The sequence below is a fragment of the Narcine bancroftii genome, chromosome 3 (assembly GCF_036971445.1).
Source record: "Narcine bancroftii isolate sNarBan1 chromosome 3, sNarBan1.hap1, whole genome shotgun sequence".
In the NCBI taxonomy this organism is placed as follows: domain Eukaryota; kingdom Metazoa; phylum Chordata; class Chondrichthyes; order Torpediniformes; family Narcinidae; genus Narcine; species Narcine bancroftii.
In genome coordinates, this window is record NC_091471.1 from 96,820,967 (window position 1) to 97,835,966 (window position 1,015,000).

Here is a 1,015,000-nt window from a genome sequence, read left to right on the forward strand (position 1 = left end):
GTCTACTATTATTAACTGAAGACAAATTTGCAAATTCTTGTGTTTCATGCACAAAAATATGAAAATATTTAGGCTCAGTCACGAACAGTAAAGTCCACTGAGTCCTTTCCATGAATTTGATAGTGACTTTAAAAAGGTGAGACATATTATTGTTAAATCATTTGGCAATTTTTCACCAGTTTTTTCATTCAGAATTTTCAAGACTACTTGTGAATCTCTAACCAATTTTTCAGTGAGTGTAACAATTAAAATTAGTTTTCAGAATCTGAATCCTTATTTTTGTGGAAGGAAGAATGGAGATTATACTGAAAATAGTACAGTAGAACTCCTAAAATCCAGACTGCTTAGGCATTGATCTGACCGGAATATCAGATTTTCTGTATTCTTCGCCAGTACTTTTAAATTTCACATTTAAGGAGGAATAAAGAAGACCTGAACAGGTAAATTTTGATAGTTTAATAAAAGCAAACACAACATTCTTCATTTATCAAAACAAACTGCTTTAAAGAAAAATCAAGTAAACAATTGACAAAAATGTAAATAAAATGTTTTCACTACAAAAAAGCATGTAATGCTTCAAATCATGTTTAAAATGAATATTGTAAAAGAAAATAGAGTATACAAATGAATTTCTTTGTGAAGAGATTGTATCGGGGTGTAAATTGTTATCAACAATTCATGGCTTCTTTGAAAGTTTTTTTTGTTATTCTTTATATTCAGTTTTATTTATGAATTGTCAAATATACAATTTTACATGAATCAGTTCAGTTGCTGAGTGTTTTAGGGTGGTATTTAAGAAAAAAGAACTGGAATGAAAATATACAGTACTTTAATCAAGTGGTTATATGATACATTTATTAATGCCTTATTTATGATAAACTTTTATCACAAAAATAGCTCTGCTTTGATTCCATGTGAGTCATTATTGAGTTTCAAAATGTTCAAAAATTAGAAGCAGTTTATGTTAATATTGATACTTTTTTGTATTTTCAAACTATAGGATTTTCATTGTGTTTGGGGAAGATATGAAAAGCTGTTCTAAAAACTAATGATAATATGTTTTCTATTTTTGCAAAATTATCTTATCTCTAATTTAGAAAAAAACTACCATAATAACATACAATATGACAAAGCACCATCCTCCTGAATATATTCACAGACAGGATAAGGTTCTCTTTTTAAAATATTGAGAAGCAAAGGCTTAGAAATGAAACCATGATTTTTTTGTGTGAAGAAGCAAAAACTGCAGTTTCTATGTTTTCTGCAAAGTCAAGATTCCAGACTTTATAAATCATTCTGCCTTCATATTAGTCTTTATGTGCATGAATATAGCCATGGGAAGCCTTGAGGTTGAACTGATATTTCTCCAACAAGCTACTCTTTTTCTGTTGCAGTTTTATTGTTCCTTTTGCTGCATCTCATTCATCATCTTAAAGAAATGGCAGTGGAGAGCGGGCTTACTGCTCTCTGCCAAGAATGGCTTAATCACTGTGAGCAGGTGACTGAGAATAACTAGGATGACACATCCTTCTCCTCTCATTCATTTCCTGTTATTAAGCACTTGACGTCTGCTCTGTGCTTTCATCCAATCACCAAGCAAAGAATTTCAAGAAAATATGCAAATACAATTAGCCACACTAAATGGAGAGGATTAAAAATGACCAGTAGGTCTGTGTGTATTCAGCCAAGTCTAATCATGGTAATTTGTTAGAATTTAATATACAGTTTTATGTTTAGCTAAACAATATTCGGAGAAAGGTGCGAGTTGTCGGAGGGTAATATGAATGGTTTGTTGGATGGAAATGATAGAAGGTCACGCCTTCCGCTCATTAGAATAAAGTTAAATGTCCTATCAAGTTCAATTGTAAGTATTCAACAGAAGCCCTTAGACTAGATGCAGGACAATTCCAAATGAATTCTATCACTGTTTCACAGAAGTACTGTAATTTTTTTTAACAGTGTAATGTTTATACAAATTCCACATGCCGTCACAGGAGTAATTAATAGAAAGTTGCAATAGAAAATGATCCTGGGTTAGCATAGCTGTTAATACAAATACTATTACAGTGCCAGGGACTCAGGCTTGAATCTGACACTGTTTGTGAGGACTTGGTGCATTCTCCGCGGGGCTGTGTGGTTTTCCTCCAAGTCCTCTGGTTCTTCCCACCCTTCAAAAAATATGAGGTTTATACATTAATTAGTGTACTTGGAAGGGCCCAATGGTTATGATGAGTCTTAAATACTTCGGGGCCACCTTGACCAATTTTACAGTTGGCACTTACTGTTCGTTGAGGTGAGTATGCGGTGTTTAATCTAGTTTTGAATTGTATATGACTGTTAGGGAAGTCTTGTTGAGTTAACTGCTGCATCTGTTGCATTGCAATGCATTGCTCGGTATGAATCCAGGCTACAAAGTTAAACTTGCAGTATGTCAATCGTATTTACAGCACAGAGAATTAATACTCGTGCAATGCTCCTTTGTGAAATGCATCAACAACTTTCTGGGTATTTTCTGTACACCACTGATCAGGTATTTTTATGCCATGTAGCAATCTAACCAATCAAGGAAGGAATAATACTCCATGTGTCCACAGTAAAGCACCAGGCTCATTTTTTTCATGGACGCTGCCAACTTCCATTGATGAATGCAATATTTGTTGCTCTCGAGTTTCCTCCCAATTGGGTAAAGTCCAATTTCTAAGCCTATAAGCTTTCAGCTAAGTCAATGTTCTGTCTCTACCTTTACCGGGTAGAATGAGAGCATTTATTTGTAGACAAGTCTACGTCTGCACAGTAGGACACATACAAAGGAGAAATAATGAATTCAAGGCCAACATCTTCCTGAGTGTAGAAGCATGGAGCAACGCACAGAGAAGGCTAAGGGTCAAGGAATTTTTGAGGGGTGTTTCAAGAAAAAATGGAACCATGTGACAGGAATAGGCAGCTAATAATGGGGGGGGGGGGGTCCAGCAAAAGTATAAAAAATGTAGGGAGGTACATGAAAAGGAAATTAGGAAAATTAAGAGGTGTCATGAGAGACAGGATTAAGGTAAATCCAAAAGGATTTTCCAAGTATATCCAGGATAAAGGAATAATCAGAGAAAATGTAACGATCTTTAAGATGACATGGTAAACTATGCATGGAGCCATGGATGAGGTCATAATTGAATACTTTTCTTCAGTATTCACAAAGGAAATGGACTTGGAGAACTTGGCAAAGGGGAAGTTAAAACTCCAGTACAAATCTCCATAATTAAAGAGGACGCACTCAATGCCTAGACAGGCTAAAATGTGAGTAAATAACCTGGGCCAGAATGGATTTATCCCAGGCTGCATCAGAAGGAGAGGGAAGAGATTGCTAGAGTTCTGGATGAGTTTTTTAAAACCTTTGCTGCACACAAGTGAGAAGCAGGTTGACTGGACAGCACTAAATGTATTTGCCTTCTCTGAGAAAGGAAGGAGGTGAAAATTTACTAACTATCGGGCTGTGAACGTAATATTCCAAGTGATATTAATCCTCACATTATTTTCCAGTGTCTTCCCTCCCACTGATGGCTTTCTCAAGCACAGATTCTATCTGACATATTTGAATTTTTGAAGAGGTAATGAAGTGTAGTGATGTAGGCAATTTAATAGCTGTGGTTCACTTTAAAAAATCCTTTGTCCAGATCTCACATGAGAGATTGATTGAACAGGTTGGCATGGTAGATACAAAATGTTATGACAGAAGATGATGGTAGAGTTTGGATTCTTGTTGGATACTTGTTGTAGGTGTCCCACAAGAATTAGTGCTGGGAACCTTGCTATTTTTATTATGTGTGAATTATATGAATATGAATGCAGAAGGCAAGATCAGTAAGTTTGTGGCTGACACGAAGATTGGAAAAGTTATTAGTGTGGAAGATAGTCGTAGGCTGCAAATAAATATGAATGTATTGATGAAATTGGCTGAAACTGTCAGAGATTAATGAAGATAAATGAGAGGTGATGTGTGGTAGAGAACCAATAAAATAAGATTAGAACCTACATATGGATCGTAGGGCCATGGGGATTATTGAGGAGCAGGGGGACTTGGAGGTAGATAATGTGGTTAGGAAGACATTAACAAGGCTGGGCTTTACTAGTTACATTTAAAAAGATGTGATAAATCTAGAATGTGTGTGGAAAAGTTCAAAAATAAACAATATCTGGATTGGCGAACATGAATTATCAGAAAGGCTCTATCTTTTTTTTCCCCAAGTGCAAAGGACACTGAGAAGTGACATAAGGGAATATTATAGTATTATAAAAGGCATAGTGTTGATAGCTGTATCTATTTTCAGAGTAGGGTGTTGAAAACTATAGGACATTGGTATAAAATGAATGGAAGGAGATTTAAAGGAGAACTGAGGATTACATTTCTTGCACAAAGAGCAATTGGTATCTTGAATGAGTTGACAAAATAAATGATGAAGCAGGAACAGTAAAACATTTAGGAGGCATTTTGAATGGTAAATGAATAAATAGGGAATAGACGGATGCAGAATTAAACGAGGGAAGTGAGATTAGTGTAGATGAGTCTGACATTGGCTTGGATGAAGTGTACCGAAGGGCTTGTTTCTATGCTATACAACTCTATGAATCTAGTTGGGATATTTAATAGAGAGGTAGGAGGGTATGCTCAAGCTCTTAAATCCTTGGACGTACTTCAGCTAGGGTACTGCATGCAGTCTGGTCACAAAGATATAGAAATAATGTGAGAATGTTGGAAAGGATGAAGAAGAGCCTGGGATGGAGCAGTTTTATTCTAAGAGATAGGGGAAGCTGGATCTCACTGGAGTGGAGAAGATTAAGACAGGACATATCTGTGGTTTCTAAAATTATGAGGGTAGACTGCATGAAATTTCCCCCATATCAGAGGGGGATAAAACTAAAAGTGAGAGATTGAGTACAAGTTAAAGAGATCCAGTTAGTGGTGAGCACATGTTAATAAAGTCACAGCGTCATATCCCCAACTCAACCATGATGACCAAGTTGATATTCTGAGCTGGTCCTATTTGGTTGCACAAATCCTTCTGAGCCATTCCTGTCCACACAGCTGTCCACATGTCTTAAACATTGAAGGGTATGGAATAAATGGCGGGAGATGGGTAGCGTGCCAAAATGGATGAGTTGGGCTGAATCAATGCTGTTATTCTATACAAGGGATGCCCAGGTTTGTGCCTGAAACTAATGGCAGCCTCATTAAAATTTGAAAGCTGGCAACTAATAGCCAAAAAGGAGTTGTTTGTGGGAAACAATAAGGTTCAACACAACACTGTCTTAAACTTTTACCAGTCCCCCAAGCTCAAATTAATTTATAAACAATAGAAGAAGGGGCCACACAGAAATAAAAGAAAATAAATATTAAGAATAAGAATTACTGAACAATTCATGAATACAAGAAAAAGTAGGTCAGAGTTAGGACTCACTGTGGAAAACTAGCAAATGGAAAGAATTAATATTTTGACAAATCACATATGTGAACCTTGAATTCAGCAGGAGAAACTTTGCAATTAAAATGCATCAATGAATATTTAGTTTGCTGTTGTACCTGTATTAGATAATGTGCTTCCAAGACTCTTGTGATGCCTCTCTTGATCTGCTCAAAAAAGACACAAAAAAGCAGCCATGGGTGATTTCACTCTATTTCATTTACTCTTTGAACTCATACCATTTTTCCTTGATACAGTTACAGTATTGCTGTCTCTTTTTCCCTCCGACAAAGCATGCAATATCAGAAGCTCGATCTGTCTGATGAATTCAACTAATTGCAAGCTCTATGAACTGGGGATTCGTAATATTTCTCATGACGCTATCGTTACTTCTGTTCAATTAAAAGTATGAATACTGGTGAAAAGTTACAGAGCAACTCTGACCAAGAAGATACAAATCCAAGGAGATTAATTCAAAAGCAAAGGTGGTTTATCATTTCCTCTCCCTTGGTTTCCTTCCAGCTCTTTTGTACCCGATCTTCCATCTCAAATGAACTTTTGTACATTAACGCCATACCTTGCAAATGTCTCGAGCTTAATTGTATCCATTTCTATCTCCAGTGTATTTAATGGGCATTTTTCTCACAGTCTTTAGGAAAAGAGAACTTAAAATATTTGCCATCCTCCAAGGGAAATAATTTATTCTTATCCCATGGTTGGCCTGTATTGGAGATCTCTATTTATAAACTTCTGGTAATGCTCTCTTAGGATCTGCCTTGTGAAATTTTAGAACTTTTTAAATGTTTCACTTCAAATCATCTTTTGTTCTTGTAAACTTTGGGAGATATTGGTCATGCCTACACAATCACACATAATAGGTAATTCCCATTCCAGAAATCTTCATTACCCTCCCCCTATTGATAAGTATATTATCTTTAAATAGAAGGCTAAAACTGAATGAGACGGTGCAAATAGAACCTCTTGTATGCCTATGCTACTGTCCCTCTGACCAAAGAAAATGATTACACTATTTTCTTTTCCAATTGTTTCTTGTGTCTGCAATTTAATTTCTTGTGATTCATGCACAGTGGAACACCCATGTACAGCACTGTATATCTGAATTCTCACCTTCACCAGTCCATCATATTTTAAGAATTTTTTAAAAAATCTGTCAAAATAGACCATTTCACATTATATTCGATCAGTCACTGCTGGCTATTTATTAATGTATCCAAATCCCTTCACAGGACTTTTTGCACCATCTCATTCATCACAGGCTGACCCATTCACCCCCTTGAAATTGCAAGGGGTAATCCTTCATCCCCTGCTCTCCACACCAGCCTTGCATTATCACATGGGTGGGCTGGCCTGAAACTGCCAACCATCCACTAAATGGCTCTCCCAGGAATACTCAGTGACACACCTGGGTGCCTAAAATCTCCTCAGGTACAAATGAAACCTTTAACAAAACATTTATTGGTGTCCTGCTGCAGCTGCCATTTATATTTCTAGAAGGGTGCACTATTACTTCTAGGCACAGGTGTCTTGCTGTTTGTTAAAATATATCCACTCAACTTTATATAAGTTATAGGATTAGTGAAATAATGGTATAAAAATTTATTGCTATTCCAGCATGCAAAACTATTTTTTCACTGTATCTTGGTGCACATGAAAATAAGTAATAAAATCAAATATGATTGCATTTTCTAAATGCTGCTTATTGCAAAAATAATGACACCTTACAGAGCAATTATTTTCTTTTTTTGTCTGTTTCATTCCCTTTCTCTTTCTGCATGCTGTCCTACCTTACCCTTTCACTCTGACTCCAACTTGCATCTATTTCAATGTCTGACTGAAGAGGTTTACTTTGACCACTAGATTTGAATTTAGCCTTGTAGTGTTTTAGAATTGACAATATTTTCCAACAGGGAGCTTCTTCCTGCCTCAGGCTGGAAAGAATAGAGCTCTGTGCATTGATAATCTTGGATATTTTGTGTATTGAATAGAACATGCTCCAAGTTCAGCACAATACTTGCTCCCTTAAAATTGTAAGTTTAATTTAAGGATGGATTTCATGCCACTGTTATCCTGACACTGTTATATTTTTAAATGAAGCTATCACAGAAAAAGGTTAGAGGATATTCAATGTACCTGTACCTCAACAAGTAGAATTATAGTGTGTAGCTAACAGAAGTAGGATGAAATGAAGCAGAATTGTTGGGAGGATAGGTATTAAACATTAAGTAAAGACCCATTTGTTTATAACAGATCAATATACCATTTCTATTGCAAAATTTCCTTTTTTGAACTTAACTAAGACTGTACAAAATGACAACATTTAAAGCATCTTCCAACTTTATTTAAAAAAGTGCTGTGTTTAAAATTATTCTCAAGGGAGATGAAAATGCAAGAATTAATTAATGCTATACACACTCCTCATTCTGATCAGTTCCACGAAGCTCCAATAATATTGAGAATAATGAATGCTTTGAGTACCTTGTACTGACTGTTATGTATGTGACAATTTTATAGTGAAAAGAATGGTGTATGTTTTTCTGAGCAAATGCCTTGCCAAATATTAAGAGGATGTAGGTGCACATTAATCATATATGCTAATACTCATTAAAATGTTGATGATTTCAATGTAATTATTATAAATTTAATTCAGATATTTGTTTTGCAGCATTAAAGCTGGTCCTTCAGCCCAAGTTATTTTTTCCAAGCTAGCCACACTTGCCTCCAAAAGGACTGTATCCTTAAACTTTCCATCTCTGCACCTGCCTAAATCTCTTTGAAAATCTTAAATTGCCCCCACTTCTAAAAGTTTATCTTGCTGCTAGTTCCATATAGCCTCCACTCTCTTTGTTCAAAAAGTATCCATCTTATTCCTTTTAATATTTTTTTCCTCTCACCTTAAATCTCCAACCTCTGCTATTAAATTCCCCTACTTTATCTTAATATAAACAAATTACACTGACACTCAAGGAAAGATTGGACATTATTATTACAATGAAGGAGGCCACAGAGCAGTATGGGTATGGAAAATTAATGGGGGAGGCAACTGGAAGTTCAGATCTGCTCATGTGGACTAAATTGAGGACCTATCTGTCTCTGATTTCTCCATGGCAGAGTAGTCAACATCATGAGCCCCGTGCATTAAACCAAATTGTAAGATATGCATGTTAATTTCTGCCTCATTTGAAAGGATCACTTAGGGCCTGGACGAAAGATAGGAGGTTATCAGGGTCAGAAGTTGAATTATAGGGAAACATGAAACAGTGAGTGTGTGTGTTGGAAATAGAAGAGTGAAGCAGAGCACTCTTGCAGAAGGAGCATCTCATTTTCTTTGGATTGATGATAGGAGAGGGGAGGGTATGGTGTTCTTGGTGGCAGCATCACTGGAGGCTTTTGAAATAATGAGAGTTGATTTATTATATGTACAAGCAGCCAGGGGTAGAGGTGAGGGAAAGGAGAACTTGATCCCTATTCTGTATGGGATGTCAATGGCTGAGAGCAGTAGAAATGCAGGAAATGAAAGAGAGATAGTTGAAACCCCTGTCATAATGATAGATGGAATCTGTAGTTGAGAATAAAGGAAAACATCATGAGACACCAAAGTGAAAGTGGTGTTATTGAGATAGGCTTAATCCATTTTGATGAATTAAGATCTTCACGCTTGCCGATAAGTCTATTGTGCGGCATCCTACCAAATCCCTGTGTGACAGAGTATATAGATATGTTTTTGGGAGATAAATTTAGAAAGGTTTGTTAGAGTAGGCCACATACAAACACTTTAAAACAGATCTTATTTAAAATACTGGATCTCTGCCCCATGCTAGATATGGGGCCAACAGTCTTTGCAAAAGCTTTGGAGAATGCCCAAGAGACTTCACTAATGGATTGTTGTTTACAAAAAGGCAACAGATGAAAGAGCTTGTTGGAGCCGCATATTGTCTGGAAGGGAACTTGCTGTTCTAAGAGGGTCTTGTGGTTTTGCAAGCAGAGAGAGTCAAACAGGCTTTCTGTGTGTGTGTGTATGTGAGAGAGAGAGAGAGAGAGAGAGAGAGAGAGAGAGAGATCAATTTACAGTGTTACAGTCAGCAGCAGCAACTGGGACTGGAACAGGACAAGCTGGCAAGCTTGTGGAAAACCCCATTTGGAAGATAGGTTGTGAGTTCTTAGTTCAGCCTGGTCAAAGCCTTTGTGATTCATGCAAGAGGAGAGAAATGGCTGTCTAATGTTTCACTTGGAATAAGAGAAACAGGAAAGAACTCTGTGGTGACCTGAAATAAAGAGGTTATCATCTGGAGAACCCTGAGGCGGCAAGTTTTGTCAGCAAGACAGTGAAGTGGCTGTTTAAAAAGGAACAACAAATCTTTCTCTGAAAAGTGACAAGAACCTTCCTGAGCGGTAACTATTTACCTTTCAAGAATCAAAGCTGGTGAACTTTATAAATGTTAAATTCTGTGCACCGTATAAGAATTGCCTGCAACCAGTGAACCTGGAGGAATGAGAAGTGAGATTGGAATGTGAACCAAATAACTTTTCTGAACTTACACACATATTACATACACTTGTGCTTAGAATTAGAAGGGGCTAAATTAGGTTGGTTAAGTCAATAGTGATAAGCTAAAGTGTGATTCTGTTGTCATGTTTAAAGATAATTAAGAGTAACTTTTGTTTAAGTAACCATTTGTCTTGGTGAATATCTATTGCTGCTGGGTTTATGGGCCCTATGGGCTCGTAACACCTGGAAATCCAGATATGTCAATCAGCTACGTTTCTCTGATTGATCTCTGCTATTTCATAAATAACCACCCTTTTACCATATGTCTTTAATAAATTAACATTTAAAAAAAATACAAATAAATTCACTTGTTAAAAGCAATTGATAATTCTGTTGATGATTATGACCAGAATTCCCACCAACAAGGTTATAAAGACTCATCTGCTGTTTCTACGCTTATCCGTGTACATTTTTGTTTGAACAAGGATACATTTATAATTTTCTAATCATCAGGCAATACCTATTAGTCTACAGATATTTCCTTTACTTACCTGAATAACATAGGCTGCATACCCTTTGGACCAGATGATGTTTCACCAGTGCAACTCGCTTTCCAATACCTCTTCAAGAAACTTCTGCCTACCCAAATTTTACTTACATCTTCCTTTCTATAAAGCTATTTTTATTCAACCATATCACTGTTGAAAATACTCTGCTAGTCAAAAAGCATCTGTGGTGAGAGAATCGGGGGGAAAAAAAAGGTTAGTGACCTTTCTTCAATAACCTTTCAGTGCTGCTGGCTGATCTAATTAAATCATGCCTGAACTTCATTCTTTTTTTTTTGATGGGGAAAAATATCTCTTCTGTGTTTCATTTTTTGAAGTTTATTTTGAAGCTTAGTTTCAAAATCAGGTTGGTTTCTCAAGTCATGTTTTATTTAATTTCATTCTTGCTGCACCTCTGACAACAAAATCAAGTCAAATGCAGAGATGGCAGGAGAGTTCAATCAAAAAATGAGGTTGTGACAAATCTCTGATGAGTGGAAGACTGAAACCATGGAATCCCAAAGGTAATGCCAGAACAATGTGGAAACCTGTGATGATCCTTGCAAATAAAATTGGATGAGTAAATGAGGTTTGGACTGAAGAGAGCCATGACTTAGAGGATGATAGGACTCAAATTTAATTTAATTTGCTGCCAAAATTCATCCAAATTAACCTGCATGTTTTAAAGGTTTGGAGGAAACATGGGGAGAACATTTAAGCTCCTTTTGGATAGTGCCAGATTTCAACCTGAGCTGTTGGTGCTATAATAGCTTTGTCTAATGGCTTCACTAACTGTGCCACCCCTTGGGAGGAGTAAGACCAGGGAAGGTTAATTTATACAGATATAAAATATTAATATTGATTTACTGTCAGTTCAAAGGCTCAACATGTGGAGTTGGTTACAAGGGCATGAGGTAAATGGAGTGAGTTAGGATAGTCAGTAGAGTTTCCAATGCATTCAATTTTCTGTCATTAGTTGAAGGCAGATTAGTTAAGATAATACTGGAATAATCAAATCCCAAAGGGAAACACAAGTGATTCAGCAGCTTCATGTAGCAGGTATGTGGTCTTAGCATCACTGATTCTGACTGCAGGGAAATGAACACAAAAGTAAAAACAGGGATATGAATAGTCTGGCTTTGCCTCTGAGATGGCTAAGGAGGGAGAATAGAGTTTTCAGCTGAACTCCAAATTATTTTGGTCTTGCCACTGTTTATTTCCATGAAGAATATTGTAGCTCATAAGATCTCTTTATTCCATGACAAACCATATTCTTAAATCTCTGGCTACTGCTTTTCCCAATGGAAAAGGAAAAAGTCAGGATGTCACACCCTAATAGAAAGTGAACATTTAACTGTTACTAATCTATGCCCTGTGTCTGTCAACAAGCCAAATATCTTGGATTTGCTGCTTTAGTTCTGAATCCACTAATTCAATGAAACTCTCTTTCACAGAAACTCTTCTTTGATTTCCCCTAGTCTTACAATATAATACTCCACTTTGAAACTGTCTTTCCTCTTCAAGGAGGTTGATCATTGTATTTTTTGTTATTCACAGCTATATTTCCTAAGATGGTTTTCTTGACTCCCTCCCATTAAATTTTTGTCTTATAATCGAAGAGCATTGCCCTTCTCCATTGCACAATTTTTAGCAAGGTTCTATTCTTTCAGTTGGCTGCAGTCTTCCTTAACTAATATAGGGATTCAAGGTTCACTGCTGGAATGATATTCAGGAACACCCAAGGATTTATCCATCCTCTTTTCTTCATCCAAATGTTGTCAATAGCTGGATAATTCATTGCCTTGGAAGCCACTTCCTAAAGCAAGTTCAATTCACTGCCATGAGGTGCTCTAACATCACTCCTACTAACTTTTCCACTCCTTCCAAACAACATACTGTTTCTTTTTCATCCTGACTTAGAAGATCTACAGTTTGTTTTGGTTAAATATTAGATAGAACAACGTCATCTTCGTTAACCCCTATCATAAATATTTGGATCCCTTGTCCTTTGAAAAAAAAGTAGAATGAAGTGCTGGGAGTTGCATGTTGCCAATTTGATCAACTTACCATACAGTGAGCTTCAATATTTTTAATATAAATATGCTGTTAAACAAGTATTTATGCTGAATGGTGAGTAAAATGTCCAAAGCTGGGTAGAATGGAGAAGCCTATGATTTTATGACTTTCCTGAGCTTGTATCTTTTGTTCAGTGAGTTATCAGGGTAAAAAGAGGCTTCCAGTAGACTTTTCCCCTCCCTTTGCTGCAGGTGATCGAACTCTAGAATTTCAAGTGAGATTGCAAGATAAAACATCTTCCAATGTGTTCAAACCATGGAAGGCCAAACCTCATAAGAGCTAGAAAGTACCAATCCTCATGAGTTGGCACATTAATACTGCCAAAAATAACATCACACAACATGACTAAGACAATCTGATGAGTATCCATTTCTCACACAACATCATCACCATGTAAAACAATGTCTAATTGGTTGAGAAATGTGGACAAATTGTATCCATATCAAATACCAGCACATACATTTCTCTCAAAAAATATTTCCTGTTGAAATTAATTGGGAAATAAATTGGAAAAGGTATCTGGGACTTTTGCCATCATTTTCTCCTTGGAGTATTCTTGTGATTGACTTGAGTTGCATTTAAATTTATATTATAGGTATTACACATCTAATGTCAGAAGTGTTTAAATATATCTGCTGTGTTTCCATGTTGTTAACATTGTAAAGATTAGTGTGTTAATTTTATCAATTCATTATATCCTTATGTAATTGTTCCCTTTAATGATTTGCATTGATTGAAAGTAATTGGACATGGTCTGCAGATGAGAGATGTATTCAACTCCCACAATATTCAGCCTCCATATGGTATTTTTCACCTAAAAGTGTGCTTTCAGACTTTTTTACCAACACATTTCTAGAGAGCAAAAAAGAAATGTTTTCATTCTCCTCCACTGGATGAATTGATGTGTGGAATTTTTAAGTATTGTTTTTAAAAAATTTAAGTTATGTATTTGTGCGATAAGGAACAATTCGTACTGGGACGGGTTGGCAAGTTGTCAAGAGCATATCGGAGTTGAGTTGCACTGTAGTTCTCCCCTGAAGAGCAGTGTGGAATCTTGAAAGTAATTTAAATTGTTGTGGTAGCTAGGATAAAAGCAGAATCTACACCATGAATTTTTTAATGTTTGAATATTTTGAAAAGCAGCATAGCAATGCCTAGGTATTCATTTGTTTAAAGACTGCTGATTTAAAAAAAAAAATTGATCTTAGATCTGGTTGAAGAAGCTCAAAGACTAAAGTTAGTTGACATTTCATTTGTAAAAGCACTGGAGCTCATTAAAAAGTTAAATATAATCATTCATTTTGAGAGTAAGACTATAAAGTATAGGGACAAAGGTAGAGTATTCAGCCCATTGATACCTCTCTGCCATTCTATCATGAGCTGATCCATTTTCCCACTCAGCCTCCTCCCCATAACGTTTTATATCCTGATTATTCAAATACCTATCAATTTCTGCCTTGGCCTCCATTGCTGGCCATGTTAGCAAATTCCAGAAAATCCCTGCTCTCTGGCTGAAGTAATTCCTCTGCATCTCTGTTTTCAATGGGCATTCTTCAGTCTGGAAGTTGCCCCCTCTTATCTGAAACTCCCCTACCAACAGAAACACCTTGCCATGATTAATCAGTCCAGGCCTTTCAAATTTGAAATACTTCAATGAGGTCTGCTGAATTCCTAGGAATACAGACTAAGAGCCATCAAATGTTCTTCATAGGTTAATCCCTTCATTCCGATAATCATTTTTGTGCATTTTCTCTGAACCATCTCCAATGCAAGCACATTCCTTCTTAACCAGTTGGACTCCGTATCCTGGGTTTCCAAACTACCAACAAGTGCAGATACTGTACTCCATGTCCCAGTTTTCTGGGACTGGTTTTATACCCAACCATGTTCTGTAAAGGTTTACCCATAGACCCAATCTAGAGTATACATGATGAAAGTTTGGAAATAGCTGGAGTCCAAAAGGTTAAATAATGAGCTTAAAACTGTACCCCATATTCCAAGTAAAGCCTCAACATCACATCCCCTCTCTTATCTCCTGTTCTTTTAGATATGAATGCCAATATTGCATTTGCCTTCTTCACCACTGACTCAAACTGGAGGTTACCTTTTTTAGGAGTCGTGCACAAGGACTCCCAAGTCTCTTTGAAGCTCCAAATTTTCAAGTTACTCCTCATCCAAATAATAGTCTACCCTTTTATTCCTTCCCCTAAAGTGCAGGAGTGTACACTTGGCAACATTCCATCATGAGCCAATCCACACCCCTGCCCTTCAGTTCACTACATATTTTGCCCATGATCCTAATCTAAGTCTCTCGGCAGGCTCCCCACTCCCTTCTCACAACCTGCCCCTCTACCTATCTTTGTATCATCTTCAAACTGAGCCACAAAGCCATTTATTCCCCAATCCAAATCATTAACATGCAAAGTAAGTGGCCCCAACATCGACACCTTTGGAACACCAATGGTAACTTGTAGCCAACCAGAATAGGATTGTTTTATTCACACTCTCTGTTTCCTGGTGATCAATCCTGCTAGTATCTTTCCTCTAACTGCATGGGCTTTCATTTTAGTGAAACAGCCTCATGTCCTGTACTTTGTCAAAGGTTTTTTGAAAGTCCAAATATACAACATCTACTGGATGTCCTTCGTTTAGCCTGCTTGTGATTTCCTCAGAAAATTTCAGTGTGTTTGTTAGGCAAAATGTTCTCATAAGGAAGACATGCTGACTTTTGCCTCCATGTACCCCTTAACCCTTTTATTGACAACTGCCTCCAATAGCTTTCCAACCACTGATGTTAGGCTAACCAGTCTATAATTTCCTTTCGGCTGTCTCCCTCCCTTTTTAAATAGCTGAGTGATCTTTGCAATTTTCTGGTCCTCTGGAACCATGCCATAAAATATTGATTATTGGAAAATATTACTAAGGCCTCCACAATCTCTATAGCTACTTTTTTTTTCAGAACTCGAGGGTGCATTGCATCTCTCCTTAGATCTTTCAGCTTTCCAAGCACCTTCTTTCTGGAGATCGTGACTGCACTCACCACTCTTCCCTGACAGCATTGTCCAATAGACTGCTACTGTGAAGATTAATACAAAATATTCAGTTCCTCTGCTATTTCCTTGTGTCCCATTGCAATTTATTTAGGGTCTATATCTATTTTTACTTTTAATATATACAAAATAAACCTTTTGGTGTCCTTTTGATATTATTTTCCAACCTCCTTTCTATGTCCAGCTTTTCCTTCTTAGTTGCCTTCTGGATGATTTAAAAGCTTCCTTGACCTCCATCTTTCCTTTTTTTTTTGCTTCTTTGTATGCCCTTTCTTTTGCTTTTACATTGGCTTTGACTTCTCCTGTCAGCTACAGTTGTGTCATTTTTCCATTCAAATATTTTTTGGAATATACCTGTCTTGTACCTTCTTTATTTCCTACAGAAACTCCAGCCGTTGCTGCTCTGCTGTCCTCCCTGCTTGTATGTCCAGTGTGTCTTTCCAGTTAACACTTGCTAGTTCCTCTCTTGACCCTCTATAGTCCCCTTTAATCCACTGGTATACTGACATCTCTGATTTTAGTTTGAAACTGCAGGGTGAATTCAATCTATTATGCTAGTTGCTTCCTAAGGGTTCCCTTACCTTCAGCTCCCTTATCAACTCTTGTTCAATACACAATATCCAATCCAGAATTGCCATTTCCCTGGTCAAAACAAAACAAAAATGTCAATAAAGACAGTGCATTGGATGTCATCCTCATAGATTTTGGCAAAAAATGTTGATGAGTTCCCACAGAGCAGGCTGGTTAAAAGAATAAAAGCAAACCTACTGGAATCCAAGGGAGAGTAGTAAATTGGATCAAACAAAAGTGTTTCAGTGGCAGAAGGCACTATCATGGCTGATATGGTTTTGTGACTGGAATGCTGTTACCAGCGTGGTTCCAAAGGATTCAGGACATTTTCCCTTGCTTATGGCGATGTACACTACTAATTGAAACCTTACTGGAGGCTCCATGATAAAGCAGCTTGCAGTTGTTTCAAAATTTGTACATGTGGTCAACCAAGAAGAGGAAATATTTAACCTTCAACTTTTTCAAGCCCATGTAATGGTTCCTTCCCTCTGATGACCTTTTCTAGCATCCTTGTAATAAAAATATTTAATTTTTTGATTTATCTTCCTTTAGCTCTCTGAAACTTTATTAAAGATTGTAGATACGTGTAATAAAAGTTATCATTTCAAACTGTAAAACTGAATTCATGCACGTCACACAACATATTGGTGGAAACGTAGAAAGCTTTTAAACATGATAAATGATCCATCCATTATTTTCCCAGCAGGGAGAAATCATTTCTAAAACGAAAGAGAAATGATAACTTCAAGCAGAAGGTACCAAAAAACTGCTCACAGGTTTCAAGTTTGTCTTCCTCCTGAAATATCGTGCTACAGATTTACTTATATCTTTCAGAGGCAGATTTGTAGTGCCTGCCTTTGACGTCAAAGCAAAACTTGTCAAATTTGATATTAAGGAGCTACATTAAGATTGAAATCAAGAGATCAGGGTGAAATTCTCCACCAGCTACAGTTTATACTTATCAAAAAGGATTGTGAACTACAATCATCACAGCTTCATTATATCGAGGTCAGAACTTTTGAAGTCAGAAACTGAATCTCATCCTCTTTCTCATTCTTCAAGATCAAAAATTGCAGATCTGATGTTTAGTTCTATTTTTAACTCTGTATGATTCCTTGAATGTTACTCATTAATCATTGTGCACGACTATCAGTTTGTGTGTCAAGATGTGGAGTGTATATACCACTGATAATGCTTTTGAAAAGGATTTAGCAGGAGTCATCTCAGTGAAGCAACACTTCACCTGTACCTCCAAAGAACTCATTTACTGCATCCGGTGCACCCTCTGTGGCTTTCTCTGCATCGGAGAGACCGGTCACAGATTAGAAGATGGCTTTGCCCAGCACCTCCTCTCTGTCCGCAACAAAAGCGACCTCCCCATAGCCAACCAATTCATTTCTGAATCATACTCTCAACCTCAGGTCTGTCCATCGCCCTTCACACTACCCTATCCTGACCACCTGCAGATTGGAGGAACAATACTTCACTTTTCATCTGGGCACTCTCTAACCCCAGGGCATGAACACTGAGTTCCTTGCATTCCACTAAGCAGCTTGCCTTTATCCCTCCCTCCCCCCCTTAACTAGCTATTCCAGTTCCTACTTCCTTTCTCTCTCCACCTAGCCTAGACTCCTTCCCCCCACCCCACTGCGGTATTCCCCTTCTCCACCTATCATCTCCAACCCTCACCACCCCCCCTTCCCCCTTTTGTTCAGACACCTCTCATGCTCCCTCACACCTTGATGAAGGGCTGAAGCCTGAAAACGTTGGTGATGTATCTTCACCTTTGCTACATAAATGTTGAGTTTCTCCAACATTTGTGTGTTTTTTCAGTTTTTGGAATAAGTAACTGTGTGTGATCTGTCTGCAGTTAAGACGTTTTGATTAAATTCAACATGCACATCTCTAAAGTTTATGTACCCCCTTTGATTTTGTGCTTATTGAGCCTTTATGAGGCTGGATACATAGACATAGGCTGTTTAGTTTTTGAAGTGGAGCCACAATGGGTTGAGGGACAGGGAACATGAGCATCACAGAGAACCTTAATCCATCTTTAAAAATATAGAATTTCCCCGCAGGGGGTTATTGTCCAACGATCAGGGGCACCAGCAACAACTAAGGGTGGGTTTTCCCACACCATTTGGACACATATCTTCTCAGACTGGCCCCTAATTTGAAGAAATTTACTTTGTAAGGACTAGGAGAAAAGCTGAGGAATCCAAACTGAGTCATTTGCTGGTTTTTGTGCTTGAAAATCACATCAGACGGGGAAGGTATGTAACTGTGCCACCAAACCTAGCCACTACCTTACATTAAAGTATTCTTTATCAGTTGATGTATGATTATGAAATAAAGAAAATAAATTATGCGATAGATGGGATCATAGATGGATGATATAACTTTGAAATCTTCAGCAAAAATAAATTGATTCATCTTGTAATTGGCCACCATTATTGTGATTGAGCCAATTGAAAAAAAATCTGCCGATGCTGGTTGTGTAAAGTATAATAAGTGCTGGAATTAATGGAACATCACATCAGACATTGTAAATTGTCTGTATAATTATTTTAAAAATACATGAGTCTGAATTAGATACTCTCAGTCTTATTGAACCTTGAGATGAGCTTCAATCCTCAATCCTATTACCCTCTATATCTACCTGTTTCTAATTGCACTTGTCCATCATCCTTGAACTCTTTACTATTCATTGGGGTTTGATCCTTTCTCACAGAAGTGTCAGGTTAACATTTGTCACTCATGGGGTATATTATGTTCTAAACCCTGATAATCTACCCCTAAAGGTGGTAAATTAGTATTTGCACTGTTTCATTTTTGTCCCTTCTCTTGCTTAAGCTTTGCCTTTAGTCAGCTCTGTTAAAGACACAATATAAATGCACTGCAAGCCATTTAGAGAATTCATCGGTTAGATAAGGTCATTTTTATCAATTGTAAGTTCATTGATTTACAAATCTGTGGTAAACCACAGTAATGCTGTGATTGGCTACTGCCGGCCAGACACACCTCCTGAGATTGATCCTACCCACAACCCCTTGCATGCTCCCCATTCATTTTGCTAGGATCAATCAATGAGGCTGGCTGCTGCTCCAGTCTACAGTCAATAAAAGCCTATCGGTTTCACAACCTCAGTCTTTTGTAGTAATTGATGGTGCATCAATTTTGTTGACTATAATTTTTCAAGAAAGATGGAGCAATACCTGAAACCCGATAAAATCGACATAGACCCTCAATCGTCTGATGCTCTGAACAATTGCTGAGATGAGAGTGTGATTCTATCATGAGTAACTATAGAAATTGGATCTATGTTCTTCTGAGTGTATAAGTATGAGACAAATTCTTATTGTACCTGTGGGGGTACGACAGGATAGATGTTGCGATATTATCATTAGTGAGAGTACCTCAAATATGGGGACATTATTTAGAAGGTAAGGAGGTGATCATTCATAATTTGGGTGTGTAGGAAATTCTTCAAGAGGAAAGCAAACTAAATGGAATTCTCTACCCCACAAGATTGTGAAGATGGATTACTGGGACTTGAAGACAGTGGAAATTGGCAGTAAAGTGAGGTCTGGGGCAAATCAAAGTAAACAGGTTTTGAAAGCAGCTGAACAAATTATGAACTATTTTGTTTTAACAGGTGAATTTTAAAATTCCAGCGCAAGCAAATTTTGCATGCTACACTGCCACCAATATCATTTGAAAGAGTTTCATATCAGAAAAGAGCATTTGGAGATTGAAAGACTTGTTGGAAAACAGATTTCCTAGTAAGTACTAAGGTGATCAGAATTGCTCTGCTCTGGGTTTAATTTTTAAATGCATGGCACTATTTTTAGCGTGGATTTTCCACTGTTGGGTAAACCACACCCTAATCCTGACCCATTGTTTCCATCCATCGTTTATCTACTCCCATTCTTTCTTTCCCCTCCAACCCCATTTATCCCCTCCCCCACAAATGGTCTCTTTCCCATCTGTCTCTGCACCTTTCCCATCTTTGTATTCCTCCCCAGCCCTGCTTGCCTTGCTTATACATGTGATCTCTTCTGCCCACTTTAGTCTTGACTTGGAACATTGACTGACCACTTCTCTCCATGTTGTCTCACCCGCTGAGTCCCACCAGCTTCACGATGAACAAATGACCAGCCTATTCCCCCAATTTTTTTACTCTTGTATTTCAAATCCTTTTGCAATTGTTTTGAACAGCACTTATATATTTATTGAAGTGTTCAGCTGATTAACTTCCAAAATAAAGAGGAAAAATGAACCAAGATTTGGGTGTTGGAAAATCCATTCTCCAACATAAGTTGGAGAAGAGTCAGAATATTCAGAGCAGTAGGAGGACTGAGATAGCAAAACACTATAGATGTAGGAAATCTAAAATAATAAACAGAAAATGTAGGAAATATTCAGCAAAACAGACAACATAGGCAGAGAGAGAAGCGATTAATGTTGAAGCCAAGTTTATTGTCATCTGATTCTATAACAAAACAGCGTGCTCTGGTCCTCGGTGCAAAACCTGCAGATACACAACCAGACATAATGCACAAACAATGCTTATGCAGGACAAGTTTTCTTATATACAAATAAATGAATAAATTTTATTTTGTAAATATGAGAGTCTCGAATAGTTAGAACTGTTAGTGAGAGCAGTTGCTTTAGTCATTTTGCATTCTCACTGCCAGCGGGAAGAATCTACTTCTCAGCCTGATGGTGCTGGCTTTGATACTCTTGTGTCTCTTTTCCGATGGGAGCCAAGGTAAGATGCTATGTGCAGGGTGGAAGCTTTCCTCACTGATTTTGCGTGCCCTCTGGACAACGATCATGTCAATGGCTTGATGGGGCGTTGCAGGGAGTCTCCAGTGATCATCTCTACCACTCTTATGGTCCTGCACATTGACCTCCGATCCATTTCTCTGCAGCAACCATACCACACTGTGATGCTGCCAGCCAGGATGCTCTCGATAGAGCTCCTGTAGAAGGTTGACACAATCATGGATTGCCCTGCCTGCTTCGGTTTTCTGAGGAAGTGCAGTAACTATTGTTCCTTCCTGACGAATGAGGAGATGTTTTATGTCCATGAACCCAATGTTCAAATCAATCAGATGTTGAAGATGCTATACTTCGGTGATGTTAGACCACTAATTTATGAATGCTGGGCCTTTAGTTGATTGCAGAATAACAATCTGCAGGTATGTTAAGAATATAGTAGGAAGCATGGTTTGGAAAGTGGATGTGGTCACATTTTTGTCAGCAGTGAGTGGTCACTACTGGAAAAGATGTTATTATTACTAATCTCATTTAAAATCAGTCTTGAGTTTAAGGGGAGCACTTTCTTTGGGATCTACACCTGACTTTGCTCAAAACTGAACCCTGCTATTGATTCCACACCCCCCCCCCCAACTCTTGATCATCTGAACCCATTTCTCACAATGACATCCCATCTTCCGTGACCCCTCATCCCATTTCCCAACTCTTAATCACACCATTCCCAAATTCCCTATCATAAATACCCAATACTTCATCCTGCAATTCTTTGACCTCCAATCAACTGACCCTGAGCCTCACCCACATTCCCCTGCTCTGAAGCCTCAATTCCTTGTCCTGATCCATTCACAACCCTGACAAATCATCACCGTAAAGCCCCTGCTTGTTACAACCTCACCACCCCCTCATTCCCACCCCAACACCACTCCCCTCTGTTATCTGCTGCTGCCATTTACTTCAATGCTGACGCCAAACCCAATCTTCTGGAGGAATGTAGTCAAAAGAATGGTCAATGTTTTGAGCTAAAACTTGAACAGGAGTGAGGAAAGTTCACATAGAAACAGTGCAAAGAGGACAGGATGAGAGGGTTATGTCAGGGGCACCACATGGGATTGACAAAACCTGTAGGGATGAGACATGATGAACAAAAGAAGAGAAATGGCAGATTCCAAACAAATAAAGGAAGGGAGAGACAATAAAAAAATGATGGGTCTGATGGAGGAAGATGAGTGATATCGGATGGAGTGGCTGATTAGAACAAAGGTTGCCATGCTGGAATCTGATGAGTACAGATTGTAAGAAAAGTGGTGTAAAGAGAGAGACCAGATTTAATGAGAGAGAGGGGGTGGAGTGTTTAGAACTAAAGAGTGGGTATGCGAAAGGGTAGGGGTGGTTGGAAAGGGGGACAAAAAAAGGAAAAGAATGAAAAGAGCAGAAGGGGTACAGAAGAAGAGACTCACCACCGGAAATTAGAGAATTGGGTCAAAACATTGACCATTCTTTATCTCTTACTGACATTTCTCGACCCGTTAAATTCCTCCAGCAGATTATTTTTGGCTTCAGATTCCAGCATCTGTATTCTCCTACATAACACTATCGTAATATTGATATTAGCACTGCTTGTGTTAAAGATCTCCAGTGTCTAGACCGGCATAGCTTAAATTTCTAATGAAGAACTGAACATCAAAAGTTGCACTGCCTTTTCACTCTGCAGTATTCATACAGCATAAAATTATTTTGGGAGGTTTAATGTTTTTCAACAACTGAGGTGTCCAATATGCTTTACAGTTGATTAAGTTGGAACTAACTATTAGTTTGAGTGATCCATTTGAGGATATAAGAATACAAAAGAGTGGGCATGTTTATGCAGATCATTGCACTGCTTCATGTACATCTTTCAAGCAACCATTAACCCTCACCTTCAAATATATATCCTTTAGAGATAGATGCGCTGAAATGATCTTGCCATGGGGCGATTTGATGTGTAGCTAATCAAGATCATAGTGAGAGATTTGACCATTTACTGACAAATAATACCATATACTTAAATAATGTACCTTGCATTAATTGAAAGACAGATCCATTAATCTTATTTTACATGTCCCTGCATTACCTTTGAGCTTGATTCCTTTGGTTGGAAATGTGGAGGAGGAAGAGAGTTGAGCTGTGAGTTGATGCACGGTGAATTATAGATCAAGGAAAATGCAGAAGTGGATTCAATAGTCTAAATAGTTTTGCTTCAGTGACTGATAATTATCACTAGTTTGATACAGTTTATTTCATGAGTTACCTGTAACTTTGGGAGTTCGTGTGACTCTGTTATACTTCCACCCCTGCCAGAGGGTAAAAGGCAGATGACTGCAAAATGTTATTCCCTGATGCCTGAAGGGTGCATAATGTGGGTTCTGAATCAATCCCAAACCAGTGAGCTGTAATTCATGGATGGTTCACGAGATGTTTTCAATTTACTTCCTTGTCACTCAAATGAATGCAAAGGGGTAGTTTTCATATTCACCCGCAGGGAGTTAATCTGGACAGAAAAATTGTCTTCTCTTCATAAATCCAATTTAATTTCTATTCCATTGAAATAAGGCAGATTCTCTAACAGACAGCCAATATGTTTGTGTGATAAAGACGAACATCTACATCAATATCTTTGTGAATCTGTTGAGGTAAATTACTTTGCCAATGAAGTTTGAAAGAAAATGCATGTATTGTTTAATAATATTAAACCAACCAAGGGAGAAGTAGGAATTAAAAAAAATACAAGTAAGCACTGTATAACAGTGGAAATGTACAATCTACTTTCTATTCAATGCAACTTTTTAAAGCTGGGACTTATTTTCTGAAGATTGCTTCAGTGAATATGAGAAACAAAAACATCTCCTTCAATCATTTTTATTCCGATTATTTTTTTCTTGACTGCACTCTTCATTCTCCTGGTGAGAATTTTAAAGTGGTGACTGCTCCTTTATTGAATTTACAGTCTGAAGAATTCTAATTCATATATTCATTCCAGAAAAATCCTTCATAACGTAAGAATTTAAAGCACCACTAATTTTAGCCATCTCTCCTCCAGAATGAATAATCCCAATATTTCATATCTCATGTCATAAAATAGCTGTGCATCTTTAGTATCACATTGGTGAATCAGTTTGCAGTGGCTTAAATATCCTTCAAATATTACCTGTTGTAAATTTCCCCCCAAGTTTATAAAATAAAAAAAGTGCAATTTATCTTTTATTGGTGCATTTTAATTTTCCAAAAAAAAAGTCAAAATGGACTGAAGTGATTCAGGTGATTCCTGGTATTAACAACACGTTGGAAACATGCATTTAGCAGAGGAAAAAATATCACTCTTTCACCATCCCTTCAGGCCTGGACTGCTTAAGTGGATATTCCATGATTTAAAAGCTTGTTGAAAATTGAGTTGTAGTTAAGTTAGTTTAAGAGGGCTGCAGAAATTCATTTGTCTGAAGAGGTACCATTCTCCAAACTTATTAGTTAAGGTGAGATTAGATTCTTAAATTACACACATGCTTGCTTATTAGAAATAAAGTCTTTGGTGATCATTCATCAGGGCCTTCAATGTGATTGATCGGAAGAGAAGGATTGAAGAGATCTCAACCTGTCACAAGTGGCAGGAAGAGGAAGAAGGAAGGCCTTTGGACAAAACTCATTTACTTAGCAAGAGCCATGATACAATATTTTTTATATACTTTATTTAATAAAATTACAAAATAAACATTTACAATATTTCAAATTCAATCCTAATATGGTGTGTGTGTGTGTGTGTGTGTGTGTGTGTGTGTGTGTGTGTGTGTGTGTGTGTGTGTGTGTGTGTGTGTGTGTGTGTGTGTGTGTGTGTTTTATATATATAAGGAAAATAAAGTTAAATAGAAGAAACCCCCCACTGCCTCCCACCCACCCTCCTCCCTCTGACCTCTTACAAATGCAAGAAAAGATAAAAAAGGAAAGTAAGGACAAGAGAACGACAATAGGAATGTTTCACTTTTCGATATGGAGACCTATAAGAGAATGGTAATATTCAAGATTCATTTCAATATTAATACCCACTATTTTTAGATATGGGCACCCTATTTTCCAAAATATATGGTATTTATCGCTTAAATTATAAATATTTTTCTCAAGTGTAATACAACTCCAAACTTCTGCTTGTCATCTATCCATTCCCAAATCAATATCCAACATCCAAGTTATAACAATACAGTTTCTAGCTATTGCCAAAGGAGTTTTAACAAATTTTACTTGATAATTTTAATTTAGGTTTAACCTGTCTAATATCTTCCAGTAAAAATAGCATTGGATTCCTGTGGGTATTTTACCTCATTATTCATTCTAATAAACTACCATTTTCAAACCAAAAAGTTTTAACTGTGGAACACGGCCAAGTTGAATGCAAAAATATACCAACTTCTTGTCCATATCTAAAACATAAATCCGAATAAGTATGGTTCATTTTATGTAACTTTTGTGGTGTCAAATATAACTGATGATTAAAATTATACGGAAGTAGCCTATATTTCTCATTTATTGTACTTTTTATACTTTCTCTACATATATCAGTCCATTTATATTCATCTGTCTGCTTATTTAAATCTACTTCCCAGCTATGTCTTGATTTATAAACCCCTTCCTTCCAAGCTTTCTTTTGTAATAATTTATACATTCTTGAAATAAATTTCTTTATATTTCCAGTACATAACAATAACTCTACCTCCATTTCTGCTGGTAATACTAAATCTTGACCAAAACTTTCACATAAAAATCTCTTAATTTGAAATAATAAAATAGAGTATTTTCCCATACCTTAAACTTTTCCTTCATTCTACTAAAAGTAATAAATTTCCCAGCTTCTAAACAATCTTTAATTTTGTTAATACAATAATTTTGCCAAGTCTTTTAAAAATTGATTTCCCATAGAAATTGGAGTAAGTCTATTTTGAAATAAAGGTGTTCTTCTTGACATTTACCCAATCTCGTTATCAATTTTATTCCAAAGTCAATTAAATGTTTCAGTCTAGGTGTTTCTCTATTCGCTATTAACAATCTTGTATTCCAGTTATAAATATTTTTTTGTGGATATATTTTGCCTATGTTATTAAATTCTATTTTCACCCATGCTGTAACTTTGTTTAAATCTCAACTTGGCTGCTTTATAATAATTCATAAAATTACCATCCAACAAGCAGCAAAACTTCCAGAGATTCCACTACTCCAGCAAAAGAATGATGATGTTTTGCTAATTCTGTAACACCAGCGCTTTATGTAGACTGACTTATTAGTGACTATAAAGTTGACAATCGCTGTCAGTTTCGCTTAAACTTGTGATCCATATGCACAAGTTTAATCAATTCTATGCATAAAAACAATGTTGTACGTTGCAGTTTGGGAGCAATCATTCAACATTTACATTGCTTTCTAAAATTAATCAACATAGTTATTAATTTCTTTAGAAATTCTAATAATATTTTCAACACCCAATTATATCTTTAATGCCTTTACACTTGATCAAACACTCGTATATATGTATTAATGGTATCCCAATTTACGGATTTCATAAGTTTATAGAGATATTTCTACTTACGATGGGCTTATGGGAATGCAAATAATTCTCAAATAAGTTAGGTAGATGCAGAATAAAATTCCCTTTATTGCATCCTGTAATTGTGCGCCAGAACTTGTTGGTCATACCAAAGACCCTTTGACCCTCTACAAAAAGTATGGAGTTGTGTATTGTGCATCCTCCAATGTTATTGGTAAGTGCTGATCCAGAACTGAATGGTAAGACCCTGCAATTGGGAAAGCCAGGATTTAGAATGCAATATTCCAAGTCACAAAATAATAGACAAGAAACTAAAAGGGGTGGTATTTCATTGTTAATCAAAGAAGATTCAGCATATTGATGAATGGGGATCTACATGCAGTGGATAGTGATGAGAAATCATTTTGTTTGAATTAAAAGTAATGGCCAAAAGAAGATGTGGTAAACCACTGTTATGTTATGATTGGCTGTTGCCAGCTGGACACGTCTCCCGAGACTGATCCTACCCACAGCCATTTGCATGCTCCCCATGCCACTCTGCCCTGATCAGTCGATGAGGTTGACGGCTGTTCCACTCTATAGTTAATAAAAGCCTAACAGTTTCACAACTTCAGTCTTTTGTGATTATTGATGGGGCATGAATTTTATTAACTATAAATTTTCAAGAAAGATGGAGCAGAACCTGACACCAGAGAAACTCAACGTAGACCCTCGATTGTCTGACGTCCCAAACATTTTCAAACTTTGGCTACTCTGTTTAGAAGACTTCCTAATGGCAGCCATGCATGTTATCACCATGGATGCTATTCTTCTTGTGAGTTGGACTCCTGGTATCCCCAATGATTAATGATGCCAACTCGTACACAGAGGGCATGGGGATACTGAAGGCCCAGTATCTCAAGAGGGTAAATGAGGTCTATGCCAGGCACTCTCTGGCCAGCAGAAAGCAGTGACTCATTGAATCAAGCACAAAGTACCTGTGGGCCCTTGAAGTCTATGCAGAACTTGCAACTGCAAGGCCGTGATGGCTACCCAGAATGCCGAGGACCTCATCCATGATGCTTACATGGCCGGTATCTGCTCCAGGACTCTGAGAACAAAAAGTACTTAATCTACAGATGGTGGTTGAACTGACAGAGACACTGGAGGTGGCTCCCGAAAACTCGGATGACTATTCAGCTGCCTACCTCGGGAGCTGCTATCTTGGGATAGGGGATCATCCCATGCCATGAGTGATAAGTTGCTAACACCATCCCATGCTTCTAGTGACTTGACCTTGGCCACCGTTGCAGGTGATCACCTCAGATGCTACTTCTACATGCAGGGTAAGCACCCAAAGAAATGTTGCCCTACCAAGAAGATGATATGCACTAGGTGCAGAAAAGAAGGACATTATGCCAAAGTCAGCCAGTGCAAACCATCCGCGAAACCTTGTTAGGTTTGTCACTAGTCCAGACAGCACAATCGGTGCCATCTCTAGAAACCAGCAACGTCATATGCTAATCATGGGGGCCACCATTTTAGACTGGGTGGCCTACACCATCTTCTCAGGCCTATGCCACCTTGAGGGAACAGCAAGATGGTCATCTTGGGATGAAGGGCAGCCATCTTGGGATAATGAGCACCCATCAGACTCAGAAAGTGAGTCTATACTAGCCTCCATCACCCTGAACCGAGAGAGAGCACATGAACGTGCCAGGTCCATGATGGACGTCTAGGTAAACGGGTGTGTTACAAACTATTTATTTTATAGTGGGAGTGCAGAAAGTTTTATTCACCCTAATACTGCTAAGCACCTATCCCTCAAGGTATGGCTTACCAAAGACAAGATATCACTCATGTCCAAATCCCATATGGCAGCATCCATGGCTCCTGCATAGTTACCCTGACCATTGGAGGAATAGTTTACAATCATTTCAGGCTACTCATCATGCTACAACTCTGTGCTCCCTTGCAATGAAGAGTTTACAGATGGCCCCCTGTGTGTGACCTGTGGCCTCTTGCCTCTCAACAACAACATCACACTCAATGTTACCAAAACCAATGAGCTGATTGTTGACTTCAAGAAGGGAAAACAAGAGGTATACGATTCAGTGATAATTGGGGGTTCAGAAGTGGAGAGGATGAGAAAATTTAAGTTTTTGGAAGTCATTATCTCGAAGGAGCTTTCCTGGATCCAACACACTAAAGGCATCATGAAGAAAGTACATCAGCGCCTCTACTTCCTCAGGAGTTTGCGAAGGTTTGGTATGACATTGGAAACCCTGGAAAATTTCTACAGATGTGTGGCGGAATGTGTGCTGACCAATTACATCAAGGTCTATTATGTGGACACCAATATCCCTGAGAGGAAATCACTGCAAAAGGTAGTGAACACAGCCCAAGACATCACAGGCAAAACCCTCCCCACCATCGAGAGCATCCTTAGAGAATGGTGACATAAGAGAGCAGTAGCAATCATCAAGGATCCACATCATCCAGCACATGCTCTGTTCTTGCTGCTACCATCAGGAAAGAGGTATAGGTGCAACAAGACTCACATCACCAAGTGCAGGGACAAGTCCTACCCCTCCACCATCAGTCTCCTCAACAATAAATTAAATCAGGGACTCTTTTAATGGCTCTTACTTTTGCACATTAATGATTTTTTTTTCGGTATTGCAGTCAGTTCATTTACTTAGAGTACAATTTTATTTTCCCGCTACTGATAAGTAGTAATTCTGCCTTGCCCACAGGAAAAAATTCAGGATGTATGTGATGTCATGTATGTTATGTACTCTGACAATAAATCTTAATCTGAATCTGAAGTTTTGAAGGACTTGTAATGATTGTGATCATGCAGGGCAAGGTATTGGCAAAATTAATGGGACTGAATGCAGTCAAGTTAAGTCACCAGGTATTTATTGGTGGTCTGTAAAGTGGAGCTATTGGTTGAAGTTCTTTAAATGTCATTGAACTTTGGGAAATTATCAGTCGATTGGAAAACTGCAAATGTGACCCATTGATCAAGAAGGGAGGAGACAGTAAGCAGCTAATTACCTGTTGATGAGATGCTGAAGTTATAATCAAGGAATAATGAGTACAACTATAGTTTTATGAATGATGACAATATTTGACCATTTTGCTCGAGTTTTTAGAGGATGTAACAAGAAGAGCCAATAAAAATGGAAATAGTAGATGTGGTGTTCCTATTTGGGACATCAGACATTCCTTCCACGTGAGGTAGCACTTTACCTACAAATCTGCAGGGGTTATTTACTGCAATTGATGCTCAATGTGGCCTTCTGCATATCAGAGAGACTGAACGCAGACTGAGAGATGGTTTCATTGAACATCTCCTGCCTGATTGAACAGCAAGGGTCTCCCCAATGGCCATCTACTTTAATTCAACTTCCCAGTCCCATTATGACATCTGCACAGAGCCCAATGTACTGCGAGGTTGAGGTCACATATAAATTGAAGGACCAGCACCTTCTGATATTTTGTTTTGGCTCCCTTCCACCAAATTAACGTCAGCGTCCAATTTCCAATATCACCCACCCCCCACCTCCCCCTCATTTCCTTTATGTTTCTAGCTCCATTCCTTCTCCTTTCTTTCTACTCCCCCACCCTCCGTACCTACCTATCAACTCCAGCCCCAGCCTTCACTCCTTCCCTTCCTTCTATCAGAGTGCATCTTTCTCAGCCCTTTGTCCCTTCCCCATCACCTTTCAGCTCCTTTATTTCCCTCCTCACACCTGTATTCATCTATCACCTGCCAGTTTGTGGTCCTCCCCCTCCCCACTTTCTACCCCACTCTTTTTCTTGGTTGTTGACCTAGTTCCTACTATTCTGATGAAGGGTTTTCTACGTTGACTGCCTATTGCTTTGCATGGATGCTACCTGACCTGCCTAGCTCCTATTGAGTGTTATAATAAATTTAGTGCAGACTGGTGCCAGCATACTGGTGCACAAGATTTCATGGTACTCTGGAAATTATATTAGCATGAAATAAAAAGAGGATGGATGTATGGAGTGAAGTTCACCAAATAAAACAGTAAGAGACAACGCTTAAACCTTAGGATTACCAAAATCAACTGTCTGGAACATCATAAAGAAAAAAGAGTGTACTGGTGAGCTTTGTCATCACAAAGGGATTGGTAGGACAAGAAAGACCTCTACACTAATAGTAAAATCCTCTTCATATTGAAGAACAATCCATAAATGCCTGTCCAACAAATCAGAAGCACTCTTCAGAAGGCAGGTGTGGATGTGTCAATGACAACTGCCCATAGAAGACTTCATGAACAGAAATACAGAGGCTATACTGCAAGATCCAAACCACTAATTAGCCACAGTAACAGGATGGCCAGATTACAGTTTGCCAAATATTTAAAAGAGCCAACAGAATTCTAGAAAAAAATGTCCTCTTGGCAGATGAGACCAAGATTAACCTGTATCAGAGTGATGGGAAAAGCAAAGCATGGAGAAAAAAGAAACTGCTTAAGGTCCAAAGTATACCACCTCATCTATGAAACATGGTGGTGGAGGTGTTGCACGGTTGCCACAGGGACCTTTATTGACGATGTTATTGCTGATGGCAGTAGCAAAATGAATTCTGAGGAGTATAGAAACAACATATCTGCTCAAGTTCAAGCAAATACCTCCAAACTCATTGGACGGTGCATCATTCTACAACAAGACAATGATCCCACACATACTGCTATTGCAGCTGGAAAATACTTGAATGGCCACGTCAGTCAGCTGAACTAAATCTATTTGAGCAGGCATTCCATATGCTGAAGAGAAAACTTAAGGGGACAAGCCCCCTCAATCAAGCAGGAGCTGAGTATGGCTCCAGTAGAGGTCTGGCAGAGCATCACCAGAGAAGATACTCAGCATCTGGTGATGTCTATGAATCAAGACTTCAGGCAGTTATCGCATGCAAAGAATATGTAACAAAGTACTAAACATGACTACTTCAAAATGCATACCATTGCTATGTCTCCTTGAATGAGGAGACTATGTGTAAAAAGTACTGCAATTTCTACATGGTCAAACCAAAATGTACACAAATACCCTAAATAAAATCTGGGATGTGCACTTTAAACACATGTTAATTGTTTGATTACAAATTTACAACTATGGAGCACAGGGGCCAATAAAGGAAAAAAGTGTCTTTTCCCAAATATTATGGAGCACACTCTAAATGGATTTGGTGATGCTTGAGGAATAATTTTGACCAGGACATCAAAAACCTGTGTTCATAATAGTACCATGTTTTTTTTTTTGTCTGTCTTGGAAGGCTAATTGTCAGTGTAATTACTGCCTAATATTTTTGGCCAAGATGTCCTTGGGCTAACCCAAGCTCATTAAACACATATATGCAAACAACAATAAAGAAATATTGTTTAATACATTTTTTTCAAAACACTGTTGTAGAGTGATGTAATGACTTACTTAGATGCTTTATTTTTGCAGGCATTATTAAGAAGTTTTGGTCAGGCTATTATGGTACAAACAAATAAAGGGCACACCTTTTTCCTCCTAATTTAATGAAGATTTTAACTATCAAATAGTTAAATTATGCCGCCATTTAGGCAACATAAATAATAATCTTTTATCAGACTTTCATTCCTACTTTTTTTGTTCAATGCCAGTTGTAGCCCAGTAAAATAATTGTCAGTCTGCACAAGAACTTTGGTAGAAAAACACACAAACAGCAAAGCCAAATGATTTTAAGGCGTCTCTTTCTGCATAAATTAATTCAATATTCAAAACAATAGCAGGGAATCAAAAACTGAAATAAGAAAAATAATAATGATAGTGAAACTTTGATATTTTATTTCGAGCTTGTCACCAAAACAGATTGGTGGCAGGTCAGCAGGAAATTCATATCTTTGGCTTGGCTTCGCGGACGAAGATTTATGGAGGGGTAAATGTCCACGTCAGCTGCAGGCTCGTTTGTGGCTGACAAGTCCGATGCGGGACAGGCAGACACGGTTGCAGTGGTTGCAGGGTAAAATTGGTTGGTTGGGGTTGGGTATTGGGTTTTTCCTCCTTTGTCTTTTGTCAGCGAGGTGGACTCTGCAGTCTTCTTCAAAGGAGGTTGCTGCCCGCCGAACTGCGAGGTGCCAAGATTCACGGTTTGAGGCGATATCAGCCCACTGGTGGTGGTCAATGTGGTAGGCACCAAGAGATTTCTTTAGGCAGTCCTTGTAGCTCTTCTTTGGTGCACCTCTGACACGATGGCCAGTGGAGAGCTTGCCATATAACACGATCTTGGGAAGGTGATGGTCCTCCATTCTGGAGACGTGACCTACCCAGCGCAGTTGGATCTTCAAAAGCGTGGATTCGATGCTGTTGGCCTCTGCCATCTCGAGTACTTCGATGTTAGGGATGAAGTCGCTCCATTGAATGTTGAGGATGGAGTGGAGACAACGCTGGTGGAAGCGTTCTAGAGCCGTAGGTGATGCCGGTAGAGGACCCATGATTCGGAGCCGAACAGGAGTGTGGGTATGACAACGGCTCTGTATACGCTTATCTTTGTGCAGTTTTTCAGTTGGTTGTTTTTCCAGACTCTTTTGTGTAGTCTTCCAAAGGCGCTATTTGCCTTGGCGAGTCTGTTGTCTATCTCGTTGTCGATCCTTGCATCCGATGAAATGGTGCAGCGGAGATAGGTAAACTGGTTGACCGTTTTGAGTTTTGTGTGCCCGATGGAGATGTGGGGGGGGGGGCTGGTAGTCATGGTGGGGAGCTGGCTGATGGAGGACCTCAGTTTTCTTCAGGCTGACTTCCAGGCCAAACATTTTGGCAGTTTCCGCAAAACAGGACGTCAAGCGCTGAAGAGCTGGCTCTGAATGGGCAACTAAAGCGGCATCGTCTGCAAAGAGTAGTTCACGGACAAGTTTCTCTTGAGTCTTGGTGTGAGCTTGCAGGCGCCTCAGATTGAAGAGACTGCCATCCGTGCGGTACCAGATGTAAACAGCGTCTTCATTGTTGAGGTCTTTCATGGCTTGGTTCAGCATCATGCTGAAGAAGATTGAAAAGAGGGTTGGTGCGAGAACGCAGCCTTGCTTCATGCCATTGTTTATGGAGAAGGGTTCAGAGAGCTCATTGCTGTATCTGACCTGACCTTGTTGGTTTTCGTGCAGTTGGATAACCATGTTGAGGAACTTTGGGGGGCATCCGAGGCGCTCTAGTATTTGCCAAAGCCCTTTCCTGCTCACGGTGTCGAAGGCTTTGGTGAGGTCAACAAAGGTGATGTAGAGTCTTTTGTTTTGTTCTCTGCACTTTTCTTGGAGCTGTCTGAGGGCAAAGACCATGTCAGTAGTTCCTCAGTTTGCGCAAAAGCCGCACTGTGATTCTGGGAGAACATTCTCGGCGACACTAGGTATTATTCTATTTAGGAGAATAAAGTCATAGAGAAATATCTACTCATGGATTCAGCTGACAAATAATTCTTGAAAGTGCAACACAGTTGAATCTCTAATAATGTTAATCTTTGAAGGAAGGCAGTATTCAAAGATGATTTGAGCATTAAATGGGGCATACCAGTTCATGAATAGAAACTTCCTCCCTTGCAAAAGGACTTTTTTGCCCTTGATCTCTCTTTTGACTTCAGGAGCAATGTATAGAGGGATATAGCAGAGAAACAGGTCCTTCAGTCCATCAAGTCTGCACTACCACCCATTTACACTAATCTCACATAATCCTATTCTTTTCCTCCCCACATCCATGTCAATTACTCTTTCCTTTGTAAGAGGCAACTGACAGTGGCCAATTGACCTACTAACCCCTGCGATGTGGAAGGAAATTGGAGCAAACAGAGGGTAGTCTGAATCTGCAACAAGTTACCAGTAGAAGCTATAGAAGCAGGTATAACATTAAACAGCAATGTGGATAGGAACGGTTTAGAACAACATGAACTAAATTCAGACAAATAGGACCAGCCCAAAATGCCCACTTGATTGGCATGGACATGCTGCATGTATAAGGGTATTAAAGGTTACGGAGAGGAGGTGGGGATAGGGTACTGAACTCTAAGATCAGCCATGATCTCGTTAAATGGCGGAGCAGGCTCGAAGGGTCGAATGACCTACTCCTGCTCCTATCTTCTATGACTCAATGGCACTCAGGAAACTCATACAGTCACACGGAGACCATGCTAACTTAACAAAAGTATCACTCAAGATAAAGACTTTGAACCCATGAGTCAGTTGCTGAGCAAAGCAACCAGATATACCTCCAATCTAACCCCAAAGCTTTACACATCCAGTCATTTAAATTGAGCTTTTAATTTTCAATGTATTTTCAGGTATATTTTTGTTCATTTATTTTTATTTAAATAAATAAATGTCTTAATAATTAAATGACTATTTTAAATGTGTTTAACATGATTTAGTTGATATTATATATAATATATATATTTAAATTTCATAAGTCTGTTTCTTAATATGTCAGATATTTGAACACTGACAGAAGTTGTTGATGACTAAAGTTTCTGGTGTCTCTTAACCTTGTCACTGTTTGCAGTCTGCTGTACTTAGCACAAGGGTCATAGCACCAGCAAGAACTTACAAATTGTGCTACCAAACAATTTTATTCCACTGTGGAGTTAGTTCAGACAGTAGCTGTGTTGCACAGGCCAGGATTAGCAGTCTTCCCAATTCATTTTCTGTCAAATTATTTCTGAAAACATTACAATCTATATTCTAAGGCCAGCAGGTTTGCTGGACAATGATTGTGGCTTTAGCAAGCCAATAAAAATGGACTTGTATCTCAAACAATGACGTGCGGTACTTTCAAGTTAATTATAACAAGACTGATTTATGAATACCTAAGTATTCATTAGTTCAGTAACTCCAGAAATTTTCAAAATATGGGCAAATACTGAAGGAATAGGGATTTGTTGGCAACAACTGTGGTATTTTGTATACACAACTGGCATAAAGCTCAGATGAAATTGAAAGGGTATCTGGCCTTTTAAATCAATACAACTCAGTTTGACCACCAGATTCAGTGCCGAGTCCAGTGACCGAGTAAAACAGGTAGGCAATGCTCAGAAACTGAAAATGATCTGAACAGTCATGTATTGATAGGCAGTGATTCCACAGTGACCTGCGGCCTATATCAAAGCATCATCCAACTCCAAATTGTTTATTCTTATATCAAGAAATAGTGTGCTGCTTCCAATTGAAAATACCACATTGGAATTGCAATGTTATTTTGATCTTCTGGATAAAAGTCTAATAGTTATCACCACAGAAACCAGTGTCCTGAATATAGAATGGCATTTTGTTGAAGATCATGATTAAACAAAATTCTAAATGAGAAATATGTTGTTATAGTTGTTATAGTGGCAAGATGGCGTAGAGTCTAGACGTGCAATCTCAACCTCTCTGGCCAGACTTTTAAATACCAGTTTTTTAACCCTTTGTTTTCAAGTTTAAACTTTTTAAATTTTAGTTTAAAGTATTAAGGAATTATTATGGCCACTAATGGTAAAAAGACTAAACCTCAAGTTCAAAAGAAGATATATTTTCGAAGATCTGGGGCCTAGATGACTTGAAACAGCCCCAGGCTCAATTTCTTCATTGCCTACATCCCAAAGATCGCCTGTGGGGGCTGAAAAAAAACCCTATTACTCACCAAATGAAGGATGGCGCTGGAATTACCCATTCTCCGGAAGAAAGATTGATGAAAAAACAACAAGATGCGGGGGGGACCAGCGGCGACCCCCTGAGGAACTCAGGGTGCCGTCGCTGGGAGTCCAGACCCGCAGTTAAACTTTTAAAATGCCTTCTGTTGAATTGCAGCAGGAGCTGCAGTTACCTTGTTCTGCCACCATGTCAGAGAGAGCAGAGCTGAGATTTACAGATTCACAATGTATGCAATTGAATGCAGTTATTCAACCCTTGTTGACTTCTCTAATGAATGAAATGGCTCAAATGAATGCTAGTATAAGTTCAGAATTAAATATGGTTAAGGCACGTGTGGATGCATCTTATGAAGTTTTTAAAAAAATTCAGACTGCTTTTTTGGAATGTAAACAAGTGACTTCTAAAACAGAAAAAGTGTCGAAGGTGGAAAAATCAGTCATAGAATTAGGAGATCGTGAGAAGGAGCTAGAAAGAAAAATAGATTATTTGGAAAATCAATGCAGAAGGAATAAAGTGAAAATTGTTGGCTTGCCAGAAGGTTTTAAAGGACAAGATCCTCTTCGTTTTTTTAAAGACTGGATTCCGCAAATATTAGGGGGAAGAAATTTTCCCTGGGGGATTGGCACTGGAAAAAGCCCATAGAGCTTTAAGAAGAATACCCTCAGCTGGTCAATCCCCGAGACCGGTAATAATTCAATGTCTGAGTTATTTGGATAGAGAAGCAGTACGAAATGCGAGACAACGACAAACCCCATTATTGACTCAGAATAGCAGAGTCTTTTTTTATCCTGATCTGAGTCAAGATGTCATTCAACATCGACGTTGATTCAATCCAGTTGAGAAGTTTTGTGGTGTAAAGGTTATAAGTCTACTTTTCGTTACCCTGCAGTGTTGAAGGTGTTTTACGGAGACTATCAATTTTGATTTTTTGAAACTGATTGTGAAGCAATGATTTTTGCTGACTCATTGCTAGATATAAGAGGACAAAGACTTAGTCCACCATTATGTCCTAAAGAAAAATTTGGTAGCTCTGGAAACGGAAGAAATGGCAGAAATGGGAAAAATGGGAATGGAATGAGTCTACCTCCTTCCGAAATGGGATCTTCGAGATTGGAGTCTTTTGGATGACAAGAAGAATGTTCTTATTTTATTTTTTCTCTTGTTATTATGATACTTTGATGTTACTGATTATATGGCTGGGGAGGGGGAGATTTGCACTAAATTCTTTACTAGTCATCAGCCACTGGTGGGTGATCCACACCCAATTTTTGTTTAGGGGATTACTACCTTTGGTAGTTATTTTTTTGGGGGGGGATTTTTTTTCTTTATTATCTTTTTATTTATTTTTTTACTGTTTTCTTAGTTTTTAATTTGTGATTTTTTTTATTGGAGGGCCTATATATGTTGATTTGAGTTTGTATATAAAGATATTATTGGTATTTAGTAATTATAGTAGATATGTCAAAGTTGAGGTTTGCTACTTTTAATGTTCGAGGATTAAATAGTTCGATTAAATGTAAGCCAGTCTTGGTGTATATTAAGAAAATGAAAATTGATATTGCCTTTTTATAAGAAACACATCTGAATGTGAAGGACAGCGTGAAATTAAAAAGGGATTGGGTTGGGCATGTATATTCTTCTTCAATTAATTCTAGAGCTAAAGGTGTAGCAATTTTGATACATAAAAAAAATCTTTTGAATTACAATCAATGGAGGAAAAGGCAGGATGTATTCTTAAATTGAATTGTAAGATTTTTAGTGAATTTTGGACTTTACTTAATACTTATGTTCCAAATGCAGATGATGAAGTATTTATTTCAGATGCATTTTTATGTTTGGGTCAAGCTAATGATAATATTTTAGTTGGTGGTGATTTTAATTGTGTTTTGGAACCTTTATTAGATAAATCTCTGAAGAAAGTTAAAAAATCCAAGATGGCAATCCAGGTCCAAGCATTGATGAAAGATCTTAATTTAGTAGATATTTGGAGACGTCTTAATCCGACAGAGAAAGATTTTTCCTTTTATTCATCTAGACATGAATCGTTTTCAAGGATTGACTTCTTTTTAGTATCGGCACATTTACAAGAGAAAATACAACAAGCGGAATATAAAAGTAGGGTGATTTCAGATCATTCTCTGTTATATTTTACATATAAAACTTCTGAGAAAATTCAAATAGCTTATCATTGGAGATTTAATACAATGTTGTTAATATACAGAATTTATTGATTTTTTGAAAAAACAAATTAATTTTTTTTGAAAGAAAATTCTAAATCTGTTCAAAATATGTTTGTATTATGGGATGCTATATAAGCCTATTTGAGAGGACAAATAATTAGTTATACTTCTAAAATAAAAAAGAATCGATTAAATCAGAGTCTTGAATTAGAGAAACAGATTGATGAGTTAGAAAAGGAATTTCAGAAAGATGCTACAGAAGATCAGAAAATAGAATTATCTAGGTTGAAATTGGAATATAATACTTCACAATCTTATCAATTTGAATGTGTAATTAATAGGACTAAACAATGGTATTACAAATGGGGAGAGAAAGCACATAAGGTATTGGCATGGCAATTAAAGAAATAACAGATATTGAGGATTATTAATGCTGTTAGACTGAATTCTCTAATTACATAAACCTGGTGAGATTAATGATGAATTTTATAAAAAGTTATATACATCTGAAGGAAAACAGGAAACTGGATCGATTGATTTTTTTAATCACAGCTGAATATCCCGATATTAGAGGATGGAGATACACAGGAGTTAGAAAAACCATTTACTGATTCGGAAAATTTAAATGGCTATGCTGGAAATGCCAAATGGTAAATCGCCTGGTGATGATGGATTTTCAGTTGAATTTTATAAAGTTTTTTTATGATGATTTATCTCTAGTGTTTGGGAATGTATTATGTCAAGTTGGAGAACACTATGATTTACCTAAGTCTTGTTCGAGTGCTTTAACTACAGTAATTCCTAAAAAAGATAGAGATCCTTTGAAGGTATCTTCATATAGACCAATCTCGTTGTTAAATGTAGATTATAAAAGAATAGCTAAAATATTAGCGAATAGATTGGCTGAATTTTTACCAAAGTTGATTCATATTGATCAAACAGGTTTTATAAAGAATAGATATGCTTCAGATAATATTTTGCGAGTGATTAGTTTGATTAATAGATTTCAACAATCTTTCGATCATCCGATGGTGATATCCTTAGATGCAGAAAAAGTATTTGATAGAGTTGAATGGAGTTTTTTGTTGAAAGTTTTGAAGAAATTTAAGTTTGCTCCTTCTTTTATTGGTTGGATTAGGGCTCTATATAGTAAACTTGTAGCTAGAGTATTGACGAATGGTTTAATTTCAGAATCTTTAAAGTTAACTCAATCAACTCATCAAGGTTGTCCTTTATCACCAGCTTTGTTTGCGTTAGTGATTGAACCTTTAGCACAGTTGGTAAGACAAAATACACAGATACAAGGTATGAAAGTTTTAGATGAGGAGTATAAAATTAATTTATTTGCTGATGACATATTGGTGTATTTAATAAACCCAGCTCAGTCACTTTTGCATTTGAAGAAATGTTTAATACAATATGGATGTCTTTCTGGATATAAAGTTAATTGGGAAAAAAGTGAAATATTACCAGTAAGTGAAGGAGATTATTCAGTTCATAAGAATATTATTATTTTGAAGTAGACTGATCGAATTAAATATCTGGGTATAATTTTGAATGTTAATTATCAATCTTTATATAAATTAAATTATGCTCCATTAATTAAAAAAAACTGATTTGATTAAATGGAAAGATTTACCTATTAATTTAATTGGAAGAATAAATACAATTAAGATGAATATCTTTCCGTGTATACAATATTTGTTTCAATCTATTCTGTATTTACTTGATAAATTTTTTTCTCCAAGATTTAAATAAAATGGTTAGGGAGTTTTTATGGAGGGTAAATATTTGAGAGTAGCTTTGAATAAATTAACTTGGAAATATGAGTTAGGGGGATTACATTTACCACATTTTCAAAATTATTATGAGGCAGTCCAACTTAAATTTATTAGTTCATTGATGGATTTGGTATGGCCTCCTAGTTGGGCTAAAATTGAGATGGCAAGTATTTCTGAATTTGAAATACATCAATTTTTGTTTAGGTGGAATATAAATTTGTTACAACAATATAATGTGCCTATACTAAAACATTTAATGAAGTTATGGATAAAGAAAAATAAAATGATAGGTTATAGGGGTAAATTATTGGCTTTGACTCCGTTGTATAATAATCAACTTATTTCTTTTTCAATACATAATCAAAGTTTACTGCATTGGAGATTTAAAGGTGTGAAAAAATTTGGGAGATAGTTTTAAAGAGGGTAAGTTTTTATCTTTTAATCAGATGAGGGAAGATTTTGGTATTGATAAGAATCCTTTACTTCTTTATTATCAAATTCAATCTTTGGTAAAATGTATGTTTGATAGATGATTTTACCTAAAATGAATAAACTTGAAATTTTTCTTATGATAGTGTAACTAGATTGATAAATGCACATTATGCAATGATTAATTACAATTTTTTATATCAATTATATTTGACACCTGAAAAATTTTAAAAAATATGATTTTAATGATTCAGATTTGTGTTTTCGATGTGGTGATATGGTTGGAATTTTTTTTCATGCTGTTTGGTCATGTATAGATATACAATCTTTTTGGAAGAAAATTCAATCATTTTTAGAACATCTGTATAAGTTTAAAATAGTTTTAGATCCAACAGTATTTTTATTGGGTCGTTTGCAACCTCTGAAAGGCTTGGGATTAAATAAGTTTCAGCTTGCTTTTGTATATTTAGCTTTATCTGTAGCAAAAAAATGTATTGCTAGTACATGGAAAGATACAAATATGATTGATATTAATAGATGGCATAATGAGATCAAATATTGTTTAATAATGGAAAATATTACATATGTTTCACATGATAATTATAATTTTTTTATTAATAAGTGGCTGTTATATTCAGAATATTTATATTTCAATTTATATTGATTAGATTTTAATATGTATATTTAACTTTTTTTTAATATCCTTTATTTTTTATTTTTTATGGCTCTCCTTAGGAGAGTTGGCTGAAGAGGGGAGGGGGTTCTCTTTCTTCTTTTCTTTTTTTTATGTATATTAAAAAAATGTTCATGTTCATGTTTAATTGCTGTATATATCATATATTATTTGTTTTTTGAACGAATAAATAAAGTTAAAAAAAAATAGTTGGCCTTACTTCAGAAGCCATCTGTGACTTTTAAACAGCAAAACAGCTGCTTGACATCAGTGAAGGCCTCTGTTAGAAACTAGACTAAATGCAGAGATTTATTGAGATAGTCAAGCGAAGATAACATTTGACAGATTACTCTGCTGGGAAAAAAAATCTCTTTAGTTGTTTGGGGTCACACTGATAGGTCTTCAAAACAATTCTATATCATATCAAATTAATCCAAGGAAGAAGGTTTAAATCTTTTAAAGAAAGAATGAAAACAATCAGTTTTATAAATTTCTTACAAAATGCCTTTGTTTTAACTGTTTTAATAAAATTTAATATATGCAATAGACTTTGAATATAAACTAATTTCTGTATCATTAGGAATTGCTCACCTGCTAATTGAGAAACAGCCTTGCCCACAGAGCAGCATGCATAAATAATAATTTTCTGTGTATTTTCACCTCACTCAATGACTTCACATGAACAAGAGCAAAATATTTGTGGAATGCTCATTAGGCTTTGAATCATCAGTGGGAAGAACAGAAATAGAGAGCTCAATGTAATTGCATCACAAAATAATTTGGACATTGCAACAAATAATAAATCCTGCTTGTTGATTGCACTGCAGTCAGCACATCCGTCTGGGAGAAGCACCAAAAGTTAATTGGGAATCAGAATGCATTTATGGTGGGGAATGATATCCATTGGCAAGAGCGATATTATAGTTCCACCACTGAACTAGTTGAGTCTCGTGCAGTGGTTCTCAACCTTTTTTTTCCCCACTCACATATCACCTTAAATAATCCCTAACTACAGAGGATCTGTGGAATAGAATGTTTAATAAGGTCCTATGTGAGTGGAGAAAAAAGGTTGAGAACCACTGATCGAATGTCTATGAACCAAATGAGGTTAAAGAAGAAAATCTGCAGATGCTGGGGTTTAGTGCAGGACATAAAAGTGCTGAAAAACTCAAGGTCACACAGAAACATACATAGGAAAATGTATGTTGAAGTGCTCAAGATCAAATGTTGATTGTCTTTTACTTCCTATGGATGCTGTATGACTGGCTGGGCTTCTCCGGGACTTTTGTATTTCACTGGGTAAATCAATATAAGGAAAAAAACCTACTCGAGGAAGAGGGTTCTCACCCAGGATACGTTCTCTGCATCACTCTGCAAATGAACCAAGGGAATTTTTGACATATGGCCTTGAAACAGATGAGCCCTTCATCATCAATATCCTGGGGAAATCATTGATCAGGAGCTCCAATGGACCAGCCAAATAAATATTGTGTCCTTCACTACAAGTAAGAATCTTGGTATCATGCAACATGACTCACCTCCTGACACCACATATCCTTTCCATCATCTACATATCAGGAGTTCAATACTTAAAAAGTTCATCACCATCGAGGATAAAACAATCAGTTTGATTTGTACCTATCCACTATCCTAAACATTCACTCCCTCCACCATTGTTGTGTAGCTGCAGAGTATTCCACTTACAAAATTACCTCAGCTACGTTCATAGCATGTTCCCTGCAACCTTCACCTTTAAGAAGGACAGGGCTTCTGTGCAAGGAAAGGCAACATTTAAAGTCAAACACTGGGTAATCATTGCCGGATCTAAACCCGGTATCTCTCCCCTTCACCTGCATAATGAGAATAGCTTCATCAAAAAATCTGCAGTATTCAAGAATTTGGCTCACCACTAGATTTTCAAGATCAGTTGGTGATGGGCAATTAATCCTGGCCCTACCAGCAATGTCGGGTGCTAAAAATGAACATTCTTAACAAAAAAAAATTGTGCTTTCTTTTCAAACTAAGTAATTTTAGCATTCTGCCAGCACTCACTGAATGCATCAGCAGGGGTCCCATGTCACAAATAGCTGGGTGTCACAAATAGCTGGCAGTATTTTAACAATAAATGTGCTACTTAGAAAGAAGGTGGACTGTGGTTTGATGTAATCCTGGTGCTTATTGTCTCATTGGAACTAATTTGGGAAACATAAAGGGATAGCATAATATGAGAGACAGCAGGCTGCCTGATTTGGTTTTTAGATGATGTCCTGGAAGACTTTGTGGAGGATAAACAAAAGTAGGAGAGATGCCCTGTCTCCACAGGGAGGGCATGGAGACCCTCTGGTCACACACTCCAGATGCAGTTGAATCAACTAGCTGTGGAGTTCAAAGCCAGGAGTCAAGTCCTGTAGGCCGAGATGCAGTAATGCAAGAAGATCAATCATTTCACATGAATGGTGAAGGTCAGTGAATGCACCTTCAAATGCCATGTCACATCAACTGCACGACGAGCCACAAACATTGCTCAATTCACCACGCTCCCATCACTCCTTCCACCTGTCACTATCAGGATTCATACCAAATATTCCGATTCCTTTCATAGGCTCAACTTTATTTTAAGCTTCAATATGCATGCACCTCATAGCTCAGAGACAGAGTCAGGAATTAAGCATAAAAGGCTCGTCATCCAGAGCACATGATATATTTACCCACCCCCTCTTTTTGCTGAACTGGATGGCATGCAGCCAAAGTCCGAAAGCACTGGTAGGTGGAGTAAAGATCTGTTTGTTCTAACCCCCGTGGTGGAAACATTGGTGGCCTTTCCAGAAATGGCCTTTTAAAAGGCCAAACCTGACAACAGAAATGAATAAATCTATGGTATCTATCTTTGATCCTATTTGCATTTTGACCTTGCCCCACCCCTCAACCCACCCACCCAAACTTACATCAGGACATACAGGTTACAAATGGTGAATGTTTGTGGTGAACAGCTCGGCAAAGATGAGCTCTGCTCCAAAATTCAACAAGAACTTATGTTCCAGATTTCTCCCATTGATTGCCTGCAGCATTGCAGGCATCCAAAAAATTCAGTTAAATATTCACTCATTTTCTTTCCAAGTTATGTGAAAATGCTCAATTGGTGGTTTGCAATGCACATGAGAGAAGGGTAAAAGTTTTGAGTGAAATTACTGTTGCAACTTTTGAGGAAGGAGAACAATTTTCAGCATTAGTTGAAAAATACCATGCTTGGTTGTGCAGATCATGGAACTTTTTCAGAACACATTTCAAGAAGTCCTCACTTTTATTTTAATCTTTAGTCCAACAATTTTTCATTGAATTTGGGAGAACTTACGTTATCTCCAATATTACCTCATTCTTTTCATGAAATGGCACCTCAGTTTTTTTCCTCACTGTTCACGATCCATTGGATACCACCAGTTCATCTTTTCCTGCTGTGCAACTGAACTAAAATTATGTGTGACCTCAGAATACATTTTTTCCAACACTTGAATATTCTATAATTAGAACTGTCATCCAATTTCCTCCATCTTTATCTCTTCTGAACACCAGAACAGTTTAAATTCAAAATATTAAGTATCTGATCCTGTCCTTTCTGAGCCACATTTAAGGTATCATAGCCTAATAATCCAATGGGCTATTTAAAGTGGACCCAACATATTATCGTCTTTCTTGCATTTCCTGTATTTACAATATCAAATTTAAACCTGCGGTATTAAACCTTGCCGATGTATATTTGAGACAAATTATTCTGCATTCATCAGGACTTGGATGAAAATTTTGGTGTTCTGTATCATTAGTTTTCGTATGACATGAACATTTGTGGAGTGTAGATACTAAGGAAGTTTGTCAAACAAAACAGCAGGATACAGATCAATTGTTCATCTTCAAGTTTATTGTCACATTATAACTGATACAATGAGAAAGTCTCTCTCCTGAGCAGTCTAGCAAGTCAGCTGTACATGCATAAAAGGCTCCAAAGAAGAAGAGCAGAAGCAGAGTGACAGTGTTGTGTTACATTGGAAAGATCAATTAGTACAAAGAAAGGGTGGTATGATATCACTATTGTGAGATTTCTTCAGGGATCTGATGCGTGCAAGGAAGGAACTATCTTCAAGCCTCGTGCTGCACGATCTGACAATTTGAACTTTCTCACCAATAGGAAGAAGGAAAAGAGAGAGTATTCAGGGTGGGATGTTGGCTTGCTTTTCCCAGGTTTCTAAACTCTTAATCTCCTTCCTGTATTTTGTCTAATGATTATTTGATTATTCAGCCTATATTGAGTCATCTGCAAACTTAAAGATGGAGTTGGAGTAGACTTTGGTTGCACATTCAGGGGTATAGAGGGATTTTAGTCAGGGACTGAGTACATATCCTTTGGGTCAGTGATGTTGATCACGGAGTATATGCTGTTACCCATCTTCACTGACTGTGGTTAGTTAGAAAGTAAGTCAAATATTCAGTAACAGTTGGGGATAGGTTTGGCAGGGATTCTAGTATTGAAATTTTCTTATGAAGTCTTTATGTTTCATCTGATTTTTACATTTATTATACAGAGATAGAAAGATATCACCACTGAAATGACCAAGGGAAAAATAACTATGAATATGCACTTTTCTTCGATGAAATCACTGATCAAATTGATAAAGAATATTCCACAATGAGAAATATTGTAAATCAAAATTAGAATAATAATTTGGCTAAATCCATTGCAAGATTATAAGGCAGTTCGGAACATTTATTGGATTAAAAAGAACCCTCTATAGCTTTGTCATATTATACAAAACACAAAATGTTGGAGAAGCTCAGCAGGTCAAACAGGGTCCTTTATGTAGCAAAGGCAACGTTTCGGGATTGAGCCCTTCATCAATGTATGAGAAAATGCCAGCGTGTCCGATCAAAAGGGTAGGAGGAGGGAAGGGGGTGGGGATGGCAAGGGAGAAGATGATAGGTGGAGAAAGGAAGGAGAGGAGACCTGCAATGAGGGGGAGGGAGGGAATAGTAGAGCTGTGTGGGTGAAAGAACTGTAAAGACAGAAAAAGGGAGAGGAAAGAAAAGGCAAGCAGTTTTAATAGAAAGCAGTAAAGTCAATGCTCATGCCATGTGGCTGGAGGGTGCCCACCAAGGCATCTACAGAATTTTGTGTTTTACATATAACTTTCTGATGTGTGTGTAAAAGGCATGCATCAATTTGTAGCCTGCAGCTTATAACAGCAGCCAGATAAATAACACACAGTTGAGGTGACTGAAAAGCCATACAGTAGAGCATTGATCTCACAAATTACTGTTGGCCCTTCCAAATTAATTTGTTAAATTGCAGTTGCAATACAAAAGGAAAGGAAAAGCTGAGGACAATGACATAAATGTCCGGTGACAATTGAAAATCTAAAGTATTAAATAAATTGATGGAAATAATCAGAAGTTTGGGCAGTGTCTATGCCAATGGTTCACAACCTTTTTCTTTCCACTCACATACTACTTTAAGTAATCCCTATACCATCAGTGCTCTGTGATTAATAAGGGATTGCTTAAGGTGGGATGTGAGTGGGAAGGGAAGGTTGAAAATCACCCAATTTTTACTGAAATATTTTGCTTGAGAAAAATTGTCATTGGTCCATTTCCTTTGGAGTTATGAAACCGGGCACATAACGAGTCAATGAGGCACGATTAAAGCAGTGGTTTTCAAACTTTTTCTTTCCACCCACATGCCACCTTAATGATGACCTTTAGATGGAATTGGATAAAGTTAGAGATAAAATTAGCCTTTCAGATGCAAACAAAAGACGAAGTGAATGGGAGGAAAGAAATGATACAATGGTCTGGGATATAGTGGAAGGCAGGAACTCACTGTAAGTAAGGATGGTTCTGCAAAGTAAAGAAAAATAGTGTGCCAAGAAAGATGTGAGGACAGGACAGCAAAATCACTGCAACAGTGACCTTCCTAATTCACCTTGAACTGTGAAAAAATTGTGATCTTAACTAATGTGATCATCCTTGTAAGAACTGGTGGGAGATTCAGGTCTGTTCTTTGACAATGAAGGCATCATTTGCCGGAGCTCAGGATATAAAAGAAAGTCTATGAATGGTTTCCAAAGTAAATCCAGCTCTGAAGAAGGGAGAAAAGTAATTGACAGTTGGTTAAGGCATCACTACTATGTCTGAACCTGCCAATGGTTAAACACAATAAAACCCCTGTTGTCTGGAGTTCCTCAAGTAATCGGCAAAAAAAAATGAGAAAACTAACTAAATAAATAAGTAGACAGATAAATAACAAATATAAATAGATAAATAAATGCAAAGATAAATACTAGATTAGTAAATAAATAGAAAATAACTAAACAAATAAACAAATAGAAATAAATAAGAACTCAGAGATTTTTGAGGAGGTTATCAGGAAAGTTGACGAAGGAAGGCCGATGGATGCTGTCTACATGGACTTTAGTAAGGCTATGGAAAAGGTCTGACATGGAAGTTTAGTCAGGAAGGTTCACACACTAGGCATTCATGGTGAGGTAATGAACTGGATTTGACAATGGCTGGACAGAAGAGACTAGAGAATGGTGCTTCTCCTGAGGCTTGTGTCTAGTGGTGAGCCTCAGGGATCAGTGCTGGGACCATTGTTGTTGGTCATCTTTATCAATGATCTGGATGATAATGTGGTAAATTGGATCAGCAAGTTTGCAGATGGCATTGAGACTGGAAGTGTTGACAGTGAAGAAGGTTTTCAAAACTTGCAAAGGAATCAGGAGCAGTTGGTAAAATGGGCTGGAAAAAATGGCAGATTAAATTTAATGCAGACAAGTGTGAAGTTTTGCATTTTGGAAGGACAAACCAAGAAAGGACATACACAGTAAATGATAGGGCACTGAGGAGTGCAGTAGAACAGAGGGATCTGGGAATACAGATATATTATTATCTGAAAGTGGTGTCACAGGCAGATAGGGTTGTAAAGAGTGCTTTTAGCATATTGGCCGTCATAAATCAAAGTATTGAGTAGAGGAATTGGGATGTTATGGTAATGTTGTACAAGATATTGGTGAGGCCAAATTTGGAGTATTTTGTGCAGTTGTGGTCACCTAACTACAGGAACAATTTCATAAGATAGAAAGAGTGCAGAGAAGATTTACTAGGATGTTGCCCAGACTTCAGGAACTGAGTTACAGGGAAACGTTAAACAGGTTCGGACTTTATTCCTTGGATTGTAGAAGAATGAGGGAAGATTTGATATAGATGTTTAAAATCTATAGACAGGTAGGGTTTTTTCACCGAGGGTAGGTGAGATACAAACCAGAAGACATGGGTTAAAAGTGAAATGGGAAAAATTTACGGGGAACATGAGGGAGAACTTCTTTACACAGAGAGTGGTGAGAGTGTGGAACAAGCTGCCAGCTGAAATGGTGAATGCAGGCTCAATTTTAACATTTAAGAAGAATTTGGACAGGTGGATGAGAGATATGGAGGGCTATGGACTGGGTGCAGGTCAGTGGGATTAGGCAAAATGAAATGGTTCAGCACAGACTAGAAGTGCCGATGGGGTCTGTTCATGTGCTGTAATGTTCTATGGTTCTATGATAAATAAATGTTCAAATTATAAAAGTAAATGTTATTTGAATTTTTTTTAATTTAAATTTAAATTTTATATGTAAACATACAGTGCTGTAACAGCACCTTTAGGCTCACAACCCTGTGCCAGCCGATTACATCCAATTAACGTACAACCTCAATATTTTTTGAATGGTGGAAGGAAACAAGAGCACCCAGAGGAAACCCATACAGTCATGGGGAGTACGGGATTCAAACCTGGAAGCTCTCGCTGGCTCTATAATAGTGTTGTGCTAACCACTACACTAACCTTTCCACCCCAGTTAGAAGGGAACAAATATTCAGATAGTGGAGTGCCTTTGTTGTGCTTTGCTCATAGCTGCATTTTGAATAACATTTGAATAAAGTTGTGTTTGAATAAAATGGCATCTCAATGGATGAAATTCTGATTGATGCTGCTTGGCATTAGGGTGACTCTCTTAAAGTGTCTTTTCATCCCTGCTTAGTGGTCTTTATCTTTATTAGTATATTATTAAGTATATTAGTAAGATTATGTCTGCAAACTTGGGGGAAAGGATTAATCATGATTTCACTGGTCATCTTTTTGGTGGCTTCATGGAGGGGGGAGGAACCTGCAAATTCAATGATGGTTAAATATTTTCATAGAATGTGACTGGAAATAAAGTGCTTTAAGGTTTATATCTTTCTGCAAGTGAAGTTTGTTCAGTGTAAGTACAGTATTGTATTTTTGTCTTTTAAACTGTTCATTCTTCATTCAGGTGCATTAGGCCTGATAAGAAAGTTTTCTACCAAGGCATGCTGGATACCAGGGGTTTTCCTGTATTTTGAGTATTTCAGACATTAAAGACTAATAAAAATGATATAAGGACTTGCAAACACATTAAAAAAAACACAAAAATAACCAAATTACAAACACAGATTTCTTTGCAGCTGTTCACTTCTATTCAGATCAATAACAAATTTTTTCTAATATTAGTTGTAAATCGCTGCATGTTACCCCTCAGGGGATCAACTCCAGTTGAAGTCCCCATTCAACTGCCCATTGTTAACAGACGGCAGCATATTCAAAATCTAAGCATATGTATAAGATAAACAGGGAAGTTAAAGTCAGTTACTCAGGGAGAGCATCCATAAACTTTGATGTATTTGATGATGTTTTCTTGCAAAATTCAGCCTATTAGCCTATTGATTTCAAAGTTACATAGAAACATAGAAAAATAGGTGCAGGAGCAGGCCATTTGGCCCTTCAAGCCTATACCACCACTCAATATGATCATGGCTGATCAGTACCAGGTTCCTGTCTTCTCACAGTACCCCTTGATCCCCTTAGCCACAAGGGCCAAATCTAACCTACTCTTAAATATTGACAAGGAACCGGCCTCAACTACTTCCAATGGCAAAAAAAATTCACAGAGCTACTATCCTCTGAGAGAAGAATTTTTTCCTCATCTCAGTCCTAAAAAACATTCCCCTTAAACTGTGAACCCTGGTTCTGGTTTTTCCCAGCATTGGAAACAACCTACCTGTGTCTAGTCTGTCTAATCCCTTAAGAATTTTGTATGTTTGTATAAGATACCCCCTCAATCTTCTAAATTCCAGAGAATACAAGCCTATTCTATCCAACCTTTCTTCATATGCAAGTCCTTCCATCCCTGGTATCATTCTAGTGAATCATCTCTGCACCCCCTCCATGGCGAGGATGTCCTTCCTCAGTTAAGAGTATTATACATGCCTAATCAAAAGATAAAAGTGTAAGTCCTCAAGTTTAGATTTCACTTCATTGGAACAGTAAGGGAAGCCAGGAAAAGACAGGTTGGAAGCAGTTGCCAGGTGGTTTAAGGTAGCAGGTGTCCTGGGACCATTCTTCTGGTGGCCTAGCATCAATGAATGATGCAATAAAGAATAAGATTTCTTAATCACTGTAGGAACATGACTGGGCTGCAGTACAAATGTGAGGAATAGAGTTCTCAGTGCATACCTTATGTTGAAGGCACCACATGCTGGTATCAGTGGAAGCTGAGAAAGGCTGAATATTTAAAGTTACCACATTGGGTTTAGAAGATCTGAGCAGCAGGGGCATCTGATGATGGGCAGACATATGGTGAAGATAGATGAGAGTATGATGGGAAGCAGAATGATCATAATAACTGCATTTATTTATTGTTCTATCCTTTAAACTTCTGGTGTTTCTATAAGAGAATATAAACCAAACTAATGATATCTAAATTTTTTTAAAAAAGTTCCATGATCAGTCTTCCAGACCATAGAATCAATACATTTTATCAAAATATCTATAGTACCCGCCATAATGTTTGGGAGAAAGACATTTTTTTCCTTTATTTACCCTTGTGCTTCACAGTTTAAAAATTGTAATTAAACCATTCACATGATTAAAGTGCACATTCCAGATTTCATTAAAGTTTAGTTGTGACCATTTTGGTTTTTACCATGTAGAAATTAGAGCATTTTTTATACCTCGTCTCCTCATTTCAGGGCATCATAATATTTGGGAAATAGCGGTAGTCATGTAGTCATGTTTAGTACTTTGTTGCAAATCCTTTGCATGCATTAAATGCTTGATGTCTATAATTCATAGACATCACCAGGTGATAAGTATCTTCTCTGCTGATTTTCTGTCAAACCTCTACAGCAGCCATCTTCAACTACTTCTTGTTTCGGAGGCTTGTCTCCTTAAGTTTTCTCTTCAACATATGGAAAGCATGCTCACTTGTATTTTGATGAGCTGATTAGCTTGGCCATTCAAGAATTTTCTAGCTTTAAGGTTTGAAAAACTCTTTTGTTGCATTAGCAGATGTTTGGGATAATTACCGATGAGTTTGGAGGCATTTGCTCAAACTTGAGCAGACAAAATGTTTCAGAATTAAGTTTCCTACTGGCCAACAACAGTTGCATCATAATGAAGATAAGGGCAATAGTACCTGTGGGAGTCACACATGCCCAGGCCATAACACCCCAACCACCATGTTTCACAGATGAGGTGGTATGCTTTCAATTTTGAGAAGTTCCTTTAAACCTCTACACTTTGCTTTTGCCATCACTCTGATACAGGTTATTCTTAGTCTAATCTGTCCACAAAACCTTCTTCAAGAATTCTGCAGGCTCCTTTAATACTTTTTGGTCAACTGTAATTCTGTAGGTAACTAGTGGTTTGCATCTTGCAGTGTAGCCTCTGTATTTCTGTCCACAAAGCCTTCTGTGGATAGTAATCATTGCCACATCCACACCTGCCTTCTGAAGAGTGTTTCTGAAGTCTTGGACAGGCATTTGAGGATTTTTCTTCATTATGAGATGAATTCTTCTGTCAGCAGCAGTGGAGGTCTTCCTTGGAATACCAGTCCATTTGTGATTACTGAGATCCCATTACACTCTTTCTTGTTCCAAACAGATGATTTTGGAACTCTAAGATTTGGCCAATGTCTCTTACTGTTTTATTCTTGATTTTCAGACATAATGGCTTCTTTGACTTTCATTGGAAAATATTTGTTCCTCATGTTGAAAAAGGCAACTACAGATTCCAAAAGCTTAGAAGCAAGGCTAGCTCTCTTATATCGGCACAAATGAAGCAATGAAACATACCTGTGAACCCAAATGTCCCAAACATTATGGTGCCATGAAATGGGGAACTATGTATAAAATGTGCTATAATTTCTACATGGTCAAACCAAAATGTATACAAATAAACGTTAAATAAAATCTGGAATGTGCACTTTAATAGCATGCAAATAGAAGGTGTTCAGCTCATCTGGTAATGGAGCATCACAGCCACCTATGATATGCGTGGTCATTTTGCAGGCTGCAGCGGCCCAGTACAACTAATGCCAGTTTGAAACGGGCGTATACCACGTCCTGCTGGACTGAGATGTTCAAGCTATCCAGTAAAACATTGGTAAGTGGCTCATCACACATTTTTAATACTTGGCCGGATACTCCATCCGGATCGGATGCTTTCTCGGATTCCTGCTCCTGAATACAGCCCATATGTCATCCTTGGTTAGAGACAGGAGAGGATCATCAGGGAACATGGGGGATGTGCAGTTGTGGTTCTTTCTTGTTCTTGTGGTTGAATCAGGCATAAAAAGGTGTTGAGGTCATCTGGAAGTGAAGCTTTGCCATCTCAGTGAGGATTGGTAAGAAATCTCCTCAAATATTCTCTATCAGTACCAGAGCACCACAGGGCTATGTCTTAGCCCCCTGCTCTACTCACTTTACACCTATGAATGAGTGGCTCGGACCAACACCAACACCGTCTACAAATTTTCTGATGATGCCATGGTAGTGGGTGGTATAAACGGGGCCATGAGTCAGCATAAAGGAGGGAGGTTGAAAATATGGCTGAATGGTGTAGTATCAACAACCTTGTGCTCAATGTCACCAAAACCAAAGAGCTGATTGTGAACTTTAGGAGGGAAAAACAGAGGTGTATAATCCATTAATCTTTGGGGATCAGAAGTGTAGACAGTGAGCAAATTTTGATCCTTGTGAGTCACAATATTCAGTGGACTTTTCCTGGACCTATATCATGAAGAAAGGAAGTCAACGAATCTACCTCCTCAGGAACTCATGGAAGTTTGGTATGACATCAAAAACCTTGGCAAAATTCAATAGGTGCATCGTGGAAAGTGTGCCAACTGTCTGCGTCACAGCCCGGAATGGAGCACCACTATCTCTGAATGGAAGGCCCTGTGAAAGGTAGTGGGCACAGCCTAGTACATCACAGGCAAAAGTCTCCCCATCATTGAGAATATCTGCATGGAATGCTGTCATCAAGAGCTGCAGCAATCATCAGGCATCCACACCACCCAGGACATACTCTGTTCTCATTGCTGCCTTCAGGAAAGATGTATAGGTGCCACAAGACTCATACCACCAGGTTCATGATCAATTGCTACCCATCCACCACTGAACAACAAATCAATTGGAGATTTATTTAAGGACTCTTACTTTGTACATTTTTATTTAATGTTTTTCTGTATTTTGCACAGTTCGTTTACATTTCTTTGTTTTGCATATGTATTTTTTCTTGACTACAGTTTTTGTTTGCACTACTGTTATGTAGAAATTCTACCTGGTCTGCAGGAAAAAGAATCTCATATTATATATGTACTCTGACAATAAACCTGAAGTTTGAACTTTAATTGAAAGAGGTAATTTTTTTTAATTTTTTTTTTATTTTTCACACTATAAACCATACTGACCAAAATGCATACAGATGTTTTTCTCTTGAATATATACAGTGTCATTTTCTCCCCTTTTTCCCCCTCCCTTCCCTCCCTCCCTCTCCCCTTCCCATTTATTCAAAGTTCAATCTATAAGATACATTAAACCCGTTAAACAATGTCATCACTTAATAAAAATAAACAAGAAATTTTCTTTTACTTTTATATACTGAGTCAGTTCATTTCGTTGTCTTCTCCTTCTGTCATTTTAGGTGGTGGAGGTCCATGGTATGATTTCTCTATTATATTTCATGTATGGTTCCCATATTTGTTCAAATATTGTGATGTTATTTCTTAAATTATATGTTATTTTTTTCTAATGGAATACATTTATTTATTTCTATGTACCATTGTTGTATTCTCAAGTTGTTTTCTAATTTCCAGGTTGACATAATACATTTTTTTTGCTACAGCTAGGGCTATCATAATAAATCTTTTTTGTGCTCTATCCAAATCGAGTCCAAATTCTTTATTTCTTATATTACTTAGAAGGAAGATCTCTAGGTTTTTTGGTATATTGCTTTTTGTGATTTTATTTAATTGTTTTTCGGGAAATAAATTATTATCTTTTGAACAAATGAAGGACAAATATAATATAACTCATGATACAAGGTTTGCATACCACCAAATGAAAACCTACTTGAAGGACAAATTGGGAAACAGTCTGAGGTTACCAGAAGGAAGCAATTTTGAATCTGTGATTACAGACACAATGATAATTTAAAAAAATTTAACAAACATGTACATCAAACTGCAAGAAAAGGAGAACGAGGAAACAAACTGTAAACCTAAACAAAAATGGGAACAAGATCTAAACATAAAGATAAAGAATGAAACATGGGAAAAGCTATGCTCCGGAACTGAGAAATACAATAAATACACATGATACAATATAATTGGTTACACAGGCTATACACCACACCCCGAAAGTTAAATAAATGGGACCCAACAGTATCAGACCGATGTTTTCGCTGTAAAAAGGAAACGGGAACAACAATACATGCAATTTGGACATGTGAGAAAGTGAAAAAATTTTGGGAAGATCTAAAAAAGAAAGAGTTAATTATTTTGATGAATGGCTATGGATAAAATGAAGGCAAATGCATATCCTCCCCAGTGACTTTAATAATTATAATGGTGGATTGTATGTGCAAAAATGTTTCACGTTAGCCCAAAATCTAACTTCCAAACAATGCCTCTGATTATAGAGGTAACAGCATTTCAGATTATTTCCAGAGAATGATGCTATTAAATAAAAGGTACAAGGAATGAATGAAGAGACAATGGATTTTGTTATTTTCTTGTACCAGATGTCGATGGCGAAAATGTTTCTGGCATAAAAGAGGATTTAGAGTACAGATGTTAATAAATTTCCACACTCTTCATGCTTTTGCACTATAGACCATTGAAAGTTGCATTTGCAGTTTAATATTGTGGCATCAAGTTACAGCTTACTGGAGCCCATTCTTCAACTTCTGAGCCCAAATGGTTGGTTGCAGCTTCAAACGTACAAAAAAAAAGATTTATGTTGATATAGAAAACGTTGTTTCAGTATATCAACCTGAAGTTTGAACTTTAATTGAAAGAGGTAATGGGAAGATCTAAAAAAGAAAAAAAAAAGAAAGAAATATCAATCAATTAATATTGATTAATTTATATTCAGGGTTTTATAATTTATTAAAAATGAAGCTTAAAATATTTTAGCTTTAGACTTATAAAATACTTAATACAAATTGATTTTGAATCATTTGACCATTATTTGAAAGTGCTTTCAAAATTTACTTCACTTGGTACTTCTAGTGACAGAAAAATAAAATGGGTTTTCCACAAATGAGAACATTGTTTAACGGAAACATAATATACCACTTCAATGCCCGAGGTTCAATTTATAAGCACAGAAAATTGAATGAATAGGATCCATTGAATATTGGTTTTGAGTAAGTACATCATTAATGGCCAACAGATGCATTATGATGAATTGTACTCAAGGATACTGTGGAAAATCTTCCAGGAAATTGAACATGAGTATTCTGTACTCATTGACATTATACTCATTGCTGGTCAGTGCAGGTTTTTTTTTTTACCTTCAGGTTTATTTAATTGCAGCAGTACTTTGAAATTCAAGTTTGATTCCTTTTGTCTTTACTGAGCTGGAGCTGTGACCAGACTGAATAGGAACAGAGTGATCAGCTCCACAAAATGGAGAGTTGTAGATTTAACAAGAGTACAACTCAATCAAAAACTTATTGGAAGCATTGTTCTTGCATGAACTCTGATAAGTAGCCCAAAAATAGACCTCAAAGCAATGTTTAAATCCAATCTTTAATCTGCACCATTCATAGGTGTTGTATACATAGTGACGTAACAGACATCAATCAGCTATTTCATACCAGCTTCTTTGTATGTGTACATCATTTCTGCAAAGGAGCCAAATCAAAGAACTGGCGATCTGGTAGAGTACACCAATTATCTGTTCACACTTGAGTCAATTTTTTGATAAAATGCATTGGCATGGGCCATTAAAATGGAATGTTACACAATAGGATTTCAAGGCAATGGAATTACTATCAGGAAAACTCCCAGACCTTGTTATCTTTTCTCTTGTGCATATTTTATGTCATTTCCAATTAAAACTTCCAATCATAAAAACAGCATAAGACATAATTGGACTATTTATGCAGCGTGATGGAGATCCAAAGGTTGAAAAATACTTTTCTTGCAATGTTTATGTCTATTTTTCTATTTTATATTGCTATTTTCATTAGAGATCTGATTTATAGATTATGAAGTTCATTCTTATAATTTGGTTATACATGTTTGGAGGACGTTATTATTTATCTACTTTAAGATATCTAGGTACAATCTATTATTATTTATCCAATAAGATTTCACTGGTTCAAGGATGTATGATAAAGCAGATACATAAAATAGACTGTCTTTTAAATATTAGCACAGGAGATCAGTAGCCCAACTATTTAGTTGGAAGCTGCAGAGGTCTTTGACAGGCAGTAAGTGAGTGTAAAGTTTATGAAGAAGCATAAATATCACCAAAAGGTTTGTTTTTTTTTCCCATTTACTCCTACTCTACACCCATCTACATAATGCATTACGAAAGCCTTTTGCTTGCACTAATGTCTTAATTGTCATTTAATGCCTCATGCTTTCTGTCACACAATAGCTGATTCTTTTTGTACTCTTGTCTCCCTTCCTCACTTTTGTCATATCTTAAAACTATAAAAGTCCTCAATCTGAGGTGCTAACTCTGTTGTTCTATTTCAAAGACCCATAGAGCTCTACAGCACATAAAGCAGGCTATTCGACCTGCACCAAAATATTATTCTGCTAGTCTTATTGAGCTGCACACAGTCCATAACCCTCCAGAACTCACTCATCCATGTCTCTATTCAATTTATTTTCAAAGTTGAAGAGTGAGCCCACATTTACCAGGTCAGATGACAGCTCGTTCCACACTCCCACCATTCTCCAAGAGAAGAAGTTCCCTCTAATATTTCCCTAAACTTTCCTTTCACCCTAAAGTCATGTCCACTCAGATTTATCTCTCATCATCTCAGTGGAAAGAGACAGACATTTACTTTGTCTCTTCTGCTCATAATTTTGTAGACCTCTATCCAATCTCCCCTCATTCTTCTGCACTCCACATAGTCCTCAACTGTTTAATCTTTCCCTATAACTCAGCTCCTGAAGACCTGGCAACATCCTATGAAATCTTCTCTGCACTCTTTCAATCTTACTGATATCCTTCCTATAGTTAGGTGACTAAAACCTCACACAACACTCCAAATTTGCCCTCACTAATGTCTTATACAACCTTACCACACCATCCCAGCTCCTGTACTCAATACTTTGATTTATGAAGGCTAAGATGCCAAAAACATTTTTACAACCTTCTCTACCTGTGACACCACTTTTAATGAAATATGTATCTGTATTCTCAGATCCCTTTATCCTCTGCACTCCTCAATGCCCTACCATTTACTGTGTCTGTCCTTCTAAAACACAACACCACACACTTGTCTGCATTAAATTCAATCTGCCATTTTCTGACCCATTTTTCCATTTGGTCCTGATCCCTCTGCAAGCCTTGAAAGTCTTCCTTGCTGTCCAGAATGCAAACTTGCTGATCCCATTTACCTCTTTATCATCCAGATCATTGATATAGACAACACACAACAATGGTCCCAGTGCTAATCCCTCAGACATATCATTAATCACAGGCCTCCAGTCTGAGAAGCAATCATCCACACCACTCTTTGTCTTCTCCCATTCAGCCAATTTCTAATCCAATTTACAACCTTTCCATTGATACAGACAATGTCTGAACTGTCTGAACTAAGCTACAATGTGGGACCTTGTCAAAGGCCTTACTAAAGTCCATGGAGACACCATCTACAGCCTTCATCTACTATCTTGGTAACCTCCACAAAATATAAGATACTAATACAAACACAACTATATCACAAACACAACCTACTATGCACAAAACCATGCAGACTATCCTTAATTAGCCCTTGGCTGTCCAAATACTTGTATATCTGATCTCTCAGAATACTCTCCAATAATTTGCCTACTACTGATGTCAGGCTCATCAGCCTGTAATTTCCTGGTTTACTTTTGGAGTCTTTTTAAAACAATGAAACAATGTGAGTTACCCTCCAATACTTCGGCACCTCACCTGTGGCTAAGGACATTTTAAATATTTCTGCCATGATCCCTGCAATTTCTACATTAATCTTCCTCAAGGTCCGAGGGAATATCATGTCAGGCCCAAAGGATTGATCTTCCTTTATTCACTTTCAGGCAGCAAGCACCTTTTTAATCTCTATATGTTCCATGCCATTACAGCTTGTTTCCCTTCTTTCCATGTTCACTATGCCAGTTTCCTGAGTACATACTGATGCAAGAAAAACTGTTTAAGATCTACCCCATCTCATGAGGCTCCACCCCTAGTTGACCACGCTGATCCGCTAGGGGACCAATTTAGTCCATTACTATCCTTTAAATCCTAACATTTTTGTAGAAACCCATCAGGCTTACCTTCACATTATCTAACAAAGCAACTTCATGTTTCCTTTTTGCTTTCCTGATTTCTTTCTTAAGTATTTTCTTACATTTTATATACACTTCCAATACTTCCGTTGCTCCTTATAACCCTATTCCTATCATATACGTCTCTCTTCTTCTTAACCAGATCACCAATATCCCTTGAAAACCAAGGTTTCCTATGCCCATTAACTTTGCTTTTAATTCTGACAGGAACATGCAAACTCTGCACTCTCAAAATTTCACGTTTGAAGGCCTTCCACTTACTGAAAATATCCTTAACAGAAAATAACATATCCCAATCCACTCTTAATAGATCCTTTCTCAATTTGACAAAATTAGCCTTTCTCCAATTTAGAGGTTCAACTCTAGGACCAGACCTAGCTTTAAACTAATGACATTATGTTTACTGGACCCAAAATGTTTGCCTACATATTCTTCTGTAATCTGAACTGACTGGTTCCCTGATAGGAGATCAAGTATTGCACCCTCTTTCATTGCCTCCTCTAGATATTGATTCATTCTCTGCTATTTCCAGTATTTCTGAATCTACCACACACCAAATTGGATTGTTTTAAATGGGCTAAGATTTTCCACCACTGTCAGAGACCAATTTCACACACAGTATTTCTTGGTAGGCCATGCACATTCACATGGAATTATTATGATCAATAGAGCCAATCCTTGGCATCCAACAACTTAGCAGCCTCTACAAATATTGAGTTATCAAAAGACCAGTAACAAGCATTGTTATCTATTTCACTCATGCCTAAAATCAAATATCAGCCCAGATACACCATTGCTAATGGCACAAAATCAGAATTGCCCTAACGTAATGAAGCCTCCAATTCACTTACGATTCACACATTCTTTATGATATTGCATAATCAACTGCTGAAGGGGTAGGGGAATAGTGATTGAATTTGTGACCATCTAAGGTAGATTGGGTTGTCATCAGGGTTATGGCTGGCTGTGGTGATGGGAATTCCAAAGAGGAGCCTTGGTCATAAGAACTTTTCTCACTTAAATGTCACTGACCTGCATCAGCTTCTCAATGCTGGATCTTATGGACTAGGGCCAACTTTTCTAGCTTCCCTTTAAAGTTTTCCAAAGATTTCTTCTTGATGAAAGGTTACTGCCATGCATGGCCACATTTGTGAATGAATTTTGCAGAAGTATTCAGGCACAACTAAAATATTATAAAAGTGCTTTGGTTGGTAACAATAATGGAATATTAAATAACAGATCATGAAAAACATAAAGTCAATTTTATTCATCATTTTTTTTCTGAGAGTGCACATATGCATTGTGCTATGTGATAACATTGATAAGTTGCCGAATTTCCACGTTACCGCATTTGAGCACATTGCACAATAAGTTGCAAAGTGTTTTGGCCCTTCCTGAAAGAGGTGCGGAAAATGTATAAATAACCAAGTTTCCTCTTTTTTTTTCCAAAAGTACATGAGAAGTGAAGGCAGAAATCATGCCCTCTGGCCAGCATTTTTGGGTTCCTGATCCGCACCTGTATTCAACAACTTTCCCAGACATTGCAAAAGTGAAGCTAATTTTGGAATGAGATTATGCAATGGATGAAGTATTAAGGGGTGAAATTGCTTTCGTGGTTCTCCTAATTCACAACTTTTATGGGAAGTTTGTAGAAGTTCTGAGAAAAATTTGAGACCCTTTGTGGAAATTAAGCACTTAATATGTCATTGATTTAATTGCATATATGAATGTATGAAAAGTTAAAAGAACCATGTAGAAGTGAAGGAACATGAGCCTTTTTCTTTCCCTATTCCTATGGTGTTATTTGAGACAATTTTAACTGTGGAGAAATACAGCATGGAAACAGGCCCTTCATTTAAACTCACCCAGGACAGCCAAGATACCTAATCTGACCTACTTGTATTTGTCTGTGCTTGGCCTATATCCTTCTAACCCTTTCTTATCCATATACCTATCCAAATGTCTTAACTATGGCAATTCTACATCCCTCTACCACTTCATCTGGTAGCTCTTACCATAAGTACAAAGTTGTGACTCAGTTTCTCTAAACCTTTCACCTCTCACCTTAAAGCTATGCCCTTTAGTTTTGATTCTCCTGCCCTAGGGAGAAGACCATTACCTATTGGTATTAACTGTAATTCTGTTTCTAGTCATTTTGTTTTATGGGATGCAATGAAAGCTTTTTTGCGAGGCCAAATGATCAGTTATGCCTCTAAAGTAAAGAAGGAGAGAATTAAAGAGATTGAAGACTTAGAGAAAAAGATTACTGCTACTGAAAAATAATTTCAAAAACATGCTACTGAAACGCAAAAGAATCAGTTAACTAATTTAAAATTTAAATATAATGAATTACAAACATATTGGTTTGAATGTTTAATGAATCGAACTAAGCATAAGTTTTATGAATGGGGTGAGAAAGCTCATAAAGTTTTGTCATGGCAATTAAAAAAGGAACAATTATCTAGGATTATACCAGCGATTAGAAAGAAATCAGGTATTACTTTTAATCAAAAGGAGATGAATGAGGAGTTTTGTAATTTCTATAAACAATTGTATACTTCAGAATGTAAAGATGTAACTGGAGATACAATAGATTCTTTCTTGAAAAATATTAACTTGCCACAATTGAATCAAGAAGACAGACAAAAGTTTGATAAACCTTTTACAGAAGATGAAATAGAAAGGGCAATAAGAGACATGCCGAATGGAAAGGCACCTGGTAAAGATGGGTTTTCTATAGAGTTTTATAAAGATTTTATGCTGATGTATCTTCTATTTATAAGGATGTATTACAACAAACTTACAATACTTTTCAATTACCTGAGTCTTGTTCTAACGCAATAATTACGGTTATACCAAAAAAAGATAAAGACCCTTTACAGGTTTCTTCTTATGGACCAATATTGTTGTTAAATGTAGATTATAAAATTGTAGCTAAAATTATGGCTAATAGATTAGCTTACTATCTCCCTAAAATTATACATGGTGATCAAACAGGATTTATAAAAAATAGGTATGCATCAGATAATATTTTACGGTTAATAACCTTGATAAATAAATCTAAATTTCAGTTGAATTATCCAATAGTGGTTTAATTGGATGCAGAAAAGGCTTTTGACAGAGTGGAATGGAAGTTTCTGTTCAAAGTACATGAAAAATTTTGTTTTGTTTTTCATTTATTGGGTTGATAAAGGCTTTATATAATAGCCCGAAGGCTAGAATTGCTGTTAATGGCCAAATTTCAGAATCTTTTAGTTTGACAAGATCTACTAGACAAGGATGTCCATTGTCACCTGCTTTATTTGCTATAGTTATTGAACCTTTAGCACAATTAATACGTCAAAATGAAAATGTTAAAGGTATGAGAGTTTTGAATGAGGAATGCAAGATTAATTTATTTGCTGATGATGTTTTATTATATTTGGTGGATCCGGATATTTCTTTATCTGCAATTCAAGAATGTTTAGAAATTTATGGCCAATTATCTGGTTACAAAGTAAATTGGGCCAAAAGTGAAATTCTATCAATTTGTAAAGATGATTATTCAATATATAAAAGTATTACTAATTTGAAGTGGACTACACAAATTAAATATTTAGGAATTAATGTTAATACGGAATTTCAAGATTTATATTCAATTAATTATCTTCCTTTAATAAAAAGGATTAAATTATATCTGATTAGGTGGAAGGATTTACCTTTAGGTTTATTAGGGAGGATTAATACTATAAAAATGAATATCTTTCCTCGAATACAATATTTGTTTCAATCAATTCCTTATTTTTTTAAACAAAAGTTTTTTTAAGGACTTATATAAAGCAATTAGAGACTTCTTATGGAAGGGAAAATTTCCGAGGGTAGCAATGAGAAAGTTGATGTGGGATTTCCAATTTGGAGGTTTAAGGTTACCGAATTTTCAGCATTATTATGAAGCAGCTCAATTCAAATTTCTTAGTGCATTAATGAATATGGACGACCCACCTAGTTGGGTAAAGATAGAAATGGCGGTTATTTTAGAAAAATTTCCTCATGAGTTTTTGTTTCGATGGAATAAAAATTTATTACGTACTTATGATGTACCAATATTGAAACATTTATTGAATTTATGGACAAGTAAACTTAAAAAATTGGGACTTAAAAATATATATTCTGGAAGATTGCCATTATATAACAATCAACTTGTTCCTTTTACGGTCTCCAATGCCACTTTGAAACAATGGGAAAAGAAGGGAATTAAAAATTTATATGATTGTTTTTCTGAGGGTTGTTTTTGTACAAAGGAAATATGGTATTAGTGCAAATTCTATATTTGTATATTATCAATTAAGATCTTTTGTAATACAGTTATGTGGTCGACATATGATTTTATTGCCTGAATCTAGTTTTGAAGAATATGTACTTTCAATACCAAAAAATGGATATATATCTGATTTGTATTGTATTTTACAAGAAATTTATAGTAAAAAAGACTGGGATAAAGATAAGTTGACATGGGAAAAAGATTTAGGACATAAAATAGCTGAAGAAGCTTGGATGGAAATTTGTCAGAATAGTATTCGGAAATTAATTAATGTTAGACTAGCGATGATTAATTATAATTTTATTCATCAGCTATATTTATCGCCGGAGAAATTAAAAAAAATGTGGTCTTACTAAGTTGGATTCTTGTTTTCGATGTGATCAGACGGCCAATACTTTTTTGCATATTGTTTGGCTTTGTGATCGATTGCAACAGTTTTGGAAAGGTGTTCAATCTATTTTTAACAGTTTATATAATATTCATCTTGTATTAGATCCCGATATATTTTTATTAGGGAACATGCAATCATTAATTGATTTAGATTTAGAGGATTATCAGATTTCATTTATCTATTTAGCTTTAGTCGTGGCTAAGAAATGTATAGCACTTACTTGGAAAGATAGAAATATACTAACTTTAGATAAGTGGTATTTGGAAATGAAATTTTGTTTGACTATGGAAAGGATATCTTTTTCAATTCAGGATAAGATGTCTTTTTATAAGTTAAGTGGACTCCGTTTGCATTTAAGTTTGATTTAAATATATGTTTAAGTGTGATGTTTTAGTATTGACAATTTTTTTTTGTTGTTAGAATTTTTTTTAGGTTAAGTTTTATCTCTTTTTTGTAAGTGGGTATTTTTTTTCCATATATAATATTGTTAATTTTATTAACTCTTCACTCCGTATTTTGGGGGGGAGGGTTGGACTAATTTTAAGTTAGACTATTAATATTGTGTTACAATTAACGGGGGAGGGTTATTTTGTGTAGTTTTCTGATGTAATATTGTAATTATACTATTCTAATTTTTTTAAATTTTTCTTTAAATGTAATTCTCTATTGTATTCATGTTATAAAATTTTAAATAAAGTCTTCAAAAAAAAAGAGAAGATCAATACCATTCTTCTTATCCATTCCCCTCATGATTTTTATACCTCAATTAGGTCATGCCCTCATCCTCCAACTTTCTCAGAAAATATCCCAGCCTCATATTATAGCTCAAGCCCTCCAGTCCCAGTAAAATTCTTCTGAATCTTTCCAGTTTAACGATAACCTTCTTATTGCAAGGTGACCAGAACTGCACACAGTATTCTAAATATGGCCTTTTCAATGTCATGTATAGCTATAACATGAAGTCCCAACTCCTGTAAGTAATCTCTTGCCCATAGAAGGAAAGGGTGCCAAGCCCCTAGATCTCTTGGTTCTACAACACTATCCAGGGTGTTGCCGCCTTCAGAAGTTGAAGAGCTGGTATTTTGTGAATTAAATTATTCAGTTCCATCTATGCCTAGGATATTGTCTTATTTTGTGGCCATGGATTTAGTCCATTACATTAGCAATTACAAAAGTAGCTTATTGATTCTGAGGTCTTTTAGGATTTGTTGGGGGGTCACTCTATAAATGTAAGTCTTCTCAATAATCCTGAAACATTGTGAACAAATTGGAGAGGTTGCATAGTGCCAGACAAGCTGAAGCTGCCAGCTGTCTGCTAGCTGATTGTGTGAGGTCACTTACTTGTACGAGTACAGATGTGTATGGAGGTAGTAGAATGTTGCAGCCAAAATGAATGAACCATTATCATACATAGCCAGAAAAGTAAAATCCATGTGTGAGGTCACATCATCTCCAAACAGTAAATGTGAAACAGGTCTTTTGTAACAGGACTGGTGCAAATTAATGATTCTTCTGGTCCATCAATGAAATAAAATGGAAGATCCTGGAAACACTCAGCTGGTAAGGCTGCATCAGTGAAGAGGAAAATGCATTTCATTCCAATCAGAGGATTTCAGGTCAATTACATTAAATCAATCAGAACACCTTTTCATTAGAACTGCAACCAATTGAAGGCCATCCATTTAAAACACACTGGTGAAGGCCTGAAATGTTCTGATAAAAGATTAGCAACCTGATATCTGGTTTATTTTTCTCCCTTCAACAGTATTGCTTGATCAGTCCCTTATTAACAGCTTTTCTGCATTTATTTCTAAGTTTTTAACATCAACTGAATTTTGCCTTGTGTAAATGGATCTGTAAAATTGACATAATTTGGGCATTTGAGCTACATTGGGTTTTTTTCTGGATGGGGGGGGGGGCGATCCCTAGATAACAGCCTTATTGCAGCTAACTCATACAGCAATATATCTACATTGCAAAGAATTAAGTTATACTTCTGAGTACTGTACCATTCCACCTCCCAGCCCACACTCTATATGTTTAATGCCTCTATTTATTAGACCAGACACTGTGTTATCAGCTATTATTCATTAAATAAAACTAAATTTGTTAAGATTCAAGAAGTGAAAATGTTATTTATTCTTTCCAAAATTATATAATTTTACTTTTATGTATAGTTCCTCAACATTGAGTAGCCAGGTAGTTTCAACCTCAACATTTTATTCTGAAATGTTATGTTTTATCATTTCACAATAAATGAAACACGAGTACTTTGTGTGTTAATAGTGCACTCCTGTAAATTGTAGTACGATGGTCTGTGTATTTTCATGCATACGACTGAACATTCTCGAGAATGAGATCAATTGATGTGCGTTGAGGGATTAAAGATTCTTCTGCAATCTCTTTGACTATAAAAACTTGTTTGAGATGGTATGTGCCTCAAAAGGAGAATAAAATTTAACTACGGGATGAAGATTTGCTCAGTATAATCTCTGCCTTCCGTTTTTCCTTAAAACACAACCATGGTATTATAGGAAATGTACTAACATGGATTGAGCATTGGCTGATTTGCAGCAAGCAGAGAGTTAGAATACAATTGGCTGCGAGTTGCTAATAATATTCCACAGGGATCAACGCTGGAGCTACTTATTTTATATTGTATAGTAATGATTTGGATTAATGAATGGCTTTGTGGCCAAGTTTGCAGATGTTTTGAAGGCAGGTGGAGGAGCAAGTAGTGTAGAGGAAACACAGAGGCTGCAGAAAGATTTACACAGATTAGGAGAAAGGGCAGAGAAGTGGCAAATGAAATATAATGTTGAAAAGTGTCCAGTCATGCATTTTGATAGAAAAATTAAATGAGCAGTCTATTAAATGGGAAGAAAATTGAAAATATCTAAATGCAATGTGTCCTTGGTTAGCCTGAAGGTAAACGTGCATGGTGAGATAGTCATGAAGAAGGCATGGACAGATTAGATGTAGAAAGGTTGATTCCCATGGTGGGAGAGTCTAGGACAAGAGGGCATAACTTCAGCATTGAAGGACGTCCGATTAGAAAAGAGATACATGGGAATTTCTTCAGCCAAAGGGTAGTAAATCTGTGGAATTTGTTTCCGCAGGTGGTTGTGGAGGTCAAGTCATTGGGTGTATTTAAGATGGAGATCGATAGGTTCTTGGTTAGCCAGGCATCAAAGGTTATGGTGAGAAGGCCAGGCAGTGGAGTTGTGTGGGAAAATGGATCAGCTCATGAGTAAATGGTGAAACAGTCTCAAAGGGCTGAATAATCTATTTCTGCTACTATGTCTTATCATCTCATACACTCCTGTTTTTGAGGACCAAGTAGGAAATGTGAGGCTGCACCCCTAGTTCTGCTAAATGGGATTAGTATGGATGGGTGATGGACGGGCATAGGCATGGTAGGTTAAAGGGTCTGTTTCTGTGCTACATAAGTATGTGAGATACAGGATAAATAGTGGATGTTCAGAACTGATGAATGCATTGTTAAGTTGTCAAAGTTGTATCATGTCTACCGCTGTAGGAAGTGAAAGGTGCAGAGCGCTAAACATAGGATGGAGAATTGAAGTAAACTAGAATTATCTTTGATTGGTAAGCTTTATAAAACTAAAAGTCCTTGACCTTTAGCTCAAGTACATCTGTTCCGCTTTTTCATTTCTGTTCTTGCTCCTACTCCTCAACGAGTAATGATAGGGTTTCTTTGCTCTCACCCTCCACTCCATGAGCCTTCACATTGAACAAATGATTTCACATAATTTCAACTGCATGATGTCATTACCAGATGCATTTTCCCCTCCCATCTATATTCAATATTCTGAAAATACTGTGTCCTCTCCTTTGTCCTTCAACAATCTTCTTTCTCTCCCAATAGACTTTTAACAATATCCTCCCTTGCAACATATGCCTTTTTACCTCTTTCCTTCCCACCATTAATTTTTTTCCGGATGATGCATCAATTTACTGGACATCTCATGGTTTAGAATATTGCATAACATAATTTTCTCCACATGGGGGAAACCAACAGAACACTGGGTGACAATTTTGCAGAATTTTGCTACTTGGTCCTCAAGAATTTCCCTGAGTTTCCTTTTACTTTAACCTCATTTTATATGTTTCATCTCATGACCAGTCACAATACAACATGAGGATTATAATTAGTTACAACATAGTAAATAATCAGCTGTTCAGGTCCCTTGTCTGAAATTTCCAGTACCCATGTTTTCTTCCTTTCCCTTCTAGTATTTCACATTTCTTCCACCTATAGACACACTTGTACCACGATAATTTTGCCAGCACCATCACCACAGGTATCATTCAATCTCTCCTGGGCTCCAACCTACCACAAAAGTCCTCTCACCTCCCTTTGTTCTTAGAACCTGTTTCAATTCTCACTTACTCTCTTCTGCCATGGAATTGATCTGAAATGTTCATTGTTGCTTCTTTTCCAGATATAATGCCTAATCTGTTGATTATATATGTTTTTACTGTAAATTAAATGAATGTCTCGTGGTATCCAACTTTACTGCCGTTCTGCATTTTTTTCTGCATTTGTGTGCCTTTTTGAACATCTGACAATGGAGATTCTCTGCTGCAAAAATGTACACAAGACAAGATAATGAAGTACTGTTAATCCTTTTTCTTTTTTCTTTGGCTTGGCTTCACGGATGAAGATTTATGGAGAGGTAATGTCCACATCAGCTGCAGGGTCGTTTGTGGCTGACAAGTATGATGCGGGACAGGCAGACACAGTTGCAGCGGTTGCAGGGGAAAATTGGTTGGTTGGGGTTGGGTGTTGGGTTTTTCCTCCTTTGTCTTTTGTCAGTGAGGTGGGCTCTGTGGTCTTCTTCTAAGGAGGTTGCTGCCCGCTGAACTGTGAGGCACCAAGATGCACGGTTTGAGGCGATATCAGCCCACTGGCGGTGGTCAATGTGGCAGGCACCAAGAGATTTCTTTAAGCAGTCCTTGTACCTCTTCTTTGGTGCACCTCTGTCTCGGTGGCCAGTGGAGAGCTCGCCATATAACACGATCATGGGAAGGCGATGGTCCTCCATTCTGGAGATGTGACCTACCCAGCGCAGTTGGATCTTCAGCAGCGTGGATTCGATGCTGTTGGCCTCTGCCATCTCGAGTACTTCGATGTTGGTGATGAAGTTGCTCCAATGAATGTTGAGGATGGAGCGGAGACAATGCTGGTGGAAGCGTTCTAGGAGCCGTAGGTGATGCTGGTAGAGGACCCATGATTCGGAGCCGAACAGGAGTGTGGGTATGACAACGGCTCTGTATACACTAATCTTTGTGAGGTTTTTCAGTTGGTTGTTTTTCCAGACTCTTTTGTGTAGTCTTCCAAAAGTGCTATTTGCCTTGGTGAGTCTATTGTCTATCTCGTTGTCGATCCTTGCATCCGATGAAATGGTGCAGCCGACATAGGTAAACTGGTTGACCGTTTTGAGTTTTGTGTGCCCGATGGAGATGTGGGGGGGCTGGTAGTCATGGTGGGGAGCTGGCTGATGGAGGACCTCAGTTTTCTTCAGGCTGACTTCCAGGCTAAACATTTTGGCAGTTTCCGCAAAACAGGACGTCAAGCGCTGAAGAGCTGGCTCTCAATGGACAACCAAAGCAGCATCGTCTGCAAAGAGTAGTTCACGGACAAGTTGCTCTTGTGTCTTGGTGTGAGCTTGCAGGTGCCTCAGATTGAAGAGACTGCCATCCGTGCAGTACCGGATGTAAACAGTGTCTTCATTGTTGAGGTCTTTCATGGCTTGTTTCAGCATCATGCTGAAGAAGATTGAAAAGAGGGTTGGTGCGAGAACGCAGCCTTGCTTCACGCCATTGTTAATGGAGAAGGGTTCAGAGAGCTCATTGCTGTATCTGACCTGACCTTGTTGGTTTTCGTGCAGTTGGATAACCCCAAGTCCAAAGCCCGCTGCGCAGCTCAGACGGCAAAGTTCTCCTCAGCGACAAGATCTCCATCCTCAACCGATGGTCAGAACACTTCCAATCTCTTTTCAGTGCCAACCGCTCAGTCCAAGAATCCGCCCTGCTCCAGCTCCCTCAACAGCCCTTAAGGCTAGAGCTGGATGAGGTCCTCACCCGGGAAGAGACATATAAGGCAATTGAACAACTGAAAAGTGGCAAAGCAGCAGGTATGGATGGAATCCCCCCAGTGGTCTGGAAGGCTGGCGGCAAAACTCTGCATGGCAAACTGCATGAGTTTTTCAAGCTCTGCTGGGACCAAGGAAAGCTGCCTCAGGACCTTCGTGATGCCATCATCATCACCCTTTACAAAAACAAAGGTGAGAAATCAGACTGCTCAAACTACAGGGGAATCACGCTGCTCTCCATTGCAGGCAAAATCTTCGCTAGGATTCTCCTAAATAGAATAATACCTAGTGTCGCCGAGAATGTTCTCCCAGAATCACAGTGCGGCTTTCGCGCAAACAGAGGAACTACTGACATGGTCTTTGCCCTCAGACAGCTCCAAGAAAAGTGCAGAGGACAAAAAAGATTCTACATCACCTTTGTTGATCTCACCAAAGCCTTCAATACCGTGAGTAGGAAAGGACTTTGGCAAATACTAGATCGCCTCGGATGTCCCCCAAAGTTCCTCAACATGGTTATCCAACTGTTATTCCTACATTGCCAAGATATTACTACAGAGATAATTAATTAATGTGTATTTAACCCTTTTTTCTATATCACTGGAGACACAAACAAATACTCTTGATTCAAGCTCCAAAGTAAGAAATCAAAAAGTGTAATGGTGGACATTTCTAAACTGATGAAAAATTAAATGTTAACCCTGATTCTTTCAGTTAATTTCCTCTAGTATTTACTCCTTTTATTTTGAAATTCAAACATAGGCAGCATTTTCTGTTTGTATTAGAAAGCAGCAACATCTTAAGAAAATGTTCAATTAATTCCCAATCAACTTTTCTATTCAGAAAATGGTCATTATTTCTTTTAACAGGCATTACACAATTGGATTTTTCTCTCTCTATCCCTGAAAATGATTGGAACAACACCATCTGTGTGTCAATCAGTTTCATTGAACTCATCTTTAGTTTAGGTTTACTTGTCACATTGTGCCTGGTACACGTAAACTTGTTCTTCTGCAAGGAGTCTAACTGGTCAAATCTAACATTTAAAATAGAAGAGCAAGAGAACAATTACAGAATATAGAGTTGCAAAGAAAAGATCAATAAGAACCAAGCATAATGAATGAATACGATAGGTGCAGGAACGTAATTGTCTTTAAGCTTGTTAGTGCATGGTTTCACACTCTTGGGCGCCATGTGAGGATGGAGAAAAGAGTGTGGCTGAGGAATAAAAGGTTCTTCAAAATGTTGGTTCCCTATCCCAGGCAGCAGCAAGTTTAGATGGAGGGAATGTTCATGATGTTCTTGTGGTAAACCATTGTATATATGTTTGGATGTGCTAGGACATGGCCCTTGCTGACTGTGCCTGAAGCTCCTTCCACTGACCTCTGAATGTACCACAACCCCCTCCTCAGTCCAGGACAATAAAACCCTATCAGTTTCTCATCTTTGAAGTTACTGATGGTGCATCAGTTCTGAATTAACTTCACCACCTTCAGCAGCTTCTTCCTATGTTTTTGGTGATGTACCTGCAAACACGTTTGATGGACAAGGGGGACAGGCCGAACTTCCATTGTCTGCTCTGAATATAAAGCTGTTGATATGCTTTCTTGATCTTCACATCAGCATGGCTTGTACAAGTCAAATCATTGGGAATGTTTGCCTCTAAGAAGCTATCTTCTCACCCACCTCTACATTATTGCTGTGGACAAGGATGAGGTCTCTATTCCCCCCTCCTGCAGTCTTTGATCATCTCCTTTGTCTGATGACTTTGAGAGAGAGAGAGAGATTGTTATTTAGGCACCATGCCACTGGATTTTCAAACTTCTTTCTCTATTCTGTCTCATCATTATTTGATATTTAGCTGTAGCGCGATCAATAACCACAACAGACGCGAAGCGAGTGATTAAAGCCTTCAATAACCTGAAGCATCAGCACGTCTTTACATGCTGCTGGCCTAGATCCAAGGCTGGTATGTAGGGAGGAGACTAGAGGTATCAGACTTTATTGGGAATCATACGGGGAGGAGTTACAGAGTCCTGTACAATGTAGTTAGGTCATCTCCTGCACTACCATGTTCCACCACATTAGCCTTTGACTGTGAGGTCATCAATGAATTTGAAGATGGATTTGCAACATTATTTAGCTGTAGTCATAGGTACAGAGGAACTATACTAGAGGACTGAGTATAGTGGACTGCCTGTGTTGTGTGTGATTATGGAGGAGATTGTTTCTACCCTTCTGCAGTGATTATGGTCTGTTACACAAGAAATCAAGGATCTTGTTACACAAGAAATCAAGGATCTAGTTACACAGGGGTTGCGAAGTCCAAGATCCCAGAGTTTGGGGATGAGTTTACTGGGAACTATACTATTAAAGGCGGAGCTGCAGTCTATGATTAGTGGTCTGGGATGGATGTCCTTGGTGTCCTGGTGTTCCAAGGTGAAGTGGAGGGCCAGGGGCATGGCATCTTTCATGGAGCCAACTGGGCAATTGGCAAATTCTAATGGGTCAAGACTGTCTAGTAGGCTAGAGTTGAGGTGAGCTATGACCAGCCTCTCAAACACTAAGATGGTGGATGTGTCAGAGCTACTGGTGTATACGGGATTCAATGCCCGAATCAGCAAAGCATTCAGTAACACAATATAATGAATACACCTGTTCCTTATAATTATTTAAATACTCCAGAGTAATTTTCAATGAATAAACATTATTTACCCATTCATTATGTTATGAAGCGCTTGTTAGCTAGTATAATAGCAATTTTTTTATTGTATTATATTCTAACAATACATAACCTGGTATAATTATTTTTAAGGTCACCTACCTCTGTTATTTCCTGATACTGGCTTGATAATTAAGTTATCTTTCTCTATCTCCAGCTAGTTTCTACATTATGTAATGTGCATTGTGTATATGAAACACTTCACATGTTGATCATGTGGAATTTGCTATTCAGAAGAAATACTGAATTTCTGTTATTTCTTATCATGTCATGGATAACCTACAGATTTAGAAAAAACAAAAACCCAACCATGCAAAGCATTTTTCGAGATCCTAAATCATCAATAACAATTCAAAACAGTATGACTGTTTCAACCTAATTGTAAACTGTCATAGACAATCACCCAAAATTATGGTGCCAAAGGCCACAATGAATTTTGATACAAAAAATCTGAAATTTGAAGGTGAACAGATATCATTTGCCAGTTAATTTAATTTTTTAACATTAATTTTCTTGCAGCACTGTTGATCCCTTGTTTGAATAGGACATGCAATCTCAACCTTGGATTACTTAGGGCTTGAGCTTTTTTCTTCATCATTGTTTAAATTTGGGCTTTTTGCTTATTTGAATTAATTCATCATAAAATCTGTCAATTTCAGTTTTTGAAAATGTCTTTTCTCAAGAGGTATGAGAACTTTTAGAAACCACTAATATATGTGTTGTGAACTTTTCCAAGCAGTGATATGAGGGAGAAGGAATTGTACATTTGCAAAAAAGTATTCCTACTATCTTTATTCTCATTATTAAATGGCATAAACAGGATACTTACATTTCCATTGCCATTGTCTTTCATGAGAATAATGGTTAATTTGTAATTATGCTTGAACTGCATCACAAATAATTTTTAAAATGTCTGTAAAATGTTTCCTGTAAAGCATAGGAATGTGAGGTCTCCTTTGTGACATACAGATGCTCCCCAACTTACGATAGTCCGGCATGATTTTTCAAAGTACAATGGTTTAAATCTGTATTTTCAATTTCAAATTCCAATCTGTTCCTGTGCTTGTGATATGCAGTACGCTACTCTCTCGTGATGTTGGGTGATGGCAGCATCATGCAAGATATTGTACAGCATACTCGCTCGCGATGCTGACTCAAGTCAAACATTCTTCATGCCATTGTGTGTTTTCATCTGTGTATGTTAATGGTTTTTTTCAGTGGAGAATAAAGGTATCCTTTTTCATCTTACGATGGGTTTTCTAAGCCCCATCAGAAGTTGAGGAGCACCTGTAGTTCAATGATATTTGATTCAATGTTTCCAATTGCATCACTTGCCAAATGTTATCTTTTCATTTTAGGAACATAGGAACATATGAAGTAGGAACAGGAGTCGGCCAAAAATGGTCCATCGAGCCTGCTCCGCCATTCAATACGATCATGGCTGATCTAATTTATGACCTAACTCCACCTACCTGCCTTCTCCCCATATCCCCTAATGCCTCTATCATGTAAAAAACCATGTTTTTTTAGTTACATTTTCTGTTGGTACTCTCTCTGCACTGTCCCAAACGTTGAGAATGGATCTTCTAATTTTATGCGTGATGAACTGTGTAGGTGTTCTAAAATTTGACAGGCGATTTACTAGCAACCATAGAAGCTTTTAGCAGGTCAGGATTTCCCTTATTTCTTCCTTTGTCAAATTCATCCTTTCTTCTCGTAAAGTTACACTCACCACTATTTGTTTCCTGCCTCATTTCACCCACTTTCTTACCACCATCAGGTCACTTAATAGTAATTTCTACAAAGAAATAGGGTTGGCAAGCAGCCTCATGCACATCTTGAAAACAACATGCAGCATTATCAAAGTAAACTATAAATTCTCCATTGACATTTATTGCCCCAAGGAGTTTTATCAGAACATATGTACATTTGTAAATGGGCCTTTGGGGGTGTTTTATTTTCAATATTTATTGGTTAAAACTAAAAATGCAAGCATTGGGTATTTTTGGCAACTGAATCCCAGGCAAATATTTCAATTCTCTGAGGGAAGACATTTACATTTATCTTAATCCCAACTGCAATATATTAATTTAAAAATTATGCTCTCTATTTCATGATTCTCCTGGAAAGAGAAACAGTATTTCAGCATATATTCTGTTAAGCCTTCTTAGATCCCAGTCTTAGATAAAGTCTTGATGAAGGTTCTGACCGGAAACATAGGCAATTTTTTTCTCTCATTAATGTTACTCGAACCATTGAGTTCCTCAAGCAGATTGTTTTTTTGCTCCAGGATCAAGCATCTGAAGTCTCTTGTGTCTCCTCTTCATTCTCAGCTCCCTTTAATATGTTAATCTTTCCTTCTTTTAAACTCCAATGAATAAAGGCCAACATACTCTCTCTCCTCAGAAGACAACAACCTCAGGCAGAATGAAGGAGGGAAAAGAAGAGAACAGTAGTGATAGGAGATTCCATAGTTAGGGGGACAGATAAGAGGTTCTGTGATTGAGAATCACAGATGGTCTGGTGCCATGGTCCATGATATCTTGGATTGAGTTTTCTCAGGAGGGAGGGTGAGCAGCCAGATCTCATGGTCCATATAGGGAAAGAAGAGTGAGGAGGTCTTGCAAGGAGAGCTTAGGTAATTAGGTGCAAATTTGAAGGACAGGACCTCTAGGGTTGCAATCTCAGGATTTCTACTCATGCCACATGGTAGTGAGACTAGAAATAGGAAGATAATGCAACTGAATACATGGCTGGGAGATCATGTAGGAGCGAGGGCTTCCTGTTTCTGGACAATTGGGATCTGTTCCAAGGAAGGTGAGACTTGTTCCAACAGGAAAGTTTGCACCTGATCTGGAGGGGATGGGGTGGGGGGGGGGGGGGGGAAAGGAGGATTAAACTAGATTTGCACCTCCAGGGGTGGGGGAGGGAAAGGGGGATTAAATTAGATTTGCAGGGGGTGGGAACTAGAATTTTAGAGCAGATAGTGAGTGGAGGAGGATAAAGGTCATGTGAGGACAGAAATTAGAGGTTTATATGGGGAGCTGCATCTATTTCAATGCTAGGAATATTGTTAGTTAGGCAGATGAGTTTAGGGCATGGATTGGCATTATTGCTATATATGTGGTTGAAGGAGGGGCAGGACTGGCAGCTCAATATTCTGGGGTTCTGTTGTTTTAGATGTGATAGGAGGGGAGAAATGAAAAGGGGAGAAGTGGCATTGCCGGGCAGGGAAAATATCACAGCAGTGCATAGGCAGGACAGCACTGAGGACTCGTATACAGAGGCGATATGGGTGGTGCTGAGGAATGGGAAAGATGTGACCACACTGAGAGAGTTGTATTAAAGACTGCCCAATAGTCAAAGAGAATTAAAGGAGCAAATCTGAAGAGAGCTGGCAGACCGATGTAAGAAACGGAAAGTTGTTATAGTAGGAGATTTTAACTTTCCATATTGACTGGGACTCCCATACTGTAAAAGGACTGGATGGCTTGGGGTTTGTCAATATATAGAGGTACTATGAGAGAGAATGAATACTTGATGTTCTATTAGGGTACCAGGCAGGTCAGGTGACAGAAACATGTGTAGGCAAACATTTTGGATCCAGTGACTATCACATCATTAGTTTCAAGTTAATTATGGATAGGGATATGTCTGGTGCTCAAGTGGAGGTTCTAAAGTGGAGAAAGAACATATTTGTAGAAATGAGAAAGGATCGAGGAAGAGCAGACTGGAATAAGTTGTTTTTGGGCAAGGATGTGTCCATTAAGTGGAAGGTCTTCAAAGGCAAAAATTTTGAGAGGATTAAAGGCAAAGATAACAGGCATAGATAACTTTGGTTTTCAAGGGATATTGATTATCTGCTGAAGAAGGTGTATAACAGGTATAGGTAACAAGGAGCAAATGAGGTACTTGTTGAGTATAGAAAATGTAAGAAAATATGAAAGAAGGACATCAGGAAGGCAAAAAGGAGACATGAGGTTACTCTGGCTGATAATGTGAAGGGTTTCTACAAGTATAGAAGAGTAAAAGAATAGTAAAGGACAAAATTGATCTTCTGGATAATCAGCGTTGTCAACTATGTGTGGAACCTCAGGAGATGGGGGAGATGTTAACAGTTTATTTTTGCATCAGTATTTACTCAGGAAACTGGAATAGTGCATGAGGAAAGAAAGGAAACAAGCAGAAGTGTCATGGAACATATGGAGATTAAGGAGGAGGAGGTGCTTGCTTCATTACAGCAAATAAAGGTAGACAAATCCCCCAGGCCAGAAATGATATTTCCTTTGAACTTGAGGGAGACTTGTGTTGAAATTCAACATTCAAGATTCAATTAATTATCATAGTAATAAAATAAAATAGTAATAAAACCTCACCCCAAGTCCAAAGCCCACTGCGCAGCTCAGACGGCAAAATCCTCCTCAGCGACAAGATCTCCATCCTCAACCGATGGTCAGAACACTTCCAATCTCTTTTCAGTGCCAACCGCTCAGTCCAAGAATCCGCACTGCTCCAGCTCCCTCAACAGCCCCTAAGACTAGAGCTGGATAAGGTCCTCACCCGGGAAGAGACATATAAGGCAATTGAACAACTGAAAAGTGGCAAAGCAGCAGGTATGGATGGAATCCCCCCAGAGGTCTGGAAGGCTGGCGGCAAAACTCTGCATGCCAAACTGCATGAGTTTTTCAAGCTCTGCTGGGACCAAGGAAAGCTGCCTCAGGACCTTCGTGATGCCATCATCATCACCCTGTACAAAAACAAAGGTGAGAAATCAGACTGCTCAAACTACAGGGGAATCACGCTGCTCTCCATTACAGGCAAAATCTTTGCTAGGATTCTCCTAAATAGAATAATACCTAGTGTCGCTGAGAATGTTCTCCCAGAATCACAGTGCGGATTTTGCACAAACAGATGAACTACTGACATGGTCTTTGCCCTCAGACAGCTCCAAGAAAAGTGCAGAGAACAAAACAAAGGACTCTACATCACCTTTGTTGACCTCACCACAGCCTATGACACCATGAGCAGGAAAGGGCTTTGGCAAACACTAGAGCGCCTCGGATGCCCCCAAAGTTCCTCAACATGGTTATCCAACTGCACGAAAACCAACAAGGTCGGGTCAGATACAACAATGAGCTCTTTGAACCCTTATCCATTAACAATGGCGTGAAGCAAGGCTGCGTTAACACACCAACCCTCTTTTCAATCTTCTTCAGCATGATGCTGAAACAAGCCATGAAAGACCTCAACAATGAAGACGCTGTTTACATCCGGTACCGCACGGATGGCAGTCTCTTCAATCTGAGGCTCCTGCAAGCTCACACCAAGACACAAGAGCAACTTGTCCGTGAACTACTCTTTGCAGATGATGCCACTTTAGTTGCCCATTCAGAGCCAGCACTTCAACGCTTGATGTCCTATTTGTGGAAACTGCCAAAATGTTTAGCCTGGAAGTCAGCCTGAAGGAAACTGAGGTCCTCCATCAGCCAGCTCCCCACCATGACTACCAACCCCCTCACATCTCCATCGGGCACACAAAACTCAAAACGGTCAACCAGTTTACCTATCTCGGCTGCACCATTTCATCGGATGCAAGGATCGACAACGAGATAGACAATAGACTCGCCAAGGCAAATAGCACTTTTGGTAGACTACACAAAAGAGTCTGGAAAAACAACCAACTGAAAAACCTGACAAAGATTAGCGTATACAGAGCCGTTGTCATACCCACACTTCTGTTCGGCTCCGAATCATGGGTCCGCTACCGGCATCACCTACGGCTCCTAGAACGCTTCCACCAACGTTGTCTCTGCTCCATCCTCAAGATTCATTGGAGCGACTTCATCCCTAACATCGAAGTACTCGAGAGGGTAAAGGCCGACAGCATTGAATCCATGCTGCTAAAGATCCAACTGCGCTGGGTAGGTCACGTCTCCAGAATGGAGGACCATCGCCTTTCCAAGATCGTGTTATATGGCGAGCTCTCCAATGGCCACCGTGACAGAGGTGCACCAAAGAAGACGTACAAGGACTGCCTAAAGAAATCTCTTGGTGCCTGCCACATTGACCACCGCCAGTGGGCTGATATCGCCTCAAACCGTGCATCTTGGCACCTCACAGTTCGGCAGGCAGCAACCTCCTTTGAAGAAGACAGCAGAGCCCACCTCACTGACAAAAGACAAAGGAGGAAAAACCCAACACCCAACCCCAACCAACCAATTTTTCCCCTGCAACCGCTGCAACCGTGACTGCCTGTCCCGCATCGTACTTGTCAGCCATAAACGAGCCTGCAGCTGACATGGACATTTACCCCTCCATAAATCTTCGTCTGCGAAGCCAAGCCAAAGATTACATGAAATTTCTCTTTGCTTGCTGCAAGGCAGACAGATTTGCCACCATCAGGAATTGCCTAAGTGCCTCTTACACTCAGAGAATGAGAAGCAAAATAAAGTCCCCTTGAGTCACTGAGTGTACGTATATTAGTCTACAGTGCTTCAGCAGCCCCCGCAGCCACACCGAGTCCAGTCCAAATCATTTGATCTGAACCTCCGACATGGTCAGGGATCCTCCAGTGCCCTCAGCATCTCCTTGCATCCCAGTTCTGATACCTAGTACCCCTCCAGCCAGTTTGAGCCAGTCTCCACCCATCCGCAGCCTGGCACAATTCTCCCGACAGCAATCTCCAGCAGCCCACAGCTTCCATGAGTTTCTCGTCTTGAGTCACCAGCTGTCTGTCGAATGCACTGTTCCCTCATTTGCAGTGCCACCTCACTGGTTCACTGCCATGGTCACCATTCCTGTGGGTTGTCCCCTCCAATTCTCCCTCTCAGACGGTGCATGATATTCCATCAAAGGAATTGCAGGGGCCCTGGCAGATATATTCAAAATGTCCTTATCCTTGAGTAAGGTGCCAGGAGCTCATGTTGTCCTGTTGTTTAAAAAAAGCTACAAAAATAAACCAGGTAATTAAAGGGTGGCGAGCTTGACATCGTGGTAAGTAAATTATTGGATGGAGTTCTGAGAGATAGGATATATAAGTTTTTAGACAATTATAGGCTGATTATGGATAGTCAGCATGACTTTGTGTGTGTTAGGTCATGTTTAATGTACCTTGTGGAGTTTTTTGAGGAAGTTACCAAGTAGGTAGATGAAGGAAAGGCTGAGAATGTTGTTTACATGGACTTTAGTTAGGCCTTTGACAAGGTCCCACATGGAAGGTTAGTTCAATAGGTTAAGATACTAGGTATCTATGGCTGGGTGGGAGAAAACACAGGTGGTAGTGGATGGTTGCTTCTCAGACTGGAGGCCTGTGACTAGTGGTGTGCCTGAAGGATCTGTGTTGGGACCATTGTTGTTTGTTATCTATATCAATAATCTGGATGACAATGTGGAAAATTGGATTATCAAGTTTAAGAGATGTAGTGGACAGTGAGGAAGATTTTCAAAGCTTGCAGAGGGATCTGGACCAACTAGAAAAATGAGCCAGTAAATAACAGATGGAGTTTAATGCAGACAGGTGTGAGGTGTTGCATATTGGAAGAGCAAACCAAGGTAAGACATACACAGTAAATGGTAGGGCACTGAGGAGTGTGGAGGAGCAAAGAGATCTGAGAATACAGATACATTGTTCCCTGAATTTGGTGTCGCATTTGGAGAGGATTGTAAAGAAAGCTTTTGGCATCTTAGCTTTTATAAATCAAAGTATTGAATATAGGAATTAGGATGTTATGTTAAAGTTGTTTAAGGCATTGGTGAGGCCAAATTTGGAATATTATATGCATTTCTAGTCACCGAACTACAGGGATAATATCAATAAGATTGAAGGCGATCAGAGAAAGTTTACAAAGATGTTGCCAGGTTACAGATTACAGGAGTTGAGTTACAGGGAAAGATTAAACAGTTTAGGACTTAATTTCTTGCAATGAAGAAGAATGAGGGAGATTTGATAGAGGTTTACAAGATTATGGGAGGTATGAACAAAGTGGATGTGAGTAAGTTTTATTTTCACTTAGATTGGGGGGACATAGTGCATTTGGACATGGCTTTAGGTTGAAAGGGGAAAGGTTGGGATAGCTGAGGCAGTAGCTATGATCTTTGCATACTCTGATCACAACAGAGGTGCTGGAGGATTGGAGAATGGGAAATTGTTTAAACAAGTTAATAGGGAGAATCCTGGGAATTATAGACCGGTGAGTCTTATGTCAGTGGTGTGCAAACTAATGGAGAGGATTCTTAAGGATAGGATCTTTGAGCATTTGGAGAAGTGCAGTCTACTCAAGGATAGTCAGCATGGCTTTGTGAAGGGAAGGTCATGCTTCACGAGATTAATTGAGGTTTTTGAGCAGTTAATAAAATAAATTGATGAGGGTTGGGTGGTAGATGTAGTCTGTATGGATTCTAGCAAGGCATCTGACATTGTCATCCATTAGAGACTCATCCAGAAAGTCATGAGGCACAGGATCAGTGGAACATTGGGTGTTTGGATAAAAAATTGGCTTGTAGGAAGAAAGCAGAGAGTCGTAGTGGAAGCAAAGTATTCTACCTCAAGGTCAGTAACTTGTGTAGTCCTGGGATCCCTGCTCTTTATGATTTTCATAAATGACCTGAATGAAAAGGTGGAAGGATAGGTCAGTAAGTTTGCAGATGACATGAAGGTTGGAGGAGTTGTGGATGGAGCTGAAGGTTGTTTTCAGGTTACAAGATAACACAAATAGGATGCAGAGTTGGGCATAAAAGTGCCAGATGGCGTTCAATCCGGATAAGTGAGAGGAGAAGAATTTGGGAAGGACAAACCAGAAGGCTGAGTCCAGGGTTAATAGTCAGTTACTTAAGAGTGTGGATGAACAAACAGACCTTGGAGTTCAAATCCATAAATTCCTCAAGGTCGCTGCACAGGTTGATAGGATAGTTAAGAAGGTGTATGGGATGCTGGGCTTCATTAATAGGGGGATTGAGTTCAGGAGTAGAGAGGTCATGTTGCAACTCTACAAATCTTTGGTAAGACCACATTTATAGTATTGTGTTCAGTTCTGGTCACCTCATTATAGAGAAAATGTGGAAGCTATGGAGAGGGTGCGGGGGAGATTTACCACAATGTTTCTTGGATTGGGAAAGAAGTCTTGAGGCAAGGTTAGCAGAGCTGGGACTCTTCTTTGGAGTGTAGAAGGATGAGAGAAGACAAGGTTATGAGAGGAATACATAGGGTGGACAGCCAGCACATGTTTCCCAGGGCAGGATCAGCATACACCAGAGGAAATGTGTACAAAGTGAAGAGAGGGAAATTTAGGGGAGTCATCAGGTTTTTTTTTTCACACTGAGAGTTGTGAGTGCTTGGAATGTCTTGCTGGGGATGATAGTGGAGGCTGAAACATTGGGGTTTTAAAGAAACTCTTAGACAGATACATGGATTTTTTTTTAGGAAGGAATATATTGGTCAGCACAAGATCAAGGGCCGAAGGACCTGTACTGTGCTGTATTGTTCTATGTTCTATGTTTCGGGGAATTTCTTCACTCAGAGAGTGGTGAGAATGTGAAGTGAGCTGCCATCTGACATGGTGAATGTGGGGTTGGTCTTAAGTTTCAATAATAAATTGGATAGATACATGGATGGGTGAGGTCTGGAAGGCTATAGGATGTGAGCAGATCATTGGGTCTAGCTGAATAATGGCTGGCGCAGACTATAAGAGCCGAATGGTCTGTTTTTCTGTGCTGCAGCATTCTATGGTTTTATTGTTCATGCCAGAAATACATAGTCACTATCGTTTATTCCATTTCCAAATAATTTTTCATTCATTTCATTCATAATTAAAATTGTTCAATTGTTGATTTGTGTAACCAAAATTCATGTTGTTTGCGTTCTTAATAATAGAAACATTCAGATAACTGAGTATCCATTTATTGTTGCATGCTTTGACCACATCTATTATTTGATAATTTGAATATTGCTTTTTTGTTAAAATCAAGCTTGATGTTTTCACCTTCTGTTGACTGTGGATAGTTCTGCTGTGTTAAATGGTCAGAAGACTTCCAACAAATAAATCTATCCATCTAATCCATTAGTTGTGTCAGAAGATGTACTCTATTTGGAGGAGTTGTACTTTGTGTAATTTTGTTCTTTCAGAACCTCATCTGCACCTGGTACAAATTGTTGTTTTCGATGGTTAAACAACAAGAAGGATTTGAGAGGACTGTTACTTTGCTATGATGCAATAGTGAACCATTTGTACCTCATCATTTCTTGGTGCAGCTTTAATGACTTTTATTGAGCAGTCCACATTCTAGAAGCTGGCTCTTCTGCACATATCAGGGGCATATGTATGAGATCTGTCAGGCAAGTGCATTTCAGTCAGGGAACTTGCATTGCATATCTTGGAGTCACTTGTACAAAGATCTTTGAGCATTAAGGCCTATTAATTGTGTGGTCTGCAGCAATAACTGGAAAGCATATACATGCAATATTCATTCCCATTCACCATCCAACACTGATATTAGCTTTTGGGTACTTGATCATGTCTTATCTCTTGCCCAGAACCCAATTTCATCTCTAATTCCATGTGCACTTACACACATAGACACAACTATTTCTATGATCCGTTCCACTTTCCACCATCAACTCCAGATGTGATCCTCCCTAATATTCCTGGCTCTCTCTTTCTCTCTGCCCCTACAGTAGTACATGGCCCACCTGCAAAAGCCATCAGAGGAAAGGAATTTGTGCATATTTATATATGTTGGCCAATTTTATTCATTCCGTGAATAACATCAGAATTGGTAATATGGTGGATATTATCCAAGTTAACTACAAGATCCAGATCAACTAGGGAAACAGACCATGGGATGGCAGATGGAACTTAACACAGACATGTGTGAGGTGATGCATGTTGGTAAGTTCAAACCAAGACAGGACATTCACAATAAATTAAATGGTCCTGGTCAGTGTTCTAGAACAGAGAACCCTCATGGCACAAGCACATAATTCCCGGAAAGTGACAACAAAGGTAGACAGGGTGGTGAAGAAGTCATTTTGCATGTTTTCCTTCATTGATCAGGGCAATGAGCATAGGAGCTGGGATATCATGTTAAAGTTGAACAAGGCCTTGGTGAGACTACATTTGGAGTATTGTGTGCATTCCTGGACTCCTAATTATAGGAAGGATGTCATTCCACTGGAAAGAGTGCATTTGGGATATACAAAGATACTAGCAGAAATGGAAGGCTTGAGCTATTTTACTCTGAGGTGCAGAAGACTGAAAGGTGACCTCGTGAAGGTATATTAAATCATCATAAGATGAATGGTTGAAATTTTTTCCCCATGGCAGGGGTCCAGAATGAGAGGTGAAAGCATTAAAAAGGTCCTGTGGGGCAACATTTTCACACACAGTGAGGCTGGTGCATATATGGAACGGAAAGCTCTGAAATGAAGCTATAGAAGCTACAACTTTTGGATGGAAACTTTATAGGAAATATTTCAAGGGGCAGGGGACAAACACAGGTAAATTATATTTGTTCAGTTAAAAAATTATGGTTTGCTCAGCTAAGTTGGGCTGAAGGACCTGTTTCTGGCCTCTACAACTGTATAAGGCCTTGGAAAGGCCTGACTCCAAATTGACGCAAACACTCACACAGAGCTATTTTAGCACAACTTTTTAACAAGCATTTTGAGGCCTAAGCCTCCAAGGATGTGAATAATTATTCGGAGTGACTACTTGCACTGTACTTTTCTCATGTACAGCAGACAGAGGCTGATCCAATTTGAAGATCTGAGTGCATATTGGAACTGGTCAGAGTGAAATCTTTATGTATTATGTGAATTTCCATCTGAAAATGATAACTGATAGCTAACAAGGATAAAATAACATATGGAATAAGTTTTAAAAATAAATAATACTTGAATAAATAGAATATAAATTAAAAAGTAGGACCTCAAGTAGGAATAATGGTTAGGATGAATATGTGGCTTGAGCAGTGGTACAAGACAGAGAGTTTCAGATTCCTAGGGCATTGGAAATGGTTCAGGAGGACGTGGGTCCTGAATTAACTCAAAGTTCTACACGTGGGCATGACTAGAATCAATATCCTGGGGCTGTTGTTTGCTAGTGGTGTTTCAAGATTTTAAACTAACAAGGTAAGGGGATGGGAATCCACACAGAAAGACATAAGGAAGCAATTGGAGACCAAAACAAAAGTTAAAAAAGTGAAAAGCCAAGGAGTACAGAAGAGTCAAATGCAAAAGACACAGAGGTGATTACATTCTGATTCAGATTTCAGATGTATTGTCAGAAAACATACATGACATCACATACAACCCTGAAACTATTTTTTTCTGCAGGCAAGACAGAATTACCAGAGAAAAACTGTACGCAGTGGATACATGTAAACAAATAAAGAACTGTAAACAGATAATGAATGTAAAGAAACTGACTATGAAATACAGAGAATAAAATGATCGATAAAGTGCACAAGTAAGTGTCCGTAAATGAATCCCTGATTGAGTTTGTTGTTGAGGAGTCTGATGGTGGAGGGGTAGCAGCTGTTCTTGAACTTGGTGATGTGAGTCTTGTGGTATCTATTCCTCTATCCTGATGGCAGCAGTGAGAACAGACCATGTGCTGTGTGGTGTGGAGCCTTGATGATTGTTGCTGCTCTCTAAAAGAACAATGAGTTCAGGGCACTTTATCTGACTGCCAGTAGTATTTGAAACAAGGTCAATGATTGTTTGGCATATATCAATACAAATTGGTATGATTTGGTTGTCATAAGAGAAACTTGGCTGCAGGGTGGAGATAATTGGGAATTAAATATGCAGTGCATCAGGTAATTAAGAAACGTTCTGGGGTTTGTATGTCGATTGGATGTGATTGGGCATCACGGGTTCAAAAGAACATGTTACTATGCCAAATGACCTTAAAAAAAGGATGGGTGGAAAAGTAAAGAAGGTGGAGCAACTTTCTTAATAAAAATAAGGGAAAAAAATCACTGATGGGAGTTGTCTATAGGTCACCAAATAATAACATTCCAGTTGTACACACAATAAACCAAGAAATGTCTAGTGGATGTGAGAATAGAATGACAATTGTCATGGGTGATTTCAACTTGCACATAAATTGGGTGATTCAAACTCGCCAAAGCAGTCTTGAAGAGGATTTCATAGAATGCATCTGTGATAGGTATCAAAACCTACAAGGGAACATGCAATCTTTGATCTGGTTTGTGCAATGAGACAAGTAAAACGAATGATCTAGAAATTAGGGATCTGCTGGAAAAGAGTGATTACAGTATGATTAAATTTCTCATTCAAATGGAGGGTGAAATAGTTTGATTTAAGTCCTGTGTAGAAAGAAGGGAAACAACAATGGGATGAGGGAGGAGTTGGCGAGCATGTATTTAGAACTTAGGCTATGTGGTGGAATTGTTAAGACTTGAATAGTGGAAGACTTTCAAAAATATTTTTCACAATGCAAACTAAAGTACATTCCAGTTGAAAGCAAAGACACTAAAAGAGTGGGAGAGCCAACCTTAGATAGCTGAAGAAATAAAGGAAGGTTTCAGCTTAAAAGCTGATGCATATAAAGTTGCCGTCTGCAAAATGGAAGATTGGGAAGACTTTTAAAAGCATTAAAGAAAGAATTGATATGATAATAAACTTGCAGAAAATATAAAACCAGGTGGTATTTTTTTAATAGTTGCATAAATCAGAAAGGGTCACTAAAGTGAACATAGCTCACAGGGAAGATGAGAAAGGGAATTAATATTGGGTAATGCAAAAAATGGCCGAGGTCTTGAACAAAGGCTTTGTGTCGTTCTCACAATGGAAGATCCATCTAACATGCCAAAGAGAGATGTTAAGGATAAGATGGGAGTGAGGTTCTCAATACATTTGGAATTCCTAAAGAGGCAGTGCTAAAAAAACAAATGGGACTAAAGTTAGGTGAGTCCCCTTGGTCCTGATAAAGTACAACTCAGGAACCTGAAAGAAATTGTGCTTGCTATAATTTACCAAAGTTCTCTGGACACTGGGCAGATCTCAGTGGATTGAGAAGGCAGCAAATGCCATGCTGCTGTTTAAAAAAGAAGATAGATTTAAAAGGCAGGTTAGATTAATGTCTACGTGGAATGCTGCCATCAGAAAATGATTAAAGAAATAGGGAGACATCTAAATGTAAATTGTTCCATCACACAGACACAGCATAGATTCAAGAAGGGCATGTTACATTTCACAAACTTACTGGAGTTCTTTGAGGATATAATGGATACAGGTGGATGTGACATGCTTCATTTTCCAGAAGGTGTTCAATAAGGTGCCACATAAAAGGCTTTTGAATACGGTAAGGACCATAGAGTTAGGGGTAATGCATTGGGATGGTTAGTGGATTAATCAATAGAAAGAGAAAATTGGGGTATAAAGGTATTTCTCTGGTTGGCAATCAGTGGATAGTAGAGTGCCATAAGAATCAGTGCTGGGCTCACCACTGTTCTAAATATGGATAAATTATTTGGAGGAGGAGACGAAGTGTAGAGTATTGAAATTTGCTGATTACACTGAATTGAGTCGGAAAGCAAATTGTGTATGGGATGCAGAGATTGTGCAGAGAGTTATTGATAGGTTACATGAGTGTGCAAGGGTGCCACAAATGAAGTAATATATTGTAAATATGAGGTTTGGAAAGAAAAATGTATAATGGATAAATATTTTAATGGTGAGAAATTGCAGCATACTAATGTGCAGATGGACCTGGGAGTGGTTGTGCATGAATCATAAAAGGTTAGTTTGCAGGTGCAACAGGTAATTAAAAAGGCAAAACTGAATGTAAGAGCAGGGAGTTTCTGCTGCAATTGGATTACTGTGTGCTGTTCTACTCTCCAAAGTTGAGAAAGGATAAACTGGCTCTGGAGGTCGTATGGAGGAGATTCACCAGGTTTGAATTAGCCTGACGAGAGATTGAACCACCTGGCATGATACTCGCTTAAATGCCGAAGAATGAAAGGGGATCATCGAGAAACATAAAATTATGAAGGGGATATGTTACAGAGTCCAGAGGACCGTAAAAACCACCAGCAATAAATATGCACCACAACACAGGGTTACTTAAACAAAAGTAGTTTTTAATTATATTTGAACAAGAAAACAGAATTAAACTTTAACTTATTACTTAACCTACTTAATTCCCCCTCTAAGCGCAGGTGTGTGTAATGTGTATTTGATATTAGAAAAGTCCTTTGGATCACAGTTCAATCTCACTGGTTTCAGGCAATTCTTGTATTGTGCACAGAAGTTAGCATTAACAAAGTTCACCAGTCTTTGGTGCTTAACAGGCAAATGGTTATCACTCAGGAGGGTTCTTGTTGGTCTTCAGAGAGATATTCCTTTTGTTCCAGGTCATCCACACCTGATTCCTTTCCAATCAGTCCTGCTGATTGAACTTGCCCCCTTCAGGGTTCTCCAGATAATTTTCTTTCTTTCAGGTCACCTCAGACAGCTAGTCTTCTCTTTTGACCAGACAGTCTTCCAAATGTTTGCCAGCTTTGTCCTTCTGGAACTGATTTCTATGTCTCTCCTCTCTGCTTTACTCTCTCCCTCTCGGAGAGCAAAACTGTTCTGTCTGCCTGAAAAAAATCACATGCTCTCCCAGGCAAGCTGTATGTTGATATTTTGTTGCTCTTTTCCAAAAAGCACTCCGTAAAAGTCCTGCAAAAATTCTGTGTTTTAAAATGTGTGTGTGCAAGCTGCTCTAGCAATTGCTTCCAAGCCACTTCAAAATACAGATAGAAGCATGAAAAGCACAGATAGAAGCATGAAAATTGTTTCCAGTGGTAATTGAGACTTGGGGACATATACTCAAGATTCAGTGGCATACATTTAGGACAGAGATGAAGAGGAACTGTTCTTCCCAGAGTGTAGTGAATCTGTGGAATTCTCTGCTCAAGGAATATGCAGAGGCTACCTTATTAAATATAATTTTGACACAGCTAGATATATTTTTATATAGTCGGGGAATTATGGGTCATGAGGAAAAGATGGGCTGTGCTGAGTCCATGGCCAGATGAGCCATGATCTTAATAGATGGCAGAATAGGCCCAAGGTGCCAGACAGCCAATTCCTATTCCTATTTCTTGTTATGCTCTATGTTCTTGTGATTATCGAGATGCATTGCTGAAACAAACTGATAACCAATTGCAGAAATAAATCCTTGATAGAAAAAATGCTAAAATTGAATCTTGTTTTCTGCTTCTGAAATTTAGTTCTATTGACTTATGTGGAATAAAATTCATGATGTGGCATTAGAAACACACCTGCTACAAAATTTTTGCTTTGAAACCAAGTATGAGTATAACTGCATAGTTGTAGTGAATGAAAATCAAAACTATATAAATATGTTCTCCATAGTTCCTGAAAAGAATATAGCTATTGGTTCTTATCATTGAGTATGTCATAAAATTGTACTCATTGGCTCTTGCTTTCCATGCATAAACAACATTAAATGCTCAATTTCAAGGGATTGTGCCAAAAGATGTTAGAATTAGCATTTGTCATTGAATTGGTTGCAACACTTTTCTGTACGATTCACTCACAAAAATCGATTTGCAGACATGATTTGTGTCAGTAATTATGTCATCAATGTACCTGATTCTCTTCTCTGGCTTCACTGTCACAAGTGGAGATTCTTGATTACAACCTAACCATGTTTGAGATTCACTCATTGTTCAACAATGAGTTTGTAGCAGCTTTTGTGATTTGAAGGCACTCTTGCTGAGTTCTGAGCATCTGAGTGGCCAAGTTCAGACATGAGGTTAGATTACTGAAATTCCATCAACCCAGTGTTGTGCAAAACAGCAGAAATATTCAAGGATACAGTTTATTGCTGGAGGATGGATGGATGGATGGAGGGGGGGGGGGGGGGGGGAGGTGATTTAACCACACAAGATGGATTGAAGTCCTCATTTGTGGAGATACATGTCCAGCAATGAGGACCCTATTGTGAGAGATTTCTGAGAAGCATTATTTCCAGTCTCTTTGCAGCCTCAGCTTTTAAAAAGCATTCATGATCTAAACTTATGATCTGCTCAACAAAGAACTTATACCATGCTCTCCTGCACAACTGCTCATGCCATTGAGGTAAAGATCACATTGATAGTCACCATCCTTGTGACAGAATCATTACAAAAACCTTGCTTTACTGTTAACATTCTAACACGGAGGTAACACAGGTTCTTTACTTGAGGAAGGGTGATTCTATCTGATCCAATTTCAACAAAGAAGAGATGGCTTTCTGAAAGTATAGGTAGCCATTTACATCATTTTGAAATACTCCATTCCCAGCTTTTAAACAATGGGCAAACTGTTTACTCACTAAACCTGTAACTCATAGGAATATAGAAACATAGAAGATAGGAGCAGGAGTAGGTCATTCGACCTTTCGAGCCTGCTCCGCCATTCAACGAGATCATGGCTGATCTTAAAGTTCAGTACCCCGTCCCTGCCTTCTCTCCGTAACCTTTAATACCCTTATACTGAAGAAATATATCTAATTCCCTCTTAAATATATTTAATGAACCTGCCTCTACTGCCCTCTGCGGCAATGAATTCCACAAATTCACCACCCTCTGGGTAAAGAAATTACTCTTCATCTCGGTCCTAAATGGTTTGCCTATTATCCTCAAACCATGGCCCCGGGTTCTGGATTTTCCCATCATTGGAAACATCCCATCTGCATCCATTCTGTCCAGTCATGTCAGAATTTTATGTGTCTCTATGAGATCCCCTCTCAATCTTCTAAACTCCAGGGAGTACAATCCCAATTTGCGCAATCTTTCCTCATAAGTCATTCCTGCCATTCCAGGTATCAGTCTGGTGAATCGCCTCTGCACTCCCTCCATTGCAAGAACATCCTTCCTTAGATAAGGTGACCAAAACTGCACACAATACTCCAGGTGTGGTCTCACCAAGGCCCTGTACAGCTGCAGTAAGGTATCCTTGTTCCTATACTCAAACCCTCTTGATATGAAGGCCAACATACCATTTGCCTTTTTAACCGCCTGCTGTACCTGCATGCTCGCCTTCAGAGACTGGTGTACAAGTACCCCTAGGTCTCTCTGCACTACCCCATCTCTTAATCTATTGCCATTCAAATAGTAATCTGCCCTCCAGTTTGTATTACCAAAGTGGATAACCTCACATTTATCCACATTGTAGTGCATTTGCCATGTATCTGCCCAGTCCCTCAATTTATCCAAATCACACTGGAGCTTCCTGACCCCCTCTTCCGTCCACACAACCCCTCCTAGCTTAGTGTCATATGCAAATTTGGAGATATTACATCCAATCCCCTCATCCAGATCATTAATGTAAATTGTGAACAGCTGGGGTCCCAGTACAGATCCCTGTGGCACCCCACTGGTCACCGCCTGCCACTCAGAAAATGAGCCATTTATCCCAACTCTCTGTCTTCCACCTGCCAGCCAGTTCTCAATCCACATCAATACTTTGCCCCCAATCCCATGAGCCTTGATTTTGGAAGCCAGTCGTTTATGCGGGACCTTATCGAAGGCCTTTTGAAGTCCAGGTACACCACATCCACTGGCTCTCCCCCATCTATTTTACCTGTCACCATCTCAAAGAATTCCAATAGATTTACCTTTTGTAAATCCATGTTGACTCCGTCCCATCCCTTCTCTGCTAGTCATATGCTCTACTATTACATCCTTAATAATGGATTCCATCATTTTGCCCACTACTGATGTAAGGCTCACAGGCCGATAATTCCCCGCTTTTTCTCTAACCCCCTTTTTAAATAGTGGGGTAACATTAGCTACCCTCCAATCCATGGGTACTGATCCTGAGTCTATCGAGTTTTGGAAAATAATTCTTAAAGCATCTGCTATCTGAATGGCCACTTTCTTGAGTACCCTAGGATGTAGATTATCAGGCCCTTGGGATTTATCTGCCTTCAATCCCATCAATTTCCCCAAGACCATGTCCTTAGAGATACTGATTTCTTTCAGTTCTCCCTTGCATTAGTCTCTATGTTTCCCAACATCCTTGGGAGGTTATTTGTATCCTCTCTTGTAAAAACAGAACTAAAGTAAAAATTTAATTGGTCTGCCATTTCCTTATTCCCCATTATATATTCCCCTGATTCCGACTGCAAAGGACCTACTCTGGATTTCACCAATCTTTTCCTCTTGACATATTTATAAAAGCTTTAGCAGTCGGTTTTTATATTTGCCGCAAGCTTACTTTCGTAATTTATTTTTGCTCTCTTAATTAATCCCTTTGTCCTCCTTTGCTGCATCTTGAACTGCTCCCAGTCTTCGGTTGCGGTACTTTTTTTGGCCAATTGATATGCTCTCTCTTTGGACCCAATGCTGTCTCTAATTTCCCTTGTTCTCCACGGTTGAGTCACCTTTTTTGGTTTATTTTTATGCCATTCCGGTATAAACGATTTTTGCAATTTCTCAATTAGATCTGTGAAAGCTTTCCATTGTCTATCCACAGTCAACTCCCCATAAACACCATCCAATCAATCTTACTCAACTCCCGTCTCATACCATCATAATTCCCTTTATTTAAATTCAGGACCTTGGTCTCGGTTTTAATTTCATCACTCTCCATGTTAAGTGAGAATTCGATCATATTGTGATCGCTCCTACCCAAAGGGCCTCACACAACAAGATTGCTGATTAGCCCCTTATCATTGCATAATACCCAATCTAAAATGGCCTGCTCCCGAGTTGGTTCCTCGACATATTGGTCTAGATAACCGTCCCGTAAACATTCAAGGAATTTCTCCTCCTCTGTATTTTTACAAATTTGGCTAGTCCAATCTATATGCAAATTAAAGTCTCCCATGATGACAGCTGTTCCCTTATTGCACGCTTTTCTAATTTCTCTTTTAATGCCTTCCCTCACTTCTACACTACTATTTGGAGGCCTATATACCACCCCCACTAACTGCCCCTTGCTATTCCTCAGTTCTACCCATATAGATTCCGCATCTTCTGAGTTAATATCCTTCCTGTCAATCGTGTCGGTCCCTTCTCTCACCATCAATACTACCCCACCCCTTTTCTTTCTTGCCGATCCCTCCTAAATATCATATACTCCGGAATGTTAAGTTCCCAGGCTTGCCCACCCTGCAGCCATGTTTCTGTAATCCCAATCAAATCATATTTGTTTATCTCAATTTCCACAGCTAATTCATCTACCTTGTTCCGAATGCTTCTTGCATTAAGATATAAAGCCTTCAGATTTGCTTTTTTCACCCTCCTTGCTCTTTCTGATTTTTTACTTTCGCTGCCTAACATAACTTTTCCTGTTTTATCTTTTCTGTCCTTTGCCCTATCATACAGGTTCCCACCCCCCTGCCAAATTAGTTTAAACCGCACCCGACGGCTGTACCAAACTCGCTGCCAATATATTGACCCCTTTTGGGTTTAGGTATAACCCATCTTTCTTGTAGAGGTCATGCCTTCCCCAAAAGAGATCCCAATGATCCAAGAAGCCAAAACCCTGTCCTTTACACCAGCCCCTCAGCCACACATTCATTTTTCTTAACCTTCCATTTTTGTCCTCAGTTGCACTTGGCACAGGTAGCAAACCAGAGATCACCACTCTGGCTGTCCTATTTCTTAGTTTCTGTCCTAGCTCTCTGTAATCCTTTTTCAGTACTTCCTCCTTTTTATCTATGTCATTGGTACCCACATGTACCAAGACATCAGGCTGTTTGCCCTCCCCTTTTAGAATACCCTGGACCCGATTTGAGATATCCCGCACCCTTGCACCAGGGAGGCAGCACACCATGCGGGCATACCTATCTGGCTCACAGAATCTCCTGTCTATATTTCTGACAATGGAGTCCCCAGTGACCACTGCATTCCTCTTTACCTTTTGGTCCACCATGCCAGGCTCAGTGCCAGTGACCTGGTCACTGCTGCCAGCTTCTGTCAGGTCATCTCCCTCAACAGCATCCAACAAAATATAACTGTTACTGAGAGGGATATTCACAGGTGTGCTCTCCATTTTCCTGGTATTTTTCTTCCCACCCCTGACAGTTACCCACTTACCTGACACATCTGGTCTTGGGGTAACTATGTCCTTGAAAGTTGAATCTATCAACTCCTCACTCTCCCTTACCAGCTGTAGGTCCTCAAGTTGCAGCTCCAGTTCCCCACTCTGTCCTTAAGGAACTGCATCTCAGTGCACCTGACGCAGATGTGGCTAATTGGGAGGGTGGGACTCACCCATGGTTCCCACATCTGACATCCAGTACAAAACACTAACCCCATAGGCATGATTGGGCTAAAATAATGCCACTTACCTTTCTCCTCGCCTGTTTTTGCCTAAGCCTGTTGAGCCAAAGGCTGGAAGTCCCACTCCTTCAGTGCCCCACTCACTCAGTGCGCCGCTCCTCGCTGGCCGCTCCCTCCCCTTTTACTCCTTTTACTGGCCCCTTGACCAATTAACCTTGACCAATTAACCCAGTCACTCTCTCCAAGCTCCTACTCCTCTGACTCACAGCTCAAACTCCAGTTGCTGCCTCCTCAGACTCCCAGCCCGATTTGAGTAGGCCCAAGCCCCAGTAAGCCCTTGTATTTAACTGCTTACCTCCACGTCACTCTCTCCGAGCTTCTCCTCCTTCGACTCCCAGCTTGAATTTACATATAGATTGGACTCATTAAATTGCATCTATAAATGCTCCTCATGGGTCAAGTCATGAAGCAGGACAGTACCCATGATAATTCTATCCTGAGGAGGAACCAGCTGAGAAGTTGCCAGCATCTGAAACAATGGATTTTGAACAACATGGACAACCTTACTGCAGGAACATCTCTGAGCTTCCTTTCCCTGCCATTTTATTCCTTCCTCTCCAAATTTGATCTCCATCTGTGGCTTCCTGCATTGGTTCATTGTCACCCAATATAAACTTAGGATACAATATCCTATCTTCTGTCTGGGCACACTGTAGCTTTCCAAACTTATTGTCAAAGTCTAATGTAATGGAGGATAAATATTTGGGAGAATTTGGTAAAATTAGAGTAGGTTAGATACAGACACACATTTTAAAACAGATCTTATTTGAAATACTGAAGAATTCATATTCAGTAACATTGCAGGATCTTTGGAAACTTTTATACACATTTCACAAGTAGGTGCTAATTGAAATAATGTCATGAAATGAAAAGACCATTGTTCTGAATTGGAGACAGGCTGGATGGTTGGATAACTACAAAGCTTCTGACCTTTCTGCAAAGTGCTCACAGAAAGGTCACTCTTGGGTTCTCCAGCAGTTGGTTTTTCTCTCCTTATTCCAACGTCTGTGATCTCATCATGACCTGGAATAGAGGCACAAATACCTCTCAGTGGAAAGTCCTGCAAAATTTAATGGACTAAACTCACAGGCTAAACTCTTCCCCAACATTAAAAAAAACCTGCAACATTAAAAAAATGCTGCCGTCAGAATTCAGCCACCATCATCAAGGATCCACATCAACCAGGACATGCACTGCATTCACTGCTACCATCAGGAAAGAGGTACACAAGACTTGAACCACAAGGTTCAGGAACAATTGCTGCACCTCCACCATCAGATTCCTTAACATCAAACTCAATCTGAGACTCATTAATGGACTCTTATACATTATTTATTATTGATTTTTTTTTCTGTATTGCACAGTTTGTTTACATTTCTCTCTTTTGTATATGTATCTTTTTCACTACAGATTACACTATTGTTAAGTAGAAATTCTGTCTGGCCCAGAGGGAAAAAGAGTATCAGTGTTGTACATGATGTCATGTATATACTTTGACAATGACAGTGAACTTTGACAGAGTGCCATGCCAGATAAGAAACCACTCAAAACAATCCCAATCAAGACTATATTTTTCCAATGAACTGGTGACAAATCATAAACGGATATAACACGAATACTCACTTCACACTTTCTCCTCACAGAAGGACAGGCACTGTTCTGTTCACATCGATTAAGCAATGCGTTCCACTCTCATTGCAATAGGTTGCTGCAAAGAAAAATGCTTTCCCTTTGCATCTTTTCCTCTTTGAAGGTATAATTGTCATTTCATTGTTTGAGAGTAATGTACAAATGTAATCCCATTGGTATTTGGAGGATTTGGAGAAACACAGAAGGTCAACATTTCAAGACACTCAAGTTTCACCTCAACTCTCATTGACATAATGTGTGGGAGTAATCTAAACCCATTGCACAAGTTGATCATTTCATGGATTGGGGTTTGATTCAGACCCTTGCAAATATTGATTGTAATTGCTGGAAGCACATTGTTGCCCACAGCTCTCAGCAAAACTCTCAGATCAATGTGCTGTGAACTTTTCTCTACTATGTCACAATTTACACCAGAGTTCTTTCACCTGTGTATGTCTAGTTAATTCCCAACCAAGACAGGGGTCTACAACTGCAGGGGCAAATTACAGAAGATTTTACATCTGTGCAAAGAACTTAGTTAATTTTTCGTGGCCTTCTGCCTTGGGATCATCAACGATAACCATAGTGAATGCAGTATAAGATGTTTGAAATAACCAAGTGGGAAATAACCAGAAACAGGGGGTCAAATATCATCATAAGCAAATTAATGTGTAGCCCATGGCAAGAGTGTACACAATAAAAAAAGCAGCTGCCTTTCAACAACTATCCTCAGGAAGAACTTGAGAACCATCATATTGGAACATCCATTTAACACAGTTTGACGAGGAGATAAAGCTATTCCATGAAATTGCACTCACATATGCCACGATGTATACATGATGGGAATAAGTGCAATCAGACAAAGAAAATGTTCACTTTTTGTTGTGTTCTAGAATGTAGAATCAGAGTTTGAACATGTCATGAACATGTCCCATGAAATTTGTTGTTTTGTTGAGGCATTACAGGTGCAAAAACTGCTAGAAATTACATTTTTTAAATAAATAAATTAATGCAAAAGAAGAGAAAAAGTGAGTTAATATCTGTGTCCATTTAGAAATCTGATGGTGATGGGGAAGAAGCTGTTTTTGTTCCATTTGGTGCTTGTCCACAGGCTTCTGTAGCTCCTTCTTTGAAGTAGCAGTAAGAATAGGGCATGGCCAGGGTGATTAGGGAACTTGATAATAGAGTCAGCTTTCTTGAGACCCAGTCTCTTGTAGATGCCCTTCATGGAGCAAAGACTAATACACATGATGTTGAGTTGCTGAATTCACAATTCTATGTAACCTCTTCCTGTCCTGCTCATTGACACCTTTGTTCCAGACAGTGATGCAACCGGTTAGAAGGCACTTCCACAGTACATCTGTAGAAATTTGCAAGTCTTTGATACATAGTAATTCTCCTCAAATTCCTCTTATGATTGCATCAACATGAAGACCCCAGGATAGATCTTCAGAGATGTTGACACTTAGGAATTTGAAGTTCTTTACCCTCTCCACTTGTTTGAGTTCTCTGGTTTCCTCTTCCTGAAGTCCACAATCAGTTCCTTAGTTTTGCTAACATTTATAATGATAATCTTAGCCACTAGGGGGAGGTGGAGATGAGTTGTTGCAGCTAGGAATAGATTAAAAATGGATGCCATTAATGAGGACATTAGTAAATTAACAAATAAAATATGGTTGTTATAAAATAACCCAAATTTCTTTATTACAATAAAAGAAACATCACATCAGTTAGAAATATAAGAAACACCAGGAGTGTGCAGAGTGTGAATCAGTCAATAGCAGGAGAAAACATGGAAATTGTAAAGATTCCTGATGCTGTAAGTTGGACTGGAAATGTTGACCATGAGTGGAGCTTGTTCAAACAATGATTTATACTGTACCTTTAAGCAATTGGTCTTGATAGCAAAAATGATGCACGTAAGATTGCACTGCTTCTTACCGTGGCTGGACCTCAAGCACAAGATGTTTTCAACACATTTGTTTTTGCTGAGGCAGCTGACCAGGACAGGTTTAACAAGGTTATCGAGATTTTTGTTTTAAAATATTTTCTTTTAAAATATTTTATTAATTTTCAATAATAATAAATTTGTACAATATATTTATGGAATGTGCTACAGAAAAAAAACAAGATAACAAAAAGCACTATGAAAATAATCATACGTATGAATTCCTAAAGCACAACTATAATAATAAAGAATGGATACTGTAAAAGTAAAGGTTCCAATATTGTCACATAATACTACATTTAGAATGTAACATACATGAAATTCTTTGACTGTTGCCTACTGTAAGGCAGACAGAGAGTCACCACCTTGTCCAGTGCCCCTCACAGAAACATACAGCACCTGGTGTTCCAAGGCGGTATCCCCTCCAAGCATGCTTAGTTTCTAAGATCAGATGATTCCAGGCATATTCAAGCTATTAGGTGCTGTTATTTAAATTTTCCAAACACTTACCTCTAAACAAGGATGCAAGTTAATATTGATGGAACAATGTAGCTCACTCCTGAAGTGGGACAACACAGTGCCAAAGTTCTGTATTAACAGTGAACCTAAAAAAAATATAGTAGTAGTCCATGAACGGGCCCCATAACATTTGGAATCTAACGTTTGAATCATTAATTCCATAATTTTGTTTTACAAATTTAAACAGGATATATTGTGCATGAATAGGTGGGTGCATTATCTTTCCACTTATCGTAATCAAAACAGCACATCTGGCCAACTATGAAGTAAAAGATAAAATGTGACATTTAATTGGAGTTAGTAAGTGTTCCAAAAAGAGCATCTACAGGATTTGGTTCTTATTTTAAAATGACAATCATCAATACTGTTTGAAAACCTTCTTTCCAACATTTTTCTAAACTGGGGCATATCCAGAACATATGAATTAAAGAAGCATCGCCTATTTTGCATTTATCACAATGGGGATTTATATCTGATGAAAAATGAGATAATTTAGCATTAGACATGTTGGGGCTATTTACAACTTTGAATTGCAAAAGACAATGACGAGCACATTGAGCTGTAATGTTAATCAGTCCCAAACCTCATTGGATAGTGAAAGGTTCAAATCCTGCTCCCAGGCATTCATCTATTTGACTAAAGGGACAGTTGTTCAAAAGATGTAAAATTGTTATCAACAAAAAGGACTGTAGAACATTTAATACCCAATTTATATCAATCACTAAAGGCAGAACCTTGCAAAGATGGTTGAAAAAGTTGATTGGATATAATGGGGCTTGCAAGAGAAAAGCCCTGAAATCCAAAATGTCTTCTAAACTGAACCCATATTCTGAAACTGTATTTAACAATTGGATTGTCAGTTAATTTAGATAAAGAAAGAAAATGAGAGGATCCAAGAAGTGTCGAGATAGACACATTTTTGGTGGAATTTAATTCCACTTCTACCCTTGCAGGACGGTCAACACGATTATGAAATTGTAACAAGAACACAAGGTAACATACATTGACTGCCCAATAATAAAATCTAAAATTAGGAAAGTGCCAAACCACCAATCATTTTAGACTTTGGAAGATGAAATTTATTTAAGTGAGGGAGCTTTCTTTGCCATTTGTAAGATGATGGAAGTGAATCAAATGATATAAAAAAGGATTTAAGTATGAAAATTGGTGTAGACTGAAAGAGTTACAAACAAAAAGGTAGAATGTTTATTTTAATAGATTCAATACGACTAATCAAAGAAATAGATAAAGCCAGTTTCACCTGCTTTTTCCCTAAAAAGAATGCATATGATTCTTTGTCATTGTAATACCAAGTATTACAATTGATATTTCTAAATCTTAAGAGGAAAATTGGAAAACATTAGTACAGAAGCATTTAAAGGGAAAAGTTCACTCTTATGCAGATTTAGCACATCCTGAAAACTGACTAAATTGAGGAAGTAACCATAATATAGAAGGTAAAGCAGTATCAGGGTTTGATATAAAAAGCAAAAGGTCATCTGCATAAAGGGAAACTTTATGTTTAATTCCCTTACTATTGATCCCTGAAATATCTCTGCACTCATGAAATATAATTACTAATAGCTCTATGCCAAATTAAAATATAATGGACTTAAAGGACAGCCTTGATGGGTACCCTGCTGGAGATTGTTTTGATTGTTGTAAGTTATTAAGAATTGAAACAGTTGGACATAAATATAATAATTTAATCCATGTAACATAACATGGTTCAAAGTTAAAATTTTCCAAGATCGCAAATAGCTATCTCCAATCCACACAATCAAATGCTTTCTCTGCATCTAGCAAGAGAACATTTTCAGGGACTGCAGTGGGAGGTAAATATAAAATAGCCAATAAATAGTGTGTAATAGAATAAGGTTTGATACTTTTTTAACAAACCTGAAAATAAAAGCAACATCATGCAATTTTGGACTGCCGCAAGATTCAATGATCCGTGATCAAACTGTGTTTGGGATTAATGATTAAAAAAAAGTGAGAGAAGTTGCTGAGAGAGACAGAGCTTACCGTAGCTAGAGCTGTAAAGATATGCCACGCTAGTGAAATAGTTCCGCAACATGCGTAAAAGTTTGGTGCTAGTGCAAAAGCCAGTGAACATGAAGGCATAGTCACAGCCTTAGTGTCTGGACACATACACACTATAGAAGAAGCTCTTCTCAGCGATGCACTCGACATTGGCATGGTAGTGCAGAAAGATTCTAAACCAAAAGATACTGAACAGCCAAACATGAACAGATTTGAGCAGGGCAAGTGGACTGTGTCATTGCAACCAAATAGAGCAGATATTCCTTTCAAGCTGGAGGCAAAGGTCAGTTTGATCTGTGAGCATAACATCAGGGCCATAAAGATAAAGCCATATATCCATGCAAATCCTGTTCAGATTAAAGCCTACAATGGACAGCACATTGACACAAAAGGTAAACTCAATGTGAAAGTTAAAGAGAACTACCTCAGGTTCTCAGTCATCCCAGATGGACATGAATTACTGCTTGGTGACAAAGCATGAGAATGCTGGGAATGATCAATTTCATTGGATGGGAATGGCTGAAGACTATTCTAACAGAGCTTTTGACATTATTTGATGGATCCAGAAGGAAGAAAATATCTATGGATGCTTCAAAAGATGGAATAGGTGCCGTACTACTTCAGGCTGTGGAAGAAATTTAAAGCATCAAGGACAATGACATCATCTGACTGGCTATATGCGCAGATCGAGAAAAGAGTCTGTTCTATAGACTTGAGAAATTCCACAGATATACATATGATCTACCAACATTTGTGGCAGAGACAAACCACAAGCCATTAATAGTAATAATAAAAAAAACTCAGTGAAATGTTGCCACTAATCCAAAGAATGGTGATGAAGCTACAATGTTATGACTTTGAATTGGTGTACACACTAGATGATGTATTATCCAGGGCAGTGACACAGAGTGAAGCACACATTGAGAGTTTCACCGAGACAGATGTGAATCTCCATGTGAATCTGATCACTGTATCTCTTCCCGTATCTGACATGAAATCCAAGCAGGTCACAGCTGAAACAGAAAAGGACATAGAAGGAAACAAAAGGTCATCAAGAATCTGAATGAAGGATGGCCTAGAGGTGAATCTCAGCCATACTACAACATCAGAGCTGAGCTGAGTGTTGTCAATAGGCTTCTACTCAGACAGAGCAGAATTGTCATTCCTCAATCACAGTGATGAGATGCTGCAAAGGGTGCATGAGGGGAACCTGGGAATAGAAATTCAAGAAAAGGGCCAGAACTGCTGTTTATTGGCCAGGGAAAAACGCTGCCATTGTCAAGATGGTATCAAGTTGTTAGACCTGTTTTAAACATTATGCAAAGAAGACAAAAGAACCAATGATAAAAACTAACAACAGCAGAACCATGACAGAAAGTTGGGACTGAACTATTCCACATGCATGGAACAAATTACTTGCTGGTTACCGACCATCTACTGAACTATCCAGTGATTGTGCATGAAATCGTTCTTTAGAAGACATGGAATTCCCCAAATAGTCTACAGTGACAATGGACTATGCTACAGCTATAGAGAATTCCACAGAAGAGTATGATTTTTGACATGTGAATTGAAGTCCTCTGCATCCACAGTCAAACAGTAAAGCAGAGAAAGGAGGTCACATAGTTAAACAGTTGCTCAAGAAAGCACAAGACATTGGCTCAGATCCATATCTAGCTCTATTGAGTTACAGAGCTTCACCAGTTGAACATGGCTTGTCACCCACTGAGCTTCTGATAGGATATAGACTATGCATCACACTTCCCTACTTTGCAGGCCCAAACAAGAACCGAGATAACAAAGGGAAACAAAAGTTTCTGCAAGGGAGACAAAAGGCAAACTATGACAAGTCAATGAGATGCTTAGGGCCACTGGCACAGCATGACACTGAGACTCAGAGATTCCAACACCTGGGACAAAAAGGCCACTGGTCTGGAGGAAGTAAATCCATGATCCGACACTGTCAGAACAGAGAAGGGTCAAACACTGAGGAGGAATTGAAAGAGTTGCCGAAAATGCAAAAGCCACTGCAGGAACCGACAAATGCAGAGGATCCAGACTGCACAACAACAGAGGTAAATCATCAGTGCTAGACAGTAGTTGAACAGCAGAGCCAGCACAAGTATCTGTGTTCAGAGGATCCACATGTAATTAAAGCACCTGACAAGGTGTATCTCTAAAAAAAGAACCGCATCTTTAAAAAGTTTGTGCTGCTGATGTTTGCGTTGAATTTTAAATTGAAATGAATACTGCATTAGTATGTTGTTAGATTAAATGTCTCATGGAAAAGGACTGCAATGATAGAGTGCTAGTGATAATCCCGACCACTAGATGATGCTGGAGGTGAGTTGTTGCAGGTAGGAGTATATTCAAAATGGATGCCTCCATGAGGTCATGAGTACTGCAGCTAATAAAGTAGAGTTGTTATAAAAACACCTAAGTCTCTTTATTACAAAGAAAGAAACATCTCAATGCTGAGTTGCTTATGTTTAATTAACAGAAATTTGTAAGTTTAAACAGGAAAGTAAGTGGAATATTAAATGGAATATTAGTTACGTGATATCTTTGTGACCTTCACATTTCATGACCTTATACAATAGGTAGATCTTTAAAAACTAGCACTAGATTGCACTGTGTCTGCGTGGCTGCAGACTGCATTCTGAAAGGCCACTCCCTTTCAGATGGAGTTTGAAAAAAAGGCTCCATACCAAACTCTCGCCTTCAAGGAGCAGGCTTCAGTTGCATCCCACTGTTCACTGTGATGGTGGTTTGGCATTGCTGGTGGTGAGGTACATGGACATGGTGCCCTAGAGTTGGTTTTGTCACGTGATTTTGCGCTCATTTGAGGAGATCCGTGCTTTACACTTTACATCAGGCAGCATCTTGGCTGAGAATTTGAGCCATGGTGGGTTGGCTCTCAGACTGATCCACCACTGAGTTAGTACACAATAATACTAGAGAAACTCAGCAGGTCACACAGCATCTATAGGAAGTAAAAGGCAGTCGATGTTTCTGGCTTGAGCCTCATTTCTACATTGTGCAATTTAAAATTTTCTCTAATTACTTAAAATTCTATTTTATTGCATGGAGAACAGTTTCAGAAATTAAACCAAGACTTGAATGATCACGAAACTTGTCCATTTCTGGGTATCCCACTGTCATTGCAAAGATATGTAGTTGGGGATTGCAGCAGTTTTACCTTGTTTGGAAAGTCAAGGTCTCTTGAGCAACCGTATGCATTAATATCCTCTCAGTTTCTCTGCAATCTTTGTTTGAGTCATATTCTTAAATAATGTAAAGAGGACAGTGTCTATTAATATTACACACTTTCTTGTGTTGTCAAACATATTGGCTTGGTTTAACATTTTCAGAGCTACTTATGCTCTCATTTCACAGTCAGTTCAACATGCCTTTACACAAGTTTGGGCTTATGACTGCAAAATGCACAGCCCATACATCTTTCCATATACTTCTGCCTTTTAGCTGTCAACAATAATGAAACATATTAACCAGCAAGAATGTGTGGCTGACCTTTCTAATAGAATATTTGACATTCACTTGTAAATGTCAGATACTATAATGCTTATTATTTGAAAGCCCTTCAGAATTACTTTTGGCTGGCACACTATATTACATATAAACATTTTGAAAGTTCATTAACAAAAGTAACATTTGGAAAATTGCCATTTATTATTGCATTTCTCTGAAGACAGAAGTAACTTAAAATGTACAATGTAACAGTGTAAAATGAAACGAGTTCAGAAATAAAAGAACTAAAGAGTATTACAAAGAAAGTTGGCTCTGAGCAACATAAAATCTATCTGCCAAATACTCTGGAGAAATGTTTATGCTTTAACGATGGCACTCTGATTTGCTAGAATGTCCGGTCCCGGAGATTTATCCACCTTTACCTTTTCCAACACAGCCATCACTACCTCCTCGGTTATCCTTGTATGCTTCATGACCTCCCCACTATTTTTATTTACTTCAACTGGTTCAATATTTTTTTTCCTTAGTGAATACCGAGGCAAAGAAATCATTCAAAATTTCCCCCATTTCCTCTGACTTCTCACTCAGCCTACCCTCGCTATCTACAAGAGTTCCAATTTTATCCCTCACTAATCTTTTACTTTTAATGTACTTATAGAAACCCTTTGGATTTATTTTTACTCTGCCTGCCAAAGCATCTTTGTGCCTTTTTTTGGCCTTTCTAATTTCTTTCTTAAGGTTCCTTCCACACTCCTTGTAGTCCTCCTTCAAATTGTCAGCTTTCTGTTCTTTATACCTCTTGTACACCTCCCTTTTTCTCCTAACCAAATTTCCAATATTCCTCGAAAACCAAACCTCCCTATGACTTCCAGCCTTTCCTTTGATCCTCACTAAAGTACATTAAAAGTAAAAGATTAGTGAGGGATAAAATTGGACCCCTTGTAGATAGTGAGGGTAGGCTGAGTGAGAAGTCAGAGAAATGGGGGAAATTTTGAATGATTTCTTTGCCTCGGTATTCAGTAGGAAAAAAAAAATTGAACCAGTTGAGGAAAAGAAAAATAGTGGGGAGGTAATGAAGCATATAAGGATAACTGAGGAGGTAGTGATGGCTGTGTTGAAAAAGATAAAGGTGGATAAATCTCCGGGACCGGACAAAATATTCCCAAGGACACTCAGGGAGGTTAGTGGACAGATAGTGGGGCCATTAACAGAGATATTTGGGATGTCACTGACCACAGGGGTAGTGCCAAAGGATTGGAGGGTGGCGCATGTGGATCCGCTGTTTAAGAAAGGGTCTAAATGTAAACCTGGAAATTATAGGCCCGTGAGTTTGACGTCTGTGGTGGGCAAGTTGATGGAAAGTGTTCTGAGGGATGGTATTTACAATTGTTTGGCGGTACAAGGATTGCTAGGATCTAATCAGCATGGTTTTGTCAGGGGTAGATCATGCTTGACAAACCTGATTGAGTTTTTCGAGGGGGTTACAAAAAAGGTTGATGAAGGGAAAGCTGTGGATGTTGTCTATTTAGACTTTAGTAAAGCGTTTGAATAAGTTCCCCACAGGAGGTTAGGAAAAAAGGTGAAGGCATTAGGTATAAATGAGGAGGTAGTGAAATGGATTCAGCAATGGTTGGATGGGAGGTGTCAGAGAGTAGTGGTAGAAAATTGTTTGTCCAATTGGAGGCCAGTGACTAGTGGAGTTCCTCAGGGATCAGTCCTCGGTCCACTATTGTTTGTTATATATATTAACGAATTCGAAGTAGGGGTGGAGAATTGGATAAGCAAGTTTGCGGATGATACAAAGATTGGTGGTGTTGAGGACAGTGAGGAAGATTACCATAGATGAAAAGGTGATTTAGGAAGGCTGGAGGTGTGGGCTGTAAAATGGCTGATGAAATTTAATACAGATAAGTGTGAGGTGTTACATTTTGGAAAGGCAAATCTAAATAGGTCATATGCTTTAAATGGTAGGCTATTGAGATGTGCAGAGCAACAAAGGGATTTAGGAGTTGTGGTAAATAGTACCCTCAAGGCTGATACTCAGTAGATGGTGTGGTGAAGAAGGCATTTGGAATGTTGGCCTTCATAAATCGGAGTATTGAATTCAAGAGTAGGGAGGTTATGATGAAATTGTACAAGGCATTGGTGAGGCCAAATTTGGAGTACTGTGTACAGTTTTGGTCAGCAAATTGTAGGAAATATATAAACAAAATAGAGAGAGTGCAGAGAAGGTTCACGAGAATGTTGAGAGGATTTCAAGGATTGAGTTACAGGGAAAGGTTGTGCAGACTGGGGCTTTTTTCTCTGGAGCATAGAAGATTGAGAGGGGACTTGATAGAGGTGTTTAAGATTTTAAAAGGGACAGACAGAGTAAACATGGATAGGCTTTTTCAATTAAGAGTGGGGGAGATTCAAATTAGAGGGCATGGTTTAAGATTGAAGGGGGAAAATTATAAGGGGAACATGAGTGGAAATTTCTTGACGCAAAGGGTGGTGGGGATGTGGAATGAGCCTCCGACAGACGTGGTCGAGGCAGGATCATTGGTTACATTTAAGGAAAGACTAGATAGTTACATGGATAGGAAAGGACTGGAGGGGTATGGACTGGGCGCTGGTCAGAGGGACTAGGAGGGTGGGGATTTGTTACGGCATGGACTATTAGGGCCAAACTGGCCTGTTCTGTGCTGTAAGTGGTTATATGGTTATATGGTTAATGTGAAATTTATTTTGACACAGAAATAAAGAATAGTTTTAAACATTGAGAATCTGAAGTTGAAATGATATTGTAAATTTATGTCGATCGTCATTCAGTTGTGGTGCATGTTTACTCTCTTTGAGGTATTGATTATCTTACAATATACTTCCACCAATTTGCATTGGGAACACAAAGTATCCTAGCAGAAACGTACTTAATTTGACCCAATCATTTTACTGTCATTGAGAGTACCCTTGTTAAATTGAATTCAACAACAAAAATAAATCTGTTACAGGATCTCAGCAGGTCTAATAGAAGAAAGCAGATTCTTTGATGATTTGTATTGGGACCCCTACGTCCACCGGCTCTGTGCTGAAATATCAACAATTCTTTTTCTCCCACTGATGCTGCAAAACCTGCTGAGTTCCTCTGGCAGTAAGGTTTTTTTTTGCTTCATGCTCCAGCATGTGCAGCCCTGCTGTGTCTCTTGAGTTAAATTCAAGGCTGTTCTCAATTCATATTTTTTGACTGAGGGAATAATTCACTTAGAGGATTTGTATGTGCCGTAGGAAGAGACTGATGATGAAAGACAGTTACTCCAGAACAAATAAATTCATCTGTGAGAGCTTCTCACCTCCTGTGCAGTCCTTCCAGACTCCTTCCCCGTTTCACAAGTAAACAGTTTTTATTTTTCTGAACTGCAGATCAATTTTGCTGCTGGCCAACTTGGGTTCATGTATTCCATAATGAAAACTTTTTAAAAGGGCCACAAAAATAAGAAAGTAACGTATTTTACAAGATGAGGGAATTTTCTCTGGGCTAAACTTGATTGGCCCTGAAAGCAACAGACTTCGAATACACAGAAAGGAAGCACTTGAAGCATAAACTTTGGGAAAGGTGCCAAATTGAGTATTATTGGACACATTTAGAATTCTGACCCAAAGGGGACATTTTGTCTGTGCAATAAAGTATGCAGCCTGTAGAATGCGTAGGTCTCTGCACATCACGTTTGACTTGAGCTTGTCCACCAGCTCAGGGGTATGCTTTTGATTCTTTATTGAGCTGCAGCCATAAACTGCAATGCAATTTCGATCCAGGTTATGCCACCATGGGTCCAATTGTGTCACTTGTTGCTGACAAATGTCTTTTCAAAATTTATATCATATTACAATGTCATTGGTGAAAAATAGATATTTTTTATCCATGTATATCTACCAGTGGACTTGTTAACTAGTTTGAAGTCTGAGACCTCAGATATTTGTTTGAATTTTAAAAAAAAGACTGCAAATCCAGACTCTCCACATGCTTTAGTTGTACCCCTGAATACCAGTATAATGTGCACCTCACATAATAAGTAACAATTGTTACAAGGACCACTATATTAGTACAAAAAATAAAGATTCAGACTATCACATTCAAGAGATGATAATGAGAGTCTTGATTAAACGTTCTGACCCAAAATGTTGACCATTCTTTTTCTCCCACAGACATTGCTCAACCCATTGAGATTTTTTTTCCCATCAGATTGTTTTTTTTCCTCAAATCCCTGCATTTGCAGTCTCTCGTGCATCGCCTTAATTTTAATTTTATCTTTCTTGTTTTCAAATCCCTCCTTGGCTCTACAACTTCCTCCAACTCTATTGACCTCTGAGTTTCCTTCCTTTGAAAATTCTGGACTCCTGTACATCCCTGCTGAGTTCTGCCAACAATTTTTTTTTTAAATAAAGGTGATCTGAGATTGGCACAGACTAGCTCATTGGCAGGTTTGATTCACCTCAGCATACAAAGAATCAACTGAGGAAGATTGGCTAGGAATGCATTGGTGTAGTCAATTGCTGCTATAGCAAAGATGAAAACTGTGAATTTATTTCAAATTCCAGGCCAAAATTATTGTGATTAATTCACACTAGGTTACAAAGTTCAGCTTTTATAAAATAATACATGATCTGATACATTTCGAATAGCTCTGTGATAAAGTCTTAGGGTTGCAGGTTAGACAACAAACCTCAATATGTTAGGTCTTGAGTTGAATTAGGCATTGAACAGTGTTGAAGTGGATGGAGTGTTAACTCAGCTGTGGAAGGCCAGCACAAATCCTATCCTGCTCTGAAAGAGGCTGGACTTCTTAAAAGCTATGCACCACCTCAACAGGTAATCAAATTCACTTAGCATTTCTTTCATTTTTTTTGCATCTCCTTTTAGAAAATGATCTTTCTGATTTGGTTTGCTAATTAAATCTAATGTCCAATGATGTGGATGGCTCGGATTTAATTTAAAGTTGAAGGCTTTGTGTGATCAGTAGTTGCATCACCTTTTGGAAGCTACCAAGGGAAATAATGCAACAAAATAAACTTTTTAAGTACAGTACCAAACCAATGTTCAAATTGAAGTCAAATGAATTATGGATAATAATTGGGCAAGTTTGCTTTCAGAATACATGTATGTGAAAATGTAAGCTTTTAAGTTATTATGAAAATGTTTTAATATAGAACTTAGCTTAGGGAAAATGGTTTTGATTTTGCACAAGCAAAAATAAGGTGTTAAAAGGTATAAGCAATGTATATATTGCAGAAAATGAAATAAATCAATCTGAAAGCAAATAGAAGGGAAGTGATCAGATCAAGAATTTGATCCAAATATAGAATGTTTCAGAAAAGGAATAATAAAACAATAAAATATGAGGCATGCGGACTTTTTGGACAGAGTTGCAAGAGTTGGAATGCAAAGAAAACAGGTGATCAACCCAACAAGGATTGATTAAAAAAAAACTTTGACATGCCATCACATTTGACTTTCAAAGCTTTATTTTCAAAGCTTATTTTGGTAGCTCTCAAAATAAAGTTTTTTAAAATTTAAATTTAGACATACAGCACAGTGACAGGTGCTCTGGCCCACCAGTCCGTGCCGCCCAAAATATCCAAATGAACCTACAACCCCCAAATGTTTTGAAGGGCAGGGAAAACCAGAGCATCAGAAGCAAACCCATAGAAACAGGGAGAATGTACAATCTCCTAACAGAGCCAGATTCAAAGTTGGGTTAACTATGCTGCCATAGAATAGAAAACAGAAAATTAACTCTATTTACCACAGAGGTATAAATATTTCAGCCCATGACTGAGGCATTCTCGAATAGCAGGTCACTTTCCAAATACATATATGGCATTGAAGAATCAAGGCCATTGAGGGAGGAGATACATTGATGGAATAATACAATGCTTTTTTTCTCACTTGTCTTGTTTAATGCCTTATTTGTTTGAATCATGTCTGCTTTGTTCACCACATATTATGGAATTGCTGGTGTAATTAAAGAAACTATTTCTAAATCTTCTTAACAAGTGATATGCAATGATAATTATATTAATATCTCACAACCTGACCCCTTCCCATAACCTAACTCCTCTCAGCAGAATAGTGATGACTTAATATCTGATGTTCCAAATGAGACTACCTCTAAATGCCCCCTCTCACTCCAACCCTCTACAAACTAAAAAAATGACAAAAAAAAAAGAAAAAGAAGAAGAAATGGGACAAGAAAATCACAACAGGAGTATCTCACTTTCCAGTACTTTTAAACTTATAGAGACCGATAGTAGAAAGGAAATGTTAATAGCAACAGTTTGTAAATATGGACTCCATATTTCACAATATGTATGATATTTATCTCTTGAATTGTCAGTCATTTTCTTAAGTGGAATACGACTCCGAACTTCTGCATGCCATCTGTCCATTCCTAAATCAATATCCAACTTCCAAATTATTGATATTTGATTAGGCCACTAGCTTTTCATCTCTGCTGATTTTTCTCTCCTTTAAAATCCAATGGAAAAATAGGACAAGGGATCAAACAAGTTTAAACAAAGCCAGTTACAATTTAAATTCTTCCCATTGATTCAAATTCAAATCATTAAAATTGTCCCCATTACAGTTGCATCAATAAACAATAAAATTAGAAAATTAGAAAATAAGCAATTGACATTTGTTAGCAACTTGGTCTCAATGGAAACAGCATTGCATAAAATAATATTTTGGACTGCTGGAAGAGATGGCACCACCATAATCAGCTGATGTACTTAATTTTTGGTAAACATATTAAGTTATTATTAACATGGTCTTCAGCGAAAATAGTAACCAGGATTTTGAGTTAGGCTTCACATCTGTTTCCTCAAAGAAGGGTATTGTAGATAATATAGTATACAGTTTTGGAGACTTGGTTATTGATATGTGGACCTTGAAGTAAAATTAGCTGGCCAATTCATGACCATATACTTTATGCCTTGCAGCAACAACAGTTCACTCCACAATTCTTTTTGCTGGTGCAAAGCCAAAATTGCAATTATACTTGCTCAGTGTTTGTGTGAATTTGCTATAGTGGCATGAAGAAAGGCATGCACAGGAATTTTAAATACATTTTTTTAAAAATGGTGTTACTTGAATACTGAAGCAAAACTGAAGGTACTGGAAATATGAAATAAAAAGAGAAAGTGCTGGATATACTCAGCAGGTCAGGCAGCATCTGGAGAGAAAGAAACAAGAGATGATCTTTATCACAACGGCTTCTTGTTCTAGCATTTACTGTTTCATTTTGCAGAGGTGGTATTTTTCAGGTCTGATCTTTGCAACATTGTGTCTCCTTGCATCCTTCGCAACTTACTTTGTTTGGAACTCAGTGTCTGGTGATGTTCTTCTGTTATCCCACTCTCTACTATGACAGATTATGTTATATTTTTAATTGTATATAGATATGTTTTAAAGGAGGTAAATTGTGTGGGGTTTTTATTTATGTCACACACAGATACAAACACTTAAAAACAGATCTCATTTAAAATGGCAGAGCTCTGCTCAAGCCAGACATTCCACACTCCAAGTGCCTTTGCAAAAACTTTGAAGAATGCCTATAGGGACTTCACAAGTAGGTGTTAATTGGATATGCTGTGGAGTAATGGGTTATTGTTTTGGAAAACAACAGATAAACTCGGAAGATTGGGTCCTGTGCCACAGTCTGTCTGAGTGCAGGTCATGTGGTTTTCTATGAGAGAGAGAGAGAGAGAGAGAGACAGACAGACAGACAGAGACAGAGAGAGAGAGACAGAGAGACAGAGAGAGAGAGAGAGAGAGAGAGAGAGAGAGAGAGAGAGAATTCAGTTCTACAGTTCAGCAGCAGCAGCAGAGACTGGAACAGGACAAGCTGGCAAACTTGTGGAAAAACCCTAATTTGGAAGACAGTTATGAGTTCTGACTTCAGCCTATTCAAAACCCTTGTACATACAAGAGGAGATGGCTGGCTGTGTGGTGTTTCACCTGAGATAAGGGAAACAGGAAAAGAACTCTGTGATGACCTGAAAGAAAGAGGTTATCATCTGGAAAACCCTGATGGGGCAAATTACTTCAGCAAGACACTGAAGTGGCCGATCGGAAGGAATCAGTTTGTATCCAACGAGCAACAAATCACTCTCTAAATAGCATCAAGAACCTTCCTGAGCCATTCAAGTACAAAAGCCTGGTGAAATTAATACATGTTAAATTCTGTGCACAGTATAAAAATTGCCTGATACCAGTGAACTTGGAAGAGTGAGAAGTGAGTTTGGACTGTGAATAAACATGCATTATATACATGTGTATTTAGAATTAGAAGGGTGTTAAGTCAAGTTAATACTAATAATTTAAAGATTGATCCTGTTTTCATGTTTAAAGATCATTAAAAACAACTTTTGTTTAAGTAACCATTTGTCTTGATGAATTTCTATTGCTGTTGGGTTTTGAGGTTCTCTGAGCACATAACACTACCATTTAGTGATTTTTTTCTACAGAAAATGATGTAGTACCAGCTACTGATATTGCAGAGTTACAGTTTTTTAAAATAATTTCATTTAATATAAAACTACTTGGCAAACATATTGCAATATTTCAACCTTAATCTAAATACATGTGGTATTTCATATATAAAGAATGAAAAAGAAAGAAAAATAAAACTACCTCTAAATCTCCTCTCCCCCCAACCTTCTACAAACTAAAGAAAGGAAAAAAAAGATAAAGAAGAAGAAAAGGGACATGAAAACCACAGCAGGCATACTTCACTTTCTAATACTTTTAAACTTATAGAGACTGATAGGAGAGAGAAAATGTTTGTGATTCATCTAAATTTTTAATACAAACAGTTTGTAAATATGGGCTGCATATTTCACAAAACATATGATATTTATCTCTTAAATTGTCAGTCATTTTCTTAAGTGGAATACAACTCCGAACTTCTGCATGCCATCTGTCCATTCCTAAATCAATATCCAACTTCCAAATTGTTGATATCTGATTAGGCCACTAGCTTTTCATCTCTGCTGATTTTTCTCTCCTTTAAAATCCAGTGAGAAAATACGACGTGATAAAATAGAATGATTTAAACAAAGTCAGTTACAATTTAAGTTCTTCCCATTGATTCAAATTCAAATAATCAAAATTGTCCCATTACAGTTGCATTGATGAACAATTAAATTAGAAAATTAGAAATTAAGCAATTGTTAGCATCTTGGTCTCACTGGAAACAGCAATGCATAAAATAATATTCTGTACTGATAGAAGAGAGGGCACCACCATGATCAGCTGATTTACTTAAATTTTTGGAAACATGTTATTATTAACATCGACTTTAGCTAAAATAGTAACCAGTATTTGAGTTTGGCTTCACATATTAATAAGTTAAAGGAACACATTTATAACAATGACGTTTTTATTTACTCATCAACATGAAGAAGATATTCATCTGGAATGGGAATGTGGCTCTATTCTTAAATCAGTGCAGTCTAAAATTAACACACAGAATTTGTGATGATTGTTTTATTGTTCCTATGAATGTAAATACAAGGTAGCCCTGCATCCAGTGTAGTCTCTCCTTTTCTTTTTGGGTATTTTATCAGAATTGTGTTATTTTTTGTCCTACAAAGGATTGTAAAAATTCAATAATTTAAGAATTTCTTTCTATGAAACATTATGTCATACAAAAATAATATTCTTTCTGCTAGAAATTTATTAAAGTTTAGTATCCTGAGATTTTGCAAATACTTTCTTATAAGAAAAGTGTGAGCATTAATTTCTTATAATTCTTCTCACAACTCTATAGCATCCAGACGTGCAATGAAAACGATCACCCTTACATTTTTTTTTCGATAAAGCATGCAATTTCAGTCCATGGTTCTGTATTACTGAGAGGTGACCCACTGGCCTATTTAAAGCAAAGTATTTTTATGATACCATCTGATTTGGAAACAAGTTAACTACAAATGTGCCAGACTTGCTACAATGTATTGATATGGGGAATATCTTTGCTTCAATTAAACATGGCCTGTTTCCGCACCGTAAACTGTTAAATGGTTACATATGTTTAAGTGTGTAATATTGGAAGGATTATAGATATGTCTCATGCTATTCTATATATATTAAATGAATTGAGGGACTGAAATTAAATTTGCAAATTTGCTGTCAATGTTTGACTGCATGAAGGTCAATGTGATTCTTAGTCATGGGGCAAAGAAGTCTTGGGAGAAATTTACAATAGAAGCAATGACATTTTCGAAGGATTTAACAGAAAATAATTTTTAAAAACTGTTTCCACTGGCAGAGTATATATAATCAGAGAACACAAATTCAAGGTTCAGAGGGCAATTAGGAGGTTTTCTAAAAAAATGTAATATATCGTTATAATCCAATATTTAAAGAGTTATGGAAGAGGTTTCAACAATAAACTTGAATAATGATTAGGAAGGAACATTATCATTATCAGAACATTCTCTGAACATTATCAGAGAAAGAGAAGCAAGAGAGAGTTCCCTCAGAGTTTCTGAGTATCTGTGGATTAACCTCCAATGCTTCTGCAGCCCCCACAGCCACACAGAGTCTAGTCCAAACCATTAGCAACCAAGCTCCAGATTTGAAACTCCTACATGATCAGGAACTCTTCAGTGCCCTTGGCACCCTCTCACATCCCTGTTCCATTACCTGGTATGCCTTCAGCTAGTCTCCACCAGTCCGCAGCCCAGCCCAGAGTGAATCCCTCGACCACAGAACCCCTCATTGGTCCACCGCTGTGGTTACCATCCCATGGGTTATCTCCTCTGCTTTTTTTTTTTCAAATGGAGGTTAGTGTCTGTTTTCTGGTGCCCTCATGTTCCCCTCATCCTTTCATGCTCCATAAAGTCCTAACCTGTTCAACCACTTCCTGAAGTCCAGGAAACATCCTAGTAAATCTTCTCTGCACTCTTTCTATCTTATTGATATCTTTCCTGAAGTTAGGTGATCAAAACTGCATATGATACTTCAAATTTAGCCTCACAAATGTCTGATACAAGTTTACCATATAACATCCCATTTCAAATACTCAATAAAGTAAAAAAAAAGCAATATTCTAGAGAAGGTCAGCAGGGCTCAAGTCCAAAATGTTGGTGATGTATCTCTACTTTTGCTAGATATAGGACCTTGTTTGACCTGCTGAGCTTCTCCAGCATTTTGTTTTTTTACTTCAACCATGGTATCTACCAGAATTTTGTGATTTATTTCCAATAAACAATCCTTTGATTTATGAAGCCAATGTGCTAAAAGCTCTCTTTGTCTTTGTCTTTGGCTTGGCTTCGCGGACGAAGATTTATGGAGGGGGTAAATGTCCACGTCAGCTGCAGGCTCGTTTGTGGCTGACAAGTCCGATGCGGGACAGGCAGACACGGTTGCAGCGGTTGCAGGAGAAAATTGGTTGGTTGGGGTTGGGTGTTGGGTTTTTCCTCCTTTGCCTTTTGTCAGTGAGGTGGGCTCTGCGGTCTTCTCCAAAGGAGGTTGCTGCCCGCCGAACTGTGAGGCGCCAAGATGCACGGTTTGAGGCGATATCAGGGAATTATGTATTTGTGTTCTTTGTTTTACCACCCTCCTTAGTGCCCTACTGTATATATCCTACTTTGGTTTGTTCTTCCAAAATGCAACGCCTCACACTTGTCTGCATTACATTCCATCTGCAATTTGTCAGCCCATTTTTCCAGCTGGTCCAGATCCCTCTGCAAGATTTGAAAGCCTTCTCACTATCCATTACAGCTCCAGTATTTGTGTCATCATCAAACGTACTGATCTAATTTGCCACATTATTATCATTCTCAATCATTGGTATAAATGATAAACAACAACGGACCCAGTGTTGATCCTTGAAGTACACCACTAGTCACAGGCCTACTGTCAGAGAGGCATTCTTCCATTACCATTCCCTGGCTTCTCCCACAATGTTGAATCTAGCTTACTACCTCACCATGAATGCCGAGCAAATGAACCTTCCTGTGTGGGACCTTGACAATGGCCTTACTAAAGTCCATGTAGAAAACATCCATACTATTTCCTTCATCAGCTTTCCTGATATCCACTTGGAAAAAAACACTGAGAGATTTGTTAAACATGACCTACCACACACAAAGCCACATTGACTTACCCTAATCCATCCCTGTCTATCCAAATACTTGTATATTTGATCTCTTAGAACATCTACTACTGACGTCAGGCTCATGGTCTCTAATTTTCTGTGTTATTTTAGGAGCCATTTGTAAACAATAGAATAACATTAGCTGATCCTCTGGCACCTCATCCATGGCTAAGGATATTTTAAATATATTTGAGTAAAATCGAACAATTGCAGACATTGTGATTGTAGTAAAAACACCCCAAAATCCTGGAGGAGCTTAGTTGAACTTTTCATCATTTATAAGAAACAAATATATATTGCTAAGTTTCAGGCCTGAACCCTTCTTCAAGGAGTATGCAGAATCACCCAGATGCAGAAAATCTTGGAATTCAGACAATGTAGGCTATGGGAAGGTATCCAGACCAACAAAAGATGTTAATTGAGAGAGAGGTAAGAATTTATCATGTTTGTGCGAAAGAAGACAGAGCTGGGGGAAGGTGAAAGGGGGTGGGGGGGAGGGTAACAATAGCCAGAGAAGACAATATTAAAGCCATCTGGTTGGAGGGTGCTCAGTTGGATGATGAGGCTTTGTTCCTCCATTTTATGGGTGGTCTCAGTCTGGCAGGGCACAAGACCATGGACATACATGTCAGCAAGGGAATAGGAGGGGGAATTGAAATGGGTGGCCACTGGGAGATCCATGCAATTGCAGCGGACAGAGACGAGGTGCTCAACAAAGCAATCTTCCCATCTCCGTCCAGTCTTTTCAATGTCGAGGAGATGACAATGGGATCACTGGATGCAGTAAATGACCCTTGCAGATTCACACTTACTGAGATTTCCTGCTTCTGGTTTATTCTCCTTTATCCTTGAACTAGGGGTCAAGCCAAAAACGTCAGAAACATATCTTTGTCTCCTATAGATGCTGAAAAGACCATCCAAGTTCCTCCAGCATTTTGGTGTTTTTTATTAATATATTTGCCAGGGGCCCTATGATTTCTCCACTAGCCTCCCCCAAGTTCCAAGGGAATAACTTGCTAGGCTCTGGGGATTTAGCCACTTAAAGATTTATTTCCTTTAAGACAATAAGCAATTTAGATTTCAGATTTATTGACAGAGTACATACATGACATTACATATGGGAGAGGCAGAATTACCCCAGGCAGAAAAGTCCCCCAAAAAAAGTTCACTCAACATACACATGTAAACAAATAAAGAAATGTAAGCGATTGACTGTGCAACATAGAGAGAAAAAAAATTGTTAAAGTGCAAAAGTAAAAGTCCTTAAATGAGTTCCTGATTGAGTTTGTCATTGAGGAGTCTGATGCTGGAAGAGTAGCAACTGTTCTTGTACCTGGTGCTGTGAGTTTTGTGGCACCTTTACCTTTTTCCTGACAGTAAAGACAAGAACAGAGTAATAAAGATCCTTGATAATTGTTGCTGTTCTCTGATGGCAGCGTTCCCTGTAGATGTTCTCGATGATGGAGAGGGTTTTACCCGTGATGTCTTTGGTTGTGTCCACTATGTTTTGCAGGGCTTTATGCTCAGAGTATTGGTGTCCCCATACCAGACTGTGCTGCATCCAGTCAGCATTCTTTGCACCACACAGCTGTAGAAATTTGCCAGGGTTTTTGATGTCATACCAAACCTCTGTAAACTGCTGAACAAGTAGTCCAGTATTTTTCCTGAATTTTTATACTTCTCAAATTCCTCATTTGCTCCTTGTTGCCTATACCTGCTATACACTTCTCTCTTCTTCTTAACCAGCTCCTCATTCCCTCTAAAACTAAGGTTTCCACTGCCTCTTAACTTTGCTTTTAATCCTTACAATAATATATAAACTCTGTACTCTCAAAATTTCACCTTTGAAAGCCTCCTATTTACCAAGCACATCATTGTTCATTCCACACTTTATAGATCCTTGCACATTTCCTCAAAATTGTCCTTTCTTCAATTTAGAATCTCAACCCAATGACCCAACCTTTCCGTATCCAGAATTATCTTCAAACTAATGGCATTATAATCACTGGACTAAAATGTTCTCATGCACACTTCTGTCTCATGTCCCGTCTTGTTCCTTAATAGGAGATCCAATATTCCACTCTATCTAGATGGTAACACCATATATTAATTTAGAAAACTTTCATGAGCACATTTTATAAATTCTATGCCATCTGGCCCTTTTACATTATGGGAGTCCCAGTCAAATTGGAAATGTAAAATCACCTGCTCTCACAACATTCTGTTTCCTTCATCTGTCTGCTTTCTTTCTGCTGATTTTCTTTGTATTTTTTACCTTTATTTCCCCTTTGTTTTTAATTTTTTAAAAATTCTACAGCCACTTGGCCATCTCCAGCATCTTGATCTTTTTGACTTTGATATACTGTGACCAATTCTGGTTCAACTTGGCAACCCTCTTGATCTCCTTCCCAATCTTCTGCTGCTCCCACATCAGTTTTCTCACTTCCTTCTGTACCTTCAGCAACTCTTCCACCTTGTTCATGTTTATTTTTGTCAGATTTAGCTCTTACATTTTCTGATTAATTGATCCTTTTTTGTCTACACTCTGTCAATGTAAACTATTGATAAATATATAGATATTCATCCCCTCAATGGATCACCAAAACATGCCATTGTGTCAATTATATTTACCTGCCCTTGCTTCTTACTCTTTGATCTTCACCTCAAAAAACCTGATCTGTATTTCTAAACAACATTTGAGCCAGCATACACAGCTGGAGATATTCTTCAGATGTTCTTATCAAACTGGCCTTCTCTACATCGGAGAGACTGGGCACAAATTGGAAGATCGCTTCACTGAACACCTTTGCTCTGTCCGCACCAATAACAGAGACCTCCTAGTAGCCAACCATTTCAGTTCTGTGTCACACTCCCATACTCACATGTCTGTCCATGGCCTTATGTACTGTCCCACCAAGCTCCATGCAAATTGAAGGAACAACACCTGATTTTCTGTCTGGACACTCTCCAGCCAGGTGGCGTTACCATTGACTTTTCTGGTTTCTGCTAACTCGCTCTCTTCTTTCCCCTCCCCCTTCCCCCTTCCCTTCTGCTTTCCAGTTCTCCTCCCTCCCTTTCCCCTCCACTCACCCAGCCATCCTTCTCCCTTGATCTCTGTTGACTCCTCCCTCCATCTGCCACCTAACACCTCCTACTTTGCAACCATTCCCTTGGTTCTTTTGTTCGGATGTCTGCCGACATTTTCCCATACCTTGATGAAGGGTTGAAGGGCTCAAGCCTTAAATGTTGGTTTTGTATTATTACCTTTGCTATATAAAGGACACTTTGACCTGCTGAATTTCTCCAGCTTTGTGTTTTTACTTTAACCATGGTGTCTGCAGATTCTTGTATTTTACTTCCAGCCCTTGTCTTACTGGAGTTCACCTTTACAGACCCTCAGCCAGAATAACAGTTTGGTGGAGCTGAAGATGGATGCAGTCCCTTTAAAACCTGACCTCGTCATGTCCCCTTGACAACTGGCAATGACCTGAAAGTTTTCTGGTCAATTGGTTCAGCCTACAGCTCTACATATCATAACATATATCAGAAATAATAAGCAAATGCTGGACCCTTGTTTCAGATTGGAAACATCATTGCTAGATAACCCTGTCATGTTATGCCATGTTTAGGTGCTCTGCCCCATTAAATCTCTGGGGAAGGAAATCAGAAACCTAATGCTTGGTTTATAAAGTCTGGAAATGTATTGCTGGGTATTTTTAAATCTCTAGCTGTTGAACATGTGCTGTTCTGCCCAAGACATATCTGGACACCACACCTGTAATCTATACTCACATGTGCAAGGCCTGCAAATGATATGGGCCACTCATATGAAACCAACTTTTCATAGCACAATGAAGTCTGATTCAAAAGGACAACTGAACTGTGTGGTCCATCATTTGTGGTGCTAGAATCAACTCCAGGCAGGTCATGTTTAAGCTAAAGATTTATTCTTTGTCATGTGATTCCCTTAGGGCCCCCAACCAAGTTCCCTTCCTTATTTCACCCACCTAACCCAATCACACTTGACCCGACTTTCCAATCTGCTCATAGCACAAATGGCACCCACCACTCTCCCCTACACCTATCCTTATGCTGCATCACCTTCTAGAAGATAAGTACACAACCCCACCCTCTCATCCCAGGACCTGAACCTCTCCATTCACTACCACTCTTCAAAGCAATACACTGGTAGATTATATGAACAATAGGGCCTTATTGTAACTTAATGCAAGGCTAGGTCTGTAACATGGAATGTCGTTTCGCTAAATAGAATGGCCTTAGCTTTTGAGACCTATAGAATTTTGTAGTGGCAAACCTAAGGAAAAAAATATTTTTTGGCTTGATTGAGCATACCTTTTGGATGCCATCAATCAGAGAACTTATTAAACTCCACAGAGAACATATCAAAGTACGACCATGAGAATGTTTATTTAAAGCTTCACTTGGCTGCAGGAAAGGTCACAGTTCTTCAAGCACAAGAAATTGCTTGAGAAATGCAGGATCAAAGCAGCCTTTTGTGATCCCATGTTTGAAACTTTTCTCTGAAAGAAAAATCAATGGAAGGAATGGAATCATGTGATAGCAAATTTTCAATCAGAGAATCCCTTCATTTCTCCAGAACTGCTCTAATTCTGAAATGGGCCCAGATTAATCCAGAACTGCTCTAATTCTCCAGTTTTGATAACTTAGAATAAGATGTAATAATTGATGTCAGGATAAGATAATAATAGGAGTGGGATCATTTGCCTTTGTAAAAAAGAAAAGAACAAATTTGTCCATTCAAACAATGAAAGCTGAGAAAGGATTTAATTAAATCGTTTCTAAATTATGAACTGGTTTGAAAGTGAAAGAGTGTTTCCATTGGTCCAATAAACAAGGAATTTAGGCTCAAGGTTCATGGAACAAAAAATGATAGGTTGGATTTCATTTGAATTATTACACTGAGGAATGGAGAGGGCAAATGAATGTTGAGCTTAATTTGATCAAAGGATAAAAATAAAAAAAATAAATAAGGCAATAGCAAAGGTAAAAGTATCAGGTGTTACAAAAAATGGAAATAAGACCAATATGGGAGAGAATATTTTTAAAGCCATCAGCCCATAAGAAGAGACAAATATGAGAGAAATGTTTTCTTAAGTACTATAGATGCTACACTCTGTTAACTAAATGTTAAATATTATAGTTGTGAAGGTTTTCAGAAAAAAAAAGTAAGGAAATTGGAAGTCTTACTGATATTATCATATTTTAATGACAGAAAAAAGGTAACGGAAGGCCCTGGGTAAAGGAAGGAATCAATTGGACAAAGGCTTCAGCTCCAACGCATGCAGATGAAATAAGAAATCTGGTAGTTATTGTTTAGTACTGAGGAATAAAAGGAGACTTAAAACTGTTTGGAAACAGTGTAGCAGAGACCTCGAAACAAAAGTAGTGTCTGTCAGAAATTAAAGCTCATACCCAGGATATTTAGGATAAAGTTAAGAAATATTTTTTTAGGTGAGGTTAGTCTTATGTGTGTAACTCTCCTATATCAGATAATATGTTACCTCAGTTTATAATTTTATGCCTCAAACTGATAAATTCTTGCTAAATATATGTATTGAGGGATCTGGAGTCACAGAGGGTGTGGACAGAGAGTATGATATTAGTGATCCTTGGAACAGGAGTAAGGGGCTGAATGGCCTATTTACATTTCCTTCCAAGATGCTGCTATTTCTAGAAAGTGGCAACAAAATATCATCAGTTGTATTAGAAACTTTTTATGGTGTAATTGAAAAACAAAATGAACAGCGGTGATATCTCATCCCCTGACCATGACTTCCATGAATTTGTTGTATTACATATCAATTTAAAATTAATTTTTAACCACATAGAGTTCAATCTAACGTATAAAAGCAAGCTTTTCACAATGTGATAATAATGAATTGCTACCAATCTCTTTTAATGATACAATTAAAAACAAGATTCAGTCTTTATCCTGTAAGCTGTTTTTGAAAATTTAACTTCTACTCTTCATTAATTTCTTGCAATTTGTATGTTTCCTTTATTTTCTTTATTTGAGTTGACAATGAATTTGCTCACTTTAGTCCATGATTACTTCTCTGTTTATTTTGCAATTCTTAAGTTTTAATGACTTAGAAAATAAACTGTGTATACTGTTGTTTGTCAAGCTCCCAGATACACAACTGTCCTTGTCACATTTACTAGTTACACTTTGGGCAAAGTTTTTAAAACCTAATTTGCAAAGCATATCAGAAGAAGTCCTGCTCCAGCAGAATCTGGGTCTATATTAATCAACATTCATCACAATGCAACAGAAGTGTTTTGAAAATTAGATGCTATTATTGTTGTGTGAATTACTTACATCTGGTACTTGTAAATTGTTCAATTGCAGTGCTGGCTACAAATGACTCCTTTTTATTGAAATTAACCAAATTAAAGTAACAAATTATCTAAATTATTACTAGAAACAACCAGTTTTCAATTTATATATCAAGAACGAAAACATCAGCAGATCAGCCTCACAAAGCACCAAAAAAGGCTTTACAAAGAATTTCGATGTATTCACTGTTCAGATTTGGTTTTGACATCTTTAAAGTTGGGAAATGCACAAAATTGAAGATTTATGCAAGCTACCCATTCTGCATTTCTGTACATTCAAAAGTGTGACATAATCACTTCTTTCTTCCTGGTTCCCTGCTTTTCCCTACAATTAAAGGGAATGCAATGAAATTCCAATTTATCATGAGAAAAAAGATCTACAGTCACAAATAGGTCATTAAAGAGCAAATTATAATCATTAAGGCTCTAATTATTGAACTTTTGCAATTGTTTACTTATTGAAATAATTACATTGGAAGTTTAAGTTCAATTTGGTGATATGTAATTACCCCACTAGGTCACCAGGGGTCATCCCGGTGACCTTGTATATAAAGCAGTCCAGAGCTACAGTCTAGACTTCCAGATTCATCTTGCAGAGAGACAAGACCTCTTAGTGTACATATTAGTTTATTAAGCTGGTGAGGTTATTGTCAGTACAATTCAATAAACTAATATGTACGCTAAGAGGTCTTGTCTCTGTGCAAGACGAACCTGGAAGACTAGACTGTAGCTCTGGACTGCTTTATATACAAGGTCACCAGGATGACTCCTAGTGACCTAGTGGTATAATTACATATCACCACAAGTTCCACCAGTTTCACCAGTAGTACTGTAATGTCTGATTCAAAATGTTATGATTACAAGCATAGTTCCTTCTCCTTCTCCTGGCTGACACTTCTCCTTCTCCTTCTCCTGGCTGACACTTGAATGTATTATTGAGGGAGTGCTGCAATAACTGTACATTCCCAAGTCCATTCATGATGGATTTAAAAGATGCTAATCTTTTCAACATTATCCCCACAACCAAGATATTTAAATAAAACACTCTCTGTTAAAGGAACTCAGTGGGTCACGCAGCATAAGTGGAAGGAAAAGAATGGTCACCTTGAATCTGAACCCCTTTATTGAGGCAGTCTCAGTGAAGACTTTTGGTTCGGCTCGAAATATTGTTCATCGATTTTCTCCCAGTGATGCTGCTTGAATGCAGAGTTCATCCAACAGAGTACGTTTAGCTTCAGAATCGATCATCTGCAGTCTTCTGTGAACCTTTAAAAAAAAAATGCTATCTGGTCTTTTCTCAACAAAAGGTCCTGATCCAAAATATTGACTGACCATTTTCCTCCATGGATGTTTGCTGACCTGTTGAGTTCTTCCGGCAGTTCACTCAGGATGCTACCATCTGCAGTCCTTGTGTTTCTCTGGTCATGTGCTTCATTACTATTTGTGGGATCGTGCCAAGTACAAATTCCTGGAGGTTTCCTCTTCAAGCAAACACAACCACACATTAAAAGCAAATCTACTGATCGTGAACTCCTATACTAAAGTAAGTCCTGCTGTTTATCAGAAGGACAAGGCAAAAGAGCCCGGAGCTGGGTTTATTCAATTTGGATGAAGTTTGGGTTTTTATGAAGTAATGTGGACTGGCATGACTTTGAGCCAAATTTCAACCCTTTTAGTTCCAGATCAGGCTCACTGAAGCTTCCCTTGCTACTTAATGATATATGAAGGTGCTCTGACAATGAGGCATCTTTGCCTTGAGCTATATTTAGAACTCAAAGAGAATATTCCTTCAATCTATTACTTTCTTGGTTTAAAAATACAATTCTAGTGTGGAAAAAATAAACAGAAAACACATGAGAAGGGTTCATAAAGCACTTGCTCAAGCCAAAGTAATGGTGCTCAGAATAGCAAAGTACCTCAGGCATTTTTTTTTTGGTCATGGTGTCAGTTGTACAGTATGTCACTGCTTCTTACTGAGGGGGTTAATGATCACATCAAATATGTAATGAAAATGCAATGAGAAGCAAAAAAAAAATGCAAACTTGTTTTACAAAGTTTATTCCTAGTACAAAATAAGTTAAAAAATAAACAGATAATTCTAGTTGAACAAATCTACATCATTCAAAGCCTAGGTAAACTGAGATTTAAAAGATAGGCAGTAATCAGCTAAGGAAAAAAAGAAAAAACAGCAAAGAAATAATCAGAAAATAACAATTGCTTGGTTGCTATTCTTAATGGAAATATTTGCAATACAAAATTTAGTTGGACTATGGGTTAGTTGGGAACTTGGCTGAGAGACAAGCATTTTGATTGCAGCTGAACATTTTTTTTTAGTTTTGAAGCCTTGTCTTCTGAACTGCAGTGTTCTACTAGACCACTCTTCTAGATACATGTTGATGATCCAGGTATGGGTTCAAAGAGAACATTTAAAAGTTTTAAGGATACGAGCACAGCTGACTTGTAATGATGAGGTTGGTAAAAGAGTTCAGCAGAGCATGACTGGTGGAGATCTGATCATCAGAAAGATGTTAAACTGTAAAGCTGGTGCAGGAGAGCTTTTATGTCATAAACATAATGCATGTTAATTTTTTTGGCTATGAAGGTGGATGACAAGGTACCTCGAACCCATCTCCCCCACCAATGAGAGGAGCAGAAGCAAAAGAAAAGCTCTTCAGAGACACCAAGCGTCTGCATTCACCTCCTGTGCTCCCATAACCTCAGCAGCTGCACGGCCTCCTGTCCATTCCAATAGAGAACCCAACCCATGGTTTCAAACTAATAAGTGCTTGCCATCAGCACCTTCTCAAATCCCAGTCCTGATACCTGGATCCCACAAGCCCATCTCCAGAACTTTGCAGTCTGGAGTGAGTCCTTTGATCTCTGAGCCCCTCATTGGACAACTGCTGTGGTCACCTTCCCTGTAGGATCCTCTACTTCTCCTTCTACTTCGCCTGAGGTGCGGGGCAATGATTTCTTCCTTTGATGCCCTGCACCAGTCCACTTCTCCCTTGGAGCCCTCATGGACTGCTGCCAAATATTAGAACTTCCATCTTGGGCACAGACATTCATAGTTCCACCAATTAAAAAAACATTATTGCCAACCTCTTCTACCAGTTTAAAAACTGTATGGGGCTGTCATTTTAAAATTTGCAGCAATTTAGTCTTAAGTTTAACATTAGAGGCATTGTTCAGCTTTGTTTTTATTATGTCAGGAAAACTGATTTCAGATTTATTGTCAGAGCACATACATGGCACTGTTAGGAATTAAAGTACCTTTAAAGAAATTGCTCGAGACAAAAATTGAGAACAAAGAACATTTATTACTACAACAATGCAAAGTTGGGTGCTTCCCCTTACCCTGGGAATACACACACATACTGGGGCTCACCCAACTTTTATACAGTCAATTTCAGTATCAGAATGCCCTCCCCCTTACATTCTTCTGCCCCCCTGGATGGGTTTGGCATAGGTAATCCTTCCTGCCTACGTGCAGTTTCAGTACACTTGGAGGACCAGGGGGTATCCTGTGGGTGCCCCATCATGTCATTGTCCTTATTCACACCTTCCTGATTCTCTGGGCTACAGTCTCTTGATATGCAGAGTTGACTCATCCTGTCTAGGGTTGGCTAATTTCATATGTATAAATCTGTGTATGGTTAGCTAATTAGAAATGTATGACTTGGTACTTCTGTCCAGGGCTAGGAGACCCTTATCTGATCCAGACTACCTCAACTTCCTACATTCTATTGTACCTTACCATTCCTTATCTTAGTCCTATGGTCTTGTCACAAAGACTAGAAGATTCTTATGTTAATCGTGCTGACTCTGCTTTCCTGCATCCTAAGCTCCAAGCTTATCCTGTTTGAACTGGTTACAGCCATTTTACTGATGAACTTTAGTTTCTTCCATGTTCATAATTTTAGATCAATTTTCCCATCTCTCACAATCCTCACTTTTCTTTTAGATCAGTAATACTGATCTTTCACCATGATCAGTGTTACTGATCTTTGGTTACTAGTGTCAGTGTGACTGATCCCCCCCCCTTCCTCACTTTTCTTTTAGATCAGTAACACTGATTTTTCAAGTGTAAGGTGTAGTTTTACCCAGCTGGTCAATAACCGAATTGTAATGTCTGTGTAAAGTCTTTAGGTAGGGGAGCACCATGAAGGTCAGAGTAGCGAGTCCAGCTGCTTATTAGTGTTTCGAGTATCAGGCTCCAGTTCTCAGTAAAGAGTCTAGTCCATCCCACACGTTGAAATATTGAAGCAGTGTCTTTGAACCACCCGACTTTTGTAAGCGTTGTCCTGACGAAGTCTGTGAGAGACGCTGCCTTCAGCAGCGAACGAGTAGCAGTCTGTGAGAAGCGCTGCCTTCAGCAGCGAACGAGTAGCAGTCTGTGAGAAGCGCTGCCTTCAGCAGCGAACGAGTAGTCAGGCGGTTCCGTTGAATTGCGGCTAGTATCTGATGTCCTCTTCAGCCCCGAACCCTAGGGCCACCGATCTCCGAAGGCTGTTTGGAGCCTGATATTAAAGTGTCAAGCAGCTCACGTTGTTGGAAACTGGTGCTCCCCTTCACGGGGTGATGAAAAGTGACCAAGCTGGGGGGGGATTGTTTCTTGTGATTTAACTGTGTGTTGCAGCTTGTCTGTGTACATTAGCATATGTATTAACTCTCTCTCTCTCTCTGTTACATGTACAATCCTGACTACCATTCTGTCTGTCTTTGTCCCACCATGTCCTTTGTGCTATCGCTTCAAAACTCTTGTGTAGTCCACTAAAGCTGTTCAGTTCCCCTGGTCCGTATTGGAATCCCTTGTTAACCCATTATGACTATACACTAAATCTATGTCCTGTCTATATTCTAAAGGAGCACAATTGTAACCTCTGCTGCCCCTATTCCAGGGGGACTTAAAACATTAACGAACAATATTCCAAAAAAATGAGTAAACAACAATGAAAGTAAAACCCATTGTAAGCAGCAAAAAAAACAACAATAACTGAATAAACCACAATAAATGTAAAGCTCATTGAAAACAGCAATAAAATACAACAAGAACTGAATAAACCACCATAACTGTAAAGCTCATTGAAAACAGCATTAAAATACAACAAGAACTGAATAAACCACCATAAATGTAAAGCTCATTGAAAACAGCAATAAAATACAACAAGAACTGAATAAACCACCATAAATGTAAAGCTCATTGAAAACAGCAATAAAATACAACAAGAACTGAATAAACCACTGAATAAATGTAAAGCTCATTGAAAACAGCAATAAAATACACAAAAACTGAATAAACCACGATAAATGTAAAGCTCATTGAAAACAGCAATAAAATACACAAAAACTGAATAAACCACGATAAATGTAAAGCTCATTGAAAACAGCAATAAAATACACAAAAACTGAATAAACCACGATAAATGTAAAGCTCATTGAAAACAGCAATAAAATACACAAAACTGAATAAACCATTAAAAAAAACGAATAAAATTGTAACATTACGGCACTTTGTCATTAATTCTTTGAATGTGGGTCCAGCCTTTCTCTCTTGTTCTTACTGCGGTGTCTGTAATTAAAAGTACACAGAAGGGACCATCCCAGGCAGGTTTTAGTTGATCCTCTTGCCATGCTTTTACATATAACCAATCACTAAATTTTAATAAAATGAATAACAATCTGACTTTCCTTTGTGTTAGTATAAAAATTGTAAAATGAAACACAAACCATATTTGCATGGGTTTTGAATATGTTAGACCTTATTAAAATGCAGTTGGAGTTGCTTGTCTGTATGGGGCACAACTCTCCAATTTGTTAGAGTGAGTACATAACAGACATTGTAGCACAAGAGCCTCTGCAAGAGAACTTGAAACATATTCAACCTTTAGTTCTGCCTTAAGTAAAATGCCTTGTGCCACAGCTCACAACCATATTCCATATAATAACCATATAGCAATAACAGTACGGAAACAGGCCATATTGGCCCTTCTAGTCCGCACCGATTTACATGAAACTCCAACTAGTTCCACCTACCTACTCCCTGCCCATAACCCTCCAACCCCCTTACATCCATGTAACATAACCAAGGGCATTAAAAGGGTAAAAATCTGGCAATTTTCTCTCCACAGAGAGCATTGGGGAGCCTGGAACCGATTGTTGATTTTGTAAAATGAAGTTGAACAGGCTTGTACACATTTTCAGATTGCTTGTGCAGTGAGTGCCATACACCATGGTCTTCTGATTCATTGGTGAGGAGGTGATCAGTAAGATGCAGCAGTGGAAGTGCTTGCTCAAAGGCTGGAGGAAAATTAGATTTAGACCTGGATTTGTCAGAATGATAAGAGTTTATCTAAAGCTGGCTTTAGATAGAAGAAAATCACAGGTGCTCCTCAATTTACGATAGGGTTGCGTTCCAGCAGACCCAGCATAAGTTAAAAAAAATCTTAATTGGAGACGTACCTTGTCTAACATTGACAGCACTGTATCAGTCCTCATACTGATCCCACTACCTTGCTCTCTCCCAACAGTCCCTGTAAGCTTTCCGAAAATGTGATTAACCAACGAGGCTACAAAAAATTCACCTTAGAGGAATTATCAAAGTTTATTGGAAAAATCAACGATGCTTGTGATGACCTTTAACACATTATATGAAAGTAAATGACAGTCATGCTATTGTGTCATCGTAAAATCATAAGTAGGGGAGCACCTGTATTACCTTTCATATTTTTCCAATGTTGATTGCACACACAATCATTTAAGTACCGGCTAGTTTCTACAACATTGCACCCAAAGTTTAGCTGCATGAATCCTGGAGCTTGTGGAGTCACCAGCGAATCAAGAAATATTGGTGCCATGCCAACCTCTCTGTACCATGCCAATTTCCCAGTCCTAAAGCCGGGACGTAGTGAATAGTATCAGGTACAAGATCTGTGAGTAATTAATGCTATTATTCCTATGCGCCCAATTGTTCTGAACGATGCCACCAATTTAAATCATATTCCACCTATTGCAGTACTCACACACCACCATAGACCAGTTCGCAGGTTTATTTCTCCATTAAGCTGAATCCAGTCGCGCAGGGTTTACCTCCGTGATCATTTACAATGTAACTTCCGCACTACCGGATTTAAATATAAACCTGATGAATGGGGGAAAGTTATCATGAATTAAATAACAGCGGCAATACAGAGAAATTGTGCTGAGGCATTAATTTCACTCCGGAGGAAAATGCACCAGAGAAATGAATGATTAAACTTATAGGAATCCCCATAGGAATCCCCAGAGGTTTCTTTATTCTCCAGAGGTGGGTGATCTTTAAACTCACGGACCTTGACTGCTGAATGTGTAGAAGGAATGTACTAAATCTATTGATAGGGCTCCATACCTCTAACTGCAAGACAAGAGCCTGAAGCCTCAATTTCAAGTGCCACAGTGCACTTAAAGGGACATGCACACTCCTGCTTCAACTGGCTGAACCAGCCACTTTACACATCAGATCCTTTCTTTATCTTACATACACTTAAAATAAGACGTGTAGAACTCACCCTATTTGCGCAAACATTTCTCCCTGCAAATGTTATAACATCACAACTCTCAGGTACTCCCTGTGCAAAATCACATTTGAATACAATTTATTTCATAAATTGGAATTAACTGGTAGTTAAATTCGCTAATTCTACAGTATTGAAAAACGATCATTTATGACATTTAAATTTTAGCATGAATTTTAATCAATATTGGTCAGTGACTGAAGTGGGAAGTCGTGATTTATGAAATTATCTCTGGTCTCTACTCTCCCACTCCCTGCACTTCTCCCAACATTCAGGAGCTGGCACACAGTCCCTGCCTTTTCCATGTTACTCATCTACTATTACTTTAACTGCTTGCATCAAAATGTTAGCCTTTGCTTTCTGCTTATCCTCAGATGTCTGGACAAATGTTTTTTGTGTGATCTGTAGAAGCTGGGTTATTCCCTGCTCATGCCAATTTTCTGTCTTTTGTAATTTTCTCCTAATGTCTGGGGCTGAGTTGGTAACAAAACCTGTTAGTACCAATTGTTCCCCTGCTGGGGATTCTATGTCGAGACCCCCATATTGTATATATATATGGTCCCAAAAATTGGTCTAACTGTTCGGCACATCCCTGGGGATCTTCTATCAGGGAGGTCAGTTCTTTCTTAAAGTTACGCACTTCAGTACTGGTCAGGGGCACATTTACGAAACCGAGACCCTCTCCCATGGGAACTTCCCACAGTGGTCTCATCCAATTGGTTTCTAGCTTATTAGGTCTGGGTTCCTGCTCCCTGGGAAATGAATCAAAGGGTTCTGCCCTTTCTTCCTGAAGAGTCTCACGCTGTTCTGAATTAAAGTTACCTCTCTCTCCTGCCAACAGAGGTGGTAATCGAGTGCTTTGTGAGCAAGTTATCATACCACTCCTGCTCTCTTCTCTCTTCTCTAGTGGTGGGGGAGGTGGGGAAGGTGCAGAAGGGTAGGTCATAGGAGGGGAAGGAAAGATAGGAGCTGGCATAGGAGGAACATAAGGTGGAGGGAGGGAATGTAACACATCCCAACCCTGTGATTCAGGGACAAGAGGTTCCTCCTCTCTCTTATCCCTGAATTCTTTCTCATTCAAAACCAGCTGTTCAATGGATCCCTTGAGCCAGCAGGCTGCATATTCCCTGCTCTCAACATTGTCTTTCTGGTTTTGATAGAGCCATAGGTTCAAAGCTTTACACATCCATTCATCCTCGGATCCGAATTTTGGCCAGTACACGGAGCTCCCTTTAACCGGGTATTTAACCCATTCATTACAACAATACCTGACCATCGTCAGTTTGTCTTTACCACGGGTCTTTCCTGTGCCCCACTCAGATAACATCAACCCAAGCGGGCTGTACGTAGCTATCTGGTGGTCACGTCCTGTGTCAGGACTCTCCTCTTTACTGCCCGTTATTCCCATGCTTAGAAACAAGTAAAATACCTGACCGCCGTCAGTTTCTCTTTACCACGGGTCTTTCCTGTGCCCCACTCAGATAACATCAACCCAAGCGGGCTGTACGTAGCTATCTGGTGGTCACGTCCTGTGTCAGGACTCTCATCTTTACTGCCCGCTATTCCCATGCTTAGGAACAAGTAAAATACTCTTACCGAGTTCTAGCAGTACTGCTCTAGCGCGCGTCCTTCCGCCGTTTGTTCTCAATGCCTCTTCTCGGATATCACTCGCTTCTTCCACTGACCAGCCACCCGTCGCCCGTGAGTCCAGCTGAATCAGCCGGGGTGCACCTACTCTCGTCGTCGGGGTACTCTGTCAGTGGAGGGAGTGTGATCCCGGACGATCCCCCATTTGTTAGGAATTAAAGTACCTTTAAAGAAATTGCTCGAGACAAAAATTGAGAACAAAGAACATTTATTACTACAACAATGCAAAGTTGGGTGCTTCCCCTTACCCTGGGAATACACACACATACTGGGGCTCACCCAACTTTTATACAGTCAATTTCAGTATCAGAATGCCCTCCCCCTTACATTCTTCTGCCCCCCTGGATGGGTTTGGCATAGGTAATCCTTCCTGCCTACGTGCAGTTTCAGTACACTTGGAGGACAAGGGGGTATCCTGTGGGTGCCCCATCATGTCATTGTCCTTATTCACACCTTCCTGATTCTCTGGGCTACAGTCTCTTGATATGCAGAGTTGACTCATCCTGTCTAGGGTTGGCTAATTTCATATGTATAAATCTGTGTATGGTTAGCTAATTAGAAATGTATGACTTGGTACTTCTGTCCAGGGCTAGGAGACCCTTATCTGATCCAGACTACCTCAACTTCCTACATTCTATTGTACCTTACCATTCCTTATCTTAGTCCTATGGTCTTGTCACAAAGACTAGAAGATTCTTATGTTAATCGTGCTGACTCTGCTTTCCTGCATCCTAAGCTCCAAGCTTATCCTGTTTGAACTGGTTACAGCCATTTTACTGATGAACTTTAGTTTCTTCCATGTTCATAATTTTAGATCAATTTTCCCATCTCTCACAGCACTACATACCACCCTGAGATTATTTTTCCTACTGGCAAGGCAGAATTATCATTTATTGGTAATGCAAAAAGAAAACTGTAACCAATATACACAAGTAAACAAATAAAACATATAAACAACTGACTGCCATACAGGGAGAAAAAAAAACCAAACAAACAATAAAATGTAAAAGTAAGTGTCCTCAAATGAGTCTCTGATTGAGTTTGTTGTGGAGGAGTCTGATGGTGGAGGGGTGAATCTGGTGACGTGAATCTTGTGGCACCTATACCTCTTTCCAGATGATAGCAGTGAGAACAGAACACGTCACCTTGATGACTTCTCCGTCAACAGTGTTCCTTGTAGAAGTTGAGAGATGCTTTCAGAACAATCTTGGCAAATAATTGCAGTGCCTTTTGTAGCCAGCTATGCTATGAGGTGGTGGAGTAAATATTTATAGTGCTAATTAGGGCACCAATCATATAGGGTGGTTTGTCATGGTTCGTGTTGAACTTCTTGAGTGTACTTGAAACTATACTGATCGAGACACACTCCATCACACTTTTGAATTGTGCCCTGCAGATGGTGGGAAGGTTTTGTTAGAAATCAGGAGTCACTCACTGCAGGACACTCAGTCTCTGACTGCTGATATATTCAAAGTAATTATGTTCATCTTATGACCAAGGAAGGAGGGGAATGTAGCAATGATAATCTTATTAAATGTCAAGGGTAAGTGATTAGACATTCTGGAGAATGTCAATGCCTGGTACGTGCTGGGGGCAAATATTACTTACCATTAATTAGCTCCTGTCTGAATGTTGTCTGGGTCTTATTGCATGCATGGGCTGCTTCATACTTTAAGGAGTCACAAAATGAAATGAACATCAGTGTAAATGTTAATTTCTGAATTTATGACAGAAGCATCCAAATAATGTTAGTCCGGTAAATCCCAGGTATGCTGTAATCATATTTGGATCAAGTTAATAAGCTGTGTTTGGGCAACATTTAGGTAAGATTCATGAAAGTGATTAGTTTATGCCAGTGCTTCTCAACCTTTAGTTTTGATGTAAAAGTAATACTTTGCTACATTGGATGTCATAGCCGCTCTGTAGTTAGTAAGGGATTACACAACGTGGTATGTGACTGGCAAAAAATGCTTGAGAGCCACTGGATCAAGGTCAGACCTTGATTAGTGATGTTAGCTAGTTAGTTCAATTTATTGTCTTGCTTACAGAGATACAAAGAAAGGCTTACTAGTTGCATGCCATCGAGTGGGTAAGACCACAAGACACAAGGTGTAGGAGCACAAGTAGGCTATGCAGCCAATCAAGTCTGCCCCACCATTTAATCATGAGCTGATATATTTTCCCCACCCAGCCCCACCGTCTGGATTTCCATCCATGACCTTTGATGCACTGGCTAATCAGGAACCTATCAATATCTGGCTTAAATACATCAAATGACATGGCCTCCACAACTATGTGTGGTGACATATTCCACAGATTTACCACTCTCTGGACATGCTTCAATCCTGAAATTGTGCCATCTTGTCCAAGACTCACCCACCATAGGAACAACCTTTCTACATCTACTCTGATCATGTCAGTGAAATGTTTCATTGAGATCCTTCCCCCCGCCCCCCAATTCTTCTAAATTCCATTGAGTACAGGTCAAGCTGTTAGATGCTCCTCATACTAACAGTATGCCCTTTCATTCTTGGAATTATCTTTGTGAACCTTCTCTAAACCTTCTCCAATGTCACTACATCCTTTCTTAACTGAAAGCCTAAAAACTGCTCACAACACTCAAGTGAGTTTTCACAAGCGCCTCAGAAAGCCACAAGGTCCTGCCCCTGCTCTTGTATTACAATGCTCTTGAATACAAGCATTGCATTTGCCTTCTTCACCACCGACTCAACCTACAAGCTTACCTTCAGGCTATCCTGCATGAAGATTCCCAGGTCTCTTGGAATCTGGGCATTTTCTATTTTCTCCTAATTTAAACCATAGCAAAATGCTGGAGGACTTCAGCCTGTCTTTTCAACATCAATAAAAAGCAAAGATATATTGCCAACGTTTTGGGCCTGAGCCCTTTAAAGGATAAGCAGAATGAGCCACAAGCAGTAAATCTCAGAAATCAGTCAATGTTGGCTGGGGGAGGAATCCAGACCCACAAAGGGTGTTAATTGGATGGGATAAGGAAAGAGGTGAGAATTAATCATGTCTGTGTCAAAGGAGTCAGGGAAGGGAGAGATGGAGCTGGGGAAGCAGTGGGGGTGTTAACAAAAGCCAGTGAAATCAATGTTAGGGCCATCTGGTTGGAGGGGGCCCAGTCTGAAGATGAGGTGCTGTTCCTCTGATTTGTTGGTGGTCTCAGTCTGACAGTACATGAGACCATGGACAGACACATCAGCAAGGGAATGAGATGGGGAATTGAATTGGCATTAATATTAACTTATTAGGCTTTGCTAAACCCCCCTCCCCCACTTCTTTCTCTGTTGCCTTCCCCATCTCCTTTCCCAAAGAGATAATAATTTCTTACCTCTCCCATTATCTGATCCAATTAACTCCTCTTGTGGGTCTGGATTCCACCCCCCCCCCCCCCCCACCCCCTACCGGTCAGGATTGTCTGAGTTCTGAGATTGACTGAGATTTCCTGCTCTGGCTCATTCCTTGAAGAATCAGCAATGTATTTTTTTTTAGCTTTTTATAGTCACTGAAAAGACTGACTGAGTTCCTTCAGCATTTTGGTTTATTTTTACTGCAATCACAGTGTCTACATACTTTTGTGTTTCACTTCAGTTAATCCACTGTGAAATCTCTCCAAGGGGTGCTCACCCTGTGAAGTTCTCTGCCTCTTTAAAGGAAGTTCTGCAAGAGTCTCTTTCACTGCTCCCCATCTGTACTTGCCGCTGCTTTCAAGTTCTACAACCATGTTCTTACCCAGACTCACCTCAACAGCCACGTGTCTTTCCTAGCTATTGCCTCTGCCACTATCTGGTGCCATGCGAATTCCCTATCTGGTTCTAAACCTTCCAGTTTTGCCCCCACCAGGATCTCGGGTACCTGTGCTGCATTGAGTCCTACAGCCTTCCCTCAGGTCAATGCACAAGTACCAGCAGATCCTTACTCTCTTGCCACCAGCTCTGTACCTAACTTGCCATGATCTGCCATGGACCATTCTTACACTTCATCTGCTGGATCCACACATTCAACCACTGATCCATCAAGGATCAGAAGCTTGCATCCCTGAAAACTGCCACTTCAGTGATCTCCCATGTGGGTCTCCACTCTGGCTCTGATGGTTTACAGGACTCCACCTTGGCCTCAGCAACCTACATTATTGAGCCTCAGACATGGAATTTGACTCTGCACCCACCAGCCCACAGGACTAATCTTCAGTTGAGGAATCTGTCTCAGCCCTGATGACCTACAGGACTGAGCATGTCACAAACTCCCACCCTGACTCTGGGAGCACACAGGCCTCCCTCCACCCTCTGACTTTCCCAACCCTCCCCTCCCTCACCTGGACTCTTACTTCCCTCCACCTCCAGATTCACACCATCCTCCTCTGCTCCCCAACAACCTCCACCCCATTGAACCTCCCCAACCCTGGTCTCCCTGGTCTTCACCATCCCCTCCAACTTTCCCTATTGGGAATGCTCTGTCCTCAGTAGAGGTCTCACCTTTGTTCTCTTCACCCACACATCGAGTTCTGCACATGGCATGACGCTGAACTCTTCTTCTGTTCACTCCATCTCATGTTTACTTCCACAACCATGATTCTCCTCTCTCCAACCCCCCCCCCCCACCCCCCCTGCCTTAACAGATCCCTTCTCCTGCTTTAAACCTTCTTCCTCCTCCAGGACACCACTTTCCTGTCTTCTGCCTGCTCTGGACCTTTGTATTTTAAACTGCTGCTGTTACAAACTGTATTGACTTCCCTGCTCCCCTCACTCATTCCAATCTCACCCCCTCGGAACACCTTTCTCTCCATTCTCTCCACAACAATCCGAACCTCACCATCAAACCTACAGACAAGGGTGCCACTTTTGTGGTCTGGAACACTGACCTCTATCTGGCCGAAGCCAGACAAAAACTGTCAGAAATATCCTCTAACCCTTCCAACAGAACCCTTCCAAAACTCATCAAATCACAATATCATCCACTATCTCTGAACTCATCACTTCTGGTCACCTCCCTGGCACAGCCTCCAACTTTATTGTTTCCCAAACCCACACTGCCATTTCTACCTCCTACCCAAGATCCATAAACCCAATTACCGCTGCAGACCCACATATATGTCCACATACTCCTGCCCCTCCAAAATGGCCTCCACTTCCCTCGACTCTTGTCCCCTCTTGGTTCAGTCCCTCCCTACCTACCTATATGCAGGACACCACACACCCTCCATCACTTCAGCAACTTCCACTTCCCTGAACATGATCGCATATTTACCAAGGGAATCCAATCCCTATAAACCTACATCCCCCATAGTAAAGGTCTCAAAGCCCTTCATTTTTTTCTGGACAATAGACCTAGCAGTCTCCCTCCACAACTACTCTCCTCTAGCTAGCAGAACTTATCCTCACCATCAATAATTTCTCCTTTGATTCATCCTACTCTCTCCAAGTCAAAGGGGTAGACATGGGTGCCCTCAAGGGCATCCCTGGTTAGAGAATTCCAAACATTCACTACTCTCTGGGAAAAACTATTTTTCCTCATCTCTGTCCTAAATCTACTCCCACGAATCTTGAGACTGTGTCCTCTCATTTTAGTTTCCCCGGCCAGCACAACATGGTTCCAACCATGTTCCATGTAAGGATTCCATTCCATTCCATTCTCTCAACTCCTCTGTCTCCTTTGTATCTGCACCCAGGATGAGGATTTCCATGCCAGATCACCAGAGATGTCCTCCTTCTTCAAACAACATGGCTTTCCTTCCACCACCATCAACTCAGCACTCACCCACACATCTGTCCTTGTTCCCTCTGACCCCACATGCAACAAGGACAAGATTCTTCATCCTTACCTACCACCCCACCAGCCTCCACAATCAATATACTTTCATCCACCATTTACACCTCCTACTAAATGACTAGACATATTCCCCTCTCCGTCTTCCGGAAGGACCTCTCGTTCTGCGACTCCCTTGTCCATTCCTCCGTCATTACCAATCATCCCCTTGGGACATACCTCTGTGTCCACAGGAATTGCACCCTCACCATCATTTGTGTCTCCAATCACTCCTTTGAAGTGAATCATCATTTCACTTGTGAATTTGCTGAGGTCATCTGCTGCATCCATTGTGCTCTCCTCTACATCGGAGATACTGAACAATTGCTTTGTTGAGGACCTTGGCTCTGTCCACTGCAAAAGCATGGATCTCCCAGTGGCCACTCATTTCAATTCCCTATTCAATATCTGTTTATGGTCTCATGCACTGCAAGACTGAGATCACCCATAAATTGGAGGAATCTCATCTTCCAACTGGGCACTCTCCAACAAAATGGCATTAATGTTGACTACTCTGGCTTTCATGAAGCCCAAACCCCCCCCACTTCTTCTCCCCACTGGTTCCCCCCAGCTGTTTCTCCCTTCCCTGTCTCCTTTCACACAAACATGATAAATTCTTACCTCTCCCCTTATGATAGCCAATTAACATATTTTGTTAGTCTGGATACCTCCCCCTGCCAGTATTGTCTGAATTCAGATTTTCTGAGATTTCCTGCTTTTGGCTCATTCTGTTTATTCCTTGAAGAAAGTCTCAGGCCCAAAATATTGGCAATATATCAACTTTTCATGGATGCTGAAGAGACTGGCTGAATTCCTCCAGCATTTTGGTGTGTTTTTATTATAATCACAATGTTTGCAGGCTTTCATGTTTCGCTTCCAAAATAGTGTGCCTGTTTATTTAAAAAAAACCCAAAGTGCATGACTATACACTTTCTAACTTGTATTTCATTTGCCAGTTCTCTGCCTATTCTCCTAAGATGTACAAGTTCTTCTGCTGCCCCCCAGATTTGCTCCTCGACCTACTTTCATATTATCTGGAAACCTGGCCACATAATCAATCATTCCATTATCTAAATCATTGATAAGTAACAAAGAGAATTGGCCCAAACACTGACTTCTGTGGAACATCACTAGCAAATGGCAGTCAACCAGAATATGATCGTGTATTCAGGTTCTCTACTTACTGCCAATCAACCAATGCTCTACCCATGTTGGTAGGTTTTCTGTTATACCATTGACACAAGTAGCCACCTTGTCAAAGGCCTCCTGAAATCCAAATACACAACATCTACTGCTTCTCCTTTATCTAGCCTGCTTGTCACTTTTTAAATTAACTCCAATAGGTTTGTCAAGCAAGATTTCTCTTAAGGAAACCAGCTCTTCCCTACTAGACCCCCACTTCCAATGATCTTTGGATAGTTCCTCTCTCATGCCAGTGTAATCCCTTTATTCCACTGGAAAAATGATACTTCTGACTTTAGCTTCTCCTTGTTAAATCTCAAATTTAACTTAATCATACTGTGTGCACTGCCCTCTAAAGGTTCCTTTAAACTAAGCTCCATAATAATTTCTGATGCCTCATACAATTCCCAATCCAATACTGCCAATCTCCTATTTGCTATTGTAATTTGTTGTCCACATCCTGGATACTCTTTGGAGGTCTCGATATATCAGGGCGAGCAATATCTTTTTACCCTTACCATTGCTCATCTACAAGTTCACTTACTGCATGAATTTAAATACAAATCCTTCAGCCTTACATCTATTACTTCTTTGGACTCCATGTCCCTATTGCATGTCAACTCATCCTGCAATTATGTCCAATCTTCCTGCTCGTGTCAACTGATCCCACTGGCTGCCATTTTGCCCAATCTTCCTGCTCATGTCAACTCATCCCACTGCCTGCAATTTTGCCCAATCGGCCTATTCATCCAGAGAAACTCTCACCAACTGTCCCTACTTGCACACAAACCACCTCTTCAGTTTTGCTCCCACCCCTCTGCAAATCCATTTTAAATCCCTCACCAAACCTCCCTGCCAGGATATTAGTTCCCCTGGAGTTCAGGGGCAACACACCCACTTGAACAGGTCATCCCTTCCCCAGGAAAGGTTCCAACTACTCAAGAATTTTCAATCATGTCCCCTGCACCATCGCTTTAGCAACTCATTTATCTGCAGAATCTTCCTGTTTTGATCATTCCTGAGCTTATGGCACAGGGAGTAATCCACAGATTACCACCTTGGAGATCCTGTTCTTCAGCCTCTCCTAACTCTACCCAACTCCTGCTATGTCATTGGTACCAATATATACCACAAGCTCTGGCTGTTGACCCTGCCCTTTAAGAATAATCTGAATTCACTCAGGGGCATCCAGAAGGCAATAACTATCCAGAGTCTCATTTCTAGCCACAGAATCTCCTACTGGTTCCCTTGACTCTCACGTCCCCTGTGACTATAGCTCTACCTGACTTGACCCTCCTCTTCTGAGGCTCTGATGCAACCATAGTGTTATTTGTCTGGTTACTGCCTTCCCATGATTGGTCATATCCCCAACAGCATCCATAATTGTTGCAGAGGGGAATGGCTACAGGGGGTACCCTGCACTGCCTGTTTGTTCCCTTTCCTTCTCCTAACTGTCACTAACTCCTTCCTCCTACCTCCTGAGTGTGATTGTCTGCTGGTAATTCCTGTGTATCACCCCCTCAGCCTCCCAAATGTTCATCCATCTCTAGCTCCAGTTCCCTAACAGTCTGTAAGGAGCTGCAGTTAGATGTACTTTCCATAAAAAGAAAGAGTTAGAAAAACTTGTCCTCCCATCATCTCTTGTGTACTGACAATAACCACAACAGCAGTGTGAGTATAAGACAGCTTTAATAAACTAATATGTACATTAAGAGGTCTTGTCTCTCTGCAAGACAAACCTGGAAGGCTAGACTGCAGCTCTGGACTGCTTTATATACAAGGTCACCGGGATGATCCCTGGTGACCTAGTGGTGTAATTACATATCACCACATTCACCCCCCCTTAAAAAATTGTTATCCCCCCCCCCCCCCCCCGCCACCATCCTCCTTCCCTTGTTTGTAAGTTCATGTCCAAAATTTTTCATGGCTTCCGTTGCCTTCTGGACTTCCTTGGCAGTAGTGGTATAGGGGTGGGGAGTGCGGTATGCCTTTCGGCCTTTCTTGGTGGAGGTGTGGGAATGGGAAGTACTGGTTGGTCATGACTTGGTCCTGCCATCAAGAACCTATGGTGATATTTTGTGGGGCGGGCGTACCCAGGGTCCTGATTTCCGGGGTGGGTGGTATAGTCCTCTGGGGTGACTCGATGGACGACTGTTCTAGTGACTGCTGCTGCGCTCCTTGTTGATCCGTAGACATCTGTGTTTCCTCCGCGTTGTTCACACATCCGGCTGGCGCAAGATCCCTGCTGGCCACCGAGTCTTCTCTTCCATCTGGGAATGTGACAAAGGTGTACTGAGGGTTCGCGTGCCTCAACTCTACTTGATCCACCAGTGGATCTGCTTTTTGGGGTCTGCAGTGCTTCCGGAGAACAGGTCCCGGTGTCATCATCCATTTAGGCAGCTCTGTGCCCATTGTAGCTTTTCTTGTGGGGTCACGTTAGTGGCAGTACACACAAAGAACGTATAGCGTATAGGGCTTCTGGCAACACTTCTTGCCATCTAGTAACAGGCAGGTCTTTTGCTTTTAAAGTCAAGAGGACCTTTTGCCAGATAGTGGCATTTTCCCTTTCGACTTGTCCATTTCCCCTGAGATTGTAACTTGTAGTGCGACTGGTAGCAATCCCTCGCTCATGCAGGTACTGCTGTACTTCTGTGCTCATGAATACACCCCTGTCTGTGTGTATGTAGTTCGGGAACCCAAATATGCTGAAGATGGGTTGGAGACATTTTATAACAGTGACTGCTGATACATCAGAACACGGGATTGCGAAGGGGAAACGGGAATATTCATCTATTACGTTTAGGAAATAGAAATTTCTAATATTGGATGGGAGCAGGCCTTTAAAATTGAGACTGAGGCACTCAAAAGGTTTGGTAGCTTTTATCAGGGTGGCTTGGTCTGGCCGGTAAAATTGGTGATTGCATTCCACACAGATGGGGCAGCTCTTGTTCACTGACCTCACTTCCTCTACCAAAAATGGGAGGTTTTGGGTTTTAATGAAGTGAAACAGTCTAGCGACCCCCAGGTGGCTCAGCTCATTGTGCAAGCTCTGCAACTGGGACGTGAGGTTAAGGATGGCACAAGTGCCTCGGGACAGCGTGTCTGGGTGCTCGTTGAGTCTCCCGGGATGGTATAGAATGTCATAGTTAAATGTAAACATTCTATCAGCCAGCGCAGGATTTTGTCATTCTTAATTCTCCCCCTGTTCCGGTTATCGAACATAAAAGCCAAAGACCGTTGGTCTGTGACAAAGGTGAAGTGTTTGCACACCAGATAATGTCGCCAGTGCCTTACTGCTTCCACAATGGCTAGGGACTTCTTCTCTGCTGCTGAGCATCTTACTTCTGACCCCTGTAGGGTTTGTGAGAAAAAGGCCACCGGTCGTCCGTCTTGGTTTAGGGTGGCTGCCAGAGCCACATTGGATGCATCCGTTTCTACTTGAAACTCATCTATGGACTGCATGGTAGCTTTAGTGATATGGTCCCTAATGTCCCTGAATGCTCTGGTGGCTGCTGGGTACAGTGGGAAAACTAAAGCTTTTATAAGTGGGTGGGCCCTGTCGGTGTAGTTGTGGACCCATTGGGCATAGTAAGCAAACAACCCCAAACACCTTTTTAGGGCTTTCAGCGTGTGTGGCACTGGGAGGTCTAGGAGAGGGCACATACAGGCTGATTTCCCCATTCTGCACTATGTAGCCCAGGATTGGCAACTTCCTGGCGCTAAAGATGCATTTGTCCCTGTTGTACGTTAGGTTCCTTTCCTCTGCTGCCTGGAAGAAGCGTTTTAAATTCGTGTCATGATCCTACTGTGTGTGGCCACAGATTGTCACGTTGTCTAAATAGGGGAACACTGGTTTCAGTTGGAACTCATCTACTATTTGGTCCATTTCTCTCTGAAACAGGGACACTCCATTGGTGACATGAAGGGAAGTCGCAGAAATTGATACAGCCTGCCGTCTGCCTCAAATACCGTGTAAATGCGATCGCTGTTTCTAATAGGCAGTTGGTGGTATGCTGCCTTCAAGTCTATGGTGGAGAACATGTTATACTGCGCAATGTTGTTGACCATGTCTGCTATGTGTGGCAGGGGGTAGGCATCTAGTTGTGTAAATTTGTTGATTGTCTGGGTGTAATCCACTACCATGCACAATTTTTCTCTTGACTTTACTACAACCACCTGGGCTCTGCAGGGGCTCTATGATGCCCTCCTGTAGAAGCCTGCGGACCTCTGTCCTAATTAAGGCTCTATCCCTCGGGCTGTACCTCCTGCTCTTTGTGGCTATTGGTGTGCATTCTTGGGTCATGTGTGTGAACAGCGGAGTGGGTTCTATGTTCAGAACAGACAGGCTGCAGTGTTGTTTCTTTGTAAGGTGTAGTGGGGGGTGAGGCCCGTTCTGCACTATTGTAATGCTTTCTAACTGGCACTGAAAATCTAACCCCAATAGTACCGGGGCACAGAGGTGAGGGAGTACTATTAATTTGAACCTTCGTATTTTGTGCCCTGGATTTCTAGAGTAACACTGCAAAACTGTTTTATCTCAGCCGCAAGGCTGCTGGCTGCTAACAGGATCTGGTACTCACTCTGGCATGTGGGGAGGGCAAGGTGATTGACTAACCCCTGGTCAGTAAAACTTTCAGTGCTTCCACTATCTATTAAGCAATTTACCCGCACATCATTAATTTTGATGCACACAGTGGCGTCAGATAAATTGTGTGGACTTGCCTGATTCATGCGTAGGGAAGCAAGTCTGGCGTGTCCTTCGTGTCCTTCCATCCGATAGTACTCGGCATCATATTCAACTCCTGAAGACTGTGTCCTCTGCTCTGTAGCATTTTTCCAAGATGGCTGGCTGCACATGGCATTCTCCTTCTTCTGTTTGTGTGTGGAAAAAAAAGAGCTTTCCCGCCTCTCAATAGCATGAGAATGGGCCTTAGCTGTGGCCTTGGGGCTTCTGCAGAATTTTGCATAATGCCCATGTTTTCCACAGTTGGAACAGACATTTTCTCTGGCAGGGCAGAGGGCTCTGGGGTGTTTTCATTGTCCACAGAAAAAGCACTTGGGACCCTCAAGGTGCTGCTGCTGCTGTGAATTCCTGTGAGGCAGCATACTTTTCGTGGGGCTAGAGAGTCAGTCCAGCAGTGTGACGTTTGTCCAAGTCCTGTGAGTACTCCTCCAGTTCTTTCCTGGTGCTTTCTAAAGCTTCTGCAATAGTCTCTGCCTCATCTAGCCCCACCATTCCTTTCTCCAGTAATCAATGTCTCATCTCAGTGGACCGTATGCCCGCAACAATTCTGTCCCCAATAAGGTCCTCCGCATATTCCTGAGCTGACACTGCTTTAAAATTGCAGCCTCTCGCCAGGACTTTCAGAGAGAGTATAAAGTCTCTGGCAGACCCCCCTACTTGTTGTGACCTGGTCATGAGTCTGTACCGGGAGTGGAGTTCACTATGCCCCTTACTGTAATGCCTCTGTAAAATGCTCATTGCCTCTTGGTAGGACCTGACATCCTGTATAAAGGAGTAAGGGTGGTCTCCCAGCTGCGCTAACAGCAACATTAATAGCTCTTTATCAGATGCCTCAGCACCCTCCATGTAATTCAGAAAGCACCTCTGCCAGCGGCTGAAGTGCGTGCCAGCTCCGGGATTTCTGGGGTCGAGCTCCAGCCTATCTGGTCGCAGCACATAGCTAAGCCACAGTGTCTAGTCCCTTAGGTGTAGCAAAGGTGGATTCTGGGGTACTGGGAGCTGCTGGTGGAGCCTCTGTGGGGCTTGTGTCTGCTGGAGGAGTAACCTGGGTGCTTAGGGCTGTTGGCTGAGTCTCTGGCTTTGTGACATTTGCACCGGCCTTAGGGGCGATCCCAGCGGTAGCGTCAGGTCTCAGTGGTACTGGGGAAACTGCTGCTGGGGGAGTGATGGTAGCAGTGTCTGCTTTCCCCAACTCTGGAGTGGTTGGGAATTCTGCACATACGTGGTGATTGAGAGCACGACTTGTGGAGATCCTTCCACCCACACTTATAGTGGTCCCTTTCTGATCGGACCGGGGTTTAGTGTACCAGCGAATCCATGGGCAGGCAGGGCTCTTGGCTGTTTCTGACCCGCCCTTTACATTATTCAGCTCGATTGGGTCTATATCTGATTTATATGTTTACAGACATCTATGTGGTCTTCCCTGCATTCCACCATGATTCCAGTACAGCAGTTCCTCACCGTCTCTGTCCTTGGAAGCACATGCGTGCTGGTCATCCCCGGATCCATTCCTCAGGAAGAGTCTCCAGGTGGTCGGGAATGCGTGTTGGAGCAGAAGGAGTTTCTATCCTAGTAGCTATCATATTAGTTTATTAAATTGTACTGACAATAACCACAACAGCAGTGCGAGTATAAGACAGCTTTCATAAACTAATATGTACACTAAGAGGTCTTGTCTCTCTGCAAAACAAACCTGGAAGGCTAGACTGTAGCTCTGAACTACTTTATATACAAGGTCACCGTGATGACCCCTGGTGACCTAGTGGTGTAATTACATATCACCACATCTTGAACCAGTGCCTTGGTCTCTAACCTTCAAAGGCTCAGATTCCCCCTTCCATAGTGGTAGCTCTTCAAGCCACTCTGCTTGAGCTTCCCTTCCTTCCATTGGCTATAGCTAATGAGCCAATGGAGAGATTTAAACAAGCACCTACCTATCCCAGTGTTTTATTTTAAATGGTCCTACTCTCATTCCCAGTCCTATTTTCGCAGCCCCTGATGAGATTTGAAGAAGCACCTACTACTCCCAGTTTTTTAAACATTGACCTTACTTGAAACTTCATCTTCTTAGCTTGTATATAGTTATCACATTTTGTTCATCAAAAAAGTGGTTTTCAAATAAGTAGTGAGTCATACCGTGAGTTTTTAGGATTCACTCTTCCTGCTAATCTTCAATGGACAATCAGGAAACTATTAGGAAATGACATATCGATGTTTATCCTTAATTGTGTTGATTTAATTGATATTGGCTGTTGATGCCGATTACTCAGTTTAATGCCATATATCAAGTATGTATGGCTATAAATATTTTCTGTATAACAACTGCATGTAAGTGTTATTACAAATTTCTGTTAGGTAAATAGCTTACACATCATAGATGTCTGTAAACATATAAATCAGATATAGACCCAATCGAGCTGAATAATGTAAAGGCATCTATTATTTTCTCCCTTTTAAAAGTAATTTCAGATTCTGATGGAGGAAAGTTGTGTTATTCTTCTTATTCATGGTCTTTGAGGAATTTATTTGTTTTAATCAATTGAATAATATTTAAGTTGACATAGATTCTCATCTTAAAATGCTATTGTTTGATATGCAACAACATTAGATCTCAGTTTTATTTAAACCTGAGAAGAAATATTTGGAAGGTCAGTGCTGGGGATTATTGCTGAATTAATTTTTATGATGTATGAGAACTATTTTTACTTAAAATATTTAAAGTACTAAATAGATTGCGCAATTGTTAGTCTACCCAAGTTAATTGGATTCAGTAGAATTTCCTTTCCATATCTAAATCAGGTATAAATAAAAACACGTCCACTCCTGTGAAATGGCAATGCACATATTTATTTAGGCAGTTATCATTGCATTATGCAAGACTTTAAGATGGTTGTTATTCTACACCTCAGTGATGACTCCTAAGGTAATTAATTGGATGATAATCTTCTATTTCCCAAATGGAAAGTAGGACCCCAGAGTTACAATTTTGGGAAAAGCTTCTCTCTCAATATCAGCATTAAAGCTGTAAACTAGTGCCATGCTGCTTTGATTGCTTTTGAGATACAAGCTTCTTGAAAATTATAATTTTTTTCTTTTTTTATTTACAGTTTTAAATCATATGCCATTAGTTATAATATGTTGATGCAAACCTTAAATTATTAAATTAACCCCCCCCCCCAACCACCTTCCTCCCCTCCCCACCTACAAAGAGAGAAAGAAGGAGGTCATCACTAAAAACAGTCATAAACAATATTTTAGCCGTGGAAACTGAGATTCACACCGGAGCAGATTGGGAGATTACATTTTAATACCAAGAACTTTTAAATACTGGCTCCATACTTTTACAATTTATGAAATTTATCCCTCAAATTATACGTTATATTTTCTAGAGGAATACAAGATTTCATTTCAATATGCCATGTTTACATTTCTAAAACCAAATCAAATCAGATTTCCATGTAATAGGCAAACATTTTTTAGAAACAGCCAAAGCCAAACGTAAAAATTCGATTTGGTACATAGTCAATCTCATCCCTAAAGCAATCAACTTAATATCCCCTAATAAAAATAACATTGGATCAAACGGTAAACTCACTTTTAATACTCACTTCAAAAACAATTTAACTTGTGACCAAAAATTCTTAACCTTAGAACAAATCACAAAATGTACTGACACCCTAAATATAAATGAGAGAGAGAGGAACCTTTGTTTGATGGATTTGAAAAATCCTGAGATGTGATATGATAGAACACAACAGGACATTGGTTTGAAGTAAGGCACAAGAGATCCAAGGATAATTTTTCATGCAAGGGTGGTTGGAATTTGGAATGCATGGCCTGAGGAGGTGTTTGAAGCAGAGACACTCACAACAGTTCAGAAGTAGGTAGATAAGCCTTTGACTCAGCAAGGAATAGAAAGCTAAGGGTCCTGTGTTGGAGAAAGGAATTAGTATTAGTGACTAATTGATGATTGGCATAGAGATGGTGGGTGAAGAAGCAGTTTCTATTCTGTACGACATTGATATGCAATTCACTGTGTATAATTATGAGAATTGACTTATTCAGTGAGCAAAATCAAGCCAAATGTTGATATGCACAACAGAAGTGTGGGTGGATAGGGAAATCTTAGACATCAAATGTATAAGTCTTTAAAGATGAGTCACATTCTAATTTATCAAACTGTAATTTTATATGAAATCTTGTTTGACATCAAATATAGTAATAGAAAGAATCTCAAAACCATATATATAATTCCTATTCATCAGCATAGGTCTAAAAGATGAAAAAAAAAAGTCTTGAGAAATTGCATTTGAGAGGAAAGATGAAATCTGCAAGTTAAACTGTGGCTCATTAGTCTATATATTTGGAATGAATCATGGGAATAAAGCTTGGAGTAAAACCTTGTGGGTGCACCAAGTCATATTTTTCATTCTGATAACTATAGCCAATTTGCATGTGTATTTGAGTTGCTTCAAATGTTGGCAGCTTCACCTGCAGGTGGCCATAAATGGACCAGAATGATATCTTGAACCATAGAACATTATAGCGCAGAAGCAGGCCCATTAGCCCACCTAGCCTGTGCTGAATTGTTATTCTGTCTAATTCATTGGTCTGCACCAGGACATAGTAAAATAACACTCCAAAATGCTGGAAGAGCTCAGTAGTCTTTTCAGCATCCATGGGAGACAAAGATATATTACCAGTGTTTCGAGCCTTAGCCCTTCTTCAAGGAATAAGCAGAATAAGCCTGAAACAGAAAGTCTCAGAATTCAGAAGAGGCTGATGGAGCGACAAGTAAGAATTGGTCATGTTTGTGCAAAAGCAGATGGAATGGAGAGCTAGGGAAAGGTAATGGGGGAAGAAGTTGGGGGAGGGGGGGTTAATGAAAGCCAGAGAAGTCAATATTAATGTCATCCAGTTGGAGGATACCCAGTCGAAAGATGAGATGTGGTTCATCCAATCTATGGGTGGCCTTAGTCTGGCAGAGCATGTGACCATGGACAGGCATATCAGTAAGGGAATGGGATAGAAAAATGAAATGGGTGCTATTGCAGCGGACAGAGTCGAGGTGTTCAACAAAGCGATATCCAAGTCTGCGTCCAGACTCTCCATTAAAGAGGAGACCACAACGGGAGTATCAGATGCAGTAGATGATCCCTACATATACACAAGTGAAATGTTGCTTCACTTGGAAGGACTGTTTAGGGTCCTGAATGGTGGTGAGGGAGGAGGTGTGGGAGCAAGTGAAGCATCTCCTGCAGTAACAGGGGTAGGTCCTAAGGGGACAATTGGTGAGGAGTAGACAAGGGAGTCATGGAGGGATTGGTCTCTGTGGAAGGCAGAGAGGGGAATATGTGTCCAGGGTGTGATCATATCATAGGTGGTGGAAACGATGGAGGAGGATGTGTTGGATGCAGAGGCTGGTAGGTGATAGCAAGAGGAATCCTGTCCTCATTGTTCTAGTGGTGGAATCACATAGTAGATGGTCTTCCCTCACCACCATTCAGGGCCCCCATATTTCCCCCCCCCCCCCCTCACCATTATTTGGAGTTTTAAATATTCAGCAATATATCTTTGGCTCCTATAGGCACTGAAAAGTTCCTCCAGCATTTCAGTATATTTTTACTACAGTCACAGCATCTGCAATCTTTATTTCACTCTGTTCCAGGACATAGCCCTCTATCTCTTCCCATCCATGTACCTATCCAAATTGTCCTTAAATGTCACATTGAGCCTGTATTCACCACTTAAGTTGAAGCTCTTCCACACTCTAACCATTAACTCAAGGTCCAGTCTATCCATTGTGGTGTTTCTGATGGATCAGAGAGAACTAATTCTAATATGAGGAAGAGCAGTGCATTTTTTTTTCATGTGTTCAGGCCATCAATGCTGTTTAAGCACATAATTTTAACTCGCCATTTGCATCATTTATTCTCTGTCAATTCTGGATGTTACGACTGTGTTTTCCTTTGTCACAACTGAACTTAAAATTAATTATTGGCGAAGTATTGTAGACTTTTAGGTGACATGATATAAATAAATACTTGTTTGATTCTCTTTTTGAGCATTGCAATAAACTAAAGAGAAATGATTGTTGCCAAACCCTGTGTTCTCTTGTGATGACACAGTCTTGCCTTGTATTCAGTCTTTCTCTGAGGATACAATCACTTGGAAGAGATTTACTGGAGCATTAAAATTTTAACTATCTATACTCGAAATTAATATCTACTTCTTTGAGCTTGGTTACCTCTATTATCTTGATTAACTGTGGAAACAAGAATTTTTCACAGCCATGCAACTTTGTGTCAGTCTTAAATGAATTTCAGCAAAAATGGCGAATTCTCAGTAATTAACAGACTCAAATGGCCAAAAACACATTTGTCATACTATCCCACAAACTCCACCACAATCAAAATGAAATAAGAAGTGAATCAAAATCCCAGTTACTGTTAGTGGTTCAGCCAGACAGTTGCATGAATGATAATCCTATACTAATGAAGTGATGCAATTAGTTGTGGCCTCTCATTGGCTGCCTCCAGTTCATAATTGACACAAATAAGTCATGTCAGGGGGCTACTCCTATGTCTGATGGTAACTTCTAATCAAACATGCTGCTGCTAGTCAATATCACTGCACATACCTTGATTATTTCTTCCTCTCACTGAAGGGGAAAGGATGCTTTGAAAACATTCTAGAGACCCAAAGGAATTGTATCCAATTCTCAAAATAGAACTACAGTATATATTAACTTGATCATTTAAATTTAAATGCTTTGCAAAATAAAATTCAGAAACAAAAGAAAACATTGGATTCATAATCACCTAAGGATTTGTTTTCCAGTTGACATTGGGTATTGTGGTATGTTTACTTTGAGAGTTGGTGGCAATTTAAGGGTCCTTACAGCCTTTAGAACATCGAACAATACAGCACAGAACAGGCCCTTTGGCCCTCGATGTTGTGCCAGTCCACATATTCCTTCTTAAACAAAAGAGTACCGCAACCTCCCTACCCCATAACTCTCTATTTTTCTTTCATCCATGAGTCTTTCTAAACGTTTCTTAAATGACTCAGCTACCACCACCATCCCAGCAGGGCATTCCAGGCACCCACAACTCTTTAAAAAAATTTTACCCCGATGTCTCCCCTAAATTATTTCTCCCTTAACTTTGTACATATGTCCTCTGGTGTTTGCTGACCCTGGTCTGGGAAACAAGTGCTGGCTGTCTACCCTATCTATGCCTCTCATAACCTTTTCAAGTCTCTATCAAATCTCCTCTCAATCTTTTATGCTCTAAAGGGAAAAGTCCCAGCTCTGCTAACCTTGCCTCATCAGGTTTGTTTCCCAATCCAGGCAACATCCTGGTAAATCTCCTCTGTACCTTCTCCATAGCTTCTTCAATCTTCCTATAATGAGATGACCATAACAAACACAATACTCTAAGTGTGGTCCTACCAGAGATTTGTAGAGTTGCAACATGACCTCTCTACTCCTGAACTAAATCCCCCTATTAATGAACCCCAGCATCCCATAGGTCTTCTTAACTATCTTACCAACCTGTGTGGCAACCTTGAGGGATGTATGGATTTGAACCCCAAGGTCCTCTGTTCAGCCACACTCTTAAGTAAATGACTATTAACCTTGTACTCAGCCTTCTGGTTTGTCCTTCCTAAATGCATTACCTCACACTTATCCGGATTGAACGCCATATGGCACTTTTATGCCCAACTCTGTCTCTTGTCTATATCATCTTGTAACCTTCGACAACCTTCAGTTCCATCCACAACTCCTGCAATTTCACATCATCCACAAACTTCTGCCTCTTCATCCAGGTCACATAAAAATCACAAAGAGCAGGTGTCCCAGAACAGATCCTTGTGGCACTCCACTAGTCACTGACCACCAGGCAAAATACTTTCCTTCCACTTCTACTCTCTGCTTTCTTCCTACAAGTCAATTTTTTATTTACATCACTTTCTGGATGAGTCTCTTATGGGGGACCTTGTCAAATGCCTTGCTAAAATCCACGTAGACCACATCTACTGTCCCACTCTCATAAATTTCTTTTGTTACCTCCTAAAATAAAACCTCAATTAGACTCATAAGGCACGACCTTCCCTTCACAAAGCCATACTGACCATCTTTGAGCAAATGGTACTTATGCAAATGCTCAGAGATCCTATCCTTAAGAATCCTCTTCATTAGTTTCCATACTACAGACGTAAGACTCACGGTCTATAATTCTCAGGATTCTCTCTATTACCTTTTCTAAACAAGGGGACTAGATTTGCCATTCTCTATCCTCCGGCACCTCCATTGTGGCCAAAGAGGATTCAAATCTCATAGTTATGCCCCAGCTATCTATTCTTTTATTTCTGACAGAAGTCCATCCCCAGCGACATCTATCTGTGATGTCCTTAATCTCCACATTGTCCAGCATACAGGCCTGCTCCATTTCAACCTCATTATGATCAAGGTCTTTTTTCTCTTGTGAATACTGCAACATATTCATTTAAGAGCTCCCAACCTCCTTCACCTCCAGGCACATGCTGCTTCCTTTAATCCTTTAGCGACCCAACTTTCATTCTCATCATCCTTCGGTTCTTCACGTATGCAATAGAATGCCTTGGGGTTCCTCTTAATTTTACATGCCACGGCCATCTCATGCCCCCTTTGAGCTCTCCCATGTCCTTTCTCAAGATCCTTCCTGGCTACCATATATTTCTCATGAACCTTCCTGTTTCCTGCTTCCTATATCTTACATATGGTTCTTTCTTCCTTTTAACTAGTTGCCTGACCTGTTTTGTCAGCCACGGTTCCCTTTTCCTACCATCTTTTCCTTGTCCCAGTGGGACAAACCTATCCTGAACCCAGCACAAGTGGTCTCTAAACTTCTTCCGCATTACTTCTGTGCTTTCACACTTAAACATTTGTTTCTAATTATTCTTGCTAGTTCCTGCCTCATTCCTTTGTAATGAACCCTTCCCCAATTTTACTGTTTTTAAATCCTTTTCCATAGCTATGTTGAAGCAAAAGAAGTTACGGTCACTCTCACCATAATGCTCCTCCACTGAGAGGTCCCCCTCTTGACCAGGTTCATTCCCTAGAACTAGATCCAGTATGGTGTCTCCTCTAGTTGGCTCATCCACATACTGTGTAAAGGACATCTACATGAGGTGGTATCTTAAAAAAAGCATCCTCTATCCTTAAAGACCCCACCACCCAGGCCATACCCTCTTCATTCTGCTTCCATCAGAAAAAAGGTACAGGAGTCTAAAGACGAGCAATCAGCGACAGAAGGACAGCTTCTTCCCCTCTGCTATCAGATTCCTGAATAATCAATGAACCAGAGACACTGCCTTACTTTTCATGCACTATTATTTTATTTTTTTGTTATTTATGGTAATGTTGTAATATGGTTATAATATGAATGTTTGTACTTCAATGCTAATGAATTTCATATCTCCCCCCCTTACTATGACTGTGATATTATCCCTGATCAGTAATGCTACTGATGTGTTGCAACAAGGGTAAAACTAACCTGTCTCACGACGGTCTAATCCCAGCTCACATTCCCTATTAGTGGGTGAACAATCCAACGCTTTGTGAATTCTGCTTCACAATGATAGGAAGAGCCGACATCGAAGGATCAAAAAACCACCCCTCCCCCTTTTCTACCTCCTATCCTATTATTTTTTAAAACATCTAAACCTCAGTACCTGCATCAGCCAATCTTGCCCTTCCTCCAGCCAAGTTTCCATACCAGCCACAACATTGTAGTTCCATGTACTGAACCATGCTCTGAGTTCAACCCATTTATTCGTAAAACTCCTAGCATTGTAATAGACACATTTCAGGCCCTCTAACTGACTACCTTTATGTTTTGACCCTTGCCAACTCAGAGCACATAGCATTATACTTTTGTCCTTCTGATTCCTATACCTCCCATCACCCCGTCCCCCACCAAACTAATTTAAGCTCTAGCAAACCTGCCCACCAATATCCTTGGTCCCCTTCTAATTCAGATGTAACCTGTCAGACCTTCCCCATATGGGATCTCAATGATCCAGAAATCTGAACTTCCCCCCCCCCCCCCCACACACACACCAACTCTTTAGCCATGCATTAATCTGCCTCAATGTCCTGTTCCTACCCTCTCTGGTGCTTGGTACATACAGCAATCCTGAGATTACCACCCTTGAGGTTCTGCTTTTTAACTTCTTTCCTAACTCCTTATATTCCCTCTTCAGGTTAGGACCTCATCCCTACTCCGATTTATGTCATTGATCTCCACATGGTCCATGACATCTGACTGCTCCCCCCCACCCCACCTCTCCAGAATTGTATGAAATTGATCAGACATTCCTGACCCTGGCACCTGGGAGGCAACATACAATCCAGAAGCCTTAATCTCATTCACGGAACCTTCTATCTACTCTCCTAACCAATGAGTCTCTAATTACCAGATCTCCTCTCTTCTCCCCCCTTTCATTCTGAGTCAGGGAACCAGCCTCTGTGCCAGATTCATAACCACCTCAAGTTGCCCTGGTAGATTGCCCCTTCCAACAGTATCCTTGTTGAGGGAAACAGCCACAGGGGTGCTCTGCTCTTTCTCTTCTACTTCCCTCTTCTGACAGTCACCCAGTTACCTGTCTCCTGACTTTTAGGGGTCACTGGCTCCATGAAGCTCCTCTCTATCTTTACCTCTACTTCAGCCTCCAGTTCCCTAACTCAGTTTATCCCAGGTGTAGTCATCAGGAACAAACATGCTGTCCCTGACTTCCCACATCCTACAAATGGAGCAGTGGATTGCTTCCATTACCACTTGTAAGTCCATTAAATAATTAAAGAAAGTTACTGGCCTTTCTTCACTGGGAGCAAGTTCTTCCTCAGCCTCTGCTTGCCAAAGCCTCAAAGCTCTACTCATATGCTGTGCTACTCACTCAATGTCTGCACCTCTTTAGCTACCCCTTCTTTTATTTGTCCCTGCCAGTTATTTCAACACTCTGGTTAACCCTTCAGTGAGGTCAGGATCGTGAATGTGAAGGAGATGTAAAATTGGACAACAAGCAGCTTCTGTATGGTTAAAGTCACTGCTCAGGGAGTACCTGCTTATTCAATTGTGTTGTGAAACTTTTGAATTTACTTAGTGAGAAGCAAATTGACAGAAGATTGTTCCTTGGAAGTAGTCAGGATTCATAACCATTTTCAAAGGGGGTTATCCATCCCCAATGCATGATCTTCTATTCCCCATTTGTTTTTCTTCTTCTATTTTCCTGTTTCTGCAATGCTTTTGTTTATTTTTTTTTAATGATCTTGTGGGTGTCTTTGAATTCAAACACTCCTTCACTGTAGTTAATGAATTCAATAGATTTGAGATGAGAGAACTGTGAGAGATGGGAAAATTGATCTAAAATTATGAACATGGAAGAAACTAAAGTTCATCAGTAAAATGGCTGAAACCAGTTCAAACAGGATAAGTTTGGGGCTTAGGATGCAGGAAAGCAGAGTCAGCACGATTAACATAAGAATCTTCTATCCTTTGTGACAAGACCATAGAACTAAGATAAGGAATGGTAAGGTACAATAGAATGTAGGAAGTTGAGGTAGTCTGGATCAGATAAGGGTCTCCTAGCCCTGGACAGAAGTACCAAGTCATACATTTCTAATTAGCTAACCATACACAGATTTATACATATGAAATTAGCCAACCCTAGATAGAATGAGTCAACTCTGCATATCAAGAGACTGTAGCCCCGAGAATCAGGAAGGTGTGAATAAGGACAATGACATGAAGGGACACCGACAGGATAACCCCCCCTGGTTCTCCAAGTATACTGAAATTGCACGTAGGCAGGCAGGATTGCCTAATGCCAAACCTCTCCAGCAGGAGGCAGAAGAATGTAAGGGGGAGGGTATTCCTACACTGAAATCAACTGTATAAAAGTTGGGTGAGCCCCAGTGTGTGTGTGTATTCCCAGGGTAAGGGGAAGCACCCAACTTTGCATTGTTGTAGTAATAAATGTTCTTTGTTCTCAATTTTTGTCTCGAGCAATTTCTTTAAAGGTACTTTAATTCCTAACAAATGGGGGCTCGTCCGGGATCACACTCCCTCCACTGACAGAGTACCCCGACGACGAGAGTAGGTGCACCCCGGCTGATTCAGCTGGACTCACGGGCGACGGGTGGCTGGTCAGTGGAAGAAGCGAGTGATATCCGAGAAGAGGCATTGAGAACAAACGGCGGAAGGACGCGCGCTAGAGCAGTACTGCCAGAACTCGGTAAGAGTATTTTACTTGTTCCTAAGTATGGGAATAGCGGGCAGTAGAGATGAGAGTCCTGACACAGGACGTGACCACCAGATAGCTACGTACAGCCCGCTTGGGATGATGTTATCTGAGTGGGGCACAGGAAAGACCCGCGGTAAAGACAAACTGACGACGGTCAGGTATTGTTGTAATGAATGGGTGGGATACCCGGTTAAAGGGAGCTCCGTGTACTGGCCAAAATTCGGATCCGAGGATGAATGGATGTGTGAAGCTTTGAACTTATGGCTCTATCAAAACCAGAAAGACAATGTTGAGAGCAGGGAATATGCAGCCTGCTGGCTCAAGGGATCCATTGAACAGCTGGTTTTGAATGAGAGAGAGTCCAGGGATAAGAGAGAGGAGGAACCTCTTGTCCCTGAATCACAGGGTTGGGATGTGTTACATTCCCTCCCTGCACCCTATGTTCCTCCTATGCCGGCTCCTATCTTTCCTTCCCCTCCTATGACCTACCCTTCTGCACCTTCCCCACCTCCCCCACCACTAGAGAAGAGAGAAGAGAGCAGGAGTGGTATGATAACTTGCTCACAAAGCACTCGATTACCACCTCTGTTGGCAGGAGAGAGAGGTAACTTTAATTCAGAACAGCGTGAGACTCTTCAGGAAGAAAGGGCAGAACCCTTTGATTCATTTCCCAGGGAGCAGGAACCCAGACCTAATAAGCCAGAAACCAATTGGATGAGACCACTGCGGGAAGTTCCCATGAGAGAGGGTCTCGGTTTCGTAAATGTGCCCCTGACCAGTACTGAAGTGTGTAACTTTAAGAAAGAACTGACCTCCCTGATAGAAGATCCCCAGGGATGTGCCGAACAGTTAGACCAATTTTTGGGACCAAATATATATACAATATGGGGGTCTCGACATAGAATCCCCAGCAGGGGAACAATTGGTACTAACAGGTTTTGTTACCAACTCAGCCCCAGACATTAAGAGAAAATTACAAAAGACAGAAAATTGGCATGAGCAGGGAATAACCCAGCTTCTACAGATCACACAAAAAGCATTTGTCCAGACATCTGAGGATAAGCAGAAAGCAAAGGCTAACATTTTGATGCAAGCAGTTAAAGGAATAGTAGATGAGTAACATGAAAAAAAAAAGGCAGGGACTGTGTGCCAGCTCCTGAATGTTGGGAGAAGTGCAGGGAGTGGGAGAGTAGAGACCAGAGATAATTTCATAAATCACGACTTCCCACTTCAGTCACTGACCAATATTGATTAAAATTCATGCTAAAAATTAAATGTCATAAATGATTGTTTTTCAATACTGTAGAATTAGCGAATTTAACTACCAGTTAATTCCAATTTATGAAATAAATTGTATTTAAATGTGATTTTGCACAGGGAGTACCTGAGAGTTGAGTGATGTTATAACATTTGCAGGGAGAAATGTTTGCGCAAATAGGGTGAGTTCTATACATCTTAACTTTAAGTGTATGTGAGATAAAGAAAGGATCTGATGTGTAAAGTGGCTGGATCAGCCAGTTGAAGGGGGAGTGTGCATGTCCCTTTAAGTGCACTGTGGCACTTGAAAATGAGGCTTCAGGCTCTTGTCTTGCAGTTAGAGGTATGGAGCCCTATCAACACATTTAATACATTTCTTCTACACATTCAGCAGTCAAGGTCCGTGAGTTTAAAGATCACCCACCTCTGGAGAATAAAGATACCTCTGGGGATTCCTATGGGGATTCCTATAAGTTTAATCATTCATTTCTCTGGTGCATTTTCCTCTGGAGTGAAATTAATGCCTCAGCACAATTTCTCTGTATTGCCGCTGTTATTTAATTCATGATAACTTTCCCCATTCATCAGGTTTATATTTAAATCCGGTAGTGCAGAAGTTACATTGTAAATAATCACGGAGGTAAACCCTGCGCGACTGGATTCAGCTTAATGGAGAAATAAACCTGCGAACTGGTCTATGGTGCTGTGTGAGTATTGCAATAGGTGGAATATGATTTAAATTGGTGGCATAGTTCAGAACAATTGGGTGCATAAGAATAATAATATCATTGAGAACTCACAGATCTTGTACCAGATGCTATTCAGTACATCTTGACTTAAGGACTGGAGAAATTGGCATGTTAGAATGAGATTGGCATGGTACCAATATTTCTTGATTCAATAATGACTCCACAAGCTCCAGGATTCATGCAGCAGAACTTTTAAGTGGAATATAATAGAAACTAGCCTGTACTTAAATTATTGTGTGTGCAATCTTCATAAGAACATCTTTAACTTTTTTTGGTGCCTGTTTTACAGACTGTTTTAAATAAGGCCAGCTCCTGTGAGCTGTGGCACAAGGCATTTTACTTAAGGCAGAACTAAAGGTTGAATATGTTTCAAGTTCTCTTGCAGGGGCTCTTGTGCTGCAATGTCTGTTATGTACTCACTCTAACAAATTGGAGGGTTGTGCCCCATACAGACAAGCAGCTCCAACTGCATTTTAATAAGGTCTAACATATTCAAAACCCATGCAAATATGGTTTGTGTTTCATTTTACAATTTTTACACTAACACAAAGGAAAGTCAGATTGTTACAAAGTGCCGTAATTTAACATTTTTTTTCGTTTCTTTAATGGTTTATTCAGTTATTGTTGTATTTTACTTGTCTTTTGATTATTCAGTTATTGTTGTATTTTATTGCAGTTTTCAATGAGCTTTACATTTATTGTGTTTTATTCAGTTCTTATTGTATTTTATTGCAGTTTTCAATGAGCTTTACATTTATTGTGTTTTATTCAGTTCTTATTGTATTTTATTGCAGTTTTCAATGAGCTTTACATTTATTGTGCTTTATTCAGTTCTTATTGTATTTTAATGCTGTTTTTAATGAGCTTTACATGTATTGTTCATTGTTGTTTACTAATTTCTTTGGAATATTGTTCGTTAATGTTTTAAGCCCCCCTGGAATAGGGGCAGCAGAGGTTACAATTCAGCTCCTTTAGAATGTAGACAGGGCATAGATTTAATGTATAATCATAATGGGATATAAGGGATCCCAATACGGACCAGGGGAATTAAACAGCTTTAGTGGAGTACATCTAATTTGTATCTTAGCCTACACAGGTATTAAAGACAGGAGTTTTGAAGCGATAGCACAAAGGACATGGTGGGACAAAGACAGACAGAATGGTAGTCAGGATTGTACATGTAACAGAGAGAGAGAGAGAGTTAATACATATGCTAATGTACACAGACAGGCTGCAACTCACAAGTTCAATGATACATATGCTAATGTTAGCAGACAAGCTGCAACACACAGTTAAATCACAAGAAACAATCCCCCCTGCTTGGTCACTTTTCATCACCCCATGAAAGGGAGCACCAGTTTCCAACAACGTGAGCTGCTTGACACTTTAATATCAGGCTCCAAACAGCCTTCGGAGATCGGTGGCCCTAGGGTTCGGGGCTGAAGAGGACATCAGATACGAGCCACAATCAAACGGAACCGCCTGACTACTGCTACTCGTTCGCTGCTGAAGGCAGCGCTTCTCATAGACTGCTACTTGTTCGCTGCTGAAGGCAGCGCCTCTCACAGACTTCGTCGGGACAACACTTAACAAAGGTCGTGTGCTTCAAAGACACTGCTTCAATATTTCAACGTATGGGATGGACTAGACTCTTTACTGAGAACTGGAGCCTGATACTCCAAACCCTAATAAGCAGCTGGACTCACTCCCCTGACCTTCATGGTGCTCCCCTACCTAAAGACTTTACACAGACATTACAATTCGGTTATTGACCAGCTGGGTAAAACTACACCTTACACTTGAAAGATCAGTGTTACTGATCTAAAAGAAAAGTGAGGAGAGGGGGGGGGATCAGTCACACTGACACTAGTAACCAAAGATCAGTAACACTGATCATGGTGAAAGATCAGTATTACTGATCTAAAAGAAAAGTGAGGATTGTGAGAGATGGGAAAATTGATCTAAAATTATGAACATGGAAGAAACTAAAGTTCATCAGTAAAATGGCTGAAACCAGTTCAAACAGGATAAGTTTGGGGCTTAGGATGCAGGAAAGCAGAGTCAGCACGATTAACATAAGAATCTTCTATCCTTTGTGACAAGACCATAGGACTAAGATAAGGAATGGTAAGGTACAATAGAATGTAGGAAGTTGAGGTAGTCTGGATCAGATAAGGGTCTCCTAGCCCTGGACAGAAGTACCAAGTCATACATTTCTAATTAGCTAACCATACACAGATTTATACATATGAAATTAGCCAACCCTAGATAGAATGAGTCAACTCTGCATATCAAGAGACTGTAGCCCCGAGAATCAGGAAGGTGTGAATAAGGACAATGACATGAAGGGACACCGACAGGATAACCCCCCCTGGTTCTCCAAGTATACTGAAATTGCACGTAGGCAGGCAGGATTGCCTAATGCCAAACCTCTCCAGCAGGAGGCAGAAGAATGTAAGGGGGAGGGTATTCCTACACTGAAATCAACTGTATAAAAGTTGGGTGAGCCCCAGTGTGTGTGTGTATTCCCAGGGTAAGGGGAAGCACCCAACTTTGCATTGTTGTAGTAATAAATGTTCTTTGTTCTCAATTTTTGTCTCGAGCAATTTCTTTAAAGGTACTTTAATTCCTAACAGAACCAAGAATTTTAGTTGTAGAGTGCTGTCTCTTTCAGTGCTTCACATGGAAAATAATTCTTTATGGAATGAAGCATGATTGCAATTATTTCTGCATTGAATTGCTCTTCTATGAAATTTCAGGCATGCATATTACAATGTCTGAGCTAAATGCAGAGAAAATAATGTTATTTCTGATACAACACATCTTTAGAAGGTTGCCAGGAAAAATGGGTTACATTGCTTTAAGATATGCCTGTTGCCTGACATGCCTGTAACAGCCATATTTCCAAAATGACAGCATTGTGTTTGAAAGGGAGTTTCCTTGAGGTATGGGAATCCACCTGAGGAAGATTCCCTTTAATTTTCCTCATAGTCCCAGCCACACACCTCTCCTGTTTTACTGATCCACACCATTGCCGTCTCAAAGATGATGGACATTGACTGCCAACCCTACCCACTGATCACCTAATGCTACCTTTCCACTGTATAGTGCCTCTCACCAAGTTTCAATCCCTGCCTACCCTTTGGACCTAATCAGATCACTGTTCCTAATCCCATCTGACTTCCCCCCCACCAACTGCCAACTTATTCACTCAACCCCAACTTGCCAACCCATTCTGATGTCTGATATTCCTTAAACTCTGACTTTTTATGCATCTCCCCTCTTCAAGCCCCATTTGGACTTCCAAATATGCAACTCCATATCCCAAGTGTACCACTCAAAATCTCTAACATCCCCATCAAACCTCTGACCCCTGCCGGCTGCCTCTGGGACTGAACCCTGAGCCCCACTCTTGCGTTTGAGGGTCTGGCTGTCAGGATCTATCAGTTCCACCCATTATCTTGGGGTTTGAAGTTTGAGATGGATTGTCCATTATCAGGATTTGCACAAGGACTGTTTGCACAATTTCCTCTGTTTCAAACCTCCAAGACTGTTGCAGGAACTCATTTTGATTACCAGCAGTGTCATAAAACCTGTCATTCTTGCCCATGTTGACTTGAATGTGACTCCAGAACCACAGCAATGCTTTCTGAAATGGCTTGACTAACTACTGGGTTGTATCAAATTGCAACATGGGGTGAAACTGCTTTCTTAAGGGTAGCTGAAGATGGGAAATTGATGCTAATTTTGTTAGCAAAAGTCAAATCCCATGCTTAAAAATATCTTGCAGCTTCTCAAAGCTCCCTCTCTCATAATGTAAATGAACATTATTTGTCTTTGTTTAGCTAATACAAATGGTTAAATTTAAGTGGATGTTAAAAATTTGGGACACAAAGGTTTACAATGTCTTTAAGGCATACAATGAAAACAAGACCAGGTGAGCCAGATCTTGAACCACTGAGATTTGTCAACAACAGGATAGATGACAACTGGAGTTTTATTGTATCTCCACTACTGCTCCATCACTCCTCCTTCACAATTCTTCATTTCCCTAACGTTAAATAATTATGTGGTATATTGCTTATTAATCTGCTTTTGGACATTTCTCCTATTTTTCCTTCTATTACTTAACATTTACTCTCATTTCAACATTCATTGTTGTGGTCTGGATTGTTTTGAAGTAAGCTTGGGTACAAAAATGCTGCAAGTGTTAGGCAAGGGATCCAGCTCAATAAAAGAACTTTGATCTCTGCCTACTTCATGTATGTGCTATTTACGTGAACAAACATTCTGATATTAGGACATTCATCAGATACAGAAGTATGCTGCATTGTAGTGCAGAAGAATTACTCAGCTGAACCTTTCAACAAACAGAACTATTATTTGATAGCTCATTCACCTACAGTTGGAAGAGAAGCTTGGTCTCCTCATAGATTTGGTCACACACTCTTCCTGATTTTACAAAGCATGATAATTTTAATCTCAATTTGTGCCATCAATGTACAGAGATTCACTTCACATCTCTTAATCAGTCTGAAGCAAGAAGATGCCACTTCTCATGCTCATGTGACTTCTGCCCCAATCAAGATCTGAACCAACAAAACATCTCTAACTTAATCAATCAATGATTATTCTGTTCTTACAAAGATCATTTCTGATCAATAGACTTGTTATCAGCAGTTACTTCACCTCCAATGACCACCTGTGCTCAACAGACCAGTTGCCCTGCATTCCTGCAGCGGTTAATTGTTTTGAGCTTTCTTGAGGGCTATAACTTTTCAAGCTATTCTTCAAATTTATCACTCTCATGACTTGTCTAACTTAAGACAGCATGTGTCAATTCAATCTCTCCCATGAACCTCCATTTGTAGTGTCCTGTTTCATCATGTTCTTTGGCTGACCAAGGTCCTAATTCCTTTGGACAGCAGTGCCAAAGTCCTCTGGTAAAGAGACATCATATTCAAGGCTCCATTACAATGGACTATGTGTTCTTTATTTGCTGACCCTACACTTTAGCTGTAGAAACAGCATTGGATTTTGCCTGATAATATGCAGATTATACACATTATGCCACTCCACAGGCCACTTCTCTGTGGAGTGTAGTACACCACTACAATAGGATTAGATTCACAGATTATATGGCATACATTCAGCTCAACCTATCCATGTGAAAGTTATGTAGCACACAAACCTCCTTCCATCTTTCTTTATCTAAATCTTTCAATCAATGCAATAGGGAAAATTAAAAGAGGTAGACACATGGTAGTAAGTAAATAGAGTGTTATGGGGTGTGAGGGAGAGAAGGATAGAATGATCATGGAGTAGTGTTATAAAGATTGGCACAACATCATAGACCTATGAGCATGTACTGTGCTGGACTTTTCTATGCTATAATATTTTTCTCACTTGTGAGATTGTACAATCTCTCCTCAAAGGCAGCTGTGTGATTCCTTGTGGTGGCACATTCCACATTCTCAACTCTCTTAGGGTATCAAGTTATCTGTAGGATTTGAAGATGACTATGTCATGTGCAAATGTTTTCTCATCTGCACACACTAACAAAATGTTTGAGAACCTCTAATGGTTTACCATCAGCCTATTGTTCTCAGAAGAAGAGCAACCAATGTGATCTATGCTTTGCTTATTTGCATACATAAAATGATGATCCAAACTGTATGCAGTAAACTAATTGTAGTCTGATCAAAATTCAGCACATGTTCAGCATAACTTCTTTGCTTTTCAACTTAATAAGCAACAGCTTTATTCAAATGCTAACTTGGGGCATGACCTTCTTCATTCTGTTTCCTGATGTACTTCCAACCAGAACATTTCTAAATCTTCACCATTTGAAATGGGAAACTATTATCATGGAAGGGCATCCTTGTGTTGCTTTTTTTATTATTATTTCTAAAGCATTTTCTTTCTCCCTTCTATTTCAATTTTCAGAAATCTGTATTGAATGAGCACTAATATTGGCACTGAAAATTTTTAATTCACAGGCAACAAAATGTATCCCATTAAAAAAAACTCTCACTGAAATGCTGGAAATCTAAAATAGCTAAGTGAATGGTGGAAATACTCAGCAGGTCAGGCCTTATCTGTGGGAAGAGAATCAGTGTTATTGTTTCAGGTCAAAGACGTGTCTCCTGAAACATTACCTCTTTCCACATGTGCAGCCTGGCCTGCTGAGTGTTTCTGGTAGTTTACCGCATAAGATCTGTCTGATATCTCAGAGTTTACTTCTTCCCAACACAGGTGAGAATGTTTGCTTTGATTGATGATTAATGTATGAAAAGATCCTTCCTCACAGAAGAACCTGAGACAGCAGAGCCAAAGGTACTGCTGAACTTGTTTGAAGCATATTCATCCTTGGAAAACACTCTATCACAGACGGCATACACATCTGTTAAGAAGGGTGGTGTTGGAGAGTGCAAGTGTCAACAAAAAATAAGAGCAAATGAGAATCCCCAAATGATATTTAATAGGTACTGAATTGAAAGACCTTTGAGTGGAGAAGCTGGGTCTGTTCTCTTTGGAGGAATAAACATTAAGATAGACTTATAGTGTAACATGGTTAGTGCAACAGATAGCACAATGCTATTACACCGTCAGCAGCCCAGGTTTGAATCTGGCGCTGTCCGTAAGGAGTTTATACATTCTCCTTGTGTTTGTTGGGTTTTCTCCTGGTGCTCTGGTTGGCATATTCCAACGTTTCAAAGTGTACAGGGGTTGTAGGTTAATTGGGTGCAATTTGGCAGCATGGGGTCATGGGCTGGAAGGGCCTGTGTCTGTGCTGTATGTCTAAATTTTAAATTAAGACAAAAATAAAATTTACATTTAAGATGGTCAAAATCATGTATGATTTTGTGAGTAAATGAGGAGAAAATATTTCCAGCTGGTGCAATGTTGATAATCGCAGTGTGCAGGTTTTAACGTACTTGGCCACATGGTCAGTGTACCAAAGAGCTGGTGCGGATAAAATGAAACGAATGGTCTTCCTGTGTCCTGGAAAATTCTATGGTTCTGTGGCAATTTTTCATGACACAATGTGAAAGTCATGCTAAAGATCAAGTGATAATGACAGCAATCCCATTCTATATATATTCAGGTTCTGAATCACTCACATACAATAGCTGTGAGGAGCTTCACTATCAGTAAAACATCTGCTGCAAAAAAACATTTACATTTATCATAGAGAGTAGACGTTTGGCTTTTTATGTGTGCAGGTTTAATGGTGAACTGATCATAAAATTTTATTTGTTGAGTGGCACAGAACAAGTCTCTTAAGTGTCCTCTCCTCCTTCCATCGATGTTAGGGAAGGCAGTGGACTGTTTCCCAGCCCACCCCTTACAAGTAAACTTACACCCATAGTTTGTTTCTCCATCACATTCCCTGTCATTTCATGTTCCTTCATCCTCTGGCTTTGTCAGCAGATGTTAATAGTTTAGATACCATTTCATCATGTGCATAGATGTCCTGCTGTTTTTGCCATACTATTTTGACAATCCCTAGTAAATGTACCATTTAACTTTTGAGGATATTTCTATCTCTATTGCCAGTGTGCTCCTGCACAAGACCAAATTTGCTTATGCATGTATATATACTTGGGAGCTTCGATAAATGGGCACAAACTAAACTCGTTTTACATATGCCAGTGCAAAGCTTGTGTCTTACCATTCAGAAATCAACTCCACCCATTTCAGAAAATAAGTTTGGAATATTTAACCAATGATTCTTGTAACTTGATAGTAATTTCTTGTTGTAGAGGCTAGATCACAGGAGGAATTTAAAGAGGATAAAAGATCAGGAAACTAAAGGCTATATGAATTTGGCACAGAAGAGTAGGCAATTCCTGAAGATCTGTTATCAGCTTATTGATCATGAGGAGTTGGGGTGAAGTGAGGCATAAGGAGCCAAGTAACCTACTCCTTCTGTTTTTTTTTGATCTTGAGCTTTGCGGAACAGGTAGAAAGAGAAAAAAGAATATGATCAAAACCCTGAATTACTCAAGTATACACGGGTTACCATGAACTTGCATTGAAGTCCTGAGCTCTTGTTTTCTCTTTTCTAGTGGAATAGATCCAGGTAGTGAAATGCAAGTGACATTATTTTCCATTTTTCATTTTGTGGCATCAGAAAGTTCCCACCAGAAATCTTGGCTGACTAACTGTTGTTTACACTCAATGCATACAATAGGAAATCAAGTGGCTTCCCAGGGCCTCAGCCACCATTGAATGGGATTTGTGTACTCAATGGGTGATCAATATGGCATCTGAGTGATTAGTAGCAGGAGAGGGTCACAGGCTAGGGACCAAACAAGCCCTCAAGTGATAGGTGGGGGAGAAGGGGTGGAACTAATTAGTGGCAGGACAGAGATTGGCAGCTTATTTAATGATGGTTTGAAGAAAGCAGGATCTCAGTCAGGGTTGAGACTGAGGATTGCCAGCACGTGCCTGATTGTGTTTGAGAGTTTGCAATTTCAAGGAGAGTTAAAATATTAGGAGGGGGATGATGGTGGCATAGCTCAGGTCCCTAATTTTGTCGGGGTTAGATCTATGTGTAAGTGGTTATTACAGTGGACAGAGATATCTAAACAAGAGGACATAAAGAAGAACGGAGGTCATATCAGGAAAGATCAAGGTACATAAAATGAAGGGAGGGAATTAGCATCTGTTTATTACTGTAGATGGTATAAAGAGGATATGAGAGCAGTTGGTATCTGAAATGAGCTGCCGGATGATGTGGTGGAGGCAGGAGCAGTTACAACATTGATGAGGCACCATGGCCAGAACTTGAATGAAAAGAATATATCGAATTATTGCAGGCAAATGGGATTCATAGAGGCAGGCAAGATGGTTAGCATTGATGCAGAGGGTTGAAGGGATTGCTTCTATGCTGTACAACTCTATGCTTCTATTGTTTATGTCCTTTGTATGAATGGAATCTGAAGCTTGAATAGAGCTCTAAAATTATCGTTACTGTAGGAATGCACAAAGGCAGGCACACTAAAATTAACTACTTTTCAGAACAAAGCTAAAGAATTAATGCTGCAAAGCTAATTATATTTTATCGCTGAATCTCAGACAAAAGAAATTCTGAACTGGTGTGGAAATGTTCTAAAATATTTGTGAAAAAAAATATTTGCAGTGGTGGAAAAAAGTGATTTACATCCAAAAGTATGGCAGTGCAGAGCTGCAATATTACCATCAGTCTAAAGATGTCACATACACTGTTAATGTCACAATACAGAAACCCCAAACATCCACTGTATATGACTTGGATGCCAAGGAGACGTTCTGGTTCACTGGCAGTACTGTGAGGAAGAGGCACCGCACTGTGCCTGGATGTGTAAAACTCTCCGTGCTCCCGCTATCGAACAAACAATTCATCATGTAATCATTCACCTCGATGTCCATCATCGATCTGGTGAGTTGGTGCACACTGTCCTGGTTGACGGTGATGGAGGCTAGAGTTGGGTCGTTTCACCTCGCTGCAGTATAAGATGGCGGTGTCCAAGATGGTGGCCCCATGACCCGCACATGCTGTAGCCAGATCCGGAAGATGGTGCCCAAGATGGCGGCCTCCATGGCCTACACGTGGTGCAGCTAGGTCCTGATGATGGCATCCAAGATGGCTGTCCCCATGGATCGCACATGGCACTGCTGGGCCCGGGTGATGGTGGTGTTGTAGAAGACGGCCTTCATGATCCACACATGGCATTGCTAGGAAGGGGTTTGGACTTGCACACTTTGGCATAGTGGCCCTTCCTTCAACAGCTGGAGCAGATTGTATACTTCGCTGGGCAGTGTTTGCTCTGATGCTTGTGCAGGCCACAAAAGTAGCATTTTTTTTTCACACAATAAACCATACTGACCAAAATACAATGAGACATTTTCTCCCCTTTTTCCCCCCTCCCTTCCCTCCTTCCCTCTCCCCCCTTCCCATTTATTCAAAGTTCAATCTATAAGATACATTAAACCCATTATACAATGTCGTCACTTAATAAAAATAAACAGAAATTTTTGTCTTTTACTTTTATATACTGAGTCAGTTCATTTTGTTGTCTTCTCCTTCTGTCATTTTAGGTGGTGGAGGTTCATGGTAGGATTTCTCTATTGTATTTCATGTATGGTTCCCATATTTGTTTGAATATTGTGATGTTATTTCTTAAATTATATGTTATTTTTTCTAATGCAATACATTTATTTATTTCTTTGTACCATCGTTGTATTCTCAAGTTGTCTTGTAATTTCCAGGTTGACATAATACATTTTTTTGCTACAGCTAGGGCTATCATAATAAATCTTTTTTGTGCTCCATCCAAATCAAGTCCAAATACTTTATTTCTTATATTACTTAGAAGGAAGATCTCTGGTTTTTTTGGTATATTGCTTTTTGTGATTTTATTTAATATCTGGTTTAGATCTTTCCAAAATGTTTCTACTTTCTCACATGTCCAAATTCCATGTATTGTTGTTCCCGTTTCCTTTTTACAGCGAAAACATCTGTCTGATACTGTTGGGTCCCATTTATTTAACTTTTGGGGTGTGAGGTATAGCCTGTACAACTAATTATATTGTATCATGCGTAACCTCGTGTTTATTGTATTTCTCATGGTTCTGGAGCATAGCTTTTCCCATGTTTCATTCTTTATCTTTATGTTTAGATCTTGTTCCCATTTTTGTTTAGGTTTACAGTTTGTTTCCTCATTCTCCTTTTCTTGCAGTTTGATGTACATGTTTGTTATAATTTTTTAAATTATCATTGTGTCTGTAATCACATATTCAAAATTGCTTCCTTTTGGTAACCTCAGACTGTTTCCTAATTTATCCTTCAAGTAGGTTTTCAGTTGGTGGTATGCAATCATTGTACCATGAGTTATATTATATTTGTCCTTCATTTGTTCAAAAGATAATAATTTATTTCCCTAAAAACAATTTTCTATTCTTTTGCTCCCTTTTCTCTCCCATTCTCTGAAGGAAAGGTTATTTATTGTGAAAGGGATTAGTTGATTTTGTATCAATATTAATTTTGGTAGTTCATAATTTATTTTATTCCTTTCTACGTGAATCTTCTTCCAAATGTTGAACAGATGGTGCAATACTGGTGAATTCCTACGTTGAACCAATTTTTCATCTTAGTTATAGAGTATATGCTCAGGTATCTTCTCCCCTATTTTATCTAGCTCTAATCTGGTCCAATCTGGTTTTTCCCTTGTTTGATAAAAATCTGATAGGTATCTTAATTGTGCTGCTCTATAATAATTCTTAAAGTTTGGTAGTTGTAAGCCTCCTTGTTTGTAACATTCTGTTAATTTATCTAGTGCTATCCTCGGTTTCCCCCCTTTCCATAAGAATTTCCTTATTATTTTCTTTAACTCCTTGAAGAATTTTTCTGTTAGGTGAATTGGTAATGATTGAAATAGGTATTGTATCCTTGGGAAGATGTTCTTTTTAATACAGTTTATCCTTCCTATCAGTGTTAGTGGTAAGTATTTCCAGTGCTCTAAGTCATCTTGCAATTTTTTTCATTAATGGCTGATAATTTAGTTTATATAGATGGCCGAGATTATTATTTAGTTGTATACCTAGGTATCGAATTGCTTGTGTTTGCCATCTAAATGGTGATTCTATCTTAAACTTTGTGAAATCTGCATTATTCATTGGCATTGCTTCACTTTTATTTGCGTTGATCTTGTACCCCGATACTTCTCCACATTCCTTCGATTTCTTATGTAATTCTTTTACTGATATTTCTGGTTCTGTTAAGTATATTATAACGTCATTTGCAAATAGACTGATTTTATATTCCTTCTCTTTTATTTTTATCCCTCGTATTTTATTTTCTGTTCTTATCAGTTCTGCTAGTGGTTCTATAGCTAACGCGAACAGTGAGGGAGATAGTGGACATCCCTGCCTTGTTGATCTGCTTAATTTAAATTGGTTTGATATATATCCATTTACTGTCACTTATATAATGTTTTAATCCAATTAATATATTTCTCTGGTAGGTTGAATTTTTGTAGTACTTTGAATAAATAATTCCATTCTACTCTGTCAAAGGCTTTCTCTGCGTCTAAAGCAACCACAACTGTTGTAGTTTTGTTTCCTTGTACTGCATGGATTAAGTTAATGAATTTACAGATATTGTCCGTTGTTTGTCTTTTTTTAATAAATCCAGTTTTGTCTAATTTTACTATTTTTGGTACACAGTTGGCCAATCTGTTTCCTAATAGTTTAGCTATTATCTTATAATTTATGTTAAGTAAAGATATTGGTCTATATGATGCTGGTGTTAGTGGATCTTTCCCCATCTTTAGTATTACTGTAATTATTGCTGTTTTGCATGAATATGGTATGTTTTGTGTTTTTTCAATCTGGTTCATTACTTCCAGGAGAGGAAGAATTAATAAGTCTTTGAATGTTTTATAGAATTTTATTGGGAGTCCATCCTCTCTTGGTGTTTTATTGTTTGGTAGTTTTTTTTAATATCTCCTGTATTTCTTTTATTTCAAATGGTTTTATTAACTTAATTTGCTCCTCTGTTTGTAATTTCGGTAGTTAAATTTTAGTTAGAAATTCATCTATTTTGTCTTCTTTCCCTTCGTTTTCAGTTTGATATAGTTGTTCGTAGAATTCCCTGAAGTTTTCGCTGATCTCCGTTGGGTTATATGTAATTTGTTTGTCCTTTTTCCTTGATGCCAATACCAATGCCAAAAGTAGCATTTTGAGGGTTCTCGGAACACCACAGCTGTGGTCGGGTCATTACCAGAGCTGGTCGAGACTGTCGGGAGGTTTTCGCAGAGCACTGCTGCTGTAGTCTGGTCATTAGTGGAGTGAGGAGGTGCTGGCTCATCCCAGGATGGCTCCAATCAGGGTGACCACGAAGTGACCGGTTTGTTGGTCGAGTAGGCCTCCACATTTTGGAGTGCCACCTCCAGCGTACCTGCCAGCTTGACTGCTTTCCACAGACGGAGTTCCCCTTGCTCCAAAAGTCTCTGTTGTTTGTAATTCAATCGATCCCCATGACTTAAGTATCTGGATCAGGTACTCTGTATACTCTCCGGGGCCCAAAGATATTCGGCGTTTGACTCACTGGGTTGTTTTTCCGAGTCACTAGAAGGTATCTAGCATAGACATCATTGATTTTACACAGGTATTGCCCTTTGAGGATGTCCATGGCCTGCTGGTACGTTGTGGTGTCCCTGATCATGGAGTACACCAGGGTGCTGACCCGGGAGTGCAATACTTGCAGTTTGTTAGTCCCTGATCACACAATGGCAGAGGAGACCTGCGGAATGCCCCAGAACAGCACAACCAGAGTTCGAAGCTGGTTGATGCCTCTGGCAACTGAGGGTCGATTTCTAGTTTTTCTGGTTTGAGGATCTACTCCATTGTAGAAAAGTTCAAGTGAATTAAATGGATGTACCATCGATCACTCAGAAAGCTATTGTGGAGAAACTAAAAAACTTAATTCACTTGAGAACAGCATAGACCTACTGTTTGGCTGTCCTGCACTGAGCTGCAGGGGGATGTGGAGCAGTCAACTTTATACCCGGAGCCTGTGGGGCAGGGTCACAGTTACAACCATCCAATAGGTATGCTTGACCAGATAATTATACATTACAATGGTTTACCACAGTGATATCCCTTTAGAATCAGTATAAAAATGCACATTTTTAAAAAATCACAATATGGGCATATTATGTATTTTTTGAAGTCTCAAAATATGACTGCTATAAAGACTTCTTGATTATGTTTAAAAAGAAAGCAGAGATTATTGCACTCTGATTTGGTGTTCTCGCTGGATCAATTTTTCTTCCATCCTGATGTGCAGTAATATTTAGTGGTACACATTCACACAATGTATACAATGGAGGCACAGCACTGTCTTTTTTTTGTGAGATAAGTTAACACCATAAATAATGTAGTATTCCATGTTGTTTTTTCAAGTTCTCGTGAGACTATATATTCCATTCACCAGGATTTACCTACATCCTTTATTTTTATACCACTTTACTCAGTGTGCTGCTTTCAGGTTGATATTGGATTAACAGCACAGAAAATGGCATTCATCACATTAATTGTTCAGTAGAGCATTCCAATTAATCTAATTTCCTTGCTCCAGTTCCATAGTTGAAAAACTGCCTTCCTTTCAATCACTCCTCCAATTTTCCTTTGATTATTATTATTATCTCTGCTTCTTTTTGGAAGTACATTCCTGATTTCCGCAACTTGCTACTTCAATCTATTTACATTGAGAATAGCACAGCGTAGTTCACCCTGCCAGGTAAAAACAATCTCTTCCATTTCTTTGTTTCTGATGAGCCCTAAATGTACATCCGGAAGATTTAAGTAAAAATTTCCCATGATCGACAATATCCAAAATGAGAGTTAGAATAGGAGTTAGTGTCACTCTATTACAGCACCAGGGTCACGTCTCCAGAATGGAGGACCATCGCCTTCCCAAGATCGTGTTCTATGGCGAGCTCTCCACTGGCCACTGAGACAGAGGTGCACCAAAGAAGAAGTACAAGGACTGCTTAAAGAAATCTCTTGGTGCCTGCCACATTGACCACTGCCAGTGGGCTGATATCGCCTCCAACCGTGCATCTTGGCGCCTCACAGTTCGACGGGCATCAACCTCCTTTGAAGAAGACCGTAGAGCCCACCTTACTGACAAAAGACAAAGGAGGAAAAACCCAACACCCAACCCCAACCAACCAATTTTCCCTTGCAACCGCTGCAACCGTACCTGCCTTTCCCGCATCGGACTTGTCAGTCACCAACGAGCCTGCAGCAGACGTGGACATACCCTTCCATAAATCTTCATCCGCGAAGCCAAGCCAAAGAAAAAAAAATTGCAGCACCAGCGACCGGGTATCAAATTGGCACTGTCTGTATGTTCTCCCCGTGTCTATTAGGTTTACTCCAGGCACTCCAGTTTCCTTCAACTCTTCAATATGTAAGGGGTTGTAGGTTAATTGGGATATTTGGGTGGCACGAGCTTATGGACTGCAAGGGATTGATACCACACTCTGTCTAAATTTTAAAACAGAACTGATGGCAATTTGTTGACTCTCATGGATGAATGATGGTAGGAGATAGAACAAAGGAAGATGGCAATATCCTGGCATGGCAAGGAAGTGGTTCACAGTCAGCTACCACAGTCTGGGTTGACCCTTGGTACTTGATTTATTTGTTAGTCACAGTGAAGTACTCCAAATAGGCATATGCGCAGATTTTCAAAATTGATTGCTGGTAGAATAACTAGCAGGAATTCTAAAAATATGAAGATGCATTAATACATTATATAAACAGGGAAAACAATGAGAGATTTTTTTTTCAAAACAGGTTAATTAAATGTGACGACATCCACTTTAGATGGAGATCAATTTTATTTTTTTAGTGGCAGGAAATATGAAGGTCTAAAGAGAAGCATAAATGTTCATTGAACAATAGAGAAACACAAACTCTGCAGATGCTGGAACCTGGAGCAGTCGAAGAATAACTATAAGGACTCAGCAAGTCAGATGACCCATGGATGCTCTCTGACATGTTAAGTTCCTCCAGCAATTCTTTGCACAAGATTCCAGCATCTACAGTGTTGGTGTTTCACTCCATTGCAAATTATCAATTGGAGACAATTTATTCCTCTCGCCAAAAGGATTTCTGTGAAGCTCTCACACACTGCTCAGCTCCTGCACTTTCAATTGCCCTCCAAATTGATGACCCTATTTTCATCAAGACTCATGACCACATCCAGGTTATGTTCTTCTTGACATGTCTTCACCAATGTCTTGTTCCACATGGTTTCCAAGTCCATTTCAAGACCTTCCAGTTTGGCCCGACTGGGATCTCTGTTGTGCTTATTTTACCAGTTGCTGCACTCAGCGATTCTCTCTCTTGGCCCTACACTCTGCTCTCTCTGCAATGCTTTGCTCTCTTGGACCCCTCTCTTATTTTGTGCCTGAGCTCACATCCTCAATATTTAACTTGTGGCATAGACATGAATTTCACTTCATTCTCTTCTCTATCCTCTATTTCAATCAAAGATTTTTTTCTAGTTTCACCTATCTATCAAGAACCACAATCTTGCCAGCATCCAACCCTCGGGAGCCTGCCCCACAACAGAGCCCACGATACCACGCTGAACCTGGGAAGTCATGACATTTACCCTGGGCTCCATTGAAGAATCACCTATCACTATAATGACACCTGCACCATGGTCTGGGCCCAGCAAATAAGAATCTCTGCAAGCCAGGAAACCTTTGGGTGCACTGACTGTTTTGCATTGAATCAAGTGCCTGTCCATTACAGTAACAAATGTTTAAATTCATTGAGCTTCCTAGAGATGCACCTGCATCTTATTGACCCTCTTTTGTTATTTCTCCAGACTTGTTTTCTTAGAAAATTCCCAAATATTACCTCCACTCACTTCCATACTTCCTCTTACCCTTCTTCCCTCCTTTCCCCATTCCTCCACTGTCCTATGACCTCACACCTAACCCTGGCTCCAATTCCTACAATGTCTTTATCCTTTTGTCTGACCAGCCCCTTTCTGGCTCTAAACAATCTGTCCTCAGGAAAAGTCTCACCTTTGTTCTTCTTTGCACAAATCTCAATGCGGTCTCTTGACATTATACTGAACAATTCTTCTACTGCCCCCTCCTCTGTGTCTTTGATAAGGAATCACAACCCCCCACACCCCGCTCCAACATACGACTAATGATCCTTTACCCATAGAACCATAGAACATAACAGCACAGAAACAGGCCCTTGTAGTTCATACCGAATACTATCATGCCTAGTCCCACTAACATACCCCTCCCATCCATGTACCTGAACAAATTCTTCCTAAATATTAAAAATGAGCCTGCAGTCACCATTTCAGCTAGCAGCTCATAACAAACTCCTACCACTCTCTGTGTGAAGGAGTCCTCCCTAATTATCCCCTTAAACTTTTCCCCTTTCACCCTTACCCATGTCCTCTGGTTTGTTTGTCATCTACCATCAATGGAAAAAGCCTACATTTACTCTGTCTATACCCTCATAATTTTAAATACAGTATCTCCATCAAATATCCCCTCATTTTCTATATACCAGGAAATAAAGTCCTAACCTGTTTAATCTTTCCTTGTAACTCATTCCTGAACTCCTAGTCAATCTTCTCTGCACTCTTTCAATCTTATTGTTATCTTTCTTGTGGTTAGGTGACCAGACTACCTCATCAATGTCTTGTACAACTTTACCATAACATCCCAACTCTTATACTCAATACTTTGCTTTATGAAGACCAATATGGCAAATGCTCTCTTTACAACACTATCAGCCTATGTTGCCAAATTCGGGAAATTGTGTATCTGTATTTCTAGATCCCTCTGTTCTACCACACTCCTCAGTGCCCCACCATTTACTATGTATGTCCTTTCTTGCTTTCTCCTTCCAGAATGTAATGCCTTACACTTGTCTGCATTAAATTCCATCTGCCATTTTTCAGCCAATTTTTCCAGCTGATCCGGATACCTCTGTAAGCTTTAAAACTCATCTCAAATGTCCACAATGCTTCCAATCTTTGTGTCATTCACAAACTTGCTGATACAATTTATCACATTTTCATCCAGGTGACAAAAAGAAAATGGTGCCAGCACCAGTCCCTGCTACACACCACTAATTAAAGGTCTCCAGTCTGAGAAGCAATTATGAACTACTACACTCCACCTTCTTCCATATAGAAAATGTCGAATCCAGTTTACTACCTCACCATTAATACTGAGCATCTGATCCTTCCTGACTAACTTCCTATGTGGGACCTTGTCAAGCCTTATTAAAGTCCATGTAGACAACATCTAAAGCCTTTACTTCATCAACTTTCTTGGAAATCTCCTCAAAAATCTCTATAAGGTAGGTTAAACCTGACCTATCATGCACAAAGCCATGTTGACTATCCCTAATCAGTCCATGGCTATCCAAACTCTTAGAACACCTTCCAATAATTTACCTACTTCTAACTTCAGGCTCACTGGCCTATAATTTCCAGGTTTACTCTTGGAGCCTTCTTTTTAAAGAACATTTCCAACAGTCCACCTCCTCTTGCACACCGCCCTTTGTAACATTTCATACTCCTGACCTTTTCATTTCCAATTGCCAATGGGACACTAAATAATTAGATGTTTCCACTCATCTCACCCTCTCTAATCTCAGTTACCCACCCCCCCCCCCCCCCAAACATGCGGCTTTCGGCTCACTCTGCACCAATTCTGACCACTATCAAACTTGCAAGAGAAGGGAGGAATGGTTGTCGAGTGTACTGATATCATATTGCTGAGGCCAGACACCTTTCTTCTCCAAGATCAGGATATCATCACAGACCTCATCACTTCAGGTGATCTGCCTGACTCTGCCATCAATCTAATAGTTCCCCAACCCTGCACCACCCACTTCTATCTTCCACCCAAAATTCATGAATAGTATTGTCCCAGTATACCCATTCTTTCTGCCTGTTCCTACTAGACATTTATACTAAACATCATTATGTTCCCCCGTGTCCAATCCCTTCTTATCTCCATCTTGGATATACCACTCAGGCTCTTCACCTCTTTGAATAATTCAGATTCTCCAGCCCCCCTCCACCTCATCTTCACAGTGGATGTGTAATCCCAATATTCTATTCTCCATCATGAAAGTCTCAAGGCCCTCTGCATCTTTCTTGAGCTCAGTCATTCAGTCCCCATTGACAAACATTCTCCTCCGCTGGGCAGAACTTGCCCTCACCCTTAAAATCTTCTCAAATGATACCTGTCAATTTATCCAGATCAAAGGAGTAGCCATGTGTATTTGTGTGAGCCTGAGCTATACCTGTGTTTATGCTGGGTATGTGAATAGTCTCTGTTTCAATTGTACTCAGATGCATTCTCAAATATTTCCTCTGCGATATCTATGACTTCATTGATATATTCCGTCTGTCTCTTAAATTTACCTTGACTGTTTCTGACTTCTCCCTCCCCTTCCTTGACCTCTCTGTCTACATCTCAGAGAACAATTATCCACAGACATCTATTATAAGCTTACTGATTCTCACAGCTATTGGGATTACACCTTTTCCATCCTATCCCTTGAAAGGATGCCATACCCTTCTCACTATTCCTCTGCCTCCACTACACCCGTTCCCTTGAGGAGGCTTTCCTCTGATACATCATAAATATCATCTTTCTTTTGTAAATGTAGATTCCTCTTACTGTCATTGATAAATTCTGAAATTCCTTCATTTCTGAAACGTTCAACCCCATTCCCTCCAGGCAGAACATGGACAGAGTCCCTTTGATCCTCACTTTTCACCCCACCAGCCTCAACATCTGACACATCATTCTATGACACTTCGGGCAACTTCAATGCAATCCCTCTACCACCTGCATCTTCCCATCTCTACCCTTATCACCTTTTTGCAGGGATAAGTCTCTCTTGGACTCCCTAATCTCTTCTTCCCTTCCCATCCACCCTTCCATCCCCAAAAGTACTTCCTACTATAATGGCAAAAAGTGCAAATGTGTCTCTACATCTTTTCCTTCACCTCCATCCAGGGCCACAAACAGATCTTTCAGGTGAGGCAGAGCTACATATGGACGTCGTCCAACTTAATCTACTGCATTCAGTGTACCTGCTGTAGCTTCTTCATTAATGAGACCAAACACAGACTGGGTGACAACTTCACCAAGCATTTATGTTCTGTTTGTGGATCTAAGGCCGAGCTTCCTGTTGCCCACCATTTCCCCCAAGTATTCCTATGATACTTCTGTCCTCAGCCTCGGAGAGGCCGAACATAAACTTTAGGAACAACACAACATATTCCTTCTGGTCAAAATTAAACCTAATGGCACGAAGATTGATTTTCCTAATTTTAGAAACCCCCATCTGGTTCCTCTATTTGCTTCTCTTCCTTTCCTTTCTATTGTAAAAATGCTGCCATTAACCTCCATCTCCTAATAGCTGACGCACTGTTCCACACATTATCCCATTTGACACTGCAACTTTTAATCAGTCATGGCTTTTTTTCAGGTCAACCCTCCTTAATTTGCAAACACCACATCCCACCCCCATTCAATCAGAATAGTTCATTCTGATGTTGCATAGATAAATGCGGCAGAATGTGGGAGAATATACAAAATATTCTCCAATTCCCCACCCCACGCACCCCATGGTTTCGCCCTCAACCTATCTCTTCACACCTACTGTCTTATCACCTCTGTGTCTCTCCTCTAGCTTCTTTCCCCCTTATATGGGTAATATCACGCCTTTTCATCAGGTTGTTAAAGGATCCAAACACAAAACATTGACTGAGCATTTCTTTCTGTGAATGCTCTCTGATCTGCTGAGTTCTGCCAACAATTCTATGTCTGCTCAATTTTAATTGATTGTTAGGTCTTATGCCCTGAGGATTAGAATATAAAGTGGATAAAATTTTGCTGCGATCCCTTGTTGAAGCAAGTCTGGATCTTAATGAATGACTGTCCTTTAGTAAAGGTGTATTGGCACATGCTCACAAGTATACAGAGTTTTTATTAGTATGATTACATATGTGTTTGTCCTGAACATCCTTGCCTCCTTGTGCTAATTGGGGTCAGCATTAAAATAGGCACCCCCTGCCATTCCCATGTGTTTTCTTGTCATTGAGCACATTTTAACTTTTAAATGGAGTGAAATCCAACATGTAGAGGAGGGTTCTTCCCAAATAGCATTGGTCAAATATCACAGTGTTAACATCGAAAAGGGAAGGTAGGTGGACAGCTATTGAGTGGGAAACAACACTGGTATCAAAGGGTGAAAAGCTGCAGCAGCCACTGTGCTCAACACTAGCTTGGAATTCTGGCAGAGAGGTGACTCACTATTATAGGGTGTGTGTATGAGAATATATATAGCCAAGCGGTCCATGATGAATGGATTCTTTTTGACAGATCGGACACTTGCTGAATTTATGTGCTATCAACGTACAATCAGGATCCTGCCTCTAATTCAGACATTACAGAATCATCCAGACATTATCATGTCTATTTAACCACTTTGCAATGAAAACAAACTGAAAACATTGCTCCTTCACTTATCTGTTTTTAGCTGAATTTCAATTACCATTAGTTGCTACTGGCACCACTTTCCTTTTCAGGATTGTATGCAGGCTTTTCTCTTTTTTTGCAGTTCTGTGCTATTTCTTTTCTGCTTTGTTTTAGGATCTGAATCCTACTATTGTATTCTTACTTGAAGATGTGCGTTAAGAGAGCCCTAAAACCGTACAGATGACATTGACTTCCACCACCTAATAGCCGATGCACTGTTTCACACATTATCCTATTTGACGCTGCAACTTATAGTCACTCATGGCTTTTTTCAGGCCAACTCCTTAATTTGCCAACACCACATCCCACCACCGCACCCCCACCCCCACCCCCCATTCAATCTGATGTTGCACAGATATGTACTGCAGAATGTGTGAGAATATACCCAATATGTTGGCCCAGAATGCAAGCTGCAGTTATCAACGGGCTGATGCCTCACCATTGAATAAGATGGCAACCTAATATTGCCAGGGAGTTTTCAATGCTGCTGCTTTCGTCGTCACATCATTTGTGAATCTGGAGTCATGGTGTATCTGCTATAATTTATGTTTTCAAGACAAAATACTGTCTTTAATTTAATCTTAATTAAAGCTATATTGCTGTTTAATGGCACCAGTAGCACTTAGTGGTAATTGAAATTCAGCTAAAGCTCAGATAAGTGAACAAAACTGTTTTCATTTTGTCTTCATTGCAAGGTCATTGGAGGCTTGAGTATTTATGATGTCTAACTGAGTTATGGACAATATTCTACTTGTACATCGATGGTCATTAAATTTAGCAGTTGTTACATCTTCCAAAAAAATCCATTAACAGTGGATTGATTGACTATATATCTTCAAACACATTGATGACTAAATAATCAAAGCATAAATTGAAATCTGTTTTGAAGTGGCCAATAGCTGATCATTTCCCATATACTTTTCAAAATATGTGTGGGCTGTTTTGGATCTCGAGATAATAATGTCCAGATGGGCCATTGAAAATCTTGTGGTTACAGTTGATGTATTAGATGTTCATCATAGTACTGGTCGTACAGGGTTAGCTTGAAGCTGCCAGCAGGCAAATAAACTAACAAAAGAACTGGACTTTGTGCTTTCTTTTTTATGTTGTCATCCACTCTGAAGGAGTGTGGATAAGAAGCCTGGTGAACGGGTACTGACTTTGCAGAAAAGAACTAATGTTTCCATGAATGCTGTGTGTAGCAAATACTTTCCATTATAGTCACTTGGATTCTAAAATAATCTTGTTGTCCATGATTCATTCAAACAAATTTGTACTAGAGTTAAGTTGAGTTTTCCAAAGTTTATTAAACAATATTAAACATTGCTAACTGTAGTGATAGAGTGCTACCACCAGGAGGCAGAGTGGAATGTTGCATCTTGATTCAAGATGGTTGCCTCCACATGAGATCTGGCAAGTTTATGTTCTGTCCTCAATGCTGGTTGTTTAGTTAATAAATCTAGTTGTTTTAAAAATAACCCAAGTTTCTTTAGTGTAATAAAATAAATATGGCATGGTACCAGAAGTGGAAGAAACAGCCAAGTTCTGTTGTGTACAGGAATGAAAGAATAAATAAGAAACACACAGTGTGCATAGTGAGTAACAGTCGATATCAACAGTGAAAATATGAAAAGTTTAAAAATCCTGATGCTGTAAAATGGACTGGAAATTTCAACCTTGAGTGGAGGCTGTTTAAACAAAGCTTTATGCTGTACTTGCAACCCATTGGAATCCATAGTGAACCGAATACACAGAAGATTGCACTGGTACTTACCGTGGTGGGACCTAAAGCACTTGAGGTTTCCCATACATTTATTTTTGTCGAGGCAGAATGCCATGGCAAATTCGACAAGATTATCGAGATGTTGGATGAACATAGTTCACCAAAGAAAAATGAAACCATCAAGTAGTATGTGTTTTTCTCGTGCACACAGCTCGAGGGAGAGAGCTTTGATACTTTCTTAACAGACTTAAAAGCAAGAACATGCAATTTTGATTTGCTGCCAGGTTAAATGATCCGTGATCAAATTGTGTTCGGAACTAATACTAAGAAAGTGGAGGAAAGGTTGCTGCGAGAGACACAGTTTACCTTGAGCTGTGAAGATATGCCACACCAGTGAATTAGCTCGGCAGTACACTAAAAAATCAGTGTTAGTGCAAAAGCCAGTGAAAATGAAGGCATAATTGTAGCCACAGTGTCTGGACACACACACATACACACACACACACACAAACAAAAAATGAGATACAGGAACCAACAAAAAGATGGAGAAAAATTCAGTTGTAAAGGATGCAGCACTAAGTATGTGCCAAAGCAATGTCCAGCTTATGGAAAAGTCTGTAACAAGTGCAAAGGGCAGAATCACCATGCAAAGCAAAGTTTTTTTCAAAGGGAACTACATAGATATAAGTGCACACACTATAGAAGACACTGCACCAACTATAAAATAAACTGCTCTCAGTGATACACTTTTCCTGGGCAGGATAAATGGACTGTGTCATTGCATACAAAAGGAACAAATATTCTTTTCAAGTTAGACACAGGGGCAAAAGTCAATTTGATTTTTGAGCATGATATCAAAGGAATGAAGATAAAGCCTACATCCATGCAAATCCTGTACTGTCCAAAGCATACAATGGACAGAGCAACAACACGAAAGATACATATAAACTCAAGATTAAAGTTGAAAATAAAGGGCACCACCTCAGGTTCACAGTAGTCCCAGATGGACATTGTTCACTTCTTGGTGACAAAGCATGTGAAAACTTAAACCTAATTAAGGGGATGTACCACATTAACAGTGACCCTGTACAGAACAGTGTAGAGGAAATACTGGATTAATTTCCCAACATCTTCAAGGGATTTGGTGTTGTACCATTCATCTATAAGATACAATTGCAAGAGGATGCACAGCCAGTGCTACATGCCTCGAGGCGGGCTCCAGCTCCACTAAAAGAAAAGCTCAAGCAGGAACTCGACCGAATGATGGCACTAGGGGTCATAAAGAACATGGAGGAGCCCACAGAATGGGTGAATTCAATATTGTGTTCAAAAAGAAGAACATGGACCCGAAAGCCTTGAATGCCAATATAAAGAGGGAAATGAAGTGCCAGTTGATGAAGTAGACAAAGACGATGTAGTCAAATAATATTCATGGCTTTTATTAGCAGAAACTAATGGTACAATAATGAAAGACAATGGATGCATATACAGTTATATCCAAGGGGAGTATCTTTAACAGTAGAGATAATGCACAGCCAATGTTAGTACAGCAAGGCTAGCTGAAGGGAAGACTGACAGCTTAGCAGAGATTCACCACAGTCTCCACCCGGCAGAAGAAGGGTTAAAATTAAAAGGACAACTGCTAGGTAAAATTTAAGCAAGCAATACACGGATACCTTAATTGGCAAACATAACAGCCAAAACATGCCAGTATCTAGCAAAGCAATCAGAATACAATGAGATGTTTATGAATACTGGAGCCTCTCAGGTTGTTTATGGATATGAGTGGATTTTCAAATTGGAACAGGTGCCTGCTTTGCAGGCTTTGCAACCTTGGGAGCTGGCGATGTTGATACAATCCTGGATCTGTGGTGTGGGAAAGTCGGATTTCTGAACCCGTTCCAGAATCGTCAGCGTGAGGCAGTGGAGCCTCAGCGTGGCCATCTGAATGCTTACTAGGGGTCACAGGTTGGCGGGGGGGGGGGGTTTGAGTCCAACCTCTCAGGCTCACTCTGAGTAGGGGTGTGAGGAAGGGGTGAACCAGGTGGGGCCATATCTCTTAGGGGTATAGTTTCAGTGCTCCCGTCTGGGAATTTAACATGAGCATAATTGGGGTTAGTATGCAGTAGCTGAACTGGTTAGACTAGAGGGTCCATTTTACGTGTCCGAGCATGGCTCTTCAGCAGTACAGTTCCAGGCTCAGATAAACAGGCTGGCCAGTCCATCACAATTCCTGATTTCTTAGGAAAAGTAAACATATGTTCATGAGGTGTTTGATTTGTTGCAGTACACAATAAAAAATGAATAGAATGTAGTGCCTCAGGCAGCACCTCCTGCCACCGGGTAACAGGGTAATCATGTGTCTTTAACGCAAGGTTAACAGTCTTCCAGACTGTAGCGTTAGCCCTTTCAACCTGCCCATTGCCCTGTGGGTGGTAGTTTGTGGTATGGCTGGTGACAATCCCCTTTTGTAGCAGGGCTTGGCGCAGTTCAGCGCTCATGAATGTTGAGCCTCTGTCTGTATGAATGTAGATGGAAAAACCAAAAGCACTGAAAATTCTGTCAAGTGCCTTAATGACAGACGCTGACGAGACATCAGGGCAGGGTATTGTAAAGGGAAACCTTGAATATTCATCAATTACAGTGAAGAAATATACATTTTTGTTGTTGGAAGGTAACGGCCCTTTAAAATCTAAGCTAATCCTCTCAAAAGGTCGGGTTGTTTTGATGAGAGTGGTCTCCAGAACTTTAAAGTATTGCAGTTTCCATTCTGCGCAAACAGGACAGCTTTTATTCAGTTTCCTGACTTCTTCCAGGGAGTAAGGAAGGTAATTAGCCCTTACGTAGTGGAAGAATCTCGTGACCCCTGGGTGGCATCATCTGCTATGGATCTTCTTTAGTCCCTTAAGCTGAGCACCGGCAGCAGCTCGTGACAATGCATCAGAGGGATCATTTAACCTGCCAGGTCTGTACTGGATCTCATAATTGTAGGTTGAGAGTTCTATTCACCAGCATGCCATCTTATCATTTTTAATTTTTACTTTTATGTTTAGTACTAAACATGTAGGCTACAGATTTCTGATCAGAGATCAGGGTAAATTTTCTGCTGGCTAGAAAGTGTCTCCAGTAGTGAACAGCTTCCTTTCTTTTTCAATGGAAGGATGTTTTATTTCAAGTCCCCGTAATGTACTGGAGAAGAATGCCACCAGTCTGCCCTTTTGATTAAGGGTTCCTGCCAAAGCATAATCTGAGACATCAGTTTCCACTTGAAATGGGACATCCTCGTCAATGGACAAGAGTGCAGCTTTGGCAATATCAGCTTTAATTCTCTCGAAAGCCTTCAAGGCCATTGGAGAGAGAGGGAAAGATTTTGTGTCAAATAGAGGGCGTGCTTTCATAGCGTAGTCACGTACCCATTTGCAGTAGAAGGAAAAGAATCCCATACACTTTTAAAGAGCTTTTGCTGAGTCTGGGGGTGGTAACTTCTTAAGGGGAGCCATTCTTCCTGGATCGGGGCAGATTTCGCCCTTGCGAAAGGTGTAGCCCAGAATGGGTAGCTCTGTTGTGTTGAAAACATATTTGCCCTCGTTAAATGTAAGGTTGAGTTCTTTAGCCATTGCTAGGAATTTCTTCAAGTTGCTGTTGTTTTCTGTCTGGGTTTTCCCACAGATAGTGACATTATCCAGATAGGGAAATGTACCCTGTAACTCATATGTTCTAACAATCTTATCCATTTCCCTCTGAAACACTGACACACCATTAGTGACTCCAAAAGGTACCCTTTTAAACTAGTATAACCCCCCAACAGCCTCAAAGGATGTATAGGGTCATTCCCTTTTTTTTTTAATGGGGATTTGGTGGTAAGCTGCTTTGTGGTCAATAATCGAGTACAGTTTGTATTTTGGTATCTGATTAATAATTTCATTGATGTGGGGAAGGGGGTAGGCATTCAGGTTAGTGTAACGGTTGATTGTCTGGCTGTAGACAATAGCCAGTCATTTTTTGGTGTGATTTTTCACAACTACCACCTGGGCTCGCCATGGACTCTTACTAGGTTCAATTATTCCCTCTTTAAGCAATCTCTGGCTCTCAGCTTTGATAAACTCACGATCCTCTTTGCTGTAAGAACAGCTCTTAGAGGCAATTGGTTGACACTCGGGGGATAAATCACTGAACAGGGTGGGAGCTTTGATCTTTAATGTGGACAGACTGCAGTAACTAGCGCGGGGGATGATAAGTGTGGGGAGTGGCCCTTTGAAATTTAACCCTACACTTTTCATCTGAGATTGAATATCCAACTCCAGAAACACAGGAGCGCAAAGATCAGGCATTACAAAAAGCCAAACATCAGCAAGGCAATGTCCCTGCAAATTTAAAGTAACTTTACACTTGTCCCATACAGTTTTTGTAAGATCACTACAAGCCATCGATATCTTTTGGTTCGCTGGATATCTCCGCAAATTTAAGGCTTTGGTAACCTTCTCGTGGATGTAGCTGTCAGTACTCCCCAAGTCTATTAGGCAATCGAGAGTCTCATCATTCACCTCCCCCTTCATAGTTGACCGTTCCAGTCTGTAACATCCCCCAAGCTTTATAGTCAATTGAGCTATCACAGGGAAACTTTGTGTTGATCTCTCCTCACCATCACTTGAAGTCGATTCAGCCACCTCATCTGAAGATTCCTCCTTTTCACAGTTGTCTTCCATTCTTGCAGCTCCAGGATGGATTTCCTTGGCTCTTCTTTTCTTCTTCTTATCAGTGGGAGTACTTTTCATCCTACACGCTTTAGTGAAGTGGATGAGTTTCCCACAATAGGTGCAGGTAGCAAATCAAGTCAGGCACTTCTGTCTGGGGTGCCAGCTTTTATCACAGAAGTAGCATTTGCTAGGGGTTCACTCTTTTCTTTCCTTCAGGATTCCAGCACTCCTGGATGTTTCCCTTTTGGTTTCTAGCATTTCACTGGACTGCATAGCACTTCTCAGTGTTTTGGCTAGAGTGACTGCCCAGTTGTAGGTTAAGGGCTCTGTCTCCAGCAGCCTCTGACGGATGTAACTGGAGTCGATTCCTTTGACAAAAGCATCCAGCTTCAAGGCATTGTGGTGTTGTGCACATTGACTGCCCTGACATTACATTCATTTGCCAGTGAGTCGAGGGCTAGTGCATAGGCAGCATCACTTTCCCCAGGTTTCTGGCGTCTAGTCAGCAATTGGGGTCGAGCAAGCACCACGTTCCGTGGTGCCATGTAGTAAGCAGTCAGACATTCCCGGGCTATAGCCAGAGTGGTAGCTCCTTCCGTTATGGCAAAAGAGACCTCACCCAGCAGGGAATTCTGGTGGCCCCACTGTATCGCCTCATCGACCACGCTGTTTCATGCCATGTAGTAATCGAAACAAGCAATCCAGTGGTTGAAAATTTCTCTGGCCCTCAGGGCAGACTGGTCGATTGTCAGCCACTCTGGCTTGAGTGCTGCACCCATTTCTGCTAATAAAATTGAAGTGCCTGTTGATGAAGTAAACAAAGACGATGTGGTCAAACAATAATCATGGCTTTTATTAGCAGAAACTAATGGTACAATAATGAAAGACAATGGGTGCATATACAGTTATATCCAAGGGGAGTGTCCTTAACAGTAGAGATAATGCACAGCCAATGTTAGTAAGGCAAGGCTAGCTGAAGGGAAGACTGACAGCTCAGCAGAGATTCACCATAGGAACATTATTCGATTCCAACTAGGGATGAAATTATAAGTGAGATAGCTGATGCAAAGTTTTTTCACTAAACTGGATACTTCCCAGGGCTTCTAGCAAATAAAACTGCATGATGATAGCACCAAATACTATACATCTAATACTCCATTTGACCGATACTCCATACTCCTGTCTGAGGATGCCTTTTAGAATTTCCTCAGCTCCGGATGTGTTCCACAGGACAAGGGAGCATATTATAAAAGGCATAAGTGGGGTACATGTGCTACAATGCTTCCAGAAGTATCGATTAAAGCAGTGTTTCTCAACCTTTTTTCTTTCCACTCACATACCATTTTAAGTATTCTCTAAGTCATCGGTAAGGGATTACTTAAGGTGGTATGTGAGTGGGAAGGGAAGGTTGAGAGCCATGGCTCTAAACCCAATTGTTACTGAAATATTTTGCTTGAGAAAAATTGTTATTGGTCCATTTTCTTTGGATTTATGAAACCATGCACATAACAAGTCAATTAGGTTTTTCTTTCTATCCACATACCGCCTTAAGTAATTCCATACTAATCACAGAGCACCTATGGTATAGGGAATACTTAAAGTGGTATGTGAGTGGAAAGAAAAAGGTTAAGAACCACTGAATTAAAGTTAAACAAAGAAAAATGTCAGTTTGGTGTGAAGGAAATCACCTTTCTAGGAGATAAACTGTCAGAGGCAGGTGTGGAGCCAGACAAGAGCATGGTGAAATCAATTTTAGAGATGCCCAGACCCACTAACAAAAAAAGATGTGCTGGGAATGATCAACTTCATTGGTAAATTCATATCAAACCTGTCTTCCAAAACAATGTATCTAAGGAAGTTGTTACAGGACAAATGTGAATTCAAGTGGACAGACAACCACAAGGAAGAATGGGGATGACTGAAGACCAGTCCAACTACAGAACCAATAATTCTGACATTCTTTGACACATCCAGAAAAATGAAATATCCTAAAGATGGAATAGGTGCCATACTACTTCAGGCTATGTGGGAAGATTGGAGGCCAGTAGCATACACATCAAGGATGATGAAAATATCTGAATGTCGATATGCATGGATCGATAATAAGTGTCTAGGTCTGGTCTATGGACTAAATAAATTATGTGTATGGTCTACCAACATTTATGGCAGAGAAAGACCACAAGCCATTAATAGCATTAATCAAGAAAAACCTCAGAGAAATGTCACCAAGAATCCAAAGACTGATGATCACTTTGAAATGATGTACACACCAGGGAAACTGATTGTGTTATCTGATGCGTTATCCAAGCCAGCGATACAGAGAGAAGCACACAATGAGAGTTCCACAGAGACAGATATGAATATCCAAGTGACTCTGATCATTAAATCTCTTCCTGCATCTGACATGAAATCCAAGCAGATTGCAGATGAAACAGAAAAGGACACAGTTCTAAAGAATGTCATCAAGAATCTGAATGAAGAATGGCCAAGAGGTGAATGTCACCCATACTACAACATCAGAGCTGAGCTGAATGTTGTCAATGTGCTTCTCTCTCAGACAGAACAGAATTGTCATTCCTCAATCACAGTGACAAGATGCTGAAAAGGGTGTGTGAGGGGCACCTTGGAATTGAAAAACACTAGAGGAGGGACAGAATTGCAGTTTATTAGCCAGGAATAAATGCTGATATTGACAAGATAGTTTCCAGCTGTGGGACCTTTTTTGAAACATCATGCAAGGCAGACAAAGGAACCCAAGATAATAAATTACTTACCAGCAGAACCATGGTAGAAAGTTGGGGACTGATCTGTTCCACATGGAGGGAAAGAATTACCTGCTGGTTATGGATTATCTATCAAACAATCCATAAATCATGCCTGCTTCCTAGCGTGTCTGGTGCTTGTGTGATCCTATATATGAAATCGATCATTGCAAGACATGGAATTCATCAAATTGTCTGCAGTGACAATAGACCATGCTGCAGTTGTAGAGAACTCCAGAACTTTGCAGATGAGTATGATCTCCTCTGCATCTACAGTTAAACTACAAAGCAGAGAAAGGAGTTAACATAGTTAAACAGTTGCTCAAGAAAATACTGGACAGTGGCTCAGATCCGTATCTGGCTCTATTGAGTTACAGAGCTTCACTACTTCAACATGGCAGGTCGCCCACTGAGCATCTGATGGGGCAAAGACTATGCATTACACTTCCCTACTCTGCAGACTCAAACAAGAACTGAGATATCAAACGGAAACAAAAGTGTCTGTAAGGGAGACAAAAGGCAAACTATGACAAATCAGCAAGAAGCTTAGGGCCACTGACACAACATGCACAGTGAGACTCAGAAATTCCAACACTTTGGATAAAAAAGGCTACTGTTCTGGGAGAAGTAAATCCAAGATCCAACATTATCAGAACAGAGGAGGGGTTTATACTGAGGAGGAATGAAAGGTGTGGGCTTAAAACACCAGAGATACAGCAGGAACAGACAAATGAAGAGAATTCAGCCTGCATAGCAATAGAGAAAACATCAACCGTGCTAGACAGTAGTGGCCCAGCAGAGTCAACACAAGCACCTGCGTTAAGAAGATCCATGAGTTTTCAAAGCACTTGACAGTCTGGATCATTAAAAAGTAAAAGAACAGCACACTTAAAAGTTTGTGTTGCAGATGTTCATGATACATTTGTGTTGAACTTTAAATTGAAAGAATACTGTATTAATGTGTCATATTTGATTAAATGTCTCAAGGGGAGGGCTACCACCAGGAGGAGTTGGAGATGGACTGTGTAGCATCTGGGAAATGTTGCATCTTGGGAATGCTGTTGCATTTGGGCAGATTCAAGATGGATGCCTCCACATGAGGTCTGTCCTCAGTGCTGGTTGTTTAGTTAATAAATCTAGGTTTAAAAAGAACCCAAGTTTCATTATTGTAATAAAAGAAACATCACATTAACATTATTATAAGTTGTTACATGGTCAATAGAAAATGTCAGAAGAAGCTTTTCCATCCATTCCGCAGAACAAAAGAAACTAAAATTTATCTCCCAAGCAAGTGGAGAAAACTAGTTATGGCCCTAAAGCAAAGATGTTGCTAGGAGACTGTATTAATATATGTCAAACAAAAAGCCACAAACAAGTGCAAGCCACAAAACACATTTTAACCCTTAGAATACCAGCCCCTAATTATTATGTTCAAAATAATAATTACCATCATAAAGAAAAAAAATGAAGATAATATATAAATATAGTTTATAAATCCAATTGGAAATAAAAGTAAATTATCAAAACTTTCCACCTGTTGTAAAAGACAGATTTTGGTATTGGTCTGTCGAAGCCTTCATGATTAGTTGACTGTTGAGGATAGCTTTAACTTCACATAAAACTGTGGGAAGCCCCTCTTCATCAAGATTTTGCACCTTTATGGTGGAATTAAGAACCTTTTGTATTGATCTAATTAATCTTTCCCATACATCTCCATGGTGTGAGCCAGCAGCGGGTAGAATATCCAATTGATTCCTTTCTGGAGTAGTGTGTTATGGATTTGAAACTGATTCCAACTTTCAATTGTCTCTCTCAACTTACACTGAGCTCCCACAAAATTACTGCCATTGTCAGATCATAGTTCCTTTTCTTGACCATGTCTGACTATAAACAGCTGAAGGGCATTGATGAAAGAGTCTGTGTCAAGTGATGATGCCACTTTGATATGAATTTCTCTTACAGCTAAATATGAAAATAACATCATAGCGCTTCACAACACTCCTTGCACACTTCATTCCAAAGGGTTCAAAATAATCGACTCCAACATATGTGAATGGAGGTTCATCAGTAGAGACTCTGTCCTGGGGCAAATCTGCCATCTGCTGTTCTCCTTGAGGAGGATTTACATGCTGACAAACAGCACATACAACATTATTTTCAGATTGACATAGTGGCACCGGGAATCCAATATTTTTTTGTGTAGTTTGGATATCATATGGTTGCGACCACTAGGGCCCACCTCTTTGTGAATATGCTGAAGAATCAAATCAGAGATTTAAAGATTCTTGGCCAGTATGACAGGATGTTTAATCTCTTCTGGCATTTCTGCTTGGCTAAGTCACTCACCAACTCTTAATACACCATTCTCCAGAATGGGGTTGAATTTACGAATGTGGCTTGTCCTTTTAATATTCATTCCCTTTCTCAGACTTAAAATTTACTGTGCAAATCTCTTCATCTGGCCAAAGCAAATTATCTCCCTCTCAGCATTAACCAGTTCTTCAACTGTGAGACCACCGTTTTCTTGAGTCTCAAGATTTCCTGTCTCCTTTTGTGATAGATTTGCTTTGATGGATGCTATGGGATGAGGCTGAGCAAGAACAATGCTTATTTGTTTTATCTTTCTGTCCATCCATCCATCCATTCTTCCTTTTCCAAATGATTCCAGGATGAGAAGTAATGGATTAAGTGGCTAACTAGATCCAATTTTTCAGACATTATCGGAATAGCATTTGCAGTCATGCTCCTAATTTAAGGGTCTTCTAATATATCAGGATTTTGAGGGCATTCTTCCTGAGGCTGTAGAAGAAACCGAAGGCTGGACACCCACGTTTCTTTCTACAGAGAAGACTCGACTTTCAAACTTTGGGAAGCCAGGTCACCTGGATTGTTAACTGCGATAACATATCTCCACTGTATTAGATACGAGTCTTAATCAATTTCAGTGATTCTGTTAGCCACAAAAGTTTGAAACCTTGTGATTTTATTGTGGTTGCCTTTAATGTAACCACTCTGGACTTTCCCATTGCATATTCACAATGTACCTGATCCTGGTTATCATGCAGTAACAGGTAACTAACGTTTCCATAACCGTCTTCACATTCATCAGCAAAATGATGTAATTGAGCAGATGTTACAGTCCCAACATTTGTGGGTTTGAAGCATTTGTCAATCCTAAAGTCTTCTGGATTATGAAGATCCTAAACCCAACACACCCATTCTTGTACAATGGATTCTGGTACCATGTCATCCCAACCAATCCTTTTCCTACACATGTCCTGCAGGATCTTCTTGGCAATCAGGACTACTGATGTCAATATTGAGGATCAAATATCAAAGTGAGTGTTGTCAGAATCCCCCTCTTGTGAGAGGTCAGTCCTTCAAAATGATTTTGAACTTAAAAACGTCATGCTGAACAAACCACTGTCCACCTCACACCCTCTCCACAGGAAGGTAGTCATGGTCTAAGTCCAGGTTCTTCATTTGTTTTGTCCTCTCTGTTGCAGCTACGGCAGCCATCACATGATGACTGTTACTTATCCATTAGGTAAGTAGAAAGCCTTCCTTGAATCAGATCACTCGCGACTCATGATAAAGAGCTATTGCGCCTCTTTCTGAAGCTGCAGAAGTGAGACAGTCATCCACATAGAAGTTATTCCTGATTGTGCTTATACCTTGAGAGCTAAACTGTTCCCTATTGTCCTCAGCACACTTCCTCAGGACAAAATTTGCACAATTTGGAGATGAAGTTGCTCCAAACAGATGCCCTGTCATTCTGTATTTCACCATGTTCCAACTGTAGTCTCCATCAGGCCACCGAAGGAATGATCTTCTTTCATGGACTTCTTTCAGTACTTTTACCTGGTGGAACATTGCTTCAGTGTTTGCAGTGATGGGATCAGGTTCTTTACAGAATAGTTAAGACTGTAAGAGCTGAGAATTTAGTGAATCTCTCCAAAAGCTCACTCTATAGTCAAACACCACTCTATGTTTTTTCTTCTGTGGATGCAAAACCCCATGATGTGGTAAGTACCATTTTTTTTGCCATCACTACGTTCCAAAATATCATCTGGTATTTTCTCTTCATAACCTTTAAATATCATGTCAGACTTACATTTGGTATAGTCTGAATGAAAGGAAGAATCTTCTCTTTAAATTCAGTGTACATTGTTCAACAACACTTCTATAATCAGGCATACATATTTCCATTTTCTTTCTTTTTCAATATTTTTATTAAACATATTAAACAATACATGAGGAAAATAGAACATAGAATCAAATAGTAAAAGCAGAAACATCAATATATTGCAATACATGATACAACATATAACATTATAACATATTGAACAATATTGTCCCTTCCTCCTCAATTTGGAATATTCAAAAAAGAGAAAAAAATTTGGTAAACTCCTTCTAAGCTACCAAAATAAAAAAAAAAGGGCTGGGAAGCCTAAACTGAGAGTTCACTTCAACAAATCAATACAAAGTATTTATCTGGTCCTTGCCAATAAAATAAAACAACAGAAATCCAGAACAGTCTGGAAGATAAATTCAAAATACAAATTAACTCATACGAAAATAGTTTATAAAAGGACGCTAAGTCTCTTCAAACTTAATGGCGGCATCAAAAGTGCAAGTTCTAATTTGTTTCTAAACTTAAACCTGACATAACTTGAGAGAAACATTGTATCAAAGTATATAAATTATGATCTTTCAATTTAAATAAAATGGTTCTTCTGGCCAACAGTGAAATAAAGGCTATAACCTGATATGCAAAAGTGGGAACTTGACCCAACTCTGGAACTATAATTCCAAAAATAACAGTCAATGGAGTAGGTTACAATCTAATACCCAGTATAATTGACAAAGTCTTGAAAATATCTGTCCGAGGGCGTGGAAAGATGCTGTAGAGGACAGACGTGCGATCCCACCCTTCCACAGCTAGCTTTTTAAGTACCCGTTTTTAAAGTTTATAAAAGTGATTAAAAATTGTATTTTTATTTTTTTGAACATTAGTGGGTTATAATGGCTACTAATTTTAGAAAAAATAAAAACTCAATTGCAGAAAAAACTACCTCTTAAGAGTGCTGAAGAATTGAGGCCTATCTGCTTAACTGAAGCCACGGAGTCGATTTCGGGAATTCCTAAGGTACAGAGGACCCCCGCCCGGTTGAGTATGATGCCGGCGCTGATCCTGCCTTTGCAACATGGTGCCGGCTTGATGACGAGCTCGGTTGGTGCCGAACCGCGCGATGCCATGCGCGTGGATGACTCGGCCAAGAGAGGAGCCGGCATTGCCGTCGGTTGAGCCGGGGATACGCAGCGTGGCGTTGGAAGCCACACCTGCACAGTCCCTGGCCTTACCAGGCATGTGCGGTGCCTCTAGGGTTTGGGATTTGTTGGATCGGGTGTGGGCTGTGGGGGGGCCCGAGCGGCAGCGGCCCGACATGGTCGGGGAGCTGTCGTCGGGTGTTCAGACCCGCAGCCGCACCAGAAAGGGACCAATGACATTTGAAGAGGAAGAAGACTTACCTTTACTGGGCAACACACAGATGCAACTGGAAGTAGAGACTAGAGAAGGTAAGCCTCAAAAAGAGGCACTGGAATCTGGAATTAAGTCTATGTGTGCTGTTTTCGAAGGGATTGCTTATCAAATGGATAATATGTTTAAGCATGACTCAAGGATTTTTGGAAATGACAACTAAAATGAATACTATGTCTGAAGATATGACTGCAGTTAACTGATGTTAATAAATGTATCAAATCAGGGGATACAGAGCAAGAAAATTTTTAAAAAATTGAAACAGCTTTTTTTGAATGTAAAAATTGGGTTGAACGTAATAGGTAAAAAATGGAGAAAGTGGAAGATTTTTTTGTGGATTGGGGAATTCAGAAGAAGAAATTAATGAAAAAATTGATTCACTTGAAAATCAAAGTCGAAGAAATAATGTGAAGATTGTGGGTCTTCCAGAAGATATTGAAGGTTCCGGTCCAATAAAAAAATTTAAGAAATAGATTCGCGCGATGTTGGGCAAGGAGTTTTTTTCGGATGGCCTAGAGTTGGACCAGGCACATAGAGCATTGTGGTGGAATCCGCTTCTGGGACAACCGCCAAGGGCGGTCTTAATCTGTTGTCTGAAATATCAGGATAGAGAAATGATACTACGGTGGGCGGCGCAGACAGCGCGACAAAGTCAATCTCCAATGATGACTCAAAATAACAGAGTATTTTTAATGCAGATCGGAGTCAGGAGATCATTAGGCGACGTTGGGAATTCAATTCGGTTAAAGAAGTGTTGTGTCAGAAGGGTTACAAATTTGCTTTTCATTACCCTGAAGTGTTAAAAGTTTTTAATGGTAATTTTCAATCTCATTTTTTTGAAAATGACCATGATGCATTAATCTTTGCTAATTCACTACCAGAGTTGCAAGGAAATGGTCGATTTTCGCCGCTGTCGCCTAAAAGGAAGACAAATGGAAATGGAAATGGCAATGGGAAGAATGGGAGAAATGGGAAGAATGGAAAGAAAAAAGTGTTAACTCAAAGTCTTATTTGGAACAATCATTGGGATTGGAGTCAATGGGTTGAATATATTTATTATATTTGATTATGTTGATGTAAATAATGTATTTCTGGCTGGGGTGTGGTAGATGGCACTGAAATCTTTGATAGTCATCTGCCACTAGTGGGGTTTACCACACTTAGTTTTTTTAAGGCATTACTACCTTTGGGTAAATTTTTTTTGGTTAATAAAAAATTTTGTTTTGGAATTTAAAAAAAAAATTTAGGGGATGGATAATGATTTTAAGATTTTATAAGGGGAGTGATTTGTAGTGACTGATTATCCCTCACTACAATTGTTAATTCGTAAGGATGTCTAAATCTGAAATTTGCAACTTTTAATGTTCAGGTCTTAAATAACCCGATTAAGTGAAAACAAGTTTTGGGTTATAATAAGAAAATGAAAATTGATATTGCTTTTTTGCAAAAAAGACAATTACCTGAAAAATAACATCTCAAACTGAAGAGAGATTGGTTTGGTCATGTGTTTTTTTTCTTCATTTAATTCCAAAGCAAGAGGTGTAGCAATTTTAATTCATAAGGATTTGCCTTTTGAATTACAATCTATGGAAGGAAATGCTGCGAGGTTTTTAAGAGTGAATTGTAAATTTTTTGCTGAATCTTGGACTTTGCTTAACGCACCTAACATATATGACAAGCATTTTATTTCTGATGCTTTTTTGTTGTTAAATCAGGCTAATGAAAATATTTTAGTTGGGGGAGATTTCAATTGTGTTCTGGATCCTTTATTAGATAGATCTCCACAAAGTATAAAGAAATCAAAGATGGCGATACAAATTGGGGCCTTGATGAAAGACTTAAATTTGGTGGCTATTTGGAGAAGGGTCAATCCTACGGAGAAGGATTTTTTCTTTTATTCATCTCGACATGATTCATTTTCCAGAATAGATTTTATTTTAGTATTGGCACATTTACAAGGAAGAGTATTACGGGCAGAATATAAAAGGAGGGTTATATCGGACCATTCTTCATGAGTTTTTTCTTGTGTAAGTTCAGAAGTGGAGCATTCATCTTATAGATGGAAATTTAACACAATGGTTTTGAAAAAAAAATCAGAGTTTGTTATCTTTATTAAAGAACAGATCACTTTGTTCTTGACTGAGAATGATAATTCTGTAGATAGTCGTTTTGTGTTATGGGATGCATGAAAAGCTTATTTAAGAAGGCAGATTATTAGTTATACTACTAAAGTTAAGAAGCAGTATATGGCAGAGAATTTAGAACTGGAGAAGCAAATTGCTGAATTGGAGAAGGAATTTCAGAAAGATGTGACAGAAGATTAAAAAAAAGTGGTTTTGGCTAATTTGTAACTACGTTATAACACATTGTAAACATCAATTTGAGCATTTAATTAATCAATCTAAGCAGCGTTAATACGAATTGGGTGAGAGAGCAAGTAAGGTACTTGTATGGCAGTTAAAGACAGAACAGGTTTCATGGATGATTAATGCTGCGAAAAAGAATTCAATAGTTACCTATAAACCTCAGGAAATTAATGACCAGTTTTATTCATTTTATCAAAAATTATATACTTCTGAGGGAAAACGGGATAGTGATTTTATTGAATCTAATTTATCTAAATTAACATTACCAGCATTAAAGGAGGAAGATGTTTTGGAATTGAAAGCTCCATTTACAGAATTTGAGGTTAAGGAAGCTATAAAGGAGATGGCAAATGGAAAGTCATCAGGGGACGATGGATTTTCTGTGGAATTTTATAAATTTTTTAATGAAGATTTATCCTCTGTGTTTGAGGATGTATTACAACAAGTAACTGAAGAGCATGATTTACTGGAATCTTGGTCCAGTGCTTTAATTACTATAATTCCAAAATAAGATCGAGATCCGTTGCAAGTGATTTAATATAGACCAGGGGTCTCAAACTCAATTTACCCGGGGGCCGCTGGAGGTAGAGTGTGGGTGAGGCTGGGCCGCATCAGGTTTTCCACAAGAAAAGCTCTTACAAAAACATTCCAATGTTATCAAATGTCTTTATTTTTATTTTTTAAACACAAAATAAGATGAAAAAAATAAATAAATTAACAATTCATAAGAAAAAAAATAAAATCAATCAGTAATAAATAAATAAAATGAAAATAATAATAATACAGCAGATATAGAAAACTGAAGAAACCACATATAGTTGCTGACTGGAGAAATATAATTATTATTATTCAGATTCAAATGTCTGTATTAACAGTTCTTTAACCTTTAACTTTCTGAACATGAAAGGAACATTGAAAATAAACTGTTATGAACATGTCTTCTTCTGCCTACTTCTTACTGCTAGAGATCTGGCAACACTTTCTCTCGCATAGCCGAGCCACAACTTCCAGGTTCAGATTGGACGCTGAAGTGCGTGAAGCGGGAGCAGCCGCGGAAATTGTGCATGTGCCACGTGAATATAATGACAAGTAGAAAATGCACACAAATATGCTTATATTCACAATAAGCCCAGCCAATGTCCCGCCCCGGAGAGTAATATACCCCACCATGATTGGTAGGTTCGTTCAGCTCCGCACACAACAGTGAAAAGTGCCAATCATATCAAACTCGCGGGCCGCACTAACATTAAACTTTCATATTAAGGCGGGGCCACAAACTATCGTTCCGAGGGCCGCAGTTGGCCCGCGGGCCGCATGCTTGAGACCCCTGATATAGACCTATTTCTCTAGAATGTAGACTATAAAATTATAGCAAAAGTGTTACCAAATTGACTTGCCAAGTATTTACCTAAATTGATACATATTGACCAAACAGGTTTTATTAAGAATAGAAACACATCAGATAATATCTTTCGATTGATTACTTTGGTCAATGTGTATCAACAGAAGCCCAACCATCCAATGATGGGTGTGCTTGATGCGAATAAAGCCTTTGACAGGGTTGAATGGGAATTTTTATTTAAGGTGTTGGAGAAGTTTAAAATTTGGCCCTTTTTTAATTGGTTGGATTAAAGCTTTATATATAAACTCAATTGCCAGGGTGGTGATAAATGGTCAAATTTCATTACCGTTCAAATTGACGTGTTCAACTTGACAAGGGTGTCCATTGACACCAGCCTTGTTTGCATTGGCTATTGAATCATTAGTTCAAACAATAAGACAGAATGAACAGATAAGAGGGATGAGAGTTATGGACGAAGAATAAATGATTAACTTATTTGATCTATTTGACAGACCCAGAACAATCATTGCCGCATCTGCAGGAATGTTTATTGCAGTATAGAACATTATCTGGATATAAGGTTAATTGGGATAAGAGTGAAATGTTGCCATTTTGAGATGGAGATTATTTAGAATATAAAGATATTATAAAATTGAAATGGTCTGATAAAATTAAATATTTAGGAATAATTGTAAATTCTGATCATCAATCTTTATATAAGTTAAATTATGTTCCTTTACTATAAAAGATTAAAGCATATTTAATTAAATGGAAAGATCTCCCTTTAACTTTAATCAGGTGAGTTAATTGTATTAAGATGAATATTTTCCCTTTAGTTCAATATTTATTGAAATCAATACCGTGTTCTCTTTCAAAAGGATTTTTTCAGCATTTCAATAAAGCCATGAGAGAATTTTTATGGAAAGATAAATTATTGCAGGTAGCATTATATAAACTTACTTGGAAGTATGCATTAGGTGGGCTTCAATTACCTAATTTTCAAAATTATTATGAAGCAGCCCAGTTGAAATTTATTAGTAGATTGATGGATTTGGATCAACCCTCAAGTTGGGTGAAAGTTGAGATGGCTTGCATTTCTGAAATTGAGGTGCATCAATTTATATATCAGTGGAATATAAATTTGTTGCAGGAATATGATATGCTGATATTAAAGCATTTATTAAAGGTGTGAATTAAAAGAAATAAGGTTTTAGGATCAAAAAGTAAATTGTCAATTTTAACCCCATTATATAATAATCAGCTTATTCCTTTTTCAATATTTTATAATTATTTAAAGAGTTGGGATTTTAAGGGTATAAAGCTATTGCAGGATTGTTTTGTAGAAGGACAGTTTCTTTCCTTTAATCAATTGAGGGAACATTTTGATATTGCTGAAAATTCTTTGTTTATTATCAACTTCGAGCTTTGGTGAAAGATATGTATGGTTGAGAGATGATTTTACCTGTATTGATGGAATTTGAATCTTTGATTTCTTCTATATCAAAAAAAGGGATATATTTCTGTTATGTATCAAGTGTTACAAGACAATATTGATAAACTGGAATGGGAGAAGTCTAAGCTTAAATGGGAAAATGATTTAGCTTTTGTTTTTCCTGAAGATTATTGGGCAGATATGTGCTACGACAGTGTAACTAAATTGATGAATGTATGGTATGGAATGGTTAATTATAATTTTTTACATCAGTTATATTTAACTCCATAGAAATTGAAAAAAAATGGTTTTAGTAACTTGGAATCTTGTTTTAGATGTGGTGTATGTACTGGAAAAAGAAGAAAGAATGTACTGGTACTTTTTTTACATGCTGTTTGGTCTTGTGTTTATGTACAAACATTTTGGGAAGAAATTAGGTTAATTTTGGAAAAATTATATAACATTAAGTTACCATTAGATCTGTCTATTTGTTTAATGGGTTATATGGTTCCTTGAAAGGGATTAGGGCTGGATAAATTTCAAATTACATTTGTAGGTTTAGTACTGTCTGTAGCCCGAAAATGTGTAGCAAGTACATGGAAAGATAACACAGTGATTAGTTTAATGCAACGGCATAATGAATTGAAAGCTTGTATTGTTATAGAAAAAATACATATAATTTGCATGATAGTTATTCTTTTTTGCCAATAAGTGGTTACCGTATTTGGAATATATGCATTTAGATGTACTTTGATGTATTATATATATTTTCCCATTTTTTTTAGCTCTCCTTAAGATGGGGTGGGAGGGGTATATATTTTTTCTCTTTTTTTTTAGTTTATGTTTTTAATTATATATATATATATATATATATATATATATATATATATAATTATTTATATTGGATTGTATATTGTTTTTTAATGATTTTTTAAAATAAATAAAGTTTTCAAAAAAAATATCTGTCCAATATTTCTCCAATACAGAACAACACCAAAATATATCCATTAGTGTGGCCACTGTGATTTACATCTATCGGACATAGGACTAACATTAATAGTTTGCAGCTGTTCTCACCGGCCCCAGTAAGACCATTTGTCTGTACCAAGACTACAGCACTGTTTTCAGCTGCTTCTTTTGATTCTGCTTGTACCTTTTCCATATTTTTCTTTTCCTGAAGATCTGTAGCATTTTGAAATGCTTTTGACTGCATATGTTGCAGCTGAGTTGCTTTTTGCTGGTGTCCTTTAAGTAGACACCAAAACGGACTCCATTTTCCTTCAAAACAGCAATTTTCTTACGATGCATCTTCATTTCCAATTGTGCACACATTTCCAAAGGATGTATAACTTTACAGCACAAATATTTATTTACAGCAGGCACACTCTCCTTTTCCTTACTTTCTTTATCAATTTTCTTCCCTGCAACTTTTACACTGGCAGCAAATATACCCTGTACTTTTTTTTCAGTTTTGGATGAGGATGTAATTTGGACCTCTCTACATCTTCACTTACTGTCTGAGTGTATTTGATATTTCCATACACTGGATCTGTGATAATGTCCATTTCCCCTTCAATGAACTCCACCAAATCCTTTTGATCGTATTTTATTTTTGTTATTCAACAACTGGAGTTCTCCATAGTTCTCTCCTCTGGTAGGGTAAATTACTTAAAATGATTTGCCTATTAGTAAACATGGCAAGCTCTTGTAGACAGTTAATCTCAGCCATGCATTGCAACATCCTCTTAGAAAGAGGGTGTAAGCTCGTAGCACTTCTGTTTTTATTGACGACATGAAAGAGCCTTCTTTATACAAGATGTAGCAATTTTATGCTTGTTGCCAAAATGTTTCTTTTGTAAAAACTTAGCCCTTTCGAATACTTCATTCAAGGGCATATTATAGCAATTCCTTACTTATTCTGGTTGTTGTCCGCTTGAGAACTGTTCCAAATAATATAGTCAATCTTCCGAGTTTTGGCTCATACTGCATTCAAAGTTTCTCATGACCGCTTGGAACTGAAGTGGGTCACCATTAAAAACTTCAATCTCTTTCTTGGGCAGAGAAGAGAGAGACTTTAACTGCATTAATGATGCAGCCATTTAATCTTGCCTTCTCTTGCCTAAGCGTACGTTGCTTTATTCATCCAGATTTCTGATACTTCACTGGAGCATCAAGTAATCTGTGCTGACAGATTGTAATTTGCTCCTATCTCTATCGACTGTGGTTATTATTAGGGTTTGAGGATCAGCATCACTGTGGTTTTACATGGTTTGTTCGGGTACATACACATTTTGTAACCATGGCACAAAAGGTCCTGCCTTAGTATTAAATATTTTCTTTCCTGTTGTCCTTCCTCAAAACGTGACTCCATAACATTAGATTCTTTGGATAAATTACTTCAAATATCAGATCCCTTTGAGGTCGTTAGTATCTCTATTTTAACCTTAGCAGCAGCAAGGGTTTTTTTTCCAACTCTATTTCCTCTCTTTTCCTCCATATCTGATCCTCCTGCTCTTCAAAGTGACATCTATTTGGAAGCAATTGTTGCTCATTTTGCTTCTTTAGCTGCACGTCCTCCTCTTCTCAGGTGAATTCATTTCAAAGTAATTTTGTTGTTCTACAAGAGCAGCAACATCAATCTTAACCTTTAAATGTCCAGATACAGTACTTGAAGTGTGAGAAACTCTGGAGATTGATCTAGAAGAACTTCCTTTGCTTCTCCTGCTTCCAGCATTTGACATACTATCTTCTAGTTGTACTTTATCCTGCATGTCAGATGTTGCCTTAATATCTAACTTTGTTTCCAGTTTGTATTGCCCATCCTCCACATCACCATCTTGTGACACACCTTCATACTTTGCCAAGTGGCTGATCTGAGATTCTGTTGATGTCTTTTGCAATAATTCTGTGGGGTTTGTATTCCCAGCACCCTAAACCTTCTCTGCTTCTTTTGTCACTTTCAGTCTTGTAAAGAGAACAGCCTTGTACCTCGGTGCCACCATTTCAATTCTTCTCTAAGCTCTGTGACCTTCATCTCCTTGATACATTGCTCCTCAGAGGCAACAGCTTCAGTGCCAGTGGCCATTTCACTCTTATCCATCCAGCCATCTGCCATTTATAGGCACCAAGCCTGCACAGCAATAACTCCAAAACTAAACACAGTCCTCAAAGGACAAGTGGTAGTAACTCCAACTGTGTTCAAACTTGCAATAAAAACACAGAAGGATTTATTAAGTAAGGCTTACTGCTTCCAATAGCCTTGATGCTGCTGTTGACAATCATGCTTATATGAGTTCAAAATGCTCCAAACAGAGCTCAATTGATTCAATCCAAATCCAATTTCCGACTTTCCATTGACTTAATTGTAGTGACTACTTTCCATTATAGTTTCTTGGATTCTACAATAATCTTGTTGACTATGACTCATTCAAACAAATTCACACTAGAGTTAAGTTGAGATTTCCAAAGTTTATTAATATTTATATTAAACATTGTTAACATTATTATGAGTTGTTAAATGGTCAATAGAAAAAATTGGAAAAGGTTTTTTTTTAACCATCCATTCTGCAGAACAAAAGAAACTAAAATCTTATCTCCCAAGCAAGCAGAAAAACATAATCATGACCCTAAAACAAAGATGTTGCTCAGAAACTGCATTAAAATATATTAAACAAACAGACAAGTGATAAGCATGAAATACATTTTAACCCCTACACTGTGTGACCTGCTGCACTGCACTAGACTTCAGCATCTGAAATTTTCTTGTTTACCGGAATTTAATGCACCACAAGTTACTAAAAGTTTATAGACAAATGGGTGATTATACCAACATGTAAGCAAGTGTAAAGAAAGCTAAAACTAAATGAAAAACACCATAAAAACAGTAACCTGGACCCTCATCCAACACTTGCCAGACCACTGGAACTCTTCAACCTTCTTCCATTATGTATTGCAGCAAAAGATAAATGAATCAAATCCCAATGAACCTTTAATATTTATTTCCCAAGATCCAAGTTGGAATAATACACCATTCAGGAAAGATCATCAAGTAATTATATCTTACAAGTTCATAGAGCTTGTAATTTTCTTTTCAGTATGGCTTGACAAGCTCAGTGTTTTAAGCATTCAGCAATCAGTTCCCAGTCTGTCCCTGCAGATTTATTCTTCTGAATTTTAGAGGATTGTACACCTGATGACTGTGAAGTAAACAATTATGATAAATAAGGTGCAAGGTCAATCAATTTACTCAGCATATAAAATACATAATGCAGAGTTGTGCCATTGACAATGAAACCCAGGATCTCTGTGCAACAATGATGTAACAGGAAAAGGCAGGAGGATTCTTAAATTGTCATCCTGTTCTCAATTGTCAGTCAGTCCTTTTCTTTCCCCCCTCCCCCTTTTCTGTAATTTCTTCCAGGCCTAACAATAACCAGTAGTCCAGCCTGCAATCTCTGTGTTTCTCCATTGATGATTAGGAATTTGTGGCTGCACGTTCAACTTCCATGGCACTAAGATACACAATTCACTTTCTAAGCCATTCCAAATGTACTTCTACTTCCTTGTTCTAAAAACAATGGTTATTATTAAATGTTATTTGATAACACTTCAGTGAACTATCTTGGATAGTTTTGAACAACAATAGTTACATTGCATTCAATTAAAAAATGATTTCAAAAAGTTATACATGTGGTATATAAATCTCCTCCTCCCACCTCCCCTCCCCTCAAAACCCCTAGAAAGGGAAAAGAAAAGAAAAGAAAGAAAATAGAAACAGAAGGACTGGAGAATGCGAAGGGAATAGAGCATTTATACCATTAAGTTTAATATTGGAGATTACCCAGAAATGAGGTCTTCAGAGAGTCTATTAAACATACAAACCAGCATTTTGTAAATATGGGCACCATATTTTCCAAAATGCATGATTTTTATTTTGTAAACTGTAAGTAATCTTCTCAAGTGGTACACAGCCATGAAGTTCTGGTCACCATCTTTCCATGCCTAAATCTGTATCTGACTTCCATGATATTGCTATACATCTTCTATAAACTGCTAAGGCAATTTGTACAAATTCAATCTGATACAGAGTTGATTTTAATTTAGGTCCTATAACCTTAATATTACTCAATAAAAATGACATCAAATCCTGTGGAAAGAAAGCCTATAATTCATCCAAAAAGCTACCAACTTCCAAACAGAAATATTTAACTTGAGGATAAGTGATAAAGTCTCAAGATATGTGATGAGCTACAATGTTGGCATAATGCAAGCTATGAGGGATTGGCAAAATATTTTTGATACTTTTCTTTAATTGTTCCATTAAATACCATTTCTCCAAGAGATCAAGCAATCAGGAAGCTGTGCCACAGGCAGAAAAAGCACAATTTATTTCACATTCATTTTTATAGATGCCTCAAATAATTCAGATGCATGCCTGACTTCTGAGAACAATGCAATTTGAATCTTTGTATACCTTTACCAAATAAAACATCTGAGGCACAGAACATCAAAATTACTGGTAATGTGTCTGGAGCTAAATGTGTCAATGTTATCTTAGTTTGTCATCCAAGAAATTTCCAATTGAAATTAATTTTAATTTGAATGGGAGTTACATACAAATGGATTGAGCTAGCTGGGACAAACAAGAAGGGAACAAATCTCAACAGGTTTTACCAGCAGGATTTAATTAAAAGAAATCACTGAAAACTAGTGCAGGATACCCTTTTAAACATGAGACCTACCATTGTTAAATGACAACTATGTCAGATCATTTGCTTAGATTTTAAAGTGGGTCTTAACTATTTCAGTTTCATGATGATGGATGAGGATCTCCAGAATAGTCTTGGATTGTCCCCATTCAGGCCATCTTTATAACTCAGGACTGAATCATTTTCAACTGAGGCTGAAGAAAAATAGTTATCTTTTCTATTTGAGCATAGGGTTTGGGTGATCTCTCAAATGCAGAAGGGATCAGCCAGTTGAGATGTGACCAAGTTCTGCACCAGTAGCCTTGAAGGCTGACATTGACATTGTCTTTCGCATACAAGGAAATCTAGACCACCAGGCAGTCGTCAGCGTGGAACATCCTGCAGAATCTAAGGGTGAAGAATTTGATGGATACTGTGAGGTGGTTCCCCAAGCAAACTGTCCAGGTCATGTGATGAAATGCCTCATCATCTGAGCTCACTAATAAACACCAGGACTTATATTTTGACTGGAGGTGAGATGAGTCCTCCCAATTAGATCCTTCCTGTATGACAGGAATCTCACACATTACACTTGTTGCCTCAAAAATGACTGCGATGGAGTGGAGACATTTGCCCATCTCTTTGTAGACTGTGGATTTGCTAATAGTATGTGGAGAAGGATGGAATGGTTCTTGTCATGGTTCATCTCTGGCAGCAGCGTGACATAAAACTCTCTGAATTATGAGCTGTTCCCAGAAACGCACACAGAAACAAACATCCAGAGCTGCGAGAAGATCATCAACTTGGGGAAAAATGCCCTTTGGTCTGTCAAAAACTTTTGATCTTCCAGCACATGGATATTTCCATGAGGGAATGCTGGCAACTAGTGCATTCCAGGCTGCAGGAGTATGTGTTGAGGGACGTACTGAAGCTTGGTGCAGACCACGCAAGGGTACTTTGGGGAAGGACCACAGTCGGGTGTCCCACTGCTACTTGGCATTGTGGGGCTGGGACTGTAGGGGAAGCCCTCAAACAATAGAAGGAGGTTAACCTACAAGAGGCCACAGTGGGGGCAATAGGACTGTATAGCACATTAAAGAATGAATGTAACATTGTACACTGTTGGAATACATGAATATGACTAAGAATGGAAAAAAAAGATTTTGCACAGTTTTCCTTTGTTTATGGTTTTAATTTTGGAAATTAGTTTTTATTTTTATTAAGAAAACATCAGACAAGTAAACCCAGGAGTTTCTCTATTCCCAAAATTCTACTGTTGCACAGTGATTAATACTGAAGGCTGCACCTGGCAATTGGAGTCAGGCGACTCTAATTTTGAAAAGCTCAGATCATCAGGAAGCTGATTGGGCAATAGAGATCAAGTGATCCAGGGAACTTGTGACATGGGGTGTTATTAATTCACTTCAACTCAGCAGTCTAGGAGTTGATAATATTGACTGGAGTTCCACACAGTATATGCACCAGTGAGTAGGAAATTTACAATTATTTAGTTTTTTAAACTACACTACAATCTTTGTTCCATTTTAGTGGATGACTTCCTTTTTGGAGGTGGTCTTCCTAGAGGTGTGGAGATTTGCTAAATGAACATTTACATCTACATTGGTTTAACCCACCACTCCTTCAGTCACAAAATAAGAAGCTTAACATTTGAACAGAGGCTTGCACATAATATTACCAAAAATCTTTGTCCCCTCTGCTAGGAAGGATTGGGCAGATAAGTTCTGTAGGACCTAGATGTTAATATCCCTTATTACCCTCCTGTAACTTGCTGCCTAGACACTGTTGGGTAACCAAGTTCAGAGACTAGGCAGTAAGTCTCAGGAGGGCAGGTATGGTTATCGAGTAGGAATATATTTTGCAGTAAACACCTGTGTTGGTTTGATTGACGTGACCTGAATTCATTGATATTGCTGGTGTCATTGTACACTTAACCCTGATTGTCTGGCAAATGTTATGGAGACTTAAAATGGTTTCAGTGATACATAATCCTTTGGAGCTCTTCGTTACGTTTTAAATTTATACATGCAGCACAGTTACAGATCCTACATTTATCAGTTTATTGCAAATTAGATTGATACAAACTTTAATACAAATTTATTTTGTAATAACCAAATAGGTTCCAGAAAATTCAATTGCATAACATGTTTTTAGTGTTATGGAAGTAATAATAGTCTGTACTCATTTTCTGGTCACTTGCTTGCCATGGAGTCAGAGTACTTCACAGCAAGGGACAGGCCCTTTGGCCCTACCTGTCCATGCTGAATTTGGTCTATTTCCTTCTAAGCTCTTTCCATCCATATGTTTGTTCAAATGTATTTTGAATATTGCAATTATACCCACTTAACTATATAACCACTTACAGCACAGAACAGGCCAGTTCGGCCCTACTAGTCCATGCCAAAACAAATCCCCACCCTCCTAGTCCCACTGACCAGTGCCCGGTCCATACCGCTCCAGTCCTCTCCTATCCATGTAACTATCCAGTCTTTCCTTAAATGTAACCAATGATCCCGCCTCGACCACATCTGTCGGAAGCTCATTTCACATCCCTACCACCCTTTGCGTAAAGAAATTTCCCCTCATGTTCCCCTTATAATGTTCCCCCTTCAATCTTAAACCATGCCCTCTAGTTTGAATCTCACCCACTCTTAATTGAAAAAGCCTATCCACGTTTACTCTGTCTGTCCCTTTTAAAATCTTAAAGACCTCTATCAAGTCCCCTCTCAATCTTCTATGCTCCAGAGAAAAAAGCCCCAGTCTGCATAACCTTTCCCTGTAACTCAAACCTTGAAATCCTGTCAACTTTCTCGTGAACCTTCTCTGCACTCTCTCTATTTTGTTTATATTCTCCTACAATTTGGTTACCAAAACTGTACACAGTACTCCAAATTTGGCCGCACCAATGCCTCGTACAATTTCATCATAACCTCCCTACTCTTGAATTCAATACTCCGATTTATGAAGGCCAACATTCCAAATACCTTCTTCGCCACACCATCTACCTGAGTATCAGCCTTAAGGGTACTATTTACTACAACTCCTAAATCCCTTTGTTGCTCTGCACTTCTCAATAGCTTACCATTTAATGCATATGACCTATTTAGATTTGCCTTTCCAAAATGTAACACCTCACACTTATCTGTATTAAATTCCATCAGCCATTTCTCAGCCCACACCTCCAGCCTTCCTAAATCACCTTTTAATCTACGGTAATCTTCCTCACTGTCCACAACACCACCAATATTTGTGTCATCCGCAAAATTGCTTATCCAATTCTCCACCCCTACTTCCACATCGTTAATATATATAACAAACAATAATGGACCGAGGACCGATCCCTGAGGAACTCCACTAGTCACCGGCCTCCAATTGGACAAACAATTTTCTACCACTACTCTCTGACACCTCCCATCCAACCATTGCTGAATCCATTTCACTACCTCCTCATTTATACCTAATGCCTCCACCCTTTTTCCTAACCTCCTGTGGGGAACTTTGTCAAAAGCTTTACTAAAGTCTAAATAGACAACATCCACAGCTTTCCCTTCATCAAACTTCATTAGCTTCCTCTGGCAGCTCATTCCAGATATGAACCATCCTCAGAATAAAGAACTTGCCCTCAGGTCTTTCTTAAATTTCTTAAACCTGCACCCTGTAGTTCTCCAGTCCAGGTAACATCCTGGTAAACCTCCTTTTGACCCCTTCAAATATATTGATATTTTTTCAATAGCTGGGTGACCACACTGTATGCTGCACTCCAACTGTGGTCTCACCAACACCTTATACAGCAGGATCATCTAGCCCTGATGTTTGTACTTATAGCCCATCCAATGAAGGAAAGCATGTCAAATGCCTTATTACCACCGTGCCCATCTGATTCTCCACTTTAATGCATGTGAAATGATGTAATTTTCCATTCCATCCTCCTTTTAGCACAGGGGAACTTCAATCAAAATGTCTGAGGAGTGATCAATGCAACCTGAACCAATAACAAGACTGGTACAATGTTCCATTGTGAATCTTGTCAGTTATTTTCAATGCTCACCATTGATCCTTTGGCTTCACTATATCATATCACAATAATCATCTCTCTGATCTGCTTCCTTCACTCCTGATTCATAATCTTGAGATTCTACAGGGCCCCTTCAATGACGACCTTCCAAGGTTCCTCAGATGTTCCAACACTCTAATCCATTGAGATTCTGGCCTCCTCTATCAGCTATTCTCTCCCCTTCATTATACAATTGATGCAAGTCCTGATCTAGCAATACCCCAACATAATCATTAAAAGGTCCTGAACCCCATCCTAATTTTGTCTTCTTGCTTTGCTCTCCATGACCAGGAAGTATACATACTTTGATACAAATTGAATAGCTGATGACATTTGCATTGGGAAGCCTTATTAATCCCATTTTGGTCATCCAGTGCCTTCACTTTGTTTGTTGCACTAGAATTTTGGAGCTGAGTATCAATTGAAAAATATACTGTGCTTTAAAAGAGATTGCAGTATGGTTATCTAGTAGGAATATATTTTGCAGTAAACACCTGTGTTGGTGTGATTGACGTGACCTGAATTCATTGATATTGCTGGTATAATTGTACTATTTCAGTTTAACCCTGATTGTCTGGCAGATGTTATGGAGACTTAAAATGGCTTCAGTGATCCATAATCCTTTGGAGCTCTTCTTTAAATTTTAAATTTATACATACAGCACAGTAAAAGATCTTTTCAGCCCATGAGCCTGTGTCACCCAATTGCACCCAGTTAACCTACAACCCCTGGAATGTTTTGAATGGAGTGAGGAAACCAGAGCCCCCGATGAAAACCCATGTAGACATGCGGAGAATGTACAAACTCCTTACAGACAGCACAGGATTTGAACCCTGGTCACGTTCACTGGCTCTGTAATAGTGTTGCACTAACCATGCTTCCACTTAATGATCTTTCCACAGATGAGTGAGACACTTACTCCAAGGAGCCCAACTGCAGTTTTAAGCAATTTTGGAGAGGGGAAACCTAGCACTAGGTAGATGGTGGGTCATTAGAGTGGACAATTCTATCATTATGTTTTCTCTTTTGCCGAAGATGAACAGACTGTGGATTCTATGCAGAAACCCATACTTTCTCATCCCCATTTTTCCCACCCAATCTATGATGGTTTCCTAATCTTCCAAAACTCTTAGTGGTCTCAGTTCACATGCCCTTCTACCCAAAATCCCACACTCAACCAACAGAACACCAGGACATCTCAAATTGTATGCAATGCTGATGTTTACTCAAGGTCCTGTCCACATAGTTTCAATTGGGGTTGAAATAAGGCCATCCCATCTTTTTAAAACATTTTTTCTGCTGAATAAATATCAGTTGATTTGTCATGATTGTGGAATTGATTTTATGTTAAGATCATTGGCTGCAATCTTGAAAACTTCATGGAGTTGATGTAACCTTTGATATAATTCTATACCGCGCTACTGTTAGCCATCATTAGTTTATGGAGAGATTCTTCTGTTGACCTTGCCTGTGAAGGTTTATCTGAAATATTTACTGTCAATAAAGTCAATTTTTAAAATCAGATTAGTTTATTTCTCAGTATTCAATGTGAATTATTTTCTCTGCGCTGAATCAATGTAGTCTTAAAAGGTAACAGCAATCCCGTAGAATCTTTTCCTTGGTTTATTTTGTAAAACATGTAATATAGTAGCAGCAATGGAAGTACGTTTCAGACCAGAATACATATTAGTGTTTGAGAATAAATTTTAATGCTTATGCTTTAGATGGTTCAGTACATTTGGCTGGTTGGTTATTAAATGAGATATATTTTGGTGCCAGTCGAAGTTTACTATTAATCATTCTTAATTCCACAAATAATTTATGAGATTATTGATTACAAATCAATGTGCTGCTTCATCCATATTGTTTTGACCAGTCAGCCACATAGAACTTGGTCCTTTGGCCCTTGATGTTGAGCCAACCCGTATATGCCTTCCTAAATATCTGCCCCATAACCCTCTTTTTTTACATATGTAATTACGTATGCAATGCTGATTAATTATTTGTTCATTTCTAAGAAATAGCTATCTACCAATCCCATGTTCTTACTTGAGAACATTATGAAGTGGAGTCGGCACAAAGGCAGGACATGGCGCAACACACAATAGGCCACACAGAACAAATGTAGCCACAAACATTACATGAGCACACTCATTTATCTTTTGATTGGACTAATTTTTAGTGGTTTGAGGGAAAGAGAAGCAGGCGTTAATGTTTTTCACTTTTCCCAGGATGCTACAACTACAAATATATTCTTGATTTTTGTCTTCAGTGCAACTGTACTTCCTCCATGGATTGTTCTTCAATGTAGAAAATTAATCTACTCATACACTTAAGCATTCACTATAACATTAGTGTCATGGGTATATTATGATGTTGCAATTGCATTTTAAAACATGAAAATTTCATAAAACTGTATTCTTGGAAACAAACATCTGTTTTAAATACTGTCTGATTATATTTAATTATATTTGCATTCAGGTTAAAACTGTAAATAAAGTGGAATTTGTTAAGATGCTATTTGGCTTTGAACATTGATGTGTGGTACTCGTAACTCAATACATTAGGATGGTGGCCATTTTGAACAATGCTTATATTTCTTTATTGATGTTTTTCTTTAAGTAGAGAACATCCAAGTTCTTAAGTAACTGACCTTGAACTTTTTTAAATTCTCTTATATTCTTTGGCTACATACTAACTGAGAAGAAAAATCATTGTCGATAAATATGTCAGATTTATATTATTGCAGAAATCCTTGCACTTGTGCTTTTGTTCTCAAATGAGTCCTTTCTATTTACAATTTTATCATTTTCATTTTAAATTACATGTTGAGTTCTACAGGAACAAGCCTCTCAATGCTTGTTTTGATTGTGTACTTCATTAAATATGTCCGAAGCATTAAGTGATGAACATTGCAGGCACATCGGCATTTCATTTATGGGGCCTTTAAAAAGTTGTAATTCGGAGGTATTTGTTCCTGAAATGCTAATATAGGTTCATTTATTTCAGATAAACATTGAACTATCATCCATTTAGTGATTATTTTAAAGTACTTCCATGGAATTTGTAGACAAAGCTGTGAATTGCCATCATTGCTGTGTAAAACTGACTGTGACATCTCTTATTTGTACATATAAATGCAGAAATCTAGAAATGCTTATCAGTAACCTATTCCTCTTTTGTTTACATTCATAATTCCTTCCCAAATGCCAACAACAAAGAATCAGTATTTAACATGAACTTAAACTTTTGACGGATTATTTTCACTGGGGAAAAAAAAAACATTCAACATATTCACCCTACTTGAAAGAGATGCAGGTGAATTTTTAATACCATACTAAGTCACAATTACTGCTGAATTACTTAGCTAATGTGGAAAAAAAATAATTTTATATGTATGTATGACAGTCCTCCAGAACAATGTTTAAAAATTATTTATATTATTAACGTTATTTCAGTTTCTACTTTAATCTCATGATGATATCTTGTTCAGTGCTTATCATTCAGTTTCAATGCTGGCACTTTGTACTTGATTGTTTGTTGCACATAATAAGTCCTCTGACTGATTTCTCTGCCAGTCTGAGGAGTATTATCTCTACAGGTGCTCAACTGAGAACACAGATAGCAATACAAATAGATAAATCCATGCCACAGTTAATGTTTATGGTCACAATTTCTCAAGTGGCAACGAAATTCCAGCCAATTGGAAAAGGCATTTAAATTAGCAAAAGAAAGGCATTCAGGAAGGAAAATATTTCAGGATTTAAAAAAAACCAATTAATTTAAAGCTAATTCACAAACAAAATAACAGTGAAAATTGGATTAAAAAAATAAAATTTAAAGGAGATGTATGATATGTTAGGAGGAAGGTTCAGTTTAAAAATCTATTTTCTTTTTAATCATTCATCTCAGAATCAAAATTTGTTGTAATGGGCAAGTCACCAAATTAGTTGTTTTGCAGCAGTATCACACAGTGCAAATATTCATGAAAGCCACCTTACCCCAAAAAGAGTCTACAAAAAGTCAAAGTAAGGTAGTGTTTTTGGTTCATTGTTCATTCAGGAATCTGAGGGAAGAAACTGTCCTTGTGCTGCTGAGTGCTGATCTTTAAGCTCATATACCTTCCCCCCCCCCCCCCCCCAATGTTAGCAGAGTGAAGAGGGCATGGCCTAAGTGAAGGGGGTCCTTGAGAGATGCTGCTTTATTAAGATACCACCTCTTGAAGATGTCCTCGATGGAGAGAGGTCTGGTGCCCATGATGTCACAGGCTGAGTTAACCACCTTCTGGAGATTATTCTTGTCCTGAGCTTTGCCACCTACATACCAAACAGTGATATAATCAACCACAATGTTCTCCACTGCACACCTGTAGAAGTTTTCAAGATATACCAAATCTGCTCAGATACCTCACAAAGTATAGCTGCTGATTGAGCCTTCTTCATGATTGCTTCGACATGGATGATCCAGGACAGATTCTTGGAGATGTTGACATCCAGGAACTTGAAGTTCTTGAACCTATCCACTAGTGAGCCTCCTATGAGGACTGGATCATGTTCTCCAGACTTCCTCCTGAAGTCCACAATGATCTTCTTGGTTTGGCTAATGTTGAGTGCAAGGTTGTTGGTGTGATACCACTCAAAAAGCTGATCTATCTCCCTCCTGCACATTTCCACATTGCTGTTTGTAATTCTGCTGACAATCATGGTGTCATCAGAAAATTTGTAGATAGAATTGGAATTGTGCCTGGTCACATAGTCTTGGGCATATAGGGAGATTAGAGCAATGGGCTAAGCACTTATCCTTGATATGTACCTGTGTTGATAGTCAGTGAGGAGGAGATGTTGTCCCAATTCGTACTGACTGTGGATTTCTAATGACGAAGTTAAGAATGGGGGTGTGGGGTGTGGTGGGATGGCATAGCTGGGAAATGTGAGGAATACACCTCTCCCAACAGAATTATTTAAAACCTGATTTTAAAAAACAAACGGCATTAAAACTTTTTAAAATGAGTGATAACAGTAATTATGAGAAAAAATTAAGGCACAAACGGTGGAAAACCTTTGAAGCAAGCAACAAGAAAAGAGAAATTAGGGCCTACCTGGGAAATGGATCCTGGAGACTTCCTCTTCCTCCGAGATCGACTCATCAAGACCCGACAAAGATCCAGGTAACATCAGTGCAACCTCCCCTGGGAACCGAAGAAGATGGCGCTAGAGTTAGAAAATGACAACTTCAGCTCCTGGAGTTCCAGGATCAATTGCACATGCATGTGACACAGGTTGCAATTCTGCCGGGGGGGGGGGGGGGGCAGAACCCTCACAACCCAGTACTGCTGGACGGCTGATGGAGAGGCCTAGACTCTTCAGACGAGTCAAGCAAGTGCCTAAATTGACTGAGGAGGAAGAAGAAGAAAATGTTGGGACTGCAGACAAGGATACCTTACCAGTAATGGAGGAGGAGGAGGAGACAGTGCTATATCAGGATAGGCCCCTATCTAACATGGCTGTAGGTAAAGCTGAAGCTTCAACAATTCTTTACTATGTGGATCCATCAAGCCAATTAGATACATTATCTAAACTGATTCAAACATTATCAACCCAAATGAGTCAGGTGTTTGTCTATTAAAGATCAATTTGAAATAAGATCTAGAAGTATGAAAGAAGAAATGCATCTTATTAAGAATGACATTTTGAAATGTGCGAAGATGATGGATAAAATGCTGATTAAATTTCAGAAAAATGAAGTTTTCAAGATTGTCATGTTGATGTAGAGCAATGTAAAGGTACAGTTGTTAAACTCGAGGATTCTTTTACTGCCTGGGAAGTTCAGAGAAATTATTTGCTGAAAAAAAAATGATGTCATGGAAAATCAAAGTAGCAGAAATCATGTGAAAATTATGGGTTTGCCTGAAGATTTTGAAGGCTCAGATCAGGTACAGTTTTTTCAAAAGTGGATCCCTAAAATTTTGGGAAAGGAATATTTTCCAAATGGTTTGGAGTTGAATAGAGCTCATAGAGCTATTAGGAAGAAGCCTTTCCTGGGTAAACTGCCACACTCTATTCTAATTAGTTATGTACATTATCAAGATAAGGAAATTATTTTGAGAGTTGAAGTACAAAATGCAAGAAAACATCAGACCCCTTTGTTGTTTGGAAATAATACTCTTTTTGTGCAGCTCTGAGTCAAACATTGTAAGGAATTTAACCCTGCCAAGGTTGTGTTATGGAAAAAAAGTTATAAATTCACTTTTAGATACCCTGCGACACTCAAGGTCTTGTATGGAGAATTTCAATCACCATTCTTTGCTGATGAAGATGATGGTCTATTATTTGCTAATTCATTGCCTGATAATGAACAGAAGGGGAGTCAAGATCAATCTTTCCAACAAATGAAGTCAGCTCAATAAAAGAGAAAAAATGGTCCACAGAAGATGGAATGTCATGAACTGACTGAAATTGATATTGATGATGATCAAGTTAATAGAGACTTGGAGGAAGCTCATCATGCTTGAAACATTGCTGGTTACTGTTGCTTTTTTTAATTGTTCTGTTTGGGGGAGGTGGCTTTGTTCATTTCACCCTCCAAAGTCATTGGCCACTTGGTGGAGCTGATCACTTCCCATAAAACAGGGCGGGGGGGGGGGGGTGGACTGGATCCTGCTTAAGCAGGGTTTTTTCCTTCTTTTGGGATTTCTTTCTTTTCTATTGAGGAGTGTATTTTTGCTGTTCTGCAAAAATACACTCCAATCACTGTGGGCAGTGAGAATTTGATGATTACGGTATTAAATATGTTGATGGCTAATTTGAATTTTACAACATTTAATGTTAATGGGCTCACCAATACAATTAAGATAAAGAAAATGAAAGTAAATATTACTTTTTTACAAGAGGCTCATTTGACTGAGAAGGAACATGAAAAGTTAGAAAGAGATTGGGTTGGCCAAGTTATAGCTTCTTTTAATTCAAAAGTGAGAGGTGTTGCTATTTTGATTAATTAGACATTGTCTTTTAAATTAGAATGAGTTATTAGTGATTCAGCTGGTAAACTTCTTGTTGTAAATTGTCAAATTTATTCAGAATTTTGGACTCTCATAAATATTTATGCTCCAAATGTTCATGATGAGAAATTTATTCAAGATTTTTTTTTTTTAATTTGGTGCAAACATATGAAAATCTAAAGATTGGTGGAGATTTTAATTGTTGTTTAGATCCATTATTAGATAAATCTCCAAAAACAGTGACCAAAACTAAAATGCAAACCAAATTTTATCATTAATGAAATAAATAAATTTAGTTGATATTTGGAGAAGATTGAATCCTAAAGAGAAGGATTATTCATTTTATTTGTTTTGATATGATTCCTATTCTAGAATAGACTTTTTTAAATTATCAGCTCAATTGCAGTAACATATAGTCTCTGCTGAATATAAGTGTAGAATATTGTCAGATCATTTTCCTTTGAGTCGATGAGGCTTGCGTCTGAGTACTCTTCTCTATGGCTGTCAATCCTGGGTCACATACAGAAAGCAAGAACACCACCTTAATGCATTCCATTCCTGCTGCCTCAGAATCACAAACATCCAAATCCTGGAGAAGACTGAAAGTACGGACCTCTACTCAATCATCCGCGGTCGCCGCCTGTGAAAGGCTGGCCACATTGTCTGTATGGAGGATGGCCAATTGCCCAAAGGTGTCCCCTACAGTGGGATACCAGATGCTTCCCGGCCTTTTGGCTGCCCACGTCTTTGCTACAAATATGTAATTTTCACATATATGTGTGAAAATCATAGGGTAGTGATCATGGGAGATTTTAACTTCCCACACATTGATTAGGATACCCATACGGTTAGAGGGCTGGATGGGCTGGAGTTCATTAAATGTGTTCAGGATTGTTTTCTAAATCAGTTAGTAGAAGAACCGACTCGGGATGGTGTAATACTGGATCTCCTGTTAGGGAACGAGCTAGGTCAGGTAGCGGACATTAATGTTGGAGAACCAATTGGGTCTAGTGATCATAATTCTGTTAGTTTTAGGGTAGTTTTAAGGAAGAGCAAGGAGAGGCCTAAAATTGAGGTTCTGGATTGGAAAAAAGCAAATTTCGAAGGAATAAGAAGGGATTTGGGGAGTATTGAGTGGGACAGGATATTTTCAGGTAAGGATGTAAATGAAAAATGGAGGATATTCAAAAAAGAAATTTTGAGGGTACAGAGTAGTTATGTCCCAGTCTGGATCAAAGGAAAGGCTGGAAGTCATAGGGAGGCTTGGTTTTCAAGGAATATTGGAAATTTGGTTAGGAGAAAAAGGGAGGTGTACAAGAGGTATAAAGAGCAGGGAGCTGAGAAGTTGAAGGAGGACTACAAGGAGTGTAGAAGGAATCTTAAGAAAGAAATTAGAAAGGCCAAAAAAAGGCATGAAGAGGCTTTGGCTGACAGAGTAAAAATAAATCCAAAGGGTTTCTATAAGTACATTAAAAGTAAAAGATTAGTGAGAGATAAAATTGGACCCCTTGTAGATAGCGAGGGTAGGCTGAGTGAGAAGTCTGAGGAAATGGGGGAAATTTTGAATGATTTCTTTGCCTCGGTATTCACTAGGGAAAAAAAAATGTTGAACCAGTTGAAATAAATAAAAATAGTGGGGAGATCATGAAGCATATAAGGATAACTGAGGAGGTAGTGATGACTGTGTTAAAAAAGATAAAGGTGGATAAATCTCCCGGAACGGACAAAATATTCCCTAGGACACTCAGGGAGGCTAGTGGACAGTTAGTGGGGCCATTAACAGAGATATTTAGGATGATACTGGCCACGGGGATGGTACCAAACGATTGGAGGGTGGCACATGTGGTTCCTCTGTTTAAGAAAGGGTCCAAATGCAAACCTGGGAATTATAGGCCTGTAAGTCTGATGTCTGTGGTGGGCAAGTTGATGGAAAGTGTTCTGAGGGATGCTATTTACAAATTTTTGGAGGTACAGGGATTGATAGGGAGTAATCAGCATGGTTTTGTCAGGGGTAGATCATGCTTGACAAATCTGATTGAGTTCTTCGAGGGGGTTACAAAAAAGGTTGATGAAGGGAAAGCTGTGGATATTGTCTATTTGGACTTTAGTAAAGCTTTTGACAAAGTTCCCCACAGGAGGTTAGGAAAAAAGGTGGAGGCATCAGGTATAAATAAGGAGATAGTGAAATGGATTCAGCAATGGTTGGATGGAAGGTGTCAGAGAGTAGTGGTAGAAAATTGTTTGTCCAATTGGAGGCCGGTGACTAGTGGAGTTCCTCAGGGTTTGGTCCTGAGTCCACTATTATTTGTTATATATATTAACGATCTGGATGTAGGGGTGGAGAATTGGATAAGCAAATTTGCGGATGACACAAAGATTGGTCGTGTTGTGGACAGTGAGAAAGATTACCGTAGATTAAAAGGTGATTTAGGAAGGCTGGAGGTGTGGACTGAGAAATGGCTGATGGAATTTAATACAGATAAATGTGAGGTGCTACATTTTGGAAAGGCAAATTTAAATAGGTCATATACATTGAATGGTAGACAATTGAGGAGTGCGGAGCAACAAAGGGATTTAGGAGTTATGGTAAATAGTACCCTCAAGGCTGATACTCAGGTAGATGGTGTGGTGAAGAAGGCATTTGGAATGTTGGCCTTCATAAATCGGAGTATTGAATTCAAGAGTAGGGAGGTTATGATGAAATTGTACAAGGCATTGGTGAGGCCAAATTTGGAGTACTGTGTACAGTTTTGGTAACCAAATTATAGGAAAGATATAAACAAAATAGAGAGAGTGCAGAGAAGGTTCACGAGAATGTTGACAGGATTTCAGGGTCTGAGTTACAGGGAAAGGTTGTGCAGACTGGGGCTTTTTTCTCTGGAGTGTAGAAGATTGAGAGGGGACTTGATAGAGGTGTTTAAGATTTTAAAAGGGACAGAGAGTAAATGTGGATAGGCTTTTTCAATTAAGAAAGGATGAGATTCAAACTAGAGGACATGGTTTAAGATTGAAGGGGGAACATTATAAGGGGAACATGAGGGGAAATTTCTTGACACAGAGGGTGGTGGGGATGTGGAATGAGCTTCCGGCAGACGTGGTTGAGGCGGGATCATTGATTACATTTAAGGAAAGACTGGATCGTTACATGGATAGGAGGGGACTAGAGGGGTATGGACCGGGTGCTGGTCAGTGGGACTAGGAGGGTGGGGATTTGTTACGGCATGGACTAGTAGGGCTGAACTGGCCTGTTCTGTGCTTTAAGTGGTTATATCGTTATATGGTTAATCAAGCACGATCTCCAGTCATTCCATGTCAACCATACTGACTGGGAGGACCTTGCAAAAAAAATTGCACTGCATAGCATGCCTCAATTCACAGTGGCACATCACAATATGCCAACAATTACAAACTGTTCTGTGAGGGCAGAAGAGCTACAAGGCACCGTGTTCATCTTCGCTTGCGAAGGGATGGGCCATGATGATGATGATCTCGTTTGATAATATACAGGTTCTGAAAAATTAGATATTACATATCAATGGAGATTCAATTCTTTATTGTTAAGAAATCTTGAGTTTTGTAATTTTATAAGAGCAATTTTAAATACAGCAATATTTGAAAATAAACATAGATTCAGTTGATAGTAAATTTATTTTGTGGGATGCCCATTTCCTTATTAAATGTTGATTATAAAAAGATAGCTAACAACTTAACAAATAGATTTGTGAATTTTTTACCGTTTAATTCATTTCAGGTCAGGCTGGATTTATAAAAAAATGTTATTTTGCAGATAATAATGAAAAATTAATTAGTCTGATGCATATTTCTCAGAAGAAATCCAAATGGTTTTATCATTAGATGTTAAAAAGGCATTCGATAGGTTAGAATGGATTTTTTTAATTTAAAATATTGGAAAAAATTTAGGTTTGGACCAATCTTTATTAGTTGGATTAAATTTTAATATAAAAGTCCTTCTGCCAGTGTGGTAACAAATGGCCAAGTATCATCTTCATTTTTTATTAGAGATCTTCTAGACAAGCATGCCCTTTGTCCCCGGCACTGTTTATATTAGCTGTTGAACCTTTAATACAATTGATAAGACAGGATAGTAATATTAAGGGTATTCGAGTTAATTCTGAAGAAGATAAGATTAATTTGTTTGCTGATGATGTTTTGATTTATTTAACAGAACCACAAAATTCCTTAAAGTCTTATGAGAGATTGAAACAATATGGATAAATATCAGGTATTAAAATAAATTGGGATAAAAAACAGATTATTTAATTATTAATTATTGGTGACTATACTCAATGTAAGAAAATTGCTCAATTTAAAAGGTCAGATAAAATTAAATATTTTGGTATTAAAACTGATAATGATTTAGGTAATTTATATAAGTTAAATTATTTACCTTTATTTTATAAAATTAAAAATGACTTAAATAGATGAAAAGTTTTTCCTATAACATTAATAGGTAGGGTTAATTGTATTACGATGAATATTTTTCATAGATTTCATTATTTTTCCAATCTATTCCTTGGAAAGTCCCTCTTTTTTAAGATTTGAATTCTATAATTAAGTATTTTTTTGTGGAAAGGCAAAATGGTTGCGGTATCTTTACAAATATTAACTTGGAAATATGAATTGGGAGGTCTACAACTCCTGAATTTTCCAAATTATTATAAAGCAGCACAATTGAGGTTTGAATGTTTGATTTGGATAATTTATTAATATGGCAAATATTGAGTTATCTAGTATTGGTGAGAAGAGTATGATACAATTTATTTATAAATGGAATAACAAGTTGTTAATTATTAATAATAATCAACCTGTTTTGAAGCATTTAATTGAATTATGGAACAGGATAAATGATGAGATAGGTACACAGGGGAAAATTTCAGATAAATATCAGAATAAACATTTTCCTTTCACTCTTAATAATCAGTTTTTGAACATATGGAATCAGAAATAAATTAAGACTATTGAAGATTGTTATGAAGCTGGTCATTTTATTTCTTTTCAAACAATGAAAGAAAAATATGAAAATCCAAATAATATGTTTTTTTGTTATTATCAAGTTGGATATCAGGACTGTTCTCTTTATTGTTGGATTTTTTTTTAAGATTACCAAGACAATCAAAATTTGAAATTTTGCTTACGGAAGGTGATACAATAAAATTTAATTCTGAAATGTATAAATTATTGCAAAGTAAGATTCGAAAATCTTTTTGCCATTTATCTATTTTGGGTATAATAATTGATCAAGATTATTGGAGGTCTATATGTAAGGATGATATGATTATGGTTCCTCATCTTCGATATAGATTAATTCATTATAATTTTATACATAAATTGTATTTAGCTCCTCAAAAATTAAATTAATATAATTTAATTTCTTCAGATTTATGTTTTAAATGTTCTAAAGAAGTAGGTTATTTTTTTCATTCGAATTGGCTAAGTGATAAGGTTAAAAAAATTTTGCATACGACTTAAGAAATTTTTAGAGGAAGTTTTAAATATTCAATTACTATTAGATTCATCATTATTTTGATTAGGTAATGTTAAAATGCTGAGTTTAACTTTGAGGTTGACTAAGTATCAAATTTTGCATTTTTAAGGTTGGCAATGGGTGTGGCAAGAAAATGTGGCAAGCTATAACTTGGAAAAATGAGAATGATTTGGGGTTACAGAGATGGCATTTGGAATTGAGATCATGTACTGCTTTGCAAAAAAAAAACAACATATAATTTATGTAATAATTACCTTTTTCTCGAAAGTATGGAGACCTTATTTGGATTATATTTGTTTAAAATGTTGAATTCCCTGGAGCTCGTCGTGGTGGTGCTGCTTTGATCCATGGTGGTCTATTGTGTTTTTGATGGTTTAAATCTCCTGCTTCTTCCTTTTAGCTATTTTTGGGGTAGGAGGAGGATGGGTTATGGGGGGGAGGGTGTTTTCATTTGTATTGTACATTCAAATCTTAAATAAAGTATTCCAAAAAAAATGTCAAGGATCCAGTTACAGAGTCACATCCCACTCAAATGCCCGAGTAGCATTTTCAAACTCACTTCCTTGTCACTCCTCCCACAATGCCTCCAAACTATCATCAGAACTTAATAATGGGAGAAGGAAATAAGATTCATTGAAAAGAGGATTGGGATGTGTATTAGTGGTTGAGAGCTCAGATGAAATAGTGGCCAGTGAGTTGGGGGTTTGGATGAGCTGGCAACTGGAATGAAGATCCACCTCGGATGGGCTAGTGGCCAGCGAGAGGATCTCCAGCTGGGATTTCAGATGGATGGATGGCTGGGGCATCAAGAGCACCAGTGGATGGACGGCCAGGGCAAGGTTCTGTTGTTGGGGCATTGGAAGTTCTGATGGGCAGGTGGCCAAGGCAATGATCTGCTGTCAGAGTTTTGGGAGCACGGATGGGCATGCAGTTGGGGCCAAAAGATTGGGGGGTGGGGGGTAACCTTTTACATGGGTAATACAAAAATGCTTGATTTTTTGGAAGTATAAAGGGGGAGTCAATTATTATATGGTATTAATGATTACATGAGTATATGTGGTATTTTGTAATAAATATTGAGCTGTGCCTTGCCCTTAGATTGGGTTCCCAACAACAGGATCATTACCTTCTTCCTGTTCATCTTTGTATTTGAAAAATTATTATTCAGATACTGATGATTTTGAAAGTGTTGTTATAAATTTCAGACCAGAAGTAATTAAAGATTGGAAAATTGAGAATTCTCACTTTAAGAAATCCATACTTCTTTTAAGAAACAGTCAAACAGGCCTGGCATGTCCAAGAAGTTATAGCAAAGGAGGACATGTGGTAACACTTGGGAAATAGATCAGTGTTAAAGTGACCTTAAATGAGGTCAAATGAGGAGAAGGAAAAATGAAAACTAGTGAAGAAAGGGGAATATTGGATTGGCAATAAAAAGAAGAATGATTGTCAATCTGACAATAAGTTTGAAGATTGCCCCAAATTTGTAAAGTTGGGAGATGCTGTCAATGTTGTTTCTATAGTTCCAAATAAGCCTATGGGTGTGGAGAGATTTTCTGAATATCCACCTCGAAAATGCTTTGCTGTCCATGACATGAAACTGGCTGTGGGTGTGATCAAGGCAGATACTAAGAAAGACGTTGCCACTGAAGTATTAAAGGAGTGAATACCACCACTGGACAAGATTTAGCAAACCCTGAGATTGAATCCACAAAAATGACAAATGTGTAAAAAATTTTTAATTAATAATGGAATCTCAAAGAGTTTGTATGAGCAGTTCTCTTTGTTTCGGCTTAAATTTCAGAAGCTAAAAGGCAGCTTCCACAACTAGGTAGTTTTTCACACAATTTATAGCTCACTTCTTTTTGTGAGCTATGGCTTGAATATCATGTATAGTATTAGCATTCCCCCCACGCCCCCAGGTGCAATGTTGCAATTCATTTGGGATGCCTGAAAAAGAGATTTCTTAAGACATAGTTATGTGTAGATGAAAGTCAGTGTTTTGGTTTTATGAAATATCAACAGTGGCACAGAGGCAGCTTGGAAAATGAATCCAGAAGCCTTGAACATTTGAATTTCACTATGTTGGAATTTCTGACAACTACAAGCCTGCTTTGAATATGATTATAGTCAAATTAAATTCCACATTAAAATTCCTAATGTCAGGCGAGGCACTTTAATATCAATCATTTTGTAGAGGGTCAGAGGGTTGCCAATTTAAAGTGGTTTATCATCATTCAGGTTCCATGAATTGTGTTTGGTATTTTATGTTTCTACGAAGTGTTGCAAACCTAATCTCCAAGCAATATTTTGGGAATGTGACTTGGTACTGTTTGTGTTTCTGTCAAATTCAAGTCATGATAATGTAAAATATCTTTGCTGGTTCTTTTTTTTTGTAATATGTGGCTCAACTGAGGATTGACAGATCTAAATGCAATTGCAAAGGTACAGGAGACTGGGTGTTTGCCTATGTCTGCAGCTACAATGGTAGATCAATAAACTGTAACAATAGAGGAGCATCTGGTACTGAATCTCTTTGAAATTAATTGCTGATATTTTGTCGCCAGCATTGCCTTCATGTGAAATATGATGTGGCCCAATGAAGTGCATGTAAAATGTCACCAATTCAGTAAAATGATTAAAAAATAACAGCTGGATACTTTATGTTCCAATCTAGGCTAATGCAGTGCATGATTTTTATGTACATGCAGTATGTCAGTATATAAGTGCAGCACCATGAATACATTTTATCACTCTTGCTTCAAAAATAAGAACAAATTAAGTCTTTTATCCCCGTGGCAGTAAAAATATTACTTTTACACATTTGTTAATGACAATTCAACAGGATACTACCAACCTCCATGAAAAATTATTGTGAGATTTCTAAACCAGCTTTTAACTTTCAAATTTCAAGTTTAAAGTTTATTGCATTATACCTGGTCCAGAGAGAAGGGTTCTTCCTCAAGTAGTCTAGTATAATAGTTATTATTACGTGCATGAAGATGTACAAAGCCGAGAGGTAAGGGCACAATGGCAGAGTATGGAATTACAATGAAAAGATCAGTTTGTACATGGCATGGACAACATAAAACAACTGTTGTGAGATTCATTCAGGCCCATGATTACCCTGGGGAACAATACCCTTTTGGTGCAAAATGTCATTCTCTTGAACCACTTTCTTAATTGAAGGAGGTAAGTGTCCTGAGTAGCAGGGTCCTTCAGTGTGTTGTCTGCTTTTCCGAGACAGCAAGAGATGTAGATGGAGTGGTTGGAGAGGACGGAAGTTTTCATGATGTTCTGAGCTGCATTTACTACCTTTTGCCACTTCTTCCCACCTTGGGCAGACCAGCTCCTGTACTATGTTGTTATGCATCCAGCTGGAGTAATTTCAGTGGTGCACCTGTAGAAGTTGTTCAAGGACATGGGGGACATGCCCATCATCTTTAGAGTTCAAAGAAATTAGATCATCTGTACAGGTCAGTGGAAATGTTCACTCCAGAAATGAAGTGATCTACAATCTCCACTAGCATTACTGTATCTCCAAAAGTCTATGATCAGATCCTTTGTCTTGCAGCAGAAGCCCTGACAAATTTAGAAATCCTGGCAAATTTCTACAGATATGTGATGGAAAATGTGTTGACTGCTGCATCACAGTTTGGTATGGGGATACCAATACCCTGAGCATTAAGTACTGCAAAAGGTAGTGAACACACCCCAGGACATCTCAAGCAAAACCCTCCCCACTATTGAGAACATCTACAGTGACCCCTGTCACCGGAGAGCAACAACAATCATCCAGGATCCACATCATCCAGCACACGCTCTGTTCTCACTGCTACCATCAGGAAAGATACCACAAGACTCACACTACCAGGTTCAGAAACAGTTGCTACCCCTCCACCATCAGACTCCTCAACAACAAACTAAATCAGGGACTCATTTAAGGATTCTTAGTTTTGCACTTTATTTAAAAAAATATCTCTATATTGCACAATTTGTTTACATGTCTTAATTTGTCTGCGTATTCAATGAGTACAGTTTTTTTACACTACCAGTAAGTGGTAATTCTGTCTTGCCCACAGGAAAAAGAATCTCAGGGTTGTATGTGATGCCATGTTTATACTCTGTCAATAAATCTGACAAGAGCTAAAGGTTGCTACCTTGCACTTTGTCAGTTGGGTCTCAATCTTTTTTCTGCATTCTCCCTCATCAGTATTTGATGTTTGGCCTACAACAGTGGTGTAGTAAACTCATTTGGAGGTTTGGAACAGTATGTGTCCAGCTGTATGTGTAGATGAAGTATAGTAGAAGGATGAGTAACCATCTTTGTAAAACATTAGTATTGAGTGTGATGGAGATGTTGCTGCGCATCTTCACTGATTGCATACTCTTAGACTAGAAGTCCACAATCCAGTCCCAGAGGGGATTTTGTGGCTAAGATCCCAAAATTTGGGGATGAATTTGCCAGGGACTATGATATTGATGATTCAAGTTCAAGTTTATTTGTCATCTGATTGTACCAGTACCACCCGACAAAACAACCTTCTCCATTCCATGGGGCAAACAGTGCAAACGTATGTACAGACATAACACATGCAGACAAATGATACAAATGCATACTCCATATGAACATATTTTTAAAAAAATTCTTAATAAATAGTAGAGTTGTTTTTAAGCAGTCGCTCTGCAGTCTTACTGCCTGTGCAAGAAGCTGTTCCTTAGCTTACTGTTCCTGGCTCTGATAGTTCAGCATCTATTTTTCCCATCAGGAGTAACTGGAGATGCTGCATTCAGAGTGGTAGGGGGTCCTCCCTAATTTTGAAAGCCCTCTTTAAGCAACGATCCTGGTAAATTCCATTGATGGGTGGGGCTGGGAGTGCAAGCCCAGAGATCTTCTCTGCCGCTTTTATGGTCCTGTGGATTGGCCTCCCATCCGATGATCTGCAGCAGGGTTGGTCAAACTTGCTTAATGTATGAACCACATACAATAAACTTGAGATTTTGAGAGCTGCAAGATTTTTACTCTTAAATACACATTGATTACAAAACTTTTATATAAATATTAATCAATACATGTATGCAATAATATTTATTCTCATATGTAGATATTCAACTTCTAATTTGTATTCATTTCAATAATCAAAAGATACATAAATGCATACTAAATATTTTCAAAATCCTGAATAATCATTGTGAATCTCCTTCTTGGCCATGTATTGTTGAAAATCCAGCTGACGTGTCGTCAAGCTGAATGAATTAGCTCTGTCAGGTGTTGATTTGTAAGGATTGTACAATACTTGTTCTTCACAAACATCACTGGGTACAGTGTGAGGGTGGCCATGGCATTAAGAGCTTGGATGGGTGGGTGGCTGGGGCCTATAGGCAAGGTTCTGTGGCTGGGGCATCGGGAGCTAAGGTGGGTGGGTGGGACCGAGTGATAAATCTGCCTCTGGGGCGTCAAGAGCTTGGATGAGACGGGCGCCAGGCACTCCTGAGGGCAGATGGCCGGAACTGCAAGATAAGTCTGAGTTCAGGGTGTTGGGAGCTCGGGTGGGTGGCTGGGTTATCACGAGCTCAGATGGGCAGGCACCTTGGGCCTAGATGAGAGTCCATGGCTGGGGTGTTGGAAGATTCAGTGTGCAGCTAGGGCATAGGCAAGAGTCTCTGGTTGGGGCATCAGGAGCTCAGATGGGAGGGAAGTTCGAGTGTTGGGAGCTTTGCATCGTGAGTGGCTGGGGCCTAGATGACTGTCCACAGCTGGGGCTTTGGGAGTTCTGGTGGCAGGTGGCCAGGGCATAGGTGAGAGTCCATGGTTGGGATGTCAGGAGCTTGGATGGGAGGGTGGTTGGGCCATTGGGAGCTTGGATAGGGTAGCGGCCAGGTCCTAGGTGAGAATATACAGTTTGAGGTCGGGAGCTCCAGAGTGTGGGCAGCCTGGATCATACTTACACTCAAATAATTTCACTGACAGCCACACATGCTACTATCATGTGATTGCCAACCACATGCCCTAAAACTACCATCATGAGCACTGCTTGTATGATTCCTGTTGCCAACATAGTTCCGTGAGCCACACGTTATATGTGATAGAGCTGCGAGTGGCTCATGAACTGCAGTTTGCCCACCCCTGCTCTACAGCAACACTGTGATGCAGTGGGCCAGGATGCTCTCGATAGAGCTCCTGTGGAAAGTTGACCAAATAGTAGCCAGTAGCCTTGTCTGCCTTAGTCTTCTAAAAATGTGCAGTTATTGTTGCGCCTTCCTGACTAGTCAAGAGATGTTTTGAAACCAGGATAGGTCACCTCTGAAGTGGAATCTGAGGAGCTTGATGATTTCCACTCTCTCCACTACCAATCTATTAATGTGTAGTGGAGGGTGGTCATCCCTGGTCCACCTGAAGTCTGCAATCATCTCCTTTGTCTTCTCCACATTAAGAGTCAGGTTGTTATTCTTACACCATTTCATGAGATGGAGCTGTAATCAAAGACTAACCATCTAATATAGGTTCCAGGGCTGATTAGAGGCCTTGGGGACAATGTCTGCCATTGATCTTTTTGAATGGTAGTCATATTGAAGTGGGCAAAGGCTGGCTGTTAGGCTAAGGATATTGTGTGCCATGACAGCTGCTTAAAGCATATCAGGACAGTGGATGACAAGAGACACCATTTGGTAATTACCTGAATTTGTTATTGTTCTATTTTTTGTACTGGTATGATAGTAGCCTTCATGAAACCTAAGAAATAGGGACAGGAGTAGGCAATCTGGCTCAGCAAGCCTGCTGTGTCATTCAAGATCGCAGCTGATCTGGCCACGTACTTAGCTTAATTTACACGCCTGTTTCTCCCATTTAAAATGTTCTCAGTCTTCAGGTTTCTCGTTACTCTTGGCCACTTTGAATTAATTCACCTTCCTTTCCTTGTTATGCATGGCTGACTATTCCCACCTTTACTGCCTTGTTTTAAGATGGAATATACTTCTGTTGAACACTGGGGAAAAAAAATCTCCTTGACAATCCTCCACTGTTCCTCAATTGTCCCACCATGTAGCCTGTGCTCCCAGTCTCAGTTATCCAACTCCTCCCTCATCTCATTGAAGTGTCCTTTGTCTATGGATAATACAAAGGATTTGGATTTTGCTTTCTCATAGATCATAGAATATTACATCATAGTTCAGGCCCTTCAGCCCATGATGTTGTGCTGACCTATATACACCTAATCAACAATCTAAACCTTTTCTACTTCACCCCCATAATCCTCTTTTTCTTTTATCTATATGCCTGTCCCTATTGTCCAAGCCTCCACCACGAATGCATTCAAGGCATCCACTACTTTTTTTTTAAAGAAATGCTTACGTCTGACATTTCCCCTAAATTTTCCTCCCATCACCTTATACAGGCGTCCTCTAGTGTTTGCTTCTGTCGCCACTGGGAAAAGGTGCTGGCTGTCCACCTTATCTCTGCATCTCATAATGCATTTAAAGGCCACAACACAGTTAAAGGGGGCCATGGAGTGAAATTACAATTTAAAAAAAATGTAGTTGGTAGGGTAGAACTGTGAAAGAAACCAACTAAAACTGACTGCTTGATAGCAAAGGAACCCATAAACTTTACTCCAAGTCAGAGTCCTAAGTGGGCTCTAGCAAAAATAGATTGGCTGGTATAAACTGAGTTTTATAGAGCTGAAATATTATCTCATGACTCTTGAACTCAATTCCCCAACTAATGAAGGCCATCATTTTGAGAGATCTATACCTTTGGACCCCAAGGTCCCCCTGTTCTTCACACTGTTAATCATCCTATCATTAACCCTATACTCTGCTTTCATTTGACCTTCCAAAATGTATCACTTCATACTTATCTGGATTGAACTCCATCTGCCACTTTTCCATCCCACTTTGCATCCTGTCTCTATCCTATTGTAATCTATGACAACCTTCTACACTATCCACAACACTAACCTTTGTATGATCTGCAATCATTGATCCATCTACTACTACCCTATGCTCTCTGTAGGCAACCCTATTCTGAATCTATGCAGCCAAGGTTCCATGGAGCCCTTGCCTCATGATTTTCTGAATGAGTCTTCCATGGGGACCTGAACAATTACCTTAATAAAATCCATAAGCACCACATCTACCAGCCTACCTTCACATCAATTTCTTTTGTTACTTCCTCAAAATACAGAATTATGCCCGTGAAGTGTGAGCTGCCCTTCACAAAGGCCTACTGACTGTTCCTCTCTAAATGCTCATAAATCCTGTACCTAAGAATCCTCTCTAATATTTTGCCTACCACTTACTTGTCTATAATTCCCAGGATTATTGCCCGTATTAAACAAGGGGACTACATTTGCCATTTTCCAATCTTCCATTACCTCCCCTGTGGCCAAGGAGGATGAAAGGATTATTGGCAATGCCCCAGAAATCTCTTCCATCGCCTCCTGGAGTGACCTGGGTATATCTTGTCTGGTCCGAGGGACTCATCAATCCTAATGTTTTGAAGAAGTGCAATGCAAAGTGAAGCTTTGGTGCAATCTACATTGATTTATCCTATTCTCAAAACCCTTGAGTCATCGGAATACCAAGCGATGCCTCTGACTGAACTTATTCAGCCATAGCTGAGGATCTTATGAGACAGGGCTACATTTTCCTCTGCTTTAAAGAAAATTGGTGAATTTCTTATACACATCCTTTGGTTGAGTGGCTGAGGGTGTTGACTAATAATTCAAATAAATGTTTCTTGACATGAATTTTAGGGCCAATAATACTTGTATATTATGTACTACTCTATTTTAACAAAAGGTCCCATAAAATCAAAAGCAATTAAACTCAAGCACCATTATTTAAGGATTAAGGCACAGGTGCTGAAACTGCATTAACTTTATAAGGACTGGTATAATCTTACCACAGAGATTTGGAAAAAGCAAGGCACATTCATCTTGCTACACTTTTAATAGAAAAGGATAAGGTAATGCTGCATATGCTTATTGAGAGCTACTATCAGAACATTTAAAAAAAAATATTTCTAGCATCTAGCATTGTTTTTGTTATTTGTTTTTTTTGAATTCTTATTGTGTAGAGCTTCGGTTTCTATGAAATGCACAACATGGAAATGTTTAGGAGAAACATAAGAAGGAATTTCTTCAAACAGAAGGGTGGGAGTGTGGAATGAGCTGCCAGCTGAAGTGGTGAATGCAGGCTCAATTTTAACATTTAGGAAGAATATGGAAAGGTACATGGATGGGAAAGACATGGAGGGCTATAGACTGGGTGCAGGTCAATGGGACTTGGCAAAAAAAAAAGTTTGGCACAGACTAAAAGGGACCTGTTTCTGTGCTGTAATGTTCTTTGATTCTATAGTTCTCTGTTCTCACTACCCCTTTCCTTTTTCTATTATTCAACATAGAAATTTCTCCTTCTCCTGCTGAAAGATTAGCTACCCAAAACACTATATTTATCTGTCTGAAGATACTACCTGACCTGCTGATTGTTTCTTTGCTTTTGTTCTTAGATGTGTTAAAAATATACAAAATATAATGATAACATAACATAACAATTACAGCACGGAAACAGGCCATTAGGCCCTTCTAGTCCGCACCGAACCAAACACCCCTTTCTAGTCCCACCTCCCTGCACAATGCCCATAACCCTCCATCTTCTTCTCATCCATATACCTGTCCAACCTTTTCTTAAATAATACAATTGACTCCGCCGCCACTATTTCTCCCGGAAGATCATTCCACACGGCTACCACTCTCTGAGTAAAGAAGTTCCCCCTCATGTTACCTCTAAACCTCTGCCCCTTAATTCTTAACTCATGTCCTCTTGTTTTAATCTTTCCTCCTCTTAACGGAAATAGTCTATCCACATCCACTCTGTCTATCCCTTTCATAATCTTAAATACTTCTATCAAATCCCCTCTCAACCTTCTACGCTCCAAAGAATAAAGACCTAATCTGTCCAATCTCTCCCTATACTCTAGATGCTTAAACCCAGGTAACATTCTGGTAAACCTTCTCTGCACTCTCTCCACTCTGTTTATATCCATCCTATAATTAGGCGACCAGAACTGCACACAGAACTCCAAATTAGGCTGCACCAACGTCTTATACAATCTCAACATCACCTCCCAACTCCTATATTCCATGCAATGATTGATAAAGGCCAGCATACTAAAAGCCTTCTTCACCACCCTATTCACGTGAGTTTCTACCTTCAGCGAACGATGTACCATTACTCCTAAATCTTTCTGCTCTTCTGTATTCCTCAATGCTCTCCCATTTACCACATATGTCCTATTCTGATTCTTCTTACCAAAATGAAGCACCTCACACTTATCAGCATTAAATTCCATCTGCCATTTTTCAGCCCACTTTTCTAAGCAGCCCAAATCCCTCTGCAATCCTTGAAAACCTTCTTCATTATCCACTATTCCACCTATCTTAGTATCGTCTGCATATTTACTAATCCAATTTACCACCCCATCATCTAGATCATTAATGTATATAACGAACAACAATGGGCCCAATACAGATCCTTGAGGCACACCACTGGTCACCGGCCTCCAACCTGACAGACAATTATCCACTACCACTCTCTGGCCTCTCCCTTTCAGCGAATGTTCAATCCATTTGACAATCTTAAAATTTATACCTAAAGACTGCACCTTCCTAACTAACCTTCCATGTGGTACCTTATCGAAGGCCTTACTGAAGTCCATATAGACAACATCCACTGCGCTACCCTCATCAACATTCCTAGTCACCTCTTCAAAAAATTCAATCAGATTGGTCAAACATGACCTTCCTCCCACAAATCCATGTTGAGTGCTCCTGATCAGACCCTGTCTATCCAGATGTTTATAAGTACTATCTCTAAGAATTTTCTCCATTAATTTACCTACCACAGACGCCAAACTTATAGGCCGAAAGTTGCCAGGCTTCCTCCTTGAACCCTTTTTAAATAACGGAACCACATGCGCAATGCGCCAATCCTCCGGCACTATCCCCATATCTAATGACATTTGGAAAATTACCGCCAGAGCCTCTGCTATTTCCTCCTTCACTTCTCTCAATGTCCTGGGGAAGATCCCGTCTGGTCCCGGAGACTTATCCACCTTTATATTCTTCAAAAGCCTTAAAACTACACCTTTTGTAATCTCTATATTCCCCATATTTACCCAATTTGCTTTTTTTTATCTCACATCTCCCAATATCCTTCTCCTTAGTGAATACCGAAGAAAAGAAACTGTTCAATATCTTCCCCATTTCTCTAGGCTCCACACACAGTTTTCCGCTCTGATTTTCTAAGGGACCAATTTTGTCTCTAGCTTTCCTCTTACCATTAACATATTTGTAGAACTCTTTTGGATTAGTTTTCACCCTGCTTGCCATAGTTTTCTCGTACCTTCTTTTAGCTTTCCTAATTTCTCTCTTAAGATTCCTCTTACATTCAATGTATCTTTCAAACATCTCCTTAACTCCATGCTTCTTATATCTAATGTACGCCTCCTTTTTTCTTCGAACCAAGTTTCCAATATTCCTTGAAAACCACGGCTCCCTCAAACCTTTTGCCCCTCCTTTTAACCTAACAGGAACATAAAGCTTTTGCACTCTCAAAATCTGATCTTTAAAAGACTTCCATCTCTCTTTCCATAAATAATCTATGGATTTTGTTTTGACTGCCCTTGGATCTACCATTTAGTAGCCTACTCACTCTTCTTAAGAAGTTGTAGATAACATTTCAAAACATAAAATGACTCAAGTATTTAGAAATTCTTTACTTCTTATATTACTTAGAAGAAAGATCTCTGGATTTTTTGGACTCGATTTGGATGGGGCACAAAAAAGATTTATTACAATAGCCTTAGTTGTAGCAAAAAAATATATTATGTCAACCTGGAAATTAGAAGATAGCCTGAGAATACAGCAATGGTACATAGAAATGAATAAATGTATTCCATTGGAAAAAATAACATATAATTTAAGAAATAACATCACAGTATTCCAACAAATTTGGGAACCGTACATGGAACACAACAGAGAAGTCCTCCCGCGGACCTCCACCACCTAAAATGACAGAAGGAGAAGAAGACGAAATGAACTGACCTAGTATGTAAAAGTGGATGACACAAATTTCTTGTTTATTTTCATTATGTGATGACATTGTTTAATGGGTTTAATGTATCATGTATGTTGAACGTTTAGTGGTTGGGGAGGGGGATGAAGGAAGGAGGGAAGGGAGGGGGAAAAGGGGAGAAAATGACACTGTGTACATTCAAGAGGGAAATGTTTGTGTGTATTTTGGTCAGTATGGTTCATAGTGTGAAAAATAATTTTTTTTTTAAAAAGTATTTAGAAATTCTCGGAACAGTTTATAAACCTCCCATTTAGTTCCAATCTTTGACAACTGTAAGATTTGCTTTCACAACTCAAGCTGAATACTGCACTGTTCATAAAGCTTTAATCCATCATCTGAGCCTTGGATTACAATGTCCCTGCTGTCTCTTTACATGCGTGACTTGAGATTAGTGCTCCTTGTTACCCATCACTGGCACATCCATGTGTGATTGTCATAATTGTTTTCTGGCTCTACATATGAATAATCATGACCATTTCTGAAGTTTTATGTACGGTTCTTGTTCAGCAACCCAGGTTGTGTTGCAAGCTATTTACCAGTAGGGGATCTACAAGAAATTTAGAATTTTGCAAGATATACACGGGTTTACCCATATAAATGCTTCAGTGAAAGGATTTGTTTTGTGTAATGTTGCAAATATCAGAGATTGAAAAAAATACTAATTTTATTTTTAAATTAACACCGATCATAGAACATTAGGCCCTATGGCTCCCAATGTTGTACCAACTTTTGTAAACCACACCCTTAATTCTCTATTATTCATACATCCATGTACATATCTAGGAGTTTCTTAAATGTCTGTTCTACCAGCCTCCCCCAAGAATGCACTCCAGGCATTTTCCATCCCTATATAAAAGACTTACCTCTGATATCCCCTTTAACTTTTCCCCACTCATCTTAAACAGATGTCCTCTGGTTTTGGCTATTGTTGCCCCTGTAAAAAGGGTACAGGCTGTCCACCTTATCTATGCCACTCATAATCATATATATCTCCATTAAGTCATCTCTCATACTTATTTGCTCAAAAGAGGAAAAACCTTGGTTCTGTCAACCTTGCTTTATAAGAAATGTTCTCCAATCACCCAACATCTTAGTAAATCTCCACTACACCCTTGCTAAAACATCGACATCCTTCCTGTAATGAGGTGACCAGAACTGAATGCAATACTCCATTTGTTCTCACCAGAATTTTTACAGCTGCAACATTACCTTACAGCTCTTAAACTCAATTCCATGACTAATGAAAGCCAGCACACCATACAATGTAGTAACATTATCAAAATAGTAAATGCAAAGCATAGAAATATAGAAAATAGGTGTCGGATAGGCCATATGGCCCTTCAAGCCTACACCACCATTCATTTTGATCATGGCTGATCATCTACTCAGTACCTGCATTCTCCCCTGATCTCTTTAGCCACAAGGGCCAAATCTAGCTCCACCTTAAATGTAGATAAGGAACTGGCTTCAACCTCTTCCTGTGGAAAAGAATTCCACAGATTTACTACTCCCTGAGAGAAAAAAACAATTCTTATCTCAGTCCTAAAAGATTTCCTCCTTATCCTTAAACTGTGACCCCTTGTTCTGGTTTTCCCTAACATCAGGAACAACCTTCCTGCATCCTGCTTGTCCAATCCCTTAATTTTATGTGTTTCTATAAGATCCCCCTTCAATCTATTAATTTCCAGCAAATATAAGCCTAGTCGATCCAACCTTTCTTCATATGTAAGTCCTGCCATCCCTGGTATCAATCTAGTGAACCTTATTTGAACTCCCTCTATGATAAGGATGTCTTTCCTCAGATAAGAAGACCAAAACTGTACACAATATTCTGGGTATGCATTACAAAAGCAGAATTTTGCATATGAAAAAAAGTCTCAATGTTCAGCAAGTCAGACTTTTCCCTCTTCAGAGCAGAGTTCACAATTGCTGAAGTTCTATTTTCCAACTCTTTTGCTCTCAGCCCTTCTACTTTCAGCTACAGGAAGGATGCTGTTCCATTTGTACTTAGCTTCTACTGATTTGTAATTTCCAACATCTCTGTTGTGATACCACCATTAAATATTCCTTCTTCCTTCAGCATTCAAAAGGACTTGTTGACTCCATGATTCCCAGTATCATGTTCACATCACCACCAACATTCACTTCCCTTCGAACAACACTTCTCATGCAACCATCCAAGATCCAAAAATTTCCTTCCAGATGAGGCTGCAATTCAGTGTTCTGCAATCAGTTCTCTGGTTTTAGTTTCCTTTGCTTTGGGGAAACTTGGCGCAGATTGGATGATGACTTTTTGTAACCCTTCTATTCAATCTCCAAGGGTGACTGAATTTTCAATGGCCTGACCATTTGATTCTCCATCATCCTGCTCTTATGATCTTCCCAGTCTCTGGCCTCTCATACTTTTCCAGCAAAGCACAAACTGAAAGAGGAAGACTTCATCTTTTTACTTGGTACACAACAGCCTAATTTCCTCAACACTGAATTCAACAACTTCAGATAATTGACTGTTCTTTCTCTGTATTACTATTTGTAAGCATTCAATATTTTTCCTATCTGTCTTTGAGCTAGTTGATTCTACTCCTATTTACCCATCCTCCATCCTTTATCGCCCTCTTTCAGTTGGTATCACCATCACTTTTCTCAGTCAATGCCACTGTGGTCCCACTGTCACCATGACCTTTTGGTGTCTCGCACATTTCTCCCCTTTGTGACTCAAAGCTATTCATCTCTATTTTCCCCCAATTCTAATGAAGGCTCAACCTGAATTGTCAGTACCAATGCACTCTCTAGACTTGCTACCTGACCTTCTAATTATTATCAGCAAACCTGTATTTTTCTCCTTTATGTGTATTAACTGGCATTTAATTTTATCCACAGCAAGACTCCAATATGAAATGAACAATTAGAAATAAGCATTTGATCTATCGCACAATTTGGCTAAATTCTAAGACTGATAAAAAATTGACACTGCTGGTATTTCCTGAAAGTAACTGAAAATGGAGCTGTATTTCCTCCCACATACTGCAGTAGTGTGCAAAATGAACACATGCATATAGAATTTGTATATCCAAAAAGCTACAATATAAAAGGGAGGACATTTTGCTGCAACTACAAAGCAACTAGTAACAACAGCTCTTGCCTCTGCAGTTTATGAAGCACCCATTGTCCCTGAAAGGAGTACAGTGCAAATTGACACTACTGGAAACCTGGTTGCAAAAGTTATATACATATAAAATAATGTGGTCAATGGCTACTATTTTCTTAATATATAATAATCTCAATGCTTAACATTACTATTAACTTAATGTAACCCCTTTCTAATTCTAAGTGCATGTGTATTTAACATTGATCTATTCAGAAAAGTTTTTTACTGTCCAATCATTCACTTTTCATTTCTCCAAGTTCAGTGGTATCAGGCCATCTTCCATACTTTGCAGAAAACTGAACAGATATATTCACCAGGCTCTGGTGCTTTAAAGTAAGTTGTTACCACTTTGGAAGGTCTTTGTTGATTTCCGAGATATTTGTTGTTCATTGGAAACACAAACTGATGTCCTTCAATCTGCAAGAAACTTTGCTCTTTGTTTATTTTTCCAAAAGATAACCTTCTTCTAGGTTACCACAAAGAGTTCTTCTTTTTCCTCTATTTCTCAGCAGAAACACAATAACCAGCCACAACCTCTGCAATTGATACAGTGATTTAGAATAGGCTGGACTCAAAACTCAAAATCCATCTTGAAATGGGGTCTTCCAGCAGGTCTACCATCTGGCAGCCTTCACACAAACTCTCGCAGAATATTCTGACAAACAATGGGTATTTTCTCTCTGTTTGAAAAACCACATGGCCCCTCTTAGAACAACAAACTCCAACCAGACATTTAAAACTCTGGCACCAGTTTAAAAGCAGAAGAGTTCTCGGTTCTTGAGCCTGGACACTGTTCAAACATGCTGGTCCATTAACATCCACCTGTAAAAGGACTTCCCATTGTCTCTGCAAAGCCAATTGTAGACATGAAGTTTACTATCACATAGCTCTTGCAAGGCAAATGAGATGTTTGAGAAATGTGACTTGATAACTAAACCTCAAAATCTTACCCTTTTAAGATCAATGTTATCATAATGTTATTAACTTATTCTGTAACACAGGCTATTCACAAAAGAAGCTAAGGGCACTTCTATTCTTAAAGGATGGTTGGTGAGAAATTATGGACCATAAAAAAAGCAGTAGGTTTCGGACCAATGAATAAAGTTAAATATTGTTGATGGTTATATCAGTCAAAACATCCCACATAGACATGTCTGTCTGTGACCTAATCTGTTGTCAGGTGAGGCCAAATGTAAACTTGAAGAACAAAACAAAACATTTCTACTAGACAGGCTTAAACCAAATGGCATGAACATTGATTTTCCAAATTTATGTCACCACCCCCCCCCCAACCTGCTTCCATTGTTTGCATTTCTTCCTTACATACTCCCATTCTTGCTTTTCTCTCTAACTCTTTCCACCCTCCCCATGATCTCTCCCTCTACCCATCTCTTTCATCCAATACTTTCTAACAACTTAGCCCCCTCTCAGTTTCTTCCTCCCTTTGATTTCACCTCTTCCTAGTTTTGTCTTGGTAATAGGTCCTGACCTGAAATTTTGACTGACCATCTCTCACCATGGAGTCCTTCAGAAATCTGAAATATAATAGTTATGGGCTCTTTGAACCAAAGCTTAGCACAAACATGGCAATACCCTTTGCACTGCACTCATTGTAGGATCAAAGTTAATGATGCTGAAGGAGGAGTCCAGAATATATGCAGAAAGATTTAGCTGAAGGAGGAGTCCAGCATATATGCAGAAAGATTTAGCTGAAGGAGGAGTCCGGCATATATACAGAAAGATTTAGCTTTTTTGAGCACAATTAATACAGGATATTGCTTGAAAAGGTAGTGGACACAGCCCAGTATATTACAGGCAAACCTCTCCCACCACCACCATCATGAAATGTCATCAAAGAGCAGTAGTAATCATCAAGGATCCACTCAAATCAGGACATGCTCTGTTTGCGCTGCTGTCTTCAGGATGGAGGGACAGGAACCACAGGACTTGTACCTTCAGTTCAGGAATAGTTGCTCCCCATTAACCATCAGACTCCCGAAAAACAGACTCATTCATAGACTCTTTTAAGGACTCATACTTTGCTCATTATTTATTACTGAATATTTATATTTAGTGTATTTGGAGTCAGTTTGTTTACATTTTTCTTGTGTACAGTTACAGTTACCGATAAGTAAAAATTCTGCCTGGCCTGCAGGAAAAAGAATCTCAGGGTTGTAAGTGATAACATAAATGTACTCTGACAATCATTTGGAATTTGAATTTTGACTAGTTTACAAAATAGATTTGATGTTTGGAGATGTGTTAAAATTGGGGAAAAAAATTGCAGCATTAACTGAGCTAAACCATGCCCTAACTCTTGGTGCACTTTGATACCAATGGCCCTTCAGAAGGATCTAGTGATGATTCACCTCAGTCCAAATCTTATTTCATTTGATACCTTTTGTACACAAAAAATCTATTGATTGCTTCTTGATTACACTTGATCTCCTTTATCCTCTTTGGTAGATAATTCAAATGATTCAAAATCCGATGTGTGAAGAAATTTCTTGTCTCAGTCTTGACACCTTGACCCCTTGTTTTGACATTGTGACTCTTAGTAACTCCCAACTTAAGGAAAAACATCACCCTTTCACCTATCCTGTCAGATCTCCTAATTCTGCTTATTTAAATTAGATCATTCTTCTGAACTTTACAGTGTAGAGGCCTAGTCTGCTTAATCTTTCCTCAAAGGACCATTATTTAATCCTAGAAATAATTCCAGTGTAACATTCATTGAATTCCCTCCTTGACTAGAATATGTCCCTTTGCAAGGGTGCCCCAACTTATACCAGATAATAATCCTGGTATGGATTTACCGGGCCATACAATATAATTTTATTCCTTGCACATGCAATGAAATACTCTTGCAATAATGACCAGTGTACCATTTGCACCTCAATTTCTTGCTGTAGCTGCACATTGACTTTCATTTACAAAACACAATCTGCTGGAGGAACACAGTAGGTCAAGCAACATCAGAAGGAAAGAAAGTTTGCTCAACATTATAGGCCAGAATCCTTCACCATTTTTGGGCCAAAATGACAACTATTTTTTTTTTCATCCACTCATGCTGCTTGATCCACTGAATTCTTTCAGAAGAGTGTGCTTTAGCTTTAGATTCCAGCACCTGTGTTTCTCCTGTGTGTTTCCTGTTAGGTTGTAGTAATGCATGTACAGGAACATCTATGCCCTCTTCAGTTCTCCCCATTTACAAATGTATGTTTTAACATAGTGGGTGGCCTCATAATCTTACACATTATATTACCTTTGGTATAAGTCCTGAACCACTTACCATCTTAAGTAAAACACAAAAGTCTGCAGACACCATGGGTGAAGTAAAACCACAATTTGGGAGAAACTCAGCAGGTCAAATAGTGTCCTTTATAGAGCAAAGATAAAAGTACATATTCGACATTTCTTGATGAAGTGCTCAGCCAGAAACATTGGCTATGTAAAGGTTCCATTATTGTCAAATGATACTACATTTAAAATGTAGCATACATGAAATCTTTAACTTTTATCTACCAAAAGGCAGATCCTTATCTTTGCTCTATAAAGGACACTGTTTGACCTGCTGAGTTTCTCCAGCATTGTGCTTTTACTTTTACACTTACCATCTTGTCCACTTCCCTCCTAAACCTTTGTGTTCCTTCTCAAAACCTAAAATGGAACCTGGCTAGTATCTTCAAAAAATCTTATGAAGATTTATAACACTTCTAACAGATTCTCTCTTCCAGAACTTTGCTTTAAATTGTGAAAAGTTGAGGTCCCATCCCAATCCATCTGACATTTTGTCTGTATTTTTTACCAACAGAAAATCACACATATTTATTCCTTTTTGCTGTTCTATGTTATTAACTGATCTTCAATCCATGCCTGTATATGACACCAAAGAACATGTGCTCTAATTTTGTTTAATTTTGTGTGACATCTTGGGGAAAACTGTATTTTTATTATTCAGAAAGCACCAAAAATACAATGACTTCATCATGACTCAGGAAACAGAAAAAGACCAGACTGAATTAAGAGAACAGACTTCCATCAGTAAAGTACATTCAGGAAGTAAATGTGCCTTTCTGTTAATCTGGTTTCATTGAGTTACCGTAACTGTTTGTGTTGGCCTCTGGCGCATGAATTCAGAAATTGAACCATAATAATGTCATATTTAGAACTTCCTCAATGCAGCCTCTAAATAGGTTTCAAACAGGAGCTGTCACCTGTCAGAATAGAGAGGACTGAGACCGTAGCACAAGAGTGAGAGATAAAATTAATGAGGTGCAATAATGTAAACATTTTATGTTGAAGGCTTCTGTCACTTCAGGTTTGTGAGCTATTATAAAGGGGTGGGATAGCAGCTGAAGAGAATGTGAAAGTAGATTTCCCTCCCTATTTCCCATGTGTTCAAAAGCTGCCACATTCAATTTAGGCACAGAGTAGGTACTTTTTGAGCCTTTTTATTCCATTTGAACTTGTTGCAGCCTTTCATAAAAATCCGCCTAATTGATACACTGGGACACTTGTAAAAGTTTTAAAAGTATCCAAATAGTTTTCTAGTTAAAGCTTCATTACACAGTGCAAAATGAATCTTTCGGCCAAGCTGTTTTTGTTGAAAATACCTATTTAGTTAATGATCTGTACTTGCAACTAATTTTGCGCTGCAGTGATTTTATTCACCCAGCCTCATGGAAATGTAATGTTTCAATAAAGCAATTTGACATTAAAAACCTGTCATTAAATTAATATTTTTGTAAGTTTTTGACTCTGCCGACAGATCTGGAACACACGGCATCTTCCTCCCTGACTGTTGCTATTATTGTCACCTTCAATTAATAAAACCTCTGACTGTAACAGTAAATGATTTTTCACACCTTATTAAAACATACCATAAATCTATAAATAATATCCACTTCAAATTTCAATGAGACTGAAAGATCAACAAAACCAGTGCTGTCCTGATCCAAGAAAATTCTACTTTGACCTTCACTCAGTACAAAAAGAAAGGTGTGTGCATTGTGTATTAGTAATTTTCCTCATATTGCAGAATAATAATAGTTTATTATGATATTAAATGGCTTGGCATTTTACCACAGAGAGACAGAAAATAAAACTACTGTGTCAGCAGGACTAGTTCTAATCTCGTGTACCCTTTTCATTCAAATCACACCATGTGATATCAAGAAATAGCTGAGAGCACAGAATTGAGAAAAAGCTTTAGGGATCCCCATCACTGCTGTAGAGTGGAAGATTTGCACACAAGAGTTAAATGTGCCTCAAGCCAACATTTCTCACCACATCTTCTGGACAAGTTCCTCTGATGCTTCGGCAGGACAAGACGTACTTTTTAAAATCTCTGATAATTCCTTTACAATGCCCGTGAATGCATCTGTGATTAAAGAAAAGGTCGGTGGCAGAATGAGCTGACAGAAAACTAAATCCCTGTGGAGTGAAACCCAAAAGTCTACAGACGCTATGATTGTAGTAAAAATGCAAAGATGCTGGAGAAATTCAGCAGGTCTTGCAGCATCCAGAAGAGGTAAAGATATATAACCAACATTTCTGGCCTGAGCCATTCATCAAGGTATGAGCAAAAAGCAGGCAGGTGCATGAATAAAAAGGCCAGGGAGGAGCACTGATCAATGTTAAAGGCCATAATTGGACATAGATAAAAGGACGGAGAGGAATGGTGATCAGTTTTGGGGGGGTGGGGTGTAGGTCTGTGAATAGAGAGTTGAAAGAAAGGAAACAGAGGAAAGGAAAGACAGGGAGACAGAGATTGGGGAAGGGAGACATAATGATATAGGAAGAAGAGAGAAATGGGGGGGGCGATGGTGGGGTTGACTAACGGAAATTGGAGAAGTCAATGTTAATGCCATCTGGTAGGATGGTATGCAGATGGAAAATAAGGTGTTGTTTCTCTCATTTGCAGATGGTCTCAGTCTGCCAATGCATGAGACCATGGACAGTTAAGACAGCATGTGAATGGGACGGGGAATTAAACGTTTGCCACTGGGAGATCGTGCTACTGCAGTGGACAGAGCAAAGGTACTCAAAGAAGTGATCTCCCAGTCTCCGTAATGAAGTGGAGGCCAGAACAAGAGCACTGAATGCAGTAGATGATCCCTGCGGATACACAAGTGAAGTGTTCCATTTCTTGGAAGGACGGTTTGAGGCCTCAAATGGTGGTGAGAGCGGAGGTGTGAGTGCAAGGGCAGCCTTTCCTGAAATCACAGGAGTGGGTACTGTAGAGGTGGTTAGTGGGAAAGGAGGAGTGGATGAATGTGCCATGAAGGGAGCAGTCCCTGTAGATAGTGGAGACGGGTTGAGAGGTGTAATATGTGTCTGGTGGTGGCATTATGTAGCACGTGCAGAAATGGTGGAGGATGATGTGGTGGGGGGGTGGGGAGGGTGGAAGGGGAGGACAAGGCAAATCCTGTCCTTGTGTGTGGGGCAGATGAGTGGGTAATGAAGGATATGCAGGTGAGGGCTAAGACAATGGTTATAGAGAAGAAACCACATTTTTTTGAAAAAGGAGGACATTTCAAATAATGCATAGAAGACTTCATTCTGGAAGTAGATGTGACAGAGATGAAGGAATTGAGAGAAAGGAATGACATCCTTACAGGGGACAGAGTGTGAAGAGGAATAGATGAGGGATTTGATTTTGTAGAAAATGTTTGTAGAGAGTTTGTCTCCCAAGTTGAAGAGAGAAAGATTGCGAAAGGGGAAAGTGTTGCTAGAGATTGACCAAGTGAATTTGAAGTCACGATGAAAGTTGGTGGCAAAGTGTATAAAGTTCAGAATCAGAAATTATAGTCATGAACAACTCATGAAATTTGGTATTTTGAAGCAGCATCACAGTTGGACATACATTTTATACCATCTTACTGCATCACTGTAAGAAAAATAATAATAATTCATAATAACAGTGCACAAGAGTGAGGCAGTATCTTTGGTTCATAAAATTATTGATTATTCAGGAATCTGATGGGAGTGGGGAAGAAGCTGTCCTTGTGCAGTTGAGTGCTCATCCTAAGGCTCCTGTACCTTTCCCCAATCCTAGCAGAGTGAAGAGGCCATGGCCTGGGTGGTGTGGGTCTTTGAGGATAAATGCTGCTAAAACATCACGTATAGATATTCTCAATGGGGTGAAGTCTGGTGCCTCTGATGTCACAGGCCAAGTTAACGACCCTCTGCAGTTTACTTTTGTCTTGAGATTTGGCGTATCCATACCAGGCAGTGATGCAACTGACCAGAATTCTCTCCATGATACACCTGTATAAGTTTACAAATGTCTTCAGTGATATGTCGAATCTCCTCAAATGCCTAACAAAGTATAGCTGCTGCCATGTCTTCATTGTGATTGCATCAACGTGATGGCTCCAGGATAGATCATTGGAGATGTTCACACCCAGAAATTTGAAGCTCTTGACCCTCTCCACTACTGAGGCCTCGATGAGGACTGGGTCATGTTCCCTTGACTTCCTCCTGAAGTCCACAATCATCTCCTTGGTTTTGCTGACATTGAGTGCATGGTTGTTTTCATTGCACAATTCAACGAGCTGATCTATCTCACTCCTATATGCTTCCGCATCGCTGTCTGTGATTCTGCTTAAACTGGTGTCATCAGCGTACTTACAGATGGCATTGGAATAGCGACTGGCCATACAGTCATGGGTAAAGCAGTGGATTGAGCATGCATCCTTCGGGGGTGCCTGCGTTGATAATCAGTGAGGAGGAGATGTTGTTTTCAATTCGTACTGACGAGTTCATCTTGGGTGAATAAGCTAGCACCAATGTTATCATGAATGAAAAGCTGTGTAAGCTTGTACCTTGGATTATTCCATACAGCCAAAGAAAAGGTGGAGCCGATGTAGGTGTCCATGACAACACCCTTAAAGAAAATGGAATGAATAAAAAAGTTATTGAGGGTGAGGAAAAGTTCTGAAAACTGGAGAAGGGGAGTGGTGGAGGGGAACTGGTTACATCTATTGTCAAGGAAGCATCAAAGGGACTATGAGGCCTTCCATACGGGGGGATGTAATTGTCTGGCAATTGGATGTCCATGGTGAATATAGTGATTGTAAAAATATGTGAAGATATCTCAGTTGAATTTTGACTTGGTGCTGTTGAATATTTATAACTGAGTATTTATTAACTACTATCTTTTGCATGTATTATCTATTTTCATTTTTAATGTAAAATACTTTATTATTTTTCATGGAGTGACTATTCAGCTGCAGCAAGTAATAATTTTGATGCTATATATTGATGATACAATGTATCTGACAATAAACTCATTGTCAAACTGGCTCATACACAACACACCAGGGAAGTGGAGATTAGCACTGGATTATTCAGGCCATCATTTCAAGATGAGTTTTAAGCTTGTGTTTGGATTGTCAGGTTTTGATTGTCTGCACTCCACTCAAGGTTACAGGTGAAGATCTGACAAAAGTCCTAGGTAATTGTGAAAATGAACAAAAATTTCAATGTGATAGCAGATTTACTATTTTCATGAAACAGGACTGAATCAAACATGTTTAAATCGCTTTAGCATTTTTACCCATTACTATCCTTGCCAGCAGTTTGTAATTTAAAAAGAAGAAATTATTAGGGAGTCATAGATTAGTAGAGCGCAGAAACCAACCCTGGCTCACTGAATCCATGCTGACCATACAAGTTAATTTACCCACAAATGCTGTGGGTGTTTAAAATGAATAAAGTAAGATTGTGAAAGAGATTGAAAGGCTTGTTTTTTTTTGTTTTGTTTTGGCAGAGGCAGTTTCTATGACAGAGGCTTAATCCTGCAGCTAGAGAGGGTAGGACCAATGGAACACAGCCTCAAGGAAAGGGTTAAGCACTTTAGACTGAGATATTTTGTTACTCAGAGGTTTGTAAACCTTTGGAATTGTACATCCAGAGACCTCTTCATACCCAGACTATGATTAGATTCAAACCTGAGGTGGATAGTGGACATGACACTGAGAGATCAGGTTGGATAAAGGATGAAGAAGACAGGATTGGTTGTGAGTTTTGTGATGTTAGTGAAGGCATAAAGAGCCATGTGTTCTATTGTTTATTTCAATTCCTTTCATTTTTTAATTCCTTGTAAAATACTTGTGGGTCATTTAATTTGCTCAGTTGCTACTGTTCACAATATTCCCTATTGTATAAGATGCAGGGTCTAGCAAGTATGGATTTGGATATCATCCATCTAGCTGCAAATGCATTCACGTGAGAAAAGTTGTAAGGTAAATGAAGTTGCAGAAGATTGCTCCTCTGACCAGCATTTCCTCATACCTACCTCTTCAGAGAACAATTCCACCATAATGTTGACAGCCTTGTTGCAAATCAAATTCAAATGAGGTAGAAGGACCTATTGTCAAAGGCTTGCTGACAGCTCCAGACATAGTATAGCGTGGCCCCAGGAGTCCAATGCCACAAGAAGCCATCATGTTGCCATTGGTTACTGTGCTCTTTCGATTTATGCCACAGGCTTATTTACACCTTTCCTTTTGAAAGCAGAACTCCATTCCAAACATTGAAATGCCATTTTATTTATAACAGTCTGTTATTATAAATAAAATGTGTTTAATATCTCAGTTTCAGAATGATAAAAAGTTTTTCACTAAATTTCTTTTTATGTTAATATTATTCATGAATCCATGCAACCAGGCTAGTTGATTGACTGATTAGAGCTTAGCGCATCGATGACTACCCAATACACTTTCTAGACTGGAAAGAAGGGTGGGAAGCAATGATTACAGCTGAGCAGAAGTTCTTCAATCATCTTTAAAAAGTAAATGAGGTCACAGTGCTGATTGGATTCCTCTGTGAGTGCCTTGATCTTGACTGAAAGGGCTGTAAAAGAGAATTTGTGGCAAGGCCTCAACAGTCAATTTCAACCTTTAACAGTGGATGAGGAATGGACTGTCATAGAGAGCGACAAATTCAAATCCAAGTCACTGATGCTACAATAGCATCGTGCTAACTGTCCTTCCTTTCCAGGTATTGAAGATATTTCCAGATTATTTGAGCTATATTAAATGTCTGTAATAAACTTTGTAAATACTCTCCTGTGGCTGCATATTCTATTTGTGATATATTGGGCAAATCTTCACACAGTATTCTAAATGAGGATCATAGAAAATAGGTCCAGGAGTAGGCTATTCGGCCCTTCAGGTCTGCACTACAATTCAATATGATCATGGCTAATCATGTGACTTCAGTACTCTATTCCTGCTTTCTCTCTATAGCCCTTGATTCCTTTAGCCACAAGGGCCAATCCAATTCCATTTTGAATATATCCAATTAATTGGCCTCAACAACTTTCTGTGGTAAGGAGTTCCACAAGTTTACAATTTTTTAGAGTGAAAAGGTTTCTACTCAACTCAGTCTGAAAGGGCTTATCCCTTTTCCTGAGGCTGTGACCCCTTGTTCTGGTCTTCCCCTACATCAGAAAGATTCTTCCTGCATCTAACCTGTGTGGTCCTGTCATCATTTTATCTGTCTCAATTCTTCTAAATTCCAACAAGTATAATCCTAGTAGTTTGTAATCTTTCTTCATGTGTCAATCCTGCCATTCCAGGAATCAGTTTGTTAAACCTTTGCATCCCTTCGATAACAAGATTGTCCTTCTTCACATTAGGAGACCAAAACTGCACACAATACTCAAGAGTGTCTATAGAACTAGAATAAGAACTTCCTGCTTCTATGTTCAAAACCTCTTACTGTAAAGGCCAACACATTGTTTGATTTCTTCATCACCAACTGTACCTGCATTCAAATCTTTCTTAACTGATGCATTATAACACGCAGGCCTCATTGCACCTGTTTCTTTCCTAACTTATCACCATTCAGATAATAATATGCCTTCCTATTAGGGCATTAACATGGACAAATCCATATTTAGCCATATTATATTGCATCTGCCATGCATTTGCCCTGCTTCTAAATCTGGCTCTTGCCTGTGTTTACTTCATATTCCTTTTAAACTTTACTATTCATGCAAAAGTGGGTGGGAATCAGAATATGAATGCAGAGAGTAGGGTAGAAGGGAACCAGGATGTTAGAGATGAGAAAGAGGAAATTTTAAAAAAAGTCAAAAATACTATACAGCAAAGAAAACAAAGGACAAGTAGGTGAAAAAACAAGATAATTTGTTGTTCAAGATGGAAATGCAGCTGAATCGGTAACAGATTCTGGTCTAGGTGTACTATGCATAAATGTACGGAGCATTAGAAATAAAGTGGTTGACCTTGTTGTACAGCTACAGATTAAAAGCTGTGGCCATCACCGAGACATGGTTTAATGATGGATGTGATTGGAAGTTGAATGTCCAAGGGTACACAGTGTGTAGGAAAGATAGTAGGTAGAGGGGGTGGTGTGGCCCTGATGCTAAACAATGATATTAAATCACTAGAAAGAAGGGAAGTAGGGTCAGAAGAGGGGGAATCCTTATGGGTTGAGTTAAGAAATGGCAAGGGTAAAGGGATCCTAATAGCAGGTGTATAGCCCCAAACACCAGCCAGGAAGTTGCATACGAGGTACAGGTGGAAATAGATAAAGCACGTCAGAAGGAAAATGTCAAAATAATTATGTGGGATTTTAACAAGAAAGGGGATTGGGAAAGTCAGGAAGGTACTGGATCTCAGGAGAGAGTTCATAAAATGCATATGGCATGGCTTTTTGGGGAACAGCTTGTCAATAAACCCACGAGGAGATCGGCAGATTTAGATTGGGTATGTTTAATATTTAGATGTTTAATTAACTGGAGATGATTAGGGAATTAAAGGTAATGTGACCCTTAGGAAGTAGTGATCATATCAAGATTGAGTTCAGTTTCAAATTTGAAAAGGAAAAGCTGATATCAGATCTGTCAGTATTTCAGTGGAACAAAGGAAGTTAGTATGGGATGAGGGAAGAACTGGTCTAGGTTGTCTGAAAAAGTAAGCTAGATGGAGGGACGGCAGAGCAGAATTGGAAGATATTTCTACAAGAAATAAAGAAAGTGCATGATAGATATATCCAAGAAAAAAATAAAATTATGAATGGTAAAATGGCACAAATGTGGCTAAAAAGAAAGGTTAAGGCTAAAATAAAACCGAAAGCAAAAATTAGTGAAAAAACAGAGGACTGGGAAACTTTTAAAAAATTTACAGAAAGAGATAAAGAAAATTATTAGGAAAGAAAAGATGAATTATGAAAGGAAGTTGGCAAATAACATAAAAAGGATTCTAATAGTTTTAAAAAATATATAGAGTAAAAGAGAGACATGGGTCGATATAGGATCGATTGAAAATGATGCTGGAGAAATTATAATAGTAACAAAGAGATGGCAGAGGAACTAAATGAATATTTTGTGTCAGTCTTCATTGAGAAAGACCATGGAAAAATACCTGATAGTCAGAGGTCTTGGAATTGAATTAAGTACAGTCAGGATTACTAGAGAGAGAGTATTTAATACACGCTGAATGGACTAAAGGTAGATAAGTCTTCCAGACCGGTTGAGGTGCACCCATGTGTTCTGAAGATGGTGGATTTGGAGATTGTGGAGGCATTGAAAATGATTTTGCATAAATCAATAGACTATAGCATAGTTCTGGAGGATTGGAAGGTCACAAATAAGTTCTGCTATTTAAGAAAGGAGGGAAGCAGGAAAAAGGAAATAATAGGCCTATTAATCTGATGTTGGTAGTTGGAAAATTACGGAGTCAATCCTGAAGGATGAGGTTTTGAAATATCTCAAGGTGCATGTCATGATAGGTCCAAGCCAGCATGGTTTCATGAAGGGAAGACCCTTCCTGACCAATCTATTGGAATTTTTTGAGGAAATCTCAAGCAGAATGGACAAGAGAGAGGCTGTGGATGTTATGTATTTGGGTTTTCAAAAGGTCTTCAATAAGGTGCTGCATAAGAAGCTGCTTAATAAGATGAGAGCCCATGGAATTACAGGAAAGATATAAGAATGTGTGGAGCATTGGCTGATAGGCATAAAGCAAAAGCTGGCAATAAAAGGATTGTGTTCTGGTTGTTAAAAGTTAATAGTGGTGTTCCGCAGGGGTCGATGTTTGGGCTGCTTCTTTCTACAATATTTATTGATGATTTAGATTATGGACTGAATGTTTCATGGTAAATGCAGATGATGCCAAGATAAATGGTGGAGTAGTAAATGTTGAAGAAACTGAAAAGTTGCAGAGAGACTTGGAGAGTTAAGGAGAATGGGCAAAGAAATGGCAGAGGAGATACAACATTGAGAAATGTATGGTTGTACATTTTTGAAGAGGAAATAAACAGGCAGATTGTTATTTGGATGGGGAAAAAAAATCAAAGTTCAGAAGTACAAAGGGAATTGGGGGTCCTTGTGCAGGTTAACCTAAAGGTTAATCACCAGGTTGGATCAGCAAAAAAGAAAGCTATGTTGGCATTCATATCAAGAAGAATAGGTATAAGAGTAAAGAGGTGTTGATGAGGGTCTATGGGGCACTGGTGAGACCTCATTTGGAGTACTGAGCGCAGTTTTAGGCTCCTTATCTTAAAAGGGATGCAATGATGTTGGCGAGAGTACAGAGATTTACCAGGATGATTCCTGGAATGCAAGGGTTAATATTTAAGGAACTTTTAGCTGCTCTTGGACTGTATTCATTGAGCATAGAAGAATGAGAGGGGATTTCATAGAAACATTTTGAATGCTAAAAGGATTGGACAGAGTAGATGGACATAGATGTTTCCCTTGGTGGGTGAATCCAGGACAAGAGGGCATAGTCTTAGAATTAGAAGGTATTTATTTAAAACAGAGATGAGGAGAATAGCCAGAGGGTCATGGATTTGTGGAATTCATTGCCATGTACACCTGTGGAGGCCCGATCATTCATTTAAGGGGGAGCTTGATAGGTATATAATTAGTCAGGGTATCATGGGATATGGGGAAAAGGCCAGAACTTGGAACTAGATGTGAGAACAATTTAGCTCTGGGTGAATTTGAGGAGCAGACTCGATGAGCCAAATGGACTACTTCTGTTTCTTTATCTTGTGATTTTTGTAATTTACCTGTCAAAATATCTTTTAAACTTTGTGTTTGTCCTTCCCACTTCCTTCGGCAGCCAGTTCCATATTTTCACCTCCCTTTGTGTGGAAAAACTTTCTCTCAACTCCCTTTAATCTTTCTGCTCTCACCTTAAAACTAGACCCTCTTGTGCTGGGAAAATACATGTGATTATCTAACTATGACTTTATAAAACTTCTAAGCCTGCTTCACTCCAGGGAAAAAAAAACTCTGTCTATCCAATCCCTATTATAATTCAAGCCCATCAGGGAGTGGAGGCTACAACATTGGGGACATTTAAGAGACTCTTAGACACGTGGATGAAAGAAAAGTGGAGAGTTATGGGGTAGGGAGGGTTTAGTACTTTTTTAAGGAAGGAATATATGGGTTGGTTCAACTTTGAAGGCCAAAGGTACTGTGCTGCATTGTTCTATCTAGTTCTACTCCATTTAGAGCTTTGGTAACGTATATTATTGTATTCTGAGATTTTTGTGTTCCTCAGCCTTGCCATCTGATACCTATCAGATATTCTTCCTACCAAAATGTGTTTGGTATGTTGGCAATTCTACAAATTTATTAATGTGTTGGAACTGGTTGTGGGCTTGTTCATTGTAGACATCCCACCAATTAGGTACCACCTGCACATTTAGAAATTCAATGCAGATAGGATAAAAGTTTACTGTTTAAAAATGCTCTACTTTGAAGGTGTCATACCTTACCCTTGATTTCTCTCTTTTTATGTGGGACTCAACCTTCCTTATCTGAGGTTAATGGTCTGGAGTTCAGTCTAATGTAAACAACATTCTTTATCATCCTTTGTCATGTATTCAGGTGTTTTAAAAATCACTTCTGTTGAAAGTCTGATCAGGTTCATGCACTATTGATTTATAGGGGAGCAAAACTTCAAAGCAGTGGAAAGAAAAAAAAGATATAATTGCTTTGTGAAGCTACAAGAAACTGCAGCAAAATAGCAGGAAAAAAATGAATCTTGCTTATTTTGAAACTCTAAAGATTATTGGTTGAAATTGTTCTGTCAATTTACTCCGATAAAATGTGAGACAGGGTTTTCTTTTATAATGAACCAGGGGTATTAATCACTTTGTTTGTACTGTTATATTCCCTTACTATTTAACATGAATGTCTTCATGTCAAGCATTTATTTTGAACTTCTCTATAATTTGGTTTCTGTACATCACAAATCATGGTTGAGATAATACAAAGTGTTTCACTGTGAAATTTAGAGCCTGTCTTCTTCCCCTAACCATATATCAAAGTCAGAGGTCCTCTTCTTGTATGGTTACCATTTCTTAAAATTATTACAACTTTATGGTACAGAATGATGTTGTTTGACCTATTCTATCCATACTTTTTGAGAAATTACTGTCTAGCTTTGTCCATTTTTAACATTAGTCCTGCAGATAATTACATTTTGAGGACAATCTGAACTGTGCTATTATGACAAGGACAACAAAGTACTGTACAAGAAAGATAGCAGTCTCACTGATTGCACAAAATTCTCCAAATTCCTTCTCTGGCCAACATCCCCAGTACTAAGGCTTTAATTACACTCAATCAACTTTAATCGGCTGACCACAATGCTTACATGCCTTATCACTCTATTCAAAGGTCTATTGCAGTAGAGTTTCAGGTAGACAGAAGAAAGGGTACAAGAATGTTCTCAAAACTTCTTTGGAAAAAGTGCAACTTCCCCACCAACGTAATAATCCCTGGCTGAGGATAGAAGATTGAGAAGCATTTGGTATGACAATGAGAACCTTTGGACCATTTATTAAAGGAAAAACAGAAGGCTAACATAAACTGTAGAAGGGGTGAACCACATCCCAAACTACCCATCTGCAAACTCTATTAAGACTCTATTGCCACATCTGTAGTGGAGGTTTTTGGTTCCATAGGGGCATCAAACACTTCAGAACCCAGAGAATTGGGCACAGCAAGCCATCATTAATCCTGAAAATGTTAAAAAGAATACAAAGAGGCTTGTCTGAGTACTTTTACTTTACAACCTTCAGCAGTGAGTTCCAGGGACTTTTATCACCTGCAGAGTATAAATATATTTTTTTCTACTCATTTTCCCTCAAACTAATTAGTTAGACTTGTGTTTTTGACGCTTTAACTCCTCCAATAAAGGACATTATTTCTCCCTATCTATTTTATGTATGCTTCTCAGCCACCACTGTGCCTCTTCTGTTTCAAAGTTACAGCATATAAGACCCACTTTTATCCCCCCAAAAATTGGCTCAAAAATACCCCTGGATCTTGTATGTGAAGTTGAAATTGAGCAGGTCGCCATCTTCTCACCCTGCTTCAAGAAGCTCGTGGAGGTCCAGGAAGTGGACCTGCAGCTTCACAGCCCATCCTTTGGGTTGCCATGCTTTCCAGAGCTGCTGCTCAGTTCTCCCGGTGAGAAGGCTGAACACAGCAGTCCCCACCAGTAGCACAAGACCGTGTTTTCTGGAACCACTGCTCACTTCCCCCACTGAGGAGACCGACCATGGCCCCCCACCCAGCAGCACAATAGGTGCAGGAGAAACCCATTTGTCAACTTACCCGCACATACACATAATTCTTTCTGAATATTCCTTGCCGAAATAGGGGTTCTTATATACCCATGGGTCTTGTATGCCATCAAATACAGTAATAATCAAAGTCAATTCAATCTTTCTCTACAAGTTGCATTTTCTAGTCATGGGATATCCTCAGAAATCTCAGCTCCATTCCCATGCAATTACATAATTACTAGTAATTTTTGATGGTTGTATTATTAGACTACTTTAAGAATAATTTACTGTTGGATATGTTTTAACTATTAAGACATAAGAATTAGGGGAGAATTAGGAGAACAAAGAAAAATGGGTTTTATGATTGAAGGGATCTTCCACTGCCATCAAAAGATATGGTAATAATGCTTTTGGTCGATATTACTTTCAATAATTTAGGAAGATAATATTAGTTTGTAGCTAAAAATAACCCTTTTAACATTTTATTTGGAAATGTTACAATAGTAAATAAACAACAGAAATCAGGCAACTAAATTTCATATATTAAAGATATGAAATAAAGGGAAGTACTTAAAAGTCACTGAAAGTCAGTGTCTGACCTCAAAAGACTTTGGTCTAATATTCAGCATTATTTAAGTAGGTTAACAAGTTGTTATTGAATATAAATAATTTAACTTCCTCCCTTTCTTCATGTGGTTTATTTTACAATGTTGAAGTTTTTATATCTCTACTTTTTCAGTTGTATTTTGCAGATACATATTTATTTCTTCTTTTCAGGACAACCTTGATTTGTTGATGTGATCAGGCAGGGCAGTGTTCCAATGTGATTGGACCTCCACATGGTGATGGGGCCTCACAACATGTGCTCAGTCAGTGGTCCTTTGAAGTGTCAGGCTCTTTGGGTGGGTAGATATTGTACTGAGGGGAAAAAAAAGACATTGTGATACTAGAGGAATTCAGCGTCTGCAGGAGACAAAGACACATTGCCAACATTTTGGGCCTGATCCCTATTTTCAATAAGCCAGAAGCAGGAACTCTTTCTCCACTACATCGATGACTACTTTGGCGCTGCCTCATGTACCCATGATGAGCTCGTTGACTTCATCCACTTTGCTGCCAACTTCCACCTTGACCTCAAATTCACTTGGTCCATCTCTAGCAACACTCTCCCTTCCCTCGATCTCTCTGTCTCCTTCTCAGGAGACAAACTCTCAACAGACATCTTCTAAAAATCGACCAACTCCCACAGCTACCTTGACTACACCTCTTTCCGTTCTGTCTCGTGTAAAGATTCCATTCCATTCTCTCAATTCCATTGTCTCTGTCGCATCTGAACCCAGGGTGAGGACTTCCATGCCAGATCATCAGAGGTGTCCTCCTCCTTCAAACAATGTGGCTTTCCCTCTACCACATTAACTCAGCTTTCACTCGCATATCCTTCATTATCTGCATGTCTACCCTGGCCCCCTCCACCCCCATGCACAACAAGGACAGGATTCCTCTTGTCTTCACCTACCACCTCACCACCCTCCACCTGTCGTCACCTTCCATGTGACCCCACCATTAAATACATATTCCCCTCTTTGTCTTCTGCAGGGACCACAACCTCCATAAATCCCTTATTCACTCCTCCCTCCTTGCCAATCCTCTCCTTGGGATCTACCCCTGTGATGTTTCCCTTGTGCCCACACCTCCTCCCTCAGCACCATTCAGGGTCCCAACAGTCATTCCAAGTGAAGCAATATTGCACTTGTGAATGTGTAGGGATCATCTACTGCATCCTGAGCTCCTGTTGTGGTGCCCTTTACATTGAAGATACTGGGCACAGATTAGGAAATCACTTTATTGAGCACATCAACTCTGTCTGCAGCAATAGTGTGGATCTCTCAGTGGCAACCCAATTCAATTCCCTTGCTGACAGTCTGTCCAGGCACTGCCAGACTGAGACCACCTGCAAATTGGAGGAACAACACCTCATCTTCTGACTGGGCACCTGACAACCAGATGGCATTAATATCGACTTCTCAGGCTTTTTGTTAAATACATTTCTACCTTCTTCCCTCTCACCCTTCCCTATCCTTTCTCTCCATTCATCTCCTTTCACGCATACATGATAAATTCTTACCTTGTCCCTTATATCCAGTTAACACCTTTTGTTGTTCTGGATTCCTCCCCCAGCCAGCATTGTCTGAATTCTGAGATTTCCTGCTTCTGGCTGATTCCTTGAAGCAGGGTTTAGGCCCAAAACATCAGCAATATATTTTTGTCTCCTCTAGATGCTGAAAAGACAGCTATTTCTTCCAGCATTTTGGTGTATTTTTACTACAATCACAGTGTCTGCAGACTTCAGTGTTTCACTCAGATAGTGTACTGGATCTTGTGCTGTTTTGGCCAGTAGTGAGTGATCAATTTGTGTGTGGCAGGTTACTTTATTTCAAATCCCAAAACAAAAGAAAATTTCCATTTTTGATACTGAGGTAGTTTGCAAAAATCACCTTTAAGAACCATAGAGGTTCTCCCAATAATAGATTAATGAGCAATATGTGTGAATTTTAACCATTGGCACACATAGAATCAAAATAATGCAGTTGTGATGCAAAAGGTAGAGAAGCTAACTTGTGCACAGCAATGCCTACTATGTGACAGGCAAAGGGATGTATTAACATCTCTGTTCATCAGCATAAAACATATGATAGTGAAATGGTTACCCTGCATTTGAATTCAGTTCCATTAAAGTCAACAGAACTAGAGTTCAGAAATGGAATATGATGTGTAGTCTTTGCAATATTAATCAATTAGAATTGACACTATTCTTCTTAAAATACTGCTTATTTGCTGTGAATTATGCACTAATATTTATCCTTGAAACCGTGTACTGTTCCACCATATTTCATTTATTAAATATCGATTAACTATATCCATCATCAGACTTAAATGTTGAATTTGGAAGTTACAATTTACTGCTCGTGAGAACTGTAATTGGTACATTGAGTGCCACCATCCAATATAGCTAAAATCATTTCAGGGTTGACAAAATATAGTTTGGTATGTGTTCCTGAAGGGTGTGTATTGGTAAACAGCAATTTGAAATTTAGATCTTAACAAGCACACAATCCCTCTTTCGATGGTAATTTTAACCTAACTCATCCAGTCAAAAACTTGTATGATCAAATTGTTCAATTTTACTTTTCATTTACTAAGTAATCATCCTTGAATGAGGAAAATGGATTGGGATCCTGAAGGAAGGAGAAAAGTATAGGGAATAGTTTAAATAATTTGACAGGAATTCTGGTTAAAGAGAATTGATGACAACCTGTGGTCATGACACAAGCATGGAATGAATTATATATGAAAGACATTGTGAAAAGGCAATCCGGAGCCTTGTGGTATGGTCACGTGGAGTCTAAGCTTTGAGTTAAAATTCGTACCTGCCAGTCCCATCAAGGAAAGATAAAATACTGTTTAGAGATAATTGAATTCTCTGCTTGGTTGGAAAACATTGGAGGAAGAACAAAATTGAGTGTACAGTAAATAGGTATGAGTTTTAAAAATAATTGAAATGTTCATAGATCGTGCACTAAATAGACATGAGACGATTAAAATAAAAAGATTAAACACGAGTCAGAAAAAAAATATCTATGACTCTTTACCACGACTATTGGATCCTTTTCATTTTAATAAATAACCTGCAGATTTTCAATAGGCAACTACCTGATTTCCATTCCCAGTAATCTACCTGTGATGGATGTTCTTACTATTGTAGAGCATAATAGACTGCTTCTTCAGACAAATCTCCTTGACTCACTTAAATTGATCTCTGTTTGGACAATAGGCTCAACCACTGTGCCAGCTGAGACATATTGGGAATGGATCTAGAAGGTTAAAAATAGACATATATTTGTGTGTGTGAACTGTCAGACAGAGGAATTGTATTCCACTTCTTTTGACCTGACACATTCCTTGATCATCAACAAAGCATGACACTCATAGGAAAATGATGGTGAAAACTGATCATCTCAGCATGGAAATGGAGCAGAGAATTGAAATGGGTTGCTACTGAGAGATCCCGCTATTACAGTGGACAGCTCGAAGGTACTCGATGAAATGATCTCCCAGTCAACGTCCAGGCTCTCCAATGTAGAGGAGGCCATGAAGGGACCACTGGATGCAGTAGATGATCCCTGCAAATCACATGTGAAACGTTGTTTCTCTTGGAAGGATGGTGGTGAGGTGTATAAGTGTAGAATGTTCCCGTGGTATCAGGGGTACGTATCAAGGGGACAATTGGTGGGAAGACATGAATGGACAAGGGAGGCATGAAGGGAGCAGTCCCTGCAGAAGATGAGGGAGGAGAGGAGAAGATCATGTTATGTGTGGCAGAAATTGCAGAGGATGACACTTTGGATGCAGAGACTGATGGAGTGGTGGGTAAGGACAAGGGGAATCCTGTCATATGTACACCCTAGATGTCCTGTTCTTCAGAAAACATGGCTTTCCTCTTGGCCTTCACTCACATATCCTCCATTGCACTCTCCCTGATGCAACAAAGATACTTATGCCCACACTTCCTCCCTCACCACCAATGGGGTCCCCAAAGAGTCCTTCCAAGTGAAGCAACACTTCATTTATGAATCTGAGTGGTCATCTACTGCTTCTGATACTTCTGTTGTGGCATCTTCTACATCAGAGAGGCTAGATGCAAACTGGGAGATCACTTCGTTGAAGACCTTCACTCCGTTCATTGTAATAGAGGGGATCTCCCATTTCAATACCCTGCCCCATTCTTAGCCGACATATTTGTCCATAGTCTCATGCACTGCCACCTGCAAATTGGAGGAATAACATTTCATATTTTGTCTGGACACCCTCCAACCAGATGCCATTAACATTGACCCTCAGTTTCCATTAGGCCACACCTTGCCATCTCCCACTTTCCATATCCCCATGTCTCCTTTTTTCCGTAGGAGCATTCACAGAGCAATTCCCCTCTCCCCAATCAATTATCAGCTTTTCTCCACTGCCTTTTATCTATGACCACCTTTGGGCTCTTGGCTGTCGGTCTGTGTTCCTCTCCATTCCTTTTCTTGCCCCCTCTCCCTGCCTTTTTATTCGTGCACCTATCTGCTATTTTCACTTAACTTGATGAAGGACTCAGGCCTGAAATATTGGTTATATTTCTTTGCCTCCCTTTGAATGCTAAATGTGCTGCTGAGTTTCTCCAGTATTTTCATGTATCAAACTAAAGAAAAGTCTTAACTTTCATTGTAGATCCATGGTTAGGATGTCCAAAAACAGGTAGGTAAGCATGCTAATAGCTGAATATTTATCAGGTATTCCATGACTTACTACGTATACAACTTACAGCCATCTGTACATACGACCAAAATGTTTTCTTTTTCAAAAATAAAGAAAAAATATAAAAACTATTCATTTATGGGTGAAAGTTAGGCCTATCTATGGAAAATAAAGCCTCTCATGAGAGGTTAGCAGTGGTGGCCGACCTCTCGCTAGAGCTGACTGGTGGCCACCATATTGTATTTAATGAATGATAACATGGATAGAATGCATTTCCGACATGCATCCATTTCAAGATATGACCAGTCACTCAGATCAGAACATGGACGTAAGTTGAGGAGTACCTGTAATTAAAAACAATTGCCAATCAGTATCATCGAACATTACATAGAAATAATTCCAAAATTTGGTTCCATTGAAACCAATGCAACTACATTTCAGAAATGGAATACATTGTGCACCAACTACATTTTGTGCTTCTTAGTCCTGGTGTCCATATATGTAAAACATCAAGTAATTTTCTCCATGAGTGGTATTCCATGAAACCAAAAGAATAAATGTTACTGATGATGAAGTAAAAAATAATCAATCATGTCCATTATTTAAAGCAATCTCTGAATATGTAATTTGTGGGTTTTTTTAAATTTATGTGAAATATTTTAAGCTGCAAGTGAAATGGTGGAAGGTTTTCAAATCTACAACTATAATTTGCAAAATTATAGCAGAACTTTAATCCATTGAAAGAGTACCACAAAATGACTGAGTATGATCTATTTTGATTGTAATTCTGAGTTGGAAAGAATGTAATTTTATCATTTGTATAGTGGAGGAAACAACTGTGGACAACAAAGATTGGAGGTGTTGTGAACAGCAAGGAAGGCTTTCAATGCTTGCAGAGGGATCCAGGCTAGCTGGAAAAATGGGCTGAAAAATGGCAGATAGATTTTAATGCAGAGAAGTATGAGGTGTTGCATTTTGGAAGGACAAATGAAGGTAGTACATGGGAAATGGAAGGGCACTGAACAATGTGATCTAACAGAGTTATGTGAGAATACAGACTTATAATTCCCTGAAAGTGGCGTCACAGGTGGAGAGGGTTGTAAAGAGAGCTTCTGTCACATTGGCCTTCATAAATCAAAGTATTGAGAACAGGAGTTAGGATGTTATGGTAAAGTTGCTTAAGACATTGGTGAGGCCACATTTGGAGTATTGTGTGCAGTTTTGGTCACTTAACTATAGGAAAGATATCAATGAGATAGAAGGAGTGCATGGAAGATTTATCGCCCAGACTGGTAAATGTTAAACAGGTTAGGACTTTATTCCCTAGAGCTTTGCAGAATGAGGGGAGGTTTGATAGAGGTACACAAAATTATGATGACTATAGAGTAAATGCAAGTTGGCTTTTTCCACTGTGGGTAGGTGAGATATAAACCAGAGGACATGGGTCAAGGGTGAAAGGGGAAAAATTCAGGGGAAACATTAGGGAGAATTTTCTTTAAACATAGAGTGGTGGGAGTATGGAATGAGCTGCTTGCTGAAGTGATCAATGCGAACACAATTTTCACATTAAAGAAAGAATTGAACAGGTAGAGAGATGAATAATAGTTTGGCAGACTAGAAGGCCTGAAGAGCCTGTTTTCTGTGCTGTAATATTCAATGGTTCTATGAGCACATCATCTGTCCAAAGCATTGAGCTGAAAGGAATGTGAAGGGAAAGAATATGTTAAAGGGAGAAATCCCCCTTAAGACGATATAACCATTAAACATTACAGCACAAAAAGAGGCCCCTTCAGCCCTTCAAGTCTGTGCTGAACCATTTTTCTGCCTAGTCTCACTGACAGGCACCCAATCCATAGCCCTACATATCAACAACCTTGCGCTCATCCTTGGTTTAACCAAGGAGGTGATTGACACAGGTGCTGTCTCAAGTTCTCACTGATTATTGCCTGTGGGATAGAAAGTCATTGATCCAATTGCAGAGAGGGGTGCTGAAACCAATGTCATGTTGATTGGGGATTAGATTGGAACTATAGGCAGTCCCTGGGTTAAATATGAGTTCTGTTTCCTAGTTCTGTCTTTATCTCGAATTTGTATGCAAGTCGGAACCAGTACACACGGTCCTTATTTAGTGTTTGTTTGTCAAATTTTTATCTTAGTATATACTCACCTTTATATGCATATAAACACTTCCCAATACACTAAAATATCATAAACATAATACAGTACATAATAGTGTAGTACTGTACATAATACAGTACCATATGTGATAATAAAAGTAATTACATAATTACTCGGATCATGATAAAAGTTAACACTCACAGGAGAGATGGCTACAGTACAGGTACTTTCAATTTCAAATTCTGAATTTTGTACTTGGCTCCTTCAATCTCTCCTCACTTCCCCCCCCCCCCCCCACCCCACTCAGTGGCACAATCACAATTCAAGGCTGGGCGACAGCCATTTTGCAGGGCCAAGCGGTAGCCCCATGCTGAGCTGTGTCGATGGTGCACACTGCTGCTGCTTCTTCTCCCATCCTCCCTCTCCTCTGCCAGGCTGCTCATCCCCTCGTCTGCCTGCTTTGCCCAGGCCATATGTGTGTGTGGCATAGCACGTCACCGGCTACCAATGGAAAGCGAGCTCTGCTCGAACCAGAAGTAGACATTATTCTCCTTCTGGCTGGCTTGTCGGTTCGTAACTATGGGTTGTTCGTAAATTGGTTCATAAATTCAACTGGGAGGCTGCCTATATTGAGTTGAAATCAGAGCTGCAATAAATAAATCATAGCCTAATGTAGGTGTCCTTGTTGTCCAGGTGTTCCAGGGCTGAGTGTAGGCCCAGGGAGATGGAATCTGCTGTGGACCTGTTCGGCAGTATGCAAAATGGAGTGGGTCAAAACTGGCAAGAAGGCTGGTGTTAATGTGAGCTATGACCAACATCTTGAAGCATTTCTTGATGGTGGATGTCAGAGCGGCCAGCTGATAGTTATGTGGCCCCATGTCTATATTCTTTTTCAGCACCAGGCTGATGTTGCTAAAGAAGAAGAATCATGTCATGCAAAATTCAATTGGGTCTATTAAAATTGTAAATTTAAATGTAAAGTTTTATATTTTATAATTTAGAAATGCAGCATTGTAACAGGCCTTTCCAGCCCACAAGTCAGTGCAGCCCAAATACTCCAATTAATCTACATGTCCTGTATGTTTGGAAGGATGAGAGGAAACCGAAGCACCTAGAAGAAATCCACACAGACACAGGGAGAATATATAAACTCCTTACAGACAGTGCTGGATTTGAAACTGGGTCACTGGAGCAATAATTGTATTGCACCAACTTCTATGCTAAGCTCCCAGCCTATTATTTATGTTAATTTAAAAATATTTGATATTGGTGGGATTGAAACATTCACGGTCATTTTTCAGATTAAACTCTTTGAAATGATCTTTAACAAATCTTCCCTCATCAGTTTGTAAGTATTTACCCACTGCTATGAATTTCTGACATTGGTTCCAAATTGTATTTGTGGTTTATAACTGTGTTCTAATATTGGTACATACTGTGCCAAATTGTAGATTACCAAGAAATAATGTCCAGGGTTCCAGTTTTGCTTTAAATTTGTAAATATGTACTCATGTCACTTCTTCAATGGCTAACTCTAAATCCATTTAAAATCCAGGACACAGCTACTGGTTATCCAGAACTAATATATGGTAGCAATCTGACTAAAAGTCATTTTCATTATCTGAGGAATTGTTGATCAGTGATGTCTTCTTGTATTGTTTGCAGATGACAAGGGAACAATACATCTTGGCAACACAACACAACCTGGAGAGACCTGAAAATCAGCAAGTCTATCAAGTAGGAATTTATGGGTGGCGGAAGCGATGCCTGTACTTTTTTGTGCTCCTTTTGATGGTGACAATGATCATCAATCTTGCTTTGACAATATGGATATTGAAAGTAATGAAGTTCTCAGTGGTAAGTGCCTGTTGATTCAAGACCTGCTGAAATAGTTCAATTCACAGTACCCCACAAATTGAAATTGTAGCTTGTCTGATGAAATATTTTTGGAAGGGCAAGAATAAGATCTTTAAAGTCAGCCTATAATTTAGCAGCTCATGAAGGAGAAAGTTAAAATTTGTTGTTTGCCAGACAAAGTAATTAATATGCAAAGGTGAGTGTTGCTGTAAGAATTACGTTGTCATTTATTTATTTTGATGGCGCCAATTATTTCTATGGAGGTATCCATCTCAGGAGAGCAAGCTAACACCTTTTTCATGGACCACTTTGATTGCCTTGTGATTAATGATGCTGTGGAACTATGGCCATTTGCATGTTTCTGATGGTCCATAACATTTGGAAAGTTTAAAAATAAAGTTCTTATTTAAATTTTGTATTACATTTTAAGTAAACATTGTAATGCTATTGATTAAAAAATTATATACTCATAAAACCGCTAAATTGTTTGCATTTGAATTAATTAACTACACATAGATAAAATACATTAAAATAAATGAACTATACTGTAACCTTCTGTTTAATATGTGAAATGCACCAGCTGTAACTCGCTGAAAAGCTGAGTGTCCGGATATGAAGTGAATCCAACAACTTGGCTCAGCAACACACAGGAGAATTGTGAGCTCCCTGGTAGTTACGGGAATAGAGTGAGAGGTCAATACTTGTTCATCAGACTTCCAGTCCACTCCTTAAAGTGCACAAGCACCTATATCTGAAATGCACTACTGATTACACTGAAACGTGCCAGATGTTTGCTGTGGAACCATTTTGCTTCCTGCTGGCCTGATAAATCACAGTAATTTGAATGTTACCTTGAATCAAGTGAGATTTATTTATATCTCAAAAAGTAGGCAAATAAGCAATGTGCAATTCTGGCCATCGCTATACAGGAAGATGTAAAGGCTTTGGAAAGGTTACAGAAGAGATTTACCAGGATGCTGTTGGGATTAGAGGATATGAGCAACGGGGAGAGGTTGGGCAGTCATGGTATTTTTCTGAGCATTGGAGACTGTGGGGCGATATGATAAGTTTATAAATTATGAGAGGCACAGACACCCAGAATCTCTCTCCAAAAGTAACAATGCCACCCATTAGAGGGCATGGATTTAAGCAAAGTTGGAGGGGAGGGAGTTCAAAGAAGATATGCAGGGTAAAGTCTTTTAAACCCAGAGTGTGATGGACCATGGATAATAATGGAAACAAATACAATAGGAGCATTTAAGGGGCATCTTGGTAAACACTCAAATATGAAGGGAATAGTTTTAGTCTTAGTTTAATTTGGTCACTCTGTTCTCTGCAGACCTCATAAGGTCCTATATTTTAGCATTCTATGTTCTATTAATATAAAATGAACTGCTAAAAAATGGGCACATTCTGGATCCGATACTGTTGGATCTGGGATTTTTTTCATGTTCTTGGTGATGCAAGGTAAAAGCAACAGGATATGAATAATCTTTATGACTTAATGTGGGCCAATGAAAGGCCAGTCAGCTTCAGAGGAGAAATAAGTAGTGATCAAAAATGATTGGAGTGTAGAGAGAAAAAGAGAAAGAAGAAAGAACATTAAAAAAAATCTAAAATTTATTATTATATTCTCAGGATGTTAACTAACAACTACTTCAGTTGTTCCTTTTCTAAGCCAGAATGATAGATCAGCATTGAATGAACAATAATCAAATCACTAAATAAATTCCCATACTGATAAATGCCAACTCTAATATTCTGTTGTAATCTCAGTTTCATTTGGAAAATATGCAAGTTATAAAGTAAATTGCAAGGATGAATACATGCTTTGTTGGGTGGGTTAAAGTCAGAGAGTAGCTCCTCTCTTAACTCTTCTCCTTCTCTTCTATTAATGATGGTAAACATCAGAAAGTTATTGATGCTTTTCAAGCAAGTTTTTATTTTTGAGCCAATCCTGGAATGAAAATTTCATGGATATTTGTAGTTGAGTCCTCAAGAAATAACTCTTTATAAGGAAGTATTAAATAATTCACTAAACAATAAAAAAGTAAAATACGGAAGTCTGCAGACAGTGGTTGAAGTAAAAATGATGCTGGAGAAACTCGGCAGGTCCAACCGTGTACTTTATATAGCAAAGATAATGATACATAACCAACATTTCAGGCTTGAGCCCTTCATCAAGTTGACCTTATTTTGATGAAGGGCTCAAGCCCGAAATATTGGTTATGTAGCTTTACCTTTGCTATATAAAGTACATGGTTGGACCTTCTGAGTTTCTATAGCTTTTTTAAAACTTTTTTTTCATTTAACAATAAATGGTCGCTGTCACTGCTTACAGAAACAACAAAAGAAATTATTTTAAATACATACCTTTGGGCCAGTGGAAATAGCTTCCTGCCAACACCATCTGAGAAAGGGTCTTCATTCAGAAATGTTGATTCATTAGACCACAAGACAGAGGAGCACAATTAAGCCTTTCAGTCCACTAAGTTTGCGTGGCCATTCACATCCTGACTGATGTATTTTTCCTTTCAACCCCAGTTACCTGTCTTCTCCCTTACTAAGCAAGAACTTTATCACCTTTGGTTTAAATATACCCAATGACCTGGCCTCTACAGCTGCCTTTATATTCTAGTCCTCTCATAATGAATACAAACATTGCACTTGCTTTGTATACTACTGACTCAACCTGCAAGTTAAACTTTAGGGAATCCTGCACTAGGAACCCCAAGTCCCTTTGGACCTCTTCTTTCTGAATTTTCTCCCCATTAAGAAAGTAGTTTACTTCTTTATCCCTTCTAACAAAGTGCATGGCCTTTCACTTCCCTACCGTGCGAAGACTCTGCCACTTTGCCCATTCTTCCAACATGTCCAACTCCCTCTGTAGACTCCCTACTTCTTCAACCCTACTCACCATTCCACCTACCATTGTATCATCTGCAAACTTGGGCACAAATCCATCAATTCTGTCATCAAAATCATTCTTATGATTGTCCTGCACTGAGTTGCGGGGGACTGTGGAACAGCTACCTTTATACAGGAGCCTGTGGGGAGGGACCACAGGCATAACCGGCCGATAGGCATGCTTGACCAGATAATTATGCATTACAGTGGTTTACTTTTACAGTGGTGGACATTTGAAAATCTCCATTTCTTTAGATCTAGTCCTGATTGTATTGATTCCTGTGAGATCACTGCAAATGTGTTTATAATCTCTTCAGCTACCTCTTTCTGAACTCTGGGGTGTAGTCCATCTGATCTAGATGACCTATCTACCTTCAGCTTCCCAGTTACCTTCTCCCTACTAATAGTAACTACATTCACTTTTGCCCAGCATTATTTTGAATTTCTGGCACATCACTGGTATCTTCCATTGTGAAGACTGATGTGAAATACTTAATCAGTTCATCCACCATTTCTTTGATTCCAGCATCATTTTCCAGTGGTCCAATATCCACTTTTGCCTCTCTTTTATACCTTATGTATCTGGAAAAAAAAACTTTTGGCATCTCTTTTATGCTATTGGCTATTGCCTTCATACTTCATCTTTTCTTCCCTTATCAGATTTTTTGTTGCCTACTGTTGGTTTTTAAAAGCTCCCGAATCCTCCAGCTTCCATCTAATTTTGCAATAACATATATCCTCTGTTTCTCTTCCCAATAATTCCAGCACTTTTGTTTTCATTTTAGATTTCCAACATCTACAATTTATTTGTCATCTTAAACAATTAGGGATTAAACTAACATTTCCTTTCTCAGGTATGTTGGTTTGCAACTCAAATGATTTCCTGGGCTTCATCCGATAGATAAATGTGTTGTGGAGAAGCTGTGCTTGTCCTTCATGAGCAAAGGTTGAAAGATGGGGGTCTACAAATTCTCGACAAGTTTTGATAAATGTGCCCAATGGAAAGAACCTCCTCTGATTAGGAGATAATTCAATGACCAAGAGTGCACAGATTTAAAGTTACAGACGTAAGAATCAAAATGTTTGTAAGAAAAAGCTACATGTAATCCAGAAAATGTAATTCATTTTAAGAAGCAGGACTAGCTATAATTTTATAGCAAAAATAAACAGACACTTGTGGCAAACTAATTTGCAGGCAATTGGAAAAGAGGAGAGAACTGAAAAAACTGTTTTTTCCAAAACGATGCCATGGACCCGATGGGCTGAATGGCCTCATTCTGTCCAGTGATAGTTTTCTTCATTTAATACTTTATTTCTTAAAATTTGTTTTGATGGACTTGAGTTTATTTGGTGCTGTAAGTAATACCAACAATAAGCCATTTACCAGTGCAGAAAGATATTAAACCCTTTTGCTTTGTGGATTGATCGTTTTTGTTACTGGTTGAGAAGAACCACTATGACTGCAGTCTGTGTTGAACTGCTATTGCTTGTACACAGCACAACATATACCCTGTAATGCACTAATCGACTTACACAAGGTTAACGTCGTCCTTTTTCTTGAATCTGAGAGATATACCATTAGTTTCATTGGAGAGAACTTAAGGAAATTATAAACCTTACTTCCATCCATTTTATCAATACTGGGCAAAACATTCTAGATACAGTGGAAAAATTACTTCCTGTCATGCACAGTAGGAAAGTATTGAAGAATGCAAGATCATTTTTTTCCCCTGATGCATAGAAAACCAGTGACACTTTTCATGGCGACTTTCAACCAGTTTGCTCTTCAGAAGGATGAAACATAAAAAAAAGCAGTGTTCACTTTTTTAAATAAATAAACAATAGTTCATGGCAACTTTAAAAAAATGGCTATTACAACTTAATGAATTGTCTAATTATTTTCGTGGGGCTAGAACATGGTTTGATATATTTTACTATTAAAATTGTTTAAACCATGTAGAAATCGGCTGATTATCTACATCCCTACTGGACAGTTTTGAAAAATTACATAATCTAATGCATTACAAAATGTATTTATGATAAAACTGTGGTAATGCAAAATAAAGGCATCATGCAAAGGTAACATAAACATCTTTGATTGAATTAACTGCTGTACATTAATATTTGAATTTATTCATCAAGATATTTGTTCAAATCAACAAAGAATTTGACTAGATATATGAAGGAAGTTCTCATCAAGGATAGGCAGACACTGGTTAAAAAAAAAAATCACCCAATCATATTATTCAGCATTTCTCAAACACAGCCTTGTGCTTCAGAATTTTTGCCAACATCACAGAAATTATTCTAGTCCGATCCTATTTCAAGCAAGGTCTGAAAGAATTTAAGTAATTGCAGCATTGAGAATTCTTTGCAGTATTAAAGTAATTTTGTCAACCAATGCTACTCATATCGTCACTCATCTAGTACAAGTCGATATTTTGCTCTGAAAACAAATGCAAGCAGAGATCTTTCCCACTTATCTTCATTGGTATTGCACAATTTCAATGATCAAATTTCTATAAATTCATCTACCTAATGCACACTCATTCATCAACACCTTCAAAATGGAAGAACCCACACATGTAAAAAAAAAGCAATCTTTCAACAGCAAGTGTGATTGATTGGTGCTTATAACTGTTGGTATTTCATTGTTTTCTCTTCCAAGACTGCTAATTTATATTCTTAGTTCAACTAAAACATAAGAATTCATTGGCATAAAATTAATTTCCATAAAACTGAGATGTAATGGAAATTAACAAAGAGGACTGTGAAGGGTTCAAGAAACTAATTCTATTTTTGGATCATTCCCCAAAACAGAACAAATATCTAAAAGTACACTACTTGGAAGTGAAATCAAAATGTGCTTCTTCATGCAAAGAAAACATGGAAAATGTTCACCCAGATTGATTGGGATTGTTAAAATAGAGATTGTGATTTTGCCAGGTAAATAAGTCGAGGGTTGTGGAGCCTGGATAAACAAATGAAGATGAAGTACAGATCTGCTATGATCAAATTGAAATGTAGAAAATACTCTGTTTAAGCTCCCATTGATCTGATATATAAAAAAAACAAGAGTTGTATTGGTCTTTGTCCAATTTAATAAACAGAAATTACATAAAATAGGATAATGACGGGAAGTGGAGACAACTTGCTTCAATTTGTACAATGCACAAATCCGCTGGACAAACTGCAGATAATGAAACATCCATAGGAAGCAAAGGGTAATTTGATAATGGACCTAGGCTTGAAACATTGTTTACCCTTTACTAAGGATGGTGCTGGATCTGCTAAGTTTCTCCAGCACGTTTGTGCCCATGCAGACTTTCTTGGTTCAATTGTCTTAATTTGTATTCTATCTAACAGCAAGAACCAAGAGACAAAATCAGATTTTTTAAGGTAGTAAATAGAATGAATATATTAGTTTGAACCATTCCCACCTACCCCCCCCCCCCCACACTCCACTAAAATTATCTCCAAGAATCTTATTAAACCACACATCAAATCCCCTGGGTGTGATATTCGATTCCATCTTCAAGTTTGACAAACAAATCAATGCAGTCATAAAGGATAGTTTTTTTTCCAGCTGCACACTATGCCAAAACCAAATAATTCCTGTTATTGAAAGACATTAAGAAAGTTATCCATGGCCTCATTTTCTCCTATTTAGACTACTCTAACTGTCTTTACAGGGGAATTAGTCAGTCATCATTATCCTGGCTGGAAATGGTTCAGAATGCAGCAGCAAGGTTTCTGACAGTAGCCAAGAAAAGGGACTACGTCACCCCTATTCTATCTTTCCTTCACTGGCTACCAGTATGGCTCAGGATAGATTTTAAAGTTCTCCAGATTGTTTATAAAGCCCTTAATGGAATAGCGCCCTCCAATATCACCTATCTCCTAACACCCTACTCCACTTCAAGACCCTTTAGATTGGCCATTTTAGGGTGCTTGGTTGTACCATGCTCAAATCACAAACTCAGGGGAGATCACACCTTTGTGATATGGCTGTCCATCAAATCCACCCCTTTAACGCTTTTAAATCCAGGCTGAAGTTGTATTTTTACTTGCAAATGTTTTGAAGTGATTGCTAATTGTTACCATGTTGTATGTACAATTCTAACGTTGGGTACCCGTTTTATACTGCACTTTAATTAGCTGCTTAAGTTAAAATGTCATTTATGATCTGTACAGCACTTCGGTCAACATGAGTTGTTTTAAATATGTTATATCAATAAACTAAACTAAATGGGTTTTGGGCGCTAAAAGCTTCCTGATTGTACAAGAGGTTTGAATTTGGAGCCTGCCTGATATAAATGTTGGAAGATAATTAAGAGTCAGTCTAGAATCACATGTATATTAGATAAGATATGAAGAGCAAAGCATTGGTGAACCAGACAGATTTTTATAGAAATCTTATATTTCATAGGCATGCCAAGGAATTATTGATAATTTTTTTTAGCCAATTCAAAATCTGTTTATTTTCACTTCAAGATCTCAAAATTATTCATTCAGTCAGAGAACTGCTCCACCTTCCACTCCTTGTTAGCTGTCTTCCACTGTTCCTGTCATTCATTCCATGAAACCTTTCTGAATGTCACTGGAGGGCTGGACAAGTAATTTTAAAAAAAATGGGAAAATCAGCTGCATGACACTTTGAGACAACTTTGTCATTCAGTGATATTAGTAATAATGTTCCTTTCATTATAAAAATATTTTTATTGATAGTTTACAATATAACCGATAAAACAGTAAATTATACAATGTGCTACAAGATTTTTTTTAAATTAGAAATAAATCTCAAGATGAGGAAATAGAGTACAATCATGACACGAAAGTAAAAGTTCACAACAAAAAATAACCCCAAAAAAGGGAAAAGCAAAAAAATTTCAAAACCCCATCCTCTAAGCAAGGTTGAAAGTGACACCAACTTGGAGAGAAACAACACAGCACCGAAACTCCAGAACAACACTAATAATGTCATAAGTAATGATGTTCCTAAAATGCACATTCCCATCTGATCTGTATTTCCCTTGGTTTTCCCTAATCTATCACTTTTCATGGTAGTGGAGAAATATAATGCATTCTTCATTTTTTTACGAGAAGAAGAGCACAGGAAATGCTTTGGATACAAACTTGGGAATATTGATCCTCCCATGATGAATATTTCAGATTTCATTCTCTTAACCACCCACCAGTTCCCTCGAGAGTGAAGCACCAAATAGAGTGCTACAAGGTGCAATGTATTCTTTGTGTCACAAAAGAGCCCTCGAGAAGATTGGTAAGATCTCAGTGATGAATCTATTACTGCAGCACAGGTAAGGCCTCTCACATGCCATTGTTTATACTTCCTTTCTCAATAAATATCATTTATTTTTCTGTCTTGGCATATTATGGAAATTTAATGCATGCTATTGTAGATGGTACACCTTGTGTACCTGTTTGGATGCAGCAAGTAAGAATTTTGGTGGATCTGTACATTATAATTGTGTCTGTGACAATAAACTCTGACTACACATCCATCCAGAGCAGTAATCCATTCAGATAGTGTAGATGAATTAATACGAGAATGTTCAGAAAATATAGAGAAATGGATTCTGATTAAGTTGAGAAGAGATGTATGTGTTATCTGCAGAATAAAGGGATATTATTCTCAGGGCTCTGAATAGGATGCTGGTGATGTGTCAGACACATGGAGGTTTTGAATGTTCAGTCGATGTGGGCAAACTATTGGGATAGAAGCAGTATCCACTGTCTTGCTGTGTACCATGTTTTACAGGGTTTAAATAGCAAGATTGTAGTGCTATCAATTAGACCCAATAGACCAGAAGTCAAGATTGATAGGCTTTAATCACTATAAACTTACAGTCATAGCTTACATGCTGTTTGCATGATTCAAAGACAGTACTGAAGGAGGAGATTGGAGAGTACCACCTTTATTAGAAATCCTGGAGGGGGAGGAGATACAGTATCAGTGGCAGGCCAAGCAATACAATGACTATAATACAGTGTTCCACCACATTGGTAACTCAGAAGTTTCTGAATCTTCCTTGGGGTGTGAGATATCCATTTAAACCAATCAGCTGAATGGACTGTTACATCTTGGATCTTGCCTGCTGTTCCATTTTTCCCACAACTACATTTTCCTTCATGGAGCTTTGTACCATCCATGAAAACCTAGCCATCCACCAGCACTAACCAGATTACAGCTTGATAATCTTGAGACACTTGAGACATGTACAATCACTTCAAAAATATACTTTAAAAATTCTAAAAATAAAATGTGATCACAGAACTATTTAAAATGTTTGCATTTGACACAAACTGAAATGTTAAAATCACATTAAATAAATAAAATGAAATAATTAATTTACTGTAAATCTACAATAATTGTCAGGACTGGTGGAACAGGATTAGCAGATTTCCTTGCCTAATGGATGTTACTCCTGTTAGAACCCCAACAAAATGTTTATTTACAGTCCCTTTCTTTAGCTGTTGCACTGTCATTAAAATAAACATTTCAGTGAGCCGGTGAATTTAAAGGAAGTGCAGGTAATGGAGCCCCATTGAGTTTAAAGTGAACTTGATGAGCCAGATCACAAACCAGTAGGATTTTCAAACAATGGGATGTCAGTTTATTGGAGTTTTACTGTACCTTTCAGTGATCCAATTCAAGACTGCATCCTTGAAATGAAGTGCAGGGGCAGGATGGAAAATTTATCTGGCTCAACATTCATGATCTTTGGGCCCTAGGCTGGGTTCAGTAATGGAGTGGGAAGTCTGATTTCTCCAACTTGTTTCTAATGATCTTGCTGCAATGCAGAGGTAGAGAAGGTAGGAATAAGCTGTTCCCCCACACTACATCCAATTTACTGCTCTCCAATAACCTGCACATGATTGGTCAGCCTGATCCGGCATAATACAGAGTCACTGAACTGAATACAATAGATCTTGAAAGGCCAGTTGAGATGAGTACAAGGTATAAATTTTGCCATTCTTGCTGAATATCTCATTGTTTCTGATTCTATGAGATTTATTTTCTTATTGATTATCCAACTGCGCTGGGTAGGTCACGTCTCCAGAATGGAGGACCATCACCTCCCCAAGATCGTGTTATATGGCGAGCTCTCCACTGGCCATCATGTCAGAGGTGCACCAAAGAAGAGGTACAAGGACTGCCTAAAGAAATCTCTTGGTGCCTGCCACATTGACCACTACCATTGGGCTGATATCGCCTCAAACCATGCATCTTGGAGCCTCACAGTTTGGCGGGCAGCAACCTCCTTTGAAGAAGACCACAGAGCCCACCTCACTGACAAAAGACAAAGGAGGAAAAACCCAACACCCAACCCCAACCAATCAATTTTCCCCTGCAACCGCTGCAACCGTGTCTGCCTGTCCCGCATCAGACTTGTCAGCCACAAACGAGCCTGCAGCTGACGTGGACATTTACCCCTCCATAAATCTTCGTCCGCGAAGCCAAGCCAAAGAAGAAGAAAAAGATTGCTAGCAATAAGAATCCTACTCCCTGAGTTAGTGAAGAACCTAATGTTGCCTTACCTTTTGCTAACATCTTTGAACTGCAGACAATGAGTTCCTCCCAGAGTCATTTAATGTAGGTGGACCAGATGGACAAAAGCCGGGATATCCATTCAAGAATTTGAAGATGGTGAGAGAGAAACCTTAATCTACTCATTTAATCTTTTTTAAGATACTTAAGAGGCTTATAATATTTGGCAGCTGTAACTTCTTCCCAAACCTTTGGGAATTTGAGGTCAGAAAGAAGTAGAAAAATTGAGCAGAGAAGAAAATGAGCTTGTAGATTGTTACCATGGTATAGAATCCAAGCAAAGATTTTTTTTCATAATGGCAATAAATTATGAGGATATTTCTTAGGAGGACTATCTCTTTTTACAATATTTTTACCATAGCAGAGAAGTGGTAAAGTGCTGACACTGTGGATCAGGATTTGGATGTGATTGATTTCTCTGAGGGGCAAGTAGTTTGGTTGTCCATAGAGGATATGGAGGGGCAGGTCTCCTGGATAGAAATTAAATTTTATATCAGTCTCCCTATCAGTGAATAACTCTAAAATGAGTTTGCTTACAGCTGATGAGCAGCAATTGGTTTAACTGGCATTGAAGTCTTCATTGGCCTTTTCTTCAATATCCCTAACTCAAATACATTCCAGTTATTTACCATTGGCCCTTTCTTGTTTGTATATTGCAAAACGGACAAGTTGCTCTTGTGTCTTGGTGTGAGCTCACACCAAGACACAAGAGCAACTTGTCCGTGAACTACTCTTTGCAGATGGTGCCGCTTTAGTTGCCCATTCAGAGCCAGCTCTCCAGCGCATGATGTCCTGTTTTGCGGAAAATGCCAAAATGTTTGGCCTGGAAGTCAGCCTGAAGAAAACTGAGTTCCTCCATCAGCCAGCTCCCCACCATGACCACCAGCCCCCCCACATCTCTATTGGGCACACAGAACTCAAAACGGTCAATCAGTTTACCTACCTTGGCTGCACCATTTCATCTGATGCAAGTATCGACAAAGAGATAGACAACAGACTTGCCAAGGCAAATAGCGCCTTTGGAAGACTACACAAAAGAGTCTGGAAAAACAACCACTTGAAGAAACACACAAAGATCAGTGTGTACAGAGCCGTTGTCATACCCACGCTCCTGTTCGGCTCCGAATCATGGGTCTTCTACCGGCATCACCTACGGCTCCTAGAATGCTTTCACCAGCGTTGTCTCCGCTCCATCCTCAACATTCATTGGAATGACTTCATCACCAACATTGAAGTACTCAAGATGGTAGAGGCCGACAGCATCGAATCCACGCTGCTGAAGATCCAACTGTGCTGGGTAGGTCACGTCTCCAGAATGGAGGACCATCGCCTTCCCAAGATCGTGTTATATGGCGAGCTCTCCACTGGCCACTGAGACAGAGGTTCACCAAAGAAGAGGTACAAAGACTGCTTAAAGAAATCTCTTGGTGCCTGCCGCATTGACCACGGCCAGTGGGCTGATATCGCCTCAAACCGTGCATCTTGGCGCCTCACAGTTCGGCGGGCAGCAACCTCCTTTGAAGAAGACAGCAGAGCCCACCTCACTGACAAAAGACAAAGGAGGAAAAACCCAACCCCAACCAACCAATTTATCCTTGCAACCGTGCCTGTCTGTCCCGCATCGGACTTGTCAGTCACCAACGAGCCTACAGCAGACGTGGACATACCCCTCCATAAATCTTCGTCCGTGAAGCCAAGCCAAAGATTGCAAAGCACAGGGGTATAGATTGAATAAATCATGTACAGGCAGTCCCTGGTTTATTTGTGTGCGAGCATAAGTGTGCATAATGTTACCTCACAAGCATTAAACAAGAACTGTAAGTTCCTATTTGGCCTTGCATACAAATTTGGCTTATGGACTGAGCCAGGTAAGGAAACTCATTCGTAATTTGCGGATTGCCTGTAACTAGTGGTTCTCAACCTTTTCTTTCCACTCACATACCATTTTAAATAATCCCTGTGCCATCGATACTCTGTGATTAGTAAAGGATTGCTTAAGGTGGGATGTGAGTGGGAAGTGAAGGTTGAAAACCATGGCTCTAGACCCAATTGTTACTGAACTATTTTGCTTGAGAAAAATTGTCATTGGCCCATTTCCTGAAACCTTGCATATAGCAAATTATTTAGGTACAATTAAAACAGTGGTTTTCAACCTTTTACTTTTCAATCACATACCACCTTAAGTAATCCCTTACTAATCACAGAGAATCTACGGCACAGGGATTACCTAAAGTAGTATGTGAGCAGAAAGAAAAAAAAAGGTTAAGAACTGCTGCTGTATGCTTTTTCCACTGAGGTTTGGTGAGATACAAACCAGAGAATATCGATGGAGGATGAAAGGGAAAAGGTTTAGGTGAGACATTGGAGAAAATGTCTTCACACAGTAGTGTGAATGTGGATTTAGCTGCCAGTTGAAGTGAAAAATGTGGGTTTAATTTTTAAATTTAAGATAAATTTGAACAGCTCCATAGATGAGATGGGCACGGAGAGATATGGACTACATGCAGGTCAGTGAGATTAGGCATAATAATAGTTTGGAACAGACCAGAAGGGCTGAATGGCCTGTTTCTGTGCTGTAATATTCTATCGTTCTACTTGGAGTGTAGTTTGCATGGTTAGTAATTTTGCAGATGTTACCAAAATCAGTGGTATTGTAGATAATGAAGGTTATCTAAGGTTGAGTCCTTCATCAAGGTATGGAAAAATGGTGGTAGCCATTTGAAGAAAAAGTTAAGGTGAAGGGTGGGGGGAGGGATGGGGGAAGGATCCTGGCCCCAAAGGCAGGAGTTAATAGGTGGATAAGGGAGGGAGAGAATGGCTACAAAGGGATGGCTAGGTGAATAGAGAGGGAAGGGGGTGGAGAGCTGAGGGAAAGAGGATAGGGAAGGGGAGGAAGAGAGAATGAAGAGTAGTTTAACAGAAACCAGAGAAGTCGATGTTAATGCCATCTGGCTGGCGAGTGCCCAGACAGAAAAATCAAGTGTTGTTCCTCCAATTTATGGGTGGTCTTGGTGGGATAGTACATGAAATCATGGACAGGCGTGAGTATGGGAGTGGGACGCAGAACTGAAATGGCCACTGGGAGATCGCTGTTACTGATGTGGACAGAACGAATATGCTCTGTCTCCCTATCGGTGAAGAGCTCTAAAGTGTATCTGGCTTACAGGTGATGAATTGGTTGAACTGACAGAGATACGGGTGAGGGCTGAGTTGATGGGGGTGGAGAAGGCAGGGTGGGGGGGGGTGGAGAAGAGAGGTTAAGATGTGCCCGCAGATGCAACGAACAATATTCTCCTTTGGGACTGTGCTCTTCCACCCATCCATTCCCCTTTTTTGTTCAGATGTTTGCTGACACTTTTCCATATCTTAAAGGCCTGAAACATTGATTGTGTATCTTTATCTTTGCTGTTTGACCGGCTGAGTTTATCCAGCATTGTTTTTCACTTCAATCACGATATCTGCAGACTTTCATGTTTTACTCCAGGAGCAGGGATGTCATGTTGCAACTGTCATGGGTGAAACTGCACTTGGAGTATTGTGTACAGTTTTGTTCATCCAATTATCGGAAAGATATTCTGGAAAGGGTGTAGGGAATGTTCCCATCAATGTTACCAATATTAGTAAGCAGGAATTAAAGGAGAGGTTGGATAGGTTGAGATCTTTCTCTCTGGAGCATGGAAGACAAAAGGGGGACCTTATAGAGACAAAAGGGGGACCTTATAGAGGCTTATAAATTCATGAGCAGTGGAGATATGGTCATCATCCTTTGTCCCAAGGCTAAGAAAATCTAAAACTAGATGACATAGAGTTAAGGTGAGGAGGGAAATATTTCAAAGGGACTTAGGATCTCCTTCTTTATACAAAATGTGGTGGGTATGTGAAGTGAGCTGCACAATAAAGTATTGGAAGCTGGGACGATGGTATTGACCAAAACTGCACTTGGAGTATTGTGTACAGTTTTGTTCGTCCAACTATCGGAAAGATAGGCACATGGATAGGAAAGGTTCACAAACATATGGGCCAGATGCAAGGAAGTAGGACTTGGCTGGCATGGACAGGTTGAGACAGATGGCCTGTTTCCTTGTCTCTGAGATCGATGACTCTGTGACTCTTTAAAAAAAATGTAATATTTTGCAGTTCACTGAAAAATGGTCATCCCCAGCTCATTTTCTTTGAAGCCTTGCTCTTTGTGCAATGAGTTCTGAAATAATGTTTTAGACAGGAAAGCTAGTCCTTTGTATTTTTTTTATCAGATTTGTGCAAAAATTCCAACTGATTAATTTTGCTAATGACCTCCTGGAGGAGCTGGCAGGAGCTTATGGCATCATGTACATATGTAGAAGGAAGTGAAACATGATTAGTGAACCCCAATAAACCCTTGAATGGAAAATCTTGTCAGTTGAAAGAAAGTAACAAATTGTGGGCATAAAAATGCTGTTATCTGAACCCTGCAATCTGGTGATTCCAATTAGCTGAGCGCAATGACTTCGGGAATTATCAAGAAATCGAACTGAAGGGGCATCATACAGAGATAATGAGAAAATTTGTTGCAAGCACTTAAACGTATAAGTGCTATACAAAATGAATTTAATAATTTCCTTTCAACATCTTGTGTCTTTATTTTGAAAACTTAATTTGAATGCAAAATCATAATCTGAGTGGAAAACCCAAAATTAAAAAAAAATACAGAGAAAAAAATATATATTGAAAATTTAATTTGTTGTCCAGCTTTTGTTATTGGAAACTGTTGCCAAGTGCACAATTTTAATTCTCTTATGAATATAATAATTATTTTCTTTTTAGGTGATTGGTTTAATCCAACCTCCTTCAATGTGATTTGATGAAATTTGTGCTGACGAGTCTCTTGCATTTATTGAAAGCAGTACATTTGTAGTCCTTTTCTTGCTTACAGAAATGCAGTTGGCACATGAATCTAGAATCTCATGTTGATGAAACCGCACTGTGCGGGTTGATAATGATGCACAAAAATTATGTGAGAATGGTCCTCTGTCTTCATTTAAAAATGACGACCCTGGTTGGGTGTCAATCACACCCCAAGACACGCTCCACTTCTTGCGAAGAGGAAGGACATTTTTAACCAGTTTGCAGTCAGTTTCTGGAGAGAGAATTCAGGGTGTGGATGGGGAATGCAGATGCAAGTATGGAACAGCAATGTTGCACGGCTTCACTCTGAATCAAGAAGAAACAACTTTCTACCTCATATTTCCCATTCAGTTAACTCTATATTATTTGGCATTTGGATAGCAGCAGGAGGACAGACAAAGGATCACAAGAAGTTACACAAATATGCTTGATACTCATTTTGAATATTTATTTATTGGTAGTTTTTTTCTGCAGTATACCTGTGCAGATGCTATGTTGGTCAGTAGCAAAGAGATGGAGCGTGTGAATAAAGTTTCGTGGATACTATTACCAAACTATAGGAAGGAACTATTCAGAATGCATCTGTCCTTGTTTCTCTTTTCCTTCCTTCCTCTGCTTCTTAACCTCTCACAATATTAACATGATGCTTGGTACTCCAAGGTTTTGCCTTAGTTGGCCTGGTACTAAAACCATTGTTTTAATGTATTTTTTCTTTCTATTGTTTTCAGTTGGATTGCGTTAATTCCCCCCACATTGCCCATGCCTGTAAATTGTAAAGCAAAGTTTTTTGTGCATTGTTGGAGGATGACGCTTATTGCGCAGGTGGCTGAAATGTCCCTGGCTCATCAGAATGAAGGCATTGTGGATAGTAACTAGAATCATGGGAAATTCTGCACAATCCTCTGCCTTTGGTCTGACACTAACTGGATGTTGATACTTTGGCTGAGTTGAAATGGAAAAGTGTAAATGTGACCCTGTATCACAGGGAACTCTACAATTCTTACATCACTCTATGTTCTCTCTGACTGGTTATGTATATCCAGCAAGAAATTTATTGGAACTTCAGATGGAGAAACAAAATTAGGCCCCTTGGGCCACGTCTGCTTATCAATGACAGATCTGTGAAGTGGACGTTTCCCAATATATTTTAAGAACTATGGTTCACACAAATTTATTATGAAAAGCTGAATCAATTTGCATTTGCAGGAGTGTTATATATTTCAATTATCATTCTGCAGAGATATCTTTAAATGGGGTATCTTCTTTAAATTATATTTGAGAAACAACCTTGTAACATCAGCCTCGAAGCAGGCAGACACAGAAAAGCTTGATATCATAGTCATCTTAACATCCACCAACAGTGAAACCCATGACTTACCTGGAGGATGTTGCTGAGCCAGCGCAATATGACAGAGATAAAATTATAGAACATGGAATATAGCACACTACAGGCCCTTTGGCACTTGATATTATGCTGACCTACATATTCCTACCAAAAAAGGAAGTACTAAACCCTTCCTACCTCGTACTCCTCTATTTTTCTTTCATCCATGTGCCTGTCTAAGAGTCTCTTAAATGCCTCTCATGTTTCAACCTTCACCACCATCCATGGCAAGGCATTCCAGGCACTCAACACTTGGTGTGAAAAACTTACCCCTGATGTCTCCCCTGAACTTTTTCCCTTCACTTTGTACTGATGTCCTCTGGTGATGGCTGTTCCTGCCAGAGGAAAAGCATGCTGGCTGCCATTCAGAATCTTTTTTTTTTACATATTTTATTTTTAAACACTCATTCAAAGGCAAACAAACAATACAAAACATTTTCTTGACACACAATATAATTTAGAGTCCACTATTTTTTCCCTCCCCCTCCCTTGTTCCCTTTTCCCTCAACTTATGCAAACACTTAATTACTTAAGAAAAACTGCCTAGCACCAACGCGATACATGACCTTCCTCAAAGTTCAAGAACACCGGGTGTTAAATTAACAGTAATGTGCAAAGGATGAAAAAAACTAAAAATGAAAACATGTCATCTGTGCCACAACCCCAATTTACTCTCTTTAATTAGCTGGTGGGACGGCTTGTTTCTTATCTCACTACTCGACGGGGTGAGGGGGGATGATGGATGGATATAGATCATTATCTGCGCACCCATGTGCCTCAGACATGGTTGCCACACTTCAATGAATGTGTCATACTTCTTCCTCAAGTTATAAGTAATCTTCTCCAGGGCAATGCAACTCTGCATTTCCGTACTCCATCATATAATACCAAGTTGAAAGTTGGACTTCCATATAACAGCTATACATTTCCAACAAAGCAACTTTCACAAATTGAATTTGGTGCTTGGATAATCTAAACTGCACTTCACCAATATCTCCCAGAAGGAATAGTTCTTGATCCTGTGGAAAGTCCGCTTTTGTAATTTTTTTTTTAGAATGCCCCCTCGGTCTACGCAGAAGGATCTTACCTTCGTACATAGCCAGGTGGAGTAGACAAAGGTTCCTACCTCTGCACTACATCTAAAGCACATTTCTGAAATTTCTGACTTTGATTTATGTATTTTTTGCCTCTCAGAATCTTGTAGACCTCTATTAAATCTTCTCTCCTCCTTCTACACTCCAAAGAGATAAGTCCCAGCTCTGTAACCTTGTCTCATAAAACTTATTTTCCAGTGCAGGAAACATCCTGGTAAATCTCCTCTGCACACTCTCCATAGCTTCCACAGCCTTCCTATAATTAAGTGACTAGAACTGAACACAATACTCTTAAGTGTGATCTCACCAGAGATTTGTAGAGTTACAACATGACCACTCTACCCCTGAACTCAATCCCCCTATTAATGAAGCCCAAGAACCCATAGGGGTTCTTAACTATCCTATCAAACTGCATGGAAACTTGGAAAGATTCATGGATTTAGATTCATACATCCAGATTGAACTCGATCTGCCACTTTTCCGCTCAACTCTGCATCCTTTTATAACCTACAACAATGTTTAACACTGTCCACAATTCCTCCCACCTTTGTATCATTTGAAAACTTACTGACCCATCCTTCTGCTTCTTTTTCTAGGTCATTTATAAGAATCTCAAAGAGCAGGGGTCTCTTTGAAAACAGATCACTATGGAATTCCACAAGCCAATTTTTAATCCACACAGCCAGGGCTCCGTGGATCCCATGCCTCATGACTTTATGACTGACTCAGCCAAGTGCCTTACTAAAATCCATGTAGACCGCATCCACCACCTTACCTTCATCAATTTTATTTTGTTACCTCCTCAAAAACTCAACTAGGCTTATGAGGCATGACCTTCCATTCACAAAGCTCTGTTGACTATCCTTGAGTAGACTGCACTTCTCCAAATGATCATAGATCCTAATATCCATCACCTCCCCTGTATCCAAAAAGGAGTCAATGATCATAGCTACTGCCCCAGCTATCTCTTCCTTTCCTTCCCACAGCAACCTGGGGTATATCGCATCCGGCCTTGGGGCTTAACAATTTTAATGTTTTTTAAGAACTTCCTCTTCCTTAATTTCAACATTGTCCATCACACAAGCCTGTTCTATTCTGATCTATGGTAATTCATCAATTTCACACATTGTTCATTGCTGAGTTCTAGGTCATCGACCTTACTACCTTTGTGGATGTATTGATCCATAGAAAGCCCTTCTTCCCCATTACATGTTTTTTTTTAAAACAGTTTTCTCTGTTCTCTTTGCCTTTTGCTAATTTTCCTTTCACAATCTGTATTGCAGTTATGATGTATGATTGGATGCAAATGGTTCAGGAAGCTTGAAGTTACTACATCTTCAATCCTTGTCACATCAGTTAATACCTGCTTCTTAGAACAACTATAGAAAACACCATATTTTTCAACAGTCCCTTTGGACTGAAGATGACAAAACTAGTCAGACTGATGAGAACTGTAGAAGCTTTTACAGATGGAGCAGGAGACTGTGCTATTTCTGAATTGTGCACTCCTTCCACAGTCTTTGCAAGGGTTTCCTGCCCTCCCTGCATGTGTTTTCAAGGGTGGTACAAAAGCATAAAATTTTGTGTGTGTCTCTCTCCACATCACTTCCCAAACTGATGGTTTAGTCCTCCCCCACCCCCAGTCAATAGCAACTTATGATTATGACATGCTGAACGATGATTTCTCCTTGGAAAAAGGTAAATTGATAGCATTTATTTGCTGGTAAAATCCAAATTAAATGTTAGCCTGAACATTTTTCCCATGCCTTGTTGCCTTGTGTCCATACATGAGCATCATGCTAGAAAGGACTGCAATTGGGGTGATCTGAATTGGTGATCGAAGTGATAAAATTAAACTTTCTGATCTGCATCTCTGATCTGTGGAAATTCTTATTTAAAGAGAAAGAGATTGCCCATTATTTTGTTAACCACAAAAGTAATGAATAGAAACCTCAATTGACTTGAATGGCAGGTGATGCCTGATCATTCTTCTGATTCCTTATCTTCAGCCCTGATTGTTATCGATGGACTAGCCAACATGAAAATGTCATCTGAATTTGATTTTATTTTATGTGTTAATTAATTTTCGCCAAATATGCCTGACGTTTGCAATGCAATATTTTATTCCTTAGTCTCTTTCATTTATCAATGTAGTTGACATCTGCAATGCCTGAAAGATCAATGGAAATAGATTCAGGGTTCCCATAGTTTGATTCTTTTGCCACCAAAGTCATGTCTGAGAATGTTTTGTACAATGTCATTACTTTTCTTGCTTTAGATAAATAAGCTATGACTTTTAAATTTAGAGCAATTCTCCTCTTGTGTAACTCTTAAGTCCATTCAGTTGCACTCCAACAAATATAAATCTATTGACCCTTTCACTGAACAGTTACTCTTCAAATCATGGTCTTAAATCCATTATTGTTTTCAATTAAATACTGAAGTAACAGGCTTTTCAACTTTAATAGATGTATTCATCTCTCTGTTTCTTAATAAAAATACAGATGTAACAATACATGCTGCAGTTTTGTAATTGTTAAATACAATACTTTAGTACTTCGATGTTGGATATTTACTCTTGGAATGACACTCACTTGACTGTTCTAGTTGATAGAATTCACTCACTATTAACAATCATACTAAAGCATAGCAATTTATCTCTGCTTTAGTTCATTGCTTTTAATGGATGTGCGATCCATGTGCTTTTTAATAGTACATCATCTTCTAATGCAATTTTGACAATCTTTGGTGGGTTTTTTTTGCAGTAATCTAGACAATCGTATTTATTTGGAGCTTTCGTAGTTATATTTCAATGTAACTTATTGCACTTAAATATGAAATGCATCAAGTAAATTGCACCCCAAGAACACTTGAGAGAGAAAAAAAAATCTTTGAAGGATTTTGAGATGTTGATTGAGCATACTCGGATGTGATTTGACATCTTAAGCACCTCCATTGGACTAACAGTAATTCTTACATCTCATTAATCCCTCACCATCTTCAAAAGGTCTGGTTGATCAAATGAAAATAGATGGCATTTTAATATAAAATTGGGATCAGATTGGTCTTTTTCATCATAGCTCAATAAAGGAGATTTTTTTGACATGTGGACATCAAGCCAATGAAAGTATTTACTTAGAGTGGTAACATCAAGATGAGGCTGTGTTAAAAGGAGATGGAAGCGGAGAGATTTAATACCTCGAGGGAATTTCAGTTGTTGAATGTCAGAAGACACAGCCATCTTGGGTTATTCACAGAAGTCAATCTTCAGAGTATTGTAAGAATGTAAATTTGTAGCTGGATGTTGCACTTGAAAATCATAATGTCTTCAAGATCATGCAAAATATTGGCCCTTGGAGAAGGAAAAATAAATTTGAAGAAGGAAAGCTCGAACCCAAATGAGCAGACATAGATGCAGGAAAGAGCAACTGAGGTTAAGTGAGGAATAAATGGAACTCCAGATGAAAGAACCCTCCTTGATGGTGACTTGACTAACTGAAAAGGTCTAAATCCGGATCTAGCAATAGTCAAGACAGTAAAGGATTGTTGAAAACAAGGTTTACTTAGGACAGCAAAACATTGTGGGCCAAAGGGCCTGTACTGTGCTGTAATGTTCTATATTCTTAACTCTCATAATGTTTAGATGAAAACACGTTCATTTGATATCCTTTCCTGTGATCCTTTTCCATACTTTGGCTTTTTTTAAAAAAAATCCTGCGGCTACTGTAGGCAGCTATTTCAGATGAATCCGAAAAATTTCTTGAATAAACTTCAAATATTCATTGTATTCACAACAATATTTCCTTAGATATCAAGGCTTACTTCTTTATATCTTTGATGACTAAAACCTGCTAGATCTTAAGATGTTTACTTTTTAAGACAATTAATATTGCTACTGTAGCAAATTGACAAGAAATATGCTGTTCTCTGGATGGGATCAGAATGATACCTCAGGTTCGATGCTGTATGGAAACTTGCAGCTCATAATTTGGCTACTCTATTGCCAACACCACATAATTAACTGCAGTATTGGTTGTAAAGCATTTTGAGATGTACTTGGCTCTTGTAAGATTTTCTCTAAATTTATGTAATTGCTTCTGAAATTTCTAATAGCTTCAGACTCCACTTCTGATTTGACTAAGGGCAAACCCTTTCTACAATAAGAGTGTTAAAGTTTCTTCCAAACAATGGAGAGAGTCTAGGCACTGTTTCTAGTGAAATTATAGATATGCTATTTATGCATTCTTCATTATCTGAACATAATATGTCTCCTCTGGTGCTGTTTCTCAAATATAATTCCTCTTAAGCAATGTTTCATCCTCTTCCTAGATAACAACAGATCTACAATAATTATTTAAAAATGCTACTATTTCTTTGCATTCTGAAAGAAAATATTGAGAGTCCTTTTTATTCCAGAGTATATCTGGAAACTAATTTTAGTTTTCATCTTGCAGCCATTGACATGTAAATACTTTGCAATTCCTCCGTAAAGCTACTTCAGGAAGATCCTCTAACTTAGATATCATTGAATCTTTTCTTCCAAAAAAAATCCAGTAAAATTACCAATTAAATGATTGGGGTGGAATAATGTTATCTTCAGATACAGCTTCAACATTGCATAATCTCAGCCAGAGATTAGTTATTTGTATTTCTCCATTGCATAGTCCATATCCAAACTGATTTCTGAAGACGTCATCTGTCACCACAGCAATTCTTTTGATTTCACACACTTTTTTCTCACTGCTTTTTTTTTAAAGAATTTACTTCAATATTATTTAGATAGAAGTTTAATTAAATAAGATTAGAATTGTGAATTTGTAAAATCTTATCAACTGCTGCCAAGGTTTGATGGAGTGAGTTATGCAGTCCAGACTCTTCATTGTAAAAACTGTGACTTGTATAATGAAAGAAAAAACATTGTTTGAACTTATTTGATCTACTTGCCTGAAAATTTAATCCTGCACTTTTTTCAGTATAATATATTTGAAAACTTTTTTAATTAGATTTTGATTGTGGAATTCCCGGTCACCCTTGTAACCCTGATATGATTTCCTTATCATGAATTATTGTTAGGAATTTAGCCACATTGTCTTGGGGACAACATAATAAGTTACCCATAGGATCACGTGCTTCTACTAACAGAACTCCAAAACGGATGTCTACTGAGTCAAAATTTCCCTGTGACCAGGGCTATTCAGCCCATTGAGTTTTCTCAGATGTTTTTATCAGGGTTGATGTATTTTTCCTATCAGCCTCATTTTCCTGCCTTCTCTCCATATCCATTGACACCCTGAATAATCCATAACATTTCAATCTCTGCTTCACATATACCCAATGACTTGGCCTCCACAGGCATCTGTGCCATTGAATTCTACAGGCTTACCATCTATGCCTAATCCCTCAACAACACTGATCTCATCCAAAATCTCCATTAACCCCCAATTTACAGCCTGCTTTCAACCCATCACTTAAAGTTATACAGTCCTTGTGTTTTACTACTTGTAAAAGTTTAAATTTTGCTCAATATCTAGATTATGCTGTTGTTTCCAATCCCTCTCCCAGCACGATGTGCTGTTCTTCCATCTCAAAACATTAATTGCCAATCTGCACACTCAACCCCTAAAAACAAAAGTCTTCCACACCAGTCACAGGTATTTAATTCCTCCACCCCTCCCCTGCCTGATTCCAATATTCAATTTTTCACCGCCCAGTGAATAATGGTTCTCCTGATTACCTCAACCTTATTTTGCATTCCAATTTCAAATCTTCACCCCTCCACTCCCTCATCAGAATGCTGTCTTCAGCTGCCAATATCCCAAGCAAAGAATATGACCTCAGGCACCATTAATGTTTGAAACAGGTAACCCACAGTTATCCCCAGCAATTATTAAGGAGCGTCTACAATTTAGGACTAATGGTTCTATATTTAGGTACCCATTTCAAGAGAAAAAAATCATGTACTTTTGAGCAAGATGAAAAGAATTGCAAAGATAGAAAATGGCTGTCGATATTTTTTATGGCGATAGGCCTGATGGCTCTTAAATTCCAGTCAGAAAATTAAGACCAAGAATAGATTTGAGTAATAAATATAAGATTAATAACACATGGAATTTATTTTATTTACTTGTTTTCAAAATCTACAGTTAATTTGTCCTGTATTCATTGTCCATTTCTGGGTATCTTTAAAACAAAGTTTCTTTATAAATACTGTGGTAATGTGCAATGGCACTCAAAAATGTTAATATGAATTGAATTCAAGGATCTTGACTCAGCAGCATGGAATAAGATCAATAATATATCCAGGTCAGTTTACTCTGTGAGTGATGTTTGGAGGTGAAGGTTTTCTCATCCACCGATGGGTCTTATCATTCTTTGTATCACAATTCATTGGTTGGAAGATACTTTGGCGAGTTGATACAGTCAATTCTACACAGATTTCATAGCGAAATGATTACTTAGTCCAGTGAATTATATGATGTTCGAACTGACTGTTCTGGATAACAGTGAGCTACATGAGTGTTTTAAATTTTTTAAAATTTAGACCTATTGGACGGCAACAGCCATTTCAGTCCATGAGTCCATGCCACCAAATTTACACCCATTAACCTCCACCTGGTACATTTCGAATGATGGGAGGAAACTGAAGCCCCCAGACAAAACCATGCAGACGCGGGGAGAAGGTACAAACTCCTTACAGACAGCGTGGGACTCGATCACAGGCGCTGTAAAGGCATTGCACCAACCCTGTGTTGGAGCTGCACTGTTGTAGACTTGTTGCAGAATTATTGCAAATTAATATCTCTTCCAAACTCTTTATAATTTTTCATGGATTTAATTATTCAGCAAAACATTTCTTCCAGGAAGCAATCAGGTAATATTAAATATCCTTTCACCATATTCATTTTGGTGTTTTGTCATTAAAATTAATGCATTGCCACAGTATATCTGTCGAGTTCACTTTCATAATTTGATTGGGTGTAGGCTGTATTAAACAGAAGACAAGCAGAATGACATGGAAAATCAAAGGCTGAGACAAACTTTAATGTACGTGTCAAAATGAAGTCTCCTTCAGTTACCTTGGGGATGAGAGAAAACTTCATATGGTGTCTTTTCAATTGCTAGGTAGTTGCAAACCCCACTGAAATATTAAATACATTTTATAAAATATGAGTTCTGTAATCTGACACAATGTTCCCAAATTTGGTGAGTACCCTTGCCTTTAGATAGAGATTCCTGTTTGATCTTTTGCAAAGAAGAGTCTATTGACATGTTACATGGCTGTTGATGAAAGGACAGGTTGGTGGTGGGTGGGGGAGGGGGGGGGGAAATGTGAGAACTGACGTAAAGTCTGTATGCCAGCCAAAGTTCATCTGGTCTCACTGGAGCTATTTCCCTGACACTTTGTGAATGTAGTCTCCTGGCTGAGGAGGACTGTCAGAACTACCTACATGCATTTCCTAAATATGTGGTGTGCATTCAGGCAAGGTATAAAAGAATACCTTAGTGTCAACTCTTTCTCTCTGCACTAACAAGAATAACAATGGCACAGTTGCTGGAGGAGCCTGCTTTGCTATGAGTTTTTGTAAATAATTTGTTCTGAAGATGCAAACTTCACTGATAATGCAGTTGCTCACAGTCCAGAGATGGCTGCATTTCTTCTTCTGGTAAATAGACACAGGTATTTGATGCTCAGGAGGAGGCTAGGTATTTGTCATCTATGGTGTTGGTAATTGTTTCTCTTTGATTCCAAATGAGACATGCGATGAAACAAAACTTTAGAATAAACTCTAAACTTTATGCCCCTTCGACCATGAACAACACACAGACTGATGAAGGTACATTTCGCAAGTTGGTGTACTTTATTATGTGGAAGAGAAATTAACAATTTTGTTGTGCAATGCAGAAGCAAGTTCACTTTTGTATAAACACGACATAGCTCTGGGATCCTGATTTGATCCTGGCCTCCGTTGTTGTATGCCTGGAACATTATGTGGGTATTCTCGGGATGCTTCACATTCTACCCACAACCCAACAATGTAGGTGAGAAGTGAACTGATCCTGATACATTGCCCTTGAGTGGTAGAGAGGGTTGTTGTGAATATAGGAGAATAAAATGGAATTAATGAAGATGAGTTATTGATGGTTGGTGCAGATTAGATGGATTAAAGGGCCTGTTTCCATGCTACAGGATTCTATTAGCCCTTTTACACAAAGATCCCACTAAATTGGTGTGTCCACAACTCGTGTTTAAGGTCAGGTCAGATCACAGCATTCACACTGAATGAAGAAAAACTGGTTCAGTGCGGCCTGGCAAAGGGACCTGGCATCCTGGTGCAAAAGGAGTCAGGACCTGCCTTTTATACTGGAGCCAATGTGAAACACATCAGCTCAGATACTACCTACCCTGGCGGGTAAGTACCAGAATGAAAAGGACCCCCCATTTTGTGTTGGTCATGTCACAAGAGTGAGTGAAGTGTTAAAAAGGCTGTCAATTAGTGTCTTTCAAGGGCAGTTTAAAAAAGCCTATATGATGATTGCTGTGATCTTTAGAATCAGTGACAAATCATCAGTAATCAAGTGTTATCAAAAGGTCATCAGGACGATTTGTGGGTGAAGCCTTATGTTCATGACCTTTGCTTAGCTGACACTGAGAACCATAGAACACTACAGCACAGAAGCAGGCCCATTCAGTCATTCTAGTCTGTGCTAAACCTTTTATTTTTACCTAGTCCCATTAACCTGCACCCAGTCCATAGTCTTCCATACCTCTTCCATCCATGTACGTGTCCAAATTCTTCTTAAAATTGAGTCTGTCGTTAACACAGAGTTAGAATTTAGCATGAAGCTCGGTCACATTTCTGAATGGTGAGAATTGGACCATTAGCTGCTTTCAGTTCAGCTGATGATTTTGCTCATTATCTTAGACTTAAAAACCAAAATGAATCACATGCACCTGTATCTATTTCCAAGAAAAAGGGTCAATTTTTTCTTCTTAGAACCATTGAACATGACAGCACAGAAGCAGGCTCCTTGGCCCTTCTAGCTCATTCTGGACTATTATTCCCTCTTCTCCCACTGACCTGCACCCTGACCTTAGCCCTCCATACCTCTCTCATCCATGCACCTGTTCAAATTCTTACTGAATATTAAAAATGAGCCTGCAGCTCACTCCATACTCCCATCACTCTGTGTAGAAAATTCCCCATCACGTTACTCTTAAACTTTTTCCCTTTCAATCTCAACCCATGTCCTCTGGTTTGTATCTCACCTACCTTCATGGAAAAAGCTTATCTATATTTATTCTGTCTACCAACTTGATAATTTAAAATACCTCTATCAAATCTCCCCTCATTCTTCTACACACCAGGGAATAAAGTCCTAACCTGTTTAATCTTTCCCTGTAACACAGTTCTGAAGTCTGGGTAACATCCTAGTAAATCTTCTCTGCACTCTTTCTATCTTATTGATATCTTTCCTGTAGTTAGGAGACCAAAACTGCACACAAAACTCCAAATCTAGCCTCACCAATGTCTTATACAACTTTACTATAATATCCCAGCTCCTGTACACTGATTTATGAAGACCAATATTTCAAAAGCTCTCTTTATAAACCTATCCACCTGTCACACCACTTTCAGGGAATTACGTATCTGTATTCCCAGATACCTCTGTTCTACCACACTTCTCAGTGCCCTACCATTACCGTGTATGTCCTTTCATGGATTTTCCTTTGAAAATGCAGCACCTCACACTTGTCTGCATTAAATCCAATCTGCCATTTTTTTCCAGCTGGTCCAGATCCCTCTGCAAGGTTTGAAAACTTTCTTCACTGTTCACAATGCCTCCAATCTTAGTGTCATCTGCAAAGTCCATCACTAAGTAGCCAAGACAACCAACCTAGCAGAGCTTTACTAGCCGCACAGTACAGACGATGTCTGCTCAGGTTTCAGATTTATTGTCAGAATACATACATGACATCATATAAAACTTTGAGATTCTTCTTGTGCAGGTAAGGCAAAATTACCTGTGGAAGTGGGAAAAAAAACTGCACACAGTGTATACATGTAAACAAAGAAATGTAAACAGATAACGAATGTAAACTAACTGCAATACAGAGAAAACTTTAAAAAAAAACATAAAGTGCATAAGTAACAGCCCTTAAATGAGTCTCCGATTGAGTTTGTTGTGGGAGGAGTCTGATGGTGGAGGGGTAGTAGCTGTTCCTGAACCTGGTGGTGTGAGTCTTGTGGCACCTCTACCTCGTTCCTGATGGTAGCAGCAAGAACAGAGTGTGTGCTGGGTGATGAGGTTACTTGATGATCACTGCTGCTCTCTGATGGCAGCGTTCCCTGTAGGTGTACTCAATAGTGGGGAGGGTTTTGCCTGTGATGTCCTGGGCAGTGTCAGCACACTTTCCACCACCACACATCTGTATAGATTTGCCAGGGTTTCTGGTGTCATACCAATTCCTATATACCTCCATTCCCCATACTTGAAGGCATCAAAGCTCTTTGTTTATATCCAGAACCAATCAGTCCCCATCCTCCCCACCCTCCTCCAGCTGGCAGAACATATCATCAGCCTCAATCATTTCTCCTTTAACTCATCACACTTTCTCCAGGTTAAAGGGGTAGCCATGGTACCCGCATCGGCCCCAGCTATGCCTGCCTTTTTTGTTGGCTACATGGAAAAATCCATGCTTCAAGTCTACACAGGGAAGGCCCCTCAACTCTTCCTCTGTACATCGATGACTACTTTGGTGCTGGCTCATGTACCCATGATGAGCTCGTTGACTTCATCCACTTTGCTACCAACTTCCACCCTGACCTCAAATTCTCTTGGTCAATCTCTAGCAACACTCTCCCTTTCCTCGACCTTTCTGTCTCTATCTTAGGAGACAAACTCTCAACAGATAACTTCAATAAACCCACTAACTCCCACAGCTACCTGGATTATACCTCTTCCCACCCTGTCCCCTGTAAGGATTCCATTCCATCCTCTCAATTCCTCTGACTCTCTTGCATCTACACCCAGGATGAGGATTTCCATTCCAGATCATCAGAGATGTCCTCCTTCTTCAAACACTGTGGCTTTCCCTCTACCATTATCAACTTGGCCCTCACCCGCATATCCTTGATTACTCACACATCTGTTGATGTAAGTGTAACAGTCATTAAGGCAGGTTACTACACTCATCTTGGGTATTATTGATGACTTTTTGAAGCAGGTGGGTACCACATCCAGCTGCAGTGAGATATTGAAGATATCCATGAATACATTGGTAAGTTGGTCAACACAGATTTTTAATATTCAGCCAGTGCTCCCTCTGGGCCAGATGTTTTCCTCAGATTCACTCTCTTGAAGACAGCATGCACGTCGTCCTCAAATATGGACAGGATGGGATCATCATGGAACATAGGGGTGCGGAGGGGTGGTCCTTCGCTGTTACTGTCATCAAATCAGGTATAGGAGGTATTGAGTTCCTCTGGGAGTTAAACTTTGCCGTCACCAGATTTGGCTTGGTAGCAGATTACAGCATTTAGCTGTTGAGTGTACCCTGTTGTTTCAATTTTCAACCAGAATCTCCGCTTCACCCAGGAGATGCCTTTTCACAGGTCATCAGAATCAGAATTTATTGTCATGAAATTTGGTGTTTTGCAGCAATGTTACAACATTACCATAAATAAAAATAATAGTGCACGAAAAGTTAAAAAGTGCCTTTGGTTCATTGACTATTTAGGAATCCGATGGCAGTGTCTTTAGACTCCTGTACCTTTTACCCGAATGTAGCAGAATGAACAGGATGTGGCCTAGGTGGTGGGGGACTTTGAGAATAGAGGCTGCTTGTTTTAAGACACCGCTTCATGTAGATGTCCTTGGTGGAATGAAGTCTAGTGCCTGTGATGTCACAGGCCGAGTTAACAACCCTCTGGAGTTTATTCTTGTCCTAAGAGTTGGCACCTCCATACCAGGCTGTGATGCAACCAGCCAGAATGCTCTCCACAGTACACCTGTAGAAGTTTCCAAGAATCTTCAGTGACATACTGAATCTCCTCAGACACCTCAGAAAGTATAGCTGCTGCTGAGCCTTTGTTGTAACTGTATCAACATGGAGGGTCCAAGACAGATCCTCAGGGAAGTTAACAACCAGGAATTTGAAGTTTTTGACTCTCTCCACTACTGAGCCCTCGATGAGGACTGGGTCATACCTGTCTGTGATCTGGCTCTCAACATGTTCTGGATTTCATTTTGCATCCAGGACTTCTGGTTGGGGAAAACCATGAATGATTTGGGACACATTCATTTACAACTGTTTTGATAAAGTCTGTGACAGCCAAGATGTAATCAGTTGAATTCTTGAACACCACCCAGTCTGCTGCCTTGAGGAAGTCCTGTAACCACTCTTCAGTCTCCTGTGACCATCTTTGAGCTGTCCTGCTCTTAGGACCCTCTCTTTTTAGGCTCTGTCTGTGTGAAGGCAGAAAGAGCACAGCCAGGTAATTTGACTTCCTAAAATGCCATTTCGGGGAAGAACAGTAGGCCTTCTTTATCTTGGTAGAGCAGTGATTAACTGTCTTGAGACCTCTGGTATAGCAAGTTACATGCTGGTGGTAGTTGGGCTGGGTTTTCTTTATTTAATTTTTTTTAAATTTTTCACACTATGAACCATTTTAATCAAAATACACACAAAAATTTCCCTCTTGAATATAGTGTCATTTTCTCTCCTTTTTTCCCCCCTTCCCTCCCTCCATCCCTCCCTACCACCCCCCTCCAAACCCATTAAATGTTCAACATATACAATACAATAAACCCATTAAACAATGTCATCACACAATGAAAATAAACAAGAAAATTGTGTCATCTACTTTTATACACTGGGTCAGTTCATTTTGTCTTCTTCTCATTCTATCATTTTAGGGGGTGGAGGTCCGAGTAGGCCCTCTCTGTTGTGTTCAATGTATGGTTCCCAAATTTGTTCAAATAATTTAACTTTATTTTTTAAATTATATGTTATTTTTTTCCAATGGAATACACTTATTAATTTCCATGTACCATTGCTGTACTCTCAGGCTCTCTTCTGATTTCCAAGTTGACATTATACATTTTTTTGCTACAGCTAAGGCTATCATAATAAATATTTTTTGCATTTCATCCAGTTTAAGGCCTAATTCTTTACTTCTTATATTACTTAGAAGAAAGATCTCTGGATTTTTTGGTATGTGGCTTTTTGTGATTTTATTTAATATTTGATTTAAATCTTCCCAAAAATTTTTCACTTTCTCACATGCCCAAATTGCATGTACTGTTGTTCCCGTTTCCTTCTTACAGCGAAAACATCTATCTGATACCGTTGGGTCCCATTTATTTAACTTTTGGGGCGTAATATATAGCCTGTGTAACCAATTATATTGTATCATGCGTAACCTTGTATTTATTATATTTCTCATAGTTCCGGAGCATAGCTTTTCCCATATTTCATTTTTTATCTTTATGTTTAGATCTTTTACCCACTTTTGTTTGGCTTCATAGCTTATTTCATCGTTCTCTTTCTCTTGCAGTTTGATGTACATGTTTGTTATAAATCTTTTCATTATCATTCTGTCTGTAATCACAAATTCAAAGCTGCTTCCTTCTGGTAACCTCAGCCTGCTTCCCAATTTGTCCTTTAAGTAGGTTTTCAGCTGGTGGAATGCAAACATTGTATTATGAGCTATTCCATATTTGTACTTCATTTGTTCAAATGATAATAAATTATTTCCCAAAAAACAATTTTCTATTCTTTTAATTCCTTTTCTCTCCTACTCTCTAAAGGAAAGGTTATCTTCCATTGTGAAAGGGATTAGTTGATTTTGCGTCAATAATAATTTTGGTAATTGGTAATTTTTTTTTTCCTTGAAGCAGACCTGATTAAAGTCCCCAACTCAGAATTGTTATGCACTAGGCTTGGCCGTCTCTTGTTTACTGACTACATCATGTAATTCTGCAAGTGCCTATTTATAATCGGCATTGGGAGGGATATAAACTCCAATGAGAATCAGAGAACTAGTTCAAGGTGTCAAGAACTTCTTTTGCCAATGACTGCCCTGTATGTAATTGAATCTTGTCAAAAGTGAGTCCACAATCAGTGACAATTGGTAAGAACATCTCCACAATTTACATCAGTACTGGAGCACCACAGGGCTACGTTCATAGCCCCCTGCTCTTCTCACTTTACGCCTATTGCTGTGTGGCTCGGTTCAAGAGTAACACCATCTACAAATTTGCTGATAATAGCATGGTTGTGGGTTTTATTACTGTCTGGTATGGAGGTGCCAGATAGTGATGTGTCTGGAAACAAGAAAACCTATGGAGAGTTGTGAACTCCTCCAGTTCCATTACGGGCAACAGTCTCAGCAGCCTCTATCCTCAAAGACCCTCAGCACCCAGGCCATGCCCTTTTCACACTGCTACCATCAGGAGGAAAGTACAGGAGCCTGAAGATGAACATCCAACAGCACAAGCAAAGCTTGTTCCCCTCTTCCATCAGATTTCTGAACGGGCAATGAACTACAGACACTACCTCGTCTTCTTTTAATTTGGCACTAATTTTTTTTCTTTTTAATAATATTTTTATTAATATTTTAGTATAATCAATTGAACAATAAAATTATACAATGTGCTGCAAGATACGAGAAAAATATTGCTAATATTCTCGCAATTCTAGTGAGGAAATCCAGGAGACAATCAGGACAATGAAGTAAAATTTAACAAGAAACAACATCCCAAAAGAGGAAAAAAATTCAAAGTTCCATCCTCTAAGCAAGGTTGAAAATTGACATGTATGAATCAAGTGACACCAACTTGGAGAGGGACAAGGCAGCGCCAAACTCCAAAACAAAACTAAATCTTAAGATGATAATAATGGTCCATAAATGGGGCCCATATCTTTTGGAACTTAACACCTGAATCCTTGATAGCATATCTAATTTTTTCTAGAGTTAAACAACACATAATATCCCTTAGCCATTGTGTATGGGTAGGTGGAGTGTTATCTTTCCATTTAATCAAAATTGCACATCTGGCTATTAATGAAGTAAAAGATAAAATTTGGTTTTGAATTGAAGTTGGTAATACAGCAAAAACTTGAAGTGATCCAAAAAGAGCAATTAAAGTGCAAGGTTCCAATTTTAACTTAAGAATTATCGATAGTGCTTGGTAAAACAACTTACCAAAATTCTTCTAAGCTAGAGCAAGTCCAGAACATACGAACTAAAGAAGCATCACCTATTTTATATTTGTCACATAAGAGATTTATGTCTGAATATAAATGAGATTTATTTATTTTTTAAGTGTTCTTTTATAGCAATATTTGCACTTGTAAGGCTGACACAAAACAACAAATTTTGTACCGTGCATATGACAATAAGGCATCCAGGAGGGAGATTGAAAACTTGGCTGAATGGTGCACTAACAACAACCTCACACTCAATGTCACTAAGACTAAAGAGCTGATTATGAACTTTAGGAAGGTTACGGCCCAGTGGTGGAGAAGGTGAGCAAATTTAAATTCCTGGGAGTCACTATCTCAGAGGACCTTTCCTGGACCCAAAACACTAACGTCATCATGAAGAAAGTACGTCAGCACCTCTACTTCCTCAGGAGTTTGTGGTGCTTTGGTCTGATATTTAATGCTGTGGCAAACCTCTAGAGATGTATAGAGGAAAATGTGGTGACCAGCTGCATCACAGCCTGGTATGAGGGCACCAATAACTCTGAGCGTAAAGCCCTGCAAAATGTAATGGATAGTACATCGTAGGCAAAACCTTCCCCACCATCGAGAGCATTTACAAGGAACGCTGCCATCAGAGAACAGCAGCAATTATCAAGAATCCACACCACCCACTCTGTTCTCACTGGTGCCTCCATCCTGATGGCACCAGTGGCACCAGGGCCACAAGATTCATACCACCTGGTTCAGGAATAGTTGTTACCCTTCCACCATCAAACTCTTAAGCAATAAACTCAATCTGAGACTCATAAAAGGACACTTACTTTAGGCATTATTTATTATTCTTTATTTACAATTGTTTCTTTTGTCTATGTATCTTTTCTTGAATACAGTTTTTTTTTTGCACTGCCGTATAAATTCTGCTTGGCCCACAGGAAAAAGAATTCAGGATTTTAGGTGATGTCATGTATGCACTCTGATAATCAATCTGAACTTTGAGCATAATATCATTCTGTGATATAGTGCTCTGGTGTTGTACGTTCAGAAATTTGTCCAGGAACTTCCATGTACATGTCATGACCCTAACTCCAAGGCTTTGTGGAGGTTCTGTAAATGATGCCAAATATCAAAGTGCACGTTTGTTTGTGTCTCACAAGTGGCATTTTCCTGCCTGTATCAACCTGATATAAAGGAGGTGGGGGTGGGTTGGTAAGTACCAATATTACCTGCTACATGGTTTTCCAACCATGTCCTCTTTCAATTGGTTTTATTTATAGTCACTCCCATTGCCTTTCCACCATCTTTATCCCCGATTCCAAATTACACAGCCAATTGCAACTTCTTTTCTATCCCCAACAATGAGCATCCACCCCCTTCTCTAACCATCCCACGTTATTCCCCCTTAGGTTCGGATATTTATGCAACATTGAAACAGCCCTTTCATCTATGGCAACTACGATGCTTATTTAAGCAAACCCCATTGGCCTGTATTTGGCTGATGTTCTCAATCTAAATCTTCCCAATCCATGTACATGTCCAAATGTCCTATAAATATTATAATTATACTTACTCTATCAATTCCTCCGGCACCTCATTCCATATGTCCTCCACCAACTATGTGAAAAATTTACCCGTCAGATCCACATTAAATCTTTCCCCTCTCACCTTTAAACTTATGTTGCATAGCTTTCGATTTCACTAATACGGGAAAATAACTGTAACTACCTTTGCTGTCTGTGCCCCTCATAATTTTCTGTATGATTACCTCTTTGATCCAGCGAAAATTGACCCAGTCTTAATTGCTCCTTACAAGTTGAGCTCACCAGGGGAATCTTCTCTATGCCATCCATAGCTTCATTACATCCTTCCTTCAGAGTGGCAACAGGAACTACACACAACATTCCAAGTGCTGCTTGATCAACAGTGTGGAAAATTGTAACATGATCCCCAGTCTTATAGTCAATGCCTCAGCCAATGAAGGCAAACATACTCTGCGCATTCTTCACCATTCTACCTACTTCTGTTACTGCATTTAGGGAACAATGAACTCAAAATCCAAACTCTCATTATTCAACAACTCTCCCATGTCGACAACATCCACTATCCTGCCCTTGTCAATCTTTTTCATCACCTCCTCAAACAACTCATTCAAACTTGTAAGACCTGATCTCCCATGAACAAAGCCCTACTGACTCTCTTTAATCAGTAGGCACTTTCAGGTGCTCCAGGGAAGAGTTGCGGCTAGGGGAGTTCAGCTGGCATGTTTAGGTGGCCATGGAGTGGACTGATAGCCGTCTACCAGCGATAGCCAGCTCCTCAGGACTGTGGCCTAGTCCTGCCCATGCTGCCTTGATGTCATTTACAGCATGTCAAGGCATGACTGACAAACAACTCAGGCATGACTCCCGCCCGCCTGACACGTGCTGCCCGTTTCTCCCCCATCGCACTGCCTTCAGCGCGTTGAACACCTTAGGAACAAGATAAGATTTGCAAATCAAGTTTATATCAGCAGAAACTGCAAAAGCAACTTCCTTGCACTGCTCTTTGGTTAGAGGGAACAACCAGACGGACAGCCACAAGTGCAAGTTTTGGCAAAGCAATCGATTATTTATTTGTGTGAGGTTAAGGAATTGTTTGAATATTCGAGCACTCAATGGCACTACAAATGATATCTCTCTATTGGCTTCGGTGCTAAATTTGTGCACGGTACATGAAATTCAATATCTCGCCATTGTAGTGTGGTTATTTATATTAAATGACATGAAAACATTGAAGTAAATATTTCTGTAGCTTGTCATGAATATGCTGAAAGCTAAATTGCCCCAGTACAGAGGGAGTTTTATTTCTGTTATCCAGCTGGTGCTCATCAACTGGTCAATAAACAATATGTTTCAGGAGAAAAATAAAGAGTTCCACTGAAGCACAAGACCTCTTCTGTTTTCTCATTTGTGCCTTTTAAAATTTAAATGTATATATACAGCACAGTTTAAAAAAAAAGGGTCTTTTTGGCCCAAGATTTACACCCGAATGACCTCCACCATTGGCACTTTTTCTTTTCACTATTTGAACCGAGTCGATGACTGTCAACGTCACCGTGACGTCATCAGCCCGCCCCCTGGCAGCCCGGCTGCTTTCAGCTGCAACAGAAAATACTCCAAGCAGGATATTATACCTCCTGGAGAAAGGTTAGGTGAGTAGACCTCCTGGCCGGCTTCTCCCGTTTCAGATGGCCATAATACAGCTGCACAGGAGTATAATGTACGGCTTTACAGTCGGGTATTGTGGCGATGTGAGAGTGCTTACTCATTCCCTTATATTTATACAAATAAATTCTGTCCCTCATACTCACTTCCGGTAATTTTCCCACCACTGGTCTTCGGTTCCTCGACTTGCCTTTGATGCCTCTCTTGAATAATGGCACAACATGAGCTGTCCTCCAGTCTTCCAGTACCTCACCCTCTCCAGACACTTCCATCTCTCCTCAGCACCTCTACTGATCCCTTCACCAACTTCCCTCTGTCCTCCCTGATCCTTTCAATGAACCTATCGCTCAATTATCAGAACCATTGGAAGGGTGAGGGGTGTCTACAAAGTGGGTGAGACATCTTCTATTCTCCAAGAGTCTCCATCCTTATGCTGAAGAGAATTCTCCTACTAGAGCTATGGGCAATGCCAGGTTTGGGGAGGGATACTGAATGCACAATACTAGCATCTTATTTCCCCTTTTCAACAATTCTATTTCTAATTATACTGTAGCTGCTTTATTGTTATGAGGCTTAGATTGCTTTATGAGGCAATTTATATCAAGTTCATCTTTTGAATCCTGATGCAGTCTAATTTTACATATCAGAGATCCACTGAGTTTATCTGCCAACAGCTGTGTTAACTTATAAAGATGTATTTTGGGCAGAGATGCATCCATCCAAATCTTTGCACACTGCTGCTATGAACTCAAATAATTGGAATATACATGGAGATTCTGGAGCAAATTGAATGTGGTTCTGAGGAGGAACAGGGCTTTGTGGAGGCCTTCTCACTCCAGTGTAAAACTTAGCAAGACAAAAAGTCTGCGAATGCTGGAATCTTGAGCAAACAAAGAATTGCTGAAGGAACCCAACGAGTCAGACAGCATCCACGGGTCAAAATAGTCAGTCCATGTTTTGCGTCTGAGTAAAGGGTCCATAGCTGAAACAATGGTTGATCATTTCTACTCATGAATGCTATCTGAGTTCCTCCAGCAATTTATTGCTTGCATTATTTGTAAGTTGTTGATGACCACAATGCAGGTCAGACCTATTACTGATTTTTTTTAAGGCCCAAATTTCAGTGGTAATTGCACCTCTGAATACGTGACATTTTCTCTGCTGCTACAGCAGAGATTCCAGAGTTGATTACAGTGTTCAATTCTTTACCAGAAAGGTGAGTTATTATTGTTTGGCTATTGGAATTCTATCCCAGAGAAGAGAATTCCCATTAAGTTTGTTTATATGTCTCTCTTCACACAGCACAAAGCAAATCAGTTTGTACCATCCAGTACAGGCTAACTTCTTTAGCCTGTACAAATATTGATGAGCTCAAGTGATGGAGTTAGTTTACTTGCAAAGTAACATAAAATTAAGAGTCTGACCTGAGACCTTTTCCTCAACAACAATGAGGAATAAATTCAAGAATTGAAGACAATTTGCACCACCTCGTTCTTTATAAGTGTGCCTGTGTTTTTAACTGCCTATGCTTGGGTTGTGAGGTTCTACACTGTACACTTTCTAGAGACGAGCCTTCCAATCCAGACTATGAAGCCAAATGTTCTTTTGTGCATTAATGGTTTACACTATGCCAATAATGATGCTTTTTGGACACTCACCATGTAATAGGTGAGTAAGGTTGGAGCAGCTCTTGTGAGATCTTAAGGATGAGGTTGTCAAGGGTGAATGGTTTGGCTGTTATCATTAAAACTCAAAATGATTTATTTCAGAGAAGATCCCCATCACTTCACAACAGCTGTTTCCTTAATTGTTGCCAGGAATCCTTGGTTCTGAGGCGCTCCAGTGTTGAAGTGGGGACCATGCATGGGGGGTCAAAGGAACCAATGGCCTGGATTGTGGCCTTTGCTGTCAAAAAGGGAAACATGGCGTAATCCTGATGGAAATAGATCTGTCCCCAATTTCCTCTTCCAGTGACTCCAGGGAACAGGAATTTCAAACGGTTTCTTTAAGGAATTTTAGTCTTTAAAGTAGCAGAAATTTCTGAGTCTTCGATGAGTCATTTCAGAGTGCTCTTCATGCTCAAGTAATACCTACACAGAAAACTGAAGAGAACTTGTAATGGAATTCAGCACTGTGACCTGGTCTATTGGGAAATCCTAAAGGGTGCATGAAAAGTTATTAGAAAGTGAGAAAGAGCTAAAGTGGTCCATTTGACCCATTGAGCCTGCTCAGTAAAATCATGACGGATCTGATATCGGCCTCAATTCCCCTTTCCTCTACCCAAAAATAGGTTGTTATTTTGGCCGTGAATATGTTCAATTCCACAAATTTGGGGTCAAAGCATCACAAGCAAATAAAATCTTCTAAACTCCAGATTTACTAGTTGGAATCTTATTATAAAACTCTGCCTTTCACAAAGAAAACATCTTGTCATTACCCACCCTGTCAATCCTCCTGAATCTTATTTAATTCAACAAGATCACTGCTCATTTTTCAAAATGCCAGTGAGACTAACCCAGCTTATTCAACCTTTGCTCTCAGACAAGCCCTTCTTCCCAATAATCAACCAGGTGGATCCTCTGTAAACTACTTCCAATGGAAGTATATTCCTTTTTAAATAGAGACCAAAATTATGAACAGTGACCTGCTTTTATATCTATTTAAATAAAAATGTGTAAGATTTACAATGTAAAACATGTTTACGTTTCATTTGGGCACATTTTAATTTAAGATAATTCAACACTTAGATTTTTCAGGCAAGAGCAACAACTATCTCAATCAATCAGTTAATTTCCTCTTCATGTCTTTAATAATGATAATTGGCCTTTAAAATCACTGACTCATTTCCAACTCCCCATAACCTTTCACACAAAGAGGGTGATGTAATATTCTTCACCTTCCAGCTTTGATAACATTTGAACAGCATTAAGTCATATGGGTTAAATCCAGCATACCGATTAGCACCCCATCCATCACCTGTAAGGTTCTTGCCATTCTTTCTGGTTCACTGCTGCTGCCGAGTGTTTTATCTGCAAAGACTTCTTCATCATCATCTTCCAAGCCTGTAGCCTTGACCTTAATGGATGCTGGCACATAGAGTGCTGTTTACTGCAGGATTTTGTCCTGCACCATTCTGATTTGGAAATGTATTGTTGCTCCTTCATTGCCACTGAGTTAAAACCTGCAGCTCTGTAAGAGTACAACACTGATTGTAACAGTCAAGGTCATTGGAAATTAGCAATAAATGCTTTTCTTTCCAAAGATGATCACATTCTACATTGAGTAAAATAAAACCTTCATCTGATTGTTCCTCATCAAATGAACTGATGAGAGTAAAATACTTAAAAAAAAATAAAGTGTTGCATTTGGTTTGGAAAATGCACTTCATTGGAATTTTTGAATGAAAGTTGATTATTAGTTGAGACATTGTTCTAAAAACTAACTGAAGTATTATATAGAGAAAGACCAATACTCAACCAGAGCTGTTCAGTAATTTGCTCACTACAGGTATATAGGAAGCAGAACATATCAAAAATGACAGCTTGTTACTGTTTGCAGCTGAGATGTATATTAAATCATTAGGCAGATGTTGAGTATTGTAGATCAGTTACTTTAGTGCTCATAAAGACAGATGAAACAAAAATGGATAGTTTCATCATGATATTTCAAATGTCATTAGAGATGGGTAAAGTGCCGGAGAATTGGTTTATTGCACATGTGATTTCTTTGTTTTAAAAGGGTTCAAGAGGCAAGCCTTTCAATTATTGGCCTGTAAGTTTGATGTCTGTGGTAGGAAAATTAATGGAAGGCGTTCTTAGAGATGGTATATATAAGTATATGGAGGAACAGGATCTGATCAGGGGGACTCAAAATGGATTTGTGCGTGGAAGGTCCCGTTTGACCAAATCTTCTTGAATTTTTTGAAGAGGAGACTTGGAATGTTGATGAGGGTAGAGCAGTGGATGTTTTCTATATGGACTTCAGTAAGGCCTTCAATAAGCTTCCGCATGGAAAGTTAGTTACGAAGTTTCAGTTGTTAGGTATTAACTTTGAGATAGTCAAATGGATTCAACAGTGGCTGGAAAGGAGATGCCAAATAATCGTAGTGAATAACTCTTTGTCAGGCTGGAGGCCGGTGACAAGTGGTGTGCCTGTATTGGGTCCTTTGCTGTTTGTCATATACATTAATGATTTGGATGATGGGGTGGTAAATTGGATTAGTAAATTTGCAGATGATACTAAAATAGATGGAATTATGCATAATGAAGAAGGTTTTCAAAGATTGCAGAGGGATTTGGACTGCGTTGGAGACTGGGCTGAAAGATGGCAGATGGAGTTTAATGCTGATAAGTGTGAAGTGCTTCATTTTGGAAGGAATAATCAAAACAGGACATACATAGTAAATGGGAGGGCAGTGAAGAATGCAGAGGAGCAGAAAGATCTAGGAATAACAGTGCATCATTCCCTGAAGATAGAATCTCATGTGGATAGGGTGGTGAAGAATGCTTTTAGTATGCTGGCCTTTATAAATCAATGTATAGAATACAGGAGTTGGGAAGTGATGTTGAGACTGTTCAAGGCATTGGTGAGGCCAAATTTAGAGTACAGTGTGAAGTTCTGGTCACCAAATTATAGGAAGGATATCAACAGGGCAGTGTGCAGAGAAGAGTTACAAAAATGTTACCTGGGTTTAGCATCTAGATTACAAAGAAAGATTGAGCAAATTAGGTCTTTATTCTTTGGAGCATAGAAGGTTGAGAGGGGATTTGAGATGTATTTAAGATTATGAGAGTGACAGATAGAGTTGATGTGGATCGGCTTTTCCAATTGAGAGTAGGAGAGATTGAAATAAGAAGTCAAGAGTTAAGGGGAAAAAGTTTAGAAGTAACATGAGGGGGAACTTCTTCACTCAGAGAATGGTGGCTGTTTGGAATGATCTTCTGGGAGAAGTAGTGGCGGCAGGGTCAATTTTGTCACTTAAGGAAAAATTGGGTAGGTATATGGATGGGAGGGTGATGGGCTAGGTGCAGGTAGGTGGAACTAGAGGAGAGAACTTAGTTCAGTGTGGACTAGAAAGGCCAAATAGCCTGTTCCTGTGCTGTAATTATTATATGGTTATATCACAGGAGTTATTGATCAAGCTGTGTGATATAATCATGGGAACACAGTGAGTTTGATCCGAAGCCTTCCTCCATCATACACTCAGTTTCAAACCACAACCACTTCTTTCTGTGCATGTTAATATAACCAATTAATTAGTCTTGAAATATTTTAACTCCATTTGGGCCACCCATTTATCACCTTTCCAGGGTCTATAGGGTCAACAGGAGGGGAGTACATTTAATTGAGTCGGGTGCAGTTTCAGATTCACCCTGGACATATCTTCAGATTAACTTCACATGTCTGTCAGAACATCTGAAACCTACCCAAGTGAGAAATAAGAGTGTTCAGACCCACCACAATTCCACCAATAGTCCCTCTACAACAAGGGATCATTCTACAATACTGTATTATTTTTTAAAAAAATTATTTAGTTTGATCAACACCTTCATTTCCTTGATGTCACACTTTCTGATATTATGTACAGGCTCTTTCCAGGTCTAGAAGAGTAATCCCAAAGTCTGGAATCTCAACTTCTGTCTCCATTCATCGGTCACTACTTGCCTTGAAATGATTGGTGGAACTTCCACCATAAAAGTAAAGATCTGTGTTTTTCTAACACTTCTTATGACTTCAGAATTTCCTAAAGCATAGATATAGTTTTTAGGTTTTTTTCTCTATTTTCTCACTTTTTTTTCATTTGTTTCAACTCAGAAAACTGGTTTAACATAGTTTTATCGATCAATTCAAACAATTATTTCTTGTGTTTATTAAGGAATTCTTGACTTAGTTTATTTTTTTTTCTTTTCTGGCATGCTGACATGTATACAAATGATTTGTTATGTCCTTTTCTATAATTCCGTATGTAAGCTTATATGCTAAACTCAGTAAAAATATGTGAATAAGAAAGAATATCCTAAAGATTTTACAGACAATGATGGTGGTATTGTGGGAAATGTGCCAGCCAATTCAAATACATTAATCTTTTACTATATTATTGTCTAATAATACCTTTCTATGATGTTGATTGAAGGACAAATATTGGACAGAAGATTGGGATTGACTCCTTTGCTCTTCAGACAGTCCTCTGAGATTTTTCTCATCCACTGAGAGGGCAGGTGGAGATTAATTTTTACAGTTTAATTTGCAATTGCTGCATCTGTAACTGTTGCATTTTCTTAGTGCCAGCCAAAGATTTTGTGCTTAACCCTCTGGAGCAATACTTATAAGCACACATGAAATATCTATCCTCTTTGTCTTAGCAGATGCAGAGAAAACTCTAGAAATATACTTAATCCTAAAGGATCCACTGATTCCCTGTTTGCAAATATATTTTTTAAAGATCAGGGAAATAAGAGCCATGTGAAACTGGGACAAGCTTGAGGGCTTCACTGATTTATTTCAGCTCCTACTTTATGTTTACATGTTCTTATGACATCAGCACAATGACGGAATGCAATCCATGGATTTAAAATCCCCAATATGTATTATTCCATTCAATTTATTTCCTCAGGTTTGTTTGGTTCTGCCTCTTTTAACAAAAAAACTTTATTTTTCTGAGAATATATTATGATTTACAGAGCTGGTAAACATATGAAATTTTACAATATTGTATTGACAGGAATTCCTCTACACTCTTTTTATTGAAGTCTGGTGGGCAAAGCACAAGTTAAATGAAAGACTCAGTTTTCTTTAGTTTTCTTCCTCTAAAACTGCCTTAACTTAATCAGACAGAGAAGGAAGTTACTAAAAAAGACTGAATAGGTCTGCTAATCATGCAAAAGTCACTTGCTCATGTTTAACTAATGTGGAAGGGTTGCCCATCCAGAAACCTGCTGGGCTCCAAACCATCTTGCCAGTTGTCCTGCTGGCTTCCCACATGAGCATGTATTTTTCCCCCTCAGTGTTTTGACCATGATTTTTTCACCACTTGGATAAGTATTTATCTGATAATTTTAAATGATCTCTTCAATCAGCTAAATTTGCACGATTTGCATTCTGAGATGGCATTAAATATTATGCAAATAAAGGAACAGCAAAATATTGTTTTAACATTGTTTAATTGAAAGAAAATATAAGATAGGAATGAATGGGTCCTATTGGAGTTGATAGCTTGAATGTTTGCTTTCATTTGAGAATGATGCCAACATTAATACAAAGAAGGAAAAGTGTGAAATACTAGAGATAATAAATTTTGAGAGAGATGACACATTCAGGAGGACATCATCCATAAAGTTGAATAAATCACAAAGTTCAGATAAAAATGTATCAGTTTCTTTGAGAAACGAGAGAAAAAAATATATAAGCATCGACCTTGATTTTCCTGGAGACACACAGGTGACTGCAGATGTTGAAATCTGAAGCCAAACACAATCTGCTGGATGAACTTTTCCTATCCAGGTAGGGTGTCAGAAGATTGAAAAGTGATAAAGTGTGGTGGATGAATTATCTAGAATATTTGGAGGAACAGTATCAATCACATTTAGAGGGGGACAGTTAATTAAGAGCACTCAGCATGAATTTGATGAAGGAAGTCTGACTAATTTGAATGCGTTGTTTCTAGGATTTGAGGAACAGTGTTCAGGGAAACAAGTTCGGACTTTATTCCCTGGAGCGTGGACAAATATGGGGAGATTCGATAGAGGGATTATGAGGGACATAGGTAGATTAAATGCAAGCAGGCTTTTTCCACTGAGGTTAGGTGAAATAAGAACTAGAGGACATGGGTTAAGGATGAAAGGTGAAGTGTTCAAAGAAAACATTAGGGGGAACTTCATGCAGAGAGTGGTGGGAGTGTGGAATGAGCTGCCAGCTGAAGTGGTGAATGCAGGCTTGATTTTGACTTTTAAGAAAAATGTGGATAGGTACATGGATGGGAGAGGTATGAAGGGTTATGGTTCAGATGCTGGTTGTTGGGCACTACCAATATCCCCAATAATTACAAAGACAAAGACTGAGGGGAACGATAGACTTTATTTTACATAAGACTTGTGCTGGCCCGGATCCAAGCTGGGGAAGTGCAGGGAAGGGAGAGGTGGCTCGAACTTATGGCCTAGGCCACAGAGGAGGAGTCCAGGGGAGTGTGTCATCAGGGGCAGGCCAGCCCGTGCCTTAACTGGCCAATTCTTATATACAATCCATACCATTACATTCACCCCCTCTTTTTAAACAAAACCCGCTCCCTCTTTTCAAGGTGGAACCCACAGACAATACACAAAAAAAATTGTCTAACTAGAGGTTCAGTCGCACTGGCGACTTCCTCCTTCTGCGAGACCGATGGGGGGCAGGCGTGTCCGTGCTCTGCTGTTCGGGAGGGGAAGCAGTCCCAGGGAGGGGGACAGTCTGGGTCAGAGTGATGATTGAGGGCTCCCAGGAGGAAGGAGGGGTTTGATATCACCCAAAGGACCGACTCCTGGAGAGGAGAGCTGGGTGGCTCGGCATTTCGTATTGCGCTCCTGTGTGGGGTGATCTGTTCCATGGGATGGTTGGTGGTGGGCAGGGCAGTTTCGGCATCTCTGGCCCTCACCAGGTCTTGGATAGGCACAGTGTCCTCGTGGCCATCAAGGTATCTCACTAACGCGTATTGAGGGTTGGCGTGCACCACTTCCACTAGAGGATCTGTGTTATGGCCCCTTGCGTGTCTTTGCAGTAGGACCGTCCCTGGGTTTGCCAACCAAGGAGGAGTGGAAGAACCATTTGACCATCTCCTAGGGAAAGTAAACAAGCATTTATGTGGGGTGGTGTTAATGGTGGTGCACAGGAGCGATCGGATGGTGTGGAGTGCTTCGGACAAAACTTCCCGCTAGCTGGACACTGTCATGTTTTTTGACCTAAGGTCCAGGAGCACCGCCTTCCAGATGGTGGGGTTTTCCCTTTCCACCTGGCCATTACCCCTGGAGTTATAGCTGGTGGTCCTGCTGGTGGCTATGCCTCTGGCCAGGAAGTACTGTCACAGTTCCTCACTCATGAATGAGGACCCCCAATCACTGTGGATATAATCGGGGTACCCAAAAAGGTGAAGATGCGGCGCAGCGCCTTGATTACCATCACCGAGGTCAAACCCAGGCAGGGAATAGCAAAGGGGAACTTGCAGAACTCGTCCACCACCGTCAGGAAGTAGGCATTCCTGTTTGTGTTGGGTAGGGGACCCTTGAAATCGATACTGAGCCATTCAAAAGGGCACGTGGCCTTAATGAGATGTGCCTTTTCGGGTCAGTAGAACTGCGGCTTACATTCAACGCAGATCTGGCAACATCTGGTTGTGGACCAGACGTCCTCAATGGAGTACGGAAGGTTCTGAGTCTTGATGAAGTGGTATAATCTTGTGACTCCGGGGTGTCCAGACTATTGTGGAGGGTCTTGAGGTGATCGAGATGCGCGCTGGTGCACTCCCCCTGGGATAGGGCATCTGGGGGATCATTGAGTTTACCTGGTCGGTACAAGATGTAATTATAAGTGGAGAGCTCGATCCTCCACCTAAGAATCTTGTCATTTTTGATTTTACCCTGCTGTTTAGTATTAAACATGAAGGCCATGACCCTCTGGTCTGTCAGCAGGGTAAACTATTTACCAGCCAGGTAATGTCATCAGCAGCGCACCACCTCAACAATCGCTTGTGCTTCCACCTTGACCGAGGAGTGCTGTACCTCGGGACTTATGCAGGGTGTGGGAGAAAGATGCTACTGGCCTTCCTGCCTGGTTAAGAGTGGCAACCAGCGCAAAATCAGAGGCATCGCTCTCCAGCTGAAAGGGGATGGACTCGTCCACGGCCTGCATCGTGGCCTTTGCGATATCTTCTCGGATCTGATAGAATGCAGCTTGGGCTTCTGCCGATAATGGGAAGGTTGTGGACTTAATCAGGGTGTAGGCTTTATCGGCGTAATTGGGCACCCATTGTGCATAATAGGAAAACAGCCCCAGGTACCTCTTCAGCGCCTTTAGGGTGTTTGGGACTGGGAGCTCCATAAGAGGCCTCATGTGGTCGGGATCCTGGGCAATGACACCATGTGACATGACGCATCCGAGAAGGATGTACGTCAAGTTGAGAGACTTGGCCACACATAAGAACTTTGCGAGGTTCGCGTCGTGGTCCGGCTGGTCATGTCCGCAGATGGTGACATTGTCGAGATATGGGAATGTATGGGAGCTTGTGCTCCTCCACCACCCGATTCATAACCCTCTAAAAAGCAGAAACACCATTAGTAACACCAAAAGATCGCAGCAGGAAGTGAAAAAATTTGCTGTCGGCCTCAAAGCCCGTGTAGAGCCAGTCGCTCGGGCGAAGGGGTAGTCAATGGTAAGCCGACTTGAGGTCAGTGGTGGACAAGAATCTGTATTGTGCAACCTTGTTGACCAAGTCGGCTATTCGGAGTAGACGGTACGCATCCAACTAGGTGAAGCGGTTGATTGTTTGACTATAGTCAATCACCATCCGGGGCTTGCCTGCCCCTTTGACCACGAGGACCTGTACCTTTGAGGGGCTGGAGCTAGGGGTGATGATCCCCTCTGCCAAGAGTTGCTGAACCTTGGCTCGGATGAATGCCATGTTCTCAGTGCTGTAGCGCTTGCTCTTGGTGGCGATCGGTTAACTGTCAGGGATGAGGTTCGTGGATAGTGATGGAGTGGCCACCTGCTGGGTGGTGAGGATGCAGGTCAATGCCAGAGGCTGGGTCCTCGATTGGGGGAGGGGATCCATAAGCTGTGGGTTGCAAACAATGAGAGGCGGTTGGGGCCCCCAAAAGCCATCATCACACTCCTGAACTGGACATTGTGGCCCAGGAGGATCGGCGCGCAGAGCTGGGGCATGACCAACAACAAAAATTCATTATAACATTCTCTTTCCCCCCCCCCCCCCCCCCCCCACTGTCAGAGACACCACACAGTACCCCCGGATACAAGTCCACTAGTCTTTTGCCACCATCGGCACCGATCCGGTCATCGGCCAAATGGTTATTGAGAGTCTACGGGCCACCTCAGGGTGGATAAAAGTTTCAGTACTGCCACTATCAAAGAGGCAGTTCGACTTGTACCCATTCGCCTCAAACTGCATTATGGAATTCATGATCAGTTGAGGGCTGTCTTGGTTCAAGGTGATTGATGCCAGAATGGCTGTCTTGGTTCAAGGAGATTGATGCCAGAATGGGTGCATCATCTTCGTCGTCAGTGGGGAGGCCCAATTTCCAAGATGGCGGCCTCCATGTTGACCATGCTGCCAACGTCGATGAAGAAGACAGAAGTGGTGTCATCGGGGTTAGAAGTGATGTCATTGATGAGGGCTGCTGCTGCGTTGGGGATGGGGGTGGGAGCGAGTAAGTACCCATTACCATGCATGCAGCCAGCACTGGAAGCTCTGCGCCCATACACGCCATGCTGCTTTGGGATGGGGCTCTGGACCTGCAGACTCGTTGATAATGGCCCTTTTTCCCGCAGCCCAAGCAGGTATCTCCTTTTGTGAGGCAGAAACGTCGTAAATGTCTTGTCTTCCCATCAGAAGTGGCATCACAAGGATCCCAGTGCCACTGCAGCCATTGTCTGGTCGGCTATCCCCGACGCTGACTCCCAGGCTGGTGGCCCTCATGGCAGCACGTTCTGGATAGGCCCACTTCTGTTCACGATCGACTCTGCGTGGCGTTGGGCCGAGTCCAAAGTCCTGGCTTTTGGATCGCTCGTTTTAATGGGAGTTGATCCTCCTTGAAGAGACATTGTTGGATATAGTCCGATCTCAACCCCGACATGCAAGCGACTGGGACCAGGTCTTCCACGCACTGGGCCCCTGGCACAGGGACTACGGGGTTCCCCAAATGATCTTTTCTCAGTGTGATTAGGGCTCAGACAAACTATTCCACTGACTCACCAGGCTGCTGTTTTCTGGATGCCAGGAGGTAACGGAAGTAGACCTCATTGATTTTGGGCTTGTATAGCGCCCATAGCTCAGCCATCATTTTGGTGTAGGTCATGCAGCTTCTGATGGCCTGGAAAGCCCTTTGGCTAACTCTTGCCTGTATGATATTCAGCCTCTTCTCTTCCAAGTCGACCACTCCAGCAGCGGCCTCCAGAAAGTTGTTAAAACAACTGATCCACTGTTGAAAGATTTCCATTGCTCCTGGGACTTGGGGATCCACCTATAGCCGATCAGGGCCCAGCAACTTCTCCATTATCGGAGACCTTAAAATATTATGTACAATAAATTGTGGGCCCCAATAATTACAAAGACTGAGGGGAACAATAGGCTTTATTGTACATAAGACTTGTGCTGGGCACGATCCAAGCTAGGGAAGTGCAGGGAAGGGAGAGCTGGCTCGACCTTTATGGCCTAGGCCACAGGGGACGTGTCCAGGGGAGAGTGTCATCAGGGGGCGGGCCAGCCCCTGTCTTTACCGGCCAATGAGTATATACAATTCATACCATTACACACGTCAATAGGATGAGGCAGAATAATAGCAGCAAAAATGTAACAATGATAATAATAATGGACTAGATGAGTTGAAGGGCCTGTTTCAGTGATATAATGTTCTGTGGTTGCATGATTCGATGAATTGCGCTGATAGATGTTTTATATTAACTTGTTAACCTTCCACTTTTTAAACTTCTCCACCGCTTGGATTTCTGCACATGGGCTTCCAAATGAGGAGGCCTGAAACTTACTGAGTGGCAGACAGTAAGTGACAGATGGTGCAACATCTGTCCCTACTCTCTGCCACATGGAACTGGATTTCTCGAGTATTATGGAGTGCAACTTCCACACAGATCCCACACAGGTCATAGATGGTCCTAAATCTGAGACATCTCTAATTTCAGTGCATCTCTTGACCTCAAGCTCAGTAAACAAGGGGTATGTAACATTTTTTTCTGGATAATTTGACTTAAGATAAATGTTAACTGCTTTAATTATATTCCTTCAATTAAAAAAAAATAAAAAAATTCTAAAATTCTTTTACACAGTTTATAAGATTTAAATGTCAGTGATAGAGGACAAAAATCTGTCTCCAGCTTTGCCTTATATTGAAACCCATCTGGAAGGCTCTCGGGCACTATCTTTGAACTGGACCAGTCCAAGGCCAAGTCACCATCCATATTTCACTGACTGATTATAATCTGCAAACTTAATTTCTCCACAGCTTCCCCACGCATGCGCAGTTGTGTAAAGGAAGCACGTTGTCATTCTTGGTAGTGGAATGAAACACAAAAATCCGCAGATGCTCTGATTGTAGTAAAAGCATAGATATGGTGGAGAAACTCAGTAGATCTTGCAGCGTCCATAGGTAGTAAAGATACAGTGAAGAAGGGCTCAGGCCTGAAACATTGATTTTAGATCAACGGACACGACAAGACCTGATGAGTTCCTCCACCATTTCTGTATTCTTTGCAGTGGAACAGGTCTACCATGATCTGGCACATTGAAGTTCTTTAATTGTGGAGAAAACAAGGTTGGAACAGGGAATGTATTTCAGGTAGAATGCATGGATTTTATCAAGGCATGGGACAAAATCTCCCCAGGTCAGAAAGGAAAATAAATAAAATATTAAGGGATGCAGAGGAAAGTGGCTAGTTAGATTAACAACTGGGTGAGTGGCAGACAACAAAGAATAATAGCTGGTAGGAATCTTTAGTGGGTGAAGGGCTGCACACAGTTGGCCTCTGCTCCACTCAGAGCCGAGACGTGTGCCTCATGTCATATACAAAAAAGATATACAGTAGATCCAAATGTAGGAGCGTAAGTGACCAGTGTGCTGATCGTGGTGGGGGGCGGGGGGGGAAGGGGGGGAGAAAAAACTGATTCAAAGGACAAATCAGTTAAACAGAAACATATCAAATGGAATTCAATTCAGAGCTGTATTAACAGCATTCTCCAGTCCTCTGTGCAGAACCATGTAAACAGACAAGCAGGCATAACACACATACAAAAAAAGATACATATGGAGTACATACAGTGCCCTCCATAATGCTTGGGACAGAGACACTATTTTCCTTTATTTCCCCCTGTGCTCCATAGTTCTAAATTTGTAATCAAAGAATTCACATGTGATTAAAGTGCACAGTCCAGATTTTATGAAAGGTCATTTGTATACATTTTGGTTTGACCATGTAGAGATTACAGCACTCTTTATATATAGTTTCCCCCATTTCAGGGCTGACTGTGGTTTTCTGATGAGGAAGTCAAGGACCCAGTTGTGGAATGGGGTGCAGAAGCCTAGGTTTTGGAGCTTGTTGAGGTTATGATGGTTTTTAAAGGCTGAGTGGTATTCAATTAAAAGTACACTGAAGTACATGCTGCTGTTGACTGGGTGATCAATATCTGAGTGAAGAGCCAGTGAGAATGCACCTGCTGTGGAATAATTGTGGTGCCATGTGAATTGCAATGGATCCAGATCTTCACTTTGGTACAAGTTAAATCTGGCCATGACTAACCTCTCAAAGAATTTCATTACAGTAGATGTCAGTGTACTGGAGTGAGTCTTTAAGGCAGTTTGCTCTCCTTGGGCACCAGTATGATTAATGCTCTTTTGAAGCAGGTGGGCACCTTTGACTGCAGCAATGCGAGATTGAAAATGTCCATGAATGGGAGTTGGCTGATCACAAAGCCCTGGGGTGCTCCAGAGCTTAGCCTGATGGTTCTTGGCATACTGCTGCCGACCATTCAGACTGTGGTCTTTCCATTAGGAATTCCAGAATCCAGGTACAGAATGGGTCTTGAGTCCCAACAAGGACAACTTCTCCGCAGCCACTAGAGCACACATGTCAAACTCTGGCCCGTGGGCCAAATTTGGCCCGCGATATAATTCTATTTGGCCCGCAAGATCATATTAAATATATATTAGAGTTGGCCTGCTGGCCGCTGCGCCACTATAGCGCATGCACACTGAAGGTGAAAATGAAGACGCCGGAGGTGTGGAGGGATCTCAGAGTCCCGAATCCCGGGGATCGGAGCGCCGCACTCAGCCCGCCCGGCTCCCGGACACACAGACGCGGCTGGAGTTGGGGACCATCCTCGCTGGGTCTGCGCTTCAGCGGCGACACTGGACCGAACGTCTCGTTGGCGATGCCTTCCCCCTCGCTCCGTGCGCAGCGGACCCTGCCTCCCACTCCTTTTGTTGGAGACGAGCCCGGCACCGTGAGATCGCAGTTTAATCCCTCTCCAACCGTGGGAGGAGGGTGGGAGCAACGTGCTCTTCTCAGCCAATTCCTCCACTGCCCCAGACGCCGGCGTTTCAACGGGGGGTTCGGGTGCCTTCGTCAGGCGACCGACCTTTTGGTCCAAGACAAGGGGAGAGCGTACAAACTCCACACAGACAGCACCTGAACTCGGGTGAACGTGGAGCTGCGACCCCACATTCCACATCAGGACTGTGTGTAAGATTGGGAGCAGTGAGACGGAAGCTTATTTTGTTCCTGTGATTTAAGCCTTTCTTGGGGTGGGGGGGGGTCCTTCTCTGACCACTTGCCTAACAATTAACCTAATCAGATGTGGAGTTACCACAATACAACAGTTCTCAACCTTTTTCTTTCCACTCGCGTCCCTGTGCCATTGTTGCTCTGTGATTAGTAAGGGATTGCTTAAGGTGGTCTGTGGGTGGAAACAAAATAGATGATGGTGCATTTAACTGAGATGCTGAGGACCCTGAGGGTGCTAGAATGGAAGGAAGAGCAGGGGCCTATGTTTGTTATGAGACATGAGGGGTATGAATGAATTCGAGAATTCAAGAAAGGTCTGCAAAGCTTGTTAACAATTCAATAATAGGGGAGATCCACAACTCACTGAAATGCTGATGGAAGCAGAAACTTCTAAAACATTAAAAAATCGATTAAACACTTGAATTGTTAAAGTAACGGGCCAAGAAGTGACATGTGAAAGATGAACCTAGAAACAATGGACCTGATGTAAGGGGCAGAAACAGGAGTAGTGGCTAATGTCCCTCAAACAGCCATTCAGTGTGATCATAGCTGACCAGATTGCTGCCCTTCTCTTCCCCCATCACTTGATGTTCAAAAATTTATCTGAACCCTGACTGTATTTTATGACTCAGCATTCTCAGCTATCTTGCACAGATTCTAAGTATTCATGGTCTCCTTCAAGAGCAATATTTCCTCACCTTGATCTTAAGCAGTTGATCCCTTTGTAATGCGAAGGTGTCTCCTAATTTTACATACCCCATTGTGGAAGCAGCTTCATAGTTTCTACCCTGTTAAAATCTTATCCGTTTCAATTTGGTTATCTCTCAATGCACAAGAAGGAGAAACTGGAGGGATTCAGCATATCAGTCATTGTTCATGGAGAGAAATGGTCAGTCAACGTTTTGGGTCAGGATCTTTTCTAGAGTTTTTGTGCTAGGGTTCTTGCTCCTCTTCTATCTGGACATGTTCAAGATTCAAGATTCATTTATTGTCTTGTAATAGTTTGGAACATGTAACATTACACAAAATTGCCATCTGCCTGTCTGGCAGACAAAGGGTTGCCATTAGTGTCACCTGGTGCCTCTTAACGTGCAAGAAAAGAAATGGAAGCAAAAGAGAGTCCTTTTAGGATCACTGAGTGTCCATGGATTTTCCTCCAGTCCCCCCGCAGCCACACAGACTCCGGTTTGATCCATTGGCAACCCGAGTTCCAGTTCCAAACCTCCGACATGATCATGAAGCCTTCAGTGCCGGAGCCTTTTGGGAGCCCTTGACCTCAGCATCCTCTTGAATCCCGGTTCCAATATGGTTACCATGAGCCAGTCTCCAGCAACCCACAGCCCATGCAAGTCCACTGACTGCATCATCCACCGTCTATTGAGCCCCTCCCAGGTTTGCTGCCATGGTCACCACCTTGAAGAGTCATCTCTTCTGCTTAGGGTGGGGTGGGGTGTTCCCCCCATTTCTGATGCCCTGTGCCAGTCCATTGCTCCCCGGAGTCTGCAAGCCCTCATGCTGCCATCATCTTGGACTCAGACCTCGGCAGTTGCAGAATTTTAATACAAACACCATCAGATCCTTTAACAGGCATTTAGAAGCTTGTACAGAGCTATTAGCATCAGAACCTGGCACTTGAAGCCTTTGGAGCAGTCCTGTGCCTTCACCCTCCCGGGTCTGCACCAGCGGCAGCGGTGCTATTAAAGCAACTCTGGCAGTGCCCCCCTTTTTGCAGACTTCGAGACTGAATATTTAATTCCACAACTTCAGATAACTAGATAATTTGTTTTTGAGATACAGCATGGTAACAGGCCCTTCAGGCCACAAGCCCATGCCACCCATGTGACCAATTAACTGACTAACCCATCATCTTTGAATCAGAATTAGAATTTTTCATCATATAAAAGTCATGAAATTTGTTGTTTTGTGACAATGTCACAGTGCAAACATTCATGGAAATAAAAATAATGCTCGAAGAGTCAAGTTAAGGCAGTATCTTTGGTTCATTGATCATTCAGGGATCTGATGGCAGCAGGGAGGAAGTTGTCCTTGTGCCACTGAGTGCTCTTCCTGTACATATTTTCCCGATGGTAGCAGAGTGAAGAGGGCATGGCCTGGGTGGTGGTGGTGCTTGAGGATAGAGGCTGTTTTTTTAAGGCACTGCTTCTTGTAGGTGTCCTCGATGGAGTGGTGTATGGTGCCCGTGATGTCACAGGGAGGAACGTGGGAGGAAACCAGAGTGCCTAAATGAAACCCACATGGTCACAGGAGAATGTACCAACTCCTTAAAGACAGCAGCAGATTCAAAACTAAACAGTTCATTGACAAGATCTTGTATTATCCTATCAGAGACATTCCCAAGCCTGCACCCATACAGCATTAAAGTTAATTTGGTCTTTTGTTTCAGTAAGAAAAAAGAGTCTCTGACCTGAAATGTTGACTGTTACTCTTGCAACAACAACAAAAAATGTGGTCTGACCCAATGAATATTTCCTGCATTTTCCATTCTTCATAAGCCACTTGAATTAAACCAATATTTAGCACTTTAAGGTTCAGAAACATCTTCACTGAATAAGGAAAGATTAACAATGTTCCTATTTTTCTGTAATCATTCAGCATGAGTTTTTTAAGATGTTTTCTTTTTTCTCATCTTTATTCTTATCGTGATATCTCACTTAAAGTATCAAGATGATGATTTTCAAACAATTCTGGATGTTTTCACACAGGATGCCATTTCATTCCCCAGTATGATTGATAAGGGCATATACTTATTAAAGAAGTCACCTAACTTCTCAATCAAATTCTGGGTTCTGATTGAACCTTTTTTTTCCAGATATGCTCTAATTGATTCATTCCCAGTGATCTTAGAAACCTCAGCACAATGCTGATCGTCTATTTCTCAAATATCCGTGGAATTAAAAAATGGAACCTGCTGAAAAACGTCATTCAGCTCAGTGTCTGCCTGGAAACAGAACATGATAAAGTTTTCCTGCACTTCATTTGCGCTGAAAAAAAAATCTCAAGCCGAAAGTAAAGTTTAGCCTCACACATGCTCACACTGCCTATGATCAGGCTGTTAGTAGTATAAGTTCCGAGGGAATTCAGCTTCATGACATTCCGATTTATTTATATATTTATTTCAGATTTATTATCAGAGTACATACCCACAGATTCCTTTATTTCTGCAGGTGTGGCAGAATCACCATTAAATGATAATGCAAAACATAAACTGTGCACAGCATGAACATTTAAACAAATAAAAGAACTATAAACAGATAACGAATGTAAACTAACTGCAATGCAGAGAGAACAGAAGAAAATCAATACAGTAAGAGTCCTTATTGAGTTTGTTGTTGAGGAGTCTGATGGTGGAGGGGTGGTAATTGTTCCTGAACCTGGTGGGGGACGTCTTATGGCACCTATTTCCTGATGGCAGCAGTGTGTGCTGGGTAGTGTGGGTCTTTGATGATGGCCGCTGCCCTCCAACTGCAGTGTTTCCTGTAGATGTATGCAATAGTGGGGAGGGTTTTGCCTGTGATGTCCTGGGCCATTTCCACTCCCTTTTGGAAGGCTTTATGTTCAGGGGTCTTGGTATTCAGGGGTATACCAGATCGTGATGCAGCCGGTCAGCCCATTTACCGCCACACCTCTGTAGAAATTTACAAGGGTTTCTGGTGTCAGACCAAACCTCCATAAACTCCTGAGGAAGTAGTGGGATTGACGTGCTTTCTTCACGATGCCATTGGAGTGTTGGTTCCGAGATCGTGGCTCTGAAAAATCTAAATTTGCTCACGTTCAACTGCTTCATTGCTTGTAACCGGAAAAGTTTCAGTGAAATATCAATCAAAGAGGTCTTGTCAATGGACTGTTTAACTAAAAATACCAGAACTGATATTAGAGATATTTTGTAATTCAGCCAAATGAATCATGAGACCATTTTGCCTTGTTATAAGTGCATGTCTCTATTTGCCAGTTTTCAACAGGCTGGTTGAATTGAAAACCAACACCAATTCAGTTAAAATTACAGATGGAAAGTTTCCAGATGAAGCCAATCATTAAAGTTTATTTCACACCTATGCAGGTGATGTTTCTTCTTCAGAGTCATCTCATTTTGGTTTCCACCAATCAATCCGTAAGCATCAATCCAAAATCTAGTGCAGTTTTCAATCGTGTAAAGCCAAAAGCTTTCTAAAGTAATTGTACAATTGTGCTGTGAGATAAGGATAAACGGTTTATATATTGCATGATCAAGTCCCTGATTGTGATAAGAAAGGATAATTAGTTTTGAGAGAACATATCATACACTGTTACCAGAGTTCTGCACCAGAATTAAATTTCATTAAGCTGTGAATTAGTTCAGACTTGAGGCATGTTCAAAATTCTGTTTATGTACATGATTAAAGAGTGGACATATAGGTTATCGCGATAAAATTACAACACTAGAAAAGAACTGAGTTTTTTTTTATTGGGTTATTTCTATATCCTACGAGAAAATATATTGAGCCTTTAAAGTACTTACAGTTTATAAGTTATACATAATTAGAAGGAGAAAAGGACTACCGAAGCTCATTTCCTTGTCCATTTACACTACCTGCATTACAATTGATTTTATTTTATCAAATACTCTATCTAGGTCAGCCTCTTTGACATGGACTGATGTAATAGTTCAAACATTTATCTTTCCTTTAAGTCAGGATTCAGGGTTTCTTTGTCACCTCCGCAAGAGTCTGCTGTGACTTATTTTTAAAATGGCTGCTCCAAGTCCTCATTGATTCTGTAATGTTCTGGTCATCTAATAAGGAAAGGAAACTTTATCTTTTTACACAATATGACATAAGATCGTGCTGTCATATATGCAGATGTATTTCCAATATTAAAATAGTAACTACATTTCAGATGTGCTCAACTGATTATAACAGACCTCATGATGCTCAGAAATTAGTTGTTTATTACATTCCTAATGTGCCAGGAGGGGATTGGATAGAGATAAGGCTCCCTATTCAGGAAGTAGATTACATGATTTAAGTATCTATTCACTTGATTAATGATCAAAAGAACAATTAATTGTAAGGATGTGTATGCATCATGCTTGCTAGATGCTGCTGCTTCCCCAATTCATTTGCTATCTGGCTAAGAAGTGGAGGTTTATATGCTGAGTGAGCTGATTTGTACCAGTATCTAAATGAATATCTAGATTGTAGCCCAGGTTTGGGGAGACTGAACCCAGGGGTGAGGTAGGTGGCCACAAACCAAAAAACATAGTGCCCCATTTTAATGCACAAAATGTAGATGGAAGTTATGTTGCCTACGTTATAAGTTGACGGTGACCTTTTCCCGTGGAAGGTACATCCATAGCAATGATTGAACTGGCCCGTCCAGGTGCAATTCACATCAGAGCAGCTGACATTTGCCTGACCTCTTTCCCACATGTAATGAACTCATCAACACATACTATACTCATCTCTGCCTGATTGACAAAGATTGGAATGGTAATGTCTGGATTGTGACCTTTGTTTTTAACTCTCATCAAATCAAAGATCAAAACCCACAGCATTAAAAAAAGAGATGTAACGTAGAGAATCCCTGCTGGGATACTGATGTGCAGCTTTCCGCAGCTTCCTGCCTAAGTTTCTAAAGCTCTGCACATTCCTCACATTTTATTGCTGGATTTGTTAGTTCTTGCATCTATAGATGGTAGATGCATTTGCTGTAATCCTGCAAACGTGGGTTTGTGCTCAAGATGGTGATGCATATGTTTGCTAGTGGCCACGAGGGGTTATAGATTCTGGGGGACCGGATGACTGGCAAAGGGTATCAGAAATAAGGAGAATACCCCCTGTTGAGAAAGAGAAGCAGAAGAGATGACTCAACAGTACGGTGACCACGGTGGAGGAGCAGCGAGGGGCTCAGTAGCTGAGGGGCCCAAATAGCTTGTGGTTGTGGAACCTGCACTAGCTGCAGGCTGCTGGAGACTGTCTCATGAGAAACTTGCTCATGGGAACCAGGTATTGAAACTGGGATTTGAGAGATGCTGAGGGCAAGAAGATCTCCTGAAAGGGGCTCTGGCCTTGGGCATTGAAGGCTTCTTTATCTTTGGATCTGAAACTCAGGTTGCCATTGGATCAAGCAGAAGTCTGTATGGCTGCAGGAGTGCTGCAGACAAATCTACAGGCACTCAATGCTACATCACTCAATGGCTCTGATGGGACTCTCTTTTGCATCTCTTTCTGACTGTAAGGGGTGCTGGACAACATTAATGGCGACCCAAATCCTAACCCTAATGGCAGGCAAAAGGCAATTTGATGTCATATTACACGTGTCTTATTACATGTTCTGTATTATGTGACAATGACTCTTGAATCTTGAATAATCTCTGCAAAAGAAATGAGGATGTGCCTTACAATGACTTTGGGCCATTCAAGGCATGAGACTTTTCCCCTTTACTCAATGTTGCAGGAAGGGTGTGGCCTTGTATACTGAAAAGCGGTGTCCACCTTCCTGTGTTTTTTTTAAATTTCTATGGCAGACGTTTCTGTTTCAGTGCTGTGGCTGCCATAGAGTGAATTCCTTAAGGACTGAGACCAATTTCCCATGACACCCATGGCAGGGATAAATTTGGCGAGCAGCTTTTAAACACCACTATCAAAATGAAAGATACCTTGCTCATTTCTTTTTTTATATCTATGGCATTATGAATAACAAGTTTTAGTATGATTTTATAATGTCAGCAAAATAACCCTTCCTTCATCATGTGTTGGAATTTCACTCTGGTTCTTCCTGAGGCCCATCAGAAAGTGCATTGTATCCCTAACAAACCACACTCTGCAAGCATTCCATGTGTTTTCTTCACAGTCTTACAGCTTCATGAGAGTCTCTGTGGTTAGTCATACTTGAGCAGATATCTCATCACACTTCCAACTGCAAGAATTTACATTGAATTTACCACTCTGAAGCATTGTTTTCCTCATGCAGTATCCCATGCTGTTTGTCACTTGGATTTAAAAATCTTTTGTTCAGTTGTTGACTACTCTGGCATTTCTTAAAGATCAGCTGTCTGACTTGGTGAACCAAAAATCAAAACACTGCCACAAATCAGAAATAAAAAACAGATAAAGGTGAAAACACTTAGTAGGTCTGGGGACACCAAGGGAAAGAGAAATTATTTAATATTTTGGGTCAAAGGAATCTCGCAGAAGTCTTAACTCTTTGATCTGAAACTGCCAAACAAACAATTGCAGCCCTTGATCTTCCACCTTGACCTAAAATGAACTTGGTCCATCTCTGAAACTCTCTCCCCTTTCTCATTCCCTCTGTCTCCATTTTGGGAGACAAACTCCCTACAAATATATTTTTCTTTCTTTGGCTTGGCTTCGCGGACAAAGATTTATGGAGGGGTAATGTCCACGTAGCTGCAAGCTTGTTTGTGGCTGACAAGTCCGATGCGGGACAGGCAGACACGGTTGCAGTGGTTGCAAGGGAAAATTGGTTGGTTGGGGTTGGGTGTTGGGTATTTCCTCCTTTGTCTTTTGTCAGTGAGGTGGGCTCTGCGGTCTTCTTCAAAGGAGGTTGCTGCCCGCCGAAATGTGAGGTGGCAAGATGCATGGATTGAGGCGATAGAAACATAGAAACATAGAAGATAGGAGCAGGAGTAGGTCATTCGACCCTTCGAGCCTGCTCCGCCATTCAACGAGATCATGGCTAATCTTAAAGTTCAGTACCCCGTCCCCACCTTCTCTCCGTAACCTTTAATACCTTTATACTGAAGAAATATATCTAATTCCCTCTTAAATATATTTAATGAACCTGCCTCTACTGCCCTCTGTGGTAATGAATTCCACAGATTCACCACCCTCTGGGTAAAGAAATTCCTCCTCATCTCGGTCCTAAATGGTTTGCCTATTATCCTCAAACCATGGCCCCGGGTTCTGGATTTTCCCATCATTGGAAACATCCCATCTGCATCCATTCTGTCCAGTCCTGTCAGAATTTTATATGTCTCTATGAGATTCTCTCTCAATCTTCTAAACTCCAGCAAGTACAATTCCAATTTGCGCAATCTTTCCTCATAAGTCATTCCTGCCATTCCAGATATCAGCCTGGTGAATCGCCTCTGCACTCCCTCCATTGCAACAACATCCTTCCTTAGATAAGGTGACCAAAACTACACACAATACTCCAGGTGTGGTCTCACCAAGGCCCTGTACAGCTGCAGTAAGGTATCCTTGTTCCTATACTCAAACCCTCTTGATATGAAGGCCAACATACCATTTGCCTTTTTAACCGCCTGCTGTACCTGCATGCTCGCCTTCAGAGATTGATATACAAGTACCCCTAGGTCTCTCTACATTTCCCCATCTCTTAATCTATTGCCATTCAAATAGTAATCTGCCCTCCGGTTTGTATGACCAAAGTGGATAACCTCACATTTATCCACATTGTAGTGCATTTGCCATGTATCTGCCCAGTCCCTCAATTTATCCAAATCACACTGGAGCTTCCTGACCCCCTCTTCTGTGCACACAACCCCTCCTAGCTTAGTGTCGTCTGCAAATTTGGAGATATTATATCCAATCCCCTCATCCAGGTCATTAATGTAAATTGTGAACAGCTGGGGTCCCAGTACAGATCCCTGTGGCACCCCACTGGTCACTGCCTGCCACTCAGAAAAAAAGCCATTTATCCTAACTCTCTGTCTTCTACCTGCCAGCCAGTTCTCAATCCACATCAATACTTTTCCCCCAATCCCACGAGCCTTGATTTTGCATGCCAGTCATTTATATGGGACCTTATCGAAGGCCTTTTGGAAGTCCAGGTACACCATATCCACTGGGTCTCCCCCATCTATTTTACCTGTCACCATCTCAAAGAATTCCAATAGATTTGTCAAGCACGATTTGCCTTTTGTAAATCCATGTTGACTCTGTCCGATCCCTTCTCTGCTAGTCATATGCTCCGCTATTACATCCTTAATAATGGATTCCATCATTTTGCCCACTACTGATGTAAGGCTCACTGGCCTATAATTCCCCGCTTTTTCTCTACCCCACTTTTTAAATAGTGGGGTAACATTAGCTACCCTCCAATCCATGGGTACTGATCCTGAGTCTATCGAGTTCTGGAAAATAATTCTTAAAGCATCTGCTATCTGAATGGCCACTTCCTTTAGTACCCTAGGATGTAGATTATCAGGCCTTTGGGATTTATCTGCCTTCAATCCCATCAATTTCCCCAAAACCATGTCCTTAGAGATACTGATTTCTTTCAGTTCCTCCCTTGCATTAGTCTCTATGTTTCCCAACATCCTTGGGAGGATATCAGCCCACTGGCAGTGGTCAATGTGGCAGGCACCAAGAGATTTCTTTATGCAGTCCTTGTACCTCTTCTTTGGTGCACCTCTGTTACGGTGGCCAGTGAAGAGCTCGCCATATAACACGATCTTGGGAAGGCGATGGTCCTCCATTCTGGAGATGTGACTATAAACCAAGTAACTCCCACATATACTTTCAGCATACCTCTTTCCACCCATATAAGGATTTTATTCCTTTCTCTCTGTGGTACGCTGTTAGCCAGAATCAGACTCACACAAGGTAAAGACTGTACAACAGGCTTTAATCCACAAAGACTTCCACAGAGCCAGGCTGGCTGTAGCTGCGGTAACTCTGAGTGAGGCCTCGGGAGGCTGGCACAGGCTTATATCCCATTGGGTGATTGACACCCGACCGGGCGGGGCTTGATCCATTCAGGTCGACTGATTGACAGCCGGCCAGGTGTTGTCCTGTCCCTTTACACTCCTGCAGATACAGAGGTTGTCCCCTTTAGTAGGCCGGTGGTGTACCACCGCACTCTCAATTCCTCCTTCTCCACCATATCTGCTCCCAGGATGAGGACTTCAAAACATGGCTTCCCCCCTACTGCCACTAAATCAGCCCTCAGTGAATGTCCTCTATTTCCTGCACCTCCATTTTGGCCCCTTTGCCCCTTCAGACTAACCAAGGCCAGGTTTCTCCTTGTCTTCACCAACCATCTGATCAGCCTCAGAATCCAACATATTCTCCAACATATTCTTCTCCATAATTCTTGCCACCTACAATGGGATTCCACCACCAGACATGCCTTCTCCTCTCTCCACTTTCTTTTGAGATCACTCCTTCCATTACTCCCTTGTTGATTCATTCTTTCCCCAAAATTGACCCCCAGTGCATACCCCTATGTGCACAAGAAATATTGCACTTGTACCTACATCTCCACCCTCACCAATGTACAGGGCCCCAAAACAGTTCTTCCAAGTGAAACAACACATCATCTGCGAACCTGTATGGATAATCACTACATCCAGTGGTCCTAATGCAGCCTCCTCTACATCGGGGAGACTGGATGAACATTTTGTTGAGCACCAAGGCCTCCCATTGGCCTACAAACTTTAATTCTACAGACCATTGACATACTCACATGTCTATCCATGGCCTTATATACTTCCAAACTGAAGCCTCCCGTGAATCGGAGGAATAACACCTTATATTTCATCTCAGTAGTCTCTAAATAGTCTTCAGCAATATCAACCTCCAATTTCAATTAACTCCCTTCCTTGGCCTCTCACTTTCCCTCTGTCCTCTGTTTCTCTTTATTCTAGCTCCCACCCCTTCTCTTTCTTTTATCAGAGACCTACCCTTCTTAGCCCTTTGCCCTGTCACTTCTTGGATTCTTTCTCTTCTACTCTCCTACCTGTATTCATCTCTTACCTGTTACCCTGTGCTCCTCTCCCCTTACCCCATCTTTTGATTTGGGCAACTGCCTCATTTTTGACATTCCCAATGAAGGTCTGAAACATCGACTGCCATTCACTTCCTGGTGATGCTGCTGTTCTGCTGGGTTTCTCCAGTATTTTTGTGCACTGCACTAAACCCCAGCATCTACAGAATTTTTGTTTGCTTATCTTGATTCTCCTACAGTTTTCTTCATGCACTCTTTCAACAAATGCTAGCTGACCTGCCAGGTGTTTCCATATTCTGTTTTCATATTCTTGTGGACTTGGAGTTTCACCTAAGTTAGTTTGCTTGAACTTTTTTTTAACCAATTTGAAGGACTTTGTTTTTACAGGTATTAAGTTGTCAGCCATGTCTCATGTCATCTCTGAAGTATGCTTTCCCCTCTTAGAGATATTATTTCACAAATTCTCCACTTATTTTTTTCTGTACATGGATAGTTGCACCGTGACTCTGCATCCTGCACCCTGTGATCATTTCCTTCCAGTGTCTGCTCTCTGCAGACCATGGCTCCGTCAAAATCACTGGACTATTCTCAGCCCCAGCCAATTATCCTTTCAAAGGCCCAGGCTTATCTTGCCAATGACTCTAAAGATATCTGCCAAGAAGGCACATTGATCTGCTCCAATAATAAAAAAAAATGACTGAAATATTCCAAATGTTATTTATTTATAGTTGTTCCTTACTGAAAGTGAGAGATTTGCAAGTATAATATATCATCTTACAGTTTTTTTTTTCATATATTCAATACCACTAAGTATTCCTATTTCCATCGAGGACAGTGTGCTCATTTCATTGCCTTATCTCTCTGCCTTGGAAGTCTCACAGGAATTAACCTTCTTGGCTTTTGCACTTCTTTGTAATCTGCTTCATTTTTTGGCAAATGGAACATTGTGGTAAACCACAGTTATGCTACGATTGGCTGCTGCTGGCTGGACACACCTCCTGAGCTGATCCTACCCATAGCCCCTTGCATGCTTCCCATTCCACTCTGCCTCGATCAATCAATGAGATTGATGGGTTCCACTCTATAGTTAAGAAAAGCCTGATTGTTTCACAACTCCAGTCTTTTGTGATTATTGATGTGCATCAATTTTATTAACTACATTTTATAAAAGAAGAATGGACTAGTACCTGAAACCTGAGAGGCTCAACATGGACACTCGATTGCTGGACACCTCAAACACATTAGAAATGCCTCGGATTTGTTTCATATTATGCCTATGTTGTTTTGAAGACTTCCTGGCAGCAGCTGCAGACATTATCAGCATGGATGCTAACCGACTGATATTACTCTTCTCGTGAGTATTCCCAGTTATCAGCAACTCCAGCTCGTACCCAGTGGCTATTGAGATCCTGAAGGCCCTGTATTGTAAGTAAGTAAATGAGGTTTACGCCAGGCACCTCTTGGCCACCAGAAAGCAGCAACTTGGGGAATCAAGCTCCAAGTACCTGTGGGCCCTCCAGAGCGTGCAACTGTAAGGCTGTGACGGCCACTCAGAATGCTGAGGACCTCATCAGGAACACTTACATGGCTGGTATCCAATTCGGGTACATAAGACAGAGATTCCTTGAACAAAAGGTACTTGATCTACAGAGGATGGTTGAGCTGACAGAGACACTGCAAGTGGCCCTTAAAAATTCAAATGATTACGCGGCTGCCTCTTGGTCACCGCGGGTGCCACTATCCTGGGGCAGGGAATTGTCCTGCATCGTAAGTGACTGGTTTCCAATATTGTCCCACTCCTAAGAGACCTGACCTCAGCCGCTATTGTGGGTGATCTCCCCATTTGCTAATTCTGTGAGGCAGGGTAAGCACCTGAGGAAACATTACCCTGCCAAGGATTTGGTATGGGATCTGTGCAGGAAAAAGGGGTATTATGCCAAGGTTTGCTAGTTCAAACTGTCTTCAAAACCGATCAGCACCAAGTGCGGAGAGTCACCACTCCGGACAGGGAGATCAGCACTATCTCCTCTACAAACCAATGACACCATGCGTGAGTCATGGGGGCTGCCATTTTGGACCATGCAGCAAGTGCTATCTTCTCAGGCATACAACACCATGGGGTAACAGCAAAGGTGGCTGTATTGGGGTCGAGCGCATTCAACTTGGGATCCTGAGTGCCCATTGAACTCAAACAGTGAGTCTATACTGGAATCCATAACCCTGAAGCAAGAGGCACCACATGAATATGTCAGATCCATGATAGAGGTCAAGGTAAAAGGGCACAGTACCAACTGCTCATTCAATAGCGGGAGCACAGAAAGTTTTATCCTCCCCAGTACTGCTAACCACCTATCTCTTAAAGAATGGCCCACCAAACACAAGATATCATTTGCATCTAAATCACACACAGCAGCAATCCATGGGTCCTGTGTAGTGACCCTGACTATTGGAAGCATAGTTAACAAACATTTCAGGCTACTCATCATGCCATAACTCTGTGTCCCCTTGCTACTGGGGCTGGACTGGACTTCCAGTGCCACTTCAGAAAATGACATTGCGATTCAATGCACCCCATACCCCCTTACTATTTGCATTGAATAGTTCACAGCTCGCCCTCTGCATGCAACCTGTGGCTTCTCGATTCTCAAGGCCGACCATCACCCTCCCCCCCTCCACCGTTTGCCAACCTCACCCCCGACTACAAGCTGGTGGCCACCAGGAGCAAATGGTACTGTGCAGTGGACAAGGTGTTCATTAAGTTGGATGTTCAGATCTTGCTGGGCAAGGGCATCATCAAGGCCAGCAATAGCCCTTGGAGGGTCCAGGTGGTTGTGGTAAAGAATGGGGAAAAGAATAGTATGGTCATAGACTACATCCAGACCATTAACCGGTACACGCAGCTCAATGCATTCCCCTTTCCCCATATCAAATATGGTCAACCAAATTGCACAATATTGGATATTCTCCACGATTTACCTGAAGTTAGCATATCACCACCTCCCAATCCACCAGTTGACCACCTCTACTACTTCCTCCAGGTCCCTTTTGGCATCAAAAATGGGGTCTCCATCTTCCAATGGGAAATTGATCTCATAGTCGACTGCTATAAGCTGCAGGCCAATTTCCCATACCTTGATAATGTAATCATCCATGCCACAACTTGCAGGATCACAATGCAAATCTCTATAAATTCTTCCAGGAAGCAAATTGCGTGAATCTTACTCATAACAAGGGAAAATAGGTGTTCAGGACAGTACAACCAGCCATTCTTGGCTGCATAGTCGAGAATGGTGTCATTGGCCTCGACCCTGACCACATGTGTCCATTGCTGGAGCTACCACTCCCACGTACCCTCAAAGCACTGAAGAAATGCCTCGGATTTGTTTCATATTATGCCTATGGGTCCCTATTTATGTGGACAAGATTCACCCATTGGTTAAAGCCACCAGATTTCCCCTGCCGGCAGAGGCCCAAACTGCATTCATTCATATCAAAGATGACATTGCCAAGGCAACCATGCATGCCATTGAAGAGTCCACACCTTTCCAATTGGAAAGTGATATGTCTGACTTTGCCTTGGCTGCCGCACTCAACCAAGCAGGCAGACCCATCGCCTTCTTCACATGCACCTCCAGGGCCATGAAATCTACCACTCCTCCATTGAGAAGGACATCGTGGAGGCAGTATGCCACAGGAGGTACTACCTCATTGGAAAACAATTTGCTCTCCTCATGTATCAGCAAGTGGTCACATTCTTGTTTAACAATAAGCAGAGGGCAAAATCAAGAATGATAAGATCCTCAGGTGGAAATTGTTCTGTCCACTTACAACTACGACACCCTCTATCAGTATTGAACACTAATGAGCTCCCGGACATTCTATCTCATGGGATCTGTGCCAGTATCCAAGTGGACAGACTGCAGACCCTCCATAATAACCTTTGTCACCCCGGTGTAACTTGGCTTTTCCATTTTACCAAAACTCGGAACCTACTATACTCCACTGAGGAAGTCCGGACAATTACTAAGAACTGCCAGGTCTGTGCTGAAAGAAAACACAATTCTACTGACTGAACAAGGTGCACCTGATCAAAGTTACCTGCCCCTTCACGTGCCTAAGCATTGATTTCAAAGGGCCCCTCCCCTCCTCCAACCAGAATGCCAACATCCTTACAATCATCAAAGAATACTCACATTTCCCTTTCACCACCCCATGCCCAAACATAACCACAGCCATAGTTATCATGGCCCTCCGCAATATCTTCATCCTCTTTGGGTACCCTGTCTTCATCTGCAGCGACATGAGTGATGAGCTGCAGCAGTACCTGCTGTCCAGGTGTATCACCACGAGCGGGACCACCAGCTTCAGCTCTAGGGGAAATGGGCAAGTGGAAAGGGAGACTGCCACAGTCTGGAAAGCCATTCTCCTGGCACTGAGGTCACGGGGACTCCCTGTCTCTCAATGGCTTCCCAGATGCACTCCACTCCATCCAGTCACTGTTATGTATGGTCACCAACAACATGCTTCATGAATGGATGCTTGCTTTCCCAAGGAAGTCTGCATCAGGGGCTACACTGCTCATCTGACATCACCTGAGGACCAGACCTGTTTCAGAAGCATGGCAGGCCATCTAAGACTGATCCACTTGTCGAGAGGATCTACCTCCTCCACACTAATCCCCAGTATGCTTATGTTGTCTTCCCTGACAGGCACGAGGACACAATCTCAATCTAGCACCATCGGGGACCTCCCCAAATAACCAATGATCACCAACAGACACTTCACCCCACTTCTAACTTCGGGGTCCCTGAGCCTGCAGATGACCACCCTCCATCCCTGGCCACTGTTGTCACTAATGATGCATCAGTACGATACTCCCTTACCCCTTCACCTGTCCCCCCCTCAACAAACTAACCGGTGATGACAGGCCAACCCCACAAGCTGCTCAGGATACTGCCTTGACTATTACCATATCGTTCGCTGCGGCAGAGGAGACCCCCTGCCAGATTTAATCTGTAAAATGTATATATGGACATTTGCTTCATCTTTTTTTTCTCACCCTGCAGGACTCTTCTTAAAAAGGAGGGGTGAATGAACCACTGTTATGCTATGATTAGCTGGTGCTGGCTAGACACGCCGCATGAGACCTATCCTACCCATAGCTCCTTGCATGCTCCCATTCCACTCTGGCCCCATCAGTCAATGAGGTTGATGCTGTTTCTGTCTATAGTTAATAAAACCCTTATAGTTTCACAACTCCAGTCTTTTGTGATTATTGATAGTGCATCAGACATGTTGAATGGGCTTTCGGAAACTGGGTTTCCTCCAGAGCCACTGTTTATTGTTGCATCTGGCTCTGCTTTTCTTCCTTTGGCTATTGTGCTCTGTTAATTTCCCACTAAACATAGGCAGTGTTGATGTGACTCCGTACACGGTCATCATTTTTTTCCTGCCTGTACCTCAAAATATTGGCCTGGGTATGATTTTAAAATCCGATATCCTTTGTAGGTATTGTCTTTGACCAGATAAATTGAATCCACAGGGCATGCTCTATCCAATTTATAATGTACTGCGCAGCTCAGTTGTCAATTAAAAGTTGAATCCAGTTTAGTTCATTCAGAGGCTGTTCCTGTATTTTACACTGTTCCCAAGATGCTAGAACACCATATTGGTAACTGGTAAAGCAAGATATTATTCTTGAAGAAATCAGCACTTTGATGACCTGCAATGAAATGTGCCATGAGATTAGTTATCGAATGGCAACTCTACAAGTCAGAATATCAAATCCAGAAACTGAGATGTTTGCTTACAGATTTATTCCCAGTCAGTCATACTAACTCATGAGATAGTCTTTGTCTTCTCTTTGGCTTGGCTTCGCGGACGAAGATTTATGGAGGGGGTAAAAAGTCCACGTCAGCTGCAGGCTCGTTTGTGGCTGACCAGTCCGATGCGGGACAGGCAGACACGATTGCAGCGGTTGCAAGGGAAAATTGGTTGGTTGGGGTTGGGTGTTGGGTTTTTCCTCCTTTGCCTTTTGTCAGTGAGGTGGGCTCTGCGGTCTTCTTCAAAGGAGGCTGCTGCCCGCCAAACTGTGAGGCGCCAAGATGCACGGTTTGAGGCGTTATCAGCCCACTGGCGGTGGTCAATGTGGCAGGCACTAAGAGATTTCTTTAGGCAGTCCTTGTACCTTTTCTTTGGTGCACCTCTGTCACGGTGGCCAGTGGAGAGCTCGCCATATAATACGATCTTGGGAAGGCGATGGTCCTCCATTCTGGAGACGTGACCCATCCAGCGCAGCTGGATCTTCAGCAGCGTGGACTCGATGCTGTCGACCTCTGCCATCTCGAATACCTCGACGTTAGGGGTGTGAGCGCTCCAATGGATGTTGCCGTTGTCATACCCACACTCCTGTTCGGCTCCGAATCATGGGTCCTCTACCGGCACCACCTACGGCTCCTAGAACGCTTCCACCAGCGTTGTCTCCGCTCCATCAACATCATGAGATAGTAACTTCAAAAAATACTGTTCAATTGAACAAAACAGAACACATTACTGCAAAATGAGTATGAGCAAAGCTGGTGTAACGGAAGCATTACTTTCTCACTTTTATATTTCATCCCTATGGAGATAAAGGTGAACATTATATTGGCTTTATGATTAGTTTTTGTGCCAGTGTGCTACTTTTCAGCGATCTGTGTTCTTGGATAAGGTGCCTTTGCTCATTTTATCCATCACTGTTCCTTTCTGATTTGATGCACCCATCCACTGTAAATTACTGTTTCTCATGATTGAACCCCACAAAATTGGACACAACACAATATCTATTCTGAGGAAGCAAGGAAAATAATCTTACAAAGAAGGTGCAATAACAAATATACACATATTACAAAAAAAATCATATCCGTTTAAAAAATAGAATCCAAGAGAACTAGTGGAATAACGTTAATTCTGAAGTTCAAGTTTATTATGCTGTACAGCATATAGAAGATAAATTATACTTTTGTCTATTTTGTATTTTCTGAAGATATATGACCTGTCTGATCTTATGGTTTGCAACTAACACACTACACAACAATGCACCCTGGTAGGACACTTTGAACTGTGCTCCTGTAAAAAAGTCGTCAAGCTACAGGGCGGGGGGTGGGGCAGTAGCCTTGCCCTCCTCAATTTCCTTAGGAAGTGTAGGTGCCGCTGTGCCTTCCTGACTGATGAGGAGTGTTGCGAGTCCAAGAGAAATAGTCCTTCATATGCACACCAAGGAAATTTGTGCTCTACACCCTCGCCACAATGAAACCATTGATGTGTAATGGAGAATGGTGAAACGTCATCCTCCTGAAGCCAGCAATGATCTCCTTTGTGATGTCCACATTGAGACTCAGATTGCTGTTCTCACACCACTTTATGAGCCACCCAACCTCCTTCTGTAATGTGACTCATCATTGTTGCCAATGAGGCCAACTACCGTTGTCTCATCCACAAATGTAATGATTCTATTGGGGCTGAATCTGACAATGCAGTCGTGAGTCAGCAATGTCAACAGTAGTGGGCAGAACACACAAGCCTGAGGTGCACCAAGGCTCTGCGAGATGGGACTTTAGATTTTGCTACCAACTTGAACAGACTGTGGTCATTCAGTCAAGAAGTCCAGAATTCAGTAGCAGAGGGGGGTTCAGTTTATCCACCACACTTTACAATATAATAGTGTTAAATACTGAGCTGAAGGCAAATAACAACAGGCTGGCATATAAGGCATGCAATTAAAAAAAAGACAAAAGTGATTATCTTTACCATAGAATTGAATTATACTATAGGATAGTAACATTATTAAATAAATATATATTGTATGCATATGCATAAGATATTGCAGATAATTTCTGTTCTTTTATTCATTTTAACTTTGCAGACATTTTACAATCTATCAGTGAGCTTCAGGTACATATTTGTGCTCAGTGAGTATGCCAGTCTCCTGCATAGCCTTACCCTGCAGTGTGCTGCTTCCTGACAGCACATGTGGTTCTGGACTCTGAACACACATTGTTCTGTCTCCATACTTAAAACAGGACATCTGCTTGGGCTGTGCACTGCTGCACTGGGTCCCTGAAATAAATCCCTCCCCTCTGGGAATTGTTGCTATTGAGAGATATATGGACTGGGGGGCATTGGGCAGCCAAACGCAGGAGGGCAGACAACAGCTTCCAGCAGGAAGAGATGAGAGATTCATTCAGATCCAGACTACCTCTAATCACATGGAGCAGGCACTACCAGCAATGTCCAACACCAGCATACTGGCCTGGGTGAGTCCTGAGCCCCACCTCTTCATGCTGAGTAGCTGCACTGCTTATCCCAGATAGCTCAGGACAATCCCTCACAGGTCACCTCTTCATTTAGCTGAGTGGTATCAGTAGAGGCTGAAAATTTGCACCAGCCTCCCAATACCAGCAGAACAACGTCAGTAATCCATGTTTTTATAAACAATGCCATCCAATTATCCCTTCTTGCAGGGACTGCATTAGAATTCTCGCTTCAACAAATGCATCCTAAGCACTAGGCTAGGTACTGGTGCAAATAATTTCCTCAGTTTTTCATTATCAAGTGGGTCTCAAAGTGAAGGTTAACACACTGCACAACTGGTGTTTCTCTCCACTGAAGTGCAGAAACAATGAAAAGATTGTTGCATCGACTTTACAATCACAAAAATATTAGACCTGGTTCCTCATGCTGAATGTCAATTTTATCACTAAATTACCTCATTCACAATATTCCCAGTTTACTGACTGTTAAGATCAATAGACAGAAAATTGAAAGTGTGCTGATCCCAGAGCAGAGTCTCCCACACGACTTTTATGGATTCACCTGCTGATGAGTGTAAATGTTATCCTGCAAATCATCAAAAAAAAACTCAAACAGATTTTTATATCAAAATAATTGTTAATGTAATAAAAAATATATTGTCTCAAAAATTAACTGTACGGCTTTGTTTATTTCAGATGTAGGTCGTTGAAAATGTACTTTGAAATTGAGTGAAACATCGTGTGCCACTCAAAAGTTTTGACTGGGCCCTTTGGTGGTGATTCACATGATTTCAGCATTAGATGTGCAGCTTGGAAAAGTAGCCCACGAATCACTCCTGGGACAACATTATGCTGCCCAGGATTGGGGAACAGCCTTAGGTAAACCCTTGACTATCTTCCCCCAGCAGAAATTTCACCCCACACCTCCACACAAACTAACAGTATGAGTCCCAGCCTCTGAAGATTGATGGCCTCAATTTTTGTGAGTTTCAACCTTTTAATGTCCCTGATGCAGAACATTGATCTTCACTTAGATTTCCTGTCCTTAACACTTGTTTCGTTATTGCTAATTCAATCCCTGTCTTAATCCTCTGATGAAATAACCCAAAACCTGCCTTTTAATATGATGCTTCTATGATTTTTATTCTCAATCTTTCATTATAGTCACATGAATACTTTATCTCCTTTGGATCTTTATGTGGACAGAGTACATTCTTGATATCTTCTTCCTCTATTTGTATTTGTGTCAAGCACGTGGATGTTCCCTTCATTCAAAGGTGCCCGATTAATAGTTGAATGTGAACTTCTACCTGTCCTAATTCATCTACTTAATTGCATTGTGTCACCTGAGATAACTCTATCTGATCTCAGTCATTCTTTCCATTTTCTTCACCCTTCCTAACCACTGCAACTTAAATCAGGCATGTCTTCTACTTCTCCAGGTCCAATGAGAGGTTGTTGATCCAAAGCATTGACTTTGATTCTCTCCCACAGAAAGATTCCTGATTTTTTTCTGCACTTTGCTTATGTCAAGTTTATTGTCATCTGTTTGTATAAGTACAACCCAATGAAACAGTGTTCTCCAATCCTCAGTGCAAAATATACAGAAACACAAGCAGGCATAAGACACAAACAAACAAACAATACATCTGCAGGACAAGTATTTAATCTCTACATATAAATAAATAAATTTTGTTTCTGCTCTTCATTTCAGATTTCTAGCATCTTTTTTGTTTTCTGTAAATATCTGAGAGATATTCTACAATCCTTAATGTGACCTGACAAGTTAAAATGTTGTCAATGACCCAGCTTCAATAACTCACACTCAGTTCATGTACTGACCACTCTCTGAAGTGAAAAAAGGTTCCTCTCATTTCCCATCTGAATTGTGGGTAGTGTTCGAAGGATTGTATAATGTTTATTCAATAGCGTTACTCTAAGATCATATTTGATTTTTGGCAATATGCAAATTTTAGAAAAAAAACATGTAATTTTAGATATTGTCTGAAGTATTACGATCAAATGCCAAATTGACCACACTGACAGGTAATATTAATTTAAGTTTGAAATATCCTTTGATAGAAGCATATTTCATCGAAAAAGTATTTCCAATCCAAAGTCAAAGCAGAGATCTGAAAAATGCCTTTAAATATGTTATTTACTGTCTGGAATGTGACTTTTGTCATAATTTTTGTTTTTTTTTTCAATCTTAAGTATTGTGTCAATCAATTGGTTACTAAAGTTTGGTCTATCTGCAAATTATTCAACTATCTAATGCTTGAATTGATGCACTTTATTTCATTTCAACTGAATAGTTCCTTTGGATAGTGACGTCTATATTTTAACTAGGTTTGAATTTTGAATTTGATGAAAACTGTTCAGATAATCAACTTTTATTTTGTGTTTTCTGCTTACTTTTGAAACAAAACTACAATTTTTCTTTTTATGTTTGCACTCTATTTCCTTCTCCTTCAAAGTTTTCACTCTTGATGAGATATAATTTGATGTACATCAGGCTTCTCTGATGTCATAGTTGTTGGCTTATCATTATCTACATTTGAGTAGGGGATGAGTTGTTCTGCTTACACATGCTTACAGCTCCAGGAAAGTGGCTGAATAATGGGGGAAAATGGAATCCTCTTCCCAGTTTTTTGACCTAGAGCCTGGGAGCATTCATGCTGTTTGTAGCCTGCATTTCCTCAAGCCGAAGGTTGGTCATTTAATGGAATCATTAAATGATATATTCCTAGTTCAGATGGATTATCAGGTCAGCAGATAAAGTTTTAGTCACACAAGTAGTTCAAAATTTGGTTTCAATGATATTATCGTAAGATAATTATGAACAGAGCAATGTACAGTTTACTGATCAAGTGGTTGAAAGCTCCAGTTACTTGGGTTCCATGCTGACCTGAGTTGTCTGTCTGGAATTTGTTCTCCCTGTGACTGTATGGATTTCCAACAGGTGTTAGATATTCTTCCCTGCTCCTAGTGTTTAGATAATTGGTAGAATCTGGAGTGAGATCTGGAACTGCGGGGAGAATCAAATGGGAGACATGCAGCCCAAGTGTAAAGTTGGTGTTTTCAGGATGGCACAGACCCCCTGTGGATCAAAGTGTCTGATTGTGTGCTGTGTGACTGTACAGCTCTATTGCACAGATCTGCACAAATTGCAAATTATGAAATTCTACTGAGGTTTATTTGCCATATTGGTTTTTAAGGATCAATTAATTGTTCTATGCTGTCAAGCTAATTTCTCTGAAATCCAATTTTTCCATAGTTTTTTTCAACCAGGGTAAATTGCCATTTTATTGGAAAGACCTGCACAAATGATGTAATCTGATACATTTGACTTGGAATTTCTTAGTGTTAAAAATGGTGTCAAGCAGAGTGATTACATTAAACTTTCCTAAGATGTTAATTCACATTTTTTCCACCCAGTTCAGAAGGGAAATAAGGATAAGAATAGGATTCTTGTAGTTGGGGACTCATTAGTCATTAGTCAGAGGGACAGATAGGAGGTTTGTGGGAAGAGATAGGGGATCCAGGTTGGTCTGTTGCCTCCCTGGTGCCAGGGTCAGGGATATCTCTGATCGAATACATAGCATTCTGCAAGGGGAAGGAGAAAGGCCAGAAGTCATGGTCCATGTGGGGACCAATGACTTAGTTAGAAGTGGGGATAAGGTCCTGAAACAGGATTATGTAGAATTAGGTAGGAAGTTAAAAAACAGGACCTCCAAGGTAGTAATCTCTGGATTGCTGCCCGTGCCACGAGCTAGTGGGGGTAGAAATAGGAGGATGTGGAGGATGAATGCGTGGCTAAAGAGATGGTGCAGAGGGCAAGGGATAAGATTTCTGGATCATTGGGATCTCTTCTGGGGAAGGTCGGACCTGTAGAAAAAGGACGGACTCCACTTGAACTGGAGGGGGACCAATGTGGTGGAAAGTAGATTTGCTAGAGCTGTGGGGGTAGGTTTAAACTAGTTTGGCAGGGGGGTGGGGAACAGAGGGTGAGAGCAGTGTCCAGGGAGTATGGGCACCTAGCTAGGAATAAAAAAGATAACAAAGGTAGGATGGAGATAAGGGTAGAAGGTAAAAAAGAGAATATATGTGAGGGTCATTCTCTGAGATGCATATATTTTAATGCAAGAAGCATAGTGAACAAGGTAGTTGAGCTGAGAGCATGGATAGATACTTGGGGTCACGATATTGTGGCAATTAGTGAGACCTGGCTACAGGAGGGGCAGGACAGGCAACTTAATGTTCCGGGATACATTTGTTTTAGATGTGATAGATCAGGGGGTAAAAAAAGAAAAGGAGGAGTTGCTCTGCTTGTTAGGGAGGACATTACTGCCGTGAGGTGTCAGGATGGTATGGAGGGATCGACCAGTGAGGCTGTTTGGGTGGAATTGAGGGGTGGAGAAGGCAAGAGGGTGCTAATAGGGGTGTATTACAGACCACCAAATGGGCCAAGGGAATTAGAGGAACAAATTTGTAGGGAGATAACGTATATGTGTGAAAATCAGGGTAGTGATCATGGGAGATTTTAACTTCCCACACATTGATTGGGATACCCATACGGTTAGAGGGTTGGACGGGCTGGAGTTCGTTAAATGTGTTCAGGATTGTTTTCTAAATCAGTTAGTAGAAAAACCGACTCGGGATGGTGTAATACTGGATCTCCTGTTAGGGAACGAGCTAGATCAGGTAGCGGACATTAATGTTGGAGAACCAATTGGGTCTAGTGACCATAATTCTGTTAGTTTTAGGGTAGTTTTACGGAAGAGCAAGGAGAGGCCTAAAGTTGAGGTTCTGGATTGGAAAAGAGCAAATTTCGTAGGAATAAGAAGGGATTTGGGGAGTATTGAGTGGGACAGGATATTTTCAGGTAAGGATGTTAATGAAAAATGGAGGATATTCAAAAAAGAAATTTTGAGGGTACAGAGTAGTTATGTCCCAGTCTGGATCAAAGGAAAGGCTGGAAGTCATAGGGAGGCTTGGTTTTCGAGGAATATTGGAAATTTGGTTAGGAGAAAAAGGGAGGTGTACAAGAGGTATAAAGAGCAGGGAGCTGAGAAGTTGAAGGAGGACTACAAGGAGTGTAGAAGGAATCTTAAGAAAGAAATTAGAAAGGCCAAAAAAAGGCATGAAGAGGCTTTGGCTGACAGAGTAGAGATAAATCCAAAGGGTTTCTACAAGTACATTAAAAGTAAAAGATTAGTGAGAGATAAAATTGGACCCCTTGTAGATAGCAAGGGTAGGCTGAGTGAGAAGTCTGAGGAAATGGGGGAAATTTTGAATGATTTCTTTGCCTCGGTATTCACTAGGGAAAAAAATGTTGAACCAGTTGAAGTAAAGAAAAATAGTGGGGAGGTCATGAAGCATACAAGGATAACCGAGGCGGTAGTGATGGCTGTGTTAAAAAAGATAAAGGAAAATAAATCTCCCGGACCGCACAAAATATTCCCTAGGACACTCAGGGAGGCTAGTGGACAGTTAGTGGGGCCATTAACAGAGATATTTAGGATGTCACTGGCCACGGGGGTGGTACCAAAGGATTGGAGAGTGGCGCATGTGGTTCCTCTATTTAAGAAAGGGTCCAAATGCAAACCTGGGAATTATAGGCCTGTAAGTCTGACGTCTGTGGTGGGCAAGTTGATGGAAAGTGTTCTGAGGGATGCTATTTACAAATTTTTGGAGGTACAGGGATTGATAGGGAGTAATCAGCAAGGTTTTGTCAGGGGTAGATCATGCTTGAAAAACCTGATTGAGTTCTTCGAGGGGGTTACAAAAAAGGTTGATGAAGGGAAAGCTGTGGATGTTGTCTATTTGGACTTCAGTAAAGCTTTTGACAAAGTTCCCCACAGGAGGTTAGGAAAAAGGTGGAGGCATTAGGTATAAATAAGGAGGTAGTGAAATGGATTCAGCAGTGGTTGGATGGAAGGTGTCAGAGAGAAGTGGTAGACAATTGTTTGTCCAATTGGAGGCCGGTGACTAGTGGAGTTCCTCAGGGTTCGGTCCTGGGTCCACTATTATTTGTTATATATATTAACAATCTGGATGTAGGGGTAGAGAATTGGATGAGCAAGTTTGCGGATGACACAAAGATTGGTGGTGTTGTGGACAGTGAGGTAGATTACTGTAGATTAAAAGGTGATTTAGGAAGGCTGGAGGCGTGGGCTGAGAATTGGCTGATGGAATTTAATACAGATAAATGCATTTTGGAAAGGCAAATTTAAATAGGTCATATACATTGAATGGTAGACAATTGAGGAGTGCAGAGCAACAGAGGGATTTAGGATAGTAAATACTACCCTCAAGGCTGATACTCAGGTAGATGGTGTGGTGAAGAAGGCATTTGGAATGTTGGCCTTCATAAATCGGAGTATTGAATTCAAGAGTAGGGAGGTTATGATGAAATTGTACAAGACATTGGTGAGGCCAAATTTGGAGTACTGTGTACAGTTTTGGTCACCAAATTATAGGAAAGATATAAACAAAATAGAGAGAGTGCAGAGAAGGTTCACGAGAATGTTGACAGGATTTCAGGGTCTGAGTTACAGGGAAAGGTTGTGCAGACTGGGGATTTTTTCTCTGGAGCGTAGAAGATTGAGAGGGGACTTGATAGAGGTGTGTAAGATTTTAAAAGGGACAGACAGAGTAAATGTGGATAGGCTTTTTCAATTAAGAAAGGGGGAGATTCAAACTAGAGGACATGGTTTAAGATTGAAGGGGGAAAATTATAAGGGGAACATGAGGGGAAATTTCTTTACGCAGAGGGTGGTGGGGATGTGGAATGAGCTTCCAGCAGACGTGGTCGAGGCGGGATCATTGGTTACATTTAAGGAAAGACTGGATCGTTACATGGATAGGAGGGGACTAGAGGGGTATGGACCAGGTGCTGGTCAGTGGGACTAGGAGGGTGGGGATTTGCTACGGCATGGACTAGTAGGGCCGAACTGGCCTGTTCTGTGCTGTAAGTGGTTATATGGTTATATGGTTAGTTAAGATAAACATTTGGCTCAGAAACTAACTAAGTGACAGACCAGGCTCACTGAATTAGCAGAACCCAGTGTACCATGCAGAAAGTAGTCAACAACTGGTTTGGTTTGCAATTCGAATGAGGCCCTGAATTGACTTTGCACACTTATAGAGTCCTTCCAGATTTGGACCAATAGAGAAGAAGCCGGATATGCCCACTAATTACCACTTCTGTCTGAAAGCCTTCCACCAAACTAAGCAAAGGCATTAACCATGCTGAAAATGTACTAAGGCCACCCATATGTAGTAGTACTGAATCCTGTCTCCCTCAGATGTCTGGCAGAAGATACAAGATCTGTTTCTATTGTTTCAGGGTGGGGTTGATGTCAAACTAAATGCTTCCTGTTTTGTTCGAAAATGGGTAATGTGACATTTGTGAGATGTCTTAATAATATAATATTGTACAGGTGTCCTGTGATAGCCTGGAAGGAAGAACATCCATAATAAAATGACATGCTGGAAATGAAGCATGTTTATCCATCCACTCTTTTGCAAAACCCCTCCTCCAATGCACAACTGAAGAGCAAATCTCTTGCAGATCATGTCACATGTTGGTAGGATTGCAACCTAAGAATCCCATGTGACTGCAGGGAGTAATAATTAATAGGGTGATGGTAAATTATGGTACATCTATATACTTATATTTATAATAATAACCATCATGTTACTTCTGGCAGATTCCCATCATCAGACATCGAGATCAGACACAGAAATGCTACAGTTTCCACATCATTACAGAAGTATGGGAAAATATGTTATGGGAAGTAAAGGGAATTATAGAATGAGACAAAGTGCAGCTTATTAATCCTGAGAAGGCAGGGAGTGCTAGAAAAATGGGCCAGGTACCTGATTTGGTTCATCAGTATGCGCTTTCCTTCAATTTCCCAGCTCTACTCATACACTTGAGTAAAGATGCATTGATCGCGAGAAGACTTGAACACAAGAAAATAATAATACATATTTGACATTGCAATCTAAAATCTTAGCATGAGATAAAGGTACAGATTTCCTGGCTGCATATATGGAGAGCATTAGGTAAACAGTATACTTGTTCTGTTCTATATTTTTTAAATAAATATTTCGGCAATTTTTGATGGATGAGTTGAATGTATTTCCTTATCTGAATTTGAAAACTAGCTCAAAAGTAGGAGAAGGGGATGGAGTGATGCAAAACGGATTTGCTGCAAGACTTGACCACTTATAATATTTTAAATAGGGCATGATGGGCAGCGGGAATATATTTCCCTGCTATTAACTTGACTTACAACGATGAACTTGTTAACTTGAAATGTCTTTCACTTGTTTTGGTAGTGGCCAGAATGTATACTTGTTTTTTTTTTTGGTGAGAGTATGGTCTCGTAAAGCTTCACCTAGTTTCTAGCCTCTCTTCATCTATTCATTGGAAGTCTGAATTCAGCCAATGAGAATGTGGAAGATCCTATGCAGCTTCAAGTAAGCATTAATTCGAAGCAAAATACTATGGATGAAGAAAATCTGAAAACAAAATGGAAAATGTTACAATAACAGCTTTGCAGGGAGGGAAATGGAGCTACTTTCTAGTTGATGACTATAAGATGAAAGGGCAAAATCCTAAAACAATTATTTAAAATTTCTATTAAAAATGTTGTAATTCCCAATGAAACTTCCGAAACTGCAGCAAGTACACAATGCCCGCACAGTTTTGGACCTGGACTTCCTGCACCTCCGTGTCATTGATGATTCTTGCCAAGTTGGCTACTGATGATTTGAACATCATAATTTTAATTTTAATAGCAATGCAGTCCTTTAAAAATGTTTGTGAATGACAGTTCTTTGACAAATTAACAACTGGTTTAGCTGATTTAGAGTCTTTACTGGTTGCTGAAGCAGTTTTCACTAAAATAAAGTTTATTCACAATAACATTATGTGCAAAAGGAAAACCATGTAGTCATTTTGCATGGTTCATGTTCATATTCCCCATTAATGCACATTTTTACATTAAATCTTTGATTTGTTACATTGCACAGCTGGCCACTCCTGTGGCTTCTGTGAGGTTCACGATTGGAAGGCTCTGTGTTGCCCAAGGCTTCAGCTATCAGGTTGAAGTTGGCCTTTTTGAGGAACCTGCTGAAGGTTGTGGTAGATTTACCTGCTACGTGAGGGACAAGCACAGATGGTGATCCACTCTTGCCTAAGGCCCATTTTTCTCTTTTGATGGATGTTGCTTGATATTTCTTGCACTTTTTCTTCTCATAGTGTGTAAGCTTTGTAGTTTTATGCATACAGTTAATGGAAGATTTGGATAATATTTTTTTCTGGTAACATCATATCTGTTCCTTGTGGGGGATGTTGGAGAAGTGCAGTTTAGACTGACTAAGTCCCAAATTTTGTTTATGAAGGTTGCTTTGATGATAGCCAGGAAGTGTATAGCAGTTTCATGGAAGTCCAACTCCCAGCTAAACACCACACGATGGAATATAAAAATGCAGAGTTACATTCCCCTGGAGAAAATCACATATAACCTATGGAGGAAATGTGACACATTTGGTAGACTATGTCAACCTTACCATACAGATTGATTAATTTCCCCCTTTTTTAAATAGGGTTAGGATTCAATTATCCCAGTACGACCGGAGGTGTGATTACGGAAATAGGACTTGGTGCGAACAATGCACCTGCCCTTTTCTTTTCAGCTTCTTCGTTTTCATTTTCTTTTGAGTTTTTTTTTTTCTTTTTAGTGTTTTCTTTGAATGGCATTGCCATTGAGATTTCTTTGCATTACAGGTCTTGATAGGGGTTGTGTGCCCCATGATGAGTGGGATCAAGATAAGTTTTTGGAATGTATTCGCTGTGGTGGGTAGGGGGGATGTAGTGTTGGGACAATTACCCCCTTTGGACATGCATATGTACATGAATGGCTTTGTTTAATGGAATTTATAAGTGTGTGAAAACTAAAATAAAATACTTTTTAAAAAATCCTGTTTTCAAATGCACAATAGACTCAACCAAAGCATTGTTATGTGTCGATTGTTAATATGCCAACACTTCAGTCATTAGAATAAACTTTGTTTGATTTTGTTTTATCAATTTTCAAAGAAGGAAAAATGTAAAATATACAAAGCAAAGTGCAAAATATTTATTGGAAGAATTTTTTTAAACTTTATTGATTCCTTTCATCATTCAATGAAAGTGGACATGTGAACATTTATGGTGTAACATAAAAGTAAACAAAGTGGTATCCTGTAAAGGTGCAGTGCAATATTTCACTGTGTTTAAAAAAAAAGGTGTTGAGTTATTTTTTAGAATCATAATTTTTTTTAATGCCGTGTTTTCAAATCATTTAAATACAGTGCAATAACTTTCAAAGGGTTATAATTAATTAGTCTTCTTAACAATAAATAAAGTGATGAAAAAGGAGGAAATTCTTTAGAATATAATTCAGCTGGAAGTCAATATTAATAACAATACACAATTTTAAATCCCAGTTTAGTCTATGAAACGGAATAAAGCATGGAAAAAATGAACTATTGGACCAGTAGGATAACTCACCATTTCTTAATTTCTTGAAATATTTATCAGATTTGCAGAATATAGTGTTTGGATTTCCAGCCACGTTTTAGGACTCTTGAATCTGTTTCTGAGAAATGCTCTCATCCTTAAGAGTCAGTCTGGTCTCAAAGGAGAAATTATTGTGAACGTTGTTATTGCACATGCACTTAATCTCCTTGTTTTTTAGTTGCCTCTCATTTATTTCAGTTGAATGTTTACTGCATGTTTCTGAATTGAGCTTGATATTCCTCATATTTCTTGAGAGGTCAGTTGTTGTGTACTCAAGATACCAGTGACTATTTTGTTGCTAGGAGCATGAATACTGTAATGGCCATATCACACTCACGAGTGGAGCATGAGCATTGGCAATAAACATGACATTATTATGACAAGAAAATTCGCTGTAAATCGCATCTCCCGAGTGCTTTATTTTGTCCTCCCACTTACAAAATGAACACGACGTGGTGGCAGCAGCGGCTGATGTCAAAAACGGGGCTACACAGGTGATGTTGGATCACTACAAAGACTAGAAATTTACTTGAGAGAAAGAAATCATCACCAGCACGGAAAGAAATGGCTACCACCACGGCAGCAGCATGGTGCCTGGTACTGAAGAGGGAAGCTGACGATGTTGTAGAAACCTTCAAGAAATCTCGGCAGAAGTGCAACCTGGCCTTCAAAAGCTTCCTCAAAGGTGCCACACAGGAGGAATATTCTTTTCTGGATGGGGGAATGAGGACTGGACCTATTCAACAGCTGGCAACTTGCCAAGACAGAAGAGAGTGATCCAGAGAATTCATTTGAGAAATTGTCCTCTCATCTGGATCCTAGATCTAACCACAAAATCAAATAATATGAATTCCAGAGCCTAAAGTAAGAGCTTGATGAGACAGTAGATAATTTCCTCACTAGGCTGAAGGATGTTGCCACAAAATACAAATTCAAGGAAATTGAAGAAAGGCCTAGTCGACCAACTGATCTGGGGAAGCACCCATCCTGATATATAGAAAAGGATAGCTTAAATCTGGCAGATGCAGTAGACACATCTAGGGCCTTTGAGGCCACCAGAATGCAAATACAGTCCCTCTCCATACAGACTAACACACTACAAAGAGATGGAAGGGTCAATGATATAAAGCACACACCAAGAAAGCCACAAACCCCAGAGACCTACAGGAACTGCAGCAGACTACACCCCCTCGATGATCGCAAAAAATGTCCTGCATATGGTTCTAAATGTAGGACCTATGGGAAAGCCAATCACTGGGAAAAGATGTGCAGGTCGGGTACAAAGAAAAGAAAAATGCTCGCGAAGAAAGGATACAAGCAGAAAATGCATAATGTAGATGGAAGTGACAATGGTGACTCCGACACACTGACTCTAAACATGGAAACAATACACCTTCGTGAGATATCAAAGTATGAAAACTGAGAAAGAAATTAGTTGCACATTATGATCTAAGTAAAGAGAATAAATCAGAAACAGGTCTAAAACATTCAACCTGAAAGTAAAACTGGCTACTGGATCGCAAAGCAACGTCCTTCCACTCAGACTCTACTGCAAGATGGTCCCTGAAAACATATCGAACAGCTACCTGAAGGAAGGCAACGTCACACTCACAGCCTTTGGTGGACCCCTAATCAAACAGCTTGGTGAAACCAAAATCAGAGGCTCTCATAAAGAAAGAATATCACATGTATCTTCTTTGTGGCAGAAACTGACGCACCAGCAATTCCAGGCCTGAATATCTGTCAGGAGTTACAGTTAATCTCCATAAACCATGAAAATATAAAGTGCAAGAGAATCAACAGTGAAACCCGGCTTGAGCACTGCCCCCCCCCCCCCCCCCACCCCCCCACCGAACACAAACAAGTCCGAGCTCATGAACGTGCTTCAATAATACAGTTGGGTGCTTTGGAGACTTTGAGTTCCACATTACCCTAGACCCAGACTGTAAACCAGCACTGCATGCTCCAAGGAAAGCACCGATAGAGATTTTAAAAAAGCTAGAACAAGAACTGAAAGAAACGGAGGACAAGCAAGTGATAGGAAAAGTAATAGAGCTGACTGACTGGGTAAATTCCACAGTGATAAAGAAAAAAAATGAATGGCCACCTAGACACTAAAGACTTGAATCAAGCCATCAAGAGGATCACTACTCAACACTGACAATGGAAAATATCACACCAGAACTAGCAGGATCCAAAATCTCAGCCAGCAAGTTAGATGCTAAGAATGGATATTGGAACATGAAGCTGGGTGACCAATCAACACTGCTCATCTGACAAGTCTAAAAGACAGTAAATTCATGGTTTGTAATGAGGTGAAAATGTTGTATTAAGGGTAAAAATGTGTTTAAAAGGAAGGTTCTTAAAAAGTATTCATAAGATGTGTTCAAAAGGTACCTAAAACAGCAGAAACTCATGAGACAAAAAGATTAAAATGCCAAAATGTTTTTAATTCATTCAGTGTTTACTTTCTCCTTTATTGGTCAGAATGGAACCAAAATAGTATTATAGGTCTCCGCCCACATTACCCAGGGGGAATTCGAGTTAACGCTCCCACTGAGGAAACAATCACTCTTATGATTATTTCTCCCCATTTTCAGGAATGTTGCGGGTATTCCACGCTGGTAGAGTAGTCGCAATAATTCTCTAAGATATTTCGAGTGTCAAGAGAATGTTGATGTATCATTTTGAGTAAGTTAAAGTACAGTTTTGTTGAGTATGACCAAGTGTGTGTGTGTGTGTGTGAGAGCAAAGCCCCTGCGTATTAGCAATACATTCAATACTTAATTTGGTCGTTACAAGTTCCTGCGACTACCTTTTGGCTTCAATTGAGCCGGGAAGTATTTCAACAGAAGATGGATGCAAGGGCGATTTTAGCATCGCAAACGACATCCAGGACTATGGTAGAGATGTGAAAGCTCATGATCTTCATCTACACGAAGCCACAGAGAGAACAAGAGGGGCTGGCATCAAACTTAATGCAGACAAATACACAATCAAGGAGAAGGAGTGCCAATTCTTTGGAATGGTGTACACACCTGATGGGGTCAAGCCAAGCCCAGAGTAGGTCACAGCCATTGCCAAGAAGGAACACCCAAAGGACAAAAGGAGCTAAGAAGTTTCCTTGATTTGATCCAGTACGAGCTCCTTCATCTCACACGTCAGACCACTCAGACAACCTCAGAGAGCTATGGAAAGATGATGTGGAGTTTCAGTGGTCACCATCTCAGCAGAGAAGTTTTGACCAGCTCAAAGATGTAGTCTGCAGAGAAGTGGAACTGAGCTATTATGACAGGAAAATACCTGTCGCACTATAAGTATGCTCTTCTCCCAGAGGCCTCTGGGCAGTGTTGGTGCAGGAATGAAAACCAATTGCTTTCGCCTCAAAAGCCCTGACAGCACCAAAGACCAAATATGCCAATATCGAAAGGGAGCAGATGCTAAAAATTCCACAAATTTCTCTACGGGAGATAGTTGGTGGTGGAGAGTGATCAACGCCTGTTGGAAAACATCCAGAGAAAGAGCCTAAGGCACCAGCTAGACTGCAGAGGCTACTCCTCTGACTCCAATGCTATGACTTCACCTTGAAGTCCGAACCAGGAAAGGAAATATTGCTTGCCGAAGTCTTGTCATGCCTTTCTCCAAACGAAAAATACAAGATGAAGGACATGAGGATCAAGATGCACCACCTTGTCGATGTGACCAGCAGCAAATTAAGTCAGATCGGGAAAGAAACTACTAAAAATGATGAGCTGCAGCTGCTCTCTCAACAGGTGGTACAGGGATGGCAGAGAAGAGATAACAGGTGCAGTCTGCAATACATTAGTATTAGTCTGCCAGAGATGACAGATCGCTGGAGAAAGGTGTTCTGCTGGCAGGATCACGACTGATCTTACCCAAGACAATGCAAAAAGAAATTGTCAGGAAAATACATCAAGGCCACATGGAAATGGAGAAATGCAAAGTCACCAGTGTACTGGTCAGGCATTTACAATGATTGTGGCTGCATGTCAGATACACCAGAAGTGCAGGAACACACAACAGAAAGAGGAGATGGTTCCCGCTGAAATACCTACCAAGCCATGGCACACAGTGGGAGCAGACATTTTCACTGAGAACCAAGAATGGTATCTGATTGTAGCCTGTTACTACTCTAAATTCTCATTCATCAGGACAGTGAAGGTCATGAGAGCATCAATCATCATTTCAGTGGTACGAGCACTCTTTGCAGAACAGCGGATACCTGAGCAAGTGTTATGTGATAATGGGACCCAATTCTCATGACATGAATTCAGAGAGCTGGCTGCAGAATATGAGTTCACTATCACAACATCATCCCCACACTACCCCAAGGGCCATGGGTTCATTGAGAGACATGTTCAGACAGTCAAAAGCATACTCACCAAATGTTGAGAGTCAAAGGATGACCCTTACCTTGTTCTTCTGTCACTATGGGCAACACCCTTGAGGGCTGACATGAAATCCCCAGCAGAGGTTTTGAATGATAGGAAATACAAAACAACCCTGCCAAGCAAAATCCATTCTCCAGATGATCAGGTGAAAGCCAGAGTAGAGCTGGCTGATGTACAGGAGGGAGGATATTAGTACTACAGCAGATGTGCACAATCCTTACCAGAGCTCTTCAGAGGGTAGTGGGTGCATGTTCAAGAGCCGTTAATGAAAACCTGGAGCCCAGAAAGGGTTGTCAGTAAAGCTGAGACGCAAAAGTCCTACATCTTCGAGACAGAATCTGGCAGACAGCTGAGATGGAAAGGGGTCCACATCTGCCTGACACCAGATCTGGCAAAGCAGAGAGCTGCAACAGCAACAACACAAGCAGAAACATGAGTAACAGCTCAGGAAACACCAGAAACTTATGCAATGTCGTGGCAACACATGGCAAACCTCAACCACCAGCACTGCAACATCAGCACAGCAAGTACAGGTGAAATGTGGCAACACCACCACCTACACACATACCAGAGTCCAACAGTTGCAATATCCAACCACCTGTGCGATTTCACTAAAAATATGTGAAATTTGGAAATTTTATTTTTATAGTTAAAATGTTTAATTCACATTTAAAGAGGTAAAGAAGCAATAACTATTTTTTTCCGAAAAGGAGGCATAGCTGTGACTATTTTGTTGCTACGAGCATGAATACTGTAATGGCCATATCACACTTACGAGTGGAGCATGTCCACAGATGCATTAATCTATTGTTACACAAGGCAGGAAACATGGCATAATTACAACCAAAATGTTAGCTGTAAATTGTATATTTTGTCCTCCCACTTTACAAAAGGGACATGATATTTCATTTCAGGACATTATCTATTTCATATAGAAGAAAAAATATTGCAAACTTGGGAATTGACCTGCAAATCTCTTTTAGTAAATCTTGGCTATTATACGAGATGCAGTTTCATTAACATTACTTGATCTTTTCAGACAACAGAAAGGAATACTTCCATGTTTATGTATTTTGTGAAAAAAACAATGATTTTGCTAATGGGCATCAGACTGCTGGGTTTAAAGAATCCCTTAAAGTGGGATGTTTCACTCATTTTCTTGTGTCAAATCTGCATTCACTATTTCATGTAACATTTTAAGCAATTCAGTTTTAATATTTCTCTCAATTTCACACAGTATCTCTGCCATTTCTATTTTTACTCTGGGCCTTTTTATTGGATTCCTACTGCAGTTATGCCAAAGCACTAGGAGATCCCCTCTGGAATTTCAGCTTCTCAATTTGATTAAAGGTCACTCACATCAGCAAAATTATGATGCCTTTGCTCTAAACTAACTAATCTTTCCCTTTAACTGCAGATCTGCACAGTATTTTATATCAGATAAGTTTATATTTATTGTCGTGTAATAAAGGAGTTGGTTGTTTTTCCAGACTCTTTTGTGTAGTCTTCCAAAGGCGCTATTTGCCTTGGCGAGTCTGTTGTCTATCTCGTTGTCGATCCTTGCATCTGATGAAATGGTGCAGCCGAGATAGGTAAACTGGTTGACCGTTTTGAGTTTAGTGTGCCCGATGGAGATGTGGGGGGTGGGGGGGGGGGGGTGGCTGGTAGTCATGGTGGGGAGCTGGCTGATGGAGGACCTCAGTTTTCTTCAGGCTGACTTCCAGGCCAAACATTTTGGCAGTTTCCGCAAAACAGGACGTCAAGCGCTGAAGAGCTGGCTCTGAATGGGCAACTAAAGTGGCATCGTCTGCAAAGAGTAGTTCACGGACAAGTTGCTCTTGTGTCTTGGTGTGAGCTTGCAGGCGCCTCAGATTGAAGAGACTGCCATCCGTGCGGTACCGGATGTAAACAGCGTCTTCAATGTTGAGGTCTTTCAAGGCTTGGTTCAGCATCATGCTGAAGAAAATTGAAAAGAGGGTTGGTGCGAGAAAGCAGCCTTGCTTCATGCCATTGTTAATGGAGAAGGGTTCAGAGAGCTCATTGCTGTATCTGACCCGACCTTGTTGGTTTTCGTGCAGTTGGATAACCATGTTGAAGAACTTTGGGGGCATCCGATGTGCTCTAGTATTTGCCAAAGCCCTTTCTTGCTCATGGTGTCGAAGGCTTTGGTGAGGTCAACAAAGGTGATGTAGAGTCCTTTGTTTTGTTCTCTGCACTTTTCTTGGAGCTGCTAAGTGTATACAGAGCCGTTGTCATACCCACACTCCTGTTCGGCTCCGATTCTTGGGTCCTCTACCGGCATCACCTATGGCTCCTAGAACGCTTCCACCAGCGTTGTCTCCGCTCCATCCTCAACATTCATTGGAACGACTTCATCCCTAACATCGAAGTACTCGAGATGGCAGAGGCCGACAGCATCGAATCCACGCTGCTGAAGATCCAACTGCGCTGGGTAGGTCACGTCTCCAGAATGGAGGACCATCACCTTCCCAAGATCGTGTTATATGGTGAGCTCTCCACTGGCCATCGTGTCAGAGGTGCACCAAAGAAGAGGTACAAGGACTGCCTAAAGAAATCTCTTGGTGCCTGCCACATTGACCACCGCCAGTGGGCTGATCTCGCCTCAAAGCGTGCAGCTTGGCGCCTCACAGTTCGGCGGGCAGCAACCTCCTTTGAAGAAGACCTCAGAGCCCACCTCACTGACAAAAGACAAAGGAGGAAAAACCCAACATCCAACCCCAACCAACCAATTTTCCCCTGCAACCGCTGCAACCGTATCTGCCTGTCCCGCATCAGACTTGTCAGCCACAAACGAGCCTGCAGCTGACGTGGACTTTACCCCTCTATAAATCTTCATCCGTGAAGCCAAGCCAAAGAGAGGTGTAATGTAAAATGATACAATATTGCCTTTAGTCTGACATAAGGCAGACAAAGATTTGGCATTAGCATTATCAAGCACGATTTACAGTAGGAGAAAGAGAAGCAAAAATGCGCCCACATAGTCAACCAATGTCCGTGGCTTTGCCTCCATTGCTCCTGCAGCCTCTGTAGCCGTGTAAAGACACCAGTTCAGTTCAAATCATTGACAAACACGAGCCCAAATCCAAAACTTTGACAAGATGAAGTCTTCAAAACTTTCGGGAACCACTGAAATCCCAGTTCCAATACCTGGTTTTCATGTGCCAGTCTCCACCAGCAGACAGCCTGGCATGAGTCCTTTGACCTCTGATGCCAACAGTCCACAGCCTTTGGATTAGTTTTTTGCCCACAAGTCAACAAGAGCTCACTGCCTGTACGTGTCCTTCATCTGCAGAGCCCCTTCACAGGTCTGCTACTTTGGTCACTGTTCTTAGGTTTGTCTTCTCTGTTTCTCTTTGGGAGGTCTTCTCCCTGTTACTGGTGCCCTGTGCCAGTCTGCTGCACCCTGGAGACTGAAAACCCCTTGGGCCCAGACTGCTCGGTCACAGGATTTTAAATATAACACCATCAGCTCCATTAACAGGTCATGTAATGCCTGTATGGAGCCATTGGTGGGCAAACTGAGTGATATGACCCCATAGAGGAGCACTATGTCACTGCTCCCTGCTCTCACCTGGTCCGCACCAGCTGCCGTGAAGTAGAGTTTGCAAAGGATCTGCCATTATTTATACATATATGGTGTAAGGAATGTCTAGCAGGAATGCTCACATAACAAACTTTCCCACTGCACCTTTGTTCATGTGGCAGTATACTTGAACTTAATTTATTTTTCTCTACATTGATACTCTCTGATCTACTGATTATTTTGAACATTCCCTGTTCTTATTTTTCCACAAATTCCTACTTCTTCTGTAAAAAATAACACAGCAGAAGCTAGAAGTCCGAGATAAATACAGAAAATGGACGAACAATTCAGCAGGTCAGGCAGCATCTGTGGAAAGTGAAACAGTTAACATTTTGTGGAAGGAGGTAGAGGATAATAGGAGCATCTCCAATAGGGCACTCCTTCAATAAAGCTCATTTGTATGTTGAACATGCTAATAATGATGATGTCAGGGTAAAGTGTATGGGTTGACTTTCTGGGACATGTCTAGCAGGCCATAATGTACCAAGAAAAGATAAAGGGGTGACATGCAAAAATGTCAGACAATGTAAACAAAAGGGAAGAGCTAGAAAACTCAAGTGAGTTCTGCAGGCTGCAATGAGCCTAGTGGGAAAAAAATGAGTTATTGTTCCTCATGCTTGTGTGGGACCTCATTGTTACATAATAGGAGGTCAAAGGCAGAGGTCAGAATTGGTGAATTCAAGTGGCAGGCAATTGAAAGATCAGGGTCACTCCTGTCCACTCAAATTTCTCAGCCAATCTGAGTTGTTTTCCTTTTCCAGAGTAGAAAGGACTGAATTGTGCATACCATCTAGAGTATACGGATGGGAAGAAGAGCAAATGAATCACTGGTTCGCCTGAGAAAAGCAGTGATGGCCCTTAGATGGTGAGAAGGGAAGGTGTGAAGGAAAGGCTACTGCACTTAGCCCAGGTGTAATGTGAAAATATCCTCCAATAGGGAGTTCTACCATCCCTGCCAGCTAGCTTCCACTCATCCTCTACCCATCAACATTAACATTTAATTGACTTCTGATAAAGTTACGATGCAAAATATTAGACTAATTATATGACAATCAGGTATTATTTATTATCAGCTTCCAAATGTAAATATTTCTGGAACTACTTTTGTGCTTGATTGCGACTAAAACTCAGTTCTGTGACCTGCATAACACTATAATTCAGGCACCAGCCTCAAACTGATTACTGGAATTAACTATCCATTGAGAACCGATGAACCAAATAGAAGAAAAAGTAAAATGACTTCATCTCATTGCTGCAAAAATAAATTCAGCTGCAGGAGTACCAAGTGAATGTTACTGAGTCAATTCATTGCACAGGCGCCAAGGGCAAACTGAATTTTGGAATGAGAATGTTTTCAGGGTATAGCTCGGACGTGAGAAAGAAATTCCATGAGCAATCATATTTAAATATACTTTAAATATATTTGACTGGAGTTCAGTGTTTGGACTGCTCCTTTGTACACGAGGGATGAAGCTTGATGAATGTTTCACTGGATGTAATTTTTTATTCCTTTTACTTTTCTCCAGAGGGGGAAAATTCTCACAATTACATAAACAAATGTTATCAAAAAGAATTCCCCATATCCTTGTTACATGGAATCTATTCCACAACCTCTCAAATATCATTTAGCCTCACTGATTTGAATAACTTTTTAGAATATGAATTTACGATCATTTAAATTGATATCATTTTGCTATTTCCTGATGCTGATAGATCAATAATCCAAGACACGATTTTCACATTCATTCTTGTATAATTTCTATGTCAATTAAATGTAGGTTCGGACTATGCAGGTGTCTTTAATTTTGAGAAAGGTATGCAAGTATAAATTAGTAATGGTGCAACATATAATTTGGAATATGAATTATAAAATAGATTTTTTATCATGTGTAACTTTAACATAAATTCATTTTGAAACTATTTTTAGTTGTGTGGAAAATGAAGCTTCAAATGGTTTTGCATTTAGTTATTATAGAATTGTGAACAAATGTCCAATTTGACAAAAACAGTATCCAGATTTCACCAAGCAATATAACCATATTAAATAGAGTAATCAATGTATGCTGTTGTTTTTATTTTTGGACACATTAATCATTTAAATGTTTATAAATAATACTTGCCTAAAATAGTAATCAGTTAAGAAAACACATCTTTATTTGCCTTCATTCATTCATTATAACAATTATAGCAGCATTACCTTTGTAGGGATGCAAGAATAAAGAGAACAGATAAACAGATTTCCAATGTGGTGTTATTATTAATTGAGTTTTTAATTCCTTTTGATGGACTTGGCAAAATGGAGTTGTTATTTTACCATGAGGCTATGTATGGATGTAATTTGTTTCATATCATTTGCATGGGCATGGCTGTGCGTCATCTCAAAGAAGAGATAACACCTCTTGGTATTTCTGCATCAACAGAAATCTTTTAAAAAATCAGTAGAAACCACTAATAAAACATTATTTTAATAGTTGGATTATCATGTTTTGAAAATGGAGAATTCTTGCAGCCAGATGTAACTGTGAAAGGAGATGAGAGGAAAGTCTGAAATAAGTCAAGGCAAATAAGCAGAGAGCAAAAATTGGGATAACCTGAGAAGGAAAAACTGAGAATTCACAAGTGTTATATGATTCTTAAACCTGCGAGAAAGTGGATAAACGGCATGAAATTAATGAGTGAGAAACTGAAAAGGTGAGGTATTGTGTTCATGTTAAAACAGTTTAAAATTTACCATTATGAGGATGAGCATGAACCTTTTCTTTTGAGTTTTAAATTTAATTTACTAATGACAATCAGCTCATTATAAATTTTGCTTGGGAATAAAACTTAAGTCAATGTAGGTTGTGCAAATGGGTGGGTGTTGGTTTAGCTGGAGGTTAAAGGTCCGACTAGATTTTCCTTTCCATTAGCTCAATGGTAGCACTCTCCTTTGACCCTGAAGGAGTTGTGTCAGTTCAAGACTTATTACATTTTTATGAAGCATAGTCCAAGCTTTCGCTGAAGGAAGTCAACACAAAGTGGAAAAATGCTGAGGAAACTGCTTGGATACAAAATAGTATGTTTTGGACCTATAGCAATTAAAACATAAAAACAATTTAGCATGTATTAAAAGACAGATTTCCCTTTTAACAGTTCTCCTCTATTGCTGCAAATAAAGATTTTCAGCAGAAATCTCATCTGACAGCTCATTGCTGTCCTGCAGTTAATCTCATTACCCATGAAAAATATTAGCATTTTGAAAGGTCTTTAAACACTGCAGGGTTGCCTTGGTCACTGTTTTTGTCCTCCTCTTCTGTTCACTTCTACGGTTGTATCACACAACCTTATAATTATCAAACAATTACTTTCAGAGAAACACATGAAAGAATAGCTTTAGAGATGCTGATCTCTGGGTAAGAAAAAAAGTGGAATTAAATTCAGAAGCTGTGGAATTGAGCTCTGCCTGTTTCCTGCTGAGGTTATACTTGGAGGCAAGCAGAACACCTAAGGATGCACTAGACCAGATTGTGTTGTGAATTTTTATTTGTCAATGGTGATAATGATCACAGAATGGGCACAGTATGATAGGAGGCCATTCAGCCCATTGAGTCTCTACTGGCTCTGCATAAGATCAATCCAGGTGGGCTCACTCCTTTCTCCACAGCCCTGCATTCTTTCTTTTCCATTACATCTCCTATTTGAAAACTAGAATTGTATCTGCCTCCACTTCTGCCCCTGGCAGTACTTTTCAGACCTGTGTAAAAAAAAGCTTTCCCCAAGTCATTTTTGGTTCGATTACTTGTCATTTTCATTCTTTGTTCTTGATCTTTCCACCAAGGATAAGTGTTCCTCTCTGGTTAGTAGCTTGACACCTTCATGATTTGGAATACCTCGATCAGATCCTCTTCCAAATTCTTCAATTCCAAAAAGACAAATCCAGCTTTTTCACTCTATCCATGTAACTAAAGACATCGTCCATAGACCTGTTTCAGTAAATCTCTGCTGCTTCTCTGTGAAACATTTACATCTTTCCTCAAGTGTGACACCCAGAATTGGGACACATTCTGCCAGCTGTGATTAAATGAGCATTTTTAATGGTTTGTCTTGACTCTCTTGGCCTTCTCCTCTGCCAGTATTTATAAAGCTCAGGAATCCAAGTGTTTTTGAATCTTTTTCTCAACTTTCAATGTTTATTCATGAAACTATGGACATATACTCCCAGATCTCACTGCTCTTAGATACCTTTTAGATTGTGCTCTCTAGGTTACACTGTCTCACTCATTCTTCCTTCCATAATGTAACACCATCTTTCTCAGAATTTAACCTAACCTGTAAACGTTAATCTCTATCTATTCCACCAATCTGTTTTTATCTCCTTATTACAATGCTCTTTTAGAGTTTAATGTGCTTCCAATTTTGATGTCATTTGTCATATAATGACCTCAAAGTTTCTTACCAAGTGAAATATATTTGTTCTGCATGAAATGCAGAATAAAGGGAAGTAGAGGCAATAGATAGCTGGAGTCATTTAAAGCTGATTGGATGCCTGCCCTGATGAAGTTGACAGCAGCAACAGACCAGAAAGTGGCTCAGCAGCTGAAAGATCCACACACAGGCTCCAGGCTGCTGAAGACTTGATGTCAAAATTCCCCCACAGGCTGTGAACTGTTGGAGACTGGCTTGTGGGAATCAGGTATTGAAAATGGGGTTCGGGAGGGTGTTGAGGACTAGAAGCAATCCTGAAGGGCCTTGGGTGCTGAAATCCTCCTGACTGCATTGGAAAAAAGCACAAAAGTCTACAGTTGTTGTGATTGTAGTAAAAACACCAAAATGCTGGAAACATTTGGTGCTGCTGTGGTCTGGCACACTGGTTTCTTTCTGGCCAAAGCCAGATGACAACTCTTAGACACCTCCTCTTACTTATCCTTTCAACAGGATCCCACCAAAACTCATCAAACCACCATCACATGCACCAGCTCTGAACATCTCCTTTCAAAAGCCTCCAAGCCCTCAACTCATCCTCCGCTGCATCAATGACTACATTGGTGGAGCTTTATTCACACCTGATGAACTCATCAACTTTATCTACTTTGTTGCCCACTTCCACCTCAACCTTAAAGTCACTTAATTCATCTCTAGTAACTCTCTTCCCTTTCTCGATCTCTGTGTCTCCATTTTGGAAGGCAAACACTCTACAAATATTTTCTACAAACACAACTCCCACAGATTCCTCAACTGCACATTTTCACATCCTGTGCCCTGTATAGATTCTGTTCCTTCTCACTGTTCCTATTTTCGATGTGCCCATTCAAGATCATCCAAGATGTCCTCCTTCAAAAAACAAGGCTTTCCCTTTATTACCATCAACTCAGCCCTCACCCACATATCCTCCATTGTGAGCACATATTGTCGATTACAAATACATCTGGCCGGGCCCCTCCACCCCCATATGTAACAAAGACAGGATTCCCCTTGTCTTCACGAACACCCCAAATGCCTCTGCATGCAGCATATCATTCTCTGCCATTTGTACTAGCTAATACGTGATCCCAGACGCATCATCTCTTTCTGTTTTCTGCAGGGACTACTCCTTCCATGACTCTCTTTTCCACTCCTCCCTTCCCACTAATTACCCCCTTGGCACATGCTCCTGTTTCCACAGAAAGTGCTAGACATGCCCATACACCCTCCCTCACCACCATTCAGGGCCCAAAAAGCAACACACTTCTGAATTTGCAGGGGTAATTTACAGCATGCAGTGCTCCTGTTGTGGTCTGCTTTAGGTCAGAGAGACTGGAAGATCACTTTGTTGAACACCTTCATCCTATCCACTGTAATCACGAGGATCTGCCAGTGGCCACCCATTTCAATTCCTCCACCCTATTTCCATACATAGTCTCATGCACTGCCACACTGAGACCACCTACAAATTGGAAGAACAACACTTCATATTCTGTGTGGGCACTCTGCAACCAGATGGCATTAATATCAACTTCTCTACTTTCCTTTACCCCCATCCCCCGTCCTTCCCCCTTTCCCTATCTCTCATTCCCTATTCCTTTGACTTTATTTCTTTCAGCTTCGCATTCAGAGAGCTGCATCCTCCCCTGATCCCTTTTTACCTCTCCTCTTGTGTCCTCCTTTCCATGTCCAATCATGGTCATTTGCCTGTTGGCCTGTGCTCCCCCCACCTGCCCTTTCTTTCTCCCTTCACCAAACTTTTGATTCGGGTACTTGCCTGCCTTTTGGTCATACCTTGAAGAAGGTCCAGACTCAAAACGTCAGTTAGATATCTTGCTTTATCTCCTATGGATTTAGAGAGACCCGAGTTCTGCCATCATTTTGATCATTTCGGAGTTTTGGATTTTGAGCTCAGCTTGCCAATGGTTTAAGCAGGAGTCTGTTTGGCTGCAGAGGCTTTGGGAGTGATGGAGGTGAATCCACGGACACTCAGGGTCATTGAAAGGTTTCACTTTTGCTTCACTTTCTCTTATTAGGGATGCTAGTGAATGCTCATGGTGACTCTTTTCAAAGTTGAAGTATATCAGATATATATTTTTTTCTATTATTATGTGACAATAAAAGAAATCCTAGACCTTGGAAATTTACTCTCCTTCAGCTCTTTTTGAACAAGATGTCTGGTTGGTACAGGAAGAAAATAAAAAGTTTGGCTAATTGGCTACTCTAATCAATCTATAATATACATAGAGTTAAAGACAAATAACGAGAGGATTGGGTGAACTTGTGAGGGAGAGGTTGTTACAGGCAAATGTGGAAGGAATGGGAAATAAGATTCATGGAATTACTCTGCTGGGAGTCAATGTGACCTTGATAAGCTGGAAGACCTTATGTGTCCTCATCATTAAAAAAAATATACCCTCACTAATGCTATTTAAAGGAACCTTTCATTATTTGGAAAAACGTGGTGTGCTGAGCTGGAGAATACCTCATTTGTTAAAATGAAGTTAAGGAGTGAGAGGACTATTGTTCTGACTTGTGTTGCAAGCTCCTTGAAAGTTGTCACTCAAGTAGATAGAGTGGTAACAGAGATACTTGCCATCATCAGTCGGGGCGCTGAGTTTTGGTTAGTCTGCACAATATTGTGTGCAATTCTAGTTTCCCCAATTCAGAAAGGCTTTGGAAGAAGATTTAACGGGATGCTGCCTGTAAGGAGAGGTTGGATAAAGTTGGGTTGTTTTCTCTCTACTATTGAAGGCTGAGGGGAAAGCTTATTGAAGCTTACAAAATTATGAGAGATATTGACAGTGCAACCAGTATGAATCTTATTCTCAGGTAAAAATAATGTCAAGAGCTGAAGAGAGGTATGGTCAAGTCAAGCTTATTGTCATCTGATTATACAAGTAAAACCCAATGAAACAGCATTCTCCGGCCCTCGGTGCAAAAGATGCAGACCCACAACCAGACATCATGTTCATACTAATGATACACATACAGGAAATGTATTCACATATGCAAATAAATAAAAATTGGTTTATGAATATGAGAGTCTTGGATGGTTAGTGTGAGCAGTTCTTTTGGTTGTTCAGTATTCTCACTGTCTGTGGGAAGAAACTGTTCCTCAGCCTGATGGTGCTAGCTCTGATACTCCTGTATCTCTTTTAGGGTGGAGCAGCTGAAAGATGTTGTGTGCAGGGTGGAAGAGGCCCCTAATGATTTTCTGTGCCCTCTTCAGACAATGATCCCAGTAGATCATCTCAATGTGGGGGAAAGAGACTCCAGTGATCCTCTCTGCCTCTCTTATGGTCCTGTGAATTGACCTCCAGTCTATTTTTCTTCAGCCACCATACCATATTGTGATGCAGTTAGATAGGATACTCTCAATAGAGCTCCTATTAGAAGGTTGGTATAATGGTGGCCGATACCATTGCCTGCTTCAGTCTTCTCAGGAAGTGCAGTCATTGTTGCACCTTCCTGACAAGTGAGGATATGCTGTGTGTCAACAGTAGGTTACAAGTTAAGTGAACTCTAAGGAACTTGGTGATTTCCACTATCTCCAATACACAGTTATTGATATGTGGTGGAGAGTGGTTGTTCCTAGTCCTCCTGAAGTCCACGATCATTTTCTGTCTTCTTCATGTTGAGACTCAGATTGTTATTCTTGCACGACATCACAAGATTTTCCACCTCTTCCTTGAAGTGCGACTCTTCGTGGTTGCTGATGAGGCCAACGACTGTTGTGCCATCTGCAAACTTGATGACACTGTTGGAGCTGGATCTGCCATTGCAGTCGTGAGTCAGTAGTGTGATGGGGGAAGAAAGGTTAAAGGAATGTGTGGGGATATTTGTTTTATTCATAGAGTGGAGGTATCTGGAAAAGGATGCTCAAGATGGAAGCAGATACAATGGTTATGTTTCAAAGGCTTCCAGATGGACACATGAATATGTAGGAAATAGAGGGAGATATATCACCTGCAAGCATCAGTGATTTAGGGGAGGTGTGGCAAGATGGGGTAGGTGGGAGAGGTGGAAAGACACGTCTCCAGACAGAACTATTAAAAACTCAATTTTAAGGTTTAAAATTTTTTTTTAATATTGAGCATAAAGTTAGTGTGTTTTTCAAGGTAATCATGAGGAAGACAAAAGCAGAAACTGTCAAAAAAAATCCAAAACATCTTTCAAGTACTGAATGACTTGGGCCTATGTTTGAAGTAGAGACTGGAGAATTGATTTCTGCACATCCTAGACAGCAGTGGCTGGGTAAGTTACAGTTGACCCCGGCGCTGACATCATGCAGCGTTGGGGAAGATGGTGCAAGACTTCACGCATGTGCACTATACTGAGTTCAACCTTTGGAGCGGGGGGACCCACCCTCTCATAGCCCAGTGAACCTGGATCATCAGGAGGGGGGAACCAAGACCTGCGGGCAGGTTGAAATGCCATCAATATTGACGGAGGAGGAAGAAGGTGACATCATGGGAGGACTGGAAGAATAAGTAATCTATCCAGGTACAGAAGAGGAAGAAACTGTAATTTATAAGGGTAGGCCCTTATCTAAACAGATACAAGGGAAGTTTAAATCTGATACTTATTATTCTGGCTCACCAAATCAATTTGATATGTTGTCTAAATATGTTATCAAGGGAAATCAGATGAATCAAGTTTTTTTTGTCTCTGAAAGAACAGTTTACTAGTTTGAGAGAAGAAATTATGTCAATTAAGTCTGATATGGTAAAATGTGTAAAGATGGTAGATAAAGTGAAAGAGAAATTTAAGAAGATTGAAGAAGATTTTCATAATTGTCAGGATGATGTAGAGCAATATAAAGAAAAGATGGGGCAGATGGAGGATTCATTTATTGGATGGAAAATTCAGAGAAATTATTTATTGAAGAAGATTGATGTTTTGGAAAATCAACTCTAAAGAAATAATTTTAAAATTGTTGGTTTGCCAGAAGAATTTGAAGATCCAGACCCGGTTCAAATTTTTCAGAAATGGATTCCTCAAGTTTTGGGGGAAGAATATTTTCCAAATGGTTTGGAATTGGATAGAGTTCATAGAGCGATTTAAAAAAAAAAAGCCTCTTCCCAGACAGGGACCATGCTCTATTCTGATCAGGCATTTATGTTACCAAGTAAGGGAGATGATTTTACGTGTAGCAGTTCAAAAATGCAAGGAAACATCAGGGCCCGTTGGTGGTTAAGAATAGTAGAGTCTTTTTTTTTATGTAGCTTTGCGTCAATCTATTATTAAACGTCATAAAGACTTTAATTCTGCCAAAGCTGTATTGTGGTAGAAAGGTTATACATTTGCCTTTAGATTTCCTGTTGTTCTTAAAGTTTTTTATGGAGATTTTCAATCTTATTTTTTTAGAGATGATGCTGAAGCTCTTACATTTGTTAATTTCTTGCTGGATAATAAGCAGAAGAAAAGTCCAGAATAATCAAAATCAGCTAAAGAAGAGAAGAAAAATGGTTTGCAGGAAAAGGAACGTTTTCAATTAGTTGAAATTGATCTTGACGACGATCAAGTTAAAAGAGATTTGGAGGAAACTTATCATGCCTGAAATGTTTTGTTTTTGTTGATTCCTTTATTGTTCTGTTCGGGGTGGTGGTATTGTTCATTTCTCTTTCCAAACAAAGTCATTGGTCACATTGTGGTGTTGGTCTCTTCCCGCACAGTAGAGGGAGGTAGTACTGTTCTGTTTTAGGTTTTTTTTCTTTCTTTTTTATGATTTCCTTTCTTTGTTTTATTTCTTTAACTAAGGAGATGGAATATTTTCCTTTGTTTGACCTTGGATTGGAGCCGCACCATATTGAGTGTGGATGCTTAATGATATAGATTAAAATGCTGTCTAATTTGAAATTTTGCTACATTAAATGTTAATGGGCTCACTAATCCGATTAAGAGGAAGTGAGTTTTGGCTTATATTAAAAGGTTTAAGGTTGGTATTGGTTTTTTGAAAGAGACACATTTGACTGAAAGGGAGCATCAGAAATTAAAAAGAGATTGGGTTGATCAAGTTATAGTTTCCTTTCATTCCAAGGCAAGGGGGAGTGGCTATTTTGATTAATAAAAAAATACCATTTGAAATGGAATCAATTATTAAGTCAGTGGGTAGATTGTTGATTGTTAATTGTAAAATTTACTCAGTCTTGACCATTGATGAATATTTATGCTCCTAATATAGATGATAAGATATATTTGTGAGATTCCTTTCTTAATTTTTTGAAGGCATATGATAAAGTTATTATTGGAGGGGATGTTAATTGCTGTTTGGATCTTTTATAGATAAATCCACAAAAATGGTAGTTAAGATTAAGATGGAAAATCAATTTTTAATGTTAATGAAGGAAATGAATTTGATTGATATATGGAGGAGGTTAAATCTTAAGGAGAATGATTTTTAATTTTATTCATTCTGATATGATACTTATTCTAGAATAGATTTATTTTTAATATCAGCGCAATTGCAAGGTTGTGTAATATTTGCAGATTATCAAAGTAGAATGTTATCAGATCATTCTCTTTTGTTAATAACATGTGTAGGTTTGGAAAAGGTAGATATTGTATTTCGATGGAAGTTTATTTCTTTATTGTTAAAAAATGTTGTTTTGTAATTTTATGAAGGATCAGATACAGCAATTTTTGAAAATAAATATGGATTCAGTCAATAATAAGTTTGTTTTATGGGATGTCTCGATGGAGTATTTAAGAGGACAAATTATCAGTTTTTCATCAAAGATTAAGAAACAATATTCTTCTGAGTTTAATAAATTACTGGAGGAGATAGAATTATTAGAAAAAGATATACAGCAGAATCAAAATGAGATTAAAAAGACATGATTGAGTAATGCAACATTAAGATATAATTCATTACAAATTTATGTTTTAAAAAATTAGTATATAGAATTAATCAAAGTATTATGAATCAGGGGAAAGATCTCAAAAAGTTTTAGTTTGGTAGTTGAAGTTGGAACAGGTTTCTAGAATGATTAATGCAATTAGAAAAGATTCTAAAATTACGTGTAGACCCCCAAGAGATAAATGATGCATTTAAGGAATTTTATGCAAAATTGTTTATTTCTGGATCAGAGAAGGATGAAGTTAAAATTGATAATTTTTTTGTCGAATCTTAATTTACCTTCTCTGAATAATCGAGATATTAAGGATTTGGAAAATCCTTTTACTTGTAGAGAACTAATGGAACCGGTTCAATCTATGTCTAATGGGAAATCTCTGGGTAAAGACGGATTCACCGTTGAATTTTATTAAAAAATTCAAGATTTTTTAATACCTTTGTTAATGGAAGTATAGAAACAAGTGATGAAGGTTCATTCATTCCTGGACTCTTTTTCACAGGCAATAATTAGTTGTTCTTAAAAAAACATAGAGATCCTTTGAAAGTTGAATCTTATAGACCTATTTTGTTATTAAATGTAGATTATAAGATTGTAACAAAGGTTTTAGCAAATAGATTGCCAAAATGTTTACCAAATTTGATTCATTTAGATCAGGCTGGATTTATTAAGAATTGTTATTCTGAGGATAATATTGTTAAATTTACTTTTTTGATTCATATTTCTCAGGAGAAATCCAACCTACCCATGGTTGTATTATTGGATGCTGGAAAAAGCATATGATAGAGTAGAGTGGAGTTTTTTGGTTGTAGTTTTGGAAAAGTTTAAATTTGGTTCTGTGTATATTGGTTGGATTAAGGCTTTATATAAAAATTCTATTGGTGGAGTTGTAACAAATGGACAGATGTCCTTGCCATTTGAATTAGGAAGATCTACCAGACAAGGCTATCCATTGTCACCAGCTCTTTTTGCATTTGTTATTGAACCTTCAGCACAATTGATAAGGAAATATAATAATATTAAAGGCATTAAAGTGAGATCAGATGAGTTTCAAATTAATTTGATTGCTGATGATGTTTTGATATATTTAACAGAATCTCAGAAATCTTTTAAGCAGTTATATGATAGATTGGAACAATATGGAAAAATATTGGGTTATAAAATTAATATGGAAAACAGTGAAATTATGTCATTGTCTGAAGCAAATTATATTTCTTGTAAAGATAATTATCTACATTTACTTCATAAAATCAAAAATGATTTAAATCAATAGTAAGATTTACTGATAAAGTTAATAGACAGAGTTAATTGTATTAAGATGAATGTTTTTCCTAGATTACAATATGTTTTTTCAGTCTATTCTGTGCAAAGTTCCTAAAAAAATTTTTTAAGGATTTGAATTTTGCTAAAAGAAATTTTTTGTGGAAAGATAAAATGGCAAGTGTATCTTTACAAAAATTGACTTGGAAATATGTGTTAGGCGGTTTTCAGGTACCAATTTTTTTAAATTATTATAAGATTGCACAATTGATGTTTATTAATAGAATGTTTGATTTGGGAAATTCATTGGTATGGGCGAATATTAAATTTATCCTGGATTGGTGAGAAGAAGATGGATCAATTTATTTATAAATGGAATTTTAAATTGTTACATCTGTATTAGTGTCCTATTTTTATGCATTTGATGGAATTATGGACTGTGATAAATAAAGAAATAGGTACACAAGAGAAAATTTCAGGTAAAACACCTCTATCTCAGAATAAACTTTTCCCGTTTACATTTAATAGTCAGTTTTTGAAATTATGGGATCAAAAATTAATTAAAATAGCACAGGATTATTTTGAAGAGAGCTATTTTATTTCTTTTGAAAGAATGAAAGAGAAATATGAAATGCTGTCAAAATAGTCTTTTTTGTTATTATCAAGTTAGGCCTTTATTATTGGATAATTTTGGATATACTTTGAGGTTAACTCGACCATCTCAATTTGAAACTTTTCTATATCTGAAATGTATTTGTTATTGCAGAATAAAATGCTTAAACCAGACTTACATAAGTCTAGGTGAAAATGGGAAAAAGATTTAAGGATTGTGATCAATCAAGATGATTGGAGGACTTTGTGTAAAGATAGTATGACTAAGATAATTAATGTGAGATATAGATTAGTTTATTATAATTTTATACATCAATTAAAGAGATATAATTTATCTTCTTCAGATGTCAGATGGAGGTTGGTTCTTTCTTGCATTCTAGTTGGTCATGTGATTATGGTAAAGAGTTATTAGAGCATATTTTTAAGGTTAAAATACCATTGGATCCATTATTATTTTCGCTAGGTAGTATTAAAAAAATTGAGTTAGAATTGAGATTGACTAGATTTCATATAACATTTGTGAAATTGGCATTAGTTGTTGCTAGAAAATGTATAGCAATTACATGGAAAAATTAGAATGATTTGGGTTTACATAGATGGCATATGGAATTGAGATCATGTATCCCATTGGAAGAAATAACATATAGGAAGTTTGGAGCCCTTATGTGGAATATATGGGTTTTAAATTGTGAATTCTCTAGCCATGCTGTGGTGGTGGTGTTCTAATTCATGGTATTTAATTATGTTATTGTGGGTTACATCTCCTTTTTCTCTTTCTTTTCCTTTTTTTTAGGTAGATATGGGTGGAGGGTGTATGAGATTGATATGAGGGGAGATAGCGGATTGGGGTGGTAGAAATGGATTTATGAGCCCAACAGGAATAGATATTCACTAAGACAAATGCTTTTAATGATCTTTAAACTTGAAAATAGATTCAAACATGAACTTATCTCTATTGACTTACTTAACCTAACTTAATCCCCTTCTAATTCTAAGTGCACATGTGTTTGGAAGTTCAGAAAAAGTTCTTTGATTCACAGTGCAAACTCACTTCTCTTTCCTCCAAGTTTACTGGTTGCAGGCAATTCTAATACTGTGCACAGAATTTAACATTTATAAAGTTCAGCAGGCTTTGGTGCTTGAAAGGTAAATGATTGTTCCTCAGGAAATTTCTTGACAGTTTTCAGAGAGAGAGAATTGTTGTCTTTTTTAATCAGCCACCTCAGTGTATTGCTGATGAAACTTGCCCCTTCAGAGTCTCCAGATGATAACCTCTTTCTTTCAGGTCACCAGAGTTCCTTTTTTTTCTTATTCCAAGTCAGTCCTCTCCTCTTGCATGAACATAAAGTGCTTTGATCAGGCTGTCTTCCAAGTAGGGGGCTTTACATAATCTTGCCAGTTTGTCCTGTTCCAGTCCCAGCTGGCAGTAACACTGTAGAAGTGATATGTCTGTGTGTGTGTCTCTCTCTCTGCTTGCAAAACCACATGACCCTCTTGGAACAGAAATCTCTACTCCAGACAATCTGTGGCTCCAGCAAAATCTTTCATCTGTTGCCTTTTGTAAACAACAATCCATTAGTGAAGTAAAGTTCTGAGGCCCCAATATGTCTAGCATTGGGCGGAGCTCCAGTAGTTAAAATAAGATCTGTTTTAAACTATTTGTATGTGACCTACTCTAACAAACCTTTCACAATTTATCTCCCCAAAATATACGTCTCTATACTCTGTCACACCTTTCCCCTTTAAAGGAATTTTAACTTGAGTTAAAATTTAGTTATATATAAACTGTCTTTAAAATCACTAAAGAGATAACAATACACAATATATAACATGTTATAATAAAGCAACCTAAAGTTGAGAGTATTTCTATACATGATCAATTTTAATATCTTGACAAACAATTTGCTCTCACGTTATCTATACCTCTGATATGATAAATTTGCAGATTATATTCTTGCAATATTAAACTCCAGTTTAACAATCTTCTGTTTTTATTTTTCATTTTATTCAAAAACTCCAGAGGATTGTGGTCAGTAAATATCACAATTGGTTCATGAGAGGTACCAAGATATATATAAAAATTCTGCAGAGCAAATATGATAGACAACTGTTTTTTTTTCAATGTTCTTTTGATGAACATTGAATTTTTTTGAAAAGTGGGCAACTGGGTGGTCAATTTCATTATTTTTGCAAAAAAACTGTACCTGCTGGTCCTTCATTGGCATCCCCTGCTAAAGAAAATGGTTTGTCAAAATCAGGAGATTTTAAACACAGGGCAATGGTATAGCATCTCCTTTAAATTTTCTAAAGCTGTCTTACAAATTTTAGTCCACACAAATTTCTCCCTTTTCTTCAAAAGGTTGTTTAAAAGAAGAGCAACCTCAGCAAAATTTCCTATAATATCCTGCCATTCCTAAAAAAATACCTTCTCACTGCTTTCTTGCCATTGAGAATAGGAAACTCAGAAATTGCATTCACTTTAGCTTAAATAGGTGCAACTTTACCATGACCAACTACTCTTCTTTCTTCTCTTCTTTGGCTTGGCTTCGCGGACGAATATTGATGGAGGGGGTAAATGTCCACGTCAGCTGCAGGCTCGTTGGTGGCTGACAAGTCCGATGCGGGACAGGCAGACACGGTTGCAGCGGTTGCAAGGGAAAATTGGTTGGTTGGGGTTGGGTGTTGGGTTTTTCCTCCTTTGCCTTTTGTCAGTGAGGTGGGCTCTGCGGTCTTCTTCAAAGGAGGTTGCTGCCCGCCAAACTGTGAGGCGCCAAGATGCACGGTTTGAGGTGATATCAGCCCACTGGCGGTGGTCAATGTGGCAGGCACCAAGAGATTTCTTTAGGCAGTCCTTGTACCTTTTCTTTGGTGCACCTCTGTCACGGTGGCCAGTGGAGAGCTCGCCATATAACACAATCTTGGGAAGGCGATGGTCCTCCATTCGGGAGACGTGACCCACCCAGCGCAGCTGGATCTTCAGCAGCGTGGATTCGATGCTGTCGACCTCTGCCATCTCGAGTACTTCGACGTTAGGAATGAAAGCGCTCCAATGAATGTTGAGGATGGAGCGGAGACAACGCTGGTGGAAGCGTTCTAGGAGCCGTAGGTGATGCCGGTAGAGGACCCATGATTCGGAGCCGAACAGGAGTGTGGCTATGACAACGGCTCTGTATACGCTTAACTTTGTGAGGTTTTTCAGTTGGTTGTTTTTCCAGACTCTTTTGTGTAGTCTTCCAAAGGCGCTATTTGCCTTGGCGAGTCTGTTGTCTATCTCGTTGTCGATCCTTGCATCTGATGAAATGGTGCAGCCGAGATAGGTAAACTGGTTGACCGTTTTGAGTTTTGTGTGCCCGATGGAGATGTGGGGGGGCTGGTGGTCATGGTGGGGAGCTGGCTGATGGAGGACCTCAGTTTTCTTCAGGCTGACTTCCAGGCCAAACATTTTGGCAGTTTCCGCAAAACAGGTCGTCAAGCGCTGAAGAGCTGGCTCTGAATGGGCAACTAAAGCGGCATCGTCTGCAAAGAGTAGTTCACAGACAAGTTTCTCTTGTAAGACCAACTACATAACCCAAGTATTTTACAGCGGCATTTGCAAATTTTATTATGTCTGTAATATTTATTCTTTTTGATTATATGTACCATGGTCTCTATATTGTAACTAATATATTCATAAAAAAACATCAATGATTTAATTTATTTTAGCATCATGTGTGTCATAATCATTTTTGGCAATAGGGACTGTTCCTGTGCCATACAGTTCCACATGTTAAGAAATATTTCACAAACATTCAAGAGTCCTAAATGAAGTTCTGCTTGGCTCCAGTTTGGCTGGGAGCAGAGGAGGATGGCACAAAATGTTTTTTATTTACTGAACTTGGGACTGTGGGGATGGATGGTTTCCTACAGCAAAGATCAGGAAATTAGTTCCTTCATTTCAAAATTTATTATTTGAACAAGACACTTCTCTTTTCAATGATTAAAATTATTTTAATAAAATAACAAATTAAAAGCAATGTGTTCTATTTTGATCATCATAAGGGAGTGAATTCTCTTGTAGTTTCCCATACTGGTGCCACCTCATTAGCTTATTGCTAACAGACTGAAGCTCGTGACCTTCTGTTCATCTTTGACTTTCCTTTATAATCTGTAGAACTGTATACATCATTCATTCCAATAAATCACCACAGCATGCTGTACATTAGAGCAATTACACTGCATACTGAGCATTCCACTGTGAATCATAAAAAGTACATTGTACTGGAGAAGTAGATAGTTTTATTTGGTGACACAAGCTATCTGCCTTCGTTGACATGCCAAGCTCCCAAATCAGCTTTCATTATTCATTCATCAACTATCTGTGCCAATCTAAAGCACATTTCATTTGACACAAAGTGAACTGCAGAGAAACAAAACCCCAGTACTAAGTATCAACAGGAGCTGCAATTTGTGTTTGTGGAGAATTTGCAAGTGGTCCTGTTCTGAATTCTTCCTCCTGCTGTTAGTAATTCTCTACCTTTCTTTCAAAACCACGTGCATAGAATTTCAAATACATTCTCTGAGGCAACAAATAACCTGTCTCAAAAGAGTTATAATAGATATAACAACTTCCATTTTTAAACGTCCTTCAAAGGTCCATTCCCACAGATGAGTAAGCCAATAATTAATCCTGCAATTTCATTCCCTATTGCAGTTAACTTCCAAAATTAATTTGCCTTATTGTAAAAAAAAACTTAAAGCTGAATTTATAACTCTGGACCAGCAAAAAAAATCTGAATTGAGAAAAATATGGAGAAGTGCACACAAAATATTTGTAATTGTTTTTTCTCGCAAGCCCACCCAAAAAGGATAGCAGCTTTTGAAGATTAATAATGTTATTATCAACTTTAGGTTAAACAATAGGGTTGTACCTATGACAACAGGTAAATTGTTGTAGTTGAATTTTGTCAAAGCTCTTCAAGATTCCTTTTATTGCTACATAATTATGGATGAAAATATAATATACATGATATACTTTCACTTTTGTCTGCTGTAAGGCAAAGAGTTGCCATGAGCATTGCCCATCACCTCTAACAATAAGAGAAAGAGAACCAAAAGGGAGTCCCTTCAGAGAATGTGTCCATGGATTTGCCTGCAGCACAGACTCCTGTTTGAACCTGAGCTCCAGGTCCAAACCTCTGATATGATCAGGAAGCCTTCAGTACCTGCAGCACTTCAGAAGCCCTTCTTTTTCTCCTGAATCCCAGTTCCGATACCTGGTTGTCTTGAGCCAGTCTCCAGCAGCCCACAGCCTTTGTGGTCCTTTGACCATAATGGTCAACAGGCTGCAGCCTGTATGGGTCCTTCAGCTGCTGAACCCCTTGCTGGTCTAATGCTGTTGTCACCTTCCCTGTAGGGTCATTTTGCATGCTTATCCTTTTTAATGGAGGGAGGTAGGTGTTCTCCCCATTTCTGGTTCCCTGCTTCTAAAATCTGCAACCCCTCATGCTATGCTGTCCAGCATGGGTGCTGCTACTTTTGGGGCACAGACACTTGTGGTTGCAGGATTAAAAAAAACATGGTCAGTTCCTTTATCAGGCCATTCAAAGTCTATTCGGAATTGGGATCAGGACCAGATAGTAGAACCCTGCAGAGCAGTACTCTGTCTCCAGTCCCCACTCTCCCATGTCTTCAGCAGCGCTCCAGCATCACAGACACTTTTTCCAGCATTATGCAAGATTTGAGTAACCTGGGGAAAAAGCAAAGGTTTTAACATTAGTTTTGTGTTCACATTCCAAGCAGACTTCTGGAACTGTTTACCAGCAATAGACATCACTGGCAAGCTCAGAATTTACTGCCTCGTCTATGTTTATCCTTTATGAAATGGTGATGAGCTACTACCTTGAATTTAGGAGATTGAAGCTTCTATCCTCTGAATTGAAACTACAAGGCAGTTCCATTCTCATGTTTTTCAAATTAACCTCATTACCTTCAATGAGGCAATCAGCCATGATATTGATATTTGCTATCATTGATATTTCACTGAAACCATGTCAGATGATTGGCTGAACATTCCATATAAATCTGGTAACTGTTCAATCGAGTATCTCCAATCTGGAGATTGGATGTTCAAAGATGTGGATTCTTCAGCACTAAGAATACCAACAGTCAAAAGGATTGAACTTGTTTTATGAAGCATCTTTTACAACTTCACAAAGTCTCACAGAAACCAAAGAAGGGAATGGAGGTTTCAGGTTGAATTTTTAGACATGTTTCAATTCAGGACAGAAGTAGGTTTTCATCTGGAATGTCCATTTTTCTCCATAGCTGCCTGACTTGCTAAGTTATGACAGTATTTGATTTTTTTTTGCTCTAGATTCCGAAATCAGTGGCCTCTTGCGTCTCCCGTCTCCAAAATGCTTTTGAAATGTAAATACTGTTTTAATGTCCCTTAGGGATGAAAATCTTCAATCTTTATCTGGGAATTTGTTGGATTGGTGCTTGAGCAAGGAAACATTGTTATTTTAAGGTCCCAGAGAGCTGGAGGGTGCAAGCTATTATAGTCTGCATCCATCATCATGTTAGGAATGAGAGTGATGAGTCAGTGCCACATTGGAAGAGTGGGCAGGCATGAGGACCAAAGGTAAATGAGGGTGTTAACATATAATAGTTCACATCCAGTGAAACATGGTTACGTCCGGAGCAAGTAAGTTTACTTTTTCACTTGACAGCTTAGTTCAAGAGGAGCATTGGACAGGGATGTGATAGTCTTCTGTGCATTATCCCACAGCAACACATCAATCATGCAAGGGTCACTCACAATGGGAAGTGCCAAGGCAAATTTTCAGTTGTAAGTGGCCCAGAAATGTCCCTTGTCACATTTAAATCCAGGTAATATCAACTTTAAATTGCATAATCTGACAAACAGACATGCAGATGTCTTATAGGTCAATCTGTGTTAGCAATGCGCAGCGAGTTCTAAGCAACTGCCAGAACAGCAAACCCAGGTCACCGAGCATTTTGCATCTTCATCAGAAGATACAGAGTGTTTCAGTGTTATTTCCAATCTCAGAGATGTCATATGGATAATACAGCTATTAATAAAGTGTCAATGTAGATTATGTGCTCAAATCTATCCAGTAGAGTAGGGCATAACCATGAAACCTTTGTGCTTAGAGGTAAAAGTGCTGAAGTGTGGGTGAATCAGTTTAAATTTGAGAATATTCTTGTAATTTCATTCACACAAGGGAACCATAAACCAGGGAACATTATGGCACAGAAAAACAGGCCATTCAACACTTCTGGTCTGTGCCGACCAATAAAACTAGCTTGTCCCACTGACCTGCTCTCATTCCATAACCTTCCAGATCTCTCCCATCCATGCATTTATCTAATTTATTTTTAAAGCTCAAGACTGAATATGCATTCAGTCCATCAGATGGCAGCTCGTTCCACTCTCCTACCACACAGGGTGAAAAACATTCCCCTAGTGTTCTCCTTATTACCTTTCACCTTTCAGCCTAAAGCTATGACCTCTCATATTTATCTCCCCCAATCTAAGTGGAAACATCCTCCCTTACATCTATACCCCTCATTTCAAAAATCTCTATCATGTCTCCCCTCATCCTTCATTCCAAGGAACATAGTCCTAACCAGTTTAATCTTTCCCGGTAACTCAACTCCTGAGGACCTGGCAACATCTTAGTGAATCTTCTCTGCCCTCTTTCACTCTTATTGATATATTTCCTGCTGCTGGGCGACCAGAACTGTATAAAATATTCTAAGTGTGGTCTCACCAATGGCTTGAACAACTTCAACATCACATACCAACTTCTATACTCAATACTTTGATTTATAAAGGATAAGATGCCAAAAGCTTTTTTTTAAAAAAAAAACACACCCTGTCCACAGGCGATACCACCTTCAGGGAAAAAAATGTATATGCATTCCCAGATCTCTTTGCTCTTCTGCACTCCTCAGTGGTTTACCATTTACTGTGCAAGTCCTACCCGGATTTGCTCTTCTAAAGTGCAAAACCTCACACTTATCTGCATTAAATTCCATCTCCCATTTACTGGCCCAATTTCCCAGCTGGTCCAAATCACTCTGCAAACTTTGAAAATCTTCTTCTCAAGTCCATGATGCCTGAAAACTGAAGTTACCAAAACTGAAGGCTTTTATTTGCAAGAGATGGACAGCATCCCTGTGTTTGGTCGCACACACTGACCTGGACTCGAACTGGGGACAGGCTTGTGGCATCACATCCTTAATGGGGAAGAAAGGGGAGGAGTCATGAGTCAGCCAGTGATAGCAATGTCAACTAAGAAAGGTCATGAAATTTACATATGAAGAATATGTACAATAGTGGTTTCACCACAGTGTCATCAGCAAACTTGCTGATCCAATTCACCATGTTATTATCTAGGTCAATGATATAGATAACAATAATGGTCCCAACACAGATCCCTGAGCACTCCACTTGACACAGACCTCCAGCCTGAGAAGCAACCATCCACTACCTTTCTGTTTTCTTCCAATAAGCCAATTTTGAATCCAGTTTGCAATCTCACTAGGTTTGTGTCCTAACCTTCTGAACCAACCTCTCACATGGAACCTTGTCATAGGGATTACCAAAGTCCATATAGACAACAGCCTTTCCCTCATCAACATTCTTGGTAACTTCCTCAAAAAACTCTACAAGATTTGTTAAATGTGCTGACTGTCCTTAATCAGCTGATGATGTCCAAATAAATATATATCCTATCTCTCAGAAATCCTTAAAATAATTTACACAATACTGATGTCAGGCTCACTGGCCTGGTTTACTCTTGGAGCCCTTAAACAGCGGGACAACATGAGCCACCCTCCAATCCTCTGGCACCTCCCCCATGACTAAGGACATTTTGAATATATCTGCCAGGGACCCTACAATTTCAGCACTTGTCTCCCTCTGGGTGTGGGGGGACTATCCAGTCCAGCAGATTGGTCTACCTTTATTCATTGCAAGGCAGCAATCACCTCCTTCACCTTAAACTCCATATGCTCCATGACACTTCTATTTGTTTCCCTTCCATCTTTATTCACTACGCCAGTTTCCGCAGAAATACTGATGCAAAAAAAAATTGTTTAATATCTCCCCATTTCACAAGGCTCCATACATAGTTGACCACTGATATTCTAGGGGTCCAATTTTGTCCCTTACTATCCTTTTACTTTTAAAATACTTGTAGAAACCCTTTGGATTATTTGCCAAAGCACTGTCATATTTTTTCTTTCCTAATTTCCTTCTTAAGCATTCTCTTACATTTTCTATACTCTACAAGTAGCTCATTTCCTCCTTGTTGTCTACACCACATATATAGCCCACTCTTTTTCTTAACCAACTCGTCAATATCATTGAAAACCAAGGTTCCCTATGTCTGTTAACTTTGCCCTTATTCCTGGAAGGAATATACAATCTCTGCTCTCTCAAAATTTCATCCTTGAAGGTCTTCCACCTGTTGTATGAATCCTTACCAGAAAATTGGCCTTTCTCCAATTCAGAACCTCAACTCGAGCACCAGACCTATCCTTCTCCATAATTAACTTGAAACTAATGATATTATGGTCACTGGACCCAAAATGCTCACTGACACATACTTCTGTCACCTGACCTACCTAGTTATGTAAAAGGAGATCAAGTATTGCAGCTTCTTTTGTTGGTACCTCTATATATTGATGTAGAAAACTTTTCTATACACATTTGACAAACTCCAACCCATCCAGTCCTTTTAACATATGAAAGTCCCAGTCTATGTGCAGAAAGTTAAAATCTCCCACTATCACAACTTTCTGTTTCTTACACCAGTCTGCTATCTCCCTACAGATTTGCTGCTCCAATTCTCTTGGACTATTGGGTGGTCTTTAATACAGCCATATTAGCATGCTCATGCCCTTCCTATTCCTCAACTCTAACCATATATCTTCTGTAGACGAGTCCTCAGTGCCATCCTGTCTGTGCACAGCTGTGATATTTTCTCTGATTAGCAATGCCACACCTCCTCCTTTCCTTCATTGCCCTCTATCCGGTCTAAAAAACAGAACCATAGAACAATAAGCAGCCACTACTGCAACCAAGTCTCACTAATAGCAATAATGTCATAATCCCACATGGCAATCTCCTTCTAAGCTCATCCGCCTTACCGACAACACTTCTTGCATTGAAGTAGATGCATGTATGTAAGACCATTTCTTTCCCTGTCTTTACATGCAGTCCTTTCATGACTTTCATTGCCTTACACTTTACTATCTGCTCTAACAGTCTGGATCCCCTCCCCCTGCAAATCTAGTTTAAGCCCATCTAGTTTTGCACTAGCAAAACCACCCACAAAGATGTTAGTCCCCCCTCCAGTTCAGGTGCAAATCATCCCACTGGAACAGGTCCCACAAGGATGTTAGTCCCCCTCCAGTTCAGGTGCAAATAATCCCACTGGAACAGGTCCCACCTTCCCTGGAAGAGAGTCCAATTATCCAGAAACCTGAAGCTCTTCCTCCTGCTCCACCTCTTTAGCCGCACATTAAGCTGAATTATCTTTGTGTTTATTGCCTCACTAACACATGGAACAGTAGCAATCCTGAGATTGCCACCCAAGAGGTGCTTTCCTTCAACTTTGCTCCTAACGCCATGAACTCTCCTATCAGGACCTCTTCACCCTTTCTGCCCATGCCATTTGTCCCTACATAGATTATGACATGTGTTGCTCAACCTCCCTTCTGAGAATCTCAGACATGATCTGAGATATCACGGACCCTGGCACCTGGGAGGTAACAAATTATCTGGGATAATCAATCTCTCCCACAGAGCCTATTGTCTGTCCCCCTTACTATCATGACTGCATTCCTCTCTTCCCTCCTTCCCTTCTGAGTTGAGCATCCAGTCCCAGAGCAAGAGACTCAACAATTACAACTTGTCCCTCATAGGTCATCCCCACCAACATTATCCTAAATGGTACACCTATTGTTAACAGAAACAGCTACAGGGCTACCTTGCTCTCTCTGCCTCTTTCCCTTGCCACTTCTGACAGTTTCCCGACTGTCTTCCTCCCTACACTTTGGGGTGACTGGCTCCCTGAAGTCCCTATCTATCACAACCTCTGCTTCCTGAATGATCCTGAGTTCATCCAGCTCCAGCTCCAATTCCCTAACTCAGTCTCCCAGGAGCTACAGCTGGATGCACCTCTTGCAGGTGTAGTCATCAGGGACTCTTGTGCTGCCCCTGACTTGTCACTTTCTGCAATTGGAACATTGGATTGCCCAAACTTCTAGCTCCATAACTTAATTCTTGCAATAATCACAATTTATTAAAGAACTTATCATCCTTACCTTAAGAGAAGAAAGATCTTCCTCAGCTGCTGCTCAATGAGGCCACTGGGATACAAAGCCATAACATCAATGCCCCCACTCTGTCATTGAGCTACTCCTTCACTGGCAGCTCCAATAGCTGTCCCTCCTTTTATTCCTCTCTACCTTTTAACTCAATTGCTTTCTATTTTAATTGTCTGAAATGAACACATCACTAATCAACTAATCTCTCCCTGCCTCCTCACTCAGCAATTAAAGTGGAAAAGAGCTTACCTTTTCTAACCTGTCACCAAAACCCTGCTGACGTCTCTCGTGCCTGGGCAATCGGCCTTCTCTTCTCCCCGAGCTCACAGCCTGCAAGTTAGAATTACAATAAAAATGGCTGCCTTGCAAACCACTGGGTCCACTCCCTGCCTCCTCGCACAGCAATAGAGAAAAAAAAAATCCTCAAGAGTTAACTGGAAGAAAATATAACCATGAAACACATGCCCTAAATAAGTGATGAAAATGGTCAAAACAGCCTGTGGCTCGATTGCTTACAATTAGGAGTTTAAAAATTGAGAAAAAGTAGTTTTTATTCTTCTGTAATGTTGACAGATTGCAGCATTAGCATCAAAGCAATGGAGTGTAACACCTTACAGTTCGAATTGCTACAAGACCATTATCTTCTTGCCTTTTCCTCAAAATGTTTAGAAAACCTGATGAACAAGGTATTAAGAGTATCCATTAAGATTAAGTATGAATCTTTCTGTTTCCGACCTGGAGATGTAGGAATTGATTGTAATCAGCACACACAATACCCGAGGCAGTCATGGTCAAAAAAGACATTGGAATATTTCCCAATCCCTTCAAGTTGTTGCTCTGGCAGCCACTACATTTGTTTGTGGTAATAGGCGATTTTAATGTGGAAATGGAGGACACTAATTCAGATATGAAATATTGTGTAAGCTCCAGACATTCCATCCAGACTAATTTTAAATATCTGTCCAAGACCCAAAAGCTTATGGTTATTTCTAGGACAGGGCCTTGACCTGTCCATCATTTATTTCCTGATTTCTGCCTCCTCGCCTCCACCCTTCTACCAGCCACCTCTCCATTCAATCTTGAAGCAATTCCACCACACATTAACTGATTGGCTTATCTTTTATCTGCATTTAATTTCAAGTTTTAATCACTGCTTTCAGATTAGTTAATATATATTATGTGGTAAATGTACCTTTATCCACCTCCACAATATGTAACATGCCAATTCTTGGAAATGAAACAACACTAGGTTAAGCACAAAAATAGCATCAAACACAGCCTGGTAACTGGCTCAGTAGAAAATCTATTAAATTGAGTCTGAATGGTTCACTAATATATTCAGCTATTTTAACAATTTGATATTATTCTGAAGATTTTAGATAATTGCTCAGTCTTTCAAACTGTGTGTGGTGATATATTGGTTAAGTATCTCAGATTTGAGAAGGTTCCTGTATTCCCATCTATTCCTGAGAGGCACAATCCATTGTCATTAAAATAGATAGAAACTAAAAATCCATTCCACTTCTATGGTGTCAAATATCACGATAAGAATATGGAAACAATTTTGAAAAATATTTTTTTATTTCATTAGTATCCTGGAATGGTAATTAAAAAAAAATCCATCTGTTCAATTAATGATTTTAAAGAATCCAATCTCCTGAAAGTAACTGGATGGGTCTCCACTGTCACAGTGAACTAGAAAATGTAACGTAGGCAGCTAAGAAAAGGGAATAAATTTCAACCTTGCCACGATTATTTATGGATGCTAAGAGTGGAGGATAATTTATTCTTGAGGCTTCTCATCAAAATATAATTTATTCGCCTCCCAAAATTAGAATGTAACGAAAGTCACTAACATGTGGTGAAATCGGATAAAGATGAAAATTTGCCATTTACACAAGAACAATGTACAGATGCTCTGAAATTCTTTCTGGCTGTAGGCACAGAGGTGTGTAAAGCCCAGTTACAAACAATAAATATAAATTAGATTGACACAATGTGTCACAAGAGAGAAAAAAAAAATAAAGGATAAATATTCACAATTGCAGTGAAGCAAAGAAATATGCTTTTTCAATCGTGCAGATTGATCTTTGGTAGTCTTGGAGCGATGTTATGGTTAGGGTAGTGCCGGGAGGTTTAAGACTGTGATAGCTGTTGGAAATGAACTGTTCTGGAAACTAGAGGTGCCAGATTTTAGGCTTCTGTATCTTCTGCTGGAAGAGATTAAGTGAGAAGGGAGCATGACCAGGGTGATGAGGATCTTTATGACGTTGATTACCATAGTATTCTTTAATGGGCAGAAGTTAAGTCCGCATGATGGAGTTTTTTTTAAAACGTTTTCCACTTTCTGCATCCTGGGCAATTAAGGTTCCAAACCAGGCCGTGATACAGTCAGTGTAATTTGTACAATACATCTGTAGAAGTTCAATCGAGTATTAATTGACATGCCATATCTTCTCAATATCCTTATTAAGTACATGTGTTTGTGTGCCTTCTTCATGGATGCTTGCCACAGGAGAGGTCTTCGCTATGTACCCACAAACTTGTCTTATTGAGGTGAAGCACTTTTCTGCCATCTCTCTGAATTTTTACCAATGGTGACCTCCACCCCATATCCCTGTTCCACTAATGCTAACAATAAATACATTTCAACTCCTTGAAAATGATGGCTGTCATTCAATAGCTGCTGCCATCCAAATGGCAGCCCTCCATAATCCCTTACCAATCACTGGCAGAAATGGGCTGGATTTGAACTGAGGTACAGTAAGGCATTCGGATGGATGTACATCGGCAATTCCAGTTCTATTGTTGCTGAATATTACTAATATCACTAATATTAGTGAACTTCTGAATTAATTTAAAAAATACTTTGTGAGAAGTATGAGGAAAGGACAAATTCACAGAGATAAGCAACAGAATTATTAAGGCAGATTATTTATACCTTCCACCTTGCACACAGGTTATTTGCAGAAATCTTGCAAAAAATTTGAAGGAGATTAAACATTGATGAAGAATTTATGCAGTAGGCCATAGAAGTCAACAAGATGACAGGTTCTGCTTTGTTTTTAGTTGAAGTAAACAAGTTTTCAACCAGTTCAGCATTGGGAAAGGAAAGAATGAGACCATAATACAAAGTCACGGTTTCCTGAACAAAATATGAGCTGTAAAACAGATGTGATTTTCACATGTAGAACTTGGCCAAGATATTGTTTTTAATGGAATAAGTACCTTGTACTAAAAGCTTATGAATTCAGGGGATCCTGAGTAAACTAGGACAATTTGTGAGACTCCGATAACCCCATGAAATGTTGCTGAGGGAGTAAGATATGCCTTTGCGTAAATCAATACATGCAATGTGGCTTCAAAACTAACTAAGGAGTGCACAAAAACCATTCAGCCACCCATCATGTTAAGATAAAGAAACAGGTGGAGTAAAAATCTGATACATTATGGCTAAAGCTGCAGGAGATTTCGAAAAGCAAATCGTGTGCTGATTGTTTGCAATGGACTATTGGAAAACTGATCTATTCATGATATTAACTACTAAATATTACAGGTTATACAAACTAAATCAACTGCACATTCAGGAGGAAGGTTGCAGCTAAATTATTTTGACCAGCTATTGATAATAAGTAAAGCAATAATGCATGTTAAATAATATACAGGAATGCAATGAGATACAGCTGCTTGTGGCGAGACTCGAGGAGTGGAGCTGTGCATTATATCAGTGAGAACTGGTGCACAAATGTCTCTTTTGTAAAGAACTTCTGCTCAGCAGAGATAAAGTATCTGATGTTGAAATGTAGACCCTTCTACCTGCTCACTTGGCCACACTGCTTACCACAGTTTATGTTCCATCTTCAGCAAATCATATTTCAGATTTTTCAAATTTCAGATCAATTTTCAGGGTACATACATGATATCACTTACAACCCTGAGATTTTTCCTGCGAGCCAGGCTAATGAGGGTGAAGCAATGAAGAAGCTTTATCGCGCCATCTATGAAACCAAGATGTACCATCCTGATGGGCGCCATGATGGTAGCGGATGACTTCAAGCATGACAACCTGAAAACTGTTCTACCACGGTTTCAACAGCATATTAACTTCGCCAGCTAGGAGAGAACACGCTAGAGTGGGTGTACTCTAATGTCCCTGGTGCAAACAAAGCTGCCCCTCACCCCAAAATCACATAACTATCCTCCTAATCCTAGCATACAGACTACTGGCAAAACAAACAAAGTCAGTTTTCAAGAGATCAGGATGTGGCCGGGGTGGTCGAGGTGGGGGAGAGGGTTTAACAGCAACCTAACGCTGCAGCAACACTACAGGACTGCTTTGAGACCATAGTTTGGAGCTGTTCCAGGGAAGCGACCACCTACAATGACCATATAATCATCGCGGAGTATTATGTACTCTGTGTCTGGCTACATTAGCAAATGCATTGAATATATCATGGAGATCAAATGCTACACAGTCAAGGCTAACCATGGTTGGACACAGATGTCTGTGCATACCTCAGAACTTATGATGCTGACTTCAGGACAGAAGAGAAGATGGCATTAAGATCAGCCATGGTTGAACTCTCCTGTGCAATCTAGAAGGTAGAGTATGGGTAGGTACAGAAAATCCATAGTTAGCTGTGCAACACAGTGACATGAGATGCTCGTGGCAAGTAATCAAATGTATAATTGACCTCAAGGCAACCTTGTGAATCAAAAGCAATGTTGCCTTCCTTCCGGACAGAGTGAAAAATAATCTACACATGGCTTGACGAGAAGAACAGGCAGACACCAAATGATTAGGCTCCTTACATGACTGAGGTAAGGATAACCCTATCCAAAGTGAACCCACACAAGACAGCAGGTCCAAACAACATACCCAGTCAGGTACTGAAAGACTGTGCAGACCATCTGACAGGTGTCTTTATGGATCTGCAACAGGTCACTGCAGGAGTCTATGATCCCCATGGGTTTCAAGACAGCCACAAACATCCCAGTACCAAAGAAGGTAACAGTAACAGGCCTCAATGATGACTGCTCCATGGCACTGACTTCCAACATTATGAAAGGCTTCATAATGTGCCTGGTGCATTAAAGCACACCTTCCAGAGACACTGGACCCATTTCAATTCGCCTACAGATGGAATTGTTCCGCTGATGATACCCGTTCGACCAGTTCCACTCAGAGAATTGCGCCTAATGCACCAGGCTGCTATTCAAGGACCAGCACGGCATTTAATACAATCATACCTCAGAGGCTTGTGGAGAAGCTGTCCTTGCTAGCACTCAACACCCCTGTCTATAACTGGATTTTGGACTATCTAATGGAAAGATCACAGTCTGTATGGGTTGGCAGTAGATTGATGAGCACGATTATGCTGAGCACTCTTGCTTCTCAGGGCTTTGTGCTCAACCTGCTCTTGTTCACGTGACTGACACATGACTGCAATGCCAGATCCAGTTCTAAAAGAGTCATCAAGTTTGCAAATGCCACAACAGTAGTTGGCCTCATAAGCAGCAATGAGAATAACAACCGGAGTCTCAACGTGGACAAGATAAAGGAGATGATATGGACATCAAGAGGACCAGGGATGACCACCATCCACTACACATTAATACTCAGTAATGGAAAGACTAGAGAGTGCAAGTTCCTTGGAGACCACTTAAAAAGTGGCCTATACTTGACACGTAACTTCTCCTCATTTATCAGGAAGGCAGTTAAAATTCACATGGTTACTTACCTACTACTTGTCTGAGAAGAATGTTCTGAATTATAAGTTCTTCTGTTGAAAAGACAAGATTATACTCCTCAAAACCAATGTTTCTTTTTCACTGATATCATTAGGACTCAACAACAACATTCAATGACCAGAGATAGAAGTCACTGTTACTTTCTAAAGAAAAAAAACGTGGTATATTAGAGATCCAGACTGGTATATTGTTTGCACTGTCAGGCAAAAATGAATTATTCAGATCGCACAAGGGAATCTTGGGCATTCCTCAATGTGGACTGTTTCTTCAATACCCCACCTGTCCTCCAAGATAGCTTCTGAACCTGGTCCTTATTTAGTGTTTGTTAATTTGTAAACCCATTGCCATCATCACCAAGAAAAACAGCAGATGGACATATGGCAATACTACAACTTGAAATGTTCCCCACAATTATTGGGTCCATTTCTGGTTACCAGGATGTTGCCAGGATTGGAGAACTATCTCTATGGGGAGAGATTGGAGGCTGAAGGGTGAGCTGATAGAAGTTTATAAAATGATGAGAAACATAAACAAAGTAAGTCCTCAAAATTATTTCCTCCATGGTAGGGTTATCAGTTCAAAAGGGCATCGCTTTAAGGTAAAAGGAGTTTTTTTTTTTAAAGGGAATTTGAGGAAGGATTATTTTAAAATTGATTGGTTGATACCTGCAACTCACTGCCAGAGGAGCTGGTGGAATCTGACACAATTACTACAATTAAAAAACACGGACACTTAAATAGCCAAATGGGATCAGTGCAGATGGTCAGAAATGTTGGCATGGATGTGATGGGCTGAAGTCCTGTTTCTATGCTGAATGGCTTATGAAATTCCTGAGAGTGAAATGTGCCAGGGATGCGTCATCACTTAAACCAAAATCTCGATATTCCCTTCTCCATAATATTCTTGGAATCCATTCACTTGGGTGGCTTCAGTTCAAGAATCCAGCTCACCAAACCTTCTCATAGACAACTAGTAAAAAGTCAGCGATGCCCATGTCCAAAAATAATTTGCTGTGTAATCAGTTAAATGTGTTAGAGGATGCCTGATAATTTTAGGATCATAAGACCACAGACTTGGGATTAGAATTAGGTCATTCAGCCTATAGTGTTTACTCTGTCATTAGGGTCACGGCTAATGTATTTATCCTGGCCTCCCCATCCTCCTGCCTTCTCCCAATAACCTTTGATGCATTTGTTAATCAAGAACCTATCACCTTCCATTTTAATCTACCCGACAGCTTGGCCTCCACAGCAGTCTGTGGCAAATACATGCATAATAGATTCATCCGTCTCTGACTGAAGACATTTCTCCTCATTCATTTCTGTGACACAATTGAGTATCGGTGAGATATTTTCAAGGAGAAATTACAATAAAATTCTGATTATCCAAAATCCTCAGTTATCTGAAATATTTTCGGAGCTGAACTATTGTCAGAGGTCGCAAAAAAAATCTGGAAATTTGGAGTTTTTGGTGTTGGATTTATCTTATTTTGTTCAGGTTGTTTTCCGGTAAGAATTAATATTATTTCATGCATAAAAAGCCTTCCCTTTGTTTAAACACTGTAACAAATGATTTGCTGTTGCTACTGGGCTGTTTTAAAAAAAAATGAGCAGTTATCAAAAAAAAATTGTTTATCCAAAATAGGTCCATTCCCGATCATTTCAGCTAATCGGATTTGAACTGTACTTCCATGCTGGAATTAATTTCATGAAAATTATTGACCATCACTTATACTAACCTCAAAACATTTAGTTCTATTTGGAACTGATTGGGCATTGCTGAGTACAAACATCATGCCCACACACTACTTTAGTGTCAATGAGTATTTATGAATATCTTCCCTTAGAAATGTTCAAAATGTCCTCAACGCAGAATACAATGAATCATTTTAGGGACTGGGCACTGGCCAGAGACGCTGGATCTGGAATGATGAACAAACATGTTCAGATATCGATGCATTTGCAAATTGCACAGCAAAAAATAAATTCATGCAGCTTGATAGATTGCTCCATGGAGACATCATAAAGGAAATAGTTAAAGTGATGGAGTGGATAAATTCATTATTTGTTATTGACAAAATAAATGCTAACCTGGTTTATCTGGCAGGAACAGTTTGCTGTTTTGGAATAAAAATAGTGGTGGTGGTTAATCATTTTGGCACAAGTCAGACATTAAGAAAGGTTCCAATCATAACATCCCAGACTCGGGTATGATTCAATCTGTGATAAGAGCTATTTAGGGTGAGAGCTGATTCTGCCAGGTCTCCATTCCAATGAATGGAAGATTAAAAGCTGGGATTTGGGTTGGGCTTTGAGCTTTTCAGAACTGTACTGCAGTGTCATTATGAACCGTGATGGGGCACTTCTTGAGTGTATTTCTATCGTCCACCAGGAAATATATTTATTTCATACTATAGACTTGAGCTGCGTGTTAGTAGGTATTTTTGATAATTAAAATTGAATCTAAATTTAACAAGGCTGTTGATCCCAGAAGGTCACCTACATTTTCTGAATTATCTAATAAATAAGGATCTCAAAAAAAGGGAGTATTTCTTCTGACTGATTCAGGCTCCAAGTCCTGCCACCTCCCTCTCCCCCACACCACCCCCCTCCCCTCAGTTAATTGAGGTAGAGTGGAAAGTCATTGATGGAAGTCCCAACCACATTCCTGTCACTGCAAATTATAGTGAAAGCTTTCCAAATATTACCTCGTGATTCAGCTGCTCACTTTGAGGCTGGTTACATGTCATTTGGTTTTTACATGTTAATTCCTATTAACAAATATTGTTATAATATACATAATGCACTTTTATTGCAAAATGAGTGGAAACTAGTTAAAGTCTTGGATGATTTAAACATAAAATCAATTTAAATTAACATTGAACTGGACTTTTGCTTTATAGATGGGTAAAGCTTAATTTGACAATTTAAAAATAATCTATCTCTCTGCTAGCATAGCTGGAAAAATGTTGTCTTTACTGTGCAATGCATGGTATGAATGCCAAATAAAGGTGACTTGATTTGACAATATTCTGAATTATGAACTCACAGATCAGGAAATCACCCTTATGCCATTAAACACTATGAAGCATGTTTTACAGATATGTTCAAGTGATTCCATTCATTTGCTATTAAAAGACAACATTGCTGTTAAAGTTCAACGTCACATTATACTGCAAGAAGTGTTTTACATAACCAATCCAGTAAGTCCATTTAACATGCAGTATAGAGAAAGAGAATCATGTCACAGTGTTTCATGTTGCAGTAAAAGATCAGTTCATACTGATCAAGGGCAAGGGCATCATAAGTTCATTCAGGATCCTGATGGCTTGGTGGGGGGGGGGGGGGTGGGGGGAAGAAATTGTCTCTGAACTTGTTTGTGTGTGCTTTTTCACACTCTTGAATCTACTTCCTTTAAGAGGACAGAGAAGAGAATGTGTGCATGGTGGGATGGGTCTTTCAGTATGTTTTCTGCCGTTCTGAGGTAGTGGGAGGTGTAGATGGAGTTGGAGGGGAGGGAAATTTGCATGATGTTCTGAGCTACATTCATCACCTTCTGCACCTTCTTTCAATTTTGGGCAGAGCCACTCTTATGCCAATGTGCAATGCATCCAAGTAGGATGCATTCAATGGTGTACCTGTAGAAGTTGATAAGAGATATGGTGTGCCTGTTGAACTTCCTGCATCTTCTAGGGAAGTAGAGGAATTGGTGTGCTTTATTAACTATTGTGTTAATGTGACTGGTCCAGGTCAGATCATTGGAAATATTTATTCCCAAGAACTTGAAATGATCTACCATCTCTAATTAAGAGCCATTGAAGTAGACACAGGACTTGGTTCTACCACCTCTCCTGAAGTTTATGATCAGTTCCTTTGCCTTGCTGACTTTGAGAGCAAATGGTTGTTCGTTTGTTACGAGGCCATGAGATTCTTAATTTGCTTCCTGTATTTCTTCTCAACAGTATTTGATATCTGGTCTACCATCAGTGAACTTAAAGATGGAGTTGGAGTGGTATTTTACATATGCAATTGTGTGTGGAGAGGGATTTGAGTTGGGGCAGAATACCGATCCTTGAAAAGCACTGATTTCGATAATGATAATGAGTTTATTGGCATATACATGGTATAATGCATGTATGTACCAAAATTCTTACTTGCTGCAGGCCAAACAAGTTTTTCATTAAAATAAACAATTGTAAACATTAAAATACTTCAAAAAATGATAAATATTCACAATTACTATAGAGCGAAAACATTAAAAATTGGCAATACAATATTGCAGACAGCCCTTTTGGCGATATTATAATCAGTGCTGTAAGTGGAGGTTTTAACGGCCTGATTGTCAATGGAAATAAACTGTTTTCGAACCTAGAGGTGCTGGATTTTTGGTTTCTGTACCTTCTGCCTGAAGGTTGTAGTGAGAAGGGTTTCTGACAAGGGTAATGGTGGTGGAGGGGGGGGGGGTGCCTCCTTTATTAAGTTAGCTGCTGCTTGAGACAGCACTTCACATACATTTCTTCAATTGATGTGAGCTTGGAGCCTGTGATGGAGGTAGCTTTGTTTCATGTCTTCTGCACTTGAATTTCCAAACCAGGCTGTGTCGGAACCAGTTAGCATAGTTTCTGTCAATGTTTGATAGAGTATTTTCCAAATCTCCTCAGACTTCTTCGAAAGTAGTGGCATTGGTGTATCATCTTCTCAGCTGCTTGATGTGCCGACCCCAGGAACGTTCTGAAATTTGGACTCCTGGAACTTGAACTTGAAGGTTCTAATCTTCTTCAACTCTGTCCGATCAATGTGGACGTATGAGTGAGCTCTTGGCTTCCCCTTCCTAAAATCTACAATAAGTTCTTGGCCTTGATGTTGCTGAAAGCAAGATTATTGTTCTGGCACCATTCAATTAGATTGTTGATCTCTATTCTGACTCACTACTTGTTATGGTAACAACTGTCATGTAAACCAATAATTTGTAAATAGAATTGGCACTGAACTTGGCTTTGCAGTCATAAGTATTACAGAGAGTAGAGAAGGGGACTAAGCATACAGCCTTGAGGTGCCCGTGTTGATGGTGAAGGATGAGACGGTATTATCTTTCAGCTGATGAGGAAGTTGATCATCCATTTGTAAAGGGATGAATAGAGCCCCAGATCCTTTACCTCGGTCATAGGTTTTTTCTGGTATGTTGGTGGGCAATGCTGATCTGTAGTCATTGGGTGTTCTTGTGCTCCAGGTGATCTAATGCAAAGTGGAGGTCAGGAGGATGGTGTCTGCCATTGGCCTGTTGTGATGTTACAGAAAAATGTAATGAGTCCTTGTCCTTCTTAAGGCAAGAGTTCATCCACTCCATAACGAGCTTCTGAAAGCACTTCATTAGAGTAGGCACTTTCAACCAGCTCTTGTCAGGGATTGGTATAATAGAAGTCCTATTGAAGGAGGTGGGGACCTCTGACCATTGTAGCAAGAGCTTGAAAATGTCTTCTAAAACACCATCTGGTTGATCTTGGAGTAAATGTTGCTACTTATCTTCATTGATTGCTGGGCAGGAAATCAAGGATCCATTTGCAGATGGGGTGCTGAGGCCATGGTCTCTAAATTTTGGGATGATTTTTTTGAGAAACTATGGTACTGAAAGCAAAGCTGTTGTCAAAGAACAGTCGTCTAACATAGGTGTCCTTGGTGTTCAGGTGTCCCAGGGCTGAGTGGAATGCCATGGAGATGGTGCCTATTGTAGATCTGTTTGGATGCAAGGAAAATTGAAGTGGGTCAAGACTGGTTGGGAGATGAGATTAGTAAGGGATTGCTTAAGCTGATATGTGGGTGGAAAGAAAATGTTTGAAAACCACTGATTATAATATCACTCATAATAGTGAACGTCAGGGCCACTGGTCAACAGTCAGTTATGCTGCTATTGTGCTTTGTTTCAATACTTTTATGAAGCAGATGAGAACTATGGTCTGTCTTCAAGAGATATTACATATATCTGTGAACACATCTGCCAGCTGAACTGCACATGTTCTCAGAGCACATCAGGCCAGTTGTTTTCTGCAAGTTCACCCTGCAGAAGTCCAACTTGATGTCAGCTGCAGTGATCCGGGGTGCAGAAACCCATGAAGTAGTTGATGTGGCTGTTGTTGTCTCACAGACTCCCTGTTTGAAGTGAACAGAGAAGACATTAATCTCCTCAGGGACTGTTGTAGTCTTGCGTGCTGCGCTGCCCAGCTTTGCCATAGTCATTGGGTGTCCATAATGACCCCTTGGGTCCTGAGATGAATGTGGTATTGCCTCTTAGGTTTCTGATGACCTTGAAGATCATACTTGGATTTCTTATATAGCATTGAGTCTCCTGAATTAAATGCCTCTAATTTGGCATTTGGTAGCAACTTGATAGTGTGGTTCATTCATGGTTTCCAATGGAGAATACTCTTGTTGTCCTCCTGGTCACACAGTCTTTCATACCTATGGATGAACTCGGTGATGGAGGTGGTATTTTCATTGAAGTTGGTCTCAGAGTTCTTGAAACACAAAAATGCTGGATTAACTCAGCAGATCACATTGCATTTATAGGAAGTCTCTTTAGCTTGGCTTCGCGGACGAAGATTTATGGAGAGGTAATGTCCACGTCAGCTGCAGGCTTGTTTGTGGCTGACAAGTCCGATGCGGGACAGGCAGACACGGTTGCAGCGGTTGCAAGGGAAAATTGGTTGGTTGGGGTTGGGTGTTGGGTTTTTCCTCCTTTGTCTTTTGTCAGTGAGGTGGGCTCTGCGGTCTTCTTCAAAGGAGGTTGCTGCCCGCCGAACTGTGAAGTGCCAAGATACACGCTTTGAGGCAATATCAGCCCACTGCCAGTGGTCAATGTGGAGGTAAAGATGCAGTATATTACAAAACTACTTGCCTCCATCGACATCTAGAGCTATATGGTTTTTAGCTCCAATTCCAAATCTCCACGTTTATCCCCCACAAGGATCTTGGGTACCTGCACCGCTGGTGATATATCTTTACCTTCTTTGCACACTGCGTGACCTGCTGAGTTCCTCCAGCATTTTTGTGTCTTTACTACAATCACAGCTTCTACAGGAGCGGTTCTCAACCTTTTTCTTTCAACTCACATGCCACTTTAAGTAATCCTTATACCATCAGTGCTCTGTGATTAGCAAGGGATTGCTTAAGGTGGTATGTGGTTGGAAAGGGAAGGTTGAGCATCACTGCTCTAGACCCAATTTTTAACTGAAATATTTTGCATGAGAAAAATTGTCATTGGTCCATTTCCTTTGGAGTTAAGAAACTGTGCACATAATGAGTCAATTAGATACAATTAAAACAGTGGTTTTCAAACATTTTCTTTCCACCCACATACCAGCTTAAGCAATCCCTTACAAAGCACCTATGGCATAGGGAATCGGTGAATGGAAAGAAAAAAGTTGAGGACCACTGGTCTACAGACTTTCATCTTTTATTCCTAAGTTCTTGAATATGAATATTCACACAGGCTGAAGCACTTGAGTATGATAATAAGAGGTGTAATAAAGAACAGCAATGGATGGAGTTTCTTCAAGAAATGAGGAAGGTGCAGGATAAAAACATACAATAAAATATGAAATATTTGAATGGAAGAATGTGATAACTGTGACTGAGAAGGGAAGTCAAAGCCAATGTAAATGCATAAGAGAGGGCATACAATGAAGCAAAAACAAGTGGGAATGTAGAGGATTGGGAAGTTTTAAAAAACACAGAAGGTAATAAAAACTCATAAGGATGGAAAAATGATGTATGAAAGTAGTCTAGCAAATAATATCAAAGAGGAAACAAAAAACTTCTTTAAGTATATCAAGAGTAAAAAAGAGATGAGAGTAGATAAAGGATCATCATAAAATGATGCTAGAGAAATAATAATGGGAGGTGAGGAGATGGGAGAAGAACTGAATGAGCATTTTGCATCAGTCTTCATTGTGGAAGACATTAGCAGTGTGCCAGATGTCAAAGGCTATTAGGGAAGGAAAGTGAGTGCAGTTTTTATTTCAAGGGAGAAAATGCTCAGCAATCTGAATGGTCTAAGGCGGATACGTCTCCCAGATCAGATGGATTGCACCCTCAGGTTCCTAAAGAAGTTAGTGGTAGAGATTGTAGTGTTGTTGGTAATGATCTTTCAGGAATCAATAGATTCTGGTATGATCCTGTAGGATTGAAAAAAAACACAAATGCTATCCTTCAAGAAGGAAGGGAGGCAGCAGAAAGGTTAGCCTGATGTCACTGGTTGGGAAAATGTTAGAATCGATTGTGGAGGATGAGCTTACATATATGAGATTATGTTCTGGTTTGCTGTCTGTTGCTAGTGATGTTCCACAGGGGTCAGTGTTGAGTGCTTTTGTTAATGTATATTAATGATTTGTATTATGAAATAAATAGTTTTGTGGCTAAGTTTGCAGATGATACAAAGGTAATGGAGGAGCATAAAATGTTGAGGAAACAGGGAGATTGCATAAAGAGAGATTAGGAGAATGGGCAGAGAGGTGGCAAATGAAATAGAATGTCAGCAAGTCCATGCACTTTCATAGAAAAACTAAATGGGCAGACATTTTTTTTTAAATGGAGATAAAATTGAAAATACCAAGATGCAAAAGGACTTGGGAATATTTGTGCAGGAGAGCCTGAAGGTAAACTTGGAGGTTGAGTTTGTGGTGAAGAAGGCAAATGCAATTCTTTTCTTTCTTTTTAAAATATTTTTTATTGAGTTTAATGTATAAGCTTACATACAGTTTTAGAAATAAAACAGATAAAAAAAAATCATTTGTACACATGTAAGCACTCAGAAAATTTTAAAAAATGGATAAAACTGTTGATAATTTCTTAATAAACAGAAAAAACAATAATTTGAATTGATCCGTAAACCCTTTTGCTGAGTTCAGCCAAATAAAAAAAAATGAAAACCTACATCTAATCTACCCCCTCCCTCTAATGAAGGTCACCTTATATAATAATTAAAAATGAAAATGTGGACTTAATGGTGATCCCCAGACATCGGATAGTGAATCTCCAGAGCCCATGATAATTCTTAATTCTTCTAATTATAATAGAATTCTAAGAATGGGCCCCACAACTTTATAAATTAAAACCTTCTATCTTTAATGTTATATGTAATTTTCTCCAAACTTAAATAAGACATTACATCATGTAACCACTGTGTATGCGGAGGGGATGAATCATCTTTCCATTTCAGTAAGATTGCTCGTCTGGCTATCAACATGGTAAAAGCTAAAACTTTTTCCTGAGATGCAGATCTAGGCTTATCTGGGTCATGAGAAAAAAACAAACAGAGCAATTAACAGACAAGATTCTAAATTAATCTTAAGAATCATTGATAAAGTTTGGAAAATGTCCTTCCAGAATCTCTAAATTTGGGCACTTCCAAAATATATAGATCAGAGAAGCTTCAAAAATGTTACATTTCTCACATAATGGATCAATATCTGCATAAAAACAAGATAATTTAAGTTTGGACAAATGAGTTCTGTGTACAACCTTAAATTGTAATAAGCAGTGTCTTTCACAAAATGAAAAATCATTAATCAAACTGCGAGTAGAGTACCAATCTTCATCTGAACTTTTTATGTTCACATCTTGTCCCCAATTGTTCTTAATCCCACCCATGGAGACTAATTTTAAATCCAATAAATTATTATAAATACATGGTATTAATCCACCATGAAAATAAAACTGTAAGTTAAAAAATAGATCATGAATTGGAAATTCATGGGAAATCAGAAAGATAAGATGGAACAAAATATCTAATTTGTAAATATCTAAAAAAATGCTACAATGATCATCTTGAATAAAGAGATTATTAAAACTTTGGATGCCTAATCTATGCAATTCCTTGAAACTTGCATCCAACAAATTCGGGAAAAATATAATTTCCAATATTTATGAATTACAATTATGAAAAGTTATAAAAATTTAGTGAAAGAGAATTTTTTGCAAATACTCTATAAGATGAAACTACTATTTATCTGGTTGATCACCCTTATCTAATACAATGATGGGTCCTATTCATTCAATTAAAATGAACATTTTATCTAAATTTCTGTATCCACTTAGAACAGAGATGTGGAGGTACATCTTCACCCAGAGGGTGGTAAATCTGAGAAGTTTGTTGCCACAGGCATTTAACGAGACCAGGTCATTGGGTTTATTTAAGGCAGAGCTTGGGAGGTTCTTGATTAGCCAGGGCATCAAAGGTTATAGGGAGAAGATCAAGTTGTGAGATTGAGTGGGATAAAGGATCAGCTCATGATTAATTGATGGGGAAGACTCATGGTCTATTTCTGCTCCTATACCTTCTAGTTTTATCTGAATGAAGCAGCACAGATGTTGCAGCTGCCAAGTTTGGAGGTCTAACATTATAGACAGTGAAAGGTTTTCCTGGGATTTACAGTTCATTTTCCTCTGCATTTGTCCAAGAAACATCCAACCAAAAAGATTTCAAAATTGATCCTTATGGCCTTTACATATCAGAAGGTTCAGGATTCCAGGACCATCGAAAATTCAAGCTTCCTTAACCCTAAATTTCATATTTTTTTTCTAATTGTTGACTGCTTGCTCATCCATTCCACCTTCTCCACTTCAAAATGAATCCCTCCAGAATAACTTTCATACTTCAGAGCCTTTATGCTGCATTTGAAAGCCTGCAGGTTCTTTAGGACAGTAGCTGTGCACTTACATTCACCTCTGGCCCCAGCACTAAGTCAGATCATGAGTCCATGTGGTGGAAGTAAGGCAGGGCCAGAATAACTGGTCATACAATTGTCCTAGTAATCATAATGAATTCTGGCATCCAGCACTTGTTTAATGGCTGCCAATTTATGGTGAAAGGGAAATGAATGTTGTACCAGGAAGGACACATTGGGGACAGGAGGAAAAGTGAATACTGATGTTAACTGTACACCCCCTGGAAGTGTGCTTTGTGGCTTTTTATCTTGCAATTTCCACAAGCTGCACTTTTAACTTCTAACTTTAAATTCATTAAAATAAACCAATCTACAAAAAAACTGAAAGTGTTGCAATCATTAAACAACGTACCTGGGCAATTTGTAAACAAGGCAGGCAGGCACTCTTCCATTTCTATGGTTTAAATTCTTCCATATTAGCATATTTAGTTGCCTCAGCTAAATCACACAGATTTGCTACTTATTGGAGCTGTAAAAGGAGTTGACATCAGCATTGTTTGAGCTCCAGAATTTGCTGATCCTTCCATTGTCACTGTGGAGAGTCAAAACAAGATAAAGCAGTCTGCCAAGCAGGTCCCTCTGACACCATTATCAGTGTCAGTTTAAACATTATTTGAGCTGATGGATTGCTTTCCACTGATTGTGTGGCAGACAAAATTGATAGAATTTAATTAAAACATCATTTGTTAACTGAGTGGCAATGTTCAAAATTGAATGACTGTGCATGGGTGTGATTGGATTTGGTTAATTTGCACACGCCCACATAAACAAGTAGAATTCTATACAAATTACAATAGAGGAAGAGTCAATTTACCTGGCTAAATGACAAGGATATTTCTGCATTTAAACAGAAGGACTCATCACAGATTACACCTTTTGTCTTCTTAACCTAATATTTAATGTAAACATGTATCTGTTTTAATCACATAGTCTGGTAGTGCCATCCACCTCCAACTATATTCTGAAATAAAACTTCAGCTTCACAAAATTCTCTCCTTTGTAAAACTTCTTCCATTAACTTGCTGCATGAGGCAGCCTTCTTTAAAAAATTTTAGAGTGTTTCAAAGCCAATCTATTGATTGTAATAGTTGGTGACTGAGCCAATAATTGCATTCTCACTGCTGTTGGATTTCAGGCCTTTTACACTGTACATTATTTTCTCTTGCTCAGAAAAGAATTTCCTCACTGAACTGAGTGGGCTAAATGCTCTTTCTATTAGCAGTATGGTTCTTCATATAGCAGGGAGGTCTTGAATATTTTATTTTTATTTTTATTCTGGACTTCTTAATGGAAAGACCAAAGTCTATCCGGGTAGGCAACAGAATATAAAGCATCATCACATTGAACACTGATGCATCTCAGGGCTATGTGCTCAGCCTATTCTTGTTCATGCTACTGACCCACGAGTGCAATGCCAAATCCAGCTCCAACAAGATTGCTGATGGCACGACAGTAGTTGGCCTCATCAGCAATCACAATGATGAGTTGCTCAACAGAAAAGAGGTGGAAAATCTTGTGAAATTATGTGTGAATAACAACTTGAGTCTCAATGTGGACAAGATGAAGGAGATACAGTAATTCTGGATTTCAGGAGGACTGGAGATAACGACCCTCCACCATACATTAATAGCTCAGTAGTGGAGAGAGTAGAGAGCACCAAGTTCCTCAGAGTCCACTTAAAAAAATGAACTATACCAGACACACACACTCAACATCACCTCGTTTGTCAGGAAGGTGAGAGAGTGACTGCAATTCCTAACAAGAATGAGGTGGGCAAGACGACCAGCCACCATCCTGTCAACTTTCTACAGGAGATCTATCAAGAGTGTCCTGGCTGGCTGCATCACAGTGTGGTATGCTTTCTGTAGAGCATCAGATCAGAGATCAATCCATAGGACCGCAAGAGCAGCAAAAAGGATAATTGGTGTCTCCATTCCCCCATCAATGAGATTTACTGGGATCGTTGTCTATCGAAAGAGGGCTCTCAAAATCAGTGAGTTTCTGCCATTTTCTGGAGGGAGGGTGAGCAGCCAGATATTGTGGACTATTAGTGGACCAGTGACATGGGTAGGAAGGGTGATGAGATCCTGCAAATAGAGTTCAGGGAGTGAGGCACTAAGTTGAAGGACAGAACCTCCAGGGTTGTGATCTCAGGAATGCTTCCCGTGCCAAGTGCTAGTGAGAATAGAAACAGGAGGATAATCACCTTAACATGTGGCTAAAGAGGTGGTGTAGTAGTAGATGGTGGATCATTGGGTTCTCTTTGGGGGGGTGGGATGTGTTCCAATAGAATGGTTTGCATCTGAACTGGGGGGGGGGGAGGGGGCTAATATACTTGTAGGATGGTTTGCTAGTGCTGTTTCAGGGAGTTTAAACTCGATTTGTAGGTGGTTAGGAACCACAGTGCCAGAGCAAACAGTGGAGTGAAAGAGGAAAAAGATAATATGAAGACCTCATGTAAAGTCAAAAATCAACGGGTTGTGCATGGTGGAAATGTTTTCTTGTTTATGTGGGCGTGTTTCAATGCAAGGGGTATTGTAGAAAAGGCAGATAACCTTAAAGCATGGATTGGCATGTGGAATTATGACATTGTGGCTAATAGAGAAAATTGAGTGCAGGATGGGCAAGACTGGCAGTTCAATATTACAGCGTTCAGTTTTTCAGACCCTATAGAAACGGGGAGAATGAAACTGGGAGGAGTGTCATTGCTCGCCAGGGAAAATATCACAGCTGAGTCTCAGCCTGCCAAGTAGATGTTTCATACATCTGATAATTTCCAATATGATTGTTATCTCTTTTCCTGTTAAACAACTCTTATGAGTGTTAGGCCAGTTATTTCATGTAGCCAGTATAATCACTTTTCCTTATCCAGCTTTGGTGCGAAAACAATGTAAATGTTGGCTGGTCTATTGGTTGTTCTGTGCTCATACAGAATTGTGTGCATTATTTTTTATTAAGAGCTATCTATTAAAAAAAAATCCTATAGCACAACTTCATCTCTCTGCAGGACCTAATGAACATGAAGTGAAGCACAGGAAGGCACACCAGATGCAGCAGATATGTTTTATTAAGGCTCGGGATGTCAGAGCAAGGATGTAGCAATTCTGCGCTGTGATTATAAATGAGCCAAATTTAGTAACTGTTGATAACTGAATACTAGTTGAAACCAAATGACAACTTTAAATTATGGGGTCTATGGGAAAAGAACTGAGGACAAATTAATTAAGTATTTCAATAAGCTAACAAAGGTACAGTGGAATTAATGACCTCATTCTAAGTTATCTTTTGGGATCCACTCCATACTGCTTTATGACCAATTCTGAGACCAGAAAGAATACGCTGTGCCACAATAGCAAAACAATAAATTGCATGCTGAGCACATGCCTTTCAGACACAAAGGATCCACAGGTTGTTGGGAAACTGGGTCCACAATGTTATGGGTAAAAGATAACAGAGGGTAGTGATGTTTCTGTGACTGGGATTCTGAAAGAAGTAATGAGCCAAAGGGATTGATACTGGGACTTCTGTTTTCATGATGTCTTTGGCTTGGCTTCACGGATGAAGATTAATGGAGGAGTAATGTCCACGTCAGCTGCAGGCTTGTTTGTGGCTGACAAGTCCGATGCGGGACAGGCAGACACGGTTGCAGCAGTTGCAAGGGAAAATTGGTTGGTTGGGGTTGGTGTCATGATAATGAATATGTATGAGATGTACCGGAAGTCACGTGTTATGAGAGAGAGAGAGATAAGAGCACAAGCAGGAGAACAAAGGAAACTGGAAAATAAAGACACTGAGAAGTTTACCTGATAAAACTTGTGTTTGATGTTTTATTAACTTCACATTTCGGGCCACAAATGTGACATTGGCGACGAGGATGGGATAAGCTTGAAGAAAATTAAAGACTAAAGAAGATTACAGAGGATTACAGAAAACTTCAAGGTGATAAGAATTTTCTCTTTGACTCAGTACTTTTGGGGCTGGAATATTTCCTCATGGCTGGGGCAGACGGTGACTTTCTAACACATAGTGGAATTGCTCATTTTGACCCAACGGGTGATGCAAACACTGTAAGTGTGAAGTGGAAGGCATGGCTGGAAAAATTTGAATCCTACACCGACAGTTGTGGCCTATTTCTAGATACCGGTACAGTTGAACAAAAAGCGCAGAGGAGGGCGTTACTTCTTTTCACTGCTGGACCAGCTGTTCGGGAAACATTTAAGACACTTTTGGATACTGGAAGAAAGGATGAGTACCAGAAAGCGGTAGATGCATTAAATGCACACTATGTAGTGACACCGAATGCTACATTTCAACGCCATTTGTTTTGGAGAACGAGACAAGAAGATGGCCAGAAAACCACGCTATTCAAAGCATTATTACAATGCACTTTTACATAATATGCTCCAATCCTATAAAAGGAATATATAAAACTAATATTTATTGGCAATAAATAAACATTGTTTATTTAAGAAAATAATTGTCTAATGTAGATTTGTGTCAAATCGCTCACATGAGACTTTCACCAAAGTTAGATCGGTACCACCATGGTATAGTGTAGAGAGACCCATCACAGCAGGGACACCCATAACTTTGAACACACCCACTTAACTCTCTCTATTCCACATATAAGCTCAGCGCTTATATTTCATATATTTTAAAATGGAGCCTTGCAAAGTATTATGAGGTGGTTGAAATAGCAAGAACAATATAACTTTAACATTACAAATTTAAAACAGCGGTCAGAAATTTCCAACCGTGTTATATCAAACCCATGCTTTTCGAAACTGTGTTATACATGGTTTGCCTGTATATTCAGATATATCAATAACTTGGATGAGAGTATAGGTTGTTTGTTAATAATTTGAATATTAAATAAAAATTGAACTTTGAAATTAATAATTGAGAAGTTAGAAACAGAATCAGATAAACACCAGCTATGGCAGGACTTGGAGGCCATAATATCCTTCAAGCTGAAATCTAACATCATACGTGGCCGTGATGCTTCACTCCTTGATGAGCTTAATTGCTTTCCTGCTTTCTTTGAAAATGAGAATTAAACTGTACCTATTAGAATCCCTGCAGAGTTTGGCCACTCTGTGATATCTGTTTCAAAGGCCATATTTCAAGAGGGTGAACACTCACAAAGCCTCAGAACCTGATGGTGTAGTTGGCAGGGTACTGAAAATCTGTGACAACCAACTTGCTGGGGTGGGTGGGGGGGTCTTGGACATTTTCAATCTTTCATTGCTGCAGTCATAGGTTTCCACTCGTTTCAAAATTGTATCAATCATACTGATGCCTAAGAAGAGGAGAGTGAGCTGCCTTAATGACTAAAGCCCAGTAGCACTCATGTCTACTGTGATCTACTGCTTTGAGAGGTTGGAATTAACTCAACTTAAGTAAAAACCTCTGCAATTTGCCTACCACCAGATGCAATCTCACTGGCTTTCTACTCAACCCTGGATCACCTTGACAACAGCAACCCATACATGAGGCTGCTTTACTTAATTACAGTTCAGCTTTCAACACCATCATCCCCTCAGTACTGGTCAGCAAGCTTCAAAACTTGGGCATCTATACTTCCCTCTGCAACTGGATTGTTGACTTCATCATTGAAAGATGGACCAGTGCGGACCAGTGGTAACATCTCCTACTTATCCCTCTGCTCTACTATCTCTACACCCATGACTGTGGCTAAGCACAGTTTAAATCCTTCTCCAAATTTGCCAATGATCCCACTCTTGTTGGAAGAATCACAGATGGGAAAGAGGAAAAATACAGGAGTAAGATAGATCAACTAGCTGAGTGGTATAACAAAAATAACTTTGCACAAAGGAATTGATTGTGGACTTCAGAAAGGGGAAGCCAGGAGATCACATACCAGTTCTCACTGCGGGGGTCAGCAGTGGAGAGGGTAAGAAATATCAGATTCTTGGGTGCCAACATCTTTGAAGACCTCTCCTGGAACCATCATGTCAATGCAATAATGACGAAAGCATGCCAGCAGCTATATTTTGTAAGGAGATTAAAGAGATTTGGTATGTCACCAAAGGTTCTTGCAAATTTTTACAGGTGTACCATGGAGAGCATTCTTACTAGCTGCATTACTGTCTGGTATGGAGGTACTAATGCATTGGACAGGAATAGGCTACAGCTAGTGCCATCATGGGCATTAGTTTTTCCCTCCATTAATTACATATTGAAGAGGTGGTACCTCAAGAAAGCAGCATCTACCATCAAGGTCCCTCACCTCCCATGTCATGTTCTGATTGCTACCATGTGGAAGGAGGTACAAGAACCTAAAGACACAAACTCAACATCACAAAAACAGCTTCTTACCCTCTGCCATCAGATTCCTGAATGGACAATGAATCTATGGACACTATTTCACTCTTTCTCTTTTATGCACTATTTATTCTTTTAATCTTGCATTTACATAAATGTAATTTTTGGTAATTGTTGCACCTTGTTCTGCACCATGCTTCTGCCACAACACAACAAATTTCATGGCATGTGTTCATCACAATAAACCTGATTATGATTCTGAACATTGTTGGGGTCAGAACAAGTGATGATGTAATAATTGTGCCTCCTATTAAGGTACAAAAATACACAAAAGAACCACAAAATACAAGACACAGATTTTATTTGAGTCATGCCAACAGGAATGAGTAGTATTAATGTCAGGTAGCCAGTGCTCTATCAGAATCTCATTCGAAGGCTGAAGTAAAAACAGTACAATATTTAAGGCATATTCTTGGATTCAAATTTGATATACATCTCTCTGAACTCATTTCTTACATCTGTTGGGCTCTTGGATATGGCTTCTGTCTTGCCATGTTTTGGACAGGCCTCAGCCTGCTAATAGTCAGCAGTCCCCTCAACCTTTATTCCGGGGACCATTTGCTGATTTCATGTTAATCTTGAGATTCTTGCCCCCACCAACTAGCTTCCCACCACTGTCCACTGCTTTTTTTTCTGGTTGACTAAATCTCAAGTTTCCACATCCTATTTTTTGTCAGAGTCCCAAGGTCATGTCCATAAAGCTACCATGTTCATGAAGATCTATTTATACTGATCCCATAAACCAGCACAAAATCAACACTGTCTTGATGAACCAAGCACTTGCCTGCATACTGCTAAAATATTATGAGAGACTTTACACCCTGTCAAGCAGTGTGTTCTCATGTACTTGATCCTAATCATCCATGTGAAAAGATTCTTCCCCTTGACTAGAATATCAAATAAGGATCTAAAGTTGGACATATGATGACATTTTGGAGGACTGTTGGGCAACAATCCATAGTTTCAATATGGAAGTCAGAAAAAAACTCCTATTTCTTGTGGATCCATAGTTATACTGGTAATTATTTTTAATTACCTATCTTTGGTGGCCTATCTTCTGGGATCACTTTGAATAGTCTCCTTCAAATCTTCAAGCACCACGCACAATATTCAGTCTTTGGTTTGCTTCCAAAGCCATACTAGTTTGTGAGCCATGTAGATGTACGTCCATACATTTGCCAAAGGAAGAATCTGCTTGCCACAAGATAATGCAACAAAAGCTCCCATGAGTTGGGGTGAGGCAAATGTTTCATGAAGAAAACTGTACAGATCAGACCTACATTCCCTGGAGTCTCGTAGAATAAAAGGTAATTTGCTGAGTGGGTAGATGGTAATGCAATATTTTTACAGCTGGTGAGTCTGGATGAAGTGATTACAGATGATTTCTAAAACTTGGCCTCCTAACTGGAACTCATTACAACCATTCTCTGGAAGGTGGCCAGAATGATTCAATTTCTAGGTCCAATCTATATTTCTCTCTCAATATATATTCTGCTGGGAATGAGACATTTACAATATTTAAAGCAAAGTCTGCATTTTGATGAAAGTTTGCAAACTTTGGATTGCTTTAAAGCTTAGACACTGATACTGATAGGGGCTGTCTATATTAACAAAAACAACATGGTGACTTCAAAAGCTTAACTTTGATACATTGAATATCCAGCCATCTCCTCTACTATTTAGAAAATAATGATGCTTGGTCTGTGGATTTGTTCAATGTTTCTCTGATAGATTCTGTGTAAACTTTGATAATTATGAAACATTTGTGATCTTTGTCCATTTCTTCCTTCTCCCTAAAATGTTTCCAGAAAACGCTAGTAATATGGATGTTTTAACAGTGATGAATTTTGCTTAATTCTGTGACTGAACAAAAAGTCAAATTTGACAGGAGCAAAATAAAGAACATAAAAAGAAAGAGTTTCACATTAGATTCTTTATTCTCCAGCAAAATAAACAAAATTTCATCACATTACGTCAGTTTTTGTGGAAAAAATATCAAACAACCTTGGTTGAAAGAAGTTGAGAATATCTGTCATGTCAGGAATAATCATAATTCTCCGATCCCATCCTCAAAGACTTGGTGCCAAATAACCCTTGGGTACAGTTTTTGAAATCATTTATTTTCTTCATGTTTATTTGTAGCAACCTCAAGAAAAGTGATGAGACATTAAAATCAATGATATTGAAAGGATCATCATTTACTTGGTCCACCATCACGTGATCCCCAGTTCGAATTTTTTTGCCGGCTATTTTTATATTTCACATAGATCGCTTTTACATAGATATATTTTGAACAACTATTTTCGACTTTCTAGAAACCATTTTGCTTCATGGTACAATATTATAATAGGAATATGTGTGAGAAATTCATTTCCATCTGTCAGTGCTGAGGAAAGATCAGCAGCCATACAGGAGAGAGAATGATTTGACAAAAACTCTTTTGCAATGCATTTGAGAGTACCATTCACATCTGAGACCAGGTCCAGTGGTTGAGCAAAGTCCCTCTGCAAACATTTGACATTGGATCAGACTTTCGGGCGAAGTATAGGCACTCAACAAGGAACCAAGATTCCTATGCAAATGCATCCCAAAGGCAGCACCTTGCTGATCATTCCACAAGCATGCACTGACTTTGAACTTCCTTATTGCCTGAAGTCATGACGTTTCCACAGCACTGGTATCTCTGAGAATGGCCTGCACATGGGTGGACCTGCCACATGAGGTTTTGCTCTATTCATTTAAGTGAAGAATGGCAGCAAGGGATTAAGCTGCACAATGCATTTTTGTTATTTTGAATATGAATGTTTATCAGTATTCTAAATGTGTTAATTTTTTTTTACATTTTCTCTTCAACGTTTTAATGCAACTGTTGAAAATTTGTTTAAGATTTAATCACCTTGGAGTGATTTGACTATTCTTGAATATTTGTGAACATCAGAAACATTTAGTGCTGTTCCACAGGTTTAACAATTGGTTAGGAGGTCTGCTACAGAGTGAAGCACAAAGGTTTGTAGATGCTATGATTACAGTAACAACAACAAAATACTGGAGGAGCTGAGCATCCATGGGAAGTAAAGACATATAACCAATGTTTCGGGCCTGACCCCTTCATCGAGATATGAGATAAAGTAGTCCGGCTGAAGGAGAAGGGAAGAAAGGGCATGGGGAGGAACCCAGGCCAATAGCCAGAACTCATAATTGGAGATTGGTAGGAGGACAGGAGAGGAAAGTTGAGGATTAATTAGGGGAGGGATTACTCTGTGAATGCAGAGCTGAAGGAAAGAAGACCAAGGGATAGGGAAAGAGAGAGTCAGAGCTAGCAGAAAGGAGGTGCAGAGGGGAGAGGGTTGGGGGAGGGTGGGGGGCGGGGTTGATCAAATGGGAAGTAGAGAATTCATTGTTAATTTTAATCCCATCTGTTTGGAAGGTGCCAAAACAAAATATGAGCTGTTGTTCCTCCAATTCGTGAGTGGTTTCTGACAGACTTAAGAATGAAAGGCGAAAAGTTTAGAGGGAAGATTGGGGGGGCAATCTTCACACACAAAGTAGTGGGAGTGTGGAAAGAGCTGCCAGCTGAAGTGGTGAATGTGGGCTCAATTGTAACAGATACATGGGTGGAAAGGTTATGGAGGTCTATGGATGGTGCAGGTCAGTGGGATTAGGCAGGAAAATAGATTGATACAGACTTGTTTCTGAGCTATAATGTTCTATGGTTCTGAGGAAATGTACGAAACCATGGTCAGCTACATCGGCAGGGGAATGTGATGGGGAATTTAAATGGGTTGCCATTGGGAGATCGCTGCTATTGAGATTGACAGAACTAAGGATCTCTTAGTTTGTGTCCAGTCTCTCTGATGTAGAGGAGTCCACAATGGGAGTACCAGATTCCCTTTTCAGATTCACAAGTGAAATATTGCCTTACTTGGACGAACATTTTGGGACCTCAATAGGTGGTGAGGGAGGAGTGTGAGCACGAGTGCAGACACAGAGATAGAGCTTAAGGGGGCATTTAGTGGGAAAGGAGGAGTGGACGAGGGACTCATGGAGAAAGCAGTTGTTGCAAAGGGTGGTAAGGGAGGAGAAGGGAAGATATGTCTGGTGGTGGGATCACGTATTATCTGGTGGAAATCGTGGAGGGTGATATGTTGGATGCGGAGGCTGGTGAATCCTGTCCTTGTTGTGCAGGTATACAGGTAGATATACTGTGAATGAGGGCAAGTTGACAAAGGAAAGCCTGTTGAAGTGGAAAAGAAGTGGAACTTAACCTGAAGATCAGCAGACAGTCATTATTTTGCCACTAATTTCAAAATTCTGAATTAATTTGAACAATCTTGTTGCGGTCCCTGCTGCGGTTTGCCATGTTAATAAAAATCAGGAATGTGTTCTCAATGGAGTTCTTCCAATGTCTCTTGCAATTATAACAATTTCAACAGGATAATTGGTGATAACCTCATAGAAGCATTTTTTTTAAATTTAGAGTTGGAGCACGGTAACCGTCCCTTTCAGACCATGACCCTGTGCTGCCCCAAATACACCAATTGATCTACAAAGCCTGCATTATTTTGGAGGATAGGAGGCAACTGAAGCCCCTGGAGGAAACCCACTCAGGTCACTGGGTGAATGTACAAATTCCTTACAGAGAGTGCCAAATTCAAAACAGTTGCTGGCACAGTAATAGTGTTCCAATGCTTACCATGGCGCCCTCAAATTGTGTACATTAATCCCATTGCTCCACGCTTTCTGCGAGATTATGATAGGAATTCAGAAAACCCCACCAGAAAGTCTATTTATTTAAAAAATTTCAAGTCACATTTATGGAGAATGCGAGGCTTAAAGAGCTCTGGTCCTAATGGAATGCATGCCACGGTTCTGAAAGAAATGGCAAATGTTATAGGCAGATGTTATTGGAGATAATTTACCAAAATTCTCAGGACTCTGGGCAGGGGCCTGTGGATGGGAAGGCGGCAAATGTCACACCACTATTCAAAAAAGGATGTAGGCAAAAGGCAGGGAATTATAGGTAAGTTCATTTAACATCTGTAGTTAGGAAAATGTTTGAAGTTGTTATTAAAAAAGAAATAACGAGGTATCTGGAGCAAAATGGATCCATCAGGCAGACATAGAATGGACTCAGCAAAGGCTGGTCCTGTTTGACAAATTTACTGGAGTTCTTTGAAGATATACAGAGTGCAGTAGATAGAGGGGAGCAGATGGATGCTGCTTACCTGAATTGCCGCATAAAAGATTTGTACAGAAGATAAGGATACATAGAGTTAGGGATGATGTATTAGCATGGATAGAGGATTGGTTAACCAATAGAAAGCAAAGATTTGGGATACATGGGTGTTTTTCTAGTTGGCAATCAATGGTGAGTGGTGTGCAGCTGGGGTCGGTGCTAGGCCTCAGTTGTTCAGGATATACATTGATGATCTGGAAAAAGGGGCAGAGTGTAATGTATCTTAGTTTGCTATGGCACTAAAATGAGTGGAAAAGCAAATCGTGCAGAGGATGCAGAGAATCTGCAGAGAGATGGAGATAAGTGAGTGTGAAAGGGTTTGGCAGATGGAATACAATTTTTAAATTTTAAATTTAGACATACAGCAAGGTAACAGGCCATTTTGAAAGGTGGGAGGAAACCAGAGCACCCAGAGATAACCCACAAAGACACGGGGAGAACGTACAAACTCCTTACAGACAGCAAGGGATTTGAACCCAAGACCAATCCCAATCGTTGGCACTGTAAAGGCTATGCTAACCATGCAATGTTACAATGTTGGTAAATATGAGTTTATTCACTTTTGAAGGTAAAATTGAAGATCAGATTATTATCTAAATTTCAAATGATTACAGCATGCTGCCATGCAGAAGGATTTGGGTCTCCTTGTGCATGAATTGTAAAAGTTTGGTTTGCAGGTGGAGCAGACTATCAAGAAGGAAAATGGAATGTTGGCCTTCATTGCTAGTGGGATTGAATTTAGGAACAGGGAGGTTATGCTGCAACTGTACAAGGTAAGTGTAGTGTATACAGTTTGTGCCCCCTTATTTGAGGAAGGATGTTCTGGCTTTGGAGGCAGTCCAGAGGAGGTTCACCAAGTTGATCTCAGAGATGAGGGGATTAGTCTGTGAGAAAAGATCAAGTCATTTGGGACCGTGCTCACTGGAATTAAGAAAAATGAGAGCGGATGTTATAGATACATATAAAATTATGAAGGGCATATTTTAGATAGAAATAAGTAAGTGTTTTCCATTAGTGGGGAGACTAGAACTAGGGGAAATAGCCTCAAGATTCAGGGTAGCAGATTTAGGACAGAGATGAGGGGGAACTGCTTTTCTCAGAAGATGGTGAATCTATGGAATTTGCTCCTCTTTAAAGTAGTGGAGACTACCTCAGTAAATTTATTTAAGACAAAGTTGAAAAGGCAGGTAAATGGGTAAGAGCCTATTATCAGATCAGCCATGATCTCATTGAATGGTGGAGCAGGCTTGACAAACCAAATGGCCTGATCCTGCTCCTATTTTTTCATGTTCTTAATAAATATTGCTTTGATATTGGCAGAGGGAATCTTCTGAATTGGTTTGGAGACATAATATTGAAGTAGACCTCAGAGTTACTCTTGCCCATAAATTTAGCCTGGGGCATCTGGGCTGAAAGTATTAAGTTGTACTATTAGGTATTCAAAGGCAGGATACATTGAGCTGATGATCTTTAAATTCAACTTTAGCTCTACTAACTATGAATGAATTTCTCAATATTTGTACCAAACTGTGCCATATTTTATTTCATAGAAATATCAGGTCAGAAAATTAGATTTAGCAGGACGAAAGACTGGAAAGGTTTTATGAAATTTAACAATGAAGAAAATTTGTCAAAGGTCAAAATATTTTTCTCATTTTTCATGAACAATTGAGATTAAATTACAGTTCTAAAGTGTCATAACCTCTGTTGTCTACCTGTGTTGTCTCCATTTACGGACCAAATATAGACACCAATACAAAAGGATGACTTGAATTCTTAAATGTACCTTTTATATTATCAAACATTCAACTTTGGCAGCTGTGAAAATCTGCAGTGAAGCAAGTGCCATGTTTACTTTAGTTTTGCAGTCGTTGATAATAACATTCTTTTACCGAAGATCTACTGAAACAGTCTCTCAGGTTATTTTTTTGAAAGTAGTATCATCCAAATAAACACAAGAAAAACATAACTAACTCATTGATATAATCTGCAAACATTGGTGCCCTCGTGAGAATTTTAAAAAGGGGTAGATTTATTAATAACAATCATTTATTAAATCTTTGCAATTGTCTCAAACCAGAAGCCCACTAAAATTAATCACTTTTGTTGGTTCTCTGTCATAAATTGAGCAGATTGGGAAAAAAAAACTCCACTTCGATGTCTAAAAATTTTGCTGAGAATGCAGCACAGAAAGAAAGAAATCCATGTATCGGGTAATTTAAAAAAAAACTTTGACATACAGCACAGTAAAAGGCCATTTTGGCCCAAGAGCCTGTACCACCCAATTACATCCAATTGACTTCCAAACCCCAGAACATTTCAAAAGGTGGGAGGAAACTGGAGCCCTCAGGGAGAACCCACACAGACACGGGGATAATGTGCAAACTCCTTTCAGACAGTTTTTGATTCCAATCCCAGTCCCAATTGTTGACGCTTACAGTATTATGATAACTGCTACACTATCCCTGCCACCCTATGTAAATTTGACCTTACTACAATAATCTACACAATATCTGCTTTACAGGGGTGACCAAACAAATCATTCACAGTTAGGGAGCACGATTAGTGTAATGGTTAGTGCAATGCTATTATAGCACCAGCGACTGGATTTGAATCTGGCCCTGTCTGTAGAGTCTTTATGTGGGTTTTCTTGAAGTGCTCCAGTTTTATCACACCCTCCAAAATGTACAGGGATGTTATTTACATGGACTCTAGTAAGGCCTTGACAAGGTCCCAAATGGGTAGTTAGTCAGGAAGTTTCAGACGCTCACGCTCGATATTCACGGTGAAGAGTAAACTGGATTTGACATTGAATTCACTCTATGGGAGAAAACTGAGAGAGGTATTGGATGATTGCTTCTCATACTAGAGGCCCGTGAATAGTGGTGTGCCTCATGGATCACTGCAGAGTCCATTGTTGTTTGTCATCTATATATGACAAGCATGTGGTAAATTGGATAAGTAGGTTTGCAGACGACACTAAAGATTGGAGGTGCAGTGTACAGCAAAGAAGGCCTTTCAAGTTTGCAGAGGGATCTGGACCAGCTGGAAAAATGGGAATGGCGATTGGATTTTAATGCAGAGAAGCCTAAGTTGTTGTATTTTGGAAGGACAAACACAGTAAATGGTAAGGAACTGAAGAGAGTGGTAGAACAGAGGCCAAAAGAGCTCAAGCTTGAAATGTCGATTATGTACTGTACTTTTACCTTTTCTATATAGAGGACACTGTTTGACCTGATGAGTTTCTCCATTTTTGATTTTTACTTCAACCACGGTTGTGTCTTACTTCGGAAGAACGGAGAGATCTGGGAATACAGATACATAATTTCCTGAAAGTGGCACCACAGTAGGATAGGGTTGTAAAAAGAGCTTTGGGTATATTGGTCTTCAACGACCAAAGTATTGGGGTGATGTGTTAAAGTCATGGAAGATATTAGTGAGGCCAAATGTGGAGTATTGTGTGCAGTTTTGGTCACCTAACTACAAGAAATATAGCAATAAGATTAAAAGAGTACAGAGAAAATTTACTTGGATGATACTGAGTCTTTGGAAACTGAGTTACAGGGAAAGGTTAAACAGATTAGGACTTTATCCCCTGGAGCATAGAAGAATGAAGGGAGACTTTATAGAGACATACAAATTTATGTTGGGTATGGATAGAGTAAATGCAGGTAGGCATTTTTCACTGTTGTAAGGTGAGATACAAACTGGAGGACTTGGTTCAAACATGAAGGGGGAAAAGATTTGGGGAGGAACATTAGGGGGGAAACTCCTTCACACAGAGAGTAGTGGGAGTGTGGAATGAGCCACCAGCTGAAGTGGTGAATGCAGGCTCATTTTTAACATTTAATAAAAACTTGGACTGGTATATGGATGGGAGTGGTTTGGAAGGTTATGGACTGTGCAATTCAATGGAACTAGGTCGAATAATAATTTGGCACAAACTAGAAGGGCCAAATGTCCCTTATCGTGAAAATTAAATGAACATTCATGGCATAACTTTAATACTACTTCTACAGATGTTGCAATTTTGCGTGCAAGATCAAATATAAGATTCTGTGTGTTTCATTGTTTTAATTGAATGTGCTTATACATTTCTTTACGCAATAAACTTGCAACACAAGGAATGCAAAGATTTTAGATTTGCTTTGCCTTTCATGGAATCAATAAACTGGTATTATTTTTGGTTCTCAGTTTCAAATTTGTAGCTCTCCTTGATTTAATATAATTGTGTAACCTTTGCACTAGTTATTTGACTGCTCATATTTGCCATTAGCCCAATTGATTCATCAAAGGGCAAAATCCCTGAAAGCAATTACATGCTGACAAGTGTGGAACAAACAAGTCTTCTGTGCCCTAGTTACAGGTCTGTTTTTGCACGATTTTCTTTGGGCTAATATATTTTCAGGCCAGCTTTTAATTTAGAGATGTAGCACAGTAACAGGCCCTCTGGCTCATGAGCCCTTACTACTCTATGTGACCAATTAACCTTCTAACTCAGTATGTCTTTGGAAACTGGAGCACCCAGAGGAAACCCACAGGATTTCTCAAGATTTAACTTGCAGGTTGAGTTACTGGTAAGGAAGGCAAATGCAATGTTAGCATTTTTTTTTTGGAGGACTATAACCACAGCACTATAGAATATTGCAGGCCCTTCAACCATTGTGCCAAACTATTATTCTGCCTTCTCCCACTGATCTGCACCCAATCTATATCCCTCCATACCCCTCCCATCCAGGTACCTGTCCAATTTTTTTTTAATTAAAAAAATTGAAACTGCATTCACCACTTCAGCTAGCAGCTCATTCCACACGCTCCTTACTCTGTGTGAAGAAATTTGCTGTAATATTCCCCCTAAACTTTTCCCCTTTCTCCTTAATCCACATATTCTGGTTTGTATCTTACCTAATCTCATTGGAAAAAGTTTACTTGCATTTATTCTTGCAACATCCATCATAATTTTGTATACCTCAATCAAATCTCCACTCATTCTTATATGCTCTAAGGAATAAAGTCCTAACTTGTTTAACCTTTCACTGTAACTCAGTACCTCAAGTCCTGGCAACATCCTAGTAAGTTTTCTCCGCAGTCCCTCAAACTTAGTGATCTTTTTCCTGTGGTTAGGTGACCAAAGATGCACAAAATACTCCAAACTTGGCCTCACCAATATCTTATACTTTACCATAACATCCCAATGAGTATATTTGATTTTTGAAGGCCAATATGCCAAAACCAGAGAGCCATAAGTAATTTCAGCACAGAAACAGGCCACTCAGCTCCTTTAGTCTGTGCTGAACCATTTCTTCCCTAGTCCCACTGACCTGCACCTAGTCCATAGCCCTGCATACCCCTCCCATCCATGTACCTGTCCAAATTCCTGTTAGATGTTAAAATTTAGCCCACAATTATCATTTTAGCTGGAAGCATGTTCCACACTCCCACCACTCTCTGTGTGGGGAAAAAAGATCCCCTCTCATGCTCCTCCTAAACGTTTCCACTTTTCACTCTTAATCCATGTTCTCTAGTTTATACCTCTCCTACCCTCAGTGGAAAAAGCATATCTACATTTAGTTTGTCTATCCCCCTCATAATTTTAAATACCTCTATCAAATCTCCCCTCATTCTTCTACCCTCCAGGGAATAAAGTCCAAACCTGTTTAACCTTTCCCTATAACTGAGTTCCTGAAGTCTGGCCAACATCCTAGTAAATCTTCTATGTACTCTTTCAATCTTTTTGATACCTCTCCTGTAGTTAGGTGACCAAAATTGCACCCAATGCTCCAATTTGGCCTCACCAAAGTCTTATACACATTTAACATAACATCTCAACTCCTGCACTCAGCACTTTGATTTATGAAAGCCAATATGCCAAAAGTTCTCTTCACAACCCTATCCACCTGTGATGCCACTTTCAGGGAATTATGTATCTGTATTCCCATATCCCTCTGTTCTAATGCACTCCTCAGTGCCATACCTTCTACATCCTTTCTTGGTTTGTATTTCCAAACTACTACACCTTATACTGCAACTCATTTTTCCAGCTAGTCTTGATCTCTCTACAAGCTTTCAAAATGTTCTTTGCTGTCCACATCACCTCTAATCTTAATGTCATCTGCAAATTTGCTAATTCAATTTACCACATTATCATCCAGATCATTGATTCAGATGATAAATACTGATTTCCTGAGGCACACCACTAGCCACAGGCCTCCAATCAGAGAAGCAATTATCCATTACTATTCTCTGGCTTCTCCTGTCCAGCCATTTTCAAATCTAGTTCACTACTTCACCATGAATACCTAGCATTTGAACCTTCCTGACTAATCTCCCATGCTGGTCTTTGTCAAAATCCTTGTTAAAGCCCATGTAGACATCAACAGGCTTTCCTTTGTCAACTTTTCTGGTAAACTCAAAACACTAAGGTTGATTAAACATGACCAACCATGCACAAAGTCATGTTGACTATCTACAGCTACCCAAATAATTGTATATCTGATATCTTAGAATACCTTCCAATAATTTACCTTCTACTGATGTCAGGCTCACCAGCCTATAATTTTCTGTTACTTTTGAACCTTTTTTTAAACAACAGAACAATGTGAACTACTCTGGCACCACACCTATAACTAAGGGCATTTTAAATATTTCTGTCAGAGCCACGGAACTTTCTACACTAGCCTCCCTCAAGGTCTGAGGGAATATCTTGTCAGGCCCTGGGGATTTAACCACCCTTATTTGCTCTAATCTGTATAGATTCCATGACCTCACTGCCTGTTTTCCTTACTTCCCATGACTCTGTGCCCTTTTACTGAGTAAATACTAATGGGAAAAATGTTTAAGAATTCTCCCACCTCTTTTAGCTCCATAAAAAGCCAGCCACTCTGATGTTCAAGGGGATATATATATTTTTTTGCTTATTATCCTTCTGCTCTTTATATACTTCTAGAAATCCTTAGGAATTTCCTTCAGATTGTCTGCCAAAGCAACCTCATTTCTTCTTTTAGCCTTCCTGATTTCTTTCTTGAGGTTTTTCATGCATTTTTAATTCCTTAAATACCTCATTTGCTCCATGTTGCCTATACCTGTTACATACCTCTCTCTTCTTCTGAACCAGATCCAACCTATTCCATGAAAACAAGGTTCCCTATGCCTGTTAACATTGCCTTTAATCCTGACAGGAATATACAAACTCTGTTCTCTCAAAATTTCACCTTTGAGGTCTTCCACTTATCTCACATATCCTTTCCTGAAAACAACTTATCTCAATCCACGTATTCTAGATCCTTCCTCATTTCCTCAAAATTGGCCTTTCTGCCACTTAGAATCTCAACCTAAGGCCCAGATCTATCCTTCTCCATAATAAACTTGAAACTAATGGCATTATGATCACTGGTCCCAAAATGTTCCCTTACACCTACCTCTGTCACCTGCCCTGTCTCGTTCCCTAATAGGAGATCTAGTATGGAATTCCAAGGGGGTGTGGTGTGATAGCATAGGTGGGAGATGTGGGAAGACACCTCTCCCAACAGAACTATTAAAAACACGATTTTAAAGTTTCTGAAAACTTTTTTAAAAATACTGAGTATAAAACTAACATATTTTTAAGAGAATAATGAGGAAGACAAAAGCACAAACTGTAAAAAAAAAAAGACTCAGAAACAACTTTCAAGTACTGAAGAACTTGGGCCTACCTTCAAGATGGAGCCTGGGGGGTTCAATTTCTGTTCATCCAAAACGGCAAATTGCAGTCCCTGGGTAAGCCACAGCTGACCCCGGCGCTGACACTGCAGCGCATCGGGGAAGATGGTGCCAAAGCTCCTAAGATATCCTCCTCCTGAGTATGAAGAACAACCGCACATGTAGCAGGAGGACCTAGCCTCTCACGGCCCAGTGAACCTGGATCATTGGGAGGGGACACCAATTAATAGCAGGTTGAAATGCTGTCAATATCGATGGAGAAGGAAGGAGACATCATGGGGGGACTGGAAGAGGAAGGAATCTATCCAGGTACAGAAGAAGAAGAAACTGTAATATATAAAGGTAGACTTTTATCCAAGCAGGTGCAAGGGAAGTTTAAATTTGATCCTCATTATTCAGGTTCAACAAGTCAATATGATACGTTATCTAAACAGAGATTATGGCAAATCAGATGAATCAAGACTTTAATCTTTGAAAGAACAGTTTACTGGTATGAAAGAAGAAATGACATCAATTAAGTCTGATGTGATAAAGTGTGTGAGGCTGGTGGATAAAGTGCAAGACAAATTTAAGAGGATTTTCGAGATTGTCAGGATGATGTAGAACAATGTAAAGAAAAGATGGGACAAATGAAGGTTTCATTTACCAGCTGGGAAATTCAAAGAAATTATTTATTGAAGAAGATGGATGTCAAAGCCGAAGAAATAATGTCAAAATTGTTGAGTTACCAGAAGATTTTGAAGGTCCAGATCTGGCTTAATTTTTACAGAAATGGATTCCTGAAGTTTTAAGTAAAGAACATTTGCCAAATGGTTTGGAACTGGATAGAGCTCAATGAGGAAAAAGCCTCTTCCCAGACAGGTACCATGCTCTATACTGATCAGGTGTTTATTTTACCAAAATAGAAAGATGATTTTATGTGTAGCAGTTTAAAATGCAAGGAAACATCATGGCCCATTGGTGGTTAAGAATAGTAGTCTTTTTTTTAATGTAACTTTGAGTCAATCTATTATTAAACACCATAAAGACTTTATTTCTGCTAAAGCTGTATTGTGGAAGAAAGGTTATACATTTGCCTTTAGATTTCCTGCTGTTCTTTAAAGTTTTTTATGGATATTTTCAATCTCAGTTTTTTAGAGATGATGCTGAAGCTCTTATATTTAACAATTCTCTGCTGGATAATAAGCAGAAGAAAAGTCCAGAACATTCTTCTTGAAATCAGCTCAAGAAGAGAAGAAAAATGGTTTGCAAGAGAAGGAATGTTGTCAATTAGTTCAAATTGATATTGACGACGATCAAGTTAATAGAGATTTGGAGGAAGCTCATCATGCTTGAAATGTTTTGTTTTTGTTGATTCTTTTATTGTTCTGTTCAGGGGAGGTGGTATTGTTCATTTTTCCTTGCGAAGGTACTGTTCTGCAGTACTTTTTTTTCTTTTTTTGGTTTTTTTCTTTTATGATTTTTTTCCTTCCTTTTTAGGTTTATCTTTTTCTCCTTAGTAAGAAGATGGAATATTTATTTCAGATTGACCATGGATTGGAATCCCACCATGTCAGTCATGGAGGTTTAATGGTATAGATTAAAATGTTGTCTAATTTAAATTTTGCAACATTTAAGTTAATAGGCTCAATAACACAATTAAGAGGAAGAGGTTTTGACTTGTATTAAAAAAAATTGGAGGTTGATATTGCTTTTTTGCAAGAGACTCGCTTGACTGAAAAGGAACATCAGAAATTAAAAAGAGATTGGTTCGGCCTAATTATAGCTTCTTCTTTTAATTCTAAGACAAGAGGGGTAGCCATTTAGATTAATAAGAGGTTATCATTTAAATTGGAATCAGTAATTGAGTCAATGGGTAGATTGTTGGTTGTTAACTTTAAAATTTATTTAGAGTCTTGGGTACTGATAAATGTTTATGCCGCTAATATAGACAATGAGAAATTTTTGTTAGATTTCTTTTTTAACTTACTGAAGGTATATGAGAAAATTATGATTGGAGGTTTGAATCCATCATTAGATAAATCCCCAAAAACAGTAATTAAGACTAAAATGGCAAAACAACTGTCAATGTTAATGAAGGAAGTGAATTTAGTTGATATTTTTTTTTCTTTGGTTTGGCTTCGCGGATGAAGATTTATGAAAGGGTATGTCCACGTCTGCTGCAGGCTCATTGGTGACTGACAAGTCCGATGCAGGACAGGCAGGCACGGTTGCAGCGGTTGCAAGGGAAAATTGGTTGGTTGGGGTTGGGTGTTGGGTTTTTCCTCCTTTGTCTTTTGTCAGTGAGGTGGGCTCTGCGATCTTCTTCAAAGGAGGTTGCTGCCTGCCGAACTGTGAGGCGCCAAGATGCACGGTTGGAGGCGATATCAGCCCACTGGCGGTGGTCAATGTGGCAGGCACCAAGAGATTTCTTTAAGCTGTCCTTGTACCTCTTTTTTGGTGCACCTCTGTCTCAGTGGCCAGTGGAGAGCTCGCCATAGAACACGATTTATGCAGGAAATTAAACCCTAAGAAGAAAGACTTTTCATTTTATTTGTTTTGATATGATTCTTAGTCTAGAATAGATTTATTTTTAATATCAGCACAATCGTGAGGTTGTGTTGTATCTGCGGAATAGAAAAGCGGAACATTATCAGATCATTCTGTTTTGTTAATAACGTGTAGGTTTGGAAAATGTAGATACTGTATATTGATGGAAATTTATTTCTTTATTGTTAAAAATGTTGAATTTTCTAATTTTATGAGATCAAATACAGCAATTTTTGAAAATAAAAATTGGTTCAGTTAATAGTAGGTTTGTTTTATGGGATGCTTTGAAGGTGTATTTAAGAGGACAAATTATTAGTTTCTCATCAAAGATTAAGAATCAATATTCTTTTGAGGTTAATAAATTGGAGTAGAAGATAGAGTTATTAGAAAAAGATAACAGCAGAATTCAACTGAGATTAAAAAGATACAATTGTGGATTCAGGTTCTTTCGGTGGACAGTATGAAATGACATGACCAAAACTTTCATCTTGGTCAGATTTCCTTTATTCTGCAGAATTATGAGTTATCTGCACAGAGCTTCACAGAGATGCTCTCTCTGTGAAAGCTGGAAGAGATTGACCTTGTGTTTCACAGCTCTTTCCTTTGTCTTGCTCACAGATAGGTGGAGTTACATTTGGCCCAATCAAAAGTTCACACAATACATTCCTACCCAATGCAATTTCTACTAAGGTCAAATTCCATTGCTGCAAATGATTGACAGCCTCTTATCAGACCTGCTCGTTTGATTGGTTCAGAGTAAATTCCTACAGTTGGTCATCATACTAACTGGTCCTTTTGAATTGCCATGCTCGCCTTACTAGAAAGCTGCAAAAACTAGCTACACTATCACTAGCTGTTAACCCTTTCCTTTCTCATTCCCCCTTTTGTGATTTCATCACAACTTCCTAAGCAGTCGTGGTGGTTTATAAGTGGCATATCCTAACAAAGGGGATATTGCACACTCCTCCCTAACCCACCATGCCACTTCCTCACTGCCTATTTCCCATACTTATCTATATTTCCCAGTCTCCAACGCTCAGCTTCCCAATACTCCAACTGAGCCTGTATCACCTTCTCCTCCCACTGCTCAGTCTCAACCCTCACCAGTTCCATCCTTTGCAGCATCATAGAGGCGGCTGGGCTTAACCAAGTCAACAAAAAATTCTTAATCAATGGCATCAAGCAGCACCCGGTCAAGAGGAGAATTACTATTATGACTACGACAGTCATCACAATCTTAATAACTCATGAACCCCAAAGTCTAAAATTCGCATGTAACCAGTTAAAGAAACAGTGGCCATAACCAGCATTCTCCTTTAATTCTTGCCATAGATTCTTAAGTTTATTCATAGCCCGAGTAAAGGAACCATCTGGAGCTGTGCTGTTTGGAATAAAGGTACAACAGTGCTTGCCAAACATAACGCAGACACCTTCTTTAGCCATTAACCATCCCTTGGTCCCTTTTTTAAAACTGTCTAACTAATTATGTATATCTTGCATCACCTCTAAAGATTCATCTGTAACCTTTGTAATGCACTTATCCCCTATAATCGAATATACCCCACCCTGGGTTGAAAACTGATAATCCATCGCATATCTGATTTGTTGTGAGAAAAGCCTAGATTCTACCAATTCTGAATTAACAGCCTCCAACCCTGCCACTGTCCCATTGTCCAACGTTGTTAAGCCACAGATGAGATGATTGTGATTCTTGGCAGCCACTACCCCAGCTGATCTTCCAAGGGATATGGAGCTGAGGACTCAGCATCCAATGTCAGATCCTAGGATTGTTATGGTTCCTTGACATTCCTTGGCGATAATCTGTCTTCTGACTCTCGCATTTTCTGGGCATGGGAAGACAAGAGGTTCTAACGTCCCAATGGCAAACAGGGCAGGGAGGCTGTTTCCTGTAACACACAAGCTTTCTTTAACTGATAACATGCGGTGAGGTCTCAGTACATTTGTTGTACTAATGTCTGGGATCTCTCTCTCTCTCTCTCTCTCTCTCTCTCTCTCTCTCTCTCTCTAAGCAAATTCGAGGGTGATTTTTCCTACCCTTACTTTATTTTTCCCTTTTTTTTTCCCAGCAGCATCCCCACAAACTACCTGAGTTCCTCGAATTAAATTCAAACATTCCTTCCTTAAACAAGTGCATGAGAAGTATCCTTCCTTAATCTCATAATCGTGTTCCCAGCAGTGTTCTTCTATACAAGGCAAATCATCTTTCAATTTTACCATCCCACTTCCCTATCTCGGACCATCAAAACACATAGGGTAACTGTTATTTAAGAAATATGCTGGCTGTTTTACTTCAGAAGTGATTGCGTTGTAAAGTGAGTACCCTGGTAACTTCCTCTGGTCATACTGTCTATCTGATCAAATAAGTGTGGCTGGCTTGGAACCACTTTGCTGATTCATTAGCCAATAGCCCTAAGTTCTGATTGGCGCTATAAACATTCATCTTATCAACATATATAAGACACATTTTAAAGGGTATTATGCTATCACCAAAAATTCCTCTTTTCAGTCTTGACTCCAGTCTTCAGTTCAAATGTCAGGGCTACAAGAGGCATAACAATAAAGTTCTCATTTTGTATGTGGGTGTCTCTCTTTCAGTCTATTGTAATAAAAGTCTTAAAGTCTTAGCTGAGCCTTTTTTCTTTAAGTCTGTTTGATGTATCTAGTGATGCTGTCCTTCAAGCTTTACTGTAGACAGTGTTATTACCAGGACCTGGAATGGCCCTTTCAAGTGAGTTCCCAATTTCTTCCGATCCAATTCTTTAATGGAACGTAATTCTCAGGTTTGACATTAGGATGGTCACCACTTTGATCTGTTGGATCAGCCTCCTTTAGGTGTGTTTGCTTTTCTTGTGAATGCATCTCTCAAAAACAAATAGTTAAAATTCTCAAATATTTGTTTATGTCCTCACCTAATGATAATAAATCCATCCCTACTGGTGGTGCGGGCTTTGCTCCCCAAGATGTCTGTATTGGCTGTCCGTGGATCATCTCTGCAGCAGATAGCCCTGACTTAGCCTGTGGTATCATAGGCAATTTTAGCCCTGTTTCGTCAGTCAATTTGGCCAGTTTAGTTTTTTTTTATTTGCACATTCCACTATTCCTGCTGGCAGGGGTTAATGGGCAAACAATTCAAATTCCTGTGAAAACTGGATGATAGAAGGCAGCCATCTTCATTACTTCATTTCTGTATTTTTCACAAGACAGTTTTTTAATAATTCTTTCTTCTGTGTGATTTGCTTTTACTCCTATACAAGTTAGATCCAGGAAACACTGCAGAAGTGGAACACCATTTCTTCATTGTTACTTTTTAAAGTCCAACAATTTGCGAAATTGCTGCATGGTTGAAGCTTTCTGGAAGGCAGGTTTCAAATTACTGCAGATAGGTTTCAGTTCAAACTCTTTAACCCCTTCTTCCTCTCTCATGCACAGTCTTTCTACTGTCAATGAAAGTGCGAGGCAAGCTTTCAAGTTTTGTTTTCCAAAATAACCAACAATTTTACATCAGAGCTAAGTTTGAAACTTCTTTAACGTAACTAATGAGACACAGGTCTGGACACTGTGGGGTACATATTGGGGTGGCCTTACCCACAAGGAATCTTTTGGTTCCTCCTTATCATCATTCTGCAAGAATAGGGTCCTCCTGCCTGACATTGGGTCCCCGGTGTTTTATTTTTTCACCTTCTGCTTGTTAACCATTTGGTGCCTGAGGGAATGTGTCACCATTCTAATCGTAATTATCATATCTTTAATCTGAAATGCTAAATCAGTTTCACATCCTGTGGTTGGTCCTGGTCTGTTCCTTATTTAAATTTAATTTTTATTACTCACTGTTGTGGAAAAGAAAATTAAGCACAGAGGAATTACTGCTGAGGAAGCCTTTATTTTAAAAGCCTGCTACCAGGGAGAGACCAGTATCCTCTAAAAGCAATGATCCAAGTCTCTCTCTCTCTAGCTAGAAGAAGCTTGTACATTTATAATCAGAATACATGTGATAACAGGAACATTTTCAACTGAAAAAAAAAAGCTCTTTACAAATTGTGACAGAAATCCATCAACTTGAAGGTCGGTAAAGCTTATCAAAACAGAAAGAGAACTAAAAGAAACTTAAGGAAAAAAATTCAGTCCTCCCTGTTAGAGATAACACTGTGTAGTCCATCCATCTTCTAGCTTCACAGCAGACCAACAGAAGAGCCAGGGTGGCTGTTTAGAACAACAATTAGCCATTTGTTCATACCAGACGGCAAAGTTGTGTGTCAGCTATAATACTGTAAGAGACTAAGTAATAAAAGCAAATTGTGAAGCTTCAAATCATAAAATTTCCTCCATACACATCTTACATGGAGAAATGTTTCAATTCAGACTTACACTGCACAGACAGGGCGGGAGCGGCCAATCAGGATTAACTTTACTTTGATGACATGTAACTGAGATCCCCAACATTTCCTCCCCTGTGGCTCCCATTATCTCTCCAGATCTTGTACTTTTCTCCACATTAGTTGTCTTGCCATGGTTGTATTGCTACCATTATAAATTCTCTTCCTGCTTGTGTAATTGGAACACGAATGGGACCGGTCGCTTTTCTGATATATCATTACCTTTTTAACTCTACCATAAATTTACCTGGCCAACCCTTTTCTGGCCTCCTGCTCAATTCCATCCTTTTTCCAAGTTGTGCAACTCACTGTCTAATTTAATTTTTTACCATACTTCAGATAAAAATAATATATTGGCTGTCCCAGGGTCCCCACATCACTCATTTCCAACCTTTTACCCATAGGAATGTTTACTCCTGGCTTATCACACACTTGTCCCATGTTGTCCTTTTGTTCTTCTGCACCACTTCAGAGTCCTGACCTTTGTGTGGGGATTTCCCCTCTTAACAACCAGTCTAAGGCAGGGCATCAGAACTAGGATAACATGTTATGTTGGACAGTACTTTTATCTTTTCACCAAGCAAATCCTCAAGCCCTTATCATCTCTGTGCTCGGGATGCAACACTCATAGTTCATCTGGAGTCTGTCTTAGTTATGCTATAGGGAGGGAGGGTTCAATCGATCTAACACCCTTAGAGAAAAAAACCGGGAAGTGTCCCGTGGGCCCATTCTTTAATCTTTAGATGCTAGTTCAGCCAGTCACTGACACCATCCAATAAGGATTCCTCAATCTTGGACTCCTGCCTGGTTTGCCAAATGTATTGAAACTGCCACTTCCCGATGCAAAGAACACAGCACATAGAACAAATACAATTAATTCTTTATTAGTCACCAAGTTAACCTGAGAGAACCCTTACTGCTTTCAGCCTTGAAAGCAGTCTCCAGAGGTCTCTATTCAACAAATGGATGCATCCAATTTTATACACTCAAGAAAGCAAATTGAACTAAAAGATTCTATATACAAGATCACACCCCTTATTACTACTCACCCCACTGCATAGTCTTCCTGATCAATTCTCCAAACCTCCTGTTCTTTTCTGTGTGCACATTCCTTCTGGAGGACTTCCACAGATTTTAATGTCCCCCCTTCTGTAAATGGCATCCCCAATTTTACGGCGTTAGTCTGCAAGTTTATCTTTTTCTTTCTTTCTTGTGCCAGTAGGCTCCATTTCCCTATTACATTTCTAGCTTTCTCATTTAATATATGCTTCCAAATCAATTGTTGTGCCTCTTTCATTAATTCATTATCCCAATTTTACCTAATCTCTGATTCAAAGCCCCGGAAACCTAACGTATAACTTTCTCATCTTCCAGACATTTCTCACACATTGTCTGTATTGGTGAACCCCGTTCACTCACTGTATCCATATCATTACCTATAAGGTCACCGGCCTTATCCGAGTTCCCAGAGCTCCTTTTCAACAATGGTCCTGGACTGCCAAGTTCCCTGAATTCTTAACTCAAATCTGACCTTACACTGTCCACCTTTAAATTCCGTCCAGTCTCTCAGTCCCTGGCCACAGAATCACGCAGACCGTTTGATCAGAGAAGGAAAAATGGAGAAGATAAAAGATGTACCTGCTCTGCTGGCCAAATCCCTGGTGTGTACAAACTGACTCCACTTCGTTCCATCTGCCAAGGATTTGCAGTGTCTTTGGAATCCCGCTTCTGACACCAAATGTGGATTCCAATTCTTTCAGTGGACAGTACAAAATGATGTTATCAAAACTTTCATCTTAGTCAGATTTCCTTTATTCTGCAGAATTATGTTATCTGCATAGAGTCTCACAGAGATGCTCTCTCTGTGAAAGCTGGCAGAGATTGACCTCGTGTTTCACAGTTCTTTCCTTTGTCTTTCTCACACATGGGTGAAGTTACATTTGGCCCAATCAAAAGTTCACACAATACATTCTTACTCAATACAATTCCTACAAGTACAAATTCCATTGCTACAAATGATTGACAGCCTCTTATCAGACATAGTTGTTTGATTGGTTCAGAGTAAATTCCTACAGTTGGTTGTCGAGCTAATTGGTCTTTTTGAATTGCCATGCCTACCTTACTAGAATGCTGCAAAAACTAGCTACACTATCACTAGTTGTTAACCCTTTCCTTTCTCACTACTGATTAATAAAAAAATAGGGTATAATTCATTACAGAGTGAAAAATTATTACAGATAACTAGTCAAAGATATTATGAATTAAGGGATAGGGCACATAAGATTATTGCATGGCAGTTGAAGTTGGAACAGGCTTCCAAAGCAATTAATGTGGTTAGGAAAGATTCTAAGATTACGTATAAACCCCAAGAGATAAATGTTGCAATTTTATGCAAAATTGTATACTTCCAAATTGGAGAAGGATGAAGCTAAAATTAATAATTTTAAATCTAATCTTAATCTACCTTCTTTGAGTAATCAGGATATTAAAGATTTGGAAGCTTGTAGATAACTAATGGAAGCGCTTCAATCTATGCCTAATGGGAAAGATGGATTTTCTGTAGATTTTTTTTAATATTCAGGATTTGTTAATACCTTTGTTAATGGAAATATTGAAAAAGGTGATGGAGGTTCCTTAATTTCCATATTCTTTTTCAAAGGAAATTATTACAGTTATTCTTAAAAAAAGATAGAGATCCTTTGAAAGTTGAATCTTATAGACCTATTTCATTATTAAATGTTGACTATAAGATTGTAATGATCATTTTAGCAAATAGATTTGTGAAATATTTTCCAACTTTAATTCATTTAGATCAAGCTGGATTCATTAAAAATCGTTATTCTGAAGATAAAATTGTTAAATTGATTTCTTTGATTCATATTTCTCTGGATGAATCAATGTATCAATGGATGCTTAAAAAGCATTTGATTGTGCAGAATGGAGTTTTTTGTTTAAAATATTGGAAAAGTTTAAATTTGGACCTGTACTTATTGATTGGATTAAGGCATTATATAAAAATACTTTTTGTGAGAGTTGAGACAAATAGGCAGATGTCTTTTCCATTTGTAATGGAAAGATCAACCAGACAAGTCATCAGCTCTTTTTTCATTAGTTATTGAACCTTTGATAAGGCAAGATAATAATATTAAGTGTATTAAAGTGAAATCTGATGAGTTTAAAATTGATTTTTGCCGATGGTGTTTTGATATATTTAACAGAACCTCAGAAATCTTTAAAACAGTTATGTAATAGATTGGAACAATATGGAGAAATGTCGGGTTATAAAATTAAATTGGAAAAAAAGTAAGATTACATCATTGTCTGAGGCGGATTAAACTTCTTGTAAAGATATTGTTAAATTTAGATGGTCTGATCAAATTAAGTATTTAGGAGTTGAAGTAGATAAAAAGTTTAATAATTTGAATGAATTAAATAATTTACTTTTGTTTTATAAAATTAAAAATGTTTTAAATCGATAGAAAGATTTACTGATAACATTAATAGGTAGAGTAAATTGTATCAAGTTGAAAATTTTCCCTAGATTATGATTTTTTTTTTCCAGTCCATTCCTTGTAAATTTCCTAAAAATTTTTTTAAAGATTTGAATTCTATTATAAGGATTTTTTTGTGGAAAGATAAGATGGCAAAGGTGTCCTTACAAAAATTAACCTGGAAATATGAGTTAGGGGGATTTACAGCTTCCAGATTTTCAAAATTATTATTAAGTGGCACAATTAAAATTTATTAATAGAATGTTTGATTTGAAAAGATCATTGGTATGGGCAAATATTGAATTATCTCAGATTGTTGAGAAGATGGATCAATTTATTTATAAATGGAATTCTAAATAGCTACATCATTATAAATTACCTGTTTTAATGCACTTGATGGAATTATGGAATGTAATAAATGAAGAAATAGGTACACCCGGGAAATTTTCAGGTAAAGCACCTTTGTATCAGAATAAACTTTTTCTGTTTACGCTTAATAATCAGTTTTTGAAATTATGGGACCAAAAAGGAATTAGAAATCTACAAGATTGTTTGGAAGCAGGCTATTTTACTTCTTTCTAAAGAATGAAAGAGATATGAAATACCATCAAATACATTTTTTGGTATTATCAAGTTAGAGCTTTATTATTGGATAATTTTGGTTATACTTTGAGGTTATCTAGACAATCTCATTTTGAAACTTTACTTATAGAAGGTGGGAAGAAGAGATTTATATCTGAAATGTATTTGTTACTGCAGAATAAAATGCTTAAGTTAGATTTGCAAAAGTCTAGGTTAAAATGGGAAAAAGATTTGGGGATTGTGATAATCAAAAAGATTGGAGGACTTTGTGTAAAGATAGTATGAGTAAGATTATTAATGTGAGATATAGATTAGTTCATTATAATTTTATACATCAATTATATTTAACCCTGGAAAAATTAAAGAGATATAATTTATCTTCTTCAGATTTTATTTTTGTTAGGTTTTATGAAAAAAATTGAATTTGGAATTGAAGTTGACTAGATTTCAAATAGCATTTTTGAGATTGGCATTAGCTGTTGCTAGAAAATGTATAGCGATTTCATGGAAAAATAAGATTGATTTGAGTTTACCTCGATGGCATATGGAATTGAAATTTTGTATTCTGTTGGAAAAAGTAACGTATAATTTACATGATTTTTTTTAATAGAAAAGTTTGGAGCACTTATTTGGATTATATGGGTTGAAAATTGTGAATTCTCTGGCCATGTTGTGGTGATGTTGTTGTAATCCATGGTACCTACTTATGTTATTATGGTTTATATCTCCTTTTCTTTCTTTCTTTCTTTCTTTTTCTTTAGGGTTAGGTATGGATAGGAGGATATGGGATAGGTATGGGGGATGGGTTGGGGGCAGTAGGGGTTAGAAGGGTTAGGGTGGTAGGGAGGGATTTATGTTTATCTTTTTTGATTATATATATATCATGGTTTTCATATTTTAATTAAAATATTCAAAAATAAACTATGGAATTGCCTATCACTACAGCTTGCCTCTTCTCCTCCCTTCCCTTCTTTGCCACAGAAACAGCCTCTGTGCCAGAGACATGATCTCTGGGGCTTGTCCCTGCTAGGTTTTCCCACCAACAGTATCCAAAATGGTATACTTGTAAATGAGGTGAATGGCCTCAGGGATGCCCTGTACTGCCTGCTTGTTCCCTTTCTCTCTCCTGACTGTCACCCATCTACCCTCCTCTTTCCTCCTAGATGTGATAGTGTCCCTGTAACTCCTGTCAATCACCCCATCTTGCTCCTGAATGATCTGAAGTTCATCCAACTCCCGCTCCAATTACTTAACTCGTCCTGTCAGGAGCTGCAGCTGGATGCACTTCTCGCAGATGAATTTGTTAGGGATACTGCTGGCTTTGCTGATGACCCACATTTTGTAAGAGGAGCAGTCCTCTTCCTGGCTGCCATTCCCACTGTCCATGACAAGAGGAACAAAATACATGATATCTAAATACCTGCCCTTATCTGTGCCAACCTGCTGAATCCTTTTTGTTCCTCGAATAGGGTGGCCCTTTCTGACTTCAGCTCCTAGTATTCCTCACCTCTTACCTGTTTTTACTGAAGCCTGTTGAGCCAAAGCCTTAACATCATGACTCAGCCCACTCTGATCATGACCCCTCCCTCAATGATGACTCTACTACACAGTCCCTCACTTTTATAGGGATCCTTAGCTTCTTCCTCTCTTTATGCCCCTATCTACCCATGACACCACTTTCAGGATCCCAAATCTCTCTGTTCTCCCACATTCCTTAATGCCCTACCATTTATGGTATATGATCTTTCTTGTTTGTTTTACCAAAATGCAACACTTCACACTTGCTTACATTGAATTCCATCTGCCATTCTGCAGCCCACTTTTGCAACTGGTCCAGATCCCTCAGCAAGCTTTGAAGGCTTTCTTTGCTGTCCACTGGACTACCTATCTTTTGTGTAATCTGCAAATTTACTTATCCAATTTACCACATTATCATCCAGATCATTTTTATAGATTGACCCAACACCAACCCTTGAGGCATACCACTAATCACAGATTTCTCTTCAGAGTAGCAATCAACCATGACCACTCTCTAGTTTCTCCCATAAAACCAATGTCAAATCCAGTTTACCACCTCACCATGAATACTGGGTGACTCAACTTTCCTGACTAACCTTCCATGTGGATCCTTGCTAAATGCCTTACTAAAACCCTTACTGATGTCCATGTAGACAAGAATATAAAGGCAAATATGTCATTCTGAGGCTTTACAAGGTGTTGATCAGGCAACATTTGGAGTATTGCAAGCAGTTTTGAGTCCATATCTAAGGATATGTCAGTGTTGGAGAAGGTCCAGAGAAGGTTTACAAGAATAATGCCAGGGATAGAGGATGAATGTATGAGGAGCATTTTATGGCTCTGGACCTGCATTTTCTGGAGTTTAGAAGGATGAGGGGGGGATCTCATTGAAACATTCCCAATATTGCAGGGTTGGATAGAGTGAATATGGAGAAGATGTTTTCAGGAATATGACAGTCTCAGAGCAGAGGGAACAGCTTCAGAATAAGGGAGGTGTCCTTTTAATGCAGAGATGAGGAGAAATGTCTTCAGTCAGTGGGTTGTGAATCTGTGCAATTTGTTGCCACATACAGTTATGGAGACCAAGTAATTGGGTATATTTAAAGCAGAGATTGATAGGTTCTTGATTTGTAAGGATGTCTAAGGTGATGGGGAGAAGGTAAGAAAATGGGGTTGTAAGGAAAAACACATCAGTCATGATTTGTATGGTGGATCAAACTCAATGACCTAATTCTGCTCTGAAGTGTAATGGCCTTATGCAGGGAATAGAGGAATTTATATCTGGTGCATGCAGTAAAGGTTTGGTTTAAATTGGGCAGCATGTTCAGCATAGGTGTGTGACCAAAGGGCCTGTCTCTCTACTACCCTGCTCTATGTCCTATGGAATCTTGACTGGCACTTTGCAGATGATGGAACGATGCATCATATTGCAGGTGATATCCGCAAATGAAAGCATGGTTCAAAACAATTGCAAAAGGAATTTCTCAGTGTAAACACCAACATTCAGGATCCCTGTGCAAATCAAAAAGTGATGCATTTGCAGGCTGAACTCAGCCCACTTTTTCCCAAGTCTGGACTTCACAGTGGTCTCGCCCATGTGTCCAGTGTGGAGTATGAAGTTGGTACAAGTCCCAATCATCTGGCACGTCACATTGTTTGACACTGACAGAATCAGTGAACCCATTCTTTTGAATGGGGATTTTAAAGCAATGGATGATATAGCTAGGATATGATGAACCATTTATTTGTTTACTGTAATCAGTGTTTTGAAGTTTTTTTAAAAATATTTTTGAAATTATTTATTTGACATGAATGGTTAACTGGAACACTTCAAATACTTAACAGTTGTAACAGATGGCAAAGCTGGGATTTGGCATTGTCATGTGTCAAAGGTTTGTGTGCAAGACTTGTTCTAGGTTAACTTTAACAAAATTATTTTGCATGGCATTGGGCAGAATTTAATTGCCTGGGGTGTAGATGTTCTTGGCCTAATAGTTCATTCCCATGGGCGCAGATAAGCATAGGATAGTTACACATCTAAATGCAATTGTGAATGGAAGTGGCTCTTGGGAAGTTGTGGGTTGTTTACCTGAGGTTGCTGTGAAGGGCATGACCCTATCCAGTGTTCCTTAATCAGCCATCTCTGGATTTATCTCTTTTTTTTTATGGACCTCTCAGTGCACCGTCTGGTTGCTGCATGTGTCCACGTGACAACAATTATCAAAATACCATGTGGTGATTCTGGGAGTTTTGATTCTGAACTCCAGAACATTGTAGATGCAAGTTAAACTAAATTTGATTGCTACTTTGAATGCAAAAATTACTGAAAAAAAGGGAAAGTATATTATTAATGAGATACACTACAAATTATGATTTTTTTCTTGTACAAATTGCAGGTTCTCGTAGCTTAATATTAGTATCAGCTTCTGTTTATTCTCTCTCTTCATAGTGATGTCAGAAAATAAGAAATAGAAGATGAGGTAGGCCGTTTAGACTCGTGTACCTGCTCCCAATTCATTAAGATCATGGCAGATCTTTTATATTGGTGCTAATTACCTGTGCTAATTTTTAACTCTGTGGATATTTATTTATTAATTCCCAAAATGTTAAAGAAAGGGCAGGACGTTACTAGTTGGAACCATCACTGGCTGAGGAGCTGGTGCAGGAAGCAGGGATTTAGATTCTTAAACCACTGGGATCTGTTTTGGGGTAAGGATGAATTGTACAGGCAGGACGGGTGCATCTTAAAAGACAGGGGACCAGCATTCTGGCAGGCAGATTTCCCATAGCTACATGAGTGTGTTTAAACTGTGTAGTGGTGGGGGGAGGAGGAGATGAACTGGAAATAAAAGGATGGAGTTAAAGGGAAAGAGAGAATAATAAAAGTTAAGAAAGACAACAAAATTAATGGGGCAGAAAGCTCAGGAAGGGATCGGAGAGTATAGTCAAGTACAATAGAAATCGATGTGAAAGGGAAAGGGAATAATGTTTTAAAAGTATTCTATATGAATGCACAAAATGTAAGAAATAAAGTGGATGAGCTTGAGGCTCAAATGGAAATTGGCAAGTTTGATGTTGCAAGAATAGCAGAGACATGGCTGTAAGAGGGCCATGGCTGGGAAATGAATATTCAAGGATATACATCCTATTGAACGAACAGAAAGGTGGGCAGAGAAGATGGGGTGGCTCTGTTGGTGAGGAATGAAATTGAGTTCCCTTGCGAGGGATGATATAGAATCAGGAGATGTAGAATCAGTATGGTTAGAACTGAAAAATTGTATGGGTAAAAAAAACCTAAAAAGATTCTACAGGCCCCCAAACAGTAACCTGAATACGGGGTGCAAGTTGAATCAAGAGTTAAAATTGGCATGTTGCAAAGGTAATGCTATGGTTGTTAGAGGAATTTCAACATGCAGGTAGACTGGGAAAATCAGGTTGGTACTGGACCCCAAGAAAGGGAGTTCGTGAAGTGCCTCCGAGATGGATTCTTAGAGCAACTTGTACTAGAGCCTACCAGGGCAATTCTGGATTTAGAGTTATTTAATGAACCAGATTTGATAAGGGAACTCGAGGTAAAGGAGCCATTGGGAGGAAGTGACCATAATGTAATAAGTTTTAATCTACAATTTGAGAGCGAGAAGGTGAAATAAGAAGTGTCAATTTTACCATTGAACAAAGGGAACTATGGAGCCATGAGGGAGGAGCTGGCTGAAGTTGACTGAAAAGATACCCTAGCAGGGGTGACAGTATTTCTGCGAATAACACAGAAGGTACATGATCAGTTCATTCCAAAGAGGAAGAAAGATTCTAAGGGGAGTAAGGGGTGACCATGGCTGACAAGGGAAGTCAAAGAGTCTATAAAAATAAAAGAGAAGTATAACATAGTAAAGATAAGTGGGAAGCCAGAGGATTGGGAAACTTTTAAAGTGCCACAGAAAATAATTAAAAAGACAATATGGGGAGAAAAGATGAGGTATGAAGGTAAGCTGCCCAAGAATATAAAGGAGGGTAGTAAAAGCTTCTTTGGGTATGTGAAGAGGAAAAAAAATTAGTTAAAATCATAGTTGGGTCCTTGAAGACAGGAATGGGTGAAATTATTATGGGGATCAAGGAAATGGCAGGTGAGTTGGACAGGTACTTTGAATCTGTCTTCACTAGGGAAGACTTACCTGGCAGGGGAGAATCGGTGGTCAGGATGGCCGATCTCCCAGGACGAGGCTATCCCTTTGCACTTTGGGTGTGCTGACGCTTGCGATGTCCCAAAATGCGGGATACTCGACTGCAAAATTTGTGGTAGTGGGGGACTGCGTTCGTTTATTATTTTGGGCTGCTTAGAAAAGTGGGCTGAAAAATGGCAGATGGAATTTAATGCTGATAAGTGTGAGGTGCTTCATTTTGGTAAGAAGAATCAGAATAGGACATACGTGGTAAATGGGAGAGCATTGAGGAATACAGAAGAGCAGAAAGATTTAGGAGTAATGGTACATCGTTCGCTGAAGGTAGAAACTCACGTGAATAGGGTGGTGAAGAAGGCTTTTAGTATGCTGGCCTTTATCAATCATTGCATGGAATATAGGAGTTGGGAGGTGATGTTGAGATTGTATAAGACGTTGGTGCGGCCTAATTTGGAGTTCTGTGTGCAGTCTGGTCGCCTAATTATAGGAAGGATATAAACAGAGTGGAGAGAGTGCAGAGAAGGTTTACCAGAATGTTACCTGGGTTTAAGCATCTAGAGTATAGGGAGAGATTGGACAGATTAGGTCTTTATTCTTTGGAGCGTAGAAGGTTGAGAGGGGATTTGAGAGAAGTATTTAAGATTATGAAAGGGATAGACAGAGTGGATGTGGATAGACTATTTCTGTTAAGAGGAGGAAAGATTAAAACAAGAGGACATGAGTTAAGAATTAAGGGGCAGAGGTTTAGAGGTAACATGAGGGGGAACTTCTTTACTCAGAGAGTGGTAGCCGTGTGGAATGATCTTCCGGGAGAAATAGTGGCGGCGGAGTCAATTGTATTATTTAAGAAAAGGTTGGACAGGTATATGGATGAGAAGAAGATGGAGGGTTATGGGCATTGTGCAGGGAGGTGGGACTAGAAAGGGGTGTTTGGTTCAGTGTGGACTAGAAGGGCCTAATGGCCTGTTTCTGTGCTGTAATTGTTATGTTATTTATGTAATGTTAGATGTAATAGTGGACAGAGGACCAAGGGTAACAGAGGAATGGAAGGTAATTCATATTAGGCAGAAAATGGTATTGGGTTGACTGATGGGATTGAAGGTTGATAAATCCCCAGAGCCTAATGGACTGCGTCCTACGATACATAAGGAGGTGGCTCTAGAAATCATGAACATTGGTAATCATTTTCAAATGATCTATAGATTCAGGATCAGTTCCTGTGAATTCGAAGGTAGCTAATGTTATCCCACTTTTTAAGAAAGGAGGGAGAGATAACAGGGAATTGTAGACTGGTTAGCCTGGCATCAGTGGTGGGGAAGATGCTGGAGTCAATTATAAAAGATGAAATAGCAGCATATTTGGAGAGCAGTAACAGGATTTGTCTGAGTCAGCATGGATTTATGAAGGTAAAATCATGGAATTTTTTGAGGATGTAACTATGAAAATGGATAAGGGAAAGCCAGTGGATGTATTGTACTTGGAATTTCAGAAAACATTTGATAAGGTCCCATATAGGAGATCAGTGGGCAAAATTGGAGCACATAGTAATAAGGGTAGGTTACTGACATGGATGGAATATTGGTTGGCAGACAGGAAACAAAGAGTAGGGATTAATGGGTCCCTTTCAGAATGGCAGGCAATGACTAGGTGGGGTACTGCAAGGCTCAGTGCTGGGATCGCAGCTATTTACAATATATATGAATGATTTAGATGAAGGGATTAAAAGTAACATTAGTAAATTTGCAGATGACACAAAGCTGGGTAGCAGTGTGAAATGTGATGAGGATGTTACGAGAATGCAGGGTGACTTGGACAGGTTGGGTGACTGGGCAGATGCAGTTTAATGTGTATAAATGTGAGGTTATCAGTTTGGTGGCAAGAACAGGAAGGCAGATTACTATCTAAATGGTGTCACTTAGGAAAAAGGGAAGTACAACGAGACCTAAATGTCCTTGTTCATCAGTCACTGAACGTAAGCTTGCTGGTACAGCAGGCAGTGAAGAAAGCTAATGGCACATTGGCCTTCATAACAAGGGGAGTTGAGTATAGGAGCTGAGAGGAACTTCTGCAGTTGTACCGGACCCTGATGAGACCAAACCTGAAGTATTGTGTGCAGTTTTGGTCTCCAAGTATGAGGAAGGTCATTTTTGCTATTGAGGAAATGCTGCATAGGTTCACAAGTTTAATTCCCGGGATGGCAAGACTGTCTATGTTGAAAGATTGGAGCAACTGGAATTTTGAAGAATGAGAGGGGATCTGATTGAAACCTATAAGATTATTAAGGGAATGGACATACTAGAGGCAAGAAACATATTCTTGATGTTGGAGAAGTCTTGAACCAGAGGCCACAGTTTAAGAATAAGGGATCAGCCATTTAGAACTGAGATGAGGAAAAATGTTTTCACCCAGAGAGCTGTGGATCTATGGTATGCTCTGCCTCAGAAGGCAGTGGAGGCCAATTCTTCAGATGCTTTCAAGAAAGAATTAGATAGAGCTCTTAAAGGTAGTGGAGTCAAGGGATATGGGGAAAAGGCAGGAACAGGGTACTGATTGCCGATGATCAGCCATGATCACAGTGAATGGCAGTGCCAGCTCGAAGGACTGATTGGACTTCTCCTGCACCTATTGTCTATTGTCACTTACTATAGATTATCTAAGTCAGGTTTCTTCAAAAAGTAATTTTTTAATTGTTTGCATCTATTTAAATCACTGGGAATAGCTAATCTCATCCTTTGCATATGACATCATATGGTGAAAACTATAAATGGTTTTAAACCTGATTTAATCTTCATAGAATAAGGTTGCCAAACAATTGCTGAGAATATACTTTTTACTTGATTATTGTGCTTCTCAAATAATTAACAAATAATATCAGTTTAGATGGACGTAAAAAATAATCTTGGGTTCGTCTGGAAAATTTTCTACCACTCCCTGGATCACATAGGTTGGAACCTGAAAAAAAATCTGGTTGTCAATTCTCAGTTGTCTAGTTGGCATGACTACCTATTTCACTAATTACCACATGAAAATATTTTAACCCACACACCATTAATGGTATGGTCTACTTAACCACTTCGATTTGAATTGTCGACTACAGGACTTTATATTGGGAAGTGACCTGGGAGGTTTTGACTGGCAGGAAAGAAGAAAAAAAAATGGCGAATAGTTTCCTAAAAATGTTAAACACGCTTTCTAGTTAAAGGTTTTTTGTTTTTCATTTCATTGCATGGTCCCTCTTTGATGATCTCATAAATATTAGGACATCTTGCCATCTGTATTTTGTTTGCATTTTTTCAAAGGGGAACAGATGTCATGCTGCCAGAAGGACCACTGTTTCAAAAGTTGTCATTTGATGAACTTGTGTTTATTTACAGTGCTGTGCACAGCAACTCCTGCCGTGGACTTTTCTGGAGTTGCTGAGTTTCTGTTAGAATTTCATGGTGAGTTTCCTCAAAGATCTTCAAACCTTTTCAGAAGTATGTTATTCGTGGGAGAAATGTTGTTGGATATTTCTACAATTGCTTTGAGGAAGATCATTGTAATCTCATTGCAGCAAAAGGAAAAGATTCTTACAGAGTGGATTTAAGGATGAGGTGAAACATGAAATACGCACATGCTGTGATTGCAGTAAAACCCCAGAAATGCTGGAGGAACTCAGCAGGTGTCGCAGTGTCCATACGAGGTGAAGATATATTACCAAACATTCTGGCCTGAGCCCTTCCTGAAAACCAAAATGTCGCTAATATGTTAAATAATCTCTTAAATGATAAATTAGCTGAACAGGTTGTTCCTAGTTTTATTTCTGATGTTTCTATGTTCTTATAAGGGAGGATCATTGCAGAAGAGCAATCCAGCAGCTCATTTCACAACCCCCTTGCCCCCCCTCCACCCCACCTCCCCCCCCCCCTCAATTGCACTGAGTTTTTTTGTAAATGGTACTGGTTCATTCAAAAAAAATCGAAGGCATGCTGAAGCACTGTTGCATTTCCAAACGTCCACCTGCTGCTCACCCATTTTTGTTGTACAAATTAAATGGATGTAAGCAGAAGATCTGCCCCAGTGCAGTAGATCTACATTTACAGATAAACTCTGAAAATATCTCTTTAATAAAGAAATAAAGAAACTTTTCTTTATTTCACAAATGAAGTACAACTCTTCACACATTAGATGTGGTGAACATCAAAATCATCCTCCATACATATGCATTTTGATAATTTCTAATTGATTAGAAATTTATGCTAACCTAATTTTTGAACTGAAAGTTGCAGTTATGAAATATTCTTGGCGAAGTGCCTAGCACGAGATATTTTTAGAGTAAGGAGATTGAGTACAGTGTTGTGCTCTGATAAGCGGCTAATTTATTTTGCAGACGTGCACTGCAGGCATCCATATCCATGTGCTTACAGCTGAATTGTCCTCACAATCCATAACATGCCCAATAGAGGAAGAGGTAATAACCTCAATGAGTTCTTGCACTTGTGCTGCAATCTAATTTTGTTCTGAATTAATTTGTTATTAAGTAACAGATAAGCTCAGTTTAAGATTAGAGATATTTTGAAGGGGATATGTCACTTAAAAGTCAGGTGACTTATACCTGAAACGCTTACCCAAGCATTTGGCAGGTCTTCAAATGTAAACGTGGACTAAATCTTCCATCTTAGCAATAAGGTTTACTTGTTTTCTCATGATTTTTCCCATTAAAACTTTTCAAATTTCAGATTATTATGGGACTTAATGTGAATGCTTGCTGGCAGATGTTATACTGCACACTGCAGCTTGGAGTTGCTGTGCTTTTATTGTAATTGCGCCATGAAAAGTATAAAGGTCTGATTTATTGAAACAAGCTGCATCACAGTAAAGTGACATTCAGGTCAGCATTAGGTTCAAGGTCCAAATAGTACACATTTGCACCATGAAATCTGATCGTCGTGGGACTATGTTTCAAACGTGTTTGAATTCCAAGAGGTAGTCTAATGCCCTATGATTTTTTTTTGTTGCCATTTTGCAACTCAGCGGTGATAACAACAAGCACAAAGCCCGTATTCAGACCGATGCAGGTAGAGACACTTGCACATTCTGCAATGAAACACAAATAAGTCTTATCTTCACTTTCACCAAACGCGACTGGAAAATGCTGAAGTAAAGATCATGGGGTAGCACTGCTGAGATCGCTGTGTGCAGCAAAATTATAAACAATTTTTTTTACACAATTGGAATGTGGCAGAGATGAGGATAATTCATTGGTTGAGGTGATGCACAAATCTGTCGCAACCAACCGGACCCGCTTGTTACGCGCGATCGGCGGGGCTGTCACGGCAGAGATGGCGATTCATTCCCATCTCTTCCACTCCATGACAGAAGCTTGACGCAAGCGGCAGGGCCTATGTGGGGTCCGCATAGACAGCTGAAAAGCAAGTACATGAAGTTTAAATAAACATTCCTGCTGCGACCTCAGAGCTCACAGTCTATGTCTGCAGTCTGTTCACTCGCTTGCATCCAGCACGCCACATTTGTTGACCCCGACAAGTCTCCACGTTCTGAAGGTTCTTACCACATGGATCCTGGAGTAGTCAGCTCAAGCTACCCACATTTTGGACCAACCAACCCGCACCTGGTTCAGCCAGGCAAGGCCCCAGTTCTAAATCAGGCAAATCTCCTTGGACTCCACCAGGTATTTCTACATCATCAGTTCCCTCGACCCAGAGACCACTTCCCGCGTAGATGACCTCATCCAAGTGCCACTGGAGGAGGGTAAATACCTAGCCTTAAAAAACTCCTCATAACCACCTTCAGTTTCTCATGTCACAATAGGGCAGTCAGACTCTTGCAGCTCGATGATTGAGGGGACCGCATGCTGTCCATCTTGATGGATGAGATGCTCACATTGGCAGAAGGACATAAGCCCTGCCTTACGTTCGAACAGCCCTTCCTGAAGCAAATGCCCTAGGATATACGCCTCCTGCTCGCTTGCGTCAATTTCAGCGATCCTCGGAAGTTAACACCCAGGGCTGACATCCTCTACGACATGAAAATGTGAAAACCCAGAGGCCATTCACCAACTAATCAAACTGCTGCAGTAATTGCCCCATAAACCGAGCCCGCCGGCAGAGAGACACCCCTCCTGGCAGATTCAGAACCCCACAGAGCAGCATCTGTGTTTCTATCACCAGTGCTGGGGAGCAGAGGCTTGAAAATGCCATCAACCCTGCTTATTTTTGGGAAACGAGTGGGCCAGCCACCGTTAGTGCCCGCAGCTGGTCAAAAGAACAGCCTACTCCATGTGCAAGAAAGCATCCTGGGCTGCAGTTTCCTTGTTGACAGAGGAGCTGAGATCAGCATCATTCCACCAACTCCTCCTGAGATGCGCAAAAGACCGTACAGCCCCACCCTTAAAGCAGCCAGCAAATCCGCCATCTCCACCTTTGGGGACAAATGCATTCCCCTGCGTTTTGGAGATACAGATTTCCAGTGCCATTTCACCTTGGCCGCAGTCGACAAGCCCCTGCTGGGAGAAAACCTTCTCTGGACGCTGGTCCACGTGGAAATATTTTAAACTGGGAACTTCGAACAAGAAAGCCATTCATCTCACCACAGTGGAGACAGCTACAAACCACTTCTCATACCTCCTCACCGAGTTTCTAGCCACAGTTTTCAACCACTCAGCTACCCCATGGAGTGCAGCACCACATTTTGACCAAGGGATCACCCATTTGCTCTCAGGCCTACCGGCTGCCACCCGATAAGCTCAAACTTGCCAAGGAGGACTTTGCTCATATGGAAGAATTTGGCATTGTCCGCAGGTCAGATAATCCATGGTCCTCAACACTACACATGGTACCAAAGGCCAATGGCAGCTGGAGGCCCTGCAGCGACTACAGGAGATTAAATGATGCCACCATCCCTGACTAGTAAGCAGTCCCACACACACAGAACTTCATGGCCAACCTCAATGGCACCTGTATTTTCTTCAACGTCGACCTCATTAGGGGCGACCATCAAATACCAGTCCACCCAGATGACATACAAAAACGGTCATTATTACCCCTTTTGGCCTTTTCGAATTTCTATGGCCTGAAGCACACAGCCTAAATGTTCCAGCAATTAATGGATGCCATAGGGCATGACATGCCCTACCTCTTCATTTACCTATACAACATTCTTGTGGCAAGTGCCACGCCCAAGGAACACATTGTCCACCTCCACCAACTATTTACCTGCCTTCTACAGTTTAGCCTCATCATGAACCCGGCTAAATGTGAATTCAGCTACCAACAGGTAGATTTCTTGGGCCACCATATGACCAAGGACAGCGCAATGTCCCTCCCAGACAAGGTAGATGCCATTTGCCAGTTTCCACAGCCTACAACACTTAAAAGCCTGCAGAAATTTGTAGGAATAGTCCATTTCTACAACAAGTTTACTTCCCAGCTCACTGCTATTATGGAACCCCTCTTTGACCTCATCTCCACCTGCACAAAAGAACTCAATTGGACCACCAAGGCTACAGTGGCTTTTGAAAGGACAAAAGTTGCCCTCACTAGCTTGACCATGCTCATACACCCACAGATGGATGCCCCAACTGCCCTTACAGTCGATGTGTCTGCAACTGCAATAGGAGCAGTCCTCCAGCAGTTCATAAACAATACTTGGAAGCCACTTGCCTTTTTTAGTTGCCATTTGCGCTCACCTGAGTGCAAGTACAGCACCTTTGACAGGAAACTGCTGGCTCTGTACCTGGCCATTCGCCATTTCCATTATTTCCTCTAGGGCAGAAACTTCACGGTCTTCACTGACCACAGCTGCTGACCTTCACCTTCAGCAAAGTCTCTGACCCCTGGTCGGCCCTTCAGCAGTGACACCTGTCATGTATCTTCAAATTCACCACCGACATATGCCATCTTTTGGGCAAAGACAACTTTGCCGCGGACGCTCTCCCAGGCCGGTCATCTGCCCCTTGATGCAGAGTGTAGACTACTAGGAGTTGGCCCATGCACAGAAGATGGACCCAGACACAGCATGTTTTCACACAACACTTACTGGCCTTCAGCTAGTGGACCACTATCTGTGATGTCTCCACTGAGATCCCTCTGCCAGTGGTTACAGAGAAATGGGGAAAGGAGGTGTTCCACCTAATACATAGTTTTTGTCTCACTCCTCCATCTGCACCACAGTCCACATGATCTCCATCAGGTTCATCTGGCATGAATTATGCAAATATGTCACAGAGTGGGCATGTGCATGACCCGACTGCCCACTGGTAAAGGTCCAAACTCACACCCAGCCGCCAGTTCAGGATTTCAAACCCACTACCTGTCGTTTCTAGCATGTCCATGAGGACATCGTTGGGCCCCTCCCCATCTCTAGGGGGCAGTGATACCTCCTCACCATGGTGGACAAGTACACTAGGTGGCCAGAGGCAGTTCCCCTTCCTGATATAGCCACAGGCACCTACGCCAGTGTATTCATCTCTTCCTGGATTCCCCGTTTCCCCATTTTTGCATTCCATCACACATCACCATGGACCATGGGGCCCAATTTATATCCTACCTGTAGTCCAACCTGGCCAAACTCCTGGGCACTGACCAACACCACACCATGGCATACCACCCCCAATCCAATGGTCTGGTCGAGTGGTTCCATCGCCACCTCAAGGCTTCCCTGATGGCATGCTTCGATGGTCCAAACTGGGTAGGCGAGCTGCCCTGGGTCCTCCTGGGCATCTGCATGCCCCAAAGAGGACCTATGGGCCTCCACCACTGAACTGCTCTAGAGTGAGATCCTCTCAATGCAGGGTCAGTTCTTACCCCAGTCCTCACAACAGCCCCAGGACCCCTGTGTGAACTTGCAGTGTCTCCGTCAGAAACTGAGTACCCTGGACCCCACCCCAGCCCCATCCAGACACGACAGTCCCCCAACTCATCTACCCACAGATGTCTTGAAATTTTGTGTTTGTGCACAGGTGTGGCCACAGAGCACCTCTCTAATGTCCCTACGAAGAACCCTACAAAGTACTCCACTGCACCACCTCAACTTTCACTTTGCAGGTTAGCAACAGGACGAAGATTTTCAGGGTGAACTGTCTGAAGAGAGCACATCTGGACCTGTCGCAGCCGGTCCCTGTGCAGCGGCCACCAAGCAGAGGCAGGCCTCTCACATGCCAAGTCACCACCAGTGCCGGTTCTGGGGAGGGGTTATGTGGCAACACATAAATCAAACTGGCCCCACTTGTTATATGTGGTCAGCAGGGCAGTTGCGGCAGTGATAGTGATGCGTTCCCATCTCTTCTGCTTCATGACGGAATTTGGCGTGTGTGCTTGCGTCAGTGTGACGCTAGCGGCAGGTCCAACCGCACAACTGAAAGACAAGTGTGCAAAGTTTATATAAACATTCTTGCTGTAACTTCAGAGCTCACAGTCTGTGTCTCCAGTCTGTTCACTCACTCTCATCCAGCTAACTACATGGTGATGATATTTCAGACATTGACGTCAGAAGCAACAAAGATTAACTTCTTTTATCTTTGTTCATTGTAAAACTTTTATTTGAATTTTGCTTGGATAATGGCACTGACTTATCATTATAATGAAATCTGTGGGATCACTGGTATGGGGAAAATTTGCACCAGTATAGATACAAGTTGTTTATTCAAGAATGATGTAACTGTCTGAGTCAGGAGAAGAATGTGGAGCACTGTAACGGTAAGCACTTGTGCACCTCATGCTACTAACCCATGACTACATCGCCAAATCCAGCTCCAACAGTGTCATCAAGTTTGCAGATAGCCCAACAGTAAATGGCCTCATCAGAAACAGCGATGAGTCATATTAGAGAGAAGAGGCGGAAAATGTTGTGATTATGGCACGAGAATAGCAAGCTGAGTCTCAATGTGGACAAGATGAAGGAGATGATCGTGCACTTCAGGAGAACTGGGAATTGTTTTGCTCGTGTTGATTTTGCAACTATTTGAGGAAATACTGGTCCCAGCACAATAGTTGAGAAATAGGAAAGGCTATCATACTTCAGACTGATTATCCTTGAAATAGACTTCCAGGTACCGAAAGGAGTTTTACCTTTTAGCTGAATTTCTTGGCATGCATGAATTATTAGGGACATCAAAAAAAGTGAAGAATATTCATTGGAGAATTTCTTTATGGAACGATATCAAAATAAAATTAAAGCATAAAACAGAATAGGGTGACTAGAGTCAAAATAAGTCCCTTGGTAGATGAGAGAGGGAGGTTGATATTGAGTAATGTGGAAATAGCCGAAGAATTGACCAAATATTTTGTGTCAGTCTTCATAGTGGAAGACACATCCAGAATGCCAAAGAATGGTTATAGAGATGCAAAGGGAGGTGAGGGCCTCAATAAAATAATTGTTGCAAAAGAAATAGTGATAAGCAAACTAATGGAACTGGAAACAAACAAATCCCCTGGTCCTGATAAGATGCATCCCAGGGTACTGAAGGAAATGGCAGGAGTTATAGTCGATGCGCTGATAGTTATTTACCAAAATTCTGGGCAGGTACAAGCAGATTGGAAGACAGCAAATGTCAGGCTACTTTTTAAAAACGGCATGTAGGAAGAAGACAGGTAACTGTTGGCCAGTTAGCTTAACGCCTGTACTCGGGAAAATGCTTGAAGTTGTCATTAAGGATGAAATAGAGAGACATTTAGAATGAAGTGATTCCATCAGGTAGATGCAGCATGGAGAGAGAAAGGGCAGGTTGTTTGACAAACTTGTTGGAGTTCTTTGAGGATATAATGCGGTAGATAGAGGGGAACAGGTTGATGTTGTATATTTGGATTTCCAGAAGGCATTTGATAAAGTGCAGCTTAAGAGACTTATCAATAAGTTACAGTTGAATGGAGTCAAGGGAAGTGTATTGGCATGGATTGAGGTAACTGTTAGAAGGCAGAGAGTCGAGATAAATAGATGTTCTTCTGACTGGGAGACAGTGGTAAGTGGGGGGTTGCAGGGGTGGGTCCTGGTCCCGCAGCTGTTCACCATTTACATTGATGACTTGGAAGAGGGTAGTGTCGCCAAGTTTGTGGATGATACTAAATTGAGCGGAAAAGCAAATTGTGCAGAGGATGTGGAAAGGCTGCAGAAGGATATAGTTAAGTTAGGTGAGTGGGAAAATGTCTGGCAGATGGAGTACAATGTTAGTAAATGCAAGGTCATCTATTTTGGTAGGAAAACTAGAAGAGCAGCTAATTATTTAAATGGTGCAAACCTGCAGCATGCTGTCATGCAGAAGGACTTGGAAGTGGTTGTGCATGAATTGCAAAAGTTGGGTTGTAGGTACAGCAGGTTATTAAGAAGCCAAACAAAATGTTGGCCTTCATCGTTAGAGGAATTGAATTCAATAGCAGGGAGGTCATGCTGCAACTGTACAAGGTACTGGTGAAGCTGCACCTAGAGTACTGCATGCAGTTCTGGTCTTGGAGGAAGTCCAGAAGAGGTTCACCAGGTTGATCCCGGAGATAAGGGGGATGACCTATGAGGAGAGACTAAATTGCCTGGGATTAAACTCACTTGAATTCAGAAGAATGAGAGGAGATCTTATAGAAACATATAAAATTATGAAAGGGATAGACAGGATAGAGGCAGGAAAATTGTTTTCACTGGTAGGTGAGACCAGAACTAGGGGACACAGCTTCAAGATTCAGGGGAGTAGATTTAAGACGGAGATGAGGAAAAACTGTTTGGCCCAGAGAGTAGTGAATCTGTGGAATTCCCTGCCCAGGGAAGCAGTTGAGGCTACTTCATTAAACATACTTAAGATTCAGTTAGATAGATTTTTACTTAAAAAAGGAAAAGGTAGGTTCATGGAGTTGAGTTAATGATCAGATCAGCCATGATCTTATTGAATGGCGGAGCAGGTTCGACAGGCCAGATGGTGAACTCCTGCTCCTATTTCTTATGTTTTTATGCTCACAATTGTATCTTTTTATGAGAAAATCCTTAACTGTTGTAAATAAATTGAAACAAAAAAAATTAAGAACAATATAACCAGAATTTCATTCAGCTAGATCTGCTCCAAATTAAATTGCCTCTAGCTCTATGTCTTAAGGTTTGTTTCTGCACTGAGATCCCAAAATTTCAACATTAATTTGTGTCTTGAGAAGATGCTTGTTTGCAATATTACTTTGAATATTCATTTGCTGTGTATGTGGAACAGCTTTACAATAAAATTATGACCTGTACCATTCAGTGCAGAAGTAGGAGCAGCAGAGATTGATCAGGTTTGGGAGAGAAGATCTACTGTATGTACCATAATCTGATAAGTATGACCACCATATTATTTTAACAAACCATCAAGCCTTAGCCAAGTCATTCATCTTAATATGGTGCATAGGAAGAGGGAAAAAGGATTAAAAAGCATCTTCAAATTTGCCAAACTGTGAGCAGAGCAAAGCACAAGAATGGCATATTGAGGAATGAGAGTTTATTGTACAGATGCATTGAAATTCTTACTTACTGCAGCGAAATGTAAGAGGCACCAACTACAATAGTATGCATTAAATTGCCACAATATGCCAAGATAGATAAAAGAGATAATAAACGTGACATCATGCCCTGGCCCCCTTCCTGCTGTTGTTAAGATAGTGTTTGTTGCTGGTTCAAGCCAAAGTTCAGTCTACAGCTTTGATCTGCTCTCACCCCTTCCTTCCTCTTCTCCTGCTACTGTTGAGTGATATTGCAATTGTAAATTCCCTGTTTCTGCATCTTTCTGGCCACTTGCATCCAGTGATGAGGAAGAGGAGGAATTCTGCTGGCCAGAGTGATGAAGGGAGTCCTGAGTGATGAGGGGGCCAGGAAAGAAAGGTCCAATGAATCTCAAGCAAACAATTTAACTTTAACTTGGGGCCTCAGAACTGACAATGTTACTGTATTGACAAGCCAGGAGAGTTGCACGATGTGATTTGAGCCTCTTCCTATCTGACCATTGTCAGACAAGGGTGAACAAAGTGAGGATCTGAGGGTTAACAGGCTACATCATGAGGAATATAAAAGCTTAGCTTCACCCGGTACTTTTTAAAAAAACCACCAGTTGCACACAGGGATATCCTGAAGGTTGTGATAATTAGAGTAAAACTTAATTTTTTTTCTGTCTCAATCTGATGCTGATAAATTAACAAATAACTTGTATTTTCAAAGCTCTATTCTTGACTTTAGGACATTTCAAAATACCAATTAACTCTTCACAATTTATTGACATGTATGCTGTGCAATGTACATATTCACCAAAATTCTTGGTTCTCGAGGTGCTGGTTTATCAGATTTCTGGACTTTCAGCCTGAGGTAACAGTGGAAGAGATTGTGACCAGGGTGAAGTTGGTTGCCTCCTTGAGGTAGGGCCTCACATAGAAGTTTGACTGAATGTTAAATGACATGTCAAATCTTGTTAAACTTGGAAAGTCCAGGTGTTTTCTTCACAATTCTGATGTAGGGAATCTAATCATCAATCATCACAGAGCAAATTTCCAAAAACAATATCTATAAATAATCTGATAATCAACATTGGGAATGTTATCTGAACAGGAATAATTCATCTTCTGTTTTAAGTACCTCAATAAAATTTATTACAAGCTAAGAGAATAGACAAGCCTTCAATTTAATGTCACATCTCTTGGATGGCCATCTAAAAATGTCTCACTCTTTCAAGATGAAAAATTCATTTATTGTCAATACATAAATAAACAAAATCAGTTTACTTTTGTTTGCCCATAAATATTGCAAACCCCTGAAACCAACAGGAAACTGTCAATGCTTGAAGTCATTTGGGAGCCCTGCTCACCATCAGCGCCCTCATGAATCCTGGTCTCAATACCTGGTTCCCACAAACCAATAGCCCACATCCTGGTAAGAAGCAACGGATCATTTCAGTAATCCACTGCTGTGGTCTTCTACCCTTTAGGGCCTTCTCTCTGGCCTCTCCTTTTTGGCAGAGTTTGCAGGGTGTTCCGTTCGCTTGCGGACTGGGCTGCTGAGCATGTCGGTTATAGACCTCCGCAGATTCTCCAGCCATGTTCTACAGATGGTTTAAACCTGTATAGGCCATTTTTGTAGGGGTGTAGACCTCACGGATGAGCCCTGAAAGACATGTCTTGGCTCCCCTGCTCCTCCCAGGTCCACACTTCCAGCAGCGGCAACACTTGAATCATTCAGCACTACTTTGCAGTGTTCATCTTCAATATCTGAGCTGAAGTGAGGTCTTCCTCTAGGATTCTTTTGCTACAGGGAAATGAGGGGCTAAGACCCTCTTACAACTGAAGTGGTGCTGAGTTCAATGATGAGTGGCAACGCAAACAATTTACAGAATCAAAATGCACAGACTAAATGGCCATATGAATGTCAAGAGTATATGACACTAAATAAAAGTGGAAAGACTGCACTGTTTGCCTTTGTATGGATTTTTTTATTATGAAAAAAATCTATTTTTGAATATTAAAAACAATGTTTCTGCTAAGATATCCTAACCCTACTATGTGTAGAACTAATAATAATTTAAATGTATTGACTGATGGACAATATGAATGCGAAGGGCCATGCATTATATTTTTCTCTCATATATATTTGTTAGTGTAAATAAAGTTTAATTTTGAAATGACAGTTTCTGTCGTGGATGTTTAAGTGTGGACAGCTTTCTGGCTCAGAGACAAGGGAGCTGCCAACTGGAGCACATTTGATTTAGAAGAAAGCACTCTGCAGAACAATTACTCTTCAGTTTCAACACACAAATCTAAGTCAGAATATAATAAAATGAAAGGTTGTTTTTACGCCCAGGAATTTAAGAAGTTTTATTCTTTATAATTGAAAGGCTACATTTTAATATTTAGCTATACAGTTACGTCAACAATGAATTCACAGTGCTGACAATCATTATTCTGCATTAAATGAATATAGATAATATGATGTGGTGGCTCATCTATGCAACAGGGGAACTGGCTCACGGAGATGCAGGCAGATCTGACTATGAGAGCTCCAGGTGCAGGGCAAGTCCACAGCCTGGCGGCTGATGTCATAAAGTCCCAGGAGTCACAACCATCATCGGATTCTGAGGAATTAAACCAGCTGGTTCAACTCACTTCCGACTCTCTGTCGTTCTTTCACTTGCTGTATGCCTAGTGCAACTACATTGGTGACCCAATGGTCCAAACGGCATTTGGACCCAACGATGACCGACCTAGGTGACCGTGTACCATCGGCCTTAATGAACATGATGCTGGCACTAGCACATGGCCATAAGCCATGTTTACTGTTTGAACAAGTCTTTATTGAGTGATGCCAGAAAATATCTGCCACTTCATTGCTGACAACAATTTCAGTGACCCATGCAAAGAAGCAGCCTGCGCAGATATACTGTGGCACACCAAACAGCTTGGCGGGGCCTCCATCATCCAAGTTGCTGTGTCATGCCCTAAGGCCCAGGCTTTCCCCACATCACCAACAAAGCCAGTAATGCCCACAATATGGAATATCCCCAGTTTGGACTGTTATGAGGCCAGAGGACCCCAAAACCCAGCAGCAATAGAAATTCACCAAGACAAATGGTTACTTAAACGAAAGTTGCTTTTAATTATCTTCAAACATGAAATCCGGATCAAATTTTAACTTATTACAATTAACTTAACTAACCTAACTTAACCCCCTTCTAATTCTAAGTGCACATGTATGCAATGTGTGTGTGTAAGTTCAGAAAAATTCTTTTATTCACTGTTCTATCTCACTTCTCATTCCTCCAAGTTCACCTGTATCAGGCAATTCTTATACTGTACACAGAATTTAACATTTATGAATTTCACTAGGCTTTGGTGCTTGAAAGGTAAATGGTTACCACTCAGGAAGGTTCTTGTCAGTTTTCAGAGAGAGATTTGTTGCTCGTTGGACACCCACAATTGATTCCTTCTGATCAGCCACTTCAGTGTCTTGCCTAAGTAACCTGCCCCATCAGGGTTTTCCAGATGATAACCTCTTTCTTTCATATCATCACAGAGTTTGTTTTTGTTTCCCTTATTTCAAGTGAAACATTATGCAACCAGCCATCTCCTCTTATATGGACCACAAGGACTTTGACCAGGCTGAACTAAGAACTCACAACTTATCTTCAAAATGGGATTTTTCCACAAGCCTGCCAGCGTGTCATGTTCCAGTCCCAGTTGCTGCTGCTGAACTATAGAACTGAATTCTCACTCTCTCACTCAGAGAAAACCACATGACCCTCTTAGAACAGCCAACTGCACTAAGACAGACTGCAGCTCCAGACCTAATCTTCTGAGTTTGTTTGTCTGTTGTTTTCTAAAGCAATAATCTATTACTCCACAGCCTGCCCAATTAACACTTATTTGTGAAGACCTTATTGGCATTCTTTAAAGTTTTTGCAAATGCACTTGGAGCCTGGACTGTCTGGGTTGAGCAGAGCTCTGGCATTTTAAATGAGATCTGTTTTGAAGTGTTTGTATCTGTGTGTGATCTAACTAAATACCCCACACTTCTTTCAAACATATCTATATACAACATAAAATATAACATAATCTGTCACAGGATTATTGGTGTTTTTACCACCAAAAGTGGAGTTTAAGAGCCCACCATTGCTGCCCATGCTGTTCTTTACCAGGAAATGTCAGGGCCAGCCGTTGATAATGGCTATGGCAGCTGGCCACCGTGATAGACTCCTTTACTTATGGAACTGACACTCCGGGTGAATGTTCCTCGTAGACACGGGTGGAGGTTGTTGTCTTTCCCCCTCTGAGCCATGACACCTGTGCTGAGAAGTCAGGACTGGTGCTCACCGCTGTCAAAAACAACAGTATTCACACATACAGCATGCGAATCATCACTCTACATTCAGTTCCAGCCGCTTCACCTGGTCGTTTACATCGGCAGCCTGACAAATTCTACCTCGCCAAGGAGGAGTTCAGATAAATGGAGGAGATGGGGATCATCCAATGCTCAGACAGCTTGTGGGCCTCTCTGCTGCACGTGGTGCCTCTATCGGCTTTAGGATGGAGGACGTGCGGCAACTGCAAAAGACTCAATGATGCCGCCACAGCCGACTGCTACCCAATGCCCCACATTCAAGACTTTAAGGCCAATTTGCAATGGGCTCACATCTTCTCCATAGTTGACATAGTCTGCAGGTATCACCAGATTCCTGTCCACCCCAGCAATGTCCCTAAGACGGCCCTCATCACTCCATTCGTCCTATTCGAGTTCCTGCAGGTACCTTTCGGACTCACAAATGCGGCACAGACGTTCTAGCAGCTTATGGACTTCGTGGGGTGCAAGTTAGATGATATCCTGATCGCCAGCCACTTACACCTGCCCTAATTCTGCCTCCACCTGAGTGAATATGGCCTGGCCATTAACTCTGTGAAGTGCCAGTTCAGGCTATCAGCTATTGATTTCCTTGGGAACTGCATTGACCAGCATGGAGTGGTCCAAATCATGCGATCCCCTGTTCGGCCTGATGTCCAGCAAGGCCAAGGAAATCACCTGGGACATGGAGTCAGCAGTAGCTTTCAAGCAGGCCAAGAACGCCTTTGCAAATGCCACCCTCCTCTGTGCCACAGAGGAGACACCCAAGGAGGTGCTCACAAGGCTCCAAGAGAAGATAGGCACACTAGCTCCTGTTCCAACCTTGTGCTACGGCCTGACACCTTCCTTGTCCCCAGGGACCTCAGGGACTGTGACTATGACTTAATGCACAGGGGAATGCACCAGACTCCACTCCAATGACCATACCAGCGCTCATACAAGGTGGTGCATCAGAATGGAGCCACGTGCATATTCAATGTTAGTGGCCATGATGAGACCTTCACCATTGACTGCCTCAAGCCAGCGCACCTGGGCCTGTGCCACCCCCATGCTGACAAGGTTGGCCACCAAAATGGCTAAAGAGGAGTTGGCTGTGAACTTCACACCTCCTAATGCCTGTTCTGGGGGTGGGTGGGGCGGAAGTCATGTGGCGGCTCGTCCACGCAGCAGGCAAACCAGCTCACGAAGTCACGGCAAGTCCGCAACAGATCCAACTGTGAGACCTCCGGGTGCAGGGCAAGTGACTGATATCATAAAGGTCCCGGGAGTTGCAAGTTTCATTGGGTTCCAAAGGACTTAAACACGCCCAGAGGTCTATTAAATTCAGTTGGTTCAAGTCGCTTTGGACTCTGCATGGTTCTTTCGCTCACAGCGTGCCTAGTCCAACTACAATACTTTTTTTTTATTTTCTGAAATTATAATAACATTATAATTCATTGAGGTTAAGCATGTTTGAATGAAGGTTAATTACATGCTACCAACTGGATGAAGCAGGAAGCAAATTCAAATGGAGAGGAAGCTGGGAACTGAAGAGCCATACTTTGTAAGCAGGGCAATGCCCTTGCTCAATAACTATAAGATACACTGATTCATCCTCAAACAGCATAAAGGGAATCACAATGCCTCTTGAACAAGTATCTGAAATCAAAAAGAAAAAGGAGTTACAGTCTTGCTTTCTTTGAAAAAAACAGTGAATACTGGGCATTATCTAATGCTTACAACCCTTTTAATCACAATTAAAGCCTGGCATATCCCCATTAGATACAGTTTGTATTACAAGTAGCTCGAGACAGAAAAATAAATCAATTGTGTATGCACAGATTTAAACAAACACTCTACTTATTGAAGTTCAAAGTAAATATTGAAATTGAGATGTTGGTATAATACTTTAATGGTCCCTTTCTGGATTCTAAAATTTTCCATGGGGTTTGGAAGATACTTTTCTGTGGTAGCATGTTCAAGCTTGGTCTGTAGAGAATGATTTCTCAATGATCTTAGAAAAATTCTCATCACGTTGCTATTTGCAGTCTAAGGTTGGTGCCATTCGGGAGAGTGCCCAAAGCTGCTGAAAGACATGACTCCCCAATACCAGATTAACGAGCCAATGGAGAATGTTCATCAACTTTGTACCATCAATAATTTTGTAAACTGAATGATTGTGCAACGATTTATACAGTCGGAAGGAATTGTCTATTTTGGATGATGCAGCAAAGGTTTTATTTCTGCTGGCTCTTGGCCAGTTCCCTTAGTTTTATTTGACTTCTCTTGCATTTGACACTTTAACCTGTTGTTTTCTGTGCTCTTCTAAAATATAATAAATAATTACTGCAATTTTTCAAAGGTTTATTTTAAACTCAGCTCCGACAATTTCATTTTCAGCACAAAATCGATACGACCTGTAATAAGATTTACTTAAAAAATTTACCGGCTATTTTGTTACATCAAGAGAGGTTGCCATCCAACATTGAACAACATTCACAGGCAACAGAAAATTAAACAGAGCTTTGGAATTTCACTCATTTGGGGACTAGCCTAATGTGTTTATGCTGTCCAGATATCTTTATTGCTGGGTAATGTTCTGAGTGCACAAGATTGAACCAGACACCTACTCTCTCTTTTTTCCACATTACTCACAATACAAAAGAATTAACTAAAACAGCTGTGTGTTGCAAATGGGAAATCCCAAAAGAACAGATTTTCTTATTTAAGAATACCCTCCCCCCCCCCCCCCAAGTCCCCGTAATGCCAGTGAGTGGTGTGAAGGAGAGAGGGTGCCAGTCCTATATGGTGCATTTCAGACCTGACACATTTCAGAGAAATACTGGAGATGCAGCTGGAAGAAGCAAATAGGGTTAAAGCTGCAGCGACTCTGGGATAAGATTGAAGGGTTAAATGGAAGAAGATTGAAAATGAGGAAGAATCAGTGGGATGGGGCAGAGAAGGGATGCAATGTGATCTCTGTTGTTGGCATTATCTCAGCTATAGGTGTGAGGCAAGGGCATCTTGAGTGAGGAGAGGAAGTATCAGGTTGATTTCAGAAGGTGGAGAGAGTGAAGGTAAGCATTGAGGTAATGTATTTCACACTGAATGTTTTGGGTCGAATGGAGAGATGTTGTGAACCTGGAGTGGTTGTATCAGCAAATAATATATGTGGCAACCTTGGAGGACATGCTTTGTGTACAGCTAAATGCTGTAGATTTTTAATTAAAAGTAGAAAATAAACAAGAATGGATAATATTTCATTCAAACTAAGTTTTCCAGTCAAAATCATTCTGTCCCATGAGTAATTTCATTCTCCCCAGGCTTAAAGTCTTTATTCCATTATATATGAAGGAATATTTGTATGTCCATAACAGTAACTGCAACAGTAGCTCGAAATGGTTGTTTTCACATCATTCACCAAACTCAGTTTCTTGTGGCCAGCTTTCAGTTCAAGAAAATAAAAAAGATCAAATAAAAGAAACATATTCCATCTCCTCCTGAAAACTTAGCCATGAATTAGCATCCTGACACTAATAATTAAGCAGAGGTATTTGTGGTTCTCTGTTGAGCTCACCTTATTAATCTGGTAAATTCAGTAAATGATAAATGAAATATGGATGTTAGGTTTTAATTCAAATTACACAGGCCTAAAAAGAGGTTAAGGCTGGTAAAAAGTCACTTTGGGAAATGCTAATTTATTACACGGGCAAAGGTGTTATCTGTTGAGAGTTCAATTTTTTTTATATGATTCAATTTCTTTGCACAATACAACTGGTCAAAATCATCCATATAACACAAAGAGAGGAGGTTGAAATGAGATCTGAGAGGGGTAAATGTTTCTCACAAAGAGTAGTCGGTGTCCAGTGATAGAAGCAGGATGGTAACAACATTTAAGAGGCATCTTGACAGGTTGAATGAGCAGGATGTAAAAGAACGATGAATTAATGCAAGCAAGTAGGATCAGTATAGATAGGCGTGATAACTGGCATGGATGCAGTTGACCAAAGGGTCTGTTTCAATGCTGTATAACTCGAGAACACCATATTGAGAAGAATTGATTTGGTAACAATATCAAAACCTTGTCAGAAGACACTCAGAGACAAGAAATTCCATCATGAGAATGTTAACCTGAGAAATTATTCCTAAATTTAGCTGATCATTGCTCAGACATAAAATTATCTTATCTACTCAGACAGAACTTTGAGGTCAAGGATGATTTACTCCCACATTGATTTGTGGGTATTGATGTATCTAATAAAGCCACTGTGGGAACTCGTGCGCAAATAGAGTATGTCCAAGGGAATAGGTGATGTAGTTTATCCCTTCCATCACTTATGCAGGACCTCTGTATGATCCATACTTCCAATGTATCAGTGATGATGTTGCATTTCTGGGTCTAACTGGGAATCAGTTCCCACAACAAAGTTTGGAATAAAATGTCTGATTTAGATGTTTGGATTTGGCCTGTTCAATGTAGCTGGCCTCGATACTGGAGATACTGGCTTGATAAGAGTATAGAGCAAGAAGTTCATCTGTCCTGAAGTGAATCAGGATGATTTTGTGGAGATGTAATTAGTGGTGTTTTTCCAATGCTTCGTGATGCCTTCAGTAGGAAGACCACATCTCAGAAGCTCGGAAGAGAACAGAGGTCACTTCTGCCTGTACACCAGGAGTCCTGTATGAAGTCTGAGGTTTTATTTTTCAAACACTCCTTTTCTGCAATCAAACAAAAGTTGTGTTAGTGCATTAAAGATAGTGGTGAATTTTATCATTGATGTCTTTGAGAGATAGTCGTTCCTGAACTTTAGTAATATTTTCCAGGCAGTGATTGTGAATTTTTCAAAGGTTCTCTTTATTGTCACACAATTGTACATAAAATATCTCAATGGCGAATGCTCTCGCTAATCCTACTGCCTTGTGCTAATCTGCTGATTCTTGGAGCCTGCAATCCTTTGTGATACACTGCCCAGCAGAGATGCTGTCATCTTGGGCATAGACTTCTGTGGTTACAAGATTTAAAAACAAAACACCTTCCACGGAAGTCAACGTCAAGTTTCTCTGGTTTCAGATAATGTTCCATGTTCCTTTTGAAAATTTTAGCTATTAAAATTCATATACCATCAATAATTCATAAAACACAGGGTAGTGAAACAATCAGGCTTTTAATAGCTAAAGACTGGAATGCTATCCACCTCCTTGACTGATCAGAGCAAAAGAAAAGGGGTAGCCTGCAAGGGGCTATGGGTAGAATCAGTCTCAGGAGTCATGTCCAGTCAATAGCAGCCAATCACGGTATAACAGTGGTTTATCACAAACAGCCTTTTTAATGGCTTCAGGAGTGTGCAGTAGGACTCTGCAGAGCAGAACTGTGTAAAAAAAAAATGGTAGCACTGCTAAAGTTAAAGGAGTCAGCAGTGTTTTATTTAGAATCCTGCAGACTCCAGCGAGCAGCAGACAGGTGAAAACCATTAGTAACAGAGAGAACATGCCTCGTTGAGTAGGAAAAGCAAAGGGATAACCCCAAGGATGGTGACCACAGTGATGAACTAGTCAGGAGCATTATGGCTGAAGGACATACACAGGCAGCATATTGTTAGTGACTTGCGGGCAAGGATCCCACACAGGCCATGGGTTGCTGGTGACTTCTGGTCAAAGGACATACCTGGCTGCGGACGGCTGGAGATCTACTCATGAGAACCAGGAATCGGAACGGGGATTCGAGAGGGTGCTGAGGGCAAGAAGGGATCCTGAAGAGCCCTGGTTGCTGAAGGCTTCCTCATCATGTTGGAAGTGTGGATCTGTGCTCAGGTTTGAGCTAAACTGGAATTTTGTGGGGGTGAAAAGGCTGCAGGAAAGCTGGTGGGAAATCCACAGACAGTGAGTGACTCTGAGGAAGCTCTCTTTTGCTTCTCTTTTTCTGACTGTAAGGGGTGCCAGGCAATGCTCATGGTGAATCTTTCATGAAAATTCTGGTTTATTACACGACAATAAATAGTATCTAATCTGATCTGCTCTCCCAGGCCCACACCAGCAACATCGCTGCCATTGCAGCAGTTCCAGCAGCAGCATCTGTGGGTAGAAATGATTGTCAGAGGGCATTATTGGGCAGGTTGCCGGAGGCCCTTTTTCTGGCAGATGTTGAGTGGAAGGCCCATTCTCTCATGTACATCAATGATAATATCTACTCCGTATTTGGAGTTGTATTTCTGGAGTTAGTAAGTATTTCTGAGCATCTTCCAACAGTGGCAAATCTGGCAAATTGTGGCACAGAAATGTTTGAGAAACTCAGGTCACACAGCATCCGTAGAAAGCTTTCTTTGAATGCTGCATAACTGCCTGTGTTTCTCCAGCACATTTGCAGATTTTCTCATTTACCTCAACTTTTGAGGTTTGACTATCCTTCGGTGTGGCACATAAGCATTTACATAGGAACATAGGAAGTAGGAACAGGAGTAGGCCAAAAATGGCCCTTCGAGCCTGCTCCGCCATTCAATACGATCATGGCTGATCTAATTTATGAATAGATTACTTTAATTGTAATAAATACCTAACAGCTTCCCATTCATTCTGCAGAAGAGCTCCACACTCACAGGAAGTCTGTGAAGTCAAAATGCAACATTATGGCAGGAACGATTGAGAAACATGTTAGGACATTGATGCAGTCACAGTTTAATACAACTTTTCTGTGCAATTTGTTTTGTTAGTTAATGCAACTAATAGAGAAGTTGCACATAGGAACTTGCAGAGAAATGTTCAATGATGTATTTGACAGGTGAATTGATGAATGATATCTATAAATTCTGAGAAGTCATGCTGCACTTATATAAAATATGGGTCTGGCCTCAACTGGAATGTAGTGTTGAATTCTGGCATTTGAGATTCAGGGAAGATTTACGAGAACAGTTCTTAAGATAAGGGACAATAGATACAAGGATAAATGAGAGAGGCCAGGATTGCTTTCTTTGGAGAAAAGAAGACTGAGGAGAAATGTGATTGAAAACATAAAATGATGAGAGGTCTGGCAGGTGATTATTGCGAGAATGTTCCTTTGGTAGTCTAGAGGTCCCTGGCAATAAAAAACAAAGGAAAGAGAATTAAGAGTGGTATGAAGGAAAATCTTTTCATGCAGTGTGCTTTTCGAATCTGGAGTATTCTGTCTGTAGAGGTATTGGAGATATGTTTCATTTTGGCCTTCATCAAGGAATTGGATAAATAAAGTGAAGTCAATAAAAAGAATAAATTGAAGGACTCATCACAATCTGGGGATACTCTCTTCTCCCTCATCCCATCAGGGAGAAGGTTTAAGTGTGTGGAAGTGTGCAGCAACATGCTTAAAGACAGCTTCTTCCCTGTAGTCATCAGGCTCCTGAGTGAACCTCGCAATAGTACTACCATGCAGCTCTTTGTGCTAATTAGTTGTTTCATTGTAATCCCATACTCTGTAATCATGTGAATGTTAGTGATCACTGCATGAGGTATTCTGTAACAAATTAACCTTTTTGAGGCACGGAGAAAGGGCTGTGGAATGGAAATGAGGATACGCTCTGCTAAAGAGCTGGCCATGACATTATGCCTCCTTCTGTGCTGCAAACATTCGCTAATTTTCTGAATATGAGAATTTCCATGCCAATTGTAGCAAGCATATGACGGAATCATTTCTGTCGGCAGCTGAAATGTGTGGTGTGTTTTGCACAGTCCCTCCCAGTTCATGGAGTCAGAAGCCCTGGTGACAATGAAGAAGATTATCTGTTGTGGCTGGGGCTGGTGCCTGCAATTTCCCTGGACTTCTGTGAGGTGAAAAGTATGTCCATTGTGCCTCTGGATAGACAGAATCTACATGATGGTTCGGGGAGCATTTTCTTTGCCACTGAGAGGAAACAATGGAGAAAGACCTGAGCGATGACTTCCCTTTGACAGACAGCAGGGAGATCCATCTGTAATTACCACAGTAGAACCAGTCTCTTTCCTTGTTCATGGTTATGATTACAAGCATTCTGTGGTTTTATGGGATATCCTGGTCTCCCTAGATTGGGAAGATGCAGCTTGGAATTGTGACTGAAGATCTTCACCACTGAGTTTCAGGATTGCGGAGTTATCATTTCATCCCCAGGCCTCATTATATTCTTAGTCTTTTGGTAATGTTGAAACAACTTGGGGCAGATGAGCATGAATAGCCTAGATTGACTTTCTAGCAGGGTTTCCCTCCTGGCTGCATAAATGTAACAAACTCCAAGAGCAAATCTCATGACGGGCTGGATAACTGGAATGGAATTTGTTTGAAAACTACCCTCCAAGCAACTGCTGCAAAGATTTTCTTCACTTATAGTAGAAACATTTAAAGGATGTGGCAAGCTTTTCACTGAGATACACAAAGACCCAAATCAATCAATGCTTAGAGTTTGCTAATGTAATTTCATATTTAATTAAATGTATTAGAATAGGAAATTTCATCCTGGTTATAATCAAATCTAATTTCTCAAAATAAATTAATTGAAAGAATGGGCATAATTAATTTTTTTTTTAGAAAAATAGTTAGTTTCTGGCTATTATTATCCTCATTTCAATTAGCAGAATAACTCTGTGGTGCTGTTGTAATGGGCTGGCAGTGAGAAGATTGGTTCTGTCATATCTTTGCTGAGTAACTGATCCAAAAGCAGTTAATTCTTGTTTATGTGGTATTAGTGCTTCTAGAGTTCCTATGCAACCAACAAACATTTGTTTTTAATGAAAATAAGATGTTAAAAAATCACATTTTATGCAAAATAAAAACTTTTTTAGTTTATTCATGTTATTACACAAGAGTGGTGCAATTGTAGTCTGATTAACAGCAACATTCTCTTTGAATAATTTGCACTTCACGTGATTGTGATACAATTATTTGTTTGATTTGTTTTTGCTGTAGTTTACAAGAATATCTTTTCTTTGGCTTGGCTTCGCGGACGAAGATTTATGGAGGGGGTAAAAAGTCCACGTCAGCTGCAGGCTCGTTTGTGGCTGACAAGTCCGATGCGGGACAGGCAGACACGGTTGCAGCGGTTGCAGGGGAAAATTGGTTGGTTGGGGTTGGGTGTTGGGTTTTTCCTCCTTTGCCTTTTGTCAGTGAGGTGGGCTCTGCGGTCTTCTTCAAAGGAGGTTGCTGCCCGCCAAACTGTGAGGCGCCAAGATGCACGGTTTGAGGCGTTATCAGCCCACTGGCGGTGGTCAATGTGGCAGGCACCAAGAGATTTCTTTAGGCAGTCCTTGTACCTTTTCTTTCGTGCACCTCTGTCACGGTGGCCAGTGGAGAGCTCGCCATATAACACGATCTTGGGAAGGCGATGGTCCTCCATTCTGGAGACGTGACCCATCCAGCGCAGCTGGATCTTCAGCAGCGTGGACTCGATGCTGTCGACCTCTGCCATCTCAAGTACTTCGACGTTAGGGATGAAAGCGCTCCAATGGATGTTGAGGATGGAGCGGAGACAACGCTGGTGGAAGCGTTCTAGGAGCCGTAGGTGGTGCCGGTAGAGGACCCATGATTCGGAGCCGAACAGGAGTGTGGGTATGACAACGGCTCTGTATACGCTTATCTTTGTGAGGTTTTTCAGTTGGTTCTTTTTCCAGACTTTTTGTGTAGTCTTCCAAAGGCGCTATTTGCCTTGGCGAGTCTGTTTTCTATCTCATTGTTGATCCTTGCATCTGATGAAATGGTGCAGCTGAGATAGGTAAACTAGTTGACCGTTTTGAGCTTTGTGTGCCCGATGGAGATGTGGGGGGGCTGGTAGTCATGGTGGGGAGCTGGCTGATGGAGGACCTCAGTTTTCTTCAGGCTGACTTCCAGGCCAAACATTTTGGCAGTTTCCGCAAAGCAGGACGTCAAGCGCTGAAGAGCTGGCTCTGAATGGGCAACTAAAGCGGCATCGTCTGCAAAGAGTAGTTCACGGACAAGTTTCTCTTGTGTCTTGGTGTGAGCTTGCAAGCGCCTCAGATTGAAGAGACTGCCATCCGTGCGGTACCGGATGTAAACTGCGTCTTCATTGTTGGGGTCTTTCATGGCTTGGTTCAGCATCATGCTGAAGAAGATTGAAAAGAGGGTTGGTGCGAGAACACAGCCTTGCTTCACGCCATTGTTAATGGAGAAGGGTTCAGAGAGCTCATTGCTGTATCTGACCCGACCTTGTTGGTTTTCGTGCAGTTGGATAATCATGTTGAGGAACTTTGGGGGACATCCGATGCACTCTAGTATTTGCCAAAGCCCTTTCCTGCTCACGGTGTCGAAGGCTTTGGTGAGGTCAACAAAGGTGATGTAGAGTCCTTTGTTTTGTTCTCTGCACTTTTCTTGGAGCTGTCTGAGGGCAAAGACCATGTCAGTAGTTCCTCTGTTGGCTCCTAGAACGCTTCCACCAGCGTTGTCTCCGCTCCATCCTCAACATCCATTGGAGCGCTTTCATCCCTAACGTCGAAGTACTCGAGATGGCAGAGGTCGACAGCATCGAGTCCACGCTGCTGAAGATCCAGCTGCGCTGGATGGGTCACGTCTCCAGAATGGAGGACCATCGCCTTCCCAAGATCGTGTTATATGGCGAGCTCTCCACTGGCCACCGTGACAGAGGTGCACGAAAGAAAAGGTACAAGGACTGCCTAAAGAAATCTCTTGGTGCCTGCCACATTGACCACCGCCAGTGGGCTGATAACGCCTCAAACCGTGCATCTTGGCGCCTCACAGTTTGGCAGACAGCAACCTCCTTTGAAGAAGACCGCAGAGCCCACCTCACTGACAAAAGGCAAAGGAGGAAAAACCCAACACCTAACCCCAACCAACCAATTTTCCCCTGCAACCGCTGCAACCGTGTCTGCCTGTCCCGCATCAGACTTGTCAGCCACAAACGAGTCTGCAGCTGACGTGGACTTTTTACCCCCTCCATAAATCTTCATCCGCGAAGCCAAGCCAAAGAAAAGAAGAAGAATGATGTAGTATTCTAATTTTTATTATCAGAATATAATTTAGCCTTAAATATAGAATTGTGTGTAAACTTTGTTATTTAAAATGGGAAGGTGATCAGCAATTTATATAAAACTATATGTACAAAATACTAGTATGATAGTCGGTAATGTTGATTTTTTTGAGCATCTCATGCAACCAGTCTTCTAATTCCTCATGGATGAAAAGGCTGAGAGCATATCATAGACCACCTATGATCATTAGACAACTAGTTGTATGTAATATCAAAGGATCTTGCAAATAATCTGCTCTCCAGTGGTGGTTTTGGAATTTTCCATCTCCACACACCTCCAAACCACGTTCCAAAGATAGACAGAAGAGTTGAATTTCAGAGATTAAGATAGTATTTTGACAAATTGTGGCATGAAGTATCCCTGTTTAAACTTAAACCAAGGGAATTGTGGGGAAAACATATTTAACAAAAGGGTGGTTTCATTTCCACAAAGATAATTGCTTTAGATTCAGGTCTGCTTTTCAAGAAACCCTAAGCCCATTATAGGTATTTCACCAGTTGACCTTCCTTTCATCAATGGTGGAGAACTTTTCTGATGATTCCTAATTGGTTTATTTCATATCTTTTCTTTGGCTTGGCTTCGCGGACGAAGATTTATGGAGGGGGTAAAAAGTCCACGTCAGCTGCAGGCTCGTTTGTGGCTGACAAGTCCGATGCGGGACAGGCAGACATGGTTGCAGCGGTTGCAGGGGAAAATTGGTTGGTTGGGGTTGGGTGTTGGGTTTTTCCTCCTTTGCCTTTTGTCAGTGAGGTGGGCTCTGTGGTCTTATTCATAGGAGGTTGCTGCCCGCCAAACTGTGCGGCGCCAAGATGCACGGTTTGAGGCGTTATCAGCCAACTGGCGGTGGTCAATGTGGCAGGCACCAAGAGATTTCTTTAGGCAGTCCTTGTACCTTTTCTTTGGTGCACCTCTGTCACAGTGGCCAGTGGAGAGCTCGCCATATAACATGATCTTGGGAAGGCGATGGTCCTCCATTCAGGAGACGTGACCCATCCAGCGCAGCTGGATCTTCAGCAGCGTGGACTCGATGCTGTCGACCTCTGCCATCTCGAGTACTTCGACGTTAGGGATGAAAGCGCTCCAATGGATGTTGAGGATGGAGCGGAGACAACGCTGGTGGAAGCGTTCTAGGAGCCGTAGGTGGTGCCGGTAGAGGACCCATGATTCGGAGCCGAACAGGAGTGTGGGTATAACAACGGCTCTGTATACGCTTATCTTTGTGAGGTTTTTCAGTTGGTTGTTTTTCCAGACTCTTTTGTGTAGTCTTCCAAAGGCGCTATTTGCCTTGGCGAGTCTGTTGTCTATCTCATTGTCGATCCTTGCATCTGATGAAATGGTGCAGCCAAGATAGGTAAACTGGTTGACCGTTTTGAGTTTTGTGTTCCCGATGGAGATGTGGGGGGGCTGGTAGTCATGGTGGGGAGCTGGATGATGGAGGACCTCTGTTTTCTTCAGGCTGACTTCCAGGCCAAACATTTTGGCAGTTTCCGCAAAGCAGGACGTCAAGCGCTGAAGAGCTGGCTCTGAATGGGTTATATTTCATATAAACAGTAATGAATAGGCATGGTTAGATTCGAAATATTGGCTGCCCCCGGGAGATGATTGGCTTCCATTTTCACAGACCAGAAGATCATAAGATATGGAGTAGAAGTAGGGCATTCAGCCCATTGAGTCTGCACCTCCATTCCATCATGAGCTGATCCATTCTCCCACTCAGCCCCACTCCCCTGACTTCCCATAACCTTTGATACCCTAACTATTCAGATACATATCAGTCTCTGTCCTAAATACACCCAGTGACCAACACAATTGCCATGGTAGCAAATTCTAGAAGTTCACCACTCTCTGGCATCTCTGTTTAAAATGGGCAGCTTTCAAACCTGAAGTTATGCCCTTTTGTTCTAGAGTGCCCTGTATGGGAAACAACTTTGTCACATCTACTCTGTCCAAGCCTTTTAACATTCAAAATGCTTTTATAAAGTCCCCCTTCATTCTTCTGAACTCCAAGGTATATACTGGTAGTCCAAGAGCTGTCATACATTTCGCATCTGCTAATGCCTTCATTCCAGGACTTATTCTTGTGAATATTCTATGAACCCACTCCATTGCCAGCACCTTTCTTAAATAAAGAGCTAAAACTGTATCACGTACTCTGTAAAGCCTTGCCAATGCCTTATAAAACCTTAGCATCACATCACTGCTAAAATATCCAGCTATTCTAGATATGAATGGTAACATTGCATTTGGCTTCTTCACCACTGACTCAACCTGGAAGTTAACCTTTAGGATGTCCTGCACAATCAACACTAATTTCCTTTGCACCACTAAATTTTGAATTTTATCCCCATCCAAATAATTGTCTGTCCTCTTATTCCTTCTACCATAGTGCATGGCCAAACACTTTCCAACATTGTATTTCATTTACCACTTCTTTGCTCATTCTCATAATCTCTCTAAGTCTCTCTGCAGCCTCTCCATTTCCTCATCAGGGTATCATATGTAAACTTAGCCACAAAGCCATTTATTCTGTACATTCTATACAATGTAAAACAAGCAACCCCAACACTGACCTCTGCGAAACACCACTGGTAACCAGTAGCCAACCAGAACAGGATGCTTTTATTCCTACTCTTTTTTTCCTGCCAATAAGTCAATGTTCTACTCATGCTAGTTACTTTCCTGTAATTCTATGGCTCTCATCTTGTCAAACAGCCTCATGTGCAGCACCTTGTCAAAGGCCTTTTGAAAATCCAAATATACAACACTCATAGTATCTTTGTCTAGCCTGCTTGTGGTTTCCAAAAAAAAATTCATTTGGTTTGTCAGGCAAGATTCTACCCTGAATTTGGCTTGTCCAGGCACTCCATAAGCTCATCCTTGACAATGGACTCCAATAACTTCCCAACCACCAATGTTAGGCTAACAGATCTATAATTTCCTTTCTGCTGCCTTCCTCCCTTTTCAAATAGTGGTGGCCTTTGCAATTTTCCAGACCTCCAGAACTATGCTAGAATTTATTGAATCTTGGAAGATCATACTTATGCCTTCACAATCTCTATAGCTACTTCTTCAGAACCCAAGGGTTCTGGTCCAGGAGACTTTCTACCCATAGACTATTCAGCTTCCCAAGCACCTTATCTCTGGTGATCGTGACTGCAGTCATCTCTCTTCCCTGACACTGCAGAAAGTCAAGTATACTGATAATGTCTTCTACAGTGAAAAATGAAGCAAAATTCTCATTGAGTGCCTCTGCCATCTCCTTGTCTCCCATAACAATTTCTTTAGTCACATTTTCTTTCAGCCTTCTATCTACTCTCACCTCTTTTTTTAGTCTTAATATACAGTACCTTAAAAAGCTTTTGGTATCTTTATTGATATTATTTGCTAGCTTCCTTTCAAACTTCATCATTTCATTCCTAATGACCTTCCAGTAAACTTTTAAAATGTTCCAATCCTCAATTTCTTTCTAATTTTTGCTTCCTTGTATGCCCTTGTTTTGTTTTTTTTTTCTTTTGGCTTTGTATTGCCTTCTCACCCTCAGTTATGTAATTTTTCCATTCAAATATTTCTTTTTTTTTAATATACCTGTTCTGCACCTTCCTATTTCTCACAGAAATTACAGCATCTGCTGTTCTCACTGCTAATGTGCCTCACCAATCATCTTTGGCCAATTTCTCTATAATGCCTCTGTAGTCCCCTTTATTGCACTGGTTACTATCACATCTGATTTTAGGTTTTCATTCTTAAACTGCAGGGCAAATTCTGTCATGTTATGATCACTGCCTCCTAAGCGTTCCATGACCTTCAGCTCCCTTATCAACTCGGGCTCATTATGCATTAAAATATCCAGAATTGCCATTTCCCTGGTCAGATCAGCCACAAGTTGTTCTAGGAAGCCAACCTGAAGGTATTTGATAAATTCCTTCTCTTGAGATCCAGCATCAACATGGTTTTCCCAATCAACCTGCACATTAAAATCCCCTGGACTAATGTAACATTAACTTTTTTGCATGCCTGCTCTATCTTCCTCCATAGTTTGCATGCCAAATCTTGACTACTGTTTGGAGGCCTGTATACAACTCCCATCAGAGTGATTTCACCCTTGATTTTTAAACCCATGGGAATTTTTATCTTCTCTTCCAATGTCTCCTCTCTCCAAAGATTAATTCAATTTTTAATCAGTAGAACCACCCTCTGCCTACTTCCTGTCTTTCTGGTATACTGTGTATCCATGGATATTTAATTCCCACTGTGGTCATCTTTCAGCCATGATTCATTGATGACTACAATGTCATGTCAGCCAACTTTCAGCTGCATTTACTAGATCATCAACCTTATTTCTTAATGCGGGCATTTAAATACAAGACTTTCAGTGCTGAGTTTTTAGTTTAGTTTATCTTATTTATATATCACATTTAAAACAACTCACATTGACTAAAGTGCTGTTCAGATCATAAATTACATCTCATCTTCAGTAGCTATTTACAATCCAGTATAAAACAGGTATCTGAGGTTTAAAATTGTACATACAACATGGTAACAATCAACAGTCACCTTCAAACGCTTGTGAATAAAAATACTTTAACCTGGATTTAAAAGAGTTAAAGGAAGGGGTTGATTTGATGGTGGGAGGAATATTGTTTCACAGTTTGGGGGCTGCCATAGCGAAGGCGTGATCTCCCCTGAGTTTGCAATTTGAGGAGGGAACAACCAGGGGCTCTAAATTGGCCAATCTGAGGGGTCTTGAAGTGGAGAAAGGCATTAAGAGATCAGTGATCGGTCCATTAATGGATTTGTAAACAAAATAGAGAACTTTAAAATCTATTCTGAGCTGTACTGGAAGCCAGTGGAAGGAGGCCAGAATAGGAATGATATGGTCTTTCTTCTTACATATCCTTTCTCACACTTTTACTACACAGTGCATTAACAATACTCATGTATCTTCTGCCCTATTCATTGCCCTCTCATTTTTCTGGTTCCCATTCATATGTCAGTTTTGTCCATAAGTTGGAAAATGCACAACATCATTCTGTGCTCAACATAGTTCCATGAATGGCATCTAAAGTACATAAGACTGATAAGAAAGTGCAATTAATAAATGTGGAAAGAAAGAAAATTAATTCTGTCAATCATAAGAACAAATCTATGGATGTATGTCATATTTTTATTGTAATAATAATATTGAAGCTTAGGTATCTAGGGATGTCCATTGGTCAGCTATTTACTGTATAACCTGGGGATGACTTCTATGCAGTAATGGCCATGGTCATTAGTCAGCATCGTTGTAATCAGATGAAAAGCTTCTGAGGACCAATACTGGTATTCAATACTCGCTTGCGATCTTGCACCACTATTTATGAGTAAATCATCTGCTATGAAAGCTTGTTAAAAATATGATATTTGATTTTACCACCCAACATCAAAGCCACAGTTTTCTTGTTTCTCTGCACAAGAAGTAAAATGCTATATTTATCCCTGCTCTTTAAATACAAAATGGGCATTTCTTCCTTCAAACTGCTGCAACAAAGATGCAGAACTCTACACACCAGGTTGAGCAGATTGGTTAAATGAGTCATTGAACCACGTTTATGTGGATGCACTATCTTGCAGCTCAGATTTACAATTCATGAGTATTCTCTGATTCTATTTTTCTACATTTTAACTTGAGTAGCTGTTCCTTGTTAACGTGGGGGAGGTAACACCATATTCTCTGAAATATTTCACCTGAAGCTAAAAGACATGGTTCCATATGGTGAATATACAGTTGTGTGATTCACATAACCATTTTAATGAACCAATATTTTTAAATGATTATAAAATGATACTCTTAAGTATGATTTAGAAAATTAAAAAAAGTCACATCATATCTCAAGGGCAAAATGCTCTCCTTATTGTAATAAATAATTCATGTATTTCCTTCTTTCTGTTGAAGATTAAAGCACGGCTCATGCTGTTAGAGAGCTGAATCTCTTTTAATGTCTGCATTAAAGGCTGAATTACGCAACACAAGATTAATGAGCTGTAAAAAGCAAAAATTCATTTTCTCCAGTAGCATTTTAATTCTACTCTTTTAAAGCTTGTGAGATCAGCAGCATTGTGTGTATGGTTGGCTTTGTTTTAAAACTTGACACGATGTATGAACTGGCAGGATACCTCCATGGTTAGAACTATTACAATATATGTTTTGCACTGATCAAATCGAGTTCGGTGATATGGTCCCTATTGGTTTGCTCTCACACTGACTGAAGCACATCACAGTCAGGGATTTTCTTTTGCACGTAGAGGCATTTCCCTGTCTTAAAAAGTTAATTTACGCAAACATACATAACAAAACCAGGCTACAATATTCAAGTCTCCCAACTCATTTTTATATCAGAATGGATTTAGATATTTTGTCTATTGAACACTTGCTTCCATTCTGTTAGATTGTAGCTGCACTGTGCATATATTTACCTGTCTTTATCGATTTAAAAGTTATCATGAAATAATCTTACTAGCTGAAAGGCATTACTGAAACAGGTGGTTTGAAGAAACTGATGTAAGATAAGTCAATATATTGTCATTAACCTGGGATGTTTCTGCTTTAACGGTGTATGTTAATTTATTTAATTCTCCCTTCCGCCCAATAATTCATCTCTACCAGTTAATTCAGTGCTGTGTTAACCATATAACCATTTACGGAGCGGTAACAGGCCATGTTGGCCTTTCGAGTCCGCACCGGTTCACTGATTTTGTGCGCCCTCTTCAGGCATTGGTCCCGGTAGATCTTCATTCAATAACGATGGGCGAATTCAATGCAGGTATCCATTTTCTCTTAATATACATGTAGAAACCTTTAAGATTTTCCTACACATTGTCTGCCAAAGCAACCTCATTTCTTCTTTTAGCCTTCTTGATTTCTTTCTTTAGGATTTTCTTGCAATTTTGATACTTCAAGTACCTCATTATCAACACTTATTTGGCAAATAAATTTATGAAAAATATCTAAAGAGAAAAATAAAATCAATTTAATTATTTTATTTTTTTGCCAAGGTTTGATAAAAGAACATTGTGTAATCAATGGAAATAAGTCCTTATCCCTTGGGAATTGTATTTTCTGTTTCAATTCGATTTGTATTTTAACATGGTGTCTGTGAATATAAAATGGTTTGGTAACTTAATGATGTTCAGCCATTAAAAAGAATGGACTACCTTCTTTTCATTACCAGGAGCAAGTACTGCCAGTAGTCTGCTTGTATGCTTACTAGCAGTACTATTATAGTGAGGGGAAATATTATAGCATGAATATCAGCAGATAGTCTCTGCCATTGCATTCCAAGTGCTTGGATAGTTACACTGTCAAAAAAACTGTGTCCTCCATTATTTGTTCAATTGTAGCATAGCTTGCATTATTGCTCAAAGAATACTAATTTTCACTCACTGTGAGAATTAGTATCCTTTTAGTAGTAATGGAAGAATCTAAATTTTCAAAATTAGGTTCTGCCTAGCCAGAAGGCTGTATTTTAAAGTCTGACTAAAATACAGTCTGACTGTATTTTAAAGAAATGTTTTTTGAAAAACATTTTCTCCAGTTTCTTCATTCATCTCATGCCGATCAGTTACCATAGATTGTAGCCTGTTCTGAATATTTGACTCTCACAACCTTTGAAGCAGCTAGTAAAGGATAAGGGAGCATGAGAGAACAACCCATGATCCAGTTTGCTCCTGCCACACTTCCTGTTGAAGATTCTTCCCACCATTTTGCTGCTCCCCTTCTAAACATATTTTTAATGAGGAAAGCATTTGGCAAGCCTTTGAAGAGCACACAGCATCAAAAGCTGTAAACATGAGAAAGCAAACAGAATAAATCATCAAGTGGTGACTCCGAGACACCAACCCTGGGTTTTAATAGATGATGGATCTTAACAAGAAATGAAGAGCTTGTACACGTTTACAAAATTTCACAGAATAAATTAGAAAAAAATCTTACCAAATTAAACTTGAATATCATGAGATGCATATAAATGTGTACATATCTTGAGGACTGCAAGTAGAAAGATGACATATAATTAAAAAATTAAAAACAAAAGCAGAAATCAGCAATTTCAACCAACGAACATGCTCCTCCATTCAGTATGATCATGGCTGGTCATCTCAATTCAGTACCTTGCACCAGTTTCCTCCCTGTTCCTCGGTCCCTCTATTCCTTAGAACATTATTCAATCCTTTCTCGAATATAAACACAGTTTTGTGGAGGAACTCAATGGCTCAACTGCATCAATGAAAGAAAAAGAATGGTCAATGCTTCAAGCTGTTCTTTGTCTCCAACTTCATGCCATTTGATTTGCTGAGAGCTTCCAGCAAATTGTGTTGAGCTTCACATTCCAGCAAGTGTAATCTCCTGTGTGTCTTCTTCTAGAATATATTTGGTTTTACAAATGATTTGTCTTCAACTGTATTTTGTGGTAGAGAATTCCTCATGTTCAAATTTCACTCTGAATTGGCTTTCTACTTATCACAGACTGTAACCTCAGCCCTGGACTCCCAGCCATGCAAACATATCTTCCAGCATCTGATCTGTTAAAATCCTCTAAGTTTCCATGAGATCCATTCTCACTCTTAAATTTCAGTGAATATAAGCTTAGTTAATCCTATCTTCTATCACATATTAGCCTTGAAATTTACAATGCTTTCCCTGAAGTAAGAACTTCCTTCTTCAAATAAGGAAATCAAAGTTGCAGGTATTTGTGCCACATCAGTCTTATACAACTGCATTGAGACATCCCTGTTCCTCTATTTAAATCCTCTCATTCTGTTACCTTGAAGAAAGATTCAAGCTCAAAACATTGGTTATATACCTCCATTAGGTGCTGCAAGATCTGCTGTGTTTTACTACAATCACAGCATCTGTAGATTTGTGTGTTTTACTCCTCTCCAAATAAGCCTTGCATACTATTTACCTACTTCATTGCCTTGTTGTTGTAGTTAAGACCAACTGCCTGACTCAACTCTGATGTCTGTTTTTAAAACACCTGCGCTCCTGATGGCTGTCGCGACTCTCGGCCAGGAAATGACATATTGCTGATGGTTGGCAGTGACCCCAGTACTCCAGGGCTTCCTGTTCTTTCCGACTCAGACCTCTGTGAGCCAGTTCGTTGTTTAGTGCAATTCAGCCCGTTACAACATTCACAATTACAGTTGTACAAGCATCTCTAAGTTCCTTTTTAATGGCCTTCCCTATGTCACCACTTCTGTTTGAAGAATCTGTGTACAATACCTACTAACACAGTGCCATCCATAATGTTTGGGACAAGCACACTTTTTTCCTTAATTTTCCTCTGTGCTCCACATTTTTAAACTTGTAATCAAACAATTCACATGTCATTAAAGTGCACATTTCAGATTTTATTCACGGTTATTTGTATATACTTTGGTTTGACCATGTAGAAATTACAGGACTTTTTATACATAGTTCCCCCATCTTAGGGCACCATAATGTTTGAGACATTTGGCTTCACAGATGTTTGTGAGTACCTGCGCATGTTTAATTGTTTCATTGGTGCAAGAGAGTTAGGCTTGTTTCTAAGCTTTTGATCACCTTTGAAGTATGCAGTTGCCATTTTTTCAATACCAGGACTAGAGTTGAGCCAATGGAAGTCAAAGAAGCCATTATGAGGATGAAAAACAAGAATAAAACAGTAAGAGACATCGCCTAAACCTTAGGATTATCAAAAGTATGGAACATCATTAAGAAGAAAGAGTGTACTGGTGAGCTCAGTAATCACAAACGGACTGGTATTCCAAGGAAGACCTCCACTACTGATGACAGAAGAATTCTCACCATAATGAAGACAAATCCCCAAATGCTTATCCGTCAGATCAGGAGGCAAGTGTGGATATGTCAATGACTACTGTCCACAGAAGACTTCATGAAATGAAATACAGAGGCTACACTGCAAGGTGTAAACTACCAGGTAAAGGATGGTCAGATTACAGTTTACAAAGAAGTATTTAAAAGACTTTGCAAAATTCTGAAAAAGGTCTTATGGACAGATGAGACCAAGATTAACCTGTATCAGAGTGATGGCAAGAGCAAAATATGGAGATGTAAAGAAACTGCTCAAGATCCAAAGCATAGAGTAACACCTTTGCCATGCTTTGCATCTTGCAGTGCTGTAATTTCTACATGGTCAAACCAAAATGTATACAAATAACCTTGAATAAACTCTGGAATGTGCACTTTAATTGCATGTGAATTCTTTCATTACAAATTTTAAACTGTGGAGCACAGTTTGTGGAAAATAAAGGAAAATAAAAGTGTCTTTGTTGCAAACATAATGGAAGATATTGTATTTTCTGCCATTTGGTGTTCCTTTGGTATCCCTGTTGGGGAGGGTTTAAGCTAATTTGGCAGAGCAATGGGAAGTAGAAAGATAGGGCAGAGAAAGGAACAAACAGGTAAATGATGATGCAATATGTTGTGAGATGATGCAGAAGGAGCATAAATGCAACCATTTGGAAGGTTTGAATTGTGTTTATTTCAATGCTACAAGTATGAAGAATAAGGGAGATGAAGAATAAAGGAGATGAGCCTAGAGTATGGATCTGTATGTAAAATTATGATATTGTGGCCATTACAGAAACTTAGCTGACACAAGGACGTGATTAACTGATGCAAGTACCTGGGTTTAAATGTTTCAAAAGAGATTGGAAGGGAGGTGAAATGAGGTAAAGCATTACTAATCAGGGAGAGTATCATCGATATGGAAAGGTAGAACATTTTGGAGGTATTGTCTATTGAGTCAGAAGCAGGAAGGAAGCTATGTATCTATCAGGACTAGTCAATAGGCCCCCAAATAGCCCTCGACACATTGAAGAGCAGATAACTAGGCTGACTGTGGAATTGTGCAAAGATAGCAGGGTTATCGTTATGGGAGACTTCAACTTTCCTAATATTGACTCGGACCTCCTCACTGCAAGAGGGATAGATGGGGCAGAATGTCAGGGGAATCCAAGAAGGATTCCTGACACAGTGGTGGCAAGTGGACTAGAGGAGAGGCCATACTGGACCTAATACTTGGTTAATGATCTTGGTCAGGTGACAACTCTCAGTGGGAGAGCATTTTGGTGAAAGTGACCACAACTCCATAACCTTTAGCATAGCTCTGGACAAGGACAGGAGTGGATAAAATGTTTAATTGGAGAAGGCATAACCACCATGTGTTTAGGGAGAAACTGGGGGTGGGGGGTGGGGGGGTTGTAAATTGAAATGTTCTCAGGGAATAGCACAAAAGTAATGCGGAGAATGTTTGAGGATCACTTGCATGGGGTTCTGGATAGGTTTGTCCCACTGAGGTGGAAAAGGTGGTAGGATAATCGAACTGTAGTTGACAAAACCAGTTCCATTATGCTGGCAGTGAAACAACCAGCATTCTAGCTTGTATCACTGTCTGGTATGGAGGCACCAACCCTCCGGACAAGAATAAACTCCAGAGGGTTGTTACTCAGCCTGCGACATCACAGACACCAGATTTTACTCCATTGAGGCCATCAACATGAAGCTGTGTCTTAAAAAAAGCAGCCTCTATCTTCAAAGACCCCACCATCCAGGCCATGCCCTCTTCACCCAGCTATCATCAGGAAAAAGGTACAAGAGTCTAAAGATGAGCTCTGTGTGTGTGTGTGTGTGTGTCTGTGTGTGTGTGTGTGAGAGAGAGAGAGAGAGAGAGAGAGAGAGAGAGAGAGAGAGAGAGAGAGAGAAATTTAGGCACAATTCTGGAAAGTCATTCCAATGTGCATTCTTAGAAATCCATTGTTTAAACATAAGAGTTTTAAATTGATGCACAGAAGTAACCATGAAGAAGATGGGAGTGGCCAGACTGCCAAAAAGAATTCTTGTCGAGTTTCTTCTAGAGAAATATCTTTTCGTACAAATGGTTGTCACAACTCCCCTTTTTGTTGCATAAGGGCAACAAAATGCATGACTTCCACAATGTTTCCAAAACCCAGATATGGGTCAATCAGTACCTTTCCTTTAGTCACGGTGAGGTTCAATAATTCCCCTGACAAGAAGAATCAGCTGAATTGTCCATTATTACACAGAGTCATTCCTGATCTGTGTTCAATGAGATGTCCATTGGTCATTAATGTGCTGTTCCTTCAGTGTTCCACACACATGACTCTCTCACCACCTGTGTCCCTGGGAAAATCAACAAATGTTCTTTCTTCTCTTCAAAGTAGCGAATTTGGGTACAGCCAGTACTAGCTGTTGCCACCCAGTCTCTCCACAGCTGTGAATGGTGCAGCTTGTACTAGCCCTTAAAGTGATATTCACTCGAAATGAAAAAGTAGCTCATAATAGGTGAGACAACTATTTAAAAGAAATAAGGAATCATACATAAGGATTAGAAAGCAAAAGACAGGAAGGGTTCATGAGAATTATGTGGTAGCCAGGAAAGAACTGAAGGAAGGACTTCAGAAATCTAGAAGGGGGCATGAGATGGCCTCAGCAAATAGAATTAAGGAAAACCCAATGGTACACTATTAATATATAAAGAACAGAAGGATGACTAGTGTGAGGTTAGGGCTGCTTAAGGATAAAGGAGGCAACATGTGGCTGGAAATAGAGAAGGTAGAGGAGGTCCTGAATGAATAATTTGCTTCAGTATTCACTGGAGAAAGGGACCTTAGATGATGTGAGATCAGTATAGAACAAGCTTGTGTGCTGGAGAAAATTTAGGTTAAGAAAGAGGAGGTAAGGGGTCTTCTTAAAAACATTAGGATGGATAAGTCCACAGGGACAGATGAGATATACCCTAGAAAATGAGGCAAGAGATTGCTGGGGCGTTGACAATGATCTTTACGTCCTCCCTGGCCATACTGGAGGGTTGAAGAATGTCAAATGTCATTTTCTTGTTTCAAATAGGTAATAGGGAGAATTCTGGGATTTATAGACCAGTGAGTCTTTAGCCAATGATGTGAAAACTATTGAGAGGATTCTTAAGGATGGGATTTACGAGCATTTAGAGACGCATAGTCTTTGTTCTTTTATTTTTGAATATTTTTATTAACATTGATATATGTTAAAATTCAAAAAGATACATTACACTTAAATCATATCATTTCATCCCAGGTACTCCACATTTTAATCAAACAGATTGTATTTATATGTTATTATTTTTTAAAAAAGAAAAATCTAAACCCATGACCAAGAAAGAAGCTGTTTGGCCAAAAAAAAAAGACAGAATTCTAATCAGAGAGATAAATTACCTCATTAGTCAACATTTCTATCTTCATAACAAATCAAAGATGATAAAAGTAATTGAAAAAGGGTCCCCACATTGTTTGAAATTCAAATTGGAATTGAGCATCTAATCTTCTCTAAGTTTAAACATGACATAACATCACGTCGCCATTGAGCATGATGAGGCGGGGAATGTCCCTTCATCTGTGCAACACTGCCCGCTTAGCCATAAGAAAAATAAAAGCTAATACATATAGCTCAGATGTTGTTAACGTTACGTTACTCTCTCCAGCAATACCAAATAAAGCAGATAAGGGATTTGGTTTAAAATTAACTTTTAAAAAGTGCAGAGAAAGTTTGAAATACTTTTATCCAATATTTCTCAAGACTCTGGTATGTCCAAAACATTAGAATTAATGAAGCATCTCCATTGTTGCCTTTATCACAACGAGAAACCACATTCACATAAAAATGAGGTAGTTTGACTTTGGACATGTGAGCCCTATGGACTACTTTATATTTTTAAATTGTAGGAGAGAGTTGCAGGTACATAAAGAAATTTGAAATTTGAAAATTACATTCCAAGTTTCTTCAGAAATTAAAATCTGTAGGTCCTGTTCCCAGGCTTTTTTTCAAATTTTATCTCTTAATCCCAACAACATGTCATAAATATTAGATATTGAACCATTATAGAAAAGTTGTAAATTAAAAATTACATAAATTAAATTCTTATCAGTCTTAGGAAATGTTTGTAATTGAGATCATAAAAAAAATCTCAAATCTGTAGAAAATGAGAAAAATTAGTATTTGGTAGACAGAGTGTAATGGGTGTCTGGAAGGCATTGCCAGGGCTGGTGGTGGAGGCTGGTACAATAGGGACACTTATAAAAGTCTGAGACAGGTATATGGATGTAAGAAAAATAAAGGGTTATGGGGAGAGGTAGGGAAGGTTTAGATTGCTGAATAGGTTTGTATAAGTCAGCACCACATCATGGGCTGAAGGACTTGTACTGTGCTGTGTTCTATATTCACTCATGATTTCGGAGCCGAACAGGAGTGTGGGTATGACAACGGCTCTGTACACGCTAATCTTTGTGAGGTTTTTCAGTTGGTTGTTTTTCCAGACTCTTTTGTGTAGTCTTCCAAAGGCGCTATTTGCCTTGGCGAGTCTGTTGTCTATCTCGTTGTCGATCCTTGCATCCGATGAAATGGTGCAGCCGAGATAGGTAAACTCGTTGACCGTTTTGAGTTTTGTGTGCCCGATGGAGATGTGGGGGGGCTGGTAGTCATGGTGGAGAGCTGGCTGATGGAGGATCTCAGTTTTCTTCAGGCTGACTTTCAGGCCAAACATTTTGGCAGTTTCCGCAAAACTGGACGTCATGCACTGGAGAGCTGGCTCTGAATGGGCAACTAAAGCGGCATCGTCTGCAAAGAGTAGTTCACGGACGAGTTGCTCTTGTGCAATGAAGACGCTGTTTACATCCGGTACCGCACAGATGGCAGTCTCTTCAATCTGAGGTGCCTGCAAGCTTACACCAAGACACAAGTATATTCACTTAACCCATAATGATTCCACATCAGATTTCTCAGAGCAAATCTCTTTCCTCGTCATTGATTACTTCTTTCAGAACAGCACTATTCCATCTCTTTTTCCCTTTTGCCTCTCCTTGAATATTGACTCTGGCAGACCTGTTAACACTCCTGATCACACTTCAGCTATAGTTTAGTAATCTCAGCTATGTTTTAATCTACTTCAGTTTATTTGTGCAATTAGTTCATCCTCCTTAATTGGAATACTTTATGCACTGAGACCCAATGCCTTCAGGCTTGCTTCTTTAACATGCTTAAGCATTCCCAGCAGAATGTTGCCCTGATTGTTTTTCACCTAAATCTCTCTGTCCTCTATCCTTGCCTTTCATTTCTATCCTTTCCTCCTCAGTTTTCTCTACTCCTGTTTCAGTTTCTCATTTTCCCTTATTCCACCATTATTGGATAACTGAGTTTGGGGTAAGCCAAATCTCTCTGTCCACTATCCTTTCCTTTCATTTCTATCCTTTCCTCCTCAGTTTTCTCTACTCTTGTGGAAACTATTCAGTTTCTCATTTTCCCTTATTCCACCATTATTGGATAATGGTGGACTTTTTGAAAGTGTTTTTTGAGTTTGGGCTAAGCCACTTAACAGAAATGCTACTATTTAGTCTTCCAGTTCTTAAAAAAAATAAGGTATGATAGATCATGATCATTCAGTCTGCAGCCTGTATCTGACCTCCACCTCATCTCTGGAAATCAATGAGAAAACAGATTTGCTCCGAGAAACCTGATGTAGAACCTGTATGGGTAAAGTGAACATAGAAAAGGTCCTTCAGCTCATGATGTTGTGCTGACCTATAGAAACCTACCCAGCAATCTAAACCTACATTGAACCTTTTATTGTTCTTGCATCCATATGCCTGTCTAAGAGGCTTCAATGTACAGACACAAAAGTGTGAGATGAATAATCTGCAGGGAAGAGGCTAGCGTGGAACCATTGATTTGATATTATCCACGATACCTCCAGCAGTCAAAGCAGAAGTTCTCAACCATCAGCAATGTCTGCAGGTATCAATAATTAGGTTCTTAATTGAGAATTAGAAATACAGTTGCCCTGGTCTACGGTAAATGAATAGCAGTTTGACTGATTATTTCATTAACGACAATCTGAAAAAAAAATATTTATCAATTGTTGTTTGTGCATTTTACTGTTAGAGTTATCTTGATGTTTCTGTTACTTTATCCCTGCAGAGTCACTAAGTTCTTTTGTTTATTAACATACAGTACAAATATTTGAGGAATTTAAAATGTAATAGTACTTAATGAAGAAAAGTAGCAATATTTTTTTATGAATCTCACAAAGAGGATCACCAGGTTCTAGTTAAAGATTCCATAAAATAAATGCAATAAATTGTCTACAGAATAACAGCCATTCCTAGCTACAGAGCAACAACCAAACTTTCAAAAACTTGATCACAGTGGGAATCTTTCTTTTCCCTGCTCTTTATTTTTTTTAAAATTTGAAATGTGAAAGTTTGGAAATTAAATAGTAGCCATGTCATATTGCCATGTATATAAAATTATATTATTGAGAACAAAGTCGTTATTTTGTTAACAATACTTGAATATAGCTTGAGGCTGTTTTTTTTCTTAAAAATCAAAATCATTTTATTATGTTATACATTTGGAAAGTTGTAGTCTAGAAACAACTTATTTACATAAAACTTTACACCAACATAAATTTTGCAGGAAAAGGCAACAAAAAAAAACAAGTTAAATGCTCATTTATTGTAGATTTATAGGTGTAAGTAAAATTGCATTATTCCAAGAACCAAATGTGAGCACTAATATTCTGAAGAAGGGTAGTAAATCAATATTCAGTATTAATAGGGCAATATAAAACAGTTTAAAAATCGGAACAGATGAAGGCAATTTGGCATTTAAAGTCCGCTGGCTGAGTGTTGACGCCTGATCTTTTGCCTCAACATTATTTTTCTGCACTATGTGTTGGGTTTTTCCTCCTTTGTCTTTTGTCAGTGAGGTGGGCTCTGCGGTCTTCTTCAAAGGAGGTTGCTGCCCGCTGAACTGTGAGGCGCCAAGATGTACGGTTTGAGGCGATATCAGCCCACTGGCGGTGGTCAATGTGGCAGGCACCAAGAGATTTCTTTAGGCAGTCCTCTTGTTTGGTGCACCTCTGTCTCGGTGGCCAGTGGAGAGCTCGCCATATAACATGATCTTGGGAAGGCGATGGTCCTCCATTCTGGAGATGTGACCTACCCAGCGCAGTTGGATCTTCAGCAGCGTGGATTCGATGCTGTCGGCCTCTGTCATCTCGAGTACTTCAATGTTGGAGATGAAGTCGCTCCAATGAATGTTGAGGATGGAGCGGAGACAACGCTGGTGGAAGCGTTCTAGGAGCCGTAGGTGATGCCAGTAGAGGACCCATGATTCGGAGCCAAACAGGAGTGTGGGTATGACAACGGCTCTGTATACGCTAATCTTTGTGAGATTTTCCCTTGCAACCGCTGAAACCGTGTCTGCCTGTCCCACATCGGACTTGTCAGCCACAAACGAGCCTGCAGCAGACGTGGACATTACCCCTCCATAAATCTTCATCCGCGAAGCCAAGCCAAAGAGATTTATCCCTTGATTTTCTTAATAACCAGAAATCCACCAATCTCTGTTTTGATTATATCTTCACACCTTCCCAAAGTTAATAATTCTATAAGATTCATTAGCCATTGATAAGATTTCTCCTTGTCTCAATTGTAATGCCCTTCCCTTAATTTGGGGGTTGTGACTCCTGATTAAAGAGCAGATCTCCTTTAGGTAGATTTAGCTCCAAGACAATAATAGAGATTACAGAAGTGCTTGGGGAAACCAAGAGTCAACAGAGAGTATGTTACAGTAATATTTTCACTTATCCTTTCCTCAACATGTTAACCTTGCTGCAATATTCCTGGGATTAGTTTAGGAATCTAACAACATCATCCAATTATCTGGTCAGTTGTGTTAATAAGATGGTAAATCTAAAGGTCAACACTGCATTGGCAATGAATACAGGTGTTACTCTCTGCGCTGCTGTGAACGTAAATTTGAAAATACACAGTAAACAATTCCAACATTTGATATATAATAGTCTAACATATGTCAACCTTAAATGACCCCCATCGGCATGGTCATAACCTCTTTTCACTGGTACCTTCAGGAAGGACTTTCAGAACCTTGAAATGCAGCAGCTCTAGTTCAAGAGGCCTTTGAATCTCCCCTTACTACCTAATCATAAACTACTCCAGAAACACAAAAAGACCTATCTTCTCCATTGAAACACCACTTTATTTGTCTTGCATTAAAATTTAACTTTGAATATCTATTTAACATTTACATTCATTATCTCTTTCCATATTGGGATAATTTGATGTATATTATTATAGTTGATGTAACTTATGTACCCCTAGGCTGCAGCATGTGAGAATTTCAGTGCATAGGTACATTGTACTTATGTATATGACAATAAGCCCATTATAATGCATCAGGATAGTAATTGCTCGTGATCCTGATACTAGCCAACTCCACTTTGAACAACTCTACATTCCAAATGGAATATGCAGTTTTGGGAAAGAGACTGTGCTGCATCTGTTACCTGGGCCACCAACTCCCCTAATCTACCTCAAAATATGATCTTGAAGGAATTCTGTGGCTTAGGTTCCCAGCCATTCTGTCATTTCTACTCAAGTTAGTCAGCTAGTGCACCCAAGTACTTACATCCTTGTGATATGCAATCACCAGTACAGACTCAGTGAAGGCAACATCAGCTTCAACAGAAACTTTTATAATTCTTTAATGTAAGCTATTAAAATCTGTGACACTGTTATATTAAATGGAATGTGAAATGAATGGGAAGCTGATGTACAGGAGACCCAAGACTGCCTTATGCAGTCACAGTTTTTAATAACCATTCACCACAAGCGAGAGCAGCAGTCTTCTGGTGTACGGTGGGAAGAAGTATTAGACATTCTTGTTGCATCTTGAAGTAGTCAAATTAGATGGCAGCTTTTAGTGCACCTCTCTTAGGATCTGCAAAATTGCTTTCTGCAATGTGCTTGGCATCTCCGTCCTTGAAAGAGCCTTTGCATGTATTTCCCCTACCTAGAATTTAATGTCCTAATATATTACCTGAGTTGAATGTTCATTAGGAGGCAGCAATAAATTTGGTACCAACTTCGGCTGGCTCCCAAACCATCAAAAGTTGCATGAGTATTAAGGGCACAATTGTTAAAAAAAATATCCAACCTGCCTTTTCCTGTATTCTTACACTCATTTCCTGTATAAAATCTGTTATTCACTCAAATGTAGCAGTTAGTGCAACACGATTACAATGCCAGTAACCTGGATTGGAATCCAGTGCTATCTTTAAGGAGATGGTGAGTTCTCCCCGTAGCTGCATGGGGTTTCCTCCCAGTGTTATTTGAAGAAGCTAAGAATTGTTGCTACATTATGGATAGCTATATTGTCAAGTCAAGTTTATTGTCATCTGATTGCACAAGTACAACCCAATGAAACAATCTTCTCCGTTCCTCAGTGCAAAACTCGCAGACACATAGCTAGACATTACACACTTCCAGACAAACAACACAGATGCAAGATGCTGGGATTCCTGTAACTCTCAATGATATGCACGGCCATGGTCATAATGACTCAGTTCAGTGAGGCTTGTAAGCAAGTAATTCTGAAAGAATTGAGGTCAATTTTCCGATCCAGTATCTTGGAGAACTTATAGCATGGTGTATTACTCTCATAAAGTAAAACTTTATTTTTGTCACCATATAGCACTCATGGTACACCAGCTGAGCGAGCCAACCAGCCTTGTCTGTTTCAAGAGGCTAACAATGGAAATGTTCACAGTGTCACCCAGCCATAAGAGCTGAATGAATGAACATAGTGTCTCAACTCTGGAAATGTTGACTTGTGTTGCCAGTTAAATGGAGCACACAATAAAACACATCAGACAATGATTTTTCCTTACAACGATACGTCTTTATTGATCACAATTAGTTCAAACTACTCGAAGATACCTGAGCTTGTTTCAAACAATTACATTAAGGTGGCATGGTTGGCGTAGCGGTTAGCTCAATGGATTTACAGCGCCAGCGATCTGGACCAGACCTGGGTTTGAATTGCTCACTGTCTGTAAGGAGATTGTCTGTTCTCCCTCTGTCTGAGTGGGTTTTCTCTGGGGGCTCTGGTTTCCTCCCACTGTTAAAAATGTAATAGGGGTGCAGGTTAATGAAGTGTAAATTGGGCGGCACAGACTCATGGGCTGAAATGGCCTATTGATATGCTGCATGTCTAAATTTAATCTAAACAACTTTCAAAGCCCTCTACTTGTATTGAGCTTTACTCCTGGAGAACTTGACTAGAATTTTATCTTGGTTAGTTCTTCTCTGAGTCCCAGGCTCAGGACTAACTTCCATGATTGGTCTGCAATCTGAAATCTTCGCCTTTCTTCTTGGTTCCCAGCATCTCTTTCTCACCAGCAATGTGTCCTACCAAAGCCTGATGAGATACTGGAAACAATTTGGTTGAAGAAGATTTTTTGAAGATGGTGTTGATATCACTCCAGTGCTTTGAGTTGCCTGCTCTGGATTGTCCAAGTCTCAGGGGTAAACAGGAGGAAGAGAGCTTATGGGTTTTGTGTAGGTTTCCAAGCTTGATCTTTGAACACTGTTTCCCTCAGGTGCAAGGCAATGGTAAATTTCATATGGGAAGGATCTTTGTTTACAATGTTTACTGTACAGTTGTCCCTCATATACTTCAGTGAAATAGTCAACAAATGTTGGGTTTGGCCTTCTAGTGTATGCAGTGTAGGACACAGGTTCAGATCACCTTGGTCCTGGAGTGGAGGTGATTGAAGTTGAACAAGTTCCTTCGGATAATCTCCACTCCAATGTGAAGCTTAGAGGTTGAGGATGATATGAATTATTGTGGTGAAAAAGATTGTATCAATACAGTCTTACTTGAGTCTCTTCATCACTTAGAAACATGGCATCATTCCACAGAGGAAGAATGCAGACACATTTCTAGATGTGGCCAGATTTGAATAGGATTTTCTTCCTCCTCATCAAGAGTCAAAGATTAAAAGGGACCATGTGTGGTGGTGATTGCAGCTCCCTACATTTTTTTATTTGCGGTTGAAGGACTTGTAGCTTCTCATGTAAAATGCAGTGAGGTTGTTGTCAGTGATTTCAATCATCTTTGGATAGTATAATTAAACATCTGTAAATAATACACTTGAGGCTTGGAGTTTGTGGGAAATGCATGTGGTCTGAAATGGCACATAAATGTCTGTTCCAAACGTTGACCGATGGAGATGAATGCGAGGTGATTGATGGGCAGTGAACAAAGCAATGTGCAAGTTAATGCTTTAGCTGGTATATATTGATGGTGTGCACATAGACACTGATTGTTTGAATGAGATCATTGAAGTTTCATGGCCATAATCTGTGGCCTTGACGTTTGACTCCTCACATTGACCATGGTTGTTGCCTCCACCCGCACTATTGATTTACTATTAGACTTGAGGACACCGAGCACTCTCTATATCCTCTCTCAGTCTCCTCCACTTCATCAACCACAGGTACTAAAGCCCCAGATAAAACAAAAAAAAATTAAGCATCTACTCTGTTCTGACATCTCTTGCATGAATCTCCCATGTACTCTAAAAAGAACCCTTCCAATCCTGCAACCACAGAGCACCTTACATAAGAGATGTGGTCATTGCTTCAGCCAGCATGACTAAGTGTTGCTGGCTACTTATAAATTTGGGAAGGGTGGACCTCCAATAAGATAATAAGCAGTGTATTCACTGAAACCATTTACTATAACCTCATTAACAAGTTTAAGGTGCATGCTTCATTAAATCAAACAGGCACGAGTTAATTACGTATTGTGATCTAAACCCCCTTTTTCAACACTATCCAGTCTCACCCTCAATGTATGTGTGCTCTAGCATCTGGTGCTTTATAAATATTATCTGATTCCTTCTTGGTTCCCATTATGCACCAATTTAATTTTGATCCATTCAGGAGGAACCTGCACTCTCTGATGTGGAACACTCAGCTTTAACTGTTTCTACACACTAAGTCTAGCAGTATTTATTTTATAATTTCTTATGTAAAAATCCAAGAGTGCCTCAGATTAAAACATTGTTAAATCTAATTGTATTCCTTTGAAGAGAAACAGCTCACTTGCTTAGAATTTTCACATAACGTAGTCCTCAATCGAAGGATTCAAATTATGCCTTTTCTTGGCACCAATTCATTGATTTGAACATTTTTTTCTCCCCATTATCTGCCTGCAAAGCTATAAATTCAGTTTGATCACTACAGTCTTTGAATATGGTTCTTTGCATTCTACTCTGCAGGCACTGCAATATTGTTGAGTATTTTCCCTCCTTTAAATGCTGCTCCTCAGTAACTAGACAATATCCTAATTTGTTTAATTTGTATACATTATATGGTCAATGCACCTCAAAGCACAGGGCTGCAGTTCATAAATAATGAACAGTTTATTCTTACATTGCACAGCAGTTTCGCCGTACTGTACTTCCAAATTATTTGCCAAAGTACTAATTATATTGCATTAGACTGTGTGTAGCCAAGTTGCAAATTCCTCTGGGGATCCAATAATGACTTACTTTCTTTCATTATACATAATAATGCACTTTAAATTACTAAAATAAAGGTGTTTTACTTTTGTCCCTATTATATCTTAATATTTTTCTACATTGTTTACTGTGAGAAATTTATTTTCTGATTTTAATCCTGAATGTGTCCATTAGTAATTAGAATGTAGGACTACTGAATCCTTAATTATGTATAAATTGAAATCACACAACAACAATAAAACTAGCCCCAGATTCACCAAATTTTATGCTGGGATTAAAGTGAAATCTTAATTAAATAGAAGTGGTTATGGTTTGGAGATGTGATCATTATAAACAGAAATTATTTCCTTCAGTGAGTAATTTGGTAATGAGAGGTAACAATTGAAGATTATTAGTGAAATAATTGGAGCGAAGATGATATTTTCAGTATTTTCATACATTCAGTATATGTGATAGGACGGCCCTGTCTGAATAGTCAAGGTGGAAGATAATATAGAAAAGCACAAAAAATTGCAGATGCTAAAATCTTGGGCAAATCTTGAGCTGCTGGAGATTTAAAATAAATGTATAAAGATTGTAGGGTTAATTGGTGTTTTTAGAGGCCAAGTGCTCATACGCCAGAAAGGCTTCCTACTATGCTCTATGTCTAAATTTAATTTAGAAAAAAGAACTCAGGAAAATTCTTGGGCAGAAATGGTCTGTCACTGTATTGGATCTTGATAAAAGATTCCGACACGAAATAATGACTGACCATTTCTGCCCATGGACATTATCTGACCCTTTGAGTTCCTCCACAGCAGCTCATGGAGATTGGAAATGTACATGAAAAGAAAAAAAAAAGCCGAGCTTTATGAAAAAAATGAAAAAGAGAAGCTAGTTAAAAAATATTTCAAAATGCTAGCAAGAGTTTAAAGACCACCTACTATGGTTTCTGTCTTGGAATGAAAATGTATTCACTAATAGATTTGACTTGAAGGAAATGCTGAGGGAAAAAAAAACACAAAGAGTATTTCGTTTGGGGCCCCTTCACAGAGACTGGCTTTAGTAGGATCTCTCTGAAAACAGGGTTCAAGAGAGATACATTAAAATCCTAATACCCAACACCTATGGGGATTGGAAGAAGCTGGGTAAGTGTATTTTATACTTACTTGAGACTTAACTCCTAACTAATACAGCCGCATTAAGAATAAAGCGTTTAAAAGACAAAATACAAAAACTACTAAACAGTACTTACAATCAACAAGCTTCACTTCCATGAATATATAAACCTTAGAGCATTTTACGTTATTTTCAGTCACTTTCTTTGAAAGTTTAACTCTCCCTGCATCTGCAGGTTCCTTCCCCAAAGTTTTCAGATAAAGCTTCTGACTGGGGCAGGGTTAAGTAGGCACTTTAAAGAGTCAAACTAACTCAACCAGCTCTTCATCTTATTCAAACACAACTTTATTTGAACATTATTCAAACAGCTGCACGACCAAGACACTGCTTATTGAATATTTGGTTCCATCTTCACAAAAGGTTTATGTGTTACTTCAGAAAGTATTTACTTCCAGAATTTTATACGTATTTTTACCTATTATTTTATTTTATTTTTCTCAATTTGTTTTGCTGGTTGCTTGAATTCCAGATACCAGGTTTTATTCATATAATCCACTGAAAGGTAAAACCAAAAAAAAAATTGTTTTAAAATGAACAAAAGTGGATGGCTTCACATATTTTCCATTTTAGTTTCCACCTGCAACTTTGGCTGTCTATATCCTCTTCAAGCTTCTCTGCATCTGCCTCTGACACCCAGCTTTATATCATCAGTGAACCTGAATTTGTTATTCTAATTTGAAACTCTCCATGAAATGGATTATGATTTGCTAGGGTCTCAGCACCAATCCTGCAGCACCTCTCCAGTTACAGTCTTGCAATCCAAAAATCCATATACCATTCCCACACTAACATCAAACCATGACCTCACACACTGCCAAACTGAGGCTATCCATAAATTGGAGGACGGCGTCTTATATTCTATCTGGACACTCTCCAATCAGACAGCATTTGCATCGACCTCCAATTTCTGTTAAACCCCTCCCCTAAGTCTCTCTCTTTCGTTATCCTGTCTCCTTTCCTCCAACCTCCCATCCCCTTCTTTCCCTTCTCCTATTGGCGATCTACCCTCCCCTATCATCACTTCTCAACTTTTTTCTCTTCTACACTCCTACCTATGACTTCTTGCCTATTGGACTGTGCACCTCTCCCTGCTCCTTCTTCCCTCCTCTCCTCCTCCACCTTTTTATTTTGGTGCCGCCCTGTTTTTCGCTTGACCTTGACGAAGGTGCTCAAGCCTGAAATGTTGGTTACCCTTTAATTCCTATGCATGCTGAATGACCAGCTGGGAGTTTCTCTGCCACATTTGTGTTCTGCACTTGACCCCAGCATGTCAAACTCTCTTATTTATTTTAATATTCTCTTTAGTGCTCATTGACCAATTCTCAATCAACACAAGTAAATTATGCTCAATTTCATGTAACTTTGATTTTTATTTAATTTCCAGTGTGCCTCTCTTTCAAAAGCCTTCTGAAATTCTAAATCCACCACATCCACTTGTTACCCTTATCTATTTTGCTGCTTCCAGCATCAAAGACTTTCATCCATGATTTCCCATTCTTGCCTCTGTTGACTCTGTCCAATTCCATTATTATTTTCTCAGTAATCTGATACCACATAATAATAGTTCAGGACTTTCCAAACTATTGGTGGTCTATTATTCCCTATTCCCTACTTTCTTGACAGCTGGTGTTCCATTTGCTATTTCCCAGTCTCTGTGAACCATTCTAAAATCCATGGAATTTTGCAAGATGATAACCATTACGTTCATTCTCTCTTTCAAAACTGAGGCCCTGGTGATTTACCAACTTCCTGTGCCTTAGAAAGTTTTAAACCAGTGGTTCTCAACCTTTTTCTTTCTACTCACACACCACTTTAAGTATTCCCTATGCCATAGGTGCTCGTGATTAGTAAGGGATTGCTTAAGGTGGTATGTGAGTGGAAATAAAAAGTTTGAAAACCACTGTTTTAATGATACCCAATTGACTCATTATGTACACAGTTTCAGAACTCCAAAGGAAATGGGCCAATGACAATTTTTCTCAAGCAAATTATTTCATTAACAATTGGGTCTAGAGCCATAATTCTCAACATTTTTCTTTCCATTCACATACCACCTTAAGCAATCCCTTACTAATCACAGAGCACCAGATGGCATACAGAATACTTAAAGTGGTATGTGAGTGGAAATAAAAAGATTGAGAACCACTGTTTAAACGAGATGAGGCAAAAGAGCAAAGGGAATCAAGGACAGGAGTAAACCAATTATTTGATAATGTATCTCATATCGGTAAAGAAAATAAAATTAGTAACCAAACATTCTTATTTATTTTGATTCAGATTTTTTTCTTAAAATTGTTGGTGTTGAATTAAATGCACATCTTCTGGTCTAGTTGTACTTGAAATATTGTGCACAGTTCTGCTATCCATAGAATAGAACAACTGAAGAAGATTTTGTCAATATAGTTTGCCAAGGATAGCTTTAGGTGTGAGCCATTTCAGAAGCCAGATTTAACAATTTTAATTAATGCAGAGATGGCTCTGAGGTGACATGCTAAAGATCTTTACAATGTTGAATTGTTTGGTCAAGGCAAATGTGAAGAAAATGCTACAGCTCAGGAGAGAATCTAAAACAAATATAAATGTGTTCAAACTAGATTTATGGGAACCAAAGTGAATAGGTGGAGGAAGGGGTAGTTGGCACAGAAGTAGAGACAGTTGGTAGGGAGTTTGAAAGGACAGGAAGATACGGCAAAATTACAGATAATAGGGATGAATTTCCAGTAAAAAAAAACAAATATAGGGCTAAAGCATAAGAAATAAAGTGGATTACCTTGTAGTACAGCCACACATTAAAAAATGTTTTATGATGTTTTGGTCATCACAGGATGGATGTCATTCGGAGATGAATGTCCAAGGTTGCACAATGTATCAAAATGATAGCCAGATAAGTAAAGGGAGGATGATGTGGAACTGTTGGTAAAGAATAACATTAAATTATTAGAACTATGTGACATGGGATCGGAAGAGATAGAATTAATGTTGGTTGAGTCATGAAATGGCAAGGGAAAAATGACACATTGACAGATAAATATAGACCAAACAATAGGCAGGGTATGGACAGAAAATTACAGCAGCAATTAGAAAAGGCGTGTCAGAAGGGCAATGTTATAGTACTTGTAGGCGATTTTAACATGCAAGTAGATTGGGAGAACTAGGTTGGGACTAGATCTCAAAAGAGAATTTATAGAATCCCTCCAAAATGGCTTTTTAGAGCTGCTTGTTGATGAGCCCACCAGTGGAACAGCTATACTGGATTAAATGTCTGTTATGCACCAGAGGTAATTAAAGATCTTGGGAACCATTACCAGTGATCACAATATGATTGAATTCATTTTGAGATTTAACATATTTCAATCAGACAAATTCAGTTAAAAAGGCATCAGTCAAGAAAAGTGTAGTAACCTGCCTTAATGACTATTGACCAGTTGCATTTACATCAACAGTAGTGAAGTGTTTTCAAAGGCTTGTGTTGAAAAATATCTGCTCTTGTCTGATCTGTGACATGGATCCATTCCAGTTCGCCTATTGTAGTAACAGGTCTGGGGCAGATGCCATCTCACTGGATGTATACAAAGTCCTGGAACACCTGGACATTAAAAATGTATTCATTAAGATGTTCTTTATAGACTACAGTTCAGCATTTAACACCATCATCCACTCAAAACTGATTGGGAAACTCCAAGACCTGGCACATCCCACAGATATCCCACGGTGTAATTAGATTATGGATTTCCTCACCTCCAGACCACAATCAGTAAGGATTGCTAAAAACATCTCCTCCACAATCTCAATCAGCACCAGAGCACCACAGGGCTACACAGGCTACCCCTGCTCTACTCAGTTTACACCTATGACATGTGGCTCAGTACAATAACACCATTTACAAATTCACTGATGATACCACAGTAGAGGGTTTTATAAAGAAAGGTGATGAGTCAGCATACAGAATGGAGTTTGAAGATTTGGCTGAATGGTGCACCAACAACCTTGCACTCTGTAATGTGCGTCGAAAGAACCAAAGACTTGTTGATACAAACCAAAGTTTTTATTAACTAAAAGACCAGAGCATATCACAAGTAGGTCGACCAGTCCAGAATGACCTGGTCTGGCTAGGAGAAATCCTTTAAGACCTGCCAGTAGGTGTGGCTACACTCTCAGCCAATCACAGTCATCCTACACTACCATCTGTACATATGTACATACACACATTGGTGATAGAATCTGTACTATCATACACTCAATGTCACCAAAACTAAGGAGTTGATTGTTGACTTCAGGAAAGGAAAGCCATAGATATACAATCCAGTGATTGTTGAGGGATAAGGTGGAAAGGGTGAGCAAATTTAAGTTGTTGGGAGTCACTATGTAGGAGGATCTTTCCTGGACCCAACACATTAATAGCATTGCAAAGAAAACACACCAGTGCCTCTGCTTCCTCAGGAGTTTGCGGAGGTTTGGTTTGGCACCAGAAATCCTGGCAAATTTCTACAGATGTGTGGTGGAAAGTATGCTGAGCAGCTGCATCATGGTCTGGAATGGGGACACCAATGCCCCTGAATGTAAAGCCCAGCAAATGGTAGTGGACACAACCCATGATATCACAGGCAAAACCCTCCCCACAATGGAGAAATCTACAGGGAACACTATTGACAGAGAGCAGCAGCAATTATCATGAATCCACACCACCCAGCACACGCTCTGTTCTCGCTGCTGCCTATCAGTATAGGTGCCATCAGACTCACAGCACCAGGTTCAGGAACAGCTGCTACCCATGCATCATCAAACTTCTCAACAATAAACCCAATCTGGGACGCATTTAAGGACGTTTACTTGTGCACTTTATTTTTTTTTTTAATTCTCTTTGTATTGCACAGTTCCTTTACAGTTGTTATCTGTCGAAAGTTCTTTATCTGTTTTCATGTCACACTGTGTACAGTTTTGTTTTGCGCAACCAATAAATGGTAATTCCACCTTGCCCACAGCAAAAAAGAATCTCAGCATTGTATGTGAAGTCATGTTTGTATTCTGACAATAATTCTGCAATCTGAAAATCTCAAGGAGAAACAAAAGTCAGATGTATTGGTATTTCAGTAGAGTAAATACAATTACAGATCCATTGGAGAGGAACTGGCCAAAGTAGATTGGGGGGAGGGGCTCTGATAGGATGGACAGCAGAGCCGCGATGGATGTAGTTTCTGCAGGAAATTAGGAAGTTGCAGAACAGATACATGTGTTTAAAAAAAAAGAAATATTTAAATGGAAAAAAGTCACAACTTTGGCTGACAAGGGAAGTCAAAACCATTGTAAAAACGAAAGAGAGGGTATACATCGAAGCAAAAATTAATGGGAAGATAGAGGATTGAGAAGTTAAAAAATTAATGAGGGAAAAGTTGAAGGATGAAAGTAGGTTAGCAAATAATATCAAACAGGACTCATAAAGCTTCTTCAAGTACATAAAGAGCAAAGAGATGACAGTAGATATAGGACCACCGGAACATGATGCTGAAGCAATAACAATTGGAAAGAAAAGGATGGAGAGAAGCTAAATAAGTATTTTGCATCATTCTTCAATGTGGAAACCATTAGCAGTGTGCTAGTTATCCAAGGATATTAGGGAAGGCAAGTGAGTCGAATTACTCTTTCAAGGGAGAAGGTGCTTTTAATTTCAATGGTCTAAGGGTAGATAAGCCTCCTGGACCAGATGGATTGTACCCTCAGGATCTGAAGGAGTAGCTGTAAATATTGTGGAGACATGGGTAAGAACTTTTCAGGAATCAATAGATCCTGGCATGGCCTGAGAAGAATGAAAAATAACAAATGTCACTCCACTATTCAAGAAGGGTTGGAGGCAGCAGAAGTGAAATTATTGTCCAGTTAATCTGATGGCAGAGGTTGGTGTCTTGTCAAGAATAATGTTATTGAATATTTGGAGGCACATGACAGGATAGGCCAAAGCCAGAATGGTTTCCATGAAGGAAAACTTGCTAGACAAATCTAATGGAATTCTTTGAAGGCGTGACAAGCTAAAACAGAGGAAATGCAGTGAATGTTGTGTATTTGGATTTTCAGGGGTCTTTGAAGAGGTCCCACATATGAGGCTTTTTAAAAAGATAAGTGGCCATGGTATTATAGGAAACATAAGGTGGGTAGAGCATTGATTGATTGGCAGGAAGAAGAGAGTAGGAATGCAGGGATCATATTCTGGTTGATTCCGCAGGGGTTGGTGTTAGGGCCACTTGTTTTTTTATGTTGTGTGTATCAAAGATTTAAATTATGGAATGAATGACTTTGAGGCCAGGGTTGCAGATGATATGAAGGTAGGTGGAGGAGCAGGTAGTGTTGAGGAAACAGGGAAGTTGCAGAAGGATTTAGATAAGGAAAATGGGCAGAGAAGTGGTAAATGAAATTACAAGATCATGCACTTTAGTAGAACAAAAGCGGCATGGACAGAGTAAATCTTAAAAGGTTGTTTTTTCATTGTGGGAGAGTTTAGGACAAGAGGGCACAACTTCAGGATTAAAAGGTATTCATTTAGAACAGAATGTGCGTAGGAATTTCTTTAGCCACAAGGTGATGAATCTATGAAATTTGTTGCCACAGGTGGTTGTGGTGGACAAGCCATTGGCTATACTTAAGGCAAAGATTACTCCCTCCACCATGATTACTTTGAACTTCCAGTGTCATTATATTCACCTTCCTTCCCACTCCCACAGAGACCCATTCATCCTGGACCTTATCCATTGCCAGAATGCCCATTTCAAAATCTAGGAGGTACACCTCATATTCCACCTGGTCAGTCTATAACCCAATAATATGAACCTTGAATATTCCAATTCCAGGTAAAAAGCCCTTCTTTTTCCTTCCCCGCTTCTTCTGTTCTTTCTCCTTCCCTTCCCCCACCCATTTTTGACCACTTTCCCATTTTCCTTCCCTTTCCTCTCTGGTTCCATCCTCTTCTGACCACATTTCCTTTTCAGATTCCCTGGTTCCATTTGTCCTTCACCTCTCCCCTACCAGCTTTCATTGTACTACTATTGTCACCTTTCCTTTTGATTATCAGTTTCCACCAACGCAGCCTTTGTCTCCACTTATCACTCCCTCCACCTTGTGTTTCATCTTCCTCCATCCGACCCCCTTTTATTTTTATTTGTCTTGCACTCTCTCCCTTTTGCGCCTGCTTGTATGTGTCATCCTTCACCCCTGTCTGGTTCATCAATCTCCAACTGGCCCCTGTCCAACCCTTCCCACCCTGTCCTCTATTGCCCCTCTGAAATATCAGTCTTGATGAAGTGGTTCCGGCCTGAAAAGTTGACCTTTTTTTCCTGCTTGTGCTGCTCAACCCATTTAGGTCTTGTGGCAGATTCCAGAATCTGCAGTCTCTCATGTGTTCCCAGCAGTTTGCATATTTCTTTGCTCTGTGTTCACCCTCATTTTAGAGTTCAACAAGCAAGATTCATTTCTTTTTTCATAGTGAATTATTTTGGGGATCTCTAAACTTAAGATGTGAATCAATGATAACTTCATTCAGGATAGGAGGAAGTTTCATAGTCTAATGACTTTGTGCTAACTCCCTCGAATATAAATTTGATCAGTGCCTCTACTCTTTCCTTACATCCTTTTTTGTTAATCTATTTTTAATCTACTATTGAATTTATATTTCCCAGTCTATCCAGCTGTTCATTCCAAATCCACACCAGTCATTGTGAAAAATGTGTTTTTCTTCATGTTGCCTCTGTGTTCTTTTACAAATCACCTTAAATCTATTCCTTTTTGTAACTGGCTCCCCCACCCACTGCCCCCACTCCACCATTGGTGAGAATATTTTCTTCACACCCGCAGAAATTTCCACCAGATGAATGTTTCAAAAATCAAATCCATCATAGTCAGTCCCTGTAACAAATGGTTAACTAATCACCAAGCCTATTTCTTTTGTTTGCAACTGTCTGAAGCGGATCTTTTTACAGTCTCTGCATTTTATTTAACACTGGATTGGTATTTGGTCCGTACAACCAAATAATCTGCCTTTGCGCATTTACTGCTGAAATCCAGATCAATTACCTTGTTCATTGTTCACTTGATATTCATGTGCATTCCTGGCTGGTATCCATAAACTCTCTATAAACTTAAGACCATCCAAAACTCTATTGCCTAAGACAAAATTGTATCAATTTCCTGATCATGTCTGCTTGCTTTGACTCCTGGGTAAACAATTTTTAAAATGCTCAGCAATAAACAAACTGTTGATGAGCGACAACATGGATCCATTCCAATTTGCCTACTGCAGCAACTAATCTTTAGCAGATGCCAACTCACTGGATCTTTGCAAAACCCAGGAACACCTGGAGCACAAAGATGCATGCATCAGAATGCTCTTTATTGACTACAGTTCAATATTCAACATCATCACTCCCTGAAAACTAATCAACATGCTCCATAATCTGGGCTTCAATGCCCCATTGTGTAATTGGATCCTGGATTCTCTCAAATCTCCAGACCCCAATCAGTATGGATAGACAAGAGAGTCTCCTCCACAATCTGCATCAGCACTGGAGCACCACAGGGCTGTGTACTTCGCCCCGTGCTCTACTTAATCTACACTTATGATCAGTGCATATACAAATTTTAGAGGTGTACAATTGCGTGACAATTCAGGTATTAGACATGGAGAGGGAAAGCAAATTTAAATTCCTGGGAGTCACTTTCTCAGAGGACTTTCTCAGACCCATCAAACTAATGTAAACACAGTGCTTTTTCATCCTCAGAGGTTTGGTGCGTCATTGGAAACCTTGGCAAACTTCTACAGATGTGGTGGAAAGTACGCTGACTTGCTGCATCACAGCCTGATGGGGGGCATCAATACCTAGGTTTAGTAATGAAGATTTGTATAAACTGAAGTGCTCTTGGCGTGTGTGTCTGTTTTCTTTCGGTAGCTCAAACACTGTGACCAATCTAAAATGAGCAAAGTGAGAGGTACACGTTTACCCAGGACAGCCAGATGGGGGGCACCTCCAAGTGCAAAGCCTGGCAAAGGCAGTGGACACAGCCCAGTACATCACAGGAAACATTCTCCCCACTATTGAGAACATATAAATGGAATGATGCTGTCAGAAAGTGTGAAGAGAATAGGTTCAACGGGTTCAAAGAGTAATAAGTCCTGGAGAAGTGTTAGTAGAAAAAAAGTGAGTTTTATTAATATGTGAAGGAATTCATAATAGGGAACACAGTCAAAGCAACCACACAAATCATACATGTCAGATGCTGGTAATCTCTGATAATCGCATCTCCCAATAAACACTGATAATCACAACTCCTCATTTTGAAATGAAGGTTAAACAAGAGTAACCTTTCACTCGCAGGCATGGCACACTGAGTTACTAAAAGATACAAATCTGGTTAAGATCTACAATGGGAGTCATACTACAGTCTCCCCTGGGTGCATGTCAAAAATACCCTCCACCCTGTACGAGTATACACCTCCCAAACAGTTCTCCAGCACTTCCCATAGACCACAATCTGGATTGGGCCTCTCACAATTGGTCATCCAGCATCATGTGGTGGGGCTTTATGCTGCAGCTGACTAGAGGGGGCAGACCAGGTGGGTCCACATGACCTTTGAGTACCAATGGCACCAGGAGGAACCAGTCCAGCTGTGTCCGCATGGTCTAGGAAAACTGATTGCGTGACAGCCTCAGCTATGGGTGGATTAAACATGGGGGAGTGACTTTTGACCTGCCTCCTCCCTGGCTTGTCAGATGACCATCCATATTCCATTCTTCAAAAACGTTTGCTGTCCGACCTGTTTGAGAGCAGCAGCAATCATTAAGGATCTACACCTCCCAGCTCATGCTCTGTTCTTGATGGTGCCACCAGGAAAGAGATACAAGTGTCACAACCCCAGATTCAGGAATAACTTCCAACCCTCAAACATCACACTCCTGAACAAGTTACTTATTCAGAGACTCAATTTAGGATGCCTACTTTGGGGATTATTTACTACTGAATATTCATTTTTTTTTGTATTTGCACATAAGCTTGTTTATATTTATTTCTTTGATATACATTTTTTTCTTCTTGAGTACAGTTTACAGTCACCAGTAATTACAAATTTTGCTCGGCCCACAAGAAAAAGAATCTCAGGGTTGTATGTGATGTCATGTATGTACTTTGAACTTTGATGGAAATTACAGCATCTGTGCAGGCAGAGGGATGGTCATCATTTCTGGTCAAGCTCCTTTGTTGCTCATCATTCCATAGTCTCTGTAATAGAGGATTTAGACCAGCTTATGCAAGAATGTATGCATGTGAATCAGAAGAAATAATCTAATTTACACCATGAGGCCCAGAGATGCAGTTGTCTTTTGTTGGTCTCAGACTGTCAGGAGACCTTGAAGATAAGTAAACCATTTATTCAGGGTGATGAGCTATGAGTAAACAATTTTTGGGTAATATAAGCCATGGTCCCGCTGATGAAGTTTCAGACTCTCTGAGGGATGGAAACGTCTCTCAGCAAGAACTTCTAGAGTCTAACCAACGTCCCGGTCGGGGGAGGTGGAGAAGCTGCTACCGGCGCCCCGACAACCTACTACAAGTGTGCGGTCGTTGCCTCGCTTCAGCAGTTGGGACCAGTCCAGGCGTTGATAAGTATAATTGGGAAGGGCTTGCATATTGTAGTTTGAAATCAGCTTTAGGTTTAGTAATGAAGATTTGTATAAACTGAAGTGCTCTCGGCGTGTGTGTCTGTTTTCTTTCGGTAGCTCAAACACTGTGACCAATCTAAAATGAGCAAAGTGAGAGGTACAAGTTTACCCAGGACAGTCTCTTTCCTCCCTTCCACTGTAATGATGTCACGTGGTATTTCCAAAATATTTACGTTCCTCCAAAGCATCTTTAAATTTAATCCTTTCTCCAATAAGAGCTGTACATTCGATCTCTAAAATTATTTTGATGCACTTTAACCCACACCACTGACCAAGATTTTATTTTCTTATCTTAATTTTCTTTTATTTCAGAATTAAGAGTCAACAATGTTGATGAGTCAGAAGTCACGTATAGGCCAGAATAAGTAAAGTTTCCAGATTTCATTTGGTGACTGAACATTACTAAACCAGATGGAGTTTTGTAAACAGTCCTGTGGTTTCATAGACACTATTTACTGAGACACTTTTTTTTTAATTTCCAGATGTAAGTTAAATTCTCGCAGCTGTCATGGTGAGATTTAATAATAAAGATCTGGCTACTAGTGCAGTTACTTAAGAAGTTAAACACTAGGGAAGTTCTGCATGCTCCTCATCTCCCTCCACAACTTATGCAGTGCATCACCGAAAGCATTCTCTTTGAATGCATCACAGCGCGGTACGAGAACAGTTTTGTTTAAGATGGGCAGAAGCTACACAAAGAGCACAAGACATTACACTAATCTCCCTCTCCTCTATCAACTCCATCTATACCATGGAAAGGCAGCCCTCATGCTGAAAAACATATCCCACCCTGGGCATACTCTCAGTGGAAACAAGGTTCAAGAGTGTGACAACATGCACCAATGGGCTTTGAGTTTCTTTCCTCCAGCTATCAGACTCCTAGGTGAACCCATAACTGGGCTCTCATGCTGTTCTTTCTATGCTCTAACTGATCATTCTCATTATAACTCGAGGCTCTCAAACTGTGCTAATGTCCTGCTACTTTGTAAGGCTACAAGAATGTTAGGGTTGACTTATTAGACTGCTCATGGAAGAACCCTTCCTACTGTACTAAGTAGGATGTGATAATAAACTTGAAAGAGGTATTGTACTACAGATTGCAGAGGGTCATGTGACCTCTGTCTGGAACATGGTCAGAATGTGCATTGCAGAGGGTCACATGGTCTCTCTGGCTAGAACCTAGTCTGAAGTCACCTCACCTGCCAATCAAGGGTTACATCTGCCCACAGGTGAGGCTGAATGTGTGATTGGCCATTGTAAGTCTCATAGATGGACCTGCATTGAAAAAGCTGCTGCCTTGAGACCATCACTAGAGTTCAGGCTACTGGCCATGGGCAGACACCGGAAAGCCAATTGCTCTGAGCCCATTTTAGATCCTGAGCTGTGGTCGATGCTGGAAAACAGGTTCATTTGATATTCTTGTTCATTGTTTTACTGTTCATAATGTGCTGTGCCTCTGAGTGGATGGGCATTGTGTGCTTAACCCTTGCATTCCCAGTCAGTTGAGAATATTTAGCAGTGATTTATTTGCTCCTGATGTGTGGTTATTTGTGTATTATTCTGGGCTGGTCTGTGAGTGTGTGCCCTTTTGTGAATTCCCCTTTGCGTAAATAAAGACCACTGCTTGTTGATAACACGTGTCCAGACTTGATTCCCTTTGAACCCATCGAACCTATTCTGAACACAACATTTGGCGCTGCAACCAGGGCTTAAGGAGTCTCGCTGGACATATACAGTCACAATATTTGAAATGATACTAACCAGTATGTGTAGTCTCCTATTGAGTGTATGTGTTATGGCATAGTTCTTCGTGAACAGGACCAGCAGGTAGGGCACCACAGCTAGGAAGGCAGCCGCAGGGAATAAGTGTAGAATTCCTGGGTGGACTGATGATCATGTGGGTGTGATAGTATCATCAATGTATATATTTACAAATAGTAATAGTGATTGGCTGAGAGCCATAGCCCCACCTACTGGCCAGGTCATAAAGGGCTGCTCCTAACCAGACCCAGGTCAGTCTGGACTGGTTGACCACGATGTACTACACTCCAGTCTTTTGTTAATAAAAGCCTTGATTTGAGTCAACAAGTCTTTGAGTCCTTTGACGTGCTACAATGGATTGGGTAGGTAAACAGGTTTACTGGTTGACCACGGGAGACTGGTAGACTGGGCTGACAGTTTGAATCTGCGATGGGAGGGGGGTTGGGGGGGGGGGGGATAAGATTGGGCACCATGTGGTGTCCCTCCTTGAGGATTTCCTGAGATCGAGGGAAGTCATGGATGGGGCATTTTGGCTTATGGCTCCTGAGATAACACTGGGGAATTACAGCAGAGTTAGGTCAACAGGGTGCTCAGAAAAATATGGAATTAGAATTCCTCCAGCATCACTGTTCTGCCCTACAGTAGGCAGCTCAGACTGCCAAAGTTCAAGTCACTAACTTAGAAATCCGGAGTACAGAGGCAGCTTTACAGGCTAATTAAAATGCAACATTTGCAAGCAGCTCACCAGTCTGGCTGACAGATCGACCCAGTTAAGGTCTGAGCCATGGTCCAGTGGGGAGACAAGGTTGACATGTAATGTGATTGGAGGATAGCGATGTGTGGATGGACAGTGATGACTATTAGGAAGCTGAGCCTTATTACACATGCTAACCCCCCCAGTGTGTCTGAGCCTTTGCAAGCCCAACCAGTGACCATCTGGATCCAGACCCACCACAAAGGCACCCTGCTGACCCTCAAAAACAGGGAAATAGCTGAGAACGAAGGGTCCTCAGCTGGGCGCACAAACTGTGAAATCACAGTAGAAATTCGAGATGAATCTGCCAAGGAGGTAATGGGATTAGGGGAGCTATGCTGCCAGCACCGGGCAAAAGCATAGCTATGTTGCTGGTACAGTTGTGGGACAAGGGGGTCCTAATATTTACCTCTCTCACGTTGAAGTGAGCACCATAGGTAGACTCTCCGATCATCAGAACACCATTTCCCTGAGAACACGAAGGAGACTTTTGCCCACTGCATCCCCTGACTTTAGATGAGCAGTCTTGCCCCTCTTGGGAACAGCAACCAGGAAAACCATCTGCGAAGTCATTACCCTCCTGGAGGGGCTAGAGTACGTGGAGCAGGGAGCACACATTCAGGTTTGTAGGTCTGAGACAAAGCGCAGTTATGCCATCTTGCTGGTGACTTGCAAAGACATGTCCATAGATTTAATGTGTGCCGGCGTGGGATCGTGTCTATTTATAGAATTCCCAGGTTGCATCTTGTATGGTCTGTGGTAAGAGTATTATTAGTGGGGGGGGGAGGAAAGTTTTGTAAGTGTGGACTTCTAATTCAACGTCCACTCTGACATATACTACCCTCTCCTCCACTCCTTTCCCATCAGATGTGGCCCTTTACACCCTCAGGGCAGAAGAAATAGCAGTAGGAATATCACTCATGAGATGGCAGACCTCCAGTCCTCTCGCATAGGATGAAGGTCAGGGACCCTGGTAGTCCTGTCCTGCCTGAGCATCCCAAGGCCATATATCCCAGTGGCCATACATTGGTTACAAAAGGAATACCCAGCATTAGATGGCATTTGTAGGTACCAATGCTGTTGTTAGCAAGAAGCGCTGCAGATACATTCAGGGCCATTCAGGCAATACCACTCATTCGACGCACGAGAGTCAGTAAACAAATTAAATGAGACAAGGGGCAGTTCCTTGAACACAACACCCTATGGGGAAGCTGGTTAACTTGTGGGGCTGGGGGGAAGTTAGTGGGCCTTCAGTGGGTGTAGGCATTGAGTAATGTAAATATGTCATCAGGGTACTAGCCTGTAAAAGGATTGGCATGGTGTGGTGACTTCCAAATGGTGGAATGTAGTGTGAATTGCAGAGGATCATGTGGTTTCTCCAGCTGGAACCTAGTCAGAAGTCACCTCACCTGCCAATCAAATGTTTAGATTTTTCCACAGGTGAGGCTGGCACATGGTTGGTCCTCGCAGGTAATGTGGACAGGCCCTGTATTGCAAAAGCATAGCATGTGGAGTCTTTCTCTTTCTTTTTCTGCTGCCTGGAGATCAGCACTGGAATCCAGGCTGTCAGCCATAGGCATGCACTGGAGGGCTGACGGTGATGGGACCAACCAAGATCCTGAGCCATGGTCATTTTTGGAAACCAAGATCATTAGATATGCTTGTTAATTGTAATTAATTTGCTTCTCATTATGGTGCTGTGCCTATGGGTGGATGGACATTGTGTGTTTAATCCCCGTATTCACAATCGGGAGTTGAGAATGTTTAGTGGGGATTTATTTGCACAAGATATGAGGTTATTCGTGTATTATTCTGGACTAGTCTGCGAGTGTGTGCCTTTTTGTAAATTCCCTTGTGCTTGTTTGTCGATAATGCAGATCCTGCCTTGATTCTCTTTGAACCCATTGAACCTATTCAGAACACAACAGGTATAATCTCAGTATATTCTATGGTGCAAATGTTTTGTTTGTCTATACTCCCGTGAAGCACTGTGGAAATTTTTACAATGTTAAACATGCTATAAAAATGGAACTTGTGTGTATTAGAGCTTCCTCTCATGTTAAGGAGGAAAATAATCAGTTTCTCCAGTCTTCTACATACAGTATTAATCTCAGAATTGTTTTTCAATTTTTTTCTGTATCCTACCAAAACATCCTTTCTAAATTGTAGTTTCCTGAACTGGATACAATGTCCAAATGGGCCCAAAATTAAAGTTCTACCTGGTTTAACAGTTCCTGCTCCCACTCTCCCTCCAGAATCAGTTCTATATGGTTTAGCAGAGCCCCTGATCCCACTCTACCTCCAGAGTAAGTTCTACATGGATTAACAGAGCCTCTGCACTCTCTGTTTATAAAGCATGCAATGCAATCTTTTCTTTTTATTGATACTCAAAACTTGTCCAGCCTCTTTCAGAGAAATTCATGCATTTCATGTCCATAATTTAGAAAATGGTACAACTGAATACTCATGGCTTTTCATTCTTCGAGAGAAAATGTAACAATTTTATTAAGAGCTCCTGTTTTAGTAAAATGTGATTATCACTGTAAAGGATAGAATAGACAGGAGCGACTGAATGGTCACAGTTAACATTTAACATTTCACACAAGCACAACAGCAGACACAGGCCAGCGATAATACGATATGTTGAGAGAAATGAGGGGAGGTTTGTCACAGTCTGTTCCAGAATTCGATACCTTTTAAAAGACATTGTGATTTTGCAAAGGGAGAACCATTCTGACTGCTGAAGAGAAAAAGAGCTTTTTGAGGCAGCTCTTGTGGCCAGCCATTTTTGTGGAATTCAGAGCAAAGCACGCTCTGTGAATGACTGGGCCTTTTTGGTGGCTTGACCTGTGCCAGGAGGGACTTTTGGGAAGCAGAATGCTTCATTTTGATTTTGAGTAACAGTTAAGGTCACTTGGAGAGACTGCTTCATTTTAAGTGTGACTAGCAGTGAAGTTACTTGGAGAGACCGATGCCAGGGTCTTGGAAGCTTCATGGAGACCACCCAATTTATGTGGAGGGACATTTCTTCAAAGGGAATGGAAGAAGAATTCGTGAGTCTGTAGCAGCCATAACTCCAGACTTCCCATCAGTTCATCATTAATTCTGGACATCAAATTTCAAAGGCCTCTGCTTCAACACTGAATTTCAATGACTGAACTTCAAAGTGACTTTCTGGATTTTGGCCTGCACTGTAACAGTTTGGGTAAATGACACATGTACACACACACACACTAGACACCTGTGCATAGCTGGGAATATATTTAGTGTTAAGGATAGTTTAAATGTTAAGACTATAGTTTGAGTTAGAAATAAAATTAGTGCTTTAAACTTAAACACTGTTTGGTTCATTGTCTATTGCTACTTGTTACATGCAGTTCAAGACAGTTTACACATTTTTGCTCTAAATTCCATGTTTTTTTGTCCGCACTCACCATACCTCCATTCTATCTGTCTTTCTACATTCTTGCCAAGAATTTCACTTTTTAACTACACTTCCAAGTTTAATTCCACATGAAGATTTCAAATTTGTACTCTGCACTTTTTACATATATTTAATTCGAGGGCCAGGTTTTGTGAGCAATATGATGCTGTAGTTTCACATTCATGGGAACTTACTCTCATTAAAATTTCAATGAAAATTTTCACCCATAAATCCTATTTGTAACTTACAATTCAGCACATGTGACCTGTACAAGAGAAATGGGTTACGTTTGAACAGGAGGGGAGCAAATATCCTGATATGGAGACATGCTGATAGAATTTGGGAAGGTGTCATTTACATTGCTGGGGGGAGGTGGGGCCCAGAGTGGAGATGAGGCAGATGAGAAGTTAGCTGCAAAAAACTGTCATGAAAGTGAGCAAGTTTAGTACACTGGACAGCCGAGAATGGGAAAAAGAGAGGAAAGACCGACAGTTTAATTTGTACTATTTCAATGCAAGAGGTTTAACAGAAAAGGCAAATTAAATCTAGGTGTGTATTGGCTCAGGGGACTGGGGTATTATAGATTTAACAGAAATATGGCTGAGAGATAGGCATAACTGTGTGGTGAAGATGGCTGACCTTCATTGGTGGGTATTGAGTACAACAGTTGAGACCTCCTTATACAGCTGCACAAGGCATTGGTGAGACCATATTTGAAGTACTGTGTGCTGTTCTGGTTGCCGTTTTCAGATCAATATCAGTAAGTTGGAAGGAATGCAGAGGAGATTCACCAGGTGTATTGGAAAGGGTTGTGGGTGTCATGTGACAGTACTGCCCCCTACTTAGTCAGAAGACACACCAGCTGCCAATCAAGGTTTGGTTCCACCCCACCCATTAGTGCACACCTTGCTGTTGGCCACATGTAAATTACTTGGACTGCTTGTACTTGGTCTTGGGCCATTGGCTACTTTAATTAGATTAACCTTCCTGCCACTGAGCTATTGGCCCCAAGTAAATGATGTGGGCTTGTCCCTCCAGCACTATAAAGGTGTCATGTACTCTTTGTCAGCTTGGGACCACCCTGCTTCACTTCTGGCCTAGAAATATGGAAGGGTACTGGAGAAACTGTTGGTAAGATGTGCACTGTTAAAAGGGTTGAGAGTGTTTAATTAGTGTCCCTTGTAGCATAGAGCCGGTCCTGCACTGAGTCGAGGGGTGGTGGGACATCATAGTGATTTTTTTTCCCCTGATCATTGTGTGTGTGTGTGCGCTCTGCATCAGTTACCATTTTCCCACACTTGCCTTCTGTAAATTAAATCTTTCCCTACATCAAAACTGTGTTCAGAGTCTTTGCTTTTGAGACCTACCAAACCTGTTGCCTCACTCACAACACCAGGATATTGGAGCGTTTGAATTGTAGGATAGTTGGATATTTTGGGTCTTTATTTCCTACAGCATAAGAGGCTGAGGGTTTATAAATTAATGAGGGACATTGATAAAATGAAGGCTCACATCTTATTTCCCCAGGGTAGAAGAGGGTATGGTTTTAAGGTGAGAGATTAAAAAAGGAACTACGGGGCAACTTATTTCACACATGGGGTAGTCTGGATCTGGAATAGGCTGCCAGAGAAAACTATAGAAGTGGATATAATTATAACATTCAAAAGGCATTTAAACTGATATATGAATAGGAAAGGCTTAGAAGGCTATGGGCCAAATGCAGTCAAATGGAACTGGTCCAGAGTGCCTTCCTGGAGAAGGTGAATTGAGGGGCCTGTTCCTTGTTTATGACTTTGTCTTGAATCAATATTCTAGAGAATGGATATTTAGTTGGTGAATAATATCTTACAAATAGTAACATTATAGCTTGTCAAGGTGGTGAGGTTTTTTGATTCATTATATGTACTAATTGTGTTCTTTCCAGTGTCAGTTCTCTTTGTAGTTTATTCTCTGAGGAACCCTTTTATCAGTATTTTCCTTGTGAGGCTGGTTCTTGACATGTTGTTAATTGGTGTTCCTGCGTTCTTTATAATCTATTTAAAATACATTTTATTTTTTAATATTTTTTGCTTTATTATGCCTGTGATTTCTATGGCCCATTTATTCTGTATAACTCACCACCATTTTTATTTGTTTTCATCACAATATCTAAAAGCAATGATTTTCCACCCTACGTTGGAAGATGTGAACATCAAAAATCCTTTGATGCATAATATTTGGCATGTAAATAATTTAAATGTTGAGATTTTTACAAAATAATGTCTCTGCAAATTTAAAGGACAATACATTATTCTGTCTTATCTATTTTTTTTTAAATTGGATGGACTCAGATGTTGTGAATGAGAAAACTGATTCGATGGGTCTCAGACGCAAGGTCTCTGAACACAATCTTGTAGTAAATTATTTTATTTACAAAAGGCAAACATGGGAAAATCACACGGAATAAAACACACACTTTTTAGACAAAAGTGGGAAAATCGCAATGGGGAAAAAATACGCACGCACAACAAACTGGGTACATGCAACAATCCAGGAAAAAAGCAATATGATACCTCCATTCAGTCATGGCTCTATGCTATGAGGGACACTAATTACATTTCTCCCAACCCCATACATTTTACTAATGATTTCTCCAACACTGTTCCATGTTTCTTGGTTCCTTGAAGATGGCAAAGAACACATGTAGCATCCTTTATACTGCTGGAGGACTAAGGGTCTAGCCCAAGTAATTTACAGGGGACAAATGGTTTGATGCCGGCAAGATTAAGTCAATTACAATAACCAATAGCCCAAGTACAAAAGAATTTAAAGCAGCCAATAGTAAGGTGTGCATTAATGGGTGGGGCAGGGTAAAATCTTGATTGGCAGGTTGTGTGTCTTCTGATAAGGTAGTGGGAAGGGCAGTGCTCTCATGTGACAGCCACGACCCTTCACAATACAATCCACCCCTTGGAAGCCTCACCACTCAACAATCATGATGATCAATAACTCTTATGTGTCTATGATATGAGTAAAAATAAAAAGATGTGTTTTAAAAAAAAAACACTACTCAAGCAGATCAATATACATGCAAATACATTCCATATGGTGGACAAGGCACAATCAAATTCAATGACCAGTGACATCTCTTCCCCACCCCCCCCCCATCCCCGACCGAACAGTGTCGTTTTATTACCAATGGGGCAGACGGCTGTGGGAGCTGCTCCCCAGTATCAGAGGGGAGGGTAGAAAAAATAATTTGTTTGGTCACCAATTTATATGCCTGGATTCTCCAGCTTGGCTGGCAAATATGAGCACCCTTATTACCAATGTCTGTGAGAAGGCAGTGCAAAGTCATCCATCAGCTGCCACAAGATTCTCTTGCTTGTTCATTCTGTGCCTTGGTTTCACACTTGAGCTGGGGTGCCCTGTTTTTTCTGGGCTGGAGTTTGACACCAGGATGCCATTCCTGCTTGTGTTCTCTTTAAATGGGTGCCACAAGTGCCTGTGTTGGATCCCTGTAACGATAGCCAGGAAGAGTTGTGACTGGAAGTTAGCCAATACAGAGTTTTTAAGTAAAAGCTCCCAAAGCCCATGAGAAGTTTTTCTGTTAATGCGAGTTCTGATATGATGCTGTCATTGTCAAGTAAAACAAAATTGTGGTGTGCTGTTAGACAGAATCAGACACAAGGTAAAATCTGAATAATAGGCTTTAATCCACAAACACCTCCACAGAGCCAGGCTGGCTATGGCTGCAGCAACTCAGTGTGAGGCCTCGGGAGGCTGGCGCAGGCTTACATCCCGGAGGGTGATTGACACCCGACCGGGTGGGGGTTGATCCATTCAGGCCAACTGATTGGTAGCCGGCCAGGTGTTGTCCTGTCCCCTTACACTCCTGCAGGTACAGAGGTTGTCCCATGTAGTAGGGCGGTGGTGTACCACCACATTCACCCCCTTTAAAATTGTCCCGGGTTGTGGGGGGGGGGGGGCAGTTACAAGGAATTGCACCCACTATGTACATGCAATATTTATAGGTTGAGACGAATCGGCAGCCGCCGGGGTCTCTATGACCGTCATAGGACTGGCTCCTGGTCACTGGTCAGAGAGGAAGTGGGGGGGGGGGGGGGAGGGGCTGGTGGCAGGGGTGTGTGTGTGTAGCTGCTGTGGTGCTGTGCAGAGGGGTGGCCAGGGGGCAGGGGTCGACGTATATGGGTCATATTGGATGGGTGTGGGGGCGAGTTCATCTCCGAAGGCTGAAGCAGGTCCCTGGTGATCAAGGAGGCCCTGTGTGCCCCATAGCTGCATGGGGATGGGGATGTATGCCGGTCAGCATCGTCCTGGGTCGGAGGGTGGTGTGGTGGGTGCTCCTGCTGGTGCCAGGTCCCTGGTTGAAACGGTGTCATCCCTGCCACTACTGAACCTAACGTAAGTATAGTTATGGTTTGCATGAAGGAGGAAAACCTGCTCCACCAGGGCTTCAGCCTTGTTTGTCCTTACGTGCTTACGCAGAAGCACCGGTCCTGGGGATGTGAGCCATGATGGGAGTGACATTCCATTCGCCGACCTCTTGGGGAATGAGAAAAGACGTTTGTGAGGGGTCTTGTTGGTAGCTGTGCACAGCAGTGACCGAATGGCATGGAATGCCTCAGGCAGGGCGTCCTGCCAGAACTCAACGGCCCACCCTTTCGATCTGAGAGCCAGAAGGACTGCCTTCCAGACCATCCCATTTTCACGTTCCACTTGCCCATTGCCTCTTGAAACTAGAACACATGAAACTAGAACCCCGGTCACTGTGGATGAAGGCAGGGTAGCCAAACATGATGAAAATCTGCCCCAAGGCCCTGATGACGGTGGCCTTGGAGGTGTCCAGACAAGGGATGGTGAAAGGGAAGCATGAGTAGTCGTCCACTACCACGAGGAAGTAGACGTTTTGGTTCGTAGAAGCCAGGGCCCTTTGAAGTCCACTCCGAGACGCTCAAAAGGCCGGGTAGCCTTTACGGGGGGATGGAAGAAATGGGGTTTACACTCTGACAGGCCTCGGACATGTCCCTGATGTCACTGATGGTGTACGGCAGATTTCGGGATTCAACGAAATGGTACAACCAGGTGACGCCCAGATGGCAGAGGGACTCATGCAATGCCTGCAACCTGTCATCATGCATAGACGTTCAGGTGTAAGAGAGGGCATCAGGGGAGTCATTAAACATCCCGGGGCGGTACTGGATGTCATAGATGTAGGTTGCCAGCTCGACTCTCCAGCGCAGGATCTTGTTGTTCTTTATCTTGCTCTTGTGGGTAGTGTTAAACATAAACGCCACAGCCACTGGTCCATGAGGAGCATGAATCTCTTGCTGGCCAGGTAATGGCACCAGTGGTGGATCGCTTCCACAATCCCCTGGGCCTCCTTTTCAATGGTGGAGTGCCATAGCTTGGAGCCATGGAGGGTCCTGGAAAAGAAGGCAATGGGGCGCCCCCCCCCCCCTTGGTCGAGGGCCACCTCAGCGACATCGCTCTCCACCTGGAAGGGGGAGTCCTCATCCATAGCCTGCATCATGGCATCCATGATGTCTTCCCTGATGTGGGTGAAGGCTGCCTGCACCTCAGGTGGGAGGGGAAAAGTTGTGGCTTGGGCCAACGGGCGGACCTTGTCCAAGAAGTGAGGTTCCCACTGTGAGTAATAAGAGAACAGGCCCAGGCACCTGCGGAGGGCCTTTAGCGTGGGGGGGAGGGTTACCTCCATTAATGGGTGCATCCTTTCTGGATCTGGACCGACGACTCCATGGGCCACGATGTACCCCAGGATGGCGAGGCGGGTGGTGCAGAATATGTACTTCTCCTTGTTCAGCTCCGCGGCCATTTGGAGGAATTTTTCCAGGTTAGCATCGTGGTCCTGCTTGTCACACCCGCAGATAGTGACGTTATCCAGATATGGGACTGTTGCCTTCAGCTTGTGTCGGTCTACCACACGATCCATCTCCCACTAGAAGACAGACCATGTATGTGACCTCAAAAGGAACCTGGCGGAACTGGTACAGGTGCCCAACCCCCTCAAAGGGGGTGTAGGGCTTGTCCTTCAGGTGGATAGGGATTTGGTGATATGCCGACTTCAGGTCAATCGTGGAGAAAACCCAGTAGCGGCTATCTTATTGACCATGTCAGCCATCCTCAGCAGGGGGTAGGCATCCAGTTGGGTGTACCAATTAATGCTCTGGTTATAATCCACGACCATCCTCAGCTTACTTCCCACTTTGACCACCAGGACTTGGGCTCTCCAAGGGTTGTTACTGGGCTCTATAACACCTTCCACAAGGAGTCGCCGCACCTCTGCCTTGATGAAGTCCCTGTCTGCAGCGCAATAGTACCTACTTCTGGTGGTAATCGGCTTGCAGCCTAGCTCAAGATGGGGAAAGAGCGCCGGTGTGGTGATGCGCAGTGTGGAGAGGCCGCAGGTTGGCCGGGGCTGGTAGGTTGGGGGCCCCCCGAAGGCAAGGGTGACACTCTGCAAGTGGCACTGGAAATCCAAACCGAGGAGGAGTGGTGCACAGAGTTTGGGCATGACCCAGAGCCTGAATCCTGTGCAAGTCTCCCCTCCCACCATTATATCGAGCAAGCAGGTACTTTGTTACCTGCCCATTGACACTCACATCCATTATTGAGCACCCAAAATCGTGGGGAATATCCCTGGTCAGCGTGTGACGACCAGGACCATCTTGGAGTCTGAGTCATCCCTATCCGGAGGGATAGGGAGTGATAATAGGGCAGCCTGGTTATCACTCGTGTTGACCATGTCGACATCGGTCGTGAGGTGCAGCATGCAGTAGCCAATGGCCTTCTGAGGCATGAGGAGTGTCGGTAGGGTGACCTGGTCATCGCCCATGTTGACCACATTGCTGTTGGTTGCTGGGTGCAGTGTGTGGCAGCTGATAGCACCAGGAGGTGTCAGTAGGGCAGCCTGGTAATCGCTCGTGTTGACCATGTCATTCTCAACGTCATTGGAGGCCCTTTGTGTTGGGTGTTGCCTGGCCCAAGATGGCAGTGGCATGTGGGGAGCCGCTGCATGGCTGGCCTCCTTCCACAGCCATGTCCGCTGTGCTGGGGCAAGTGACGTCATCATGGCCAGTGGCAGTGACGTTGTTATGTCAGCCGGAAGTGACATCACACCATGAGCCAGAAGTGATGTTGATGTAGTTCTCAGCATGCAGTGAGGGCGAGGGCTGGTGCAGATGCTGGTGGGGGCCGGATGTTGCACGGTTGAAGTCGGGGAAGGTGGAAGTAATCGCGGGGACAATGGCGCTGCCCGGCACGTGCACGTGGGGGGGGGGGTGTCCATGGAGGAAATAGGGAGGTCATAGAGGGCCACTGAGCTCCCGGCAGGTTTAGAGAGGCACACTTTTGCAAAGTGGCCTTTTTTGCCACATCGGGAACTATTCTGGTTACTAGCTGGGCAATTTTGGCGCGATTGTCGATCTGACCCACACCAGGACCCATAGTAATTACAGAGGTTCCAGAGACTTGCCACAGCAATGTTCTCCTCCCCTGTTCGGCCTGGGGGTGCAGTGTGAGAGGGCCATGTGGTTGCCTGGGGGAACCTGGAATCAAAGGCTTCGACGTGCAGGGCTGCTGCTTCCAGGGTTTGGACCACTTCCACAGTCCTGGTTGGGGCATAGATGTTGTCTTCCAGCAGCTTCTGCCGGATGGCCCTCGAGCATAGTTCTCAGACGAAGGTATCCCGGATCAGCCTCTTGACCTCCTCTACACCTACCCCGGGTTCAGCCAGACACAGGCCAACTCTCGCAAGTGTCCCAGGTAAGACTCAGCCATCTCCCCAGTTTGCTGGGCTCAGGTGTTGAGGAGGTACTTTGCACAGTCCACATTCATGGGGGGCTTGTACAAGTTCTCGAGAGTGTCCATTGAGCTCTTGTACGTGGAGCAGCCTTTGGTTACCTGAAAGGTGCGGGGACCCAGCTTTGACCAGAGTAGAACTAATTTCTTATGATCGGAGTCCAGGATGTCACCTTTATGTGCCCCCATGATTGCATTGACCGTGTGCTGCCAGATCTTGAAGCGTGTCTGGGCTTCGGGTGGTGTGGGTCGACCTCGAGGCTCCCTGCACTCAGGAGTTTTTCCATGGCAGCCTTGGGAAAATATTGTGGATTAAATTGTGATGCACTGTTAGACAGAATCAGACACACAAAAGGTAAAGACTGAACAACAGGCTTTAATCCACAAAGACCTCCACAGAGCCAGGCTGGCTGTGGCTGCAGCAACTCAGTGTGAGGCCTCGGGAGGCCGGCGCAGGCTTAATTCCTGGAGGGTGATTGACACCCGGCTGGGTGGGGCTTGATCCATTCAGGCCGACTGATTGGCAGCCAGCCAGGTGTTGTCCTGTCCCCTTACACTTCAGCAGGTACAGAGGTTTCCCCCTGCAGTAGGCCGGTGGTGTACCACCACAAAAATATATGCAACATTTCTAACTATAGTTTGATCATTGATGGTTTACTTATAAACTGCAACTTTGTATCTACAGTTTGTAATTATGAATGTATAAATTGTAAGTATGAATTCATAAATTTTAACTTAAATTCTCAGATATTATGCAGAATAGATACAGTGTACATGTTACTAACTATTTCTCCAGTGTAGTTCCACCTTTCTTGGGCAAGAGTGAAGCAAAGTGATTCCTTGAAAATGGTAAAGAGAAAGAACCAAGCACATGTTGATGCCCTTTAGAGAGCTGGAGGTCATTTACAGGCTGAAATGACTAGGTGCCAGCTAGATTCAGTCGATTACAACAACCAATAGCCCATGGCTAATTACAAAGGAATTTAAATTAGCCAAAGGCAAGGTGTGCACTAATGGGTGGGGTGAGGCCAAACCTTGATTGGCAGGTGGTGTGTCTTCCGACCAGGTAGTGGGTAGTCTTTCTCAGTCATGTTTTTCTACAAAGATGCAGAGATTGTATGCTTGATAATTTTATAACAACAGATTATAGAAGCGTTTGAGGCATTCTTTATTTCTTTATTAGGTTACCACAGGAAAGAAAAACCCTTTGAAAACTTCTCATTAAATTGCAAATAATTGAATAATACCCACTGGAATACTAAGCAAGGAAGTATAGGAACAGAATAGACTCAATTATCACAAAAATGTGTCAAAATGATGGCCAAAAAATACCTCCATTTGTCTGTCTGCCTTTTTCTTTGTTTATCTATACATTAATCCTATTCCTGCTCTTTCTGCCTCTACACATTGCTATTTCAATCTTTTCTAGGATATTTGATTTAAAAATATTGTTTATCAGAATTAAAAAGGGTGCATAAAAGATTAATGAGGATGTAATTCACTGGACTGGAGGGCTGGGAATTTTACCTGGAGCATAGCAGTCTGAAGGGTAAAATTTCAGATGTACGGTATATAAATCATAAGGGGCAGAGATAAGTTGAATTCTCATCATCATCTTTTTGCCAAGGTAGTGGAGCCTCAAGCTAGTGGGAACATGTGAAGGGTAAAAGGAAAAAGATTAAAAAGGGGCCTGAGGGACAACTTTTTCATACAGTGGGTAGTGAGTCAATGGAACTGTTGTGGTGGGTACATTTACAGGATTTAAAAGATATTTGGGCAGGTGCATGGATGAGTAAAATTTGGAGAGACAGTGGAAAACACAAGTGTTTACCTATATCCCTCCAATGTGCCTCTTTTTTTTTCTTTTCTTTGGCTTGGCTTCGCGGACGAAGATTTAAGGAGGGGTAAAGTCCACGTCAGCTGCAGGCTCGTTTATGGCTGACCAGTCTGATGCGGGACAGGCAGACACGGTTGCAAGGGAAAATTGGTTGGTTGGGTGTTGGGTTTTTCCTCCTTTGTCTTTTGTCAGTGAGGTGGGCTCTGCGGTCTTCTTCAAAGGAGGTTGCTGCCCGCCGAACTGTGAGGCCCCAAGATGCACGGTTTGAGGCGATATCAGCCCACTGGCGGTGGTCAATGTGGCAGGCACCAAGAGATTTCTTTAGGCAGTCCTTGTACCTCTTCTTTGGTGCACCTCTGTCACGGTGGCCAATGGAGAGCTTACCATATAACACGATCTTGGGAAGGCGATGGTCCTCCATTCTGGAGACATGACCTACCCAGCGCAGTTGGATCTTTAGCAGCATGGATTCGATGCTGTCGGCCTCTGCCATCTCGAGTACTTTGATGTTAGGGATGAAGTCGCTCCAATGAATGTTGAGGATGGAGCGGAGTCAACGCTGGTGGAAGCGTTCTAGGAGCCGTAGGTGATGCCGGTAGAGGACCCATGATTCGGAGCCGAATAGGAGTGTGGGTATGACAACGGCTCTGTATACGCTTATCTTTGTGAGGTTTTTCAGTTGGTTGTTTTTCCAGACTCTTTTGTGTAGTCTTCCAAAGGCGCTATTTGCCTTGGAGAGTCTGTTGTCTATCTCGTTTTCGATCCTTGCATCCGATGAAATGGTGCAGCCGAGATAGGTAAACTGGTTGACCGTTTTGAGTTTTGTGAGCCTGATGGAGATGTGGGGGGGCTGGTAGTCATGGTGGGGAGCTGGCTGATGGAGGACCTCAGTTTTCTTCAGGCTGACTTCCAGGCCAAACATTTTGGCAGTTTCCGCAAAACAGGACGTCAAGCGCTGGAGAGCTGGCTCTGAATGGGCAACTAAAGCAATTATTACTCGTATATACTCTGGATTGGGGAACCATCTTTAACTTGAATTAATCCAGGAGAGAAGCTTCATGTCTCAGTGTACTTATACATTACTAAATCAAAAACAAATAACAGTGGCGATAAGAATCGAAACGGACCCCACACCTCCTGTACTCCATACAGTGAAGGGAAGATTTAAAAGTGAAACATTAGACTTTCAACACAGTGGACCCCTCAGCCTCAGCCACAGAGAACAAAGGACAGAAGTTTCAAAATGGCAGGAGATACGAAGATAAAGTTTGGAGAGTTCGTAGAGTCAGATGAAAACGGATTTACTATGTAGAAAAATTCGATCACTACTGTCTAGCCAATAATATTGATGAGACACCACCTATAAAATTGAAAGTGATCATGGCTTTTGAACCTAATGGGCAGTAAAACATTTGATCTACTCAAGTCCCTGCTAGCCTCTGAAAATCAGGGAACGAAATCGTACACAGAATTGTGTTCAACAATAGGGGCATGTCTAAGTCCCAAACCACCTTGTCTTCTTGAAAGACAGAGTTTTTATGAGAGAAAAAAAACAGGTGAAGCTAAATACTTGGCTGTATCATGTAAACTACCCAAACACTGTGATTTTGATCAATTACTAACCCAAGTGTTACAAGACCATTTAGTAATGGGTTTGGCTGACACTAATCCTTTCCTTTTAAAATATTTATAAATTTTAACTCATAACATTGATTATAACATATTCATACATCGGTTGAGGATGGAGATCTTGTCGCTGAGGAGGACTTTGCCATCTGAGCTGCGCAGTGGGCTTTGGACTTGGGATGAGGGGCCGTACACAGCCTTTTGAGCCTCGTAAAAACCCCTGAAGTCACAAATGTCCGCGCTGAGCTGGGTTCGTTTGGCGAGGATCATCCACCACTTATTTTGGATCTCCCGGATTTTGCGCTGAAGATGGCTGCATGCGTGACGGAAAGCTCGTTTCTTCTCTGGCCAGGACAGCTTTGTAAGGTGAGCCTGGTGGGCAGCTCACTTCTTTGCCAGCAGCTCCTGGATTTCCTGGTTGTTTTTGTCGAACCAGTCCTTGTTTTTCCTGGAGGAGAAGCCCAGTACCTCTTCAGTGGATTGCAATATGGCAGCCTTCAGCTGATTCCAGAGGGTTTCAGGGGACAAGTCCGTGAGGCAGATTGCATCCTCGAGCTTTGCTTTGAAGTTTGCCTGGAAGTTTCCTCTCACTTCGTCTGACTGCAAGTCTCCAACATTGAACCTCTTTCTGGGGGCTTTACTATTCCTGGACTTTGGCTTGAAGTGAAGGTTGAGCTTGCAGCGAACCAGCCAGTGGTCAGTGTGGCATTCTGCGCTGGGCATGACCTTGGTGTGGAGCACATCTCATTTGTCTCTTTCTCGCACCAGGACGTAGTCCAGGAGGTGCCAGTTTTTGGATTGGGGATGCATCCAGGTAGTTTTCAGGCTGTCCCTCTGCTGAAAAAGGGTGTTTGTAATGACAAGCCGCTGTTCTCCGCAGAGCTCCAACAGGAGGCACCCGTTGTCGTTGCACTTGCCGGCACCATGCTTGCCCAGGATTCCATATATAGTTGAGTAAAACACCCCCCAACCTCCCTCATCCACCCCACTAACCCTGTCCTTCCTCCACCTTCTGACTACAAAGAATGAAGAAAATAGATCATCACCTAAAAACAACAATAATCAACTTTTTAGCTGTGGAAACTAAGACACCCATCGGAGTGGGTCGAGAGATTATCGTTTCTAAAGGAATACAGGATTTCATTTCAGTATCCTACCTTTTCATTCCTAAAACTAAATCAGATTTCCAAGTGATCGCCAAACATGTTTTAGAAATGGCCAAAGTTAAACATAAAAATTCAATTTAGAAAACAGAAATATAGAAGATAGGAGCACCAATCACTGAAGGTGAGCATGCAGGTACTTCAGGCAGTTAAAAAGGCAAATGGTATGTTGCCCTTCATATCAAGAGGGTTTGAGTATAGGAATAAGGATACCTTACTGCAGCTGTACAGAGCCTTGGTGAGACCCCACCTGGAGTATTGTGTGCAGTTTTGGTTGCCTTATCTGAGGAAGGATGTTCTTGCAATGGAGGGAGTGCAAAGGCCCTTCGAGCCTGCTTTGCCATTCAATGAGATCACGGCTGATCTTAAAGTTCAGTACCCTTTCCCCGCCTTCTCTCCGTAACCCCTAATTCCCTTATACTGAAGAAATGCATCTAATTCCCTCTTAAATATATTCAATTAACCTGCCTCTACTGCTCTCTGTGGCAATGAATTCCACAGCTTTACCACCCTCTGGGTAAAGAAATTCCTCCTCATCACGGTCCTAAATGGTTTGCCTATTATCCTTGAACCATGGCCCCGGGTTCTGGACTCCCCCACCATTGGAAACATCCCTTCCACATCCATTCTGTCCAGTCCTGCCAGAATTTTATATGTCTCTATGAGATCCCCTCTCAATCTTCTAAACTCCAGCAAGTACAATCCCAATTTGCACAATCTTTCCTCATAAGTTATTCCTGCCATTCCAGATATCAGCCTGGTGAATCGCCTCTGCACTCCCTCCATTGCAAGAACATCCTTCCTTAGATAAGGTGACCAAAACTACACACAATACTCCAGGTGTGGTCTCACCAAGGCTCTGTACAACTGAAGTAAGATATCCTTATTCCTATACTCAAATCCTCTTGATATGAAGGCCAACATACCATTTACCTTTTTAACCACCTGCTGTACCTGAATGCTCACCTTCAGTGATTGGTGCACAAGAACCCCTAGGTCTCTCTGCACTTCCCCATCTCCCAATCTATTGCCATTCAAATAGTAGTCTGCCCTCCAGTTTGTATTACCAAAGTGGATAACCTCACATTTATCCACATTGTAGTGCATTTGCCATGTATCTGCCCAGTCCCCCAATTTATCCAAATCACACTGGAGCTTCCTGACCCCCTCTTCAGTGCACACAACCCCTCCTAGCTTAGTGTCGTCTGCAAATTTGGAGCTATTACATCCAATCCCCTCATCTAGATCATTAATGTAAATTGTGAACAGCTGGGGTCCCAGTTCAGATCCCTGTGGCTCCCCACTGGTTACCGCCTGCCTCTCAGAAAATGAGCTGTTTATCCCAACTCTGTCTTCTATCTGCTAGCCAGTTCTCAATCCAGATCAATACCTTTCCCCCAATCCCATGAGCCTTGATTTTGCATGCCAGTCATTTATGTGGAACCTTATCGAAGGCCTTTTGGAAATCCAGGTACACCACATCCACTAGCTCTCCCCCATCTATTTCACCTGTCACCATCTCAAAGAATTCCAATAGATTTGTCAAGCACGATTTACCTTTTGTAAATCCATGTTGACTCTGTCCGATCCCTTCTCTGCTAGTCATATGCTCCGCTATTACATCCTTACTAATGGATTCCATCATTTTGCCCACTACTGATGTAAGGCTCACTGGCCTATAATTCCCCACTTTTTCTCTACCCCCCCCCTTTTTAAATAGTGGGGTAACGTTAGCTACCCTCCAATCCATGGGTACTGATCCTGAGTGTATCGAGTTCTGGAAAATAATTCTTAAAGCATTTGCTATCTGAATGTCCACTTCTTTAAGTACCCTACGATGTAGATTATCAGGCCCTTGGGATTTATCGGCCTTCATCCCTTCAATTTCCCCAAGACCATGTCCTTAGAGTTGCTGATTTCTTTCAGATCCTCCCTTGCATTAGTCTCTGTTTCCCAACATCCTTGGGAGATTATTTGTATCCTCTCTTGTGCAAACAGAACTAAAGAAAGAATTTAATTGGTCTGCCATTTCCTTATTCCCCATTATATATTCCCCTGATTCTGACTGCAAAGGACCTACTCTGGATTTCACCATTCTTTTCCTCTTGACATATCTATAAAAGCTTTTTCAGTTGGTTTTTATGTTTGCCACAAGCAATTTGATACATAGTCAGTCTTAGTCCTAAAACAATCGACTTAATGTCCCCTAGTAAAAGTCTTTGGCTTGGCTTCGCGGACGAAGATTTATGGAGGGGGTAAAAAGTCCACGTCAGCTGCAGGCTCGTTTGTGGCTGACAAGTCCGATGCGGGACAGGCAGATACGATTGCAGCGGTTGCAAGGGAAAATTGGTTGGTTGGGGTTGGGTGTTGGGTTTTTCCTCCTTTGCCTTTTGTCAGTGAGGTGGGCTCTGCGGTCTTCTTCAAAGGAGGTTGCTGCCCGCCAAACTGTGAGGCGCCAAGATGCACGGTTTGAGGCGTTATCAGCCCACTGGCGGTGGTCAATGTGGCAGGCACCAAGAGATTTCTTTAGGCAGTCCTTGTACCTTTTCTTTGGTGCACCTCTGTCACGGTGGCCAGTGGAGAGCTCGCCATATAATACGATCTTGGGAAGGCGATGGTCCTCCATTCTGGAGACGTGACCCATCCAGCGCAGCTGGATCTTCAGCAGCGTGGACTCGATGCTGTCGCCTCTGCCATCTCGAGTACTTCGACGTTAGTAAAAGTAACATTAGATCAAATGGTAAACTCACTTTTAATGCTGCAAAAACAATTTAACGTATCCAAAAATTCTTAACTTTCAAACAAGTCCAAGTCAAATTGAAAAAAAGTACCTATCACTTGTCCACATCTAAAACACAAATCCAAGGAAATTGAATCAAAATTTTGAGGGGTTAAATACAATTGATGTTAAAAAAAATTGTACTAATCTATATCTTACATTTGTAACCTTAGTCATACTATCCCTACCCAAATTTATCCAAACATTTTCATCTATCTTCCTGTTTAGATCACGTTCCTATTTCATTCTTGATTTATGAACATTCAACTTGGGTATTTTATTTTGTAATAACTTAGACATCTCAGTAATAAACTTATTTGTTTCTTCCTTAGTAAGCAACAATTCCAAACTAGATTGTCTCGGTAATTTTAAACTATGAAAAAATATTCCCAATAAAAAAGATTTTGCCTAATAGAAGCAAAAAAAAAGTATTGCTAGGAACTTGAAATTTCTCCTTCATTTGATAAAAAAATACAAACTTCCCTCCTTTAAAACAATATTCTACTTTTTTTAAATCCCCAATTGATTCCATATCATTAAAAACAGATAATCAAAATAAATGTTTTCCTTTTATTGTTAATATTGGAGCATTTTCGCTGAAATCTTTCCTTGTCCACCTATCACATAATCTATTTTATTCCATGTTTCAATTAAATGTTTCAAAATTGGTGAATCCTTACCAATTAACAATTTTGAATTCTGTTTATAAATAAATTCTGACATCAACTTCTCATCAATTTTATCTAACTCTATATTTGCCCAAATAGAAGGTTTATTTAGGTCAAAACATTGCATTAATATATTTCAATTGTGCAGCTTTATAGTAATTCAGAAAATGTCAAAGTTGTTTTCCACCTAATTCAAATTTCCAAGTTAATTTCTCCAAAGGTACCCTATTCATTTTCCCTTTTCATAAAAAATTACCTTACAATTGAATTAAGATCTTAAATTTTTTTGAGGTACTGAACAAGAAATAAATAGAAAAAGATATTGAATCTTTGGAAAATATTCATTTTAATATACTCTGCCTGTTAAGGTAATAGATAATCATTCCATCTATTTAATAATCTTTAATGTTATTAAATAATTGAACTTAATTTAACTTATGCAAATTATCTAAATTTCTCTCAATTCTAATACCTAAATATTTAATCGGATTATATGTCCACTTAAATTGAGCTCCATGTTTACAATGATTATAATCTCCTTCTACTAATGGCATAATTTCACTTTTATTCCAATTAATTTTATAACCAGGTATTCTCCCATAATCTTGTAACTTTTTGTATAAAGAATTTTCAGGATCTGTTGTATAAATCAATACATCATCTGCAAACAAACTATACTCCACTTTATTCATTTTAATTCCTTTAAAAATATTCTTATTGGTTTCTATTATATTCTATTGTGCCAATAGTTCAATTGCTAAAACAAATAATGCAGGAGATAAAGGACAACCTTGTCTTGCTGATCTAGTTAATGAAAAAGAAAGTTGTCCAATGGATAACTACTCTATATAAAGCTTTAATCCATTTCATAAATATTGTCCCAAATTGAAATGTTTGCAAAACCTTAAATAAATAATTCCACTCTAATCTGTCAAAACCTTTTTCAATCTCTAGCAATAAAACTAATGCTAAATCTGATTGTTTCTGAGAACTATGAGCTAGATTAATTAATTTAGCTATATTATCAGCAGAATATCTTTTTTTTAATGAATCCTGATTGCTTTAAATGAATCAACTCAGGTAAATATTCATTCACTCTATTAGCCAAAACTTTAGCTACAATCTTATAATCAACATTTAGTAACAATATATGCCTATAAGACTCTAGTTTTAATAAACCTTTATCTTTCTTAGGTATTACTGTTATTAGGTCATTTGAAAAATATTCAGGTAATGAACAAATTACACTTGCTTGTTTTAATACGTCCTTTAATAAAGGCATCAATAAGTCTTTAAATGTTTTATATAAAATTCAGACATAAACCCATCTTCACCAGGAGATTTACCATTTTGCATACAATTTAAATCCTTAATATCTTCTTTCAATGTAAATGGAGAATCTAAATCCTTTTGAGTTTGGCAATTCAAAGATGGAATTTGAAGCTTCTGTAAAAAAATAATTAATTTCCTCTTCATCATTCAATGATTGAGATTACTATAACTTAGTATAATACTCTCTAAAAGAATTGTTTATATCCTGTGGTTTATAAGTAATTTTTGAATTCTTCTTGACAGCATTGATAATCCTTGATGCTTGCTCCATTTTCAATTATCAAACTTATACCTTATGTGGTCGTTCTCCTTGCTTTGTTCTATCAATTAATTTCTCAATCCTGTAAGTCTGAATTGAATGATATAATGCATTTTTTCATTTATAAATTCCAACCTCTTTTTTCAGATTTTTTTTTGTAAAATATGTTCCAAAATTACAATTTCCTTCTCTAATTAACATAATTTCTAAAGATAATTTTTTCTTAATTTTAGTTAAATAACTCATTATTTGGCCTCTTAAATAAGCTTTTAATGCATCACATAAAACAAATTTATTATCAACTGAATTAATATTTGTATCTAAATACATTATATTTGACTTTTCATAGTCACAAAATTCTACATTTTTTTTAATAGTGATGAATTAAATCTCCATCTATAAATTGAATTAATTCTTTCAGAATTCAAACATGACATCAATAAAGGTGAATGATCTGATACAATTCTATGTTTATACTGTACATATTTAATCCTTCCTTGTAAATGAGCTGAAATGTTTAAAAACATCTATTCTAGAATAAGAATCAAACCAATAAGAATAAAATGAATAACCTCTCTCTAGGATTCAATTTTCTCCAAAGAGCTACGAAATTTAAATCTTCCATTAACATTGATATTCTTTTAGCCATTTTTGTTTTCAGTAAAGATTTTGTAGATTTATCTAAAATTTGATCCAAACATCAATTAAAATTTCAACCAATTATTATATTTCCATTTGCTTCTACCTTAAGAAAAACATCTTGAATACATTTTTCATCATCTATATTAGGAGCATACACATTCATAAAAATCCAGGATTCTGAATAAATTTGACAATTTATCAACGCAAATCTACCAAAAGGGTCAATAACTTTTTATTAATTAAAATAGTCACTTATCATGTTTAGAATTAAAAGACAAAACTATAACTTACCGGGACTCAGCGTGAAATGGATCCTGGGAGAGGTACAGTGTTCAGATGCAGAGCTCTATGTAACATCGGTAGAGCCCCCTAAAGAGGGCGCCAAACAGCCTTTAGAACAAAGAGCTACTCAGGTTCGCACATGCGCAATAGCATCTGACGGCAATGTTATGAATGAACCGCTTGTAGTATCATCAGCTGAAGTATTACCAGCTGAAACACCGGCTGGGGAAAGGCATTTGTCAACTGTAGTGGTGGCGCTGCAAACTGCACCTCTTGAGATGGAAGAACCTATACAACTTGATGTACTGGGAGAACTTAATACATTATGGACTGGGGAAAACCCCAGACAGCGTCCTCCAGTCATTGCTGGAGAGGCTGTGGCTGGGGTTTCCACATGCAGTCATACTATAAGGAAAGCAACCAGAATGAAGGAAGGAACAGAAGATCCTTTGGTTATGCAGAAGAAGCAGGAATCTGTTGAGCCAGAATCTCTTCCAATTGAAAAGATTCTTGTGAATCTTGAATCTAAATTATCTTATACAATGCAGGGATTATCCAAGATTATGACTGAACTTGGTACTAGATTTAATACCCTGGTGAAAATACATTCTCAACAGATGGCTGAGTTTGGAGCTTTTAAGCTTGAAGTGAGAGATAAAATTAATTCGTGTGAAGAAGATATAGACGAAATACGGGATCAAGTTCTTGATGTGACCAAAATGGTTGAAGACTTAAAAACTCAAAATAAAAATTTGGTGAAAAAGATTGATTATTTGGAAAACCAATCCAGACAGAACAATATAAAGATTATTGGTTTGCCGGAAGGTATGGAGGGACCAGACCCAAGAAAATTTTTTACTGAATGGATTCTGCAGGTGCTGGGTCAAGAACATTTCCCAGAAGGTATAATACTGGAACGTGCTCACAGAGCTTTGCGTAGAAGACCTATTTCAGGTCAAAGTCCAAGACCTGTTTTAGTTCGTTGCTTAAATTATTATGACAGAGAAAATTTTACGAGTGGCTATTAGAAATGCACAACAGAGAAAATCACCCTTGATGATTCAAAATAATCCAGTTTTCTTCTATGCGGATTTGAGTCAAGAGGTTATGTTCCAATGACAGGAATTCAACCCTGCTAAAGAGTTTTTGTGGAAGAAAGGTTATAAGGCAACCGTTAGATATCCAGCTGTTTTGAAGGTTTTTCAAGATGGTTACCAACCAAAGTTCTTTGATTCTCCAAAGGAAGCTATAGCATTTGCTCAAGAGCTGCCAATCACTCAGTTTCAACAGAGATATAGTTCGCCGCGATCTCCAAGGAGACAAGAGATGGAAGAAAAGAGCCGTGCTCCAAGAAGGAATGGTCGTAATGGTGACTCGGCAGTTGGAGCTGATTAAAAGAAGAGTTGTCATTTTTTATCTAAAGCTTTTTTTCAAAAAAAAGGGATATTAAATATTGATGATGTTAGTTTAAGATGAAGTGAGAGTTGGGGGAGAGAACTGAATAGGCACTATTTTCTGAAAGTCATCTGCTACGTGTGAGTTATCTCACATCCATTTTTTTTGGGAGTTACCACATTGTGTGGTTTAACCTCCTACCCGTTTTTTTTATTTTTTTTGTATTATTAGATGAAAGAGTGAAGGGTTTTTTTTGTTTAAATAATAAAAAAAATATTTTTCCTTTTTTTCTCTTCTTTCTTTTTTTGATCGTATTAAGAGAGGGTAAGGGGGTAAGAGTTGGGTTTTTTTTCTAACTGTTGTAAGACATGTCGAAATTTAAATTTGCTTCTCTTAATGTTCAGGGTTTGAATAATCCTATAAAGCGTAAGAAAGTACTTGCTTATTTAAAAACTTAAAGTAGATGTGGCCTTTTTACAGGAAACTCATTTGACAGATAAAGAACATTTGAAACTTAAGCAGGACTGGGTTGGACAAGTCTTCTATTCTTCATTTAATTCAAAGGCAAAAGGAGTTGCGGTTTTGGTACATAAGAATTTACTGTTTCAATTGCAAGACGATGAGAAAAATGGAGGAAGACTACTTAAGTTGAATTGTATGATCTCTAATGAAGCCTGGACTTTGATTGATGTTTATGCTCCAAATGTTGAAGACACTGCTTTTATTACAGAAATATCTTTATTATTGGGACAAGCTAATTCCAATGTGATGATTGGGGGGGGATTAAAATATGGTATTAGAACCGTTATTGGATAAGTATCCAAAGGTAATTAAGAAATCTAAGATGGTGATACATATGGCTAATATGATGAAAGATTTGAATTTAGTTGATATTTGGCGTAGATTTAATCCTACGCAGAAAGACTTTTCTTTTTATTCTTCTCGACATAATTCTTTTTCAAGACTTGATTATTTTTTAATTTCGGCACACTTACAGGATAAGGTTAAATCTGTGGATTATAAGGCATGGTTAGTCTCGGACCATTCATTGTTATTACTGGAATATCAAAGTTCTCAAGTTACACAACATACTTTGAGATGGAGATTTAATACTATGTTACTACAAAAGCCAGAATTTATTGTTTATTTGAGAAAACAAATTGAGGATTTCATTGCTAATAATGTTCACTCTATTTCTGATCAGTTTGTTTTGTGGGACGCAATGACAGTTTTTTTACGAGGTCAAATTATCAGTTATGCATCCAAACTGAAGAAAGAGAGAGTTAGAGAAACTGAGGATTTGGAGAAGAAAATAACAATCTGTGAAAAAGAATTTCAAAAGAAAGCTACTGAATTCCAAAAGATCCAATTAACTAATTTAAAGTTGAAGTATAATAAGTTACAGTCATATCGATTTGAATGTTTGTTGAATCGTTCAAAAAATAAATTTTATGAATGGGGTGAGAAAGCTCATAAAGTATTAGCTTGGCAATTAAAAAAAGAACAGTTAACTAGGATTATACCAGCTATTAGACATAAATCGGGTATTACTTTTAGTCAAAAAGAAATTAACAATGGAATTTTGTAATGTTTACAAAAAAACTTTATTTGACTGAATGTAAAGAGATAAAAGAAGATGCAATAGATACTTTTTTGAAAAATATTAATTTACCACAGTTATCTCAAGAAGACAGACAAGAGTTAAATAAACCTTTTACGGATAATGAAATTGAAATGGCTATAAAAGATATGCCAAATGGAAAAGCGCCTGGTGGAGATGGTTTTTCTATTGAGTTTTACAAGACTTTTTATGTTGGTATATCTTCCTTATTTAAGAATGTAATACAACAACTTTATGATACTTTTCAATTACCCAAGTCCTGTTCTAATGCTACAATTACAGTTATACCAAAAAAAATAAAGATCCCTTACAGGTAGCTTCTTACCGTCCTATATCTTTGTTAAATGTAGACTATAGAATAGTGGCTAAAGTTATGGCTAATAGGTTGGCTCAGTATTTACCAAAGATAACACATCGTGATCAAACAGGTTTTATAAAAAATAGGTATGCTTCGGATAATATTCTACGATTAATTACTTTGATAAATAGATCTAAATCTCAGAAGAATTATCCAATGGTGGTTTCATTGGATGCAGAAAAGGCATTCAATAGAGTAGAATGGAAGTTTTTATTTAAAGTACTTGAAAAGTTTTTGTTTGGTCTCTCATTTATTGGTATGATTAGGGCTCTGTATAATGATCTGAAAGCTAGAGTTGTTACTAATGGTTTGCTTTCAGAATCCTTTAATTTAACATGATCTACTAGACAAGGATGTCCATTATCACCTGCCTTGTTTGCTTTAGTTATTGAACCTCTAGCACAATTAATACGTCATAATGATAGTATCAAAGGTATGAGAGTCTTGAATGAAGATGATAAAATAAATTTATTTGCAGATGACTTTTTGCTGTATTTGGTGGATCCTGATGTTTCTCTGCCAGTACTTCAAGATTCCTTAGAGATTTATGGTCAATTATCTGGTTATAAGGTTAATTGAACTAAAAGTGAAATTTTATCAATTAGTAAAGATGATTATTCAATGTTTAGAAATATTATGAATTTGAAGTGGACGAAACAAATTAAATATTTGGGAATTAATGTTAATACTGACTACCAAAATTTATATTCACTTAATTATCTTCCTTTAATGAAGGAGATTAAGGCAGATTTAGTTAAATGGAAAGATTTACCTTTGGGTTTATTAGGAAGAATTAATACTATAAAAATGAATATTTTTCCTCGTATACAATATTTATTTCAATCAATTCCTTGTTGTTTACAAAAAAGATTTTTTAAGGATTTATATAAAGTAATTAGGGATTTTTTGTGGAAAGGAAAATTTCCTAGGGTGGTGTTGAAAAAAATTGATGTGGGGTTTTCAATTTGGAGGGTTACAGCTACCTAACTTTCAATTTTATTATGAAGCAGCTCAATTTAGATTTCTTAGCACATTAATGGCCACACAAGATACGCCTAGTTGGGCACAGATAGAATTGGCAGTTATTTCTGAAAAATTTTTGAATTAATTTTCATTTCGATGGAATAAAAATTTGTTACGAACTTATGATGTACCAATATTGAAACATTTAATGAATTTATGGACAAGTAAATTACATAAAATGGGATTGAAAAATAAGTGGTCGGGAAGATTACCATTATATAATAATCAACTTGTTCCTTTCACGATATCTAATACTATTTTGAAACAATGGGAGGAGAAAGGAATACATAATTTATCTGACTATTTTTTTTAGAAGGTCATTTTTGTTCTTTTGTAGAATTGCAAAAGAGATTTGATATAAGTGGTTATTCTATATTTGTGTATTATCAGTTCAGATCTTTTGTAAAACAGGTATGCGGTCGTCAAATGAATTTTCTGTCTGAAACTGATTTTGAGAAATATGTGCTCTCATTTCCAAAAAAGGGTTATATATCAGGTTTGTATCGTATTTTGTTGGAAAGTGAAAGTAAAATAGATTGGGATAAAGATAAAATGAAATGGGAAAAAGATTTAAGTTTAATTGGTCTGAAATCTACCGTAATAGTGTTCGAAAATTGATTAATGCTAGATTGGCAATGATTAATTATAGTTTTATACATCAATTACATTTAACACCTGAAAAATTTAAAAAAATTTGGTTTTAGTAAGTCAGATCTTTGTTTTCATTGTGATCAGGTTTCTGGTATATTTTTACATGCTGTTTGGTTGTGTGATCGGTTACAACAATTTTGGAAAGGTATTCAATCTGTATTTAATAATCTATATAATCTTCATATTGTATTAGACCCTGATATATTTTTATTAGGGAATATGCAACTGTTGATTGATTTAGAATTAGATAATTACCAGATCTCTTTTATTTACTTAGCGCTGGCAGTGGCCAAGAAATGTATAGCGATTACTTGGAAGAATAGAAATGTATTGTCTTTAGATAGGTGGTATTCAGAGATGAAGTTTTGTTTGGTTATGGAAAGAATCTTTTTCTATACAAGATAAGATGTCTTTTTATGAGTTAAAGTCGACCCCATTCATTGATTATATACAATTTAAATAAGTTTGAATTAATCATTTTTTTTCTTTAAAAAAAACTTTTTTTATTATATATTTTTTCTATATGTTTTCTTTTTTTTCATTTTTTTTTCTACATTTAAGTTCTTTTTGTTTTTGTTTTTTCATATATATTATATAATAAAACAATTTTGGATTAATAATTAATACTTAATTTTTTTTTTTTTTGTTTTTTTTATATATATATATCTCGATTTTTTTTTAAAGATATATATTTCTTATTATACTAATAGTATTAATTCTTCACTCTTTACCGTGGGGAGGGGGGGTTTAGGGGTTAAAAATAGTTTTTTTTAGTCTTAGTTTTTAGTTGTTAGGGGGAGATGCCAAGATTGGTATTGTATTAACTATGTTACTTTGTACTTGTATTACTTTATTTTGTATTTTTTCTGTACATGAATTACTTACTTTCTTCATATGTTACAATTAATAAATAAAGTTTCGAAAAAAAAACAAAACTATAACTTGACCAACCCATTCACTCTTTAACTTTTGATGTTCTTTCTCAGTTAGATGAGTTTCCTGCAAAAAGCAATATCTACTTTCAACTTCTTAATAGGTTATTGAGCCTGTTCAGATTAAAAATTACATAATTCAAGCCATGTGTTGCCATCATTTAGAAAATACTCAGCTCTCTTCTCCAACCTGGGTCATCACAGCTCCACAGCCAAGTTTCAAAACATAACATCTCCAAAGATAGTAAGAAACCCCAAATAATAAAAAAATTTAAAAAAGAGAAAAACCCCCAAGAGCACTGACTAGGTTGGCGCTAACTCCCTAATTATGAGAAGTGACTCTCGCCGCTAGTACCACAAGGCCTCAGAAGAGGAAAGTGGAAAAAAGAAGAATTCGCCTCGCCGAGAAAAAATATCACAATTCAATTTCAATCAATCAGCATGATATGCTTCTTCAAGGTCTCTATTGACTTGATCATCATTGATTTCAATTTGAACCTCAGTCGGCTGTCTTCCTGGTAAAATCCCTCCCTTCGACTTTTCTTGATCCCTTCCATTTGAATAGCATTCTGCTTATTATTAGGTAATGAATTAGCAAACTCCAAAGCTTCATATTCATTAGCAAAAAATTGTGCTTGAAATTGTTCATAAAAAAAACTGCTGGATATCAAAAAGCAAATTTATATCCCTTCTTCCACAAAGCTAACTTTGCTGGGTTAAATTATTTTCTTCTTTTGACAATTTCATTACTCAAATCTCCATAGAAGAATACTCTATTATTCTGAATCATTAAAAGGGCTTTGTTGTTCCCTGGCTTTTTGAACTACCATTTTCAAAATCATTTCTCTAGGTAACGTAAACATTTAATCAAAATAGAGCGTGGTGGTTGTCCTGGATACGTTTTTTTTTCCTTTGAGCTCTATCAAGTTCCAAATCATTTGGAAAATTCTCTGATCCCAAAATTTCAGGCAGCCAATTTTGAAAAAAAAGTACTGGATTAGTACCCTCAAAGTCCTCAGGCAAAACCAACAATTTTTACATTATTTCTTATACTCTGATTTTCCAACATATCAACTTTTTTGCAATTAGTCTTTCTTCTGAATTCTGCATACCGTTTAAAAAAAACTTCTTGTCTTGTTAACTGTATCTTTACATTCTTTTACCTCCATATGACATTCTTGAAAGTCTTCTTCAAATTTTTGAACTATTATCTTAATTTTATCAACAGTTTTATTACACTTTGCCATATCTGTCTTCATTACAGTCATTTCTTCTTGAAAATCTCCCAATTGAATGGTGAAATCTGCTTTCACTTTAGCAAAGTTTGCATACATTTTTTCACTAATTGAATCCATTTTTTTCAAAAAATTTATCAAAAATCTATGGATCAATAGGTTTTGGGGTAACATAATATACACCCATTTTACCTTGAATATATTGATCTCTTCCTTCTTCTGATTCCTCCCCCTGTAAACGGGCTTTCTGATTAGCCCTCATTTGACCTGCAACCATTGAAGAAGTCGGGTCTACAGACTCAGACTTGGTCATTTCCACACATGTGCATTGATTCTACAGTCATTTCTGTAGTTTTCTTCTGTGCTCCAGTGCCATCTTCTTCAGCTTCCCAAGAAGGTGGCACTGAAGTTTGGATTCTTAGCCATGGAAGCTAGGATCAAGGCTGGAGAGGAACCAGGATTGAAGGCTGAGTTTTCAAGGTAGGCCCAGTTTCTTCCATCCCTGTAACTTCATTTATAACCTTTTTTTTTGCAGTTTGTGTTCTAGATTTTCTTGCAGCCATCTTTTAAAACCTCTAGAAGAATTTATAAATTATTCAATACTTTTATTTTTTTAAAAATTAAAAGTCGGGCATGGATTAATTCTGCCAGAAGAGGCGTTTTCCACGTCTTCTCCCTACACCATCATGCCACACCCTCCTGGCCAACATAATTCCAATACTATCTACATGTTTGCAGATGACACCACAGTTGTCAGCAGAATCACAAACAGCAACGAGGAAATGCACAGGAGGGAGATAGATCAGCTCGTTGAATGGTGTAATGACAAAAACCATGCGCTCAATGTCAGCAGAATCAAAGAGATAACTGTGGACTTCAGGAAGAAGTCAGGGGAACACGGCCCAGTCCTCATCGAGGGCTCAGTAGTGGAGAGGGTCAAGAACTCCTAATTCCTGGATGTTAACATCTCCAAGGGTCAGTCCTGGAGCCTTCATGTTGATGCAATCCCAAAGGAGGCTCACCAGTGGCCATACTTTGTGAAGTATCTGAGGTGGTTCGCTATATCACCGAAAACACTCAAACTTCTACAAGCGTAGCATGGTATACAGAGTATTCTGGCTGGCTACATCACTGCTTGGTATAGAGGCATCAACTTTCAGGACAAGAATAAACTCCAGAGGGTTGTTAACTTGGTCCATGAAATCACAGGCACCAGTCTTCACTCCACCGTGTATATCTACTAGAGGTGGTGTCTTAAAAAAGCAGCATCTATCCTCAAAGACCCCCACCACACAGGCCATGCCCTCTTCACTCTGCTACCATCGGGGAAAAGGTACTGGAACCTAAAGACAAGCACTCAGTGGCAAAAGGACAGCTTCTTCCCCACTGCCATCAGATTCCTGAATAATCAATGAACCAAAGACACTGCCTTACTTTTCGTACACTATTGTTGTTTCATTTATTTTATTTTTTATCGTAATGTCATGAGATGGTTATAATATGAATGTTTGCATTATGATGTTGCCGCAAAACATCAAATTTCATGACTTGTTAATGACAATAAATCCTGATTCTGTCTCACATTGGCAATTAATAGAACTACTACCTCACAACTTCAGTGATCTGGGTTTGGCCCTGTCTATGTGCAATGTGAATATTCTCCCTGTGAGCTTCCACTGGATGCTTCAAGTTCCTCTCGAATCTCAAAGATATGGACAGGTAGATTATTAGCCATTGCTAATAATTGTGTGTAGGTGAGTTGTAGAATTTGGGGGCTAAATGATAGAATTGTGAGAAAAAAGGGAATAGCATAGATTTGTAAAAATGGTTACGCAAAAGTCAGAGCCAATTCGATGGATCAAAGGTGCATTTTCATTCTTATGGAAAAAAAATGGAGACTGGAAGACTTAAAGGTGTGTGAAGTAAAAGTTTTGCCCTTGGCAGAGGTATGCATTCTACCAAGTGCCCTTTAGTTCAAAATGATTTTATCGCAAAATATTTTCTTTTGTATTTGAGAAAGATAATCAAAAATTGATGAGTTACTTATTCTTGCAATTTAAAATAAATTTAGCAGTTTCAAGTTTTGTGCTTTTCATTTTTTCTACAAAACATCTGTTTTTGAAAATCAAAGTTGTCATTTTTTTTGGGGGGTGGTACAAGTAGTTGGCCTTGCCTAGGGCACAAAATAATCTGGCCCTTGCTCTGGATGTCCTTGATGGAGTGAAGTCTGGCGCATGTGATGTCGCAGGTTGAGTTATCAACCCTCTGGATTTTATTCTTGTCCTGAGGGTTGGCACTTCCATTGCAGGCGATGGTGCAATCAGGAAGAATACTCTCCACGGTACACCTGAAGAAGTTATCTAGAATTATCAGTGGGTGACATGCTGCACCTTCTCAGACACCTTGCAAAGTAAAGCCTCTGATGACCCTTGTGATTGCAGTAAACTTTTTTTTTTTTTTTTAAATTCAGCATTGTAGTCTTTAATTCTGTAAAGTTCAATTTAATCAGGTAATTCCCATAAATTACAAAATTTAAATTCAAACACCAGTTGCTGGTGCAGTAACAGCATTGTGCTAGCCGCTATGCTAACTATGCTACCATCATAATTAACCCCCTACCCCAAATTAATAGATAAAGCCTTATTAATAATAAAGATTCTTACTAGGCAGGGATAGGTAGACTCTTTGGGAGAGTCATACTAGCGGCGAGTGGCATCAGCTGGCTCTTCATTCTGGGCTCCTCCATTTTATTCCAATGCAACTTTATTGAAATATTTCCAATTTCCTTGTGCTGACAATCCAGCTGACCTCCATACAAGTGGCGACAGTGAAATAAATGCACGCTCATTGAGGGGCATTGCTAGTCCAGTGGGGCAAACCTGTGTGTGTCCAACGAATTGTCAGTGCTCCCCCACGGCATCCATCTGAGCAGTCTTATTTAGTTGAAATTTTATTTATGTATTTACTTCCTCGATTTTTGTTTTTTCCAGTTTGAGTTTCTTGTTGATTGAATTCTGTATTCGTAAAATGCTGAAAATGTAATTTCATTTTCTTTTCAGCACTTTCTCTATGAATTGTGACCAATGGTTCCTTCAAATGGCAGTCCTGTATTTCTTTTCGAACCTCCACCTTTAGGTGGAAAAAAAATTCTTGTCATAGAACAAATCTGCAGGGGTCATGTGCAAGCACTACCAATATTATTGTGCAAGTGTTACTCTTGAACCAAAGTCAAATTAATTTCCTCCCCACCCCCTCCCCACTCCCCTCTTACCTAATATATTACATTTAAAAAGTAAGGAGTGTTCATTTTATAATCTACAGATAGCTTTTGAACAGATAGATATAATTTATTCTTCTTTGTATCCAGGTATTTTCTCCAAAATATCTACCCAGTACACTTGTTTTGAACCAGCTGTCTCAGGGAGTGTTGACGGCATGGTATGGATCACTTTTCCTGTAGTATGATTTCATCCTATGTCATTTCATGAAATGTTGGCACTGCATGATTTTCATTTTTACTCAGGAATTGCAACTTTTACCTTCAGTGAACTGCATTTTATCAACTTCACATCAACAATTTGCTTCCTCTGACACTAGCCTTTTATACGGAATCTCTCCACTCAATATTTCTCACTCAGCACCAACACTCAAGTAAAAATAATCAGCTCTTCATAAAACTCTTGTATTTTTAACGTTATAAACAATTTTTTGTCAGGAATAAGTAATAGTGAGATTTTCTCGGGCGAATATTTGAGCATGTTACCTCTGGCTGAAACATTTAGCAATGATAGAAATTTTACACATGAATGCATGAAGTATGTTGATAAGAAAGAGGATAAAAGCAATGTTAAAAAGGATGCGGTGCATGGGATGAAAGGTTTATATGATCACGTTCACAAATCTGAATGTAGCAGGTCAGGATGAGAGGGATGTTTTGTGGCATGGTTTCCTTTTTTTGAAAATGTTATTTAGAAGTTATACAAAATACATACAAAACAATATAACAAATAAAAACAACAAAACACAAGAAAGCCCTATTTACCTCCCTCCCCCCCCCCCCACCTACCTTCCACCTAACCCCCCTCTCGGAGCTAAAAATATAATTATGCTGGGTATTTTATGGTTGCTGCTTGGTGTGCCAACCCTGTACATCACAATTAAAAACATTTACTTAATATCTAAACCAATACATGCCAAATATAAGTTACGCATTTTAACAAAAAATAAATAATTATTTCACAAATTATAAGTTATCTTCTCCAAATAAAGACACAATTGTAATTCATCTTGCCATCTTTGTATATTCAATTCAACATGATTTTTTCACATACTAGCTATACATTTCCTAGCTACTGCCAGCCCTAAATGTATAAATGCAATCTGAGATTTGTCCCAATATCCTTCTCCTTGGTGAATACTGAAGAAAAGAAACTGTTCAATATCTCCCCCATTTCTCTAGGCTCCAAACACAGTTTTCCGCTCTGATTCTCTAAGGGACCAATTTTGTCTCTTGCTTTCCTTTTACCATTAACATATTTGTAGAACCCTTTTGGATTAATTTTCACCCTGCTTGCTATAGTCTCATCATACCTTCTTTTAGCTTTCCTACTTCCTCTCTTAAGATTCCTCTTACATTCAATGTATTTTTCAAACATCTCCTTAATTCCATGCTTCTTATACCTAATGTACGCCTCCCTTTTTCTTCGAACCAAGTTTCCAATATTCCTTGAAAACCACGGCTCTCTCAAACCTTTTTCCCCTCCTTTTAACCTAACAGGAACATAAAGCTTTTGCACTCTCAAAATCTGACCTTTAAAAGACTTCCATCTCTCTACTACATGCTGCCTATAAAACAAATTGTCCCAATGCACACCCTGTAAGTCCTTTCGCATCTCCTCAAATCTAGCTTTTCCCCAATCAAAAACCTCAACTCTTGGCCCTGACTTATCTCTTTCCATAATGACATTGAAGCTGATGGCATTATGATCACTGGACCCTAAGTGTTCGCCAACACTAACCTCAGTCACTTGACCCATCCAATTTGCCAACGGTAGATCTAACACTGCTCCTTCTCTGGTCGGCACCTCTACATATTGTTGTAAAAAACTATCTTGCATACATTTCACAAACTCTAACCCATCCAGCCCTTTCACAGAATGTGTTTCCCAATCTATATGTGGAAAATTAAAATCTCCCATAATTACAACCCTGTGCTTATCACAAATATCCACTATCTCCCTACAGATTTGCTCCTCTAGGTCTCAGTCCCCTCCGGGCGATCTATAATACACCCCTACAAGTGCAACCTCTCCTTTCCCACTCCTCAGTTCCACCCAAATAGCCTCCGTGGACGATCCCTCTAATCTATCCTGCCTAAGCACCGCTTTAATATTCTCCCTGACAAGCAATGCAACACCACCTCCTCTTGCCCCTCCGACTCTATCACACCTAAAGCAACGAAACCCAGAGATATTCAGCTGCCAATCACATCCCTCCTGCAACCATGTCTCACTAATTGCTACCACATCATACTTCCAAGTATCAATCCACACCTTCAGCTCATCCACCTTTTTTACAATACTCCTGGCATTAAAATATATGAATTTCAGAGATTTCCCAATTCTTAATCCCTGTTTTCCCTCATCTTTAATAACAACATTATTTCCTTTTCCTGCCAATTGCCCTTAATCTTCTTCCAGAGCATTTCTTTTCACTATCACCTGCCCATCCATATTCAAATACTTACTACAAACTTTCTTTGTTTGTATTCTACCCTTCTCCTTACTGCTCTGTACTATTTTGCTCCCTCCCCCCAACCATTCTAGTTTAAAGTATCCTGAGTAGCCCTAGCAAATACCCCTGCCAGGATTCTGGTCCCCCTGAGATTTAAGTGTAACCCATCCTTACTGTACAGGTCACATCTTCCCCAAAGGTCCCAGTGATCCAGAAACTTGAAACCCTGCCCCTTACTCCACCCTTTCAGCCACATGTTAATCCTCCACCTCATTCTATTTCTATTCTCACTGTCACGTGGCACAGGGAGTAATCCAGAGATTACTCCCTTTGCGGTCCTTCTTTTTAACTCCCTACCTAAATGCCTGTACTCACTTTTTAGGACCTCTTCTCTATTCCTCCCTATGTCATTAGTACCTACATGTACCACGACCTCTGGCTCCTGTCCCTCCCACTTTAGGATATCTGGGACACGAGCAGCAACATCCCGGACCCTGGCACCAGGGAGGCAAACCACCATCCGGTTCTCCTTGCTGCGTCCACAGAATCCCCTATCTGTCCTCTTAACTATGGAGTCCCCTACCACTATTGCCCTCCTCTTCCTTTCCCTACCTTTCTTAGCTACAGAGGCTGACCCCGTGCCAGAGGCACAGCCACTGCTGCTCCCCCCAACTGTCCTCCTCAACAGTACTCAAAGAGGCGTACTTATTGCTGAAGGTTACACTCATAGGGCTCCTCTCTGGCACCTTACGTTTTTCTGTCCCTCTCCTAACTGTTACCCACCTTTCCTCCTCCCGTGGCCCTGGCGTGACCACCTAGCTGTAACTCCTGTCTATGACTTCCTCTGTTTCCCTAACCAGCCTGAGGTCATCGAGCTGCAGCTCTAGTTCCCTAACACGGTCCCTAAGAATCTGCAGCTTGACACACCTAGTGCAGATATGGACATCCAGGAGTCTGGAAGACTCCAGGACCTCCCACATCTGGCACTCCCAACAACACACAGCCCTAACACTCATCCTTTACCCCAATGAAGTAGTAATAAAGACTATCTTACCTTAATGTGCAGTGACTCATCCTCAACCTGTGCTGCCGCTCCCAAAAACCTTTCCTTTACTTTAATACATTACTCAATGTGACCACTAGCACTGTCCAATCCTAACCAGTTTCCTTTAATTACTCCCACCTGCACTCCCTATTCAATTACTGTCTCTGCACTAAACGGCAATACCCACCTAAATTATTAACTCTTAATTAAGACTAAATGACCACTCTACTCACATCCGTTCAGCACAGCACACTCCCACCTCTTCGATCCTTGCCAACTGGACCTCAACTGAGGTAAGGTTTTCTTTGTTTTTAAAACTCCCTCCCTGCTGACATCACCACAAGCCTGCGCACTAGCCCCCTCCCCCTTTTAAATTTTAACTTAAAATTAAATTAACTACTTTAACTTTAAATTTACACCAACAAACCCTTCCCCTTACAATTTAAATAAATAAATAAATACACACCTGAATTTTTAAATAAATAGATAAATTAGGACCACTCTACTCACGTCTGTTCAGCACAGCACGCTCCCGCCTCTTCGCTCCTTGCCAACTGGACCTTTCCATAAAATCAAACAAATTACTTTATTTAATTCCTTAAAAATTTTCTTCGGTACAACAGTCGGAATAGACTGAAAAAGACATTGAATAAGGGGATATATTTTCATTTTGAATCAGTTTACTTGTCAAATCAAACTCAATGGTAAATCTTTCAGTCTATTTAAATCAAATTTAATCTTATTTAATAATGGTATATAATTTAAATTATATAAATTCTAATATTCTTTATCCACTATTACTCCTAAATACTTAATTTTATTAGGTCATCTAAACTTTGTAAATTGTTTACAATCTGAATAATTCTCATCCGATATTTTTAACTTTTATCCCAGTTAACTATAACCAGAAATCACTCCATATTGATTCAGCAAATTTTGTAACGGTTCTAAATAATTTTTAGCATAAGATAAATATATCAACACATCATGGGGTTATGGGGATAAGGCTGGAAAGGTGTACTGATGGTAGTGATCAGCCATGATCTGTAAAATGGTGGTGCTGGCTCGACGGGCTGAAGGGCCTACTCCAGCTCCTATTGTCTATCTGCAAACAGATTAATTTTATACGCTTGTTTATCTATTGTAATTCCCCTAATATTAATATCTTGCCTTATCGCTTGAGCTAAAGGTTCTATAACCAATGCATATAAGGCTGGTGACAATGGACAGCCCTGTCTAGTTGATCTGGACAAATTAAATGCAAGCGAAACCAGTCCATTTGTCACCACCCAGGCAGAAGAACTGGTATATAATGCCTTAACCCAACCAATTAAAAAGTGCTCCAAATTTAAATCTTTCTAACACCTTTAATAGAAAATTTCACTCAACACGTCAAAAGCTTTTTCTGCATCTAGCACTAATATCAATGGTTGATTAAGCTGCCATCTTGAAGCATTGATTATTGTAATCAATTTAGTAATATTATCAGCTGATTATCAATTATTGATAAAGCCTGCTTGGTCCATGTGTACTAATTTTGGTAAAAAATTAGCTAGTCTATTTGCTAATACCTGTGCTACAATCTTATAATCCACATTCAATAAAGATATTGGTCTACATAAAGCCACTTTTACTGGGTCTCTATCCTTCTTTTGAATAACTGTTATTAATGCCCTTAAAAATGACTCTAGAAATGAACTTGTTTCTTTTGTTTGTTTAATTACTTCTGCACATACAGGAAGTAACACATCATAAAATTCTTTATTAAACTCCATTTTAAATCCATCTTCTGAAGGAGATTTCCCACTAGGTATAGATTGCAATGCCTCAAGCTCAAATCAGTAATTCCCTAATATCTGTTTCATTTAACAAAGGTAAATTTAAATTAGCCAAAAAAGATTCAATCTGATCCATATCTTAAGTCCCTTCAGATATATACAGATCCTGATTGTAGAGCTTGTTGATCCAAACCAAGGCTTTTATTTGCAAAAGACAGGAGCTCTTCACAGGTGGCCGACCAGTCCGGAATGATCCGACCTGACTAGGGACACAACCTTTTAAGGCCCAGACAGTAGGCGTGGCTTAGCTCTCAGCCAATCGCTGTAAGCACAGTCTAGATACTGTAACTATGTACACTATATACATTGGTGATAGATCTGTACTATCACATACACGCCTTCTTGGAGAACTGACCCTGGAAAAAAAAACAAAAAAACAAGGGAGAGAATGAAAGGAAGGGGTAGGTTAAGGACTGTAGCGGTCAGGGGGTCTGACCATCCGCATGACCGCCGTGGTGCCGGGATTGGGGTCGCTGGAGTGGTGTCGCCAGCAGGCTCGTCGGTTGTGACCGCTCCTTTGCTCAATTCCCCAGTCGTTTTGTCGGCAGGGTGGCCCGGGTCCTTCTATTGCGGCACGGGGCCTGGGCAATAAAGAGTTGGGGAAGGTTGGGTTGGGAGGTTTGCTGGGTCTACCGCATCATGAGCTAGGTCCCGCACCGAAACAGTGTCCTCCCGCCCGTCTGGGAACTCATCGTAGGCGTAATGTGGGTTCATGTGGAGTAGAGTCACTTGGTCAACCAAGGGGTCGTTCTTTGAGTGCCGGACGTAGCGACGCAAAATGACAAGGCCAGGGACGGTGAGCCATGCCGGTACAGTGGTTCCTGATTCGGATTTCCTCGGGAAAAGGAACATCCTTTCGTGGGGAGTGGCATTTGTTGCGGTACATAGGAGGGAGCAGATGGAGTGTAAGGCACTAGTGTGAACCTCCTGCCAGTGAGAGGTGGGGAGACCTTTAGACCGGAGAGCCAGTGTAACCGCTCTCCATATGGTGGCATTCTCTCTCTCGACCTGGCCATTACTGCGGTGGCAGCGTCGGCCCTGGGGGTGGCTGTGGCGGCGGCAGCAGCAGCGGATGCCACAGTCGGGACCGAGGCCGGATTGAGTGTTCCGCACGGGGGCGAGAGGCGGGCCAACACCATGGTTGCGAGGGTGGGCTGCCCCTTCCGGGTTCGGCGTCTCCGTGACGTCAGGCGTTGCCGTGCAGGGGAGCCCTCGCTCTCTTTGAACGAGAGCTCTGGGGAAGAAGAGTTTGAATGGGATAGTGGAAATTGGGCTTCACACGAGGCACTGTGTTTGCTGGCGGCCATTTTAGACCTACAGACTGCAGCAAAGTTGCCATTTTTAAGGCACTTCTGGCACCAGGCTTTTCTTGCTGGGCACTGGGACCTGCTGTGCTTGTCCATCCCGCAGAAATAACATCTTGGGTTCGCAGGGGGCAGTGTAACAGCAGCCGACAGGCCGTCAGTATATCGGGGGGTGGTAGGGTAGAAGGGCACTCTACTCATATCAGAACATGGGGTCCAGTCCCTAGAGAACTCATTGGACTTTAAGGCTGCATCCTCCATTGTGATTGCAATCCGGGCCACGTCCTCTAGTTTGTCTACCCCTTGCTCAAGCAAGTTCAGCCTCACTTCGTTCGATCGGAGCCCGGCCACATAGGCATCCCGGATGAGATCATTTGTGATCTCGGCAGCAGTTTTGTCCACACAGTTACAGTCCTTGCCCAACGCCTTTAATACTTGTAAATATGCTCTGCTGGACTCGCCGGGCTGTTGCTTCCTCGACGCAAGCACGAGCCGGGCATGAACTCTATTCACCGGTTGATCATACAGTTCTCGTAGACTCTCAAGGACACCATAGACAGCAATGCTGTCAGACGCTGGTTATCCTCCTCTACCTCAATGAATCTCAGGAAGTTTTCAAAGTTCAGCAGCCAGAACTTAAAGGCTTTGAAGTGTAGCTGACTGTGGGTCGATATCAAGTTTTTCTGGCCGAGTTAAACAATCCATCCCTTTCAAAAAAAATTATTTTGCTAATAAAATTGTAGAGCTCGTTGAAAGAACCAAAGACTTGTTGATCCAAACCAAGGCTTTTATTAGCAAAAGACAGGAGCTCTTCACAGGTGACCGACCAGTCCGGAATGATCCGACCTGGCTAGGGACACAACCCTTTAAGGTCCAGACAGTAGGCGTGGCTTAGCTCTCAGCCAATCGCTGTAAGCACAGTCTAGATACAGTAACTATATACACTATATACATTGGTGATAGATCTGTACTATCATACTGATAAAATGTACGATGTGGCATGGTTTCCTTTGCAGATTCTCTTGGTTATCTGCCGAATGTCTCATCGTCAGTGGTCATTTATAAGCAAGGTGACTTGGCCTAGCTGGCAGTAACTTCTTGGTTAGTTCCTTCCAAAATATGACCCACAATGCATGTTCCTCCTAAGACAACTGCAGGGGAATGGAGAAATTCACCCACCTCTCTAAGACTGTAGATTTGCTAAGAGTCTGTGGAGAAGGATGCAAGGGTCCTTGTCACAGTTTAACCCAGCTGCAGCATGACAGGGGAAAGCTCTGATTTATGGGCTGTTCCCAGAGATGCACAGATGCATACAAAGCTGCTGGAAGATTATCAACTCGGTGAAAGAAGCCCTTTGGTCTGCCTGAAACCTGTTGGTATTCAAGCACAGTGATGGAGGCAAAGGGAGTGTGGACTGCTGGCACATTCTAGCTGCAGGAATACATGCTGAGGGATGCACTAAGGTTTAGTGCAAACAATGCTAGTGTCTGCAGGGAAGGTCCACAGCAGGAGTCTTTCTGCAATGGACATTAAATGGCTGAAACCAAAAGGGAAATGCCTCGAACAATGGAGGCAGGACTAACTACAAGGGGCCACAACGCTGGCAATGGTGCTATGTAGCAAATTAGAAAGGCTGGCATTGAAACTTATCAGCTCCTGCTTGAGCGGTGATATGGATCTATCCCAATTCGCCCACAGTAGGAACAGGTCCACAATGGATGCCATCTCACTGGCTCTATGCAAAGCTCTGGAATACCTGTAAAGCGAAGATGCATGCAATATAATGCTCTTTATCGATTACAGTTCATCATTCAACACCATCATGCCCTCAAAACTACACTTATTTATTTATTCAAGTAAACACTGTGTACAGTTTTTTAGCATTACCAATAAGTGGTAATTCTGCCTCGCCCACAGAAAAAAGAATCTCAAGGCTGTATGTGATGTCATCTATGTACTCTGACAATAAATCTAAAATCTAAGACCAGGGACTCGACACCCCATTGTGTAATTGGATCTTGGGCTTCTTCACCTCCAGACCACAATCAGAGAGGATTGGTAAAAATGTCTCCTTCATCCGTACTGGGCTGCATATTTAGCCTCCTGCTCTGCTCATGTTACACCTATGACTATGTGGCTCAGTCCATAGCAACACCATCTACAAATTCACTGACAACACCACAGTAGTGGGTGCATAAAAAGGAACAATGAGTCAGCATACAGGAGAGAGATTGAAAACTTGGCTGAATGGTGCACCAACAACAACCTTGCATCCAACGTCACCAAAACCAAGGAACTGATTATTGACACCAGGAGGAGAAAACCAGAGGTGATCATTAGGGGATCACAGGTAGAGAAAATTTATGTTCTTGGGGATCACCATGTCAGAGAATTTTTCTTGGACCCAACACATAAATGGTATCATGAATAAAGCATGTCAGCGCCTCTACTTCCTTAGGAATTTGCAGAGGTTTGGTATGACATTGGAAACCTTGGTAAATTTCTACTGATGTGTGGTGCAAAGTATGTTGATGGGTTGCATCATGGTGTGGAATGGTGACACCAATGTCACTGAGTGTCAAGCTCTGAAAAAAGTAATGGATACAACCCAGGACATCACAGGAAAAATCCTCTCCACCATCGAGAACCTCTGCCATCAGAGAGCAGCAGCAATAATCAAGGATCCACATCACTCAGCACACACTCTATTCTCACTGCTGCCATTAGGAAAGAGGTATAGGTGCCACAAAACTCACAGCAGCAGGTTCAGAAACCGTTGCTACCACTCCACCACCAGATTCCTCAACAACAAACTCAATCAGGGAAGCATTTAAGGACTCTTGCACTTCATTGATTTTCCTCTCTCTCTCTCTCTCTCTCTCTCTCTCTCTCTCTCTCTCTCTGGCCAAGGAAAAGAATCTCAGGGTTGTTTGTAATGTCATACCTGTATTCTGACAATAAATCTCAAATTTGAACTACAGTACATTCTAACTATGTACAGCAATGGAATGTATGAATTTGACGCTAAGGATACAAAAGGACCACATATTTTATTTTCTTTTGTACATAGTTATATTGATAATAAAGTTTATTTTTAGCACAAAAAATAGTGATGTCATTAACCAACATGCTTAACTTGGATCTAATTGTTGGTAATTGCTTCTAGTCCTGGACAGCTCAAGGCACTGGAAAATATTATCAACATTATCGCTGCAAAATCCTCAAATTTCCCTGGAAGGAAAAATGAAACAACATCTGTTTTCTGTAAGCAAGTATTCCCAGCATTGAGACCCTAGACACCTTCAGAACCAGTACATTTGTGAGACCATATTGTTTGCATGGCTGACTCCAGACTCCTGAAATGCATGTGCTCTACAATAGCAAGAGATTGCCAGGTAAACAGGAATAGATTCTGAGATGTGCATAAAACCCTTTGTGGTAAAATGTATGATCTCCATTGAATACTGGAAAACTGGGGCCACCCACCACTCAAAGTGGCTGTGTGATTGAGAACTCAAGGCCAGGCACTGGAAACACAAAGAATCCCTGGCAGAGGGAGTGACCAGCTCACCATTTCTGACACTCTCAAACAAAATGCTAAATAAACACAGCATGCCAGCTTTACTTTTCACTTCCTTTGAAAAGTTTTGAATCCCGATTCATTGGGCAGCTGCTGTGTCATTTGCACATTGAGTCAGAACTATTAAAGAAGTCTAAACCAGGCACAGGAAATTGGAAAGGAGGAGGGGCAGGAATGCAGGGGTACAACACACATTTTAGTCACCCTAGAACAGTAACAATGTTTATGAGTCCCTCAGCACCAACCTTGACTCTACTTCAGTGGTTCTCAACCTTTTTCTTTCCACTCACATATCACTTTAAGTATTCCCTATATCAAAGGTGTTCTGTGATTAATAAGGGATTGCTTAAGGTGGTACGTGAGTGGGAAGGGAAGGTTGACAATCACTGCTCTAGTCCCAATTTTTAACTGAAATATTTTGCTTGAGAAAAATTCTCATTCGCCCATTCCCTTTGGAGTTATGCACATAACGAGTCAATTAGGTACGATTAAAACAGTGGTTTTCAAACTCAGTGTTTGACAGCAGTATCAAAGTGCAAACATCTTATTACGTTACTATACTTAAAAAAAATAAAATAATAGTGCACAAAGAGTAAAGCAGAGTCTTTGTTTCAATGATTAATCTGGAATCTAATGGCAGTGGGGAAGAAGCTGTCCTTGTGCCTTTAAGACATTGCCTCATGTAGATATCCTTGATGGGTGATGTCTGGTGCCTATGTCATCACAGGCCAAGTTAAGCACACTCTGGAGTTTATTCTTTTCCTACAAGTTGGCATCTCCATACCAGGCAGTGATTCAACCATCCTGGTGCACTGTAGAAGTTTTTGAGAGTTTTCGGTGACATACCAAATCTCCTCAGATACCTAACAAAGTATAGCCACTGGTGAGCCTTCTTTGTGATTGCATTGATATGGAGGTTCCAGGACAAATCCTTGGAGATGTTGAAACCCAGGAATTCAAAGTTCTTGACCCTCTCCACTACTGAGCTCTCATTGAGGACTGATTACCTTCTGAAGTCCACAATCATCTCTTTGGTTTTGCTGACGTTGAGCGCAAGGTTGTTGTTGTTACATCATTCATTGAGCTGATCTATCTCCGTCCTGTATGCTTCCTCAATGCCGTTTGTGATTCTGCCGACAAACTGTGGTGTCATTGGCAAAGTTGTAAATAGCATTGGAATTGTGCCTGGCCACACAGTCATTGGCAGAAAGGATAGGGAAAGGGAAGAGACGGTGAGTTGAGGGGGTGTAGGGTGGGGGGGGGGCTAATGGAAATGAGAGAAGTTGATGTTAATGCCCTCTGGTTTGAGGGTGCCCAGTTGGAATATGGGGTGAGGTTCTGCCAATTGGCAGGTGTTCTGTTTGTCAGTGCGAGAGACCATAGCAGCATAAGAATGGGGAGAGGAATTAAAATGGGATGCCTTTGGGAGATCCCCACTATTATAGTGGACAGAGTGAAGCTGCTCAACGAAACAATCTCCAGCGCTGTGATATTCAGTCTCTCTAATGTAGAAGAGTCCACAAAAGAAGCACCAGATATAGCAGATGACCCCTGGAGATTCACATGAAGTGTTGCTTCACTTGGAAGAGCAGCTTAGGGCCCCAATTGGTAGTGAAGAGGGAGGTGTGGGTGTAAGTACAGTAGTTCTTGTGGTCACAGGGTGATTGGTGGGAAAGGAGGAGTGGATGAGAGAGTCATGGAGGGAGTAGTCCCTGCAGAAGGAGGAGTGGAGGAGAGGGGAATATGGGTCTGGCAGTAGGGTGATGCTGGATGCATTATGCATTGGATACGGAGATTGGCAGGCTGGTAGGTGAGGACAAAGGGAATCCTGTCCCTGATGCAGGTTGGGATAGAGTAATTTAGGACAGATTCACGGGAAATGGACACATGGGGGTGAGGGGAGAGATTATGATAGCAGAGGGGAAGCCACGTGTTTTGAAGAAGGAAGACATTTTAAATGATCTTGCATGAAAGACCCCATCGTGGGAGAAGATGTTATGGAGCAGCAGGAATTGCAAGAAAATAAGTAGAATCTTACAGGGCACAGGGTTTTCAGGTGTGGGAGTTGGTGGGTTTGTAGATGTCTGTAGAGAATTTGTCTCCCAAGATGGAGACCGAGAAATAGAAAAACGGGAGAGTGTTGCTAGAAATGGACCAATTTAATTTGAAGTTGGGATAGAAATTGGCAGCAACATGAATAAAGTTGACGAGCTCATTATGGGTGCATGTCCCACACCAATGTAGCATCAATGAAGCGGAGGAAGGATTGAGGAGCCTTGCTTGAATAGGCTTGCAGCATGGACTGCTCCACATTGCCAACAAAAAAGGCAGGCAGAGCTAGGTGTTTCATTTCTTCTGTATTTTATTGTTTTATGGGACTTTGGTGTCTTGGTAAGGGTATCATATTTTGCCCATCCTTGATTAATATGTCAGTTTCTTTTGCCATTTTGTCCATGTGATAAACTTACTTTCACACTATTCTTGCAAAGGGGATTTCAGGATTTTAATCTGGTTTTTGACATGGGAATTGTAACATATTTCCACGACAGGAGATGTGGAATTTGGAGGAGATTTTGCAGAGGTATATTTTCCATGAGACTGCTTCCTTTGTCGATCCATATCCTAATTCCACATGTTTGTTTCATGGTTTCAAAGAAGCCTTTATTTGCTGACTGCATTCTGTTTGCATTACATACTGCAGTCTCAGAGTGTTTGCATGAATGTACAGAATGTTTCATATGGTGCTGGCGAGTAGGCTGTTTTGTCTTGGATGAAGCTGAACATCGTTGAACGTACTTTGAGCTCGACCCAAAAGGGCAAATTGTGTGAATTTAATCACACTTGTGATGTGCCTTATAGCTGGTGAAAGTATTTTGGTGAGTTGGGAGTTTAATCAATTTCCAGCAACTAACTAGTCTCAAAAATATTTATTTATATCTCCATGGTTGGTCTAGCTAAGTTTTCAGTCAACAGATGTTCATGTGGAGGTTTTGCACTAATAATGGTAAAAACAGTAAGTGCACGGATCCCCTTGTTAGAGATTATTTGAAGTTATTAGCTGGCAAATCCTGACTATCAAGGTCTTAATTTAATTTAGTGATATAGCGAAATAACAGGCCCTACTGATCCACTTTCCAAATACACCCCTTCTGACCTGCTAACGCCTTTGCGTGGAAAAATTAGAGAAAACCAGGGGAATCCCTTGTGGACATGGGTAGAATGTATAAATTCCTTACAGACAGTGCCAGATTCAAACTGAGATTGCAGGTACTGTAATAAAATTGTGCAAATTACGACATCAACCTTAATCCCCCTAATGCTATGTGTTGAATGTATTTAATACGGTCTGCAATATTATGCAGGGGAAGATAATATTTGGGATTTCTGCAGATCGACATCAAAGATATTCATTTTGCAAAATGTGCTCTTTGAATCAACCTCCTCTTTTTAATTCTTGCCTCTGACATATGTAATTCCAACGTTGCACTTCCTGTTTGACTTGCAATAGTATCAGCACTGAATCTGAGCCCAAGATTACCTTCAGCACTGCCAAAATAGCAATAACTAAAAATGATTGCAAAGGGAAGTCTTGTTTACTTTTTTGAGAAGCTTACTTGACTTCCTATCTTGACCTGTAACATAAAAGTGGTGTTGTGAAGGTCAATTGTGGGATGCATTCAAATTAGAAAATCTACCACAAAAATAATTATTCCTACACACAAAAAATGTAATTTCACCAATAATAATTTCCATTATTTTCCCAAGCCAAATTTACCAAGTAATTTTAAGTTAGTCCAGGTGTCTGATAGACTGAGGGCAGGTGACATGCTTATAAATAGATGTAGAATGACAGTAATATGTGCCCTTATACTCTTTCACACTCGTCATTATCTACAATTTGCCTGCATTTCAAAAAGCATCAAGAATTAATAGCGATGTTTTTTCTTGTTTTTGTACATCTAGATGCCTTCAAAACCTTATTAACTTCATATTGAAAATTATGGCTGTTTTAATTCAAATTAACTGGTCTAGATTTTTTGCTTGACACTTCTGGTGGAATTCTGAATTGAAAATGTGACAAAGGAACTCAGGATTTCACAGTATATTGCAGTTAATTTCAAAATTATTACACTAGAAACTAGCCCTTCCAATAATACTAGTTATTCTCCAGAAATGATCGTCACCACAGGGAATTTCAGGGGCTGATTCATAGCTCTTTGAGGAACCTCCAAGGTCTAATCATAAGGAACTAATGGGTATTCTTTGAAAGGTATTGTAGGATATATTTTATTCAATTAAGGAGCAAGACATTCACTATACCCAAATAAAACTGGGGGGAAAAATGCTGAAGAGTATGGAATTAAAGTCTTTGATTTTTTTTTTAATGGGAGGTTTAGATGTATTCTGGATATTCAGATGAAATGAGCTGGGAATGCAGAACTGAGGATAAATTCGCATCAGCCATGGCCCAATTGGATCACAGAAGTTGGAGGTATTGAGTGGTTTCCAGTGTGCAGGCCAGCATCCATGGATAGAAATGGTCAGTCAAAGTTTCAGGTTGGGACCATGGCAACATGCCCTTTTGGCCTAGGAATTCATATCACCCAAATACGCCCATGTAACCAATTGTGCTGCCCTGAAATTAATTCCAGATAAAGATCAGACTTCTCAGTATATACTGGTAACATCTGCGGAGTGGACAACACAGTTCGTGTTTTGTGCCTATTACGTTTCCTCACAAGTTTGCTGATGAAAGGTGAATGATAGAAATGTTTCCCTGGTCTAATCATTTTCTGTTATTATCATCAGTCAGTGGAAAAGCTGAGTGTTTAAGTTCAGCACCTTGCATTTGCTGGAAATCCACCAGAAATCTGAGATATGACACCAACACTGGTGGTATAGACTGAAGAAAATCAAGAGGTTTATCTTAGATTACAACATGATCTAGATGAACTGGAAAAGTAGGCCAAGGAATGGTAGATGAAACTTAATCCAGACAAGTGTGAGGTTTGCACTCTGTAGGTTAAACCAGGCCAGGACTTACATTGTGAATGATAATGCCCTGAGAGACTTGGATGTATAAGAACATAGTTCCATGAAAGTTGCATCACAGGTAGACATGGTGATGAATTTTGCCTTGCTTGACTTAACCAGATAGGGCAGTGAATAGAGGACCAATTTAATTTGAAGTTGGGATAGAAATTGGCAGCAACATGAATAAAGTTGACGAGTTGTGTTGTGTTGTGATCACAAAGAGACAAGTCTGGACACAAGTGTCACTATCAAAGGTAACTTCATTGAACACATGGGAAACAATACTTAATAACTCTCACTACTCATTAACTATATAGGCATTCACATTGGATCCCTATCGAACTCTGATACCAGTAGCCGCCTATCCTCTGCATGGTACTAGACTAAAACTAGAACAGTGTAAGCAGGCTCATCGAGCGCAAGGGTCCTCGGTACCAGAAGCTGCTTACCCTACCACACTATCCCGCATGTGTGCACACTTCACAGGCAAGGATTTCCAAACACTTTGACAATTCCCAGTATCAACTGGGGTGCGGCTTCCTGCAAGCACTATGGCTTAGCTACATGTAGTGCATACCTTAGTCATGACTCCTCCAGTGATGTCCACAGAGAGAGAGAGAGAGAGGGAGAGAGAGAGGGAGAGAGAGAGGGAGAGAGAGAGGGAGAGAGAGAGGGAGAGAGAGAGGGAGAGAGAGAGGGAGAGAGAGAGGGAGAGAGAGAGGGAGAGAGAGAGGGAGAGAGAGGGAGAGAGAGAGGGAGAGAGAGAGGGAGAGAGAGAGGGAGAGAGAGAGGGAGAGAGAGAGGGAGAGAGAGAGGGAGAGAGAGAGGGAGAGAGAGAGGGAGAGGGGGGAGAGGGGGGAGAGGGGAGAGAGAGGAGGTCACAGCTGTGATGGATTATATCATTTTTTAAAATTGTATATCAATATGTTTTTGAATGAGTTAGATTGTGGGGGTAGTGTAGGTCACAAACAACTTCACAAAACAGATCTCATTTAAAATGCCAGAGCTCTGCTCAAGCGAGACAGTCCAGGCTCCGAGTGCCTTTGCAAAAACATTGAAGAATGCTTTATAGAGACTTCACAAGTAGGTGTTAATTGGACATGCTGTGGAGTAATGGATTATTGTTTTGAAAATAAGTGATGAATGGATTCAGAATATTATGTCTGGTACCACAGTCTGTCTGAATGCCGTTTGCTGCAAATTTTCCCAAGACCATGTCCTTAGAGATACTGATTTCTTTCAGCTCCTCCTCTATGTTTCCCAACATCCTTGGGAGATTATATGTATCCTCTCTTGTGCAAACAGAACTAAAGTAAGAATTGAATTGGTCTGCCATTTCCTTATTCCCCATTATATCCCCTGATTTTGACTGCCAGGGACCTACTCTGGATTTCACCAATCTTTTCCTCTTGACATATCTATAAAAGCTTTTGCAGTTGGTTTTTATGTTTGCCGCAAGCTTACTTTCGTAATTAATTTTTGCCCTCTTGCTTAATCGCTTTGTCCTCCTTTGTTGCATCTTGAACTGTTCCCAGTCTTCGGATTTGGTACTTTTTTTGGCCAGTTGATATGCTCTCTCTTTGGACTTAATGCTGTCTCTAATTTCCCTTGTTATCCACGGTTGAGTCACCTTTTTTGGTTTATTTTTATGCCAAACTGGTATAAACAATTTCTGCAATTCTTCTATTAGATCTTTGAATACTTTCCATTGTCTATCCACCATCAACCCCCCCATAAACACCACCCCATAAACACCACCCAATCAATCTTACTCAACTCCTGTCTCATACCATCATAATTCCTTTATTTAAATTCAGGACCTTAGTCTCGGTTTTAATTCCTTCACTCTCCATGACGAGTGAGAATTCGATCATATTGTGATCGCTCCTACCCAAAGGGCCTCGTACAACAAGATTGCTGATTAGCCCCTTTTCATTGCATAATACCCAATCTAAAATGGCCTGCTCCCGAGTTGGTTCCTTGACATATTGGTCTAGATAACCGTCCCGTAAACGTTCAAGAAATTCCTCCTCCTCAGTATTTTTACTAATTTGGCTAGTCCAATCTATATGTAAATTAAAGTCTCCCATGGTGACAGCTGTTCCCTTATTGCACGCTTCTATAATTTCTCTTTTTATGCCTTCCCTCACCTCTACATTACTATTTGGAGGCCTATATACCACCCCCACTAACGTTTTCCGCCCCACGCTATTCCTCAGTTCTACCCATATAGATTCCGCATCTTCCGAGTTAATATCCTTCCTGTCAGTCGTGCCGGTCCCTTCTCTCACCATCAATACTACCCCACCCCCTTTTCTTTCCTGCCGATCCCTCCTAAATATTATATACCCCGGGATGCTAAGTTCCCAGGCTTGCCCACCTTGCAGCCTTGTTTCTGTAATCCCAATCAAATCGTATTTGTTTGTCTCAATTTCCACAGCCAATTCATCTACCTTGTTCTGAATGCTTCTTGCATTAAGATATAAAGCCTTCAGATTTGCTTTTTTCACCCTCCTTGCTCTTTCTGATTTTTTTCTTTCACTGCCTAACCTAACTTTTCCTATTTTATCTTTCCTGTCCTTTGCCCTATCATACAGGTTCCCATCCCCATGCCAAATTAGTTTAAACCGCATCCGATGGCTGTACCAAACTCGCTGCCAATTTATTGACCCCTTTTGGGTTTCGGTGTAACCCATCCTTCTTGTAAAAGTCATGCCTTCCCCAGAAGAGATCCCAATGGTCCAAGAAGCCAAAACCCTGTCTTTTACACCAGCCCATCAGCCACACATTCATTTGTCTTAACCTTCCATTTTTGTCCTCAGTTGCACTTGGCACAGGTAGCAATCCAGAGATCATCACCCTGGCGGTCCTGTTTCTTAGCTTCTGTCCTAGCTCACTGTAATCCTTTTTTTAGTACCTCCTCCCTCTTTTTATCTATGTCATTGGTACCCACATGTACCAAGGCATCAGGCTGCTTGCCCTCTCCTTTCAGAATACTCTGGACCTGATTTAAGATTACCCGCACCCTTACACCAGGGAGGCAGCACACCATGCGGGTGTACCTATCTGGCTCACAGAATCTCTTGTCTGTACCTCTGACAGTGGAGTCTCCAATGACCACTCCATTCTTCCTTACCTTTTGTACCACCGTGCCAGGCTCAGTGCCAGTGACCTTGTCACTGCGGCCAGCTTCTGTCAGGTAATCTCCCTCAACAGCATCCAACACAATATACCTGTTGCTGAGTGGGGTAGTCACAGGTGTGCTCTCCCTTTTCCAGGCATTTTTCTTCCCTCCCCTGACAGTTACCCATTTACCTGACACGTATGGAGAGGAAAGGTTTAGAGAAATATGGGACGAAGGAAGACAAATGGGACAAGCTTGGTTGGCATGGATAAAATGGGCCAGTGTGTCTGATTTTCAGAATCATAATTGGAATTTATTGTCATGATCAATCCATGAAATTCTGTGTTTTGCAGGAGCATCATAGTGTAAACATTCATATTATGAACCATCATACAACAATAATATAAAAAAGAAAAAGAAAAATATTAGTGCACGAAAAGTACATCAGTGCCTTTTGTTCACTGATTATTCAGGAATCTGATGGCAATGGGGAAAAGAGGTCATCAGCAAACTTGTAGATAGCATTGGAATTATGCCTAACCACACAGTCATGGGTTTATAGTGGGTAGCTCAGTGGGCTAAGCATGCATCCTTGGGGTGCGCCTGTGTTGTTAGTCATTGCGGAGGATACGTTGGTTCTAATTTGAACTGACTGTTATCTTCTGATGAGAAAGTCAAGGATCCAGTTGCAGAGTGGGATACAGAGGCCCAGAGATTGTAGCTTCTTGACCAGCACTGGGGGAATAATGGTGTCGAAGGCTGAGCTGTCATGGATAAACAGCTGCCGTATGTATGAGCTGCTGTTTTTGAGGTGTTCTAGAGCTGAGTGGAGAGCCAGCGCTATTGAATCTGCTGTGGAGCTATTGAGACGATAGGGAAATTGCAGGTGGTCCAGATATTTGCCTAGGTATGTGTTAATTCTTTTTTTAATTGTTTTACATTTTTCACACTATGATCTATATTAATCAAAATACACAAACATTTCCCTCTTGAATATACACAGTGTCATTTTCTCCCCTTCTTCCCCCTCCTTCCTTCCCACCCCCCTCCAAACCCATTAAACGTTCAACATATACAATACAATAAACCCATTAAACAATGTCATCACACAATGAAAATAAACAAGAAAATTGTGTCATCTACTTTTACACACTGGGTCAGTTCATTTTGTCTTCTTCTCATTCTATCATTTTAGGGGGTGGAGGCCCACGGTAGGCCCTCTCTGTAGTGTTCCATGTACAGTTCCCAAATTTGTTCAAATAATGTGACTTTATTTTATTAATTATATGTTATTTTTTACAATGGAATGCATTTATTCATTTCTGTGTACCATTGCTGTACTCTCAAGCTCTCTTCTGATTTCCAAGTTGACATTACACAATTTTTTGCTCCAGCTAAGGCTATCATAATAAATCTTTTTTGTGCTTCATCCAGTTTGAGGCCTAATTCTTTACTTCTTATATTACTTAGAAGAAAGATCTCTGGATTTTTTGGCATGTTGCTTTTTGTGATTTTAATTAATACCTGATTTAGATCTTCCCCAAAGTTTTTCACTTTCTCACATGCCCAAATTGCATGTACTGTTGTTCTGTTCCCATTTCCTTCTTACAGCGAAAATTTCTATCTGATACTGTTGGGTCCCATTTTTTTTAACTTTTGGGGCGTGATATATAGCCTGTGTAACCAATTATATTGTATCATGCGTAACCTTGTGTTTATTATATTTCTCATAGTTCCGGAGCATAGCTTTTCCCATATTTCTTTTTTTATCTTTATGTTTAGATCTTTTTCCCACTTTTGTTTGGGTTTATAGCTTATTTCATCATTTTCTTTCTCTTGAAGCTTGATGTACATGTTTGTTATAAATCTTTTAATTATCATTGTGTCTGTAATCACATATTCAAAGCTGCTTTCTTCTGGTAATCTCAGTCTGCTTCCTAATTTGTCCTTCAAGTAGGTTTTCAGTTGCTGGTATGCAAACATTGTACCATGAGTTATTCCATATTTATACTTCATTTGTTCAAATGATAATAAATTATTTCCCATAAAAACAATTTTCTATTCTTTTAATCCCTTTTCTCTCTCATTCTCTAAAGGAAAGGTTATCTATTGTGAAAGGGATTAGTTGATTTTGGGTCAATAATAATTTTGGTAGTTAGTAATTTGTTTTTTTTTCCTTTCTACGTGAATCTTCTTACAAATGTTGAGCAGATGGTGCAGTACTGGTGAACTTCTATATTGCACCAGATTTTCATCCCACTTATAAAGTATATGTTCTGGTACCTTCTCCCCTTTTTTATCTAGCTCTATCCTGGTCCAATCTTTTTTTTTCCCCTTGTTTGATAAAAATCTGATAGATATCCTAATTGTGCTGCTCTATAATAATTTTTAAATTATGTTAAATGCAAACCACCTTGTTTGTACCATTCTGTTAATTTATCTAGCGCTATCCTCGGTTTCCGCCCCCCCCCCCCCACCCACACCTTTCCATAAGAATTTCCTTATTATTTCCTTTAGTTCATTGAAGAATTTCTCTGTTAAGGGAATTGATAATGATTGGAAAAAGGTATTGCATCCTTGGGAAGATATTCATTTTAATGCAATTTACCCTTCCTATCAGTATTAATGGTAAATCTTTCCAATATTCTAAGTCATCTAGTAATTTCTTCATTAATGGCTGATAATTTAATTTGTATAGATGGCCTAGATCTAGCCTAATACATCTAGCCTAATACCTAGGTATCGGATTGCTTGTGTTTGCCATTTAAATGGTGATTCTTTTTTAAACTTTGTGTACTCCACATTATTCAGTGGCATCACTTCACTTTTATTTGCATTGATCTTGTACCCCAATATTTCTCCATATTCCTTCAATTTATTATGTAATTCTTTTATTGATAATTCTGGTTCTGTTAAGTATACTATGATTTTATCTGCAAATAGACTGATTTTATATTCCTTTTCTTTTATTTTTATCCCTTTTATTTTATTTTCTATTCTTATCAGTTCTGCCAATGGTTCTATTGCTAAAGCGAACAGTGAGGGAGATAGTGGACATCACTGCCTAGTTGACCTGCTTAATTAAAATTGGTTTGAAATATATATCCATTTACTGTCACCTTCACCATTGGACCTTTATATAATGCTTTAATCCAATTAATATATTTCTCTGGTCGGTTGAACCTCTGTAATACTTTGAATAAATAATTCCATTCTACCCTGTCAAAGGCTTTCTCTGCGTTTTAAGCAACAGCCACTGTTGGCATCTTATTTCCTTGTATAGCATGGATTAAGTTAATGAACTTACAGAAATTGTCCGTTTTCATCTTTTCTTAATAAATTCAGTTTGATCTCGTTTTACTATTTTTGGTACACAGTCATGCAATCTGTTTGCTAATAGTTTTGCTATTATCTTATAATCTGAGTTAAGTAGAGATATTGGTCTATACAATGCTGGTGTTAGTGGATCTTACCCCATCTTTGGTATTACTGTAATTATTGCTGTTTTACATGAATCTGGCAAGTTTTGTGTTTCTTCTATCTGGTTCATTACTTCCAGGAGGAATTAGTAACTCTTTGAATGTTTTATAGAATTCTATTGGAAGTCTGTCCTCACCAGGCATTTTATTGCTCAGTAGCTTTTTTAATATATCTTGTATTTCCTCTATTTCAAATGGTTTTATCAGTTTGATTTGCTCCTCTTCTTGCAATTTCGGTAGTTCAATTTTAGCTTGAAACTCATCTATTTTGTCTTCTTTCCCTTCATTCTCAGTTCGGTATAATTGCTCGTAGAATTCCTTTTCATTGATCTCTGTTGGGTTATATGTAATTTGTGTGTCCTTTTTCCTTGATGCCAATACTGTTCTTTTAGCTTGTTCTGTTTTAAGCTGCCAAGCTCTCCTAGCTCATAATACTTCTGCTTTTCTTCATTACGTTCTTCTCCACCTTATACATTTGTAGTGTTTTGTGTTTTTTTTGTCCACCAATTCTCTTCTTTTTGTTGTATCTTCCCTTGTTACTAGTTCTTTTTCCTGTACTTACTATTTCCTGATTGTAGTCCTTTTTCATCTTAGTTACATAACTTATTATCTACACTCTGATGAAGGATTTCATTGCATCCCATAATATAAATTTGTCTTTCACTGATTCTGTACTTATTTCAAAGTGCATTTTAATTTAGCACTCAATAAATTCTCTAAAATCCTGTCTATTAAGTAGCATGGAGTTTAATCTCCATCTATATGTTCTTGGTGGGATGTCCTCCAGTTCTATTGCTAACAACAGGGGTGAGTGATCGGATAACAATCAAGCTTTCTATTCCATTTTCCTAACTCTCCCTTGGATGTGGGCTGACAACAGGAACAGGTCAATCCTTGAATATGTTTTATGTCTACTTGAATAATATGAGTATTCCTTCTCCTTTGGGTGTTATCTCCTCCATATATCCAAAAGTTGCATTTCCTGCATTGATTTAACCATACATTTGGTTACTTTGTTCTTTCTGCTAGTCTTTTGTCCAGTTTTATCCATCTTTGAATCTAAATTAAGGTTAAAGTCCCCTCCTATCAATATATTCCCCTGCGTATCTACAATCTTCAAAAAAATATCTTGCATAAACTTTTGATCCTCTTCATTCTTCTTCTTTGGCTTGGCTTCACGGACGAAGATTTATGGAGGGGTATGTCCACGTCTGCTGCAGGCTTGTTGGTGACTGACATGTCCGATGCGCGACAGGCAGGCACGGTTGCAGCGGTTGCAAGGGAAAATTGGTTGGTTGGGGTTGGGTTTTGGGATTTTCCTCCTTTGTCTTTTGTCAGTGAGGTGGGCTCTGCAGTCTTTTTCAAAGGAGGTTGCTGCCCACCGAACTGTGAGGCGCCAAGATGCATGGTTGGAGGCGATATCAGCCCACTGGCAGTGGTCAATGTGGCAGCACCAAGAGATTTATTAAAGCAGTCCTTGTACCTCTTCTTTGGTGCACCTTTGTCTCGGTGGCCAGTGGAGAGCTCACCATAGAACATGATCTTGGGAATGCAATGGTCCTCCATTCTGGAGACGTGACCCACCCAGCGCAGTTGGGTCTTCAGCAGCATGGATTCGATGGTTGCGGACTCTGCCAGCTCGAGTACTTCGATGTTGGTGATGAAGTCATTCTATTGAATGTTGAGGATGGAGCAGAGACAGCGCTGATGGAAGCATTCTAGGAGCCATTGGTGATGCTGGTAGAGGACCTATGATTCGGAGCCAAACAGGAGCGTGGGTATGACAACGGCTCTGTACACGCTGATCTTTGTGTGTTTCTTCAGGTGGTTGTTTTTCCAGTCTCTTTTGTGTAGTCTTCCAAAGGCGCTATTTGCCTTGGCGAGTCTGTTGTCTATCTCTTTGTTGATCCTTGCATCAGATGAAATGGTGCAGCCGAGGTAGGTAAACTGGTTGACCGTTTTGAGTTCAGTGTGCCCAATGGAGATGTGGGGGGGCTGGTAGTCATGGTGGGGAGCTGGCTGATGGAGGACCTCAGTTTTCTTCAGGCTGACTTCCAGGCCAAACACTTTGGCAGTTTCCGCAAAACAGGACATCATGTGCTGGAGAGCTGGCTCTGAATGGGCAACTAAAGTGGCATCGTCTGCAAAGAGTAATTCACGGACAAAATGTTTGGCCTGGAAGTCAGCCTGAAGAAAACTGAGGTCCTCCATCAGCTAGCTCCCCACCATGACCACCAGCCCCCCCCCCCCCCCACATCTCCATCGGGCACACCTCTTCATTAGGTGCATATATATTGACTAAATTCCAGAGTTTTGAGTATATCTGACATTTTAACATTACATATCTCCCTGCTGGATCTATTATTTCCTCCTCTATTTTGATTGGTACATTTTTATTGATTAATATAGCTACACCTCTGGCTTTTGAATTATATAATGCTGCTGTTTACGTTCCCTACCCAGTCTCTCCTTAATTTATTGTGTTACACTTCATTTAGATGTGTTTCCTGCATGAATGCTATATCAATATTTTCTTTTTTCAGTAAATTTAATAGCCTCTTCCTTTTGATTTGGTTATGTATTCGATTAATATTGAAAATGTCAATGAACACTCCAGCTAGTTGGTTGACACAGATTTTTAGTACTCTGCCAGCTATGCCATCAGGGGCCTGATACCTTGCGAGGGTTCACCCTCTTGAACGATGTTCTAACATCATCCTCAGAGACAGATATCATAGGGTCCGTGGCCTTTGCAGAGATTCTAGCAGGCACTGTTTAGTTCTTCTTCACAAAAGAGGCATAGAATGAGTTCAGCTCATCGAATTATGAAGCACCCCATCCCTCCATGCTGTTTTCCCTCACTTTGTAGGCTGTAATGGCCTCCACTCCCTGCCTTGGCTGGAATATATCTGTCTCTGTCTCTAGCTCCCTCTGGAACTGCCATTTTGCCTCAGTGATGGCCTTCCGCAGGTCTTTTTATAGAGATCTTGATCCCCAGCCTTACACGCCCTTGTTTCATCCTTAGCCAGGTGCAAAACCTCAGATTCATCCAGGGCTTCTGATTGGGGAACACCCAGTATTTGTGCACGCAAACACACTATTCCACACAAGTCTTCTGAAGTCAGCAACACCTGTTGCATATTAATTCAAGTCTTGAATATTTTCCAGTCCACTGTCTGAAGGCTGTTGAACTCAATAACTCAATAACAAGTATTTCAGGATGAATCTCTGAGAGTTACTCAATATCAAACTAACACAGTCATTGATTGTTGAATAACCTCTATGCCTGATGAGATTCCATTATTATTTGTTATTCACCAAGTTTTGCAACAGCGATTAATCTTTAAAAAAGGAATTGTACCATGATGTATGCATCCACTCCAGAGTTTCTGTTAGATCAAGTAAATTATTGCCCATTTGATTATGGAATTGTACATATACATGTTGTGTCTTCATGGTTGTACATGTCATTTCTTGATAGAACCATAGAACATTACAGCAGAGAAACAGGCCTCTAGTCTGTTCTGAATTGTTTTTTTTTTTTGCCTAGTCCCACTGACCTGCACCCAGTCCATAGCCCTCCATACCTCTCCCATCCATGCACTTTCAGAGAATTATACATCTGTATTCCCAGATCCCTCTGTTCTACCACACTCCTCAGTGCCCTACCATTTACTGAGTATGTCCTTCTTTGGTTTGTCCTTCCAAAATGCAACACTTCAAACTTGTCTGCATTAAATTCAAGCTCAATTTTCCAGCTGGTCAAAATCCCTCTGAAAGCTTTGAAAACCTTCTTCGCCATCCACAACACCTCCAATCCTAGTGTCATTTGAAAACTTGCTGATCCAATTTACCAGATCATTGATATAGATAACAAACAGCAATGGCCCAAGCACTAATTCTTGAGCGACACTAGTCACAGTCCTCCAGACTGAGAAGCAATCATCCACCACAGCTCACTAACATTTCCTGTCCAGCCATTGTTGAATCCAGTTTACTATTTCACCATGAATACCCAGTGTCTGAACTTTCCTGACTAACTTCCCATGTGGGATCATATCAAAGGCCTTACTAAAGTCCATGTAAACAACATCCAGGTAACATCCTCAAAAAACTCTATAAGATTGGTTAAATATGACCTACCAGGCATAAAGCCATTTTGACTATCTCTAATCAGTCCAAGGCTATACAAATAATTGTATACCCAATCTCTTAGTACACCTTCCAATAATTTATCTCCTACAGATGTCAAGCTCACTGGTCTATAATTTTCAGGGTTACTTTTGGAGCTTTTTTTAAAGAATGGAATAACATGAGCTACTTTCTAATCCTTTGCACTTTCTACAGTAGCCTCCCTCAAAGTTGGAGGGAATATTTTGTCAGGTCCTGGGAATTTATCCACCCTTATTTGCTTTAAGATATCAAGCATTTCCTCCTCTTTAATCTGTATACATTTCATGACCTCACTGCCTGTTTTCCTTACTTCCCATGACTCTGAGTAAAAAAATATTTAATACCTCTCCCATTTTATTTAGCTCCATACAAAGCCGACCTCACTGATCTTCAAGGGGACAAATGCTTTTAATATACTTGTAGAAACCCTTAGGATTTTCCCTCACATTGTCCGCCAAAGTAACCTCATTTCTTCTTTTAGCCTTTCTAATTTCTTTCTTTTAATACATCTTTATAATCCTTAAGTACCTCATTTGCTCCATGTTGCCTATTCCTGCTATACACCTCTCTCTTCTTCTGACTAGATCCCCAATATACCTTGAAAACCAAAGTTCCCTAAGCCTTCTGGGAATTTGTTACAATTAAATCAAAGACTTGGAGATTTTCACTAACCAAAGATATTGCAAATATTAGGCAATGTGGACGTATAAAGTTAGGTCACTGTCATGATAATGAATATGTATGAGATGTACCGGAAGTCACGTGGTATGAGAGAGATATAAGAACACAGGCAGGAGAACAAGGGAAACGGGAAAATAAAAAGACTACAGAGAAGTTTACCTGATAAAACTTGTGTTTAATGTTTCATTAACTTCACATTTCGGGCCACAAATGTGACATTGGTGATGAGGATGGAAGAATCATGAAGAAAATTAAAGACTAAACAAGATTACAGAGGTTTACAGACAACTTCAAGGTGATAAGAATTTTCTCTGTGACTCAGTACTTTTGGGGCTGGAATATTTCCTCATGGCTGGTGCAGACGGTGACTTTCTAACACATAGTGGAATTGCTCATTTTGACCCAACGGGTGATGCAAGCACTGTAAGTGTGAAATGGAAGGCATGGCTGGAAGAATTTGAATCCTATGCCGACAGTCATGGCCTATTTCTAGATACCGGTACAGTTAAACAAAAAGCGCAGAGAAGGGCGTTACTTCTTTTCACTGCGGGACCCTCAGTTCGGGAAACATTTAAGACACTTTTGAATACTGGAAGAAAGGATGAGTACCGGAAAGCGATAGATGCATTAAATGCACACTATGTAGTGACACCGAATGCTACATTTCAACGCCATTTGTTTCGGAGAACGAGACAAGAAGATGGCCAGACAATTGCTCAGTACGTGACGAGACTATGCCAGCTAGCTGTTGGATGCAATTACATGCCAGCTGATTTGGACAACCAATTACTGGATCAAGTCGTACAGCACTGCAGATCAGATAAACTCAGAAGATGTCTACTGGAAAGAGGGAGTGAGTTGGAACTCACTGATGCTTTAGCCATTGCTGCTGCATTAGAGGCTGTTGAAGGGCAATTTCATACCATGACCCTGAAAGACAACTCAAGTCAGCAAATTAAGAGGCTCTCACATCGCCATAATCAGCCAAGATATACGTCGACACAGGACATGGAGTGTTATCGATGTGGAAACCGAGCTCACTTTGGAAAAGACCCATATTGCCCGGCCAAAGGCAAAGTTTGCAGAAAGTGTGGAGGTAAGGACCATTTTGCAAAGAAGTGCAAAAGCAAGTCCAATGCAGACCAGAAGAGGAAGAATACAACTTCCAAAGGCAAAGCCTGGGGGAAAGGAAAGTATCCTGGAAAGAAAGACACCATTCGCCAGATAGACAGTGACGATGATGATACCCAGGAGGAACAGAGTTGTTACCAATTTACGTTGAATGAAGTACATCATGAGAAGGTCCCAGTGATCATTGGTGGAGTGACAGTGCAGGTCATTGTAGACTCAGGCAGTGACAGTAATGTGATTGATCGACATTTATGGGAGAAGTTGAAAAGGAAAAAGATCATCTGTACTTCAAAGAAGTGTTCCAAGAAACTGTATCCATACACAGCAACCAAGCCATTGCAGACCATTGCATGTTTTACTGCAACTGTTGAAGCTGGAGATAAGTACACCGAAGCAGAGTTTATGGTCAAAGAAGAGAGGGGAGAACCATTGCTGAGTAGAAGCACAGCGCAAAACCTGGCAATACTTCATATTGGAGTTTGTGTCAATTCAATTCAGTCATACGAGGATATGAAGCAAGAATTCCCCGCAGTCTTCCAAGGAGTAGGAAAGCTGAAAGGTCGACAATTGAAACTAGCGGTAGACGAAACGGTCAAACCCAAGGCACAACCAATGCGCCGAACTCCGTTTGGACTTCGTGGGAAAGTCGAAGCCAAAATTAAAGAATTGATCGAACAAGACATTATAGAACCGGTGGAACATTCGACACAATGGGTCAGCCCAGTAGTGATTGCGCCCAAACCAAAGGGTGACATAAGAATATGTGTTGACATGAGAATGGCCAATGAAGCTATAATTAGAAAACAACACCCTATACCAACAGTGGAGGAAATACTTCAAGAACTAACTACCAGCAAGATATTCTCAAAAATTGATCTGAAATGGGGCTATCATCAATTAGAGCTGGATCCAGGTTCCCGAGATGTGACAACATTTGTGACTCACTGTGGATTGTATCGTTACAAGAGACTATCATTTGGAATTAATGCAGCTTCGGAGATCTACCAGTATGAAATCCATCGAGTGATTCAAGGCATTCCTGGAGTTGCCAACATTTCTGACGAAATCATAGTCCATGCACCAACGAAGGAAGAGCATGACAAACGGTTGAGGCATGTACTATCTAGACTACAGGAGGCAAGCCTTACCGTGAATGGAAACAAGTGCCAGTTCGGTATGTCAGAAATGGACTTCATGGGACACAGACTTACACGGAAAGGACTAAATCCTGCAGAGGCCAAGGTGAAAGCTATTGCAGAGGCATGTGCACCTCAGAACGCAACAGAGGTGAGGAGTTTCCTAGGATTGGTCAATTTTTGTGCAAAGTTCATTCCTAATTTTGCTACAGTGGCAGAACTACTAAAAAAACTAACCAGGAAAGGTGTACAATTTCATTTTGGATCTGAGCAGAAGAAAGCGTTCACAGCGCTGAAGCAAAGCCTGACAGATGCAAAAACTCTTGGATATTACGATCTGGCGGCATCAACCAAAGTCATAGCGGATGCCAGCCCGGTTGGTTTAGGAGCCGTGTTGGTCCAGATGCATGATGGAGGACCAAGAATCATTGCCTATGCCAGCAGATCGTTATCAGATGTGGAAAGATAATACTCTCAGACAGAGAAAGAAGCACTCGGACTTGTATGGGCCTGTGAGAGGTTCCATGCATATTTATACGGCATTGAATTTGAACTCATTACAGATCATAAGCCATTAGAGGTGATCTATGCACGTAGATCCAAACCATGTGCCAGAATAGAGAGATGGGTACTCAGACTACAACCCTACAAATATAAAGTAATTCACATTGCAGGGAAAGCAAACATTGCAGATCCGCTGTCCAGATTGGTGAAGGATGGAGGTCCACATTCCAAGTCAGGATTGGGAACAGAAACAGAGAGCTTTGTACGCTTCGTAGCTATTCAAGCGACACCGAAAGCTGTGACTACAAAGGAAGTTGAGAGAGAATCCGAACATGATCCAGAACTCATGGAAGTAAGAGAATGCATACAGAGTGGACAATGGGACAAGTGTACTCACAAGGGTTACATTCCCATTAGAGACGAACTTTGTTGCATCGGACAGTGTGTATTAAGAGGTTGCAGATTGGTGATACCGCAAAGATTGAGACCGAAGATCATATCCTTAGCGCATGTAGGACACCTAGGTATTGTTGGTACCAAGCAAAACCTCAGGACCAAGGTATGGTGGCCAGGTTGTGATAAAGACGCAGAGAAATTTGTTAAAACTTGTCACGGATGTCAAATCACAAGTAGGAGTAATCCGCCAGAACCGATCCGGAGTACGCAACTCCCGACAGGACCATGGATCGACGTAGCTGTTGATTTTCTTGGACCTTTACCGACGGGTGAATCAATTATGGTAGTGATAGATTACTACAGCAGATACTATGAGTACGTGGTGTTGAAGTCCACAACCACTGAAAAAACAATACAAGCATTAGCAGAGATATTCGCAAGATATGGATTACCTGTTACATTATACTCTGACAATGGTCCACAATTCATTTCAGAGACATTTACGGAATACGTGAGGACCACAGGTATCCACCATCATAAAGTAACTCCGAAATGGCCGCAAGCCAATGGAGAAGTAGAGAGACAAAATCAGTCCGTTGAAAAACGATTGAGGATTGCACACGCAGAAGGACAAAATTGGCGAGAAGCATTGCTATCTTATGTGGCTGTCTATCCAGCAACGCCTCATGCAACCACTGGAAAAAGTCCTGCAGAAGCATTTTTTGGGGAAAAAATCTGCACAAAAATGCCATAAATAAAGGAAATCCAAGACGACCAGGAGATGAGGGACCACGATGCCGAAAAGAAAGGTGCAGCAAAGCTGTACACAGATTCGAAACGTGGAGCCAAGTACTCAGACATCATGCCAGGAGATAATGTTCTAGTGAGGCATGAAACTTGTGGTAAGCTAGATACACCTTATTACCATCAACCCTATACTGTCGTATCCAGAAGTGGCAGTATGGTGACAGTCAAGTCTCCGACTGGAGTCCTGTATAAGAGAAATGTATCAAATGTAAAAAGGTACCAGTCCAGAGATACATCGAGTGAAGAGATTGAAAGGCCAATACGAGATGCTGAAACTGAAAGACCTGATGATGTTCCAGAGACAGTTACCAGCACTCCTGATGAAGTGACTAGAGCGCCAGAAACACTCGAAGCCGTGGCGAGCAGTATTTCCGACGCCGAGAGTGAACAACCGAGAAGCGACGACAATATCGCAGGCAGGCCGAAACGAAACCGGAAAGCGCCCAAACGATACGAAGACTTTGTGCCATAGTTTTAATAAGAACTTTGGGACAGTATTTTAATCTTATATCATAAAGCGCATGTATGAGTGCTGTAGAAAGTAAATTTTATGTAGTTGAGTTATAGTATTACCATTAGTTACGATGTTTGTATGTTTCCAAGGGATATTGGTAAGTGAAGGTAAAGTTTATTTCTGATTAAAGGAGGGATGTCATGATAATGAATATGTATGAGATGTACCGGAAGTCACGTGGTATGAGAGAGAGATAAGAACACAGGCAGGAGAACAAAGGAAACGGGAAAATAAAAAGACTACAGAGAAGTTTACCTGATAAAACTTGTGTTTAATGTTTCATTAACTTCACATTTCAGGCCACAAATGTGACAGTCACCATTTCCAACCATAACCTCTAAGAAAAATGGAATAAGCTTTGGTATTGAATGGCTGTCTCCCATTTGCATTCAACGTATCTAAACAATGTTTCCTGTGCTCTGATCCCAAAAGGAACTCTCAAAATATCTCCTTTGAAAGTCCTCCATTCATCTTGCACATCCTTGCACGAAAACAACTTATCCCAATCCACACATTATAGATCCTTTCTCATTTCTTCAAAATTGTAATTTCTCCAATTTAGAATCTCAACCTGAGGGCCAGACCTATCCTTCTCCACAATTAACTTGAAGCTAATGGCAACATATTTCCCAATGCATACCTCTGTCACTAGTCCTGTAATCATTCCCTAAAAGGAGACCCAGTATTGCACTCTCTCTAGTTGGTATCTCTATATATTGATGTAGAAAACACCCCCGAATGCATTGACAAACTCTAAGCCATCCAGCCCTTTTACAGCATGGAAGCCCCAGTCAATATGTAGAAAGTTAAAATCTCCTACTATCACAACCTTATGTTTCCTCCAACTGTCTATAGATTTGTTCCTCCAATTCTCGCTGACTATTGGGTGATCTATAATACAACCCCTTGTGAGTGGTCATACGTTTCCCGTTCCTCAACTCCATACATACAGCTTCAGTAGACGACCCCTCTGGTCTTTCCTGCCAGAGCACAGCTCTGATGAGCAATGCCACTCCTCCCACATTCATCCCCCTGTTCTATTGTGTCTAAAGCAACAGAAGTCCGGAACATTGATCTGCCAGTCCTGCTCCTCTTGCAATCAAGTTTCACTAATAGTCACAATGTCATAAAGCCAAATTATATTCAAATGTCATAATTCCACATGCCAATTCAAGCTCTAATTTTGTCTGCCTTCTCTACAATATTCCTTGCATTGAAATAGATGCCTCTGAGAACATTTTCAACCAATTGACTTCTCAAGGTGCATGTATGCTTAACATAATCTTTTCCCTCCTCCTCTCCTCTATCTGCTCTGGCACCCTGGTTCACCTCCCCCTGCCTATCTAGTTTAAACCCACCAGATCAGCACTACCAAACCTTCCCACAAGGATATTAGTCCCCTTCCAGTTCAGATGCAAACTATCCAATCGGAACAGGTCCCACCTTCCTCGGAAGTGAGGCCAATGATCCAGAAACTTGAAGTCCTCACTCCAACACCATGTCTTTGGCCATGTGTTAAGCAGCAATATCCTCCTATTTCTAACCTCATTGGCACGTGGCATGGGTAACAATCCTGATGTCACTACCCTGGAGGTCCTGTCCTTCATCCTAGTGCATAATTCCCTGAACTCTCCTTGCAGCACCTCCTCACCCTTCCTACATATGTCATTAGTCCCTACATGGATCACAACATTTGGCACTCACTCTCTGTCCTGAAAATGATGTGAACTTGAATGAGGTATCTTCGACCCTGGAACCAGAAAGACAACATACCACCTGGAATACTCGATCTCCTCCACAGAACCTCTTATCTGTCCCCCTAACTATGGAATCCCGTATCACTACAGCTCACCTCTTCTCCTCCCTTCCTTTCTTAGCTACCAGAGCAGACCTGGAAGGACATTTCCCCCCCCCCCCCCCCACAAAGGTATCCAAATGGTATACTTTTTTTATTGAGGGGAACGCCCACAGGGACAAAGTACCTGTTCTCTTTCCCTCTCCAGACTGTCACACATCTACCCTCCTCCTGCCTTCTAGGTGTGATAGTGTCCCTGTAATCCCTGTCTGTTACCCCCTCTGCCTCCTGAATGATTTGAAGTTCATCCAAATCCAGCTCCAATTGCTTAACTTGGCTTGTCAGAAGCTGCAGCTGGATGCACTTCTCTCAGATGAAGTCATCAGGGATACTGCCGTCTTCTCTGACAACCGACATTTTGCAAGAGGAGCATTCCCGGCTTTGGCTGCCATTCCAACTGTCTATGACTAGCTGAACAAAATGTATGATACTAAAAACCTGCCCTTACCTGTGCCTTCCTGCTGAATCCTTTTTGTTCTTTGACCCTTTCGCCCTTTCTGACTTAAATTCCCGCCTCTTACCTATTCTCACCGAAGCTGTTGAGCCAAAGCCTTACCACTCTGACTCAGGGTATTTATGTTTTTGAAATTTGGATATTAGTGAAATAAATATGAGTACATCTTTAGATTAAATAGTTTCCTGTATTGCACAAATAATTGATATCAATTTTTGTTCTATGTGTTGATACTAATAAAGTAATAAGATAAACAGGGATGCAAGACAAAAAATAAAGAACTGATTAAAAATGAAGATAATTTAGATACAGAAGATTTCCCATGCTTAATTCTTTCTCTCTCTCTCTCTCTCTCTCTCTCTCTCTCTCTCCTCTGCACTCTAGCCCCATGATCATTGACTGTAAAATAATTTTTGCAATTTTCCTGATGATTCTCTGCCACCATAGCAAAATTATGGTGGTGAAACAGGGAATAGTCTTGCATATTGACCTTTATATTCTGACTGAATATGAACACAGGAAACATCATTTAGATACATTTAATCCAAATGGGAGTCAGCCATTCTATACCAAAGCTTGTTCCATTTTTCTTAGAGGTTATGGTTGGAAATGGTGACCTAACTTTATAACTTTTTATAAACTAACTTTATAAACTAACTTTATAAACTAACAAAGGTTGCAGCATAAATGTAATCCATTTGCAATAAAATCTTTGGAGTTTGATATAAAAGCAATCTAGTGGCATTCTGTGGCTAAATTGTTTTAAAAATCTTGACATTGCAAGGAATTTGTGGATATGCATTTCAACAAAGTACTTTCAGTTCTAATTTGGCTGTCCATTTAGGAGGTAGGAGTTCTTTATTTTCTTTTTTTATTTTTCACACTATGAACCATATTAATTAAAATACACACAAACATTTCCCTCTTGAATATACACAGTGTCATTTTCTCCCCATTTCCTCCCTTCCCCCACTCCTTCCCACCCCCCTCCAAACCCATTAAACATTCAACATATACAATAAACCCATTAAACAATGTCATCACACGAAAATAAAAAAAGAAAATAAAGAACTCCTACCTCCTAAATGGACAGCCAAATTAGAACTGAAAGTACTTTGTTGAAATGCATATCCACAAATTCCTTGCAATGTCAAGATTTTTAAAACAATTTAGCCACAGAATGCCACTAGATTGCTTTTATATCAAACTCCAAAGATTTTATTGCAAATGGATTACATTTATGCTGCAACCTTTGTTAGTTTATAAAGTTAGTTTATAAAGTTAGTTTATAAAAAGTTATAAAGTTAGGTCACCATTTCCAACCATAACCTCTAAGAAAAATGGAACAAGCTTTGGTATAGAATGGCTGACTCCCATTTGGATTAAATGTATCTAAATGATGTTTCCTGTGTTCATATTCAGTCAGAATATAAAGGTCAATATGCAAGACTATTCCCTGTTTCACCACCATAATTTTGCTATGGTGGCAGAGAATCATCAGGAAAATTGCAAAAATTATTTTACAGTCAATGATCATGGGGCTAGAGTGCAGAGGAGAGAGAGAGAGAGAGAGAGAGAGAGAGAGAGAGAGAAAGAATTAAGCATGGGAAATCTTCTGTATCTAAATTATCTTCATTTTTAATCAGTTCTTTATTTTTTGTCTTGCATCCCTGTTTATCTTATTACTTTATTAGTATCAACACATAGAACAAAAATTGATATCAATTATTTGTGCAATACAGGAAACTATTTAATCTAAAGATGTACTCATATTTATTTCACTAATATCCAAATTTCAAAAACATAAATACCCTGAGTCAGAGTGGTAAGGCTTTGGCTCAACAGCTTCGGTGAGAATAGGTAAGAGGCGGGAATTTAAGTCAGAAAGGGCGAAAGGGTCAAAGAACAAAAAGGATTCAGCAGGAAGGCACAGGTAAGGGCAGGTTTTTAGTATCATACATTTTGTTCAGCTAGTCATAGACAGTTGGAATGGCAGCCAAAGCCGGGAATGCTCCTCTTGCAAAATGTCGGTTGTCAGAGAAGACGGCAGTATCCCTGATGACTTCATCTGAGAGAAGTGCATCCAGCTGCAGCTTCTGACAAGCCAAGTTAAGCAATTGGAGCTGGATTTGGATGAACTTCAAATCATTCAGGAGGCAGAGGGGGTAACAGACAGGGATTACAGGGACACTATCACACCTAGAAGGCAGGAGGAGGGTAGATGTGTGACAGTCTGGAGAGGGAAAGAGAACAGGTACTTTGTCCCTGTGGGCGTTCCCCTCAATAAAAAAAGTATACCATTTGGATACCTTTGTGGGGGGGGGGGGGGGAAATGTCCTTCCAGGTCTGCTCTGGTAGCTAAGAAAGGAAGGGAGGAGAAGAGGTGAGCTGTAGTGATACGGGATTCCATAGTTAGGGGGACAGATAAGAGGTTCTGTGGAGGAGATCGAGTATTCCAGGTGGTATGTTGTCTTTCTGGTTCCAGGGTCGAAGATACCTCATTCAAGTTCACATCATTTTCAGGACAGAGAGTGAGTGCCAAATGTTGTGATCCATGTAGGGACTAATGACATATGTAGGAAGGGTGAGGAGGTGCTGCAAGGAGAGTTCAGGGAATTATGCACTAGGATGAAGGACAGGACCTCCAGGGTAGTGACATCAGGATTGTTACCCATGCCACGTGCCAATGAGGTTAGAAATAGGAGGATATTGCTGCTTAACACATGGCCAAAGACATGGTGTTGGAGTGAGGACTTCAAGTTTCTGGATCATTGGCCTCACTTCCGAGGAAGGTGGGACCTGTTCCGATTGGATAGTTTGCATCTGAACTGGAAGGGGACTAATATCCTTGTGGGAAGGTTTGGTAGTGCTGATCTGGTGGGTTTAAACTAGATAGGCAGGGGGAGGTGAACCAGGGTGCCAGAGCAGATAGAGGAGAGGAGGAGGGAAAAGATTATGTTAAGCATACATGCACCTTGAGAAGTCAATTGGTTGAAAATGTTCTCAGAGGCATCTATTTCAATGCAAGGAATATTGTAGAGAAGGCAGACAAAATTAGAGCTTGAATTGGCATGTGGAATTATGACATTTGAATATAATTTGGCTTTATGACATTGTGACTATTAGTGAAACTTGATTGCAAGAGGAGCAGGACTGGCAGATCAATGTTCCGGACTTCTGTTGCTTTAGACACAATAGAACAGGGGGATGAATGTGGGAGGAGTGGCATTGCTCATCAGAGCTGTGCTCTGGCAGGAAAGACCAGAGGGGTCGTCTACTGAAGCTGTATGTATGGAGTTGAGGAACGGGAAACGTATGACCACTCACAAGGGGTTGTATTATAGATCACCCAATAGTCAGCGAGAATTGGAGGAACAAATCTATAGACAGTTGGAGGAAACATAAGGTTGTGATAGTAGGAGATTTTAACTTTCTACATATTGACTGGGGCTTCCATGCTGTAAAAGGGCTGGATGGCTTAGAGTTTGTCAATGCATTCGGGGGTGTTTTCTACATCAATATATAGAGATACCAACTAGAGAGAGTGCAATACTGGGTCTCCTTTTAGGGAATGATTACAGGACTAGTGACAGAGGTATGCATTGGGAAATATGTTGCCATTAGCTTCAAGTTAATTGTGGAGAAGGATAGGTCTGGCCCTCAGGTTGAGATTCTAAATTGGAGAAATTACAATTTTGAAGAAATGAGAAAGGATCTATAATGTGTGGATTGGGATAAGTTGTTTTCGTGCAAGGATGTGCAAGATGAATGGAGGACTTTCAAAGGAGATATTTTGAGAGTTCCTTTTGGGATCAGAGCACAGGAAACATTGTTTAGATACGTTGAATGCAAATGGGAGACAGCCATTCAATACCAAAGCTTATTCCATTTTTCTTAGAGGTTATGGTTGGAAATGGTGACTGTCACATTTGTGGCCTGAAATGTGAAGTTAATGAAACATTAAACACAAGTTTTATCAGGTAAACTTCTCTGTAGTCTTTTTATTTTCCCGTTTCCTTTGTTCTCCTGCCTGTGTTCTTATCTCTCTCTCATACCACGTGACTTCCGGTACATCTCATACATATTCATTATCATGACATCCCTCCTTTAATCAGAAATAAACTTTACCTTCACTTACCAATATCCCTTGGAAACATACAAACATCGTAACTAATGGTAATACTATAACTCAACTACATAAAATTTACTTTCTACAGCACTCATACATGCGCTTTATGATATAAGATTAAAATACTGTCCCAAAGTTCTTATTAAAACTATGGCACAAAGTCTTCGTATCGTTTGGGCGCTTTCCGGTTTCGTTTCGGCCTGCCTGCGATATTGTCGTCGCTTCTCGGTTGTTCACTCTCGGCGTCGGAAATACTGCTCGCCACGGCTTCGAGTGTTTCTGGCGCTCTAGTCACTTCATCAGGAGTGCTGGTAACTGTCTCTGGAACATCATCAGGTCTTTCAGTTTCAGCATCTCGTATTGGCCTTTCAATCTCTTCACTCGATGTATCTCTGGACTGGTACCTTTTTACATTTGATACATTTCTCTTATACAGGACTCCAGTCGGAGACTTGACTGTCACCATACTGCCACTTCTGGATACGACAGTATAGGGTTGATGGTAATAAGGTGTATCTAGCTTACCACAAGTTTCATGCCTCACTAGAACATTATCTCCTGGCATGATGTCTGAGTACTTGGCTCCACGTTTCGAATCTGTGTACAGCTTTGCTGCACCTTTCTTTTCGGCATCGTGGTCCCTCATCTCCTGGTCGTCTTGGATTTCCTTTATTTATGGCATTTTTGTGCAGATTTTTTCCCCAAAAAATGCTTCTGCAGGACTTTTTCCAGTGGTTGCATGAGGCGTTGCTGGATAGACAGCCACATAAGATAGCAATGCTTCTCGCCAATTTTGTCCTTCTGCGTGTGCAATCCTCAATCGTTTTTCAACGGACTGATTTTGTCTCTCTACTTCTCCATTGGCTTGCGGCCATTTCGGAGTTACTTTATGATGGTGGATACCTGTGGTCCTCACGTATTCCGTAAATGTCTCTGAAATGAATTGTGGACCATTGTCAGAGTATAATGTAACAGGTAATCCATATCTTGCGAATATCTCTGCTAATGCTTGTATTGTTTTTTCAGTGGTTGTGGACTTCAACACCACGTACTCATAGTATCTGCTGTAGTAATCTATCACTACCATAATTGATTCACCCGTCGGTAAAGGTCCAAGAAAATCAACAGCTACGTCGATCCATGGTCCTGTCGGGAGTTGCGTACTCCGGATCGGTTCTGGCGGATTACTCCTACTTGTGATTTGACATCCGTGACAAGTTTTAACAAATTTCTCTGCGTCTTTATCACAACCTGGCCACCATACCTTGGTCCTGAGGTTTTGCTTGGTACCAACAATACCTAGGTGTCCTACATGCGCTAAGGATATGATCTTCGGTCTCAATCTTTGCGGTATCACCAATCTGCAACCTCTTAATACACACTGTCCGATGCAACAAAGTTCGTCTCTAATGGGAATGTAACCCTTGTGAGTACACTTGTCCCATTGTCCACTCTGTATGCATTCTCTTACTTCCATGAGTTCTGGATCATGTTCGGATTCTCTCTCAACTTCCTTTGTAGTCACAGCTTTCGGTGTCGCTTGAATAGCTACGAAGCGTACAAAGCTCTCTGTTTCTGTTCCCAATCCTGACTTGGAATGTGGACCTCCATCCTTCACCAATCTGGACAGCGGATCTGCAATGTTTGCTTTCCCTGCAATGTGAATTACTTTATATTTGTAGGGTTGTAGTCTGAGTACCCATCTCTCTATTCTGGCACATGGTTTGGATCTACGTGCATAGATCACCTCTAATGGCTTATGATCTGTAATGAGTTCAAATTCAATGCCGTATAAATATGCATGGAACCTCTCACAGGCCCATACAAGTCCGAGTGCTTCTTTCTCTGTCTGAGAGTATTATCTTTCCACATCTGATAACGATCTGCTGGCATAGGCAATGATTCTTGGTCCTCCATCATGCATCTGGACCAACACGGCTCCTAAACCAACCGGGCTGGCATCCGCTATGACTTTGGTTGATGCCGCCAGATCGTAATATCCAAGAGTTTTTGCATCTGTCAGGCTTTGCTTCAGCGCTGTGAACGCTTTCTTCTGCTCAGATCCAAAATGAAATTGTACACCTTTCCTGGTTAGTTTTTTTAGTAGTTCTGCCACTGTAGCAAAATTAGGAATGAACTTTGCACAAAAATTGACCAATCCTAGGAAACTCCTCACCTCTGTTGCGTTCTGAGGTGCACATGCCTCTGCAATAGCTTTCACCTTGGCCTCTGCAGGATTTAGTCCTTTCCGTGTAAGTCTGTGTCCCATGAAGTCCATTTCTGACATACCGAACTGGCACTTGTTTCCATTCACGGTAAGGCTTGCCTCCTGTAGTCTAGATAGTACATGCCTCAACCGTTTGTCATGCTCTTCCTTCGTTGGTGCATGGACTATGATTTCGTCAGAAATGTTGGCAACTCCAGGAATGCCTTGAATCACTCGATGGATTTCATACTGGTAGATCTCCGAAGCTGCATTAATTCCAAATGATAGTCTCTTGTAACGATACAATCCACAGTGAGTCACAAATGTTGTCACATCTCGGGAACCTGGATCCAGCTCTAATTGATGATAGCCCCATTTCAGATCAATTTTTGAGAATATCTTGCTGGTAGTTAGTTCTTGAAGTATTTCCTCCACTGTTGGTATAGGGTGTTGTTTTCTAATTATAGCTTCATTGGCCATTCTCATGTCAACACATATTCTTATGTCACCCTTTGGTTTGGGCGCAATCACTACTGGGCTGACCCATTGTGTCGAATGTTCCACCGGTTCTATAATGTCTTGTTCGATCAATTCTTTAATTTTGGCTTCGACTTTCCCACGAAGTCCAAACGGAGTTCGGCGCATTGGTTGTGCCTTGGGTTTGACCGTTTCGTCTACCGCTAGTTTCAATTGTCGACCTTTCAGCTTTCCTACTCCTTGGAAGACTGCGGGGAATTCTTGCTTCATATCCTCGTATGACTGAATTGAATTGACACAAACTCCAATATGAAGTATTGCCAGGTTTTGCGCTGTGCTTCTACTCAGCAATGGTTCTCCCCTCTCTTCTTTGACCATAAACTCTGCTTCGGTGTACTTATCTCCAGCTTCAACAGTTGCAGTAAAACATGCAATGGTCTGCAATGGCTTGGTTGCTGTGTATGGATACAGTTTCTTGGAACACTTCTTTGAAGTACAGATGATCTTTTTCCTTTTCAACTTCTCCCATAAATGTCGATCAATCACATTACTGTCACTGCCTGAGTCTACAATGACCTGCACTGTCACTCCACCAATGATCACTGGGACCTTCTCATGATGTACTTCATTCAACGTAAATTGGTAACAACTCTGTTCCTCCTGGGTATCATCATCGTCACTGTCTATCTGGCGAATGGTGTCTTTCTTTCCAGGATACTTTCCTTTCCCCCAGGCTTTGCCTTTGGAAGTTGTATTCTTCCTCTTCTGGTCTGCATTGGACTTGCTTTTGCACTTCTTTGCAAAATGGTCCTTACCTCCACACTTTCTGCAAACTTTGCCTTTGGCCGGGCAATATGGGTCTTTTCCAAAGTGAGCTCGGTTTCCACATCGATAACACTCCATGTCCTGTGTCGACGTATATCTTGGCTGATTATGGCGATGTGAGAGCCTCTTAATTTGCTGACTTGAGTTGTCTTTCAGGGTCATGGTATGAAATTGCCCTTCAACAGCCTCTAATGCAGCAGCAATGGCTAAAGCATCAGTGAGTTCCAACTCACTCCCTCTTTCCAGTAGACATCTTCTGAGTTTATCTGATCTGCAGTGCTGTACGACTTGATCCAGTAATTGGTTGTCCAAATCAGCTGGCATGTAATTGCATCCAACAGCTAGCTGGCATAGTCTCGTCACGTACTGAGCAATTGTCTGGCCATCTTCTTGTCTCGTTCTCCGAAACAAATGGCGTTGAAATGTAGCATTCGGTGTCACTACATAGTGTGCATTTAATGCATCTATCGCTTTCCGGTACTCATCCTTTCTTCCAGTATTCAAAAGTGTCTTAAATGTTTCCCGAACTGAGGGTCCCGCAGTGAAAAGAAGTAACGCCCTTCTCTGCGCTTTTTGTTTAACTGTACCGGTATCTAGAAATAGGCCATGACTGTCGGCATAGGATTCAAATTCTTCCAGCCATGCCTTCCATTTCACACTTACAGTGCTTGCATCACCCGTTGGGTCAAAATGAGCAATTCCACTATGTGTTAGAAAGTCACCGTCTGCACCAGCCATGAGGAAATATTCCAGCCCCAAAAGTACTGAGTCACAGAGAAAATTCTTATCACCTTGAAGTTGTCTGTAAACCTCTGTAATCTTGTTTAGTCTTTAATTTTCTTCATGATTCTTCCATCCTCATCACCAATGTCACATTTGTGGCCCGAAATGTGAAGTTAATGAAACATTAAACACAAGTTTTATCAGGTAAACTTCTCTGTAGTCTTTTTATTTTCCCGTTTCCCTTGTTCTCCTGCCTGTGTTCTTATATCTCTCTCATACCACGTGACTTCCGGTACATCTCATACATATTCATTATCATGACAGTGACCTAACTTTATACGTCCACATTGCCTAATATTTGCAATATCTTTGGTTAGTGAAAATCTCCAAGTCTTTGATTTAATTGTAACAAATTCCCAGAAGGCTTAGGGAACTTTGGTTTTCAAGGTATATTGGGGATCTAGTCAGAAGAAGAGAGAGGTGTATAACATTCAACATATACAATAAACCCATTAAACAATGTCATCACACGAAAATAAACAAGAAAATTGTGTCATCTACTTTTACACACTGGATCAGTTCATTTCGTCTTCTTCTCATTCTATCATTTTAGGGGGTGGGGGTAGGCCCTCTCTGTTGTGTTCCGTGTACGGTTCCCAAATTTGTTCAAATAATGTGACTTTATTTTTTAAATTATATGTTATTTTTTCCAATGGAATACATTTATTCATTTCCATGTTCCATTGCTGTATTCTCAGGCTCTCTTCTGATTTCCAAGTTGACATTATACAATTTTTTGCTACAGCTAAGGCTATCATAATAAATGTTTTTTGTGCTTCATCCAGTTTAAGGTCTAATTCTTTACTTCTTATATTACTCAGAAGAAAGATCTCTGGATTTTTTTAGTATGCTGCTTTATGTGATTTTATTTAATACCTGATTTAGATTCATTTGAACAAATGAAGTACAAATATGGAATAACTCATGGTACAATGTTTGTATACCATCAACTGAAAACCTACTTAAAAGACAAATTGGGAAGCAGACTGAGATAACCATATAACCATTTACAGCACAGAACAGGCCAGTTCGGCCTTACTAGTCCATGCCGTAACAAATCCCCACCCTCCTACTCCCACTGACCAGCACCCGGTCCATACCCCTCCAGTCCTCTCCTCTCCATGTAACTATCCAGTCTATCCTTAAATGTAACCAATGATCCCGCCTCAACCACATCTGCCGGAAGCTCATTCCACATCCCTTCCACTCTTTGCGTAAAGAAATTTCCCCTCATGTTCCCTTTATAATTTTCCCTCTTCAATCTTAAACCATGCCCTTTAGTTTGAATCTTCCCCACTCTTAATTGAAAAAGCCTATCCACATTTACTCTGTCTGTCCCTTTTAAAATCTTAAACACCTCTATCAAGTCCCCTCTCAATCTTCTACGCTCACTAGAAGAGATTACTAGAAGGAAGCAGCTTTGAGTATGTGATTACAGACACAATGATAATTAAAAGATTTATGACAAACATGTACATCAAGCTGCAAGAGAAATAAAATGATGAAATAAACTATAAACCCAAACAAAAGTGGGAACAAGAATAAACATAAAGATAAAAAATGAAATATGGGAAAAGTTATGCTCTGGAAATATGAGAAATAATAAATATGAGGTTATTCATGATACAATATAATTGGTTACACAGGTTATATATCACACCCCAAAAGTTAAATAAATGGGATCCAACATTATCAGATAGATGTTTTCGCTGTAAGAAGGAAACAGGAACAACAGTACATGCAATCTGGGCATGTGAGAAAGTGAAAAAGTTTTGAGGTAGGAGTTCTTGATGGGAAGAGATCAAATCGTCTGCACATGATAGTTTACAATTATTGATCCTGTACTACAGGCAGAGAAATCTTTTTAAAAATCAATGGGATTTTTAATAACTTATTTTTATAATCACAGTTTGATGAGCTATGATTGCAGATTGCTAAATTACAATTAAACAGCAGTTTGTGTAACCTTTCATCAAGGGTCACCCTATGAAACTTCCTTACAATGGTAATTGCTGGTATGATTTTATCGAAGAAACTATTCTGGTTCATCACGTTAAATGAAAGTTTTCTTTTTACTGATTTCAGAATGGAATGGGAAACCTAAAAATCACAAATAAAGGGATACGGCTGGAAGGCAAATCTGAATTCCTTCTTCCATTATATGTCAAAGAAGTTCATTCACGAAAGGTAAGTAGCAACAGTCCTAGCAATGATAAGAGAAATGAACATTATCAACTACGGATGTTAGATGAGTTGAATGCAGATAATATTAGTTTTGTCACAAATGCCTTTGTATGATATTTTTCTTCCTTTGTCCTTTAGAAAAGAGTTTCTCAACCTCTTTACACTAAAGATCACTATGAGAATTCTTTCACTTACCGTGGGCCACCTATAATGAACCATTGACCACCACCAGTTTAATGATGAGGTTGAGCCCCTTCCCAAACAACCTCTGGAATTTTTGTTTTGCTCAAATGTAGATTGGTTTTGAGAGTTTTCATTTTTTTTGTTCACTATATTGTTTTGCATATCACTCATTTGTTGTTTCAGTTTGTATTCCACTCTCCAACCAAATGGCATTAACATCAACTTCTCCAGTTTCCATTAAGCCCCTCCCCATCTCTCTCTCTTTCTCTATCCCTCTGCCTCCTTTCCCCAAGTTGCCCACCCCTTCCCTGTCTATTCAGAGAGCTACCACTTCCCCCCATCACTCCTCAACCTTTTATTTCTCCTGCTCTCCCATCCATATCCACCTATGAGCTCTTACCTATTGGTCTGTCCGCCCACCCCCACCTTTTTTTATTCAGTAACCTGCTTGATTTTTGCTCATACCAGGATGAAGGACTCAGGCCCAAAACGTTGGTATATCTCTTTTTGCTTCTTCTCAACATAGTGTGACCTTCTGAGTATTTCTAACACTTCTAGGTATTGCAAATTCAGTCACAGATTCTGCAGACTTTCCTGTTTAACCTCAAATTGCTCTTCCTTTCGAATTCCCCTTACTTGTAACATCATGGCACTTGCTTGGACTGTGGGGAATTATTGAACTAAAAACACTTGTCTGCTCCTCATGACACATCAGCACGGTTTTCAGTTATTATGAAAGATGCAGGCAAAATAATTAAGAAATAGTCTGCAACTCTTATAAAAGCTCCAATAATTCAAGTAAACATTGACTTTTTTTTCAAAATGTCATTAATTTTGACTGCTTTCTATTTTCAAATAGGTATAGAACAGAAGTTAATGATTATGCTCAGTTGCTGACCATTAGAAAATGCAAACATTCAAATTGCAAACAGCTGTCAGAGGGATACTCAAACAGTGCCTTTCCACGATTAATTTGATTTTTCCCATTAAAAGCAAATATGTTTTGAAAGCTGAAATGTATTGAAAAATTGTTATGATGATGTTTGTATTGCCTTATAATTGAGAGACCAGGCACAGGAATACAAAGAGGGTGAAATAAATATAAATGGATATTTACTGTGGATGAACAGATGCATAGGAATTAATCATTAAACTGTGAACATCAAGTTTAATTTTTGGAAAAACTCCATTGGAAAGGCCAAAGAAGATAGCAAGGTATTGAAAAAATGCCCCTGCCCTGTCTTTTGCTTCCTTGCTGTGGCCTGGACCTTATTAAATGGCCTTTTTTTCCTCAATGCTCAAGACACTCAAGGGTTAATTTTATCCTTTTTATCACTGAATGGCAAATTTGTGACATGCTCAAGGGAAAAGAAAAAAAAATCTGTACAACAGACCATTTTACTAGCTTCCATTTCAAGCCAGAAAATAAAAATTAAATCACAAGAGACAGGGGCAGGAGTAGGCCCATCGAGTCTCCTCTGCCATTCTAACCATGAGCTGAAACATCCATCCTCTCAGACCTACTCCCCAACTTTCTCTCTGTAATTCTTGATCCCCTGACTAATTAAATACCTGTCAATCTCTACCTTAAATACTACGTGTGGCACCAATTCCACAGATTCACGACACTCTAAGAATTTTTTTGCATCTCTTTTAAATTGACAGCCTTTTATCCTGAAGTTATTCTCTCTTGTCCTAGTGTCCATGACCATGGAAAATATCCTTGCTACATCTACCCTGTCCAGGCCTTTCAGTATTCAAAATGCCTCTATGAGTTCCTATGTCATAAGTGTTCTGTGGTTAGTGAGGGATTACTCAAGGTGGTATGTCAGTGGAAAAAAGGTTGAGAATCACTGCCTAATGGCATTTAGCTTCCCAAGTAACTTCTCTCTCATGATCTTGACTGCACTCTTCCAAGAGAGCCACGAGAGTCTAGTAAGCTACTAATGTCTTCCACCATGAAGACTGATCCAAAATATTCATTCATTTCCTCTGCCATCTCTTTGCATCCCATTATATCTCCAGCATCACTTTCTATCAGTCCTTTGTCTACTTTGCTCACTCTTTTACTCTTTATACATTAAAAAAAAGCTTTTAGTATCCTCTTTGATATTATTTGCTAATCTCCTTTCATAATTAATCTTTTCCTATCTTATCTCTTCTTTGTTGCCTTCTCTAAGTTTTTAAAAGATTTCCAGTCCTCTATCATCCAACTAATTTTTGATTCCTTGTTTGCCCTCTCTTTTGCTTTTACTTTAGCTTTAACTTCCCTCGGCAGCCACAATTGTCTCACTTTTCCATTCACAATTTTCTTTCTTTTTAGGATGTGCCTCTACTGCATTTTCTTCATTTCTCACAGAAACTCCAGCCATTGCTGATCTGCTGTCCTCCCTATTAGTGTGTTTTTCCAATCGACATGACACAAGTACTAATCCTGAGATTATGACCCTGGAGATCCTGCTTCTTAGCTTCCTTCCTAATTTCCTATATTCCCTGTTCAGGACCTCCTGTCTGATCTTACCCATGTCATTGATACCACCATGTACCAAGACTTCTAGCTGTTCACCCACTCTCCTCAGTATGTTCTGGACCCAATTTAAGAAATCTCATATTCTGACACCATTCAGGTGTCTTTATCACTCAGAGAATCTCATCATTTCTGCTCACAATGGATCTCCTATCTCCTATCTCCATGCCTCTTTATTCTCTTCACTATAGAGCTATGCTCAGTGCCAGAGACACATCATCTCAAACACTATCCAGAAAAATGAACCAGATTCTGAGGGGGATGGTCATAGAGACATTCTCTACATGCTCCTTGTAATACCAGTCTATCACTTCCTCACTCTCTCTAATGAGCTGTATGTCATCAAGCTACAGCTCCATTGCCTTAACATGGTCCCTTAGGAGCTGGCACAGATGTGGGCATCTGGGAGGCTCAGAGTCTCCCAAGGACCCCACATCTGACTCTCAACATAGAGCACCAACCTTAGTCATAGCACCTTATTTATTAGCACTAATAAATATTGAACAATATACTCACCCAGACTACACTCCATCCTCCTCCTCAGTTTGTCCCTCAGCACATACTCCTGTAGCCTGAAATATGCTATTTGGTAGCATTCCCTCACTGATATCTCCATGTGAAAAAAGAACAAAAGGTTTCAGACAGACCAAAGGGTGTCTTTCATCACATTCATGGTCCATCAGCAGCTTTTAATGCCTGTCTCTATATTCATCAAAGGGAATAGCTTGTAAATCTGTCACACTGCTGCTGGGGATGAACCATGACAAGACCCTTGCATCCTTCTTTGTACACTCTTAGGAAATAAACATTCTGCAAAGAGGTGGGCTACTGTCTCTACTCCACTTCAGCCATCTTGGGGACAATGTGCGTTGAGGATGACATTCCAGACATACTAGAAGGATCTAACTGGGAGGGCTCCTCTCGCTACCAGCCAAGCCAAGTCCTGATGCTTGTTCATGAACTGTGGAGATGAGACATTCTGCCAGATAACCTAGACAGTTGCTCAGGGACCTACCCACCATATCCGTTGATTCCTTATCCCTCAGTGCCAGTTTCTGCAGGACATTCTGTGCTGACCACTGCCTGATGGCCTTGTGGTCAAAGTTGTTTGTCTGGAAAAATATTCCATGAAGGGCAGGTAATATGGCAACGTCCACTGACCAGGATATTTTGCAGCAATGGGGATGGGCCCTTCCTTTGCAACACCTAAGGCAGGAAGAACCTTACCACCTGGTGGCACATGGTCCCCTTGTACTTTGTTTCCAGCACAACCTGATGCAGCCACACATTAAGGAGACCACATTGGATACACATTTGCCCTCGTTGTCTGGTGATTTCTAAATGGAAACCCATCATATTATTTCTATTTGGATGCCAAAATGGTCCTGAAGGCTGCTCTTTACCTCCAGGGCAGAGGCATGGGAAATGGGCCACACCTGCACAATGTACAGCAATACTGAAAGCAATACTGTGGTATTGCACTTTGATGACCAGGTTCTTTTGTTATTGAGAGGGTCTTTTTCGCCTACAGACACAATTTTTGATAGACTTTTTCAATCTGTTCTAATAATTCTTGTTACACACCTTGGCCCCTCCGAATCCGATCCCCAGCAATGTTAGGTATTCAGAAGTGACCGTGAAGGGGATGGCAGACTTGTCAGGGCCAGTTATCAAAGAGCATTGGTTTCTTCTTCTTCTGGTTAACCTGCTATCCAATTCCAAATTAAACTGGTTTCAGATGCTGGCCAGTCTGTGGACTGATTTTGTATCTGAAATTAAGATGGCGATGTCATCCATGTACAGGGAGGCTTTGACCTAAGTGTCTCTACTCCTGGCAATATTTCCCCTCTTGACCTTTAGTGAAGCTAAGGATAAGGATTGGAGCAGGTGACATGGGAAGCATAGGCGCATGACCTGGGGCTGGGAGGGGGTTGTAATTGCCCTCTCAAATTCTGACAAAACGGTTGGGAAAATTTGGGCAAAACAAGAAGAAAAATAATCAGACAGAGAAATTAAAAAGATAAACAAATTAACAATAATGGCACCCCTGCTCCACCACATCCTGGTTCTGGAGACCTCCATGCCCAGGGTGCAGCACATCTCACCTCCAGCCCAGAGTCTGGACATGGGCCACACACTTTTCTGGGGACCAGCTCATTGCTGGGGAAACAGCTCTTAGCATCACTATTCAGTCCCTGTGATGTTAGCGTGCATACACCAGGGTTGGCCATCACGTGTCTGGGTGTTCGCAGCCCAGGCGCAGGACTGATGCAGACAGATGGAAAGACTTGCTGTGAACTTTCTGAATCTCTGTGTAATGATGTCAGAGGGTCCGTGTAGCATCACGCAGCATCGTTCCCACAGCTACAGGCCTTCCCTGATGAAGCCTGCCCGGGCCTGGGGATGGATGCGAGTCATGGCCTCAGACAGAGCACGATCAGAGTGGTTGAGGACAGACCACCTGCCCCTGGTGCCTGCACCAGCAGCTGGTTCGCAGAAGAGGCAGTGGCCTGTGTCTGGGCCTTGCGGTGAGATGCTAAGCGGCCCAGGTGCAGTGCGGACCCTGTGTAAACTTTTGGCAAATCTACCCCTCTACCCCCTTTAACCATAGAGTCCCCATACGCACATGATGGGAAGGTATTTACATGGGGGAGGGCTAATGATGATAGTATTAGGTAGGAACATGTGAGTATTAATTTGGAATGATTCTTTCTGGGAAGTGCACAGCAGAAATGTAAAGATTATTTAGGGACCACTTTTATGGATTTCTGGATAGGTTTGTTCCACTGAGACAGGCAAAGAATAGTAGGGTAAAGGAACTATGCTTGTTAAGAGAAGTGGAGCATTTGGTCATGACAAAGAAAGAAGCATACATAAGGATTAGGAAGAAAAAAATCAGGAAGGATTGCAATAATTATAAAGTAGCCAGGAAGGAGCTTAAGAAGGAACATAAGAGAACTAGAAGGAGTCATGAGAAAGCTTTGGAAAGAAGAATTAAGCAAACCTGAAAGCATTCTGCATGTGTGATGAATAGAAGGATGACTAGAGTGAGGATAGGACCATTCAAGGATAAATAAGTAAACATTTGTCTGGAGATGAAGGAGGTAGCAGAGATCATTAATGATTTTCCTATTCAAGAAAGGGAATATTCACAATTGTGAGGCTAGTATAGAACAGGTTAATGTGGTGTAAAATGTTGAGATTAATAAAGAGATAGTGTTGTAGCTTCTAGTAAGTAGGAACATTTGGATAGATAAGTCCCAGGAAAATTGGGACATACCCCAGGGAGCAAGGAAAGAGATTGCTTGGACACTGATGATGCATTTCACCTAGCCACAGGTGTGATATTGGAGGATTGGAAGGTAGTTCCAATTGTTCAAGAAGGTAAGAGGGAGAATAATAGAATCTTACACTAGTGGCAGTCAAACTATTAAAGAGGATTCCTAAGGATTTACAAGCATTTGGAGAAGAATAGTCTTCTCAGGGCTGATTAGCATGTCTTTGTGAGGGGAAGGCCATGCCTCCGAGGCCTTAATTTGAGTTTTCCAAAGAGGTGACAAAACATATTAATGAAGGTAGAGTACCGAATGTAGTGTACATGGCTTTTAGTAAATTATTTGACAAGGTTCCCTATGGTAGCCTAATTCAGAAAGCCATGAGGGATGGGATCCATGGAAACTTGGCTGCAAGGATCTGGAATTAACTGGCTCACATAAGGCAGAGGGAAGTAGTAGATAGGTATTTTCTGTCTGGAGCTTAGTAACTTGTGATCTTCCACGGGGATATGTTCTGGGACACCTAATCTTTGTAATCTTTATAAATAACTTGAACAAACAAGTGGAGGGGTGGTTAGTAAGTTTGGCAATTACATGAAAATTGGAGGTGCTGTGGATAGTATAGAATGTTGTAGTTTACATAGGGAGTAGAGTTGGTTAGGAGAATGTGTCTTATGAGGAAAGGTTTTGCGTGCTAGACCTTTTTTCTTTGAAACAACAGGGGATGAGAGCTTACTTAATAAAAGTGCATATGATTTATGAGGACCACAGATATCGTTAGAGTGTTATCATTCCACTCAAAGGTACACTTTTCTCTTTCCTGTACAAGATGCTGTCACACATAAAAAGCTAGCACAAGAAAACTGATGAAGGACAAGTGCCCTTGCCTGATATGATGCCCACAGCAGGACAATAAAGTCTATCATACATAGGGCACTGTTGAAACCATGGCCTTTGCCAGGGTTAGTGGTATTTAGAGTCAAACCCTAAAGAAATCTCTTGGTGCCTGCCACATTGACCACCGCCAGTGGGCTGATAACGCCTCAAACCGTGCATCTTGGCGCCTCACAGTTTGGCGGGCAGCAACCTCCTTTGAAGAAGACCGCAGAGCCCACCTCACTGACAAAAGGCAAAGGAAGAAAAACCCAACCCCAACCCACCAATTTTCCCCTGCAGCCGCTGCAACCGTGTCTGCCTGTCCCGCATCGGACTTGTCAGCCACATCGAGCCTGCAGCTGACGTGGACTTATACCCCCTCCATAAATCTTCGTCCGCGAAGCCAAGCCAAAGAAAAAAAAACATGGTAACAGGTCCATTGGCTCATCAACCAAAGTGCATCAAGCATCAATTTATTATAATCCTGCACTAATATTTTATTCTCCCTATATATCCATTAACGCCCATGATTCACCTACGCATTAAGTCCATTTACTAAGGCTATTTAACCTACCAACCTGCACATCTTTGGACTTGAACGGAAACCAAAACAAAGCATCAAGAAGAAATCCATTTAATGTTAGGGAGAACATGCAAATTTTGCATGTTAAGTTTCAACCAATGTGAGGCAGCAGCTTCCAGGAACCTACTACTGGGCCACTCAAGACTCCATATCAAGACTACCTCAAGTTTTTTTCTCATGCTCCTGATCTACAGGGCCACTCCAAACTCCATGTTGAGGTGATCTGTTCACGTGTCCTAACTCTCCTGATCCACTAGGGGACCCTCTAAACTCCATGCTGAAGTTATCTAGACAGTTTCTTCACTCTCTTGAGCCACATCTTCTTTATCCCATAGTTTCTTTGTGCTCAATGTAGTATCAAGATTCAAGATTCTTTTATTGTCTTGTAATAATACAGAACATATAACATTGAACAAAATTGCCTTCTGCCTGGTGTAAGGCAGACAAGGAGTCACCATTAGTGTCACCTGGTGCCCCTTATAGTAAAAAATAAAGAGAAGCAAAAGAGAGTCCCTGAGTATCGATGGATTCTCCCCCAGCCCTCCCGCAGCCTCTATAGCTGCACAGACCCCTCTTCAATTAATTGGAAACCCGAGCTCCAGAACCAAATGATCAGGGAGCCTTCAGAGTCCAAGACCCTTCAGGAGCCCTTCTTACCCTCAACACCTTCTCAAATCCCAGCTCTGGCTCCCATAGGCCAATCTCCTGCAGCCCATACCCCTGACTGCAAGTCACCTGCACTCTGTGTAGGTTCCTCACTGGTTCATTGCCATGGTTACTGTCCTATAGGGTCATAAGCTATGCTTCTCTCAATGATCTCTCTGCTTTTGGTGCCCTGCATCAGCCTGCTGCTGCCTGGAGTCTACAATCCCTCAAGGCTGCCGCCAGCAAAGGCATCACCATCTTGGGCGCAGACATTGTGCTTGTAGGATAAAATTACAAACACTGTTGGCTCCTTTAACAGACTGTTTAAAGCCTGTATAGAACTGCCACCATTAGGTCAGGGTGGTTGTACCATTTGGAGCAGTGCTGTTTCTTTGCTCTCCCAGGCATTTGCAACAGCTCTGGCAGCTCTGCTATTTTTCTCTTTTTAGTACAGATTGTATTAGTGTTTGTTTCTTTTCCTTCTCTTCACAACCCAATTTTTGTTCCATTTTTTATTGAAGATACCTGATTATTGGAGGAAGAGATATAGAAAAGTAAAGTTGAATAAGCATCACCAAATCCACCTTATATTTGCTGTCACAATCTCAAGAGTCCATAAGTCACACCTTTTAAAAGCTGGAGTAGAGGAGTGGGCCATAAGTGGCCATTAGCCAGTGTGTGTGAAGTGTTGTGGAGGATATAAGATAATAGATGCCAATGTGGTGATGTATCAGGTGCACCTCAGTTCAGTCCTGAACTCCAATGCTATCTCTAAAGGCTTCCATGTGATCATGTTGTTTCTCCCAGATGCTCAAATTTTCTCCCACAATTCAATGACGTACAGGTTGGTGATATGTATATGTTTGAATCTGTAGAAGGATGAGTTAATATGTATGAATCTGTGACTGAGATGTGTAATAGTTAAGGCCTTAGAAGCACATTGGCAGCTTCAGGCAATGTTGTCTGGCTTCTACCTATCTGCAGTTGGAGCAGTCCAGCTTATTTTCTGAGCTTACTGAATAGAAGTCATGGCTTCTTGCTGAGCTTAATTCTTTCAGATTCCTATCAGATGGTAGCTTATCCTGCACTCTGCTACCATCCTTGGTCATGGTCAATTAACAAAAGAAGCCCCACAGGATCTCTGTGTCTGAAGCAAGGCAAGTCTAGGTAAAATTTTGACACCAAAGATGTATGTTCGAATTTAACAAAGAACATTTGAATGGAAATATGCATAGGAATAAAATGTCTAATTGCATGGAATGCAACATTGAAAATGGATGAACTGCAATGAATCTGTTTGGCTGCAGCAGGACAGGATAGATACTTATCTGAGTGTCTTCTCTATGTTGTGGATGTCATGTTCAATAGCAGAGCATCACTTAGCAGGGTCAGCAATTACCTGTACCAAAACTAGGAGGAAGTCCTGGTTTGAATCAAAGCCACTGTTTGATATGATGATCTTCACTATCTATTGGTGTGACCTGCAAGCATGGAGCTCATCACATATCAAATCTAGAAGTCATTCAGAAAATTAATTTGAACAGCATTTGATAGAGTTTAATCTCTTTTGTAAGAAAACAATTAAAATGGCAACATATGAAAATTTACCATGACAACACAAATCTTGGTTTTATTGTAAATGTTTCAATACTAGTAATTTGTAATATGTCTAAATAGAGTGCTGTAAGGTTTCTTATTAGTCATAAACTATTTTACAAGCTAAGATTTACAACTTTAAATTTCACATGAAGAGCTGAGAGAGTTCCATATGTCAGGAACACATTCTTTGTTTGCTATTTGATCATTTGTTAGATTGTTACAGTTCAGTACAACAAAGGTCTTGCCTGTTACAGAACTATTGTTTATAAAATAGAACATGGAACCGTACAACACAGTAAAGACCCTTTGACCCCTAATGCTTGGTCAATCAATTCTTCCCTGCCTCACAACCCAAAAAACTTTTTTTCTCAAATCAATGTGTCTTCTATCTAAGATTTTTTTTAAAAATATCCATATTGTATTAGTCTCGACCGCCACACCTGGCAATGTATTTCAGGCACTCACCAAAATCTATGTAAAAAAATCTTATCACTGATGTCTCCCCTCAACTTTCCACCACTTGTATTAAATGGATGTTCAGTAGCATGGTCATTGCTACCTTGGGGAAAAAGGTGTCCACCTTATCTGTCAAACACTAAAATCTGCAGAGGCTGTGATTGTATTAAAAACTCAGAAATGCTGGAGGAACCTAGCATGCTTCACAGTATCCATGGGAGGTAAAGATATAAAATCGATGTTTCAGTCCTGAGCGCTTCTTCAAGGAATGAGTAAAAAGCAAACAGGCACCTAAATTAAAAGGCTGAGAAGAAGAGGAATAGGCAGGGGGGAGGAGTACAGACCAGAGTACAGATGAAATATGTTAAATGGATATGGATGGGCCACAAGAGAGAGGAAACATGAGAATTGACTGGTGAAGTGTTTTTTTGGCTCTGTAGAAGCAGAATGGGGGGAAGGAGACAGAGGGAAAAGGAGGAAGAGAGAGGGAGGGAGAGAGAAATAGATAAAGCCAGGCAGACAGAGCAAGAGGAAAGAAGACACAGGGAAAGATTGAAGGCCGGGGAGGAGTACTAAAGGAAACCGGAGAAGTTGATATTAATGCCATCCTTTTGGAGGGTGCCTAATAGAATATGATGTGTTGTTCTGACAATTTGCTACCATGGACATCCAATCACTATACACCTCCATCCCCCAACCCTCATTTTATTCTTGACAAAAAACCCAACCAGTACCCTTCCACCACTACTCTCCTCCAGTTGGCAGAATTTTTCATCAACCTCAATAGCAACACTTTTCACTTAACTACTTTTTCAATTCAAAGGTGTAGCCATATGGGTACCCACAAAGGCCTGAGCTATGTCTGTCTTTTTGTTGGCTAGGTAGAGGAGTCCATGCCTCAATCCTACACAGGCAAAGCATCTCAACTCTTCCTCCACTACATCAATATCTTCTTTGGTGCTGACTCCTGAACCAATGATGATCAGGTCAACTTTATCCACTTTTATGCAAGCTTTCTCTTAGACCTCATATTCACTTGTTTCATTTCTAGAAAGCTGTCCCCCTTCTTGACCTCACTGTCTCTATCTTGGGAGAAAAACTCTGAAATGACATATTTTACAACCCACCAACCCACACAGCTAACTTGACTATATCTCTTCACAATCTGTTCCATGAAAGGATTTTATTCCTTTCTCTCAATTCCTCCATCTTTATCACATCTGCACCCAGGATGAGGTCTTCCATGCCAGATCATCAGAGATGTTCTCCTTCTTCAAATAATATGGCTTCCCCTCCACCACCATCAACTTGGTCCTCACCCTTGTATCCTCTATTACCCGCACATCTAGCTTGGCCCCATATGCCCCCATGAGCAACAAGGACAGGATTTCCCTTGTCCTCACCTACCATCCAAACAACTTCTGCATCCAACATAGATATCTGCTATTTCTACCACATACTACATGATCCCATCACCAGACACATCTTCCCTTCTCCTCCCCTCTCTGCCTTCTGCAGGGATCACTCCTTTCATGACTCCCTTGTCCATTTCTCCATTACCATCAATCACCCCCTTGGCACCAATCCTTGTGACCGTAGGAGGTGCTCCACTTGCACCCATACATTTTGCCTTGCCACCGCCATTCAGGGCCCCAAACATTCCTTCCAAATGAAGTGACACTTCACTTATGAATTTTCAGGGGTTATCTACTGTTGGGGTCACCTCTTTATCAGACTGGGAGATCACTTCTTGGAGTACGTCAGCTCTGCCTGCTGCAATAACGTGGATCTCTCAGTGGCCACCCATTTCAATTCCCAACCCCATTCCCCCACTGACATGACCATCCATGTCTCATGCACTGCCAGAATGAGACCACCCACAAATTGGAGGAACAACACCTCGTATTCCATTGGAGAAGCCTCCAACCAAATGGCACTAACATTGATCTCCTGATTCTTTTAGCCCCTGTGTGCATCTTTCCCTATGTTTCCTTTCCTCTCTGTCTGTCTCTCTCTCTTCCCTTTTCCATGTGTTTCCTTCCCCCCCCCCCCCCCAGCTCTGCTTCCATAGAGCTAAGAACAGCATTGCCCACAAATCAATTATCCTCTCTCCTGTGCCTACACACATCCATTTAACACTTTTTGACTAATGGTTTGTACTCATCCCCCTGTCCATTCTTCCCTTCTTCCCCAGCCATTTAATTTGGGTCCTTGCCTGCTTTTCACTCAGACTCAGGCCAAACTGTTGGTTATTCATCTTTACATCCTATGGAGGAGGTGAGACCTGCTGAGATCCTCCAGCACTCCTGTGTCCACCTTATCTATGTTTATCATAATCGTATGCACCTCTATTGTCGGCTCTCACCCTCTGTCACTCCAAAGAGAAAAACCCTTGTTGCTCTGCTTTTCTTTAGAAGATATATTTGTGATGTTTCTTTTATACTTTATTAACAATATTCATCACCATATGGAGGCATCCATCTTGAATCCAGCTGAACTCCAAAAAAATGGTCTCAGACTCCCACCAGTGGTTAGAAGGATCACGAGCACTCTATTATTACATCTTCTCTCCTAACAACAGGACACACAAATACAGTATTCATTTCAATTTAAAGTTCAACATCAAGGTAAACACATTAGCAGCACAAACTTTTTTAAAGTGCGCAGCTCTTTTTTTCTTTTAGAGGTTCAGTCTGTCAGGTGCTTTGATAATGTGAGTGGATCTTCTTAACACAGGAGCTTGTGTCGGCTCTGCTGGTCCGCTAGTGTCCAGCACTGGTGGTGTTTCCTCTATTGCTGTGCAGGCTGGTTCTTCTGCATTTGTCTGTTCTTGCATTATCTCTGGCATTTTCAGCAGGTTCTTCCAATTCGTCCTCAGTATTTGACCCTCCTCTGTTCTAACAGTGTAGGATCTTCTATTTACTTCCTCCAGAGCAGAAGAGTTTTGTCCCAAATGTTGGAATCTCTGAGTTGCGCTATGTCATGTTGCACCATTGACCCTAAGTTTCTTATTGACTTGGCATAGTTTGCTTTTAGTCTCCATTCAGATGACTTTGTTTCTGTTTGACATCTTCTATATCTCTGTTCTTATTTGGAAACAGAGTAGAGAAGTGTGGTGCATAGTCAATGTCCCATCAGAAGCTCAGCATGTGACATCCCATGTACAAGTGGTGAAGCTCTGTAGCTCAATAGAGCTAGATACGGATCTGAGCCACTGCCTATTGCTTGCTTGAGCAACTGTTTAATGATATGCATTCCTTTCTCTGCTTTATGGATGGAGAACACTTAAAGTCACATGATGAAAATCATACTCTTCTGCAAAGTTCTGGAATTCTATACAGCTGTAGCATGATCCATTGCCACTGTAGACAATTTGAGGAATTCCATGCCTTGCAAATATCAATTTCATATATTTGATCACACAAATAGTAGACATTTGTCCCTAGCTTGGCACAATCTACAGATAGTTCAATAGATAATCAAAAACCAGCAAGTCATTCTTTCTATCCATGTGGAACAGATCAGTCCCAACTTTCTGCCATGGTTCTGCAGGTACATCAATTATTATTACGGGTTCCTTTGTCTGCTTTCCATGATGTTTCAAACAATCTCATAGCTTGAAACTATCCTGTCAATGACAGCATTTGTTCCTGGCCAATAAAAAGCAGTTCTGGCCCTCCTCTTGCATTTTTCCATTCCAAGGTGCCCCTTATACACACTTTTCAGTGATTGAGGAATGATAATTCTGCTCTATCTGAGTAGAAGTCTATTGACAACACTCAGCTCAGCTCTGATCTTGTAGTATGGCTGACATTCACCTCTAGGCCATTCTTCATTCACATTCTTGATGACCTTCTGTAGAACTGTGTCCTTTTCTGTTTCAGCTGCTATCTGCTTGGATTTCATGTCAGATGTGGGAAGAGATTCAGTGATCAGTTTCACATGGAGATTCTTATTTGTCTCTGTGGAACTCTCATTATGTGCTTCACTCTGTGTTGTTGCCCTGGATAATGCATCAGGTAACAAAATAGGTTCCCTAGTATGTATACCCTCTTAATGAGGCTTAAGCTTTTACATGCTTAGTCACCAAACCATGATTCATGCCCATCTGGGACCACTATGAACCTGAAGTGGTGTTCTTTATCTTTAAATTTCATGTATTATTTCATGTAAATTTCATGAATTTACATGTATCTTTCATGTTGATACTCTGTCCATTGTAGGCTTTGAGCTGTTCAGTATTTGCATGGCTTTATCTTCATTGCTCTGAGATGACGCTCATAGATTAAATTGACTTTTGACCCTATGTCCAGCTTCCAAGGAATATTTGTTCTATTTATATGTAATAACACAGGCCACTTGACCTGCTTGACTCTGTTCATGCTTGGCAGTACAATGTTCATTGGTTTATATTCCTGCATTACCATGTCAATGAACAGTGTATCACTGAGGGCAATTTGTTTTATCATGTGCACAGTGGGCACACTTTCACTTCTGTTTTGTTTTCCTTGGGGAAAAAAAAACATTGTTTTGCAAAGTGATTCTGTCCTTTCCACTTATTACAAACTTTTCCATAGGCAGACCATTGTTTTGGTTCAAGTTGAGTGTCGCATCATTTGCATTTGAATGTCTCTCCATCTTTTTGTTGTTTCCTATGTCTCATTTTTTTTCTTTGTGTGTATGGTCATCACTGTGGCTATCGCTATGCCTTTATTTCCACTGGCTTTTGCACTCTTACTGAACTTTTTAGTGTGCTACAGAGCTAATTCACTGGTGTGGCATATCTTCGCAGCTCAAGGTAAGGTAAGCTCTGTCAATGGCAGCAATCTCTCTCTCATTTTCTTATCAATAATCTTGAAAACAATTTCATCACGAAACATTGAATCTTGCAGCAATCCAAAATTGTATGTTCTTGCTTTTAATTTCAAGTCCGTTAAAAAAGTATCAAAGCTCTCTCCCTGCAGCTGTGTGTGTGAATAAAACATGTACCTCTCAAACATTTCATTTTCCTTTGGTGAAGAGTTTATCAAACATCTCAATAACTTCTTAAACTTCATCTGGTCTTCTGCCAAGGCAAAAAACAAATATATTGAAAACCTCTAGTGCTTGAGGACCCACCATGCTAAGTAGCAGTACAATCTTCCATGCATCAGGTTTGCCATTGAGACCAATGGCTTGTAGGTACAGCATGAATCTTTGTTTGAATAACCTTCACTCGTGGTCGATATTTGCAGTCCATTTTTTAGCCTCAAGACCTTCATACTTTCCATTTCTCTGCTGCTATCAACTGATTTTCCCTCTGCACACTCCTGGTGTTTCTTCCACTGCTGGAGCCTTGCGCATTGCTGACCTCATGCTGACACACAGGTGAAATGTTGCTTCATTTTGAAAGGACTGTTTGTGCTTTGAATGTTGGTGAGAGAGGAGGTGTGGGCACAAGAGTAGCACTTTCTGTGGCCACAGGTGAAGGTGCTATGGGGGGGGGGGGGGTGAGAAGTCACGGAGGGAGTCATGGAGTAAGTGGTCACTATAGAAGGTGGAGAGTGAAGAGGGGGAGATGTAGGTGGTGGTAATTATTGAAAGACGTTGTGTTGGATGCAGAGGCTGGTGGATTAGTAGGTAAGGACAAGGGGAACCGTGTGCTTGGTATATCTAGGGGCAGAGGGCTCCAGAGCAGAAGAGCTGGAAATGGAGAAGATGCATGTAAGGGCCGATGCATTTGGGGACCAATGTTTAGCCTTTTTTGTCATCTGATGCTTTGATAATCTGTTAAAATTAATGTACGAAATGGTGAAAATAGGCAGCAGATCAAATACCATCAGCAAAGAGAGAAAACAGAGTTAATGTATTGGGTCAATGAGCATTCATCAAAGCATCTGTTAACCTTTCTTGCTTCTTTGAAGCAATTAAAGTTGTGTCAGACATGAATTTGCCTTCACTGAATTCAAATTAAATGTAATTTTCTCCTTACCTGTACTTTCTGATGCTATATTTTTAGCATTTTCTGTTTTTATTTTAGATTTTCAGCAATGTATTTGCTTAAAAATATATTTGGTAATGAATTTTATGCAAATTAAAGAATATTGGGAGAAGATCTAAAAATGTTCCCTTTGTTTACATAGAAACATAGAAGATAGGAGCAGGAGTAGGTCATTCGACCCTTCGAGCCTGCTCCGCCATTCAACGAGATCATGGCTGATCTTAAAGTTCAGTACCCCGTCCCCGCCTTCTCTCCGTAACCTTTAATACCCTTATACTGAAGAAATAGATCTAATTCCCTCTTAAATATATTTAATGAACCTGCCTCTACTGCCCTCTGTGGCAATTAATTCCACAGATTCACCACCCTCTGGGTAAAGAAATTCCTCCTCATCTCGGTCCTAAATGGTTTGCCTATTATCCTCAAACCATGGCCCCGGGTTCTGGATTTTCCCATCCTTGGAAACATCCCATCTGCATCCATTCTGTCCAGTCCTGCCAGAATTTTATAGGTCTCTATGAGATCCCCTCTCAATCTTCTAAACTCCAGCGAGTACAATCCCAATTTGTGCAATCTTTCCTCATAAGTCATTCCTGCCATTCCAGGTATCAGCCTGGTGAATCGCCTCTGCACTTCCTCCATTGCAAGAACATCCTTCCTTAGATCAGGTGACCAAAACTGCACACAATACTCCAGGTGGGGTCTCACCAAGGCCCTGTACAGCTGCAGTAAGGTATCCCTGTTCCTATACTCAAACCCTCTTGATATGAAGGCCAACATACCATTTGCCTTTTTAACCGCCTGCTGTACCTGCATGCTCGCCTTCAGAGACTGGTGTACAAGTTCCCCTGGGTCTCTCTGCACTTCCCCATCTCTTAATCTATTGCCATTCAAAAAGTAATCTGCCCTCCGGTTTGTATTACCAAAGTGGATAACCTCACATTTATCCACATTGTAGTGCATTTGCCATGTATCTGCCCAGTCCCTCAATTTATCCAAATCACACTGGAGCTTCCTGACCCCCTCTTCCGTGCACACAATCCCTCCTAGCTTAGTGTCATATGCAAATTTGGAGATATTACATCCAATCCCCTCATCCAGATCATTAATGTAAATTGTGAACAGCTGGGGTCCCAGTACAAATCCCTGTGGCACCCCACTGGTCACTGCCTGCACTCAGAAAACTAGCCATTTATCCCAACTCTCTGTCTTCTACCTGCCAGCCAGTTCTCAATCCACATCAATACTTTGTCCCCAATCCCATGAGCCTTGATTTTGGAAGCCAGTCGTTTATGCGGGACCTTATCGAAGGCCTTTTGGAAGTCCAGGTACACCACATCCACTGGCTCTCCCCCATCTATTTTACCTGTCACCATTTCAAAGAATTCCAATAGATTTGTCAAGCATGATTTAACTTTTGTAAATCTATGTTGATTCCGTCCGATCCCTTCTCTGCTAGTCATATGCTCCGCTATTACATCCTTAATAATGGATTTCATCATTTTGCCCACTACTAATGTAAGGCTCACTGGCCTATAATTCCCCGCTTTTTCTCTACACCCCTTTTTAAATAGTGGCGTAACATTAGCTACCCACCGATCCATGGGTACTGATCCTGAGTCTATCGAGTTCTGGAAAATAATTCTTAAAGCATTTGCTATCTGAATGGCCACTTCCTTAAGTACCCTAGGATGTAGATTATCAGGCCCTTGGGATTTATCTGCCTTCAATCCCATCAATTTGCCCAAGACCATGTCCTTAGAGATACTGATTTCTTTCAGTTCCTCCCTTGCATTAGTCTCTATGTTTCCCAACATCCTTGGGAGGTTATTTGTATCCTCTCTTGTAAAAACAGAACTAAAGTAAGAATTTAATTGGTCTGCCATTTCCTTATTCCCCATTATATATTCCCCTGATTCTGACTGCAAGGGACCTACTCTGGATTTCACCAATCTTTTCCTCTTGACATATTTATAAAGGCTTTTGCAGTCGGTTTTTATATTTGCCGCAAGCTTACTTTCGTAATTTATTTTTGCTCTCTTGATTAATCCCTTTGCCCTCCTTTGGTGCATCTTGAACTGCTCCCAGTCTTCAGTTGTGGTACTTTTTTTGGCCAATTGAAATGCTCTCTCTTTGGACCTAATGCTGTCTCTAATTTCCCTTGTCATCCATGGCTGAGACACCTGTTTTGGTTTATTTTTATGCCAAACTGGTATAAACGATTTTTGCAATTTCTCCATTAGATCTGTGAATACTTTCCATTGTCTATCCACAGTCAACTCCCCCATTGACTGGAATCAGGACTGAAATAACTTTACAGAATTTGCATATTATAGATTTTTCACAAGAATAACTCAGTTAGAAAAAAAAATGTACCTCGATAATAAAAGTGGAAGTTTTTCACGAGCTATTTCCTTGAAGGTTTTCTGTTAATCCTTTATTTAGTCTCTTAAATAGCCAGGATTCCAGTTTACTGAAGTAGATGGAGAACAATGCTTTAGCAAATAAACCGAACAAGTAGAAATCTTTTTATTCACAGTTTCCCTAGTGGTGACTACCAGTCTGTCCAAAAAGACCATATTACAGTTGTACAACAAAAATATAATTACATTGTCTGTTTGAACCATTTGAATGGAAGAGGATAAAGATATCTGTATACAAAATTAGTACAGCAAAAATGTTATTTATAATGATATGCTATTTTAGTCATGTTCCATTGAATAGCTTGACTAACATTGACACTTAAAAAGGATATCATATTAATCCCTACAGAGGAATCAAAAGGCAAGATTTCATTTGTATCAATTGACAATCCTTTTTCAACAGAATAATGATTATTAATAGCTATATAATGATACTACTGCACCATCACCATGTCAAATATTGAGTTATTAACTGTATAAGATCAAGATCTATCAAGATCTAACTCTCAATTAGTAAAACACATCATGATAACAGGTGATTTAATTAAACTACTATTTGCATACTGGTTTTTCACAAACATGAAGGAAGAAATATGAGGTCCTTAAGTTAAGAGAAAGGATTATTTGTAGAAGCACAAATTACAACTTAACATGATTTTGTTGAAAACTGAGTGTTAATAATTGTAGCAGATTTAAATGACCCCAATCCTATAATAATACTTAATGTATCCATGTAACTAATTTAAAAGAGCATCAGACTCTAATTGGGGTTGTGCTTTCCTACGGTTAAGCTATTGCTAGGTCATAGCCACTGGGATTTCTGATTGCTTTATTTAAGATTCTTGTAGTACCTCATTCTCACTATTTCCCTCATTTGCCTTACACAGCATGAGCACGTAAGACAATTCCTGTAACTGCCGTCCAGTAGTTCATCTCAAGGTGTCTTTTCTTTGGCTTGGCTTCGCGGACGAAGATTTATGGAGGGGGTAAAAAGTCCACGTCAGCTGCAGGCTCGTTTGTGGCTGACCAGTCCGATGTGGGACAGGCAGACACGATTGCAGCGGTTGCAAGGGAAAATTGGTTGGTTGGGGTTGGGTGTTGGGTTTTTCCTCCTTTGCCTTTTGTCAGTGAGGTGGGCTCTGCGGTCTTCTTCAAAGGAGGCTGCTGCCCGCCAAACTGTGAGGCGCCAAGATGCACGGTTTGAGGCGTTATCAGCCCACTGGCGGTGGTCAATGTGGCAGGCACCAAGAGATTTCTTTAGGCAGTCCTTGTACCTTTTCTTTGGTGCACCTCTGTCACGGTGGCCAGTGGAGAGCTCGCCATATAATACGATCTTGGGAAGGCGATGGTCCTCCATTCTGGAGACGTGACCCATCCAGCGCAGCTGGATCTTCAGCAGCGTGGACTCGATGCTGTCGACCTCTGCCATCTCGAGTACCTCGACGTTAGGGGTGTGAGCGCTCCAATGGATGTTGAGGATGGAGCGGAGACAACGCTGGTGGAAGCGTTCTAGGAGCCGTAGGTGGTGCCGGTAGAGGACCCATGATTCGGAGCCGAACAGGAGTGTGGGTATGACAACGGCTCTGTATACGCTTATCTTTGTGAGGTTTTTCAGTTGGTTGTTTTTCCAGACTCTTTTGTGTAGTCTTCCAAAGGCGCTATTTGCCTTGGCGAGTCTGTTGTCTATCTCATTGTCGATCCTTGCATCTGATGAAATGGTGCAGCCGAGATAGGTAAACTGGTTGACCGTTTTGAGTTTTGTGTGCCCGATGGAGATGTGGGGGGGCTGGTAGTCATGGTGGGGAGCTGGCTGATGGAGGACCTCAGTTTTCTTCAGGCTGACTTCCAGGCCAAACATTTTGGCAGTTTCCGCAAAGCAGGACGTCAAGCGCTGAAGAGCTGGCTCTGAATGGGCAACTAAAGCGGCATCATCTGCAAAGAGTAGTTCACGGACAAGTTTCTCTTGTGTCTCTTGTGTCTTGTGTCTTGTGTCTCAAGGTGTAAAGCTTTGTATTATATACAACTGGAATTGGTGACAAATTCTTCCAAAACACTGATTTTTGTCATTTTTGTTTTCTTAAACTCGGAACACATTTGAGCGCAGGTTAGAGATGGAAGTCTTCCTGAAAACCCCATTAGTCTGCCAGCCTGCACTGCTGGCTGCCTGGGAGAAAGGAACTCTCAAAGTGGTCCAAGCTATTTCAAAACTCTGGGTTTGTTCCCCTAGAAGACCTCTACATTTGGCCATCTTTATCACCATTCATGAGCATTTAGCAGTTATCGATCTTGTCTTTGTTGTACAAGAAATTTGAACATAAATGTGAGAGTTTATTGTTATTTACATGTACAATGCACCAAAATCCATAATTGATGCAGCCACATAATATTTACAAATATTGAAAGTGTAAATTACCTCATTGTCTCACTATTAATATTATGTAAAATGCTTTATTCAGTATCAAAATACATCATTGTTTCAACAAATAACTCTTTTTGGAGAGCTTTAATAAAGTTTTAGAAAAACACCAAAGTTATTGTATAATGGATAATCAGTCACATAACCATACTTTCCACATTCTTTGACAAGTTACCACACAAGACGGTGCTTAACAAGATGGTCTTATGGGAAAGTTACTTGCACCGACAGAAGGTTGACTAACTGGCAGAAGGCAAAGTGTGGGAAGATAGGGTATTTTTCTGGCTAGCTGCCATTGATCAGTACATTGCTTTTCATGTTGTACAAAGATGACTGAGAAAAGGGAATTGATGGGTTTGTGCCCAGTTTATGGATAGGAGGAGGGGTGGGTAGTGTTGAAGATGCATGGAGTCTGGGGAGGGATTTGGATAACGTGGAGAATGGGCAAAGAATTGGCAGATTGAAAATAGCAAAAAGAAGTGTATAGACTAGAACTTTAGTTGAAGGAATAAAGAAATAGACTATATATAGTTATTGTTTAGTAAATATTACAGTCTCGGATGGTTAGTTGGAGCAGTTCTTTTTGTCGTTCAGAATTCTCTCTGCCCTCGCGAAGAAGTAGTCCTATCTCTGATCCTCCTGCATCTCTTTCCTGAGAGGAATAGCTGAAACTCTGTGTAGGGGTCCTCAATGATTTTGGATGCCCTCTTTAGACAATGATCCTGGTAGATGATGCCAATGGGGGAAGGGAAGAGACCACAGTGATTCTGCAATTCTTATAGTCAGACAGATTAACCTCGAATCCAATTCTCTGCAGCAACTGTACCCTGCTGTGGTACAACTGGACATGTTGCTCTCAATAAAGCTCCTGTAGAACGTTGATATGATGGTGGCTGGTAGCCTTGTCCACTTCAGTCATCACTGAAGTGCAGTTCCTGACAAGTAAGGAGATGTTGTGTGTCCATGATAGGTCACTACTTAAGTAGACTCCAAAGAATTTGGTGCTCTCTTCTCTTTCCACTACCAAGTTATTAATGTGTAGTGAAGGGTGTTAATACTGGTCTTCCTGATGTCCATGATCATCTCCTTTGTCTTGCCCATGCTGAGACTCAGGTTATTACTCTCGCACCATATCATGAGATTTTCCACATCTTCTCTGAAGTGTGACTCATCATTGTTGCTGATGAAGTCAACTACTTTTGTGTCATCTGAAAACTTGATGACACTGCTAGAGCTGCATCCAGCGATGCAGACGTGGATCAATAGTGTTAACAGGAGTAGGCTGAGCACACAACCCTGATGTGCGCCAGTGCTCAGCGAGTCGATGCTCCATGTTCTGCTGCAGTCCTGGACAGACTGTGGTCTAAATCATTAATATACAACATAAAAAGTGATCCAACACCAACTCCTGTGGAACACCACTAGCAACTGGGAGCCAACCGGAATATGATCCATATATTCGACTCTCTGCTCCCTGCTAATCAGACAAATATTTTACCCATGCTAATATGTTTCCTGTTATACCATGTGCTCTTATCTTGTAAAATAGTATCATGTGCGACACCTTGTCTAAAGTCTTCTGAAAATCCAAATACACAACACCCCACTGCATCTCCTCCATCAAGCCTTTTTTTTCACTTCTTCAAAGAATTCCAATAGATTTGTCAAGCAAAATTTTCCCTTAAGGAAACCATGCTGTCATGTGCCTCCAAATACTTCACACCATCATCCTTGACAATCAACACCAAAATATTCCCAATCACTATCATCAGGTTAACTGGTCTATAAATAGACAATAGATGCATATACAGTTATATCCAAGGGGAGTGTCCTTAACAGTAGAGATAATGCACAGCCAATGTTAGTACAGCAAGGCTCACCAGAAGGGAGACAGGCAACTTGGCAGACATTCACCACAGTCTCCCCCCGGCAGAAGAAGGGTTAAAATCAAAAGGACAGCTGCTAGGAAAGAATGAAGCAAGCGATACATGGATACCATGTTTGGCCTTGAGATACTCTAACAGCCAAAATTTGCCAGTATCTAGCAAGCAATCAAAATATAGGAGATGTTTTAAGAATATGTCAGCTTATCAGGTTGTTTACAAATTCTGGTCCTTCCTATCAAATAGGTGGCTCCTTTGCAACCTTGGGAACTGGTAGAGGTCCTGAGTCAGTAGTGTGGGAAGGACTGACTTCTGGACCCCTCCAGAATCGCCAGCATGGCCATCTGAAAGCTGACTAGAGGTCACAGGCTTGGGGGGTGAGTCCAACCTCTCAGGCTCACTCTGAGTAGGGGTGCAAGCAAGGGGCAAACCAGGCAAGGCCAGATCTCTTAGGGGATCAGTACTCCCATCTGGGAATTGAACATGAGTGTAGTTGGGGTTAGTATGCAGTAGCTGAATTGGTTGGACTAGGGGGTCTGTTTTACGCACCCGAGCGTGGCTCTTCAGCAGCATGGTTCCAGGCTCAGATAAACAGGCTGGCTAGTCCATCACAGTTCCTGATTTCCTAGGAAAGGCAAACATATGTTCATGAGGTGTTTGATTTGTTGCAGTACACAATAAAGACCGAATAGAATGTAGTGCCTCAGGCACTGGGTAACAGGGTAACCATGTGTTTTTAAAGCAAGGTTAACAGTCTTCCAGGCTGTAGCATTAGCCCTTTCAACCTGTCCATTTCCCTGTGGGTTGTAGCTCGTGGTACGGCTGGTGGCAATCCCCTTTCATAGCAGGGCTCGCCACAGTTCAGCGCTCATGAATGCTGAGCCTCTATCGGTATGAATGTAATTGGGTAAACCAAAAATGCTGAAAATTCTGTCAGGTGACTTAATGACAGATGCTGACGAGACGTCAGGGTAGGGTATCGCAAAGGGAAACTTGGTATATTCATTAATTACAGTAAGGAAATATACATTTTTGTTGTTGGAAGGTAACAGCCCTTTAAAATCAAAGCTAACCCTCTCAAAAGGTCAGGTTGCCTTGATGAGAGTTGCCTCTGGAGCTTTGAAGTATTGCAGTTTGCATTCTGCGCAAACAGGACAGCTTTTAGTCAGTTTCCTGACTTCTTCCAGAGAGTAAGGAAGGTTGTTAGCCCTTATGTAGTGGAAGAATCTCATGACTCCTGGGTGGCACAGTCTGCTATGGATCTCTTTTAGACCCTCCAGCTGAGCACCAGCAGCAGATCGTGACAATGCGTCAGAGGGATCATTTAACCTGCCCGGTCTGTACTGGATCTCATAATTATAAGTTGAGAGTTCTATTCGCCAGCGTGCCATCTTATCGTTCTTGATTTTACTTTTCTGTTTAGTACTGAACATGTAGGCTACAGATTTCTGATCAGTGACAAGAGTAAATTTTCTGCTGGCTAGTAAATATCTCCAGTAGCAAACAGCTTCAATAATAGCCTGGACTTCTTTTTCAATGGCACGATGTTTAACTTCAGATCCCCTTAACGTGCGGGAGAAGAATGCCACAGGTCTCCCCTTTTGATTAAGGGTTCCTGCCAAGGCACAATCTGAGGCATCAGTTTCCACTTGGAATGGGATATCCTCGTCAATGGATGAGAGTGCTGCTTTGGCAATATCAGCTTTAATTCTCTCGAAAGCCTTCAAGGCCATTGGTGAGAGAGGAAAAGATTTAGTGTCAAACAGAGGACGTGCCTTCGTGGCATAGTCCCGAACCCATTTGCAGTAGTAGGAAAAGGGCTTTTGCTGAGTTTGGGGGTGATAACTTCATAAGGGGGGGCATTCTTTCCGGGTCAGGAGAGATTTTGCCCTTGCGGACAACATAGCCCAGAATGGGTAGCTCTGTCGCGTTGAACACACATTTGCCCTCGTTAAATGTAAGGTTGAGTTCTTTAGCTGTTGCTAAAAATTTCTTTAAGTTGTTGTCATGCTCAGTCTGTATCTTCCCACAAATAGTGACATTATCCAGATAGGGAAACATACCCTGTAAATCATATGTCCTAACAATCTTATCCATTTCCCTCTGAAACACTGACACACCATTAGTGACTCCAAAAGGTACCCTTTTAAACTGGTATAATCCCCTATCAGCCTTAAAGGCTGTATAAGGTCGTTCCTTTTTTTTAAATGGGGATTTGGTGGTAAGCTGCTTTGAGGTCGATAGTGGAGTACACTTTGTATTACGGTATCTGATTAATCATTTCATTGATGCGTGGCAGGGGGTAGGCATCCAGGTTAGTATAATGGTTGATTGTCTGGCTGTAGTCAATAGCCAGTTGTTTCTTAGTGTGATTTTTCACAACTACCACCTGGGCTCGCCACGTACTCTTACTGGGTTTAATTACTCCCTCTTTAAGCAATCTCTGGGTCTCAGCTTTGATAAACTCACGATCCTCTTTGCTGTAAGAATGGCTCTTAGTGGCAATCAGCCGACACTCGGGGGATAAATCACTGAAAAGGGAGGGAGCTTTGATCTTTAATGTGGACAGACCGCAGTAACTAGCGCAGGGGATGGTAAGCGTGGGCAGTGGCCCACCTAAATTTAATGCTACACTGTTCATCTGTGATTGAATATCTAACCCCAGTAACACAGGGGTGCAGAACTCTGGCATAATAAAGAGCCACATATCAACCAGACAATGTCCCTGCAAATTTAAAGTAACTTTACACTTGTCCCGTACAGTTTTTGTAAGTTCACTACAAGCCATCAATATCTTTCGGTTCACTGGATATCTCCGCAAATTTAAGGCTCTGGCAACTGTCTCGTGAATATAGCTGTCAGCACTCCCCGAGTCTATTAGACAATAAAGAGTCTCACTATTCACCTCCCCCTTCATAGTCGACTGTTCCATTCCATAACATCCCCCAAGCTTTGGAGTCAATTGAGCTATCACAGGGGATTTAACCTCGTTGTCACTTGAAGTCGATTCAGCCTGCTCGTCTGAAGATTTCCCCTTTTCACAGTTGTCTTCCATTCCTGCAGCTCCAGGATGCATTTTCTTGGTGCTTCTCTTCTTCTTATCAGTGGGAGTACTTTTCGCCTTACACGCTTTAGCAAAGTGGCCGAGTTTCCCACAATAGCTGCAGGTAGCAAATCGAGCCAGGCACTTCTGTCTGGGGTGCCAGCTCTTATCACAGAAGTAGCATTTTTCAGGAGTTCACCTTTTTCTTTCATTCAGAGTTCCAGCACTCCTGGATGTTTCCTTTTTGGTTTCTAGCATTGCACTGGACCGCATGGCACTTCTCAGTGTTTTGGCTAAAGTGACTGCCTGGTCATAGGTTAAGGGTTCCGTCTCCAGCAGCCTCTGTCAGATGTAACTGAAGTCAATCCCATTGACTAAACTATAGACAATAGGAGCTGGAGTAGGCCCTTCGGCCCGTCGAGCCAGCACCGCCATTTTACAGATCATGGCTGATCACTACCATCAGAACCCCTTTCCAGCCTTATCCCCATAACCCTTAACTCCTTTGCCCACTAGAGTCTTATCTAACTCTCTTTTGAACATAATCAGCGAATCTGCCTCTACCACCCTCTGTGGCAGAGCATTCCACAGATTCACACTTCTCTGGGTAAAAAAATGTTTTCTCATCTCCGTCCTAAAGGGCCTACACTGTATTCTTAAACTATGCCCTCTAGTCCTCGTCTCCCCCACCATTGGGAACAAGTAATCCGACTTCACCCTGTCTATCCCCCTGATAATTTTGTATACCTCAATCATGTCCCCCCTCATCCTTCTAAACTCCATCGGATACAAGTCCAGTTTTTCTAGCCTTTCAGCATATGTCAACCCCGCCATCCCTGGAACTAACCTTGTAAATCTGCGCTGCACACCCTCTATAGCTAGTATGTCCTTCCTCAAAATTGGAGACCAGAACTGGAAGCAATACTCCAGGTGGGGTCTCACCAGGGCCCTGTACAACTGCAGAAGGGCGTCTCTGTTCCTATACTCCAATCGCCTCTTTATGAAAGCCAACATTCCATTCAGGAATGTCAGGAAAATGCAGAGGGACTTGGACAGGTTGCGGGAGTGGGCAGCTGAATGGAAGATGACGTTCAATGTAAGCAAATGTGAGGTTATCCATTTTGGGGGCAATAATAGGAAAGCTGAGTATTATTTAAATGGAGACAAGCTAGCATCCAGCTTCAAGGCATTGCGGTGCTGTTCCACATTGAGTGCCCTAACATCACATTCATTTGCCAGTGAGTTGAGAGCCAGTGCTTAGGCAGCATCACTTTCCCTGGGTTTCTGGCATCTGTCATGATAATGAATATGCATGAGATATATGCAGATAGAGGTTGAGCTATTAACCTGACCAGAAGTAAAAGGGCATGTGAGCGTTGTATGCAGGCGCGAAATGGAGGAATAATAGAAGCAGAGAAATAAAGACACGCTGATGTTCAACTGATGACGAGATTGCGACATCTGTTGATGGTGTTATCAGTTTCACATTTCGGGCCACAAATGTGACATTGGCGACGAGGAGAAACATTTTGGATTTTGAATCTTTGGCTTTGAGCTGGAACGTTTCATCATGGCAGTCACTGGAGCTGAATTTCTAGCACTTCGCGGTGTTCCTCATTTTGCCCCGACGGGCGATGCAAGCACTGTAAGCGTGAAGTGGAAGGCATGGCTTGAAGAGTTCGAAGCTTATGCCGACAATCGTGGCCTATTTCTCGATGGGAGTACGCCGGAGCAGAAAGCGCAGCGGAGGGCGTTACTTCTTTTTACCACAGGACCTGCAGTTCGGGAAACCTTTAAGACGCTTTCGAATACTGGAAGGAAGGAGGAATACCAGAAAGCTGTAGATGCATTGAATGCACACTATGTAGTGGCACCGAATGCCACATTTCAATGCCATCTGTTTTGCAAAACGAAACAGGAAGATGGGGAATCGGTCGCCCAGTACGTGACGAGATTGCGACAACTGGCTGTTGAATGCAATTATGTGGCAGCTGATTTGGACAACCAGTTATTGGATCAAGTTGTGCAGCACTGCAGATCAGACAAACTCAGAAGGCGACTGCTGGAAAAAGGGGGGTGAGTTGGAACTCACTGATGCTTTAGCAATTGCTGCTGCATTAGAGGCTGTTGAGGGGCAATTTCATACCATGAAACTGAAAGACAACTCAAGCCAGCCCAGTAAAGACAAAGTTGGTCAACAAGTAAATAGGCTCTCGCATAGCCATAGCCAGCCAAGAAATATGCCGACACGTGACTTGGAGTATTACAGATGTGGAGACAGAGGTCATTTTGGAAAAGACCCATGCTGCCCAGCAAAAGGCAAAGTTTGTAGAAAGTGTGGACGTAAAGACCACTTTGCAAAGAAGTGCAAAAGCAAGTCAAATGTAAACCAGAATGGAAAGAGTACAGCTTCTAAGGGCAAAGCTTGGGGGAAAGGAAAGTCTCCTTGAAAGAAAGGCAATTATGGACAGAGAAAGCAAGGCACTATTCGCCATATAGAAGGTGACCCAGGAAGTGACGATGATGAAGACAACCAGGATGGGCAGAAATACTATCAGTTTACATTAAATGATGACCATCATGAGAAAGTCCCAGTGATAATTGGTGGTGTGACAGTTCCGGTCATTGTAGACTCAAGCAGTGACAGTAATGTAATTGACTGACACTTATGGGAGAAATTGAAAAAAAAAGATCATTTGTACGTCAAAGAAGTGTTCAAAGAAACTGTATCCATACACAATAACCAAGCCATTGCAGACCATTGGATGTTTCAATGCGACTGTTGAAGCTGGTGACAAGCACACCGAAGCAGAGTTTGTTGTCATAGACGAGAGGGGAGAACCATTGCTGAGTAGACGCATGGCGCAAGATCTGGCAATACTTCATATTGGAGCTCGTGTCAATTCAGTTCACTCATACGAGGATATGAAGCAAGAATTCCCCGCAGTTTTCCAGGGAGTAGGAAAGCTGAAAGGTTGACAACTAAAGCTAGCAGTGGTCAAAATGGTCAAACTCAAGGCGCAACCAATGTGCAGAACCCCATTTGGACTTCGTGGGAAAGTTGAGGCCAAAATCAAAGAGTTGATTGAGCAAGACATTATTGAACCTGTAGAACATTCAACACAATGGGTCAGCCCAGTAGTGATTGTGCCCAAACCAAATGGTGACATGAGACTGTGTGTTGATATGAGGATGGCCAATGAAGCTATAATTTGAGAATGACATCCCATACCAACAGTAGAAGAAGTACTCCAGGAGTTAACAACCAGTCAGGTGTTCTCAAAAATTGATTTAAAATGGGGCTATCATCAACTAGAGCTGGACCCAGAATCCAGGGACGTGACAACATTTGTGACTCACTATGGATTGTACCGGTACAAGAGGCTATCGTTCAGCATCAATGCAGCTCCTGAGATCTACCAGTACGAAATCCATCAGTGATTCAAGGCATTCCTGGAGTCGCCAACATTTCTGATGACATCATAGTCCATGTGGCTACACAGGAAGAGCATGACAGACGGTTGAGGATTGTGCTATCCAGACTACAGGGGGCAGGCCTTACTGTGAATGGAGACAAGTGCCAGTTCGGTGTCTCAGAGATGGACTTCATGAGACACAGGCTTACACGGGAAGGACTGAACCCAGCTGATGCCAAGGTGAAAGCTGTTGCTGATGCACGTGAACCCCAGAATGCAACGGAGATGAGGAGTTTCTTGGGATTGGTCAATTATTGTGCAAAGTTAATCCCTAACTTTGTTACACTGGCAAAACCACTGAGGAAACTAACCAGGAAAGGTGTACCATTCCACTTTGGCCCTGAGCAGAAGGAAGCATTCACAGCTCTGAAACAAAGTCTGATGAATCCCGATACTCTTGGGTATTATGATCCGGATGCACCAACCAAAGTCATAGCGGATGCTAGCCCTGTTGGTTTAGGAGCCATGTTGGTCCAGACACATGATGAGGGACCAAGAATCATTGCCTATGCCAGCAGATCTTTGACAGACATTGAAAGGAGATATTCTCAGACAGAGAAAGAAGCACTCGGACTTGTATGGGCCTGCGAGAGATTCCATGCATATTTGTATGGCATTGAATTTGAACTCATTACGGACCATAAACCATTGGAGGTGATCTACGCCACCAGGTCCAAACCGTGTGCCAGGATAGAATGATGGGTGCTCAGACTCCAACCGTACAAGTACAGAGTAGTCCACATTGCTGGAAAAGTGAACATTGCTGATCCGCTATCCAGATTGTTGAAAGATGGATGCCCACAATCCAAGTCAGAACTGGGGTCAGAAGCAGAGAGCTTTGTATGCTTTGTAGCTATCCAGTCGACACCGGGAGCTGTGACAATGAGGGAAGTCGAGAGAGAGTCCAAACATGACCCAGAACTGATGGAAGTTATAAAATGTAACCAAAGTGGACAATGGGACAAGTTCACTCACAAGGCATATGTTCCCATGAAAGACGAACTTTGTTGCATCAGGCAGTGTGTGTTGAGGGGTTGTAGATTGGTGATACCACAGAGGTTGAGACCAAAGATCATATCATTAGCTCATGAAGGACACCTAGGTATTGTTGGTACCAAGCAAAACCTCAGGAGTAAAGTTTGGTGGCCAGGTTGTGATAAAGATGTGGAGAAATTCATCAAAACCTGCCTTGGGTGTCAACTCACAAGTAGGAGTAATTCCCCCAGAGCCGATCCGGAGTATGCAACTCCCGACAGGACTGTGGATCGATGTAGCTGTTGATTTTCTCCGACCTTTACCAACTGGCGAGTAAATCATGGTAATGGTGGACTACTACAGCAGATACTATGAGTACTCTGTGATGAGGTCAACGACCACTGAAAAATCGATACAAGCATTGGCAGAGATCTTCGCGAGACATGGATTGCCTGTTACACTATACTCTGACAATGGTCCACAGTTCATCTCAGAGACATTTGCTGAATATATGAGGACCACAGGCATCCACCATCACAAAGTAACTCCTAAATGGCCGCAAGCCAATGGAGAAGTAGAGAGACAAAATCAGTCCATCGAAAAATGACTACGGATCGCTCATGCAGAAGGACAGAACTGGAGAGAAGCATTGCTATCCTACGTAGCTGTCTATCGGGCAACCCATCATGCAACCACAGGAAAAAGTCCAGCAGAAGTATTCTTCGGGAGGAAAATCCGCACAAAAATGCCTGAACTGAAGGAAATCAGGGATGACCAGGAGATGAGGGACCATGATGCTGAAAAGAAGGGAGCAGCAAAGCTGAATGCAGACTCGAGACATCATGCCTGGAGATCATTTTCTTGTGAGGCAAGAGAGTGGTGGTAAGCTAGATACACCTTATTACCATCAACCCTACACTGTTGTATCCAGAAGCGCCTGTATGGTGACAGTCAGGTCTACAGCTGGAGTCCTCTACAAAAGAAACGTGTCTGTTGTCAAAAAGTACCAATCCAAGCGGCACCGACTGAAGTGGTTGGAAATCCAGTACGAGTTGCTCAACCTGAGGGACCAGTCGACATTCCAGAGGTAGTTACCAGTTTTCCCGATGAAGTGGCCAGAGTACCAGAAACACCAGAGGCCGTAGCGAGCAGTGTTTCCGGTGCTGAGGGTGAGAAAACAAGTCGCGACAGTAGCATTGCAGGAAGGCTGAGACGGGACAGGAAACCACCTAAGCGATATGAAGATTTTGTGCCATATTTCTAATCGTGCCCGCATTATCATGAAAGTGAAAGTTTGTGATAGTTGGAATAAGTTTCGATGAAGAAAAAAAAAGTGCATTGATTCGGTGGAAGCACAGTAATGATACACGCCAAGGAAAAGTGGAAATGTGGGATGATTGTGAAAAAAAATGAGAAATAATGAAAAGGGTGTACGCCGAACGCTGCACTTGTGAAACACGCAGTGAATGTGTATATGTGGATGTCAGGAAGGAAACCATCTCAAACTCCGAGAAAGAGACCTTTGCGAAGTTTTGCTATGATTACCTGGATCATCGCTGTTTTGTTGTGTTTAGCGTTATTAGAAAAAGAAAACTGTGCGCCCAACATTTATTTTATACTTGACATGGTTTGACTTTGGACCATCAGTAACAGTAACCAACAATCAGAAGTATTTTGATGCAGGAAGAGGAATGATAAGGGGAACATTTGGACAGTGATTTTGAAAAATACATCATAAAGTACATGTATGAGTGCTGTAAGAATTGCATTTTTGTTTTGGTCGACTATTTGGTATTAAATGAAAAAAAATGTATAATTTTAAATGTGTACATTTTGCATATGAGGTGACCATTGTATTAGTATAACTACAGAAGGAATGTTGAGCCATTATATTACATTTGGTTATAACATGGTTACGTTACATTTTGAGGGAATTTGATGTTACTTTTGTTGGTTTGAAGGCAGAAAAATGCTATTGATAGTGTTAGTGTTTGCATTTAAACAAAAAGAAAGACAGCAATGTATTATGTTCGGTGATATTCATACGAGATATACACTTAGATTGAAAGGTTAAGACACATAAAGGTATAAAATTTATTTCCGGTGGAAGGAGGGATGTCATGATAATGAATATGCATGAGATGTATGCAGATAGAGGTTGAGCTATTAACCTGACTGGAAGTAAAAGGGCATGCAAGCGTTGTATGCAGGCGCGAAATGGAGGAATAATGGAAGCAGAGAAATAAAGACACGCTGATGTTCAACAGGTAAATCATGTGTTGATGGTGTTATCAATTTCACATTTCGGGCCACAAATGTGACAGCGTCTAGTCAGCAACTGGTGTCGAGCAAGCACCACATTCCGTGGCGCTGCATAGTACGCAGTCAGACATTCCCAGGCTATAGCCAGAGTGGTAGCTCCTTGCGTTATGGCAAAAGGGACCTCACCCAGCAAAGAGTTCAGGTGGCCCCACTGTATCACCTCATCGACCTCATCGACCACGTTTTTTCGAGCCATGTAGTAATCGAAACAAGCAATCCAGTGGTTGAAAATTTCTCTGGCCCTTGGGGCAGACTGGTCAATTATCAGCCGCTCTGGCTTGAATGCTCTGGCATCCATTTCTGCTAATAAAGTTGAAGTGCCAGTTGATGAAGTAGACGAAGACGATGTGGTCAAACAATAATCATGTTTTTTATTAGCAGAAACTCATGGTACAATAATGAAAGACAATAGATGCATATACAGTTATATCCAAGGGGAGTGTCCTTAACAGTAGAGATAATGCACAGCCAATTATACTACAGCAAGGCACGCCAGAGGGAAGACAGGCAGCTTGGCAGACATTCACCACATCTTGCACATCTGGTACTCTGCTAATGTCTTCCACTGTGAAGGCTGAGGTAAAATGCTCAATTAGCTCCTCTGCCAACTCCTTATTTACCATTATTATTTCTCCTGTGATCCTATACATATTCTCACCTCGATTTTACTCTTTCTATACTTGAAGATTTTTGTATCCTCTTTGATATTATTTGTATCCTATTTTGATAGTTCATCTTTTCCTTCTTTATAAATTTTAGTTGACTTCTGCAAGTTTAAAAACCTCTCACTCCTCTATCTTTGCATTATATTTTTTCTTCCTTGTATGGTCTCTCTTTTGCTTTTACATTGGCTTTGACTTCCCTTGTCAGCTACAGTTATGGCATGTTTCCATTTGAATATTTAGTTCCTCCTTTTTGGTACATATCTATCCTGCACCTTCCTCATTTCTTGCAGATACTCCATCCGTTGCTGCACTGCCATCCTCCCTACTAGTTCTCCCTTCCAATTTACTTTAGGCAGTTCTTCTCTCATTCCCTTTAATCTACTGAAATACTGGCACATCCATCTTCAGTTTCTCCTTGTTAAATTTCAAATTGAACTCAATTCTATTGTGAGCACTTCCCCACCCCCAATTTTTCCTTTACCCTGAGCTCTATAATCACCACTCATGCATTACACAACACCCAATCCAGTACAGCTGATCCCTGAGTGGGCTCATCAACAAGCCGCTCTAAAAAGACATCTTGTAGGCATTCTAAAATTCTCTCTCTTGGGTAGAAATGGAAATTTTTTTTTTTTCTGAAAACTCACCTATGTTGGCAATTTTAAGTTTCTTCTTATCCTTTTCCTTTTCTAAATTGACGGATAATCCGATAATGAGGATGTGGGAACAATTTAGGACATCTTTCGGATATCATATTTTTTCCCTTGCCATCCCTATTATATATAATCATCTTTTTCAACCTTCTTTGTTAGACACAAGTTTTAAGGAGTGGCATAGATTAGGTATTGAAAGTTTTAAAGATCTTTTTATTCGAACAATGGACAGCAAAAATTTTAACTTAATTTCATTTTTTTCAGATATATACAAATTAGGCATTGTGTTCAGTTCAAACTTTCTGATTTCCCTCAAATTCTTGAAATTTGATTTCAAGAATCCTTGATTTACTTTTTGATTTGCAATTTTCCCTTTATTATAAAATATTTGCAATTTTCCCTTCAGAATAGCCTCAGTGGCTGGGATTAAGAATGATTGGGAACAGGATTTGAATATATAATTTTCAAAGGACGACTGGGACACCACTCTTAATTTGATTAACGTGTCCTCATTTTGTGCACAACATTGTTTGTTACGATTTAAGGTGGTGCATGTCCAAAGTTAAATTAACTCGTTTTTATTCTGATATTGATCCACGGTGTAAAGTGTGAAATTTTTGAAGCTTCATTGATTCATTTGTTTTGGAAATGCTCTCATTTAGAAAAACATTGGAAAAATATTTTCCAAACTTCATCAGTGATTCTTAAGATCAATTTAGAACCATACAGTTTAATTGCTTTATTTGGTTTCTCTGGGAAAAAAAGGATATATCCTTGATTTCAACCCAAAAGATAACCTTAGCTTTTACTTCTCTGATTGCTGGATGAGCAAATCTGATGAAATGGAAAGATAACTCTTCACTCACTTATTCAATGGTTACAAGTATAAAACCCCTATTGTGATACAAGGGAATCTTAAATATATCTTATCTATTTTCTATTCAACATGGATATACTTCTGATTTGCAATTTACATGTGATATGTATATGACATGATTTCATTTATGTTATTAATTAGAAGGCCATGTATAAAGGGTTTTCTTTTAAACTATAAAATATTTTAAGAAGAAATCCAGTCCTAACCTAGTTTTCCCAATCTACTTGTATGTTAAAATCTCCCTATCTCCCATAACATTGCTCTTCTGACATTCTGTTGTAGTTTGTTGTTTGCATCCCCTCTACTGTTTGGAGGTCTGTATATAACTGCCAACTGAGTCCTTTTATCCTTGACATTTCTTAACTCAACCCACAATGATTCTATATCTTCTGATCCTATGTCACCTCTTTCTAATTTTAAAAACATATTTTAAGAAAATACAGAATATAGGACTCAATTAATATAATGACAATTACAGGGTAATACATTGAATATAAAATCATAGAAAAACATTTATAAGTTCCAAAAACAAAGGAAAGGAGAGTTCCCTTCTTCCCAGCACCCCCTCCCCAGATTTGAATGAAAATGGGACAGACAGCAGGGAATAGGGAGATAAAAAGAAAGAAAACAGGAAAAAAAAAGCAACAGGAGCAAGGTTCGACATCTCACATAATTTTAAAAGTATTAAATTTCTAAGAAGGAGTATACTCACTGATAAATATTAAAATAAATTATATAATCTGGGCACTTAAGTAATCTAAATAAGATTCCCAAATTTTGATGAACATACTATATCTATTCTTAAGGCTATAAGTGATCTTCTCAAGGGGAATACAACTTCCATGTTCCAATGATCAATGGGAAGTAGGGAATCAGATTTCCATGTTACTGCTATACATTTCCAGGCTATTGAGAATGCAATTTTAATGAATTTAGATTTACTTCTAGAGAAGTTAACTTTTATAACTGCCAAATTCCCCAGAAGAAACAATTCCGGGTCTGGAGAGAAGTTCACTTCACCTTTCTAATGATTTAATGTTATTCCTTACCATGAGACCCACACCGTCCTCTCTGTTTACCTGGCTATCCTTTTGATATATTGTGTATCGTCAGGTTATCCTTTAGCCACAACTCTGTGATGGCAACAACATCAGACCTGTCAAATGTACTTGTACTAAAAAGTTAAATACTTAATTTATTGTGCCTTGTGCATTTAAATATATAACTTATAGTCCTGTATTTGTTACTTTTTTTGACCCTGTGTCCCATTTGCATTACAAATCAACTCAATAGCTGCAATTTTGCCCTATCTGCCTGTCCTTCCACACAAACTCCTTATGAAGCTGTCTCGAATTGGGCATCAATTGTCTCTTCCTCTCCCTCTATATTTTGGTTCCCACCTCCCTGAAAACCTAGTTTAAATCCCTCCAACACATTAGCAAACCTTTCTGCCATGATATTGGTTCCTCAACCAAGTGCAACTGGTCCCATTTGTACAGCTCAACCCATCCTCAAAAAAGGTTCCAATGATCCAAGAACTTGAAAAACTGCCCCCTGCACCATCTTATCAGTCATTCTTTTGTCTGCGCTATCTTCCTGTTCTGATCTTCCCTAGCTCATGATGCTGGAAATAATCCAGAGATTGTCACCTTGGAGGTCTTGCTCTTCAGTCTCTTTCCTAACTCCCTAAACTTACTTTGCATGACCTCCACCCCACTCCTGCCTCTGCCACTCCTGCCAGTAGGTACCACAACTTCTGGCTGCTCATCGTCCCAAGTTGACTTGGTAGAAAGGATGGAAAATGCATTGTTGGCATTCATTTCAAGAGGATGAGAAGGTAAAAGCAAAGATGTAATGCTTAGGCTCTATAAGGCATTGGTAAAACCAAATTTGGAATTGGATGAGCAATTTTGGAGTCCATAGCTAAGGAAATGTGTGCTTGAATTGGAGTGAGTTCAGTGGAGGTTGATGAGGATGATCCCTGGGATGAGAGAGTTAATGCAGGCTCAAGGATGGGGGAAATCTCATTGAAACATACTACATATTGAAAGGACTATATAGAATAGAGATGGAGAAAATGTTTCCAATAATGGAGAATCCAAGACCAGCAAACACAGTCTCATAATAAAAGGAGTTCCCTTTAGAACAGAGATGAGGAGAAATGTCTCAGCCAGTAGATTGGGAATCTGTGGAATTTGTTGCTACAGATAGTTGTTGAGTCCAAGTCAATGGGAATATTAAAGCAGAGATTGATAGGTTCTTTTCTTAAAGATTTTATTTAAAATTTAAAATCACACAACATAACATTAATTACTATATATTGATGCAGATGCAGTGTGATTATTTATTTATATATAAAAAACCAACCAGCCCCCCAAACACTCTACTAATACCCTCCCTCCTCCCTTCCCTTCCTACAAAGAAAGAAAAAGGAGATCATCATCATCTAATACAATCATATTTAAACTTTTTGGCTGCAAGAACAGAGGTATCCATCGAAGCGGATCGAGAGATCAAATTTTAACATCAATCATTTTCAAATAAGGGCTCCAAACTTTGATAAATAAAAAATCATAATTTATTAAATCATATGTAATCTTTTCTAAAGGAATACAGGCTTTCATTTCATTACGCCATCATACTTAAAACTGAATCAGATTTCCATGTAATAGCTAAACACTTTGTTTTAGCAATTGAACCATTGGCACAATTGATAAGACAAGAAGCTGAAATGAAGGGGATTATAGTAAATAAAGAGGAATATAAAATTAGTATTTTTTGCAGATGATGTATTAATTTATATAACAGACCAACAAAATTTTTTAGCTTTGTTATATAAAAAATTGCAAGATTATGGAACAATATCGGGTTATAAAATTATTTGAGATAAAAGTGAAGTTATGCATTTGGGAGAAGGAAATAATGAATGATTTAAAAAGGTTGCTCAATTTAGATGGATAAATAATCTGATTAAGTATTTTTGTATTAAAATTAATAAAATTTTTGAAAATGTATCTGTTAAATTGTATTTCATTGTTTGGAAAAAAACTAAAGAAGATTGATAGGTCCTTAATTAATAAGAAAGTCAAAGGTTATGGGCAGAATCAGGTGAATGGTATTGAGATGAAAATGTGAATGGTGGAGCAGACATAATGGGCTCCACCATCCTATGGTCTATGGTCATATTCTGAATGCCTTCCATGTAGGCTTCTCCATCCAACCACTGCATCAGTAATTCTCCTGTGGCTGAAGATGCACAGCCAGATGGCTGACTCTTTCACAGTGTATGCCGGAGGACCCAAATATCTGTGCTGAAAACCCACGATGAGCTCTTGTCCTGAAAGTGCTGGTTTTTCACTGGGTGTAGCTGCAGTTGGGAAACCTAGCTTTGTGATATAAAAAATTGCAACATTATGGCACAATATCGAGTTATAAAATTATTTGGGATAAAAGTGAAGTTATGCATTTGGGAGAAGGAAATAATGAATGATTTAAAAAAGGTTGCTCAATTTAGATGGATAAATAATCAGATTAAGTACAAGCGCAGATATTACCTGAGAAATAATGGTGGCAGAGAAATCTTGACATCCTGAAGGAGGAGGGGACTTTCAAATCATAATGGGACTGGGACTCTCACAAGACTGGGCAGAACTTTCAGGTGTGTGGATCTGCTATGACCCATTGTACACTTCTTAAACTGACTAACAATCTCCATAAATATAAAAAAACTCAAACATGTTTGAATGAACAAATGCTGTTTCTTATAATATACACAATTACAGTGTATCAAAGCAACAAAAGTCTTAATTGATTGTCTCAGGTACATAAACATGCACGAACAGCAAAATAATTTATTTAACTGATTAAGACCATAAGACATGGAGGATGAAATAGCTATTCAGTCCATTAAGTCTGCCCCGCCATTCAATCATGAGTTGATCCATTTTCCTAATCAGCCCCACTGCCCAGCCTTCTCCCCATAACCTTTGATTCCCTGGTCAATCAAGAACCTATTAATTTCTGCCTTAAATGCACCCATTGACTCAGGTTACGAATGAGGTCCATTCCTAAGTCTGACTTTAAGTAGAATTTCTAGGAAAGTCGGAACAGGTACACACAGTTCTTATTTGGCATCAGTTAGTCAAATGTTTGTCTTAGTATTTAGTATATATTTTACCTTTCTATGCATATAAAGCTACTGGAGTCAATTTTTTTTTTGTACTTTTATTTAATTGTTTGCATCATTACTGGAAAAAAAATGAATAAAACATTAATCAAATATCCAAAGTCAATGATACAAATAAAAGTACTTCTATATTTTTCTCCCCATCCCCCTCCCACCCTAAAGTAAGAAAAGGAAAGAAAATAAAGAAACACTTATCATTTAATATACTATAATATTAACATAGACAATCATTAATTGTTATTAATAATTACTAATTTTAAGAGGAGTCGATAAGATAGAAGAGGTGGACAGAAAATTATCCATAAAACCCATATATGGTTTCCAAATACTATAAAAATGTTCAACTCAATTCCTTAAACGATACATAATTTTTTCCAAAGGAATACAATTTTGCAACTCATTATACCATCTGGAGTCCATTTCTTGAAGTGGGCATCGAGGGAAGTTTTCACAGAGCTTTTCATTTTCTTGTCATAAATGGCCTTGTCGCAGCTGAGGCCCTTGGTAACTGAATGGTAAACTTTGGTGAGTCACTCTGTATTCGGAGCTTGAACCTCCAACCTTGTCATCCTTGCTTCAATGAGACAAAAGGCTTCAGCTAACTCTTTAATCAAAAACTTTTTCAGTTCTGGAGTTTTTAGGTCCCAGTCTTCTTTTTCTTCTTCTTCTTCTTCATCTGCTGATCTAGCTTCAATGGCTTCATTGGTCAGTTATTCGGCACAGGAGTTGAGTAGCACTAAAACAACATTTTCACTGATGTCTACGTTGATATTACCAATGTCAACCACAGCTTGCCTGACTTCTGCAATGTCATCAGCTCTAAACCCCTGAAAAGCATACGTGAATTGAGGGGACAATTTGTTCCACACACTTTTCATACTTGACTGCTTAACTTCATCCCAATAATTATCAATATTTTTTGATGGCATCATAGATGTTATAGTTCATCCAGAACTCCCTCATCCTGGGTAGCCCTGACTGTTTGTGAGAAGGTCCACTGTAAATAATAGGCCTTAAAGAAGGCTATGACTCCCTGATCCATTGGCTGAAGTTGCAATGTGTTGTTGGGGTTGAAAAGTATGACTTATACATTAGGGTGAAGGTCATTTAAAATGAAATTGGATGTTCAGGTGCAAATGCTGAAATGAATTTTATTGACCAAACAATAAAGTTCAAAAAACAGGGACAATATTTTCAAAGATGGCAATTGTAACCAATTCTTTGTATTTGCATTCCAAATAAGGGAAAGATATGTATTTTTTTTATTTTATTTTTCACACTATGAACCATACTGACCAAAATACACACAATCATTTCCCTCTTGAATATACACAGTGTCATTTTCTTCCCCCTTTTCCCCCTCTCTTCCATCCCTCCCTCACCCCTCCCTCCCCACCCACCCAATGCCCAACACACATGATACATTAAACCCATTAAACAATGTCATCACACAATGAAAATAAACAATAAATTTGTGTCTTCTACTTTTACATACTGGGTCAGTTCATTTCGTCTTCTTCTCCTTCTGTCATTTTAGGTGGTGGAGGTCCACGGTAGGACTTCTCTACTGTGTTCCATGTACGGTTCCCAAATTTGTTGGACTACTGTGATGTTATTTCTTAAATTATGTGTTATTTTTTCCAATGGAATACATTTATTCATTTCTATGTACCATTTCTGTATTCTCAGGCTATCTTCTAATTTCCAGGTTGACATGATACATTTTTTTTCCACAGCTAAGGCAATCATAATAAATCTTTTTTGTGCTCCATCCAAATCAAGTCCAAATTCTTTACTTCTTATATTACTGAGAAGAAAGATCTCTGTGTTTTTTGGCATGTTGCTTTTTGTGATTTTATTTAATACCTGGTTTAGATCTTCCCAAAACTTTTCCACTTTCTCACATGCCAAAATTGCATGTACTGTTGTTCCCGTTTCCTTCTTACAGCGAAAACATCTGTCTGATACTGTTGGGTCCCATTTATTTAACTTTTGGGGTGTGGTGTATAGCCTATGTAACCAATTATATTGTATCATGCATAACCTCGTGTTTATTGTATTTCTCATAGTTCCAGAGCATAGCTTTTCCCATGTTTCATTCTTTATCTTTATGTTTAGATCTTATTCCCATTTTTGTTTAGGTTTACAGCTTGTTTCCTTGTTCTCTTTCTCTTGCATTTTGATGTACATGTTTGTTATAAATCTTTTAATTATCATTGTGTCTGTAATCACATATTCAAAATTTCTTCCTTCTGGTAACCTCAGTCTGATTCCCAATTTGTCCTTCAAGTAGGTTTTCAATTGGTGGTATGCAAACATTGAACCGCAAGTTATACCATATTTGTCCTTCATTTGTTCAAAAGATAATAATTTATTTCCCGAAAAACAATTTTGTATTCTTTTGATCCCTTTTCTCTCTCATTCTCTAAAGGAAAGGTTATCTATTGTGAAAGGGATTAGTTGATTTTGCATCATTATTAATTTTGGTAGTTGATAATTTGTTTTATTCCTTTCTACATGAATCTTCTTCCAAATGTTGAGCAGATGGTGCAGTACTGGTGAATTCCCATGTTGCACCAGCTTTTCATCCCACTTATATAGTCTATGTTCAGGTACCTTTTCCCCTATTTTATCTAGTTCTAATCTAGTCCAATCTGGTTTTCCCCTTGTTTGATAAATATCTGATAGGCATATTAATTGTGCTGCTCTATAATAAACCTTAAAGTTTGGTAGCTGTAAGCCCACTTGTTTGTAACATTCTGTTAATTTATCTAGCGCTATCTTCAGTTTCCCCCCTTTCCATAAGAATTTCCTTATTATTTTCTTTAGCTCTTGAAGAATTTCTCTGTTCGGTGAATTGGTAATGATTGAAATAGGTATTGTGTCCTTGGGAAGATATTCATTTTAATACAATTTACCCTTCCTATCAGTGTTAGTGGTAAGTCTTTCCAATGCTCTAAGTCGTCTTGTAATTTCTTCATTAATGGCTGATAATTTAATTTGTGTAGATGGCCTAGATTATTATCTAATTGTATACCTAGGTATCGAATTGCTTGTTTGCCATCTAAATGGTGATTCTTTTTAAACTTTGTGTACTCCACATTATTCATTGACATCACTTCACTTTTATTTACGTTGATCTTTTACCCCAATATTTCTCCATATTCCTTCAATTTCTTATGTAATTCTTTTATTGATATTTCTGGTTCTGTTAAGTATACTATGATGTCATCTGCAAATAAACTGATTTTATATTCCTTCTCTTTTATTTTTATCCCTCTTATTTTAGTTTCTGTTCTTATCAGTTCTGCCAGTGGTTCTATAGCTAATGTGAACAGTGAGGGAGATAGTGGACATCCCTGCCAAGTTGATCTGCTTAATTTAAATTGGTTAGATATATAGCCATTTACTGTCACTTTCGCCAATGGTCCCTTATATAATGCTTTAATCCAATTAATATATTTCTCTGGTAGGTTGAACCTCTGTAGTACTTTGAATAAATAATTCCATTCTACTCTGTCAAAGGCTTTCTCTGTGTCTAAGGCGACCGCCACTGTTGGCGTCTTGTTTCCTTTTACTGCATGGATTAAGTTAATGAACTTACAGATATTATCCGTTGTTCGTCTTTTCTTAATAAATCCAGTTTGATCTAGTTTTACTATTTTTGGTACACAATCGGCCAATCTGTTTGCTAATGGTTTAGCTATTATCTTATAATCTGTGTTGAGTAGAGATATTGGTCTATACGATGCTGGTGTTAGTGGATCTTTCCCTCTCTTTGGTATTACTGTAATTATTGCTGTTTTGCATGAATCTAGCATGTTTTGTGTTTCTTCAATCTGGTTCATTACTCCCAGGAGAGGAGGAATTAATAAGTTTTTAAATGTTTTATAGAATTTTATTTGGAGTCCATCCTCTCCCGGCATTTTATTGTTTGGTAGTTTTTTTTTTAATATATCCAGTATTTCCTCTGTTTCAAATGGTTTTATTAATTTATTTTGCTCCTCTTGCAATTTCGGTAATTCAATTTTAGCTATAAATTCATCTATTTTGTCTTCTTTCCCTTCATTCTCAGTTCAATATAGTTGCTCGTACAATTCCTTGAAGTTTTCATTGATCTCCGTTGGGTTATATGTAATTTGTTTGTCCTTTTTCCATGATGCCAATACCGTTCTTTTAGTTTGTTCTGTCTTAAGCTGCCAAGCTAGTATTTTGTGCATTTTTTTTCCTAGCTCATAATACTTCTGTTTTGTCTTCATTATGTTCTTCTCCACCTTATATGTTTGTAGTGTTTCATATTTTATTTTTTTGTCTGCCAATTCTCTTCTTTTTGTTGCATCTTCCCTTATTGCTAATTCTTTTTCTGTACTTGCTATTTTCCTTTTCAGCTGTTCTATTTCCCGATTGTAGTCGTTCTTCATCTTAGTTACATAACTTATTATCTGCTCTCTGATGAATGCTTTCATTGCATCCCATAGTATAAACTTATCTTTGATTGATTCTGTATTTATTTCAAAGTACATTTGAATTTGTCACTCAATGAATTCTCTAAAATCCTGACTTTTATGTAGCATGGAGTTTAATCTCCATCTATACATTCTCGGTGGGATGTCCTCCAGCTCTCTTGCCAATAACAGGGGTGAGTGATCCGATAACAATCTAGCTTTATATTCCATTTTCCTAACTCTCCCTTGAATGTGGGCTGACAACAGGAACAGGTCTATCCTTGAGTATGTTTTATGTCTACCTGAATAATATGAGTATTCCTTCTCCTTTGGGTGTTGTCTCCTCCATATATCCAAAAGTTGAATTTCCTGCATCGATTTAACCATAAATTTGGTTACTTTGTTCTTTCTGCTAGTCTTTTTTCCAATTTTATCCATCTTTGAGTCCAAATTAAGGTTAAAATCCCCTCCTATCAGTATATTCCCCTGTGTATCTGCAATCTTCAAAAAGATATCTTGCATAAATTTTTGATCTTCTTCATTAGGTAATAAACATTGAGCAAATTCCAAAATTCTGAATATATCTGACACTTTATCATTACATACCTCCCTGCTGGATCTATTATTTCCTCCTCTATTTTGATTGGTACATTTTTATTGATTAATATGGCTACACCTCTGGCTTTTGAATTATATGATGCTGCCATTACATGCCCTACCCAATCTCTCCTTAATTTCTTATGTTCCACTTCAGTTAGATGTGTTTCCTGCACGAATGCTATATCAATTTTTTTCTTTCTTCAATAAATTTAACAGCTTCTTCCTTTTGATTTGGTTATGTATTCCGTTAATATTTATAGTCATGTAGTTCAACATGGCCATTTCATACTTTGTTTACTTCTCATTTCCGCTTCCTCTTCACCACCTTATCCATTTCTGTTTTCTTTTTTTGAACACACTGTAAGACAACACTTCTAAAACATAAAATATTTCCTCTATTCCCACATCTAAAATTCCCTTAACCCCAAGTGTTCCCCTCCCCGCCTCTCTGAGTTGCCCCTTGTCGGGCAACCACATCTCCCCTCTCCATTTGGATTGTGAACCCACTCGCAAGCGTCAACTGATTTCGCAGTGACTGTTATTCTCTCCCACCCAGCCCCCTCCAGATAAAATATTTATCTTCACATATAACAAAGCTCACCCTCTTAATTCCCCCCTTACTTCCTTTCTTCCCTTCTTCCCCTTCTAAGTTCTTACTTATACTTTATTTTTCTTCTTTATATGAAGTTTGTCATCATTCTTGTTCTTGTTACATCTCTTCATCTCTCCGTCTGTTTTGCAGGCATCCTGCAAATTCTCGTGCTTTCTCCGGATTCGAGAAAAGTCTGCTTTGCTGCCCCAGGATAACTATTTTAAGCATCGCTGGATATCTTAATATAAATTTATAGCCTTTCTTCTATAGGATCGATTTTGCTGCATTAAACTCTTTCCTCTTCTTCAGGAGCTCAAAACTTATGTCTGGGTAGAAAAAAAAATTTTGACTTTTGTATTCCAGTGGCTTTATGTCTTCTCTTATTTTTTTCATTGCCTTCTCCAATATATTTTCTCTTGTTGTATATCTCAGGAATTTTACTAGAATGGATCTTGGTTTTTGTTGTGGCTGTGGTTTAGGGGCTAATGCTCTGTGTGCCCTTTTCCATTCCTTCCTGTAATTCTGGCATTCCTAGGACCCTGGGGATCCATTCTTTTATAAATTCTTTCATATCTTTGCCTTCTTCATCTTCCTTAAGGCCCACTATCTTTATATTGTTTCTCCTATTATAGTTTTCCATTATATCCATCTTCTGAGCTAACAACTCCTGTGTTTCTTTAATTTTTTTATCAGTTTCTTCCAATTTTCTTTTTAAGTCATTCACTTCCATTTCTATGGCTGTTTCTCGTTCTTCCACCTTGTCTACTCTTTTCCCTATTTCTGTCATGACCATCTCTAGTCTACTCACTTTTCCTTCTGTACCTTTTATTCTTCTTTTTATTTCATTAAATTCCCATGTCTGCCATTCTTTTACTGCTTCCATATATTCTTCAAAAAATTTCCTATCTATGTATAGTCCATTCCCTTTATCTTTTATTTCTCTGTGCAGAGCTTGATGTTCTCCCTCCTCTTCCCCCGAGTCCACTCCAGGACCTGTGTCCTCTACCTTTCTTCCTTGTATCTGTGTCTGTTCTGGCTTTCTTGTTGGGCTTTTTATCTCAGTTTGCTGGGTTTTTTTTAATGGTATCTTGATGTGGGTCCTCTTCCTCTGGGCTACTGAGTCTCTGATTTCCTTTTTTTCATTCTCCTCCCTCCCGTTCCCATTATTTTCTGTATCTTCCTGCTGGGAGCCCTGCTGTTTGGTCTTACTTGGCTGGACCCCCCTCCCATCGGTGTTGTCTTTGTCGTGCGCATCGCGATGACTACAAGCCGTCTTTGTAGTCCTGCGCTCGGTGGGTCTCGACCCTTTGGGGTTTCCACTGACCTTGGGGAGTGAGCTCCTCTCTCCACGGCGGGTCCCTGCTTCTTCGTACAGGTAAGGCCTTCACCTTTCTCTTCTGACGTCTTTCCTTCTTCTTTTCTTCCCGTTGTTTTTGGCTTTTCTTTCTTTGGTGCCATTTCCTCCACACCTTTATTTTTTATTTGTTGTGGTTTGTGTGTCTGTGGCTTTGCTTTTTCTTTACTTTTTTCCTTCTTTTCTGGAGAGGGCTGGTATTCTCCTACTGGCCACTACTCCATCACGTGACTCCTCCCCGTTGTGGTGAAGTGCTCTCAGATTTAGGGAGTAATACAGGCATAGTGATCATCTAACTAAATTATCAATAGCCTTTCCATTTCAATAATTAAACCACTGTGCTGCTTAATAATAGCTTTCATTGGAATAGGGCCTTTCACAAGCTCCATTAGTCTCACTTTATCCTTTAAAATTGTTCCAATCATTAACTGATTGTAGCCTAACACTATTCCAATGACTGATGGTGTTTTACCTCTTTGCAATCATTTTATTATTTCCACTTTATTTTCCATGGTGATCGTTTTCCTTTTCTTCACCAGCACTTGTATGGGATTTATGGTTTGTAGGCATGGTTACAGGAGAAAATTTAAAGACAAACACAAAGTTACACACTCAAGACAGAGTGAACAGAAATATGGTTTGCCTTAAAATGCCAGGCTGAAGCCATGCGTGGTCTATTCGTAAGTATGAGTTGTCCATAAGTCGGACGTTCTTAACCCGGGGACTTACTGTAGTGTTTTGTCCAGATGGTACGGGAAGGTTCATGAGTCTGGTCGCTGCTGAAAGAAAAAAAATCCATACTTCAATCAAAAGTGCTGGATTGCAGATTTTGTGAGAATAAAACACCATGAACATCAATAACAGAGGCTCAATTTTTTTAAAAATTGCGGCAAATCGTCCGATATGGCTGAAAGTATAGAGCTGAGCCAGAACTATCTGACCTCTCGAGATCCCAAAAGTTTTATTGTCCAACCCAATGTCATCACCCATATTGAAGGAGATGGGGTTAGAGGTGCTGACCTTACCCTAAAAATAATCTCCTCTGAGGCCTGAGTGCTAGTTTGTCCCTGACAACAGTCAGAATTGGCAGTGTCAAATTAGCAGTTCACCATCCTGGACAGGGGTGAGAAGACATTTCTTTACTTAGTGGGTCATGGATCTTTGAGATTCTTTACCCAAACATATATTCAAGGAAGAGATTGGTAGTTTATATCAGGGAGCTTATATCGGCTTGCTTCTGAACTGGAAGTTGAATAATATCCTTCCTAGTGTTGCTCCAAGGGGTTTAAACTAGAATTGCAAGGGGATGGGAACCAGAGTGGAGGAGGAAAAAGATGATTTGAAGACTGCATGTAAAATCAAAGGGCTGTATGTGGTGGAAATATTCACAGGTGCAACTATTTCAATGCAAGAAGTATTGTAGGAAAAGTAAAAGAGCTTAGACTGTGGGTTGGCAAGAGGAATTATGACATTGTGACCATTATTGAAACTTAATTGCTGGAGACGCAGGTCTGGAGGCTCATTATTCCGGACTTCCATTGTTCACACAAGATAGAATGGGAGGAATGAAAAGGGAGGAGTAGCATTACTCATCAGGGAAAATATCACAGCTGTGCTCAGACAGGACAAATCAGAGGGCTCATCTTCTGAGTGGAGTTGAGAAATAGGTAAGACATGATTACATGATTGGTGTTTTAATATTGACTGCCCAATAGGCAGCAAAAATTGGAGGGGCAAATCTGTAGAGAGATAGCAGGCAACTGCAGGAAACAAGGTTGTGATAGTAGGGGGATTTTAACTTTCTGATATTGACTGGGTCTCCCATACAGGGCTGGATGACTTGGAGTTTGTTAAATGTGCTCAAGAACGTTTTCTAATTTAATATATAATAGTGCCAATGAGAGAAAGTGCAATACTGGATTTGCTATTTAGGGAATGAGGTGGGATAGGCGACAGAACTATGTGTAGGGTAACATTTTTATCCAGTGATCATAATGCCATTAGTTTCAAGCTAATTATGGAGAAAGATAGTTGGTCTGGCAGACTAGACAATGTGTAAAACAAGTATCCACCCTTACAAACCTTCTCCTAATGCTCCCCTATTGATGTGCTCATCTGATTTTTATGGGAATGGATGGCTTGAGTGGAATCCACTCATGGCCAGCTGGTACTGTGAATTTACATTCTCTCTCGCCTGATCACAGTCCATTAGACCACCAAAAATAAAGCTCATCTTTATAAACCAACTCCACATCACTCTAACCTTTCCCAACCTCACTGAACATAACCCTCTTTTTTTTTAATTATATCTTTGTGCCTAACCTAGAGTCTTTGCATGTCCTTAAAGTACCAGCTTCCACCACCATCTCCAGCGATAAATTCCAGGCACCCACCACTCACTGTGTAAAAACATACCTCTAATATCTTCCCTAAAAACATTGCCACCTTGGGAACAAGGTGCTTCTAATAATCTTATAACAATACAAATGGAAACAATGTCAATCAACACAGGCGCGCCTTAAGGATGGGTGCTCTACTCACTAAACATCCATGACTGTGCAGCCAGGCTCAATTCCATTGCTATCTACAAGTTTGGCGATGACACCACAGTTGTCGGCAGTATCACAAACAGCAATAAGGAAGTATATAGGAGGGGGATAGATCAGCTCGTTGAGTGGTGTCACACCAACAACCTTGAACTCAGCATTATCAAAACCAAGGAGATGATTGTGGACTTCAGGAGGAAGTCAGGAGAACATGATCCAGTCCTCATCGAGGCTAAGTAGTGAAGAGGATCAAGAACTTCAAATTCTGGGTGTGAACATCAAGGATCCTTCATGTTAATGGAATCACAAAGAAGGCTCACCAGTGGCTATACTTTGTGAGGAGTTTGCGGAGATTCAGTATGTCACTGAAAACTCTTGAAAACTTCTACAAGTGTACCATGAAGAGCATTCTGGCAGGTTGCATCACTGTCTGGTATGAAGGTGCCAAAGCGCAGGGCAGAAAAAAATCTCCAGAGTTTGGTTAACTTGACCTATAACATAATGGGCATGTCTTCACTCCACCAAGGACATCTACAAGAGGCGGAATCTTTAGAAAACAACCTCTATCCTCAAGGATGCCCACCACCCAGATCATTCCCTCTTCACTCTACTACCTTTGGGGAAAAAGGTACAGGAGCCTTAAGACAGGCACTCAGCAGCACAAGGGCAGCTCCTCTCCCTCTGCCATCAGATTCCTAAATGATCAATGAACCACAGACACTGCTTTACTTTGCCTTTTTCTTGTACTACTTTTGAAATTTATTTTGTAAGGTGGTTTATATAAATTCTTGCACCGTGATGCTGCAAAACAAATTTTGTGGCATGTTCATGACAATAAATTTTAATTCTGATTCTGAACTTCTGTTAAATTGTCTCTCATCCTCCTTCATTCTACAGAGAAAAGTCCTGGATTGGTCAAATTTTCTTCATAAGACATGTTCTCCAATCCTGGCAACATCCTGGTAAATCTCCTCTGCATCCTTTCTAAAGCTTCCACCTCTTTCTTATAATGTGGTGACCAAAGTTGAATGCAATACTCATAAGTGTGCACTCACCAGGGATTCATAGACCACATTATCTCATGGCTCATGAACTCAATCCCTTGACTAATTAAAGCCATCACACCATCAGCTTTCTTCACTACCTCATCAAGGCACAGCAACCTTGAAAGATCTATGGACCTGGACCCCAGATCCCTCTGTTCCTCTGCACTGCTTAGAATTATGCCATTAATCACATACTCCATCTTTAAGCTACACATTCCAAATTGTGTGACTTCACTCTTTCCTGGTTTGAGCACCATCTGCCTCTCCTCAATGCATCCCTGCATCCTATCTATATCCCATTATAACATTCAACAACCATCTCCATTCTCTACCACATATCCTACCTTTGTTTAATCCACAAACATATTGAGCCATTTCTTCATCCAAATCATTTATTATAATCACAAAGAAAATGTGTTTCAGACCAGACCCCTTCAGAATACCACCAGTTCCCAATCTTCAGGTAGAATATGTTCCATCAAGTACCTCCCTCTGCCTTCTCTGGGCATGCCAATTATGAATCCATGCAGCCAAACTTTCATGGATCCAATGCCTCACGACTTTCTGAATGAGCCAACCATGGGAAACCTTGTCAAAAGCCTTACAAATTCATTTGCACCATATCCATTGCCCTACCTACACTAAGTTCTTTGTTGCCTTCTCAAATACTTAATGAGGTTCATGATACATGGTGTGCCCCTCACAAAGCCTTGTTGACTATTCCTAATAAGACTTTTCATCTCTAAATGCTCAAAAATCCTGTTCCAATGAATCCTCTCCATTAGGTTGCCCACCACTGACATAAGATTTTCCGAAATAACTTTCTTGAATAACAGAAGTCCATTTATTATCCCCTAATCCTTCAGTACCATTCCTGTGGTCACAGAGAATGCAAAGATCATCATCAATGCCCCAGCAATCCCTTCCCTCACTTCTGCAAGTAACCTAAGGTATATCCAGTCCTGTCCTCAGCACGCTTCTATCAGAATGCCTTTAAAAATAAACTCTAGCATTGCTTTTTGCCAAAGTTGCATGGCGACTCTTTGCATGCAGTTCCAACATACTCAGACGAATTATTACATACATGTTGTACCTCTCTTATCCGGCACTCTCTGGTCCGTCAACCCCCATGGTCTGGTACGTTCGAATCTGTCGCTATTAGTAGAAACTGCTTATAGACAGTGTGAAATTAAACCTTGTCCCGATTGCTGGCACTATGAAGATACTGTGCTAATTGATGTGCTAACTATTATTTCCTGTTACAAGTTTTTTTTCTACCATTGATATGTTTATATAGGGGGTTCCCTTAGGGATCCATTTTTTTTTCTCCGTCATTTTCTGTGGTCCAGCAATGGCCAGGTCCCAGTGTCACCAGAACTCTTACAACTCAAACCACAGCCACTTGAAACAATTTACCTGTGAATAATGGTGTACTGAGAACGCTAGGAAATCTTGTGATTTTCAGGAATGGCAAATTCCATTGACTGTGGGAGTTTCAAAGAGCCAGCATATGGGCAAATTTAAACACTACAGGAGTTGGGAGCAGCTGACGCACAAGGTAATTTAAATACCACAGGAGATTCAAACAGGCAGCGCACGGATCATTTCAACAGCTTGGGTGTTACGAGCAGCTGGCCCATGGGCCATTTAAAGAAAACCAGACCAAGAGGAAGCAGAAGGCCTATAGGCCAGGCTAAGATGTCAGCCCCTGAGGCCATCCTCCTGGCCAATTACAATCTTTGGAAAACAAACTAGATTAACTCAGAGCCAGATTACAGCATCAGAGGGGCATCACAAAGTGCTGTGTGATGTGCTTCATAGAAACTTGGCTAACTGAGGGGATTCCAGACACGGCACTAGAGTTCCTGAGCTTCACCCTTCACCTCGCTGACTGGGCACCGGTGTCAGGAAAATCTAGGGGAGGTGGTGTTTATGTCATCATTGATTCATCACAATGCACAAACATGATAGTCATGACCCAGTCCTACTTCCCAGATCTAGAACATCAGTGATCAACTGCCACCCATTCTATTTGCCAGAGGAGTTCGCCATCATCATCCCGGTCTCAGGGTACATTCCACCTCATCAGGCTGAGCATTGTGATCAGGAGCCAGAAGACAGGATGCCCTCTGGATATTATAGAGGATTTCAATCAAGCCAACCTGAAGAAGTCTCTAACGAACTACCACACTTGACCACCCCTGCACCACCATGAAGAACACCGACCGAGCCTTCTCATGACCACAGTTAGGCAAGTCCAATCACCTGGCTGCACTGCTACTCCTAGTGTATAAGCAGCGAATGAAAACTACAGGACCAATGATAAAGACGATGAAAGTATGGGCAAGGAGAAGGGCACCTGCAGGAATGCTTTGAATCGGTGGATTGGACCATATTCAAAGACTAACACTTAGACCTAAATGAATATACAACAAGTGTCAGCAACTTCATTAAGACCTACATGAAAGAGTATGTGCCCATATGCACATTCTGGGAGTTCCCCAACCAGAAGACTTGGATGAATCAGAATATTTGCAATCAGATAAGGGTGAGATCAAGGCCCTTTAAGGCTGATGATCCAGATCTCTACAAGAACACCATAAATGGTTGTGATGCTTCCCTACCTGATGAGCTGAAGTCCTTCTGTTATGTCTCTTGCATTACTTGGGAGGCTTCCTAAATTACTTAGAGATGCAAGATTCAAATAATAAAAGAGAGTTTACTTACTGATGCCTTCCACCATCTCAGGAAACTGTTCACACACCTCATATACCTATGCCCCACAGTGGTGCCCTACATTTACTATAGTGAAAAGGGTGTATTCTTAGACAGTTACAAAATGGTTCACGTTATCCTGACTATATAACATCCCTCCTTCTCAAGATAAAGAAAAATGTAGTGTTCTTTATCACTTACAACTTAAGTAACAGATCTTGTACACTAGATTTTTAAATAGTTCTTATCGATATCAAACTGGCGGCAGTATGTTCCTTCACCATCTTGTGGATTTGGCTGCGACCGTTGGGCTCTGTGTTGTTGTTCCATGTGTAGGTGATGTAGCTTGTTGTGCTTCACCTGACAACTGCTGTGTTAATGTTTCAGTATTAGTGGTTGTGGTCTCTTCACTTGATACTGATGCTGCAGGCTTTGCTGGTATTAAAGCTTTCTGCTTCATCACATCTTGTGTCAGCCGGATATGAATTCTGTTCCTCCTCAGCTGATTGCCAAAGTCTGTCTCGACAATGTATGATCTTGTTGTCTCAGCTTCTCTGATGACCTTTGCTGAGATCCATGTTTTCAACATCGGCTTTTGAATATGCACATGCTGCCCTTTGAAGAGTTCTGGCAATATTTGTACGTGTTTGTTATAATACTGGTGTCCTTCTTCTTGTGTGACAGCCAGTCTTCTTCTGTTTTTTCTCCTGGTCTTCTGGAGGGTGTATTTTGCTTGGGAGAGTTGTTTCATATCTCCTGCCATTTAGAAGTTCTGCCAGGAACCATGTCAGCCCTTAAAGGTGTTGCTCGTAATGATGGAAGAGCTAGGTATGGGTCTTCTTTTGTTTCGCGACACTTTTCTAATGTGCGTTTCACAGATTGCACTTGTCTTTCAATGAACCCATGACCTTTGGGGTAGTATGGGGATGATGTAGTGATAACAAACCCATACTCTGGAGCCAGCTTTCTGAATTCTTGTGACGTGAACTGTGTTCCATTGTCACATATTATTTACTCACATATTCCATGTTCAGCAAGGAGCGCTCTCCTTTCTGAGGTGATAGTTAATACTCTCAGGTCTTTCACCCTTTTGACAAATGGAAACTGAGTAGTAACAGGCTACTATTATAAATCACTCTTGCTTCTCAGTGAACAAGTCTGCTCCCATTGTGTGCCATGGCCTGACAGGTACTTCTGTGGAAATCATTTCCTCTTTTTTTTGTGTGTGTCTGTTGATCTTTTTGGATATCTTCTTCGTCTGGATCCCATAATTGACAGAGATCAACTGCAACTCCCGGCAGCTATCCAGACCTAGAATTGCTGGTCTGTCTGCATCTACCACATCAAACGCAAAAAAGATGTTCTTTCCCTTATCGCAGCCATTAATCCTAGCTCTCCCTAGCTGTTTGATCATGGGTCCACCATAGGTCATTAATGTGACATTTGCTGTTTCCAATTCACTGTCTTTTGCATACCCTTTTATTATGCTCTCTGAGTGGAAGGACATTGCTTTGTGATCCAGTATCCAGTATCCAGGTTAAATATCGTAGGCTTGTTCTGGATTGTGATCTGTATTTGGATCCTTGTGTGCAACTCGCTTCCTTCTTTCATCTCATCTGACATCTCGTGAAGGTGTATGGATTCCATGTCCAGTATCTGTGTGTTGGAGTTCTCATTGTTGTTTCCTTTTATGTGGTGCATCTTCTTTTTGTCTTTTTCCTTCACTGGTATAACTGTTTCCTTCATACCAGACCATCTTCTCCCAGTGGTTTGCTTTTCCACAGGCTCTACATTCAGACCCATATGTGGAGCATTTGTTTCAGTCATTGAAAGGGTGTTGTCTGCCACACTTCCTGCATGCCCGCAGAACCGCGCCGGTGCACTGTGCACCCGCTTGGCCCGCTACAAGCGTTTAATTCTACGATTAGATCTTGGTTCAAGATTAGAAGCAAACTTTGAAAATATCTGCTCTGGATCATTTTATCCACCTCTCTAAGCTCCCAGCTATTAAGTAAATCAAGGCCTTGCTCCCCTGTCCAGAGAAGTATATAACTGACCTTCTCCTTTGCTGTTGCATTTTTAAAATAGCTCTTGAATGCTAAATCGAACTTCTGCTGAAACTTTATAAACAATTCAATAATGTCTTCAGCCTTCCAGTCCATCACTGGGTGAACTGCCGTTACTCCAGCCAACTTCCAGTAACATTTTTTTCTCTTCTTCCCCTTCATATTTCAGTGATTTACAATCAATTATATGGCTTTATTCTTGTTCTTATACCGCTGCCACCATGTTATGTCTCTGTGTTACTTGGGAGGCTTCTTAAATAACTTAGAGATGCAAGATTCAAATAACAAAAGAGATTTTACTTATTGATGTCTTCCACCATCTCAGGAAACTGTTCACACACACTCATATGCCCCACAGTAATGCACTACAGTTACTACAGTGAGAAGGGTGTAATCTTATGCAGTTACAAAATAGTTCACATTATCCTGACTATATAACACCATCTTGCTCGTTTTGAGAAGGAGACTTCAACAGTGCCTCTGCAAAGGTTGATAACCCTGTGGTAATTGTCTCTCAGGCCAGTGTCAGAACTTCATTCAAGAGAGTGAGCATCAGGCCCTGAAGGTGTACCTGACAGGGTACTGAAAATCTGAGTCAATGAACCAGCCAGAGAGTTCACAGATATTTTCAATCTCTCACTGCTGCAGTCAAAGGTTCGTATTTGCTTCAAAAGGGCAGCCATCTTTCTGGTGCCCAAGAAGAACAGAGTGAGTTGCCTCAATGATTATTGCCCAAGTAGCACTCACATCTACTATATAAAATGCTTTGAAAGGTTGGTCATGGCCACAATTAACAGATACCTGAGTAAATGTCTGGACCCACTGCAAGTTGCCTACCTTCATCATCACTCCATAGCTGACACAATATCAGTGGCTCTCCACTCAGCTTGACAACAGCAACTCATACATCAGAACCATAATCTGTTGGAGAACTCAATGGGTTCAGCACGTCAGTGGGAGAAAAAGAATGATCGATATTTTGGGTCATAGCCCTTCATCTAGACATGATCACCAGCACTAGAGCTCCATACACAGGACAAGTAAGCAAAGGAATAAATAGGTAGCAGGGACCACATAACCACACTGACAGTATTTCTGCAATACTGATACAATGAGGGTAGGATATGAATATGGTTCTCCTTTTGCAAGAAATGAGATGACACACTTGGTATGAATTAAGGTGTATTTATGAGGCAGAATTGGGACAGCAAAAATTAGGGACAGATGTTCTCAGGAAAATGGGCATCAGACATGTGTAGGATGTTCAGGGGACACTTGCATCAGTTTTTTTTTGCCACTTTGGCCTGTTAAACAAAAAGTAACGTAGGTCAATATCACATTGCTTCACTTGAAATTATGACACTGTCTATGTCAAGGGGTGAAGGGAGGGATTGTGGTGATACAACCATTACACTGGCTGTACTCCTACCAGCCTACAGCAGGGGGCAACTACTGTACCTGCAGGTAGAAAACCTGGGAGGCTGGCCCCACCTGTCTCCTGACAATCACCGGCCCATATAAATACTCGAGTTGGCCCCTTTGGAGACAGTCAGACACGTGGAGCCAGGAATATACAGAAACCTGGTGTGTTCAAGTTTAAGCTAATTAAAGCCTGTTGTACAGTCTGTGGACTTTGCGTCAGAATTATTTGTGCAGCAGCGCTCACAGGGATGGAGGGAAGTTCTGGCTGTCTCTATAATTAAATTGGTGGTGAGTGACCTTAGTGTTGCAGCCTCAAGAAGTGCGTGCAATATCAAGTGTAGCCTATAGCAGACTCAGCTTTGCATATCTTCTGAGTCTATAATACTTTTTCCTGCATGGTTGCATTTTTAGTCCCAGAATCTGTCAGATAGTCATGGATGTTCTCCAAGACCTCTTCTATGTCCATCTTACACAAAAACCATTTGTTGCCCAGAAGTGGGCAGCGTCACTACTTCCTAGAGATTGAACTAAAACCTTAAAAAAAAGCTGAAAAGTTAGGTAATTTATAAATTAGGATTGTGAATAGGTGAGATTATAAAATAGGGAAAAATGGTTAACATAGCTATTAGTGCAATGGTTAGCAGGACAGTTAATGTAGAATTTAGCTCAATGCTACCACAGCATAAATTACCTCTGTAGCCGACTGCTACAAAGAAACACATACACTCGCAGTGTGGAAGGTTAAGTTCTGAGATTTATTGAAGCTGGAAAGGCTCCTTTTATACAGTTGGAGTTCCGGCCATTTGTTTGATGGCTGACATCAGCTGCATGAATAACAAAATAGCGGGTGGGAACATTCTTGTATGTGACTACCCTTCTTCCCCAGCCTGTTATTGATCTGTTAGCAAGGCAGCTTAGCCAGCGCCATTTTAGGGCTGCTGGTTTTGTACAGCTCCAGCTTTCAACCACACTAGTTTGCTGTGTTAAGGAACGTGTTACAGCGTGTTATGCTGTTGTTTACTACCGCGCGCCCCGTGCGATGTGCCGGCTCGATCTCCGTGGTGGTGGGCTGCCACACATGGTTCAAATACAGTGCAATCTGTAAGGCATTTGTGCATTCTCCCCGTGGCCTGTGTAAGTTTTCTCTGGGTGCTCCAGTATCCTCCCACCCTTTAAAATGTACGGGAGTTGATTGGTGAATTGGATGTAATTGGGTGTCACGGCTTTCCTGAGTCAGAGGGGCTTCTACTGTGCTGAATCATTACAAAAATTTATCAAAGTTGAATAAGAAGTCTCAAAATCTGCTTCAGCAACTTTCTTAACTCAAACTGCATGAACAAGAACTCAAACATAGTGTTTATCGACTTATTCACAGAAATACCTTCCGAGTGAGGCCAGAACCATTTAATTTGCATTCCAGTTCTTCTTGACTTTAACGACGTGCAATAAAAATTACATCCCGACTATTTCAGAATAAACCTTTTTCAAAGGGATGAATGCCAAAAATTGGATTTGGTGGGGGCCATTGATCATGCAGAATTGCACATGAAAGCAATTTAACCCAGGCTAGATTGTACTCCTGATCAGTTCTGGATGAAATTATGTCCATTGGGAAATTCACCCAAGCGCATTTGTGTGCAATTGACCCAGTGCATCTGATGTTTTCTAGCATTACTTGTGTTGCTAATGAAGTCACATGCCTTGCCTCTCCTCCCTTGTCAGCATGAATTGGAGTGCAGCTGGCTACCTTTGAACAGTTGAAGAAGCACAATACACTCAGATTGCCAATGAGATATAAACATCTTTCTAATATGGATGTCCTGTGCTCATCACCAGGTGACCTCAAATTTTGGGGTTCAGGTTGTTCCTTCAATGGATGAAGCCAGTGCTGTGAATGGCAGAGTTTTAAGCTGAGATGTTCATTCTACATTAACAGTGGCATCAGTGCCTGGACGATATTGAACTTTCTGAAGCCAGATGATCAAATGGTGTTGCACACCATTGGTATACACACCATGGCTATACACTGGTGCAAGTGGAGGTCATTAATGTATACTTCCCACCCCCAATGTTTTCTCTTATCCCCATGGTAGAATTTATGTACCTGGCATTCAAGACTATTTTGTTTGACATGTTATCCAGGGATCAGCATCCATTAGGAATTTCACAGGTCCTGCTTTAGCTCATGGTTCTGTCTGTAAATAACGATGGCACTATGTTTAATTAAATATTTTCCAGTTTTATGATTTGCTTGCAGAGTATCTGATTGGCTATTCATGCAATAATGCGACAAATTCATCGCATCAATGTGGAGTGATCTCCAGCTTTAGGCAACTGCACTCAGGATATATCCTTGTATTTGAACTAATGTTCAATCTAAACGTATATTTTGTGGATTATCAAATTTGTGCAACAATTAACCCTGCAGCTTATGGTTGTTGACATTTCAAAGAAAATCCTGAGGAAGTAATGTTTTATTCAAAAGTGATTTGATAATGTGCTAACATTTGTAGGAACATAAGAATTGCCAGATGGAATAAGACCTAAGTTTATTTGGATCACCTTCCATCATCCTGGTTTTGCTAATCCACTGTTAATAGAGTTGACCTTTCACTGCACTCAAGCCCTAACAATTATTTTATGCAGTAGGGAACAGAAGCATTCCAACGGACAATGTATGTAATGACTCACTAAGGAAAACCTTAAGGCGAAATGTTTTGTGAATCACTGGCCTAAAGCAACCTATTGCACCCTCGTATGGAATAATGACCATATACTGTACCCTAAACTATTATTTTCTGTAAGAAATCTATTGAATTTGCATTTGAATGCATCAGTACTTTCTGCTTCCACCTTCTCCCTAGGGAGGCTTCTACATAAATTTATCACTTGCTCACTGAAATATTCACTCAGATTTAGCTGTCAAACTAACTGTGAGGCTAATGGTGCTTGCCATTATTTCAGCATAACTGGTTACAGCAACTTCAGGTGAACAGGATGTATGGTGAACCTCAAACTTGTTATCCAAGTTGTGTAGCTCTATCATTAGCTCTACCATTGAAATGCATCAAGTCATGTGAAAGTCTTTCTTTCTTCTTTCTTCTTCTTTGGCTTGGCTTCGCGGACGAAGATTTATGGAGGGGGTAAAAGTCCACGTCAGCTGCAGGCTCGTTTGTGGCTGACAAGTCCGATGCGGGACAGGCAGACACAGTTGCAGCGGCTGCAGGGGAAAATTGGTTGGTTGGGGTTGGGTGTTGGGTTTTTCCTCCTTTGCCTTTTGTCAGTGAGGTGGGCTCTGCAGTCTTCTTCAAAGGAGGTTGCTGCCCGCCAAACTGTGAGGCGCCAAGATGCACGGTTTGAGGCGATATCAGCCCACTGGCGGTGGTCAGTGTGGCAGGCACCAAGAGATTTCTTTAGGCAGTCCTTGTACCTTTTCTTTGGTGCACCTCTGTCACGGTGGCCAGTGGAGAGCTCGCCATATAACACAATCTTGGGAAGGCGATGGTCCTCCATTCTGGAGACGTGACCCATCCAGCACAGCTGGATCTTCAGCAGCGTGGACTCGATGCTGTCGACCTCTGCCATCTCGAGTACTTCGACGTTAGGGATGAAAGCGCTCCAATGGATGTTGAGGATGGAGCGTATTGGACACAATTTAAATACCACAGGAAATTAATGTTTATCTATTTATATTCTGTTGTAAAAATGCAATAAATGTTAATTATTCATAACCAACCTTTCTGACAATGATATTAACTATTATAAGCATGATGCTTTATATTATTACTTACCATTTCAAAAAGATTTTTTTTATGTGGCTTTCTATCTCTCATATTTCTCTTTCTCTCTTAATCCAGTTGTTTGCACTTGTTATGTTTATGAAAGGCTGAGATACTGAAATTCTCATACGGATGGAATGAATAAATCAGGCAGAAAATTCATTGATCTTTTACTATAATTTTCAAATGCAATTCAACATGTAAAAGATCTATACAGTTTCATAATATTTCATTTAAAATTGCATTGTATCAACATTAAATATTGTAGTGATGTATTCATGGAGGATTTGTGCAGGTCTAGCATGCTCTACAGACAATAAACTTCAGTGGTTAGTTTCTCCAAAAAAAAACTTCAAGTTGCGTGACGCAACCAGAATTTCAAAGTGTCAGAATTGGTTATTGGCACAGTGACATTTGTAGCTATAAAAAAAAGTATTAAGCTGAGGGTATTTATTCTCAAGCCATCCGTGAACCTATATTTTCCTTGCTAGAACAGCTATTAAATGAAGTCAGACAAATCACAAAGTTCAGTCAAGCAGTCAAGAATGTTGAAATAGGTAATAGGAGATCCCAGAGTGCAGTTAGGCTCGAACACTCTATGTTTCTCTTCGTGTGATGGATTGCACTGGGCCCCTCTATTGTACTTCCTTTTCAGTCCTTGCACTGTGAATTTCGCAAACCTTCCTTCAGTTATTTGGCACTGGTTAAAACATGGATGAATCACCAAAGAGGCACCGTAATTGCCGTGGAGAAATCCAGTATAATGGCTGACCGAAAAACATTGTTATCTTCAATATTTTTTAAAATCTTGTCTTTACACAATTGTAATTTATACTTATTTTGAACCTTGATTTGTACAATACTGCGGTCGCAAAACATAAATTTCCATGAACATTTCACCATTTTGAATAAGTCATCAAACTCCGTTCTCAAGTTCATGAAGTGGTCACAGGAAAAAGATTGTGACCTGATTGAACTCTTCTGTTCTTAATCTCTGTCTCTCTCTACACAATTCCCTTTTCATTTTAACACATTTATTTTTTCATATATATATTCCCTAGAATGGAGCAAATCACACCAGGTTACAGCAGGACTTGTTCTGATCCTCTTTTTCTCTTCAGTTCACAGCATGGGGTAGGGTTATGGAAAACAGTGGCCCAGTTTATTTTTATGGGGCTTAAAATGATGATCACTTGTCCGAGGACCTTAATTAATTTAAGAAAATGGATCAAAAATGGGCGAACACTTTGGATTCCAAGTATTGCCTGCCTCTTTGTAGATATTAATGTTAAGACTGCCAAAAAAAAAACCAGGTACTTTACTTTATTTGTTGTCCATACCCATATGCCTCTTGAACCTTGATAGTATATGGGCTTTTACTCCATAATGGTTGTGTCTGCATTAAGAAGAGCAAGAAAGTGGATTCATTTTGTTCTTTGCTTTCAGTGCATTTCTGGATATAGGTGCTGTCATGTAGTCAATTGGAGCAGCAATTGTTTCCCATGGAGAAGGCTGGTATTTTCCTCTGAGTTGATGGAAGGATATCATTTATACCAATAGTTGAAATCTCCTCCATAACTGTTTTCTAATAAATGAAGATAAAGAGAAATGATGGCTGATGTGGATATATACATATACATTATATCTGAGTCCTAATGTGTACTGTATGCATGAGTAGTCTTGGTCATTCATTTTGTTCCTCAGCCTATCATTTTAGTACAAAAGTGACCTGGGCTAAACTTAGGTTAAAAACCTCTCTACACAGTGCTGCCTGAGCCGCAGTTAGAGATAGACAAGTATATTGCTTCACTCTGCCTTTTAAATTTGTGCATCTGTGGGATTTTAGTTTATTTTTGTAGAATTAAAATGCTAATTGATGCAAGATTATGGGAAATATTCTTCTATGACACATATTAAATAGGTTAGAACTGCTTAAATTCATTCCACTTAAATTCTCCACAACTGGGATTGACAAAAATTTATATCTCATCAATCTGGGCTAGATTGAAATTCAGTCCATCTGTCATTAATGAATCTGGTTAAAAGCACTCCTGGCAGAATGATAAAATTGCTCATTTTTCATCTCACCATTGTGAATTGGAATGTTGATGAGTAATTGAATGTTTTGTTCAGAAGGACTATAAGTCTCTGGATCCTGATTAATTGGGGCAAACCGCTTGATGATTCGGATAATAAAAAGGTACAATTTTCTTTGACCATTAAAGTTATCATCTTTCAAATGCACCAGTGAAGCCCAAGTGAATGGCAAATGGTAGAGAATATACATTTCTCTGGAAAACGACACGTTGCTGAGACAACTTTAATGACCAGATTTTGACTTACTGTCAAAACCCAAATCAGCCAAATGCAAACTAAGTCCAATGAGATGCTCATAGAGGTGATGGATTCCCAAGCATTCTAGGGCAATGAAGAAGACCTAACTGAAATGTCTCTGAAAATTCCTAAAGAATAGGGTCTATGAACAAACAGCAGGTCACTGGCTCACAGGACCCGAGATGCAAATACAATTCCATTACCCTTTATATAAAGAAATAGAAGCAGGAGTAGGCCATCCGGCCCATTGAGCCTGCTCTGCCATTCAGTAAGATCATGGCTGATCTTATATGATTACATGCAGAGCCTACCTGCTAACCTTTAGCATTTTGTGCATTGAGACCTCTAAACCTATGAAGGTTCTCAGTCTCCTCACAAGTTTCAAGCTCACCATTTTCAGCATTTGGCCACTGATTGCCGGTCCCAAAATTACCCATCTACCCACACTCTAATTTCAGTAAATTGACTAATCTTATTTTCATTCTATCATATTACCTGAACGATGTGCTCTTTGTGATCCTGTCCCATGACATTTTACTTTGCACCTTATTGTGCCTTCTAGAATGTTACATCTACTGGTGTGCTTCCATTTGTATTATATTCTCTAACAAATATATCAAACATTGAGTTTCTTTCAGAAAACCCTGTTAACTTTGCTTATCATTTCCTTTATGTCCACCTAGTAGCTCATTAATAATAGATTCTAGCCTGTTTCCAATGGAGAACAGAGACTAATTGGCCTGGGGAATTCTGCTTTGTGTTTCCCTTCATGAATAGTTTATTAAGGTATGTATAAAATGTGAGACAGAGGAGTGACATAATTAAACAACATATGAGAGCTTAAGACAGGAGAATATATGGTGACAGATAGAGCAGCAGAACATCAGACAAAATGAGAGAAAAACTTGAAGTGGTGTGACAGATAAAAACAAAGTCTGGATGAGCACAGGCAATTTATTATGTATTGAGTTTATTGCTCAGCACTTTGAGTGACAAGTTCATTTGGTGACATGCATTTCTATTCCAGTAAACAATTAAATAACTTGAAATCTAAAAAAAAATCCAAATGAGTTTCATCAGAAATAAACAGAGAATAACATGAAGTAAAGCAGGTGGTGTGTCTGAACTGCACTTTGTGCGGGTTTGTGGACTGGGAGATTAGCTCAAGTGAGCACAAATTGAGTAATAATTTCTTCATGAGTCCCTCTGCCTACATTCATTGAAAATGGATCAGAGTACTGTACAAACTAGAAATTGTGCATTAAACACTACAGCCAAAAGGAAAAAGTATAATCTGTGTAGTTAACATCAATTCAGATCAGTATATATATCTATCTATAGATAGATATATATATAGATAGATATATATCTATATATCTATCTATAGATAGATATATATCTATATATCTATCTATAGATAGATATATAGATATATATATATATAAGTAAAGCATCAGATTTTGCACCGTATCCTACTGACGGTATCCCCTTTTGATAGATCCACCGACACTTGCTGTATCTGCCTCCCACCCCCTCTCCATCTCCCACTCTTTGGTGAAATGCAGCCCACATATTGAGGTCACGGCTTTCGACCTAAATCAGAGGTTGTACTAAACAGTGTTACGCTAGCAGTGCCAAAGGTTCCAAGAAACCTCGATCAGATTTGCAGATAATTAAAGTGCCATAGAAAGACACAAACCATAATTAAATAGGTTAATAACATCATGACATTCCTTTATAAAGAACTAAATGAGATTAAAGCATTTGCCTTTAAGCAAATCCATGTTATATCACAACTAGAAGATAGCTAGTATTTTGAGCCCATATTTTAGGAAGGGTGCACTTTACACAAAAATGCCGGAGAAACTCAGGAGGATACGCAGTGTGCTTTATGAGCCAAAGATAAAGATGCATAAGAGATGTTTTGGGCCTTAGCCCTTCATCAAGATATGAGCAAAAAGCAGGCAGGTGCCTGAATAAAATGGTGGGTGGAGGGGCAGGGAAAGGGGTGCAGGCTCACAGGCAAGAGGTCATCGGTGGATATGGGTGGGAGGGCATAAGGGAAAAACCGAGAAATGATAGGGATAGCTCTGAATAGAGAGGGAAAAGGATGGAGAACTGGAAGAAAGGATACAGAGAGATGGAAAAGAGAGGGAGGCAATGGAGTGGTCTAATGGGAACTGCAGAAGTAGATGTTCATGTTCACGCCAGCTGATTGGATTTTAAATGTTTTATTCAGTATTCACTCAGGAAATGAGCACAGAATTGTGGAAAGTAAGGAAAACAAGCAGTGATGTCATGGAAACTCTTCATATTAAAGGGGAGGGGGTGCTTGTTGTTTTAAAGCAAATAAGGGTGGATAAATCCACAAGGCCTGACAAGATATTCCCTTAGACCTTGAGGGAGTCTAGTGTAGAAATTGCATGGACTCTGGCAGAAATATTTAAAATGTCCTTAGCAATCAGTGTGGTGCCTTAAAAAGGCTCCAGAAGTAACAGTGGTAATTATATAGTAGTAGGTAAATTATTGGAAGGTGTTCTTAGAGATTGGATATGGAATTATTTGGATATCCAGAAATTGTTTAGGGATAATCAACATAGCTTTATGTATTTTTCAAGGAAATTACCAGGAAAGTTGATGAAGCAAAGGCTGTGGATGTTCTCTGCATGGACATTAGTAAGGTCTTTGACAAGGTCCCACAAGGAGTTAGTCAGGAAGGTTCAGATGTGAGGAATTAATAGTTAATTAGTGAACCGGATTCGACAATGGCTGGATGGGAAAAGCCGGATATTAGTGATGGATGACTGCTTCTCAGATTGGAGGCCTGTAACTATGGTGTGCCTCTGGGATCAGTACTGGAACAATAGTTGTCGAGGTGTTGCATTTTGGAAGGACAAAGCAAGAAAGGTCATGCACTGTAAATGGTAGGACACTAAACATTAGAACAGAGGAATTTTGGAATACAGATACATAATTTCCTTAAAGTAGCAATCTAGGTGGATAGGGTTGTAAAGAGAACTTTTGGTATATTGGCCTTCATGAACTATTGATTGTAGGAGTTGGGATGCTATTTTCTTTTCTTTGGCTTGGCTTCGCGGATGAAGATTTATGGAGGGGTTTGTCCACGTCTGCTGCAGGCTCGTTGATGACTGACAAGTCCGATGCGGGACAGGCAGGCACGGTTGCAGCGGTTGCAAGGGAAAATTGGTTGGTTGGGGTTGGGTGTTGGGTTTTTCCTCCTTTGTCTTTTGTCAGTGAGGTGGGCTCTGCAGTCTTCTTCAAAGGAGGTTGCTGCCCGCCGAACTGTGAGGCGCCAAGATGCACGGTTGGAGGCGATATCAGCCAACTGGCGGTGGCCAATGTGGGAGGCACCAAGAGATTTCTTTAAGCAGTCCTTGTACATCTTCTTTGGTGCACCTCTGTCTCGGTGGCTAGTGGAGAGCACGCCATAGAACACGATCTTGGGAAGGCGATGGTCCTCCATTCTGGAGACGTGACCCACCCAACCCAGTTGGGTCTTCAGCAGCGTGGATTCGATGCTTGCGGACTCTGCCAGCTCGAGTACTTCGATGTTGGTGATGAAGTCATTCCAATGAATGTTGAGGATGGAGCAGAGACAGCGCTGATGGAAGCGTTCTAGGAGCCATAGGTGATGCCGGTAGAGGACCCATGTTTCGGAGCCGAACAGGAGCGTGGGTATGACAACGGCTCTGTACACACTGATCTTTGTGTGTTTCTTCAGGTGGTTTTTTTTCCAGACTGTTTTGTGTAGTTGTAAAGACATTGGTGAGGCCAAATTTGGAATATTGTGTGCAGTTTTGGTCACCTAACTACAGGAAAGATATCAATAAGATAGAAAGAGTGCAGAGAAGATTTACTAGGATTTTGCCTGGATTTCAGGAACTAAATTACAGGGAAACATTAAACTTTATTCCCTGGAGCATGGAAGAAAGAGGGAAGATTTGATATAGGTATTTGAAATGATGAGGGGAAAAGACATAATAAATGTAGTTGGGCTTTTTTCCACTGAAGGTAGGTGAGATACAAACCAGAGAATTTGGATTAAGGATGAAAGGGAAATGTTTAGAGGGAACATGAGGGAGAACATCTTCACACAGAATATACTTTAAGATGCCTTGAAGCTGGATGCTTTAACTCACTCTCCAATGGCCTTGAAGTCTTTCGAGAGAATTAAAGCATCCAGCTTCAAGGCACTGCGGTGTTGTGGCACATTGACTGCCCTGACATCACATTCGTTTGTCAGTGAGTCAAGGACCAGTGCATAGGCAGCATCACTTTCCCTGGGTTTCCCTTTACGATACCCTGCCCTGATGTCTCGTCAGCGTCTGTCATTAAGTCACTTGACAGAAATTTCAGCATTTTTGGTTTTCCCAATTACATTCATACCGATAGAGGCTCAGCATTCATGAGCGCTGAACTGTGGCAAGCCCTGCTACAAAAGGGGATTGGCACCAGCTGTACCACGAGTTACCACCCAGAGGGCAATGGGCAGGTTAAAAGGGACCTCACCCAGCAGAGAGTTCAGGTGGCCCCACTGAATCGCCTCATCGACCATGTTGTTTCGAGCCAAGTAGTAATCGAAACAAGCAATCCAGTGGTTGAAAATTTCTCTGGCCCTCGGGGCAGACTGGTCAATTGTCAGCCGCTCTGGCTTGAGTGCTGCACCCATTTCTGCTAATAAAATTGAAGTGCCTGTTGATGAAGTAGACAAAGACGATGTGGTCAAACAATAATCATGGCTTTTATTAGCAGAAACTCATGGTACAATAATGAAAGAGAATAGATGCGTATACAGTTATATCCGAGGGGAGTGTCCTTAACAGTAGAGATAATGCACAGCCAATGTTAGTACAGTAAGGCTTGCCAGAAGGGAGACAGACAGCTTGGCAGACATTCACCACAGGAGTGTGAAATGGGCTGTCAGCCAAAGCGGTGAATGCGAGCTCACTTTTAATATTTAACAGGAATTTGGACAGGTACATAGATGGGAGGGGTATGGAGGGCTATGGACTGCAGTGGGACTTAGCATAAAAATATTTTTGCACAGACTAGCAAGGCTGAAGGGGCCTATTTCTGTGTTGTAATGTTCTATATTTCTATGAAGAGTACCTTGACGGAATATTAGATTTTTCTCCTCCAAATTGTAGCTGGCCTTGATTTGGCAGGGCATCAGACAATGGAAAGACATGTCAGCATTGGAGTGGGGCATAGAATTGAAATGTTTGTCCATTGGAGATCCTCTCCATTGCAGTAGACAGAACAAAGGTGCTCAGTAAAGCATTCTCCCAGTCTGGGTCCAGTTTCTCTAATGTAGAGAAGGCCAGAATGGTCAAGTTGAGGACATTTTGATAGTGATGTTGTGATTGTTGAGGTGAGAATGGAGGACAGAAGGTTCCGAATGGGTGAGATTAGAATAAGTGAGGGGAGTTGAGATAGTTGAGGTCTCGGTGGCTGTTGGAAATATGAATATCAAGAGAGAGCAGATGTCCAGGACGAGGTGTCCAAGAGGAGGATATAGATTTAAGGTGGGAGAAGGAGTCATCTGTGGGGATGGAGAATCATGATGTAAGAAGTGGCCGTAGAGATGGAGAAGATAGAAGAAGAGTTCGGCATTTTTGCATCCGTGGACTCCTTGAGGTGCGGGCAAATTGGGATGAAGGTGAGGCCTCTACTAATGGCAGATCATTCTGTCTCTGAGAGCGAATGGTCAGAAGGGATAGTAAAGAACAGGCAGGGGTCAATGGGGAAGAGAGTACAGTGAACTTCATGGGTTAAATTGTGAGGAGAGTACTAAAATTATATTTGTATTTACTCGAATTTAGAAACTTTAAAGGATGTTTTAAAGAATTTTTGGAGAACTTAAGAGGTAGATATGTAAAAGCTATTTCTGCTCACTGAGAAACCTGGAGGGGAAGAGGCAATGGGGATCACCCTTTTTATTGTGAAACATTCTACATTAAGAATATGGTCATGATTGATGAAAGTCTCTGTGAACTGCAATAGTTAATCCCAAATGTATTTTTTAAAAATGAGATTAATATTGTTTTAAACTACACAACATGCATGAAAGCTGAATGTATGACATTAAATTTTGAATTAGCAATGATTCCACTGATGGATGGGATGGCTTGAAAGGTTGGAAGACATTCAATTTTTCCTATATTCTTCTGAAGGTACGCAGTGGTCTTATTTGAAAACACTAAAGGTCCTCTGCATATGCTGTCCGACCTTCTGTGTATTTCCAGAATTTTCTGTCTTTATTCCTGTTTACCTTGGTATTGAGAAACACCTTAACTCTTATTCCACTGCCATTGAGTTTTGCCAGAGCTGCTCCACTCATTTTACATTCTTCACCATTCCCTTAATCCGGGGTTGAATGTAAACAGGCATCTTTAGTTTCAATGACATCCTGGCAATGTCTGTTCAGAAACTACTTTTAATGCACACTGCAATCAAAATTCCAAAGAAAATAATGGTGATTAATTGAATTTGAACCATAATAAATTCCTTTTATTCCTTGATAAAGAACAAATACAGACCTTTGAGCATTTATCTATAGTAAGTTTCCAAACCCTATTTATACACCAGAACCAAAATTGCCAGTAATGACAAGACAGATAGTATCAATGGAGGAGGTTTCAACAGCTGGTCTCCTCAATAGCATTGATGGAAGTTTACTATTCTTTAGGTGGAGGCAGTGAGATGGGAATGGTTTGTGATACTTTTTGGGCCCATGGAACATAGAACATTACAGCACACTACTGGCCTTTCACCCCAGGATGTTGTGCTGACCTACTCCACAACAATCTAATTTTTCCCTACCTCACTACCATAACCCTCCATTTTTCTTACATCCATGTGCCTATCTAAAACACTTTTGAATGTTCCTATTGCACCAGCCTCCACCAATACATTCTGGGCACCACCACTCTCTGAATAAAAATATTATCTCTGACACTTCCCCTGAACTTTTCTTCACTCATTCTAAACCGATGTCCTTAGTATTTGCTACCGTCCCCCTAGGAAAAAGGCACTACCTGTCCATCCTGTCATCCCCTCATAATCTTATATACCTCTATTAAATTGCCTTTCATCCTTCATCACTGCAAAGGGAAAAGTCCTAGCTCCACCAACCAGATCGGTCTGTTCCTTCACACTGTTGAAAAACCTACTGTTAACCTAATTCCAGTTCCTACTTCCTTTCTCTCTCCACCTAGCCTACTACATTCATTCCCCCACTTCCTGCGGCCCTCCCACCCCCCCCACCTATCATCTCCCACCCTCACCACCCCCCTCCCCCTTCCGCTTTTCGTTCAGACATCTCTCATATTCCCCCATACCTTGATGAAGTGATCAGGCCCGAATCGTTGGAGATGTATCTTTACCTTTCTAACATATAGACACTGTTTGACCTGCTGAGTTTCTCTAACATTTGTGTGATTTTTTTCACTTAACCATGGTGTCAACAGAATCCTGTATTTTACCTCTATTAACCACATACTCAGCCTTCAAGTTTGACTTTCAAAACTGCTTCATTTCACGCTTATCTGGATTAAACTCTATCTGCCACTTCTCTCTCAACTTTGCATCCTACATTCAGCAACTTTCACCTTCAACTCAACTATTTCATATCTGCCCCAGCTGACATCCACAAATAGGTCCATGTCTCATATTGCATTACCTTAAACCTATGTCTCAGAACTTTCAGAGACCTGCATGAAAGCAGATTTTAGAAGATGACTGATCATTTGTGTAGCACTGCAGAGTTGCCAGGGCTGTGTTGTTTAGTTCAACTTTCCTTCCTTCTTCATTATCAATCCTAAACCAGAAACCATCATTTTCTATTTTCAAGTCAATTATGTGCCTTGAAAAAGCCCAACTTCAGATTTAATGAGCCATTAATCATGTAAAAGTTTGTCTTTTAAATGCATAATCTTTTAAACCAAAAAGCTTTAATTGCCACGTCTCTAATATGTAGGAGTGCTTGTTACAAGCTCACTGGCCCACCATATCAGTTAAGCAGACATAACAGAGAAGAGGGCTACTACTAATTTGAAGGCCACTGTTCAACTTTCTTTTCCTGTCAGATCAAGAGGTTGCAATTAAGAAAAATGGGATCAGTAAAAATATGGATTTGTTCATTGCTTCAAATCCAGAAAAATCTCCTGTCTTTCTTTTCTTTCTGAGCTCCCAAGTACTATGCAAAGCAGGCAGTTTTGCATATATTCCACATTTTCTTATGCCATAGATGGAATCCATACTGCTCATTGTGTCTATGCTAGGTTATGGAGCTATCACTTTCACCTACTATTTCTCCATGAACCATTCATCCCAAATTTCCACCCACCATCCCTACTGCGAAATTTGCCACACTTCTACACATTGGTGGGGGAGGGGGGTGGGGTTAATAGCTGTCCATTGGGAAACCAACCTGCACATCTTTGAGATGTAGGAACAAGCCAGGGCATCGAGAGGAAACTCACATTTTCACAGAGAGAACGTGCGAGCTCCATACAGATTTCACCTGATGTCAGTATCAAACCGGGGTTTCTGGTCCTGTGAGGAAGTAGAAGTGCTCACTGTGCCACAATTCCACTCCAAGGGTAACTGAAGCAAATCCATGCCACCTCCTATCAAATCTCTAATCAATCTCAGCTTTTGCAAGTTTATCATCAATATTTCAAGAACTTACTTCAAAATTTAGGTTCTGGTCGATGGATCCATTTCCAATCTGTCTTAAATACTCAAAGCTAAAGGCCACTTGCTGGAATTTAGGAGAATGATGGGGGATCTCATTGAAACAGTTTGAATGTTGCAAGTTCAAGTTCAAGTACCTTTATTTGTTGCTTTAAAACCATAGCCACAGTAAGAAAATGAGAGAGTGTGGTCCTAGACCAAAATGTTTCATAAAGAACATACAGGAACATACAGGATCTACAACACAGCAAGGTGCAATAGCACAAATTCAAAGAGGCTGCTGCAAGCAAAGCCGCGCCACCAACTTGAAACCACAGCTGCACAGGAATTAAACATCATAAATAACACTAGTTGTTTTACACTAACAAACCACTATTGCACAAACACCTTAGAATATATAGAAAAGTGTTACAATACATTAATATAGTTTAGGCAATGGATATAGTAAGACAGCTTGCAATATCAATTAGACCTGGATCTTAAAATATCCTTTAGCTCAGACTGTAGTTAATGAACGCCCAGGTCCGAAGAGGCCACTATGGCCTCCTGCCGCACCGCCATCTAAGCCAGGATTTCTGGCATCTACTAGACCTCAGATGTTAAAAGGAGTCCTCCAATTCACAGTCTCTTCATAATCCTTAAGCTTTCAGTACTGTCCACCCTTAGGCTAATGCGTTCACCATGGATCCCCAAACCGGCACATGACCCGCCGCTCCGGATGTCTCAGAATACCTCCTCTGACGTAATCTTCTCAACCACTAGCAGCCACTCTGACTCTGCAAGCCACCAGCAGCTGGACTGCCAATTCCAGCACCACAGTGCAGGCGACTGCACTTCTGACTCCGAGCTGAAAACTCCGATAGCCACACCGCCGACTCTGATGCTTGAAGACTGCAGGCCACGCTAAATCTGACACTGAAGGATGCAGGCATCACTGACTTCAACGCTGAAGACTGCAGGCTCACATCACCACACCAGTGGCTTGGTCTCTTTAGCCGTCTCGGCTACAATGGATGCTTTGTTCCCACAGCCACTGAGTCTGCCCAGCTTCTCAATGTCATCCGAAGGTTTGCTTCTTGTTTGGTAATCTCTGACTTGCTGCACCTATCTCACAGTGTCCCAGTGTCTGACCCCATCCCATCAATGGTTGTCAACGGCGCCTACTTACTGTAATACCAGGTCCGGAGAAGCTACTGCAAGCTGCTGCAAGCTGCTGCCAGGCTGAAATGATATTTCCCCTGGTAGTAGAGTCTAGGACAAGAGGGCACAACTTCAGGATTGAAGGGTGTCAGCTTATAACAGAGTTGAGGAGGAATTACTTGAGCCAGAGAGTGATAAATCTGTGGAATTTGTTGCCACAGGAGGCAGTGGAGGTCAGGTCATTGAATGTATTTAAGGCAAAGATTGGCAGATTCTTAATTAGCCTGGGGAATCAAAGGTTATGGGGAGAAGGCCAGCCAGTGGGGTTGTGGTAAAATGGATCAGGTCATGATTAAATGGTGGAGCAGACATGATGGACTGAATGACTTATGTCTACTCCTATGACTTATGGTCCTATGGACTAAAAGGAATGCCAAATTCACAATCATTTCTGGTAATGTTCATTAGAATATTTTCAAAGGCAAAATAATTTATACAAAAACCAGCAGCAACTGAAATTCTCCACGACAATAGTTACTTAAAACTTGTTTTATTTTTTTAATACTCAACAATAAGATGAATATTTAACCTAATGTAAACCCCTTCTAATTCTAAGTGCACATGTATGTACTGTGCATCTGTTCAGGAAAGTTATTTTCACTGTCCAATCATTCACTTCTCACTTCTCTAAGCTCACTGGTATCAGGCCATCTTCCATGCTGTGCACATAATTGAACAGATATTGTATTCACCAAGCTCTGGTGCTTTAACTTAAGTTGATACCACTTAGAAAGGCCTTTGTTGGTTTCAGAGAGATATGCATTGTTCATTTGACACACAAACTGATCTCCTTCTATCAGCCACTGAAGTTCCTTACCGAAGAAACTTGGCCCCCTCATGGGTTTTTTTTCAAAAGATAACCTCTTATTCCAGGTTACCACAGAGTTCTTCTTTTACCCCTGTTCCAGGAGAAACACAATAACCAGCCACAACCTCTTCAGTTGACTATAGAGATTTAGAATAGGCTGAACTCAGAACTCAAAACCTGTCTTGAAATGGATTCTTGCAGCAGGTCTTCTAACTTGCAGCCTTCACCACAAACTGTTGCAGAATACTCTGGCAAACAATAGATGTTTTCTCTTTGTTTGCAAAACCACATGGCCCCTCTGAGGACAACAAATATCAACCAGACATTTAAAACTCTGGCATCAGTTTAAAAGCAAAAGAGTTCTCAGTTCTTGAGCTTGGACACTGTTCAAGCATTCTGGTCCATTAACACCTACTTGTGAAACTCTCACAAGCACTTCCATTGTCTCTGCAAAATCAACTGTAGACATAAAGTTTACCCTTGCATGGAAAATGAGATGTTTGTGTGTGAAATGTAACCTGATAATTAAACCTCAAAATTTTACCCTTCTAAGACATTTTTATCATAATTTTATTAACTTATTCCATAACAACGTGAATACCTTTTTTTAACCTTGAGACAGGACTATTCCAATTCAATCCTGTGCTGATTACCATTGTTAATGTTCTATAAATTTTAGTTCATCAAATAATCTGCTGCATGTGCAGTTGTGCCATCCTGATCTCCTCATCGGACACTGACCCTCATTGGTGCCCATTCATCGACATTCAATTTTAAATCTCACATTTTCATTCAAGGCTCTTTCCACAGTTTTCCCCTCTCTGTATCTGTGTATCACTCAATTATGACAAGTCTCCACAACATCTTTCCCTCTTCATTTATCAACTCAGTGCCATCGTATTTTTCATCTTAAGTTGATCCACTCTTATAAGCCCTGGCTTCCACTACCAAAGTAATAAGCACTAAAATTTTTGCCCTTAATTTTGTAATCCTCTGCTTTTTCATTTTTCCTTAAAACCCACCACTATCTGCTCATCTGCTCCAATGTCACTCTATATGACAAGGTGTTAAGCTTTGCCTGATAATGGCCCTGTGAAGTGCTTGGATTACTGAATTAAGACTGCTACAGAAATAAAACTTGCTGCTTTTGTGCTTTCCTTTCCAATATTAAAGCATTTCAAATTTGTCTTTGGCTCTCTTAAGAACTATTTCAAGAAAGAGCTGAAACAAGCGAGTCTGCAAGCACTGCAATTGTGTTAAATACACAAAAGTTCTGGAGAAATTCAGTATGTCCTGCAGCATCCATAGGAGGCAAAAATATATCACCAGTCAATCAAGAAAGGGGATTATAAGTTATTTGGTATGTCATAAAATGATAAGCTGGTCAAGTTAACGCTCTTTAAATTGTTCATCGTTAGACAATTATCAGCTGAATTTGCAGACTATGATCCTTAAACTATTTCCAGCAGAGCACAAAAAAATCTGAAATAATCTAATGCATTTTGTTCTGTTTGCATGAATTGTAGATTTGTTTGACATTATACAAACATTTGTTGAATTTCCAGTTACTCTCTAAAATAACAGTGTCATTTTGTCTTTGTGCTGAACTTGACTACATATCAGCAAATGTCCCATTCCCCAGGATGTCGACCAACCGTCTTTCTCATAATTGGCTAGAAAGGAAGTGAATTGACCTCAATGGTCACATCAACTAATGGTCTCATCAGTTATATCAGTCTCCAATTGAAACCAATGCCTATTATTAATGCCTAGACTAATTTGGCAAGCGTGAACATTATTCGAAGTCTATCCAAGAATATTGGCATTTGTAGCCCGAGAGGCAAACCAAACTCCACCTTTCACCAGAATAAATCTAGTCAAGAAGTTTCCACCTAGTCAATCAAATATTAGCAGCTTGTCAAAACTTTTCTATTACTCAAAACAAGGAAATCAGATCATATAGCATATTTGCAGATTGAAATATATGGATTAATTCACTGTTACGTTTTTAATAATTTGTGATTTAGACCTAAACAAATAATTTAGATATTACTGCCAGTGGAAATATTGCCTTTTTTAAACTTTGACTCAGGGCAAGATACTGGAAATTGATTCTAATGAACATAGGACACACAAAATTTCAGCGCAGGAATAGAACCTTTGGCCCACCGTGTCTGTGCCGACCATGATGCTAATCTAACCAATCTCATCTGACTGCACATGTTCTATACCCTTCTGCCCCTGACTTGGCCATGTGTCCATTTAAATGCCTCTTCATAATTGAGGCTGTATCTGCTTCTATCATTCTTGCCTCGCAATGAAAAAATATTCCCTTTTCAACTTTCTTCCCCTCACATTAAAACTATGCCCCCAGTATCTGGTAATTTCCACCATTAGAGAAAAGACTCTCTATACCTCTAATTATTTAATATTCTTACATCAGGTTGCCCCTCAGTCTTTGAAGTTCCAAAGAGAATAATACATGTTTGACCAAACTCTCCCAATATCCAAAAGTACCTTTGTCAGCTGAAATAGTGTAAAGTGAAGAAACAATTACCATTAGTTTATATAGGAAATATTTTTGACCGTTCCCAGACCCCAAAAAATAACCTACCATATCATATCAAATAACATATAAAGCCTAATGTATTAAATTATTTAATATACAAAACCTAATCTTTCTCTCTGCATTTAAATACAGTATGAATGGTGGATGCAGGCAAATTCAATGCAGGCACAATGTCTTAATTTCATTCACCATGATCAAAATGTTTAATTATGTCCCGTTTTATTCCAAGAATAACACCCTTACAAGCTCTTTTAGGCTTTTCTGATTCCTTAGCACACATCTTGCTAACAGATGCACAAAATAACTTGAGATAAAATAAAGCACAGGTGCTCACAGACACCGTTCAAAGTGATGGCAGCTTGATGCTGAGTGTAGTTCACAGGGAAGGAGTTAGATGGTGCCACTCTCACTGCTCAGGGTGCACGCTACCTCTATAATGGCTCGCTGCAAAACAAACGCTGAATGTATTTTCACTTTTTGCCTTTTTTGTAAAGGTGAAAAGCCTCTTTGGATTTCTTTCGGTTAGCGATAAAGGTACTAATGTAGGTCTTTTGTAAAAGCAAATTTTGAAAAGCAGGGGACACCTATACTACCAAATAAAGGCAATACTCCACAGAATCTCTTCTGTACCTGTGTTTGAATCCAGCCTGTAACGAATTTATAAGTTCTTCCAGTGTTTGTGTCGGTTTCCTCCGGGTGCTCCAGTTTCTTCCTGCCCTTCAAAACATAGGAGTTTTAGGTTAATTATGTGTAATTGAGTGGCACAGGCTCATGGGCTAGAATGGCCTGTTGCCATATTTATTTTAAAAAACTGCTTCTCTGAAACCACCCCATACTTGAACTCAGTTGAATGTTTTAGACAAGTCCATTGTGAGGTCCCTGCTGCCAATAGAATTCAGAAACTAAATTTGTTAATTATTGTCTTTAAATAAGAGAAGTTGACAATCTGTTTGTACATCTACTTGTGGTCAACTCACTATTGTGCGTATTTGCCATATGTAAATGTTGTGACCTTTCCTGGTTGACCCTATTCTCACTGGCCAGCTCATGACTCCTCCCCCTTTCTTCCCCATAAAGGCTGTCATGCCAAAAGCCTGCCCACAGTTCGAGTCCAGGTCAGTGTAAGTGACCAACACAGGGATGCTGTCCATCTCTTGTAAATAAAAGCCTTCAGTCTCAGCAACTTCAGTCTTTGTGGATTTGATCGTGCATCACGACTGAAACCATTTTTTTTATTTAGCTGATCGAGGTCATTTGCAGTTGAGTTTTATGTCCAGTATTTTTTTCTCTGAGCCTCATATGTGTAAAGATGTCATAAGCACAACTTTTAAAATATCATTAAATTTGCTTTGGATCTAATCCTCATCATGGGATTTTGCACAAAATGAATCTTTGCAAAGTAACCAGGACTGTTTTCACCCCATTGTAGAATCAAGGAACAATGCAGCACAGATAGAGGCTTTTCAATTTATATCTGTGCTCTCTGATCATTGACTCAAACTAGAAAAATAATTTTCTTGGTATTTAACCAATCTGAACCTTTCATGATGTTGAAAGTCTTCTCTGGTCCAAAGAAAACAAGCCCAGTATCTGTAGTCTATCCTTCCAATTCCAGTCTTTCATGTTTGGAACAGTTCTCTTCTGTACACTTACAAAATGGCACAGAGGAGAGAGACGTATTCAATCCTGATTTGGGTGCTGATTTGTGAAGGGTCGCAAGTTCTCCCTGTCACTACATATGTTTTCCTCCAGGAGTTCTAGTTCCCCCCGCCCCCACCCCAAAAACACACTCAAAAGATATGCAAATTGCTAGGTTCATTGATCACCGTAAATTGCCCTGAGAGTGTTGGTGAGTGGTCGAATCTGGGGAGAGTTGATGAGAATGAAGAGAGAACAAAATGGGTGTAGTGTAGGATTAAGTGTAAATAGCTGGTGGGATGAAGAGACCATTTCTGTGCTGTAGCTCTTTGAATCTATGGTTCCAAATCCTGCATGAAATAGATGAATGTTGGGCCAGGTTTCATTGGTTCCAGGCTGCACCTTGCATATATTCTCTGAGCTAGTCTCCTGACTGTGTGGTTCCAGCCCATGGCCAGCATCGCTCCTCTGGTACTCCTCCAGAAAGGAGGATAATCTCATCTAGTAATGACACCTGTGTAACATATGGGTTTAACATATACTTTTGCATTTGCATTCCAATAGTCATAAAGTTCAAAATGCTATAACAGCTGGCTTCCTTCAATAATTAGTTCACAAGCATGTCTCCCTGTCCTTGCAGGCCTTGCAAAATTGTACCAATTAGCTTGTATGGTACTTTCTCGCCTTTCTAACTAAAATGTTCCACCTCTTGTAGATCCTTGTATTGCTTTGTTTGGCTATTCTCAACAGGAAAATATTTCCTTGAACCCAACTCAAAGAAGAGATGTAGCTTTTTACTTTGCTAATAGCCAGTGGAGCAATTTTAATTAAATGGCAAGATAGTCTAGACACGCATACTAGGTATCATGTCTTGTTTGAGTGTGGAGAAAATCTGGTATACTATTAAAGAAACTTGATTGAATTTGACAAATTAAGGAGTCCATTCATGGACTACGTTCATAATTTGATTATGTAGGCTTGAGTGCTCTGGGAGCAGAGGCTGAAACATAATCCCTGGCTTATCTTCCCTTTTTTTTATTTGCTGGTGACCATGTTTAGTGGGAGGGGTAGGATTAGTACAGTCCCTTATTGTTTTTCATTTTCTTTTCTTTTTGCTTTCTCTTTCTTAATACATAGAAGAGATTACTTTATATGGGTATCTTATCGGAATCATATTCTAATAATAGAATATGAACTGAAGCTCTTCTAATTAGTTTTTCTTTCTCATTATTAATATGATATATATATATATATATATTACACTGTATAATTAGATTATGATTCACATTCTGTATGTTAATGGATTAAGATGATGATTTTCTGTTCTATATATGACATGTGCACTCTCTTTTAAATTAATAAAATTATATTGAAAAGATGCTGTGATTGTGGTGAAAGAAAGGCTCAGGCCTAAAACATTGGTTATATGTATATCTTTACCTCCTATGGATGCTGCAACACCTGCTGAGTTCCTCCAGCATTTTAGTGTAGAAGAGATGACCAATTGTGCTAACAAATATATTGAGCAGATCATTGCACTCCTGCTTTCTGGTCACCGACTCTACTTACATCAATTATGTATACCATAAAAATAAGACATATGTTTTTGAATTATTTATTTTTTATGGAGTCTGTGATATACGATGGGAGGTTCTGGAAGCCTTACTGCAAAATCAGATAGAAGCACTTCACTTGTGAATCTGCAGGGGGTATCTCCTGTATCTAGTGCTCCTGCTGTGGGCTCATCTACATTGGAGAGACTGGATGCAGATTGAGAGATCACTTCATTGAGCACCTTCGCTCTGGGCGCAGAGTCTCCCTGTGGCAACTCATTTCAATTCCCTGACCCATTCCCATGTCAACATATCAGTCCATGGTCTCGTGTACTGCCAGGCTGAGACCACTGCAAATTGAAGGAGCAACACCATCCAACTGGATGGCATTGACATTGACTTCTCAGGTTTGTGTTAGCCAACACCTTCCCTCTTTCCCAATCCTTCTGACTCCTTTACTCCAGCTCTGCATTCACAGAGCTACCCCGTCCCCCAATCAATTCTCTGCTTTTCTCTCATGGCCTTCTATCCATGTCTACTTATGGCCTCTTGTGCTTCTCCCCCTGCCCCTTCTTCCCTCCTCACCCACCATTTTATTCAGGCCCCTGCCTGCTTTTTGCGCCTAATTTGACAAAGGGCTCAGACACAAAATGTTGGATATGTATCTTTGCCTCCTATAGATGCTCCGGACCTGCTATGTTTCTCCAGCACTTTTGGGTATCAACTACAATCCCAGCATCTTCAGACTTTCTTGTTTCACTATGGAGATCATGATATGCTTGGAGAAACTGAAAGCTATGCTGGAATCAGATAGAAACTGAAATGTGATCTGGAGTTCATGAGTTGTGTAAGGGACTGGCAAGGCAGAGGTATGTGCAGAAACTCCTGTGGTGGAAATCAAGGATCTTCAAGATCTAGGAGCAGATTTCTGTGCATTGTGGGAAATGGAGCCCAGCTATTTCCAAAAGAGGGAGGACAAGAGGTCAATTTGATCATTTATAGATAATTAGATTCACAGCCCACACTTTTCATTTCCATTAGTCAAGTCAGTTTGTCCTTCCATAATCCTTTTGGCAATTAAGATAAACATGCTTAATCAGTCACACCATCTTCATATCTTGTTGCAACCTCTATATTCCAGATGTAGGGTACATCAGGATGGATTACTATCAAATGATCATGGAGTTGATAAGAGAATATTGAGCAGAATATTGAGTACCATCATGTTGAGCACTGGTGCACCTCAGGGCTGTGTGCTCAGCCCGCTCCTATTCATGCTTCTGATGAATGTTTGCATCATCAGATCCAGCTCCAACAGTGTCATCAAGTTTGCAGATGACATCTATCCAATTTTAATTTTTTTTTCATTATATTGCTCCCAGCAAGAGTGCATATCTTGTATCAACTCCACAAAAAAATGGATCTTTTGGTATTTTGGTATTTTATTTTTTATTATTTGATTTAATATTAAATTCAATTCATCCCAGAAAAATTTAACTTTTTCACATGTCCAAGTTCAATGCAGTAATGTACCAATTACTTGTTTACAATAGAAACATTCATCTGATAATGTGGAATTGCATTCTTTTAATTTTTGAGGTGTAATATATAATCTATGTAGCAAAGTGTATTGTGTCATATTGTACCGAGTATTTATTGTATTTATCATAATATGATTACGTAGTTCAGACCACGTTTTGTTTTTTCATCTGTATATTTTAATCCTCTTCTCAATGTTATTTTGATTTGTACATTTCTTTATCATGTTTATTATTTTGTAATTTAATATATATATATTTGTAATAATTTTTAAAATATTAATGTATCTGTAATTATATATTCAGAACAACTTGATTCATGTAGCTTTAAATTTGTTCCTATCTTCTCTTTTAAATATGATTTTAATTGATAATGAGAAAATATTGTGCCATTTGATATTTCATATTTAGATTTTAATTGTTCAAATATCATTAAAATATTATCCCAAAAGTAATCTTTTATTCTTTTAATTCCTTTTCTTGTCCATTCATTAAAAAAATATTAAATGTAAAAGGAAATAATTGATTTTGCATTAACATATTTGGTTGTTAATAGTTTACCATCCCTCTTTCTAAACGTATATTACTCCATATTTTTAATATATGATATAATATTGTTGTATTTTTATTCCTTACCACTTTCTCATTCCACTTATAAATTAAATATTCAGAAACATTCTCTTCTAATTTATATAACTCTATATTGAGCCAAGCCAGTTTTTCTACTAACTGGTAAAAATTTTGATTGAGCTGCCTTATAGTAGTTTTTTTAAAATTTGGTAACTGCAAACCACCTTGTTCATATTACCATGTTAACTTGTCCAAAGCCACTCTTGATTTCTCACCTTTCCATAAAAATTCTCTTATTCATTTATTGAATTTTTGAAAAAAAATTCCTGTCAAGGGAATAGGTAATGACTGAAAAAAAATACTGCAATCTTGGAAATATACTCATTTTTATAGAGTTTACCCTCCCTATCAAAGTTATAGGTAAGTCCTTCTATTTTTCTAAATCATCTTGTATCTTTTTATTATAATAGTTGATAATTTAATTTGAACAAATGATTTAAATTATTGTCTTTTCTAATACCCAAATAATGTATTGCCTGCATCTGCTACTTAAAAGAAGATTCTTGTTTACAATGTGTATAATCAGTTGCATTCAATGGCATTACTTCACTTTTATCAGTGTTAACTTTATATCCTGATACCGCACAGTATTCATTCAATTTAGTATATCACATCTTTATTGACTTTCGGGTTGTATTAAATACACAATAATATAATCTGCAAATAGGCCAATATTAAATTCATCATCATTTATTTTTATTTCCTTTATAGTTTTATCTGATCATATCAGTTCTGCTAATGGTTTTATAGCTAAAACAAAAAGGGAAGGTGATAGTGGGCATCTTTGTCTAGTTGGCCTATTTAATATGAAAGAATCAAAAATATATCCATTGGTCAATTATCTTATTATTATTATATAATTATTATATAAGGCCTTAATCCAGTTAATGAATTGTTCTAGTAATTTAAATTTCTGATTGCTTTAGCAGAAGCAAAAAAATGTATAGCAACAACTTGGAAAATGGAAACATCTTTGAAAATGCAGCACTGGTTTATAGAAATATTCCTTTAGGAAAAAAAAGGCCTATAATTTAAGAGATAATTTTAGACAATTTCAACAAATTGGGAAACTATATATAAAGTTCATATGTGATTGCCAAATTCAAATTTCCAACTTTTAAAGGGATAGTATAATATGTGTAATTGAATCAAATATTATATATAATATGATTCATTGAGTCAAAAATTAGATGACACTATCTTTCTTTCCTTTTTTCCTCTTTCTTTTTTTCCTTCTTTTGGGTTTAATTTTGGGGGAGGAGAGGGAGGAGGGATAGGAGAAAATGGAAAATGTCATTATATATGTATATGAATTTATGTATGTATAATTTACTGTTTTGAATTATTGTGACTTATTAAATAAAAATAATTGTAAAAGTTTTCAGATGACACAATAGTAGTTGGTCTCATCAGCAAAAACGATGAGTCGCAATACCGAGAAGAGGTGGAAAATCTCATGAAATGGTACAAGAGTAACAATCTTGAGTCTCAACAGAGACAAGATGAAGGAGATGATCGTGGACTTCAGGAGGGCTAGGGATAACCACTCTCCACTACACATCAACAACTCTGCAGTGGAGAGAGTGAAGAGCACCAAGTGACCTATCTTGGGCACTCATCATCTCCTCATGTGTCAGAAAGGCACAACAGTGACTGCACTTCCTGAGAAGACTGAAGCAGGCAATGCTACCTGCCACCATCATGCCAACTTTCTTGAGGAGCTCTGTCAGTTGTATCACAGTGTGGTATGTTTGCTGCAGAGAAATGGATCAGAGCTCAATCCACAGGAATATAAGAGTGGAAGAGAGGATCACTGGAGTCTCCCTCCTCCCCATCCACATGATTTAACAGGATCATTGTCTTAAAAGAGCATGCAAAATCATTGAGGACCCCTTCCACCCTGCACATGGCATCTATCAGCTGCTCCCTATGATACAGGAGTCTCAGATCCAGCACCATCAGGTTCTTCCCACAGGCAGTGAGAATTCTGAATGACCAAAGCAACTGCTCACACTAAACATCCAAGACCCTCATTTGTACAAAACAATATTTGTCGGTATATGTGTTATGTCTGGTTGTCGGTCTGGATGTTTTTGGGCCGAGGACTGGAGAACACTGTTTTGTTGAGTTGTACTTGTACAATCAGATGACAATGAACTTGACGACTTTCAGAAAATGCGTTAGTTGTGAGCATTTTTTGATGTTTCATGGTATTCTAAAGAGAAAGTAATCATGAGAAGAAGGGTTAGTGAGCAAAGATTAATTAGACTGGTACTTGTGAAATATAATTCTGACTCTATTTAAAACCACTGGTGTCACTAGGTGGATGTGTGTGGATCACACCGGGTGAGACCATCAGTGGGGGTGAGATCAAAATGACTGCAACAAAAACATTTTTTGTAATCCCAGTTTACATGTATCAATAAATCTACAAGGCTAAAACGCTATATTAATTTACTTTTTGAACCGTTTAATGCACTCTGGTCAGAGCTGTCATTAATGCCCAATTACAATGATACCTCGAATCACGTAGTTTTGTCCACACGAGCTACAAGCACACGCTGTTGTTTTTGTTGCTGCTGGTGTTTTTATAGTTGCTGCTTTTTTCAATTTAAATTTAGACATACAGCACATTAGTAGCCATTTCGGCCTTTGAATCCATGCCGTAGAATTTACACCCCCCAGTACATTTTGAATGGTGGGGGGAGACCAAAGTTTCCAGGGAAAATCCACATAGACACAGTAAGAATGTACAAACTCCTTACAGACTGCGCGGGATTTGAACCCCGGTCCTAATCGCTGGCACTGTAAAACTGTTGTGCTCAGCTCTACACCAAACTCTTTTGTCAAATTTTCTGGTGTTTTAGCTACAATATCGTGGTAATTAGTATTTGTTAACCTATATCAATAACTTTTTTGAGAATAAAGTAGTAATTAAATGAAAAGAAGGAGAACAATTAAAAAGGGCTTCTGCTCCATAACAATAATGTTGTACTTAGTAATGCTGTAATTCAATGTAGAAACAAATTACAAAAATAGAAGAGCAAGGAGTGGAAATGGCAGAATTTGAAGCAGAAGAGATTGTTGAACATAACTCTAGGCATGATACTGTAAATGAGATTATTGACGTTAAGGAGAAACTACGTAAATGTAAATACATTTACGTTGTGTATATGATATTGTAATTTAAAGGTGTAATTTTAATTTTGATAGTTATTTATCTCACTACTATTGCCATTATATTCAGTGATGTGTGGGAATTATGATTTACAAGTAACATTGGGACAAAAAACATTACTGAGGATTCTGTTTAGTCTTGTACAGGAGGAGGTCCATGGGGGCGGGTGGTTGTGATACCATGAGTCACTGCACTGAGTGCCATCAATTCTGGTGATGCAACTGTTTAAAAATATCTCTTCTTTATGTATTTATATTGAAATCTCATAAGAATTATAGAATACGGTGCTGCAGTTAGTATAGCTGCTGTCTCTCAGCTCCACTGATGAGTTTAACCCTGACTCTGGTGTAGTGTGGAGTTTGCAAGTTCTACCTTTGACCATATGGATTCTCGCCCAATGGTCATTTAAAAAATTTCCATATCCCTAAGGTATGGGTTATTTAGTCAATTAAGTGCTGTAAATTTTCCTATTTGTGAGGGTAAGTTGTAGAATCTGTGATAATTGATATTAATGCAGAGAGAAAATAGATTAGGGTAAGATTTGGTTAAAAAGGAAGTTCATGGTTGACGTGGCTCACTAAGCCAAAGAGTCTGTTTCCAAGCTCTCTATGCTGTATCTCTCTCTGACTCCATGATTCATTTTGCTGTATCTATCTGTGACTATACAATATGTGATCTGGAGTTGACAAATTGTGTAAGGGACTAGCAATGCTCAATAATGCTTAATCTCTCTATGACTCTCAATGTTGACTCTCTAACTCCCCAAGTTGTATTTCTATGTGACACTCCATGTTATATCTTTCCAATTTAAGAAACTGAATTGGCCGAGTACAGTAAATTCTTTGATCAGGCTGAAAATTGAGAAAGATGAAGTAGTATTTTGTTGGAGGGATTTAATAATAATAACATGAGCAATTTGGATAATAAAATTCTTGAATATAACTTTAGAATAGAGAAAGCTGAAGTAGGATTGGAATGAAACATTGAAATAGGAAATATTGGCCTTGGTTTTGCTGAATTTATCTAAAGTTTCTCATGAATTTCCTATCTTAAATGCCAGTAAGCTTTGGGATTTTCAGGATAAAGGCAAAATCCTGAATTTATTGCCCAGGTTTCACAGATGATTTTGTAATTGTGCTTTGTCACTGGATGTACCTGAGATTTCTGAGAATCTCCTGTATTTACAGTGGGGAATCTGTTCTTGGATTTTTCACCTTGTTAGTACAAAGATTTATTCTCACCCTACCAAACAGCACAAATAGAATAATATAAATACAATAATGTACCACATAAAATTATCAGATATAATATAAAGTATGAGAAGCTCTCATTATCCAATATATTAGTGTATCTCAGTATATTATACCTTAAACCATCTTGATCATTAATTGTAATTTTTCTTTTTTCCTTCAAATGGTTAACTCCATTGTTGTTCCCTTGCATGCTACCTTTTAACTCTAAATATTATGTATTTTTTTAATTCTATATGATTTTAGACATAACTCATTATGGTTACCACTCAGGGTGTTCTGTTTATGAATTCTTGCTAGTTTATGCTTCCCTCTCTGAACTCTGTATTTATAATCAAAAAATCACATGGGCAACAATTTGATTGACAGCATGTTGCTTTTTTTCCTGGTAACATTGCCTGGATGGTGAGAAGGGTGAGTTTTGTACCTCCTGTGGTTGCATGGAACTTTTCCATATCTTCTGTTGCTTCAGCTGACAATCCATATTCGATTCTGATTCTAACAATTTCATTAACTCAATGGCTCCCACCCTATAAGAGGTATTTGATCTAGCTACCCCCATATTGTCTGCTACTTATAACAAATTTGTTTTCTTCTCACTTCTACTCAAGGACTTGGACCTGAAATGTTAAATGTGTGGCTTTCCACAGTGGCTGCTTGATAACATTAAGTGTCTCCAGCTTTTGTTGGTTTTCTTTTACATTTCCAGTATCTGTAGCTTTCTTCTACTTTCATTTGATGCTTAAATAGCATTAGTATCCAAAAATATATCAATCTCAGCAAGTACTGAATGCTTAAACATGCATGAATTTCTGGATTAGAGAATTCCAAATATTTACAAATCTTTGGATTATTGATCTTTCATTATATTATTCTTAACTTTTATTCATCATTTTAAAATATTTAACAATCAACAATCATACCAAATGTAAAACATCAAGAAACCTCCCCCCCACCACCCTTGTTCCCTCTATATAACTCCTATTAAGCAGAGAAAGAACAAAGAAAAAGAAAAAAAAGATCATCCCATTATCAGTCCTTTGAATAAAACATATGGAGACATGATAATTCAAAATCATTAAAATCCTTACAGAGGTCTACTGGCTCGCCAATAGCAATCATAACTCTATATTGGTGCTAGTTAGATACCTATATGGTCTAAATAAGGATACTATATTTTTAGGAAGGTGTAATATCCCTTCCTGAGATTGTATGTGACCCTTTTAAGTGGGATGCAACTATTCATCGCCGAAGACCATCTTTCCATGAGTAGATGGGAGTCAGACTTCCATGTTATTGCTATGCATTTCCTGGCCACATATAAATCAATTTCTGTGTATTTAATTTGAGAATTAGTTAATAACCCTACCAATCATGGTATAGATCCCCAGAAGACAAAACTCTGGGTCTACTCGGAAAGTGACTCCCATGATCTTAGTTAGGGTGTCACAGAGGTCATACCAAAAGGGCCTTACCTTCATACAAAACCAAGTAGAATGTAAAAAGGATAATTTTCTCCATCAACTATACCTCGCCCCACAGAAATTACACCAATATAAAACTGAATTTTCAAAGATATTCATCTTTTATGGCAGGGATTTTATGGAGTTTTGCAGACAGATGCTGTGTAAGGGATGACATGGGTTTACAATACCCTTTTCAGACAATGATTCCAGTAGATCATGTCAATGGGGGGAGGGGGAGTGGGGAGTGGGAGGCGGGAGTGGGAGGCAGACCCCAGTCATCCTCTCTGCCTCTCATGGTCCTATGGATTGACCTCTGATCTAATTCTGGACAGGAACCGTACCCAGTCTTGCCCACTTCAGTTTTTTCAGGAAGTGCAGTTGCTGTGTGCCTTCCTGACAAGTACGCAGATGTTGTGTTCCAAGATAGGTCACTTGTTAAATGGATTCCAATGAACTTGGTGCTCTCTGCTCTCTGCATGACTGAGTTATTGATGTGTAGTAGAGGTTAGTCATAAATATCAAATAAATATTTTTACTTCAGGCTCAGTATTTGGCCATGTTTCTGATTATTCTTTATTACAAAGATTTTTCTTTAAAGTAATTAATTATACATGGAAAATATTGGGATAATTGTTGAGAAGATTGACAATGTTGGGATAATTTTGAGGAGTGTGACAAGGTTCTAAATAAATTCAGATTGATTGTTTTGAAAACAATAGTCAATCCACATATAGCTTGCCTTTCCCAGCATCTGCTGGCTTTTTTATTTAACTCCATATACTCTACATGTTACTTCACAGCAAATTGAAAAACAGGGAATTATATCCTACAATGTTGAGCTGGGTATGATGGAAAAGAAATGAATTTGAATCTTCCTAAAACAATGTTTTTTTTTAAACAGCGATGGGAAGAACAATGTTGTTGAATACTTTAAGCAGGCCAAAATATTACGCAGACTTGAAGTGATGGTACTTGAGGTTAAATTCAAAAGTAGAAGAAACAGAGGATAGTCATGTGGATCATCAACTTTAAGCCTTGTAATTGTTAAAGATAACAGTCCAAGGAGGCAGTAGGACCCAATTCAGACAGTTTGCAAACCTGTGCATTCAAAATAAAGTGCATGAATCCTGAAGCTCTTTTGGTTAGAACTATTTGTAAAAGAAACCAAAGTTAAGAAGTTGAGGGCAAGGGTGAAAGTGTGTCGCTCAAAACAATGCCATCTGAGAGAACTTGTACTGTGATTATGTTGAAGAATCCATCATGACACTATATTTTGATGCCTTCTTGATAGGATCTCTGTGGAACAAGTGAATTAACAGATGTGGCAACACAATCTAAGTTTCTAACAACATGATCCAGCATGTAAAATCGATGAACATGGGTTCCAAAATGAGAATCGTTAACCAATACATAATGCCAACATTAATGCTGTAAAAGCACAAAATGCAAGCTCAAATATCAAAATTTAAACAAATATAAACAGTACAACCTGTAATATGAAATGGGTCAAGTAGCATCTATATTCATGGTTTTCAACCTTTTTCTTTCCACTCACATACCACTGTAAGTATTCCTTATGCCATAGGTGCCCTCTGATTAGTTAAGGCAGGAAGAAAAAGGTTGAGAACCACTGATCAGTATGATCTTTTGCAGGGTCATTGACATGAACCATTAACTTTGCTTCTCTCTTCACAAATATAGCATGTCCTGCTGAGTTAGTCTGGCATTTTCTGTTTTTATTTCATATATCCAGCATCTACAGGGTTTCTTTTGCACGTCAATATACTAGAGTCAGATAATAGTGCTTGGTTCAAAGGACAAGTATGCCAGGTGGGGCAGCTACCAATGAGATGGAGATAATCTATCATCACTCAAGCCAGTGTAGAGCAAGTTATGTGTCAGGCCAGACAAAAGATTACAAGGTAGAATAGCAACAGTCAAGCAGGCTTTCAAGGAAAGTGGAATAATTACAGTAGACATTTAAAAAGCAAAGGTTGTATAATCCTGCATTTAATGAGTATAGAGTAAAAAAAAAATAAAATGCCTTTGGAAACAATCATAATATTGCAGTAATCTTCAAATCAAACTAAATACAGATCAATATGAGGAGTATTACAGCCGCTGGCTACTTAATTATGGGCTTCATCTTTAGTTCAGGAAATTGCCATGAAAAAAGCGCACAAAATTCTTGGTGAGACATTGAGATTGCAAATATTAATTGATAAAAATGGTCAAAAATCAACATTTACCAATTAAGGTAGCTGTTGCTACAGACTACCCAACTTTATTTGGAAAATCAGACTCTGAGAACCCAGCAGTTTGGCAGACTACAGCTGGTGTCAGTGATATGTAACCGTATGCATGTAAACTCATGAATCAGCAGGCCCATGTGTTCAAAGTTACACATGTTGGTACTTGGGAGAACAAAGCTCACATGCTCATTGACTAATGCACGAAGCCAAACCAGGTTAGCCCCATATGTGCTGAAGTAGAAGAGTTGAACAAGGTCAAATGATGCTGAGGAAGTGAGGGTGGAATGGAGCGGAAAGAAGGATGAATGGAAAAAGGGAGAGATGAAAAGTTGGAAGTAAGGAGGGGAAAATGGATGGATAAAAGAAATGGGAGGGTAGAGGAGTGAAGGAGTGATTAGCTGGCCCACAGCAAACAAGACTGTCCTCTTATTTTCAAGCAATGAGAAGATCACTGCATTTGAACCATGGGCAATGGACAGAATGAAATATCTACAGTATATCACAGGGATCCTTACCAAACTGGACCTTTCACGTCTACACATTGGATCTGTCACATTCAATTCTATCTCAGAAACAACATATATAGAGGGCTTTATTTATGTAAAAAGCTGTCATATGCCATGAAGTCACAACCATGGACAAGATATTAAATAGAGCCCAAAACTCTCCTTGCAACTAAAATAATGCTAGAATCTTAACCAGCACAGAGGAAAAAAGTTTTTGCACACTGGAATCAGTATTCAGGGGCCTTGAGAATATGACATTGACATCCAGAAGAGTACCTTTGCAGAAAGGAATACTTAATTTGGGCTTGGAGGTGAATGCATCTATTTAAGATAAAGCCTAAAGCTATTGCCAAGGCTGGAATGTCATCACAATTCAACAGCCAAAACAGCAACCAACTCTGTAAGAGAAACTATAGTGGTGAGTCCCTTCTGATCCAGCACAATGCTATGTGTACATTCATGCTTCCAGTTGTGAAGTTGGCCAGCCTTGGTGCTCTGCAAACTGTTATATGTGGATTGTGGAGGAACAATGTGATTTGCGGAGGATTATATGACCTTCCTGTCTGAAACCTATTTGGAAGTTGAATCAGCTGCCAATCAAGGTTGGACTCCAGCCACCAATTAGTGCACGCCTTACCATGGGCTCATTTAAATGATTCAGTGTCATCATTGACCAGTCACCCAGCTCAGAACAGTATAAACTACTAGAGCAAACATTATAAATTAGTACAGTATAAAGGTTCCCCATTTCTCTCTCTCTCTATGCCTCTTGTTCCAAGTCCCGGACATGGCTCCACACTATTGTGGATATTGCTGGAGGAGTTGCAGGTAATCCGTGCATTGCACTTAGATGAGCCACAGTTCTGCAATAGATCAATGCTTGCAGAGAGGCACACCTTCATTGGTACAGGAATTCAGGAGTGTGTTTGAAAGATCCTGTCTGTGAAGTGTGTACTCCTGCAGGAGACTGCGGTAGGGTAAGCATCATTGGTATCAGTGTCCTTTGTGCCCGATGTGCCTGCTTATAGTTTTTATCTTGTACCTTGTAGAAGATAGGTGGTCACTAGTATCAGAGACCAATCTGGGTCCGATGTGAATGTCTATATAGTTATTTAATAGTAGAGTAATTAAGTATTGAAGTCGCTCATTCATTGGAGCGACTTCATCACCAACATCGAAGTACTCGAGATGGCAGAGGCCGACAGCATCGAATCCACGCTGCTGAAGATCCAACTGCGCTGGGTAGGTCACGTCTCCAGAATGGAGGACCATCGTCTTCCCAAGATCGTGTTATATGGCGAGCTCTCCACTGGCCACCGAGACAGAGGTGCACCAAAGAAGAGGTACAAGGACTGCCTAAAGAAATCTCTTGGTGCCTGCCACATTGACCACCGCCAGTGGGGTGATATCGCCTCAAACCGTGCATCTTGGCACCTCACAGTTCGGCGGGCAGCAACCTCCTTTGAAGAAGACCGCAGAGCCCACCTCACTGACAAAAGACAAAGGAGGAAAAACCCAACACCCAACCCCAACCAACCAATTTTCCCTTGCAACTGCTGCAACCATGTCTGCCTGTCCCGCATTGGACTTGTCAGCCACAAACGAGCTTGCAGCTGACATGGACATTACCCCTCCATAAATCTTCGTTCGCGAAGCCAAGCCAAAGAAGAAATTAAGTATTATTTGACATCTTCCCATGCTTGTCTCTCATGTGTTTAATGAAGTCACTTTTGATTGTAACACCTGTGTCCAGACTCATCTCTCTGTGAAACCACCGAAGCTGATAGTTTCCCAAACACAACACACATTGAGTGAGTAGAATCGCAACTAAACAAAGAAAGAAGCATGAGGAATTTTGTTTGGGATCACAAGGTTTTTACAATTCTTGTTAGCTTGACCATTCATGTAGGTTACTAACCTCAAACAGCTGCTGTGTATTCTTGGACCCAAACCAAGTATGGTCCCAAGAATGCAACAGTGAACCATCTTCCCATCTCAATGTGAAAATGACTTGGAGCATTGTATTCAAAGAGAATGTTATCGTTGGTGGAATACTAAAGAAGCTCACTGAAGGGACCAATTATAGTCATGGAGAATGCAATAATAAACTTAAATGAGGTAGTGGAGGTGATGGAAATAATGCAGAAAAATTCAATATTGAAGTAATAGATGACTGTCACCAGTCTGGAGAAGAACATAATGCCTTTCCATCACAGATGCTGTGAGTCATGCACAAATTATGACTGCTTCAAATGGAGTCACAAAGAATTAATAAAGAACTAAAAAGCAGAATAATAAAGGAATTAGCAAGTGCACAGTCTGCACTTTGTAGCCCTGGAGGCACTTCTCTCTATGCGAAATGGCTTGTAAGGCCATTGTAGCATATCCACATGGATGACTGCAAAATAAAGGTGGAGGTGGAGAACATTATTATAAAGCTGATTAATGTAAAGCATATGAGGTCATGTACCACCACTGAAACGATTATGGAAGGAATGAATCCCTCTTAGTGACACATGACATCCACAAAGAGACTGCCCCAAAGAGTAGCAATTTCGATCATTTAATTAAAACAGAGTGTAGAACAGAATACAATCAAAAGTGACTTTCTATCTCCTTATCATCCAACCAGTTTTGAGAAGCTGAGAGATCAATGCAGACAGTGAGTAAAGCAAATCATGCAAGACCAATGAGCTATTGCTATCAACTCCCATTTTATTTCACAGAAATTCCGCTGCATCAAAGATTCAGAACACATTTGAATATAACTTGTCCAAATATTTTGCAGGCAGAGGGGGTCATAGACAGGAGTTACAGGCACACAATTATACCTAGAAGGCAGGAGGAGGGTAGCTGGGTGGCAGTCAGGAGAGGGAAAGGGAACAGGCAGGGCAGTGCAGGGCACCCCTGTGGCTGTTCCCCTCAATAACAAGTATACCATTTTAGATACAGTTGTGGGGGTGAACTACATACCTGGGACAGACCACAGCGATCAGATCTCTGGCACTGAGAAGAGGCGAGCTGCAGTGATTGGGGATTTCATAGTTAGGGGGGCAGATAAGATGATCTGTGGAAGAGATCAAGTATCCCGGATGATATGTTGCCTCCCTGGTGCCAGGGTCCGTGATATCTCAGATTGAGGTCCCAACATTCACACAAGGGAGGGTGAGAAGTCGGATGTCATGGTTCATATAGGGCCCAATGACATGCGTAGGAAGATTGGGGAGGTCTCGCATGGAGAGTTCAGTGAGTTAAGCACTAGGTTGAAGGACAGGACCTCCAGGGTTGTGATCTCAGGATTTCTACCCATGCCATGCTTAGAAATAGGAGGCTAATATAGGTTAACATGTAGTGAAAGTCATAGTGTAAGAGGGAGGTCTTCAAGTGTTTGGATCATTGGACTCTCTTCCAGGGAAGATAAAACATGTTCCTATAGGACAGCTTGCATCTGACCTGGAAGAGGACTAATATCCTTGCAGGAAGGGTTGCTAGCGCTGCTCCAGTGGGTTTAAACTAGATTTTCAGAGAGAAGGGAACCAGAATGCCAGAACAGATGGAGGAGTGGAGGAAGGAAAAGATGATGCCAAAATTACAGCCCCATTAGAAATCAAAAGGTTGAATGAGGTGGAAATGTTCTCAGGTGCATCTCTTTCAATGCAAGGAGTATTGAAGGAAAGGCAGATGAGCTTAGAGCATATGGAATTATATATGACATTGCGGCCATTAGTGAATCTTGGTTGCAGGAGGGATGGGACTGGTAGCTCAATGTTCCAGCCTTCTGTTGCTTTAGGTGCGTTATAATGGGGGAGCAACAGACGAGGGTGGGGGGTAGGGAGGAAAGTGGTGAAAGGGAGGGAGAATGGCATTACTCAATAGGGAAAATATCACAGCTGTGCTCAGACAAGACAGACAAGAGGACTCATCTATTGAAGTTTATGGGTGGAGCTGAGTAACGGGAAACATATTACCATGCTTATTGTATTATAGACTGCCCGATAGTAAATGAGAATTGGAGAAGCAAATCTGTAGAGAGATAGCAGATAGCTGCGCGAAACACAAGGTTGTGATTGTAGGAGATTTTAATTTTCACATAATGACTGGGACTCCTATGCTATAAAAGGGCTTGATGATATGGAGTCTGTCAAATATATTCAGGAAAGTTTTCTGTATCAATATATAGAGGTACTCATTAAAGAGAGTGCAATACTGGATCTCCTGTTGGGAAATGAGACAAAACATGTGACAAAAATATGTGTAACTCAACATTTTGGGTGATCATAATGCCATTAGTTTCAAGTTAATTATCAAGAAGGATAGGTCTGGGCCTTGAATTGAGATTCTAAATTGGAGAAAGGCCAATTTTGAGAAAATGAGAAAGAGTCTACAATGAGTGGCTTGGTATAAGTTGTTTTCTGGCAAGGATGTGCGAGGCAACTGGAGGTCCTACCAAGGTAACATTTTGAGAATATATAGTATTCTCAAAATGATTCCTTTCAGGATTAAAGGCAAGGTTAGCAGGCATAGGAAACCTTGGTTTTTGAGATATATTGGGGATCTAGTTAGCAAGAAGAAAGAGGTTTACAACAGGTATAAGTAATATGGAGCAAATGAGGTTTTTGAGGAGAATTTTAAAAAAGCAAAGAAAAACCTCAAGAAAGAAATCAGGAGACAATGTGAATGAAAATTCAGACAATGAGAATGAAAATTCAGTGAGGGACAGAAATGATCCCCTTGAAGATCGAGTGGTCGGCTTTGTATGGAGCCAAAAGCAGAGAGATCTTAATTTTTTTTCTCATCAGTATTCACTCTGAAAATGGACACAGAATTATAAGAAGTAAGGAAAACAAGCAATGAAGTCATAGAACCTATGCCAATTAAAGAGGAGGAAATGCTTGCTGTCTTAAAGAAAATAGGGTTGATAAATCTCCAGGGCCTGAAAAGATTTTTCCTTGAACCTTTAGGGAGGCTAGTGTAGAAATAGCAGGGGCTCTGGCAGAAAAAAAGTTAAAATGCCCTTGGCGATCAGTGTGGTGCCAGATGATTGGAGGGTAGCACATGTTCTGTTTTTATTTAAAAGGCTACAAAAGTAACCCTGAAAACAATAGCCTGGTGAGTCTGATGTCAGTAGTAGGTAAATTATTGGAAGGTGTTCTAAGAGATCAAATATACAATTATTTGAATAGCCAGAAATTGATTTGGGATAGCCAACATGGGTTTGTGATTATGTGTAACCGATCTTATACAGGTTTTCGAGGAATTTACTAGGAAAGTAGATGAAGAAAACACTGTGGATGTTGTCTTTATGGACTTTATGGACTTTATGGACTTTGACAAAATGCCACAGGGGAGGTTAGTCAAGAAGATTCAGCTGCTAGGTATTCATGGTGAAGTAGTGAACTGGATTCGACAATGGCTGGAGAGGAGAAGCACGAGAGTAATGGTAGATGATTGGTTCTCAGACTGGAGGCCTGTGACTAGTGGTGTGCCTCAGGGATCAGTGCAGGGACCATTGTTGTTTGTCGTCTATATTAATGATCTGTTGTAGTGACTGCTACACAGGTTGAAACACACCACAACCACTTTAGAGGTTTCAACAAATGATTTATTCAAACTTCGTGCACGTCCCTTTAAGGACAGCGTGAGTTCCGCCCTCGTGTCGGTGGTGACATCACCATACTCGCCCGAGGTGCGTGCCTTGCACTAACCCACATGGCGCAGCGGTACAAGCGAGGCCAGTTCACCACGAAGACGTGCGCCACCATACAATCCCCCCAGAACCGCCTTATGCGTCTTGCCGCCTGGGCGGCCGACCTCGTCGTTTCTGCTGGCCCGTCACTACCAGCTTGCTAAGGTCCAGGTATGCCACCTTGAGTTGGTCGACTGTGAACAATTTCCTCTTGCCCCCAATGTCCAGGGTGAAAGTCTTTCCTGAGCATTGCTGGACTTGGTAGGGGCCTTCATAGGCCATATGTGGACCTCGCCAGATGAAAATTAAATCGACCGTGGCCATTTCTTTGGGATGCAGGACGGTCGGCTGCCGTGGTGGGTTGATGGTTGGAGAGCTAGTGAGGCGAGCTTACCCTGTAGGTCTGCCAGCAAGTTCTGACTCTCAGTCTTGGAGCCGATGCTCAGGCTGAAGAACTCCCCAGGTAGTGACAACGGCGTGCCGTAAACCAGCTCCGCAGATGATACCTGAAGGTCCTCTTTTGGAGCCGTTCTGATGCCGAGCAGGATCCAGGGATCATGTGCGCAGGGATCCCAAACCTGGAAATCCAGTGGGCTAGTGGGTTCCTGGTGAAGGTCTCGGCAGACGTGTCCCTCAGTGGGATGGCTTCTGGCCACCTTGTCGCGCAGTCGACCACTGTCAACAAAAAGCAGGCATCCCTGGACACTGGCAGGGGGCCCAGGATGTCGATGTGTTTGTGCTCGAACCTCTGGCCATGGAGTCAAACTGCTGTACCAGGGCCTTTATATGGTGCTGGACCTTGGAAGTCTGACACTGCATGCAGTTTCTCACCATCTGGGCAACCTACTTCTTGAGGCCATGCCACGTGAAGCCTTCCACCACCATACGAACTGAGGTCTTGACCAAGGGGTGGGCCAAATCGTGGACCATACTGAAGGCCTGCGGCCTCTATTGCGGTGGGACTAAAGTGCGCAGAAAGTCAGTGGAGATGTCATATAGCAGCGTGTCAGGGCTGTCCAGCAGTTTGAGGTCCTGGAGCCAGAGGCCCTTGATGGCGGTGCAGAAAGCTTGTGCGTCTGCATCCTCTTTCTGCACCTGTGCTAGCTGGGAGTAGTCCAGGCCGGGGGAAAAGCTGTGGATGGTGGGCCTTGAGAGTGTGTCTGCCACGACATTGTCCTTACCCGCTCAGTGTCAGCTGTCAGTGGTGAACTCCGATATGTAGGACAGATGCCACTGCTGGCACGCCGACCAGGGGTCCTTTGATATTGCAAGGGCCTAAGTGAGCGGTTTGTGGTCGGTGAACATGGTGAACGGCCTGCCCTCCAGGAAGTACCGGAAATGTCTAATGGCCATGTATAGGGCCAGGAGTTCCCTGTCGAAGGTGCTATATTTCAGTTCCGGGGGGGCACCGATGCCTGCTGAAAAAGACAAGTGGGTGCCACTGGCTGTTGACTGATTGCTCCAGGATGCCCCCGACGGCTGTGGCTGACACACCAACCAAGAGCGCGGTGTGGACATCTGGCTGCGGGTGGGCTAGTAGGGTGGTGCTCGCCAGGGTGTCTTTCGTTGCAACAAAAGCATTCTCTGCCTCTTCTGTCCATTCCAGGGTTTTGTTCTTGGTGGCGATCAGTGCAAACAACAGCCACATGATGCGAGTCGACCCCCAGTATGAACCGATGGAAAAAGTTGACCATGCAGGCGAATTCCTGTAGGCCTGTGTCTGGCTTCGGGAACTGGCGTACGGGTGCGACATTCTCGGGTGCCAGGGCGACTCTGTCCGCAGAGATGGTATGACCCAGGAACAGCAGGGACTGTTTACCGAATTGGCACTTGGCCACGTTGACCGTGAGGCCAAACTCTGCCAGGTGGGTGAATAGCGCAGGGAGATAGACCTTGTGTTCGTCGTGGTCCCGACTGGTGATGAGGATGTCATCGAGATAGATAAATACAAAGTCTAAGTCTCTGCCCACCGTGTCTATCAGGCATTGGAATGTCTGGGCCACATTTTTGAGGCTGAAGGGTATCTGCAGGAACTTGAAGAGGCCAAATGAGGTGATGATCATGGTCTTGCCGATGTCATCAGGGTGGACTGGGATATGGTGCTAACCCCGTGCCAGGTGGACTTTCGAGAAAACCCAGGCGCCGTGCAAGTTGGCCATGAACTCCTGTATGTGAGGGATTGGGTATCGGACTGGCGTGGTCGCATCGTTGAGGTGACGGTAGTCCCCACATGTGTGCCAACCCATGGAAGCCTTGGGGACCATGTGGAGGGGGGAGGCGCAAGGGCTATCCGATCTGTGCACGATCCTCAGCTCCTGGAGTTGGGAGAACTCCTCCTCTGCCAGTTGCAGCTCCTCGAGAGGCAACTGCCTGACTTTGGCATGGATCAGAGGGCCCTGGGTCGAGATGTGGTGGCAGACTCCATGTTGGGGCATGGCAGAAGTAAACTGCATCTGCAGGATGGAGGGGAACTAGTCGAGCAGTGAGAATACTCGTCCTACGGGGCGCTAATGGAAGCTATTCCCAGGCCACACGCGTCTGTGGTGTTGAGGTGGATGGATTGGAAGGTGTGGGTGTTGAACAAACGCTTGCCTTTGATGTCCACCAGCAAGCTGTGGGCCCAAAAGAAATTGGCTCCCAACAGTGCTGTGCCCACAGAGGCCAGTACGAACTTCCAGCGGAACTTGTCCTTGCCGATCTGAATCTGCACACTGCATGTGGCAAAGGTCTTTATAGAGGATCCATTGGCCACCCATAGGGTTGGGCCCCATGCACAGGTGCGGGTCTTGAGGGCGATTAAGGGGAACATGCTCAGTTCGGCTCTGGTGTCTACCAGGAAACGTCGACCATTGGACTTGTTGGTCACATGCAGGAGGCTGTTCATGCAGCTAGCCATCACAGCCATTAACAGTGACTGGCCAAGTTGTTTCCCTGGTACATACAGAGCTACCTGCACTTGTGGGCTTGGGCCCCCCAGCGTTGATGGTAGAAAAACCAGGTGGGGGTGGATGATGTTCTTCCGGTTTGTGCTTGGGAAGCACTTGGGGTCGATTGAGCCCTGGGTGGGTGAGCTGGCTGAAGGCGACTTCGTTTTCTCGCTTGGTCTGCCAGAGGACATCTGCACAGGCTGCGACTTGGCATGGATCTGAGAAATCCTCATCTCCCAGCAGGAATTGTATGTCCTCGGGCATCTGTTTGAAGAAAATCTGTTCGAAAAGAAAGCAGGGTCTGTGGCCCTCTGCTAGTGCCAGCATTTCATCCATGATGGCAGATGGGGTTCTGTCTCCAAGACCATCCAGGTGTAGGAGCCTGGAGGTGCACTGCTGCGGGGAGAGGCCGAAGGTGTCGTGGAGGAGTTTTTTGAGATCGAGTGATTTACCTTCCTCCGGTGGGTTGTGGATGAGGTTGTCCACCTTAGCTGCATTTTCTTCATCAAGCACGTGACACGTGATGTGTCAGAGGTGAAACTGCACTTCTGCCTACCCAAACCAACTGCGTGGGCGATGTGTCCAGAAGGGAGGGAGTTTCACCACGACTGCATTGATTGCTGCAGAATCCATATCGGGAGGCCAGAAAAACAGTCTGGACTCGCTGGGGTCACTAATGTAGCGACTGCTACACAGACTGAAACACACCACGACCACTTTGGAGATATGATTAAAACAGTGGTTTTCAACCTTTGTCTTTCCACCCACATACCACCTTAAACAATCCCTTACTAATCACAGAGCACCGATGGCATAGGGATTACTTAAAGTGGTATGAGAGTGGAAAGACAAAGGTTGAGAATCACTGTTTATAGTCAAATAGCAGAGGGAAAGGAACTCTCCTTGAATCTGATGGTGCATGACTTCACCTATGTGAATCTTCTTCCCGAAAGGAGGAGGGAAAAGAGAAGTGTGGCCAAAGCAGGAATAGTCTTTTCAATCATCAGTTTACATTCCACTGGCAGGTTGAAAATGAGTAAACACCATTTCCAATTCTGACAACCTCACTGTACGGTGTAAAGCTGTCTATAGACTGGGCATGCAAACACCAAATGTCACTAAGACTTTACCTGTCATTATGATGCATACTGTTGGTCTTTGCCACATCACCTGTAACTAGTTGAAAAGTTTCTGCAGAATAACCTTTTTCACCACAAGCCAATCAGGCAATGATTCACAGAGAATGTTGAGAAGCTCCCAGGGGCATGGCACTGTTGGTCTACCTGAAGTGTGCAGGTTTTCTAGTGTGGAGGATTGCGTACAACTGCATGTTGTAAACTGGCACACCCTGAGATGCAGGACGACATGCTAAAATAAGCTTGGTGCATAAATGGAATGGAGTCCTCCCACTACTAGATACATGGGAATTGGGCTCTAAGCAAGAATAATGGAAAACTGGCTGGTTGAATGTTTGCAAGTGCAAAAAAAAAGATGCATGTTGCCATTAAATAAATATTAAAAATACAGTACAACTCCATTATCCGAAATCGAATTATCCAAAATCCTCATTTATCTAAAAATTTTCAAAGCTGAATGACATCTTATTTTGTTCAGGTTGCTTTTTGGTGAGAATTAAACATTATTTCATGCTTTAAAAACCTTTGCTTGTTGTTTGTTGTTGTTTAAACACTGGTACAAGTGATTTGCTCTTGCTACTGGGTTGTTTTTAAAAAATGACCAGTTATTTAAAAAATTGTCTCTCTGAAATAGGCCCGGTCCCAACCATTTTGGATAATCGGAGTTGTACTGCTTGGTACAGTGAATAAACTCAATGCACTGTCCTGTCTGTATCATTATGAATAAAATATAGTTTGTTTGAAAAAAAAATGCTTGATGTTTTTCTTTCCATTTATATATTTACAACTTAATGATTTCTTAGTTTTTCTGGCTCCAGCAGTTTTTAATCTATTCTCACTCTGCAATATGGTGTCTTGAAAATAGTTGTTTAGGTGGACATCAGATCTAACTGTTTTGGCTGTTACAAACTTATCAATTGGATAAAAATTATGACACTTCATAGGTGAATTATTAATTGAGTAAGATAGTAACATGTTCTTGGACAAGATCGAATGCCACCATCAGTGCCTACACGAGGGACGAGAAAGGATACAGTGAAGATGAAATGGTTTAAAATACATGATTTATTTTCTTTGTCACTTGCTCTCAATTACTGTCACTCACTGTACCCTTTCCACCTTTTAAAATTAAAATTGCATGTGTAATATGGAGTTATTTTTCACCTCTCATAGTTGTGGCATGTTCATGTCACTACTGGGCAAACAGTTTGAATTATGAATGAAAGCCTCTGGGTAAATATTGTGACCAAGATGTTCCTCAAAGATTCTCCTCATCCTTTGCTGACAGAACTTCTTGGGAAACAACACACATGGTTGCAAACGTCTGCTACTCTGCATTACTCTTCTGAGTTTCTGCAATCTATATTTAAATGTGAGGCAGGAGAATCTTGAGAAATTTCAGCACCCTGCAAATTCAAGCTCATCTTAAAGCTAAGGTAGAATCTGGAAAAAGATGACATTTGCATTGTAAAACTTTTAGTCTGAAAGTTAGTAGATGTCACTCCTGATAGTGTGATCATATGAAATTCTGGTCTGATGATGCCATTGGTTTCTCCCAATGAGTTGGATTTAGTTTTCTATTTCCAAGTTTTCCATTTTTCCTCCCCAATGAAATAAACTTTTCACTATTTACCCATAGCAGAGTCTGAATAAGGCATTAAATATATTTTATATGTAAGATATTGATACAATCTATTCTTAACAATTTACTCATGTTGCATTAAAATATTGAATTACCCAATAGTTTAAATTGTGATATATATATTATTGCAATACCAAAACAACATATGAATTTAATACTAACAAAATAAAGGCACAAGATGATTTAAATGAAATGAATGTGAGTTTACTAGAAACCCTTTCTGGTAATTTTGCCTAGCTTTCTTAAAGCTCACCCCAGTGTCATTTTTATCCCTCCCCACCCCATTTTCCTTTCTTGTCATTATTTCTCAGGACAGCCCACTGATGTTGCAGTCTGACAGGAATGTAACCGTGAATGCTCGCAATAACCTTGGACACATTACTGGGCAGCTAACAGTTGGTGAGTTTGCTATTCTGTGATTGCATTTTTCAGCCACTTTATCTGTCAACTAATTGAGCGACAGGCTTCTAGATCAACTGTTTATAGATTAATGTCCGCACTTTCTCAAGTCTCATCAGATTTATATTAAAGCATGTCCAATGCTTGAGATCTAGCATTTCTCTTTTTTTTTAATAATGATATGATTTCTTTTAATTTGAGTTCTTTCCGCTTCTGATCACTTCTTTCAGTAGGATTATGATTGACTTCATTTCAAATGATTTCTGCTAGTTAATTAAAATATCTTTTTGTATCAGTCTGCACTTCATAAGCACCAATGTAATAGCTTTCACGACATGTTTATCCACTAGATTTATAATGTGATAGTCACTTTATCTTTAATTTCCTCTGTGAAATGATATTAAATTGAATGTCAAGCAATTTGTCGTTATCTGAGAGAAGATTGTGATTTCATTTTGCGTATGTTGTTGATGGTTTTTATAACTCAATTAATTATCTTTTTTTAAATAAGTCCTCTTTTTAATCTTCCACTAGCTTATGGCCTCAATGATAATTTGAACCAGTTCTTCTCTCTTCAGTTCCAGTGTGAATACACGGCCATGTTCAAAACAGGCTTAAATTAACAGGACATGGTCAGAATGTGGGCTGCAAAATCATGTCAAGAATTAAACATTTATCTAAGATTTTATGCAAAACTGGTTTCTGAGAAAAGCACAGAACAGCATGTTCACAATTGTGAACATGCCTCCCTTGGTAAAATGGTTGCCAAGTCAAGCAATCCATAAAGCTCCAGATTTTATTCATAGTTACATAAAAATGCGTGAGAAACTCACCAAAACAGAATGTTCTTTATGTAGCCAAGATAAAGGTACATAACCAATGTTCTGAGGCTGAGCCTCAATAAAATGGTTGGGGGAAGAGGCAGGGGAGGAGCACAGGCCCACAGGCAAGAAGTGGATATGGGTTGAGGGCCCAAGAGAAAAAAGCTGAGGAGTGATAGGAGAGGGATAGGTAAAGGAGTTGAGAGCTGGAGGAAAGGAGACAGAGGGATAGGGTGAGATGGAGACAGGGGAGTGGCCTAATGGAAATCAAAGAATTTGATATTGATGCCATCTGGCTGGAGAATTGCCCAGATGGAATATTAAGTGTTGCTCCTCCAAATTGCAGATGGTCTTTTTTTTGCAGTGCTTAAGACCATAGAGTGGGCTATGGAATTGAAGTTGTTGTCCTTTGGGAGATCCACGCCAATGCTGCAAATAGAGTGAAGGTCCTCAATGAAACAATCTCCCAGTCTTCATCCAGTTTCTCTGGTGTTGAGAAAGCCATAATGGGAATAAAGAATGTAGGAGATAACCCCCGCAGATTCACAAGTGAATTGTTGGTTCACTTGGAAGGACCGTTTGGGACCCCGAATGTTGATGAAGGAGTTGCTGTGGCATTTTTTGCAGTCAAAGAGAAGAGCGGGGGGCAGTGAAATGGGAAAGAATGAGTAGATAAGGAAGTCACAGAGGAAATGGTTCCTGCAGTAGGTGCGGAGGGGAAGAAAGGGGAAGATGTGTCTGGTGGTAAGATCACATTGTGGATGATGGAAATTTTGGAGGATAATATATTGGATGTGTAAGCTGGTGTTGTGGCAGGTGAGGACAAGGTGAATCCTGTCATTTTGCATCTAGGGGCAGAGGGGGCCAGGGCAGATGAGTGGGAAATGGAAGAGATGTAGATGAGGTCTGAGTTGATGTTGGAAGAGGGGAAGCCATGTTATTCCTGGACAATGCAAGTTGAATGACAGAGTACAATAATTGACCTGGAGTTTCCTTGGCTAAGGAGTGGAAGACCTGCTCATCTGTGTTTGGTAATTTGCTAGAAAGAACATGGGACATTGTAGAGCTCGTCGAAAGAACCAAAGACTTGTTGATCCAAACCAAGGCTTTTATTAGCAAAAGACCGGAGCTCTTCACAGGTGGCCGACCAGTCCGGAATGATCCGACCTGGCTAGGGACACAACCCTTTAAGGCCCAAACAATAGGTGTGGCTTAGCTCTCAGCCAATCGCTGTAAGCACAGTCTAGATACAGTAACTATATACACTATGTACATTGGTGATAGACCTGTACTATCACAGACATGATCTCAGGTGAGGTAGAAAAATACTTAGCATTAATTTCTTTGCAAATCCAAAAGAAACAGCAGCTAATCTCTGGAACAAAACATTTGAGGCCTTATTATTCAGTCTGACATTTTGACAGAGAGAGCACTGACAAGCATTTGCAAAAAGAACTTCAAGTGCCTATTGGCATTTTCATATTATCAACCAATTGTTATTTCACCAATCAGCCATATTGCAAAACTCACATTGAATACACATCATAAAGATTTGAACTATAGAATAGAAGAACAGAGATTTATCAGCCAACTTTTTTGTATGCAAATCTTGCAGGATCCAGTGAAATATTGTAACTGAATTCACTGTGATGAAGGTTTATTCAGATAATCATAATTGCATTATGACCAGTTACAGATTTGCCAGTTAAATTCAAGTTTGTCTTTCTTCCCCCTTTGAGGTGATAAAGCCATGTCATGCTCCAATCACATAACACAAGGTACCAATGAGCTTTAGTAATAAAGAATGAATGAAGCACCATGTCTTCATGTGCCAGTGTATTTCTATACCTAAAATACATAACAGGAGTCCTTAATGGAATGAAGCCTTGTGCCATTGATGTCACAGGCAGAGTTAACAACCCTCTGAAGTTTTTTCTTGGCCTGAGCATTGGCATCTCACTACCAGACACTGATGCAAACGGCCAGAATGCTCTCCACGCTACACCTGTAGAAATTTTTGCAAGTCTTCTGTGACATACCAAATCTCCACAAAAACTTCACAATGTATAGGTGTTGGAGATTCTTCTTCATGACTGCATCAACATGGAGGCTCCTAGGAGATGCTGACATCCATAAATTTGAAGTTCTTGATCCTCTCCACTACTGAGCACTCAACGAGAACTGGATCGTGTTCCCCTGACTTCCTCCTGAAGTCCACAATCATCTCCTTGGTTTCGCTAACATTGAGTGCAAGGTTGTTGGTGTGACACCACTCAACGAGCTGATTTATTTCCCTCTATACGTTTCCTCATTGCTCTTTGTGATTCTGATGACAACTGTGGTGCCATCAGCAAATTTGTAGATGGCATTGGAATTATATCAGTAAGAAGGAGAAATTTTTAACAATTTGTATTGACTGTGGTCTTTCGATGAGGAAGTTGAGGATCCAGTTGCAGAGAGGGGTGCAGGGACCCAGGGTTCGAAGCTTCTTGACCAGCACTGAGGGAATAATGGTGATGAAGGCTGCTCTGTAGTTTATGAATAGCAGCTGTATGTATGAGTGGCAGAATGTAAGTATGTAAGAGTACAAAATTATCATTGGGTTTGTTGCACAGAAATATGATGAATTAAGAGAAATCTCTCATTTGAAACTTCCTGTGTTACAGTAATTCAGGATCGAAGCAGGATCTTTGCTCACAACCAAACATTAGTAGTCTTTCATATTAATTCTACCCTGTTACTATTTTGATAGCATATAAGAACTGTGGATGCTGAAACCCTAAGGAAGCAATGAGAACTGTCTCAGCAGGTCAGCCAGCATTCTTGGAGAGAAATGGACCCTTAATGTATTGAGTTCGGACACTTTTCACAATTCTGGTCAATGTTTTGGATCTTTTTTTGAGAAAGAGTCCGAACCTAAAAGACTGAATGATCATGTCTCTTGGTGGATACTGCCTTACCCACACATGTCAAACTCTGGCCCGCGGGCCAAATTTGGCCCACAATATAATTATATTTGGCCCGCAAGATCATATCAAAAATGTATTAGAGGTGGCCCGCTGGCCGCTGCGCCAGTATAGTGCATGCACAGTAACTGCTGTGTCCCAGGGTGAGAGAGAGAGAGAAAAATCCTGGTCCTTGAAAAGTAGTGGTGGATGGTTTTATAAACACGCTGTCATGTCCCCCCGCCCACCCCCCCACCGCAGCGCGGCCTGGCCGGTGTCAGGGGAAGCCAAGGCCGTTTCCCAGCGCCCGGAACCCCAGTGGCACAGCGTTTCTTGGAGCTGCAGATGGAGTCGGGACGCCGGAGGGAAGATTGGGGCTTCCCGCCTGGCGATGGGGGCGGCGGCCGCTGGCCACCCTGCGCCTTCCCACCGGACCAGCGGCGGGTGCCCGGAGTACACGTGGAGAGCGAGGCTGGTCGGGCAGGTAGGGTGGAACCCCCCGCCAATCTCGGGAGTGGCATGGGCTGGATCGGGATTAGCCATGCTCACCTGCTCCTCCACCGCTGACCGGGATCCCAGCGCGGTCCTGAGCGCGGAGACTGCCCTGGAAAGGTCCTGGGACACCGGCACGGAAAGAAAAGGGGGTCCGGGAGAAACTCAGCAGGTCAAAGGGGGGTACGAGAGAAACTCAGCAGGTCAAGGGGGAGGGGTCCGGGAGAAACTCAGAAGGTCAAGGGGAGGGGGTCTGGGAGAAACTCAGCAGGTCAAGGGGGGTCCGGGAGAAACTCAGCAGGTCAAGGGAGGTCCGGGAGAAACTCAGCAGGTCAAGGGGGGTCCGGGAGAAACTCAGCAGGTCAAAGGGGGATCCGGGAGAAACTCAGCAGGTCAAGGGAGGTCCAGGAGAAACTCAGCAGGTCAAGGGGGGTCCGGAGAAACTCAACAGGTCAAGGGGGGTCTGGGAGAAACTCAGCAGATCAAAGGGGATCTGGGAGAAACTCAGCAGGTCAAGGGAGGTCCGGGAGAAACTCAGCAGGTCAAGGGGGGTCTGGGAGAAACTCAGCAGGTCAAGGGGGGTCCGGCAGAAACTCAGGGGGGGCCTGACCTCGCCAGGACCGTTGCCCACTCCCCCTCCCTGCCGCAGGCCGACCCGCGACTCACGGTGACGGGGCCGCTGATCCACCGAGATGCTACCCTGCAGCGAGAGCCAATGCCCCCGCACTGTCGTTGTCCAACCCGATCGTCCGCAAACCCCGCCCTCCCGCACACAGGCCTGAGTAAGTATTATGAACTTTAATCTCAGGATAAAACGAACTTCCAATAGTTTCATGTCACAGTGATAAATATATTCCTGGTTAAAAATGGTCCTGCACCTGGATACAAGCTCATTAGGCATAAAACTTGAAAAGTGTGTAAATCAAAGGATATCTGTACCAATGGAAAAATGGCATGGCAAATAACCCTGCTAGAGTTCATGCCCACAATCAGTCACCCATTTGATTGTTTCAGGAATCATGTTATTCTCGCAGTTTCTCAATAGCCCTCAGATTTTACTATTCGACAGCACACTAGCAACATTTGACAAATCCTCTATAGAGAAATATTATTTATTGAATATTTTATTTCTCATTTCTTAATCCTTCTGGAAAGAGTTTATCCAAAACTATTATTAAACATTTATTTTAATAAGAAAAAGTTTAACATTACATATGTTGAAAGAAGAGAAAACATGCAGATGTTGTTGAAAATTTTCAATAAATATTTAGTTCGGCCCTCGACTTAGTCCAAGTTTTTAATTTTGTCCCTCTGTGAATTTGAGTTTGACACCCCTGATCTTACCCATCAAGTCCACAAGCTTCTTCTTGTTTGTTCACTATTACCATTTTACTTTCCCATCTCCAGATTCTACTACTTACCTAGATACTAGGAGCAATTTACCATGGCTAATTGAACTACCAGGTGGAATACCTTTGGGGCTCGAAACAGAGCACTTGGAATATAGTTCAAGTCATGACCCAAACGTCCCTCTTGTCCACTGACTCTATTGCCAAGGAAAGGCAGACCATTGGGGAGAAGAATTAAGAGTGTGAAATCAGGCTTAAAGACAGTTTCTTCCCCACAGTCATCAGGTTCCTGAATGAACTACACAGGAGTGCTCTCATGCTGCTCCTGCTTAGTACAGTTCTTTTCACTGTAATTCTATATTCTGCAATTGTGCTTTTCAGCCTCTACTTTGAAAAATGTCTTAGTTGACTTCCTAGACTGCTTGCAGAATAACCCTTCCCACTGTACCAAGTATAATGTGACAATAAACCTAAACTGGAATTTGACATGCAAATTCCACAGAGGCAGCCGCAGGGGTTAGAATTAAACCTGATTATTGGATCTGTCGGGCACCACTTCCTCATGTTCACCGAGAGTGGCTAATGAACAAAAACGTTGGTATTGAACCTGCATCAGTCCGAAGAAATAGCATCCATTATCAGCAAGAGGTAAATTATGTGTTTTTTTGTAAACTGAGGAAAGTAAATGCTGAAGTTATGGAAAGTACGATATTTCAAGGTTAAAATGTAAAGAAGTCATTTCTTGTTTTCTACTTAATGTTTAGAGTGCTTTTCAATTTCTAAGGGGTCGGTAATGAAAGATACTGGGATACAGATTAATTCTAACTACAGGCAAATTATACTGTGATTATGTTAATTACCTCCCAATAGAAAAATGTAACAGAAAAACCAGACATCCAAAGAAATAATTACACAGCATCCTTTTACTGTCTGAGGGAAAGCTCGGGGCAAGGTCACTGGGAAAAATTCATGCATGATCTGGATCTGTTATAATGCAGAGTTCAATCGGATAACTGGCTATTCAACCTGGCAGCACTTTCTGCAAGAATTGGGACATAACACTGAGAAAGGACTTCTTCATCATATCTGGCTCATACCTTTGATTTAAGTTGGGGATAAGGGCACAAGCTTCACATCAGCTGATAGTCACATGCAATAGTGTGATGGGGAAATAAAGACAAGAGGTAGGAGTAGATCTGGGATTGTTTGAAAAAGTATGAAGCAGTTAAGTTGAATCCTTCCGGCGTTTGGACTTGAAATTGTCCAGCACAACCGAGACTTGTAAAACGATGCTGCCCTGTGGTCTCATGCCTTTTCCTTGTATAGGAGAGTGACTTCCTTGTGTGCACAGCTGGTAAGGGTACCTGTACATAAATTTCCAGATCTCTGAGCCTTCAACACAGTAATTTCACAAGACGTCCATGACATGGATGGGACATTGAGACCCAGTAGAGCTAAATTGGTGGCCTCTTTTAAGTATATCAAGGATGGGTTTCCTGATAGGCAGCTGTGAGTCATTTTAATGAATATTGAATGTGAAAAAAAAATTAGAACAAAAGTAGCTTAGAGTAGGATTAATTGCATGTAGAACAGTGGAATGAATTGGTTGTCCCAGGTGTGTTTAGACAGAGAAGAATTAGAAAATGCTGGAGGTTTAATCTATGATGTGCTACTCAGCAGATAAAAATTTGTAATCACATCTTTCTCACAGCCTGCTAATTGTATGCATGTGTCATTTGATTCTGCTCATAGAGAGGAAAATAATTCACAAAACCTGGAATTGCATAAGTACTCTTCTGATTTTAAAACTTTGACTGAACCCGGCAAAACTAACTTGGAAAACTTTAAGCAATGCAAATTGACATATGGCTATCAAAATTAATTAAGATTGCTATTTTAATTATTCACATTACATTGGGTTTAAGAGAAATTTTATGTTAAAGCTGTAATTTTAATAATTGAAAGCAATTTTAATAATTTTCCAACAGTCTTGTGTATGAGAGACATTGAAAAGATTATAATTTTATGGTTACAAATATCTATTTATTTAAACCTGAAAACAGTCTTACCATGGTTTCAACAGCAAGTTCGCTTCACCACCAGAGGATTGGATGTACACCAACATCCCCAGGGATACAAAGCTGCACGTTGCCCTCCTTCCCCCCCACCCCCCAGTTATTTGGATCACATATCTGTCCCACTAACCCCCTCCTACAGACTGCTGGGAAAGCAAACTGGATCAGTTCTCAGGGAGTTCAGGATGGGTCGGGTTGGGGGGGTTGGAACAGCAGCACTGTACACTGCTTTGAGACCACAGACTGGAGCTGTTTCAGGGAGGAGGCCACTTTCAATGGACAGGTAAACATAGATGAGCACACGTTCAGTCACTGGTTACATCAGCAAGTGCATTGAGGATGTAACTGAGATGAAATGCTTCACAACCAAGGCTAACCAGAAACCATGGTTGGATACAGAGGTCCGGGCCTTTCTCATAGCTTGAGATGCTGCCTTAGGATGGGGGATAGGATGACACTAAGATCAGCCAGGTTTGAACTCTCCTGTTCAATCTGAAAGCAAAGTGGAAGATCCGCAAACAGCTGTGCAACACCAGCGACACGAGGCACCACTATCCATTAAAAAATCCACTTGGAGGCTGAGTGGGATCTTTCCTTTGATGCATTCAAGGAATTCAGGATGAAGTCCAGATGAGTTTTAAAAATGGTTTATTAATTAACACAAAAGGACTTATAACATCCATGGTAACATTCTTAATAATACCTTAACATGCTCTCTAATGATTGCATATAATGACCAGTTTCTTCAGTAATGTAATATTAAATCCCCTCGGTAACGGTCAACAGAAAATATCGGAACCTCACTCATCCACTGTCTATTCTGCTATTACAGTCAATGCTGGCTGAGTAATTGCTCCAACTGCACTCAAACCCCATCAATGAGCCAACCTCCAGTCCATAGTACATGAGCACTGGAAAATACTGAACACATGCAGCCTCTGGATCTTGGAACATTGCCGATGCTTGCAGCCGAATCAACAATGGAAAACAAATGCCTTTGGCTCTTATTAATTATTATGTCTGAAATAATAATTGCACAATTATACATAACAATCAAATACAGTAAATTCCAAAATTATTTAGATCTTCTGTCTTCAATCTTCATAAGGCCAGAGCTTATCAACTCATAGCCTTGAAAGAGTGATCTTTACCACCACTCAGGTCCAGTGAGATTGGTAGTCATCTATCTTGTGCTGTTAACCAATGACTTGTTCTCTTTCAAAAGATGAATCTCCTCCTCCAACTGCATGCATCTTGATATGGCTGAATCCCTTTCCTCAATAACTGCATTAATTTCTTCAGCATTTTTTTCTTTTCTTCAACTCCCTGACTTTGTGAATTCTATCTCCAATTAAATCTCCATTCTTGTCAACTGCTCTTTAGCCTTTTCTCTTGGTCACTTTCAAAACTGAAGATTCATTAGGTTCATTCCCATTTTTCTGAAAATCAGTTTTGTTTCCAAGTGCAAAGTTAAAATATTTCTGATTACTGATTTTGTATTTATCCAATATTTCCAAGTCCCTTTTCAACATTTTGTTCTCTGAAGGTAGTTGCACCAGTTTTACCACCAAATGCTCCTTTATTTCATCAGTGCAATTTTATGTGTTCATCAGTTTTACTGCATTCTGCGAGATTTTTTTTAAAATTGATCTTGTCTATTCGAGCCTCTGGATTATAGAAGTTCCCTTCAGATTTGTTCTCAGTCATTTGTTTTAGTCCTGCCTTAAATTCAGTTTCATAAGAATAACCACCAGCAGTATTTGAGGCATGATTTTCATGTTGATCTGTTTTTTTTTCTTTAGAAGTGTCTTTCTTAGTTACAATCTTTTGCTGCAGTGTTGACTTTTCATTAACACGCTCTCTGAATATATGCTCCCCAGAAGAATCTGAATCAATCTCAGTGTAAAGAGAAGGATCATCTATTTTCGGCCTTTTATCTCCTTTTATTCTCTCTGTTTCAGGTATGCATATTTCTCTTTCCTTTAAAGGTAATCCAATACAATAATAACCATCGACTGGCTTGGAAGACTTTGAGACTAAATCCAAAAGCTGCTTGTCTTCTTTTAAACATACTTGGTTGTTACTTTGGCACTAAGGAAAGTCAGTCCTGAACTCCCACAGCCCTCAAGTTTCACAACAAATATCCTGTTGACACTTGTCGTTGAACTGCTCCTGAGTGATATCATTATTTCCTCCTAATGGACCATTAATCATCCAACCAGCATAAGGTCCGTCTCCCACACTTCATATTACATCTAATGGTCCCAGAGCCTTTGGTACATCTGAGACAATCAGCATCTCTATCTCAGAGCCAATTTCATGTAGGTGAACCTTCCTCAGATGAGACCATCGATCGATACAGTTTTGATGTGGGATGTTTCCTTTGTGCACAGGCATAACCTTCTGAGTGTATATACCTGGGAGATCACAAAAGTTGCTGCTGTCCAGTCCAGCCACCTCTAAGACTGAAACAATGCTGGTTTCAGTGACCTTTCTTTGACCCATAGTTATCAGTAGAATCCTTGTCCTTCATCCCTGAACATTAAGCTTATTCATTAGCCCCACAGTGCAAAACAATACAGTACTACCTGGGTCAGGAAATGTCTTGACTTGTACAGGCACTATTAGGAGTTTGCAGTTATTTCCACCAGCCCCAGTAAGACCATTTGTCTGAACCGAGGCTATTGCACTGTTTTTAGCTGCTTCCTTTGCTTCTGCTTGTTCATTTTCCATTTATTTATTTCTTTGGTGAATTTGTAACATTTTGCGATGCTTTAAATCACATATGTTGCAGCCGATGTGTCCTATAGACAGGCTGCAACTCCATTTTTCTTTAGAACAGCGATTTTCTCACTATGTGCCCCCTTTTCCAACTGTGGACACCGCTCCAAAACACCTCCACAGAACAAACAGTTTTTCACAGTCTGGACACACACATAAACAAAAAAATGAGATAGAGGAAACAAGAAAAAGATGGAGAGACATTCATTTGTAAACAATGTGGTACTAAATGTGCACCAAAGCAATGCCCAGCTTATGGAAGTCTGTAACAAGTGCAAAGGGCAGAATCACTATGCAGAGTGATGTTTTTTCAAAGGAAAACAAGACAGAAATAACAGTATGCATACTATAAACTTTTCTCAATTGTACACTTTTTGTGAGCATTGTTGGTGCAGGAAGTGAACAATGTCGAGCAGAATAAATGGACTGTGCCATTGCATATAAATGGAACAAATATTCCTTTCATGCTGAACACAGGGGCAAAGGTCAATTTGATCTCTGAGCATGACATCAGGTGAATGAAGATAAAGCCGTACAAATCCTGTACTGCTCAAAGCATGGACATGAAAGGTACATGTAAACTCAAGGTGAGAGTTAAAGATAAAGAACACCACCTCAGGATCGCAGTAGTCCCAGATGGACATTATTCACTGCTTGGTGACAAAGAATGTGAAAACTTGAACCTAGTTAAGAGGGTGTACCACATTAACAGTGCCAATGCACAGAACAGCAGAGACTAAATCTGGATCAATTTCCAGACATCTTCAGGGGGTTTGGAGTTCTACCATTCATCTATGAGGTAGAGTTAAAAGATGATGCACAACCAATAGTGCATGCCCCAAGGTGGGTTCCAGCACCACTAAAAGAAAAGCTCAAGCAGGAACTCAACCAAATGATGGCACTAGGGGTCATAAAGAATATGGAAGAGCCCATAGAAAGGATAAATTCAATGATGTGTTTCAAAAGGAAGAATGGTGAACTATGCATGTGCATGGACCCAAAAGACTTGAATACCAATATAAAGAGAGAACATTATCATATTCTGACTAGGAATGAAATAACAAGTGAGATGGTGGATGCAAAGTTTTTCACTAAATTGGATGCATCCCAGCACCTCTGACTAATAAAACTGGATGAAAATAGCACAAAATGCTGTTTGGTGGATACTCCTGTCTGAGGATGCCTTTTGGAATTTCCACAGGACAATGGAGTACATCATAAAAATGGGGTACATGTGTGCATGGATGACATGATCCTTTGGGGATTCACACAAAAATGACACAATGAGAGACTCATCAAAGTGCTACAATGCATGCAGAAGTATGGGTTAAAGTTAAAAGGAGAAAAACGTCATTTTGGTGTGAAGGAAATCATCCTTTGCAGGAGATAAACTGTTAGAGGTAGGTGTAGAGCCAGACAGGAGCAAGGTGAAAGCAATTTTAGAGATGAACAGACCCACTGACAAAAAAGACATATTGAGAGTGTTGGGAATTAACAATTTCATTGGAAAATTCATAGCAAAACTGTCTTCCAAAACAAGGTTCCTAAGGAAATTGTTACAGGACAAATGTAAATTCAAGTGGACAGACAACCATGAGGAAGAATGGGGATGACTGAAGACCATTCTAACTACAGAGCCAATACTTTTGACATTCTTTGACACATCCAGAAAGAGGGAAATATCCATGGACACTAAAAAAATATGGAATAGATGCCATACTACTTCAGTCTGTGGGAGAAGATTGGAGGCCAGTAACACACACATCAAGGACAATGACAACATCTGAATATCGATATGCACAGATTGAGAAAGAGTGTCTAGGTCTGGTCTATGGACTCAAGAAATTCCACAGTTAAGTGTATGGTCTACCAACATTCATGGCTGAGACTGACCACAAGCCATTAATAGTAATAATCAAGAAAAAAATCTCCATGAAATGTTGCCTCTAATCCAAAGACTGATGATGAAGTTAGAATGTTATGACTTTGAATTGGTGTACACACCAGGGAAACTTATTGTGTTACAGGGCCATGATGCAGAATGAAGCACACAATGAGAGTTCCACAGTGACAGATGTGAATCTCCACATGAACCTGATCACTGAATCTCATCCTGTATCTGACACAAAATCCAAGCAGATTGCAGATGAAACAGAAAAGGACAAAATTCTACAGAAGGTCATCAAGAATCTGAATGAAGAATGGCCAAGAGGTGAATGTCAGCCATACTACAACATCAGAGCTGAGCTGAGTATGGTCAATCGGCTTCTACTCAGGCTGAGCAGAATTGTTATTTTTCAATCACTGAGATCGAAAAAGCTGAAAGGGTGCATGAGGGGCACATTGGAATGGAAAAAGGCAAGAGGAGGGGCAGAACTACTGCTTATTGGCCAAGGTTAAATGTTGACATTGACAGGATGGTTTCAAGCTGTGAGACCTGTTTGAAACATTACACAAAGAAGACAAAGGATTCCATGATAATAACTGATGTACCAGCAGAAACATAGCAGAAAGTTGGGACTGATCTGTTCCACAAGAATAGAAAGAATTACCTGCTAGTTATTGATTATCTATCAAACTATCCAGAGACTATGCTGCTTCCTAGCACGTCTGCTGCTTATTTGATCAACTATATGAAATCAATTTTTGCAAGACATAAAATTCCTTAAATGGTTCACAGCGACATTGGACCACAGTACAGTTGTAGAGAAATCCAGAACTTTACAAACAAGTATGATTTCCGACATGTGACTTCAAGTCCTCGGCACCTACAGTCAAATGGCAAAGCAACTTTCTGCCATGGTTCTGCTGGTACGTTAGTTATTATCTTGGGTTCCTTTGATAATATAATATATTTAAGTTAATATAATTTTCAAATATAATTTTCTGTTGACTAACGACAGATAGCAACTACTATCCATAAAAAAAAGCCGCTTGGAGGCTACATGAGCTCTTTACTATGATGCGTTTGAGGAATTCATAATAAAATCCAGATGAGTTTTAAAAAGGAACTCATAATCTCTGAGGTAACATTCTGTATAATACCATAATGTTCTTTCCAATGATAACATATAACAACCAGTCTCTTCAAAAATGTAATGTTCAATCCACTCGGTAACGATCAACAGAAAATATTGGAGCCTCACTCACCCACCATCTATTCTGCCATTACAATCAATGCAGGCTGACTAACTGCTCCAAGCACACCTAACACCCGCATATGCACCAACCCCTAGTCCATAGTGCATGCACACTGGAAGATACTGAACATGCCCAGCCTCCGGGTCCCGTGATGCTGCCAACATGTGCAGCCGACCCGACAATGGTAAACCACAAGCCTTACAGAAGATCATGTAGCAGGGAATCAAGACTATAATGAATTACAAGTCAAGCATGCCAGTTCAGGACAATGTCACCTCCCTTTCAGACAGACTGAACACCTTCTGTGCATGGTTTAATGACAAGAACAGCTCCATGACTTCCTGATGAACTGGTCCCATGGTCGAGGTGAGGAGAACCCTATTCAAGGTGAACACACAAAAGGTGGCAGGACCAGACAGCATATCTGGTCAGGTTCTGAAGGACTCTACAGACCAGTTGTTGGTGGTCTTCCTGCACCTCACTGCAGCAGTCCATCATTCCCACAGGTTCATGAAAGCCGCCATCATCCTGGTAACCAAAAGGGCAACAATAACAGACCTCAAATGACTACAGCCCTGTGGCACTGACTTCCTTCTTTATGAAATGATTTTTATATCTGGAACCATCAAACAGCACACCTCCCAGAGATGCTGGACCCATTTCAATTTGCTTATAGAAGAAGCCATTTGACAGATGATGCTATACTCTTGTCCCTTCACTCTGTCCTGATCCACCTGCCTCATATGTCAGGTTTCTGTTATTGACTTCAGCTTGCCATTTAATATGATCATTCCCAGAGACTGGTGAAGAAGCTGCCCTGAGACTTCGGGTTAGCTATTTCATGGATTGACAACACCTGTTTTTTTTTTCAAAACTTTTTTCCATTTATGCACCGTTAAATTCAATCAAAGTGTTTTATTTTGCCCTGTTAATAATTAATATTGATGTGTACTTTGATGTGGGTGCTACAAGAAGTAACAAAAAAATAGCTAAGGAGGCAAAAAGGATAAAGATACAGCCATTTAAATTGTAGGCTTCTTTTCTGACCTCCTGAACAAACATACCCAGGATATAACTGCAGCAATTAAACAGACTTGACAGGAAAATGCATCGGCACTTGAATAGGTTCAACATTCAATTAACGCTCGTTTAAGAAGAGTGGAGGCTGGTTTGGAGTCAGTTAATGAATACGTTGATAATCTAGCGACTCTGTATTCTGAAATGTCGGCTATCACCAAGTTTGCTACAAAAGTGGTTGATTTACTTTTCGAGATTTTTGGAAGAGAGTTATTTTCTCCTAAGCCCGAGCTTGACACACCACATCGATCCTTAGCTCCCAAGCCAGCTTCTGGACAAAGACCGGGGTCAGCATCCTCCGGTTCCATCATTATCAAGTTAAGGATCATGTAATTCATGAGGCTCATCAGAAAAGAAATCTGAACTACCTGGGGCAACAAATTAAGCTTGTTGAAGATCTCTGTCCTGAAGTAATGAAAATGCAAAAAGAATACAAAGAATTCATGGCTGAGCTGTACAAGGAAGGTTTTAGCCTGCTTTATTATATCCGGGTCACCTGTGGATAACTTCTGAGGATGGTTGTAAGGAATTTCTTCAATTGATAGCAGAGGAACGAAAGAGTTTTGAATGATGCTTCTTTAACTTCAAGTCTAATAAAAATATGAACTATTGTTACTGTCTGAAGTTTTTAATGGTTGAGTTTTTTTGTTTTATTTTGAGCAGGTGAAGCCTGGCTTTTTTTTTGTTTAATTGAGGAGTGATGATTTTTGTGAATGGTTTTATTAAATTTACTTAATTAATTAATGTTGACAGTAATTATCCACTCTGCTGACTCATTTATTAACAGCACAATAGTCTAGTGCATTTAGATTATTATTTTGCCATGGAAAATAGGGTTGTGCGCTTACTTAATTATATGACCTTGGGAAAATAGGGTTAACATTAAAACAACGTATAAACATTTAGTTTATTCTTTGACCATGGGAAATAGGATCGAGTGCCTAATATCTTCAGCAGAAGTGTAAGGGTTTAGGATGCTTTTATCTTTAGCTTGTTGCTGCTTTGTTTAGCAATGTAGAGTCAGAGGAAGCTTGGGAGGGAGGGTGGATGTGAGGGTATAAAGAGCTGCAAGGTTGGTTTGACTTCATGTTCAATTCATGTCATGCTATCATGCAGATTCAAGGTTCTGCTTGGGAACTGATGGCACACAGTCCCTGGTTATATTCATAACACTAATTAAAACTCATGATTAACCTTACCAGACTTTTCTCTTGGAATGTGACAGGTTTAAATGGTCCAATTAAATACAATGGGTGTTTTCACTTATTAAGCAACTTAAGCCTGAAATTGTTTTTCTTCAAGAAACTCACATCAGAAATAGTAATAATGCCAGGCTTACGGTCAAAGTAGAAAGGACAACAATTCCATTCTTCTTCAGATGCTAAAATTAGGGGAGTATCTATTTTAATTAATGAATATTCCTTTTATTCAACATATTATATCAGATAAATATGGTTGTTATATTGTTTTTATACTAAAATGATAGTTTTTGCTAATGTATATTGATGATCTGGAATCTTTTTAAAAGATATTTTTATCAGCCCTACCAGATTTACATCATTACTCACTCGTGATGGGGGGATATTTTGATTGTTAGTTACATAATGTTCTGGATCGTTCATCCCCTAAACCGGACACTCTGAGTAAATATGCTGCTTTAATTGATTCCTTTCTAACATATTTTGGTGTTTCAGATGACTGGCATTTCTTTCCTCCTAACAGTAGAGAGTACTTTTTTTTTCACTAATGTTCATCATACTTATTTCTCAGATTGATTATTGTTAATAGATATTCAATTGATTTCATTGACCAAATCATGTTAAAATTAGGGAATAGTGATATCTAACTGTACCCTTTTAGTTTGTCTTTGAATTCTCCTAATTCCTCTTCTATAATGAGGCATTGGCATTTTGATACTACCTTACTTTCAGATAATGAATTTTTGAAAGATATGGAGACAAAATTAAATATTTATTTAATACAAATTCTTCTTCAATAGTTTCTAACTTGATTGTCTGGGTTACTATGAAAACACATCTTAGAGGACAAATTATTTCTTATACAGCTAATATTAAGAAGACTAATAGGGAAAAATTAGATCTAATTAATCAGATCAAACAAATCAATTTATAATATTCACAAGTTAAAACCCCTGAATTATATAAAAAGAGAATTGAACTGAAGACTAAATTGACCTTCTCTCTACTTATCCCATTGAACAGCAACTTTTGAAGAGTAAAAGTCAATTTTACATTCATGGTGAAAAATCCAGAAAGCTTTTGGCCAACCAATGGAAAGGAAAGTTTGCTAAGAGACAAAATACTAAGATTCAATGGATGACAGTGTGGTTACTACAGATCATTCTAAAATAAACAATACCTTAGAGAATTTTATTCCAGTCATTGGTGAGGCCACACTTAGAATATTGTGTGCAGTTCTGGTCACCCAGGAGCAGGAAAGATATCAATAACATTGAAAGAGTGCACAGAAGATTTACTAAGATGTTGCCAGGTCTAAAGGATTTGAGTTACTGGGAAAGATTAAACTATACTCTTTGGAATGAAGAAGAATGAGGCGATACTTGATAGAGGTTTATAATATTATGAGGGGTACAGACAGAGTAGACAAAAGAAGGATGTTTCCACTTAGATGGGGGGGGAGATAAATATGAGAGTTGTAGCTTTAGACTGAAAGGGGAGAGGTATAAGGGGAACAGTATGGGAATGTTTCTCACTCAGAGACTGGTAGGAGTGTGGAATGAGCTGCCATGTGATGTAGTGAATGCAGATTCAATCTTGAGTTTTAAAAATAAATTAGATAAATGTAATGATAGGAGTGGTCTGGAAGGTTATGGAATGAGAGTAGGTCAGTGGGACTAGCTAGTTTTATTGGTCGGCACAGACCAGAAGTGTCAAATGGACTGTTTTGCTGTTCTGTAACATTCTATGGTTCTATGGTTGTGAATCTTATAATGATAATAGCTTAATGATGGACTTTTTGGACCACCTAAATATTCCTGCACTTTCCCAGAATAAATGTACTGAAGAGGAAACGCTTTTTATGATTTCTTCTTTACAATCAGTTAAATCTCCAGGACTTAGTGGGTTCTCCATGAAATTTAAAAAATCTTTTTTCTAAATTCTTCATGCCTCAAGTAAGTTCTGTCCTTAATGATTAATTTAAACAAGGAAATCTTCCACCATCTTGCATTTCTCTCATTGTGAAAAAGGGGAAAGGTTCACTTGAATGTGCTTCTTATAGGCCTTTTTGTTTATTAAATGTGGACATGAAGAATTTAGCTAAAGTATTGGCCCACAGACTGGAGAATATTTTACCATGCATTATTCCTAAAGATCAAATTGGCTTAATTAAAAATCATTATTCTTATTGTAATATATACCATTTATTGAATTTTAAATATATATTTATTCCCCACTCCTGTCCCTGAATGTGTTCTTTCATTAGATGCTGAGAAAGCTTTTGACTGAGTGGAGTGGGGTTATATATTTGCAACCTTCGAAAAAGTTAAATGGATTCAATTATTATATTTATGTCCTACTGCTTCAGTTCTTACTAATCTTCAACAATCAAAGCTTTTTGATCTTCAATGTGATACTCATCAAGATTGCTCTTTAAGTCCATTGCTTTTTGATTTGATTTTGGAAACACCAGCAATTGCCCTTTGTGACTGTAGATATTTTTCAGGGATTTATGGGAAGGGCATTGAGCATAAAAGTTACTTATATCTAGATGATATTTTGCTCTTTGTATTTAATCCAGATATTTCCTTTCTAAGCATACTATCTTTATTATTACAGTTCAGTCAGTTTTTAGGGTATAAGTTGAATTTGCATAAGAGTGAACTTTTACCCTTAAATGGTCCTATGCCAAGGTATTCTGATTTTTTCTTTTAAAATTCTGAAGAATCAATTTTCTTATCATGGTATTACAATTATATGGAGTTTTAAGGATCTTTTTAAGGAAAATTGTTATATTTTACTTAGTCATGTAAAATTGCTGTTACTAAGATGGACACCCTATCTATGTTGTATTAATTCTATTAAAATAAATATTTAACCTAAATTTTTATATCTATATCAATTTTTAGTCCTAAATCTTTTTTCAATTCACTTGATTCACTTATATCTTCTTATATATGGCATGGAAAACTTCCCCATTTAAATAAAGTTCTTCTTCAGAAAGCCAAAAAGAATGGTGGTTTGGCATTTCCTAATTTTAGATTTTATTATTGGATGGTCAATAGACAATAGACCAATTGGCCCGTCGAGCCAGCACCGCCATTTATCGGATCATGGTTGACCTTTTTCTTTCAATAACTAATCCCAGCCTTATCCCCATAACCCTTAACTTCCCTGCCCACAAGAGTGTTATCCAACTCTCTCTTAAATCTATTCAGCGAATCCACTCCCACCACTCTCTGTGGCAATGCATTCCATAGATCCACAACTCTCTGAGTAAAATAAATTATCCTCATTTCTGTCTTAAATTGCCTTCCCTGTATTCTCTATGCCCTCTAGTCCTAGTCTCTCCCATCATTGGGAACATGAGCTCTGATTTCACCCTGTCAAGCCCTTTGATGATCCTAAATACCTCAATCATGTCTCCCCTCATCATTCTAAACTCCATCGCATATAATCTATCCCCGTATGTCAATCCTGCCATCCCGGGAACTAACCTTGTAAATCTGTGCTGCCCTCCCTCTATAGCAATTATGTCCTTTCTTAAATATGGAGACCAGAATTGGATGCAACACTCCAGGTGAGGTCTCACCAGGGCCCTGTACAACTGCAGGAGGGCTTCTCTACTCCTATACTCCAATCCCCTCTTTATGAAAGCCAACATACTATTCGCCTTCTTCACCGCTTGCTGAACCTGCATGCTAGCTTTCAATGACTGGTGAACAAGTACGCCCAGATCCCTTTGCATTATCCCACTCCCTAGCTATAACCATTTAAATAATACTCTGCTCTCTTATTTCTGCCTCCAAAATGGACAGCCTTTCATTTACTCCATTAAATATCATCTGCCATTTCTCCACCCACTCTCCTAAACTGTCCAAGTCCCTCTGCAATTTCCTGACATCCTCCTCGCACTTCACACAACCACCCAGTTTAGTGTCATCTGTGAATTTGCATATGTAGTTATTAATCCCCTCATCCAAATAATTTATATAAATGATAAACAACTGAGGACCCAACACCGATCCCTGCCGGACCCCACTCATCACATTCTGTCATCCAGAAAATGACCCGTTTATCCCAACCCTTTGTTTCCTATTTCTTAACTAGCCATCTATCCATGACAGCACCTGACCCCCGATACCATGCTCTTTGATTTTGCTAACTAGCCTCCTGTGTGGAACCTTATCAAAGGCTTTCCACTGGCTCTCACGAGTCCACCCTCCTTGTTACGTCCTCGAAAAATTCCAGGAGATTAGTCAAGTAGATTTTTCTTTAAGGAACCCATGCTGACCAGCACCGATACTATTATTCCTTCCTAAATGTTCTGCTATTTCTTCTTTAATGATGGATTCTAATATCTTCCCCACCACTGTGTTCTCTCTCCCTCCCTTCTTAAAAAGTGGTATTACATCAGCCACTCTCCAGTCTCCAGTCTCCACTCTCCAGTCTGCAGGCACTTCCCCAAATCGAAAGAACTTTGGAAAATGTCGACCAGTGCTTCCACAATTTCCAAAGCAACCTCTCTTAGCATGACTTGATCCCTTTGTTACCATTTGATAATCGAGTTGTCTTTGCTGCATGAGTAGAAATGGAACTAAATTTTGCTAAGAATACTTCCATATTGGCAATTCTAGGGCCTTCTTTATCCTCTTTTCTATATAAATTAACTGATAATCCAAAAATTAAACACAGTTTAGAATATGGGCACAATTTAGAAGTTTTTCTTTTGTCAGTCCTATTATATCTAATCACCTTTTCCAACCTTCTTTGCAAGACCCTGCCTTTTAATGACTGGCACAGATTGGGTATTAAATATTTAAAAAACCTTTTTATTGACAACAGTTTTGCTTCTTTTGAACAACGGTAGTGAAATTTAACTTCCTAAAATTCATTTTTTTAGCTATTTTACAAATTAGACACAGTTCAATCTCAGATTTCTGATTTTCCTGTAATCCCTGAAGTGAATATTCTTGATAGATATTTTGAACTACAACCTCCTTAGAAAGTCATAATATCTCTTATTTATGACAAAGTGGTTAATTTAAAATCAAGAGCGCCTGGGAGCAGGATTTGAACCTTACACTCTCCAATGTGGCTTGGGATTTTATTTTTAATTTGATTAGCACTACTTCCTTTTGTCCATGGCATTGTTTGCTGCAATTTAAAGTGGTCCACGGAGCACGTAAAGTTAAACTGTCTCATTTTAATTCAGGTATGAATCCTTCATGTGACAAATGTAAAAGAGGTGATGCTTCTTTTGTTTGTATGTTCTGGATCTGCCCAAGCCTGGAAAAATTTTGGAAGGTTGTTTTTCAAACACTATCGATGATTCTGAATTTAAAATTGGAAACTTTCCCTCTAATTGCTTACATGGTAGGATGAGATAGTGTTTCTCCTGGACCATGAAGCCTATTTACATAGCTGTAAGTTAGGAAAATAGTTAACATATTAAAATATGAAGGTACTAAGATGTATTCATTGAAACTCCACAGTGCACTACCTACATCTGTGATGGGAGTTTGGGAGCCTGATGGCTTGGGGGAAAACATTGTTTCCCACTCTGCACCTAAGAGCCGAAGTGCTACAGTACCTCCTGCCAGATGGCAGAAGGGAGAACAATTTATATGCAGGATGTGTGGAGACTTTCACAATGTTTGTTTGCTTTCTGCCTATACCTAGTGTTGTAGATATCCTTCATGCATAGGAAGAGGTTCCCCAATGGTCTGTTCCGTTGACTTCACTATCCTCTGCAAGGCCTTGTGGTCCGAGGTGGTACAGCTTCCAAACCAGGCAGTAATGTAGTTGCACAGGATGCTCTCAATACATCCTCCTCTGTAGCATGTAATGAGGATGGAGGGTGGGAGATGGACTTTCCTCAGCCTTCGCAGGAAGTTGAGGTGCTGCTGGGCATTCTTGACTATGGAGCTGGTGTTAAGGCACTCCGGGGAACTTGATACTCTTGATAACCTCAATGGTGGACCTGTCAATAGTCAGGGGAGCATGATCTCCCAGGCTCTCCTGAAGTCAACAACCATCTCTTTTTGGGTTTTTTTAATGTTCAGATGCAGGTTCTTTGCTCTGCACCATTTGTCTCTATATGATACCTTCTCCTTCTTACTGATAAGGCCACCACTGTCATGTCGTCAGTGAACTTGATGATGTGGTTCAAGCTAGATTTGGCTGCACAATCGTGGGTCAGCAGTGGACTGAGCACACAGCCCTAGGGGCCCCGTGCTCAGTGTGATGATCTTTGAGGTGATGTTTTAGAACCGGACTGCCTGAAGTCTCCCCATCAGGAATTTTCAAATCCAATTGCAGAAGGTGGTTGTTAGACCCTGCAGGCCCAACTTTCTTATCAGGTACTGAGGTATGATTGTGTTGAATACCGAAATGAATGTCAATAAACAGCATTTGAATATATGAGTCTTTATTTTCCAGGTGGGTGAGGGCTAGATGTAGGGCAGAGGTGATAGTATTGTCCGTGAAGCGGCTAAATCTATATGTGAACTTCAGGGAGTCTAGTGAGGGGGGCAGAAGGTGTTTAATGTGCCCCATGATGAGCCTCTCAAAGCACTTCATGACGATGGATGTGAGTGCGATAGGATATAGACACCTTCCTTGGCACAGGGACAGTGGTGGCGGCTTTCAATCCTTTGGGGACCACAGTGCTACTCATGGAGATATTAAAGATGTCAGTGAGAACATCTGCTAGCTGAGCCGTGCAACCCCTGAGCACTCTGCTCTTGCTTAAATCTTGAAAAACATGTCCTCCTTAAATCTAGGTAAAAAAATACATATGCTATCAAGGATTCAAATATTAAATTCCAAAAGACATGTGGCTCTTTTATGGACTACTATCATTATCTTAAGATTTAGTGTTGCTCAGGAATTTTGGCACTGTGTTGTCTCTCCCCAAGAAGATGTCATTTGATTCATCCATGTCAACTTCAACCTTGCTTAGAGGAAGTGGTTTTGAATTTTTTTTTAATTCCTTCTTTTTTTTTGTTGTTGTTATGTTTTTTTTTTCCCATTATTAAGAATGTGCTCTGGATTCCTTAATTATGATCATATTTGTAAACTATTTCCCTAACTTTGTAGCACATTGTATAATTGCACTGATCAATTGTTTCTACTTTAAATACCAATAAAAAAAATTTTAAAAACCCAAAGAGAAGCTGTCCTTTCTGGGACTTAGCACCCCTCTCTGCACCTATATTCTAGACTTCCTAATGGATAGACCACAGTCTATGTAGGTCAGTAGAAGAACATTGAGCATACCTCAGGGCTGCGTGCTCAGCCCTGTCAAACATCACATTTGTTAATTAAACCTCTGTCCAACTGACTTTTGCCACGATTGTAAAGTATAATTAAAATGCCATTCTAAAATCTGTATGACGTTGTGATTTTTAATTTTCCGAGATATAATGAGATTGTTTTCTGCTGAATTTTATTTGCATAAGCTCTCTAATGAACCATGCCATTTTTGCAACCTTGATTTGTTGCATGAAAAATAACAGGCAAAATGCCCTGCTGCTGTGTGCTATGGTGTCAGATTTACTTGAGGGCAGGGTGGAAGTAGGTGGCAAAGGTAATAAAGCTCCTCAAAAGTGGAGGAGGCTGCACCAATACAGTTGTTGATGCAACAGAGAAGGATGTTAGTGGGGGTATCAGAGCAGATTGGGAATAATCTATATATTCAAGAAAAAGACAGACATAGCTATGGCCCATGGAATTGAAAGATAACCTGCTGAGGGTAAGAAAAAATTAAACATGGAAGTCTGCAGATACTGTATTGTAGTAACAACACAGAAGTGCTGCAGGAACTCAGCAGGTCTCACGGCATCCATAGGAATTAAAGATTTTAGAACGGACTTTTCAGTCCTGAGCCCTTCCTTGAAGGTACGATCAAAAAGCATGAATTAAAAGCCTGAGGAAAAGGGAAGGATGAGCAGGGGAGGAGTATAGACCACCAAACAACAGGTGTTTATTGGATATGGATGCTGAGCATTAAATGGGAAGGGGGTTGTTTTTGGCTCTGTGGGGACAGAGCTGGGGAAGGAGACATAGGGGTGGGGGATAACAGAAACTGGAGAAGTAGATGTTAATGCCATCCAGTTGGAGGGTGCCCAGTCAGAATATGAGGTGTTGTTCCTCCAATTTGCAGGGAGTCTCAGTCTGTCAGTGCATGTGACCATGGACAGACATCTCAGCAAGGGGATGGGGCAGGAAATTGAAATGGATGGCTTCAATTTCTGATAGGTGAATGAAATGTTAACAGCGGGAAACTTGTTGGGTCTTTATCCCAAAAAGAAGCAGAGGGCCATAAGACCCGCCTGATGAGGGATGGAACTTTTCAGAGACTGGATGTTTATTTTTGACACCACTTCCTTTTGTGGATTTCTGTGTCTTCATCTCAGGACACCAACTACTATCTACTATGAATTACAGATTTCAATCCTACCTCAACTGCTTCTTCTCCCAATTTATCTCATATAATCCCTTTTCCCAGTTTATCTGTGTTAGCCACATTTGTTCCCTAGATGAGGCAATCCACCCTCGGACCTGAAATGCCCTCATTCTTCTGTATGACTTCCCCTCTACCATAGTTGATGGAGCCCTCGTATGTGTCTCATGCCACCATCACAGAAAGAACAGAGTTCCTCACCTTTCACTGCACTGTTCTCCACATCCCACATATCATCATTTACCATTTTTGCTAGCTCCACAAGATCCCACCCAGCTGTGTCCATCCCCTGACAGTTTCCTCTGCAACTGAAGGAGATGGCACCTGTCCTTTTACCTCCTCCCTCACCAACTGTCAAGAATCTAAACACCCCTTTCAAATGAGGCAGAGATCCAAGGGCACCTCCTCCAACTAGGTCTATTGCATTCAATGGTCACCTTGTGGTCTTCTCTATATTGATAAAACCAAGACTAGATTTGGAGACCATTTTTCAGTGTACCAGCACTGTAATTTCATATCCGACCTATCTGCCTTTGGCCTTCTCAATACCACAGTGAGACAGAAGGTAAACTCGAATAACAGCATCTCATTTGGGTAGGCTACAAGCAAATACAATGATGTGAACATTTTGTAGTTTCCCATTGCAGGTAATCCACACTCCATGTTCCTCTTCCACTCTCACCAGTCCACTCAGGTGCTCCCTCCATTTTCACCTTTTCTTCCTCATCCTCACCCCTGTCATTATCAAGACATGTTCCTTTCCTCCACCTCCATCATCCACATTCCCATTCACTTAGGTTTCTTCTTTCTTAATTAACCTGTCCTATCCCCTTCCCTACCTGATTCCCATCCATCCATCATCCACCCTTTATAGATAACATTTTCCAAGTTCTAGTATCTCTCAATTTCAAAATGTGTCATCTTCAAGGAAACATAAGCAACAATATTCTGAATTATTATCTTATTTATCTAATAAACCAAACTTTGTAGGTGAAGCTTTCAGCAGCTTTAATTTGTTGATAAAATGGATAAATATTTTGCATAATTTTGCCCTGAGATTTTTCACAACGATGAATAAACAAAGTATACTGTATAATGATATAACAATATTCAATTTCAAACCGATATAATAAGTAATAGGTAAAATTAAGACATAATAATATGAATTAAGATGAATTGAGATAAATTCAAAGAAAAGTATCTCAAGAAGAATAAAATGCAAGCTCTCGATCCACTTGGATATTACAACATATGACATCATAGTCACTATGGTAACATGACAAACTATTTTTTAGGGAATAGGCACAAAATTAACTACAAATCAAAAACACAAGGTTTTAACCTTTGTATCCTTTATCTGTTTCCCAACTTGTGTCTCTACCCTCAGACTTGCTTACTTTACTTGGTTCCATCTATCGGATCTTGCTTCTCCCAATCTGATTCCACATACCAGCATCTATCTCACGCCTTCTCAATTCTATAACTTCCCTCTTTATTTGCAGTTTTGATGCAGATTTCTAATTTAAAGCATTGACTATCTCTTTGCCTCTTGATGCCTCAAGATGATAATAGGGCCTCCAAGTTTTTCCAGCAGCTAAATGTTTGCTTTAGCCATGATAATTTAGTTGAGCAGAAGGAGCAATGTTGTCCCATTACCAGGCTAGAGATGAGGGGAGCTGCTCCTATAAAGCTTTGCCCACCAATAGAACATACAGGTCCAGAAAGAGGTTTCCAGATCCATCTACAGTGTATGTGAAGGTTAAAACCTTGTGTTTTTGAACTTGAGTTAATTTTGTGCCTGTCTCTTTAAGAGAACTATTGTTTGTAGTGTTACCATAGTGACTATAATGTAATATGTCATAATATTCACCCAGGCTAACTGCTTGCTCTTTCTACAAGATGTGAAGGAAGCGTGAACATAAGAACTTTTTTTTAATCTCTTTAAGCTATTGTGTATCTCTTTAAAAGTTTTTATATCATTTGTATCTTTATATACTTTTTATATCTCTATCATACAGTAAATGCTTTATTATTCATCATTATGAAAGTCTTGTTGCGAAGCTCTGCAGAATGTTTATCAGTTTTATCAACGAATTAAAACTATGTAAAGTAACAGCCACAGAGTTTGATTTGTTGGATTAAAGAGATCAAAATCTGGGATATTGCAGCTCACGCTATGGAAGTTGATACTTTGAAATTAGGATATATTAGAATAAGGAAAGTGTCATCTATAGAGTACAACACCATACTTTTCCACATAAGGGCTGATTACTGCCTTGCAAAAATCTCAGGAACCAACTAGAACAATAGAGGTTAAAGAATTTTGACTAGGGCCAATGAATCCTCTATGTGTAGAACAGCACAATCTCATCTTCATAAAATATCTAATCTCTGATCTCTGTATCCAACTCCTAAAGTATATACTGACTGATCAAAAACTGTGCATATGCAGCCATCAAAGAACCAGAAGCCAATAGACACGCCAGGAAGTTAATTGATAGGGAAGGAGTTAATTCCATTAATGTTGTAACCAATCCATAGCCACCGCAAAAGGAGCTTGGAGGTCTGTAAATGGGTTCCAGCACCCTAGTGTATTCCTTTTATCAACCAAACTATGCCTTCACATTTCTTCCTAATATATCCATAGCGATAAGGATCACCTACTCAATATTCAGCTGATAACATTTCCCTACCACCCAGCAAAATAGACAAATGGGATAGAATTGGAATAGTAAACCATCTAGATTATCATTGTGCAATTAAAGCGGCATTTTGGTGACAAGATAAGTGACAAGAGTAAACTGAATAAAACTGAAGCTCTGTGCAAAGTATGTTGACTGGTTGTATCGCACACGAGTTTGGTCATTTGAGTGACCCGAGACACAAACATTTGCAAATGACACAAGTATTGCCATGTCCATTGCAGGTTGTGACTCTCATTCACTGAAAACATTGATGTAAGTCAATGTCTCAAGAAGCAGCCAACATCGTAGAGCACACTCGCCACCCTGATCACAACCTCTTCTCACTGCTACCTTGGGGTACCAGGTTCAGAAGCCCAAAGACCATCACCTCTAGATTCAAGAACAGTTTCTTTCTAAGGGTATCAGACTCTGGAACCTCTGCTTCTTGCATTAATCATGAATGACTCCAACACTGCAAAAAGGATAGTCTGCACTCTTGTAATGCCTTTTTTTTCCACTATGGTAACTGTGAATATTTATCTACCTTTTGTTTGAATACTTTAGGAACGACCTGTTCAGCTGCCCCAAGTAAGAATTGTACAATGTATTTATATGACAAAAAGCTCATTATCAGTATCCCTACACCCCACACGATATGCACTGGTAAGTTATTCTTACTCCTATCTCTTAAACAATCCTGTTCTCTCCTTCATCAGTCCACAATAATGAATAATTATATCAAACAGTCTGTTGTCAAGACATTAGGTGATCTCTACATTCCAGGTGCAACTGGAATTCTTAAGTACTTCTTTGGTTGTAAAGTGCTTTAGGATAGCCTGGGAAGGGAGTGAAAGATGCTCTATAAATGTGCTTCATGCTTTGACAATCAACAATAATATAACTCAGACTTAAAGTTGCCATGGAATTTGTTGAAGACCGAGATAGGAAATGATGAAATCTTTCAAAGTACATGCAATGATTCCCATGAATTAATTTCTAATCCAAGTTTCAATATATGGAGCATTTCTGACATAGTTTTCTATTGACTTCACTATTTGAACGAAGTGCTCTCCAGTGGCTAAGCACAGATGGTTTATTTTTGTGAGAGGATTCTTAGATGCTTAATAATTGGCAACACATGGAAGCTTAAGTCTGAAAGGGTATGAATGCACATTGCAGCCGTGGGACCACCTGACCAAGATGGCTCAGGGGAGTAAGTGATTTGAGTAAGTAACTGATACATTGAGAAGTGACAGTGTATATCAATCCCATTACGCCACTACTATTTCCATGGTGTTACAGCTCATCAGTCTCATTGATTTGCAGGATATTAGACTGGAGGAAATGAGTGACTATCCATGTGGCCCATTAATCTAAAAAAAATGTAAGAAATTAATCTCCAGACAAATGACAGATGTTTGAAATGCAGCAGAACTGCATAAACTGGTGATACTGATTTCTGGTACATTCAAAACTGAAAAGGATAGGGATTGCTTTAAAGAGAATTTATGAAAAGTGCCAAATATGATTACAGAACTTAGGATTTACATTGAGCTCTTTATATGTTGGAAAACAGATTGAAGAGAAATTGTGTTCAGGTTGTTTTGATCTGTTGGAGGTGTTAGGCATTGGATGAGATATAAATACTACAGCTGAAATAGTACAGCAGCAAGGATAGCATTCTGCACGAATATCTCAAGGGCTTTTTCATCTGAACCTATGGTGCCATATTTTTCTGAATTACATAATTATTGCCAACATCACCTGAATTATAATTTTGTTTCATGTTAACTGATACAATTGCAGTTAAAATCTGCCTTGTTATCAGTCCTTGTCTGGATTTAGATATACAGCATAATACAGGCCATTTCAGCTCACGAGCCCAAGCCGCCCAATTTACACCACATTAACCTACACCCCCGGTACGGTTTGAACAACGGGAGGAAACCGGAGCCCCCAGAGAAAACCCACGCAGACAAAGGGAAAACATGCAAACTCCTTATAGACAGTGCGGGACTCAAACCCCGGTCTGGATCGCTGGCGCTGTAAAGATGGTGCGATAACCGCTATGCTAACTGTACTGCCCCTTGATGATTGACTGAGGGTATTTAGATTAATAACCTGGGAAAACTGTTATGTTACCTCTTGATAATAAAACAGTGTAGCCCAAAGCTTGAATGAAACCAATGCAATATATGTATATTGGAGTTTATTCTGTTACAAATAAATCTAATCACTGGTAGATGATATGCATAATCCAACCACTAAGACTAATTAGATACAATATCTATAATTTCATGAGACCTTCCAAATTCTAATTATACAGTGATCAAAGTTCAATCCAAATGACATCCTGAATCTCCAGTGAGTGCTATCTCTTATGAGTTGGAATTATTTTATGTTACGGTTACACCACGGTTAGCATAGTAGTTAGTCCAACACTATCACAGCACCAGTGAGCTGAGTTCAAACCTGCCACTGTTTGTAAGGAGTTTATGGGATCTCTCTGTGACTGTGTAGGTTTCTCCGGGTTTTCTGGTTTCCTTCCACCCTTCAATGTACAGGGGTTGTATTTGGATGGCCCAGGCTCAAGGGCTGGAATGGCATGTTACTTGTATGTCTAAATTTAAAAATAAAATAAATATTTACAAATTAAAGTTGATAGAGTTTTATCCCACCTTTTGAAATGTTAGCCAATTTAATATGTGATAGATTTTCACTGAAAACACCAAACTGTTCCAGCAGACTAGAAAGGTTGAATTTATGCAGAAATTCATTTAGCGTTGGAGTGAATTATGAAATCATTTTGAGTGTTGGTTCCAAAAATATATTATCATGAATTAGGCTTAGATAAATTCTTAATTCTATTGCTTCCTGCCTTTTGGCATTTTTACTTTGCTCTTTTTAACTGCTGTGGATTCTTTGATTTAACTGGTACCATCGGCTGCAATTCCTTTGTATTATTGAAAGCTATTAAAATATTTTTTTTATTTAAAGTTCTTGTCAGCAGAACATGCTCCTTCTAATTTTTCACAAAGAGTGCCAAACCAATACAACTGAAATGAAATGTAGTCAAGCAATCTTAGGAAAATCTCAAGACATGCTGATTGAAATTATTGAAAAATATATCAGTAAAAAATATTAGCATTCCTTGAAAAATAATATTGCCAGTCTTCATTCACATTTTTTTAAAAATTTGATAAGTAACTAAACACACATTCTCTGTAATTGCCATTCAAGACACAAAGATTTCACTGATCCTGCTGACAATATTGATGTCATGGCATTGCGTTATTTCATTTCAACTGAGATGGTTCTGCAAGTCCAGACGCCCTATCCAGTCTGCTTTAAAAAAAAGTGTTTGAGAGTAAAAACTGGACAATATGTAGCAAGAGCTGAATAACCACTTAATTTTAATGTGTTCTCAGGAAATCCTATTTGCCAAGATTAATTAATAAATCATGCAATTATGCAAAAATCATTTGATAAAATATTGTTGGCTTTTCGGAAAATAGAAGTCACCACTAGCCTCAGGTTTTACTTTGCCACAGGTCTCTTTCAGAGGGAAGATTATAGAAGAATCAGAATCATAATTTATTGCCATAAACATGTGTCACAAAATCCGTTGTTTTCCAGCGACATTACTTGTGCAAAAATTGCTATAAATTGCATTAAAGAAAATAAAAAATCTGAATCAGTGCAAAAAAGAGCAAAAGTGAGGTGGTGTTGATGGTTCATTGTCCATTCAGCTGTCCCCTGCCCCCATTCCATCTCTTTATCTTGTGCAATAATTTTTGATTTAGTATCTTATCAAAGCTTTCTGTAAATACAAGTTTGATACATCCAACATTCCCTTATTTCCATAGATACGTCTTCAGAGAATGCCAATGAATTTCATCCTCTTCACAAACCACATTGCTTTGTCAAAATTTGCTTGAGTGCATCACTATATTGTTTTTAACTATTCTGATGGTAAAATATCAGAGCTAGAAGCTAAATAGCCTAGAGTTTATTACTTCCTTCCTCCATATTTTTTTTTTTGAAATGAAAGTGTTACATTTTATATTTGCCAAGCAGTGGAATTTTCCCCAAAACTCTGGAATTTTGAAATATAAAATCTGACTTATCAGCTAATATGGTATCCAGTTACTTTCAGGGACTGGGGGAGATCCAGCAAGACTAAAAAACTTGTCAGCTGTTTGAACTATGTCTCCTCCACCTTAAAGTTTCCAGGCTGATAGCTGAATTTCCATCAACTATGTGAACATCCTAATAGATGATTATTAGTAAATGACCAAAAAAAAAGTTCTTATTCTGAAATCACAATCATCTAACATAACAGTTGACATGCTGTGAGCTGAGATCTGCATTCAATTCCTACCATCCTGGAGAATGAATTTCTAATTGTCCATATAAGTAACTAGTTTACCCTTCCTGAACATAATAACACTGTGTCTACCTTTTGAGGTGAAATTCACATTCCACAAACAATAGATATTGTTGCTTTCAGTTCTCTTCCCCTCTCATATCTGTTCGTTGTGTGAGTTATTTGAAACAGTCTTAATGTGACAAAGTCAATATTTTGTATTATATTTCAGATGATTAAACATGAATTCAATCGTTAGAATGCAATTACTTTACTTCAATAATATTTCAGGTGTGAAAAACCATTCAACAGAATAATATATTTGCAATTGGGTACATTACATGACAGGCAAAATAAAATTTTGAAATTTTCCAAACATTGCACAAATGATGTCTATTTGAAATCAAATGTAAATGATCATCTGAAAGGCTTGTTTTAACATCCCTGTGCCAGTTGTATATGTGCAACAACCACAGAGGCAAAGTTTGAGAAAAAGAGGTGGATCCATAAAAATCAAAATAACTAATGCCATCTCTATAGTCTCTTAACTGCTTTTTGCACTGAGTATACAAATCCTCCCCCCCACCCCCATTTCAAAGGACTTACTTAAAGGCAAGTGACCCTCATAGTCATCAGTTTGTAAGAGGCAAGTGACCTGCACAAATGCATCAAGAATTCGCAATGTTAATCAAGCCAAGTCACAACCTGAGGTTGTACTCACACCCTAGTTGCGATTGATTATGGGAAATTTCATGTCTAAAATAGACCTAAAGGAATATCATTTTACAACAACATTAACAATAAGTAAATAAAACACAACCTGTGCAAATGTCAAAAAGGATACATTTTCAGAGACAAAAGTCTATTTGTGCTTGTTTTTCTTTTTGAAGACCTAATCACAAGTTAAAACTATAAGACAATAAAGGCCCTTTATACTATATCACAAAACAAATACAAGTAGAGAATATTGATAGAATTACCAAGGACTATTGTCATTTTAACCACCAAAAAATGAATTCTTGAACAATGCAATATTGAGCAGCATTATCTTCTTCTTTTCTTTGGCTTGGCTTCGCGGATGAAGATTTATGGAGGGGTAAATGTCTATGTCAGCTGCAGGCTCGTTTGTGGCTGATAAGTCCGATGCGGGACAGGCAGACACGGTTGCAGCGGTTGCAAGGGAAAATTGGTTGGTTGGGGTTGGGTGTTGGGTTTTTCCTCATTTGTCTTTTGACAGTGAGGTGGGCTCTGCGGTCTTCTTCAAAGGAGGTTGCTGCCCGCCGAACTGTGAGATGCCAAGATGCACGGTTTGAGGCGATATCAGCCCACTGGCGGTGGTCAATGTGGCAGGCACCAAGAGATTTCTTGTACCTCTTCTTTGGTGCACCTCTGACACGATGGCCAGTGGAGAGCTCGCCATATAACACGATCTTGGGGATGCAATGGTCCTCCATTGTGGAGACGTGACCTACCCAGCGCAGTTGGATCTTCAACAGCGTGGATTCGATGCTGTCGGCCTCTGCCATCTCGAGTACTTCGATGTTAGGGATGAAGTTGCTCCAATGAATGTTGAGGATGGAGCGGAGACAACACTGGTGGAAGCGTTCTAGGAGCCGTAGGTGATGCCGGTAGAGGACCCATGATTTGGAGCCGAACAGGAGTGTGGGTATGACAACGGCTCTGTTTACGCTTATCTTTGTGAGGTTTTTCAGTTGGTTGTTCCTATCTTGAAGCTTTGAATTAAGAAAAGGAAGCTGGTGTTTTTCTGTTGTCAACTCAAGTGGAATGTTGTTCCATGTTGCCATGGAGTTAATCTGCAGTTGACCAGCTAGAAGAAAGTGAAACTGAGAAATGATATATAGACATTGTCTCAGTAGGCTGTGGCAATTTAAAAATGACAAACAGAAAAAAATTGTAGCATAATGGTTAAAATAGTTTATGATGTGGCCTCAATCATAAGCCCTTGAGATAGATGTTTAAGAGCAAAGAGCGTTCTCCAAATAGATATTATCAAATGAAAAATGGAGAAAGTGGGCATTTTGATTTTCTATTTTTATTACATCAACTGTTACATCAATGGATCTTCAAGCCTCCTGAAAATGCAAACATTAGAAGATTGACTGCACAAATTGATTTGGGAGAAAAAAAATGAAATAACACTGTAAGAAGCTGGAACAATAATGGACATAAGAAATATTCTCCTCATTTCCTCAAATTGTTGAGTTATTACAGCAAAGAAGGAAGTCATTTGGTGGACTAAGTCTGTGCCAGTTCCTCAGAGAGAATTCTTATTGGTTTCATTCCCCAACATTTTCCCATAATCCTGAACATCATTTTCTCTCAAATGCTCTGCTGATTCCCTTTTGAAAACTGTTTTAGACTACCCTTTTGGGAGTGAGTTGCACTTTGTAACTAATCTCAGCATTGAATGATGTTACTTCAAATTTGCCTTTGAATCCTTTCTCCTCAATTTTAAATGAGTGTTAATAAATATAGCACCTAGTCCTTGAAATAAATGCTCACTAACTAGCTTAATAGCGGTTAGGGTCGTAGTTAGTACAACACGATAACAGCACCAGCGGCCTGGTTTCAAATCCAGCACTGTCTGTCAAGAGTTTGTACATTTTCCCTGCGTCTATGTGTGTTTCCTCTGGGAGTTCCAATTTCCTCCAACCTTTCAAAACATATGACATTTGTAGGTTAATTGGGATATTTGGGTGACATGGGCTGTTACTGTGCCTTTGCTATATGTCTATTTAAAAAAAAACATTTAGGATTAACATTTTAATTGTGCACAACTTTAAATTGGAGTCTCTAACTATGAGCACTCAGTTCTGGAGCCACCTACTAATGAGAAAGTAATTAACACATCAATTGTTCTATAGCCTATTAATTTACTTTCTCCAAATTTAGTTCTAAGTTTTGCTTTTTTTCAGCTGAAATAGTATGTTTATCAGCATTCATGCTGTCACATATATAGAACTTGGGAACTGCATCCTCTTTTTTCATTATCAAATACAGTGAAAAAAAAAATATTGCCTATTTAAAGGAAGGTTTGTTGATGCCCATTCCAAGATAACATTGCTTCATTGTTGAAAATATATTCAATGAAAATATTCTTCAATTTACCATTGCTTGAAATTAAACATAAATCTTCATCTATAATTGTCCAATCGAACCCTGAACAGTGCAACTTTATTTATATTAGAATTCTATCAAAAGTTGAATATATTCAAAACTGACATTTATCATTTGGACGACGAAAGTTAGAAAAGCTGCTGGATTAAGGGCAACATAGAACATTGAACAGTGCAGCCCCTTCGGCCCTTGATGTTGTGCTGATTCATCTATCCCTTCCTTAAAAAAAGTACTAAATCTTCCCTAGCCATAACCCACTATTTTTCTTTCATCCATGTGTCTGTCTAAGAGACTCTTAAATGCTCCCAGTCTTTCAGTTTCCACCACCATCTCTGGCAAGGCATTCTAGGTCCCCACAACTCTCTGTGTAAAAAACTTACCCCTGATGTCTCCCCTAAATTTCCCTCCCTTCACTTTGTACATATGTCATCTGGTGTTTGCTGATCCTGTCCTAGGAAAAAAGGCAGGATCATGATGGTAGCATCAATTAACTTTCATTCAGATAGAATTGGTTACTCTAAGAATGATGTATCAAAGCAATTCTGTTCATGGAACCAGTGGTATTGAACTAAAAACATTATAGAACTGGTCACACGATCAACAAGACCATGTCCTTCAATTTGAGGTTTTCAAATGAAAAATAACTACTCAATTTGAATTACATTACATATTTTGGTATTCTGAAGAAATTGAACATTTATTTAGATTATGAGGTGATTACATTTCTTCTTTGGCTTGGCTTCGCGGATGAAGATTTATGGAGGGGTATGTCCACGTCTGCTGCAGGCTCGTTGGTGACTGACATGTCCGATGCGGGACAGGCAGGTACGGTTGCAGCAGTTGCAAGGGAAAATTGGTTGGTTGGGGTTGGGTGTTGGGTTTTTCCTCCTTTGTCTTTTGTCAGTGAGGTGGGCTCAGCAGTCTTCTTCAAAGAAGGTTGCTGCCCGCCGAACTGTGAGGCGCCAAGATGCACGGTTGGAGGTGATATCAGCCCACTGGTGGTGGTCAATGTGGCAGGCACCAAGAGATTTCTTTAAGCAGTCCTTGTACCTCTTCTTTGGTGCACCTCTGTCTCGGTGGCCAGTGGAGAGCTCGCCATATAACACGATCTTGGGAAGGCAATGGTCCTCCATTCTGGAGACGTGTAAACCATTTTCTAAATTCTGCCCAGGCAGTCTTGCTTTATTTAAAACAATATGCTGCTTGATATTACAATGCTATCTGAAATAATCAATTTTTATCCATCCTCCAGTCCATTGTCCCAAATTGTAAACCATTATTAAATAGCTTTTCATTCCCTGGTTTTGGTAAATGATGATGAACATGTTTATTCCACTCCTGTGAGCAGAATTGCTTCTAATAAAACAGTTATTTCTGTAAGCTATTACTTATGGATTTCCTGTGAGAAATCATTTAAGAGAAACTCAGCAGAAATGAATTATTAATTCGATTTTACACAGAAAAACAACAAAAAGACAGTTTGCGAGCTGTAGACCATTTCATTTTGCCATTTAATGAAGATCAAAAGTGTCTCTGTGTTGTGCAGCTCAATTTAATTTAAAGTGAAGGGTGAATTATAAGGAGAAGAAGACAGCTTCAATCAGTTGATGGAGTATCAGTAGCGAAGAGGCACAGTTCTAGCCCAGATTGTTATGCCAAGGCAAGTGGAGGAAGGATATTAACATCAAAATGATCTTGTGGTCACAAAAAGCCAAACCTAAAATTCACGTTCTCTTTAAGTTTTCGTATAAAACAAAAGAACACAAAGGGTTTAATTCTGTGAATGAAGCAATAAAGTAAGAAAGGTGATTCTCTCAGGTCTTTAAGTGACAAATAAGTTGGAGAACAGAATGACAAGACATAAAAATACTATTTGATTTTAGATGTCACATTATAAGTTCATAGTATGATACCTGATGCCAATTCTATTTGTTCTGGTAGTGAAGGCTTGGTCAGTCAGTGAAATCCTTCTTTATGAATTGAGTGCCTAAGTCCTGAACTATTTTTTTTTTCTAGATGTGAGTTATGGCATACTTTGTTGCATAGGTTACCACCTCCTTCAAAGCTCAATCCACCAAATAAAAACATCCAAAAGATACTCCACAGGTGAATGCAAATAAGAACCCTGGGAAAACAGCAAAGCAAAAGTGGGTACTTTGACCACATTGCTTGTTTTATTGCTGTAATCATTTTTACTCTTCAATGCATGATTGTAGTTCCCAGAAAAGTCAAGTCACATATTCTTTTGGCCTGCCTTCTCCTTTTTGTCCAATTTGCTTGCTCTTTAACATTTTTTTGTTCCTGTGATCTTATCTTCCTCCTACTTGTGTATGATAATGAGTTTATTGTCATGCACATAAGCACAATGTACAGGTACATATGCCAATGACATTCTTACTTGCTACAATGAAAGAGGTACTTTGAAACATTAAATTGCTATCTGGAAGAAATAATAAATATAAAAGATAGATGGATAATAAATATTCACAGTACAGTAGTGCAAGTAAATGTGATCTTCAGTGGTGCAGACAGATCTTTTGTGGTGCTGGAGTAGTTTATGATTAGGATAGTAAGGGGAGATTCAAGAGCCTGATAGCTGTTGGGGAAAAAAACTGTCCTTGAACTTGGAGGTTAAAAACTTCTGTACCTTCTGCCCAAAGGTAGCAGTGAGAAGAGGTTGTGACCAGTATGATGGAGTTCCTTTATAATGTTGGCTGTAGTCTTGAGGTAGCACATGGAGGTAGCAGCCTGTGGTGGACCTGGCTATGTATGCTAGCTTTTGCAGTCTTTTGGGTTCCACAGCAATCATATTAACAAATCAGGCTGTGATGCAAGCAGTCATTGTACTTTCCAGAGTGCACCTGTAGAGGTTTGTAGAGTATTCAAATCTCTCCAGGCATCAGTGTGCCTTCTTCAATGGACTAGCTCTGGAAGAGACTCTCCAATATATGGACTTTCAGAAATTTGAAGATAATGACCCTCTCCACCTCTGCCTCATCAATATGGATAATTGCATTGTCCCTCAGCGTCCCCTTCCTAAACTCTCAGTAAGCTCAAACATCAAGAAAGCCGGAACATCACGATGATGAACAGACATAATTAATTTCAACAATGATGCATCTCAGACATATAGAGGGAAAATAAATATGTTATAGGAATTTGAATTGAGAGAAAGATGGGAAGATAAATCTTCTTAATGAAGTATCCTCTTTGGATTCTAATTCTGGAGCAAACACCAAACTGCTGGAGGAAATCACCAGGGTGACTAGCATCCAATGGGGAAAATAAATTGCAAAGTCTCTGTTTGAGACTAATTTAGGAGTGGGAGGACAGAAAATAAAGGTGAAATGGTGGGCTGATGGAACTGGGGTGGAGCTGAGAAACAAAGCAGGTGGGTGAAAGGTGGAAGTAGACAAGGAGAAACTAAAGTTAGATGGGACCAGATTGGGGGAGGAGGGCGGGGTTGGGTTGTGGGGGGGGGGAGTATAAATATGGATTCAACTGTGAATCATCCTTCATCTACCTCAGCTCATTTATCTTCTACTGGCCCTTGGCTTGCTCCTCTCCTTTGTACCAGCTATCTTCCCTTTCCACCCTCAGTCCTGATGCAGGGTTTCAATGCAAACTGTCAACAATTGCTTTATCCTCACCACAGCTGCAGCTTGACCCATTGAGTTAATCCAATCTTTTTTTTTGCTCAAGATTCCAGCATCTGCAGTCTTTTATTTCCAGCTAAACAGGAGCCTTGTTGAAGAGATGTGAAACAGAATCCACAGCAATGTTGAGAAGTCAAGTTGATCTGTGATTTGATAGGGAACTGGAATATAATAGTTTTTCCACTCTTTTAATTCTTATGTCCTTGTTGCAATTGATGTTATATGACAGGGTGCTGGTGCTGAAGTAATCTTGTGATCTGCTGTACTTTATCCTATTGATTACACATACACGTTTCCAGAATGTGCTGACGATGAAAGGAGTAGATTCTGAGTCAGTGGGAGAAGTAGTACTGATTCACATGGCTCTTTATTTATAATGCAGTTTCTTGTCATTTCAAGCTATTGGCAAATTATGAATGTTTTAATCATGTCAGCATGGAGGGAGAACTATGATGGTTAAATAATTTATTTCCAAAGCATCACGAATCTCCATTGACCTTACAGCTACAATCTTAATCCAACTGGTTCACTATTGCTTCTAGTCAGTTGGACCTCAAAACTAAATCGTGGTGGGCAACTTTTTTAAAAAACTCACATTCCACCTTAAGTATTCCCTATGCCATAGGTGCTCTTGGAAAGTTGAGAACCACTGCTCTAGACCCAATTATTACTGAAATATTTTGTTTGAGAAAAATTGTCATTGGCCCATTTCCTTTGGAGTTATGAAACCGTGCACATAACGAGTCAAATAGGTACAATTAAAACAGTGGTTATCAAACCTTTTTCTTCCCACTCACATACCACCTTAAGCAATCCCTTACTATTCACAGAGCACTTACGGCATAGCGAATACTATAGGTGGAATCTGAGTTTTTAAAAAAAGGTTGCCCACCCCTAAATGAACTGAAATTGGTGCTGTTGATGAAAATCAGATGGAAATGGCAACTTTCTCCTTCATATTAATAGTAGTAATAATGATGACTTTTTTGTTATCCATATTTGGCGGTGAACATAATCTCCAAAATTCTTAATTGCTGCAGCCAAACACGAACATCATGATGAAAAATAAAAAGAGATGATATATAAAAAAGATAGATGGATAATGTTAAATAATAATAAATAAATATTTAATGAAACAGAAAGATGATAACTATATGTAGGAAAAACTTTATTTCTCGCATGATCTAAACCTGCATATTGTGCAAATCCTGTTCCATTATTAAAAGAGCTGTCAACAAAATTGAATATTGTGAAATTCCTCAAAAAAATGCCACTCTTGGTATTTAATGGAGAGAAGGTGACTGAAAAATCAGCTTGATATTTGCCTAGAATAATGATGTGTGCTTGAATTGTTTAACTGTCCAGTTTTGTGAAAAGAGAATGATTTATGGCAAGGAGATTAATTAGCATTTCTTAAAATCAATGCATTTTTTTCAGTTTTACATTTGCTGTTAGATAATCTGCTTAACCTTACTTCAGCTTTGGGCATCGTTGCAACAACAATATTTATTGGGTTTTTCTAATTGCCCTTGAGAGAAGGTTGTGGCTTTCATTTGGAACAGTGGTGTTCTGCATGGTCAATGTATTCTCATAATGAATTTGCTTTGCTACCTCTTTAATCATTCAACATAATCGCTTCTCCTTTTGCTGTTTTCTATCTGCGGAGTGCTTTGAGATTCCTTTCAGTGGTCTCAGTTCTGTATATTTGCAAGTTGCTGATTAGATATCAAAAGAAAATAATGTTGCTTTTATCTTGTATACATAATTTTATTAACGTATCAGAGTTATTTTCTGAGAGGAGTCCATACAACCTATACTGTAAGCCAGCTTCAAGTCAAACCTGTGTCCCATTCCATATTATTGCCCTGCAATTTATCAAATAATTAGGTCATTACCTCACCTCAATACTGGCAGAAACGTGGGAGTGAAAGACCTTTGATCTGCAGACAGCAGAAGGATATTAATTGGATTGTTAGATGGGGACACAAGTGTGACTGAGGTTATCTTCTATTTCCAATGGAGACAAATAAACTGGTTGCTCCATCTGCAAGTAGCTTGCAAATGGAATTCAATTCACTAAAGTGTGAGATTAAGCATCTGGGAGGTAAAAGGATAGGAAGACATGAGGAAGAGAAGAATACTAAGAGCATGTAGCAATAGAAAATATTGGATCCACAATTCACTGAAGTTATCAGGATAGTAGATAAGGTGGTGGAGAAGACGCATGAGGTTTTTATCTTTAGAGGCTGATAGCATAGAACTGTGAGGAGGAATGCTGGAACTGTAGGAAGATGTGTAGTAACATTAGAACATTTATAAGGAAATTGCTACATTTGAAGAATTATAAGGGGATGCTGGGAGGTAAGGTTTTATGTGGAACACAGGATTGTTCATAATATTAGATCAGACCTGGACAAAAACAGGGAGATGTTATTCCCCCTGCCCACCCCTCCCCCCCCCTCCACCCCCACCCCAGCAGTGAGCAGTTAACTTGCAACAGGATAATTGTATCTATTACAGTGCCCACCATAATGTTTGGAGAAAAAAAAGACACTTCTTTCATTTATTTGCCCCTGAGTTCCACAGATTTATATTTACAATCAAACAATTCACACATAATTAAAGTGCACATTCCTGATTTTATTCAAGGTTATTTGTATACATTTTGGTTTGCAATTACAGAACTTTTTACACCTACCTGTACTCCCCTCATTTCAGGGTACCTTAATGTTTGAGACATTTGGCTTCACGTGTTTGTGATTACTCAGGTATGTTTAATTGCTTCTTTGGTCCTGGTATAATTGAGCTAGGCTTACTTCTCAGCTTTTAATCACCTTTGGAGCCCGTAGTTGCTAATTTTTCAAATGAGGACAAGAGTTGTGTTAATTAAAGTTAAAGATGCCATTATGAGGCTGAAAAGACAAGAATGAAACAGTAAGAGACATTGCTCAATCTTAAGATTACCAAATTAACAGTTTGGAACATCATTAAGAAGAAAGAGTGTTCTGGTGAACTCAGTCATCGCAAACGGGCTAGTATTCCTAGGAAACATTATGGTGCCTTGAATTGAAGGGACTATGTATAAAAATTGTTGTAATTTCCACATGGTCAAACTAAAATGTATACTTCTAACCTTGAATAAAATCTGGAATATGCCTTTTAATTATATGTAAATTATTTGATTTCAAATGCAAAACTGTGCAGCACAGGGGCAAATAAAGGAAAAAAAAATGTCTTTGTCCCAGACTTTATGGATGGCACTGTATAAATTACATAATATTAAATTGAAGATGTTTTTACTGCAGAATGGAACAGGTGTCTGGAGTTAGCAGTAAGTAAATCTTAGTCAGCTACCTATACGCCACAGTGCCAACAGTCTCCTCAAACTGTGCCTTGAGACCAGCATGAAATTTATTTTTAATTTTCTATATTTAATTTACACATGACTTTTTTAAATTAAGGTTCGTTGAAATGATTGGCAATCAGGTGCTATGGACCCATGCCCACCAGAAACAGCCCCTTCATTTTACACATGACTTATTTGGTTGATGAAGAAAGGTTGGTTTTTTTCCCCTCAGTTTGTGTTGCTATCGAAAGCATGTTGCTGAGATGAAAGGACATTGTGATTGTTCACTGCACCAACCAGTTCAAATTTACAATATGCAGTTAAATGTTACATGCCCTTTAAAATCGTTCCTTTAAAATAATTCCATTAATAAAAACTGAAATAAATGTATTCAGAGTTTTTGCAATATTTTCAAAAGTAATGGAATATGACAAAGAAATTAAATGGGAAAATCAACTGGAGAATAATTATTTTAGTTAACAAATGAACAAGTATCTAGCTCCATTAGGTTAACAGCAATGCCAAGTAGGTAAAAAAGAAAATGAGAAAAGACAAGCCATCAAAGAGCGTTGCCTAAAAAATGTTAACTATTTTTTAATGTTGAGCCCTGGTCATGCATATCCTAAAATTGAATGTAGATCGCCTTTAAATATGTCCTCAAAAATCACATATGAGGACAAGCAGTGTGAAATTTCCCTTGTTTTTTTTTAGCGCAGATGAGTGAAACGTGAAAGTGCAGACTGTGATTGTAGTAAAAACCTCGAAATGCTGAAGGAACTCAGCAGGTCATGCAGCATCCATGGGAGGTAAAGATACATGACCAATGTTTTGGGCCTGAGCCCTTCTTCAAGGTATGAGAAAAAAGCAGACAGCACCTGAAAGAAGTGTCAGACTTAGTCTTTCTGGAATAGTCCCAACAACCCCCTCCACCACCACCTGCTCCAGTTGGCGTAACTTGTTCTCACCCTCAAAAACTTTTCCTTTGGCTCATCCCTTTTTGTAGCTCAAAGGGATAGCCATGGTTCCCAGCTATGCCTGCCTTTTTTTGTTGGCTTTGTGGAGCAATCCATTCTACAAGCCTACACTGGCAAGGTTCCTCAACTCTTCCTCCATTACATCAACGACTACTTTGGTGCTTTTTCATGCACCTATGATGAGTTTGTCGACTTCATCCACTTTGCTGCCAACTTCCACCCCGACCTCAAATTCACTTGGTCCATCTCAAGCAAGACTTTCCCTTTCCTCCATCTCTCTGTCTCTAAGTTGGGAGACAAGCATCTTCTGCAAATCCACCAGGTCCCTTAGCTACATCTACAGAACCTCTTCACATCCTGTCCACTTAAGGATTCCATTCCCCTTTGACAATGAATTTGTTTCCACGACATATGCGCCCAGAACAAGAACTTTCTTGCCAGATCATCAGAGTTGTCTTACTTCTTCAAACAATGTGGCTTTCCCACTACTGCCATCAACTCAGCCCTCACCTGCATATCCTCTATTATCTGCACATCTCCCCTGGCCCCCTCTGGCGCCATGCACAAGAAGGATAGGATTCCCTTGGTCTCACTTACTGTCCCACTAGCTTCCACAACATCAGTTATATACAGTATCTTTACAGCGTGATAAGCTGAGTTCCTCCAGCATTTCTGTGTGTTTTTACAACAATCACAGCATTCACAGACTTTATGTTTCACTCTGAACTCTGCCATTTATTTTATTAAGGCAATGGCACACCTTGAAGAAGGGTTGAGGCCCGAAACATCAGTAACGTATCTTTACCTTCAATGGATGCTACGAAACCTGCTGTGTTCCTCCAGAATTTTTGTATTTTTAGCACAGGTGAGTCCCACATTATATTGAAGCACGTTTTAATTGGAGTCCCTGCCTGGGCTGCCCCTGGAAAGTTTCTTTCTTTTCTGGGTCAATTCTTCTCTCACTATTAATATTCTTAGGCATTTGACCCAATCATTCCCAAAATCAAAGCATCTCCCTTATTGCCCTTCCTTTGTCTCTCCACATGTTGTCACATTCTTTCAACCCAATTCTAACAAGCTGCTCCCATAAGATCCTCCATTGCTGGTGACCTTCATTGCCACACCCAGTCCCTTGACTACTCTCTCCCCTGTCATGTCCAGTGCACCCCGATCCACTTCCAAACTCATACCTCCATCATCACAAAGTTGTGGCAATGATATAAGTTTCTCACTATGAAGTCTAACCAATCTCACACAGTGCCCTAAATCTCATACACAGTGAAGCACCCCCCCCCCCCACCCCACAGAGAGTCATAAACAGGTCCTTCAGCCCACCCTGTCCATGCCATCCATTGGACATCTATCCATACTCTCATTTACCAGTCCTTGGTCCATGGCCTACCATGCTATGGCAATTAAAGTGTTTATCCAGATGTTTCTTCAATGTTTAAAAAAAAATATCTGCCACCACCATCTTCTCAGTAACACAGATGCAAAGGAAGGAAAGTGCACCTAAAACTTAAGATCCCTGGATAACAAAAAATGAAAAGTTGACATGAAATGGAAAGAGAAATGTTAGGATAAATGTTAGTTTTCTAATAGCAGCAGCAATCATCAAGGACCATCCCCACCCAGCACATGCTGTTTTCTCGCTGCTGCCATCAGGAAAGAGGTATAGGTGTCATAAGACACTCACCACCAGGTTCAGGAACAGCTGCCACCCCTTCACCATCAGGCTCCTCAATAACAAACTCAATCAGAGACTCATTTAAGGACTTTGACTTATGCATTTTATTGATTTCTATTTTGTTTTCTTGGGATTGCAGAGTTAGGTTGTTTATAGTTCTTGTTCCTTTACATGTTTTATGCTGTGTACAGTTTATTTATTGCACTACCAAATTGTGGTAATTCTGCCACACCTACAGGAGAAAAAGAATCTCAGGGTTGTATGTGATGTCATGAATGTACTCTGACAATAAATCTGAAATCTGACATTAATAATGCAGTGATTTTGAAAGGGAATTGGTAGGGGAACTAAAATGCACAAATTGAATATGTGAGTAAAGACGACGAGAAATATCAATGGGAATGCTAAAATCTTAAAAGTATCGAGTGAAGGACATAAGAACGATGAAACGGAGATGCTAAAAGAATTCTTGGCCAATATTCTTGAATAGAGATACAATGTTATAATACTGAAGAAAATAGAAAACTAAAGTAAAAATAATGATGTAATGTAATTGAATGTACTTAAACTGGTGAAGTAACCAAATTCAAATTGGATATACTAAAGAAATGCCAAATGCCTCTGGAGACTGCCTTTCAGATCCTTATGGAGACAAAACTAATAATGGAGTATTGATGACTTGGAAAAATGTTATCTGCTGAAAATTTAGGGAAAAGGCTACCAAATAAGTACTGGTCAGCCTGTCCAATGCTAAAACCCTTGGAGACAATGGTCCAAGACAAATTAATTGTAACTTGGACAAACAGTGTTTAATATCTGACCGCCAGCAAGGATTTATTAAAGTTAAGTTGTGGCTAGTCAAAGGTTGAAGACCATTGCTTTATGCAGATGAAGAATTAGCAGGTATAAGGTTTGGACCACAAGGACCATGAGAATGTCGGACATTTCTGAACAATAATGATCAAAGAATTGAGACACAGAAAACTGTTCTTGGTGAGATGTGTTGAACATGCACAATATCTCTGTGGCACTAATTCCCAAATTTGATTCCATTGACTTCCACTGAATTGAATTTCAGAGTAGAATATTATATGCATGCATACACTACAAACCTGGGTCTCACAGAAATAGTTTTGTGGTTGGTGTGCGGTCATGTATTTGATTTTTTTTCCAAGCATTTTCACCAAATAAGAATCAAGCTATTCTAGATTTATGTTCATATTTGGATCTCTCATCACCATTTAGTTTACACCAACTCTCCTTATCTTTCACTCCAATAGACATTATCTCATCCTTCTTGACATTAAGCTTTTAATGTCATTGAAAAACTCAACAAACCAGCAAAAAGATTCATGAAGCCGGTGTTGTTGAATATCTCTGGAATTCCAAAGGAGTTTGATAAAGTACTAAGTAATAGCCTTTTAAGAACACTGAAACCTTAGATTTACTCTGGTCTAGGTAGTATAATTTTGAATTTGATAGATTTAAGACACAGAGAGATGAGTAAAATTACCAGACACTTAAAAGCTTAATGTCAAGAAGGATGAGATAATGTCTATTGGAGTGAAAGATAAGGAGAGTTGGTGTAAACTAAATGGTGATGAGAGATCCAAATATGAACATAAATCTAGAATAGCTTGATTCTTATTTGGTGAAAATGCTTGGAAAAAAAATCAAATACATGACTGCACACCAACCACAAACCATTTCTGTGAGACCCAGGTTTGTAGTGTATGCATGCATATAATATTCTACTCTGAAATTCAATTCAGTGGAAGTCAATGGAATCAAATTTGGGAATTAGTGCAACAGAGATTTTGTGCATGTTCAACACATCTCACCAAGAACAGTTTTCTGTGTCTCAATTCTTTAATCATTATTGTTCAGAAATGTCAGACATTCTCATGCTCCTTGTGGTCCAAACCTTATACCTGCTAATTCTTCATCTGCTTAATGCAATGGTCGTCAACCTTTTTCCTTCCACTCACATACCACTTTAAGTAATCCCATGCCATCGGTACTCTATGATGAGTAAGGGATTGCTTAAGGTAGTACGTGAGTGGGAAGGGAAGGTTGAGAATCACAGCTCTAGACCCAATTGTTACTGAAATATTTTGCTTGAGAAAAATTGTCATTGGCCCATTTCCTTTGGAGTTATGAAACCATGCACATAACAAATCAATCTGATATGATTAAAACAGTGGTCTTCAAACTTTTTCTTTCCACCCACATACCACCTTCAGCATCCCCTTACTAATCACAGAGCACCTTTGGCATAGAGAATACTTAAAGTGGTATGTGAATGGAAAAAAAAAGTTGTGAACCACTGGCTGAAAGAATATTTGGTGATCTTGAAAGAAAAAAAAATGTCAATTAAACAGGAAATGTGATCTGGGGGGTGGTCACCCAATTGAAGTGACGAGAAAGTATTTTTTTCCCCACCTGTAGAGTCAATCACACATTTTGGGGGATATCTATCCTGGAAAACTATGAAGGCTGAATCAATGAATATATTGACATCTGAAATTGACATTTTTTTTCTCTGTGTGGGAGAAAGAGTTAGGGAGAACAGAGTGATAATGAAGGTGATACCAAGATCAGATCAACAATTATTGATTAACAGAGCAAAGCTACATGACCCACTCCTAGTCCTATTTTTCTTTTAATACATTTTCATCGCTTAGCTTTTCTTTTTTTTCTACATTTGTCATGCCATGTTTGTTTGTGAGTCAAGTGAATGCAAGTTAAATATTTTCATCTAAGAATGACAGTAATACAATCTATCATGTTATAGGATGATTGCTGAAAAATGTAATCAATCAGTAATTAACTTTAAATTTATCATAACAGTTGAAAATAAAATACACTAATCAAGCACACTTGATTGAGCAATTTAATTTTGTTAACTTGTGCAAAGCTAATGTTCTCTTAACTGAATTCAGAGGCATTCAATATTAAAAAAAAAAGACTGGTGTATGTTGGTATGTTGGGTCAGAGTTTGGGGAAATTATAGGCTTTAGACTTTCAGACCTTGATGTCTTCATTGAAGCTCTTCAACTGTATTTTCTTTTTTACCTTACAATTTTTCTTTAATTTGATACGAATGTCCAGGATTTGAAATTGGTCATTACTTTAAAGCAAAGACCATTTTTGTAATTTAAGATCTCAATATGCACTTAATTTACTCTTCAGCTTGTAGACTTGTACATGATATTTTCCTATTCTTTCTATCTTTTTTCAGGTGATTAAAATGTTAAAATTTTTGTTAATGTTTTGTTAACATTACATCAGACATTAAATCATATTTTGGTTAAAAGCAGTATCCTTATCATCAATGTTTAATCATCGCTTTGAAAGAAAGCCTCAGAGATGAAGCTTTAGAAGATTGCCTTCATCAAAATTTAACTTCAGGGAGACTTCATTGTTCATTCTTGTGCTTCTGCAATGTGTTGTATAGTTATATGAGTTTTAAACCAATTAATTGGATCCTATCTTAATTGGCAGCGACATTCATTGGCACAGATGAAACTGCAAGGTCAAACAGCTGCACAGAATAAAGATTTAGCTCTTTTCACTGAATTGAAATTGCACAGCAGTTCTCTGCAATGAATTGCTGGATGCTGAAGAATGCATAGAGACATTCCAAAGTCAATTCAATTGGATATGGAAATTCCTTTAGCATGGTTGGCGTAGCAGTTAGTGCAACACCTTTATGGTGCCAGCGATCAGGACTGGGGTTCGAATCCTGCGCTGTTTGTAAGAGTTTGTCTGCATGGTTTTCCCCAGGGGGCTCTGGTTTCCTCCAACTATTTGAAACTGGAGGTGTATATTAATCTCAGTTGTGCAAAATTTCACCTCTGACTTTTTAGCAGGGAGTCCCTCGAGTAATGCCAACAATTGTCTCACATGCAAGTCAAGTCAAGTTTATTTTCATCTGATTGCACAAGTACAACCTGACGAAACAGCATTCTCTAGTCCTTGGTACAAAACACCCAGACACACAACCAGACATTGCACACACAGACAAACATACATGTGCAGGGCAAATATTCATATATTCAAATAAATAACTAGTGATTTATGAATATGAGAGTCTCGGATGGTTAGTGTGAGTAGTTCTTTTGGTCGTTTAGCATTCTCATTGCCCGTTAGAATTCATTATTCATCTTTTGTGTGATATTTTTAGCCTCACTGATCTAAAGAAAAATGACCTTTTGATTTTTTTTGCAGAACAACTAGCTTCTAATAATCCTTATTCCCCAATATTTTGCGATTTAAAGGACCAACACTCAAAAGGAATTAATTTCCAGACTGTTCTATATTGTTCTGCTGCCAAACAGTTTATTCTGTGCACTTTTCCAAAATAGATCTGAGCTTCCATTACACCTTCAGCGACTGTGTTGTACTCAGTACTGACATCCAGTGATGAACTTGGATAAATCCAGCAATTTTCTTGCTGCCTGGCATGTAACTAGACCATTGCATGAAAGACATCACAGGCAGCTACAGCAGGCATGTGTCACAAGGGAAGCATGGTTGGTGTAGTGTTAAGCGCAATGCTTTTATAGCACCAGCATTTGGGACCAGTGTTTGAATCACACGCTGTCTCTAAGGAGTTGGCACATTCTTCCCATGTCTGCGTGGGTTTTTCCAGGGGGCTCCAGTTTCCTCCCATCATTCAAAATGTACCGTGGGGTGTAGGTTAATTGGGTGGCATGGGTTCATGGGCCAAAATGTCCTGTTGCCGTGCTGTATATCTAAAAACAAAATGCCACATTTAAAATGTTTGCTGTGTATTATTCTTTTCGGGGCTTGCCAAATTGCTGCCAGGATCATGTGGTTATAACCCCAGAGAGTTTATTACCTGTCCCTCACCCCCTCCTCCTTTTACCTATAGACAACATTCTTCATCAGCCTTTTCATGATACCATGAGCACACTGTTCCTTCATGCATCACTTCAACATCCACTCTTGTACCAGCAGTGCACTACAAGAGCTGGATGAGTGTACATTTCTTTAAAGGTTAATTAATGCTCAAAGTGTCAACAGCAGGACTACGTATTGGCAGATAAAAGTCATACAATGTCCAAATAAAATAATGTGCGATAACTGACAAGGTTTGGCACTACTCAGGAAAGCCTTACAAGGTCGTTTTGGGAACATTCCACTGGCAGATGACAATCTTAATGAAACTGTTCAAAATAGTACAGTAAAATCCCCATTATCAGGTATTCAAGCAAACAAAAATCAGAAAATAAACAGGTAAAAAATATGAAATTTAAAATGGACTCCCCTAGTGGTTAGTTCATCAATCACACAACACAAAATCTCAAGCAACCGGAAAATTCACTTATCCGGCATTTAACAAATCTCCGTAGGTGCCAGATACTGGGGTTTGACTGTATTATGAAACGAGATAAAAATCTCTTTTAAAAATGTGCACTTAGTGAAGTACAATGAATATTACTTATGGTATCAGATTTGCTTTAAAAATAAAAATCTATTTTGAGATGCCTGATAAAAATTCTAAAAATCTTTTCAGTAAAATCCCAATGAAGGAAATGATCTATTATGATAATTTGGAGGATATTGTTGGAATATTTCTTTTGTTTTACTTAGAATAGAATGTTGGGTAAAATGTAAGTAATAAAGGATTAATTTTAAATTGAAGGCATAATGGAGCCAAAATCCATGATGACTTGAAATGACTGAATAAATAAAGGCAGGAATGCATTGCCTGAGCAACATTAAATTGGTCACAAACCAATGTTCAAAAGAATACAAAATAACAGTGACCATATTTGTCTTTTTGTTAAATACAGTGACATTAGGCTTCAGAATTTTAAAGAGAAAATTTAGAATGAAATAGAGGCTGTTGATATTTTTTTTAAACTATACCCATGCATCCAAGGAAAAGAGATGGGTCATGTCTCTGAGAAATCAAATAGCAGAAGATTGATAAGATAAAATAAGTGAAATCAATTATGAAATATATTCCTTGGATAGGGGAGTTAAGGAAGATAAGATTGAGATGGAAATGTACATCAGTTTTTTTGGATATTTTAAAGCACTTATATTTGCAAAAAAAATTCTATTAAGGTTTTACAATAGTAGATGGAATGTTAAATATGTTTGTAAAGAAACAAAGAACAGCTGGTTAATCCGGGATGCATTTAATTTACAATATCTGACAAATATATTGCAAAAGCAAAAATGTTCTGATATTGCTTTAACAATATAAACTGCTATGAAACTGACAGAAGTACCAGAAAAGCACATTGAATCTGAAGAACTCTTGATTAAAACCATTGTTAATTTTGGTTCAACACTGATAGTTCTAAGAAAAATCAAGGGAAAGAGGACGTCGTAACATCAGTCACAGATTTTCAGTAGGTTTAAAATTCCACAGGTATGAATGAAAAAAATAATTGTTTGAGAAGAGCATTTAATGTTACATTTATTTATCTTATTATTGACCAGTGAAGCATCCAATTTATAAAACATATTTTCTGCTCCTTACTTTATCCTAGGTTCTAATGCTGTGGAGGCTCAGTGCAGAAGATTTGAAGTAAAAACAGAAGATGGCAAAAAGGTGTTATTTTCTGCAGATGAAAATGAAATTGCTATTGGAGTTGATAAACTGCGGGTAACAGGTAACCTTCATCAAAACAGAACATTTTTTTTCATAATTCATCTTTTTGTCTTTCATCTATTCCACATTAAAAGTTAGAAGACCAATGCAATGTTAAATGCAGGATTAATATCACCCCAAAGAATGGTGACAGTCAATCAGAATACTAAAAGCGATGAGAGGAACATGCAAAACCTCAGCTGAAATAAACAAGATGTGGAGAAGAATTGATCCTGTCAAAGATCATGTCATTTAGTTTTTAAATGCAATTAGTCTGAAGTGATTTTTGCTCTACTTTCATGTTGAAGCAGTGAGCCATGTGATTTAAATTTAATAAGATGTTCCTGAAATAAACATTGGAGTCAATTTTGTATTGACTTTGCATTAGTATTGTTGGGAGATTAGTTATAATCTCCTCTGAAAATATGATACAATTCTCTGTCAATTACTGCAACAGAGTTTGTCTGATCACCTGTGTATATGTTTCGTCTCTAACTTAAATAAGAACAGAAATGTCTGGATATGAACAGCTGTTCATCTGTTGAAAATAGAACAGTTAATGTTCCATGTAAAAAGATTCTTGATTAAGAAAGGAATTAAGGGTTACGGGGAGAAGGAGGAAGAATGGGGTTGCAAAGGAGAGTAAAACAGGTATTGTGGAATGGCAGGGCAGCTTGTGTCCCATGTCTTATCATATTATGGTCATTGTTCATGGTCCTGTATAGGCTTTAAACAGTCAGTTAAAGGAGCTGATGGTGCTTTTTTTAATATCCTGCAACCTTGGGGTCTGTGCCCTTGTGGTGGGTAGCATATCGCAAGGAGTTGCAGACACTGGGGGAGCAGTCGACTGCAGGACGCCAGAAATGGGAGAACACTCCCTTCCCACTTTAAGGAAGCATTGGAGACAACCCAACAGGATGGTGATCATAGCAGCAGACCAGAGAGGAGCTCAGTGGCTGAAGGACGCACAAAGGCTCCGGGCTGCTGGTGACTTGCAATCGAAGGACTCACACATGCTGCAAGTTGCTGGAGATTGGCTCATAGGAATGAGGTATTAGAACTGTGATTTGATAGGGTACTGAGGGCAAGAAGGATTTCCAAAGGGCCTTAGTTGTTGAAAGCTTCCTGATTGGATCAGAATTTGGATCTGGAGCTTGGGATGCCAATGGTTTAATCCGGAATTTGTGTGGCTGCAGAGGCTGCAGGAGTGCAGTAGGCAGAAGAGACTCTCTTTTGCTTTTCTTTCTTCTTTATTTTGGGGGGTGTGGGTGCTGGGCAATGTTCATGGCAATCCTTTTGTTTGCTTTATGACAGATAAAAGTTGAAGTATATTATGTATATTACATTTTTAATGTGTGACAAAAAAGAAACCTTTGAACATTTGAATCTTTAATCAGAAGAGTTATGGTGAAAGGCCATCAATTGTTCCTCTTCCCGCAGGTTGCTGAGTATTTCCAGAATTTTCTGCTTTTATTTCAGATTTCCAGTATTTGACTGTTTAGTTTTTCTCTTTTTCTCTCTATAGTTTAGAGACTAAATAATGGGACACGGTCAACCTTCTAATTTATCTAAGTAGCTGGTTCAAAGGTGATTGGATGAGACCCCATTTAACTCAGTCCACCTATCTCATTCACTGCTCACAGGATGCTCATGCCTGCGCCCATCTTTGTTGCCATGTGGCACCCAGACTTCTGCAGGCCAGAACAATGTGACCTTCCTGCAAAGTGGAACAGGTCATGATTGGGTTTCAGCCGCAGGAGGAAGGATCAGTGGCTCCAGAAAGGCATGATCCTGAGGGCCTTTTGGGAGGAACTGCTGTCAGGTTGCAGCTTGATTCAGCACAGGAATAGACCCTTTTACTCCCCTAGTTTCCACTAACCACCAAATGCCTATCATTACACTAATCTTGTTCCAAGCCATTTTATTCTCCTCACATCCACATCAATTTCCCCACTGAGCATCAATTACAATTCCTCATCAGATCTCCATGTATGATAGCAATGTCAGAACGTCATATGTTGAAATATGCTTCATATGGATTTATAATTCAGGAAAAATGCTCATGAAGTTCTTCATTTGTCAAAGGTCAAGTTGAAGTTCAAATTTATTATCAGATTGTGCAAGTACTGTCTGTCAAAACGGTGTTCTCCGGTCAATGGTGCAAAAACACACAACTAGCTATGACAAGCAATACAAATGCAGTGCATGCCTAATATACATTATTGTATATAAAAATTAATAAATATCATAAATAGTAGAGTTTTGGAGGGTTTGTATGAGCAGTTCATTCAGTCATTCAACAGTCTCACTGTCCTTGCGAAGAAGCTGTTTCTCATCCTGGTGGTTCTGGCCCTGATACTCCTGTATCTCTTTCCTGACAGGAGTAGCTGAAAGGTGCTGAGTGCAGGGTGGTAGGTATTTTCAATGATTTTGTGTGTCCTCTTCAAACAATGATCCCGCTACTTCAAGTCAATGGGGGGGAGGTCAGGGGGAGACTCTCTTTGCCACTCTGATAGTCCTGTGGATTGATCTCTGATTGAATGTTCTTCAACAACCGTACCATACTGTGATGCAGTTGGCTAGGATGCGCTCGATAGAGTTCCTGCGGAAAGATGACAAGATGGTGGCCAGTAGCCTTGCATGCCTCAGTCTTCTCATAAAGTGCAGTCACTGTTGTACCTTCCTGACAAGTGAGGAGATGTTATGTGTCCAGGATAGGTCATTACTTAAGTGGACTCTGAGGAACTTGGTGTTCTCTACTCTCTCCACTACCAAATTATTAATGTGCATTGAAGGGTGGTTATTCCTTGTCCTCCTGCAGTCCACAATCATCTCCTTCACCTTGTCCAAGCTGAGACTCAGGCTGTTTTATCGCACCATTTCATGGGATTTTCCACGTTTTTTCTGTCTTGCGGCTCATGATTGTTACTGATGAGGCCAACTACTGTCGTGTCATCTGCAAATTTAAAATGGAAAAATATAAAACAAAATAAAGGAAGAGCAGGGGAAATATGACAGCAACTAGACACGACGGCAGGCACCCAGGTTCAGTCCCTACCTCCAAGTTTTCACATTCTGAATGAGTTTCCTCTGGGTGCTTCAGTTCCCTCTCACATCACAGAGATATGCAGGTCTGTCAGTTAATTGTAAAGTGCCATTTTGTGCAGAATGAGGGAGGTGTTGTCTTAAGGGGAGAATGACACAGAATGATTGATGGCTTGCACAGATTTGGTGGAACAGAGAGTAGTATGTCTTTAAGGATAGCTCAGGACTAAATGTTTACTCATTAGCTGAGATCTGAAACAATCTGTCTAACATCTCTGTTGTACATCTTGAAGGAGTCATTTGTACAACCCCCTGTCTATCAGGACAGTGATGGCAACCCAATCCAACATATATCATACATGCACCATAAACACACACACACACACACACACACACACACACACACACACACACACACACACACACACACACACACACACACACACACACACACACACACACACACAAGGGTTTTCTATACTATCTATGCATCGAACAAAATCTTCACTATATCATCCAAGTATGTGCTGTGTGCTTTTGGGTGCAGGTGTGCATGTTCAGGGACATTCAAGTGTCTGCTGTTGAACTAAATTAAAACCATGAATGGCACATTCAGTCTTTGATTTTTTTCCATGATTGTTTTATGAATAAAAATGATTTTAAAAAACTTTGCACTAAACATTCAAACACATGGCACAAGCTCGAGATATTTTATATGTATTCCCATAAGGTAGTATTTAGTTTCAGTCACCAACAGTTTCTGTCACTTTATGTTGAGTAGCACCTGAAATGAATTGTGGAGGTATGTATTCTGTGTTTTTTTTTTCCTTTAGTAAGGGATATCCATGGGTCAGACCTAGCTCAGCTATGGCTTATTCCATGCCGCTTCCACCTATTAACACAGTTTAATGGCAAAATAACTGAGTGCTTCCTCATAGACCCAGCGACACAGGTTCAGTCCCAACCTCTGGGCCTGTCTGTGTTGAGTTTGCACATACTCCCTCTAATAAAGTAAGTTTCCCCAATGTGCTTTGGCTTCCTCCCACATCCTAAAGGCGAATCAGTTGAAAGATTGAATGGTCACTGTAAATTTCCTTGAGTCGGTAAATGGGAGAATGTGGGGAGATTTGGTGGGAATATGGAAAGAATAACCCTGTTCTATGTTTGATTGTAAACATGGACTCATATGGACCAAAGGCCCTTGTCTTCCCTGAAGTGAAATCTGATTTAACAATTTTAGGGACATTTTCTGCAACTTGGAAAATTCAAAGAGTACTTTATGGCATCAATTGTCTTCAGATTCCAATATAATATCCAGATAAGAGATGCACAATTATTTCATTCCCTGTGCAATTTGTAATTTGGACCTGTACAGAGGAACTTGACCATGCAGTCATTTGCGAGCCTGACTTTGGACATGGGCATGCCTGATTTCTAACGTGTCACCTAATCTGGAGGCTTGGGAATAATTATAAGCTCCTCTTGCACTGGAAAGGATAACATCCAATGATCCCCAGCCTGGACTCAGCCCTGCTGCCATGATTTGATCCAAGCCCCACCCTCACAGTACCACCTCACCCAGTTGATCTCAATTTTCCCTCCAAGCCCTGACTTCTCCCCATGACAAATGCTGCTCATTATTACCCCAAGCCCTGACCCAACTGATGTTCTCTCACTTCTAATACTGTTGATATTGCCAACTCCTGTTTCCCACCCCCAATCAATGCTGCTCAGTGATCCCCCTCCCCCGCTTCCTCAAGCTGCAGCACCCATAGCTGATGGCATCCTGAGCTTGCCAAATACAAAGGGAGCCAGGCTATAGATTTTACCCAGCATTTGGGCCTGACATAAATCTTATCCTGTGGGTCAAAGGAGCAGCACACCAATTGCTACCTTGCTAACATACCATTCCAGTTTGTTCTAAAGTGTACACTAGGAATTCTGGAGAATTAATTGTGCTGTTGTGAATAAAATTATAATGATAACTTGCTCATGCTGCCAAAAATTAAAGTGACAAAATATGTGCAGAATGAAAGCAAATTGATTTAAGGTAATTGACTACAGTCCAGTAATTAAAAGAAAACAGGACACATGAATTTTCAGATGCAAACCTATCCCTGGCCGTTTAGTTTGTAAAAGCCCAGTAGCTGGTGAGAGTAGCTGAAACATTTAAAAATTGGCAGCAGCGAATTTACTTCTGCTGCTGTACCAAGAAACTCTCTCATTACAGGATCTGTTCATGACAGACCACAAGCTGGATTTTTCACATGCACAAGGTACAGGAAATTCTGACACAGAAGCTCAGAAATGAAGAATTCAGAATATGGGTGGGGGTTAAAACACAAGCTTCAGTTGACACCGTGATTAAGTGAAAAAACACAAATGCTAGAGAAACTCAACAGGTCAAACAGTGCCTTTATATAGCAAAAATAAAGATACATCTCCAACATTTCAGGCTTGAGCCCTTCATCAAGGTGTGGGGGAGCATGATAGATGTCTGAACAAAAGGGCAAAGGGGGGGAAGGAGGATGGTGAGGGTGGGAGATGAAAGGTGGAGGGGAGGGGAGGAGCACAGGAAGGGGGAGGGTGGAGTCTAGTCTAGGTGGAAGAGAAAGGAAGTAGGAATTAGAATAACTAGTTAAGGGGGGGGAGGGCCCTTCATGAAGGGCTCAAACCCAAAACGTTGGCGATGTACTTTTACCTTTGCTACATAACCTACTGAGTTTCTCCAGCAAAATTGATTGCAATCTATAAACAAATAAAGCAGAATAACATTTTGGACCAGATTAGATATATTTTAAACATTTTTTTTAATTTTAAAGAAATGCATTCATGTTATCAAAAATATAAAATAAAATGTTTAACTTTATTTTTATTTTCTGTAGATGTCATGGCTTACAGAGTATTTTCTTCTAGTACAAATAAATATCATGGGTTTTTAACTTTACTTCCCTCATTATGATGAGTGTATTTGTGTTCTGTGACCTGCTGATGGTTTGACTTTCACCATTTTGTTTTGCTTTCCCTTAATTCCAACCTGTATTGGCTGGTATTAAATAATAACTGTAGCTACAGATAATATTTCATGTTTTTATCCATTTTTTAAATTTTCTCTGTAAAGTTCTTATCTCAATTAATTTTTAGTCAACCATCCACAGCAGATAAAATGTCATTGGCGTAACTTCTCCGAATGCCTTGAAAAATATAGGGACTTCGGTGTTAACAATACAGAGTAAGAGGGAGCGCTGCTCAGGGAGCTGAAGAAGGAATTTATCCATCGTTATTGAATGAACATCTACCGGGACCAATGCCTGAAGAGGGCGCACAAAATCAGTCAACCGGTGTGGACTCGAATGTTTCCGCTCCGTAAATGGTTATATGGTTATATGGTTATATGCACTTTACGAAACTGACATACTTGAAGTAAAATAAATTGTAGAGGAAGTAAAGAGAGATCTTAATCTCAGATGAGGGGAAACTGCTGCTTGCTTTACGGAAGGCCATTGCAATTTCAACAGTAGCCCCATCTCTATGGCACATAAAAATATCAGATTAAAAAATATCCAAGAAAACATCCATTTTCCCAGCAGAACATTGGGTTCCATAAACAGGTTTAAGTCAATGGTTCTCAACCTTTTCTTACTACTGTGAGTCGCAAGGGAAGGTTGAGAATCACTGCACTAGACCAAATTGTTACTGAAATATTTTGCTTGAGAAAATTTGTCATTGGCCCATTTCCTTTGGAGTTATGAAACCATGCACATAACGAGTCAATTAGGTACGATTAAAACAGTGGTTTTCAAAGTTTTTCTTTCCATTCACATACCACCTTACACAATCCCTTACTAATCACAGTACACCTTTGGCATAGGGAATACTTAAAGTGGTATGTGAGTGGAAAGAAAAAGGTTGGGAACCACTGGTTTAAGGCAAAGAGTAAAAGCTTCAATGTGGTTAAAAGAGAATTCTTTCACCTAGAAAATATTTGGCATTTGGAATAGACTGCCTGCATGCAGATGTGCGCAAGATTCATCTAGCTGAGGACTTCGATCACCTATGCAGATAAGGCTACAGTCAAGTGCTGGTCAATTGGAGAGGTATCGATGACTACTTGATAGCGTGTGCCAAAGGGCACTTCTGTGCTGTATGATTCTGAAATTCTATGATTTTGTGGGTCTTAGAACTAGAGTTCTTAGTCATTGGCTAACACAGGGAATGTCCACTGCCTCCTGCAGCTGACGGTCCTTGTCACTTACATGAGAGCCTTCCAAAAACACAACCTGCAGTTGGACTGCAAGTTCTCGAGGTGAAAAGCCTAACCTCCAGAATCACAATCACAGCTTCGCATCTGCATATATTTCATGACAGAACCTGTATACTCTAGACTGCTGAGGCTAACAGTCAGTTAAACACTGCAGCTCCCAGCTATATCAGTCTTAACTTGCCAGGAGAAATTAATGGGCTAGTTTATCTCTATTGAGAAGAGCAGTCTATTTTGGACACTTTTAATAAGATTCTCCTCAACTCCAAGGAAAGCAAACCCAGCCTAATCCAGTTTCACCTCATAAATGAGCCACACCATCCCAGGCAACATCCTGGTGAATCCCCTTTGCACCCTTACTGGGGGAGCAATCTTGTTCTTTCTCAGAATGAGAATCAGAATTTATTGACACAAACAAGTCATGAAATTACGTATTTTGTGGCAGCATCATAGAGCAAACATTCATATTACAAAAATCTTACAACATTACTATGAATTAAAAAAAATTAATGCACGAAAGGTTCGGCAGTGTCTCATTCATTGATTATTCAGGAATCTGATGGCAGCAGGGAAGAAGCTGTCCTTAGAATGCTCATCTTTAGGCTCCAGTACATTTTTCCCGATGGTAACAGAATGAAGACATTGTGTCCTGGGTGGTGGGGGTGTTTGAGGATAGAGGTTCCTTTTTTAAGACACCGCCTCATGTAGATATCTCGATGTAGTGAAGTCTGGTGCCTGTGATACTGCAGACCCAGTTAACAACCATCTTGTAGCCACTGAAAATGCATTGGTGGCCGATGAATGCGAAATAATGACACACACATTTGCAGGTAAATCACGAATCGTTTACAAGAGTCCCGCGCATATTCTTTTAAAACACTGAACCACACGCGTCACATCATGACATTATGACGTCCTGTGCTGGTTTGCTGGACTTCTGGGATTTGAAGTCCATCAATAGCGCAGCTGCATGCCTCACCACCCCGCCTCTCCCGACCAGAACCGACTCTATCACCTGGTAGTTTTTTGGGAGGTCGACACCTGCGTCAGACTACTGGCTGTTGAATAGGGGAAGTTTTATCAACATGAACAGGTTTGAGCCTGTCAATTGTGAATGACAAGTAACCTGGCAATGTCCAAGATGCAGTTTGACCTCGTTTGTCTTATCACCCTGTATGGTCCCTCGTATGGCACCTGCAAAGGCTGTCCATGTGTTCCTCTATGTATGAACATGTATTCACAGTCTTTCAGTTTATATGGTACAAAAGAAACATGTTTGCCATGTGATGATGGTGGTACAGGGGATAATTTGCCAACAGTATCCCTTAATCTGCTCAGTAGCTCTTTGGGATCTTCATCTTTTCTGGATCCCTGTGGAATGAATTTCCCTGTGGCCACCAAAGGCACGTCGTATACAAGCTCTGCAGGCAAAGTGCAAGGATCATCTTTTGGAGTTGTCCTAATGCCGAGCAACACCAATGGTAATTAGTCTGTCCATTTGGGGCCATCCAAATGGGCCATTAAGGCTGATTTGTGCTGTCCATCCTGTTGGACAGTGGGTGATAAGCACCCGTATGATGAAACCTAGAGCCGAGCAGCCGTGATAAGGCCATCCATAACCTCTGTCAGAAGTTATGTGCATCGTTAGGCCGAAGTGAGCCACTTAGAAATTAAGGAATACTCTTGCACAAGAGTCCGTAGAAGCATCCGCCATGGGGACTGCCTCAGGCCATCTCATAAACCTATCGATCACCGTGAAGAGATAACAGTAGCCTTGTGAAACTGGAATTGGTCCCACAATGTCCATATAGCCATGGTCAAAGCAGCGAGTTACCAGTGGGAAGAGTTATAGTGGTGCTGTCGTATGCCAATGGATTTTGAGTTTTTGACAAGCTACATGAGATCTGGCCATTTGTGTGATGACTTTATTCAGACCATGCTAAACAAAGGTTGGAGACAAGGGTTCATGTCAGGGAGGAAAGCAAGAACAGAGTCCTTAGGCAAAGTAAAAAAGGCTTTTTCACACAATCTGGAGGTGCAAAAGCAGCAGGAAATAAATAGTGGCCATAGTAACAATTGTAGAGAAGATGAGAGGCAGAAAGTTAAATGTGGAAGATCTCTGAGATCCATTTATTTCAAAGCAAGGAGGGTGGTAAATAAAGTGGATGAACTAATGGTGTGGATTGACAGGTGGCATTATGATGTGATAGCAATTAGTGAGACTTGGTTGAAGGAAGGTTGTGACTGGCAGTTAAATATTCAGGGATTTTGCTGCTTTAGATGTGACAGAATTGGTGGGGTATGAGGGGGAGGTGTGGCGTTGCTTGTCAAGGAAGATATTACAATGGTGCTGAGGTAAGATAGACTGGAGGACTCATCACGGGAGGCTCTGTGGGTTGAACTAAAAAATAAGAAAGGTGAGGCTACAAATATAGGGGTATATTATAGGCCACCAAAAGAGGATAGGGAACTGGAAGAGCAAATGTGCAGAAAAATAGCTGAGATATGTAATAGAAATAGGGTTGTGATAGTTGGGGATTTCAATTTTCCTAACATTGATTGGGAAACACAATCAGTGAAAGGGCAGGATGGCTTAGACTTTGCACAATGTGTTCAGGATTGGTTTTTACAGCAGTATGTTGAGGTGCCTACTAGAGGTGAGGCAGTGTTAGGTCTATTGTTAGGGAATGGAATAGGGCAGGTGACGGATGTGTGCATTGGATGTGTGATAATGGGTCCATTAGCTTCAACTTAAATATGGAAAGGGATAGGTCAGGACTGAAGTTGAAGGTCTTCGGGTGGGGAAAGGCCAGATTTGAAGAAATGAAAAGGGATTTGCAGAAAATTGTATGGGCTGATCTTTTTTCTGGAAAGGATGTAGAGGAGATTTGGAGTGTATTTAAAGAGGAGATATTGAGACTCAGATCGAAAGGCAAGGCCAAAAGTTCAAGGGAACCATGGATTTCTGGAAAAATTAGGAAGTTGGTTTGGGATAAGAGGAGGGCATAACTAAATTTAAGAAGCAAAAAATGGATAAAATATATGATTATTATGTAGATTGCAGAAAAAAAATCTTAAGAAGGAAATTAGAGAGGCAAAAAGAAGGTTTGAGGTGTCAATAGCTGATAAGGTAAAAGTGAATCCTAAGGGTTTTTACAGATATTTGAATAGTAAAAGGAGGGTTAAGGATAGAATAGGACCACTGGAAAATGAGAGCGGTGAACTGTGCGAGGAACCGTATTAGATAGGAGAGATATTAAATGATTTTTTCTCATCTGTGTTCACAAAGAAAAAGGACATTGGACTATGTGAGATAAGTGAAGCAAATGGCTTAGTTATGGAAAAGATAGGGTTTTGGAGCTTCTAGGTCAGTAAAAGTGGATAAGTCTACTGGTCCAGGATTTTCCCCAGGACGTTAAGGGATGCCAGGGAGCAAATATCGGACCAAAGTCAGTGATTTTTCAGTGATCACTGGAGGAGGGTGTGGCGCTGTGGGATTGGAGGGTTGCTTACGCAGTTCCATTGTTTAAAAAAGGCATGAGGAGTTGACCAAGTAATTATAGGCCTATAAGTTTGACTTTGGTGGTAGGGAAAGTTATGGAGGGTATTCTTAAAGATGGTATGTATAAATATCTGGATAGGCAGGGATTGATCAGAAGCATGGGTTTGTGAAGTGGAAGTCATGTTTGACAAACTTGTTGAGTTTTTCAAAGAAGTGACAAGAAAGGTGGATGAAGGTAGGGGAGTTGATTTAGTCTATCTGGATTTAATCAAATCTTTTGATAAGATTAATAAAGTTTAGGTTCAGTCACTAGGGATTAATAGAGAAATAGTAAGATGGGTTCAGAGGTGGCTGGAGGAGAGATAGCAGAGGGTCATGGTGACCAACTGTCTGTCAGGATGGAGGCCTGTAATGAGCGATGTGTCTCAAGGATCGGTGCTGGGCCCCCTGTTGTTCATAATTTATATTAATGATTTGGATGATGGGGTGATTAACTGGGTAAGTAAATATGCAGATGATATGAAAATTGGGGGAGTGGTGGATAGCAAGGAAGGTTTTCAAGGATTAACAGAGGGATTTGGTTTGTCTGGAAAATTGGGCTGAAAGATGGCAGATGGAATTTAATGTAGAGAAGTGTGAGGTGCTTCATTTTGGAAAAAATAATCAAAATAGGACATATGTAGTGAAGGGGAGGACATTGGGGAATGCACAAGTACAAAGAGATCTTGGAGTTATGGTGCAGTGTTCCTTGAAGGTGGATTCTCATGTTGACATGGTGACTAAGAAGGCATTTGGTATGTTAGCCTTCAAAATCATAGCATAGAGTATAGGAGCTGGGAAGTGATGCTGCGACTATTTAAGGCGTTGGTGAGGCCAGGTTTGGAGTATTGTGTTCAGTTCTGGTCTCCAAATTATAGGAAGGATATAGATATGGTGGAGAGGATGCAGAGAAGATTTACCAGGATGTTGCCTGGCTTAAAATACCTAGAGTACAGAGAAAGACTGAAGAGGTGAGTACTTTATTCATCGGAACGTAGACAGTTGAGAGGGGATTTGATAGAGGTGTTTAAAATTATGAAGGGAATAGATAGACTAGATGCAAGTAGACTCTTCCCCCTTAGAGCAGGGGAAGATGAAACAAGAGGACACAAGATGAGGATAAGGGGACAAAAGTTTAGGAGAAACATTAGAGGATGCTTCTTCACTCAGAGAGTGATGGCTGGATAGAATAATCTTCCGGAGGAAATAGTTGAGGCAGAGTCAATTCTTTCATTTAAGATGAGACTGGATATATACATAGATAGGAGGGGGTTAGAGGGGGGTTATGGGCGGAGAATAGGTGGAGGGATCTAGCGGAATTGTTTGAGTTAACTGGCATAGACTTGAAGAGCCGAGATGGCCTATTTCCATGCCATAAGTTGTTATCCGGTTATATTGGTTATATGTTTATTATACAAATGTGTCTGAACCATCGATCTGATGGATGGATGAGAAAGACTATGGACAGAATCAATAATGTGATGTCTCCACAAAGCTGGAACCGCTGGCTGTGGATGTCCCGTTGACATGTTGCAAAAGAGCAACTTGTTGTTGGCATCGATTTGCACATCATTCCATTGTAGGTTGGTTGTCAAGGTCCAATAAGATTCCATCTCACCATCTTGTGCTTGGGCAGCAGCAAAAACTGCATAGTCAATACTGCGGTCCATAGTTGATACCTCAAATGCAACTAAGTGGCAAAGTGCATCAGCCACTACATTACCTTGTTCAGAAATATGCGTCATTCTGGTAGAGAATTCCAAAATGATGGATAATTGCTGCTGTTGTTGAGTTGACCAGGGATCCAACACCTTGGAAAATGCGAAAGTCAAGGATTTATGGTATTTGAATATGGTAAAGTTTCTGCCTTCCAAAAAGTATTGGAAGTGATGGATGGATAAAAAGGTGCTGTATTTTTTTGTGGGCCTCACAGAGGTGGCAGCTAAAGAATGCCAATAGCTTCCATTGTCCATCAGCGTACTGCTATAGATACATTAGTTGAAAGAGCTGTGGCTGAGTTTAGAACTGGATCACTAAGCATAGTTGCTTGAGCTAATAGTTCCTTTGTTTTTATGAAAACATTTCAACTTTCATCTGCCCACTAAATAGATTTGGCATTACCAGACAGCAGATTAAACAGAGGCTTCATAACGTGAGCTGCTGCTGGAAGGAATCGATGCTAAAAATTTACCATGCCCAAGAACCCTTGCAGACCTTTGACAGGGGTTGGTCATGGCATCTGATCTTGGATGGCAGCAGAATCATGTTCTTGTCAGTGATTGTATACCCCTGGATTTTGATGGACTGTTGTCCAAAAACACATTTTTCTGGATTGATGTTCAGTCCAAATTCTTGCGGACGTCTAAAGAATGTACGCAGATGTTCCATGTGCTCTGCTTTAGTTTTGCTGATGACTAGATAAATGAAAATGTTGGCCATGCCACACCCTACTGCATCCATAACCCGCTGAAAGGTCTGAGATACATTTTTTAAACCCAAAAGCCATACATGATAATTCGAACAATCCAAAAGGAGTAATTATTGCCATTTTCGGGATGTCATCTGATTCCACTGGTACCTGGTGATATCCGTGCATCAAGTCTACTTTAGAAAACATTTTCACTGGTTCACTGAAAAATCTTGAATACAGGGAATAGAGTAGCAATCCGGTATAGTGTCATCATTGAGCCATCTATAATCTCCACAAGGTCTTCACCCTCCAGTGCATTTTTGGACTAAATGTAGTGGAGATGCCCATGGGATGTCAGACCTGTGAATTATACCTAGCTCTTCCATTTTGTGTAATTCTTGTTTAGCTAATTGCCGTTTCTCCAGTAAGCAATATGTCTTAGCATGAATGGGAGAACCCTTGGTAGAGATATGGGGAGTTATTCCATGTTTTACAGTGGGGGTTTAAAACTGCAGAGTTGTAAATTTTGGAAACTCTTCTACAAGTCTGGAGAACTTATCACCAGTCTTACACAGGGCTTGAAGGCATAGAGCAGGAACATGCGATTCTACCAGACGAATAACTTGAAAGGTGGTACTATCCACCAGCCGAATCCCATTTAAATCCATCATGAACAAATGAGCTCGAATGAAATCGGCCCCGAGTAGCGGTCGTGACACTGTTGCTATTATAAAAGGCCATGTGTAAATGTTCCCCTCAAACTGAACATTCATTTTGTTGGTGCCATTCGTGGGTATGTTGGAACTATTGACTGCTTTGAGTTGGAGATTGTGGGTAGGATTACGTGTATTGAAACCAGTTGGTGGAAAAACACCAACCTCTGATTCTGTGTCTACCAAAAATTTATGTTGGGATACCTGATCACTAACATAGAGAAGGCTCATTGATCTTCAGCCAAATGTCACAGCCATCAATGATGGTTGGTCATGGCATTTCCTGACATTGCACCTATTATGTGCATTGACTCCCCAACGCCAGTGGTAAAAACACCAGGTGGAATTGTCGACAGGCTTTCTGCCTGACTTGAGACGTTGTCTCGTTACAGGAGCTGGTGTGTTGAGAACATTGGCTTGGGAAGAAGTGTCAACAATGGAATTGCTGGGTGCAAACAGCTATGATGCAGTGACATTGTCCGAAGAAATTTGGTGTAATTTTTTACCAGCAACAGGACGTCTGCCTCTGCAGCTACTGCCCTAGGGTCTACCAAAGAAGTCTACAATAATAAGAGTCTAATGTCTTCTATCATCTTCTCCAGGAAGAGTTGTTCGAATAACATATCTGGCCATTGGGCGGATGCCAGGTACAGCATGTCGTCTGTTACACTTCCATGTGCAATAGTGTGGTGGCCCTCCCTCTGCGGGACATGCCGTAAATTCGCAGCAGGAGCGCTTTTAGAATGCAATACTTGCAGTCTCCAGGCTCTGGTGGATCGCGCAGGATGTTACCAACTCGCTTGGCAGTGCTTGGTCCAGGGCACTAACGAGGTGATAATAACAAGTCATATCCACCTCAAACTCTGCTGATGTGAAATTGTGCCTCAGCCTGTCAAAGCCACAGCTCTGGTTGCACTGTCCAGAAGGGCAGTAGCATAACAGCAACAGCATATTTTGGACCCATCGGAGTCACCAATTGTTGCCACTGAAAAAGCAGTGGTGGCTGATGAATGCAAAATAATGACATACACAGTTACAGGTAAATAAGAACTCGTTTACTTGAGTCACGCACATATTCTTTTGAAATAATTAACCCCGCACGCCACATTATGATGGCATGACGTTATGACATCCTGTGCTGGTTCGCTAGACTTCTGGGAGTTATAGTCTATCTATAGCGCTGCTACACTCTGGAATCTTTTCTTGTCCTGAAAGTTGGAGCCTTCTATACTGATATGACTAAAAATGCACACAGTATTTAAGGTGTTGCCTCATCAATGTTTTGTAAACCAGTACAATAATTTCCCTGACATTATATTCTATGCCTCAGCTAATGAAGGTTAGCATCTTCAATGATTTTTTTCTCACATTTCTGGAGGACCGTTTTCCCCTTTCCATTTCAGCCTGAGGGCTAAACATTTTTATCTTTTGGTGCTGAGTCTACCACATCTTAAAAGCCAATAAAGTCCAATGAACATAACAGGACCATAAATGGTATAAATTCAGGAGACCTTGGTTAACTTTGATCTCCTGCAGGGACATAACTGAGAAGGCAAGACTGAATCAGGATCCAAGCAGGAAGTAAAACTGTTTATTTTGAACTGCTTTACTGATAGATAAACGAAGTTTGGCAATAATTTTTTTTTACAAGATGCAAAGTGATGCAGTTCAAAGAAATATGACTGAATGAAATTAGGAATTATTGAAACAGCTCAGAAATTCATTATGCATCTCTCAGAAAAAAAATGAAATTTTCCATGAACATTTGGACCATGGGAATAAAATAATTGCTGGAATGGTTACTTTACATTTTAAAATATCCTGTTATTTGTATTAATCTCAGGTTTCACTAAATCAAATTGACCCATTTAAGGCAGCGCTGTGAGTCCAGACTGGCCAATCTCAAGCCTCCAACTTCCACAATCAGTGTGCGGGAATGTAGTCTCCAACTAAAATCATGTTGTGATATTATCATTAAGCAGCACAGGAAAGTGCAACTTTCACACAACACTAATGATCAAGGGATGTGATTATTATCACCAGTTGGATACAGGCTGTATCAGCCCAGTTAATGACTACGATGCAGCAGCTCTTTTGCATTAAGTTTCCGATTCCATGTGGTGATAGTCTTAACCCCTGCATAGAACAGACTGCCAGCAATCATTCTGCTCTTCATGTATATTTGTCATTAAAAAATTTTATGCACATGCCGAAAGTTGGCATCGCTGACTTAATCAGATTCTTATAGAGATCCATTGTGAAATGTACCAAAGTAATACCACTGTCATTCACTTGTATGGAATTATTAACTCCATATTACTTATCATTTTTCTGTGCTGCAGTAATTTGTAACTTGGTCATTATTGGTGGCAGCTAACTGCAAAAACCATATGTTTGCTGAAAGCCTTAAGCTTGGAATACACATTAAAAATCTGTGCGTGTCAGACCTCAGTCAAATATCAATACCAATTCTGTTGACTTAACTGAAAATGTTTCCTTGGAGTTATGTTGGAATCCATGGTCAATTATAATGGTCATAGCAGGTCCATGGCACTGAAAAGAGATTGGAAGTGTACTGACCATCGGTTGAGGATGGAGATCTTGTCGCTGAGGAGGACTTTGCCGTCTGAGCTGCGCAGCGGGTTTTGGACTTGGGGTGAGGCGCCGTACACAGCCTTTAGAGCCTCGTAGAAACCCCCTGAAGTCGCCAATGTCTGCGCTGAGCTGGGTTCACTTGGCGAGGCTAGTCCACCACTCATTTTGGATCTCCCGGAGTTTGCGCTGAAGATGGCTGCATGCGCGACGGAAGGCTTGTTTCTTCTCTGGACAGGACGGCTTTGTAAGGTGAGCCTGGTGGGCTGCTCGCTTTTTTGCCAGCAGCTCCTGGATTTCCTGGCTGTTATCGTCGAACCAGTCCTTGTTTTTCCTGGAGGAGAAGCCCAGTACCTCTTCAGCTGATCCCAGAGGGTTTCAGGGGACGAGTCCGTGAGGCGGATTGCATTGTCGAGCTTTGCTTTGAGGTTTGCCTGGAAGTTTCCTCTCACTTCGTCTGACTGCAGGTTTCCAACATTGAACCTCTTTCTGGGGGCTTTACTGTTCCTGGACTTTGGCTTGAAGTGAAGGTTGAGCTTGCAGTGAACCAGCCAGTGGTCAGTGTGGCATTCCGCGCTGTGCATGACCCTGGTGTGGAGCACATCTCATTTGTCTCTTTCTCGCACCAGGATGTAGTCCAGGAGGTGCCAGTGTTTGGATCGGGGATGCATCCAGGTAGTCTTCAGGCTGTCCCTCTGCTGAAAAAGTGTGTTTGTAATGACAAGCCGCTGTTCTGCGCAGAGCTCCAACAATTCAATCTCTTTTCAGTGCCAACCGCTCAGTCAAAGATTCCGCCCTGCTCCAGCTCCCTCAACAGCCCCTAAGGCTAGAGCTGGATGAGGTCCTCATCCAGGATGAGACATATAAGGCAACTGAACAACTGAAAAGTGGCAAAGCAGCAGGTATGGATGGAATCCCCTCAGAGGTCTGGAAGGCTGGCGGCAAAACTCTACATATCAAACTGCATGAGTTTTTAAAGCTTTGTTGGGACCAAGGAAAACTGCCTCAGGACCTTCGTGATGCCATCATCATCACCCTGTACAAAAACAAAGGCGAGAAATCAGACTGCTCAAACTACAGGGGAATCACGCTGCTCTCCATTGCAGGCAAAATCTTCGCTAGGATTCTCCTAAATAGAATAATACCTAGTGTCGCCGAAAATGTTCTCCCAAAATCACAGTGCGGCTTTCACACATACAGAGGAACTACTGACATGGTCTTTGCCCTCAGACAGCTCCAAGAAAAGTGCGGAGAACAAAACAAAGGACTCTACATCACCTTTGTTGACCTCACCAAAGCCTTCGACACCGTGAGCAGGAAAGGGCTTTGGCAAATACTAGAGCGCATTGGATGCCCCCCAAAGTTCCTCAACATGGTTATCCAACTGCACGAAAACCAACAAGGTCGGGTCAGATACAGCAATGAGCTCTCTGAACCCTTCTCCATTAACAATGGCGTGAAGCAAGGCTGTGTTCTCGCACCAACCCTCTTTTCAATCTTCTTCAGCATGATGCTGAACCAAGCCATGAAAGACCTCAACAATAAAGACGCTGTTTACATCCGGTAACACACGGATGGCAGTCTCTTCAATCTGAGGCGCCTGCAAGCTCACACCAAGACAAAAGAGAAACTTGTCTGTGAACTACTCTTTGCAGACGATGCCGCCTTAGTTGCCCATTCAGAGCCAGCTCTTCAGCGCTTGACGTCCTGTTTTGCGGAAACTGCCAAAATGTTTGGCCTGGAAGTCAGCCTGAAGAAAACGGAGGTCCTCCATCAGCCAGCTCCCAACCATGACTACCAGACCCCGCACATCTCCATCAGGCACACAAAACTCAAAACGGTCAACCAGTTTACCTGTCTCGGCTGCACCATTTCATCAGATGCAAAGATCAACAACGAGATAGACAACAGACTCGCCAAGGCAAATAGCGCCTTTGGAAGACTACACAAAAGAGTCTGGAAAAACAACCAACTGAAAAACCTCACAAAGATAAGCGTATACAGAGCCGTTGTCATACCCACACTCCTGTTCGGCTCCGAATCTCTACCGGCATCACCTACGGCTCCTAGAACGCTTCCACCAGCATTGTCTCCGCTCCATCCTCAACATTCATTGGAGCGCCTTCATCCCTAACATCGAAGTACTCGAGATGGCAGAGGCCGACAGCATCGAGTCCACGCTGCTGAAGATCCAGCTGTGCTGGGTGTGTCACGTCTCCAGAATGGAGGACCATCGTCTTTCCAAGATCGTGTTATATGGCGAGCTCTCCACTGGCCACCGTGACAGAGGTGCACCAAAGAAGAGGTACAAGGACTGCCTAAAGAAATCTCTTGGTGCCTGCCACATTGACCACCGCCAGTGGGCTGATCTCGCCTCAAACCGTGCATCTTGGTGCCTCACAGTTCGGCGGGCAGCAACCTCCTTTGAAGAAGACCGCAGAGCCCACCTCACTGATAAAGGACAAAGGTGGAAAAACCCAACACCCAACCCCAACCAACCAATTTTCCCCTGCAACCGCTGCAACCGTGTCTGCCTGTCCCGCATCGGACTTGTCAGCCACAATCGAGCCTGCAGCTGACGTGGACATTTACCCCCTCCATAAATCTTCGTCCGCGAAGCCAAGCCAAAGAAAGAAAGAAAAGAGCAGGTCCATATAAAGAAAAATTTGGCCCATATCTCAATGGACCAGATATTTATGTTAGATCCAAATTAAGTCAGTACAGTAATGAATTTAATTTAAAAAAAGCTATTTCTGAAATTTCAGTTGTATTCCAGATTTTCAGTGCCTTCAATTTGTAGGAAAAAAAACGCAGATTGAACAGATTCCTCTGTGTTCTTTCAAGAAGTCCAATAGACATGATTCTGTTTCATTTTGCTTCAAATGCCTACAAACGTCAGAGGGTATTTATGCTTGTGTATCCCAATTATGATCTGCCTACAAGCAAACCATCGTCAGTAATATAACGTACTCCTGCAAGGTTTTGTTCCCATGTAAGCCTTGTATCCCAGTATCCTGATGGATACGTTAGACAATAGATAATAGACAATAGGAGCTGGAGTAGGCCCTTCGAGCCAGCACCGCCATTTTACAGATCATGGCTGATCACTACCATCAGAACCCCTTTCCAGCCTTATCCCCATAACCCTTAACTCCTTTGCCCACTAGAGTCTTATCTAACTCTCTTTTGAACATAATCAGCGAATCTGCCTCTACCACCCTCTGTGGCAGAGCATTCCACAGATTCACACTTCTCTGGGTAAAAAAATGTTTTCTCATCTCCGTCCTAAAGGGCCTACCCTGTATTCTTAAACTATGCCCTCTAGTCCTCGTCTCCCCCATCATTGGGAACAAGTAATCCGACTTCACCCTGTCTATCCCCCTGATAATTTTGTATACCTCAATCATGTCCCCCCTCATCCTTCTAAACTCCATCGGATACAAGTCCAGTTTTTCTAGCCTTTCAGCATATGTCAACCCCGCCATCCCTGGAACTAACCTTGTAAATCTGCGCTGCACACCCTCTATAGCTAGTATGTCCTTCCTCAAAATTGGAGACCAGAATGGGATGCAATACTGCAGGTGGGGTCTCACCAGGGCCCTGTACAACTGCAGAAGGGCGTCTCTGTTCCTATACTCCAATCCCCTCTTTATGAAAGCCAACATGCCATTTGCCTTCTTCACAGCTTTCTGAACCTGCATGCTAGTCTTCAGTGACCGGTGAACACAGCCTTGGATAAATTGCTCTTGATTTTCCCTCAAAACAAGATTTTACAAAGTTAATTTATGTCGCAGCTTGTGAAATTCAAGCTAGAGCTCTTGTTTCTAATAGAAGTTCATAACTTAAATGCAAAATGCGTATGTGTCCAGCATCCATCATGGGATATATTTTCATTGGCTGTTGTTTATGCACTTGCCAGGCGACATTTAATCAGAGTGCACCTGTCATACTGCTAGTCTGATGAACTTGATGAACCAAATAAACTGTTTGGACTTCTAATGAAGTGGAAATCATTAGATGAGTAGAAAAAGCCAGTGAAATTGAAGGCTAAACCAAGACAAGCAGAATATCTTCTTACATTCTCATTTACTGCCATGTGTATTCTCTTTGTCTATCACTGAGATCCATACACATAATTCTTGCTTCCAGCTATTAGGGACAGGGATTGACTTATCTCCATCGGAATTTAATTTATTTATTACATATTTCTATTTTTTGTGGGAGGAAAAAAATACAAAATTCCATCTTAAATGTGGTATCTGCCCTCCAGGAATCACATTTTTGGGTTTAGGTACAACTAAACTTTGGACGAAAAATTGCCCTCTTATTGGCTCTGATTTTAATAAGATATCACAAGATCTAAGAGCAGAAGTAGGGCAACTGACCCATCAAGTATGCTTCGCCATTCTATCATGAGCCAATCCATCCTTCCACTCAGCCCCACTCCTCAGCTTTCTCCCCATAACCTTCAATTCCTCTGTCTTAAATACACCCAATGTCTTCGATTCCACAGCTTCCTGTGGCAACAAGTTCCACAGACTCACGGTCCTCTGGCTAAAGAATTTTTCCACATTTTTGTTTTAAATTGACACCCTTTTTATCCTGAAGTTGTGCCCTTTTGTCCTACACTCCCCTACCATGAAAAACAACTTTACCACATCAACTCTGTCCAGGCCCTTCAGCATTTGAAATGTGTCCATGAGGTTCTCTATCATCCTTCTGTACTCCAACAGGTACAGACCAAGTGCTGACAAAAGTTCCTCATATGCTAACCATTTCAATCCTGGCATAATTCTAGTAAATATTCTCTAAACCCTCTCCAATACCAGCACACCTTTTCCCAAATAAGGTACCAGAATCTACATATTACTCCAAGTGACGTCTGACCAGTGCCCTATGGAGGCTCAACATTTACATCCCTCTCTTATTCGCTATTCCTCTTGCAGTGAATGCCAACATTGCATTTGCCTTCGTCATCACTAATCAAGTCGGGTTAAGTCAAGTCAAGCTTATTGTCATCTGATTGTACAAGTACAATCTGACAAAACAGTGTTCTCCAGACCTTGGTGCAGACACAACCAAATATATCACATATACAGACAAACAATACATATGCAGGAGAAGTATACAAATAAATAAATATAGTTTTGTACAAATGATAGTCTCAGGTGGTTAGTGTGAAGAGTTCCTTTAGTTATTCAGCATTTTCACTGCCCATGGGAAGAAGCTGTTCATCAGCCTGGTGGTGCTGGCTCTGATACTCCTGTATCTCTTCCCCAAAGGAAGCAGCTGAAAGATGTGTGCAGGGTGGTAGGGGTATCAATGATTATTATTGTTTCATGTTAACTTCATATAGAGAGAAATAAGATAAATTAGCTCTTTGCATATTATATCTTCTGATTTTTATCCTTTTTTAAACAGCTTTGTTATTTTGGGATGAATTGAACTGTTTTGAATATTCATGGCCCCCAGCAGCCTGTATTTTAATAATGATCAAGAACAAACGTACAAATTTGAAGGGTATTAAAACTAATGGATCAAAGTTATGATCTATCATCCCAGTACTCCCTCACTTACTTGCTAGGAGACGAGGGATGATTGGCGACTGTGCTTTCGAACATGTTCTAGAAAACAAATCTGGGGATGAGCTTTGCCTCTTGTCAAGGCCGTGGGCAGTTTGTCATTTCCTTAAAGTTGTCTGGAGGTTAAAGGCATTTGAAACAAAATAAAGTGATTTAAAAAAAAAACATAAAATGAATGAAAATGAAGTTAATTTAAAACACATCAAATCAGTCAGATATGATCAGAAATATTTACATAAACAGGGATTTGCCCACTATTGATCTTTTAGATTGTGATTGAGTCATTTTTGAACAAATGCCAATTTAAATAGGTCTTTTCTTTTCCTTCTCCGCTCTTTCCTGCATTCTTGTTCATGAATAAAATGTTCCAGAATGTCATTCGAGTCCGTGTTTATTTATGAAAATGATTATTTGCAAATTAAATGTAATAATCACTGCAGAGTTGTCCTCGGACATTGTACCTGAGGTTAGTGGATCATTTCCATTTCTCAAAACTCCTTATCAAGAAATGTAGAGGATCACTGGTGGCAATTGGCATCATCTTCATTAGCTGCACCACAATGTAGAGCTTGAATTAAATCATTAGGAGATGTCTCACTGACAAGTGGCTTTAACAGGGAATCTCCATATTTATCACACCGTGTATATTGTGTGAGCTCAAGTGACTTCAGTTGAAGGGTATAAACAGCAGATTCTCAAGCTCTTTTTCATGCTTAATTATTCTTGATCCAATCTCTCTTCTTGTTGATAAGATCATTCTCAAGTGAGTGCATAGTTACCTTTAAAATCTTCAAAAGAATACCTCAGATTTGTTATTTTTGTCTGATTAATCTGTGGTTGACAAATTTGCAGATGGTTAACTATTCCAGATATATTTAAAAGGGCACCTGCATAGTATTTGCACAGCAAGTGCATGCTTGAAAAGGCAAAGAAATCACAATACTAAAGGCTTATTAGCCCATCTAGTCCACACCAGCTTGTAGGAGAGCAATTCCATTTATTCCATTCTTCCCCTTCTCAAACTTATTCTTTCTCACACATTCAAAGTTCACATTTCAAATTTATTGCCAGAGTCTCATGCAACCTGGACATTCTTTATTTTTCCCAGTAGGCCAGGTAGAATGTCTGCTTGTCAGTAACTCTAAACTGTACTCAAGAAAAAATGATATGTGTACAAAGGAGAGAAATGTAATCAAAGGAAAAAAATGTAAAAGACCTGCCCATGCAAAATAGATGCCCATCCTATTAGTTTCTTTGTTCCATTACCCTATACTTTTTTCTTTGGCTTGGCTATACTAAGGGGTAATTTACTGTGCCATTTAACCTGCCAGCACATCTTCTTGATATGGGATAAAGCAGCAGAGGAAGTTAATACAGTCAGTTACAACAAGTATGTGCAAACTCCACAAAATCAGCATCTGAGGTCAAGAAGTGATGGCTACTGCATCATTGTGCAATCCATTATATAAAATAGCACACATCTTGTCTTGGCAGCAACCTCCCAGACAAGATAGATATTGGGGTGAAGTGAAGAAAAGGGTTCCTGAAAATCAAGACCTTGGAACCAGCAAAAAATACATGGGCTAATAGGCAACAATGATCCCTGCCCTCTGAGATATTTCTGAATCCCGGATTATCTACAGCAGTCACCTCAAGACACTAAAGATATACCACTCTGAAAAATCCTATAATCACACAGAATGCTTAAGTGAACCAATTTCAGTAACCTCTCCCTGACTGACATTGCCAGCATTAAGGCGCTATTGCAATAAATGTTGTGACTTGTTCATGACAATAAATTCTGATTCTGATACTTAGCAACATTGGGTAAGTTATTCCACTTGTGGGCTGAACACCAAACTTGTGAAACAAAGTCACAAGCTATGTCATAAGAAGGGATTATCAAGCAGACAGAGAGAAGGCTTAAAGCCTTATTGAAGAAGTGAACCATCCTCATTGCCTCCTTGGAATCTCTGGCCTATTACTGGTTCATTTGGAGGATGATATGATATTGAAAACTTCTAGACTGGGGGTGGACAACCTTTTACATTCCATGCGTAATTTTTTTCACACACAATTTTAAATGCATGTACAGGTATGCGCCGCTTAAAGTATACCCAAATTGATCCCATTGCCTTGTTCTCTCCCTACAGACCTGTTTCAGTCCCCACACTGATTCCAACTTAAAAATAAAAAGTTTGCAGGTACACTCTAGTACCACATACACTATATATGGGAGGCTGTAGTGTAAAAGGTTTTAACTGTTAATATGTTTTGCATAAGTAGGCTTACTTTTTAAAATATTATCACTGGGGTGCAATGTGTCACTTCTAATCATCCAATGTGCCACTTTTGGTGCATGCGCCACAGATTAGCCATCCCTGCTCTAGACCATGCTTCAGGAGTAACAGAAGCCTCTCCGTTGATGGCAGAAGGAACAGAGAATATAACAAATCCCCACTGCCCTTCCCACTTAGGGGTGGGAGTTACCTAAAATTAGGAAAAAAAAAACCAATGTTCATACCTTTGGGCTTAAGAGTGTCCAGAAGGCATTTAATGTATGGTTCCTCAACTCTATGCTTGGCCTCATCCTTGCAGTATGTGGGAATGTTGAAGGGGGTTGAAATAACTAGCTACTGGCAATCCAAGCTTAATCCCACAGAGTACAGTTATTTGGCAATGTTGTCAGCTGGTTGGGAGTTTATGTGAATTGCAAGACACTTAGCTTTTGGAACGATGTTGGAAAGTGTACAGAAAAGATCGACAATATATTGCCAGGGCTGGCAGCCTTGAATTTTAAGGAGACACTGGATAGTCCGAGACTTTTCTCCCAGGAGCATAGGAGACTGAGGGAGAATCTTCTGGGGGTGTATAAAATTATGAGAGGAATAAATAAAGTAAGTAGACAGTCTTTCCAAGGGTAGACCGGTCTAAAACTAAAGGGCATAGATTTAAGGTAAGAGGGAAAAGATTTAAAAGGGACCGCAGCAGCATCTTTTTTCTCTTTTTGAGGGTGGGGGGTAAATGCAACAAGCTGCCAAAAGAAGTGGTAGCGATGGGGACAATTTTACTGTTTACAAACATTTAGACCGATACATGAATTCTTCTTTGGCTTAGCTTCGCGGACGAAGATTTATGGAGGGGGTAAAAAGTCCACGTCAGCTGCAGGCTCGTTTGTGGCTGACAAGTCCGATGCGGGACAGGCAGACACGATTGCAGCGGTTGCAGGGGAAAATTGGTTGGTTGGGGTTGGGTGTTGGGTTTTTCCTCCTTTGCCTTTTGTCAGTGAGGTGGGCTCTGCGGTCTTCTTCAAAGGAGGTTGCTGCCCGCCAAACTGTGAGGCGCCAAGATGCACGGTTTGAGGCGTTATCAGCCCACTGGCGGTGGTCAATGTGGCAGGCACCAAGAGATTTCTTTAGGCAGTCCTTGTACCTTTTCTTTGGTGCACCTCTGTCACGGTGGCCAGTGGAGAGCTCGCCATATAACACGATCTTGGGAAGGCGATGGTCTTCCATTCTGGAGACGTGACATGTTTAAAGGGATATGAGCTGAACACAGGGAAATGGGAATAGCTTGTTTGGCATGGTCAAGTCTGGGCTGTAAAAGGACTCTATGATTCTCTGACCGCGTGATTCTCTCTTTACTTCAACTGTAGAGATCCGATAATTGCCGGAAATTCTGATACTTTATTGAGGACTCCAAACACTCAGTTGAGAAGGAGTGAATTGAACCAGCAAGGTGATGTTGAGAAGCAAAATCATTTCAGGAAAAACAAAATGTCTGCCTTCACAATTTTAATAATAAGCATACAAAATTTCATGTACGCACTTCTGCAGTCGCTACTGAAGCATGAGATAACATAAAGGTCCATACATGAATTTTTCAAATGTCACAAAAGAACAGTAGAGAATAACTGAAGGCCATTCAGCACATCACATCTATATCAACTCCAATTAACTTTACCTACTGCATCTTCCTCATATTGTTGGAGTTTTTTTCTCAGTCATATATCCCTTTTTAAGGTTTCCGATCTTGACGTTGTATTAAAATGCATCCTTTCTCACTGTGAGAAAGGATGTAGATTTACAGAACTGCGTTAGGGGTCCAAATATATCCAGTATAAGTATTTTCCTGACGAACAAAGAACACTGACAAGTTCTCCACTTTTTTCAGCTAAGTCCATCTAACTTGTAAAGTCTAGTGGTTTATCAATGTTAATGGGTATAGATAGAAGAATTTCAATCCTGGATAACACCTTCCTTCCCTAGAATTACATTCGGGAGCCTGTTCTGCTAGTTATTCATCAACAGAAAGTATTTTAGTTCAATGCAAGCTTGCTATGGCAGTCATTGGAATTTATTGGGTTCCAAATTTCCATGGCAGATGATTTATTTTGCACTCAACTCAATCCAAGAGATAAATCATTTCAAGTTCATCCTCTGAATTGAACAAGTACAACCTGACAAAACAGCCTTCTCCAGTCCTCGGTGCAAAACACAGCAAACACACATAACGTGCATATACACAAATGAGGCATATGCAAAATACATATAGAAAAATATTAAAATAAATAAATATTATTGTTAAATAAGTCCCAGAGTCCCAGAGGACTTGTATGAGCAGGTCATCAGTCATTCTGCAGTCTCACTGGACATGGGAAGATGTTATTCCTCAGCCTGGTAGTTTTGCTCCTAATTCTCTTTGTAAATCCTGGTTCTCTTGTATCTGGATCATGGGAGGAGATAGAGAAAACCAAGGATGCCAAGCTCTTGGGTGACCCCGCATCACCGCAGGAGAAGGGCTAAGCTTGAGTGCATCCAGTCACCCAGAGACCCCGAGAGCTGATTTTCCAAACCCTCTTTATGGTAAATTGCATCGATGGGGTGGAAGGAGGCTCCAGGTTCAAGAAAAATTGGCCTACGATAGTCATCTGGACCATTGAAAAGGAGAGGTTGAACAGTCAGACAGGGATGATCAGTTTCAGTTTTAACAGAGTGGACTGGTGAATATGAAGAATTATTTTCATCATCTTCCTAATTACAGCTCAGCCATACAGTAACTTCAGGACAGATTTTCTTCTTCAGGAGGATGTTGGAATATCTGGAGAATTACATAGATATAAATGAGAAGAAATGTGTAGGATGCTTCTGCCAATTTATTGGGCACAGATGCACGTGAATTTCTGGCAACTTAGACTTAAAAATTACGATTAAGTAATACTGATGGAAAGTACAAAATAACAGGGAAGAATAAATGTTTGCGAAAACAATCAAGAAGATCAATATCAAATATTTTTAGTATTTTACTACGTGTGGTAATACATTTATTTTTTTCATCGCATTTATACAAATAACATTGCACCAAACAAATTTAAATTACATTTCCCATATAATTCAAGAGATTTATAATTTATTCCTTAGTGGTTTCATAGCTTTTGCTTCATGAAATGGAAGCATCAAAATCAACTGTGGAGCCAATACTCAACCAGATCATACTCGATCAGGCCTGTTTCCCAAACCTACCCAACGTAGTGTCTGCCCAACCAAATACGTCAACCTTTTCCCAACACAGTGGGCCATCTGAGCTGGCCATTTCACTAGGAAGAGGAGGTTTTGTGCTGTGAACAGGGTTCAGTGTATGGATAATGAGGCCTGAATCCAAAGTGCCCTAGTTCCAAAGCCCATTGGAACTGCTTTGGAAAATTTCTATTGGTCAAAGACTTTTAAATAGTGTTCAATTAGATTTTTAAAATTTAATAACATAGACATTATGAAAATAAAATTAAACACTTTAAGATTAAAATAAGTAAACCAAGTACATTTACTTCCCTTTATCACAAGGTCAACAACCTCAAACAAATGAATGAAGTCATGGTTCTTTGGACAGCGTTGTCATAAAACTGAGAAAACAGATTCAAGCTGAATTTGTTAGTCTTGTGTCATATGACTCATTGTAGTCGTGTTTATTGTGAAGGTACAAAAATACACAGAAGAACCACAAAATACAAGACAGATTTTATTTGGGTCATGCCAGTGGGAATGAGTAGCATTAATATCAAGAAACCAGTGCCACCCTGGTTAATACCAGAATCTCATTCGAAGGTTCAAGTGAAAACAATACAATATTTAAGGCATATTTTTGTATACAAATTTGATAGGCATCTTTGAAATCCTTGTTACAACCTTGCATTTTACATATGGTATTGTTCCTTTCGAAAGACAAGGAAATGGTTTGACGTCAATCATTTATTCACATGTACAAATCAAAATTAAAAGATATCCTTCTTGCATACAAAGTTAAGAGTGGTCTAGAAGAGTTGCTTCCAATATACATTGACATCTGTTCTCTATCAGCCTGATATCTGGTCTTTAATTAACATATGCAAATGATTAGTTTGACATTAATATTAAGTCATTAAAGTTAACAATGGAGAGTGAAACTTCTGGGTAGGAACCATATTAAGTCGGGCTGGGCTGCCTGCTGCTAGAGTCACTGGCTCTAAACTAGTTACGTTCTACAGCCTTTAACAATTCAAATTGAATCGGACAGGTTGTGAAACTTGGACAGCTGTATTTGCTTGGGAAGCTTTTTACGAATGGAATTGCCTGTTGACGGATCATTGACTTGATTGGCAGTCAGTTACCGCCACTGTGTTCACAAGCTTGGTTGCTTGTTGCTCACCCAGGAAATGGCTGAAGATGGCTTTGGAGGATGAGCTGATTAGTTTTAATTATTTGTCTGGGATGTGCCTCTGCATGGTAAACATCTCTGGCCCCAACTCAAGGTTAATGACTGGTGTTTAAATATGAATAAATCTGTAATTTTTTTCATAATGTCTGTACATAATAAAAAAGCAAACTTTAACATTGTCACCTTGTTTCTATCTTCCATGCTTTAATGTACGGAATCAAGTTGATCAGAGTTGGTCATTGATTTTCCCGATGCAATCCCCAGCAGAACTATCTGATCTAGTTTATTGTGTCATTCAATAATAATAAGAGATTCAATAGTCTTCAATTATTAATCTTTGTTTTCATTCTATATTCATAAATACCAAACAATATTCTATTGAGAACTGAATAAATATATCTAAACTATTAAAGGAAATTGCATTCTGTTATTTTCTTTTATTGTTCAAATTGTGGCATATAGCCGTTTAGTTAAGACTGTGTGTAATTTATTTTTTTCCGGCACTTATTTTCTGACAACATTAGCTTGTTGCTGACAGTTTCACCATAAGGGAGAAGATATTTTATCGATTTATCATTGACTAAAGGCGTATGGTTCATTTGTACTTCTTGTCAGTTTACTCGTCTCAAATCAGTGCAAGGATTTCAGGATATTAATATTTTATTTGTGTCTGTTAATAGAGAAACTTATGTAATTCTCATATGACTAATATTTATGAGAGAAAATGCAATGATTTCATTAATCTTGACTAAAACTGAACATATATGCATTTGAATGCCTTAAATTAAAATTACTGAAAATATGTGGCTTAGAATTCAGTATTTTTGCTCTGAAATAAAAGTATGTCATAAAAGTTATCTTCAGTTCTGGTTGCCTAATTGTAGGAAGGATGTGGAAGCTTTGGAGAGCTTCCAAAGATTTAGAAGGATGGTACCTGGATTGGAGAACTTATCTTATGAAGAAAGGTTGACCGAGCTAGGAGTTTTTTTCCTTTGGAGCAATGGAAGATGAGAGGTGTCTTAATAGAGGTATATCGGATCATGAGAGACATAGATAGAATGGATAGCCTGCCTTTTTTTTCCAAGATGGCAATGGCCATTATCAGAGGACTTCAGCTTAAGGTGACTAGAGGAAAGTTGAGGGGAGATTGACAGAGAGAAAGTTTCTTATACAGAGAGGGGCAGGGTGGTGGTAGAGGCTGATACAACAGGAACATTCTTAGAGAGGAACATGGATATAAGAGAAATGGAGGGGTAGAGGCTGTGAGGGAGACAAGATTACTATGGAGTAGGTTTATATCGGTTGGCACAATATCTTGGCCTAAAAGGAAAATACTGAGCTGTAATGTTCTATGTTCTAATTGATATTTGATACAGTTCTGATTAATCAAGCATTGGAGTCTGCATTTGTAGCTTTGGCATTGATTGTCTCTGCACACTGGTGGTTTAACATTTTGTTTTTTGGTTTATTGTTGTTCCTGTTTGTCATTTATTCTCAAGTAAAATCATATCACCTAGACTTTAATATGGTGTTGTGTGTTGCTCAAAGAATCCCTTCACACAAGTGTTAAAGGAGTAGAGATGATGTCATACCCGTGATTTTGGTTTTTAAGAGTCTCTTTTCCTCTTTGCTTCCCCCATTGTAGATTCCCCACATGAATGAGCATTACTTTTTATGTGGCTCTGCCAAACAGATAATAGTTGTTTTACCTAGTGATGAGTTTCAATAGCCCCTTTCTCACTGGCACCTTATCCTAGTAATTAACAGCCAATATACCCGTTAAGGGGCCAATATGAACACTCGCAAATTGACACGCAGGTGTCAAATCACACAATGGATGGACAGCCTAGGCAAGTTGAATCATCCCCGGGGGGGGGGGGGGGGGGGTCATCTGATAACTGTGTGCCAATTAGCCCAGTGTGAAAGGGACATTGACTCTCAAGGGGGCACGTAGAGAAACATTGCTGATGTTCGTGCATGAGTGCGTTCGACCATGTAGTGAAATGGTTTTCTGGAGTCGTCATATAAGGTATAGGGTGGGTCAACCTCTTCCCAATTCATTGTGTATTTAAAATATAACTTTAAATTATGGTTGCCATCTTGGGGGCGGGGAAATAGGGAGGTGCAGGAGTTCCTCTCACTGAGTTTAGAGGAGGCTGAATACTTTGCATTAATGGATACCATTAAAGATGGCCCATTTTATGAACAGATTGCAGCCAGACTCAGGCATAGGTTTTCCAGCAACAAGTCATAAGTTATCAATAAACTGAAGACTCTTTAGATGAAGTTTCTGCAGGTTATGGAAGGGAGTGGCTGGACTGACCATATTACAACCTGGCATATGATATCTGGGGCACCAGCAAGTCAGCAGAGCCCCTGTCCCTGGTAGCCAAATGAATCCTTGTGAGAAGGGTCCTGTACCAGTTTGAGACCGTAGGAGGAGGAGATGGAGGTTATGAAAGCCCCCTGTACCTCATCTGCCCCAGATCCCCCATCCACCACCAGTCCCTCATCTGCCCCATATGCCTTATCTTCCCCCCAGTACTTCATCTACTCCTGCTAACTCATCTGCTCCCTGTACCTCAGCTACCCAGGCGACAGCATTGGTGCCCAAATGAAGGTTAATGAGGGAGTACATTAGTGTGTTGGGGGGGAAGACATGGTGTAACACTCAAAAATTCACTCAGTTGTGGGTTGGGGTGGGAGGGGGGCAGCTGATACCATCTTCTGCCTCTCCTATGTAGGTGCTGAGAGCTCTGCCTTTATAGCATGAAGCATCATTAGCCATTAGGGACGCTGGGCGCATGCTAGTGATGCATCCTGGGATGGGTGGAGAGTTGCAGCTTGCATCAAGTTAGATGCTTGTGATGTTTGACTGATGACGCTAGAAGGGTTGGGGCCAGGTCTGACAGCAAGCGATGGCCGCGACTGTATGGGGGTGTAGACACAGTACCTCACTTGAGGGGGAAATGCCCGCAGATGACATCCCCCTTGGCGCTGACCCTTCCAGAAGATCTCAACTACCCTGAAGTGGCCCCAGCACCTCATCTGCTCCTGCGCCAGAGGCAGGTAAGAATTGCTTTTCATCTGTTCAATATGTCTACTGTTTTTTTTTATGAGTCCTTTCCCAAAATGTGCCATCTTTATAATCTCCTGTGTGTTGCCCTGCTATCCAGGAACTAAAGGGAGAAAGAAGAGGAACAAGCCGACAAAGACACAGGAGGTGACATCAGAGATCCATGCTTTGCTGCATGAGATTGAGGAGGAGGACTAGGATCACGACCGCAATTGCTGACATAGGCAGGTGGAGATGGTGGAGGTGCTGATGTGAGCGCATCAGCAGGCGGAGAGACAGGAATGGGAAGCTAACCGGCAGGAGAACCAGGCAAATGCCAATGGTTTTTCGGCTGTTAGCAGAGATATGTCAGGAGAGTCAGGCCCAGAGAGACATGATGGGGGACCTCACTTCATCGAATGGCTTTCTTCCGTGCGCTCAGCCTCTGTCCTCCACCCTCCAGTCTCCTTCTTCCTTCGGCCAGCCTCCTTTCTCCTCCATCCACCATCAGCCTCCCTCCTTCCATTCTCCTCCAACCTGCATCCACCATCATCCTTCCTCCTTCCATATCCCTCCTTACACGATCAGCCTTCCATTCCCCTCCCTCCACTATCAGCCTTCCTCCTTCCATGCTCCTCTGTCCACCATCAGCCTTCACTCTCCACCATCAGACTTGCTCCCTCCATACTCCTCCCTCCTCCATCAACCATCAGCCTTCCCAACTCCATTCTCCTCCCTTCCACCTCCTCCAGCCTTTCCCCTTCCAGCCTCCTTGCTCCTCCCACTAACATCCACCCCAATGGACAACCCCCATTACATTCCTACCCCCATAATCCTCTCAACATCTGCAAACTTGTTACCGGGAAGTGGCAAGATGTCTGCAGATGACTCCTTGAAGCCTCCTTTCACCTCCTCTTACGTTCAGTTATTAGAAGAAGAGGAGGACTGAAAATGTCAAGTAAACAGCTTGTACATAGTTTAGGAAGATGAACAGAAGTTTATTGTGAATATTTGTTTTGCACCAATTGTACATAGTTTTATACATTAGTTTTGAACAGTTAAATGTTATACATGACTCTCAAAATGCTTATTCCAAAACATAAAAAAATTAAGATGCACTATTTTCTCTGATTTGCTATCAACCTATTGCCATTTAATTGATATGGCTCATTTGTCTGCTTAATGCTCACTCAAAATGGACATAATAGCCTCTTGTGTAGCCTGGTGACCCTGGGATGTTGCACCCTGATAAGGAACCTTACCTGGCAGAGGGAGATCTGCCTCCTCAATCATCCACTCTTCCCAGAAGTTCTCCTTGTTATGCAGGACACAACAGGCAACAAAAACCTCAGACACAAAAGTGGTACTAATATCCAGTCACTTAGCCAGGCACCTCCAGCAACCCTTAAGACATCCAAAAGCATACTCCACAACTATTCATGCAGAGCGCAGCTGATAGTTGAATTTGCACTTCCATAGATCAAGCACATGGTGTTGCGTGAACCCCTTCATCAACTAATTCCTGAGTGGGTAGGCAGGGTCCCGATCAAATGTGCAGGGATTTCCACTCTGTCATCAATCTTGGATACCTGTAGGCAAAGCAATATAGAAGTATAGGTGTCTCATCAAGCCAGGCAGCACAAACACCCAATGCTCCTATTACTCCTGCAGCTGTTGTGCAATGCAAGGGTCGGACCTGACCTGCAGTCATCCCATCCATATGCCTGTACATATATACACATGCATGGATAAACATGCATGTGAATATATAGACACACACACACACACACACACACACACACACACACACACCTACATATGTATATGCACATATCAAAAACCTTTCAAATATCAAATGTTTTTCTCCCACGCTAGAGATCTTTTCTAGTAAATGTTGCAAGCATCACTGTACAATGTGGCGCATTCACTTACTTCACATGGGAAGAGATAACCGCCTGTGTGAAACTGGAAACACAAAAGCACAATGCACTGATTGATATATGGAAAACATTAAAAAGTGAGGACAAAGAATAATGGAGTGACACCCTTTTCGATTGTAGTAGGCTGATGGGTCATCGTGTGGGGCAATGATGGGAATACGCGTGCCATGAATGGCACCAGCACACATTGAATAGCCACCCTTTTTTGCAAATGCATCAATTGTCTCCTGAAGATGAACTCTACTCAGTAGGTCAATGAAATGTTTCATGAGGATTTCCTTCCATGCGTCAGTCATTTGACACACCACCGTACATACAGTGGAGATACCCACACCAAACAGAACTCTGATGGATCGAAACTTATAAGGGGTAGAGTACCACCACAAAGCTATTGCAAGTCTGTGCCGAGGCTCCAAAAGCTTTTAGTATTTGGTATTCTTAAGCATAAGCTCTGGTTCGAGTATCCCCACAATAAATTCAAAAGTACTCCAAGACATTCTAAGATTCTCACGCTACTGTTGCTCGATTGAATTTATCAAGGACATCAGCCAAGAACACGGGTGCCTGTGGCCTTACCCTCCTCCACATTCCTCTGTTATTATACAGTCATTCAAAATACCCCAAGAAACCAGGAATTTTCTCTGACGGCTATTCAGCTCAGCCTCAAATTCCTCTTTGAGTTCTGCAATATTTCTATTAAATTAGTCCACCTAAGAGCATGTAAATAGACTCGATTAGGCTCTGTTATCAATTGTATCATCATGCAAATAATAATATTGATAAGACCTGTTCGTTTGGTGATAGAAGCAGACATTTTCAGGACACCCAAAGCGATCAAACTGACGTCTGCCATTGTAGAGAAGGAGAAGATGTCACTTCAGGACATCTCCAGAGGAGGATAGGCATCCCTATCCCTGGGGGCCATGTGATGAATGTGAAAGGACACAGAAAACGGGTTGACAGTGGTTCTGTATTCAAATCCCGCATTGCCTGTAAGGAGTTGCTACATTCTCCATGTATCTGTGTGCGTTTTCCCCATGGGTTCTGGTTTCCTCCCACCATTCAAAATGTACCGTAGATTGTAGGTAACTGGGTGCAATTGGGTGGCACGGGCTTGTGGGCCGAAAGGGCCAGTTACCATGCTGTATGTTTAAATTTAAATTTAAACACAAACCATTGAAACAGCATTTATACGGAGGAGCTGGAGTAGCAACTGCAATCATGTATGCCACTAAATTCAAGTTATACCCCTTAATATTTTGGCATATTATCATAGAGCAGTGAGACATATCTCTTACATTGGCTAACGACCAGCAATCCCCTGTAAAATGCCAAAGGTTGCAAGAGTAGCAGCCCATTTCGTCTATGAAGAAAATAAGCAAACTATTAACATTGATTTGGGCAAGTGCCAAATTCTCCAACAGCCCCTTATTATAAAGCAGATAATTTGAAAATTACAAAAGAAAAAAAAAGCTGCATTTTTTTTTTGCCGGGATTTTGCAGTGGAGATTCTGATGACGACAGCGCACCACCCATGTAGAAACAAGGCTGGGACCTGGCAAGAAATCTCACAATTGCATTGACAGGTGTCTGGCTGCTTGTCAATCATACAATGATTAAACTCTGTCCCAGTTCTCGGCCAATTGCATCTAAATCAATCCAAGGCAGCAGAAATGTTTATCTGCTGCTCTCAAGCACAAGTTTTTTTCCATTTTTTTCCATTTAGTATTTTGAAGAGCATCAAAATTAATTACATATTTTCATCAGGAGGAAAATAATTAAATGGGAAGCTAAGGTAACTTCTGTCACTTTTAATGCTAATATATTCACATTATCTTTTCTCAGTAACCAACTGGCAATGTCCATCTAATTATATTTTCAAAACCAGCTGTTTAACTCTAATCTTCATAGCTTTAGACTTCAATGACTTGTCTCAACACTTGCTGAGCATCAAAGTGATGTAATTCAAATTCAGCAATTTTCAATGAAAACAAATTTTAAAAAAATATGCTAATACATTATTTTTGGTACTGTATTAAAATGTAGCATGAAAGGACAGGTGAGACTGGAACTAGGGGACATAGCCTCAAGATTCAGGGGAGTAGATTTAAGGCCAAAGTAAGATGGAACTAGATAGAGGTGAATCTGTCGAATTCTCTGCCCAACTATAGTAGTAGAGGCTGCCTCATTTTATGCATTTGAGACACAGAAAGTTAGATTTTTGAATTGAGCATTTAAGGGTTTGGTGGAATGGGTGGCTCAGTGGAGCCAAGTCCACAAACTGGTTTGCCATAATTGATGGGCTAGATAGCCTAATTCATATCCCATTTCTTAAGTTCTTTCCTGATGTTGGTGCAGAAGTGAGAGATCAAGAACTATGGAGATGAGGAATTCAAATTCAGTATTAAACAATATAGTATTGATTTTTATGTTTTATTTTTGTAGTGGTAACTGCATGGGTACAAGATTATTTTTAAAAAGCCCACCTAGTTCAATAGTATCCTTCAAATGGAGGAATACTACTTTTTTTCAGATCTGGTCTATGTTTGAATGCAGACCTCCAGCAATGTGATTCTGAAATGGCCTAGATTCAATCACATCATCACCACCATTTGAAGAATCATTGGAATGGGCAATAAATGCTGCTCTTGCCTGAAATGTCCACATCCTGAAAAATGGAGGAAAATTAATCTTAATAATTTAAGTGATGTTCAGATGGACTGAAAAATATTTCTCACAAAAAATTAAGTTTGAACCAAACACATGTAGAATTTGATGGTGGCTGATGTTTGGCTTCCTTTGCATTTCTCTCACAGGTCCTGAAGGTGCCGTATTTGAACAATCAGTGGAAACACCTCATATCCGAGCTGAATCTGCACAAGAACTCAAGTAAGTGAATAACTTGGATAGTTTTAGTGATCTTTGTTGGATGAAATGTCAATTATTTGAATGTTCACTTCACATACAACCGAGCGACAGGCCAGTGACTATTTGGAAAAAAAATAGATAGTTTTCATTTGCAAGATTTAAACTTCAGAATTTCATGTTATGAAATTCAATCGTAAAATATTCTACTATTAAATTGGGTTGCTGTTGAGATAAAAATAGTAAAATATGGAAAAACCAAGAAAACAAGCTGTACACAAGGAGGGAAATAAATGTAACATTTCAGTGGAATGAGATTCCTTCAGAGCAGAGATTTTAATTGATCTAGCCATGACTCAATCAGCTCAATTGGATTAAAACAACAATGGAGTTTGCATATAAATAGCAGAAACAACTGAGAAGAAAGTAACAGTGAAATTACAAAATTTGCAAGTCAATTTGTCGTAATACATTAATAGTAAACTAAGAAATACATTAATATTTCTCTCCATTAGCTTTTTTTCCTAAAGACACCTGAAATTTCCCTGATTTTTTTTTGTTTTAACATTTTTTCATGAGCTACATTATTAAACATCTACGTCTGTACATTCCACACCAAATGTCTAGTAATTGCTAAGCTATCCAAATCCACTTTGAACTTCTGAATAAACAGTGAACTCACCTTGAACTGTCTGGAGTCCATCAATTTATTGGGAGTGAGCTGGCGCAATCCTTCATGGCAAGGCCATAACCAGTGAGAGTAACTTCATTTGCAAAATTGGATGAAAAAATTAATGGCAGACCAAGTGTTACCTATTTATATATCTCCAAGTGTGGATCACAAAATGTATCAGAATGTCTCAGATCCTCAAAGACTTTTGAAACAATGAGTTTATAATCACTTTTAAACCTAACAGGAAAAGATGGGCAATTCTTAAAATTTGAAACAATTAAAAACTTTAAAAACAAATACATTTAGACAATTTAACTATTCAAATCAATTATAAAAAAAATTGGCTAATGCCAAGTCCCTTGCAGATGTGCCTCTTAATCAATATGATTACAGAAACCTTCCATCTGCCAAGCTCTACACAGTGCATGATGTTTGCATGGTTCATCCAGCAAAGTGACAAGAATTTCTGCAACACTCTTCTCATGGGAAGTCCTGCATGTAAGTGTGGTTGGGAAAACGCCTGCAAAAAAAAGTGACTGTAACCTCTTTGTTTGCATGTATGCAGAAATGGAATCTCATACTAAATATTACAATCCAATACAAAAGTTGTTGACTGTTCACTGGGGAACTTTTGATTCAATCAAACGCATGGCAGAAATGTGGTAAATATTCAGTGAACATTTCCATTGAACTCATCACAAGTATATTCCATGGAGGCAGGGGAAAGGATGGTAAGGTGAAAGAACCATGGTGTACAAGAGATGTACAAAGTCTACTTAAGAAGATAAGAAAAGCTTATAAGTGGTCTAGGAAGATACCACTTTAAGTAATCCCTATGCCATTGGTGCTCTGTGATTAGTAAGGAATTTCTTAAGGTTGTATGTGTGTGGGAAGGGAAAGTTGAGAATCACTGCTCTAGACCCAATTGTTATTGAAATATTTTGCTTGTGAAAAATTGTCATTGGCCCATTTTCTTTGCAGTTATGAAACTGTGCCCATATCAAGACAATTAGATATGATTAAAACAGTGGTCTTCAAACATTTTCTTTCTACCTACATAGAACCTTAAGCAATCCCTTACTAATCACAGAGCACTTTTGGCATAGGGAATACTTAAAGTGGCATGTGTGTGGAAAATAAAAGATTGAGAACCACTGTAATAGAGCTTTAGAGAATTTCAAGAATGCCAGGTAAGAGCTGAAGAAAGTACTTAGGAGAGTTAAAAGGATCATTGATAAAGTTTGGAAAATGTTTTCCCAAAATCTTATTAATTTGCGGGACTCCAATGAAGCTTCAAAGATTTTGCACTTCTCACATAATGGAACAACATCTGAATAAAAGCAAGATAATTTAAGTTTGAATTTAAGTATTCTACGTATCACCTTAAATTGTAATAATCAATGCCTTACACAAAATCAGGAATCAAGCTAAGATAAAGTACCAATCTTCATCTGAAACTTTTATATTCAAATCACAATCCCTATCATTCTTAATCCCAGCCATTGAAGCTGATCTTAAATCCAATGAATCATTATAAATACATGATATTAATCAACTGTGAAAAAAAAATCAAGAATATTTAAATTTGAGATTCAAGGAAAATCAGTAAGTTTGGACTGAGCAAAATATCTAACTTGTAAATATCTAAAATATTGTCCATTATAAAGATTAAATTTAGCTGACAATAGTTCAAAGGAGGAAAAGTTATCTCAAACAGAAAGATCTTTATAACTTTTAATGCCTAATCTATATGATTCCTTAAAGCCTGCATCTAAGATGGTTTTTTATAATTGAACTAGCAAGAGAAAAATGATTATAACCAAAAAGGTTTATAAATTGAGCCCATATTCTCAACTTACTTCTCATTATCCGATTATGTGTCTATTGATCAAAAGGAAAAGGGTAAAAGAAACCTAAAATTGCCATCATAGATGGTATACTCAATAATTATTTTTTTAAAGTAAAGGAGAGCTAGAAGGGGCCATTAGAAGGCCTTCGTGAAAAGGATTAAGGGAAGACTGAAGAACAAAGGATGAGTCATGTGAGAATAGGACCCATGAAGGATGATAGTAGAAATATTTTCATGGAGTTGGTAGAGTAGCAGAAGTTCTTAATTAAGATTTTGCTTCATTATTTACCAGAAAAAATGATCTTTCCAATTGTGAAGATAATTTGGGTTGGACTGAAGAGCTAGAGCATGTTGACATTCAAAAAGAGGATGTTTTGAGTTTTTTAAAAGCATAAAGTAAGAAAAGCCTTCAGGACCAGATGATATTCCCAAAGCTACTGTAAGAAGGAAGAGGAAGGTTGCTGAGCCAGTGACAATGATCATTGTATTGTTATTGTGGACACAAGAAGTACCGGATGATTGGAATGTTGACTTGATAGAGGTGTACAAGATGATAAGAGCCTATGATCATGTGGATAGCCAGAGGTGTTTTTTTTTCCCCCAGAGCTGAAATGCCTAACATGAAGGGGCATAGTTTTAAGGTGCTTTGAAGTACAAACAGTTGGATGAAAAAGTAAGGTTTTCACATAGAAATTGGTGGGTACATAGAATGCACTGCCCACAATGGTGGTTGAAGCAGGCACAATTGGATCTTTTAAGAGTCTTTTAGATGCGTACATAGAACAGAGAAAATTGGAGAGTTATGCAATATGAAAATTCTAGACAGTTGATCAAGTAAGTTATTAGGTCGGCAAAAGACTGTGGGCAAAAGGGCTTGTATTGTACTGTAGATTTCTATGTTCTATGTATCTTGATACATGTGACAATAAAGACATAATTTCAAGTCAGAATATTACTGCTGTCATCAAACAGCTCAGTGCCATCCTATAAGTTAGCAATATTTTGGAATGTATAAGGGTGACACGGTTGGCATATTGGTTAGTGCAACTGTTATGAGCCCAAAAGACCCCAAAACCTAGCAGCAATAGATATTCACCAAGACAAATGGTTACTTAAACAAAAGTTGTTTTTAATTATCTTTAAACGTGAAAACAGAATCAAACTTTAACTTATCACTATTAAATTAACTAACCTAATTTAACCCCCTTCTAATTCTAAGTGCTCGTGTATGTAATGTGTGTGTAAATTTAAGAAAAAAATATTTGGTTTAGAGTTCAATCTCACTTCTCATTCTTCCAAGTTCTCTGGATGCAGGCAATTCTTATACTGTGCACAGAATTTAATATGCATAACGTTCACCAAGCTTTAGTGCTTGAAAGGTAAATGGTTACCGCTCAGGAAGGTTCTTGTAAGTTTGCAGAGAGTTGATGTGTTGTTCCAGGATTTCCACAACTGAGGTACCACCATTAGTCACCTCAATGTCTTGCTGATGAAACTTGCCCCATCAGGGTTCTCCAGATGATAACCTCTTTCTTTCAGGCTATCACAGAGTTCCTTTCTGTTCTACTTACTCAAAGAGAAACATCAGACAGGTAGCACTTCCAGCCATCTGCCACACTGGAGCTTCTGTTTCAGTTACAACAAGCTTCTCCTGGCTTGTTACTGCTTTCTGTGTCACACACAGTCAAAAACTCCCTTCTCTCTCTCTCTCTCTCTCTCTGAGACTCAAACTGCCAGGCAGCCTGTCCTCTCTCTTACTTGAAAAACCCCTGACCTTCTCCAGAAAACAATAGGAGTAGCCTTCTGGTCCATCTGTTGTGAACAAGAACTCTCAATGACCTCTGCATGAGCACTTTGCAGAGAGGTCAAAAGCCTTGCAAAAAGGTCCAAAACAGACAACCTGGCTCTGGCTGTTCTTCCAAGACAATAGTCCATTCATTTCATGACATCATTTCAATTAGCACCGACTTGTGAAATGTGCATAGCATTCTTCTCAGTTCCTCTTCAAAGTACTGTGGATATGAATTCTCCAATATTTTACATAAAATTTATTTTAAAGTGTGTGTATGTATGTGACCTATCTTTTATAATCACACAACGCTTTTACAGTTCCAGTGAATGGGACTGGTGTTCGAATCCTACACTTTCTGTGAATAGTTTATACATTCTCTCTGTGACCACGTGTGTTTTCACTGGAATCTCCAGTTTTTTTCCCCATAGTTTGAAACATTCCGGGGGGTGGGGGGGGGGGTATGTTAATTGGGTGTAAATTGGACAACACGGACTCGTGGGCCCAAAATGGCTTCTACCATACTGCATGTTTTAATTATTTTTAAAAATTCAATTTAAAATTTAAAGGCTGTCTTGTTTAATCTGCATAAAGCAATAGGTGTCAGGAAGAGAAATGTAGTCTAAGGATGACAATAACTTTTCTATCTTCACAATCTCTCCTATTTTCAGTTCATATTTTCTCAAGATAGTTTTTTTTTTACTTACTGCAGTATTGCTGCTGGTATACATCAAAATGTCACTAAATAAAAATTGTCTACAGTACAGCAAGATTCCTGTCGCTGACATCGTCTTTTGTCTGCATTACATTTAGAGACATCTAATTGCCTTAATTGTGAAGACAGACAATTCCCATTTCCCACTGTTGAAGTTATATTTTTGTTTATATGCAAGGTTGCAGAACTAACAATAAAAACAAAATCTTCTGAAAAAACCATTTTCATGTCCCCTGAAATAGAGGGTGAAATGGAAGAAGCTGCCAGAGGAGCTGGTAGAGTTGGGTGCAGTTTCAACATTTATAATTATATTTGTACTGGTTCATGGATAGGCAAGGCTTAGAGAAGAAGGAAAGGAATGCAAAAGAGACAAATAAAACATAGAACACAGTACAGGCCTTTTGGCCGTTAATGTTGTGTCGTCCCATATATTTCTTAAAAAAGTACTAAACCCACCCTAACCCGTAACCCTCTATTTTTCTTCCATCCATGTGTCTGTCTAAGAGTCTCTTCAATACCCCCAATGTTTCAACCTCCACCACCATCCCTGACAAGCCATTCCAGGCACTCACAATTCTCAGCAAAAAAAAACTTACCCCTGATGTCTCCCCTAAAATTTCCTTCTTTCACATTGTATATTTGTTCATTGGTGTATGCTATTCCTGCCCTGGGAAACATGCACTGGCTGTCCACCTTATTTATGCCTCTCATAATCTTGATCTCCTCTATCTTGTCTCCTCTCATCCTTCTATACTCCAAAGAGAAAAGTCCCAGTTCTGCTAACCTTCCCTCATAAGACTTGTATTCCAAACCAGGCCACATTTTGTTAAATCTCTTGTGCACCTTCATAGCTTCCATATCCTTTCTGAAATGAGGTGACCAGAACTGAACACAATATTCCAAATGTGATCTCAAAAGAGATTTTCAGAGTTGAAGCGTGATCTCTCAACTCTTAAACTCGACTCTTTATGAAGCCCAACATCCCATAGGCCTTCTTAATTATCCTATCAACCTGTGCAGAGACCCTGAGGGATATATGGATTTGGACCCCAAGATCCCTCTGTTCATCTACATTCCTAGGTAATCGAGCATTAAACCTGTGCCCAGCCTTCTGATTGTTCTTCCAAAATGCATCACCTCACACTTATCAGGATTGAACACCATCTGCCACTTTTCTGCCCAACTCTGCATCTTGTATAAATCCTCTTATAACCTTCGACAATTTTCAGCTCCATTCACAACTCCTCCACTCTTCATGTCATCTGCACAATTACTGACCCATCCTTCTGCCTCTTCATCCATGTCATTTATAAAAATCACAAAGAGCAGGTGTCCTAGAACAAATCCTTGTGGTACTCCACTAGTCACCGTCTTCCAGGAAGAAAACTTTCCGTCCATTACTACTCTCTGCTTTTTACCTGCAAGCCATTTTTTTTTATATGTATCTATCTGGCTCTTATCAATGATTTATGTCTGTGTGGTTACTGTAGTTATGTAGGCTAACACAGTGGATAACTTGTGCCTAGATAGATTCCACAAAAGACATGAAAATTTGACTACCCTTATGTTTTATTGATGGTCATGTTTGAAATTTTTACAGGTAATGTGATTCCCCTGACTTATGTGAAATGTGCTAAATCTTTGTTCAATATCATCTCAAAGTTAAGTTCATGATAAATGAACAATACTGAAAAATCTAATTGACCACTTAATCTATACAAATGATGTAATGCCTCCTGTGGGGTCTAACAGTTTATGCAAAGGCTCTGAATCTAATTCAAGAAGCATGCCTGTCAATTTTCATGGCAACATCAGCTCCATGTTCATCACAATAAATCCTTGGAATGAGGTTGCTTGGAACATTCTTTAATTAGATTTGAATAATTCCTTGTAGGTCAAATCCAAGTTTAGGTAATTAGGAACCAATCCAAAAACAACTATTATGTTTATACAATTAGGGTCTGTCAACATTCTTAAATCCAAGATAATCAGATGTTTCTTTTTATTTCGAGTCATAGCAAGGTAGCAGGCCCTTCTGGCCCATGAGCCCACACCACCCAAATATAGTCATGTTTCTAATTAACATACCAACCTTGTACATTATTGGAATCTGAGAGGAAACGAAGCATCCAGAGGAAATCCAACAGATACAGAGTAACTAATTACACAGTGCACAGGCCTTCACCTTTAACCTTTTTGCATTGGTTTTTGAGCAGGTTCCCTCAATTACATAACTGCTTGGAGTCATATACTTTGAGAACATAAAAACTCCTTAAAGACAGAGCTGGATTCGAACCAAGGTCACTGACACTGTAATGGCATTGAGCCAACAACTAAACAAACTGTGCTGCCTGTTATTTTCATTGGTATTGAATTTTGTTCTGTTCTTTAATGTCTTTTACAAGATCACAGTGATCATCTTCTGATCAATCCTTCTTTTTGATACAGATATACAAAATGATGAGTGGTTGAAATAAAATGCAAGCAGGGTTTTTTACTAATGTGAAGTGAAACAAGAGGACATGAGTTAAGGGTGAAAGGTGAAATGTTTAAAGTCAATATTAGGGGGAATTTCTTCATGCAGAGAGTGTTGAGAGTATGGAATGAGCTGCTCGCTAAAGTGGTGAATGTGGGCACAATTTTTATATTTTAAAAAATTGGGTAAGTGCATGGAGGGCTATGGTCTGGGTGCAAATGAAAGGCAGAATAATAGTTTGGCACAGACTAAATGGGCTGAAGGGCCTGCTTCAATGCTTTAATGTTCTATAGTTCAATGGAAATTAGCAATGCTTGCATGTGAGCAGGTTGTCCTCTGTTCAGGAATATTGTTATCACCCTACCATAACTCAAATATTGTCACAAGATTTGTAAATTTCAGATTTCTTGTAACTTAGTGCTTCTCAACGTTTTTTCTTTCCACTAACATACCACTTTAAGTAATCCCTATGCCACCAGAGCTCTGTGATTAAGAAGGGATTTCTTAAGGTGGTATGTGATATACCACCTTGGCAAAATAGCCACTGAGATAATTGAACTATCAATCAATTTATTCTGAAATATCTCGCCTGGAATTATAATGCAATAAAACTCTCCCTGACAGTAACGTCATAAAAATTAGTTAACATGAAATGTAAAGTCCTTTGCTCCTGTCACAGATGCATCTTTCCACACTGAATATTCTCAACATTTTTATTTAGTTTAGAGTTCAAACATCCACAATATGTTGATTTTCAGATGGCCTGATTGTTGGTATTCTGCTATCCTTTGTTACAGCTAAGCTCTGATACTTACAGATTATTTTATTGCTTAATGACTTTGATAACTGAATGACTTGGATAGAAAGCTGACTGCCAAATAAATAAATTATAACATCAATGTTGGAAAAAAATCAAGTAGTAGAAAGTTATAACAAGAATATAATAGCTGAGCAATAATGTATAAATTAAGAGGTATTCTTGTTATGCAGAACACCCTACTCAAGCAGCAAAATTCTTGGACAGATGTGGTGATTAAGGTGTTAGAAGAGAAAATAAAATGATATTTAAACTAAATTAATTGCCAATTAAAAAGTTTCCATGTGTAATATCATTCTGCATTAATCTAAATTGTGATTTAATCATTAAACCTCAAAGGCTCCCGATCAAATGCTTTGTGATTTCACAGACCCATTAAATTTTATCCTCAAAATGACAACAGAACTCGAAACAAAATCTCTTCCTGCAGTAGGAATAGTTATCATGGATTTGGATACAAAAATCAGTGGTCTAGAAATTTGAGGTTTTTTTTTAAACCTTCATTACGGAAAATTAATAAGGTATGGAGTGAACCACAGTAGTTTCCAAAGAGCCATAGACAATTATGGCACAGAAAACAGGCCATTTGGCCCTTCTAGTCTGTGCCGAATTATTATACTGCCTCGTATCAATGACCTGCACCTAGTCCTCTATACCCCTCCCATCCATGTACCTGTCCAAATGTTTCTTAAATGTGAAAATAGTGTGAAGTTCCCCTAATGTTCCCCTTTAACTTTTCCACTTTCACCCTTAACCCATATGCTCTGATTTGTATCTCACCTACCCTCTGTGGAAAAAGCACACTTGCATTTACTCTATCTATACCCCTCATTATATCTCTATACCCCTCATTATATCTATACCCCTCTATCTAAACCCCTCATTATATCTCTATACCCCTCATTATATCTATATCCTATCTATACCCCTCATTATATATCTATACCCCTCATTATATCTATATCCATTATATCTCTACCCCTCATTATATCTCTATACCCCTCATTATATCTATACCCCTCTATCTATACCCCTCATTGTATCTCTATACCCTTCATTATATCTATACTCCTCTATCTATACCCCTCATTATATCAAAACCCCTCATTATATCCCTATACCCCTCATTATATCTATACCCCTCTAACTATACCCTTCATTATATCTCTATCAAATCTCCTCTCATTCTTTGAAGTTCCAAGGAATAAAGTCCTTTGCCTGTAACTTAGTTCCTGAAGTCCTGGAAACATCCGAGTACAATGGTCCTCAGCCTTTTTCTCTCCACTCACATACCACTTTAAGCATTTCCTCTGCTCTGTGATTAGTAAGGAATTGCTTAAAGTGGTAGGTGGGTGGAAAGAAAAAGTTTGAAAACCACTGTTTTCATCGTCCAAAGGAAATGGCCCAGCGACAATTTTTCTCAAGCAAAATATTTCATCAACAATTGGGTCTAGAGCAGTGATTCTCAACCTTCCATTCCTACTCACATTAAGCAATCCCTTACTAATCACAGAGCATGAATGGCATAAAGAGAAGATCAGGAGTTTTACCTGGCATCGTTCACAGGCAACTTAATCGGGGAATGCGATTGCTCTGAATATTATTTCTATGTCAGTTGACCTTCTTATACATTGAAAAGAAATACAAATTTGATAAAAATTAATACAATGCATTTTAATTAAAAGAAAATTGCAAGCTTTATTGCACAGTTAATATCAAACCATAAAAGTGAAACTGAGGAATACATTTTGTGAAATCAGGAAAAATGGATCTCCATTTGATAGCTGAACCTGTCACTGCAACGTCTTCATTCTGATTGCAAATCTGGTGAGATTACAGAGATTTTGTTTTGTTTTCTATGATAATTCACATGGCTTTAATGCTTAATTGATTTTTTTATGTTTATCCGTAATACGTGAAATGATAATCCAGGTAAGACATCAGTGACTGTAAGGGAAAAGCTATTTTTGTTTAGTTTGAGATTCAGGGTGAATCTTAGAAGTATAACTTGCAAAATGAAGGATGTAGAAATTGCATAATGATCATTTTAAGATTTAGGAAAATTAATTAATCCTGATATAATTCTATGTAAATATGTGTACTATAAGTTTAACAATTTTACTGTTATATATCACAGGGTAAGGCTTGATAAGCAAGGCTGCTCAGCCTTATTTTTAGATTTTCTGTTACAGAATCCTACTACTCCTTTAAATAGAATTTAATTTAGGCTATTGTAAGGTGTTGCATTTTGGTAAGTTAAACCAGGGAAGGATTTATAGTGCAAGACCCTTAGGGGTGTTATAGAACAGTGAGATCTTAGAGTACGGGTACATAGTTCCCTGAAAGTAGCAACATAGGTAGAGCAATTGATAAAGATAATGTTTGTTATGCTTGCCTTCATCGTTCAAGGCATTGAGTACAGAAGTGGAGATGTAATTTTAAAGATAAACAAAAAGTTTTGTAGGTGACATGGCTAAGTGCAATACACTAAAATGCTGGAGAAACTCAACATATTCCTGATAGAGACTCAAATCTGAAATGTTGGTTATCTTTCATTCCTATGGATGCTGCATGAACTGGTAAATTTCTTCAGCACCTTTATTTATTGCTTGTGTTACGGGCCCAGAGGCCCCCAAAACCCAGCAGCAATAGAAATTCACCAAGAGAAATAGTTATTTAAATAAAAGTAGTTTTAAATTTTCTTTAAACATTAAAACAGGATCAAACTTTAAATTATTACTATTAACTTAACCTAACTTAACCCACTTCTAATTCTAAGCACACATGTGTATAATGTGTATAAGTTCAGAAAAGTTTTTGGATTCACAGTCCAATCTCACTTCTCACTCCTCCAAGTTCACCAGTATCAGGCAATTCTTATACTGCTCACAGAATTTAGCATTTATGAATTTTTCACCAACTCTGATGCTTAAATGGTTACTGCTCAAGAAGGTTCTTGTTGGTTTCAGAGAGAGATTTGTTGCTCGTTGGACACACACAAATTGATTTCCTCTGATCAGCCACTTCCATGTCTTCCCGAAGAAACTTGCCCCATCAGGGTTTAAATGATAACCTCTTCTTCTGCAGGTCACCATAGAGTACCTTTTGTTTTCCTTATTTCAGGTGAAATACTCTAGCCAACCATTTCCTCTTATATGGATCACAAGGGATTTCAACAGGCTGAACTCAGAACTCACAACCCGTCTTCAAAATGGGGTTTCAACAAGCTGCCAGCTTGCCATGACTGCAGAAATCAGTTCTCTCTCTCTTGTTGCAAAACCATATGACCTTCTTAAAACAACAAACTACAACCAGACAAATTGCGGCACCAGACCCAAACTAATGAGTCTGTTCATCTGTTGCTTTGAAAACAATAATCCATTTACACCTGCCTTTGAAATTCTTTAGCAACGCAGTCCCCTCGTTTTATTATCTTTGCAAAGGCCCTTGGTGCCTGCATGACTCACTTACAGCAAAGTTCTTGCATTTTAAATGAGATCTGTTTTGTGAAGTTTTTGTGTTTGGTTATGACCTACACTACCCCTACAATCTATCTCCTCCAAAAACATATCTATATACAATATGATATAATCTGTCACATTTGTCATCCACAGCTGAACAAGACATGGGTGAGGCCATGTTTGGAGTGTTCTGATCGCTGAGCTATAGGAAGGATAGCATTAAGCTGGAAAGGGTTCAAAAAAGATACAAACGATCGCTACCAGAACTACAGGAATTATAGGAGAGGTCTGATGGCTGTGGTCTTTTTTTCCCACAGGAGGCTGAGGGATGAATTTATATAGGCATACAAAATTATGAAGAGCACAGTCAATGGTTACTGTTTTCTCTCCAGGATCGATGATTACACCGGCAAAACTTTTGTTTCAAAAGGTTTGCTTCCTGACAAACAATGGGGTCATGATGGCAACTTCAAACTGAACACAAAGATAATGTTATATTCGCTGTATCACATAGAAAAATATTAAATTAACTTTTATTTAATTTAGCATGTCTAATTAATGAATAATAATAATCATTACTGTCGTATATTGCATTAGTTAAACTGACAGAAATATTTTGGACTGATTTTCATTTGTACTCAGCATCTGACACCTCTGGTGTCAGTGTCCGACAATGATCGACCAACATCGATGGATTCCAGTTGCCCTGATACTACTTTTCAATGGTCGCCATGTCCTTGTGAAACTTTTCACAAGTTCATCACCATCTGCATAAAGATCAGCAAAGGAAGCATCTGAGTGATGAATTTTCAATGACGCTGCAGTTCATGGTTTTGAATGCTTGAAGCATGTTGTCAATCAGCTGTACACATGTAGTTTGGTGCTCTGTAGTTGCCAAGAAAATTGTCAGCAGCGTCTTTTATTATCTTCATGCTATTTTCTCCATTCTTACTAGCAGATCTTTAAACCGCCCATCACTGATAATGACTATGATTTGTGATTCAACAAAAATGCTTTCCTTAATCTTGGGATCAGTTATTCTTGGAAATATCTCTCTCAAATAGCAAAATTTATCACCTATGCTTTCACAAGATTTTTCATCAATCCTAGTTTTATATGAAAAGGAGGCAAAAATATTTTTATTGGGTAAACAAATAGTTTATATGCCACACTTTTCTGACCTAGAACCAAATGCTTATGGAGTATCCAGTTCTTTTTAATGTTATATAAGTCTTTAACATGGCTATTCCATTCACAAATGAAACAACGGTACTTGGTATATCTGAGCTGCATTCCTAGTAGCAGTGTCAATTCTTTGAGGCCACCACAGATGTTCCAGTTGTACTTGTACTGTTTCACAACAGTTCCATGTTATCGTATGTATAACAAGATAACTTTTAGTCTTAACTGTCAATGTCAGTACAGAAACAAAGGTTGTTAACCTATGTAAAGAAGTATGTTAAATGTTCTTGATGGCTTGGAAAGTCAGAAATATCTGTACCTGGTAACAGCAAACCCCATCCTTGCAGTCTTGAACCAAATAGTTCTGCTTTTGCTTTTGAGAAATCGAAGTCCCCGACCACGTCATTCAGCACTGGTTGTGTTATCCAATGAGGATAACAAGGCAGGTATAGATCAACACCTTGATTGGTGTAATTTTCCACTTCTGGTTCATACATTGTGGCATCTTCATCTGCCTCATCTAGGCTCCATGTCTCTGGTGGCTTTGAAACTGGCAAAATGTCATCATGTGGCACTGGTTTCATGGCTGAAGGCAGATTGGGGTATTCAATAGATTTCTTATTTTTAACAGAGAAGCAAGGTACATCGGTCACATAGCAGTCACTGTCTCTCATGTGATCCTTCTGTTTAGATATACAGCACAGTAACAGGCCATTTCAGCCCACGAGCCAATGCCACCTAATTCACACCACATTAATATACACCCCTGGTATATTTTGAATGGTGGGAGGAAACTGGAGCCCCCAGAGAAAACCCACGCAGACACGGGGAGAACGTAAAAACACCTTACTGACAGCACAGGATTCAAACCCTGGTCTGGTACCGATCGCTAGTGCTGTAAAGGTGTTGCGCTAACTGCTACATCAACCATCCCTCCCCTATGATCTCCATATCATTAAGGCTGTGAGTGGCATTGACCTCTGAGTCAAGCTCTAAGGTGGACTGTTCATGTGTGCAAAAAAAATTGTGAGGAGTCCAAGATTTGTCTTGGATGCCAATTTTACAGATGAAGTAGAGCTCATAGGCTTTTTTAATAAATGTAGTCATGCTGCGTCTTTGAACCTTAAGCATATACTCACCACAAATGTAATGGAATGTATCACAGCGGTTGCAACATTGATGAGACATTTCTGCTGTATTGAATCTTCCTGAAGACAATAAATGCTATTGTTAAGTATGCTCTCTTAAGGAGAACATGTGCATCAACATGTGTTCCATGTATATCAATGTAATGCTCAGGATCTGTATATGTGAGTCTGTCTGCAAGTATCATGAGTAAGCATGCTCAGGCCTAAGAAAACATTTGTTTAGTATCTGAACTGAGGCCATGCCCAGGCATGCTTGGACTGACCAAAACTTCTAGCTTTGTGAGCAATACACTACTAGACTTAAAATATGACAGAGAATCACAAAAATAGGTTATATATAAATAACGACATAGTATAGGAATTTTCCAAGATTATTTTTGTGATAAGCAGCTCAAAATCTATAAAATGCACCCAAAAGTGTTCTGAAAGCAAAATCTACTTTGTCTAGTGTTATAGAGTTCTCAGGGTAGACAAGTCTCAATCTATGGAACCTAGTTTTAATGTGAGAGGGGAAAGATTTAAAAAAACCTAAGGGCACAGAAGATGATCCTTGTGTGATATGAGATGCAAGGGGAAGCTGTAGAGATAGGTACAATTATTGCATTTAAAAGATATTTGGGGATATGGTCCAAAAGCAAACAAATTGGACTAGTTCAGGGGACAATCTGGTCAGCATGGATAGGTTGGAATGAAGGACCTGATTCTAAATTATATAACTCCACAAAAGTACTTTCAATACTTCATGATCAGAGGTTCATTCCTCAGCCTTTGAATGAAGTTTGCCCTTTTCAGGTGAACATCTCTGCCCTTGTTCTCAACTATGTTCTATGATATCATTGCACTGTCTTTTTTTTTTGTTGATTGCATTTTTCTCTCTACCCTGCACTATTGTAACACAGCTCTCTACACTTGATATTTGCTTATTGATAAATTTGTTTGTTATAATTTCACTACCTGCTATATGAGTTGACTTGCCTGGATACCACACAAAACTAAACCTTTTAGTATATTTTGGTATAATAAAACAGTTCCATTCAATAATATATGTGCCCAGGCATATTTTCTTACTCCTACACCTTTTGCAACTTTTATATTTTAAGTGACTTTTCTGTGACACAAGGATGTAGACATGTTGATCAGAAAAGCTCACAATTAGTTCCAATAAGACATTCACTATTCATACCTGTTTCCAAGTAGCTTCAAAGTGGGGGAATTCACTCCTGCCACAGGGTCTTTATCAATGGGACTACACAGGAGAGAATCTACCACAAAGATCAGTCAGCCTGATATGGAAGATACCCAATTCTGGGGGTGTAGTTCATCTTTATTTTGCTGAGAGCCGTTCCACTGCAATTCATCATTTGCTCTGGTAATTAATGACCTGCTCAGTCATATTTAAGTCCAACTCTGTGACAATCATTTTGTTTCTGTTGCTAAAGAGTGATAAAATGAAAAGGAAGTTTAATCATAACATTTCATCATACTCACTCACAGCTGAAGGGTCTATTTCCATGTTGAAAAACTCTATGTCTCATTTGTATTGACTGCCAGGACATACAACCAGGAATCAAGATATAACCCCTTGAACCTATTTCATTGCTTTATTAATAATGATTGACCTGCACATCAATTCCATTTGCTCCGTGCTATGTGACTATCTTAGCAAATATAAATCTGTTAATCTCTGTTCATTTAATCTAATGGGTCTGATAGTTGGGAGATTTAAAACCATGTACAAAGTAGTACAAAAATACATAAAATTAGTAATGGTGGTCATGAAACTATCAGATTCTTGTGAAAATGCTTTCGTTTACTGATGTCTTTTGACAAAGAAAATTTCCATCTTTATCTGAATTGGCCAATATGTGTTTCCTGATTTAGAAATATAATTAGCTTTTATTTTTTTTTCTATGGGCTGGAGTAAATCAGCAATGAACAATAAATGTTGTCTTTGCCATATACTTGGCAGGATCATTTATTTTAAAGTGTAAAAGAAAATATTTTTCTAGCAAATGAGTCCCATTTTCACTCCTGAATGACCTTGATTTTATTTCAAGACTTGGTGCTGCCTCATTTTGTGGTCCCACATGAGAGCACCTGTTTTGAACTTATGCTGTCAAAGTGAAGGTTAAGAAGGAGTGGTTTGGCATAGGGAGAATTGATTGATTTCCTGTTATCATACATTCCAATTATTGGAAAGGATGCAGAATTGGCCAGGAATGCACTACCTGTAGTGACTGTTTTCCAAGGCGGCTGAAGATAAATATCAGAAACTAGATACATCAAAATAATGGAAGAAATAGTGAATTTAAAAGAAAGAAAGAAGAAATAGTTCATCATCACTGGGAGTTGCATTTTCACTTTCTATTCACGTGATTATAAAATGAAGGACACAAATCAGAGTCAATGCAGGTGTACTAGTCCAAGAAACAATCCCACTGACATTGCTCATCTAATCTTTAAAAGCAAAATTATCATTGAGGTTTTTAGTTCAGTTGATAAGTTCAGTTCAAAGACTGATGAAGTTTGCTTCAATCATATTCGTCCCATCATTTTGGCTGCCCAATTTGTTTGATGATGTAAAAAATGAATCCCATCTACTTGGATCTAGTCGCTATTTCTCATGTATCTGCCTAAATGTCTCTCAAATGCTGTTCTGTATCAGTCTTTACCAGCTCCTCTGGCAGTGCCTTTGAGGCACCTACCACTCTCTGTGGGGAAAGAAAACTTGCCTCACAAATATCCTTTAAAGTTCTATTTTCTCCAGAATTTGTCATTTCTACCCCAGGAAAAGGATTCTATCTATCTGATCTATGCTCCTTATCATTTTACACATATTTCTATCAGGATACCCCTCAGCTTCTGGCACAACAGTGAACATAACCCAAGTTTGTTTCATCTCCTCCTAGCAAATTAACCTAAATACAGACAACATCTTTGTGATCCTTTCCTGTGCCGTCCCCAAAGCCTCCATGGCCTTCTCATGGTTTGTTGACCAGAACTGTAGACAGTACTCCAAATGTGATGTGATCAAATTTCCATACAATTGAATTTGAATTGAATTGTTTATTGTCACAAATGAGAAACTTTGTTTTGTGTACTATCTAGTTCAGGCAAATTCTTGATTACATTAGGAAGGGCAAAATAAAGCCAAAATGCAATGTCAGGTTACAAAGTAAAATATTCAGGTGAAACAGTCCAAAGGCAGCTCATTCAAGAGTCCAATAACAGCTGCAACATGACTTACCAGCATTTATACTCAATGCTATGCCCTCACCCCGACATAGACTAGCGTGACATACACCTTCTTTACCACCTATTTGCTAGTGTTTCTACTTTGAGGGAGCAATGGAATTACACACCAAGATTCCTTTGTGCATCAATGCTTCTAAGGCCCTGCCACTTACTATCTGCTTTTTCACCTCCCAAAATACAACACCTCACACTTGTCCATATTAAGCTCCATCTGCTATTCCTTCACTCAGATTTCCAACTGATCTATCTCCTACTACAGTAAAACATCCAGCACCTATAAAGATTTGTAGATGTTGGTTAAGTGAATTTTCCAGTTGTTCGAGATTGTGTGTTACTTGATTAGCAAACTAACTGCTGGGGGTGCTAATTATAAACTTTATATTTTTTTTACCTATTTATTTTCCATGTTGATTTTTTTTACCGGTGGATTGAATTCTGGATACAAGGATTTCACTGTATATGCTTTGACAACTTTCCTCACAACCCACAACTCCACCAATTTCCAGATCATCAACAAATTTATGAATCAGACTGTCTACATTTTTATCTAGATTATTAATGTATATGACAAATGCAGTGGTCCCAACATTGATTCTTGCAGGATATCTCTGGTTCCAGTCCTTGAGTTAAAATTACCCCTTTAGCATTACTCTCTGTTTTCCGTGACCACCCAATTCTGCATTCAATTTATCAACTCACTGTGTCTGTACGTTCTGGTCCAATCAAAAATGAGGACCTCATGGAACAATCCATGAGGAAAAAAAAGTTTAAAAAAAATTGTAAAGTATCTTCTAAATATTTTTAACGAAATGATGAAAGTCTGCAGACACTGTGTTTGTAGTGAAAACGCAGAAATGCTGAAGGAACTCAGCAGGTCTCACAGTATCCATAGGTAAAGATATATCATGGATATTTTGAGCATGAGTCCTTCTATAGGATATGTGTAAAAAGTCTGAATAAAAAGGCTGTGGAAAAAGGGAGAAAAGGCAGGGACAAGTGTGGGGGAGGGGGAATGCATAGGCCAACAACAAAAGGCAAAATTTGATATGGATAGGACAGAAGTGGAAAGGTGAGAATTAATTGGGGGAGGGGCTAGCTCTGTGAACGTTGTGCTGGAAGAAAGGAGATAGAGGGATTAGGAAAGAGATGGATTCAGAGGAAATAGGGATAGGGTGAGAGAGAAATGGCGTGGGGTGGGAGGCTAATAGAAACCGAGGGTCAATGTTAATTCCGTCAAGTTTTGGGGGGGGAGGGCTAATGGAAATCGAGGGTCGATGTTCATGCCATCTGGTTGGAGGGTGCCCACATGAATGATGAGATGTCATTCCTCTATTTTGTGGGTGTTCTCAGTCTGGCAGGGTATGAGACCACGGATAGACATATCAACATGAACATGAGGCAAGGCAATGAAATGAGTGGCCACTGGGAGATGGGATAAAGCATCAAAGTCTGCAGATGCTGTGATTGTAGTGAAAACACAGAAATGCTGGAGGAGCTGAGCCGATCTCATAGAGTCCATAGGAGGTAAAGATACGTGTCTGACATTTCGGGTAGGAGCCCACTGGGAGATTCCAGTTCAGGAAGTTCCATGACAGAAGAAGTCAGATTCCACATCAGAAGTGTGACTATTGCTAATAATGACTCAGGGACTCAACAGGGTAAACCTGGAGGTCAAGATAAGCAAATACAAGCTCATTTGAACATGTCAATAAGGTCTGTGCTCTCAACCTGATATTAGTGTCAGTTTTAAGCTTTCCAGGTTGTTCATGAAATGAAGATTTGGAAAGTATTTTCTCAAGCAGTATTAAAAGGAATCTACAACATTTGGTGAAGACTTTTAGGCAACTGAGGTGATAGTCTTTACATCATAGAGCATGAATGGATAAATGGCTTCATCTTTGAATGTTTCTCTGACAGTGATGGCTTCCAAGCCTCCTATTTCACAGCATGGTTGCCGTAGTGGTTAGCGCATCGCCATTACAGTGCTAGCGATCTGGACCAAGGTTTGAATCCTGCGCTGTCTGTAAGAAATTGGTACATTCTCCTCATGTCTGCATAGGTTTTCCTGAGGCGCGCCGCTTTCCTCCCACCATTCAAAATGTACCAGGTGTTATAGGGTGTAATTGGGCATCACAGGTATGTGAGCCGAAATGGCCTGTTACCATACTGTAGGCCTAAATTTAAAAAATTATAAAATGTATGTTTATAAAAATAGGTACAAAAATTATTACTGTTAGAACAAAGAAATATACTGATCAGTACAGTGTTGTGCTAACTTAATAACCTAATTTAAAAATGGCTTAGAATTTTCCTACTGCAAAACCCTCCGTGTTCCAATAACATCAGCAATATCTTTTAGCAATTCCAACAGCACATTGTTTGCAACATTCACATTGCATTGAACTCATACAACAGAGCTCATCCTGCTTTCACTTGGAATTCAGTCCATTTATTAGGTTATTTTCATTCTGACTTCCTCCAAATATAGCCTGAACAGTTCCTCAATTATAATGGGTGAATATCTTTCCCAGGACAGCTCATTAACAGGAGGAAAGAGCAATTTCTTAAAGTGCTGCATCCCTGCATGGACACAGCTCCACAGATGGTCAGACTCCCACCCAGTCAGGGATCAGATGAACTTCTTAGCATGACAGGATTAATTTGTCCCAATATCCTGCTTGTCTGTAATGAAAAGTTTTAAATTCATCATAATTCATTGATAAAAAGTATGAGGCAAATGTAGGGTAGATAGTCGGAATATTTCTGCCAAAGTAAAAATGTCCAATATTAAGAGACATGCATTTAGGGTGAAAGGAAAACATTTAAAATTGTGCAGGGTGAGTTTTTTTATACACAGGAAGTGGAGGATGCCTGGAAGGAGCTGTCAGGGGTTGCAGTGGAAGCAGATACAACAGTAGTGTTTAAGAAGCTTTTAGAAAGTCACTTGAATATGCAGTGAATAGAGGGGAATAGATCATATGCAGGCAGAAGAGATTTATTATAACATGGCACTGAGTTCAGCGCACAGAAATGGTGGGCCGCAAGGCTAGTTCTTGTGCTGTTCAGCTCTATGTTCCATGATACTTTATAGTTTGACATTTTTTCTCTTGAACACTGATTGGTTAACACTGTGTCTTAAAGCCTATCCTTTTACAAAGTGTCTCCTAACTATTTAAGGCAACAAAAAACAAGGTCATGGACCATGTATGGCAAAGGTTCTGGTTGAGTAAATCACATATTCTGCAACAATCTGTCCACTATGTCAAGAAGAATCCTTTAGCACAGCTCAAAACAGTTATAGTTCAGAATTATTTGCAGTATTCACTTCCAATACAGAAGGGGTGGTGGGGGGTCATTTTCAAGGATGTAGTGGTACTTGAGAATGGTGAGAATTTTGATGCTGGATAGTAAGACCAGGAACAAGAAGTACCACCCCTGTAATCTTCCAAGGGGTTATCATATGAAGAGCATTTGATAAATCTGGGACTGTTATCACTGCAGTTTTGAAGAATGAGAGGAATCTCATTGAATACTGAGTTTGTATGAAGAGGATGCTTCTCATGCTGGGGCATCTGGGACCTGAGGCCACAGCCTCAGAATAAAAAAAGCACCCCTTTAAAACAGAGATGAAGAGGAATTTCTTTATGCAGAAGGTGGTGAATTTTGGAATTATTTGCTGTGTCTGAGGAGGTGAAGCCATTGGGTATATTTAAGACAGAGGAAGATAAATTCATGATTAGGAAGGAAATCAATAGGTATGTGGAGCAGGCAGGAGAATGAGCTTAAAAAGGATAGTAAATCAGCTATTATGTAATGGCCGTCCTCACTCATGGGCTGAATGGACTGATCCTGCTCTGCTTTCTTATTGTTTTATAGGTGTATATAAATAAAAATCACCCTATTGAGAAATAATTCTCCTAAATAATCCTTTCGTCCTTCTGAGCACCCTTCAAATTAACTAATTCCCAAAACAAACCCTATCAATGTTCTCAAATAGTGAATTTCCATTAGTCATTGTTACATAAACCAACATGATAAATTCCTGCAGGTTTAACAATGTAAAACATTTTAATTCACTGCTTTTTACTTGTTATTTCATAAATATGTCAGCTTTGATTTGGAATATTGTGTGCAATTCTGGTCACAGCATTGCAGGAAGGATGTGGGAGTTTTGGATAGGGTGCATAAAGATTCACCAGGATCTTGCCTAGTTTAGAGAGTATTAGCTATGAGGAGAGTTTGGACAAATTGAGATCTTTTGTTTCTGGACTGTCTGAGGATTGAGGAAACCTGATGAAAGTATATAAAATGATGTTGAAGGGTAGATTATCAGAGTTTTTTTTCCTGGGTGGTGATACACTTCTCTGAGGCATGCAAGGACATCAGCCTAAAGAAAACGAATGTTCTTGCCCAGAACATAGTGGAGACATGTCATTACCATCGACAACTATGATCTAGAAGTGGTCCATGAGTTCACATACTTGGGGTCAACCATTAGTGACACTTTGTCCCTTGATGCTGAAATCAATAGACATATCAGCAGAGCAGCATTGAACCTTACTTGACTCTCCTCATGGGTCTGGGAGAATTAGAAACTCGCTACAAAGACCAAAACTGCTGTGTATAATGCATGCATTAACAGCACACTCCTGAATGGAGGTGTAACTTAGATCACCTACTCAAACACAAAAAGAAAACTCAACAGTTTTCACCTGTACAGCCTTCGTCACATCCTCGGCATCACCTGGAGTGAACAAAGTCCCAAATTCTGAAGTCCTCTTCCACACTTGACTTCCCACAATGTTCATGCTTTTAGGACAAAGCAGACTGCAAAGGTTAGGCCACATCCATCGCATGAAGGATGGTAAACTGCCAAAGGACTTCCTCTATGGAGACCTAGCAATAGGCAAGATGAACATGATAGATCCAAGATGAACATTGGTAGATGCCAGCTTCACTTCAAGGGCCTCGAAAAGTGCGACAAGAAAGCATTAAAAATCAACACAGAATAGTGGGAGGATACAGCAGATGATCACAAAAAATGGCGAGGTACTCTACATCAACAGCTAGAGCAAGTCGAAAGAGTAATATTGAGACAGTTTGAGAAATGAAGAACTAAGTAAAGAGCATAGCAGACAGCAGACAACAATTTATTGATGCCCTATATTTGCAGCAACTGTGGCAGAGCCTGGTATTCCAGGATTGGCCTCCATAGTCACAGTTGACACTGCTAAACAAATCAGTGACTACCAGAGGTTCAATATCTGTCATCGATCATGACTGACGGAGGACAAGAAAGATATAAAATACTAGAAGGCATAGATTAAAAGTGAGAGAGGGGAGGTGATTTACAAGGGAAGTTTTTTTTTCACACAGAGAGTGGCAAGTGCCTAGAAACTGTGACCAAAGGAAGCTGGTATATGGCAACACTTATGAGCCATTTAGACAGATTCATGAACAAGCAAGGAATGGAGGACACATGCAGACATATCTTGACCAAAAGGCTTGTTCCTGTCTTATTTTCCTCCACGTTCTAAGTCATTGTATATTCATGTATTTTAAAGAATTACTTATGTGCGCTATTCCCAATTCTGTTGCTCTCAAACTTGAGAACAATAGAAAACTACAACATAAAAAAGGTCCTTCTAGTCTATGTTAAACTCATATTCTGCCTAGTCCTACAGACCTGCACCTGGACCATCTCTCTCCATATCTCTCCCATCCATGTACATGTCCAAATTTTTTTGAATGTCAAAATTGAGCCTGCATTTACTCATTCAACTGGCAGCTCATTCTACACTCCCATAAATCTCTATGTGAAGAAGTTCCCTCTCATGTTCTCTTTCAACTTTTCCCTTTTCCTCATTAAGCCATGTTCTAACTTTAGTGGAAAAAACCTGCTTGCATTTACTCGATCTATATCCATCATAATTTTGTATACCTCCAACAACTCTCTCCTCATTCTTCTGCGCTCCAGGGAATAAAGTCTTAACCTGTTTAGCCTTTCCCTGTAATCCAGTTCATCAATTCCAAGTAACATTCTTTTAAATCTTCTCTGCACTGTTTCAATCTTATTGCCATCCTTCTGATAGTTAGGTGATCAAAACTGCACACAAAACTCCAAATTTAGCCTCATCAATATCTTATACAATTTTACCATAAGATCCCAACTCCTGTACTGAGTACTCTGATTTATGAAAGCCAATGTGCCAAAAATTTTCTTTACAACCTTATTGATTTTTGATACCACTTTCAGGGAATTACATATCTGTATTCCCAGGTCCCTCTGTTCTACCATACTCCTTAGTGTCCAACTGTTTACTGTGTATGTACTACCTTGGTTTGTAATTAGATGTTTGCCAATTGATAGGGTAGGAGTTTCCAAATATTGATGGGATTCTGCTCTGGATCTTTGAGATTACCATACTGGATGAACTTAAGGAGCTGATGGTATTGAAGATACAGTTGCTAACAGATGGTTTCAGTTCCATCAGGGCAGTCTATCCAATCTGGAAAACACAAAATGGTGGAGAAACTCAGTTGGTTAAGCAATGACCTTTATGTAGCAAAGGTAAAAACATATATCAATTTAACCAAATATTTTAAATAAAATCAGGTCATAATCTTTGTTATTATATGATCTGTGAAGCATTCATTTGGTCAATGGGGAAAGAGTAAAATCATTTTAACTAATGCTAGAAATTTGTAAATTTGTTCGACAAATAAGTCCCTTAAAACAAGGAATAAAGCATCTGATCTCAGAAAAAAATAATTGAATGCATTAAACAATCATTTCTGAACCATTGTCTTTTCAATCTTTTCACACTAACATTTATATTTCTTTGGCTTGGCTTCGCGGACGAAGATTTATGGAGGGGGTAAAAAGTCCATGTCAGCTGCAGGCTCGTTTGTGGCTGACAAGTCCGATGCGGGACAGGCAGACACGATTGCAGCGGTTGCAGGGGAAAATTGGTTGGTTGGGGTTGGGTGTTGGGTTTTTCCTCCTTTGCCTTTTGTCAGTGAGGTGGGCTCTGCGGTCTTCTTCAAAGGAGGTTGCTGCCCGCCAAACTGTGAGGTGCCAAGATGCACGGTTTGAGGCGTTATCAGCCCACTGGCGGTGGTCAATGCGGCAGGCACCAAGAGATTTCTTTAGGCAGTCCTTGTACCTTTTCTTTGGTGCACCTCTGTCACGGTGGCCAGTGGAGAGCTCGCCATATAACACGATCTTGGGAAGGCGATGGTCCTCCATTCTGGAGACGTGACCCACCCAGCGCAGCTGGATCTTCAGCAGCGTGGACTCGATGCTGTCGACCTCTGCCATCTCGAGTACTTCGACGTTAGGGATGTAAGCGCTCCAATGGATGTTGAGGATGGAGCGGAGACAACGCTGGTGGAAGCGTTCTAGGAGCCGTAGGTGGTGCCGGTAGAGGACCCATGATTCGGAGCCGAACAGGAGTGTGGGTATGACAACGGCTCTGTATACGCTTATCTTTGTGAGGTTTTTCAGTTGGTTGTTTTTCCAGACTCTTTTGTGTAGTCTTCCAAAGGTGCTATTTGCCTTGGCGAGTCTGTTGTCTATCTCATTGTCGATCCTTGCATCTGATGAAATGGTGCAGCCGAGATAGGTAAACTGGTTGACCGTTTTGAGTTTTGTGTGCCCGATGGAGAGGTCCTCCATCAGCCAGCTCCCCACCATGACTACCAGCCCCCCCACATTTATATTTAATGCAAGAACAAATAACACAATGTCATTTTTGTACAAAATAGTAGAATGCATATTTTATCAGCCAGCTTCCTTCCCTGTTTTGTTCCTTAGATATTTCTTCATCATTACACGAAAGTAAAATATCTTTGAAATCTGATTGTAATGATCGACAAGTTAATTTCAATGAAGATTCATGAATTGGACATTAAATTAATCCTGGGATCACTGATGGAAAACAAATAAATGAATTCTGCAGCATTACATCTTCCGATCTCAGCACTTTATTGCCTTTGTTCAATTTTCCACCAGTTTCATTCAATAGGATGAAATTTTCAAAGCATCACTGCCAATAATAGAGTAGAAGATTTATTGGTAGGGATAACACCAATCTAGAAATTACTCCTTTAATAGCTAATATCTATTCAAAGATGGTACAGATAGACCCTGACTTATGATGTTCAGACTTACGATATTTCAAAGTTACAATGATCAGAATCCGCTTTGAATAAAGGTAAGTCGGGGTCTACCTGTATCAACGTGATTGTTTTTCCTTCTACGAAGAAAATCCTTCCGTCCATTCACCGTATTCAGATCGCTTCCCACTGCCACCACCCCTCTTAAATGACATCATTTTGGCTCTCCTCTTGTAGTGATGTCAAGGAAACGTGCTTTGTCTGTCCCAACACCATTTTTTTTTTAAAAGGTGATTTGGAACACATGCACTGATTGCCATCGCTGGGGAGGGGAAGAGAGAGTGATGGCAATCTGCGCACGCATTCCAAATCATCACATAGGTTGCAAAGTGGCACCGCTGCCCCAAGTTACCAGGCACCATCTTGGGTTCCTACCAGGAGTGAAGGTGTCGGCCTCCCGCTCCCGCCAGGTGGAAGATGTCTACTCTGCCATTGAGAGATTGATGTTCCCGCTGCTGCTAGGAGGCCAACATCCCCACTGCTGTCAGGTCAACCTCTTAGCAGGAGTGAGGACATTAGCCTCCCAGCAGGTGCAACTCAGAAAACTACCCATACAGGTAGACCTTGACTAACGATAAATTCACCTTACGATGCGAGTCGCAGAATCGAACCCCATTGTAAGTTGAGGTCTATCTGTACAATGCTGCTGAAGCCTACAATGCAATTAGTTGATCATAATACTTGTGGCCATCTATTTCAGAAGGGGAAAGTTATTTTGGTGAATCATTTTCTCTCTAAACCCTGAGGGAGGTTTAGAAGATCCATCTTAATAGCTTTTTTTTTGCTTCAGAAAAGAGGATCCTATGTTATTGGTATCTGACTAATCTTGCTATCTGGTAGTGAGTATAATAAGATGGAAATTGGTCGAGATGCTGGAAGCTAAATCATACCTGTGTAATTCCAACCTCGTCAGTAAATATTTCTTTACAGCAAGGATTTGTTATTACATGATTCCAACAGTCATCTTCAGATAGGCCTTTGGTAAAACTATAATATGACATTTCTAACTTTTGGTAAACTGAGCCAAGGTCTAAGTAATCCTTGGGATTTACTTAAAAGATTACAGGCACATCACTGTTCAGAGCTGTCTGTAAACTTTCTCTTACATGTTTCCTAATTCATTGGACACCAAGACAGCATGAATCATTTGCTTGCTTATTTCTCTCCTTACAATCTGAAAAAGTCATCTTAATTCATAAAAAGTTCTAGCAAAATACTGCAGGTGCTACAAATCCAAAGTAACAATATGGACCTTATGTGACCTCAACCGATGAGAAAGTGAAGTCAGATAAACATGTAATGCTGAACATAGATTATCTGCCTTGAACGTTATTTATGCCTTTCTTTATCAACAGACACTATCTGGTCTGCTGAGCATTTCAACTGTTTTCTGATTTAGTTTTATACCACCATTTTTTTGCACTGCTTTTGCTCAAGTTTTTGTGAAAAAAATAGGAATTCATTGTAACAGCTAAAAATGAGAACATTGTCAATTTAAAGATAAGAAATTATAACAATGAAGTTTAGCTAAGATTCATCAACATTTCAGAAACATTTGATTTAATAATGAAAAGAAACTGTTCTTGCTTTTCAAAATTTGATGGATCATGGGACCAAAGTGAGACTTGATTATTTTTAAAAAAAGGACAGGATCTATTCATAGTCTTCCCTTATAAATAAATAGTGATTCTGACTTAAAATCAACATCAAATGATAAGATTATGTTTCTTTTATGAAATCAATGTATTTCATGTTTTAATGCTGATTTGAAAATATAGAAAAAATAATAATAAAAAATAAAAAGAGATTAGGATGTTGTTCATTTGTTTACCAAATTGTTGGAATTATTTGATGCAATAGAACTGATTAAAGGTGTCAAGGATTATGGGGAGAAGGCAGGAGAAAGGGATTGAGAGGAGAAGCATATCGGCCACGATTTAAATGGCTGAGCAGACTCAGTGGACAAAATGGCCTAATACTGCTCCTATGTCTAAGATGCTAAAAGCATATATTGGTGGATAAATGTTGTGAGTTTAAATTATCTTTCAGACGGCAATGGAAATTTCAGTTTAACTTACCTGAACATGTCCTTTAATTATTCTTTTTCAGTTTGGTTGTTAATGTTGCCAGTCAATTAAGCAGCAATTGATGGAGACTGTATTAATAATATTTCTGCTTTTTTTTTTAAACACACCCTTTGATAATCATTCCCATAAAATAAATTGGAATTTGTTTAGAAAGAGTTGTGACAGAATATTAGCATGGAGTTGAGCAGGAAACATTGAAGGGATCCCTCATATGGTAAAGCATTCAATGGATCTGCTGCGTGAAGAAAGCAAAAATTGTAACAATTGGCAGTTAAAGTCAATGCAATAACATTCTCAGTTCTAAGGGATTCTAAATCATCCGTCCTCGACAGGGGCTCCACAGTCCCCCTGGGGGTGGGGGACAGCACATTTAAGGGAGGGGACACTGACTGAAATCCTAAATATTTTTATTGTTTTCTAAACCAATATAGAGGTACCAATGAGAGAGGATGTAATACTTGATCTCCTATTAGGGAACCAGGCAGGACAGATGACAGAAGTATGTGAGGTGAACATTTTGGATCCAGTGACCATAATGCCATTAGTTTCAAGTTGATAATGGATAAGGATAGGTCTGGTCATCACGTTGAGGTTCTGAATTTAAGAAAGGCCAATTTTGTGGAAATGACAAAGTATCTATAAAGAGTGGATTGAAATACATTGTTTTCTGGCAAGGATGAGTCCAGTAAGTGGAAGGCCTTCAAAGGCAACATTTTGAGAATTCAGAGTTTGCATGTTCCTACCAAGATTAAATTCAAAGATAACAGGCATAGGGACCCATCTTTTTCAAGGGATATTGGTGATCTGGTTAAGAAGAAGAGAGGTGTATAACAGGTATAGGCAATCAAGGAGTAAATGAGGTACTTGTTGAGTATAGAAAATGTATGAAAGAAGGAAATCAGGAAGGTAAAATGGAGACATAAGGTTGTGTTGGCTAATAATGTAAGGTAAATCCAAAGGGTGTCTGCAAGTAGATTAAGAAAGGTATAAAATTGGTCCCCTGGGTGATCAGAGTAGTCAACTATGAATAGGAGATCTTTAACAGTTTTTTTGCATCAGTATTTACTCAGGAAACTGGCCCAGAACATGTCTCAGTTCTCATCAAGGGCTCAGGAGTGGAGAGGGTAAAGAACTTCAAATACTTGCGGTTCAACATCTCAGAGGATCTGTCCTGGAGCCTCCATGTTGATGCAATCACAAGGAAGGCTCGCCAGTGGACATACTTGGTGAGATGTCTGATGAGATTTGGAATATCACTGAAGACTCTCATAAACTTCTATATGTGTACCGTGGAGAGCATTTTGGCTGGTTGCATCATTGGCTGGTATGGATGCTCCATCTCTTAGGACAAGAATAAACTTCAGCGGGTTGTTAACTCAGCCTGTGACATCACAGGCTTCAAACTTCACTTCATCAAGGACATCTACATGAGGTGGTGTCTTAAAAAAGCAGCCCCTATCTTCAAAGACCTCCCACCACCCAGGCCATGCCCTCTTCTCTCTGCTATCATCGAGGAAAAGGTACAGGACCCTAATGACAAGCACTCAGTGGAACAAGGACAGTTCCTTTCCCGCTGCCATCAGATTCCTGAATAAACAAACCAAAGACACTTCTTTACTTTTCGTGCTCAATTTTTTTATATAGTAATGTTGCTTGTTGCTTTGCGCTATGATGTTGCTGCAAAACACTGAATTTTATGTCTTGCTTATGACAATAAATCCTGATTCTGATTCTGAAGGAAGGCTCTGTCTTTGTGGACTTTAGTAAGGACTTCAACAAGGACCTATAAAGAAGGTTAGTTCAAAAGTTTAAGACACTAGATATCCATGGAGAGGTTGTAAACTGCATTCAATATTGGCAGTGGGGAGAAAGCAGAGAGTGGTAGTGGATTGTTGCTTCTCAGACTGGAGGCCTGTGGCTTGTGATGTGCCTCAGAGATCTTTGTTGGAGCCATTGTTCTTTGTTGTCTATATCAATGATCTGGATGATATTGTGGTGAATTGGATCAGCAAGTTTGCCAATGACACAAAGAAAGGAGGTATAGTTTACAGTGAGGAAGATTATAAAAACAGAGGAATATGGGCCAAAATACTGGTAAAATGTAAGACAGCAAATTTTCTGGCAAGTTTCTTTATAGTATCCATGTGAAAAATGTGGTGGGGGTTAAGCTGTCTGTTGTTTCCTTTTACCAATGGCCATAATGATTTGTATTGTTTGCCAGTGATTCAGAAATGTTTTTATCTGGAACCTGAACAGTGATGAAGACAATTCAAGACATCATGGTGAACTGGCAATTGAACTTAAACATGACTTGAGATGAAGTTAAGAAGGGGAAAATAATAGGGAAAAGCTATGATTTTTTAATTAATTGGTATCATGGAGCAGTGGTTCTGTCACTGAACTTTAATTTAATAAATCTTGTAGGTACCTTCATTAATAATGGTGACTTTGAAATTCTGAAAGTAGCACACAATTGAAGAAATGGTTTGTAGATTTTTGACCCTCGAAGAAGGAAGTAGAGAAGCAAATAGACCATTGTAACCAGTTCCATAAAATACCTCAGAAGAAGAGATAAAGATATCATAATCATTGTGCAGCAAATATGATAGGGAAATAGTGAGAAGGTGAAAAACTATGGGCCAAAAAGGTGGTATTGTGGAGGTGCACATCCTCATGGCGAACCAGCCCCGCTTATATCGCCACATGGCAGGGCAGCCATGGGGAAATGGCATCGTCAGAGGTTTCTCTCTGACTCCAGCATCCCTTCCAGCGCGCATTCTGGGCAGCGATTATGATGTCACAATCCACCAAGTGACTGAGCTCATGCTGCCCCAAAAACTGTCATTAACGACCCTCAACGTGGTGGCTATGTTTCTTCCACTGCTCACACCGCCTCAGCGGTGACCCTGACAAGCCCAAATGTTTTTCTGGACTCAAAACACCATGAATTCAGGTGAGGTTAACGCTGTCTCCATCATGCTTCCCCCTTTTGGACCCACTGACTGAGAACGTGGTTCGGGCTGCCGGAAGCACAATTTAATCTCCGCAACATCTCCTCAGACGCCACGATGTTCTATCATGTTGTGAACGCTCTGGACCAAGATACAGCAGTAAGGGTGGATGACATCATCCACCACCCCCCAGCTACGAGCAAGTAGACTGCCCTCAAAAGCCTGCTGTCTCTTTCTCTGGGGCCGTGGAGAAGGCGGCTGACTGAAGTCAAGGGTGCGCCATAATCTGCTTCCATTGGCCTCGAAAAAAAAAATTAAAAATAAAAATAAAAGCCTGCTGCTTGGAACTTTCGGGCCAACTCCCCAGCAATGGGGTTCCAGACTTAGATGGGCTTGGGGACTGTCGGAGCTGATGGACAAAATGCTGGCCCTGATGGAAGACCACAAGCCTTGTTTCCTCTTCCGCCAGATATTTCTGGAATAGATGCAGGAGGACATCCAGCTGCTCCTCACAGGTGAAGACTTCTCGAACCTAAGGAGAGCAGCAGCCCATGTGGATGCCCTCTGGCGCACAAAGAGGGAGACTGAGCAGCCCTCAACCAGGTGGCACGACCAGGAGCCAGCCGACTGCAAGCCACTCCCAACACCAAGCCAGTGGTGGGTCAGTCGACCTGGTGTTTCTACCACCAGCACTGAGGGGCGCAAGCCCGTAAGTGCCACCAGCCCTGCGGGTTTCAGGGAAACAACCAGGCTGTGATAGCTGGCCACACAAACAGCCTCCTTCATGTGACGGACAGATCCACTGGCCGCCGATTCCTGGTGGACACAGGGGCTGAGCTCAGCATCCTACCCCCAACTGCATTAGAGACTCACACCCAATCTTGAGGTCCAACACTGCGGGTGCCCAATGGCTCCACCATCAGGACCTACAGCATCCTCAAGGCAAAGATCCAGATCGGGAAGGAGAAGTTCCACTGGAGGTTCATCCTAGCTTCCCTGTTAAGGGTCGACTTCCTCAGAGCTCACGGCCTACTGGTTGACATGAAGGGCAAAAGGCTGGTCAATGCCCGAACATTCCACTCCACCCGACTGGACACAGTAGAAACCCGCAGGCCCGAAATTGCTTCCATAGCCGCCGCCAGGGACAAGTTTGATAAAATCCTCCATGAATTCCCCGCCCTCTTAGAGCCACGGTTCAACGTCACCCCAACATGGGGTCTTCCACCACATTGCCACACAGGGTTCCCAACTGCATGCTAGACCCAAACGGCTGCCACCCGAGAAGCTCCAGCAGGCAAAGGAGGAGTTCTCCAGGCTCCAGGAACTGTGAATCATCCAGCACACAGACAGCGCCTGGGCATCACCTCTCCATATGGTCCTGAAATTGTCTGAGGGCTGGAGACCATGCGGGGACTACCATCGGTTGAATGATGCAACCATCCCCAACAGGTACCCGGTGCCCCACATACAGGACTTCTCCCCCAACTTTCACGGCGCACAGGTCTTCTCCAAAGTGGACCTTGTGTGGGGATACCATCAGATCCCAGTGCATCCAGACGACGTGTGTAAGACGGCCATTATAACCCCTTTCGGCCTCTTCGAGTTCCTGCATATGGCCATTCAGTCTAAAGAACGTGGCCCAAATGTTCCAGCGCCTCATGGACGCGGTTGGAAAAGACCTGGACTTTGCGTTCATTTACCTGGACGATATTCTCATTCCCAGTTGCAACCGCGATAAACACAAAGCCCACCTGCGCACACGATCAACGCGGCCAAATGCCAATTCAGCAAGGAGTCCCTCCAGTTCCTGGGGCACACCATTTCGACGGCTGGGGCCACATTGGCACCGGAGAAGGTAGGGGCTCTTCGAAGATTCCCCAGACCCTCCACCCTGAAAGACCTCCAAGAGTTCATGGGGATGGTGAACTTTTACCATTGTTTCATCCCCGGAGCTGCGTACACCATGCGCCCATTGTTCGCACTCATGGTCAGAGGAGGTGGACAGGGCTTTCATCGTGACAAAGGAGGCTCTAGTCCGCTGGTGCACCCACAGCTGGAGTCACACATTGCATACAGCTACGGCAGTCGGGGTGGGGGGGAGTTCTGGAACAGTGGCTCGATGGATAATGGCGCCCACTGGCCTTTTTCAGCAAGCAGCTGTGTCCACCGGAGCTCAAATACAGCGCCTTCGAATGGGAGCTCCTGGCACTGTATTTGGCCATCCACTGTTTCCGCTACTTCCTCGAGGCCAAGCCATGCACAGCCTTCACGGATCACAAGCCCCTCACTCAAGCACTGCCGATGGCCAAGGATCTGTGGTCCGCCAGACATCAGCGCCACCTCTCGTACGTGTCTGAGTTCATGACCAACATCTGACACAGGGCCGGCAAGGACAATGTTGTGGCAGATGCGCTCTCCCATCCAGCCATCAACACTCTCGTGCCCAGCCTGGATTATGAGCAACTGGCTCAGGCACAAAGGAATGATGCGGAGATGCAGGCCTTGCGGACTGTCATCTCGGGCCTCAAACTCAAGGATGTCCAGGTGCCCAACAACCCAGACACATTGCTCTGCGACGTCCCAACAGGCTCGCCACGCCCGGTGGTCCCACCACACTGGAGGGTGAAGGTCTTCAGTCTGATCCACGACTTCACTTACCGAGCAGTAAAGACAACCGTACGGATGGTCACGGAGCGGTTTGTGTGGCACAGGCTGAAGAAGGAGGTGGAAGAACTGGCCAAAAACTGTACCAGGTGCCAACCCTCCAAGGTCCAGCGACACACGCGAGCTCCCATCCAGAACTTCGACCCGGCAGTTCGCAGATTCCAACACATTCACATTGATGTCGTCGGGCCCCTGCCAGTGTCTAAGGAGGCTCGTTACCTCCTCACGGTGATGGATCGGGCCACAAGTCATCCCAATTAAGGAGGCCTCCTCGGAGACAAGTGCCAGGACTCTGGTCAGCCAAAGAATCGCCCATTTTGGAGTCCCAGCGCACATCACTAGCAACAGAGGGGCTCAGTTCATTTCTGCCCTGTGGACTCATATGGTGAACCTCCTGGGGTTCAAGCTCCACCACACCACAGCATACCACCCACAGTCTAACGGGTTGATGGAGAGGTTCCATAGGCACCTGAAGGCATCATTTATGGCCAGGCTCTCCGGACCAGACTGGGCGAACGAACTACCCTGGGTCCTCCTCGGCACCCAAGGAGGATCTGCAGGCTTTGGCAGCGGAGATGGTCTTTGGCGCACTGTTTCCCTGCCGGTTCCCTGCCGGGTGAGTTTTTCAGCCCAGATACTGACACCACGGCCACAGACAAACATCTGCTGGCGGACCTACGCCGGCGACTGGCCTCCCTAGCTCCCCCACCCCTGGCACGCCACGGCACCCAGCCGTTTCATCTCCCCAAAGAGCTCGACTCAGCTCAGTTTATTTTTGTGCAGAGGGGACCACAAGGTGCACTGCTATAGCGATCGTTCAAGGGGCCATACAAAGTCTTGCACCGTTCCAGCGGAACCTTCACCCTGGACGTATGGGGGAGAGAAGAACTTTTTACGGTGGACCTCCTGAAGGCGGCCCATCAGGACATCACATCTGGTGCAGGAGGCCATGCACAAGCGCCGGGGCCAGCCGCCAAAGTGACAGGACACATAGCCGGTTCTAGGGGGGGAGGGGTTTGTATGGTAGTGCACATCCTCGTGGCGAACTGGCCCTGCTTGTATCGCCACATGGCAGGGCAGCCATTGGGAAATGGCATCATCAGGGGTTTCTCTCTGACTCCAGCACCCCTTCCAGCGCACACCCTGGGCAGCGATTATGATGTCACAATGCTCCTGGTGACTGAGCTCCTGCTGCCCTTAAAGGGGCGTGTTGAATTGGAATAAAAACAGTCGTTAACGACCCTCAATGTGGTGGCTGTGTTTCTTCCACTGCTCACACCGCCACAGTATCAAGGAAAATATAACATAGAACAATACAGCACAGTACAGGCTCTTCAGCCCTCCATGTTATGCTGACCCATATATTCCTTCCTAAAAAAAAGTACTAAACCCTCCCTAACCCATAACCCTCTAATTTTATTTCATCCATGTGTCTGTCTAAGAGTCTCTTAAATTCCCCCAATGTTTCAGCCTCCATCACCATCTAGAGTGGTCATTGCAAAGGAGGACATGGTCATAGGTTACCATATATACAAATGCAAACACACTGTGTAAGTAAATATGTGGTAACCTTTAGAATTACCACCTTCCACCATCCCCAGCAAGGCATTCTGGGCACCAATGACTCTATGTTTAAAAAAAAACACCCCTGATATCTCCCCTAAACTTCCCTCCTTTCACTTTCCACATAAGTCCTCTGCTGTTTGCTGATCCTGCCTTAGGAAGCAGGTGCAGTCTGTTTACCCTATCTATGCCTCCCTTAATCTTGTAGATCTCTATCAAATCTCCTCTCATCCTTCTATGCTCCCAAGAGAAAAGTCCCAGCTCTGCTAACCTTGCCTCATAAGACTTGTTTGCCAATCCAGGCAACATCCGTGTAAATCTCCTCTGCACCTTCTCCATAGCTTCCACATCCATCCTATAATGAGGTGACAAGAACTGAACACAATACTCTAACGGTGGACTCACCAGAGATTTGTTGAGTTGCAGCATGACCTCTGTACTCATGAGTTCAGTCCCCCTATTAATGAATCCCAGCATCCCATAGGCTTTTTTAACTAACCTATTAATCTGTGCAACATCCTTGAGGGATGTATGGATTTGAAACCCAAGGTCCCTCTGTTCATACACACTCTTAAGTATTTGACCATTAACCCTGTACTCAGCCTTCTGGTTACCTGGATTGAAATTCATCTGCCAGTTTTCTACCCAACTCTGCATCCTGTCTATATCCTCTTGTAACCTTCAACAACCATCTGCTCCATCTACAACTCCACCAACCTTCGTGTCATCTGCAAACTTACTGACCCATCCTTTCACTTCTTCATCTAGGTCATTTATAAAAATACTGTAAAGCCTTCCCTGGAACTGTGTTACTACATTGATTTCAAGGAGTTTTGTGGTGCGTAACTCTAGTAACAATGAATGTGGACAAACTGATTCCTGGCAGGACATTGGCTGTACAGAACTATATTGATGGGACTACCATGAATACAATGAACACCAATGGCATAAATGATTAAATCCTCTGCTTTGGTATTAAAGGTTTAGAGTTAACTTTTCAAATGACCTTAACACTCAGTTTTTTTTCACTTTGTAGTGCACTACCAGTAACCATTAAGACGAGGCAGAGGGAACGATAGGCTTTAATGAACAGAAGAACCATGCAGGCCCAGATCTAGATATAGAAATGGCGGGAATGGAGAGGTGGCTCGACCTTTATGGCCCAGGACCATGGGGGAGGAGTCATAGGGTATGAGTCATCAGTGGGCGGGCCAGCTCCATATAGACAGTAGTCAATAATAACAAGATAAAATGGAGGAAGCGAATCACCGCATACTTCCACCTGAAAAAAGCCATTGGAATCTGTGTAATATCTCGTTTGAAAAATAATGTGAGCACAGAAATGGGAGCAGGAGAAGGCTATCTGGTCCATTGGGCCTGATCAGAATATGGATTGAACTCCATCTACCTACCTTTTCTCCAAAATTCCCATTCTATGCAGAAATTAATCCACCGTATACAGCATTAAATACATTTAATGAGGCCACATCTACCGCTACCCTAGGCAGAGAAATCCTCGGGTTCACTACTCCCTGGAAAAGCAGTTTCTTCTCATCCCCCTCCTCAGTCTACTTCCCTGAATCTTGAAATTATATCTGCTAGTTCTTGTCTTGTGGAAACAGCTTTCATGCCTCTATCATATCTCGATTCAGAATGTTACATTTCTATAAGATCCCCTCATTCTTTTGCATTCCAACCAGTGTAGTCCCAGATGACTCAATCTCTCCTCATAGGTTAACCCTCTCATCTTTGGAATCAACCTGGTGAACCTTTTCTGCACCTTCTCCAAGCCAGTGTATCCTTTCTCAAGTAAGGAGATGAGAACTGCACAGAATACTTCCGGAGCAGTCTCAATAGTACCCTGTACATTTGCAGCAGAACTTCCTCCCCTTAATTTCACTTCCTCTGGCAATGAAAGCCAACATTCCATTTGCCTTCTTGATTACATAACATGAACGTGCACTGCTCCCTCAAGTGGCAGGTACACATTTAATGCTTTCATCCGATGTGGTGCTTGGACCCATGTCTTGAATCCCCTTTAGAAATGTCTAACTGATGATTACTATATACTTCGGCTGATAAAATGACCTTCAGATAAGATGGGGCCTAAATTTCATGGTTTTAGCTCATATCGGTCATATAAGGTGACCTGCCAATTTTCTCACCTCAGAGTGGCTGCATGGAACTTGCCTGAGACTGGTGTCCAGGCCTCCCAGCAACAACCCAAACCTTGTTACAACAGTCCAATCACCAAGTAACAAATCTGTAAATTTTTGCAAGCAGGTGATTACAATAACAGGTTAAAATAAACCCAGTCTTCAGCATAGGCTGCAGCCGGAGTTATTGACAGCAACTCCATCCTCATTATCGGGAGCTGTGCCGTCTGCATCAAAGAAATCGCCTCAGGCTCCCTGGCAGGAGCAGGGACCTCAGGCTCTCAGGCAGGAGTGGGGACCTTGAGCTCCATATTTTTTTTTTTACAATTTACCATTGTATAATGTCTTGGTGAGTTATGGTGGGAGGTGGTCGCGGTGGCAGTCGGGAGATGTTGGGACCAGCGGTGACAGTGGGGAGGTGGTTCGATCCAGTCCGCTTTTCAGGCCTAAATTTTAAGGTCACCTGCTTTTGTATCAGGCCTATAAGATTACCCTTTTTTTTTGAGGTGTTGTTTTGGGTGCTTCAAGCTTCGTCTTATCTGCCAAAATATACGGTAATTCAATATTATTTTACACCATCATACAAAGTGGAAATCATAGTTGTGACCCAGTTAAAATATATTCTGCTGTTGTTTTTATTTTATTTGATGCATCTGTTGATTATATGATCAAATTAAAAACATTTTCTCATATCCTAATGCAATCTGAAAGAAAGAAACAATCTTGTTTTTCTTCAATAAATTAAACAGAGGAATCATCCTTGAAACCATTACTTCAGGTTACTATCATCTTTTACAATTTATTTTATTGGTACATTGCTCATTCTGGCTGGAAGAAAAACTGATTGAACACAATTATATTTCAAATTTTACTTCGAGAATGCACAATAGGAATGAATCTATTTTCTTTAATATTTGTAGGCAAATCATTAAAAAGAAAGGACAAATGCCACACACCTTCTTGTGCAATTTAGTCACATTTTCAACGAAACAAACAATGAGGAAAAAAAAGGAAGAACTTTAATGAAAGCAAGTTCTATTGCAGTTCCTGAATGTAATTTCATTCAAGAAATATACAGTGAAACCCCAAATTTACATGCTCCGATTTAACACAAATTCAGATATAATGTGATGACTCAGTGGATTTGGGCATCAGGCTCCCGGCAGGAGTGGGAGCATCAGGCTCCCGGCAGGAACAAGGACGGCAAGTTCCCGGCAGGAGCAAGGATCTCGGGCTCCCGGCATAAGCAGGGACCTTGGGCTTCCAGCAGCAGCAGGGATGTTGGGCTCCCAGATTGATTTAAAATGCATATAGAATAACTGGGATGTTGCAAATAAAGGAGAAATGAAAATTATATCGTTATGCAAATTAAACACAAAAATACAGTGAAACCCCAATATAGCGTGACCCTCCTTTTCTCGCGCTGAGTTTTTATGGATCTCAATGAGATTTCACTGTAGAAAAAGAAACACAGAAACCTAGAATTGTACATTTCTACAATGGAATTAAATATGCAGTGAGTTCAATAATACAAATTGCTTCTGGCTAGAGTAGCATTCCATTAAATTCTCCCTTTGCTATTTAATTTTGCACCAAAATCCTCTTTCACATGATTTGTACTTCCTATTCAGTAAATTACTTTGTTCATCATTCATCACTGCTGCTGAGACATATTTTAGAGATAAAGTTTAAAGTGTAATTGTGTTCAATTAATTCCCAGCAAGAATTAGTGTTTCTCTTGCTAAATTCACGATAAAGAAGGTGGTGGGGTGCCATACAGTAATAACTTTCTCTTGATTGTAGCTACTTTATTTTGCATTGAAAGCAGAAAACTGCATCATTTAGGAAGAGCCACGTAACTGAAGTTGAAAACATTTTAAATTGTGACATATCAAGTTCAAGTTTATTATCTTTTGATTGTTCACATACAAGTCAACAGAACAGCTTGTCTCCAGACAATGATGCACGCACAAAATCACACAATATAATGATCACATAAATAAATATCTATACATATCCGGGATTATTTCCACATTTACAGAATACTTCCATTGATCACACAGAAGGAAGAAGCTATTACCCAGCCTCGCAGTCCTGATTTTGATGTTCCTGTGATGGTAATGGGTTAAAGATACTGTGTGCTGGATGGAAAAGGTTGTCAACAATTCTTTCAGATTACATCTTCAATAGAGGAAAGGGAGACCCCAGTGATGCTCTTGGGTTTTTTTAATTATCCTCTGTACAGACTTCCGGTCTGATGGCTTGCAATGACTATATGCGATGGGAAACAAGTTTGAAGAATGCAAAGAGTGACAATCTTGGATATGTGTTAATACCATACCATAAGCTTTATTTACATGCAGGGAGAATACACAAGACACACTCTCACACTCTCACAATAACAATAATGGAGCACAAAAAGAAAGGCAGTGTCTTTGGTTCATTGATTATTCAGGAATCTGATGGCAGAAGGGAAGAAGCTGTCCTTGTGCCATTACATGTGATTCTTTGGGCTCCTGTCTTTTCCCCTAATGGTAGTAGAGTGAAGTGGGCATGGCTTGGGTGGTGGTGGTGGTGGGTCTTTGAGGATAGAGGCTGCTTTTTTATGACACCACCTCATGAAAATGTCCTCATTGGAGTGAAGTCTGGTGCCTGTGATGTCGCAGATTGAGTTAACAACCCCCTGGAGTTTATTCTTATCCTGACACTTTGCACCTCCAGACCAGGCAATGATGCAACCAGCCAGAATTCTATCCCACGGTACACCTGTAGAAGTTTACGAGAGTCTTTGGTGACATACCGAACCGCCTCAAACATCTCACAAAATATAGCCGTTGGCAAGGCTTTTTTGTGATTTCATCAATCTGGCGGCTCCAGGGCAGATCCTAGGAGATGTGACACCAGGAATTTGAAGTTCATGACCCTCTCTACTACTGAGCCCTCAAAGAGGACTGGGATGTGTCCCCCTGACTTTCTCTTGAAGTCCACAATCCACTCCTTAGTTTTACTGATGTTGAGCTCAAGGTTGTTGTCGTTACACTATTCAACAAGCTGATCTATCTCCCTCCTGTTCGCTTCTTCATGGATGTTTGTAATTCTCCCAACTAATGTGGTGTTATCAGCATACTTGTAGATGGCATTGGAATTGTGCTGGACACACAGTCATGGGTGTATAACATGTAGAGCAGTGGGCTAACCACCCATTCTTGGGGTCTGTCCATGTTGATGATCAGTGAGGAGAAGACATTGTTTCCAATTCCTACTGATTGTGGTCTGCCAGTGAGAAAGTCAAGGATCCAGTTACAGAGGGGGCTACAGAAGCCTAGAGTTTGTAGCTTCTTAACCAGCACTGAGAGATAATAGTATTGAAGGCCAAGCTATAGTCGATGAAGAGCAGCTGTATGTATGAATTGCTGTTTTCAAGGTGATCCAGAACTGAGTTGAGAGCCAGCGAAATTGCATCTGCTGTGGAGCGATTGTGACAGTAGGTGAATTGCAGTGGGTTCAGATCTTTACTTGAGTATTTGTTAATTCTAGCCATGACCAGCCTCTCGAAGTATTTCAGCAAGTAGAAGTTTGTGCTACTGGGCAATAGTCTTGGTTAGCTACAAATGATTGCAACTCCTGATAGCACAGCAAGGCTAAAACTAAGAATATCAGCCACGCCTCTCCCAACAAACATGTTGAAACTCAGGTTGCTGTTCTCGCCCCATTGAAGAAGCCTCCCAATCTCCTCACTGTAAGCTGACTCATCATTACTGCTAATGTGGCCAATTACTGTTGTATCATCTGCTAATTTAATGATTCTGTTAGAAATGAATCTGGCAGAGCAGATGTGAGTCGGCAACATAACGGTTGTCAGCAAAGCACACAGCCTTGAGGTGTGCCAATGTTCAACATGATGGGAGATGAGGCTTTGCTGCCAACTTGGACAGACTGTTGTCTTTCCATCGAGAAGTCCAGACTCCAGTTGCAGGGAGGGGTGTTGAGTCCCATCAAAGAGAGCTTATAAATAAACAAATTATTAAGGTGAGACCAAAATTGAAAGGATATGACTTTAAGATTCAAGATTTGTTAATGTCATGTAATATGACCATGTACCATGAAGCAAAAATACCTCTGCCTGCCATAAGTCAGACAAAGAGTCACCATTAGTGTCACCCAGAATCCCTTATAGATCAAAAGAAATAGAAGCAAAAGAAAGTCCCTTCAGAGATGATAACGGTCCATGGATTTGTGCTCCAACAGCCTCTACAACCACACCGACTGCCGCTGGATTTATCAGCAAACCAAGCTTCAGATCCATATCTCCTATATAATTAGTGCCCAAGGCCCTTTGATAGCTCCTCTTGCTCTCATCACACTCTCGAACCCCAGCTCCAATACCTGGTTCCCATGAGCCACTCTCCAGCAGCCTGTGTGGGTCCCCCAACTAGAAGTTGCCCACAGCCTGTGTGGGTCCCTCACCCATTGAGCCCCTCGCTGGTCAGCCGCTGTGGCTCCCTTGCCTGAAGAGTCTTCTCCTCTGCTTCTCAACGGGGGTGGGGGGGGGGGTGCTCTTTCCATCTTTGGTGCCCTGCAGCCCCTCAGGTGCAGACCTCTGCGGTTACAGAATTTTGATTACAAACGCCATGAGTTCCTTTATAGACCGTTTAAAGCTTGAGATGCTGGGATTGAGACCGGGTGGTTGCAACATTCAGAGCAATGCTGTGTTTCCAATTTCCACTTTCCCTGGTCCACACTAGCACAGTGATCCTATCACAGCAGCTCCATAAGATCCACTTTTCTTTTCATTGAGCAAGCTGTGACTCTGTACAATTGAAAAGTGAAAGCTAATTCATAATCCAATGGATTTCTTTAGAATAATGATAATAGGAACCTAGAGAAAATGTTTCTAAGTGCAGAAAAAGCTGGCGTCAAAAATACAATCTAGAAGGCAAGGGATGTGTCCTTATTCAAAGACTAAATAGAATGTGAAATTCTTGGCCATGATGATAAATGGAAAAAAACTCAACTCCTCCTAATTACATCATGAAGGAAATTATCACAACCCAAGACTTCATAAATAACTCACAGAAAAATGAGGAATACATCGTGCTGCATACGTTGAGGGGTATGAATGCATAAATGAGAAAATCAGGCAAGCACGTTACAGGGAAAATGATAGATTGACATGTTGATGAGCAAGAAAAGAATCACTGGAGAAACTCGATGGGTCGCATAGCATCCATGGGTTGAAACTGTCAGTCACCATTTCTGGTCTGGACCTTTTATTGAGACAAAAGAGGGAGATGTTTTAAAGGGGAAAAAGAATCACAGGAGCAACTAAATGTAATAAGGCATAAGACAGAAAATGTGACAGGTGAAGAGACAAGTAAAGGAAGAGATGACTAGGATGTGGAGGGGGTCAGTTAGAGGGAAAAAAGGAAAGGAAAAACAGAAAAAAAATAGTTCAGGAATAGTTAAAGTGTATAAAGTGGAACCAGATAAGGGTGTGGGTCACCTAAATATGGAAAAATCAATCCTCATGCTATTAGATTAAAGGCGATTTAGGAGGGATGTGATGTGCTGTTCTTCAAGTTTACGTTCAACCTCACCTTGACAATGGATGAGGCTGAAGATCAAGATTGTTGTAGGAGTGATTGGGAAAGTTGAAATGGTTGACTATAGGAAGCTCTTTGCTCAAGAATCTAGCATCAGCAGTCTTTGCGTTTCTCTTATCTGTGGATGAATTTGTGTGTAGAAGAATTAGAAGAAGCTTAGAAAGAATATAAATTCTGGCTTAGTCCTTTTGGGCCAAACCACTCGATTCTCCACTGCAAATACTCTGTTGGCCTGATGATGTTGTTTAACTGTACTTTAAATACAACTCCTCTTCACTACTTCATGACAGAAAACAGATCAAAAGATTACAACCCAAGACTTCATAAACAACTTAAAGTAAAATGAAGAATACATCATGCTGAAAATAACAATCAATGTATGAATTATTGTGATCTCGTGGTGTGGTTTTGAAATTAAAAGAAAACATAGCTTTGTAACTTTTATTCAGAAACAAATAATTACCAGCTACCCCTGAAGATTGAGGGATAGGTGAGCTTCATTCATAGGTCAATGCTGCCCCTGAATCTCAAAGGCTTGAAGCCGTGTGGTACTATGGAGTCAAGAAGTGCTCCACATGAGATCGATCATCATTTTTCTTTTGCAATTTTCCCCACATTCACTTTGCCCACAGTCTTCTCCCTCATCTCTATGGAAGTCAGCGAGCAACTAACAGCAATGACTACTTTCAATAGGTCTGTGGGCAAATCATTCAGCAATTGGTTGTCCAGTGCTCAGTTGCCTTCTGTAAAGCATGCACATCAGGTTTTAAGGCTCTTGGTGATGCAAACCATTTTTTTTTAACTTCTTAAATCAATGATCAACATCTTTGGCAATACTTAAGGAACTTTGCATTTGGTTAGCAAAAACAAAAATGCTTGGAAGCTTATTTATAGACATGAACTTCTTTACTTCTTTGAAAACTCTTTTCCAGCTGAGTTTAATAAATTCTACACTGACCAGAAATGGAAACTTGCGCCTATGTAGCCTGCATTTCTCAGAAACACCTTTCTTAGTCAGTGATACATCTTGGTGTTTTTTTTTATTGTGGCATTCAAAGTGTATTTAATTTCTCTTGAATTTCAAATTGATTGATCATGTGATCAAATAGTGCAGAATATTTCATTACATGAATCCCTCCAGATAATCTGGTTGGATCTAGACTTCCCTGCCGCTGCTTTGTACTGAGAGAGTAAAACATCCAAGAGTATTTTTTTGAATATTTTATTTGAAGTATTCATCCATGTAATTATAATGATACAGTCAATACTTAATTAAATTTATGTTATAGTGATTATGTAGTATTCTCCCTTCCCCCTCACCCACCCTCCCCTCCCTCTTACCCCCTAACCACTGTAAAAGATAATAATAGATACAATATATAGTTATGTAAAATAATTATATAAAAAGAGAGAAAAAAGTGTAAAGAAAAAAATAATATCAATCTGGATTGTTCAAAGGGTTGACTCACTCAGTGGAATCTTACAGTATTTATACTAAACAACTTTAGGGAAGAAGATTTTTATAGTTCTTTAGAGGCCGGAAGTACATTCCAACATATTTAGTCCTAAACTTTGAATAGACAGGCTCCAGATTTGTACAAATTTTATGTAATTTTCTCCAAATGTATACAACTTTGAATTTTTGAATGCCATCTATCCATACCCAAATGCACATCTAATTTCCAAGTCACTGCAATATACTTCCTTGCCACTGCAAAAGCTATTTTAATAAATTTGACTGGATTAAATTATAGTTTTAATTTGGGTCTTGTTCTTTCTATATTCCTCAACAAAAATAAATCTGGATTTTGTGGAATCACAATGCCAATAATCTGTTCTAAAACCCTTCCTTAATCTATCCAAAAAAATCTTAATTTGGAATATGACCAAGTAGAAGACAAAAAAGTTCTTATTTCTTTACCACATCAAAAACATTTATCTGATAAATTTGATTTCATTTTATGCAATTTTAGTGGTGTTAAATATAATTCATGTAAATAATTATATTGAACTTAATTGTATCTAACATTTATATTTGTAATAGTCTTGACAGAGTTCTGCCCATCTTTTCTCATCACTTGTAACATTTAAATTAATCTCCTATTTCTGTCCAAATTTATATATTCCCTTTTTAATAATGCCTACTTGTAATCATTCCAGAAATAAATGTCTTAGTATAACCTCTCCTAATAAGAACATCCAACTAACTACAGGCTGGTAAATAATTTGTTGGACCTAATTTCCATGCAAATATCCCTTCAATTGAAGATGGAAAGAAGTCTATTTTGAGAAATTCCATATTTATTTCTTAATTGTTTTTAATACTTTATTTAAAATCAACACATACATAACAACAATTAATAAATCGTGAATCACAATAATAGAGTTTACAAATATATGCTGATTAATACATAATAAGAAAAGAAAAAAGAAAAAAACATTAAAAAAAACAAGTAATTCCACACCCCCCTCCCTAACCCTTACTAACCCTATTAAACTAAAACTAAAATCTAAAATACCTAACTACAACTATATATTAATTTGGGTTGCTTTGGAGGATGCTCTAGGATCTCAAAAAAAATTCTAATAATACCCTGACTTTTCATTTCAGGGAAAACTTCATCAGTTAGAGACTCAAATAAATTATTTATAATTTTAGTTCCATTATTCGAGCATACAGGCTCCAAACTTGTAAAAACACAGAATATTTACCCCTCAAATTATATGTAATTTTTTTTCTAAAGGGATACAACTTTGAATCTCTCTTTGCCATCTTTTTAATGTTAAAGAAATGTCTGATTTCCAGGTAACAGCAATGCATTTCCTTGCTATCACCAAAACTAATTTGGCAGATTTCGATTGAAAATCTGATAAAGATAATTTAGGAGTTATCTTCTCAAAACTTCCCATCAACAATAATTCAGGATTTAACAGAAAAACAACAACTGTAATTCGTTATAAGAATTTACTAATAGAAGTCCAAAAAGTTTTAACCTTTGAACAAGAGCATATAGAATGAAGCAACGTTCCAACATCATTTCCACATTTAAAACAATGATATGATGTATACGATTTCCATTTATTAAATTCCTGATGTGTAATATATAATTGATGTAAATAGTTAGATTAAAGAAGTATATATCTTACAGTAATTGTATTGGACATAACTTCTTTACATAAATCTTGCCAAACCTGCTGATCTATTGATATACTTAGATCTTGTTTCCCTCTTTCCTTTGACTTAAACCAACCTAATTTCTTAACTGTTGATACAAATCAATTGGCCTTATTCATAATAATCTTCTATATTTTTAATTCTGTTATGATATCAAATATTTAAAAGTGGGTTATCTTTAGTAAAAGATATAAAATTGTTTTGAATCAGAGGTGTTTTAATTGATATACTTTTGCTCCTATTTCATTATTCATCTTGTTACAAATAGTGATCAAATGTTTAAGCAAAGGTCACATCAGTTATTAACTTTGAATCCCATTTATAAATACATTCTTCTGCTGATTTCCTCACATTTCATCCATCTCTCTTTTGACCCAAGCTGGTTTTCCTGATTCCTCAAATAAAGAAGTAAGAAACCTTAATTGAGTTTCTTGATAATAATTCTTAAAGTTAGGAAGTTACAAACCTCCCAATTCATATTTCCATGTCAATTTTTCCAAATAAATTTTCTTATATGTTTATTTAATTCTTGAAAGAATTTTTGTGGTAACAAAATAGGTGAAGTATGAAAAATATATTGTATCCATGGAAAGATATTCATCTTAATACAGTTTACCCTACTATGAATGTTATTGGCAAAGTTGTCCATTTTTTGCAAATCTTCATTTTTTAAGCAATGGTAAATAATTCAATTTGTATAAATTATTTAAATTATTATCTATCTGAATCCCTAAATATTTAATGACTTCCTTTGGCTATTTAAATTAAGCATTTCTTCGACATAGAGTCTGATCTCCTTGTGTAAAGGGCATAACTTCACTTTTATGCCAATTTGCTTCGTAACTTGAAATCTTACCGTATTCTTCCAAATTTAAATATAATGTATGTAAGGAAGTCTCTGGTTCAGTCAAATGGATCAAAACATCATCTGCAAATAATATTTTCTACTTCTCATAACCAACCTTGAACCCCTTAATTTCTAAATCACTCCTAATTATTTCAGCCAGTGGTTCTTTTGCTAAAATAAAGAGAGCTGGGGTTAGAGGACAACCTTATCTACTAGATCTCACCAGATAGAATGGATCAGAGATTTGTCCATTAGGAATTACTTTCACCTTAGGAATTTTATATAATGCCCTGATCCAATTTATAAAAATTTGTCCAAACCCAAATTGATCTAATTGTGGCCACTGGAATCTCAGTGGACATGATGAAATAACCATACAAGGCATTTCTTCAGTGAATTAAATGGACTTACTGTTCATAATGCACACGACATTTTAAAAGTCCGAATCATGCACCCGACATGCTTTGATGTCATCACACACTGACATCACATAGCCAGTTTGATGCCTTCTGGGAGTTGTATTACCACTATAGTGCTGCAGAAAGGCCTGTCTGCCTTTTAAATGGTTGACCTCTGCGTTGGACTGTTGGCTGCTGCAGTGGGGTCTTTGAATGAACACTTGGATAACAAGAACCTAATATCATCTGGCATTCATTCTAAAAAGAGCTGCTCGAATAGCAGATTGAAACTTACACCAGATGCCAGGAACAGCAATTCATCCATTAGTTCTGAAGGGGTGCAGTCTCCCAACCCATTGATGTGTAGTAGTTTGACTCCTCTTTCCCTATGGGACCTGACTTACCCACAATTAAAGTGCTTTCAAAGTGTCATACTTGCTGGAGCGTGGTGAATGCCATAGGAAGTCGCTGACCCTCTTAGTGATGGCCTGGTTCAGGGTATAGACAAGATGGTCATAACAAGTGGTGTCCAACTTGACTTAGCGAAGGTGAAACTGCTGGAACCACAGTTCAAGTTCAGCTGTCCAGAAAGGTGGCAGTTTCATGGTGTTGGCTCCAAAGTCCATGTTTGTCCAGAAAAATGTTTTTGTGGCCACTGGAATCACAGTGGATGCAATAAAATAACCATACAAGGTGTTTCTTCAGTGAATCAAACAGATTTACTGTTCAGAATGCATGCAACCTTTTAAAATCCCAAATCACACGCCCTACACACATTGACTTCATCATGCACTGATGTCACATAGCTGTTTTGATGTCTTCTGGGAATTCCAGTGCACTGTTACATAATAATATAAACAAAAAATCCCATTCTAATCTATTGAAAGCTTTTTCTGCATCCAATCCCACTGCTACACTTAAATGTTTCCTCTTTTGTGCTAAATGTATAATACAAATTAAGCTGGCTATATTGTCTGCAGACTGTCTCTTCTTAATAAATCCTGTCAGATCCATATTTATTAATTAAGGCAATAATTTAGTGATTCTGTTTGCCAGTATTTTATAATCTGCATTCAGTAATGAAATATGTCTGTAAGAAAAGGTTTTGAAAGGATCTATTTTTTTTTCGGTATACCCATAATTATCGCTGTTGAAAAATAATCTGTAAGAGAATAGGTTCTTGATGGTTAATCAAGCATTCCATAAAAATAGGAATCAATTCGTCTTTGAATTCTTTATAAAATTTAGGTGGAAAACAATCCTCCCCGGAGATTTAATATTTTCTAATGAACTTATTGTTTCCTTTATTCTAATTATGTAATTTGTGCACTTATTTTTATTTGTTCTTCCAAGTCTAGTGTGGGTAAAGTTATTCTTGATAAATATCTATTTTATCATTGCCTTTTAAAGACCCCGAGCGATATAGTTTAGCATAATTTTTTTTTTAAATTTCATTCATTACTTGAAGTTTATTATTAACAGCATTCAAATTGTTTTTAACTGCATTAATTGATCTTGAGGGTTGCTCAGATTTCAATTACTATGCAAGTAGTTCGTGTGCTTATTCACCCAATTTATAATATCTGTTTTTTAATAATTAATAGCCTGCACTTATTTTCCAAACTTTGCTTCTGAAGATATTCTTTTTAAATTTCATACACGTATCAATGTCAAAATTCGGAAATGTCCTTCAGTTTTATATGAACTATCATAATACATAATATTCCCCTCAAACTACCCAGACCCTCCACTAAATAATAAACCCATAGCATAGAAAAAAAGGAAATAATAAAAGTTAAAGAAAGGAAAGAATATATGATCACAACAACTTAACCTCTATGTATATATATATATATATATATACACACACATACACACGCACGCACGCACGCACGCACGCACGCACACGCACGCACGCACACACACACACACACACACACACACACACACACACACACACACACACACCACACACACACACACACACACACACACACATATATATAATAGCAAGAATTTGAGAAGGTTCAAGGCTCAGGAAATCTTTCATAATGGAATACCTACTATAGGTAAATATGGGCACCAATTTTTAAAAATTCATCATATCTATTTCTGAAATTATATGTAATTTTAAAGAGGTATGCAACTATGTATTTCAGAATGCCATTTATCTCTTCCCAAATTTGAATCTAGTTTCCATAAGACTGCTATATTTTTCCTTGCAACTGCTAAAGCAATTTTCACAAATTGCATTTGATATTTATTAAGATTTAATTTTGGTCTAATTCCAGAAAGAGGACCTATCAAAAAGTCATTTGATCTTGAGGAAATTTAACTTCCATTAGCCTTTCTAAAAATATTGCTAATTCTATCCAAAAAGGTCTCAATTTTGAACATGACCAAGTAGAGTATAAAAAAAAGTACCTATCTCCTGATTACACCTAAAATATTTATCAGATTTTTAACCTATTTAATTTTTGTGGGGTAAGCTATAATTGATGCAAAAAAATTATATTGAGCCATTCTATATCTAACATTCATTCTATTTGTCATGCTATCATGGCACAATTCTGACCAGTTTTTCTGTCCAGTAGTGATATTTAAATAATTTTCCCACCTTTGTTGAGATCTATGAATTCTTCGTTTCTGCTCCTTTTTGTAATAAAGAATAGATTGCTAATATAAACTTCTTAGTAAATTTATTAGAAATCAAACATTTTATTTCACTCCTTTCAGATAATAAAACTGTCGGACCCAATTTATCACATAAATACACCTTCATTTGATAATAACAAAATATTGTATTATTTTGATAACCATATTTATGTTTAAAATGATCAAATATCATTAATTTCCTCCCTTCAAAACAATCAATTTTCTTGTAATTCATTTATTAGAACATTTTTTTTAATTATTATTTATTGTGAAAGGGATAAGTTCATTTTGAGATAATATTATTTTAGGTATTTGACAATTATTATTTCCTATTTCAACATTTATCTTATTTCATATATTTATCAAATGTTTCCAATTAATAATGTATTATCCCATTTGTATATAAAATCTTCTGGTATTATCTCACCTATTTTATCCATCTCTATCTTAATCCATGCTGGTTTTTCTCCCTCCTCAAAAAAAAAGAGAAATATTAATTGTGCTGTATTACAAGTACACAATCCTTCATCTGGACGTCTAAAATCTGGAAAGCTCCAAAATCTGAAAAGTGGGGAGAGAGACAGCAGCGTGAGTGGGGCGGGCAAGGGGGAGGAGACCAGCAGTGCGAGTTGGGCTGTGGATAGGGAGAGACCAGCATTGCGAATCAGATGGGTGAGGGGGGAGACCGGCAACAAGAGGCGGGTGGGCAAGGAGGGGAGACTGGCAGAGTGGGGCGGGCAGGTGAGAGTGGAGACTGACAGTGCGAATCAGATGGGTGAGGGGGGAGACTGGCAGAGCAAGTTAGGTGGCTGATGGGGGGGTGACAGCAGTGTGACTGGAAGGGTGTGGGGGTGGATATGGCAGCACAATTTGGGTGGGCTTAAATCTGGCTTTCTGAAATCCATAAAAATCCAAAATTCAGAACACACTGTCCCCTAAGGGTTCCAGATAAAGGATGTGTATTTGTATAATATATACTTTATAATTTGTAAGCTGCAAACCTCCTAATTCAAATTTCCATTTCAATTTTTTATAATTAATCTCTAGTTATTTTACCCTTCCAAAGGAATTTTATTACATATCTATTTAATTATTGAAAAAAAATTCTGTGGAATAGGTACAGGCAATATTCCTATCTAGGAAAAATATTCATTTTGATACAATTAACTCTACCCAGTAAAGTTAGGTAATTCCATCCATCCCTTTAAATCTTCATCTATTTTCATAAGTATAGGGTGATAATTTAATTTAAATATATTTTTCAAATTATTATCTATTTTTATTCTTAAATATTTTACTCCACTTAAAGGTATCTTAAATTGAGTATCTCTTTTACATTGTGCATAATCACCTGAAGTAAGAGGCATAATCTCATTTTTGTCCCAATTTACTTTGTAACTAGATACTGATCCATATTCTCTCAATCTTAAAATAATTTATGTAATGAAGTTTTTGGTTGTGTCAAATATATTATCACATCATCTGGAAATAAACTAATTCTCTATCAACTCTAAATCCTTTTATTTCCAAATCAGATCTAATAAATTCCAGCAAATATTCAATTGCCAAAATAAAATAAAGTTGGTGATAATGGACATCCTTGTCTACTAGATCTAGTTAATTGAAAAAAAAAATCAGAAACTTTCCCATTTGTCACTACTTTAGCCCTTGGTCCATTATAGAATGTTTTATCCAATTAATAAACATCTGTCCGAGTAAAAATTTAGAAAGTATTTTAAATTAAAAATCCCTTTCTAATCTATCAAAAGCTTTTTTCACGCCTAGTGCAACCGCTATACTCAAATCATCTCTTTTCTGTGCGAAGTGAATTATACTCATTAATTTCATCACATTATCAGCAGGATTTATATTTTTAACAAATTCAGTTTGGTCCATATTAATTTTGGTAAAAATTTTGATAATCTATTTGCTATAATTTTTGCAACTATTTTATAATCCGCATTTAACAAAAATATAGGTCTATATGAAGATGGACTTAAAGGATCTCTGTATTTTTTTTTAAAAGATTCCAGCAATACATGTTTTTTTCTGCCTGAGTTAGTACTTCCATAAACTGAGGAATTGATAAAACTTTAAACTCTGTAAATTTCAGGTTGAAATCCATCTTCCCCTGGACAGTTCTTACTCTATAAATAACTTAATGCTTCTTTAACATCTGCCACTGTAAAATATGTATTTAAGTCTCTTAAATTAGGTAAATTAACTTGAGATTAAAAATGTCTATTTTGTTATCATCTTTCAAATATTCAGATTTACATAAATTTGAGTAAAATTGTTTAAAATTATTGTTAGTTTCTTGCTGTTTATAAGAAATTAAATTTAAATCATTTTTAGTTGTTATAATCTTTCTCAAAGCTTGCTCTGTCTGTAGTTGCCATGCTAAAACTTTATGAGTTCCTTCACCTAACTCATGATACTTCTGTTTAGTTCTCATTATAATTTTTTCCCATTTTATATGTCTGCAGAGAATGTTTTCATTATGAGATCTTTGTTTATCTTCATTTGATTGTCTTTGCAAATCCTTTTCTAAATTCATTATTTCATTCTCTATCAGTTCTAATTCTTTCATATAATCTTTTTTTTAATTTTTGAAGTATAACTGGTTATCTAATATGATATAAACGCTTTCATTACTGCCTATAAAATAAATGTATTAGTTATTGAATTAGAATTAGTTTCAAATAAAAATTCTATAACTTCTAATAAATTCACAAAAATTCTTCTTTTTTAATAACATAGTATTAAATCTCCATCTCTAAACTGAACTTTGCCTATCTATCATCGTCAACACCAAAGGAAAATGATCTGTTAAATTCTGCTTGTTATATTCTACTTTGAAGTTGTTCTGATAAATTAATTCTGGACCTCATATATGCATTTTGAATGTTGAAAAACCTGAACAGAGTGGATGTAGCAAAGTTGTTTTCCATTATAGGGTAGTCAAGGACAGGAGAGCAGTACTTCAGGATTTCCCTTTTAAAATAGAGATGTGGAGGAATTTCTTTAGCCAGAGAGTGGTAAATCCCTGGAATTTGCTACTTCAAGTGTTCAAGTGGCTGTAGTGGCCAGGTTATTGGGTGTATTTAAGGCACAGATGGACAGATATCTTAAGTTCTAAGGTTATGGGGAGAAGATACAGGAGTGGGACTGAATGGGAAAATGGATCAATTCACGATGGAATGGTGGACCTGCAAGAATGTTTTCCTGACAAATATCTGGAGTACATTTTCAACTTGATGATCTCTTAGCAAGCCTAAACCTTCAATTAATGTGCTTGTGCTAGAAATCTAATCGGTTTTCTGCATTTTGTGACAACATTCTTTCCATTCCATCAGACTGTTGATCATGTGCTTATATCAGTGTTTGTGCTTTGCCAATTGTTTTAACTGTTGCAGGTTCAATCTGTGGATTGTTGCCGATTATCAGAAAACATGATGTTCAAAATCATGTAGCTATCACTTAAGTTTCAATGAATGGAATGACACAATAACAGAAATAGGGTTGGCTACTTTGATATTGTCATGGTCCCAAACAATGGCAGGTTATGCTCAGGGAGTACCACTGGGGAGAGAAGCCATTGTGGAATTGCCAAAGCAGCAATGTAAGGGTCTAATTCTAAAAGTCATTGCACTTGAAAGGAAGGCAGCATTTGACTGCAAAGACAAGAAGTTCCACTAATATTGAAGTCAGTGTTGTAGTCAGGAAAATCTTGCCATTGCCTCGAGCCAGCAAGAAGGAATATAAATATGTAATACTGGAAAATGGAAAACAATCAGCAGACAGATTGCACCTTTATCATTTTAATTTGGAGAAGTTGGTAGGGTGACAACAATGGTTTGGAAGGTGCTATTGCATTCAATGATCTTCCTTGATGACAAGGGTCAGAAGTTAAAAAAAGACTTGCTGCTCAACAAGTGTGCTTTTGAATATTTTATTTTGAGAATTTTCAATCAACATGCAGTCAAAACGAAGAATAATCAAAAAGTCAAGCATCAATATCCATAATAACAAATTAATACAAACATTGATCCATAGGTCAATATTAAAGAAAGTGAGAAAAAAAGAAGTCAACATGTGATTCAATTATTATGAAGAAAGAAAAATTACAATAATACTACAAAAATGCAAAATCATTGTTTATGTTGAACCCAAATGAGAAAAAGATAATAGAAAGCAGAACAAAATAAGAAGAAGCCTCCCACCCCCTCACCCCCAAGAAACAAGCAGAAAGAAGAAAAGAATAAAAAGTAAGAAAATAATAAGAAAAAGGAAAGATTGGCTTCACTTCAGATAAACCCACTCCCATCAAGGCACAAATAACCTGACTTATCTACTAGGGTCCTCGGCACTGCGAGCACGGGGGTGGGGGGGGGGTGTTAGGGGAAGAGACAGGAGGAGGAATCATTAAAGATTAGGTATGAATTCTATAATCTATAAAATACATACCTGTTTCTGCAGTTATGGCTGATCTTCTCCAGGGGAATACAATTATGCATTTTTATCTTCCAGCAAGCTGAACCTGCTTGGGAATCAGATTTTCAAGTAACTACTATGCATTTCCTGGCCACGGCTTAAGCAAGCTTAACAAATGTTAATTGCTATTTCAACAGCCTCATTTTAGGTCTTATGACTTCTAAATTCCCCAATAAAATAATTCAGCTACCTGAAGGTATTGAATTCCAATAATTTATGCAAATCTTCCGAGAAAGGCCTCACTTTAGGACATGGCCAGATGTTACATGCCCAGAGGACCCCAAAACCCAGCAGCAATAGAAATTCACTTAAAAAAGTTGCTTTTAATTATCTTTAAACATGAAAATAGAATCAAACTTTAACTTATCACTAGTGACTTACTTAACCTAAATTAACCCCCTTCTAATTCTAAATACACATATAGGTAATGTGTGCGTAAGTTTAGAACAGTTCTTTGATTCGCAGTCCAATCTCACTTCTCATTTCTCCAAGTTCACTCGTATCAGACAATTCTTATACTGTGCACAGAATTTAACATTTATGAATTTCACCAGGCTTTGGTGCTTGAAAGGTAAATGGTTACCACTCAGGAAGGTTCTTGTTGGTTTTCAGAGAGAAACCTTTTGCTCGTTAGACACCCACAACAGATTCCTTCCAATTAGCCACAGTGTCTTGTCGAAGAAACTTGCCCTATCAGGGTTTTCTAGATGATAATCTTTCTTTCAGTTCATCACAGAGTTCTTTTTTGTTTCCCTTATTTCAAGTGAAACATTATACAACCAGCCATCAAGGGCTTTGACAAGGCTGAACTAAGAACTCAAAATGGGGTTTTTCCACAAACCTGCCAGCTTGTCATGTTCCAGTCTCAGCTGCTGCTGCTGAACTCTAGCACTGAATTTTCTCTCTCTCTCTTTTCTCTCTCTCTCTCTCTCTCTCTCACACACACACACACACACACACACACACACACACACACACACACACACACACACACACACACACACACACACACACACACACACACACACACACACACACACACACACACACACACACACACACACACTCTCTCTCTCTCTCCCAGAGAAAACCACTTGACCCTCTTAGAATAGCACTCTGCACTCAAACAGACTGTGGCACCAGACCTAATCTTCTGAGTTTGTTCATCTGTTGCTTTCCAAAACATTGATCCATTACTCCACAGCATGTCCCATTGGCACCAACTTTTGAAGTCATTATAGGAATTCTTCAAAGTTTTTGCAAATGCATCTGGTCTGTCTGGCTTGAGCAAAGCTCTGGCATTTTAAATAAGTTCTGTTTTGTTTGTGACCTACACTGAAAGAGACCTGCCACAATTATTTCCTTTAAAGCATATCTATATATAATGTAAAATGTAACATGATCTGTCACACAGGGAGCTCAACATTTCTGTATTATTTTTAAATTTACAGCTCCTTGCATGAAAAAAAATCAATTTCTACACTCTATGTCCTGAAAGGCATTTAATGTGGAAATCAATCTTGAGAACGAGGCATTTCTTCTTGACTGACGACGGGTTTACCAATACAAAATCTTCTATCAAAAATATTGTAATGTCATTTGTCACCAGAAATATAAGCAAACTAGCTGCTTGAAGGTTATGGCTATGAGGTCAGGGACTGCATATTCCAGGACAACTGATTCTCTTCTGACTTTCCTAATTCCTTTTCACCATGTACACAATACTGCTCAGACAAAGTGACTAATTTGATTAGTTTTCAATCCACCATATTAAGCTTTCAGTGTCTCCAGCATATTGTACAAATGCACAAAATGCCATACAACAACACATTTACATTTCTTTAAAAGGAATTCCCTAATCTACATCCTTTATCATGTACAAAGGCAGGGCATTGGCTGCATGTTATCCATCTACATCACACCATCCCGATTCTGAAACATTTTCAAAATTCAGAGTTCAGATTTATTGTCATGTTTATTGTCATGTCACTTGACATGCAGGCCGTGGCAGAATTTACTGTAAACTTTACTCAAAGAAAGAAAGAACTGTAAACAAACTGTGCAAATGCAGATGTATAAATTTTAAGTAACATACAATGAACTAAATACAAGTCTGAACAATAGACTAATTCAGAAGAGGATAGTTGAGGGGTAACAACCATTCCTGAACCTGGTGGTAAGGGAAGTCCTGTGGCACCTGTATCTCCTTCCTAATGGCAGCAGAAAGAACAGAGCATGTTCTGGATGGTGTGAATCCTTGATAATTGATGCTGCTCTCAGACAGCAACATTCCATGCAGATTTTCTCGATGGTGGGGAGACTTTTGCCTTTATGTATGGGCTGAGTCCACTATGTTTTGCACTCAGAGGCATTAGTGCTACCATACCAGGCCGTGATACAGCAGGTCAGCATTCTTTCCACAACACAGCTGCAGAAATTTACCGTGATTTCCAATGTCATGCCAAACCTCCGCAAACTCCCGAAGAAGTAGAGGTGCTGTGATTTCTTCACTATTATGTTTTTTAGACTGCAATGACGGGAAAATCATGGGATAAAATAACATAATTACTCATTTTGTGTACATTTACTCTCCACGCCTTCTTAGACTGCAAGTTCCTGTGTACATTAATCCCAGTGCTTGTACGAGGAGCAGCATGGAATGCATCTGTAACTAACGTCTGTTGTGTGACATCTAATGTGGGCGCATCCTTAGATGTGCCATGCGGGTATCGATTAATTTCATCCTCAGCACAGATGCTGAGGAGGTAATTAATTTCTGCAGCGGTCTAATGCTTTGTTCCAGACATCATGGCTGATTGACTGCTGGTATTGGTATTGAGAATAGTTAAATGATATATTATATTTCATATTAATATATCTTTAAAAGAGATAGATTGTGTCGATTTTGTGTTGGTCACTTCATAAACAGAGTAATACCTCACACCTCATTTAAAATGCAAGAACTTGATCATTCTCCCCAATCTCAATCAATTTCTGCTCTTCCAAAGTCTTCCTTCCATTTCCATTCCCCTTCTTCTTCGAGGATACCTGAGATTTCAACTGTTTCTGCAACTCAGAACTGGTTGGATTATTTGGTAGAGAATTAGCAAACGTTAAAGCGTCATTCTCATCTTCAAAAAACTGGGCCTGAAAATTACCATAAAACACTTTCAGTACAGCTGGATATCTGAAAACAAATCTATATCCCTTCTTCCATAAAACTGCCTTCACTGGATTAAATTCCTTAGGTCTCTTTATGACATCCTGACTCAAATCAGCATAAAAAAAAGCCCACTCTATTGCCTTGGACCACCAAAGGTCCCTGATTTTGGCGAGCTTCTGCACTGCAAGACGTAAAATCATCTCACAATCTTGATACAGCAAACATCAATTAAGAAATGCTCTAGGGGGTTGGTCTGGGTGGGAAAGGTTTTCACCTTATTGCCCTGTGTGCTCAGTCTAACTCCAACCTGTCCAGAAACGCATCTTCTCCCAACATTTTGGGTATCCATTTAAGAAAAAATCTTCACTGGATCTGTTCCTTCTATATCTTCTGGCAGTCCTACCATCTTAATATTATTGCGCCGACTCTGATTTTCTAATGAGTCAATGTTCTTCAAAAGCTCTCGTTTTTGTACATCCCAACTAGTAATACAGATAAATTGCGGTGCAGGAATTGACTGAAAATTCCTGCGCATTCCTTTTTAGACTGCCTGTGTCGTGGCAAAATTTGTTGATTGTGCAGTTATATGTCTGAAGTCTAAAAACCATAACTTGAGCTTCACTGTGGTAGTGCCAGAGTTTTATTCTCTCTAACTCGTCATTTGATAGATGAGACTATAGTTTAAAAATGTTCATAGAAAGATGATGTACTGCCTTTTCCCCTTGATATTGTGTAAATTAACTTCCTTCACCTATACGATTTACTCTATCTTGAATAATGAGCAGGAAGTTATGTATTTGCCTTGACACACATTAAAACACTATTAAAAATATTTCACCCACTACCTAAATTTGCAGAGGTCATTCATCACATCTCTCAGTGGTTTGCCCTGCGCTGATAGCCCTGCTGGCTATCATGTGACAGCTCTGCCAGCTACCCTTTGACCGCCCCATCGGCCACCTGCTGACAGCCCCACTGGCCGCCCTGTGACACCCCCACCGGCCACCCTATGACAGCCCCACCGGCCACCTGCTGACAGCCCCACCAGCCACCCAGTGACAGCCCCACCAGCCACCTGCTGACAGCCCCACCAGCCACCCTGTGACAGCCCCACCGGCCACCTGCTGACAGCCCCACCAGCCACCCTGTGACAGCCCCACCGGCCACCTGCTGACAGCCCCACCAGCCAACCTGTGACAGCCCCACCAGCCACCTGCTGACAGCCCCACCAGCCACCCTGTGACAGCCCCACCAGCCACCTGCTGACAGCCCCACCAACCACCCTGTGACAGCCCCACCAGCCACCTGCTGACAGCCCCACCAGCCACTCTGTGACAGCCCCACTGGCCACCTGCTGACAGCCCCTCCAGCCACCCTGTGACAGCCCCACCCGCCACCTGCTGACAGCCCCACCAGCCACCCTGTGACAGCCCCACCGGCCACCTGCTGACAGCCCCACCAGCCACCCTGTGACTGCCCCACTGGCCACCTGCTGACAGCCCCACCAGCCACCCTGTGACAGCCCCATCAGGGAGAGAGCAAGAGAGGCTGTTAGCAGGCAAGAAACTAGCTGCCTTTAAAAAAAACCATGTCCCAGTGTGCCTTGGCATAATGAAAGGGCTGTATTCACAGAGCACTCATGGAGAGATTTCTTTACTGCATGGAATTCTGGAAAGGCAGGTCAGCCATTGGTCGATGTGACCCCGAGCACCAGAGATCTCCCCTTGGCAACTTCTAACCAGGGGATCATTTCTTGACATTGATTTACAACATAGCACAGATCCTTGCTTGCTGAAAGGAATAAGTTATGTGAGGAAGGGAGGAGGAGAGGTAAGATCAGTGAGGCCGACATGTTCAGGCATTGGAAGTTAGATGGGGGGGGGGCAATGGATGGCCAGGACAAAGTGGTCAGGTGTTGCAACAGGCTCAAGGCTTAGATGTCAGGCTTACTCGGGCAGCACTGCAGCGGGGGAAGGATCAGCAGTTGGGTCTGCAGGCGATGAGCACAAAGCAAAGGAATCAGGAGTTTGATATTGGGCGGGCGAAGCGAGGACAGTGGCACTATCCCTTTCAATTGGCACCCAGGGCACGTGTCCTGGCTGCCATACCATAGATGCACCTATGCCTCTAGTTTTCCTTTCCTAAAATCAGCTCCTTGGTCTTAGCAACATTGAGTGAGAGGTTGTTGTTATTAGAGCATTCAGCAATATTTTATCTGCCTCCTGTAAGCTGATTCATCACCCCCTTTTATACAGCCCGCTACAGTGACATCACAGCAAACTTGTATATTGCGTTGTTGTTGTACCAAGCCATAAATGTAAAGAGAGTGGATCACAGAACTAAGTAGGCATCCCTACGGTGCTCTGCTCCTGTTGGAAATTGTGGAAGAGATGCTTTTGCCAATCTGTAGTCTCGAGGTGAGAAAATCCAGGATCTAATTGCACAATAGGGTATTGACCATATTGCTCATCCTTCACCATTACTGGTCAAAATCCTGAAGCTCCCTACTCAACAGAATTTAAATTTTCCTTAAATAAGCTACTCTTTGTGAGAGGGGGAGGGGTGGCAGGTGGTTGAAGCATGATGTTATATGGCTTTAGCACCGACATGGAGAAGCTAAAGAAAGACAACTGACATGCATTCAAATTACTGCCAAACTGTTTAATCTCAAGCTGCACAGCCTCTTTAAGTCACTTCTGGTTCAGACAGCCCAAACCGGAAGTAACATCATCGCATCACCCAACGCTCCCCACAGTTCATGGGCTTTCACTTGGAGAAGAAGGTGGCCCAGCACCATCTTTGAGTTGGTCAAAAATGTCCCCAGAGACCCAGCATGACAGGTGGTGATTCTGTCTTAAGCTCCGCCCCCTTCTGTTTCTACAATAGCTAAAAGATAATAGATATATTTGTGGAAAATAAAATGTTATTTTTGGATATTTTTTGTTCAAAAAACATACATTGAAACAGCTTAATTTTTAAAAAACCATCAATTTGAAATAACCACCCACCTTGTCTAAATGTGGATTCCCATTGAATCCTATTTCAGCCACCTAAGTTTTTTAATATGTAACCTCCATGGCACTAATACAAATGAACAGCAGGAGAGATCTCCCTTACATCCTGGCAAAAACTTACTGTATATTTTGGGGGATAAGTTGACCTTCAGATAAGACAAACCCCAATTTCAGTCTGTATTTCATGGTTTTAACTCATGTCAGTGGAATAAGGTGACCCCCCCCCCCCCCAAATGTATTATTAAATTATTATCATGGACCCACCAGCAAAACAAAGAAAGTATGAAGCAAGTTTTAAGTTAAAAGTCTGTAGTGCAATAGATGGGACGGAAGATGATTTATTGTGGGACACTGAAGACGAAGCTGAAGCCGATTCACCACATTCAGATCCAAATGATGTCAGTGTAAACAGAGAGACTCCAGATGTGCTTGCTGAGTTTTTTTGCCTCAGACAATGAAACTAGTGATTTTCAAGGATTTTAAGTGTGTGTGGTGAGTACACTACAGCAGCTATTTTTTTTAATACACCGGTATCTTAAAAATTTGTCATAGGGTGGTGTCTGGGTGGGTTATGGAACCAATCAAGAGGTGTGTGAATACAATTTTAAGGTCACTGTTTTTGTTTCTGGCCTATAAGAAAACCAGTTCTTTGGGGTGCTTTTTGAGTGCTTCGTGTCGTCTTATCCGCCGAAATATATAGTATTCTTCATTTGAATCCCTACAACATATTATATGCTGTTTTTTTTCTGATGTTACTGTCCATAAAACAATTGACACTTTGCCTGCACTGCAAGAAAGGATGAACTGCAAACTATGTCATCATTAATAATGTTTTTGCATATCCTGAGGTTGCAAAATATACAATATGTGATAAAAGCTTTTTTTTTTTAAACTGCAGAATTTGCAGCAAATTGTTATATTACTCCTGAGATCTAATGTTTCTCATAACAAGTATAGTAGAGCTGGATTTGCATGCCATTCTGGTAATCTGTCAGTGTCCAGATGGAAATCCACTGAAAATAAGGCCCTGAATATACTCAAATATATTTGTTGCACAGCTGGGCTATAGTCTGCCCTAAACATGCTCCAGCAGAGAAGACTAATGAGAATTGAAGCCAAAAAATGGTGGCTTCTGATGAAAAAAACATCTTTGAAGAAGCTTAGTGTGCTTCCACTGAACACTGATTCTACAGCCACTCCCAATAAATGTTTCTTTGAATGAGACCCAATTGATTTTCTAAGTAGCTGTAAATGTTTTCAAATCTTCATCTTGCCTGAAAGTCAGTTCTCTAGCAGCAAAGGACTGGTAACTATACAAGATCTGGCCAGTGTGAAGCAGGTATTAAAGAAACTCCCCCAGATGTATTGCCTTCATCCTTATTCATCACCAGAGTCAGTGATGTGTGAGGTGGGATTAAAGCGTTGTGGTGCTGCTATCGCTGAGTAAGTTTATGAGAGTTTATTAGAGCTGGCACTCTAATTGTTAATATTTTATACATCAATGATTAAGTCTCAATTGATTTGTGTTCAATTTAAGGTATCAAAGATTACAGTACCATTCATGCCAAAGTAAAGTATTGTGAGCATAAATTTTACTCTGGAGCGTTGATTACTGCAAAGATGCTCAAATGACAGAAGTGCTGTTTTTCGGTTGAGATATTAAACTGAGGTAGTATCTGTTCTTTTAGGTGAATGTAAAATATCTCCACGGACTGTTATGAAGAGCAGAGTGAGCCTGGTATGCTGAACATTAGTTATTTTCAATCAACATTACCTAAACAGTCATTAATAAATTGTGTAGGAGCTTGCTGTGCCTGTAGGCGATTGGATTACCACATTTCCTACATCACAATTATCTTTACATTTCTAATAGTACTTCTGTTTGCAAAGAACTCCAGGCCATATTGAAATGAATGTGAACGGCTCTATAGAAACCAAAGTGTTTTCTTATTCTTACTGATGAAAGACCACCATTATGTGAAGTAGCTGGATAAACCAGGCTTGTTCACCTGAGAGCATATTAGGTTTAGGGAAGAGTGTTCAAAATCATGAAGAATTCTGATGGATTCCTGGGTGTCAACATTTCCAAGGATCTGTCCTTCCTGGTGCCTCCATGTTGATACAATCACAAAGAAGGTTCGTCACCGGCTCGATGAAGGGAAGGGTGTGGATGTTGTCTATTTAGACTTTAGTAAAGCTTTTGACAAAGTTCCCCACAGGAGGTTAGGAAAAAATGTGGAGGCATTAGGTATAAATAAGGAGGTCGTGAAATGGATTCAGCAATGGTTGGATGGGAGGTGTCAGAGAGTACTGATAGAAAATTGTTTGTCAAATTGGAGGCCGGTGACTAGTGGAGTTCCTCAGGGATCGGTTCTGGGTCCACTATTGTTTGTTATATATATTAACGATCTGGAAGAAGTGGTGGTGAATTGGAGAAGTAAGTTTGCAGATGATACAAAGATTGGTGGTATTGTGGACAGTGAAGAAGATTACTGAGGAGATATGGGAAAGCTAGAGGAGTGGGCTGAGCAATGGCTGATGGAATTTAATACGGATAAGTGTGAAGTGTTGCATTTGGGAAAGGCAAATCTAAATAGGTCATATACATTGAATGGTAGACAATTGAGGAGTGCAGAGCAACAAAGGGATTTAGGAATTATGGTAAATAGTACCCTCAAAGTTGATTCTCAGGTAGATAGAGTGGTGAAGAAGGCATTTGGAATGTTGGCCTTCATAAATCGGAGAATTGAATTTAAGAGTTGGAATGTTATGATGAAATTGTACAAAGCATTGGTGAGGCCAAGTTTGGAATACTGTGTGCAGTTTTGGACACCAAATTATAGGAAGGATATAAACAAAATAGAGAGAGTGTAGAGAAGGTTCATGAGAATGTTGACAGGATGTAAGGGTTTAAGTTACAGAGAAAGGTTGGAGCTTTTTTCTCTGGAGTGTAGAAGATTGAGGGGGGATATGATGGTGTTCAAGATTTTAAAAGGGACAGAGAGAGTCAATGTGGATAGGCTTTTTCAATTAAGAGTGGGGGATATTCAAACCAGAGGCCATGGTTTGAGATTGCAAGGGGAAAATTATAAGGGAAACATGAGGGGAAATTTCTTCACGCAAAAGGTGGTTGGGATGTGGAATAAGCTTCCGGCAGAGGTGGTTGAAGCAAGGATTTTATTTACATTTAAGGAAAGACTGGATAATTACATGGAGGGGAGAGGATTGGAGGGGTATGGACCAGGTGCTGGTCAGTGGGACTAGGAGGGTGGGGATTTGTTCCGACATGGACTAGTAGGACCAAACTGGCCTGTTCTGTGCTGCATATGGTTATATGGTTATATGGTTACTTTGTGCAGAGTTTGAGGATACTTGGTATGATATTGAAGTCTCTCAAAAACTTCTACCTGTGTACCACGGAGAGCATTCTGGCTGGTTGCATCACTGTCTGGCACAGAGGTGCCAATGCGCTGGGTAAGAAAAATACTCCAGAGGGTTGTTAACTCGGCCAGCGACATCATGGGCACCAGACTTCACACCAGTAAGGACATCTACAAGAGATGGTGTCTTAAGAAAGCAGCCTCTATCTTTAAGGACCCCCACCACCCAGGCCATGCCCTCTTCACTCTGCTACCAATGTGGAAAAAGGTACAGGAGCCTGAAGAGCAACACAACGATACCTTCTCCTACCACCCCCCCCACCCCCACCATCAGATTCCTGAATGACAATGAACCACAGACACTACCCTACCTCGTCTTACACTATTTTTATTTATTTAGTAAGGTGGTTTACATAATTGTTTGCACTGAGATACTGCCACAAACCACAAATTTTGTGACATGTTTGTGACAACAAAGTCTGAATCTGATACTGGAATAAATAAAGAATGACACGAATTTAAAGCAAATGTGTAAAGAAACTGGAAGAGAGATACTTTTTTTCTCTGCAATAATTGTGATTTAATTGCTATTGCCTGAAGGACTGATGAGGACAGATTTACTAGTAAGCTCCTTACTTACCTGTGTGTATCCTCCCAGTTTGTAGTTATTACATTCTCTGCTGCTTGGTGCAGGATCCAACACATTTGTGCTGAGGAGCCAGAATGATCAGGCCAAATAAATGTAAGGCAAAACAAAACATAACTTTGGTTAGTAATATAGGCTGACCGTTAGTCTCACTATGCTAAATAATTGATGTTAAATAAGTGCCTGGTGTCTAGGTTATTATTACAGATCAAAGCAATATATAACATGGACGCTGACTGGCCCGGGAACGTCTAAGGTAATAATTTTTGTGCCCATCCACCAGCGCCTCAGCACCCAGCACTCTCTGCATCAGGTAGTTGGAGACATACAGCCGCTCACCTTTCTTGGCCTGACAGAAGCGCCCATTGCCATGCTTGTACATCTGCAAGTCCATCCCTGCCACCGCATCCGAGTGCATGAATGTGTCCTGCATGGTGCAGATGCGCAATCAGGTGCTGCTGTTGCAGCTCTCTATCACCAGGTAAGAGTGCACGCCAAACTCTGTCTGGAGCACCCAGCTGCTCGGCATGAAGCTCCGCGTGGTGCTGGCAAATAGCCACTGCTGCGCCTTGCTGCGGCAGAACTACAGGGAGGCGATGTTCGCCTCCGCCTCATCTCTCTCCTGAAAGGGACCCACCAGGTGATCCTTTCCCTTCGCCAGGCCATGCTGCCACTGGGTCTGGCTCATCACACCCTCCAGAAACGCGGGAGTACCAAATCAAATCACGAGCACGCGGTCCAACAATGCCATTCTCGACCAGTAAACAGTGGTAGAAGAAAAGAAGCAACTTACAGAGTGGGATCCACAGGCATGTCGAGAAGAGGCAGCGATGCCCACGCTGTGTCGCTCTCCACCAACACATGAGATGCAGTGTGCCAACCGCCAGGACGCCAGATGCCTTTTCAAAATCCCGGGCCAGCAGTTCTCGACGTTCTCTGCTGAAACTCCCTTCCAGCCTCTGTCAGCCGGGTGCACCAAGTATCTGATTTATCATTTCAATTGGTTCCCTTTGTCATCTTGATCAAAGAAACAGATTTTGAGGGCAAAAGGCATATCAATAATTTGTCAAACCCACCCTTTTTTTCATCTATCTTTCAAAATTTGACTATTTTGTGGTCAACAGACACCCATGCTATAAGCGATTCCGCAGATTAGCGAATCACGTTCTAACGAGGTTTCAGTGTACTTAGATTCTTAGTGCTTGCCCAGTGACATTAAATAGACTCTACCCATGAAGGTCAGCACAGCCAAAACATTGATTTTATCCTCTTAGAGCATCCTCTCAAAATATCACTAGATAATTATAAGGAATGGTTGAACTCCCAAAATACACCCTCAAGTCGTGGGAGAAGTGACAATGGATTGTTGCTCAGGCTAAGATTCTCTGGCACATTGCAGATCACAAATTGTCTTAATGTGAATTACTCAGCACTGTCCCTGTGCTTTTTTATAACTAAGCTACCAGGAATACTAACATTCAAGACATTGATGCAAGATCATTAACCTAAAGCACTGACTCCACAGATATTCCCTAACCAGCGAAGTATTTCCTGATATTTTGTAGCTCAAATAGAATGATTTCAGAAACCTCATACAAGCCTCATGGGGACAGTGCTGTACACTAATCTTTTTCTTTCTTTGGCTTGGCTTCACAGACGAAGATTTATGGAGGGGTAAAGTCCACGTCAGCTGCAGGCTCGTTTGTGGCTGACAAGTCCGATGTGGGACAGGGAGACACGGTTGCAGCGGTGGCAAGAGAAAATTGGTTGGTCAGGGTTGGGTGTTGGGTTTTTTCTCCTTTGTCTTTTGACAGTGAGGTGGGCTCTGCAGTCTTCTTCAAAGGAGGTTGCTGCCCGCCGAACTGTGAGGCGCCAAGATGCACGGTTTGAGGCGATATCAGCCCACTGGTGGTGGTCAATGTGGCAGGCACCAAGAACTTTCTTTAGGCAGTCTTTGTACCTCTTCTTTGGTGCACCTCTATCTCGGTGGCCAGTGGAGAGCTCGCCATATTACACGATCTTGGGAAGGCAATGGTCCTCCATTCTGGAGACGTGACCTACTCAGCGCAGTTTGATCTTCAGCAGCGTGGATTTGATGCTATCAGCCTCTGCAATCTCGAGTACTTCGATGTTGGAGATGAAGTCGCTCGAATGAATGTTGAGGATGGAGCGGAGACACACTAATAGTGAAAATAGAAAATACTTTGTAACTGTTCTCTTTTATCTTTATCATCCAACCCTCTAAATTGGGTCATCTGATTTTGTGGCATTCTAAGTGGAATGGTCTGTGTTAAAGAACACAGTATGCAATTCTATGTTCTGTTAAATAATTATCTCAAAGTAGAAACAAAAGCTGTTGCTGTGGTCTTTAGTAAATACAGCTAATCCACAATAACAATAGTACTTAAAGGAATTGAGAATTATAGGAAGGAAACAAGCAGATAAGTGAAATTGAATCCATCATTGGAGCAGACTCGAAAACATGCAAAGCATATTCCAGTTCCCATTTCTTCAGTTCTAATGTTCTTATTTATTCTTAGGTTGAAAGAAAATCTCTTAAAATCAAATTGTGAAATATATTTTTAATTGCTTGAGTTTGCCCTGATGTACTCTGAATATAAATCATTTATAAAAATTCTTCTTGAGACATTTCCGTATGAAGTTCATTTAAAACTTGCCCAAAATGAATCCTGGTGAGATTTTGATTACAGCGTCATTAAAATGTGCACTACTTCCTGAAATAATGCAACAGAATTTCTCTTTTACAGTCTCAGTTATGATCTACATAATTTGAAAATTTAATCCATTTTCTCATAGTTCTGGAGTAGTGAAGGAAAAGCAATGACATTAGCAAACATCTTGCTCCTCACAATTTGATTTTCCAAATGGAATTTTCAGGCTGGAATCTCCGACGCGGACTCTGACATTGGAAGCCCCAAAGGGAGTACATATCTCTGCAGCTGAAGGGGAACTTAAGGCTACCTGCCGAAGAGAACTGGAGCTTCAGTCTACAGATGGGGAGGTAAGCTCATCAGAGGGAGACTTGAACATTTGAGTTTTGTTCCCTATACATTCTGTTCCCTTTTATCAAGATAGTGATTGAACACAAATTAAATGTAAAAAGAATGCTGTAATGTTGTTGATTTACAGAGGAGATGAACACACAAGCCAAGTCAATAATTACATTTATATGGATGGATTGTACTGAAATGATAGTGAACCACTAGAGAAAGTTTATAAATGATAACGAGGTTGGTAGCAGCCGCCAGGCAAGATTCCTTCTTGGAGAATATAAACCTAAGTAGATGCCATGTCATTGTAAGGTGTGTTACTGGCCAGCATAACGCAGATGATTTGAATTTTGATAAGATCCAAATCTGAACTCTTGCTGTGGAAGATGAGAAAGAGTTGAGGGGTTAAATGTGCATTGGCAGCTGGTATGGCAGCATTGGTGTATGCTGTAGTGAGTTTGGATGTTTGTCTGCTGAGGGAAGGTTATCGAGTTTGGGGCTATTTTTGATCTACATTCAAACATCCAGTGGATGATCACCAACAGAGTGAGCATCAGAAAAAGTCGAATTGGGGGGCATTAAGGTAACCATGAGGGGATAAAAACTCACATTCAAAAACTCATTCAGTAGGGGAGGGGGTAAGCAGGTGACATACCTCCCATGAACTTCCTCCGTGGCCCGCCATCACACTCCTCCCCCCACCTTGATGATATGTTGCAGTACATCACTCGGCCAACAGGAGGCCTAGAGACACGGCACCCGGTCTAATGACATCTGACCACCAGCTGGGCCCAGAGGGCCCATGGTATAAAGCAGAGGTCCAGCCGTGTGCTCTCTCTTTCTCCCCAGGATCACACTGTGAGCACAGCTAGCAGCCAATTAGATATTTATGTGAGTGGAATAAAGCTGTGTTGCCCCAAACTGTATTGTGCCTGTGTTTTTCTTTGGTGCAGCCTGCCACACCCTGCTCTGAGATAACAGATAGACACACGTGGTTATGGCACGTGGAGATAAAGCCTTGTGACGTTAGTGATGCTAGGGCTGTAGGTGGGCATAATAACTAATTTGGAGGGGGCATGGCCAACGAATGCCCTGCTTCATGATGCCAAATTTGGTCACCAAAGCCTTGCAGATGAACATATTCATTTGATACTGCACTATTGCCTGCTGGATTTCATATTGTGCATTTGTTCCTTGCTTTCCTTTGACCAACCTGCTCAAATTTTGGCCTTAAAAAAAAACTAGAAAGAAAACTTGGTGTTCAAATTTAATTTTAGTCATCGCACTAACCATCTTGGAAGTCTTCATTTCTCATAATATACTGATTAATGCATTCCTCACTGAGATGTGGTAAATAATTGAACTTACAGAAAATAAATCAGATGAAAATGTCACCAGTTGGCCCATTGATAGATCAGTGCTATATTTATACCGAACAGACCTATTGGAAAACCCCAGTCCATTCATCATTCTACTGGAGATGCTTATCAGAGCGAATGCTTTTGTTCCATTTTCTTAATCCCCATCACCAAATACAAATCATAAGCCATTTCAAGGAGACCAAAAGTCTAGTTATAAAGGCGGAGAAACTCCGCCAAAACACATAATTACCTACCTTTCTGAATGTGCGGAGGTGGTCTCCAAGCAGCGTCTCTGAGAGGAATAATCTCCACAGCGCAGCCCTCTGCTGATCAATCTGAATGTACAGCTGCACTCAGCGGCTGTTTAAGGGCGGGCTGATAGTGCCATCAGCCCGCGACCCATTTCTGCACTAACCCCTCTCCCTCCAAGTCAGGGACGGTGGAGCAGTGGGAGCCCTTGGGGAGTGGTCAGCGGGAGCTGGTGGAAGCTGTCAGCGGGGGCCGTTGGGACAGTGGGGGCCATTGGGGCAGCATGAGCTATCAGTGGGAGCTAGTGGGAGCAGGGCAGTGGGGGCAGTGGGAGCAGTTGGGCAGCAGAGATCGTCGGGACAGTGGGGGCCAATGTGGCAGCAGGGGCCATCAGGGGATGGTCTATGTGGGCTGGGACAGCCAAATAGGGCTGCTTCAGCCTTCAGGGCCTCTCTCTGCAGCTCAAAACACGATAGAGTGATGGCCGTCTTCACTACCCATAGTCCCTCATGCATCTTGAACTGTTCTCGGAACCATAGAGAGGTTCCACCTGTATGGGGGGTTATGGGAAGGGAAGACATCTATTGATCTGCCACATATTTATGAAGGGTGGTGCTGCGGCACCAGTTGCCCCGCTTCCGTCAGATCTGAGGGCGCTACAAGGTGCCTCTGAATATTAATGGGATGCTAGAGCAGCCTTTTAGGGCTGCTATCTGAAAGGTAAGCTCCCATTTTTCCATCTGCTCAGTAGCCAGCCTCAAAGCGGAGACCAAAGTGAAACCAGTTCCCTCTGTTAGATAAGGAGCCCAGAGGAATTTATTTTGCCAGAGGATAGTAAATCTATGGAATTTGTTGCCACAGGCAGTTTTAAAGGTCAGGTCATTGGGAGTATTTAAGGCAGAGATTGATAGGTTCTTCATTAGCCAGGACATCAAGGGTTAGGGGAGAAGGCCAGGTAGTGGTGCTGAGTTAGAAAATGGATCAGTTCATGATTAAATGGCTGGGCAGTCTCGATGGGATGAATAGCCTATTCCTGCTCTTGTCTTATGGTCTAATGGTGTTAAAAAAATTTGCAGATATTACAGATGTGCAGACCACAATATTTAATGATTAAGCCTCCAACAGCAATGTCAGAGAAAAAAAAAATACAATCCTAATGCACCAATGACTTGATTGAAATTTGGAAGAGAACTTATAGCTCTGACGATACTAATCAGTTTCCTTACACTAATTATAAGTGTATTTTCAAAATGTTTGTAAATCTTTAGTGAACTAATAACCTCAAATTGGATATTTGCCAAGAGTAGTGACATAGAATAAGACTGCTGGGGGTGCCGACATCCTCAAGATTCACTGCATAGTATTTTTTAGAAATCAATAAACAGTTTGTCAATATGCTGTTTGTCAATGGTGCTCTATTGATTGATTTTAATTCAAATTATTATTTGATTGATACAACTATAGCCACAAAAAATGCAGTAACTGCTGGTTTAGGTACATTTCAAAAGTACAGGCCTCCATTTCCAAGATTACAAAATAACAATTTTAGCTGCTTCCTCAATGAACTTACTCCCATCGCAAGATCAGAAATAGACCATGTTGAAATCCATCTGCCAATTTTCTCCACCTAGTCCATAGCTCACCATACTCCTCCAATCCGTGTATCTGTCCAAATTCCTCTTAAATATTACAAATGAGTTTGCAGTGAGAATGCTGAAAGACAAAAGGAACTGCTCACACTAATCATTTGAGACTCTCATATTCGTGAAACAACATTTATTTATCATATGGATGAAATCCTTGTCCTACATATGTATTACTTGTTATGTCTGGTTATGTGTCTGCATGTTTTTTGCATCGAGAACTAGAAAACACTGTTTCCCCCGGTTGTACTTGTACAGTTACATGACAATAAAATTGACTTGGCATTCACCACTTCAGCTGGCAGATTTTCATGTGAAGAAGTTCACCCTAAATTTTTCCCCTTGAAAATTTTTTTGAGAATTCCTAAATTCTTGAGTCATATTCTCTTGTGAAATGTAATCTACAACCGTATAAGTAGAGTAGGCTAACAAGATGATAGATCCAAGGACTTTCAAAATAAAAATCCATAGATTTATTGAGATCTCATTTTTTTGAGGTATTTTTTGACCGAAAGTCAAGTGAATATTATGTATTTTTAATTGACTACTTTTAATGAATTTGAAATGTGAGTTTTCTTTCCCCCAAAATCACTTTGTGTTCACAAATTTGTTGTCAATGGTCCAAATATACATTTTAAAGCATGATGTCAATAATGAAATATGCATAATACATATATCCCAATATGTTTTTTACAATATTAATAGCTGATTATTGTAAAAGCCATGTCATATATTTCAACAAGCTCTCTCTTATTTTAATATTGGTTTAATCACATTTACATATATTTTTGTGCCAAATGACGTTTGCAATCATTTGGAATCACAAGCTAAATTTAACTATTTCAATGAGCATTGTAGTTTGTATATGCTTAACACATCTAAGATGAACAAGGGCAAAGAAACACTCAGCAGGTTGGGCAGAATCTGAAAGAAAGAAAAGTTAAGATGTTGAATTATGGAGAGGGTAAAGGCGTAATGAGAATAGAGAACTATAGAATCATAGAACACTGCAGCACAGAAACAGGCCCTTTGGCTCTTCTCGGCTGTGCCAAACCCTTGTTTTTTTTTTGCCAAGTCCCACAGACTTGCACCCAGTCCATAGCCCTCCATACCTCTGCTGCATTTACCACTTCAGCTGGCAGCTCATTCCACACTCCCACCACTTTCTGTGTGAACAATTTCTCCCTCATATTCCTCATAAACTTTTACGCTTTCACTCTTATCCCATGTCCTCTAGTTTGTATCTTACCTCCCCTCAGTGGAAAAAAAAATCTATCTATATTTACTCTGTCTATACTTTCATAATTTTAAACACTTCTATCAAATCTCTCCTCATTCTTCTGTGCTGCAGGGAATAAAGTCCTAACCTGTTAAACCTTTCCCAGTAACTCAGTTCCTGAAGTCCAGGCAGCATCCTAGTAAACCTTTGCTGCACTCTTTCTATCTTATTGATATCTTTCCTGGAGTTAGGAGACCAAAACTGCACACAATACTCCAAATTTGGCCTCACCAATATCTTGTATAACTTTACCATAACATTCCAACTCCTGTACTCAGTACTTTGACTTATAAAGGCCAATATGTCAAAAGGTCTCTTTACAGCCCTATCCTCCTGTGAAGCCACTTTCAGGGAATTATGTATATGTATTCCCAGATCCCTCTGTTATATTGCACACTGCAGGGCTCTACCGTTTATGTCCTTTCTTGGTTTGTCCTTCCAAATGAAAAACAAAATCACACTTGTCTGCATTAAATTCCTTTTTTTAAATTTTTTTATTGAGTTTTATCAGAAAAACAAAAAAAAACAGTAAATCAATTGCAATGAAACTTTTGCAGATTTACAAACAATAACATATGGTACAGTAGCAATACTATTTAATTCTTAATCAAATAAATGGTAAAACATAAAATCTTATAGTTAAGTAAGAAAAAATGAAAAGTAAAAAGTAAAAATTCAAACCCACAACAATCAAAATTAAAACTCATTGTGTGCAGTGTTAAATCCGAACATGCAGCTTCAGGGGATCCAAACAAGCACACCTAGCGACATTCATCATTGCACCCAATTAGTCAGATTATGAAAGTGAGCTATAAGTAGGCTCTAAGTCTTATCAAATCTTGATTTTCATGATATTATGCCAAATGTTCTCCAGATTTAAAAAGGACATATCTAATAGCCATTGATTATGTGTAGATGGGAACTCATATTTCCATTTTAACAGAATTGCTCTTCTTGCTAATAAAGAGGAGAATGCTATAAACCTATCTTTGATTCAAAGATAAAATAACATTATATCTGTAGAAAAACCAAATAGTGCAATTATCGGATATAAAGTAACCCTAAATATGGTTGAAAAAGTTCTAAAAACGTTGGTCCAATATTTTTTGAAAATTACAGCAAGCTCAATATATATATACATAAAAAAGATGCATTGAATATTTTACATTTGTCACAAAGTGAAGTAATATCAGGTTAAATTCAAGCAGGTTTGACTTTGGAGAAATATACGCACTTTGAATTGGATAAGACTATTCCTATCGAACAATGATGAATTTTAAATCAGGCCCAAAATTGAAATCCTTTCTTGTTCTGAGAAAGAGATATTCAGCTTAGAGCGAACAAAATGTTGAACTTGATAATATCTGAAATAATGTCTATGTGGTATGTTAAATTTCATCCCCAATTGTTGAAGAGATATAAAATGTTGCTGTTTAAAAAGATCTTTAAAACTATTAATACCTGAAAATTCTATTCTTGAAATGGGCATCTAAAATAATTGGTTGAAATAAATATTTACATTTTTTTGGACTTGTAATTATTGTTCATTTCTAACCCTAAGTTATCCATACTGAAAATACTGTCATTACTTTCTTGTTTTACCAGATTTGCTGGTTATAAGATCAATCTTCATAAGACCAAATTTTCTATAACTGAAGGTACACTTGAAATTTATTCTAAATATCCATTCAAAATAGTGAATGAACAATTTATATACTCAGACATTATTACAAATCTTTTTTAAAGAAAACTTTTTAAGATCACCAAAAAAATTCTAAATTGATCCCAGATCTTCAATCTATGTGTCATTATTAAGTTCTTTGTCAACTTTTGAATAGAGAGGTAGGGAGGTATTTCTGTGGAATTTCAACTCCATCTTAACCCAATTAGGATATTCATTTGTCTTTTCACATTGCAACAATAGTTACATATTTCTTAGGTTTATAGGACAGAAGTAAAAATGGAAATTGGGTAGGGCTAATCCCCCATTGTTTCAAGTGTTCTGAAGATACCTTTTATTCAATCTTGGTTTTTTGTTTTGCCATATATATTTGACATAATAATTGATTCAAAATTGTCAGAAAAGGACAGGAAGTGATTGAAAGAGGTATAAAAATTTGAGTAGAATATAATTTTAATCGAATTAATATGACCAATCATAGTCGATGAGAGTGGTGACCATGTGTAAGAATTTATTTGGTTTGGTTGACTAAAAGTGCAAAGTTTTCTTTAAAAAAGATTTGTAATAATGTCTGAGTATATAAATTGTTCATTCACTATTTTGAATGGATATTTAAAATAAAGTTCAAATGTACCCTTCAGTTATAGAAAATTTGGTCTTATGAAGATTGATCTTATAACCAGCAAATCTGGTAAAACAAGAAAGTAATGACAGTATTTTCAGTATTGATAACTTAGGGTTGGAAATGAACAATAAAAGGTCATCCGCATAAAGAGATAACCAGCAAAATCAGCATTTACCCACAGAGCGATAGCAAGGGGATCCGGTACTAAGTCAAAAAGCAATGAGCTCAGAGGACAGCCTCAGCTCATGCTTCAATGTAGTTTGAAAAGCTTGGATTGCTGGGAATTTGTACGTTTTATCTAATGTATTAAACTTGGGCCAAAATTAAATTTTACTAGGGTGGAAAATAAATATTCCCATTCTACTCTGTTGAACGCTTTTTCAGTGTCTCAGGTTAAAATACATTCATTGTTATGAGTAGAAGGTGTATACATGATATTCAGTAATCTATGGATATTATTATAAGAATGTTTGTTTTTGATAAAACCTGTTTGATCCATGTTTATTATACCTGGTAAGACATTCTCCAATCGATACACTCTTTAGATAATATCTTAACATCACATTTAGTAAGGAGATTGGTCTATAAGATGCACAATCCTCTGAGACTTGGTCTCTTTTTAAGATCACCAAAATTGCTGCTTCATTAAAAGAAGGAGACAATTTTCCTTCTTGGAATGAGTCGTTTAATACTAAGATTAAATGTGGGACTAGTTGTTTAGAAAAAGTTTTGTAGAACTCAACTAGATAACCATCTGGCCCCGGAGCTTTACTCGATTATAATTAAAATGCTGCTTTATGCAGTTCTTCTTGTGAAATTGGAGCTTCTAGGTATTCTTTACTTTCCTGAGAAATTATCGGTATATTTAAATGGTCTAAAAAATACATTCATTAAATCATGCTCGTTATTTAATTCAGAGGATTATAAATTAGAAAAGAAATATTTTAAAAATATTATTAATTTTGGTTTGATCAGTAGTAGTAGTACCATCAGGTATTAATTTGCTTATTAGCTGACATGTCTTTCAATTGGTTAGCCAACACTTTACCGGACTTCTCTCCATAAATATAAAATTAGCCTTTAGTTCTGAAAATCTGTGTTCAATTGGGTGTGTAGAATGAATGTCAAATTTAGATTTGAGTTCAGTTCTTCTTCTGAATAGCTCCAAGTCTCTGTTTTAGGCAAGATTTAAATCAATTTGCTTAACCTGATTAATCAAATTTAATCGTTCTTCCCAAGCCCTTTTGGTTTTATTGGCAGTATAAAAAATGATTTGGCCTCATAGGTAGGCTTTCGTAGTGTCCCAAACCACTAAATTTGAAACATTTGTGGTTGAGTTGACATCAAAGAAAAATTGAATTTGGTTCTCTAAAAAAAGTCATTAACTCTATTATTAAGTGATAAGGTATTAAGCTGTCATTGGTTTTTTTTAATACTCAGAGTATTTGGGAATTCCGAACTTAAAGAGGCAGGAGTGTGATCTAAGATGGCTGTACTTTGATACTCATGAGTTTTAACCATTAATTAGCAAGTTGTCAATTAGAAAATAAACAATCTTGGTAAACAGTTTTATGAATGGTTAAGAAAAAAAGAATAATCCCTAAAGATAGGATTCAAAAATCTCCATACCTCAGACATTCCCATATTAAATAAAAAAAGAGTGTATTAAATTAATAATTAAGGTTAAAGAGACACCATTATTGAAAAACTTGGTTACTGTTTGGGATAAGATAAAAGACAAAATTGGAATAAAAGGAAATATACTGCCTAAGATGCCCTTGATTTAAAATAAATTGATTTTAAGTTATCTGGTTTAGTAAGGGTATTAAAAATATTGATAATTGTTATGAACAAGGTCAATTGATGTCATTTGAACAATTAAGGAATACACATGGCATACCTAGCAACACTTTGTTCTGTTATTTTTAATTGACAGCATATTTAAAGGAAAAGTTAGGTTTTGAAATGTGGCTGTCTGTTTGTAGTGAGGTGAAAATTCTTATTGGGAGAGGACATACTTAAAAAATACTTCTGCTATATATTATCTATTGTAAAAAGGAACTACTAAATAAGGAGTGCATAAATCTGGACAGAAATGAGAGTCGGATCTGAATATTTCAATAGATGATCAAAGATAGTTAGGCCTATGTGAAGATAGTATGACAAATATTATTAATGAAAGCTATAGATCACTTCAGTATAATTGTTTATATCAGCTATATTTAACACCAGAAAAATGGAATAGATTTAAATTCAATATATCTGATCCATGTTTGAGGTGCAATGAAGAGATAGGTAGTTTCTTGCATTCAATTTTGTCATGCTCTAAGGTAAAACCTTTTTGGTGAATCTAAGGAACTTTTTAGAACAAGTAACAGGAACAGTATTTCCATTAAACTCAGATTTATTCCTACTGGGAAATATAGGAATAAGACCAAAACTGAAATTGTCAATATATCAAATGAAATTTGTTAGAATTTGTGGTGGGAAGGAAATTGTTGCAGTGACTTGGAAATCAGACTCATAAAAATATGGGAAAATGGAATGCAAAAATTCAAACTTGTATTCCCTCAGATAAAATTACATATTATTTGAGAAATAAATATTCTATATCTTTACGAATTTGGAGCCACTATATACAAATCTTAGCTATAAATATGTAGAAATGTTCTTCCAGCCCCTTAAGACCTGTGTTAACCTTCTTCCTTGAAATGAAAATTATCTCATAAAATCTATTGAATTTCAGTGTATTGGGTGCTGATGCTTGGGAAAATCCAAGGTACTATACTATTTCTTTCTCTTTTCCTTCTTTTTAATACCATATATCATTATTTACATACATATATATTATTCTTTATGAGGGGCAGGGGGTGAGGGGTTGTGAGGGGTAGGAAGGGGAGGAGTTATAAAAAATGATTAAAAAAAGTATTATTAAAGCCAATTTCAATAGATCAGTCTTTTTTTCCAAAAAATGATTAAAAATTTTGCTAAAACCTTTAAAATCTCCACCTAAAATTAGTGAATATTGGGAAAGGTTTGTAAAAGGTTAAAAACTTTTTCAAAAAATGTGGGTCATCTACATTTGGAGCATAAATATTGGCTAAAACCATTAGTTTATTCTGTAGTGTCCTAGAAAGAATAATACAACACCCTATTATATGCATTATACTATTTTGCAGTATAAATGGTACATTTGGTTGCATTAAAATGGAGACAGCCCTAATTTTGGCTTCAAAGGTTGAGTGATAACATTAACCCTTGCATTTAAACATTGATATTTTGGATATGTATTTCTTGGAAATACATAATATCTGCCTTTAAATGTTTATTGCACACTAAAATGCTTCTATGCTTTATGGGTCTATTAGGCCCTTTCACTTTCCATGAGATAATTACAATAGGTGCCATCTTTTACAAAGTATTTTAAGATGTATCAAACTAGGTGAAAGCACTGGGGCATGCTTCCTCTTAACCCTCAGGCAGCAGTCCAAAACCTTCATCACACTACAAAACAGAAGAGAGTAAATTATTGTGGTGGTACACCACCGGCCTACTGCAGGGGGAAACCTCTGTACCTGCAGGAGTGTAAGGGGACAGGACAACACCTGGCCGGCTGTCAATCAGTCAGCCTGAATGGATCAAGCCCCACCCAGTCTTGTGTCAATCACCCTCCAGGATATAAGCTTGCGCCGGCCCCCCGAGGCCTCACACAGAGTTGCTGCAGCCACAGTCAGCCTGGCTCTGTGAAAGTCTTTGTGGATTAAAGCCTGTTGTACAGTCTTTATCTTTGTGTGTGTCTGATTCTGGCTAACAGTGCACCACAATTATTGAATGTGGCCTTGATCCATACAAACCCAAATGAACCACCCAACCCTTGCATGAAGGTCAGACAAAAAATAGTGACCAGCTCAAACAAATATAATGAAACCCTCTTTGACACCATTGTTGATTTTCCTACTCTTAATTAATCAAATGGTATCATATAGTTCACCCCAATGATAAGGATAAAAAGTTAGCCAAATTACTGATAGCATTCAAGTGACATCTAAATAGCATTCATGTCTTCCAATGTGCATGATCTTTACAATTGCAACATATGCCATAAATTATCCTGTTTAACTTCAGTTTAAAAGGTAAAATTTATATACATAATTGGTAAAGTGAAAAAATTATCATTAGTCATCTTTTCCAACAGTCCCCTTTACTATAGTTATAAACCAGTAAAGCTTAACCCATGCCCTCTGGTTAGTATCTCACCTACTTTCAGGAGAAAAAGCCTATTCTCATTTACTCTGTCTCCTAATTTTAAATACTATCAAATCACCCCTCATTCTTCTTCGCTCCAGGGAATAAAGTCCTACCCTGTTTACCCTTTCCCTGTAACTCAGTTCCTGAAGTCCAGGCAACATCCTAGTAAATCTTCTCTGCACTCTTTCTATCTTATCGATATATTTCCTGTAGTTAGGAGACCAAAACTGCAAACAATACTCCAAAGTTGGTCTCACCAATGTATTATAAAACTTTACCATTAATATCCCAACTCCCATACTCAATACCTTGATTTATGAAGGCTTATATGTCAAAAGGTTTCTTTACAGCCCTATCCTCCTGTGAACCCCCTTTCAGGGAATTATGCATTTGTCTTCCCAGTTCCCTCCATGCTCTACCATTTACCATGTATGTCCTTTCTTATTTTGTCCTTCCAAAATGCAAAACCTCACACTTGTCTGCATTAAATTCCATCTGCTATTTTTCAGCCCATTTTTTAAGCTGGTCCAGATCTGTCTGCAAATTTGAAAACCTATCTAGCTGTCCACAACTTCTCCAATCTTAGTGTCATCTGCAAACGTGTTGATCCAATTTACCACATTATCATCCAGTTCATTGATATATATGATGAACAACAATGGTCCCAGCACAGTTCCCCGAGGCACACCAATAGTCACAGGCTCCAGTCTGAGAAGCTATCATCCACTACTACTCTCAGGCTTCTCCCGTCCAACCATTACTTCACCATGACTAATGAGCGTCTGAACTTTCCTGACTAATCTCCTATCTGTAAACTTGTCAAAAAAAAACATCCATAGCTTTTCCTTTGTTAACTTTCCTGGCAACCACCTTTGAAATACTCAAAGATTGGTTAAACATGACTTACCACACACAAAGACATGTTGACTCTCCCTAATCAGTTTCTGCCAACCAAATCATTGAATATCCGATCTCTTAGAACACCTTCCAGAAATTTACCTGCTACTAAAATCAGGCTTACTGGCCTATAATTTCCATTGTTAATTTTGGAGCCTTTTTTAAACAACAGAACAATTTGAGCTACTCTTCAATCCTCCGGCACCATACCTAAGGACATTTTAAATATTTCTGTCAGAGCCCCTGCAATTTCTACACTAGCCTTCATCATGGTCCAATAGAAAACTTGTCAGGCCCTGGGGATTTATCCAGACTTATTTGCTTTAAGTCAGCAAGTAGTTCCTCCTCTTTAATCCGTATAGGTTCCATGATTTCACTGACTCTGTGCTCTTTTCCTGAGTGAATACTGATGAAAAACATTTAAGATCTCTCCCATCTCTTTTGGCTCCATATAAACCTGACCACTCTGATTTCAAGGGGACCACATTTGTCCTTTACTATCCTTTTGCTCTTAATATATCTGTAGAAATCCTTAGGATTTACCTTCACATTGTCTGCCAGAGTAGCCTCGTGGCTTCTTTTAGCCTTCCTCATTTTTTTTCTTGCAATTGTTTGTCCTTTTTTCTTTTTTTCTTGGAATCTTTACACTCCTCAAGAACCTCATTTCCTTCATGTTGCCTAAACCTGTACACAACTATCTCTTCCTATGAACCAGATCCCAATATCTCTTGAAAACCAAGGTACCTTATGGCTTCTAATCTTGCCTTTAACCCTGACAGGAACATACAAACACTGTACTCTCAAAATATCATCTTTGAATGTCCCCCACTTACTGTGTACATCCTTTCCCAAAACACCTATCCCAATCCACACATTCACAGTAACAGGCTTTTTGATCAAACATGTTCATGCTGAGTGTCAAACACCAGTCTATTCTAAACCCATTTACTAGCACTTGGTCAGAAGACCTAAGACATAAGAAGCTTTAAATATTGTGGAAGTACCTGCCTTTACCACCTTCTCAGACAGCGTGGTCTAGATTTCAAACGCCGTCAAGGAGGAAAATATTCCTCAAATCCCTCCCAACTCTTTTAGTCCTCATCTCTGGTCATAGATGTGTCTGTGTTATATCTCAAACCAGTGACAACAGAAGATGCAATTCAAAAGGGTTAAATTTTAACTCTATATTTATTAATGACTATTAACAATATAATGTCGTAACACAACTAACCCCATTATAAGTATCTATATCAAATATACAGATTTCATATTTATAAACAGTGTGCATGTGAAAAACCCAGACTATTACAATATTCAAAAATGAAAAAAACCAGGTCAGTCAGTCAACTAAGTCAATCCAAAAAAACAGTCTACAGAATTCAATCTCAAAGCTCAATGTTCAAAGTCAGTTCTTTAACTGATAACAAAAGATGTCAAATTGAACATTGGAGAAAGAAATAACTGATGTTATGCTGCAGTAAATTTATCAATCCTCACTTATGAGGTATGTGCATTTCACACAGCTCTCCAGCTGCCCTCTGCCACTCCAACTGCTGCTCCAATTGCTGTTCTGCTGTTTCTACTGTCGCTCTCTGCTTCACAACTGGATTCTCCCTTTGTTCTCAAAAGTTCCAAGCAATTGATAAGTCAGCACTCAGCTGTACCACAAGTTGCACAGAGTTCATAGCAGAAATCCATCCTTTATAATGACAGCCCACTGTCTAAAATATCAGTCCATGGTCCATAACACCTCCCAAAATGCTAGCAATTAATTAAGGTGTCACAATATAAAGCAAAACACTATGGTCATCTACAATAACACACAGTAACTAATTTCATTTACAAAGTTTAGCATCCAGAAAGACAATCTGAAATCACATTATCCTTTCCCTTAATTGGTGTTATCATCAAATAATACTTTTGTCAAATCAAACTCTAATTTTATCAAGTGTCTATTCTTATTCTTCATTTGACTCAAAAAAAAGGATTATGATCAGTATACATCATGAGTGGTTTTTGAGCTATACAAATGTAAATGTCAAAATGTTTTAGAGCCAACACAACAGCTAACAACTCTCTATGGTGGACTAATTCTTCTGATGATCATTAAACATCTTTGAGAAATAGGATGCAGGATGGTCAATATCATAATCATTCTTCTTCTGTAACATACACAGTTCTATCACTGGCATCCACAGCTAAAGAAAATGTTTTTTCTAAGTCAGGTGACTTAAGCACAGGTTGGTGCATAAAATGGCCTTCAATTTTACCATTTCTTCTTGGCAACATGTCAACCAGACAGATTTTTCTCCCTTCTTAAGCAGTTTTGTTAGAGGGAGTGTAATATCTGCAAAGATTTTACAAAACTTGCGATAGTACCCAATGAATCCCAAGAATATTCAAATTTTCTTTCCAATTGGAACAGGGAACTCAGAGATAGTCAAAATCTTTGCCTCAACTAGCACCAACTGCCTCTGTCCTAAGACATAACCCAGATAAGTAACAGACACATGACAAACTTACTTTTACTTAAATTAATCATTCTTTGAAATGTCCTCGGACCATTCTATTTTTAATTTTTTTTTCAATTTTCAAGAGACTTTTTCTTATAAAACATAACAAAGCACAGCAACCCCTGCAACCCACCCCTTCACAGTATAAATCCATATACCATCAGGGATTACAGTTGAATTTTATAAAAGAAAAACTTTATTGGTGAGATCATTTATAATGTAATAATAGTAGCACTTTTTACTATTTATATTTGGGCCCCTATTTAGTCCAAATATGGTGCTATATTTTTAAAATTATGTCATATTTGTTCTTTAGATTGTATGTGATTTTTTTTCCATAGGTATACAACTGTTCATCTCTGTCTTCTACTGTGCAATCAGTAGAGGGGAGTCAGAGTTCCAAGTAATTGCAATAAATAGCTAAAGCTATTTTAACAAATAAAATTTGGAATTTAGTTAGTTTGTTACTTATTTCAATAAAAGTGCCCAAAAGATAAAGCTCCCGGTTGTCCATGAAAGCCACCCCTGTTATCTTTGTGAGTATCTCAGTAATATCTTGCCAGAAAGTTCTCAATTTTACACACGATCACATAGCATGTAAAAACATTCCACATTCAAAACACATTTCTGATTTTTCTGATTTTGATTTATATAATTTCTGTAGAGTGAGATACAAAAGTGTAGAAAATTATATTGTACTAATCCATATAATTGACATCATGCCATCCAAGCACCAATTAGACCAGCACCTTTCCATTATTAGAACTCCTAAATCTGACTCCCATCTCTCTCTCTCAATCTGTGTAATCCTGATTTTGCACTTTCATTTGGAGAGCAAAGTACATCATGGATTTAAATTTAGGTGTGTTCCCCAGTCAAACCATTTACCAATTTCAGGGGGGGAGCAAATTTGGACCCCATCTTTCTCTTAAGAATAATCTTAACTGGAGAAAGCAAAACAATGTCCCATTAACTACTCCAAACTTATTTCTTAATTGTTCAAAAGACTTAAGAGATCCTTCCATATAACAATCATTAATATATCTTATTCCTTTGTCATATCATATGTTCAATATTTTGTTATCCAGATTCATAGACACACACACACACACACACACACACACACACACACACACACACACACACACACACACACCTACCTACATACGTATATGCACATATCAAAACCTTTCAAATATCAAATGCATATTAATGCTTTTCTTCCCCAGCCTGTTTCTGCTGAGTTAGCCAGGCAGCTTGACCAACACCATTTTAGGGTTCTTGGTCTGATGCTACCCCAGCTTCTACCCCTGCCGGTTTGTTGTCCTGGGAGTTGCTTTAGTGATCTCTGTCCACACCTGCTGCTGCGCAATGTGCCGGCCCGATCTCCGCAATTGCGCGCTGCCACATAAGATCCCCCCAGAACCGCCATTACAGTCTATAGTATTCAAAGGTATAGTCCCCAAAGTTTTTTGTGGTCTGCCTCTGTGTCGAGGCGTAGGTGTCTCCACAGGTTCTGCTGGGTCTCTATGGGCAGGCTTGAGTCTATCTGTAGTGAAGACCTTAGATTTACCACCGATGTCCAGCTTGAAAGTGGCTCCATTGTTCCGGATTACTTGAAAGGGACCTTTGTATTGCTTCTGCAGTGGTGAATGGTGAGGTCCTCTGCATACAAATACATACTCACAGTCCTTGAGTTCTTTGGGGATGTTTGAAGATAGGAGCAGGAGTAGGTCATTTGACCCTTCGAGCCTGCTCCGCCATTCAACGAGATCATGGCTGATCTTAAAGTTCAGTACCCCGTCCCCGCCTTCTCTTTGTAACCTTTAATACCTTTATACTTGTCCATGACTGGAGAGTGGGATCAGAGCCAGGTTACCAACCTTTTCACAAAGCCTATCCAGGAAGGTGGTTGTCTCCTCCTGCTGTCCTCTGGCCTGAGGAATGAAATCCCTGGGAACCATGAGTGGGACTCCATAGACTAGTTCAGTGGAGGATGTGTGGAGGTCATCTTTCAGCGCTGTTCAGATGCCCAGTAGTGCCCATGGTAGCTCGTCCACCCAGTTGGGGCCCTTGAATCTGGTAATGAGGGCAGTGTTGAGGTGCCTGTGAAAACGCTCCACCATGCCGTTGGCTTGCGGGTGGTAAGCCGTCACATGGTGTAGATGAGCAGCCCACAAGTTGGCAATGTCAGTCCACAATCTGGAGATGAACTCTGCTCCTTGGACAGAAGTGATGTGCTGTGGCAGTCTGAATCTTGCAATACAGGACAAGAGGAGAGCTTTGGCACAGGACCTGGTCGATGTGTCAGCTAGGGGGATTGCTTCTGGCCACCGGGTGAAGCGTTCATCCACTGTGAAAAGGTAGCAGAAACCCTGAAAGACTGGCAAGGGTCCCACTATGTCCATGTGAATGTGGTCAAACCTGCATTCCATTGGCTTGAAAGGTTGTGGGGGACCTTGGTGTGTCACTGCACTTTGGCTGCTTGGCACAGCGTACACGCCTTGGCTCATCCCCAGACTTGTTTCTAAAATCCATGCCACATGTACTTGCTGGCCACCAGCTGGACCATAGTCCTGATGATGGGTGTGCCTGCCATTGGATGGAGTCAAAATTTTGTCGCCTCCATGCTGTTGGGTTCACCAATTGTAGCCAACCACAACAAAGAAACACACACACACAGTGTGGCAGGTTAAACACTCCTTTATTGGGGCTGGAAAGGCTGCTTTTATACTGTTCAAGTTCCAACCATTTTAGCTGATTGACTGAGTCAGCCATATGAATAACTATAACGGGCGGGAACGTCCATGCATAATAATGCCCTTCTTCCCCAGCCTGTTTCTGCTGAGTTAGCTGGGCAGCTTGACCAACATCATTTTAGGATTGTTGGTCTGATGCTGCCCCAGCTTCTACCCCCACCATTATCCTGGGAGTCGCTTTAGCGATCTCTTTGTGCATCTGCTACCGTGCAATGTGCCAGCTTAATCTCTGCAATTGCAGGGCGCCACACCATATTCTAATCATGAATATTAATATTAATATAGGATTATCCATTTTTTTGTTATTGACTTAACCTTCCACTTATAAAGTCCTTCATTGTTTCCTCTTTTATTAACTTCAGTCCCACTTGAATCCATGAAGGGGACTCATTTCATCAAAGATTATAGAAATCGTACTTGTGCTGATAGATAATACTTAAAATCTGTGAGTCTTCCCAGTTTATAGTCCATTGTTAACTTTTCCCATGCAATTTTTTGGTAATAATTTAAAGAATTTTTAGTTAGTGCAATAGGCAATGATTGAAAGACATACTGTAATCTTGGCATTCCCTTCATTTTTACACAATTTACCCTTCCTATTAATGTAATCAGCAGATCTTTCCATTTCTGTAAATCTTTTACTAGTTTTTTTTTCAAATAGAGGGGTATAATTAAGTCTGTTTAAATTCTGAATATTATTATTTGTCTTTATTCCTCAGAATTTAAAACCCTTTTTGGTATCGTTCATGAATCAAAGTTTTGCTATGGCATTATTTCACTTTTGTCCATATTTATTTTATATCCCGATATCCTTCCACATTTTTCTAATATTGTTTGTAACCTTACCAGTGCTTCCACTGGGTCAGACATATATAATAGCATCAGCAAAGAAACTAATTTTATGTTCTTCCTGTCCAAATTTGAATCCCTTCATATCTGGATCTCTTCTTATAATGTTTGCCAGAAGTTCAATAGCTTGGGTGAATAATGCTGGAGATAGGGGACACCCCTGACTACTCGATCCACTCAAGGGGAAAATATATGATATTTGGTTATTAGATATAATTTTAGCTTATGGCTTATGATAAACTGTTTTATTCCAATTATAAATTTTCTACCTATACCAAAATTTCCAACATTTTGTATAAGAAAGAGCATTCTAGTTGGTCAAATGCCTTTTCTGCATATGGCTAAACCAAGGTTGAATCCAAACATATTTAATAATCTACCTAGACCTTTGAAGAATGCCTTCCTTTAACAAATCCCACCTGATCTGGATGTATTAATTTTGGTAAATACTTACCCAGTCTGATGGCCAGTGCCTTTCTAGAATTTTATAGTCTGCATTCAGAAGTGATCTTGGTCCATATGAGGTTTTTAATGGGTCTCTACCATTTTTTTCGGTAGCTCTGTAATTATGGCAGTTGAAAATGTTTCCGGGAGGGTTTGGGTCTCCGCCACCTGGTCCAACACATCCATCAACAAATTTTTTAATTGTTTATAGAATCAGGAGGCAACCCATCTTTCCTTGGGGACTTATTAGCTTGTAAAGTACCCCGAGCTTTCTCTATTTCTTCCCTTGTAGAAGGAGCATCTAAGTCATCCCTTTCTCTCTTTTCCATTTTAGGAACTTCAACATTTGTTAAAAATTCTTCCATCTCATTTTCATCTCCTACTAATTCTGATTTATATAATTTTATATAGTATTGTCCAAACATATTATTTATTTCTTTATGATTATATGTTATAGTATCTCTTTCTGTTTCTATTGCATTTATCATTCTGGATGACTCCTCTGCTTTAACCTGTCAAGATGGCACTTTATGCGCCAGTTCTTCTAATTCACAATATTTTTGTTTATTTTTAATATTTTTTTTCCATTCTATATGATTGTAGACTTTTCTCTAATATTCTGTATTTTTCTTGTGTTCCTGATATCTGATTTTCTTTTTTTCCAATTTTGTTATATCCTTCTCCAGACCTTCTAAGTCTCTTGCATATTCTCTTTTAAGATTTTTAGTATAAGAAATAATTTGTACCCTCAGATAAATTTTAAGTCCATTCCACATTATAAAACTGTTGTCAGTGGCAGGAAGATTGTTTTCACAAAATATTTCTATCTGTCTCCTATTAAATTCACAAAATCTGTCCTCTTTAATAAATTAGCATTAAGATGCCATCTATATATACTTTCTTGGTTTTCCATTATCGTACTAGAATATCAGAGGATTGGAGGGTAGCTCATATTGTTCTGCTGTTTAAAAAAAAAGGCTCCAAAAGTAAACCTGGAAATTATAGGCCTGTGAGTTTGACGTTGGTGATGGATGAATCAATGGAGAGTGTTCTTAGAGATGGTTTGGAAAGACAGGGATTGATTAGGAGTAGTCAGCATGGTTTTGTATGTGGTAGATCATGTTTAACAAATCATAAAGAGTTTTTTGAAGAGGTTACTAAGAAGGTTGATGAAGGGAAAGCTGTGAATGTTGTCTTTGTGGACTTTAGTAAAGTTTTGACAAGGTTCCACATAAGAGGTTATTTACGAAGGTTCAAGCATTAGGTATTAATATTGAAGTAGTGAAATGGACTCAACAATGTTTGGATGGAAGATGCCAGAGGGTAGAGGTGGAAAAATATTTGTCAAATTTGAAGCCGTTGTCTAGTGGAGTGCCTCAGGGATTGGTACTGGGTCCATTGTTGTTTGTCATATATATTAATGATGTAGATGATAGGATGGTAAATTGGATAAGTAAGTATTCAGTTGATACTAAGATTAGTGGTACTATGGACAGTGAAGAAGGTTATTAAACATTGCAGTGTTAGAAGAGAGTTAGAAGAGTGGTCTGAAAGATGGAAGATGAACTTTAGTACTGATAAATGTGAGGTGCTATATTTTCTTAGGACTAATCAAAACAGGTCGTACACATTAAATGGTTGACATTTGAGGAGTGCAGTGGAACAAAGGGATTTAGGAGTTATGGTACATAATTCCCTGAAAGTTGAGTCACATGTAGATAAGGTGGTGAAGAAAGCTTTTGTATGTTGGCTTTCATAAATCTGAGCATTGAATATAGGAGTTGGGATGTCAACTTGAAGTTATATAAGGCATTGATGAGGCCAAATTTGAAATATTGTTTGTAATTTTGGTCGTCAAATTATAGGAAGGATATAAAAAGAATAGAGAGAGTGCAGAGGATATTTACAAATATCTTGCCTGGGTTTCAGGGTTTGAGTTACAGGGAAAGGTTGAGTTGGCTGGGACTTTATTCCCTGCAGTGTAGAAAATTGAAGGGTGATTTGATAGAGGTATTTAAAATCATGAGGGAGACAGATAGAGTCAATGTGAACAGACTTTTTCCATTAAGAGTGGGGGAAATTCAAACAAGAGGACATGGATTGAGATTGAAGGGGGAAAAGTATAGTGGAAGCATGAGGGGGAATTTCTTCATTCAGGCTGTGATGGGAGTGTGGAATGCGCTTCCGGCCTAAGTGGAACATGCGGGCTTGATTTTAATATTTAAGGAAAAGTTGGATAGGTATATGGACGAGAGAGGTGTGGAGGGTTATTGGCTAGGTACGGGTCAATGGGACTAGGTGGTTGAAGGTGTTCAGCATGGACTATAAGAGCCAAACTGGCCTGTTTCTATGCTGTAATTGTTATATACTTATATGGTTAATGTTAACAGCGAATGATCTGATGAAAGTCTTGCCAAGTACTCAATTTTTACCACTCTACTTTGTAGCTGGGCAGACATTAAAATTAATCAGTCCTTCTTTGTGAATCATGTACCCTTGAATAGAATGAGTAGTCACTTTCTAAGGGATTGAGCCACCTCCATATATCAATTAAATTTAAATCCTTCATAAATGACAATGTCATTTTTGCAGCTTTCACCATTGTTACTGTTCTCACTGATTTGTCCAATATTGGATCTATACAAAATATATTTTGTCTTCCCCCCGGATTTTAAAAATATAGCCTTCATAAAGACTTCATCATTATAATTTGGGAAATAAATATTCATAAATGTGCATAATTCTGCATAAGATATACCATGTGCCAATGCAAATCTTCCATCTTGGTCAGTTAAATTCTCTTTGATTATTATTGGTATATTTTTATTAATTAAAATCACTACACCTCTTGCTTTTGATCCAAATGAAGAAGATATTACTTGCCCCATCTATTCTCTCTTTAATTTTGCATGTGTTTCTTGTAAAAAGATTAAATCTGCCTTTAATTTTTTTAGGTATGCCAAGACCCAATTTCTCTTCCCCCTACCATTAATTCTATTAACATTAAGACTAATAAATTTTAATATCCTATCCATATTCTTGTTTAAAACAATATTTTTTAACCAGTAAAATCTCTTTAATTCTTTAAATAATAAAGCAATCCTTCCCCTTTAAGAAAAAAAACACCTAATGTCTCTTCCCCATTGGTAGAGCCCTGAAAGCCCATGAAAAATGCCTGTGGAAGCTCTCATAAAAGAAGAACCCTTCCCTTTGGCACCAATGTTTTTGCTACTCCTTTCTAGGTGCCATTCTCCCCCTTAGACCAGATTCTCCACTCTGCTATTACTTTTCCCAGCGTTTTTTCTTTTACTGAGCTGTCCATGAATATTTCTATACATTTCACTATAAATAAAAAAGTACAACTTTAGCTACTTTTACTTAGTTTTATTATAAATATTTTCACAATCTTTTTCATCGGCAACCTTGATCTTTTTCATTTTTATAAACTTTTCACAAAATCTTCCACCTCACTCTTGGTCTTGAAAAATTGTCGGTCCCCTTCCACTACTTTGACCTTCAAAGTCACAGCATTTATCATTGAGTATTTCAAGTTTTTAACATGTAGTTGTCTTTTCACATCTTCAAATTCTTTTCCTTGTTTAATCAGGTCAGGCTAAAGTCTTAAAAAATAGTACCTTTCCATGATCAACCTTGGGCAGACCATTATTCTGCTTAGAGAAATCATATGCCGCTTCTGTTCTTGGTAGCTTAAAAGTCTCATCAGAACTGACATTGGTCACTGATCGCCGGCTCCTCTCAGTCCAAGTGTTCGGTGAGCTCTCTTGATATGCAGTTTTTCTCCAAATTTGTCTTCTCCTAACACTTGTGGGATGCATTTTTGAAAAAGGATCACCTGGTCTCTTCCCTCAATTCCTTCCTTTAGTCCAATAATTTGAACGTTATTTTGTCGACTAAAGTTCTCCATATGGTCAATTTTGTCAAGCACACCTTGTTTTTCTGACTTCCATTCTTTGGCTTTGTTTTCCAAAGCCTTGAGTTTTTTCACATATTTTTGTCAGTTCACTCTCTACTCACTCTCTATCAGATCTTCAGCAATCTCTTTCATTTCAGTAATTTTCTCCATCATATCTCTCATCACCATTTTAATATTTATGAATCAGTTACTCATTTCTCCATTTTTTTCCAGGATGATGCTCAATTCTTGACCCAACTCCCCAGTTTTACCTAGTTCTGCTGTTCCTGCTGCCATTTTTGCACCCCTCCCTTTCGGATTTTCACCTGATGTTCCTGGTTGAATAAGAGCTTCTTTAATCTTTGTTCTTGGCTTAATTGGCTTCTTCATGCTAGTTTTATCCATTTTTGATGCAATAAATCTTGATTTTTCAAGTTTTGACTGTCTATTTAGTACTCTTCACAGAGCGCACAACCAAAACACATCTGTCTAAGTCTTAACATGGCCATGCCTCCTCCCTGGAGCATTCATCATTCCAAAGGACATGACAGTGTACTCATACAGTCCAGAAGATTTTACAAATGAAGAAATTTATTTATCACTATCTGTTAAAGGAACACACCAGTAACCTTTCAATAAGTCTATTTTAGTAAGAAATTTTGCCTTCCACTCCTTGTCAATACAATCATCCACTCTAGGAATAGGATAAGCATCGGTCTTTGTCACATCATTTACCATCCTGTAGTCAGTGCAAAACCTAACAGTTCCATCTGGTTTAGGTACTAAAAAACAAGGTCAACTCCATCATGTTGTCAATTTCCTGATTTCCTTATCTGCACTTTTCCATAATTATTCAATAGAGATGTTGTTTAATAGGTCAAGCATCACCTACATCAATATCATGATAAGCTATCGAATGTCTCTGAGGTGCATCTGGAAATAAATTCTCAAATTTTAAAAGTAACTCTCTCATGCTTTTTCCTTTCTGAAGTTTGGAAATGAGTCAATTTTGTTTCCAGGTCCTGCAAAACTATGGAATTTTTCAACCTCAGGCTTATCAATTTTTGTGTCCCACTTCCTTCTCTGAAACTTGTTTTATTTGTCACTGGGTTTAATACATATAATCTTTGCCTTGCCATCATTTCAAACCTTCATCTTCTGTTGAGTGGCCTCTAAATTCTCCTTTGCCATTTCACAAGCTTTACAAAACTGATCCTTAAATTTAAAGACATAATCCAACAAATTTAAATGCACATCATTATTAACCCACTGTTCATTTAATAACATTAAAGGATTTCTCACCTCACGTTCAAAAAATAACTCGAATGGACTAAAACCAAAAGATTCTTGGACATACTCCCTCACTGCAAATAAAAGCAAATAAACCCCTTCATCCCAATCCTTTTCATTCTCTAAACAACAAGTTTTCATCATGATTGGTCGAATGGAACCTCTCCAAGATCCCTTGACTCTCTGGATGGTATGCAGAAGATATAATCTGCTTAACTCTGAATTCATAAACCACTTGATGGAATATGCCTGACAAAAAATTACTTCCTTGATCTGACTGAATTTCTCTAGGTAGGCCAACCAAGGTGAAGAACTTAAACAAAGCCTTCAGAATTGCCTTTCTTTAATATTTCTCAGAGGAATGCCCTCTGGAAACCTTGTGGCTGCACACATAATTGTCAACAAATATGGATTCCCAGCTTTGGTTTGGGGCAATTGGCCAACACAGTCCTTTTCTTTTAGCCATGATGGGGTTCAACAATTTCCTTCAGAAGTGACTTCTCCTTTGCCATGATGGGATTTAATGTCCCCTTTGGCAACAATGGGATTCAACAAATCTATTGAGCTTTCTCTTTAATTACTCTCTGTAACATAAGAGACCATTGGTTTTGTGGCCGATTTAAAATCACAGCCACTTTCTCAAAATGATAAAAATATGTAGCTTCCTCAAATGGAGGAACTAACTTAATCTCTCTACTGGCCATAAACCCCTCACCATGACCAAGAATTTGATCTTAGCTCTTTTCTCCCATAATTTTCCACTCTAATCTTTTCCTGCTCATGTAGCCTGTTTATCTCCTCTGCCTCTAGTTCTAACATCTTCAGTTCCATTTCCAATCACTTTTGTCTCTCAGCGGCTTCTATTTCTAATCTCTTCTGTTCCGTTTCTATGTCCAATTTCTTTTGTCTCCCAGCTGCCTCCAATTCTAATCTCTTTAATTCCAACTGTATTTGGTCAGAAGTTTTACTCTAAGGAAATTGCTCTAATACTTTTTCAAACTTTCCTGCTTCTATGTAGTATTTTGCAGTTTTCCTCTGAATCTCCACCTTTTTTTCTACTGAAGCAATTGCCAACTTGTTGGCATTAGTCACCAACTCATGCTTGTTAGCATTTTTTCAAATTCTCAAGAGAGGGTAATGCCAAAATGTCCCTCAACATCCATGGCTGCTGGTTTGTAGCTTTTAATTATTTTTACCAAAGGGATTTCCCAGATCAGACTGGAATTCTATCAATCACCAAGCTCCAGCTTGATTCAAACACAGATGATTCATCACTAATCTATCAATTTCTAAATTCCAAATTTGTTTGAATCCCAGATGAGCCCCCACTTTGCTACATCTCAAACCAGCAACAACAAAAGATGCAATTCAAAAGGGTTAAATTTTAACTATATGTTTATTAATGACTATTAACAATATAATGTCTTAACATAATGAACCCCACTATATCTTCTTCTTCTTCTTTGACTTGGCTTCGCGGATTAAGCTTTATGTAGGGGTATGTCCACGTCTGCTGCAGGCTCGTTGGTGACTGACAAGTCCGATGCGGAATAGGCAGGCACAGTTGCAGCGGTTGCAAGGGAAAATTGGTTGGATGGGGTTGGGTGTTGGGTTTTTCCTCCTTTGTCTTTTGTCAGTGAGGTGGGCTTTGCAGTCTTCTTCAAAGGAGGTTGCTGCCCGCCGAACTGTGAGGCGCCAAGATACACGGTTGGAGGCGATATTAGCCCACTGGCGGTGGTCAATATGGCAGGCACCAAGAGATTTCTTTAAGCAGTCCTTGTACCTCTTCTTTGGTGCACTTCTGTCTCGGTGGCTAGTGGAGAGCTCGCCATATAACACAATCTTGGGAAGGTGATGGTCCTCCATTCTGGAGACGTGACCCATCCAGCGCAGTTGGGTCTTCAGCAGCGTGGATTCGATGCTTGCGGACTCTGCCAGCTCGAGTACTTCGATGTTGGTGATGAAGTCACTCCAATGAATGTTGAGGATGGAGCAGTGACAGCGCTGATGGAAGCCTATGGCTCCTAGAACGCTTTCACCCCACTATATATATATCTATAGAAAATATGCAGATATCATATATTTATAAACAGTGTGCATATGAAAAGCCCAGACCATTACAATCTGTGCCCAATCGTCAAAATCCCCAAGTCCGTCAATCCAAAAAACACAGTCCACAGAATTCAGTCTTAAAGTTCAGTGTCTATGTTCTGTTCTTTAAACTGATAAAGGACATGGTATTGCACACTGAAAAGAGAAATGACTGATGTTGCATTGCAGTAAACTTCTAAATCCTCACTTTTGAGGCACATTAATTTCACACAGCTCTCCATCTGTCCTCTGTCACTCAAACTGTGGCTTCTACTGCCATTCCAACTGCTATTCTGCCACTCTCTGCTTCATGGCTGGACTCTCCCTTTGCTCTTGAAAGTTCTAAGCAATTGGCAAGTCAGCACTCAGAATTCATAGCAGAAATCTATCCTTTATAATGACAGTCCACAGTCCAAAAGGTCAGTTCATGGTCCATAACAATCTGTTATTGGGATAAATTCTCACTACCCTCATGATGCCTCTCCTAATTTTTTATACCTCTATAAGACTTTTCCATCAGCTTCCTGCACTCCAATGGAAACAAATTTGGCCTATTCAATCTTACCTCCAACTGCAATGTTGTATCCTAGATATAGAGAACCAACTGTACACATGTGATAGTACAGATCTATCACCAATGTACATAGTGTATATAGTTACTGTATCTAGACTGTGCTTACAGCGATTGGCTGAGAGCTAAGCCACACCTATTGTCTGGGCCTTAAAGGGTTGTGTCCCTAGCCAGGTCGGATCATTCCGGACTGGTCGGCCACCTGTGAAGAGCTCCGGTCTTTTGCTAATAAAAGCCTTGGTTTGGATCAACAAGTCTTTGGTTCTTTCGACGAGCTCTACAACACAACAATCCAACTGTGGCCTAATCAGCAGTTTTTATGATCCCTATGCTTTTACATTCCATGCCCTGTTTAATGAAGGTCAATATTCCCATATGTCTAATAGATATATAGATCTTCAGGGATGCATAGATTTGACACAAATGTCACTGCTTCTCAATGCTACCATTCATGGCAGATATCTTTGCACTATTAGACCATCCAGATTTCAGATTTATTGTCAGGGAACATACATGACATCAGATACAACCCTGAGATCCTTTTTTTCTGTGTGTTAGGCAGAATTACCACTTATTGGTATGGCAAAAAAAAATGTACACAGTGTATACACGAAAACAAATAAAGATCTGTAAACAAATAATGAATGTAAACAAACTGTAATACAGAGAGAATTTAAAAAAATAAAGGCAAAGGAGAATTTAAAGGCCACTCAACCGAGGATGAAGGTTTGAAATGATGGCAAGGCAAAAATTATATATATTAAACCTGGTGACAAAGTGTTGGTTCTGTTTCCTACACATTGAAATCCTCTTAGGGGTAGGTTTTCAGGACCATATGAAGTTAATTCTAAAATTAATATTATTGAAACACCAAATCACAGATGAGAAACTCAGGTCTGTCCTGTAAATATGATTAAGCCATATTTTGAGCAGGTGGCTCACAATGAGACTAAACTTTTGCCAGAGGTGATGGTTATCGACCAGGATAATGAGGAGACAAATAAAGCAAGTTTCAGAGAAGGTCATGGGACACAAAAATTGATAAGCTTGAGGTTGAAAAATTCCAAGGTTTTTCTGTTTGAGTTTGTTGTTGTTGAGTCTGATGGTGGAGGGGTATCGGCTGTGAGGCTTGTGCCACCTGTAACTTTTTCCTGATGGCAGCAGTGAGAATAGAGCACATACTGGGTGGTGTGGATCCTTGATGATTGCTGCTGCTTTCCAACGGCACGGTTCCCTGTAAATGTTCTTAATAGTGGGGAGGGCTTTGCCTGTGATGTATTGGGCTGTATTCCCTACCTTTAAGATGGCATTATGCTCAGGGGTTTTGGTGTCCCCCTACCAAACCGTGATGCCACTGGTCAGTACACTTTCCACCACACATCGTAGAAATTCACCAGAGTTTCTGGTGTCATAACAAACCTCTGCAAACTCCTGAGGACGGAGAAGCACTGATGTGCTTTCTTCATGATACCATTAGTGTGTTGGGTCCAGGAAAGATTCTTAAAGATAGTGACTCCAAAAAACTTAAATGTTCTCATCCTCTCCACCTCTAATCCCCCAATGATCACTGGATTGTGTATCTCCGGTTTTCCCTTCCTGAAGTCAACAATCAACTCCTTAGTTTTGGTGACACTGAGTGTAAGGTTGTTGTTAGTGCACCATTTAGCCAAGTTTTCACTCTCCCACCTGTATACTGACTCATCACCTTTCCTTGTACAGCCCATGACCATGGTATTGTCAGAAAATTTGTAGATTGTGCTATTGTTGTACCAAGCCACACAGTCGTAGGTATAAAATAAGTAGAGGAGGGGGCTCTACTCACTTTGCACCTAAGTGCATCATCTGGTATTTACTCAATTCCAGCTCCCATTATTGCTCCTCTTCATTAAGTGGCTGATCAACTATTGTCCTCACTATCCACAATGATACCATTTTTCTTATCTTCTGTAAATATATTGATCACACTTTCAGCATTCATATCAAAATCAGTCATGTATGTTGCCCATAACAAATAGCAACAGTCTGAGCTCTAATTTCTAATCCCTGGGGTGCACTACTGGTCATAAACTTCCTATCATGAAAGCAGTGACACACTCTTCTGCTAATTCAATTTGCCAACTTGTCTTGTATTCTATGAGTTCCAGCCTTTTGGACCAGCATTCCATGTGGGACCTTGTGGGACCTTACTGAAATCCATGTACTATATATCAATCAAACTGCTCTCACAATATATCATGTTATTTCTTCAGTGTCAACGTCAATGTAAGTTTATTATCCTACACATTTTACAATGTACAAATGGAGTACCATTTTTACTTACTCCAGCCAGACATGTACATATGATATCCCAACTACAATAATCAAAATGAAATTAGCACAAGACAGAAACAAAGATAATGAATATTTAAGGATAGATAAATAAATATTCACAGTTGTACATACTGTAAGAAAAGAGAACCTGACATTTTTGTCATGGAAGTAGATCTTTTGGAGGTTCCAGAGTAGTATATGGTTAGGGTTAGGTAGTATGGGGAGATTAAAGAGCCTGATAGCTATTACATAAAAATTATTCTTGGCCTGGAGGTATTGATCTTTAGGCTTCCCTACTTTTTGCCTGAAAGAAGCAGTGAGAAGAGATTGTGAGCAGGGTGGTAGGGGTTCTTTATGATAGCTGCCGTTTTGAGACAGCGACTCACATGAATATCTCCCATGGAAGGGAAGTCAGTGCCTTATGATGATGGACTTGGCTAGATTTGCCACTTTCTGCCCCTTCTGTGTTTCTGTGCACTTGAGCTTCTAATCCAAGTCATAATGCAACCTGTCAGTGCACTTTCCAGAGTCCACCGGAAGTATTTAATAGATTTGTCAACATGTCAAACTTCCTAAAATCTCTTAGAAAGTAGAGGCCTTGGTGTCCTTTCTTCAATATTGGCTTGATGTGTTAACTCAGACAGATCCTTTGATAGATGAACTCGCTGAAACTTGAAAACTTGAAGATACTAACCATCTCCACCAATGTATCGTCTGTTAAGTCAGGCAGTGCCAGATTAGAGTATTAGTATGGTGCCTGTAGCCTTTATTTCAAAGGGGCCCTAAATTGTTCCAGCTGACACATGCGTGGTTCTCAATAGTGCTGAGTGGCACATGTGCGGTGAGGGGCAAGTGTGACGACAGTGCACAAAGTGCCAACTGGGGCAGGCGCATTGAGGGGTAGGTGTGATTGTGGAATCCCTTGAGAGAGAGTTTCTGGCACTGACCCTGCATATTCTTCATTTTGGTAAGTTTGAAGTAGTATTAATTATTCTTAACAAAATGATACTAGCTTTCTCAAATCACTATATATTCAATGATTACCAGTGGAGATTCTAGAGAACCCTGCACCCATGGCAAGCACTGAAATTTCACCCCCCTCCACTGTAAAAACTTACTTACATATTGTGCACTTACACTGAAATTACACTTACATTTACATTGTAATTGCACCCCTCCCCTGTTAAAGCTTACCTACATATTTTGCTAAAACAAAACTGCCTTACAGTGGCTGTGGCGGCAGCTAGTGGCTGACTCAATGTGGGATTAATGGCCATCTGCATTACCCATAATTCCCCCCTGCAGCTGGAACTGCTCTGCATATATGCAGCAGGCAGCTCCCCCGACATGTAAATACATGAAACCAGCCAGTTGACTGAGGGGCTGTGAGGATTTTTTTTTTGTTCTGCTATGGTGCATTTTCATTTACATTTTCATTTTCATCTTTGTACAGATACTAATTAAAGGTGATAATTGGCCAAAATCGCGAACAGAAAGTGCAGTAATTAAAGAGGTGGGACTTAAAATGCATGTCATCGATATTCATGTTCATGGACTAGGGGTCTAGACTTTAGACTGGGGTCTAGGTGGTAAAATATGGCACCCTCATTCCTGTTCGGACATTTTTACACAGCGTGCATTCCAGGAAAATGACAATAATTTCCTGGAATGCAGTGGTTGTGTAAAAAATCCTAAGAGAGAAATGGATGACTCATAATGATTAAGACTAATGATTATTACCTGAATAGGGGTAAGCAGACTGCACTTTTAATACAGCGGACTGGATCAGCAGAATCAGACACTAACCATTAGTGTCACACCTAACTTGAAGAATATTCGCCTATGGAACAATTTCTTCCATATTTAAGGAAACTCAGTAGTGTTACCTTCTTGAGCATCTCTTCAATTGTTTGATGCTAGCAGCATGTTGGTTATACCCAGAGATTGCAGATGCTGGAATCTGGTGCAAAAGAAAATCAGTGGAAGAAAAAGAATGGTCAACGTTTTGAGGAAGAATCCTTCAAGACTGAGTTCAGAGGGGATTAACCAGTAAAATATGGACAGGATGGGAATGGTTAGACAGGGACCAGTAGGAGATTGTTGAACTAGAGGATGATGAAAGATGACAGATAGTTGAGGGGGGGTGGAAGCAGTTGAAAGAGAGAGAGAGAGAGAGAGAGAGAAGAAAAATAGAATGTTTGTTATAGTTGTAGCACTTTATGTAACATTGTCAAGAGTCAATATATAACACACTTGAAGTGGGGGTTTACAGATTACAGTTGAAAATTCCATGATCTTTTTCTGGTGGGATAGAAGAAATTTTAAAATCCCTGTATCATCTAACAAAGATTTATTCACATGTCTGGTTTTCTCTCAATCTCTTTTTAAGAGAGAGAACCAATCCTGCTTAGGTTTAGACCCAGATCCTGTCCACAACTCATGTAATGAAACCCTTGGTCCTCACTCTGCACCTCATTCACTTCCCTGCCTTAGATGAAGCTTTGACTCAATCTGCAGAAAATATGTGTTGACTGTTCAGCATAATTTTTCCCTTGTTTTAACAGTGAAATATATTTTAAAAATAATCTCACAATTTACATCTGGTGAAGACTAAAGCAGAAAAAAATTGTTAGACTGCAGTTTATTTTATTAGATAATGAGAAGAAGAACCATTTGTGTGCCTTCCCACAGCTCAAAAGGAAGATTAGACATAATGGAGCAGACGGCTTCTCCTCTCCAACTCTTCTTCCCTCCTTCCGCTTGCAATAACCATTTGTCATTCTGCACCTGCAGGCATTCAGTCCAAAATCAGTTTAATTTCATGGAACAACTGCTGCAGCCAAAGAAACGGATTTTAACTCGTTGATGCCTATTTTCTTTAAATACCTTCCTACACCTTCAGAAATTAGTTGCAGTCTGGGCTAAAAGTCAGGATATTATCTGAACCCTGCTTTATCTTGATCTATTATCCAAGCTGAAATTGAGAGATCTAAAAAAAGTAAGTTCACCAATTGTTGCCCAGTCTTGCACTCGTGCTGTGCAGTAATAAAAGAGACCATCTGGAAACCATGGGAATTATTTCCTCTGGCTGCTCTCTCAGAAAGTATGGTCCACTTTCCTCAATCGAACCATTAACACATGGATCTGAAAGTTATGTGGCTTTTCTAGACAAGGAATCTGGCCCCTGTGAAATTCAGGGATGCATGTTTTATGAAAGACTAAGAGGCTATAATGAACGTGGGAATATTCAATGTAAGAATATGATTTGGGCAACAAAATAAGTGAAAGGAATGAAACCGATCTGGTGGAAGGTATGAAATACATTTGATTCATCAGCATTTCAAGATACACGGTTCCAGATTCAATTTATTAACATCTGTGATAGTACAGATCTATCACCAATGTACATAGTGTATATAGTTACTGTATCTAGACTGTGCTTACAGCGATTGGCTGAGAGCTAAGCCACGTCTATTGTCTGGGCCTTAAAGGGTTGTGTCCCTAGCCAGGTCAGATCATTCCGGACTGGTCGGCCACCTGTGAAGAGCTCCTGTCTTTTGCTAATAAAAGCCTTGGTTTGGATCAACAAGTCTTTGATTCTTTCGACGAGCTCTACATCATCGTATAACAGTGTCATATTACATGACATTTCTATTTGCCTGCTGCAAGGCAGACAGATTAGTTGCTGGCAGGAATTGTCTAAGCACCTCTTACAGTTCCTACAGTCAAACTTACAGTCAGAGAGAGTGAGAAGCAAAAGAGTGCCCCCTCCCCCCCTCCCAGAGTCACCAAGTGTCACCGAATTGCACATTTCTGGAATGTGTCTTGATCATAATGGATCCCTGAATATAAGATGTCCCACTCTAAAACTCCATGCGCTATTTCAAATGGTTCCACATTGGGTTTGTGTTGTAAACAAAATGTTAATGATATTTAATTACAGTATTTAATAAACAGCCTATGTCCAGCCAATGCTGCCTGGACCATGCCTGCATCACAGAACAAGTAATTTAGATAAAATTTATTTTCTTTTACTCTTACAGATATTTTTAAATGCAAAATCAATCCGATTGGGAAACATCCCCCAGGGCTTAGCTTCTTCATCTTCAACCAGTTCTTCGAATTTGCATCAGACTGTCTATGAAGTATGTGTGTGTCCCAGTGGAAAACTCTTCCTGTCGCCAGCATCAATGGGTTCCACCTGCCAGTCCAGCAGCAGTATCTGTTTGCGGATTTAAATCTACTGATGTTGTTGCAATTCTGCCACCGTAAAAGCCTTTTTGGCACTGTCCTTTGGCTCTGTTTAACTCTAACGGTGAATTGGGAACAATTATGAAGCTTCAAAGCCTCTGCTGGGACAGAGCAGGACATGGCTGCCTTTCAAATGGTAATAGACCAGCCAGTGCATTAACTGTCTGTGAAGAGATAAGCCTGCACCAGGACAAACTGGATAACACCCTTTTTCCAGAAAAGGGTGAAATACATCGGTGCCTTTGCTAACCCAAGTAAAGCACAGTTATTTTTTATTGTTAGCAGGACCTGGTTATGAAAGGAATGAGCATTTAATACAAAATATGATAATGTCATTTCTCAGAACTTTAGTTTCTTTTTTCACATTTAACTGGACTTTGGTTTTGCCATAAAGGAGAATCCAAAAGATTCCTGAATAGGTTTGACTGAACATTTAAATGAAGTGTGATATTAGCATGTCAGTCATTTGAAAAGAGGAACGAGCAGATCACTCATTTGTGTCTCGTTTAGTTTTTCCAATTTGTAAAGAAATCATTTCAGTTGTAACTTCCAAATTCTTTCTTGGCCATGTTGGTGAAACTATAGCTTTGTGATATTGATACTTCTGTGATGTGGTATCAACCAAAGAATGGAACATGTGATGTAAATTCCAAACACTGAACAATGCAGCTGGTACTAACACAGTGTGACACCATCAAGAACATTATGGAGTCTTGGGGAAGACAAAACATTCATTTTAAAAAAAAATTCTGAAAAAAAACCTACAAAATCTGGCTGATTCATACCCAATAAATCACTATTTATCCCAAGCCTCAGCTTCATATATCTTTGATTCAAGAACAAATTGAAATATGTGGTGCTCCCTCAACCTAGCAAAGCTTGGTTTTGGTCTGGTTCGACTGAACCACTCAATTTAAATTTGTACTCATCCTGAAAGATATCACATCTCATCACTTATGTGTTACACCAGGCCTGCTAGTTATTTCCTTTCTTTACTAATCTCATTAAAGAACATTTTCTTTATGTATGAAAAATTTAATCTGAATGATAAAGGAAACTATTTTCTTACACATTCTATGCAAATGTTTGTAAAATTGCAATATTGCCAAATGACAAAAGCTGTGCTTTTGTACTCTTTACGTCTCTTGCTTTATGTAAAATGAAAACATTTTTTTCTACTTATGTCTTGTTAACTGTAGCTAAAGATTATAAGACCTCTTGTCAGACTCACCGTATTGTTATGGATTAAAAACCAGGTTTGAAAAGTTGTCAGTTAAATTATGTTTGACTTCCAAAGGAAAGTCGACAGAAGAGGAAAAGCAACTAGTTTCTGACAAACCTGTACCAGTTTTTTGAGAACAAAGCACGATAAGAACTGTTTAGAGAAGTCTATGTTAATCGGCCATAAATATTTTCAAAATTTTAGAATAGTAATTTCATCATTTTATTCTCATGGATTGTGAAGAATGGATAAATGAATGAGTCTAAGGTTGTATCTCATGCAGTGTTAATATATATAACATGGATAAGTACATCATCCCTTGTTTTAAAACTAAAATAAGACAGTTCAGAAAAGTTAACAGAGAAACAAATTAAGTTACAATATCAGTGAATATTCATATTGAATAGTTTTTCAAATTAAGTGAGTTTCAAAATTAATTGTCTTGTTTTAACCCAGTGTTGTCAGGTCAGTTTGTTGTTAGAAAGCTGGATATCAAGAAGGATTTATACAGAAAATATAGCAGGGGACCAATTCTCAATTTTGAGCAACTGACCAGTTTTCAATCTGATTGGTTTATCTAAACAAAATGAACACACCTGATCAAAATATGAGCCTGACTGATAAGAATGCTGTTAGCTTTGAATGCAGCCTTTGTAATTAATTACCTGACTTATCTTTACAGCTTTCACACTGTAAAAATGCAATTAGGTATTGAAGTTCAGTAACTACAAGTATAATTAGATCACCTAAATCATCAGATTTATCTCAGTAACTCATGCACTGCGTGTCTTAAAATTTAGCATTCTTTTAAAATCAGTGTATTGCAGATAGAAATGTTGTTCAGAATGTCCTGCCCAACTTTTCAAACTTGGTGTTTAATCCATTTCTTATTTCAGTGTTTTGCTATTTTACTTTGTGACTGTGCAGATATATTTTTTTTCGTGAAATTAAGGATGATATAGCTGAATGTAATGAGGATTATATTCTTAAATATATTGGCTGCTGTAGATTTGGAGCTCTCCAGTTGGCCTCCAGTGGTGTCAGTGGTGCTTAGGCACAATTGGAGTGTGATAAGGATTTTGTCACACCAGGTCACCTTTGCTTTTAGGTTGCCCAAGGGATTAAAAAAAACCCCAGATTTTTACAGGACAAATTTTATTGGGAGAAGGTCTGATGGAATCTGAACAAGAACATGAAACTGATCTTAGGAAATCCTCGGTAAAACAAGAGTACTGGAGGCAAGGACACTGATGCAAAATTAGCCACATTATTAAGATTCAAATTGCCTCCAGCATAGAGAAGGGAGTGAAGCCTTGTTCCCAAACAAGAGGGAGTTTTGCTGAGATTATGATTGGGGAAGAGATGAAAATTTGGTTAGGGATGGGCAGTAGGTTAACATAACACCACCTGAATCCTCCCACCCCCCATAAAGCCAAGTGCATGATTTTCTGGCTACAGGAGTGCAGGTGCTGGAGGTATGGCACCTGCTCCCTAATGCACCAATCCCATATAAATGATAGGGGTTCCAGTTAACTTTGCAAACTGAAGAGGGCCACCCGGAGTTTTACTGGGAATTCCTTCTGAAAAACGAACCTAACATAGAATCTTTGCACAGTTGGTAAAAAAATAAACTGAGGTGGAAAAAGAAATCAGAATAGTTGTGAGATTAAACTTTTTTTTGGTTAATGGAAAATTATTTTTGTTGATTCATTATTCGGCTACTTAATTAAAGCAACTACTGTGTATATATTAACTATTTTATATCTACTCCTGTAAATTTGTAACATTTTGTATAAAAACTACAGTAAAATTTTCAAAAATATATGTACAGTATACATTGTATCTAATAGAATTATCTTTATCTGCTGGTGATAACAAACAAAAAGGCATATGGCTGTCATATTATAAATATGAGCACTTTCTGACATGGAATTGTATAGATAGAAATTTTGGAAAATTAGATTGAAGATTATAGAAATGCACAAAAGCCTTGTACCTTTTTTGTTTGTCACTGCCCTTAGATTCAGTCAACCTGGTTAATTGATTACTGAAAAATAAAAACAAATATAGTGTTTGAAAATTTTGTTTTAAATATGTAGATTTTATGAAATTCTAGTTCTTTCCACCTGTCTCACGTACATGCCTGCTGTCTTTTGAGTAAATTTACAAATAAACCGAGGAACTTGCCAGGAAAAAAAAATCCCAAAACATTGTTTTTTTTTTTTGCAAAAATGCTCAAAGCACAGTTCATCGCAAATATGGTCAACACAAGATTTCACAATTGACTGCAGTAACAAGAAGAATCTTCCTAAAGCAATGTAATAAAGAAGCTGAAAATATGATATAAAGACAGAAGATGCTGAAAATAGTCGACAGGTCAGGCAGCATCCATGGTGTGAGAAACAGATTTAACATTTCATATCAATGGCCTGTTATAGTTTTTTTTTGGTTCCTTTCTAGTATTTTCAATTTTCAATAGTATCTTCCATTCTGATATCCCAGTCGATTATAGGAGTCAGAAAGGTTTGATGTTGCTGTCCTAATATTTCATCCAAAATGGTTCATTTGTACCATTGTTGATATGAAGATCATACTGTGTACTCATGAAGTGACATCAGGTTATGAATTTTCATACTGAGATGGGCTACCCAAAGTATCTTGACCACACCACTGGACTTATGAAAGCCATGTGATGGATACCTTGGAATCTAATGGTGGATTTGTTTTTGTTTTCCATGTTTATTATTTGATAGTATTTTTGAAGATATCAATCAGATGAATTAGTCTTGTTCTGAGCCAGTCCTCAGGATTGAGAATGATTTCCTCCATTCCATTTCTATAAGTTCTAAGCTGGCATAAGAACACTTTGTAGGGGCTGCAGACTCTGTTACAGGTGGGGTAGGTTTCACACTCCTATGCCTTCTTGGAGATGGAAGGCAGAAGAGAGTTTTTCTCGTGTATGTTGGCTTCCTATCTAGGGAGCGAGAGATATAAATGGAGTCCAGCAGGGGAGGGAAGCGTACATGAAGGGGAGAGAGGTTTGCTAAGATGCAAGGTGCTCCTTGCCTTCCCAGCTGCTCTTTATTCATTTAAAATGGTGATAGGCCATTTGGTGAGTCCATGAAATACCTTGTAATTATGAAGATGCAAAGAGATAGTTCTGAAAATTTGCTGTTGGCAGTCAGAGCTGATTAAATCTAGGGTTGTCAACCTGGAAAAGGTACCAATATTGATTCAACAATCCTGCTAAATGATTGAGGAATTTGTGAAACCAACATAAATGCATTTCTTCAGTGACTTGAGGTGCCTCCTGTCGATTTTTCAAAGTCCTTTTTTGAACCACATGAGAGGATGAGCTAGGCACTAAACATCCAATAGGCAAATGTCCTCCGCAAATGTTCTGCCATCATACATCACCAACCCCATCAATCCAATCCAAGTATGCAATGAAACACCTGAAAATGTGGTAAATATTCTATTCCATAAGAGGTACTTCTCAATGAAATTCACCACTTCCTTTGCTGTACGTTCACAGCCCTGGGTCAAACGAGAAATGAGTGAAAGACCAAGACCTTATATCTGGCACCATACTAATGCTCCATAGAGCAGCTCTTCAACATGCTTCAGAGATAATGACAACACAAATTAGGTATTTCAAAGCGCTGCTTTGAATGGGTAAAGTATCAGTGGAAAGACACAAATAATAATATTTCTCTTGCTAGTACCCGTGGTGTTCCAGCCTCTGAAGGTTATTGCATCTCTAGAATACTGAATAAATAGCAAAGCTCAATCAGTGAAGTGGTGACATTGTGTAAAAGGTGTTCACCTAGATATAAACATAACAAAAAATCAAAGTAAGTCTTTATTGGCAGAGGCTGTTAAACAACCTCAGCAGCTGGGCATGTTTGCCAATACGTCAGTGATGAAAAAGCTACAAAAGCAAAAAACATTGCTGAAAATTCTCTAAAGTCAGGCAGCATCTGTGATGCATGGAGAGATAAAGAGTTATGATACACAAAGACTGAAGTTGCCAAGACTGAAGGCTTGTATTTACAAGAGATGGACAGGATCCCTGTGTTGGTCACTCACACTGACCTGGACTCGAACTGGGGGAAGGCTTGTGGCATGACAGCCTTTATAGGGAAGAAAGGGGAGGAGTCACAAGCCAGCCAGTGAGAGCAGGGTCAACCAGGAAAGGTCATGACATTTACATATGGCAAATATATACACAATAGTGTTTTCAACACATTCAGCCCCTCTTTTTAAACGGAAGTCCCAAGGCAGGGGAAGGGGAGGCACGTGGTGTGCTTAACCTCTCCTCATAAATTCAGTTTGTCCAGCAGTCTTCTTTGGTGTTTCGACCGGCGAGTCCCCGTCCGGGGGTCTGTGGTAGTCTCTGTCGGTTTTAGCTGGTCCATCCTGATTGGCCTGGCCCAAGTGCTTGGCTGGGTCAGGGGGTTGGGGTTGTGGCTGGGGTGGTGAGCATTGGGAAGGTGGGCCCTGGAGAGCTACGGAGTGGCATACCTGTTAGCTTGTGGTGGGGTGGTCCAGATGCTCCCGCTTGTGCCAGGTCCCAAATAAACCTGTGACCTCGAGTCCATCCGAGAATGCCACATAGGGATATTGTGGGTTCACGTGGAGCAGTTGGACTCTCTTGACCAGAGTATCAGGCTTACGTGTCCTCATGTGCCTATGGAGTAGGACCGACCTCCTTAAGAATGTGAACAGTCTCTCATGAGGTGTCTCATTAGTGGCCATACATAGGAGGGACTAGATAGCATGGAGCGCCCCTGGGAGAACCTCTTGCCAGTGGGGATGGGGAGGCCCTTGGACTTTTAAGGCCGTTCTCCCACTCTACCTGGGCATTCCTTTTAGGGTTATAGCTGGTGGTCTGGCTAGAGGCAATGCCCTTTGACAGCAAATATTGATGCAGCTCGTCCCTCATGAAGGATGAACCCCTGTCGCTGTGGACGTTACAGGGGTATCCAAAAATGTTGAACAGATTGTTCCTGGCCTTTATGACGGTAGCTGCAGTCATGTCCGGGCAGGGGAGGGCGATGAAGTTGATGAAGTACACATTATGGTTCGTGGAGGGCAAGGGTCCTTTGAAATCCATGCTTAGGCATTCAAAGGGATGTGTGGCCTTGATCAGGTGTGACCAGTCAGGCTGGTAGAAGTGGGATTTGCACCCCATGCAGACCTAGCAATTTTTGGTCAGCATCCTGATGTCCTCAGTGGACTAGGGGAGATTACAGGCTTTGATGAAGTGAAAATATGGGTGATCCTGGGGTGGCGGAGGAAATTTTGCAGTGCCTGCAGCAGGTCTATCTGCACACTGGCATGGGTGATCTTGGGGTGGCAGAGGTCATTGTGCAGTGCCTACAGGAGGTCCATCTGCACACTGGCACAAGTCCCCAGAGACAGGGCATCCGAGAGCTTTCCGGGTCAGTACAGTATGTCATAATTGTAGGTAGAGAGCTCAATTCTCCACTTCAGAATTTTATCATATTTATTTTACGCAACTGCTGATTGTTAAACATCAAGGTGATAGCCCGTTGCTCAGTCAGCAGGGTAAAATGCTTACTGGCGAGGTAATGCCTCCAATGCTGTACTGCCTCTTTCTCAATGGAGGAGTGCAGGATCTCGGGGCCCTGGAAGGTGCGTGTAAAAAACACTACAAGGCTGCCCACCTGGTTAAGTGTGGCAGCCAGGGCAAAATCAGATGCGTCACTCTCCACCTGGAATGGGATGGATTTGTCCACTGAGTGTATCGTGGCCTTTGCGATGTTGGCTTTGATACAGTCGAATGCCTCGTGGGCTTCTGCCAACATGGGGAGAATGGTGGCCCTGATGAGGGGTCAGGCCTTCTCTGCATAGCTGGAGACTCACTGAGCACAATAAGAACTAAAACCCAGGCACCTTGTCACTGTCTTGAGGCTGCGGGGGAAATCTGAGTTCTAAAAGGGGACACCTGTGGTTGGAGTCAGGGATGACGACTCCATTCTCCACAACGCAGCCTAGTATAGTGAGGCGACATGCTGAAAACTCATTTCCCTGTGTTATACATCAGATTTAGGCATTTTGCAGTGTGGAGGAATTTCTGGAGGTTCCTATTATGGTCGTTCTGGTCATGACCGCAGATGAACAATGTCGAGGTATGGAAAAGTGATCCACAGCTCGTGTTCATCCACTATCCGATGCATTTCCCTCTGAAAGACTGAAACTCTGTTCATGACTGATGGGCACTACCAGTTGCCCCAATAACCACAAGGGAAAAGACTGAGGGGAACAATGGGCTTTATTGTACAGAAGATTTGAGCTGGCCCAGATCCAAGCTAGAGAAGTGCAGGGAAGGAAGAGGTGACTCGACCTTTATGGCCTAGGCCACAGGGGAGGAGACCAGGGGAGAGTGTCATCAGGGGTTGGGCCAACCCCGTGCCTTTACCAGCTAATGACTATATACAATCCATATACAATCCATATCATTACATTCACCTCTTCATTTTAAACAGAACCCCTCCCCCCTTTTCCAGAGGTGGAAGCCACAAACAAAAAAAAATTATCTGTCTGACTAGAGGTTCAGTCGCACTGGCAACTTCCTCCTTCTACGGGACCGACAGGGGACAGGTGTGTCCGTGGTCTGCTGTTCTGGAGGGGAAGCTGGGACAGTGAGGGAACTGTCTGGGTTGGGGTGATGACTGAGGGCTCTCGGGGGGGTGGGTTTGATGTCCCCCAGGGGACCGATTTCTGGAGAGGAGAGCCGGGTGGATCGGCCTCTAGTATTGCACTCCCGTATGGGATGGTCTGCTCTGTGGGATGGTCGGTGGCGGGCAGGGCAGTTTCGGGATCTCTGGCCCTTGGCAGGTCTTGGATAGGCACAATGATCTCGTGGCCATCGGGGTATATCACAAACACGTATCAAGGTTTGACTTGTATGAGGTGGACCACTTCCACCAGTGGATCCATCTTATGGCCCCTTGTGTGTCCCCGTAGTAGGACTGACCCTGGGGTTGCCAGCCAAGGAGGAATGGAGGAACCATTTGCCGATCTCCTAGGGAAAGCAAACAAGCGTTCATGCGGGGTGGTGTTAGTTGTGGTGCACAGGAGCGATTGGATGGCATGGAGCGCTTTGGGCAGAATGTCCTGCCAACGGGACACTGGCATGTTTTTGGACCTAAGGGCCAGGAGCACTGCCTTCCAGATTGTGGCATTCTCCCTTTCCACCTGGCCATTACCCCTGGGGGTCCTGCTGGTGGCTATACCTCTGGTCAGGAAGTATTGTCACAGCTCCTCACTCATAAATGAGGTCCTCCGGTCAAAATAAACATAATCGGGGTACCCGAACAGAGTGAAGATGCTGCGCAGGGCCTTGATTACTATCGCAGAGGTCATATCCAGGCAGGGAATAGCAAAGGGGAAACTGGAGAACTCGTCCACCACCATCAGGAAGTAGGTATTCCTATTTACGGTGGGTAGGGGGCCCTTGAAATCGACACTGAGCCATTCAAAAGGGTGTATGGCCTTAATAAGATGTCCTTTTCAGGTCGGTATAACGGTAGCTTACATTCAGTGTAGACCTGGCTCATCTGGCAATGGACCTGACGTCCTCAACAGAGTACCGAAGGTTCTGAATCTTGATAAAGTGATACAACCTTGTGACTCCAGAGTGGAACATCACAGCACTGTACTCCACTTCTACTGGGGTTTCCAGTAAAACTGTTTATTTGAATTTCGCGCGCGCCCCTTTAAGGCCAACGGGAATTCCACCCTGTGCAGTGGTGACGTTATCACATGGCCCGGGGCATGAGCTGTGGCCTAAGCCACTGGGCAATGAGCAAGCCCCGATGGCATCATTTTCTACAGCTGCCCCACCAACACGGCAGTACAAACAGGGCCAGTTCGCTCACATAGATGTATGCCGCCATACTTTATTACAACTATTTATTCTTTCAGTCATTTGCAATCTTTCCATATATTTTCCGCTCTATTTCCTGCTGATTATTGAGTGGCTGTGATACAAGCACGTCAAAGTGGTCATTCCCTTATTTCTCAGTTCCACCCATGTAGCCCCACTAGATGATCTCCAGGAATATCCTCTCTAAGTACTGCTGTGATGTTCTCCCCATCAAAAACCCCATCCCTCTTTGAGCTCCACATTTATCATGCCTATAGCCTCTGTACCACAAAGCATTGAACTGCTAGTCCTATCCATTCTTCAGCCTTGTTTCATGAATAGAAATAATATCTCAGTGCACGTAATCACGCCCTGAGTCAACTGCCTTACTTGTCAGTCTCCTTGCATTAATGCTTTAAATAAATGCTGTTTAGCCTATCAGAAATACCTTGCTCACTCTACTATCCTCGCTGTTTAACCTCCTGAACTTGCTCATTTTAACTTCTATTTTGCCAGTGTTATATTTGCCACATTTGTGTTTTGGATCCCACCTCACTGCCAGGCAAGTTTAAGCCCTCCTGCGTTTAAGTCATAGTTAATTTCAAAGCCATTGAAGTGAAGGAGAGTTAAAGATGTGTGCATAGCCCAAATTGCAACTGTAAACATTTGTTTTGAATCTTTCTTAGGATATAGCTATTCACCGAGATCACATATGAAGCAAGATCACCAAATGCTGTTCTGAATTTGTGGTGGTGGTGGATTTAGGCTGAAATAATATAATTCCTGAGATCCCACTGCTTGCAGTATTGTCTTCTGAACCCCCTTACAAAACCCACTCCTAAGCTTTCAGTTCTACCTCACTCTCTGTTAATAGTGAGAAGATGAACCAAGTTCAAAACTTTGTGTCATATTTAGCCCTAAGCTATCCATACCGTCCTGACTACTGGTTCCTTTTTGACAATATCCTTAACTTTAACATCTTCCATAAATCTCTCTGAATCCCTCTTCTCCTTCCTCATTCACATACTGCTTAAAATCTATCTCTTTCAACAATGCTTTGTCAATCTCTCCTTCAAGACAGAAGGTCAAATTACAGAGGCCTGAGCTTTACAACATAGGTTCCGAATTGCCAGTGGTACAAAGACAGCATTGCTTGACCCAAACATTATGGAGAACACTGTATACAAATTGTGGACCTAAGAAATATCATGTCACTACTACTACTAAAGAGACTCGTGTATGCATCTCTGGTCTAATAGCAAAATTGTGGTGGCTATGGATCGAACTGATACGATGCAACAACTGGGCTAAAATCCAATGGGAAGGATCGTACTCCTTTACCTATCTTTGACTGCAGACTAATGATTGATAGTCAGGCAGCATTAAAAGGAAGATCTAGGTTTTCTGTCCTGATATTCTGTGAATGACATACATTGAATCCGCCTTAGTTGTTAATAATATACAAGTGTTTTTACAACACTGATGCTCATGGCCAAATGTGTTAGTTCCTCAGGGAACTAATAAATGAGTTCAAGAGCAGATGGCATCCCTTGCTTTTCTAATTTACTGCTCAACAAACCAAAAGGATTTGTCATCATGTTCAGAGCTCATGCAGCAGACAAATTAGATTGATGGTATCAGAGTCATGTGACTAGTCATAGGAGTGTGAGAAGGCCAAAGTTGATATTTAGATGTTGGCACACAAATTCAAACTTTGTTTCCATTCATGCTAATAAATAATCTACTGTTGACCAGCACAGTTGGCGTAGTGGTTAGTGCAACGCCTTTACAACGCTAGTGATCAGGACCGGACCTGGATTTATATCCCGCACTGTTTGTAAGGAGTTTGTACTGTTACAGAGTTCTGTGTTGTCTATTGGCCTATGTGTTGTGTGGTTTTATGTTAAAAAGTGACAGTTTGCCTTAGAGTACCAAGGTGAAGGTGGACTGCTGAGAGAGTGGGAGACGGACTGAGCATGTGCGAAAATGAAAAAAAATTTCTGGACTTGGATGATAAACCACCACTGGGTGGTGCTGTGGAGTGGAAGAAGGCCCAGAGCATGAGTCATGGTCTGGGGGACAGTTTAGAATGTTGGGATTTCAAAAAGGATGAACATTCTGAAGGTAGCCAGAAGGATCTGGACCAAGCCAGTTTTCTGCAAGCAACACAAGAAGGCAACTTCAAATTTTGCACTCTCTCTCTCTCAAAGATCTTTTGGCTTCAGTTTACCAAAAAAACTGAATTTTGTTTATGATCTTTGCTTCAGTTGAGATCAAAGTTTTTTGAGTCTTGTGTGTTTTGTGTTTGTTTTGTGTCTAAGTTTTTCTGTGGGCTGGTTGGAAATATAACTTAGACTTTAATTACATATGTTATATTTAGGCTGGGGAATTTATTAGTTTTACACTGTTATAGAAATTTGCATAGTAACCAGTGGGTATTGTTATAAAAGGGGGGATTTTGAATTAAAGTTTGAAGGTGAATTTTTGTTAATAAAGTAATTGTTCATCTTTACCCCTGTGTGATATGCCTTCTTTGTGGTTGCTGGTTTGATCTTGTAACTCAGTGGACCAGCTAAACCCGGCAAACTTGGACTTAAACCAGCCTGTGCAGACAGCCCAACCTAAACAGAGGCCACACAAATTGCGGGACACATAAGCCGGTTCAGGTGGGGGTTGTGTGGCGGTGCACATCTCTGTGAGCAAACCGGCCCCTCTTGTACTGCTGCGCTGGTGGGGCAGCTGCAGAAGGTGGTGCTGTCGGGTCTCGCTTATTGCCTCATGGCTTAGGCCACAGATTGTGCCCCAGGCCATGTGATGACATCACCGCTGCATGGGGCAGAACTCCCGTTGGCCTTAAAGGGGTGCACAGGAATTTAAATAAACAGTTCTACTGGAAAATCCACCGAGTTCAGTGATATTTTTTCTGTGTTGTAGCAGCCGCTACAAAAGTGAGTCTAACTCGTTTAATATTGGTTGGGATTGCTTTATTGGTAAGGGCTTTGATGGGGAAGAATTTTTTAAGTGTGTCCAGGAAAGTCAGATGTAGATGGCCCTAATGGTGGCCCCGCCCTTCCCCATTTTTGGGAGATGACTGAAGTATCAGTGAGGGAGCACTTTAGGACTAGTGACCAGAATTCAGATAGTTTTAAATTAGTTATAAAATGTATCAGGCTGAGCCTAAATAGGGGAAAAGCTAATTTAGATGGCATTCAACAGAAATTTGCAAGGGTTAATTAGTGTTTGAGCTAAAAGGAAAAGCTGGATAAGCTAGAACTTTATTCTTTGTAGATAAGAGGCTGAGGAGTGGCCTTACAAAGTTTATAAAATCATGAGAGGGAGAGAGAAGATAAATAATTGTAGCTTTTTTTCCTCAGGGTTGAGGAGTCCAGAACTAGAGAGCATAGGATTAAAGTGAAGGGGGAAGGATTTGAGGAGACCTGAGATGTAGCTTTATTAACACAAAGGACGATGGGAAAGTGCACTGAGCTACCAGCGGAAATGGTGGAGGTGGGTAAAAGTTACTGAGACAAGTGCATGGATAAGGAAGGGTTAGAGCAGTGGTTTTCAAACTGCCCCCCTACACTCACATTCCATTTTAAGTAATCCCTATGCCACAAGTGCTCTGTGATTGATAAGAGCACTGTGTTCCACCAATGATTGTTCCCTGAGAAGGTCTGGAATCGGCTCCTCGGAGCTGGTCATGGCACATTCAGAAAGGTAACATGCCAAATGCCTTCCTAACCACCCTGTCAACATAGGAATTCACCTTCAAGGAACACTGCAGCATAATTCCAAGATCTCTTTGTTCTTGTGCATTTCACAATGTCCTCCCCTTCACTACATATGTCCTATTTTGATTTTTTTTTTCCAAAATGAAGCACCTCACACTTCTCTTCATTAAATTCCATCTGTCATCTTTCAGCCCAATTTTCCAGACAAACCAAATCCCTCTGTAATCCCTGAAAACTTTCCTTGCTATCCATCACTCCCCCAATTTTCGTATCATCTGCGTATTTACTTATTCAGTTAACAACCCCATCACCCAATTCATTAATATAAATTATGAACAACAGGGGACTTAGCACCGATCCTTGAGGCACGCCACACATCACAGGCTTCCATCCTGACAGACAGTGGTCCACCATGACCCTCTGCTGTCTCTCCTCCAGCTACCTCTGAACCCATCTTACTATTTCTCTATTAATCCGTAGTGACTAAACCTTCCTTACTAATCTTTCATGTGGAACCTTATTAAAAGCTTTGCTAAAATCCAGATAGACTACATCAACTCCCCTATCTTCATCCACCTTTCTTGTCACTCAACAGGGTTCGTCAAACATGACTTCACCTTCACAAACCCATGCTGGATGGTCCTGATCAATTCCTGCCTATCCAGAAATTTATACACACCATCTCTATGAATACCCTCCATAACTTTTCCTATCACCGGTCAAGCTTATAGGCCTATAATTACTTGGATGACACCTCGTGTCAATGGAACTACATTAGCAACCCTCCAATCCAGCGGCACCACACTTTCCTCCAGTGATCATTGAAAAATCACTGACTGTGCCTCTGCTATTTGCTCCCTGACCTCCCTTAATGTCCTGGGGAAAATCCCATCAGGACCAGGAGACTTATCCACTTTTACTGACCCTAGAAGCTCCAAAACCCTCTCTTTACTAATCCCTATCTTTTCCATAACTAAGCCATTTGCCTCACTTATCTCACATAGTCCAATGTCCTTTTCCTTCGTGAACACAGATGAGATATTAAACTTATAATAAATTGGATTCCACGAATTGAACTGCTTTCATCAGATATTAATTGAAACTCAACTGAGATAATAATATACTTTCCAGGTTACATGTTGCGGATTGATTGCTTTGTGTGTTAATAACTTGGATAATTGTGAAGAGACCTATAATGAAAATCTTTTGTATTAATGTCTGAAGATAACATATGTGAAAATATTCAATAAAACAGACCATGAAAAACAGGTGCAATTACTTTGCTAATTTGTAGGAAGACTGAATAAAATACGTACTATGCTCTTTAACAAAGAGTAGCTTCAGCATCTTTGCCTTTATGCAGTGTCGTCTTTCTTTAATTCGGCAGAATATAATCAAAAGTTGTTGCTCAAAAAATGTGCAGTCAATAATAAGTCTCATAATTAAGTTCTGAACTTTTCCAACCTTGTTTATTTGCATTGTGCTATATTAGTTGTTGTTGGCAAAACCCTATTAAAATCATCCAACAGAGCATGGAAGATTTAAGCTTCATGTGTGAGGATCAGTAATGAAGCAATCACAGAATAATGCTTTCAGTGGATATTAAAGCGCATTGTGATAAATAGAATTTAGATCTGTAGTAGAAAGATGACTCTGGAAAATGGAGGGTAGGGTATCAGAAACCTACATCCTTATTAAAAGAACTTTCCTGTTAGCCTCATGCCCCAATTCTTTCCTCCAATTTGTAATTGTGTCCGGTTCTGGTACTTATTCTCTTTTTAAAGTTGTTGTTGAATTTATTTCTCATATTATTTGTAGAACATTTTGGGGTCATAAACACTCTCAGCGTTTCATAAATGTCCTTGAGTTGCCTTTTTTTAAGTTAATTTGATATTTACATCCACCCAGAGGCTACCTATGATCCTGTGAACATGCTTCCAATGCATTTTATTGGCTGTGGTTTGTCTTAGAGTGTCTCTAGCTTGAATGCAAGTTCCATTCTGTCCTTAAGCATATGAAAACTCTTCTGAATTCTGAACATTCCATTAAATCTATTGCCAACCTTCATTGAAAAAAATACCTGAGATATTGGAAATATGGAACAAGAGAGGAAATGACCAGATCGAGTTTAATATGAGATTATCCATTCCAGAAGATAAAAAAAATGAAAAGTGCAAATAATTATTTAAATAAAATGACACTGTTCACAGAGTCATGAAATCACTGATCCAGAGAATGCTAGATTAAGCCCTTTCACCCACTGAGTTACTATCTCTCATCAAACACCCGCTTTCTCCAATTTTACAATCATCACATTTTATTCTCACCGCATTCCCAACTATTCAGCCTGAATTTACCACCTATCTACACCAGGGGAAATTTCCAAAGGCCATTTAACTGACCAAACCATATATTTATGTAATATGGGCTGAAAATTGAGCCCCTGGAGAAAACTCACATTATCTCAGAGATAACATGCAAACTCCACACAGACATAGCCTAAGGTCATGATTGAACAGGAATTTAGTGGAGTTGTAAGGAATTAGCACAACTAACTGTGTTCTTGTGTTCTCCCATTTGCAAAAGAGCACAAATGACAGAAATGCCAAAATACAGACCGTCAGTCAATCATGCCTGCGTTTGTTGAAAAGAGCATCCTGACATAATAATAACTTCCAGCACAAGATCCATGGCATTGACTGAAGTCAGAATTGGGCAGTTTCTAATGCTGCTATACACAAATGTTCTAAAGAAACTCAACAGGTCATTCAATGTCTGTAGGAAAGTAAAGGGTAACCAACGTTTCAGGCCTGGGGCTTTTGTCAAGTATGGGGAAGGGGCAAAGCCTGAAATGTTGGTTTTACCCTTTACTTTCCTACAGATGCTGAGCATTCAATTAAATCTATTGCCAGCACATTTGTGTATGGTTCTCAACCCCAGCATCTGCAGATGTCCTTGTTTAACTGAGTTTCTAATGCCAATCATTCAGAGGGAAGCCTGCTCAAAGTCTTTGCCAAGAGTCATGTGAAAAGTGATCATTTAATTGAAGGCCACAACTGAAGATGGTGGCCCTAATTGTGCAGAGATCTGGCCTCCTTTCAAAGGCAGGATATATTTGTGATAGGAGTGCAGCAAACATTTACCAGACTAATTCCCAAGATGGTTAGTTTGGCATATGAGGAATGAATAAGTTGGCTAAGAATATGTTCTCTTGAGTAAAAATGTGTGAGAACCAGTGTCACCAAAACATGTAGCTTTCATGAGGGGCTTCCTTGGGTAAATGAAGAAGTGATGCTTTGTTTGACTGGATAGATTGATTTTGAGGTTAAAATAAGCCCTCGGCTATTCAACAGAGGAAGCGAAGAAGTTTCTTAACCTGGAGCTGGTGACTGGAAGTCCAAAGACTCTCTTCATCCTAGGGTGAACAAATATCTTCCACAATGGGCTATGCAAGCTTAGTTGTTGATTGTGTTCAAGACCATAATAGATGGATTTGTGATTATTAAGGGAAAAAAAAGAAATGCTGAAGTAACTATGGAAAAATACAGCACAGAACAGGCCCTTCAGTACTCGATATTGTGCCAACATATATATTCCTTCCAAAAAAAAGTACTAAACCCTCCTTACCTCATAAGCCTCTATTTTTCTTTCATCCTAGTGTATGCCTAAGAAGCTCTTAAATGCCCAATGTTTCAGCCTCCACCACCATCCCCAGCAAGACATTTCAGGCACCCACAGCTCTGTTAAAAAAAAACTTACCCTGATGTCTCCCCTAAACTTCCCTCCCTTAACTTTGTACTTATGTCCTCTGGTGTATGGTGATCCTGCCCCGGGAAACAGGTGCTGGCTGTCCACCCTATCTGTGCCTCTGATAATCTTTTTTTAATTTATTTTTCACACTGTGAACCATATCAACCAAAATACATACAAATGTTTCCCTCTTAAATATACACAGTGGCATTTTCTCCCCTTTTCTTCCCCCCTACCTTCCCTGCCCCCTTCCCACCCCCCTCCAAAACTAATAAACATTCAACATATACAATAGAATAAAACCATTAAACAATGTCATGACACAATGAAAAATAAATATGAAAAATGTGTCATCTACTTTTACACACTGGATCAAGTCATTTTGTATTATTATCATTTTAGGGGGTGGACGTCCGAGGCAAGCCCTCTCTGTTAAGTTCCATGTACGGTTCCCAAATTTCTTCAAATAATGTGACTGTATTTTTTAAATGATATGTTATTTTTTCCAATGGAAATCATTTATTCATTTCCATGTAACATTGCTGTACTCTTAGGCACTCTTCTGATTTCCAAGTTGACATTATACATTATTTTGCTACAGCTAAGGCTATCATAATAAATCGTTTTTGTGCTTCATCCAATGTGAGGCCTAATTCCTTACTTCTTATATTACATAGAAGAAAGATCTCTGGATATTTTGGTATGTTGTTTTTTGTGATTTTATGAGTTAGATCTTCCCAAAACTTTTTCACTTTCTCACATGCCCAAATTGCATGTACTGTTGTTCCCATTTCCTTCTTACAGTGAAAACATCTATCTGATTCTGTTGGATCCCATTTTTTTTTAACTTTTGGGGCGTGATATATAACCTGTGTAACCAATTATACTGTATCATGTGTAACCTTGTGTTTATTATATTCTTCATAGTTCCAGAACATAACTTTTCCCATGTTTCATTTTGTATCTTTATGTTTAAATCCTTTTCCCACTTTTGTTTGGGTTTATAGCTTATTTCATCATTTTCCTTCTCTTGCAGCTTGATTGATGTACATGTTCATTATAAATCTTTTTATTATCATTGTTTCTGTAATCACATATTCAAAGCTGCTTCCTTCTGATAATCTCAGTCTGTTTCCCAATTTATCCTTTAAGTAGGCTTTCAGTTGATGGTATGCAAATATTGTACCATGAGTTATTCCATATTTGTACTTCATTTGTTCACATGTTAATAAATTATTTCCCAAAAAACAATTTTCTATTCTTTTAATTCCTTTTCTGTTCCATTCTTTAAAGGAAAGGTTATCTATTGTAACAGGGATTAGCTGATTTTGCGTCAATAATAATTTTGGTATTTGGTAATTTGTATTTTTTTTCCTTTCTTAGTGAATCCTCTTCCATATATTGAGTAAATGATGCAATACTGGTGAGCTTTTATATCGTACCAGCTTTTCATCCCACTTATAAAGTATATGTTCCGGTACCTTCTCCCCTATTTTATCTAGCTCTATCTTAGTCCAATCTGGTTTTTCCTTTGTCTGATAAAAATCTGATAAATACCTTAATTGTGCTGCTCTATAATAATAATAATAAGTTTGGTAACTGCAAACCACCCTGATTGTACCTCTCTAATAATTTATCTAATGCTATCCTCGGTTTCCCCCCTTTCCATAAAAATTTCCTTATTATTGTCTTTAGTTCATTAAAGAATTTCTCTGTTAAGGGAATTGGTAACAATTGAAATAAGTATTGTATCCTTGGGAAGACATTCATTTTAATGCAATTGACCCTCCCTATCAACGTTAGCGGTAATTCTTTCCAATGTTCTAAGTCTTCCTGCAATTTCTTTATTAAAAACTGATAATTTAATTTGTACAAGTGGTTTAAATTATTATCTAACCTAATACCTAGGTATCAGATTGCTTGTGTTTGTCATTCAAATGGTGATTCTTTTTAAAATTCTGTATAATCCGCATTACTCAGCGGCATCATTTCACTTTTATTTGTGTTGATCTTGTACCCCGATATTTCTCCATATTCCTTCAATGTCTTATGTAGTTCTTTTATTCATAATCTTGTAGACCTCTATCAAGTCTCTTCTCATCCTTCTGTGGTCCAAAGAGAAAAGTCCCAGATCTGCTAACCTTGCCTCATAAGACTTGTTTCCAAATCCAGGCAAAATCTCCATAGCTTCTACATTATCCTATAATGAGATGATCAAAACTGAACAAAAAACTCTAAGTGTGGTCTGACCAGAGATTTGTAGAGTTGAAACATGACCTCTCTACTCCTGAATTCAATGCCCCTATTAATGAATCCCAGCATCCCATAGGCCTTCTTAAATATCCTATCAACCTGTGCGGCGATCTTGAGGGATGTATGGATTTGAACTCCAAGGTCCTTCTGATCATCCACACTCTTAAGTAACTAACTATTAACCCTGTACTTAGCCTTCTGGTTTGTCCTTCCCAAATGCATCACCTCACACTTATCCAGATGGAAATCCATCTGCCATTTTTCTGCCCAACTCTACATTCTGACTATATCCTTTTGTAACCTTTGACAGCATGCAGCTCCATCCACAACTCCTCCAACCTTTGTGTTATCTGCAAACTTTCTGACCCATCCTTCCATCTCTTCATCCCCCCCCCCAACCTACCTCCGAGCATTTATAAAAATCACAAAGAGCAGGGGTCCCAGAACAGATCCTTACGACACTCCACTAGTCACCGACCTCCAGGCAGAATATTTTCAATCCTCTATTATTCCCTGCTTTCTTCCTACAAGCCAATTTTTTTATCTACACAGCCAAGGTTCCACTGATCCTATGACTCATGATTTTCTGGATGAGTCTCTCATGGGGAACTTTGTCAAATGCATTGCTAAAATCCATGTAGACCACATCTAGTGCCCAATCCTCATCAATGTATTTTATTACCTCTTCAAAAACCTTAATTAGTCTCATGAGGCATGACCTTCCCTTCACTAAGCGATGTTGACTATCCTTGAGTAGACTGTAATTCTCCAAATGCTCATAGATCCTAACCTTAAGAATCCTCTCCATAAATTTGCACAGCACTGACATAAGACCCAGGATTCTCCCTATTACCTTTTTTAAACAACATTTGCCATTCTCCAATTTTCTGTCACCTCCTCTGTGGCAAAGAGGATTCAAAGATCATAATTACTGCCCAAGCTATCTCTTCTCTGACTTCTCACAGCAGCCTGGGATATATCACATCCAGTAGTGGAGACTTAACAAAATTAATGTTTTTAAGAAGATCCAATACTTCTACTTCCTTAATCTCCACATTGTCTAGAACAAAGGCCTGTTCAATTTCGACCTCACCGTGATCAAGATCCATTTCTCTTGTGAATACTGATGGAAATTATTCACTTAGAACCTCCCCAACCTCCTCTGCCTCCAAGCACACTTTAACTTATTACTATTAACTTAACTAACCTAACTTAACTCCTTTCTAATTCTAAGCGCACGTCTATGTAATGTGTGTGTGTAAGTTCAGAAAAATTATTTTATTCACAGTCCAATCTCACTTCTCATTCCTCCAAGTTCACTGGTTACAGGTAATTCTTATACTGTAAACTGAATTTAACATTTATGATGTTCACCAGGCTTTGGTGCTATAAAGGTAAATGGTTATCGCTCAGGAAGGTTCTTGTTGGTTTTCAGAGAGATTTTTGTTGTTCACTGGACACCCGCAACTGATTCCTTGTAACCAGCTACTTCAGTGTCTTGCTGAAGAAATTTGCCCCTTCAGGGTTTTCCAGATGATAACTCTTTCTTTCAGGTCACCACAGAGTTCCTTTCTGTTTCACTTATTTCAAGTGAAATATTACGCAGCCAATCCTCTCCTCTTGTATGAACCACAAGGGCTTTGAGCAGCTGAACTAAGTACTCACAACCTGTCTTCCAATTGGGGGTTTTCCACAAGCTTTCCAGCTTGTCCTGTTCCAGTCCCAGCTGATCTCCCCACCTCTCTCTCTCTCTCTCTCAGAGAAAAATTAAAATATTTTTCTCTCTCTGCTTGCAAAACTACATGATCCTCTTAGAATAGCAAGTTCCACTCCAGACAGCCTGCGGCTCCAACAAGTTTGTTCATCTGTTGCCTTTTGGTAAACAACAATCCATTAGTGAAGTCTCTTGGGCACTCTCCAAAGCTTTTGCAAAGGCTCTTGGAGCCAGCCTATCTAACATGAGCAGAGCTCCAGTATTTTACATGAGATCTGTTTTGAAGTGTTTGTATGCGACCTACTCTAAAAAACCTACCGAAGTTTATCTCCCCAAAACATATCTATATACAATACAAACACAACATAATTGGTCACACAAGTAGCATGTACTGATTTATGCTCCTGATATGCACTTTGTAGAAAAAAAGGCTGTGGGATGTCAGGGGAAGAATCATTACTTCATCTTGAAGAGGGACACACTGAACTTGGTGAAACCATCCTTTCATAATGCCTGACCCTCTTTCCTCAAGCACTTTGATTAAGTTAGTCATCACCTTTTCTTGTCTGGCAGACTGCAAGGTTTTCTTCAGTGGAAATTGCTGTTGGAAATTTATATATACTGGCTACTTTAGATTTGTAGTAATACTTGGAATAAAGGGACATATAAAATTATATATTTACTTAAGTCAATCTTGCACATGATCAACTTTAATTATCTCATGTGTTTGTGTCTCCTTTATTAACATCCGCAAATAGAGGAAAGTTGTCCTCTAAACTGTACACAAATGCTGCAGGGATGTTTCCAAGTTAGATTTGATGGATTATCTTAATCCTTTGCCCACATTAGCTTTTCAAGTGAGAGATTGATTGCATTGCTCTGGGCATCTTTTGTTTGCCATCTCTGAGAGTGAAGGTAATTGTCGTCAAAGAAGAATAATTATCTTGTAAACTTTGCTTTTTGCTCTTCAGTGCTGGAAAGTAAGTGGTTTTTTTTTGATAAAAGGAGTTGCTTTATTGTTCTGCCAAAAATAACTGTTAATCAGGATATGTTTTTTTTTCAGGAAAAATTTTGTCAAAATACCTGCAAAACTATTAAGCCCAATCCTTAAATCTATGCAGTCATTACTCATCAACAAATATGTCCATGGAAACTTTGTATTGTAAATTATTGTATATTCATGCCCAGTGCCTGGTAGCTACAGATGTACAAGAGAAGTGCACATAAATGTCCTCTTCATCCCAGTTATCATTGTATTCAATACATGCCATTAAACATTAATTCTGTATAGTGCTGGTGCACAACTGAAGTGTGTGCCCTCTTTAAAATATAATGCCATTATTCATCCTGACCATGAAAATCTCAATCACCAAGAAAGACAAGGACATTAACTACATGGGAATCCCATCACCTGAAGTTTCCCCTCTAATTTGCACCATGCCTTGACCAAGAACAACTGCTGTTCCTTCTTTATTAGTGTGACTAAATCCTGGAATAGCCTATCTTCATCAGAAGGTCTTTATCATCAAGAAGTTGGGTCACAACCATCTTCTCAAGATGATCAGGAATGGGCAAATATAATAGATTTTTTAAAAAATAGACAAAATTCAATCATTAGGTAAGTGAATACGACACTGAATTTGACAATGTTGCGATTCAAAGGGTAATTTTTGAGCTGAGCAAAAACGGATTCAATGCCTTTCTTCCATTCACAGTTTCCCGATCTAACATAAACAATTATTGGCACAAAAAACACCAGAGTTACAGTAGAAGATCTACCCACATCTGACACCACTCGCCACCCACCCCCCCCCCCCCCACCTACCTCCGAGCATTAGAAAGAATCCTTTCCATTTTTATTGACACAACTATTTTAACAGTTGTTTAATCTTTAGTCGTTATGGCTGCTCCATTCACATCAAACAATTTTCTAAAACTTGAAAAGCTTGCAAAGCATTTTTCTAACTTTTCTACTTAAGAAGAAATAATTAGAAATTGACAGAGAGACAACATTTGTTTATTGTTCAATATTTAATGCATTACTTTAATTAATCTTTTTATTTATATCACAAATAAATGTTTCGGTCATCCTAAAATGAAAAAGCTGCATTCTGCAAAATTCAAAGTGAATGGTAAAACCAGTGTTCAGCTTAAAATAAATAATTCACAATTGCAAAGGGAGATAATCAGTAAGTGGTTACAGCTTCCAGAGCACCAAGGCAAGACCTGAGGCCTTCAGCATATTTTGGGAGATAGAAATCCAGTGGAATGATCTTACTTTTGTTTACATCAAGAGAGGAGAGGTAGGCATGCGGAGATTAACAGTCGAGGGACATTCTTTCGAGGGAGTCACCTGTATGTACAGGAGTGATACATTGATTATAATGGATATTTTATAAAACAGAAATATTTGTTGACATGGGCACATACTGTGAAGGCAGTGGCAAAATTTTCCTCCAAGGTTCCAGGCAATGCACAGGCCTGCAGAGAATATTGAAAATGGTTGACCGTGAGCTTGCTTGAGTGTGGCTGTTTTAATGCCTCTTTAATGTAATAAATGTACTGTATCGGGTCCTCTGGCAGTGTATTCCACATATCAATCATTCTCAGTGTAAAACCCTTTACCCCTTGAGCTCCCTTTAAAATCCTTCCTCTCACCTTAAACATAGACTAGCCATAACATTATGATCAACAAAAGCAGCAAAAACGTTTCATTTTCTAATTTGTGGTTGCCCTCAATTCTCTCATCTCTCCTCTCATACACCCTTATTCTAAACCATTCCATCAGTCCCCTGTCACCTAATTTATCTCCCCCTTCCCACCTGGCTCCAACAGCCCATCACCCACACACTCCTATCCCTGCCCCGTACTATGCTTAACTGCTCACTGTCCTTCTGTTAACTGGTTCCATTTATCACCTTTCTTTGTTATGATATCTCATAACCCTTTGTTGTCCCACTTAACATCTCCTAACCTCTCTCATTATCTCTACCTTTACCTTTCCCTTCCCCACCTGGCTCCATCTGCCTACCAAACTCCTCATCTGCATTCACCTGTCACTTGCCCACCCCCTCATCTTTTGATACTGGCTTTGCACTCTCAGCCTTGATGCAGGATCTTTACCTAAAAGTCAACTGTTTCTTTATACCCACAGGAGCTGAATATCCTCTGAGTTCCTCCAGCAGTTTATTTTTGGTCCAGATTCCAGAGATGCATTCTCTTGTGTCTTCGTTAAACTTATACCTTCTTGTTTTTTAAACTCCTAACATTGAAGAAAACTTTTGACAATCTATCCAATGTATGCCTCTCTTAATCTTATAAATTTTCTCAGGTCATCTCTTACCTTCCTCTCTTCATATAGTTTGAATCAAGAACATCACCCGATACCTTATTGCACATGGAAACTAAACATAATATATATTTTATCATTAATAACATTTAAATAGCAACAAGACCATAATTATATAAATCTTACAATATTGCTATAACAATTACAATAATAATCAAAAATGTCCAAAAATAAAATGAATATATCCATAAGAAAAAGATATTAAATGTTCCATTTAAGGCCATTTAGGTTTGCTGAGCAGAAAAGTCTTCAAATCATAGATCCTAACCCAATCTTAATTCATCCCATAACTAAAGTCCTGCAAAGTAGATAAAACCATGGTTAATTTCCTCTGTACTATAGCCACAAACGAGCCTGCAGCTGACGTGGACATTTACCCCTCCATAAATCTTCGTCCGTGAAGCCAAGCCAAAGATAGCCAGTGCAGTTGCATCCTTTCTCTAGTGTGGTAACTGATACTTCAAGTGTGGCCTAACCAGTGTCTTGTACCATTACAATTTATTGTCACAACATTTATACTCCATGCCTTTACCTATGAGGAAAGCATGCCACATAACTTCCATCACTACCCCATCAACTTGTGTTTTGCCAGTTTCCGGGACTGATAGACTTTAATCTCTGTATTCTTCAACATTCCTCAGAATTTACTATGCACTGCATTTGTCCTACCTCTTTTTGAGTTCCTAAAATACATCACCTCATTGTTGGTGGGATTAAGCTCTATCTGCTAATGCTCTGTCCAATTTTACATCTGATTTATATCTTACCCTATCTTTACGCTACCTTCCCTATGACTAACTTAACATTGAATCTCATTATGTAATTTGATGAAACAGATAGAGAGACAATGGATATTCATCAGCCTGAGACCAATCTTCCAGGGAAAGTCCACCCAGTGGCTTATTTTTATCACAATTTTAATTGACTCCCTCGCTTGCTGGAAAACCTAAAGTACTATATCTTTTAAAGCAAAGAAAAAAAATCTCAGGTCAGACAATCTCCCCAGCAAGTTCCAGCTTCATTCCTGATGCACAATCATTTTTTTTTATCTACAACAAAGTAATGGTATCTGAACAATGTAAAACCACATGTTGGCAGAATATTAAGCTGAAAATATAAGAGATTTCAATAAACTGATTGAATCAGTGTTTCTAAGAAATAAGATACGAAAATAACAAAAAATTCAAGATTTTAGTTCCATTGAAAAACCTTCATATTTGATGTTTGGGCCACAACAGAAATATTTCTGCTACATTACAGTATTCCTTCGAGCTAGATAAAATCTTTAAACCAGGTCATGTCGTTGCAGATTAAAATTCCAAAGAGCTGTTGGAGTGAGATGGAAAAGACAGAAAAAAACTGTTCAGTCAGGGTAGTCCATTAGAGTTCCAACAAAATTCAATAACTGCTGTTGAATAGTCTTTATATTAGTAGTACATGGCTTTCCAGTACTTTCTTAAGATGTCATTAAATATTTTATGACAATTTAATTATTTTTGTCAGAACCTTGGTCAAAATCTATAAGAAAACCATCTGAAACATTGAGTTATTCAATTTAGTGACAGAATTAATGGACAAATTATTTTCATTTATAATTTCTCTAAATAAAATGAAAAATTTGTTTTTACAGCATCTAAATATTTTTGAATATTTGTTAATCCCAAGGTAATTATAAACTTTTAACTTAAATTACCCTTTGAGAGCAGTGAGCTTGAGAAATTACATAGAAACATAAACATAGAAAAGAGAAGCAGAAGAAGGCCATTCAGCCTTTTGAACTTACTCCACATTCGATATGATCTTGGCTGATCAGATGTCTTCAATACGCTATTCCTCATTTCTTTGGTTTCTGTTAGCCTACTCTCTGTTCTCCCTCCCTTCCTTTTCCCTTGCTTCAGCTCTTTACCCCCTTTCCTCTCCATTAACAGGGTCTTCCCTCCTTCCCCTGCTTGCTTATCCACTGATTACTTCCTGCCTTTGGGACTATGCTCCTCCCCCTGCCCTCTACCCTCCCCATCATTTTGTTCGGGCACATGCCTACATTTTTTCATACCTTGATGAAGGGGTCAAGCCCAAAACCTAGGTTATGTATTTTTTGCTGCATAAAGTAACTGTTGACCTATTGAGTTTCTCCAGCATTGTGTTTTTAATAAGACCATTGAGTCTACCCAGCTATTAATCATAAGTTGATCCATTTTCCCACTCAGCCACACTGCCTGGCCTTCTCCCCATAACTTTTGATGCCCTGGCTAATCCAGAACCTATTAATCTTTTCCTTAAATACACCCAATGACTTGGCCTCCACAACCAACTATGGAAACAAATTCCACAGATTTACCACCCACTGGCTTAAAGCAATTCCTCCACAAACGGTATTGTGAGTGAGAAAACAGGAACAGGTTTGGTAGGTTTCAAAGGCAAGGAATCTGAACACAGTTTTGATAGGGAAGGATTTTATTTACAGAAGGAAAGTATGGGAAATGGTAATTGATGCAGAACACACACACACACACACACACACACACACACACACATTCAAACACACACACACACACTTTACAACTGTCGTGGGAAATAGACAATTAATAATGAATGTGGGGAAAATAGTGTGGGAATAAAATACACACACATACAATGAAATGGTATATAAAATGATCAAGGAAAAATCACTACGATGCCCCACCAGCCCTTGACTCAGTGCAGACACGGCTCTATGCTACAAGGGACACTAATTAAATGCTCCCATCCCTTTTAACAGTGCACATCTTAACAACAGTTTCTCCAGCACCCTTCCATATTCCTAGGCCTGGAGTGAACCAGGGTGGTCCCAAGCTGGCAAAAAGAGAGAATAAATGGCACATGGGACTATTATAGTGCTGGAGAGTCCAACCCAGATAATTTACAGGGTTGCAATGGCTCGGTGCCAGGAGGGTTAAACCAATTACAAAAGCCAATGGCCCAAGGCCAAGTACAGGGAGGCTGGATAGTGCAGTTCAGGAAATACACATGGATCAACAACAAGGTATGCACTAATGGGTAGAGCAGAGCCAAACTTTGGCAACTGGGGTGTCCTCTGACAAGGTAGGGGGAAGAGCCGTAGGTGATGCCGGTAGAGGACCCATGATTCAGAGCCGAACAGGAGTGTGGGTATGACAACGGCTCTGTATATGCTTATCTTTGTGAGGTTTTTCAGTTGGTTGTTTTTCCAGACTCTTTTGTGTAGTCTTCAAAAGGCACTATTTGCCTTGACAGCTACAACCCATCCCAATACAGATTGGAAACAACCTTTCTACATCTGCTCTGTCCATGCTTTTCAATGTTGAAAATGTTTGAATGAGACTCCCCTCATTATCCTATATTCCAAAATATTGGGAAGAAAAAGTTTGAAAACCACTGTTTTAATCGTACCTAATTGACTCGTTACATGTACGGTTTCACAGCTCCAAAGGGAATGAGCCAATGACAATTTTTCTCAAGCAAAATATTTCAGTAACAATTGGGTCTAGAGCTGTAATTCTCAACCTTCCTTTCCCACTCACATACCAACTTAAGCAATCCCTTACTAATCATAGAGCACCGATGGCATAGGGATTATGTGAGTGAAAAGAAAAAGGTTGAGAGCCACTGTGTCAAATGCTCCTCATATGGTAACCCTTTTATTCCCAGAATCATCTTTGTGAACCACTTCTAAACCCTCTCCAATGTAAGCACACATTTTTGTAAAATTAGAACCCCAAAACTGCTCACAATACTCCATATGAGGTCTCACCAGGGCCTTTAAAGCCATTCACATCATGTCACTGCGCTTATATTCTATATCTCTTGAAATTAATTCCAGCATTGTATTGACCTTCTTCATCATTTTCTTAATATGCAAGCTTACTTTCAAGCTAACTTGCAGGTGGACTCCCAGGTCCCTTTGAATCTGGGCATTTTCAATTTTCTCCCCTTTTAGAAAATAGTCTACCTGGTTTTTTTTTAAATCAATGTGCATTAATGTATACTTTCTGACATGTGGCCTGACCTTTTGAGCTTTTCCAGTGTAAAAAAAAACAGTTGCTGAAATTGAGTGAATAAAAAGAAGCTGGAGGAACTGAATGGGTCAGGCAGTGTCCATGGAGAAAAATGGTCATTCACCATTATGGGTGGAGTTTCCTTTTGAGACAAAAGTAACAAGAATAGACAACAACTATATAAAGGAGGAAAAGAAAGGGGAAGGACTGGGGACATACCAAAGTGGTAGGATGTTGGACAGAAGTTGGTGGGAGAGATCGGTACAGGAAACGTCTACTAGGGAGATAAAATGGATTGGAGAAAAATGTGAGAATTGAAGTAGGTTAAGAAGAAGTGGATACAGTGGAATCAGATGGAGGTGGGGGTTACCTAAATTTGGAAAAAATATCATTGGGTCTAAGACTTTCTTTGGCTTGGCTTCGCGGACGAAGATTTATGGAGGGGGTAAATGTCCACGTCAGCTGCAGGCTCGTTTGTGGCTGACAAGTCCGATGCGGGACAGGCAGACACGGTTGCAGCGGTTGCAGGGGAAAATTGGTTGGTTGGGGTTGGGTGTTGGGTTTTTCCTCCTTTGTCTTTTGTCAGTGAGGTGGGCTCTGCGGTCTCCTTCATAGGAGGTTGCTGCCCGTTGAACTGTGAGGCGCCAAGATGCACGGTTTGAGGCGATATCAGCCCACTGGCGGTGGTCAATGTGGCAGGCACCAAGAGATTTCTTTAGGCAGTCCTTGTACCTCTTCTTTGGTGCACCTCTGTCACGGTGGCCAGTGGAGCGCTCGCCATATAACACGATCTTGGGAAGGCGATGGTCCTCCATTCTGGAGACGTGACCCACCCAGCGCAGCTGGATCTTCAGCAGCGTGAACTCGATGCTGTCGGCCTCTGGCATCTTGAGTACTTCGATGTTAGGGATGAAGGTGCTCCAATGAATGTTGAGGATGGAGCGGAGAAAACGCTGGTGGAAGCGTTCTAGGAGCCGTAGGTGATGCCGGTAGAGGACCCATGATTCAGAGCCGAACAGGAGTGTGGGTATGACAACGGCTCTGTATATGCTTATCTTTGTGAGGTTTTTCAGTTGGTTGTTTTTCCAGACTCTTTTGTGTAGTCTTCAAAAGGCACTATTTGCCTTGGCGAGTCTGTTGTCTATCTCGTTGTCGATCCTTGCATCTGATGAAATGGTGCAGACGAGATAGGTAAACTGGTTGACCGTTTTGAGTTTTGTGTGCCCGATGGAGATGTGGGGGGGCTGGTAGTCATGGTGGGGAGCTGGCAGATGGAGGACCTCAGTTTTCTTCAGGCTGACTTTCAGGCCAAACATTTTGGCAATTTCCGCAAAACAGGACGTCAAGCGCTGAAGAGCTGGCTCTGAATGGGCAGCTAAAGCGGCATCGTCTACAAAGAGTAGTTCACGGACAAGTTGCTCTGTGTCTTGGTGTGAGCTTGCAGGCGCCTCAGATTGAAGAGACTGCCATCCGTGCGGTACCGGATATAAACAGCGTCTTCATTGTTGAGGTCTTTCATGGCTTGGTTCAGCATCATGCTGAAGAAGATTGAAAAGAGGGTTGGTGTGAGAACACAGCCTTGCTTCACGCCATTGTTAATGGAGAAGTGTTCAGAGAGCTCATTGCTCTATCTGACTCGACCTTGTTGGTTTTCGTGCAGTTGGATAGCCATGTTGAGGAACTTTGGGGGGCATCCGATGTGCTCTAGTATTTGCCAAAGCCCTTTCCTGCTCACGGTGTCGAAGGCTTTGGTGAGGTCAACAAAGGTGATGTAGAGTCCTTTGTTTTGTTCTCTGCACTTTTCTTGGAGCTGTCTGAGGGCAAAGACCATGTCAGTAGTTCCTCTGTTTGCGCGAAAGCCGCACTGTGATTCTGGGAGAATATTCTCGGCGACACTAGGTATTATTCTATTTAGGAGAATCCTAGCGAAGATTTTGCCTGCAATGGAGAGCAGCGTGATTCCCCTGTAGTTTGTACCCAGGAGGAATATTACGTGATGTTCCAGTATTTTTTAATGAAAAAAATCAGACTTACCAAAGAAGGGTATAAGATAATCGAGACCAATTTGAATAAATGCAGCATGAGCTCCTGGGAATGATAGAAAATTTCTTCTGCATCTGAGGGATTGGTGGGGCGGGGGGGGGGGGTGTGGGGGTGCGGGGGGAAGGGTGCAGAGACTGGAAATCCAGCAAAGGCTTAAATTTACATAACAATAATTGTTCTTCTATTGTGTTGGTTTGAAACTCAGTTGCTAAATAGTTTTAGCTGGTTCATCTTTAATGTCTGGCTGTTTAAATTTATTAATTCCTGGTCTTTAAAGAAAGTACTTGAAATTATTTTGTTGGTAGCTTTATTATTCTCTCAAAGAGCCACTGGTGTCCAAGGGAAAACAGGTACCCACTATTGCAATAAGTAAGCAAGCTATTATTTTGGAATCACTGAAATGATTTTAATCATTAGGCAGGCAAAAGACTGCACACATGGGATAAGCACCCAGATTTCACCCCTCACTCCAATCGACCACTTCTCTTTCCCAGGAGGGCTGGTCATAGTACCATATCACAGTGCAAAGTGAAGCAATTTGGCCCATTGAACACATGCTGTCTCTCTGCCTGATCTATTGAGATTGTCTCATTTTTTAACTCCTTTCCCAGAGCCTACAATTTTTTTCCAGCTTGATGTATTTATCCATCCCTATCTTGGAAGCATTGGTTGAATTTCTTTTTTAGGAGGCTAACTTTTGGGTAGAACTTTCAATGAGGTGAAGAAAGTATTCTTACAAAGCTTGTCATTTATTGTAAAAGGGTTGGGGTTTAGAAATGGGGAAGTATTGTGACAATTGTACAGGATACTGCTGAAGCCATACCCTGCATACTGAGCACATTTTTGGCATCCTTATTTAAAGAAAGGATCATAGTAATTTTGTGTGTAGTTCAAAAAAGATTCATGTGTGAATCCCTGTGATAACAGAGTTGTCCATCATTAACAGCTAAATCTATATATTTTTGAGTTCAGAAGAATGGGAGCTGATCCTATTAAAACATAAGATCTACAAGAGGTGTGGCAGAAGAAATATAGTGGGTGAACCTTGGATGAAGATTAATAGTTATGAGATTAGGGATAGTCGTTTAATACTGAAAAGCATTGGAACATCTTTCAGAAAATGCTGGATCTCTGGAATTCTCTCTCCCAAATGGGTGTGAATGTTAGATGATTGGGAATATTTAGAGAGGGAATGGACTTTTTTTGATAAAATTGGCAGATGCCAGGGTCTAGTGAAATACACAAACATGCTAGTGGGCAGCAATGCTTAGTGAAGCGGTTAGTGCAATGTCAGCGATCAGGACCAGGGTTAAAATTGTGTGGTGTCTGTAAAGTGTTTGTATTTATTCCCCATGTCTGCGTGGATTTTCCCCGGGGGTTCTGGTTTCCTTCCACTGCTCAAAACGTGCTGGGGTTGTACGTTAATTGGGCGGCACGAGCTCGTGGTCCGAAAGGGCCTGCTACAATGCTGTATGTCTAAATAAATTAAATACAGCAGGTCAATTTATGCAGCATCCATAGAAAGTTAAAGGCCATCGACTTTTAGGGCCTGAAATTTTTGATGGAATGTGGAAAAGCAGGTCGATACCTAGATAAAAAGGTGGGGGGAGGAGGAGAGGAGCAGAGGGTGACGGGGAAGGGGAAGGAGGTGGAGCACAGGTAAACAAGTAACTGAAAACAATAGCGAACTGATGCAGGAAAGGTGCTAAGGCCTGGAGCAGGTTAACCATAATCATGATGAATGGCAGCACTGACTTGAGGGACCAAGTTGTCTACTCCTGGCACTGTTTTTTATATTTCTGTGATTTGAAGACTAACCTCCAAATAAATGTACTTTAAAATAGATCAAATCTGTTGCATTGATATATTTTAACATTTTTAATTTAGCTTTCTGAGCTACTGGTCACAAATCTAAATATCCTTATACCTTTTTAAACTACAAGATGTAAATATAACCAGTGGATAAAATTATACTATTAATATTCTTGAATGTGGTGACATCATTTCAAAATGCTATTTTTCTTCACTGTCCCATGCATCTTATCTTCCTCATTCAAGGTCACCAGATCCACTTCATTAAGTTGCAAACAGTTCTATGGATGGCCTCTTCTACACTGGATAAGATAAGGTGCTTATCTACACTTGGGACTTGGTTTTTATGTTATGCCAGGGGATGCAAGAGATTTTAAACTCTAATAGTGTCTCCTAATATATGTTGCTCCAGAAGACCCTGAGAATTATTCAATTAATTTCAGATTAATGAGACCTGGGGACTGGGGTAGGGTTGCTTGGACTGATCATCTTTTGGAAACAAGCTGAAACATCAGACACCTTTAATTTAACAATCACTCCATTTCTGCCAGATGTATCGATTTTAAAAAAAAACATAACATTCATTCCATCCACTAAACCATCTTTGCCTTTCAAATTTTTGTTTTTGTAACTTCTGAGGATAGATTTTTTCACTTTTATTTCCAATAGTATATTTGTATTTTTTTTCAAAGAAAATTGCATTCTTGATCATGTTGTGAACCATTTCTGTGGTGGGGGAAAAATTTCTATCTGATTTTAGCCTGCTCTCTCTCCAGGCTATTTCGCTTGGTATGCTGATGGATTTTCCTGCTGGCTGTTATATTCTACACTGCCAGAATGTCTGAAATGTGAAGCTGATCATAGAACAATGCAGTTTTAAAAATATATTCTCCAGTTTCTTTAGGTTGAATTATTAATTTCTATAGCACTAGTATACAAAACTCTGAAAAACAGAACTTTTGTTTTAAGAAAGTTTGTTCTTTGTGTTTTTTTTCCTTGTGTAGAGTTGAGAGAATGATCATGCAACAAATTAATGGGAAAACATGGGTAAATCCATTGTTTCCAAACATTGCCATTAACCTGGCTTGTCAGATCACTGACATTATGGGGCACACCCTATCTTCATTTCATTGGAGCTCTCCCACTCATTTGTATGAATGGACAACATTGTGCTTATAGGTGGCCATTACCTGTTCTAGCTCACCTGCCTGTCATCTTTCTGCCATTCCTTCTCCACTTCTCTTTTAGGCAAAATAGAATTCGCACTGAATTCTCAGACCATGCTGCGAACAGTACTTGGACATTCATCTTCTGAGTCACTGAGCAATATAAACATAACTTAAAAAAGACAAAAAGATACAAAATAACTGAAATAATTGTTGTATCGTATTTTCACGTGCATTTCCATCAAAACAAGGGTGAATTGCAAAACAAAAACTGTTAATTTTAATTTAATTTTACTTTTGTGACAGAGTATATAGATATGTTTTTGGGAGATAAATTGGGAAAAGTATTGTTAGTGTAGGTCACATACAAACACTTAAAAACATCTTATTTAAAATACTGGAGCTCTGCTAATGCTAGACATATCGGCATCATAGCCTTTGCAAGAGCTTTGGATAGTGCCCAAGAGACTTCACTAATGGATTGTTATTTACAAAAAGGCAACAAATGAAAGAACTTGTTGGAGCCACCTTCTGTCTGAAGTGAATCTTGCTGTTCTAGGAGGGTCATGTGGTTTTGCAAGCAGAGAGAATCAAACAGGCTTTCTTCCAGAGAGAGAGAGAGAGAGAGAGAGAGAGAGAGAGAGAGAGAGAGAGAAGAGAGAGAGAGAGAGAGAGAGCTCACTTCTACAGTGTTGCAGCCAGCAACAGCAGAGCTGGGACTGGAAAAGGACAAACTGGTGAACTTGTGGAAAAGCCATTTGGAAGATGGGTTGTAAATGCTTAGTTCAGCCTCGTCAAACCCCATGTGGTTCATGCAAGAGAAGAGGACTGGCTGTCTAATGTTTCATTTGGATTAAGAGGAACAAGAAGGAATTCTCTGGTGTCCCTGATGGGGCAAGTTTTGTCAGCAAGACACTGAAGTGGCTGTTGGAAGCACATCAGTTGTGGCTGTCCTGGAACAACAAATCTCTCTCTGAAAACCAACAAGAACCTTCCTGAGCGGTTTCCATTTACCTTTTGAGCACCAAAGCCTGGTGAACTTTATAAATGTTAAATTCTGTGTACACTATAAGAATTGCCTGCAACTAGTGAACTTGAAGGAATGAGAAGTGAGATTAGACTGTGAATCAAAGAACTTTTCTGAACTTACACACACACATTACATAAACAAGCACTTCGAATTAGAAGGTGGTTAAGTTAGATTAATTAAGTCAACAGTGATAAGTTAAAGTGTGATTCTGTTTTTCATGTTTAAAGATAATTAAAAGCAACTTTTGTTTAAATAACTATTTGTCTTGGTGAATATCTATTGCTGCTGGGTTTGGGGTCCACTGGTCTCGTAACACTTTGGAAAACTGTTGAAATAATGCCAGTCCAACTTAGCTCCTTGGAAATTGTGCTGACATCCAAATATAAGTTGCATCACTGGTAAAACACAAACATCTGTAGACACTCTAGTTGAAGTAAAATCACAAAGCTGGAGAAACTCAACAGGTCAAACAGTGTCCTTTATGTAGCATCGATAAAAATACAAAGCTGCATCACTGTTCTGATAGAAACATACCTTTTTTTTTCCCTGCTTGGCATGTGCTTCACAGCGTACATGACCTTCTCCAACACTTCTGTGATGTACATTGTGAAAATTGACACCAAAGCTTCTCTTGGTTTGTTCTGAGTTCAAAGTTGCTTTACTCCCCAACATCTCATGTTCCACTGCACCAGCAGAATATTGTCAGGTTTACGACACCATGTAACTTGGAGTTCCAGACTTGAAAGAGAATTGGGAACACAAGCTGTTTGTAACATTACAGAAAGGCAGCTGCAGTCTATTTCTTGAAGATAAACAATGACCATAGGATATGATCATAATCTAACAAAAGTTGGGTCTGTGTCAAGAGTAATCATCAGTAGCAAATAATATTTTGAAAGATTCATTTGTGGGGTATCAAGGCAAACTCCATAAAAATACAGCCAGAAGCTGAAACACACCATCATTTCCATCCTTGCCATCTGTTGGGAAGACCGTGTCTCCAATCTGGAGGTCTTGGGTTGCGCAAAGTCCAGCAGCATTGAGTCCCTGATCTTCAGAGCCCAGATGCAATAGGTGGGACATGTTATCAGAATGGATGACCACTGTATGCCTCACCAACTTCTCTATAGAGAATTGAAGACTGGAAGGAGACGTTAACGTTGCCCATGCAAGCGCTATAAAGACGCTGTAAAAGAAACCCTACGCTACTGTAACATCCAGCCAAGAGAACTGGAATCTTCAGCTGCGGACAGATACTATTGGTGAGCCGTGTGTTATGAAGTCTACTCCAATTTCAAGGACAAGTGTTGCCAGAAACTGATCGAAAACTGTGAATGGCATCATAAAGCGGCAGTTACGGTTATTACAAAAACAGACTTGCAGTACCCCAATTGTGCTAGATTTTGTGCTTCCTAACAATTGCCTCTATTTTCAAAGGTATCTAAGGCGATTTGGCATGACATCAAATACTCTATCAAACTTCTACAGGTCATTAATGGAGAGTATACTGATTGGCTATTTGGTTTGTGAATTAGAATATCCAAAAATACAAAAAAAGTTCTCCAGAAGGTAACAAACGTCGCCAGGTCCATCACAGGTTAAGATCTTCCATCCATTGAAGTCATTTATATGAACTGCTGCCTCAAAAAGGCAACCAGCATCATAATCGACCTCTATTACCCTGGTGTCTGCTACCTACAGGCAATGAGATCTGGATGAGGGGACTGTATGTAGTGTTTCTAAGTTTGCTGATGACACTAAATTGAGTGGAAAAGCAAATTGTACAGAGGATACGGAGAGTCTGCAAAGTGATATAGATAGGTTAGGTGAGTGGGCAAGGGTCTGGCAAATGAGATACCATGTGGGGTTATTCACTTTGGATAGAAAAATAGAAGATCAGATTAATGGTAAACAATTGCAGCATGCCTTCATTGCTTGAGGGATTGAGTTCAGGTGCAGGGAGGTTGCAACTGTACAGGGCACTGGTGAGATCACATCTGGAGTACTGTGTACAGTTCTAGTCTCCCTACTTGAGGAAGGATATACTGGCATTGGAGGCAGTTCACTTGATTGATTCCAGAGGCGGTTAGCCTATGAGGAGAGATTGAACCATCTGGGACTCTACTCACTGGAATTCAGAAGAATGAGAGGGAATCTTATAGAAAAGTATGCAATTATTAAAGGAATAGATGATAGAGGTAGGTAAGTTTTTTCCACTGGTAGATGAGATGAAAACTAAGATTCAGGGTAGTAGATTTAGGACGGAGATGAGGAGGAACTGCTTTTCCCAGAGAGTGATGATATTCTCTGCAGATGGAACTAGTGGAGGCTACCTCAGTAAACATATTGAAGAAAAGATTGGATAGATTTTTACATAGCAGAGGAATTAAGGAATATGGAGAAAAGGCAGATAGCTGGAGATGAGCTTATGATCAGATCACCTTATTGCTTGGCAAAGCAGGCTCGACAGGCTAAATGCTCCTATCTCTTATTTTCCTATGGTTTTTGTTTATGTACAGAAACATGAAGACCAGTTTCTTTTCAACAGCAAACAGCCTCTTGAAACTCCCCTTGTTACACTAATCAGAGACTGCCACTGCACTGACACCACAAAAAGATTGCCTATACATTTGCAAGGTCACTTTTTAACACTAGGATAACTGAATATTTATTACCTTTTATTTTCTCTCTTTTAAATCCAATTAAGCATATCATTATAGTTGTTTTTTTTTTAAAGTAAATCTAGTGGTTTTTGTAATGTTTTAATTAAATTACCTGTTTGGCTACAACAGGTGAGAATCTTAGTTCAATGTATATTGCACAATGTATATGACAATAAATTCATTGCCATCATTCTTGAGTGAAATCCCTACCAACATTCCATGCCCAGATTAAACCTATGAGTTATGGATAAAGGAACCTCAGCAGAATTGTTTGTTTTGAAATGTCACAACAATCTCCATCAGTACCAGAGCACCATTCTTAGCCTCCTGCAGTACTTTTTTTGCATATACAACTGTGTGGCTCGGTATGACAACAACATTATCTACAAATTTGCCGATGATACCATGGTGGTGGGTTGTATTTAAAAAATGATGAGTCAGCATATAGGAGGGAGATTGAAAATAACAACAACCTTGAACTCAATATCACCAAAACTAAGGAGCTGATTGTTGACTTCAGAAAGGGAAAGCCAGAAGTACACAACCAGAGGTGGAGAGGGTGAGCAAATTTCAATTCTTGGGAGTCACCATCTCAGAGGATCTTTCCTGGACCCAACGCACTAATGGCATCATGAAGAAAACACGTCAGTGCTTCTACTTCCTCAAGAGTTTTCAAAGGTTTGGCATGACACCAGAAACCATGGAAAATTTCTACAGATGTGTGGTGGAAAGTGTGCTCACTAGCTGCATTCACAGTCTGGCATGGCAACACCAATACTCCTAAGTGTAAAGCCTACAAAAGTTAATGGACACAGCCTAGACATTGCAGGCAAAACGCTTCCCACTATCGAGAATATTTACAGGGAACGTTGCCATCAGAGCAGCAGCAATCACCAGAGATCCACATCACCCAGCACATGCTTTGTTCTCTCTGCTGCCATCAAGAAAGAGGTGTAGGTGCCAAGAATCATCAGGTTCAGGACAGCTGCTACCCCTGCACCATCAGAATCCTCAACAACAAACTCAATCAGGGACTCATTTAAGGACTCTTACCTGTGCACTTTATTGATTTTTTTTAAAGTTGCTCAGTATTGCACTGTCAATTTGTTTGCATTCATAAATGTTTGCAGTTCTTTATTTGTATAAATTTATATGCTGTGTACAGTTTTTTTTGCACTACCAATAAGTAATAATTCTTCTAGAAGAAGAATCTCAGGGTTATATGTGATGTCATGTATGTACACTGACAATAAATCTGAAATCTGAAATAAGTGCAGTGACCCAAGAAGCTCTGAAGGAAGTCAGTAGGAAGATCATTGATGCTACAAAATGCAAAAGGGAAAACATCATAAAATTATGATTCATCAATCAGCCTTTTTTTTTTCTTGAAAAATAACCCAAAATATGTTGCAAAATTCTAAGTCTTTGTGAGGAATGTAAAGAGAGTGTGGAAAAAAATGTGCAGAAAATTTTGTGTGATCTCAAGCATTGGTATATTTTAGCTGTCTGAATTGCTGCAATAACACAAGTATGTGTAGAGATTGTCATTGTAAATATTGCAAAAGCAGAACCATAATTCTGAAATCCAACAGGCACATCACAGGGAGCCGCCTGGACCATTATCTGGCCAGTCAGTTTCTTCTGCACCTACTTAGGCAGGTCACCAATGTCCTCTTTAGTAGGACATAGAGCCTGACAAGTCTCCTACACAGTAAGGAGCAAGGTTCATTAAATTTTCAGACTGCTTGGATTCCTCAGGGCTTCCTTGGAAATCAATTGTGAATATGTATCATGTGCACCATGAATATAAAGCCATATAATATTTCTGTTCCATTGAAGTGCAGTTCACTTTTGATCACGGGAACTGTTTTTGTAAAATATTGGCATGCTGGGAGCAATGATGATGCGTTTATACTATCAGCCTACTCAATATTTCAGTTACATAACCAAGGATACTAACTTCTCCTATGGCTTATGACATAATTTTATAACTAACTAGTGAATTTATCTCCAAAATATCAGCTACAGACATTGAATTGGGCAGTGAAGGAAACCAGACAATATGCCAAGTGTCAATCAGCATCCAAAGCTGATGTTAGCAGCCACTTTAGCATTCAGAGCTCCAGCTAATGGGCTATCTTAACAGTACATGGTTGTAAACATGAAGAACCTCCCCTATCGAAGCTTTTTAAATATTTTCAGAACAGCTAACATTTGATAATTTTTCTTGGCTATTCTAATTCCATTGTACATTTTTTTGTGCTTGCCATAATTATTTCCAATTAAAGAGTCTGCAGAGATCATTGTGGTATCTGCTGAAGGACTATTGACTGATTTCAAGGCTTCTCCATCATTCTTACTGCAGCATAGAATCTATGCAATATGATGTGCACCATGGCAGGAGAAATGAACAGAGGGCCAGAGAGCAAGCAGGTAAAGATATTGAAGAGGGAGAAAAGGAAGAAGATTGGTGTAGCAGTTAGCGGATTTCCTTTGTAGCACCAGCGATCAGGACCGGACCTGGGTTTGAATCCCACACTGAGTGTAAGGAGTTTGTACGTACTCCCCATGTCTGCGTGGGTGTTCTCTGGGGGCTCTGGTTTCCTCCCACCCTTTAAAAATGTACCGGGGTGTCGGTTACATGGCTCATAGGGCCAAATTAACATTTTACAGTGCTGTCTGTCTAAATCTAAAAAAAAATTAAAATGTCTTGGATGGAGTTGTGCTCTGAGTCTCATTGGAGATGCATTAATGGAACATAGAACAGTCCTGCCTGGAATAGGCCCTTCAGCTCACATGTCTGCACCAAAATGAAGCCCAAACCAAATTATAACTTAATACATTTCCCTGCTTATTCATGTGTCTCATTACCTGTGAGAAGTTTATAAAATGATGAAAGCCAAAGATAAATTAGATATTCTTGATCACTTTTCCATGATGAAACACCACATACTGGATGACTTATGCTTAAGAAAAGTGGGGGGGGGGGAAATTTTAAGGAGATGCATGGCCTAGGTTTTCTATATAGAGTGTGGAAGGCACCTGGAATGCACTCCCATGGGCAGTGATAGAAACAAATATAACAAGAGTATTTGAGGGGTTTCGGGATAGACATGTGAAAATGCAGAGGATGGAGAGATATGTATCTTGTGCAAACAGCAGAGTTTGGGTTTAATTTAGGCATCATGTACAATACAGACATTGTGAACTAAAGGGCCAATTCTTGCACTGTATTGCTCTATGTTCATTTCCTAGTTTCTCACTCACTCGGAGAGGCATCAAATGTGTTACACCATGTCTTGCAATTGAGCTCCTTTGACCACCTCCCTCCCCTTTTCTACTCCACATCAATATCCTGACTGGGTTTTCACTCAATCAGAGGCCTCCCTGTTTGAGTAATCCAAATGTCATGAGGAGTCCCAGCTAAACCTAAATTGCTGCCAAGGCAGCCTGCACATGACACAAAGGTTGGCAGATTGGTTACTCACAGTTGTGCGGTGAAAAGTCAGCTCCATTTCTCCACTGATGGAAGGCCACCAGCTCAGTACTCAGGCAGAACTTCCAGCTGCATCATATCCCTTCCTGAAGAGAAAGTAATTCCATCTATGCCCATCCACCAGTAGGCTGGGCAGTTCCGCAGATTAGACACATTCCAATTTACCATAAACAGTACCATGTGCAATCTGTTAACAGACATTTGAATACTTAGCTATGCTTTTTTGGTATTTTACTTCTCCACATGTTAAATATCCTGTTGTTTGAATTATTTTGCTTGGAATTAATTGAAACACAACTAAAACAATCTCTGGGACTCAGCAGAGAGGCTTAAAAAATTGGTGCTCAATCTCCTCTGTGAAACCATACCTTAAGTAAATGAGGTAAACTTCTTCAAGCATATTCTACAGGTGGTGCCATTTGTTAGCTCAGTGAACAAGTGCTCAAAATTATTTTTCCTTTCATTTAGTGCCAATGGTTCAGGTTTGAATTTTATGACTAGGCTACTGCTATTGGCTTTCCACATGTTGATATCAAGTTCAAGTTTATTGTTGCGTGTACAGAGTGATAGTGGGAAAATTTGTTTTGTGTGCAATCCACCAAGTCAACCCAGAAGACAGCATCTAGAAAATAGTATAGAATTACAACGCAAAGGCACCATTACTTTAGTTTGTGAGGTTCATTCTGAAGTCAGATAATTGAGAGACAGAAACTGCCCTTGAATTTGATGGTACACAAATCTTCTTCCTGATGGGAGGAGAGAGAAAAGAGTATGACGGTGATGGGATGAGTCTTTTAGTGTGTTGCTTGTTTTCCTCAGGCAATGAGGAAATGGAAGGAGGGGGATCTGTGTGATGGTTTGACCGACATTCACAACTCTCTGCAATTCTGGTTGTCCTGGGCAGAGCTATTTCTTGACAACACCACTAAGAATATTTGTCTTTTAATATTGAAACTGAAGATCCCACAACATGTCCTATAATCTCAACATGTCCTATAACTTTCAAAGATTTTCACCCAGATCCCTTTTGAAATTCTTTGCCTAATTCATTCTGCCTATCTATCAGCTTATGTTCCTCTATATTAAATTTCATCTGCAATTATTCCAACCAAATTCCACTTGTAGTTTTTTTTAAATCTTCATCCACATTATTTTCCCACACCTCAAACTTAGGCAATTTCAGCAAATTGTGAAAAGTCGCATCCTGCATAACTTTCCAAAGATATTAACACATCAGGAAAATAAACGATGCACTAATCTCGAGGGAATACCACCATGTCTATTTTACTTTGCTAAACTTACTTTCTCTTTATCATTGCTGAGCTGCCTCTCTTTTCTTATATAAAAACTGGACCTCAGCTTTTCTAATACACAAAAATGCTGGGGCATCTCAGCAGAAATCGTAGCAAAAGGTAATGAATGTTTCAGGCCTGAACCCTTTATCAGGAATCAGGAGAAACAGGTAGACACCTGAATAAAAAGTGTGGGGAGGTGGGAGGAAAGAAGGAAGAAGGGAACTTGGAAGAATCACCGGCTAACAGCTAAGAAGTAATATTCCTTTAATTGTCATTTAATGGTTCTCCCAAGACATTGAGACTTCTGGACAGAAATTATGAATGGATGGTTGATTTACATGATGGCATGAGGTGTTTTTACCATGCCGTCTTGCATCCTTGGGTAGAATAGTTCATGTACCAGGTTGTGATGGACGGAATAGTTGGATCAAATCGGATACTTTCTATTGGGTGTTATAAAAGTTGGTAAGTGACCTGTCAAATTTCCTCAAAGGAAGTAACATTACTATGGTTACACACTGGCCATTGGTGATATGTAGTAAAAACACATGGTAAATGTTTGAGGAACTCAGCCGGTCTCGCAGAGTCAATAGGAGTAAAGAAATATTACCAAAATTTCGGGCCTGAGCCTTTCTTCAATGTAGAAGCAAATAGCAGGCAGGGAACTCAGTAAAGACAGAGAGATAAAGGTGGAAGAGTTGGAAGGGGAGGAGTCCAGACCAACACACAAAAGCTGTTAATTGGATATGATAAGAGAAAAGGTGAGAATTGATTATGGCTGTGTGAAAGGAGACAGTGAAAAGGGAGGAGAGAGAGAGATGGAACTAGAAGAAAGCCAAATGAGAGAAGAAGGGAAGAAGAAGGCAACAGAAACCACAGTAGTCGATGTTAACGCCATATGGTTTGAGGGTGCCCAGATGGAAGATGAGGTGCTATTTCTCCAATTTGTGGGTGATCCTAGTCTGGCAGTGCATGAGACTATGAGTGTCTAAGTGCATAAGATATGTACTCTAAAGAACTTGAAGTTTCTATCATCCCACCTCAGCAATGTTGAAATACATACAGGGACATGTATTGCTCTTCATTTCCTGAAATCAAAGACCAGTTCCCTTATTTGCTGACAACGAATGTGAGGTTGTTATCCTGACACCATGCCACCAAATTCACTATCTCCTTCCTATGCTCTGTCTTGTCATTGCTAGATAACCAGCTTTTGACTTGGATGTTATCTGAAAACTCATGGACTGGGTGAAATTATGTAGTGTGATTCATGATCAATTGGACGAATGCACATTTTGATTATCAAGAATTGTAGGGGTGGTATGTGAATTATGAGCTAATTTGTACAAAACCCTTCATTATTGGAGCTTTACAGACAGGAGATTCTGTGAGCCAGATAGGTATGCCCACATGGTGTGCTGCCTCCCTGGTGCAAGGGTGCGAGATATCTCAAATCGGGTCCAGGGTATTCTAAAAGGGGAAGGCGAACAGCCTGATGTCTTGGTACATGTGGATACCAATGACATAGATAAAAATAAGGAGGAAGTACTAAAAAAGGATTACAGAGAGCTAGGACAGAAAGTAAGAAATAGGACAGCCAGGGTGGTGGTCTCTGGTTTGCTACCTGTGCCAAGTGCAACTGAGGACAAAAATGGAAGATTAAGAAAAATGAATGTGTGGCTGAGGGGCTGGTGTAAAGGACAGGGTTTTGGCTTCTTGGATCATTCGGATCTCTTTTGGGGAAGGCATGACCTCTACAAGAAGGATGGGTTACACCTAAACCCAAAAGGGGTCAATATATTGGCAGCTAGGTTTGGTATAGCCGTCGGGTGCGGTTTAAACTAATGTGGCAGGGGGGTGGGAACCTGTATGATAGGGCAAAGGACAGAAAAGATAAAACAGGAAAAGTTAGGTTAGGCAGCGAAAGTAAAAAATCAGAAAGAGCAAGGAGGGTGAAAAAAGCAAATCTGAAGGCTTAATATCTTAATGCAAGAAGCATTCGGAACAAGGTAGATGAATTAGCTGTGGAAATTGAGATAAACAAATATGATTTGATTGAGATTACAGAAACATGGCGGCAGGGTGGGCAAGCCTGGGAACTTAACATCCCGAGGTATACGATATTTAGGAGGGATCGGCAAGAAAAAAAAGGGGTGGGGTAGTATTGATGGTGAGAGAAGGGACCGACACGATTGACAGAAAGGATATCAACTCGGAAGATGCGGAATCTATATGGGTAGAATTGAGGAATAGCAAGGGGCGGAAAACGTTAGTGGGGGTGGTATATAGGCCTCCAAATAGTAGTGTAGAGGTGAGGGAAGGCATTAAAAGAGAAATTAGAAAAGCGTGCAATAAGTGAACAGCTGTCATCATGGGAGACTTTAATTTGCATATAGATTGGACTAGCCAAATTAGTAAAAATACTGAGGAAGAGGAATTCCTTCAATGTTTACGGGGCGGTTATCTAGATCAATATGTCCAGGAACCAACTCGGGAGCAGGCCATTTTAGATTGGGTATTATGCAATGATAAGGGGCTAATCAACAATCTTATTGTACGAGGCCCTTTGGGTAGGAGCGATCACAATATGATCGAATTCTCACTCGACATGGAGAGTGATGAAATTAAAACTGAGACTAAGGTCCTCAATTTAAATAAAGGGAATTATGATGGTATGAGACGGGAGTTGAGTAAGATTGATTGGGTGGTGTTTATGGGGGAGTTGACTGTGGATAGACAATGGAAAGCATTCACAGATCTAATGGAGAAATTGCAAAAATCGTTTATACCGGTTTGGCATAAAAATAAACCAAAAAAGGTGACTCAACCGTGGATAACAAGGGAAATTAGAGACAGCATTAGGTCCAAAGAGAGAGCATATCAATTGGCCAAAAAAAGTATCACAACCGAAGACTGGGAGCTGTTCAAGATGCACCAAAGGAGGACAAAGGGATTAATCAAGAGAGCAAAAATAAATTACAAAAGTAAGCTTGCGGCAAATATAAAAACCGACTGCAAAAGCTTTTATAAATATGTCAAGAGGAAAAGATTGGTGAAATCCAGAGTAGGTCCTTTGCAGTCGGAATCAGGGGAATATATAATGGGGAATAAGGAAATGGCAGACCAATTAAATTCTTACTTTAGTTCTGTTTTTACAAGAGAGGATACAAATAACCTCCCAAGGATGTTGGGAAAAATAGAGACTAATGCAAGGGAGGAACTGAAAGAAATCAATATCTCTAAGGACATGGTCTTGGGGAAATTGATGGGATTGAAGGCAGATAAATCCCAAGGGCCTGATAATCTACATCCTAGGGTACTTAAGGAAGTGGCCATTCAGATAGCAGATGCTTTAAGAATTATTTTCCAGAACTCGATAGTCTCAGGATCAGTACCCATGGATTGGAGGGCAGCTAATGTTACCCAACTATTTAAAAAGGGGGGTAGAGAAAAAGCGGGGAATTATAGGCCGTTGAGCCTTACATCAGTAGTGGGCAAAATGATGGAATCCATTATTAAAGATGTAATAGCGGAGCATACGACTAGCAGAGAAGGGATCGGACGGAGTCAACATGGATTTACAAAAGGTAAATCGTGCTTGACAAATCTATTGGAACTCTTTGAGATGGTGACAGGTAAAATAGATGGGGTAGAGCCAGTGGATGTGGTGTACCTGGACTTCCAAAAGGCCTTCAATAAGGTCCCACATAAACGACTGGCTTACAAAATCAAAGCTCATGGGATTGGGGGCAAAGTATTGATGTGGATTGAGAACTGGCTGGCAGGTAGAAGACAGAGATTTGGGATAAATGGCTCGTTTTCTGAATGGCAGGCGGTGACTAGTGGGGTGCCACAGGGATCTGTACTGGGACCCCAGCTGTTCACAGTTTACATTAATGATCTGGATGAGGGGATTGGATGTAATATCTCCAAATTTGCATATGACACTAAGCTAGGAGGGGTTGTGTGCACGGAAGAGGGGGTCAGGAAGCTCCAGTGTGATTTGGATAAATTGAGGGACTGGGCAGATACATGGCAAATGCACTACAATGTGGATAAATGTGAGGTTATCCACTTTGGTAATACAAACCGGAGGGCAGATTACTTTTTGAATGGCAATAGATTAAGAGATGGGGAAGTGCAGAGAGACCTAGGGGTACTTGTACACCAGTCTCTGAAGGCGAGCATGCAGGTACATCAGGCGGTTAAAAAGGCAAATGATATGTTGGCCTTCATATCAAGAGGGTTTGAATATAGGAACAAGGATACCTTACTGCAGCTGTACAGGGCCTTGGTGAGACCACACCTGGAGTATTGTGTGCAGTTTTGGTCACCTTATCTAAGGAAGGATGTTCTTGCAATGGAGGGACTGCAGAGGCAATTTACCAGGCTGATACGTGGAATAGCAGGAATGACTTATGAGGAAAGATTGCGCAAATTGGGATTGTACTCGCTGGAGTTTAGAAGATTGAGAGGGGATCTCATAGAGACCTATAAAATTCTGGCAGGACTGGACAGAATGGATGCAGATGGGATGTTTCCAATGATGGGAAAATCCAGAACCCGGGGCCATGGTTTCAGGATAATAGGCAAACCATTTAGGACCGAGATGAGGAGGAATTTCTTGACCCAGAGGGTGGTGAATCTGTGGAATTCATTGCCACAGAGGGCAGTAGAGGCAGGTTCATTAAATATATTTAAGAGGGAATTAGATCTATTTCTTCAGTATAAGGGTATTAAAGGTTACGGAGAGAAGGCGGGGATGGGGTACTGAACTTTAAGATCAGCCATGATCTCGTTGAATGGCGGAGCAGGCTCGAAGGGTCGAATGACCTACTCCTGCTCCTATCTTCTATGTTTCTATGTTTCTATGTTTCTTTCAAAAGAAGATTTCTCCACTGCAACAGGAGATAATGAGGTGAGAAAAAAATGACCAGGTCAACATGGTTTTACCACCACAGCATTTTATGGTGTAGTCCATTTTGTCCCTCCACTTTATACCAGAGAAGGATTTGCAATCATGGTGCACCACAGTGTTGTGTGGCCAGCCTGCTACTGTTCATGCTGCTGACCCATGGCAGCACTGTCAGATTCAGATCAAACAAAATCATTGTTTATCGATGATACAACAATGACGAGTTGGCCTACAGAGAGGAAGTTAGAAGGCTGGTCAAATGGTACAAGGACAACAACCTGAGTTTCAACATGGACAAGACAAAGGAGATGTTTAAGGACTTCAGGAGAATGAAGGCCAACTACTCTCCACTGCACATCAATGGCTCTGTCATGGAGAGATTTGAGAGCAGAAAGTTCCTTGGTGTGCATGTAAAGAATAACCTATCCTGAACGCAAAAAACATTTTTTATTAGTCAGGAAGGCTCAACAGCTCCTACACTTTCAAAGGGGGTTGAGAAAGGCGAGGCTATTAGTCCCCATCTGTGCCAACATCTTTTAGGAGCATTGAAAAAGGAATAATCAATCTCTATTTACATTGAACTTCCTCCTCCAGTCTCTCTCTTCCAGCATCCCTCTTTCTCCAACTTCCCACCCCCTTCCCTTCCTTTCTCTATCAGGGAGTATCTTTCTGAGCCCACGGCCCTCTTGCCCATCATCTTGCAGTGCATTTCTCTTCTTCTCCTCCCCCACCTGTATCCATCTATCACCTGCTAGCCTATGGCCATTCCCTTTCATCTCTCCACAATCCATCTTAGTATTTGGGTGTCTGCCTTATTTTTGGCATTCCAGACCGAGAGTTCTGTCTGAAACATCGAATTGCCCTTTGTCTTCCATGGTTGCTGCATGACCAGCACTTTCACGTCCTGCCCCAGGCACCCAGCTGTCTGATCTTCTGGCTCCAAAAAAAAGACATTACAGTCGTAGTTTTGGATGAGATGCTACAGATACCAAGTCTTCATCCTCAACCATCCTTATCTTTCCTAACCCATCAGCATCAATTTACTGTACATCTCACATGATTCTCTCAGGGAAATGCAGATTCAGTCAATGACTCCTTGCACCATTAGAAGATCCCTACAATTGTTGAGAATCCATTCATACATACTTTCTGTTGCCTTTGCCCAGAGAACCAGAGATAACTTCAGTTTTTTCTTCAGGGAATGACTCTTTGTGGTCTTCCACTGGAGTGGTATTCTGGAAATTATGGAATGAGATTAGTTTCCTTTTTACATTCTGAGGTGATTCAGAGATGAAGAAATTAATTGAGAACATTCTTTTCAGTAACACTACCAGGCAACATTCATAGGAAGTGAAGGGTAACCAATGTTTCTGGCCTAGGCCCTTCATCAGGAACAAGAAAGGGTCAGGTCCTGCTCTCTTGATGCATTTGTGACTAGAGCAAATGATTGATTTCAATGACCATCTCATTGCAGAGGGAAGACTGTTCAATTATTCTTTGTTGAAAGGACTTTGAGAAGTTGCAGCAAATTTGGCCAGACACTGCATTCTCCCAAGACATTGGGTTTTCAACCCTATTTCAACAACAAATACCTTTGGATCACCAGAACTGGCTGGCCTTCTACTCAATCAGCAAGAAATCTGCAAATCAATTGGTGCTGTTCTTGGTTCAAATAAATGCATGGTTTCTCAGGTAAATTGAATACACAGTAATAATTGAATCAGTGCTATCACATAGTATAGTGTTCAATCAGCATTAAACAAAGATGGATAATATGAACTACTTATTTTGCCCATCTGGATACATTGAACTGTAGATACACACTTAAATTATGTGGAAAATATACAAACACGTTACATCACAGCCTGGATTACAGCCTGATTTGGGAATATGAATGCCCAGGAATGCACAAGGCAACAAGAGCAAATATAGGCAAGATATACAGGTTCAACCTCCCATCTATTGAATGTATCGATGTGCTGCACTACCTCAGGAGGGCAGACAATATCATACAGAACATCCATCACAGTAGTCACAACCTCTGATCACTGCTACCTTCAAGCAGAAGATACAGACAGAGAGATGAAGAGATGTAACAAGAACAAAAATGACAACAAACTATATATATAAATAGAGTATAAGTAAGAACTAAGAAGGGAAAGAAAGGGAAGAAAGGAAGTAAGGAGGGAATTAAGAGAGTGACCTTTGTTATATATGAAGATTAAAATCTTTTCTGGGGGGTCTGGGTGGGGAAGAATAACAGTCACTGTGAAATCAGTTGACGCTTGTGAGCGGATTCGCAAATCCAAATGGAGAGGGGAGATGTGGTTGCCCGACAAGGGACAAAGGGCAACTCAGAAAGGGGAGGGACTATTGGGGTTAAAGGAATTTTAGATATGAAAATAGTGGAAATATTTTATGTTTTAGAAATGTTGTCTTATAATGTGTTCAAAAAAAGAAAGCAGAAATGGACAAGAAGGGAAGGTGGTGATGAGGAAACAGAAAGGAAAGATAAACAAAGTATGAAATGACTATGTTGAACTATATGACTTTAAATATTAATGGAATACATAACCAAATCAAAAGGAAGAAACTGTTAAATTTACTGAAAAAAGAAAAAAAATTGATATAGCATTCGTACAAGAAACACATCTAACTGAAGTGGAACACAAGAAATTAAAGAGAGATTGGTAGGACATGTAACAGCAGCATCATATAATTCAAAAGCCAGAGGAGTAGCTATAGTAATCAATCTCTGTTAAGGGCATTCTAGCAGATTGCTAGGTTCATTAAATAGTTAGGAGGCTGGTGCAGATGTTAATGAAATAGATGATGTTATTTTGAAAGCTCTACCAATGATAATGATTTTCAGAGTGAGAATACTGACTTGCACACTAAAGGACTTTGAATTCTAATGGGGTTTGTCATCATCTTGGCTGAATGAGACAGATGGATCATGAATACCATCAAGACAGACTGTGCCCAAGTAAAGCTGTGGATTCTCAGGACATATCACTGAGAAAGGCTGATTTAAATAATTGGAAATATATGGAAATTTTCTCCTCTAATCAAATACTAGTCGATCCAGACATTAGAATAGAGACAGAAGAACTGTGTTTTATATAATAGGCAAAAAGTTGGAAGTTCAGTAACATATAACATAACAATTACAGCACGGAAACAGGCCATTAGGCCCTTCTAGTCCGCACCGAACCAAACACCCCTCTCTAGTCCCACCTCCCTGCACAATGCCCATAACCCTCCATCTTCTTCTCATCCATATACCTGTCCAACCTTTTCTTAAATAATACAATTGACTCCGCCGCCACTATTTCTCCCGGAAGCTCATTCCACACGGCTACCACTCTCTGAGTAAAGAAGTTCCCCCTCATGTTACCTCTAAACCTTTGCCCCTTAATTCTTAACTCATGTCCTCTTGTTTTAATCTTTCCTCCTCTTAACGGAAATAGTCTATCCACATCCACTCTGTCTATCCCTTTCATAATCTTAAATACTTCTATCAAATCCCCTCTCAACCTTCTACGCTCCAAAGAATAAAGACCTAATCTGTCCAATCTCTCCCTATACTCTAGATGCTTAAACCCAGGTAACATTCTGGTAAACCTTCTCTGCACTCTCTCCACTCTGTTTATATCCTTCCTATAATTAGGCGACCAGAACTGCACACAGAACTCCAAATTAGGCCGCACCAACGTCTTATACAATCTCAACATCACCTCCCAACTCCTATATTCCATGCAATGATTGATAAAGGCCAGCATACTAAAAGCCTTCTTCACCACCCTATTCACGTGAGTTTCTACCTTCAGGGAACGATGTACCATTACTCCTAAATCTTTCTGCTCTTCTGTATTCATCAATGCTCTCCCATTTACCACGTATGTCCTGTTCTGATTCTTCTTACCAAAATGAAGCGCCTCACACTTATCAGGATTAAATTCCATCTGCCATTTTTCAGCCCACTTTTCTAAGCAGCCCAAATCCCTCTGCAATCCTTAAAAACCTTCTTCATTATCCACTATTCCACTTATCTTAGTATCGTCTGCATATTTACTAATCCAATTCACCACCCCATCATCAAGATCAGTGCTATTCAGCTGTGGGAAAAGAATATACACATTTGACAAAATTGCTCCACCTGCATTGAATTCGCCCATCGTTATTGAATGAAGATCTACCGGGACCAATGCCTGAAGAAGGCGCACAAAATCAGTGAACCGGTGGGGACTCGAAAAGCCAACATGGCCTGTTTCCGCTCCGTAAATGGTTATATGGTTATATGGTTATCAGTAGCTGTAAGTTCAAGGTTTGTACGTGTTAGGAATGTTCACAGGTGTATTTATTTCAATGCAAGGAGTATTGTCAGAAAGCTTCGGGCTTGGATTGGCATGTGGGATTATTATATTATTACTATTAGTGAGACTTGGTTGCAGGATGGGCAGAACTTGGAGCTCATTGTTCTGAGGTTCCATTGTTTCAGACGTGATAGAGATGGAGGAATGAAAAGGGGAGGAGTGGCATTGCTATTCAGGGAAAATATCACAGGTGCTTTGACAGGACAGACCCAAGGGCTCATCTACAGAGGCCATATGGTTGGAGCTGAGGAATGGGTATTATTATAGACCACCCAATAGTCAGAGAAAATTGGAGGAGCAAATCTATAGAGAGATCACAGACCGATGTAAGAAATAGAAAGTTGTGATAGTAGGAGATTTTATCTTTCCACATATTAATTGGCATTCCCATACTGTAAAAGGGCTGGGTGACTTGGAGTTTGTCAAATGTGTGCAGGAAAGTTTTCTAGATCAATATATAGAGGTACCAACGAAAGAGGATGCAATACTTGATCTCCTATTAGAGAATCGACGTTAGGGATCCCTAACGTCGAAGTACTCGAGATGGCAGAGGTCGACAGCATCGAGTCCACGCTGCTGAAGATCCAGCTGCGCTGGATGGGTCACCTCTCCAGAATGGAGGACCATCGCCTTCCCAAGATCGTGTTATATGGCGAGCTCTCCACTGGCCACCGTGACAGAGGTGCACCAAAGAAAAGGTACAAGGACTGCCTAAAGAAATCTCTTGGTGCCTGCCACATTGACCACCGCCAGTGGGCTGATAACGCCTCAAACCGTGCATCTTGGCGCCTCACAGTTTGGCGGGCAGCAACCTCCTTTGAAGAAGACCGCAGAGCCCACCTCACTGACAAAAGGCAAAGGAGGAAAAACCCAACACCCAACCCCAACCAACCAATTTTCCCCTGCAACCGCTGCAATCGTGTCTGCCTGTCCCGCATCGGACTTGTCAGCCACAAACGAGCCTGCAGCTGATGTGGACTTTTTACCCCCTCCATAAATCTTCGTCCGCGAAGCCAAGCCAAAGAAAAAATTAGAGAACCAAACAGGCCAGGTGACAGATGTATGTGTAGGTGCACATTTTGGGTCCAGTGACCGTAATGTTATTAGCTTCAAGTTCATAATGGATAGCGACTTCGAATTGAGATTCTAAATTGAAGGAAAGCCAATATTGTGGAAATGAGAGAGGAACTAGGAAGAGTGAATTGAGATAAGTTGTTTTTCGGCAAGGATGTGTTCAGTAAGTGGAAGTCTTTCAAAGGCAAAATTTTGAGAGTGCAGAGTGTATGTTGCTGTCAGGATTAAAAGCATAGGGAACCTTGGTTTTCAAGGGATATTGGTGATTGGGTTAAGAAGAAAAAGGTGTATAGGCAACAAGGAGCAAACGGGGCACTAGAAGAGTATAGAAAATGTAAGAAAATACTTAAGAAGGAAATAAGGAAATCAAAAATCACGAGGTTGCTTTGGCAAATAACGTGAAGGTAAACCCGAAGGGTTTGTACAAGTATGTTAAGAGTAAAGGGATTGTAAGGGACAAAATTGGTCCCCTATAAGATCAGAGTGGTTGTCTATGTGTGGAGCCCCATGAGATGGGGGAGAGGTTAAACAGTTTTTTTTTACATCTATATTTACTCAAGAAACTGGCATAATGTATAAGGAAGGAAGGAAAAAAGCACCAGTGACATGGAACATATAGAGATTAAAGAGGCAGAGGTGCTTGTTTCCTTAGAGCGAATAAAGGTAGATCAATCCTCCAGGCCTGACATGATCTATCCTCGGTCCTTGAGGGAGACTAGTGTAGAAATTGCAGGGGTCCTGGCAGAAATATTTAAAATGTCCTTAGCCATGGGTGAAGTGCCATAGGATTTGACGGGAGCTAATGTTATTCTGTTGTTTAAAAAAAGCTCTAAAAGTAAACCAGGAAATTACAGGCCGGTGAGCCTGACATCAGTAGTCAGTAATTCAGAAGGTTCAGATACTAGGTATCCATGGAGAAGTTGCAAAATGGATTCGAAATTAGCTGAATGGGAGAAGACGAGAATGATAGCGATGATTGCTTCTCAGACTGGAAGCCTGCTATTAGTGGTTGGACCATTGTTGTTTGTTGTCTATATCAATGATCTGGATAATAATGTAGGAAATTGGATCAGCAAGTTTGTTGATGACACTAAAATTGGAGGTGTTGTGGACAGTGAGGAAGGCTTTCAAATCTTGCAGAGGGATCTGGAACAACTGGAAATATGAGCCAGAAAATGGCAGATGGAATTTAATGCAGTCAAGAGTGAGGTGTTTCATTTTAGAAGGACAAACAAAGGTAGGACATACATGGTAAATTGTAGGGCACTGCGAAATGCAGAGGCACAAAGGGATCTGGGAATACAGATACATAATTCCCTGAAAGTGGTGTCACAGATAGACAAGTTTGTAAAGCAAACTTTTGGCATTGTGGACTTCATAAATCAAAGTATTGAGTACAGGAGTTGTGGTGTCGTAGCGAGGTTGTATAAAACATTGGTGAGGCCAAATTTGGAGTATTGTGTGCAGTTCTGGTCACCTAACTACAGGAAGGATATCAATAAGATTGAAAGAGTGCAGAGAGGAATTTCTAGGATGTTGGCAGGTGTTCAGGAGTTGAGTTACAGGGTAAGATTAAACAGGTTAGTACTTTATTCCTTGGAGCATAGAAGAATGATGGGAGATTTGATAGATGCTTACAAAATTATGAGAGGTATGGACAGAGTAAATGTAGGTAGGCTCTTTCCACTTAGATCAGAAGAGATACATACGAGAGGATATAGCTTTAGGGTGAAAGGGGAAAGGTTTAGGGGGAACATTAGGAGGAACTTCTTCACTCAGAGAGGTTGGAGTGTGTAATGAGCTGTCGTCTGACTTGGTAAATCAGTGTTCACTCTTAAGTTTTAAGAGATCTGGAGGGTTATGGAATAGGTGCAGGTCAGTGGGACTAGCGGAATGATGTTTAGGCACAGACTAGAAGGGATGAATGGCCTGTTTTCTGTGCTGTTCTATGGTTAACATAACATAACATAACAATTAACATAACAATTACAGCACGGAAACAGGCCATTAGGCCCTTCTAGTCCGCACCGAACCAAACACCCCTTTCTAGTCCCACCTCCCTGCACAATGCCCATAACCCTCCATCTTCTTCTCATCCATATATCTGTCCAACCTTTTCTTAAATAATACAATTGACTCCGCCGCCACTATTTCTCCCGGAAGATCATTCCACACAGCTACCACTCTCTGAGTAAAGAAGTTCCCCCTCATGTTACCTCTAAACCTCTGCCCCTTAATTCTTAACTCATGTCCTCTTGTTTTAATCTTTCCTCCTCTTAACGGAAATAGTCTATCCACATCCACTCTGTCTATCCCTTTCATAATCTTAAATACTTCTATCAAATCCCCTCTCAACCTTCTACGCTCCAAAGAATAAAGACCCAATCTGTCCAATCTCTCCCCATACTCCAGATGCTTAAACCCAGGTAACATTCTGGTAAACCTTCTCTGCACTCTCTCCACTCTGTTTATATCCTTCCTATAATTAGGCGACCAGAACTGCACACAGAACTCCAAATTAGGCCACACCAACGTCTTATACAATCTCAACATCACCTCCCAACTCCTATATTCCATGCAATGATTGATAAAGGCCAGCATACTAAAAGCCTTCTTCACCACCCTATTCACGTGAGTTTCTACCTTCAGGGAACGATGTACCGTTACTCCTAAATCTTTCTGCTCTTCTGTATTCCTCAATGCTCTCCCATTTACCACATATGTCCTATTCTGATTCTTCTTACCAAAATGAAGCACCTCACACTTATCAGGATTATATTCCATCTGCCATTTTTCAGCCCACTTTTCTAAGCAGCCCAAATCCCTCTGCAATCCTTAAAAACCTTCTTCATTATCCACTATTCCACCTATCTTAGTATCGTCTGCATATTTACTAATCCAATTCACCACCCCATCATCTAGATCATTAATGTATATAACGAACAACAATGGGCCCAATACAGATCCTTGAGGCACACCACTGGTCACCGGCCTCCAACCTGACAGACAATTATCCACTACCACTCTCTGGCCTCTCCCTTTCAGCCAATGTTCAATCCATTTGACTATCTTAAAATTTATACCTAAAGACTGCACCTTCCTAACTAACCTTCCATGCGGTACCTTATCGAAGGCCTTACTGAAGTTCATATAGACAACATCCACTGCGCTACCCTCATCCACATTCCTAGTCACCTCTTCAAAAAATTCAATCAGATTGGTCAAACATGACCTTCCTCCCACAAATCCATGTTGAGTGCTCCTGATCAGACCCTGTCTATCCAGATGTTTATAAGTACTATCTCTAAGAATTTTCTCCATTAATTTACCTACCACAGACGTCAAACTTAGTTTTCCAGGCTTCCTCCTTGAACCCTTTTTAAATAACAGAACCACATGCGCAATGCGCCAATCCTCCGGCACTATCCCCATATCTAATGACATTTGGAAAATTACCGCCAGAGCCTCTGCTATTTCCTCCTTCACTTCTCTCAATGTTCTGGGGAAGATCCCGTCTGGTCCCGAAGACTTATCCACCTTTATATTCTTCAAAAGCCTTAAAACTACACCTTTTGTAATCTCTATATTTCTAACAGTTTATTTCCAAAAGCTATTGGTCTCTTGTTACACAAATTGGGAATTGCTCCAATAGCACAATAGGGCTTGTTTACACTACAGCAAAGTCATTTTTTGAATGAGGATAACTGAATATTTTTTTAATCTACCTGCTGAGTATTTATTGTCTCTTTTCAACTCAATGAAGTATAAGATTGTTCTTTTTGGTTGTTTTTGCTTTTTTTTACAAATTACTTGTTCAGCTGCAGCAAGTAAGAATTTTAGTGCAAATATACATTGAACAATGCTTAATACAATAAACTCATTATCATTATTATGCAAAATTCCAGTAAAACAGGTTGACAGAGGTCCTAAACAGAAGACATGATGGAAGCCAAGTTGGCAACTCAATAATTTAAAGTTATGTTTTGTAATTCATTAATTGGGTTGTATCGAAAGGAAAATAATCTATACATGACCTAAACATATGTTTGGTCTGAGCGGTCTAAATGTTCATCCGAAATTGCAAATAATTGTGAGAGCAAATTCTGGGATACTGGCCAATACAGCTGTGTGAGACATATTAACTTGAATGTTAACAAGATAAGGAACAGGTGCAGTCTTGTCATCTTATATGTATTATGCAGGAGCTTCATGCCATTTTATTTTCATGAAAATATGTAGTTTTATGTTCTGGCAAATTCATCTGTTCACATCATGAAATAAAATCAGTGTGCAATTTTTCTGAGTATCTAAATCCCACTCAAACATGAACGGCAAATATATGAAAGAAGAATAAAACAGAATTAAACCTTATTCGTAAATCATAGCGTTAGCAGATTATACAATATCCAACAAGATCATGATACATCAATATTTTTCCCAGTATTTCAAATGCAATAACTGAGAAAAGCACCATGATCACCATTTGATTATGCATCAAATTTCACTCTAATGATGGGAGGTTTCCATGATCATTCAGTCAGCTTTATGGGTTGAACTGGGATCAGTGAAGATGAAGAAGATTTCCAACTGTCCATCATCACTTCAGATTGCATCAAAATTCCAGCTTTGGGAAGAAGATTATGGTAAATCCATCTAAAAATAATGGATTGTGGCAGCTCACCCACGCAGACAGCGAATCAGCTCCAGCAATCAAGGGCGAGTCTGCAGCCAGCTATGACTAGGAGGACTCTGAGTTCAGGGCAGACCTCAGCCCGGAAGCCAATGTCACTTCTCCCTTGCAAAGTGCTGGGGTTGCTGGGAGCAGGTTCTTAAGTGTGTACTGATTCAAACAATGAACAGTTCAACCAGTGTGTTGCTTTCACTCGCTGCGATCAGCGCGGCTACATTGGTGACCCTGAAGGTCCAAAGGCATTTGGACCCAGTATGAATGACTCAGCTTTACAGAATGCAGTTTCCCTTAAGTTGCCAGCATTCTGGACCATGCAACCACTGGTCTGGTTTGAGCAAGCAGAGGCCCAATTCCATGTCAGGCAAATTGTCTCAGACGCCGACAGGTATTACTATATGGAGGGCACCCTCGACCAGGAAACAATGGGCCACGTTATCAACTTTCTGCATCAGTCCCCGGCGACAAACAGGTTTGTGACATATTGACGGCCTGGGTGACCGTGTACCATCACCCCTGATGAGCAACTTGGTAGCACTTTCAGGTGGCCATAAGCCTTGCCTAGTTTTTGAACAGATCTTCTTGAAGCAAATGCCAGAAGACGTTTGCCTCCTGCTAGAAGATGAAGACTTCAGAGACTGGGCAGGGTGGCTGCCCACGTGGACGTACTGTAGTGCGCCAAACAAAATAGGAGAACCACCATTGAAATTAGTGCTGCGACACGGCCAAAAACTCAGCCCTCTCACATCCCGGCAGCAAAGCCCATATCACCCACACTAAGGGAAGACACCACTACTTCTGAGTCTTGATGTTTTATCATCAAAGATCTTGTCCTGAGGCCTGCCACTGCTGACTGCCATGATCATTTCAGGGAAACTTCAGGACCAGCCGTTGCTGATGGCTACAGCGTCTAGTCTCCATGATAGCCTCTCTACATTTAAGACAAACACTCCATGTATAGATTCCTGGCAGACATGGGGTCGGAAATCAATGACCTACCCTCCTTGAGCCATGTTACCTGAACTAGAAGAACAGGACTGGAACTTGTGGTGGCCAACAGCAGCACCATCTGCACCTATGGCACAAGAACCACCTCCTTGTAGTTTTGTTCCAGTGCTCTACATGGACATTTACATTGGCTGCAGTATCACAGCTAATGCTGGGTGTGGACCTCCTCCGCGCACACTGCCTGCTCATGGATCTGAAGGGATGATGAATGGTCGATGCAAAGACATTCCAGAATTTCTCTCTCGGTGAGACCAGGTTACCAGCCCCACACCTGGACTCTGTCATTTATTCTGATGAGTTCGCCAGAGTGTTATCAGAGTTCCCATCTATCATCACGCCGAAGTTTTCCTCAACAGACCCCAAGCACGGGGTAATGCACCACATCCCCACACAAGGACCTCCCCTTCTTGCCCAGGCCTGCAGGCTACCACCAAACAAGCTCCATCTTATGAAAGAGGAATTCAACGAAATGGAGGTGAATGGAATTGTGTGGCATTCTGAGAGCCCGTGGGTCTCCCCACTGCATATGGTGACCAAGACCGTGTGAGGGTGGAGACCATGAGGCAACTATAGGAGTCTGAACAATGCCACCATGTGCGATTGCTATCCGGTACCGTACATCCAGGACTTTATGGTCAAACTGCACAAGGCATGCATCTTTTTGAATATTATCCTTTTCCGAGGGTATCATCAGATCCAAGTCCACCCAGATGGCCCTCATTACCCCCTTGGCCTCTTTGAGTTCCTCAGGATGCCATAAAGTTCAAAAACGTGGCACAGACATTCCAGTGCCTGATGGACGCAGTAGGTCATGATCTGGACTTTCTGTTCATCTACCTGGATGACATACCTATTGCCTGCTGCTCCCACCAGGAATATCTAGCACATCTATGCCTGTTCTGCCACTGCCTAAGCAACTGCGGCCTGGCAATCAGCCCTGCCAAGTGCCAGTTCAGCCTAACCACCATCGACTGATATGCAGCTGTTCCTCTACCAGCATAAATTGAAACCATGGCCAATTTGCCAAGCCCAGCCCTGTTAAAGGCCTGCAGGAATTTTGCCACTGTTTCCTACCCTCAGCAGCCCAGATCATGCAGCCTCTTTTCTACTTGATGGTCAAAGAGGTCACCTGGACAGAGGAGGCAGCAGCAGCTTTTGAACAAGCCAAGAATGCACTAGCAAACGCCATGCTCCTGCTCCACTCCTGGGTCGACGTCACCCCTGCTCTCACTGTCGATGCCTCCAATACGGCAGTTGGCGGCATGCTCAAGCAGCTCATCAAAGGTCATTCATTTTCTTCAGACGGCACATGCGACCCCCAGAACTTAGTCCTTTCAACAGGGAGCTGCTGGCCCTGTACCTTGCCATCTAGCACTTGAGATATTTCCTGGAAGGAGGGAGTTCGTGGTCTTCAGAGACCACAAGCCCCAAAGTGTTGGACCCAGGATTAGCATGCCAACATCACCACCTGTCGTACATTTCAAAGTTTACCACCACAATCAAGCACTTCTCCGGGAAGAACAACATGGAGGCCAATTTGCTATTGAGCATCTCTGTCCAATCATTGTCTCCCGGGGTGGATTATGCAGTGGTAACTGAGGTACAACAACTGAACAGCGAGATGTTAGTGTACAGAACCACAGTCTCAGGACCCTGCCTTGAAGACATACCCATTGGTATGTCCTTTGCAATGTGTCCACCGAGCAACTTCAGCCCATTGTCCCAACCGTTTGGAAGTGTCGACCCTTCCATCCAAGCAACTCTCTAGCTGATTGCAGATATGTTCATGTGGCCTGGCCTGCACAAGGCCAGCACATAGGAGGTTTGAACATGTCCTTGTGCCGGTTTCAAGAAGAGCAAGATACCTGTTCACCATAGTGGACATGTTCATGAGGAGGCCAGAAGCTGTCCCAATCACTGACACAGCCACAGAGACATGTGCCAGAGCCCTGATTACCACCTGAGTAGGACGGTTCAGATTCCCAGCCCTTGTTACTTCAGACAAAGGTGCGCACTTCACATTGGTTTTGTGGTTTGCATTAGCACAACTCCTCGGAACCCAGCTCCACCAAACGACTGCTTACCACCCGCAGTTCAATGACCTGGTGGAACATTTTCACAGGTACTTGAAGTCAGCACTGATCACATGCCTCTGAGTGGACAAAGCCCCTGGGTACTGCTTGGCATCCACATGACACCCAAGGAGGACCTGCCCGTATCATGAGTCAAATTGGTTTATGGCGCTCTGCTCACAGTTCATGGTGAGTTTGTGCCAGCACCCTGTGGCCAGGAGAACATACCTATGGTGGTCCTAATTAAAATCCTGGAGTGGCTTGGCCATTTTCTTTAGTCCCGACATCCTACCATGGAACAACTCCCTCTTTTGTGCCTAAGGACCTACAACAGAGCAAGTATGTTTTGGTTTGCTGAGGCGTGCACAGACCACCCCTGCAGTGACCATACAAAGGACCCTACAAGGTAATGCACCATAATGGGACAACCTGCATTCTCAACATCGACGGTCATGAAGGGACTTTTACCTTTGACTGTCTCAAACTGGCACAACTATGTCTTGGATGCCCAATTGTGGTGCCACCTCCACGTCGATGAGGCCAGCCACCTAAAGGAACTGACAGTGTGCAGCTTGTGGACTCTGAGTCTCCTATCGTTGGTTGTGGGGGAGGGGTCACTTGGTGGCTTGCCCACACATCAAGTGAATCGGCTCCAGCAGTCATGGCCAAGTCCGCTCCAAGCGAGCGACTGGGAGGACTTCTGAGTGCAGGGCAGTCCTCTGCCCAGAAGCCGATGTCTCCTCCACCTCGTAAGGCATGGGGGTTGCTGGGAGCATGTTCTTAAGCATATACTGATTCAAACAGTAAACAGTTCAACCGGACCCTGCTCGACTCAATGTGTTGCTTTCACTCACTGTGATCAACATAACTACGGGATAAAATAAATCTGGCTTTTTGTTCCCTAAAAGTAGTTAATGAAAAATCCATTGACTTTGTGTCTCAAACATCAAGAGGGACCAGAGCATTGTTTCAAAGTTGAAGGAAAGATTCCTGCCAATGAAGTACTGTACAACCAAATGAATGGAATTGGCACAGTTGGCATAGTGCTTACCGCAATGCTGTTACAGCACCAGTGAACGGCACAAGGGTTTGAATCGCATGCTGTCTGTAAGAAGTTTGTACATTCCCCCCATGTTTGTATGGGTGTTTCCCAGAGGGTCTGGTTTCCTCCCACCTTTCAAAAAATACAGGGGGTGTAGCTAAATTAGGTGTAATTGGGTGGCATGAGCTTGTGGGCCGAAAATAAAATAGTGGGAAGAATATCCTTGAGATATCAAAGATAGTTTGATTTTTTTTTTAGGAAGTGATTTTATTTTTTTTAAATATTTTATTTATAATAAACACATAAAAATACAGTTTTCATATATCACAATGTTACAAAAATTAAGTAGACACATGTTGATTTTATATAAAAAAAGGAAAAGAAAAAAATCATCCATCACCCTCCCAGCCTCCTTTCCCCTAACCACTCATCAGCCCAGAAAAAAAAAACTAAACTGCAGAAAAACTGAAAATACTTAAAAAAAATATTTGGAAAAAAATAGAATGTATGCAATGATTTTAGAGGGTTAAAAGTTGTGATGTTTCTTTTAAGTAATAAAGAAACGGGTTCTTTTATGTTAACAATATTTTATTAACAACTCACGACCTCATTGTGCAGCGATTTTTTTGTATCTAATCCGAGGTGCATCATTCATCTCTGAGTCCCTCTAATGGTTAGGAGTATCACTAGCATCCTATCACCACATCCACTTTCCTTAATATGTTCAATCTAGTAACAACACACACTAATATAGTATTCATTCCAATTTAAAGTTAAACACTAAAACAAACACAACATCAGCAGCACAAACTTTTTTTAATATGCAGTTCTTTTTCTTTTAGAAATTCAGGTGTTTTGATAACAGATGTGGATCTTTTCAACACAGGTGCATGTGTCGGCTCTGCTGGTCCACTACTGTCTAGCACTAGTGTTGTTTCCTCTGTTGCTGTGCAGGCATTCTTTCTTTATCTGCATATATCGACATTCAGATGTGGTCATTGTCTTTGATGTGTATGCTACTGGCCTCCAATCTTCTCCCACAGCCTGAAGCAGTATAGCATCTATTCCATGCTTTGAAGTGTCTGTAGATATTTTTGTCCTTCTGTATGGATCAAAGAATGCCATAAGTTCTGTAGTTAGAATGGTCTTCAGTCATCCCCATTCTTCCTTCTTGTTGTCTGTCCACTTGAATTCACATTTGTCCTGTAAGAACTTCCTTAAGTCATTGTTCTAGAAGCCAGGTTTGGAATGAATTCACCAGTGAAATTGATCATTCCCCATTCCCAGCACTCTCAAAATGTCTTTATTGTCAGTGGATCTTTATAATTGCTTTCACCTTGCTGTTGTCTGGCTCCTGCCTCCAACAGCTTATCTCCCAGAAAGGTGATTTCCTTTCCACCAAACTGACATTTGGTCTGTTTAGCCTTAATCCATACTCTGGATGTGTTGTAGCACTTTGTTGTGTTGTTCCTGAATGATTCCACAAAGGGTCATGTCATCCATGTACATACATACCCCATTTATGCCTTCTATGATGTGCTCCATTGCCCTATTGAACACTTCCAGAGCTGAGGAAATTCCAAAGGTATCCTTAGACAGGAGTATCAGCCAAACGCTGTGTTGAATGTCCAGTATTTTGTGATATTGTCATGCAGTTTGAATTGCCAGAAGTCCTATGATGCATCCAATTTAGTGAAAAACTTTGTGCACCAGCCATCTCACTTGTAATTTCATCCCTGGTTGGAATTTGATAATGTTCCCTCTTTATATTGACATTCAAGGCTTTTGGGTCCATGCACACACGTAGGTCACCATTCTTCTTTTGACACACACCATTGAATTTTGTGGGCGCTTCCACAGTCTTTATGACCCCTAGTGATGTCATTCAGTGGAGTTCCTGCTTAAGCTTGTCTTTTAGTGGCACTGGAACCCGCCTAATGGGACATGCATTACGAGCTGTGCATCTTCCTTTAACTGTATCTTACAGGTGAATGGTAGAACACAAACCCTTGAAAATGTCTGGAAATTGATTCCATATTTGCTCTAAGCTATTCTGACCATTGCACTGTTAATGTAATACACCCTCTTGACTAGGCTTGTTTTCCTATACTTACTCACCAAGCAGTCTTGCACTTAATACAAGACTTTTCCATAGGCTGGGCATTGATTTGGTGCATGTTGAGTGCGATATCATTTACAATTGAATGTCTCTCCATCTTTTTTGTTGTTTCCCATGTCTCATTCTGTTTATGTGTGCATTTAGTCAATGTGACTACAACTATGTCTTCATTTTCACTAGTTTTTGCACTCCCACTGAACTTTTACATATGCTGCAGAGCTAATTTACTGGTGTGGCTTATCTTCACAGTTCCATCTAAGGTAAGCTCTGTCTCTCAAACCAATCTATCTCCCACTTTCTTATCAATAATTCTGAACACAATTTGACCAGCGATCCAAAATTGCATGTTCTTGCTTAAGGTTTCAAGTCAGTCAAGAAAGTATTGAAGCTCACTGCCTGCAGCTGATTGCATGCATGAAACATTTACCTCTCAAATGCTTCATTTTTCTTTGGTGAGCAGTGTTCATTAAACATCTCAATAATCTTGTTGAACTTGCCCTGGTCATCTGCCTGGACAAAAACAAATGTGTTGAAAACCTCTAGTGCTTGAGGTCCTGCCATGGTATGTAGCAGTGCAATCTTCCATGCATCCAGTTTGCTATCAAGCCCAATGGCTTGCAGATACAGTGTGAATTATTATTTGAACAACCGCCACTTGTGGTTGACGTTCCCAGTCCAATTCCCAGCAATAGGAGTTTTCACACTCTTCACATTTCCTGCTGATGCACACTCCTGGTACCATGTGATGCTTCTTTTAAGTAATAAAGTTGGGTTATTTTATATTAATTATTTTTATTAACAGCTCACAACCTCATGCTGCAGCCATTTTTGGTATCTAACCCAAGGTGCAGCATTCATCTCTGACTCCTTCTAGTGTGCAGGAGTATCATAAGGACTCTATCACCACAAAAGTTATAGTGGATGAATAAACACTTAGGTCAGCCATATAATCTGATGAAACAACAAAAGGTTGGTTGAACAGTATCTGCGTAGCCTAATGATGACTTGGACAAGGTTGACACATTCCAAATTACCAATGAGGAAATCAATGTCAAGTCGATATCAATCCTCCCTGCCCTCCTTGGACACCATCTATATCTCCTGCTGCTTAGCAAAGATAGCCAAAATACTGTAAGACCTATCACATCCAGGATACACTCTTTTCTCCCTCTTCCCATCTGGGAGAATGCTTAACAGTTTAAAAACATGCATCAGCAGGCTTAAAGACAATTTCTTTAAATTGGTTTTAAAAGCAGTTTAAAAGCAACAGGAGGGGAAGGTGCTCATTTAAATTTTGTAGGGGACTAAATGAGAAGAGAAGCAGTTTAAAAGCACTGGAAGAGGGAGATGCTCATTTAAATCTCATCGAAGACTGTGGGAGAAGGACTGCAAACGAGAAGAGGAGAAGTTTAAAAGCCACAGGAGAGGTAGGTGCTCGTTTAAATCTCACCATTGGCCAATTAGCTGTAGTCAATAAAAATAAATTCAAGCGGAGCAGTCAGCGTTGGAGTGGGAAGTCAAAGACTTTGGCTTAAGTGGCTCAAGGGGCTGAGGATGTACAATGGATAAATTCTTTCATAGTAACAAGGAGTAGGAAGTGCAGATAGCAGCTACTTGCATGATGTGGGAAATATGGGAGGGTCTAATTGTACTCTCTGGGAGAGCACAAGAGTCCCTGATGACTGCACCAGCACGAAGTGCACCCAACTGCAGCTCTTTACAGACCGTGTTCGTGTTAGGGTACTGGAGCTGGAGGTGGATGAAATCTGGACATTCAGGAAGCAGAGGGGAGTGATAGACAGAAGCTTTAGAGAGACAGTCACTCCCAAGAGGCAAGAGGCAAGTAACTGAGTGACTGTTAAAAGAGAGAAGGGGAATAAGCAGTGAGGGCAGAGCACCCCTGCAGCTGACCCCTCAACAATAAGTAGTCCATTTTGGATACTGTTGTGGGGTATGATCTACCAGGAACAAGCGGTAATGGCCATATCACTGGCACAGAATCTGGTCCTTTGGTTAAGGGGTGAGAAGAGGAGAGCTATAGTGAGGAGAGCTGCATGATATGCTTTATTGAAACAAGGCTAAATGCAGACACTCCGGACAGCACTACAGCCCAAGGGCTACACCCTCCATCACGCTGACCGAACATCAGCATCTGGAAAAAAACAGGGCAGGTGATGTTTGCGTCAGCATCAATTCATTGTGGTGCACAGACATAATGGTCATGTCCTAGTCCTGCTCCTACAACCTAAAACATCTGCTGATCAAGTGTCCATTCTACCTGCTGAGGGAATGCACCATCATCATCCTGGTTGCAGTGTACATTCTGCCCCAGACTAACATCAGGCTGGCACTGGAGGGGCTGAGCACTGTGATAAATAGCCATGAGATAGCACACTTGGATACCTTCCCGATCATTGTGGGAGACTTCACTTAGGCCTACCTGAAGAAGTCTCTGACAAACTACCACCATTTGTCACATGAAAGACACCAGGGGAACCAACAAACCTGACCATTGTTACACCACAATGAAAAATGCATACCAATCTATACCACTTCGGTCAGTCTGCTCACATGGCTGTACTTCAACTCCCAGCAGACAAGCCGAGACCAAAGACCACAGCACCAGTGGTGAAGACAGCGAAGGTGTGGTCGAAGGAGGAGGAGGAGTGTCTGCAGGACTGTTTTGACTCGGTGGACTGGAACATATTCAAGAATTCCTCCATTGTGGTGAATGTCTGCCAAGCTGCCTGTCTCTCCACTGGCAAGCCTTGCTGAACTAACATTGGCTGTGCATTATCTCTACTGTTAAGGACATACCCCTTGGATATAACTGTATATGCACCTATTTTCTTTCATTATTGTACCATGAGTTTCTGCCAATAAAAGCCATGATTATTGTTTGACCACATCGTCTTTGTCTACTTCATCAACTGGCAATTCATCCATAGACTTGAATGAATACGAAACAGGTGTCACTGACTTCATCAAGACCTGCGTGGATGAGTGTGTGCCCATGCACAAATACCAGCTGTTCTCCAACCAGAAACCTTGGATGAATCAGAGAATACACAACCTGTTGAGGGTGAGAACAAGAGCATTTAAGGCCGGGGATCAAAATCTTTACTAGAAATCCAGGAATAACCTGCAGAAGGCCGTCTCTGAAGCAAAGTGGCAATTCCAGAGAAAACTAGAGACAGACATGGATTTCAAATGAGCAGTTACAGCAGGGAGTACAGGCCATTACAGCTTACAAACCAAAGGTGAAGACTATGGATGGTTGTGATGCTCACTACCCGATGAGATGAACACCTTCTATGCCTACTTTGAGAAGAAGAACCAAACAATGCCTACTAGAATCCATGAAAAGGCTGAGGACCCTGTGATATCTATGTCTGAGGGAGATGTCAGAACATCATTCAAGAGGGTGAACCGTTGCAAGGTGACAGGCTCTGATGACATAACTGGCAAGAAATTGAAAATCTGTGTCAACCAACTAGCCGGAGTGTTCCTGGACATTTTCAACCTCTCATTGCTGCAGTCAAGGACAGCTTCTTCTCCACTGCCATCAGATTCCTGAATAATCAATGAATCAAAGACACTCCCTTACATTTCATCCACTACTATTGTTATTTATATTTTAATTTTTATATTAATGCCATAAAATGGTTATAATACGTTCGTTGGTGGTATGATGCTTCCACAAAACACCGAATTTCATAACTTGTTCATTCAATAAATTTTGATTCTGATTGGGGATTCAATAGTTTGGTAAATAGATAGGTGCTTCTGTGAACAAGATCAAGATTCCTGGATAGTTTGTTGGTGCCCAGATGTCGTGCTCCACATTGGTAGAAATGACATAGATAGGAGAAGCAATGAAATCCTCAGGAGGGAATATGGGAATATAAGGAGTTAGGAAGGAAGCTGAAAAACAGGACCTAGAGGGTGATAATCTCATGGTTTCTGCCAGTGCTACACACCATTGAGGGTAGAAACAGGAGATTGTGGCACAGATGTGTGCCACGTGGCTGAAGAGTTGGTGCAGGGGGCAGGGGCACAGATTTGGTGATCAATTTAAGGCAGGATAAATATAATCTGCTGGAGAACTTGAAATGTGTCTATTTCAATGCAATGAGTATTAGAAATAAAGGAGATGAACTTTGAGCATGGATCAGTAGGTGGAATTAAGATATGGCCAGTATAAAGACTTGGCTGATGCAGGTACCAGGGTTTAGGTACTTTAAAAGAGATAGGGTAGGAGGTAAAAGACAGGGAGGAGTAACATTACTGGTCAGGGATATTACTGCAGCTGCAGAAAGAAAGACACTGTGGAGGGAGTGTCTACTGAGTTAATGTGAGAATAAGTCGGAAATAGGAAGGAAGCAATCATGGCATTGGGAGTAGTCTTTAGGCCTTCAAGTAGCTCTCAGGACACCTAGGAATAGAAAAGTGGGCAGATTTTAAAAAGGTGCAATAATTATAGGGTCATTATTATGGGACATTCAGTTTCTCAAATATCAACTGGCATCTCCTTACTGCAAGAGGGATGGATGGAATACATTTTTCAGATGTGTCTAAGAAGGTTTCTTGGGATAGTTTGTGGATCAGCAGACTAGGTGAGAGGCTATACCTACCTGGTAATAAACTTGGTCATGTCCGTGACAGACCTCTTGGTGGGGGGACATTTTGGTGATAGTAACAGACCTCATGGTGGGGGCACACTTGGGTGATGGTGACCACAACTAGCAGACAAAATAGTAAAGTGTTTAATTAGGGAAGGGTGAACTACAAAGGGATGAGGCAGGCACTAGGAAGAGTAAATTGGAAACAAATGTTCTTGGGAGGAAGCACAGAAATAATGTGGAGGAAGTTTAAGGACAAGTAAAATGAAGTTCTGGATAGGTTTGTCCCACTGAGAGAGGGAAAGAAATGGTAGGAAAAAAGAGCCATGATTGACAAAACAGTTGAAGCAGCTAGTTAAGAGGAAGGAGGAAGAAGACATAGAGTTGAGAAGAAAAGACAGGAAGAGTTCTTGAACATTACATGGTAGACAAGAAAGAACTTACAAAAGAATTTACAAAATCTAGAAGGGGGCTTGAGAAAGTCTTAGCAAGTAGGATTAAGGAAATGACTAAGGTGTTCTTTGCAGTAGGAAGAAAAAAAACCTTTTCTTTTCTTTTAACAAGGGTTTTAGTAGGGGGAGTGGAGAGAGGTGGGAGTGGGGTGGATGGGGGATTTTCTCTATTTTTCATATATATATATATAATTTTTATATGTATATAATTTTCAAACCTTATGCAATGTAATTCATACTGTGGTTAAAAAAATAATAAATAAAATATTCAAAAAAGACGGAAGACAAGAGTGAAGGTGAGATGCTTAAGGATAGAAGAGGCAGCATGTGCCTGGAGGCAAAAGAGGTTTGGAAGGTCCTAAATTATTACTTTGCTTCAGTTTCACCATAGTTGGGAGGTGATGTTGAGATTGTATAAGACGTTGGTGCGGCCTAATTTGGAGTTCTGTGTGCAGTTCTGGTCGCCTAATTATAGGAAGGATATAAACAGAGTGGAGAGAGTGCAGAGAAGGTTTACCAGAATGTTACCTGGGTTTAAGCATCTAGAGTATAGGGAGAGATTGGACAGATTAGGTCTTTATTCTTTGGAGCGTAGAAGGTTGAGAGGGGATTTGAGAGAAGTATTTAAGATTATGAAAGGGATAGACAGAGTGGATGTAGATAGACTATTTCCGTTAAGAGGAGGAAAGATTAAAACAAGAGGACATGAGTTAAGAATTAAGGGGCAAAGGTTTAGAGGTAACATGAGGGGGAACTTCTTTACTCAGAGAGTGGTAGCCGTGTGGAATGAGCTTCCGGGAGAAATAGTGGCGGCGGAGTCAATTGTGTTATTTAAGAAAAGGTTGGACAGATATATGGATGAGAAGAAGATGGAGGGTTATGGGCATTGTGCAGGGAGGTGGGACTAGAAAGGGGTGTTTGGTTTGGTGCGGACTAGAAGGGCCTAATGGCCTGTTTCCGTGCTGTAATTGTTATGTTATGTTATGTTATGTTAAAAGGACCTTGGTCAAGGAGATGTCAGAATTGAACAAGCTTATCTGCTGAACCATGTTGAGATTAAGAGGAAGTACTGGATCTACTTCAAAACATTAGGATTGATAACTCTCTGGGACCAGATGAGATATACACCTGGGTGCTATTGGAAGGGAGGGAAAAGATTGCTGGGGTTCTGATCTTTGCATTTTCCTTGGAGGATTGGAGAATGGCTAATGTGGTCCCTTCATTTTATAAAGTTAATAGAAAGAATTCTAGGAATTATAAATCAGTGTGTTTTACATTAGGAGAAACTATTGAAGTAAATTATTTAAGGACAGGATTTGGAGAATTACAGTCTTCTCAGGGATAGTCAGCATGGCTTTATTAAGGGAAGGTTGTGTCTCATGAGCCTAATTGAGTTTTTTTGAAGAGTTGCCAAAAATGATTGACAAAGGTAGGTTGGAAGATATGGTGTATATGGATTTTAGTAACGCATTTGACAAGATGCCATGAGAAACTCATTCAGAAAGGCATGAGACGTGGAATTCATGGAACATTGGTTCTGGATTCAGAATGAGCTTGCCTATAGAGAGCAGAGAGTAGTAGTGAATGGAAAATATTCTGCCTGGAGGTCAATAACTGCTGGAGTTCCACAGGGATCTGTTCTGGGATCCCTGTTATCATGAATTTTTTTTTTTTTTAAATATCTCCTGGACAAAAATGTAGAAGGATGGGACAGTAAGTTTGCAGATGATACGAAGGTTGGAGGAGTTGTGAATAGTGTTGATGGTTGTTGTAGTTTACAGCAGGATTATAGACAGGACACAGAGCTGGGAAGAAAAGGGGCAGATAGAGTTCAATCTGGATAAGTATGAGGTGATGCATTTTGGAGTGCATGGTCAACAGTGTGGAAAAACAGGGACCTTGACGTCCAAATTCACAGACCTCTCAATTTTGCTGTGCAACATAGTAAGAATGCTTATGGTATTCTGGGCTTCATTAGTTTTGAGATTGATTTCAGAAATCATGAGGTGATGTTGCAGCTCTATAAATCTCTGGTGAGACCACACAGAACATTGTGTTCAGTTCTTGTCACCTGATTACAGGAAGGATGTGGAAGGTATGGAGAGGATGCAGAGGATATTGCCTGGATTGGAAAATGTGGCTGGTGAAGAAGGATTAGAGGTGCTTTAATAGAGATCTACAAGATTATGAGAGGCATAGATAAAGTAGACAATGACCTTTTTCCCAGGGTGGGAATGGCAAACACCAGAGGAAATCAGTACAAAGTGAGGGGACAAAGGTTTAAAGGAGGTATCAGTGGTAAGTTTTTTTTTTACACAGAGTTGTGGGCGGCTAGAATGGATTGCCAGGGGTGGTGATGGAGGTTGGAATAATAGGGGCATTTAAGAGACCCTTAGACAGTATGAAAGAAAAATAGAGGGTTTATGAGGTAGGGAGGGTTTAGTTATTTTTAGCTATTTATCAGTTAGCACAACATCATGAGTTGAAAGGCCTGTCCTGTACTGTGATATTCTATATTCTATGTTCTTTCCTGCAGCCATCTCGCTCCTGAATGAATCTTACAACAGTGTTATCCTTACTTGGTGCTAATTGATTTTCCTTCTCATGGTAATGCTACTCTGTAGAGCTCGTCGAAAGAACCAAAGACTTGTTGATCCAAACCAAGGCTTTTATTAGCAAAAGACAGGAGCTCTTCACAGGTGGCTGACCAGTCCGGAATGATCCGACCTGGCTAGGAACACAACCCTTTAAGGCCCAGACAGTAGGCGTGGCTTAGCTCTCAGCTATTCGCTGTAAGCACAGTCTAGATACAGTAATTATATACACTATATACATTGGTGATAGATCTGTACTTTCACACACTCTTAACATGGCTTATATGAAATGCTAGAGATAACTTGTTAATCTGTTTGCATAAGAACCCTTCTCACCATATTAGGTACTTTGTAACAATTAAATTTAAATTTAATGTCATCGGTCTACCAAAGAGATCATAAAGGGCTGAAGCAAAGCAACTGGTAGATCTTATTGCAGTTGTATTGCCATTCATATTTTATGCTAGTGAGTATTTGATTGCTGTCATGTATAAAAAAAACTCTCATGGATTAATTGAATGTCTTCATTTTGTCACATCACCAGGGAATAACAATACCTGATACTGTTGAGATAATGTAGAAAACACAAGAACATGGGGGTGCAAGATACAATAAAGACGAGACGATTCTTCCATGATATTTTGCAAAGTAAGCAGAAGTCCCTTTTTATTTTTGCTATGAAGATGAATGGGGAAGAGAAAACTGAATATAAAAAATGAGTTTTCTTAATAACAGGGCAGAAAACATCACCTTTTCTTCATCTGAAGATGGTTGAATCTGTCACAAGCGGGCTGCTGTTTTTATTGCAAAATGAGTAATGCAGAATGCCAAAAATGAACAACCAGATTGTCACTTGTAACCAACCAGATGAGGTAACCTGTTCAATACATGGTGTAGCTCAGCAATCTCATCATACAAAGGCAATTATCCAGAGATTTTGCTTTTCACAAGAGAGACAGATCCCAAAACATGCCATTGCTTTGATGGGGCAATTGTAAAAATTTGGTACCTTAGGTTATTTGTGAAGATGTGGGCTTTTTTGTATTCCTTGTGTGCAGTAACACATTAGGCACCAAAATGGATCCATCTGTTGCAATGATGCTCTTCCCCTAATGTTTGGGCCAGAAGTAATAATGCAAGCTGATACTAGCTGGATGGATTAGAACTGTGTTTTCTAGTCCTATACGTCCACCCAAGCCCTGTTGTAGGCAGAATTCTAAATAACCCACAGTGTCTGTTTTAGATAAGGATGAATTTAATAATCCTAACTTGTCATCTTTTTGACATCAATATTACTTTAATTTGCTTGTTTCATATCATTTTTTAATAAATACATTAGTAACAGCAGATGGGATCCAGTTTCCTGGATTTTGAGAATTCAAAATAATCTTTTACTTTCTATTTTGTTCTGTAGCATTTGGTTTATATTTCTGAGGTTACCATTTAAGAAAACAGGCTTGAATATTATTTGAAACAAATTTTTAAATCAAGTAGTACAAATTTTTTTAAAATCTCTATCATTAGAGATGTTTATATGGATTATCTACAGTTTTGGTTTCAAATGATCGCATTATTAGAATGCATGAAAAAAGATACCTTGAAAGAAAATTATATTCACAACATGCACCTGCTTTTAGAATTACCTTCTATAAAATGACATTCTCCAATGTATTTGTGGATCCAATTATGATCTGATATAGTCTTATTTCAGATATTAAAACATTGAATCAAAGTTCAAAGTTTTCAAAGTTCAGCTTAAAAGCAATAGTACATAACCTGTGATTCTTTTTCTTGTGGGCGAGGCAGAATGATCACTTTTTGGCAGTACAAAAAGCTGTATTCAAGATGATATGTGTACATGTAAATAAATAAAGAAATGTAAACAAACTGACTATGCAGTACAGAGAGAAAACAAAATCAATAAAGTGCACAAGTAAGAGTCCTTAAATGAGCATCTGATTGAGTTTGTTGTTGAGGAGACTGATGGTGGAGGGGTAGCAGGTGTTCCTGAACCTGGTGGTGTGAGTCTCGGGGCACCGAAACCTCTATCCTGATGGAAACAGTGAGAACTGAGCATGTGCTGGGTGGTGTGGATTGTTGATGATTGATGTTGCTCTCTAACAGGAGTATTCCATGTAAGGTTCTCAATGGTGGGGGAGAATATTGCCTGTGATGTGGGCTGTGTCTGGGATGTCCTGGACCTTACCTCCAGACCACAGTCAATGAAGATTGGCAAGAACATCTCCACAATTTCTATCAGTATCAGAGCACCACAGGGCTGCATTCTTGGCCCCCTGCTCTACTCACTTTACACCTATGATTGTATGGTTTGGTACGACAATAACACCCTCTACAAATTGATGATACCACTGTGGTGGGTTGTAGAAAAAAGATCATACATAAAGTCAATATACAGCAGCGAGATTGAAAACTTGGCTGAATGGTGCACCAAAGGCAACCTTTCACTTAATGCTACCAAAAATAAAGAGTTGATTGTTGACTGTAGGAAGAGAAAGCCAGAGGTATACAATCCAGTGATCACTAGAGGAATCAAAAGAGGAGAGGGTGAGCAAATTTAAGGAGGATCTTTCCTGGACCCAACACAGTAATGGTATCATGAAGAAAGCATATCCACAACTCTACTTCCTCAAGAGTATGACGTCAGAATGCCTGACAAATTTCTGCAGATATGTGGTGGAAAGTGTACTGACCAAATACATCATGGTCTGGTATGGGGACACCAATACCCCCGAGTGTAAAACCCTCCAAAATGTAATGAACACAGTGTGATAGTACAGACCTATCACCGATCTATATAGTTACAGTATCTAGAGTGTAATGACTGTGCTTACAGCGATTGGCTGAGAGCTTAGCCACGCCTACTGTCTGGGCCTTAAAGGGTTGTGTCCCTAGCCAGGTCAGATCATTCCGGACTGGTCGGCCACCTGTGAAGAGCTCCTGTGTTTTGCTAATAAAAGCCTTGGTTTGCATCAACAAGTCTTTGGTTCTTTCGACGAGCTCTACACACAGCCCAGAACATCATAGGCAAAACCCTCTCCACTCTCGAGAACATCTACAGGGAACACTGTTGTCAGAGAGCAGCAGCGATCATCAAGTAACCTCACCAACCAGCACATGCTCTGTTCTCTCTACTGCCATCAGAAAAGAGGTCCAGGTTCAGGAACAGCTGCTACCCCTACACCATCAAACTCCTCAACAACAAACTCAATCAGGGAATCATTTAACGACTCTTACTCGTGCACTTTATGGATTTTTTTATTCTCTCTGCCTTGCACAGACAATTCATTTACATTTGTTACCTGACATGTATACACTGTGTACAGTTTTATTTTTGAACTATCAATGAGTGGTAATTTTGGCTCTCCAGCAGGAAAAAAATCTCAGAGTGCTATGCAATGTCATGTATTTATTCTGACAATAAATCTACATTCTGAATTCTGTGTTCACTACCTTCTGCAGGACTTTTCAGTCAGGGGTTTAGTGTCTCTATACATCTGTAGAAATTTGTCAGGGTTTCTGTTGTCATACCAAACTTCCAAAATAGAGGCAATGAAGTGCTTTCTTCACAATGCCATTAATGTGTTGGGTGCAAGAAAAATCCTCCAGGATAGTGATTCCCAAGAACAGTGAATGGATTCATTGTTGATAGTCTACCTCCTAAATACAAAAAAATCAAGATATTGAAGAGATTAGCATAACTTTATTTCAACTAAGTTTCAACATAAAATTGTCCTGCTATATCAGAGAGAAAAAAATGTGAATGAACTACTTAATAAACAGACAATAGAGGTATTATGGTCTTGAACAACACAATAGACCACGTACAATAAATCAGATCACAAACTAGCATTCCTTTGGTTGAATTTACTTGTGTAAGAGACAATGTACTAGAGCAATTACCCGAATATTATTGAAGAAAAATATACTTCATTAAATTAAGCTTATGAAATATACTAATTGCCATTCAATTAGAGCTAGAGGATATTGGATAGAAATTTATTTTAAAACAGTGGTTCTCAACCTGTTTCTTTCCATTCGCATACCACTTGAAATAATCTCTATGCCATTGGTGCTCTGTGGTTAGTAAAGGATGTGGGTGTGAAGGGAAGGTTGAGAATCACTGTTCTGGAAATATTTTGCTTGAGAAAAATTGTCATTGGCCCATTTCCTTTGGAGTGATGACACTGTGCACATAACGAGTCAGTTAGGATGACATGATGTACAATAGTTTGCAAATTGAAGAAATTCCACACCCTAGAAAGTCATGTAATCTGATGGAAGTTTGGTCAAGATGAATGATAATGATAAATCTGGTTGTTAGCACGACTGTGCTATATGCAAGTGTCTTTTCATTTATATGATTATTTTTAATTTTCAATTTTCTCTACGTTGACCAGAAAATTGTCCTCCATTTCTACAAATAAAAATATTGTTCAGCTGGAAAATGTCACCTGGCCCTTCAATCACAGATATAAATGTCACTGATTTCAATTTTTTATTTGTCAGATAATAAATGTGTTAATAAAATTGCATAAATAACAAGTGCTAATAGTAAATATTATGCTACTTTTCTTTAAAGGGCAATCTAGTTAATTGGTCAGTTAAATGAAATGAAAATTGCAAAAAATCTTTTATTTGCATCTCACACTTCACATTTGTTTCTAATTTGAATAGCTGCAGTGTGGTTAATTAAGATTCATAAGATACAGAGAGAGAGAGACAGACATACAGAAACAATTCTGCAGCTAAATGTTCACTTGAAATGCCTTTACTCTTTATCGTTCATCTAGTGGAGGACAAGAACACAAAGGCAATCATTTCTCGCACATTAATCATTAATTCTATGGTGCAAATAAGAATATAATTTGATTTTTTTTCAATTTGATGTTATTAAGTTGAATAATAAACTGTTTTTTTGGGAGCCTTGATTGCTTGAAGTTAGTTCCAAATCTCAACCGATGATTTGTATTTATCATCAACGAAATGCATTAAAAAAACATGGTTACCCTGCATTCCCTTCAGTGCAAAACTGACAAAATGCCTCACTAATAGAGGTGCTGTCAGAAAAAAAAATCCTTTCTGACAGATGTAAAATGATTTCTTTGCATCCATCAAAAAGAACTGAAAGACTGCTGTCTGCTCTGCATTACTGAAGCATAGCTCACACTTGTCTCATCTGATTGTGCTTCACAACCAGAGGGTTTCTCAATTTACCAGCTGAAAGGGTAAGTGGTGGAGGGGTTTGTTTTGATACATGGACCTTCTGTTTCTCGGATCTGACACATGTGAGGCTGGGATACATGGAGCTTCTACTTCCTTGACCTGGAACATCCAGGTGATCCCACCAAATTTGGATCCAAATCCAAATTTGCCTCAGCTATCTTGAGATCAGTTTTCTTCTTTCCCCATGCAGATATGACACTTGCACTTGATGAACTATACACCACTACCAGTCGTCTCAAAGTGGAGTTTCCTGAAGCTTTGTTCATCATAGCTGGTGACATCAACAATTTCAAGAGCATACTCCCTTAAAAATGACAAACATGCCTAATATCCCACCAGATTCCAAGAGCCCCTTGACTTCTGCTGTATAAATGTCAATTCCCCAAATGCATTGTGGGAAATAAGATCATTCAGCAATGCTCCTTCTCTCTTCTTATAGGCAGAAACTAAAGTGTGAGGATTGATTCAGAAAGTCATGCAATGCTGGTCTGAAGAAATGGATGATACCCTAGCAAATACATTGGGTCAGCGGACTAGTCCAGATTCAACACAGCAGTTAACCTAAATGAAAATGCCACTGCTATCACAGGTTTCATCAGAATGTGTGAAAAATATTGTGTTTCCTCAACTGGAAATTATGGCTGAACCAGGAGATCCAATCCCTACTGAAGTGCAGGTCTAAGACATTGAAATTAGGTGACCCTGATGAATACAGGATATCCAGGTAAGACCTCTGTTAGACCATCATGGATGCCAAAAGACAAGCAAGATCCCCAGACCAACCTCACTGACATCTGCTGATTATACATCATCACAGGCTACAAAGTAAAGTTGGACAGAATCACAGGTAAAAATGACTCCATGCTTCATTTGAACAGTAGGTCAGTGAATTGATGTCGCCTACTCCAACAGTCTTAGGCACACCTATAACCATCATCACAAATATCAGATCAGATAAAACTCACAGAAAATAACTACACACAATGGAGTCCTTGACCATATCTTCAGAACCTGTGGACCAGGTGGTGTGAGTACTCATCTGGACAGATTCAACTTCTCCCTTTTATAGTCTAAAGTTCACACACATTTAAGAAGACCCACTCTCTTTCTGGTGCGAGAGATAAACAAGACAATGTTTCTTAATGGCTACTGCACATTAGCTCTGACATCATCATAATGAAGTGGTTAGAGAGACTAGACACGGTTCATGTTAAATCCACTCTCCCATACAGTTTCAACCCACTTTAATTATCTTACCACCACAATAGGTCCATTGAACATTTAAATTACAAGGGTATCTTTATCACACTCTGTGCCTCACTGAGGAAGCAGCAAGCAAGCATAAACCCATAAGACTGTACAACAGGGTTTATTCCAGTAAAGGTCAGAACACCAGTTCAAGCCTTGGTGGCCCCTGTGTGACTGGCTTAGGAGGGGCCGGCTCAGGTTTATATTCAGGTCGGCTGATTGACAGCCGATCAGCTGGAGTCAGCTCCTTAGGTGTTCTTCCTGCAGGTACAGAGATCGTCCCCTGCAGTAGGCTGGTGATCATATCACCACATTCACCCCCTTCTTAAAATTAAGTCCTGGGGGGGGGGGGGGTGTAAAACAGGTGGTATTTACAGATTCAGGTGGTCTGATGGGCCATTGGAGTTTCTGGGACCGTCACAGGATTGGCTCCTGGTCAAAGGTTGGTGAGGGCGTCATTGCCTTAGGGTTGGGTGGGTCCAGCATAGCCATGGCGTGCATTGGTGTGGCCAACGTGGTGTCTATCTGAATGTCTGTTCACAGGAGTGTGGCCAGGCAGGTGAGAGTGGTCCGCTAGGAGTGGGGCTCTCTGGAGGGGCGGAGGGCGGCCCCTGAATCCTGGGTAGGCCAAGGTACCCATGGTGGGGAGGTTGGGCTGGGTAGTAGTCATGATGCTGTGGCTATGGGGCCTCTGCTGTTGCCAGATCCCTGGTCGAGACGGTGTCCTCACGGCCACTGGGGTACCTGACATTGGTGTTGTTCTGGTTGGCGTGGAGGAGGAGCACCTGCTTGACCAGAGGGTCGGACTTATGGGCCCGCACATGTTTGTGGAGGAGCACCAGTCCCGGAGATGTGAGCCAAGCTGGGAGGGAGGCCACAGTCACTGATTTCCTGACGAACAAGAAGAAGGTGCTCATGAGGGATCTGATTAGTAGTTGTGCACAAGAGCAACCTAATGGCATGGAGTGCCTTTGGGAGGGCTTCTTGCCAGTAGTCCCCTCAGTTCTGGTCAGCAAGCTTCAAAATCAGCTTCAAATCCAGGGCCTCTGTACCTCCCTCTGCAACTAGATCATTGACTTCTTCATCAGAAGACCACAGTCAGTACAAATTGGTAACATCATCTCCTCACTGACAATCAACACAGGCACTCCTCAAGGAAGGCCTATTGCACCCATGACTGTGTAGCTAGGCACAAATTTGCAAATGACACCATGGTTGTTGACAAAATCACAGATGGCAATGAGGAAGCGTACAGGAATAAGTCTGATTGGCTTGTTGAGTGGTGTCACAACAACAACCTTTCATTCAATGTCAGAAAAACTAAGGAACTGATTGTAGTCTTCAGGAAGGGAAAACCAGAAGAACACAAATCCATCCTCTTCTATGGGTCAGTAGAGAAGAGGGTAAGAGACTTCAAATTTCTGGGAGTCAAAATCTCTGACGACCTATCCAGGGCTTATCATGTTGATGCAATCATGAAGAAGGCATGCTGGTGGGTATATTTCATTAGGATTTTGAGGAGAAGTGAAATGTCACAAACATTCTTGTAAATTTCTACAGGTGTACCTCGGAGAACATTCTGATTGGTTGCATCACTGCCTGATATAGAGGTCCCATTGGACAGTGTGATGTTTCTTTTTTTGTAAAATAGAAACTTGGGTTCTTTTAAAACTACTATATTTATTAGATAGAACACACACAGACAAGACCTTGTGGAGGCATCCATTTTGAATCTACCCAAGATGCACTAGCTCGTCTCTCAATTCCCACTCATGGTTAGGAGTAGTACTAGCACTTGCACTAACACTCTATCAGTTCATATGGAACAGGAAAAGGATAGAGAGGATTGTAAATTCAGCCTGTGCCATTGTGGGCATTAGTCAGGGAAGGTGCCTAAAGAAAGCAGTTTCTGTCATCAAAGACCCTCACTACCCAAACCATGATCTTTTCTTAGTGCTACCATAAGGAAGGAGGTACAGATGCCCCAAGACACACACTCAGTTTTACAAAAACAGCTTCTTACCCTCTTCTGTCAGTTTTCTTAACCGGCAATGAACTTTTAGACACTACCTCACTCTTTCTTTTTTGCAATAATTTATTTATATTTTTAAATCTTGTATTTATGGACTTGTAATTTACCATAAATGTCACCTTGTTCTGAACAATACTGCAACCATAAAACAACAAATTTCATGACACATATTCATGACAATTTACCTGATTCTAATACAATTGTTGTAAATTGAAAATATTCTTCAACTATATGAAAAGGTCTTGAAGAATCCTGATCAAGTATTTGAATTTTAAATGGAAAAAGTGCTTTCACACTATCCCAATGTTATGTTGAATTTAAAACAATTGGATTTAAGAAAATGTTGTTTGTGGAAGACGTGTGACCTCCCTGCAATACATACATTGCAGAGAGGTCACATGTCTTCCCTGTCTGGAATTTATTTGGAAGTCACATCACCTGTCAAGTCAAGGTTGGACTCCAGCCATTAATTAGTGCATACCTTGCCATTGGCTAAATCAACTCTCTCAGCATCACTAATGGCTAGAACACAGATTAACACCAGCACAGAGCACATTTCATTCTCTCTGCCTTGCAGTAATAGTTCTCAACGCTGTTCTATGCCAGGTTGCTACTGTGGACATCGCTTGAAAGGGTTATGGGTAAAGTGTGTACTGCACTGCACTGAAGCTGAGCCATAGTATTGCTATAGATCAATACTTACAGTAGAGCTGCACCTCCCGATGATCAGGGGTCTGTCAGTATGTGTGTACAGTGAGTACTAAAGCTGTTGCCTGACAATTAGGGGTCTGGTACAATGAATAGAACCTCTACTTATAGTGTGTAAATGTTGGAAATGCCTGTGCGAATTAGCAATTGTGTACTGTTTAACATTTTCCCATGCTCTTTTATAATTGTGCATGTGTGTGTTTTATTCCCATTACAATTTGTGTACTAAGAAGTTACATTTGATTGCAAAAGGTTTGTGTCCAGACTTGTCTTTCTGTGAACCACTGAACCTGATACTCTTTCTCAACACAACAAATATTAACTGAGAATTTCTTAGCAACAGCAAACCCATCCACCACTTTTAACACCTATAGCTCACCTGTAACTTTAGCAAATCATTTGGTTGCAATTTCTTCATCAAAGCAAACTCCAGTCTTGTTAGTAAAGTTTAAAGAAATGTGGACCCTATATAAAATGCCAGAACAATCCCACTTATTGAAATTGTCTAAATCAATATATAAAATAAAATCCCTGTTATCTGGAATTCAAGCAACTGGCAACGTCAAACATCTGGCAAAAATGTGGAAAATAAATGGGTAAAAAAAAATACAGAAGTTTAAAATGCTTGTGTCTCCCCATTAGTACTCCTTAGTACTCCATTATCTCAATATACATTCTCAAGCAACTGGAAAATTCACTTAGCTGGCATCTACTAATCCCCTTAGGTGCCAGATACCAGGGGTCTGAATGTCTGTAACTTTCAAAAATTATTTACAAAAGTAAATATTTGAAATACAGAATTATTTCAATGTATGGAGTATTTAAGTGAGATGACTGACAGAAATCTAAATGACCTGGAACATAACTTTGTCCTCTATAGATGTTTCTTGACAGCTACAGTGGAGAATGTGGGCTCAATTTTAGCATTTAAGAAGAATTTGGACAAGTACAAGGAAGATAGAGATATGGAGAGCTATGGACTGGTTGCAGGTCAGTGGGACTAAGCCAAACAAAAATGGTTCGGCACAGACTAAAGGGTCGAAGGGATGTGTTTTTGTGCTGTAATGTTCTATGGTACCGTTCCTAAGTCAGTTTTAGTTTGGCTAACGTGGTGCATGCACAGTGCGTTTTCTGGAGTGTAGCAGGATGCTTGCTATCCATACTAGACCATATGAAGATCATGACACAATTAATGTTTGACAGGAGGTATGGGATCTTTACATTACAATTGGACTCTGAATGTTTGACATTTCTCATGGTAATACCAATAATTGTTTGCAAATTTGCAAGTCTCCTATTGTAAATCCAAGGTTTTTGTTAATATATTGGTATCTTTTTCTACCATACCAAAGAGAAGAGGAATGTCAATTCATTGTTATACTAAAATCAGTTATACACAAGCAGCAAATTTGTTGAGATTACCACTGTGAAGCTTAATGGTTTGATACAAATATCCAATCTCTTGCCAGAAGAACTAACTGGGTTTCGTGGATTTAATCTTAAAAGCACAGAAGTCACTGATGTCAGGCAACAACCAACCCTCCTCTCAGATCGAACAGGCTCTAAGAGTGTTTAAGATGTACATCAATTGCTTTCCTGATAGAGAAATGTTGATCGATCATCCAACCAGCTACTGCCAATCCTCTGAGATAACAGCTCAGAAATCCTCGCAATCTTTTGGAAGAAATTGTGGAAGTGACATGATGGTCTCAGCACATATGGAAATTGATGTTCATGCTATTTAGCAGCAGCCTGAAATTACAAACCAAGCTTGCAAGCCAGAAGTCCATGCTTCCACTGCAGTACCAACTGCCTTCTGCTGGAAACCAAGATGCTGGCTGTCAGATGTTGCATTAAAATGGTGACATAGATCTCACCTCCACGGTGATAAAGCTGGCTCTAACATCAGCAAAGCTGTCAATTATACTCCACACCTCAGTAGGGCTACCAATGAATCAGTTATATTCAAACATCTCCCACATCAATAGCCTCATTCAAGCACTACCAATGGCCTCATTTGAATCCATCAATGTTTTTTTGAAATACCTTGTAAAGAATACATTGATGGTCTCATCCTCTGGGGAGCTGGCACATTGGGCTGCAAGAACAGAGCTATTATATTAGTTGGAAGTGGCCTTTTTCAGTAAGCTAGAGCACATAGGTGCCAAACCATAAAAAAACAATTCATTGAATGAGTTTTCTGCTGGCCTTCCAATGTTCCTCACAATTAACAAATATTATTATGTTTCAGTTAATAGAATAATCACTGATGAATTATTATTTGAAAGTAGCATGAGTTAACACTCAAGCATCTTGAATGTAAATATCTCATCCTGCTATAATTTTTCTCTTATTTTGTTTACTGTTTTTTTTTCATGTTTCACTTTTATTTTAGCTTAATTTTCTTTGAATGCTTAATGTGGGATTCTCACCGCTGAGTTAAGAGACCAGAAATTCATGCAGGACGCTTACATCTGGGAGTATAAAGTAACAGTTATGTGGATGCCCAAGAACAGTCGGTGCACATATTTGTAAATAATTCCATGGCAATCTGAACAATCAAGGAGGTGATATTAGACAAAATGTCACTAGTGCCCTGAAAGTAGAAACACAAGGGAGTTCCAGACTGGGACTGGGAGTCATGCTGAGAAACCACAATGAATCAAGCACCAGGTCTTTCATGTGACCTGAACTCCTTACTCACAAGTGTGTTCAAATTGATAAAGACAATTGTTACTCAGATTAATGTGATTCCTGCAAAGAAGAAATTCATTATGGAATAACAAATAAAAATAGCACAACATTGAACTAAGGAAGTAGATACAGGGAGAGAAAGGGATGGGTTTAAAGCAGAGTCAGTGATTGAAGAGATCTAATCGGGGGGAATTGGGGTAACCACAGGTGGGGACACAAACTGCCATTCGAGAACTAAATTAGCGAGTGGGGGAAGGGGAGGAGCAGGTGTCATATCTGCCATGGTCATCTCCGTCTGCTGTTCCCCCCGCCCTCTGGCACGGCAGACAAACGTGCATGCTTGGAGCGCATGGAGATGAAAACAAGTGATTCATTTTGGTGACACCTGGTGCAGTCCGCAACCCCCAAGTGATGCTAGTGAGGCCACAATGAGCATAGGCCGTGAATATCCCCCCCTCCCCCACCCATGAAGCCAACCCTGGTGTAAAGAGAGCCCAGAAAGTAGAGAAGTGAGATTGAATATTTTAGGGAATGAATTCTAGAGATAAAGGTTTGTCTGTCGAATGATGATGTTTACTGTCATATACATCATGCAAGTACATATGCATTGGAGCAGACCTGGCTATGCAGTCATGACTGTACATAGAACAAAATAAACTAAACTTTCTTTTCACCTCAAAATTATTAGCAACCTTGCCAGCATATTTTCTCAGATTCTTCCAGCTTGAAAACTGTTTCAGTGCAACTTTAACAAAGTATATCAATGCCACTGAGATTCAAAACCTGCTATGGGAAGTTACAAGAGCATTCGCTTAGCTTGTAATTTTTTGAAAGACAAACAGTTGTGATTTGATTAGAATGATGATTTTTTTTTAAATATGGATTGAAATGACTGCCCATCAAATATTTAGCAGAGTAAGATTTTCTTGTATGTAATTGGTAAGAGAAGATTTCATTATCCCTAAAATTGGTCTACCATCATACACTAATCATGATAGTATTTCCATCATTTCTAAGTAACTAATTTGCTGTTCAATTGATATGAAGAAACAGAGTTCTTCAATTTTCCTTGAATGGGAATAGGTTCTGATTTTGGAAAAAATCAAGAATTTCTAGGACCTGATTACAGCTTTGCTTTTGTAAGATTAGTGACAGGGTAAAACCAATCTTGTGGACAACCTCACGAGTTTCCCAATGGTCAAAGCAAATTCATATTGCCTCAAAAATATCTACATTTATTTTATTTAATCGGATTTGGGAGTTAGATCAATTGCTTTGATAAATTGGTAAATGCAGGCTCAATTTTGACATTTAAGAAATATTTGGAGAAGTACATGGATGGGAGGGGTATGTAGGGATAGGTCCAGGTGCAGGTCAGTGAGACTAGGCAGAATAATTGTTCAGCACAGACTAGAAGGGAAGTTTGAATTGTTTCTGTACTGTAGTGTTTTATGGTTCCATAAAAAGAAAATCACCCAGACTGAAGGTGGAGTGTTAACAACCAAAGATTGTGGCTATATTGATACCAACGCCATAGGCAATAAGGGAGATGAAGTCATGCAAATTGAGTTTACGGACCTTTGTAGTAAGTTAAAAAGCATAACTTCATTGATTACAATCTTAAGATTATTATGCATGGCATGCACTAGTATCTGTAATGCAAAAAGTAGGGACATAGTGGAGTTCAAACATGGCTAAGGTGCTGCTGCAGAGAGGAGGGCTCTGGATATATGGATCATTAGGCTCTCCCAGACAAGTGAGACCTGTATCGAGAGAAGGTTATGCATGAGCTGAAGAGAAATCAGCTTCCTCACAGGGAGGTTCCCTAGTGCTACTCAGGAGAGTTTAAGCTAGTGGGGATGGTGGGGTTGGGACCAGATTAGCAGGGATGTAAGCGGAGGGGTTGATGAGACAGTAGATGCTATGACAAATAAATCTGAAAGGAAAGACAGGAAAAGAGGGAGTTAAAAAAAGTGGAAGGATTGCATTACTAGTCAGGGATAATATCACAGCTGCACTCAGAGAGGACAAAGTGGAGGATTCATGCGCTTGAATTATTATGGGCAGACTCAAAAATAAGAGAGGAGCAATCAATCTGATGGAGTTATGTTGTTGGCCTCCTAATAACCACTAGGAGACAAAGGGACAGAAATGTACACAGATTATTGAAAGATGCAAAAACAGCAGGATTGTTGTAGAGGAAGACTTTAACTTCCTTACCATTGACTAAGATTTCCTTAGGGCATGAGGCTAAAATAGAGCAAGATTTATATGTTTCACCCAAAGCAGTTTCTTGAAACAACATGTGAATAGTTCAGCTAGAGGAGGACCATACTTAATATTGTTTTGAGGAATTATCCTGGTCAGGTGACTGGTCTTTCAGTGGGAGAACATTTTAGGAACAGTGAACGCAAATTTTTAGATAATTTGAAAAAAGGATGAATTGGGACCTTGTTGCAAAGTACTAAATTGGGGAAGAGCAAATTCCAATTTTATTAGCCAGGACCTGCAATGATAGATAATGAGTGATAATCCTGACCACTAGAGAGAGTCAGAGATGAGTTGTTGGACCAAGGAGTACCCACAATGTTGTGAGTAATGTACCTAATAAATTATAGTTGTTATAAAAGAACCCAAGTTTCTTTATTTCAATAAAAGAAACATCACATGGTACCAGGAGTGGAAGAAACACCTGGAGTGTGTAGAGTGACAATCAGTTGATAGCAGCAGAAAGCATGGAGAGTGTAAAGACTCCTGACACTAAATTGGAGTGGAAATCTTGACCATGAGTGGAGATTGTTCAAACAATGCTTTGTGCTCTACCTGCAAGCCATTGGACTCGTTAGCAAACCTGATACATGGAAGATTTCACTACTACTTACTCTGGCAGGACCTCAAGCACTAGAGTTTTTCAACACATTTATTTTCGCCCAGGCAAATGACCAGGACAAATTTGACAAGGTTATCAAGATGTTTGATGAACACTGTTCACCAAAAAACAACGAAACATTCAAGAGGTACATTTCTGCACAGGCATGCAGCTGCAGGGAGAGAGCTTTGATACTTTTTTGATGGACTTGAAATTAAAAGGAAGAGCATGAAATTTTGGACTGCTGCAAGATTTAATGATCTGTGATCAAATTGTGTTCAAGGTTATTGATAAGAAAGTGAGATGTGTTGCTGTGAGAGATAGAGCTCAGTTAGCTGGAGCTGCAAAGATATGCCATGCCAGTGAAATAGCTCAGCGGGACACAAAAAAAGTTTAGAACAAAAGCCAGTGAAAATGAAGGCATTGTCGTAGCAATAGTGTCTGGAGATAACGACTATGCCTTCAAAAAAACAAGATATAGGAAACCACAAAAAGGTGAAGAGACATGCAATTGTAAACAATATGGCACTCAACATGACCAAAACAATGCCCATCCTATGGAAAAGTCTGTAATAAGTGCAAAGGGCAGAATCATTATGCAAAGCAATATTTTTCCAAAGGGAACCAACAGAATTGAAAGTGTGAACACTATACACACTATTGAAGAAATGACTCTCAGTGATGCACTCTTTGTTGGCATGGTAGTGCAGAAAGACTATAAACCAACAGACACTGAGCAGCCAAGCATGAACAGAGTTCAGTAGGACTAGTGGACTGTGCCATTGCATAAAAATAGAAAAAATATTCCTTTCAAGCTGGACACAGGGGCAAAGATCAATTTGATATGTGAGCACGACATCAAGGACAATTAAGATCAAGCCATACATCCATGCAAATCCTGTACAGCTCCAAGCCTACAGCGGAGAGTGCATTGACATGAAAGGTACATGTAAACTCAAGGTGAAAGTTAAAGATAAAGAGCACCACCTCAGGATCACAGTAGTCCCAGATGGACATTGCTTGGTGACAAAGCATGTGAAAATTTAAACCAGGTCAAGAGGGTGTACCACATTAACAGCATAGAGGAAATACTGGATCAATTTCCAGACATCTTAAAGGGGTTTGTTCTACCATTCACCTATAGGATACAGTAACAAGAGGTTGCACCACCAGTAGTGCATGCCTCAATGTGGGATCCAGCATCAATAAAAGAAAAGTCTGAATCATGGCACTAGGTGTCATAAAGAAAGTTGAGGTGAATTCAATGTTGTGTGTCAAAAAGAAGAATGGTGACTTGTGCGTGTGCATGGACCCAAAAGCCTTGAATGTCAGTATAAAGAGAGGACATTCAGATTCCAACCAGGGTTGAAATTATCAGTGAGATGGCTGGTCCAAAATTTTTCACTAAATTGGATGCATCCCTGTGCCTCTGGCCAATAAAACTGCCTGAAGATAGCATAAAATACTAAATATTTAATACAGCATTTGAACAATACTCCTGTCTGAGGATACCTTTTGGAATTTCCTCAGCTCTGGAAGTGTTCCACAGGACATTGGAGCACATCATAGAAGCTATAAATGGGGTATGTGTGTACATGGATGATATGATCCTATGGGGATCCCACAAGGACAACACAACGAGAGGCTCATCAAAGTGGTACAACACATCCAGAAGAATGGATTAAAGATTAACAGGAAAAAAAGTCAGTTTGGTGTGAAGGAAATCACCTTTCTGGGAGATAAACTGTCAGAGGCAGGTGTGGAGGCAGACAAAAGCAAGGTGAAAAAACTCTAGAGATGCCCAGAACCACTGACAAAAAAGGCATATTGAGAGTGCTGGGAATTATCATTTAAATTGGTAAATTCATACCAAACCTGTCTTCCAAAACAATGTACCTAAAGAGGTTGCTACAGGACAAATATGAATTCAAGTAGACAAACAACCACTAGAAAGAATGGGGATGACTGAAGACCATTCTAACTACAGAACCAGTACTTTTGACATTCTTTGATACATCCAGAAAATGAAAATAATCCATGTATGCTTCAAAAGACGGAATATGTGCCATACTACTTCATATTATAGGAGAAGATTGGCGGCCACATCAAGAACGATGACAACATCTGAATGTCAATATGCACAAATCAAGAAAGTGTATCTAGGTCTGGTCTGTTGACTTGAGAAATTCCATAGTTATGTGTACGGTCTACCAACATTCATAGCAGATACAGACTACAAGCCATTAAAATCGATAATCAAGAAAAATATCTACAATGTTATGGCTTTGAATTGATGTACACACCAGAGAAACTGATTGTGTTAGCTGATGCATTAGCCAGAGCAATGATGTGGTGTGGAGCACACAATGAGATTTCCACAGAGACAGATGTGAATCTCTAGGTGAATCTGATCACTGAATCTCTTCCCATATCTGACATGAAATCCAAACAGATCACAGCTGAAACAGAAAAGGATACAGTCCTACAGAAGGACATCAAGAATTTGAATGAAGGATGGCCTAGAGGTAAATGTTAACCATATTACAATATCAGAGCAGAGTTGAGTGTTGTCTATGGGCTTCAACTCAAATAGAGCAGAATTGTCATTTTCTCAATCAGTGAAAAGGGTACATGAGGGGCACATTGGAATGAAAAATGCAAGAGGAGGGCCAGAACTGCTGTTTATTGGCCAGAGATAAATGCTGACATCGACAAGATGGTTTCAAGTTGTGAGATCTGTTTGAAACATCACACAAATTAGACAAAGGAACCCATGATCATAACTGACTTACCAGAGGAACTATCTATCAAACTGTCCAGAGATTTTGTTGCTTCCTAATATGTCTACTGCTTGTGTGAACAAATATATGAAATCAATATTTGCAAGACATGGAATTCTTCAAATTGTCTACAGTGACAATGGACCATGCTACAGCTGTGGAGAATTCCAGAATTTGAGGAAGAGCATGATTTTTACATGTGACTTCAAGTCCTCTGCATCCACAGTCAAAAGGTAAAGTAGGGAAAGGAGGTCACATCATTAAACAGTTACTCAAGAAAATACAAGACAGTGGCTCAGATCTGTATCCAGCTTTATTGAGTTAAAGAGCTTCAACACTTGAACATGGCCTGTCACCCATTGAGCATCTGATGGGATATAGGCTATGCACCACACTTCCCTACTTTTCAGACACAAACAACAGTTGAACAGTAACAAAAGCATTTGCAATGGAGACAAAAAGCAAACTATGACAAGTCAGTGAGATGTTTAGGTTTACTGGCACAGCATGACACAGTGACACTCAGAGATTCCAACACTTGGGACAAAAAGGCTACTAATTTGAAGGAAGTAAATCCAAGATCCTACACTGTCAGAACAGGAGATGATCAAATATTGAGGAGGAATTGAAAGAGCCTGCTGAAAACGCCAGAGACACTGCAGGAACAGACAAATGCAGAAGATCCAGCCTCCATAGCAACAGAGGAAACATACCAGTGCTGGACAGTAGTCGACCAGCAGAGCTGACGCAAGCATCTGCCTTAAGAATATCCGTACATTATCAAAGCACCTGACAGACCAAATCTCTAAAAGAAAAAGAACTGCACACTTAAAGTTTGTGTGACTAACATTTGTATTGAACTTTAAATTTAAATGAATACTATATTAGTGTATCCTGTTGGTGAATTAAACATCTCCAGGAAAGAGGATGTAATGACAGAGTGCTAGTGATCTTCCTGATCACTAGAGGGAGTCAGAGATGAGTTGTTGGAGCTAGGCGTAGATTCTAAATGGATGCTTCCACAAGTCATGAGTACTGTAGCGAATAAAGTTGTTGTGAGAATGAAAACCTTGGTGGCTGCTTTCCAAGTTTTACTCATCTTAATTATATAGTTACAGTCTAAAATGAGAAATAAAAATGACTTAGCTCATACAACTCATTCTACATAAGTGGATTAAAACTAATTCTTCTTTACCATATACAATCTAAATAGCATGAAAATGAAGCTAATAGTATTGGAGCGATTAGAATTTTAAAAGACATGAGGCAGCAGTTAAAAGCTGATTGGAGAATGAAGCTGATAGGAGCAAGAGAGGTCAGGTGACCTGAGGAGCAGTAACAGGTAGGAGCAACTATATATGAAATGCAAGCTCATTAACAATTAAAGGATAACTTTATAATATTTCATTTTACCTTCTAAAAGTAATTAAAACACTAGCAGTATCAAGCAACACTTTACGGCACTACTCCCATCTATATTGATTGGGAGGTTTTGGTGCACGACCGGATCTCCTTAGTTTTTGTAGTGCAACAGTTTCATAATCCCAACACTATGGCATGTCATATCTTCTTCCACTTCTAGTATTGTACAACCAGATTTCTTTTACCTTGACCCACAATTGGAGATGTAGGGATTGCCTAGGCTTCTGGACAAGGTGCCAAGTCATGAACAGTCACTGAAGACTCCCATCCATCTGGGTACCTGATGTTTGCATATATTGGACTACTATCAAGGAGTTCAATTTGATCAACAAGTGGTTCATTCTTCTAAATCCTCACAAACCTTCTTAGTAGTTTGGGTCCAGGGTTCATTACCCAGGAGGGCAGTGAATTTCCATGGGATGAGTGGCATTGGAATGCAAAAAACATTCATGGGATGTAGTATTTGTTGCTGAACACAACAGCAATCTTTGGGAGTGTACTACCTCTGGAAGCACCAATTTCCAATGCTTCTTTGGCATTGTGATCCAAAGGCCAAACAGACTGCATTCCATATGATGCCATAGAATGTCTCTACCTGCCCATTCCTGATTGGGTGGTATGGAGTAGTATGACTTGCGGCAACCCCCTTCTGGGAGAGATAATCTTTCAGATCCTTAGACATGAAGGTGGTGCCTTGATCAGAGTGTATAATTTGGCATTATGCATAGGCTAAATGCCAGATCCAGGCTACTATTGTAGTATGTATACTGGGAAATGGAAAGACAAAGGGGAAACGCGAGTATTCATCAACTTCTGTCAGTAGATATGGGTTATGCGAAGCTGTAGGCAAAGGTGCCTTGAAATCAAGACTAAGCTCTTCCATAGATTTTGTTGCTTTGATAAGAATCTCTTCTAGTGGGTGGTAGTTCACCCACTGAGGCTTTAGTTCTCTACAGACCCTGCATGAAGCATAAGTTTTCTTTGCTCTAACATTATGCAGCAGCCAAATTATTCCTGGATGACAATGTCCACTGTGAATGTCAGTGAGTGGGGAGGTAGTAAAGGCTGAACAAGTGTATGCCCAATTAAATGTGTCAGGGACCACATTCTCTTTTCCAGGATGGTACTTTATTGTGTAACTAAATGCTGCAAGTTCCAAGTTTGCAGCATTGAATCTTTGTTTTTAAAAAAATCTTTGCATGCTTTTAACTGTCAAATATAAAGGTCACTGACCTCTGATAAATATTCAAGCTAAAGTGGTGCCGTGCCAAGTAGAGGCTCCATTTGCACACTGTCTCAATGATGGCAGTCGCTTCTTTCTCCACAATGTGTTAGTGCAAATCTGTAGTGTCTGTGATATGAATGCAACAGGTCATCCTCCTTGGTTAAGGACAGCAGAAATACCCATATCAGATACATCACACTCTACCTCAAAGTTAAGTTTTCATCCTTGAGTGCAGGGTGGCTTCCTCCAACTCTCTCTTTAGTAAGTTAAAGGCGTTCAGGACCTTTTCCTCCATTGGAAACTTCTCTGTATTTACCATCAGTTGAATCTTGTTAGAAAACCTATGAACCCATTTGGCATAATAAGCAAACATCTCAATTACCCTTTTTAAGGATCACAAATTTTCTGATGGAGAAAGCTCTTGCAGTGGGTGAAGTCTCTTAGGATCTGGCTTAATGATACCATTCCCCACAGAGTATCAAGGACACTAATGGAATTCTCAGACTCCACAGTCTTTGAATCATTAAGTGTTAGGTGCCACTGACTGATGACCTTTAGGAATTTCTTTACATTTTGACCATATCCCTCTTGAATACATCCAGCAAAAGTGGTAAGGTAAGGGAAGGCACCTTACAATTTTTCTTTTTTTAACTATAACTTGTCCATAGCTCGCTGGAAAGTGGCTACCCATTTCAGAAGAAATCATCTAATGATTCTCCTGACTCTGGTATCTGGGAGCCAGTAAATGTTTGGCAAAAACCTCCTTGGGAGTCTTCACATATAAACTGTCCAACTTAGAGATAACTGCGTCAAATTTTTCAGATTCTTCTATGTATTCAAATACATTGGAGCTCACGCAGCCTAATAGTGTTCTGTGCTTGTTCAGTATCTTGCCCCTAACACCTGTGATGCCACTCATTGGCAGCTGTCGGTGAGTTGGGGTCGATGTCTAAGTACTTGGGCCTCCACATTATCTCCATGCTTGACAGTTAAGTTGAGTAAATTATTGTGAGAATGAAAACCTTGGTGGCTGCTTTCCAAGCTTTACTCAACTTAATTATATAGTTATGGTCGAAAATAAGAAATAAAAACTGCTCAGCTCATACAATACATTCCACATAAGTGGATTTAAACTAATTCTTCTATACTGTATACAATCTAAATAGCTTGAAATAAAACTATTTAGAATTTTAAAAGACACAAAGCAGCAACTAAAAGCTGATTGGGGAAGAAGCTGATTGGAGCAAGAGAGGTCAGGTGACCTGAGGAGTGGCCATAGCCAGGATCAATTATGTATGAAATGCAAGCTCATTAACAATTAGAGAATAACTTTGTAATATTACAAAAAAAATTAGTTGTTATAAAAGATACATCACAGAAGATAGGAGGAGCTCATTGGGAATAACTGTTAGTGGGCAAATCAACATCTGAGACGTGGGAGTTATTTATGTGCTCACTGATAAAGTTCAGGACCAGCACATTTCAGTAAGGAGGACGAACTAGGATGTCAAGGTCAGAGAACCTGGAATGATGAAAGATTATGGAAATAAATAAAATAAAAGCAAATAAAAAGTTTAGGAAACAAAATCAGACAGGGCAATTGAGAAATACAAATTTGCAGGAAAGCGCTCAAGCAGTGGATTAGAAATGTTAAAAAGGGTCGTGAAATGTTCTTGGAAAGAAGGATAAAGGAGTATTCTGAGGCATTTCATATTTACATTAAAAATAAGAGGACGTCTAGCTAGAGGGGCACACCATTCAAGAATAAAGGAACAAAATTATGCTTAGAGTCACAGGAAGAAGGTGAAGTATTTGGAGAGGACATGGATGATGGTGTGAACAGAGTGGGGATGCAAATGTCCTGGGACATTATGAGATCAAGAAGGAGATGGTTGTGGTAAAACAACTGTACATGTATTTAACTGTCTGGACACGCCCCTTTGGCTGACTGTACCTGTGGTCCCTCCCACAGACTCCTGAATAAATGAGACTGTCACACAGCTCCCTCCCCAGATCATAACAGTCGACCTGCATAGATGAGCCTCCATTCAATTGCTAATAAAAGCCTATCAGTTTGACATAACTTCTAGTCTTTTGGAGTTACTGATGGTGCATCAATTTTATTAGCAATAAATGTTGATAATGGAGCAGATTCTAAAACCAGAGGAGTTAGAAATTGACCAACAATAGCCTGAAGCCTCCAACCACTTTAAACTCTGGCTGCGCTGCTTCAAAGCATTTTTGCAGGCATCATTTACCGTTGTTCGATCAGAGAACGATGAGCTGGAGGTATTATATTCTCGGGTCGGGCCCCTGGTATATTCAATGATCAGGGATGCTGAGTCATACCAAGAGGTGATGGACATCCTGAAAGCCCAGTACCTGAGGAAGGTGAATGAAGTCTATGCAAGACACCACCAGGCTACCCAAAAACACTGCCACCAGGAATCGAGCCCTGAGTACCTTCGGACCCTGCGAGCTCTTGGATGGGCCTGCGACTGCAAGGCCTTGATGGCTGTGGTGAACATGGAGGACATGATCAGAAATGCTTATGTCATAGACATCAGGTCCAACTATATCTGGCAGAGACTGTTGGAGCAAGGTGAGCTCAACATGTGGAGGGCAGTTGAACTGGCAGGCATGTTAGAGGTGGCCCTCCAAAATATGAAAGCCTACCCAGCTGACAAATCGGCCACCTCATGCTTACCCTGGGTGCTGCCATCTTGGGACATAGGAGGGCCACAACCCTGCGGAATGCCACCACTGCCAAGTTCCGCCAACAATCCGGCCACAGCCTCTGTTCTCCATGAGCACCTAGCACCACTACCGCCATGTCCTGCCAGGAACCATGGCCACTGTACTCTGCAAGTAACCAAAGTGTACTTCTGCAGTCTGAAAAGCACTCAAGGAAACACTGCCCAGTGAAAGACGTGGTTTGTTGTAACTTCAGAAAGAAACGACATGAAGCAAAAGTGTGTAAGTCTAAGTCACCCCAATCCAGCCATGGAGGCCACCATATTGGATGCTGCCATCCTCTAAATCCAGTAGTACCACATACGAACCATGGGAGCCGCAATCTTGGGCATTGCTGTCTTGGGACTACTGCATCTACAGACAGCAATCCAATACTGGCCTCCAAAATGCTGGATCAAGGTAGCCCACACCAACTCACCAGATTGATGATGGACATCCAGGTAAACAGCCATGTGACAAGCTTCCTGTTTGATAGAGGAGCACGGAGAGCTTCATCCACCCTGACAGGGATCAGTATTACTCCCTCACGGTAAGGCCAGTAAGCCACAAAATCTCTTTGGCCTCGAAGTCCCGTAAGGATGATGTCTGGAGTTACTTTGTAGGGACTATGACTATGTGGGCGCACATTACAAACTCCATGGGATGCTGCAGCTTTGCGCTGCCGTGCTACTGGGGATAAACTTTTGATGCCACCTTAAAAGTGTGACAATGGAGTACGATGGGCCTCATCCCCCACCATTTCCAGCCAGCAACCCAAAGAATGCCCACTGCGCATTACCTGCGGGCTCCCATTTCCTGAAGGTTTCCCTTCGTAACCAATGGGGTCTTGGACTTCCAATGGGAGATGGGCCAAATGGTTGACCAGTATGAGCTGCAGGCCACATTTCCATATCTGGACAATGTCGCCATTTGTGCCCAAGGCCTGAAGGATCATGGCACCAAGCTCCAGACTGCCAAATTCCTTAACATTACATGCACTAAGGCTAAATGTGTATTTCACACAACCCATTGGCTATCATTTGGCTGTGACGTGGAGAATGGAATCATTGACCCCAACCACAATGGTGTGTGCCCTCTTTTGGAACTCCCCCTTCTCCACAGCCTCAAAGGCCTGAAAATGTGCCTGGGTTTCTTCTACTATGCCTAGTGGGTCCCCAATTATGTGGACAAGGCCTGTGCCCCTTGTCAAATCCACCTCCTTTCTCCTGCCTGTGTGACCATCAGCCTAATCAAGGTAGACATTGCCAAGGCCATGATGCACCCTGTGGTGCATCCAACTTCGCTCTGGCTTCCACCTTTAACCAGATGGGCAGATCCATAGCCTTTTTTTCCCGCATGCTACAGGGCTATGAAATTCGATACTCCTCTCTCAAGAAAGAGGCACAAGCCTTTGTCAGGGCGGTACAGCACAGAAGCTGACAGAGTTTAGAGGGAGCATATGTATCCATTACTAGCTACACACTATAATGTATTAGCTTTGTAACGGCGGCCCCGATCCGGACAAGACCTAAGGGGAGGCAGCGGTCCCGGCCTCGGTCAAGTGAGGCTGGCGGAGGCCCCGGTCTGGGCAGAAAGTAGGAGGCGGCAGCCCCGGTCCGGACACAGGGAAAGCAGCAGCAGCCCCGGCCCCGGTCCGGGCAGAGGGTAGGCGGCGGCGGCCCCGATCCGGGCAAGAGCTAAGGGGAGGTGGCGGCCCCGGCCTCAGTCGAGTGAGGCTGGCGGAGGCCCCGGTCCAGGCAGAAAATAGGAGGCGGCGGCCCCAGTCTGGGCACAGGGAAAGCAGCGGCAGACTCGGCCATGGTCCGGGCAGTATGGACTGACCTAGGAGGGGAGGCAGACCCCTCCAGCCCGAGTAAGAAACTTGCATAGGAGAAGGCCACTCCGATATAAAACCTACAACCCAAGGACCTCGCTGCCACGTCCCAGCTTGCTTGGCCACAGCACACGATCCATGGGTGTAAAGGGTGGGGCCAGTACTGCGCGTACTGCACTCCACCTAAAAGCTCCTTTGCGCAGGCCCGAGGACAGGTCCACATCCTCCCCCTCCATGTCCTCCCCCTCAAAAGATGCTCACAAACTCAAGCTAGCTTGCTGGAACATCAGAACCATGCTAGACAAGGCTGACCGACCTGAACGTCGGTCTGCCCTCATTGCACATGAACTCCTCAGACTTGACATCGACATAGCCGCTCTCAGTGAAGTCTGCCTTGCAAATGTAGGCAGCCTCCAAGAACGCGGCGCAGGCTACACACTCTACTGGTCTGGCAAGCCTATGGATGAACGACGCCTATCTGGTGTAGGCTAAATGGTCAAGAACTCCATTGCCTCCAAACTCGAAAACCTCCCGACAGGCCACTTGGACCGGATCATGTCCATGCGACTCCCCCTTCAAAACAAGTGTCGCATCACCCTCATCAGTGTCTATGCTCCAACCCTCCAGGCGGAACCAGCAGAAAAGGACAAGTTCTACACTGACCTGTGCAACCTCATTCAACACACCCCTACAGCCGACAAGGTTGTCATCCTTGGCGACTTCAACGCTCGCGTCGGCAAAGACTCAGAAACCTGGCCAGGAATCCTGGGCAAGCATGGTGTTGGCAAGTGCAATGACAATGGCCGCCTCCTGTTGGAGCTCTGCGCAGAACAGCGGCTTGTCATTACAAACACCCTTTTTCAGCAGAGGGACAGCCTGAAGACTACCTGGATGCATCCCCGATCCAAACACTGGCAACTCCTGGACTACGTCCTGGTGCGAGAAAGAGAGAAACAAGATGTGCTCCACCCCAGGGTCATGCCCAGTGCGGAATGCCACACTGACCACCGGCTGGTTCGCTGCAAGCTCAACCTTCACTTCAAGCCAAAGCCCAGGAACAGTAAAGCCCCCAGAAAGAGGTTCAATGTTGGAAACCTCAAAGCAAAGCTCGAGGATGCAATCCGCCTCACGGACTCGTCCCCTGAAACCCTCTGGGATCAGCTGAAGACTACCATACTGCAATCCACTGAAGAGGTATTGGGCTTCTACTCCAGGAAAAACAAGGACTGGTTCAACGAAAACAGCCAGGAAATCCAGGAGCTGCTGACAAGGAAGCGAGCTGCCCACCAGGCTCACCTTACAAAGCCATCCTGGCCAGAGAAGAAACAAGCCTTCCGTCGAGCATGCAGCCATCTTCAGCGCAAACTCCGGGAGATCAAAAATGAGTGGTAGACTAGCCTCGCCAAGCGAACCCAGCTCAGTGCGGACATTGGCGACTTCAGGGGTTTTTACGAGGCTCTAAAGGCTGTGTATGGCCCCTCACTCCAAGTCCAAAGCCCGCTGCGCAGCTCAGATGGCAAAGTCCTCCTCAGCGACAAGATCTCCATCCTCAACCGATGGTCAGAACACTTCCAATCTCTTTCCAGTGCCAACCGCTCAGTCCAAGAATCCGCCCTGCTCCAGCTCCCTCAACAGCCCCTAAGGCTAGAGCTGGATGAGGTCCTCACCCGGGAAGAGACATATAAGGCAATTGAACAACTGAAAAGTGGCAAAGCAGCAGGTATGGATGGAATCCCCCCCAGAGGTCTGGAAGGCTGGCGGCAAAACTCTGCATGTCAAACTGCATGAGTTTTTCAAGCTTTGTTCGGACCAAGGAAAACTGCCTCAGGACCATCGTGATGCCATCATCATCACCCTGTACAAAAACAAAGGCGAGAAATCAGACTGTTCAAACTACAGGGTAATCACGCTGCTCTCCATTGCAGGCAAAATCTTCGCTAGGATTCTCCTAAATAGAATAATACCTAGTGTCTCAGAGAATGTTCTCCCAGAATCTCAGTGCAGCTTTCGCGCAAACAGAGGAACTACTGACATGGTCTTTGCCCTCAAACAGCTCCAAGAAAAGTGCAGAGAACAAAACAAAGGACTCTACATCACCTTTGTTGATCTCACCAAAGCCTTCGATACCGTAAGCAGGAAAGGGCTTTGGCAAATACTAGAGCGCATCGGATGCCCCCCAAAGTTCCTCAACATGGTTATTGTAAGGTAAAACATCATGAGATGGGAATGTGTAGGGAGTTACCCTGTACAGGGCAGTAACAAGAAGGGGAGGTGTCCTTGTACTCCTGTTAGGTAAAACATCATGAGATGGGAATGTACAGGGCTGTAACAAGATGTGAATGCATCCTTGTACTTACAAGATAAGAGAGACATTGATGGATTGAGAGGCAGGAAGCTAGCAGGGAAAGGATAGCAACAGTTTTAGTCATTGGACAAGTAATGATATGATGATGTTCTAAGCACATATCCAAGGGTATAAAAAATCACCATTTTGCTGATAACGGCAGAATGCATTCTCCGACTAACATGGTTAGTCGCAAGTGTTACAATCCGGTAATAAAGAACAAAGAACCCTGATTTCGACTCAGTCTGGTGTTTGTCTCACTCATTCATGAACAAAGCAGACCTAACATTATCCAACTGCACGAAAACCAACAAGGTCGGGTCAGATACAGCAATGAGCTCTCTGAACCCTTCTCCATTAACAATGGCGTGAAGCAAGGCTGTGTTCTCACACCAACCCTCTTTTCAATCTTCTTCAGCATGATGCTGAACCAAGCCATGAAAGACTTCAACAATGAAGACGCTGTTTACATCTGGTACCGCACGGATGGCAGTCTCTTCAATCTGAGGCGCCTGCAAGCTCACACCAAGACACAAGAGCAACTTGTCCGTGAACTACTCTTTGCAGACGATGCTGCTTTAGTTGCCCATTCAAAGCCAGCTCTTTAGCGCTTGACGTCCTGTTTTGCGGAAACTGCCAAAATGTTTGGCCTGGAAGTCAGCCTGAAGAAAACTGAGGTCATCCATCATCCAGCTCCCCACCATGACTACCAGCCCCCCCACATCTCCATCGGGCACACAAAACTCAAAACGGTCAACCAGTTTACCTATCTCGGCTGCACCATTTCATCAGATGCGAGGATCGACAACGAGATAGACAACAGACTCGCCAAGGCAAATAGCGCTTTTGGAAGACTACACAAAAGAGTCTGGAAAAACAACCAACTGAAAAACCTCACAAAGATTAGCGTATACAGAGCCGTTGTCATACCCACACTCCTGTTCTGCTCCGAATCATGGGTCCTCTACCGGCATCACCTACGGCTCCTAGAACACTTCCACCAGCGTTGTCTCTGCTCCATCCTCAACATTCATTGGAGCGACTTCATCCCTAACATCGAAGTACTCGAGATGGCAGAGGCCGACAGCATCGAATCCACGCTGCTGAAGATCCAACTGCGCTGGGTAGGTCATGTCTCCACAATGGAGGACCATCGCCTTCCCAAGATCGTGTTATATGGCGAGCTCTCCGCTGGCCACCATGACAGAGGTGCACCAAAGAAGAGGTACAAGGACTGCCTAAAGAAATCTCTTTGTGCCAGCCACATTGACCACCGCCAGTGAACTGATATTGCCTCAAACTGTGCATCTTGGCTCCTCACAGTTCGGCAGGCAGCAACCTCCTTTGAAGAAGACCGCAGAGCCCACCTCACTGACAAAAGACAAAGGAGAAAAAACCCAACACCCAACCCCAACCAACCAATTTTCCCCTGCAACCGCTGCAACCACGTCTGCCTGTCCCGCATCGGACTTGTCAGCCACAAACGGGCCTGCAGCTGACGTGGACATTTTACCCCCTCCATAAATCTTTGTCCACGAAGCCAAGCGAAAGAGAGACAGCACTAGAGACACTACATCACTGGTAAAATATTTACTTTGCTGACTGACCAATGTGCAGTTGCTTTCATGTTCAACAACCAGCAGTGAGGTAAAATGAAAAACCACAAGATATTGAGATGGAAAGTTCAACTTTCCACCTTCAATTATGATATCTTGTACCAGCTCAGAAAACTCAATGATCCTCCAGATGCCCTATCTCGCAGAACATGTGCCAATGTACAAATAGACCGATTTAAAGCCCTCCACAATGACCTCGGCCATCCCAGAGTCACCAGGTTCTTTCACTCTATCAAAGCCTGCAATCTGCCACACTTCATTGAGGAGATCAGGACAATGATCAGAAATTGCCAGGTCTACTTGAAATGCAAACCTCATTTCTATCGACCAGACAGAATGCACCTGATAAAGGCTACCCGCCTCTTTGAATGTCTGAGGATTGATTTCAAAGGACCTCTACCCTCCTCTGACTCCAAGGTGTACTTCCTCAGCAACTCTGATGAATGAGTACTTACATTTCCCATTTGCCATCTCTTGCTTGGACATCACAACAGCCACAGTCCTCAAGGCCCTGCACAATCTTGTCATCCTGTTTAGGTACTCCTGCTATATCCTTAGTGACCGGGAGTCCTCTTTTATGAGTGATGAGCAGTGCTAATATCTACAGGCCAGAAGCATTGTCACGAGCAAGAATCCCCATTACCTCCCACAAGGGAATGGACAGGTTGAAAAGGAGAATGCTACCATCTGATAGGCCACCCTCCTAGTGCTGCAATCTAGAGGCCTTCCAGTCTCCTGTTGGCAGAGGTGATCCACTCAATCAGTACTCTCCTATATACAGGCAGCAATGCCACTCCACATGAAAGAATTTTTTCCTTCTCTAGGAAGTCCATGGACCACGCTGCGAGCATGGTTGACATCCCCAGGGCCACTCCTACTCTGGAAGCACAAGAGGAGCGATGAGTCTGACCCACTGATTGAAAGGGTCCATATCCTCCATGCCAATCCCCAATACTCTGATGGGCATGAGGACCCAGTCTCTGTTAGGGATCTGGCACTATCAGGTGTTCCTGAGACCATTATCGATCACCCTGCACCCCATTCACCTATTGTTACCCATGATGCACCGGAGCCATGGCATGTTACCCCCACCCCAGCAAATGGCATGCCAGACTCGTCGCCACGCATCCACCAAACTGACGCCAATGAATACATACAGGTGTTCCAGTCTGTCCAGGACTAAAAGCTGTACCACAGCCAGTATGATGGTTGCGGTGGCAAACCAGACCTCCTGAAAGACTTTATTTGTAATAACACCTAATTCACTTCACCCCACTGAATGTATATTTAATTATCTGGACATGCCCCTTAGCTGACTGTACCTATGGCTTCTCCCACAGTTTCCAGAATAAAGGTGAGTGTCCCACAGCCCCCTCCCATGCTGGTTGACCTGCCTCCATTGTGTTTTACATAACTTCTAGTCTTTTTGGAGTTATTGATGGTGCATCAACTGAAGAGTATTAAGGAGAATTAGCCCAATGGCTTAATAGGATAAATCTATGATTATTAAAAGAGGCAAATGAGGAAGATTACTGTTTCCTGGTGAAAATCATTATATCCTCACTAGCAAGAGACAGGAGGACAAGAGAGTAGACAATATTTTTACTTTACTCAAGAAATTATAATTAAAAGATTTATAACAAACATGTACATCAAGCTGCAAGAGAAAGAAAATGATGAAATAAGTTATAAACCCAAACAAAATTGGGAACAAGATCTAAACATAAAGATAAAAAATGAAATATGGGAAAAAGCTATGCTCCAGAACTATGATAAATATAATAAACACAAGGTTATGCATGATACAATATAATTGGTTATGCAGGCTATATATCACGCCCCAAAAGTTAAATAAATGGGACCCAACAGTATCAGATAGATGTTTTGGCTGTAAGAAGGAAACAGGAACAGTACCTGCTATTTGGGCATGTGAGAAAGTGAAAAAGTTTTGGGAAGATCTAAATCAGGTATTAAATAAAATCACAAAAAGCAACATACCAAAAAATCCAGAGATCTTTCTTCTAAGTAATATAAGAAGTAAAGAATTAGGCCTCAAACTGAATGAAGCGCATAAAAATATTTATAGGCTTAGCTGTTGCAAAAAATGTATAATGTCAACTTGGAAATCAGAAGAGAGCCTGAGAGTACAGCAATGGTACATGGAAATGAATAAATGTATTCCATTGGAAAAAATAACATATAATGTAAAAAATAAAGTCACATTATTTGAACAAATTTGGAAACCATACATGGAACACAACAGAGAGGGCCTACTGCGGACCTCCACCCCCTAAAATGATAAAATGAGAAGAAGACGAAATGACCTGATCCAGTGTGTAAAAGTAGATGACATAATTTTCTTGTTTATTTTCATCGTGTGATGACATTGTTTAATCGGTTTATTGAATTGTATATGTTGAATGTTTAATGGGTTTGGAGGGGGGTGGGAAGGAAGGAGGGAGGGAAGGGAGGAGGAAAAGGGGAGAAAATGACATATGTATATTCAAGAGGGAAATGTTTGTGTGTATTTTGATTAATATGGTTCATAGTGTGAAAAATTTTAAAACTTTAAAATAAAAGAAAGGGAATAGGGATAAAATCAGGAAATTGTAGGCTGGTGAGCCTTATATCAGTGGAGGGGATGTTATTGGTGAGGATACTTAGGGATAGGATTTAAACATATTTGAGAAAGGATGCCCTGCTTAGAAACAGTCAACATGGCTCTGTGTGAGCCAGGTCATTTCTTACAAATATGGCAAAGGTGGTTGATGAGTGTAAAGCAATTGACTTTAGTAAGGCATTTGACAAGGATCCCTCATAAAAGGCTGATGATATTAAAAAATGCTTTTCTGCTCATATTAAATACATATAGTTTCGTTTGTCTTAGTCAGGGGTGTCAAACTCAAATTCACGGAGGGCCAAAATTAAAAACTTGGACTAAGTCGAGGGCTGAACTAAATATTTATTGAAAATTTTCAACAACATCTGCATGTTTTCTCTTCTTACAACATATGTAACGTTAAACTTTTTCTTATTAAAATAAATGTTTAATAATAGTTTTGGATAAACTCTTTCCAGAAGCATTAACAAATGAGAAATAAAATATTCAATAAATAATATTTCTCTATAGAGGATTTGTCAAATGTTGCTAGTGTGCTGTCGAATAGTAAAATCTGAGGGCTATTGAGAATGTGGGAGAATAACATGATTCCTGAAACAATCAAATGGGTGAAAGATTGTGGGCATGAACTCTAGCAGGGTTAATTGCCATGCCATTTTTCCATTGGTACAGATATCCTTTGATTTACACACTTTTCAAGTTTTATGCCTTATGAGCTTGTATCCAGGTGCAGGACCATTTTTAACTGGGAATATATTTATCACTGTGACATGAAACTATTGGAAGATCGTTTTATCCTGAGATTAAAGTTCATAATACTTATTCAGGCCTGTGTGCGGGACGGCGGGGTTTGCGGGCGATGGGGTTGGACAACGACAGTGCGGGGGCATCGGCTCTCGCTGCAGGGCGGCATCTCGGCGGATCAGCTGCCCCGTCACCATGAGTCGCGGGTCAGCCTGCAGCAGGGAGGGGGAGTGGGCAACAGTCCTGGCGAGGTCAGGCCCCCCCTGAGTTTCTGCCGGACCCCCCCTTGACCTGCTGAGTTTCTCCCGGACCTCCCTTGACCTGCTGAGTTTCTCCCGGATCCCCCTTTGATCTGCTGAGTTTCTCCTGGACCCCCCTTGATCTGCTGAGTTTCTCCCGGACTCCCTTGACCTGCTGAATTTCTCCCAGACCCCCCTTGACCTGCTGAGTTTCTCCCAGACCCCCTCCCCTTGACCTTCTGAGTTTCTCCCGGATTCCTCCCCCTTGACCTGCTGAGTTTCTCTCGGACCCCCCTTTGATCTGCTGAGTTTCTCCCGGACCCCTCTTTGACCTGCTGAGTTTCTCCCAGAACCCCTCCCCTTGACCTTCTGAGTTTCTCCCAGATTCCTCCCCCTTGACCTGCTGAGTTTCTCTCGGACCCCCCTTTGACCTGCTGAGTTTCTCCCGGACCCCTCTTTGACCTGCTGAGTTTCTCCCAGACTCCTCCCCCTTGACCTGCTGAGTTTCTCTCGGACCCCCCTTTGACCTGCTGAGTTTCTCCCGGATCACCCTTTGACCTGCTGAGTTTCTCCCGGATCCCCCTTTGACTGCTGAGTTTCTCCCGGACCCCCCTTGACCTGCTGAGTTTCTCCCGAACCTCCCTTGAACTGCTGAGTTTCTCCCGGACCCCCCTTGACCTGCTGAGTTTCTCCCGGACCCCCTTTTCTTTCCGTGCCGGTGTCCCAGGACCTTTCCAGGGCAGTCTCCACACTCAGGACCACGCTGGGATCCCGGTCAGCGGTGGAGGAGCAGGTGAGCACGGCTAATCCCGATCCAGCCCACGCCACTCCCGAGATTGGCGGGGGATTCCACCCTAACTGCTCGACCAGCCTCGCTCTCCACGTGTACTCCGGGCACCCGCTGCTGGTCCGGTGGGAAGGCTCAGGGCGGCCGGCGGCCGGCACCCCCATCGCCCGGCGGGGAGCCCCAATCTTCTCTCCGGCATCCCGACTCCATCTGCAGCTCCAAGAAACGCTGTGCCACTGGGGTTCCAGGCGCTGGGAAGCGGCCTTGGCTTCCCCTGACACCGGCCAGGCCGCGCTGCGGTGGGGGGGTGGTGGGCAGGGGGACACGACAGCGTGTTTATAAAACCACCCACCACTGCTTTTCAAGGACCAGAATTTTTCTTTCTATCTCTCACCCTGGGACACAGCGGTTACTGTGCATGCGCTATACTGGCGCGGCGGCCAGCGGGCCACCTCTAATACATTTTTGATATGATCTTGCGGGCCAAATATAATTATATCGCGGGCCGGCCAGAATTTGACATGTGTGGTCTTAGTCATCAATATGTAACTAAAATTCAACAGTCAAACACATTTTCACAAAATTCCCTGGCTTTCCAATTTAATTTATTTTGCATCAAATATTTTACAAAACATTGATGTACAAACACTATATTGATGCAGTTATTGCACTGTTTCTGAAACTTCTAACATTGGTAAGAAAGTATTTAACATGAAATGCTCACGAACATCATGGATGAAAGGTGTATTTTCCAGTTGTACTGTAGTTAATGCCTGATCATGCAAACAAAACCCTTAGCTAAATTTGAGATGGACCTCAGCAATGTGTACATACAATGTATTACCACTATTTATCTGCATGACAAGGTGGTACAAATAGCAATGGGAACTATATATTTTTTCTAAGAATAACTTATTTATGACTCTCTCTGGAATCCTGAGAATATGAAACCTTTTTTGAAAGTACAAGGGCTCTTTATTTTAAACCTATGAGGGCACATGCATAATTCCATACATAAGCTGTGTTTGAATTTTGTTCTTGTCTTGCCATTAAATATCTAAGGTTGGAACAGGAAGACACACTTTATGTTTCATATTTTCCTTACTAATATCTGCAAACAATACTGCAACTGCTTAAATTCTTTTAGAGACCTTGAAAACATGGTAACATTTGCAAGAGTGGTAATGGGTAGTCAAAGAAGAAGAGAAGGAACCAGATGAACAAATGCTTTCATTTAATAATGCAATCGTTAAATGATGTCTGACAGATTTGTGAGCAGCTTGATGGCTACTTCTTCAGATGGAAGGAGAGTCAGAACAGAATATTGAAAGATGATTGCATCTTGACTGGCATTTGCACAATCTTTCTTACAGATGAGGTTGCCTGAAGCAGATGGTAAACTTCAGTTCCAGGCCACCTGTTGCTTCAACTCCTGTGATGATATTTCCAGAAGTGAATGGTAAATTGACGTGATGCACAAATATGTTTAGTAGCCTAATGCAAAATGCCACAAGACTGCTGGTCTCCTTCGTTTGCTTCCTGCCAACTTTTATTGTTCAATACTATAATTAAAAGTTTAAACAATGCATTGTTGTTAAATTAACATACTGATTACTTTCAGAAATAAAAGATGGGGAACTATACCTTTCATACTAGAATCTAAATAATCCTAGACAATCCTCTGGACAGCACAAGTGAAGCAGAAAAAAGAGTGGAAAGGGTGTGTGGGTGGGTGTTTATGTGGGTGGGTGTTATATAATACACACAGACATACAGATTTGGTTAGCTTGCCTTTTGGTTCAGCACAGGTAATCATGTCTCTCCATAAGTCATGACTTCTAACCCTCTGAATTGGAATTGTTGCCTCTTCTCCTTCAGTGAAGACTCCATCTTTTTGCTGAGCCAAAGTGTGACTTGTAGACTATCGGATGGAAAGAGTGCCTTACACCTCCTTTTGCTGAATAATTGAGCTGCACCAACACCAATATTTGGTGTATATGTTTTGAGGTGAAATCCTAAAAAAAATTCTCATAAAGGAGGGGTCGAATTGTATGCTGGATATACTTTTGAGACCTTAATTAACCAAATAAAACTAAATTGACATCAATTCGGCGTATGTAGATGCTGGAAAAACCTCCCCACTGCCGCCACCTCTGCTCCCTGACACCTCCCACTGGGTGCCACCATAACTGCTCCTACCTGGGACCTTGAGGTCACCATTGCCACTCCTGCCTGGTAAGCAGAGGTTCCTGCTCCCTCTGGGAGCACAATGTCGTCGCTCCAGTCTGGTATGCCAAGGTTTCTTTTAATTAATTTACAGCTTTGTTACTGGTGACTGGGATGTTATTAAAAATTTTCTGTTGTTCCTAGGAGGCCTGGACAGCCCGAATAATGGGGGTCAGCTGATATGCCAAATATAACATTAAACCATTAAAATGAGGCTAAAAAAGGGGGTTGACCTATCTGATTATAACTGACCAGTGTGATATGTGATCAATATATCAGCCTCAAGAATCACAGATCTGGAAATTCAATCAGAAATTCATTTATCAATGCCAAGCAATTGCTTTACAATTTAACATTCACCATAAAATAGAATCATGACCCTAAAGCATTTAAACCATGTAACATTGCATTTGTTTATTGATTTTCAATTGTTGATGTACACATCGAATGCATATACAGAATGTGTGAGGTCCAACCTTCCACACAACCCTGTCAACAGTGACTCTAATATGGATTCACAAAAATGGAATTGATATCATCAAGCCCTGAAGCTGTTACTTGCAGATTTGCTTTGTCCATCTTTGAAGTAGAGCTCATTGCAGTTATTAGGCAAAAGACTGCAGTTGGAAACCTTGGATCCAGTACAGATAGGCATAAAGTTCAAACTTGGATTTGCTTGTTGATTACCATAGTCAACATCCAGCAGGAGGAAAATGATCAAAGGCATGGCTGCAAGGAGGACTGGAAGAAGGCCCCGTCTCTGACAATCTATTTCGCAATAGTCCTCTGAGAAATGTCCTCTTAGTGTGTGAGGAGCAATGCAGCCAGAGTTTAAGATCTAAGTCATTGCTGACAGATGCATCAATGCATACAGGCAAATCTCCAGCCACGTGGCCCCATCTTGTCTGACTGTAGAGAGGAAGGTCACCATCACCATGACCTTCTGGGCTACTCCTGGCAACACTGGCTGAAAAATGACATTGTGCAGCATGTTGAATGTCACAGATGCTGTTTGCTTAGGCAGGAGTTGGGGGGGGGGGGGCAAAATTTAATCTCCTGCTTCATGCCTCAACACCCGCAGGAGGAAATGCAGATGTTCCAGAATCAAAATATTCCTAAAGGTTGAGGGAGTGAAAAATTGCACCTCCTGTGGCATTCTAAGCACCACTTTCCTAGATGGTGCTTATCATGAACTATAAGGCCATTAATCTTTGAATGTACTCTTCGTGCATGAGCTGCAACAACAAAAAAATCATTTCAATCACTGCCATGGGGCTGGGATGAACAGGCGACATGTCCATTTGATGTAGTTCACCTCAATCATAAATTTCAATAATCCTGCCTCATGAGCCACTGACTCTTGTGCATCTATACCTGCACTCTATCCTTGCTTCTTCACCATAATCCATGCCCTTGGTTGTGATGAAGAGTACATTCATTGGGCTATAGCAGTGCTTAACATTGGGATTAGGGGAATTCTCTATAGTGCCCTCCAGATATGGTCTCATTTTTATTATCATCTTCTGAATGGTCCTTAAACTAATAATTATGGATGTGGCTCGTTCATGTTGTAATGTGATATCTTCTTTCTCCTCTAATGCTTTAAGTTCAAGTTCAAGTTTATTATCCTCTGGTTGTATATATTCAACTCAATAACACAGCATCTCTCCAGACCATGGAGCACACACAAAAATACACAGTTCATAGTAATAATAAAAATAGATATACATAAATATTTGAGATGATTTACACAGTTACAGGATACTATTCATCAATCTCACAGCATACGGGAAGAAGCTATTACCCAGCCTGGCAGTCTTGATTTTGCTGGTCTTGTACCACCTCCTGTAGCGGGTTGAAGATACTGTGGACTGGGTGAAAAGGGTCTTCTATAATTCCTTGACACCATTTTATTCAATGCTCCCACTAAATGTCATTGATAATGGAAAAGGGAAAGGGACATCATGCTCTGACAACACTGAGATGAAATGGCTGCTGAGCATCTTCAGACAAAAGAAAGGAGAAAGTATACTGAAAATCATATAGTTTTAAAACTCACTGGATAATCAGTTATTTGCCACTTTTGCAATTGTTGTATGAAAAATGGCTGTGATGTTTCACTCCCTGATGAGCTGAATACCTTTTATGCTCTCTTTGAAAAGGAGAATTCAGCTAGACTCCATGTAAAAGTTGGCGACCCTATGATATCTGTTTCAGAGATGGACATCAGAAAATCTTTCAAGAGGTTAAACTCTCACAAGGTGTAAGGGCCTGATAAGTACCTGGCAGGGTACAGAAAATCAGTGCTAACCAACTATTAGGAGTGTTCACAGACATTTTCAAACTCTCACTGCTGCAGTTGGAGGTTCCTACTTGTTTCAAAAGGACATTGATCAAACCAGAATCAAAGAAGAGCTGGGTGAGCTGCTTCAATGACTGTTGTCAATAGCGCTCTCAACTACTGTAATGAAATACTTTGAGTGGTTGGTCAAAGCCAGAATTAAATCATACTTAAGCAAAGATGTGGACCCACTGCAATTTGCCTAACACCACCATCGTTCCATAGCAGATACAATCTCACTGGCTCTCCACTGAGCCCTGGATCACCTGGACAACAGCAAAACGATCCTTGACTTCCTCATCAGAAGACTATAGTCAATGTGGATTGGTAACAACATCTTCTCCTCACTGACAATCAACAGAAGCACACCTCAAAGATGCATGCTTAGCCTACTGCTCTAATCTCTCTACACCCATGACTGCGTGGCTAGACACAATTCAAATGCCATCCACAAATTTGCCGATGACTCCACTTTTGGCAGAATCACAGATGGAAATGAGACAGTGTACAGGAGTGAGATAGATCAGGTGTGGTGTTACAATAGCAACCTTACATTCAACCTCAGTTAAACAAAAAAAAATTGATTGTGGACTTCAGGAAGGGGAAGCCAGGATAACACAAACCAGTCCTCATTGATGGGTCAACAGTGGAAAGGGTAAGAAACTTCAGATTCCTGGGTGTCAACTTCTCTGAAGTCCTATCCTGCGACTATTATGTTGATGAAATTATGAAGAAAACACGCCAAAGCACAGCTATTCTTCGTGAGGAGTCTAAGGAGATTTGGTATGTTACCAAAGACTGAAAATTTCTACAGATGTACCGTGGAGAGCCATCTAACTTGTTGCATCAATAACTGGTATAAAGATGCCAATGTGCAGGACAAGAAGAGGCAACAAGGGGTTGTAAATTCAGTCGTTGGCACTGGTCTTCTCTCCATTAATGGCATTTTTAAAAGGCAGTGCATCAAGCAGGTAGCATCTATCATCGAGGACCCACACCATCCAGGTCCTGCCCTTTTCTCATTGCCAGCATCAGGGAAGAGGTACAAGAGCCTCAAGACACAGACACATTCCCCTCCATTATCAAATTTCAGAATGGGAAATGACCCTGTGCACATTACATCAGTTTTTCTGTATTTTGCACAACTTATTTATTGATTTTTAAATCTTATATTTGTGCAATTGTTTATATAGTAATTTTTGAACCTTGTTCTGCACCATATGCTGCTATAAACAATAAATTTCATGGGCAAGCTTCATGACAATAAACCTGATTCTAATACATTCATGAAATGATACTTGAGTATGTTCAATCATGTATCACAGCACTTTTTATTGATATTATTTTAATGATAATGCTTTGTTAGATTATAATAAGTTATGAGTTGTGATGCCCTTTAAGCCTTGTCTAAGGACTGCCTAAAGAAAGCTCTTGGTGCCTGCCACATTGACCATCGCCAGTGGGCTGATATCGCCTCAAACCATGCATCTTGGCACCTCACAGATCGGCAGGCAGCAACCTCCTTTGAAGAAGACCGCAGAGCCCACCTCACTGTCAAAAGACAAAGGAGGAAAAACCCAGCACCCAACCCCAACCAACCAATTTTCCCTTGCAACCGCTGCAACCGTGTCTGCCTGTCCCGCATCGGACTTGTCAGCCACAAACGAGCCTGCAGCTGACGTGGACATTACCCCTCCATAAATCTTCATCCGCGAAGCCAAGCCAAAGAAGAATCTTCCCCAAAGACTAACAGCGTCTACAGCATTTTATGGATTTCATCTTTTCTTTGTCTCTTTGATGTTAATGTCAGTGACAATGTGGAGAAGGTAGGACTTTATTCTAACACTCATCATTGTAATTATTATCAATAACCACAAGTTTAGTTAGTAAAATAGTGGTGACAATTTTTCTTTCTGAATGCCAGAACATGCTGAAGTATCAGATGCTTTCAGAATCAAACAAACAGCAAGGTGTGCTTTGGAAGAATTCTCTTTGACTAATATTTAAAATATTTGGAAGTGCTTTTAACAATTGTAAATTCTTCAAAAGTACAATATATTTGACGAACTTGGGTACTTAGAAACAGCAGAATTTTGAAAAGACAAAGTTGTAGATTTTTTTAAGAAAATGTAGACATACAGACCATTTCGGCCCATGAGTCCGTGCCACCAATTTACACCCAATTAACCGACACTCCCGGTACGATTTGAATGGTGGGAGGAAACTGGAGCCCCGGGGAAAACCAAGTTGACACGGGGAGAAAGTACAAACTCATTACAGACTGCATATCCAGGTCCTGATCGCTGGTTCTGTGAAGCTGTTGTGCTATCGATCGAAACATTTTGTTTCAGCAATGCTAATGAAAAGTTGCTTAGGATTGTATGGTAATTACCATAATTTACAACTTCCCCACAATATTGCACAAAACACTTCTCAGGGCTGGTTTTTAGAGTCACTGCGATAGGACAGACCTATCACCAATGTATATAGTTACTGTATCTAGACTGTGCTTACAGCGATTGGCTGAGAGCTAAGCCACACCTACTGTCTGGGCCTTAAAGGGTTGTGTCCCTAGCCAGGTCGCATCATTCTGGACTGGTCGGCCACCTGTGAAGAGCTCCTGTCTTTTGCTAATAAAAGCCTTGATTTGCATCAACAAGTCTTTGGTTCTTTCGACGAGCTCTACAGTCACTTTAGCATGTCCAAGAAAATTTTGAGCACATTCTTGAAGCTGCTTCCTCTGATCATCTGGTAATCTCTTCCCACCACTGTGTTCAAAGTGGAGGGTCTGTATAGGGCATTTTGCAATGGGCACTTGAACTATTTGGTCTGCTCAATGTAACTAATTGAGTATAATGAGCGGATCAGTACTGGGGTTTTGGCTTGAGAAAAGTCACTGACACTGGTTCACTTGTTATTTTAGTTAATTTAGAGATCACATTGGTTGTATTATTCCAAGGTCATATGACACATGCTGTATGCAGTCCCAGTCTCAGATGTGTGTCAGAAAGCTGGACCCACTACTACCAGGCACACCATCAGGAAGGAGGTTCAGGACATTCAAAATTAGGACTTCCAGGCAAGGAAATAACTTTTCTGCTGCTGTGAGATTTGATAAATGGTACCCTGTAATTTGTTCTCTATGTATGAAGCAAGTAAATTATTTAAAATTTTTATACATATTTATTTTATATTATATCTTTATGTATCTCTGTGATATTTATGTGTAAGTGTGTGCACTGTAGTCCAGGGAAACACTATTTCATCTGGTTGTATATTATTAGAGTTCTGTGTTGTGTATTGGTCTATGTGTTGTGTGATTTTATGTTAAAAAGTGACAGTTTGCCTTAGAGAGCCAAGGTGAAGGTGGACTGCTGAGAGAGTGGGAGACGGACTTAGCATGTGCAGAAAATGATCTAAAAATTTCTGGTCTTGGACGATAAACCACCACTGGGGGTGCTGTGGAGTGGAAGAAGGCCTAGAGCATCATTCATGGTCTGAAGGACAGTTTAGAATGTTGGGATTTCAAAAAAGATGAACATTTTGAAGGAAACCAGAAGGATCCGGTCCAAGCCAGTGGTTCCTCTCTCTCCAAGCAACACAAGACAACTTTGAATTTTGTGCTCTCTCTCAAAGATCTTTAGGATTTTGTTTACCAAAAAATCTGAATTTTATTTATGAACTTTGCTTCGGTTGAGATCAAAGTTTTGTGAGTCTTGTGCATTTTGTGTTTGTTTTGTGTCTAAGTTTTTCTGTGTGCTGGTTGGAACTGTAGCTTAGACTTTGATTACATCTGTTATATTTAGGCTGGGAATTTATTAGTTTTACACTGTTATAGAGATTTGCATAGTAACCAGTGGGCATTGTTATAAAAGGGGGGTTTTGAATTAAAGTTTGAAAGTGAATTTTTGTTAATAAAGTAATTTTCCATCTTTACCCCTGTGTGATATGTCTCCTTTGTGGTTGCTGGTTTGATCTTGTAACATAATTTGGGGGGTGATCGTTCGGGATCAAACCAATTTGGAAGCTTTAGGGGCGATTAACTTGTGCTTAGTTATTAGTCATCTGAGTTTGACTCGACCTCCAGCTTGAAATTTAAAATAAATGGTGAGTCAATAAATCACCAGCAGAAAAACCAGCAACTATGAATATTGACCAGTTCATAGCGAACCCTTCAGTGGTTAATTTAAAAATGGCTAAAAAGTCAGAACTGATGGTTATAGTTGGCAAGTTAAAACTTCTTACAGTAAGAACTGGGATGAAAAAAAAAAGGAAATTGCCCAAAAGATTGTTAAGCACTGTGTAGGAATTAGGGTATTTGAAGAAGATGCATTAGAACAGTTTCCAAAGGAGAAAACTTCAGAGGAAGTAAAGTTGGCTTTGAGAAAACTAGAGTTGGAGGAAAAAAGAGAGGCAGAAAGGAAAGCCGAATGGGAGCCATAAGGCAGGCAGAAATTGAGGAAAGAGCAGCCACAAGGGAGGAGAGAAAGAATAGAAACATGAGCGAGAACTAGCTAAATTGAGGCAGACCCTAACCCAAGGAGAGGGAGAAGCCCAAAACCCACGTGCTGGTCAGGAGGAGAGGTTTCTGGTCAGTAGAGGTGAGGTTAGTTCCTCCATTTGAGGAAGCTGAAATAGACCAGTATTTTCAGCATTTTGAGAAAGTAGCTGTAAATTTAAAATGGCCACTAGACCAGCGGTCAGTCCTGCTACAAACTGTTCTTAAAGGGAAAGCCCAACAGGTGTATCATGTCTCACTGTACAACAAGCAGCTGATTATGAATTTGTAAAGCAGGCTATACTCCGATCTTATGATCTAGTCCCAGAGATTTATTGACAAAAGTTTAGGAGTTTAAAAAAAGCAGCAACCCAATCTTACTTGGATTTTGCTTATAAGAAGTTTGTGTGTTTTCATCGATGTGCCCCAGTGAAAGTAGAAAATAACTTTGATTTATTGAGGGAAATCATTCTGATTGAGGAGATTAAAAATTGTGTTCCTGATGATATTCAAGTGTACTTGGCAGAGAAAAATATAAAAATGGCAAGAATTGGCTAAATTCGCATAGGATTATGCTTTAACCCACAATTCTAAGTGGACACCAGCGAAAACCTTGCAAAGGAATACTTCTGATAATCCAAGTAGAGTAGAAAGAAAATCTAGAAATTAGGTTAAAGGAAGAGAGGAAGAGAAATGGGTGAAGGAAAAGTTTTTGAGTGTTATTTGCCACTATTTTAAGAAGCCAGGGCATGGAATAGCAAATTGTCCTGTACTGAAAAGGAAGAAAGAGAAAGGGGTGGTACCAACTGCCTGTATTCAGAGTGAGAAAGTTAGGGATATTTTTAAACCATTCATGACTGAAGATTTAATTTTGGGTAAAGAAGGATCCAATCAAGTGCCAGTTAAAATCCTGCGGGATACTGGAGCAACCCAATCACTTGTATTAAGCAATGTTTTGAATTTTGGTGAGGAGACCGATACTGGAGATGTGAACTTAATTAAAGGGATTGGTGGTGAAGCAGAGCCTCTACCTTTGCATAGAATAGTGATGAAATCAGACAGTAAATGGCCCGGTTACGATAGGGATAAGATCAAGTCTGCCAGTGGATGGAGTTTCTCTTTTGTTCGGGAATGATTTAGTAGAGGGTAAAGTCATACCTGCGGTGAAACTCACAAGTAAGCCATTGGTTTATGAGTCTGAAAAGGATTTGGAAATCTACTCTGCGTGTGCCATTACTAGAGCCATGTCTAGAAAAAAAGGTAGAGATAGAGAAAGTCTGTGATGATCCTGTAGAGGAGGCAAGCATTGAGGACAAACCTAAAGATCCAGCTTTGCTGTTGTCAAGAGAAGAATTAATAGCTGGACAAAAGCATGATCCTGATCTTGCTGGGATAAGAGAAGATTCTATCTAACCAGGAAATTGAAACTGTGCCAGTAGGTTACTTTGTTCAAGATGGAATATTGATGAGAAAGTGAAGACCACAAGTGATACCTGCCAGAGAAAACTGGGTGGCAATAAAGCAAGTTGTAATTCCCAAAACTTACAGGACTGAAATATTAAAATTGGCTAATAGTACATCTTTAGGAGGTCATCTTGGAGTGAAGAAGATGGTAGAAAAGATAAGGAAACAGTTTTATTGGTTGAAATTAAGAAAGGATGTTGTGAACTTTTGTACAACCTGTCACACTTGTCAACTGGTGGGCAAGTCTAATCAAGGACAACCAGTGGCACCTTTGCAACCCATCCCTGCTTTCGGGGAGCCCTTTTCAAAAGTGATAATGGATTGTGTTGGCCCATTACCAAAAACCAAACCAGGAAATGAATATTTGTTAACACTCATGTGCACAGCTTCAGGGTTTCCAGAGGCTATTTGCCTGAGAAGCAAAGACAATTGTGAAGGCTTTGCTAAAATTTTTCACACTGTTTGAGAGTAATTTTATGACTAGAATATTTCAACAGGTAGTGTATGAAATGGGAGCCCATCAAATTGCATCATCTGCCTATCATCCTGAAAGTCAAAGGGCCTTGGAAAGATTCCATTTAACTCTGAAAAATATGATGAGGGCTTACTGCGTGGAAAATAATAAGTTTGGGATGAAGGAATCCATTTGCAATTGTTTGCTGTTAGAGAGGCAACTCAGGAGTCTCTTGGCTTTAGTCCATTTGAGTTGGTATTTGGTCATGAAGACAGGGGTCCATTACTACTGTTGAAGGAACAGTGGATACATAATGATATACAATCAAATCTGTTCGATTATGTTTACAAATTTAAAAATAGATTACATCAGACTTGCGAGATGGCAAGGAAAAATTTAAAAGCTGCTCAGGGAAAAATGAAAATTTGGTATGATCAAAAAGCAAAAATTAGGGGCATTAAACCTGGCAACATAATATTGGTTTTGTTTCCAATGCAGTCAAATCCTTTGAGAACTCAGTTTTCAGGACCATATAAGGTGAAATCAAAAATTAACCAGGTCATCTATGTCAATGAGATGCCTGATCATTGAAGAGAGTCAGGTCTGTCACGTGAACATGCTTAAACCTTACTTTGAGAAAATGACTGAGGAGGAGACTAGGATTCCAACCAAGGTGCAAGTTATAGAGGAAAGTAAGGAGGAGATAAGTTTTGTGAAAAGTCATGGAGCACAGAAAGTGATAAGCCCCAGGTTTGAAAACACCATGTTAATGCATTTAACTAAATCAGAAATGGAAGAAATTATGATATTACTTATGAAATTTAAGGATATATTCCCAGGCATTCCAAGAAGAACTACTGTGGCTTGTCATGATGTGGAGGTCAGTGATGCTAAGCCTATTAAGCAGCATCCTTACCGAGTTAATCAGGAAAAGAGCAAATTGTTGGATGAAGAGGTAGATTATTTGCTCAAAAATGACAACATCCGAAAATCAAGTTCAAATTGGAGTTCACCCTGTGTTCTGGTGCCTAAGCCAGATGGCTCAATTAGCTTTTGTACAGATTATTGAAAGGTAAACATGGTGACAAAGACTGATGCATTCCCTATTCCCAGAATAGATGATTGTATAGATAAGGTGGGGAAAGCTAAGTTTCTTACAAAGATTGATCTCTTAAAAAGATATTGGTGTGTTCCTTTGACAGAGAAAGGCAGGGAGATTTCTGCATTTGTTACACCTTCAGGATTGTATAAGTATAATGTTATGCCTTTCGGGGTGAAAAATGCACCTGGCACATTTCAGAGAATGATTAATGGAGTAATTCAGAGTTTAGAGCACACAGGAACCTATATCGATGATTTAGTAATTAGTACAGATACATGGGAAGAACACATGCTTGAATTAGAGCAGTTATTTCAGAGACTGATGGAAGCACACCTCACAGTGAGTTTGGACATGCCACTGTAATTTATCTGGGTTATGTGGTAGGACAGGGACAGATGACACCGGTTAGAGTGAAAGTATTGGCTATCACTGCATTCCTTATCCCCGGTAATAAGAAAGCTCTTTGGAAATTTCTAGGTATGATTGGCTACTATTGTAGATTTTGTAAAAACTTTGCAGAAATTGCAATCCCATTAACTACTTGGAAAGAAAGAAAGATTTATCTGGTCAGATGCATGTCAGGAAGTGTTTCTGAAGTTAAAGGCCATTTTATGCCATCAACCTCTACTTTTGTCCCCTAACTTTGAAAAGCCATTTTTTTGTTAGCCATGGACGCCAGTGACAAAACAGTTGGTGCTTTACTGTTACTGAAGAAGGATGATAATGGACTAGAACATCCTATTTCGTACTTCTCAAAAAAGATTAACGACCATCAACAAAATTACTCGACCATTGAGAAGGAGTTATTAGCACTTATTTTAGCATTGCAACATTTTGATGTGTATATTTGTACTGCTCAAAAACCATTAATAATATATACTGATCATAATCCATTAGTTTTTCTGTCTAAAATGAAAATAAGAACAGACAGTTATTGATGGAGCTTACTATTAAAAGAGTATGATTTAATTATTACACACATAAAGGGGATGGATGATTTAATAGCAGATTGTTTGTCAAGATGTTAATCTGGGTAGATATGAATCTAATCACATACTTATTGTAAAAAAATAGAGTTTCTATTTTATTTTATTTATGTAATACTTCCATTAATTGTTAAAAATTTGCTCTTGTGGACCAATTTTTTTTTAGCATTGGAGTTGTTACAGAGTTCTGTGTTGTGTATTGGCCTATGTGTTGTGTGGTTTTATGTTAAAAAGTGACAGTTTGCCTTAGAGAACCAAGGTGAAGGTGGATTGCTGAGAGAGTAAGAGATGGACTGAGCATGTGCAGAAAATGAAAAAAAAAAATTTGGACTTGGACAATAAACCACCACTGGGTGGTGCTGTGGAGTGGAAGAAGGTGCAGAGCATGAGACATGGTCTGGTGGACAGTTTAGAATGGTGGGATTTCAAAAAAGATGAACATTCCGAAGGCAGCCAGAAGGATCCGGACCAAGCCAATTGTTTCTCTCTCTGCAACACAAGAAGACAACTTCAAATTTGGTGCTCTCTCTCTCTCAAAGATCTTTTGGCTTCAGTTTACCCAAACAAATTGAACTTTGTTTATGATCTTTGCTTCAGTTGAGATCAAAGTTTTATGAGTCTGGTGTGTTTTGTGTTTGTTTTGTGTTTAAGTTTATCTGTGGGCTGGTTGGAAGTGTAGCTTAGACTTTAATTACATATGTTATATTTAGGTTGAGGAATTTACTAGTTATAGAAATGGGGATTTTGAATTAAAGTTTGGTGAATTTTTGTTAATAAAGTAATTGTTAATCTTTACCCCTGTGTGATATGCCTTCTTTGTGGTTGCTGGTTTAATCTTGTAACAATATGTACAGTCACATGATAATAAACTTGAACTTGACCATGTAGCCACAGTACAATTACTGTACAGAACCAAGCCATCACTAGTCCGTACCGATTTAAGTGATTTCCTCTAGTCCCATTTACCTGCACCCTGCCCATAACCCTCCAATCCCCTCACATCCATGCACCTATCCAACCTTTTCTTAAATAACAAAATTGACCTGGCTTCAACCACCTGTGCTAGAAGGCCATTCCACACAGCCACCACTCTCTGAGTGAAGAAGTTTCCTTTCATGTTACTTTTAAATTTTGCCCCCTAACCCTTAACTCATGACCTCTTGTTTCAATCACACCTACCCTAAAGGTAAAGAGCCTGTTCACATCTACTCAATCTATCCCCCTCATAATTTTAAATACCTCTATCAAATCCCCCCTTAACCTTCTACGCTCCAATGAATAAAGACCCAGTCTACTCAATCTTTATTTGTATTCTAGATACTGCAAACAATGCAACATTTTAGTAAATCTTCTCTACACCCTCTCTACATTATTGATATTCTTCCTATAATTTGATGACCAGAAATGCACAAAATATTCCAAATTTGGCCTCACAATCCTTGAATAATCTCATAATCACTTCCCATCTCCTATATTCTATGCTTTGCTTTATAAAAGCCAGCATACAAAAAACCTTCTTCACCACTCTATCCACATGAGATTCCACTTTCAAAGAACGATGAATCATTATTTCTAGATCTCTCTGTTCCTCTGCATTCCTCAATGCCCTCCCCTTCATTGCATATGTCCTGTTTTGATTATTCTTCCCAAAATGAACCACTTTACACTTATCAGTATTAAACTCCATTTGCCATCTTTCAGCCCACTCTTCTAAGCAGTCCAAATCCTTCTGCAGTCTCCGAAAAACATCTTCACTATCTACAACTCCCCCTATTTTTGTATCATCTGCATATTTACTAACCCAATTTACCATTCCACCATCTAAATCATTAATGTAAATGATAAATAACAAGGGACCCTTTATCAATCCCTGAGGCACACGTCTTGTCACCAGCCTCCATCCTGACAGACAGTTATCCACCATGACTCTCTGGCATCTACCTTCTAGCCACCATTGATCCCATTTGACTATCTCAACATTAACACCCTAGCTCATGAACCTTCCTTACCAACCTTCCATGTGGAACCTTATTGAAGGCCTTACTGAAATCCATATAGACAACATCTACTATTCTACCCTTATCAACCTTCCTAGTCTCCTCAAAAAATTCAACAAGATTTGTCAAACATGATCTTTCCCATACAAACCCATGTTGAGTGTTCCTGATCAGTCCCTACCCCACTAGATACTTCTATCTTTCTTTCTTTGGCTTGGCTTCGTGGACAAAGATTTATGGAGGGGGTAAATGTCCACGTCAGCTGCAGGCTCGTTTGTGGCTGACAAGTCCGATGCGGGACAGACAGACACGGTTGCAGCGGTTGCAGGGGAAAATTGGTTGGTTTGGGTTGGGTGTTGGGTTTTTCCTCCTTTGCCTTTTGTCAGTGAGGTGGGCTCTGCGGTCTTCTTCAAAGGAGGTTGCTGCCCGCCAAGCTGTGAGGCGCCAAGATGCATGGTTTGAGGCGATATCAGCCCACTGGCGGTGGTCAATGTGGCAGGCACCAAGAGATTTCTTTAGGCAGTCCTTGTACCTTTTCTTTGGTGCACCTCTGTCACGGTGGCCAGTGGAGAGCTCGCCATATAACACGATCTTGGGAAGGCGATGGTCCTCTATTCTGGAGACGTGACCCACCCAGCGCAGCTGGATCTTCAGCAGCGTGGACTCGATGCTGTCGACCTCTGCCATCTCGAGTACTTCGACGTTAGGGATGAAAGCGCTCCAATGAATGTTGAGGATGGAGCGGAGACAACGCTGGTGGAAGATACTTCTATATATTATCGCTAAAAATACTTTCCATTTGTTTACCAACCACCAATGTAAAATCTACAGGCCTATAATTGCTAGTATGGAAGGATCCCACACAAATTGAAAGTGTGTGAATAAGATTCACAAGAATGTTCTTGGAACAAGAAGATGAGCTAAAAGGAGGGATGGATTGGATGGGATGTTTTTTTTTCCTGCAAGGCTAAAAGGTTATGTTATGGTTTTTAAATTCATGAGAGTAACAGAAAAAGTGAATAGACGGTCTTTTCCCCAGGGTAGGAGAGTGTAAGATTCGAGGGCATGGATTTAAAATAAAGGGAGAAGATTTTAAAGGGCCATAGAGTTAAATTTTCATAATGAGGCTGGTGTTTATATGGAATAAGCTGCCTGACAACGTGATATAAGTGAGCACAATAGCAACATTTAAAAGACATTTAGGTAGATACATGGATATGGAAGACTCAGAGGGACATGGGACAAATGGGAATAGTCAGATAGGCATCTTGGTCAGCATAGATGAGTTGGGCCATAGGGTGTTTTACATTCTGTATGTCCCTATGATTCTCTGAGAGGGAGTTTCATACCAGGTCTGAGAACTTGACATTCTAACTCCCTTTCCTTAATTGACCAATGACAACAGTGATAAATTCAACAAGAGATGCCTCCCATTATACAAGAAGTGGCCTACACCTCTCTGAGTTTCACCCTAAAACTATTTTTCCACAGGCAGTGCAGAATGATACTGAGAATGTGTAAACTTGCTATGAAGAGCAGTTGCTTCAGCTTAAACAGCTTCCCAATAGCTCTGAATCTCAGATGCTGTTGGAATTTTGTTGGAGGTGGATTGCTACATTGTGACAGGAAAGATTGAGAAAAGAGTCAGATCATTGATGCGGCCTTGTTTGTTAAACTTGATGGGATTATACAAAATTATGAGAGATATCGATAGGGTAGATAGTCAAAATCTATTTTTTCCATTGCAGGAATATTAAAAAAACAGAGGACATTGTTTTAAGGTACAAGATTGGTTGGTTGGGGTTGGGTGTTGGGTTTTTCCTCCTTTGTCTTTTGTCAGTGAGGTGGGCTCTGCAGTCTTCTTCAAAGGAGGTTGCTGCCCGCCGAACTGTGAGGTGCCAAGATGCATGGTTTGAGGCAATATCAGCCCACTGGCAGTGGTCAATGTGGCAGGCACCAAGAGATTTCTTTAGGCAATCCTTGTACCTCTTCTTTGGTGCACCTCTGTCACGGTGGCCAGTGGAGAGCTCGCCATATAACACGATCTTGGGAAGGCGATGGTCCTCCATTCTGGAGACGTGACATACCCAGCGCAGTTGGATCTTCAGCAGCGTGGATTCGATGCTGTCAGTCTCTGCCATCTCGAGTACTTCGATGTTAGGGATGAAGTCACTCCAATGAATGTTGAGGATAGAGCGGAGACAACGCTGGTGGAAGCGTTCTAGGAGCCGTAGGTGATGCCGGTAGAGGACCCATGATTCGGAGCCGAACAGGAGTGTGGGTATGACAACGGCTCTGTATACGCTAATCTTTATGAGGTTTTTCAGTTGGTTGTTTTTCCAGACTCTTTTGTGTAGTCTTCCAAAAGCGCTATTTGCCTTGGCGAGTCTGTTGTCTATCTCGTTGTCGATCCTCGCATCTGATGAAATGGTGCAGCCGAGATAGGTAAACTGGTTGACCGTTTTGAGTTTTGTGTGCCCGATGGAGATGTGGGGGGGCTGGTAGTCATGGTGGGGAGCTGGATGATGGATGACCTCAGTTTTCTTCAGGCTGACTTCCAGGCCAAACATTTTGGCAGTTTCCGCAAAACAGGACGTCAAGCGCTGAAGAGCTGGCTCTGAATGGGCAACTAAAGCGGCATCGCCTGCAAAGAGTAGTTCACGGACAAGTTGCTCTTGTGCTTTGGTGTGAGCTTGCAGGCGCCTCAGATTGAAGAGACTGCCATCCGTGCGGTACCGGATGTAAACAGCGTCTTCATTGTTGAGGTCTTTCATGGCTTGTTTCAGCATCATGCTGAAGAAAATTGAAAAGAGTGTTGGTGCGAGAACGCAGCCTTGCTTCACGCCATTGTTAATGGAGAAGGGTTCAGAGAGCTCATTGCTGTATCTGACCCGACCTTGTTGGTTTTCGTGTAGTTGGATAACCATGTTGAGGAACTTTGGGGGGCATCCGAGGCGCTCTAGTATTTGCCAAAGCCCTTTCCTGCTCACAGTGTCGAAGGCTTTGGTGAGGTCAACAAAGGTGATGTAGAGTCCTTTGTTTTGTTCTCTTCACTTTTCTTGGAGCTGTCTGAAATATAAAGGCGATATTAAAGTACATTTTTTTGCACAGTGAGTCTGGCTGCCAGAAGAAGTGATGGAATCATATTTAATTACAATGTTTCAGAGGCATTTAGACATTGGCAAGGTATGTATAACCCTGATGCAGGCAAATAATATGGGGTTCAGTGTAAATGGACCTAAAAGCTCAGTATAGATGTGGTGACCCCCAAGGACTTGATTCTATACTGCACAGGTCTGTGACTATATGGCACAATTCTTCACTGAGTTTAGTTCTGTTTTATACCAGTTGGTTAATACCGTAGTTCACCTGCTAACCTGGAGTAAGACAAAGAAAGAAATGTAAGCAGTGGGATTTGAAGTTAGTGTTCTTCAGTCACTCCTGGAATCAAAGGTATGGGTGAGATTGATGAAATTTATATGTAGTGGCTGGTGCTGTTCCTTGCATTTTTACCAGAGTTATCACGGAGTGAATATAATTTTCCACCGTGCCTCTGCATGAACGGAATTCTTATTATGATTCAGATAACAGCTCCAGTGAACAGGAGACAGTTGAGAAAAACCCTTGTGGTGACTTTCCATGTGGCAGACAGCACCTACATCAATTAAGCTTGTGTCCTTTTTTTTCTGGAGTTTGTCATAGTTACACCATCTCTGAGATACCTGAAATATCATCCTTGTCCCAGATCTCAGTGATTTTAAACTCCAGATTTGTGACTGAAAGTATTCATCATCAGGTTTTAGGGCATCAGTAAGGATGCCTTCTAATTCAGAGATTTTATTATGTTTGAGACATTCCAGAACTTCCAGAATCATTGTTTCCAAGATATTTCAAAATTTTAAGATTAATGACAAAGCTGTTGAATGGACTCCAGGGCATTCAGATCAAGGACAGAGTTACAGATGAGGAGGCCTTTGTCTTCCTTCCATTGGATGTTGACACTAGCTTATTGTGGGTGCTACCACTATGTGTATAGATGTATGTTTGTACTGTATGGGCTGGCCTGCCCTGAACTTGTGACTCCTCCCTCCCAGATATCCCCATAAAGGCTATTACACTCAAACCCCTCCCCCAGTACCTGCCTTGCAACTGTGCCAGAAACATGCAAGCTCTGCTGACATCTTAAGATGATTAAAATGTATTAATCATGATTCTGTGTTTGAAGATGGTTGATTGGTAGTACACTAAAGTTAATAAAGTTACTAAGACACACAATGATAGAAAAAAAAATTAGAGTGGGCAAAGGATAAAGTAAAAGAAAATAAACAACCACTGGTGTATAAAAGACAAAAAATATTTTTCTATTCAGACATCAGCTTCGAGCTCTTAAAGAAACTGAAAAAATTTAACTTGACAAAGCAGACACTGTGGAAGAAAGGATATAATTTTAATCTACGACATCCACCAATATTAAAAGTATTTATTCCATGGGAAAGAAATAGACTGTTCTCAGATCCAAAAGATGCCCAACACTTTGCAGAACAACAGCCAAACAGACAACGAAATGAGAAGCATTAAAAAAAAGACTATCAAAACAACATATAGAAATAAATTGTAAAGATAATAATGCAAATATAAAGTTGAAGTTTGAAAAAGATAAAGAGGAAAAAAGATAAGAAAAAAGGGGCAAAAAAGCTTTGTTACATTTTGAAAAATATATAGTGTTTCTCTGGGGGGTGCTAGGGAGAGAAAAAGAACTGCTACTGCAAAATCTATTGATACTTGTGGTTCTTACTGCAATCCAAATAGATAAGGGAATTATGGTTATCTGGCAAGGAGTCAAAGACAACCCAATACAGGGGAGATCTTACATTATTTTTTAGTAGGAATATTTTATGTGTTAATTTTAGTAGGGGTTTCTAGAATAATTTGTTTTTTAACAGTGTCATCGTGAATTGAGATGTGCAAAAATATTTTTTTTAAATTGAAAAAAAATTGAAGAGCTTAGGAGACGAGAGAGAATTGAAAAAAGACATATAAGATGGGTACATTAAATGTCATGACTGTAAATATTTAAAGTGCTACAGAAAATTAAAAGGAAGAGGTTACTGACATTACTAAAAAAAGAAAAATTTGACATTGCTTTTGTGCAAGAAACACACTTAACCAAGATAGAACACAGTAATTTGAAGAGAGACTGGGTAGGGCATGTAGTGACATCAATATACAATTCAAATTCCAGGGGAGCAGCTATGTTAGTCAGCAAAAAATCTACCAATCAACATAAAATAAATAATAACTGATCCAGCAGGAAGATATGTAATGACAAAGTGCCAGATTTATTCTGAATTTGGGAATTTACTAAACATCTATGCACCTAACAGTGAAGACCAGCTATTTATGCAAAACATCTTCCTAAAGATAACAGATACACAGGAACATATCTTGCTCGGAGGGGATTTCAACTTCAACCTGGACCCAATGATGAACAAAACTGGGAAGACAATTAACAATAAGCATAAAGTAGCTAAATTTACACGAAAAGCAATAGAGGATATGAAACTAATCAATATATGGAGGAAACAACACCAAAAAGAGAGATAATATTCACACTACTCAAATAGACATAAGACCTACTCAAGAATAGACATGTTTTTGTTATCGGCACAGATCCAAGTGAGAGTTTAAAAAATGGCATATAAAGCAAGATTATTATCAGATCACTCTCCCCTGTTATTAACAATTGAATGAGAAGATGCCCTACCAAAGACAAATAGATAGAGACTAAATCCTACACTGTTAAAAGACAAGTTGCAAATAATATATTGAGCAACAAATTAAAATATACTTTGAGATAAATATGGAATCAGTATAAGATAAATTCATTTTATGGGATGAAATGAAGGCCTTTATTAGAGGACAAATAATTAGCTATACAACTAAAATCAAACAGGAATATAATCGTGAAGTAGAACAGTTGGCAAAAGAGATAACAATCATGGAAAAGGAATTAGCGGAAAGAGAAGAAACAGAGAAAAAGAGAGAACTGACAGAGAAAAAAATTAAAATATGAAAATTACAAACATATAAAGTAGAAAAAATATAATGAAAACAAATCAAAAATATTATGAACTGGGAGAAAAAACACACAAAATATTGGCCTGGCAACTTAAGACAGAACAAGCTTAAAGAACCAGTCTAGCGACAAGAAAAGTTGATAATCATTGGAGATTAATGAAAATTTCAAAAGATTCTATGAACAATTATACCAAACTGAAAATATAAGAAAAGATGACAAAAATGATGAATTTTTATCTAATATTGAACTACCAGATCTACAAATAGAACAAAATAAATTGACCGAACCTTTTAAGATGGAAGAAATACAAGATATATTAATGAAACTACCAAACAATAAAACATCAGGTGAAGATGGATTCCCTGTAGAGTTTAATAAAGTTTTTAGGGATCTATTAATCCCTCCCCTCTTAGAGGTAATAACTCAAGTAGAAGAGACCCAAAACTTACCAGAATCATGTAAAACAGCGATAATGACAGTAATTTCAAAAGAGGGAAAAGACCTGCTTTTGCCAACATCATAGAGACCAATATCATTATTAAATACAGATTATAAATTAATAGCAAAATTATTAGCAAACAGACTGAATGACTGTGTACCAAAACTAGTAAGGCAAGACCAAACTGGATTTGTTTAAAGACATGCAGCTGATAATGTTTATAAACTTATTAATTTAATTCATGCAGCACAAATAAATAAAATACCAATGGTAGCTGTTATGTTATATGCAGAGAAAGCTTTTGATAGGATAGAGTGGAACTATTTGTTTAAAGTGCTACAGAAATTTAAACTACCGGAAAAATTTATTAGCTGGATTAGAGCATTATATAATGGATCATTAGCAAAGGTAGTAATAAATGGATATGTATCAGATCACTTTAAATTAAGCAGGTCAACAAGACAGGACTGCCCATTATTCCATTCACTCTTCACTTTGGTTATTGAACCACTAGCGGAGTTGATAAGGAAGGCAACTATGATAAAAGGAATAAAAATAAAAGAGAAAGAATCAGCCTACTTGCAGATGACATCATAATATATTTAACAGGACCAGATAAGTCAATAAAAAGACTACATATGAAACTGAAAGAATATGGAGAAATATCAGGGTACAAGATTAACACCAATACAAGCAAAGTGATGCCAATGTACAAAATTGATTATTCAGAATTTTAAAAATAAACTCTTTTTAAATGGCAATCACAGGCAATACATTACCTTGGTATCAGAATAGATAACAACCTAAAACATTTATACAAATTAAACTATGAACAATTAATTTAAAAAATACAGCAAGATTTAGAGAATTGGAAAGAACTACCGTTAACTATAATAGGAAAAGTAAACTGTATTAAGATGAATGTGTTCAGATGAGTGCAATGTCTATTTCAAACTTTACCAATTCCTCTGACAGAGACATTTTTTGTAAAACTGAAGAAGTTGGTAAGGAAATTTTTATGGAAAGGTAAGAAATCAAGAATGGTGCTAGAAAAATTATCATGGAGTTACAAACAAGGAGCTACCAAACTTCAAAAATTACTACAACGCCGCACAGTTAAGGTACTTATCAGATTTTCATCAGAGAGGAGAAAAACCAGACTGGACTAAGATAGAATTAGACAAATTAGGAGAAAATATCCTGGAACACATACTTTATAAATGAGATGAAAAATTGGTGCAATATAACAATTCACCTGTACTACATCACATTCTTAAATTATGGAAAAGAATAGACCTGGAAGGAAAAAAGATAAATTATTAAATACCAAAAATGATATTAACACAAAACCCATTAATCCCCTTTACAATAGACAATTTATTTTTCAAGAAATGGGATAGAAAAGGAATCAAGAAAATAGAAGATTTCTTTTTTTTTGGGAAATAATTTATTAACATTTGAACAATTAAAAGATAAATATAGGATAACACCAGGTACAATAAAAGTTTACATATTACCAATTGAAAACTTATTTAAAAGATAAACTGGGAAATAGCTTGAGATTACCAAAAAGTAGCAACTATGAATAGTTAATCACAGACACAATGATAATTTAAAAAAATTATTACAAACATGTACATCAAATTACAATATACAGAAGAGGATCAAATAAAGTATAAACTGAAACAAAGTTGCAAAAAAGATTTAAACACAGATAAAGAACGAAACATGGGAGAAATTACGTATAGGAACAATGAGGAACACGATAAATAGTAGATTATGTATGATTCAATGTAACTGGCTACACAGATTATATATTACTCCACAAAAATTAAAAGAGTGGTACCCAACAACTTTGGATAGATGCTTTCATTGTAATCAAGAGACTGGATCAACATTACATTAAATTTGGACATGTTCAAAAGTAAAAACTTTCTGGAAAGATCTAAACCTAATATTAAACAAAATCACAAAAAATAATATACCATAAGATCCAAAAAAAATTCTGTTAAATAATATAAAAGACAAAAAATTAGGACTAAAATTAGACAATCATTTACTATGATAGCACTTGTAGTCGCCAAAACATGTATTAGTTCAACCTGGAAAATGGAAACATACCTTAAAATACAACAGTGGTTGAGAAATAAACAAGCGTATTCCATTAGAAAAAGTTACATACAATCTGAAAGACAAGTGTATAATATTCAAACAAATTTGGGAACCGTACATAAAATATGTCGGAGAATGTCGACCACAAACCTCCATCTCGTAAAACAACATAATTATGAGCACAATAAGATTTAAATGTGTGAAAGTAGACGATACGACTTTTTTGGGGTTTTTTTGTTATTTCTTTGTTTTATGTGTTTTATTATTTTTTTGATTTTTGAAGCGGGTGGGGAAGGTGAGAGGGAGGAAAGGGGGGGGCAAAAGAAGAAATGTCACTATGTATATATTGATGATGATCATTTGTGGATGTTGTTATTGATATGACTACTAGTGCAAGAAATTTAAAAAAAAAGAAGCTCAACAGCACCCAGGAGAAAGCAGCTCACTGGATTGATGTACCATCCTAATCATTCAATCACCTCCCTCACCAGTGCACAAAGCAACAAAATGCACTGCTTTGGGAAAACCTGACAAGCAATGACCTCTGTCACCCTGCAGGCCAAAGGCTGCAGCTGTATGGAATCTACCACCACCTGTCAGCTGCCTGGTTTTTTAAAAATACATTGCCACTACATCATAGTTCTGGAATCTAAATGCTGGAACTCCATGCTCAACATTAACCTGAGAAGTCTTTCACCACATGGACAACAGCAATTCAAGAAAACAAATTGCTGCCTCATTCTCAAAGGCAATAAAACAATTGCCAATGAACATAGGACCAATCAGTGATGGCAAGACTCCTGAAAATGAATTTGCAGAAACCAATGCATTATGTTGTAGATACAGAGGAGAAATCAAGAGAGTTGGTGGAGAGGCAGAGTTTTGTGCACATAACATGCATGAGAAAGCTGCCCTCATCTCTGGCAATGATGCTACAAAGTGACAGGCAAACTTTGAAGTGGAAGGAACTAAGGACCATAGTGATAACATTCTGAAGTTAGTCCAGGTGATGTTTTCACTATGGTAGGACAATTGGATAAGAACTCAACCATCAATCCAGACAACGGAATAAAGTATGGATCATCAATAAGTGAGTGGGAGTTGAATGGAGATTGTTAAAAATAGATACATGGAGATACATAGTGTCAGCCTCTTTCCATAAAGGACAGTTCACTTCAATAACAAATTAATGTGCAACTGGTAGTGTAACTAATTAAATGACCTTGAGAGTTTCCCAATGATCAGAAAACCCAGCTGTGAAAGGAAGATTGGTTAATGCTCTGTTCCCTATCTACTGTGCACCAAGAATTTAATGAGTGCTCTTATGAGCCCAGTGGACCCCAAAACCCAGCAGCAACAGAAATTCACCAAGACAAATTGTTACTTAAACAAAAATTTCTTTTAATTATCTTTAAACATGAAAACAGGTTCAAATTTTAACATTATTATTAACTTAACCTAACTTAATCCCCTTCTAATTCTAAGCACATATGTAAGTAATGTGTGTGTAAGTTCAGAAAAGTTATTTGATTCACAGTCCAATCTCACTTCTCATTCTTCCAAGTTCACTGGTATCAGGCAATTCTTATACTGTGCAAAAAATTTAACATTTATGAATTTCACCACGCTTTGGTGCTTGAAATATAAATGGTTACCGTGGTGCTTGTCAGTTTTTAGAGAGAGATTTGTTGCTCATTGGACACCCACAACTGAACCCTTTCGATCAGCCACTTCAGTGTCTTACTGAAGAAACATGCCCCATCAGGGTTTCCAAATGATAACCTCTTTCTTTCAGATCACCACAGAGTTTCTTTTTGTTTCCCTTATTTCAAGTGAAACATTATGCAGCCAGTCCTCTCCTCTTTTATGGACCACAAGGGCTTTGACCAGGCTGAATTAAGAACTCACAACCTGTCTTCAAAATGGGGTTTTTCCACAAGCTTGCTAGCTTGTCCTGTTCCAGTCCAGCTGCTGCTGCTGCTGAACTGTAGAACTGAATTCTCTCTCTCTTTCTCTCTCCCTCTCTCTCACTCAGAGAAAACCACATGACCCTTTTAGAACAGCCAATTACATTCAGACAAAATGCAGCTCCGGACCTGAATGCAGCTCCGAACCTAATCTTCTGAGTTTGTTCATCTTTTGCTTTCCAAAACAAATAATCCATTACGCCATAGCACATAATAATTAACACCTACTTGTGAAGTCCTTATGGGCATTCTTCAAAGCTTGTGCAAAGGCACTTGGAGCCTGAACTGCCTAGCTTGAACAGAGCTCCAACATTTTAAATGAAATCTGTTTTGAAGTTTTGTATCTGTATGTGGCCTAACAAAAAACATGCCACAATTTATCTCCTTTAAAACATATCTGTATACAATATACAATATAAAATATAACATAATCTGTCACTGTTCTCACAACTGTATCCATCAATCTTACATCAATATTTACTTTTCAGATTATTTATGTGCAATTTTCAAAAAAAATGAAAAATGTTCTTTGTAAGCATTTCAACATGAATCATGAAATTGCCTAGTTAGAAACATATTCATGCCTCATTTGTACTGTTGAGTCAACAAAGCACCGAGTTCTGGAAAAAAACTTTGCTGGATTTTTGAAGAAACAATTTCATAAACTTTTCAACCTTGACAAATACACTTTATTTTAGTTCCCAAAAGTTTCATTTCAATGAGCATGCTCAATATTCCATTATTCATCATTTTCATCTCATTTATCATAACTTTTTGCCAATTTTTGTGAATTTCATTCAGATGTGCTGTTGGGTCAAGTGGTGGTCAGGGGGAAGGGGTTGGGATCTCAGTTCCAACTCTAAAATTGATTTAATTATTTTTTTAAATCAGTCAAGATAGAGCAAATAACATAAGCTTTTCAAATTAAAGGGTCTAAAATGGTTTAATGTTAATTTGACCCAAAGCAATATTTTAACATACTGAGACTGTAGAATACCTTAGGAGGTTGAAATCATATAAAATTCTGCCAGTCAGCAGCAGTGTCTTAAACTATCATGGTCTTATTTCATTACATTTTATCTATGTATGCAAAATGTTTATTGACTGTGGATTTAACCTAACCCTTTCAGAAGGCTGGAAAGGAACGTAATGCAATTTCCAACTTATTTTGAAATGATGACATGCAGCGTTGGTGGTGGATTTGCCACAGAATGAATTTACTTACACTCCCCTGAGAGCTCAGTGAGTTTATCCTGTAAGTTTGTAAACTGTAGAGAAAGGGAAGGAATTAACCCCAGTGGCTTTTGATGGCAGCAACATGAAGTGTTATATGGCTCCTGATGACAACACAATAGTTCCTGCTGGGGATGCAAATATATAATTCTCCATTAAGGACAAGATCATATTTCTTGTGTTTTGTGACACCGTTAAATGAATTACCAGTGTTTATTGTTGAAATCCACACATAAAAAAAATAGCAATTTTAATAAAATATTAGTGGGTGGCTAGAATTTGCAGAAGTACTTCTGCATAGCCTGTAGAAACTTATGCACATTAAATCCTAGATCAAACAGCCAAATCTTGCTTCTGCAGTGAACTGGTCCATGCTATTTAGATTCCAGCAGAAAGGAGACACCCATAGATGATAACATCTATGCTTGTGCTAGATGGCTAAAATCATGCACATATTTCAATCTCATTTTCAGGTTGAAGCCAGTTTAGCTGAATCCCCCCCTGTTGTGGCTTGGTCTGCACCAGTCCTTCCAAAGGAAGTCAAAATGAGTGATCCCATGCCAGAAACAATAGAAACCATGTTTAATGATCAAAACATTCCATGAAAACTCCATTGTCCCAACAATAAAAGCTGGGTTTACAGGTCTTAAACTGGTTCCAGGTAGATGTGCAGTATTTTAATCATTTCTTCGAAGTAGAGCTAAAAGTGTAAGAGGGGTGGTTGCAGGTTGCATATAATTCTTTGATTTCTCTAGTCGTTATGTAATACAGTTTGTTTTTGGGTTGACATAGGTGAGAAAACTTGCTGTCTTAGCAAGCCTTCTGATGATCTTTGGTAGCTGGATATATGTGGGGGGGGAGGGGTTCTGGAGTCGCACAAATGTGAATCAATGTGTGCACCCCTAAGTGTTGAAATAAATGTAGACAACTGTAGAGATCTGTAATAAAATACAAACATTCTGCATTTAAGTTAATGTTACAGATGTGAGACCACTCTGGCACATAATCTTCAGCCTCAGAATGTACCAAGGATATTGTTTGCTCTGAGCATTCATGGATAAGATTCCTATGACATTCCATTTTGTTCCTTGCTGAGACATTAAGGATTGGCTTCATGAATAATGTTTTCACTACAGAAATTCACCTCAAGTCTGATATTAGCCATGCCACATGTCAAGTATAATTAGGTCAACATGTGTATTTTAGCTGGCGCGCAGTTAATGGAACATAATTGGTAATTTAGCAAGGGCAATGTCAACCATATTTATGAATGTCCTTGATATATATTGTTTGAATATCCAGGATGTTGCATACAAAGTGTAAAAGCACGGCAGAGCCATGTGGAATTCCTAGATTAAGAGATTCATGAATGCTGCTCTGGTTATTAAGGGACACTATTCAATCACTGATCGCTGACACAGGGAAACCAAATTACTCAATAGTCAATGACAAATGAGAACTTGATGAGGAAATTGCAGAGATGGAGTGGTACCACCAGATGAAGTCAGAGACGGAGTGTGTAGCAGCTGGGGAATGTTGTATCTTGCAGATTTTGCTGCATCTTTAGTAGATTCTAGATGGATGCCCTCCCATAAGGTCTGCATGTGTAGTGCTGGTTGCTTAGCTAATAGATCCAGTTGCTTTCAAAAGAACCCAAATTTTATTATTGTAATAGAACAAACATCAACATGGTAGCAGGAGTGTGGGAAACAACCAGCAGTGGAAGAAACAGCCAAGAGTTATGCTGTGCACAGGAGTGAAAGAAGAAAAAAAAAACACAGTGAGTAGCAGTCGATTTCAGTAGAGAAAATATGGATAATTAAAAGCACCTAATGCCATAAATTGGACTGGAAATATGTGTTACCTGCAAGCGATTGGAATCAACAGTCAAATGGATACACAGAAGATTGCACTGCTACTTACCGTGGTGGGACCTAAAGCTCTAGAGGTTTTCAACACATTTGCTTATGCAGAGGCAGAAGACCAGAGCAACTTTGACAAGGTTATCAAGATGTTTGATGAACACTGTTCACCCAAGAAAAAGGAAACCTTGGAGAGGTATGTGTTTTGTTCACTCACACAGCTGCAGGGAGAGAGTCTTGATTCTTTTTTAACAGAGTTAAAACTAAAAGCAAAAACATGCAATTTTCAACTGCTGTGATATTCAATGATTTGTGATCAATTTGTGTTTGGGATTATGCATAAGAAAGTGAGAGGGAGAGAGAGGTTGCTGTGAGAGACAGAACTTACCTTGGTGGGAAATGTGAAGATATGTCATGCCATTGAATTAGCTCTGCAGCACATGAAAAAGTTTTGCAATAGTGTAAAAACCAGTGAAAATGAAGGCATACTTATAGCCACAGTGCCTGGACAGACACACACAAACAAAAATTGAGATACAGGCACCAACAAAAAAATGGAAAGACATTCAATTGTGGCACTAAGTATGCGCCAAACCAATGCCCTGGTTATGGAAAAGACTGTAACAAGTGCAAAGTGCAGAATCACTATGCAAAGCAATGTATTTCCAAAGTGAGACTGAAAAGAAGTAAAGGTGTACCCACTATAGAAGACACTGTACACGCAATACAAGAAACTGTTCTCAGTGATACACTCTTTGTGGGCATGGTGGTACAGGAAGTGAACAGTGTCGAGCAGGATAAATGGACTGTGTCATTGCATAAAAATGGAACAAATATTCCTTTCAAGTTAGACACAGGAGAAAAGGTCAATTTGATTAGTGAGCATGACATCTGGGCAATGAAGATAAAGCCATACATCCATGAAAATCCTGTACTGCTCAAATCATACAATGGACAGAACATCAACACAAAAGGTGAAAGTTAAAGATAAAGATCACCACATCAGGTTCACTGTAGATGCAGATGGACATGAATCACTGCTTGGTGACAAAGCATGTGAAAACTTAAACCTAGTCAAGAGGGTGCATTACATTAACAGTGACCATGCACAGAACAGTGTAGAGGAAATCCTGGATCAATTTCTTGACATCTTCAGTGGGTCTGAAGTTCAATCGTTCACCTATAAGATATAATTAAAAGAGGATGCACTGCCAGTACTGTATGCCCTGAGGAGGGTTCCAGCACCACAAAAAGAAAAGGTCAAGCGGGAACTTGACCAAATAATGGCAATAGGGGTTACGAAGAAAGTGGAAGAGCCCAAAGAATAGATGAATTCAATGATGTGTGTCAAAAAGGAGAAAGGTGATGTATCCATGTCCATTGATCCAAAACACTTGAATGCCAAAATAAAGAGAGAACATTATCAGATTCCAACCAGGGATGAAATTACTAGTGAGATTGCTGATGCAAGGCTTTTCACAAAATTGGATGCATCCCAAGGTTTCTGGCAAATAAAACTGCATGAAAATAGCAATAAATATTATATATTTAATACATGTCTGGTCAATATTCCTGTCTGGGGATGCCTTTTGGAATTTCCTCCGCTCCAGAAGGACCATGGAGAACATCAGAGAAGGCATAAATGGGGTACGTGTGTACTTGGATGAAAATATCCTGTGGGGATCCACACAAGAACAACACAATGAGAGGCTCATCAAAGTAATACAGCACATCCAGAAATATGGATTAAAGTTAAACAGAGAAAAATGTCAGTTGGTGTGGAGGAAGTCACTTTTTGAAGATAAATTGTCAGAGGTAGGTGTAGAGCCAGACAAGAGCATGGAGAAAGCAGTTAAGAGATTCCCAGACCCACTGACAAAAAATACATTGGGAGTGCTAGGAATAATCAACTTCATTGTTAAATTCATATCAAATCTGTCTTCCGAAACAATGTGCCTAATGAAGTTGTTACAGGAGAAATGTGAATTTAAGTGAACAGACAACCACAAGGAGGAATGGGGATGACTGAAGACCATTCTAACTACAGAACCAGTACTTTTGACATTTTTTGACGCATCCAGAAAGATGAAAATATCTGCGGATGCTTCAAAAGTTGGAATAGGTGCTGTACTACTTCAGACTGTAGGAGAAGACTGTAGGCCAGTAGCACACACATCAAGAATGATGATAGCATCTGAACATCGATATGCATGGATCAAGAAAGAATGTCTAGGTCTGGTCTATGAACTTGAGAAATTCCACATTTATGTGTATGGTCTACCAACATTCATGGCAGAGACAGACCACAAGCCATTAATAGTGATATTCAAGAAAAATCTCAGTGAAATGTCACCATGAATCCAAAGACTGATGATGAAGCTACAACATTATGAGTTTGAATTGGTGTACACACCGGGGAAATGATTCGTGTTAGCTGATGTGTTATCTAGGGCAATGATGCAGAGTGAAGCACACAATGAGAGTTCCACAGAGAATGATACGAATAACCATGTGAACCTGATCACTGAATCTCTTCCTGTATCTAATATGAAATACAAGTATATCGCAGCTGAAACAGAAAAGGACACAGTTCTACATAAGGTCATTAAGAATCTGAATGAATAATGGTCTAGAGGTGAACGTCAGTCATACTACAATGTCAGAGCTGAGCTGAGTGTTGTCAATGTTCTACTCAGACACAACAGCATTGTTATTCCTCAATCACTGTTACAAGAGATGCTGAAAAGGGTGCATGAGCAGAACCTTGGAATGGAAAAATATAAGAGGAGGATAAGAACTGCTGTTTATTGGCCAGGGATAAATGCTAATATTGACAAGATGGTTTCAAGCTGTGAGACGTTTTTGAAACATCACACAAAGTAAACAAAGGAACCCATGATCATAACTGACATACCAGCAGAAGCATGGCAGAAATTTGGAACTGATCTGTTCCACAAGGATAGAAAGAATTACTTGCTGGTTATTGATTATCTATTGAACTATCCGGAGATTGCACTGCTTCCTAGCATGTCTGCTGTTTGTTTGATTTAATATATGAAATCAATCTTTGTAACATGACACATCAAGATTCAGGCATCCCAACACTTGGGACAAAATGGCTAATGTTCTGAAAGAAGTAAATCCAAGATATAACACTGTTACATCAAATACTGAGGAAAAATTGAAGGAGCCTGCTAAAAATGCCAGAGATACTGCAGAAATTGATAAATGCAGAAGATTCTGTCTGCACAGAAACAGTGGAACACCACTCGTGTTAGACATTTGTGGACCAACTGAACCAACACAAACACCCATGTTAAGAAGATTCACGAGTTATCAAAGCACCTGACAGACTGAACCTCTCAAAGAAAAAGAACTGCACACTTAAAAGTTTGTGCTGCTGATGTTTGTGTTACATTTGTTACAGATGAAAGAATACTGCATTAATGTGTCATGTTTGATTAAACATCTCAAGGAAAGGGGATGTAGTAATAAAGTTTTACCACCAGAAAGAGTCAGAAATGGAGTATGTAGCTTCTAGGGAGTGTTTCATTTTGGGAATGTTGTTGCATCTTGAGTAGATTAAGGATGGATGCCTTCCCATGAGGTCTGCATGTATGTGTATTGATTTTAGTGCTGGTTGCTTAGTTAATATATCCAGTTGTTTTAAAAAGAACCAAAATTTCTTTACTTTAATAGAAGAAACATCACAGAGATTATTGCCTTGAAATTCTTCACAGCTTAGCAATGGCAGCAGTTTATGCTCTGCACCTGAAATTTAGTTCCATTTGGATTCAGAACACTGCCCTCCATCAAATACATGGTCTACTTAGTGCTAACAATAGTGCTAAAGCTTCCTTCTCAAGCAGAGTATTTAAGCAAAACTATTGATCGCTTGAGACAGAGAGTCATAAAGCAGAGAATAGGATTTTCTGTCCAACTTGTCCATGCTGACCAATTTGGCATTCTTGTTTACATTGAATTCTTGATAAATTCCAGAAGTAACAAATGTGGAAAAAAGAAGAGAAAATGTTGCTGAAAATTTTCCGGGTATGAATCAAGCCAGTTGTCTGCAATAGAGAAACACAAAAGCAGTAGATGGTGCAACCTTGATCCAATTATAAGAAGCTGGACTTGGAAGGACTTGGTAGTCAATGAGTGTCCGTGCATAAAGTGGTCAGTGAAAGCTTCAGATCAGGACCATTTTTTGAGACTAAAGTAGGAGAAGGTGATACGCAGGAGGGGTGGCGAACAGTGAGGGAAATATCTGTGGAAGGACGATAAAGTATTGGGCAGAAAGTGGGAGGGGCAGAGAGACAGTTAGAGGGTGTGAATGCTGGGAGGTTTTCATGAGAAAAGAAGTAGATTTTTAATAAAATGAAATGGAAACAGTCAAACCAAATAGAGTTGGGGTTATCTGAAAATGAAGAGCACAATATTCATGTCCTGGCCTCATCCATTGCCAGAGAGAGAGACCAAACATAAATTTGAGGAACAATACATCACATTCTTCCTGAACATTGCAGACTCTCCAACTTCTCATTGTTTGCTCTGTATTGTACAATCCAATTCAATTGGTTAACTGGGATGAGCAGTTCAATGGCATGAAGGAGGTGAAACATGAAAGTCTGAAAATGCTGAGATTGTAGTAAAAGCACACATAAATGCTGGAGGATCTCAGTTGTTCTCACAGCATCCATAGGAAGTAGGGATATATTATTGACATTTCAGGCCTGGTCCCTTCTTCAAGGAATAAACAAAAAAACAGGAAGGATTTGAAATAAAGACTGAAGACTGATAGGGGAGGAGTCCAGACCAGCAAAAGGTGTTAAATGAATATTATAAAAGAACAGATGAAAATTGATTTTGTCTCAGTTAAAGGAGCCAAAGGGAAAGGGAAGAGAGAAAGCATGCACAAGCTGGGGAAAAAAAAGAAGGAGGAGGAGGAAGGGAATGGGTTTAATGAAAGCCAGAGAAGTCAATGTTAATGCCTACCGGTTGGAGGGTGCCAAATGGAAGATGAGGTAATGTTCCTACAGTTTTTTGAATGATCTCAGTCTGGCACTGCATGAGACCATGGACAGACATTGCAGCAAAGGAATGGGATGGAAAATTTAAATGGTGGCCATTGGGAGATCCACGCTATTGTGGCAACAGAACTAAGGTGCTCAACAAAGTGATCTCCCAGACTACACTCAGTCTATCTGATATATAGGAGTCTACAACAGGAGAATTGAATGCAGTAGATGGCCCCTGAAGATTTGCAAGTGAAATGTTGCTTCACTTGGAAGGACTGTTTGGGGTCTCAAAGAGTGGTGAGGGAGGACTTCTGGATGCAAATGGAGCATCTCCTACAATCACAGGGGTAAGTGCCAAGGGAATGCTTGGTGGGGAGGGAGATGTAACCCCTCAACAACTGGATCCTTGACTTCCTCATTGGAAGACCACAATCAGTATGAATTGGAAACAATGTCTCCTCCTCACTGATTATCATAACACAGGCACACCCCAAGGATGCATGCTCTGCCCACTGCTCTACTCATTATACATCCATGACAGTGTGGCTAGGCACAATTCCAATGCTATCTACAAATTTACCAATGACACCACAGTTGTTGGCAGAATCACAAACGGCAATGAGGAAACTTACAGGAGGGAAATAGATCAGCTCTTCGAGTGTTGTCACACCAACAACATTGCGCTTAATGTTAGCAAAACCAAGAAGATGATTGTGGACTTTAGGAGGAAGTCAGGAGAACATAACCATACCCCATCGAGGGCTCAGTAGTGGAGAGGGTCAAGAACTCCAAATTCCTGGGTGTCAACATCTCCGAGCATCTGTCCTGGAGCTTCCTTGTTGAAACAATCTTGAAGAAGGCTCGCCAGTAGCAGATTTAGTATATCACTGAAGGCACTCAAAAACGTTGCCTTACTTTTCATGCCCTTTTAAATATTTTTATTGTAGTAGGATGGTTTATATATATATAAATCTTTGTACTACGAGGCTGCTGCAAAACACTGAATTTCGTGACTTGGTCATGACATTAAATTCTGATTCTGAATCTAATTCTGAAGTAAATCATGGAGAGAACAGTCCCTGTGGAAGGTGGAGAGTGGAGAAGAAGGATATATGTTTCTAGTGGTGGGATCACATAATAGGTGGCGGAAATGGGGGAGGAGGATAATGATGGTAATAGGGGGAGAGTGGCAGAGCAGATCAATGGGTAATGTTGAATATGCGGGTGGCAGCCAAGTTGATGGTGGTAGAGGGAAAGCCACTAGTTTAATAAAGGAGGGTATCTTTGATGATTTGCAATGGAAGACCTTGTCCTGGGAGTAGATGCGATGGAGATGGAGGAATTGAGAAAAGGGAATGAAATTCCATCCCTTTCCAGCCTCTCACTTCCCAAACTTTCCCTTCCCTCACTTGGACCCTTCCTAATGTCCACCTCCTGATCTCCCAAATCCATCCCCTATATCTTCCAACCCATTGACCCTCCACAAAGCCACGTCTGGTCTTCACAATCCCTCTGACCCTCACTCAGAGACAGAACACTCTGTCCTCAGTAGAGGCCAAACCTTTGTCCCACCTCACACACACTCAACAAGTTATATGCACACCATGATGCTGAACTCTTCTTTTGTTGGCTCTGTCTCCATGCCCTCTACCACAATCAAGATTCTCCAACCCTCACCACTGACCCTTCTTCCCATTTTAAACCTTCTTCCTCCTTCTGGGGGCCTCGATCCATTATTCTGCCTGATCTGGACCTCTATATTTCCAACTGCTGATATTCATCAACTGTATCGACTTCACTACTCCCCTCATTCATTCCAATCTACCCCTACAGAATGCCAGGCCCTCCACTCCCTCCACACTAATCTTAATCTCACCATCAAACCCATAAGACAAGGGTGGTGCTATTGTGATCCGGCATACTAACCTCTATCTGGTTGAAGTCAGATGACAACTCTCAGACTCCTCCTCTTAATTACTCCTCCAACAGGATCCCCACCAAAGCTCATTGCATACCATCTAAGAATGTATTACTTTCAGTCATCTGCCTAGCACGACCTCAAGCCTTATTTTGTCCCAGCCCCACACTGCCTGTTTCTACCATCTACCTAAGATCCACAAACCCAGTAGTCCAGGCAGACCCATCATGTCCGCATGCTCCTACCCCACCAAATTGGAATACATTTATTTTGACTCCATTTTGTCCCCACTGGTCTAGTCCCTCCTCTCTTACATCTGGGACAATTCATATACCCTCCATCAGTTCAACAACTTCCAGTTCCATGAACTTGATTGCCTCATGTTTACCATAGGCATCCAATCCCACTACACCTCATCTCCCTCAATGGCTTTCATTTCTTACTGGACAATAGAGCCAACCAGTACCCATCCATCTCCACCCTCCTCCGGCTGGCAGCATTTGTCCTCACAGTCAATAACTTCTCCTTTGACTCCTCTCACTTTCTCTAGGTCAAAGGTGTAGCTTTGGGTACCCTCATCGACCTCTGTTATGCCTGCCTTTTTGTTAGCTATGAAGAGCAATCAATGCTGCAAGGCTACACAGGCAAGGCCCCTAAAATATTCCTCCACTACATCAATGACTATATTAGTGTTGCCTCAAGCACCCATGATGAGCTCATTGAATTCATCCACTTTTCTGCCAACTTCCACCTCTTCCTTAAATTCACTTGGTCCCTCTCTTGCAACCCTCTCCATTTTTTCAATCTTTCTATCTCCATCTTGGGAGATAAACTCTCAATGTTCATCTTCTACAAACCCACCAACTCCCACAGCTACCTCGACTACACCTCTTCACACCCTGTTCCCTTTAGGAATTTAATTCTCTTGGCATTTCTCCATCTCATCTGCTCCCAGGATGAGAGCTTCCATGCCAGATCATCAGACCTTCATCATACGATGTAGCTTCCCCTCTACCACCATCAAATTGGCCTTTACGCGCATATCCTCCATTACCCACCCATCTACCATGGCCCCCTCTACCCCCACATACAAGGACAGGATTCTATGACCTCACCTCCTACCCCACCAGCCTCTGTGCCCAACATATCTTCTCTGCAATTTCTGCCATCTACTACGTGATGCCACCTCAAGGCACATATTTCCCTCTCCTCTCCTGCTTCTGCAGGGACTACTCCCTTCTTGACTCTCTTGTTCATTCCTCCCTCCCCACCAAACATCCCCTTGGCTCCTCCTCCTGTGACCACAGGAGATGCTCCACTGTGCCCACACCTCCTCCTTCACCATCAATTTGGGGCCTCAAACAGTCCTTTAAGGAGAACCAACATTGCTCTTGTGCATCTAAAATGGTCATCAACTACATCCAGTGCTCCTGTTGAAGCCTCTTCCACATTGAAGAGACCAGGCGCAGATTGGGAGATCACTTTGTTGAGTACCTTAGCTCTGACAACTACAATAGCGTGGATCTACCAGTGGCCACCCATTTCAATTCCCCATCCCATTTCCTTGCTGTTAAGTCTGTCCATGGTCTCATACACTGCCAGACTGAGACTACCCGCAAAATGGAGGAACAGCACCTCACCTTCCATCTGGGCACCATCCAACTGGATGACATTAACATTAACTTCTCCAATTTCCATTAAACCCACCCCTCCTTCTTCTTCTTCCCCTATGGCCTTTCCCCCAGCTCTGTCTGTCTGTCTGTCTGTCTGTCTGTCTCTCTCTCTCTCTCTCTCTCTCTCTCCCTCTCTCTCTATCTCTTCCTTTTTCCCTCTGTCTCCTTTTACTAAGCCAAAATCAATTCTCATTTATCCTCTTAACATATCCAATTAACATCTTTTGATGGTCTGGACTCCTCCTCCTGACAGTCTTCAGTCTTTATTCTGATGACTTTCTGTTCTTTGCTTATTCGAGCCTGAAACCTCGGTAAAATATCTTTACCTCCTATGAAAGCTGCAAGACTGGCTGAGTTCCTCCAGTATTTCTCTGTGTTTTTAGTCAAATGGAAGAGTGGTGCCATGATTTCCCAGTTCTTAAATTGGTCAATGAAAATGAGGATCAATAATTCATGATTTTTAGATCGGAAATCACTGGACTCATAGCCTCCGGAGATGCGAAGTCTCCCAAACTCCCCTATAAATCAAGCTCAGATGTATGAGGTAATTTCTAAAATGCTTTGGGTAATTATTAATTGAAATCTTATAAAAATTTTAATTACTGTAAATTCATGGAGGTGTTGAACTTTTTCTTCATAATTTATCTGCTGATAAGTGGCCATTACAATTATTCTGAGGTCAATGGTAATATAGGTGACACTTTGCTGAGTGCACATAATTATTTGCTATACAGAATAACTGTGCCTTGTGCAGCACCATTCCCATGGGCGATACTTGAAGTCAATGAATTTTCTATTGAGCAATAAAGAAGCTGTGATGTCAGCTAAACGAATGTTTTTACAACCCTTTTGTGTCGTGTTTTTTAACATTATTCTGTATATGGTACTACAAAGTGACCTTTTGTGGTTCACTTTGCTTGTCTTTACTAAATGTTGAAAGTATACTAATAAAAAAGTTTTAATTAAAATAAAATTTTACAATGGTGCTCTAGTTGCGAATGCATGTGTTGCTTTCATCAAAAACAACACAGAAATTAACTGTCAAGTTTACACTGTGTATGTGACCTTACTTGACTATACAGACTGGCCCACTTCCATCTCTGTAACTCCTCCCCATGAGATCTCCTAATAAAGGCTGATAGTCCTAGTCTCCTCCCTCCATACCAGCCTTGGACCAGAGCCAGCAGCATGCCTGATGTTTCTGGATATTAAAGCCTTTAACTACTAGCTTTGTGTCTGCTTGTGGTTATTGATCGAGCCACAATTTAATATCTAGAATTACTTGCCATGGACAAGGTGAACTGAGTGGAGAAGCTGGAGACTGACCCCAAGGAACCAAAGGACTCTGTCAGGTTTGATATGTGGCTATATTGCTTAAAAGCCTACATAAGGCACCATGAGATCACCGAAGACGGCGACAAGTATGATCTGCTCTTTCCATCAACGGGCCATCAAGTTTACCAAAGAATACAGGACTGCGAGAAGTACAACATTGCAATGGCCCTAATGCAACAGCAATATGGTGCCCCAATGATCGCCATGTATATCCGCTACCTACCAGGGCCATTACGATTTTTTAAGGGCCATGAAGGAGCTGGGGTGACCCTATAGGTGACGAGATGTGATTGCAGCGGCTTATCAAGAGGAGCACATCCACAACAGGTTAGTGGCTGGCTTCCGTTCCAACCACATCTCAGAGTGACTGGAGAAGGGTGACTGGACCCTTCAGGAAGTCATGCAACTGGCTCGACTGCTTTAGATTGCCAAGAAGAAGGTGAAGGCCTACTTGGCAAGCCACGTGGCTGCAAGGTTGGAAGTACTGACCCTTTGAACTTCCAAAAAGGTTAGCTATAGTGTTTAAGGCCCAGATGGTTTGATTGATGCACATTCATGTTTCTATTTTGAATTTCTAGGTAATTCTTGGGGACCCTAACAGCCACTGCTGCCACTGAGCATGTGACATGCAACTACGGTGACCAAGTCAAAAACCTGCAGAACTACTGCATGACCCATAGCATGACCTTCTCAAACTGCCAGATGAAGAGGCTCGACGCGAAGGTATGCCACTCTAAACCCCCTTCCAGCAGCACCACATGCGGACCACAATCCATATTGCCATCTTGGGTTAACCCACTTCTAGCATCACTTCCGGTAGCCGAGAATCGAATGGCAGGAACAGAAGGACAACCACACAGGATGACATCACATCCAGCTTCTCTTCCAGACTCAACTGCAAGTGATCCATGGGGCAGCCATCTTTGGGATCTCCAGGGCAGCCATCTTGGTCAAAGGATGTGTTTCCATGCTGTTGAGATGAACCAGTAACGCTATATACAGAGGGATGGTTTGGATAGAGATGAGCACTTAATGTCTTCGATCGACACTAAGGCAATGCACTAATGGAGGTGGGCATTCAGAGAAATCATCAAAACAAGTGAAAATTAAAACACTACGTACTCTAGAAAACTGAAATAAAATAAAATGTGCTGGAAAAACACGCAGAATTTGTGGAGAGGGAAACAGAGATAACATTTCATGTTGAAGGGCCCTTTTCAGAACAATTTTAAAAATGTACAATCAGCTTCTTCCCATTTACCAATTAGTTCAAATCTAATATCATCTGTCTCTACATGTACAACTATAAGAATAAATAAGATCCAGCCATAAATTTTGGAGGTGCCTGCAATGGAGGAAAATGGCTTAGGTAAGGATTGACCCTTTGAACTTCCAAAAAGGTTAGCTATAGTGTTTAAGGCCCAGATGGTTTGATTGATGCACATTCTTGTTTCTATTTTGAATTTCTAGGTAATTCTTGTCTTTTGCAAAATTTGCACTTGACTGTTGGGAGATCTCTCAGCTCAGCAAATGTACCCAAGCAATCACTGTACAACAATCAGTGTGAATCAACAGATAATGAGAAAAGTGTAGGCAATCACATAATAAATGGATTAATATTGCTCCCTTGATGAAGAGCATTTGATTTGGATTCTACTAGTTCTGTAATTGAGCACAACTGGCATTTTAATTGAATGAAATCCATAAAAACAAATGTAACTTAATGCTTATGAAGAAATCAAAAAATAATCACCAGGTGCTGTAAATTGAAAATACAAACAGAAAATGCTGAATGAGTCAGCAGGTCAGACCACATCTATGGGAAGAGAAAACATTAACATTTTAGATCAAAGGCCCTTCATCAGAATTGGTTCATCTACAGCAGCTTCTTCAACCTGAGGCATTCTCTCAGTTTCTCTTCTATTGCTTGACCTGCAGAGTATTTCCTGAATTTCTCGTCAATTCTCACACTATGCCATCAGTTATTTCTTTATTCTTGAAAATTTTGCCCCCTGGTGAAAATTCTAAAATTTCTCCACCTGAAATTTTAGCATTTTCAACAAAATGATGACCATGTTCTGCCGAGAAGCACAATGGTCATTTTTTTTTTGTGGAGTCTCTATCGATTACACATTGGCTGAGCTGGCAGACAATTCCCCTTGTGGCTTGAAAGGAAATAAATATCAGATCAGCCAGCATGTGGATGTCACACACATATATGGAGCATTGTAAAGCTATGGTATGATTCACAGAAACAGAAAGAACTGTTTTATTTTTGAGAAATTATCTACAGTTCTACATGCAATTGATGGGATGATTCTGCAATACTCATGGAGTGAAAGTGGTGCACAGTTGCATCTTTATTTGCCAAGCAATCATGTCTTTAACTATGGATAAAGTCTTTTTGGAAATGTAAGTACAGATAAATGTCTTCAGTGTTTACTACATGTGACCCTTGTAAATTTTGTCATTTAAGTAATGGAAGCACCAATGGAATGTTGAAAGGAATTCCAAATTTCAGCACTCTTTCTTTGGCTTGGCTTCACGGACGAAGATTTATGGAGGGGTATGTCCACATCTGCTGCAGGCTCGTTGGTGACTGACAAGTCCGATGCGGGACAGGGAGGCACGGTTGCAGCGGTTGCAAGGGAAAATTGGTTGGTTGGGGTTGGGTGTTGGGTTTTTCCTCCTTTGTCTTTTGTCAGTGAGGTGGGCTCTGCAGTCTTCTTCAAAGGAGGTTGCTACCCGCCGAACTGTGAGGCACCAAGATGCACGGTTGGAGGCGATATCAGCCCACTGGCAGTGGTCAATGTGGCAGGCACCAAGAGATTTCTTTAAGCAGTCCTTGTACCTCTTCTTTGGTGCACCTCTGTCTCGGTGGCTAGTGGAGACCTCGCCATATAACACGATCTTGGGAAGCCAATGGTCCTCCATTCTGGAGACGTGACCCACCCAGCGCAGTTGGGTCTTCAGCAGCGTGGATTCGATGCTTGTGGACTCTGCCAGCTTGAGTACTTCGATGTTGGTGATGAAGTCATTCCAATGAATGTTGAGGATGGAGCAGAGACAGCGCTGATGGAAGCGTTCTAAGAGCCGTAGGTGATGCCAGTAGAGGACCCATGATTCGGAGCCAAACAGGAGCATGGGTATGACAATGGCTCTGTACATGCTGATCTTTGTGTGTTTCTTCAGGTGGTTGTTTTTCAAGACTCTTTTGTGTAGTTTTCCAAAGGCGCTATTTGCCTTGGCGAGTCTGTTGTCTATCTCTTTGTCGATCCTTCAATCCAATGAAATGGTGCAGCCGAGGTAGGTAAACTGGCTGACTGTTTTGAGTTTTGTGTGCTCGATGGAGATGTGGGGGGCCTGGTAGTCATGGTGGGGAGCTGGCTGACGGAGGACCTCAGTTTTCTTCAGGCTGACTTCCAGGCCAAACATTTTGGCAGTTTCCGCAAAACAGGACGTCATGCGCTGGAGAGCTGGCTCTGAATGGGCAACTAAAGCGGCATCGTCGGCAAAGAGTAGTTCACGGACAAGTTGCTCTTGTGTCTTGGTGTGAGCTTGCAAGCGCCTCAGATTGAAGAGACTGCCATCCTTGAGACAAATATAAAGAAGCATTCTTCAAGGAAGTTATAATTCAGTTAGATGCCAAGGTGAAACTTTCCTCAGCAAAATAAGGCATGGGGCGAAGCTAAATGTCTTGAAATTGGAGCAAGGATTTGGAGAACCCAATATCATTCCACATAACCAGTAAATTATCTATGTCGATTTCTGGTGAGTGAATACAGGAGGGTGTGCAATTAGCTCACTTCCTGCAATGCCAGAATTTGTATGGGAACTTAACACTTTAACCACTTTTGTATAAGATTTGATAACCTAATTGTGCTGGATGCATAAACCTATGCTTCCAAGTTCATTAGAATATCACGTGATGTTCATAGTTATAAACAATTCCAATATCCCTGTCCATCTAAAGTGATTCCCATGTACTACTGAAATATAAATCTGGATACCTACCACAAACAAATTAAACCATCATTTCCTTTGAAAGTGAGTTGATTTTTGATAAAGGTATATTTTATCACATCGGATTAGTTTGAGCAAAAGGAGATAAATGTATTACAGTCGTGATGGTGCAAAGGACAAAGGAACATCAATGTAAAATTATAGGTGAAAGATAATTGGTGAGGTGCAGAGAATCATCAGGTAAATTTTATTTCAGCAAAGAGTAATGATGGTCTGGCACTTTCTGTCTGTAAATATAGAATCAGGCTTACAAAATGAAATTGGATGTAAACTTGAGGAAAGATAATATGCAGGGAAATGGGGAAATTAGGGATAAAGTATTGGCTGAATGATTGTATAAAGAAATGGCATCACCTCATTGGGTTGAATGGTGTCCTGCTGTACCATATGGTCTAGAGATAAGTAAGTTAAATCAGTCAGAATAAAACATTAATGAATTCCTTGGTCATCCTTAACCGTTGATTATTTTTCTTCCTTTGTGTAATTTCTTCATGAGAGAAAATTAATAAATTGTGATTATAATCATTTTCCTGGTCATATAACTTCCCAAGGATCATTGCTTCAGTAATTCCTCAACTAGACACTAACTGATAATACAAAGTTATTATTGTACCTAATTAGTCTTTGCTACGTTACTAGCAATTGCTTTCAATGGTAATACAGGAATGCATAATAAAGTTTATGGAATCATTTAGTGGCAAAGAAAACTGTTCATAAAGAATTATTAGTTACAGGCAGACCGTGTGTCCATCACAGAAGAGTATGAGTTGAATTCTCTGACTGCTAATAATATGCCAGATACAGAGCTGTGAAATCATCTCTCCCATTTTACAATTCATATTTAAACCTATCATTGAATGGACATCTATACTTCTAAAAAGGAGAATGGTATTTAAATTTGTGATGATGACCTCTATGAAAAGTTATTATATTACTACTAGTGCTGTTTATTTATCAACTTAACTAAGTGATATTTGCTTTAAATACTAATGATGAAGCAACTACTGACTGTAGGTGACAGCTTACAAGTGTAAGTATATACATCTACATATATTTTTGGGAGATAAATTGGAAAAGGTTTGTTAGAGTAGGTTACATACAAACACTTTAAAACAGATCTTATGTGAAATGCTGGAGCTCTGCTAATGCTAGACATATTGGCTCCACAGCTTTTGCAAGAGCTTTGAAGAGTTGTTTACAAAAGGCAAAAGAAGAAATATCTTGTTGGAGCCGCATGTTATCTGTAAGAGAACGTGTTGTTCAAAGAGGGTCATGTGGTTTTGCAAGCAGAGTGAGTTAAACAGGCTTTCTCTCAGTGAGAGAGAAAGAGAGAGATAGACACACACACACACAGAGATCACTTGTACAGTGTTACTGCCAGCAGAATCAGCTGGGACTGGATCAGGACAAGCTGTCAAGCTTGTGAAAAGCCCCATTTTGGAAGATGGCCTGGTCAAAGCTCTTGTGGTTCATGCAAAAGTAGAGGACTGGCTTCACTTGGAATAAGTTAAACAAAAAGGAACTCTGTAGTGACCTGAAAGAAAGAGTTTATTATTTAGAGAACCCAGAAGGGGCAAGTTTCATCAGAAAGTCACTGAAGTGGCTGATTAAAAAGGAACAACAAATGTCGCTCTCTGAAAACCGACAAGAACCTTCCTGAGTGGTAACCATTTACCTTGCGAGCACCAAAGCCTGGTGAACTTTATAAATGTTAAATTCTGTGCACAGTATAAGAATTGCCTGCAATCAGTGAACTTGGAGGAATGAGAAATGAGATTGGACTGTGAACCAAAGAACTTTTCTGAACTTACACACACATTACACTCACATGCGCTTAGAATTAGAAGGGAGTTAGGTTAGGTTAGTTAAGTTAAGATAAAGAATGATTTAGATTTCATGTTTAAAGATCATTAAATGCAACTTTTGTTTAAGTAACCATTTGACTTGGTGAATAACTATTGCACTTTCTGTGTAAAAAAAACTTATCCCTGACATCTACCCTCAACTCTCCTCTCCTCAACTTGTACAAATGTTTGCTCTTCTCACACCAGAAAAAAAAGGGTTCTTGCTGTCTACTCTAATCTTGTAGACCACTCTTAAGTTATTTTACATCCTTCTTTGCTCCAAAAGAAAAAAGCCATAGCTCTGTTAACCTTGCTTTATAAAACCATTCTCCAAACTAGGCATCACCCTTCTAAGTCTCCTCTGCACCCTCTCGATAGTTTCCACATCCATCCTGTAAGGAAGCGACAAGAAATGAATACAATATTCAAAGTATGGTCTAACAAAACTTATATAGAGCTGCAACATTACCTCATGACTCCTGAACACCTAAGCAAAGTATAACATAAGCCTTCTTAATTATCCTATCAATCTGCACAGCAACCTTGAGAGATCTATGGATTTTGATCCCAAGATCCCTCTGTTCTTCCACACTGTTAAGAATCATGTTATTAACCAGATACACTGCCTTCAAGTCTGACCTTCCAAAATGCATCATTTTACAAATAACCAGATTGAACTGCATCTGCCACTTTTTTACCCAACTTGGCATCCTGTCAAAATCCTGTGGTTTCCTATGACAACACTATCCACAAAACCTCCAACCTTCCTGTCATCTTCAACTTACTAATCCATCGCTCTAATTTTTCATCCAGGTCATTTACAAAAACCATAAAGAGCAGAAGAGTCCCAGAACAGTTCCCTGTAGAACTACAGCAGAATACGTTCCATCTTCTTCTTCCCTATTCTTTCTGCAGGCAAGCTAATTCTGAATCCATAGCCAAGGTTTCACGAATCCCATGCCTCATGACTTTCTGAATGAGTCTACCATGATGGATCTTGTCAAATCCTTACTAAGATTAATATACACAACGTCATCAATTTATTTTGTAAATTCCTCAATGAGACTCATGAGGCATGACCTACCCCTCAAAAAGCCATGCTGACTATACTTCACTTTATGTGCATAAATCCTGTACCTTAGAATTCTCTCTAATAGTTTGCCTACCATGATGTAAGACTCACTGGTCTATAATTTCCAGGATTCTCCCTATTACTCATTTTAAACAAGGGGACAATATCTGCCATTCTCTAATTCTCCAGTACCAGCTCTATGGCAAGAAAGGATGCAAAGTTCATTGCCAAAGCCCCAGAAATTTCTTTCCTTACTTCCTGTTATCACATGGGGTATATCTTTTTTGGTCCTAAGAACTTAGCAATTCTATTGTTTTAAGTACTTTTTTTAAGCATTACTTCTTTCTTAACCACAATATATTCCAGCACATAAGCCTGTTCTATACTGACCTCATGTAGACCAAGTCCCTCTTTCTGATGAACACGAAAACAAAGTATTAATTTAAATCCTCCCCTACCTCCTCTTCCCCCGGATACATGTTGCCTCCTTTATCCTTAATCAGCTCTACCTTCACTCTCGACATCCTTCTGCCCTTCATATATGGATAGAATACCTTAGGGCTTTCCTTAATCATACTTTCCAAGGCCTTCACATGCCACCTTCTAGCTCTCCTAAATCCTTTCTTGGGTTCACTCCTGGCTACCATATAATTCTCATGAGCCCTGCCTGTCTTTTGCTTCCTAACTCTTATGTATACTTACTTCTTCCTCTTAACTAACTGTCTCACATCTTTTGTCAACCACAGTTCCCTTATGCTTCTTTGTCGCATCTGCTCCCAAGATGAGATCTTCCATACCAAATCATCCAACATGTTCTCATTCTTCAATAAACATGGCATCCCATCCACCATCATTAACTCAGCCCTTACCTGCATCTCCTCCATTTCCCCCGCCCCCTTCTACCACTAGAGTCAACAAGAACAGGATGCCTTTTGTCCTCATCTGCCACCTCATTGGCCTTTGTATCCAACATATTATCCTCCACAATTTTCATCACTTACAACATGATCCCACCACCAGACACCCCTTTTCTCCCCTCTCTGCCTTCCATGGGGACCACTCCCTCTGTTATCCCCTGTAAATTCATCTCAACCCTTCCCACTAATAACTCCCTTGGTACATTCCTCCATAACTGCAGGATGTGCCATACATGTGCCACACCTCTCCCTCACCAACATTCATGGCACCAAGCAATCTTTCCAAGAAAAGCAACATTTCTGTTGTGAATCTGTAGGAGTCATCTACTGCATCCAGTGCTCCCATTAAGGCCTTACCTACATCAGAAAGACTGGGTGAAGACTGGAGATCACTTCACTGAGCACCTTTGCTCTCTCTGCAAAATGACAGGGATCTCCCAGTTGCCAACCATTTCACATCTGCGCTCCATTCCCATGCCGACATGTCTGTTCATGGCCTCATAAACTGCCAAGCCAAGACCAACTCTAAATTTGAGGAACAACATCTAATTTTCTGTCTGGTCACTCTCCAACCAGATGGCACTAACATCAACTTCTCCGGTTGTCGCTCCCCATTCTCCCTCTGTTCCCTATCCCTCTATCTCCTTTCCATGAGGTCTCCACCCCTTCCCTTTCCATTCACAGAGGTTTCCACCTCCTCTTGTTTTCCAATGTTCCCTTCCTCCCTTATCCACCTATTACCTCTTGCCTGTCGACCTCTGCTCCTTCCCCTGCCCATCCCTCCCACCATTTTATTCAGCAACCTGCCTACATTTTGCTCATTTGCTACCTTAATGAAGGGCTCAAGCCAGAAACATTGGTTATGTAAAGTACATTGATTTACCTACTGAGTTTCTCCAGCATTGTGTTTTTACTTCAATTGTGCATCTGTAGACTTTTATATTTCCTCCCTTACCCACCTTATCTTTTCCCTGTCTTAATGGGACAAACCTACAGTATACACAACCCCGTGTAAGTGGTCCTTAAACATTCTCCACATTATTATTGTGCTTTTTGCCATGAATATCTGTTGGCTATTTACTCTTTCCAATTCTTGCCTAACTCCATTGTAATTAGCCTTTCCCTAATTAAACAATTTATCATTTAGTCTACTCCGATCTGAGTCCATTGCTGCACTGAAGGTCAGGGAGTTGTGGTCACTTTCACCAAAATGCTCCCCTACTGAGCAGTCTGCCATCTGACCAGGTTTATTACCCAGTTCTAGATTCATTATGGCTGGTCCTGTAGTTGGCTTGTCCACATAATGTATCAGGAAACCTTCTTGGACACACCTAAAAAATTCTGCCCCATCTATTCCTCTTGCAGTCAGGAGGTGCCAATCAATATTTTGGAAATTGAACTCTCCCATAACAACAACCCTGTTATTTCTACACCTTTCAAAAATCTGCCTCCTTATCTGTTCATCAGTGTGTCACCCACACTGATCAGTGGACAATCCCTCCACAATGTCCTCTCTTTCTGCAGCTGCGATACTATCTCTGATTAGTTATCCTACTTCCCTCCTCTCCTCCCTTCCCCCCTCCCCCTCTCCCTGCTCCTCTCCCCTCCTCTCTCACCTCCCTTCCCCTCCCCCTTTCTCCTTCCCCCTCCCCTTTCATCTGAGTCCCCAAATAATGGACAATATCCAGGATGACCTTTCTTAGTTTTAAATATGATATGGTATCTAAGGTAAATGCAAAAAAACAATTCTGCGAAAGCTATCAACAAATTCTGATTACTATCGCATTATGTCTTGGATATATTGTGGGTGTAAATTTATTGCAAGTGACATTAATGTTCAATATTATGGCAATTGTTCTTTTGACAAAGCAACTGCAGCAATTCCATTCCAACTGAATAAAGTCAAGGCATTTCAATAATCAAAGCTATTAATCTTGTGTCTCGAAGCTCTGCCCTGCTCTGTGCAGTAGTGATAATAAATATTGTAATAAAAAATGGTAAGCATTATTAGACTATCATTTTCAAGTATTTTGAAAGATAAGTTTCTTAACATTATTTCAGAATTTAGATTTTTGTTAAAATGCAAAGGCCTATTCAGCTCTGGACAAAGGTATATGCACGGCTTAAATTAAGAATGCTATTAAGAAAGGTGAAAATTGACTAAGTAGCATATTTGCAAATGCTGTCAAATAATGTAGCTGGTTAGCTATAGCTAAAGGAGGTTAGCAATATTTAAATATTTTATTTGCATATTTGAGCAAATCTAGCTCACTAACCATGATCAAAAGTATACAGATATGATTATTGACAGTTTACAGTCATATTCTGTAAGTACAAATCTTCTTTTAACAATGTTGAACAGACACTGGGATACCTAAATCCCAACATGGGGCTGAGATACCACTCTGTGGTCCTCTGGACTTAGTGAAGGCTCAGTGTCTTCTGTGCTTTAGAACTAGGTTCAGTAGATTTTATAAACAGGCACAAATCTAACCTGGCAGATCTTTATCTATTATACAAACAGCCTAACTTTCCCATTAGTGTTGGGGGTAGAAGCATCTGCGAAAAACAATCCCTCATCTTCATAACATTTAATTGACATGGGAATTACATCATTATGTTTCCATATCATTTGCCAGCTCTTATCCCAGTGCAGCAACAGATTATGATGAAATCTCTATAGATCTCAACGTGCTGAACTGTGCAGAATATCTGTGAACCTCTGTGGTAATTTGTTGCCATTTTCTCTTCCAATGCTTTTAGCGATGTTAATACTTTCTCCAGAGGGAATCCTGCTTCTTAGCTTGTCTAAGGATGGGCAATAAATATCTTGTCGGCGTCAGCCATATACTGTCAATGAGTTTTAAAGAAACTTTAATTGAATTACATTAGTGTAGACATGTAGAGGGATCAGCAAAGAGCTGCATTATTCACTGCAATCACTAGCCCTCTATGCAGCCATTTATTTTGCACACAACTCTCTGATACTGAGAGTGGAGAACAGACTTCACAGATTCTCAATCAGGCATTCTCAATGGGGGTTCTACCCCTCTCCTCTCCCTGCCTCCCCCATTCCCAGGGAAACACAGCACATTTAAGTAAAAGCTTTGGTTTATTTTCACCTCATTTAACATAAGTATACTTTTACATTTTTTAATGTAATCAGTAGGAAATAAGAACAAAAGAAACCAAAATGTCCAGATTCCTAAGGGAACCATAGCTAAAAAATGTTGAGGATGACTGGTCTAGATCATCAGAATGCCTCTTTATAATATATGTAATGAGTTCTAGTCATTGTGAAGCAGGATCTCCCTGCATACAGCCAGCTTCCATATGGATGACACTTGTTCAGGAACCTTTCAACAAGTCAGCTTCCACATCCATGACACTTGTCCAGGAACCTTCCAACAAGCCAGCTTCCACATGCATGACACTTGTCCAGGATCCTTCCAACAAGCCAGCTTCCACATGCATGACACTTGTCCAGGAACCTTCCAACAAGCCAGCTTGCACATGCAGGACATTTGTCCAGGAACCTTCCAACAAGCCAGCTTCCACATGCATGACACTTGTCCAGGAACCTTCCAACAAGCCAGCTTCCACATGCATGACATTTGTCCAGGAACCTTCCAACAAGACAGCTTCCACATGCATCACACTTGTCCAGGAACCTTCCAACAAGCCAGCTTCCACATGCATCACACTTGTCCAGGAACCTTCCAACAAGCCAGCTTCCACATGCATGACATTTGTCCATGAACCTTCCAACAAGCCAGCTTCCACATGCATCACACTTGTCCAGGAACCTTCCAACAAGCCAGCTTCCACATGCATCACACTTGTCCAGGAACCTTCCAACAAGACAGCTTCCACATGCATCACACTTGTCCAGGAACCTTCCAACAAGACAGCTTCCACATGCATCACACTTGTCCAGGAACCTTCCAACAAGACAGCTTCCACATGCATCACACTTGTCCAGGAACCTTCCAACAAGACAGCTTCCACATGCATCACACTTGTCCATGAACCTTCCAACAATCCAGCTTCCACATGCATCACACTTGTCCAGGAACCTTCCAACAAGCCAGCTTCCACATGCATCACACTTGTCCAGGAACCTTCTAACAAGGCCATTAAGAATCAGACTGTCCTTTCACTCAAAAATTTTTTGCATACTTGTTGCATTTACTTCCTTCTAATTTGGATGTTCTTTTGGTTCTCTCACCTGATTGTCTCAACTATGAATCGACATACTTTTGAGAATTTCCAAAGGCAATGATAATAGATAAAGTCCCACATGCTCAGTTGATCCAGAAGATTAGAGTGCACAGAATGTTGGGTGAATTGGCTAATTGGATGGAGAATTGGCTTGATGGTAGTGTCAGAGGATGGGAGTGGGGGGCTGTTTCTCTGACTGGAGCACTGGAGCCAGTAGTGTGCCATGTGGATCTCTGCTGGCTCCACTTTTGTTTGCATCTATATTAATGATTTGAATGAAAATGTGGTTAACATTGTATAGTAAGTTTGCAGATGACACTAAAATTGGTAGTGAATGGATAGTGAGGAATGTTATCCATGTTTACAACAGGGTCTAGATCAGTTGGGAAAGTGGGCCAAGGAATGGTAAATGGAATTTAACTCAAAAAGTTCTAAGGTGATGCATTTTGGAAAGCCAACCAACGACAGAACACAAAGAGCAAATTTCTTTGAAAAAGGTGACAAGGGAATAATTCCATGATATTAGCAACATGTGTTTGTTGTACTTGGCTTCATCAGTTCGGGCATTGACTTCAGTATTTGGACATCATGTTACAATTGGACAAAACATTGGTGAGACCACATTTGGAGTATTGTGTACAGTTCTGGTTGCTCAATTATAATTATGTCATTGAGCTGGAAAGGGTGCAGAAAAGATTCATGGGGATGTTGCCAGGAATGGTGAGCTTGAGTTATAAGGAAAGGTTGAGACTTTTCTCCCTGGAGTATAGGTGACTGAGGGGAGTTGGAGGTTGGGGTGGTATGAGGACATAAAATCATGAGAGACATAGATGAGGTAAATGCTCGGAGTAATTTAGTAAGGTGCTTATCAAGATCCTTTATAGTAGATTGATGCCAAAAGAACCAAAGCATGAGATCCATGGTGGATTGATAGTCTGGATATGAAATTGGCCAATAGAAGTCAGAGGCTAGTGTTGGAAGGTTGTTATTCAGACTGGTGGCCTGTAATCAATAGCATTTTCCAGGGATCAGTGTTGGGACCCTTCTTGTTTGTGATATACATAAATAATTTGGGTGAAAAAGTAAATGGGTGGGTTAGTAAGACCGCAGAGCCCACCTCACTGACAAAAGACAAAGGAGGAAAAACCCAACACCCAACCCCAACCAACCAATTTTCCCTTGCAATCGTTGGAACCGTGTCTGCCTGTCCCGCATCGGACTTGTCAGCCACAAACAAGCCTGCAGCTGACGTGGACATTACCCCTCCATTAATCTTCATCCGCGAAGCCAAGCCAAAGAGAGATAATACAATAATTGGTGGAGTTCTTCACAGTAAAGAGGGTCATCAAAGATTACAACAGAATATAGATCAGTTTAAGATATGGACAGAGAAATGGAAGATGGAATTTAATGTGGACAAGTGTGAGGTGTTGCAATTTGGGAGGTCAAATGTAAGGGGAATTTGTACATTTAATGGTAGGTCTCTTAAAGCAATGATGTATATTGCTAACGTCCAGGTCAATATCTCTTCAAATATGGCCAAGCAAGTAGATAAGGTGGTAAACAATGTGTATGGTACAACTGGTTTCAATGGACAGGGCATTGAGTTTAAATATGAGGAAGACATGCTGCAACTTTGCAAAACTTTGGCTAGTCCACACTTGGAATACTGTGAGCACAGTCTGGTCATTCCATTACAAGAAATAGAGTTTTTGCAAAGCATACAGAAGAGGTTTACTATAATGCTGTCTGGTATGAGTTAAGGAGGGGGGGGTGGGGCGATTGGGCAAACTTGGATTCTTTTCTCTGAAGTGTAAAGAGGCTGACAGGAGACTTGATAATGGTGTATAAAATCATAATAGGGTGGACATTCAGAATCTTTTCCCCATAGTGTTAGTGTCACTCACTTCAGGAGATATTTTTAAGGTGAGAGGGAGAAGGTTTAAGGGGGACTGTGTGGAGCAAATAATTTCCACAGTTAAAGGTATCTGAAATGGGCTGCCAAGCATGGAGTTGGAAGCAGATACAATTGTGGTGTTTAAGAGACTTCAAGATTAACACACAATATGAAGGAGCTAGAGGGATATCTAATAGTTTTCATTTCATTCAGTCATCAAGTTTGGCACAGACACATGAGCTGCTCTGTTCTATGTTCTATGTAGAGGCATATGTAAAGGGGACCTTTGTACACACAAAGGGCAGTAGATATGTTTAATGAGTTGCCGGAGGAAGTGATAGAGGTGGGTTCACATATGTAGAGCTCGTCGAAAGAACCAAAGACTTGTTGATCCAAACCAAGGCTTTTATTAGCAAAAGACAAGAGCTCTTCACAGGTGGCCAACCAGTCCGGAATGATCCGACCTGGCGAGTGACACAACCCTTTAAGGCCCAGACAGTAGGCGTGGCAAAGCTCTCAGCCAATCGCTGTAATTACACAGTCATTACACTCTAGATACTGTAACTATATACATTGGTGATAGGTCTGTACTATCACAACATACAAAATACTTTTAAAGGATTAGAGGAATATGGGAAAAAATGCAAGTATATGAGATGAGGGAGACAATTTAGATGGCATGGACAAGTTGAAGTGTAGGGTTGGAAATGCATGGTGCATTTTGTTGTAAATTCCAGTATTTCTCAAACAGGTTGATGCCCAGACTAAAAAATAGGTCGGGTATTGTTAGAAATTGACTTCTTTACTGGATAGTCAATAGAGCCAAATAGACAATTCCAACAGCATATAGAAAATAAAATTGAACATGCTCCGAAGTGTATGTGAAGAGGGT

General features: G+C 39.9%; 1 protein-coding gene, 4 long non-coding RNA genes and 1 other non-coding gene across 9 annotated transcripts in view; 3 read left to right on the plus strand and 3 right to left on the minus strand.

Annotated features, from left to right (window-relative positions):
* The window catches only part of LOC138756174 (uncharacterized), a 99,884-nt gene extending 75,245 nt beyond the window's left edge, over nt 1-24,639 (plus strand). The window contains exons 2-3 of the long non-coding RNA XR_011352829.1: nt 19,857-19,983; nt 24,561-24,639. This is a non-coding gene — a long non-coding RNA (uncharacterized lncRNA). The remainder of the gene's footprint in view (nt 1-19,856; nt 19,984-24,560) is intronic.
* Nucleotides 24,640-261,516: 236,877 nt separating this feature from the next.
* On the plus strand, nt 261,517-858,177 carry LOC138757379 (zeta-sarcoglycan). Its single transcript, XM_069924595.1, has 7 exons — nt 261,517-261,708; nt 568,916-569,017; nt 669,965-670,052; nt 720,781-720,903; nt 757,527-757,599; nt 824,813-824,936; nt 857,692-858,177. Exons 1-7 carry the CDS (start codon nt 261,517-261,519, stop codon nt 857,884-857,886), a joined length of 897 nt encoding a protein of 298 aa, XP_069780696.1. The 3' UTR covers nt 857,887-858,177.
* On the minus strand, nt 369,870-398,491 carry LOC138757382 (uncharacterized). Its single transcript, XR_011353557.1, has 5 exons — nt 398,360-398,491; nt 392,373-392,552; nt 375,799-375,879; nt 372,413-372,450; nt 369,870-369,934 (listed from the first exon to the last, which is right to left on the minus strand). It is a non-coding gene; the product is annotated as an uncharacterized lncRNA (long non-coding RNA).
* On the plus strand, nt 427,975-428,138 carry LOC138759638 (U1 spliceosomal RNA). The gene has a single exon (XR_011354996.1). It is a non-coding gene; the product is annotated as a U1 spliceosomal RNA (small nuclear RNA).
* LOC138757381 (uncharacterized) lies at nt 524,291-574,867 on the minus strand. 2 transcript variants are annotated; one of them, XR_011353556.1, is made up of 4 exons: nt 573,309-574,867; nt 572,241-572,334; nt 528,911-528,960; nt 524,291-524,751 (listed from the first exon to the last, which is right to left on the minus strand). It is a non-coding gene; the product is annotated as an uncharacterized lncRNA (long non-coding RNA). The 2 variants fall into 2 exon arrangements; XR_011353555.1 differs by having other exon boundaries at nt 572,241-574,867.
* LOC138757380 (uncharacterized) lies at nt 578,435-620,530 on the minus strand. 3 transcript variants are annotated; one of them, XR_011353553.1, is made up of 5 exons: nt 620,057-620,530; nt 615,778-615,827; nt 587,515-587,611; nt 581,524-581,729; nt 578,435-578,584 (listed from the first exon to the last, which is right to left on the minus strand). It is a non-coding gene; the product is annotated as an uncharacterized lncRNA (long non-coding RNA). The 3 variants fall into 3 exon arrangements; XR_011353554.1 differs by lacking the exon at nt 578,435-578,584 and adding an exon at nt 592,410-592,485 and having other exon boundaries at nt 581,371-581,729; XR_011353552.1 differs by lacking the exon at nt 578,435-578,584 and having other exon boundaries at nt 581,371-581,729.
* Nucleotides 858,178-1,015,000: the final 156,823 nt, after the last annotated feature.

Excerpts from the sequence above, each read along its gene's own strand:
- LOC138757379 (XM_069924595.1), top strand. The coding sequence starts at position 261,517 with ATGACAAGGGAACAATACATCTTGGCAACACAACACAACCTGGAGAGA. Across the intron at positions 569,018-669,964 it reads AAGAAGTTCATTCACGAAAG|GACAGCCCACTGATGTTGCA; the intron begins GTAAGTAGCAAC and ends ATTATTTCTCAG. Across the intron at positions 757,600-824,812 it reads GAATCTGCACAAGAACTCAA|GCTGGAATCTCCGACGCGGA; the intron begins GTAAGTGAATAA and ends TGGAATTTTCAG.